At 42.6% G+C, this 1,153,433-nt stretch overlaps 1 protein-coding gene across 1 annotated transcript; it reads right to left on the minus strand.

The window, feature by feature from the left end:
- Positions 1–276,186: 276,186 nt before the first annotated feature.
- LOC126199540 (head-specific guanylate cyclase-like) lies at positions 276,187–789,011 on the minus strand. The gene is made up of 11 exons (XM_049936460.1): positions 788,787–789,011; positions 585,245–585,318; positions 488,132–488,214; positions 383,975–384,317; positions 376,749–377,091; positions 351,216–351,395; positions 308,064–308,202; positions 294,408–294,574; positions 290,556–290,699; positions 283,816–283,970; positions 276,187–279,903 (listed from the first exon to the last, which is right to left on the minus strand). The coding sequence occupies exons 1-11, from the start codon at positions 789,009–789,011 to the stop codon at positions 279,711–279,713; spliced, it is 2,046 nt and encodes a 681-aa protein (XP_049792417.1). The 3' UTR covers positions 276,187–279,710.
- Between the last annotated feature and the right edge of the window lie 364,422 nt (positions 789,012–1,153,433).

Below are 1,153,433 nucleotides of genomic sequence, written 5' to 3' on the forward strand. Positions count from 1 at the left end.
CAGAGCGCCTCTGTTGCAGAGTCTGCCACTTGAGTTTGCTAAACGTCTCCGTAACGCTATCACGGTTACCAAATAACCCTGTGATGAAACGCACCTCTCTTCTTTGGATCTTCTCTATCTCCTCCGTCAACCCGATCTGGTACGAATTCCACACTGATGAGCAATACTCAACTATACGTCGAACGAGTGTTTTGTAAGTCACCTCCTTTGTTGATGGACTGCTTTTTCTAAGGACTCTCCCAATGAATCTCAACCTGGTACCCGCCTTACCAACAATTATTCTTATGTGATCTTCCACTTCAAATCGTTCCGCATGCATACTCCCAGATCTTTTACAGAAGTAACTGCTACCAGTGTTTGTTCCGCTATCATATAATCATACAGTAAAGGATCCTTCTTTCTATGTATTCGCAATACGTTACATTTATCTATGTTAAGGGTCAGTTGCCACTCCCTGCACCAAGTGCGTATCCGCTTCAGATCTTCCTGCATTGCGCTGCAATTTTCTAATGCTGCAACTTCTGCGTATACTACAGCATGGAACATTGACACACACTAATTGTTGTGCACCACGAGATAGACAGCACATCTGCTGGATTAATGACAACTGCAGAGGTGTGTGCTACCGAACAGACGTGCAACTTTTGAGTGACTGACCGCCGAAATGAACGAAGGTGCTAGCAACAGTGTCTCTTCAACGAACGTTCAGCGAAAGTTGCTGCAAAAGAGCGTCTGCAGCAGGTGCCTGGTTAATGCACTCATATTGACTGCTGTTCATTGGTGTCGAAAGCTGGAGTTTGGACGCCGTTACCGCCACTGGACGTCCACGGAGTGGCGGCATGTGGCCTTTTCTAAACAACAACGTTTTATGCTCCGTTAGGAGATGGCTGTTAGCGTGGACGGCGTGACACGTGTCAAAACAAACACCCTGCATAAATCGTCAGAAGGGTCTAGGTCGCAGGAGAGAACATTATGGTCTAGGGATAGTTTTCGCGGCATTTGGTGGGTGATCTCGCCATTCCCGAACGTAAAGAGGAATAACACAAGTGTGGATCTATCCCTGGGGACCATGTCCACCACCCCTACACGGTTTGTTCTTCCCGTGCGATGACATTACCAGCAAGACAATGCAACGCATCCTTGCAGTGTAAGTACAAGGTTCAAATAAGTCCGCCGGCCACCACATTCACTAGATTTGATCGAAAACACGAATCTGTGCGGCCACCTCGATCGGGCAGTGCGCACCATTGATCCTCAACCGATTGATCCTCAGCCTCGCCTCAGCATGGCTCCACATCTACGTCGATACCTTTCAGAGCCACACCGACTCTTTTACTGCTCGTATCGCTACAATCCGTGCTGCAGCAGGCAGTTATTCATGCATTTGAGTGGGGTCACATTAATGCGACTTGACAGTGTATTTAGGATAATGTTGATACCTATGTTAAGTAATGAATTATCTTTGGTGCGATAAGGCGTACTGTTCGGAGACATCTTGGTTGAGAGCGATGAGAGGTACCTATGGTCGCTGTTCTCAGATTGCTATACGGAGGAAGGCGAGAGAAGAATAATGCTGCTTTTGAGAGCGCTGTTCTTCTTCACCGGGGGCAGGAAGGGAGAGCTCCATCAGACGTGAGTGTAATAGTTCTATTTTCCAGACCGCGAGACCTAGTGTTATGCAGTGAGAAATGGACATTAGGTTCATTATTTAATGAACAGGGATATCGAAACCAGATAAGGAAGCTTTACGAGGTCTCTTCACGGGTGCAATAATTAGAAAATATTGGTGGTAAGGTCCTAAGGGACGAGAATAGTAAATAGTCACAGACTGCTTAGGGAGGTGTCGAAGGGACACAGTAGGTTCTTGGGGGCATATGCACGACTACGGGGTTACATACAGGTAGTGCACCATGAGTCAAGGAGAGTAAAAACTGGGTGAATATATGCTAAAGACCATATTCCGTACATCAGATGCAAACGACATTAGGAAATTGAGTGAAACAGTGGAAACCAGAAGGTGGTTAGAGTAGGCGAATCAAGCGAATGGAGTGGGATTCCACGTAGATTGCCAACTAGGGAGTGACGTATTGAACAACACACACTAGCTTCAACAGCTGTAAGTAGGCTGTTTACGTTTTTATGTTGGTAACGCCACGTAGCGCTCTGTATGAAAATCACTGACTGTGCTGTGTGCAGTCTGTGCTGGTTAGCGTTGTTGGAATATTCGCTATTGTAGTATTGGGCAGTTGTATGTGAACAGCGCGTAGCGTTGCGCAGTTGGAGGTGAGCCGCCAGCAGTGGTCAGTGGTGGATGTGGGGTGAGGGATGACTGAGTTTTGAGAGCGGATGATCAGAACGTGTGTCCATCAGAGAGAGTAAATTTGTAAGATTGGATGTAATGAAAAAGGAATTTTGAACACTATTAAGGTTCAAAAATGGTTCAAATGGTTCTGAGCACTATGGGACTCAACTGCTGAGGTCATAAGTCCCCTAGAACTTAGAACTACTTAAACCTAACTAACCTAAGGACAACACAAACATCCATGCCCGAGGCAGGATTCGAACCTGCGACCGTAGCGGTCGCGCGGTTCCAGACTGTGGCGCCAGAACCGCTCGGCCACCAGCGGCCGGCCACTATTAAGGTAAACACATTGTTTGTTCTCTATCGAAATCTTTCATTTGCTAACTATGCCTAGCAGTAGTTCGTGCCTTCAGTATTAGAATCTTTTATTTAGCTGGCAGTATTGGAGCTCGCTGTACTACAGTAGTTCGAGTAACGAAGATTTTTTTTTAGGTAAGTGATTCATGAAACGTATAGCTTATTGTTAGTCAGGGCCATTCTTTTGTAGGGATTACTGAAAGTCATATTACGTTGCGCAATAAATATTGTGTCAGTTTAGTGATGATCAGAGTAAGTAAAGAGAGAAATGTCTGAGTTCGTTCAGTTTTGCTCAGCTGTTAGGAAATCAAATAACGTAAGGGGTCTATCAGCACAATCATTCATAAATTTTTCCAAGACGAGGTTTCACGGCCTACGTAGAATAATATAGAATGTGCCAGAACTACGGCTAGTACTCGGGTTTGAAGATAGTTCAAGCAAAGATGCAGGACTTCAAGAATACAGCTGACAAGATCATTTCAGGCACTATGGTATAGTATCTGGGACGCAAAGAAGAAGCTCACGAGCATGTAGGAATCCGTCCCTCAGGAACTACACTGAAGCGCCAAAGAAAGTAGTGTAGGCATGCTTATTCAAATGCAGAGAAATGTAAACTGGCAAATTACGGCGCAGTTGTTAGATCGGTTACTGCTGCTACAATGGCAGGTTATCAAGATTTAAGTGAGTCTGGACGTGGTGTTGACGTCGACGCATGAGCGATTGGCCACAGCATCTCCGAGGTAGCGATTAACTGGGGACTCTCCCGTACGACCATTTCACGAGAGTACCGTCAATATCAAGGATCCCGTAAAACATCAAATCTCTGATATCACTGTGGGAGGAAAAGGATCCTTCAAGACGGGATTAACAACGACTAAAGAGAATCGTTCTACGTGAAGAGGTGCAACCCGTCCGCAAACTGCTGCAGATTTCAGTGCCGCCGCGATAAGTAGCCGCGTGGTTTGAGGCGCCATGGCAGGACTGCGCGGCCCCTCCTGCCGGAGGTTCGTCTTTCCTCGGGCATGGGTGTGTGTGTTAATCTTACCATAATTTAGTATAAGTATGTTTAAGTAATGTGTAAGTTTCGGGACCGACGGCCTCAGCTGTTTGGTCCCTTAAGAATTTACACACATTTGAACATTTTGAACATTTCAATGCTGGCCCATCAGGGGCTTTCGGAGCTGAAGCCGCACTCGTATACCCTTGATGACTGCACGACACAAGGAAGAGGAAGAGAGCCAAGGATGATGAGTACTGAATATATTAGAAGGAAACGAAGGAAAAGGAAATTTGTTGCTTGAAGAAAATAGTAAGGAATCATAAAATAAGGAAGCAGAAAGTGATGTGGAGAGAAAGTAGGTGGTGTTCAGTTGGAAAGTGAAAGGCTTTGACTTTTGTTTAATTATGTGGTTATAATGGCACTCGCAATATCGGCGTAAGTAGTACGTATTCAGTAAAGATTAAAATTATAGAATAGTGTCTGAGCCAGTACTGTGGTTAATGAAACAGTTCCACCATAGTATCCAATTGAAATGCGTTTCCGCTATGAAAGTCGACGGGCTGTGCGTCAACAAGTTGCCATGAAAGCCTCAACAATTATGTAATCTGATGTTAGTCTGACCTCTTCACACAAATCTTTCCGACTTCTTTTCAAGTTGCCGTTGAGATACGCAAGCCACCCTACCACGGGAAGGTTCATGGTTTGTGGTGGTGAAGAATCATGTCGGTATATTCTGAAAATGTGTACTCAACCATGCTACTATAACACTCATAACCACGTGACTGAATCTCGAAGCAGCTCAGAGGGGTCAAATGGTATCAACTGATGCGATGTAAGCATTATTGTATACCTACCAAACAAACGTGTTTTAAAACAGATGTGGCATTCTATTCAGAATATTCCCTATTCAGAATATTACGTACTCACGTCCCTCTGCATCTACTTCTACACAGATACTCTGCAATCAAATGGTTTAAATGGCTCTGAGCACTATGGGACTTAACTGCTGAGGTCATCAGTCCCCTAGAAGTTAGACCTACTTAAACCTAAGTAACTTAAGGACATCACACACATCCATGCCCGAGGGAGGATTCGAACCTGTGACCGTAACGGTCGCGCGATTTAAGACTGTATAATCTACAACCGCTCGGCCACTCCGGCAGGCTGATAATCCGCAATCCAACGTGAGGCGTGTGACGGAGGGTATCCCATACCACTACTAAGAATTTCCTTTCCTGTTACACTTACAAATAGAGTGATGAAAAAACGACTGTTTGTATGCATCCGTATGGTCTTTAATTTCTCGTATTTTCTCTTCGCGCTCAGTGTATAAAGGAGATAGTAGAATCGTTCTGCAGTCAACACCAAGTGCCAATTCTATGTCGCGCGGGATTAGCCGAGCGGTCTATGGCGCTGCAGTCTTGGACTGTGCGGCTGGTCCCGGCGGAGGTTCGAGTCCTCCCTCGGGCATGGGTGTGTGTGTTTGTCCTTAGGATAATTTAGGTTAAGTAGTGTGTAAGCTTAAGGACTGATGACCTTAGCAGTTAAGTCACATAAGATTTAACACACATTTGAACATTTTTTTGTCGATCCTATAGGTTTTCTCAATAGTTTTCCTCTAGAAGAATGTCGCCTTTATCCACGAAGTAGCCATTTGACTCCTAGAAATTTATACCGAGAATTTCCGAACACCATGTATAATTGTTAGCCATCGATAGAGACAGGTGCAAACTCTCTATAGCTTGTAGTGCACACAAGTAGCGTGCATAGCGTTTTAATTTAACGTTGGTATTCTTGTAAAAACTTCCGTGTTGTTACACTGCTATGAAGAGTATGGCTCTGAGCACTATGGGACTCAACTGCTGAGGTCATTAGTCCCCTAGAACTTAGAACTAGTTAAACCTAACTAACCTAAGGACATCACAAACATCCATGCCCGAGGCAGGATTCGAACCTGCGACCGTAGCGGTCTTGCGGTTCCAGACTGCAGCGCCTTTAACCGCACGGCCACTTCGGCCGGCCTATGAAGAGTATCTCTGCCTTATTGTGCACCATAATGTCCACATTTATCCGTTGAAATGACTTGACTGAGAAGTTACAGTCAGTACTAGCCTCTAGGTTAATATACGACTTCTTACTAAAATAAGATCCCTCTCATAATAATCATGTTTAAAGTTTAAACTACCTGCAATCTACGTCATGGCATAGATTTATGTAAATAGCGTCGCACTCTTTTGACTACTCCATTGCCTTGCAGTCTTGCAAACAGCACAACGGCTATCAGAATATCGTCGATGATGCTTTGATAAGAAAGCAGTTCCGTTATGACATATAACGCCTCATTATCAGTACCACATGTATGGTTTTCCCAGCTGTAGCAGATCACGAGGTGTCTGAAAGTACATTCACATTTTTGCCATATCTAAGAAGCAATCTTGAATGTATTACTCCATACAGCGTATGCTAAGTGGCAGTGTTAATTGCGAAGATAAGTATTACCCGTTAACACGACAGCAATAATTCCTCGTTAGTAACTCTGCCATACAGGAACAGTAATACACGGTTTGACATCATAGGGAATGGTAAAATTACTCACCGAGTGTGCTATGCTCTGACAGCTACTACTGTTCTCAGGTCTGTGCTGGATTACAGCTCTTGTCACGCACTGATTCCGAGGAAATACGTAGCTCAAACATAATGGCGCAGCCCATTAATAAAGTAGAGATGTGTGCGCCATTTTGCTTCTGATACTCTAGCGACGTGCTACGTTACTATGGGGTAAGGATGGCAGGGTCTACCAAGGCTTCAGATGTGTTCCTGAAAAATACCGGCAAATGCGGTCCTTCCTGTTTCCGAGGTGATAATTAAAATTACACGGTTAATGCTCGTATATTTGCTAGTCATTCTGTGTTAAATGCCCCAATAATACTCACCTGAACTTCTCCAAGGTAAATGAACCTTTGCCAGCTGTGCTAAATCTGAGCTCAAGATACAAAAAAATTGCATATTTTTCAGGCGTTGGAAAGCGAGCTGCAAGAAGTCATGTGAGCTCTGATAGGGAACTTTAACTGGAATTAGCATTAATCGGGGAACTTTGATGTGGTTTTGCTAAATATAATTCCCTACAATTTTAATTAATTTCCTTTTGAAAGAGCAGGGTTTCATGATACAAAAATATTTTCTTTTGTTTCAAAATGGAAACGTTTCATTATGTAGGAAAACACATGAAATATTTCGCTCACAACAGATTATAAACAGTGACTGATTCCTTAAATTAGTCTATTTAAAATCGAGCGACCCATACAACTAACTGTGAAGCAAACGAATGTTTGCTAATATGAAGCATAATAATTGCATCAATAATGATATAAGACTTACTCAAAGACGTAAGATATATAGAATAAACTCTCATGGTAGATTAAAATTGTGTATCGGGCCAAGACTCGAAACCGGGACCTTTGCCTTTCGCGGGGGAGTGCTTTACCGTCTCACTACTTCATTTTCATCAGTCTCCTATCTTCCAAGCCTGACATAATATCAGCGCACACTTCCCTGCAAAGTGAAGATTTCATTGTGGAAACATCCCTCAGGCTGTGTCTAGGCCATGTTCCGCAATATCCTTTCTTCCAGGGGTGCTCGTCTTGCGAGCTTCGCAAGAGAGCTTCCGTGAAGTTTGGACGACAGGAGACGCGGTACTGGCATTGTCCGTCGCACTTGGATAGCTAAGTCAATGTCGCGCTTCTCCTCGAGAAACTAAGGTCCCCAGTTCATGGCTCGGTCCGACATACAGTTTTAATATGGCATCGTACACTCCGCTGCAGGGCAAAAATTTAATTACTTTCTAAGCTGTTCGTAAACATAATTGGACCTATCCTTATTAAAGATATCTCAGGAAGACTACTTCTAAACGCCAGCTACAGAAGGTTACGAAGGATGTGGTTCAGGAAACGACAGACTGTAGACGCTTTTGTAAACATGATAACAGGACACGTGGTCGCCGCCCGTGGCAGGTAACGAACCCCAGCGAGAAGGTGAGGCAAACGACGGATAACGGCGCCTCCGAAGCACTGACAGTGGATAACTCGAGAGGGACGTCACGTCCCCTATTTCGTAAGCGCTCAGAACTGAGAAGAAGCAAGCCTCGTGTAACGGTACAAGACATCACATCATGCACAGTGAAACTTGTCTCTACTCGTTAAGATAGCCAAAAATTTTGCTCGAAACGTAACAGCAGAAATAACTTCATTATCAAAGCGACCTTTCAATCAGTTCTGAACAACTTCTGCCTAAACAATGACAGAAAATTTTGTCAGTGTGCTTAAAAATTATATCAAATCACTGCAAGATTTTAATAGACTCTACTTTGAAGTCGTTTGACCGGCACTGGACTGTAAAAAGGAAAGTGACGTTACATATTTTCTTTGCAAGAATTGTCACAAAGAGAAGAGGAGACGCAGCGAGCGGTCTGTGAGCTGGTGCTTAGGGTTCAGTTCCACATCTCTGCGTCGAGCCAGCCTCGTGACATTTGATACTGCTTCGGGCTTGGAGACGCTTAACTCAACGATTCCACTCGTGTAATTCGAGAATCACAGCCCACTGACTGGATCCGAGGTTTCACCCCATCATTCCTCTGTTACTGTTTCTTTTTTTTTAAATTTATTTATCGGTCTCCTGCCTAGTTTGATGCGACCTACCGCGAATTCCTCTCCTGTACCAATCTTTTCCTCGAAGAATAGCAATTGCTCACAACGTGCTTATTTATTAATTGGCTACTTTCCCACTTCTACCTTGCCCTATAGTTTTCATCCTCTATAGCTACTTCAGATGTCAGGTAATTTATTTCTTCGTATCTCAACATATGGAGTACAATACTGTCCCTCCTTCTTGCCAGTGTTTTCCATACACTCCTCCCCTCGTTAATTCTGCGGAGAAATTTCTAATTTCTAATACGTCAACCTAATTTTCAGCTCCTTTCTACAACACCACGTCCAAAGATCTTCATCTTCTTCTTTTGATCCAGTTTCATACATTTTTGTGCTCCATATGTACATTCGCAGAAATTTTACCGATGTTTTATACTACAGGAATGCCCCCTTTCTCTGCGCTATACTGATTTTTACGTCCTTGACTCGTCCGTCATGAGTTACTTCGCTTACAAGGTTGCAGAAATCTTTCAATTGGTCTACTTCGTGATCAACTGCTTTTATTTTGCATTTACTGATAAAATCACTTTTGCTTCTCCGCATTACTTTCATCTGTCTTCGGTCTATTCCAGTTCACAGTGTGTGCTCACTAGACTGTTCAGTTTAACAGGTTTTGCAGTTCTTTCTCCCTTTTCACTGATGATGGCAATGTTATCAGCGAATCGTATCACTCGTATCCTCTGAGTGAATTCTAATTTCACCTCTGACCCCTTCTTTCATTTCCGTCGTTGCTTCTTCGATATATACTGAAATTTATGGGGCAAACTTTTTTCTAATCCCAGAACTTTGTTCTTCATCCTCCTTTCTATTTTCTCTCTCTTGGTTCTTTTAACGTCGTATATCACCCATCACCTATGAAGTATATCTTTCTTCATGACAATTTAGAACTTCTTGCTGAATCATATGTTATGAATGCTTTTCCTGTATCAATATATTCTATTAGCTTGTCTTGATACCCTACTCATCATAAAAAGACAGCTGTGAATCGAAAAAAGCATTTATTGCATTCATCCAGATGGCAGGCAACCATAAATGGCAAAATCATTCATTACATTAATCCAGCAGATACAGGTAGACTTTATTTCTTATACCAGTGGGAAGAAGACTATTTTCGGTAAAGCGCTTTAAAACACCAGCACCCCTTAGTACCAAACCTATTTCTGTAATATGTGCTATGATCATGTACGCTCTATAACGAAACATTTCACCAGTTTTCTGACATAGGGGCATGCAAACACACATATAATCATTTTCCCACAACCTAACATTCAAGATACACAGCGCTTGAAATATATAATTTCTTTCTTTGTTAAAGTGATCTGCTGTAAGTTACTTTCACTCTTGGAAGTTTACTATTTTGTAACATTTAATCAACTCTCATTAGGTTTAACTGCAGTTACATGAGTAAAGAGATCCACTCATTGACCCTATGTAAACTAAAATTACTTTTGACAGAACATGGTACCATATTTTTATTACAAATTTACAATGAATTATATTTTGTAGACAGAATTTGTATTGTGGCAACTGTTTTACGAGACTGATGCTAGTACATACCGATCACTGCGTACCACAATGTAAACAACTGCATACAGACTTGTCTGTGTGATACTGGAAATTCGTGTCCGAAGGAACTAGGGACAAACACCCAAAAGGACGAACTGGACCCCAGGGGTTTTCTTTTCAACAACATCCACCGTTTTACCAAGAATACAAATACTACTTTATGGGAACAACAAACAAACTGCATAAATAATTATGTCAGATTAAATAATAGAAATAATTTCGAAGGGTCCTAAAACATATTACAGCCAAAGTTGCTAATAAGGACCATTTTAAAATCTTCTAAACATGCTGGGCAAAACATGCACTCTCCTTCAAGCTAAAGACAAAAGCATGAACATGTTAAGCTAAGAATTTGAATTTTTTTCTTTCCTTAACTACAGAAAATCACAGCTCTGGAATCGAGAGTGAGGCTCACTTACGCTTACTTCTTCTGTAAGATACAACGGAACGTAGCGTTTGGTACTTAATATTACCCAGATATACGGAGTCAACTGACGCATAAATACTGTTTTTCCACCATTGCCAGTCTCCCAAGGCTTTCAGAGGCGAAGGTTTGTTTAAAGAGGAAAATTAATACAATCACCATGAAGACAGAGATCAGATAATTAGCCAAGATCCAAAAGTTAAAGAAAAATTCTCTGCAAGGTCCACAACATAGAAGCATTAGGCTTTAATTGCAGCGAGGTGATCCACTGCCACCGTTACACACATCGGCAGATACTTTCAATGTGGGTAGTTTGCCCTGAAATCAAAGTGCCGGTGCAACCGACCGATCATTCCGTATGGCAGTCGTGCTTGCCTAAAAAGCTACAAGAGCCGGCCAGGCCAAACAAGCGTCCCACCAAACTTTACTGAGCCCTTTGAATACAAGTATGGCAGGTGCAGCTGAAGTGCAGGCCAGCTTATTAGTTTAAGTACCTATATCACTTGCCCACCTCAGGACCTCAGTAACCAACGTGCAAATTTTGATTGCGAAAAATTTCCTAAATAATTCGTAAGGAGCTAAAATACAGATTTCGCAGCTGATGTCTTTCTAAGTGACGCTGAAACAACATTTCGTTCATAAAGGTTACGTCAGAGCTAACAAGAATGCCAAATAATTCGGCCTAAGTACGAGTGCGTCTTCCAGTTAGAGACGTAAGTGATAGATATCAACATATCAAGACGATACAACAATATCGCATAAACACTTATCGCCTGAATGTTTAAATACCCTGAGGAGTAGCAAATGCGTCTCTAACTCACAGTGTATGATTCCTAACACAGAATGACAATTTAACACCATAAAATTTGTGCTGCAGAAGTTAGCTCTAGCATGAAAACCAAGAGAAATACATCACAAAATGTAACATAGTAACTTATTGTAACCCTCATATAATATATTAAATTCATTACATGTATAAAAACTAACATGTATTACAGGCCACTGAAAATGCCTCACAAATAAAAGAAGCGAAATGCGTATGGTAATAAACAAACTGCCTTCAGTTAGTTTCTTGGACGGAACATACCTCCATGAAATCTATTGATGTGTTACATGGTACGTTCTAATGCTTCAGCGATGCATACAGTGTTAAATCAGTTCCTATATGTACTAGCCACCTTAAATTGGATTATTTGCTCAATAAACTTTGAGATTCGATGACGGGATTATGGATCTGTCGAAAACGGTAATCGTAAAAAAAAGATTACATATCATCTTGGCGTACCTGATATATCAGAATAATTGAATAGTTCAGATCGTCCTCAGCAGTTGACACAACGCCACACGTTTGTAACAATGTCCTGTATGCGCGCTTCTAATATCCTTTGTAAACGTACAAAATACGACACACACAGTATAGAAAATGATGCAACAATTAATTTAAATGATACATGTAATACATTAACCTACACTTTTTCTGCTATTGATTGCATTGCCACACATAGTTTTTATATATTGTACGTTCACGGGTAGAGATATAGGATCTGTAAATAGTTAGTGGCTAAAACAAAATACATAATATTAGAAGAACAATTATGTATTGTATTACCTCAGAGGCCAATCCTTAAATTATTACAGAAAGTGACGCGTAAGGGATAAGGAAGACACGGTAGTCGGTCGGAACCGTTTGGTCTTCAATACCTGTTCGGCAATTGTTTGTTTTCTATTTTATTTTTTTGTTTCTTTGATATTTGTGCGCCATAATGACTAATTCTTAAAACAAATCCTTAGGTACTGAGAAATACATATATACGTCTGTGAAGCCCACAAGATGTACAGCAGACATTAACAATAGAAAGTACCAAGCAATTGAAGAAAAAAAGAACACACAACTGTAAAGGCAAGCAGAAAAATATTGTTGTCTTACTGAACTGGATAAAGAGGAAAATGATAAATTTGTTTTGTATATCTACGTCTATGAAGCAGACGTTTGCGCTAAATAAAGTCTATTGCCAGATGAGAAAATCGGTGTAAATATTTTAACACTTTACTCACATGAATGACGAGTATGAAGCAGCCAAAAGGAATAACTATTTCCGTGAAAAGCACCCAAGAAAAGAAAGTAAATAACAAATAAATGAATAAATAAATAAAACGTTTACATGCCTGTGAAGCAGACATTAGCACCTATCATCATTACTCACTTTCTTATACGGTATTTTTAAAAGATTCATAGAGACAAAAACATAATTATAACTACTGTACGCACACGGCTGTGTGCCAACCAAAAACAAACGTCAGCTGCAGTGATATGAGTAATCATTGTAGAAAGTGAACTCAAAAAGTGTACATCTGTGAAGGATTGATTTGTTAATTTATTCGCACACGGGTATGGAGCTGCCTGTTTCGGTCTCATGTGTACCCATAGAAAACTGAAAATTTAAAATATCCAAGACTGTGATGCAGACTGAGGGGTTTACCAAACACGTTGAGGAGGAACGAAATCTGGAAAGTGAAGAGCATGCAGTATACAAGTTAGGCAAATATAGTACGGCCTGCTTTCGGGCGAAATCCCAGATAGCTGCTCGACCAATTCTAAAACATACAAATAGAGTGCAAATTGAATTTACACACCAGTCAAATACGATAGAAACTTGAGGTCGTATACCTGAATCCCTATGGACCGCTAGCATCAAAAGAAGACAAATACAGGAGATAAGATACAGAAAAACCACAGTTAAAATGGTTCAAATGGCTCTGAGCACTATGGGACTCAACTGCTGTGGTCATCAGTCCCCTAGAACTTAGAACTACTTAAACCTAACTAACCTAAGGACATCACACACATCCATGCCCGAGGCAGGATTCGAACCTGCGACCGTAGCAGTCACACGGTTCCGGACTGCGCGCCTAGAACCGCGAGACCACCGCGGACGGCTAAACCACAGTTAAAGAACACAAGTTCGATTCGTGAAAGTGATACCTTCTTTTGAAAATTAGAATGGTTCTTATTGCTGGGATGCTGATTCACAGAAAGGAATAGGAAGGAAAGGGCCAGTGGAACGATCTGAATCATTTTAATGTCAAAATAAGAAAGGATGCTTAGAAGTTACTGCAGACAGAGGTGGTGTTTTGCGAAATCCAATCAACACTCCAAACAACAATGTTGCTCACTGTACTTCCTATATCAGGCCGAAATAAATCTAGGACAGTGTAGGTGCCATGTCCTCTAGCTAAGGCAGCAGCAAAATCCCCCCCCCCCCAAACTCAACAATGTAGCCCGTCACCACGCAAAGTAACCATGTACCGTGCAGACGACCATAGCTACTAGGTACCAGATGCTGTAAGCTAAAGGCCAGTCGTTTCTGAGTGGGCTGTGTTCCTGCTTAACCCCTTGCAGAGCCACCCATGAGTTACCAGTCGGGAAGTCCAGAAAGCGGTCACAAAGCTACGCTTGACAAAGAGTGTCATCAAGCAGGTATCCATAACCCCATTCACGCAGCTAGGTACGCTGTTTTTGAATTAAGGTAATTATATAAAGAATCCCCCTCTCCATGAACCATAGACCTTGCTGTTTGTGGGGAGGCTTGCGTTCCTCAGTGATACAGATAGCCGTACCGTAGGTGCATCAACAACAGAGGGGTATCTGTTGAGAGGCGAGACAATCGTGTGGTTCCTGGAGAGGGGCAGCAGCCTTTTCAGTAGTTGCAGGAGCAACAGTCTGGATGATTGACTGATCTGGCCTTGTAGCGCTAACCAAAACGGCCTTGCTGAGCTGGTACTGCGAACTGTTGAAAGCAAGGTGAAACTATAGCCGTAATTTTTACCGAGGGCATGCAGCATTACTGTATGGTTAAATGATGATGGCGTCCTCTTGGGTAAAATATTCCGGAGGTAAAATAGTCCCCCATTCGGATCCCCAGACGGGGACTACTCAGGAGGACGTCGTTATCAGGAGAAAGAAAACTGGCATCCTACGGATCGGAGCGTGAAATGTCAGATCCCTTAATCGGGCAGGTAGGTTAGAAAATTTAAAAAGGGAAATGGATAGGTTAAAGTTAGATATAGTGGGAATTAGCGAAGTATGGTGGCAGGAGGAACAAAACTTTTGGTCAGGTGAATACAGGGTTATAAATACAAACTCAAATAGGGGTAACGCAGGAGCAGGTTTAATAATTAGTAAACAAAAATAGGAATGCGGGTAAGCTACTACAAACAGCATAGTGAACTCCTTATTGTGGCCAATATAGACACGAAGCCCACGCCTACTACAATAGTACAAATTTATATGCCAACTAGCTCTGTAGATGACGAAGAAATGGAAGAAATGTGTGATGAGATAAACGAAATTATTCAGATAGTGAAGGGAGATGGAAATTTAATAGTCATGGGTGACTGGAATTCGATAGTAGGTGAATATTTATTGGGGGTAAGGAATGAAAGCTGAAGCGGCCTGGTAGAATTTTGCACAGACCTTAATTTCATCATAGCTAACACTTGGTTCAAGAATCATAAAAGAAGGTTGTATACATGGATGAAGCCTGGAGATACAGGTTTCAGATAGATTATATAATGGTAAGACAGAGATTTAGGAACCAGGTTTTAAATTGTAAGACATTTCCAGTGGCAGATGTGGACTATGACTGCAATACCCTCAGGCTTCAAGAAGAATAAAATAATTCCAATCCCAAAGAAAGCAGGTGTTGAAAGATGTGAAAATCGAACTATCAGTTTAATAAGTCATGGCTGCAAAATACTAACGCGAATTCTTTACACACGAATGGAAACACTGTTACTAGCCGACCTCGGGTAAGATCAGTTAGGATTCCGTACAAATGTTGGAACACGTGAGGCAATACTGCCCTACGACTTATCTTAGAAGCATAGCTGTGGATGGAAAAAGTATAAAGTATAGTTGGACACAGGATCATATGTGTCAGTATCCTCGAGAGATTAATGGGTAGGAGGCAGTGGAAACCATCACAGTATGCTCCATTACGTTTCGGGAATGCAGCCGCATGTATTCTGTTTTTTCTTCTAATATTTCGGCTGTATACCTTTCAGCCATCTTCAGAGAGAGCCGTACGACTGACGCTCCAGCGCTCGCTCCATCCTTTTAAACTCGCGGACCGCGCCACTGCGCATGCGGCCACAGATAAACAAGGCGCCAGTGAAGTTGATTGGCGGCAAAGACGTACAATATGCATGAGTTACGTCTGTGACTGCGCATTCGATCCATGCTGGGAGGTCGATATATTACTGGGAGCTGAACTGTAGCGACGTCTTTGTAAGTTCAATATTGAAAGTGCCGGATTCCATGATTTATCTAATGTGAAACCGCTGTCTCTATTAATTAAATTTTTCGTCAAGCGGATTTCAATGGCCTCTTTTACTACGGAGTCCCAGAAAGATGAAACAGAAGTCAGAACTTCGACATTTTCATATACCATAGAGTGACCAGAATCAATACAATGCTCTGCCACAGCCGATTTACTGGGTTGTAAGAGCCGAGTGTACCTGCGATGTTCCGTACACCTCTCTTGGACTGTACGATTCGTTTGTCCGATGTATGAAAGGCCACATTCACATGGTATCTTGTAAACTCCAGGCTTGCGGAGTAGTAAGTCATCTTTAACGGAACCCAGGAGTGCAGCCGTCTTCGCCGGTGGACGAAAAATCACTTTTACTTTATGTTTAGTGAGGAACCGTCCTATTTCGGATGAAAGGCTTCCCACATACGGCAGGAAAGCCATGGATTTAAATGTTTCCTCGTCATCTTCTGCATTCCTTATGGACACCTTAGGTTTTATTTGTAGTGCCTTACGTATCTGTTGTGGAGAATACCAGTTGTCCTCAAAAACTCTCTTCAGATGTAAAAGTTCGTCTTTTAAACTACTTTCAGCAGATATGACGTGTGCTCGGTGTACCAAAGTTCTTAGAACACTACTCGTCTGCGAAGGATGGTGACAGCTATTTGCATGTAAATATAAGTCCGTATGGGTCGGTTTCCGATATACTGCATGACCCAAAGTGCCATCTTCTTTGCGCCGAACCAAGACATCCAAAAATGGAAGACATCCTTCCTTTTCCACTTCCATTGTGAACTGAATTTGTCCATGGATGGAATTCAGATGGTTTAAGAAGTCCTGCAATTTGTCCTCGCCATGGGGCCACACTACAAAGGTATCATCAACGTACCTCCAAAAAACTGTAGGCTTCAAACTAGCAGACTCCAGGGCCTTCTCCTCGAAGTCCTCCATAAATAAATTGGCCACCAAGGGTGACAAAGGACTACCCATGGCAACACCGTCAGTCTGTTCAAAAAAGTCGTTATTAAATAAAAAGTATGTGGAGGTCATCACATGGTGAAACAAAGCTAAAATCTCCTTATCAAAACTTTTTCCAATGAGATCTAAAGATTCAGAGAGAGGTACCTTAGTAAATAGCGACACTACATCAAAGCTGACTAATAGATCAGAGGTGTTCAGTTTCAAAGTTTTTAATTTGCCAATGAAATCTGCAGAGTTCCTTATATGATGATCACATTTTCCCACAAGCGGCCTCAATAGTGACGCCAGGTGCTTGGCACAATCATAGTTGGGAGAACCAATATTGCTCACGATAGGACGTAGAGGAACGTCTTTCTTATGGATCTTTGGGAGTCCATATAGCCTTGGAGGCACTGCACCACTTGGTTTCAGTCTTCGTATGACTTCCGGTGGAAATGGGGAGGCATTCAAAACCGACGCCGTCTTCCTTACCACCTTGTTGGTGGGGTCCTTACTGATCTTCCGGTACATACTATCATTTAATAAGCTGTATATCTTATAATGATAGTCGTCACGTGACATTAAAACAGTGGCATTACCTTTATCAGCAGGGAGAACCACCGTTTCGGTATCTTGGCGGAGCATACGTAGTGCAGTCCTCTCTGCCACAGATATATTGCTTCTTTGTGGGCGAGCCTTCATAACAGCTCGAAACGTTTCGCGTCTTATTTCATCTGCAGAATCCGTAGAAAGTGGTCGAACAGCTTCTTCGACGGCACTGATGAATGCAGGTATAGGCAAAACCTTTGGCGTGGGTGCAAAATTCAGTCCTTTGCTTAAGACCATCATCGTAGCATCGTCCAAATCTCTATCCGTCATATTAATGACAGAGCGTCGAATGATACTTTCTTGCTGTGGAGATGGCTCAAGTCGGCTGAACTTTGCAGTCTGTCTTGATGTCGCTACCTCACGAACCCAGTCTGATTTGGCCCATGTTGTACCATCTATCCAGTTCCAAGAGTTGCTGGGTAACTCCACAGACATCTTCAGGTAGCAGACGATAAAGTTCTTGAGAAACATTTAAATCCATGGCTTTCCTGCCGTATGTGGGAAGCCTTTCATCCGAAATAGGACGGATCCTCACTAAACATAAGGTAAAAGTGATTTTTCGTCCACCGGCGAAGACGGCTGCACTCCTGGGTTCCGTTAAAGATGACTTACTACTCCGCAAGCCTGGAGTTTACAAGATACCATGTGAATGTGGCCTTTCATACATCGGACAAACGAATCGTACAGTCCAAGAGAGGTGTACGGAACATCGCAGGTACACTCGGCTCTTACAACCCAGTAAATCGGCTGTGGCAGAGCATTGTATTGATTCTGGTCACTCTATGGTATATGAAAATGTCGAAATTCTGACTTCTGTTTCATCTTTCTGGGACTCCGTAGTAAAAGAGGCCATTGAAATCCGCTTGACGAAGAATTTAATTAATAGAGACAGCGGTTTCACATTAGATAAATTATGGAATCCGACACTTTCAATATTGAACTTACAAAGACGTCGCTACAGTTCAGCTCCCAGTAATACGAGGGCTATTCCGAAAGTAAGGTCCGATAGGTCGCGAAATGGAAACCACGGTAAAAATCAAAAATGTTTTATTTGCAACAGTTAGATACACCTTGCAGCTACTTATCTCCATAGTCGCCGACCCGACTTAGACGTGTATCGTAGCGTTGTACCAACTTTCCCATACCCTCGCTATAGAAGGCAGCCGCCAGTGCTCTCCGCCAATTCTCTACGCTGGCCTACGGCTCGTTGTCTTGTGCCGAAATGTTGTCTTCATAACCAGCGGTTCATGTGACCAGAGCTGAAACTCAGAGGGAGACAATTACGGGCTGTATTGTGGGTACTCTCACATTTCCATTTGAAAACGATGCAGGAGCATCTTCATTGCCCCTGCAGAATGCGGCTGAGAATTGTCTTGAAGACGAAACAGCACGACAGTTATGTAATGTTAGCTGCATAGCTTCAGGGGAAATTTCTCACCAGGCCCCCGTGCTTGGCGGCAGACACTATTTTCCAGACATCTTTACGCACTCACTGCGAGCTCAGAAATGAGAAGAGCGACGTGATGTTAATTGGGGTTATACTAGAGACACTACCCAACACATCTGTGCAAAGCTTTATCGGATTTTCATAGTCGTTTCCATTTCGTGACCGATCGGACCTTACTTTCGGAATAGCCCTCGTATATCGACCTCCCAGCATGGATCGAATGCGCAGTCACAGACGTAACTCATGCATATTGTACGTCTTTGCCGCCAATCAACATCACTGGCGCCTTGTTTATCTGTGGCCGCATGCGCAGTGGCGCGGTCCGCGAGTTTAAAAGGATGGAGCGAGCGCTGGAGCGTCAGTCGTACGGCTCTCTCTGAAGATGGCTGAAAGGTATACAGCCGAAATATTAGAAGAAGAAGCAGAATACATGCGGCTGCATTCCCGAAACTTAATGGAGCAGTCATTGCGCCGCGAAAACCTGAAGATTCACATCACAGTATGATTTACCTGGAGTAGGGGATACTGATATACGACCGTTGGTGTCAGTAGCCGTGAATTTTTCGATTGGGAGAAACAGGTTTTGGCAGTATTTCGAAGTGGTGTCTCATGCAAGTGAATGGTACAGCATGATCCTATGGTTAGATTTTCTCCATCAGCATTATGCCGTAATTGACCTCCGAGGACGTATAGTGGAATTGAGTGGGAAGAAATTCCTACTAGGCGAAAGGTCAATATTAATCTGCCAAAAGGAAGCTTAGTATACAAGACGTCCAATCAAATCGGGAGAAATAGAATTAAGGCTTGATTCGCATGACTGTGTGTCATGAGGCACCGGAAAATCACTATGGGACAATGTTGAACTAAAGTTACCAGTAGGTGTGATATGTGTAACAGAACCATTGGAGGGTAGTGAAGTATTAGACACATCTTGTTGTTTGGTGAAACCTAGTAGTGAGCGTGTACAGGTAGCGGTCGGAGGAAAAGTGGTACCCTTCAATTTGGACAATTTTTTCACCGAAGATGTAAAGTTATTGAAATGAACGTTATTAGCTACACTAGGGGTTCCAGATGAGGAAGACTGCCTCACACCATGCTAGGACTGCATTGTATGAGATGTGGAAGCACTGAAAAGGAGCAGAAAGAGCACAGTTGGAGGAACTGTTGCTAGAATTTCAGAATTTTTTTTTTTTTTTTTTTTTTTTTTTTTTTTTTTTTTTTTTTTTTTGCGGGAGAGCCGTTGCCAGCCACGCCAGTAACACAACACAGCATTCCAACACGAAATGAAACGCCGGTATATAGAAGACCATATAGAATACAACGCTCGTTGCAACAAGTCTTAGAAACTTTTACAGTTAAACAATAATTTGACGGAATAATAGAGTAAGAGTGCGTGGGGGGGCAGGAATTGTAATCATACCTAAGAATTCTATGGATAGTTTGGAGAATTATTTATTTATTTATTTATTTTTGCTATTACAGATATTTCAATAGCAAGCCAATAGATACCCTGTCACGAATATCATGGAGACCACAGATAACCTAGGCAAAATCAAGTATTCCTCCACGCTGAACTTAAAGAGCAGATACCATCTGTTAGAAACGGCACCTGAAGACCAACACCAGCTTTTTTAGGCAACTGTGGACACTACCAACATAGGAGGATGCCTTTTGGGTTGAAAAATGCGCCGGCGACGTTCCAACGGCTTCTGGCAGGAGTACTGAGAGGATTGAAACCACGCCAGTGCATAATATATTTTGATGACATAATCGTCCATTGAAGGGATATGCTGGAACATAGTCGAAGTCTAAACAGTGGTTTCAACAGATTATTGGCAGCACGTCTCGCACTCAACACTCAGGAAGGCCACTGCGCTGGAAGAAGTTAACTATTTGGGACATGTCATAAGTAAGGAAGGTGTAATGACAGGTCTGAAGTTAATACAGGCAGTGCAGTATTTTCTAGTACCACAGACTACTAGGGAGTTACAATCTTTCCACAGTCTTGTGAATTATTATAGGTAGTTCATGAAGGGATTTGTGAATACTTAAAGACTAATTACACAGTTGTTAAAGAAAGGGGTTGAGTTTCTGTGGTCGGAGGAATGTCAGGGAGCATTTGACGAGTTAAAGACGTTGTTAACATCCAGTTTTGTCGTTTTCAGACTTTCAGACAGAAATTTTATTGTCGTAATACGTCAGATTGTCCTTGGCTGCCTTTTGAGCCAAGTGCTCCATGCTTTTGCATCACGATAATTTATCGCCACATAAATAAATTACTCTGCAATGTGCGTATTAGGCTTGGAAGGTACATCTAGTAGATTAACGAGATGGTCGTTTGAGTACGAAGTAATCCACAAGCCGGAAAGGAAACTCGGAAATGGATATAGGCTCAACAGGAAGATAGCTGTAATACAAGCATTGGGGGTCACTATCTTGCTTAACGGAGAGCGGCACAAAGCACGGAAGAGTAATGTGGGCTGTATAAGGCACAGCAGCAATTTGGCATGGATGACAGATTACTATGCAGAGTGACAAAATTTTAAACACGAGTGGCGGTGCCGGCTAAGTTAAAATTTAAAGTGTTACTTGAGATGCACGATCACATTTTGTCATGGCATAGTGGATGCAGCGCACGAATGGAAGGGAGTCAAGAAGAAATTAATGGAAAGGAAGGAAGGATGATGTGGATCGATACGTCAAGAATAGTGTGGATTGCGCGCAGAGTGTCAGAAAGGGAGAAGCAGTCCACTACTGTGCAAGAAAAGTAAAGTAGGTGTGGAACAAGGCATGCAGAGCAAATACGAAGGCTTTGGACAAACAGAGAGAGGCAGTGGGGTAGGTGGGGAGGGTGGGAGGGGGGGGGGAAATAAGGCCAATATGAGATGTGGTCTAGCCTATATATGCCAAAGAGCAAGACAAGGAAGTTTTCAACACGGCACTACGGCCCAAACCAAGTAGTCGAAACCATGTCACTGGTGAATGTCAAGCTGCAGTTGCCAACAAGGACGACGACTTTGCGTGTGAGACGTCTGCGACCTTTCAAGGGTGCGCCAGAGACGGTTACGCGAAAAGTGCTAGTAAAGGCCAGGAAGGATATTAAGAGGAAAAGCGAAACGATGAGCAGTGTGAGAAGAAAGTTCGCATACCTCAGACTCGTTACACATTATTAAGATCAAGAGAGGAATTGTGTGTATCGATTTTTTGCAGTTTATTTTTATATATAGTGTAGGACGTAATGTTGATAGTAGTAGGGATATACTTACGACCGCTGTTCAGAGACAGCTCGCTTCATGTGGAAGGGAAAATGATGTGGATCCCCTCCTTAGGTTTCCAGGCGAAGGGGAAGAAGAATGCTGCTTTGGCAGTACTGTACCTCTTCGCTGGGGCTGGAGTAAAGGAACTGCAAGTGCATCACCTGGACGATGGACTGTTGTTTTCCAGACAGCCAAATGTGTTATTTTATAGTCATGAATAGTGCTTAAGTTTACAATTTAATGTGTGACAGTTGCGTAATGAAATCAGGAGGCTGGAAGAAGTATTTTCAGGTGTGCAAAGGTTAGCGATTACTAGTGGAAAGCACAGAGAGGTCTAAAAGTTACACAGATACTTGCTCGGGTCTTACACTCGATTGAAGGATTGGATGCAAGAGATGATTGAACCAAAACCTTATTTTCGTAGAGCAGGGCCCCTCTGGGACTATTCAGTGTACAATGACGTTGCGGTGGTCGCTGGATCTTATGAGCAAGGGAAAGGCACGGGGCAAAATGTTTGCAATTGTAAGGCAGTGGACTACCAATTAATGGGACTAGGTGTAATGTAGCACGATCGAAATATAATTTACCGGCGACTGTGACGGCAGTTACTCTGTTTGATGAGACACATCCACAGCTTTACTAGCGAGACGAAACGCTAGAGATCTTAACCAAAAAGAATCTAACCTTTCGGAACCATACTTGAGAGCCATGTCTGCACCACCCCTTAACGCAAACGGTAGTAGCACAAGAAGAGCGAATAGCGGCGGAACAAATGCTATCGGAATAGGAGACTTCAAGTAATTATGAGTTCAAGTGTCGCAGTTCCTATCACCATTGTGATTCTGCATAGATGAGTACAGCTGTAATCAAAGTGGGGTAATGGGTTGGAGTAAGACTCGAGGGACCGAATCTTCTCTACGGAGAGAGGCAGTGTAGTGACGCTATCCAGTACTGTAGGTAAAAGTATTACATCTTTAGTGTAAGCGCGTGACGGTAGCATGGAGGCCGCCTCGGAGTACTATGGTAACAGCACTGGTCTTCAGCCACGCTACATCGACGTATAGGGCAAAATAACAGATGCTAAAAAAGAGTAGCGAAGCGAGAATAGCTTGGCGCAGCGGTAAACTGCCCCGCGCAACAAACAACGATTTAGTAAACAGGTCTTTATAATCCCACTCGCGCGAGTCTCTTTGTTATTGGCGACATGACTGGACACCAGGTTTTATAGAAAAATCAGCAGTAACGGAGTATAAATGAGGCTGAATTTGCGGACAGGACGTCATTTGATTCGGGGACTTGGTCATCGCCTAAGCTCCATCGGACCGCGAGACTACTGGGCAGCGCCAGCAGCAGCCTCCGGTTCTGGTCTGTCACCGCACTGGGTCCTTCACCAGATTTGTTTCCCCAGCCCCACTGGCCTGTTGTGGATACCTGCTGCCGCCGACGCTGAGGCCCATGGAGGGATTCGACGTCACAAAGCCACAATCCCAGCCGCGCGTCCGTCATCTGTCAAAGAGATACCGGGCGAGACCAGCCGCCTTTACCACCGAGTAGTGAAGAGCAGCTGGGCTGCCGCGTGGCTGTAGCTCCGCCGAGAGGCGTTGCTGTCGTAGCTGGCCGTGGCCTCTCTTCACCGCCAGGCTGAAGTCCTAACGCACCGTCGCCGGGTGCCTTCCTGACAGCCTGTACCGTACAGAGCTCACAAGCAGAATCATGACTGTCTCATATAGGATTGAAGATACGGTAACTGTATAATATTACATTGCCCACAGAGTTCCCACTGGTTCCCCAACACCAACGGTATCATCATACAGGCACCAGTCGTTACAGAGCGGTCCATGAAATATTTCTCATACTTCAAGCTTTACGTCTCAGTTGATCCCGAGAGAACACGTTTAACAATCCCAAAATTTCTTGTTACTTCCCTTTCCTTCTCATTTATTGTATCATTCAAACCCTGCAGTCCTAGTGTTATCACAAAGTTTCAGCTAAGTTCCCTTTAAATCCAATTTACAACTAATTGATGTTACCGTTAACTTGTCTAATTTTATTGTTAAAGTCGAATTCCTTATTTCTAGTTTTATTGCCAGTTATTTTGTTAAGATCATATTTTATCTTGTGCCGGGTCCACTTATACGTGGAACCCAATTTTGCAATATAATTACTGAAAAATGTCCTGAAACGATTGTCATATGTAGAAGAGATTGTATTTTTTACACCACTGAAGCAAAGATGTTGCTTGACTGGCAAGAAGGGACACGTCGAGAGCAGTAGCAGTTGCCGTTGCACTCTGTCATAGGTAGGATGTAAGACATAAAGCTAGTACCTGGCTCAGAGAATTTAGTTGTTGGTCTATCCCCTTATCAGTACCTCATCCTCTTCCATATTGTGTTTATTTGAACCCACTTAATATTTTCCTAAGAAAATCACTTTTCAATCAGAGTCAGAAAAATATTAATGTGCTACAGTGAGAAAAGTATTAATGTTTGTAACAGCTTCTATGTGGACAGCACTGAATTGCGCTGATCCACTATCCAGTATTTTCACTGAAAATTTGCGAGTTTATTCTGATATTATTTGCATGAAGGTATTTTACCGCCGGCAAGGCACTCCGCTGTGCCAAGACTGAATATTTTCTATGCCCACTGTGGAGGGAACAGAATACCAAGACTACATCCGTTGTGACTCTAGAGCTAAGGAAACTTTATTTCTCTGTTTATTTGCATAGAGAATTTTTGTCAGCTTATTGTACAGGGCCATAGAACTTGGTGCTCTCGAGACGGGTAAATTTCAGATGGGTTTATTTCATTATGAAACTTGTGAATTGGTTTTTCAGATTAAGTCATTTACTCACCAACACATCCCACAGTAAATTCGTATGACACGAACATTACATAATTCATATTCATTGGCAAATGGCAAAAAGAACACAAAACTATTTTAAAGAACTTTTCACTTGGTGATCATACCAGGATTATACAAATTCTATTGGTACCTTGTTATCTCGATTCCTTGATTATTCAGCATTCTATTAGGTGGCGACGTGCCTGGTAGGGATAATCTTGCAGGTTGGCTCTCTTACCGTAAGTTTAAGCCTTGCACAGTTTTCTGTTTTCATACAGGTGTACATGAAAGTAACAACTGAGAGAGACGTTTGTTTTTGACATGTGCCCAGCGGATCATATGCCTTGAGAGGTCTGACCGCTGCAAATGGCATCTCAAACGTGTTTTCATAATAAGAATTTTTGTCCTTTTGTGTATAGCCTATACATATCTTATGTTCATTTATTTCTGATGCTATTTCGTCTTTACTGATCTCATGTAATGTTCTACTTCTTATGATGCTATGCTACTCAACTTTGATGTTATTGCACACGCTACGCAAGATACTACTACTACTGACGTTTAAGCTACAGCTTTATGAATTGTTATTTTAGGTTAGTCACTCTATCTATTTTACAACGTTGCCATGTTTCATTTATGCCGAGTCTTGTGCTCTATTTTACTAACTAAATGTTATACTTGTTGATGTCTAATTTACTAGATTTCGCCTGTGTGGATTTAAGAAATCAATGAACCTATAAATCATGTCCATTGCATATAGTCATCCACTTCGAATATTTTACGGAAACAATGTAATGCAGTCTCATTGTACCCAAACGAGCCATTATGGTCATAAATAGACGCACATGAAAGTGTGAAATGTGCCACCCATAAAGGTGTGCAGCGTATGCATTACATAGAAAGCATGACATAAGAAACTTGTAAGGAATCCTAAAAGCTATTGACATTGAAACGTCCCCATTGAACAATTATACATGACTGTGCTTAAACTGACACACAATATTTTTAGCGCAACTCAATCTGACTTTCAAAAATCCCTACAAAGGAATGGCCCTGACTAACATTAACCTATACCTTTCACAAATCACTTACCTCACAAAAATCTTCGTAACTCGAACTACTGCAATACAGCGAGCGCCACTACTGCCAGGTAAATAAAAGTTTCAAACTACGGAAGGCACTAACTACTGATAGGCATAGTTAGCAAATAGAGAACAAACAATGTATTTACCTTAATAGTCATAATATATATAGCAGTTCATGACATCCAGTCTTACAAATTTCAAAACTCCGCCATCTCTCTCCCCACATCCACCACTGCTGGCGGCTCACCTCCAACTGCGCAACGCTACATGCTGTTCACATCCAGCTGCCCAACACTACAATGGCAGACAACAATGCAAACTAGCCACAGACTGCACACAGCACAGCCAGTGATTTTCATACAGAGCGCTACGCAACGTTGCCAATAAGAAAACATAAATAGCCTACTTACATAGCCCCCATGCTCCCCACAAAAAATTTTACAAATTGTTTTGGGCAGTGGTCAATACAGATTTGAAAAAATTTTTCATAATTACAATAAAAAATAAATCAAAGGCACACACTTATTGATACAATGTTGGTCAAAAGCTAAAATTTTCTCACAGTCCATAAAAACACTCCTGATCATTCATCACAGTAAAATTGCAGTGTTTTTCTCAAAGTCTGAGCAGTAAAAGAAAATGCACATGGAAGTAGTGGATTTCCATGCAGTCTTGAAGAAGTAGTGTTGTCCTTCTAACGGAAAGACAGTGCTGACTCTTGACTTTCAGGCAGGTAATGGGCCACAACAGAGCAACCCACAGCAGAGTCAGTCGAAGTTTTGAAGAATATTGGTAGGTAGGTCATCACAGAGCAGACACACTGCAGTCCTGGTAGAGATTATGGTATTGGTGGGCTATCAGAGGTGCAGACCCACTGCAGTCCCTGTAGAAATAATGGTATTGGTGGGCCACTGCGGGGAAAGACCCATTGTTGTCCTTGTAGAAATAATGGTATTGGTGGGCCATCGAAGATGCAGACCCACTGTAGTCCTTGTAGAGATGGCCAGCAGCCATCTGTTGTGACTGTGCAGGTGCACAATCACCATTGAAGAGGTTTCCGGATAATATAGCAAGTCCATAACTACCACTTGTGCACTCACAAAGTTTTTGGAATTTTCCTTAGAACCAGCAATGCTTTATCCAGTCCCTTGCTGAATTATAAACACACGTGCAAGCACTAACAGTCCCAACTTCTCACATACTGTGCATATATTATGACCAACAGAAAAGTGTGCAGTGAAATGTAACTTAATTTGAAGAACTGGTGTCCATTACAATTTTATAACATGAGAATACAATTACAAAGATACAGAAAACATCATTAAAAACCTAATAATACAGATAAAATTTTTAGTAATACAGGCTTTACAAAAGAATAGAAACAAACATATACATCAGTGTTACAGGAATTATGACATAAGTAAAAATATAAAATAATGAGAATAGTTTTCGAAACATTAATTTCACATATGAGCATTGAAGCAGAACAGAATTAATAATGTCTAAACATCTTTACAAAGTAAATAACATATTATTAATGCAAATTATATTTGAGGATAACAGTATTCCTCATCATAATGAATGTGGCTTAGTATTAGAAGAGAAAAAATTTTATGAAACAGTACACAGAGACAGGAAGAAAACAAATACACAAGGGTACACAAACACATAGTGGGATAACACAAAAGGAAAGGACAGGGTTTGTTTTCAGTGTAACATTTGGTACTGCAGTCCACCCCAAAACTTCATTCCATATATCTTTCCTCTTATTTCAACATTAGTTTCCACCAAAAAAAATTCTATCCAAGCTTGCTTTCTGTATTTATATGTTCACACATTCCTTACCTCATTATTTATTTTCCATTATCTTACCTCATCATTTATTTCCCAGAAAATCCTACCTAAACCTTTTGTCCCTAACCCTACTTTTTTGGTTCATATCCTCTTTCTAAATACTTTTTTTGGCCAAACCATTTTCTTATAGCTTCTCAATGCCTTTCTTCCAATTCATCATAACTTGTTCTCTTATATGGCCTACCCCATCTTAAGCTAACTTAAATCTACTGAGCTCAGATGCTAAACTAAGGAATGAGGCACTGCAGCAGCACAAATCAATTAACACAAACAGAAATGATAAAAAATACAAATGGCAAAGCAAGCAGCATAAATTAGCAAAGCAAATGAAATATTACAACTAAGATAAGGCAATGCGCAGCAAACAAGAAAAATAAATTCCTAGTAAAACTGGCTTAACAGAGTAATGTAAAGTGAAATTTAGTAGTACTATGCCAGGCAAACAGCAGCAGCAAATGCAATAACTTATATCTAAACATGACATAGCTCAAGCAGAAAAAATATTACACTAAAAATGGCCATGCCTAATACCTCTGTCACATCTTAACACTAGAGTGATGCATCACAATTTATTCTAGAAAAGAAATTAACAAGTCATTAAAAAAAGTATTTATGCAATTCCTGTGAAGGGAAATGTCTATTTGTGCTATCTTTTCTAAGAAAGTTTATCAGAAACGTATTCTTTACGGGGTCTGTAGACAGAAAATAGTGATATTAGTACATCTATTAAATTTTATAATAACCTATGCTGCAGTGCAGCTAGAAACTAGATATTAAAGAAAATGAGCAAATATGTACAAAGGAAGGCATGAAACATCATTCATTAGCCATATGGCATTTCATAAGGTAGTAAAAAATCTCTCAACTAGAAAGACAGTAGTCATAATCAGGTGTATAGACATAAAGATATTTCTCGTCATTTCATTAGGCATTTTAGTAAATATCATAAATTAAAAGCTCATATGTTTTCAAGTTTGAGCGTGTCGTATTTGCGATGATTTCTACAAAGAAATGTCAATAGCGAGGATAATGGCCTCTTTTTTTTCTCTGCCTAATGGCTTTCTTTTGTCCGACGACAATCTCTCAGCTGGGCGCCCAAAACGAATTTACATCAAGGTCGCTTATCTTTCTTACTGAAATATTTACGACAGCAGTTTCCGCTACAGTGACAGTCTCATATAAAAATTTTCACAGGTCGAGAATTTGCGCGCAAATGCGTAGAAACAAAATCCTATGAATATAACAGTGTCCAAAAAATTTTCGTCGGCATTGTGTTACATTCACGCATTTACACACATTTCGTAACTCTTAAAGTACGATTCTTGGTTTCCAACATCCTTTTCCACAAGTCAGAGTCCCTAGCCACTTCTCATTATTCCTTACCTTATTACACATATAAATATTCGTCGACACTTCTTCAATATTTCATCATAATAAATACGTAGCATAATCAAATTGCTCATATGGCATCAGCTTATTGATCATAAACATACCTCAACAGCATAATACACATTTTCATCGTTATAATATCATAAAAACTCAGCCAAATCTCAAAAACGTCGTAGCTTCCTGCAATAATTTCAAAACCTAAAAAAATTCTCTGCCTCACGTAAAAACTCTCATCCACCTCAAACGTACTTTAAATATCATGACCCATACCAAATACATCATTTAAAGCTCTCATAGTATCATAATGATTCTGAAAAAATATGAAGAGTTCACAAAGTACATACAAAATACAATTTCATAAATGTGAAGTTACCCAACTGTGTAATTGCGTAAACATGTGTCACAGATGTAGTAAAAAAAAATGTTTGTCTCTCAGTTAAATGATCAGATAGCTGTATAATTTGTGTGTTAGAGAAATATGGTACCGATGTGTAAAGTTTTATAAGCAAATACCATATTAGCTAGGGCTCGTTGTGCTTGCCAAACACATGGTACACAAAGTAAGCGTGTACCCCCCTGAGGATTAATGTAATTATACCCTCAGGTGTTACAGATTACAGCAATGGAATGAAATGTATCACGGAAAACTTTCTTTGTAATTCAAAAATATTTAAAAATAAATGTTTTAAGTACAAAATTAATCACTCAAATACGTGTCCTGTAGCGCTAAACTGTGCTCTTGTTGTAAGATAATCTCTGTGGAAGTGTTGTAGTTATCGTCCTCCGAAAGCTAAGTTCTGCAGAAGTCAATGTACTTACCTCATGATAAACAAAAGTGAAATGCTTTCGGTATAGATATCGTAGTTATTACGTACCTTACCGTGATCAAGAAAGTACTATAATGTAACGTATTGTTGTGCTACGAAAAAGGCTGTCTCATTGTAGCTATACCACAAAACTTACTACTAAAACATGTTTTACTTTCCAGAGTAATACATAAAACTGTGCAGACATAAAACAGAAACACCACAAAAGCAACATTGTAAATTGTCACTCATTAGTAGCGTCGTGATAAAATCGTGTAGCTGTCACATAAACTAATCACTGTGTCATCTGGTATCTCACATAAAGTACTTTAAATCCAGAATGTATTTTCAAGTAAACCAAAATGTTGCATTAAAATCTCATTAGCAGTACTAGTATATCTTCTAAGTATGTAAGTCTTATAGTCGTTACGTAATCGTGCAACTAACAAGCAAGAATGTACACACACAATAACACTGTGTCGTCTGTTCTCAATAACAATGCATTCGTAATTTCTGTTTAAATAAGTTCTCTTGGTTCTTGACTGGATATTTAACTTCAAACATTGTTGTATATTAACAGATTCTAAGTCTGACAAAGCATACTAGTAATGTAAAGCGAAAAATTTTATGGCAAAGTCTAAGTTAAAAAGCAGATTATCTTTCAATAAACGGTTTTACATGTGAAGTGTGGTGTAAACCTTTACTCTTCCTAGTACGCAGAGTTTCAGATTCAGTGGAATCATCATGCGGTAGATGGTACATCGGTAAAGAATGCTAAAATTTTTCTCAAGGTTAGCGTCTATGTAATTTTTCCCTGAGCCAGCCGGCGCACGCGGCTGCCTGCGGTGCGAGTCATTGTCTGTTCCTTTGTTGGCGCGCGTCGTTATTGGGATTAGGAGACCTAACTTCTACAAATTCACATTGACGAGAAGGCCCTGCCCTGTTTGAAGCTCGCCAGTTCTGATGGAATTCAGGTCTGTCGTTTTGTCGGTAGTTTACATAGTTTCTTGTTTGTCGGTCATGTCGTGGAGAATTTCTCCCAGAATAGTAACTGCGTGGTGGACCGTTGCGTCTGAATTTATTCTGTCTCCCTTGATAATAATTATTTTGGTTCCCATATTGTCTGTTTCTATGGTTGTCTCTGTCACATTCATTACTATGGAAAAGCGATCTTTCTCTGTAACTATTATTCTGTCAACGGTTGTCATACGAATGGTGTCTGTTTTGGTCACGATTTGTGTTGTGAGAATAGCCTTTTCGTGTCCAGTTATTATTTCTTTAGTCGCGGAATTGTGACGGATGTGACCTGTAATTGTTGTGTTCCTGTTTTCGCGTTCCGCGATTTCCGCGATTGTCAGTGTCAATTTCCAGTTCTTGTAACAGTCCCTGAAAAGCTTCAATGTCGTCTTTGCAACGTCCTGCTAAAATAATATGTCGTAAATGTTCAGGTAATTTGATTAAGCAAATGCGGATGAGTTCTGAAGGGCTGTATGGGTTTGAAAGATATTGATTCTTATGCAACATGTATTCAAAATATGTGACAAGACTGGAAAATTCAGATTGTTCAAAGCGTTTCATCATCATGATGCTATGTTTTACTCAGTCTTGTGTAGCTTGAGACCAATATGCTGAGAGGAAGGCATGATAAAATTCTCCTTCACTGTGACAATCGTGAATGACCGATCGCATTCTTACAGCTGGTTCATTCTCTAAATAGCCACACATAAATTCTAATCTGTGCTCTAATGACCAATTGGGAGGAAAACAATGAGAGAATTGATGAAGCCATGCTTGTGGATGAATGTCGTTGTCAGAATTCTTAAATGTTTTGAATTTACGTGTAGTAATAAACAGCTTGTAGTCAAAATCATCGTGTCGACGAGTAGTATATCGGTCATTGTTACGTCGTGTCGGCGGTTCCATCTCAAAATGCAATGCGCCTTGCCAATTTCGTTCATAATTTCCGAAGTGTCCTGTGTTATTATTTTGTGGTTGTTCCGTATTTCTATGTCCCTCTTCCCGTACTGGAGCGCGAGTGTCCTCTGAAATATGTAATTCTAGTATTACTTGTGCCAACTGATCTTGTACTTCCCGAATTTCTCTTTTGTACTGTGTATTGATTTTATTTTGATTTTGTTTGAATTTTCTAATTTGTTCATACTCTTCAGTGTCCGTGAAGGCTACAGGTCTTGTGTCGTTCAGATCATCATCTACCTTTGTACATAAGTTAGTGAACTGATCTGAAAGTTCGGCTACTTTATCCGTTAGTGAAAGTATTTCCCCTGTGTGTTTTTCTGAACTATGTTTCAGAGTGTCCATTTGTGTTGAAATTGTATCTACTGTGTCCTTTAAGTTTTCCTGAGTTTTTGCAAGTTGTGTAACCGAATCGGTAGATACAACTGAGTCAATTTTAGCTTGCAAGGTGTCGTGATTTTCATGAACAATAGTTTGCAGTTCTTTTATGGCTGCTTCGTGATTCTGTAATGCATTTTCATGACGCGAAAAAATAGGTTGGCAATGCTCACAAATTTGTGTTTTTACGTCGTTACAGACTTTTTGAGATTTCGATTCGATTTTATGTAACTCTGTAGTTAAATCTTCACGTGTTTGTTCAAGCGTGGTGTGAAGATTTTGTTCGATTGTGTCTAACTTTTGAAGATTTTGTCTCATTTGTTTCTGATTTTGTTCAAGCGCTGTGTCTAACCTTTGTAGCCTTTGTCCCATTTGTTGCATTAACTGTAATAACAGTGCACTTGTGTCTGAAACATGTTCCTCAGTGCTATTCGGCAGTGCATTTGAACCGGCAATATTCGCATTTTGAAAAGGTGAAAATGTGTCTTGATTTATTTGAGAAAACGGTGAGTACGCAAAACCTGAATCTACAGTATTTGCAAGATTGTGTCCTGTCATTTCGGAATCCTGAGGCGAGCTGTTGCCGACCGATCGATCGATAATGCTTCCCTGTTCACTAATTGTTTCACTGCCTACACCATTATTTGCAGCTCGCTCCATTTCCCTATGCACAATTACCTAATTACTACTTTGAACATTAGTTAATTCATTACATGGTGGCGCTAACACACTGCTTTCGTCTTCACTGTCATTTCTCATTTTACTTTGGAGCCTAGTATTACGTTTTTCACACGCCATTATTGTCACAAAATTCTCACTATAACACAGAAAAGCACAATTTCAAGAGCAAAAATAAGAGAACACATTAACATAGCACTGAAAAAAAATAGTTAATTGCAAGCGCAGCTACGAAATACTTGGTGCAAATTTACATGCATGCCACAAGTGTTTTACTGTTCAACAATGAAAGCCTGCAACAACAAAGGAGATTCTCTCTACAATTACGCGCTAGCAATAAACGAAATGTACACTAATTACACAAACTACAAAAAAAAATCAGAAGATTCCAGTGAGGTATTCTCGGCTAAGGGTCGACATATGAAACGTCCCCTTTGAACAATTATACATGACTGTGGTTAACTGACACACAATATTTTTCGCGCAACTCAATCTGACTTTCAAAAATCCCTACAAAAGAATGGCCCTAACTAAAATTAACCTATACCTTTCACAAATCACTTACCTCACAAAAATCTTCGTTACTCGAACTACTGCAATACAGCGAGCACCACTACTGCCAGCTAAATAAAAGATTCAAACTACGGAAGGCACTAACTACTGATAGGCAAAGTTAGCAAATGAAAGATTTTAATAGAGAACAAACAATGTATTTACCTTAATAGTCATAATATATATAGCAGTTCATGACATCCAGTCTTACAAATTTCAAAACTCCGCCATCTCTCTCCCCACATCCACCACTGCTGGCGGCTCACCTCCAACTGCGCAACGCTACGCGCTGTTCACATCCAGCTGCCCAACACTACAATGGCAGACAACAATGCAAACTAGCCACAGACTGCACACAGCACAGCCAGCGATTTTCATACAGAGCGCTACGCAACATTGCCAATAAGAAAACGTAAATAGCCTACTCACACACTATTTAACCTAAATTATCCTAAGGACAAACACATACAACCATGCCCGATGGAGGACTCGAACCACCTCCGCCGGGACCAGCCGCACAGTCGGTGACTGCAGCTCCTTAGACCGCTCGGCTAATCCCAAGCGGCAATCATAAAGAAATTAAAGGAAGGACGAAGTGTGACGAGTGTACCACGGGAGTTTGATATTACTCACAGGACTTGTGAGGTTGAAAAAATCAGCCAACCAGTGGCAAAACAAAGGTTTATTAGCCTTTGTCCAACGTTTCGATATTTTGAAAATTATCTTCTTCAGAAGGAATGGGCCTTGTGACATCACATTATGGTACATTACGTTATCTGAAGCCTGGCAGCTTTTGTCATATATAAAATAGACGTAAAAACAAGAATATACACAAAAAAATGGTTCAAATGGCTCTGAGCACTATGGGACTCAACTGCTGTGGTCATTAGTCCCCTAGAACTTAGAACTACTTAAACCTAACTAACCTAAGGACATCACACACATCCATGCCCGAGGCAGGATTCGAACCTGCGACCGTAGCAGTCGCACGGTTCCGGACTGCGCGCCTAGAACCGCGAGACCACTGCGGCCGGCAGAATATACACATGCCATGGCTTTAGACAGCAGCCAGATAGCATTCAGCTTACTTCTGAATAAATGCCCACTGATAAATGCTCGCTGGTAAATGGTCTTATCACCTAAGACTCTTCTCAACATAAAATTATAAGAGAATTCATAGGTTAAAACAAAGAGTCAAAGCTTTCCACGCATGTATTTTTCAGTGCACATTGTCATATTTTTCATTACTAAAAATTGTTAGGAAACTTTTATTACGAACGAGCCTTGTATATCCCATCGAGGACGTGTGGGATGCGTTGAGTAGAAGCACTGCAGCAGGTCCACATGCACCAACGGCCAGCTAACAGTTGTCAACTGCTTTGATGGACGAAAGGAAATCCCTACCAAAGGAACTACTTACCAACCTTATGTGCAGCATGGGAGTACGTTCTGGAGTATGAACTGCCTCGTGATCACATGTTCTATTAAGAACCGTCTGCCGCCTTCAGTACTGTTCAAGTGACCATCATAAATCGCGGCGATTTGGGAGTTACTAATGTCTTTGAATAAAAGTGCAACTTTTTTTCGTTGTACTGCGTAGTTCTTTCAGTTACGTGTTATAACATGCTGTACTAGTCCTTTCTAAAAATAGTCCAAGTTTCATCGAGCTACGTTTCTTGGCAGTCACACACCATTCGAAAGTTAATTTCTTCCGTTTTGTGCAACATTATATTAATACTTATCATCTCCGCAAACGAGGATAATGGAATGTAGTCGAATTAAGTCGGGTGATGCTGAGGGAATTAGATTAGGAAATGAGACATTAAGTACTAGTTTTGTTATTTGGGGAGCAAAATAACTGATGATTTTCGAATTAGAGAGGATATAAAATGTAGACTGGCAATGGCAATGAAAGCGTTTCTGAAGAAGAGAAGTATTTATATGGAGTGTGGCCATGTATAGAAGTGAAACATGGACGGTAAATAGTTTAGACAAGAAGAGAATATAAGGTTTCGAAGTGTGGTGCTACAGAAGAATGCTGAAAATTAGATGGGTAAATCACATATCTAATGAGGAGGTGTTGAACAGAAACGGGGAGAAGAGGAGTTTGTGGCACAACTTGACTTGAAGAAGGGATCGGTTGGTAGGACATGTTCTGAGGCATCAAGGGATCACCATTTTAGTACTGGAGGGCAGCGTGGAGGGTAAAAATCGTAGAGGGAGACCAAGAGATGAATACACTAGGCACATTCAGAAGGATGAAGACTGCAGTAGGTACTGGGAGATGAAGAAGCTTGCACAGGATAGAGTAGCATGGAGAGCTGCATCAAACCAGTTTCAGGACTGAAGATCACAACAACAACAACATCATCAGCGCTGAACATATTTTAGCACTTTACCATTAATGCAACACAAACCCATTCTGTATCTGTAGCTATCAATCACAATAATAAAGTGATCGATAGGCAAGGATAATGGCTCTGAGCACTATGGGACTTAACAAAAAATGGTTCAAATGACTCTGAGCACCATGGGACTTAACATCTATGGTCATCAGTCCCCTAGAACTTAGAACTACTTAAACCTAACTAACCAAAGGACATCACACACATCCATGCCCGAGGTAGGATTCTAACCTGCGACCGTAGCGGTCACGCGGTTACAGGCTGAAGCGCCTAGAACCGCAAGGCCACACCGGCCGGCAGGCAAGGATAGGAGAGATATACTTTGTCCCTTCACGCTTCCTTTGCACGCAGTACTCTTGCAGCAGCACAAGCTGTGCGTTTCCGTTCAGTGTATATTCACACGCTGCACACTATCGCACAGAGAAACAATCCAAACAACGAAAACGAATCACGATTGTTACGATGCAGGCGACAAGTAACGACGGCAACTGGAACCTGAAGCTTCAGACCGATGTTACAGAGGTCGGCAGAATAAAAGTCACTTACCAACTGGTTGCTGCTGTGCCGTCACAAGACATCCATCGCGATAAGGGCACCACCGCAAAGACCTTCTGCTAAAGAGGAAGCGGGAATAGAGTCACGTTTTGGAGAGCGAGCGAGCGACAAGCAGAGGGCAGGTACCAATGGAAGAAATGGCCGCTGGATTTGACTGAATGCCGTGGCTGCCGCAGTGTGACAGCGGCAGCAAGGGAGAGTGTGCTGAACGGAAACTCGCGATACAGTGTATGTGTGTGTGTGTGGAAGGGGGGGGGGGGGGGGGGGGGGCGGGGGCGGGGGGGTCGCATGTCTATGTGGTTGTAAGGAAGGCGTGTTCGCTGCTGGTTTCATATCTGCAAATGTTATGAGTCGCTGAGGGCTGCTGTATGTACTGTGTGTAAATTTGCCTGATCGTCACACATTGTATTATCAGTATCCGCTGTGTAAAGTCGCTGAAGCCTGCTTACTTCGACACTTTCTGTTCGACGTCGCTTGCGTTTCATTTAGGTTTTGGTGACCAACTGCTCCTTATTAAGTGGGTATTTCCTTTATTGATTTGAAGGATAATTTGCCCTTGGCGTTTTTTTTTATTTTGCCGCTGGTAAAAACCTCTGATAACATATGAGCAAGTAAATGAGCTAAAGGGTGAATTGAATTAATTCTGTACAGTGCCCTTAGTTTTAACTGATTTAAATTGCAAAGCAGTGCAGGTGCTTTATGTATGTTATTTTCGACTGTAAGGGGTTATTATGTTATTAGTTCGGGTTTGTATTGTTTTTGTAATGTTTGTCTATTAACCTGCTACAGACCTGACGCGTTATATCGATTTGTAGTACTTCTTCCGTAAGGTCAAACTGTCTTAAAATATTTTTAAAATTGTACTGTATATAAAAGCCCATAAATGTTGAGAGTTTCTATAAAAAACATGAAAATAATTTTAGAAGGGGCAAGAACCAGTCACAGATCAACCCAGTCATAGTACTCCCTCTAGTGCTATAGTTGCTGTGCTAGCTTTCTTGTAAATACATTGAAGCTGCCAAAGAAACTGGTACAGGCACGTGTATTCAAATACAGAGATATGTAACCAGGCAGAATACGGGTCTGTGGTCGGCAACGCCTTTATAGGACAACAAGTGTCTGGCGCAGCCGTTAGATACACTACTGGCCATTAAAATTCCTACACCAAGAAGAAATGCAGTTGATAAACGGGAATTCATTGGACAAATATATTATACTAGAACTGACATGTGATTACATTTTCACGCAATTTGGGTGCATAGATCCTGAGAAATCGGTACCCAGGACAACCACCTCTGGCCGTAATAACGGCCTTGATACGCCTGGGCATTGAGTCAAACAGAGCTTGGATGGCGTGTACAGGTACAGCTGCCCATGCAGCTTCAACACGATGACACAGTTCATCAAGAGTAGTGACTGCCGTATTGTACGAGCCAGTTGCTCGGCCACCATTGACCAGACGATTTCAGTTGGTGAGATATCTGGAGAATGTGCTGGCCAGGGCAGTAGTCGAACATTTTCTGTATCCGGAAAGGCCCGTACAGGACCTGCAACATGCAGTCGTGCATTATTTTGCTGAAATGTAGGGTTTCGCGGGGATCAAATGAAGGGTAGAGCCACGGGTCGTAACACATTTTAGATGTAACGTCCACTGTTCAAAGTGCCGTCAATGCGAATAAGAGGTGACCGAGACGTGTAACCAATGGCGCCCCATACCATCACGCCAAGTGATACGCCAGTATGGCGATGACGAATACACGCTTCCAATGTGCGTTCACCTCGATGTCGCCAAAAACGGCAACGCCGGTCAACTGCTGTTTGTGTATGAGAAATCGGTTGGAAACTTTCCTCATGTCAGCACGTTGTAGGTGTCGCCACCGGCGCCAACCATGTGTGAATGCCCTGGAAAGCTAATCAGTTGCATATCACAGCATCTTCTCCCTGTCGGTTAAATTTCGCGTCTGTAGCACGTCATCTTCGTGGTGTAGCAATGTCAATGGTCAGTAGTATGTGCTACTGCTACTACAATGGCAGGTCATCAAAATTTGAGCAATTCTGAAGGTAGTGTTGTAGTGGGCACACGAGTGATGGGACACGGCATCTCCTAACAAGAGAACCTCCCCATCGCACCCCCCTCAGATTTAGTTATACGTTGGCACAGTGGATAGGCCTTGAAAAACTGAACACAGATCAATCGAGAAAACAGGAAGAAGTTGTGTGGAACCGTGAAAAAAATTAGTAAAATATACAAACTGAGTAGTCCATGCGCAAGATAGGCAACATCAAGGGCGATTTGAGCTCGGGAGCGCCGTGGTCCCGTGGTTAGCTTGAGTAGCTACAGAACGAGAAGTCCTTGGTTCAGGTCTTCCCTCAACTGAAAATTTTACTTTCTTTATTTTCGCAAAGTTATGATCTGTCCGTTCGTTCATTGACGTCTCTGTTCACTGCAATAAGTTTAGTGTCTGTGTTTTGCGACCGCACCGCAAAACCGTGCGATTAGTAGACGAAAGGACGTGCCCTTCCAATGGGAACCAAAAACATTTGATCGCAAGGTCATAGGTCAACCGATTCCTCCACGGGAAAACACGTCTGATATTTTCTATACGACACTGGTGACGGCATGTGCGTCACATGACAGGAATATGTTGTCGACCCACCCAACTTGTACGCGTGGCGAATGGGTAAAAAGATTCTTCTACCTTGCTCGATTTAGGTTTTCTTGTGGATGTGATAATCATTCCCAAAAAAGTGATGAAAACATAAGAGTTTTGTCACATAAACTGAAAATAAAAAATTAAAATTTTCACTTGAGGGAAGAATTGAACCAAGGACCTCTTGTTCCACAGCTGCTCACGCTAACCACGGGACCACTGCGCTCGTGAGCTCACATTGTCCTTGATGTTGCCTATCTTGCACATGGACTACACAGTTTGTATATTTTGCTTATTTTTTCATAGTTCCACACAACTTCTTCCTGTTTTCTCGATTGATCTGTGTTCAGTTTTTCAAGGCCTATCCACTGTGCCAACGTATAACTAAATCTGAGGGGGGTGCGATGGGGAGGTTCCCTTGTAAGTAGCAATGAAGTGGGGTCTTTCCCATACGACCATTTCACGACTGAAAGGTGAATATCAGGAATCCGGTAAAACATCAAATCACCCACATCGCCGCGGCCGCTAAAGATCCGGCAAGATAGGGAGCAACAATGATTGAAGAGAATTTTTCCACGTGATAGAAGTGCAACCCTTCCGCAATTTGCCGCAAATTTCAATTATGGATATCAACAAGTGTCAGCATGCGAACCATTCAACGAAACATCATCGACATGGAATTTCGGAGCCGAATCCATGGACCCTGCATATCAGCAGTGGAGTTTTGAAACTGGTGGAGGCTCTGTAATGGTGTGGGGCACATGGAGTTCGTGTGCTATGGACCCCTGATAAGTCTAGATACGACTGAGACAGGTGACTCATACGAAATCATCGTGCCTCATCGCCTGCGTCTTGGACATCTGAAAGATGATGTCTGTTAAGATTTCGCGCCAGGCGCATAAGAGCGTTGCTAGTAGAGCCACTGCACTCTGCAAAGGTCTTGAGCGTTAGCTACCTTATTAACTGGAAGTGGTTAGTTGATGTCATTCAAGAATGCAAGGAATACGGCATATCAACATCTCACTGAGTCAGACAGGTCGTGTAACATGGCTACGAAAATTTCTTCTGTAGTACTGCAGAAAAACTTGGCAGGAGTGTAGCCACTGTACATGATTGCTAACAGCGGTAGTGACGAGGTGTCTACCACTGCTAGCAATTACGGTATTCACGAGCGGTAGTCAGGGCTACGGACAGTAACGTGGCACTACCGAGAGGGAAGGCCATCGTGCTCGGCGCATGACTCTTTCAAATAGTATTGCACCCGCAGCAGCAGTTTGAGCAGCACTTGGCACCACAGCGACACAAAGAACTTTTACAAGTCGGTTACCTCAAGGACATCTACGAGCCAATCGCCCTATGGCGTGCATTCCGCCGACCTCAAACCATAGTGATTTACGATTTCAGGGGTGTCTAGCGAGAGATCATTCGAAGTCATGGTGGAGGAATGATATGTTTTCTGATGAAAGGTGGTCCTCCTCGGTGCCAGCGATGGCAGTGTGTAGGTTAGAAGGTAGCCGATTGAGGGCTTGCAACCAAACTGTCTGCATGCTAGTATCAATGAATTTGCACCTGGAGTTATGACCTGTAGTGCGATTTTGTACGACAGCAGCAGTAGTCTCGTGGTTGTCCTGCACAACCATATTGCAAAATTATACGTTAGTCTTGTGATTATACCTCTTGTGCTGCCATTTATGAACAGCATTGCAGTGGGTGTTCCCCGACAAGGTAAATCTCGCCTACATTTATTGTAAACCAGTATACTCTGCAGAATGTCGACATGTTGCCTTGGCCTGCTACATCACCAGGTATGTTTCCAGTCGGGAACATATGGGACATCATCTGATGACAACTCCAGCCACACTCACAATCACCGTTAACCGTCTCTGTATTGACCCAAGATGTGTCACAGTCGTGGAATTCGATCCCACAAACTATTATCTCTCACCTGTACAACACAGTGAATGAACGTTTGCATGCTTAGATTCAACATTCTGTCAGCTACACACGTTATTAATTTACCAGAATTTCACATTTGCAGTGGCTTATTTCGCGTTTATATTAACCCGCAATTATGCAATGTTACTTACTTATATATTTTACCTAGAGAAACGTATTCCAGAAGATACACTCCTCTGCATTATTTGTTAACTATCTTTTGCTGTTGTGATTTTTCCGTCATTTTTTCAAGATAGCTGCAGAGACTTTGCATCAATTAATAGAATGAACTAGACACCTCTCCGTCTGGTAGAATTTTTCACATAGCATAATTTAATCATCATTAATACTTGATTTAAGAATTGTGAATGAAGGTTCTTTACATGGAAGTGACGTAAAGACACCGGAAGGTTTCGGATTGGTCATGAAATGGTAAGACAAAGATTTCGGAACCAGATTTTAAATTGTAAGACATTTCCAGTTGTATATGTGGACTCTGCCCACAATTTATTGGTTACGAACTATGAGTTGAAACTAAAGAAATTGCGAACACATAAGAAACTGTGGAGATAGGACGTCGATGGATTGAAAGATTCAGAGGTTTTTGAGAGTTACAGGGTGTTTGTTAGCAAAGACTGATTAAAACAAGGTGAAAGACCAGATGAGGAAGCGAATTGATAGCTTTGTGAGATGAGACAGTGAAGGCATCAGATTATGGAACAAGTAAAAGGACAAGGCCCAATAAACGTCCTTTGATATCACAAGAGATATTGAATTTCATTGCTGAAAGGGGAAAATATAAAAATGTACCAAATAAAGCAGGCGAAAAGAATGAGACTGGCAGGAAGGACCAAACGGCGAAGCAGCAACGGCCACAGGAGAAGCGTAAGGATTTTGACGCATGTATCACTTGAGGAAAAGTAGATATGATCTAAAAGCAAATTAAAGACGCGTTTGGAGAATAGAGAAGCAGATGTTTGAATATTAATAGCTCGGCTGTAAAATCAGAACTAACCGAAGAATGGAGAGCTCAAAATTGTAAGAAGTATATATAGGGTCTCTCTATATAAGGGAGATGAAGGTGAAATTATAGAAAGGGAAGAGGACGTAGAAGAAAATGAGGTGGTAGATATGATACAGTAAGAAGAGTTTGACAGAACGTAAATTGGAACAAGGCCTCTGGAGTAAATGACATTCTGTCAGAACTAATTATAGCCTTCCGATAGCCAACAGTGACAAAACTATTCCACAGACGAAATACCATCAGACTTCAAGAGTGATGTAATAAATCCTGTTCCAAAAAAGCGGGTAGGTCCAGGTGTGATTGTTACCCAGCTATGAGTTTAATGGGTCATAGTGTTAAAATACTAAATCGAATTCTTTACAGAAGAATGGAAAAACTGGTAGAAATGGATCTCCGAGAGGAACAGTGTCGATCGCGGAGAAATGTAGGAACACGCAACAATAACCCTACGGATTCTCTTAGAAGATAGGTTAAGGAAAGCATTACGGCAGTGGCAGACTTACAGAAAGCTTTTCGCAATGTCCACTGGAAGAAACTCTTTGAAATTCTGAAGGCTGCTGGTGCAAATAAATGGAGGGACAGGCTATTTACAACTTGTATAGAAACCGGAAGGCAGTTGTACGAATCGAGTTACATGTATGGGAAGCAGTGGTGAGGAGGAAGTGAGACAGGCTTCTAGCCTATCTACGATGTTATTCAGTCTGTACACAGGGCAAGCTGTAAAGGAAACCAACGAAAAACTTCGAGTATGAATTACGTTTAGGGAGAAGAAACAAAGACTTTCAGGTTTGCCGATGACATTGTAATACGGGCAGACAGAGCATAGGAGTGGTAAGAGCTGCTGGACGAAAACGGACAGTGTCTTGAAAAGAGGATATAAGATGAAAATCAACAAAAGCAAAGCAAGGTTAATGGAATGCTGTCGAATTAAATCATGTGATGCTGAGGGAATTACATTAGGAGTGAAAATATAGATGAGTTTTGCTGTTTTGACAGCAGAATAACTGGTGATGTCCGAAGTAGAGAGGATAGAAAAAGGAGACTAGCAATGTAGCAATGTTAAGAAAAGCGTTTCTAAATGAAATGTTTCTTAACATCGGATATAGATTTAAGTGTTAGGAAAACATCTGTGAAGGCATTTGTATGTTGTGTAGCCATGCATGCAAGTGAAATGTGGGCGATAAACTGTTTAGACAAGAAGAGAATATAAATGTCTGACATGAAATGCTACAGACGAACGCTGTGTGTTAGACTGGTAGATCGCGTAACTAATGAAAAGGAACTGAACAGAACCGCGGAGAAAAGAAATATTCGACACAACTACACTAAAAGAAGGGATAGGTTGATAGGACATATTCTGAGACATCAATGTATCACCAATTTTGTATGAAGGGAAAGATAGAGTTCAAAATCGTAGGGAGGAATCAAGTAATGAATACAGTAAGCTGGTTTAGAAGTTTGTAGGTCGTAGCTGTTATTTGGAGATGAAGAGTTTTGCAGAGGACAGAGTAGTCTTCAGACTGAACACTACAATAACAAACCGTCTCCATCTTGGTAAGAGAACGAGTTACATGCGTTTAGGAGTTTGAAATTAAGTTTAACAACCATTCAAATCTTCCAATAAACCAAAGGCTTATGAAAGGCTTTCTTAGCGTATGCGAGATATCTCTCTGCTGCCTTCATGCTATACAAAATTGTGGAAAATAATTCCACCTCAGATTAATCAAAAATTGGTCCAATATCTGGTCCTGATAAAACCTCACTACTATTATGTAGTGCGACACGGCACAAACAGTAAAAATTCCTGTTGACTTGAACTAGCTACAAATGCTTACGAATGATACGTGAATAACATTCAGTTGTTTGATCACATCAGACGTTGTGGCACTCCGTGAGCCTAGATACCACACAGATACGACCCGGATATGCCTCTTTCACACGGTCTCTTATTTTATCAGAGTCTTAATCACTCTCGTTGCCAATTACTCTTCTATCTCATCAGACACGTTTCATTATTGCTTAACTCCAGTGTGATAATACTGTAAGTCTCCCCAGCTCCTTCTCTATTTTAGCCATTCGTTTGAAAAACTATCCTGTAATCTTCACCTTATCCAAAAGCACTCTGCATCCGAGAGAAGATTAAAGATTTATTTTTTATCATCGCCGCATCTTCCGTACAGGCGTATCGCACACGTTTTCGTTTTGTCAAACAGAGAACCAGTAGCTCTCTCACGTTATAAACTATCCATGCCATACTCATGTTTTGCTATTTCTGGTTTCATTCTTCTTTCTCATCTGTTAATGTTATAGTATTATTTTTCGCTTGTCCTCTGACCAGTTAACTTCTCCAAAGTGATTCCTCCTCTGCTGATACCACACATGATTTCAGATGTCATTAATCACGTTGGAAATGAATAAAGTAGAGAAATTACTTGGGACGGAGCTAGTAAAACCGACATTTCAATAAATTCAGTATATTTAATAGAATAGATATAGTCATTATTATATTAATTTCTAAAGATAAATCAGTAAGGAACTTTGATAAAAGGTAGGAGATAGCCTGAAGGTCCTAATCGTTTAGCACCTCTCTCAAAGTCCTTGCAGTAGCAGGAGTCCAAATCAGGCACAAACTCAAGCATTAATTAAAGAACTGAATAACATCTCCAACTTCAGAAGAAAGTTAACGAAATATCTTATAATGCAACAGTAATGAGTACCAGTGTCCCTGTATGCACTCGTTAAACGCACTCGTTACACTTGAAGATCTTTCTTTCCAATTAGATCTTCCTTCTTTCCAAGCTCACTTAACTGATGCAGTATCCTTCAATTTTCATTGCACAGAGCCCACTACATCAGAAAATATCTTTTTTGTACACATAGAAAATCTTTTTATATCTGTCGCTACCCTTATTATGGTTACTGTAATTATTTTAATTATCTCTGTTACTACTATTATCACTATTAGTGGCTGCAGCAGCACCAATAATACAAGTGCTGCCAGTATTAACTTTATTAGTTCATTGTTGTTGTTGTTGTGGTCTTCAGTCCTGAGACTGCTTTGATGCAGCTCTCCATGCTACTCTATCCTGTCCAAGCTTCTTCATCTCCCAGTACCTACTGCAACCTACATCCTTCTGAATCTGCTTAGTGTTTTGATCTCTTGGTCTCCCTCTACGATTTTTACCCTCCACTCTGCCCTCCAATGCTAAATTTGTGATCCCTTGATGCCTCAAAACATGTCCTACCAACCGATCCCTTCTTCTAGTCAAGTTGTGCCACAAACTTCTCTTCTCCCCAATCCTATTCAATACCTCCTCATTAGTTACGTGATCTACCCACCTTATCTTCAGCATTCTTCTGTAGCACCACATTTCGAAAGCTTCTATTCTCTTCTTGTCCAAACTAGTTATCGTCCATGTTTCACTTCCATACATGGCTACATTCCATACAAATACTTTCAGAAACGACTTCCTGACACTTAAATCAACACTCGATGTTAACAAATTTCTCTTCTTCAGAAACGATTTCCTTGCCATTGCCAGTCTACATTTTATATCCTCTCTACTTCGACCATCATCAGTTATTTTACTCCCTAAATAGCAAAACTCCTTTACTACTTTAAGTGTCTCATTTCCTAATCTAATCCCCTCAGCATCACCCGATTTAATTTGACTACATTCCATTATCCTCGTTTTGCTTTGTTGATGTTCATCTTATATCCTCCTTTCAAGACACTGTCCATTCCGTTCAACTGCTCTTCCAAGTCCTTTGCTGTCTCTGACAGAATTACAATGTCATCGGCGAACCTCAAAGTTTTTACTTCTTCTCCATGAATTAAAATACCTACTCCGAATTTTTCTTTTGTTTCCTTTACTGCTTGCTCAATATACAGACTGAATAACATCGAGGAGAGGCTACAACCCTGTCTCACTCCTTTCCCAACCACTGCTTCCCTTTCATGCCCATCGACTCTTATAACTGCCATCTGGTTTCTGTACAAATTGTAAATAGTCTCTCCCACCTTTAGAATTTGAAAGAGAGTATTCCAGTTAACGTTGTCAAAAGCTTTCTCTAAGTCTACAAATGCTAGAAACGTAGGTTTGCCTTTTCTTAATCTTTCTTCTAAGATAAGTCGTAAGGTTAGTATTGCCTCACGTGTTCCAACATTTCTACGGAATCCAAACTGATCTTCGCCGAGGTCCGCTTCTATTAGTTCATAGTCAGTGTTAATTTCTCGCATCGTCGGTATTTACACTCAAATCTTTTTAGTAGTATTTGTCGTGTTGAAATTGTGGTTTCGTAGGTAACCACTAAGTAAAAAAGGTACTGCATGTGTGAAACACTAGTTAGACGGAAGAGACGGCTTGATAGCCCTAATCAGATCATGTGAAATAGATAAACTGTGTTACGTTGTTGAGCATCTGCTCCATTGTTTGATGCTTCACAATAGCGGTTTGCAGAATTCTCGAACCAACGTATCGGTCTAGTAACTTTTCTAGAACAGATTTGTAAAATGAGTGCTTATTAACTAACATCAGCCGGCCGCGGTGGTCGAGCTGTTCTAGGCGCTTCATTCCGGAACCGGGCGACTGCTACGGTCGCAGGTTCGAATCTTGCCTCGGGCATGGATGCGTGTGATGTCCTTAGGTTGGTTAGGTTTAAGTAGTTCTAAGTTCTAGGAGACTGATGACCTCAGATGTTAAGTCTCATATTGCTCAGAGACATTTGAACCATTTTTTGAACTAACATCAGCAGGCCGTATTATATCGTATGACGACGGAATGAGCGAAATATAAAGTGAACATGGTGAGCTATATCTAAGAACGGCTAAGTAATGGGACCGTAATTCCTATCTCTTCCGATAAATTTTCTTTCACGGGAACACAAACGAATGTTAACAACAACACGAAAATATCAAATAGAGTTATCTTTGTAATACTGCTACACATTTGGCACCAGTGAAATTCGTAAAAGCAACAGTAAGTAATTTCGTTCAATGCCACCGACAACAGCTTCAGTAAACAGTTTGTTTAAACCTCCTGTACGGCCATCTATCTTGTTACGAGACTGCGCACTAAAAATCGGTCAGCCGATATACAATACATCAGTCAGAAATAGTATGAATGAAAGGAAAATCGTGCCCCTTTTCATTACTAGTCCAAATCGTATGTCAAAGATAACACCGATGTACATTCACTGCCAAGTAAGTACACTGCAGGGAATGTGGTCCTATTTAAATCCTGATATCAGTCTAGGCTTTCGTATTTAAAACGTTAGCGTCGTTTTCTAGCAAAATCCAGACATAACTTCGTGTAAATATTTCCCGTTTCCTAAATGCTCACTTTAATATACTACTGCTTTAAATCTCGAGAATAAAAATGAATTTATTGAAGAGGAAACAGAATCAACATCACGGTGCATTCCAATGCTGGTCGACAACCTGGTTTCGATATCTAAAACGATTCTGCAAGTTTTGTCGATGACAGCTTGTACTGCAAGCCGACTGAAAAGCTATCTTCTCAGTTCCACCTCAAACTGTCACCGGATAAGTGTTATCAATAGCATCGATTTCTCTTATCGAGCATGTCCAACTCTGGTCTGGTCTGTATGGTAATTGTCAGGCGACATGGACGGGAGGAAGACAACTCGGTTTATGTTATAGATGTTAATTACTGGTGGGTTTCTTGTTAACGCGAGATTTGTTGTTATTAACCCATTTCGTTGAGTTAGAATTTCAGTATGTGCGTGACGTAATTTGGTGAATCCTCATAGTTGTTTCTGTGGCTAATCTGTGCTAACATAAGTGAAAGTTGTAAACAGATGATTTATTCGTATGGTTGAAATGGATTTTATATTATAAACGGGATACATCTACATCCACATGCGTACTCTGAAATTCACACTAAAGTGCCTGTAAGAGTGTTGACCGAACTACTATCAGACTATTTATCTACCGTTTCACCATTGAGCAGTGTACAGAGAAAAACTAATACAAAACTCTTTACATGCAGCTCTCATTTCTCTTCATATTACCTACTTCCTATGTGTGCGTCAGCAAATTATTTCCACACTTGGAGGACAAATCTGCTCTTTGAAATTTCGTGGAAATATCACGTCTTTGTTTTAAAGATTGTCATGCCAACCCACGTACCATATCCCTAACACTCTCTCCCCTACTTTATGATAACGCAGAATGGCCTGAAAATTCTTCAAATTTTTCGATGTTCTCCGTCAGTCCTTCCTGGTAAGGATCCCACATTGCACAAAAGCACTCCGGAAGAGGACACTCAAGTATATTGTAGGCCGTCTCTTTGAGAGAACTGCTGAATCTCAGTCTTGGGATCGCCTTTCCCACAGCATATTTTAGTCATACTTCCAAATTAAGTTCGTTGTTGATAGTGCCTAGGTACTTAGCTGAAATGACTACTTTAAGATTTGTGTGATGTATCGTATAACCAAAATTTACCTGTTTTATATTAATACTCTAGTTGATGACCTCACACGTTTCCCTGTTTAGGGTCAATTGCCACTTTTCGCACTATACATATATCTTGTCTATATTTTCATACAGTACAGATATCTTCCTTAAAACATCTTTACAATAGGACATGTAACACTTCATTGTAAAACACCAATTACCACTTCTGTTTTACTCGATGACTTTCTGGCAGTTGAAAGTATCATGTCCAAAATTATCTTTAAAAGTAAAAGGATCTAACCAAAATGGTTTCCTCTTTAATTAATGAAAGTATCAAAGATAAAATTGCTCCAAAATAGTTTTTCAACAAATCTGCAACTGACTGCGTCTGCGAACTCCTCCATTTTGCCAGTAATGCAACATGTATTTGACTCAGCAATCAATTTTAAGAGGATAATGCCGTTTGTGCAATGGCATTAAGATGGTACTGAAAAATTAACTTTTGGTCCTGATATTTACTTAATGAAATTATATCTTGAATTGAATAATACCAGTTGTGTAATGGCATAAAATTAGTTATTTGAAATAACTCCGCTCTGATAACTTTAGTTATACCAAAATCGATTTCAAACCATGAACTGCACATATATATTGCATAGAGGTCTCATTTTCTTTACGTTCTTTCATTTGGTGGGTAGCTTCATTTTACTACTCATTTTCATATTGAATACGAGCAAAGGATGTGGATTATAATTGATGGTGATACATTTAAACACAATGTTGATCTCATTATATATTGTTAAAAATTTAAGTCTCATACAAAAACTACAATTTCGAACATTTTTTTCAGCACGAATCACTCTTACAAAAATTTTTACAAAACACTTACCACGTCAAAATTTGTACATACAAATTGTAACTCTCAAAATTATCTAACAAAAACGATTTTGAAATGATTTTATAGCTTCTCCCATTAAGTGCTAAAGTTTGCTCAGTGTACAACCTGAAAAATACGTAGCCCGAATTCTAGCTTAAAGCTGTCACCACACGTCTGCTTCCTCCGGGCACCTAGCTGCGACCAACGAGTTTTTTACTGCGCGCTCCCGGCTCTCTTAACCATCAAAGATCCTCTTACTGAACGATATTATACTCATTTCCTGTGTGGTTGTCAGCTATCGACTTTATTTTCTGATAAGACCTTAGCACATACATTTCACAATTACTGCGAACTGTGACCCTTGTAATAGCAAATCAAGAATCCAGATGCATAACTGATGCAATACTCTAGAGGCACACAATTTGATTAGAAGTCGCTTGTGAGGAACGGTGTGAAAAGTCTCCTGGAAATATGGAAACGTGGAAACAATCTGAGATTTCCTGTTGGTAGAACTCATTACCTCATTTGAATAAAGAGCTTGTTGGGCTTCACAAGGACAACATTTTTGAATGTGTCCTGAGTATCAGCCAACGGACAATTTGCTTCAAGACAATTCATAACGTTGGAACACATCTTCCAAAATCCTGCTGCGAATCGACGTCAGTGCTATGGGCCTGTAATTCAGCAGAATATTCCCAGGTCGTTTCCACAGTATTGACGTGACCTGTTCTTTAGTTACGAATCCTTCGTGGAGGAAGCGGTAGTATGTGATTGAATACTACGATAAGAATCTAAATGGTGTACAATCTCGACCGGAGGACTCGCCTTTATTAAGTGATTTAAATTGTAATCGAAGTTTCTCATGTTATTAGAAATCTTAATTTGAGTGCTGGAGTGTAGAATGTTTAATACTAATGTAAGTGACGTGTCAGAGTATGCAGCAAAATCCGAAAAGTCATCTTGCTGCCTCAACCCCCAAACACCGTGGCACGCAATCAAAGACTTTTTCGTCTTCTTGGCAAGGAATCTTTTTCCACGCAGTTTTTGTTTAATAAGCATTTACGTATGCATGATTGTTTTACAGTCCAAATTAAAGTGTTTGGCAGATGATTCACAGAACTACTTTTATCTTCTCCTCCGTTCCACATCCGAATAGCATGTGGGAAAAATGAAAACGAATTCTGTCGGTCCGACCTCTGGTCTATCTTATTGTCATATAAGATCGGTTGTTTCTTGTCATTTCACCACACGTAGGTGGGAGTCAATCACAAGGGAATTTTGAGATTGAAATTTCGTGAAAATGTTTCGCGGCAGAGAAAAATGCCTTTGTTTTAATGATTGCCACCCCAACTCGCTTACAAAATCTGTGAAATTCCCTCTCTTTCGTCACGGAAATACGAAATCGAGTTGCTCCTCCTCGAACTTTTTCGAGGTCTACCGTCACTTATATCTGCCACGGATGCCATAATGCGCAACAAGACTATGGAGGAGGGCGGACACGAGTGGTGTAGGTAGTTTCTCTAGTAGACTTGTTGCATCACTTGTTGTGCCAGTAAAACACAGATTTTGACTCGCCTTGCCTCCCCCATTCGGTTTGTGGTGGTTGTAATTTAAGTTGTTTCTGACTGTAATCCGTAAGTATTTAACTGAATATAGAACATTAAAATGTGATTTATTTAGTATATAACCAAAATTAAATGATTTGTTTATTCGTGTGGTGGTATCATATTTTTTTATTACTTAGGGTAAAACGCCATTTTTTCCAAAATGCAGAGATATTTTCTAAATCATGTTCACATTCATTTTGATGTTCTTATGATTTTAAAAGCCAACATCCGATGAACAACATCGAAACTGATGAAAGACCATGAAGCTGTCGACCAATCACACGCGAAAAATTTTCATTGTACGTAAGGTCAGGGGAATCTGCAGGCAACCGGAAACACAGGGATATCAAAGGATGCCTACTTACAGGAGCGTCCGACCGCTTTACAGGTTGTTTCTGTACACGTTCAAATGTTCAAATGTGCGTGAATTCCCAAGGTACCAAACTGCTGAGGTCATCTGGCACTAGACTTACACAATAGTTAAACTAACTTATGCAAAGAACAACGTACACACCCATGCCCGAGGGATGACTCGAGCCTCCGATGGGAGGGACCGCGCAACCCGTGACATGGCGCCTCTAACCGCGTGGCCACTCTGCGCGGCAACACATTCATTTCCAAAATTCTCAATAAAGGTGAAAAGATGACACCGACAGGGCCTTAGAGGAGCCTTATGATGTTTTGATTCCACTTTCGTTAGTGTCGCAACCCTACGTAATCACTCAATGATAGGGCTCGAAAGAGGAAAGCAGAAAAACGGTAAACACATTTACTCCGTCGGATCACGTTAAAATTTCTTCCAAAGGATTTGAACGGTAACTACTTGTTCCAATCTGTACAGGAGAGGAAAAATTGTGGCTGCACTGTGCCCCAAAATGGTGCGATCACGTTGAATCGAGAAGCATCTACAATATATTCTTAGAGAAGACCTGAAACGCTCGAGGGTTTCAATAGTGCCAAAGATTATCAAGAACATCTTCCTGTTCCTCAACGCTCTGGGAATTGGTTATCGACTGTGAAGTGTATGGGACTCAACGTCCCAGAGAAAGCGTTGCTTTCATTGATGCCATTTATGCTCCGAAGGAAACTGGATGATTTCAGCGCTGGGTGTCACGGTTCCGACATCATCACGGAGGCATCAAACGAAGAGGTCAAATGTGGGTAAATGGCTGACAACCTCCGCAGCGCGGGACACGTCAGGGAAAGGCACTAGTGAGAATTTTGGTGCAATTTAGTGCCAGTGTGATGTCATTAACACACACGAACCTGTCAGCTGTGATTTTTATTTCGCACGTGTCGACACCTTGCTGTTTGTATCGTGGCCGAGCCTGAGGGTGACGTCGCAGTGCACCACAGTGCGCCACGCTTTTGCACCATTACGGAGGACTTGAGTAGGCACCCTTGAGCCAAATTTCAAAGATGTGCGTTGCAGCGGGAGACAATCAAGGAGTTTCTCCTGAACGTCCCACTTGTTAACCAAGCGTTCCCTTCTTAAAGAACCAATATTAGAGTAGCCTTAAAAATGACAAGATTCGGGAATTACCACGGCATTTCATAATGGCGGAACTTGAAATGGTGGTCTGCGTAAGTGAAGTATGGATAAGGCACACTCTACTGCTAATAGCCTTGTATATCTCGGGAGCCTTCGCTGATACACTTCTACAGTACTTCACTCCTCACTAATAAATTTCTTACGAGCCCTGCCAGCAGTAACATTGCGTAAATAAATCGGTACTGATGGCTCCTTCAGATTCTTTCCAGCACACCAGCCTGCCTGATTGTTGTCCAACTTTCCCGTATGTGAATACAAAGAACGTTGGAATAAGAGATGTACTCATACTGGAAGGCTACATATGGTGATGAACCGTTAGCTGTTGGTCGTTTGATCCTCAACCGCTTACGTCTTCGCAGTGAATCTGTGTGTTAGTGCCAATTGGGTGCGTGGAATCATATAGTAATATAGTGAGATGTAGAGTGATGACAGATTGGTAGTAAGGCACTATCGCGTTTGGATTAGCTCATCACATCACGAATGAAGTTGCCCTTTTGCTGGAATATCAGTGCGGGTTGTCAAAGGTGTCTGTAAGGTACTGTGTATCAACTCCACCATTGCCAGTCCCAAGTCCGGGGCCTCATTTCGCAAGTGATGAGGAAGGGGGAGGGGGAGGAGTAACACCTCGTTAGAAAACATGGGCCAAGCTGGTTCCAGATGGTAGCACCCTTTAAGGGCCCCTTCCCAGGGTTACTAGGAGAAACATGCTCAAAGGTCTCAGAGGCGGAAGAGGACGTTCAAATTCCCAACGGCGGAGAGAACGGAAGAACTACCTCCAGTACTCACAACCTTGGTTCTATTTTTGGTAGCCTTTGGGCCACACTCAAAATAACTTTCATCAATCATGGAAGTATGTGATGTAAACTATTTTACCCCAGGTAGACAATCCACCGTACGCCAGTGCGTCAGCAGACATTCGGTTTATGGGGGTCTGCAACGTTGTACAAAGAAATTCGGAGTGTCTTGGAATCTCATCCAAATTTCAGCATAGGCAGTCAACGTACCTAGCAACTTCGAAAGCAAACTCATTTGTGAAAACCGGAAACCTAAATATCTAACAGATACGCTAAAGAGTGACAACATACTCATATCAGCCATTCAAGAAACACGATAAATAGATACAGATACCTTCGATTCCGAAGGTTTTAGGATATACAAATGGAAAGTGGGATGATCGAGAGTAATGAGAAATGTACCACATCGTGGAACAACCTTTATAATCAACAAGCAAATCTTTAACAAATTCCCAATCAGAAAGAATCTCAAGTCTTACATTATCAACCACAAACAAAATCTACACAATTATCAATGTACATGCCCGTATAAATGAGGATCACAGGAAAAACAAAGAAAAAGTGGAGGACGTTTGGAATCATCTAGATGACATTATTCAGAAAAATCCTAGATAAAAACATCACCATTCTTTTTGGAGACTTCCATGCACAGATTGGTAAAGAACAAGATATAAGAAAATAGTTGGCGACTATGCTGCACAGAAGAGAACAAGCAGAAATGGTGTGAGTCTAATAGAACTATGCCAAGCACACATTTAGTTCTTAAATTCACAGCTTTCAAGAAACTACCACGAAGAAAAAAGATATGGATATCTCTAAATCCAAATTGATCATGGGGAAATTAAGAAGATTTCTCGCAAACAAATAATGAATGGTAGGGTACTAATGGGTGCAAACTTGGATTCAGACTACTACCTTTCTAAAATTAATTTCAAAGTCTTCCCAAACAGAAAACGCAGCATGAAACAAACTAAGAGTCGGAAGTACAGCACGGAAAAGATATTAAAATCAGATGAATTTACAAAAGCAATAGAAAGTGTTAAGATACAAAGCTGGGAGTATGTCAGGCAAAACCTCGTTACTATAGCCGAACGGATAGCACCTAACATAAAAATCAAAAAACATGGCTGGTGGTCACTGGATTGTTATGCCCTCATTGAAACAAGGCACGGCAAAACTGGTTTCATGCTGCGTTTTCTGTTTGGGAAGACTTTGAAATTAATTTTAGAAAGGTAGTAGTCTGATTCCAAGTTTGCACCCATTAGTACCCTACCATTCATTATTTGTTTGCGAGAAATCTTCTTAATTTCCCCATGATCAATTTGAATTTAGAGATATCCATATCTTTTTTCTTCGTGGTAGATAAAAATATAAAAAGGGTTATGAGGACCCATTAAAACGAAAGTCTCCTCGAAATTGATGAAGAATTCACTAAAAACAACACAAGAAGCTTTTACAGAACTTTCAAACAAAGGTTATCAAGATACAAAGCACCCACACTTCAATTTAGAAATGTAAATGGGACCATCGCTCACAATAACGCGGAAAATTACAAAATACTAGCAGGATACTTTGAGAAAGTTATGAATTGTGAACGCATCTTTGAAAAATTTGAATCCATCCCAAATAACAGTGAGAAGCCGGATTCAGAACCATCGACTACTGAAGAACTACAGAAGGTAATTTCAGAACTTAAAAAGAACAAAGCGACCGGAGAACACCAAACAGTGGCAGAACTATGGAAAAAAGCTGACAAAAATGCAATTACATCCCTTCAGTGTGTTTTCGATATCATCTGGAAAGAAGAAGAGCTCCCCACAGAATGGAGAAAAGCTCTTATCCACCCTATCCACAAGAAAGTTTAGAAGACAGACCCCAACAATTACAGAGAAGTATCACTGCTGGATATAACATACAAGTTTCTTTCTAAAGTCCTTTTGATTGAACAGGGCAGAGCCGCAATTGGGTCCACAGATCGGGGAATATAAGGGAGATTTTAGAAAGGGTAGATCATGGTTCAAATGGCTCTGAGCACTATGGGACTCAACTTCTGAGGTCATCAGTCCGCTAGAACTTGGAAGTACTTAAACCTAACTAACGCAAGGACATCACACACATCCATGCCCAAGGCAGGATTCGAACCTGCGACAGTAGCGGTCGCGCGGATCCAGACTGAAGCGCCTAGAACCACTCGGCCACTCCAGCCGGCGGTAGATCATGTTCGGAAGAAATACTAAAATTCAAAAACATCATGGCATACCAAAAATCAAGTGCAAAGACATACGTAATCTCCTTCATTGATTTCAAAAAAGCATATGATTCGATTAATAGAGAATCTCTATTATCAGTCGTGGAAGAAATGGGTTTGGATAAGAAAACAACTAATATTGTAAAAGCGACCTTTGCAAATACATTTTCGAAAGTGAAATTTATGGGCGAACTATTGTAACCCTTTGAAATTAAGTCGGTAGTTCGACAGGGGGATGTGCTCTCACCATTGCTGTTCAATTGTGCGCTTGAGTCAGAGAAAGGAACAAATATTAAGAGTGGTATAAGACTGGATTTCAAAAAGAAGAACCTTAAAGTAAATTGCATTGCTTTTGCAGATGATATGGCCCTGTTGGCTGAAACAATGGAAGAAGCAAGGGTCAAATCCCTGAACTAAAGACACAATCAGCTAAAATAGATTTTTTCATCTCCTTTGATGAAACTAAGATATTGACAAACATCACGCACTCATGTAAATACCTCAAAATTCAAGAACAAAAGATTGAAATAGTAGAAGAATTCAAATATCTCGGAGAATGGATTAGTTGGAATGCTGGGGAAAGCAAAGCAGTAGAATCCAGAAAAAAAAAACTGGAGCTGGCCTTCCAACTAACACAAAATACATACAACAAAATATCACTTTCATGGGGGTCAAAAATTACACATTACAAGACAGTAAGAAGAGAGGAAAAGAAGATCAGAAAGAATGAAGAAACATTGTGCCCTAAGAAAAGAACAACGCACAAAGAAATGATAGATCCGGCGTACCCCAAAGAGGGTGACACGAAAGAAGAAGAACTGTGTGGCTCAAGAAGCACTGTAACAAATAGTAAACAGGGTTCGTAAAAGAAACATAGGCGACAGGGACAAAGGCTAGGGTCACGCCCAGTCATTCACAATCGGATTGAAACCTGAAAGGAATTGCATCTATCAGTGAACGTGGGTTCATCTCAGCTAGTTTCGTAGGGAACATTGTGAAGGTTACAGCATAAAACGATAATTTTGAGTCGATCACGAAGTTAAGGGCCATTTCTGTCAGCGGCACATCAACTTTACGTCCTCAGTGGGCCTAACAACACAGGAACTGGGCAGTTGATGACTGGAGGCGTTTAGTGTGACCCCATGAGTAGCGATTATGCCTCTTTTCAGATGATGCAAGGCATCAAGTACGTGGAAGTGTGTGGACGTTGTATTTCAGACCGGAGGTTGTTTCGCATGACCTGAGCTCTGTTTTTCAGGAGACCCAGAATGTGAACCTTAGTGATTACATACATTAATGTTCTCGGTTAATGAGCCTCTTTCTTCTAAATTTTCGTGCGGGAATATACTGAGAACACTTCCGCCTTGCAAGACGTTGTAGCCTTCAGTCCAAAAACTATTTTGATGCAGTTCTCCAAGCTAGTCAATGATGTGCATGCCTCGTGATGACTGGGTGTTGTGTGATGTCCTTAGGTTAGTTAGGTTTAAATAGTTCTAAGTTCAAGGGACTGATGACCATAGATGTTAAGTCCCATAGTGTTCAGAGCCATTGGAACCAATGATGTGCAAGACTCTTCTTCTCTACAGAACTACTGTCCTGACAGTCATTCTTCGAATTTAGATAAAGCTTTAAATCTTGATATGTTTTTTTCCATGACCCGATTTTTATGAACTAAAATCTATACAGGGATTCAAGCTACGCTCAAGTTACCTGTGGACACCCCATGGAAATTTCTCTAGTTGTTTCGGAGATTAGCGTTTCAAACAGAGGAAAAAGCAGATTAAACGGTTTAAATTAAGATTGAAATTACAATTTATTTTTCTCCGTGTTCCGATTTTGACGAAATAAGGCTATTCGGTGCCCCAACCTACGCTCAAGTTAGCTGCGAAAATCCATTGAAAAATCGTCTAGTAGTTTTGGAAAAACATATTGAAACAGGCAAACAGACACTCGTTACAGTTTTACAGTTTACTTATTAATACAGAAGATTAAAGGCTGTAGGTGGATACAGCAAACGTGCAAAAAACCTGTGGAATCTCTCCCTCAGGGTATTTCTCTTATCAGGCTTACAGGAGATATCGCAAGTTATCGCGCGTGATGTCTTTTGGGGGTGTCCGGTATGATTTCATTTACAGTAAATAAATTCCTGTGATGACACTGACCATACACACACGGATTTGAGGCGCAAGATAACAATAACAGATCATCTCTGAATAGTCAAACATGTTCTGTTACTCATGGTCACTTTTAAAGTTACTGGCGTGGTGCAAACAAGTATTATGATTTCTCACTTTAATTCCTAGATTCGTCACCCTACTATTGAAACAATTTAACCTTTTAATTATTGGAACTATAGTTGCTAGAACACTTGATTTGTTACAAATCCTGATAGTCAAGCACTTCTATCTTTTGTCTGTTTCCTTCTGTCACTTCAGCATGAGTATAGTATCTTCATTACATCAGTCTCATGTAACTAAAGAAACAATAGCATGCAGTCAATGCAGCTCGCAGTTTCAGAATGAACAGCACTTCAGAGGACTGTGAACTGTTATGAATCTTCCTGACAGATTAAAACTTTAACCTGACCGTAACCTATTGAACCTTTGAGATAGACTCAAGACCTACTGTCAGAGCTAAAAATCCGTACGTACCTATTATGTATGATCCAAACTCCACAAAACGTGATTTTATAAGTGCTGATAAAATGAAAAGAAAAAGACAGAAAACTAGATTCCCTTTCCATGACAATCTTATTAGAGACGTGGCAAAAGATAGGATTGGACAAATTGATCAAGAAAATCGACACTGTCCATTTTCAAAAGAGCAATAATGATTTCGCTTTAGCCTGTTTAGTGGAGCTACGGAAACCGAAATCGCAATGGTCCCGATTGCGATTACAATGTCTAATGTGTCACGTCCCAGGTTACTGATGGAACTGAGACTGTGCAGATGGGTCGTGCTTCTTGAATGGATATAGTTTAATGTACCAGTCAATTCCAAGATCCATTGGAATTGTATCCCACCTCGGGTTCTTAAGGATGTAATAACTCCGTAATGAGTACTACTTCTGCCAGTCATACTTGTGGGCTTATTACCTGCTTCAGTGTTCAGCTCTGCGCTACATAATGTTTCCAATTATGTGAGAGTGTAGGTTTTCCTGGCCTAATAAATTTTGGTAGCCCCTTCTGGACTGGTGCTTGATCCTAAAATCAACACCTATATTTCAGCATTCCATCTTTCCAATATCTTCAGAAGACGATGCTGCTGTTGGTTCCCGGTGCAAACTAAACCATACACGGCGCATGCGCCACCGAGAGCCCATCATTGCAGCTACACTAAGGACTGGAGCTGAGGCGCCGCCCATGGTGGAACACCGCCACCGACGATGTAATGTACCCAGAGAGTCTCCTCAAACACTGGGGCCCGCCACATCAAAGAACGTTTGACTTTCATGCGGAATAATACAGAACTCCAAGTCTTGCTAAGAGAGATGCCCTTGCTGCTATTAATGAAGTTCTCCGTGAAAAAACCGGACGTTAGGCAACTAGTATCATTACTTTTGAATACATTACGGGAAAGGCAGTGATCAATGTCTTACATATATTTACTATTAAAAACAGTCTTGATCACGATTTATTTATCAACGTGACCGGTTGCGACCACTACTGTCGTCATCTTCAGACCATTGAGTAGGAACCTCTTTCTGTTGGAGATTCTCAAAGGTGTGAAGATGACCACAGTAGTGGTCGAAACCGGTCACCTAGATAAATAAATCGTGATCAAGACTGTTTTTAATAGTAAACTAGTATCATGCTCTCATCAAATTTCATACCTGTAACTTTTTTTTTTTTTTTTTTAGAGTCATGAGTTTTATTGCTGCCATGACGCGGCCCGTCACGAAATGCTCTCGAGTGCCAACCTCTTCATCTCAGAGTAACACTTGCAAACTACGTCCTCGATCATTTGCTGGATTTATTCCAATCTCTGTCTTCCTCCACAGTTAATGCTCTCTACAGCTCCATTTAGTAAAATGAAAGTTATTCCCCGATGTCTTAACACAAGTTCTATCATCCTGTCCCTTCTCCTTGACAGTGTTTCCCACATATTCCTTTCCTCTCCGATTCTGCGCAGAACCTCCTTATTCCTTACCTTATCAGTCAACGTAATTGTCAACATTCGTCTGTAGCATCACATCTCAAATGCTTCGATTCTCTTGTGTCCACTTTTTCTCACATTCCATGTTTCACTACCATACAATGCTGTGCTACAAACGTACATTTTCCACAGAATTTCGAATATCTGGCACTGCTTTACATTGTCGTATGCTTTCTCTAGGTCGACAGACCTTATGAATTTGTCTTGATTTTTCTTTAGTCTTGCTTCCATCATCAACCGCCACGTCCGAATTGCGTCTCTGGTGCCTTTACCTTTCCTAAAGCCAAACTGATCGTCATCGAACAAATCATCGATTTTTGTTCATTCTTCTGTACGTTATTCTCGTCAGAAATTTGGATGCTTGAGGTGTTAATCTGATCGTGCGATAATTCTCGCACATTTCAGCTCTTGCAGTCTTCGGAATTGAGTGGATGGTATTCTCCCAAAAGTCAGACGGTATATTGGCAGACTCATAAATTCTACGCACCAGCGTTAATAATCGTTTTGTAGCCTCTTCCCCTAATCATTTTAGAAATTCTGATGGAATGTTATCCATGTCTCCTAAATTCTGATTCTAATACTGGATCCCATATCTCTTCTAAATCGACATCTCTTTCTTCTTATATCACGTCAGACAAATCGTCCCCATCATAGAGGCCTTCAGTGTACTCATTCTACCTATCTTCTCTCCCCTCTGCATTTAGCAATGAAATTAAGGTTGCACTCTTAAGGTTACCACTCTTGCTTTTAATTCCACCGAAGGTTAACTTGACTTTCCGAAATGCTGAGTCAGTATTTCAGACTATCATTCTTTTTCGATTTCTCCACGTTCTTCATGCAGCCATTTCGTCTTAGCTTCCCTGCGCTTCCAATTTATTTCATTCCTCGGCGACTTGTATATCTGTATTCCTGAATTTCCTCAACATTTTTGTATCTCCTTTCATTGATCACCTGAAATATTTCTTCTGTTACCCATTGTTTCTTTGCAGTTACTTTCTTCGTACCTATATTTTTCCTTCCACTTTCTGTGACTGTCATTACACAGATGTCCATTCCTCTTCAACTGCACTGCCTACTGGACTATTCTTTATTGCTGTGTCTACAATCTTAGACATCTTCAAGTGTATCGTGTCGTTCCATAGTACTTTCGTGTCACACTTCTTCGGATATCGATTCTTCCTGACTAGCCTCTTTAACTTCAACATGCTCTTCATCACTACTACATTGTGATCCGAGTTTATATTTGCTCCTGGGTACGCCTTACAATTCAGAATCTGATTCCGGAATCTCTGTCTGACCGTTATGTAATCTAACTGAAATCTCTCCGTATCACCCGGCTTTTTCCAAGGATACCTCCTCCTCTTGTGAGTCTTGAACAGAGTATTCGCTATTACTTGTAGAAATTTACTACATAACTCATTCATTGTCCCAAGCACATATTCTCCTGTAACCTTTTCTTCTACTCCTTCCCCTACCACTATGTTCTTGTCCCCCATGATTATTAGATTTTCATCGCCCTTTGCGTATTTTATTACCTTTTCAATATCCTCATATACATGCTCTCTTCAGATTCAGCTTGCGATGTCGGCATGTATACCTGAAGTATCGTTGTCGGTATTGGTGTTGTGTCGATTCTGATCAGAATAGCCCTATCACTGAACTGTTCACAGTAACACACTCTCTGCCCTAGCTTCCTATTTGTAACGAATCCATGACTGTATAACCAAGACGCTTGGCTCCTGCATTTCGATCTATGTTGCACATATAGTGTTTGGACCGTTCACTGTTCTATTTTGCTTCTTTTTTCACAGTTCAGTGCACCTTCTTCCTTTTTTCATGCTTGATCTTCATATAGTTTTTGGCGGGCTATCCACAGGGTCATCTTGCGATTAAATCTTAGTGGGGCGTGATGGGATGTTTCCGTTGTGAGCGCGATACATCGTTGGAACTGTTGTTCTAATACAGACGATGCCATAAGCTGATTAATAGGGACAGTGCCAATGATGGATGGCGCATGCGCTGAGTACGTTATGGAGGTCTATATTGGAAGACAGTTCCCAGACTTGGTTTCAGGTTTCAGCGGGACTCAGCAGAAGCATTTTACCGACCCGAGAAGCTGGATTAATGGGGCGGAATTGAGTAATGTGCGACCGACATCTCGGAACAGTGTGTTCCCACGCATTGGGTGTCAGGACTCGCCTACAAAGCATTTTTCTGCGTTGGAGAGTCTCCGATGCCAACGCCGGTGAGTGCAGTTGGCCGGAAATAATGGAAAGTGTAAACGATTAACCACACACACAAACACTCTCTCTCTCTCTCTCTCTCTCTCTCACACACACACACACACACACACACACACACACACACGTACATACATACATACACACAGAAACCCGCACTCACAGAGTGTTGTTACTTGTTCCGACTCCTACTCGATGCTCCACATTTTCCGAGACTATTTTCCCTTCACCCGTATTCACTCCTTTGAAAAAAGAAATTATTCACTTTTCTTCGTTTAACTGCTTTGATACTAGCGCTAGCTTATGCCTGACCCAAGCTTGTCTCAGTACCTAAGCAGTTCCAAGTACAACGATATGAAGTGACAATTCTTCTTGATCGTGCTTAAACATAACTGGACATTTGACAGCCTTGGTTCGCCTTCGGAAACGATGTTCCTACGATAATTCACGCGTTAGAAATTGAGAGAGAAATGTTACGTTCGCTCTCCAATCATTGGATGATGCAGACAAAGCCATCTACTTTACCTAGTCTTGATCACAATAAAATATAAATGCGATTTCTGTATTAGGGGTTTCGGTTGACTTGTTTCCATTCCCCGGATCATCTTACTAAATAATAAGTATACAAGTATCGTGTTTGGCACAACACGATGGTTACCAATTGTAGCTCGTATCATGCATATTTGCCTACGAGTAAGGAGTGGTACTTCAGATACTGTGAATCTAGTTCTTGGGCCTGAAATGTAGTTCAGTAATTGGATTTTATGAAATAAACCCGCAAATGAAAGTTAGCAAATTTCTATGTCTGTATATCTACCAGATACTTCAATACCTGAGCTCTTCTGTTCAATAAAAGAAAGTCCCCGCCGAAAACTTTAATACTGTTAGAATGGTTTACGGTTTCCAATGCAGTGAAATCTAATATACTCAGAAGGTTTGTGGTTTTGCAGTCTAGATGAACAACTAGTACTCCAACTCTATTTAAATTAAAGGGCTGAAATATACTCTTAGATATCGCATACGTGAACTGAGAGATTCGTAAATAAGCAGCAGTAGTAGGAGAGAGCCATTCATGATCTAAAACAAAACTGACAATAATTGCATACTGACATATCCTAGTTGCCAAACTGAGTCAGAAGACTTTATGAAACATTGCAATCAACATTAAAACGGACATTGAAGTAAATCATAAGTACACGTTTACTCTAAAGTTGCTAATAAACTCCATTGACGAATTTCTTAGAGGAACCAATAGATCCATATATTATTATTAAAATCAAACAACGTGCGAGCAGTAATACGATGAGACGTAGCACCAATAGCCTGTAAGTCTACATCTACATCTATATCTACGTGATTACTTTGCTATTCACAGTTAATTGCCTGGCTGAGTGTTCAATGAACCACCATCAAGCTGGCTCTCTAAAATTCCACTCTCGAACGGCACGCGGGAAAAAAAAGCACTTAAATTTTTCTGTGCAAGCCCTGATTTCTCTTATTTTATCATGATGATCATTTCTCCCTATGTAGGTGGATGCCAACAGAATGTTTTCGCAATCGGAGGAGAAAACTGGTGTCTGAAATTTCATGTAAAGATCACGTCGCAACGAAAAACGCCTTTCTTTCAGTGATCGCCACTCCAATCCACGTATCGTGTCTGTGACACTATCTCCCCTATTTTACGATAATACAAAACGAGCTGCATTCTTTGCACTTTTTTCGATGTCACCCGTCAGTCCCACCTGATGCGGATCCGTCACCGCATAGCAATACTCCAGAATAGGGCGCACAAGCGTGGTGTAAGCAATCTCTTTAGTAGAACTGTTGCACCTTCTAAGTGCTCTGCCAATGAATCGCCGTCTTTGGTTTGCTCGAGCCACAATATTATTATGTGATCGTTCCAATTTAGGTTATTTGTAATTGTAATCCCTAAGTATTTAGTTGAATTTATAGCCTTCAGATTTGTGTGCATCATCGCGTAATCGAAATTTAGCTGATTTCTTTTAGTACTAATACGAATAACTACACACTTTTTTTTTAATTCTGGGTCATTTACCACTTTTCGCACCATACAGATATCTTATCTAAATCATTTTGCAAGTCGTTTTGATCATCTGCTGACTTTACAAGAGGCATCATCTGCAAACAATCTAAGGGGGCAATTCAGGTTGTCTCCTATGTCGTTAATATAGATCTGGAACAACAGAGGGCCTACAAAACTTCCTTGGGGAACGCCGGATATTACTTCTGTTTTACTCAATGACTTTCCGTTTATTACTACGAACTGTCACCTTTCTGACAGTAAATCACGAACCCAGTCGCACAACCGAGGCGATACTCCGTAGGCACGCAGTTTGGTTAGAAGACGCTTGTGAGGAACGGTACGGATCTGTAGGTACGGATCTTAATGTGAGCGAGTGGTTGAATATAATTGCTAAATATAGAGCTATTGTATCACCTTACTCTGTTAGGAACCTGACTGGTATACAGTCTGGACCGGAGGCCTTGCCTTTACTAGGTGATTTAAGCTACTTCGTTATAACGGGGAATTTCTACTTCTATGTTTCTCATTTGGCAGTTGTTATTGATTGGAATTCAGGAATGTTGACTTCGTCTTCTTTGGTGAAGGAGTTTCGGAAAACCGTGTTTAATAACTCTGCTTTAGTGGCACTGTCATCAGTGACTTCACCGTTGTTATTGCGCAGTGAAGGTATTGATTTCGTCTTGCCACTGGTGTAATTTATGCATGACCAGAATCTCTTTGGGTTTTCTGCCAGATTTCGAGAGAGAATTTCGATGTGGAAATTATAAAAAGCATCTCGCATTGAACTACGCGCTATATTTCGGACTTATTTAAAACTTTGACAATCTTGGGGATTTTGCGTTCTTTTAAATTTGGCACGCTTTTTTCGTTGCTTCTGCAACAGTGATCTGACCCGTTTTGTTTACCGTGGGGGATCAGTACCATCACTTATTACTTTATGTGGTATATATATCCCAATTGCTGTTAATACTATCTCTTCGAAAACATTCCACGACTTTTCTACACTTACACGATCAGATCGGATGGAGTGATGACAGTCTCTTTAAAAGGACTTAATAGCCTTTTTATCAGCATTTTTAAATAGATATACATTGCGTTTCTTTCTGATGGTTGTAGGTGTTACGGTATTCCGCCTAGCAACAACTGCCTTGTGGTCGCTAATCCCCCTGTTCCTCACAATACTTACTATGTATCCAGGATTATTTGTTGCTTAAAAGTCAAGTATGATTTCGCAACCAGTTACACTTCGAGTGGACTCATGAACTAATTGTTCAAAATAATTTTCTGAGAAAGCATTCCGTAGAATTTCGGATGACGTTTTATGCCTGCCGCCGGTTTTAATTTTTCCAGCAGGTCGAGGGTAGACTGAAGTCACTACCGACTATAATTATATGAGCACTCCATCGTCAGGCCAGAAGTGGCCCATCGGGACCATCCGACCACCGTGTCATCCTCAGTTGATGATGCGGGAAGGAGGGGCGTGTGGTCAGTACACCGCTCTCCCAGTCATTACGATGGTCGAGTAGCTCCTCAGTTGGCATCGCGAGGCTGAGTGCACCCCGATAATTATATGATCTGGGTACTTATTTGAAATGAGACTCAAGTTTCCGTTGAATTGTTCAGCAACCATATCTTCTGAGTCGGGAGTCTGTAAAACAATCCAATTAATTGTTTAGTCCGATTGTCACGTAAAACCTCTACCCATACTATTTCACACGAAATATCTACTTCTATTCTGCTACAAGGCAACCAACTTCTGACAGCAATAAATACTCCATTACCAACCGTATGTAATCTATTCTTTCTGTACACTGTTAGATCGTTTGAAAAAATTTCGGCTGAACTTATTTCCGGCTTTAGCCAGCTCTCTGTACCTGCAACTATTTGAGCTTTATTGCTTTCTATTAGGGCTTGGAGCTCTGGTTCTTTCCCAACACAACTACGTCAATTTACGATTACAATACTAGTCGTTTCTACAACTACCTTACTGTGTTTTACGTGCACACTTTTAGACGGACGCCCCTCATGTCTTCTCTGAGACCTTCTAACCTGAAAAACCGTCCACTCCCTTCTACAGGGCCCCCGCTACCCGTGTAACCACCTTCTGTGTGTAGTGGACCCCTGACCTATTAAGCGAAACCCGGAAACCCACCACCCGATGCAGTCTACACGGTCACAAAACCGCCTGAGCCTCTGATTCAGACCCTCCACTCGGCTCTGCGCCAAAGGACGTCAGTCGATTCTATCGACGATGCTGCAGATGGTGAGCTCCGCCTCATCTCGGAAGCAAGGCTGGCACACGAAACCAGACCGAATCTGCTCCGATCCAAAGCGACTCACGTAATTGGTACCTACATGAGCCACCACCTGCAGTTGGCTGCACCCTGTACTCTTTATGGCACCCGGAAGCACCCTTTCCACATCCGGGATGACTCTCCCCGGAATGCACACGAAGGGCACACTGGCTTCCTTCCCTTCCTTTGCAGCCAAGCTCTTAAGGGGCCCCATTACACGCCTAACGTTGGAGTTCCCAACTACCAGCAAACCCACCCTCTGTGAATTCCCAGACCTTAAGGGGCCGAGAAGCTTCTTCTGGAAGAGCGTGGACGAATGCATCCAGCTCAGAGACATCGTCAGCCACAGATAATGCCCGAAACCTGTTCGTCAAACGAACCGGGGAGGCCCTACGATCGGCCCCTCGGAAAGTTTTTCGCTGCCTGCCAGACTTTCGAATAATCTCCCACTCGATCACGGGTGAGGGGTCAACCTTAGTGCAGGCAGTACCCTGGGCGGTCACAGCAGTGGACCTATCGGAGGACACGTGGGATGTGCTCGACGTCCCTCGCATTCCCCGCGTTCGAACCCCCACAGTGACGCCCCTTGGCAGCAGCCTCAAGCTGTGTGACGGAAGCCAACGCATCCTGGAGCTGTGAGCGAAGGATCATCTTATGTATTTCAGTGTACGGAGGATATTTTCTATCAAGATCAGATCCTCCACGAAATTAAAATCGCAGTGAAAATGTAATGAAACTCTGCGCAGCGTCTCCGGTATGCCAGTCGGTCGCGACACATCGCTCTTTTAAGTACCGAGCGCACAGTGACCGCATAACGATGCCTCGAAGAGTAGTCTCTCCCACCATGTATGAAGTGTGTGCTGTCATTCCATTTCTTCACATTGAACTGGCTTCCCTGTTTTTGCGCAGCCTACATATAAATTAAATGTAATGTGTAAGATGCGGATATGGTGTAGGAACTTCGAATCAGGGTTCACAGACGTTCATAATACTGTTGGTCAGCGAAGGAAGCGAGTGTCAACAGGTGATCTTATATTGTGAGTGGATCAGGGGATTAGCGGAAACTGTCTGTGAATGGCGGTTCAGAAGAGGCGATGGGGAATAATGTCGTCATGCATTGCCCTTCATGACAATGGTCGGCATCACAATGCTACTACAATGAAGACTTTCCTGCAGCGTCTTTGATAGGAAGTGTTTGATCACCTACCATACGACCCGGATTTCGTTCCCTCAGATTTTCACCTCTTTGCTCACACAAGGATCGCTGACTACGAGGACAGTGTTTTGATACAAAGAGCTGCAGTCAGTTTCGATGATTTGAAAATTGGTCTCGGCCATTAACTAGTGGTCGAGTGAATAAAAAATAAGTAAAATTTGCAACTTTCGACTGGTTTTTCGTTGTACTGAAAGTCGTAACGTATTCAGCTAATTAATTATCATCCGTCCCCCTTCCTACCCAGCTTTGTACATACTACCAATATGGTTTACCTCTCTCCCTCACCTAATACATGACTTTACGTTACGGCTTTTTAAGAACATCTGCATACCTATTCCTTAAATGTATTATTTATTATTCATATGAGTGTTCTGCAATTGTAGAAGCTATAACCGCTATGGCGCAATGAAACGAAAAGTTTATCTTACCTAACACGCGCTCCCAGACACACACACATACACACACACACACACACACATACACACACACACACACACACACATACACACACACACACACACACACTTACACCTACTTCTCAGGTTTTTGTCTAGACTGGCCCTCCATTCGGATCTCCGGGAGAGGACTGCCAAGGGCATGGTGACCATGAGACCAATCTTGAATAACCAATGAATGGATAACGAAAGGCGCATGGTTTGAACGGCGTAGGAAAGCTAGAGAATCTGAAAATGGAAATACGATCTGTAGATAGTGAGGTAATGGAAGAGAAATGAAAAGAAGGCAAGCATTTCCTTTCAGACGAGTATCGGGTAATATCAACAGCAACAAAAGTGATATAAAGAGAATAGGAGGCATTATTAATAGGAAGACAGGGCAAAGAGTGAGTTACTGTGAACAGTTCAGTGGTAGTGTCATTCTCATCAGAGCCTACAGAAATCCAATGCCGACAACGATAATTCAGTTATACATGTCGACGTCGGAAGCTCAAGATGACGAGATGGAAAAAGTATATGAGAATATTGAACAGCTAATTCAGTAGGTAGATGGAGATGAAAGTCATGAGGGACTGGAGTCCAGTCATAGGGAAAGAAGAAAGCGTTACGGGAGACTATGGGCTGGATAGTAGCTAAGTGAGACGAAGAAGACTCTGCGTTGGTTTCAGCTAACAGTAGTGGATACTCTGTTCGAGAATCGCAAGAGAGGAGATATACCAGGAAAAGGCCGGGAGAGACTTCAAGATATCATTTACATTACATCATGGTCAGACACAGATTCCGAAATCAGATACTGGATTGAAAGGCGTACCCCTGAGCAAATACAGAGTCAGATCACAATTTACCAGTGATGAAGAGTAGGCTACAGTTAAAGAGACTAGTCAGGAATAATCATTGGGCAATGAAGTGGGATACGGAAGTAATAAGGAATGACGACATTTTTGAAGTTCTCTAAGGCTATAGATACAGCAATAAAAAATTGCTCAGCAGGCTGTACAGTTGAAGAGGAATGGACAAGCTTAAAAAGGGTCATCAAAAATGTTCAAATGTGTGTGAATTCATAAGGGACCAAACCGCTGAGGTCATCGGTCCGTAGACGTACACACTACTTAAACTAACTTATTATAAGAACAACACACAGACACACCCATGCCCGACAGAGGACTCGAACCTCCGGCGGAAGGGGCTACGCAAGGCCCATCACAGAAGCTGGAAAGGAAAGCGTATGTACGAAGAAGGTAACTGCGAAGGAATCATGGGTAACAGAAGAAATACTTCAGTTAATCTATGGAAGAAATAAGTTCAAATATGTTCAAGGAAATTCACGAGTAAAGAAATACACGTCACTTAGGAAGTAAATTTGTATGAGGACGAAATGGCTGCATGAAAATGCGAAGAAATCGAAACAGAAATGAATGCCGGAAGGAATCACTAATGCAGAAGAGAGAGCGGATGGATGGAAAAAGTGCACTGAAGGCTTCTATGACGGTGAGAACTTTCCTGATGATGTATTACAAAATAAACCGGACTTGAAATAAGACAACTAGGGGATCCATTACTAGAATCAGAATCAGAAGACCTTTGGATGACTTACGATGAAGAAGGCAGAAGGATAGATAACATTACCTTATAATTTCAAAAATCAGTGGGGAACTTGCGACAAATCGGATATATCGTTAAAGTGCTGAATGTATGAGACTGGCCATTAAGCATTTGGCTTTCGGAAAAACCTCATCCACAAAATTCCCAAAAATGCAACAGAAGACAAGTGCGAGAATTGCATCCTAGTTGCTGAGATGAATAATAAACAGAAGTATTGAAAAAAAAAACTTGGCGATACGTTAGACGACTATCAACTTCGTTTTAGAAAAGGTAAAAGCCCCAGGAGGGCAATTTTCACGTTGCGGTTGATAATGGAAGCAAGGCTAAAAAAACATCACGATATATTTGCAGTATTTGTCGAACTGGAAAAAGCTTTTGATAATGTCAAATGATGCAAGATTTTCGAAATTCTGAGAGTAACAGGGGTAAGCTACAGGGAAGAACGAGCAAAATACATTCTGTACAACGTCCAAGAGTGGGCAATAAAAGTAGATGACCAAGAACGAAGTGTTTGGTTTTAAAATGTTTGTGGAGGGGGTGGGGGTGACCATAATCTTTTGCCCCTAGTGTTAAATCTACACATCGAAGATGAGATGACGGAAATAAAGGAAAGGTTCATTTGTGTAATAAAAATTCAAGGTGAAAGGTTATCAACGATAAGTTCGCTTATGACAATTGCTACTTCATTGAATGTGTAGAAGGATTACAGGATCTGCTAAACGAGACGAGCAGTCTAATGAGTAAAGAATATGGATTGGGAATAAACCGAAGAAAGACAAAAGCTACGTGAAGTAGCCTAACTGAGAACAGCATTGTATGGTAGTGAAACATGGACTAAGAGGAAACTGGAAAAGAAAAGAATCGATTCAGTCAGTACATGGTGCTACAGAAGAATGCTGCAAATTAAGCGGACTGATTAGTAAGGAATACAAAGGTTCTCCGTAGTATAAGTGAGGAAGGAAATACGCTCCTGGAAATTGAAATAAGAACACCGTGAATTCATTGTCCCAGGAAGGGGAAACTTTATTGACACATTCCTGGGGTCAGATACAGCACATGATCACACTGACAGAACCACAGGCACATAGACACAGGCAACAGAGCATGCACAATGTCGGCACTAGTACAGTGTATATCCACCTTTCGCAGCAATGCAGGCTGCTATTCTCCCATGGAGACGATCGTAGAGATGCTGGATGTAGTCCTGTGGAACGGCTTGCCATGCCATTTCCACCTGGCGCCTCAGTTGGACCAGCGTTCGTGCTGGACGTGCAGACCGCGTGAAACGACGCTTCATCCAGTCCCAAACATGCTCAATGGGGGACAGATCCGGAGATCTTGCTGGCCAGGGTAGTTGACTTACACCTTCTAGAGCACGTTGGGTGGCACGGGATACATGCGGACGTGCATTGTCCTGTTGGAACAGCAAGTTCCCTTGCCGGTCTAGGAATGGTAGAACGATGGGTTCGATGACGGTTTGGATGTACCGTGCACTATTCAGTGTCCCCTCGACGATCACCAGTGGTGTACGGCCAGTGTAGGAGATCGCTCCCCACACCATGATGCCGGGTGTTGGCCCTGTGTGCCTCGGTCGTATGCAGTCCTGATTGTGGCGCTCACCTGCACGGCGCCAAACACGCATACGACCATCATTGGCACCAAGGCAGAAGCGACTCTCATCGCTGAAGACGACACGTCTCCATTCGTCCCTCCATTCACGCCTGTCGCGACACCACTGGAGGCGGGCTGCACGATGTTGGGGCGTGAGCGGAAGACGGCCTAACGGTGTGCGGGACCGTAGCCCAGCTTCATGGAGACGGTTGCGAATGGTCCTCGCCGATACCCCAGGAGCAACAGTGTCCCTAATTTGCTGGGAAGTGGCGGTGCGGTCCCCTACGGCACTGCGTAGGATCCTACGGTCTTGGCGTGCATCCGTGCGTCGCTGCGGTCCGGTCCCAGGTCGACGGGCACGTGCACCTTCCGCCGACCACTGGCGACAACATCGATGTACTGTGGAGACCTCACGCCCCACGTGTTGAGCAATTCGGCGGTACGTCCACCCGGCCTCCCGCATGCCCACTATACGCCCTCGCTCAAAGTCCGTCAACTGCACATACGGTTCACGTCCACGCTGTCGCGGCATGCTACCAGTGTTAAAGACTGCGATGGAGCTCCGTATGCCACGGCAAACTGGCTGACACTGACGGCGGCGGTGCACAAATGCTGCGCAGCTGGCGCCATTCGACGGCCAACACCGCGGTTCCTGGTGTGTCCGCTGTGCCGTGCGTGTGATCATTGCTTGTACAGCCCTCTCGCAGTGTCCGGAGCAAGTATGGTGGGTCTGACACACCGGTGTCACTGTGTTCTTTTTTCCATTTCCAGGAGTGTATATGCGGAGCACTGAGAAAAAGAAAGCATAGAACGGCATGACATCCATTAAGTCATTACGGAGTAGCTTCCATGGTACTAGAGAGAGCTTTAGAGGGTAAAAAGTATAGAGGAAATAGAGATTTGTATACATACAGTAAATAATTGAGGGTATGAGTTACAAGTGTTATTCTGTGACGAAGAGACTGGCATAGGAGACGACAAAGCCGTCCTAAGACTTATTATTCCAAAAAAATGTGTACGTGTTCTTGTCTGTGGCTTAATTTACGAGAAACACAGTCAACAAGTTACAATCCTTAGGTTCGACCAACGTTTCCGTTACGTTTCCTTTGGTTGCAAATTAAACGCTTGAAGAGAAAATCCACTCTCAAATACCACCAGTTTGGGTGACAGCAGCCCACCTGACATCCTACCAATTTATATTGTGTTAGGCTGAAGAGAACCAAGGCTCTAAAATGTTTCTGATCTCGAATAACCTGCTCTACCTTTCGGTTTGTCAGTTAAACTTAAGAAAAAGTAAACTACACTACTGGCCATTAAAATTGCTACACCAAGAAGAAATGCAGATTATAAAACGGGTATTCATTGGAAAAATATATTATACTAGAACTGACATGTGATTACGTTTTCACGCAAATTGGGCGCATAGATCCTGAGAAATCAGTACCCAGAACAACCACCTCTGGCCTTGATACGCCTGGGCACTGAGTCAAACAGAGCTTGGATGGCGTGTACAGGTACAGCTGCCGATGCAACTTCAACACGATACCACAGTTCATCAAGAGTAGTTACTGGCGTATTGTGACGAGTCAGTTGCTCGGCCACCGTTGACCAGACGTTTTCAATACGTGAGAGATCTGGAGAATGTGCTAAACAGGGCAGCAGTCGAACATTTTCTGTATCCAGAAAGGCCCGTACCGGATCTGCAACATACGGTCTTGCATTATCCTGCTGAAATGTAGGGTTTCTCAGGGATCGAATGAAGGGTAGAGCCACGGGTCGTAACACATCTGAAATTTAACGTGCACTGTTCAAAGTGCCGTCAATGCGAACAAGAGGTGACCGAGACTTGTAACCAATGGCACCCCATACAATCACGCCGGGTGATACACCAGTATGGCAATGACGAATACACGCTTCCAATGTGCGTTCACCGCGATGTCCCCAGACACGGATGCGACCATCATAATGCTGTAAACAGAACCTGGATTCATCCGAAAAAATGACGTTTTGCCATTCGTGCACCCGGGTTCGTCGTTGAGTATAACATCACAGGCGCTCCTGTCTGTGATGCAGCATCAAGGGTAACCGCAGCCATGGTCGCCGAGCTGATAGTCCATGCTGCTGTAAACGCCGTCGAACTGTTCGTGCAGATGGTTGTTCTCTTGCAAACGTCTCCATCTGTTGACTCAGGGATCGATACGTGGCTGCACGATCCTTTACAGCTACCCAGATAAGATGCCTGTCATCTCGACTGCTATTGATAAGAGGCCGTTGGTATCCAGCAAGGCGTTCCGTACTACCCTCCTGAATCCACTGATTCCATATTCTGCTAACAGTCATTGGATCTCGACCAACGTGAGCAGCAATGTCGCGCTACGATAAACCGCAATCGCGATAGGCTACAATCCGACCTTTTTCAAAGTCGGAAAAGTGAAGTTACGCATTTCTCCTCCTTACACGAGGCATCACAACTACGTTTCACCAAGCAACCCCGGTTAACTGCTGTTTGTGTATGAGAAATCGGTTGGAAATTTTCCTCATGTCAGCACGTTGTAGGTGTCGCCATCGGCGCCAACCTTGTGTGAATGCTCTGAAAAGCTAATCATTTGCATATCGCGGCATCTTATTCCTGTCTGATAAATTTCGCATCTGTACCACGTCATCTTCGTGGTGCAGCAATTTTAATGGCCAGTAGTGTAGTACAATATGAAGAAATTAGTAGCTTTCTCTGCCCCTTGCACATGGGACGCGAAAATTGGGGAACAAGGTGGTACGAGACATAGGTTCACAGCATTACTTGTTGACCGAATCATGAATTTGGCTTTCTTACACGAGGTTCACTTTCAGTTTGCCATATTTCCAAACACTGGACGGATGTTCCCAGAAATAAAATAAAAATAGGTCAAGTTTCCAGTTGAGATCAAGGCATCCATGAGGTTTTTCTGGGTTATAAAGCAACTGCGTGAACTAGAAGTTCTCACCCAAATGTTCCCTCTGGTGCAGATCCTTCTAGTTGGGGGTTTGCTTGAAGGTACTGAAGCTCTGTGACGAGTCGAAACTTAAATAGCCCGTTCTAATGTCTGGTAAGGAATGAACAAAATAAGAAGCCTATTAGTGTGCAAGCGGACAATATCACGAAACAAAAATTGTTATATTTATTAATTTAATTTTAAAAACTGATGAAAGTAAAACACACACAGTCTAAAATTAGTTTGAATGTTTGCGATATTTTGTGGAATTCTTGTGGAAAGGAGCGAACGCATCATGTAGAAAGCTAATGGGGAGAGAGCATCCTTAGCTGATTCACAAGGGGTTACTGGTCAGGTAGAGTCATTGCTTAGTTGACCCTCTGACATAGCAGAAGACGCAGTAGTAGATAATATTATCAGAATTGTACGTGTGTGTCAAAAAACAACGACCATTTACAATTTGTCGAGTATGACCTTTTTTAAGAATGCAAAGACTTTCCAGAAAATCATAGCTTTGCTTTTTGGCGCATTGAAGTTCGAGAAGTGTGGCTGCAGTCATTCTTCCTATTGTGTTTGTTATCCTAGTTGGATAAAGAACACATCATACAGCTTGGTAAAGTACACAGTGACTGTATCTACAAAGCGTTCCTTGTACTATGATAGTTGGTAAACTCATTAAAGCGTTATTTATAAGTACCTCCGTGTTTTAGAAGAGACTGAAATAAAAGCACAAAACACATTTTAGGATATAGCATCTCTTCCAATTCTAAGTCAGTTGGCAGGTTCTCCGTAGGGGCGAAATTTGTGAGACGGCAAACGTAAATACCATGTCAGTTTTCCATACCAATCACAGCAAGTTATAGTCGACATTAGCAACAGCATTAATTGTCATTCCGGGAAATTCTTCCGAATTAATTAGCAATTGAGGCAGGAATAGACTACCTTCGACACAAACCCATGAAAATAAATCAGATGGAATTAAATCAAGTGACCGTCGATGGCACTGAGGAAGAGGAAAATCATGGTGGGAAGTGCACCCAATCCAATACATCTGAATGAAAGTGTGTTGGACGACAGTCTTGTTATAAAAGGAAGTCTCACTGACTTGTTGGAATTGTGGCATAAGCCATTGGTGTAGCATTGCCAGCTATACAACTTCAGTCACTACCTCATCAGCTGAGAAAAATGATTATAGGCTTTTGAAGAGAACATGGCACAAAATACAAAAAGTTTAAAGGAGTCGCGAATGTGTTCCACAACCACTTGTAGATGCTTTCTGCGCCAAACACGAACGTTATGATGATTCACGTATTCAAACACGTACATTATCACTTCCTCACTGGAAGCAAACTTCTGTAAAAGCCATCTTCCTCCAGTAACTGCTGCAAGTCATTTCAAAATTCGAAACGAAACTCTTTTTCCACATGAAGATATTATGATTTTACATTTGAAATTTTGCGTAGAATGCGCCGAACAATTCACTGTCTTATCTGCAGATCTTTGCTCACGCGCATCACGGATTCCTTCGGGCTCATGACGAATGATTCCCACACTCGCGCACCTTCTCTACTGACTGTCGCAAACAGCCTGTTTTCTTCTCACCACATAATCATCTCCTCTCACGGAATGTGTTTATCCGTCGGAGATTTTACCTGACATTTGGCACGACATATTCGTTGAACTGTCACAATTTAATCTCATTTAGTGATTTCAAGGTCGCAAAACAGAACTGTCGCTCCAACAGATGCCATGTTGTGACAAGTCTGCCCCATAGCGATGCGCTCTGCAGCAACGCCACGACGTTTATTATGATTCGTACGTTGTAGAGATTCTCTGTACGCTCATATGTTGACTATTCTGTACTTCCTACATTCGTGTTTTTTTTTTGTCCAGCCCGACAGATACTTATGAATAACGCTATATTTTGTCAACACGGTGGTCAGAAAATTCTGCAGTTCATGATTTCGGCACCGTGTGCGGCAAAGTTACAACGAGGTTCAGCTATGGGAATCACTTCCAAATTTAACTGAAGAGTGTTCATGTTTGGTGCAGCGACCGCAAACCTGGTTAAATAAATGCGGCTTAGCCTTCAGTATTTCAGTCACAGAATTAATTCATGCGACAAGGTGCTCCTCTGATGCTACAGAAGTAGCATACATCGTAATGTTAGTGGTCGTCATAGAAAACAGTCTCAAGAAGTGTAAGATATGGAGACTGTCATGGCTGTGACACAGCATACCAGTGCATCTACTCATATTTGTGGCGTCCAGGCGGTGCCACACATTTCCATTCCATCTAGTAGGACAGGGGAGGGAAAATTTCCCATGAGGGTCTACCAACCATTGTTTCTTACTCCTAACCACTAATGCCGTCCGTTTATCGTCTGCCCAAACAAAAAAATTATGCAAGCTCGATCGTCATCACTGTTTAGCGCGTAATACCTCCAAAGTCAAGAAACATTCTTTTAGTATGAATCGCCGTAATACTGTAAATTTCATCGAGCAAGCAACACGCGTTAGGTGGAATTTCTCCTCTAAAACGGTTTTGGCTCTCTTCAGCTGATACAGATACTTGTTCACAAATAACTCTTCACACTTGAAGAAGGGTTAGATATGCCACTTGACGAGTGCAGGTTGACTATTACCTTTCTAAAGGCTCCAAAAAGCTTCAAAGACAACGGTAGGAGCCGAATATCAGCAGTTGGCATTAGTTTTCGACACAGTGTACCAAGGTATCCAAATTGACATTTCACTCTTGCAGCGGAGTTTGCGGCGATATGAAGCGGTACATTGAAACTGTATGGCGGACCGCCACTCGAACGCGGGACCCTTTCCTCTCGCAGAGATGTAGTCTACCGACCGACCTTCGCAAGCACGACTCTCGACTCGTCGTCGTAGCTTCACTTCCGCAAGTACCTCATCTCCTACTTTCCATGCTTCCTAGAAGATCTTCTACTAAACTTGCAAGACAGTGCTGCGTAACTGTTTGGTTACTCTCCACGTATCACTAGATCGTCCATATCCTTAAGATATTCGTGTCCAAGAGGTGAGTCCAAATCATATAGAATTAAATATCTGGCTACTGCATGGAAGAAAATAGGATCGATGAGTTACGCATCATAAGGAGTGTACCATGGACACAGCTTTTTTTAAATCCTTCAGCAAGAAGGAACAACAGAGACGACATCAGTATTGGTTGAGACTATGGGGAGCTTGAATAATTAACATTCCGTATTTACTTATTGTAGAATCCAGGTCCAATCGAAATAATTACTTTGCTAGTGAACTTATTATCCCGTAATCAATTTTACTTCAAGGTTTCCGAAACTAGCAGTAAAATTAATATCTCAAGAGGAGAAGGATCATAACAGACGAATTCATGACCTAATGGCGAACAGTATTCTCCAAGCTGACTGCAGACCTAGTCATTAGGAGAGGATTTAGTCATTTTCTCAAGATAGTGACCATCGTTAAACCCAGATTAAAATCCAGACGGCTCTGTTCTTCTTCCTAGAGGAGGCACAGTGGTATAAAGAGCATTGCATTTGGGATCGAGAAACTTATGTATATTGAAATAGTGCTGCTCTCCAAGTCTCTGGTAACCCTGTTCCTCCGACCATTCCCACTAGATCCCACCCTCTCACTCCAGCTGCAGCAGTCGGTACTAGGCTTATATTTAGAAGTAGAAAGCTTACTGGACACTCCGAGGTCACGGCCAACCCAGACCCATTTCCACGGTTCTCTTCCGACCAACAGATATACCCAGTCGAAACAGCGAATATGCTTTGCTATTATCACTTGCTGACATGAGCCATATTACAGTTTACCTGTTCATTACACTGAGCAGAATACAATAACGTTTCATGTACATGGGCGTCACTGTTTTCTCTCAGCACGCTTGATGACATCGCGGTTTTGCCATGTGGCATCATCTTCCGCCACGTGGTAAGATCTCACAGCAACCCTTTGCCTTCTGGTCTATTATCTCATGCATTCACCTCATCCTCTAGCATGCATTCCGTTTGATCGAGCATGTTTGTCATACAGGTGTCGTTTAAGCCAGTATCGATTTTTTTCTGTAGATTCATACGTTTGTCTATCCCGCCTTAGTAGACAAGTAGCACCAAAACGTGAGTGCACGCTCCTCTCGGGTCTATGTCTGTCAACTCTCACTGATAAAATTCGTTTTCTTAGTTTTGGATCCCGGTCCTTCTTACTCAGTTTCCTTATTAATGGACACCCCTTAGAAATAGCGCGTCTGAATAGCCGCGCGGTAAAACTCGCTGCTTCCCGAGCGGGAAGGCGTGCCAGTCCCTGGCACGAATCCGCCCGGCGAATTAATGCCGAGGTCCGGAGTGCTGGCCAGGCTGTGGATTGTTAGCACGCTGGACTCCCAATCGGCAGAGCAATGTTTCAATCCATCGTCCAGCCGTCCTGATTTAGGTTTTCCGTGATTTCCCTAAATCGCTTCGGGATGGCTCCTTTGAAAGGGCACGGTTGACTTCCTTCACCATCATCCCTTAATCTCACGAGACCGATGACCTCGCTGTTTGGTCTCCTCCGCCAAACAACGCAGCCCAACCCTTAGAAATAGGGACGAAGTTGATGGCCATTCGTAGTGGAGACTGAGTAAGATATCAGTTTACTTAATTCCTTGTAGCTTGTAAATATCCACTCCGAAAGTCAGAGCCTGTTCAAGCGATCTAGCAAATTCTTGGTTTTAGACACAACGGGGCATGCAAACTACATCCATATCAGTAATTATTTGTAAATCGGTTTCCTAATCACTATCATTCTCGAAAATTTTTGGCTGCTTTGGCTCCATCCTATATTATGGTGATTATTTCTTGACGTCCTAACAAAGGTCCTCACAACTTATCCAGTCTTCTTGTCAGTGTTCTCCTCACATTCATTTCCTCACCTACTGTGCAGAGAACTTCCTTATTTCGTATCTCATCAGTCCACTACCTTTCAGTTACAATGTATAACACGATGTCTCAAACATCTAGATTTTTTAAATGTATTTGCCTACCATGCAGGGGGCCCGGTATAGATTCCCGGCCAGTTTGGAGATTTCCTCCCCCCCCCCCCCCCCCCCTTGTGAACTGGGTGTTGTGTTGTCCTCATCAGCATTTCGTGCTCATCTCCGGCACGCATATAGCCCAGTGTGGCTTCACCGAATGAGGCCTCCCGGCTGTCAATGCCATACGATCATTTCATTTTTCTTTTCCTTTTTCCCATAATATGTTATTCACTTACGTACAATATTGTGCTTCGGACATTTTCAAGATAAGTTCTTTGTTTGATACTACGACACTTCTGATGGCAACAGATACTATTTTTGTACGGTGCTAGTTTGCTTCTTACACACCACTTGCTTCTTCTTCTCCTCATTTACAACAATGTACCTGTTTGGTTGTACCGTTGCAGCTAATTTCTTTTATAGTTCTACTGTTCGTTTACTACGTGCCCGTGTATTGTCTTCAGTAAAATGCCCAACATTTCAGTAGGTGTAGTAACTATTCCTCACTTTCATTTACATCTACGTCTACATGGATACTCTAAAAATCACATTTAACTGCCTGGCACAGGGTTCATCGAACCACCTTCACAATTCTCTATTATTCCAATCTCGTATAGCGCGCGGAAAGAATGAACCCATATATCTTTCCGTATGAGCTCTGATTTCCCGTATTTTATCTAGGTTATCGTTCCCCCTATGTAGGTCGGTATCAACAACGAAACACGCCTTTCTTTCAATGATTTCCAGCCCAATTCCTGTATCATTTCTGTGACACAAGACGTGCTGCTCTTCTTTGGACTTTTTCGATGTACTCCGTCAGTCCTATCGGGTAAGGATCCCACACCGTGCAGCAGTATCCTAAAAGAGGACGGACAAGCGTAGTGTGGCAGTCTCCTTAGTAGACCTGTTACATTTTCTAGGTGTCCTGCCAATAAAATGCAGTCTTTGGTTAGCCTTCCCCATAACATTTTCTATGTGTTACTTCCAATTTAAGTTGTTCGTAATTGTATTACCTAGGTATTTAGTAGAATTTACGGCTTTCAGATTAAACTGATTTATCGTGTAACCAAAGTTTAACGAGTTGCTTTTGGCACTCATGTGGATGACCTCACACTTTTCGTTATGTAGGGTCAACTGCCACTTTTTGCATCATTCAAATACCTTTTCCAAATCGTTTTTCAGTTTGTTTTCATCTTCTGATGACTTTTTAAGTCGATAAACGACATCGTCATCAGCAAACAACCGAAGGCGGCTGCTCAGATTGTCTCCAAAATCGTCAGTATAGATAAGGAACAGCAAAGGGCCTATAACACTACCTTGGAGGACGCCAGAAATCACTTCTGTTTTACTCTATGACTTTCCGTCAGTTACTACGAACTGTGACCTCTCTCACAGGAAATCACAAATCCAGTCATATAACTGAGACGACATTCCATAAGCACGCAATTTCACTACGAGTCGCTTGTGTGGTACAGTGTCAAAAGCTTTCAGGAAATCCAGAAATACGGAATCGATCTGAAATCCCTTGTCAATAGCACTCACCACTTCATGTGAATAAAGAGCTAGGTGTGTTTCACAGGAAAGATGTTTTTTAAGCCCATGTTGACTGTGTCAATAGACAGTTTTCTTCGAGGTAATTCATAATATTCGAGCACAAAATATGTTCTAAAGCACTACAGCACATCGACGTTATCGATATGGGCCTGTAATTTAATGGATTACTCCTATTGAAATGGTACTGAAACAGAGAATGACAGACTAAAGGCCGAAATAATAAATGTCTTTTTCCAAAGCTGTTCCACAGAGGAAGACTGCACTGTAGTTCCTTCTCTAGATTGTCGCACAGATGACAAAAAGGTAGATATCGAAATTGACGATAGAGGGATAGAGAAACAATTACAATCGCTCAAAAGAGGAAAGGCCGCTGGACCTGATAGGATACCAGTTCGATTTTACACAGAGTACGCGAAGGAACTTGGCCCTCTTCTTGCAGCGGTGTACCGTAGGTCTCTAGAAGAGCGTAGCGTTCCAAAGGATTGTAAAAGGGCACAGGTCATCCCCGTTTTCCAGAAGGGACGTCGAACAGATGTGCAGAACTATGCACCTATATCTCTAACGTCGATCAGTTGTAGAATTTTGGAACACGTATTATGTTCGAGTATAATAACTTTTCTGGAGACTAGAAATCTACTCTGTAGGAATCAGCATGGATTTCGAAAAAGACGGTCGTGTGAAACCCAGCTCGCGCTATTCGTCGACGAGACTCAGAGAGCCATAGACACGGGTTCACAGGTAGTTGCCGTGTTTCTTCCGCAAGGCGTTCGATACAGTTCCCCACGGTCGTTTAATGAACAAAGTAAGAGCATATGGACTATCAGACCAATTGTGTGATTGGATTGAAGAGTTCCTAGATATCAGAACGCAGAATGTCATTCTCAATGGAGAGAAGTCTTCCGAAGTAAGAGTAATTTCAGGTGTGCCGCAGGGGAGTGTCATAAGACCGTTGCTATTCATAATATACATACATGACCTTGTGAATGACATAGGAAGTTCAATGAGGCTTTTTGCAGATGATGCTGTGGTGTATCGAGAGGTTGTAACAATGGAAAATTGTACTGAAATGCAGGAGGATCTGCAGCGAATTGACGCATGGTGCAGGGATTGGCAATTGAATCTCAATGTAGACAAGTGTAATGTGCTGCGAATACATAGAAAGATAGTTCCCATATCATTTAGCTACAAAATAGCAGGTCAACAACTGGAAGTAGTGAATTCCGTAAATTATCTGGGAGTACGCATTAGGAGTGATTTAAAATGGAATTATCATATAAAGTTCATCGTCAGTAAAGCAGATGCCAGACTGAAATTCATTGGAAGAATCCTAAGGAGATGCAATCCGAAAACCAAGGAAGTAGGTTACAGTACGCTTGTCGCCCACTGCTTGAATACTGCTCAACAGTGTGGGATCCGTACCAGATAGGGTTGATAGAAGAGATAAAGAAGATCCAACGGAGAGCAGCGCGCTTCGTTACAGGATCATTTAGTAATCGCGAAAGCGTTACGGAGATGATAGATAAACTCCAGTGGAAGACTCTGCAGGAGAGACGCTCAGTAGCTCGTTACGGGCTTTTGTTAAAGTTTCGAGTTCACCGAGGAGTCAAGCAGTATATTGCTCCCTCCTACGTATATCTCGCGAAGAGACCATGAGGATAAAATCAGAGAGATTTGAGCCCACACAGAAGCATACAGACAATCCTTCATTCCACGAACAATACGAGACTGGAATAGAAGGGAGAACCGATAGAGGTACTCAGGGTACCCTCCGCCACACACCGTCAGGTGGCTTGCGGAGTATGGATGTAGATGTAGATGTAGATGTACTACCTTTCTTGAATATTGGTGTGGCCTGTGCAACTTTCCAGTCTTTGGGTACGGATCTTTCGCCGAGCGAATGGTTGTATATGATTGTTAAGTATGGAGCTAATGCATCAGCATACTCCGAAAGGACCCTAACTGGTATACAGCCTGGACCAGAAGACTTGCTTTTATTAAGTGAATTAAGTTGCTTCACTACTCCGAGGATATTTACTTCTACGTTACTCATGTTGTCAGCTGTTCTCGATTCGAGTTCTGGAATATTTACTTCGTCTTCTTTTGTGAAGACATATCGGAAGGCTGTGATTAGTAACTCTACTTTGGCAGCACTGTCTTCGACAGTATCTCCATTGCTATCGTGCAGAGAAGGCACTGACTGTTTCTTGCCGCTACCATACTTCACATACTACCAGAATCTCTTTGAATTTTCTACCAGGTTTCGAGACAAAGTTTCGTTGTGGCAAACTGTTATAGGCGTCTCGTATTGAACTCCACGCTAAATTTCGAGCTTCTGTAAAGGATCACCCAACTTGGGGATTTTGCGTCTGCTTAAATTTGGCATGTTTGTTTCGTTGTATCTGCAACAGTATTCTAACCCATCAGCTCCTTCGTTTGTTAATTTATTTGGTATAAATCTCTCAATTGCTGCCGATACAATTTCTTTGAATTTAAGCCACATCCGGTCTACAATTATATTATTAATTTGAAGTGAGTGGAGATTGTCTCTCAGGAAGGCGTCAAGTGATTTTTATCTACTTTTTTGAATAGGTATATTTTTCGCTTATTTTTCGATGATTTTGGGATTACAGTATTCATTCTCGCTACGACAACCCTGTGTTCAATAATCCCTGAATCGGTTTTCATGCTCGTTTTAAACTCACGATTATTTGTTGCTAAGAGGTCAAGTGTGTTTTCACAAGCGTTTACTATTCGCGTGGCTCATGAACCAACTGCTCGAAATAATATTCAGAGAATGCGTTTAGCACAATTTCGAATAATATTTTATGCGTACCTCCGGAATTAAACATGTATTTTCGCCAAAATATAGTATGAGTCGGGTACGTGTTTGAAATCAGGCTCTTCTTAGAACCTTTCAGCAAATGTATCATCTGAATTGGGAGGTCGGTAAAAGTATCCAATTATTATTTAATTCCGATTGCCAACAATGACCTCTGCCCATACTAAAAGGAAGTATCTACTTCAATATCGCGACAGCAATAAACAAGCCACCGCCGACCGTTCTGGTCGCAGATGAGGCACTCAAGCCCGATAGAACTAGGTGTCATCCTCTGCTAATCGTCACAAGATGCTATAAGGAGGGGTATGCGGTCAGCAAACCGCTCTCCCGATCTTTGTCTTGTGTCTGGTCCTTGCGACTGCTACTGGCCAATCGAGTAGTTCCTTAGCTGACCTCATGAGACTGAATGCACCCCGTACTATCTCTCCGAACAAGGAAAAGTCTGTGGCAATGCTGAGAACTGAACCTGGGTCCCCCGCTTCTCAGTCAGCCACACTGACCACTTTTTTCTGAAAATCAAATTATTGAAAACAAATTATGACATCACAGTCCATGGAGATCTACATTTCTCGTTCCACATGCACTGATCAGCCAGAAGAGTACTCGATATAAACCCGTCCAGGCGATTGATGGGACACTTGGAGAGGATTGACTGCTAGTCAGACACACGCACGGCGGGTGTACACTATGTGATCAAAAGTATCCGGACACTTGGCTGGAAATGACTTACAAATTTAAGGGGCACTCCATCCGTGATGCTAAAATTTAATGTGGTGTTGGCCTACCCTTAGCCTTGATGACACTTCCACCCTCGCAGGCATACGTTCAATCAGTTGCTGGAAGGTTTCTTGGGGAATGGCAAACCATTCTTCAAGTAGTGCTGCACCGAGGAGAGGTATCGATGTCGGTCGGTGAGGCCTGGCACAAATTCGGCGTTCCAAAACATACCAAAGGGGTTCTATAGGATTCAGGTCAGGTCTCTGTGCAGGCCAATCCATTACAGGGATGTTACTGTCGTGTAACCACTTCGTCACAGTCTGTGCATTATGAACAGGCCCTCTATCGTGTTCAAAGATGTAATCGCCACCCCCGAATTGCTTTTAAACAATGGGAAGCAAGAAGGTGCTTGAAACTTCAACGTACGCCCCATCCAAACACGACCACACCATAAAATCGCAGCCTCTGGATTTTACTGTTGGCAGTACACACGCTGGCAGATGACGTTCATCGAGCATTCGCCATACCCACACCCTACCATCGGATCGTCACGTGGTGTATCGTGATTCGTCACTCCACACAACGTTTTTCCACTGTTCAGTTGTCCAATGTTTACACCCCTTACATCAAGCGAGGCGTCGTTTTGCAGGGACCGGCGTGATGTGTGGCTTATGAGTAGACGCCCTAGTATGAAATCCAAGTTTTCTCACTCCCACCTAACTGTCATAGTACTTGCATTGGATCCTGATGCAGTTTTGAATCCCTGTGTGATGGTCTGGTCAGATGTCCACCTATTACATATTACGACCCTCTTCAACTGTCGGCGGTCTCTGTTAGTCAACGGACAAGGTCGGCGTTCGCGTTTTGTTGTGTACGTGTCCCTTGACGTTTCCACTTCAGTGTCACGTCGGAAACAGTGGACCTAGGGATTTTTAGGAGTTTGGAAATCTCGCGTGCAGATGTATGACACTACTGACATCCTATCATCTGAACACGTTAGAAGTCCGTGAGTTCCGCGGAGCACCCCATTCTGCTCTCACGATGTCTAATGACTACTGTGATCACTAATATGGGTACCTGGCAGTAGGTGTCAGCACAATGCACCTAATACGAAAAACGTATGTTTTTGGGGAAGTCCGGATACATAGTGTGGTAGCAGTGAGCGTGCTGTCAATGTGTAGAATGTGGAAGCCGTGCGATCTATCTGGGTCCAGCTGAAGGGAGACTGTGATGACCTGAAGGCTCGGCACGAGCATTTCGGAAACTGCACAACTTGTCGGGTATTGGAAAAGTGCTGCGTTGGGAGTCTTCTGCACTTCCATATATTATGGGGTTGGGAGGCCACCGATCTTTACACATGTCTCCCATCATAGGCTGGACAGACTGTTAAAAGTGAATAGGCGACGAACTGTTGCGGAAATAACATCAGACTTTAACGTTTGGTAGATCACATGTGAGTCTCAACACACAGTACACCCAGCACTCCTAACAATGGGACTCCACAGCCGACGATCAACGCATGTGCCAATGTTATCTCCATGACATCGGCAACTGCGAGTGAAATTTGCAGTGACCAGCGGTTGTGGACGTTGGAGATGTGGCAGAGCGTTGTATGGCCTAATGAATACCGATACCTTTGTCACCGCTCCGCTGGGAGGCCGCGAATCCGTCGTCTTCCAGGGGAACAGCTCCTTGACGCCTCTACTGAGAGACAGAGACAAGCTGGTGGCGGCTCCATTATGCTTTGGGGAGCACTCACTTGGGCATCCATGGGGCCAGTGGAGCTTACCCAAGGCACCGTGATGGCCAAGGAGTATCTTATACGTTAAAAATCATGACGATCATGTTTCCCGACACCAGTTTCATTTTTCAGAAGGGTAGTGCACCATGTCACAATGCCAGGAGTGTCATGAAGTAGTTCGAGGAACACAGTGGCGAGCTGCCCCCCCCCCTCCACCGCCCCCCCCCCCCCCGCGCCTCCCAGCTCGCCTGATCTAAACTCGATCGAGCACATCTGGGATGTGACTGAACATGCGGTCAGAGCTCATTGCCCCTATCCCCTAAATTTACGGGAATTAGGCGACCTGTGTGTGCAGATGTGGTGCCAACTCCCTCCAGCGACCAATCAGGGCCTCATTTCTTCCATGCCACGACGCGTCACCGCTGTTACACGTGCAAAAGGTGAACTTACCGGTTATTAGGTAGGTGTGGATAACGTTCCAGCTTATCAGTATACATACAGAATACACATACATCAATAAATATTATAACATCAATACGTTACTTCATTATACTTTACGTAGTATCCGAGTATCCACAGCAGTGTATTGGCATTAATGGTGTAATGATTTCAACTTCATATGAGTTTGAGGTTACAATTTTTTCCGTGCGAACCAATAATAATGTCTTTCGAGTCTTTGTTTTTTCCACACTGCACTGACGTTGGGCTAGATTCCGATTCTGCACCGTTAGCAAGTCATAATATATCGGCAGACAGAGGCGTCGAGTGTCTTCGCCGATATCTGAATCAATGTGTTCATCAGTCTTGTGCCAGCGTTACGGATTTATTTTCCTCTACAGGCAATTTACCTCCGCTCTCCCTTTCATTTCTTGCTTGTTTGATGTTGTAACACAGAAACCTTCAAGAGATGTTTATAACACGTTCCGGAGTCTCTCTACAGCGGTCCAGCCCAGTCCTACACAAAGCGAGTTGTTAAAATAAATTGTAATCTGCTATTCATATAGTAGATTCAGGTTACTTTTGCAATTGCGATTCCAGTGCTAGTAGGCAAGGGGCTGCTGAACCTTCTATTAAATGCCAGTGATTTTAATTCGCATTCATTTTGAATTAAAAATTTTCCTAAGGCTATGTGTAACCACTGATCCCGCCTGGGTTAAGTTGCCTTGCGGCAGCCACTTGATAGGCAGTTCGACATACTCGCACACAAGACAATACATAATGGTATGTGGTGCTCACCGGGTGGCAGAACAACAAAGAACAGATCACATGTTGGTGGACCAGCATTATACCCATGTTGTCATGGGCATCAGGTCATATAGACGAGCCGAATGTGCATCGGGTCACTTTCTCGATGTGTACAGAGTTAAACTGATGTCCACTAACGTAAATGGGAAGAAGAAGGAGACACTAGAGCCTGCCTTGAATGTGGAAAAACTGCGAGAAAGTGAAATTAAAGAACAATATTCTATATAAATCAAAAACCGTTTTGAGGCCCTAGAAAACCTAGAAGCGAGAGAAAACACAGAGGAAAAGCGTGAAGAAATAAAGGCCACGGTACTAAGCTTAGCGGAGGATACATTGGGAAAAAGAAGAGAATGAACAAGACGGATTGGTTCAACTACACATGCCAGAAGGCTACCAAAAACAGAAGGAAGGTGAGGAAGGAGTGGCTGGCTGATAGAATGAACGGGAAAGAGAAAATTTTCTCAACATCAGAAAGGGAGACAAAGTGAATCCTGAGAACAGAGGAGAGTTTATACGTAACCAGTTCATTGGAACAACTTGAGACAGAGAGCCACAACAAGAATTCAAGACAATTTTCCCAATGCATCAAAAACTGATTAATTAGAGAAAGGCCACTTGATAAATGACAAGGAAAGAATTGTGGAAAGATGGAAGAATACATGTCAGAACTCATATGATATGCTACCTGCATGCACCACGGAGGAAAGGAAGGATGAAGAAGAATGTGAACTGACCGAAGAAGATGTGAAGATAGCAGGAATTTCTTGAGATAGATGGCATGAATATGAACAGGTTTGAACGGTTCAGATACCTGGAATTTTGGTTTTCCAACAGCGACAGCATAGGGAAAAATAACACTCGGAATGAAACGCATGTACTACCGCAGGGAGATAATCAGCTCTAAATCAGTATAAGCGACAACTAAGATTAGAATCTGCAACATAGATATATACCTGAGCCACAGTAAAATTTGCTCTTTTGAAGAGCGCGCCGCAGCGCGTAGTGTAAAGCAGTCGCCAACCATTTTTGGCGGTGGCGCCGCTGTGGGAATCGCAGCTTTGGTGTCTCAATCTGGTGGAAAAGGGGAAAGGTTGCCTGTTCACGTCTATTTAAGGGACGCTATGAGCTCGGCAGCGGGTCAGTCTGTGAGTCTGAGTCTAGTCAGTTGGTCAGCCGGTTCAGTGTCGGGCAGTCAGTGTCTGTCCGTCGGTCTGCCGTACGTTAATAGCTGCCTCTGTCATGTTTGTCGGATTCGGTGTTAACGAATTTATAGAATTAAAGTAAGGGCCGAATTCCTGAAATATGTTTTTGTCTTGCCTATCATCTTGCGAGGCGGTATATGTGTAATGTAGAGCAAGTCTGAATTTCATGGGTTTTATGTAAATAGTCATTTATTATAAAGTGGCCACCCTTCCACAGTAAGAGCCCTTTTAAAAACAAATTGCACTTTTGGTGGAAAATAAGTTCATAGTGTGAGTGTTTGTACCATTTCCATCCCTCTTACGGAGTGCATAGTTAATGTGTTTGTGTGAGTTGTTAAAAATTTTAGTTTAAAGTAATCTGGTGTGTTGCAGATTTGTAGGAGTGTAGTTTTTCAGAGGTCGTTGTGAGCGATCGTGACTACGGCCGTGTGGAAAGGGAGCGGAAGCTTCTCAGCCCGAAGGCTTCTACTGTAACAATTTTTTTTTTCTGCCTCTGAATAATTGTAACTTGACATTTCGAGGGTGATTTTCTGCTTATAATTTTAAAACTGTTTTGAAAAAGCTTTTAGGAATAAAATTCACATTTGTTAAATTGTAAATTGATATTTCAAGGGTGCTTTTGTGCTTATAAATTTTAAATCTGTTTTGAAAAGGCTTTTATGAATAAAATTTCCATTGTTTGAAATTTAATTTGTTTCCACCAGTTACTCCTTGGCAACTACTTCCACGCTCACGTAGTGTGTTAATATTCTTGATGAATCACTAGTAAATAAAGTAAATTCATTAAGAAAAGATTTTGAAAGTAAATTTTAAACGGAACAATACCCACCAATCATGTATGGTCCAGAAACCTGGAGCGTGTGAGAATGCGAAAAGTAAACTACACTCCTGGAAATTGAAATAAGAACACCGTGAATTCATTGTCCCAGGAAGGGGAAACTTTATTGACACATTCCTGGGGTCAGATACATCACATGATCACACTGACAGAACCACAGGCACATAGACACAGGCAACAGAGCATGCACAATGTCGGCACTAGTACAGTGTATATCCACCTTTCGCAGCAATGCAGGCTGCTATTCTCCCATGGAGACGATCGTAGAGATGCTGGATGTAGTCCTGTGGAACGGCTTGCCATTCCATTTCCACCTGGCGCCTCAGTTGGACCAGCGTTCGTGCTGGACGTGCAGACCGCGTGAGACGACGCTTCATCCAGTCCCAAACATGCTCAATGGGGGACAGATCCGGAGATCTTGCTGGCCAGGGTAGTTTACTTACACCTTCTAGAGCACGTTGGGTGGCACGGGATACATGCGGACGTGCATTGTCCTGTTGGAACAGCAAGTTCCCTTGCCGGTCTAGGAATGGTAGAACGATGGGTTCGATGACGGTTTGGATGTACCGTGCACTATTCAGTGTCCCTCGACGATCACCAGTGGTGTACGGCCAGTGTAGGAGATCGCTCCCCACACCATGATGCCGGGTGTTGGCCCTGTGTGCCTCGGTCGTATGCAGTCCTGATTGTGGCGCTCACCTGCACGGCGCCAAACACGCATACGACCATCATTGGCACCAAGGCAGAAGCGACTCTCATCGCTGAAGACGACACGTCTCCATTCGTCCCTCCATTCACGCCTGTCGCGACACCACTGGAGGCGGGCTGCACGATGTTGGGGCGTGAGCGGAAGACGGCCTAACGGTGTGCGGGACCGTAGCCCAGCTTCATGGAGACGGTTGCGAATGGTCCTCGCCGATACCCCAGGAGCAACAGTGTCCCTAATTTGCTGGGAAGTGGCGGTGCGGTCCCCTACGGCACTGCGTAGGATCCTACGGTCTTGGCGTGCATCCGTGCGTCGCTGCGGTCCGGTCCCAGGTCGACGGGCACGTGCACCTTCCGCCGACCACTGGCGACAACATCGATGTACTGTGGAGACCTCACGCCCCACGTGTTGAGCAATTCGGCGGTACGTCCACCCGGCCTCCCGCATGCCCACTATACGCCCTCGCTCAAAGTCCGTCAACTGCACATACGGTTCACGTCCACGCTGTCGCGGCATGCTACCAGTGTTAAAGACTGCGATGGAGCTCCGTATGCCACGGCAAACTGGCTGACACTGACGGCGGCGGTGCACAAATGCTGCGCAGCTGGCGCCATTCGACGGCCAACACCGCGGTTCCTGGTGTGTCCGCTGTGCCGTGCGTGTGATCATTGCTTGTACAGCCCTCTCGCAGTGTCCGGAGCAAGTATGGTGGGTCTGACACACCGGTGTCACTGTGTTCTTTTTTCCATTTCCAGGAGTGTATATTAATATTCGAGATAAGAGTAGTGAGGAAGATATGGGGACCTATCTTAGGTAGAGTAGAGTGGAGAATCAGTAAAAATGAGAAAACCTACCTCTTGCTGCAGCAAACAACTTTACTACAGAAGCTGAAGAGTAAAGGAATCCAATTTGCAGGCCATGTTGCCGTTATGCCACAAGAAATGCTAAGAAGGCGTTTGAGGGGAAACGAAGCTCCGGAGGCTCCATAGGATGGTCGACCTGCTGAAGAAGCCTGGACCAACCGAGCACAAAACTGAAACGAATGGAAGCAATTTATGGAAGCAGCGCGTGGTCTCCATGCACCATGAATATGTATCTGTGAAGCCATAGACAGCTTGACTGACAACCGGGCTATCATATGGCGAGGACGGAGAAATTCTTTGTTCCACCTTTCAATTAATTCAAAAATTCCTTATAATTGTGCATAACTACACAAAACACAGTGGTCACTGATTCAAAAATCTACGGCCTCTCCAGCGGCCAGAAGACTGCAGCCAACCAGTGACGCCAACTTGTGCGTAAGCGGTCCGAACAGCCCCGCAGCTGAAAGTCTTAACGATCGTAGGCGTTCAGGTTGACAGCAGAGACCTTTCGCCCGCGGAGGGCTGAGTTTACAAAGCTGCTGGGATTCGCCCTCTCGACCTCAGTTTGTTTCAGTGCTTGATAGGCCCACTTCATTGCAGTGTTTGGTAGGCTCAGTTACATTACATTGGTATTACATTGTGGGCCTTATTTCGTGACCGGCAGTCGTGAGTTAGTGTCCACCATTTTACGCTTCATGAGTTCATTTTCCACCGCCCTGGAAATAACCTGGCACCGTTATGATAAATTCTTAGGCCATTCGCTGTAGAACACTCATAGCAAAGCTAACAGGGTTTAAGATGCAAATATTGGGCTTAGTTGCCCCGTGAGTGTGCGGTCATGTAGGACAATTTAACATTTGGTGACAGTTCGACACTTTCGCGCGGACGCCGCCCTGCGCCGCGCTTGCGACATTTCGCTGACGTAAGACGCCACCTAGCGCAATGCGACTCTTCGACAGGTCGCCTAATCTTGCGGTCCCTCGCAGCGCCCCATTCGCATCGGACCGCTCGAGTAGGACGAGGTGCTAGAGTGCGTTACTTCTGGCGGTAGCAGCCAGTGGACATTCGGCGGATGGAATGAAAGCTCCATAGTACGGACGAAACAAACTTTTCAGCGTTTCGTGGGCCTATTTTGTTCTTAATTTTTGCTCTTCCTATTAATTTCATTTTCTGTGACACGTAATGCTGCATGAATTTCTCTGACAGCTTTTATTTATCCGGTTATCGTTGACCAGCTAAATTATTTCTCCTGTTAGGCAAGATATTTTCATAATTAGCTTCCTTGTACCTACGTTGGTATGCTAAACTTCTGTGATTTCCTTGTTAGGTGTGATCATAGATCTTCAACTTAATGCTCTGCTCTGAAATTCATTTATCGCTGTACTTTCAGCCTGTGAGAAGTTCAAACAACTGTATCACTCTCCAGTACTTCAGTATTCCTCGTATTGATACATTCACTCATCTTCACGATTCTCATAAAATTTGTGCTACTCTTCGTCATTACTAGACCGTGATTGTCCGCAGCTCGTGGTCGTGCGGTAGCGTTCTCGCTTCCTACGGCCGGGTTCCCGGGTTCGATTCCCGGCGGGGTCGGGGATTTTCTCTGCCTCGTGATGACTGGGTGTTGTGTGCTGTCCTTAGGTTAGTTAGGTTTAAGTAGTTCTACGTTCTAGGGGACTGATGGCCATAGATGTTAAGTCCCATAGTGCTCAGAGCCATTTGAACCATTTGAACTAGACCGTGATTAGAGTCTATATCTGATTCTGGACCCTCCTTACAACCCAGTATCTGATTTCGTAGGATTTGTTACACCACTGCATTATATAGCTGGATCCTCCCCCATCTCCTGGACTTTTTCCACTTTTTCTTTATTGTGTTTTCTGTTAGTCGTAAAATATTATTGCACAACTCTAAAGAATCTTCTTCCAGTCCGACTACTACTGGCAATCCAATGTTCACCCGAATAGAAGAACTAACTGTGACTAATTTATTTACATTTCATCTTATTTTAAACGTGTTCCTAGGGAACCATTTAATTCCGTGATATACAGTACTATGTCTTGTTATCTACGCAAATGGCATAGGTATATATCGATATCATTATTGGCGTTGGTTTGGTAATGTAATAATATAAGGAGCGTAGCAATACTGCTGGCTAGTAGCATTACTGATAAAGTTATCAGATTAATCTGCGAGAAATGGGTATTTCATTCCAGTTATTAGTAAGGAAAGTCGTAAGACCTTACGATGCGTTGCACATCGTTTGAAAAAGTGTGGAATGAATCAATACTATTATGTTTTCCTGAGAAGATTGAAGTATGGTTTTCTAACTTCAATTCGCAAACGAAATATTACAGTTGCCTTGGATCTGAATGTCCAGAACACTGCGTGATCACGATGCAATATGTCTACTCTTCCGCAAGGCAACACACGTAACTCAAATCTAACTCCAGTTTCCGAACTATCTTAACTGAGGAACGTTGCAGCGTGGGTTGGAGCAAACATTTACCCTCAGAAGTGGAGGAGCACACTCAGACGGCAGTCGACGGTCAGAAGGCAATTTCAAGTGATGGCAGTCGAGAACATTGGAGTAATCAGAACAACCTTAGCGTTACCTAAGTTCTAAGTAATGCCTAAAGCTCGTTTCAAAATCCATAACCTTCTGAAATAAACAAATGTAACTCCATTTAAATTATCTATAAGCGTATTAATATTATAAATACAAAAGTAAAGCTGTCTGTTAAACATTAACGAATAAATTGCTAACCGATTTTGATGAGATTTCGTACAGAGATAGCTTCAACGCTGAGGAAGATCAAAGGATACTTTATAAAATATATAGTACAAGATATTTATCGATGTGAAGAATATAACGCACAATGTACAACAATAAACAATCTTTGGAGAAGCTATTGACGATTTGGTTTTTGAACTTGATCATGTTTGTGAAAATGCATTTCTTGTTTCATGTGTTCTACAATTCAACGTAATGAATAAAATGCTTATACAATCCCCAACCTGTTTAATCCAAACTTCTGCGCTAATGTCAGTGAAAAGCCCGTCGAAATCAGACTGGTGAGCGTCTCAAGTGTCTTATAGCTTCTAGAAGGCTCACGACAATATTTTCATTGAAATTGTGAACAAGAAGCAATGAAACATCACGCTATTACATGTAGAACGTAGGAAGCTTTTAGTGAGACTGCGTTTGATTGTGATATGCAGGCGTACCTGCAGCTAAAAACACGTGTGGCAAAAGACACTTTCACACGTAGAAACTACAAATGATTTACTTACTTCCTTCGTCAGTTAACGTTATTTAGTACATTTAAAAAGTCCTCACTCTATTTTAGTACCATCACTTATCACATCGTAACTACTGATACACGTCATCAGCTGGTGTTAATGTGATTCGCGTTGCTGACCTTCACACAGATTCCCGGATTCGATTGCCGACTGGTTCAGCTTTTCTCCGCCAAATACTGGTGCTGTGTGTTGTCCCTGTCATCATTTTGTCATCACTGATGAAGTACCGTCAAATAAAGAGACTTTCATGGCTCTGAGCACTATGGGACCCAACATCTTAGGTCATAAGTCCCCTAGAACTTAGAACTACTTAAACCTAACTAACCTAAGGACATCACACACACCCATGCCCGATGCAGGATTCGAACCTGCGACCGTAGCAGTCCCGCGGTTCCGGACTGCAGCGCCAGAACCGCTAGACCACCGCGGCTGGCAGACTTTCATGAAGTGATCGTATTTCCCGAATGGAGTCCCCCCTAGCCAATAGCCAATAAACCTGTGGTGTCACCGCCAGACACGACACATGCTAGGTGGTAGCTTTAAATCAGCCGCGGTCCATTAGTACATGTCGGACCAGCGTGTCGCCACTGTTAGTGATCGCAGACCGAGCGCCACCACACGGCAGGTCTCGAGGGACGGACCAGCACTCGCCCCAGTTATACGGACGACTTAGCTTGCGATGCACACTGACGAAGCCTCGCTCATTTGCAGAGCAGATAGTTAGAATAGCCTTCAGCTAAGTCAATGGCTACGACCTAGCAAGGCGCCATAGCAATTGATAGGTATCGTATGAAGCATGTCTCATCAAGAACGATGTATACAAATGAAGGATTAAAGTATTCCAGTAGCTACATACTTTTCTTTATAGCATTCATTAGGTATCCTGTTTCAGACCTATCTCTAGTCTGCGTGAGTGTAACGCGTGCCTTTCGGCTACTTCCGAGTGGCGTGGCTGTCTTACTACGCCACAACAGTTGGCGACGAGGCTTAAAAGAGGATTTCGCGTTCGTATTGCTCTAATTTGTGTCATGGCTTCGCCACAATCTCCAGATGTACTGTCCGAATTTCATCGCTTGCAGAATCAGCAGACGCAGGCGTTATTGGATGCCCTTGGACAGCTCGTTCAGGGTCAACGGGCAATTCAAACCGATGCGGCAGCCGCCGCTTCACTGCTACCGCAGCCACAACATGCTGTTGCACCCCCGTTCTGGCCATTTGACCCGGCAATGGAAACATGGACGCAGTGGTCACGCCAATTTGGATTTCATCTCGCCGCCTACAGAATTCAAGGTAACGAGCGGCAGCCTTTTTTATTGGCCTTTGTAGGTGTGTCCACCTACTGTGTGATAGTGAAATTGTTTCGCCGACGCGACGTAGCAACTCTATCCTACGAAGAAATTTTGTCGGCATTAGATGCCTATTTCAAAGAAACAGTCAATGTCGTTGCAAAAAGGTATACGTTCTTTCGTACAAAACGTACGGCCGGTCAGACTAATAGGGATTGGGTTGCAACATTACAAGGCCTTCCTAGGGATTGTGCTTTTGAGTGTGAATGTGGACTCCCTTATTCAGATACTGTGGTACGTGATGCAATTGCACAGAACGTTTCTGATGTTCGTATCAGGGAACATATTTGGAAACTAGTTAATCCCTCCCTTCAACAAGTGATAGACATATTAGCTCAGCAAGACACACTTGACTTTGCTCCGGACTCATTTGCAACTTCGCCAGCCATGTGTCACATTACCCAGCCCGCCGGGCGCGCTGCCCGGAACGATAGACAGCCCTCGTGCTCGTCCGCGCAGCTGCCGCCTAGCTCTCCCTGTGTGCCGCGTAAGCGAGCAAATGCCGTGAAATCATGCCCGCGGTGTGCAACTAGACATTCGCATGACAACTGCCCATCATGCCAAGCTATTTGCTTTTACTGTCATAAGAAAGGACATGTTCAAAGTGTTTGCCAGAAAAAGCTCCGATCAGACAATCACAACCATCCCAGGCCCTTTGCTTCGCGCCGGAATCGAACCATGGACAATCAGGCTCGTGAACCTTCGTCCATGGACATTCATGTAGTTCATTCCACTCCGCCCAGTGCCACTTTCTCTAACAGTGACTGTGTTCGTCCCACAAATAGTGTGCGTCGACGTCGCCGGAAATCTCGTCCGGTCGCAGGTGCTTCTGAACCAGTATCAGTTCAAATTGCACGAGAAAGTCGCTCTTGTCGTCAGCAGGACAATAAACTTTTTGTAGACTTGGACTTTGAAGGCAAAGTGATCCCATTCCAGCTCGATACCGGAGCTGCAGTTTCGTTGATCAATCACGACACGTACAAACAATTGTTCAAACCTCCGTTGCATGCAGCAAATGTTCAGCTCTCTAGTTATTCAGGACAGCATATCCCTGTGTTAGGACAGTGCACTCTTCTTGCAACATACAAGGGACAAACAAAACTTGTGTCATTTTACGTTCTTCGTTCTTCTACTGCAGTGAACTTGTTTGGTTTAGATTTATTTCAGTTGTTTAACTTGTCAATAGTCAATCAGGTCCTATCAGTGAACCAGACTGTGCCTTCAGCCAGTGTTTCTAGTCTATGTGACGAATTTGCAGACATTTTTGCAACGGGCCTTGGTTGCGCTAAGTACTATACAGCACATTTGGAACTGAAAGTAAACGCGCAACCGAAATTTTTCAGAGCGCGCAATGTTCCCCACGCATTGCGTGCTGAGGTCGCAAGAACATTACACGATTTAGAATCACAAGGTGTAATTGAACGTGTGCAGGCTTCTCTCTGGGCATCACCCTTAGTAATTTTGCCAAAACCTTCCGGAAAATTGAGACTTTGTGTGGACTTCAAAGCTACAGTGAATCCACAACTAGTGATTGCAACTTTTCCTTTACCCCGCCCGGAAGATCTTTTTGACAAACTGTGCCCGGGTACATATTTTTCGAAGTTGGACCTAGCAGATGCGTACTTGCAAATACCGGTGGAAGAAGAATCCCAGCGCGTATTGGTGGTTAACACGCATCTGGGTTTGTATCGCTTCAAAAGACTGCCATTCGGGTGTGCATCCGCCCCTGCATTGTTTCAGCAATATTTACAAACCGTTTGTGCGTCGGTCCCTACTGCTGCGAACTATCTGGACGATATTGTGATCTCCGGAAAGACAGCAGACGATCATTTAGCAAATCTCCGAACATTATTTCAGGTCTTGCGACAAAATGGCCTTCGGTTGCGGAAGGACAAATGTGTGTCTTTTGCTCGTGACTTACCATATTTGGGACATGTAATCAATGCCCAAGGCATACATCCGAGTCCCGAGCACCTCCGTGCCATACAAGACTTGCCTTCGCCGCAGAATTTGAAGCAGCTACAGAGTGTGCTGGGAAAAATCAACTATTATCATCGCTTTCTGCGCAATGCCTCTTCCATTTCAGCTCCGCTTCATCGCTTACGCCGTAAAGGTGTTCCGTTCGTCTGGACGACGGAATTCGAACGCGCCTTTCGCCAGTTGAATTCGGCGTTGCTTTCCAATACTTGCCTTACGCCATTCGATCACCAGAAACCCCTTTTGTTGATGGTAGATGCATCGGATTTCGGGATCGGTGCTGTGCTTGCACACAAAGATGGCTCACAGGATCGCCCTATTGCCTTTGCGTCAAAATTGCTCTCGTCTGCGCAAAGAAATTATTCACAGATCGAGAAAGAAGCTTTGGCTCTCGTATTTGGTGTTACTAAGTTCCATGATTTCTTGTATGGTCGTCACTTTACCATCATCACAGACCACAAACCTTTGACATCGCTTTTTCATCCGAACAAGCCTGTGCCTCCACGTACAGCGCAGAGATTAATTTGCTGGTCAATTTTCCTCTCGCAGTACCGCTACGATATCTTGCATCGGTCCACTGCGAAGCACGGCAACGCTGATGCGTTGTTCCGTTTGCCTGTTGCTGAGGATAGAGCATTCGATTCTTCCGAACTTGCTTGGATGTTCATTGATGCGGAAACCGATGACGTGGTCGAATCGTTTCCAATTGATTTTCGTCGTGTAGCTACAGCCACAGCTGCTGACCCTGTCCTTGCTACTGTTTTGCGTTTTGTTGCTACGCAATGGCCTTTGTCAAAGTCACGGATCGAGGATCCGTTGGTTTGCCGATTTTTTGCTCACAAGGAGAGACTTTTTGTAAGACATGGTGTTTTGTTGTTGCGTTCTGATAATGATCAGTCCAAGAGTTGTGGTCCCACGTTCGTTACAGTCCTCTGTCTTACGGCTTCTTCACCAAGGACATTGGGGTATAGTGCGAACGAAACAACTTGCTCGTCAGCACTGTACTTGGTTCGGAATCGATGCTGCGATTACGAATATGTGCTCTTCTTGCATGGCGTGTGCCGAACAACAATCCGCACCGCCGCGAAAATTCTTTGCATGGCCAAAAGCCACACTCCCTTGGCAACGCTTGCACATCGATTTTGCTGGTCCGTTCTGGAATGCTCGATGGTTGGTTGTGGTCGATTCTTTCAGTAATTTTCCTTTTGTTGTCTGGATGTCTTCCACGACGTCATCTGCCACCATCCAAGCGTTATCCGCTATATTTTGCATTGAAGGTCTTCCACGGACTGTTGTTTGCGACAATGGCCCAAAATTCATGTCCTCAGAATTTCAGTCATTCTGCACGGCCAATGGTATTCAACATCTGCCATCCGCGTCGTTTTCGCCTCAGTCGAACGGTGCCGCTGAACGATTGGTCCGGACTTTCAAGACACAGATGTTGAAAGAGTCGCATTCTCGGGAGGACGCGTTGTTGCTCTTTTTGTCTTCGTATCGCTCTCAGCCCCGAGATGGTCGCTCGCCGGCTGAGTTGCTCCACGGTCGTCCTCATCGCACCTTGATGTCTTTGCTGCATCCGCCGCTTCAGGTTCCTGTGCAGCGGCAGCCTCCTGCTTTTGCTCCAGGCGACGTTGTCTATTATCGCAACTATCGCGGTTCACAGCGTTGGCTCGCGGGGCGCATTCTTCGCTGCCTCGGCCGCGCTATGTCTCTGGTTTTGGGGGCGTCTGGTGAGGTGCGTCGGCATCTCAATCAGCTGCGCCTCTGTCGTCGCCTGGGTTCTGCCGCGCCCCGTCTGCTTTCAGCGACGGTGCCGTCCGGTCAGCGCCCTGGGGACCCATCTATTGGCTCGCCTCATCCCCAGGTGTTACCGACGCAGCCTTCCATTTTGCCCCATGGCGACGCGCCGCCGCCGCCGCCTGTTCTCCCGCCGGCGCCGCCCGCCGTGGACGCGTCGCTGCAACCGCCTAGCGCCTCCCTGGGTCACGCGCCGCCGATCGCTTCCCGTGACCAGCTGTCCTCCGGCATGGAACTCTTGCCCGCTCCGGACCATCTGTCGTCTTCGCCAGTCGGGCGCCCCGACGCAATGGAGGTCTACCCTTCGGCCCCTCCTGTCTCTCTACGGGCGCATACGCCGCATGTTGACGTGCACCCTGGACTAGGTTTTCAGGCGTTTCCTAGCTCCCCTCGGACCGAATGGCAGGGTGCGGGTGGCACAGCCTCGCCTGTTGTTAGGCTCCCCACCTCATCGCATACGTCAACATGTCCTCCCCACGGCGGGCGGATGCCTTATAACACGACCGTCCGCCGATTTGCGGGGGAGGGATGTGGTGTCACCGCCAGACACCACACTTGCTAGGTGGTAGCTTTAAATCGGCCGTGGTCCATTAGTACATGTCGGACCCGCGTGTCGCCACTGTCAGTGATCGCAGACCGAGCGCCACCACATGGCAGGTCTCGAGAGACGGACTAGCACTCGCCCCAGTTGTACGGACGACTTAGCTAGCGATGCACACTGACGAAGCCTCGCTCATTTGCAGAGCAGACAGTTAGAATAGCCTTCAGCTAAGTTAATGGCTACGACCTAGCAAGGCGCCATAGCAATTGATAGTTATCGTATGAAGCATGTTTCATCAAGAACGATGTATACAAATGAAGGATTAAAGTTAAGTATTCCAGTAGCTACGTACTTTTCTTTATAGCATTCATTAGGTATCCTGTTTCAGACCTATCTCTAGTCTGCGTGAGTGTAACGCGTGCCTTTCGGCTACTTCCGAGTGGCGTGGCTGTCTTACTACGCCACAACAAAAACCATAGGTACATCTCATCCCAATGTATTCATATACAAACGCAGCTCTTGGAAACACCCAGAATGAAATGCTTATACATTCCTCAACTTGTTTAAACCATATGTCCACACTAATAATATAAAATGTAAAAGTAACTCTGTCGCTTACGTTTTCACGACGGAATCGCATGACCAATTTCGATACGATTTGGTATGGAGTTAGCCTGAAGACTAAAGGTGAACATGTGCTACATTAGACAGGAAAAATAAAAAAATCTGCCAAGTGACGTAAGAAATGGAACTTTTTTTACACCATTGGACATGAGAAATGTAAAAAAATAATGTTGGTTGCGTAACGTATACTTTGTATAATATGTAGATGTCCCTTCCCCTCCACACGCTCCACCCAGCACTGATGGTGTGCATGCTGCATAATAGTGCGTTTGGGCGAGTGAGTGAGAAGCTATGCCTATGCAAACAAGCAGACACGTGACGGTAGCTGACTTTATTGCACATGCAGCGGCTTACCCACTCACCACCATGGACTTCAACAAACCAGCTGATATCAAAGCTCGTCTGAGGTTAAAAGCTAGTTATTTCCTTATCTTTATTTCCTTATCTCTAAAATATGTCTACAATGAAAATCCAAAGAAACTGCTAAACTTGCCTAATATCGTGTAGGGCCCCCGAAAGCACACACAAGTGCCTCAACACCACGTGACATGGACTCGACCAATGTCTGAAGTAGTGCTGGAGGGCCGGTTAGCCGTGTGGTCTAACGCACTGCTTTCCAGGCGGGAAGGAGTGCCGGTCCCCGGCACGAATCTGCCCGGCGGATCAGTGTCGAGGTCCGGTGTGCCGGCCAACCTGTGGATGGTTTTTAAGGCGGCTTTCCATCTGACTCGGCGAATGCGGCTGGTTCCCTTATTCCGTCTCAGTTATGCTATGTCGACGATTGTTGCGCAAACACTTTCTCCAAGCACGCGTTCACCATAATTACTGTACCACGCAAACATTGGGGTGACACTCGTCTGGTGTGAGACGTTCCCGGGGGGTCCACTGAGGGTCGAGCCGCACAATAGCCCTGGGTTCGTTGTGGGGCAGCGGTGGGGTGAGTGGACTGCTGTAGCCTGTTTTGGGGTTGTGAACCACTGAGGGCTACGGCGGGGATGAAGCCTCTTCATCGTTTGTAAGTCCCCGGTTCCATACAATACAATGTATTGGTGGACAGCGAAACTGTTTAAACTCATAATATTCCTGGAGACACTCTTAGCAATTCTGGGCGTGTGGGATCTCGCATTGTCCTGCTAGAATCACCCACGATCGAAGGAATGAACGTGATGAGACAAGATACTTACGTGTCACCTGTCAGAGTTGTATCTAGAATTATGAGGCATCCCCTATCACTCCAACTACACATGCCCCACACCATTACAGAGCCTAAACCAGCTTAAACAGTCCCCTGCTGACACACAGGCTCCATCGATTCATGAGAGTGTCTCCATACCAGCACACGTCCATCATCTCTATACAATGTGAAACGAGAATCATCAGAGCACTCAACATGTTCCCAGTCATCACCAGCCCAATGTCGGTATTGACGGACCCAGGCGAGGAGTAAAGCTTTGTGTAGTGCAATTATCAGGGGTACGCGAGTTGGTCTTAGACTTCGAAAGCCGATATCGATGATCTTTCGTTGAATGGTTCGCACTCTGAAACTTGGTGATGGCGCACCATTGAAATCTGCAGCAGTTTGTGAAGGGTTGCCCTTCTGTCACGTTGAACGATTCTCTTCAGTTGCCGTTGGTCTCGTTCTTGCAGGATCTTTTTCCGGCCGCAGTGATGCAGGAGATTTGATCTTTTACCGGATTCCTGATATTCACGGTAAACTCGTGACAATGTAGTACGGAAAATCCCCACTTTATCGCTACCTCGGAGATGCTGGGTCCCATCGCTCGTGCACAGTGTATACCACCACATTCAGACTCAAATCTTGATAACCTGCCATTTTAGCAGTAGTGACCAATTTAACAACACACCTGTTGTCTTATATAGGTATTACCGAGCGCAGCGACGTATTCGGACTGTTTACATATCTCTTTATTTGAGTACTCATGCCTATACCAGTTTCTTCGGCGCTTAAGTATAAAATACAGGGTGAATCGCGTAAAACGAACGCCGAAAATATGGCGGCAATGGGATGTGCTATTGATGTGCTGTTTTTACACAATGGGTTGGTAGTCAGGGGGTTGTACTGTTAGTCAATCAACAGATCGTAATAATACAGTTAATGTGCATGTTATGTGTAAACATGAACATTTTTAAATGGAACAATGTCTCTTGACATTAGCAAATTAAAAGTAAATTAGAGTGTCAGTGGTGTTCGTTGGAGGATATTTTGGAATATTCCCGCACTGACACTTGTACAATACCTGTGTTTTCCCACACTAGAGAATAAGATGAGAGCATACTCTAGTTATGTTGATGCTTACTAGTAAGAAGACAATTGACTGTACACTAGTTATGCGGATTCTGACCGGTAAGGAAGCAAATGAGCTGTGTTCATAATGACCACCGGCAGCGGCAATACACGATTCTCGTCTGGTACGGAACTACTGCTGCTAACGTGCTAGCATTTCAACGGTGACGCCCGAGTAGTCCGCAGTAATACGTCGTTTCGTATCATCGGGAGCTGTTGGTTTGTCTTTGTATATAGCGTCTTCCAGCTTTCCCCACAGAACAAAGTCTGTAGGCGTCAAATCAGGGCAATGGGACGGGCAAGATACAGGTCTCCCGCATCGAATCCAACGATCTGGAAACAATTCGTGAAGAGAAGCTGTAGTACCCTGTGCACTATGGGTTGAACAGCCATGTTGTTGGTACCACAGGTTCCTCAGTCTGCAGAGAAACATGTTCTAGCATACGTGGAAGATGGTCTGTTAAGAGGCTGTGATACTTTTGCGCATTCAGTGTTCCGTCTATGAAAAACGGCCTGTGAGCAGACGGTCCAATATCCCACACCACATATTTACGATCCGTGGGTGCTGACGTTCCACATGACGAAGCCGACAGTGATTGTCAACAGGCCAATAATGCATGTCTCGGCGATTTCTCTGACCATGACTGGTAAATATGATTTCATCACTAAACAAGACAGATGATACACCTGGATTATCCTGTCTTAATGCCCATGTGCAAAAGTTAGCGCGGTTTTCATAATCGTTTGCATGCAGCAGTCGATGGAGAGTGATACGATAGGGAGGGAACATATTGAAACGTTACAGTAGTTTCCGCTCTATAAGCAGCAGGTTTCGCTACTCGCTCGCACCGGGAAATAGAAACAGAGGCGGCTCCGCAGCCAATTTTATTACACGACGCGGCCGGCCGCGGGTGCAACAGAGCCCATGTGGACGGGTGGAAAGAAATGTGTCAGGCTTCTTAATGCGTATTTATATGTGTCGTGTATTAAGCATTTCTTGTACGTGGATGAGAATCTGAACATGACCTTTCCTAATCCTCCTCACACCTTTCCGTAAAGCGTGGCCAAACCTTTGTTGGGAAGTAGTTCTGTAGTATAGTAGTGCCAACCTTACTCCTGACTAGGAGATCAGAGTCAGCACAGGCAGGTAAAAGTCAAAGACTTTCCAGTGTCACAAGATTTGGGGTGGAGAGGTTGGTCACGACCAAGTGGTTCGACCACCCCCTCCACCGGGGCCCAGGAAGAATTCCGGGTGCACGCCATATTCTGGGGTGTTACAGAAGACGGGTAAGTGAGCAGACATGCCCTCAGTTCGTCTGTCTCAATGTTCACGCATGGAAGACAGGTATTTGAATATTTGTACTAATTCTTTTATTTCCAGCTTCGAATTGTGTAAGGTAATGAATGTGCTCGTTTAATTCCGGAATTTTGACCCCCTGTGTTAAAGTATCTGGTCCCCAGTTTGCCCGTTATCCTCCTCACATAGTGAATGTCCTATGTAAAATATTGGGAGACTTTGGTGGAATACATTTGGCCAACGCAATTCCGTCTTACCCGTAGAAATGTGCGTGCAGATTAATATATAATATACCCGAGCTATAAGTTGTAAAACTGTAATATCTGTAAACTGAAACAATTGCTGCTATCGCTGTAAGGGTCGAGTGATAATGTTTAAAATAAATAGGAAATCAACTGTCATCAATCTTTAACATACCTTAAAAATAACAAAGAAGTCAAGTTAAGGGAATTTATTTAAAATGAAAGCTATAGAATGCAGGGACCCACACATCAGCGTGTGAGCCCTCCGGCGCCTTGCCTAGTACCGTACAGAAAGGACACGCTCTCTAGGTAGCGCTCTCAAGCTCCTCTCCCCAGTTATCCGTTGCGCAATTTTGATTCAGGGCTTGACGACATCAACTTTCATCTGGCGTCCCTAGGCAAGGAGGTAAGACGGTAAACTTTCAATATGTCAATGGGCAATGCATAGGACACCTGCTTGTTTCGTGCTGCTTCTTTGAGCGATTGGGCGTGAGCTAACGTGTGGATGAACTGCAGCAACACTGTCTTCGCTTGTTCCTTGTCTTACATTGTCTGGGTGTTACACTACCCCTTCACGTAACTGGTTGAAACGGTTGAAAAGTAGTTGCAGATATGGTTAGCATTTATTGGGATATTTTGCCGCAAACACCGTACAAGAACGAACTGCGTTCTTCCTACACTCTTCATACACCATGAATATGTCGACTTTTTCTACATCGGTAGTCCCCGTCGTCCACTCACGACCTACTGCTTGGACTGTCACACAGTAACTGACTAGGAAGTCACATTGCACTCAGGGAACACGCAAGCACTCTATAAGTAAATATAACAACATCGTATCTGGCAACCAAGCAGGTTCAATGGCAGTACCAGATGTCGGTGTGAAAACTTACCAAAATACGTTTCCTCGTAAACGACTCGCACCAGTAACAAACACCACTTACATTTTAATTCACCCCACTTTTAGTTTCTTAATGTCAGTTGGAATAGTCGTTACCTGCTAAATTCAACGGTCGTAGGATGGGTGTGCCACGGGCGGGCCAAGACCTAACTTGTCGCCGTTTTGCTCGGCCCTCCTCGGAATAACCCGATACAGCGAGACACTTCATTGAGCATTGCCGTGCGCCATTTTTCTGTCGACACAACTGTATTCAGTTCGTCAGAAACAAGAGCTCAGCGCTGTTTAACATTCTATGTTTGTTCGTGGTATTGAGAACGTTCTCATATCCACTGGCCGTTTGCGTAAAAAGAGACAATTGTGTTACCTATTGTCCCAAACCTTTAAATGTGAATGGAAATGACCGAAGAATCGGATGATAATTCTCAATACGTATTATCCAGTAGTATAAGTCACGAGTATTTGCTATGAAACGTCATTACAGTCCCATGCAGAAATACATTAAAAATTTATGTGGCAGTGAAAGAGCAAAAAGTTACAAAGAACGACAGAAAGAATTCGTTGTTCTATATATCAAGAAGCACGTTGTGCTAAAATTGTACGCATGGAGCACGTAAAGGGACTTTCGGTACAGATAGTAAAATTTCTTTAGTCGCAAGCATTATTCCGCTATCTGTTGCAACGGTTTTCGACGAAACTGAACGTAGAATACGTAGATTTCATACATTACTGCAGAGTACGTCAGTTAATTCAAGCAACATGCCTGGAAGTGTTTTTCTTTAAGTCTCGTTATTGTTGAATTGATGAATGAAAAATGAGTGCAGAAACTAACATTAGAACATCCGGAACTGATTACAGACCCATCATATTAAGCGGACGTTACTGCACACTGCCCACATTAAGGCACTGCAAGGAGAAAACAACTTGACTTTCATTTGATGGGGACACATTTCACATTAAAAATCATCGCATTGTAGGAGGGAAATATTCTGACCAAAATAATCCAGTTAGAGTCGTGTAAATATGGTAAAAGAGGAAGAACTCTCATTCAGTGTAAGTACTTCACAAACTAGCACGCCTGAACAGGAAGATGGAGTAGACGTTAAAGAGGAGGTGTTTGACGATATTTATGCATTATTTACGGACAATAGAGTAGAATCTGCGTTAATGGTGTCAGTTACTGTAACTAGTGGGGGTAACGTAAATCCTGAAAGTGAAACTAAGCATGAAATCGGTAACAACCAATTTTGTGATAACATTGTTGGTAGCGTTACTGAATCAGATACGTCAAATGTGGATACCAAATTTGTTATAGTACCGGCGGAAAAAGGTAACCAAGGAACAGTAATGCAGAAAATAGAACCTGGAAGTATACAATAAATGTTTGCAGCATTAATGGGTTCTATAAAGGATGGACTTACTACCTTGCGTGAAACTATTGGTCAGGAATAAGTAAACTTGATGGAAAACTCGAAAGAAAAATAGTGATTATAATGAAAAACTTGAAAAGCAGGCTGATCTTTTAATAGAAAAGTGGAAAAATGATTTGAAGTCTTTATCAAATTGAGAATAACTGCCAACCACACATTAAAACTGTAAAAAGTGAATAAATAGATTACTTCAAAAAGTTGATATTGGAAACAAAATGTAGATATGATTTAAAAAGTGTGCAGAAAGTAGAGGTCAAAATAGCGGCGGTACGGCTATATGTGTAAATGAACACAAATTGTTAGACGGTAAAACCAGTTCGGAATATGCTAAATGTATGAATGAAGTGTCCGACTTAGAGTGTGTGTCTGAAGAAAATGTTCTTCAGCTAACTAACCAGATAAAAGAGGTTGAAAATAAATGGGAGGAGCATAGCAGTAGTCTACGCCAAGTTGAAGATAACCTCAGACATGGCACTAACAGTAGTGGGTGTAGTTTTATAGTAGAATCATCTGAAATATCATATGTCACTAACAGGCAGTTTTTACGTTTTGATCCAGCAGGAAATTTATTTCCAAAAGAATTTTGGAATGAATTTGAAGGTGCTCTACCTAGTTTGTGGGCAGACAGACAAAAATGGGGTTTATTACGTCTGAATTCTTGGGAGAGGCTAGAACTTGGGGGTTTATCGCTACTGAACAGTACGATACTCTAAACAAATTTAAAGAGGAGATTTTTAAAGAATATTGGGGCAAGCAAAAACAAATGGAGTGGCTACATAGCTTCTGGGCTGGGGAAAAGTTTAAGCCCAGAAAGCAAAGCGTAAGAAAGCTCGCGTTAAAGTTTGTCATATTTAAACAATAAAGTCGAGCGAGAGCAAATTGTTATGGGCCTGGAAGGCAAACTGTCCATGAACTGGCGAAACAAAATTATTGCAGTCCGAGGGATGACGTTCATAATTTAACTAGTTATTTGGAGAGAGTTGAGAAGTTCGTTGCGTGAGGAGGAGCATGCAAATCGTAATGTCAGACCACCAAATAATGCACTACCGCGGTAGAATGTACATGTTAACAGAATTCGCGTGTACCGTGGAAATACCAAGAGCAGAGGTGCCGGGAGGTGGCGCTATCCAGCAAAATAGGCGAAATAATGGGGAGCAGGTGCACAACTGGATCGTATTCTCCAGTGCTAGACGATGATGTTCTGCAAAGTCTACAACAAACGGGGGTAAAGGTAAGAAATGGTACAGTGTCCCAGAATCCGTTGAACTATATGCCATCTGGGAAAGGACTAGCGTTTACAAGACGGGAAGCAGTAATTTGAACCCACTAGCAAAACCTTTTCCATCTGTCAGCGCTTAACAGATAGGGATTATAAGTGGGGAGCAGAAGAAGGTAGTAACAACAGACGAAACGAGCTACATAAATATCTGTACATTTAACGAAGGTTTAGAGGATTTTTTGGACAGAAATCAACAAAATAAGCACTGTATTGCAGACGAAATGGGTGATCTACTAGCGGAAAATGTGACAGAACCTGACTGCCAGAAAGTCTTTAGCAACCAAGTTGAAGGCGAGTCATGTTCTGGCGAAGGAGAAAGTACAGAAGCTTTACAATTACGTGCGATTAGAGATGCAAGTGTAGAAGAAATACTAGCGCCTGTAAATGACATTTGTAAGGCTATAAGGGAGATGCTGGAAAATGGTGACCAAAATGGTGGTCAGTCAATTAATTGTGCAAAAAAGGTAGAGAGAGAGGAAAGCTAGAATGACGAAACGCCGGAAAAAGATTCTGAACTGTCATTAGTGGACAGAATAGTTAGTATGGAGAAGGAAAGTGATGAGGGTAATTCTGCAAAAATCTGTGTAATTTCTGGGAACATGGAAGGTTTCGACATAAGGGAGGTTGTGAACGATTTGTTGGAGGACGGGTCTGACACCAGCCATGAAAGGAATGCCAGTAATAAATCTGTAAGTGTGTAACGCAGAAGAACAGTGTTTAGCAGATAGGAGCAGCGATTTATGTGATGTGAGCAAAAGTTGGTTAGAATCGTCGCCAAATAGAAATGAACTTTTCATAATGTCAGAAATTGGGGAGCAGGTAATCGTAGCTACAGGAAAAGTTAAAAACCCTGTTTAACATAAAGTTCTGTTGCCAGTAAAAATAAAAGGTGTGCAAGTACTGCATAACTTCCTTATTATCCCTGGTCTGTGCATAAAAATGCTAATTGGAGTAGGTTTCCTTAACCTGTGCAAAGGGAGATAAAAGTTTTAAAAAATACAGTAATTTTTTTAAATAAATGGGAAATATGTGGTGCTACGATTTTTTCGAAAGCATAATTTTATTAAGGAAGAAGAATCCAGTATACCAATTAGGTATTGCAGAAGATTGGAAGTTGTAGAGGGCTACAATAATGTGGAATGTCATGGAAATAATGTGGGGTGGACTCTCAGGAAGTGAAGGTGGTACAAAAAAAGGATACATTTGTCCAGAGTTAAATGAGAGCTAAGCTTGGAGGCCTCAGAAGTCATTAAAACCTATGCATTGCTAGGTGTTTGATGAAAAGCAGCTGCTTGAGTTATTGACAATGCTATGTCAGTTTCCCTTCGCATTGCCAATCTTCCACTTTTGTCATTCTAATTTGAATCTATCATCTTTAATTTTCTTCTGTATCAGTGATGCTAAAGTGTTTGAGAGCCTGAGAAGGTGTTATAGTGTCTTATAACAAAATAAGTTTAATGGTGAGAGAAATGGGGGGCAAATTGTAATGGACGACATAAGTATGTTGATGTAGGAAAATAATTAAGGTACAAAGATGATGACATAATGGGAAAGTAGAAAAAGGGTGCATCATCCTGCAGAAATCTGACAGTAAGGACTGATTTTGTTAATACAGGAAGTTATTGCATGGTATGTGGAAGTGTATGAAGCATTAATACACTCCTGGAAATTGAAATAAGAACACCGTGAATTCATTGTCCCAGGAAGGGGAAACTTTATTGACACATTCCTGGGGTCAGATACATCACATGATCACACTGACAGAACCACATGCACATAGACACAGGCAACAGAGCATGCACAATGTCGGCACTAGTACAGTGTATATCCACCTTTCGCAGCAATGCAGGCTGCTATTCTCCCATGGAGACGATCGTAGAGATGCTGGATGTAGTCCTGTGGAACGGCGTGCCATACCATTTCCACCTGGCGCCTCAGTTGGACCAGCGTTCGTGCTGGACGTGCAGACCGCGTGAGACGACGCTTCATCCAGTCCCAAACATGCTCAATGGGGGGCAGATCCGGAGATCGTGCTGGCCAGGGTAGTTGACTTACACCTTCTAGAGCACGTTGGGTGGCACGGGATACATGCGGACGTGCATTGTCCTGTTGGAACAGCAAGTTCCCTTGCCGGTCTAGGAATGGTAGAACGATGGGTTCGATGACGGTTTGGATGTACCGTGCACTATTCAGTGTCCCCTCGACGATCACCAGTGGTGTACGGCCAGTGTAGGAGATCGCTCCCCACACCATGATGCCGGGTGTTGGCCCTGTGTGCCTCGGTCGTATGCAGTCCTGATTGTGGCGCTCACCTGCACGGCGCCAAACACGCATACGACCATCATTGGCACCAAGGCAGAAGCGACTCTCATCGCTGAAGACGACACGTCTCCATTCGTCCCTCCATTCACGCCTGTCGCGACAGCACTGGAGGCGGGCTGCACGATGTTGGGGCGTGAGCGGAAGACGGCCTAACGGTGTGCGGGACCGTAGCCCAGCTTCATGGAGACGGTTGCGAATGGTCCTCGCCGATACCCCAGGAGCAACAGTGTCCCTAATTTGCTGGGAAGTGGCGGTGCGGTCCCCTACGGCACTGCGTAGGATCCTACGGTCTTGGCGTGCATCCGTGCGTCGCTGCGGTCCGGTCCCAGGTCGACGGGCACGTGCACCTTCCGCCGACCACTGGCGACAACATCGATGTACTGTGGAGACCTCACGCCCCACGTGTTGAGCAATTCGGCGGTACGTCCACCCGGCCTCCCGCATGCCCACTATACGCCCTCGCTCAAAGTCCGTCAACTGCACATACGGTTCACGTCCACGCTGTCGCGGCATGCTACCAGTGTTAAAGACTGCGATGGAGCTCTGTATGCCACGGCAAACTGGCTGACACTGACGGCGGCGGTGCACAAATGCTGCGCAGCTAGCGCCATTCGACGGCCAACACCGAGGTTCCTGGTGTGTCCGCTGTGCCGTGCGTGTGATCATTGCTTGCACAGCCCTCTCGCAGTGTCCGGAGCAAGTATGGTGGGTCAGACACACCGGTGTCAATGTGTTCTTTTTTCCATTTCCAGGAGTGTATATCAATTAAAGTAATGGCTGATAGGAAGGAGTATGTTGTTGGAGTATGTAAAAATAAATTGGAAGCTGAATGAAATGTAGGGAAATACAAGTAACTGGGTATGACAAGACCTGTTAATAAAGAAGATTTTGATGATGAACACTAAAGTGCAGTGATCAGGAGAAAGCGTATTGTAATAATGAAAAGGGATATACAGTAGCCACATAGTATAAAGGAAGTTTAGCAAATACGATGAAAAATATTCCTGGACAAAGCTGAAGAAAATTTATTATGAAAGGAATATGAATTAATATGGAGATTATATTAATAGGGAAATATAAATCTTTGATTTCTGGGCAATAGTGCTAAAAATATGAAGAAGAAGTGATGCAAAGAGACACTGCATAAATATGGTAACTGTGTGTTATAAAATGTTTGCAAATAATTGCTTTGTGTGAAACATATTTTTCAGAATTAAATGTTCTCAGGTTGAGTGAAAGTAAAAGAAAAAGTTTAACTTTTGCTTTCAATAGCAACTATTTTTTTAACTCCTTAAGGTAATAAATTCTTGAAAAAAGTTGTAATAGATTTGAGCCTGCTAATTAAAGTAAAGTAAAGAAGCATCAATCTGTTAATTTACTTTCATTTGAAGTCAAGTTGAACGAAATATAAAATTTGTAAATAATTTCTTGTAACAATAAGTGATTGTGCATTAGGTTGTATGTAAAGAAAGTAATCTTAGACGGAAGTATGGCTTCAGGGACAACGTTGCATTAAACCCTAGTTGAACGAAATATAAAATTTGTAAATAATTTTTTGTAACAATAAGTGATTGTGCATTACGTTATATGTAAAGAAGGTAATCTTAGACGGAGGAATGGTTTCAGGGACAACGTTGCATTAAACCCTGGGAGGACAGATATGTGGAGAATGGAGGAATGTTATAGACACTACAATGCAATTGGTGCCGTTTTCAAAAAACAGGGAAGTATGTGTGACAAAAAGACTATAGTGATGTGAAGATGCCAATGTAGCATAAAATACCAAGTTAAAAGGAAGGACAAAAATTTCAGTGCCTTTAAATAAAAGAAAAGTGTACAAGTAGTTAACTTAAAAAGACTTTCATGAAAAATGAATGTAAAAATGCTGAAAAAGTTATTAAAATGTTGAAAATTTGTTTTGCAAATTTGCATCAGTTTCGTCAAGTAAGAAATGATTTTTCATATTAAAATTAAAAGATTGGGCTAGGTTAGTTGTAAACTGGTAAGCCCGGGGTATGAAATTCGTAATTTTGGTTTATAAGATTGAGAATTTTTTGAAAGAGTTAAAATTGAAGCCAGGATCGGGAGCTTGTATAATTGTAAAATTTTTGGGAGAAAACTTTATAATCATAGGGTGTGTGAGCCATGGCGCCTTATGTCGCTCCTGTCCAAGGCCTCCGTAATGGGAGAATGACTTAAGCGTGCACAGTGGCAGGTGGTCTGAAGCGGATTCAGTCGAGTACGTAATTCTAATTTCCATCCCCCAGAGTCCAGTACTGAACAGAGAATTTCAAGACCTAGGTCAAGAGATTGTTTCTGTGAATTGTTTTGTTTATTTCTTAAAAACTTTTATGTTTATTTATGTTTGTACAGTTTTGTATATGCTGTTAGTAGTGTGGATGACATGTCTTAAAGTGAATGCATATTTATTCTGGTACGTGTATTAGGAAACATGGATTTTTTAAGTAATTTTGTGTACGAGAAAAGACAGTAATTCCGCTTGGCACAATGAGCAGATAGGTGACTAAGAACTTGAGTGCATTATACAATGATAAAGTTAATAGTATGGTGAGCATTTTCATTTGAGGACAATCCGTTCTTACTAGCTATTCAGATTTCGGGTATGCGTTACCATAAGCTTGCTAACGTGAATGAAAGGGCTTGTGTGTGACTGTGTTAAGATTAGCACGGGCTTGGCAGTCAGCGTGTAAATAATCAAGGTTCAGAATATACCGACGTTTTGTCAGTATTTCCACCTGTCACTCAAAATTAAGATCTTTTCCCGATTCTTGAAATAGTTTCGTTGTATGCAACCTGGTTCGAGTTGCAGTAGGATAGGTTTCTGTTCGGATATCCTACAGGAGATCTGCGGCAGCGAGTTCACAGGTAGGTGCAGTTGATGGAAGAAAGAAATCGCGCCGCTGCAAGTTATCAGTGGAATTTAAGAAAATTCGAGGTTTGAAAAATTCATTCTGACAGCTGAAGAGTTACAAAGACAGTGTCCATCTTACGTCTGTTTCAAAGTTGTTTTCCCGACCGTTTTTCTGTTTCAGTTGAGAGCGCCCCTACGCATGTGCAAATTTAACTGATTGATCTGCAGGGTAATTCCTGTTTTAACTTTGAAACTGTCCAGGAGATCGACGTTGCTTACCTCAGATATTTTACACATTGCAAAAATGTTACAATTTTTCGTCCAACGTATGTGTGTCATTAATAATCACAATTGGCAGCCTAAGACTTCCGACATTACAAGTCACCCTCATTCAGCCAACGGCCTTGTCAAAGAGGGCGGAGGAGCGGACTGAGGTTCAGGGGTGGAAAACTGCTCGTAAAAGCGGAAGAATCAGCAATGATCAAAGGCATAAATATGCAAAAGGCAAGGGAAACCATTGCATTAAAGACAAGTAACGTGTTTCCACTGAACATTTGGCCTGTAATTGAAGAAGTGTCATGATGATCTCTCCATTGGCAAAAGATTCCAGAATATTGAGCCATTCGGATATCCGGTAGGGAACTGCCAAGGGGGAGGTTGCCATGAGAGAAAGACTGAATAATCAACGAAAGGATAATATTGTGAGTCGGGGCGCGGAAAACCGGGAGCCTGAGTGTGGTAGGGAAACTAGAAAACATGAAAAGGGAAATGAAAAGGCTCAATCTAGATATAGTATGGGTCAATGAAGTGAAATGGACAGAAGGAAGGATTTCTGGTCAGATGAGTATAGGGTTTTATCAACAGCAGCAGAAATTGGTGGTACTAGAGTACGATTCGTCATGAGTAGGAAGATAGGGCAGAGAGCGTGTTACTGTGAACAGTTCAGTGACAGGGTTGTTCTTATCAGACTCGATAGCAAACCAACACCGACAACGACGGTTCAGGCAGACTGAATATGAAGAGATACAGAGACTGTATGGGGATATTGAAAGAGTAGTACAATATGTAAAGGCGGATGAAAATCTAATAGTCATGGAGGACTGAAATGCAGTTCTAGGGGAAGGAGTACAAGAAAAGGTTACAGCAGAATATGGGCTTCGGACAAGGAATGAGAGAGGAGAAAGACTAATTGAGTTTCAGCTAGTAACAGCGAATACCCTGTTCTAGAATCACAAGAGGAGGAGGTTTACTTGGGAAAGGCCGGGTGATACGGGAAGATTTCAATTGGATTACATCATGGTCAGACAGAGATTCCGAAATCAGATACTGGATTGTAAGGCGTACCCAGGAGCAGATATAGACTCAGATCACAATATAGTAGTGATGAAGAGTAGCCTGAAGTTGAAGACATTAGTGAGGAGGAATCAATATGCAAGGAAATGGGATACGGAAGTACTTCGGAACGATGAGATACGCTTGAAGTTCTCTAAGGCTATTGGTACAGCAATTAGGAAAATCTCAGTAGGCAGTACAGTTAAAGAGGAATGGACATCTCTAAAAATGGCCATCACAGATGCTGGGAAGATAAACGAGGGTACAAAAAAGAAGGTAACTGCGTAGAAACAATGAGTAACAGAAGAAATATTTCAGTTGAGTGATGAAAGGAGGAAGTACAAAAATGTCTCTGAGGAATGAAATAAATATGAAGTGCAGGGAACCTAAGACGAAATAGTTGCAGGAAAAAAGTGAATTGTCGGAAGGACAGACTCAGCATACAGGAAAGTCAAAACAACCTTCAGTGACATTAAAAGCGAGGGTGATAACATTAAGAGTGCAACGGGAATTCCTCTGTTACATGTATAGGATCGAGCAGATAGGTGGAAAGAATATATTGATAGCCTCTATGAGGGAGAAAATTTATTTGATATGATAGAAGAAAAAACAGGAGTCGAATTAGAATATATATAGGATCCAGTATTATAATCAGAATATTTAAGATCAAATAAGCAGAACGGATAGATAACATTCCATCAGAATTTCTAAAATCATAGGTGGAAGTGGCAACAAAACGTTAGTGTGTAGAATGTATCAGTCTGACGACACACCATCTGACTTTCGGAAAAGCATCATCCATTCAATTCCGAAGACGACAAGAGCTGATAAGTGCGAGAATTATCGCTCAATCCGCTTAACAGATCATGCATCCAAGCCGCTTACAGGAATAATATTCAGTAGAAAAGAAAAGAAAACTGAGGATGCGCTAGATGACGATCAGTTTGGCTTTAGGAAAGGTAAAGACACGAGGAAGGGAATTCTGACATTGCGGTTAATAATGCAAGCAAGGCTAAAGGAAAATAAAGACATGTTCATAGGTTTTATCGATCTGGAATAAGTATTCGACAATGTAAAATGGTGCAAGATGTTCGAAATACTGAAAAAATCAGGGGTAAGCTATACAGGGAGACGGGTCGTACACAATATATTCAACAGCCACAAGGGAATAATAAGAGTGGACGACCGAGAACGAAGTGCTCGTATTAAAAAGGGTGTGAGACAAGGATGTAGCCTTTCACCCGTACTGTTCAGTTTGTGCATAGTGGAAGCAATGACGGAAATAAAAGAAAGGCTCAGGAGTGGAATTAAAATTCAAGATGAAAGGATATCAATGATACGATTCGCTAATGACATTGCTATCCTGAACGAAAGTGAATAAGAAGTACATGATCTGCTAAACGGAATGTACACTCTAATGAGTACAGAGTATGGACTGAGAATAAATTTAAAGACGAAGGTAATGAGAAGTAGTAGAAATGAAACAGGGAGAAACTTAACATCAGGCTTAGTGGTGTCGAAATAGATGAAGTTAAGTAATTCTGCCACCTAGGCAGTAAAATATACAATGACAGACAGAGCAAGGAGAGAAGGGCATTCCGGAACAAGGGAAGTCTACTAGTATCAAATATCGGCCTTAATTTGAGGAAGAAATTTCTGAGAATGTGTGTCTTGAGTACAGGTAGTGAAAGATGGACTGCAGGAAAACCGGAACTGAATCGATGCATTTGAAATTTGGTGCTACAGACGAATGTTGAAAATTAGGTGGACTAAAAAGGTTCAGCGGAGAATCGGAGAGGAAAGGAATACGTGGAAAACACTGATAAAGAGAAGGGGCAGGATGATAGGGCATCTATTAAGACATGGTACTAGAGGGAGCTGTAGAGGGCAAAAACTGTAGAGGAAGACAAACTGGAATAAATCCAGGAAATAACTGAGGACAAGATTGCAAAAAATAAATAACTAAAAAAATACATAAAAAAAGTGAAGGAAGTGTGTGGGATGCGTATTTTCCGTTGTTGTTGTGGTCTTCAGTCCATAGACATGTTTGATGCAGCTCCCCATGCTATTCTGTCCTGTGCAAGCTTCATCTTCCAGTACATACTGCAACCTACATCCTTCTGAATCTGCTTAGTGTATTCATCTCTTGGTCTCCCTCTACGATTTTTACCCTCCACGCTGCCCTACAATACTAAATTGGTGATCCCTTGATGTCTCACAATACGTCCTACCAAGTGATCCTTCTTCTAGTCAAGTTGTGCTACAAATTTCTCTTCTCCCGAATTCTATTCAGTACCTTATCGTTAGTTATTTGATGTACCCATATAATCTTCAGCATTCTTCTGTAGCACCAAGCTATCTATCGTCCATGTTTCACTTCCATACATGGCTACACTCCAATAAAAATACTTTCAGAAATGATTTCCTGTCACATAAATCTATACTCGATGTTAACAAATTTCTCTTCTTCAGAAACGCTTTCCTTGCCATTGCCAGTCTACATTTTATATTCTCTTTACTTCGACCATCATCAGTTATTTTGCTCCCCAAATGGCAAAACTCATCTACTTAAGTGTCTCCTGTCCTAAACTAATTACCTCAGCATCACCCCATTTAATTCGTTTACATTCCATTATCGTCGTTTTGCTGTTGTTGATGTTCATCTTCTATCCTCCTTTCCCCAGATACTGCCCATTCCGTTCAGCTTCTCTTCCAGGTCCTTCGCTGTCTCTGACATAAATACAGTGTCATCGGCAAACCACAAAGTTCGTATTTCTTCTCCATGGATTTTAATTTCTACTCCATATTTTTCTTTTGTTTCCTTTACTGCTTGCCTAATATACAGATTTAATAACATCAGGGATAGGCTACAACCCTGTCTCACTCCTTTCCCTACCACTGCTTCCTTTTTGTGCCCCTCGTCTCTTATAACTGCAGTCTGATTTCTGTACAAATTGTAAATAGCCTTTCGCTCAATGTATTTGACCCCTGCCACCTTCAGAATTTGATAGAAAGTATTCCAGGCAACGTTGTCAAAAGCTTTCTCTACGTCTACAAATGCTAGACACTAAGGTTTGCTTTTCCTTAATCTATCTTCTAAGATAAGTCGTAGAGTCAGTATTTCGTCACGCGTTCCAGCATTTCTGCAGAACCCGAACTGATCTTCCCTGAGATCGGCTTTTACTAGTTTCTCCAATCGTCTGTAAAGAATTCGTGTTAGTATTTTGTAGCCGTGACTTTTAAGTTTATATTTCGGTAATTTTCACATCTGTAAACACTTGGAATTATTATATTCTTCTTGGAGTCAGAGGGTGTTTCCCCTGTCTCATACATTCTGCTCAGCAGATGGTAGAGTTTTGTGTGGACTGGCTCTCCCAAGGCTATCAGTTGTTCTAATGGAATTTTGTCTATGCATGGGGCCTTGTTTCGACTTAAGTGTTTCAGTGCTCTGTCAAACTCTTTACACAGTATCACATCTCCCATTTCATCTACATCTACGTCCTCTTCCATTGTATAAATGCGAGTGTTTCTCTTTTCACCAAAAGTCTCCTTAATTTTCCTGTATGTAGTATCTATCTTACCCCTAGTTATATGTGCTTTAACACCCTTATATTTGTCCTCTAATCATCCCTGTCTATCTCAGTTTTGAGACGTTTGTATTCGTTTTTGCAGTGGACACATAGTGCGTAGTGGGGCGATCACTCTGTTGTAGAAATAATTCAAAAGCCAAGATCGCTTTATTACGGTTTACTGTATACCCGGTTTCAACATACTAAAGGTGCCATCATCGGATCTGAATGAAGCTCAACATTTATAAACCATTTTGATATAATGTTATAAGAGGCAGAGCTGTATTTTAGTGTCAGTTGGTCTGACTCATGTATCGTTATATCCAAATGGTTTACAAATGTTAAGCTACATTCATATACGATGATGGCACCTTTAGTCTGTTGAAACCGGTCATCAAGTAAAATGTATTTAAGCTATCATGGTTTGAAGTATTGCTTTTTGCCTGCTTCATTTACTGCATTTTTCTATTTTCTTCTTTCATCGGTTAATTACTAATTTCTTATGTTGACCAAGGATTTCAACTAGCCCTCGTCCTTTTACTTACTTGATCCTCTGCTGCCTTCACTATTTCATCCCTCTAAGCTACCCATTCTTCTTCTACTTTATTTCTTTCCCCAATTCCTGTCAATTGTTCCCTTATGATCTCCCTGAAACTATGTACAACCTCTGGTTCATTCAGTTTATCCAGGCCCCATCTCCTTAACTTCCCAGTTTTTTGCAATTTCTTCAGTTTTAATCTACAGTTCATAACCAATAGATTGTGATCAGAGTCCACATCTGCCCCAGGAAATGTCTTACATTTTAAAGCCTGGTTCCTAAATCTGTGTCTTCCTATTATATAATCTATCTGAAACCTTCCAATGTCTCCAGGCCTCTTCCATGTATACAATCTTCTTTCATGATTCTTGAACCAAGTGTTAGCTATGATTAAGTTATACTCTGTGCAAAATCCTACCAGGCAGCGTCCTCTTCCATTCCTTACACAAATTCCTTATTCACCTACTTCTCTTCCTTTTCCTACTACCGAATTCTAGTCACCCTTGACTATTAAATTTTTGTCTCCCTTCACTATCTGAATAATTTCTTTTGTCTCATCATACATTTCATCAATCTCTTCGTGATCTGTGGAGCTATTGGCATACAAACTTCTACTACTGTGGTAGGCGTGGGCTTCGTGTCTTTCCTGGCTATAAAAATGCGTTCACTATGCTGTTCTTAGTAGCTTACCCCCACTCCTATTTCTTTATCCAATTTTAAACCTACTCCTGCATTACACTTGTTTGATTTTGTATTTATAACGCTGTATTCACCTGACCAGATGTCTTGTTCCTCCTGCCACTGAACTTCACTAATTCACACTATATCTACCCTGAACGTATTCATTTCCCTTTTTAAATTTTCTAGCGTACCTACCCGATTAAGGAATCTGACATTACTCTCTTCGATACGTAGACTGACAGTTTTCTGTCACCTGACAACGACGTCCTCCTGAGTAGTCCCCGCCCACAGATTCGATTGGGGGACTATCTTACCTCCGAAATATTTTACTCGAGAGGACGACATCTTCATTTAACCAAAGCTTCACGTCCTCGGGAAAAATTACGGCTGTAGTTTCCCCTTCCTTTGAGCCGTTCGCAGTACCAGCACAAGAAGGCCGTTTGGTTAGTATTACAAGGCCAGATCAGTCAATCATCCAGAATGTTGCCACTGAAACGACGGAAAAGGCTGCTGCTACTCCTCAGGAACCACACGTTTGTCTGGCTTCTCAACAGATACCCCTCCGTTGTGGTTGCACCTTTTTTTTGGTCATCAGTCTACTGACTGGTTTGATGCGGCCCGCCACGAATTCCTTTCCTGTGCTAACCTCCTCATCTCAGAGTACCACTTGCAACCTACGTCCTCAATTATTTGCTTGACGTATTCCAATCTCTGTCTTACTCTACAGTTTTTGCCCTCCACAGCTCCCTCTAGTACCATAGAAGTCATTCCCTTATGACTTAGCAGATGTCCTATCATCCTTTCCGTTCTCCTTATCAGTGTTTTCCACATATTCCTTTCCTCTCCGATTCTGCATAGAACCTCCTCATTCCTTACCTTATCAGTCCACCTAATTTTCAACATTAGTCTATAGCACCACATCTCAAATGCTTCGATTCTCTTCTGTCCCGGTTTTCCCACAGTCCATGTTTCACTACCATACAATGCTGTACTCCAGACGTACATCCTCAGAAATTTCTTCCTCAAATTAAGGCCCGTGTTTGATATTAGTAGAATTCTCTTGGCCAGAAGTGCCTTTTTTGCCATAGCGAATCTGCTTTTGATGTCCTCCTTGCTCCGTCCGTCATTGGCTATTTTACTGCCTAGGTAGCAGAATTCCTTAACTTCATTGACTTCGTGACCATCAATCCTGATGTTAAGTTTCTCGCTGTTCTCATTTCTACTACTTCTCATTACCTTCGTCTTTCTCCGGTTTACTCTCAAACCATACTGTGTACTCATTAGACTCCATTTCGTTCAGCATATCATTTAATTCTTCTTCACTTTCACTCAGGATAGCAATGTCATCAGCGAATCGTATCATTGATATCCTTTCACCTTGTATTTTAATTCCACTCCTGAACCTTTCTATTATTTCCATCTATGATTCCTCGATGTACAGATTGAAGAGTAGGGGCGAAAGGCTACAGCCTTGTCTTACACCCTTCTTAATACGAGCACTTCGTTCTTGATCGTCCACTCTTATTATTCCCTCTTGGTTGTTGTACATATTGTATACGACCCGTCTCTCCCTATAGCTTACCCTTACTTTTTTCAGAATCTCGAACAGCTTGCACCATTTTATATTGTCCAACGCTTTTTCCAGGTCGACAAATCCTATGAAAGTGTCTTGATTTTTCTTTAGCCTTGCTTCCATTATTAGCCGTAACGTCAGAATTGCCTCTCTCGTCCCTTTACTTTTCCTAAAGCCAAACTGATCGTCACCTAGCGCATTCTCAATTTTCTTTTCCATTCTTCTGTATATTATTCTTGTAAGCAGCTTCAAAGCATGAGCTGTTAAGCTGATTGTGCGATAATTCTCGCACTTGTCAGCTCTTGCCGTCTTCGGAATTGTGTGGATGATGCTTACCCGAAAGTCAGATGGTATGTCGCCAGACTCATATATTCTACACACCAACGTGAATAGTCGTTTTGTTGCCACTTCCCCCAATGATTTAAGAAATTCTGATGGAATGGTATCTATCCCTTCTGCCTTATTTGACCGTAAGTCCTCCAAAGCTCTTTTAAATTCCGATTCTAATACTGGATCCCTTATCTCTTCTAAATCGACTCCTGTTTCTTCTTCTATCACAGCAGACAAATCTTCACCCTCATAGAGGCTTTCAATTTATTCTTTCCACCTATCTGCTCTCTCCTCTGCATTTAACAGTGGAATTCCCGTCGCACTCTTAATGTTACCACCGTTGCTTTTAATGTCACCAAAGATTGTTTTGACTTTCCTGTATGCTGAGTCTGTCCTTCCGATAATCATATCTTTTTCGATGTCTTCACATTTTTCCTGCAGCCATTTCGTCTTAGCTTCCCTGCACTTCCTATTTATTTCATTCCTCAGCGTCTTGTATTTCTGTATTCCTGATTTTCCCGTGTGTTTGTACTTCCTCCTTTCATCAATCAACTTAAGTATCTCTTCTGTTACCCATGGTTTCTTCGCAGCTACCTTCTTTGTACCTATGTTTTCCTTCCCAACTTCTGTGATGGCCCTTTTTAGAGATGTCCATTCCTCTCCAACTGTACTGCCTACTGCGCTATTCCTTATTGCTGTATCTATAGCGTTAGAGAACTTCAAACGTATCTCGTCTTCCCTTAGTACTTTCGTATCCCACTTCTTTACGTATTGATTCTTCCTGACTAATGTCTTGAACTTCAGCCTACTCTTCATCACTACTATATTGTGATCTGAGTCTATATCTGCTCCTGGGTACGCCTTACAATCCAGTATCTGATTTTGGAATCTCTGTCTGACCATGATGTAATCTAATTGAAATCTTCCCGTATCTCCCGGCCTTTTCCAAGTATACCTCCTCCTCTTGTGATTCTTGAACAGGGTATTCGCTATTACTAGCTGAAACTTGATACAGAACTCAATTAGTCTTTCTCCTCTTTCATTCCTCGTCCCAAGCCCATATTCTCCTGTAACCTTTTCTTCTACTCCTTCCCCTACAACTGCATTCCAGTCGCCCATGACTATTAGATTTTCGTCCACCTTTACATACTGCATTACCCTTTCAATATCCTCATACACTTTCTCTATCTGTTCATCTTCAGCTTGCGACATTGGCATGTATACCTGAACTATCGGTGCCGGTGTTGGTCTGCTGTCGATTCTGATTAGAAAAACCCGGTCTCGGAACTGTTCACAGTAACACACCCTCTGCCCTACCTTCCTATTCATAACGTATCCTACACCTGTTATACCATTTTCTGCTGCTGTTGATATTACCCGATACTCATCTGACCGGAAATCCTTGTCTTCCTTCCACTTCACTTCACTGACCCCTACTATATCTAGATTGAGCCTTTGCATTTCCCTTTTCAGATTTTCTAGATTCCCTACCAAGTTCAAGCTTCTGACATTCCACGCCCCGACTCGTAGAACGTTATCCATTCGTTGATTATTCAATCTTTTTCTCATGGTACCCTCCCCCTTGGCAGTCCCCTCCCGGAGATCCGATTGGGGGACTATTCCGGAATCTTTTGCGAATGGAGAGATCATCATGACACTTCTTCAATTACAGGCGACATGTCCTGTGGATACACGTTACGTGTCTTTAATGCAGTGGTTTCCATTGCCTTCTGCATCCTCATGTCGTTGATCATTTCTGATTCTTCCGCCTTTAGGGGCAACCCCTAGGACAAGAGAGTGCCCTGAACTTCTATCCGATCCTCCGCCCTCTTTGACAAGGCCGTTGGCAGAATGAGGCTGACTTCTTATGCCGGAGGTCTTCGGCCGCCAATGCACCAACGGTACTGCTATCTGTATCACCTCCCCACCAACGGCAAGATCCATGGTTCATGGGTGGGTTTCTCCGTTGTCGTTGTTGTTCTTGTGATCTTCAGTCCAGAGACTGGTTTGATGCAGCACTCCATGCTACTCTATCCTGTGCAAGCTTCTTCATCTCTCAGTACCTACTACAACCTACATCGTTCGGAATCTGCTTAGTGTATTCATCTCTAGTTCTTCCTCTACGATTTTTACCCTCCACGCAGCCCTCCAGTACTAAATTGGTGATCCCTTGATGACTCAGAACATGTTCTACCAACCAAGTTGTGCCACAAATTTCTCTTCTCCCTAATTCTATTCATTACCTCCACATTAGTTATATCTTCAGCATTCTTCTGTAGAAGACACTTAAATCTATACTCGATGTTAACAAATTTCTCTTCTTCAGAAAAGCTTTTCTTGCCATTGCCAATCTACATTTTATATCTTCTCTTCTTCGGCCATCATCAGTTACTTTGCTCCCCAAATAGTAGAATTCATCTACCACTTTAAGAGTCTCACTTCTTAGTCTAATTCTACCAGGCGGCTTCCTCTTTCATTCCTTACCCCCATTCCATATTCACCTACAACGTTTCCTTCTCTTCCTTTTCCTACTATCGATTTCCAGTCACCCATGACTATTAAATTTTCATCTCCCTTCACTGTCTGCCGGCCTGTGTGGCCGAGCGGTTCTAGGCGCTTCAGTCTGGAACCGCGTGACCGCCACGGTCGCAGGTTCGAATCCTGCCTCGGGCATGGATGTGTGTGATGTCCTTAGGCTAGTTAGGTTTAAGTAGTTCTAAGTTCTAGGGGATTGATGACCACAGATGTTAAGTCCCATAGTGCTCAGAGCCATTTTTGAACCCTTCACTGCCTGAATAATTCTTTTTATCTCATCATACATTTCATCAATCTTTTCGTCATATGCAGAGGTAGTTGGCGTATAAACGTATACTACTGTAGTAATCGTGGGCTTCGTGTCTATCTTGGCCACAATGATGCGTTCACTATGCTGATTGTAGTAGCTTACCCTCACTCCTCTTTTTTTTTGTATTCATTATTAAACCTACTTCAGCATTACCCTAATTTGGTTTTGTATTTATAATCCTGTATTTACTGACCAGAAGTCTTGTTCCTCCTGCCACCAAACTTCACTAATTCCCACTATATCTAACTTCAACCGATCTATTTCCCTTTTTAAATTTTCTAACCGACCTGCCCGATTAAAGGATCTGACATTGCACGCTCCGGTCCGTAGAACGCCAGTTTTCTGTTGTAATCTCCCCACGGAAAATTACCCTCCACCACGCAATAATTAATAAGGGTTAATCAAATCATCCACAATTATTTACTTTTGAAAAAGTATCTGATAAGATTTTTTAGTAATATATGCGCCGACAGCTCGTCGACGCCAAGGTATTTTTCTAGTACGTTTATTCTTTGGAACAACAGAGGTACAGAGAGGTATGCTCCATGGTTATTATAGAGGGAGAAGGACACAGCTTCGGAAGTATCGTTTGGAAGATTGTCGGATTGCTAAAAGAGATTTATTTACTCTTCTTCGCGCTAAAATGAGCTAGGAACGTTTGTGCCGCTAGCGTGATAGATAAAGAGAAATACAAAGACTGTAAAAGCAAATTCACGAGACTTGAAATCCACAGAAAGCGGAACATGTACGGAAATGGATTCAATATACAATTTTCCTCAGAAGTAAGGTTTGTGACCATTTTATTCTAGAGTGAATGATGAATGAGTTCTCTGTCTGAATCATTGATGATTGTCTGGGCCCTGTAATTAATTGGGAAGTTCCAGCTGTGACGAAGAGAGCCTGCAATCTCGGAGCTTTTTATAAATCCTCCAAAAAGGCTTCGTCCACATCTGAAATTTTAGATCTGTCGTAAACTGAACGAATTGTTCAAACGATCGATTTTCCCAACTGAATGCAGCGCTTAATAATAATAACAAATGTAAAGATCTTTTCCAGCAAGCCAGCCGCTGAATATTAAGACGAAGGGCTCCACCAGAGATTCTACTAGGCTGATTTCACGTAAATAATATATTTAAACTGTACACAGATAAAGGACAGAGAGAGAGGGAGAGAGAGAGAGAGAGCGAATGAAATTCGAGAAATTACTCTGAATCCTCCATTAGCATAATTGTTTGTCTGTCTTTCCACGGATCAGCCTACATATAAACCACGAAGCCCTGACTTTATTGTACCGATTTATGTGTGAGAGTGAAGGAGTAATAAAGGCGACAGATACACCTCTGTACAGACAAAACATTACACCAAGTTAGCGGCAAGCTGCATTCACATAGACTTTCATCATTTACAAAAGTAGAGAGAATTCATTATACTGTCTCCTAATAACGACATCCTCCTGAGTAGTCCCCGCCCGGATATACGAATGGGGAACTATTGTACCTCCGGAATATTTTACCCAAGAGGAAGCCATCATCACTTAACCATACAGTAAAGCTGCATGCCCTCGGGAAAAATTACGGCTGTAGTTTCCCACTGCTTTCAGCCGTTCGCAGTAGCAGCACGGCAAGGCCGTTTTGGTTAGTGTTACAAGGCCAGATCAGTCAATCATCCAGACTGTTGACCCTGCAACCACTGATAAGGGTGCTGCCCCTCTTCAGGAACCACACGTTTGTCTGGCCTTTCAACAGATACCTCTCCGTTGTGGCTGCACCAACGGTACGGCTATCTGTATCGCTGAGGCACGCAAGCCTCTCCGCCAACGGCAAAGTCCATGGTTCATGAGGGGGCGAGTGGTTCCGTTATGAAAGTAAATAATTCATGATTAAGTGGCAACGTGAATATGGAAATCTCTGAAATACTTCGCATTTCTCGAGTAGTCTATACCGAATAACAATTTAATGTCTTCAGCGTGCTAAACTAATTAAATAATACTGAATTTCATTATTTTTGATCTGTTTTGTTGAGAAACGTGAGATATAAATCCAAGTCCTATGCAACACGACAGCACCGTCATTCAACTGCGACGTGCTCGCAGTTTGCTCCTTGCGTCCGTGGCGATGGGGGAAGTCTGCCAAACAGGCTGAGCGCTATGGCACTTGAGTGAAATGCCTGGCCACCCCTGGTTTATGTTCTACGGTTCAGTTTCTCACATTATTAGAAAATGTTCTCTAACACTTAATATTTAATATTAGGAAAAACACCACTTTTCCACAAACACTAGCCGGCCGGTGTGGCCGAGCGGTTCTAGACTCTACAGTCTGGAACCGGGCGACCGCTACGGTCGCTGGTTCGAATCCTGCCTCGGGCATGGAAGTGTGTGATGTCCTTCGGTTAGTTAGGTTTAAGTAGTTCTAAGTTCTAGGGGACTGATGACCTCAGAAGTTAAGTCCTATAGTGATCAGAGCCATTTCATTTTCACAAACACTACTTCTAATCGGGATTTAGTATTCATTGTAACTAGCCCATTTCCTGTTCTGATAGCAACACTCATCTACAGCTTATGATGCCTGGTTTCTTATGCGAACTACTTCAGCATCGACAAATTTAATTCGGTTGGATGGTTTTATTTTGTTTATGCCTTTGTTCATATTATAACCTCTTTTCAGCACTGTATCCATTTCGTTCAAGTGATCTTCCTAGTCCTTTGATATCTCTCAGAAAATAATAGTGCCATCAGCGTACTTGAAATATTTAATTTTCTCTCCTTGAATTTCAGTTCCTTCTCAAAACTCCCGCTGGATTTCCATTACTGCTTGCTCGATGTACATACTGGTAACAAGAGAGACAGGCTGAAAGACTGTATTTCTCTCATCGCAGTCACTTCCGCTATTTCAAGTCCTTCGACAGTTATAAATGCAATTTAATTCCTTTTCCAAGTGCTGAGAGACTCTCATTGCTTGTATTTATCTCTGTTACATGGAGAATTTGAAAAAAAATTCTCCAGTCAACACTGACAAAACCTTTTACTGGTAAAAGTGATAGATATATAGGTTTGCCTTTCTTTAAGCTTGTTTCTAAGAAAATTCTTCTGTTAGGTATAGCTTTCACTGAATTTCTTTGAAACTCAGACTTAACATTCCGCAGGCATACCAAGCATGCCATCCTGCTGGACATAATGAGGCTAATTAAAGTGGCGTTTCGGGACTAACCAGACGTGTCAGCACCTGACTCCTTTCGTACTGGGTTTCTTATAGTTTTCTTACATTCTAAGGGTATCTCACATGTGTTATACATCCTATGTACCACCTAAAAGAATTGTGTAGCAGTTGATGTCCCAAGGACCTCAGTAATTCTAAGGAAATATCATATGTTGTGTATTGCTTATTCCATTAACGTCTTTCAATGTTCTTTCAAATTCTTCTCGCCATCCATACCTCCCACGTCATATTCCTTTGCTTCCACTTGACTTTCCGTAATATTGCCTTTCTGTAACATTGTATTTCCTGTCTGTAGCGTTTACATTATTTCTTCCACATTTCAGTTATACTTACAAGCCTAGAACTACTTGCCATCCGAGCCCTTGATATTGCTACAGCCGCTCCTCTTTTCTTGAAAGATTCCCGTAATTTTCGTGTACGTGGCATCTGTATTTTCACAAAGTCATGTATTCTATTAAAACTTTTCATACCACTATTTTGTTATTTCCATGACTCCCATTTTAGGATCTCGACGTCCCATTTTGCCTGCTTCATTTGCTACGATTTTTTATTTTCTCCCATCACCAATACAATTTATTGTCTCGTACATCATACACGGCTTCCTATTGGGTATTACCACAGTACCTCGTTGTTTCTCTGATATGTTCACTATCTCATCCCCTCAAGCTACCCATTCATTACGTATTTCTACTCTTTTGGCAGTTTCGGTCAGTCGCTGGCCAAATCTCGTTCGAAACTCTGAACAACTCTGGTTGTTTCAACTTGTCCGGCTTTAATCAACTTACTACCCTACCTTCCTTCAAATTCTTGAGCTTCAGACCACGTTTAATAATCAACAATGTATGGCAAAAGTCCACATATGCCACTGGAAATGTTTTCACTTTTGAAATTCTAAGACTTTGTTCTACCATTGTGTTAGCTTTATGATGTTCTGGTAGACCAACTGTCTTCCAAGTACGAAATCTTCTTTGACGCGTGTTAATTAAACGAAGCAGTGGTCCGTGCAAAGCTCTACTACGTTTCTGCTCCCTATATTCCTATACACCAAGTCCATGTTTCCTTATTATTTTTTTGTTGTATTCCTTTTCTTACTTTCGAATTCTAATTCCGTATCATAACATACTGAACAATTTGTTTCAGTTTCTTCACTATTGTGGTGGTCCGTAGTTTTTGTTTATCTTAGATATGATGATACGTTTACAGAGCTTTTCTTAGTTGTAAGACCGCATTCCATTTTGCTCGTTCTTTATTAGATCGTTTTGATAATCATGTAATCACTTTATTACGGGTCGATGTGTGTGGTATTAGACACCATAATTAGGAAAGTAGGCTAGATAATTTGAATAGAGTAAGTAATATGTTGATATTTGCTATATTGTTAATTAGTTAAGTGTGATGGTCAGAAGAAGTGGATATCTGGTCAGATGATCACTAGGTTATCATTAACTATAGTAAATTTCCTCTATTTATCCGTCCTTTTATTACAAAGGTGATTTCTGTGCTATTTGATGAAGTCCTAGGAAACAGAATAAGCATGGAAAGAGTATGTTTAACTCATTTTGGTAACCGATAACCTTTTTCCTTCCTCACTTTGTGCCTGAATGATATTTGTAAGCGTGAATGAGTGAGTGAGTCAGCTTTAGATTCGTCGAAAGTGGAACAGAGTATTTCATATTTTTCTTGTAAGGTAGTGACCACATTTAAGAGTTCCTCCAGTGATAACTGGCAAACCAGTCACCTGAAACGCCCTTGCAGATTAAAACAGCTTGTCGGACGGAGTCTCGTACTCGTATTCTTTGCCGTTTGCGGGCAAATGCTTCAGAGCACTAGATCGAGACTTTGGCCGCACGCAGTCTTAATCAGCCAGAAACGCTTACATCAGCACGCACTCCAATGCAGAGTGAAAAGTTCATTCTGAAAAGTAGTCACCACTCGATTCTGAACTTTTACGCTCTTTCTGTCCGTACAGTTGGCTACAGGACCGCCTCCACTATGCTGGAAAACCTGATCCTCGCGGTAGGGGCTGTTGGCCGCCGCTTTTTTATCTTACTCTCAGATCCGCCGCCGATTTATGAGTATGAATTTGTTTTACGGAATGGTAGGTACGATTTCATGAGAGTCATTTTGGTTGAGCAGTTACTTTCTGTTAGGGGCTCAATCAGCTATTTCAGACATGTTTTTGATTTTATTCGTCGTGCAGTTTCTCTGCATTTACTGTGAAATCAGCAACCATAACACTGCCTGTTATTTTGATACAACACAGTCACGTCTCTTCAGCACTTGTGCCTGTTAACTTGTATCTCTTTCTATGTATCGAAAAACTAATATGGTGCGAGCATTTTATTTCCCTTGGTCAAGTAGTTTTCATTAAATTTTTGAGTTGTTGGTAAGTTAGTGATCTTGAGTAACGAACTTCAGTAACATACCCGCATTTTGTAAATTTTGTAACTGTTTGGTTGGCCCTCTGCAGTCTTCTCATGGTTAGTCTTTGTGCTTGCATTAATTTCATCGTGGATTTTGTATTGTTTCCTGTGTGTTTGTGTTTGAACCATGGTTTCCAAAGTGATTATTGTAGTCATAGGCAACAAAAATGAACGGACTGAAGTGGGCTGTGCAGAACGAACACCTGTTTGTGTGGCTACAACCGAATTTAAATTATGTTATTTGAATTAATTGAATTTTGTGAGAAAGCTCTGATATCTAATTCTATTCCATCTATAGTTCATCTCATTTTCCTTTCGTATGTTTTCATGGTATTAGAATATGTTGCTGAAGTTCTTAGAACCTGTATGTTGGTCTTGATTCGATGTGCGCAACACTCAATTTATCTCCCTTTCTATGAATTAATTTCATGGTTTTCGTATGTGCACCCTCACAGCCATCGCTTTTCCTGAGTCTTGGTGGAGTCTAATTTTTACTTACGTTAAGGGACCGTTTTTTCTTCAGTTTTGATCAATCACATTTGCTATGTTTTGGTGGATAGTGGGATTATTTTAACAAACTATTTTGATGGTAACTGACTTGTAAATATTCAATCCCATCACACATTTCCATATCCTACGAAATGCCCCGAATGACCAATCGCTTTACAAGAAGTATCAAATACTCGCCAACAGTAAATCATATTGATTGATGTGTATTTTGCCTCCGTGTAAATATACCGCATCCGTAAATGTAAATTCAAGGCTTAATAAAGAACGGAGCGCACGGAATTGTATGCATCGTAGATTAGAGTGCCACTTAAGAAATAGGTGAACTACTAGATTCCATTCTTTCAGGTGCAGGGCAAGCAGAAGGTACATGCCGTATGGAAAAAAGTGGGTTTACTAAGGTAACAGCAGATTAAATAATTATAACTGGTCTAATGTATAACCAGGAAACGGAGTAGGTGGTTTTCACTTAGCGACACCTCCCACGATTATATGAGATAAAAACTAACAGTCAGCATAGTCTCACCTTGAAATCCATTTAATTTAATTTTTTTCCTTTTTTTTTTGAGTTTAGTATCTGCTGGTAAGTAAAGTAGCTTCAAATGTACTGGTAGAAGGCACTACTATATAATTTCATCTTTTAATTGATTATATAATTCTCTGCTGTTGTCTTCGAGTTTAATCAAACATATAACATCACTAACTCAAAATCGTTTCTTGTGCGTCAGCACTTTCTTCTACAGACAAATTCATTTTTCGTAATTGGCTAGGCTATGTCTTTGTAACGACTTTTTCGACTAAACCTGAAGTATAATGTATGGTGGTATCTATGAGTTCAATCCTCAAAAACTGCACTACCTGATGTAACTAAAATAACCATAGAATCTGCACTCTATTCACCTAAATTAGTATTCCTTTTTTAAGTAACTAAATAACTTTCGTTTTATTAACTACTTTTTTTGACATCACTTAAAGTAATTCATGAAATCAATACTCACGAATGTCAGCCACAGAATTAGCGAGAAGAGATGTGTATTTGTAATAGAATTGGTTTCTGAAATATTTACATAAAACCTTTTGTATGTCAGATTACGTAAAGGTTTCATTTAATGGAGAATTACAAGAGGCGACCATAAATTTCCCGTTAGAAGGCCATACTTCGGTACTTGTATACTAGCATTACAGTCGGACTGGTTTGCATATAAGCTGCCGCAACTCATTGAAACTGAATCATTTTGATCGCCCCTTACACAGTGGTATAACCTGGATTGAAATCATAGTTGTCTTCAGTAGCATTATATTTATGCAGCAGTTCATTGCAAGTCCTCTTTATCCATAGGTCGACATGTAGAGGATTTTAAGAAGGAGTATGTGTTTTGTACGTTCACAAGAGTTCTTTCAGAGTTTATTTAGGTTATACTAACTTGCAACGAAAAGGTAATGACACATTTCGAGGGGCTGTTGGGGGATGACTTGAGAAATGAAATGAGGATACGAAACCGCTTCTGGAACCGTGGTCTAAATATGCTATAGGTGTCAATGCCTAACGGTTCGTCACCACTTTGGTAGCAATTTGTACAGTAATATCTTCGTCACCACTGTGGTTTGTCGTCTCTAACGTGTTACTGTGGCCGTTGTGGCCTAACGGCCTGAATGCTATTAGACATACAGAGATTTTTAACGAAAGGGCGGCGTTTCCGGTCAGAAAAATTACATATCGACAGTGAATGTGAAATCTCACCCAAAGCAGTGCGAGAAGTCTAAATTGGTTCTACATCATCATCATCAGACACGACTAGCTTAGTTGTTAAGTTCAGGATACGTAGAGGTATTACGTCTACCAATTTAATTCCTCCGTTTGGCAAATAGATGGCAGTAGCGGCAAGTTGTTGTGCACGTGGTAGATTGTGTCACAAGCTTAGGCATATTAACGCCAACAAAAGTTTAGCTTATTCTTGATTGCATCATAAAGTTACTCTCGATTGAATATGTCAACTGACGAGCCTATTTCTCATAATTTGTGGGAAGTTCAAATTTCTGCAGAAAGAAGAAGAAATCTCTCTGCTGAGATTCATAAAATTCTAGGCAAAACCAACTGTGATTCTCGTATTAGTGAAAAAAAGTGCATAGAATGGCTTCAACCCTCCAAGAAAGGTGATTTTGACGTCGAATAAAGGCATGGCGTTGGAAGAGAAAATGTTTTCGAAGCTATTGAAACCGACGGAAACAATCGCAGGATATTATTATCGAAAGCAATTTATGCGTTTCAACCGAGCACTGAAAGACAGATAGCCATAATTTAGCGACAGACATGAAAAGGTGAATTTTCAGCATAAGAATACTCGACTCCATGTCTAAAATCCCTTCAAAACATACTAGGAATCGTTGAAAGTGGAAGTCGTACCCCACTTACCGTATTCTGTAGATATTGCTCCCTCTGATTACTTTTTTTTTTATGGCTCATGGCCTGGCTGACCCGCACTTTCGGTAATAAGAACAAGTGCGAAACAGGACTCATTCATGGATCTTAAAAACATCCAGTACTTCCGCCGCGGGATTCGTATGCAACCCGATAGATGGCCAATACATGGAACCGTAAATTTTTTGTAAGGTTTTCACAGTAAAGTCTCGAACTTCAATAGAAAACAGCGGAAGCAAAGATGTAGATTTAATACATGGTTTTACCGCTCTCTTATCCTACGTGGCTTCATGCTTCTTAAGTTAATACACAGTTATGAACCAAAATGTTATAATCACAGCGGGTTGGTAAACCTTCGGAACGCAATACACAAGCGATTCGGCGTGGCATGGATTCGACAGCACCTTTGCAGATGTGGCAACAGGTGTCAACCAACAGTCACGCAATTCCCGTAAATTACAGGCCGGTGGTTTGTGAGCCCGGAGCTGGTCCCCTATAACGTCCCAGATGTGTCCCATCGATTTCAGATCACACATATTTGATGGCAAAGATACCAACGTGTGTTCATCCTCATTATCCTCAAGTCACTGCAGCACAATATTGTGGCTTTGTGAGACAGACAGCTTATTCGGCTGGAAGATGCCATCACCGTTGGGGAAGACATCAAGCTTGAAAGGATGCAGATGGTCCGTAATAACTTTGAAGCCGTACACAGCCGTATAGCGAATGTAAGCGTAGGCTTCCGCGGTCGGTGTCACTGTAAATAAAATTGTTCTGAATTTTCGACCGCATTGTCAATACATAAAACTGTCCAACGTTTCGGCCACTAATGCAAGTGACCTTCCTCAGGACTAGAGCTGAGCACTAGCTCGGCAGTAGCCCTGAGGAAGGCCAGTTGCAGTAGTGGCCGAAACGTCGGACAGTTTTATGTATTGACAATGAAGTCAACAGCCCAGAAGAACTTTATTGACAGCTTTTATGGTGCTTTAGAGTACTACCTTATGACCCATGGAACCCAAGGAGAATATCCCCCAGATCATAATACTGCACCAACCGGCCTGCGTCCGTAGTCTGGTGAATGCATCGAGCGGTCTTTTGCCTGGATGACAACGTGATTCATCCGGCCAGCCGATACATTTCTAAGGATCCATGATCTAAAGTTGATATATTATGACCAGTGCAGTCGTGAATGACGACGTCGTTGGGTCAACTGGGGAACACTTGGCTCTTCTATTGGCCAATGTTCAACAATGTTCGCTGAACGGTGTGCTGCACCAACATTGCACTATGTCGCCAGTTGTGTGACAGAACGCCTCCTATATTGCTTCCCTGGACGGGCAACTCTTCCACATACTCGTTCTGTCACGAGGCGTGGACATCCAGCACCTCGTCAGCACATGAGCAGCGGCCCAGCTCCTCCGTTTCCCAGATACTCTCACTCAGGCGCCGGGCCATATGAAGCTGCCCTGTCTAAAAGCCGCTTGTGTCACTGGATTTATCAGTGGTATCGTTGCTAGAAGGATATCACCTTCGTCCGTGCTCAGCTTATATACTTTCCTTATCAGCCGCCTACTATGCTTGACCCTGTTTAAACGGTTTGTACTAATTGTTAGGAGTTCACACTGCATTGCTTCTTTTTCTTAAGTCTTCAACCGTGAGGCTGCTTAGCAGCAGCTCGCAATGCACTTCTGCCTTCGGCCTTCTTCTTGAGAACGGTGTAGGTGGTGCAGCTGGGTATCCACCATTATCTGACTGATGTATTCTAGACTCGGTCTGCCTATTCTACTCTCCCGTTCTGTTGTCCCTTCAGTGACACTTTTAATGATACTGTCATGCCTCATCGGATGGCGGACCCATGTGTCCCTTCTCTGTTGATGATCTTCAGAAAGAGGCTTCCCTTCACTCACCTAGTTTGCTATCTCGTGTAGTCAGAAAATCTTGAGGTTATGCTGTAGCACCATATCACGAAGGCTGTAATTTTTTGATTTTCTGCTACTTCGAACGACTATATTTCACTTCTGTAAAGCAGCACTTCCCACATAAAGGTCTGTACGCGGTCTTTTCGGAGATGTTAGTCTTTGCTGCTGGAGGTAAAAGGCAATTTTGTTAAAAGCAGGTTTTACTTGGTGGATTCGGATTGAAGTTTCCTTCCTTGATCTTCCGTCTGTCTTTATGCACTCCCTAGGTAGGTAAAGAAATAGACGTTCTCCAATCACTAATTGTTAAGTGAGGAAGTGGCAACTATGTTTTGTCTGCTCACCACTAAGATTTTTGTGTAATCTTTGTTAATTTTCATACAATAGGATGAGCTGAGGGTGGTTTCTGTGTGGACCACCATTGCTTATACTGGTTCTGCATATTCACTAAACTCTGCGATGTTTCCAGCAGATTACAGCATGTCTGTTCCGGTACCACGAATTTTAACTGCTCCTGTAGCTCCTAGTTTTACCTAACTTCATTTATTGCCCTCTGATTGTAACTATTTAACAAGGCCGCAGAGAGCAAGTAGCCCTTCAGTACACCTAAAGTAACATAAAGTAGCAACTTCTTGATGGTCTCAACACTTAATCACAGCCACCGCTTCTCCAAAGTGTCTCTGCACCACCCTTCTGTCATTATTCTTTAAGGCACTCTCTACTAGCATCTTAAAAAACTATCGCCAGTCTACCCTGTCAAAGGTTTTTTCTGAGTCCTTGAAACGAAACTGTGTGTCTCCAACAATCTGTAGTCCTCTCTCAAGAACTGGTAACAAGGCGAGCATTGCTTCTCATGTGCCTTCACCTCTTCTAAAGCTAAACTAATCGTCAGTGATCACTGCATCTATACTGCCCTCTATCCGTCTTAGAATTATAGCGTTGAAGCTCTTGGAATTGTGTGATACCAGGCTAAAGGTCCTATATAGTTAACGTCTGCTTGCAGATGCTTTCTTTGGTTTTATCACTGAGGCATCTCTTTTAAAGTCTGTTGGGAGCTCCCCAGTTTCGCTTATAAGGTGGATCAGTTCTTCACGTATATGTTATCCAGCGGCCTTAGTGAGTTCTGCTGGAATATCAACTCCAGTGGCTTTTCCAGGTTTTAGCTGCCTAATCATAAGTTCAAACTCGTCGGGAAACTCCCTCCCTTCCACATCGGCTTTCTAAGCGTCATTCAGTCCCAGATCACCATAAATTCTCTTTCTACTATCTGTTTGCGCATATGATGCTATTCCAAAATCATTTTGGCGCCACTGCAATTTATTCGTGTGTTAACTGATTTACAGGCACAGCGCAGGTCCTACCATCCTCACATGATTCACCTCTTCACGTTGGTCCACATAGAACTGTTGGTTCAAATGTCTCTGAGCGCTATGGGACTTAACTTCTGAGGTCATCAGTCCTCTAGAACTTAGAACTACTTAAACATAACTAACCTAATGATATCACACACATCCATGCCCGAGGCAGGATTCGAACCTGCGACCGTAGCGGTCGCGGGGTTCCAAACTGTAGCGCCTAGAAACGCTCGGCCACCTCGGCCGGCCAAGAACTGTTGTTTAGCCTTTTTGGACAATCTTTTGATTTCATTCCTCAGTGCTCTTTATTGCTTTTCTCCTTCTTTAGTGTTGTTTCAGCATAAGTCTTCAATTTTCTTTTGTATTATGCTATCTGTAGCAATTTTTTATGCTTTGCTTTCTATTCCAAACAACTTTATTTTTTTCACAAAAGGCATTACTTTTGAAGGACTCCCATCTATTTTAAACATTGCTGCTGTCACTCACAACTGTGGCCATGTTTATTTGTTCCTTGTATGGCTGTTCTTTAGTCAACTCAGATCCAATTTATGACAGGTTATTCTCTTAAGTTTTTAGAATTTTTGTCACATTCTCCTATTTATATGTTATGTTCACTCTAAATGTCTGGGCCTGGGTAGCGTCTGAATTGTTGAATCTTTGTCTAACTAGAACGGAGTCGATCTGATGTCTCTTCCTATCTCCAAGGGCCTCCTGTGAGTACATTCTTCTTGGATGGTGTTGAAACGAAATGTTGATGTTCCACTACTCTGCGTCCCCATTTATTAGTTTTCTCCATGCCCTAAAGGTCCCACTACGCAACAATCTATTCCTCCTCCCACTGATGCATTCCAATTTCCCATAAAGAAAATGTTGCCCTGCCGTTGAACTACGTTTGTAGCTATTTTTATCCCACTGTAAACTCTTTGCTATTCTTCTTCATCTTAGGTTGATGTCAGCATGTGCTCCTGAATTATCGTTGCATTGGTTGGTTTTTGTGTCCAATTGTGCAAGTATTAATTTTCTTGATGCCCATCTGCTCTACGTCCGAGCTATTTGCGAACTTTCGTTCCTACCCTATGTTTGACAGGTTGCTCCACTATACTCTTCATCTGTATAACTCTGTATTCGCCACTCTAAAAGTCTTCCGCATCTGGCCATCTCTCTCTATCACTCGAAGTATGTCTGATCCTTTTCATTTCCAGCTGGAAGTTCTTGCCGCATCTCAGAAGTGTTCGGGCATACCCTGTTGCCATTCATTTATCCTACATAACCTTTATTTTATTGGAAGCGGAAACTTCTTCTGTCCCCTTCCGAAGATTCGAACGGGGCACTAGCCTGCAATCTTGCAACATAACTAAGGGAGACCCGGCAGGGTGGCAGTAGGGGCACGATGGTGGCTAATTAGTATTATTTCGTTAAACTGCAGATAGAATGCGCCACCGACCAAAGAGGTTCTTAGCAACAATGCCGTCGCCTTTCCATAAACACGCTAGCGCAGTTACATTTCGAGCGACGTGCGGCATGCGTTTTATGTTGTATAGTTAGTGAAAGTAAATTTTGCTTCCTCAAGATATTTTTTTGTGTGTTCGAAAGTGTCGGTTTCACGAAACAATTAAGTACAGTGATTCATATCTATAAATTTAGGATTATTATGACATTGTATGCAGTGGTAAATGTTTCAAAGTCTTCGTAAACGAATTAATGTAATTCCAACGTACTCAAAATCTACATCATATTCAATGCAACCTTTATGTAAGGAAATTGTGTCCTGAATTGCTCTTAAACTGATAACAATATTCGATATTTAATTTTTTTTCCTTTTTCTTTACTTCCAAAGCCAATGGCTTGTCGCCGAGTACTCAATTAAACCGTAGTAAAATAAATTTGTAATTATTACTTACGGGATATTACTGACATATATTTTGAAGTGTCAAATGCATGTGCATTTTGAAATATCAAATCCACGTATATCTTAGAATGTAGTCATATTTTTACTCATCGTCCTTCTGCCGTTTTGTTTTTGGGATGGTTCAAAGCTATCAACAGAAAATTTAAATAGGCCATGTTTCTGATAAAACTATGAGATTAACAGTGACAGAAGTAAAATGGATTCAAAAATATATTAGGCAAGTGAGCAGAGATTTTAACATACATAGAAAAACATTAGAGAGCTACTGCAAAAAATTCAAAGAGTTCGAAACTTCTGAAACGCCAGAAGAATTCTGGGATAGATTTGGCTTCACAAAAATATTTCAGGTAACATTCTTCTTTGTACTCTAGTGTTGTACATAACATTTTAGCTACTGTAATAAAAACATCAAATGTAACGGAAATAATGTATGAAACCAGGTTCGCTAGTAATTTTCTGAAAGCTATGTATTCAGTTATTATTTAAATGGGATCTATATAGCTAAGACAAATCCACGTGTCTAGGTATTTGAACACGAACAAAAAACTTTGCTTGAAGAGCAACTTTCTGATGCTTGTGAGATATACTTGATCATTTCACCAAAAGATGTTCGACGATTCGGCTACACCTATAACAGTAGCTTGTCAACACAAAATACTGCGATATTGGACTGACTTTGGAATGGTGGTACCTGATTCGTTTTCAGGATTTCTGAAACGAGATCGAACACTTTCCATTCGAACACCTCAGGCAACTGGTTGGGTACGATGTAGCAGCATCAACGAACACAACACAGTCTTGTTTCTGACGACCTGTACAATGTTTTGATAAGACTAAAACTGAACCCGGTGAAATCTCGAACATAATTTAACTGGAATCACTACAGTCCAATGGCCCGACAGGATAGTAGCTGGAAGGGGGTTAGTGGAAAATGGCGGGTGACAACCGCTAAAAGAGGGTCATTCATCACTATTATTTAGCCATTTGTGCAACTGGTAAGAGCATGCTGCCATTTTTCAAATACCATAGTGTTAACGTCAAGTCCCATTTTATCAGAGGTGATCCTGTTGGGAGCAATGGTATTGCCCATTCCTCGGGCTGGATGGCAGAAACTAGCTTCTTAAAATATATGCAGCATTTTATATGACATATTCAATGTTCGAAAGACCATCCTTCCTTCGAACTAATTGACCGCCACAGTTTCCGTTTATCAGCAGAAGTCCTAGATTTGTTCAGGAAAAATGGTGTCACAGTTGTGTCTTTCCCACGTCATTGAAGTCACAAACTACAACACTTAATTCTAAATGCTTAAAAGGGCCTTCAGGAAGTTTGTAAACCCAGGGTACGATGCATGGGTGACAGCAAGCAATCGACAACTAAGATTATACGACCTCCTAAGCGTTGTGAAAATTTCAGTACCAAATGAAATTACGCCCAGAAACATACTGGTTTGATTCAAAGTAACAGGACATTTGCACAGATATTGATTTTCTGCCTTCGTAGATAGCAAATAGACTTGATCCTTATGCTGCTGGTTGTGGTTTGATTGCTGAATCTGGCCGTTCTACTGCTCAAGAACACAATGACAGACCTATTTTGTCAGTAACAATGCCTATTAAGTTAACCTTCATATCACGTGAATAGCCGTGCTTACGAAAGCCTGAAGAAGCCAGGCCCTTTGATACATCGTGGCCGGCATGTGTGGCCGAGGGGTTCTAGGCGCTTCAGTCTGAAACCGCGCGACCCCCTTCCAGCTACTATCCTGTCGGGCCATTGGACTGTAGTGATTCCAGTTAAATTATGTTCGAGATTTCACCGGGTTCAGTTTTAGTCTTATCAAAACATTGTACAGGTCGTCAGAAACAAGACTGTGTTGTGTTCGTTGATGCTGCTACATCGTACCCAACCAGTTGCCTGAGGTGTTCGAATGGAAAGTGTTCGATCTCGTTTCAGAAATCCTGAAAACGAATCAGGTACCACCATTCCAAAGTCAGTCCAATATCGCAGTATTTTGTGTTGACAAGCTACTGTTATAGGTGTAGCCGAATCGTCGAACATCTTTTGGTGAAATGATCAAGTATATCTCACAAGCATCAGAAAGTTGCTCTGTCGTCGAGCCTTGGATCACAATGGTATTTCCTAATCTCTGCAGTACATTATGGAATGTATGTTTTTAACTGCCGGCCGCTGTGACCGAGCGGTTCCAGGTGCTTCAGTCCGGAACCGCGTTGCTGCTACGGTCGCAGGTTCGAATCCTTCCTCGGGCATGGACGTCTGTGGTGTCCTTAGGTTAGTTCAAGTAGTTCTAAGGTTAGGGGACTGATGACCTCAGAACCTAAGTCCCACAGTGCTTAGTGCAATGTATTTAACTGTTCTGTTTATCATCTGGTTAAAATGTTCACTTAAGACCGGTTGCTGGTTGCCTACCTAACGTGTTGCAGTGGCAAAAAATTTTGAGTTTCAGCACTTCTTGCATTTATAGACCGAATTTAAGAATATGAAATGCTGTCATAATACATGCATTAAGAATTATAAACCTGCGTTAATGGTTTAACACAATAAACAAGTATTTAAACTGGTAACGGTATATATATCTTGATGAAGCATAATTCACAGCACCTAATTATCTACACTATATTCATGTAGTATTTGAGAATGAGAGCACTTAAAGATGTCCAACAAATTGTACACGTAAGTTCAAAGCTTTTTCTACAGGACACCTCACCACAAAGTAACGGCTGGAAAAAGATTATCGCTTATACGTTATAGGTAAAACTTCAGCAGCAGGCATAACGTTTTAATTTGTTACTTCTTTACTGTTATTTCCACACAAAACACAGAGTGGAAGAGTGGTAACAGTATGCACATATAGCACTGAATGTATCTGCAAAATTATATCGCTGTACGACGGTCAGTTCAGCAGCCATGGCGTCATAAAGATTGAAATAAGCGAAAAATCAGATTTTCTTATAATGGAACTGTTTTATACGTGGCAGTCCGATTCATTAAAGGATCGGAGTTGAAGGGAGTCGCTGGTGAACCCAACTGAGCTTCCAGCATACTGTATTACATGTTTGTGAAGGTAAATGCCGTATGTAATGATATTGATATCTAACAAGCCGAAGACCGAGAACTATGTCTTAAATGTGAGACTAGATCTTTCTGTGTATTTTGCGTTTTCCATTCAACTGTGGTGTGTTCCATGACTTGTATGTCAGCATAGACTATTTAACCACAAGCTGTTTTCATGGCTTCAGAGCCATCTACAATTGTCAGATAAAGCGCATTCTTTTCCCCGTTTATTCTTCTTAAGACAAAAAATGCGTGAAGCGCTATGTCAGTAAGGAAAAACTGCATTCTTCCAGCAGCCATATTCCCTCGTTTAAAAACCATATCAGTAATGTCACAAGCCCTATTGTCCATGTTCTTTGCATATACCAGTTGTCCCGGAAGTCTTTCCCTGATTACGAGCATTCAGTAAGGCATAAAATTCGAAACATTGACAAATACTTTTTATCCCCTATTGTGTATGACATGTTCAGATTTTTCTGTATGTAGATACTATTACTTCGTTTGTTACAGGGCTCAGTGACGTAAAAACAACCGATTCGGTCGCCATTTGCAAACAAAGTGTGCGCAAACCAGGAAACAGACCAATGTGTCCTCTGGTATCACGAGACACAGTCACTAAAATCAGTCCATAGGAAATTCAGTATATCATGCCATAGACAGCCAGCAGTTTTTGAAAGCGCCAATTTGTGGTATGTGAAGTTTAAAGAAACAGGGGGCGTCTCTCGTATCTGTAGAACAGGCAGGCCTGGACCTAGAGCCCAAACAATTCAAACAGTGAGAAACGCCGTGAAAAACCCCAAAGAGTCATTCCGCAGAGCCCCATGTGAGTTGCAGATTCAGAAGGAACCAGTGCACCATATCCTAAGTCATCAACTTCTTTTCCGAGCGTATGAAGTTAGGCTTGTGCAGTCCCTCCCACCAACACATCACAGTGCTCGTTATGACTTTGCTGTTGCCATGCTGGCTGGTGCTGAGAAAGGTGATGAATATCTGAAACACGTCCGATTCTCACATTAGGCCACATATCGTTTGTAGAATTTTGTCAGCCTACATAATGCTAGGATATTGTGGGGCCGAGAATTTCCAGTCTGTGTTTCAGGTCGTCGACAGTCTTGAGTAGGTAGTGTGTATCGGTCTTATGCAACATAAAATTATAGCACCTTTCTGCTTCAGTGAAACGACAATCGTAGCCCATACCCGTCTTGATATGTTGGAGTTAATTGTTGTGCCAGAGGTTCAGAATATTCCGGATTTAATTTTCCAACAGGATGAGGATGTTCGTGCCTATTTGGATACCTACTAGGAAGGTGGATTGGGTCTAGTGGTCGCAACAACTGGCCTCCATGATCATCGGATATAACACCGCTGGATGTCTACCATTTTGGAGTTATTTCAAGGACTGGGTTTACCAGACACCGGCGAATGACATAGCAGCATTACGGTGCAGCATTACTAAACACATAACATCCATTCATCACGAGATTTTGGCCAACTCATGGAGCACGCATCAAAATTTTTTATTAATGTGTACGTACACAAAAACTGCAATATGTTACGTTCACTTCAGGGTAAAAGGTATGTGTCCACGGGTCACATTTTCAGCCTTATGAGTGTCTTTAATCAAGGAAAGACTTCTGGAACACCCTCTATATTTATCACTTTATTGTGTGCCTGTCAATTGGTCTTTCCTGACAGTCTTTTCGCCCTTCTATTGGGTAACATACGACAGGTTACACAGACGACACTAGGCTTTACGATTATGGCATTGTTTTCACAGGTCCCAAATCCTACCCTTCAGAGTTCATTTTATTTTAAAAACTTCCTGGCTGATCAAAACTATGTGCGGACAGAGTCTCAAACCTGACAACTTCCTGCCTATTTGGGGCAAGTGCTCGACCGACTGCGACATCCAAGCGCGACTCATGACCAATCTTCACAGCCTTATTTCTGCCCGAGCCTCATCTCACACGTTCGAACCTCCTTTGTTTTATTTGTAGTATTAACTGTCCGTGTTTTTGGCAGTTGAGATGTGATTTGAGCGTAATTCATTCGAAATATTTTGAAAGTCTTGCTATTGTAACATTGTCAGAGATTTAGCAAACAGTGCTTGGTATCGTGGAAAATAGTCGAAATGGCTCTAAGCACTATGAGACTGAGGTCATCAGTCCCCTAGACTTAGAACTATTTAAACCCAACTAACCTAAGGACATCACACACATCCATGCTCGAGGCAGGATTCGAACCTGCGACCATAGCAGCCACGTGGTTCCAAACAGAAGCGCCTAGAACCACTCGGCCACAACGGACGGCTTTGGTATTGTTCTATTTCCACGAGGTAAAGGAGAGGCTGATTATCACCAACTGAATTCACGTAATTTAAACGAGTTTTTCACTGTCTATCAATACATTTTGTAACTGTGGATCTGAACCAATAATATACAGTATATCGCATATCAAATGTGTCTAAATTCGCTGTTGTCTCTAAAAATCACTATTGGCAATGTATCATGTTCTGAGAACGTTTATATCTCTGACAGTATATCAACAGTGTGGTTAAAAACAGTAGCTCCAGCAGAGTTAGCCTTACTTCCTTCGAAATCATAGAACGTAACGGTGTTTCTCGTATATTAAGTGTGTGGTGAGTAATCAAGTTAATTTGCACAAGACATAGAGGTGTGGACAGGATCTGGAGGACTTTTTGTTGATCCCTACGTGCTCTAAAACTTAGAATTAACCAAATTATTATTAATTTTTTATACAGAAATTTGTACACAAGGAACTGTGAACATAAAAATGAAGTTCACTCGATGGTCGATGACCATCATGACTGAGGTGCGAACATTAATGCTAAGTTTATATTACATTTTTAAAATCCCTAAAGCGATAGAATATGCAAAATTTAATGGTAGCTCGATATTCTAGTTTATCAAAATTATTCAACAACTGCGGTTGTATCTCATCTTACAATCAACGTACTTAAGTTTATAGCTTTATCATTGCATACTTTTAATGCTTCTGCTCGGTACAACCGTTTCTGTTACCTTTTGAGTTAATTTCCTATTACAGTTTGATCTTCAGTAGTTACTAACAGATATTGGTGCTCCATATGGTATTTTTCGTTTATAGTTAGCCCCCTCTGCATTTGTCACCCTTCTACCATCTCTGAATTTCTCTGCTGTAAGCACTAACCAACGTGAAATGGAACTTAGCTTAATTGAGGAACAGGATTCGCAGGAAAAGTGCAATTCCAGCAACAGTGAATATCGACGGCAACAGTTATTCAATTTCACTTGGCACTGAAGAGGAACCTATGCGCGATGCGTGAAATCGGTCTGGCTGTGTCAACGGAAAATTATAGTGTGGCTGGCGCACGCATTTTCATTACCGGCCGACGGTCGCAGCTTTTTCCGCTTTTCATCACAGTAGCAGCACTTGTGATTTACATCCTACGCTCCAGCTGCTGGAACAAATAAATGTTCACGCTGTCACTTCATTCCCGATGCTCATGAAATTTAAAGTGAAAAAGTAAGCACGTTTAAATTCTCGTTGAGCCCAGTCACAATATTGACAGGTTTAAAACTGGATGGGATGCGGAACACGATTCGCGTTTCACTTATATCCTTTCACGAAGCGCTCTATCGATCGTCTCGTTTAGAGAAATACCACAATATTTGTTTGTTATCTTAAAAAAAGGACTTGTATCTCAAACATGTCACACCATAGTGATTCCGAAAAACAATATTCGCATTATAGACATAGGCATAAAAGGGACATCATAAACTAGTATATTATGGAGCTACTGCTGTTGCCATAAACCAGAGTAACAGAGGCGTACAAGTGGTAATCATAAAGTTTTAAGTATATCTTTCAAGAGACCAAGCAGTGACTATGACACTTGGTAGTAGTTTTCCTTTAACATACGAAAGGCCGATCGAGTACTTTATTTTAGTCCACGACCGGTTTTGGCTTTCACATCCCGGTCATTTTGAAGAGGATCTGAAAACTGAATTGTTGACTAACAATGTCAGATTCAAGATCGGCTTGTAAATAGCGTGGGTAAGAAGGCGGAATCAGACGTAGACTTAAATAACGTACGTATCGGCAACTGGGACGGCCTTTCATTAATTGACACTCTCTCACTGAAGATATCTCGACACCTATTAGTCGACATTAATGTGAGTCTTTACACCCTTCGCCTCTATGATCGCTTGAACTCTGAGGGGAACAATTTAGTGAGGTGTCTGAATGTCTGTGAAGATATGATATCCCATTCTTCCTCAACTAGAGGATTTAGTGTAATGGTCGCTGCCGTCTAGAGCAAATACGCCGTTCAAACTCATTCGAAAGGTGTTCCGTTGGGCTCAGGAAGGGATATTTTGCAGGCCAGCCCATCCAGGAATGTTATTGTCCAGAAGTAGTTGCCCAAGGATTGTTCGTGGACGACAGAAAGAATTTCCGTGTTGATGCAGTCATCGTCTCCGAAGTACGCAGTACACACAGCTGTATAAGGTTCAAATGGTTCAAATGGCTCTGAGCACTATGGGACTCAACATCTGCTCCCTCCCTTTCTCAGTGGCGTACCCTCCCACTGCGCTCTAATACAGGGCTGCCTTTGCTCTCCCCCCCCCCTCCCCCTCCTGTTCTTCTGGCGATGGTAGCTTTTTAGGCTCATCACATAGCCACAGTCAATGACAATACCATTAGTGTACGCCAGAAAATGGCTGTACTCCAGGACGTGCTGTATGTTGCGGACGTTGGCATTGCCCTCCTTCAAGAGGTGCACATTACAATCTTTGGTAAGGAAATGCTGTGTAGTTAGGGCCTCCCGTCAGGTAGACAGTTCGCCTGGTGCAGGTCTTTCGAGTTGACGCCACTTCGGCGACTTGCGTGTCGATGGGGATGAAATAATGATGATAAGGACAACACAACACCCAGTCCCTGAGCGGAGAAAATCTCTGACTCAGATGGGAATCGAAACCGGGGCGTTAGGCATGACATTCCGTCGAACTCACCACTCAGCTACCAGGGGCGGATCTAATATTTAGTGATCCATATGGTTTTACAGCCCATGTCTCTCACGCTTTCCCTGTTGGTAGTGGCGATCCCCTTACTTGACGGCATCCTCGCGCGATACAATTGCTATTTCCCTTATGCTACAGGAATGGTTCTCACGTTTAGTGGCATCAGGATCATCAACGCCTTTGGGCGAATTGATTTGCGTCGTCACGACGAACTTCCACTTTCTTTTCCGAGACAGTGACGCCTCTTTTTCTGTGGCAGCAGGACGCATTGATCATTGGAGACCATTTCAACTCCACCCAGGCACCCAAGGACAAACATCGAGGACAGGTGGACAGCTATTTGTCGACGCCGTAATGTATATCAGTCTGCCCAGTAATGGTGTGTGCTCTGTGCAAGGCTGCCCTCCGCAAGGCCTTGACTCGTTACGGAAGGGAGGTCGCAGCGTGCTGGTGACGAGCGCAGGACTCCTATTTCACCATTCTCCGGGAATGTCCTACGACGCCGTGTTCATCAGAGCGCAAGACGATAGAGAATCGTGCCATTACACAGCTCAGATCACTCTCTCGCTGTCACCTTGGAGAAGTTACGATCAAGGCGTGCACACGCGACAGATTAGTCCAGTAGCGTCCATCATTTGATTTCGGAAAGGACGAGTTTAATGTTGTACGACTAATAATGGGCAGCGCTTAGATACCGAAGGCGATATTTAGGGTCTGCCCTGCGTGTACGTTATATTGTGCTGTAGTCTGAACAACGCCATTACCATGATAACATTATGGCGGTCTCCACAATAACCTTTGGCTCGTTTCCTGGGGTAGGAACGATGGATGTGCTTGCCGACGTCATGAAGGATGAAGTCCATGATAATATCCAAGCGGGCTCTACGAAGAAGTCGTCTGGGCCTGACGGCCGCCCACTGGAATTTATCGGTCATATCGTCTACTACTGGTGCAGGTGTGCACGGAAATTTGTCGGGAGGTTATGTGCTAATCCCATACTGTTTCCTCGACGGTCTCGTCATTCCCATCCACAACCTTCGGGGTACGTCCTGGACATGTGATTGCTGTCCCTGGACGTTTCACAACAACAAGGGATCTTTACCCTGCTGTTGGCTCCACTGCTTAAACGGACGGCCCGGTACGTTGTTTCCCCTGATATAACTTGCTTGGAAGGTGCGAAAAAATCCACAAGATACATCCGAACTGTCCTCTGTCACTGTCCTCTTGTTCACTCTCGTCGTATTCCGGAAATTTTGGCAGCTCTAGCCAGGCGTTCGGTCCCGTCGATCACGATGATCGGGAAGGGGTGCTCCACAACATGGGATATCCTGATACTACCGTCGACGCCGTAACGCGCCTCCTTCGCGGACTACGTCTCGATTACAATGGCCATCTTAATCCTGGCTGCCGGCTCAGTTGTGGCTTGATGTCGAGCCAGTGTTGGAACGTAGTTTTCACGCGGTTGAAGTGGATTTCAAAAATTTTTCTTTGTCCTCACAAGTTCCGGAAGTGACATTCGTCGTGCTGCGTGATATTTGAAAAAAAAAAAAAAAAAATTCAGGTACGAATTAGACAGTCTGAGCGATAAAAGTTTTGAATTGCGATTGGTAATGCCACCGTGGAGGGATCGTCGGCCTCCCACGGTGCTCTGCGCTAGCCAGCTAGCGATACGTCACGCTTCGCGCATCGTCGGCGAACCTGAGGCAGCAACACAGCACGTCTACTTCAGCGCTGCGTCAGGCGTGCGCGGCTGGCGGCTGCCCGACCGTTCCTAACAGCCGCGGGCGACTCAGCAGACGCCGCTTACAACGCTGAGTTGAGGCGTAGCCTACGAAAAGTCGTATGCAGGGATTTCCACCCAGCGAGTGACTGCTTAAAGACCGTGTTTACGCACTACGGCAGCAAGTGTCATAACGTGGCTATCACTCAGCGATTTAAGTCTGGTGTGAGCTGCCTTCATGTCACACAGTGAGATACTAGGGACGCAAACATTACACTCTCTACTAAGTTTAGCTTCACGTCGACGTTAATTCGCACACACTGGTGCAACTAACTTGCTATAAGCTGGCGGTAACAGCTGCAGATAGTGGTAGCGATCCGATCCCCGGATATACACAAAACACGCACGTCAGATGGGAGGAACGACACACCGACCGGGGCAACTCGCTGGAGGAATGAGGCAATACCCAGAAGAGCAAGCATGGAGAGAAAACTAATAGAGATATTATCGAAGACTTCGACGCGGCGTTAAACCAAAAAAGTGAATCCTCAACACTCATAGCACCTGTTAGATAAAAAATTAGGTCACTTGCTCTTGGTCAAGCCAAACTCGCAGGTAACAACGAGGAATTAAGAGTGGAAAACGAAAGACTAAGAAAGGAACTTGCTTTGCTAATGCTCCTGCAGCATCATTCATAATTGCCGAACTAGAAGCGGAAATTAAGGCACTGAAGGAAGAGAATTACAAACTCTGAACGGAAAATCCAAACCTCTCAAAACATGCTGCTGTAGCTTTTGCTCTTATTGGCACGAAACCGAAAAGGTTAGTAAAACTGAGAAAGGAACCGCAAACAAAACATGTGTTTCTTAAGCCATCATACAATCAGGACACAAGGGAACTACCAGATACACTGACAAAAACGATTAATCCACGTTATGATAACATTAAAATAAAACAGATCAAATCAACAACAAACTTAAACAAAGTGTTTATCGCAACCGAGACGAAGACGGGTGCCACGAGAAACGTAGAGGAAACATCGCAGATAAAGTACGAAGAGGACCGAAAAAAACGGACCACTAGTGACTACATACAACGGTCCTCGTCCATTTCGGACAAGGATTTCATGGAGGAGCTGTACGAGATTAACTTCAGTGAGGACGTCACCAGAGAAATTTTGGACGAAGAAGTGAAGCTTAAGTTTAAAACAGGACCGAAAAACAAGCATACGCCGAACAACGTTAGTTAGGTTATCGCTCCAATATGGTATTTCATTATGCAAAGAGAACTGCTATACATCAATTTCGGTGCAGAACAGAAACTTCATAATGGCGCAGAAATGCTACACTAGCCATGACTTAGGGTACACAGTTAAGCGCTGTAGGCGGGACGCAGTAGTCTCCTACAAATGCGCCAAACTGGGACACATCCAAGTCGATTGTACTGAAAAGGGGGCTGGTTGCATATCACGTATGAACAGAAACCATACTTGTAACAAAGCATGCTGTCCGGAATGCCCCATATACAAACAGTTACTTGAAAAGCTGATCACTAACGCAGACTACATTTAACAAAGCTATGTCTACTAAGTCCATGAATGTCAAGAGGACCTTCGTTCCCCATATCTCGACAGTGCATAAAGAGACATTCATCGTGGAAGCATAAGTCTCTAGCTACCAGGGCCAGGTCATGGCGCCAGGCAGTTGCAGGGCTGCAACAAATAGGCTTCCTCCTGGAGACTTTCGATGGTACTGAAATCCTCCCGTCATTGGTTGCCAGCGACCCGGTTCAGCGTCATTACTTACAGACGGAACTCATCGATCTACTGTGCATGTAAGATGCCTTCATCTGAGAGGTACCCAGGCGGCACCTAAAACGTGAAATGTACCAATGAGCTACCATGCAGACATGCCTACTGTTAAGAATAGGACTAGCAACAGAATTAGTTAGTCACGATTGTGGAAAGCGTAAACATCACAACCAAGAACAACACGAAACGAAAGATGAAATGTGCTCCAACAGTCACACAGCTGAAGAAACCTGCACCGAAGATCAAGGATACACCTGAAACACATAGAAAAAGCACCGCTACAGAGCATAAATATGACACACAAGGGGATATACAACATAGAAAAGTGTAAAAATTACATCAAACCAGTGACACACAAAGAACACAACACACAATATCGCAATGCATGATGATGAACTGCATGGAAGAAGGAATAAAAAAGGAAAAGTCAGAGGATTTCAAAACAATACAAACAAACAGACAACCCGACACAGCTTTAACCATGTAAACTCGTACGTAAACAAGAATACGACACAGAACAGAAAATACAAATACTCACAACACACTCGCAGCCCGAGCAGACAGCGAGAGAAGAATCAGACCCACACGAAGAACACAGAACTTTGGGAACAGACAACATTTTAAAGCTGGAAGAAAATGTACGCCTTTCGAGGTTAGAGAACAGAGGTACTTTCCAAACATAGCTGCGACTTGTGATTAGAATTGACAACTCAAAAGGTGCCGCAATCTGCTGTCCGACGACCGAGCAGACAGGCAGAGTTTTGTCGTAGTCAACTAATACACCGACAGACACTAAAGAACCGACTGCACTACTACACAAAGCCTGCGCAAGAAGAGGCGAAAATATCATTCTAAAAATTGTATACGAAGACCTTGTCCGGGCCCATGGACGAGTGTACTTCGATTGCAATGATTATGATGAAGTCCCATACTCCGTGACAGAGAGTAGGGGAACGATGCGGGAAACACGCACTGCCGTATTCGGCAAGGTCCAAGTGGAGGTGGTTAGCCTTTGCCTTCCTCCGACCGTATATGGGGATGCATGATGATGATGAAGACCACACAACACACAGTCACCTCGAGGCAGGGAAAATCCCTGACCCCACCGGGAATCGAAACCAGGACCCCATGCTCGGAAAGCGAGAACGCTACCGCAAGACCACGAGCAGCGAAGTGATTACAATGAAGAAGGATGTAAATGTTTTCTATATACCCGACGTTCATGAAACTCGTACAACTGAATGCAAAGAAGCGCACACTAGTTATTATGGAGCAACCTAAACTAGTGGATGAACTGCACGTGGTCCGTCTGGAGAAACGCTACATCAAACTAGCAGGTTGTTGACCAGAAACAAATCACCGTGACAGGTACATTCAATGTGAATGCTGTGATCATTGCACAAATTTTTCCGAGCATCTCGCAACAGTGGAAAAAGTGCACGAAGGCAAGAAGCGCAGTGCTCGCACGACATTGAACCGTACTTTAGTTACACCAGAGACTTTGCCGAATATGTCAATAACAAGAACTTACTAATAGCTGCAGACATAAACGCTAGGTCGATTACATGGCACTCTGGCAGGACGTACGACTGGGGGTGCAGAGTCCATGATGCTAACTGACCACAACCTATACATCGTCAACAATCAGAATCAGCCACCCACCAACATAGCGCCATCGGTAGCCAACAGCGGGACTGACATAACAATTGCAAATGCTAATGCACCTTCACTTACAACGGGGTGGAAGGTCACGGATTGCGCAACTCGCAGCGACCACACCGCTATCATAGTGAATATAGACACATAAAAATAAACACATACACAGGACAGACATCAGAGATTGTTATTTCATAAGGCGCTCTGGACAAAAGTAAGACAGATGTTTGAGGCCTTCCCCCCATATGCAGTTGAGGGATTAGTGGATTATAAAGCACGTATTTTGACAGACTTAGTACAAAAAGCACAAATGGCTGCAATCCCGACCGCTACTTGAAGACTAACAAGGTTGCGCAAAGAAGTAGAAACAAACGGGAATGGTGTCAAAGAGCGACAACCACAAGGGACAGAGATGTCAGGCTCATGAAGTTCAGGTAAGCAAAACAACGCTGCAAACGCCAGACACCACACTTGCTAGGTGGTAGCTTTAAATCGGCCGCGGTCCATTAGTACATGTCGGACACGCGTGTCGCCACTGTCAGTGATAGCAGACCGAGCGCCACCACACGGCAGGTCTCGAGAGACTTACTAGCACTCGCCCCAGTTGTACAGCCGACGTTGCTAGGAAAGGTTCACTAAGAATTACGCTATTAGCCGAGACGATAGTTAGCATAGCCTTCAGCTTAGTCAATTGCTACGACCTAGCAAGGCGTCATTTATTCTTTGCTATGTATCTAATGAAGCATGTACAGTAACAAGACCAATGTTCACCAATTGTGGATTAAAGTTAAGTATTCCAGCAGCTACGTACTTTTCTTTATAGCATTCATTAAGTATCCTGTTTCAGACCTCACGCCATCCTGCGTGAGCTTATAGCGTGCATTTCGGCTTCCTCAAACAACACGGTGTTGGCACTTCTGCCGACACTTCATATTCTCGACGAGGCTTAAAAGAGGATTTCGCGTTCGTATTGCTCTAATTTACTTATGTCATGGCTTCGCCACAATCTCCAGATGTACTGTCCGAATTTTATCGCTTGCAGAATCAGCAGACGCAGGCGTTATTGGATGCCCTTGGACAGCTCGTCCAGGGTCAACGTGCAATGCAAAACGATGCGGCAGCCGCCGCTTCACAGCTACCGCACGCACAACATGAAGTTGCACCACCTTTTAGACGCTTCGATGCGGCCCTGGAAAGCTGGACGGAGAGGTCACGCCAATTTGGATTTCATCTCGCCGCCTACAGAATTCAAGGTAACGAGCGGCAGCCTCATTTATTGGCGTGTGTAGGGATGCAAACGTACCGTGTGATAGTGAAATTATTTCCCCGACGCGACGTAGCAACTCTGTCCTACGAAGAAATTTTGTCTGCTTTAGATGCCTATTTCAAAGAAACAGTCAATGTAGTTGCAAAAAGGTATACGTTCTTTCGTACAAAACGTACGGCCGGTCAGACTAATAGGGAGTGGGTTGCAACATTGCAAGGTCTTACAAGGGATTGTGCTTTTGAGTGTGAATGTGGACTCCCTTATTCAGATACAATGGTACGTGATGCAATTGCACAGAACGTTTCTGATGTTCGTATACAGGAACAAATTTTGAAACTCGTCAATCCCGCCTTTCCACAAGTGATAGACATATTGGATAGGCAAGACACACTTGACTTTGCTCAGAACTCATTTGCAACTTCGCCAGCTGTGTGTCACATTAACCGGCCCGCCGGGCGAGCTGCACGGAACGGTAAACAGCCCTCGCGCACGTCCGCACAGCCACGTGTCCCGCGCAAGCATGCAAATGCAGTGCAATCACGCCCGCGGTGTGCAAGTAGACATTCGCGTGACAATTGCCCATCACGCCATGCTATTTGATTTTCTGTAATAAGAAAGGACATGTTCAAAGTGTTTGCCAGAAAAAGCTCCGAAAGGACACTCACAACCATTCCAGGCCCTTTGCTTCGCGCCGGAATAGAACCAAGAATACTCAGGCTCGTGAACCATCGCCCGTGGACATTCATGTCGTTAATTCCACTCCACCCAGTGCCACTCTCTCTAACAGTGACTGTGTTCGTCCCACAAAAAGAGTGCGTCGACATCGACGGAAATCCCGTCACGTCGCGAGTGATTCTGTACCGGTGTCTGTTCACGTTGCACGAGACAGTCGCTCTTATCGTCAGCAGGACAGTAAACTTTTTGTAGACTTGGACATTCTTGGCCATGTGATACCATTCCAGCTCGATACCGGAGCTGCAGTTTCATTGATCAATAAAGACACGTACAAACAACTGGGCACACCTCCGTTGCGTGCCGCAAATGTTAAGCTCACTGGTTATTCAGGACAGCATCTCCCTGTGTTAGGACAGTGCAGCCTTCTTGCAACATACAAGGGACAAACAAAACTTGTGTCATTTTACGTTCTTCGTTCTTCTTCTGCAGTGAACTTGTTTGGGTTAGATTTATTTCAGTTGTTTAACTTGTCTATCGTAAATCAGATCCTATCAGTGAACCAGACTGTGCCTTCAGACAGTGTTTCTCGTCTATGTGCAGAATTTGCAGACATTTTTGCACCGGGCCTTGGTTGTGCTCAGAACTATAAAGCACATTTGGAACTGAAAGTAAACGCGCAACCGAAATTTTTCAGAGCGCGCAATGTTCCCCACGCATTGCGTGATGAGGTCGCAAGAACATTACACGATTTAGAATCACAAGGTGTAATTGAACGTGTGCAGGCTTCTCTCTGGGCTTAACCCTTACTAATTTTGCCAAAACCTTCCGGAAAATTGAGACTTTGCGTGGACTTCAAGGCCACACTGAATCCACAACTAGTGATTGCAACTTATCCTTTACCCCGCCCGGAAGATCTTTTTGACAAACTGTGCCCGGGTAAATATTTTTCTAAGTTGGACCTAGCAGATGCGTACTTGCACATACCGGTGGACGAAGAATCCCAGCGCGTATTGATGGTTAACACGCATCTTGGTTTGTACAGATTCAACAGACTGCCATTCGGGTGTGCATCCGCCCCTGCATTGTTTCAGCAATATTTACAAACTGTTTGTGCATCGGTCCCTACTACAGCAAAGAAATTATTCACAAATCGAGAAAGAAGCTTTGGCTCTCGTGTTTCGTGTTACAAAGTTTCACGATTTCTTGTATGGTCGTCACTTTACCATCATCACAGACCACAAACCTTTGACGTCACTTTTTCATCCGAACAAGCGTGTACCTCCACGTACAGCGCAGAAATTCATTCGCTGGTCTATTTTCCTCTCGCAGTACCGCTACGATACCTTGTATTGGTCCACTGCTAAGCACGGAAACGCTGATGCGTTGTTCCGTTTGCCTGTTGCTGAGGATAGAGCATTCGATTCTTCCGAACTTGCTTGCATGTTCATTGATGCGGAAACCGATGACGTGGTCGAATCGTTTCCGATTGATTTTCGTCGTGTCGCTACAGCCACAGCTGCTGACCCTGTCCTTGCTACCGTTTTGCGTTTTGTTGCTACGCAATGGCCCTAGTCAAAGTCACGGATCGCGGATCCGTTGGTTCGCCGAATTTTTGCTCACAAGGAGAGACTTTTTGTACGACGTGGTGTTTTGTTGTTGCGTTCTGATAATGATCAGTCCAGAGTCGTGGTCCCACTTTCGTTACAGTCCTCTGTCTTACAGCTTCTTCACCAAGGACACTAGGGTATCGTGCGAACGAAACAACTTGCTCGTCAGCACTGTACTTGGTTCGGAATCGATGCTGCGATTACGAATATGTGCTCTTCTTGCATGGGTGTGCCGAACAACACTCCGCACCGCCGCGGAAATTCTTTGCATGGCCGAAAGCCACTTCCCCTTGGCAACGCTTGCACATCGATTTTGCTGGTCCATTCTGGAATGCTCGATGGTTGGTTGTGGTCGATTCCTTCAGTTAATTTCCTTTTGTTGTACGGATGTCTTCCACGACGTCATCTGCCACCATCCAGGCGTTATCGGCTATCTTTTGCATTGAAGGTCTTCCACAGACTATTGTTTCCGACAATGGCCCAAAATTCATGTCCGCAGAATTTCAGTCATTCTGCAAGGCCAATGGTATTCAACATCTGCCATCCGCGCCGTTTTCGCCTCAGTCAAACGGTGCCGCTGAGCGATTGGTCCGGACTTTCAAGTCACAGATGTTGCAGTTGAAAGAGTCGCATTCGCGGGAGGACGCGTTATTGCCCTTTTTGTCTTGGTATCGCTCTCAGCCCCGAGATGGTCGCTCGCCGGCTGAGTTGTTGCACGGTCGTGCTCATCGGACCTTGATGTCTTTGCTGCATCCGCCGCATCAGGTTCTTGTGCAGCGGGAGACACCTGCTTTTGCTCCAGGCGACGTTGTCTATTATCGCAACTATCGCGGTTCAAGGCGTTGGCTCGCAGGGCGCATTCTTCGCTGCCTCGGCCGCGCTATGTATCTGGTTTTGGGGGCCACTGGTGAGGTGCGTCGGCATCTCAATCAGCTGCGCCTCTGTCGTCGCACGGGTTCTGCCGCTCCCCGTCTGCTTTCAGCGACGGTGCCGTCCGGTCAGCGCCCTGGGGACCCATCTACTGGCTCGCCTCATCCCCAGGTGTTACCGACGATGCCTTCCAGTTTGCCCCATGGCGACGCGCCGCCACCGCCGCCGCCGCCGCCGCCGCTGCCGGTTCTCCCGCCGGCGCCGCCCGCACTGGACGCTTCGCTGCAGCCGCCAAGCGCCTCCCTGGGTCACGCGCCGCCGATCGCTTCCCGTGACCTGCGGTCCTCCGCCATGGAACTCTTGCCCGCTCCAGATCACATGGCGTCTTCGCGCGTCGGGTACCCCGACGTAATGGAGGTCGACCCTTCGGCCCCTCCTGTCTCTTTACGGGCGCGTACACCACATGTTGACGTGCACCCTGGACTAGGTTTTCAGGCGTTTCCTATCTCCCCTCGGACCGAATGGCCAGGTGCGGGTGGCACAGCCTCGCCTGTTGTTAGGCTTCCCACTTCATCGCTTACGTCAACATGGGGTCCTCCCCACGGCGGGCGGAAGCCTTATAACACGACCGTTCGCCGATTTGCGGGGGAGGAATGTGGTGTCACCGCCAGACACCACACTTGCTAGGTGGTAGCTTTAAATCGGCCGCGGTCCATTAGTACATGTCGGACCCGCGTGTCGCCACTGTCAGTGATAGCAGACCGAGCGCCACCACACGGCGGGTCTCGAGAGACTTACTAGCACTCGCCCCAGTTGTACAGCCGACGTTGCTAGGAAAGGTTCACTGCGAATTACGCTATTAGCCGAGACGATAGCTAGCATAGCCTTCAGCTTAGTCAGTTGCTACAACCTAGCAAGGCGCCATTTATTCTTTGCTATGTATCTAATGAAGCATGTACAGTAACAAAACCAATGTTCACCAATTGTGGATTAAAGTTAAGTATTCCAGCAGCTACGTACTTTTCTTTATAGCATTCATTAAGTATCCTGTTTCAGACCTCACGCCATCCTGCGTGAGCTTATAGCGTACATTTCGGCTTCCTCAAACAACACGGTGTTTGCACTTCTGCCGACACTTCACAAACAAGAGATACAAAAAACACGAGAAGGACATTGAAACATACACGCACAGAAACTGCTCCAAACCAACATTTGTTGGAGCGTCTGAAGATGCCACTAGCCTTAGAAATGCGGAAAGGAGACGACGGGACCATAACGGAGTGATGGAGAGGTTCTGCAGTATTCCTGGTAAACAAACTCCTCCTCGATGACGAGCTACTGTCGGGTGAACGGATTCATACTGGACAACGAACCTTAATAAACTCTTGCTATGAAAATGGTACCGTTATTAGTCCCTTTACATGTGATGAGGTCGCGCTAGTGATTGCCAAACTAAAGAACAAAAAAGTTCCTGGACCAGAGACTGAAAATTGTCCTTCCACAGAGTATTCCATACATACGGATCTACTCAACGAAGCGTCACGGCTGTGAGGGTACCTGTGGTCTGGGAAACAGAAAATGCCGTCATAACTTATAAATCAGTGGACAAGGATCCTTATGATCCAAACACGTATAGAGCTATATGCTTAATTAACACATTGGCCAAGGTCCAGGAACGATTTTTGTGCGATCCCTCACAAATGCACAGGGCGGTCATTGGCCTCAGGCCATACCAATTCGGTTTCAGGACGAGAAAATCTATAGGTGACTCACAGTCAATAACGTAGGAAACAAATACGCAGTTGCTGTTCTTATAGATAATTCGCGTGCCTTTGATAATCTCTGATGGCCCTCAATCTTTGCAGGACTTAGAGAGATGCAGGTACCTAATACCCCCTACGGTAGCCTCTCGCAGTACTGTAGAAACAGTGTGGTTCAATGGCGAGCGGGAAATCAGAAAGTGATTAAAAGAATCACCAAAGGTTTCCCGCAAGGATCAATCTGTAGCCCCGTCCTTTGGGATATAGCCTTTGAGACGCTCCTACATCAACTGGATGGGGATAACAGTGCGAACTGGCTGATAGCATACACAGATGACTTTCTGGTGGTGGTCACGCAGACTCAAGAGCGGAATTTGAAAATTGGTCAACAAAGCTACGCACAAGCATCAGCCGGTGGTGCTAAAATATTAAACTTCAGATGTCTCTACATAAAACAGTTTATATACTACTCAAAGGAACACCAAAAAGTAAACCAACCATAAAACTACACGATGTTAATATACGTAGACCACGGAAAACACGATATCTTGGTGGCAACTCGATGAACTACTGTCCTTAGACGAACGCATTAGAACGACGACTGACAAGGGTGCCAAGATCATCCACAAGTTGGACAGACTCACCATAACAAACTTCAGCGTACCATTACGCACACTGAGAACTTACCATTGAGGGCTCTTTGAATATGTCACCTGTTTTACAGCCAGTGCTTGGGCTAACCGAGTACGTCTGGTGACGAATCCGAACGTCGTGTGGCGAGGACAGAGAAGTGCCCTGGTAAGGTTGTCAGGAGCTTTCAACACCACGTCAGTGGAATCACCCTGCGTGGTGCTTGCAGCCTTCCCTGTCGACGTAACCAATCGGTTTCGGGTTGCAATGTACTGGCTGAAGAAGGGGAGCCAGGAGAGCGATGGTTATAGGTGCGGGGCTTCCTGCAGACAGCTCTACACTACAGCGTGTAGCTGATAGTATCAACACTTACGACTTAATTTCGCAGTTGATATGCGGCTCACGATTGCCCTCAACTGCTGACACCTATTGTCGCAATTACGAGCTAGGCTCCTATGTAATTGTTTCAGGGACCCGATCTTGTGCAGCGGACCAAATACGTAAATGTATGTTTGGCGTCACGTATCCTTCACGTGGTGCGCTCACTTCCTATTCCGCTGTCCATGGCTCGCCTCAAGCTAGGGAATTGGGTGCATGTATTTGCCACGGCTTGCTATTCAAGTGAAGATTCGAGACAATCACTCTCCCGCGGTGTAGGAGCGGTTTAGTTCGTATCATGGGCCTCACAGTCAGCTCTCACACGGCGATATGGCACAATTCTCCTTCATGCCTTTCCAGCCTATTGCTGGAGGACCTTGCACAATGAGACAAGGATTGACCATTGTATTAGGATATTTTTATAGACCACCAGCATCCACAACAAACGTCGCAGAAAGTTTCAGGGGAACTCTTGAGTACATGGGAAGTAAAAATCCAAATTATAAATTAGTTATAGGTGGAGACTTTAATCTAGCATCCATTGACTGGGAAAACTACACGTTTATCACAGGGGGCAGAAGCAAAGATTCGTGTGAATTTATTCTAGGAGTGCTCTCAACATACAACCTTGAGCAATTGGTTAGAAAACCAACTCGAGATGGGAACATATTAGATACCTTGGCGACAAAAAGACTTGATTTTTTTGAGGAAGTTAATCTAGAAAAATGTATTAGCGACCATAAAGTCGCTGTGGCTTCTATGTCAGTGGAAGTTGCAAAAAAAAAAAAAAAAAAAAAAAAAAAAAAAAAAAAAAAAAAAAAAAAAGAAACAGCGTAGAGTTTTCTTGTTTGGTAAAGCAAATAAAAGAGTCATTAATGAATATCTTCATAGTCAGCTTCAAACATTCACCGAGGGACGCTAAGACATTGAGCATCTTTGGTCGGAATTTAAAGGTATTGTCCACCATGTGCTAGAGAACTATGTGCCTAGCAAAAGTATAGGGGAGGAAAGGATCCACCTTGGTACAACAAACATTTTAGGAAGATGGTGAGAAAGCAGACAATTATGCACAGTCGTTTTAAACGTAGTCACTGCCCCGCTAACAAACTGAAATTATGCGAAAGGAAAGAAGCTGTCAGAAGGACAATGAGGGACTCTTTTAACGAATTTGAAAGCAACGTTTTATCTGCAGATTTTAAAATTAACCCAATAAATTTTGGTCGTACGTAAAATCTATGAACGCTACAAATAATTCAGTACCTTCTCTTGCTGGCAGTACGGGTGATGTAACTGATGATGATAAACAGATGGCCGAAATTCTAAACCTAGCTTTCAAAAACTCGCTTATGATAGAGGACGGCAGCACTATTACCCCTTCCAATTATCGAGCAAACGAAAGGATAGCTGACATATTGTTTAGCGAATCCGGGATTGCAAAACAGTTAAGATCCTTAGATGCCAGAAAGGCATCTGGCCCAGACGGTATCCCCGTAAGATTTTATGTTGACTATGCTACAAATATAGCACCATTCCTACCCGTCATCTATCAGAGATCATTGGAACAGCGGAAAGTTCCACGGGACTGCAAGTAGGCCCAGGTCATAGCAATATATAAAAATTGTAGAAAATCGGATGCACATAATTACCGGCCAAATTCATTGACGTCGATTTGTTGTAGAATCATGGAACACATTTTGTGTTCAGACATAATGACCTTTCTAGAATCTGAGAAGCTCATCTGCAGAAACAAGCACGGTTTTAGGAAAAAGCGGTAATAGGAGACACAGCTGGCCCTCTTTGTGCATGACATACAACGGGATCTAGATACCGGCTCCCAGGTTGATGCTATATTTCTCGACTTTCGAAAGGCGTTCGACTCAGTTCCGCACAACAGAAACAAGAGTAACTTCAGGTGTGGCCCAGGGTAGCGTAATAGGTCCTCTGCTTTTTACGATTTACATAAACGATCTGGTTGATGGTATTGACAGTGGCCTTAGACTGTTTGCCGATTATGCTGTAGTCTACAGCAAAGTAGTGTCACACGAAAGCTGTGAACAAATCAATGAGGATTTACAGAAAATAAATGCGTGGTGTAATGACTCGCAGTTATCTCTCAATATTAGTAAGTGTAACCTACTGCGTATAACAAGGCGAAAATCCCCATTAATTTATGAGTACAAAATAAATGATGAGCCTTTGGAAGCGGTAACATCAGTCAAGTATCTGGGTGTGGCTATTCGAAATGATCTCAAATGGAATGATCAGAATACACAAGTAATGAGTAAGGCGAACTCTAGATTGCGGTTTATTGATAGAATCCTGAAGCGATGCAGCCCTTCAACAAAGGCAGTAGCTTACAATACGTTAGTTCGTCCAATCTTTGAGTACTGTTCGTCTGTATGGGACCCTTACCAGTTGGGTCTGATTCAAGAGATTCAGAAGGTCCAAAGAAGAGTGGCAAGATTCGTGGCTGATAGATTTAGCTATCGCGAGAGCGTTACAAATCACATAGAAAGTTAGAAGTGGGACTCACTTGCAGATAGAAGACGCGCTAAACAAAGGGGCTGCTCACACTATTCCGAAATCCAAACTTCGCCGAGGATATAGTGCATATATTATTACCATCAATTTTCAAATCGCGCAATGATCATCATTCAAAGACAAAGGAAGTAAGAGTTCGTACTGAGGCGTTCAGACAGTTTTTTTTTTTTTTCAGACAGTCGTTTTCCCCTCGAGCGATCCGCGAGTGGAACAGAGAGGGAGGGGGGGGGGGGGGAATATGACTTTGGTGCGAATTGTGCCCTCCGCCTCACACCACTTGGTGGCCAGCGGAGTATATATGTACATGTTGACACTATCCAGCTTTCGTACGTCCCGCCGCTCTGATTTTACTTCCTCCACTTTTTCCTCCGATCTACGTCTGAACTGTGGTACTGCCAACGCGATTGACGTCCTCGAAGGCGATCTATGGCTTTCCTCAGCAACACAGGTCACTCAATGTAGTTGACGGAAAACATACAACGTCTGCTGACCTGCCACTTGGCGATCAGTTGTGCTCTTTTTCTTGACATTGACTTTCAGTCTGCATTGTACCTCACTGTCAAATGGAACGTCTTCACAGGATTCACCTCACAGACACCCCGTAGTTCCTTTGTAGTGTCATTCTTAACCCACCCCGGAGGTTGTCTTTTACTGAAATAATGAGTTGATTCACACCTTTTCCAGTCTCACAACCAGTCATTCTCTGTGCATCGGAATGTCCTTTTCTGTCACCAAATCTGGCAGCCTGCCGCTCTCTTCTCCTCGCGACATTGTTTTCTTGGTTTTCCCGGTGGTATTAATAATAATTAACAAATAACGAAATAAATGAATAAATAAATAAATCATCGATGTGCTTTGTACCTCTACTCCACGTTCCCTACACTTTTCGTGCTTAATGGGTGGAGGGATTTTGACCCCTGCTCACTTCGCCTACACCCCTCCGTTGGGCGCCAGGAAGGTAAGATTCCTCAAAAAAATCAGGGTAGAGGGTAGAAACTTTGATTAGTCATGACAATGTCTTAAGAAGTGTATTCGAAGTTCACCATCACTTAAATTCTGAGTAATAGTCAGCATTCATGCACGATTACTTACAGCACAAGAAGTCACCCTCATTGTGCCAACGGCATTGTCGAAGACGTAGGGGGATCAAGCAGACGTTCAGGGCACTCACTTGCTCTTGGAGTATGAAACTGCCACTGAAGGCGAAAAAATCAGTAATGACCGACTCCCGGTGAATGCAGAAGACAATGGAAATCACTCCATTAAAGACACAAAATGTTTATCTATAGAGATCTCGCCTCCACCTGAGAAAGTGTCAGGAAGATCTCTCCATTGGCAAAAATTTCACTAGTCCGCCGTTCGAATCTCTTGGAGGAGACTGACCATGAGAAAAACATTGAATAACCAACGGAAACATGATGTTCTATGAGCCAGGTGTTGGAATGTCAGAAGTTTGAATGTGGTAGGGAAGTTAGAAAATCAGGGAAGGGAAATGCAATGGCTCAGTCTAGATATAGAAGGACAAGTGAGGTTAAGTGGATAGAATACAAGGATGTCTGGTCAGACGAGTACAGGGTGCTAGTTTAACTGTCATCAGCACTCCAGGTGGCCAAGTGGTTGCAAGAAGATCGATAGAGGCCAAAGATAGACTTGCAAGAAACGTGTCGCCAACGCCCTCTCTGCTGCCAGTATTTAGATGGCTGCCGTGCACCAGAAGGCCAGTCTGCCACACCCGCCCAGTCAGTCATCCAGTGAGTGACTGAGGCATCAATCGCAGGCCATTCGCAGAGAGAGTGCAAGCGATCAGAGCAGTATACTTAACGGGAATTGTACTTCACCAGAAGTGAGGCTAACGTGCATTGTTACAGACAGTTTGTTTTAAAAAACCTGGACTATCTTAAGTAACTTCTTGTTCTTACGAATAAAGAACCCTGCTAATACATGCACGCAGATTGTGTAATAGAAGAGGATACCGGACACCAAACAACATCCTATCCTTGCTCTATGGTACAGATCTACATGGACAACGAGACGCCACAATAACTGGAGATAAGTGTAATTCAGTGCAGATTTTGCTTGCATGCTTGTGTTTTTGCTTGCAGGTGTACTCACTTTTCATTGCTGATGTGTTGTTGTGTTCTTGCATGTATTCCATGAGGGGAGCCGCATAACTTATCAAAATCCTCTTTTCAGAAGTTTTGCTTGTTTCTTGCGATAATGTATTTGTGTAAACAAGGGCTACTCCGTACCCTGCACCCCTACCCCCACGCCTCAGTGGATCTAACACAAATGTTTCACTTCCAGAACCAACAAACTGCTGCCGTGCTGACGATGGTACAACAACTACTGCCTACGCAAGCCACGTCGGCCGCACCACAACACTGACTGACTGACTGGTCCAACAAGTGCCGCCGACCAGCGTACTAACTTTCCGGCAATTTAACGACACAGAACAGAAATAGCTCGAATACCTGACACAGTTCCAAGCAATTTGTCAAGTTTATCGAGTTCAAGGTATTGTAAAACTGCAATACTTTCTTTCGATTGCGAGGTCCCTAGCATTCAGGTTCATACAAAAACTATTCCCAAATGCGTCTCCCGGCGAACTGAGGTATGACAAAGTAATCGCTTCATTAATCAAGTACTATGACCAGAGAGTTCAAGTAGGTGCAGCCCGATATCAGTCTTTTCGCTTGCAGAAAAAGGCGGAACAGAGCAATATGATTCAGATACCATAGTGGCAGATAAGTTTCACCTGGCCCTGATTTGTCATGTCGAGTCGCCCCTTCCTTGGGACCGCTCCAAGCAGACAATGAGTGCCTACACGGCCGTGCGTTCAGCAACGTAGACATACAAATATACCTGTGAACTTAGTGAAGTCTTGCCTTAGATGTTCTGCTCGTCATAAAAGACAGGACTGCCCATCACGTAACGCGACGTGCTTCAGGTGTGGAAAACAAGGTCCTGTCCAAGACGTTTGTTTGGAATGGCACAAAAACGCCAATTTTGCCCGCTCCCAGGAAAAACAGGCTGGCGCACAGGCAGTGAACGTTGTGTTTTCCAAACCTACAACAGGTTCTGACAAAAGTAAGATTAAGGTTTTGCCTTCTTCTTGCCTTAGTGCTGTGCAACGATGTTCAAACAAATTATTTGTCTTATTACGCATTGCTGGCCATTGCCTGAACTTTCAGCTAGACGCGGTGCTTCAGTAACATTACTTAATCGTGCGACATACAAACAGTTACGCTCAGCATGACCTTCCAAATCTAGAGAGCACCTCACTGCTTACAAAGGACGGGAAATTCCAGTTCTCGGGCAATGTAGTTTGCCTGCCACTTAGGTGGCACTTAATTCAAAATGGTTCAAATGGCTCTGAGCACTATGGGACTCAACTGCTGTGGTCATCAGTCCCCTAGAACTTAGAACTACTTAAACCTAACTAACCTAAGGACATCACACACATCCATGCCCGAGGCAGGATTCGAACCTGCGACCGTAGCAGTCGCACGGTTCCGGACTGCGCGCCTAGAACCGCGAGACCACCGCGGCCGGCAAGGTGGCACTTAATTGTCACCTCGCCCTGAGGAACTTATGGACAGGCCTGGTGCAGGAAATTAGTTTTCTAAGATAGATTTGTGTGATGCCTACTTGCATTTTCCATTGTGTGAAGAATCATAGACAGTGCCTGTTGTAGATACACATTTATGACTGTTCAAGGATATCCTTCCGCAGCTGCCATTTTTCAATATTATTTCGAACAGCAGACTGAAAAAGTGCCATTTTGATAAAACTATCTTAACGATACTGTCGTCTCAGGTAGTACACCAGAAGAACACATTGCCAGTTTTATTACTGTTTTTCGATTGTTGTCAGAAGCAGGAATCAGGTGTCGTTTCGAAAAGTGTGACTTTTTTCAAACTGAACTACAGTGTTTAGGTCACGTGAAAAACAGAGTGTGCACCCTCTCCGATTTCATTTGCTTGCAATCCGTGACCTGCCTGTTCCTCGCAATGTATCTTACCTACAGTCAGTGCTACGAAAGATGACATCCGGTTCATGCCGAATGCCGCTCAGATCGCGGTTCCATTATATCGCTTGCGTCACTGAAAGTACCTTTCGTGTGGACTAAAGACTGCCAAGACGCATTTCGGAAACTCACAAATACTTTGATTAGTGGCAGATGTTAAGTGCATTTTGACCCTGCCAAGACGGTAGTTTTTCAAGTCGACGCTTATTCTTATGGAATCGGAGCTGTGCTTTCGCACAAAATTGGTGCACAAGAGAGACCTATCGTTTTTGCCTCGAAGTTGTTAACTCAAACTCAGTGCAATTATTCACAAATAGAAAAAAGAGGCTCTCATTTTTGTGTTTGGCGTGACAAAGTTCCATCACCACTTGTATGGTCGCAAGTTCTATGTAGGGACAGATCACAAGCCTCTACAGACCTTGTTTCATCTGTCGAAGCCGATTCCTACGTGCACTGCTAAAAAATTGCAACGCTGGGCCTTGTTGCTTTCGCAGTATCAGTATGAGAGTGTGTACAGACCTAGGGCAAAGCACGGCAATGCAGACGCCCAATCTCGCCTTGTAATTGGTCCAGACTTTAATTTTGATGCATCTGCCGCATCTTGTTGCCAAATCGATACGCAGGACTCTGAATTACTACGCAAGCAGATCCACACCTCAAGATTTTGTTGCATTACATTCGCAAGTCTTGAAATCCTTCACTGACCAGTATCCAGAACTCAGTGGTTGTCCGATACTTTGCTCATCAGCATAACCCTTCAGTGAAAGAAGGTGTGATTCTGTTTCAGAATGATAGTGGGCAGTCCTGTGTGCTTATTCACAAAGTATTTGCAAAAGGATGTATTGCGATTGCTCCACTAAGGACATTGGGGAATTGTTTGCACAGAACAGATAGAACGTCGGCACTGTACTTGGCAGGCCATCAACGACCACATTGAACAGATGACGGCACAGTGTCGCACATGCGCGGGAAACCCAGCCGCTCCACCACAGACACCTCAATTTGGCCTAAGACTCAATCACCATGACAACAAGTGCACATAGACTTCGTAGGACCATTTTGGAACACTCGTTGGCTCATAGTAGTAGACTATTTTAGCAAGTTCCCATTTGCAGTGCCTATGGCTTCTACCACATAACATAGCGACATTCAAGCGTTGTCCTCTATATTTTGCACCTAAGGTCTGCCGGAGGTACTTGTGTTGATCAACGGATTACAGTTCACTTCACATGACTTTGAACAGTATTGTCAACAAAACGGCATTCGTCACCTAACAAGTGCTTCATTTCACCAACAGTCTAATGGAGAAACAGAACGCTTCATATGCACTTTTAAGCAACAGATAGACAAGCTTTGTACCACCCACACACGTGACTAGACATCGCACTTCTGTCTCGCGTCCTGTCGCTCCCACCCACGAGATGGACCATCACCAGCGTAATTTCTGCATGGCCGCCGCCATCGAACGCTGCTGGAATTGCTACACCCACGACGGCATCTGGCGCCGCCATGCTCACCAAGTACCTTGTGCGGAATAATTTTGTTTTTTCATAGTTTATGGCAACCATGGGAGCCGGAAAAGAGGTGTGATACAGGAACGCATGGGCACTTATATGTATTTGATTGCAGGTCCAGATTGTTTGCAGGGCCGCCACCAGAACCAAATTTGCGCATGTCATTTGCCCTGTGATTTTGCTGCTTGTCTTCCCCCGGGTTCACAGCCTCATTGGACCATATGTCCTTCGCAGCGGCCTGTTGATGGCACCAGGGCACCCCAGGAGGAGCAAGTGGATGATTTGCCATCGCGCCCACTGTTCCCGCTCGCTGAACCCGTGGAACTAGACCTGCAGTCTCCATCGCCGTCAGCATCATCTCTGCACTACGCGCCCTCTAGCATGGACATGTGTCTACAGCAGTTTTCTGGAGGACGTTCCTGTTGTCTCGCAGGCCAGATGGGTGGGGTGCTGTCAGGAGTATGCTTCTCCTCCACAGGTGCAGCTCCCAGCTCAACTCCATGTCCAGTGTCCTGCCTCCCTCCACATTCTCGTTCACGGCCTCTCTACATGACAACAGTGTGGCATTTCGGGAGGGGAGTGGGAGGGAGGGGGGGGAGGAAAATGATGGCGTAAGCTGTTGCCATCTCACCAGGTGGTAAGGTGGTTGCAAGAAGATCGTTAGAAGCCAAAGACAGACTCACAAGAAATGTGCCGCCAACGGCCTCTCAATCGCCAGTACTTAGGTCGCCGAGTTATAGAGAAAGTCTGTCAGTATCTAGCGACCAGAGCAATATACTTAGTGGGACTTGAACTTCACCAGCAGTGAGATTAACGTGGACTATTACAGAGAATTTGTACCATAACACCTGGACTGTCTTATATTAAGCAACGTCTTGTTCTTATGAATAAAGAAACCTGTTAACACATGCGTGCAGTTTGTGCTATAGAAGAGGATACTGGCCACAAAGCAACATCCTATCTTTGCTTCCATGGTACAGCTGTACAGGGACAATGGGATGACACAAAAGGGGGAGCAAGCTACTTTATGAATAGGAATCTGGGGTAGAGTGTGTGTTACTGAGAACAGTTCGATGATATGGTTGTTCTCATCAGAATCGACAGCAAACCAGCACCGGAAACAAAGTTTGTGGTATATTATGTCGAAGTTGCACGCTGAGGATTAAGAGAGACAGAGAAGGCATTTGAGGATTTGTAATCCAGTACATTAAGGAGGGTAAATATCTAGTAGTCATTATGGACTTGAATGCAGTTGTAGAGGAAGGAGCAGTTTAGCGTAAGCGTTTGGCCTTAAGTTTCGGTATGTGATTTAGGTAACTTCTATTAGTTCACGCTCTGTTTAGCTTAGGTTTATTTGATTGTACTCCCCTCATTTGTACTGTCTTTGTGAGTTTCAAACTAGCTCTGGTATCCTTATATGAAGTCTACCGGGACTCCCCGTAACTGTTCAAGACTTTACAACCATTGACATAATTTATAGCTTTTAATGTTTTAACTTGATATTTTTTAAACTGCCGTCGGATAAAAGCCCTGTTTCAATGGAATTTGATTTTTATTGCTGTGATTTAAGTAATTCAAGTACTTGCTGTTGCTGCTTTGCTGTTCAAGAGCTCTACTGTCGTGCCTTATAAACATTATTGTTTTAAAGGGTTTCTTTTATTCGTGCGTTTAAATTGTATATTAGTACCTTCAATGATTAGTCTGAAATATTTCTGCCTAGAAGCAATGTAAACTGTGATATTGGCGAACTTCAACTGTTTGCTGTGTTAAAGTGTATTTCTACTTTATGCTTTCGAAATACTAGCCACGGTGTCACTTAGCTAGATCCTTCAGTGCAGCTCGTCCAGTATTATGAACTGGGGCTGGGTTCGAGTCCTCCTTCATTTGCACAGTTGCAAATGTTAATTTGCTAAGCGTCCACTGGCATTTAATTGTCACTAATTTCTGTATGCTGTGGTGGAAAACTTTTATTTTGTGTGAATAATATTTGAGGGTCTGGTCCTTGGCGCCCCAAAGCATCTGCTCTAAGCCCTTTTCATACATGACTATTTAAGTGTAAAATTATTTACATGAATATAATGTGGGAGTAATTAGCGTAATGACTCGTTGGGGTGAGGCTGGGGACAGGAAAATGCGATATGTAAACGTATTCGTTAACGACTGATGTTAATAACGAATTCTTAGTTTTCGGTGTCACCAGACGCACTGGTGACAGTCACGATGATATTTCCATCCTAATGTAGGGAGTAGGGGAGAGGGGTACGAGCACAGGGACGTTTCAGCATTTCTATTAACGCCTGAAGAAATTTCGATAAATATTACCAGACTTAAGACTTAGCGAATGAAAAAATTTTCTGAGACAGTAAGAAACCCCTGGTATCATTATACCTGAGAGTTTCGTCTAAAAGATGGGACGTAAAGGCGCTAACTCAGTAACTCCGGAATCAGTTAAAATCAAACCTGATAAATACACGACCCGTTATTTGCATAAAAATACTCTGACAGTAAGATACCCCAATTACCGTGAAACGTGGGGCTCAAAATGAAATATTGAGACAAACAGAAATGTCCGAAAATCGCATTATTAAATTTATTTCCAGTAGTTACTTGACTTGGATTACTTTAAAAGTATGAAGATCAATGTGTTTTTCCCATATGTCGATCAGTGCATCAACCGCAACTTGTTTCAGGGTCAAAGAGCATGCCACACGGTTCAGTACCTCAGTTACAGCTAACGTTGCATGGTGTAAAAAAGCGGAGACTCAGGCAGTTGCCAGCAAAAGTTCTCTTACGGGAAACGACAATCAGCTACTGGCAGAACCGGAAGTATCCTCAGAACAGAATTCAGATTAAGCTGCTGGGCCAAATCCATAGGAAGTAAGGACGTGTGTGTGTGTGTGTGTGTGTGTGTGTGTGTGTCTGTGTGTGTGTGTCTGTGTCTGTATCTGCGTGTGTGAGTGTTACACGTGACATATGTGACCATGGGCAGAGCCAGGGACAAAAACGAAATGTTTGTGTGAAATCTACAAAATCTATGCTTTCCATGAGGTCAGTTATATGTTGCGTGCTCACGAGTAAGACAGACAGATATTTATTTGTTTTGCCAGAAGAGGGAGATACGAAAAATATTCTTTATTCCAAAGGATATGAATAGAAATGTTCAAATTTAACGTAAATGTGTCTGATTTGTACATATGTATATCCCTAGACAAAAAACAGTTATTGCTACGAATTCTTCCTTAAACAATTTTATCCTCATTTCTAAGCCTGTCATTTCCTCTTCATAACCACTAATTAAACTTCTTCCCCTCCGATATTGCACTGCCCCAAATCTCATGCCTTCTGACACACTGACTTCGACACTACATAGCCGACACACTAATACTGTGTGTTTGTGGGTATCGGGCGCCGTTACGAAATTAGTAGAAATGAATGTGGTTAAAGCCGAGGAGATGCGAGAAAAAAGTTAAAAATCGAACTGAGGTAACACTGCTCCCACTCTCATCCTATCTTACCCATGAACACATGCGCAATCACACTAGCTCACATGGGCGCTGATGACCTCGATGTTGAGCGCCCATAAGCCCCAACACACACACACTAGCTCACATCATGGAAGACAGCGTCAGAACTGTTCAAATGTTCCCAAACTTAAGTAAAACTAAGTAAGAAACTAAGGTAGATGCACACGAATACATGGCTGACCGATCATATACCAGAAACACGGATGAACCTGCCGACCTGATAACATTCGAAAAATATCGTTGTAAGATCTCTGGTATAAGTCGGACAATTCAGAAAATTCTGGGAGTCGGACCACATTCGTTGATCGCCAGCTAAAATAAAGGAGAAATCTGTCGGCAAACAAGCTGCTGCTCTTTAATCTGAAAATAATGTATAGTCTAATAAAGTGTCGCGCACTGTGTTCTGTACATCACAGGTACCACATATCAGAGTCCTCTTTCCGGAGCAAGAAGTCATGCGTCATAGGCTGTGGCCTAAGCGAAGACGTCTAAGGAGGACGTACCTCTTACGCCTGCGTGGCTGGAAGGAGGCACCCCACGGCAACGTTGTTGACTTGACGAGATGCAGCCACACTGCTCCACTTGTGCCCTGGTACCAGCAGAAGGACACCTTCTACACCATGCTTTTTTAGGTTAAGATGAGCGACACAGATATTCTGTACTTTACCCTTCTGACATCGTCAGTATGGCTCGATCTGTGGTATTATACGATGTATAGCACCACTTTTCGGCAATTCTCTGTTGATATCTTCGGATCTGTGTTTACATCATTACATAATCTCCTCCATCAGTAAAGTAATGGTGCTACACAGCACCACTTACTGTACTGATGGAGGAGATCATGTAATGAAGTAATTATAGATTCGAAGATGGCAACAGATAATTGCCGAAACCGGTCATCTAGATGACTAAATGAAATTAACGATCTTGACAGTTTAGAATTTTTTCAGTATTCTTATTCTGGACTGCTTTATCTACCGGGTACAAGCGTTCTAGAGCATATACTAATACACTAACAAAATTATCCCTTCCCCCAAGCCCTTAATCAAAAAAGAAATACAAAACCCTAGTTCTTCAAAACTCATCGTTTCCAAAAAAGTGTAGACCCCAAAAATTGCAGTGCAGGGAGATACTTTGTACTTATTACAGTGACACCAATACTTGTCTCAAACACACCGCAAACTTTTCTAACATCTGCAGTGTACAAAAGTCCTTTCCCATAATTTGGACATTAGTATTTTAACAGTTTAAAACTTACCCGTTCTCTTAAAGAGCGGCAGTTAAAATAAATGAAAAAGAAGCATTGGAAAGACCTATTATTTATTAATTTTGGAACATTAAGCCGGACTAGGTGACGAAATACGGATTGCTTCTTAAATGAATTACATCGGAATGTCAACAGCGCAACGAGGAAGTTCTAATAGAAAGTCTAAATTACTTCCGGAAACGCTGGTCGTCTGGAAGGAGCAATTTAACTTTGAATTGACGGAATTTAGCGACTAATTAACAGAACCACCACTAGAAGAGTAACTCTTCCTTCAGTTATACGAGATTCTAATCGCAGTAATCAGTGAGTCTAAGGAGACTCAAAGAATCAGTTGGGATTAAAAAGTCGTTTCTAACATACAATGGTTGCTCGAGTTAAAACCAAATTTTGTACGAACAAATTTTGCTTATTACTATACCACAATTATGAAAGTAACTAGCATTTGGTAGTAGAACCAGCTTTAAATTTTATTCATAACTTCTCTTGAGGAGTTACCATTGATTACTGGAAGTTTCTGTGCATGTAGTACATCACACTAAAGTGTTGCCATATACTTGCCGCTACTAATGTGCATGTTTATATTCGTTTTCGTACGCAATAACGAATGTAAAAAAAGGTCGCACACACGAAAACTGTTCTATGAAACGAATATTTGTATTATATGGCTTTCTTTACTGTATTTGATTTAAATCTTGCACTACCCACAACGACTATCTTTCGGGTACCGGCTGATCTTGATTCATTATTACTGTTATCTGACACATGTAATGACTGCTTTAATATTGTTCTTACATACAGTAATGTCATAGTGAGGAAGATAAATGTTTTCCATGCCGGATGTGCCTCACATGTGAGGCTAACTATTCATCTACATTTCACAGACAACATTGCCTTACAGGCAGTAAAACATTATATGACACGAAATTCTGTAAATCCATTACACTTTACAGTCAGTTATCTAGGTATATTTTAGTACAGGATTCCTTTATTACCTAATAAATAGGAGGAAAATTGCAGTTCTTCCCTGCTTCATTTCCTTGCTTATTTCTTTAATACAGTTTAGCTCCGATGTCAAATTCTACTGTGTAAAATACTCCAACCATATATTTTGTGTCACGTAGTATTTACGACACAGCTTAATTCTGAACTGAACTAATCTCTTCATCAAGAGCCTGGAACTTTTCCACTTTAGTTGGTGTTCCATACCGTTCGATAAACCATAAAAATTACTTTTAGCATTAATGCTAGCGTTGTGGGCTGTTGTTTGAATGCCCAACTGGTTACACATACCGTGTCTTTCCTGCAAATGCTTATAGTTTTCCTTCAAAAACTCCACGTTAGGTGTCTATTGCATCATCAAACATAGTGCCACTCTCTGGAAATAAGTGCTGTGCTAAGGTTAAGGGTGAATGAATCTATACCATGATATTTCACGCCAAGTAACATACCTCGATGACACTTGTTCCATACATGAAAAGAACTGCTACAGTGTAGCACAGAAGGCGACTGGAAGAAATATGCTATGAGGCGACCAGAAATGACACTTTTCTTCAGAAATAGTATTTACTTTGAAGTCATCACGATTATTATGGGTCATTGGACAGTAAATGGCGGGACGTGGTACTTAACATGCTCTGTCACCACCATGGACAGAAATGCATTCCCTACAACGTGGTTCCTCGCTGGGCACAAAGCTGGTAAGGAGTTCATGTGGGAGGGTGTTTCATTCCTCCACTAACGCGCTTGAGAACTGCTGGATAGTCTTTGATGCATGTAGACGTGCTGCGTTACGCAAACAGGGAAGGAGTCCAGTGTCACAATAATGTCAACCAAACAGTGTACTGTGCATTAAGGTTTGGGGGTTGAAATGGTTCAAATGGCTCTGAGCACTATGGGACTTATCTTCTGAGGTCATCAGTCCCATAGAGCTTTGAACTACTTAAACGTAACTAACCTAAGGACACCACACACGTCCTTGCCTGAGGCAGGATTCGAACCTGCGACCATAGCGGTCGCGCGTTTCCAGACTGTAGTGCCTAGAACCGCTCGGCCACTCATACCGGCAAGATTTTAGGTCAGCACGCCCATATAACATTATGCCTCCTCACACATAGCACAAGGACCCCAAAAACGGTCATGTTCGGCAACGTTCCTGGGTGTATTACATGTTCCCACCTCTCATCGTATGACGGTAAGTCTAAAATCGCTGCTCATACTGAATCTGCTCTTATCCAAGTAGCCCACGACCCCAATCCTCCTTGATCGAGCCCAGCTGGCACCGTCGCAAACTGTGTCACTGACGAGCTGGTGACAACAAAGGCGAGTAAAAGAGACCACCTCCATTCAGTTGCCGTGTCACTGTGATGCGTGAGATTGCTAGGCTTTCAGTCGTGTTAAACGTGGTTACAATTGCCCCTGTTGTTTGAAGTATGTCAGTCCTTGCTTTCTGCATTATCGTGGTCGACCACCTCTTCTCCTTTGAACAAAAGTGTCGGTGGTTCGTAAGGCTCCCTATGCAGATGAGACCATGTTGTGAGCAGTACCAAACTCCTGGGCTACACTTGTCACGATTCGTCCATTGTCCCGTTCCAGAATGATTCTTCCCCGTGTGAAGTCACCCAGATGCTGTATCTGGGCCGTGTTATAATGGGCAATACCGTCACAGTACACCGTAGCTGGCTCGTGTTAAGGGATGGACGCCGCTTGACACCTTAGCCACGCTGATCTCACACCATGTCTCACCCAGATTCCTGTGCACGAGTGGGAGACCTCTGGCAAGCCGCTCCCGCCCTTTCATTCGTGTCCATAGACTAGTTAATATGTTATTTTATTTAATCTATTTCGTTCTTAAGTTCAGCAGAGCAGTACACATAGTTGGTACACAAATAACTCAGGTACCTACTTGAGTATTTGACAAAAATTATTAGATTTGTATATACGAAGACAGTAACTTGTTCTCGAAAGAACTGTTACTGATGATGACCGTGCAGCTTTTCCCTGGAATAAACGACGACTAACTGACAACCTCAGCTGCCGAGAGGTGTTGTTGATATACCTCGATGTGGACAGCTGAAAATGTGTGCCCCGACCGGGACTCGAACCCGGGATTTCCTGCTTACATGGCAGACGCTTTATCCATCTGAGCGACCGAGGACACAGACGAATAGCGCGACTGCAGGGACTTACCCCTTGCACGCTTCCCGTGAGACTCACATTCCCAACTGTCGGCAGCTGAGGTTGTCAGTTAGTCATCGTTTATTCCAGGGATAAGCTGCACGGTCATCAACTGTAACTGTTCTTTCGAGAACAAGTTACTGTCTTCGTATATATAGTTAAAGGCTACCCAGCCATCGACCTTCGTCTGTGCGAATGCGCACAGGTTGCCCAAACTCTTACGGGAATCGCCAAAGCGTGCGCGAGTAATGAGTGGTTGGGGAAATGTCTATACGGTACAATACATATGTAGAATTGTGGACAGTTGGGAATGTGAGTCTCACGGGAAGCGTGCAAGGGATAAGTCCCTGCAGTCGCGCTATTCGTCTGTGTCCTCGGTCGCTCAGATGGATAGAGCGTCTGCCATGTAAGCAGGAGATCCCGGGTTCGAGTCCCGGTCGGGGCACACATTTTCAGCTGTCCACATCGAGGTATATCAACAACACCTGTAGGCAGCTGAGGTTGTCAGTTAGTCATCGTTTATTAGATTTGTCTTGGCGGCACCTCTTGATAGTAATTATGGTTTCTTATTCTGGTGCACGACGAACAGATGATTGCAAGAGAACTGTCGGATAAACATGACCTCGTCCATATACACTTATCAGCCAGTGACCACCGACGTACTATCTATATAAACCCGTACAGGCGATAGCAGCTTCACCTGGCAAGTAATGACTCCTAGTGAGACACACGTAGGATGCATGTAGTATCAGTGAGTGTGCTGTCTGTGTATCGAATGGGGAAGAAGAGCGACCTGTCTGAGTTCGACCGAGGGAAGATTCTGGTGGCCCGGACGCTCGGCACGAGCATTTCGGAAACGGCATGACTTCTCGTGTGTTACAGTCTGCCTTCGGCAGGGCAACAGAGCGGACGCGTACGTGTTGACTTCGTGCGGCGCGCGAGCTCGCCTAGTTTACTTTCTGACGGCCGTTGCTTAAGTGCCGGCTTACCTTGTACGATCCTTGGCGAACCGTTACCGTAAATCAACACTCCGATTTACTTTCTGCAACGACTATGCCCGACCCAAAGCACTCGAGGTGGAGCGTTTTCTGCGAGAGGAAGTGAAGATCCCGGCGACCGATATTATCGGCATACATTTGTCCATCGTGAGCAGCACGGTCTATGTGAAAATCATTAACGACGCTGCGTGCGAACGCCTACTACGTGAGACCAAACAGGGGCTCCGCTTCTGTCACGCTGATTGCAATGTGGGGGAGGTAGCCGTCGACCACGCAGGCTTAGGTATGCGAACGATACGCATTTTCGAATTGCCATTCGAACTTCCTGCTGAGGAAGTCGTCGCGGCACTTCGCCTATACGGCACAGTCCATGGCCACACTGCGGAGAAGTGGACACAGTTTCTGACGTATCCTGTCCTAAACGGGGTCCGACAGGTCACTATAGATCTCCGAAGCCACGTCCCGTCCTACTTACAGATCGGCGGATGCCGTGCAATAATTATATACGACGGCCAGCCTCGGACCTGTTCCGTGTGCGGCAAAGAAGGGCACCTTAGATCCGAATGCCTACAACGGCGTATTACGCAACTTCCAGCTGCCGAAGAACCACCCACGTCGCAACCTACGGTGCTACCGGTGACCTATGCCGCTGTTATAGCTTCTCCTACCGCTTTGCAACCTCTCCCGGTCACCACAAACGACGCCACCAACGAGCCCGACCCGACACCGACAGAGAGCGCCTCGGACGACCCGCCGCCTCGGCCGGCCATCGACGCCGTTCCGAAGATGCCGGCGCAACCAGACGCTGACCCTGGCCTCGGAAACACGATGGAGATCGACTCGCTCATCGTTTCTACAGCGGCCTTTCTGCCAGAACGACGCGACTCCCTTGCGTCGTCGGACACGGAGGGTCGCACAAGGAAACAACGTTCCCCGAAACGTCGCAAGCGAAGACGTCGCGCCGTTTCCGGCCAAGAGGGGACGTTAAAAGTCGAGGAGGACGTAACCATCGACCAGCACGAGGCCTCCGAACCCGCTACTGCTGACGAAGACGTAATGAGCGCGGAGACATCTATCGGTGTGCCTGCGCCCCGTGCTGACGCTGAACTCAATCATGAACGTAACACAGGCGACACTACACCACGCACAATTACATCTTCTGCAGACAAAATGGACGATACACCAGTGTCCGCTTCCAGGGTGTGGCACGAGGAGGAGGTCAAGGAGCAGGACCCGTTACGGGACCCTGCGCCCTCACGGCCGCACCACTAATCATACTCTCCCCAGACTCCCCTGCGGGCCAGCGGGATAACGTTCCGCTGCGACGCCAACACCCTTGCGCGGACGGCGGAGTGGACCAGCCTCCAGCAATCCGACACCAGGACTACCGGATAGCAACCATCAACACCAACAACATCCGTTCCAGGGTGAAAATCCGCCTTATGCAGGAGATGTTCTAGGCTTCGGATATTGATTTCGCCCTTCCGCAGGAATTTCACTTGGCTAGTCTCCCGGATATCAATGGCTACACCGCCCACGCCTCCGCGAGTGATCCTATGGGCCGCGGGGTGGCCATCTACGTCCGCCACGGGATTTCTGTGACCGATGTCGCCTTCCTTCCATCAGCTCGGGGCATGGCACTCACTGCCATGCGGACACGCATCATTAATGTCTACGCTCCCTCAGGCACCGACCGACGGCATGAAAGAGCCCAGTTTTATTCCGAGGAAATCGCTCCCCTGTTTTTAGGGCGTTATGACCATTGCCTACTAGGAGGTGATTTTAACTGCGTTCTGCATCCTAAAGATCAGATTCCCCACTATACTACATGCCAGGAGCTACGTATAGTGGTGCTGGACTTCCTGCTTCACGATACCTGGGAAGTTCAACACGGCGACCGTTCTGGCCATACCTTTCTTACAAGTCATTCCGCAAGCCGTCTAGACAGGATATATGTCTCACAAACTCTTAGATCTGCGATACGGGGCGCCGAACGATGGCCGCTGGCCTTTTCTGACCATTGCGCTTACATCTGTACGGTCCTCCTTCCGCCGCAATCAGTATGGCGCAGCCGTGCGCCATGGAAACTCAATACCTCACACTTGCATGACCTGGCGTGTCGCCAACAAGTCACTGAAACGTGGACAGCCTGCGAACGACGCCTTCCCCGCTACCACTCGACATTGACATGGTGGTTGGACTGCGCCATGCCGGCGATCCGGAGGACACTGATGAGATACGGGAAGGACATGGCCGACTGGCATCGCACCACTGTTGAACTTCTATTACGCGATTCTCCGAGATCTGGATGCTCAACCGCCAACCCCGGACAACCAGCTGGAACGGCAAGGAACTAAGGCGAAGATAATTGCGCTGGCACGCCGGAAACTGCAAGGGGTCGTGATACAGACGCGGTGCCACGATCACGCGGATTTAGAAATTCCATCCATGCATGATATAGTGTCCGACAAACGAAGGCGTCGTCGGCAGATCATCAGCACTCTGACCACGCTCATGGAACGCAGGTGACCACTCAGAATGACATCGTCCACGCATTCGTCGAACACTACCGTCGTACTTATAGTGATGAAGACGCTGAAACTGCAGCAGACGACTCCATTTTGCATTACGTCACGCGCACCCTCCCCCACACGGAGGCGGATGCTTTGACAGTGCCGGTCACGCTAGACGAAGTCAACCACGCCATCGCCAAGGGTGCAGTCAACAGATCGCCCGGCTTTGACGGCTTACCGATTGAGTTTTACCGTACCTTTCGGGACCTCATGGCACCACGGTGGACGACTATGTATCAAGAACTGATGACATCTGACCAAGCAATCCCACCCACCTTTGCTGAGGGCATCATTATACCGGTCCATAAGCCAGCCCGAGGTTCGATGGTCACGAGTTACAGACCGCTCACCCTACTCAATGCCGATTACAAGATTTTCGCGCGCTTACTGGCAATGCGGCTCCGAATTACACTCCCTCATATCCTCTCGCCAGAGCAAACGACTCCTGGCGGACAGGTTAACATACAGACTGCCACAGGGAAATGCCGCGACTTAATTGCGATAGCGGCGGCCTGCAGACTCCGGGCAGCGGTCGTCGCTATAGACTTCGACAGCGCCTTCGATAAAGTGCGTCATCGTTTCCTGTTTTCGGTGGCAGCCCGAATGGGCATCCCCCCTCCGTTTCTCGACGTCATCCGGCGTCTTTACGACAGTGCCAGTTCACGTGTCCAAGTCAATGGACGTTTAGCAGGGCTAGTACCTATCTGCCGTTCGATACGGCAGGGTTGCCCCGTCTCTACCCTCCTGTATGCCATTGCCCTTGAGCCCCTTACTGGTGGCTTGACGACCAAGCTCTCTGGCCTCACCCTACGCCAACACACTTTTCGCTGTCGGGCATATGCTGATGACCTCCTCCTCCTCATTCGCTCCGGCTCTGAGATTCGGGAAGTCCTCGAATTGATTACCCGTTATGGGGCTGTCGCTGGCAGTGCCATGAACGTTGCCAAATCTTCTGCAATGCACATTGGACGAGGCCTCCAGGAGGGTGGAGTGGCACCCCTGCCGCTTGTGCGGACTTTCCGGTACCTGGGCATTACCTTTACCCCCACGGTCACACACACAGCGGCAACGAATTTCCGTTGCCTGTTACACGTCATCCGCAACGACGTCCGCCAGATCCTCTTGCGCCGCCGGGACACACTTCAACGGGTTGAGTTTATTAATCTTTATGTGGCATCAAAATTGGTTCACATCGCGCAATTATAATTGCAAATAGACTCTTGAGAGTCACCACGCTCTCACAATTCACAACGAGCCACTGTAACGTCGTGGAGCTTCAAACCCCTATGGGGACCATAACTCTCATAAACATGCACTTCCAGTACGGAGATAGCATAGAACATCACATAGACCACCTAGCGAGAGTTACCACGGCGTTACAGGGAAGAAAGATCGTGATAACAGCTGATATCAATGCCAAATCCCCCCTGTGGTACAGTGACACAAGAGACGCTAACGGCGAAAAAGTTGAAGAATTCATAATGGCATCACAACTTGTGGTAGCAAATAGGGCCGGCAATCCTCCTACCTACGCTGCAGGGGGAGGACAGGGCACAAATATTGATGTCACCCTTGCAACTCCAAATATGGCAAACATTATTAAAGACTGGAAAGTCATAGAGAACGCCACCACAAGTGACCACAATCTAATATGTTTCACCTTGGGAGAAAGAGAGTGCCGCTGGGCCACGGGGTGGGAGGTGCAACTGAACTACAGGAGAGCAAATTGGGAACGTCTAGCGAGGGAGTGTGACATTCCTCCATTACCAGAAGGTGACATTAAACTGGACATAGACGTAGACCAGAGAGCGGAGGAACTGGTGAATGCAGTGACAAGAGCGGTGAAGACAGCCGTACCGACAAGGAGGAGGGCCATAGCGGCCTCTCCGTCACCATGGACTGCTGAACTGGGAGAACTGCGTCAATCTGTCAGAAGGCTGAGGAAGCACTACCAGCGCAGTGTCGTCTGGCAGGAACGACAAAGGTGGCAGATGCTATATAGAGAGGAAAAGCGGAAAGTCCAAAAGGACCTGCGCGAAGTCAGGATGAGAAGCTGGGAAAACTTCGTGCTTAACCAGCTAGTCACTGACCCATGGGGGCTTCCGTACAAATTGGTAAGGGAAAAAATCCGCTCTCCTCTGGAACTATCAACAGTCAGGCACGGGGACGGGATGACGGAGTCCTGGCAGGAGACTGCAGGGGTCCTCCGCCGGTCCCTGTTGCCTGACGATAATGCGGATGGGGAGACAGAGGGGCAGAAGCAACTTAGAGACGAAGATCAAGAAGAATATGTTAATGAAACGGCTGTCTACCCCTTCTCAGAGGAGGAGGTGGCAACCCATATAAGATCACTGAAAAAAGGAAAAGCACCTGGGCCAGACGGCATTGTGGCGGAGGTAGTGCAGTTTCTGGCGCCTCAGCTAATTGCGCCACTAACACATCTACTCGTATATAACGAATGCCTCAGACAGAGAAGATTCCCAAAGAAATGGAAAATGGCGAACGTAGTTATTATAAAGAAAGGACTAGACAAGGACCCTGCAGAAGTAAAATCCTACAGGCCGATTTGCCTGTTGGACGTATTTGGCAAAATATTAGAGAAATGACTAGCCGACAGATTGACAGCACACCGAGTGTTGTGTGGGATGAGTGACAGGCAGTTCAGGTTCAGGCCGGGGCGATCGGCATCTGATGCAATTACCCTGGCGGCCGAGGTCTGTGACTCGACCCCGCACAAATACGTGGTTGGCATCATGGTGGATATCAGTGGCGCCTTTGACAACCTGTGGTGGCCTTCGCTCTTCTCCTGCTTGCGGGAGAAAGAGTGTCCAGGGCCGCTATATGGTTGCCTGAGGAGCTATTGTAAGGATCGGGAGGTCTGGTTATCATCGTCTAGCGAAAGAGTTGGGAAGGTAATTAACAAAGGATGTCCCCAAGGTTCTGTCTTAGGACCCCTTTTTTGGGACATCCATATGGAGCCTTTACTAGATAGATTGCAACAAAGTAATGAGGTGCTAGATGTGATAGCCTATGCGGATGACCTCCTTCTGTTGGTCGGTGGCCGTAGCCGCGAAGACATTGAACCGAAAATAGAGACAGCATTAGACAAACTCCAACAGTGGTGCCACACGACTAAAATGACGATTTCACCCAGTAAATCCACTTACTTACTACTAAAAGGACAACTCATCAGAAACCCGACAGTAAGAATAGACGGTTCACCAGTTCTCCGACGACGAGAGACACGCTACCTGGGAGTTATCATTGATGAGAGGTGGAACTTCGGAAAACACATTGATACTGTCACCCAAAGAGCCCTTCAGATATTAAATAATCTCATTTCAATAGGTCACAAAAGATTTCATCTTCCTCCACACTTAATCAGACTCTATCACAATAGTATTTTAACCTCAGTTGTGGGCTATGGCTTGGGAGTCTGGGCGCACAGGCTCACGAGGGTTGTGCCCGCCATGGCCGTGAGAAGGGTCCAGAGAAGCATGGTACTAAGAGCAGTAGGTGCCTATAGAACATCTCCGGGGGGAGGGGAGGGACCTATTAGCCATAATGGGGCTCTGCCCCCTGGACATAAAGATAAGAGAGCAGGCGGCGTGGTATTGGGCCAAGAAGGGAAATCACGAAAAGATTGCTGATATTATGTGTATTAGAGTGGGGGATAAGAGAGAGATAAGGAAAAGAGGGGAGGAGCTCTGGCAGGAGACTTGGGAGGCAGAAGAGACGGGACGAAGAACCTTCCAGTTCCTACCTGATGTCAGGGAACGACTTCGAGCCTACGCGAGGGTTGATCCACTTTCTCACTGGCCATGGACCCTACCCGACTTATTTATGTCGATTTGGGAAGAGGGCAACACCAGCGTGTGACTGTGGTGATCCGGAGGGTACACCCGAGCATGTAGTTTACGAATGTCCCCTCTTCAATGATGTTGCCAACACACTACGAGACAGACTACCCAACCGCGACACATACCAACTACTCTGACAAGAGGGAACATTTCAGACCTTAAACACCTTGGCTAACGAGTTATCTCGAAAAGTTCTCATTGACTATTTAGGCGAGATACAATAACCACCAATTGCGTCCAGGAGCCCTATTCCCATGCCGCCTGTGCGTGGACTGGCCGACTACATCTAAGTTGGAATCCGCCACGTGCAGGACTAGGGGGAGTAGGGAACAACCACCGATCGTGACACACACCGGATTTGACGTAGGATAAGTTAGTTTGTAGGACTTAGTTATAGGAAATTAAGATAGGGACTGCAGCGAATTAACATCGAGGCCTGCCCAGTGCCAGGGGCATGCTCTTCGGGGTTAGCTCGAAGAGCAAGGCAAATGCAAGTAGGTTTATATCTTTACTGGCACACATGTGACGCTGCAGTATACATATACAAATTAAATTAGTCATAGGAATAGGAAATAAATAGTATATGTAGATATTAGATGCCAATTGTTATTAATATTAATATTAACTGTAGCTCACCAACTAATACTAAACTAGCTGCAACAATTCAATACAAATGTATAAATGTTAGGACCCACTAATGTAGTAAGGTAGTGCGTTAGTTTGTATAATTATAATGGTTTTGATAATAAAGAATTTTTTTTTAAAAAAAAAGTTCTCCCTCTGCCAACTGCAATTGGGCGCAACCTTCAGGTGGCTTTTGGCTATTATCTCACGGCTGGTTCAATGTTTAAAGTCCGTTATGAGACACTTACCCTGCCCTCACGGTATGGTGGCGTCGGGCTCGTCAATGTCCGCATGTGAACTGCAGCCTTTGAAACGTCCCCTTTCAATAATAGTACACTACTGTCCTTAAACTGGCGCACAATAATTTTAGCGCAACGCAATCTGACTTTAAATAATCTCTACAAGAGAATGGCCCTGACTAACATTAACCTGTACTTTTCACAACTCACTTACCTCACAAAAATCTTGGTTACTCCCACTAATGGAATAAAGCAAGCGCCACTACTGCCAGCTAAATAAAAGATTCAAACTATGGAAGGCACTAACTACTGATAGGGATAGTTAGCAAATGAAAGATATTAATAGAGAACAACCAATGTATTTACCTCAATAGTCATAATATATATAGCAGTTCATGACAAATTTCAAAACTCCGCCATCTCTCTCCCCACATCCACCACTGCTGGCGGCTCACCTCCAACTGCGCAACGCTACGTGCTGTTAACATCCAGCTGCCGCTGCCCAACACTACAATGGCAGACAACAAAGCAAAGCAGCCACAGACTGCACACAGCACAGCCAGTGATTTTCATACAGAGGTGGCGTTACCAATAAAAAAAACTAAACAGCCTACTTACATAGCCCCCATGCTCCCCAAAAAAAATTTTACAAATGGTTTTGGGCAGTGGCCACTACAGATTTGTTAAAATTTTTCATAATCGTAATTACAATAACAAAGAAATCAAATGCACACACTTATTGATACAATGTTGGGCAAAAGCTAAAATTTTCTCACAGTCCATAAAGACAGTCCTGATCATTCATCACATTGCAGTGTTTTTCTCAAAGTCTGAGCAGTAAAAGAAAATGCACACGGAAGTAGTTGATTTCCATGCAGTCTTGAAGAAGTAGTGTTGTCCTTCCAATGGAAAGACAGTGCTGACTCGTGACATGCTGACAGGTAATGGGCCACAACAGAGCAAACCCACAGCGGAGTCAGTCGAAGTTTTGAAGAGTATTGGTGGGTAGGTCATCACAGAGCAGACCGACTGTAGTCCTGGTAGAGATTACGGTATTGGTGGGCCACCAGAGGTGCAGACCCACTGCAGTCCTTGTAGAAATAATGGTATTGATGGATCATCAAAGATGTAGACCCACTGTAGTCCTTGTAGAGATAATGGTACTGGTGGGCCATCAGAGGTGCAGACCCACTGCAGTCCTTGTAGAGATGGCCAGCAGCCATCTGTTGTGACTGTGCAGGTGCACAATCACCATCGAAGATTCTTGCGGAGAATATAGCAAGTCCATAAACCACCACTTGTGCACGCACAGAAAAATTTTTTTTTTAAATGTCCTTAGAACCAGCAATGCTGTTATCCAGTCCCTTGCTGAATTATTAACACACGTGCAAACACTAACAGTCCCTACTTCTCACATATTGTCCATATACTATGACCAACAGAAATGTGTCCAGTGAAATGTAACTTACAAGTTACTTAATTTGATGACCTGGTAACAATTACAATTTGATTACATAAAAATACAATTACAAAGGTACAAAATACATCAGTAAAGAACATAACAATACAAATAACATTTGCGGTAATAGGGGCTTTACAAAAGAATAGAAATAAACATATACATCAGTGTTACAGGAATTATGACATTAGTTCATACATAAAAGATCAGAATAACTTTTGAAACATCAACTTTACACATGAGCATTAAAACAAAACAGAATAAATAATGTCTAAGCATATTTACAAGGTAAATAACATATTATTAATGCCAATTATATTTGAGGATAACAGTATTCCTCATCATAGTGAATGTAGCTTAGTATTAGAAAAATTCTACAACATAAGTCTTATCATTTAAACACATAAAGACAGGAAAAACACAAATATGCAAGAGTAGACAAACACATAGTGGGATAACACAATGGAAAGGACAGGGTTCGTTTTCAGTGTAACTTTTGGTACTGCAGTATTTTGCATGGAGATCTCCCTTTGTTCATCATTATTTCCAAAAGTCCTATCTATACCTACTTTCTGCACTTTTCTCGTATAGCCTCTCAGTGCATTTCTTCAAATTCATCGCAACTCATTGTCTTATAGTCTACCCCCTCTTAAGCTAACTTAAGTCTACTGAGCTCAGATGCTAAACTAAGGAACGAGGCAAAGCAGCAGCACAAAACAATTAACACAAACAGCAATGATCAAAAATACAAATGGCGTAGCAAGCAGCATAACTTACAACTAATATAAGGCAATGAGCAGCAAACAAGAAAAATAAATCAGTAGTAAAACTGGCTTAAAAGAATAATACAAAGTGAAATTTAGTAGCACTATGCATGGCAAACAGCAGCAGCAAATGCTATAATTAATACCTAAGCATGGCAAAGATCAAGCAGAAAAAATATTACACTAAAGACAACAATGCAGACAAGGGAAATGTATATTCACATCTTAATGTCTATGTAATTAAAGTGGTGCACCACAACAACTTATTGTAAAAAAAATAATACCATGTACTTGAAATGAATATTATGTATGCATTTACTGTTACTAGTCCCTTCTTATTGTTCTTTCCTTTCCAAGTGCTCCTTTTTTGAAGAATGTGGATCACAAAATTATTATTTAATAGATCTGTTGACAGAAAGTGTTCACATTAGCAAATGCATTTAATTTTATTTTATGAAACCAATGCTGCAAGACAGCTGGAAACCAGATATCAAATGAAATAAGCAACTATGTACAAAGTAAAGCATAAAATAATCATTCAGTAGTCATGAGGCATTTCATAAGTTAGTAGAAATTCTCTCAATTCTCGTAGATAGACACTTGTCCTAATCAGGTGTGCAGATGTAAGAATGTTTACAAGTTATTATTAGCGTGTCGTATTTATGATGCGTTCAACAAAGGAATGTCAATAGCGAGGATAATGACCTCCCTTTTTTTTCTACCTGTGCCGCTGAAAAGGGCTCGCAATAATGGCTTTTTCTCCAAGCGTCTGACAGCTGGGTGCCCGCGACGCATTACGTGCAGGTGGTCATTTAACTTTCGTACGGAAAGATTTACGACAGCAGTTTCCGCTACAGTGACAGTCTCATATAAAAATATTTCACAGGTCAAGAATTTGCGTTGCAAATGTGTAGAAACAAAATCCTATAAATATAACAGTGTCCAAAAAATTTTCGCCAGCATTGTGATACATTCACACATATACACACATTTCATAACTCTTAAAGTATGAATCTTGGTTTCCAACAACCTTTTTCACAAACCATAGTCCCTAACTTCTATTCATTATTCATATACATATAAACACGTAATCACATTCCTTATATAGCATCAGCTTATTGATCATAAACATACCTCAACAGCATAATACACATCGTCGTCGTAAAAATAACATCATAACACCTCAGTCAAATCTCAAAATCGTCGTAGCTTCCTCCAATAGTTTCTAAACCTAAAAAAATTCTCTGCTCATGTCAAAAGTGTCATCTACCTCAAATGTACTTTAAAATCATGCTCCCTTACCAAATACATCATTCAAAGCTCTCATAGTATCACAATGGTTCCGAAAACATATGAACAGTTCACAAAGTAGAGACAAAATGCAATTTCATAAGTGTGAAGTTATTCAACTGTGTAATTACGTAAACATCTGTCACTAATGCAGTAAAAAAAATGTTTATCTCTCAGTTAAATGATCAGATAGCTGTGTAATTTGTGTGTTAGAGAAATATGGTACCGATGTGTAAAGTTGTATAAGCAAATACCATATTAGCTAGGGCTCCTTGTGCGTGCCAAACACATGGTACACAAAGTAGGCGTGTACCCCCCTGAGGATTAATGTAATTATACCCTCAGGTGTTACAGATTACAGCAATGGAATGAAATATATCACGGAAAACCCTTGTATCATTGCACTTCAAATCAAATATCTTAAAAAAATGTTTTAAGTGCGAAATTAATCACTCAAATACGTGTAGTGTAGCGCTAAACTGTGCGTCATGTTGTAACATAATATCTGTGGAAGTCTCGTATTTATCGTCCTCCGAAAGCTAAGTTCTGCAGAAGTCAATGTACTTACCTCATGATAAACAAAAGTGAAATGCTTTGTGTATAGATATCGTAGTTATTACGTATCTTACCATGATCAAGAAGGTACTATAATGTAACGTATTGTTGTGCTACGAAAAAGGCTGTCTCATTGTAGCTATACCACAAAAGTTACTACTAAAACCTGTTTTACTTTCCAGAAGAATTCAGAAAAACTGTGCAGATATAAAACAGATAAATCGCAAAAGCAACATTGTAAATTGTCACTCATTAGTAGCGTCGTGATAAAATCGTGTAGCTGTCACATAAACTAACCACTGTGTCATCTGGCATCTCACAGAAAGTACTTTAAATCCAGAATGTATTTTCAAGTAAACCAAAATGTTGCATTAAAATCTCATTATCAGTACCGGTATATGTTCTAAGCATGTAAGCCTTATAGTCGTTACGTAATCGTGCAACTAACAAGCAAGAATGTACAAATACAACACTGTGTCGTCTGTTCACTATAACAATGCATTCGTAATTTCTGTTTAAAAATGTTCCCTAGGTTCTAGACTGGATATTTGACTTCAAACATTGTTGCATGTTAACAGTTTATTAAGTCTGACAATGCATACTAGAAATGTGAAGTGAAAAGTTTTATGGCAAGGACAAAGTTTAAAAGCAGATTATCTTTCTATAAACGGTTTTACATGTGAAATGTGGTGTAAACCTTTACTCTTCCTAGTACGCAGAGTTTCAACTTCAACGCAATTATCATGTGGGATACGTCGGATTCTGTAAGGTCCATTGTAAACTAGAAAGAATTTGTGACACAAGTGTTTCTTCTTATGTGACAAAGAATGAGCTTTAATGAGAACTTTCTGACCAATATATAATTTCTTTACATTTGCTTTACCGTGTAGTTTTCTCCTTTTGTCTGCTGCAGATTTTATATTTTTAATAGCCAAATCAATTATGTCTTTGTGTCGAAGTTTACGTGTATTCGGGAAAGGTACAAGCTCTCTGATTCTGTTCGGTGGTTTTTCATTCTTCAGTACAAGAGTAGGTGGTAAAGCAGTGGAGTCATGAGGCATTTCATTCAGCACGTTTTGAAATAAGTGTAAATATCTGTCCCAATGCTGATGCTTTCTGTGGCAATAAAGTCTGCAAAGCTTATTGATTTCTTTCATAATCCGTTCGGAGGGGTTACAATGTGGTGAGTACAATGAAATAAAAACAGGTTTGATTTTATGGTTGCGAAGCATGCGTGACCAAACAGCAGATCTGAATTGCGGTCCGTTATCTGAAATGACTTTACTGACGTGTCCAACTTCACGTAAGAAATTTTTAACAAAGGCGTTGGATACAGACCGTCCAGTGGCTTTACGTAACGGTGTGAAAGAAACAAATTTTGAAGTAAGTTCAACAGCGACTAGAACGTACGAAAATCCATTAGATGTTCTGACAAGCGGTCCCAAGAGATCAACAGCAGCAAATTCTTTTAATTTAGAAGGAATGATAGGAAACAGCGGAGCACGATAGGAGGTAGTAGATGGTTTCGCCTTTTGACAAAGTTTACAAATAGACAAGACTCTTCGAATTCTCTTTTCCATATTGTTAAAATAACAAGTCGTTCGAAGAATATGATAACATTTTCGTGGACCAAAATGTGCGTAGCTGAAATGAATGTACCAAATGAGCTTATTAAGAAAATCGTCTGGAATGCAAAGTACCCATAGCTTGTCATCAACAGTGCAGCGATTGAAGAGTATGTTGTTTCTAACCAGGTAATAATGCCGAATCTGAGTGTGTGTCTTTTCATGCCATTTACTTTTGATGTCTTTCCAAATCGGATGTTTATTTTGTTCATGAGCAATGTCCTTTAAAGATGTGGTGATGAAGTTTTCAAAGGCGACTTTCTGAATGTAAAGAATACTGAAATTTTTCTCAATGTTGCCTTCTGTGTTACTTTTCTCAAGCCTAGCCGGTGCGCGTGACAGCGCGTCCGCAACAATGTTCTCCTTGCCGGGAATGTAGACCATTGTGAAGCGGAATTCTTGCAGAAACAATGCCCAACGTTTTAACCTGTCATGATTTAATTTTGAAGACATAAGAAATTGTAATGCACGATGATCACTGTATACTTTTACGTGCTTACCAGAAAGAAAGAAACGGAATTTGTTAAATGCCCAAACGATAGCTAAAGCTTCTAATTCAGTAACGGAATAATTTTTTTTCAGATTTTGTTAGCACTCGGCTAGCAAAAGCAATGGTTTTCTGAACAGTAGTGTCATTTTCTGTGGCTTCTTGAAATAAATGGGCACCAAGACCGACTTTAGAAGAATCCGTGCTAAGGCAGAAATCTTGTGACAGATCTAGATGAGCTAGTATTGGCGCGTTAAGTAGCGATTCTTTCAAAGAATTGAATTCCAACTGTGCTTGTTCGGCCCAGTTCCAAATAGTATTTTTTCCAGTGAGAGAACAAAGTTTTGGTGTAACAAGGATTTCCATATTCAGAAAACGACGGTAAAAATTTACGAGACCTAGAACACTACGGACTTGTCTTTTTGTGGATGGAACTGGAATGGCTCTGATTGCTTCTAACTTTTCAGGATCCGGTTGAATGCCTTCAGAAGAAATAATATGTCCCAAAAACCTCACCTTTGACCTACCGAATTCAGACTTTTCCAAGTTAACTGTAATTCCAGATTCTGCAAAAATACGTAACAAACTGTTGAGGATGCGATTATGCTGTTCCCATGAAGCTTCTGCTATTAGAATATCGTCCACATATAAGGTGATGTGACGTTTTAAGAACTCAGGTAATATGGAATTTAGCCCGCGAATGAATGCTGCTGAAGAAATGTTCAAACCAAAAGGAAGTTTCCGAAACTGGTAACAAACGCCGAAACAAAGGAAAGCAGTGTATTTTCTATATTCTGGATGAAGTTCGATCTGATAAAAGCTGGACCTGAGATCAATGGAAGACAACACGTTTACACCATTAAAATTTTGAAGAAGTTCTTCCAACGTTTGCGGCCTGTCTGTTTCAGGAATAATGATAGTATTGATTTGTCTCGAATCTAAGACAAGCCTGATCCATCCATTTTTTTTTCAACAACATGTAATGGATTGTTGTATGAGCTTACTGCAGGATCAATAACACTGTTCGACATGGGTTCTATTTCTGATATTAAAGTTTGTGCTTCTAAACCATTTTACCATGGGAAATTCAAATATGTAAACAAAATATCGTTGTCAGGGATACTTTTTATGTAATATGTATATATATGTATATTCACAATTTAAGGCATACACAGAGACGTTGTAGAGAAATACGGGTATGTTGCCGTATCCAATAGTGATAGAACGTGATAATTTCTTGTGCAATAGCAGGTGGGAAGAATCAGACATCATTAGGTTATCCCCCGCCACACCTATGTCATTAAGACCACCTGAAACATCTCATTAACTCGAACGGTGACAGCCGGTCGCTGCCTCGGCAGTAAAGCTTCACACCTCCTAGGGGCAGGTGCATCAAGTTTACAACAGTGGTGTTAGCCGCAATTTGTGTCAGTCTTAACGAGTGGGTTTTTTTGGCTGACAAGTAACTGTGTGTCATATTTCCGAGCACTGTTGAATCTTTTAGTTCCTGTGTGTAAACTGATTGAGCCTGGTGCTGAAGGTAAAACGACTGCATGTTTTTACACATCAGCGTTCCTCTAGTTCCCTACTATTAATTTAATACAGGTGTATTACCAGAGTGGTATTTTTAAATTTGCACAAATGCCACGTCGTCGTGAATGTCGATATAAGCCGGACAACTTCTGCTACATCTGTGGGAAGTTCACTTTTGCCAGAAATAGGAAGAAAATTTCTTCAGTCATAAAGAAAGCATACAAACATTACTTTGGAGTAGAGGTAGGAGACCAAGATAAAGAATACGCACCACATTTCTGTTGTGCTACATGTTACTGCAAACTAATTGAGTGATGGAAAGGTAAAGAGAATGTGGCGTTGTTTGCTGTTCCCAAGGTGTGGAGGGAGCCTAAGGACCATGTTACTGATGGTTATTTCTGTCTAACAAAAATTCAGGGTTTTACAAACAAAAAGTCGAAGAGGCACATTGTTTACCCAGATCTGCCTTCAGCGAGAATGCCAGTGCAGCATTCCGACAACCTTCCAGTACCTTCAAGAGCCCGAGGTCAAATTCCGAGTGACAGTGAAATAAGTAGTACTGAAGAAATCACAGATGATGATTCTTTATATCACTGAACAAGTGAGTCATCGCCACATTTGTTAACACAGGCAGATTTAAATGATTTAGTACGTGGTCTAGGACTAAGTAAACAAAAGGCGCAGCTGCTTGGTTCAAGATTACAAGAGTATAATCAACTGCACCAAAGTACTAAAATCGGTGTGTTCAGGCACAGAGAACATGCCTTTATTTCTTATTTTTCAACTGACGAAGCACTGACATTTTGCAAAGACGTTGCTGGCCTGATGAAAGTGCTGAACTTCACTTATATTTCACAGGAGTGGAGACTTTTCATAGATGCACCGAAAACAAGTCTGAAGGGTGTTTTGCACCACAACGGAAATAAAATACCCTCTGTTCCAGTAGCTTACGCTAGTTTGACAAAAGAGAATTACGAATTCATACAAAGGATGCTAAATTCATTAAAATACAATGAACAAAAATGGAAAATATGTGCAGATTTCAAGGTAATTTGCTGTGGTGCTGGGAATGCAACAAGGCTACACAAAGTATGCCTGTTTTCTTTGCGAGTGAGATAGTCGAGACCGAAATTCTGACTACGTGAAAACGAAATGGCCTAGGCGAAGATGGAAAGTTGGCGAAAAGAATGTACAACATGAAAGTCTGGTAGCTCCTGAATATATACTACTTCCACCACTTCACATCAAACTTCGCCTGATGAAACAATTCGTGAAGGCCATGGATCCAACAGGCCGTGGGTTTGCATATCTAGCTACCAAATTCTTCCATCTTTCAGCTGCAAAAATAAAGGAAGATGTATGTGTGGGCCCACAAATCAGGGAGCTGCAGAAAGATGCAAATTTTGAAGCATGTTTGACTGATAAAGAAAAAACCATATGGGACTGTTTCAAGATGGTGTCGGAAAACTTCCTTGGAAGAAGAAGAGCTACTAACTACAAAGCAATGGTGAAGGATATGATCAAAGCATATCAGGATTTGGGGTGCAATGTGTCTTTGAAGGTACATATGATGGACTCTCATCTGGACTACTTCACAGAGAGTTGTAGTGACGTATCGGATGAATATGGGGAAAGATTCCATAAAGACATTTCTACCATAGAAAGGCGCTATGAAGGGAAGTGGGTACCTTCTATGTTAGCAGATTATTGCTGGAATATCATTCGAGAGAAGAAAGATTCACAATACAAGAGAAAAAAGTGATGTGCATTACAATGCAGTGGCTCATTGTTTGTCAATTTTCTGTAATTTCTCATGTCAAATAAATGCTTTAAACTGTATACACAAATGTTACTGTGTTATAAGTTAGATCCCACCTTCCATTCATGCGATGAACTTATAACATCATAAAGATGTGCATTTGTTTGTCGAATTTCACCTCACGTTTGCTGCACTATATCACGAACTGAAAAGAGAAATAAAATTGCGATTACTCACAAACTATCCCTGACAGAAAAAAACCAAAAACAGTTTTCAATTCAGCACTCAAAATACAACTAGGATCACAATATTTTTTATCAGAAATAGAAAAAAAGGTTTTTTTTGTAGAACAGTGTAATGCCCTCGTCAAGCATAGATTGTATTTCTGTTCTAACACAGTCCCTATAATGCGCCGGAATTACGTATGGTCTAACACAAAATTTAGTATGCTCACGAACACGAAATTGGTATTGAAATCCCTTGATTGTTCCTGTTTTGTGAGTAAAAACTGTGCAATGTGCTTGTAAAATCTCAAAAAGGTCCTGCCTATCAGTGTCATTACAATTCTCAATTGTTTGAATTTTATTCTGAATTAACTCATTAGTATCAAGTGCGCCGTCGATATCACCCCTGTCAGTACTTGCAGAGTGATTGTTAGTGTCAAGTTCCGTCGGAAATTCCGAACTGTTGTCTAACAGGAGGTAAAGCCGATTAATTTCTTCGTCATGGTTTGAGAGCCAATCTTCAAATTTCAAAGCTACTGACTTACCTTCTTTTTCTAAACTTATTTCAGCATCGTGAAAGCTTAAGATTGCTTTGTATTCATTCAAAAAGTCTACTCCCAGTATAATTTCCGTCGACAATAATGGAACAATAAGAAAGTTCATAGAGAAGCTGTGGCTTTGACAAAAGAATTCTAAGTTGGTTTGTTGGCGTACATCTACACTTTTTCCAAAGATTGCACCTTGTAATTTAATCTTACGTAACGGAAGTGTGGGGCAATCGTTCGATTTGTTGCATTTGCTATAGGCTGTTTCACTAATTACTGAAATGGGACTGCCAGAGTCAAGTACTGCCGTAAATTTTATGTCATTTACTGTAATGTGAATCACAGGATATGCAATGTTGTTATGTTTTACGTCGTGTTCTTGGAGTAAGATGTCCCTAATGTCTTCCATTTTTACGTAATTACTAGCTACGGCAGCTGCGTCGTTAGTGTCATACGAACGTTTTGTGGCTGCCTGCGGTATGAGTCATTGCCTATTGTCTCTTTGTTGGCGCGCGTCGTTATTGGGATTTGGAGACCTAACTTCTACAAATTCACCGTGACGAGAGGGCCCTGCCCTGTTTAAATCCCGCCAGTTCTGATGCAATTCAGGTCTGTCGTTACGATCACATCGTCTGTCGTCATGTTGGTAGTTCCTGTAGTTTCTTTCTTGTCGGTTAAGTGGTGGAGAATTTCTCCCTGAATCGTAACTGCGCGCTGGACCGTTGCGTCTAAAGTTATTCTGTCTCCCGTAATAATAATTATTTTGGTTCCCATATTGTCTGTTTCTCTGATTGTCTCTGTAATAGTCATTACCGCGGAGAGGTGATCTTTCCCTGTAATTATTACTACTCTGCCAACGGTTGTCATACGGGTGGTGTCTCTTTTGGTCATGATTTACGTTATAAGAATAGCCTTGTCGTGTATTATTTCTGTCATCGCGGAATTGTGACAGATGTGACTTGTAATTGTTGTGCTCCTGTTCCCGCGTTCCCCGATTGTCAGTGTCAATTTCCAGTTCTTGTAACAGTCCCTGAAAAGCCTCAATGTCTTCTTTGCAACGTCCTGCTAAAATAATATGTCGTAAATGTTCAGGTAATTTGATTAAGCAAATGCGGATGAGTTCTGAGGGGCTGTATGGGTTTGACAGGTACTGATTCTTGTGCAACATGTCTTCAAAATATTTCACAAGACTGGAGAATTCAGATTGTTCGAAATGTTTCATCATTATGATGCCATGTTTTACTCGGTCTTGTGTGGCTTGAGACCAATATGCTGAGAGGAAGGCATGGTAAAATTCTCCTTCACTGTGGCAATCGTGAATGACCGATCGCATTCTTACAGCTGGTTCATCTCTAAGTAGCCACACATAAATTCTAATCTGTGTTCTAACGACCAGTTGGGAGGAAAACAATGAGAGAATTGATGGAGCCATGCTTGTGGATGAATGTCGTTGCCAGAATTCTTAAACGTTTTGAATTTACGTGTAGTAATGAACAGCTTATAGTCAAAATCATCGTGTCGGCGAGTAGTATATCGGTCATTGTTACGTCGTGTCGGCGGTTCCATCTCAAAAGCCAATGCGCCTTGCCAGTTTCTTTCATAATTTCCGAAATGTCCTGTGTTATTATTTTGTGGTTGTTCCGTATTTCTATGTCCCTCTTCCCGTAGTGGAGCGCGAGTGTCCTCTGAAATATGTAATTCTTGTATTACCTGCGTCAACTGATCTTGTACTTCCCGGATTTCTCTTTTGTACTGTGTATTGATTTGATTTTGATTTTGTTTGATTTTTCTAATTTGTTCATACTCTTCCGTGTCAGTGAAGGCTACAGGTCTTGTGTCATTCAGATCATCATCTACCTTTGTAGATAAGTTAGTGACCTGATCCGAAAGTTCGGCTACTTTCTCCGATAGTGAACACATTTCCTCAGTGTGTTTTTCTGAACCAAGTTTCAGAGTGTCCATTTGTGTTGAAATCGAATCTACTGTGTCCTTCAAGTTTTCCTGAGTTTTTGCAAGTTGCGTAACCGAATCGGTAGATGCAACTGAGTCAAATTTAGCTTGCAAGGTCTCATGATTTTCATGAACAGTAGTTTGCAGTTCTTTTATGGCTGCTTCATGATTCTGTAGTGCATTTTCATGACGCGAAAAAATAGGTTGGAAATGCTCACAAATTTGTGTTTTTACGTCATTACAGACTTTTGACATTTCGATTCAATGTGATGTAACTCAGTAGTTAAATCCTCACGTGTTTGTTCAAGAGTTTGCTCCAATGAGTCTAACTTTTGAAGATTTTGTTCCATTGCGTCTAACTGTTGCTGTGTTTGTCTCTGATTTTGTTCCGCTGTGTCTAACTTTCGAAGATTTTGTTCCATTGTGTCTAACTTTTGAAGCTTTTGTTGTGTTTGTCCCATTTGTTGTATTAATTGTAATAACAATGCACTGGTGTCTGGAACATGTTCCTCAGTGCTTTTCAGCAGTGAATTTGCACCGGAAACATTCACATTTTGACAAGCAGAAAATGTGTCTTGACTTATTTGAGAAAACGGTGAGGATCCAAAACCTGAATCTACAGTATTTGCGAGATCGTGTCGTGTCATTTCGGATTCCTGAGCCGAGCTATTGCCGACCGATCGATCGATAATGCTTCCCTGCTCACTAATTGTTTCACTGCCTACGCCATTGTTTGCAGCCCGCTCCATTTCCCTATGCACAGTTACCAAATTACTACTTTGAACGTCTGATAATTCATTACACAGTGGTGCTGGCAAGCTACGCTCGTCGTCACTATTATTTCTCAGTTTGCTTTGGAGCCTAGTGTTACGTTTTTCACACGCCATTATTGTCACAGTATTTCACACGACAACACAGAAAAACACAATTTGAAGAGCAAAAATAAGAGAACACATTAACATAACACTGAAAATAATATCTAGTTAATTGCAGCTGCGAAATACTTGGTGCAAATCTACATGCATGCCACACCTGTTTTACTGTACGACAATGAAAGACTGCAACTACAAAGGAGATTTTCTCTACAATTACGCGCTAGCAATAAACAAAAGCTACACTAATTACACAAACTACAAGAAAAAAATCAGAAGATTCCAGTGAGGTATCCTAGGCTAAGGGTCGACATATGAAACGTCCCCTTTGAATAATTTTACACTACTGTCCTTAAACTGACCCACAATATTTTTAGCGCAACGCAATCTGACTTTAAATAATCTCTACAAGAGAATGGCCCTGACTAACATTAACCTGTACTTTTCACAACTCACTTACCTCACAAAAATCTTGGTTACTCCCACTACCGGCATAAAGCAAGCGCCACTACTGCCAGCTAAATAAAAGATTCAAACTATGGAAGGCACTAACTACTGATAGGGATAGTTAGCAAATGAAAGATATTAATAGAGAACAACCAATGTATTTACCTCAATAGTCATAATATATATAGCAGTTCATGACAAATTTCAAAACTCCGCCATCTCTCTCCCCACATCCACCACTGCTGGCGGCTCACCTCCAACTGCGCAACGCTACGCGCTGTTAACATGCAGCTGCCGCTGCCCAACACTACAATGGCAGACAACAATGCAAAGCAGCCACAGACTGCACACAGCACAGCCAGTGATTTTCATACAGAGGTGGCGTTACCAATAAAAAAAACCTAAACAGCCTACTTACACCTTGTACATGAATACCATGAGAAAACAGTGGATGGGCCAGTGTACATCTCTAACACGCAGCTTGCTTGAAGTCCTCCTACCTGCTTCCACCTCACCACCGGTGTCTGTCGGCCATATCGTGCCTTATTGTCCCATATTTCGACATTTTTCGTCAACTACAGTTACATACATACCAGTCTCCCAGATACACGCCCACCTAGGACTAAGGATTTTTACAGCCTGTTGCTGCGCTGTGTTCCCCGGAACGTGATGGAGACCAAACATCCCTCCATCCAGTGGCCCATAGTGTGGACTACCGTCCACCAGCCCTTCTTCCCTACGAATGTCCGGGCACTGTGGTATCACATAGTCAACAGGAAATTTGCCACGAAGCAGCGCCTGCACAACATTGGCTTGTCAGAATCCCCTCTTTGTCTCCTTTGCAAGCAACTGGACACTGATGAACACCGTCTGACATGCGCCTCATCGCAAGATGTATGGCGCTTCGTGCAGCAAATCATTGCCTGCTATCTCCGGGTGCCAATAGACACAATCCAACCTCGAATGTTTCTATACCCGGAGGACCGACATTTTCCCGCCGCCAAATGTCATGCTATTACGTGGGTCAAAGGATGGTAGGTCGCTTATCTCTTTCATGAGGGACCTAAATCCCGCCTCGACTTTTGGACCTATTTACGAACAACCCATGCAGCTCTCGAAAACACGCCACGTTACCGAACATTATTTGCTAACTATCTTAGAGCGGTCTTTGTTAGACCTCCACTGAGTTGGGGGGTGCCTGGCTCAGAGGGCACCCACCCCTCCTCCCCCGGCGGTGTCTGAGTTTCAACCGCCTACGATCTATTCTACTTCTGACCTCCGCGGATGTGAGAGCGCGTCGCAGATTGCGCGGATTTTATTTCTTTTTGCTTTTCCTTTTTCCTTTCTTTTTCTTTAACCAGAATTTATATTTCTTTTCTTTTTCGCCGATGTGTTCCCATAATTTCATGATATTAGTGAATCTTACAAAAACACATGCAAATAAATAAATAACATCGCCTTCCACTACTGTTGATTCCTGTGTCTCCTATTTCCCTAAGCACCACAGGCTCGGTGGTGGTGAGGGGGACAAAAAAAAAAGGATGGATATAGCGTCTGCCATGTAAGCAGGAGATCCCGGGTTCGAGTCCCGGTCGGGGCACACATTTTCAGCTGTCCACATCGAGGTATATCAACAACACCTATCGGCAGCTGCGGTTGTCAGTTAGTCATCGTTTATTAGATTTGTCTTGGAGGCACCTCTTGATAGTAATTATGGTTTCTTATTCTGGTGCACGACGAACAGATGATTGCAAGAGAACTGTCGGATAAACATGACCTCGTCCGTATACACTTATCAGCCAGTGACCACCGACGTACTATTTATATAAACCCGTACACGCGATAGCAGCTTCACCTGGCAAGTAATGACTCCTAGTGAGACACACGTAGGATGCATGTAGTATCAGTGAGTGTGCTGTCTGTGTATCGAATGGGGAAGAAGAGCGACCTGTCTGAGTTCGACCGAGGGAAGATTCTGGTGGCCCGGACGATCGGCACGAGCATTTCGGAAACGGCATGACTTCTCGTGTGTTCGAGGAGTGTTGTGGTGAGAGTCTTCAACATGTGGCGAAACCAAGATGAAACCACGTCCACACGTCTTGGGGTTGGGCGGCCATTCCTCATTAAGGATTACACTCGTTGCAGGATGGGCGGACTGGTAAAACAAGGCAGGTGGCTAACTGTTGTGGAACTAACATCGATCAGAGTACAAGTGTGTCTGAACACAGTGCACAGAAGTGCTAAGAAGGGTCCTCCGCAGCTGTTAACCCACGTATGTGCCGTGACACCACGACATCGGCAACTATGAATTAATTTGGCACGTGACTATCGGCACTCGACGTTGGCGCACTGACAGAGCGTTGCATGGTCTGATGAATCAACACGCCGAAGGGAGAGCGTGAATCCGTCGTCTTCCAAGGGACAGCTCCTTTACACCAGTACTGCGGAGGTACACAAGCTGGTAGAGGCTCTATAGCGAATATTCACGTAGGCATCCGTCAGTCCAGTGGAGATCGTGCATGGCACCATGACGCCCAAAAAGCAACGTACACTGGTTACCGACCATGTAAATCCGTTCATGACGATAATGTTTCTCGACAGCAGTGGTATTTCTCAACAGGATAATGAACCGTGTCATAAGACTGGGGATGTAATGGAGTGGTTCGAGGAACACAGTGACGAGTTGTAATTGATGTGCTGTCACCAAATCGCTAGATTTGAACCCTATGGAACACATTCAGCATGTAATCAAATTTGGCGTCAGAGCTCGTCGCTCCCCTTCCCGGAATTTACATAAATTAGGTGACTTGTGTATGCAGATGTGGTGCTAACGCCCTGCAGTGACCTGAGAAGCCCTTCACCTACCATGGCCTCGTTGCTTCCATGCCATGGCGGGTCGCCGCTGTTATCCGTGTCAAACGTGAACATACCGACTATCAGGTGGGTGGTCATAATGGTTTGGCTGATCAGTCTAGATCAATCCAAAAAACGGAATACGTGCTTCGCAGTAGGCTAACACAAAAACATGTGTCTCCGATCTACATCTTACTTAGAATCAGAGCAGTCAGAAACCCTATTTGTCATTTCGTCATTCGACTTACGATCTACATCTACATCTACTTAGACACTCCGCAAGCCACCGTTCAGTGCTGGCGGAGGGTAGCCTGTACCAATACTTATCACTAACCCTCCACCGCCCCCCCCCCCCTGGTCGCTGATGATGACGATGGAAAACAAGGTATTCTTTAGTTACATTATAAGATACCTTTAGCACCAGTGTAGAACTTTTAACAGAATGTCGGCATAAGAGCGATGTGTTACACACTTAGCATAACACGTTGTCTCCTCATGAGACGTTTGGTTCAAATGGCTCTGAGCACTATGGGACTTAAATTCTGAGGTCATCAGTCCCCTAGAACTAAGAACTACTTAAACCTAACTACCCTAAGGACATCACACACATCCATGCCCGAGGCTAGATTCGAACCTGCGACCGTAGCGGTCGCGCGGTTCCAGACTAATGCGCCTAGAACCGCTCGGTCACTGCGGCCGGCGAGACGTTTGGAATGAGCCTTTTTACTACAGTCTGGTTGTCTGGAATTCAATACTTACATACCCTCTGTCCTTATTGGTAAAACACTGAGGATGAAACTTTGTAGCATCGCTAAAAGTCGAACATGGTAGATTTAAGCAAGTGTGAAACCACGATTTTTGTACTGTCTGGCCCAGAGAAGCAATATCTAGTTCTGAATAGCAGTAAGCGGAAAATAGACAAAGTGTTCAAGAAGCAAAAACGACTGAATACTATGACTTACAGTGAAACATTTAAAATTATGACTTAATTTTGTTTGATCACCAGTTTCGATTATTCAAACATCATCAGATTTATTGTTCTTAAGAAGAAGGCATTTAATTTTATAAATTTTAGTCTACTCTTAATTTACATTACTCTTTATATTCCATTTGCATATATGCATGGAGCCGATTATTTCATTCATGAAATTATTTGGTGACGCAACAGTATACGCTCTGCCTTTTACATCAAAACGATGTATTTCTTGTAGAAGCACGATTTGCAAAGATACTTTATTACTCAGAAAACGTAGGGTACATGCTGCTCCTAATAACTCGCCGCTACCTCGATGTAAGATGCTACGTGTGTCTGTAGCAACTTTATCGACATAAGGGTTTAAACTATCGTAGATCTTTTCATCAGCTGCCATGCACATTGGCAGTCGTCTCTACGAATTTTTCAAGCGACCATCATTACTATAGGCACTGACGCCGGACAGCAGTAATCTCTTACCCAACCGCTAACGGCAGTCGTCGCCTTAGTAACTGCGTAAAATCATAACTGACAAAAATCTTTGCTCAAATCGCTAATAGGGACTATAAATGCCGCTTATGACAGGATCTCCGTAACCGATAAGTGTTTATATGTCAGATTTTGATCGATTTAACAGCATTTGTTATGAGGATGATTATACAACTGAAAGTGGTACCCCATTCACTAATTATATTGTTTTACGGCCATAAAGTGGATACGGTCGGATTGTAAATTTTCTGAAAGCAAGGTTTACGTTAGTGCATCTGTCGTAAGACGATAATGAATTGCCATAATTTTTTTGCCGTACTAAGTTTTTAGGAGTTTGAACGAAAAAATTAATAGAAATTCTGTTCTTGGTCCATCAAAACAATGATCAACCATCACTTCTTAGAGGATGAGTTCCATTGTCGCTTGTATGAAACATTGTAACTCCTCAAAATCATAAACATTTCTCGTCAAACAGATCTAAGATGAAAGTGAGGCCGGAATAAGAAACTGGGGACGACAAAACAAAACATAAAGTATTGCTATGGGATGAGGGAAAAACAATGAACAAAGTAAGGGTAATTACTTCGAAAACGCACATCTTCGTACATGTGTGATATGAAAATGTCCCCATGGGTGCCATTCAGTACAGTGTTCCTCTGTCCTGTGCTTGGATCCAGCATTGCCTGTTGTCTACGAGATGAAGGAGACATAAAAATTTCTGAGTATCGTACCGCGTAACACTGTACAAAACTATGCTGTGGTACCACAGTTTCGGCTATGGGCACAGTGGCCTTCATCTCGGTCAACTGGTGTGGTGTCGCTGTGTGGAGCCGCTTACGAGGTGTGGCTAGAAAAAAACCGGACTAGTACTGGTGAAGCAATAAAACGAATGCAATAAGGCAGAAAGTCGCGTGGCCTGTCACGTGACTCTCGCTCCGCCTACTGCTCGAGTTTCATCTGCCTCCTGCACTCAGTCTGCCCGTGGCGTCTGTTTTAAGTAGTTGACGTTTTGTCTGTGCGTCGGAAAATGTTGAGTGTACAGAAAGAACAGCGTGTTAACATCAAATTTTGTTTCAAACTAGGAAAATCTGCAAGTGAAACGTTTGTAATGTTACAACAAGTGTACGGCGATGATTGTTTATCGCGAACACAAGTGTTTGAGTGGTTTAAACGATTTAAAGATGGCCGCGAAGACACCAGTGATGTCACTCGCACTGGCAGACCATTGTCAGCAAAAACTGATGCACACATTGAAAAAATCGGTAAACTTGTTCGACGAGATCGCCGTTTAACAATCAGAGCAGTGTCTGAGTTAACAGGAGTTGACAAGGAAAGTGTCGAACAAGTTTACCGATTTTTTCAATGTTTGCATCAGTTTTTGCTGACAATGGTCTACCAGTGCGAGTGTCATCACTGGTGTCTTCGCGGCCATCTTTAAATCGTTTAAACCACTCAAACACTTGTGTTCGCGATAAACAATCATCGCCGTACACTTGTTGTAACAAAAAATGGCTCTGAGCACTATGGGACTCAACTGCTGAGGTCATTAGTCCCCTAGAACTTAGAACTAATTAAACCTAACTAACCTAAGGACATCACAAACATCCATGCCCGAGGCAGGATTCGAACCTGCGACCGTAGCGGTCTTGCGGTTCCAGACTGCAGCGCCTTTAACCGCACGGCCACTTCGGCCGGCCTTGTTGTAACATTACAAACGTTTCACTTGCAGATTTTCCTAGTTTGAAACAAAATTTGATGTTAACACGCTGTTCTTTCTGTACACTCAACATTTTCCGACGCACAGACAAAACGTCAACTACTTAAAACAGACGCCACGGGCAGACTGAGTGCAGGAGACAGATGAAACTCGAGCAGTAGGCGGAGCGAGAGTCACGTGACAGGCCACGCGACTTTCAGCCTTATTGTATTCGTTTTATTGCTTCACCAGTACTAGTCCGGTTTTTTTCTAGCCACACCTCGTATATTTCGTCGTTGCTGCTTACTCAGCATGACGTTACGTCTACCCCGCGGGATGCCCTAGTTACGACCTGAGACGGAAGGAACGGGAATTTAATTATAATAGGTTGCTACGGTGGAGGGAGTGGGGATCATCTGTTGTCTATCGCTTCTTGCGTTGTTTGCTATGATTGGTGGCCATCGGCGAATGAGGCGTGGCCTCCTGTTTGCCTACTGCTGGACACAGGCCGCGCGGCGCCAGTTATTTGCCGGTAGCGCTCGCGTCTCGTGTTGTTGGCGTGGACTGTTGCTCTCTGAGGACCGGCAGGCCGCATCCATTTACTGTGTTTTATTACATCTATGACTTCTCTGATATTGCGTTTCGTCAAACCAGTCGCAGGTTTCGTTAAATTTGATTTCCTTTCGCTGTCTTGGCTGCATTCTGCCACTTGGGTCTTGCTGTGCCGCTTCAGACGAATGTAGCGCTCATATTCTCGTATGCGCATTGCTATCGATCGACCTGCCGGCTCACCGATGTATACTTCCCAGCATTACATTCAACTCTGTACACACCTGCAGTGTGTAAAGCATCTGTCTTGCACTTCGTGGGACCTAGCGTATGCTGGATCTAGCAACTGCTCTGTGGTAGAAAGGCTGGACACCAACAGGGCGAAGGAGATAAAGCGTTCTGCTGGCTGTAGTTTATCGACTTGTAGCCTATTCCACTTTGCTTTGTTTAATACCTTCGCTTTTCGAATGGATATAGGGTTGTAGCCAATGGCCACGAACGTTGTACGGAGCGTTTTGAGCTCATTTGTTATGTTTTCAGTATCGCTTAGAGACTGCACCCCAATGCCCAAAGAACCGAGTTCTTCTGTACAGGGTGGTGATTGGACAGGGCGTGCAAATACCTGTTCGTATGTGTGGGTTACCGGTATACCCTGTGCCATAGTATGCCGCCCATTGTACTGTTTACCACCACCTCCAGGAATGGAATTGTGCCATCTCTCTCTACCTCGTGCGTGAACTGTATCTTCCCGTGCGTTTAATTCAAGAAATCGCGGCAACTGAGTAGATACTTTTCACCATGAGGCCATATAGCGAACCTATCGTCCACGTTATCTGAACCAACATCGTGGGCATGAAAGAGTGAAACAGAATGTAGGTGGTTCGTTGGTTTAAAAGCTGCAGCCGCAACAACCAGGATGTGCCAAGCTCCACAAAGGTCAAGATAGATGCTTTACACACTCTAGGTGTGTGCAGTGTGTGCTGGTTCAAATGGTTCAAATGGCTCTGAGCACTATGCGACTTAACTTCTGAGGTCATCAGTCCCCTAGAACTTAGAACTACTTAAACCTAACTAAGGACCACACACATCCATGCCCGAGGCAGGATTCGAACCTGCGACCGTAGCGGTCGCGCGGTTCCAGACTGAAGCGCCTAGAACCGCTTGGCCACAACGCCCGGCGCAATGTGTAATGACACTGTGGGGAAGTATACATCGCTGAGGCCAGCATTCCAATAGCGACGTTCATACGAGAACGTGAGCACAACATCAGTCTGTTGCAGCACAGCAAGTCTGCAGTGGCAGAACACCGGAAAGACAAAGGCAAGGAAATCAGATTTAACGAAATCCACGTACTGGGTAAGCCGCCAGCTTTGATGGAATGCAAGAAAGGAGAAGATATAGAAATAATAAAAAAAACCTAACAGTATGAACAGAGAGAATGGATAAAGGCTTGCCTCTACCTGGCTGCCAACCCTGAAGAGTCCAACAGGGCACACCAACAACACGTGATGCGAGCGCGTCCAGCAGGAGGAAAACAGAGACCCACGTCTCATTCACCGATGATAGCAAACAACGCAAGAAGCGACAGATAACAGCTGATCGATTCCCGTCCGTTGTAGATACAGATACTGTTGTTACAATGAAGTTTCTGCTCCTTTCGCCTCACTATATTGAAGAAAACCGTTGGTAAAACACCGTGTCCTGCTGCGTGAAGAAGTCCCTAAATACCTGATGCAAACCCTCGTCAACAGGACTCGTCGAGTCTTCAAAGCCTTTTTCAAGGGACCGAAGGCGTCATAATGGCATGGGGATTATTCAGAACTGCAAATCAGCTACTTGCCTCCCAAATGACGTTTCGCCTTAATTGCACGCCAAAATGTACCTAGCGTTTCGCAGCACATACCGCTTCAGGTGCTTTGAAATCCAAAGGAAATGGCACCAGTAATTAAAGAACACGGTAAGCACTACGTTTCCTGCAGATGACTTGACGAGGGGACAAAAGATGACATCACTGCACCGACGGTATGATGACACCACTGCATCGCCGACGCTTAGGACTCCGGTCTCCAGTGGTGGCACCAGCTTTAGTCGCCAGCAACAGTGAGGCTGTCCTCCCAGATCGAACGGCGACCTGTGTCGAATCGCAACCAGCGCGGAATTTGGCGCACGGTTACACGATGGTGATTTCGGACAGACATGCTGCCCCATACACGTTCTTCATTTTCCGACTGATGTCTGCCGCTGCTTGTCCTTCGGCAGACAAGAAAAGCATAACAGCACGTTGGTCCTTTTAGTACGCACTTGTTAATAACGTCTCAATAGTTCGTACTGCCGTATAATGGGCGTATAGAGGCTGAATTGATGCTTTGAGACATATAATGTCTAGGTTAACAGATTCCATCTAGGTGGTTCAAAAAAGGAGGAGATACTATTGTATTTTCCTCAGAAAACTTACGAGCCATAATTTTGAGAAAGGTGTTGTATGCTTCTCCATTTACTAATAGCTTCGTAGGAGGCATACTTTTAGTATTCAATCCCCGCCATTTCTTATACAGAAATCCTTAGTAAACAGGTTATCATAGATATTTTGAGTCAACGGACATCTGTGAGGATGAAGCTCCATACCTACTACGAAAGACGGAAGTGGACGAGCACCTCCACGTCAAGGAAAGGAAAACTCGCCCCCCCCCCCCCCCCCGCGCAGTAACCCTATATGGGGGAAGCACACTTCCTCATTCCACCGAATAAAATGCCTGAGGCTAGTGACCGAGGGCCCTCGGGGCAGGTCTGGTCCTTGTGTTGAATCATTCAGTCTCATTATCATTACAGTGAGTAAGTAACTCGTCGAGCCGTAGCCAACAGAAGGCTGCAGAGCGTAGTACGCTTGCTCACTAAAATTCATTAGTGCCCTCAGGATTATAAGGTTCCCCTTGAGTTCTCAGCCACGTGATAAATAATAGGTGATCGGAACCGGGAGACTAAAATATTAATAATGACGCCGGCATATTTTCTCTTCCACGTTTCATGAATAACCATCGAAAGTGCTAGCGCGTTGCTCTACAACAAACCTCATACCATGAGCAAAACTGAGCACTATGGATAGGGTAGCTATAGGTTGTCTTATGAATGATGGCTGTGTTACTGCCAAAGGAATGAACCATGTTTCGGAGAGAATCTCAGATACCAGTGATTCCTTTGCGGGGATAGACACATTTAACGGCATCCCATGCCCTTAGCAAATGTTTCCCTTCTACTCCCTTCCACGAGAAAAGGTATTCGTCCCGCCACGATTCTTCTCACCGTACCAGACGAGTGACAGTTGACGATGCTTCCACGTGTCTCTTAAACACATCTCAGTTCTTGGCTAGTTACCGCCCCTTGAAAGTGCTCTTATCGACGGTAATTACGCTCCCCTATCTTTGAGATGTGCTACTTCTCTGACATGCCGAGAGGGTGCACTGGTTGTGAAGGCGCTTTTAGTGGCTCCGCCGGTTTGCAAAAGGAAGGCTGCTACTGCAGCGAGTATGGAGAGATTTCCTCGTGCGTGCTGGCTGGTCTCAACACCGGAAGCCGGCTTGGTCGGTGAATGTGTGAGAGGCCTCGTGAAGGACTTACATCCACCTCCATGTTGATATTAAAGCCGCGCTGGTTATATGCAAAATGTTTCTCTGAAAGGAAGGCAGCGTGGCTTTATTAATGTAGGAATACATCTGTTACGAACCTGTAGTGGGTACTGCTAAGAAAAATTACGTGGTGAGCAATTTTTGAACTTTACACATTCTGTGTGGGTAGTTAGGTTGACCGATAATGGTCTCGGATCCACGTATATCAGTGAAGTTTTTGGACTATCGGTAACAAGCGAAAAGCACTTTGTGGTGACTAGGTTCTGAACGTTCTTGGAGTTAAAAAAAGAAGTATAGTTTTATTATCTGCCGTTACTAAGTTACGCAATTTTACGTGCACGTAGTTTTATCTTGGTATTTCGCCGACCTGTTTGGTATCTCTGGTGCATTTCCTTTTAAAAATCGTTACTATTTGTATTTATTTGTTACATCCATAACATAATTCTTTGACGCAGAAAGTCACCTTCTGTGCAAGCATTGCCAATTGCACGTTTATCTTTGTCGCTTTTTTTTTTTTAAGAGACTGTAATATCATCTTATCATTTGACAGCCTTCAGCGTAATTACTATTGTTCTTTTTTTAATTTTCATAAGTGTTTTATTAATTTTTACTATTTTTGTTAGTGTCTGAAATGCCCTGCTTAACCCGGAGGACAGGACAGATAGAATAAATGTGGAAAGGGGCCAAAATAAGCGGCTGTCAGTTACACTCGAACGTACAACTTCATTATTTCATCAAACATTATAAGAGCACAAAATTTAATTTAAAGACAGGTGAAGGCCAATAACTTAAAACGCGAGCATAATCAGAAATTAAAAAGGAAAGCCTTATCTTAAATCAATTCTTTAGTTAGGCTAAAGTGAACAAGTTAAATTCAAATCGGCTGAAGGCCGGAGAGCTAAAAATTCAAAAATCTTTTAAAACGCCAAAGGGCTTATGTGAAACAGTACCTTAAAGTAGGCTGAAGGCCTTAAGAGTAAAACAACTCTAATTTAAAACAAAACCGGCTAGAAGCCATACCAATACCAACAACAAGAAAAAATAAAAAATAAATAAGGCAGTACACACAAGGGCGTCCAGATGTTCGAGGCTCGGCCTGCAATTGAAACACTACGCTCGCTTAGGTGAGACAGGCAGTCGGGCCAACCATTCACGATCGACGACAACCCGACCGATGCGACAATCAGCGGACCGATGATCAAGATGAGTTCCGCTCGACACCTGCACCAAAACTCGAACGATGCTAACAGCGGAGACTGTAACAACAACCAGAACGGATCACAGACAACCCATAAGCTGTGAACAACCCAAATACACGTCGTCTAATCAGACAATCGACCAAACGGCCAAGCAAGGTTGTGGTCACTCAAATGTGTGTGTCGGCAATCGTCGGGCGCGTGAGGGCTATTACAAATGATTGAAGCGATTTCATAAATTCACTGTAGCTCCATTCATTGACATATGGTCACGACACACTACAGATACGTAGAAAAACTCATAAAGTTTTTTTCGGCTGAAGCAATGATCAGCAATTCATGTCATGGCCTCCACGCTCTCCCGACTTAACCCCATGCGATTTCTTTGTGTGGGGTTATGTGATAGATTCAGGGTTTAAACCTCTTCTACCAAGAAACGTGCCAGAACTGCGAGCTCGCATCAACGATGCTTTCGAACTCATTGATGGGGACATGCTGCGCCAGGTGTGGAAGGAACTTGATTATCGGCTTGATGTCTGCCAAATCTCTAAAGGGGCACATATCAAACATTTGTGAATGCCTAAAAAAACTTTTTGAGTTTTTGTATGTGTGTGCAAAGCATTGTGAAAATATCGCAAATAATAAAGTTATTGTAGAGCTGTGAAATCGCTTCAATCATTTGTAATAACCCTGTACACGTCGTCTAATCAGACAATCGACCAAACGGCCAAGCAAGGTTGTGGCCACTCAAATGTGTGTGTCGGCAATCGTCGGGAGCGTGATGGCTATCCTGTCCTTCCACGCTACTCCACGCCAACCGACCATTTCAAAGCCAGTACGCCGACAACCTTTAAATAATGTGTCAGTCAAACTACAAAGCTACACACAGTTGCACGAATACTTGCACGAAGAACTAGACAATGCTAACGGCAGTGACTGAGCAAAACATGGAAGAGTCACGAGTCGGCACACACAGACAACCCATAAGCGATCGCCGGCCAAATATACGTCGTCCGACAAGACGACCGACCGACGATCAACCAATGTCGTCCTCCACTCAAATCATGTGTGTCGGCAATCATCGTCGAGTAATGGCTATGCGCGCCTCCATGGCGCTGCATGCCCCACTGGTGGTACGACGCGACTGCGCCAATCGATCACCTGCTACAGGTTAGCACGGAGATAGCACTAAAATAACTGGGCAGTCGACATCACAGGCTACGTAGAATTTCACAAACGCTTGGACTAAGAACGCGACCAATGCTAAATCAGTGACTGTGCAATCACAAAGACGAATCACGAGTTCAGACACACACCGCCGATCCAAAAGCGATCGGCGAGCAAAAACACGTCGTCCGGTAAGATGACCAACCGACAGTCAACCAGGACCGTCCCCACTGAAGCAATGCGTGCCGGTAACGGTCGGGCGAGTCATGGCTATACGAACCTCAATGCCACTCCAACCCGACCGGACCTCTGCCGCTTCCCAAATATCCGACTGTCAGATTCGAGCTCCACTGCTGGCGCGTTCCAACTCTTTGGATGACACACGATGACCAGGAAATAATAGCAGTCCAGCGAAGATAATACGCAGATAAGCGCTGCTGCTGCCGCTCACAGGCAGGCAAGGCAGCAACTCAGTGACACCAGTAATTGAAAATTAACCTAACGAGGCGGCAGTACGGTAAAAACAGTGTGTTAAATAAGAGATGGCACGAACACGAGCCACGCACGGCTCAGTGTGTTAAAACAGTTATCGATAAAATCTTGTTCTATATTCCTGGCAAATAAATTTATCCCTTCCAGTTTCCTCTCTGATCCCGGCAATTTTTTAGGTGGATGCAGTACGTCCCGCAAAGGGGCATTATAGTGACACTGCATGGTCTCGATTACTGGTAATCCTCACGTCACTGTGTAACTCGACACCACAAACGACTAGACAGCTGTTACCCCATGTATATTGGCAAAGCCTCTTACTTCTCCTGATACTACGTCTGACGATTTGCTGCCGACGACACTTGTGCGAGGCTGTACTGCTCTGATAATGCTGCGTTGATCCAGTCGTAGTACTAAGAATGGCGAAAAATGGACTGCGCATTTAAGGACAGGGAAGGACGGTCCACGACCCCGACATTAGAAAACCTGCTGGAACAAATATAACAAACAAAAGGAATACCCAAAAGAAAACTATAAGTGATTTTTGTCGGCTACCAAAAGCCGTCGTCCTAGTCAACAGAAAGGTTTTAACAGACAAACTGGAGGAAGTAACTGGAAGAACGAGTAAAACGACCCAGATATCGAATATACTGTGACGAAAATGGTTGCAGAATCCTCAACATACGCTATGAGGTGGAAGGTTGTAGGACTCCCCTCGATAGATCATGGGTGCACTATACACAGGAAGCAGCTACATGGGTAGCACAGTACTTGCGACGTTCACATGGCTTTTTTTTTTAGGTTAGTTTCCTCCCCACGGGAAATAAACCATTGGCCTGAAAAATTACTAGTTCATGACTCTGATATGGATGTGCCAACTGTAAAAATTGTTAGTTCGCCTAAACAGTTCATTGCAAAGGATTTAAATGTGCTAAATCACATGTTAGTAAATTGTCGAATTGTCTGTAAAAAGATCCCCGAGTTACTACCCGAGATAAGCTGCTTAACCGCAGTTGAGATCGATACTGCGTCAGACTGTGAAAGCAGTTGAGATCGATACTGCGTCAGACTGTGAAATAGTCTGGATAAAGCTGTCAATCAGACAATGATTGACCTTTGTGTTAGGATGTTTTTATAGGCCACCAGAATCCACAACAAACGTCTCAGAACGTTTCAGGAAAAGTATTGAGTACATAGGAAATAAATATCCAAATTATCCATTAGCTATAGGTGGAGACTTTAATCTGGCATCCATTGACTGGGAAAATTACACGTTTGGCAAAGCAAATAAAAGTGTAATTAATGAATATCTTCATAGTCAGCTCCAAGCATTCACCGCGGGACACAAAGATATTGAGCATCATTGGTAGAAATTTAAAGGTATTGTCCACAACGTGCTAGAGAAGTATGTGCCTAGCAAAATACAGGGAGGGAAAGGATCCACCTTGGTACAACAAATTTATTAGATAGTTGCTGAGAAAGCAGAAAATTTTGCACTGTCGTTTTAAGCGGAGTCACTGCACCGCTGACCAGCAAAAATTATGCGAAATGAAAGCAGCTGTCAAAAGGTCAATGGGTGATTCTTTTAAAGAATTTGAAAGCAATATTTAATCTGCAGATTCTAAAAATAACCGAAGAAAATTTTGGTCGTGCGTAAAATCTATGAACGCTACAAATAATTCAATACGCTGTCTTGCTGACAGTAAGGGTAATGTAACGTATGATGATAAACAGAAGGCCGAAATTATAAACCTAGCTTTATAAAATTCGCTTACGGTAGAGGACTCCAGCACCATCCCTCCTTTCAATTATCGAACAAACGCAAGGATGGCTGGCATAGTGGTTACTGTATCTGGGACTGTAAAACAATTAAGATCCTTACACGCCTCGAAGGCATCATGCCCAGAGGGTATCCCCGTAAGATTATATGTTGACTATGCTACAGATAGAGCACCATTCTTATCCATCATCTATCAGAAATCATTGGAACAGCGGAAGTTCCACGAGGGTGGAAGAAGGCCCAGGTCAGAGCAATATATGAAAATGATAGAAAATCGGAGGCACATAATTACCGGCCAATTTCACTGACGTCGATTTGTTGTAGAACATGGAACACATTTTGTGTTCAGACATGATGACCTTTCTAGACTCTGAGAAGCTCATCTGAAGAAACCAGCACGTATTTAGGAAACAGCGGCACACAACTGGCCCCCTTTGTGCATGATATACGTGCAACAGGATCTAGATACCGGCTCAGAGGTTGATGCCATATTTCTTGACTTTCGAAAGGCGTTCGGCTCAGTTCCGCACTGTCGCTTGCTCCAAAACGTGCGCGCTTACGGTCTATCCGATGGAATATGCGGTTGGATAGAAAAGTTTCTTACTTACAGAGAGCAGTATGTCGTCCTGAATGGGGTGACTTCAACAGAAACAAGCGTAACTTCAGGTGTGCCCCAGTGCAGCGTATAGGTCCGCTGCTTTTTACGATTTACATAAACGATCTGGTTGATGGTATAGACAGCGGCATTAGACTGTTTGCCGATGATGCAGTAGTCTACAGGAAAATAGTATCACACGAAAGTTGTGAACAAATCAATGAGAATTTGCAGAAAATAATAATTGGCAGTTACATCTCAATATTAGTTTGTGTAATCTACTGCGTATGACAAGGTGAAAATCCCTGTTGATGTACGAGTACAAAATAAATGGCCAGTCTTTGCAAGCGGTAACATCCGTCAAGTATCTGGGTGTGACTATTCGAAATGAACTCAACAGGAATGATCGGATTACGAAAGTGACGCGCAAGGAGAACTCTAGACTGCGGTTTATTGGCAGAATCTTGAAGCGATGCAGTCCTTCAACAAAGGAAATTGCTTACAATACGTTAGTTCGTCCAGTGATAGAGTATTGTTTGTCTGTATGAGACCCTTAAAAGTTGGGTCTGATTCAAGAGACTGAGAAGGTCCAAAGAAGAGCGGCAAGATTCGTGACTGGTACATTTGGCCATTGAAAGTTTGAAATGGGACACACTTGCAGATAGAAGACGCGCTATACGAAATGGGCTGCTCACTACATTCCGAAATCCTATCTTCGCCGAGGATGTAGGGCATATATTATTACCAACAACTTTCAAATCGCGCAATGGTCACCATTCAAAGATAAGGAAATTATAGCTGGTACTATGGCGTTGAGACAGTCGTTTTTCCCTAGTACGATCCGCCAGTGGAACACAGGGGGGGAATATGACTTTGGTGCGAATTGCGCCCACCGCCACACACCGCTTGTTGCCTAGCGGAGTATATATGTAGATGTAGAAAACCACATACAGATAGATGATGGAATAGGCATATCCGACTGACTGCCACAGACAAACGGCGTCCTCCAGGGCGATCCACTCAGCCCTAACTTGTTTAATGTCCTCGCGCACGATACCCGAACGGAATGACAGGAACAAGCACGTATATATACGCTGATGACAGGGCCATCACAGCGACAGATATAGACAAACTATAAGTAACGCTAAATACTCTAAACGAATGGGCAGAGCGAAACGACGACAAGATAAACGAAGAAAAGGCGGAGTTGGTAGTGTTCAGGAAAGGAGGAAGACTCACTGAAGCACAGAACGTTATACGCAATCAAAAATTACTCAAGAGGGTTAATAATTTCAAATATCTAGGCATCGCAATCCAAACAAAGGAAAAAGTTTCAGACTACGTGTAAGATATAGAGCAGTGGCGGCCACTATAGCTATGAACGAAATCAGAAACATCACACAACTATCGATCAGTACAGTTGTGGACCTGTTTAGGCTAAAGATACAGCCTATAATCAGTGGGAGAATATCTAAGTTACAAACAGCTTGAGGAATTGGAGCGAGTAAATCCTAGAGTCCCGAAGAGAATCTTAGGAGTTTCTCAGAACTCAAGATCGAGGCTAGTGTACGAGCTTACCAGGGAGACTAAGATGCGAGCTCATTCTCCCAGCTATTGCCGACTTCAAACAGCTCCTACAAGATCTACATGACAAGAAAGACAGCATACTGGAGGACGTCTATGCAACGTCTGCTATGCAAGACAGGACCTGGACTTGAAATGCGACACGTGACGACGAAACTGGAAACCCATGGTTTTCACCACAAGGTGTATTGCAAGAAATTATTTCATGAACCAAATGACGAGTGTGTGTATTACAGAATGCAGGAGTAACAGAAATCCATCCTAGCTTATAGCAGAGACTAGTAACGTGGATGTAATGTAATGTGAGTGTAATCCTTTGCATGGCATGTGTTCGTTGTTAATAAATAATTAAGGACAGCTCCAAGGGTAATCACCGTGCAGTTTACTGACTAACATCATTATCTCACACCGGTAGTCTGATAACTAGTAATTTCCTCATGGAGGTCGTGGTCCGAGGCCTGAAACTATGGCCCTTGCCGATTACCATGGTCCTGTCGTCCAGAGTCGCCCATTAAATGTGTTGAGCTGCAAACCAGTATCACGGGGGACATTCTCTACCCCCGTTTGGGGACCCGCCCCATGGAGCAGTGTGCCACCCCTGATTGTTGACTCAACTGTATTGTAGTCCAGGATGTTAATAGCGGGCAACGGCTGCGAGGCAGATCTTCAGTGTTGTACCACACGACTGGGGTTAAATGTTTGAAAGATGTGGCTGAGGTAGATGCCAATCCAGGAAGCAACTTCGCTTGCTGGCAAAACATCTCCTCGTAAAGCGACGGTAAGTGCACGGTCTAACAAAAGGGCCGCACCTAGACGTCATCGCCGATTTCGTCCAAATTTGTGGTACATGCAAGGCTTCACCGGAGACGAAAGTAGCAGACTAGAGTTCTAGATGCTTAAGAGCTACAAAAATAGTATTTTTCGCCTGGGTTGTGTGAGGCTTGAGCCATTTACGCCACCATAGCCCACGGGCAGCTGTTGGCGCAGCGTGAAGAGTGCAGAACGATAATCCGATCGTAATGCTATCGAGTCTCTAAGCATTTTTTTCCTTTTTCATTTTCTATTTACACTTCAGCTGAAAATGTATCGAAATAACGTCAAATACACTGTATTTACTGAAACTGTCAGATAATTATTTTTATCTTATTGAGACTCAGAAACGAATCGTATCCAACACTTCATCAAAAATTCTCCGCTGTACGTCACCAGCTGCCCAAGCCAATTTATTGCGAAGTGATGGGTTACAAGTGGTCTTCTGCCAAACTGTTCGACAAGACAGAATCTTTGATTAATATGAAACTAATTTGTTTCTCTATAGAATCTTTAAAACAACGATGTAATTGTAAAAATGTTCCGATTACAACGTTTGCAACATGCTGAGAAAATTACTGCTTCCCCTGTTTTTACGGTGAACGTCACTCCACCAAATATAATTCTGTAAAGTCATGGGAATGACCATTTTTATAAAAGAAATTCTCGCGTGTGTCTTACAATCCTTCCCTGTAATTTTAGTTAGAACCCCCTGACTTTTCCTTGCCTTTCCTTTTCATGTCCTTTATGAAAATCTTCGCAAACACAATGTATTTAGTTATTTAGTGTTATATCGATTTATTTGCGTTGCAAGTAACGTAAGAACTGAGAATAAAAAAAAAAGTTGCTGGGTAGGGATTAGATCCCATGACTCTCCGTTTACCCGTTTTGTACTCTTTCTGTTGCAGTAACCGCTCCCTGCGTATAGGTTATGTAAGTGGCTCATGCCGTATTTTTTCTAAACGGTCGTGTATCTGAAGCTCGAACTTCTGTCACTTTAATCTCTGGCCAATCCCTTTATTATACCAAAAATTTAGCCGGAATAATTTGGGTCGACGAGTAGACGCGTACAACTGCAAATTGGATCTCCGATACTTTTAATGTACAGTCTGCCGCACTGCACCAATCACGACAGGACAAACAGGGCGCTGGTGAACTTCACTGAGAATGAAGGTTTGCATTTACTTACTTATGCAGGTGGTTCCACGTAGCGATTGCCTGTGGTCAAAAGAGTAATTGTGGTTCCAGGAAAATAAACATCAGAGCTGGTTCCTTGCTTCCTCCTCTGTGTTGTCCCACAGGGAGGGCAATGGACTCTCCTTCTCTGAGACGCCGCTACAGTCCGCTGAAAGCAGCGAGGAGGATGCTCTGACATGGTACCCACGGGACGCATTACAGCCTTGCCGAGATTAACACGGCCGTTGCGCAGCCCGCTGTGACGTCACTGGGCAGACGCAGCGACAGATAGAAATCTGACAGACGCTCTTGTCTCAACTTTTCGTTCAATTTTTTGCACTGTATGCAGTGAAATCCATTGTGTTGTACTACATGATTAGCTATGGAGCATCATTTTGTGGTTTAGGTTCCTAAATAATAACCGCTGTGGAAATTAATTCCAACAAGAATAACCATGCTACTGATCAGACCATCAGTATTATCTACAATATTTAGTGTGGTGTTTGCATGCATTTATGTAATGAGGATGTAGGTAACTCGACGTTAAATAATGGACAAAATAAAGCGCTTAATTAGAAGAGTACATTCCAAGGACTACACGTAGAGACTCAAAACCGGGGAAGGTCAAAGATTATATGATTCAATACATTCTAGAACCACAGATCAGTTATAAGTAAATATCTAAATTACGCCATTAACGAGGAATTACAGACTATTTTCAGCAAATACGGCAATTAAGTTCCTAGCTGTTCTTATTTTCGATACTTCTCATTACCTTTGTCTCTCTTAGATTAACTATGTTGTGTACTCGTTGAACCGGTCATTCGGCTTAACCCATCCTGCAGTTTTTCTACACTTCTACACCGAAGATGGTAATGTCATCCGCGAATCTTATCATTGGTATCCTTTCACCTTGAATTTTAATCCTAGTTCTCCTTTTATTATTTCCGCCATTGATTCGTCTGTTCCTGTGTCCAACTATTATCGTGCCCTAATCGGCTGTTCCACTTATTGCGTATTTTTCTCAGAATTTCGAGTATCGTCCACCGTTTTTCGTAATCGAACGCTTTTTCCATGTCGATAATTATAACCCTCGTGATTTTTTTCAGCCTTGCTTCCATTAGCAGCCGCAGTGTCACCACTGCCTCTTTTTCGTAAGGTCAAACTGATCGTCATGTAACAGAGCCTCAATGTCCTTTCCCATACTTCTGCTTGACGTTTTTCCGGTGGTGTGGTACTACATCGCAAGTCTCGTACATTCTACACACCAAGATGAACAGTCCTATGGTTGGCACTTCCCCCAATGGTTTTAGAAATTCCGATTGCATATTGTCAATTGCTTGTGCGTCTTTTCATCTTAATTCATCCTAACCTCTTTCAGATTCTGATTCTAACATGAGATCCCGCATGTCTTCCCTTTCGACTACTGTTTCTTCCTCTACAAAGAATTCAGTCGTGATTGCAACATCGATGGATTTATTAGTTCTTCATTTGCGATGCGTTTCGCCTGTATGTGAAGGCATCTTCACACAATCTAGGAAAATTAAAAAAATCATATAATAGCAATCTACATCTACATTTACGTGATTACTCTGCTATTCACAGTTAAGTTCCTGGCAGAGGCTTCAATGAACCACCTTCAAGCTGTTTCTCTACCGTTCTACTCTCGAACTTCTCTCGGGAAAAACAAGCACTTCAATTTTTCTGTGCGAGCCCTGGCTTCTCTTATTTTATCGTGATGATCATTTCTACCTATGTAGGTGGGTGCCAACAGAATGTTTTCGCAATCAGAGGAGAGAAGTGGTGATTGAAATTTCATGATAAGTTCCCGTCGTAACGAAAAACGCCTTTGTTTTAATGATTGCCACCCCATTTCACGTATCATGTCTGTGGCACTATCTTCCCTATTTCTCGATAACACAAAACGAGCCGCACATCCTTGAACTTTTTTCAGTATCATCCGTCAGTCCCACCTGATTCGGATTCTACACCGCACAACGATACTCCAGAATAGGGCGGACAAGTGTAGTGTAAGCAGTCTCTTTAGTAGATCTGTTGCACCTTTTAAGTGTTCTGCCGATTAATCGCCGTCTTCGGTTTGCTCTACCCACTACATTATCTATGTGATTGTTCCAGCTTAGGTTATTTGTATCTGTAATCCCTAAATTTTTAGTTGAATTTACAGCCTTCAGATTTGTGTGACTTAACACGTAATCGAAATTTAGCGGATTTCTTTTAGTACTCATACTAATAACTTCGCACTTTTCTTTATCCAGGGTCAATTACCACTTTTCTCACCACACAGATATCTTGTCTAAATCATTTTGCAATTCATTTTGGTCATCTAATGACTTTACAAGACGGTAAATGACAGCATCATATGCAAATACTGTAAGTGGGCTACTCAGATTGTCTCCTATGTCGTTAATATAGATCAGGAACAATGGAGGGCCTACAACACTTCCTTGGGGAACGCCAGATATTACTTCTGTTTTACCCGATGACTTTCCGTCTATTACTACGAACTGTGACCTTTCTGACAGGAAATCGCGAACCCAGTCGCACAACTGAGGCGATATTCCATAGGCACAAAGTTTGGTTAGAAGACGCTTGTGAGGAACGGTGTCGAAAGCCTTCTGAAAATCTAAAAATATGGAGCCAATTTGACATCCCCTGTCGATAGCACTCATTACTTCATGAGTATAAAGAGCTAGCTGTGCTGGCAAGAACGATATTTTCTGAATCCGTGCCGACTATGTGTCAGTAAATCGTTTTCTTCGGGGTACTTCAAAATGTTCGAATACAGTATATGGTCCAAAACCCTACTGCATATCGACGTTAGTGATATGGGCCTATAATTCATCGGATTACTCCTATTTCCCTTTTTGGGAATTGTGTGTGACTTGAGCAAATTTCCAGTCTTCAAGTACGGAACTTTCTGTGATCGAGCGGTTGTATATTATTGCTAAATATGGCGCTATTGCGTCTGCATACTCTGAAAGGAACCTGACTGGTATACCATCTGGACCAGAAGCCTTGCCTTTATTTATTTAAGCTGATTTGCTACACCGAGGATATCTACTTCTATGTATCCCATCTTCTCAGTTGTTCTTGATTTGAATTCGGGAATATTTACTTCGTCTTCTTTGGTGAAGAAATTTGGGAAATCCATGGTTAATAACTCTGCTTTGGTGTCACTGTCATCAGTGACGTCACCGTTTTTATCACGCAGTGAAGGTATTCATTGCATCCGGTCACTGGTGTGCTTTATATATGACTAGAATCTCTTTGGGTTTTCTGCTGGATTCCGTGAAAGAGTTGTTTTGTGGAAATTATGAAAAGCATCTCGCATTGAAACACGCGCGATTTTTCGAAATTCTGCAAAACTTCGCCAATCTTCGGAATTTCGAGTAGTTTTAAATTTGACATGCTTTTTTCGTTGGTTATGCAACAGCAATCTGACCGTTTTTGTTTATCATGGGGGATCAGTAGCATAAGTTATTAATGTATGTGGTATATATCTTTCAATTGCCGTCGATATTATCTCTTTGAAATCATTCCACGTCTTTTCTACGCTTACGTAATCAGATCGGAAGGAGTGGAGACTGTCTCTTAAAAAGGCCACATAAACAAATTCTAAAAAGAGGAACGTAAATGTTCTTTAACCCTACAACATTTGACAATTACAAAACTATGTGTGAGTTATCAACTCATGAAATGAGGAGTAATATGTCTAAAATTACTCCCAGGAAAGAATGGCCCAAGTGCTTGTATAAGTCATAAATACAGATCAATGCCGATGGTCGCAATTTGTACCTAAAACAAGAACGACGTTAGGTCTTATACAAGGTTATTAGCAACCGTCATAAAAGAGAAAAAGGAAAATGCCTACGTTGTGAAGGTTTACAATAATTTGGAAACACACCACAAGCCAATAATGCTAACAAAAGAGAATTCCTATGGGGTAAGATCTAATGTGACTGTTTGAAAAATGCACCTTCTCTCAACCGCAAAAAAAATCATCTACAGAAGGAAAAAAAATGGTTCAAATGGCTCTGAGCACTATGGGACTTAATATCTAAGGGCATTAGTCCCCTAGAACTTATAACTACTTAAACCTAACTAACCTAAGGACATCACACACATCCATGCCCGAGGCAGCATTCGAACCTGCGACCGTAGCGGTCGTGCGGTTCCGGACTTAAGCGCCTAGAACATAAGCGCCTAGAACCGCTCGGCCACACCGGCCGCCATAGAAGGAAAACAACACTGTTAAATTATATAAACCGTGACTTTATACAACAGGACAAAGCAAACTATCTGCATGTCGAAGGAGCTAAATCACAGCAAGTTCCCTTGCCGGTCCAGGAATGGTAGAACGATGGGTTCGATGACGGTTTGGATGTACCGTGCACTATTCAGTGTCCCCTCGACGATCACCAGTGGTGTACGGCCAGTGTAGGAGATCGCTCCCCACACCATGATGCCGGGTGTTGGCCCTGTGTGCCTCGGTCGTATGCAGTTCTGATTGTGGCGCTCACCTGCACGGCGCCAAACACGCATACGACCATCATTGGCACCAAGGCAGAAGCGACTCTCAATGCTGAAGACGACACGTCTCCATTCGTCCCTCCATTCACGCCTGTCGCGACACCACTGGAGTCGGGCTGCACGATGTTGGGGAGTGAGCGGAAGACGGCCTAACGGTGTGCGGGACCGTAGCCCAGCTTCATGGAGACGGTTGCGAATGGTCCTCGCCGATACCCCAGGAGCAACAGTGTCCCTAATTTGCTGGGAAGTGGCGGTGCGGTCCCCTACGGCACTGCGTAGGATCCTACGGTCTTGGCGTGCATCCGTGCGTCGCTGCGGTCCGGTCCCAGGTCGACGGGCACGTGCACCTTCCGCCGACCACTGGCGACAACATCGATGTACTGTGGAGACCTCACGCCCCACGTGTTGAGCAATTCGGCGGTACGTCCACCCGGCCTCCCGCATGCCCACTATACGCCCTCGCTCAAAGTCCGTCAACTGCACATACGGTTCACGTCCACGCTGTCGCGGCATGCTACCAGTGTTAAAGACTGCGATGGAGCTCCGTATGCCACGGCAAACTGGCTGACACTGACGGCGGCGGTGCACAAATGCTGCGCAGCTAGCGCCATTCGACGGCCAACACCGCGGTTCCTGGTGTGTCCGCTGTGCCGTGCGTGTGATCATTGCTTGTACAGCCCTCTCGCAGTGTCCGGAGCAAGTATGGTGGGTCTGACACACCGGTGTCAATGTGTTCTTTTTTCCATTTCCAGGAGTGTATTTGTTATATATGCTCAACAGTACGCGCTAGCACTGGTCTGACTAGACGAAAAAAGAGGCCTACGGTGACGTAGTACCGGGAAGATCTCCAGGTGGCGACACTATGGTTTCTAAGGAAGTCTTTGTGTCAATAAACGGGAAGAACGCCTAATGCCTGAACTAATACAGATTCATAAACTCGTTTGTAGGTGCACATCACAGCATCGAAAATCGCATGATCTTTTCGTCAATAGCTGTTCGCTTAAAAGCCTGAGCGTTTTGAAGCGAATATGTTTGTAAATTTCGAATTCGTCAAGCAAATTTAATTTTCGCTCTTTATTTTCCACGTAAGTGATTGTAAGACTTTGCAAGTTGAGGGACTGATGGTCTGAAAGTTTTAAATCTTCCATTTTCTACGTACGTTATTCTAAGGACTTTCCCAATTGGGGAACTGATGGTCTGAAACTTTTAAATTTTTAGCGAGGGGGAAATATTTTTTAGTTTGCTCTTTTTTCGTTAGCAAGTGTTCGCTGAATCTAACTGTAAATGACCTCCCCCCGTCTGTCCGATATATTCGGTCGGGCATTCTGGGTACCTCACTTTATAACACCCGATTTCAAAAAAAATTATTAACGGCTTGCTCATTTTGTGAGAGAGCACATTGAAATGAGCTACCTCAAGTGAAACAGTTAGGACATAAGTCTTTTTTAATAACTTCGTTAAATTGGAGGAAAAAAGTCGTAAATATGGAATCGCAACTCGGGTGACCCCACATAACACAGAAGTGGGGGGAATTGGATGGCACTTTTGCTTTCGAAGTGCTACCGGTGCACCAACAATGGGCTATATTCTATTTTATGTTCTACACAACACAGAATATTCAGCTTTTATCGAATAGAATTGTCAGAACGGAGGAGGTGAATGTTCTTACAACAGAATGTCGAAAATACCTAAGCTTGTAGCGCCTGGGATGATAGGAGATCGAATCTAAAGCTGCCACAATAGTGGAAGGCTTCCTAAAGATATCGAAGGAAGTCCTATTTCTCCATGAGTTGCAAAGAAAGATCTAAATAGCTTAAGATACCCTCGGAGTTCATGACTTCGTGCTTGAAAGTCAGTTTTGGAGGCGAGCTTTCCGGTATGAGGCCTAGTCTACTTAGAGCAGTGCTAGCACGTAATGCTGTATGTTTGCTACAGATATAATAAAGAGGCCCTATTTGTGATTAAGAGGCGTCGTCTCCATATGGTAAGTCTAATAATGTCTGTGTCTAAGCTCTTTCAACATGCAGACACTTTGCTTCTTCCTGTTGTATAAAGACATGGTTTATATATTTTAACAGTGCTGTTTTCCTTCTCCTGATGATTTTTGATGATGTTGGCAGAACCGGTATCGTTGGAAAATCACATTTGATCTTACCATATGAGAGATCTCTTTTATCACCAATACTGGCTTCTGTTGTGTTACCACATTTCTGTAAATCTTCACAAGACAGTCTTTTGCGTCTTCCCCTTTTATGGCTAGTGCTAATAATCTTGCATGCAAACAAATGTCGTTCTCGTTTCCGGTACAAATTGCGATCGTCTGCATTGATCTGTATATCAGAATTATACATGACATACCCCATTCTTTCCGTCGTGTAACTTTATAGGTTTGACTCCTCATTTCATGAGATGATTATTTGCCCACAATTCGGTAGGTGTTAAATTTTATATTTCATACTATGGGAGCTAGTACACTCTTCAGTTATCACCCTGTCCCCTCCCCCTCCCGCCCTACCAAACGCAATTTAGGACTTGTAACTTTCATGTTGTAGGGTTAAAGAACTTTTGCGTGGTTCGGTATTTTTTTTTTTTTTTGAATTTGTGCTGGATTTGGCAATTTTCCTAGATTGTCTGAAGATGCCTTTCAATTCAGGCGAAACGTGTCACAAATGAACAACGAATAAATCCAACGTTATTGCATCTACAACTGAATTCTCTCTATAACATCACCACGGTTGCTCTACTAGTGCCACAGTGTTTGTGAATGGAGAGAAATGACTTTTGTTCCTTCTTCTTTGCCATCTTCGTCCAAGTCCTCCCACTTATAGCGTTCTTAAACGTATTTTTTCCACCTATTCACACTATACTCTGCCTAAAACATTGAAATTCCCACTGTACCCTTATTGCTACCGCCTTTGTATGTAATTTCACCGAAGGTTGTTCTGACTCTTCTGTACGCTGAGTCAGTCCTTCCGACTGCCATTTCTTTTTCGATTTCTTCACATTTTTCACGCAGTGAATATTGTTTAGCATCCCTGCCTTTCCCATTTATTTCATTCCTAAGTAACACATACAGTCAAAACACAACCTTAAATTATCGATAGTAAAGCGGAACGGTGTGAAGTGGAGGATGAAATGTCTTTCTTAAGAGCTGAATAAGTCAATATTATTACTTCTTTCAGTGTCTGCTGTTTAGTTATCGCGTTTGTACAGCACGATGTTCTGGGCTGGACACGTTTTTGTCGAAATTGTCCAGTTAATGGCCACCAAACGTACACTTTACGGATGGACACGCATTATCTCCATGACTTGTTACACACAGTAACCGCTGTCTTTTTCCGCACATCTGCGTAATCATCTTTGATGCCAGTGATATTGCAAGAAGCGCCCAACATCACAATCATTTTGTGCACATCATTACTGCGGTGCAGACACTTTACCGAAACAGTGGTTCGGCAGTGGGCTTAATTTCAATCAGATCAGTGTCTTTGCGAGGTTCATTGACTTGTCAACGTTACTGTTTGAATGGGAACGATGTGGTAGAAATGCAACTACCGTATTGCTTAAGTCTATATTTTGGCGCCCAATACAAACCGGACACAGGGCTGCCGCACCGGAGGACATTAACGTCTCACTCTAGAGGCCTGGCGGACACATCGATTAATAGAGCGTGTCTGTCAGCGCCCGTGTGTGGAGAGCTCTTCTGATAGAGCGCGCCACCCATCAGCGCCCATTACGGGCCACGCGGCCACCGTGAAACTGCCGCGGGCTTTGTAGCTGCACCTGCTCCGTTACGGCCACTTATTGGATTATGCTACAAGCGCCACAGCGCAACAACGTCAAAGTGAGGAACAGCGTTTCGGAATGAGACGTTCAAATTTTACAAAACATAGGACGTGAAGAGGGTAGTTCAACAAAATACATAAAATGTTGACGATTGAAGTACCATATAATTTGAAAAGGCAATATTTGCAAAGTACAGCGCACACTGCGCACGCGCGACCGTTACACTGGCGTGCTCAAGTTGAAATTCGTGTCAGTTATGAGAGAGACTGTAGGCGCGACCGTCGTGTATGTGTCTGTTGATTCACGTGGCTGTGTCGTGAGTAATTCAAAGTGGAAGATGGGACGGAGCCAGTCGGATTACATATAGCGTCCTCACATCAAAATCTAATCTCAGCGTAGAGAGAATCCAACGGAAATTTACAACACTTTCATATAGGTTTGTGGGAATATTGTAGTGGTTCGTAGCATAGTATCAAGGTCGTCTGCTCGTTTTCGTGAAGGTGGGGTAAGTACAGAGGGCAAACACAGGAAGTGAAAGGCCATCAACTGCAACAGACTACACATATCAGGTATTATTAATGACATTTTGAGAGAGGATTGACGAAAAACATGTGAGGAAATTGCACATTACTCATATTATCTATAACTTCAGTTTACACAACCATAACTGGAAAGTTAAAGATGAGAAAAGTAGCTACCAGATGGATTCAGCAGCCGGCCGGGGTCGCTGAGCGGTTCCAGGCGCTACAGTCTGGAACCCCGCGACCGCTACGGTCGCAGGTTCGAATCCCGCCTCGGGCATGGATGTGTGTGATGTACTTAGGTTAGTTAGGTTTAAGTAGTTCTAAGTTCTAGGGGACTGATGACTTCAGAAGTTAAGTCCCAATGTGCTCAGAGCAATTTGAACCACTTTTTTTTTTAATTAGTATGATCTGTGTGACGAGCAGAAAGCAGGTGCAAAATAATCGCAGAAGAATTGCTTCATCATTGTCGAACAAAAGGAGAACAGTTTCTAAAATGGATTTTTGCACTTTCCGAAACCTAGACACAAGAGTTTTGAGCCAGAAGTGAAGTCTCAGTCATAAGAATGGAAAGTTTAAACGCTCCTCACACGAAAAAAACCAACTAACATCAGTCAAAGGTGACACTAATCATGATCTTTGTGTATCACATGGACGCGGTCACAGCAACAAATAGAGTACCCCAGGGGACACTGTAACAGGCGCATACTAATGGCTGTTTCTGGTAAATGTTTTGCACCCGAAAATTCTCCAAAGAAGGTTTAACATGCATGCAGCTGGTGTCCTTACACGATACTGCAAGACCGCGTATTGCCCTACTACTGAGAGAAATGCTCGAAAGATATAAATGTTAAGTACCTCCCCATCCACCCTAATATCCTGACAGGGGACTAACAGACTTTGATTTCTTTCCCAAGTTGATGGAATAGTATCATGGAAAACGGAACTGATGAAGCTTCCAGTGAGGTGACCGAGTAATAAGACAGATCATTGTATACAGAATACAGAAGTGGCTAAATCCCTGGGAAGCTGTTACAAACAATAATGGAGATCATATTTTAGACCTGTAAAGGTATTTAATGAACAAAATTACTTTCCTCAATACTCTCTTACACTGTGCAGCAATTACCAACAGGCCCTAGGAATATTTAGTGAAGATTTCCGCTAATCTAAGAACTTAACTAACGTAATAGAGGGTACTTCGAAAACGTTCGTTCTATTTCACACGCATGAAAATAGAAAGTTACGATGGATTTTGTTGTGGCGTAACAAGACAGCCACGCCACTCGGAAGTAGCCGAAAGGCACGCGTTACTGACGCAGGCTAGAGATTGAAACAGGATACGTAATGAATGCTATAAAGAAAAGTACGTACCTTCTGGAATACTTAACTTTAATCCATCATTTGTATACATCGTTCTTGATGAGACATGCTTCCTACGATAACTATCAATTGCTATGGCGCCTTGCTAGGTCGCAGCCATTGACTTAGCTGAAGGCTATTCTAACTATTTGCTCTGCAAATGAGCGAGGCTTCGTCAGTGTGAATCGCTAGCTAAGTCGTCCGTACAACTGGGGCGAGTGCCAGGACGTCTCTCGAGACCTGTCGTGTGGTGGCGCTCGGTCTGCGATCACTGACAGTGGCGACACGCGGGTCCGACATGTACTAATGGACCGCGGCCGATTTAAAGCTACCACCTAGCAAGTGTGGTGTCTGGCGGTGACACCACAGATTTAACTAACGCATTTAAACTACGTCATACTTCGACGCCAGCTATAAGTTGCCGGTACAAGTGGTTTCCACGGGGAGTGTCCCTTCCTCGATGGCTCAAATATTCATTTTTATTAAAAATGTAACTCCTCCAGCTGGACTTAAGATTTCATATTTATTAGTTGCTGCCCACCAGCCATGTGAAGCACGTAATGGTCTCACCGCGGACTTCTAGTACTTGGCCGCACACAATGATATCATGAAAGTGTACGTGCCTGAAGATGACGTTGACGCAACGTCGAAACTAGTAGCCAAATAAACATGAAATCTTAGTACAGCAGGAGGAATTTCATGTTTCATGAAAATTATACCAGCTAAGGTCCCACCATAATCCAATTTAAATATGGATGCCCAAGTGCATGGAATCCGGATAAACAAAAGGGTGTTCCTCATTTCAACAAGACAGGAGATATTTAGAGACAACTGTAGCTCAAAGTATTCAGCCACGGCAGCAAAAGTTTCAAGATATTTGTTGTTTACGTGAAGCAAAAGCACTTCTTCGTCGTGATTAACAACAACGTTTAGAGTTTACTGAATCAATTCTGGCTGTGGAGATGCAAGATAGCCATCGCTTTCGACTTTTAGTAATCAGTAATGAGGCTACGTCTCTTTTTAGTGGAATGGGAACACAGCAGCTAAGAACTGTAGCCAAAAAGAGAATTGAAGGAAGAGTAGCAGAGCGTGACTCTACATCGGCAACCAGGTCATTGGAGATGAATGACAAGTTCACATTATGCAAGGCTAGGAAATGAAGCCGGCCGTGCCACTTTCAAAGGAAACATCCAGGCATTTGCGTGTAGTGATTAACGGTAAACACGGGATACCTTAATCTGGATGCCCGGACCGAGATTTTTAAACGTCGTCCTCCCGCATGCGAGTGCCGTGTGGTAACCATTGCGCAAACTCGCTCGGTATCATAGTCAAAGATGACAGTGACTCTCCGTTTCCCGACAAAAGATTTTGTCACAAAGACGACTATAGAAATCACTACCTGGATGTGAGGGAGGTATGACTTTTCTCAAAACTGTGATAACATACCAAAAAGTTCATTATTCAAAAAGAACATCACTGCGACTAAGAATAACGTTCCTCAACGATGGATTTACATTAAGGATCGTATGGATCTCGGGCTGCATTAGTGACTTTCGAAGCCATCTGATCAAACGTTATACGATTGTTTATGAACTTCTTATGAGATAATGCACGGCATATAAACAGCTGCGAGTTCAGTATCACCGGACATGAATGCAAACCCATGCGACTGGTTTGAATGTCGCCTGGAAGTCTGTTGTGAGACCGCGGTAAGACATACTTATTCCAAATGCTGTAGTAGTAGCTCAACGTTTCAAGTGCATGCATGCAAAGGATATTCTCTTGTAACATAGGATAGATCCGCTGAAAATAATGATCTTTGTTTTATGCGTAGTTGTGAGTCAAGCCGAAATTTCTGTCTCCGTTAACGTAGCAGATACATTCGTATAAAACTGGATTAATACCTTTCACGAACCCTGTGTCTCAACGGACTAACTGATAACAATCTCAGAAGAGTCTCTTGAGTGTCTTCCGCAACGTTTCAGTAAGAATGAACAACACCACCTCATGTGATCATTATGACCAGCTAGTACGTTGAAGTATTATGTCAATCAGCTTTTTTTCCTTTTTTTAATTCGACAAAAAATCTTATAAAGTACAACAAAGTAGTACCCTGCGGTAGGTTATGTAGTTGCAATACGGAACATAAATTTGTCTATTTCCTCAAAAACTAAAGTTTCCACACTGAATCTGATTACACTTCCTTTACAAAACATGTTTGATTTGCACTCCTTGTAATGATAGGGATAGATTATATTAATTAAATTTATTTTGTTTTTCTGTAGTACACATTTATGGGAGGTACTGTACCCAGAGGTTAGTGTCCCTAAGACCACATAATGTTTTTTGGTCGGTACTTCAGTCTAGTGACTGATTTTAGCATCACATGAAGCAGTGCGTTTAGAGACCATCATAACAAATTTTGCCATTTTCTGCAGTTTTCGTTGTTGTTGTTAGTTACGAATTTTGTGTCTTGCGTAGCATCTGTAAATATTTCGCGCTCTACAAATTTAAATGTATAAAATATTGAGACAGTTTGGAATATGTTCTTAATGCTAAAGGTACATGTAATATGCTGAGTAAATGTTCATTGGAATTACTTACATAACACGTGGACACAACAAATTCTTCACTCTGCAGTTGGACCTCTGCCTTTCGCTGGCGGGTGCTTTACCTACTGAGCCATCCAAGCACTGCTCGCGGAACGTCCACACTTCGTCAGTCATGCACTTCCTTGCAACGACACAGGAGAAGTAGTCTACCATACAACATGAAATTTGTGCAAAAGAACTGAGTTTATATAACGTCTTAACAGTGGGTCTAAAACGGAAATTTGTGTTGGTTTCCAATATCTTTCCAACTAGGTTTTGGTAATATTTATGCTTATTGATTATTATGTGTAGCAGAATAATAGTGTAACAGATAGACGACTACAACAGTCCTGACCAGATTTTCTCCATTACAACGCTTTTTAATAACAGTATAATATTTTTTGCTAGGTACAACTTGATGATATACCTTGGAACAAGTTGTAACATTTGAAAAACTTTAATTTTTCGGAGCAATATTTATAATTTCAGAAAAACATTGCAGCATATAAAAGGCGACTGCCATTGTTTAAAAATGGAATCAGTATATATATTAAATTTGCATTGCAAGGATGGCTAGCGGCGAAAGTCTGAAAAATACAACCTCTTCTTTATATTACTTGCATTTATTTCCTGGGTTTCTATTACCAACGTAGTAAATTACATCTTTCGGTAGGGTATATATATAAAATCTCTCATAGTGAATGGAATCTAAAGCTGTTTATTTGGGCTTAACTTGCCATGTTAGCTCACGAATTATCGAATGAGTGTTTACTGTAACACTGCGCAATGAACAATATTTTTGCTTCTCAAGCAAAATGAAAGTCCTTGTGACAGTGTTCGCTTTGGGAGGACTTTCCACATCCAAGTTTTATGGAAAGTGCTTAGCATACCAGAGTGATTTATTCCGATTTTGAGACTACTGTGGGCGGTGAAATTTCTTACCGTTGAACTGGAATAGCTTGGAGAATGGATCATAGAAGAAAGGTGTAATTTATTACAGCCATTCTTCTGCTACCGGAAACATCTCTCAGTCTAGCACTTTGTGAGTGTGAGAATTAATAATACACCGTGGGACTGATACATCACTTTAAACGTTACCGCGCCTGTGACCTATCTGCACGTGGCCGTTGTGGATGCAACATAATTTTCCAAAAATTAGGCCTCATAGTGCAAAAGAACATGGCAGCAGTGCCACTAGGATATCCCCTTTCCATTTCTTAAGGTAGGAGAAAATGTTTCACATTTGTTATGTTGCTGAAAGAAAAGGATGAAACGGAGATTCACTAAAATTAACATGTAATCAGAGAAGAGGTAGATCTAAAATTGTGGACAAAGATTCGTCGCTCGTCAGATTTGACTTGCGTCGAAGCGTACTCGGAAAATATGTATTCTTGTAACATTCGATGGAATTTTAAGACCTTTCTGGATTCTAGCGAGGTGGAACGCGCTGGTACTTTCTTATGCGATGTTATACAATGGGTCTTTGGAACCAAGTGCCAATCATTACAATATGGACAACACGCTTACCTAATGTAAATGTGATATCTCAGCAAATCCTTAATCACCAGTGTAACTTCCCCACAATATTTTTGAAAGACAATATTTAAAAGTTAATGGGAATAGAGCCAAGTGTAACCTTCCCACAAAAATGAAAGAAAATATTTAAATGAGAATGGACATCGTGTTAAGTGTAACTTCCCAGGAGAAATATGAAAGTGAAAAGAATTGAATATAATTGCAAATAGAGCCAAGTGTACCCTTCCCGCAAAAATGAAAGATAATTTAAATATGAATATTCATTCTGCTAAGTGTAATCTCCCCGTAAAATATCAAAATGAAAAGAATTGAATATTATTGCAAATAGTGCCAAATGTTAGCTTCCCACAGTAATAAAACTCAATGATAATAACAATGTGCAAAATTAACGTTAAGATCAACCTGATAAATTTTATAAGGTCATCTGAGCTGACCTTAGACCCTGTGCATTAATCAACCTGATAAAATTGGTTCTGGGAGGAAAAGCAACGGAAATATTGTTTCAATTGTAATGATTATTTTCTTAAAAAGATTGCTTTGAGAACAAAATTGTTATTGGAGCGATCCTTGAACAAATTAATTACAGTTAATATACAATACATTATCATAAGTGCGCAATGCTGCTTCATTACCTTATTTAAAAAATATACCTCGTCCTGAACCTTGACCAGGGACCCATGTCGACGCCCGCCGACTCCTCACACACAACTCCGACTGTCTCGTGCGCGCTACTAGCACTGACTATGTCATCTCGCATGCGCTACTACTCTCGAACTGAATTACATGCTCTCGCGACTCGCTACGTACAACAACTTTCTCGCAACTGCACTGAACTCTCGCGCGGTCAAGCGCAGACTAGCAACGATAAATAACTCTCTGGTCAGAGATTCTCTCATGCCTCGCCATCGCTGCTACCGAATACATACGTGTTTCATAACCCTCCACAGGGTGGGGGGGGGGGGCAAAAATTTGGCAGCGATGGTGAGTCATTTTGACTTGCCATGAGCAACAAATTTTTTCTTAACTAATTAACTTAACAATTACAGTAATATACAGATATAGAACATGAAGGAAATATGGTGCACATGCATCAAGTACTAAACATATTAGACAATGACAAAATGTGAGTACAAAAGAAATGACATAAGTGCACACGCACTGAAAAACTCTTTAGCATTTTCACACAAATAAACATAATGGCAAAAAATCATGTTAAGTGACATAAGTGCACATGTACTGCAGTTCAGCAAATTGAAAAAAATGTATAGGCCATGAATATAAATGATATTAGCAAAAATGATTTTCACTATGTTACAAGAATTAGGATAGGAAAGGGAAGGATTGCATCATGGTTGTAGCACTTTAGGTTGCACGCAGCTCCACTGAAAGTCCATATCTTTCCAAAGAAGTACAACACCAAGTGAGACAATTTGAAGTTCTTTTCCCAGAAGTATTTATCAGCGTAGGCAAGACACTGAAATGTCGTAGTAATATTCCATGTTTTCACTTTGGCAGTATATTAGGTACACCAAACAGTGGGACCATAATAACGTCTCCATCGCTCACGGTGGTGGACAGCATGTCGTGTCAACACCATACTCTTACAAGGCACACCAACGTAAAATTAGTGCAAAAACCAAATATAGTGGTCCATGATCAGGAGGATGTACAGGACAAATGGATATTGCAGTAATTCAGGGTAGTGAGGTCAGAAGGTGAAGGACATTAAGTCACATACTAGTCTTCATTAGGAATTACATTAGTAGTTTACGGCATTCATAGCCCAGTTATTGAACATTTCTGTACCATGTATGTAGTATTACAGAAAAATGTTCATTAATTGTTTTACAAGGAATATTTGCACCCATTCTCTAATTACAAATCATCAGAAGTCATTACTTAAAACAGGAGGTAGTCAATAATAACGTTGATACTCAATCATTGGTCATCCCAATACAGTCATCATTTCTCAGTTACAAAGCATTATTAATTAGTAGCAATCATTTTCCAGTTACAAAACATTATTAATTAATCATTTGTCATTTCAATATAGTAATAATCAGTAGCCTTCTTTTCCTAATTACAAAGCATTATTAAATAATCGCATTCTTTTCCCAGTTACAAAGCATAATGAATAGCATTCATTTTCTAGTTACAAAGCATAATTAGTAGCATTCTTTTCCTAGTTACAAAGCATAATAAATAGCATTCATATTAATTAGTAGCATTCATTTTCCAGTTACAAAACAGTAATCAGTAGCCTTCTTTTCCTAATTACAAAGCATTATTAAATAATCGCATTCTTTTCCCAGTTACAATGCATAATGAATAGCATTAATTTTCTAGTAACAAAGCATAATTAGTAGCATTCTTTTCCTAGTTACAAAGCATTAAATAATCGCATTCTTTTTTCAGTTACAAAGCATAATGAATAGCATTCATTTTCTAGTTACAAAGCATAATTAGTAGCATTCTTTTTAGTTACAAAGCATTGGTTATCTCTATATAGTAATTAGTACTATTCATTTTTCAGGTGACATATTATTCATAGCTGATCAGCATTACTCAGAACTCTCTTAAACTGGTATCATTATTTGGGACTGGTAATATATTTTTTTTGTTAGCAATGCATTGCGTTGGGTAATTATAGAGGAAAGCAAGAGAGAAAAATTTGCTTCTGGGTTGTTGGTGTAAATGAAAATGTGTAACGTCATTCGTCATAAGTCAGCTGTGGCAAGATTATGAAACAAGTAGAGTATATGTAATCACATTCATAGATGACATAGATTTAATGAACAACTGCTTATAGCACATTAATTTCATAAATAATTTCTCCTGCGAAAATATACAAAAATGGATTATTAAGCTGAAAGAAGAAATGCATTTTATGTTGAAAAGTAGTGAACTTCGAATTAACAGGTAGTGAAATGTGTATACAAATGTGTGTGTTCCCTAGCTGTCCTTTCCAAAACCTTCAGTCATCCTACAATGCAATATAACACATACTGTCAAAACGAACTGCAACAAATACTTAAATAACTACATAGCATAAATACATAAACTTCAACATCATCCTCATCTGTAAAGAAAAAACTTCATTATCCATCACTTCATTATCTATATTATCACAACTCCATTATTATCATCACCTGTAAAGAAAAACTTCAATATCCATAGTAGCATATACTTCATCATTATTCATCAGCATTCATTATCACCTGCAAAAAATCACTTCATTACTCATTACATAACTATTCCTTATCTCTAGCATATTTCATCACTAAAACTAAGATGTGCAATTCTGTCTGACAGCCTGCATCAATCGCCTTGTATTCTGAAAGAAAAAATTAGTTAAGACTGCTATTCTACGATGTGTATAGTATATTAATGTTAATGCTTGTTAATTCTGATCCATTTACTCTTCCTCATAAGGTTTTTGCATCTTCTTTCGTGTATTCCGTAGGTGAAATTCCCATTTCGGTTTAATTTATTTCCTTTACACGTTATTTCTTTCTGAAAATGATGAACAAAGATTAATGTCGTGCATTTACATCATATACTCACTAAATAATGACTGGTTTATGGTAACATAATTCAGCATACAGCATAACATGACAGGAAACGTAATATGTCAAAGACATTAACAGTGTTCAGATGCAAAAAGTGTACACAGAATATCACAATGCAGCAGCAAAAAATGTAAGACAGTCACGATCTTGAGATGTCATAGGGCAAAAAATGTCAAAGTCAGCCGGTGTTTGCTATATCTTAACCATTTCATAGTGCATAGAAACAAAACATGAAAACAATCGTACATACATAAAAAAATGGAAAATGTGCACGTTCTGATGTGTAACGACAAGAAAAGCGACCTGCTAACCTTACCTTGCCGGGCACTTGCCAAGAAAAATAGGATAGTCATCAATAAGTAGTCACATAAATATAATTGCATAAGTGGTCATAAAATGTGTAAGTTCATCTGGAAAAATATGCATGGTCTGATGTGTAACGACAAGAAGAGCGATCTGCTAACCTTACTTTGTCAGGCACTTGCCAAGAAAAAATACGATAATCATCAGTAATTGTTCACGTGAATATAATTGCAGAAATAGTCATAAAATGTGTAAATGGCATCATAGCATGTTAAATCATAAAGTGTCTTCATTCAATAAGGGTTTAATGTTAAAGACATGATGGTTGCCTTTACTTTTTCTGGTTCTCAGAGTTTCGACGTGTACTACATTGGGGTGAGGAATGCTGCGAATCCGATATGGACCTGCGTATAGAAGTTCAAATTTACTGCACTTACCTTTTATTCTGCTGGATAAATAGTCTGTGCGTACTAATATCTCGGCGTGTACAAACCTGTTTTTGCTGTCTTCTCCGGCGCTCTGCGGCACGTTTGATGTTGTTCAGCGAAATGTCAATTATTTCGTGGTGTCGTAATCGACGAGATGTAGGAAATGTTACTAATTCTGTAATTTTGTTTGGTGGTTCAACGTTTTTAGTAACACGGAGATAGCATAGTGGATTCATTTGGAATGGAATTAATTACATCTTGGAATGAGAATATGTGTGTGTCCCAATCAATATGTCTTTTGTGCCAGTATATTCTACACAGTTTACCAATTTCTTTCATTAATCGTTCACAGGGGTTCGAAGAAGCATAGTACTTGGATATATAGATCGGAGAAATGTTTCTAGCTCGTAATATGCGTGTCCATATAGCAGAACGAAATTGTGATCCATTGTCAGAAATTACTTTCATCACATGCCCTATATGAAATAGAAAATGTTTTACAAATGCTTTCGAAACAGTTTTAGCAGTAGCTTTGCGTAACGGAGTGAAAGTAACAAATTCTGAAGTGAGTTCAACAGCGACAAAGATGTAGCAAAAACCTCTATTAGTTCTGGGAATCGGACCAAAAATGTCTACAGCGGCCATGTGTCTTAATTTAACGGGTACAATTGGATGTAATGGACGAATATGTGAAGTTGTGTCTGACTTAGCTTTCTGGCAAATTTTACATGACGCTAAAACTCGTCGTATACGTTTCTCCATGTTGGCAAAATAACAGTTCTGTCTCAGTATAAGAAAACATTTTCTGGCTCCGTAATGTGCATAACTTAAATGAGTGTACCAGATTAATTTGTTAACCAGTTCGTCAGGAATGCATAATAACCAATTGTTGCTGTCAGGATGAGAGCGGCGAAACAGAATGTCATTGCGTACAGTGTAATGGTTTCTAATCGTAACATTATTCCTATCTTGCCAGAGGTGTTTAATTTCTTTCCACGCATTGTCTTTATTCTGCTCTTGTGCTATGTCCTGTAATGACGACGAAATAAAATTTTCAAATGCAACTTGTTGGATGTACATCACGCTGAAATTTGCTTTGCAGAAGTTTGTTGCGACGTCTTGCTGATTGTTGCTGAGAGAACGGGATAGTGCGTCTGCTATAGCATTTTGTGTGCCGGGAATGTGAACAATTGTAAAATTAAATTCCTGTAAATAAAGTTTCCATCTGCTTAATCTGTCATGAGTGAATTTAGCCGAAAGTAAGAATTGTATAGCTCTATGGTCTGTGTTGACGGTGGTATGTCTGCCATAAAGAAAGTGCCGAAATCTCGTAAAAGCCCAAACAACACATAACGTTTCCAGTTCTGTAACAGAATAATTTCGTTCAGCAGGTGACAGATAGCGACTTGCAAATGCGATGTTTTTAATTACTGTTGAGCCATCTTCTTCAATTTCCTGAAAAATATGTACCCCTAAAGCGGTGTTGGAACTGTCGGTGGCAATGGAAAAATTTCTGGTAAGATCTGGGTGCGATAAAAGTGGTGCATTCAACAAAGCATGTTTCATACATAAATCCGGACATAGTACGAGAAATGTTGTCGAAAACTGGAGCTTGCTGTAAAAGAATTTTGCGTAGTTGCGTGCGTTCGTCGTCTGTATTTGCACTGCTTTGTTTAACTTTATCAGAAATCATTTGCATTACGTCGTAGTCAGCTTCGTCTGGAGTGTTATAGTTACGTACGTATGTATCAGTGAACAATGTGGAATTATAGTCTATGTTACGTGTTGCGAAAATACCTCTGTACGATTAATTGTTTGTTCTTCCGTAGATAATGAGTGCGGAAATTCTAAAGCCAATTGCACATTTTCGTCCTTCAACATTAAATAAGAATTCTGAAAATCAACCACTGCGTCATGTTGTACGAGAAAATTAGTACCTAAAATAATGTCTGGTGTCAATAAAGGGACAATCCAAAAATCTGAGTGAAAAGTATGACCTGCAATACAAAATGATAAATGCGTCTGTAATTTAACGTCTACTCCTTTACTCGATACTGCTCCTTTTAGTTTCGTTTTGCCTAATGGTAATGTAGGAAGTATTCTCTTTGTTACACTCGTTGAAAGTTTCTTCAGTTATAACTGACATAGGTGATCCGGAATCGATTACTGCTGAAAATTTCGATGCACTTATTTTAATTTCGATGACAGGATGTGAAATGGTTTTCTGAACAACTGGTCTTTCCTGCAAAAGAGTGTCTCTGATATCGTCAAAAGTAATAACATTTTCGTGAACAACAATTTGCGTGTCAAAAGTAGTGCTTGTGTTACTGGAAGATACGACCTGTACAGTATCTAGTCAGATTCTATCCGAAGTGGTTTTATTATCAGGAGGATTCTGCGGCATTTCTACTATTTGAACTGTTCTATTACTTCTTCCAGACGTATTACGCTCTGGATGATACCTACTGTCGGGTTCATTCATGAGAATATGTTCTTGTGGATAATTTTGCTGTTGGTATGACCGACTGTTGTTAGATGTACGCTGAAAATTGTCCTCATTATTTTTACGTCTGTCGTAATAGTCATTCCTATACGGTGCATTACGATAGGAATTGAAGTAGTGTGTTTTCTGCACGTAATTATTTCCTTGCCGGCGTGCGTTACTATTTGTTGCAGTTGGGACTATACATCCACGTGGCAAAACATTAAAGTTAGGTTGACCTTGTGTACTACATTGTTGGTTAGGTAGGCTAACCGGCTGGTTTTGTTGCTGCTGTTGTGAAAAACCTCTATTGTTACTAAAATGTGGCTCCTGTTGCTGAAAATTTTGACGATATTGATAATCAAAATTTTGTCTGCTATTGAAGTTCTGGTGGTTGTCGTTCCCAAAGCGTCTGTTACCTTTCCTATTGAAATTACGTGTCTGATCATAATTGCTGTACGTTTGTTGGCCTTGGTTGTTATATGAAAAATTTTTGTTTACGAAAGAATAATCTGATTGCTGCACTTCTAAAAGCTGCAGCAGATCCCTGAATGCCGAAATGTTTTCTTTTTGCTGACCTGTTAAAAGTGACACTCTTAATGACCGCGGTAATTTAGAGATACATAATTGAATGAGTGCAGATTCACTATATGGTTCACTTAAGTACTGGTTTTGTTGGACCATATGCTCAAAAAATTGCGTCACACTGCGAAAATTGGAGTTCTCGTAACTTGGCAAACTAATTAGTTGATCTTTTATTCCGCACTGTGTCGTCTTCGACCAGTAAGCTGACAGAAAAGCATTCTGAAATTCTTCTACCGAGTAACATTGCCTCGCGATCGGTCTCATACGAGTTGCCGGCTCGCCTTCCAAAAAATTGCAAATAAATTCAAGTTTGTGCGTTACGGGCCAAGTCGGTGGAAAAGGAAAGCTAAATTGTTGTATCCAATCTAGCGGATGAATCTGTGTTCTGTCATTTTTAAACACTTTAAATTTTCTCACTGATAGAAAATGTTTGTAATCGAAATTATCGTCTCTAAATGATGGAACAGGTTCATGATTGTATGAGAATCTATTGAACTGTGGTTGTTCGGAATCTAAGTCCCGTACTCTCTGTAGATTCCCCAAATTATACACGCTGCGTGAGTCTGACAATTGTTCGCAAAGTGGCGTCTGCTGTGATGTGTTATTAACTGAAATATTTTTTATCTCTGTTACCTCTTGCTGTAAACATGACAATTTTCTACGCAAAGTGTTATTAGATGAATCTATCTCATTGATTGTCTGCAGTAAATTTTGGAATTCAGGTGTTTGGTTAAACGAGATCAGTGCAGTATCGTCTGATTTGCTGTCATTATTACTTTCTATAACATCAATACAACTGGCCAATTCATCATATTTTTCAGTCAGTATTTTTGCCTGATCATCGGTTTTAGTGTCAGAGGCATTAATCTGTTTTTGCTATTTACGTGTAGTTTCGTTCAATTTTTATCGTCAGCTTTGATGTCATCGGAATCCTGTGTTAGTTCTAATTGTTCGAGTCTGTCGGTCACTGTTTGAAAATCTACTTCGTATGTGTCTCTTTTCGATTTAAGATCGGAAATTTCGTCACGTAATTCTGTGTTCGACTGTTTGATGGTATTAATTTCATCGGACACTGCAGCAATATTGTTGTCTACGTACGTCTTTGCTTTCGCGAACAATTTACGTTTGTCTTCCTGTCTCTATGCAGTGATTGTTTCCATGACTTGACGTTTTACTTTATTTTGATCCTGAATAAATTTGCGGAAACGCGTATCACTGTTTTGTATGTGGCGATTGAAACGTTCGTCAATCTGAGTGTTCTGTTGGTCGAATTTCGCGTCTATCTTTGCATCCATTGTCCGCGAAAGTTCTGCTGTCATTGCTTTAAATTCGTCGCGTAATTGTGTAGCTTTTTCAGAGCATTGTTCAGCGACTCCGCTAATTTCGTCTCTAAGTGTTTCTGTTGTAGGTGTTTGTATTTCCCTTAATTCTTGCGCAACAGATCTAATTTCTTCGCTACTTTTTCTTGAACAAGCCTCAATTTCCTCGCGTAACTGTTCCTTAGTGTCATGACACTGCGCGGCAACGGCTGTAATCTGCTCGCTAAGCTGTCTGGAATTGTTGTCTAATTTTTCATTTAACTGTCTGGAATTATTGTCTAATTTTTCGTTCTGTTGTTTGACCTGTTCACTAAGTTGTTTGAAATTTTCATCATTGTTGTCTAGTTTTTCATTAATTTTATCAAATTTTTTGTTCTGTTCACTAAATTGTTGTTGTAGCAATCTTGCCATAATTTGTTCCAAATCAAAATTAGCATTTCTATTCTCTGTGCTGCTTAATGGTGGATCTGGAATTGTCTCGCTTTCTGTAACCATTTGGTTATTCTGAGATTTACAAAAAGGTTTGCCAGTCGAATGTACACTGTCGGTCACTATTTCGGAATTAAATAGATCCGTCGTACTTTCAGTACACTGTCCATTTTCATTAGAAAAATTTCTCTGTACGTTACTTGAATTTTCCAAACCGGATGTGTTAAGCTGGGCAGCGCTCATTACAATAGAGCGCCCCGCGTCATCAATTGTCGTCAAATTAACAGAGGAGACAATTGAGTTCGTTTGTTCATCATTAAGATAAAAGTCATCATTAGTGGTTGGAATGCACTGATTGTTAGTGAACGCAGGATTGTCATCATTACACTGCGTGTCACAAGTACTATCGGTGAAGTTGTTTAAGTCGGTAATTTCATTCATAATACCTCGCGATGCACTATTCACAGTCTTTCGCGGCATTTTTACTATAGTCACAATTATTCACACATGAAATAAGCACAATCCAAAAAGCAACAAACACAAATACAACAGAGCAACGAATTGCCGATGATCTGAGGAAAGAAAGTCATAAAAGTAATAAAAGCGTTGCGCCAAATGCTAATTATATTAAGTAAATAAAAGCAAATATCTGACTACTTCTCAGAAGATTCTCAACGAAATACGATCCTGGACTGGATGTCGCCAAGTGTAACTTCCCCGCAAAAATGTAAAAGAAAATATTTTAAATGTTAATGGGAATAGAGCCAAGTGTAACCTTCCCGCAAAAAAATGAAGAAATCTTATTCAAATGTAAATGGACATAGAGCCAAATGTTACCTCCCCGTAATTATTTTTAAATGAAAAGAATAGAATAAAAAATGCAAATAGTGCCAAATGTTAGCTTCCCACAGTAATAAAAGTCAATGATAATAAAAATGTGAAAAAAAAATGTTAAGTCCCCACAAAATTAACGTTAAGATCAACTCGATAAATTTTATAAGGTCATCTGCGCTGACCTTAGGCCCTGTGCAATAATCAACCTGATAAATTAAATCTGGGAGGAAAAGCAAAGGAAATATTGTTTCAATTGTAATGATTATTTTCTTAAAAGATTGCTTTAAGAACAAAATTATTATTGGGGCGATTCTTGAACAAATTAGTTACAGTTAATATAAAATACATTATCATATGTGCGCAATGCTGCTTCATTACCTTATTTAAAAATATACCTTGTCCCGAACCTTGACCAGAGACCCATGTCGACGCCCGCCGACTCCTCACACACAACTCCGACTGTCTCGTGCGCGCTACTAGCACTGACTATGTCATCTCGCATGCGCTACTACTCAGGAACTGAACTACATGCTCTCGCGATTCGCTACGTACAACTTTCTCGCAACTGCACTGAACTCTCGCGCGGTCAAGTGCAGACTAGCAACGATAAATAACTCTCTGGTCAGAGATTCTCTCATGCCTCGCCATCGCTGCTACCGAATACAGACGTGTTTCACCAGGAATGCAACCACCGTTCTAGTATCTGATGAATGTTAATAAGGGTTCTCGGCAGAGGTTGTTCATGGCAGAATTGACGTAGCTTTGAAGCGCAACGTTATTAGTGAAGTTGTAAGTAGGCTGTATAGGTTTTTATGATGGTAACGGCACGTAGCGTTCTGTATGAAAATCACTGACTGTGCTGTGTGCAGTGTGTGGCTCGTTTGCATTGTTGGAATATTCACTATTGTAGTGTTGGGCAGTTGGATGTGAACAGCGCGTAGCGTTGCGCAGTTTGAGGTGAGCCGCCAGCAGTGGTGGATGTGGGGAGAGAGATGGCAGAATTTTGAGAGCGGACGATCTGGACGTTTGTCCATCAGAAAGAGTGTAAACACATTGTTTGTTCTCTATCAAAATCTTTCACTTGCTAACTATGCCTATCAGTAGTTAGTGCCTTCAGTAGTTATAATCTTTTATTCAGCTGGTAGTATTGGCGCACGCTGTATTGCAGTAGCTTGAGTAACAACAATTTTTGTGAGGTAAGTGATTCATGAAAGGTATAGGTTATTGTTAGTAAGGGCCATTCATTTGTAGGGATTATTGAAAGTCAGATTGCGTTGCGCTAAAGAAAGAAAAAAAGTTGTGTGTCAGTTTAGTGATGATCAGAATAAGTAAAGAGAGAAATGTTTGAGTACGCTCAGTTCTGCTTAGCAGTTTGAAAATCAAATAACGTAAGGGGTTTACCAGCACTGTAATTCATAAATTTTTCTAAGGGGATGTTTCAAAGTAAGTGCACATTAAAAATTCCGAAGGGTCAGTTATTCAATTAATTAACTATGTTCAAGTGCTTTAGAGGAGCAATACTATAAGTCACAATGAGGCTCATTTTGTTTGTGAAGTTGTGGTGTTACACTCTCCTGTGGCGGTGGAATTTAATCAATAAAACTATGGTAATGGTAATTTATTCACAGAAAGACCAATGTTGTGTATAAACTAGGATATATTGATAAGGGCTCAAATTTTATTATTAATTTTATTTGTGATGCAAAGGCAGACACTTGACACCCGATGTAAAGAGAACGTTTTCAACAACTTTTGCGGCACGATTATTGTGCTTCATTTTTTATTTGGTAGTTTTCGCCAAGACTGCGTTTTCAGTTTACACTGAAGTGATAAAAGTTTTGGCATATGTTCCATTTTCGTTTCGGACCCCCTTTTGGCTGGCGTAGTGAAGCAGCTCGACGTGACATGGACAAAAGAAGTCGCCGGAATTTCCCCGCAGAAATATTGAGCCAAGCTGCCTCTACAGCTTTCCATAATTGCGAAGGTATTAGCAATCCAGGATTTTGTGCACGAACTGATATCTCTATTATGTACCATAAATGTTCAATGGGATTCATGTTGGGAGATCTGGCAGCGAATTCATTCGCTCGAAATATACAGAATGTTCTTTAAACCAATAGTGAATAGTTCTGCCCCGGTGACACTGCAAATTCCCATCCATAACGGAACAGTCCATGAATGCCAAAAACTCCAGGTAGACGAACATGATCATTTACGGTCAATGATCGGTTTAGGTTGACCAGAGGACCAAATTGATTCTATGTAAACGCAGGCCACATGATTATAGAACCACCACCAGCTTGCACAGTGCCTTGTTGGCAACTTAGGTCAATGACTTTCGTGGGGTCTACGCGACACTCGAACCGTAAGATCAGTTCTTACTAACTGAAATCGGGACTTTTCTGATTAGACCACGGTTTTCCAGTCGTGGTCACGAGCCATGGAGAGGCGCTGCGGGTGAAGTCGTGACGTCACCAAAGTCACTCCCACCTGTTGTCTGGTGCTACAGCCCATTAACGCCAAATTTCCCTACACTGTCCTGACGGATACTTTCCTCCTACGTCCCACATCGATTTCTGCGGTTATTTCTCAGGATGTTGCTTGTCTGCCAGCACTGATATCTCTACACAAACGCCGATGCTCTTGTTCGTTAAGTGACGGCCGTCGGCCACTACGTTTTCCGTGGGTAGATGTAAGCCTGTAATTTTGCATTATCGGCGCACTCTTGACACTGCTGATCGCGGGATATTGAGTTCCTTAAAGGTCTCCGAAATGGAATGTTCCATGCGTCTAAGTGCAGCTGCCATTCCGCGTAGAAATTTCCGACGCGCGATCATAATCACGTGGAAAACCTAGTCACATACATTACCTGGGCACAAATGACAGCTTCATCAATGCACTAACCCTTTGGCACCTCAATATATGTTCTTGTGGGGAACTGCACGGTGCCTCACGCAAGGAAGCACCAGAGAGGCCGTTTCAGCTGTTACGAGACGTCTGTCAGTACCTGGAAATCTAGCGGCTCTAAGTAATCTTCCCAAAGCTGTAGAAATGAAAACAGTTTGGCTGAAAAAATTAGTAGCACCTCACCGGATTGTCGACTTTTTTCTTTAAGGGCCGTGGTCCTAAATAGCTTTCTAAAGTTACCAATCGGTTTCCTTTGCTGTTTTGATCTTCCACAGGTCACAGGCGGCTTGTATGGTTACTATAGTCAGCCTGCAAATCATATGGACTCGCTTGCCGTGAAAACAGTATACGTCGGCATTACGATACGACCCTATCTGTATCAGAGACGCTCTTTTTTTTTTCCATCCAGCTGATCTTCAGAGCTCTGCCGTCATGTACCATCACTAGTCTGAATTTCTCTCGCTCACTCTCATTTCCATGAATGTCTTTTACATTCATTTGTGTTACATGATTTCTTGTGTGTGGGTTTTCTTAATGACCGAGTACTGTCTGTCAGTCTTTTAAAATTGATTCTCTATGCTAACAGTTCTTTTCCTATTCATTTCAGAGCTTTCAAATATGTTGTGTATGAGCCTTCTTGCTAACATAATGATAACCCTCTCTGAGACTGTGTAGTAATTTGGGTCTGTAGTCAACAGTTACTTAAGCAAATCAGACACCCGTCTGTTAATTAAACTTGCTGGAAATAGACTGATGGTTTAGGCAACGAGGAAGATAGCGAGATGCGGTAGTGTGTTTAGAAATGTTTTAAGCCCAATTCAAAGAAAGTGGTACTACTGTGAAAATATTCAGCTTATTGTTACAGAGATAAAACGGAAAGTCGTGAGATCGAATCGACAGTGGACAATGAAATATTTATGTCTGCCTCAACACTAGACTTCACCTCTCTGGATTTGAAGATTCGACATGAACGATCCATGGCACGGATTCCAATTAGGCTGTAGGTCCAGTTTTCCTGGTGGAGGTACTAGGATAGTTTGGGGACACAAGCAGACAGAACGGGGATCAGTTGAAACACTTGCAACGGCCCATTGAGCGTGATGTACTATTATTATTGTTACTGTGAAAATTTTACTTTAACGATTGAGCGGTGCATGGCTCGTGTTCCCGCCATCATGTATTTTACACTTGTTTCTAACGTACTACCACTTCACTACGTTAATTCAAATTACCGTACTACGGTCACTGAGTTGCTGCTTTGCCTCACCGTGACCGGCGCTAGCAGCGCGTATCGATATATCCCCTCTCGTAGTATCTTTGCTCGACTGCTATTACTTCCCGGTTGTCGTCTGTCGTGCAGTCAGTTGGAAGGAGCCAGCATGGCAGTTCGGGTTGCGAGCTCAGGTCTGCGAGTCAGTTGGAACATGTCTGGTTCAAGTGGCTCTGAGCACTATGGGACTTAACAGCAGAGGTCATCAGTCCCCTAGAACTTAGAACTAATTAAACCTATCTAACCTAAGGACATCACACACATCCATGCCCGAGGCAGGATTCGAACCTGCGACCATAGCGGTCGCGCGGTTCCAGACTGAAGCGCCTAGAACCGCTCGGCCACTTCGGCCGGCGAACGTGTCTGGAGCGCAGTCCGGACCTGCCAGTCGGGGAGTTTCAATGGGGCGCTAGTGCAGTCGGGTTGGAACAGTAGTGAGGTCTGCGTCGACATGGCTCGCCCGACCATTGCCGCCACGCATCACTTGAGCCGGGCTTCGGTGAGTGTGGATGCGTGCGTGTGTCGATGCGTGCGCTTGCATCGACTTCCGATTTGTCTTTGTGCGTGTTTAGTTACTGTTGGCTATCGTTCAGGTCTTCGTGCAAGTGTATGTCAGCTTGTGTGTGTAGTTGGCGTTAGTTCTACTAACGGCTATTTCACTGTTGTCGGCATTCTGAGTGGAGTCAGTCGGAACGTGCGAGGAGGAGAATTCACGTCGTCAGTTCCTGTCGTGAGTTGGGCCCTGGCAGTCAGTTGCAACGCGTCTGGAGCGCAGCCCGGTCCAGCCAGTCGCCTGCTTGCCGCAGCAGTGAGCCCTGCGTGGACATCGCCTGCCCGACCGTTGCCGCCACGCACGACTTAAGCTGGGCCTGACCGTTGTTGAATTGTTGGTCGGTCGGTCGGTCGTAGAACATAATGCGGTGTAGTCGACTGGATCGCTGGCGATCGCTGCGCAGTGTCGGGGTCTGTCTGGAGCTGTCCGATCGGTACGAGCACCCTCGCTCGCTCACGCAGGACTTGAAGGTTGAGTGGTTTTGAGCATTACGTTGTTGGCTCCGGCGTTGTTGTTGTGGAGGTTTTCCTGTGACCAACAATGAATAAAGTGTTCGACATAGCCCCCGTCAGGCGGAATTGATTAAATTAATTTATCCATAGTTAAGTGAACCAGTGGAATTTTCTGCCATGTGCCCGTTACAGTCCTGGTTACCTGCCCTGGCCGTTAACGTAAATTTTAGGCAGTGTCTTTTCCTCACCGGTTGTTGCTGCCAACATTGTGTGTAATTTTGGCAGCTCAGTTCACATACGCATTTATTTGGGGATAGCGATACTAGCAATTTTTTTTTTCTTGGGGGGGGGGGGGGGTGGGGGCGCTTGAATTCTCGTGTACTCCGTCGTGGCAAGCATGCGGTTGGTGGGTCGTTTCGTGACTGTCCCTAGGTTGGGTTCGCACGAATTAAGTATAGTTGGACTCACCACCTGTCTCGCCAAAGTGAACGAGAGCAGACCGATCCACTGGAGACTCCAGAGTGCCACTCTCTTAATTATCCTTTTGGAAGTGTTAATGTTGTTGTAATTTAACTGTATTTTATATTTTTAATTTGGCAAGGATAGCTGTGGGCCTTCAGCCCTGGAAACATGTACAAGTTATTGTGGGCCTTCCGCCGTTGGTGTTGCAAAAAGGAAATTTTTAAACGTAATTTATTGTTTAACCGATTTTTGCAATATCATACATGTATACGACTTATCTTATTCGTAAATTTAACTGTGCGTAATATCTTTTCAAAATTTAATTTATTCTAAAGCAGCTGTTTGGAGTACTTCAGCCGCGAAGCAAATTTATTTCTTTCAGAAGTGTATTTGTGATCTAAATGACAATAAATTAGAATTGTCAAAGGAATCCGACCGGAACTCCTTTGGCCCTTTCCTCAGTCCTAATTCCCTGTTTGCCCTGCGTGATATAGCGGGCGTTTCAACGGTAACATCATTGCCTTAAATGATTAACTTGTGTACTATGCGGATATCAGTGAAACGCCACGATATTTGTGATCCGCCGGCCGAAGTGGCCGTGCGGTTAAAGGCGCTGCAGTCTGGAACCGCGAGACCGCTACGGTCGCAGGTTCGAATCCTGCCTCGGGCATGGATGTTTGTGATGTCCTTAGGTTAGTTAGGTTTAACTAGTTCTAAGTTCTAGGGGACTAATGACCTCAGCAGTTGAGTCCCATAGTGCTCAGAGCCATTTGTGATCCTTGACGCAATGTTACATCTTTGTTTTTACTGGTTATTTTAAAATAAACTGGAACAAAGTGAAGTGTTACTGTTGTTATTCAGAGAAACTAAAACATTGAATATCTACATCACTCGTGACATGGGTGAACGACGTCAGTCTGCCAACTAATAGTTAGGCAACGACGGTGCTTCCGCGTTGAATGCTGTTCTTCCTTAATTGTACCAGCACCGTGAAGTAGAAATATTCTGAGATCATACGTGCGCAATGATTTGTAGGTGTGTTCCTTTCTGTTCGTTCAGTCTTTTTACGTTAGTTAGAATAGTAGGGTGTTCAGAGATTTCAATATTTACTTTTGCACTTCCTCTGTTGCCTTAATTGTGTATGTTATACTCGACACATTTAGTTCTAGCGCCCAACTGCGAGATGTGTATGCCGCTAATGATTCATTATTCACTTCGTTAAACTGGTGGAATTAATACAATGAAGCTCAACCGACAATGAATGTAAATGTCAAGCAGTTATATGAAAGATTTTGATGGCACGTATAGAATCTCAGAAGAACCTTCTACATCATCACCTGACAAAGATGAAAAGTACTCGAAATGTCGCAACATTTCTCCTACACTGTCCAATGAAACATCACAGAACTTCAGCAACACGTGGAGACCTGTTACAGACAGAGAGAACTGTCCTGAGACTCCTTCTCTGACGTAATTATCCTTGATGCCCATCTTAGACATGCAGCCAGTTTCCGCTATCTTCCATTACTGCTAGTTTGTATAATTTGGTAAACTAATTCATTCGCAGTGCAACTCCTCCCATTGAACTCCAGAAACAGTATCGTCCCTGTCTGCAGGGCGGAAGCGCTGTAACAAATATGTCTGAAAGGTCCGCCTGTATTCGAGCTAGGAACAAGTGGTAAAATGGTTTTGGTTTAACCCGGACCAGCGGCCATTCGTACAGCCATTCGAATATCTGTGTTACAGTACCTCGGTTACAATACATTGAATTATGTATAAAAGACGAACAGGAACTGGTGTCCAGACAAATAGTGCGAATAGATTTAATCCTTTGCAAGAGATTTTGATAGAACTTAAATTAATGCTCAGCTAATTGCACATTTTTAATGTGCTGCGTTCGGTTTCTACGTGCAAAAGATATCATCCTTGTTCCGATTTTACGTGCAAAAACAGTCACCCTTAAATAACTCCGGATGGAGTAAGGATGATGGTTCTGATTTGGTCCGCCGGTATATCGGACCTTTGTATAGGATAAGTTTTCAGCGTTTGAAAAAATCTTGCTTCTTTAGTATTTAACTTCCAAAAAACACATTTCCCTGGGAAGTTAATGAAGCGTGCCACTTATTTCTTTAAACTTGTACGAATCGTTTCAATCTTTGTACAATGGTAGATAAATTAATAAAATCGGAACTAGTTTGTTTAATCTGATAATCTTTATCCGTTGTCGAGATACGATGGTTGAATGTCGAGCTAAATGTAACATGTAGAATTCGTTCTTACGCGAATGGAATGGGCAGAAACGGCTTAAAGTGAACCAAATAAATAAAAAATGCGTTATTATGATTAGATTGCAAACTCGCTTTCAAAATTCTAGCTTAATTGGACTTTAACGGGCAAAAATGTGTTTTTGTGCGAGGCACTTCTGTGTTTCAGACTTGTACGAATCGCTTGGAATTTTGCAATAACATAGAAGATAAATATAACTGAAGGGCGTCCTCTAGTTTTGTGAGAGCTCTTTCCGTTACTACTACTTAATCAACGTTGTTCGAAAGACGACAAAGAACGCTGTTCCGTACTAGACGTCAAACGAGTCAACAAAAATCAATATTAGTTGATATGTTACGGCGGTCTAAAAGCTGGGAACAACAATGAAAAATATTATCTTAGCACGGGATGGGCTGCAATCTCAAAGGGTGCATGGCAAATACAGGACGTGCTTGGATCAAGGAACAGTCGGAATTGTAGTTGTAAATTGCTGTAGTTGTGCTGGAAAAGTCCCTGAGCTTCAAGCGCTAATAGAAAGCACAGAAGCTGAAATCGTTATAGGTACAGAAAGCTGGCCAAAGCCTGAAATAGGTTCTGCAGAAATTTTTACGAAGTTTCAGACGGTGTTCAGGAAAGATATATTAGGCAGAATTGGTGGTGGAGTGTTTGAGTCAGTAAGTAGTGGTTTATCTTGTAGTGAAGTCGAAGTAGATACTCCGTGCGAATTGGTATGGGTGGTGGTTATACTTAACAGCCGAACTAAGTTAATAATTGGCTCCTTCTACCGACCCCCAGACTCCGATGATATACACTCCTGGAAATGGAAAAAAGAACACATTGACACCGGTGTGTCAGACCCACCATACTTGCTCCGGACACTGCGAGAGGGCTGTACAAGCAATGATCACACGCACGGCACAGCGGACACACCAGGAACCGCGGTGTTGGCCGTCGAATGGCGCTAGCTGCGCAGCATTTGTACACCGCCGCCGTCAGTGTCAGCCAGTTTGCCGTGGCATACGGAGCTCCATCGCAGTCTTTAACACTGGTAGCATGCCGCGACAGCGTGGACGTGAACCGTATGTGCAGTTGACGGACTTTGAGCGAGGGCGTATAGTGGGCATGCGGGAGGCCGGGTGGACGTACCGCCGAATTGCTCAACACGTGGGGCGTGAGGTCTCCACAGTACATCGATGTTGTCGCCAGTGGTCGGCGGAAGGTGCACGTGCCCGTCGACCTGGGACCGGACCGCAGCGACGCACGGATGCACGCCAAGACCGTAGGATCCTACGCAGTGCCGTAGGGGACCGCACCGCCACTTCCCAGCAAATTAGGGACACTGTTGCTCCTGGGGTATCGGCGAGGACCATTCGCAACCGTCTCCATGAAGCTGGGCTGCGGTCCCGCACACCGTTAGGCCGTCTTCCGCTCACGCCCCAACACCGTGCAGCCCGCCTCCAGTGGTGTCGCGACAGGCGTGAATGGAGGGACGAATGGAGACGTGTCGTCTTCAGCGATGAGAGTCGCTTCTGCCTTGGTGCCAATGATGGTCGTATGCGTGTTTGGCGCCGTGCAGGTGAGCGCCACAATCAGGACTGCATACGACCGAGGCAGTTCAGAGAAAATTTGAGTCTCGTAACAAATAAATACCCCACTCATACGGTTATAGTTGGTGGGGACTTCAACCTTCCCTCGATATGTTGGCAAAAATACTTTTTCAAAACCGGTGGTAGGCAGAAAGCATCTTCCGAGATTGTCCTAAGTGCTTTCTCAGAAAACTATTTTGAGCAGTTAGTCCACGAACCCACGCGAACTGTTAATGGTTGCGAAAACACACTTGACCTCTTAGCCACAAACAATCCATCATGACTGATACAGGGATTAGTGATCACAAGGTCGTTGTAGCTAGGCTCAGTACCGTTTCTTCCAAATCCAACAGAAACAAACACAAAATTATTTTATTTAAAAAAGCGGATAAGGTGTCACTAGAAGCCTTCCTAAGAGACAATCTCCATTCCTTCCGAACTGACTATGCAAATGTAGACGAGATGTGGCTCGAATTCAAAGATATAGGAGCAACAGCAATTGAGAGATTCGTACCTCATAAACTGGTAAGAGATGGAACTGATCCCCCATGGTACACAAAACAGGTCCGAACTCTGTTGCAAAGGCAACGGAAAAAGCATGCGAAGTTCAGAAGAATGCGAAATCCCGAAGATTGGCTAAAATTTACAGACGCGCGAAATTTAGCACGGACTTCAATGCGAGATGCCTTTAATAGGTTCCACAACGAAACATTGTCTCGAAATTTCGTAGAAAGTCCGAAGAAATTCTGGTCGTATGTAAAGTACACGAGCGGCAAGACGCATTTAATACCTTCGCTCTTCAGTGCCGATGGTACTGTTACCGACGACTGTGCCGCTAAAGCGGAGTTATTGAACGCAGTTTTCCGAAATTCCTTCACCAGGGAAGACAAATGGAATATTCCAGAATTTGAAACACGAACAGCTGCTAGCATGAGTTTCTTAGAAGTAGATACCTTAGGGGTTGTGAAGCAACTCAAATCGCTTGATACGGGCAAGTCTTCAGGTCCAGATTGTATACCGATTAGGTTCCTTTGAGATTACGGTGATACAATAGCTCCCTACTTAGCAATCATATACAACCGCTCGCTCACCGATAGATCTGTACCTACAGATTGGAAAATTGCGCAGGTCACACCAGTGTTTAAGACGGGTAGTAGGAGTAAATCCATCGAACTACAGACCTATAACATTGACGTCGGTTTGCAGTAGGGTTTTGGAGCATATACTGTATTCAGACATTATGAATCACCTCGAAGAGAACGATCTATTGATACGTAATCGGCATGGATTCAGAAAACATCGTTCTTGTGCAACGCAGCTAGCTCTTTATTCGCACGAAGTAATGGCCGCTATCGACAAGGGATCTCAAGTTCAGTACGTATTTCTAGGTTTCCGGAAAGGTTTTGACACCGTTCCTCACAAGCGACTTCTAATCGAGCTGCGGGCCTATGGGGTATCGTCTCAGTTGTGCGACTGGATTCGTGATTTCCTGTCAGGAAGGTCGCAGTTCGTAGTAATAGACGGCAAATCATCGAGTAAAACTGAAGTGATATCAAGCGTCCTGGGACCTCTGCCGTTACTGTTCTATATAAATGATCTGGGTGACAATCTGAGCAGTTCTCTCAGGTTATTCGCAGTTGATGCTGTAATTTACCGTCTAGTAAGGTCATCCGAAGACCAGTATCAGTTGCAAAGCGATTTAGAAAAGATTGCTGTGTGGTGTGGCAGGTGGCAGTTGACGCTAAATAACGAAAAGTGTAAGGTGATCCACATGAGTTCCAAAAGAAATCCCTTGGAATTCGATTACTCGATTCTCAAGGCTGTCAATTCAATTAAGTACCTGGATGTTAAAATTAGGAACAACTTCTGTTGGAAAGACTACATGGATAATATTGTGGGAAAGGCTAGCCAAAGGTTGCGTTTCATTGGCAGGACACTTAGAAGATGAATCAAGTCCACTAAAGAGACAACTTACACTACACTCGTTCGTCCTCTGTTAGAATATTGCTGCGCGGTGTGGGATCCTTGCCAGGTGGGATTGACGGAGGACATCGAAAGGGTGCAAAAAAGGGCATCTCGTTTTGTATTATCACGTAATAGGGGCGAGAGTGTGACAGATATGATACGCGAGTTGGGATGGAAGTCATTAAAGCAAAGACGTTTTTCGTCGCGGCGAGATCTATTTACGAAATTTCAGTCACCAACTTTCTCTTCCGATTGCGGAAATATTTTGTTGAGCCCAACCTACATAGGTAGGAATGATCATCAAAATAAAATAAGAGAAATCAGAGCTCGAACAGAAAGGTTTAGGTGTTCGTTTTTCCCTACGCTGTTCGGGAGTGGAATGGTAGAGAGATAGTATGAGTGTGGTTCCATGAACCCTCTGCTAACCACTTAAATGTGAATTGCAGAGTAATCGTGTAGATGCAGATGTAGAACAGAGACGAATACGTCCTGGGCAGAGTCATGGATGTAATTGGACTTTTCTGGCATCTTCAAAGACATTGAAATGAAAACGTTTTTGTAAATTGGCGCATTTTTTTTTTTCACCTACTTCCCCAGCGCCATGAGCCTTCCGAGCCGCAAGGTGTTGACACACCTGCATTGTGCAACATATAGGGTTAAGTCCATGATCAGTTGTCCAAAATCCTAAAGATTCAGCAGCAAAGCAGCAATAGTAAACTACGTATATATATTATATGTTTGAAGAGCACACAACTGAGAGCTAAAAGAGATTTCTGGGTATAAATTTTTTTGATGGTGTGTGTATGATATTTCACGGTAGAGGGTAAAATGATTAGAGCGCTTAAGTTAGTTAAAGTGTAGGGAATACTGGGAGCCAGAAGTCATATGTGTGTTACGTTCTGTTGCGCAGTTCAGTGGTATGATGCCACGATGTAAGTGGGTCCGCGGAGCGCTGAGTTAAGCAACACGAAATATAGCTGTGCCACCGTCAAGCGGAGGGCGTGACAAGAAGCAGCTCGGCGCACATCAGGGTGTCAACATCGAGGAAAGAAGAACAGCAGACATCAGTGGCAAGAAGCACCATCAGCCAACTCGACATCATCGTCCGTCATGAGGCGTCGAAGTAATGCAGAGCCTGTGTGAAAATAACGCCGACCCTGTATCACTTAGCGGCGGCACCAATTCGGAGTCGTCACTGCCATCAAAATCATCCTAACAACCACCGTCGCAACCTAATAGGCACCAGAGTGACTCCAGCGCCGTAACTATCGTCGGAAGCCGTCAACAGGCAGACACCTGTCATAGGAGTCGTCGCTTCGGGTGCGTCGTGATAATGTACGCCGCCGTCGTCGTGGGACGCCGCCTCAACAAATGCCGCGAAAATTAAATAAGTAATACAACAGTTTAAGAGTGACAACACATTTCCAGAAAGAAAGATACTGACAAATACGAGCATACTTTAACAATCGATGACAACTTATACTTTATTACGCAATGACAAATATTTAAACACTGTGCCGATTAAGGGACACGAGGAACGAAGTACTGCAGCGACTAACCCCTTTGTAATAGTCTTATAAATAATTAAGTAGGCAAACAATAAAAGAAAACTGTACCAAAATCAGATGAGCATACAAAGAGCAAGGGTTGCGTATGAGAAGGTCGGCATACAGCATACATACGGGGTCGACCAGAAGTAGCTTACAAAAATAGAAACGAATGGACCGCTAGATCGTTTGTAATAGCACATATACATGTCGAGGCTTACTCCTACTAAATAGCAATATCTCTTCACTAAACAACATAATACGTGTTAATCCACTGCATATATACCTGCTATTTTTGCTTCGATGTAATATTACTTCCGTGAATGTTGGTAAATTCCTGGTGCATTCGCCTTGTCTCTAAGCTATTACCACTTTCATGTCAACGCCTTTGTGTTACATAAGGCCTTCTTGTGTCTAGTGACGAAGGTATACATAGAGTTAGCTAGTCTTCAATATTAATCGATCTCCGGCAGAAATTGAATCTTCGTTGCCGGTAACTACACTGCGCAGTAGAATTAAGGATCACTTTTCAAAATTTCATAATTACCGTCGATTACGACGCGTAAATTGTAAATTTGGCTGAAAGGTGTCCGCAAACTTCCTCTGTAATGATGCAAAAGCACAGCTCTCTGCGACTTGTCGGCTCATCAAGAAAAAAAGGTCACAGCTCAGAAGTTCATGTGAGCTGTAAGCTGAGTTAATGATGACACATTGGCAAAAAATTTTACCACAGCTGTCCGCAGATCGTGGTCGTGCGGTAGCGTTCTCGCTTCCCGCGCCCGGGTTCCCGGGTTCGATTCCCGGCGGGGTCAGGGATTTTCTTTGCCTCGTGATGACTGGGTGTTGTGGGATGTCCTTAGGTTAGTTAGGTTTAAGTAGTTCTAAGTTCTAGGGGACTGATGACCATAGATGTTAAGTCCCATTGTGCTCAGAGCCATTTCAACCATTTTACCACAGCTCTGCCAAACACCCCGGCGGACGTTTGAAATGGTAAGAAGATAGTCAGAGCTCCTATTACCCTCATTTCAACCACTCTTTTGACGTCTCTGCGATGGACGTCAGAAATATGACTCCCAGCATCGAAATCGCGCGGTTGCCTTATGGGTGGCAGGATGGCTGAGGAAAACGTTTAATATAGATCGCCCGTCAGAAGCGCTGCGTAAAGGACTCGAAGAGGCCGAGGGGGCGGGAGGGGGGACGAGGGTCATAAAGGTGTCACTGGAACCAAACCATTACCTGGCATTACCTGGCATTGATTCCCAGACACATTTACCGGTCGAAAACGACAGTTATCAATGAGATGAGGAACAGGAAGGTGTTATTGAGTACTTTTAACACTGCCGACGCCCTCTGCTTTCTCTAAGTTCATTGTGGGACTGCATCCCCATTGAACTCAGTCGCACCCCTTTTGGAGCGAAGCGTGACCGCAGTTTTTGCTCTAGTGTCTAGGCTGCAACTACTAGGGACGGTTCAGAAAAACGACGAAATTTGAACGTGATCTCAAGGACGAGAAGGTACTTAAACTTTTTCAACCCTCCTGTTTTCCACCTCCTGTGTCGTGATCACGTGGGAATGCAACATTAACACGTGCGTGATAAAGCGGCCAATGGGTCCCTCCAAGCCACCCCCCCCCCCCCCCCCACACACACACACCCCGCACTCAGAGTTCGGCAACTCCGTTGTTGCCACCCACGCAAACTTATTGAACCTTCAGTAGTTTCGACAGCAAATCAGCATCCAGACTGCTCTAGAGCCTGAGGGTTGGCCAACACCTTTTGAGTATGGTATGCTTACATTTAGGAGCTATAGCAGCCGCCATCATGAATTGGTGTCAAAGTATCTGACAGGTATATTTGTGCAACGATGTGTGATTGGGATCGAGGGTGTAGCCGAACTGGAGGATCTTGGAGGGACCATTTGCCGTTTTACTAACTAACATGTTAATGTTGCAATCTAGCGTGATAACACCATTGGAGGGCTGCAAGCAGGAGGGTTGGAAAAGAGCCCGTATTGTTTCCTACTTCGGATCAAGTTCAAATTTTGTCGAATGGTTTGGACTGTTCCTAGTGGTTCTAACCTGCACACCAAAGCAAAAACTACGATCGCACTGTGCTCCAAATGGTTACGCAGTGGATACGCTGTCGCTCAATGTTGTTAGAGAAGGGTTGAAACCTCAGATGGTGTCAGCAGTGTCAAAAGTTAAGAACGTCTTCCTGTTGACCACCGCACTGCGATGTGAAATGTGTGAAAATCAACGCCACAGGGATAGTGGCGATTTCAGTGACACCCTTTACGCCAACCCGTGAGCCCTTTTAGAGTCGATTTTGAGTATCGACGTGTCCGAAATGTTTTCCTGAAGCGTTTTCCCCGGTTACCCACACGAAAACCACGTGATTTCTATGATGGGTATAGTGCTTCTGATTTCCATCGCACTGACTTGAAAAGAAAAGATGAAATATGGGCAAGAGTGACTACGACGAACTTCTCGTCGTTTGACACGTATATGGTGGCGTTAGGCATAATTTTGGTGAAATATGGCGCCATGAAATTCTGTGCTGTGGCCTTCTTTTCGCACCTGTCAAGACTTTGCTGTTTGAAGCGTCGCCGAGATTGAGGGTGACGACGCTAGGCGCCACTCTTTTCCACCATTACAGAGAAAGGTTGTAGAAATTTTTGAGATAAACGTCAAACTTATGCATCACAAGGAGAGCCAATTACGGGGTTTCGAAAAGGTGATCCTTTAATTTAGTTGCACAGTGCAGATGTACGAGGGGCGTTCAGAAAGTAAGCTCCGATCGGTCGCGAAATGGAAACGACTATGAAAATCCGATAAAGCTTTGCACAGATGTGTTGGGTAGTGTCTCTAGTATAACCCCAGTTAGCATCACGTCGCTCTTCTCATTTCTGAGCTGGCAGTGAGTGCGTAAAGATGTCTAGAAAATAGTGTCTGCCGCCAAGTACGAGGGCCTGGTGAGAAATTTCGCCTGAAGCTATGCAGCTAACATTACATAACTGTCGTGCTGTTTCTTCTTCAAGACAATTCTCAGCCGCATTCTGCAGGGGCAATGAAGATGCTCCTGCATCGTTTTCAAATGGAAATGTGAGATTACCCACAATACAGTCCGCAATTGTCTCCCCCTGAGTTTCATCTCTGGTCACATGAACCGCTGTCTTTGAAGACAACATTTTGACACAGACAACGAGGTGTAGGCCAGCGTGGAGAATTGGCGGAAAGCACTGGCGGCTGCCTTCTATGATGAGGCTATTTAGAAGTTGGTACAACGCTATGACAAAAGTGTAAGTCAGAACGGCGACTACGTAGAGAAGTAGCTGAAAGGTGTAGCTAATTGTTACAAGTAAAACATTTCTGATGTTCACTGTGGTTTCAATTTGGCAATCAATCGGAGCTTACTTTCTGAACAGGCCTCGTATAAATCCAAGCGACGCTATGTGTTGCCGGGGATGTAGGCAACCAGTCTGCCATTCGTGAGTAGGCTTGTGTCTGTCTGCGGGGGAACCATGCCCGGCCGCGTTCCTGTTCACATTTTGTCGGAAACAGACACAGTGCTTTCAGAGTGACATCACCTTTCCTCAATTTCCCAAAAGATGACCCAGTTAATTACAGACGTGATCATCAACAGTTCTCTACTTCTGATACCACTTAGCGTTTTTTTCGTCACTACGTCGGCGAAAGAGGGGTGTTTTCCATTTTTCTTGCTTCACTTATATTGCATGGCTCCTGTGAATGTTCATGTATGTTCACATCGTAGTATTTCCTGTAGATTTCAACGATATTACTCACTTTTGTTGTTATTATAATGTACGTCAGTGGATATAGTTATATGCAGCATTTTACTATTTTATAGGTATCTGTATTGCTATAGTCTTCAATGGACAAACAAATTCTGTATTTCTCATTTCCCTACTGCAGTACTAACTATATCTATGCAGGAATCCTGATAGTGTTTTAGAATGCCATTCAATACTCAACCTCGTGCGTTGCTGCACTAATTTACAGAATTAGTTCCCGGGTTCGATTCCCGGCGGGTCAGGGATTTTCTCTGCCTCGTGATGACTGGGTGTTGTGTGATTTCCTTAGGTTAGTTAGGTTTAAGTAGTTCTAAGTTCTAGGGGACTGATGACCATAGATGTTAAGTCCCATAGTGCTCAGAGCCATTTGAACCATTTACAGAATTGGAGCTAGGAAAACTATTCTCAAATCTTTACACTCATATCTACAAGGCTACTTCAGATTTTAATTTACATATTATGATGTCAGGATGAATAACTTTTATTCAATGTTGCACTGCGTTTCAGAGTAAGACATGTAATTCAACACAAGATTAAACAGCCTACCTATTGCACATAAATGGTAGGTACGTTGACCTAGGTTTCGACACCTACTAGGGGTGTCTTCATCAGAATAAATGCTGCTAAATCGTAAAAGCAGTAGCCAGAATTTGAAGCAGCTATGTTCCTGTCAAAAGTAAATTATAACTTTCTAGCCTTTTAAACAGGAGCATAGCTGTTCCAAATTCTGAGTTTTGCATTTTAGCGATGTAATTTTACAATTTAAGAACATTTATTCTGATGAAGACACCCCTAGTAGGTGTCGAAACCTTGCTAAATGTATCTACCGTTTGTGAGCAACCGGTTGGCTTTTTAATCTTATACTGAAACTATAATGTGGTTACTGAATAACAGCCATTTTCAAAACTGTAAGACATGTACCTGTCAATATTTTTCAAGTCTCTGGATAACATACTCGGAACTTTCTACCTGTCATTCAGTTCTTGGTCACGAGATCATTCAAGAATCACCGTGTGAACGCCAGCATCGTTGGAAAATCTCTTTTACCCCAGATGTTGATTCAGCTTGACAAAACGAAGGGAATCGCATGGTGCGAGATCTTGCTCCATTCGGGATCAGCATCGCACATGCCTGTAAGGATTTGCTCAAATTGTCAGCATAATTTCAATGCGGCTGGTGGCTACATTGCATTTGGTCCATACACTGTCTAAGTTTCCCCATGAACTTGTTTACGATTTAGACGTTTTTTCCAAAGAATCGCACTTCACTGGGTGCTTCAACTTCCGGCTACATTTCCAGTTTCCGCGCCATATTACTCCCGTACTGTAATGCAGCAGAACTGTGTCGTTGTGGAATAGGAACATGTACTGTCTTCCGACAATGATCACTCTATTAACGCAGTGGCCTTAGCGTGGGATAGACTTGTAAAAGTCCCTACGTAGACCTCTTCTTCACCTTTTGGAGTATGGCATAAGGTACTGAATGTACCAATACTATACTAGCGCTTGTTATTCATGTTCACTATGGTAACCGGGATAAAGTGTGTCGCTGCCACAGCTCTGCCTCAAACGACGCCTACTCTTTAATACCGTCCACTCATCCTGTTGTGAGGGCATCCCCTTACGTCGGGGTCGTTGGAATGTGCTAATGCAGCAGATGCAACAGAGCTCGTGAGCGGAACCAACGACACCGGAGGTATCCTAAGCGATACCACCGCTTCACCGTGATGTAGCAACTTGAAGGCTGCTTCAGCTGTCCGTGAACTGCTTCCAGGTCGTGTTGCATCCGCCATAGGATGCACACACCCGGTCCACCCCAGCACTACCCTGGGAACACTGAAACAGCTAAACACTTAAGATGCTATTCTGCATGTTAGTTTGACCGTTGCAATCTGACTGACGTAATGGGCTGAGATAAACGTTGTTAATTCTCAAAATACACAGATAAATAGCAGCAGCACTACAGACTGTCTGAAATTACATTCTAAAGTTACAAAATGAGTGTGTGCACCCTTAAACTTAAAAAGACGTATGGAATGTAAGAAAAATACTACCAGGAAAAGAGCCAACAACCGTTCATTTCAGTTATTGAATTTCCTACTGTCACCTGCTAAATTCCTGCATAGCAGCAAGTTACGTATTTAGCTTATTCTCTGTTTCCTTAGCGTTGCCGTTGTTAACGGCGGACAGCAAAGTAGATCGATTTCCAGAGAACTCTTCATTATTCATGAAGCCAGAGCAAATACAGGAGCGCACCCACGTCCGGTGGGCGTAGCCTGACGTCGACCTACAGAGCCTTCGTATCGGAACACTAGATGCGGAAGCGCCTGAAGGTAGGCCACACTTTTGGATCACAGAGCTCTTAAACAGCGCTGGGTAGCGCCACGGCGGTGTTAAGTATTTCTATTGTTAACCAGTTGGTTGATTAAATATTTTCTTCTTGTATTCAATGGAAAAAAATTCTTTCGATACATTGGCGCAGATGAAATTACCAGGGTACTTACTGCATTTATTTGGTTGTTCCCGAGTTAATGCGTACGTGAGTTATTTGGCGTACGTTCCGATCGGTCGCGAAACAGAAATCGCAGTGAAAATCCGATGAAATTTTGCAGAGGCGTATTGGGCAATGTCCCTAGTATGCCCGTCGATAGCGTCACGTAAGTCATTTCGGGATAGCAAAGTAATGAGCAAACCTTTAAATTTATATCCTTTCAACTACGAGTAGAACTTTAATTCCCATCTGGAATCTTTCTTTCATTTACGTCTCTGCTTCTTCAGTGTACAGATTCAATACTAGGGGCGAAAGAATACATCCGTCTGACACACTTTTCATTCTGAGCACTTCTTTCTTGATCTTCCGCTCTTGTACGTCTTTCCCTAGAGCAGACACTCATTTTTCTCAGAATTTCGATCTTGTTCTGTTTTACATTGCCGAATGATTTAGTCTTGCTTCCATTATCGACCACAACGTCACAGATGCCTCTGTTGTGAATTTATCTTTTCTAAAACCGAATTAATCTTCATCTACGAAGTCCTTTATTTTGTTTTCCATTTTTCAGTATATTATTCTTCTCAGCATCTTGGATGAATGAGCTGTTAAACTGATTGTGGCGCTGCATAGATGATGTTTTTTTCCGAAAGTCAGATGGGTATCTCCAGACTTATATGTTCCACATGCCAATATGAACAGCCTTTTCGTTGCCGCTTTCCCCCGTAAATTTAGAAATCCTGATGGAATTTTATCAATCCCTTCTTCCTTATTTGATATTGAGTCTTGTAAACTTCTTTTAAATTCTACACCAGTGCGAATCCACTTTAAACGGCGTATCATATAAAGTGGATTCGCGCAGGTCAGTATTTGTCAGACTTAGGAAGCAGGTATGCTATTGTGTATCGTGTTTATATAATGTAAATAGCATTATGAGTAATATGTCTATGGAAATGGCCTTTCTGCAAGATGCTTTATGTTTTTAAATATTTTAGAGATGACAAACTTTTATAATGTGCTGAGTTTTATCCACATGACATCTGGTGCCTGAGATTCAACATAAAATGAACATGTTTTACAACAAAAGATTTTAATGACGTGAAGGTGCCGGCAATGATTCTTCAAACAGATATTCTTAAATAAGTAATTATTATGTGATCTTGGCTTTTGAATGGTTTTTAACTTCAGGAGTGTTTATTCCTTAGTACTTCCGTATCATTCTTCTCTGCTCATTGATTCTTCCGGACTACTTTCCTCAATTTTAGCCTACTCATCATCCCCACGAAATAGTGACGTGAGTCTCTTTCTGCTCCTCGCTGCGCCTTACTATCCATTGTCTGATTTTGGAATCCTGTTTGACCCTGATATAATCTAACTGATATCTTCCTGTATCTTCCGGCGTTTTACAAGTATACCTCTTCTTCTTGTGATTCTTGAACAGAAAATTCGCTATAACTAGCTGAAGTTCCTTTTTAACTCAATTAGTCTTTCTTCTCTCTCATTCTTACTACTAAGTCCACAATCTCCCGTAACCCTTTCCCTTACTCCTTACACTGCAACCAAATTCAAATTTTACATGAAAATTAGATTTCCATCTCCCTTTAGGTACTGAATTAATGTTCGATATAATCATATACTTTCTGTTTCTCTTCACCTTCGACTTGTGACGTATCGTTGTCGATAATGGTTTGCTGTCGATTCTAATGAGAACAATCTTGTCACTGAACCGTTCGCAGTAACTGTCTTCGGTCCTAGCTTCCTATTCATAACAAACCCTACTCACGTAATTCCAGTTTCTCATGCTGTTTCTGTTACGCTAAACGCAACCGACCAAATGTCGTTGGCTTCTATTACACTTCACTGAGCCCCACTACATCTATATTAAACCTTTCCAGATTTTGTAGCTTTCCTACCACGTTCAGGCTTCTGACATTCCACGCCCCGATTCGTAGATCGTTATCCTTTCGTTGGTTATTCAGTCTTTTTCACATTGTTATCTATCCTTGGCAGCGCCCTCCCTGAGTTCCCAATCGGGGACTACGTGAATTGTTCACCAATGGAGAGATCAACATGACACTTTCGAATTACAGGCCATATGTCCTGTGGATACACATTACGTGTCCTTAATAAATTGGTTTTCATTCCCTTCTGCATTCTCATGCCTTTGATCATTGTTGATTATTCCGCCTTCAGTGGCAGTTGCCCAACCCAAGTTCAAGAGTAGACCCTGAACCTGTGTCCACTCCTGCGATCTTTTCTACAAGTCTGTTGGCTGAATGAGGGTAGCTTCTTATACCAGATGTCTTTGGCCGTCATTTATGATTATTTATATTCAAAATTTAAGAGGTGGCTATGTTACAAACCCGCAAGCGAGGACGTTTTTAGTTTCTTTTCCATTTTTTTCGCTTTTTCTTTTACAGTGTTCTACCGACATTTTATATATCCTATCGCCTACATTGTTTTTTACGGGTGTATAATCTTTATTTATAAACAAACAAAGAACCAAATTAGCATACAGTCAAACAAAACAGTGGGGAAAATGACAGTTCCTTTGAAGTGACCTGGCCACGGCGTCTCCATCCCCACCAACCAACTGGAAGACGACAGGAAGGGACAGTCAAGATCATACATAATTTTAAACATGAAGTTTCTTCATGTGCCACACAAGCGTTAGGTAGGGAAGACGGGAATGTGGACGTGAAATAAAGTGAGGGAAGTGTTAGTAGTGCACCTCGACAGCAGTCGAGCCAGCCATGCCAGGCACATTCCAGCTGAGCAGGGGTTTGTGCAAAACCCCACGGACGTAACTGGCGAAATAGTCGCGGTAGCAGTGTCGTTCAATCACCGCAAGCTTATTCTGTAGGAGGGTACAAAGACCTAGCCGCGATTTGTCCCCGAATCCATGAAGATAGGCGGGTCCTTTATTTGATCTAGGTTATCGCAAAAGTCTTGGATGCAGGGAAACACACGTTCTCTTCGACCACGGATGGAGTTGCGCAGAGCAAACGGACGTTTCAGTGTCCACACTTCACGAACACCGGCGCAGGCCAGGCGATGGGCGTCATTATCCACCGAGTGACAGATAGAGCGTAAAGGACTGTCCATTAAACCAGTCTCATAAAAACGCTCGTTAGTGGCGAATTTTTAACAGACGATAAAATAGCATGTCGTTCGAACTGATGTTGGGAGGTACGGCTGAAGATGGGTGGACCTCTTTAGTGGATACTTGATCTCAACATTGCAAGGTACGCCGTGCTATAAATCCTTTGGACATGGAAGACATGTGCATGGGAGGTCAATGCAGGTGCAGCTACGGTCCACTAAAATAATAGACAGATGCTCAGAGGCAGAACATGTCCTACCGACACCGGCGGGAAGACAGAGGCCAGCGAGTAAATGTCTAAGAGTTCTCTGTGCCCGACCACTGTTTGTTCATGGTATTCATATAAAAGGCCGACAGCCGACACCAGGCGTTCGTGAGATCAAGGCCCCGGGAAGCTTGGCTGTATCATATTTGAATTGAAAATGTTACCAGCCGTCAGGAAGTAGCCCAACGCGGGTTGCAGGCTGCGACCAATGGCAGGCGACATCTGCTATGTGCAGCAGCTAGAAAAGTAAATTCACATTCAGATATTCCACTCGTTTCAAGAATCAAGACAACGGAGGCGACGTTAACGAACGGTTTTGTGAGTGAGTTGGAGGACACTCAGGAAGTTGACCACTTTGTTGCGACAGATGGTGGACTTAATGACGATGCTAAGGTATCGGAAGCTCTGGACGCAAGGTAGAGGCGACCTTCTCGAGTGAGTCCGCGGCCAATTTGCAACACCGTAGATTTGGCAGCACTCAAAGCACTGGCTGTCAGATACCCTTTTACACAGATCAGGTCAAATACGCTTGTCGTCTCTTCCCATGGCTGTACCATCAGCTACGAGTCGTCTGCATAGACACAACAGCAGAACTTGTATTGCCGTACGGTGAATCCCGAGAAGTGCGTCACCAGACTCCCAATACGTGGCACCAGGGCGAGAGGATAGAGGAGCAGCGATAGCAGGCACCCCTGTCATAAGGAACGGCAGATCGGTACCGGTCTGCAGATACCACCGTCAAGTACCAGTGAAAGTGCCCGGAAAGACTGCCCGCTTCTTGACTGCAAACCATGTCGCTCCCGATCGAAAGCACTGTCAAAATAGACCGCCACTAAAGTTGCAAGGAGATTGCACGTAACTGCTAGAGGAATCGCATTCCGACTTCCACCGGTAGCCGTCTCAGCATTGAAGGGTCCACCTGGTGTCGTTTGATCTGCGGATAGTACACTCGGAAAGATCTGACGGTATCATGTCGTCATTATATGTGCAAATATCTTGTAGTCGGCACTGAGTAAGATTTTCTAGCGGTAATGGGTAACTGTATTCTCCCATGGGATTTGGGGTGATAATGCTTTCGACAAATGATGGCAGAACAGTGGCGGCTGCGTCGAGAGTTCGTGGAACAACAAAGTCAGCCTTGGCCCCACCAAATCCTTTAAAGCATGTTCAAAATCCATACCAAGACCACCTACGCCATGCGACTTGTTCGGAGGACCCTTCGTTATCGAGTAATGTGGGACAAAGCACAGTCCCTGGTCGGCCGGTGTGGCCGAGTGGTCCTATGTGCTTCAGTCTGGAGCCGCGCGACCGCTACGGTCGCAGGATCTAATCCTGCCTCGTGCACGGATATATGTGATTTCCTTAGGTTAGTTAAGTCCCATAGTGCTCAGAGCCATTTGAACCATTTGAACCACAGTACCTGGCAAGGGTTAAAGTGTGATTGTTGGTCCTTCCGATGTAAAACACAAGTCGCCGCCAAGCAGACAATGCTCTTAGCGTCAAAGAAAGAGGGGAGTTATATCCTTAGAGTAAAATCGACCTCTGTTCCTTCTACGGCTAGAGCCAGACGGAGCGTACACATTCACAATGTGGGTGTCGGGTCATGGTAAGTGCCGTACTCTTCGCGGATGGCAAGTATATGGCGTCTTCAACTGACATGCTCTGAAGAACATAGCGGCTACTCCCTGTTCAGGGTCAACAGGAGAGGCGTAAGTGGCGTAACTGGCCACATCCGGCAGGGCAGCCAAGTGCACATTGTCAAGCAGCATGGCGCAATTGTCTGAAGCCCAAATCTTTTCCCACGGAAGTTGGAGTTTCAGCCGGGTACTACTGTTGTTGGCGTTATTTGTAGCCACTCGGTACCTTTGAAGCTGTGAGCCTCTGCCGGGGGGAATTGCGCCGGTGGGAAACAGAAGGGGGTCAGCAGCCAGCGCTGCTCGCCGGGTGTCCCCGGTATCCACTGCTGCTGCTTTACGATTGTTGCTCCAGCGCAGTAGGTGTGCCGGGTTCGATGCTTGCTCGACGTCGTCGCTCCATGCCTATATCGTCGACGCCTCAAGTGTATCCACGTGATGCAACGCAAACAATCACGACGCCGGCGGCAGAACAGCCGAGCCGCCAGTGCAGCGGTGATTTTCCAGACCCTCGATTTACGCAGGCTTTGCATTTGTCACTGTTGGTCCATCTGCGAAAGTAACATCGTTGCCCTCTTCATCTTGAGAGACCACCGAGGTGTCATCAAGTCGAACGCTTACTGAATCACGGATGGGAGACGAGGCATCCTGGTCAGATGTACGGCGCCGCAGCCTGAGCCTCTTTTCGTGCCAGTTGCTTGGGCACGTGACCTTCGTTATTGGAAAACGGAAGGGAGTCCCAATGATCCGGCAAAAAACAAGTTGTAGGAACGATGAGTGTTGAAAGTTCCGTCTAAGCGTCAGCCACTGAGTTGGCAATGGAGTTGGCTAGAGTTGATGTGGCTGGAGGAGGGTGGGACGAAGGCGCCTCCGTTCCGTCGGACGCTGTAGAGTGACGTGTCACTTGTGACAGTGCCTCTAATGGTAGCTGACCGCTGGGCGGTGAAGTGGCGGTAGCGTAGGTGACCGACAATACGATTGGTGGAGTCCTTATTGGTCTCAACGGGCGGCAGTTGAATAATGTGCCATTGCAGGCATTCCGAACTAAGACAGCCTTCCTGGCCACCCCCAGAGCAGGGTTTGGGTTGACAGTCGTATATAAAACCAGATCAATCGTGATCTGACGCAGCTCGTTTCTAACGGGGTACGTAGTGAACTGCATCCTGCGTTCGGCGGTGTGACCTGAATCACTCCGTAGTGCCGGAAGGATGCTATGGCTTCATCCTCGGGGAGCTCGGAAGGGAGCTGAAACATGCTTATGGTACGTAGGCTCAAGTCTGCAGGCACCGCCGTGACCTCGTCGACGTTTCCGCCAGCGTGACAAAACTGTGGGCCATGTTGAGTAGATTTGAAGATCCTGTCACAAGCCGCATTGTAACGACCCTGACATACACAACACTAATAAGAATGGGAAGGTTTATTCCCGAGATGTCCGATTGTTGTACCTTCGCCTCAGCGTTGAGGAAGCGTTCTACTTCGAGCTGTATATTCATTGTTAAAGCTGAATCGACGTGTTCCTTTCCTGAAGCAGTTGGCCGTGTTCCTGCTCGCAAGGTATCGGAGTTTAAGCCCGTAAGCTAAACAAAATAGGCTGTGTGTGTCACAAGCGGAAACACAGCGCGCATCCGCTCTGCTCGGCGTCTAAAGATAGACTACGCTAGACCACGCTTGATTATGGTTAGCAGTTGTCGTAAATTAACAACCGTCTTCAGATGCTATTTAGTAAGTATGTTTGCAATCTTGGCCATAACACCATCATTACCAAGAGTAGCTCAGGTCATGCTTACTGAAGAAACGGTACCTAATTATACTGCACGCTGTAACACCTTCGTTACTACGTGTAACACTTTAATATGAAACTGTTCGATTTACTACGATATCGTCAACATTGTACCTAGGTAGAAATTCTTTAGTAGGCATAACTCTTAATCACTCTTAGTAACAATGCTGTTATGGTCGTCAGTGTACTTACGATCTGTTTTTTTAGTAATCACCCAAAGCCGGTAGTCATTAGACTATATTTCTTTTATTTTACACAGTCCAACCTTAAAAAAAATTTAACATACATTTCTCCTTACAGAAAGATTGTCTTACGACGTAGATTTTATGTGTAAATAATGAGACTTTGGATGAATTTTGTGTGGGTGTTGTCAGATCGTTTAAACATTTTCCCAAACGTTGTGACTTACCAGTAGCTTATGAACATATTAGCGCTTTTTTAACATGCAATTCATATTCCCACAGGCTTCTCTAATTGTAACTTACACCCACTAGTCCATCAACATAAGCCCGTAAGTCGTCCATACTCATCCACTCCCAGCTACTCTTTTTCGTTCATCCATTCAGCCAAACTGATGGTCATTATGTCCTTGTGTCTCTCTGCCATTGTGTCCTGTGTCACACCACAGTCCCTCCTTCCTTTTCTAATCTTACAGTCTCGTCTCACTGCCACTCTGCTGCTCACTCTTACTGCTCATACGTAACTCCTTCCTACAGCTGATATCTCTTCTCACTGTCACTGTCTGTGTCTCCCTTGTTGTCATGGTCTTATACATTGTCTCTCATTATCACTAGTTCTCACTCACTTCTACTTTCTACTTCTCTTCAACCCGACCCCCACCCCACGATCCCTCCCCCCTTCCCGAAAAGTCACTGTTAACGGTGTACCACTCTTTCTTTCAAACTGCCATTGTCTCCATCGCTCTTTCTAACACAACCACTGTCTGCTATCTTCTAGTATTTATTGCTCCGCCTCATTGACACTGCCATTGTCTCCTTCTCCGACAGCATAAAAAATTTCGAAACTTCGTGAGGAAAGTAGAATGAGGTAGCTGGTACCCAACTTTTCAGTCAAAGTCTTATAAATAAACTGGAACTTATTCGCAATTTTTTGTGCTCCGAGACGAGTATTTTTCCGCTGGTTCCCTTCTGTTGCTTACTGCAATAGAGTACGAACTACATATGAAAAAAATGTATTGCTCTGTAAAATTTTGGTAGTTTACTTCGGTGAAATTTAAATATCGGAAAACTAATTTTATACCTCACAGTGGATTTTACGTACAATAGGAAATTTGTACGTGATTCAGTAGTACAACATGGGTTCCTGAGATGATAATGAGACACTTTACAGCGTATTTCTCCGTGTTACGTCAGTTCATAAATTACGTTTTCGTTTCACACTAGGGTTAACAGCATATTTTAAATGTACTAGTAGAGTAGATTTGAACTTCTCTACATCTGAAACGGGTAAAGCCGTCCTAGATTCGTGGAGTGGGCTTTTGTGCTCTAGTCACTGCGATAAAAAAGAAATTCTTTTGTGGGGTGTCCCGAGAAACAACCCATGAAGTAATGGTGCCCCCACAGATCTCATCATGTCCACCGCAGACCACATCAATATTCATAAATTGACCATCTAATATAGGATAGTAAAACCAAGACGATCTTTCTGTTGGGTATCTAATGATCCCTAGTCCAATGGCTATTCAAAACACTTACCCCTACTTCTTTTACACCAGAAGGACCCGAGTTATCGTCACCAGAAAATTCCGTGTTTATGCTATCCCATACTTACCGAACGTCGCCATATGGAGTGTGGCAGTAGCAGTTCTGGCCTTCCTGTCGGAAGTGTTAGCATAACGCGGCGGCCGTGACGGCTGCGTGTGGCCCTGCCCGCAGATGGGAGGTCGGCTTTAAGTCGCACGGTGCCGACCGCCGGCCGCCGCCTCTATATTTAGTCGTGCCATTGGCGCTTCCTCTGCGGTGGCCGCTACACTGCGTGCGTGACCTGCTTGCCACCCGCCGACCGCTGCCCGCTGCCCGCTCACGGCCTCGTTACTGTCTCTGCGAGGCTCTGCGCTGCCGGCCCCACGCTGACATCACGCTCCGTGTCAGCCGCGGCCGCTAGCGTCCCGTCTTCGCCAGACCACTGAGTGGAATGAGTAACAGGGCAGCTTCATACGCCACTGCGTTGCCGACGTAGAAGTCATTGGAGCACGACCTCAGTTAGACAATGAACTTCGGGCAGCTGTTTGTCATCTTGTGGGTGTAAACATCCGTCATGGATCTCAAATGTCAATCCTATTTACAAAAAACATAATCACATACCAGTACCGATAACGCCCTTCCGTTGCAGAATCCCAAAGCATTCTGGCATTCTTGGAGAACAGAAAACTTTTGTTAAACAATCAGCATGGATTCCGAAACAATAACTCTCGCGAAACACAGCTCTCCCTCTTATGCTTGTGCTTTTGTCCCGCATTTGCACAGGGTCGACATTGTTATTAACAGATTTGGTTGTGAAGGTTTTTATTTTCGATCAAGAATGCATTTCTATCTCAAATCTTACATGGTTGCTGTATAAACCGCAACGAAGGAATGGAGGAGGTTTGGCGTGGTTAATTTATGGGGTAGCCAGATTTCCTTACTGTCGCCACCTCCTCACATCGTGAGACGGAATACGTACTCACCAAACGCCTCTTTCTGGGGTTCTTCACGTGACAGAAAAAAGTCTTCTAAATGTTTGCAAACCGTATAACTGAGGCAGAACTGTACTGGTAATGGTATGTGGGGAAATTGCCTTAAAATCACATCCGGTATCACTGGCACCCAAATCTTATCTACCGGCGTATTCGGTCTAGGGATTTTGCACCTCACTACCCCTGAACCAGCAAACAGCTATCCTCGCGATTCGTGTGGAAGCGTCACACATTGAACCGAGTGCCTTATTTCAAACACGACTTTCTTTATTCATTCACGACCGCTTGTAAGAAAAAGAAGCGGGTCAGTGTAAAGATTCCTTCGCCCTAGATTTCGGAAAGGCGTTTCACTTCCGACAAAGATACGATGGGACTGAGAATCTTTGAAAAATGTTCATGGGTCGAGTATTTGCACCAATATTTCAAAAATGGTTCAAATGGCTCTGACAACTATGGGAATTAACTGGTAAGGTCATCAGTCCTAGAACTTAGAACTACTTAAACCTAACTAACCTAAGGACATCACACACATCCATGTCCGAGGCAGGATTCGAACCTGCGACCGTAGCGGTCGCGCGGTTCCAGACTGTAGCGCCTACAACTTCTCGGTAACCTCGGCCGGCCACCAATATTTCTTTTTCGTCCTCCTTTGTTTCTCTTCATGAGTCAAGGGGCCTTATTTTTCATCCGTTACAATGCCACATTGAGGTTACAGTAAACCCTGAAAACCAGCAACCCTTCGGATCGCCTCTTACTTACCTTAAATTTTTAAACTTTGGGGGGGGGGGGGGGGGAGCTGAATTAGATTAACAGAAATCATAATATCACAGCTGATTTCACTCCCTTTTCTTAACCTTCTGTAATCGAAAATGGTACTGAGTATATCTATTTTATTGATAGCCGGGATTAGGAAGCGAGGAGTGGTCTGAATGCGAGACAGACGAGTTGTAGCAATGCCCATCGAAACGAGCAACGGGGAGCCGTGCGCATGACAGCTATCACAGAAATCGTTGGAGAAGAGATACCAGTATATTGTGCTTGTCGTCAGGGGCTGAAAATCCCTCTGTCGAACGATGATCAAATGGTGAGACCGTTGTCATATTATCTGTGGAATAGCTGAGATAGAAAGCCTCCATTCCACAAGACAGGACTCTGTTAGTGGGTGGTAGGCAATTGAAGCTTGGTAGAAGAAGTTTTTGAGTCGCTAATACCTTCTGGTTTTCCGGAAAACCTGGCAAAACCGCTATGAAATACTTAAAGTTCTTTAGTTGCAACAAAATCGGTGACTACCCTTGTGGACAGTTCTTTAATATTTCAATACGATCTGTAACGCGGTGCTAACTGGTAACTGAATACAGACCGATTGGTGTGTTAAGAGTGACGTCCGAAGCACGTAACACGTAGCGGGAACTTTTATAGAAAAGACAGGATGAAATTCAACTCATTGGATTGTTGATGCTTCACCTTTTAATGACGTGATAGTCTGTCAAAGACACAATTGCGCCACTGGCAGACTGTAGTACATTTTGATAGGACTGGTGGACACTTTTTGATGGTGGGGAGAAAGGAGCTAACTTCTTTATGGAGACGTAGAAAATATCTGACGTGATTTAGTCCGGGACAGTAGTAAGAACTACAGCTATGCTCTCAAGTGGATGAGTCGTCTAGGGTTTAATGTTGCAGTCCTCCGCTGCCCATTCATAGTGCTTAACTTCAGGCCAGGAAGCCACAGCTTCTCCACCCTGTTCATACTGCATTGAACATTATGGTAAGTGTAGGCTGTTAGGCTGCAGCTGTGGCATATCAGGACAAGCGAGGGATTTGTACTTCAAATTTAAAACAGGTTTCACTGTTTCATGTTTGTTGGTACTACCTCAAATCTTTCGGACTCTTAGTTTCTTGTTGCAGACAGTCACCGTGACCATCATATGTTGGAAACCAGTTCATACAGTCAGATGCGAGACTGTTTAGTAACACCACCTCATTTAGTAACTTGGTCAAACTTAGAGTTTTAGCATGCAATTCTCATCGGAAAGTGTATCAATGTAAATTTCTAAATCACTTGTTTTTGATACTTTATAACCCCAGTTGTCTTTTGTAATAGACCATAGAGAACGTTTAAATCTTGAATTTATGTTCATGTTCAGTACCTTTCAATGAAAAATATTACGTCAATTCCCCCCCGTTTCAGATGTATTGCTGTTGTTGTTGTTGTTGTTGTGGTCTTCAGTCCTGAGACTGGTTTGATGCAGCTCTCCATGCTACTGTATCCTGTGCAAGCTTCTTCATCTCCCAGTACCTACTGCAACCTACATCCTTCTAAATCTGCTTAGTGTATTCATCTCTTGGTCTCCCTCTACGATTTTTACCCTCCACGCTGCCCTCCAATGCTAAATTTGTGATCCCTTGATGCCTCAAAACATGTCCTACCAACCGATCCCTTCTTCTAGTCAAGTTGTGCCACAAACTCCTCTTCTCCCCAATCCTATTCAATACCTCCTCATTAGTTACGTGATCTACCCACCTTATCTTCAGCATTCTTCTGTAGCATCACATTTCGAAAGCTTCTATTCTCTTCTTGTCCAAACTAGTTATCGTCCATGTTTCACTTTCATACATGGCTACACTCCATACAAATACTTTCAGAAACGACTTCCTGACACTTAAATCTATACTCGACGTTAACAAATTTCTCTTCTTCAGAAACGCTTTCCTTGCCATTGCCAGTCTACGTTTTATATCCTCTCTACTTCGACCATCATCAGTTATTTTACACCCTAAATAGCAAAACTCCTTTACTACTTTAGGTGTCTCATTTCCTAATTTAATTCCCTCAGCATCACCAGATTTAATTTGACTACATTCCATTATCCTCGTTTTGCTTTTGTTGATGTTCATCTTATATCCTCCTTTCAAGACACTGTCCATTCCGTTCAACTGCTCTTCCAAGTCCTTTGCTGTCTCTGACAGAATTACAATGTCATCGGCGAACCTCAAAGCTTTTACTTCTTCTCCATGAATTTTAATACCTACTCCAAATTTTTCTTTTGTTTCCTTTACTGCTTGCTCAATATACAGATTGAATAACATCGGGGAGAGGTTACAATCCTGTCTCACGCCTTTCCCAACCACTACTTTCCTTTCATGCCCCTCGGCTCTTATAACTGCCACCTGGTTTCTGTACAAATTGTAAATAGCCTTTCGCTCCCTGTATTTTACCCCTGCCACCTTCAGAATTTGAAGGAGAGTATTCCAGTTAACATTGTCAAAAGCTTTCTCTAAGTCTACAAATGCTAGAAAAGTAGGTTTGCCTTTTCTTAATCTTTCTTCTAAGGTAAGTCGTAAGGTTAGTATTGCCTCACGTGTTCCAACATTTCTACGGAATCCAAACTGATCTTCCCCGAGGTCCGCTTCTACCAGTTTTTCCATTCGTCTGTAAAGAATTCGCGTTAGTATTTTGCAGCCATGACTTATTAAACTGACAGTTCGGTAATTTTCACATCTGTCAACACCTGCTTTCTTTGGGATTGGAATAATTATATTCATCTTGAAGTCTGAGGGTAGTTCGCCTGTCTCATACATCTTGCTCACCAGATGGTAGAGTTTTGTCATGACTGGCTCTCCCAAGGCCATCAGTAGTTCTAATGGAATGTTGTCTACTCCTGGGGTCTTGTTTCGACTCAGGTCTTTCAGTGCTCTGACAAACTCTTCACGCAGTATCTTATCTCCCATTTCGTCTTCATCTACATCCTCTTCCATTTCCATAACATTGTCCTCAAGTACATCGCCTTTGTATAAACCCTCTATATACTCCTTCCACCTTTCTGCCTTCCCTTCTTTGCTTAGAACTGGGTTGCCATCTGAGCTCTTGATATTCATACAAGTGGTTCTCTTCTCTCTAAAGGTCTCTTTAAGTTTCCGGTCGGCAGTATCTATCTTACCCCTAATGAGACAAGCCTCTACATCCTTACATTTGTCCTCTAGCCATGCCTGCTTAGCCATTTTGCACATCTGTCAATCTCAATTTTGAGACGTTTGTATTCCTTTTTGCCTGCTTCATTTACTGCATTTTTATATTTTTCTCCTTTCATCAATTAAATTCAATATTTCTTCTTTCTATTAGCCCTCGTCTTTTTACCTACTTGGTCGTCTGCTGCCTTCACTACTTCATCCCTTAGAGCTACCCATTCTTCTTCTACTGTATTTCTTTCCCCGATTCCTGTCAATTCTTCCCTTATGCTCTCCCTGAAACTCTCTACAACCTCTGGTTCTTTCAGTTTATCCAGGTCCCATCTCCTTAAATTCCCACCTTTTTGCAGTATCTTCAGTTTCAATCTGCAGTTCATAACCAATAGATTGTGGTCAGAGTCCACATCTGCCCCTGGAAATGTCTTACAATTTAAAACCTGGTTCCTAAATCTCTGTCTTACCATTATATAATCTAACTGATACCTTTTAGTATCTCCAGGATTCTTCCAGGTATACGACCTTCTTTTTATGATTCTTGAACCAAGTGTAAGCTGTGATTAAGTCATGCTCTGTGCAAAATTCTACAAGGCGGCTTCCTCTTTCATTTCTTCCCCCCAATCCATATTCATCTACTATGTTTCCTTCTCTCCCTTTTCCTACTGATGAATTCCAGTCACCCATGACTATTAAATTTTCGTCTCCCTTCACTACCTGAATAATCTCTTTTATCTCGTCATACATTTCACCTATTTCTTCATCATCTGCAGAACTAGTTGGCATATAAACTTGTACTACTGTAGTAGGCATGGGCTTTGTGTCTATCTTGGCAACAATAATGCGTTCACTATGCTGTTTGTAGTAGCTAACCCGCACTCCTATTTTTTTATTCATTATGAAACCTACTCCTGCATTACCCCTATTTGATTTTGTATTTATAACCCTGTATTCACCTGACCAAAAGTCTTGTTCCTCCTGCCACCGAACTTCACTAATTCCCTCTATATCTAACATTAACCTATCCATTTCCCTTTTTAAATTTTCTAACCTACCTGCCTGATTAAGGGATCTGACATTCCACGCTCCGATCCGTAGAACGCCAGTTTTCTTTCTCCTGTTAACGACGTCCTCTTGAGTAGTCCCCGCCCGGAGATCCGAATGGGGGACTATTTTACCTCCGGAATACTTTACCCAAGAGGACGCCATCATCATTTAATCATACAGTAAAGCTGCATGTCCTCGGGAAAAATTACGGCTGTAGTTTCCCCTTGCTTTCAGCCGTTCGCAGTACCAGCACAGCAAGGCCGTTTTGGTTAATGTTACAAGGCCAGATCAGTCAATCATCCAGACTGTTGCCCCTGCAACTACTGAAAAGGCTGCTGCCCCTCTTCAGGAACCACACGTTTGTCTGGCCTCTCAACAGATACCCCTCCGTTGTGGTTGCACCTACGGTACGGCCATCTGTATCGCTGAGGCACGCAAGCCTCCCCACCAACGGCAAGGACCATGGTTCATGGAGGGGATATATTGCTAGGGCCTAAATATTTGACTGCATTAGTAGTAAATCCATTGTGTACGTACATGAAATTCAGCACTGAATCTAAATAGGGTGCCTGATTTATAATTAATACCGATTCAGTTAAATTTCGCTTTTACAAAATCAGAGTTTTGTATACCATGTTAAATGAACAAACTTCCCCAAGTCAAATATAACATAATATTTGATGGCTGTTGTCCTCATAATAAGCCAATGATTTATCAGATAGGGTCATCATAACTGTAGGACTGTATGATCAAGATTCTGTAGACTACAGGAAAGTATCGCTTTTGGACAATTGTAAGGAACTGCAGAGAGAGTTAGACATACGAATGGCATGTGTCTTTTAATGTGGAGAAATCTCCAACAATGCTCTTTATAAAGAGAAAACCTCGGGAATATCTGATTTCGAGATTAGTAGAGAACGACTTGAGTACATAATAAGAGAGATTGCGACACGTAAAAAGACATTCAGACAGTTGTTTTTCCCTCACCCAGATAGTTAATTGAAGTGAAAAGAAAATCGATGTAACCTCCACCGCGCTTTATACAGTGATTAGTTTGCGAAGAATACATGTAAGTGTACATGTGATTTGGGAAAACACTGTGTTACGACAACAGTTGCTGTGGCTGGAGTCCCGATGGTTGCAATTAGGTGTAAATTGACTCTCTGGCACTAATCTGACGAAATAACAATTGTGCCACAATAGAGGTCAAAAAAGTCAGGAAGCAATTTCTGAGGAGCGTTCTACGAATTCTGTGTCTAGAAATTTATGATTTATGTACCTATGATAAGCATTTTCTGTTATATTTGATAGCAAAGATGTGTTTCAGCAAATAGATCCATTGAGAGAAAATGAACCAGACCCTGACGGATTTAGGCTGTATATTGAACAAACCTCATTCCTTGATCACATTTACCGAGAAACTTAGGCACAGCGAATGAAACAAGCCCAACATGTCTTACCGGACAATTTAACTTCCGCCATCGCGTTTCGCTCCGGTGCTCGCTATCATTCTCACCAGGTAATAACATGAAGCTGGTTTGTGTTTCGCTCAACGGCCATCGCCGTATGTCCTGAATACTGAGCGGTGGTTGACTGCACCGTGAACTCTCCAGCAGTGCCATCTTATTTCTCGCATATGGAATTGGAAAGAAAATCGATAACATTGTTACCATGTACCCTCTGGTACGAACAGTACCCCAAGTTTGCCGAGTATATATATCAGTGTAAAAGTGCATTAAGAAAATTACGTAGCATCACACATGTTGTTGCCTTGGAGTCCTACTCGTTGTGATTATCCTTACAGTGACTTGAGAGTACTAAAAATATGATACTAAATACATCATTGATGATATGAACTAAACACTGTCCTGTGCGCTTCGTGGCAAAGCAAAAGTCAAAGCAGGTTCGGTAGAAGTTTCGAGGAGCGTTCCGCGATTTTTATGTGCTTGGATTTTGTGATAATCGTTCGTTTGAAAATTATTTTTCTGTTATATTTGAGCTTAAAAATTTTAAACGATACTTAAGATTTCAGTAGTCATATTTGTTTAATTATAACGGAAGTTCACGCTCATAAAAGCTGCAATTTTGCCTAACGCCTGTTATCTTGCAGGTACTCCTGCTAAGATATTTCGTGGTTGTCTAGAGTCCCGAGATACAATTTTGCAAGGAGCAATGGGTACCAAGGAATGAATATTTTACGAAGACTATACGGAAACTAACATCCGATCGGGTGCGAAATGGAAACCGCAAAGGAAATCCGTCACGTTGCTGTTTACAGTTCTGAACGTACAGTGAGAACATGAAGATACCTGGTGAGAGATTTCGCCTGATGTCTTGCAGCCCACATAATATAGCTGCACTAAGTTTCTTTCTTCATCACGATTCTTGGCCGCACTCTGCATGGACAATGAGGACGCTGCTGCAGCGCTTTCGATGGGAAGTGTTTGATTACTTACCATAGAGCCCGTAATTGGCTCCCCCTGAGTCTCATGTCTGCTCGCAGGGACCACTGGTTACGAAGACAACATTTTGGCACAGACAACGAGCAGCAGGCCAGCGTAGATGATTGGCTGGAGGCAGAGGCGGCTGCCTTCTATGAACAGGTTATTGGAAAGTTGGTATATCACTACGTCAGATGTATTAACCGGATCTGCGAGTATGTAGAGAAGTACCTGGAAGGTTTAGCTCACTGTTGGAAAGAAAACATTTTTGATTTTCAGAGAGGTTTCATTTGGGGACCGGTCGGACCTTACTTTCCGAACAGCCACCGTATCTTACAGACAACACGTTGATAACAGTGCAGTACTAATGAATAGCTATGATGTAGTCATTGTCTAGATGTACACAGCTAAATGAACTAACTGGAAGAATTAATAAACATATAAATTCTCTTGATACTACTGAAATAAACTGAAATAGTCGGTGAGCAAACTACAGATTGTTAGGATTGGGAGAGTCGAAAGGGGAAGAACAGAGGAAATGACGGAAAGAGAAATGAAGAATTGTACGTAGATATTATCCGACGAAAGACTTTCTAATATGTATGTTAGTCATTGAGTGAAACTGCTGCAAGACAGAGAGAAATAAATATTTTATTAATTTCACTTTTACATCAGTTTCGGTTAAATAATTACATATATTTTCAAGTAACATTGTACTGCATTTGCAGACCAACAATTTCTATTGAGAATGAATTGATATACGTATCTGAAGTGAAGCTTCATGTCGCACAGGCGAAAGAGATGTCAGAAGAGAGAGCAGTGTTTCCATAGCGAATGCTAGCAGCTGTGTCTTAGGCGAATCGCGCGGACGCTCTTACGCTACTGGAGCTATGCCTTCCTTTTCGAACTCTAACACTTTGTGCTTTTCTTCAGCTGTCATGTCTCTTACGTGCTGAAGGTAATAGTGTTCTCCTGAGCAATTCCTACCGAGAAACTTTAAAGCAGACAACTAACGCTATATTTACCCATCTGCATTGAGTTCAGCCACAAAAAAATGTGTGCTCCAAAAAAGGAGAAAAATGAAAAGAGATGTGCCCTGTTACGTTTATTATTTCGTTATAAACGTTTCATTAATCTGCCTTTCGAATTTCTATGCATTAATTAGTCCTTTTCGTCCGGAATGTTTGTTTCTGTTCCACTCAATTATAACAAATCTTGTTAAAGATAATTTTCTGCATCTGTGTTACGCATTCGACAATCTGAATAGTTCTTAGTAAATCTGAAAGCATTTCTTGGCTGTTCTGAATTCGTGTCCTCAAAAAACACGCAATAGGCTTGAAAAATTCTAACATTTCACTCAGAACCGACCGATACAGGCTAGATACTGTCTGACAAGAATAACATAGACATTTTCATCCTAAAAAAGGGTACTATATAACTGAAAACTTCACAGACACACTCCTTCCCAAAAGATCCGCATTTTGTCAATGTAAGATCCACATTTTTAGAACAAATTTTTGTACTCAACTTTTCCTGAAATGTCCTTCAGATTATATCAATCCCACCTCTTTCAAAATTAGGGCGACAGGGTTGAAATGATCTCTACTTTCCGAAACAAAGACAATACGACAGTTCCTCACATGTAATATCCTCACGCAAAAATACGGCGTGGAATTTTTCTGCGTAGGGAGTTGAATGAAAACACTAATTTTAATTGGTAGGTCTTCCCTGTAGATATTTTCAGGGGGTAATCACTTTCTACGATTTTAGTGAATTATGACAACAAAAGCACGTACTATGAAACGATGCCAAAAGCGTAGTGATTTGGTGTCATGTACTGGAGAAACTACAGACATGATTGTCCATTAATGGAGAGACGGACTGACTACAGTTTCTTGCTAACAACTGTTCACTGGAGTATAAAGGATGATTGACATGATTACATAAGCAAACACTTATGATTTTCTAAAGGTAGTTTTCATGTTAACCTACTTTGGGCGTATTGTAAGCGCAACAGGGCCAAAGTTTTGGTTTCACTTTGGACACTAACAGTTGTGAAAATAGGTATCTACGCGAATTGTTACCCAGAGTTCTTGGAGCTATGAGCTGAGAGCGGTTGATATACTGGAGTTTAGATCTTTCTAACGCAATATAAACCAAAATTCACTTCCTGAGTAACTAAGGAACAAGTTTTGCTACGATCTGTTCGAATCGTTTGAATGTATGTATGAATGGCGAAGCACGTAGCTGTTAATGGCTTTCCTTGAAATTTCGTGTGTTATGATCGTATATTTATTGCAACTATATCAGCCATACATGAGGTGCAATGTGTCATCTGGAGATTCACCTTACTGTTTCATACACAGTAAGAATCTCAATCAAGAACTGTGCTCCACGGGACGCCATTAACTCTAGGTTTCACTAATGAAATGGGAAAAGTGTTCCCAAAAAGACTGGAAAGCATGAGTGATTTTTCTTCGACTTACTTTCACAGTCCTCAATGGCGGATTCAGAAGCATGACATACCATACGTCATCAACTATTATCGCCTGGTGACCAGCACAAGTTACTCTTTGATGCGGTCGATGGATTTTTGCACTCTATGAATGGTAAGCATTAATACCAATCTTCAGTGGTTTTAAAGGAAACAGTAAATTTTTTTGGTTAAATATTTGCACTGCTGCTATAAGTTTTTAAAAAATCACGTCACACACGTACATACAAGTTTTACTTACGTAACACATTATGAGCTGTAGCGTGATGTTCGCAGATAATGAACAGCGTTATCTGTTTTTCAACGTTGGTGCTGATATCACATAGTCCAGACGGAGAATGCCTAATAGGTATTGTTTTGTCAAAGTTTATAACTTAGTGAAGAGCACTTTGATTAATTGTCCAGGTGATGTACACTTCAACATCGATAAATATTTTTATGCACTGGATACAGCTACGCGTAGCGTCTGCCCTAACACCTCTCGTTCGCATTATCATTATGAATATCAGTGAGTACGCACTGAAGTTCCTTATACAAGACACAAAATATATAACGAGTCTTTGCAGATCTATTTTTTATTTAAAACATTTGGCATATTCTCCTCTCATGCCTCAAAATATTTGTTCCCTTGATAATATGTTAAGAAATGTATTTGGCTGCAGACAATTACACTTCCCGTTAATCTACAAACACTAACGGATGAGTAAACAGGTTCAGTGGTTTGTTTGGTAGTTCCTACTTCATTTAGTCGAAGTGACGTAGGTGTTGGTCTCCCGCCAGGGAATGAGTCAAGAAACAGAGGAAAACAGATGTAATTTAACACTTTTACCATCGTAAAAACTGTGCTGTTGATGGGCATCCAAGGTACATAACACGAAGGGAATATTTTAGAGTCAATATTGCCAACGCTTTGACTATGAAAGAACAGATGGAAAGGCACACAAGACATCCCTCCCGAACAGTGGGAGAAACATTGAGTAAATAGTCACCGGAAGAGAGATATGCCTCTTAAGTGGTTTACGAAGCACTTAACGAACAGTAATCTTAGAGTGACGTTTTAATAATTGTGTAATTCATTGCACAAGATTAGTAGTAGAAGATGATACCTGAAGTTTCATTCGTCACCGTAAAGATGATTTTTATTGACGCTGTTGGTAACATTAATAGTCTCCCGAAAGTTTTTTTTGTCGTAAATGAGAAGTTTCTGCTCGCGTTTGAACTTCACCCATGCGGGATCACGGGTCATTCAACCAGCCACGGGCGCTGATATAGTGAAAGTACTTCACCAAGATCGGTTACGACTCCCTCTTAATGTATGTAGGGGATCTGCAACATCATGGAACTTTCATTTAGCAGTAGAAGTTTGTTTGCAGGGATCTACGCTAAAGAAGTACACCTTTCGCGGATCGCATTGCCTAAGGGTAACATGAAGTATTAGAGGAGATTTCACAGTGTCTGACATTAGCGAAACCTTGTCGATAGACAACCATATTTTCCCGGTTCGTGCCTTAAATTCATGTAGCATATACGAATGTACGAATGCCTATTCGAGGCCCTGTCTGCTCTCTCGTAAACTTTCCTTCTCCAGCACCTCACTCGCTGGTCCGTAGTGGTTTACGCCTCGAATGTAGCGCCTGCTGGGCTGCTCACAGACGCACGTGGCGCTGCGCAGCCTAGCGGTGCTGCAGACCGAGCTCGGCTATCGCCGCCTCCACGTGGTCTGCGAGGGGCCGGTCCGCCGGCAGAGACGGGTGTTGGTAGCCGAGCACGAAGTAGCACGTGCCCGGGATGTCCTTGGGGAATCCCTTTGGTAGACACTCGCGAGGCCGTTCCTCAAACTCGAAACCTGGTGTCTGCACCAGGCACCTGCAACGATAAGACAGTATTTCAGAGCAAAAAGGGCACATAACTATTTCCTTCACAAATTCTGGGGTTCTTAGGAAAATAAAGGTATTTAGAACTTTCAAATACACCCAAACATATCATTTCTTTTTTTCACTTGAAAGAGATATTGAGATGGATCGACTGGCCATACGCTGATGTGGTACATACATATTAAATTCTCAATGCGAGTATAGTCCATCGTATCTAAGCGATTTACTCGTTTATACCTGATGTGTTCGCTCATGCTTCTAATACTTTGAAGCTCCGTCCTCACTTCTGCAACGTTTGATGTTGAGTTTTATATAATCTTCCGTTCCTCTTGAAAATCTCATTTCTACCGCGTACTGTATTGCATCATTCTCTTCTGTAAAGTATTGTACTTCTCTGACAAGTAACATAGACGTTCTTGCAACAATATTTCTGTCTCATCGCTCCTTTTTCAGGACTCTGTGCGCGACACAGTAAAAACGTCCGTCTGTCTGTCTGTCTGCCCGACTATTAAAATCCCTTTTCTTCGGCAAGGGGCAGTCATGTAAAATTGAAACTTATGCCGCTTTCTAGGATCTACGGTCCACTGGTGATGAAAACAATTCAAATATAGAGCCACAAACTTATTGATAAAAACTTATTGGGTACTGCCCGTTGAATCGGTGCCATGAAATTTGGCAGGAAGATAGGTTAAACAGTACAACTATAGGAGAAAATCTGAAAATGGTAATTTGTAGCTATGTGAGAAGAAAAAAGGTTTTTTTGCTATTTGTTGTCCGACTGTTTGTCTGCCCGTCCGTCTGTTACGCCCCTTTCTCAGGAATTGGTAGAAGTGTCACATTGAAATTTCTCTCATACACACTAAGATTTATAGTCCTTTCACGGTGTAGTAAATGGACGCTTCTAAGTCAATGCAATCAAAAGATATGGGCAGTTATGTCACATATTTCAATACTCGCAGACTCACTCATCCCCACTGACCTAGAATCACGTAACTTGCCAAGCTACGGTCTTTCAAAATAAATCTAAAAGAAAAGAAAAACGAGAAATATTAATTTGTAATTATATCACTCTAAAAGATTTTATTTTCTCACAGTATATCCCACAGTCCGTTTGTTCGTCTGTTAAGATACCTTTTTCTCAGGAACGGAGGGATCTATGGAATGTGAAGTTCGTGTCATGTACTGTCTATGGTCAGTCTACGGACACTGTTGTAAAACAGTGAAGCTTCTGAGTTTATGCTATCAGAAGATACGACCGTGTATGTCACGTACTCAAATGCTCAGAAACTCACTGATTAAAACCTATACGGTTTTTCCTGTTCACCTAGAATCATGATATTTGTCAAGAAGCAAGGTTTCACAGTACAAGTAAAGGAAGAAAACATAATTGTTATTCTGTAATCTGTTAATCTCATAATTGTTAATCTGTAAATATATCACTGAAAAATATAAAACATGCGACTTCAGACTTCAAACAAAAGCATTCTCGAAAGTCGTGGAATTCCAGGGGCCGATATCTTGCCATGACAATGTAGATAACAGACAAAAATGGTGTATGGCTTCTTGGTTATAGATGAAAAAATACGTGTTTCTCTGTTTTGGAAATTTAGTTCGTAGCCGGCCGCGGTGGCCGTGCAGCTCTAGGCGCTTCAGTGCGGAACCGCGTGACCGCTACGGTCGCAGGTTCGAATCCTGCCTCGGGCATGGATGTGTGTCATGTCCTTAGGCTACTTAGGTTTACGTAGTTCTAAGTTCTAGGGGACTGATGACCTAAGATGTTAAGTCCCATAGTGCTCAGAGCCATTTAGTTCGTAATGGGGTGAAGTATAGTCAGACTGATTCACTGATTCATCATTGGACAGCGTAAATCGTTAAGCACAGAAACTTGAAGTTTGAAGATGGTGTGGATCTCATAACGTAGGCATTGTTTAGGAAAGGATTATCAATTCCATCCCTAACGTCATCAAAGAGCGGATGAAAGACTGAAAATATATTGCAATTAAGGAAATTTTGAAGTTATACTTAGAAAAAATTGTATTTGCTTTCTCAGTCAGAAAATAAAAATACCTGTTTGAGCATTTTTGGAAACTCAACCACTGAGGGGATAAAGTGTTTTTGAAAATAAATAATTACAAAATAACTACCAAAGGATTTTAAGGCTAAATCTGTGACAATTAGTACTTGGCTTCACGGTCAGATATAAAAAATAACTGTTTTAGTGATTCTGGAAATTCAACCCCTACGGGAGTGTAATTGGGAAGAAAGTTTTACGAAAACATTTGGTAACATTAAAAAAATAATTGAAGCTAAATTTATGATAATTCGTATTTCACTTCTCCGTCAGATATAAGAATTGGTATTTTACTTCTCCGTCAGATATAAGCAAATAGATGTTAGGGGATGAAAGTTACATGGAAATTTCACTCAAAAGAACACAAATGAAATGATTAACAAAAACTTTGAACTCCAGCTACCAGAATCGATTTTTGGTCAGAAATACATTAGAAAAAGACTATGCTTAAACGGCCTTACTTAGTGAGAAGAGCTTAGAATGTGTTGCAGTTTGTGAACAACGTAAAAATTCGATTAAATGAAAACAGGAAAATCTCTGCAGGCCATTCCGTCTACAGGAGTGAAGCAGCGGGCGCGGAGCTAGTCTAACAAAATTTATGATATCGTAATAGCAGATCGTTTAATGAATTTGCTCGACATCTGACTCTGCAGGATTCTCATTGACCATTACACTTAATTCTGCACGAAAAACTGGAAGTGAAAATGTGCTTGATGAAAAGCACACTGGAAAGAATTTTCCAACACTCTCTATGCACTCTGGTTATATTCACGATCTCTATGAAATTGCTCCAGATCGTAATTCTTGAAATCTGAAGCCACATCAGTTTTAAACAGAAGCCAAAACGACGGAAAAGATCTGTGAGAACGTTTCGAAAAAGGTGAATATAATTTTAGCACTTGAAAATATAATGGCCACTGATTTTTTTGGTTCCCAGCGTATGAAATGAGAAAATTATAACTCAGACCTATTTTGCTTCGTTGTTGGCTAATTTTAATACGAGATTGAATGCAAAGAGACCAAGATTGGTAAAGGGGAACTCATCCAAATGTGGAGCAATCGTGTTGACGAGATCGCCTGAATTCGGGTTTGAATTCGTTCCTGGTACAATCTGTTCTCCAGATTTAGCTCAATGTTACTTCGGATATTCCAAGCACGGAAATTTTATCTTCCTTGAATACCTGGGAAGGAAGACTGCCAATCAAATCGAACTCGGAGTGTTGAAAAGCAACTAACAGTAGCGCTTCCTTCCGCACCCCCTCGCCTTCTATCCTCAGTACTTGCAGATGACGACCTTCACGGGAATTATTAATGACATTACCGCTAAATGTAGGTTGCAGTAGGTACTGGGAGATGAAGAAGCTTGCACAGGATAGAGTATCATGGAGAGCTGCATCAGACCAGTCTCTGGACTGAAGACCATAACAACAACCGCTAAATCACAGTGGCAGTAATGGGTCATTAGTGAAAGAATGGCAGTTAACCCACCTCCCTCCCTCCCTCCCTGTCCCTAAAATAAACAAATGAAACTAGTTCACAAGTACGAAAAAATTGCACTGATTAAATTTTCATGAAATGAGAAAGTATGAAGGACACATTGAAGAAATTAATTTCTTAGATATAATGAAGAGAAAATACTCAATGGGTTAAATTGCTTAACTATGGACTATGTCGGCCCTGAGAAATAGAAATTTAAAAAATGTTTATTCTTTTTCTTAGCACTTTTATGAAGTGACATTTATAACAAGGAAAGTCTACACAACACAACATAGCTTGTAACATTCTGGAGAAATACAGTGTGTGCGTGGTGAAGGCGACGTTCAGGCTGCTCACCTGTGCGTGGTGGGACTGACATTGACGCGCAGGGGTTCCGAGCCAGACTCGAACTTGTTTGCGATGGTGACGTTGTTCCCGAACAGGCAGTAGCGCGGCATCATGCGGCCCACGACGCCGGCCAGCACGGTGCCCGTGTGCAGACCCACGCGCATCTGCAACATCACACACTCTGCAACAGCATCCACGCAGGCGGCCATACCTAGGTATGTTGTGAGTAACGAAAGCGTAGTGTAATCGAATTGCGAGGCAGGTAAATGTACTGACATTTTCTTTAGCCTCGTAAGACTTTTATACAAGCAGCGGATGTGTAACCAGAATTTTAAAATACAATACTTGTTCATCAGCAGGGAAATGTTTTCGATATTGAGGCTGAATATTGTGTATTTCTCCTCACTCTGAGATCCTTACCATGTCAGATTAACGGAGTAGTCAGAAACGGTCCACGGAAGAATGAGCTGTTTTTTCATGAGTTCTTTTAGTAAACACGAGGATGACACTGAGACACTCGACAAACTTTATTGGCAGACGCTACAAAAGAGAATCTAGGCGTAACTAGATATATTTTTAAGATTTCAGGAACCTGTATTCTAATACAAGTCAAATAACAGGTTACTTTTGTACGTATTCGTCTAGCGAAATGTCAGTGACTAAAAAATTTGACTAATTTTGGCTCATACGGAGCCTAACTGACACGCGTTGTTCCTGTCTTCTATGAAAGTGGTATACTGCCTGAAGTACCCTCCTCCATACACCGAAAGCTTGCTTGCATGGTGTAAATATACCGGGTGATCAAAAAATCTGTATAAATTTTAAAACTGAATAAATCACGGAATAATGTAGATAGAGAGGTACAAATTGACACACATGCTTGGAATGTCATGGGGTTTTATTAGAACCGAAAAAATACAAACTTTCAAAAAACGTCCGACAGATGGCGCTTCATCTGATCAGAATAGCATAACAAAGTAAGACAAGGCAAAGATGACGTTCTTTACAGGAAATGCTCAATACGTCCACCATCATTCCTCAATAATAGCTGTAGTCGACGAATAATGTTGTGAACAGCACTGTAAAGTATGTCCGGAGTTATGGTGAGGCATTGGCGTCTGATATTGTCTTTCAGCGTCCCTAGAGATGTCGAACGATCACGAAACTCTTGCGACTTCAGGTAACCCCAAAGCCAATAATCGCACGGACTGAGTTCTGGGGACCTGGGAGGCCAAGCATGGCGTAAGCGGCGGCTGAGCATACGATCATCACCAAACGACGCGCGCAACAGATCTTTCACGTGTCTAGCGATACTTTGATTTTTTTATTGTAATCAAACCCCATGTCATTCCAAGCATGTGTGTCAATTTTTACCTCTCTATCTACATTATTCTATGATTTATTAAGTTTTCAAATTTATACTGACTTTTTCATCACCCGGCATTTATAGCTTTTCATTGGAAGGCAGTAGCTCCCCCCGTCATAGACACATATCTAAGTTTAGCTTTCAAAGTAATATGCGTTATTTTCACTTACAGCGACCGTTTGTTCATATATATTTGCATACTTATACCGTTTCAGGTAGACCACTTTAGCAGCCGGAAAAGAAAGTTATGATTGTGTCTTTGTTAGATCATTTAAGATGATTACAGCTTCTCTGAATGTCAATGTACGGTCTTAAATGGCGAACGCCATTTAATAGCGAAATAAAGCATCCTGGCAGATATGAGGACGAAGAAAAATGTTGCTAGCCTTGTCCGCACTCCAATATATGCAGCGCAGAGAAATGCCACTATATGGAAAAAGTCATGTTTCCCTCTGTGAACTGGATGTATCTCTGTTCATATTCCGTCTACAACAATAACATTTAAAATTCAGTTCAGATAACGAAATTTTTCCTAACTTTTTCTCTCATAAGTACCTTTTTCATATTACTTTCTTAACTTTTTACAACACACCAACCAAAATACTTTTTCAGAACCACGATGATTTAAAATTATACACCTTGCTAAGTGATTTCCCCACGCCCTTCGTTCAAAAACGTTCACCTCTATCGGCACTTTCCTTCAACTTCTCAAAGCACTGTCGTGAATCGTGGATGAATAGCCTAGTCATTTACGGAATTTCTTACGAAAGGCAAAATTCCCGGTAATGGAGCCATTCAATTTTAAATATCTGAGAAATTTTCGGAGTAGTTCGTACTACACCTCTTCATTTTATTTTGTGAGTGCGAACCTTTTTGTTTTTGAAATAGCTTTAGTTATCAACAAAAAGAAGACGCTCCACTAAGGAATTATCCGAATGGGACGGAAATTGTTAGGTGTGATGTACGTGTAGAGACAAGCAAATGAGTTTCATTCCAGAAAAATTGAATGATTTATTCAAGAGAATGAGCTTCACAAATTGAGCAAATCAATAACATATTGGTCCGCCTGTGGTCTTTGTGCAAGCAGTTATTCGGCTTGGCATTGAGTTGTTGGATTGAGGGATGTCGTGCCAAATTCTGTCCAATTGGCGCTTTATCTCGGAAAAATCTGGAGCCGTTTGGAAGAGTCTGCCCACAGTGCTCCAAGTGTAGAAATCCGGCAATCTTGTTGCCCAAGGTTGGGCAGCAGAAACTCTCGCCGTGCGTGGGCGGGTATTATCTTATTGAAACTGAAACCCAGGACGGCTTGCCATCAAGGGCAATAAAGCGGGGCGAAGACTATTATCCACGTACCGCTGTTCTGCAAGGTTGCCGCTTGTGACAACCAAAGGGCTTCTACTATGAAATGAAATGGCACATCAGACAGTTACTCCTGGTTGTCTCGTCGTATGGACGGCGACTGTCAGGTTTTCTTTTTCCCCACCGCTGTTCAGGACGACTCCAGACACATCTTCGACTGTCATCGTGGCTCATTTCGAAGCGAGAATCATCACTGAAGACAATTCTACTCAACTCAATGAGATTCCAAGCTGAAAGGGCCCGACACCACTGCAATCGGGCATGTAGGCGTTCAGAGGTCAATAGTAGTGGCGCGAGGGGCAACATGTGCTCAGTTCCCCATCTGTGTGCTGGCTGTTAATGTTCCTTATGGTCACTGAAACACCAGTTGCACGCGGATAGATGACAGTGATGAATCCAGGACTGTTAGGCTGCTCTGACGTTTGCAAAGTCCTCACATTTGAGATCTCTCTCTTGACGGTTTGTTTGGCCGTCGGCTACCCATTCCTACCAGCATGGTCAAATATTGGCATCGCTCCTATTCTAATGTCAAGCGATTCGTGAATTACTCAAACAGGCTTCTTTGAGCCGAATTAAACGTCCTCTCTTAAATGCTGACATCTGAGTTTATTGCTCACGCGCACGTCTACAAGGCACAGTTACTGTTCAGCTGAGTTAACGGAATGAAATTCGCAACGATTTACGTCCTGGTATGACCATGTCCTACGTTTACTATACTTACCAGTCGCACGGTGAATCTGCGGTGCAGCGTCACACATCATACATTGACGGCCAAAGCTTACAATTTTGCATTTTCCATAGATACCACTCTGCATAACTCCATCCTGGTCCGCTCTTTTTATTTTTATTTTGTTTCTTTGTTGTGATGGAGTGTATTATCGACCGCACACATTTCGCTCATCTGTAGTTTTAACATTGTAATTGGTTAGCACGGCAATATGTCATGCAAAGAGGCTCTGGTTCGATTCATGATTCGGGCGGAGATATTATCCGCACGGGATTCCGTATTGTGTTGTTTTAATCACCACATCATCCTCACCGACACGCACGTAGCCGAAGTGGCGTGACCTAAAAGGACTTGCAGCAGGCGACCGATCTACCCCATGGGAGGCCATAGTCACGCGACAATTCAGTTCACATATTTCTGTGGATGTGAGACGACTAGAATTTGTGCAACGACTTACAGAATTGTTTTTCAATATTTACTATTTACAATCTTTAATGTATGTTCGTTTGTATGGACAAATACAACCCCATAAGAAAACTGAAGTACGTAATAAAAGATAAACTTGATGAACAGATATGAGATAGAATAACAATACAGATAAGTCTCCTGCGCACAGTGAGATAATAAATGGATGAGGCAATAATTCTGTAGCACATTAAACTACTCTCCCTTGTGGCTTAGGGAAGAGATCTAATTCAAAAAACAAATTTTAATTCTTCCTTTATTTTATGAAGTTATAAGACAAAATAGTCGACATGAAGTCGGGAAAATTGAACTCTGCTTCCTAATTGGCAACTAAAACCCTGCCAGTTAAGATACGTTGTCATTGCAAGCGTTATATACTCGTGGATCATGTTGTTTGAGAATCTGTTCCGGGCTTAGTAAGGATCACTTTTCTCAGTGTTGTGCCTAATTATGGACCTTATGGTCTTAACCTGTTGCTTGTTAGTTACTAACCAATCTCCTTGCCACTGACCAGCACTTTTTATTTCTGACGACAAAATGCGACCGTCCTCTACTGACCTATCTCCGAAAATGTGTGGGTAATAACACCGCTCATGATTTCCATGTCTCGACATCCACCCCTAAGGTATATGGAAGCTTCCTCTTTCCCATATCCGTGACAAAACGCCTGAAAGACTGAAAATCACTCGAGAGGTATAAACAAATTTTAAGCAGAATAAGAGTTCTAAGTTTTAACGAATTCATGGCGGTTGAGGAATGACATTTACTCTAGTAGGATCTGTATGTTCAGGAGAATGACATTGACATTCTGAATCGTTCATTTAGTTAGATGCAACTCCTACAATGAATGGAGTGCAGCAGGCCGACGTGGCCGTGCGGTTCTAAACGCTTCAGTTTGGAACTTCGTGACCGCTACGGTCGCAGGTTCGAATCCTGCCTCGGGCATGGATGTGTGTGATATCCTTAGGTTACTTAGGTTTAAGTAGTTCTAAGTTCTAGGGGACTGATGACCACAGAAGCTAAGTCCCATAGTGCTCAGAGCCATTTGAACCATATTTGAATGGAATGCAGAGGTTTGAGTGAATGAGAAATCTGTTACTAGAGTTAGTTCACATCTGGTCCAATGCTTCGTGGATAGCGAAAAATGCGCATCAAGTACACTGAGTGAAATTTCAAAATAATATTGGAAAAATAGTGGAACGTTCAAAGCTCTTTGCCTGCTTCGACCACTGTAATATCGTATTGCCCATCTGACAGACTAAAATACATTTTAAAACGCCACTGGAAGCACGCCAGAGTCTTTGTGCAAGTTAGACAGGGTTTGTGACAATAGCTTAAAATGGAAAAAAATACCAGAGAAATAAAAATCAGTTTGTGGTTTCTGACTTCTGCTTTCCCTAATAATAGCAGTAAGTATTTTTTCACTGTGCACTTTACAGAAAACTATTCCGAAATGTGTCTTCGTAATATAACTAGCGACCTCTTCATAGGACAACGAGACTAAATGGCAGAATGTATTGGTCACATAAAAAGCTGCTTAATTGTACCAATGAGAAGTAAATCAGTGTCGTGTCAGAACATGAACGAAAAGGGACAGTTACTTCATCTTGACTAACTTCATTTTGTGTATTCAGTACAGCCGCTGGATTTACGTTGCTGTGGTCCTTTCTTGGTCTAAAGACGAAGGTATGTCTCGTAACGATTTTCTGTTTCCCGCTTCAAATTTCATATTCCTGATCACATTGTGTTGTAGCTGTTGGTCGCTTCCCCAGCAAAATTATTAAAATATGTTTGTGAGGAATGTGTTGCTCCTGATAGTATATCTCATAACCTTTGTCTTCGTTGTATTATAAAATGCATACTTTCGTAGACGGTATTTGAGTTTTTCTTGATATTAGTTTCATGGGCTTAAGGTCACAGTCCAAGGCGTCTCTTTCTAATGTTTCGTCTTCAAATGCTGGAGACATCATCGAAGGCTGTAACAACTCAGACAGCAGCTGCAATCTGAAGTAAGTTCAGTAAGCTGAAATGTTTGTGTGTTGCCAGGTGTCGGATTTAGGGAAATAACGGAAAACTTAAATCAAGACGCAGATTAGCACAGTCGTCCTCTCGAATGCATGCTCGGTGACGTCTGTCACGGATCTTTGTTTAGTACTAAATCCAATGTCTTATCTAATTTCCAACCTTCTTCTTTTCAGTTAAAGTTGCACTTCCAAGTGTAGTAATGATTAGATCTTGTTAAACAATGGTTTCAGAGAAAGGTCGACCCATTGCAATGCTAAAATGTAGAAGGAGGCCAAAGAAAGTAGAAGAAAACAAAAACTCTTCAGTACGAAAGAAGGCCGATTGAAATTGGTCTAGGTCATTAATTGAAGGTCACTGGCCACGGCGTTGTGAATGGTGAGAGACTGAAATTTGGCATTCTGTTGTGGCACTGTGTATCTCGGAATATTAAATTCACTTGCAACTTCCCCCATCTGTCTAACTCCAAGTACCATACCTTGTTCAGTCTTTTAATTTCCATTGTGCGGTCCAATCACTTTCGGGACCTTTTCACATGAATCACCTGACTGCAAATTACAACTTCAGAAATGCACTAACATCTGTGTATGTGCATATTGCTATCCCTTGACTTTTGTGTCGTCAGTGTATAAATAAACGTTGTTTACCAGTGTCGTCTCCTTTACTAATTATTTCGTAGTTTGAGTGGTAGTGGTTACTATTTCATTGCGCACGGATGTGATGTTCTCAGAAAGGTTGGGAATCACTCGTTTAAGGCGTTTCAGTGTGTCAACAGAGTGAGGCCTGGCGATGCGGGGCCTGGAGACTCACCCGGATGGGCCGGCCGTCGTGTGTGACGTGGTTGGCACACGTCTCGATCATGCGTAGCGCCATCCACGCGATCTGCTGGGCATGCGTGTCCGACTGCTTGTGCAGCCCGCCAGCCACGCAGTAGGCGTCGCCAATCGTCTCCACCTGCAAAAAGTGCGCCGCTTGCCGTATGTAGTGATTAACTCTGGCCGCTTGCTGCAGCCCTTCGATTACACTATAGAAGAGGAAGACAACATAAGTAATAACGAAAACTATTCATCTGGCTCGATGTAAGGACCTGTAAAAAACATTCTGGGAGATTTAACCACGCCGTGAATGTACTGTACTGTACTGTACCAACAGCTAAGATAATGACCCCGAACATGACGCAATATGAAGTTACATTTACGCTGAAAAAATAGATAGCTTCTTCAAACCAGCCATAACTCGTACAATAATTTATCTAAGATCAAGGAGTTCAATGAATGAATCTCATTTTTCAAAAATACCTTTAAAATATACTTGTTAAGCGAAGACATACTACATAGTGCGAAAAATGTAAAGCCTATTGCCAAAGTACGGCAATGGATAATACTAATAAGTTACTCAGTTTCTGAGGTCATTGTGGACGAAAGCTGGCTCACACACGGAAACACGGAGTTTGAATGCTCAAAATGTAAACCATACATCACAGCCATGATGTCAGGTAGCTGACAGTGTGATTGAAACTTTCTGGCAGATTAAAATTGTGTGCTGGACCGAGACTCGAACTCGGGAGCTTTGCCTTTCGCGGGCAAGTGCTCTACCAACTGAGCTACCCAAACACGACTCACGCCCCGTCCACACAGCTTTAATTCTGCCAGTATCTCGTCTCCTACCTTCCAAACCTTCTACTGGCAGAAGTAAAGCTGTGGGAACGATGCGTGAGTCGTGCTTGGGTAGCTCAGTTGGTAGAGCACTTGCCCGCGATAGGTCCCGAGTTCGAGTCTCGGTCCGGCACACAGTTTTAATCTGCCAGGAAGTTTCATATCAGCGCACACTCCACTGCAGAGTGAAAATCTGATTCTGACAGTGTGATTAATTCAGTGTTCAGGAAAAACTGAACAGTGAAGCCGGGGCTGCTTTAAGGGCAAAACGACCCAAGCAGCCACTCGTGGCTCCAGGCTGAGAGGGGCGCCAGATACGTTCCAGCGCAAAATTTTTATACAGGATGTATCATAATTAGTATCAAAAACTAACTCGTGTCAAAGGAGGTGGGGAGGATGGGGTGCAACAAATGATACATCATCTTTGTGGAAACATGTTCTCGAATCGGAAGTAAGTGTAGCACTAGCTATTTTTTATATTCACAACAACTTCGTTACAAAACAGTATTAAAAATACTTCATTCTTCACTATGGACGATACGATTGCGATTGCACTGTTGTTTAGTGACAGTCCTTCTATTCAGAAAGAAAGAGCCTCTAAGCCTTTTCCAGTCTACCTGATTTCGGTTTCCCTTGGATCCTAAATTACTTCAGGCTCGTAATTATCGTATGGAAGCGAAACTTTGTATATGCAACAATGCGTCAATGCGGAACTGACTTACGCGCGCATTCGGGAGGACGACGGTTCAATCGCGCGTCCAGCCATCCTGATTGAGATTTTCCGTGATTTCCATAGATGCAGGGATGGCGGGCACGTCCGAATTCCTTCCCTAATCCGATGAGACCGATGACCTCGATGTTTGGTCCCTTCGCCCAAACAACCCAACCCAACGATTTACGTGGGGAAAAAAATTTGTTCCAGTTTTGGCCACCACGTGCAGATCTGTCTCTGTACATTGTTTATATGACGGTATGACATCCACGCTGTCATCTGAGAAGGACATACGCGAGTGAACAGTATGGCTGTCGAGAAGAGAGACACTGCACAGTTAGTGAAACTATTTCATGTGAACGGCAGCAGTTGCAGTGCTAGGCCCGATATCATTAAATGGTTCAAAGAAGATTCGGAGCAACGTTCTGAATTTGCATGTTGGTTTCTGGTACGGATCGAACTTGATGAACGTGATGAGGCACATTTTATAGTACAGGGTGCAGAGAACACACAGACACACTGCCGAATTTGGTGTACTGTTAAACGGGGTATTTGCACGATGTGCTATTGCACTCACCGTAAGTGACTGTGTGCTGCGGATTCACAAGCAGCTGCATTCTCTGTCCGTTCATCTTTGAAGGCGAGATGGGTGGACCATGAGGTATGTACGTTATCGAGACTGCTTATACAGCAGGAAACAACTGTTTCTATGCAAGATTGGACAACAAGTCATGTCGCTCGGCTAGTGAAAGATTTGCTTCATGCAAGCCTCCCAGAAAGTGCTAACTCCAGCCGTTTCCCAGATTCATGGCTTGCAAGATCTGTTCTGAAACCATGTGACTCTCGACTTTGGACATATCTTAAGGTACACTTTCACCAGGGACGTGTTCAGCCTCTACTTCCTGATCTGAAAATCGATATGCAGGAAAACGTTGCTCACATTCCACCGAAACTCCTGTGAGCAGTTGTTGATTACGTTATACAGAAGCAACATCTCATCGACATCTCCGGTGCTCGTGCACAAAAAAACTGTGTAAGTGCTGGTTAATAATAGAATCAACATTATACATTTCTCATTGTTTCATCGTATCTGTCCAGGACCCGTTCCTAATCCATTACATATGGAAACGTATACATACAAGTTTCTTGCAATCCATCTAATTTTCTTCCAGTGTAAATTTGTTCCGCATTAACACACAACCATATCTACGAACCCCCTCTGGACTCTTGTGGGTAGTAGCACTTTAATTATAACGAATCGGTACAAAAAATGCGAGCACGCAGCAGCAGAGCTTGGTAAATTGACAGGGACATGGTGTGACGAAAGTGGGAAGAACTTGATTATCGACTTTATATTTGCATAATTAGTAGGAGAGCACCTATGAAACACTTGTAAAACGTCAAAAAATCCCTTTTGAATTTCTCCATATGGATGCAAAGCTTTGTGAGAGAATGTCAGTACAATAGCTATAGCAAATTTGTGAAATCGCTTCAATCATTTGTCACAACCTTGTAGTTAGGTTTGGAAAACCGTCTAAGAATGAGGTCCAGGCTCGCCGGCACACTGACACCCGTTACTAATCCGCGGTCAGGTTCGAACCGAGCCGCGCATCTCCTCTTCCCGTAAGCACGCACTTTACGGCGCGTTTACACCTGTGTCCCTTGCACTAGTTACCGTGCGGCTGTGCTTGTCCCACATACGAGAAGAGAAATGCGTGTAGGTGCATGGCTCGTCCTCAACATAAGCGTGCGAGTTACTCCACTGACACCAGTGTTCACACTGGTAGTCTTTATTTTGTTTCAACTATTCTTGGTGCAGCAAACTTTATTACAGCAGCAATCAATATACTATCAGAAACTATAACACTAGACCAAACACACTTATTTGTTTGTTCTGTTGCTATTACAGCCCTTCTTCTTCATCTTTCACTTCCCGTTTTAGCCGGTACTACCTGTATTACTATATTACTAACAGACCGAAGCCTAAATAAATCATTTATTGAACCATCATGCTGGACAAGCATAGCCGCACGGCGACTAGCTGCAAAGCGCACAGGTGTAAACGCACCTAAACGCACTCGACCACACGGACGGGTATTTGAAACCGCAATTGAAGCATAGGTGACTAAGTGGATTTATGATGCTTCAGAGAACATTTTAGAACGCGAATTGATTTGTTCTTTCATTTTCTGAGAATGCATGCTACCCATCCTCTTTTAGCCTTCAACGAAATGTCTCCCTATGTCAATAAGAGACACGGCATCTATAAAGGTGGCATTTTCATTGAGTGGATACCTTGTAAACGTCCAGCTGTCCACAGAACACGTCGAACTGCGAGTATAGATTCTGCAGCATGTTGATGACCATGATAGGCGTGGCCCCAGAGCAGATGGAGGTGAAACCAACGATGTCGCTGAACAGCATCGTTACGTCGTCATGGGATGTAGCTTCGATAGTCTCACCTGCAAAAAGCAAAGATAACCTGATATGCGGTCTGTATTCTGTGAAATATTCCTAATCGAATGTATTGGAAATAAAACGCCACGACAGTAATCGATCACTACCCTGAGCAACTGAACTAATAGGAAAATAAAAAGGAATTAAAAAGAAAGTGAAGCTGAAAATACCTCTACAAAAATAATATTACTAATGGATTACCTAATGCTACTGTTGCTTATTCACACAAAATGAATAAAGCTCTACGTTAAATATCGAAACTAATTTCCTAAAATAAGAGAAGAAAGGTGCAATAGGTTACTAGTTATGTAACTCGCCTCCAGACGTCATTAATTTACAAGTATATCCAGATTGGTTCAAATGGTTCAAATGGCTCTGAGCACTATGGGACTTAATATCTATGGTCATCAGTCCCCTAGACTTAGAACTACTTAAACCTAACTAACCTAAGGACAACACACAACACCCAGTATATATCCAGATTCACATGTGGTATACAGACTGTAATCTATTAGTGCAACAATAATAAAATGCTAAGTTAAAATATCTACTACGGTGTTATTCGGAAAGTAAGGTCAGATTTGTTGTAAAACATGAATCACAACATTTTAAAAACTGTTTTATTTAGTCTGTTATATGTTTCACTATTTTTCTATAAAGCTTCCATAAAAATTCGTCATAAAGTTCTCGAAGCTTTTGTAGTCCTAAGTGATAGACGATGACGGCCCGTTCTTATCACCGGTGAATGATTAACTGCTAAACTGCTACATTTGCAGACAACTTTGTACAAAGTTGTTCGACCCACATTCGGAAATTCCAATGCGAAAGTTAAAATTGTGAACCACCCGTCGTTTCGAATCTTCTCGTCCACGTTTTTAACAAGCATTCTGAGATCACTCATGGTCTGCCTGATCGCTGTTCGCCTTGAGAGTTTCCCATTACAGTATTTGGGGGATTTAAACTTTGAAGCGAGCATTTTATCTTACTTGCCACCCATTAGAGCACGTGAGTTTAGAGTAAACTATGGTGAGATAATTCGCAAAAGGTAACATTTTGTCGACAGAATTTTCCTCAAGTTAGCCACCTTCTCTAGTTCAAAGGAGCATTTCTGAAGGAAATACAATCGAAACATGGAAGAACATACAAGTTGTTTTACTGGCTTTTTCATCACATTATGTTTAAGTAACGACATTATTATGACTGCAATTTTTTAAGTGTTCAGTCTACTTATCTAATATACCTTTTTGTTGAATTCACTGATGACTTATTGTTAGCCACCAGATTACTTAATAAGCTGTCATTCAGTCTGAAATATATTCGTATGACATGTACTCATACTGTCTGCAGGCAGTCTGCGAAAGTGTTTCTCCATACTACTACACCCCAGACCACCAGAAGCACTGCTGCATGCGCCTAGTCGCCTGCAGGGACATTAGTAGTAGTGATAATTGTACAAACCAGTCACCAATTGAAGGCTGTTCACAAAATATGCTCCTCAACGAGCCATGGACTTTTGCACGTAGTGCACTGGCATTCTTCATACGCCTGTGTTTCCTTTACCATTCTAAACGAAGATGTTGTACAACAGCACTGAAAGTCAGAAACAAATAATACGACTGATAAGATGGAGAAATTGAGCTGCCAGTCAGGTTCAAGGCACCCCATAGCAAATTTTGCAGTGTGGGACATTTTTGATGATAGGCACTTGGTGGACGGCTGATTCATCCCTTGTAAATTGGCGCATGGGTTGAAGCTGTGGCATTCAGCTAAATTCATTATTCCTAACGCCACTTAAAGACCAGTTCTTAAATATTAATTAAATATACTGCAGTGCTAAGGGAAGCAGCAAGACGTCAATGTTTATTTTGTCTCAAGTCAACAACCAGCATTCAGGAAAATGACTTTGAGATTATGATTAACGCAAAGGTCATATTATTGTCTTTTTATTCCTTGTGTGTCATGCAAAAACAATGAATTTTTCAGAATGACTTCTGAAAGAAATAACTGCAGGATGAAAATTATTTAACTACATGGAGAAAACATAAATTAATTACAAAATACGGCGAGCACACTCTATATTCAGCATGTAAACGTCACTACAGATATTCGGATCTAGGTTATTACATGTTTCATATGCCTGCCGTCATTCGCGATGTTGTGCCGCAAATGAATAGTCAAATTCTGCATGACCCGCTGAAGTGTTGGAACATTGGTGTCGCCGATGACCTCTTGAATGGCTTTTTCAGCTCAGCTATGGTTCCGTGGTTATTGCTGTAAACCTTGTCTTTAATAAAGCCTAACAAAAAGGAGTCGCATGTGTTGGGATCCGGAGAATATGGCAGCCAATCGAGACCATACTAGTGGACTCTGGGTACCCTGGGAGCCAGAACGCGGTCCCCAAAGTTCTCCACCACCGACACCACTCTCCTAGTTTGATGGGGTCGAGCTGCGCCTTGCATTAACCACATATTCAAATCAGGGACACTTTCCATAAGGGGATGAAATCATCTTCCAAAACCCTCGCGTACCATTCGGTAGTCAACGTGCCATCAAGAATATCACACCGATTATTCCGTGACTGGACATTGCACACCACACAGTCACCACTTGAGGGTGAAGAGTCCCCCAAATGCGCCATACCACGCGAATTTCTTATGCCATGGCCGACAACAACAAGGCAATTGCACATGCGCATACTAATTCCCATCATGCCTCGTGTCCGACTGTGCAGTTTGAATGTCCTAATTCAACCGTTCAGAAGTTATGAAGATTTCATATCTTATAGTTCAATAATGGTCACCCTGTACGAACAGATTAGTCATGGGATAGAATGACACAAATTTTTCGCTATCTGCATTATTTTCATGTGCCTGGAGAACCGAATCAAATTATTTCCCTTTACTGTAAATTCGGTAATCCGCGCGTTTCTAAGTTTCTAAACGTGTTCATATATATTATCTCTCAACGGTGTTTTTCTCTCGGTACGCCATATCTCCCTTTTTACGTAATCAAAATTAATCATTGAGGTCTCATTTTCAAGATTTCGTTCACCGCTTATTACGAAAAATACGTGAATAGTTTAAAATTACTATTTTCGTTAAGAAAATTTAATTTGAATACGTTTTTATTAAAACAATCTAGAAAGCTCCATCTATTGACACTCTGTTCAACTAATCTTCACGAAAGCCGTTTCAGTTGTTAGATTCCTTATGCAAGTGTAGTGTGTCGCGCGATTTCGATCATACACGTTGATGTAAACAGTTCAGAAAGCGCCATGTGGTGATTCTGGATGGACTGTAGGTAAGCCGCATGTTCAACTTCATGCTATTGCTTTGAGAACAGTTATAACGCAGGTACAGTACTAATGTTATTGTTTAGCAGTTTAAGATGCTTTCAGTATATTTTAGGTTCAAATGGTTCAAATGGCTCTGAGCACTATGGGACTCAACTGCTGTGGTCATCAGTCCCCTAGAACTTAGAACTACTTAAACCTAACTAACATAAGGACATCCACACACATCCATGCCCGAGGCAGGATTCGAACCTGCGATATATTTTAGGCTTCACGTAAATTATTTCGACAATATATTACTCGCTATGACCATTAATAACGCACATGATCGGACGCTTCAAAGCACATGTTTGTAGTTATCAGAACCTATTTTTTTCAAATGGATATTTATAGTGGCTTCCTCACGAGACTGCATATTCAGTGACGTGTTTGTACTAAAGACACGTACAGCCAAAAGCCAAACGATGATGGAAATATAACTGCAAACATCATGTCCAAAAAAGCCTTGTAAAATAAAGAGGTTTTAAAAATAAAATTCATCTGACGAAGACAATACCTGTTTTTATGTGTTTTACCGATTTTGTTTATGACACGAGCCGCTCGGCTTCATTTAATCTGTTGTGTGCCATCATGTTTTAAACGTACAATACTCCTCAAAAAGATATTTTTACAAATGTCGAAACCATGGTCCACGGCTAACAAATCTTTATTTGCAAGTGGTTTGTTGATTTCTCACGCTGTTCATATTTACACAGCTGCTGTTTCGCAGCCATGTTCAAGATTTCGAAAGTTTGTAAGCGTTTGGGTGCCGCCGTGTTAAAAATAGGACGTGCATGCATATGACGCTGCGGTGCACCACGGGCTGTAGACACCATTGGTAAATAAAAGCTGCGGGGATATGTAAGGGCTAATACATATGCAGCTGTTGAGCCACTGAACCAAGAGGCTCCAACAATGTCTTCTCAACGACCGCTCAGCGAACACTGCTGCACATGGACCTCTTGCAGCAGGAACCTGGTTCGTGCACCCAAGGTGACTGACTGCTGCTGATCGGCGGCCACCGCTGGAATTTGCACGCCAGTACCACAGCTGAACGTCCACTGAGTGGCGACAGGTGGTCGCTTCCGATGAATCACGCTTTACGCTCCATTAGACTGATGGCCGTTCGCATGTGCGGCCGTGCCACAATCGTCGGAGGGATCTGGGCCTGAGGAGGGAGCGTTACCCTCCGGGAAACATGTTAGTGGCATTCCCTGGTTGATCTCGTCATTCTGGAAGGCATAGTGGATGAACACACAAATTAATCCATCCTTGGGGCTGTATCCACCCCTACATGCATTCTGTTTTTTCCCCGGCACGATGGCATCTACCAGCAGGACACCTTAACGTGTCACAAGCTCCCAGTGTACGTCCTTGGTCAGAAGAGAGCTCGTATGTGTTTACCGTGACTTCCTGGCCACCAGACTCTTGGGATTTAAATCCAATCGAGAATCGGTGGGACTATCTCGGTCGGGCTGTTTGTACTGTGGATCCTCAACCGCGAATCCCAGTGCAGCTGGCCATGGCAGCGGAGTCGCCATGGATCCGCGTCCCTATTGGTAAGTTCCAGAACCACCCTGATTCTCTTCCTGCGCCGCGCGGGATTAGCCGAGCGGTCAAGGGCGCAGCAGTCATGGACTGTGCAGCTGGTCCGGCGGAGGTTCGAGTCCTCCCTCGGGCATGGGTGTGTGTGTTTGTCCTTAGGATAATTTAGGTTAAGTAGTGTATAGGCTTAGGGACTGATGACCTTAGCAGTTAAGTCCCATAAGATTTCACACTCATTTGAACATTTTTTTTTCTCTTCCTGCAAGTCCCCTTGCAAATGGTGGTTATTGAGAATTTGATGGGTGATCACAATTATGTAACTAGACCACGTATATTGTGAATTACTCCTAACATGATGCGTAGATATTAACCTGCGTCCCACTTTTCAACTATGTTATTCACTGCATTATCTTCCTCAGAATAAGAAAATCACATCTTCCGATACATGTAAAGGTGGTACTGAGTGTCGACCATACAGAAGTGACCATTATCTCAATAAAATACAAAAGATAGCATCCTTTCATTCGACATGTACCACGATCCACATTACTATTCCTAACTATTTCGACCACCAGTACATAACGAAAAAGAAACAAATGGTGAGTAGTGCTACCATAATTCCTTCCTCATCAATTCAGCTTTCTTGAGAGCGTTACAACTAACGGATTCTTTATGAATCTAAGTGTTCAACACAGGAGCGTGAAGATCACTGCACTACTTAATATCGTGATAAATAACACAACTGAGGAGATAATGTCTTGGACATAAAACATTAATTGGAAGTGGGAAATCAACGAGAAAGAGACAGTGCAGGCTTAATAACAGATTCAGTCATAAAATGAAACATGTAATCCTCATACTATCAATAATCGTCTTTCCTGAGATGTTCCATATACTCGAGAAGGTGACAAGTGTAGTAGAAACGTCGTTTGAGAAAGGAAAACCAGTTCATGCTCATACCAAGACCTAAAATATAATGGAATACTTTCATGATACATTTGGGATGAGCCGGCCAGGGTGGCCGAGCGGTTCTAGGCGCTACTGTCAGGAACCGCGCGACCACTACGGTCGCAGGTTCGAATCCTGCCTCGGGCATGGATGTTGTGTGATGTCCTTAGGTTAGTTAGGTTTAGTAGTTCTAAGTTCTAGGGTACTTATGACCTCAGACGTTAAGTCCCATACTGCTCAGAGCCATTTGAACAATTTATTTGAACCATTTGGGATGGGTTATCTTTACCGAAAGCTTAAGTGGCACTTGAGAATTTGTGCTTGTAATGAGAATATATGACAGAGCTGATTTACTTTGTTAATGTGCGATATTTTTTTTCCAGTTACACGGACGGGCCATTCTTACGCAATCAGTGTGCGAGTGTAACTTCGTCGGTGACTTGCACGATCCACATATGAATCACTATGCTCTTAAAATTCCGCAAGGAACCTGCGTCCGTTATTTTCATGCACCGGGCGGCGCCGGCCCACGGAGGTGGTTAATGTGACGGTCCACAGAGGAGCTGTCCGCGCGCCCACACGGGGGGGGGGGGGGGGGGCGAGGTGAGAAAGAAGTCCCTTGTGGCGGCGGCCAGCATAAGAAATGAGCGCCTCGACGCGCCCTCATCAGCATGAAATTCGCAGCCCTCTGCCGCCACACAACGCAGACAAATGGGGCTGCGAGCAGCAGCGTGGTCTGCTTCTAACTCAGAGGTGCCCCGCGTGTACAACGGGGGACCGGGCCTAATGTCATAAACATTTGACCAAGATGAAAATTTAAACACGGGTACCATTTCTCAACTTGAAGATATCGCTGATGAACTGTTTGCCAATACTGAAACATAATTCCATTTTCCACCTTGGCAGTGTTACGTCAGTATTCAGAGGTATGACCGAAACGATGATTCGAAGCATGAAAGTGTAGTATACGTGAGCTCAAAATCCTTTATCTTAAGAGCTATGACCACATCTTCATCTTCAGTGCTGTGAAACAAATCTGTCCACAAGCCCTCTGCTTTCCATATTTTGGGTGTAGTACCGGCCAGAAATACGGAAACCAGCTCTAGTAAAATTGGCCACGAAGTCTGTCGCGACGTATTTCTTGAATAAAAATCTCTCGGTGTACATGCAGCGTCAATTTAGGATAAAACTCCATGCTTTCGACCACTACCTCCATGGTCGTCTTCTGGGCTAAAACTGACTGTCGTAAACTAGTTTTTTTTCTTAATTGTGATTTCATTCCCCTGCCCTATATGGGCAGGGGAGGGCTGTCAGCGGCTCGATCCGCTGCTAGTCAGTCGAGTGACATGACAACTAAAATATGAATAAAATGTTACGTACATGAGGCGATAAAAAAGGGGAGTATAAAACAGAGTAATGGGAGAAAATGGAGGTAAAAATAGACTGACATGGAGACGTTCACGGGGGACAGTTAAAAAAAGTCACCAGAAAGTTATAAAACACTGAATGGACATGCACAGGTTAAAACTCGGCCACAGGATTAATATCACTCCAGAACAGCATACGTAAAACCCACTTGGAGCACACCCAATGAAGAATAAAACTGCCAGGTGGGACCAGCCGAGGGAAAGGTCAGAGAGGATGGGAAAGGAGGGGACAGCAAGGGGCAGCAGGGGCAGCGGCTGGATGAAGAGAGTAGGGGCGTCAGCAGGTACACGGAGAGGCAGGGACACGTGTGGTGGGAGATGAAGAGGGAAGACAGGGCAGGAGGGAGTGCAGAGACACTGAAAGGGGCACAAGAGAGGGAGGAAGCCGCTCAGGAGGAGGGAGAGGGAGGAGAGGGTGCCCTGAGGAGGAGGCAGGAAGATGGGGTTAGAGTTGCTAGGAAGGGTAGATGTCAGGGCGAAGTTCATCATCCGGGAGGGGTAGATGGTGGAAGTTGCGTTGGGAAAGGAGATGGAGGGTGTGGAGATGGGGAGAGGGTGGCACAAAACAGTAAAGGCGCGGCAACACGTTGGGGGTGGAGAGGAAGGAAGACAGCAGAGGGTGAGGGGGATCAAGGCCGGGCTGAAATACAAGTTACGCTGGCGTAACAGAGGATGGGGCGGATCAAGGATTTGTAGGTGTGAAGGATGGTGGAAGGTTGCAGACCCTAAGTCGTCGTAAACTAGCGAGGGTCCGACTTTTATATGCAGAGGACAGCTTCTGATTGGCTGGAGTACATCATAGCAACGGCGATATGGCGCGTACTTCCATAGATGTAGTTTCTATCCAGAGTATCCCTTGAATCAGCAGGTAAAGTGGGGGAAGTTATCCTCTGCAATTTTTCTTTATCCGGTGCAATCTTCCAGGTGTTGCTACGTGCATAGTCGTTGTCTCTGTTAAAGTTATTATCGCTAAGTCTAATTTCGACAGCTTCCTCTAGTAAAATTGCATACTTCAAGAGCTATCAGCACTTCTTCAGTAGAAGAGATGTTTCCCATTAGCGAAGAAGAACAAGTTTTTAAGGTATGCATATTAGAGCCCATGTCACTTCTGCTAGCTTGATCCTTAGTACCAGCTCCCAATATATGGAAGCAAAGAGCATGTGGTGGAAGATATCTGTTTCACAGACAAAGAAATGCTGATGGTTCATAACCTTAGAACACTAAAGAGGGGGGTGGGAGATGTTACAATGCTACTAAACCATCTAAAATTTTACTACTAAAATTTCATTTAGACGAAATCATAATTTATAGGCTATGTATTAAGTAATAACAGTTATTAGAGCGTCAGTGCTAACTTAGGTATCAAAGTAAGTACAAAATATCCTGTTTTATACCATACTCCTGTCGTAAATGTTACGGGTATTTAGTAATCTAGGATAAATACATGTATTTTGGAGTCCATTTCGGTAGACTTGTGTTCGAATGATCGTTCTCGCCATTTCCTTAAACACTTACCAACTTCTGACACACCGTGAATAACATGTTGCAGTAAACACGAACGAAAGAAACATTCCATGTTCGTCGACAAAAGACATAACTAGATACTATGTTCCAGACACGTAACAATATGTTCTGGCAGTGGTGACATTTTTGCTATATCTTCGGATTTCTGTTTACTTTGGACTGGACAGTGTCAAATCAACTCCTTGAGAGCAGTGTCTGTCTCAAATATTGCGAGCTTCCTAGTTTACATACATATGCCACTAAGGCAGCTTTGTTCTTTTAATCGGTGGGGAGCAGGGAACGTTAGTCTCGTTCGAGTCAACTGTGGCAGCAGTTGTACACCATATTTCAAAGTGCTGAAGCAAACATCCAGCAGTAATAAAAATGCTGACATTGGGAACAACTTTTGTTCGGAACAATATATTCGCTGAAGCTTCCCGGGGACATTAGACTTTCTTTGGTACCCGTACATGTACTCAGCAAGTGAAAGTACCGTACGGTGGTGAAAGGGACCCTGTACCACAACTAGTCATTTCCTTTCCTGTTCCAATCGGAAGAAGGGAACATCTTAAGTAGAATAACTCAATATGTTGTGACATCGGCAAATGTCCATCAGAGACGAGGTACCGCCAGGAATGCCCCAGAGAAGTGTGACGGGACTGCAGTTGTTTTCTATATACGTACTCCTAAATGATTTGGTGGACAGAGTGAGCCGCAATCTACTACTCTCTGCCGAGGATGCTGTGGTGTACGGGAAAAAGTCGTCTTTAAGTGACTGTAGGAACATACAGGATGACTTCGACAATATTTGCCAATGGCTTGATTATTTGCAGCTAGCTCCATATCTAAAAAGGAAACGCAAGTTAAAGCAGGTGAGTAGGGAAACAAACCAAAAATGCTCGAATACAGGGGCAGTAGGATGCTGCCTAACACAGTCACGCCGATTAAATATCTAGAAGTATTGCTGCGGAGCGATATGAAATGGAACGAGGGTCTAAGGACTAGTAGGGAAGGCGAATAATGGACTTCGATTTATTGGGAGAATTTTAGAAAAGTGTGGCTCATCTGTACAGGATACCGCATAGAGGACTCTAGAGTGACCAATTCTTGAGTACTGCTTCGAATCTGCACCAGATAAAATTAAAGGAAGAAGTCAAAGCAATTCGGAGGCGAACTGCTACATTTTGTTCAAACAACACACACGTATTAGGGAGATGCTTCGTGAACTCACATGGGAATCCATGGAGGGGAGGCGACAATCCTTTCGAGGAACCCTTTCAGAAAGTTTAGAAATCTGGCATTTGTAACTGACCGGGGTACGATTCTGCTGCTGCTAACGTACACTTCATGTAAGGACACTGACTGTAAGAGAAATTAGTGCTCGTGTAGAGGCATATAGAGAGGCGTGTTTCCCTGGCACGGGCCGATGAGATTTCACCGAACCATCAGGGTCTACTACCCGGGTGTGCTGCATACTACCTACACAAATAAACTCGTAGGGTGATTTTCAACAAGAATGAGTATTTCTCAGGAAAAGCTAATTTTAGGAACGAATCAGGGACTTTCATTTTTCTGGGTCTACATTCGTACATTACTGAGTGAGCGATGTACTGAACACAAGGCTCTCCACATCGCGTCCAGTGACGCCATTGGCGGAACATGAAATGGGGTTGGTCGGGATCGATTGGCCCGCTTAGGGTCAGAACGCGTAACTCAGTCCCGTTTCATACAGAGCAGATGACTTGATTTTATGGTACACACAAAGCATATGCACCCAACAGAGTAGCTATACCTCAGGGATGTAACTGATACAAAACAAGCCTGGCATTGTTGGGAAGAGAAAGTGAACATTTTCTATCCAATAAAATGTTACCCGTGATGTGATTTATTGCCCCTACTCGGTTGATGCAAAGCCTTTGAATCATCCTGTATACTTAAATAATATACACTATGTCATCAAAAGTATCCTGACACGTGGCTGAAAATGATTTATAAGTTCGTGCGTCCTCCATCGGTAATGCTGGAATTCAATGTGGTCTCGTCCCACCCTTAGCCTTGATGACAGCTTCCACTCTCTCTGGCATACGTTCAATAAGGTGCTGGAAGGTTTGTTGGGGAATGGCAGCCCATTCTTCACGGAGCGCTGCACTGAGGAGACGTATCGATGTCGGTCGGTGAGGCCTGGCACGAAATATAGAATGTGGAATTATTGAACGAATCTTATTGGTGTAACAGATTCGCATTGTGACCCAAGCAAAAGCATATCCATCGAAGACAGCGTCTCTGCCCCTGGCTGGAGGGGTCAGACATGTACAAAGAGAGTAGTGCTGATGAGGGTCGAAAGGGACTGTTAGGTTTTAATTGCTGATATCATACTTGTTTATCTGGATTGCTAGAATATATTTATTATGAGTTGCTAAAATATAGGGTATTGTTACGTTATTGGAGATGCGCTGCGTTACACCGCTAATATTCCCGGAGAAGTCAGTAGCAGGAGACATAAATAAACAATCGCCGTCTGGATCACAACTTATTATCAACGACTGTCGGTTTCCATCTGCGGTGCACATAATCTTCAGATCTATGTTGGAACAAAAAGACAACAACAGTACAATAATTTTAGAAAGAGCAGTTTGTCAATGTTGTTGAAACTAACATAAAGAACAAAGATGTGAAGTGGATAAAAAATTTTCGTGTGGTCACGTGACATGTGCGTAAGCCATGGCTGAGTATATTAAAACAGTGTTAAATCATCTCTCCATGCATAATTCAATAAAAGAAATTAATAATATTTCAGACTTCGAGCATGAATGATGCGCTACACAATACTTTTTTTTTTAATTAAATAATCAGTGCAAAATTACCGTACGTATCTGAAACTTTATTCAATTTGCTTTCATTTTAATGAATAAATATATCAATATTGAAGATTCTGATTGCAAGTTCAAAAAAGGTAAAAAGGGCGCTAGTAAGAAATAACAATAATTACGTAAGTGAAGTAAATTTTCGCATGAATGTTGTGTTTTTTAATAGAAGGTAAAAAACCATGTTGTGAACTAAGTGAATGCAGCTAGGCATAGTATATTTCAGTTCTTACTTATGTACTTAAAGAACCAAAAAGCCAGTGTAAAATTACTAAATACATCTGAGACTTTAAGACATTGCCTTCGTTTTAATGAACAAGAGAAATAAGTGGAAGACTCTTACTCTTAGGTAAGAGTGCGTGGGGGGGGGGGGGGGGGGGGAGGGTAGAAAAGGACTCTACTTACGAAACGAAATAGCGATAACAGCGGTGATGTAGTATGTTTCTGGATGAAAGATGCGTTACACAAGACGCTAAGAACACATGTTACAAACATACCGAAGGCACGCTGTGTCCTGCTTCTGTTTTAATGTTAGTGATCAACGGATCATGCTTTAACTTACAAAATTAACACGCATAAGTCGCCGAAGTGGGGTCAAATCGAAAGGCTTGCACCCGGCGAACTGTCTACCCGATGGGAGGCCCCAATCACACGACATTTACATTTAACGCAGGTATGGTCATTTAGTAAGTAGGGTCTTTTTCTTTCCCCCTTTCCCTGTTTACCTTACAATAAGAGTTTGTTTTGCTTTGGCTCAAATGGCTCTGAGCACTATGGGACTTAACATCTGAGGTCATCAGTCCCCTAGAACTTAGAACTAATTAAACCTAACTAACCTAAGGACATCACACACATCCATGCCCGAGGCAGGATTCGAACCTGCGACCGTAGCGGTCGCGCGGTTCCAGACTGAAGCGCCTAGAACCGCTCGGCTACATCGGCCGGCCAGTTTTGCTTTGTTTTGGGGAATAAGAGTTTGTTGTTTTGTAGGTAGACTCAAGGTTTTCCCCGTCCCCCTTCCTATCTTACAGTAATTCTTCTATGCATTTCCATTCTTCTTCATTAAAGGTAAGGCAGTTTCTTAAGCCTCAGATATTTTCGGTAAGTTTGCGCAATTTTTTAAAATATGTAAACAAGAACGAAAATACCCAACGCACAGTTGTTGTCATTATATTATTTATATTTTATCTACTATTGTGTAAAGTGTCACTGCTGCTAAAATGTGCTACATTAATATGTCCTTTAAGTATCAATTATTATTATTTTTTTTTATTTCACTGTATATCACACACTCGTTTTAATGTACTCACCGATGAGTTAGGCTCAAGTCACGTGACTGTACGAAAATTTTTTTTTATGCACCATATCTTTATTTTTCTAATAACTTCACACAACTTTGCCAAACTGTACTTTGGTACTGCCAGGTATATGTGAGTTCATGATATTTTTTTCGTTATTTCTGCTAACAGTCAGACAAGAGTTCGCAACAGCACACTTCTGTAAAATCATTGTTGTTGTTTTCTTTTTGTTCCACTGCAGACCTGAAGATAAACTCTAGCGCAGGTTCAAAGCCGTTGTCAGTAAATAAAGAGTTTTTAACCAGACTGTGATAGCAAAATGGTCACGGTTCGTAAGACATTGCGGCAATTATGGTGGGTTAGATTAGTTAGTATACCTGAAGTTCAGCAGAAACAGCGAGGTTAATGATATCGAGTGACCATCCGAGTTCCCCCTACTACTGTAATGCGGTTACTTCGTTCCATAGACTAACACAGCACGTGTGGCCGCTGTACGCTAGAGATCAGGGGGAATATTGTCTCCGCTGTTGGTCATGTGTGTGCAAGGCTGGTACAGAGAGGTAATGCAGAACACTCACCCAGCCAGAGGCGGCGGGCGATGTGCGGAGGGAAGATGAGGTGCAGCAAGCTGACGTTCTTCTCTCGCTCCTTGTCCACAGCCAGGTTCGCCTCCTCGATGCTGCTCTTCAGCTTGTCCATGCGCCGGCGCAGTCCGTCCTGCAACATACACACAACCAATTATGCTCTGTAGCATCGTGTCCAACAACCGACCAAAGCAAAATCATACGCTTACGGAGAGAAAAGATTTACAGTCGTCGCCAAAATAAATAGCACACTTTATGCGTAAAGTATCGTTTCTGGCCTCGTCCTGTTCTCTGTGGTGAATACCAGAGCCAGTTTATCTGGCAACGGGTTATGATGTGTCTATTCAGGCGATAATGCGCCAGTCCTTCTTAAGGGTAGTTGGAATGTACTTTGTCGATATCCTTAAATTTGGTTACTCGGCTTCCCAACTTTCTGAAACCATTGTAGCAATGGACTGAACTAAAATCCTTTCAGCCTGTTGTTTGATAAATACCATTTATGAACTAATTGGTTAAAATTTTGTGACATTTTCAATTTTTCGAAGTAATTCTAGTTACACTTGACAATATGATTTTTATTTTAGTTAATGTACTCTCTATATTTGTATTGCTACTCCCTGAGCACTTGAATAGTCTGTTCCCAGTGGCTGTCGAGCTTTAGGGGATAATGCTACTCCAAATGTAAATTTCCTGAAACAGTTTTCGAATTGACTAAAACTTACATAATATATGTAATTTTTATATCAGTGATAGACAGCCCATAGTGCTCAGAGCCATTTGAACCATAGACAGCCTTCACCATACATCATATTACTCTCTTGATCATTTACATTGACATCATTCTTTTCTCCCTTCTAGACCTCTTAGGACGTATTCCTGCTGCATACTGTGCCTTAATTGCTCATGTAGGACTAGTGACAATTTTATCCCTGCCGTACTGGTCAAAGCGAGGCAGTCAATCTTTATTTAGATTGATTTAATAGCATAACAGTGGTGAGGATTAATCTTGGAGCTCCAATAAACGTTTCTGAGTAATGTTGCAGAGCTATATGTCACACAATTATCTCTTACGCCGCACATTGCAGATGGTGCGAATAGCAGGTGGCGTGAGCCAGATATAAGGTGCGTTTCACATCAAGCGTTTCTCATGCAGTGAACAATAAAATCGAAAACTATGGGCCACGTGCATCGAGCGATACTGCAGTAAATAACAGTTAGTGATGTTTTGTTTACAATTTGTCATTTTCTTGTATGGGACACGATGTAATTGGTCCCTCCAGTATTCGGAAGACAACAATCTGAAATAAGTGGAAAGTAGTAAACTCATTTTATTTAGTTACTAGCTGAGTGTCCGGCGTTCCCCAGGCACGTATTTATTCCAGTTTTCATCTACTGCTTCCCCTTGTCTCTGTCCATTTCCACCACACCCTTCGTTTGTTCTCCTTCTCCACCTCCCATGCTCTATCTCCTCCCCCCCCCCCTCATCCAGTCCATCTCCTCCTCCTCGTGCTCTCTCTGCCCATCTCCTCGTTTCCTCATATCTTCTGGATTATGTGCTGTACAATGATATATTTTTCCAGGTACACTCAGTTGTATAAGCGAATTCTGCGTGCAAAACGTGTCATGATTACAGTTGATACTAAACACGTAATAAAGTAAAACATCATGCTTCATTTGGCAGTTTTACTGCTTCAGGAGCAAAAATGAAGTAAGCGACACTTTATATTTTCATCATTAAGCGAGGGTCGTCAGCGAGAAAAAGTTTGTAAAGATTTGAAATTATATGTAAAATGTTTGGGGATAGAAAATCCTTGCTGTATACAACGTAAGAATACCCATGCCTTATTGATGCAGTATTTGAGAGCACTTAGTGATTTGCAACAAACTTTACACATTATTTGGTAACTTTACGACACTTTTGCCGACTGACAAAAGGAAAATCGTTTATCGATTATAAATTTTTGCTGTTTATGCAATAAATCTGCTACATCATGCTTGACGTTGAAGTCTATTACTTCCTTGCTACTAACTCTATTAGCAACACATTTCCCACATTGTATCCACATATCGATGGTAGTCATTGAAAACCTCGTAACTGTATTTTGTTAAATTTTACAGAAAAAGCAAAATCGGTTTCTTAAAAAATATATAAAGTGATGCAGATTATGTTGCTGCATGTATAACTGTATAGCGGGAGTCTAGTTATTTACAGATTACCGAAATCATTGTATTTTCGAATATCTCTTTGACAATGGATTTACTGGTTACTGGCCGCGGCTCGCCCTGTCGCAGGTTCGAGTCCTCCCCTCAGAATGGGTGTTGTCCTTAGCTTAAGTTACTTTAAGTTAGATTAAGTAGTGTGTAAGCCTAGGGACCGGTGACCTCAGCAATTTGGTCTTATAGGAACTTCCCACAAATTTCCAAAATTTTACTAGTTACTGGAATCAAGAAGTGCTTGCAAACCGATGGAGATAAGAGGTTTTCATTTCCTACCATCGATGTAACGCTGACTGTATCTCCAAAAATATATCGTTGTACGAGACATAGTCTAGGAGGTGTGATGACAAATACAGAGATGCACGAAAAGCTTCGGCATGATGCAAGATGTTTTACCACAAACTCTATTCGCAAATAATTTCTCAGAAAGTATTCACATACATCGCCAAATGTGCTTACTTAAAAAAAAATGGTTCAAATGGTTCTCAGCACTATGGGACTTAACATCTGAGGTCATCATCAGTCCCCTAGAACTTAGAACTCCTTAAACCTAACTAACCTAAGGACATCACACAGATCCATGCCCGAGGCAGGGTTCGAACCAGCCACAGTAGCAGCAGCGCGGTTCCTGAATGATGCGCCTAGAACCGCTCGGTCACAACGGCCGGTGCTTACTTAAATATGGGCCTATCTTATAGCGCGTAATCCAGGAGATGGGACATCGAGTGCTGAGGCGCGAAAAAGTGAAGGCATCATATGTGACTTTTAATTTTTTGCTTCTTTACTACTAACTTTTCTCGCAACACATTGCTCAAGTGGCATTCATATAGGCTGCAAAATTTTACACAGTTAAATCACTGTACGACACATAGGTAAGACACACAAGAGATAAGAAGTCATAAAATCTGAGATGCATGAAAAACTGCTGCACCATCGATGATGAGTTAATTTATCACTTCTTTACAAACATCTCTAATAACGACACATTATGCCGACAGTAGCTACATATACCACCGGAATTACCTGCAAACTTCTGCCATTGCGTGACATATAGTTCAGGAAAAATGACGTCATAAACATTGATATGTGTGAAAATGAAAGTACCGGGAAAAATTCACTTGAGATATGGGAGAAATATGATTACAAATATGTGTGAAATATGTTAAATATGTGTGAAAAGTAGTTTAAATTTGCGTATGTGTGTAAAGCCATAGGTATAAAGCCCATCCTAAACACTTGGAACAATTTTGTTAAATTTGGTACACATATTATTTACAATCTGGAAATAAAATACTGTGGGGGGTAATCTCACCAGCCTCATATTGGTGTGAGGGTGTGTGTGAGTGGGGGGGTGAAAATATGAAGAAATAAGGGTGGGGGGAGAAGTGATGGACAGACAGATAATGAGAAAGAGGAGATGGACCAAGATATTGGGGAGGAGGAGTTACACAGGGAGAGAGGAGGGTAAAATAGACAGAAACAGGGGAGAGGAGGAGAGGGTAGAGAAAGGAAACTGGAGAACATGGACACAAATAGGGTAGGTGGAAGACATGGGCAGGGAGAGGCAGGAGGAGGTGATAGAAAGAGAGAGGTAGAGGAGATGATCGAAAAATGGGGTAGGAGGAAGAAATGGGCCAAAGAGCAAGGGAAGAGGAGGGCTTGAACAGACAGAAAGGAGAGGAGTTGGTCAGAGAAAAGTGCAGTAGGAAACGGAGACAGAGAGAAGGGAGGTGGAGTTGAACAACGTGAGGGGGAGAAAGAGATGGATAGGAAGAGGGGAAGAAGGAGTTTGGTGGAGAGAGGGGTGGAGGGAATGTATGAAAAGAGAGACGAAGAGGATTGGATAAAGAGAGGTGGAGCAGGAAATGGAATTAGTGAGGATACAAGGAGATGGACAGAGGGGAAAGCTAGGCGCGCAGTCAGGAACCGTGCGACTGCTACGGTCGCAGGTTCGAATCCTGCCTCGGGCATGGATATGTGTGATGTCCTTAGGTTAGTTCGGTTTAAGTAGTTCTAAGTTCTAGGGGACTTATGACCACAGCAGTTGAGTCCCATAGTGCTCAGAGCCATTTGAACCGGAGGGGAAAGGATGAACAGAAGGGTGGAGGGAGAATATGGGCAGGCAGGAGGGGTACAATTAGATGGACAGAGGGAGAGAGAGGGGGGAGTGGGTAGGAGAAGATGGACAAAGACAGAGGAAGAAGAGGACTGACAGATAGTGGCGCCTGGAGGAGGTGAATAGAGAGAGAGGGTGGAGGACAGACATAAAGGGCGGGACGGGGGGGTGGGAAGATGGATGAGAAGATAATTGCGTAGGCTTCCGCGGCCAGAGTAAGTCGACATACAAGTTTTCTGGGTATTGTACCGCGTCATAATGTAAAAAACTACCACAGCTGAAGAAAAACGAACGTTTCGGCCACGGTTGCACCGGCCTTCTTCTGGGTCGAATGGTGCGTTCTAGCTTGCAGTGTCCTTTATATTTTGTTGTTACTGTTCACTGCGCATGCTATTACGTTATTATTTTAAAAAGGTAGTTAGTTTCATAGGTCAGGAGAGGGAACTTTATATTAATAGGTTAGTGCGGTGGAGGCAGAACGTAACCTTTGTCGTCTATTGGCTCTTGTGTCATGTGCCATGATTGGTGGTCATCTTCGAATGAGAAATTGGTTGCTGTTTTCTAACTGCTGGACGTCAGCCGCGCGGCGGCAGTTATTCGCCGTTAGTGCTCGTGCCTCGTGTTGACAGTGCGGTTTGTTATGCTCTGATTGCTGGAAGCCAAGATGGGGAAAGCCTGAGTCAATCCTCCCTGTTCATGTTATTAGAGTGTTTAAGTATTTCGATGGCCTCTCTGATTTTGCGTTTCGTCATAACCTACTGCTTGGATAATACACAGGCTTCGCAGAATTTTTTTTCCGCAGTCTTGCTGATGTTCTGCCACTGCAGATTTGTTCTATTGCTCTAGGCAAATAGAGCGCTCATGTTCCCGAATGCTCGTTGCTATTGGTCTGCCAGTCTCGCCGACGTGTGCCACTCCACATTCTCATTCCACCTTGTACACGCCTGCAGTGTGTAATGCATCCACCTTGTCCTTAGTGGAGCCTAGCACTTCCTGGATATTGTAACCACTATAGAAGACAGGCTGCACCCGACCCCGGCGACGGTGTTTGCCTATTCGATCAGTAAAATTTTTCACATCAGGTAAGCGCACTGTTAGCTGCAGTTTGCCTATTTCTTGCTTGTGTTCGTCGGCAAGGCTGTGTGGATGGACTTATGGCTGTAGCCATTGGCTAGAAACGTTGTGCGTGGTCTTTTAAGCTCAAGTGTCATGTTTTGAGCATCACTTAGGCGCTGCGTGCGGAATTCCAAAGAACTGATGACCGAGTACTTCTGCGCTAGGTGGTGGTAGGATTGGGCGTGCGGATACCTGTCTTTACGTGTAGGCTTGCGATATACTCTGTGCCCCAGTGTGCCCAGCGTTCTCCTGTTTACTTCGACATCTAGAAATGGAATTGCACCATTCTTTTCTACTTCGAGCGTGAACTGTATCTTCCCGCGCATATTGTTCAAATATTCGTGAAACGTGTGTAGCTCCGTTTCACCATGAGGCCATATAGCGAACGTGTCGTCCACGCATCTGAACCAACAACGTGGGCGTAAAGGAGCAGGAACCAAGGGCCGTTGCTTCAAAGGCTTCCACGAATAGTTTGGCTGCCAGCAGAGATAGGGGGGACCCCATTGCTACGCCGTCTGTCTGCTCGTAGTATTTTCCTTGAAATTTGCAGTACACTGAAGTCAGGCACAACTCAACCAGGTCGCATATGTCTGTCGGGCCACGTTCCTGAAGGATGCGGATAGTTTCATCTACTCGAACATTCGTAAATACTGACTTCACGTCAAAGCTAACCATGATGTCCGTAGGTAAAATTGTTTCTCCCGTTAGGAGTTCTATAAAGTGCACCGAGTTCTTCACATAAGAGTCCGTCATGCCAATTAGACGTTTTAATTTGCAGGCTAGATACTTTGTCAAATTGGCGAATTGGTCCCATTCACTATTGGCCTCAAAGGATAGCTTTCCTTATGTATCTTTGGAACACCGTAAATTCTAGGAGATGCTGGTACTCTGGGAATAGGTACTTGGCTGTGCCAGCGTCAATTCTCGAGTCCTTAATCGCGGCCTGCGTCTTTCGAATTACCTTCGCCGTAGAGTTAGCCCGTAGTTCTTTGTACATTGGATCATTTAATAATTCTTTCACCTTGTCTTCGTACTGCAAGGTGGCTAAGATGGCAGTAGCCTTGCCTTTGCTGCTGTTAATATCACAATTTCGTCGTTGTTTTTCAGTTCCTTGATAGCTGCCCTTTCCTCTCGGTTAATGTTGTGTTTCGGTGGCATGGCACGCAGTAGAACTCGAACGGTTTGCTATCTAATTTTCTCAGCTTCTATCGCAGATGTGTGCCGGAGTGCTGTTTCCACGGATTCGATAATTTCTTCCGTGGGAATCTTCTCAGGTGTGACGGCAAAGTTTAGCCCTTAAGCTAGTGCTTCTGTGGCTGCGTTGCTGATGGGATGAGGTGAAAGGTTCACCATTGTTCGAGATGTATCCAGTCGAGGCGTAGTGTTCCGTGTCGTCTTTGCCAGCAGCTCAAATTTCTTCTTCTGGCGATGGCGGTGGTTTAAATAGTTGCTTAAGCTTGCAGCTAAGTGATTCTGTCAAAGTTATTCCAGCCGGTAGGCGATAACGTAGATGATAGCAGATGTATTTGCAGCAACTGTTTGTTGTTGAAGTCAAGTTCTCTCCGCGCCTCTTGAATACGCTCATTCCGCCTACTTGAAACTTCCTGGCAGATTAAAACTGTGTGCCGGACCGAGACTCGAATTCTTGCCGGCGAAATACATTGGTCCTAAGTTCGAGTCTCGGTCCGGCACACAGTTTTAATCTGCCAGTTTCATATCAGCGCACACTCCGCTGCGGAATGAAAATCTCATTCTGGAAGCAGCCAACTTCACATTCGACGGTGACCACCAATCATGGCGCATAACACAAGAACCAATAGACAACAGAGTTTACGTTCTCCCTCCACCCCAATAACCTATTAAAACAAAGTACCCTCTCCTTCATCCCTAAGTGACCAATGAAACTTACTTCCTTTTTAAAATTATGACGTAATTGCATATGTAGTGAACAGTAACAACAAAATATAAAGGACACTGCATAACTAGAACGCACCATTCGACCCAGAAGAAGGCCGCTGCAACCGTGGCCGAAACGTTGGTTTTTCACCAGCAGCAGTAATTTTTTACATTGTGACGCGGTTCCATACCCAGAAATCTTTTATGTCGAGATGAGAAGATGTACAGAGGATGTTGGAATGAGGAGATGGACTAGTAGAAAACTGAGGTAATTACACACCAGGGCAATGCCCTGTGCTAATAACAATTAATGAAACACCAAACAAAGCATTCGAATAAATATATTTCAGAGGAAACTTATCAGCTGCTGCAAGTAATTATTGTACGGAATAGAAGTGAGCCACAAGGAAACTTTCGATCTTGCCTTGGAACGCTTATTGTTTTTCACTTAATTTTTTTTCAGAACTGGTAGAGACCTATTGAAAATAGATCGTGCTTTTTGTTTAATACTTAAGGAAGTGTTAAGCAAATGTGTGTATCGCTTTTCCACCTAGTTTCACTGAACGAATGTTCCAGTTACTTCTCAATGAGTCATTATCGAAAGCAACAAAACCCCTGAGTGGAATATGTGTACGGAGACGGTTGAGTTCAAACTGCAAGATATCTAAAGAACAGCCTAACGAAGTTCGCGAACTGATACTGCTGATCAGTCTGATCGCCCGTTTGATAGCCGAGAATATTCTCGATGAGTACGTAGTCGCCAAAAATATAACACCATGCGAAACGATACAGTAAAAGTAGACAAAAAGGACTCTTCGTGTTCCAGTGTCAAGAGACTGTGGTCGACTTCACTGCCCTATTAGCTACACCATTTATATTACGTTCCACGTGTTTCACAACAGCACTTGTACTATCTCTCCTGTTTCGTTTCAAATCACTGATTAATATCAAGAACAGATACGGAACCATAACCTAATCCTTGCGAGTCTCCTCCTTACATTGCAAAATGGTTCAAATGGCTCTGAGCGCTATGGGACTTAACTTCTGAGGTCATCAGTCCCCTAGAACTTAGGACTACTTAAACCTAACTAACCTAAGGACGTCACACACATCCATGCCCGAGGCGGGATTCGAACCTGCGACCGTAGCGGTCGCGCGGTTCCAGACTGTAGCGCCTAGAACCGCTCGGCCACTCCGGCCGTTCTTATTTGCACCAGACTGATTCAAATGTCTTCCTTGTTTGAAGATATTGGTGGGCAGCATTTTGCTTCTCTACTATCCAGATATCAAGACAACCATTGCTAAATTTTTCTGGTCCCATAATGTTCCTACACATGCGAAAGTGTTTAATGATCCACTGCCAGGGTATTTTCTACTGGTAGCTCCGATATCTTGAATGTCCGTAGGATCTCCTATGTTTTCAGGTCTACAGGGGTTGCCGATGTTCCGGTACGCTTTAGCAGCTCAGTGACGTAACACCTCCTTAGAGCTTTAACAAGCTGGTATACTGTATGACTATGACACACGTGCTGTAACAAAGCGGGGGGGGGGGGGGGGAGTGAAACACTATTGCGAGGTGTTAATCTGGGGAAGTAATTGATAAGGTGTGGCCGAACTTCATGTCAGTGAAGAGCAACATGTAAACAAACACTAGAATATTGACGCTAACAATACCAAGTGAGCAAATTTCGTACTTTAATGGTAAGAACTGAGCGGTTGGTGATTGTTTAAGAATGAGTAAAAATAATCGTTAACGAAAGACACTTTGATCGGGGACCTGGTCAATTTTTGGGTGGCGTGAGAATGGAAATGGAATGGATACAGCGATATAATGTACAGTCTTAGGCTCGAGCAGCCATCCAATCAATGAAATAGTAAGAATTTGAACCATAAGGATTAAAAGAGAGTGCATCAGCCCAACAGTTTCGATAAGAAACTTACAGAGGTAGGAAATAACAAGATTCTGGTAAGCAAGTTATTAAAGTTACGACCTAAATATTTCATTCTAAGAAGTAACGCGTAAGGTATTAATAACACAGTTTTTTTTACTGCTACCAATGGAGACATTCGGAACGGGTGGACAGTGAAACATATAAGCGATCATGGTGGACTACAAACAGGATTGGAGCACCCGCAAGATGAATGGATAGAAAACAAAAGAAGTTTACTACAGGATTCTTAAAGTAAGGAGACACCAAGGTGATGACCTAGTGGAACCGTTAATGGAATGTCCCGGAGCAGCGTAGGGAAACACCACACCTGGTTAGGAACGGAGACTGGAAAGACATTCCTCCCGAAATCGAAACCAACATCTTCAGAACTGACAATCTAATTCAGTAGGAAGAGTTTTCAAAAATAAGTGAGCTGTCAAGCATCTCGTGCTTTCATTGTAAAGAATCCTTAGGTAGGCTACACTGTGAATATATTGCCAAAGTACACATAGAGAAACCATTGTAGTTTAAGTACCTGAAATATCTAAAGCAAGAATCCAAAACAGTACCACAATTACAATTACATCATATTCAATTGCCAAAGAAAAGTTTTCAGTACGCTTTGAATGACGCAAAATGGAAATTACAAAATGCGAAAGACTGATGCAGTAAAATGTATCCCCAAATACAGTTAACTTATACGATACTCTCACTCACAACCATGCTAATTCTTGGGAGTACGAATGGGAACAGCATTTAAAAATCATGTCTTTGAACTAAGTCGCATGACATAGAGATGAAATTAGAAAGTATATCTTAGCGGCTAATGCAAAATGAAAACAGCTCTCGCGTCACAGGTGCCAAGAAAGCTACATTTGTTTGTTGAAAAAATGTATCTGCAGCCGAGATTACATCAGGATACAACCTTTCCCTTAAATACCATTGTACTATTTGAATAGATGGCCCCTGTTTTTTCAAGTGATGAAGATGGGAGGAGTTTCAAACAATTTAACCTTTTTTTAACTTTTTTTGTAGTACATACAGTTTCTTTATGTTGAGCGTCGTTTCACTGCTTCAAAGCTGCCAGTACAAACACCGATTTAGCGGAAAAGCGACTGTGTTAACTTCACACGCTGCTGTTCTGGTATAGGGCGAGACCTCACCTTTCCCTTTTCGAAAATAAATGCGAAGCTCGCGTTTATTCAGTTTCTCTGGCGAACAAATATGCTTTCCGATAATCAAATCTAGAGTGTAGTGAGAGAGTTTAAATTTATATTCTTTTATTGTCCCCGTTGACGTAAGTCAACTCCTGTAAGGAGCTAAGGGTGTTCATTTCATTTCATTGTAATTCCAATTCGTGATGCCTTATTTCATTTCCATCACTTTGACGTAAGAGATGAAGACTAGCGACGAGAGATTGCATTAATTTCTTACGCCTTTCTGAATCCGAGCACTCTCTTCGTATTCTATTCTCATTCCCATCTGTTGGTGCTTCTGTGTGTTGTAAATTTACCGTCTATTCCCACAGCTGCCTCGCTCAGTAGAAGCGCGGTCGGTGGCAGCTTGTCATGGTTTGCGCGGCTTCCCCAGTCTAAGGTTACAGTCCTCCCTCGGGCGTGTGTGTGTGTGTGTGTGTGTGTGTGTTGTTGTTGTTGTTAGCGTAAGTTAGTTTTAGTTAGATTAAGTGGTGTGTAAGCTTAGTGACCGGTGACCTCAGCAGTTTCGTCCTGTAAGATCTTACCACAAATTTCCAAACATTTTCCCACAACTTACTTCTAATTATTTCAGCATTCCGAGCTTCTTACACTATTTTATGCTCCCGAATGCTATTTCTAGGTCGACAAATCCTATGAAAGTATGTTTTATTTTCTTAAATCGTCTTCCGTTGTTCAGCGCAACGTCAGAACGACGTCTCTGGCGTCATGACTTTCCTCAAGGTCAAATTTATCGTCACTTACAATAGTTCAATTTTCTTTTCTAATCTTCTGTATCGTACCACGCCAGCAACTCGGATCAGATAAATCTCGTTACTCTCCGCTTTTACTGTTTCAGGATCGTTTAAATCACGTTGTTTTACATTTCGATCGTCCGTCTGCAGTCACATGGATTCCACACACGTACTTGAACAATCATTTTAATATCAAACCTGGACATACCTGTCGGGAGAAATTTATCGACCACTTCAATCCTAGATTTTAGAAATTCTGAACGAATGTTATATATCCCTCCAGCCTTCATTGATCACATTTTTACTAGGACTGAAAGACACGTAGTCTAATACTGTATCCCCCATGTCTTCTAAGTGCACTCCCATTTCACCTTTTATCAGACCATCAGATAATAGTCTCCTCTTAGAGACCTTCAGTGAATTCTTTCCGTCTATCTGCTCTCTACCCTGCTTTTAATAATGCAAATCTTTTTGTAAAGTTCGATGTCGTAATTCTTTCTTATCGAAAACTATTTTGGCGTTTCTATATGCTGTGCCGACAGTACAGCATACAATATGTTGTAAGATGTACAGAGTTTCCGACAATAACCACTTTCGGCAAAAGTGGTAAGTGCTTCTTACTTCTGGATCTGTTGAATACTCTCGTACTGGGTGACTACAACCTGAAGAATGATGATAAGGAATGATTTTGTTGCAAATAAACATCAAGCTAATATCAGTTACATTACACTTTCAAGTACTATGTGAAAACAGTTTTTGTTTACACGACTTTTAGATATAAATACTCGAAAAATATATCTACCTGAAAAAGTAAAATTTTTCTCTGTGCACGTTCACGTGTGTGTTTTACTTACGGCGAAGCTTGAATAATTACATTTTCTTGAACATGTCACAAAAATTCACATTGATATTTTTTTGAACACGAACACGCGTGCGCGCGCGCGCGCGCGCGTGTGTGTGTGTGTGTGTGTGTGTGTGTGTGTGTGTGTGTGTGTGTGCACAACTGAGAGGCATATCGCTGTCTTACCCAAATATCTTTGAACATGACGCCAATATAAGTGAGACTTACGCAATGTCCTCCAAAACACTCCATATATTTAGATTTGGCACAGTACCTCCGTTTAATACTTCTTTGTGATTGGCTGGTCGGGGTACTGGAGAGTGGAAAGCGAAAGGTGGGGCCAAGCTGATAGTATGCTTTTGCTCCTTTCTCTGTATACAGGAGATCCGAAGGTCATTCTCATTCGGTTCAACGATGTCCCTGTTGGTCGTTTCAGTGATCAAGGTGTTGTGGTGTGGGGAGGCATGTTGTTGCATAGGCGTTCTGACTTCCAAATCTCTGAACACGATACATTCACCCGTCAACGTTATTCCGACAATGTCCTCATTCCATTCCTCCATGAATGCCATTTTATGGATGACTATGCGGGACCACATGTACCAGCGCACTTGGAGAAGCTCTTGGAATGAGAGGATACTCGCTGAGTGACCTGTCCACACCCTCGACTTAAATCTGATCGAGCACGTCTTGGATGCGGTGGTTAGACTTACTTCAGCAAGTCCACAACCAGCACCGACCAGCCAACAGTTGTCAAATGCACTGGTGGACATATGAAACGCCCTATCAGTAGAACTCCCTGTCGACTCCGTGGCCAGAGTGGGAGCACTTTGCACAGCAGTCATTGCTGTCCATGGTTATTGCAGACTCTATTAATAACGATGTCCTACCTTTTATAATGTCCAGCGGCAGTCATGTATTGCGGTGGCTTCGGTGTAATTATAGTACTTGAACAGCAGTGTCATTTCTCTTCGACGCATTGCGTATGTTTTTTCAGTTACCTTCTGTAGTACATTGTAGCAGTTATTTCTGTGTACGATTCAAGTTTCATGGAGCTATGTCTCATGACAGTGGCATGTAATTCAAAAGCTACCTTCGTTCTTAGGGTTTACACACATGTGTACGTACACACGAGGAATAATCAGAGAGGAATTCTCAATACTGATTTTGAATAAAGAAACTTTCAGAATAAATGCTTATTTATTGAGTAGTATAATGACGTACGAGAACTGTATAAAACAAAGAATGTAAGATTTGAAAATGATTGAATAACAACACTCCAACGACACAGGACATGCGATTATCCGTCCTGACGGGAGAGGAAATAGAATTAATCATACCGCTAATAACTTACACAACAACGTGTCTTAACGCATCTATCATCCTGTTCCTTTCTCTTATCAATATTTGCCACTTATTTCTTTCCTGCTTTTTTGTGCAGAACCTCATTTTTTATATACCAGTCACCTGAATTTAAGTGCACCTCCTTAGCTGAGTTCAGGTACGCTTGGAGCGCCGAGCGGGAAGGTTCTGTTTATCTAACTTGCCGCAGCGTCGCTAGTGTGGAGCTATCCTCGTCAGTACCGTTCCGTTTGGCGAGTGAGTTGTAGCGCCCCCCCCCCCCCCCCCAAGCAGCGCCTTATTGTTTGAGTTCGTCTACTTGCGGCAGAGTCAGCCGCCCCGCTATGGCTACCATGGTTTCCGCGCGTACTCCACTAATAAATGCTGTGAGCTTTACTTTCCATAAAACAACGCGAAACGTGTGTCCGGGGTCTGTAGAAATCCATCGTTGGCTTGGGATACAATTCATTTTAAAGCTGATTTGTTCTACTCCGCTTCTTTTGTCGCGGACGAGTACGTGTCTTAAGTGAAATTTAAGGATCCCCTTCCGCGTTGAATAATTGCTGTCGCGACATCATTCTCAAGTTCTGTTAAACCATCGCGATAATTCCGTTGGTTGTACTCACTCGCGTATGCTGAAATTTACAATTCCATTGTTCGAGTGATCAGCCTCCCGCCGGACGTAGATGACAAATTTATAAAGGACATATTCCTCAAAAGTCTCCTGGTCTGGATGGATTCCCAACGAATTTTACTTGATTTTTGACCTGTGTTGGGTGCTACGTTTACGATCCGGAACGCCCTGAAATGTCTACCCCTGATAGCTTTTTGTCCAATTACTTTATCATGCTTTGATTATAAGTCTGTGGCAAGGGCAGTTAACAATAGAATGCCGGCTCTGATGGGGACGATAGTTGCAAAACATCACAGCTGCGTGTACCTGGTGGCATATAGTCTAGTGTCGTGACAAAATTTCGGTCACTGTTGTAACGTCCAAACGTTGTGCCCTTGCTTTTCCAGACTTTGGTAAAGCATTTGACCGTGATACTCACTACTCTTTGCTTCGAATTATGGAGACTTTTGGCTTTACTATTGACATACGGGAGTGCTCTCAAAACTCTTTGGGTGTTTCAGCTTCTGTGGTTGTTAATAGCGAACTGAAGTCCTCAATAAAGAACCGTCGGGAAGTGCCTCAAGGAAGCCCGCTGACATTGACTTTTTAGTGTTGTCTCTGGGGCCTCTACTTCGGATTCAGGCATCCCAGCTGAAAGGCTGGACGCTTTCCAGAGAGGCTATAGCCGTTCGTGCACACGTACTTGATGTGATGGCTCTACTCCGCAAGGACCTTTGTCGCAGACCTGGTGCACTACTTAATCAAGGTAAATGCTGTCTTCTTACTTTGCGACGTTTTGATGACGCTGCTGTTCCATGGGCTACTGCACTGGATCGGCATACGTCTTTTGGTACCATTATTGATCGTTGTCCACTGAAAATGGCGTCCTCAATTGAAAGTCTGTTACTGACAAAATTCAGAGACGCAACAATAGAACATGAAAGGCGTTAACTTACTGTACAAAGTCTGAATACTGGAAACATTTGGCTTATGCAGAGCTTTTTACGTAGCCCAAATTCTGAGAGGATGTTCTTGGCTGATGTACGAAGGAAGACACAGATGTTGTATGTGCGACGCAAGTTTATCCGTTTCCCTCCATGATGGTGAAGGAACTACAATAGTTATCTGGTAGTGATTTGTGGAAGCGGCATATCTTTCGCTTACAGTACGACGTGCTGTCGAAGCCTCGTTCGTCTGAATTACATGATATGCTGAGTGGAAAGAACAGTCTGACGAGTACAGAAAATGGGTTGAGCACAAATAGAACAAAGACGAAAGTAATTAGAAGTAGCAGAAACGAGAAAAGCGAGAAAGTTAACACATACCAAAGCACTGTAAAAAATTCTTTTGATGTTACGCATTGTCCAGAGGTAAGAGAACGCTAACTTTTCGTAAGAAAATACTCCTTCACATAAGTCAATATACAATTACAAGTACCGTCTGCTTATTTCGGAGCCAGATCTTTCCTCCAAATGTGAAGAGCAGTTTTATTATCAGAGGATATGCATTCCGTGTGGCTGCGAGGTAAACATAGAACTGGAATATCAATGAGATATTTTGAGGGAATAATATGGGGTAGGAGAGATATAAAAACCTAAATCGCCAATACAGTATAGCAGCATCACTATAGAGACGTAGCGATTCAGAAAATGGGGAATTATTTCTTTATACCAGTTTTGGATCTTTCGCAACAATAAATAATTTATTGAAAACTGACCTTGAATATGTTCCTCTCGTAGATGCTAATACACCGTCGGACAGTTCATTTATTCCCAAAACTAGCCATAGACATGGTAGGAAGCGCATACTGTACCTCCTACCGCAGTCGAACGGTTGAGACAGACAACGCAGCAGAAACGCACTGGCAAGTTATGGTCGGTTCAAAAGGCGGTTGTCGCAGAGATGCGCATTATTATACAATGAGGTGACAAAAATCGTGAGATACATCATATCGTGTCGGATATTCTTTGCCCAGAATGGATTCAACAAGTCGTTGGAACAGCAGAGCAGAAGAATTGAGCAGTAAATAATAGCCAAACAGTGGCCGGTGGAGGATGTTGTGCACGAACTGACGCCTCGATTATGTCCATAAATGTTCTGTGCGATTTACGTCGGATGAACTGGATGACCAAATCATTGACTGAAATTCTCCAGAAAGTTCTTCAAACGAATTAAGAACAATTATGGCTCAGTGATATGGCGTATTGTCATCCATAAAAATTTAAACGTTGCTTGAGAACGTGATGGCAATGAAAGGCTGTAAGTAGTCTCCAAGTACACAAAGATTCCCTGTCAATGAATGGTTAGTAGAACCAGAGGACCCAGTCCATTCCATGTAAACACACCCTCCACCACTGTGGTGACACCAGCACCTTGCGCAGTGCCTTGTTGACAGCTTTGATCCATGTCTTAGTGGGGTCTTCTCACCACTCTAACCCCACCATAAACACTTTATCAACTGAAATCGGTACTAATTTGCACAAGCCACGATTTTACTGTCGTATAGAGTCCACCGATATGTTCACCAGCCCAGAAGATGCGCTCCAGGCGATGTCGTGCTGTTAGCAACGGCACTCGCGTCGGTCGTCTGCTGCCATGGCCTGTTAACGTCAAAAATGGTTGAAATGGCTCTGAGCACTACGGGACTTAACATCGGAGGTCATCAGTCCCAGAGAACTTAGAACTACATAAACCTAACTAACCTAAGGACATCACACACATCCATGCCCGAGGCAGGATTGGAACCTGCGACCGTAGCAGTCACGCGGTTCCGCACTGAAGCGCCTAGAACCACTCGGCCACCGCAGCCGGCGCCGCACTGTCCAAACAGATATGTACGTCGTACGTCCGACATTGACTACGCCTGTTATTGCACGCAACGCTGCTTTTCTGTTAGCACAGGCCTCTCTACGCCAACGCCGCTGATTTCGATTGCAAAAGCCAAGGCCGTCAGCCATTCCCTTGTCCGTGTTCCGGTTTTACCACTGTACATGTTTCCATACCATACAATGCAGTGCTCCAAATTTACATATCCACAAATTTCATCCTCAAATTGATCCCTATGTCAACGGCATGAAGATGCGAAAGGCACTGGAAACCACAGCATGAATGACACATAACGTGTACCCACAGCCCTTATTGAATTTGATTATGATTATTTTTTCTTGTTATTTGTTTAATTTTCTCTGTTTGTGAGGGTGCTTTAGTTCTTTCCATTATTGGTTCAATGATCCGGTCTCATGGTAATAATTTTTTTAATTATTTCGGGTTATCTTTACGTCAAACATTTATGTGGCCTGTAATTGAAAAAAGTGTCATGATTATCTCTCCATTGGCAGCAGACTCCTGAATAGTCCCCCATTCGGATCTCCGCACGGTTACTGCCAAGGGGTAGCTGACCATGACAAAGAGATTCATTAACCAACGAATGGATAACGTTTTACCAGTCGGGGCCTGGAATTTCAGAAGCTCTAACGTGGTAGGGAAGACAGAAAATCAGCAAAGGTAAATGCAAAAACTCACTCTACATATACTAGGGGTCAGTGAAGCGAAATGGAAAGATGGCAAGGATTTATGGTCGAATGAGTAGAGGACAATATCAATAGCAGCAGAAAAGTGATATAATGGGAAGAAGATTCGTTATGAATAGGCAGGTAAAACAGAGATTGAGTTACTATGAATAGTTCAGTGATCGGATTTCTCTGATCAGAACGGACAGCAAACCAACACCGACAGTGATAGTACAGGTATACATTCCGACGCCACAGGCTGAAGATGAAGAAATAGTAAAACTCTATGAGGATACTGAAAAGGTAATGCAGTACGTAAAAGGAGATGAAAATTTAATAATCGTGGGGCACTGTAATACAGTTGTAGTGGAAGGAGTAGAAGAATAAGTTACAGGAGAATATGTGTTTCGGACAAGGAGTGAGACAGGAGGAAGAGCAATTGAGTTCTGCAATACATTTTAGCTAGTAATAACGAATACTCCGTTCAAGAAGAACAAGAGGAGAAGGTATACTTGGAAAAGGCCGGATGAAACGGGAAGACTTCAGTAGATTATATCAAGGACAGACAGAGTCTCAGAAATCAGATACTGTATTGTAAGGTTTAGCCAGGATAGTAGTGATGAAGAGCAGATTGAAGATGAAGAGATTAGTCAGGAAGAATCAATACGCAAAGATGTTTTATACATAGGTACTAAGTAATGATGCGACACGCTTAAACTTCTCAAAGGCTGTAGGTACAGCAATGAGGAATAACTCAGTAGGCAGTATAGCTGAAGGGGAATGGACATGTCTAAAAAGGGTAATCACAGAAACTGGAAAGAGAAAGACAGGTACAAAGAAGGTAACTGCGTAGAAACCATGGGTAGCAGAAGGAATAGTTCAGTTGATCGTTGAAAGACGGAAATACAAGATTGTTTATGAAACATCAGGAAGACAGAAAGACAAGTCGCTGAGGAATGAAATAAATAGCAAGTGCAGAGAAGCTAAAACGAAATGGGTGCATGAGAAACGCGAAGAAATCGAAAAAGAAATTATTTTCGGGAGGACTGACCCATCATATAGGAAAGCCAGAACGACCTTCAGTGAAATTAAAAGCAAGGGTGGTGACACTAAGAGTGCAACAGTAATTTTACTGTTAAATGCAGAGGAGAGAGCAAAAAGGTGGAAATAGTATATTAAAAATCTCAATCAGGGAAAAGGTTTGTCTCATGTAATAAAAGCAGAAAGAGAAGACGATTTAGAAGAGATAGAGGCTCTAGTATTTGAATTAGAATTTAAGAGAGCTTTGGAGGACTTCAGATCAAATAAGAGAGAAGGGGTAGATAATATTCCATCAGATTTTCTAAAATCATTGGTGTGTTGACTGTATGAGTTGGGGACATTTCATCTGACTTTTGGAAAAATATCATCCACATAATTCCAAAGACTGCAAGAGCTGACAAGTGCGAGAATCATCGTACAATCAGATTAACAACTCACGCATCCATGTTGCTTTCAAGAATAATATACAGAAAAATGAAAAAGAAAATTGAAGATGTATTAAATGACGATGAGATTGGCTTCAGGAAAGGTATGGGCACCAGAGGGGCAATTCTGACGTTGCGGCTGATACTGGAGGCAGGACTAAAGAGAAATCAAGATATGTTCATACCCTTTGTGGACGTGGAAAAATCGTTCGACGATGTAAAATGGTTCAAGATGTTCAAAATAGTGAGAAAAATAGGGGAAACCTTTAGGGAGAGATGGGAAACACACAATATGCAAAGAGCCAAGAGGGAATAATAAGAGTGGACGACCATGAACGAAGTGCTCCGATTAAAAAGGGTGTAAGAAGGGGATGTAATCTTTCCCCCGACTGTTCAGTCTGTACATCGAAAAAGCGATGATTGAAATAAGAGAACGGTTCAGGAGTGGAATTAAAATTCGTCTATTTATGGTGAAAGGATATCAATGATGAGAATCACTGTGAAGTTGCTATTCTGGGTGAAAGTGAAGAAGAATTATATGATATGCTGAATGGATTTAAAGCCTGATGAGTACTGAATATGGATTGAGAGTAAATCGAAGAAAAACGAATGTAATGAGAAGTAGCGGAAAAGAGAAAAGCGAGAAACGTAACATCATGATTGATGGTCACGAAATAGATCAAGTTAAAAAATTCTGCTACTTAGGCAGCAAAATAACCAATGGCGGTCGGAGAAGAACGAGATTAGAAGCAAACTATGACTTGCAAAAGTGCATTCCAGGACAAGAAAAGTCTAGTACTATGGAACATAGGCCATTATGTGGGGAAGAAATTTCTGAGAATGTACACTCCTGGAAATGGAAAAAAGAACACATTGACACCGGTGTGTCAGACCCACCATACTTGCTCCGGACACTGCGAGAGGGCTGTACAAGCAATGATCACACGCACGGCACAGCGGACACACCAGGAACCGCGGTGTTGGCCGTCGAATGGCGTTAGCTGCGCAGCATTTGTGCACCGCCGCCGTCAGTGTCAGCCAGTTTGCCGTGGCATACGGAGCTCCATCGCAGTCTTTAACACTGGTAGCATGCCGCGACAGCGTGGACGTGAACCGTATGTGCAGTTGACGGACTTTGAGCGAGGGCGTATAGTGGGCATGCGGGAGGCCGGGTGGACGTACCGCCGAATTGCTCAACACGTGGGGCGTGAGGTCTCCACAGTACATCGATGTTGTCGCCAGTGGTCGGCGGAAGGTGCACGTGCCCGTCGACCTGGGACCGGACCGCAGCGACGCACGGATGCACGCCAAGACCGTAGGATCCTACGCAGTGCCGTAGGGGACCGCACCGCCACTTCCCAGCAAATTAGGGACACTGTTGCTCCTGGGGTATCGGCGAGGACCATTCGCAACCGTCTCCATGAAGCTGGGCTACGGTCCCGCACACCGTTAGGCCATCTTCCGCTCACGCCCCAACATCGTGCAGCCCGCCTCCAGTGGTGTCGCGACAGGCGTGAATGGAGGGACGAATGGAAACGTGTCGTCTTCAGCGATGAGAGTCGCTTCTGCCTTGGTGCCAATGATGGTCGTATGCGTGTTGGGCGCCGTCCAGGTGAGCGCCACAATCAGGACTGCATACGACCGAGACACACAGGGCCAACACCCGGCATCATGGTGTGGGGAGCGATCTCCTACACTGGCCGTACGCCACTGGTGATCGTCGAGGGGACACTGAATAGTGCACGGTACATCCAAACCGTCATCGAACCCATCATTCTACCATTCCTAGACCGGCAAGGGAACTTGCTGTTTCAACAGGACAATGCACGTCCGCATGTATCCCGTGCCACCCAACGTGCTCTAGAAGGTGTAAGTCAACTACCCTGGCCAGCAAGATCTCCGGATCTGTCCCCCATTGAGCATGTTTGGGACTGGATGAAGCGTCGTCTCACGCGGTCTGCACGTCCAGCACGAACGCTGGTCCAACTGAGGCGGCAGGTGGAAATGGCACGGCAAGCCGTTCCACAGGACTACATCCAGCATCTCTACGATCGTCTCCATGGGAGAATAGCAGCCTGCATTGCTGCGAAAGGTGGATATACACTGTACTAGTGCCGACATTGTGCATGCTCTGTTGCCTGTGTCTATGTGCCTGTGGTTCTGTCAGTGTGATCATGTGATGAATCTGACCCCAGGAATGTGTCAATAAAGTTTCCCCTTCCTGGGACAATGAATTCACGGTGTTCTTATTTCAATTTCCAGTAGTGTAGATTTGGAGAGCAGCATTGTATGGTAGTGAAACATGGACTGAGGAAAAACCGGAACAGATGAGAATCCAAGCATTTGAGATGGTGCTATAGGCGAATGTATAAAGTTAGGAGGATTGACAAGGTAATGATTGATGAGGTTTTGCACAGAATCGGAGAGGAGAAGTATATGTGGAAAACGCTGACAGGTTGATAGTTCAAAATGGTTCCAATGGCTCTCAGCACTATGGGACTTAACATCTATGGTCATCAGTCCCCTAGAACTTAGAACTACTTAAACCTAACTAATCTAAGGACATCACACAACACCCAGTCATCACGAGGCAGACAAAACCCCTGACCCCGCCGGGAATCGAACCCGGGAACCTGGGCGTGGGATGCGAGAACGCTACCGCACGACCACGAGCTGCGGACACGATAGTTCATCTGTTAGGACTTCAGGGAATGACTTCTGTGATAATAGAGAAAGCTGTAGAGTGCAAAAGCTGTAGAGGAAGAGAGATTGCAATACCTCAAGGAAATAACTGAGGACATAGGCAGCAAGTGCTACTCTGCTTTTGATGTCCTCCTTGCACCGACTGTCACGGGTTATTTGGCTTCCTAGTTAGCAGAATGCCTTAACTTTATCTACTTCATGCCCATCAATCCTGATGTTAACTTTCTCGCTTTTCTCATTTCTGATACTTGTCATTACTTTCGTCATTGTTCTATTTGTGCTCAACCCATTTTCTGTACCCGTTAGACTGCTCATTCCACTCAGCATATCACGTAATTCTTCTTCACTCTCAATGAGGATAGCAATCTCATCAGCGAATCTTATCATTGAAATCTTTCATCTTCAATTTGAAATCCACTCTTCAACCTTCCTTTTATTTCCTTCATTGTTTCTTCGACGTAAAGACTGAACAGTAGCGACTAAAGACTGTGTCGCTTTCTACAAACTTTTTAATTAGGGCGGTCCGTCCTTGGTCTTCCACTCTCTTGGCTCTTGTAAATGTTATGTACACCAGTGTATACCTATTGCGTATCCCTATTTGCCTCAGGATTTCGAACATTTTGTACCATTTTACACTGTCGACAGTTTTTTCCAGGTCGACTAATCCTATGAAGGTGTTCTGATTTTCCTTTTGTTTTGCTTCACTTATGGACCAGAAAGTCAGAATTATTTTTCTTGTGCGTTTACCTTCTCTGAAGTCTAGTACGCATTGTCGTAATTGTTTCTCTTGAGACTTTACCTTCTCTGAAGTCATACTGATCGCATCTAACGTGATCCATAATTCTCGCACTTGTCACTTCTTGCAGTATTCGGAATTGTGTCGATGACGTTTTCCGAAAGTATCGCCAGACACATACGTTCTACTCACCAACGTGACTAGTCGTTTAGTTGTCGCTTCCCCAAATGATTTTAGTAATTCCGACAGAGTATTATCTGTAACTTCTGCCTTATTCGATTATAATTTTTCCGAAACTCTTTTTAAATCTGATTCTAATACTGAATCCCCTATCTCTTCCGAATCGACTCCTATTTCGTCTTCTATTACATCAGCCAATTTTAACGCAACGCGGGCCTAGTAAATCTAGAGCCCGCGGCTCAGGGAGCCGTTCAAGGTCACCCGCCTAGCGAGCAACCAAGAGCGGCACTGCCACCAAAACAAAAAGTGAATATATTTTTTGAAAAAAAAAACGGAGGGAGATAAGGATCAGAGATAAGGAAAGGACAGAACACACTTTTTTGTCTATAATACAGCATACAGTCACCGTTGATCTTGATTTTACAATTGCCATTGCCAACTTTCGCCTACAAAAACAGGTACTCATCACCATTTAACTTCTGCTTTCTTCTAGTAGACAATACAAATGGCATGCTTGGAACAAGAGTACCATAAGGAACTTTAGCCAAAAGACCAGTTGTTTCAGAAATACTCCAAGTGTTCCATGCCAAAATATTAGCATCTGGAAAAGCTTCAAGGCCACCATAATCAGCGTGGTTGCCCCAAACAACAGCCAAGGTCAGTCATGTCGAACCACCAAACACAGCCTGTACATCACACGTAAAGTTCAGGTGCAAACCACGAAAAACATTCGGGCCTCCGATCAACTGCTGTTTGGAAAAACAGTTGTTTCAGAAATACTCCAAGTATTTCTGAAACAACTGGTTCCATTCATAGAGGTCTTCAATTTACTCTTTCCATCTATTCTCTCTCTTTCCTGCATTTCACAGTGGAATTCCTGTTGCGCTCATAATGTTAGCACCCTTGCTTTTGACTTCACCGAAGATAGTTTTGACTTATATATCTGCTGAGTAAGTCCTTCCGACAATCGTTTCTTCTTCGATTTCTTCCCGTTCACCATGCAGCCATTTCGTCTTAGTTTACCTGCAATTCTTATTTATATCATACTCCAGTGACTTGTATTTCTTTATTCCTGAATATTTTTGTAATTTCTTCTTACACTTATCAAGTGAAATATTTCTTCTGTTAAAATGGTGCTTCGCAGTTACAGAAATGATATAACTTTATATTTATCCTTCTTCAATCTGTCTTGAAAGATAAGTCCTAGTATTAAACTGCCTCGCGTTTTCATATGTTTCTCCCGAACCCAAACTGATGTTCAAACAAATAGTCAGATTACTTATTTTGCTTAATTGTAGCAATAGCTCTGAACCTTGGACTCCACGGAAATTTATCACTAAGTTATATGTGTTAGCATGTGTTAGAGATGTTATTAAAGGGTAAGGTAAAAGATGAGCTCACATAAATAGAAAAGAAGGAATAATAGTAGAAGAAACTGATGAATCAAAAGACACCAGCAGCAGACAAAAATGAAAACCACACTGATTAAGTATCCATTTTGAGATAATAGGTTATTAATGAGGTTCACCGAAAAACAGATTTTTGGGCAAAAATCATGGGACTTTCAAAGAGCATTCATAACTGAGAATACAGTTAACGTAATGAACTACCATAACTACAGCGACATGATACATTTGGCAGGAAATGAAGAATTGCTGCTTTAACAAGGCGCACCTTTAGTGTATGATGATATCTGTCTATATACAAAACCTTGTTGTTTCAGTAAAATTTAAACCAACGCCAGCAGCAGAGAAAATAGCGACAAATGAATCGAAAACAATGTATACGCTTGCCAACCGCTTTGGACGCTGCAGCAGCGGTATAAAATCATTAAGAGATATTTATTCGCGGGCTTTCTCATTTGAATTTGTAACATAAACATTGCAATCCAAATGTATTTATTGTACCACAGATTTCATTGGCCGGAAATTCATACTGCAGTTAACGATAAAATCCGGTAAGTTTAGAACCTCCACTCCATGTTAAAACATTACAGTTCGTACATAAATGTTCATTATTTGGGCGCAGAGCTGCAAACGTGAAAGAGTGTAACTTATTACTCCTCATTTGATTTTTTATGGGTTTATTTTACAGCTGACTGCTCAGAAAACTGGCTCTCATTACTTAATTATCTCACCATCAATAGAGCGTTTATTGAACAGACGAACAGTTCGCCAGAAGGAGAAAAGGAAAGAATTTAATGAAGAGATCAAATTTTGATAATTTTATTAAGTTCGAGGATCGTTCAATAAAGTAATACAACACTTTTTTTTAAAGTAGCTTGATTTTACTCGGATTCGAATACAACATATTATTACCCACTCTTTTGGCTACTAAATCTAATTTAGAACACAATCTCCGTTCATTGGAACGATCTTTCGTTATCTTACTGGTCGTCGTCGAAGCTAAAGTCTTGCTGCCTCAGTAACCACCCCATCATTCACATACTGCTTCCTGCGGAGTGCACCTTTCACTGATGTAAACTGATGGAAGGTGCGAAATACGGGCTGTAGGGTGAATGAAGGAGAACAATCGAATTAAATTTTCGAGATATCCTCTCAGGGGTGCAGAATTTTGTAAGGCCTTGCATTGTCATGGAAAAGGAAAATTTCGTTTGCATTTTTGTGGCAACTAACATGCTGAAGTCGTTTCTTCATCTTGTTAAGAGTAGCACAATATGCTTCAGAGTTTGTCGTTGCACCAAGATGGAGGAATCAAACAGCATGACGTCTTCAGAGTCCCAGAAAACCGTTTCTATGACTCAAACGGCTGAGGGTGCGGGTTTGAGGCTTTTCTTCAGAGGAGAGGTGGTGTGGCACCATTGCATGGATTGCCATTTTGCTTCTGGTTTGAAGTGATTAACCCATGTTTCATCGTCAGTGACTATTGTCTACGAAAAATCTCACCCATCAGCCTCGTAGCGCGCAAGTAATTCCGAACAGATAGTCCTTCGTTGCTCTTTGTGGTCTTCTGCTAAGTGGGTTGGAACCCAACAGGTACACACCTTCGAACATCCCAACTGGTGGAAGTGTGTGTGAACACCACAAACAGAGACGTCAACATGAGCAGCGAGATGCTTCATTGTGATCCGTTGATCACCTCAAATAAGAGTGTCCGCACGTTTCCACATGACAAGAGTCACAGCTGTTTGCGGGTGGCCGCGCGTAGGAGATCGGTCACGTTTGCGCGACCTTGTTGCGATGACGACAGACGCCTCACCCGACGATTCACCATGCTTTTGTTCACTGTCAGGCCTCTGTAGACGACTACAAGCGTGTGTGATTGTCTGCGATGCTCTCGTTTTCTGCCAAAGCAAAATGTCAACCTTCTGCTTGGAACGCACCTGCGTTACAAACGTCTTTCTGAAGGCGCCACCACCTATCGGATTTTCATGAAACTATAGGGGCTGGAGCGGTAACATTCTGCGATTTTCCACGCAAAATTCCAAATGTTTTCAACCAAAATTGGCCAAGAAAATAAAATGGATAGAATTACTTGTTGAACGTATGTAGTAACACTTGCAGCTAATTCAACTATTTATGCTTAAGAAGGTAGTATCCATTTATTTAAATAGCCTAATTATTAGTATCAAAACGTCAAATCGTTAGCGGACGGTATGAGGACATCTTTAGAGATCTGTCTCACTGATTTCGATTACTTTATGGAGAATTAGTCCGGCGAACCCAGTATTGACGTCTCTAATATAGTCGTTCGCAGTTTGCAATAATTTTCTTTACATATGAGAAATCTTTCTTAACGTTAGGTAGATAACAATCATAGCAAAAACATATTTTCGACATAAATGTTACTCAACACAATCATTAACTGCGTTATGTAACCTCTATGTTTTTACAGCTAATTTTTCTTTCTAGTAGAGAATCATCATTTTCCTTGAATGACGATTGACCATGTGGCGATGCTAACCGTTATACGTAAAAAATATTTGTTTTAAAAACAATATTGTGATCATTTTAGAGGAATTAATTTTCCGTTTTACGTTTAAAAGTAATAACGTTTGGAAATTTAATAAAATAAATCTGAGAGTGTGTGGAGAAAACTGTTTGCAACAGATTTTCCATAATGAATCAATTATTTTGCTCATAAATACGTCTTTCGTAATATAAATTTAAGATTTTCGCAAATAATGAGGTTCGAGTATACTCGTTGATCGTGTTGCGAGTGCAATATATCGGCCGTGGTTTCTAAGGAATATAATTTAATTTATGTTCCTCAATTATGTTATGATGAAACACAGCCGACCACTGTGGCCGAGCGGTTCTAGGCGCTTCACTCCGGAACCTCGCTGCTGCTACGGTCACATGTTCGAATCCTGCCTAGGGCATGGGTGTGTGTGATGTCCTTAGGTTAGTTAGGTTTAAGTAGTTCTAAGTCTCGGGGACTGATGACCTCAGATGTTCAGTCCCATACTGCTTAGAGCCTTTTGATGAAACACAGCTTTGCTAACGTAAGTCCTGTTGCAGTTTGCTGTTTCCAGTAAAGGAAGATGGAACTGAAGTGTAGTGGGGAGGACTGCTTTACTTTTCATTATTGCTTGTGCCTCTCTTTAAATATTTGGTGAACTGTAATGGAAGTGTGTATCATGCCCTAAGATTGTTCGATCTTTTCAGATTCCTGATCTAGTCTGAACTTGAATTCAACTCCTCTCGTCGTTTGACATATAATCAATGAGAAAAACCACATAGTTTGCAAAAGTTCCTTTCAAGAAAGTAATCTGAAATGAGCTCTAAAGTATGATGTACAATTTCTCAAAAGGATGAAACTTCAAAGCGTTAAGAATTAGGAAGTTATTGACATACGCGCGTTAATTTACTGTATCTGTCACATAACTTCCTGAAGTTATCAGTCTTCAGATTTTTTCTTATTCTTCTCCATAAATATTGACCCCCATTTCGACGCATATTACTTCCTGTGTCTTTCTACAGTAACTCTTGTTCCTTTCGGAACGTAGTTCAGGGCTGCCACTTCTAATGATTGTCCTGGAATCCTTACAAAATGCTGATTTTGTCTTCTGGTCCTATATTTATTTCCCTCAGATGTGGCTCTACACTAACGTCCCTTCATATGTGAATGGTTCTCTTTCTATCTAGCTCAGTGTTACTCCCAAAATTTTCACATTCGCCACATGAAGTCGTTCTTGTCTGTTCCTCTTCCTTCTTTAATTTCTATACCACACATATGACCGAAAAGTGCAATTGTTTTACAAAATTTCATGTTCTTGTCTCTAAGTGTATATTATTTTTTAAATAACTTACGCTGACTGAAGAGCGTTTGCGAAGGTATCAAGCATATAAACATACAACCCAGTTTTATAAAGAACTAGCTGAATTTACGAAATGGCACGAGTATTTGCTTTTTTGGTCTATGTTTAGATATTCAATTAAAATGTTGTGGCTTGAAACGTTACTTTCTGACGTACAGCCACATTTAAAAACACAAGTCAGCATTCGCAAATAAATTCACTTAAATTAACATCTGATAATTATTTACTTGGCAGAACAAAAATCGTGACAAAAAAGCAATCATGTTTCAAAAGAAATTAAAAACATTTGTGAGAATCTACGGGGATAAAGCATTCTGCTGGTCGAATTGCTATTCAAATGACGTTCATTCATATTTTTCATGACTTTTAAATTAACTCCAAGAGCCACAACAATGTCACCTAAACACTCCACACCTATGTGCATTATGAGCTGCCTAAAACTGAACCAGCTCATCAGAAGTACCCATCCACTATTTAATGGATTTACACAGGGTAGCGCACGAAAACACAGCACGGAGTACTAGACTGCTGATCGCCGCCTGCCAACTCTCATCTGTTGTTACGAAGCTGCTTCGACTACGTTTCTTATTGTCAGTGCGAAAACCAATACGACTTGGTTGAGAAGTGTGAAGGAAACTACTGAGCTAGATGTATCCTCTTCTAGAAATAAGGGTATTAGTGGAGGTGTACTTGTATACCGGCTCATTTTTGGAAATACGTCGTTTTCTTTGCAAAGAGCAGTATACGAGTTTTGGTCACGAAGTGACATGCAACGAAGTCAGTTGTAAACGCAAAAAAGAATCGACACCCATCCTTTCGTACAGCTGCTGCGATCTCGTACCTTAGAGCACGTATGACCAAGAGCCTAAAGAAGTCGACGTGTAAATTGTCGCAAGTGAACGTTTCGCATGGGTCTCGTCAATGTAGTTTATAGCATAAATGGAAGAAACCATATTAAATAACATTGGTCCAAGAAGTGATGAAGATAGGGTAAAACGTGTGAATTACTGATGTGGCTATGTCAAACAACTGACTACGGTTTGTTACATGTGTGTTGAAGTCGGGTTCCACGTCAAAGTATATTTAAACTGCCAGAAAAGACACTGGTCAACAAACAATCCCCATGCGATTGATGAGAAACCTCTTCAGGGTGGAAAAATCTTAGTGTGGTGTACTGTGTCAGTAAATCAGATTGTGGGTCCCATTATATCTGAAGGAGCTGGAAACACTACTGTGTATATGCTAATCATTCAGGAATTATGGAGTTATATGCGCAATTGACCCACGAACGTACATATGCTGTCTTTCAGCAGGATGGGACGATCTGTCACACTTCACGCGAATCAGTCTCATTCATGAAAGTTTCACAGAAGAAACGATTATTAGTAAAGGATTGTGACCACTGCGCCTGTCGGACCTAACAATTTGTGACCTTTACCTGTGACACGCAGTCTAAAGGTCTTGAAGGAGAATATTCGTAATGAAATTTTGAGAACTGGTGAAGCAAAATATGTATTAATATGTTTTCCCACCGTACAGGTATCTTTGGTAAATAGCTTTTCAATTTGTTTCGATCCTCTGATGGCTTTACTAGACGATAAACAACAGCATCATCTGCAAACAACTTAAGACGGCTGCTCAGATTATCTACTAAATTACGAGGGCTATTCCGAAAGTAAGGTCCGATAGGTCGCGAAATGGAAACCACGGTAAAAATCAAAAATGTTTTATTTGCAACAGTTAGATACACCTTGCAGCTACATATCTCCATAGTCGCCGACCCGACTTAGACGTGTATCGTAGCGTTGTACCAACTTTCCCATACCCTCGCTATAGAAGGCAGCCGCCAGTGCTCTCCGCCAATTCTCTACGCTGGCCTACGGCTCGTTGTCTTGTGCCGAAATGTTGTCTTCATAACCAGCGGTTCATGTGACCTGAGCTGAAACTCAGAGGGAGACAATTACGGGCTGTATTGTGGGTAATCTCACATTTCCATTTGAAAACGATGCAGGAGCATCTTCATTGCCCCTGCAGAATGCGGCTGAGAATTGTCTTGAAGACGAAACAGCACGACAGTTATGTAATGTTAGCTGCATAGCTTCAGGGGAAATTTCTCACCAGGCCCCCGTACTTGGCGGCAGACACTATTTTCTAGACATCTTTACGCACTCACTGCGAGCTCAGAAATGAGAAGAGCGACGTGATGCTAACTGGGGTTATACTAGAGACACTACCCAACACATCTGTGCAAAGCTTTATCGGATTTTCATAGTCGTTTCCATTTCGTGACCGATCGGACCTTACTTTCGGAATAGCCCTCGTATTTATACGGATAAGGAACGGCAGAGCTCATACATCAATACCATGGCGAACCGTTCTATTCGAGCTAATTCGTAATGTTCGATAGAAACAAATGTTCCATAATCCTGCTGCGTATCGGCGTAAATGATATCGGCCTGTAATTTAGTGGACTACTCCCACTACTTTTTTTGAACATTGGCGTGACTTGTGCAAATTTCCAGTCTGTGTGTACGGATATTTTGTCGAGCAAGCGGTTGTATATGATTGTTAAGTACAGAGGTATTGCATTAGCATACTCCGGTACACAGTCTGATCGGAAGACTTGGTTTTTTTAAAGTGATTTATGTTGCTTCTCTGCTTCGCAAATATCTACTTCTATCTCATGTTGACAATTGTCCCTGACGCAAAATCTGGAATATTTGCTTTGTCTTCTTTGGTGAAGGAATATCGGAAGGTTGTATTAAGTAATTCTGCTTTGGCAGCACTGTTGCAGAATAGTATTTCCATTGATGTAGCGCCGAAGAGACAATGGCTGTGTCTTGCAGCTAGCATTCTTTACATACGACCAGAATCTCTTTGGATTTTCTGCCAGGCTCCGAGTCAAAATTTCGTTGTGGAAACTATTAAAAGCATCTTCCATTGAAGTCCGCATTAAATTCCGAGGTTCCGTAAAAGATCACCAATCTTGAACAAATGCGTTCGTTTAAATTTGACACGCTTTTTTCGTTGTTTCTGGCACAGAGTTCTGACCCGTTTTGTGTGTCAGTTCCGGCACTTGTTAATTCATTTCGCACAAATCTCTCAATTACTGTAGATACTATTTCTACGAATTCATGCAACATCTCGTCTACACTTACAGTGTTAATTCGGAAGGAGTGGAGATTGCATCTCAGGAAGGCGGCAAAAGAACTTTTGTCTGCCTTTTTTGAACGGGTATATTCTTTGTTTATTTTTTTGGCGTATTTGTGGGTTACAATATACAGTCTCACCACGACAACCCTATGTTATCTAATCCATGTATCCGTCTTGATGCGTGTTGTTAGCTCAGGATTATTTATTGCTAAAAGGTCTAGCTTTTCACATTGGTTTGCTATTCGCGTGGGCTCATGAACTAACTCCTCGAAGTAATATTCAGAGAACAATAAAATTCATCAGGGTATCAGACCGCATCGTCATAATTTAAAATGCGCCAACGTTTCGGCCAGCGTTGCAGCTAGCCTTCATCAGGGCCTTACGTTAACTGCTAAATGAACACACTTGGTTCCATAAATAGCTGCACGAGAAAACCGTGTCGTTACTCGATTGGCTGTAAAAGGAGGAGGAGGAGGGGTGAAAGGTATGCTTTATTGGTGTTTCCTTTATTATCTGTCATTGGCTGTAATAGCTGTTTTCTATTGGTCTTCATATTAATCCACCCCATTGGAGGAGACGGACGAATAGCGAACAGGTGATGGCTGTGACGTCACACTGTTTCCATGCTGTCCGGAAGCCGGCTGCGGCGTGCCATTGCTTTGTGTGCTCGCGACCACTACTGCGGCTCTCCGCGTGTCTGCATGGGCCGCCACGGCTCTGCCGCCGCTCCGTAGCCCTGCTATTGCAGGCAGCCAAGACCTCGGAAGCTTGTACCCGTCCTCTCTATTCATGTTGGCGGGTCTTTTGGCTATTTCTATCGCCTCTCTAATCTTTCTTTTGAAAGTGAGAGGCTGTTTCGCCAGGATGCGGGCTTCTTGAAAAAATATTGGTTTCCCGCACTCGTCTCGGTGTTCCGCCACTGCTGACTTAGTGTGTTGTTTCAGGCGGATATATCTTTCATGTTCCGAGAGCCTTGTGCTAATCGGACGTCCCGTCTCACCTATGTAGACTAATCCACACGCACAACCAATTTCATACACGCCAGCTGTGTGTAGTTTGTCAACTGCATCCTTGGTAGAACCGAGCATGTCTGATATTTTGTTTCTGCTTCGGAAAATTGGTTTGATGTCGGCTTTTCGTAGAATTTTGCCAATACGTTCGGTGACCCCTTGTACATATGGTAACACAGCAATGCTCTGTGCCTCCTTCTCCTCTTCCTTATTAGTCTTCTCCCTTGTCGACATGGTGCTGTCTATCATCTGCTTCCCATAGCCATTAGTTCCCAAGATGGACCTGAGGCGGTCAAGTTCGGTCTTCAGATGTTCTTCGTAGCTTATCCTGTACGCTCTCTTCGTTAGCGTGTGCAGGGTGGACTTCTTCTGCGTGGGGTGATGGTTGGAGGAGGCGTGAAAATATCAGACATGCTCGGTTCTACCAAGGATGCAGTTGACAAACTACACACAGCTGGCGTGTATGAAATTGGTTGTGCGTGTGGATTAGTCTACATAGGTGAGACGGGACGTCCGATTAGCACAAGGCTCTCGGAACATGAAAGATATATCCGCCTGAAACAACACACTAAGTCAGCAGTGGCGGAACACCGAGACGAGTGCGGGAAACCAATATTTTTTCAAGAAGCCCGCATCCTGGCGAAACAGCTTCTCACTTTCAAAAGAAAGATTAGAGAGGCGATAGAAATAGCCAAAAGACCCGCCAACATGAATAGAGAGGACGGGTACAAGCTTCCGAGGTCTTGGCTGCCTGCAATAGCAGGGCTACGGAGCGGCGGCAGAGCCGTGGCGGCCCATGCAGACACGCGGAGAGCCGCAGTAGTGGTCGCGAGCACACAAAGCAATGGCACGCCACAGCCGGCTTCCGGACAGCATGGAAACAGTGTGACGTCACAGCCATCACCTGTTCGCTATTCGTCCGTCTCCTCCAATGGGGTGGATTAATATAAAGACCAATAGAAAACAGCTATTACAGCCAATGACGGATAATAAAGGAAACACCAATAAAGCATACCTTTCACCCCTCCTCCTCCTCCTTTTACAGCCAATGAAGTAACGGCACGGTTTTCTCGTGCAGCTATTTATGGAACCAAGTGTGTTCATTTAGCAGTTAACGTAAGGCCCTGATGGAGGCTAGCTGCAACGCTGGCCAAAACGTTGGCGCATTTTAAATTATGACGATGCGGTCTGATACCCTGAAGAATTTTATTGAAGAAGACAACGGCCGCGGAAGCCTACGCTTATATTCAGAGAACAAGTTTAGCACAATTTAGGATGATGCTGTATGCGTACCTCCATGTTTAAACAAGTATTTTCGCCAACATATCGATAGAAAATTAATGTCACCACCAGTTATAATATAGTCGGGTGCGTGATTGAAAGTAAACTCCAATTTTCTTTGAAGGTTTCAGCAATTGCATCATCTGAGTTGGGAGGTCGGTTAAATGGACCCAGTTACTATATCATTCTGGTTTGAACTAGGCAGTAAATCGTAATGTAAATTAACTACAGTCGCATGCTCTTAGACTCAGTGATAGCATCACCGGCTCATGATTACCACTCTTAAACAGTGTGAGTGTGAAGACAACTGTAGTAATAGCTTAACCTCCGTGCTCTGCTCTTAGTAGGAGGGATCCCTGTCAGCAGTTACCTGAAACGACCTGGAATAAGTGGTATTTTCAAACTATTTACTGTGTTTTCTAACTTTACTCCCAAAAACTTATCTGATTCTTCGAGCATAGCAATCTTGCCAGCCAACTGCAGCAGACTTCGCGAGCTCCAAACAATAATAATTTTATAAACAAGTGTAACAAACTCCTAGTCTCGCAAATTTTTTATGGGTATACTAATGGTGTGGTGTAGAAAGGATGAGGCAAAATCTCTCCTACGACATGACAGATTACCAACCCTGGCCAACCCTAGGCTTCGCATTTAGACACGTGCAGGAAAACTCGATCTTTACCAAAATAAGAATTATGTGCTAATCACACGGGAACCACCTAAGAAGTAAAATGAAAATTTCTGAGAAGGAAAAATAAGGTAGGTCTGAGGAAGATTTTGTGTCCATTCTCAAGTAATTTGTTAAATATATTCTCTGTTACCAAAATATTCGCAAGCTCTGAAATAACACATCAGCAGGAGTCATTTGACATCCACCGCTGGATATAAGCGTCCTCTAGATATTTTCATTCTATGCTCTCCTCAACTATACTAACATCTGTTGGCCTGCATGTCTTCTAACATCATCTGTCTGCCTTCCATAAATTTTTCTTCTCGGCTCTTTCATATTTCTTAAAACCGGAAACAAATCGTCTTTCGATTATGCTACACCCACGTTCCTAGTATAAAATGCATACACAGTAGATGACCAAGTAACACTAGGACAACATCACAATGTGCGTTTTAGTGAATCATTGCTATCTTGCAACATGAATAATAATAATACTGTGTGGCTGTTACATGTTATAGTCAATACTTAATTTTTGGTATGGCTGCAACCGTTTAAGGATAGATGCATTTTCTTCAAGATCTGAAATTAATTATTAAGGATCTTCATCTCGAAATGATTGAGAACAATAACGCCATTATAAGACCGTCGATTTATTACGATCTCTGCTAGTAGTTATCATCGCTTTGAAACACGACTTGACGAAAACTAGTTCTTGATCTTACCTTATGACAGCAATCAGTTACCAAATTTTGAGCAATATATTCGACATCCTTTTATTTGCCAAATACTTCTTCGAATACATATTCACTGGCAAGGTAACGACTCCAAAGTGCCTAAATGTTAAAGATATGTACGGTACCTAAGTATTATCAGTAAAACAAATATGGCGTGGAAAAAACTCCGAACAGTCTACAGAACAAAGGTATGCACCTGAGTATTTTTAGTAAAGTAAATATACTCAGATTTTTGACAACATAGATAACATTCTGATTTCATATGATTGTACTGTTGCATTAAAATTATTATGTAAATTGTTGGTGTTAAATTACCTTCTGGCATTTAAACCAGTCTTTATAAAAATCGTATTAAAGTGTATTAAGGTTTATAAAACGAGTAACGAATTAACAAGCCAGGATAAAAACAATGAACAACTGAGCTCCTGTGTAAAAGTTAGAAATCGCAAGAATTCACCCAAACGTGATATCGGAAAATTCATTTACAAAGAAATCGTTAAAGGTAGATTCAGTTTAGAACAAAGTAGGTTTGCTACACTGGTTGCTGTCCAGCCCAACTTTACTATGTTTTCATCACTAGCTTCGATATATTTCCAATTCTAATCGTTCCTCAATCCGTTTATTTGCTTTCCTATTCGTCCGAGTAATTTGCAACGTGCATCTCTCGATTAGTCGACGAGCCAAACTCAAAGTTCTAATGTTCTTCACGTTAAAAGATAACCTCTCACCAACATAAGTCAAAACTGTTAACAGAAACCACGCGTTATTGTTCAATTTCCTGTATATTAAAAGCTTTTTTCTGAAAAATTCTTTTGTTAACCAAGAGCACTCACGGTGAGCACTGCTTTTGTATTTATTTCTTTTGCTGTCCATTTAGTGGTGTAATGACCTGCTTTCACTAATACATGTTAGTAGTAAGTATTTTTTTCAAATTTGGAAATTTGACCTTGGTTGTAAGGCTAGTTCCAATGGATGAAGCAATATTTTGAGGTATTGTAATTCCAGGCAAATTACATTTTCTAGGACCTTGCAAGGCTACTCAAAGTAAATGGATTGCCATACGACAGAACGGCCATTGTACGAAGAATGTTCAGTAATTAATGCAACACATTGCTTTTCACTGACGATTTCGGTGGCAAAAATGCGGAATTTTAGACACCGAGGAATATTCTGGCTTCAGCTCGTATGGTTCCATTAGGTTCTGGAGAGTTGTGGCGCTATACGTAGCCTTGAAAGCGTCTTCTGTAACAGAGGAGCATTCCAAGAAGAGAGCTGCCATTGAGATTCTTTTGGTGGTGAACCGGAGCACCGCAGATATTTGTAGATGACTGCGGAATGTCTACGGGAACGTGTAAGTTAACAAAATGGTGGTGAGTCATTTGGCGAGGCGTCTGTCATCATCGAAACAAGGTCGCACAAACCTGTGTGATATTTCGCGTTCTGCCAGGCTGCAGACAGCTATGACTCCTGCAGTGTTGGAAAGTGCGAACTCTCCCATTCGAGGTGACAGACGGATCACAATGAAAAATACAAACGAACGTCTTCTCCTCAGTGACAACAAAAGCCTCAAATAAGTCAGCGCACCTAAGAGGACCTCACGAAACTTCATTGGACTGATAGTCCTCATTCAGTCTACAGCCAGATTCCCACGGATTTCGATTTCCGTCTGTTTGGGCCAATGAAGGATGCACTCCGCGGGAAACAATAAGTGTATGATGGGGATGTAATTGATGCAGTAAGATGTTGACATCGACGTCGACCAGTAGGGTGGTACGATAAGGTGCGGTAAAGTGGTTTAGTTAACTGATTTGGAGGAGGGGACCAAACTGCGAGGTCACTGGTCCCAGTTGGTGAGGGAAGGATGGGGAAGGAAGCCGGCCGTGCCCTTTCAAAGGAATGTGGGTCTGAACTGTCGTCCTACCGAATGCGAATCCAGTGTGCTAACCACTACCCCACCTCGCACCTTGGTGGTGTAGGCCATTCCACTGAACGGAGACATTGGGAAAAATGGCTCTGAGCACTATGGGACTCAACTGCTGTGGTCATTAGTCCCCTAGAACTTAGAACTACTTAAACCTAACTAACCTAAGGACATCACACACATCCATGCCCGAGGCAGGATTCGAACCTGCGACCGTAGCGGTCGCACGGTTCCGGACTGCGCGCCTAGAACCGCGAGACCATCGCGGCCGGCGGAGACAATGGTGAAAAGTAGGCTTTTGTAGCCGAAATAGTGGGGAATAACATGATGAATTGTAATCCTGAATAAAGTCAACCTGTTTTCAGAGGAAAAAATGTGTTGTGTTGCTTATTGAATGCCCCTAGCATTAGTGAACGATTCGTCTTTAATAGCTGTTATTAGTGGGAGAACTCTTCAGAATACTGATACCATTCACCACAACTAACAGATGTGTAAGTAGTGTTTCGACTAGGATAGGAATGAAAACAAATGGTACCTCACTTTCGATGTGCAATGGTGGTCAACAAAACAAGTATAAAAAAGGTTTGTTATAAATAAGCAGGTCCAAATCACCAACTGACTGGTGAAACACGTACAAAGAGTGTAATTCTCAGTTGTTAGATAGTTACAAGCATTATAAGTTAATTGTCACTTTCAAAATATGAGTATTAATTATTCCACTCTAATGTTTTATTAGATGACAAACGTTATTTAGGGCATTGCATTACATCTGATTTTGTTCAGGAGTAATGGTCTAGAACTGTTGCAATTGGGTATTCCTCGGAGGGATCGTTCTGCCCACTAGCTACTAAATGGAGTCCTACTGTGGTCTCCACGTAATTATTGGAACAATCTTCGTAACAACATGTCTACTTCGACACTCAATAAACCAAACTCGCAATATAGTCTTTCTTGATTTTCTACTTTTTATGCTCTGAACTATCTTTGACCACTAATTGAGAAACACATTCGTACCGTGACTGTCAACAATTGAAAGGCACCTACGTGCACCTGGTACGGGCGTCAGTGCGTGGCGGCGGCGAGGTGTCAGCAGGACGTCCCCACGCCTCGGCGCGCTGCCACGCTCCGCCCCCGCAAACCCTGCGCCGGATGCTGCCAGCCGCGCGATCATTATTAAATTCTGACTTAAAGGGGACTGCGCCAGCCCTTCGGGCCGGCGAGGCGGAGCTACGGGGCGTCGCGCACCCTCTCCCTTGCACCTCGTCTGCCGCCGCGCGGGGCAGCAGCGGCTGAGGCTCCCTGCCGAGCTGCAGCGGAAGTATCCGAAGAAACAGCTTCAGTGAAACTCATTCCACCGATCCCGCAAAATTTCTCTTCAGTTAGGGTCTGTTATCACTTACGATTACACCAGTCTATACCTCATTCGATGACTCAAAACATGTGTGCGTTCTTAACTACTTTTGATGCTGTTCTTAGTTTTTTCTATCGTTTATAGATGTTTCATAATGCGGAATACTTAATTTTATATTTAGTAATTCAAGTTTTATTAAGAGAGTGAGAGGCTTACACGAAAATGCACTGCTTTTTACGTAAGTATATGTTTGGCCAAATTTGACTATAATATTTTGCGTGAACCATTTATAGACCATAAAAACTGTGCTTCTACCACTAAATATCAAATTTGGCTTAATGAAGCAGTTTTTCCGATCTCCTCCACAACATAAACCCAGGTTGAAGAACCATCAGAGGTTTCCAGGTATTAGCCAGTTAAGAAAAATTTAAACCAGAAATTTTCTGGTCCCAAAATTCACATACCATACTGAAGCATCAAGATTTTCAAGACACACTGAATATTGAAGAAAAAGATGCAAATCGCTGAAGTGGCGTCCAATTGTAAAACGCTGCTGAGCATTCCTGTTGGGGAATTCCTAGTCAAACATGTTATAGGTTCTTTCTTCACTTCATAAGTAATAAGATAACTATGCATATTAGGCCACGTCACTACAAGGCCCTGAATCAGTTAAAGTGCTGGTGTTTCTACCGACTTTGCAGCGATCGTTGGTAGTTAAAGGGAGACAGAGATAAACGTGCTCAAAAAATAGAGTTTTAATTTTCCTGTATTTGGGAAGCCCGATGTTACCTGCGTAATACTCTCTTTGTTTTTCATAAATACCACAGTTTGTTTATGAGTTATCATTGCTGTCCTAATTATCTGTGCAGTCCGGCATTTCAATGCCACGCCTTCATTTTTCGCCATGCACAGAAAATTTCACTGATTTTTATGTTTGTGTTTCGCCATTTTCTGCTTCTACTGTTTTATAGTGTCAAACTTTCCTATCATGTATGTGCTTTCGATACGCTCCGTTCTTATCGTGTTTGTTATTGTTTTAGAGTGCTGTTATTTGTATTTAGTGAAGTTTGTTGCGAATTGAGTGACTGATGGTTTATGTTTTCCTGGTTTCGCACTTTATTATAGAAATGACGCGAGCAAAGAAATTCTCGCCTAAAATAAAATTCATAGGAAATAACCACATGAAGAGAAATGAGGTTAGTGGGTCAAAGGAAACAAGAATGTCAGATGCAAGGAAAATGACTACCTCAAGAAAGAGACCGCAGTATCTTAAAGACGTTTCCTTGCTGTCAGTTTGTGGAGATGAACACCCATTTGGTAATGTTGAGGCGAACTTCAGCACGCTCTGTGATTTTGTTTCTGAATATACTGGGTGCAGAATATGTGGTAATGACAAGTCTCTGGGAGGGAATTAGCGTCTTCACAAACGGATTGTGTCGAAACTGATACTGAATTGTGTAAAATGTGAAGCAATTGCTGTCACAATAACATCGCATAGGGGAAATAATAATCTGTATGAGAGTAATATAAGGGTACCTTACGGTTTCAGATCAGTCGGTGAAGGGATGGAGGAAGGCCAACTTGTGTACAATGCTTCAAGTTCTAAATCCACGTGCAAAATTTATGACTTCCAATGGAATTACTGGAACTGCTGTTCCTGAAGACTGTAACTTCTCAATGAAGGCATCAGGTGGAGAAGCACTCAAGGAAAGTGATTAAGTTTAAAGTAGTATTATTTGTGTATGTTTTGACGGCAGCCAACAGAAACGTGGCCATACTTCACTAAATGATGTTGTCATGGGTGTATCATTAGATACCGGGAACGTAACAGACGTACAGATTCTTGACATATACAGAGTAACTTGTGACCATGAAACTAACAGCGTTTTTGAACACAACTGTCAAAATAATTATAGTGATCCAAGTGGTGGGATGGAAATAGCAGGAATTCTCTCGATTTTTAATGGTTCAGTGGCAAACAGTGGTGCCAGATAAACGGAGTATTTAGGAGGCGTGACAGCACGGCTTATGACAGTATACGTGCAAACAAACTTTGTCACCCTAGTGTCAAAATATCCTGATTATAATGGATTTGCCATGAATAGAAAAGAATGGGGTCCATGTCGAGAAGATTATTAACAGAAAAGTCTAAAATAATACCAGAAGATGGTAAGAAGATAGATGGTGAATCTTGCCTGACAAATTTTCAAATAGGTGAATAACCAGAAGTATTATGACTGGGCTAGTAGAAGTACTGCTGGCAATATAGGAAACATGAAAAAAGGTGGAAGCTGAAAAAAGCTGAAACTCCTCAGCATTTCCTTTGACTTAATGATCCTGACACTTGATGCAAGCACAGGAGACGTGCAGCATATGACAAACATTCTTAAATTGCTGCAGTAATGAATTAAATTAAATTAATATTTAGAGATCGTTCTAAAGATATTATGTTACAGAACTGTCTTTATGGGAAAACACAACACTTAACTCAATGCGTAAATTGTGTCTTTTTCATCTGGTTACCAGTAACGGTATTTATTCAAATTAAAACGGTCAGATATGGAGTTTACGATGTAATTGTGTTCTTCAGAGGTGCGTCAATAAGGAAAGTGGCTGGTTTGGAAGCATTACACATGAAATCTAGTTAAAACTCTGCAGCAGCATTGGTGCAAATAGATAAAGAGTCAGAAAAGCAGAAATTGCTAATTTCAAATAAAAAAGCAAGACAGGCAAGGAGAGGGACCAAGACAAGAAATGAAGATTAGTATGAGTCACATGATGCTAAGTATGGTTCAGATAAATTAAGTCTTAGTAATTCCTATAACTAACTATACTAAAACCGTAATATTAACCGTTATATTGATTTTTCTCAAAACATCATTTTAAGATTATCAGGAAATATTACTTTCTGAATTAAACTGTTTAGAAATGTAACATTGGTCAGTTTGTATTCAGGATGGTAATAGGTTATTACAAGTAAATTAAGAACCCAACAGATACCTGTTTATGATTATTTCTGTATAAAAGATAAAATTTTACAACTGAAATATAAAAAAAAAAAATTCTTGAAATGCATTAGAGGTATTTTCTATATTTTACTTGTAAATGCAGGCATTTATTTAATATACATACAGTAAAAATTTTACTGTTCTAACACTTATAGCTCTTTTGAAAAGTGCATCTATTCAAAGGGTGAAATAGCTTTGAGAGAATAGTGATTAAAATTGCCTTTCGTTTACCCTTAAATCTTATGAAATCGACCGCACAAAGTCCGTCTAAACGTCGGCAGTTTGGTTTCTCTAATGGCTTATAATGACACGTCTTAATATCTGAAATTATTTTGTACTTTACTTTTGTCTTGTATGCTTTCTAGACGGTAAGATGTAAACAAATTTTGTGTTGAGATCTTCAGGACAGTGAACTGCCCTGAAGCAGAAGTACCGCTTCGAAGTCGGTCGAAATGTCGCTACTTAGTTGCTTTAATGTTTTGTAATGACGCTACCTGATAGGCCAATTTATTTTATACTTTTCTTCGGCAGATTCACTTGACAGCAAGAAGTGGACCATTCTTGTGGTAAGGTCTTTGAAGTGACGGAATGCTACGCTGTGTCCCGTGTACACAGCGAACGCTCAGCTGGTAATTTCATTGTTATTGGTTTTCTGGGGACGGCTACTTCGTACAGGGAGTGGAGTCACAGCGCTGCACCTATCTGCAATGGGTCCTGGAAATTATTAGTCCATCCTGTTCGAATATTTTTTTCTGACTACCCTTGTTGTTTCCAAAATTTAGTGAGTCGTTTATCCGAATATTATATCGGTTGACTTGGTAGTTACCTGTTCGTTTTTTGAAGTAATTTTAAGATACGACGGAAAACTTATAGAATGATTTGCAAAATTTACCGACTGCCAAGATTATAATTCGATGAAGCTTGAACCATACACAGAAAGAACAGCTGCAGTATAGTCCGTTAAGGTAAGTGAAACACATACGCATGACATTTCTATTCCAAGGCAATAATTACACTGAAGTGACCGTGATTCAGGACCGTTCCATCCATATTACAAAAGTGGAAGTGCTTTTTAATAGGGTGTGTGATCACGAAGGACGACAATGCATGCTTAACAACACGCTCCCATGCTGATCACAAGGTTGATAAGGAGTTCTGTGGTATGACGTAAGCCTTCTACCGGCGGGGTTGACAACTGCTTGCTTTTAGCTGCAATATAGCAGGTCAGCAACTGGAAGCAATTAATTCCATAAATTATCTGGGAGTAGGCATTAGGAGCGATTTAAAACGGAATGAACATTTAAAGTTGATTGTCGGTAAAGCAGATGCCAGACTGAGATTCATTGGAAGAGTCCTAAGGGAATGCAATCCGAAAACAAAGGAAGTAGGTTACAGTCCACTTGTTCGCCCACTGCTTGAATATGGCTCACCAGTGTGGGATTCGTACCAGATAGGGTTGATAGAGGAGATAGAGAAGATCCAACGTAGAGTAGCGCGCTTCGTTACACGATCATTTGGTAATCGCGAAAGCGTTACGGAGATAATAGATAAAATCCAGTGGAAGAGATGCTCAGTAGCTCGGTACGGGCTTTTGTTAAAGTTTCGAGAACATACCTACACCGAAGAGTCAAGCAGTATATTGCTCCCTCCTACGTATATCTCGCGAAGAGACCATGAGGAGAAAATCAGAGAGGTTAGAGCCCACACGGAGGCATACCGACAATCTTTCTTTCCACGAACAATACGAGACTGGAATAGAAGGGAGAGCCTATAGGCGTACTCAAAGTACCCTCCGCCACACACCGCCAGGTGGCTTGCGGAGTATGGATGTAGATGTAGATTGTTTTGGACACCAGTTCGGCACTGTCGTCAGTGTGACATCCTTCATGATATCAGTGAGGCAAGTTTGTTCGTGTGCAAGTTAAGCTGTACTGAACCAAATCTTGAGCAGTTACCTTCGACTGGTGTTGGATTAAGCTTCCCTCTGCCAGCAGCAGTTACATATATGAGAAGCGATGTTTCAAAGGGAGCGATGGGGTAAAACGTGAATGATCTCAGTGCCACTTGTGGGTATGTGGGCCTTCCCTCGCTTCTGGCTCTACAGCTGTCAATTAATGGGCGCCTTACCTGAGCGCGGGCCTGCTCCCCGACCAGAATGACGTCCCTGGTGGCGTCGTGCAGGGGGATGTCGGAGATGAAGAGGCCCTTGCCGGTGAGCCCGTCGAGGCCGTCCAGGTAGGGCGAACCCACGAACAGCAGCGAGTCCGACTCCGGGCACAGCACCATCTGGCCCTTCAGCTCCAAGCCCTGGGAATACAACGACACAGCACTCACGTGAATACACTGCAAGGCGCCGTAGTGGTGGCTTTTTTATCTCTTTTCTAAACTAATGATCCAAGGCTGACTGAATGGATTTAGTAATCATCATGTGGTACGGCGTTGGAAAGCTTTTGGTCGAAGAGGCAGCATTTTCATCTATAAAGAGGTCAGAGGAGCTTTTGTCGAAGGTGAGGAACCAACTAGCATACACAGTGTTTACAAATTAGTTATACGGAAGTAATCTTTAATAGTGACAACGGTAAATAACTCACAGAAATCTTCGATACAAACTGAATGTAGTAGACCTGCGAGATTTATACAGGTTGGTCAGAAAATGTGTGAAATTCTTGTAGGGATGTTACGGGGCTGGTTGTACTGAGACATAAATGTTAAGAAAGAAATTCGATACGTTGCTCCGTTTCCGTTTGCATTGACGTTAGCCAATCGGGGCGTCGCTCGCTCGCATTCAACCGGCCTGCCAGGGGCGGTGTTGCCCAACGAGTGCTTTGTCTCGTTAGCTGAAACGTGAACTTACGCGCGCAACGATCTGATTGGCTAACTTCAATGCTAAATAACTCGGAAAAAACCTGCCCTGAAACATCCCTACAAGCATTTCGCACATTTTCTGACCACCCTGTATAGAAATGTTGAACGTGGCTACCGTTAGTAACACGAAAAATGTCCCATCTGTAATCAAGGTCCTACCAAATCCTATGAAGCTCATCTTAATACATGGTGCATCTGCTTGTATAATCAGCTGTAGCATCTCGCCAAAGTTTCCCGGAAGCGGAGAAACAAACACACTTTTAAAAAAATGATTTAAATGGCTCTGAGCACTATGGGACTTAACATCTGAGGTCATCAGTCCCCTAGAACTTAGAACTACTTAAACCTAACAAACCTAAGGACATCACACACATCCATACCCGAGGCAGGATTCGAACCTGCGACCGTAGCAGTCGCGCGATTCCGGACTGCAGCGCCTAGAACCACGTGGCCACCGCGGTCGGCACTATCTTTACTGCAAACCCATACACAGAAGTCCATTGGAGTTAAATCACGCGGATTGTGGTGGCCTAGAATGTGTTGCACAATGTCCAGGACAAGTCAGCATATTCGTACGGAGATGGTGAAAATCTCACCATTATAATATAGTGGTGAGCCAACTTGCTGGAAAATTAATTCTGAGTCCATATTCTGTTTTAATTGAGGCATTACGTAATGGTCAGTCATGTCCAGGTACGATATGCTATTTATCGTTTACACTTAAACAAAGGAAAGACCGAAATCTTGTTACAGCTTACAGCCCAAGAAACATTTACATTAGACGAATCCCCTACATGTCCGATTACGTGACTTGGTATCTGCTTACCAAACATCCGCACATTATGACGATTCGTTCTGCTGCAGGTATGGAAGGTGGCTTCGTCGCTGAACGTTATTATATGAAGAAAATCAACTTCGGTCTGCGTATTGTCAAACATGACTACACAACAAGCACCTCTTTTTTCTTTGCCACTTTCTCTTAAGGCTTGCACAGATCCAATTTGTGTGGTTTGAATCACTGGCCTCTCCATAATACCTTCCACGCCATAACACTAGGCATATTCAATTCTAAGATGGCACATGCTGTTGATTTATTCGGATTAGGAATGTAAGACTCCCGAATGCGTACGATTGCTGCATAATACGCTGCTGGCCGACCCTTTCCCTACGTCCTAGGTGATACACTGCCACGTTCGGTGAAACGATTGTACCAATTATTAACTTTTCTTTGAGTGGTGCCTTGAGATATTTAGTCCTGAATTGTCTCTAAAACTGTAGTAGTGAATTTGGATTCATGTACAAAAAATTCATAAATATCCTTCATATTTCAGGTTGCCATCTGCTTTCTGTGGACATAAGACTATTGCTCATATCTCCCAGATGTATGTAATGTTTCAAATAAATGTAGCGTCTGTAAGACACAGTTCCGTCAGGATCATAATTTTGTTCATAATTTTTCATCAATAGTGCCAAGTTGCTTTCAGTGCTCCAATACGGATTATTCCCGTATAATGTTCTCTGTCCATTTCTTTACGAATTTTTTGTGGTTTCGGCCCCATGACGCATTACGCTACAATATTGCAATTTTGTGTAATAAAAGTGTATTAATAGTATGCTGGTGTACTTTCCACTCGTTTTCCATGCTCCCAGTGCTTCTAGTTATGAATGAGATAAGTTTTAGGTTTGCATTTCACTGTTTCTTGCTTTTAATTCACCTAAGTAACAGTGGACGCTAGTAAGGTAGCCAGTACCCCAGATGATCCAAATGGTTCAAATGGCTCTGAGCACTATGGGACTTAAAATCTGAGGTCTTCGGTACCCTAGAGCTAAGAAATACTTAAACATAACTAACCTAAGGACATCACACACATCCATGCCCGAGGCAGTATTCGAACCTGCGACCGTAGCTGTCGCGCGATTCCAGACTGCCCCAGATTATCAGAAGTAACTTTTATATGACATACGAGGTGTCTTACAAAGTATAGATGAATTTTATTGTTTTAAAGAATTTTATCTGTTCGCCCACGTTAATGTTATTTCCTTGAAATTGGTCCTTATTACATGTTATACGCTTATCCCAGCGCTTTGTCCAATTGCTGAAAAGTTCTAGAACTCGAGCTTCGAGACTTGGACTTGTAAGTAGTCCCCCTCATCAGTAGCTTGACTTTGGGGAAGTAATCATGGTCTACTATGGGGTTAAAATCGGAGAAAACAGTGACCATAACCTCTAGCGTCGACCATCGTTGGTGTTGGAGATTCAGAATGCTTCCACAGAAACGACTGAGTGTTGGTTTTGACATCATACCCGTAAAACTACGTTCCGTATTCTGTTACGGCATGTTTCAACAGTTCTTCATAATTGTTGAGTTCTTGCAATAGCTTCTGAGTAACTTCCTTTCACCTCTGTTACGTTCGAAATGGCTATCATTTTGGAACAAATTGTGCTGTCACACGTTTCAGACAGAAGCAATCCGAATGCGTTAGCCAACTAGCACACCAAAATGATCAGTGAATTCCCTGGTTCTTATTATTTGATAGCTCATAATCATTTCTTACACTTTTCCACGATTTAATGATCATGTGTAGGAACCTCTACAGTACTCGTTACCTTTAACGCTTTGCAGATCTCCTTTCAAACGATTTCACCACTCGCAAACCATTTACTCACAGTAGACCAAACAAAACAGTAATTTCTAGAATTATACTGCATTTCATTCCGTTCTTATAGCAAAAGTAAAACATATGAAACCTATCTGACGATTGGCAACATTCTAAATATCCGATATGGCTAACACGATACTCATATTTCACAGGATTAACGAGAAAAAAATCTCGCGAAACGGAGCAATAAAATATTCAAATTTACAAAATTGTCCTTACTCTTTGGACACACATCGTAAATAAATCTTCCCCAGTTCGGGATTACTCCTGATGTCAGGCTATAGACACATTACACACACTGCTCTGTACGAAGAGAAGACCGTAATCTGCGAATCTACCTTTTTTCAGTTGTAAAAATTTGTATTGGAATAGTCGTGTCACCAGGTAAATCGTTTCCGTTTACAAACCCGTGTTCACGCTGTTGCCACAGTCGCTGACCATTGCAGTAGCCTGTACGTGCGAGCGTGCTGTGCTTGGTAATCGGGCGTAATACGTTGATTGGCTTACACTGGTCGGTTGCTCTCGCCGCAGGCCTGCTCCTGTTGGCACGCATAACGTGCCGAACCTGCGGTTACCTCAAACATCAACGATTTGGTCCCTGAACAAAAGATCAAATGGCTCACCGTTTCATCGTGCTATTGCTGGTTTTAACAAATTTCAACTGGCAGCAACCGGAAGGATTGTTCCTTCAGTAGATCTCCGTATCTAATCATTCGTTACCCCATGACGTATGAACGCTATCTGAGGAATGAGTAACGCCATCTGTACGTTACACATATAAGCGGTGTAAATCAATTTAAGCGAGATGTAGTTACGTTACATAATTGACGGGATATGTTAATATCATAATAATGTAATGGTCATTAACAACACGTTCTGTAAATCTGGTAGGAAATGATAGCATACTTTTACGTACAATGTACTATTTATAGCATGCTGTTTCGTTTAAATCTCATATTCCGTGCATTTAATCCACAATGGACGCAGGTGAAATCCGTGACTGCTACTTTACAGGGTGCATAATAATACCTGCTGCCAGTCAATACAGAAGGTGATTGTATTTAATACACGAACGGTTTCGCGCTTGTGCCCATCTTCAGATGGTTTGCATCTGGCTGCATGTTACCATACTCAGTGTTGGAGATCACAGTTTAAATCGAAAACAGTGGTGTGATGATGAATATGTAGACAAACATGAAACATTTGGCAGTGGATAAGCAACACGTATTGCAAATTATTATAGTGCTTACATAAAGCTGGTCTATCCATATCGTTTTCAAAGTACATTTGTTACATTTATGTAAATAAATATTTCTCTTTTGGCACGTTAACTGTGTATTAGTCACCATTTATTATGGTGTTTCTATATTACGTCTTTGATACACTATTGCACTTTCGATGTCGGTAACATCAGACACACTTGCACTCACATCATGCAACATGTTTAAATAGAGACATAGAGGCTATGGTCAAAGAGCTTAAGTCAAAGAAGTACGAATATGTTATACATATTGGTGCATAACTAATATTACAAATTATGAAAATGAAATACTTAGATGAGTGTATGGTTCTGAAACCAAACGGTTATTCATAATGTCTAGAATGGCTGCTGGTACTATAAAAGGTTAAATTGTTTTTTTTAAAGATATTTATACGTGTGAGGTGGACTTACGTTACAGCCTTTGATTTTTAAATATTCGGTGAAAATTAACGCAAGTCTGGTAACACTGAGAGTGCAATGAGAATTTCACTGTCAACTGCTGAGGAGCAAGTGGATGGGTTTCTATAAGGAAGAGGACTTGCATAACGTGATTACAAGAAACAGGAGTCTATACAGAACCATTAGGGGATTCAGTATTAAAATCATTATTCAAAATAGCTTTGGAAGACTTAAGGTCAATTAATGCAGAAAGAGTAGATAACATTTCATCAGAATTTCTAAAATCTCTGGAAGGAGTGGCAAGAATACGACTATTCACAATGGTATGTACAATTTGAGAGGCCACCAATGTGCCATGTGACTTCCAGGAAAAGTTATCCACCTAATTCCTAAGATCGCAAGAGCCAAATATTGCAAGAACTATCGCACAGTTCATGCATCCAAGTTGCTAGCAAGAATAATATACAGAAGAATGTATAAGAAAAGTGAGGATGTGTTAGATGATGATCAGTTTAGCTCTAAAGAAGGCAAGACACCAAAGAGGCAGTTCTAATGTTGCAGCTGATGATGGAAGCAAGACTAAAATAATAACAGACACATTCGTAGGATTTATCGACCTGGGAAAAGCATTCGACAATGTAAAATGGTGCTAGATGTTCGAAATTCTGAGAAAATATGTGTAAGCTATAGGAAACGACGAGTAATACACTAAATGTACAAGAGCCAAGTGGATGACGAAGAACAAAGGGCTAGGATTAAAAAGGGTGCAATACAAAGATGTAGTCTTTCGCCCGTATGGTTGAATCTGTACATCGAAGAAGCAATTATGGGAATAAATGAAATATTCAAAAGTGGAATTTAAATTCAAGGTGAAAGGATTTCAGCGATAAAGTGCGCTGATGACATTCTATCCTCGGTGAATATGAACAAGAATTACAGAATCTGCTGAATGGAATGAACCGTATAATGATTACTAAACATGGATTGAGAGTAAATCGAAGAAAGACGAAAGCAATGAGAAGTAGCAGAAATGAGGACAGTGAGAAAGGTAACATTGGACGTAAGGTCTCTTTGTGGGTTAAGAAATGCTGCTACCTAGGCAACAAAATAACCCATGACTTGTGGAACAAGGACAATATCAAAACCAGACTAGCACTAAAAGAGTGCCTTCTTGGCCAAGAAAATTCTACTAAAATCAAACACAGACCTTAATTTGAGGAAGATATTTCTGCGAATAAGTGTTTCAAGCACAACGTTGTATGATAGTGAAACACTGACTGTGGGAAAACCATTACAAGAGAGAATCGAAGCATTTACTGTGAGGTGCTACAAACAAACGTTGAAAATTAAGTGGACTGATCAAATAAGGAATGAGGAGGTTCCGCACAGAATCGGAGAGGAAGGGGAACAATGGAAACACTGTGAAGAAGAAGGGAGAGGATGGTAGGATATCTGTTAAGACGTCAGGGAATAACTTAAATGGTACTAGAGACAGATGTAGATGATAAAAACTATAGAGGAAGAAAGATATCGAAATACAGGCAACAAATAATTGAGGACGTATTTTGCAAGTGCTTCTCTGCGATGAAGAGGTAGGCATAGGGAGGAATTCGTTGAGTTGCCACATCAGACTATTCAGTCGATCGATGACTAAAAATAAGTAAATGTATTTCGTTAATGTTGTGTTGAAACGATTTGTTTGCAAGGTCTATTTGTTTGAGAATTACATGTGATGGGTTTGGAGCTATGGATGTAGATTTTGAGCTCCTAAAGAAGATTCATTTTCATTTCTTTGCTGATCGTTCGTAGTATCTCTAGGTTGTCTTTAATGGCTGTGGCTGAGTGGATATGTGCTTTCAGATTTCTAGGAAAAGTGGACTTATCCAAATTATTTAGGCGGAAGGCTAACGTAGCTGAAGGAATATGACCACACAGCCACAGCCGTTAATGATAACCTACAAATGCTATCCCCTGGCAGCAAAGGAGAAAACCTGAATATTCTTGAATAACTCAAACTATACATCTATATTCCCAAATTGTCGCCCCTGATTCTCAACGAACAAGGAGACCGAGCAAACAAATGATTCCTACACATCTTTAATGAAATATTTATAAATATTACGTCCCCCTCGCACCTAGCATTGTCTGGAAGAAAATCATGTCTAGTTAACCTTACATAATTTTACAGTAACGATTCTAGAAAATATAAATGACAGTGTGTTTCCAAAATCTTGCACTCATGTAACAATTTTATTTTCGTAATTAGTAATATCTGTTGTGTACGTGTATGTGTAACGCTTCTGTATTACTTTGACTTAAGCTCTTTGAAATAACGTCTGTTTTTCAAATGTAAACACATTGTGTGTTGTGAGTGCATGTCTGTCTGTAGTCACCACCATCTTAGGTGCCACTAGTTTGTCAAAGACATAACACGGAAGCACCAGTTATTAGCGTGGTAACTAATATTGTGTTAATATCGAAGAAACGAAATATTTTTGTACAAAAATGTGACAAATGTACTGTGAAAATGATATGTATATACCAGATTTATGTATGTACTAAAATATTTTGCAACATATGTCACTTAGCAACTTCCAAATTTTTGATGTGTCTATTTATTCATCAAAATGTCATTTATTTTCGATTTAAACAGTGACCTCCAACACTAGCCATGGAAACTTGTACTTGAATGAAAACCACCTTAATGGGCTCCGGAAAGGCTCAAAATCATGAAAAGTTCAATTTTTACTTTTTTGCGTTTTCTGAATCTGCAGACTATTACCTTTTAATATAATTTATTCAATTCCGGAGACTACAACTATTTTTAAATTTTTTTTGAAATGTGTTCTACATGGGCGTGACCCACTGTGGCGCTGTTAAACTGCTGTCAAATGGTGTTATTATTAATGTCCGTGTTCATCAGGTACATTTTAGTGATGTGAGATAAAGTATGTGTTGTGGCTAACCTGTGATAGTTCAATATACATCGCTGGCGTGATTGTCGATTGTTTCATGTTTATTTACTCTGTCGTTATCTCGAAAATATTCGCAATTAATTCTGTTTCTTGAGTCTCTGTTTTTTGAAGTACAGGGCGTTTCAAAAAGAAAGAGCAGATTTCAAACATTTATTGCTCAAAAACTACAAATGATAGAAACACAATTCAAACGTTTCTTGTCAGAGAAAGGTTCAAAGTTTTTCAATGGTCCGCGCAGAAGTTCCATGCAAATCCGCAGTGGCGCTGGCGTTTGTTTGTAGGAAAATGGCGACGACACCACAGGAACGATCATTTTGTGTGCTGCAATTTGCAAAGTTAGAGTCCATTGTTGGTGTGCAACGTGCATTCCGCCGTCAATTCAACAAACAGCCGCCTCGTCATAAGCAAATTTATGAGTGGCATCACAGATTCGTAGAAGATGGTTGCATCTGCAAGCGAAAAAGCACGGGTCGTCCACGCACATCGGATGAAAATGTCGAGCGTGTCCGTGCAGCTTACGAAAGGAGCCCTAGAAAATCCACGGCACGGGCAAGTCACAAACTAAACATGTCTAAAACAACGGTATGGCGCGTTCTGAGTAACCGTCTGCACATGAAGCCGTACAAACTGCAGTTATTGCAAGCATTGCGTCCTGACGACCACAACAAAAGGTTCGAATTTTCAACTGCAATTCTACAGGACATGGAAGAGGACAATTTTGCCGAACGATTAATTTTTTCAGATGAATCAACGTTTCACATTTCTGGTAAAGTTAATCGGCATAACGTACGAATTTGGGCGAGTGAAACTCCGAGGGACGTTATTCAACATGAAAGAGACTCACCAAAGGTTAACGTCTTTTGTGCAATTTCGGTAAACAAAGTTTATGGACCTTTCTTTTTCATGGAGAAAACTATCACAGGAACCATTTACCTGGACATGTTAGAAAACTGGCTATTTCCTCAACTTCAGGAAGATTCAAATCACTTCATCTTCATGCAAGATGGCGCCCCACCACACTTCTCTGAACCTGTACGACGGTACCTAAATAACACCATTCCAGGACGGTGGATTGGAAGAGCAGGAGCACAAGATCAATGTCATCGTCTGTGGCCTCCCAGGTCACCAGACCTTACTCCCTGCGATTTTTATTTGTGGGGGTACATAAAGGACTGTGTTTATGTCCCACCTATGCCCGCTACTCTTCAAGAGGTACGACATCGAATTGTTGCGGCCGTGAATTCGGTAACTAAAGACCAGTTGCGTCGTGTGTGGCAAGAAATGAGATACCGGTTTGATATTTGTCGTGTAACAAATGGTGCTCATATTGAGGTACAGTTTTGATATTTGTTGTGTAACATTTGGTACTCATATTGAGTGAAGGACCGTTGGAATTGTGTTTCTATCATTTGTAGTTTTTGAGAAATAAATGTTTGAAATCTGCTCTTTCTTTTTGAAACGCCCTGTATAACAACGAGTAAAAGTAAAGTTATTAGAAATCCTCTGAAGGCTTTTAAGAAAAGGAGAAATGTTGGAAAGCCAAAGGTATGTGTTATTAGTGTAAACAATAAAGACGATAACCAAGTGAGTGAACCTAACCTCTCAAGTACACCTGCCCATAGCAGTCAAAGTGGGAAAGAAAATACTTCACAGAAGGAGCTTGGCTCAATGAGTGAAAACTATGAATGTTTTATGGGCGAATCGGATGTGAATGAAATATTTGATATGTCGGTTCTCAAAGGCATTTTTTCAAACTGTGTAAGATGTATTCATTGTAGTGAAGTTGGTCTGGAACTCTCCATAATAAAGCACGTAGGACTTGCCAGTGAAATACAACTGAAATGTGATAAGTGTTCATACATGATCACCTTTTGGAACAGTGTTGCAGTAACTGCAACTGAAGAAAATGGTAGCAAAATCTACGAACACAACATTAGATTTGTTTATTCCTTGCGTTCAGTTGGTAAGGGTGCTACTGCAGGTGCAATTTTCTGTGGCATCATGAATCTTCCAAATCCCCCAACCAAGTTTACGACCTATATTAAATTAATAGGGTCTAAAGTAGAAGATGTCTGTATAGAATCTATGACGAACGCTGTGGAAGAGGCAGTAATCGAAAATAATGGTAACAGAGATTTGACCGCAGCGTTCGATGGTGCCTGGCATAAACGCGGACACACATCTCTTCATGGTGTAGTATCTGCCACCAGTATGTATACAGGGAAAGTTTTAGATGTAGCAGTAATATCAAAGTATTGTAGATGTCCACAAAAATATAAAGGTACACACGAAAATAATTGCAAAGCTAACTATAGTGGCAGTAGTGGAGGAATGGAAATGGCTGGTGTTGCCAGTATATTCCAGCGTTCTGAGGCGTGTGATAAAGTGCGCTTTGTTAATTACCTTGGTGACAGTGATTCTAAAAGTTTCAAACATGTTCAAGGACTGAAGCTCTATGGTGATGATGTTGTAGTGCAGAAATTTGGGTGTATTGGACACGTACAGAAGCGAATGGGAACAAGACTTCGGCGACTGAAAGCTTCGTACAAAAAACAAAAACTCAGTGATGGTAAAGGTTTGGATGGGAAGGGAAGGTTAACTGACAGTGTAATTGACAAAATACAGAACTATTATGGAATGGCTAGTAGGCAAAATACACAAAGTGTCGACGAAATGAAGAAGGCTGTTTGGGCTCTTTTTTTTTCATACTTCTTCAACCGATGAAAATCCCCAACATAGCTTGTGTCCCAAAGAAGAAGACAGTTGGTGTAAATACACTCCTGGAAATGGAAAAAAGAACACATTGACACCGGTGTGTCAGACCCACCATACTTGCTCCGGACACTGCGAGAGGGCTGTACAAGCAATGATCACACGCACGGCACATCGGACACACCAGGAACCGCGGTGTTGGCCGTCGAATGGCGCTAGCTGCGCAGCATTTGTGCACCGCCGCCGTCAGTGTCAGCCAGTTTGCCGTGGCATACGGAGCTCCATCGCAGTCTTTAACACTGGTAGCATGCCGCGACAGCGTGGACGTGAACCGTATGTGCAGTTGACGGACTTTGAGCGAGGGCGTATAGTGGGCATGCGGGAGGCCGGGTGGACGTACCGCCGAATTGCTCAACACGTGGGGCGTGAGGTCTCCACAGTACATCGATGTTGTCGCCAGTGGTCGGCGGAAGGTGCACGTGCCCGTCGACCTGGGACCGGACCGCAGCGACGCACGGATGCACGCCAAGACCGTAGGATCCTACGCAGTGCCGTAGGGCACCGCACCGCCACTTCCCAGCAAATTAGGGACACTGCTGCTCCTGGGGTATCGGCGAGGACCATTCGCAACCGTCTCCATGACGCTGGGCTACGGTCCCGCACACCGTTAGGCCGTCTTCCGCTCACGCCCCATCATCGTGCAGCCCGCCTCCAGTGGTGTCGCGACAGGCGTGAATGGAGGGACGAATGGAGACGTGTCGTCTTCAGCGATGAGAGTCGCTTCTGCCTTGGTGCCAATGATGGTCGTATGCGTGTTTGGCGCCGTGCAGGTGAGCGCCACAATCAGGACTGCATACGACCGAGGCACACAGGGCCAACACCCGGCATCATGGTGTGGGGAGCGATCTCCTACACTGGCCGTACACCACTGGTGATCGTCGAGGGGACACTGAATAGTGCACGGTACATCCAAACCGTCATCGAACCCATCGTTCTACCATTCCTAGACTGGCAAGGGAACTTGCTGTTCCAACAGGACAATGCACGTCCGCATGTATCCCGTGCCACCCAACGTGCTCTAGAAGGTGTAAGTCAACTACCCTGGCCAGCAAGATCTCCGGATCTGTCCCCCATTGAGCATGTTTGGGACTGGATGAAGCGTCGTCTCACGCGGTCTGCACGTCCAGCACGAACGCTGGTCCAACTGAGGCGCCAGGTGGAAATGGCATGGCAAGCCGTTCCACAGGACTACATCCAGCATCTCTACGATCGTCTCCATGGGAGAATAGCAGCCTGCATTGCTGCGAAAGGTGGATATACACTGTACTAGTGCCGACATTGTGCATGCTCTGTTGCCTGTGTCTATGTGCCTGTGGTTCTGTCAGTGTGATCATGTGATGTATCTGACCCCAGGAATGTGTCAATAAAGTTTCCCCTTCCTGGGACAATGAATTCACGGTGTTCTTATTTCAATTCCCAGGAGTGTATAACAAAGGATAGCTAACTGGTGAAGTGTACACTCATAAGCATAGTCGGCCTCATGCAATAATGGAGGTGATAAAACCTATTTTCAGAGACTTAGCAGCACCTGAACTGTTGAAAAAGTGTATTCATGGAAAAACTCAAAACCCTAATGAAAGTGTAAACAGTGTTATATGGTCGAGAATCCCCAAGACTGTATTTGTTGGAATAGAAACACTTCACTTTGGTGTGTATGATGCTGTTGCGACTTTCAATGATGGCAACATTGTAAGGTGCAAGGTATTTAGAAATATGGGAATGAAGATAGGTTCTGACATGGTACGAGCGATGCTTGCTTTAGACAAGGAACGCCTTCGGCTGCAGACAGGGCTGTAAAGAGTCTAGAAATACAAGCAAGAGTAAACAGGAGGAGGAACAAGAGGAAGCTGGAGGAGAAGTTTGCAGAGGATGAAGATAATCCATGCTATGGACATGGAATGCACTAAAAAGTTAATCCAATCTTTGTCAATCGATTCCCAAAACTTTTATTTTCTCAAACTAATTACATGTTTTCTAAGGATCTTCCAAACATATTTGTTTCAAACTTTCAGTAAATGTTAAACAGTACCTTCTGCATAATTTAACAAGGCCTTTTTCCAAAAAAACTGTATATTTTTGAATATATAAATAAAAAAATGCAAAAAAATGTTGTGAATTTTCATTACAATTGAAAAAAAATCATCTTTAATAACTGAACTAAAATTTTGTAAAATCCCTATGTTAAGTTGTAGCCCATATTCCAATAAATAATCTGTAAAAAGTTCAACTTCCTACCTCAAATACTTTGTGAGGAAAGATGTAATTTATAAGCGTTATTTTAACATTGCAAGTATAGGGCGTTCCGGAGCCCCTTAAGATGAGTACAAGACCGAAACCGTTCGTATCACCTGCTGTTGTCCGATACTTTTGTTCACGTTACATCCTTCAGTGTATAATGTGCTCCATGAATTCAGATTTCCTACTCTTGAGAGCTATAGCGTTAGATAATTAACCGCTTCAGTTGTTAGCAGTTCTGTTCGATGAAGTAGTTAATTATCTGATTCTAACAGGAAGCTCTGTTCCGGATGTCCTAAACAAATCTTATGAATAATATTTTGGTTCATCAGTGAAAGTAGCACTGACAACAGACAGCATTTGTCACCCCAGCTATGCACATGACATAGATCTAACAGAATTCTCTTTAAATATTTAATTTTTATCCCATTTCACAATTATCTTGACGAATTAAGGTCATAGGCCCCATGCATAAAACACAAAAAATTTACCATAATAGGTTTGTATAAGACATTCGAAATCTCCTCAGGCTTCAAAAGTAATGTAATAAGTATTCAGATGAAGCACTGTAATAAGTCATGCTTGCAATATGCTAACATGAATTTCATTCATAATGAAGGGAAGATTGGTAGAAGCCAGTCTAGAGTGAGAGCAATGTGGGCTCTGAAGAAAGGTAGTTATACTCGAAACAATACTTACCATACGTTATATCTGAGATTACTGTTTCAGCATTTGCTGAACTATACAGGATTTTAGTAATGTATAATACGACAATTTTAGAAATTTTGATGTTATTACGCGTATAATATACGAATCTGGGGTTCATCTGCAATTTGTGCAGCAAAATACTGCGTTAGCAAAAGTAATGAGGGGTCCAGCCGAGAAGAGTATGAAACGGGTTTGTAGCATTTCCCTTACTTTATTCATTGTGTGCATATCACAAGAAGTAATGGAACAAAGTCAGTTTAGAAAACGGATTTAAAATTTAGGTACACGAAATAAAAAGATCTTTAATGTGATAGCATTTTATCATATTTCTGTGACAGACGCCCAACTATTATAAAAGGCTAGCTGAGTGGAAGGTATAGTGTTGTTAAAGTAGGTTTAACATGCGCATCAATAAGGAAACGGCAATCAGTTGCGGACAAAATAACTCAAGTGATGTTTGTGAATTTAGATTAGGAAATAAAATGTAAACTGATTGACGAATGGTGTATATTAGTATCAAATATAAATTCAAATGTTAAATTTACTTTTCCTAAGGTTTTATCAGGAACGTATCCTTATATGGACGAAACATGACGGAACACTGGCTAACCAGAGAGAGAAATGAAGTTTCTGAAATGTTTTGTTACGGAATAAGGTTGAAGGTTAAACGAATACATCTGATAATTAACTAATAGTTAGTGAACGCATCAGAGAGAAAATAGTTTGCGACAAAGGGACTAAAACAATTGGCAGGTTACTACTGGAGTGGAAGAAAGGATAGTTTTACTAGATACTCCTTGGGGCATCAAGAAATAGTTAATTTGATAGTGGATGGACGAGGTTTGAGAAAGAATTTTAGAGAGAAACCAAGGTTTGACGACAGTAATCAGGCTCATATGGATGTAGGTTGCAGCAGATATATACAGGTATAGATATTTCTACGGGGTAGAGAGCTACACTGTAAATATAATAGGGAAGGAGATGATATCTTCATCAACAATTTGAACAAAACTAACAACACATGTACAATATACGAAGTCAGATCATTTCACAAGTTTCAATAAAGACAAGGGAAGAGAATGTGTTTACCGTTGTGTCTTAGAAACAATTACCATGGTAATCACTTAGAAAACTCAAATTAGGATGCCTTCAGTATGATCATAATCTTGTATTTTGGCATGAATACTTTTCACACTTTCCGACGTATTTTAGCGACTTACAATTCTTGTAACATAAAACAGAAAATCTAGAGTTCTTGTTTCTTGCTCTACTGCTTTCAATTAATTTCAAGTATGCCTAGTGGAAACATCTCCACTTATCCATGACACCTGTAGGCAACGTTCTCTCAAAGACAGCTGTATTCTGGTTGGGGAAACGCCATTATCGAAAGGTGGCTATTTACGTTAAGTGCAACAAATTTCATATCTTCCGTTGCAGTAATGAAGGTAATATTGGAAGGGGCCGAATGATTTTGTGAATAGAATTATATGTAGAAATTGAAAATTATGAGTATCATTACAATAAAAATAGAGCACACATGCAGTGAAAGAATTGACCTACTTCGCATTGCTTCAGTTGCTGTGTTATGCATTCCTTACATGACTGTACAAATAACGATTGTATCACATGAAAACAACATAGCTTTAGAATTATCGATTACGGTTGGAGACAAGTCTTTAATGATACGAGCAGAAGAAGCAGCGCTAGCGTAGCGGACTTGCCCGATTATCTTTTACGAATTACATTGCATGTGGCTTGTTCACTGGCGATTTTGACGTCGACCGTATGAAATGGACAATGAGTTAAACCTCATTGCTCCACCTAATAAAAGATTCTAGGTGGTTATATACATTCAATGACAGTAAGAAAAAGTTACTTACTAATACCTCGATTCCTTACACAACTAACGCATATTGTACAAAACAAACACTACCTGGGCTTATTTGTGAAAACATAACTAAATAATTTTGTCGGGTAACTGAAGTACCACCACCCTGCGCCTTATGGGTGGAGGATAAAGTCTGTGTAGCACTGCACGATAGTTTCCAGACAGGTGTCATTTGTTTAAGAAATGTGTGTATTGTGTATCCTAAGAAGAAGTTGACAATTGAGTGCAATTTTGTCATAGCAGACGTGATTCAGAGTAAATGTGGTGTTCATTATTGTGTCTTATTCTTCAATGAGCAGTTAACGTGGAAAAACAGGCTGTATTGTTCTTACGAGCGTCGTATTAACCAGCGTTATCTGGTACTGCCAGATGATGTATTTATTGTTCGTTGAATGGTGATAATTGTCTGATTTGTAATTACATGTATGTCACTTAACAGTTTAAACTAAACCTGAGCATTTGTTATGAAAATTCTGTGGGATATTTTCAGTACCAGTGCAACGTGAGAACATATCTGTTGTATCTACTAGCGGGCGAGTTAAAGGTTCCTCTCTTGTTTGTGTTTAACGTCACAGCTGTAGACATTTTGTGAATATTGGCGGACAATTTTCACTCCTTCCTAAGACAGAAGCTAGGACGTTATTAGTTCTCAGGATCTTTCGCTGCTGCGCAATCGGTTAAATACTGTCAGACAGTTAAGAACCTGACTGTCGGTATATTCAAGGTGTGCCCGTTAAGCAAGGCAGCAGCGTCTCTCTAGAACGTACCAGAGCTCAAAAGATTTTCCACGAACACGTTCAGTCCGATACCACTAAAGACGGGTGTTGGAAGGCAACAAATACAAGAATATTGATGTAGCAGACGCTTTCATGTGCAGACGAAGGAGGGTGCTTCGTAAATCACAATCAGTTGAATTGCCCAAGCCGGCAGCTCTTCTTCTTTACCGCAACGACTAACAAGATTGGAATTAATGTTAGATCCGGTGTTCCAGTCCATCCCGAAAATTCCAGCAAACTCACATCCCATGAAGAACATCGTTGAAATTAGAGAGACAGATGTGCGGCTTTGTTCATGGAGGGTTAAAAATGCGCATAGTCACCGGTCACTACAATTAACGCAAGCGTCGTATAAAAATGAGAGAGCTAGAGAAGTGTGTCATGGTAGAACACTGCCAAGAGAATGGTCACAGACCACTACTTTAGGAGTCTGGGACTACCGCGCAGTCACTTCGAAATCAGGAGCTCACACCGAGTAGGGCATGGTACCGTGATTGTACGTATATATCTATACTCTGCAAACCAGCTCACGGTGAATGGCAAAGGGTTCATTGTGAATGAGTGTCATTTCCCCCTTATTTTCCCGAGTTGGCTCGAATCTCTCTAATACAATATGTGTATGAGGATGGACTACATCTTCCGAGGATTCTTCCAATGAATCTGAGGCTGTGATCTGCGCCATCCGTGATTCATATTATGTGGTCGTTCAATTTCAGATCTCTCCGTACACATACTCAAAGATATTTGATGGAAGTAACTGCTTGCGCTCACTGTTCTGCTGTCGTGTAATTATGCAGTAAACGGCATTTTTGTGTATGAAAATTTGTGGATGTTGAGGGTCACTATCTACTCCCTGCAGTAACTCTCGATTCTCTGCAGGTCTTCTTGCATTTCGCTACAATTATCTAGTGCTCAGAATCTATGTACATTAAAGCCCTATTCACGAAAAGCTTAATGAAACTTCCGACATTACCTGCTAGGTCATTAATAATAGGGTTGGAACATAAATAGTGACAAGTGTTCGTTCACAACCGATACAAAAGTGTTACATGTTTGCACCTGTTACTGCCGTTCAAAGCAGTCACCAGCGTTGTGCAGAACCGTTTGACAGCGATGTGGAAGGCGTATTATACCGTTATCAGAGCCTGTTCTGTTGATGGTGCGAATGGAGCGGTGTACTGCCAGTCGAATCTCCGAAACAGTTCTGAAGCGAATGCCACGAAGTGGTTCCTTCATATTCAGAATCAAATCAAAGTCACCAGAACGTAAGTCCGTGGAGTGTGGTGGATGGTACATTACTTCCCAGTCCCATCGACCGAACAGAACAGTCACAGCTTACCCTGTATGCGCCCGCGCATTGTCGTCCAAAATGATGGGTGGTTTAAGCAGAAAGTGTCGCTGCTTCTATCGGAAAGTTGGTCGTAGGTGATGCTCCAAAAACGATCAGTAATATTGTGCATTGACGGTTTGTCATGGAGGAACGTAATGCGTTATGATAACACCATTACAGTCGTACACTAGAATCACCATAAATTTAGACCCCTCCATTCGCACCACCAACAGAGCAGGCTATGCTAACGGTATACTACGCCTTCCAAATCGCTGCCAACGGGTTCTAGACAACGTTGGTGACTACTTTGAAGGACAGTAACAGATGAAAACATGTAACTCTTCTGTATCGGTTGTGATTAAGCAGTTGCCTCTGTTTAAGTTCCAACCGTTGTGTATACTGTAAAAACTAATGTCCCATAACATTCCCTTAAGTCACACGTCCAAAGATTTTTCTCCGTTCATAATCACATTCTAGGTTCTGTTTGCTAGAAACTATTCAATCCAGCCTCACTGATGGTCTGATATTCCGTACGCTCGTATTTTTCATTAGGTGGCATTGCGGAACTACATCGAAGTGCTTTCTGGGTCTCGTGGGCGAACAGAAGAAGCTGGGTTTTACGCGATCTGTGTTTTCGTAACCAATGTCTATTCTTACAGAGCAGATTATCGATCTCCAGAAGAGTCATAACACGAGAGCACAAAACATTTTCACAAATTTTACAGCAGACCGACTTCAGAGGTATAGGCCTGTATTTTTGTCCATCTGTTCTAAGACCCTTATAAAAAACTAGAGGAACTGGTCCTTTTTTCCAATCGTTAGGAATTCCTCGCTCCTCTAGAGACTTACGGTAGCCAGATGCTAGCCGCGCGGGATAGCCACGCGGGCTGAGGCGCCATGCCACGGTTCACGCGGCTCCCCCCGTCAGAGCTTCGAGTCCTCCCTCGGATAAGGTTATCTGTGTTGTCCTAAGCGTAAGTTAGTTTAAGTTAGATTAAGTAGTGTGTAAGCCTATGGACCAATGACCTCAGCAGCTTGGTCCCATAGGAACATGCCATAAATTTCCAAATTTCTTCCTGCTGCTAGAAGAGAGACTAATTCTTTCGCATATTCTGCGGGGAATATAACATGTATCCCGTCTTGTCTACCGACTTTTACCCTACTGAGCGTTTCAGTTGATCTATCCCTTGGTCACTTATTTCTACGTGTATCATTACCTCCTTCGTGCTACGATTTAAAGGAGGAACTACAGTACAAGCTTCAAGTGCGAAACTGTATTGGAAAACGACATGTAATACTAAGGCCATTTTTGCGTCATCCTCCGATTCAATGCCATTACGGGTTTGTGCAGCGGACGGAAGAAGTGGAAAGTGCTTGACATTTACTGGTCAGTGGAGGCGGTAGATGAGAATATGGTAGTTTAACTTTCGACACATGGTAGAGCAAGACTGTCGAAGGGCGGCCGTAGTACAGATTAGCGTCGCTAAACAACAAAAATCCACTTCTTACGAAAACTTTACTGATGGTTCCCGGGAGAGGCCCGCCATCAGAATCATAGAAACAAACTCCGGAAAAGGTTCAAATGGTTCAAATGGCTCTGAGCACTATGGGACTCAACTGCTGTGGTCATAAGTCCCGGAAAAGGTGTCATGTCAAGTGGTAGGAGGAGCCCGGGATCAATTACCGGCCAGGTCGATTATTTTCTCCGCACGGGAACTGTTGTGTTTCCTTCACGTTCGTGTCGTCATAATTTATTCTCCATCTGAGATGGCTGTATGGGGCACGTCCAAAGTCCAATAATATCGGTGCTGAAGTGTTCAGCATTTTGACCACTGATCTTCGTAGTTACTACTTCCCACAAAATATCGTATCAAGTTCATTTCTGGTATACTGATGACAGGGCACACCAGTAACGCTCAGTGAAATATTTATAACACGGTACTTTTGATATTTACTGACCACAGTGAGTTCTCAATTTTGATTATTTTGCTTAAAGTCTCATTTGCTACCAACATCGCACCCGTGACGAACCGACGTTGTGGTTGGTTACTTAATTCGTCTTCCATTGCATCATATTGGCCCACTTCAGGATAGTTCTGACAATACGGCCTCACGTATATAAAGCAGGTACGTAGAGTATCTGGGAGTCGGAAGTTTTAATTCCAGCTGTGGCAACAGTCGAAAGATAGACAATTTTATCTCAACCGACGCGTCTTGAAAACTGAGAACACTTTACAATGCTATTCCAATGCGACATATAGTTTCTTGGTTCTGGCAGACAGATTGTCACAATACGCACGTTCTTTTGCCTATTCTGTTAGAGAGAAATTCGGTCCTAAGGACTGGGCTCTACAGAGGTTCAAAACTTTCAGACAAGGAGACACTTCCCGTAGAATTTCAACACCCACAAATAGTTTTTCGAAGGACTGGATCTAAAATCGTCACACTGGTAATGAGTGCTTGGCGTCATTGGCCAGGAGGCACCTTACGGGGCATGTCCGGCCGCCTTGGTGCAGGTCTTATTGCATTTGACGCCTCATTGGGCGACCTGCACGCCGGACGGGGAGGAAATGATGATGAAGGCAACACAACACCCAGTCCTCGACCGGATAAAATCCCCGTGCCCCTTAGGACGGCAGTCCGTCACACTGACCATTCAGCTATCGGATCGCCACACTGAGCAGGCGTTGCAACCATAGTTAGGAGCAGCTGCGGAAGCGGTAGAGGCAGGGAAAGAAAAGCTAAGATACTTAAGCTACCTTGCGCTGGCCCAACATCCGGAAAGATAGGTGGATTCGTACAGAAACGTGTCATCCATTTTATTTCGTTCCCGTCACCAAAAATAAAACGTTTTCTTTGTAATGTTAGAGTCTGTCCAACTCTCCGAAAGTCGGGTGTGTACAGCATTTCATGCAAATGTGACTCGTCTTAGGTGGTGCAGACTATGAGAAGATACGAGGAGAGATGAGTGGAACATCAGTGACACAACCAGGTAAAATAGCCACCTAAATCAGCTTTTGTCGAGTACTGCCTCCAGTATTATCACGAAATCAAATACGAGGAGACTAGTTTCGTTGTACAGACACTAAGTTACAGGGACGGCGTAATTAAGAAGTGTGTAGAAATAAAAGTCCACTCTTGGCAGCTGAGTGGTCAGCACGACGGAATGTCATGCCTAAGGGCCCGGGTTCAATTCCTGGCTGGTTCGGAGATTTTCTCCGCTCAGGGACTGGGTGTTGTGTTGTCCTTATCATCTTCATTTCATCCCCATCGACACGCAGGTCACCGAAGTGACATCATCTTGAAAGAATTGCACTAGGCGAACGTTCTACCCGACGGGAGGCCCTAGTCACACGGTTTTCGACGCGTAAGTCGTCAAATCGAAACACTTGCACCCAGCGAACTGTCTACCCGATGGGGGCTCTAGTCACACGACATTTACATTTATCGAAATAAAGATATGGGAGAACGTGATATACAGGGACAGATGGTTCAATTTATGTAATGCTTGAACTGGGGGACTTACAATATTAAAATTGTGACGTACCAGTTCCGTCACATTTGCGAGCTGCTTTGGATACGCGCTCACTGGGTCCGGTGCCAGCCGCGCGCGTCGCCGCGAGGTGTTTACGTCGAACGCAGCTGGAGAGTGAGCACACAGTGGTCCGCTTCGGCGGTGACGATTTCCGGGGCGGTCTCAATTCTTGTTGTGCGGCAACAAGAAAACATCTGCTGTACAAGCTGCGACGTGTGGACAATGTTTGCTACGTGCCCCGACGCGGCGACATGTGGGATCCATCATCGGACTTTCCAGCCGTCATATAGTTTTGAGGTGTCGTCTGATGCGTTAGACTATGTAGTAACTGTTGCATGCCATGATGCACTGGGTTAAGTACGTTTGATTAACTTCGCTTTTGCCAGCATAAAAGGTGATTGTGTCTGATACAACTGCCTCCTGTTGATTACTAATTTATAGTGAGAGGCTGTGCGTTATGTCACGTAGCCTACAGAACGGCCATTGTTGAGCATTGATTCAACAATTGTCGTTATTGGTTACTTTTCCAATTGCTAGTTTTTTCACTGTTGCGCATGTTGTGGACCACCATTCAAACTAAAGGGTTCCTTCACTCCTTTCGTTGTTAAGTTTCGAAGCTGATCTTGTGTAACTGCCAGCATCAATTTCAAATTATACGTGAATGTTTTTAATAGTGTAGTACTACATGTGTTTAGATGAGCTGTTCAGCCGTATATAGTTGGTGCTGAGGAGATGTGGATTTGCTTGCTTGGCTGGCTAGCGAGGTTAAGATGCGATAAGGTGCCGTGAGTGTTTAAGCTTTTCCTAAAATATTCACCCAACCATGTAAGTGGTGGTATCTTGCGTTTGTTTAATCATTGTGCATTGAGGTTGTTATTGAGGTTGTTATGGACATTGGTAATAAAACAGTAAGACTAACTTGACGTTCCAACCTTTATTGAATTTAGTTATAAATTCATGGTTTTGTACTTTTTTACTTTTTTTAATGCCCTTGCGCAAACGTCTCATCCCAGCACCACTACTCACACATTCCATAGCAGAAATGTCACCAGCTATTACATTCATGAGAGTTGGAAACGCTGAGGGAATGTGTAGCATACGAGAGTGGTATCTAAAAAGCAAAAGCGTATCAAAATGCATAGTGGGCGTCAGGAGTCTATCTCAGCAGTGGCAGACAAGCAGTAGTTCGCGGTGTGTTTGGAGCAAAGGAAGCGAGTAAATGTAACAGCACAATTGGTAATGTCTGAAGAATACTACTTGGTTGGACATCGAAATAATGCGCATTACATGGTGGGAATTTAAGGAGATGGGACCTGGATAAACTGACTAAACCAGAGGTTGTACAGAGTTTCAGGGAGAGCGTAACGGAACAAATGACAGGAATGGGGGAAAGAAATACAGTAGAAGACGAATGGGCAGCTCTGAGGGATGAAGTAGCGAAGGCAGCAGAGGATCAAGTAGGTAAAAAGACGAGAGCTAGTATAAATCCTTGGGTAACAGAAGAAATGTTGAATTTAATTGATGAAAGGAGAAAATATAAAAATGCAGTAAATGAAGCAGGCAAAAAGGAATACAAACGTCTCAGAAATGAGATCGACAGGAAGTGCAAAATGGCTAAGCAGGCATGGCTAGAGGACAAATGTAAGGATGTAGAGGCTTGTCTCACTAGGCGAAATACCCTCAGACTTCAAGATGAATATAATAATTCCAATCCCAAAGACAGCAAGTGTTGACAGATGTGAAAATTACGGAACTATCAGTTTAATAAGCCACAGCTGCAAAATACTAACGCGAATTATTTACAGACAAATGGGAAAACTGGTAGAAGCCGACCTCGGGGAAGATCAGTTTGGATTCCGTAGAAATGTTGGAACACGTGAGGCAATACTGACCTTACGACTTATCTTAGAAGAAAGATTAAGGAAAGGCAAACCTACGTTTCTAGCATTTGTAGACTTAGAGAAAGCTTTTGACAATGTTGACTGGAATACTCTCTTTCTAATTCTAATGGTGGCAGGGGTAAAATACAGGGAGCGAAAGGCTATTTATAATTTGTACAGAAACCAGATGGCAGTTATAAGAGTCGAGGGACATGAAATGGAAGCAGTGGTTGGGAAGGGAGTGCGACAGGGTTGTAGCCTCTCCCCGGTGTTATTCAATCTGTATATTGAGCAAGCAGTAAAGGAAAGAAAAGAAAAATTTGGAGTAGGTATTACAATCCAGGGAGAAGAAATAAAAACTCTGAGGTTCGCCGATGACATTGTAATTCTGTTAGAGGACGAGGAAATTAGTGTTTAACGTCCCGTCGACAACGAGGTCACTAGAGACGGAGCGCAAGCTCGGGTGAGGGAAGGATGGGGAAGGAAATCGGCCGTGCCCTTTCAAAGGAACCATCCCGGCATTTGCCTGAAGCGATTTAGGGAAATCACAGAAAACCTAAATCAGGATGGCCGGAGACGGGATTGAACCGTCGTCCTCCCGAATGCGAGTCCAGTGTGCTAACCACTGCGCCACATCGCTCGGTAATTCTGTTAGAGACAGCAAAGGACTTGGAAGAGCAGCTGAATGGAATGGACAGTCTCTTGAAAGGGGGATATAAGATGAACATCAACAGCAGCAAAACGAGGATAATAGAATGTAGTCGAATTAAGTCGGGTGATGATGAGGGAATTATATTAAGAAATGAGACTCTTAAAGTAGTAAAGGAGTTTTGCTATTTGGGGAGAAAAATAACTGATGACGGTCGAAGTAGAGAGGATATAAAATGTAGACTGGCAATGACAAGGAAAGCGTTTCTGAAGAAGGGAAATTTGTTAACATCGAGTATAGATTTAAGTGTCAGAAAGTCGTTTCTGAAAGTATTTGTATGAAGTGTAGCCATGCATGGAAGTGAAACATGGACGATAAATAATTTGGACAAGAAGAGAAATAAGCTGTCTAAATGTGGTGCTACAGAAAAATGTTGAAGATTACATGGGTAGATCACGTAACTAATGAGGAGGTATAGAATAGGATTGGGGAGAAGAGAAGTTTGTGGTACAACTTGACTAGAAAAAGGGATCGGTTGGTAGGACAAGTCGTGAGGCATCAAGGGATCACAAATTTAGCAGTGGAGGGCAGCGTGGAGGGTAAAAATCGTAGAGGGAGACCAAGAGATGAATACACTAGGCAGATTCAGAAGGATGTAGGTTGCAGTAGGTACTGGGAGATGAAGGAGCTTGCACAGGATAGATTAGCATGGAGAGCTGCATCAAACCAGTCTCAGGACTGAAGACCACAACAACAACAAATGGAAAGAACATCTGGATTGAACTAACGGAAACACACCACTACACACAGTCATTAAATGTATTCGCAGTATCGAATATGGGCAGCCATCAGCTGTAAAGTGGAATGAAGACAATGAAAATTTTTGCCAGACTGTGACTCGAACTCGCTTTTATAGCTTATCGAGAACGGTCGCCTTGTTATTTGGCTATCCGTGCCCAAGTCACTGCCAGACCAAAACTTCCATACGTCGTTAACCATGAGTCTACACCCAGTATTGTACTGTATGGAACTGGGGAGCTAGAAACGACACAGGGGCTTCGTTCCAGCCGTAGCCAGCAGTGGTTCACAACCCCACAACAGGCAACAGCAGTCGACTCGTCCCACCGCCGTCCCGTACCGAATCCAGGGTCATTGCGCGGTTCGACCCCCAAACCCCCAGTGGACCCCCCTCCCCCCCCCCCCTACACACACTCCCGGGAACGTCTCACACCAGACGAGTGTAGCCCCAAATGTTTGCGTGGTTGAGTAATTATGGTGTACGCGTACGTGGAGAAAGCGTTTGTGCAGCAATCGCCGACATAGTGTAACTGAGGCGGAATAAGGGGAACCAGCCCGCATTCGCCGAGGCAGATGGAAAATCGCCTAAAAACCATCCACAGACTGGCCGGCACACCGGACCTCGTCACAAATCCGCCGGGAGGATTCGTGCCAGGAATGGGCACACCTTCTTGCCCGGAAAACAGTGCGTTATACCGCACAGCTAACCGGGCGGGTTCTACAACCAGTACTCGTACATCTGTTATGTATATTTCCGCACAGCTGAGACTTACAATAAATACAATAATGCAGTTCCTGTTTTATTCTGAATTACGAAGCGAAGATCCTTTGGACATACGTAGATGCATCTCCAGAGGAACTTCGCATAATAAATCACAACAAAACGTACACTGCCGTATCCTCCTACAGATAGTGATCGCCAGCTCACCTCGGCTGGCCCCTCGGTCTTGATGGCGAGCAGGAAGGGCGTGTTGGCGCGCGCCACCAGGTCGGCGAAGCGCAGCTGCACGCCACGCGGCCGCCGCAGCTCGAAGTGGTGGTGCAGCGCGCGCCCGCGGCTCCGCAGTTGCGCCGACAGCAGCCGCACGAAGGCGGCGCCCACCTGCGTCAGCTGCAGCTGGCGGTCGAGCACCATGTGCCACGGGAAGGCGCGGCAGAACGAGCGCACGCCCAGCGGCATCGCCGACGCCGACTCGGACAGCCGCGGCGGCTCCCCACCCTCTGCCTCTTCCGACTGGTCCACAGACGCTCGCCGTGGAGTGATGGTGTACCTGCCAAGCGGGAAGACTCTCTTTCACTGGCTGTCCAATCTCTCACACTAGCCGACCATCTGGTACCGCCCAGAACCTTATTTTATGTCACGTCGTAACTTCTCCATCCCCTATCCCCCACAACCACACCAGTAGTGGTCAAATGCCATCGAAACTTAACAACCGACCAACGACCCCAAACACTATCAAAACTGGAAATACTCGCCGGTGGTGAGTTATCCGCAATCCTTATTGTTAGAAATGTACTTACTTTCTGTCTGTCTGTAGATTTCTGATTTAACTATTTCTGTTGCCAGTCTTGAGATTTGTTTAAGGACATAATATTAAAAAATAACACAGCAAGATATAGCAAGTTGGAATTACTCCATCTGTAATGACTTCAAAGCCCGTTAATCACTAAATTTTTTTTCGTAATTTCTTTAATATTTTCGCTAAAGCTATCTACGTAATATGTTACTTAAACAGGCTGGCCCCAAGAAACTCCGATAAGGCATAGAGTGTTGTGCGGGAAGGCAAATTAATCAGTTTTCAAGAAGGGACACAAATAGAGAAATTGCATGTCGATCATTTCCGCAGGTGTGTGCTCGTACATGTAGCACTGTTGTCAACAATATTACTGCAAGGGCAGACCACACAAGATGAGCAGCTGGATCCGCACAAGGGCATTGTGTGGAAGAATGTGGTACATGTGTAGGAACGTAATCACGCTTAGTTCATCATTCGGCAATATACAGTTGGCTAAAGGGTTGCATACCTTACGTATTCAGACAACAAGCAAACCGTCATACCCTATCACTGTCGGACTTCGCTCCCCACCACCCAAACCATGCTTGCGTTCATTAAAAGAGGATTGCAATGGAGAGCTGCTGCAAGATTGTAGGCGGAACGTTCTCCAAACAAAAGTACTCCACACATTCCACGTTCGCGGCCATCGAGAGACGCCTCATAGAAACGGAAGTTGCACGTAAGTGTTTTCTGCCTGGAGTGTGTCCATTGTGCAGTTATGCAGTAGCACTTGGTGCTTGGTACTTGCGAATACTGTCCCCAGTCTACTGTTTCCCCTCAGGTAGGTGCTACAACAGATGTGGGTCTTCCATCCTCGGCTTGACCACTATGTTGGAGGAGGACATGCTGACGAAGTTAGGGAATGACCCAGCCACCAGCACTAGCAGGTGGTACAGGCGCTGAAATCGGCGTGTGGCGTGTTGTCCATGAAAACCGGCTCTATTCATACCAGCTGCATAGAGTCCAGGTATTACAGGAGGTGGACTCCATATGATAGGTACCGTTGCATAGTGGTATTTACAACAATGCCTACTCTAGTCACAATTCCTGAACTTGGGGCTATTTCTGGATCAATGCACGTTTACAAGGGACGTCATATTAAACGTCAGCAGCATGCATGTTGGACGGACGAAAATCTGCGTGCGCAGATCATTCGAAATCAATGAAACAGGGTCGCTTTTAACATCTGACTGGGATAATTCGTGACCATATCATTGTGCCATATGTACTGCCAAACAAGCCTACAGGACCGATCTACTAGATGTAAAGCCACTAAATGTTCGAATGGACTTGTGGCTGGAACACGGCGGAGCTCCAGCACACATTGATGTCGATGAGCGGAATCATTTCAATGTCGCATGTCCCGGTCGGTGGATTGGTAAAGTTGGACCATTTCCATGGCTGGCACGGTCGCCAGATATGTCACCTCTTGACTATTTTCCGTCGGGCAGCGTGAAGAGTACGGTGTATGACTCATCTGTAATGTTAGCGGACGACATTTCTGCTCGAATCGAGGGAGCGATCGAAGTACTTCAAAAACAACTACACTTACTGGCGCAGTACCACCGATGCGGCCTCTCCATTGCGGTACGCTGTTCGTAGGCATCTGACATGTAGACAGCGTCATGCGCTACTCGTGTTGAGTATATTATAATGGAACGCCCACCATCTCAGATTTCGACGCTCTGTGACGTCCAAGCATTGGTTTTCCGGATATGGGTTTCTCCTTGAAAATCGATCAGTGTGCCTTCCCGTACAACATACTAAGCGTAGACGGTGTCTTTCTGGGACGCCCTGTATATGTCGAAATATTACATAAAATATTTTTACTTAAATTAGCTATTCAAATATCACGCTGGTTTCTATAATTAGTGTTATTACAAGTTACATTAAATGGAAAATACAGCTAGTTAAGTTTACAATCAGCGGAATCTGAAATATTGTTACTGCTCATTCTAAACCAGTCATTCAAGTCTTTTTGAGAACGAATTCTGTGTTACATGAAACTAATTAACTTAAGGATAGCTGACATTAAAAGTTACATAGCGTATTTTGCCCCTGTGCTTGTTTGATTATGAACGTTAGCACTCTACTTGAATATTGTTACCGCTCATTCTAAACCAGTTATTCAACTCCTTTCGAGAACGAATTCTGGGTTACATGAAACTAATTAACTTAAGGATAGTTGACATTAAAAGTTCCATAGCGTATTTTGCCCCTGTGCTTGTTTGATTATGAACTTTAACACTCTACTTTTGTTGTTATATTTTTCCGACTCAGATGAGACCCGTCACTAACTAATTAAGCCACTAATTAAGATTCAGCATAAAGTACTGTTATTTAAAATATTTGTCTACATGCCGCTTGCACTCGTAGGTAAGATATTCCCAATCTAGGCGCATAAGGTGATTCCCTACGCTTTTCTAAATTATTAGATACGGCATTTATCGTAAAAAAATGTTCTCACTACTTACACTCCATTCTGAGTAGCAAAGTTAACCTAGTGATTTACCAATGACTGATATAACAATCTGTTCATACAACAATCCTTAAACACTCGGACGTCACTCAAAACCAGCAGTTCCGCCGACTTGTGGTCGAACTAACAAGGGTGTAACATCTATTCTCCCAGTGTAGCTCAGAAGATAGATATGCATAAGTTGTTTTCGAATATGCGCCTTCCACCATCTGCAAAATCTCAATAATACCGAAGTTTAAAACATTTCAAGTTATTTGAGCCGTGCAGGCTTTCATCCTATCTATTCTTCTCCAGAGAACGTACCCTTCGGGCGACAGGATCGGCCGAGCGAACATGCGAAATAGTTAGGCTGGTAGAGGACACGAGAGGCACCCTTGGTGGCCAAGACTGTTGTTACGATAAAGTCCATTTGGGTCGGTGCCGGTTGTATTAGGCGCGTTTTGGGATGGGCTGCGTAGCGAAGTTTGGTGGTCTTAGCCGATCATTATATTGTTGCAGGTCCTGATTCGCGACCTACCTATCCGATGCTGTTGGACACAGACTTCAACTCACTTAACAAGGTGACATCGTTGTATTTACGTATTTACGTCATTGGTTGGAGACACATTTAATTGTTTACGTGAATAAAACTTTGTGTGCAGTAAAAGGTCAGTGAAGCTCTCCCTGCCCCGAGGTCCAGTCATCGCACTTCGTCCTTTATGGGCGTTGTGACTGCATTCAAGTGCCGATTCGTCCCCTTGTCATTACTCATATAGCTCAAATCAATAGACATATTGTTCGCATTGTGTTGTCGTTATAGGATGCTTGGACTTTGATATCATTTAAGTGAGATGTTGCTATGATTTTCGTTCAAATGGTTCAAATGGCTCTGAGCACTATGGGACTTAACATCTGTGGTCATCAGTCCCCTAGAACTTAGAACTACTTAAACCTAACTAACCTAAGGACATCACACAACACCCAGTCATCAATCTGCTATGATTTTCATTAATGACGGGACTAGACGAACTACTGGGGTGTACTTTTATCCGGTGCACTGTTGCAAGACAGTACGTGAACTGGGATGTTTGGTGTAAGAATTGCCTCTATTCCCTGCCACGCTTAATTATTTTCTTTAGAAATTTTTAATGCTACCACTGATCTTTTGATAGTGTGTGACTAACTTTTGTTTCAATAACAGTATACAGATTATGTCAGGATTTGTTCCATTAGGCTCCTGGTTATCTGTGAGAGCCGACCTGGTTGTAAGCGACAGTAATATCTTGAAGCAGGAAAAAATAATCATTGACCCAAAGATACAACTTTGAAGCGAATGAAAGTGTAAAGATCTGCACACTTAAACTGTGGTTTAGGGTACATTTTTTAAGTAAACGCCATCAAATAGCAAGTAAGGTTTTCAGTTTCAAGACAACATGCTGCCGAGGATGCGACTGAGATTCGTAATTTACCTCTGGTGGCTTTAAGTGTTCTAATCCTGAACGGTGTTTGGGGAAGACTAAGAAGCAGTAATCATGTACATCGTGCAGTATTAGAAAGGGTGGTAAGTTTGCAAAGTGTTTTTTATTTCAATGTGCTACAAGAACTTAAAATTAGCGCTCACCAGCTGAAATCCTTGGGAGAAGCGTTAAATGAACAAAGAGATTTTGCATCTAGTATTCATTATCAAATTTTAATGATATGTGTTATTCTCAATCAGCATGCTTTACCATGCGTCAGGTGCAGCAGCCAACGACACACTGGCAGTGGTGAGCTTGACAGGATGGTACAAACGTCAGTGAGATTCTATTTTTGATCCGATATTTACGCAGTACTCTTTATGATATTTTAATAGAAGGATGGGACGACACATGTTAAAATTTTTTAGCTGTTTCTCTCTAATAAAAACAACATTGACACTCAAGGAAGTGAGCTATAACTTTCAAGTTTACATTATTTGAAGACTTAATTTTTACTTCCGTTATAATGTTTAAAGCAGTCAACCTGTGTGTATCATAGAGCCTCCATGTTGACAGCATTCGTAACAACCGGACACAGCTGCATCAGTAGAAAAGACCGACACAGCATGTCAATAGCCGAGTGGTCTTAGGCGCTGCAGCCATGGACTGTGCGGCTGGTCCCGGCGAAGGTTCGAGTCCTCCCTCGAGCATGGGTGTATGTGTTTATCCCTAGCATAATTTAGGTTAAGTAATGTGTAAACTTAGGGACTGATGACCTCAGCAGTTAAGTCCCATAAGATTTCAACAGAAATTTGAACATTTTGAACAGCATGTCAAGCCTCGACTTGCCCGAGACCTTGACAGCTGCTCTCTTGTCACAGACGAGTCTCGGTGGTTCCCTGGTAAAGAGGCAGGTTATAAATCCAGAGGTTCCGCTTTCGATCCACAATCAGTCCTAAGATTTTCACTTGTCACTTCCTTCACCTCTGGCAATATTTTTTTATGCGAAAAATGTCGAGTTCGACCAGGGTTCGGATTCCATGGTAAACTGTATGTTCCTATATAACTGATGCGTTAGTTAGTTCGAAAATTGGAGAAACGCAACGGATGATGCCTTTTAAATCACTGTGGCGCTCAAAATCATCTTAGAATTCATGACTGGTTCTTTTGAAAACAGACATTGACGTAGAACGAGGGGAGGTTGCCACATTAAAAAAAAAAATACATTCTCTCAGTATTCAAAACCCAGCCCTGCCCTATTTAGTTTATATTTTGGTTTCCTTTGAAGCCGTTACAATTTAATCTGATAAGAAAAATGAAATATCAGTATGTTAACGTACAGGTAAAGAGGTCATTGTTTCCTTGATTGTACTTGACTCTCGCCGTCTAGTCAAAATTCTCCAACGCCCTTTGTTTTACTTAGTACATGCATTCAGCACAAAGTTCAGCAACTGTAGAAGGTGATGGGTTCGGAGAAGCATCACAGCTCAGCCACCATCCACTGGTGCAGTTATGAGCGTCAGTCAATATCATTCAATAAGACTGCTTGCTGCACTGTCCAGCATAATCACCGATGAGACTGCCATCGCCTGATGTTGCCATCCTAACTTTTCGGAGTGCATTACTTGGACGACACAACCTTCACTGCAAACCACTGCTCAGAGTAAAAACTTTCTGAAACCAAGATGGCATAAATATTTCTTTATTTAAAACAAACGATTTCCATAGACTTTGCTGTATCTCCAGGTCTTAAAAAAACAATTTTTATTAAATGTGTTCATTTCAATTTGGAAATAACGCCCAGTTATCATATGGATAAAAAACAGCACATTATAAAAGGTATCTCGCCACTGAAATATTTAAAAACATATAGCACCTTGCGTAGCTGGCTTTATATACCGCTGACAGTGGACATTAGGCCATCTAAAACGGAGTATAAAATATGTTATTCGCTGTTTGAGGTGGATTTTAAATGTTTAGAATACGTCCAGCTCACGTACGCAGACGTGCTACTGTGTACTGTGTTCTAGGCGCTGCAGTCCGGAATCGCGGGACTGCTACGGTCGCAGGTTCGAATCCTGCCTCGGGCATGCATGTGTGTGTTGTCCGTAGGTTAGTTAGGTTTAAGTAGTTCTAAGTTCTAGGGGACTGATGACCTGAGAAGTTAAGTCACATAGTGGTCAGAGCCATTTGAACCAACCCATAGTGCTCAGAGCCATTGGAACCATTTGATTTGTACTGTGTTTTTGTGACGTAACCAATGTATTCCGCTATCCAATGTATTTCTAGCCTAGGAAAAAGGGATTCAAGAAAACCACAATAAGAACAAGAAGGGTATCTGAAACTTCCTGGCAAATTAAAACTGTGTGCCGGACCGAGACTCGAACTCGGGACCTATGCATTTCGCTTCTGTTAAATTTGGAAGGTAGGAGACGAGGTACTGGCAGAAGTGAAGCTGTGAGGACGGGCCGTGAGTCGTGCTTGGGTAGCTCAGATGGTAGAGCACTTGCCCGCGATAGGCAAAGGTCCCGAGTTCGAGTCTCGGTCCGGCACTCAGTCTTAATCTGCGAGGAAGTTTTATATCAGCGCACACTCCGCTGCAAAGTGAAAATCTTATTCAGGGCGTTGGACTACGAGAGCATTGTGTTAACGGGACGGTGCGGACGTGGTGTACGGTGCTGACCTGAAGCGGCGGCAGTCCGCCGGGTCCCTGGTGACGACGACGTCGGCCGGCGTGCCGTAGAGCGTGTCGGCGACGGCGCGCAGGCAGCCGGCCAGCAGGAAGGCGGCGGCCGGCCGCTCGCACGACACGAGCAGCGTGTGCGCGCCGTCCTGCGCCTGCGAGAAGACGAAGCCGGCGCGTGCGCGCGCCTTCTCCTGCAGCACGTCGTGCACGCCGTCCAGCTGGGCCAGGAAGTCGCGCAGCGATCCGCCCAGCGCGCGCCACGCCACCACCACGCGGCCCGGCGCGCTCGCCGCCAGCTGCGCGCCCAGCCGGCGCATGCCCTCCTGCGCCGCCTCCGTGCCTGCCGCAAACACACGCGACAGTCACGTTACTCTTCGCCGTGGGAGGCCACGACGAGACGCAAGAGGCCCACGCGAAACTTATAAATATGTGCAAAAACATTATGACCACTGCCCACTGCGACATTGGATGCCGTCTGGCGGCATGCGGGCTCGTAACGAAAGTGTGTAAGCGGAGCAGGAGCAGACACGGATGAGGTGTCACCCTAGGGAATGGGCTTCAAATTGAGAAATCCATTGCAGTACAGAAAGATATTACGCAGAGCCTGTGAAACAGTATCTCGAAAACGGCGAAGCTGTCCGAATGTTCACGTGCTACTGTCGTGAACATCTACGCATAGAGGTAGAACGACAGAACATTGGGGTCGGATGCTTGTCAGCTCTGTATAGCAGGATGGATGTTGATTGTGGGATCTCTGCCGAAAGAGCACAGTGTTGGTTTACGCTCAAATGTTTCAGAGCACACCGCTCATCGTACATTGTTGAAAATAGGGCCCCACAACAGGCCATCCCCACGTGTTTACATGTTAACCCAACAGCACCATGGATGCAGCCTGATGGCAGCAGTATTATGCTGTGGGAGATGTTCTCCTGCTCAGTCATGGGAGATCCCAAAACGAGTTTTCGAATTACAAGTGTGCAAAAAATACTTGAGCTATGGACTGCGTGAGGGGTCGTGTCACACTGACAGCTGCCAAAGTGTTCGAGTAACTACCTGTTTATCAGGGTCTTTCACCTCATGAACTACGAGGGCAGTTCAATAAGTAATGCAACATATTTTTTTTTCTCGGCCAATTTTGGTTGAAAAAATCGGAAATTTCTTGTGAAATATTTTCAAACATTCCCGCTTCGTCTCGTATAGTTTCATTGACTTCCGACAGGTGGCAGCGCTGTACGGAGCTGTTAAAATGGCGTCTGTAACGGATTTGCTTTGCAAACAACGGGCAGTGATCGAGTTTCTTTTGGCGGAAAACCAGGGCATCTCAGATATTCATAGGCGCTTGCAGAATGTCTACGGTGATCTGGCAGTGAGTCGTTGGGCAAAGCGTGTGTCATCATCGCCGCAAGGTCAAGCAAGACTGTCTGATCTCCCGCGTGCGGGCCGGCCGTGTACAGCTGTGACTTCTGCAATGGCGGAGCGTGCGAACACACTCGTTCGAGATGATCGACGGATCACCATCAAACAACTCAGTGCTCAACTTGACATCTCTGTTGATAGTGCTGTCACAATTGTTCACCAGTTGGGATATTCAAAGGTTTGTTCCCGCTGGGTCCCTCATTGTCCAACCGAACACCATAAAGAGCAAAGGAGAACCATCTGTGCGGAATTGCTTGCTCGTAATGTGGCTGAGGGTGACAATTTCTTGTCATAGATTGTTACAGGCGATGAAACATGGGTTCATCACTTCGAACCTGAAACAAAACGGCAATCAATGGAGTGGCGCCACACCCACTCCCCTACCAAGAAAAAGTTTAAAGCCATACCCTCAGCCGGTAAAGTCATGGTTACAGTCTTCTGGGACGCTGAAGGGGTTATTCTGTTCGCTGTCCTTCCCCATGGTCAAACGATCAACTCTGAAGTGTATTGTGCTACTCTTCAGAAATTGAAGAAACGACTTCAGCGTGTTCGTAAGCACACAAATTAGGACGAACTTCTCCTTCTTCATGACACCGCAAGTCCTTACACAAGTCTTCGCACCCGAGAGGAGCTCACAAATCTTCAGTGGACTGTTCTTCCTCATGCACCCTACAGCCCCGATCTCGCACCGTCGGATTTCCATATGTTTGGCCCAATGAAGGACGCAATCCGTGGGACGCACTACGCGGATGATGAAGAAGTTATTGATGCAGTGCAACGTTGGCTCCGACATCGACCAGTGGAATGGTACCGTGTAGGCATACAGGCCCTCATTTCAAGGTGGCGTAAGGCTGTAGCACTGAATGGAGATTACGTTGAAAAATAGTGTTGTGTAGCTAAAAGATTGGGGAATAACCTGGTGTATTTCAGTGCTGAATAAAACAACCCCTGTTTCAGAAAAAAAATGTGTTGCATTACTTATTGAACTGCCCTCGTACTAGCAAGATGAACTGAAGGTGAGACACAAGATGCCTTCCACAGTTTGTACACTGACATTCGGCTCAAGATGAAAGGAAAAGATGCTTTTTGGTCTTGCTCAAGCAATTTCTTATCTAAATGTGGGATGTTTGAAGACTGAAGAAAGGACGAGCCCCAGCACTCCTGTATCCTGAATCACTCCCTCAGAAGAAGATGTGCTTCTTTAGAGACCAACGACGGATCAAGCAGCCCACAAAATGCTGCACAGAGAAGAAAAAAGTCAAGAAAAACGTTACCCTAGTCTCAAATTACAAGATCAATAAATCTTACTAGAGCAGGAATGGAACTTGTATGGTGCTGGTGAATTACAACAGGTATATATCTTGAATAAGTATTCATTTTTAAACAAAATCCTTTTTCCTGTGAGTTTATTTTTCTAATTGTAATGTTAAATTTTAGACAAACTTAATGAAAATTTTTGCGGGAAGTAGTCTTCAGGTGTTTGCATACGTCTGTGCATAAATATGAGTACTATCGAAAACGTAGTTGATCTGTTTCATTATCACTTTTATGTAGTGATATTTAAAGAAAATATAAGTTCGGAGCTTGAAAGAAATACGGGATGTAGTTTAATTATGTTTCTCATAAAATTAACGCGTAGAGCTGTTGAAAAATGTTCCTTGAATGTATCAAAAATATCTGTAATATGAAAATTAAGGTCTGATCACCAAAAGCTGGTCTTCAGCAGTACCATTAAGAATCATACTAAACACCAAAACTCCTTTTCAAAGCTGACATGTTACCACATGTTTACGTGATAGGCTTGATTTTAAAATTTGGATCAAAACGATAAAGTAGCAGAACGGTTAAATTTTCGGCTGGAGTCTCCTGTTAAGCTTCCATAACAAATGAAAATTGTTTTCTATGACTTTGGCAATAAAACATTATCTGACGACATAAGTCCGAGCAAAATTATTGAAATTAAGCTTTATCTTTAGATGGAAACATAGAATCAATAAAATGTCTGTCCTCTGTAAAACAATAAATGGCTGTTATAGTGACCCGAAGTTCGTCGTTTTTATTACTGAAAAGTCCATTAATTTTTTATAAGTGAGGAATAGCTAACTTGTTTCGCAGCAAAAGAAAGGACTGAAGCGAACTGTATTTTTAAGTATTTAATGAGAGATCTGTAGGAAGAAGCAGTGCATTCGTTTTATTCTTTTAGGAACGAATACTTTCTGAATTTCAACAGTCAACTCACTTTGAGGTACCGTATCCCATGGGAATCAGATGAGTATCTCTGTGGCCATGTGTCATTATTAAGTGAAAACGCAAGAAAATGCATTGCCCTCCTTCCGCTCATCTTTATTTCGCCCTCACTTGTAACTAACGTATATACTTACGAGAAAGAATCAAGCACTGGTCGAAGCAGTGTTCCTGGAGCTAACTCTTGTGGACGTACTGCGCTTCCTCAGGATTCTTCCAATGTTAATCAACGAGGGACCATCGGAACCTATAAATAGTTTCTTGTGGTCGTTCCACTTTAAGTCATTCTGTGTGCTCATTCCACGAGACTTACGAGACGTATTATTTCCAGTAATTGTATAATAAGCCAGTAACGTATCTTCCTACTTATGCGCAATACATTCGATTATCCCTGCACCACGCCTCGATCCATTGCAGGCGTCCTGCATTTCAATCCAATTTTATAGCAGTGCGACTTCCCTAAACGGAATGAGCGAGTTAAGAGACACCATCCTAAAAGCATACAAAGCGTCATTTGATAACTTAAAGTGGTCAATGTGGAAACTTTTCTGACATCCACAAGTAATTGTTATTGTTTCTAGGTGCCTAATTATAGCACTGACTTTTATTTCTCAAAAGTGAAGTTTATACTTTCTCTGTTGTATAGAAAGAATCCTTTGAAGGGTACTTCAACGACATAGGGTTGTCACAAGATACCAGCCCCTGAAACCATGGTCCCACAAACGGGAGAAGAGTTCACACAGATATCTGTCATAATGCACCAATGTAAACAAAAACGAAAGTCGGGAACGGTTCCTTGTCTGTCATTTCTAGTGCTCATAATACTGACTTTTCATACTTGTATATGTATGATTGCAGGATCACGATTTTTTTCGTTTTTGAATCATTAGCCTTCTGACTGGTTTGATGCGTTCCGCCCCTAATACCTCTAGTGTGCCAATCTCTTCACCTCAGATTGGCATCATTCTCTTCTTTCCTGGATTTCCTACAGTCCATGTTTCACTACCGTACAATTCTGTGCTGCAAACGTACATTCCCAGAAATTTCTTCCTTAAATAAACATCTGTGTTTGACACTAGAAATTTCTCTAGGCCAGGAATGCCCTACTTACCATTGCTAGTTTACTTTTTATGTCCTCCATGCTCTGTCTGTCTACTTCATGATCACCAGTCCTGCTGTCAAGTTTCTTGCTGTAGTCATTTTGGCTATTTATCTTTACTTTCATCTTTCTTCTATTTCCTGTCAGTCCATTTCTGTACTAAGTAAAACTGCTCATTCCATTCAGTAAAGGCTGTAATTCTTCTCCACATGCACTGAGGATATCAGTGTCATCAGGAAGTTTGAAGTTGATACTTTGTCGTCTTGAGAAATATTTAATCATTCAGAAACTTCAAAGATATAAAATTCTTTTAGTGTTCTACTGAGTATTTTAGCAATGGAATTTAAAGGGTCATTCATAGTACTAATACTCTGTCTAATCAGGTGATCCGCATTGGGACCTAAGTTGTGGACCTACTGAATTCACGACAGAGGTCAGTACTTTTTGTCTTTGGTCAGTGGTGCTTTAAATTTACATTCCTCTGTCATGAAAGTAAACACTGCACAACTTAGGTTTCAAATAAAAATCTACCCAATTAGAACAGTTGTTAATCCTATAACATTTGTAAAATTTTCAATAATATATTAAAGGAATTTTACATTTTTGGGACAGTTTTTCAAGCAGTAAATGTACATTACTGATTAATGAAATCAAGAATGAGCTTACTGCTGACATATCTCACCATATATCTTAGACATTAAAAACATTTATGCAGACTTCCTGTCAATGGAAGTTGAGGTGATTAAAGTAAAACTGCAGAAGTATAAAAGACCATCTGAACGTTATAGTGCTGAATTTATTGAGCTTTTAGAACTTATTGTTAAATGTAACCACGTTTCTTTTAACAATAAGTATTATATGCAAAAAATTGAATTAACTGTGGGTTCTATATTATCTGGAACCATAGCACATGTTTCATCTAATAATTCCCCAATAACACACAATACGTCATGAAGAAAAATTGTAAACTACAGGCAGTATGTGGTAGATATCCTGTTGTGAAATGGTAGAAGGAATGAGAAGTTACTGAATTGCAATTTCTTGACCTCAATATAATACAGAAAGATTGTAGGCATGTCTTCAAATTTTGAAGGATGTTTTCCAGCATACTAGCGTTCGTCATTGAAACTGCCAAAAACTTACTTTCTTTTGGTGTATTATAGAACATGTAACGTCCTGACGAATACAGAAAACAGGTCGACTGAGCTGAATATCATAAAACCACAAGCCAGAGTAAACAATTATCATGAAAACAGTTTGTATCAATTAAGATGCAAGCACCTGCGCACGATTGTAGATGAGAATACCACACACAATGCTAAGACATACGATGCCATATTTTGGTAAATCATGTCTGGAAGTTTCTAGCATTTTTAACATTTTTGGAGTTCAAGACACTTTTAAACCAGCAAAATTCAGTGACACAAACTAAGGAACAATTTAAATCATAAAGTTGACAAATGTAGTAGACCTGTTATCCACAACATTGAATGTAACACTGGTAATGTAAACTACATTGGCCACGCTGGTAGGTTTCTCAGATTGATGTACAAAAAACACAAGGTACCTTACGACTAAAAATTTTCGAAAGGCCATCCATTGTCATGGATACTCATAAAAGAGGCCACAGTATGTTGGGAGCTGGAGAAGAGTCCACAATTTTCCATATATAACACAAAGGTAGGAAACAGGATAACTACAGCAATATGTGATTACTGCACATAGCATAAAAATCATCCAGTACTTAAATATATTTTAGATATTTTAAGCATGCATAGTTTGTTGTCTTTTGACTATTGAGTAGGTGGATTTCTTTAAGTGGATACTTTAATATGATAGAGATGTTAGCCATAATATTCAATATAATACTAATAATGCGAACTAAACTGACCAGAGTATTTGGTATTTAACATTGAGATACAAGGAATGCAGGGAAGCTTACGGCTTAAGAATTTTGGAAAGTCATTAATAGAATGCATATGCATGAAATTATCCACCGTATGTCGCGAAATTGCGAAGGCCTCACAATTTATCATACACAGAATAAAGATAGGAAGCTGGATGTACTAGAGTAATGTGTCATTACTGTACTTAGCACGAAAAAGTATACAGAATTAAAAGACATTTTAGTTATTTTAGGCATGCAAAATTTGTTTTGATGGAGTTCTGTATTTGGATACCTTAATTTAACACATGAATGTGGCCCTGTAAAATTTCGTTCAACTAAATTATCACTAATCATATTACCTCACTACTAAATGAAACATTACTGCTGTACAAAATTAAACAATGATCTCAATGAACTCAGTCTATTATTTGCAGGCAGGTAAATTTCTCAATGACGTATTTAACAATAACAATAACTGAAATCACTGCCTAATGCCCTGGAAAACTTGGACAAAAAATGTGGGAGCATTTATGTTCATGTATGTCTTACTGTGACTGCTGTAGGTTAGAACAAACAGATCGAAAAAACTAGGCAACATATTATGTGGGAGCATTTTTGCCAGAGTTCAAACGATATTGAGCTCCTAACTGAAAATAAGGCTTCAGACTAGGGACTGGAATTAACTGAACGTTATTACGTACATTTTGTCTTTCTGCACCGCTTGCTTTGCTGCTGCGGCCGTTCCTCACCACATTTAGATTGTGTAGGTAGTGGCCGGCCGGGGTGGCCATGCGGTTAAAGGCGCCACAGTCTGGAACCGCGCGACTGCTACGGTCGCAGGTTCGAATCCTGCCTCGGGTATGGATGTGTGTGATGTCCTTAAGTTAGTTAGGTTTAAGTAGTTCTAAGTTCTAGGTGACTGATGACCTTAGAAGTTAAGTCCCATAGTGCTCAGAGCCATTTGAACCATTTTGTAGGTAGTGGCTACAGTGACTGTTAAACCAATTATTGGCTTGTTACAAACATCTCGTCTTCGCCTGTATCTAACTTCAACCTCAGATAAATGAGAGCCTCTAGCTCGGAATATTCAGACGTTTCAAGAATGCTCCGTGATGAAAGTGAAGTCTAGAAGTGAATATCTGCAAGGGAAATGACTATCTGCAGAGCTCTTCCGACAATGGGAATATTGCAGCCTGTATATTTCGGCGTTAGGTCGGAATTGTCGGGATACTGATTCATGTGAGTACTAACCAGTAAAATGTAGTATTACAATATGCTGTCCTCGCTTCTATAAACAGGTGTCTGGTGGTTAAAAAGTTAAAAAATTCTGCTAGCCTTGGGGATGGAAAATTCGTAGGATTTATTCCTTTTCTCTGCTTTCCCTGTGCACTGGCCATTACGATTAGATATCTGCTAGGCACTGTCATATCCTCTGCTTCCACTCCTACATTGTTTACATGAACCAGTAAGCGCTGTTTTTAAATACTTTTAAGCTCTCAATCAGTTTGGCGTCACCCGATCGGGTGTCAGCAGCTCACGTACTACATCGAAGTCCCAAGTACATGTTCCCATTCCACCCCTTATGATTTTATCGTAACAGCCCATGTTTCTTGGGGAATTTCCACTTCTCGCTGTTTCCTCCTATAGACACCGTTCTTCTGCGACTCTGGCTACAAGATGGCATACGTTCTGCTGACGACAGTCTCTGATGTACTGCACATATTTTCTGTCCGTTGATAGATGGCGCCAACTGTGCAAGTGCGGCCATTTCTCTTTTTCATACTTAACAAAACATATCTCTGGCTGTTTTCGCCTGCCTTGCGTTTCCCTTCACACAGAGGGCGAGTATCAATTCTGCGAATAGCACTGGGCGTGGACTTCTTGAGACTTCGTGGCCTTCACTGTGCCCTTGGCGTCATCACTGTCCCAAATGCTTTCACAGTGGCCTCACATCTAGGTATGCCTGCAGTTTAACATGGGAAATCAAAATCTATGTAGTTATGTGTTAGCAATCACTAATAATAATTTGTATTTCATTATCAGTTGGGAATTATTTTATTCCAATTTAATTTGTCTCTCTCTTTAAGGATTTCTTCGAGTCATAGGACAGTCCAGTTAAAATTGTTGTGTAACATACTAGAAAATGCAGAACACAATATTTGTTGGAAAAGACAAAGCTGTCACATACATGAAACTTCCTTCACTTCATAAAAACTCACTTCCTACATTCTAATGTTATTCATATCTGACATGAGCTTAAATATACCACATTATTCTATTCTGCAACCAGTTCATTTAGCTAGGTGATCACTGCAATCTCCTACTCTTCATCGTTTCCGAAACGTTTAGAAAATTTTTTTCAGTTTAGAAAAAAAGGTGGCAATCGCTAGGAGCAAGGTCCAAACTAAACATTGAATGGTCAGAAAGTCACGTACAATTTGATCCAACAATTCTTGAGTTGCAGCAACAGTGTGAGAGAGGGCATTTTCGTGGGGAAACAGAATACCTCCTGAAATCATTCCTTACCCCCTGCTTTGGACGCCTCGCCATAGTTTTCATAGAGACTTACTATAGAGATTTGCACTGATATATCTTCCTTAATGAATGTGAAGCACAAGAACATAGCATCAGAATTCTGAAGTTCATAACCAGACGTGGAAAATGTTGGAAAGTAGAAGGTTTTTATGTAGAGAAGTAAAGGAAGCTTCGTTTGTGTAACAGAATTGTTGCTTCCAGTAAAAATAATGTTTTCCATTTTATATGCCTAAACGTTATTTATTTTTTGTATGATACTTGTACTGACAGATGACACAAATAACTTTGTGGAAATAGTTTTGGTGTTCTGTTCTTGACAGTATATGAATTTCTGAGTTTCCTGGCTAGGTTAGATGACATCTATTTTCTTTTGTATCTCTTTTTCATGTTTGTTATCATGAAGGGCTAACTCTTGGTACTTCTGTGTTTGTCTTCCAGGTATGGCTTTCATACACACTGGTAGCCATTACGGTGGACATTCCAATACTTATAACAAATGCCATTTCATTTTTACCCCTTTTTCCAACTGACGGTAATGTGAATCTACATTTTAAGAGTACGCGGTTGCGAGGTAAGTAACCACGATACGTCATTGCTCTTTACCCTGATCGCTTTTAAATATTGTTGTACACATATTTTGATGGTGAAAGCTTGACGTTCAAAGCGCGTCAATTTCTGTTTTTATACTTTAAATTTGTTGCTGAGCGATAATTTTTACTTTGACTTAACAACCACGACATCACGTCCTTTGTGGATAAAATCAAAGTTTTCACAAATGTCTGCACTTTCACACGAACATGTTTGAGCCTCACTAGCGTCTTTCGTTTTTTAATGTATTTGCAAAATACTCAATTTCAGTGATTTTCTTGATAGTATTCCACCTCTAGTGGGGACTGTGTGTAATTATTGCGTTATTACGTTACTTCGTTTTCAGTTCTAAGACTCCACTAAAACATTTATTCCGAGTATTTTGGTATTTTGTGTAAACAAGAGAGCCACTAGATTTTTTTTCAGGTTTTGTTTTAATTTTGCCTTCAGCGTTTGGCTGTGGCGTCCAGAAGCAGAAAAAATGTTTTCCAGCTGAACTCTTTTCCCTTGAGTATAAAGTTAGGAAATGCTTTGTAACAGTTGGACATTTATGCAAAGTGGACGCCAACGTGAGATTACGAAATAGAAAACAGGTTCTCCTTTCTTCCAATGACAATGTTCTTACATCTGGTTTTAAAGGCAGAGCTCCGAAACAAATTTTTATCACCCAGTAGACATCATTCAGTTTATTTTTTCCAGTAAGTTTCGAACATATTTTTCAGAGACCGTATATTACTATATTTTGGTTGTTACCTGTCAATTTCTTTAGCATAAAGTCAGTACAATTGATTAATTAGGGTAGCTAGTCATCTTACATTCTGAATTTTTTCGTGTTTGATCTCGAAATAGGTCCCATCAAAGTCAGAGAATGTCTTTCATGGTACTAGAGGGAGCTGTAGAGGGCAGGAACTGTGGAGGAAGACAGAGATTGGAACACATCCAGCAATTAACTGAGGACGTAAGTCGCGTAAGTCGCCAGTGGTTTTCCGAGAAGAAGAGGATGGCACAGGAACGGAATTCGTGGCGGTCCATATGGAACCAGACATAAGACTGAAATCTCACCAAAAATAACAGAATATTGCATCTCGTGCTTTATGCAGCATTAGTCCACTCATACGCGTCAGTTGCAGCTTAATAAACAAGTCGATTTTGTGATTATGGAAGATATCTGTGAAAACAGTGCTGTTGTTTATATTTAGTTACATGTTACTAACATCGTGTCACTCTTCAGAAGTTGCAGTCTTGCCCAAAATAATGATAAAAACCAAAGCCATTATTATTATTTACTGAGAAGAAAGTACACGTCTAGGCAGTTGTTCGATTAAAAACAACTACTCGTCCTCAAGGTCTGTATTTAACAAATGCACGACGTAACTTCGTTACATAAACACATTTGTACAAAAACATTATTAGGAACACAGAGAGGTAATTGCCAGAGAAATAACTACGTTGGTGCCGAGAGTCGTGAAATTGTCATAATGTAATTATTGTATTGTATTATGGATATTAATAACTACTGCAACTGAAACTGTGACGCTTTAGTATTGTTTTGAAATATTATTATAGCTTTAACATTCATTGTGAAATTCAGTTTATTTTCTCTTCTCTACTGCCAAACATAAGTGCAGACATTTGCTGGGGTGATCACAAAACTTGTTACAAGAAAGGAACAAATGTTGCTGCAATATGTGGGTATTGTAAAAAACAGAAAACAAGTCATTTGTGAAAATAATAGGAATGTATGTGTAAACTTGGGTATAAAATTACATTAGGTAACCCAAATATTCGAGAAAGCTTTAAGGGAGTTTGAATCACTTAAAAACAGTGAATGTAATCTAAAATTAAAACTGACATTCTGCCACAGGAACAGTGGTCTTCTTCTGTGTAAATTGGTGTACTTTTCTGTAGAGGATGTATTTATATTTCGTCATGCCGTATCACCTGCACTACGTTCATTCACCCATGACAAGTATTTAACAAAATGACGTGGCTCTGTATTCAAAATGCATTTACGTCAAATGTTAGAAATTCCTTATTTTATTTCTCAGTTGCCTCAGTGTTCCTTACTGTCCATAATTGAAAGAAATTATGGGAATCGTATTTGCCTAGTCATCAAAACGTTCTCGGTCCTAGGTTCAAACACAGCAAATACTTAAGTTTGAAATTACAGCGGCTGAATAATACTGGTATAAAAAGTCACCCTTGGTCTGTCTACGGCCTTGTCAAAGAGGGCGGGGAAGTGGACAGAGTATGAGGGCAGTTTTTGCCCACAGCATTGACAAACGGCATATGGATGCAGAACGCAATGAAAATCACTGAATTAAAGACACAGTGTGTATCCATACAGCATGTGGCCTGTAATAAAAAAGTGTAATTATGATATCTCTAGTGGCAAAATATTCTGCTTAGTCCACCATTCAAATCTTTGGGAGGGGAGTGTATCTGTGAGAAAAAATATTGAATACCCTACGCAATTAAACCACATTAAAAGCCCACTTTGAATGTCGGAGGTTTAAATGTGGTACGGAAGCTAGCAAATCTGGAAAGAGAAATGCCAAGACTCAACCTAGGTAAAGTGGGAGACTGTGAAGTGAAATGGATAGAAGATCAGGATATATGGTGATATGAACACAGGTTATATCTCAAACTAAGGTAAGCTTCGATGGTGGGATTAAAATTTGTGGATGAAGGGGTATCAGTGATAAATTGCGCTTATGGCAGTGCTATACTCAGTGAAAGTGAAAAAGAATTACAGGACATGTTGAATGGAATGATCAGCCTGATTAGGAAAGAATATGGACTAAGTGTAAATCGAAGGAAGACGAAAGTAATGAGAAGTACCACAACTGAGAGTAGCGACAAGCTTAACATCAAAATTGTGGACCATGAAATAAAAGGAATTAAGGAATTCTGTCAGCTTGGAAACAAAACAACCCATGATATACGAAGCAAGGAGGCATAATACGCAGGCTAGTACTGGCACAGAGAGCTTTCCTGGACAGAAGAAATATGTTAGTGTCGAACATGAGAATTAATATTTAATCTGCGGGAGAGTTTTTGAGAATGTATTTTTGTAAACAGTACTGTATGGTAGTGAATCATGGCCTGAGGGAAAACCGGAAAGGAAGAGCATCGGAGCGTTTAGAGATGTGGTGCTATAGAATTTGGTAGATTGAAATTGTAAGGAATGAGGAGATCCTCCGCAGAATCGGCGAAGGAAGGAAAATATGGAAACACTGACAAGGAGAAAGGACAGAATGACAAGACCTGTGCTAAGACGTCAGTGAATAGTCTGTATGGTATTACAGCTGTAAAGCGTAAAAGCTGCAGGGAAGACAGTGGTTGAAGTACACCTGCCAAATAATTAAGGACGTAGGATGCTACTGCTATTCTGAGATGAAGAGGTTGTCACAAGAAAGAAAATCACGGCAGGCCGCATCAAACTTGTTAGAGAACTGAGGACTGAAAAAAAATGACAGTTGTAGAGCAACGCTTGGGATATTTCCATGAAAATGTGTTAAATTCTTAATTTATCGGTAAAGAGTGCTGTAAAATGCAAATTTAATTATGTAACACAGACATCATCCGATAAACCTTAACTGAACCCAAAGGTCATGATAGAAACAAATAAAAGTATATGCATATAACAATCTGTAGACACGAAAGTATTAACTATTAACCAGATATATCCCAGTTCTGCCAACGCTGTAGGTTTCCTTCCTTTCGTATTCATTCAAATTTTCTATTAGACAGAGTAAAAGAAGCCAGTCTATAGAGTAATAGTAACGTAACTATATTTACGTGAGTTTAAAGTTAAATGCTCTGCGCGAAAATAAAGTGACTTCTTTCGGAAATATATACTAACATTTTTAACAACAATTTTAATTCCTTAACACCCACCCAAGATCTTATGTAAATACCAATATTCACATATCTATGTATATAGGATGATAAATAATTCCCAAAACACGGAGAAATTGATAAATTTGTTAGTGAGACATTCGCAAGTAACATTAATAGCTTGTACCGGATGTTGACACAGGAAAAAGAATGGGAATACACTCATCAGGTTCGCAAATTTCCGCTAATATCGATACCTTTCATCATTGTCTCGTTTCGGAGCTTCATTCGGATCGAGCTGAGGAACATATCGGTTCAGTAATAGGCAATATATTAAAAATACTTACTCGCAGATGTCCAAACCACCCATGGAGACGGGGTTAACAGGCAGATAAAAATGAGGACGTCGCTAGAAGAAAAAAAAGTTACGCAAGGTGTCCTGGCGGTCAGAACGAGTTTCTCTATGCTCACAGTCACATTACGCCAAACATGATAATTCTAAGACGATCGTGTTTCTGGGGGAAGAACAAATCCGATATTATGGTACCAGTCCTACTGTAGGGCACCAGATTGTAACGCCGTAACCCATTTTAGGTGAACATATCACAAATAACGAGTGCGGGTGAACCATCGGAAGGAAGAGTAAGTGGAAGAGAAATTTTGTAACTAACAGTTGTTCTGTAGGAGATTCTGATGAGTTAACGCCTTTGAGGAGCCACAGATACTTTGATATTATTGTTATGTGGCCAGTGTCTGCCAACTGCATCTTCTCGACAGTCTAGCACTCATGGTATCACAAGTAGTCCATCTTCACTGAGAAACATGGCACCTGGCTGAGGTACGTAATGGTCTGCCTTTCGCTAGTCATGAAGTAGCTTGTTACGCTACTAAATATGTCTCTCTCCTAATACCCTGGAGAGGCGCTTTGAGACAATTTTTCTTTCTAAAGATCTGGTCAGTATGTATTCTCAGAGAAATTTCATTGTAAATCTTTTAACATGAAAAATGTGCTTATTTCCAACGCTTCAAGCCATATACTTTACATTGTTAAAGCCAATACCTCCATGTGCATTTCCTGGTACGAGTAGCACGAACTTGTCTTTTCAGACGAGGGCCTGTTTACCGTATAGCCTTACTAGGTCACATTCATTTATGAAATCTTCAAGACGAACGAGCATTGCCATATTACATTCGCGATCATCATGCCAGCCTAGCACGTGGTGTGACCGTATTGTGTGCCATAGGGAACACAACACTATAACGTCATACATAGCCACTAATCTGGATGACAGGAGTTATATGTCACACTCATTAAGGTGTCATTGCGTAACTGAAACGATAGTGAGCATAGCGGTCGAATGTGGAACGTGCTAGAGTTAGCTTCGACAAGAAAAAAAAAATAATAATTACCATCTAGTGTTTCACTCCTCACTCGAAGCATTTCCTTACAATAATCAAAACAGCACAAGTTAACAACCCAGGGTAATAAAGCAAATAATGTACAGTTCAATTAGGAAATTGCATTTCACTTAGACAGTTCAGCCAGCGCTCTAGCAGTCGCGCGATAACTGCCCGTCTTCTAACTCTGCACTGTTACTGACTTGCTGATCCTCCGCTGACTTCTAAGGGCCCATTCTTCACTTAAATCGTCCTCACATTGTCCATGCCCTCATCGCTACACACGCCAGATATAGTGTACATCGTAGCTTGTGTAAGCTCTCAAAAGGGCTGATACATCTCACAAAAAGTGATTTGCAATCTCAACTCCCTTCAGCGGCAGTCTGCTGCATGTCGTGCGTAAATCTTGCAGTTTCTTTACGAAAATAAACTAACTGATCGACTTTGAAATCAGTGATATACGTTTTATCTACATTTATTCTTCCTTGAAAACGTCAAAATAACATTTGTTCCTTGTGATGCTCTTATTTTTGTCAATAAACAATTTAATTAAAACATACAGTTCAAATTTCTCTGCGATCTTTCCAAATTCGACCTTACAAATAGGGATTTCCATAAAACAAAACACAACCTTGGAATGATCTTCGATGATTACCTTTAAAATAATGGTTTTGTTAATGCTACGTGATCCCTTATGCACTTACAATTTGTATCTCACATCTTATTCTGATGTTTTCATCCTCTATTCCGAGTTAATCCCTAATAGAACAAAAAATAATAAATCATTTTATACGTATAATTTGGTGCTCTATTTAACTCTTACATTAAAATTTAGAGTTCCCATTTCAAAAATCACTTCATATCACCTTCAAAATCTTGTTGAACGTCACCGCCAGTAGTAGCAGTGCGATACACTCTTTGCCACTTCCTGCTTTTATCTACACTACTGACCATTAAAATTGCTACACCAAGAAGAAATGCAGATGATAAACGGGTACTCATTAGACGAATATATTATACTAGAACTGACATGTGATTACATTTTCACTCAATTTGGGTGCATAGATCCTGAGAAATCAGTACCCAGAACAACCACCTCTGGCCGTAATAACGGCTTGATACGCCTGGGCATTGAGTCAAACAGAGATTGGATGGCGTGTACAGGTACAGCTGTCCAAGCAGCTTCAACACGATACCACAGTCCCTTAAGAGTAGTGACTGGCGTATTGTGACGAACCAGTTGCTCGGCCACCATTGACCAGACGTTTTCCATTGGTGAGGGATCTGGAGAATGTACTGGCCAGGGCAGCAGTCGAACATTTTCTGTATCCAGAAAAGCCCATACAGGACTTGCAACATGCTGTCGTGCACTATCCTGCTGAAATGCAGGGTTTCGCAGGGATCGAATGAAGGCTAGAGCCACGGAGCGTAACACATCTGAAATGTAACGTCCACTGTTCAAAGGGCCGCCAATGCGAACAAGAGGTGACCGAGACGAGTAAACAATGGCACCCCATACCATCACGCCGAGTGATACACCAGTATGGCGATGACGAATACACACTTCCAATGTGCGTTCAGCGTGATGTCGCCAAACACGGATGCGACCATCATGATGCTGTAAACAGAACCTGGATTCATCAGAAAAAATGACGTTTTGCCATTCGTGCACCCAGGTTCGTCGCTGAGTACCCCATCACAGGCTCTCCTGTCTGTGATACAGCATCAAGGGTAACCGCAGCCATGGTTTCAGACCTAATAGTCCATGCTGCTGCAAACGTTGTCGAACTGTTCGTGCAGATGGTTGTTGTGTAGCAAGCGGCCCTATTTGTTGACTCAGGGATAGAGTCGTGGCTGCACGATCCGTTACAGCCATGCGGATAAGATGCCTGTCATCTCAACTGCTAGTGATACGAGGCCGTTGGCATTCAGCACGGCGTTCCGTATTACCCTCTTGAACCCACCGATTCCATATTCTGCTAACAGTCACTTGGGTCTCGACCAACGCGAGCAGCAATGTCGCGATACGATAAAACGCAAACGCGATAGGCTACAATCCGACCTTTATCAAAGTCGGAAACGTGATGGTATGCATTTCTCCTCCTTACCCGAGGCATCACAACAGCGTTTCACCAGGCAACGCCGGTCCACTGCTGTTTGTGTATAAGATATCGGTTGGAAACTTTCCTCATGTCAGCACGTTGTAGGTGTCACCAACCTGAAAAGCTAATCGTTTGCATATCACAGCTTCTTCTTCCTGTCTGTTAAATTCGGCGTCTGTAGCAGGTCATCTTGGTGGTGTAGCAATTTTAATGGCCAGTAGTGTATAATATCTTGCTCTATCTCATCGCTATCACGAGTTACTCCTCACTTTGGATTAAAATGGAGCACCCCGTGTATACGTCGACGGAAAGAAAATCACAACAATCAAAAGTAATGATTGTAGAGTAATGAACTTTCGGGAATACATTTGTCTAGGTAACTTATTGAAATGATTAACATCACACGATTGCAGGTTAATGTAAGGCGAGATAGTCCATTCCAAATGAAAACTGCTGGTACATAAATAAATGGTGAAACTGACAGAATGTATAATGGGAGCATCCAAAAGTACGTGAGTTTTGTTGTTCAGGTGACGGATGTCAGCTTGTGCGATGGAATTCAGTGCCTTCTGCAATTGTCCGTTCAATACTGGTGTAATTAATGCTGTTTGGATGACATTTTAGTTGTCGTCCAATGATGTCCCATATGTGCCCGACTGAAGGGAGATCTGGTTATCGAGAAAGCCAAAGCATCATATCTACAATCTGTAGGGCACATTGGGTTACTACAGCGGTTGTCTTGTGACAGCCAGAGCGAGAGGACCAGCAGCAGCGAGTACTGTTTGTATAAAGCGTTTATTTTGCATTTTGTTTACGACCTTCCACTAAGGAAGGGATTCTATTAGTGTTTATCTGCTCTGCATAGTAACTAACAGTTCTTGATAAAACTTTACGTAGTTTTCGTGTTAGATTTCTTAGTGTTTTCTTGATCGTTTAGAACAGAAAGCGCCCTAAAACCGTCTTTTGTTTGTTTCGCGGCCGTTAGCCACTAGTCACTTGAATCAGCAGTTGTCTTGTGACAGCCAGAGCGAGAGGACCAGCAGCAGCGAGTACTGTTTGTATAAAGCGTTTATTTTGCATTTTGTATACGACCTTCCACTAAGGAAGGGATTCTATTAGTGTTTATCTGCTCTGCATAGAAACTAACAGTTCTTGATCGTTAGGAGAGAAATTTATTTTGTACTTATTTGCTGCGCTTAGCTTTTAAATAGTTTTTCTGGGAAAACCTAGTGTAGTTTTCGCGTCTCGTATTTCAGTGAGTGTTTCTTGATTATCAGAGTAGCTCATCAGAAGATTATCTTGGGAATTTGTCACCGTATAGAGTAGGGTAGACATAGTCATGTGTAGGGACTGTGGTTGTTGTGAGCGGACGCAAGGAGAATTGGCCACTCTTCGGGGGCAGGTGGAGGCTTTGTCTGTTAGGCTCATCGAGCTCGAGGCGCAGGCGTCGGCTCGTAGTGGCGTTGGGGCAACTGTGGTGAGACCTATGCCTACTTCGGTGGCCTTGGAATCACATGGAACCCCTGATGTCGCTGCGTCTTCCGGCAGTGAGCATCTTACCGGTCAGCCATCACTCCAGGGTGAATGGCGGACAGTGGTGGGCTCGCGCGTGCCTGGCCGAAAGGCGAAGGTGGGATCTGGCCGCGTGGCAGCTGCCTTACCCCTTTCCAACAGGTACGGGGTGCTTCCTAGTGGTGATGACATCGTTTCCGAGCCACCACAGGATGCCTCGCCTGTTGGGCCAGTGGCCGATTCTCCGGCAAGGTCCCGACAGTCACAGAGGGCGGGCCTATTAGTTATAGGGAGCTCCAACGTTAGGCGGGTTATGGAGCCCCTCAGGAAAATAGCGGGTAGGTCGGGGAAGAATGCCAGTGTGCACTCGGTGTGCTTGCCGGGGGGTCTCGTCCGTAATGTGGAGGAGGCCCTTCCGGCAGCTATTGAACGCACTGGGTGTGACCGGCTGCAGATAGTAGCACATGTCGGAACGAATGACGCCTGCCGCTTGGGTTCTGAGGCCATCCTTGGTTCCTTCCGGCGGCTGGCTGATTTGGTGAAGACAACCAGCATCGCACGCGGAGTGCAAGCTGAGCTTAATATCTGCAGCATAGTGCCCAGAGTCGATCGCGGTCCTCTGGTTTGGAGCCGTGTGGAGGGTCTAAACCAGAGGCTCAGACGACTCTGCGACTATAATGGTTGCAAATTCATCGACCTCCGTTATTGGGTGGAGAACTGTAGGGCCCCCCTAGACAGGTCAGGCGTGCACTACACACCGGAAGCAGCTACTAGGGTAGCAGAGTACGTGTGGCGTGCACACGGGGGTTTTTTAGGTTAGAGGGACCCCCCCTTGGGCGAAACGATAAAATACCTGACGGCTTACCAGAGAGAACATCAGCATCGTTGATAAAGAACGTCCGTCCTCAGAGACCAAAAACAGGAAAAGTTAACGTAATATTGGTAAACTGCAGGAGTATCCAGGGCAAGGTTCCTGAATTAGTATCGCTTATTGAAGGAAATAGTGCGCATATAGTATTAGGAACGGAAAGTTGGTTAAAACCGGAAGTGAACAGTAACGAAATCCTAGACACAGAATGGAATATATACCGCAAGGATAGGATAAACGCCAATGGTGGAGGAGTATTTATAGCAGTAAAGAATTCAATAATATCCAGTGAAGTTATTAGCGAATGCGAATGTGAAATAATCTGGGTTAAGTTAAGTATCAAAGGTGGGTCAGATATGATAGTCGGATGCTTCTATAGACCACCTGCATCAGCAACCGTAGTAGTTGAGCGCCTCAGAGAGAACCTGCAGAACGTCGTGAAGAAGTTTCGTGATCATACTATTGTAATAGGGGGAGACTTCAATCTACCAGGTATAGAATGGGATAGTCACACAATCAGAACTGGAGCCAGGGACAGAGACTCTTGTGACATTATCCTGACTGCCTTGTCCGAGAATTACTTCGAGCAGATAGTTAGAGAACCAACTCGTGAAGCTAACGTTTTAGACCTCATAGCAACAAATAGACCGGAACTTTTCGACTCCGTGAATGTAGAAGAGGGTATCAGTGATCATAAGTCAGTGGTTGCATCAATGACTACAAGTGTAATAAGAAATGCCAAGAAAGGAAGGAAAATATATTTGCTTAACAAGAGTGATAGGGCACAAATCGCAGAATATCTGAGTGACCACCATCAAACGTTCATTTCTGAGGAAGAGGATGTGGAACAAAAATGGAAAAAATTCAGAAACATCGTCCAGTACGCCTTAGATAAGTTCGTACCGACTAAGGTCCAAAGCGAGGGGAAAGATCCACCGTGGTATAACAATCATGTACGAAAGGTACTACGGAAACAAAGAAAGCTTCATCATAGGTTTAAGAGTAGTCGAATCATAGCTGATAAGGAAAAGCTGAACGAAGCGAAAAAGAGCGTAAAGAGAGCAATGAGAGAAGCATTCAACGAATTCGAACATAAAACATTGGCAAACAATCTAAACAAGAACCCTAAAAAGTTTTGGTCATATGTAAAATCGGTAAGCGGATCTAAATCCCCTATTCAGTCACTCGTTGACCACGATGGCACCGAAACAGAGGACGACCGAAGAAAGGCAGAAATACTGAATTCAGTGTTCCGAAACTGTTTCACTGCGGAAAATCGTAACACGGTCCCTGACTTCAGCCGTCGCACGGACGCCAAAATGGAAAATATTGAAATAAACGATATCGGAATTGAAAAACAACTGCTATCACTTAGTAGCGGAAAAGCATCCGGACCAGACGAGATACCCGTAAGATTCTACAGTGATTATGCTAAAGAACTTGCCCCCTTTCTATCAGCAATTTATCGTAGATCTCTGGAAGAACGTAAAGTACCTAGCGACTGGAAGAAAGCGCAGGTCGTTCCCATTTTCAAGAAGGGTCATAAATCAGATGCGAATAATTATAGGCCTATTTCGCTTACGTCAATCTGTTGTAGAATAATGGAACATGTTTTATGTTCTCGTATTATGACGTTCTTAGATAATACAAATCTCCTTCATCATAACCAACATGGATTCCGCAAACAGAGATCATGTGAAACTCAGCTCGCCCTATTTGTCCAAGAAATTCACAGTGCCGTAGACACTGGCGAGCAGATTGATGCCGTATTCCTAGACTTCAGGAAGGCATTTGATACGGTTCCGCACTTACGTTTAGTGAAAAAAATACGAGCTTACGGAATATCGGACCAGGTTTGTGATTGGATTCAGGATTTCCTAGAAGAAAGAACACAACATGTCATTCTTAACGGTTCAAAATCTGCAGATGTAGAGGTAATTTCGGGAGTACCGCAAGGAAGCGTGATAGGACCTTTATTGTTTACAATATACATAAATGACTTAGTTGACAACATCGGTAGCTCCGTGAGGCTATTTGCAGATGACACGGTTGTCTACAAGAAAGTAGCAACATCAGAAGACTCGTACGTACTCCAGGAAGACCTGCAGAGGATTAATGAATGGTGCGACAGCTGGCAGCTTTCCCTAAACGTAGATAAATGTAATATAATGCGCATACATAGGGGCAGAAATCCATTCCAGTACGATTATGCCATAGGTGGTAAATCATTGGAAGCGGTAACGACCGTAAAATACTTAGGAGTTACTATCCGGAGCGATCTGAAGTGGAATGATCACATAAAACAAATAGTGGGAAAAGCAGGCGCCAGGTTGAGATTCATAGGAAGAATTCTAAGAAAATGTGATTCATCGACGAAAGAAGTAGCTTACAAAACGCTTGTTCGTCCGATTCTTGAGTATTGCTCATCAGTATGGGACCCTTACCAGGTTGGATTAATAGAAGAGATAGACATGATCCAGCGAAAAGCAGCGCGATTCGTCATGGGGACATTTAGTCAGCGCGAGAGTGTTACGGAGATGCTGAACAAGCTCCAGTGGCGGACACTTCAAGAAAGGCGTTACGCAATACGGAGAGGTTTATTATCGAAATTACGAGAGAGCACATTCCGGGAAGAGATGGGCAACATATTACTACCGCCCACATATATCTCGCGTAATGATCACAACGAAAAGATCCGAGAAATTAGAGCAAATACGGAGACTTACAAGCAGTCGTTCTTCCCACGCACAATTCGTGAATGGAACAGGGAAGGGGGGATCAGATAGTGGTACAATAAGTACCCTCCGCCACACACCGTAAGGTGGCTCGCGGAGTATAGATGTAGATGTAGATGTAGATATGAGCGAGCTTCATCAGCTGAAAAACACCCCTTCGAATGCGTTTCATGAATGGCAGCAAAACAGATCGAATCACCAGACTGCCTTAAAAAATTTGCAGTTAAGCTGCGTGGGATAACAACGAGAGCACTCCCGACGGTGACTCGAGGATCTCAACTGGCCACCTTCCAACCAACACACGGTCATCACTGGCACCGGCGCAGAACCGGGTTTCACCAGAAAACAGACAAGACCTCCACCCCACCCTCGAAGAGGCTCTCGATTGACACAACTGAAGTCGCAGATGGCCGTGGTTTGGGGTCAGTGGAATGCACGTTACGGGGCGTTTGTCTCGGAGTTTGCATTGAAACAATCGATTTGTAACAATTAGTTGTGTTACTGCAGTGGTAACTACTGCTGAAGTTACTATTGCAGGTGTACTATAGGGTGACAATTATTGAACTATATGAAATAAAAGCTTCATAACTTCTGAACGGTTTGCGTTAGGACGTCCAAGCTGCACGGTTGGCTGCTGGGCATGATGGGAATTGGTATGCGCATTCATGGTTTGATTTGGCGACGAAGCGCACCTTCAATTGGATGGGTTCCTCAATAAAGAAAATTGGCGCATTTGGTGGGCTGAGAATCCGAATTTCGCAAGCGAGAAGTCTCTTCACCCTCAATGAGTTACCTTGTGGTGTGCAATGTCCAGGCACGGAATAATCGGTGCGATGTTCCTTGATGAGGCAGTGACTACCGAACGGTAAGCGAAGGTTTTGGAAGGTGATTTCATCCCCATAATCCAAAGTGACCCGGATTTCGACAAGATGTGGTTCATGCAAGATGGAGCTCGAGCCCATCGAAGCAGGAGAAAAATGGTTCAAATCGCTATGAGCACTAAGGTACTTAGCATCTGAGGACATCAGTCCCCTAGAACTTAGAACTTTCTTAAACCTAGCTAACCTAAGGACATCACACACATCCATGCCAGAGGCAGGATTCGAACCTGCAACCGTAGCGGTGGCGCGGTTCCAAACTGAAGCGCCTAGAACCACTCGACCACACCGGCCGGCGAAGCAGGAGTCTGTTTTACGTTATGGAGGAGCAGTTTGGAAACCGCATTCTGGCTCTGAGGTACCTGGAGGCCACTGGCATGGGCTTCGATTTGCTGACACATTCTCCGGACCGGAACACACGCGATCCCTTTTTGTGGGTCTCTAATGAAGGCAAAATCACTGCTGTGCTGAAAATAACCATTCAGAAGATCATCGACACCACTGATGGTCCGAAACTTCATCGGGTTGTGTAGAATTTCGCTATTCTTCCGCGCCACATCATCGCCAAACATGGCAGGTACATCGAGCTTGTCGAAACCTAAATCCGAATATCTGTAGTGGCATTTAGATGCTGATTAAAGTGTGTGTGTGTCGTAGTTTGCAACTAGTTTACATTTTTATTTTTTTTATTTTTCCATACAGCTCAATAATTGTCACCATGTAAGATGCGTCAGAGCCATACGCCGAACTCAATGATTTTCCCTCTCTGTAGCGTCCCTTGGGCGTCTGGATTTCGAGCTTCTTGCGATCTTACATTCCCGTGACCACGGATGCCAGCAATAAACTACAGTGGCTAATTTCCTTGCAAGTTCGTTTGCAGTATCGGAAAGGAACATTCAGCTTCTGGTAGCCCTATTGCAGGACCTCTTTCCAACTCAGTGAGGTGTTGATAATGGAGTTGCTGCCGCCTTAAAGGCGTTTTGGGCTAACATCAATTCATCACGACTGATCTCAAAGGCAAATAACGCTTACAAACGCGTATTTAAATTAAACCTGAGTTGCTTCCTCATAGTGGCATGTTAGCACTACATTTAAGCGACTGGAACGAAACTTGAATAGTCATCATCTTTCAAATGTAGAAACACGTCTACACCATTTATGTCGTATAACTTCTCCATAGTGTTGCGATTTTTTTCCCGTCATTATATTTTACACAACCATAACAGTAAAAATTTCCAGTTTGTAACTTCCATTTAGTTTCAGACATAGATTGGCGGATACTTTAAGATTTTTGGCCACTGTTTTAATATTCCAGGCATTGTCCTCTGCAACAAGAACTGGAGCAAATACATTATTTACAATAGGTCAAGTTTACAACTGCATGTTAAACTTCTATAAAATTAATAAGCAAGAGTCAGAGTCTCTTAGAAAACAAGGACTGAAAAAAGAAAAATAACTGGAAGGAAATGGGTACAAACTTGCTACCTCCCTCTTCAGAGATCAGGACGCTAACAGTTAATCGATGGCTTCATCATGGCAACTAGGCCTCCATATGTAGTCTAGCTTTTCTGATGACTGTATTTATAAATGCTCATTATTTGATATGTAACTATGACAAATTGTACTAAACGATGCGCTCTCGTTAGATCATCATTGTGTGGTAGAGATGCACACAAATTATAACACTAAAATCATGAAATGCACGAAGCATTTATATAAGTATATTAAGTTTCCTGTCATTTTATTGCAACGTATCGCAGCTAAAATGACACTTCTTCGTGAGATACAGAATTTACTGATGCTTGATGCTTTGAAACAGCTTATTTTCACCCCACGTTCTCTATGAGAAAGAAAACAAACCACATTCATTAGTTTCACAGAATACTACATGGCGGCTTCTAAGTTCCGCTTGTAAAGTAAAGACAATGCCGCATCCCACTGTCCACGCTCCTTTCTTCGACGAAAAACCTTGCATGCGAGATTTTTCATTCGCTATTAAAGGGGAGACGGTGGCAGAAATAATGAAAACTTTACAAATTATTTTTATTTGCTTATTTGATAGTAAATACAATTGAGATTATCCAAAAATTTTTTCTTGAAATTCGAACTACAAATGGCATAAAAAAATTAAAACCCTAAGCAGTGTAAAGCGCCAAGCCCGCTTTTCGATGTACCTAATGGAGGAAAAATTTTATTGCGGTGTTGTAAAGAGGGCTGTGGAGCCATTTTCTGGTTCAATCAGTGTGGTATAGAAGGCTGTGGAGTGTTGTAAACAAGTTTTGTGCTATTCAGTGGAATTCGAGTGACGCTTGATTTATTGTGCCATTCTTTGTGCAGGGTTGAATCAGTTGATCCCTTTTTGCAACGCCTAGGCCTGGTAAAGTATTTAAAACATATAGTAAGTCTTATGTTTCCAATATAAAGCGAAAAACTGACATTGAGGTTAGGGTCGGGCCTGTAGATGCAAACATTAGCTTATCTCCAAGTGCATCTAAAATAAAACTTGGGACAGGGATTGTGTCAAAGAAACAAATCATGACAGAAATACAGGTGTCAGAGTTGTGGATCTGGAAATGGTGGCAAAAGCACTTAAAAAAGCCTGCAAGTGCTCTGTTTGTGGAGGAAATGTGGATATGGTTAATGATGGAAAGAGAGAAGGTTTGGTTTGCTCATTGCACATTTTGTGTCAAAACTGTGATGCTGAGAGACCATTCAAGACATCAAAGGTCAGTAATAGAATCTATGAAGTCAATATGAGATTTGCTTATGGACTAAGATGTATAGGGATTGGAAGAGATGGTGGAAACCTTTTATGTGGTATTATGAACATGCCTGGTCCTCCCCTAAAATTTTCTGCAATGAATACTGCTGTCCTCAATGCAGTTGCAGAAGTAAGTGAACAGAGCATGAAAATGGCAGTCCTGGGGGCAATTCAAGAAAATTGTGTAGCAACTAAGAGCAACGATATAGCAGTTTTCTGTGACAGTTCCTGGGTGAACAGGGGGTATACTTCACTGCATGGAGTTTCAACAATCATTAGTGTCGACACTGGAAAAGTATTAGACTTAGAGGTGATGTCTAAATATTGCTCTGCATGTTCCTTGCACAAGAAATATATTGATGCAGGTAAAGGAACAGAATGGCAAGAAGCCCATAAAGCAGTTTGTAGCAGAAATTATGCAGGCTCCAATGGTGGGATGGAAGGTGCAGGTATAAAATTCATTTTCCATAGATCTTTCCAAAAGTATGGAGTAAGATACATACAGTATTTAGGAGATGGAGACTTTAGTGCTTTCAAGAATGTAGTTGAAAGTCAGCCCAATGGAAAAGATTGCACTATTGAGAAACTGAAGTGGTTAGGTCATATTGAGTAGAGGATGGGTTGACGGCTCCTAAGATTTGTTGCACACAATAAAGGCAAACTACTAGAGGATGGGAAGCCACTGGGAGGTAAAAACGGACTAACAAAGAAGAGAATTGACAGAATACAAGTCTATTATGGTGCTGCAATTAGAAGAATCCTCACAAGCTTGGACAGTATGAGGAAAGCAGTATGGGCCAATTGGTTTCATTACTTGTCGACAGACACTGCACCTCAACATGGCCTCTATTCTAATGAATGGTGCAAAGTTTTGAAAAGTAAGGAAAGTGGGGACGCTTATACCCATAAAAATAACCTTCCTTATGAGGTTTCAATGGCCATTAAACCAACTTTTAGAGCACTGGCTTCACCAAAACTGCTAGAAAAATGTCTGCAGGGGAAAACACAGAATCCAAATGAAAGTTTCAATGCTCTTATTTGGAAAAGATGTCCTTAGACTGAGTTTGTTTCCAGTTTGGTGGTGAAGATTTCTGCTTTGGAAGCTGCAGCAGTGTTTAATGATGGGAATGTGGCAAGATTTCACATCCTCAGGAAGTTGGGCTTTACACGTGGAGTCTTCACTGAGCAGATACTGCATATCATCAATAAGCAAAGAACTGCGAAGGCGGAGACTTCAGTCCAGAACATACAAAAAATTGCTAGGCAAAGGAGCAGAGTAGCTAAAAGAGCTGTAGAGGATGATAAGGAAGAAATGGAATATGGATATGGACAGTTTTAGCTAAGGTATGTTAGTTTTTTTTTCTTTTTTTACATTTCGTCCAAACTTTAAAATGATTTTTCTTCAACTTAAGGTTTTCTGCTTTCAGGAACACATGTATCAGAAACTACTGGAAGGATTACAATGAAATTTGCACACCTATTCTTTTAGTTTGAAGTAATATGTAAGTGGAACAAAATTTTAATCGAGATATTATACACAGTTTTGTGGTTGATAATATATAGAAAAGTTAGCTTGTAAAAAATATTCGAATCCAAAATATCACAGACTATAATAGCATTAATTTACCAAAAAGTTACTGCACTCAATTGTACACCTATTAATATATATTATTTTACCATTAAAAAATTTGCCAAATTTGCCTCGAAATTATGAAAAAGTGTACCTTAAAATAATAATGCAATAAAAAATTCGAAATTATCTCTGTACATAAGTGTGCAAAATTTCAATGACATTGAAGAAAAAATGGCAAAGATATGGATTTACAAAAATATCAGTGCAAGACTGCCACCGTTTCCCCTTAATTGTAGTGCAACATGGAATAGCACTTCTTCGATTGTAGCGCTAGCAGAGACCTCCGTGGGATCGATAGTAGGAACCGTTGCAGTAGAGGCTCAATGCAACAATTTTTCAACAGTATAACGAACGGCCATACGTTGTAGGTGCTGCCCTGCGACGACATTAAGGTCTTCAACTGCCGTTCCAATGCGCAGCAAGGTCTCCATTCTCTCACCCGCTGAGAACATCTGGTTAGGGGTTTGTTGAGAGTACAGGACGCCAGCAGTCGCAAGCCAGTGCTATTGATGATTTCTGTCTTAGAGTTGAAATATCATGGAATGACATACACGTCGAAGCTCAGCAAAATTAGAGCAGTTTCTGTTTCCAGACATGGCAGCTCACCGTACTGAATTTCGAACCCTGAATCACCTTGAAATGTTATCATGTACTTGCCCTTTTCCTTCATTCCCCTTCCCTTTCTGTGCCCATCTCACTGTTCATCCCTCTCTGTCCATCTTCATTTCGTCTCTCTCTGGCAATGTCTTTCTCCATCCTATCTCTGTCCATCTCCTTCTCTATAGCTTTTCCCTGTACATCTCCCCCTCCCCCCTGCTCATTTCTTCCTCCCGTATCTCCGTTCATTTCCCTCTCCGCATCTCTCTCTCTATATATCTATCTATCTATCTACCTATCTTCTCCTTCCCCAGTCTGTCTGATCTCCTCGTTGCCCCTCGCTGCCTGCCACTTTCCCTCTCTCCGCTATCTCTCTCCTTGTTATCATGCTCACCGCAATAGGATACTGGTGGATCATACCCCACAATGTTTCTTTCCAGATAGTAACTAATATGTTTACTAAATTTGGTTGAAATCTTTCCAGCGGTTCATGATGCGCTTTTTACCCGTAGCTTTACCGTTGTAAGCACATATCAAAAAAAATTGTCATGTATTTAACATATTTAACACGTATTGTACACCTATATCATCTATGTCCCTAGCGAATTTCAGTCTCCGCTTTCATTTTCACGAATCTCTATGTTTATGACATCGTGTTTCGTGAACTATGTGCTGTACAGTGATATAATTTTGCAGGTGCCTTCAGTGGCGTACATGGCTACGTTCTGTGACATCCGTTGTGAGTAGAATTAGTACCAACGCAGTAGTAAACTAAAACGTTACGGATGATGCAGCAGTCTTACACGCATCTCAGTGTTTATGACGTCATACTTCCTGAACTACGCGTCGTACTATGATGTAATTTCGCTGGTACAGTCAGAGATGTATGAGAATGTTGTCTGAAGAATGTGTCGTGAGTATAGTTTGTAGTAAATTTAGTAACAAATTAAAATATCATGTGCCACGCAGCATTTTATTGCATGAACAACGAAAAAACTTGTAAGCAATGAACCTTTCTCGTTTTATCATTGTGCAGAGTTTTCAGGGAGAAAAAGATTAGTGCTGATTTTAAGTTACATGTAAAGATACATTCACGTCAGTAAGTGCTCTCATTCTGAAATACTGGATGACTAAAGGATGTCTATTCGCGCTTCTGACGCTAAATTCCTTTTTCGCCTCCAATCCGTTCGACAGGTACCTGATTCTAGCCCCACAGCGATGATTTCCAGACATTAAGTGGTGTGTTTACCAAGTTCGATTGAAATCGGTGCACTGGTGTAGGAGAAGATGTGAAACATACGTACATACATAAACATTTATATTCGTTCATAAATTTTTATGATTTTACCATGTAATGTTCCTGTCATACTATATACAAAAAAAGTAAATTTTCATCATTTGTATCATTGTCGGTGCTGTAATTTCAATGGTCAGCAGCCAAGTTCCACAGTCATCGCTATGGGAATGGTTCGGGATACCGTCTCATGATCCTGGGGTATGTCATGAAGCACCACTGCAGTGACCCCACCAAAAACGCTCTGGCGAGAAGCCGCGTTTGCAATCAGGGGGATGGGATGGGCTGCGCTGCGCAGCGGGTTGCGGTGCCACGGCAGATAAGGGGCCAGCCAGCCGTGCCCCGTTATCTGCCCGGGCTGTGCTGCGGGACGGAGGCCCTCTTGTCAGGGCAGGAGCGGGTAATTCTGGGGCGACAATCGGCTGCGGCCGCAGCTCGTGCGGTGGTCCGCCGCGCCAGGAGAACGGGAAGACGCGGCAAAGCGGAAAAGTGGCGCCCTCTGGGGCCGGTAATTACCTGCCTGCGCCCTACCCAGACCCACTGCTAGCGCGACGCCCGGGAGACGAGCACCGTTCTGCCGTAATAAAAGCGAGCCCGTCCGTGTAATTCTGAAATACCTCTTCAATCTAGCCGAACTAACGCAAGAGTCGCGCTGCTCAGCTTACACACTGGTAGCCACGCAAGCACACTGCACAAAAGAACCCTAGGACGCATCACGCAAATACTACATAACGCCACTTGTGTCCATGATAAAGTCCTCTATACCGAAAATGATCCGTATGCATTTAACGTATTAAATCTGAAACTATTGAAGATATTGCTACCAAATTTTTACCAATTAAAGATCTAGATGTATTTAGTTTACTGATCTTGAGTGGAGAAGATACATATATTGGAAACTACGATACTATACTTGCTTGTTTTTTGAGAAAAAAGATGAATGGTATTTTATACAACACAGCATCAGCTATATCACTCTCCAAACACTAATTTGATATCCATATAATTACTTCCATTATATGAAACATTTCCACAGTTCTTATGCTTATATGTTTATTCACTCCTAAGAAAATGGAGCTTTTGTCAGGTAAGTTACAGTTTAGAGAAAATTCAACCTACAGCAGTAAGCTTTCGCAAACACATCTTTCTCCCTTATAAAGTGCTTAAAAGCAGCCTGCTCCTTAATCTGATGCTTCCTCTTCAATTAACTTCCTCGTTCTTCCCTTCTTTCTTGCCTCTTGGACATATGCTGAGAAGGAATTTCAGCTTCTTAATTGGTCCACGGTTTCCATTGTTCTTGCTGTATTTTGTACTGTATTTATTACTATCTGATCCAGGACTTTTATTCTTCCAGAATTCATTGAGGGAGATCATTGCACCACATTCACCCCCCACCCCCCACCCCAACACGCACACAGACAAACACCCACCCACCCGCACACACACACACACACACACACACACACACACACATACACACACACACACACACATAAAATCTTAAGCATCTCATGCCTACAAAGACATTTTTAGGAATCCGAGGCTACACAGTAATGTCAAAGGCCATCTTATCATTTTATGTCTTCCCATGGACTCATATGAGCATAATTTTTCTTAATAATGGGTCTAGCGAACTTCTGGTGCCGTCCGCTGTGGCCGAGCGGTTCTAGACGCTTCAGTCCGGAACCGCGCTGCTGCTACGGTCGCAGGTTCGAATCCCGCCTCGGGCATGGATGTGTGTGATGTCCTTAGTTTAGTTAGGATTAAATAGTTCTAAGCCTAGGTGACTGATGACCTCACATGTCCCATAGTACTTAGAGCCATTTGAACCATTTTTGAACTTCTGGTAAACAACCCAAATAGAACAAAGAAATATCACAGCACCCAAATAGAACAAAGAAATATCACAGCTTTCTAGGTCATGTAGTTTCTGATATGGACCAGTATGTTAAGGGCGGTTCAATTTGTTTGAAGAGTTTTGTGTCTGATCTCACCCCAGTTCGGCGACGAAGATAGTCCACAAGTTTCTTCAGCTGTCCTTTACAGAGTCTTGCACTTATCTTGAATACCACAAATAATATTTGTCCAGAAGCAAAATAAAAAACTAGCAAATGCAGCTTAGGTACCAGAGATACACTAACCAGCATGTTTCCGAGTTTCGTATTTTTCTTAGTTATAAGGTACGAGGAATTGTACGTATTTTTCAAGCAGCATGTCACAGTTTTTAATTCGGTAATCCACTTCCTCTCCCCAATACATGTTCATTAACTCGTCAGAGCGTATCATTCACGTAAAGATGACCTTATGAAAAACGTAACTTAAAGAAGACATTGACTCTCTTGTGCCAGCACGCAGCATATACTTGGTTCAACGTAAATCGTCCACTTGCTCTGATTAGCAGTAAACAAATGAAAACACAAAGAAAATGTGGACTGCTCCATCAGTCACCAGTCTTCAGTTGAAGGTTTTTGCGAGTATAATGTACCCCAACGAAGAGGTAGAAATTCTACTCACTCGTAAGTGAATACAGTTGACTGAATGTCTGAATGGCTGAGTTTACATTTGCGTACTATCAGGTCGAGCAAGATAACGAGTTAAGGTGACTCAGTTACTGAGCACTGTGTCCTTGTACGGGAGTGTCACAGTCTGTTTTGTGTAACGTTTCTAATAAGGTAAGGTCCACAAATATGGCCCCCATTTTTACTATCACTTGTAAACACATAAAAATGCTAGGAGAAAGACAAGTAAATATGACGTTATACGCCCAAGTATATTTACTATACAGGGTGTAGAAGAATTGTGTCACGAAATTTTAACAGTGGATAACTGATGCCAGTATGAACCAAACTCACTAGTGTAGTGTAGATCGACAACGCGCAATATTTAAATTACGAAAACGCTACGCGCTCCGATTGGCCGTGGGATTGCCCTCTTGCCGTTCGTCGGTCGACGGGCAGCGCTATGGTTTTCGGTTCACACATACGAACGTCACTCGCTCCATCACTGCGATCTCCAGCAGGCAAAGCAAGCTCGGTGATACGTTGTCCAGAGCATCCGGCAACAGGACAATCCCGCGGCCAATCAGAGCGCGTGGCGCCAAGTTTCAGTACTTTCAAAATGGTGCGTTGTCGACCTATGCAACACTAGTAATTTTGGTTCCTACTGATATAAACTATCCAGGGTTAAAATTTTGTGACACAATGTATCCCCACCCTGTATCTACTATGATCAGCTTTTGTAATAACTTCATGAAAAATATAAAAAAATTATGATAATACAAAAAAATTGGCATTGTCTTATTTATGGGAAATTTTATCCAAATATGACCCCTATCTATTAAGGGCACATAAATTGTTGACAGTTGGTTATAAAATCGCAAAAGACATAAGAACTTATAAATATTAGTTGTTAGTAGAAAACTCTCGAGTAATAACATTTAAGTTACTAAAAGTGCAAATAAATGTAGTTTTACATGAAATTCGTCCATTGCATTTTTCACAGAAAGCACTGTACGGACCGAATCCTTTTTTGTCCTTTGTAGTCCAGCAAATATTGTTTTTGTTGCATTGGGCATTTTCCATCTTCAGCACCGTTGCTCTCACTACTAACATCTACTTCATCAGAATTTGAGTCGAAATCTTCTTCAACAACAGAATCATCAGTATATTCAGAGATAGAAACTTTACTTTTCCGCCTCCGGTTTCTTTCTTCTAGCTGAGTTCTCTTTGACTTCCTTCCTCTGGTGTGACTCCACAAGAACGTTTTTTTTAGGTGAGCCTGTGACAAGGATAGCTGAACCTGGAAGGATGGGAGTGCTTGGTGCGATGACAGGTACAGACTGGACATCCTTAGGTGATATGGTACGATTATCAACTTCTGGAGCAAGGTCTGGTTACATAAAATATGAGTCGAAGATATTTTCGTCCATGGGGAAATTTCGCGTGGATTTAAACCCATTGATAGTCGTTGACGTATTTGCAGCTTGCAGTTCTTGTGTAAGTACGACACATCAGAGCACCTATCTGATAGTGAGTAACAACTCTATTTTCGTAAGCTTCCAACCATTTTACAATTTCTTGCGCATAGTATGATTTTAATGGGAACATAAAAGGAAGTCCAATGGTTGGTTTTTGTTAGTGCACTGCGGAGGCAGGCAAACTATGGGTACACCATTATCTCTGCCAACCTGAATAACGTCGATGTTACAAGAGACTGTCATGTGGCCATTTAAAATCAGGAGCATTGGGTCGTTTTTCGATGTTCTGTCAATGTTGATGAAGTGCTGGAACCATTTTGTAAACAAGGACAGCTGTATCCATCCAGAAGAATGAGTTGTACCTGGAGCAGTTCTGTTTGGTAGTTCACCGTCGAAGTTCTTGCGTGACAAAATTATCATTGGCGGAATAAATTGGCCAGATGCGGACATGCACGTTACAAGAATTAAAAGTGAACAACCTTCGGCAGGAAACGGCTACCTCTTACTGCAACAATTTTTCTATATTCGTGCTGAAAGTCAATCCTGTTTCATCAACATTAAAGATTTTTATAGAAATGTGCTGTATTTTCTCCATTTCCTGTTTTAGATCGAAAAAATTTGTTCACGTACTCCCCTGAGAGATATAGCTTGGGATAGCAGCTGCGATGTCGTCTCATGAACAGTTGCCAGCATTTCTTATCTGCGAGTACTTGTTGAGATTTAAAAGAATGCTCAATATTGTTTATAATGGCTACCTGAAAAGCCATGCGTTCAACATCATCTGCATGTGAAACATCATCTGCATGTGACATATAGCATTTGTTCTTCGTTGTTTTACAGTGCTCGACGAGCTGAGCCTCCATCTTGGGAGGTAAAATAGTTTTACGTCCTAATGCGAGATCCAAAATATCTGCATATTCAGCTTTTCCGACTTCAGAGTCTTAAAATTTCGTCCACATTCTTGTTCTCGGTATCCCAAATTCACGTACTTCTTGTTTAGCAGGCACATTTTCCTCTTAAACACCTTTAATTGCACTGAACATTGCCTATCTATCCCAGTTTCGTCCTATTTCCACCTGAAAATCTGAAGAGAAACTATTTGACGATATGGTAAGCTATTTACTCGAACAGGGCCCCAGGGCCATTTAGATTCGGCATGGAGGCCATATTCGGAGAACGGCAATCGTTGCATATGGCGCGTGATTGCCAACGGTAACGTTAATGTAAAATATGTTCAACAGATCCAAAATAAAGCACAGAATGCTATCTGTGATTAAGGAATTCCTTTCCTGATATTTATGTTTCACAGTGAAACACATCTCGTAATTAAAACATAGCAAAATCATACACTTGCTCCGAAAGAAAATACAAGATTCAGGACTGACACAGAGAAGGCTTCTTGTTTCACGCACTCTTCGTAGCTCACTAGCGCTCTCTGATGAAGTTCACAGTAAAACCGCATGACTTCACTAATTGCTGGAACGGCCATATCTGGTTAAGGGGCCATATACGCGGACTTTTTCATGTTAATGTTACATTCTGATACGTTTTTGTGTAGGTCTTGAGCAGAGGCCGAGATTCTCGAATAAAAACCTATGCGGCTTTTCAAAAAGGACGTACTACTTTTCGTATCTTCGGAAAGAACAGATTTACGAGAAAGGTATCCAAGCATGTTAATGTCACCTGGTAGAGAAACAATATTTCATTGATACACGTTTTATTTTGCTTCTGGACAAATAGCTAATTTGGATGGTCAAGTTAATGGCGCAGTGTGTGTTCCGGCCTACCGTCGAGCGCCGGCACGAAGATGATGAACACAACAGCAGAGAAGGCTGTGAGACGACGTCAGCCAATAGCCCGCTGACTAGGACCGCACCACGCCAGGAGCGGCCCATACAAGAAGAGAATATAAGCGCTGCTCCTGCCAGCCTCGGCCGCACAATACTAGACCGGCATGACGATAGCAGTGACGTATGATCCATATCCATTACTTGTATGGACATAGACTATTGCGGAAAACATTACTTGTTTTCATATCGCCCATTGCTTGTGACACGTTCTTGTAAATACAAAGTTAAGTATTGTTAATCTACTCTATCGTAATAAACACTATGAATGTGTTTTACTTCAATTGTTGTATAGCATTCCGAGAACGCAGCATCCTTTAGGCACTCTATAAGAGACGAGCGGACAGGACCACACGGTCTGTCTACAGATGCAGTCAGTCATTGATCGTCTGATCTCGCAGAGCTCTCAGCTTGTGGGGATGTTGATTTATAAGTTCCATCCCCGTTCGTTAAATCAGAAACATATGCCGGTAACATTGTGAAACTGACTGTCGTTATCTATAAAGACGCGAGTATTTACAGCACACCCACCTCGAAGATGTAGACGAAATAGCAGAACTTGGTCGCAGAGAGCGTTAAAATAAATATATGTGGTAAGTTGTTTGTTTAGTGAGTCCAAATCATGACACAAAAAACGTCGTCAAAACATCACAAACACTTCCGGTCTGATCTACTCCTTCCACATATTGCGTATACACTCTATATTGGCCTAGGGGAACTCAACACCTTATATCATTTGAAAACTGGCAAAATCGCTACTCCTCCAAGCATAGTGCACCCCTCCAGTCACCTTCTCCCCAGTTTACATCTTTATCGGCTCATGGAAGACCTGTAGCTTCAGGTGCTGGTGTGAGCATTGGCTTTCTACAAGGTACCCTACGCCAAAAGTCCGTTGTATACAGTCTACTTCGCAAGTTTCGTTCCTATGCTGGTTGACGTACACTGAATTCAATGATAGCTGCAATTCACGATGTTTTGCAACCGATTGTCATTGCAAAGGCGTGACACTTGTCTTCAGTCCCAGTCCTTTAGGATGATTTCACGACCATTGTTCATGAAAAGAGTTACATGGTTGCGAGTGGTACACCGTTCTCTGTTGATGCAATGGACTGTCCCCGTTGGTGCACAATCAAACCGCGTAACTTCATTGAGAAAGGCTTTACGGGCATCTCCAAACGGGATAGCGTCTTTCTGCCATTCTATCACCACTCTATGTCGATTCGTGATGCTACATTGATTCCAACAGTCAACTGACACATTAATTCCACTTCGTTGCCATATCTTTCATCGTAATGAAATAGAGGGCCATATGAACTAGCTTTGCTTCCTGTGGATCACGGGGTCCCGGGTTCAATTCACAGCCGGGGTGGGGATTTTTCTTCCCGCGGGGACTGGGTGTTTGTGTTGTCCTCATCATTTCATCATCATTCGTGAAACTGCCATGATTGGACTGTGTAAAGATCGGCAATTTGTACGGGCGCTGATAACCGCGACCTCAGCACCGCAAAAAACCAAACATCATCATCATTTGAACTGGTACAAATTCAACACCACTTACAGTGCTCCAAACGGGGTGTTTAATAATTTGTCTCGTGGACTGATTTATGAATAGGGCAAGTACTGACAGCGCCGTTCCATTATTACTGATGTAGGTAGGGACATTTCTGTATCGGTATGCACGGTACCAACATCCGTACTTCGTATAAGAATCGGAAGTACTGAATTTTCTTATGAAATGAAAACTCATTCATTCCTAGTTTACTGAAAATTAAAATATATGCAATGTCAATGTACAATACCGAAAAGACAAGTGCAGGGCTATTCAAAAAGAAGGAACAGATTTCTGACATGTATTGCTTAAAACCCACAAAAGATAGAAAGAATTCCAACGTTCCTGGAAAGAGAAAAGTTCAAATTGTTATGCGTTCCATGTGCGCACCATGTGTTGCACGACAAATGTCAAAACTGTGGCTCATTTCCTGTCACACACGAAGCAACTGGTCTCTCGTTATCGTGTTCACAGCTTCAACAATATGATGTCGCTGACTTTCAAGAGTGTCAGCCATAGACGGCCGCGATGGCCGAGCAGTTCTAGGCCCTCAGTCCGGAACCGCGCGACGACTACGGTCGCAAGTTCGAATACGGCCTCGGGCATGGATGTGTGTGATGTCCTTAGGTTAGTTAGGTTTAAGTAGTTCTAAGTTCTAGGGGGCTCATAACCACAGATGTTGAGTCCCATAGTGCTCAGAGCCATTTTTTTTTTTTTTGTTAGCCATAGGGGAGATTAAAAACGCGGTCTTTTACGTCATACCGCAGATAAAAGTCACAAAGGGTGATGTCTGGCGACCTGTTAGCCACCGGCGATGTAGCTCGTCGGCTGCTCCTCCTCTTCAAATCCAACGTTCTGGACTGGTGTCATTCAGGTAATGTCGGACGAGCTTCGAGAATTTCTCCTCCTCTTGCAGTCCAATGTTCCGGAATGGTGTCATTCAGGTGACGTCTGACGTGCTTAGAGAACTTCTCCAAGCACGCCCGGCATTACCTGAATGACACAATTCCAGGAGGCGCGTCAGAGAGGTTTGCACGCGCCGGTTAGGAAACAGGCCGTTTTAATAACAACTATGAGATGCGCGAGCAATAGCTGGTTGGTGATGGGCAGTGGAAGCAGTTACGTGTGTGAGCAATGAAGGAATGACACACCGATTTCAAGTACAAATCTCTGTCGGTTGATGCCTGGTGTGCGAAGCGACTGAGACGGAGCAGTGGTGGCCGTCACGGTCGTGAAGTGCAATTTGGTTGGTACGGAAATACCCTGGAACTATCTGCTACGAGCCGAGGAAAGCGTTTGAATAGTAACTTATGTCTCTTTCACTATCCAGTTGAAAGCTGATTACACGGTTCGGAGGCTTCCCGTGGTTCATCGTCGGTTTGTCTCCTTGATAACTTTCATAATGTTTAGTGTTAAAAATTTTTATTTGAACAGTCAGTAAAAAACTGTATCGGTTTGTAACTGCCACAGTGTGTCTTTCAAGTAAAAGAGTAGATGTCACAGCGTGTCAGTGGCTGAAAATTTCATTTGAATAGCCATAATAAGACTGTAACTGTTTCGAGAGTCGGCCACAATGTATCAACGCACGTGTATGGATTTTACCACTTGTTGCTGGTTGAAGAATAGATGTAACAGTTTGTAGACAGTGGACAAGCTCATTGAACGGCTATCACAAACGCTTCTTTTTGACAGTGGTTGTCACCGGGTGTCAACGCCCGTGAATGCATTTGGAGTGTGTGTCTCTCGTTAGAGAAGACGTGCTGCTACCTATTAGTGGTGGTTAACTCATTAATTTTGAATTATATAAAACTGTTATTACCTGTGGCGGCTCCTAGGTATACATTCTGGGTTTCATTACATTCACACAAATATTAAATTGTGAAATTAATAGCATCTGTTGCATGACATTTATGCTTATCAACACTTTTGTACAACTGCAGTCTTTATCAATAATAATAATGACATTAATAATAAGACGCATAACTTGTCTGCAAAAAGGACGAACTGGTTATGTGGAACATGTACACATGGACACTAACTTTGCTGCAACTTACGGCCTCTAAATATAAATTTCTCAGCATTTTGTGAGGGATCTTTCTGTGTGATTCTGCTACAGTACTCACTGAAGGTTAAAGGCACAATACCTTCTAGAAATTGCATATGGCCATATTCTTTCTTTCTAATCGATTGCGAATTTTCGCTGTTTCTTCATAAAGTTGTACATTATGCAGGTTTCTTCCCATTACGAGTTGTTCTACTAGGCAGATATCTATCAGGTGTGAGTTCATCTTTTGGATCCACAGCTCTTGTCTTTCTTTCCGTGTTTGAAATTAAAATTACATATAAACGTTTCCGCCTTTTTGCAAGTACACTGTTTTTCCTTTTTGCCTAAAAATGTTTCACCACATCTGTGCCGTTATCAGTGGATTTCTGTTTTTTGAAAACTTTAAATGTGGTCATATTTTAGTTCTAGCTGATCTAACGAAGTGAGAAATAAAGAAAGTTTTTGTTACGTTTAGTTTCTTATCGTGATATTAGGCTGTATAGGTTTGCAGGACCAACAGTATGGTGTCCTGCACTAATAGATTGTCATCTGCAAACAAAACGATGTAAGTTTGAATTTCATCGGCGAGTTAAAACATTCACTGATTATTTAAAAAAACATGGATTTAGCATGTCTAAACATTTGGTACTATATTTGTTACCATTCACGTTTTGTTACGACTGATACTTCTTCTTTTGTGACTGATCCTTCTTCTTTCCGTTCTAAGGACACACCTATCAATGTACATTATGTAATTTCGTTTCTTGTAAACATTGTTGTAGTCCATGGCTCACCATGCCAATACAGAAGGTCTTTCCAGGTTATCCACTGCCAGGAGCTCTTCATGGTCAATGGACAAGAGCGCCATGCAAGAGCGACAAGAGCAGCATGCTTGTTGTCTTTCCTCGCACACTCTATGATCGCGTCCTGGCGCTTCTGCATAAGGGGCATTGGGAGCCGTTCTCACCAAATGCCTCGCTCGCCAATATGTCTATTTGTGGGGCATGGAATTGGCCCTCAAAGCCAAAGCAAACAAGCCACCACGCTTGTCTTTATTTTCCATGTCCCTCCACCTCCGATGTACCGTCTTGAGCCCATTTCGATTTTGCTGGCCCCTTCTTAAGTGCCTCATGGCTTGTGGCAGTCGATTTCTAGTACAGGTTTACCTTTAATTACGTTACACCCTCCACATCTTCCGCACACAGCATCAAAGTACTGACCTGCATTTTTTTCCTAGAAGGTCTTCTAGAAACTCTGGTTACTGATAATGGTTCTCAATTCACCTCTGCCGGCCGGGTGGTCGAGAGGTTCTAGGCGCTTCAGTCTGGAACTGCGCCACCGCTACGGTCGCAGGTTCGACTGAGGCAGACACTGCTTCTCTTCGCACGAAGTTGTGTGAGCCCCAGCATTTGGACGTATTCAACTCCGCTGGCGTCCTGCCATTGTTACAGCAAACCTGGGACGTGCTATGCAAGAGGTGTGCTACGGGGTCGGTCCTGATACAGAAGTCATGTCAACCAAGTGCGTCCAAGTCAAGGCATCTTTCCTCTGTCAGGCAGGCTAACTCTATTCTCTGTTCCAGATATTCGTCGAAGTTTGCACCTGAGACGAACCACGACATGCCACCCCGGCCATTAGCGCCGAGGAGGTATACAACGCCGCTATCGCCCGACCCCGACGCCTGTGGGGACATCCTTGTGGGCTGGATGACCACAGTTATGAGTAATCATGTGGGGGCTGACGGACAACGAATGTTGGGTACAAAGTTTCGAGCTCCTTAGCACTAATGTAGCTTTTAGCGTCATGTTACTGGTTTTGATCTGAAGATAAAGGATAAATACAACTGAAGCGGTTTATTACTAACCAGGACACCAATTTCGGCCCTCTTCTCTCCTCTGTCGTTTTCAGGGGAGCGGGAGTAGGAGCGGTAGGGCGCAGCAGAAATGCCGTGTCGCGTCTAGGTACCGACGCTACATCGCCAGCGGCTGCAGGGGAGCGTTCAGCAAAGGTCAACGGTAGGCGCCAGAAGGCCCTTTCGTCGCGAAGGTCACTCGGCGGCGAAGACTTGCGCGAACGAACTAGCTTCACTAGCGAAGAATGGCGCACTACATTATGATTCCACAACTACATCGCGCCGCCAGTAGGAGTCCTGTAGGCATCCGCCGACAGCGTGTTTAGGGCCGCGCTCTGGGCTCCGCATGCACCTCCGTCTCAGGCAGCATCCTGGTGGCAGCCGACCATGCAGCCGACCAATGACAGATGCCGCGCCACCCGCTCATCAGACCACTCTGTTACGGCGGCGTTCTGCTCGATGAGAGAGGCACCTCACTGGTGCTTGACTTTGGCCGAACTGATCGCCGGGCTTGTCTCAGGCTGCGGTAGCAAACTTTAAGTTTCTAAATCCACTATAAGTGCGGACTTCGTTTTTGCCACTGTAATTCAGATTTCTCCTTACACGCCGAGGAAGGCAATACTTCGATTGACAGACTTCAGTTTTTCATTGGATATGTTTATTAAGAGCCTGCCCACCGGCAGTGATTCATATTCAAAGTAGTGATTCAACTATTAATTAATTTCAGTAATTCGAAGAGATAATTCTGTTCTCTTTACAAGTTTACAGAACAGGAATATTTCTCAACTCCATTTTCAGCTTGCTTATTTTGGTGCAGTGAAAGATCTTTAGTTACGGATTTGCGCCTCAAACATTCAGAAGCGAAACTTATGAGTCAAATGTGTTTTTTGCTGTATATTCATGTGTTCTTGTTGGAGTGTCCCTATTGCGGGACACTTCAAATCTTGCCGTGTTCTTTAGCAGCTCTTCGTGGTTTTTGTAATCATTCTTGTTCCCATACCTCATTGTCACTGATATCAGTTTCTAGATGGATAATCCCAAATAGTTCGTATCTATTGGTTGGTTGTAGGTCATATATACACTCCTGGAAATTGAAATAAGAACACCGTGAATTCATTGTCCCAGGAAGGGGAAACTTTATTGACACATTCCTGGGGTCAGATACATCACACGATCACACTGACAGAACCACAGGCACATAGACACAGGCAACAGAGCATGCACAATGTCGGCACTAGTACAGTGTATATACACCTTTCGCAGCAATGCAGCTGCTATTCTCCCATGGAGACGATCGTAGAGATGCTGGATGTAGTCCTGTGGAACGGCTTGCCATGCCATTTCCACCTGGCGCCTCAGTTGGACCAGCGTTCGTGCTGGACGTGAAGACCGTGTGAGACGACGCTTCATCCAGTCCCAAACATGCTCAATGGGGGACAGATCCGGAGATCTTGCTGGCCAGGGTAGTTGACTTGCACCTTCTAGAGCACGTTGGGTGGCACGGGATACATGCGGACGTGCATTGTCCTGTTGGAACAGCAAGTTCCCTTGCCGGTCTAGGAATGGTAGAACGATGGGTTCGATGACGGTTTGGATGTACCATGCACTATTCAGTGTCCCCTCGACGATCACCAGTGGTGTACGGCCAGTGTATGAGATCGCTCCCCACACCATGACGCGGGGTGTTGGCCCTGTGTGCCTCGGTCGTATGCAGTCCTGATTGTGGCGCTCACCTGCACGGCGCCAAACACGCATACGACCATCATTGGCACCAAGGCAGAAGCGACTCTCATCGCTGAAGACGACACGTCTCCATTCGTCCCTCCATTCACGCCTGTCGCGACACCACTGGAGGCGGGCTGCACGATGTTGGGGCGTGAGCGGAAGACGGCCTAACGGTGTGCGGGACCGTAGCCCAGCTTCATGGAGACGGTTGCGAATGGTCCTCGCCGATACCCCAGGAGCAACAGTGTCCCTAATTTGCTGGGAAGTGGCGGTGCGGTCCCCTACGGCACTGCGTAGGATCCTACGGTCTTGGCGTGCATCCGTGCGTCGCTGCGGTCCGGTCCCAGGTCGACGGGCACGTGCACCTTCCGCCGATCACTGGCGACAACATCGATGTACTGTGGAGACCTCACGCCCCACGTGTTGAGCAATTCGGCGGTACGTCCACCCGGCCTCCCGCATGCCCACTATACGCCCTCGCTCAAAGTCCGTCAACTGCACATACGGTTCACGTCCACGCTGTCGCGGCATGCTCCGTATGCCACGGCAAACTGGCTGACACTGACGGCGGCGGTGCACAAATGCTGCGCAGCTAGCGCCATTCGACGGCCAACACCGCGGTTCCTGGTGTGTCCGCTGTGCCGTGCGTGTGATCATTGCTTGTACAACACTCTCGCAGTGTCCGGAGCAAGTATGGTGGGTCTGACACACCGGTGTCAATGTGTTCTTTTTTCCATTTCCAGGAGTGTATTTCCATCATGAGTGAACTTTCAAAGAAAGCATTTAGTATAGTTTCGTACAAAGGCTTATTCAGCCCATCTCTTAGAAAACAGTAATTATACCAGTAAATTGTTAAATTCTTGGAAATTTGTGATAAGTTTCTATGGCACCAAACTGCTGAGGTCATCGGTCCCTAGGCCTATAGTGGCTCTGAGCAATATGGGACTTGACAGCCCAGGTCATAAGTCCCCTAGAACTTAGAACTACTTAAATCTAACTAACCTAAGGACATCACACACTACCATGCCCGAGGCAGGATTCGAACCTGCGACTGTAGCAGTCGCGCGGTTCCGGACTGAAGTGCCTAGAACCGCTCGGGTCCCTACGCTTACACACTACTTAATATGTCTTAAACTAACTTACGCTAAGGACAACACCTGCTCGAAAGAGAACTCGAAGCCGCTGTGGCCGAGCGGTTTTAGGCGCTTCAGTCCGGAACCGCTCTGCTGCTACCGTCGCAGGTTCCAATCCTGCCTCGGGGATGGATCTGTGTGATGTCCTTAGGTTAATTAGGTTTAAGTCTAGGGGACTGATGACCTCAGATGTCCCATAGTGCTTACAGCCATGTGATTCATTTTTGGAGGACTCGAATCCCGGACGTGGAAACACAGGCGAATAAATTGTAGATTAAGTTTCCCTAATGACGGCTGTACGATTGGGGAACATATGTGCGTGCAAATAAAGATTTTATTTATGGATTTCGCTTACATCTGGGGTGAGCTTCCATCTGGTTATGAGCCAGAAGCAAATGCATCAATTGTATTTTCAATTAGCCTATCCTTTCTGTACACATTTGATTCTTCCCAAAAATCTCATTCTTCTCGTTGATGATTGTTAGAAAGCTCTCCGTACCTAGTATTTTGTGAACTTCACAGGTTCCTACGATTGCTTCGAACCCTGGGACGTTGTTTCCAGTGATTTGACAATTTTTGATTAGTATTTTAATCGTTTCACCCGTCCAAGCAATTTACTTGGATTTTACACTTACACTTCGTGATCTCCTACAGCTGTCGTTACTAGGATTGAATGGAATGTTTCCAAAGCTTAGAACCCTTTTGTACACACCACTCGCGTTATGCCGCCCGGGGAGCAGTCTCGGTTGTGGCAGTCACCTTTACTGATTTTGGCTGAACCTACAATTCTCAGTCCTATGGGTGAAGATCAAAACGTCTACGCCCAAAATGTCACAAAAACTTCGAAGTCTCTATTTCAAGTATTTTAATCTGCCCCCACTCAAGTTCAAAAATGGTTCAAATGGCTCTGAGCACTATGGGACTCAACTGCTGAGGTCATTAGTCCCCTAGAACTTAGAACTAGTTAAACCTAACTAACCTAAGGACATCACAAACATCCATGCCCGAGGCAGGATTCGAACCTGCGACCGTAGCGGTCTTGCGGTTCCAGACTGCAGCGCCTTTAACCGCACGGCCACTTCGGCCGGCCCCACTCAAGTCGCTGGGTTGCAAACACAGCATAATTTTTGAATTTTGCTTTGTCTGCTAATTGAGTACTTTCGCCGCAATAAAACTTTAATTCAAATGAGTCATTTTGTCTTGAGAATGACTTTTAATAACAAATGGCGAGAATGGCAAGTATCTGTGCTCTAAAGTTTTGTTCAAACCTGTATTTTGCTATGGTTGAAATTGATGTCGTTTACTTCTTAGGTTAATGTTTCATATAATAAACAGTTTTGCTCGACAAATTCTGTACTACGATGGTTCGAAGCAAGTCTTCTGTGTTAAAGAAAAGCTTAAATCACGTACAAATCAATCAGTACTGGGCGATTATGTAGACGTCCATACATCTGTTCCGATACTATCGAACTATCAATACATCTGTTATTATTATTCTTAATTAAGGAATCAGTGAGTCACAAACGTCAGGTAAATAATGGGAAATTAAGAAGAAAACAAATCTGACAGTAGCTTAACTAGTGCGAATTTCTGTACCCCTCATTTATGGCTGGTAGCCTCCTCACCCTTAGTAATATGAAGCAAAGCTATCGTGTTACCAAATATACATTAATTCTTGTGATTCCAAAAACTGTGAAAGTGTAAGAAGGAGACTGATTTTAATTTGCATACTTTGGAAAGCGTTTTCAATTACCTACGCCATTACGAACAAAGTTAAAGTAGTAAACTTCACGAGGGAATGTGATCCGTGAAAAGAGCCGCGATGAGAGCACCTACACAAAGCAGTCGTCATATTCGTAAAATGAACTGGTGACGCGTGCCGCATAATGGACCTTTTAGGAAAGGGGTTGGAGTGAGGGCCTTCGAGAGTCTGGCTTTTCCAGACAGGTGCATGTTTGTATAACATCGTGACTCTCTTTCTATAAAGTTTGTTAAATGATGTATATTTTCCTCACTCCCTGTAACTGAAATAAGATCTTACTAGTTGTACGCCCACTGCAACGACTTTGGCCTATCGCGAACATCCGGCGTTATGCCTACTTCGGTAAGTTCTGTACAGCAGACAACCTCCTGTATTAATCCCTCCTCCTCGTAGACCCATAATTTATTGTTGACAATCTGCCTAAGTCTGACTGGTTTGAATTGCCTAATAGTGAGCACAACACCCACTTAAAAATGATAAAATAAATGTTGTACCTTAGACATAATTAAATGCAATATGGATCAAATTATGAAGAGTTTTAAAAAGCACTTGGAATTATATCTACGTGTAACATTTAAATCAACAACATAGTTCACAGAGCAGCTGAATGATATCTTGAATACTTGGAGAAACTTTCGTCTGTCTACGCTCAGCTCCTACAATGATGCACATAGAAATCCTACTCATAATTATGAGAGGGACTTTTCAAAGAAGGTAACAGAAATCCAGTTAGTTTCTTTTGAGGTAGTTAATTACAAAAATAGTTAAGAAAGTGATTTTACTACTAACGATACCAAAACTTATGTGGATATTGGTTTTACAGCAGCACGGAGTTACTAAACTGGAAAAATAAGAAGCTTTTCTTTCGTATCATTAACAGAAACTCATATAAATTCATTAACTCAGAATAATCTGAGTGGCAGATCTTATCCAACGTATTGTGACACTTGTAAATTCAGCGTCCATTTCGAAGAATTACCAACGTGAACGTATGCGATCAGTGTCCACCTCCCTCATGTAGTCGGTCACGGCCACTGTCCTTCTGTAAACGTAGGCATCGTTATATGAGATTTATAACAAAGCAGACAAATAAGCGCAGATGCTAACAACATCCCAGTTTACCATTCCTCTCTCTTAAATACCTGTCAATATTCGAAGTCCTAAATACACATTGAATATTCGCAGGTAATCGCTCGTGTTCAGCGTTCCACTGTACTTGTTATATCTTAACAGTGTTCCACAATGACATCTAACAGTGTCTACAGGATCACTCTCTTCAAAGTGTTACCGTGTATCATGAGTGGTAGCAAATGATTGAGGTTTCTATGCCATAAGCAGAAAATTTGAAACGAATACTTAATGTCTACTACGAACTGCACTATATATTTTAACTTTCACACTTTCAGTATCCTCTCTTAAGTCATTTTAAAATGGAACGCTATAATCAATAACAAGCACGCAATTTAGAAATTACATGATGTCATTTAAAAAATTCAAAGACACTCAAATCAAAACAAATATAATACTCTCGAATAATTGATTACTACACTTTCATATGAAATTTAACAGAGGTGTTTCGCTGCTCACAGCTGCCGACAGAGGTGACTAAGGCTGCATTGTACAGCGCCACATGGCAGATGAACAACCGTCCGCTCAAAAAGTTCCGAAACTGGTTCGAATAGTGCTTGGAATGTCAGTCCAGTAACTACAGTGAGAACTTGAACTGACAGCTGTAAGCAACAGATGTGCATAATATCAGTCAACTGTGAGCAGGTACTGTTAAGTAGAGGACGATCGGCCTTAGTGCGTCAAAGATTGTGTCACAAATCGCAATCGAGCAACTTTTTTAAATCAGTGTTTAAGTAATTCTCGACAATATTCTGAAAATGAGAAAGTGTTCGCATATTTTGTGCCACGCTCATTGACCTACGAACAAAAGCGGCTAGTGGGCGCCTATCGCGACATGATTCGAATGTGAACAGCGGACGGATCTTGAATGGAAAAAATCATCACGGGCGACGAGACTTGATGTTGTCAGTACGAACCTACCACAATACGAAAAAGTAGAGAGTGTGGTTCGCCAAGACTGAAGAAGATGCGAATGTGAATCGCTAGCTGAACAACATCCCACGGAAAGCTCCACCTCGTTCAGTGCGTTGTACTCAGTTTCGGTGGAGGCTAAGTAGAACATCTGAAGCTTCAAAAATACCGTCCTAACTTGTCTCTATGTTTTATTAATCCACTCTAGAAATTTCTTGGACTCACGAGGTACAGCGCTGAAAAGTTGGAAACAGAAAATGAAACATTCTGTAGATATAAATCTACGTTAACACAGATGATGCGAACGGCCATACTCCAAGCAGTAACTCCATATCCACAGACTCGGACTTAGACAATCACATATGACAAAGAGACGCCAAGGGCACCTTATTGTGAGGACAGATATTAGCAACCGTGGCATCAGTAGTTCTACATAGACCGCTGGTAACTATCAGTTTTGCACCAGAGCTTTGAGTACGCTGACCTCTAGCTATTTTTCCACTAACAACACAGTATCACTGTACACATCTCCAGCTTCAGCAAGACAGCAGCGCTGAAGAAATTGGGCAAGTATGCTACTGCTTTGTTGATGTAGCCAAAGAGAGATGTACCTCACACAAAATTCCGAGTCCTATTCATAGAGTAAGGGCCTCGCTGGTTTCAGTTACGAAGCTTGGAACGTTCGGATTATTGTTCAACCCTTTTGTCTGCAGTTGTGGCTGAGAGTGGTACACTGTTTCAGAATGAAAATACCCACACAAATGCTCTTTCCCGCCAGGCAGGCATGCATCATATTAGAAATCTTATTTGTCTGTCATAAATATAAGTCACATGAAATATGTATGGGATGTAATAGGAGATCATTTGACTTGCTCACTTCGGCATCTCACGACCATTATAGATTTTCGTGAACAAGTACAGCATGTCTCAAGTTTCTTTTCTTTAAAAAAAAAATCTCACAGTAGCACTTGCGATCTACGCCCTCAGTTATCCGCTGGATGTATTCCAATCTTTCTCTTCCTCTACAGATTTAGCCTTCTACGGCTCCCTCTAGTACCATGGATGTCGTTCCCTGATAACAGATGTTCTATCAGCCTGTCCCTTCTCCTTGTCAGTCCTTTCCACATATTCTGCGCAGAACCCCCTCATCCATTACCTTATCAGTCAACCTAATTTTCAACATACGCCTTTAGTACAACATCTCAAATGCTTGGATCCTCTTCTGTTCCGGTTTTCCCACGGTCCATGTTTCTATCGTACAACTCTTTACTCCAAACGTACATTCTCAGAAATTTTTTCCTCAAACTAAGGCCTATGTTTGATACTAGTAGAATTCTTTTGGCCAGGAATTCCATTTTTAACAGTGGCAGTCTGCTGTTGATGTCGTCCTTCCTCAGTCCATCACCGGTTATTTTGCTGCCTCGCTAGCAGAATTCCTTAACTTCATCTAATTCGTGACCATCAACCCTGATGTTGAGCTTCTCGCTGTTCTCATTTCTACTACCTCTCATTACCTTCGTGTTTCCTCGATTTTCTTTCAGTCCATATTCTGTTTTCGTTACACCGTCAATTCCGCTCAACAGATCATGTAATTCTTTTCCACTTTCACTCTAGGTAGCAATGTTATCAGCGATTCCTCTCACTTTTAATTTAAATTCCACTCCTGAACGTTTCCTTCATTTCCATCATTGTTTCTGGGCAGATTGAACAGTGTGGGCGAAAGACTATATCCCTGTCTTACACCCTTTTTAATCGTAGCACTAAGTTCTGGGTCGTCTACTCATATATTGTACATTAACCGTCTCCCCGTATAACTTGCAACTATGTTTCTCAGAATTTCGAACATCTTCCACCATTTTACATTGTCGAATGCTCTTTATTGGTCGACAAATCCTACGAATGCCTCTTGACTTTTCTTTACTCTTGCTTCCATTATCAACCCGCTGGACTCGCTTTCGGGAGGACGACGTTTCAAACCCGCGTCCAGCCATCCTAATTTAGGTTTTCCACGATTTCCCTAAATCACTTCAGAGAAATGCCTGGATGGCTCCTTCCAAAGAGCACGGCCGACTTCCTTCCCCTTGCTTCCCTAATCCGATGGGACCGATGACCTCACTGTTTTGTCCCCTCCCCCAAATCAACCAGCCATTATCAACTACGACGTCAGAATTACTTCTCTGGTGCCTTTATCTTTCCTAAAGCCGAACTTATCGTCATCTAACACATGCACGATTTTCTTCTGCATCCTTCTGTATATTATTCTTGTCGGCAATTTGGATGCATGAGCTGTTAAGGTGATTGTGAGATAATTCTTGAATTTGTCAGCTCTTACGATCTTCGGAATTGTGTGGATGATATTTTTGCCAAAGGCCGACGTATGTCGCGAGACTCATACATTCTAGTCACTATCTTGAATCGTCGCTTCGTTCTCAATTCCCCCAATGATTTTAGAAATTCTGATGGAATATTATCGATCCCTTCTGTCTTATTTGATACCAAGTCCGACAAAGCTCTCTTAAATTCTGGTTTTAATATTGGATCCCCTATCTCTTCCATAGCGACTCCTGTGTCTTCTATTGCATCAGACAAACATTCCCCCTCATACGGGTCTTCAATTTATATTTTCTACCTATCCACTCTCTCCTCTGCATTTAGCAGTGGAATTCCCATTACGCTCTTACTGTTACCACCCTCGCTTTTAATTTCCCGAATATTGTTTTGGCTTTCCGATATGTGGGGACAGTCCTTCCAACAATAGTTCCTTTTTCGATTTCTTCAGATTTTTCATGGAGCAATTTATTCTTAGCTTCCCTTCAGTTCCTTTTTATTTAATTCCTCACCGACTTGTATTTCTGCATTTCTGAATTTCCGTGAGCAATTTTGTATGTCCTTCTACCATCAATCAGCTGAGGTATTTCTTCTGTTCGCGGTGACCTTCTTTTTAATTATGTTTTTCTTTCCATCTTCTGTGATTGCCATTTATAGAGATGTCCATCCCTCTTCAGCTATACTACCTACTGACCTATTCGTTGTTTCTATATCTACAGCCCCCAGAACTTCAAGCGTATCTCATCATTCCTTCAGCTCCGTATCCCACTTCTTGGGATATTGATTCTTTGGGACTAATCTCTTAAACTTCAGCCTACTCTTCATTAGTACAAAATTGTGATCTGAGTCTATATCTGCTCCTGGGTAAAGCTTACACTTCAGCATCTGATTCTGAGGTCTCTGCTTGACCTTGATGTAATTTAACTGAAATCTTCCCGTATCACCCGGTCTTTTCCAAGTATACCTTCTCCTCTTGTGATTCTTGAACAGCTTATTTGCAATTACTAGTGGAAATTTACTGCCGAAATCAGTTAGCCTTTCTCCTCTCTTATTCCTTGTGTCAAGCCTATATTCTCCTACAACCTTTTCTTCTACTCCTTCCGCTACATCTGCATTCCAGTCTCCCATGACCATTAGAATTTCTTCTCTCTTTCAGTATCCTTATATACTTTGTATCTTCGTTGTCAGCTTGCGGCGTTGGCATGTATACCCCAACTATCGTTGTCGGAGTTGGTTTACGGTTGATTCTGATAAGAAAACCCCTATCTCTGAACTTACTTTCTAAAAAATGGTTCAAATGGCTCTGAGCACTATGGGACTTAACTTCTAGGATCAACAGTCCTCTAGAACTTAGAACTACTTAAACCTAACTAAGCTAAGGACATCACACACATCCATGCCCGAGGCAGGATTCGAACATGCGAACGTAGCGGTCCCGCGGTTCCGGACTGTAGCGCCTAGAACCGCTCGGCCACCCCGGCCGGCCCCTACTTTCTACCCAAGCAGCGTGTTATTAACGAATTCTACGCCCGTTATCCCATTTTCTGTTGTTGGTGACATTATCGTGTACTCATATCACCAAAAATCCTTGTCTTTTTTTCCATTTTTATGCCCATTTCACTTCACCGACCCCTACTGTATCTACATTGAGCTTTGGAATTTCCCTTTTCACATTTTATAGCTACAGTGGTGGCTAAATCATTCGCCCCAATTTCCCATAATGTTCTGTAAACCAAACGCGAACAGTTGTAGCTCAGTGAAGTAGCGCATTGTCATCCATAAATATTACATCACTGTAACGCCATGATTGGATGCAAAAAATCACCAGGTAGCTGAATATAAACATTTCTCGTCATTGATCGCTTCAGCAGGACCAGAGGACGCAGTTCATTCCACTGAAGCACAGCCCACACCATTACAGAGCCACCACCAGCTTTCACAGTCTTCCTGATCCTCCGCCCCAGGACCACACGATGGTCACATTCAGATGTTGCAGAACCCTTCTCTTGCGGGCTACTTCTCACACCAGCTGTGTGTGCAATGTGATGGAATGCACGGTTCATTACCAGCAGGTGTGGTGGCTCGAGTCTCGCAATTTACTAACCACTGCAGAATGTGGGTTTAGAGGCGGCCATTCTGCAAGTGACCATCTTGTCTCTTTGTCAAACCATGCTATGAATGGTTTTCTGTAGAAATACGAGAGTGTTTCCGTGTTCTTGGATTTTGAGAAAGCCTACGACACCTGCTAGAGGACTGGTATCCTACACACTCCCTTCTCGTGAGGCTTCCGAGGCCGTCTGCCCCAGTTGCTTCCGGAAATATTAAAATATCGAGTGTTAAAGGGACGTGTGGGTTCTACCTTGTCGGACACCTCTATCCAGGAAAACGGTGTGCCTCAGGTTTCCGCGTCCTGAGCGTCCTCCTCTTTGCTATCACCATTAACCCTATGACGACCTGTCTCCTGCCGGGCATTTCCGGATCATTTTTCGTTGACGATTTTGCCATCTATTGTAGTTCTCCAAAGACTTGTCTCCAGCGACGTACCGGTCGGGGTGGCCGAGCGGTTCTAGGAGCTACACTCTGGAATCGCGCGACCGCTACGGTCGCAGGTTCGAATCCTGCCTCGGGCATGGATGTTTGTGGTATCCTCAGGTTAGTTAGGTTTAAGTGTTTCTACGTTCTAGGGGACTTATGACCTCAGCAGTTAAGTCCCATAGTGCTCAGAGCCATTTGAACCTTCCACCGACATCTTCAGCGTTGTCTCGATCATGTTTACTCGTGGAGCATCGACAATTACTTTCGCTTTTGCAATGACAAAAACTTGTGTATGAATTTCTGACAGGACAATTGGTTTCTTACGCCGTCCTTATATCTTGGGCCTTTAACCCTTCCATTCATTGAAACTACGAAATTCCTGGGGCTCATGCTCGATAGGAAACTTTCTTGGTCCTCCCACATGTTTTATTTGGCTGAGAGTTGTACCTGGTCCCTCAAGGTCTTACGTGTCCTCAGCTGCACTTCCTGGGGAGCGGATCAGACCACCCTCCTCCGTTTGTACCGGACCATTGTCCGTTCTAAACTAGACTATTGGTGCGTCTTTTATGCATCAATCCACTATCGTGGCATCCGTTTGTCCACGTGCCTTTTACACTAGCCTGGCTGCTAGTCTGTATGCAGAAGCTACCCAACTACAACTGTCATACCATCGTGATTTTCTGCTCAAGGGATACGCATGCCTTTTGTCGGCCATGCCTGGCCACCCATCCTATGCCTCCTTCTTCGATGACTTCTTTGGTGGGTGCGTCGCTCTTCTCCGTTACCTCCTGGAGTTCGCTTTCGGCTCTTGCTCCGGCAATTTAACTTCACGATACCTGCCACTTTCTGAAGGGTGTGAACACTTCACTACCTTGGCTTCGTGTTCACCTCGGCCTTCATTTGCATCCTAAGGACACTACTCCAGCCTCGCTCTATCGCCATAAGTTTCTCGACCTTCCGACGGAACTTCGTGATAGTGCCTTTGTGTACACTGATAGTTCTCGGGCTAACCATGGTGGCGGGTGTGCGTTCGTCGCTGGCACCGACACTTTCCGGCATCAACTTCTGGAACGCTGCTCATTATTTACAGCGGCGCTCTTCGCCACCAGGTCTTGCAGTATGTCTGACGACAAAGGCTTTTAAATTTTGTTATTTGCTACGACTCTCTCAGTGCCCTTCAGAGCCTCTGTGTGCTGTACACGGTCCATTTCTTACTAAAACGGGTACAGGAAAGCTGTCACGGGCTCACTCTTGAGGGAGCTATCGTGTTGCTTATGTGGGTCCCTGGACGCGTCGGTCTGATGGACAACGAGGCCGCTGACGCTGCTGCCAAGGCTGTAGCCCTCGTACCTCGGACCTGTAGTTCTTCCATTCTCGCAGATAATCTTACAGGTGCCCTCTGTCATCAGGTGGTGGTGTCACTTTGGCATTACAACTGCTCTCTCCTTCATGGAAACAAACTCCGGGGAATGAAACCTCTATCAGCGGCTTGGCCGACCTCCCCTCGGCCCTCTCGCCACGAGGAGACCATTTTAGCGTTGGGCACTGTCTTTCTGGCCATCATCATTTGTTAAGTGGTAATCCCCTACCATATTGAGCTCATTTTCCTCAACCGTTGACGGTTGGTCGTTTCCTGACGGAATACTCTTTTTTTGACCACTTACGTTTGCCGTCCGAGTCACCGGCCGTTTCAGCTAACATCACGCCGGCTACCGACCGTGTTTTACTTTCTATCCGTCTTAGCAATATGGCGAAGGACATTTAATCTTCAGTGCCGGATGTAAGGTGTATTTTATGGTCCTTTCTCCAAATCCATGTTTTTAGCTGTCTTTCCTTCTGTCGATTGGGCTTAACGTATTGAATACTTTTTTGTCTTCGTGTTCTGCGGTTCTGAGGTGGACGCGTATGATCATAGCTGTTTTTGCGCACTGATACAAAACAAACAAACCAGCTTGCACAGTGACTTGTTGACAATTTGAGTCCATGACTTCGTGGGGTATGCGCCACACTAGAACCCTCCTAATTGAAATCGGGATTCGTCTGACCAGGCTATGGTTTTTCAGTCATCTAGTGTCCAACATGTATGGTAACGATGTTGTGCCGTTAGCAAAGGCACTCGCGTCGGTCATCTATTGCCATTGCCTATTAACATAAGATTCCGCCGCACTGTTCGACTGGATACGTTCGTCGTACGTCCCACATCGATTTCTGCGGTTATTCACATCAGCTGCTTGTCTGTTAACAATGACAACTCTACGAAAGAGCCGCTACTCTAGATAGTTAAGTGAAGGCCGTCGGCCACTGCACTGTCCGTGGTGAGAGATAATGCCTCAAATGTGTTGTTCTCGGCACACTCTTGCAATGTGGATCCCAGAACTTTGATTCCCTAACGATTTCCGAAATGGACTATTCCTTACGCCTAGCTCCAGTTACCGTTCCGCGTTCAAAGTCTCTTAATTCCCTTCGTGCGGCCATAATCACGTCGGAAACCTTTTCATATGAATCACCTGAGAAGACATGACATCTCCGTCAATGCACTGTCTTTTATATTTTGTGCACGCGATACTACCGCCATCTGTAAATGTGTGTATCGCTGTCGTATAACTATTACCACCTCAGTGTGTATGTTCGCTTCGAAAACGGTTCCGACCCGTAACTGTGAATTGTGTGACGCTGGTATTTGCGACCGAAAATTCGGCTCGCTCCTTAACAACTTCGGTCCCTCATCGAAACATGTATTGAAGTATATCAGTCGCCATCATTGGAAAATAGAGCGTCAGGTAACAATCTCTAGTTCAACTGAGGGGCTCAGATTACAAGTGGTACAAGCGACAGTCCACAAGAAAGTGATCCAAGTGTACTTTTGTTAAGATGAAGTAAAGGAAGTACAACCAATTTCCTGCAAATTGATACACTCTGTCATGATTAAGGTTTAAACTAATGCCTAAACGGCATTTAGAACGCAACTAGTATAAGTGATGTGACGGATGAAAGGCATGAGTTTTCGTATATGTATCAAATTCAAATGGCTCTGAGCACTATGGGACTTAACATCTGAGGTCATCAGTCCTCTAGAACTTAGAACTACTTAAACCTAACTAACCTAAGGACATCACACACATCCATGCCCGAGGCAGGATTCGAACCTGCGACCGTAACGGTAGCGCGGCTCCAGACTGAAGCGCCTAGAACCGCTCGGCCACCCCGGCCGGCCTAACAACGGCGCCAGACAATTGTTGTCTTACATAGGCGTTGCCGACCGCAGCGCCGTATTCTGCCTGTTTACACATTTCGGTTTTTGAATACGCATGCCTATTTTTGGAGCTTGAGTGTATTTAATGCATGTTTAAATAGACCACATTTTGAAAATGCGGATAAAGGGACCTCGAAGTCTTTAACCTGGCCACAAATATACGGAATATGATAAAGATTTTTGTGTCTCTGAAAAGATAGAGATACGCTTAAAATACGTATTTTTTCCCCAAGAAAGGATGGAAGCCGTGAAGAAAGTCAGTAGACAATTGTCGCTAGTAGCAATGAAAACAGAAATCTTACTTTTAATTAAAACTATGCATGCCTTGACGAAGAACAAAGCTGTTAGAAGCACGGAAAGGTACAAAGTACAATGGAGGAATTGCAGGTAGTTCTGATGCAGCAAACCAGATCTTCTAACAATGCAGTTCAGGCAGCCACTAAACCGTGATCCCGAATTTAAACAAGTGCGTTTTAGGACGCTCAATACTGGTTCCCCACAATTACATCTTCTGTAGCCTTTGCATAAAGATGAGTTTGAAGCAAAAGTACTAAGTGGAAAAGTATTCAGGAGAAGAAGAGCTACATCCATCCACTTTATCATGAGTTTTAAAACAATATTTCTTCTTCTCTTATAACAGGCAGCATGAGTGTAAGAAAAAGGACTGGAAAATAAGAGGCAGCGGCCAAACAATGGACGACGAAGACTGAAAAATCCAGAACACAATGGCACAGCTTGACGAAAATTGACGCAGCAGGAACTTTTTCAAGAAATATCACCCAACGATGCGATTATGATCCTGGAGACACTGACTGTGACGGGATTAAGGAAAGTGATTGTGTTAATCTCACGTTTCTGTGGGAACCAAACGATTTTCGTATTTTTATTTTATTTGCGAGCTCCCGATAGTTTATCACATCGTTAATTTTGTTTTTATTTTTCAGATATCGTTGTTCTTATAAGGAACATTAATTTTACTGCGTACATCGCGTGCTCAACTATAAAACCTCCAAAATATAGAAGAGTAAACAAAATATTTTTGTAGATGTATCTGTTTTACTTTAAAAAGTCTTAAAACGCAAGGATTATAGATATTTTTAATATATATTAAAAAATGTAAGTGGGAGAATAATAAATCTTTTACAGTACCTGCTTCTACACAGTGACGAATACCTGATGTTTCGATAGTAACACACATAGTTTTTTAGAAATAGCCATTGAACTTTAGATGTCATTTACTCAGTTTGCTTCAGCAAGCGCTTGTACTGTTTCTACTTTCAGCCCCTGAACTGCTTATCAGTGTGCTGGTATGAATACTAATCCCTTTCATAAAAGTTCCGTTTAATTCTTCTCACAAGGTACAAGAAGTAAATTGCAGGCAACTCATGGTGCACAGTGCTCAGTTGATACATAATTTAATGAATCACTTAGGAGGTTTGATGCATTTTCACTGGTGTCAGCAGCCTGAAATTTGTAGTGGCACCTACGTGTGCGAACTTAATTGTACCTGCAAAGCATCCCATATTCCAAGTCACGAGCGTCATCAAGTGCAAGCAAATAGCTTCGGGGACCGCGAGGCAGCAGTTACGCACACGCAAACGGGCACTCAAACAATATGCGAGAAATCAGGCAGAGAGCTAGAGTTATATGTGGGGCCAGTGGTTCTCACAATAGCTGGGCCTGTTATGCCAATAGTTCTGTGAAAAGTATAAAGTATTAGCTATAAAAAACTGAAGATTTTATTAAATTGCTTCAACAACAAGACAGTGTACTTCGTTTAGTATGTTAACACGAGAGAAATACACCGTCCACTCACATTAATGTGAGCAACAGACAAAGGACTGGCGGGCCGCTGTGATCGAGCGATTCTAGGCATTTCAGTCCGGAACCGCAATTGCTGCTACGGTCACAGGTTCAAATCCTGCCTCGGGCATGGATGTGTGTGAAGTCCTTAGGTTAGTTAGGTTTAAGTAGTTCTAAGTTCTAGGGGACTGATGACCTCAGATTTTAGGCCGCGTGGAGTGCCCGCACGATTAGAGGCGCCGTTTCACTAATTGCGTGGCCCCTCCCGCAGTTTGGTCCCTTGGAAATTCACACTCACTTGAAGATTTTTGAACCTCTGATGTTAATTCCCATAGTGCTTAGAGCAATTTGAACCATTTCTCAAAAGACTGCAGAGCCATCCGGGAGAAACTCCACTTTTGACGCCAGCTGGGCTAGGAGTTTCAATTGAGGAGCGGTAGGCTGAACAGCACGACTGAGCTGGAGTCACAGCTTTTCGAAATAGTTTAAATCCTGGGAATATGGTGATAAGGAAAGTACAGCAAACTTATACTTGTGCTCTTCCAACCACTGACGTACACTTCGAGGTGTGTGACGCGTTGCATTGTCCTGCTGGCAAGATTCCGTTGTGCCGAAGAAAACCGTACTGCATGTAAGGGTGGACATGGTCTCCAAGGATAAATGCATACACGTGTTGATCTAATGTGCGTTTCAGATTGACAAGATCTCTCAGGGAATGACACGAAAACATTCCCCAGGCCATAACGCTGTCTCGTACAGCCTCCATTTTACGCCGTACAAGCCAACGGCCATCTGTCAGATGGATCATAAAGTGATTCATCTGAAAATGCCACCTACCACCACTCACTGGACATCCAGTTGCGGAATTGTCGTGCAAACATCAGCCATCATCCTCGATGAACAGCAGTCACCGGGGGAGTATAAAGCAGGCGCCTGCTGCAGAGGCCCATAGACAGCAACGTTCCGTTAACAGTCGTTGAGAAGAGACTGTTTGTGCATCGGGGCAGGCGTTGCTCAGCATTGCACGTCTAAGCGTAAGCACATATCTCCGCAGCTGGAGTCAACATTATTGTGATACTACACTCCTTTCCCACGAGCGTCTTTCCAGGGAAGAAATCGACTCTGACTTCATTTTTATGGATGACAGTGCACGATCATATCGAACGGCGCAAATGGAGATGGTGTAACGATAGGATATTCGGCAAATGGACTGGCCTGCCTGTTGACTTGACTTAAATTCCATCGTGCATGTGGAGTGCGATGGGAAGACTAACGGAAGCACGTCCACATGCTCGACCGCCCCTCCAGCAGTTGTCACGCGAGATTGTTGACGAAAGGAAGGCACTATCACAAGCGATCCTTAGCAACTTTGCCTGGCTATAAGCATGTTACAGAGCTTGCAGTGCTGTCCGAGGTGATCACACATCCTATTACTACCATGTTCCGCCTTTTTTTATGTCCAGGATACCATGACAAATCGGGGTGATTTTAGTGCAACTATTTATTTGCATAAAAGTGTAATTCCTGTTCGTCTGAGTGTGTATTTTTCTCAGTTACTTTCTGTTCTTTTTATGTATGTTTGAAGTTTCACCGAGCTCCGTTACTTGACAACATGTGAAATTTACGTCCCTCCTTAAGTTTTGCTCACCAATGTATGAGGGTACTGACTGTAAAGCAACCTTCGTTTACCCTCAGTGTTATCCCAGAAGACATTATCTCTCAGCTATATCTCCATCTTACTATTGACAAAGGCGAAGAAATAAGACTGACGGGAAAGCGACCGCTGCATTTTTATACTACTGAACGTATACGGAAAGAATTAATTGGGTTTTTACGTACCGTCGACGACAAGGTCACTGGAGACGGAGTTGGGATGGATGGGGAAAGAAGGTGGCCACGTCCTTTCCAAAATAACCGTCCAGATATCTGCGTTAAGCGATTTGGAGAACTCGCAGGAAACCTGTACCCGAATAGCACCTATGGATTTAAACTGCTTTCCCATCCGAATCGATTCCAGTGTCTGTGCCACCCTCCCCAGTGTTAGCCAAGAGTTATTTATTATTATTATTATTATTATTATTATTATTATTATTATTATTACTAACACTATTGTTATTGTTATAAGCCAGCGGCCTTGTTGCTGTTGGAACACCTGTTCCCATCACGTAAATGAAGTTATACGCTGTCGGACTTGGCTACCACCTGGATGGGTCACCGTCCGTATCTGCCGAGCGCTGTTGGCAAACGGGGTGCCCTTGTGAGGCTAATTGAGGAGTTACTCGATTGAGAAGTAGCGATATCGGTCACGAAAGCTGACTACGGCCGGGAGAGCGGTATGCTGACGACATGCCCCTCCATATCTGCATCGGTGACGAGTTAGGTCAGAGTATGACACGCCGACTGGTCGGTACCGTTAGACCTAAAACACCTGTTCGGGTGGTGTTTGTTATTATTATTATTATTATTATTATTATTATTATAGTATCCATGACAATGATACTAATTTAGATTCCTATCGTTTCGATGATCCTCTTCTTATAATTGAAACTCTTTAATTTAGCCTCGCGCAGTTTCTAACATGTTATGCGTATTATGTATGAGCTACACGTACAGTGGCTCAAATGGGGGCGGATTACCTAGATACTGATACTGGACGCAGGAAACAAAATAAAAACTCCTTTTTAACGGTAGGTTGCGGAAATATCTACGACCGAGCTCTTACCTGAAGCGATAATAACAGAAAAGTCTTAGGTATCAGCTCTGTCAAAGAGAGCAACGCATTATACATTGCTACATGTGGTAATTTCCGAACCCCGAAGCAAGCAGAAGGCCATCATAGTCAGATTTACTGAGCCACAGTCATTAATTATCTAAGGTCTTTCTATATTTCCTACTAAGCAGAAAAAGGAAGGTATCAAAAACATACCTCCTTCGACACTGAAGCGCCAAAGAAACTGGTATAGGCATGAGTATTCAAATACAGAGATACGTAAACAGGTAGAATACGGCGCTGCTGTTTGCAACGCCTGTATGAGACAACAAAGTTCTGGCGCTGTTTTAGATGGGTTACTGTTGCTACAATGGGAGGTTATCAAGATTTAAGTGAGTTTGAACGTGGTGTTATAGTCGGAACACGAGCGACGGGACACAGCACCTCCGAGGTAGCTATGACGTCGGATTTTCCGATACGACCACTTCACGGGTGTACCGTAAATATCAGGAATCCGATAAAACACCACATCTCCGACATCCCTGTGGCTGGAAAAAGATCTTGTAAGAACGGGACCAACGACGACTGAAAAGAATCGTTCAACGCGACAGAAGTGCAACCCTTCCACAAATTGCGGGAGATTTCAATGTTGGCCCATCAAGTGTCACTGTTCCAGCCATTCAATGAAACATCATCGAAATGCGCTTTCGGAGCCGAAGACCCACTCGTGTACCCTTGATGACAGCACCACAAAAGCTTTGGGCCTCGCCTGGGCCCGTCAATACCGACATTTGACTGCCGATGGCTGGAAACATATTGTCTGGTAGGACGAATTTCGTTTCAAATTGTGTCGAGCGGGCGCACGTGTACGGGTATGGAGAAAACCTCATGAACCCATGGGCCCCGCATGTCAGCAGGGGACTGTTCAAGCTGGTGTAGACTCTGTATCGTTGTGGGTTGTGGGCAGCTGGAGTGATATGGGACCTGGTCACTTGCATCCATTCATGTCCATTGTGCATTCCGACGGACTTCTGGAATTCCAGCAGGACAGTGTAACCCTCACTCGTCCAGAGTTGCTATAGAGTGGCTCCAGGAACACAGACTTCCGCTGCCCATCAAACTTCCCAGACATAAACATTGTTGAGCGTATCTGTGATGCCTTGCTACGTGCTGTTCAGAATAGATTTCCACCCCCTCGTAGCCTTACCAATTTATGGACAGCCCTGCAGGATTCATAAATTCCCTCCAGCACTACTTCAGACAAAAGTCAAGTCGCTGCCACGTCATGTTGCGTCACTACCGCCTGCTCATGGGGGCCCTACACGATATTAAGCAGGTATATCCATCAAACACGACATGCTACAGTATTACCTTCTTCGGTCTTCACTCACAACGTATTGTCATTTTTCTTGGCAATTTGTTTTGTTATTCACCGTCGGCAGTGGTGGTGGTGGTGGTTAGTGTTTAACGTCCCGCCGACAACGAGGTCATTAGAGACGGAGCGCAAGCTCGGGTTAAGGAATTATTTGGAAGGAAATCGGCCGTGCCCTTTCAAAGGAACCATCCCGGCATTTGCCTGAAACGATTTAGGGGAATCACGGAAAACCTAAATCAGGATGGCTGGAGACGGGATTGAACCGTCGTCCTCTCGAATGCCCGTCGGCAGTTATTGTATAGAAGGGACCAAATCCCTGGTGCCGAAGAATGTCTCGTTATCGAGATACGGAGTCGGGATAAACACTGCGAATGTGGTTTGTGGTATACTGTTATTGTAGCTCTTGAGATGACGAGGTTAAAGCCCTACATTACGCAAATGCAAGAGGTGAACCGAATAGAACCTAACGTGTCGTAAACACGGCTAACGTATCTACAGTGCAGGATAACAGCCATTTATTTGCGGACTGTTAACCACAATCCGTACCGTTTGTGCGAAGCTGTAGCACTGTTACAGATGCTGTGTTATTTACTGTCAGTCGGATAATACTGCTCTGTTATCTGTTTGCACACGTCGGTTTGTGCTTGGTAGAAGCGACGCGTACTGCTATTGCAGGCTCACAGTCAATAGTTCAGCTTGTTTGTTTCGAGGAAAACTTCCTGTAATAAAAAGCAACTAGTTAAATAAACACTTCAACATAGGCGCTCTCAGCTAATTGGCAACTGAAGTGCGAATTTCTTGATGAATTTCACCCAAAACCTTGAACAAAAATTGTTAGATAGGTGGTTAATGCAGCTTGAGAGTGTCATCAAAATGACGCTCTGGAGAGCACTGTTGTTCATAATATCTACATGTATAGAATGTCAATATATCAGCTAAATTAACCGAAATGAATACACTGAAAAGAAAATAAACAATGAAGTTACAGAACAATTTGATGGGTTTTTATGTGTGCAACAGTTAGAGACAATATATGGACGGACAGAAAAGAAATAAACATTAAAGTAAAACTGATTGAATTGCGTTTCCTTAAATTGAGTTTCAATGTGTCTGCCAAGGAAAGCTTCCGATCAGTGTCTACCGAAGAAGAATAAGAACGGACACTAAACGGAACCTTACGTGCCTCGGCTTGAAATTTTTTCCAGGTCCTATAACATTCTCTACTTCCATCATCGTTTGAGCCATTTAGTATCCTTTGCACTATTTTTATTAAGAGCCAATAAAAGCTTCAACACTCTCAAAGTTTGAGACCCTCAAGAAGGAAGCACAGTGAACAAGGCGTTAATGGCTGCAGGGGTTGAGGAAGAAAACAAGGAAACAATACATCCCTTTCGTTTCTCCTAGCCGTGGCTGCCCAATGTCTGCATTACTGACCGTTAAAAAGATATGGTCTAGGTTAGGAATCATTGTCAGCCTAGTTGTATTTCGTTGATCGCCGTTTATGATCTACCATTTTGTTTTTAGTTTTTTTAATGAATTTCCCAATGGGAATATTCTAGTTAAACGTGGACTGTAAGCAAGAAATGGGCAGTGAACCTACCACTGATAGTGTTTCCAAAACAATAAAACGAAACGTGAGTCACGGAGAAAATACCCTGTTCTATAGGTGCACACACTTTTTTTAAAGAAAGTTTGTAACCTCATTGCACAATAGCCTCTGATTCCATAAACACAATTATGAATAATTTGACCAACAGAATTCCAGAATTACAATTCAGTTCAGCTTCAGTTGTACTAATATTTATTCAAACCACGATCGCTTTCGGGATTTTAAAATTCCATCTTCAAGTGTATGGAATAACTGTATTCGTAACACATAACATACAGTATTACCAAATTCAATAGTGTCATACACCTGAAGATCGGATTAAATGGTTCAAATGGCTCTGAGCACTATGGGACTTAACATCTTTGGTCATCAGTCCCCTAGAACTTAGAACTACTTAAACCTAACTAACCTAAGGACATCACAAACATCCATGCCCGAGGCAGGATTCGAACCTGCGACCGTAGCGGTCACGCGGTTCCAGACTGAAGCGCCTAGAACCGCAAAGCCCCACCGGCCGGCGAAGATGGGATTTTAAAATCCTAAAACTGCTCCTTGCCTGGATAAACATTAGTACAACTCAATGGAATATCTCTAAATTATCATGACTCTTGATTGCGGATGTCCTACGCACCAAATCTTGTAGAACATTGCAGAAGTATCAGGTAAGAGCGTTTAATGAAGTTTCGTCGATCGAACCTCAACAAGTCAGTCGTCGTTTCAATGTTGTCGCAATTAGATTCATGCAAACGATTTTAGATATAAGCATACTATTCTGCTCTAGAGCATCGTGGCAGTGCACATCTTTCTCGCTGCAGCATTCATGTCAGCGCTTTCTTCAGAGTGACGGACACTATTTCACTAGTAGCATACGTTTCTTGATGGACAGTTATCCTTAGATAAAATCAGTGCAGAACCAACCTTTAACATGACACAGCTAAAGCAATTGCAATCCCCAACTATGAAGGTGCTAGCTTGCTGAATGTTCGTTATACAAGCAAGTTATTGATGGAATTGGTGGCTTTAAAAGCAACTGGTTTGAACCGCATTTAAACGGAATGTAAGGAGTTATGATGAATAATTAAAAGAATGTTGAGATAAAATTTAAAACACTGGGGAGAACTTACGAAGGGAGTCGCACAAGGCTCAATTTTTGGTCCACTGTATTCCTTACATAAGTGAATGAACTTCCACTTAATATTCAACAAGCAGAATTTGTACTTTTTGCAGACGATTGAATGTTAAATTCAATAAGAGGGAAAGCGATAGAAGAGATCGTTAAATACGTTTTTCAAGAAATTATTGTGTTGTTCTTTGAAAATGGACTCTCCCTTCATTTTGAGAAAGCGCACTATATTCATTTCCCTACAACAGACAGAGTCAGGCCAATAACTGAATCTAGCACATGAGCAGGAGTCCATATATAAGGTAGATTACTCGACATTTTGGTGTGTATACGCTGATGAAAAGTTGAACTCGAAGAAGTGTATTACTGAGCTTCTCAAACAGTTAAGTTCAGCTTCTTCTGCCTTTCTTATAGTCTTGCAAACAAACTAATCAATCTCCTGGGATATGTGGCATACTTTCACTGAATATAAACCATCAGTGAATAACTTTCTGGTGTGACTCACCAGTTACAAAGAAAGTATTTGTGGCACAAAAGCGAACAACAAAAATTAGACTTGTGTACACACTCGGTCGCCATGAGGTACTTCGTCAAGGAATTAGGCACTGTAACTGCGTAACTCCTACATACATCCGTAATAAAATACGTCATAAACAATCCATCATAATCTGAGAGGAATACTAATGTCCATAACTACAACAATAGAGGAAAAAATGAACTTTATTACCCATTATTAAAGCTGCCAGTGACTCAGAAAGGAGTTCAATGTGTTGTAACAAAAAATTGCCTAATAACATTGTACAGGGTGGTCCATTGATCGTGACCGGGACAAATATCTCACGACATAAGCGTCAAACGGAAAAACTAAAAAGGACGAAACTTGTCTAGCTTGAAGGGGGAAGCAAGATGGCGCTATGGTTGGCCCGCTAGATGGCGCTGCCATAGGTCAAACGGATATCAACTCCTTTTTTTTAATGCGAACCGCCATTTTCTATTACATATTGGTGTAGTACGTAAAGAAATATGAATATTTTAGTTGGATCACTTTTTTCGCTTTGTGGCAGATGGCGCTGTAATAGTCACTAACATATGGCTCGCAATCTTAGACGAACAGTTGGTAACAGGTAGGTTCTTTAAATTAAAACACAGAATGTAGGTACGTTTTAACATTTTATTTCGGTTGTTCCAATGTGTTACATGTACCTTTGTGAACTTATAATTTCTGAGAACGATGTCTGTTACAGCGTGATTACCTGTAAATACCACATTAGTGCAGTAAACGCTCAAAATGATGTCCGTCAACCTCAATGCATTAAGCAAAACGTGCATCGACATTCCTCTCAACAGCGAGTAGTTCGCCTTCCGTAATGTTCGCACATGCATTGACAATGCGCTGACGGATGTCGTCAGGCGTTGTCGGTGGATCACGATAGCAAATATTCTTTAACTTTCCCCACGGAAAGAAATACGGGGACGTCAGATCCGGTGCCATGGTATGGTGCGCTGGGACCAATCCACTTGCCATGAAATATGCTATTCAATATCGCTCCAACCGCAAGCGAGCTATGTGCCGGACATCTATCATGTTGGAAGTACATTGCCATTCTGTCACGCAGTGAAACATGTTATAGTAACTTCAATAGAACATTACGTAGGAAATCGGCATACATTGCATTATTTAGATTGCCATCTATAAAATGGGGGCCAATTATCTTTCCTCCAATAATGCCGCATCATACATTAACACGCCAATGTCGCTGGTGTTGCACTTGTCTCAGCCATCGTGGATTTTCCGTTGCCCAGTAGTGCATATTATGCCGGTTTACGTTACCTCTGTTTGTGAATGACACTTCGTCGCTAATTAGAACGCGTGCAAAAAATCTGTCATCGTCCCGTAATTTCTATTGTACCCAGTGGCAGAACTGTACACGACATTCAAAGTCGTCGCCATGCAATTCCTGGTGCATAGAAATGTGGTACGGGTGCAATCGATGCTGATGTAGCATTCTCAAAACCGACATTTTTGAGATCCCCAATTCTCGCGCAATTTGTCTACTACTGATGTGCGAATTAGCCGCGACAGCAGCTAAAACACCTACTTGGGCATCATCATTTGTTGCAAGTCTTAGTTGACGTTTCACTTGTGGCTGAACACTTACTGTTTCCTTAAATAACGTAACTATCCGGCGAACGGTCCGGATACTTGGATGATGTCGTCCGGGATACCTAACATCATACATAGCACATGCCCGTTGGGCATTTTGGCCACAACAGCCATACTTCAAGACCATATCGACCTTTTCCGCACTTGGTAACCATCCATTTTAACACGGGTAATGTATCACGAAGTATATACCGTCCGCACTGGCGGAATGTTACGTGACACCACTTATTTATACGTTTGTGACTATTACAGCGCCATCTATCACAAAAGGAAAAAAGTTGTCCAACTAAAACATTCATATTTCTTTACGTACTACACGAATATGTAATAAAAATGGGGTTCCTATAAAAAAGAAAACGCAGTTGATGTCCGTTTGATCTACGACAGCGCCATCTAGCGGACCAACCATAGTGCCATCTGGTTTCCCCCTTCAAGCTAGACCAGTAGTTTTTTCGTTTGATGCTTATTTCTTGAGATATTTGGCCCGGTAACTATCAATGGAGCACCCTGTATGTCTGACAATTGTAAATTAAGTTTCAAATCTAACCTAAAACTATTCCTCCAGTTCAGTTCCTTTACGGACGAATTTGTATTGGAAGCTGGAAACTTGTAAAAGAGTAACTTTCCGTTGCAGTTGTATGAGTAGTGCCAAAAGGCAATTATTGCAGTAATTTTAACACAATTCACATATACATACCACGTCGCACATTATTTCGATAAAACAGTCGTTAAATGCTGTATGGAGCTTGTAACTAAAGCTACAATAGACAGTAGTTAATCTTGTAGAAAAAGAAAAGAAGGCTGCTCATGTCTTGACATGGTTGTCACAAGACTGTAGATAACATCATGTCAGTGCACAGTGTTGGGGGTGAAATAAGTGACTGCTGGACGGTGTCTTCAGTCGGACAAAAGTGTGTGTGTGTATCCAGGCCCGCCACGTTGACCGCACGGCTCAGACGGTAGAGTGGGGTAACGAACGCGGCTGTGGCCGGCCACGGCGCGCCGCCCCGTCCCGCCTCAGCAGCCGCACGCGCACCACGCCGCGCCGCGCGCCACTTGGTTGCCGCGCTGACGTCATCGACGGCTGGAGGGCCCTCGCCTCGCACGGAACAATAGTGGCCGGCGAGCGGCGCCTCGCCTCGCCTCTCCTCGCCGCGCTGGGCCGCTGCAGTTGTGCTGATGCGCGCTTTCCCCTGTTGAGCGCCGCCGCCACCGCCTCCAGTCCGTACAGCTGACCATACGTGTTTCTAAAGTATGTACACTCGACCCCTTCCTTTGTGTAACCCACATCCTCTGTCAGTATATATTTATAATGATGGGAAATCCGCAACAGCTCGTCATTTTTCTTATCCGCGAATGATATTGACTTTTTTGTACCCGAGAAACACCAGTAATGTTTTGCTTCTGCTACTACTAGTATTTTATTCCCAAACACGGTATCCTCTTTCAGCAGCGTTGTGCATTATTTTAGTATATCAGTTGTCTCTGAGCACTGTGGGACTTTACATCTGTGGTCATCAGTCCCCTAGAACTTAGAACTACGTAAACCTAACCAACCTAAGGACATCATACACATCCATGCCTGAGACAGGACTCGAACCTGCGACCGTAGCAGTCGCGCGGTTCCGGACTGAGCGCCTAGAACCGCTAGACCACCGCGGCCGGCTTTATTTTAGTATACAGTGTCATTCAGCTGCCCCTACCGATGTTGTTTTATGCAACCTTCAATTACGTATCCGTCAAAAAATATTTGTACGTCTGGTACGATCAGCAAACACAAACAGGTAATTTCATATTTGCGGCCTGATCATAAAATAAAACTTAATGTTGTTGTTGTTGTTGTTGTTGTGGTGGTGGTGGTGGTCTTCAGTCCTGAGATTTGTTTGATGCAGCTTTCCATGCTACTCTATCCTGTGCAAGCATCTTCATCTCCCAGTACCTACTGCAGCCTACATCCTTCTGAACCTGTTTAGTGTATTCATCTCTTGGTCTCCCTCTACTATTTTTACCCTCCACGCTGCCCTCCAATACTAAATTGGTGATCCCTTGATGCTTCAGAACATGTCCTACCAACCGGTCCCTTCTTCTTGTCAAGTTGTGCCACAAACTCTTCTTCTCCCCAAGTCTATTGATCACCTCCTCATTAGTTATGTACCCATCTAATTTTCAGCATTCTTCTATAGCACGACATTTCCAAAGCTTCTATTTTCTTCTTGTCCAAACTATTTATCGTCCATGTTTAACTTCCATACATGGCTACACTCCATACAAATACTTTCAGAAACGTCTTCCTGACAGTTAAATCTATATTCGATGTTAACAAATTTCTCTTCTTCAGAAACGCTTTCCTTGCCATTGCCAGTCTGCATTTTATATCCTCTCTACTTCGACCATCATCAGTTATATTGCTCCCCAAATAGCAAAACTCCTTTACTACTTTAAGCTCTCATTTCCTAATCTAATTCCCTCAGCGTCACCCAAATTAATTCGACTACATTCCATTATTCTCGTTTTGCTTTTGTTGATGTTCACCTTATATCCTTCTTTCAGGCCACTGTCCTTTCCGTTCAACTGCTCTTCCAAGTCCTTTGCTGTCTCTGACAGAGTTACAATGTCATCGGTGAACCTCATAGGTTTTATTTCTACTCCATGGCTGTTAATACCTTCTCCGTATTTTTCTTTTGTTTCCTTCACCGCTTGCTCAATATACAGATTGAATAACATCGGGGAGAGGCTACAACCCTGTCTCATTCCCTTCCCAACCAATGCTTCCCTTTCATGTCCGTCGACTCTTATACCTTCCATCAGGTATCTGTAAAAATTGTAAATAGCCTTTCGCTCCCTGTATTTTACCCCTGCCACCTTCAGAATTTGAAAGAGATTATTCCCGTCAACATTGTCAAAAGCTTTAAGTCTACAAATGCTAGAAACGTGGGTTTGTCTTTCCTTAATCTATCTTCTAAGATAAGTCGTAGGTTCAGTATTGCCTCACGTGTTCCAGTATTTCTACGGAATCCAAACTGCTCTTCCCCGAGGTCGGCTTCTACCAGTTTTTCCATTCGTCTGTAAAGAATTGGCGTTAGTAATGTTATAATATCATTAAACAATGAAATCATGAATATGCTCGTTTTAGAATATCACACTGAAAAGCCGGCGAATCACTGCTACTGGCGCCGTGTTAAATCTAATAATTGCTATAATCTGTATCAGTTTTGCTGTACCGAATTATACCATAGTTGGTACAGGCAGACCGAGCACTGCAGATAGGTTTTACATGTGATTTACGGTGTTGAAATGTAGGACGATCGTTCTATTAATTTTTATGTTTTTTTCGTTTCTAACGCACCTAATGTACGTGAAATATTCTCTTTTTATGCAAATTGTATGCAAATGAATAAGGTGTTTCTGGCGCTAAAAAGGGTCAATTTGTTGGCAAGCAGGGCAAATACGGAACAGAAATAAGGAGAATAAAACTGCATTGACAATGTTTATCATGTCAGAAAATCCACATATGGGCTCACTACTGAATAGATCTGGTTGCATGCCGAAGCATTCTGTGACGAGTTGCCGTTGGTGATCAGGATCTTCCGGTGCTTGAATGTAAACTCCTTGTTAAAATCCCCCCCCCCCCCCCCTCGCACCACAGGTGATGTCCCAGGCCAAGCAACAAGTCCTTCTCTTCCTATTCATTTCCCTGGAAGTTCCTCGTTGAGATAGTTTTTTCTGACTGGTTTGGTGCGGCCCACCACGAATTCCCTGCTATGCCAACCCCTTCTTCTCAGAGTAGCACTTATAACCTAAGTCCTCAATTATTTGCTGGATATATTACAATCTCTGTCTTCCTCTAGAGTTTTTGCCTTCTGCAGCTTCCTCTAGTACCGTGGAAGTCATTCCCTGATGTCTTTACCTATGTACTATCATCCTGCCCATTCTCCTTGTCAGTGTTTTCACATATTCCTTTCCTCTCCTATTCTGCACAGAACTTCCTCATTCCTTATCAGTCCACCTAATTTTGAACATTTTTCTGGAGCACTGCAGCTCAAATGCTTCGATTCTCTTCTGTTTCGGTTATCAAAAGGTCCATGTTTCACTAAGATACAATGCTGAACTCCAGACGTATATTCTCAGAAATTTCTTCCTCAAATTAAGGGCTAGGTTTGATACTTGGCCAGGAATGCCGTTTGTGCCAGCGCCAGTCTGCTTTCGATGTCTTCCTTGCTCCGTCCGTCATTTGTTATTTTGCTGACTAGGTAGCAGAATTCCTTAACTTCATCTACTTCCTGACCACGAATCGTGACTTTAAGTTTCTCGCCATTCTCATTTCTGACACTTCTCATTACTTTCGTCTTCCTTCGATTTACTTTCAATCCTCATTCCGTACTCGTTAGATTGGTCATTCCATTCAGCAGATCACGTAATTCTCCACTTTCACTCAGGATAGCAATGTCATCAACCAATCGTATCATTGATATCCTTTCATCTTAAATTTTAATTCCATTCCCGAACCTTTCTTTTATTTCCACCATTCCTTCTCCGATGTACTGATTGAACAGTAGGGACAAAAGACAACATCCCTGTCTTATGCCCTTTTTAAACTGAGCACTTCGTTCTTGGTCGTCGATTTGTATTATTTCGTTTTGTTTCTTGTGCATATCATATATTACTCGTTTCTCCCTATACCCCTATTTTTCTCTGAATTTCGAACATCTTGCACCACTTTACAAGTCGACAAATCCTATGAACTTGTCTTGATGTTTCTTTAGAACGTTACGAATGCGTAAAGTCAAATGTGGCTGGCGTCCATCCTGCTGACACTACATCCTGCAATGGTACGTGCTCCAGTAGCAGTGGTAGTAACTGACACAGAAGGTGCGGGTAAAGTTTGCCCTTCAGATGGCCCTCACAAATACTGTACAATAAGGCGATTACCACACTAAACGTTGACTTCCCATCGTACTTGATAGGTTGCCTGTTGCACTCAGTGAGGACTGTCAGTACTCCAGTAGTGTGCGTTGCGGAGTTTGGCCGTCCCATTATTGCGGAATCGTGATTCGTCCGAGATCAAATGTGCGACACGTATGATTCATCGTTTTTCGGATTTCCTAACAGCCACTGACAGAAATTCAATGGATATACGAAATCCCGCACATGGAGCACTTGGTATGAGTGATATTTATGTCAATTCAGTACTCGCTCACACGGACGACTGGCTTGTGTTCAACAGTTGTTCAATTGCCTTTATAATCAAGTGTGGATTAGTACTAGCTGTACCCATGACTATCTCTCTGTATTCAATAGATGTTATGGTCCTCCCTCGGAAAGCTGGTACTCTATGAATCACGCCTGATGTCCTTCAACGTTGTGGAATGTCTTTGGACTCACGTGTCACTGTCTTGATACTGTTCCTGATACAGATGTAGTGCCTCTAACGCATTGTTTTTTCTTGCCCGAAAGTAAATAGCATATCAAATTCTTAATCAATTTAAAACATGACAACTGAGCCGGCTAGAGTATCCCAGCCGTTCTAGGCGCTGCAGTCTGGAACAGCGCGACCTCTACGGTCGCAGGTTCGAATCCTACCTCGGGCATGTATGTCCTTAGGTTAGTTAGGTTTAAGTAGTTCTAAGTTCTAGGCGGCTGATGACCTCAGAAGTTCAGTCCCATTGTGCTCAGACCCATTTGAACCATTTTTTGACAACTGACAGCAGAGACTACATTGAGGATGTATACCACTGCAGTGTGTGCGGTACACAATATCAACAACACCGACGTTTTCCTGTCTGAATGTGAAAAACGCTGGTCTGTGCTCATGCATCGACGCATGATACCAATGGAAAGATGACTGAACGACGCAGGACTTGAACCGTAGCATAGCTAACGCCTAAGCACATGCGACACGCTTTAGTGGTGGGAAAATGCTTGTATTACGAATGGATTACAGAGTACTTACTCCGTCAGTTCGGTGTTTAAGTATGTACTTCACCGTTACCTATTTTTAAACATTAATCCGTTCCTTGTTACACCTGGTCTCTAGGCACAACATATCAGCATAGTTACGTGGTACACATACTTAGATAAATTATTTAGATGATTAATATTTTGCGAACGGACTAGACCACCTGTCAAGTGTATTCAGAATAATTTGCAAGACATTAGCACCATACAGTACGCCACTAACGGAAAACGAACTTCGACGACTGCACACACTGATAAGCTACATCAGATACTCTCGACAGGGAAAAGAATACAGTTTCTTGGCGATAACATTGAACACAGTGTTCTCGGATTTCCAGTCACGTCAAGCGTTTCAAATGCCACGAGCTTTCAAAATGGCTCAAATGGCTCTGAGCACTATGGGACTTAACTTCTGAGGTCATCATCCCGTAGAACTTAGAACTACTTAAACCTAACTTACCTAAGGACATCACACACATCCATGCCCGAGGCAGGATTCGAACCTGCGACCGTAGCGGTCGCGCAGCTCCAGACTGTAGCGACGAGAACCGCTCGGCCACTGCGGCCGGCCACGAGCTTTCGACCAAGCTCTCGCTGGCCATTACTGGGCTATTGGGCTGCTGGTACTCCCACCAGTAATCTAGCAGGCAGTTGTGACGTCACTGGTGCAAACGGCATCGCCACATACGGCCATACGATGACTCTGCGTTCGCTGCACCCACTGCAACCTCGCGGTCGCTGGACCTCACACTACAAAGAGAAAATGACCACCGCATCAAGTTTGACTAAACGACTGTCTTGGATAGCACTAATGGCTTCTGAGACAGTACAGTATAATTAAAGAAGGCATCGAAATAGAAGTCGTCGAGGGAATCCGCTATTGCGAGGTTGGAGCTGAATCTACGTATGCCCATATAAGGCGATGTTGTCAGCACCAGTCGATGTCACAACCAGCAGCTAGAGGATATAGTGGTGTACCAGCGGCCCATTAATAGTCATTCCACTTGATAATAATTGTTTAATAATTCGTAAAATTTTAATTACTCAAAGCAGCTGGAAACCCGACAACTCTACACTCGTAAATTTTCCGCTCTGTTTCGAATTTGTTAGGTGTGTAAGTAGGCTATTTAGGTTTTCTTATTGGTAACTCGACGTAGCGCTCTGTATGAAAATCACTGGCTGTGCTGTGTGCAGTCTGTGGCTAGTTTACATTGTTGTCTGCCATTGTAGTGTTGGGCAGCTGGATGTTAACAGCGCGTAGCGTTGCGCAGTTGGAGGCGAGCCGCCAGCAGTGGTGGATGTGGGGAAGTGAGATGGCGGATTTTTGAGAATGGGTAATCTGGAGGTGTGTCCATCAGAAACAGTACATTTGTAAGAATGGTTCTCTGCCTCGTGATGACTGGGTGTTGTGTGATGTCCTTAGGTTAGTTAGGTTTAAGTAGTTCTAAGTTCTCGGGGACTGATGACCATAGATGTTAAGTCCCATAGAGCTCAGAGCCATTTGAACCATTTGTAAGAATGGATGTCATGAACTGCTATATATATTGTGACTATCAAGGTAAATACATTGTTTGTTCTCTATTAAAATCTTTCATTTGCTAACTATGTCTATCAGTAGTTAGTGCCTTCCGTGGTTTGAATCTTTCATTTAGCTGGCAGTAGTGGCGCTCGCTGTCTTGCAGTAGTTCGAGTAACGAAGATTTTTGTGAGGTAAGTGATTTGTGAAACGTATAGGTTAATTTAGTCAGGGCTATTCTCTTGTAGGGATTACTGAAAGCCAGATTGGGTTGCGCTAAAAATATTGTGTGTCAGTTTAAGCACAGTCATGTATAATTTTTCAAAGGGGACGTTTCATATGTCGACCCTTAGCCGAGGATACCTCACTGGAATCTGCTGATTTTTTCTTGTAGTTTTTGTAATTAGTGCAGCCTTTGTTTATTGCTAGCGCGTAATTGTAGAGAGAATTTCCTTTGTAGTTGTAGTTTTTCATTCTTGTACAGTAAAACAGTTGTGGCATGCATGTAGATTTGCACCAAGTATTTCGCAGCTGCGCTTGCAATTAACGAGATATTATTTTCAATGCTATGTTAATGTGTTTTCTTATTTTGCTCTTCAAATTGTGGTTTTCTGTGTTGTCGTGTGAAATATTGTGACAATAATGGCGTGTGAAAAACGTAATACTAGGCTCCTAAGTAAACTGAGAAATGACAGTGAAGACGAAAGCAGTGTGTTAGCGCCGCTGAGTAATGAATGGATTAACTAATGTTCAAAGTAGTAATTTGGTAATTGTGCATAGGGAAATGGAGCGGGCTGCAAATAATGGTGTAGGCAGTGAAACAATTAGTGAACAGGGAAGCATTATCGATCGATCGGTCGGCAACAGCTCGCCTCAGGAATGCGAAATGACAGGACACAATCTTGCAATTCCTGTAGATTCAGGTTTTGCGTCCTCACGATTTTCTCAAATAAGTCGAGACACGTTTTCTGCTTTTCAAAATGTGGATGTGGCCGGTGCAAATGCACTGCCGAAAAGCATAGAGGATCAGATTCCAGACATTAATACATTATTATTGCAATTAATGCAACAAATGAAACAAAATCAAAGACAAACACAGCAACAGTTAGACACAATGGAACAAAAGCTTCAAAAGTTAGACTCAGTGGAACATACGCTTGAACAAACACGTGAAGATTTAACTACTGAGTTACATAAAATCGAATCGAAATGTCAAAAATTCTGTAATGACGTAAAAACACAAATTTGTGAGCATTTCCACCTATTTTTTCGCGGCATGAAAATACATTACAGAATCACGAATTAGCCTTAAAAGAACTGCAAACTATTGTTCATGAAAATCATGAGACCTTGCAAGCTAAAATTGACTCAGTTTCATCTAGCGATTCGGTTACGCAACTTGCAAAAACTCAGGAAAACCTAAAGGACACAGTAGATACGATTTCAACACAAATGGACACTCTGAAATTTGGTTCAGAAAAACACACTGAGGAAATGAGTACTCTGTCGGAGAAAGTAGCCGAACTTTCGGATCAGTTCACTAACTTATCTGCAAAGGTAGATGATGATCTGAATGACACAAGACCTGTAGCCATCACTGACACAGAAGAGTATGAACAAATTAAGAAATTCAAACAAAATCATAATCAAATTAATACGCAACACAAAAGAGAAATCCGGGAAGTACAAGATCAGTTGGCACAAGTAATATAAAAATTACATATTTCAGAGGACACTCGCGCTCCAACACGGGAAGAGGGACTTAGAAATACGGAAAAGACACAAAATAATAACACAGGTCGTTTCGGAAATTATGAAAGAAATTGGCAAGGTGCACCGAATTTTGAGATGGAACCACCGACACGACGTAACAATGACCGGCATGCGACTCGCCGAAATTATGATTTTGACTATAAACTGTTTATTATTACACGTAAATTCAAAACATTTAAGAAGTCTGGCAACGACATTCATCCACAAGCGTGGCTTCATCAATTCTCTCATTGTTTTCCTCCCAACTTGTCATTAGAGCATAGATTAGAATTTATGTGCGGTTACTTAGAGAATGAACCAGCTATAAGAATGCGATCGATCATTCACGATTGTCACAAAGGAGAATTTTATCATGCCTTCCTCTCAGCATATTGGCCTCAAGCTACACAAGACCGAGTAAAACATAGCATCATAATGATGAAACATTTCGAACAATCTGAATTTTCCAGTCTTGTGAAATATTTTGAAGACATGTTCCACAAGAATCAGTACCTGTATAACCCTTACAGCCCCTCAGAACTCATCCGCATTTGCTTAATTAAATTGCCTGAACATTTACGTCATACTATTTTGGCAGGACGTTGCAAAGACGACATTGAAGCTTTCCAGGGACTGTTACAAGAATTGGAAATTGACACTGACAATCACGGGACGCGAAAACAGGAACACAACAATTACAGGTCACATCTGTCACAATTCCGCGATGACAGAAATAATAACTGGACACGACAAGGTTATTCTTACAACGCAAATCGTGAACAAAACAGACACCACCCATATGTCAACCACTGGCAGAATAATAGTTACAGAGAAAGAACACATTTCCGTAGTAATGGATATGACAGAGACAATCAGAGAAACAGACAATATGGCAACTAGAACTATTATTATCACGGGAGACAGAATAACTTCAAACGCAACAATCCACCGTGCAGTGATAATTCACAGAGAAAGTCTCCACCACTAAGCCGACAAGAAAGAAACTGCAGGAACTACCGACATGATGACAGACGATATAATTATAACGACAGACCTGAATTTCATCAGAACTGGTGGCATTCAAACAGGGCTGGGCCCTCTGGGCAAGGTGAATATGTAGAAGTTAGGTCTCCTAATCCTAATAACGACGCACGCCAACAAAGAGATAGCAGACAATGACTCGCACCGCAGGCAGCCACGTCCGCCAGCTGGCTCAGAGAAAAATAACATAGACGCTAACCTGGAGAAAAATTATAGTATTCTTTACTGACGTAAACCGCATGATAATTGCGTTCAAGTTGAAACTCTGAGTACTATGAACAATAAAGGATTACACCACATTTCACATGTAAAACCGTTTATTGAAAGATAATCTGTTTTTTAGCTTAGCCTTTGTCATAAAACTTTTCACTTCACACTACTAGTCCAATTTGTCACACTGAGAAACTGTTGACATGCAACAATGTTTTGAAGTTAACTATCCAGCCTAGAACCTAGGGGACATTTTTAAACAGAAATTACGAATGCATTGTTATAGTGAACAGACGACACAGTGTTGTTATTTGTAGATTCTTGCTGGTTAGTTGCACGATTACGTAACGACTATCAGGCTTACATACTTAGAACATATACTGGCACTACTAATGAGATTTTAATGCTACATTTTGGTTTACTTGAAAATACATTCTGGATTTAAAGTACTTTCTGTGAGATACCAGATGTCACAGTGGTTAGTTTATGTGACAGCTACACGATTTTATCACTACGCTACTAATGAGTGACCATTTACAATGTTGCTTTTGCGGTGTTTCTGTTTTATATCTGCACACTTTTTCTGAATTCTTCTGGAAAGTAAAATATGTTGTAGTAGTAACTTTTGTGGTACAGCTACAATGAGACAGCCTTTTTCGTAGCACAACAATACGTTACATTACAGTACTTTCTTGATCACGGTAAGGTATGTAATAACTGCGATATCTATACGCAAAGCATTTCACTTTCGTTTATGGTGAGGTAAGTACATTGATTGCAGCAGAACTTTGTTTACAGAGGACGATAACTACGACATTTCCACAGAGATTATCGTACAACAAGACGCACAGTTCAGCGTCACAGTACACGTATTTGAGTGATTCATTTTGTACTTAAAACACTTATTTTTAAAGATTTTTGAATTACAAAGATACAAAGGCTTTCCGTGATGCATTTCATTCCATTGCTGTAATCTGTAACACCTGAGGGTATAATTACATTAATCCTCAGGGGAGTAAACGCTTACTTTGTGTACCAGGTGCTTGGCAAGCACAAGGAGCCCTAGCTAATATGGTATGTGCTTATACAACATTACACATCGGTACCATATTTCTCTAACACATAAATTACACAGCTATTTGATCATTTAACTAGGAGAGGTTACATTTATTTTACTGCATTAGTGACAGATGATTATGTAATTACACAGTTGAATAACTTCACACTTATGAAACTGTATTTTGTCTGTACCTTGTGAACTGTTCATATTTTTTCGGAACTATTGTGATACTATGAAAGCCTTGAATGATGTATTTGGTAAGGGATCTGATTTTTGAAGTTCGTTTGAGGTAGATGACTTTATTGAAGGTCTTGAAACTATTGAAAGAAGCTGCGACGATTCTGAAATGTGATTGATGTGTTATGATGATATTATTACGATGTCGATGTGTATTATGCTGTTGAGGTATGTTTATGATCAATAAGCTGAGAATCGTACTTTAAGAGTTATGAAATGTATCTAAATGCGTCAATGTATCACAATGCAGGCGAAAATTTTTTGCACACTGTTATATTAATAGGATTTTGTTTCTACACATTTGCAATGCAAATTCTCGACCTGTGAAATTTTCTACATGAGGCTGTCACTGTAGTGCAAACTGGGGTCGTAAATATTTCGGTAAGGAAGGCAGGTCACTTTAAGCATCCCAGCTGCGCAACAGTTGCCTGGAATAAAGCCATTAGTGTGTGCCTTTCAGAGGCAGAGGTGAAAAAAAAGAGGCCATTATCCTCGCTATTGACATTTCTTTGTAGAAAGCATCGCAAATACGACACGCCCAAACATGAAAACATATGATTACACTGTGGAGCTCTTAATTTATGATATTTACTGAAATGAAAAGATGAGAAACAATTCACGTCTATTGTCTTGCTAGTTGAAAGATTGTTTACTGCATTATGAAATGCCATATGGCTAGTTAATGACGTTTCACGCCTTGCTTTGCCTATTTTCTTTAATATCTAGTTTCTAGCTGCACTGCAGCATTGGTTACAATAAAATTTAATGGATGTACTAATATAGATATTTTATGCCTACAGATCCAGTAAATAATAGCTTTATGATCTACTTAAAAAAAAAACGAAGGAGCACAAAAAGACATTTCCCTTCACAGGACTTGCATACTTGCATACATAATTTTCTTTTCAACTACTTGGTAATAGATTATGCTTATCCATTACGGATATTTTAGAACCGTGACTGTATGTTAATGTAAATAAATTATACACAACTGCAACCAGTCACTTTTTTCATTAGTAATGCTTTATTACATTAACCGGTTTTCGAACCCTTTCAGGTTCATCTTCAGATGATTTCGGGAGAATCCGGGAAGCTACATCATTATTGGTAGTAGCATAATGCTGGGTGCTGGTTTGCGACAGTATAGGCGGCTTTTTTCGTATCGTCTGCATCCATTTTGAAGTCCAGAACACTTTCACACAAGCTATATTAGTTCACACTTTAACAGTGACACTTCACCAGCATCCAGCATGCGCTTTACAACTGTTGCTTAAGCAACAGTTGTAAAGCGCATGCTGGATGCTGGTGAAGTGTCACTGTTAAAGTGTGAACTAATATAGCTTGTGTGAAAGTGTTCTGGACTTCAAAATGGATGCAGACAGATACGAAAAAAGCCGCCTATACTGTCGCAAACCAGCACCCAGCATTATGCTACTACCAATAATGATGTAGCTTCCCGGATTCTCCCGAAATCATCTGAAGATGAACCTGAAAGGGTTCGAAAACCGGTTAATGTAATAAAGCATTACTAATGAAAAAAGTGACTGGTTGCAGTTGTGTATAATTTATTTACTTGGTAATATCTCTCGTAGAATAAGTTGTGGTGCACCACTTTAATTACATAGACATTAAGGTGTGAATAGACATTTCCCTTATCTGCATTGTTGGCTTTAGTGTAATATTTTTTCTGCTTGAGCTTTGCCATGTTTAGGTATAAGTTATAGCATTTGCTGCTGCTGTTTGCCATGCACAGTGCTACTGAATGTCACTTTGTATTACTCTGTTAAGCCAGTTTTACTACTGATTTATTTTTCTTGTTGCTGCACATTGGCTCATATTAGTTGTAATGTTGCATTTGCTCTGTTAATTTAGATTTGCTGCTGCTTGCTTTGACAATTTCCATTTTTTTCATTGCTGTTTGTATTAATTGTTTTGTGCTGCTGCATTGCCTCGTCCCTTAGTTTAGCATCTGAGCTCAGTAGATTTAAGTTAGCTTAAGAGGGGGTAGACTATATATGAGAACGAGTTGTGATGAACTGGATGAAATGCATTGAGAAGCTATAAGAAAATGGTTTGGCCAAAAAATGATTTTGAAAGAGGATATGAACAAAAATTAGGGTTTAGGGACAACAGGTTTAGGTAGGATTTTCTTTGAAATAAATGATGAGGTAAGATAATGGAAAAAAATAATGAGGTAAGAAATATGTGAACATATAAATACAGAAAGCAAGCTTGGATTGGATTTTTTTGGTGGAAACAATTGTTGAAATAAGACGAAAGATCTATGGAATGAAGCTTTGGGTTGGACTGCAGTACCAAATGTTACCCTGAAAACGAACCCTGTCTTTCCTTTTGTATTATTCCTCTATGTGTTTATGTATCCTTGTGTATTTGTCTTTTTCCTGTCTTTATATGTTTAGCTAATAAGATTTATGTTGTAGAATTTTTCAAACACTTTGTTAATCATCTTTGTAAAGATGTTTAGACATTATTTATTCTGTTCTATTTTAATGCTTATGTGTGAGATTAATGTTTTGAAAACTATTCTCATTATTTTATATATTCACTTATGTCATAATTCCTGTAACACTGATGTATACGTTTATTTCTATTCTTTTGTAATGCCTGTACTACTACAAATTTATCTGTATTGTAATGTTTTTTAATAATGTATTTTGTACCTTTGTTATTGTATTCTCATGTTATAAAATTGTAATGGACACCAGTTCATCAAATTTCTGATGGTCATAGTATATGCAAAATATGTGAGAAGTTGGGACTGTTAGTGTTTGGACGTGTGTTTATAATTCAGCAAGGGACTGATTAACAGCATTGCTGGTTCTAAGGACAATTCCAAAAACTTTGTGAGTGCACAAGTGGTGGTTTATGGACTTGCTATATTGTCCGTAAGACTCTTCAATGGTGATTGTGCACGTGCACAGTCGCAGCAGATGGCTGCTGGCCATCTCTACAAGGACTGCAGTTGGTCTGCATCCTTGATGACCCACCAATACCATTATGTCTACAAGGACTACAGTGGGTCTACACCTTTTCTGACTCAACAGTACCATTATTTCTACAAGGACTGCAGTGGCTCAGCACCTCTGGTCGCCCACCAATACCACAATCTCTACCAGGACTACAGTGGGTCCGCTCTGTGATGACCTACCTAACAGTATTCTTCAAAACTTCGACTGACTCTGCGGTGGGTCTGCTCTGTTGTGGCCCTTTCCTGTCTGCATGTCAAGAGTTAGTACTGTCTTTCCGTTGGAAGGACAACACTACTTTTTCAAGACTGCATGGAAATCCACTACTTCCGTGTGCATTTTCTTTAAATGCTCAGACTTTGAGAAATACACTGCAATTTTACTGTGATGAACGATCAGGATTGTCTTTAGGGACTGTGAGAATATTTTAGCTTTTGACCAACATTGTATCAATAAGTGTTTGCATTTGATTTCTTTGTTATTGTAATTGTGAAAAAATTTTAACAAATATGTATTGGCCAGTTCCCAAAACCATTTGTAAAATTTTTTGTTGGAGCATGGGAGCTATGTAAGTAGGCTATTTAGGTTTTCTTATTGGTAACTCCATGTAGCGCTATGTATGAAAATCACTGGCTGTGCTGTATGCAGTCTGTGGCTAGTTTGCATTGTTGTCTGTCATTGTAGTGTTGGGCAGCTGGATGTTAACAGCACGTAGCGTTGCGCAGTTAGAGGCGAACCGCCTGCAGTGGTGGATGTGGGGAAGTGAGATGGCGGATTTTTGAGAAAGGATAATCTGGAGGTGTGTCCATCAGAAATAGTACATTTATAAGAATGGATGTCACGAGCTGCTACATATATTATGACTATTAAGGTAAATACATTGTTTGTTCTGTATTAAAATCTTTCATTTGCTAACTATGCCTATCAGTTGTTAGTGCCTTCCGTAGTTTGAATCTTTTATTTAGCTTTCAGTAGTGGCGGTCGCTGTATTGTAGTAGTTCGAGTAACGAAGATTTTTGTGAGGTGATTTGTGAAACGTATAGGTTAATTTAGTCAGGGCCATTCTCTTGTAGGGATTACTGAAAGTCAGATTGCGTTGCGCTAAAAATATTGTGTGTCAGTTTAAGCACAGTCTTGTATAATTGTTCTAAGGGGACGTTTCAGGTGAGTCGTTTAATGAGAATCGCAGCTTCGCGTATCAGTAAATTTTAACCCCGGTTTTTCCCTTGTTAGAAGTGAAAGCACTTCGTAGTGCGTTAATTACCTCTGTTCTTAAAGTGAAATTCTTTGCCTTGTAGACTCGGGAAATTGAATGAGAATCAGCGAGCTTAATTTTCAGTCACTTGTTTAGTGTCGAGAAGCGCATTCAAGCCATATTGGCAATTATGTTCTCAGGCACTGTATGATTTATGTAATTCTGCAAGCTTTCGTGGCCGTTGCCACTGCAGTTAAATTCTTCTGGGTTACTAGGCCGCGTCATATTTCTACTAAAATGATCGACGTTTCGACCCCTCTGCTGGCATCTTCCTCAGGGTCTTCTCGTGTCGACTACTGCAGTAGGATCTTCTGGTGTCCACGACTGCAGGATGACATGCCTCGCTCAGGCCGCCCAGGAGCTACTACTGCAGTGCATGACCGCTACCAACGGATTATGGCTCAGAGTAACCCTGACAGCGTCGCCACTATCTTAAATAATGCTTTTCTTGCAGCCACAGGACGTCATGTTACGCGTCAAACTGTGCGTAATAGGTTGCATGATGCACAACTTCACTTTCGACGTCCATGGCGATGTCCATCTTGCAACGACGACACCTTACAGCGCCGTACAGTTGGGCCCAACAACATGCTGAATGGACGTCTAAGGATGGGCATCACGTTCCCTTCACCGATGAGTGTCCCATATGCCTCCAACCTAACAATCATCGGGGACGTGTTTGGAGGTAACCCGGTCAAGTTGAACGGCTTAGACATACTGTCCAGCGAGTGCTGGAAGGCGAAGGTTCGCTGCTATTTTGGGGTGGCACTATGTGGAGACGAAGTACGCCGCTGGTGGCCATGGAATGCGCCGTAACGGCTGTACGATACGTGAATGCCATCCTACGACCGATAGTGCAACCATATCAGCAGCATATTGGCGAGCCATTCGTCTTCATGGACGACAGTTACCGTCCCCATCGTGCACATTTTGTGATTGACTTCCTTGAGGATAACAACATCGCTCGACTAGAGTGGTCAGTGTGTTCTCCAGACACAAACCTTGACGAGCATGCCTTTGATACACTTAACAGAGCTGCTCATGGAGGACGTGACCCACTAACCACTCGCCGTTGAGGAGTGGGACAATCTGGACCATCAGTGCCTTGATAAACGAGTGGGTAGTATGGCACGACGAATACAAGCGTGCATCAATGCAAGAGGACGTGCTACTGGGTATTAGAGGTACCGATGTGTACAGCAACCTCTCAAGGTCCTGCTGTATGGTGATACAATTTGCAATGTGTGGTTTTGATGAGCAATGAAAAGGGTGGAAATCATATTTATGTTGATCTCTATTCCAATATTCTGTACAGGTACCGGAACTCTCGGAACCGAGGTGATGCAAAACTTTTTTTGATGTGTGTAGTTAGGAGAAGTGGTAGCTAAGCCGGATATTCAGTACGTATCGTGATAGCGTTCCTTCGGTCAGTGGAACGTTGTTTAATTTTAGCAACTTCAGGAGTACCTCAACACCACTGACACTAATATATGCAGGGGTAGCACAAAAATATAAAAACATCGAAAACAAAACACAAAAAAATTGTTCAAATGGCTCTGAGCACTTTGGGACTTAACATCGGCGGTCATCAGTCACCTAGAACTTTGAACTACTTAAACCTAACTAACCTAAGGACATCACCACACATCCATGCCCGAGTCAGGATTCGAACCTGCGACCGGTGCGGTCGCGCGGCTCCAGACTGAAGCGCCTAGAACCGCACGGCCACACTGGCCGGCTGACAAAACACATTTCCACGCCTAGAAAATCAGTTGACATTTAAAACAGCTTCCAGCCATCTCGGAATGGATAAATAGCGGTCCTGTAAGGTTTTCAAGGGTATCTTATAAATAGTGGCTGGTTCAGGTAGTACAATGATGCACTTGGGTAATGATCATGCACCCTTGTCTCCAAAATAGACGACAAAAATGCAATAACACTGAGATCTCGTAGTTGTGGTGGTCACGGGATATGCGGTAATTATCCTCGTGCTCATGAAACCATTCCTGGACGATGCGTATAGTCTGAAGAGGGACACTTCGTCTCGGATCGCTTACTCACCATTGGGGAACAAACGTGGTACCAGGGCATGGACCTGATAAGATGTTCACATAATAGGTCAATATCACTTTGCAGAGTAACCAAGACGTATGTTGAATACAACGATATGGTTCTCCTAGTAATCACCGAAGACCTGCCATGCTTCATCCTTCAGAAGCAAAGTCCGCCAGAAGTCGGAAAACAGTTTGGAACAATACTCGTCCGACCAAATGACTTTCTTCCACGACACCATAGTCCAGATTTTACGGCTCAGGAGCACGCATCCTATTATGGATATTTGCATCATTGATGAGTGGTTTCGGAATTACAGAAGCCCTGCAATTCCCTGCTTATGGAGCCCCCTCCGTGTTGTTTTGGCGCAATCACAGTTCACGAGTGCGACATTTAGTTCTGCAGCTACTTTTTCAGCTGTCTTCCTCATATATTTAGTTAAAGTCCTCTTCAGCAACAAATTGTCACGATTCCTCCACGTACACTTCCGTCGGGCTTTGGACTTAGCGGATGAAGTTTAGCCGCTTTCACCGTTTGCGGTACAAACCTTCGATATGGTGCATCTTGAAACGCAAAACACTTCAACTACCTTGCCCATGTTCGAATTATGTCAGACTCGGCATAACGTATTCGAAACTTCGCAGAACACTGATGATAGTGATATTTGGTTTGTGGGGCAATGAACTGCGCGGGCATCAGATCCCGTACAAAGCCCCAATTGTCACAGACCACTCTAGGCATTGCCACAAATGATGATGAAATGGTGAGAACAACACAACATCTAGTCCCCGGGCAGAGAAAATGCCTAACCCGGCCGGGAATCGAACCCGGGACCCCACCTAGAGGCAGCAACGTTAGCCAGTAGACCACAAGCTGCGGACGCAGAACACTGACAACGAGCGACACTTCCAACGAACTGAGGACACTGCGCAAGTCCCGTTCGTGTTTAAACACAACAGCGTATCTTGCACGCTTGGCTAGCATTTGCATTTATGTTCGAGCACGTATTTCTCGCATTGTTTCCATTTACTTGTTCAACTCCCGATATACTAGGAAAGCGTAAAGTGAAAAATGTCCTTATATAATCCTGTTAACAGTGTTCAGCGATGTTTTGACGATAGGTACCCATACCAGTCAGCGTTTCCAATTCATCAATCTCGTCGGAACGAATTTAAATTCTCCTGTGAACTCAGTGTTTCTAAAACTTTAGGAAAGTGATTTAGAGACTTTAAACGGGAATATTGATCAATTTCTACGTCATGATGTAAACATGCGTGATGTTAGGATTCGTCCTGTGCGTTCCTTGAGATGGAACAGTGTAGGCGTTCAACTTGCCGGTGAAATGCCTTTAGATTACAGCTGCCTTGTCGTGCAGGTTTCTCGTAAAGTTGGCGGCGTACAGACACGAAGTGGGATAATGGGGATTTGAACTACAAGGTTGGAATATAAGAAAGATACCTCGTCTTTTACAATAATAAGTGGACGCACGGATTCCACTTAATATTCGCTGGGACCGAGACCCGTTCAGTTTACAATGTGAGCTACCACATGAGAAACACCTGTCCCCGAAGGCGGACTTTCGACCTTTCAGTTGCCGCTGGATGATGATGCCTGTTACGCAGATACTGCCACTAGAGAAACCGTAACGTAAATAAATTATCACGTAAGACAACTTGCAGTGCCTTCGGGAATATCGACTTTTGATTTACAGACAACACAAGCTGGGGGGATCGCAGAGGAAAAGTCGTTACACGATGATACCAGTAGGCGCGTTGTTACCGCAGCAAAGGCGAACAACACAAGTGACCCGCCTATAGCTGATATTGTAGAGTCGGCCAACAGTGAGGCAGTAAACGTTGTAGACCAAGTAGAAATTCACGAGCGAAAATTCAAAAACCTAGATGTGGTTGGTTACTCAAATCCACAGTCTCGCGGTGCACCTCAATATAGGAAACGTTTGCATTTATTCAAACAACAGAGTGAATGCAAATGGATGTCGACTTCCTTTTTACCTTTCCTTGTATCAAGGGAAATTCGAAGTTTGGGATATGGAAACCGTATCTCAACGAGAGAAATGTGTACGGTACCAGAGCCAGAGCTTGAGAGCAGCACTTGGGAAGCCATGGAGCGGAAAGGAATCCTCACCGCCAATTTAAAGAGTAATAAAAATGATACTAAAAGAAAGTAAATTGTAAACTCTCGCTTCCAAGAAGTTAACACAGGGATACAGCTCGCAAGCAGCTAGTCGGACAGCAAACGAGTAATAACTGCCCCTCCCCCCCCCCCCCCTACACACACACACACACACACACACACACACACACACACACACACACACACACACACAGCTGGGACATAGAAAACACAGTACCCCACAACACCGATCTTAATGTGTTAATATGGAAATGAACGAATTCCGTCACAATGGAACCGCACGACCGCTACGGTCGCAGGTTCGAATCCTGCCTCGGGCATGGATGTGTGTGATGTCCTTAGGTTAGTTAGGTTTAAGTAGTTCTAAGTTCTAGGGGACTTATGACCACAGCAGTTGAGTCCCATAGTGCTCAGAGCCATTTGAACCATTTTTGAACCATCACAATGATTCAGACCTTAGCATGCAAAGTGGACAAATCAGCAACTGTTCCGACTCACTCTCGGCCACAGTGGTAAGGTAATGGAACAAATATCATCATTACTGCTCATGAACGCTTCCCTGGAGCGTAATGCTGCAACAATCTTACATTACGACACTTAATATAAATTGTAAGAGAACTGTCCTAAAAATTTGTTATTTTACTGAGTAATCGAGATTAAATTCGCTTTTCTCAATGATGTTCTTCAGCTGTGTGGGCTCCCTTTCCCTTTACAAATCGCCCGCTCGTCCGCACGAGTTCGCGGCCGCCGTAAAGTGTGCGCTGTTCATCCAGGGGGCGTGGTGGCGGTGTCGCGATCTGGGACCGAGCGTTGGCGGGTGGCGTAGTGAGATGGGAAGCGGTGGTGTTCGGGCGGCGACGTCTTCCTCTCTTAGCGTCACGGGGTTCGCGTGGCTCCAGTTTGTGGCGAGCATACTGAGTTTGGGCTTTGGGAAGTTTGTGCGAGTACGACGGATTTTCGGGATCAGGCGCTTTCTTAGTGTAGAGCCCACACATGTCTTCCTGAATAGATTAATTTGCCGTTTAGTAATCCAGTTGCGCGTGGCAGCACGTGGTAGCTGATACGTGACCGCGGAAAAGTTGCAAATTTCTGATTGTTTAGTCCTCCGGCAGTACTTCTAGAATCGCTATTCTATTCTAGCCTCTTCTTCTGTAATACCCACTGTGTGTGTGTGTGTGTAATATAACACTCTTAGCTTTAGCCATCTCACTGAGCAACTGCGACAACGTTGAGCCGACGCTAATGGCACGGACTTGTACGCACCTGTAGTCTCTTCCAGTATGACGGCAAATGCGCTAGGCCGCCTTTTGGGACTTTTGCACGGTAGTGCCTTTGCAGCTATCCTTCTAAGCGGCACGTTGGTCTGCACCATCTTCAACGAGGTAGTCGTCGCTCACTAATATGTGTAATTGTAATCTGTTTACTGTTTCAGGTACACTATGTGATCAAAAGTATCCGGACACCCCAAAAACATACACTCCTGGAAATGGAAAAAAGAACACATTGACACCGGTGTGTCAGACCCACCATACTTGCTCCGGACACTGCGAGAGGGCTGTACAAGCAATGATCACACGCACGGCACAGCGGATACACCAGGAACCGCGGTGTTGGCCGTCGAATGGCGCTAGCTGCGCAGCATTTGTGCACCGCCGCCGTCAGTGTCAGCCAGTTTGCCGTGGCATACGGAGCTCCATCGCAGTCTTTAACACTGGTAGCATGCCTCGACAGCGTGGACGTGAACCGTATGTGCAGTTGACGGACTTTGAGCGAGGGCGTATAGTGGGCATGCCGGAGGCCGGGTGGACGTACCGCCGAATTGCGCAACACGTGGGGCGTGAGGTCTCCACAGTACATCGATGTTGTCGCCGGTGGTCGACGGAAGGTGCACGTGCCCGTCGACCTGGGACCGGAGCGCAGCGACGCACGGATGCACGCCAAGACCGTAGGATCCTACGCAGTGCCGTAGGGGACCGCACCGCCACTTCCCAGCAAATTAGGGACACTGTTGCTCCTGGGGTATCGGCGAGGACCATTCGCAACCGTCTCCATGAAGCTGGGCTACGGTCCCGCACACCGTTAGGCCGTCTTCCGCTCTCGCCCCAACATCGTGCAGCCCGCCTCCAGTGGTGTCGCGACAGGCGTGAATGGAGGGACGAATGGAGACGTGTCGTCTTCAGCGATGAGAGTCGCTTCGGCCTTGGTGCCAATGATGGTCGTATGCGTGTTTGGCGCCGTGCAGGTGAGCGCCACAATCAGGACTGTATACGACCGAGGCACACAGGGCCAACACCCGGCATCATGGTGTGGGGAGCGATCTCCTACACTGGCCGTACACCACTGGTGATCGTCGAGGGGACACTGAATAGTGCACGCTACATCCAAACCGTCATCGAACCCATCGTTCTACCATTCCTAGACCGGCAAGGGAACTTGCTGTTCCAACAGGACAATGCACGTCCGCATGTATCCCGTGCCACCCAACGTGCTCTAGAAGGTGTAAGTCAACTACCCTGGCCAGCAAGATCTCCGGATCTGTCCCCCATTGAGCATGTTTGGGACTGGATGAAGCGTCGTCTCACGCGGTCTGCACGTCCAGCACGAACGCTGGTCCAACTGAGGCGCCAGGTGGAAATGGCATGGCAAGCCGTTCCACAGGACTACATCCAGCATCTCTACGATCTTCTCCATGGGAGAATAGCAGCCTGCATTGCTGCGAAAGGTGGATATACACTGTACTAGTGCCGACATTGTGCATGCTCTGTTGCCTGTGTCTCTGTGCCTGTGGTTCTGTCAGTGTGATCATGTGATGTATCTGACCCCAGGAATGTGTCAATAAAGTTTCCCCTTCCTGGGACAATGAATTCACGGTGTTCTTATTTCCATTTCCAGGAGTGTACATTTTTAATATTAGGTGCATTTCGCTGCCACGGCCAGGTACTCCGTATCAGCGACCTCAGTAGTCATTAGACATCGTGACCGAGCAGAATGGGGGCTCCGCGGAACTCACGGACTTAGCGAACGTGGTCAGGTTATTGTGTGACACTTGTGTCATAGGTCTGTACGCGAGGTTTTCACACTCCTAAACACGCCTAGGTCCACTGTTTCCGACGAGATAGTGAAGTGGAAAAGTGAAAGGACACGTACAGAATAAAGCGTACAGGCCCGTCCTCGTCCGTTGACTGACAGAGACCACCGATAACTGAAGAGGGGCGCAATGTGAAATAGGCAGACATCTATCCAGACCGTCACACAGGAATTCCAAACCGCTTCAGGATCCACTGCAAGTACTATGACAGTCAGGAGGGAGGTGAGAAAACTTCGATTTCATTGTTGAGCCTCGATTGGCGTAAGGAGCGTAAATATTGGCCGATTGAAACGGTTCAAATGGCTCATAGCACTACGGCACTTAACAACTGAGGTCATCGGTCCCCTAGAACTTACAACTACTTAAATCTAACTAACCTAGGGACGTTACACACATCCACGCCCGAGGCAGGATTCGAACCGGCGACCTTAGTGGTCACGTGGCTGCAGACTGAAGCACCTAGAACCGCTCGGTCACAGCGGCCGGCTATTGGACAATAGAACAGTGCAAAAGCGTTGTATGGAGTGACGAATCACGGTACACAATGTGGCGGTCCGATGGCAGGATGCTGGTATTGTGAATGCCCAGTGAACGTCATCTGTTAGCGTGTGTTGTAGCAACAGTAAAATTCGGTGGCGGTGGCGCTATGGTGTGGTCGTGTCATTCATGGAGGGGGCATGCAAGCCTTGTTGTTTTGCGTAGCACTATCACAGCAGCGGCCTACATTGATGTTTTCAGCACCGTCTTGCTTCCCACTGCTGAAGAGAAATTCGGAGACGGTGATTGCATGTTTCAACACAATCGAGCACTTGTTCATAATGCGGAGTGGTTGCACGACAATAACATACCTGTAATGGACTGGCCTGCACAGTTTCCTAACCTAATTTTATAGAACACCTTTGGGATGTTTTGAAACGCCGACTTCGTGCCAGGCCTCACCGACCGACATTGATACCTCTCTTAGAGCAGCATTCTGTGAAGAATGGGCTGCCATTCCCCAAGAAACCTTCCAGCATCTGACTGAACGTATGCCTGCGAGAGTGGAAGTTGACATCACCGCTAAGGGTGGGCCAACACTGTATTGAATTCCAGCATTACCGATGGAGTGCGCCACTAACTTGTAAGTCATTTTCATCCAGGTTTTCGGATACTTTTGAACACTATCTGCTGTTTTCCTCACTTTTAGAGCCTAATTTTTCATATAACTGCAGTTTTCTCATTCTTAAGGCGCTAAGTGTCCAGTTATTCTACGCCACCCCTTTCTTTAACACTGAAATACGTTTTGAAACTTGTCCAAGTTTTTTTTTTTTGGTATGGGAAGCAACTGATGTGGTAAACTGCTTATTTTGTTGTTTTCGTGGTTTATGCTTCCATCCCCGTTTCTTTTAATGCCGGAGACTGTAACGGCATTGGCTCTGGGCACCTCGCATTTGCTTTGGCCATAGTTGACTGTATTTCGCAGCCTCGAGTGGCCTCGAGGTTTGAGAGGCCATGTCGCGTACTGCGCGGTCCCTCCCTCGGGCATCGGTGTGTGTGTTGTTCTTAGCATGAGTTAGTTTAAGTAGTGTGTAAGTCTAGGACCGATGACCTCAGCTGTTTGGTCACTTAGAAATTCACACACAAATTAACATCCTTTTTTTTACTGTAATTAGTGGCCGAGGTGCTTAGATGCAAACAGATCGTTTTCAGTTTTTAATTATTTTGTCGTATTATCGCCCTGTTGTGTTTTGTTTATTATGTTTGGCGTTTATTATGTTTAGAAGAGCAGAAAAGAAAAGGCAGCAACGCTAGATATTAAATTTGTTTTTCCACTCATTGAATTCTAGAATTAGCCGAGGTGCCTGAATTTGTTTTTCGCTGAGATATAGAGGCAGCTCCTAGTTCTGACATTTCATTTTTTTTTAAATTCTAAAATACAGGCAATTGCGCTTTAATTTCTTGGTCGTTTAAATGCTGAGTCAGCCCAGCGGAGTAAGTTTGTAATGTTCTTGACAAAGGTTATGGAAAATTGTATCTGACTTACCTGCGGCCGTTACTGTTCTCAAAAGCTGTGCCCTTTATTGAAATAAGCAGTGGGGTTCATTGATAGTGACCGGGCCAAATATCTCACGAAATAAGCATCAAACGAAGAAACGAAGAAACTACGAAGAATGAAACTCGTCTAGCTTGAAGGGGGAAATCAGATGGCGCTTTGATTGGCCCGCTAGATGGCGCTGCCATAGGTAAAACGGATATCAACCGCTTTTTATTAAACAGGAGCCCCCATTTTTTATTACATATTCGTGTAATACGTAAAGAAATACGAATGTTTTAGTTGGAACACTTTCTTCGCTTTGTGATAGATGGCGCTGTAATAGTCACCTTATAACTTAGTCATCTTACGAATGTGCTTGACATTGGAAGTTCGATACGGCAGGGTTCAAAGTCCTTGTACGCGATTGCCATCAAATAATACCTATTAAACGATCGGTGACGAGAATGTCGGGAGCAACCGCCACGCCCTACTGTACAAGATATGCCTCTAACTTGCAAATTAAAGAATTCGAACATGCAGGATCTCCTGAAGCTAGGGGATGTAGTGGAGGAAACCACCTTTGCCAATCGCGATCAAATCAAGACGGGGAAAATGACACTGCCCCACTTCGGACGAGACGTAAGAGTGATAGCCGACATAAATCGATACCAGAGTACAATGTTCAAGCCAGACGCTGTGGTCGAGCGGTTCTAGGCGCTTCTGTCTGGAACCACGGGGCTGCTACGGTCGCAGGTTCGAATACTTCCTCGGGCATGGGTGTGTGTGATGTCCTTAGGTTAGTTAGGTAGTAGTTCTAAGCCTAGGGGAATTATGACTTCAGATATTAAGTCCCATAGTGCGTAGAGCCATTTGAACCACGTGAGACATTTATAAAGCTTCCTTCGCTTATGATGGGGGCTCAAGCCCGATCGAATGATTGCTAACAACTAGGCGAGCTTGCAGTGTAAGATCCGAGATGCAATGTAAATTCATAATGGCAGATACGCCAACCTACCACCAAAAGGTCAGTCACTGGTAAGACGAAATAATTTTCTAAAATTCTACCGTACGTGAACCGCTGCCAAAGGGTTTTCGAAGGGCATTCGTATTTTCCTCCGTGGATATATCTTCAAGGTCAGATTTAATTCGTTCTAGTTATCAGCTGCACATGGAAGGATTCGCCTTACCAGTGTGAAACATCAGTAAGCGGTATTTGTATAAAATGCTAATGAATACCGGAGACTACGTTTAATTGGAAACCCTGCAACCACAAAACCGGAATGCGCCAGACTCCGCGGTTATTAACACATATTCACGCAAATCCTTAGCACCTCAACTACATGCGCACCAAACCAAAACTGTCATATGAGCTATGTGCTAAAACATTTACTCTCTTCTGATGGGACACTTACATGCTTATCCATTAAGACTGTCTACAGGAAACACTGTGTGTACTTTAATTGTTCGCATCTATCCTTTACCTAAACAGAACTCCGGATCAGGGCCCCATCATCAGTTTTTAAGACCTCAGTGCGGTTCTTGGCCTTATTTTTTAGCAGAATATAATATGGCTATTGTATTATATAAAACATTCTTTGCACATGAGGTTACTGTGGCAGCAAAGTGTATAGTTGAGCTAGACCTTGCTGTTTAAAAGTTTCAGTGCTGTGAGTCATGTAGGCATTAGAACAGTCATGGAGCCCTCCGAATCAGTCCCATTCCTTGCTCTGTGCAGAGGCTGGTGAGCCGACTCACACCATCCGACGAGAATTCCTCATGGTGCGGTTGTATGTAAATTTAGATCCATCTCCAGATATCCTGCTGCCGGTATTGGGTCGAAACAGTTCATCCAGCTAATGTTTGCCAGTCGCTGATGACTAACTATGCTCTGTTCTGTACATGACCTAAAAGTGTAATTTTCTTCTAGTTATTAGAAGCTCTTTGTAACTCACCAACGAAACGCTTGGCTCTGATACGCTGCTGACGACACGGAAAATGCTGCCCAAACTTGTAAGCAGAGTATAGGTTCATAGGTGGAAAGATAAAACACACACACACACACACACACACACAAACAAACAAACACGCTTATATATACGCACATACATTAAAGACAAGCGCTATGACACAACGAAAGCCACCAAAGTTGAAATGGAAATTTGTAAATTTGTGGTAAGATCTTATGGGACCAAACTGCTGAGTTCATCGGTCCCTAAGCTTACACACTAATTAATCTAACTTAAGCTAACTTGCGCTAGGACTCGAACTTCCGGCGGGAGGAGCCGCGCGGGCCGTGACAAAACGCCCTAGACCGAACGGTTACCCTTCGCGGCACCAAAGAAGAGAAACGTAAGAAGTTATCAATGGTTAATATTAGTAACCAAAGGGTGAGGCAGCATTTGCAATGTCTCTGTGTACTTTGACCAATGAGAGAGAAGAATTACATGCAGAATTTAAGTAAGTTGAAAGGTAACGCTGGGGGGCACTGCTTAAATGACTGATTGTGTTGGCATAATTTTAGTGTTCTAGCTACATTTATTTTTTTATTTTTCCAAAAGAAAGACATAAATTATGCTAAACAAGTTACTGATTCAATACCGTAAACAACTAACAGGTGGTTTAAGACTACACTGGACAAGGATCCTGGGTTGGCGAACACAGTTTGACTCTGGCCGTAAAAATGCGGATAACGCCATATGAATTGATCTCACGCTGAGTAGACTTCGACTGATCAAATCTACTGAAGTTTCTCTGTATAGGACCAGCAGAGAGGAAGTGGCAGTTGAGATCTGTAGACCCTGACAGTGCCTGAGCGGCAGTACGTTACCCTGTTTGCTTTGTGCGGTGATGTAAATCGCAGCTGGCGAGACGTGTGCGGCGGAAGTGAGACGTGGAAGCGCCACCTATGAATCGATCGCGGCCACGAAAGAAATGCCAAAATCTGACGGTCTAGTGATCAGGCAGACGGATCACGATTTTCTCTCTACCAGAGTCCTGAAAGCATGGTAGATTGTAGTGTGTGACACACCCATTCGCTGGTCATACCAAGGACCAATTTGGCTCACTTATACGACAGAGCGCACACGGATGCCACTTGTCAAAACTGGTAAACCAGAAACCAATAAGTGTGTCCTCGACAAACGAGCAGTCTGAGACATATGAAGTCACACTGTCAGTACAGTAAGAACTTCACCACAGGCTACCGAGTCTAAACTACTCGCAAATAAAGTCATTCTCAGGACAGGTCGCAAGTACAAATCACACAAGCCAGAGCCACGACTAGAAGGGCCTCTAGACCCAAGTCCAGCACCCGACTGCTTAACAGGTCTCCAGAAAAACAAAATTCAGTTTCCCCGCAAAGCGCATGAACGACATCGCCTTCATCCCGTCTTAGGCCTATCACAGGGCTCTAGAGGCGCTAAATCTCTAATCCCACATGACAGCACAAAGTTACATCAAATCTGGGCAAGAGTTAAGAAACCTGCATCTCTGAAAAAAAAAAAAAAAAAGAAACCGCCAATTACTGCATTTTTTGAGTTTCTACAGAGGGGAAAGTGATTTTCCCCAAAGTCGTGTAGCTTCCCACAGCAACAATCAAACAGATACTATCTTAAAGATCTTCATCTAAATCGCCTGTGGCTTGGAGCTTATTAGTCCTAGCTATGAGGTGTAATAAATATTATGTCTCTAAACGTTTCTCAGGTGCCAGAGTTTCTTATACAACAGTGGCGTCCAATGGATGTGGTTTACAGGCCTATTTGCAGTATCAGTGAACACAAAACTTGTGAAGTTTTATCATACCTGGTTTATGAGTCGACTGTGTAGACACATTTCTTCAGATCATCGACCCCAGCCCAGGCTTTAGCTGGCGCCACGGCAGGTATCACAGAATTGTTCTGCTGGAGACCTGTCTTGGTGTGGGGCTGCCCCATCTGCCCTGTATCCCTGTGGGCCTATCTGGCATGATTTACTGAGGGATGGGCCCGCCGGCAGTTGCTTTCAACTCACAACATGACATTTCTACAAGCTAAGAACCATAAAAATACCTCATACTTTTAGCGCCCTACCAGGTTCCATTAATGTCTCATCAGGCCGTTAACTTTCTAGAGTCTCGCTCAAGTTGTGTCAGGTTGTAAGAAAATCTTTAATAATTTTCCGTATACAAAATATAGCTGAGAAATTAACTTGTCTTCTCTGAAAGTGACCAGTCTGCGGACTGAAGACAACAACAACAGTTATAACAACAACAACAGCAGCAGCAATAACAGTGTGATTATGTTCTGTAGCTGTCACATCAGCCATCCAATGCTACAAGGTCAACTTCATTTCAGATTGTGGCATTTCTTACACTGGTTTGTACCATGAGTCCGTATACCTACTGTGGATAAATTCCAGTTGCCATACTCGAAGTGTTGCCCGTGTTTTCAATATTGAGGTTGATGCTACAGGGCGATGTGACTGAGGATTCGTTTTATTACATTTTGTTTTTATCACGATATCTGCATCATCATTCCCAGGTTCCTGTCATTGTTTCACACATCTGGAAACCTTAGAACCTTAAATATTAGGCTGTTTTATTGCGTCTGTAGACACAGTGCCGGAAGGAAACGTACACATGTATTCTAGTCTTCAGCATTTCATTCGTTGCAATAGCAACAGAATACACCTGTGTTGCAGTCGGACCTGTTATTAATGCTTTGAGGCTGCTTACTGTTGCAAATTTACCAAATGTCTCCAAATGTTTTCGCAGGCTGTTTGCGGTCTTAGAATTTATATTTTTGTAGTCTGAGGCTGAGGATCCGTTACCAATGTTATCACCACTATTACCGTTTGTTTTCGGTAAATATTGTAGAAAGTAATTCATTTGAAGTACTCATTGAGTTACCAGATGAGTTAAATTTTAACTCTGAACTCTTGTGTTCCATTAGTATACATAACTTATGTCACATAACGGGCTGATTTGTAACACTGAAGATAAATATTGAGTATTCATATTTCAATTATGGATCTCATTGACCTGTGTTGATACGGCATGTATATATTACAAATTCATAATTGCGTTGTAATTGCAGCTACTCAAGGTCTTGTTTACATAAGGTAAAGTGGTCCAATATCGGAGACTGTTTACTCCGACTGCAACATAAACATTGTCCGCTACGATGGCTGCTCTCCGTTAGATGCCATGGAACCGGCACGCCATAACAGCGTGCATTGCACTTTACGCTATTCTGTAACGAACAGTGTTCGACACAGCTTTTGCGTGCGGTCCTATATTGGAAATGTAGCAACTGGCTGCTAGTTACTCATTCGCACCAATAACACAGAGTCCCAAATGTAACGCTCAGCCATCCAATGTTCCCCGCGGGAACACTAGCGCTCATTTTAATTTCAGATTATTACAAACTTACCCAAGCGTACCCTGAATATCTAACAGGCCGTAGCGAGATCAGAGACGTCACTTCCCGTACTACTCTGTTGACGCTAGTTGTGTGTGACGGTCTCATCTGGGAGCGCACCGCCGACACGAGTGTTTGTTTCAGCACAATGGAGAGAGAGCATTATCTCTCTCTCTCTCTCTCTCTCTCTCTGTCTCTCTCTCTCTCTCTCACACACACACAGTCGAGCACAAAGAACGAAAGACATTACAAAAGGTGGGGTGCGGAGTAATGGGCGTTTATTAACTTCAAAAGTGACAATACTGCTGTGTCCTCAAGGATGAGTCTTTCATAGGATGGTGACATTTATTTTTGCCTCCACACGAATAGGTATGTTAATCTAGGCCATGATTCTTCCTTCCTTCTGACGTAAAGGAAATTAGTCTCGAGGAAAATATACATCTAAAGAACTTCATTATTATGGTTTTGTTCGCGGCTGTGGTTTGGTAGCTGAATAAAGATAAAAAGTGAGTTATCTGCAGCACAAGAAAAGTTTTATTCGGTGCACTTTACTGGTTTTCTGATTTTAAACTATCTTCACAAGTGAAATAGGCTTATGTCATTAGTAAGTCAACATCAAAATAATAATCGAACTGTGATATCCTTTGTAGCAGACTCAACAAAACAGAGTAATATCGCTAAAAATACGTGCTATGAGCGATGAGCGGCTAAGAGTTAACTGTCTAACTACATACCGTACTTAGTATTTGTGGCACATAATAACTATGTACGATACGAAGTTTGACAGTTACCTGTTTGCCACTCATCGCAAGTATCAAGTATTTTTAGCGATATCACTGTTATATTGATTCTGCAGCAAAGGACATAACCGTCTGATTCTTTTTTCGACGTTAGCTTACTACTTATTCGACACTATTTCAATTCTAAAGACAGTTTAAAATGTCTATACTTGTAAAGTGAAGCAAGTAAAGCTTCTCTTGTGCAACTGACAACAAACTTTTTATCTTAATTGAAACTTTGTTATTACCAACAAGTCTTCAAGAGAACGTCAATCAAGGTGTGATGTTTTCTACACGTAAGTATGCATGTGGGGACACACAATTTACAAGGAAACTACATGTAAGTATCTCGTGCCAATTGAATTATATTATTTATGCGTACGAAATAAACATGCAGTAATATGAACATTTTTGCGAGCAATGAAGAATATCTACATCTACGTGACTACTCTGCAGTTCAATTATGACCATGGCAGAGGATTCATCGAATCAGTTACACATTATTAAAGATAGAAAGAAAGATCCTTTATTGTACGATTATGTGATAGCGGAACAAACACTGGTAGCAGTTACTTCTGTAATACATCTGGGAGTATGCGTACGGAAAAATATGAAGTGGAATGATCATATAAAATTAATTGTTGGTAAGGCGGGTGCCAGGTTGAGATTCATTGGGACAGTCCTTAGAAAATGTAGTCCATCAACAAAGGACGTGGCTTACAAAACACTCGTTCGACCTATACTTGAGTATTGCTCATCTGTGTGGCGTCCGTACGAGGTCGGGTTGATAGAGGAGATAGAGAGGATCCAAAGAAGAGCGGCGCGTTTCGTCACAGGGTTATTTGGTAAGCGTGATAGCGTTACGGAGATGTTTAGCAAACTCAAGTGGCAGACTCTGCGAGGCAGGTGCTCTGCATCGCAGTGTAGCTTGCTGTACAGGTTTTGAGAGGGTGCGTTTCTGGATGAGGTACCGAATATATTGCTTCCCCCTACTTATACCTCCCGAGGAGATCATGAATGTAAAATCAGAGAGATTCGAACGCGCACGGAGGCTTTCCGGCAGCCGTTCTTCTCGCGAACCATACGCGACTGGAACAGGAAAGGGAGGTAATGAGAGAGGCACGTTAAGTGCCCTGCGCGACACACCGTTGGTTAGCTTGCGGAGTATAAATGTAGATGTAGATTTCTCTACCGTTCCACTCTCTTACAGAGCACGCGGAAAGCGAACACTTAAACCCCTCTGTAAGAGCTCTAATTTCTCTCATTCCATTACAATGATCATTTATCCCACTGTAGATGAGTGCCAATGAACTATTTTCTCATTTGGAGCAGAACGTTGGAGTCTTAAATAGCGCGAAAAGATCTTACCGCAACGTAAAATGACTTTCTACTAATCATTACGACCCCAACACGCGTATTACATCCGTGACACTGTCTTCCCTATTTCTCGTTGATACAAACCAATATGCTATTATTTGAACTTTTCCAATACCCTCCAACAATCCCACAGGCTAAGGATTCCATACTGCACTGGCGTACGGTCAAGGGTAGTGTAAGAAGTTTCCTTAGTAGCCCTGTTGCTGTTTCTGCCTATAAAATGCAGTCTTTGATTTCCTTTCACCAGAACGTTATCTACGTGAGCGTTCCATTTTAAGTATATGTGGGTATAAGTATTAAGAATATAACCTACAACAACGTTTTACTTATACCCCTTGGGTACATAAACGACCGAGCAACCATACCCTCAACTGGAAACAAATAATACATGAGGTCTCAAAAGTATTAAATCGATTTCACAAGATTAAATCTGAAGACAGAAATTTGATATACATCTTAACTTACATATAGGACTACATATCCAGTACTTTGAAAGGCTATATTTTTTACACGCCTACACATTAAACCTTGTGGTACTTCTCAAATTTACATTTAGGATCAAAATTTGCATTTGCCTTTCCCAAATGTTCAACCTGCCCTCCAATAGACACACGACAAACCTCCAGACCGAAATCAGTCGCATCCTGTACTTTTTGCACGTGTGTCTGACGTTACTGCAATCGCTGCTATTGCTATACGTAATCATAGTTCACGCAAACTTGTTGGAAGGGGAGGCACGTACACCAAGTGTTTCGCAATCCCCCCCCCATCCCCGAAGAAAAAGGAGAAACATATACCATAAGATGTGACCTTCGATGCCAATGGTGCTGTGCGACATACCTGTGCCTCCTTACGTTGTAAGAAATGTTTGTCGTATTCTCTAAGAAGATCATATGGCACAATTGTACCTGAACGCACGCAAACTTGTTGGAAGGGGAGGCACGTACACCAAGTGTTTCGCAATCCCCCCCCATCCCCGAAGAAAAAGGAGAAACATATACCATAAGATGTGACCTTCGATGCCAATGGTGCTGTGCGACATACCTGTGCCTCCTTACGTTGTAAGAAATGTTTGTCGTATTCTCTAAGAAGATCATATGGCACAATTGTACCTGAACGCTGTCGCAGTGCTATCGGCGCCCCGTCGCGACGTAAACTGAAAGTTAGTAAGAAGGAGAGAGCAAGCGAGACGCCGCTCCAGGGAGCCCCTATCGGGAACCACGTGAACTGACAGCGTACGAATGGTGCTAGGGTAAGCTTCTCGGTGCGATGCATAAGCTGAAATACACTCCAAAATTCAGTCCAAATTTATGTAGAAGATATAGCTTGTGAAATTAGAGGAATAACTGTGAGCACCTTATTGTGAGGAGAGTCGTCGATATTCAGGGATGTGACAAGAACGATCTTTCGATGCAAAAAACTCAAGCAAAGAAGGGCTCTAAAATGCCCATCTTAAGAGGTACAAGCACTTTATCTCCCACAGTGGGAACAAACATTCTACTAAAAGCTCTTTGCTTATCATATTTAAAGAGTCAATAGGGTGGACCAAAGCAAGAACAAAACGTCAAGTAAACATAGGACCTAAACTGCATACCTGTAGAGCTATTAGCACTGGTTCACAGTAGCGAAGATGAACAAGTGCTTACATCTCTTAAGGTATGAGTTTTAGAACCCATGTTTACTGGATTTCCTCCTGGGTCACCTTGCACTATTAGAAGACATAGTAACGTTCAAATGGCTCTGTGCACTATGCGACTTAACTTCTGAGGTCATCAGTCGCCTAGAACTTGGAACTAATTAAACCTAACTAACCTAAGGACATCACACACATCCATGCCCGAGGCAGGAATCGAACCTGCGACCGTAGCGGTCGCTCGGTTCCAAACTGTAGCGCCTAGAACCGCACGGCCACTCCGGCCGGCTGAAGGCATAGTAAGGTAAGTCAACATAATAAAAAATTGTTAGTTATTGGTTCGGCACTTCAGCATAACTGCCATTTAGCCTTGAAAGGTTTAGCTCTCGTCGAACCAGGGAACGCTAATTTTAACTAAACTTGTTTACTACATGATTTAAATGAACGGCATTTGAGGAATCACTTGGAAATAGGTAAGTCGTGGACAATGGGTGACAGAACGTTTCCGCTCATAAAACGCAGTTGTAAAATTTTTACCTGTGTCATTACATCGTAGAAGTAACAACTGTAATTAAACAGAAGTTCCATTTCAACAATATAAGTCCAGAACAATACGAAGACGAACAGCGGTGCACCCCTACAACTCTGGAAGAGACAATAACCTATATTTTTTGTTATGAAACCGGTTTGAAAGAGTTAAATATCCATCTAAAACGAATTTCGATTATTTGTCTAGCAACGTAACATATCCGAAAGACAATGAAGCAAGTTTTAAGTTGTCATGAAATCATTTCATCCGGACAACTCCTATTCCATAAGAAACTCTTTTAATTAAAACCTGATAGTCCTTAAAAACTTTAAAAACAGTACTAATTTTAGGTTCAAGCGGAAGACTGAAAAATATGTTGATTTATGTTAAATATAGGCCAGCATGCCAGTCGGGAACGTATAAAAGGCGAGCATATAGCCACCCAATGAAACTATTTCCTAGTCGACTCGTTCTAAATTAATTCCTCAAAAATTTGCTGCAAGTGAAATGGAACACGTAAGTACCGGGATGCCCATCACGTTTCTATCATATTTTTGACCACGGCAGACGCAACTTGCATTCGAAGCCACTAAAAAATGCACGGACGTAGCAAGTTTGCAAAGATCAAGTCAAGGTGTTTTAGATATTTATAGTCAGAATTATACGGACGGTAGCAGCTGAAGTCCTCAGAAAGTCGAATGACTATACAGAGAGAACTTTCGCTACAGAGTCACCAAATTCATAACTAAAACTTTTAACAAAACATATACATCACCTAGCGAATAAAAACTGCATTTCTAACTATCTGCACGCAGACAACGCAGCTGCATAAGGAGGGTTCATAGGACATTATTACTACCAATGCAGAAACCTGAAGGTTATTAGAACTTGATGGAAATAAAGGCTGTTAACCATCTGCATGTGCAGATTTGCTTTAATACATGTAAACATATTAAAGACCCTATATCGTTTGACTACACAATTGACGTTTCTCTGAAGACTGTCACAACTGGCAAGATACTGCAAGCAAAGCTAAGAAAGCGAAGATAGTGTACGAGGAGACAAAAACTATTTATTTAAAATAACCTAAATCCATTAACAAGGAAGAATCAACTGACGACATTCGTGTGCAATATACTGCAGTTTGGGAATGAGGGAAATACATTGACAGTAACGAACAGTAGGCGCAATGAAGCCTTTGAAATGCGGAACCTCCGTCAAATAGAAAAAAATTATGGTCGAAACGGTAAACCATAATCGATGAAACGAATAGGAAGGAAACTACAAATAGATCAGATAAACTCAATAAAGAAAGGATGAGAATCATTCGGAATATAGTGGAGGAAAAGCAATATTAGAGGAAGTCCAAAAGGAAAGGTTTAAAAACTGGTGGTCTAAATTTGGTTCAGTTCTCACCATTTCAAATGACTGACTAAACACAGAGAAAAATTGAAGATGAATGAGGCAGTCTAGCTCAGTGGTTGAAACGGAAGAAGACTTCAAATGTTTATTATGTATTAGACCACATTACTGTAGAACCGATGAAAGATTGTTGCGCCACAGATATGCTGAGTGATGGATAGTATAAGCCATTTCCCCTTTTAGTAGTATTTTTCTGAATATTTCTGTAGTCTTACAGTGCTTTATAGTTGTTGAGAGAATAAATGTACTGTAAACCAATGACACGTTCTTTTTACATGCTTATTTGTAAGAAACAATCACTTATTAGATAGGAAATGTAGAAAAATTAGCCTTATGTTTGACTTTTTCAACTCCAAATACTGCTGTTGCCCTTAAGGAAACTGTTGCAGAGCTTTTAAGATTCAAGACAGGAATTAATTCCAATTTAAGAATAAAATACTCAGATTCATGTACAGATTTTGCCTCGTGTGTGAATTCTGATGGTACAATCACGACTTATTCAATACAGAGCTGAAAATTTTGTATTTTTGGGAAGTTCAGTAGCAATTCATTTTCAGAGATCCTTTTAAAATTTAAGAGAAAACCTGAAATAACCTTACATTTTAAAGCATTAAAGTTCCTCGTTTGGGCTATATTATCACACTTGCTCATGTGGATACCTTTTTCACTGAGGAGAGAAGTTTTCCAGAATGAATATTGTCGATAAATGAAGACCTTATTAACACAGGATTCAAGAGGTTCAGAGCCCTTTATCGTTTTCAATAATTTGGTGAAAATTTTCTGACTGCGGTATGTATTGTTTATTGTTTTAAATGTATCACACTCTTCAGCTTGTATAAATTAGACATACAGCGCAATGAACCAAATATCGAAAAGAAAATGGGACAAAATGTTATTTCTTCATTAAACCTGTAAAAAAAATTATAAAAATCGTTCGTCGCTATGAGTCACAGAGACGTTATTCAAAAGCACGAATTCGTACTTCGTGTCCAGAAACCATTCTACGAGCGCAAATGCGTTGATAAAGTGATGTCGTCCCCGTTTGTGATTAAGTGAAATGGCCGTATAGCTTTAGTTTTGTAGACACTAAATAAGTATACCTTTTCTCCACACATGGCACCAAGCAATTCCAAAGAGCTCTACTAACAGAAGGGTGTGACACCTGCACTGATATTCTCCCATGCCTCCTTCCCCAGCCTGGCTGCCATACCGTGACTCCATTTCGTAAGTCTATTATATTTTTATTTTTTAAAGAATCTTCCAGCGTTCTTATTTTCTCAGGATACGTGGATGGGAAAATCGAAACGTTAAGGGCTTTTATGGCGACTTCTGATGTAAGATCTCTATGAGGTGTCTGGCACAGAAAATGAATTTCTGTCAAATAACACTAATTACTCTCTTAGCCAATTCTTAGCACCGTATGGTCGTCTTGTAAAGAAATTTTTATTTATTTTATAAATGGAAGAGGAAGATACACATACCATTAATTTTTTGAAGTGTGTCGTATATGTCTTCCAGATAGGAATAGTTCTGCCATCGGCTCACATCCTTCGGTAGCTTCTCCCTGAAACAAGGAGAGGAAAATTTTACCGAGATTTATCTTTTAAGACATGGTATTGCACTGTACAAGAGAAACATTATAAGAAAAAAGAGAAACACATATAAATTGCTTTCCATGTGTAAGATGTGGTGATAGTGACAAAATCTATCTACAAATGAGTTTCTGCTCATTAATGTGACTAAAAGAAAATTCAGTCCATCACATTAAAGTGACTTAGAGACTTTCAGATCTTTAAACAATTACGAATATGTAAAGAGACTGTCCAGAAGCCCATCTGACTGCTTGCAACTTTTGTGGACCAAAAATTACATGGTGCTCGTGTTCCTGGTATCAAGACTGTCACATTATTATTCTTCAAATTATATGTCGTAAACAAAAAGTTATCTACTCCACTTTGCAAGCTTCTTCATTGTGCTATGGTCGTTCGAAGACGTGGCTTTGTCAGCAACGTAACTAGTTATCAGAAACGAGCTATTATGAATGAAAACGCCGCTGACAACTGGTGAGATTTGGTTTTAGCTGATCACACTACCTGTTTCACGGCTTACAGTTGCATGTTCAGGTGCAACAAAAATTATTGAATTAGTCCACCCAACGTTCTTAGTCAAAGGGTTGCCTTTGGGTTCACCTCTGATGGATTGAGGTAGTAATTCTTGTTGCACATGAAGACGCGGGTGTAAGCCGTGAAATCGGTAGTGTGATCAATGAGAACAAAATTTTAACATCTCTCAATGGTGTTTTCCTTCACCACGACCTTCAGCAGCTGAGCATGCCGTGCCACACAAAATTTTTGGACCAAAAACAACCGTAAGATAAAGACAAATTGCGGAGACCGATGGAAACGTGGTCTCTACGTTTGCAGGATGCGTGGCTCGGACTGCGGTAGTGTCGTCGGTGGCATGCAGAGGGCGTCAGTAATACAGTGTTAGCTGTGGATTCATTGATTTTCAGGATTTATAAAACGCAAAACTTCTTCGTGCCACCGGCTGGAGGCGGCACAGCAGTGCTCGTAGCTGAGACTTCGTAATTCGCCCGACTCGGCACGCGTCAACGCTGCTTGATGTGTTCAGGGACAGCACACTCAGTGGAGGTGGGAATGTAGAGAATCACCACCCAAAGGCCTGCAGGCGTTACCCATCCATCCTGGAAGCTACTCGTTCCATCTAGGCACTCTTATGGTCGTAGTAGTCTGCGCCCTCGTCGGCGTACATCAGTGGCCACACAAGATGATCGTGGGCATGCAGGAGTATGTCCTGGTTTCCCAACAAGAGGTGGCCAAGGTACTGGCAGCTGCTCACAGGTGCAGCCAGGTGGCAGCATATGCGCACCTCTCCTCGAAAGTGAGAGGTTAGCAGTTCGCACGTCGTCCTGGATTGACCCCCAGTTGGTCGTTGGTCATGTCTTCACATCAGTGCCAACAAGGAAAGCAGCAAAGGCAACCGACGGCAGTAGAGTACATGCGGCTAACTGGCTGGTGGTTTGTAGTTGAAGTCATCAGATGAACGATAGCCAGCACGTTAGGGAACAGCTGCAACGTGGATTCACTGCAACTTACAAGGCTGTCATTCCGATTTATCCTATACTACAGAAACCCAGTAGTTAACTCGTGCCTGCGACGTTACTGAGCTGTGGCGATAATTGATTGTGGCCCTGTTTTCTAGGCTTTTCAGCATTCTATACTACACTGAGGTGTCCCTACTGTTGCTTTCGTGTCTTCAACATGGATGTTGTCGAGGCGCTCTTGCCAGCGTGTTTTGTGTTCTTTCTTCATCTTGCGCTGCTGTCAGGATGGCTTTGTAGTGTGGCCATTCTGTTTCGGTCGCATTCTGTGCTTGCTGATCGAGTGCTATGTGGCAGTGACCAAGTGGTGTGCCTCGCAATTTGCACCACTGGCTTTCCTATCAGGTTTAAATTCATGTTCAGACACCGTGTTGGAGCCTCTTACTTCAATTCTGTGCTTCCTGGGGAAAAAACCTTAAAAATCTTACACTCACCTAGCATTCCATTCTGAGACGCAACAGAATGAAAAAAAATCATACTTACATCGGGTATGGATTACGTTATTACACTACCATTATCCGGTGATATAACTAAATAGCATGAAGAACATTGTAGAGTACAGTGGATAAGGGAGTTTTTTACTACACGACGTGTTACTTTAAGCTAAAAGAAGTACACTTTAATATAGCGAAAGAGAAGTCTTAGATTTATCAACACAACGTATGAAGTAGATTACAAGGCCATGGTACTGAGCTTTTCGCTCTGGTATATAATGACGAAATTTATAGACGGAGACTGTAGGCTATATTTTGATTCTTTGTACTCTTACTCTGTCCTTGGAGGATGGGTTAAGACGGAACACCAGTCGACTGATACTGTCCTGAATTTCATGCTTGCTACAGAGCACCCTGCATCCCAAACGTTGTTTACTTCTTACCTGCAGTGTGCTACTTTCTTCTGTTAAGCTGACATTAACTTCATTTCCTTTTATTTACGATCTGCAAGGACCGAGTGAGTGTGTTTCCAAAATAATTAGTGTCCGAGATGAATGCAGTGAAATAAAAATTTATCTTTATAGAATTTCTGCGGTTGGAGCAAAAACATACGTGCCTGAAACTGTAAGTAGGCTGTATAGGTTTTTTTATTGGTAACGCCAACTCTGTATTAAAATCACTGGCTGTGTGTGTGTGCAGTCTGTGGCTGCTTTGCATTGTTGTAATACTCGCCATTGTAGTGTTAGGCAGCTGGCTGTGAACAGCGCGTAGCGTTGCGCAGTTGGAGGTGAGCCGCCAGCAGTGGTGGATGTGGGGAGAGAGATGGCGGAGTTTTGAAATTTGTCATGAACTGCTCTCTCTCTCTCTCTCTCTCTCTCTCTCTCTCTCTCTCTCTATATATATATATATATATATATATATATATATATATATATATATAATATCAAGGTAAATACATTGTTTGTTCTCAATTAATATCTTTAATTTGCTAACTATCCCTATCAGTAGTTAGTGCCTTCCATAGTTTGAATCTTTTATTTAGCTGGCAGTTGTGGCGCTGGCTGTATTGCAGTAGTGGGAGTAACCAAGATTTTTGTGAGGTAAGTGATTTGTGAAAAGTACAGGTTAATGTTAGTCAGGGCCATTCTCTTGTAGAGATTATTGAAAGTCAGATTGCGTTGCGCTAAAAATATTGTGCGTCAGTTTAAGCACGGTCCTGTATTATTGTTTAAAGGGGACGTTTCATGTAAGGACAATTCCAAAAACTTTGTGAGTGCACAAGTGGTGGTTATGGACTTGCTATAATAGCCGCAAGACTCTTCAATGGTGATTGTGCACCTGCACAGTCACAACAGATGGCTGCTGGCCATCTCTACAAGGACTACAGTGGGTCTACATCTTTGATGATCCATCAATACCATTATTTCTACAAGGACTGCAGTGGGTCTGCGCCTCTGGTGGCCCACCAATACCGTAATCTCTACCAGGACTGCAGTGGGTCTGCTCTGTGATGACCTACCTACCAATCTTCTTCAAAACGTCGAATGACTCTGCTGTGGGTTTGCTCTGTTGTGGCCCATTACCTGTCAGCATGTCAAGAGTCAGCACTGTCTTTCCGTTGGAAGGGCAACACTACTTCTTCAAGACTGCATGGAAATCCACTACGTCTACGTGCATTGTCTTTTACTGCTCAGATTTTGTGAAAAACACGGCAATTTTACTGTGATCAACGATCAGGACTGTCTTTATGGACTGTGAGAAAATTTTAGCTTTTGACCAACATTGTATTAATAAGTGTGTGCATTTGATATCTTTGATATTGTAATAAAAAAAATATTTTATCAAATCATTATCGGCCACTGTCCAAAAAAATTCGTAAAATTTTTTTGTGGGGAGCATGGGGGCTATGTAAGTAGGCTGTTTAGGTTTTTTTATTGGTAACGCCACCTCTGTATTAAAATCACTGGCTGTGTGTGTGTGCAGTCTGTGGCTGCTTTGCATTGTTGTAATACTCGCCATTGTAGTGTTAGGCAGCTGGCTGTGAACAGCGCGTAGCGTTGCGCAGTTGGAGGTGAGCCTCCAGCAGTGGTGGATGTGGGGAGAGAGATGGCAGAGTTTTGAAATTTGTCATGAACTGCTCTATATATATATATGATGATATCAAGGTAAATACATTGTTTGTTCTCTATTAATATCTTTAATTTGCTAACTATCCCTATCAGTAGTTAGTGCCTTGCATAGTTTTAATCTTTTATTTAGCTGGCAGTAGTGGCGCTAGCTGTATTGCAGTAGTGGGAGTAACCAAGTTTTTTGTGAGGTAAGTGATTTGTGAAAAGTACAGGTTAATGTTAGTCAGGGCCATTCTCTTGTAGAGATTATTGAAAGTCAGATTGCGTTGCGCTAAAAATATTGTGCGTCAGTTTAAGCACAGTCCTGTATTATTGTTTAAAGGGGACGTTTCAAAACATATCGATTAATTGTTCCGCGTTGTTCTTGGGAAGCAAACAGTAAAATTACCGATACGTTTTTCCGAATCCTTATCGGGATTTATTCACTGTAGGAATGGAATACATTCCGCAGCGGAATGGCGCCAAACACGGCACTTTTTTTTTAACTGAGTCTTCTCCCATGGGACTGTTCATTTCTGTTGTAATTGCGCCATCCACACATCCAACAGAAAGTCGCTCGGGGTTTCGATACGTTTGCAGTTCCAGTAGCAGAACACTGAACAAATAACGACAAAGAGCATTCCATAACTGTTCATTTTGGGACAATGCCGACGCTCTTAATAGCGAAAGCCAAACAGTGATCCACTTTACGTCGCTGACAACGCGTCTGTGGTTTCGGCTCAGAGCCACCTTCTGTATCGACTTAGACAGAAGCGGAGCTGATTTCCAGGAGGCAAGCAGTGGCGCGGCGATCCGTGAAATTAACTTTCGCGTTTCTTTTACCTATATTGTTACTTTATACTCCCACCAGGTCCTTCGTTCCTATGGCACCTATATAATATCACGTTCGCCAATTATAATTAGTTACTAAAAAGTGAAAAAGTGGCTTTAGAGGATGGACACGTGAGATAATCTCCATCATTATGCATCCTATAACATACAGCGTAGGCACAACAGCAGAGATGACGCAAATGAGTTTCGAAATGAGTTACGAATATTCTGGAGGAGAAAAGTATTGAAAATGATCCCTGTGATAAAACTGCGCAAGTTTTGCATCGCAGGTACAACACCAGAGAAACATTCTGATTCAACAAGAACTAAGGCAGTAGATATCCTATATTTAGTAAAAGAATACAATATACAAGAAGGGGTGGAAGTAGGTGAGTGAAAGGAGGGGTAGAAATTATGCGGGTGCATTAAATTTTGATGTCAATAGTCACTTTAAAAGGTTGAAAAAGATGGTCAACTTCAGGGATTCGGATGGGAAGATGCCCCAAAATGTGACTGAGTGAAACTCGAAAAACTGTTATCTTTAACTGGAAACTTTTGCTGTTTGAGGAAGCTCGAAAGAAGTTGTAGGTGTGGAATAAACTGAGCGGGATTGTTTCTTCCGTTTTTCACTAAAATGCGATAATTATAATTGGATTTTTGGCATAAAATCTAATTTACAAATAATTAGAGATGCACATATTTAATATTTCAGATTGTCCGTCAAAAAATAAACAAACAAAAAATTTAAAAAAAGTTCTAAACATTTTCCGCAATGTTATGTGTACTTTAGTGCACCATTTAACAAAATGAAATATTTAGATGTTGATGTTCAACAAACTAGATAAAAGGCAAATACGTTGTGCCTCAGGAGGGAGTTTGGAAAATTTACCTCTGGGGAGGAGCACGGACAAGATGTGGGGCTCAAATTTACAACAGTGTGTCGCATTTACAAGCGCTGTCAAATACAAGCAAACTGTGAAGCTTGAAGACGAACGTATCATTCACAAAACACAATGAATTTTCGAGAGATGGCTCACCATATTTATTCAGCAATATCAACTTTGTAGTGGAGTTGGGAAATCTATTTAGAGCATTAAGCGCAAAAAAACAGCAATATTTAATATGTAATCTCTTCCTCGATTTACATTGCTTGATTCAACATCTTGCAATAAATAGGCAGTCTTGACCAAGAAAATCCCACGGAATCGCTGCGTCTTGACTTTTGCAACAACATGGTTCAAATGGCTCTGAGCACTATGGGACTTAACATCAATGGTCACCAGTCCCCTAGTACTTAGAACTACTTAAACATAACTAACCTAAGGACATCACACAACACCCAGTCATCACGAGGCAGAGAAAATCCCTGACCCCGGCAGGAATCGAACCCGGGAACCCGGGCGCGGGAAGCGAGAACGCTACCGCACGACCACGAGCTGCGGACTGACTTTTGCATTTGAGTCAGTTTCACACTTACCTTATTAGCGGGAGTACGACTATATGGTAGGAGAGGAAATATGTAAATGAATAAATGATTAACTCATAGAACTAGTTTCAGGTGCCCCATCAGGAATTACGTAGGATTCTTGCTGTAGATGTTGTATATTCGAGGGGTGCTGTCAAGGATGATATGCCCGCAATGGATAATTTCTTTATTTCATTCGTCTCTGTTGGGCTGATACAAAATTCAGTTGTTGTGGTTACTGGTTTCGGGCTGACACGTCCATTCTCAAACCACACAACTAAAAATTACAAAATACATGTTTTACAATAATGTATACAAACATCCTACAGTACTCATATACTTACACACATATATTGCTATAAACCGTAGTTATTCAGACAATATTGTGCCAAAAGGCATGAATAGCTTGTGTACAGCAAAGTACAAAGTGAGCAACCAGTATTGGTTGGCACTGAGTGCTATGGGACTTAACTGCTGTGGTCATTAGTCCCCTATAACTTAGAACTACTTAAACCTAACTAACCTAAGGACATCACACACATCCATGCCCGAGGCAGGATTCGAACTGTAGCCCCTAAAACCGCACGGCCACTCCGGCCGGCAGCAACAAGTATTCTCATTGGTCTTAGTCTATTTGTCCTTTGCGTATGGTAATGTGTCATAATTACCGTTTTCGTGAAGGTATATCTGTAATTACAGCAGTACCTGTGATATGAAATGAAGTAGGCGAAAAGGAATACAAACGTCCCAAAAATGTGATCGACAGGAAGTACAAAAAGGCTAAGCAGAGATGAGTACAGGATGTAGAAGCTTATATCACTAGGGGTAAGGTAGATACTGCCTACCGGAAAACTAAAGAGACCTTTGGAGACAAGAGAATCACTTGTACGTAAGAACTGAGTTGGAAAACCAACCCTAAGCAAAGAAGGGGAAGCAGAAAGGTAGTAGGAATATATAGAAAGTTTATACAAGAGTGACGTAATTGAGGGCAATATTGTGGAAATGGAAGAGGACGTAGATGACGATGAAATGGGAGATATGATACTGCGTGAAGAATTTCATAGAGCAGTGAAAGACCTAAGTCGAAACAAGGCCTTGGGAGTAGACAACAAGCCATTAGAACTACTAATAGCCTTGGGAGAGCAGCCATGACAAAACTCTTCCTGCTGGTGAGAAATATGAGTGAGACAGGAGAAATATTTTCAGACTTCAAGAAGAATATAAAAATTCCAAAGAAAGAAAATCTTGATTTTTCAAATGGTTCAAATGGCTCTAAGCACCCTGGGACTTAACATCTGAGGTCATCAGACCACTAGACTTAGAACTACTTAAACCTAATTAACCTAAGGACATCACAAACATCGATGCCCGTGGCAGGATTCGAACCTGCGACCGAAGCACCAGCTCGGTCACAGCGGCCGGCAGAAAATGTTGACAACTACCAGCTTAATAAGCCACGGTTGCAAAATACTAACAAGTTTTCTTTAGAAATTAATGGAAAAACTGGTAGAACCGACCACGGGGAAGATTAGTTTGGATTTCACAGAAATGTAGAAACACGCGATTCAGTACCGACCCAACAACGTATCGTAGAAGATAGGTTCAGGAAAGGCAAATCTGCATTTCTAGCATTTGTAGGCCTAGAGAAAGCTTTTGAAAATGTTGACTGGAATACTCTCTTTCAAAGTCTGAAGGTGGCTGGGATAAAATACAGGGAGGGAAAGGCTATTCACAATTATTACTGAAACCCGATGGGAGGTGTAATATTCGAGGGCATGTAAGGGAAGCAGTAGTTGAGAGGAATGTGAGACATCCAAGATGTTAATAAATCTATATATTGAGCAAGCAGTACGGAGCTTTGCACTAAGGAGAGGTATCGATATCGGTCGGTGAGGCCTGGCACCAAGTCGGCATTCCCAAACATCTCAAACGTGTGCTATAGGATTCGAGGACTATGTGCACCGCAGTCAGTTACAGGGATGTTATTGTCGTGTAACCACACCGCCACAAGCCGTGCATTATGAACAGGTGCTCCATCGTGTTGAAAGATGCTATCGCCATCCCCGAATTCCTCTTCAAAAGTGGGAAGTAAGAAGGTGCTTAAAACATCAATGTAGGCCTATGCTACGATAGTGCCACGCAAACCAACTAGGTGTGCAAGACCCCTCCATGAATAACACGACCTCACCATAACACCACTGCCTCCGAATTTTACTGTTCGCACTACACACGCTGGTCGCTGACGTTCACCGGGCTTCGCCATACCCACCCTACCATCTTATACCCACATTGTGCACAGTGATACGTCACTCCACACAATGTTTTCCACTGTTCAGTCGTCCAATGTTTACTCTCCGTACACCAAGCGAAGCGTCGTTTCTCATTTACCGGCGTGAAGTGTGGCTTATGAGCAACCACTCGACCATGAAATTCATGTTTTCTCACCTCATGCCTAACTGCCATAGTACTTGCAATGGAACCTGATGCAGTTAGGAATTCTTTTGTGATGATCTGGATAGATGTCTGCCTATTACACATTACAAACCTTTTCAACCGTCGGCGATCTCTGTCAGTCAACAGACGACGTCAGCCTGTATGCTCTTCTGCTGTACGTGTCCCTTCACGTTTCCACTTCACTATCATATCGGAAACAGTAGACCAAGGATGTTTAAGAGAGTGGAAATCTCGCTTACAGATATATGGCACAAGTGACACCCAATCACCAGACCACATTAGAAGTGCGTGAGTTCCGCAGAGCGCCCTATTCTGCTCTCGCACGATGTCTAATGACTACTGAGGTCGCTGATATGGAGTATCTGGCCGTAGGTGGCAGCGCAATGGACCTAATATGAATAACGTTTATTGTTGGGGTTGTCTGGATACTTTTGATCGCATAGTGTATGAGGGTTTTTGTTAGTAATGTTAGGACAGTGGAATTATAGAGAACTATTAATTTTTGGGACTGCGTGTCACTTGAAAAGGGTAAAAGTTTCTAAATACATTGTTTGCTTTTCAAGAAAAGATTTCTTTTACCAACCATATGCCTCCTAGTATTTAGAATCTTTTTATTTAGCTGGCAGCAGTTGCCCCTTTGTGTAATTGCTGTAGTTCGCGTTATCAATATTTTCTGTGAGGTAAGTGACTCATTAAAAAGAAGGGTTCGTGATTGAACTGATTTTAGGCAATTAACAGAGTTGGAAGTAGTTTCACTTTTCTTTAGTTTCATATTCCTTGGGATTGTTATTATTGTTAGTATTTCTTGCAATCCAGGAACATTCTTTTCTGTTAATTATTGGAAGTCATGTTATCACGTTATAGCAGTCAGATTGCTTTGGGCTTGTATATTGTGGGTAATAAATGAACAGATTAAGTTTGAGTTCTCTTTGTCAGTGAAAATTTTGTAGGACACTAAATGATAAAAATAATTAAATCCATATTTCATAGCTACAGCTCGTCAAGTATTTCTTGCATCTCCTAATGTTACCTTCCAATTCGCTTACGTCACGTCGTGTGAGTCACGCCGCAATGCAAGGGGTCTACAGAACTTGGGTGACTAGTAATTCAATATGTCGGTTTATTTATTCAAACCGATTTTTAACATTTTTCATGACTTTGAGAGATAAACGTTCAGCATTCGTATTCCAGATTGTCACCATACAAATTCCTACGAAGAAGCACTCTAGTGTAAATAACAAAACTACATTGACGGACAAAAAATCGCAACACCGGAAAGTAATCAATGTAGAGCAATGAAATTTCCAGAATACATTTGTGTAGGTAACATATACAAGCGATTGACGTTGCAAGATTACATCCCGTCTCCGGCCATCCTGATTTAGGTTTTCCGTGATTTCCCTAAATCGCTTCAGGCAAATGCCGGGATGGTTCCTTTGAAAGGGCACGGCCGATTTCCTTCCCCATCCTTCCCTCACCCGAGCTTGCGCTCCGTCTCTAAAGACCTCGTTGTCGACGGGACGTTAAACACTAATTTCCTCCTCCCTCCTCCTCAAGATTACAGGTTGATGTAAGGGTGATATATGCCGTTGCAAATGTGAAATGCACGTTCATTACCCGTTAGAATGTTGAATGCAAGTGTGTGAAAGTGCATGCATTGTGTTTTACAGTTGCTGGTTGTCAGGTAGGGAGATGACGTTCCAAGCTTGGTACACATGGTCGGTCAATATAGGTCCACATGCGCTGGATGGGATAAGGATCTGGTTATCGAGCAAGCCAAGGCTAGCTGCCAACACCCTGTATAGCGAGTTGGCTTATAACAACGGTATTTGTGGGTGAACATCCTGTTGAAAAACTTACCCTAGAATGGCAGCACAACAGATCGAATCACAAGAGTGACTTACAAAATTGGAGTCAGGGAACGTGGGATAATCACCAGAGTGCTCTTTCTCTAAACCACACCCCAGATTATAACTTCAGATGTAGTTCCAGTGTGTCCAACACGCACACAGATTGTTTGCAGGGCCTGAACTGACCGCCTCCTAACCACCACATGGCCATCACTGGCACCGAGGCACAACCAACTTTCATCAGAAAACAGAACAGACCTCCATTCAGCCCTCCAACGACCTCCCGCTCAATACCAATAACTTCCAAAATGGCGTTGGTTTGGGGTCAGTAGAATGCACGCTACAGGGCATCAGGCTTAGAGTAGACTTTGAAGTAACTGATTTGTAACAGTTCTTTGTGTCACTATTGTGCCAACAGCTGCTCAATTTGGTACTGCAGATACAGTACCATGCACCAGAGCCATACGTCGAACACGATGGTCTTCCCTCTCATTAGCTGCACGTGATCGTCCGGAGCCCGGTCTTCTTGTGACCATTTATTCTCGTGATCTCTGCTACCAGAAATCATGTACAGTGGCTACATTCCTGCCAAGTCTTTCTTCAATATCGCAGAAGGAACATTCAACTTCTCTTAGCTTTATTACACGACTTCGTTCAAACTCCGTGAGGCGTTAGTAATGGTGTCTTCGTCGCAATAAAGGCATTAACATCAGCTCGCTACGTCCACTCTCATAACTCTCACCACCGTTACATTATGTATTTAAACCTGATTTGCATTCTCTTAGTGGTTCTATCAGCGCCATTCCTAAGCGAATGGAGCGAAGTCTGACGCCTACTAACTTTTGTTTATGTCGCACAACTCCTTGTTGGTGTCGCGATTTTTTTTTCCAGTCACTGTATTTGCGGTGTAGTCGATCGAATATCCTTATTAACGATAATGTAGTACTACTATACTTATATGGACTTTGGGAAGTTAATTTATCTCGTGATGAATTTTTTTACATTATCTAGTGTGAGAAGCTACTTTACATTAAAGATATTTTTAAGTGTCGCCAAAGCACTAAACGGCAATTGCAGGCAATGAAATATGCTGTTTAAGACCATCCCCTTATGCAACAACAGTACCTTTTAAGTCATTTTGTTTCCGCAAAATTCATGTGTGATAGCTAGCCATCTAAATTATGAGTAAATGTATGAAACGAAGCGATAAAAATGTTCTTGCTATCCACTTAGATTAAAAAGAATACAAAATATACTCAATCTGTTGATTCTGGTTGTTAAAAGCACGTTTGATTGAAACGAATCAGAGGCAGGTGGAGTGCCTTTGTGTATATCATTACCCATTGCTGATAACTCTGTTGCCAGTGTCCATTTTATGACGTCACTGCTGTGTCCTGGAGAAGAGGAACGACTGCGGGCGAAGATCTCAGATTCTTCGAGGTACGATCGGTCACGAAAAGAAGCCTGTGTTAAAATCCGATAAGACCTCACACATATAAGTTGGGCAGCGTCTTTAGTATGCCTGTGGATCGCGTGACGTCGTTCTTTTCAGTTCGGAGCGCACAGTGAGTTCTTAAAGATTCCTATAATATGGTGTCAGATTTGGCCTTATCACATACAACCCACACAACGTAACGGTCATGCGTTTCCTCCTTCACATCAATTCTCGGCCGCAAACTGCAGTGTTAATGAGAACCCTCCTGCAACGTTTTAATGGTAAATGTTTGATCACTCACCATATAGCCCAAATTTGGCTCTCTCTGATTCTCATCTCTGCTCACATGAACCGTTGGATATGAAGACAACATTCTGGCACGGACAACACGCTGCAGATTGGCGTAGAGAATCGGCTGAAAGCACAGGCAGTTTTATAACGAGAGTATAATGCTACAACAGATGTTTCAACCGGAGTGCCGACTATGTAGAGAAATAGCTGGAAGATGGAGCTGATGTAAATAAATTTTTATTCTCACTGTGATTTACATTTTGCGATCGAGCGGACCTGCCTTTCAGAACATTTCTCGTTCTCTGGCCCGTAGATAGGCTTGTTACATTGTATTTCTAATGCTGAGACTTTCTACTAGCTTCTTGTCAAGAAAAGTCTCAATAATTCGAAAAAATCTGGGTTGTGTATAGAAACTTTCTGTAGAATCTATACAGTAAGCTTATGTAACTCTATTGTCAAACTCATTATCTCAATTCGTGTAATAAGTGACAAGTTTCCATTCACACAATCATATGACACGGAAATTGTGCAGATACTTTTGTAGCAAGTAAATAATGTCTGGTCTACGAAGTTACTGAATTCGTATAATGGACCATGTACTGACAATATAAGTCCTGCAGTAACGATTGCCAACATATGAGGCGCGCATCTTTATGGGAGCATGATAACCCTAAATGGAGGCGCCAGTTTATTGAATGGAAGAGAAAGTATGGATTCAGAAACTTAATAATTCACTGAATTGAAAAAATAAAATTAAAGTTCACATTTACACTGAAATAATGCAGTTGTAAATAGGACTCTATCACTACTGTAAAATAAAGCAAATAATTAAAATTTCATAACTGCATTAAAAATGTGTTTAAGAATTACTACTGAAACATTGCGCCCGGGTTGCAGAGCAAAATTTTCCGACTGATTTAATTCATCAACTTCTTCGCACACTATCTGCAAGACAGAGAGCAATAGACGAGCATCGACACTGGTTATATCGAAGTAGCGAATGAAAATTGGCCTGCAAATACAGAAAGGTTGAGGAACCCTGGCCAACGAAGTTATTTCGCTTTACGAAAGTCATCGAGAGAAGATACACTGCACAATGCGTCTGAATTGAATTGGTGAATCAGTAGCCTCACTGAAAAATTAAGGAACTTGTAACTTAGACTATAGCAGACATAAATGACACAACTTCACTGGGAGATCAAAGGTAGCCATCCTCTATTGAATAAAAGTACTGCTGGTACTGAAAACAAATGATGTGTTTGAGTTGTTTTAAACAGAAACTAGTTAATTTTTGCTAATTAGTGGTTCCGTTCTGGAATATTGGAATAAAGACCTGTGTTTAATACAGGTTAAGTCAGAAAGGACTTTGCACTATGGGACTTAACATACGAAATCGGTAGATGAGTCATTTTGTAGAAAATAACCTCAAGCTCGGTTCACGTAATGCATCAGTACTCCATTCCGCCACCAGGAGCGCCTGCGTAGTGCACTGTTAAAATGGGTACTTTCTCAGGTACAGAACGTGATCGCTGTGTGTTTTGGTTTCATGAAAAGGGCTCTGCAACAACTTTTCGGCGTAAATTTCGCACCGAGTACGCTACATAACCTCCAACAGGCCGACAATTTGCTCCTGATGCAAGAACTTCATTGAGCCTGGTTGTTCACTGCTACACAAGAAATCACTAGGTCACCCTAGTGTTCATGATTACGTCGAATAGGTCAGGGAAAGCTTTGTTCACAGTCCACAAAAATCAACGCGACCTGCGTCTGGCGAGATTGGAATTCCACAAAATACTGTTTGGCGAGTACTGGGTAGACATTTACACTTGAAACTATAGAGATAAACAATGGTACACCAAATTAGTGATGCAGATCAGGATGCTCATGGGAAATTCTGTGCGAAATTGTTGCATCGGACAGAGGGCGACGCGACATTCTGAACATAATAATCTTTAGCGATGAGTCAATATCAGTGGCCGGCCGGTGCGGCCGAGCGGTTCTAGGTGCTTCAGTCTGGAGCCGCGCGACCGCTGCGGTCGCAGGTTCCAATCTTGCCTTGGGCATGGATGTGTGTGATGTCCTTAGGTTAGTTAGGTTTAAGTAGTTCTAAGTTCTAGGGGACTGAGGACCTCAGATGTTAAGTCCCATAGTGCTCAGAGCTATTTCAACCAATTTTTCAATATCAGTGGTACGGTAATCACATAATATGGGGCAACGAAATTCCACATGCAGCCTTAGAACACGTTCATGACAGTTAGTGTGTTTTGTGCCCTTAGCAAACTGAGCGTGTAGCCCTTTATTCTCCTCGATATCTTTAAAAACTTTTTAATTCCACGGATCTATGAACATGACCGAATTGGTGTGGTTCAGTACCAGCAAGACGGTGCACCACCTCATTTTCTGTTGGAAGTTCGAGGTTTCCTCGATAATCGCTTCCCAGGTCGGTGGATTGACCGAGAAGGAACAACCGCATGGCCACCTCGCTCCCCCAGACCTGACAGGAGTTTATTTCTTTCTCTGCGGTTTCATTAAAGACAGTGCGTATGTTCCTCGTCTACCACTTGAAAAATCCTGTTTTTGCTGCCGTTGTTGAAGTTATAGCCGATTTACAGCAAGGAGTGTGAGAAGAAATGGACTATCGACGGGATGCTTGCCGCATCACAAGTGGTAGGCACATCAAACCCAAATGACACTTGAAAGTTTTATACGAAACTTGAGGTTATTTGCTACAAGAAGATATATCAACGGATTCTGTAAGTTATCCCAGTAACTGGTCATATTATTGCAGAAATGTAAAGATTTTTTTCACTTTGTTTGTATTTTAATGCATTTGTGAGTCATTTACTCGTCGTCAGTCTTTTAACACTCATACCTCTTAAATTGTTTTGTGTAGCAAGTGAACTGGATTTATATTAAATTCTTCGAAAAATTACCTTTATATTATGTACAAATTTATATTATAGCATGGTTTTGGTTCAAATGGTTCAAATGGCTCTGAGCACTATGGAACTTAACATCTTAGGTCATCAGTCCCCTAGAACTTAGAACTACTTAAAGCTAACTAACCTAAGGACATCACACACATCCATGCCCGAGGTACGATTCGAACCTGAAACCGTAGCGGTCGCGCGGTTCGAGACAGTAGCGCCTAGAAACGCTCGGCCACTCTGGTCGGCCATGGTTCTGGAACACACACAGAAAAACACCATATACAGCATTTACATACACCTGGTGGCCCAATCACGCCCTCCTCCAATGACGTTAGTTAATCCCTGATACAACACACGGCAAAAAGTTTGGCTCAGCGTAACAGTAAATGGGTCTCCATGCCAACAGACAGGAGACCCTGCTAAACGTAAGCCCTGCGATTCAAAACAATCACCTTACAGCTATGGTTCGTCACTTGAAAACTTGCTTGCTTTTGGAGGGGTGTGGGGTTCGATTTCTACCCTCTAGAAAGGTGTCAGTGTAGAAGAAAGATTATCTCTGACCAAAACAATTTGCACATGGGCCAAAACATATTAATTATTTGTTTGAAGGCATATCAACACATGACAGCTAATTTATTAACAACATATACCGCACAGAATCGTCCTCCACAATTGGCAGTATTACATAAATGCTACCATAACTGTGACTGCAATAAAGAACGATGAATATAATGAATATCATAAACTGTTTTCCTTTAGAACTGTGTTACAGTCTGACAGATCTTTATTACTGCATATTTAATAATGCAAATGTACAAATTCATGTCCGCCTTGTTCGATGCATTTAAGTAAGCTCCTCTCGGTATTGCCATGGACAACAACGCTTAAGATTTTTGCAAATATTGAAGTACAAGCATTACGTATTCGTTCTTTTAATACATCTGGGTTTTCCAGTTCCGTTTCGTAAAGCATGGCTTCAATATAACCCCATAAGAAGACATCCAAGCGTGTTAAATCAGGCAATCTTGCCGGCGATAGAATGCAACCACCACGACCTATCCACCGTTCGGGGTACACATTGTTGAGACATTCCCTAATCCCTCTACAATAAAGGGGACGTGCTCCATCATTCTGAAACAGTGCCTCACAACGAACTGATGTGAGTCTTCTAGGAGATGCCCAAGATTCAGCTCATTCAGGAGGAATTACAAAGACAGCCGTCCAGTTAGTCTGCGAGCCAAATAAACTGGCGCTGGCCGCGGTGGCTGAGCGGTTCTAGGCGCTTGTCCGGAACCGAGCGACTGCTACGGTCGCAGGTACGAATCCTGCCACGGGCATGCACGTGTGTGATGTCCTTAGGTTGGTTAGGTTTAAGTAGTTCTAAGTTCTAGGGGACTGATGACCTCAGCTGTTAAGTCCCATAGTGCTCAGAGCCATTTGAACCAAATAAACTGTTCCAGTGATGTGGTCTTCTAGAATGCCACACCATATGTTAACACCCCAGTACGCTCGCATGTGGTGTAGTCGTAACCAGTGGTGATTTGCAGGAGCCCAGTAATGTAGACTGTGTCTGTTGATATTGGCATCATTGGCGAAATAGCATTCATCTCTCATAAAATCTGCCTGATGAAACACGGATTAACGGCTACTTTATTTATGGGCCATCTGGGTAATAATATCCGATTTTGGAAATAGTTTCCATATGGCTACTGGGGCAGGTGTGGCTTAAGCGGATGCCATTTTCGTTCCTCCAGAACCCTTTTTACCGAAGACCCTTTACATTCCCAGGTCCGTTGCAGCTCTTCTTCGTCCTAATTACAATGAGAAATATGTGTTATTGGGCGGGTTAATGACTTTCAAAATTTTAATAGTAATTACCGTCACAGTATTATTGTTATTATTATAGGTACCAACAATACTGCAACCTAAATGCAATAGCACAACAACATTATCGTTTATACTACATTCTACGTACGCGTTATCTTCATTTACGCTATCCTTACCGTGGGTGAGATGTGCTCCAAAATGTTCAATAATGTTCCGTGCAACATTTGGTGCATCGCGCATTGGCCTTTCCACGACACGTTGTACCTGGAAAGTTCCCCCGGTTCCTAAACGTATCTCTGGACGTCTAAATAATCATGCGCAGAAGGTAGACATCGTGTTGGGAAACAGCCTGGGGCTCAGCCACATTGCGGTGCGTCTCCCCACAGATCAGTATGATATCAATGTAGTCTTCGCTGGAGTACATTCCAGTTGTTACCTGTGTCACTGTAAGACCGGACTACAACTACAAACAGACAGCCTCGAAGCCTTATGAGAGTGGAACAGGGAGATATTTACGTAAAAACACCCCTTTCATAGTGAACCTTTCCAGGTACCGGAAGGAGATATTCCGCAAAAATTGTACGCTAAGGGACATGAACATTCGTATAGCTCAAGATACTGAAGGAAGTAGTCTTTTTGGCTCTGAGCACTATGGGACTCAACTGCTGTGGTCATAAGTCCCCTAGAACTTAGAAATACTTAAACCTAACTAACCTAAGGACATCACACACATCCATGCCCGAGGCAGGATTCGAACCTGCGACTGTAGCAGTCGCACGGTTCCGGACTGCGCGCCTACAACCGCGAGACCACCGCGGCCGGCCAAGTAGTCTTTTTATTTTTTTTTAATGGAATTAGAAGTGCTTGAAAAAGAGTATAGTATAATTCTTATTAATGTTGAGGCTGAAACTCTTCAGAAAAGAAGTCAAGAAATGTACTAACACTGGAAAGCAATGTGACCAGAGTCAGCTATTGCGGTGTAAACAGTGCCAAGCAGCCCTCTCATGCGAGGCTCCTCCGCTGTAAATGGAGAAAGGCAAGGCAACGCTGCTAACAAGGGAACCTCCCCATCGCACCCCCCTCAGATTTAGTTATAAGTTGGCACAGTGGATAGGCCTTGAAAAACTAAACACAGATCAATCGAGAAAACAGGAAGAAGTTGTGTGGAAATATGAAAAAAATAAGCAAAATATACAAACTGAGTAGTCCATGTGTAACATAGGCAACGTGAAGAAGTTTGTGAACTGAGGAGCACCAGGGTCCCGTGGTTACGGTGAGCAGCTGCGGAACGAGAGGTCCTTGGTTCAAGTCTTCCCTCCAGAGAAAATTTTAATTTTTTTATTTTCAGACAATTATTATCTGTCCGTTCGTCCGTCCGATGCGATCACTTTTTTGGGAGTGATTATCACATCCAAAAGGAAACCTAAATCGGGCAAGGTAGAAGAACCTTTTTACCCATTCGCCAAGTTAGGTGGGTCGACAACATATTCCTGTGACGTACATGCGGTGCGGTCGCAAAATACAGACACTAAACTTATTACAGTGAACAGAGACGTCAATGAACGAACGGACAGATAATAACTTTGCGAAAATAAAGAATGTGAACTTTTCACTCGAGGGGAGACTTGAACCAAGGACCTCTCGTTCCGCAGCTGCTCACGCTAACCACGGGACCACGGCACTGCTCAGCTCACCTTCTCCTTGATGTTGCTTATGTTGCGCATGGACTACTCAGTTTGTATATTTTGCTTATTTTTTCATAGTTCCACAAAACTTCTTCCTGTTTTCTCGATCGATCCGTGTTCAGTTTTTCAAGGCCTATCCACTGTGCCAACTTTTAACTAAATCTGAGGGGGGTGCGATGGGGAGCTTCCCTTGTAAGATGAAAGCACATTTCCTATACGGCATACAGACAAGGCCAGTTATGATTTTGGTGTATGGGACTTCGGCTTACGCTAGTTGATGAAGTGTCGGTTAGGGTTCAGGAAAAGTGTTACAGGTGTGTGTACATTTCCAGGTTTTTGTCGAAACAACTACAGTTCCGTCAAGCAGTTTTCCGTTTAAAACCTCCCCGTAGCTACTTCTTTAAGAAATCCGAAACAGAAACTTCGGTCATTCATACTTGACAGTTATAAACAGCTTTGTTCTAGGACAAAACGTAACGAAAGTACTGTATTAACGTTCTTAGATATGAAAAAAAAATATACCTTATCTGTCTTTGCCTGGAGAATCCCGAATGTTCCTCAACACAGCCCACCTGCTAACGGACAAATAAATGTTTAAACGTACTCGGTATAGTTACTGGACGTAGTACACTTTAAATAAACTAAACAGTTTATTCATGGCTGTGGAAATGCCTGCCGACTACGTAATAACTCCCAACTGCTTCAACAAGCCTTACAACATAATAATTGGAAGTAAGGAGCAGTGGGAGAAAACAGTTCGAGACCTTACGGGGGACATAGTTTGGTTCACCGGTAGGTCGAAAACAGACGAAGGCGTTGTTTAATATTTTTTGTGGTATTCATAAATTTAAAAAAAAACTCTCTCACCCCGGCCTGATTTAGCTTCACTGATCAGGATAGTAAAAACATGCGTATGTTAAGGGAATTTTCATTCACAAAGCAGGCTTATCACATTCACACAGTTCAGTACTGTTCTATCCTGATTAAATTGAGCTTAACTTAAATTCCGTAAGGCAGTGAAGCAATTTCGAAGTCTCGGTGCGACGAAAATTGTCAGTCAATCTCCTGGAAACGTTTGTAATAATTATTAACTTTCGGTGATCACATGGGGAGGACCGGAGATCAGCTGGTAAGACCGTGTTAGCCTATTTATTTGAAGTAACTGGATATCTTGAGCATACAAAACGGCAGGTTCGTCCAGTGTAAATCAGACGTTCCCCACTGATCCCGTGCAACACAGCGTAGTAAGCAGACACTGTCAATAATAATCAGTTAAATAATACGCCAACACACTTACTTTAGTTTAGTTCAAGTATTAAATTCCTCCTCATAGAGAATCTCATCAAGATGGCGACTAGCTCAACAATACATACATATACATCCTGCTTCTTTCACGACTAATCGGCAAGAACCTTCATTCTTTTTCATAAGAGAAATAATAGATAGCCGAGAAACTATTCCATGGAGTAAATGGACGCTCCAAGGAATAATATGGTTTGAAACTACTTTGCATTGATAATCATCGTATATTAAAGTTTAAGAATCGGTAAGATAAGAAGAGATATTTCGAGATATGTACTAAGTTATATAATTTATAAAATTTCTGAAAATATCGCGGAGAGACCGCTGCAAGAGACATTACAGTTGGGGCAGGGTTGTACGGGGTTCAGCCAAGACTGGAGAGCAGTATCTCTCTAGGGAAACTGGACTCGGTATTCCAAGACGAAATTACTGCAATCATGGCATGTGTGGAGGAGAATATGCGTTGGTGCTACAATGACCGTAGCATCTACATCTATTGAGACAGCCAGGCAGCCCTGAAATCATTGGCAGCTCCTGCAACAAGATCTAAGATTGTTGCAGATTGCCAAAGGGCTCTGGCGGAGCTAGAGAGAAGTAATAGGGTGAACCTAGTGTGGGTTACCTGGCCACTCAGGGATCTGTGGCAATGAACAAGCCGACGGATTGCCGAGGATGGGGGCAACAATTGCATTTATTGGACCGGAACCTGTATTGACAATCACCAAGGCTATGATCAAATTAGAACTAAGGAACTGGCGTAGGAAACAGCACGTAGAATATTGGACCAAGGTCAATAAACAAAACCATGGTAAGGCAATGATGCCCAAGCCATGTTTTAAAAGCTCTGTAATCCTGGGATCGAATAAAAAAAATCAAACTCATGACTGGACTGATGACTGGCCATGGGTACTTCAAAAAACAGCTACACACAATGGGTATAACGGAAGAGGACCCTAAATGTACGATCTGTGATGAGGGTGAAGAAACTGCATCGCACCTAATCTTCGAATTCATGGCATTGGAGAGTAAAAGATACAGAATATTCGGGACAACTAGACCTGAAGAAATTGTGTCTAACAAAAAACTGTTAGAGGAACTCCTTGTGCTGTTGGCTTTACTAGATATACATTGAGCGACACCGCACAATAAACCTAGTTTCGGTACGGGCAGTGGCGGGTCAGACCTAACCTGTTTTAGCTCTCCTGTTAAAATCAATCAATCAACCAAGCAGTTTAATCAGAATGATTGACGACATGTCACTCACAACATAAATACTTTGTTTGACGAAATGCAGTTTTACACTTCACTTAAGGATGTTTTCATCTACTGCAAGGCATATTTACAATAGCTGTTCCAGAGATAGCTCAACAAATGAGAGTATATTGAATTATATTCCGTTGCATGCCGTGTCGATTCGACGGTGCATATCGTCTGGTATAGCTGGGGCTTCATCGCAGAAAGCAATTATGAGGAGTCAAATAAAGAGACCTGGCCAGCCATGGTACTGGAGCATTCTGGCCTATCAAAAGCTCAGGAAACTCCTCGTTTAGTACCTGCCTTCCAATAAGGGATGAGTGAGACCTGCAGCCCTTATCCAGTGGCACCTCTTCCGGAACAACAGATAGAATGTTCCCAAGAAAATGAGCGTACCTATTTCCATTTGAAGTCTCTGACATGAAATAAAGTCCCACAACAGAATTTTTTATGCTACCATACAATTGGTGTACGTTTCACGGTCATTGTTGTTAAACCTAGTGAAAGTAGCGTGGATTTTCTGCTTCAAAGTAGAGCACGTTACGTTAATTTACATTACTGCGGTTCGTAAACGCTACTTCGTCGGTAAAGAAATTCGTTGGAAAAACACAGTGTTGTTTCTCAAGTGATGCTGTGCAAACTAACAAAATTCTCCACGCCTTTAGAAGTCACGTCCTCCAAGTGCTTGATGTAATGGCAGATGAGAAGTGTGGAATTGATGCCGATGCAAGATGGGACTAACAACCCTCTGGCTGATCGCACATGTCTTGGCCACCATTCGTCGCACAAAAGTTGCACGTCCAACTTACCCTCATTGGGGTGCACGTCTGCGTCCAAGGAACGTTGAAGCAGGAATGACCTGCCTATAGACGACACAGTCCCTTTTACTCCTGCAGTGCCGACAAGTAAACATTAGAAAGTCTCGGTAGAACGACGTAGTCTGCCATCGATTCCGGCTGACTTGCCTTTCAATTTTAAAATACTATGAGGTAAGAAAGGTCGTTGTATACCTTCTTTTATCTGTCGTCGTGGAGCGACTTGGTGTGACATGGACTCAACAAGTCGGTGTTAGTCTCCCGAAGAAATACCGAGCCATTCTGCCTAAACAGCCATCCGTAGTTACGATAGTGTTCCCGGTACAGGATTTTGTGCATGAATTACTGAAATATCCTCTCTATCATATCCCATAAATACCTGATGATATTCTTTCGAGCGATGTGTGCTGTCAAATCGTTTGTTCGAATATTATGTCCCATAAATACTAGATGAGATTCACGTCTGGCGATGAGGGCTGCCAAATCATTCTCTCAAATTCTTCAGAATGTTCCTCAAACCACTCGCGAAAATTTGTTAACCAGTGACACGACTTCCTTGTTTGGGAACACGAAGTGCTGACTGGCTTTAAATGGTCTCCAAGTAGCCGAACATAACCATTTCCAGTTAATGATCGGTTCAGTTGGACCAGATGACTCAGTCAATCCAATGTAAACACAGCCCACACCATTACGGAGCCATTACTAGCTGTCAGAGTGCCTTGTTGACTACATGGATCCATGGCTTCGTAGGGTCCGCGCCGTAATCGAACCCTACTATCAACTCCCCAGTCAGGAATCATCTGACCAGGTGACTGGTCTACAATTGTCTAGGGTCCAATCTATACGGTCACGAGACATGAACGCGAGAAGGCACTCGCGTCGAATGTCTGATGCCTTAGTCCATTGCTGCCGTAGTTCATTAACGCCAAATTTCGTCGCACGGTCCAAACGGATACGTTTGTCTTACGCCCCACATCGATTTCTGGCGTTATTTCACCAGTATTTCTTGTCTGTTACCAAACGTCGCTGCTCTCGCTAATTAAGTGAACGCCGTCGGCCGCTGCGTTGTCCATCCTGAGAGGTAATGGCTGAAATTTGGTATGTTCTGCACTCTCATGACTCTGTGGATCTCGCAATTATGAATTCCCTAACGACCAGCGCAATGTGATGTCCAGTTTGTCTAGCTCTAACTAGTCTGTTAAATACCGTCGTGCGGCCATAATTACTGGTTCAAATGGCTCTGAGCACTATGGGACTTAACTTCTAAGGTCATCAGTCCCCTAGAACTTAGAACTACTTAAACCTAACTAACGTAAGGATATCAGACACATCCATGCCCGAAGCAGGATTCGAAGCTGCGACCGAAGCGGTCGCGCGGTTCCGGACTGTAGCGCCTAGAACCGCTCGGCCACACCGGCCGGCCCATAATTACTTAGGGAAACTTTTCACATGAATTACATGAGTTTAAATGACTGCTTCGCCAATGCACTGCCATTTTACACGTTGTGTAGGCGATTCTACCACCATCTGTGGATGTGCATAACGGTATCCTATGACTTCCGTCATCTCTATTTGTAGGGTTCTGTTGAGAAGAATTTTATCCTCGACGTTAACAAGCATTATACCTCCGTATTCGTCTTTTCAAGGGCTTTCGGCTGCGGTTAAAAATATTCTGTTTACAAAAATCATACTTCAGTGTCTCGATCGTTACAAGAGTTAAGTCTCTTTATCACACACCTAAATAGCTGCCCCTTAGCATACTATCATATGCCGAAAATCTCGTTTCGATATGTGTGACCGTTCACGAAATAGAAGGGGTGTTACGTCTTACGTTACTCATCCAGTACATCATCATTGTTATCGAATGATTTGTGTTTATGTCTATCATTAGATGGTCTCAGTTTGGATTTTTAACCGTTCAGCAGTCTCGTATCTGAGACTCCGGTGCACCGTGATGTAGTGTGTTTGATACCTCCGAGATCTGCAGCCCAAATGACCGCTGTCGTAGGTCAGAATGCCTCCATCTGCACGACTGACTGTCTCTCACCCCATCTGGAAGAACGATACCATAGGGCGACGATACTTTTTCGTATCTATACAACATTGGGTATCGAATCTGATATTTTCACGAATCTACACCTGCTTCTATGTTGGAAGCTCAGCGGTCTGCGGAACATCGAAATACCCCTCCTGCCATTAGACTGAGTAATTCCGGGATCCGTGCGAGGGAGCGCGTTGTTGGCGTGCAACTACCGCCTCCAGCAATCAGCGCGCGACGCTCGACTGTTTCTAGCGAAGCGTATCGACCGCGGTGCGCCGGTGCCCATTGGGCTGCCATTTGCCGCTCGGTTTTCGGGGTACGTCGATATCTGACTCATTACCGCCGGGCTGCGCGCCAACGCAAGACTCTAATTAAGCTCCGGCAGTTCGCCAAACTGCCCAGTGGGCGCCGAATACCGGAGGGATAGGCGTGAACTTCCATCGCCAGTCTGGAATCTCCAGACCCACACTTCCGCTTTTCTGCTCCAAGAAATTCAAACTGTGCCATCAGAGGACACTTATCTGGCGTCATTACGGACAACGGTGAGCGTTACAGGATTATATCTGAACGTTTTTCTTGCTGACATTGTTGTGTTTGCCTCCAGTGGAGACAAACGTCAACGAATGGAGTAACTTAGACAGTTAAAATTGGACTATAATGTCGATAATGAACAGATCGGGAAGAAAACTAAACATTTTGACAACGAAGACAGCTGATTAGCCTTTATAATTATGGCAACAGAAGAGACAGGAGAAATAGAGCATTGGCCGGAGTGGCCGTGCGGTTCTGGCCGCTACAGTCTGGAACCGGGCGACCGCTACGGTCGCAGGTTCGAATCCTGCCTCGGGCATGGATGTGTGTGATGTCCTTAGGTTAGTTAGGTTTAATTAGTTCAAAGTTCTAGGCGACTGATGACCTTAGAAGTTAAGTCGCATAGTGCTCAGAGCCATTTGAACCATTTGAAATAGAGCAGTGGAAATGACCTGTGCTACTCTTGGTAAATTGGGGTTTCAAGCCGGCCGCTGTGGCCGAGCGGTTCTAGGCGCTTCAGTCTGGAACCGCGAAACCACTACGGTCGCAGATTCGAATCCTGCCTCGGGCATGGATGTGTGTGCTGTCCTTTCGTTAGTTAGGTTTAAGTAGTTCTAAATTCTAGGGGACTGATGACCTCAGATGTTAAGTCCCTTAGTCCTCAGAGCCAATTGAACCATTTTTTGATCACTGCAATCTATAATTTACTAGTCAATATTACGGTCCCTGAGTGCAACAACTTTGTGAATGTAAGGTAACCTGATGAATGAAATTAGAAACTTCCTGGCAGATTAAAACTGTGTGCCATAGTAGGACTCAAACATTGCACCTCTGCCTTTAGCAGGCAGATGCTCTACCGATTGACGTATCGCAGCTCAACTCACGACTAGCACCGCTTCATATCCACCGATACCTCATCTCCAACCGTCCTGATTTCACAGAAGTTCCCCTACGAAACTTGTAGGACTAACACTCCTGGAAGAGAGGTTATTCACGAGACATGGCTTAGCCACAGTCAGAGGGAAGTTTCCAGAATGAATTTTAATTCAGCAGTGAAGGCTGACCCTAAGCCATATATCTGCAGTATTCTTTCTTCCAGGATTCCTAATCCCGCTTTATATGCGGGAGAGCTTCTGTCAAATTTGGAAGGTAGGAGTTTAGGTCTGGAGGAAGTACAGCTGCGAGGGAGTATCATGAGTCGTATTGTATTATTCTTGTCAGCAACTTAGATCCATGAGCCGTTAAGCTGACTGTACGATAATTCTCACACTTGTCAGTTCTTGTAGTATTCGGAAATGTGTGGATGATATTTTTCCGGAAGTCAGATGGTATGTCGCCAGACTCATACATTCGACACACCAAGCTTAAAAGTCATTTTTTTGCCACTTCCCCCAACCATTCTAGAAACTGAGATGGAGTGTTATCTATCCCTTCCGCCTAATTTGGTCTTAAGTCCTCCAAAACTGTCTTAAATTCTGATTGGAATACTGGATCCCCCATCTCTTCTAAATAGATTCCTGTTTCTTTACCCTCATAGAGGCCTTCAATGTGCTCTCCACACCTATTCGCTCTCTTCTCTGCATTTAACAGTGGAATTGTAATTTCAGAGAAGATTGTTCTAAATTTTCCATAAGCTGAGTCAGTCCTTCTGACAATTATTTCTTTTATAATTTCTTCACATTTTTCGTGCAGACATTTTTTCTTAGTTTCGCTGCACTTCCTATTAATTTTATTCCTAAGTAACTTGTATTTATCTGTTCCTGAATTTCCTTAATCATTTTTTTTATTTACTTCCATCTTTCATCAATCAACTGAAGTATTTCTTCTGTTAAACATGGTTTCTTCGCCGCTACCTACGATATATCTTTGTTTTTATTTACAACTTCCGTGAATGCCGTTTCTAGAGATGTGTATTCTTCAACTGTACTGGCTACTGAGATATTACTTACTGCTGTATCTACAGCGTTAGAGAACTTCAAGCGTATCTCGATATTCCTCAGTACATCCGTACCCCACTTCTCTGACTATTGATTCTTCCTGGCTAATCTCTTACACTTTAGCCTACTCTTTTTCACTACTACATTGTGATCTCAGTCAATATCTGCTCTTGGGATTATCTTACAATCCCGTTTCTAATCCGTGAATCTTTGTGTGACTATGATACAATCTTCCTCTGTCACCCGGCATTTCCCGTGTATACCTTCTCCTCAACCGGCAACGATAGTTCAAGAGTATATGCCGAAGTCGCAAGCTGAAGATAAAGATATAGAGAAAGTATATGAGGATACTCAAAGGGTAATATAGTACGTAAAGGGAGACGAAAATATAATCGTCACGAGGGACTGGACTGGGGTAGTAGGGGAAAGAGTAGAAGAAAATATTACAGAATATGGGCTTGGGACAGAGAATGAGAAATAGGTAAGAGTAACTGAGTTTCGTAATAAATTTCAGCTAGCAACAGTGAATACTTTATTCAATTATCACTTTAACTTTACCTTTCACAAATGACGTACACCTCAAACCATCGTTATATCCTCGATCTCAAATGCGGATGAATAGGAAAAACAAACCCATAATATATGGATACTTAATTAGTAGTGTCCTGCTTGACATAGTCACATCGTTTAAATATCTGGGTGTAATGTTGCACAGTGATATGAAATGCAAGGAGCATGCACGGATTGTAGTAGGGAAGCCGAATGGTTGACAGCGGATTATTGGGAGATGTAGATATGGATGCAGGTCCTTTACATAAAAAGAATTAGTGTGCCTGACAAGTGTTGAAAACAAAGTGGAAAAATCATTGTTTGTCAACCCAAGTGCTTAATGTTTGGTTTTGAGAGCTTCAATAATGTTAAGTTAATGCGTTTATCACTGACTAATACTTACGAGCGTGCTCCGTATAAGTCTACGGAGATCACCCTGTCGTATCTGTTTGCATTCTCCATGTCCTTGAGAATTCTTTGAGAGTCTGTGGTGGAATAGGTCTACCGCGGTCTGTCAAGCATGTCCCAGATACGCACGATGTGGATTATTTCGGGACCCACGGTTAGCCACTCCATTACTTCTATGTCATAGCTTCCCAAGAGATCGCTGCTGACGCCCACAACACAGGTCCTAGCATTAGAAGGAAATCAGGGCCACCATCGCATGCAACAGCCACCACATGGTCCAACAGAATCTGTTCAACACACTTCTTGGTGGTGAGGAAACGGCGGAGAACGGCAAGAATCGTATGGTTGTCATCACTGAAGCCGCCCCGCATCATCACAGAAATTTGGATATCTGTCATTTCCTGGAAAAAGTTTTGCTGGTATCCGCTCACCAAGGGTCTCCGTACATGAACACGGCCCTCACCTTGCTTTAGATGATAACTGGACTCGTCTGAGATTTGCACGTTTTGCCAGAAATGAATTTGCCAGTCGACATGGGAACGGCAGAACTGATGGCGAGCAGCAAAATGCTGTTCTTTCAAGCGAGGTGCTCGAACATGACATCTGCATTGTAAAGTCCTTTCTTGTGATCTGTTAATTATAATTTGATTGGACACAGAGGCGCCAGTGGCCCTTCTGAGATAGTCTGTATTCTACGACGTTGCACCGCACTGGTGGCCAGATACCGGGTTTTGCGCGGGGTTATAGTGGGTCGGCGCCTCGTCCAACTAGCCTTATGTACTGATTTGTCTAACTGCAGCGTGTCCACAACCTTTGGATTACACATCGAGAGGCGATGGCGTTGGCAGCAACACGACCAAAAATCCAAAGTTTTTCAAACAGAGTGCCCTTGGAACTTGCACTAAACTGAGATGTGGCATTGCATTTTTTTTCGTTAAATACAACGCCCACATGGTTCAACTACCATCTGTGTATCTCTTTACAAAAGACTGGGACAGGGGTACTGCTTCCTTCGGAGGGGTCACCTGACATTGACGTAGACCATAGAAGGCGAATGCTCTTAACTCAGACCATGCAATAAGACCATAGATGCCACCTGTATCAAAACGGATTATACATACTGGATACTGATACACGTGTTCACCTATTTCTATTGAACAATGTACTTCACTTTGGGACAAAATGATACAGTGTCCAAAATAAAGGCAATCTACTGGAAAATGCACATTTCTGAAATCAAAATCTGTACCTCGGTAATATCAACAGTGTGTTGGTTCGCCCCATGCATTGTAACGTGTTTGAACCTTCATTAGCTTGCCGTGCAGAACGTGGCAGAGGCATTGTAGCTCAAACCTACCACTTTGTTCGACGGCGAACACCCTAAGGTCATCCACTGGAAGTCTGAATCGGTCCCAAGGCTTCTCAATCGGATTCATGTCAACAGGAAAGCAGGTGATTACATTCGGGTGATTTCGGCATCTTGGAGATTGGTGTTCATGATTGGGTGTGGTGCACTTGGTCTCTATCTCGGTAGACGACCTCTTTATCGAAACATTAGATGTGAGGCTGTTGAGAGAAGATCGCGGGATTCAGTCCTCACACAGCCTTCCATTTACTTTCGATAGGTATGAATAGAGTCCGACACCTGTCCTTGATTGACACCAGTAAAATACTGACTCAATACCCTAATGAAACCGTAAGATTCCGAGCGTAAGACCCGTCTTGGTGCTTGCGAATCCTTCTACAACCATCTTCTCAAATAAAAATCCGCCAGTCACTGGTGAAAGGAATCCAGCACTGTTGATCCAGGTTAAATTCGAGGTATTCGGTTGCACACCTTTTTCGGCTACCGGGGTGGTGAGTAGTTTGTACAGTTTTCGTAATGAATGTCCGTCCACAAACGAACAAACGGACTGTCTGTAGATAATCATTGTATACTACATGGGTCGGCATGCCTCCTATAGTTGTCTCGAAAAGGTCGATTCACTGTAATGACGTGCCCCTTTTTCATTTGTTTTTCATTAGTCTGCTTACTGATTTGATGCGGTCCGTCACGTATTTCTCTCCTCTGCCAGCCTCTTGATATCAAGGCAGCGCTTGCAACCAAAGTGGTGAATTAACCCGGCCTCGCCCTCCATTAAACTTCCTCCCTAACCGAAGGCGACTACACGAATTGACTGAGAAATTTTACTGATTACTGGGGCACTGGTCACCTGGTCTGTGAGACATTGATTTTATAGTTCCGATGCTAGTATATAAAGAAAGAACTAAATAATGAACATTAGAACGTCACACAAGCATTCACGTCAAGTATTTTCAGTTATGAACTACAGTTGTTCACTTTTGTCTGTAGTGTTCAGCTTTTAGCTGTCCACGAACTTCGCAACTGTTACAAGATCTTAAAGATTATTGCCGTATCCGGAACAAAACTGTGCAATTTAGTTGACTTTCCATGATGCCTGCAAACATGCTGATTTTGAAAAGATTGTCATGTACATTGAAAAGTAAAATACACGGTCAGAATATTGCCATTGATTATATTGAAAAATCATTGAGAAACTTGAGGGTATGAGTTACCATTGCCTGCCACGAGTTATCTAATTTCATTAAGAGAAACGTATGTAGATATGGCGAGAAGGATTCCTGTCACTGTATTTCCTCAGGAAGGCTCCACTTCAGAATTAAGAGAAGCATGTAGAGTTATAACAAGAATTCAGTTTCCATATTCATTTCAGACACTTGAAGTAGAGTATTAATAGACAAGATTATGTACTGATGTAGTAATTATGATTGTAGTAATTATGATTGTAGTAATTATAGAGGCATATAGCTATTACCAGTATGTTCCAAAATTTTCTCGAATATTCTGCTAAGCAGGCTTACACCATATGCAGATGAAATTGTGCAGGATTACCAAGTCAGCTTTCGGAGGAACAGATCAACCATAGACCAAATATTCACCCTGCGTCAAAGTTTGGAAAAGAAATGGGTATACAATAAACCAGTTCATAATCTTTTCATAGATTTTACAAAAGCATATGGTTCAGTATTGCAATCAAAATTGTACAGAATTATTTTGGAACTTGGAATACCAAAGAACTATGTTACACTTATAGAAGTGAGTTTGAAAAACACAAAAGTACGTGTGGGGAAGTTGGAGTCAAAAGAATTTGTAATAAAGAACGGACACAAGCAGGGAGATGCCCTGTCTCCGCTACTTTTTAATTTAGTCCTAGAATATATTGTACGAATGGCAGCAGATAATTCAGAGGGTGTGGAGTTAAATGGAAATATTAAGATATTAGGGTACGCAGATGATCTAAACATCATTAGCGATAGGAAAGAATCTGTAACAGCAAATGCGAATGCGTTAATCAAGGCTAGTGAAGATGTAGGTCTAAGGATAAGTGAAGACAAAACTAAATGCCTGGTTACTACTAGAATGCCAACAGCAGTAGATCAGGAAATGTCAAGAGTTGGCGACATGCAGTTTGAAAAAGTGAACACATTTAAGTATCTAGGCGCGGACATCACTTCGAGAAATGAGATTGAATCCGAAGTGAAGAAGAGATTACGGACGGGAAATGCGTGCTACTTCTCACTGAATAGATTACTTTCATCACGGATATTGTCTAGGAATTATTCTACCAGTTATGCTGTATGGGTGTGAGACTAGGTCTCTCACTGTGCAAAATGGAAAGCCGGTTAGAGTATTTGAAAACAAAATTTTGAGGAAAATTTTCGGAGCAAAAAGGGATGACACCAGCGGAGAGTGGCGAAAACTGCTTAACGAAGAGGTTCACGAACTCTATTCAAGCCCTGACATATTATTAAATCACGTAGGTTGCGATGGGAGGGTCACGTAGCTCGAATGGGTGAGGGCAGGGCGGCGCGCAGAATACTGGTAGGGCACCTAGAGGGAAAACGTCCAGTGGGGAGACCGAAGCGTAGATGGGAGGACAATGTGAAGGCCGATTTGAGGAGCCTAGGTATTGAAGGGGAATGGAAGGAAATAGCACAAGACAGGGACAGATGGCGAAAATACTTTGCTGCGGTAATTGACTCTCGAGTCCGGTATGACCAGTGAGTAAGTAAGTATGTATGTACTGATGAGCCGAAACATTACAACCAGTGCTCTCCGCGAGGGTTGGATGCTTCCTTGTGGTGTTGCAGGTACGCGACACAGTAAGGAAAAACTGTAAGCATAATAGAGTTGGATGGGCAGTGATTATAGCGAAGGTATGGGTCGCAAATGCGGAAATCCCCTGATATAAGTTGTTTTAACGAAGAGCACATCGTTGTGGCGCTGCGGCTGGAAACGAGAATCTTTGAAACGGAGAAGCTGGTCGCCTGTTGGCATACTGCTGCCGTGAGAACCTATGGGAAGTGGTGAAATAACGAGTAGGCAGTATGGTATTGGACAACCACGTCTCACTGCAAAACGTAAAGGTCGGAGACTCCCCCGCTGTGTAATCCAGGATAGGCAGCGATTTGTGGCAGATCTGACGACAGAGTACAATGCTGGTGCAGGCACAAGTGTTCCGGAGCTCACCGCTCGAAGGTCATTTTGAACATGGAGCTCCACATCACACGAATCCTACCTGTTCCTGTGTTGACCCAATGACATCCTAAGCGGTTGCAGCATCACTGAGTTTTCACCGTGGATCAGTAGAAACGTGTCGCTTGCCGAATGAGTCGCATTTATTGTTACACCAGGTCAATGGTTAGATCCTTACACACAGTCATCCAGGCGTATGGCTGCACGAAACATGCACTGCGCCAGACATGCAGGCTGGTGAGGGCAGAATTATGCTATGGTGTTCGCGGAACTGGGCTTCCATTGGACCCGTGGTGGTGATCGAAGGCATCATGACAGCATTGAACTACGTGAACATAATTGCGGACCACCTTCATCACTTCATGCTTTTAAGTCTCCACCTATGGCGACGACATATTCCAGGAGGATAGCTGCACGTGCTGCAAGGTCAGAGTCGTGCTACAGTGGTTTTAAGGGCAATATTATGTCTTGGCCAACAAATGTATCTGATAGGTATCCATAGGAACAGATATCGGTCGCCATTTGCCTGCACGTAAACCACCATCCTGTGATCTGTGGGAACTGCTCGACCTGTTCGTGGACATCTTGTGCCATATAATTCTGGAATCCTATCAAGAATTTATATAATCCATACCAAGCAGAGTCTTGGTTGTACTGTGTTTGGAAAGTGAAACAACACGCAGTGAAACAGATGGTAACTCCTTAAATTTTTTCTAAGGTAGGGATGTAAAGAGTGGGGTCCACTCAGCCTCCTGAGGCCAGATAAGGAGCTGTTTGAATATAGAAGCAGGACTGTCATCAGGATTCATGTAATGGAAATAACGAATGGACGGATCAGCGACATTCAGACCAAATGTCCCACGATCGTAGATAATTCTTCACACTGACTTGTATGCAGCAGCCATTCGGAACAGGCTTAAGGCCCAATCCGTGAGTACTGTTTATTGCGAAGATATTGTCAATTACGGTACATAAATTTTTTCTTCTGTTATTTGCTTCTTTTACTCTCTACACATATTCTTAATGGACTAAATGCTTTTTGTTTGTTTTACAGTATGAAATACGACTATGTTTTGTTTTATTTATACGGCTAAACGAATATCTTATTGAGTATGCAAAATTTCATCATATGTTTCATCTTCCGTGTAAAGCTTTTGTGAAATGCATCATGTGAAACTAAACGTAATGTGGAGCGCTGTTGCATGAGCTGTGCTGCGGTGGTGGCACCGAGTGTCGCAGTCGAACACCAACAATGAGAGGGTGTGCACTGGTGTGGAATATTCGCGTTTGGGTTGTGTAATGATTCTTCACAAAAACACAAAAATTTACGGCCATTTTCCTATTTTTCGCTCACTGTATGAACTAAATTTCGACATGGACGGTATGAAACAAAATGAGAACTGTGCGCTTCGCTGAGTTCTATAAAAAGCAGTGAAAATGCGTAGGCCAATGGACGTTGTTGTTAGAAACGAACTGTTTGCACACAACAGACTTGCAACTTAATGAAGTGCCGCAAACGTTGTGACATCAACTACCGACGTGGAGACTTTCACACTATTGACTGTGTGTGGTACTGTTTTCGCCAGCATTGTGAATTCACGATCGTGATTGCTAAAGGCGGATGGACTGTAAAATAGCGACCGGCGAGGCAAAGTGAATTTTATATTGTTTTAAAACTGCGTGCGGGGTATTGACAACAGAATCGCGTGCGTGTTAGACGGTACTGGCGTGCACACACGAATGTGGGTTTGCACAGCAAATATCACGCTCGATCAACCTGTGATAAGAGTAATGCAACGAAGGGAATATTATTGTCTGCAGAAACAGAGTCTAAGCAACAGGCTGTAGCCACTGCATGGAGATAAAATAATTCCGCTGCACGCATCAACCAGCTGCCGTCTACATCACAACGAACAGACCACGCATAGCTAAACTACAATGCGTAGCGTTCTTCCCTTATAAAGATTAAAAGCACTTCGAACAGTTTCAGCGGGAATTTCTTTCTCTTTTGTGATAAACTTTTGCTAATATTTTCTTCCCTTAAAAATAAATGTAGTTTCTGTGAGGTGTATTTGCAATCCGTGGTGACATTGTTGATTCGAGTCAAGAATAATGTTCGATACGAGTAAGAATAGTCAATACTATCTGTTATCTCCATCATTCTCATTTTTTTTAAGGTAACTGTTATTGCATGTGTTATACGTATCTTTCGGAGGGATAATTCCAATATATGTGTGCAGTGCGTTATAATGTAAAATTAAATGTTTTGTTGTTATGGTTTTTGGCACGCCGTGTAGGTTGTGGCGTCTGCTATTAGATTCCGAGCGACGACCAATCATAGCAAGGTTGCTAATACACAGCTGGGGCAAGGCATGCTGTCTGCGGAAACTTTGAATTCCACAGCTGTCAGCTGCGTAAACTGGGTTTACATTCAGTAGGACGACGTACTGAGCCATATTTATGATCAAGTGCGTATTTGTTTCGCTTATCAACGTAATTGAACCAAGGTATAACCTGTTCCTATATCGTTAGTGAAATCATTAACGGGATTACTGTTTTCGTACATTATATTTTTTGGGTTTGTTACCAAACTGTGACGTGGTTACTGTAGTTATATTTGGAAGTAGAGAGGGTTTTTTTGAATTTAAATAACCAAAATTCACAGTCAGACGTACGTAAAGTAGATCGCTGAGAAATATTTTCGTCATATTATGGCATGTTCTGCCATCCTGTCGCTTCTTGTTGACATCTCCCATAAGTTCTTCTCCTCGACGATTCTACGGAGGACCTCTTCTCAAGAGACCACCTAGTTCTCAACATGCTTCACCCATACCATGACTCAAACGCTTCGATTCTCTACTTTTCCAGGCTACATACGAACGGTAATTTTTAGGTAGCGGTCCAGCGCTGGAGTAGTTGGCCACCCCCTTCCTGCCGTGAAGTGTCATTGCGAGCACGATCTAAGCTAGAAGCGACCGTTCGAGATATGTCGACAGACTGGACAGTGCACACAGGGTCCATGGCCCCATTCAGGATTGAAAAGACCAGGGTACTCACCTGAACTACACATATGATACAGATTCACTTTTACCGCAGTTACACAAGTGGCTGCATGTCACTACTTCCTTTGGTCAAATGATTATCAAAAGTGACTTCTGATAAAAAGTGCGCGTGCACACATACACACACACACACACACACACACACACACATACACACACACAAATGATGATGGCGTATACAGGTTCTTGATCCCATTTTGCTAAAAATTTGTTTTTATTATTCGTTTACGAGAATTAAGAGAATAGTGAATATAGCTTAGTAATTAGTGAAAGTCGTAACTTTCTGCCAGCAATTTTTGGGTGCAACACGCTATCCAGCGGTCTATATATTGTTGTCCAGTGGACATCGTAAGTCAAATGCCGATATGGATCCTTGGAAAAGACACGGCTAATGTTGTACACCCACCTTGTCCATCACACTTCATGCTCCATTTCTGTTAGCTGCACGTAGCGAGTTTACCCTCTGGTTAGGGCAAAGGGATTGGATGAATGCGGATGACGAGGAAACAAACAGGTCAGCCACTTAGATTTAGGTTTTGTGTTGTATCTCTAAATACCTTTGGGTAAGTGCCGGGATGATTCTTTTAACAGGAAAAATGCTGAATCTTGTCCACATCCAAATCACACTTCTCAGTGCGAGCTGCGACTGTGCCTATAATGGCCTTGTCATCGATGATCCATTAAAGGGCTTTCTCTTAAGCCTCCTACTTACCAAAGTATAAAATGGCGTTTAAGAGTATTCCTTCACGTACGCTGTCACTGATTAAATAAACTTACTGACAGCTGCTTGGATAACCTGATCAATAGCACTTAGTATTTTCTAACCTTTTTCTTAGGGGAACCATACTCCGGTTGAGAAGGGAGTGTGACAGGGTTGTAGCCTATACACGATGTTATTTAGTCCATAAAATGAGCAAGCAGTAAAGAAAGACAAAGCAAAATTTGGAGTAAGAATTAAAGTTCATGGAGAAGAAATAAAAAAGTTTGAGGTTTGCCAGTGACACTAATTCTCTCAGAGATGGCAAAGGACGTGGAAGAGCAGTTGAATGGAATGGACAATGTCTTGAAAGGGGGATATAAGATGAACATAATTAAAAACGAAGTAAGGATAACGGAACGTAGTTGAAGTATATCAGGTATGCCGAAGGATTTCGATTAGGAAACAATACACCTAAAGTAGTAGACGAGTTTTTTATTTGGGAAAAAATGCAACTGCTGATGGCCGAAGTAGAGAGGATATAAAATGTCGACTGAGAGTGACAAGAAAAGTGTTTCTGAAGAAGAGAAATTTAAATGTTAGGAAGTCGTTTCTGAAGACATTTTGTGTAATGTAGCCATGTATGGAAGTGAAACATGCACGATATAGCATCGACAAGGAGAGAACAGAAGATATCCATCTTTAGCAACTGTAGTTGCACTCATCGAAGCAATCAACAACCGGTTATAAAAAATAAAAAAAAAATCCCTTAGCCGGTTTCAGACACTTCTGAACAATAGTACTAAGCACCTGAAACCGGATAAGGAAATAAAATTCCTTTTGTGGAACTGGTTGCTGGATATTTCGATAGATAAAACTATAAGCTTTCAAACTGAGATGCTACAGAAGAATGCTGAAGACTAGATAGGCAGACCGAGAACCTAATTGCGAGGTACCGAAGAGAACTGCGGAGACAAGATGTCAGTGGCACATCTTTACGAAAAGAAGAGATCGGCTCATAGGACAGTTTACGAGACACCAACGGATCACCAGTTTAATATAGGAAGCAAGTGCGGAGGGTAAATATCGTAGAAGGAGATCAACAGATGAACAGAGCAAGCAGATTAGAAGTACGTATGTTGCAACAGCTTTTCGGAGGTGAAGAGGCTTGGACAGGATAAAGAAGCGTGGAAAGCTGCATCAAACCTGTCTTCGTAGTGAAGACCACAACAGTAACAACTTTGAAAAACATGTCATCAAAAGACTGTGGCACAAAGTGCCCGCCTTCTGTACGGAAAACTGTTATTGGATAACGGTGTTCTTAAACACATTGTTAATGCTGAATGTGTATGGGTTTCATGTCATTAATACCAACACACTTTTGTCTATGAAATCTTCTGAATTCTGCCAATCATGAAACAAACATTGAAAGTAGTTCCAGGAAAGTTCCCTTTTGTTGTTGTTGTGGTCTTCAGTCCTGAGACTGGTTTGATGCAGCTCTCCATGCTACCCTATCCTGTGCAAGTTTCTTCATCTCCCAGTACCTACTGCAACCTACATCCTTCTGAATCTGCTTAGTGTATTCATCTCTTGGTCTCCCTCTACGATTTTTACCCTGCACGCTGCCCTCCAACGCTAAATTTGTGATCCCTTGATGCCTCAGAACATGTCCTACCAACCGGACCCTTCTTCTCGTCAAGTTGTGCTACAAATTCGTCTTCTCCCCAATTCTATTCAAAACCTCCTCATTAGTTATGTGATCTACCCATCTAATCTTCAGCATTCTTCTGTAGCACTACATTTCGAAAGCTTCTATTCTCTTCCTGTCCAAACTATTTATTGTCCATGTTTCACTTCCATACATGGGTATACTCCATACAAATACTTTCAGAAACGACTTCCTGACACTTAAACCTATACTCGATATTAACTACTTTAAGTATCTCATTTCCTAATCTAATTCCCTCAGCATCACCCGACTTAATTCGATTACATTCCATTATCCTCGGTTTGCTTTTGTTGATGTTCATCTTATAACCTCCTTTCAAGACACTGTCCATTCCGTTCAACTGCTCTTCCAAGTCCTTTGCTGTCTCTGACAGGATTACAATGTTAACCGCGCACCTCAAAGTTTTTATTTCTTCTCCATGGATTTTAATACCTACTCCGAATTTTTCTTTTGTTTCCTTTACTGCTTGCTCAATATACAGATTGAATAACATTGGGGAGAGGCTACAACCCTGTCTCACTCCCTTCCCAATCACGGCTTCCCTTTCATGCCCCTCGACTCTTATAACTGCCATCTGGTTTCTGTACAAATTATAAATAGCTTTCGCTCCTTGTATTTTACCCCTGCCACCTTTAGAATTTGAAAGAGAGTATTCCAGTCAACATTGTCAAAAGCTTTCTCTAAGTCTACAAATGCTAGAAACGTAGGTTTGCCTTTTCTTAATCTTTCTTCTAAGATAAGTCGTAAGGTTAGTATTGCCTCACGTGTTCCAACATTTCTACGGAATCCAAACTGATCTTCCCCGAGGTCCGCTTCTATCAGTTTTTCCATTCGTCTGTAAAGAATTCGCGTTAGTATTTTGCAGCTGTGACTTATTAAACTGATAGTTCGGTAATTTTCACATCTGTCAACACCTGCTTTCTTTGGTATTGGAATTATTATATTCTTCTTGAAGTCTGTGGGTATTTCGCCTGTCTCATACATCTTGCTCACCAGATGGTAGAGTTTTGTCAGGACTGGCTCTCCCAAGGCCGTCAGTAGTGCTAATGGAATGTTGTCTACTCCCGGGGCCTTGTTTCGGCTCTGGTCTTTCAGTGCTAAGTTCCCTTTTGGGAGCTATAAATGGAGCTTTTCACGTAGCTGCAGGTTGACAGTCGTAATCTCTTTTGCAGGAAAAAAAAATTTCGCAATCCACTGTCACGTAATGTCACTGCGTCAAAACCAATGAAAACACTGGTTTTTTGCAAAATGTGATTACGAGTCTGCCCAGAGCATAATTGCTTATTTTTTCAATAAATTTTAAATAAAAATGCTGGACGCCGTCTGTTTACTTTCCCAGTACTGCGCCCCCTGGCAGTAACGCATTTAGCCCATAAAAATGAAACATACTGGCGACGGCGGGTGTTAATTTCATTTTGTTTACTGTCATAAACAGAGAACTGCACAGCGAGTTGGAAATATTTCATTACAGAGTATTACTGACCCACCTACTTCTGCAGAGAAAATAATTCTCTGTTGTAAGTAGTGGAATTTTACAGCCTACATTATTCGTAGAGTGAGTTAAACGCCTGCATGAACACTGCAAATAGTAGGGTTTGTATTTGTGTTTGACGTTCACAACATTGCGACCACTGCATGTTTCATGATTCACGTTCTAAGCACTTAGCCGTTCGCTTACCTAAAGAAACATCGAAGGGATAGATTTTAATGTCTATTTGACGTTGGTATCACCAGTGGAAAATTGCTTAGCAATTGATGGATGATGGGCACAAATCACTCATGAGACTTTCAACAATCGTAATTTCAGTTAATACTTTGATACGTCGGTAGGATTTTTAAACTTCGAGGTGAAACAACTGCCCTCCATAACTGTTGACAGTATCAACGGAGAAACACCGCAGCCACCCGGATCGCCGGCCGGAGTGGCCGAGCGGTTCTAGGCGCTTCAGTCTGGAACCGCGCGACCGCTACGGTCGCAGGTTCGAATCCTGCCTCGGGCATGGATGTGTGTGATGTCCTTAGGTTAGTTAGGTTTCAGTAGGTCTAAGTTCTAGGGGAATGATGACCTCAGATGTTAAGTCGCATAGTGCTCAGAGCCACTTGAACCACCCGGATCCAAATATTTTTTTGTACGTTGAACTAGGTCTCAACACCTCTAAGGACGTCTTCATCAGAAAGAAATTTTGACAACGCTGTAAAATACTTATAAAAATAAGTTTACTGAGAAACATTAATGAAGATGAAAATGCCGTAAAATAAAGGTTACTTGCTTAAAGTTACACTGCGAGCAGGCAATAGTCAAAATTTCGAGCAGATATGCTCAAGTCAAAAATTAAAATCTTGCAGCGTTTGATACGCATACCTTGCAGTGAACAACATTTGATTCATCGGCCCAGTGGCTTACATTGTTGCCACGAAAACAAGAAACAAGTTGTGCCACCTGTCGGAGGCAGAGAGTGACATATACCAGTTTGAGACATTACAACAGAAATAATCAAATTAAAGTACGGTTAATTATAAAATGCAAAAATTCAAAGGATGAATTTTTAAAGTGCAAAGTAGTTAAGTAAATGAAGAACAACTGAGAGCCATCTATCAATCTTCATAGGAATGACCATTACGTAAAGGACAGAATATTGTAGAATATTTACAAGCAAACAGCTTCACAGTCTAAGAAAATCTACATCAAAGAAACTCCTGTAGTACTCATGAGATTTGAAGAAAAAGTTGTTTCGGAACTAGAGGCAGGAAAACATAATAAACAATAAGGGAATCAAAATTTTGCGAGTAGTGGATTAAGGTCATTGAGAAATTTTTTTACGTAATTGTAACGGTTGGCTAAGAATGAGGAGATCGTTCTGTTAGTATGTAATTTAACCTGGTTCTCATTGCCACAACGTACTTGCCCTAGTACATTTTTCACCATAGTTCGAACTAGGGCTCTTCTCTAGCATCTAAAAATTGCACCACTGAATGTTCAGCTTTGTTCATCGGTCACACTGTGTGACAGATAGTGGAATAATCCTGCAGGTATTGCTTGAATAATTTAAAACAAGCGACGTTTGAGTGTACGTATGAAGATAGATGGGCTGAATATGTGACACAAGGGTTTCCAGAGTAACAGGGTGTGAGATGGATATAGGGTAGGATGCCCAACATGTACAGGCCCAAACATTCTGCAAACTTGAGTAATTCACATTTTATTCGTCGAAAAAAGATCTTAAGCTAGTGGTAGAAAATGAATTTCACCATCATGCTGGAATTGCTACTTAAGCATATCTCCTTATGTGCTATAATCTCTGTTATCGTTTCTCACGTCTTCAACACGAGATATACAATGAAGTTATTGGACAGTTGTTGCACATACTACCTCAAATATGTAATCTCTAAATTTAACCAATGTCTTATCAAGAAAAATGTTTTCTTCAAAAAAATTTCCACCCATATTTCCTCAGCAGGCCTACAAGTGTCAACTGTTTGAGTGGTTATGATTTCTTGTTACAATCCTTTGTATTATGACCGGAAACACTGTCACACTCCTCAAGAGAAGATCATTTTAATACCCACCGTGCAATTTCATTAAGAGACGCTCAACATTTTCCCATCAACAGTACGCATTAAATTTAGTTCCCACCGTCGTTCTTTAGGTATTTACGTGGCGTGACGGCTTCCTAAATTTTATCATCTATGTCGCCAGGTAATTGTAGTGAGGTCTTCGTCTTGCAACCGTCAGACACACTGCAGAATAATTGATCCTTACAGCTGCACATCTGACAATATTTATTTTATAATCAAACAGTGGTTATCTCAGAAATCATACACCTTTCTTGCTTTCTACAGTCAATTATTAGTAAATATAGTCGTGGAATATAATTTGGTGCTAAGGAAGAGAAGCCAACTTACAGCTTCAAGACATTGTTCTCTCTGTTAAAAGACGTCATTGCTCCTTTAAATTTATTGTTATATCATGATGCACCGATGACGCCGTATCCCAGCCTACCTCAAAACAATAAACAGTAAAGACTCACACATTATTGGTGGCTGTGAAAGGGCTATCGATAGTCGTAGACGAAATCTGAATTCTCAAGGATGGTAAGATTACTAGGGTGACAGTGCTAGTGCCGGAGATTTCTGGTGCAAGCCGAGACTGCGTTGCGTAGGACATCCACCCAGTAATAGAGCGCCTTGCCTTCCCTGGAATGTATGTCGCTATAATTACCGTAGTATTCGGGGCATCTCTCGTGAGTTGCGCTATTACAATGGGTAGCCCTTACGAACATCCCCTTGAAGCCTTGCAACTACGAGTATCGGCGAAACGCTTCGAGTTCTTTCCAGTGGCTCTCAGCTATTTTCTGGATGTATTATAATCTCTGTCTTCCTCTACAGTTTCTGCTCCCTACAGCTCTCTCTAGCTCAATGGAAGTCATTCCCTGATGTCGTAAAAGATATCCTAACATCCTGTTCCTTCTCCTTGCCAATGTTTTCCTCATATTGCCTTCCACTCTGATTCTCCGCAGAACCTCCACATTCCTTACATTATCAGTCCACCTAACTTTCCACATTCACCTGTAGCACCACATCTCAAATGCTGCGATTGTCTTCTCTCCCGGTTCTTCCACAGTTCATGTTCTACCATACAATGCTGTGCTCCAGATGTACATTCTCAGAAATTTTTTCCTCAAATTAAGACCAAATTTTTTTTTCACTAGTACACTTCTCTTGATTAGGAATGGTCTTTTTGAACGTGATTGTCTACTTTTGAAGTCCTCCCTGTTCCGTCCGTCGTTGGTTATTTTGATGTCTCGATAACAGAATTCCGAAACTTGGTCTACTTCGCGACCATCCGACTTAATGTTAATTCTGTTCTCATTTCTGCTACTTCTCATTACTTTTGAAATTCTTCGATTTACTCTCAATCCATAGTCTGTATTTATTATATTGTTCATTCGGTTCAGAATATCATGCAATTCCTCTTCATTTTCCTCAAAATAGCATCGCCATCAGCAAATCGTATCATTGATATCCTTTAACCCTGAATTTTAATTCCACACACCTGAACGTTTCATTTACTTCCATCATTGCTCCTTCGACGCACAGATTGAATTCAGTCTTTCTTGTCTATCATTCCTCGTGCCAAGCCCGTATTCTCCCGTAACCCTTTCTTCTACTCGTTCCCCTGCAACCGTATTCCAGTCCCCAATGACTATTATATTTTCATTTCCCTTTACGTATTGGATTAATGACTCATTTAATACCCTCGAATACTTTCTCTGCATCTTCCTTTTCAGTTTGCGACGTCGACATCTATACATGAGCTACGGTCGTCGGAGTTGGTTTTCTGTCCCTTCTGATGAAAACGACCCTATCACTGAACTGTTCCCAGTAACTCACTCTCTGCCCTGTCTTCCTATTTATAAGTAATCCCACTCTCGCTTTACCTTTTTCTTCGGTTTTTGATATTACACTATACTCATGCAACAGAAATCTTTGTCTTCTTTCCATTTTACTTCCCTGACCCACACTATAAATAGATCGAATCTTAACATTTCCCTTTTCCCTGAACCTCTGTCCACTCCTCCATCCCCTTTGACAAGACCTTTGGCTGAATGAATGTGACTACCTATGCCTGAAGGTTTCAGCCGCCATTGTTTACATTTTTATTCAGAATTTAAGCGGTGGTGAGGTTCGAACTAGAGACCGAGGACTCTTTGATTACAAATCAACGACGCTAAAACTAAACCACAGGTTCTCCTGATGAAGAAACTATTTATTTCTAATACGGAAAGCACTTCTCCGTTTCAGAAAATATGTCGCAACTTCAGGAACATATTAAAGTATTTACCTACAGAGGATGAATAAGTAATTTTAAAATAGGTTGAAATATGTTAAAATAGTTCATTCCCGGTACATGGCATCCAAGAGAGTACCCCCTTCAATACCAGGTCAGCTAGTTTTTATGGCATGCTTTGTGGAAACACGTTCTAATATGAACCTGAAGATAGGACATACGTCCTGAAACCGGGAAGTAATTTCTGTTTCAGACAAATATTTTTTGCAGCTACAGCGGATTCTATCGTTACAATGTATAAGAGTCGTGGATGTCCCGATAAGAGCAACCATATGACATTATTGAATGAAAATATTACTTATTGATTTCTCTCCCCAACATTTACATTGATTATAATGCAAATGTGACCGAACTAAGTTGTTTTAGGAGTTTTAAAATATGCTTTACCCATTTCAAATCCTCATTAATATGGACACGTACCAGTTTTGAAGTTTCCACCTAATTATTATTTTCTCACCATGTGTTACACTTACCATAATTCGGTAGTACCCATAGATGTGCATAACTGAATATGTTGTCTCTTTTTTAAATTGAGGACGAGTTCATTACCAAGAGACCAGTCAATAATACTTTTAACAAAATTGCTTCACATTTCCTCTTTTGCTGTCTATATGCTTGGACTGATAATGCCATCTGCAAAAAGAATTAATAATTCTGCATATTTTATATTACATGGAAGTTCGTTTAAATATGAGACATAAAAGCGGATCAACGTTTCACACTTGCGGAAATCTATGCGTGACCTCTCCCAAGTCACAATAATATCCCTAGACTACGGTTGTTGAATTGTTAAGTACAAAATTCTCCATTCTCTTGGTTAGACGTGACATTATCCACTGGTTGACTATACCATCAGTCCAATAAACCTTCAATTTGTCTAGGACAATATTGAGATTCACACAGTCAATTGCCTTAGACAGGTCGTAAAAAATACCAATTCTCATTGTTGGTAACAGCCAGCGCGCACCAGAACGTCACTATAGGTGTTGCAGTTGGTAATTCTTCGTTTTTTCCTTTTCCTTTTTATCGATAAAACACAGTATGCTTTGGGACACTCTATTCCTGTCGAATGGACACGTGTAATTCACTTTAAAAACCACTTGATTGGTAACGGGAAACAAACCGACGATTTCCCTCGGAATTGGTTTTCGCATGATAGATGCGATGGATGTCATGAACGCTATTGGTTTGGACTGGCTCCAGATGCAAACTGCAAATATCTGCTACAACAGTAGAGAAAATGGACATAACGACTCTTAGAAGCCCAGCGTATACATACAGGGTGACGATTATTGAACTATATGTTATAAAAATATTATAAGTTCTCAACGATTTGCGTTAGGCCGTTCGAACAGCACAATTGGTCGCGGGGCATGATGAGAATTAGTATGGTTCGGTTTAGCGACGAAGCCCACTTTAATTTGGATGGGTTCGTCAATAACCGAAACTGGCGTGAGAATCCGCATTTCACGTTGGAGAGATCTCTTCACCCTCAACGAGTGACTGTGTGGTGTGCAATGTCCAGTCACGGAATAATCCGTGAGATATTCCTTGATAACAAGGTGACTACCGAGCGGTACGTGAACGTTTTGGAAAATGATTTCATCCCCATTATCCAAAGTGACCCTGATTTCGACAATATGTGGTTCATGCAAGACGGAACTCGACGCCATTGAAGCAGGAGAATGTCTGATGTCCTGGAAGAGCACACTGGGGACCGCATTCTGGCTCTGGTGTACCCAGGTCCCACAGGCATGCGCCTCTATTGGCCGCCATATTCTCTGGATATGAATACTTGCGACACCTTTTTGTGAGGCTTTACATAAAGAATAGGTGTACAGCAGTAACCACACACCCATTGCTCAGCTGAAAACAGCCATTCAGGAGTTCATCGACAGCATCGATTTTCCGACATTTCAGCAGGTTATGCAGAATTTTGCTATTCGTCTGCGCCTCATGGCATGATGGCAGGGATATCGAGCATGTCATAACCTAAATACGAGTATCTGTATTGACGTTTACATGTTTGCACGCCGTAGTTTTCAACTAATTTACGTTTATTTTCATACAGTTTAATAATTGTCACCATATACCACTAGTGGACAATTTGGAAAGCATGGTAACTAATACAATTTCCTGTAACCTCATCAAGCTACCTTCCATTAGGAATGTGTGTGCACTTAACGATTGTGATATTAATTTCAAATGGTAGGGTACAGCAATCAGTCGTCCTTCTGTTTCACGTTTCATTACGCAAATTTAGATTTTTGCTAGTGTCTATCGATTACCAATGCACTATTTCATAGTATCAATGCATGTACTAGTACGTAAGTCCCACCTTCTTCAAATTTCTGTTGCAGTTCGTTCAAGACTAATCTTGTACAAGAAGAAAATAGAAGCTTTTGAAATGTGGTGCTATAGAATAATACTGAACTAATGAGGAGGTATTGAAGAGAACTGGGGAGAAAAGAAGTTCGTGGCACAACCTGACTAGAAGAAAGAACCGGTTGATATGACACATTATATCAAGGGATCACCAGTTTATTACTGTAGGGAAGCGTAAGAGGGAAAAGTTGTTGGGAAGACCAAGAGATCAATATAGTAAGTAGATTCAGGAGGATGTAAACTGAAGAAGTTATTCTGCGATGAAGGGATTTTCAGAGTATATGGCCGCATTGAAAGCTGCATGAAACCAGGTTCCGTACTGAATCCCACAAAAACAAAACGATATGTTCTATCCACTTACTTTTCCTTATTTTCTTACAAGCAGTATTTTGGTGACATCATTGTTTTCAACACCTGGTAACTTGTTGGCGTATCCCAATTAGTCTTTCTGTCCCTCACCATGTACGCGTCTCAAATGCCTTGTCTTGTTCCTCATCAGCTACGTTCCAGCAATACACAGGAGAACAGACACATGTAGGCATTGAGGAAGAAAGATGCAACGTCGCTGGAGCATTTTCAGGTCAGAAAAGAAAATTGTTTTCTGAACATACGCTTGAAAGGTTGCTGTTAGTGTAATAATAGCTTCTTTCGCAAAATGTGGGATGAAGAACAGTCTTTCTTCAGCCAGATCAGTCACTACATTGTCGTCAGCCGCATTCAGGAAAGAGTGTCGTGACGAACCTCACTGTGTTGCTTGTAAACTCAGTCGTTCGGCTGTAAGTATCATGTTGGGAACGTCCGGTCTATGATACAGACATTAATAAACAAGGTTAAGATGGCTTTGAATAAAAAAAATCAAATGCACTTCACTGCTTTTGATTCGTAGCCCCTATTCTCCACCGACCTGCTCTCCATCTTTATAACCTATCCTTTTTCCCATGCTGGTGATAGAGATAACTGGGCAACCTTATATGTTTCGTTACAACGTTATCTACACACTTATGCAGCTACGGACTGTATGAAAAAACTCCCCAGACTAGTAGCCGTCTTCCTGCGGAGCAGTTCCTTTGCACTGACACGCGTGTGGGAGCACTTAATTAGCATGAGCAGTCGCGTGTCTACATCGTGACACACGCTCTCCGCTCTGCTCCTTCCAAGTCATGCGAAATTTTATAATCTAGGCCACTAGAGACAGCAGCGACAGAGTTCTAGTTTCGAACAAAGCCTTTAAATGACGTTACGCTTTGCGTCATACCTGATGAGGACACGTGTCGCAGATGATAATGAGCAGTCATACTTGATGCATATATATAGTGGGTATGCATTTATTCCAGTCTTCAATTAGTCCATCTCCTTCTTCCTTCTCTCTCTGTCCATCTCATCCTTCACGCCCTCTCTGTACATCTCTTCCTCCCTATCTCTCTGTCCACTTCCTCCACCTCCCCCTACTCTTCCTCTCTCTGTTGATTTCCTCCTCATCTATCTCTTCCTCCACAAGTCTCTGTCCATTTCTTCGCCAAACATTCGTACAGCATGAGAAGTTGTTTTATTTTCACAACCATTTTCGGTCATTCAATACGTTATCTCCAGGACCCGAGTGCACTTCATGTATGGACACTCAGAGGTATAGAGTCATCAGTATCTGGACGTCATGTAATCGTATTTCAAGCGCTTCCTTCAAAGACTTGACAACTTGGTTTTTGTCACGTTTCCGAGGAAAGCACGGGTAGCACTAAATATCTACGGCCGGATGACTTTCATGACACAGTAGTAAGTTATGTACAGGAATCTTCCTCGTGATTCTCTCTATTAATGAAAACCATATAAAATCACCACAGCAGTTCCTGAATTCAGCCTTCACAAAAAGCAAAAAACCGACGGAGACCTTAATCCGTAACATGTACAGTTAGGTAAGAGACCCGTTTTGTAAGTTACTACGTCTAAGGTCATGGCCGGTGAAGTGTTTCAGTTGGCGATCTCCACATGAGTGCCGTTTATCGGCACCTATTAGCTTCCCACAGACGCCATAACGGAAGCATTACTCCGTGTTTCCATTTATTTGGGAGCAGTGAATTGCTTTCTACATGCGACGTGAAAGAGTACGAAATCCGTCGGTAGATTAGTAAAGTTCGTGGACGAAACGCTATGAGTGATGGAATGTAAATAAAGTGTACTAGAACGTTTAATGGTACCCGTACTGGTTTTCATGATGAAATGCTTAGTGGGTGGTCATCTTTCATTAGTGAAGACATATTGCAAACAGCTGCTGCAAATTCTCGAGAAAACAGGTGCTCACCGATGTCAACCATACGTAATGAGTTTCTTCGAGTGCTTACAGAATGCTTACACTGCTGGAAGTTGTGCCCACACTAGGTACTTAAAATCCTGAAAATGCTACGCAAAACCATTTGAGTAGACCAGTGTTGAGTAGACATTGGTTTCACTTTCTTGGCACTGTACTCTAATGAGGATGGCCTAATACGCACTGATTACCACTTATTTTTATACCTTACCACTTTAAGATGATCGGTACCACAGCGACGTCAAACTGTCCATTCAGAAATGATTAATATTCCGGCTTGTACTAGAATGGCCATCCTCCACCTCACTTTTGCGTTTGTAACAATTCATCCAGAGCTGCGCTGAACACCTTCAGAGGTGCACCATGTTCCACTAACTCTATCCGACTGACATGTCAGACGTCGGATAGCGTCTCTTTTTAAAATTGAGGACGAGTTCATTACCAGGAAACTAGTCAATGATACTTTTAACAAAATTATTTACATTTACTCTGTTGCTGTCTGTATGCTCGGACTGATACAGAGGAAAAAGGACGTGGCGCCTCTACAATGACTAACTCTTGCCCACGGCCATATAGAAAAACAGTCTAACTAAGTAGGGCGTTCACTAAGTAATGTATCACATTTTTTCCTCGGTCAGTTTCAGTTTAAATAATGCGGAATTTGTTGTGGAACATCGTGGAGTACCTCTGCTGCAGCCCGTGTAGTCTCTTGAATATCTGATAGGGGGCGGCGTTATACACAGACTTAAAAATGGCATATGTGACGGAAGTGCGTTCCAAGCAGAGAGCTGTCATTGAGGTTTTTATTATTATTATTATTATTATTATTATTATTATTATTATTAATATTAATATTTTGCGGAAACCGAGAGCATGGCAGATAATTATGGGCGCATGCAGCTTGTATACCAGTAAGTGAAAAAAAAATAATAAAAACACAGTGAGTGTTTGGTCCAGGTGTCCATCATCGCAAAGAAGTCGCGCAAACCTGTCCGATCTCCTTATGTTTTCACGACATTTAGAAACATAGTTCAATTTGGAATATGCTTTTAGCACGCTGTTTTATTTTTAAGCAGATCTTCTTATACAGTCTTTATGTTTTACAAATAAGACACGCCTGTATAGTCTAAAACAATAGCAATATCTCTCTCCTTCATATCTCAACACCTGTTTTTGACCTGTTATTGTGAACAACTAGTAACCTATTAACTCAAGGAACTTCCTGTTAGAAGTCAGTTCCAATTCTTATAAATACTATTTTTAATCATTATTACTTCATAAAATGTTTTCAGATAATAAACTTTAGTTGTAAATATTTCGCCGGCCGAAGTGGCCGTGCGGTTAAAGGCGCTGCAGTCTGGAACCGCAAGACCGCTACGGTCGCAGGTTCGAATCCTGCCTCGGGCATGGATGTTTGTGATGTCCTTAGGCTAGTTAGGTTTAACTAGTTCTAAGTTCTAGGGGACTAATGACCTCAGCAGTTGAGTCCCATAGTGCTCAGAGCCATTTGAACCATTTTTGTAAATATTTCGCTGTCCTTATGCGCATACATAATGTGAAAAGCTAGAAAATATGGAACGGGAAATACTAAGCTTCAGTCTAGACACAGTGCGAGTCGATCAAGTGAAATGGAAAGAAGGCAAGGATTTCTGATGAGACGAGTATAGGGCAACAGCAACGCAACACAAAATGGTATAACGGAGGTAGGATTCGTTATGAAGGGGTGATAGGGCAGAGAGTTAGTTGTTGTAACCAGTTCCGTGACAGGGTTGTTTTCATCTGAACTGACAGCAAAACAACACCGCCAACGTTAATTTTGGTATGAATGCTGACGTCTGAACCAGAAAATGAAGAGACAGAGAAAGTATCTGAGGATTCTGAACGCGTTATTCAGTACGTAAAAGGACATGAAACTAATAGCATGGGGTACTGTAATACGGTTGTAAGGGAAGGAGTAGAAAGAAAGGGCTACGGGAGATAGGCTTGTTAGTACAGACGAGACGAGAAAAACTAATTTAGTAATGCAATGAAATTCAGCTAGTGATAGCGAATATTGTGTTCAAGAATCATAAGAGGAAGAAGCAGACTTGGAAAAGTCTGGGAGTTTCGCGGAGATTTCAGTTAGATTACATCATGGTAAGGCAGAGATTCCAAAATGAGATATTGTAGTGTAGAAGTGCCCAGAAGCAGATATAGACTGTGATTAAAATGTAGTAATTATGAAGAGTGGGCTGTAATACGAGACTATAAGGAAGAATCAATGCACAAAAGAGTGGGTTACGGACACATAGAGGAATGAGGAGGTGTGCTTGAAGTTCTCTGAAGCTTTAGATATTGCGGTAGTGAATATATCAGTCGGCAACTCAGTTGAAAAAGAGACGACGTCTCTAAAAAATCCATCTCTGATATTGGAAAGAAAATATACCTACAACGAACGCAATTGCCAGGAAACCACAGTAAGCAGAAGATATACTTCACTTGGTCGACGATAGAAGGAAGCACTGAGATGATTAGGGAAATTCAGGAATACGGAACTACTAGTCACTTGCGAATCCAATGAACTGGAAGTGCTGGGAAGTTAAGGTAAGGTGGTTGCATGACAAATGTGAAAGAATCGAAAAAGAAATAACTGTCGGAAAGACTAACTCAGGGTACAGAAAATTCCAAACAACCTTCGGTGAAGTTAAAAGCAAGGGTGGTAACATTAAGAGCGCTATGAGAGCTCCACTGTTATATACAGAGAAGAGAGCGGATCGCTGGAAAGGATACACTAAAGGCCTCTACGAAAGGGAGAACTTGTCTAATGACGTGATGGAGGAAGAAACAGGAGTCGATGGGGAAGAGATAGAGGATACAAGATAGGAAAGGATATAAAAGAGCTTTAGAAATCTTAAGATAAATAAGGGAAAACGGAGAGAGCCTATCGGAATTTCTAAAATCACTGGAGAACTGGCAACAAAGCAACTCTTGGTGTCGGTATGTAGAAATTATAAGACTGGCGATATATCTTCAGACTTTTGGTGAAAAATCAGTCTCACAGTTTCGGAGATAGCAAGAGACGACAAATGCAAAGATTTTTCGCACTATCAGCTTAACAGTTCATGCATCCATCTCCCTGCCAAGAATAATTTACAGGTTAATGGAAATGAAAATTTAGTATCTGTTAGATGAAGACTAGTTTTTCTTTAGGAAAGGTACAATCACCAGTGACGTAGTTCTGTCGCTGCGATTGATAAAGGAAGCAATTCTGGACAGAAAGCAAGACACATTACAGAATTTGTTGATCTATAAAAAGCTTTGGACAATGAAAAATTATGCACGATGTTGGAAATTCTGAGGAAAATAGGGGTAATCTACAGCGAAAGACGGGTGATATACCATATATAGAACAGCCAAGGAGCAACAAAAAGACTGGAGAACCAAGAACGAAGTCCTCGAATTGAAAAGTGTATAAGACAGGATTGTAGTCTTTCTCCCAAACTGATCAATCTATACATCGCAGAAACAATGATGAAAATGAAGGATTGAAGAGTGACATTAAAATTCACGGAGGCGAGATAACAAAAAGATTAGCTGATGACATTGCTATCCTCAGTGAAAGTAAACAAGAATTACAGGATGTCTCAGACGCATTTGGAAAATGATGCTCCAGAAGAATGTTGCAAATTAGATGAACTCGTAAGGTAAGAAATTAAGAAGTTCTCCAAAGAGTCAAGGAGAAAAGGGATATGTGGAAACCACTGACATAAAGAACGGACTGAATGATAGAACATATGTTAAATTAACAGGGAATATCTTCCATAGTACTAGAAGATGGAAGAAGGAAGATGGAGATCGAATGTATAGAGCAAATAATCGAGGAAGTGGGTTGCATGTGCTTCTCTGAGATGAAGAGTTCACGCAGAAGAGGAAATCGTGACGGGTCGCCCCAAACTAGGCAGAAGACAAAAAAAAAGGAGTATATGCTAGCCAGCAGTTGACGAAATGTTCTTTTTTAATTTACAATAGCTTCTGCATCAGCTCCATGCTTCACAAAGGGTACATATACGACGTATTTTTATCTTTCTGTTGCTTATTTAACGTTATTTGAGATGAGATTAGAATACATCTGAGTGTGCGTTAATTTGAAACTTCCCCTCAGATTGAAACAGTGTGCCAGACCGTCTCGGCCTACTTTATTATTTCAGAGACATCATTGGTCAGAAGATGGTCTACATACGGCTGAGACGGGTAGCTCATACCATAAAAATGAACAGAACTTGCAATCTGGACTGATTGTTTTTCGTTACATAAAGGGTGAAATATCATTTACGCATTAACATGTTCTTCCTGTTGCTTTCAGATAATTCACCATATTCAGTTGTAGCCATTTCCCGACTTCCCAGTGCCTCAGTGCGACTGACAAGGGAACCTCCCCATCGCACCCCCCTAAGATTTAGTTATACGTTGGCACAGTGGATAGGCCTTGAAAAACTGAACACAGATCAATCGAGAAAACAGGAAGAAGTTGTGTGGAACCGTGAAAAAAATTAGTAAAATATACAAACTAAGCCGGCCGAAGTGGCCGTGCGGTTAAAGGCGCTGCAGTCTGGAACCGCAAGACCGCTACGGTCGCAGGTTCGAATCCTGCCTCGGGCATGGATGTTTGTGACGTCCTTAGGTTAGTTAGGTTTAACTAGTTCTAAGTTCTAGGGGACTAATGACCTCAGCAGTTGAGTCCCATAGTGCTCAGAGCCATTTGAACCATACAAACTAAGTAGTCCATGCGCAAGATAGGCAACATCAAGGACAATTTGAGATCGGGAGCGCCGTGGTCCCGTGGTTAGCGTGAGTAGCTACAGAACGAGAGGTCCTTGGTTCGAGTCTTCCCTCAATTGAAAATTTTACTTTCTTTATTTTCGCAAAGTTATGATCTGTCCGTTCGTTCATTGACGTCTCTGTTCACTGCAATAAGTTTAGTGTCTGTGTTTTGCGACCGCACCGCAAAACCGTGCGATTAGTAGACGAAAGGACGTGCCTTTCCAATGGAAACCGAAAACATTTGATCGCAAGGTCATAGGTCAACCGATTCCTCCACGGGAAAACACGTCTGATATTTTCTATACGACACTTGTGACGGCATGTGCGTCACATGACAGGAATATGTTGTCGACCCACCTAACTTGTACGCGTGGCGAATGGGTAAAAAGATTCTTCTACCTTGCTCGATTTAGGTTTTCTTGTGGATGTGATAATCATTCCCAAGAAAGTGATGAAAACATAAGAGTTTTGTCACATAAACTGAAAATAAAAAATTTAAATTTTCACTTGAGGGAAGAATTGAACTAAAGACCTCTCGTTCCACAGCTGCTCACGCTAACCACGGGACCACTGCGCTCGTCAGCTCATATTGTCCTTTATGTTGCCTATCTTGCACATGAACTACTCGGTTTGTATATTTTGCTTATTTTTTCATAGTTCCACACAACTTCTTCCTGTTTTCTCGATTGATCTGTGTTAAGTTTTTCAAGGCCTATCCACTGTGCCAACGTATAACTAAATCTGAGGGGGGTGCGATGGGGAGGTTCCCATGTGAGTGTTGCCATCGATGAAGCGTCGGGCATTACTATCCTACCAATAAAGTTATACAATCTGTGTTGGGACCACATAGATTGACTCTGTCGTAAACATATGCAGATAATTTCTTCTATAGAACAAGATACACTCATAGCCATGACTAAAATTGTAATCTATTTTCTAAGTTCATGTACATTTTTCGTGATGTCCAAGACAGCAGTCGTTGTTCCAGTTCTTTAGGATCATACGTGCCTGGATACTTGCATTACGGTAAGTCGAAATTAGCAAGATACTGTACATCACACAGAACTTAGCGAACACCGTCCTGACATACAGATTCAATCGGTGCCAATTCCTTGTTGATAAACAAGATGCAATCACTGCAAATCGAATGTACAGAAGTGTTCAGTGAGTACGAAAACAAATCTAGCCTTCTGAGCTGCCTCGAAGCGATATATAAAGTCAGACAATGATCAAAAGTTGTCTGTCAAGACGCTCGTCGATTATCAGGGCACTGAAATGGAGAATAACTTCTGAAGACTACGAGTATATTCTGTCTTGCCAAGTTGCCTCACCACAAAATATAAAAAAAAACTAATTCTGACTGACAAAAATACAGAAATAGGTCAATAGAAAATTGAAAGCAACTGAAGGCTATTGATAGAGAAACATCCATGGTGGTCTGCCCATTACAACGTAATCGAATATATGGAACAAACTTTGATAGAGCACTGATGCAAGGAAGTTTCCCAGTCTACTGGGAAACTTCCTGCAAGACGAGCATCAGAAACGTCCGCCATACTACACACCTATCTCACTGTAGAATTGTGGAATATATTTAAAAATCACGTGTGAGTCACTTTTTTAGACCGAAAACTCCTCCCTAAGAATCAACACATATTCTGATAGCAAGCTCGTATGAAAGTCTTCTTTCTGCGTTCGGTCACTTATCCAGAAGGCAGTAGGCAGAGCGGCCCACGATGATGTGTTTCTTGACTTATGGAAACAATTCGATTCACTTACGTGTCGTCAACTAGGAGAGTAAGTGCATGGTTACGAAATACCGGAATACTTATGCAATTGGAATGAAGGCTTCCTGTCGAACATAATCCATTAAGTCGATCTTAATTCGGAGCATCGTTGGAAGTGAAAGATGCTACTAGTCAAGTAGAAAAGTATGCTATAGGTTGGGTTGCGTAGTTAAACGATTTAGGTGAAATTGTGAGGATTTCCTGTCAAAATCCTGATCCCCATTTAAATATTGTCGATATATGCACGAAAAGCATGATCATACGAAACTTACAAAAACTTCGCCTAATATTCTTTGTTCAGTATGCGAGTATTTTAACTTTACAGGCATACTTGTAAACGTAACTGAAATTAATAATGCATCTTTTAGTCTGAAGGGAGATAACGTAAGTTGACAAACGTGTAATGAACACCCATTACATCGAACATGCTCGAATTCTGTAGCGAGTCAAACGGCGAGAAAAACAGCGGTTTGGTGTCAAGGCATATTTTCCTCCATTTCAAGCTTGTTTATATTGTTTATCCAAGTCGTTTAAGGATTGACAAGGATACACCAACAATTGAAAGACACTGATTTCAATTTTGTATCTGTATGTGTTATTCCTAGGTAGTTTTACACATACAATCCTGACATTATTCAGTTTAGGAGAGTCAGTTTCGTAAACAATCGCGATTTTGTTTCGAAAATCGTGGCAACTGCTGTTACAGAGCAGTGCGTACACAGGATAGCTAGAAATTTTATCTGGATGGAGGAAGGTTTGGTGGGTGGATTTTACCCTCAAGTTAACGTATGTAAATTTATTGCATAGCGTTTCATTAGAAGGAAACCCCGTGATTATTTCCCCTGACGATAAATTACTGGATTCAGTCCCTGGCGTAAATTAGGTAGAAAAGAATGACGTTTATTGAAGATAAGACCGTTAGAGACGGAGTACAAGCCTGAATTAGGAATGGATGGGTAAAGCAGTTCTCTATTTTCTTTTCAAAGGAATCATTTCGTTGAGTGCCTTAATGCACGAAGAAGAATAGCGCAAAACAGAAATAATGTAGCCCCGACAGTGAATTGAATCCATCGGCACTCAAAACGAGTCTATTGCACTGATTGCTGCACCACATCCCTCGCTCAAGTACCTCCGAATATCTGTTCGGAGCTATCTGTTGTGGAACGATCACAGAAACCTAGACAACAGGATTACTGCTTTGCGTGGCGAAACAACGTGGCAACTGATTGCCTCCCGTTTGAGAGCCTCCTGGAGCGTAAGCCCATAGACGGACTGCAAGTGATTATCCCTGGTAACTGACATGTGATTGTGCTGTTCAGCGGACTACCGATAAATGCCGCCTGTGACTGCACTGGATCATCGAAGTAGTACGCAATAACGGGTGCCTAAATCTCGCTGTTTCCAGGAGATCTCCTGTCAATCTATTTCACTGCAATTTAGTTTCCATGTAGAATGTTTTCACACCATAGAAGAATGAGTACAACTGAAGTTCCATAAATTAAATTGAGGTGGAATATAGCTACATCCAATGCTCGTACTATATGTTAAGCACAGGAAAGTTCCAGGATTAAACCAAAATGCTCAGTATTCAGACTCAAATGGGTTACATTTCGATGTTCATGACGACAGACTGAGGTACGGCGTTCATATGCTAGGAAAATCTATCTATGATCAATTTTAGGGAAGTTTTTATTTTCTGTCATCGTCATTGATGTTTTTATAAGGCAGTTTCCAACAATTTGGTTGCAGGGTAAGAATTTCAAACACACTATTTAATTACCACGCAATAAAATATACATCTTCACCGACTAATTCTTTTCCCCCTCCTATCAGGGAGATACTGCTCGAATGATGCATTCTAATAGTAAAAATTATGTATTTAACCTCATTAGATCAGAGACATTAGACCCCTTCTTATAACAGAACGGGTACTTACACTTACATGTATTCTTACATCATAGTTTCCTTGAGTAATAATAATTCAAAATGGTTCAAATGGCTCTGAGCACTATGGGACTTAACATATATGGTCATCAGTCCCCTAGAACTTAGAACTACTTAAACCTAACTAACCTAAGGACATCACACAACACTCAGCCATCACGAGACAGAGAAAATCCCTGACCCATCCTGGAATGGAACCCGGGAACCCGGGCGTGGGAAGCGAGAATGCTACCGCACGACCACGAGCTGCGGACTAATAATAATTAAAAAGAACAGTAGTGGTAGAAGTGAGAAGACGACTTGAAACTACATTCGCTAAAATCGAATGAAGCTGTTCCTTTAGGCGCTAGAAATATTGTTTATTTTGGTTGAAAAAGCGACACTAAGTCACTGTCTAGCCTTCTGAAAGCAAAAAGTCACCAAATAAAGTGCACTAGTGTTGCAAATGAAATAAAAGACCTTCAAAACTGAAAACGTAATGGTACCCCACTAGGATGTTGAACCCCACTCTACAGTATTAACTTGTGACTTGCTGGACCATTGCCCCCAGCTGTCTGAAAGCAAATACGTGTGGCGATATATATCTACCGGTCGTTTTACAAACCATGTGAGCCCACAATATGTAGCTAATACAACAACAGTAGCGATCCACTTAACCCGACCGAAGACCACAACAGTTACGTAGTGAAGCCTTTTATCATCAGAAACGGTTTTAATTACACTACAGCCACTCCTCCTACAGTAGTCCACCGAATGTTCCACTGTGACTGTCAAATGAAGATGCATATCCACCCTTCTTCCAGTTACGCATCTCACTCCTTTAATTTTTATGATAGTCATGTCTTTCCTCTATTACTTGTGGTATTCGTATTCTACATGTACTTTTTCCTGTCTCTCCCATATTTTCTATTGCATCCACAGCTGCCTCTAAAATGTCTGTTTAGCAGCTCTTCCGAAAAAATACACGCGGTGATTTTTCTCAAAACAAATGGAATGCTAATAACTCTGACTTTTGCTCGTGCCCTGATATAGATTTCGTTACTGGAATTAATTGTTGGATGATGATGTGATTAGACTATCAGTTTCTCCTACGTCTACCTCTTTTTCTAGAATATAAGGCCAGTGGCGAGGATCATCCACCAGTACCTGATTTCCTCCCCTTAATCAGTCAAAATTACAGAGTCATAAAAATAATAATAATAAAAATTAAATAAATGATGAAAATTATTTTTGGAAGCTTGATATTTCACCGTACTAGATCTTAATCAGGCCTAACATGACGTCCAACTGTAGAAAGACATTTTACACTGACTGGAATTTGTTCTAATATAATCATATTCCTTTTGCTTAAGTCACTGAAACAGCAGTATTGTTGCATTTATGGTATTCAGTGCTGGGGGAACTCAAATTCAGGTGTGTTTACTATTATTTATATGATGTTGTAATATACAGTAGGAATTTCACTGAAAACCTTACCGTGTCACTGATCATCTGTGTCATGTTTTGCCTTGCTTATGTGAAATAAGGTTGACGGTCAAACACTCCAATAAGATTAGCCCGCAAGTAAATTTCATTCTTGGGGACATCATGTCAGACAATCGAATAAAGATCGTTCAGGATCGTACTAAAGCTATCTAAGAGTTTCCGCCACATAAAGTCAAGTTGGGTGTAGCCAGACCCATGAGGTTAGTTAATTTTTTAGAAAATTTGTCGCTAATTATGCCCACCTGGCCACCACACTTAATAAGTTTCGCAGAAAAGGGGATAAATTTTGGTGGGCCGGCACCCTTCGATGCCTTGAAGGTAGCCTTGGCGTCTGCTTTAGCCATTCCTGACTTCGACCACGAATACAAATTGCAAAACGATGCTTCTAATTCATGGGTAGGGGCTGTATTATTCTAATAGTGTGAAAGTGAGCGTAAGCCACTCGCCTACGTTTCGAGGACCCTGTCTCCTGCCGAAGTACTTGTAAGGTGAGGTGGAGACATTGTCTGTGCTGTTGGTGTGTGAGGAATTTAAATTTTACCATGAACACTAATTATTCAAACTGGAAACCGATAACACGACTTTGACCTTGCTGTTAGTTAGGCCCTTTAAAAGAAATTTCCAATAGGTAGAGTTTTTGCCTCTTGTTTTCACGTAAATCACCACGTGGCTCACACTCTCGGGAGCATGCTTCGGTGCCAAGCAGTTGAGATGCCTCATGTTCACCAGTAGTCTGCGGGTGTTTCTGCCGTCCTGGGATAGAGTCACACGCTGGCAACTTAGTTGAAAAGAAGACGAGAATATTCGGTTAAACGACATGAAACAACACCTTAGGGATGGTAACCAGGTGATGGATTAGTCTATCTATAATGATCTCTTACGCTACCGCTCCCACTATGATGTGAAGGCTAAGATTGTTCTCACAAAGAAATTGATTCAAACAGTTTTCAGATATAATTTCATAGGCTTTCACAGCCAGAGTCTGTTGACAGATATTTTCTGAGTATCCTACTGTAACATAATGTAAAAATCTATGCTGTAGAAACCAACGTTATGACCACAGTCACAGGGACCTACTTGTGGGTATATTAGACAAACCTCTACTGTGTCATCGTTATCGTTCATTGCTCTTGCCCAGTCATTTCACTGGCAATATTTTGGCCAAGACATTGAAGGGAGATCAGCATCCTGAATTATATTAAGTCTAACGATCGTTTGACTGTAATTCCTGCCTTACACATTTGGTGCAAGCATTTCTAAATTTAATTATTTAGTTTTCCTGAACATAAACACTTCTTCTCGAGTTTAACTCTTGTGATCTATTCCCCCGGTGTTTTGTGGGACGCCTGCGCGGCCTTTCATTTGCTATCTGATTTGCGTTCTCAGTACATGTTTTCGAATACATACTACTTCTGTACTGTGTTTACGAAAGTACGCAGTAACTCCATTTTGTAATTTGCAAGTTTGCAGTCTAGTGCAAGTCTTTTGTATCTATTTACAGTAAGTCAAAATTTTATTTAACTTTCATTTGCACTATTGTTTTATATACATATTTGCTAACCTAAAAAGCAGCTTTACTGAACATTTTCTTTAGTTTTGTATTTGCGGTCCAAAGAATGACTTTCGACTGCTTGTTCACATGTCATTACTGTATTCAAGGGCCTTTTGTATGGTTCGTCATTCACTTGCCATGAAAATCTAACAATGAAGAATCTGTTCTGAATCGAATAACAGCCTGGAGCCCAAAATTAAAGCCCTTGTTAATAAGTAAAAAGCTTGTTTCCATCACAGCTTCTGCTCTGTCCACTTCGTGGAAAATGGTAATCATCCTGCTGTGTTTGCTTCAGGGATGTGCATAGTTTTAAACAGTTTGCTTTAATACATTCTACTTTGACTAATTCACAGACGTGAGCCAAACTTTTTCTTTTAAAATTTTGGGATTAACTGTTAATTATCTGTGTTATAGACGTGTATAATTTGTTGTAATATTTGAATTTTAGGCGTTAAAGGTTTTCTGTGATGTGCATTGATAATTTTTTTGTAATGTCGAGTTTGCTTCACAAACAGGCGCTACTGTTACCTCTCAAAATAATTCTGTATTTATGATTTCACTATGTGCTTGAGATACGTCTATAGCCCCTTATGTGTCAGCTGTTTATTACAGGAACCGTTGCTAAAATATTTGTTGCATTTTTTGTACGTTTGTCAGCAAATAATATTTGTTTTCAGTTTACTGGTCCTTGTAAACGAAAAGTTCACCCACTGTGTCATATGAGTTTTACTTTTTTTGTACTTCGTGGTAAACAAAGAATAATTTTTTTAAAATTATTTTATTTACTCTCAGCACCTTACTATTTCCAGATCGTAGTTTCCTGCCAGTGCAGAACCGCAACAGCTGTGACGTAATAAACATAATGGTTAACTGTGATGTATTCCTTGTTAGTTGGCATAAAACTGATCATGATCATTGAAATAAACAAAACTTTGTTGGTATGGCCATGTACCCGTCGTGCGCCTTACGTAATCGGCAACCCCGTAACACACTGGAGCATCACTGGGATACATAAGCAAGGTGTTGCCTCCCCCGATTCCGCCGATAACAACACAGACGACAGACAGTAGGACAAGTGCCACCAGAGATCCTTCGTTACATGGATCTATTTCCTCCAACCATGTCAGGTGTGCAGAACAACTGATTCTTACCCTACTGACTGGGAGCAAGATCGTCGCGAAAATTTAACTAAAAGACGCATATATACAGCCTGGATCAGGCGTCGCACGATTTGCTGGTAATCAACATACCTTCCGGTCTCTTCCGCTACAAATGCCTCACCTTTGGGATTTCCGGCACCGCAGTGAAATTTCAGCGATATTTGTAGCACCTTATGTAGGACGTTTCGGCCACAGACAACGTTCTAGATGAAATCATCGTTGTGGGACGGTCCGCACACAACCTGGCTGATAACCTAGACGCTATTTTCTCCATCCTCCACAGTGAAAATCAACATTGTAACTAGGAGAAGTGTCAGTTCCTCTTCCTCAGGTAGAATATCTTGGACACATCCCCACAGCCTCAGGAATCCGGGCGACTGTGCAGTATGTCCCAGCTGTACAGGATTTATCGGCAACGACGTGTATCAAGCAACTTCAGACCTGTTGGGCCACCACTATTACTATCCGGAGTTCATTCTCCATCCAAGATGTTAGTAACTACAGTTTCTGCTTAACCAGGGTGGAAAACCCGTTTATCTACAAAGTGCTTAGTAATTTTTGAGAACATTTCTCTTGGAGTAGAGCGGGCTATTTTTTTGTTACTTAATAATGGACATTAAGAGTCACATTCGCAATAAACATATTTTTTTATATGAGGTTACCCGTCTCAGTCTGTTTTAAACCATCTTCAGACCTCACACCTAGGTGGTAGCTGTGAATGAAGCAGGCGCTACGACGAAACGAATGCTGCTACTGATACTCAGCAGCTAGCGTTCGTTTAGTAGTAGCGCCCGCTCTGTTCACAGCCACCATTTACCATAATGGTGTGATGTCTGAAGATGATCTAAAATAGACCGAAACCGGTAACAGCATATAAAAGAAAAAGTTTATTGCGGCTTCGACTGTTCATGTTCACTTTTAAATAAAATGTACTTTCTCGTTGAGTAGTTTATCTGGTACCTTGTTTTTATTCCTGTAAGTTATTAATTCAACAAGAATTTCCAACTACAGGCCCTCAGGAAAAACGTGCAGATATTCCCACGTTTCTTATATCCTCCTCAAAGACTTAGAAATTTACAGGGATAAAATCAAAGAACCAGCTAAAGTATTCAAGAAGGAAGTAAATGAGTTTTTCACCCTATTTAAGCAGAACCTGTAGATAATAACGTTTTGTGGAGAGAATAACAACTCGTTCTATGAAGTGTGTACTATTGGCGAAAACAGATTGTAAACATCTGTTACCCTTGTAAGGCTTAGATAAAGGAAAGAAGAAATTTTTGTGGTTTAATCAATAAACACTTTATCTTCGACGCGCGCCGCTGTCGGCGACCTCGAGAGTTTTACGTGTTAACCATTCGTGAATCCGCACATCAGTTCCCTAATGCAGTACTTTGTTGTATATTTCCTGTTGTTGAGTCGGTCATAGTGCCGCTTTGATCATCACTGCAGGGACAGGTTTTGAACATAGGCTATCGCCTGTATTGTCACACTTACGATACAGTATGTAACTAGTAAGGCAACTCGTAAAACTAAATAACTACGACAAATTACTGTACGTTACACGAATATTAGTGTACTATAACTGTACTTCAAATATGTGCCTCATATGCGTAAGATTGTCACGTCAAGTTAATTTCCCATGTATATTGGTTTTGAAAATGGGCACACGTGTCCGAAACTGGTCACCATTAATAAATAAAGAGAGAAAAACATACTTTTCAGGGAAACTTACGACGGAGCTATATCAGGGAGCTTTGGCGGCTGCTGAAAACACTTACTCCAGTACTCGTTCACCAGTTTTTCGTCGAATAGTTGTACCTTTAGCCTCTATAGTCGAGGTCAATAACTCTCGCCTGTGTGGTAGCGCTCGACTCGTTAGGTGGTTCGAATCCTGATGGAGAGAAACGTTTTTACTGCCAATATCTGGGCGGAAAGAGTATGAGAAGTGATGGCGTAAGGTTCCAGATCACCAGTCCTTGTCCATTGTCCGGGAATAAATTCCAAGCAACGGCATGTGATATTGTTGATATCCGTCTCTTGGATGGGGCTTTAAGCTTGGCGGTCCGCTACTCGAGACAAGATGTATATATATGCCATCACTGTCACCCTTCCACTCATCCTTAGCAATACACTGCACGGTACACTCACTCACCACGAACAGAGACTTCGTAACAGTCGTAGAAGAGCAAAGGCAAACTCCCTCCATTAGGATCTTGCCTAGAACTGCGAGTCATGATTTCTGAATCTGCTTCCGAACAGATATTTCCCGAATATGAGACTACTTTGACATGACCTGGGCATTTAGAACCACGAGAATATATCATGAATCTCCCATCCCACGATTTTATTGTTGTCAGTGAACAGGAATTTCTGTAAGTTCAGATACTCCATTTAATAGTGTGGATCTTCTCTGACTTAGACATTCCATTAACTTCGGCACTCAATTTACCACTGGATTTACCTTAACAACAACAACAAAATACCCCCGGATCTCCACGTCAATATGGAATAGCCAGTACAATTCACTGCTCCAGTCGTTCAACCCTATGAACTACGTTGTCGTAGATTTCGGTCTTCAGACGACCCAAGAAGAAACATTCAGAGAGTTGAGTCAGGTAGATGCGCTACTCATGGACCACATTGGCCTACGTGACACCTTATATCAGCAGGATAATGTACTTGTTCACAATCACACAGTTACTTTATTCACCAACCATTGGCCACTTGTGACATTAGAGACCAAGTAGACGCGTACATAATCGAAGAATTTAGCTTTCAGATACATGTATACTTAGCCCATATTTCGTACTGAAGTCTGTGGCGCTGTGTAGCCATACATTCTCACTTGTCTTATAAACGGCTAGTTGTCTGACCAATGTTTACTACAATGTTTATGCGTATATTCTCGTATAATTTCACCAACGGCAGTTCCCGCTATTTATTGGGATACACACTGTGTACAGGAAGTCTAATAAAAGTGTCCCACATTCTTAAAGGACACAGCACCGGCCAGCACTGGATAAGTTCTGTGAATATTGGTCCGATAAAATATAATTTTATAATCATAGACTATTACGTTCAAGAATAGACATTTGTGTGCGTGTACTGCAGGAGACGCTCATACACATCCTTCATTCCTACTTGTCCAGTAATCGCCGGCTGGTGTGGCCGAGCGGTTCTAGGCGCTACAGTCTGCAACCGAGCGACCGCCACTGTCGCAGGTTTGAATCCTGCCTCGGGCATGGATGTCTGTGATGCCCTTGGGTTAGTTAGGTTTAAGTAGTTCTAAGTTCTAGGGGACTGATGACCTCAGAAGTTAGGTCCCATAGTGCTCAGAGCTATTTGGACCATTTTGTCTAGTAATCACAATCTCGTGCGATCACTCCCAGTCAGCCAGTAGTAGATGATATTCGCACAAAATTATTGAGATCCGATGGAGAGTCAGCTGTGACAAAACCATTCCATTTAGCGTGCAATATATATTCCAAATAACGAAGGTGCTGATCTATAAGTACTACCGAACCACTAGTTTAATTAGTGCTGTAAAATATTGAAATCACTTATTTACAGACGAAAAGAAAAACTGATAGAGTCCGAATTCGAAGGAGATCACGTGTGGTCTCGGCGGACAGTACGGACGCGCAGTGCAGTACTGACAATGTGACATATGTTTCAAGATAGGTGAAAGAAAGTGGAAACTATGTTTGAAGCATTTGAGCATTTGACGACCATGGAAAATTTTCCGTAAAGTGGACTTACCTACGCCCTTTGAAATTTGTAGATGTTGCTTCTAAACTACTGGGAGGAAAAGGATCTGCAACTTTTGCGCAAACCAGACTGCATTTACAAGAGTCAGAGACATGATGGGAGACAGTAGTTAAGAGTCGGACATAGTTGTAGCCTACGCCAGATGTTTTTTGATTTGTACTTTCAGCAAGGCAGCAAATCAACTGAGGACTGTAATATAGTTGATATAAAATACAGACTACCTGAAGGAAGGAAAAAGTTACTGTAAACACCCAACATCAATTTAATTTTTACGATGATACGTAGAAGTGAAACGTGGACGATGAAAACAGTTCAGACAAAAGGCTTTTAATATGTAATGCTGCAGAACGACTCTATGGGTTAGATGGGTAAACAGAATAATTAATGAGCCGGCCGTTGTGGCCGAGCGGTTCTAGGCGTTTCAGTCCGGAATCGCGCGACCCCTACGGTAGCAGGTTCGAATCCTGCCTCGGGCATGGATGTGTGTGATGTCCTTAGGTTAGTTAGGTTTAAGTGGTTCTACATTCTAGGGGACTGATGACCTCAGATGTTGAGTCCCATAGTGCTCAGAGCCATTTTTAGAATAATTAATTAGGAGGTACTCAGTTGAACTGCGAAAGAAATATTATTCTCAAAATATGGCTCTGAGCACTATGGGACTTGACTTCTGAGGTCATCAGTCCCCTAGAACTGAGAACTACTTAAAACTAACTAACCTAAGGACATCACACATCCATGCCCGACGCAGGATTCGAACCTGCGACCGTAGAGGTCACGCGGTTCCAGACTGAAGCGCCTAGAACGCACGTCCACAACTGCCGGCTCTAACCTAAGGTCATCATACACATCCATGCCCGATGCAGGATTCGAACCTCTGACCGTAGAGGTCACGCGGTTCCAGACTGAAGCGTCTAGAACCGCACGGCCACAACGGTCGGCTCTAACCTAAGGACATCACACACGTCCATGACCGAGGCAGGATTCGAACCTGCGACGGTAGTGGTCGCGCGGTTCCAGACTGAAGCGCCCAGAACCGCTCGGCCACAGCCGCCGGCATTTTTTTCTCGCACGACGTCACTAAAAGAAGGTATTAGTAGAGAGGATACATCCTGAAACAGAGCCTCAATTTGATATCTGCGAGATTTATGAGGGGCAGGACGGGAGAGGGAGGGGGTGAGCGGGAAAATATAGAAGGTTACCAAGACTGAAATACAGAAAGCAAGTTGAAAGGGTCGTGTGTTGCAGCAGTCACACAGAGATGAAATGACTTGCACAGGGTATACATTTATGGAGAACGGTATAAGGTAGTTTTTTGGTTGAAGACTGCAACACATATGAATGTGACGAGTGCATTGCAAGGATCTGCGTCTTACCATTTGCAGATGTCCATCCGCATGTGTGAAGAACGTATACTGATGGAAAAGTATGAGCTTCAGGAGTCGATACTGAGAGCAAACGCTGCGAGGGAAGAACATTCATAAAAAGAAATAAGATGCGAGTGTGAAGGGGAAGTGAAGGAAATGCCTTTCACTTTTAGACGGAGCCTCGCTGGAAGTAGGCCATTACGCCACCTTGCTCCTCTGAAGTATCAGGCCATTCAGGCAAGGAGCGGGCGAGGTGTTTACCGAGCCACGGGGAGCCCGGGCTAACGAGCGGCAGTGAAAAGCCTCAGCAGCAGCAGCGCCAGCGGTAGCAGTAGCTGGCATTCTCTCCTTCCTGCCTACAGCTCTGCTGCCAGCAGTACACCCAACACTAACCAGCCTCCTGCAAAAATCATAAAGCTGAGGGCTGGTAATATGGCTATGATATAATCAGCATCAATACAGTTCATTACTGTAGAGAGAGAGAACTAAGAGCTGGCTACATTAACAAATTTCACACTAATAATTACAGAGTCCTGCACTCCTGTTGAATGACGTTGAAATCGTCATCTGCACCCATATCAATATCCCGCAAGCCACCTGACGATGTGTGGTTGAGGTTACTTCGGGTATCACTAACTGATCCCCAATTATTTTGTTCCATTCGTGAATGGTGCGTGCAAAGAATCATTGTTTGTAAGCTCCTGTGTAAGCTGTAATTTGCTCGTTGTGGTCTTCCGCGAAATGTATGTGGGAGAAAGTAATTTTGCGCAACTCTTCCCGGAAAGAATTCTCTTGAAATTTCAATAGTACACCTTTCTGTGATGCACAGTACCTCTCTAATAGTCTGCCACTGAAGTTTGTTGAGCTTCGCTACAACGGTTTCGAGCGGAAGAAACGATCCCGTGATGAAATGCGCCGTTCTTCGTTGGATCTTCTCTATTTCTTCTCTATTCTTCAGTCTGGAACCTTCTTTTAGTGACGTCGTGCGAGAAAAAAATGCCGGCGGCTGTGGCCGAGCGGTTCTGGGCGCTTCAGTCTGGAACCGCGCGACCACTACCGTCGCGGGTTCGAATCCTGCCTCGGTCATGGACGTGTGTGATGTCCTTAGGTTAGAGCCGGCCGTTGTCGCCGTGCGGTTCTAGGCGCTTCAGTCTGGAACCGCGTGACCTCTACGGTCGGAGGTTCGAATCCTGCATCGGGCGACCGCTACGGTCGCAGGTTCGAATCCTGCCTCGGGCATGGATGTGTGTGATGTCCTTAGGTTAGTTAGGTTTAAGTAGTTGTAAATGCTAGGGGACTGATGACCTTAGAAATTAAGTCCCATAGTGCTCAGAGCCATTTGAACAACTTTTTGAACCTCCCTCATTGATGAACAACACTAAACCATTGGTCTAAAAAGCTCCATGTAAGCCACATCTCTCTTGGATGAGTTAAATTTCCTTAAGATTCTTCCTATTAACCTCAGTCTCTTATCCGTTTTCTCACTTTTTGTTTTGTGAAGCCTATTTAGATAGTGAGATCTGTATGGTCGCGAAGTGGGAGTCAATAGCGACAGTCAAAAATGTCTAATTTGTAACAGTTTTCTACACATTCCAACTACTTCCCTACGTAGTCGCCTCTCCGACTTAGTCATTTGTCAGACCGTTGTACCAACTTTCCAACACCCTCGCGTAGAAGGCATCAACCTGTGCTTTCTGCCACTTCCCTACGCTGACCTGCATCTGTCCCAAAATGTTGTCTTCATAGACGACGGTTCATGTGAGCAGAGATGAGGGAGACAATTCCGGCTGTATGATGGGTGGTCAAACTCGTCCCATCGAGAACGCTGCAGGGGGTCCACACTGGCCCCGTAGTGTGCTGACGAGTGTTGTCATGAAGCAGGAAATGCATGACAGGTTACATTATCTGGGGTTGCGTGCTATCCGCCGAAACCTCGCAGTGGGAACCCATTATTGGGGACAGACGTTATTGTTCTAACGTCTTTACCTGCTCACTGTGTGCATAAAACTGAAAAGAGCGACGTGACGATATCGACAGTCACACTACAGGCAGAGCCCAACGCATATGTGTAAAATGCCATAGAATTTTCACTGTCGTTTCCATTTCATGACCTATTGGACCTTATCATCTGAACAGCCCTCATACGTAGTCATTTCATTTGAGGTTTCTCTGAATAATCGTTCTTAGATATTTTACGGTAGCTATTTATCATCAGTAGTGTAGACCTACAGTAGCGGATTTCTTTTCCTATGTGTGCGGCCAGGGCACAACAGTACGCACGACCTAGCGCTCCTCGAACTACGCACATACACTGCCAGATGTGTCATATGCTGCATTCTCCTCCAGGTACATGAAATCGAGCAGAGGAAAAACGAACTGGATGTAGAGGTGGGCATGGTCCCAAAGAATGCAGGTGAGATACCAATAAATCAGAACGTAATTAGTGGTATCGCTGAATGCAAAGAAGTCGAGAGCATTGTACAGCCACCCAGAAACTGTGGTATGGGGTAAAAGTTATGCCTTTCAATAATCGTATGAAATTAATGAAAGAATCAGAAGACCACAATCCATTTCAAGTCAAAGTAGATGTTATACCGGGTGGTTATAATTAAACTTTCCATATTTAACACGTTATAAATCGGAAACTAATTACCGAAATTGGTAGCATTAGTGTCAAGGACAAGGAGAAGAGAAATAATGTAGGATCTATTCAGCTGAAACACTTCTAATATGCTGCTACGGTACACATACCGTTACATACCGGTACTATAACTGCTACAAAAGGCGTTCAATATGGCGCCCAGCAGTGTCCATTAGAGTCTGAAAGCGGAGAATTGCATTCTGCACAGCAGAATCAAGCACGTCAGTAGTTATGCTGGATCCCTCTCTTGACATGCTGCGCTTCAGATGAGCACATGTATGAATGTTCCTCTAGCTGAAGGTAGCTGCACAACTATGTCACAGGTAGGGAGATAAGGTGATCATGCCGGCGAAGTATTTGGAAATGATCGACTGATAATTCGATCGTTTAGAAATGTGTTTCGGGAATCAGATGAACGTCACGAGCGATGCTTCAGATGAGCACATGTGTGAATGTTCCTCTAGCTGAAGGTAGCTGCACAACTATGTCACAGGTAGGGAGATAAGGTGATCGTGCCGGCGAAGCATTTGGAAATGATATACTGATAATTCGATCGTTTAGAAATGTGTTTCGAGAAGCAGATGAACGTCACGAGCGATTTTCGGTGGGGTCCATCTTGCAAGAAAAAAATCAGTTCAATGCGGCTCTCTCCTATAATGACATTCTGTCGAGGCATATCGCAGTAACGCTTGCCAATCCCACAGCATGTCTTTGGTTCTTGAGCTCAAACTTGTTCTAAAAAGAATGGGTCAATGATGAACGTAGCCGTGAAGCCACATCATAAAGAGGAACTTCATGCCCGGTGACTGGAGGTAAAGATCCCCACACTCGGCAGCTCTTGTGTTCACCTCATCCGTCAGAGAGAAATGAGCTTCGTCTGTCCGTAGGATGGTCCAGAGCCAGCACTCGTCAACTTCAATCCTTGCGTCATGTATTGCAAGCTGCTGTACAACATGGATCTTCTACGGACACCACTTGAAATTGGTTCGAAGCATCTTCTGTAGACGACGGACTCTTCAACTGTCATGATCAGCACGAACACTACCTGACGATCGGAGATTGCGTGCAGCGTTGTCTGTCATTACAACAGCCATTTCATCAACCACATGTGTTGCAACTGGTCGTCGGCCTCTTCCCGGAGCGACATCCAATTCTCCAGTTGATTCGAACTCCTTCATCATGCTCCGCACAGCATTTGGAGAAAGTGTACGCTTCTGTAATCGTCTCGAATGATAAACAGCCCGCAGCTGCGGTAAATTATGCTTATTTTAAACCTTAACCATTGTTTCAGCTATAATAATAAAGCCATCCACAGAAGTCATACACATCAGTAAATGACAAATCTGTAATCATTTCAGTCGGCGATATTTTCAAAGTGCAGCCGCAGCATTACTGTTGTTTTGATAACAGAGCTTTACCAATAATGAATGCCCTGCTTGTTTTGTCCAAGCTCATGTTGACACGAAAATACGTGTACCGCGACTGGTCAGGTGTGTGAGACTATGAATCACGATGACTGGCTATGGCACCTGGAGGCCATAGTTGGACCTGGACGGTGGCGATATTACGGATGGAAATCATGCACCCTGTACTCTGTAAATTAATGCTCCCAAGTTCGGTACGCAAACGGTAATTAGTTTTCATTTTATAACGTGTTTAATAGGGAAAGTTTAACTATAACCACCCAGTATATTTGGATGAGAGTGATGAGTATAAAGAAACTTTTGCTGCACTAAACACATCAGATATAAAACCGGTATATTATCAAACAGAGGAAGGAAGTAGGAGAAGGCAGAAAAAACACCCAGATAAAGATTTGAACAGGATGGGGTTTATGGAGTGACTAGCTGACCACCCAGTGTTCCACAGGTATATACACTCATGCTCATAAATTAAGGATAATTGCAGATTGTGGTGCCACACAACGTGGCACTACACAATACTGGCTCTAATAGCATAGGCACATAGGGAACACACACGACACAGATCTGTAAGTCCACGGTATTGGTGATAAGTTCAGAAAACCGTCCCGAAACACACGTGCTACAAAACGCCACTTTTCCCTGCACACGTACCCCGACAGCAATATGGGATATGATCACCATGCACACGCACACAGGCCGCACAACGGGTTGGTATACTCTGGGCCAGGTGGTCGAGGAGCTGCTGGGGTATAGCCTCCCATTCTTGCACCAGTGCTTGTCGGAACTCCTGCAGTGTCCTAGGGGTGTGAAGATGTGCTGCGATATGTCGACCGAGAGCAGCCCAGACGTGCTAGATGGGGTTTAAATCTGGAAAACAGGCAGGCCACTCCATTCGCCTGATATCTTCTGTTTCGAGGTACTCCTCCACGATGGCAGCTCGGTGGGGCCGTCCGTTATTATCCATCAGGAAGAAGGTAGGATGCACTGCGCCCTGAAAAGGCGGACATACTGGTGCAAAATGACGTCCCGATATATCTGACCAGTTACCGTTCCTCTGTCAAAGAGATGCAGGAGTGTACGTGCACCAATCATAATCCCACCTCGCACCATCAAACTATGACCTCCACACAGGTCCCTTTCAAGGATATTAACGGGTTGTTATTTGGTTCCCGGTCCACGCCAGATGAATACTCGGCGGGAATCACTGTTCAGACTATACCTGGACTCGTCCGTGAACATTACCTGGGACCACTGTTCCAGTGACCATGTACTGTGTTCTTGACACCAGGCTTTACGGGCACTCCTGTCACCAGGGATAAGTGTAATGCAACTTGCAGGTGACCGGGGAATAAACCATGTCTGTTCAGTTGTCTGTAGACTGTGTGTCTGGAGACAACAGTTCCAGTGGCTGCGGTAAAGTCCCGAGCAAGGCTACCTGCAGTACTCTGTGCTACTTTGCGGGCACTGACGGTGAGATATCGGTCTTCTTGTGGTGTTGCTCACTGTGGACATTCCGTACTGTAGCGCCTGGACACGTATCCTGTCTGCTGGAATTGTTGCCATAATCTTGAGATCACACTTCGTGGCACATGGAGGGCCCGTGCTATGACCTGCTGTGTTTGACGACACTCCATTCGTCCTAGTATTCTACCCCTCATAACGTCCATCAATATGTGTTCTTTGAGCCATTTTCAACACACAATTATCATTAGCACGTCTGGAAACGTCTGCACACTTACTCGCTGCATCGTACTCTGCAATGCACCAACACACCTCTGCGCATGCGGACTGCTGCCGCGCCACCGTTCGACAACCGCATGTCAAATGCACCGCATGGTCATACTCCGAGGTGATTTAAACCCGCAAATCGTCCAGCAGAGTGTTGTTTCACCATGTATCAGCATTATCCTTAATTTATGAGCATGAGTGTATTTAATCCTATCTTCAATCTGTTCAGATTCGATTTCCCTCCGTTTCTGTCCACTTCCATCGCTCCAGTCTCTATCCACTTCCTCCTATCGTTCTCTCTGTGCAACTATTACTCACCCCTCTGTTCATGTGTTTCTTCCCCCTCTGTTCTTTTCCAACACTCCCCCCCCCCCTCCTTAAGGTCCATCGCCTCCGCATCTCTCACCAGTCCTTCTCTCTCCCTTATCCTAATAGGAGGTTGCTAAGGGAGTAAGCGAAATGAGTGATGTAGGATACGTATATGTGGAAACAGATGTTAATATTAAATTAAATTGATTCCATAATAAGTTTGTGACAGTTTTTAAAGCTGCTTTCCTAATAAATTATTCAAAAAAGCTATTGAAAAAATTATGCTATAGATAATCAAGGGATTTAAAATCTAAAGTAATGGAAAGAGGGAAATTTATGTGAAGCCTGAGTAAGTAAGGATCCAACATTACTTAACGGTAAAAAAGAATACTGTAATGTGTTAGGGAAAGTCTTTAAAATGTGCAGAAGGCGTGCGTTTCCTGACAGAAATAAGTAATACAGGTAATAAGATGAAAACAATATGACACATCGTCAAACAGGAGGCCGGACAGCCAGTCACACCATAACAATTAAACTGAATCACAATGCTGCGACTGATAATTCTCAAGCGGTAATTACGTTTAACATTCACTTTGTAAAGGTAGCAGCAAATATGGGATTACGTGGTTCAGTTGAAGAAGCAAGAGAATATATTAAAAATGTCATTCCACAAAACATTACACAACCAGAAGAACTCTATCATTATTGACTGAAATTTAAACAATTATAAAAATTGTGAATAACGAAAGCTCTTTTAGAGTTGATGAAGTTTCAAACAAAATCCTGAAAAAATTGTTCCAACTTAATAAGCAATGTCCTTAATAACATTTTTGAAAATATTGAAAGAGTAATATACTCAGAGTATAACACAGTTAAGTGGAAAAGCTTGCTTCACAATCGCAATTGGCATACCAGAAGGATACTTGACTGAGAATTTTATATAGTTACTCATGAAACAGTACACGCCTTAAATAGCACTACATGGCCAGTTGGTATTTTTTGTGATCTGTCCTTGGTGATTGATTGTGTAGATCAGGTTGCCCTCTTATAACCACAGGTTATTAGAATTGCTGGCTTTATGCACAGCTGGTTTGAATCATATTAACAAACAGAACGCAAAAGCTTGTGCTAAATAATTTAGGCAATGTCGGAATGGTAGAAAATCTTAGTGATTGGGAAAAAAAATCACAAAGATGGTCCCAGAGGGTTCAATTCTAAGCCCATCCTATTCCCTATTAAATTAATGGCCTTTAACTTACTATTCAACAAGCGAAATTGCTAACATAGCAGACGATACCATTGTTATTATAAATCGCATTAGAGAGAAAGCAACAGAATAGTTGGTAAAAAATAATTTCCGAGAGATTATAAAGTGGCCCTCTGAAAATGTATGCCCCCTAAATTTTGAAAAACCGCATTACATTCAGTTCCGTACAACAAACAGTCACACTAACAACTGATGTAGCACAAAGCAACTCAATAGATAGGGTAGAATACTCTAAATTTTTCGTTCGCATGTTGATGAAAGCTTGAAGTGGAAGAAACATGTTACTAAGCTTCTCAAATAATTAATTTTATCGGCTTTAGCACTTCGTACAAATGTTAATCTTGGAAACAAACCTATCAGCCTCCTGACATATGTTGCATATTTATATTCAATAATGTCTTACGGAATAAGTTTCTGGAATAACTTATCACATAGAGAGTAAGTACAGAGTGCACAAAACGTGTAGTAAGAATTATATGTGATGTTCACCGACGGATCTCACGTGTGTACCTCTTCAAGGCGCCAGGCTTTTTAAATGCGCCGTCATGACACATATATTCGATAATGAAATCCGTCATTAATAATCCATCACAATGTGAGAAGATCAGTGACGTCCGCACCTACAACACCAGAGGGATAAATTACCTTTATTGTTCATTGTGAAACCTGTCAACGCCTCAGAAAGGAGTCCAATATGCAGCGACGAAAATTTTTGATCATTTCTCAATAACATAAATCGTCTGACAGGTAGTGAAGCAAATTGTAAATATGACATAAAATCATTTGTCCTGTACAACTCATACTATTCCTTTTGAATACATTGTTAGAGTGCACAGTGATCAAAGTGTTGCAAATATTTATTATCAAAAACTGTCTTGATCACAATTTATTTATTACAGTGACCGGTGATTTACCACTGAAGGAGGTTCTTACTTATTGGTCTGAAGATGACCACAGTAGTGGTCGAAAACGGTCACCGTAATAAATAAATTGTGATCAAGACTGTTTTTGATAGTAAACATTCATACTATTCCATTGACGAATTTTTGCTTAAAAACTGGTAGACAATGTAAAAAAATTAGTCTAGTTGCCTGAGTAGGACTAAAAACAATAATGTGTTCATTAATGGTAACACTATTCATGAATACGTACCTGCTAACCGACTAGTTCCACATCATATCTATTAAAGAAAGTTTCAAATGATCTGTGAAATATGTAACTAGCTACATAACTTTCTTTCTCGGTAGCAAGTAATGTGTGTACCAAGTTTGGTTGCATTCGACGCTGTGGCTTTGTCACGTACATTAAACATTAATGTAAAGTATTTAACACTTATTTGTTCACATAATTCACCTGGAACTATAACGAATTTTACTCTGCAGTTTCATTTTCACGTAACTGAATGTTTATGATGTCATTTCTTCTGCACTATGTGCTGTACAATGATTTAATTTTGTCGGTATATTCAGCGATGTATGTGGCTATTGTCTGCGAAATGTATCACGAATGTTGTTAGTATCTCAAGTTACCAAATTTATAGGTTACATACGATGCGGCATTGTTTCATGCTTCTTAGTGTTTATGACGTCATATCCACTGACCTATGTACTGAACCATTCTTGCATTCTTTCAGTTAATATTATTCTCCTATATCGACTCCTTCTCTGTAAAATATGGAATGTTAAGTACCCCAGATCATTAAATTATACATTTACCAAAGGCTTCGTGTAGATTAAATGGTAAATGCAGGAACTCGGTATCCCTTTCAACCGTTTCCAGTTGAGAATCACTCTGCCACACTCCATGCCTACTAGAGTATCTGGCCGAAGAGAACCTAGTTCTGCAGCAGCCTGTCGTCTTCCCAGTAGGGAGTAACTGATAAAATAAAATAGGAAGCCATTTTGATTCCCAATCTGGTTGGCTGGGATATCACAATGACATACCAGTGTACATGGATGAGACAAACATTCGGAAACTCCAAAAACACAACACATTACCATGCCTAGTACGGTGCAGGAAACCCTTTGTAAGCCAAAGTACAATCCAGTGGTGTCCAAATCGATAAATATATGCTCTGTGCTGTTATCAGTGGAATGTTATATAATTCTTCCAGCAAAGTATTGACAAGCTTAGATCTAGTCCTGGACGATACGAGCTATATGAACAAGCCCCCTGTCTTCTTGGAACATAGTTAGGGGACGAACATTGTACCATTATCAAATGAGAGAAAATGGTTACACAGTCCCTGGCAAAAATCGACCTTCCAGAGTAACCGTGGGGCCCAGGTATGACCACTATGTGGCTTCCCAAATCACCACCTAAATGGTCTGGCAATAATCGACCTTCCAGAGTAACCGTGGGGCCCAGGTATGACCACGATGTGGCTTCCCAAATCACCACCTAACTGGCGCTATATTCGACTCTTTGGACGTTAGTCAGAACTCGGAAATAGAGTGAAATAGATTCATCCGACTAAACTACTTTCATCCCCTGCTCCATAGTCTAGGTTTTATGCCTCCGCCACAACATTTTCCTCTTACGGCACCACTGACGAGTGATTTTGGATTTCCAGTTCGTTCTGCAGTTTCCAAATGACGGAGCTCCTCTCTTGTTGTTTTGGTGTTGACAGGGTTCTCGAGGTCAGCATACAGCTCTGCAGAGACTTTAGCAACTATGGTCCTGTTATTTTTCCTCACTATCCTGTTCATCGACCTCCGTCACATTCACTCAACATACGTATTCGTATGTGTTGTGGTTTAGCGAATGATATTTTTCCACTTTCCCCGTATGCAGTATAAATTTTGGATACTGGGCACTAACAATGAGCCCCCTTTCGAATTCACTTTGGTCCCAGACAATGCATTCACAACTACACAGAACACTGTTCTGACCACGAACGATACATGCAGCATGTTGAGGATACTGCACAGGTGCCGTTCGTGGCCAAATACTGCAACGCACCATCCGCGCTTTGCTAGCATCTGCATTTATGTGCCAGCATGGATTTCTTGTGGAACATCTATATTTTTGTCCAAGCCTTGTTGTGTCCCTGTCCATTCAACATAAAACTGTACTCAGTCTGCCGACTGTCAAAGGAAGACTATGGCTAATGCTCTCGCTCTATTAATACCCGCCATCGGCGTGCACCGACATATGCAGTGGTTCAAACATTTCACCATTGTTAGTGCGCATTGCCATTGGTTTTGTCGTATACTATCATCGGTACGGTGTTACGCGCGTTACGTCCTACATTTACGTTTAGAGAGTAGTCTCTGTTAGAAATAGATTGGAGATATTCCTGTCTACTGTGGCTGCTGTTAAGTACTGATCTATTCACACTGATCAATATATTTACTTGAAAGACGCTAGTGTCCTAAAGGGAACATCAATGGAAATACAGAAAAAACCTAAGGCAAATATTGAGGACAGAATGTAAGTAATTGTAAGGTTTCTCCATGAATCAGAATTTCGGAGTCTGTATAGCTATTAACACGTAATCCACGCGTATTGAAGTTGGTTTTTCAGTTTCACGTATTTTCTGATTACATTTTTGTACCGTTGTACATATAACGACTTTTTTGACTGAGCCTTAGCTCTGTTCGTAACACTTCAGACATACTGTTCAGAAAACATACCCTCGTTTCTAGCCTGTGAGTATTGAACACTAACATATGACACAGAGGACGACGGTTCTCCTCACACGCACATCACTGATATGGTAGTTGTTTTGTGTAATCGAAACACCGATTTCGGTTTCTATATTTCATGTAAAAATCCGTAATTTTTGTTATTGCTATAATATTTAGTAAGCAGACCTCATCTGGCTTGCTGAGGGAGGCTAATGACATTTAGTGGCCAGTATCACAAAGTACCTAGAGTCAGTAACGACGAATCATTGGCCCTAACATTTACTTCTTTTGAGAAATAAGAAATTTATTGATCTGATACTCTGTTATCAAATGTAAGTTCAGAATGTTTTCTGAAATCTTTACATAGCCTTCTGATACAGTAATAATTAAATTTTACTGTATTAAGTACTAATTTGTTCATCTTTTGTTATTTACTCTATGGAGTAAAGTGGGTTGTTTTTCAACATATTAGGCGATGTGAAAGTGTGGAAGAGGGTTCCCCAGTTGAGAGTAAATGATAACGCTTTGCCAGCATCCAAATTTACCTTAACGTCACGGTAAAAACTCCCCAAAACCGTGTATAGAACTGGGGAAATAGTGTTACTTTTCATTTATTTCTGGGGTAATGCTAATGATTGATCCAGAATAAAGGAAAAACATTAAGTGTGTGTATGGTTCCTTTATGTGAGTCGAAGCGTGATAGATATAGTCACAGATGCCGTAGTGAGTATGTGCTACGACGTTGTACCATTTACTGATGACGCCGTGTGATGTTGCGTTATATCACCCGTTAGAAGTAAAGTGTACACGCATCCCGAACGTGCGGTACAATACCAAATCGCTAAATTGCGACTGGGATATCTAACAGAGAACTGGACGATACTACCACCTGCCCCCAGCCCTGAAGGTGGCGTGAGCCGACGAGAGGCCGGTAATGATCCGATGCTGCCAGGGGTGCCCTTCATTCACGCACACATCAGTTTCGAACCCAATACAGGAAAGAACATCAAAAATGTGCTATTCGCGGAGTCCTAGCTGACACTAGGCACAGTGGCTGATAGAAGGACCGTAAAGGAGTTTCCCATTTACTGTCGCTCCCATCAGCCTCAGCGACAAGTATCAGCTAGGACTGTGCGAGTTACAGAGTTAGCTCACGTGTTCAGAACTGAGAGTTTTGATGAAATTAAGAAAACAGCAATTTCTTCTCACAGAAGAAGATTTAGTTGTGCATTCTGATGTAAGACTTTTTCCAAACAACGTTCAAAGCTGGGCCGAATATATTCTCGGGTAAAAAGCACCAGTATTAACAGTGGGGCAGGCTATAACACATACTCTTTCACACATAACAGTTCTCGAAACGGAGTGATGTCACGAGTATCACAATCCAGAATCATTTTCATTTGTCCATTTAGATAACCATTAGTTTACATACCTTGGCACAACACCAATTCCACTTTGTAAATAAAATTTTCGTGTATTTTTTGCTTGAAATTAAAAATCTGTTGAATGTGTTTCATTTGTCTCAGGGGGAAATTTTATTTTGATACATTTCTACATAATTATGGCTCCTGTGTACAAATTTCATCCCCTGCAGTAGAATATCGACTGCAGAATTATCGTTAAACAATATGTTTCGGGCTTTTACGTGACGCTGTGTTAATAGTTTTCATAATAACGATAATTCTTCAACGAATTGTACAGTTCATTTGTTTTATCATTAACCTCTAGAATATTTAGCATCAAAGTGATCCTTCTAACTTTATATGAATTAAAACATTTGGAACTCCAGCATAAAACAAATTGATGTAAGTGTATGGAATTTTCCTATCCACAGCGAATGTAGGTCCCTCTTGAACAGACACAGTTAGCCTTTTCATATCCTTAAAGTATTTTTTGAAACAACCATTACCGGTGAAGAGAATGATCGCGAAAAGATACAATTTGATCAGCTTTATTTTCTGAGAAATCCTTTCTCTACCGGATTTCCAGTTTATTTGGTGACTATAAGATATCTTTGAAAAAACTGGCTTGAATTTTACTTCTAGCGTCAACGAAAATTAAGATTGATTATGGGGTCCACTCTCAGGCATTATGATGGGGGAATAAGGTTAAGAAATACACCGATAAGGAAAAAATATTTGACCACCCGCTTAACAGTTTGTCTTTGGAAAGAATTACATTACATATAATGCGTATCAGGGATCCGACAGGTTGTTGGTAGGTTTGTGGGAAGGGGGGGGGTGCATTAGGTGTCAACGCACAGTTCATATCATTTCCGTAAATAATGGGTACTTGATTTGCGTATGCAGTGGTGGTGCCCGATACCGACCGAGATGGGTCCCACACGCTTTACGTCAGGCGTTGCTCAGACATCAACGAGAGTTCACTACAATGCTCTTCAAACCAGTGTAGCACGGTTCTGGCTGCGAGACACAGACAGTTATACTGCTGACGAACGACATCTCTGCCGGGGAAGACATTTAGCGTGAAGCGATGCAGGTGGTTCTAGCGGTCAGCTTGTCTTCGATTACTACCGCAGGTCCCATGCAAGCGCCAGAAATTCCTCTCATCGCATAATACTGTTCACACCAGCCTGCGTCCAGGGCGCGCTGCACCTTTCGAGATTGTTAACAGCGTTCGGGGAGACAACCACCTTCTTAGTGTAGCAAAAAATTGATTCACCCGAAGAGCTGAAACGTTTCCATTGATCGACGGTCGAGTTCCGATGGTCCCGCGCCCACTATTATTGTAACTTACGATTTTGTAGGGCCAGCATGTGAACATGTATGGGTGGTCTGCTGCGGAGCTCATATGTTCGCTAGGTGATCCCCCGTCCGTTTCTGCCCCAATTACATACTTACGTTACCGCGTCACGTGCCCTCAGCGACACTATTCATCATCCAACGCCACCAGGTGGCATAATGTTTGGGCTTATCAGGGGAGGTGTTTTCAGACATTCAGGAATGTTGATTCATGTTAACCCGTACCAAATATATGAATTCCAGGAAAAGGAACCTTTCGGGTAACGATCACACCGGTTGGTCCTCAACCAGTTTTCTCGGCCTGCATAGTCATTCACAGAGTATATAATCTCCAGATATTGACTGTTTTACTATTAGCGAATGTGCGGGATATCGACATTATCAGTAATTATTTAATTTAGTTGATGTATGTGAGGCGCGTATGCTGGTATCTTGCGTAACGTGCGTTACAATGGCCACCATGATTTTGCGGAATGCTTAGGCTCTACATCCCAATACGCATCCCGTGTACAACACAGAAAAAAGAATGGCATCTGCATTAGGTGAATAAAACAAAACGATATATTGAGTAAGTATATGGATCTAGATGTGGATTCAATGGTAAAGAGCTGGGACTTTCTGTGGAAATAATACTGAATGAAACTCCCAGCCAGCACCCATATACATACTGTCAGAAATGTACGGACGATCGCAGATTTAAGGTGAGAAACTACCAAATTAGTCAGTAGGATGTAACTATTTACCATCACCCTCTCAGGTCACTGTTTTCAGTTCATCAGTCTTCAGACTTTTTTGATATGATTGGTCACGATTTCCCCTACTGTGTTAACCTTTACATATCTGACTAAGATCTGCAATTATTTGTTGAATATCTTCCAATCTCCAACTTCCTCTAAGAGTTCCGTCATCGATGGCACCTTTTTGTATCGCGGACGTTATTCGCTGATGTCTTAGCAGATGTTCAGTGAACCGTACCCTTCATATTTATTGATGGCCAAATATGTGAGGGCAAACATGACTCCCTAGAAATTACACAACGGACATTGTCCGAATTTTCATAGACACAACCGAGTGAGAAATAGATAAATGAAATATCACGTGGACCACCTTGGAGTCTAGTTTTGCAAAGAAAGATTTAATTGGATGACAATAATTAGAGTAATTAACAAGACCTTATCGAGTGACTCGCTGGAAAACTTAAATATTTCACGAACAGATGCTAATAGCTATGTTAACCAAGTGTCAGTGCATAAAAATTTACATTGGTGTGTACATTGTGCAATTCTTTCTATCATGTTGAGGTAATAAAACAAATATCAAAAAACAGCATTAATGGAACCATTTCTGCATCCTGCTGATCTATACAGTCATAACAATAATAGTACACTGATCCATAGTTAAATATACTGTGTTTCACGCTTCCTGAACAAATCTTGAAACTAAAAAAGCAATTTCCTAGGTGTAACTAGAGCTCGCGCTCTTAATTATTCTTACAGTCAAATCATCCATTCTCAGAATTGAAATCACCTGGCGATTTTTTGTCTTATCGACATTGATACGGCCTGGTAGGTGCAGCCACGAGTTTAGACAGAAGCAGGGGCTTTCGGCGGGAAAGGAGTGAAGTGAAAGTAACTGTGAGTGCATTCGTGGAATAAATGGGAATTGAATGGGAACAGGAAGAGTGTAGGTGGCTCAAGGACCAGGAGTGTTACATTAATGTAGGATATATTGTGGGGAGAGTTCCCACCCATGCAGTTAAGAAATGCTCAAGCTCGTGGGCAAGTACCGGATAGCATAGTCACTGGAACTAAGAACGTCTTATTGGGTAGTGTGGCAAGCAACCGAGTGGTGCTGTTGTTTTTTGCCACATTTTGTTGGTGAGCAACCACGGTCAGAAAACTTGTTGGTTCTCTTTCCCATATAGAATGCAGCACAGTGGTTGCAGCTTAGCTTGTAGATGGGATAAGTGATGCTTGTGATGGGTTTAGTGATGCTTGTCACCTAACTTGAGCCGGTAGTGGTCGGAGGATGTATGTGACAGGGATTGCATTTAAGTCTATTACAGAGATATGAGCCTTGAGAGAAAGGGTTAGGAGCAGGGCCTGTGTAAGAATGGACGGGGATATTGTGGGAGGGGTGGGTATGGCAGTTTATAGGACATTAATAATTTCAAGGCACAACAAGAAGTAGTCGAACCACTGGCAGATAAATGATTCACTTGCTTCAGTCCAGAGTGGTACTTGTTCGTGAGAGAAATGCTCCACTCTGGTGGGACAGTAGGACTTCGCAGGTGGCTGTGACAAGAGATAAGGGATGGGAAATCTGTTTTTGCATAAGGTTGGTATGACAATTACGGTCTGTGAAGGCCTCAGTGAAACCCTCGGTATATTTTCTGAGCGACTACTTGTCACTAAAGATGTGACAGCCACTGGTGACTAGGTTGTATGGACAGATATCTTTCTATGGAAGAGAGAGAGGCAGCTGTCAAAGTGGAGATATTAATAGTGGGTCATAGGTTTGATATGAGAGATGTACTGATGTAACCATCTTTAGTTGGAAGTCAACACTGAGGAATGTGGCTTGTTGGGAGGACCAAGTGAAGCGAGTGCAGAAGATGGTGTTGAGGTTCTGGAATAAAGAGGATAGGGGTCCTCGTCCTTGACCCAGATCATGATGATGTCATCAATCAATCTAGACTTGGTGAGGGACTTGGGATTCTGAGCTAGAAACGATTCCTCTAGATGATCCAAGAAGAGGTTGACACAGGATGGTGCAATGCGAGTACCCATACCCATACCCTGGATTTATTTGTAGATGACTCTTTCAAAGGGGAAGTAATAAAGGGCCAGGATGTAGATGGTCATGGTGACTAGGAACGAAGTTGTACATTTGGAGTCCATGCAGGCGTTGCTACAGGTAGTGTGCAATTGCAGCAAGGCTACAGGCGTTAGGGGGATGGATCATCAGTGATGGCCAGGGCACTATGAGGTAAAAGAACAGGTGCTGTATAGAATTGGTGGAGGAAATGGTTGGTATCTTTTGTATAGGAGAGTAGGATGCAGATAATAGGCTGAAGGTGTTGGTCTATGAGACCAGAGATTATCTCAGTGGAGACACAGTAACTAACCACAAAGATGCAACCTGGGTGGATGGATTTATGGACTACGAAGAATGTAGAGGAAATCCAGTGAATGGTAGGGGTGAGGAGAGGACTGGACTCCAGTGAGGGTTTCCGGGATGGGGCTAAGGATTTCAGGAGTCACTGTGGCAGGGTTTGTGGATGGATGAAACTGACAACTGATTGGTAATCAGTTTAAAACAATAGTAGTGGAGCCTTTGTCAGAAGGTAGGATTATAAGATTGGGATCAGTTTTAGGTGCTTGATTGCTGTTCTTCCTACAGATCTAATGTTAGCTTCCATGTTGATGGATTTGGGGAATGAGGGAATGACGGTGAGGTAAGGCCTGATGTTAAGAAATTCTGGAAAACTAACGAAGTGATTTGAGGGCATGGGGGGGGGGGGGAAGATTGGATCATGCTTGGATGGTAGAGTGAACCGTGTCAGGCAGGGTTGAACATTGGTCTTTGGTTGAGTGTGATTGGCAGGGTTAGTGGCGAAAAGTTTTCGGTTTAGGAACCAGGAGAAGAGAAGGTCCTTAACAAGACCTGCATGACTGAATTAGGTGGTTGGGCAAAATGTGAGAGCTCTGGGAAGAACTAATACTTCTGTGAGGCTAAAGGTTTTCTGATATGTTTAGGGTCTGCACCCTATATGGTGAAGTCAGGGAGTTGGTGGGGTAAACGTAGATCTACAAGGCAGAATTTGTTAGCTACGAGTGGCTGTGCCAGAGATTTGTAGATTGGTGTAGAGGTGGTGGATAGCGGTAGTGCAATGTGGGAGAAGGAAGTGGACAGGACAGAGAGTGTTTTGAGGTGGCGTTGTGCATAACAATCTAGTTTGCGGAATGTAAGAGTTTTAGTATTTCATATGGAACCCAGTAATTTGTGATTGCATGGCAGAAGAATTTTACAGATGTGGAGGAGGTATTGCGTGGAGGTTTGGGCCTTATTGGCGTGGTTTTGCAGGGCTACGTTGGTGAGGATTAATGACTGGCGATATCTGAACAAATGCAGATCAGCAATACACTGTCCCACATTCCTATCCGGCTATCCATCCCCCTCCCCGCCCGAGCCTCTTCCTTGGCCCAACACATAAATTGCTTCTCCCACTATACATTGTTGCTCACATCTGGCCTTAGCAGCCAGAGAGTGTTTTGTGTGTGTGTGTGTGTGTGTGTGTTTAGTCTATTCTGATGATGGCCTGCTTGGTCGAAAGCTTTGTCTGACAGTCTTTTTGTTGCGTCTATGTGTTACTCGGCATCTCCGCTATATGGTGAACAGCTACTATTCGTTTCTTAATACTGTCATCACTCCATCCTGGAAATAATTTTTTGGTGTGATATAATTACTAATTAACAATTTTCTGTGGACTGTGAAACCTTGCAACTCGCTAAATTTTACGGTTATAGGTCAGGGAGAAGTACCCTGAGGTTCTAATGAGTGAATTTTGCGGGTATCTAAATATGCGACTTAAGTGACCGTATCTTTTGATTGCGTGCACTTAGAAGCTTCAATTTTTTATACCGCCAAGGGACCGTATACCCTATTATGCGACATAAATTTCAACAACCGGTCAAATATTTAGGGAAATAATTTGTCTAGAAGTAAGAAATAAAACATGTGCCTCATTTGCAGCACTTGATTTCGAGCGTCCTGAAAAGGTACGTCAAATTTTTCTTTACTCTCTTATTTCTTACTTTCAAACAAATCGTTTCAGAAAATATTTGTCCGTCCTTGTTCTTATTTTTACCCTTTTCCCATTTATTTCTTTCATCGTGGGTTCTACAGAGACAATCAATTATTAACTAATCAGAGCTTTTATATCTCAGCGTCATCTGCTAAACACCACGTCTCAAATTCTCGCTTACTTTAATTTCCAGTTTTCTCACCGATTACAAAGCACTTTGCAATGTAGTGTATCGCCGGCCGGCGTGGCCAAGCGGATCTAGGCACCTAAGTCTGGAACCGCGCGACCGCTACGGTCGCAGGTTCGAATCCTGCCTCGGGCATGGATGTGTGTTGTGTCCTTAGGTTAGTTAGGTTTAAGTAGTTCTAAGTTCTAGGGGACTGATGACCTCAGATGTTAAGTCCCATAGTGCTCAGAGCTATTTGAACCAATGTAGTGTTCCAACCCACCACATTTCACTCTCTCCCTACCACTCCTCAGTACATCACACTGTCACAGTTATCACACTGCAGGAATGACGAAGAGTAGTAGCCAGTTATATATGACATATTAGAATTACTGTTTTTAGTAACAAGGGCTTCGTACTGGGATTACGACCCTACTTTCGCAGAAAATTTTTGATGGTTCACTTGATATTATATTATATTAATGTGAAACATTAATATCTTAGATTAAAACCGTGGGCCTGATGTGGATACGAACGCAGAACTTGTCTTTCAAGGGCAGTGGTCATTCATGTACGACACACTGCCCTCATTTACAACTTCTGCTAATAACTATCTCCAATCTAACCCGCTTCACAGAAACTCTCATGTAGCCCTTGATGGATTAGAAGTCTTGGAAGGTAAGATGTTGCGCAGAAATAACATAGTCACAGCTTGGGGATTATTCAAGAATAAATAACCCAGGAAATTTTAAAAGAGCGTGTTGTCCACTGCTGGGTGGGATTCATCATGAAACGATTCGCTAGGCCAAGACTAAACCATAATTCAGAAATACGCTTTCATTATGATTCTGAGTACTTCAATAATTTCTCATTGTTTGATGGACAGAAGACCCATTTTCATTTTTTAAAACGACTGTATCAGATAATTTACCGAAAGTAATGACCTTCAGCAGCTAAATCGTTTCTCATGTATCACTTAAAAAGGGGATCCCGCGATAAAAAAATGCAAGCTCTTTGGAGCCGATCTGCTCATGGGGCCAATTTTCGAGATCGCTGAGAGATATGAAATACTGAACAAAAGTTTATATTGCATTGAGCGAAACAAATAGTATTTGGAATGAGCGATGTATGGTGAACATGGCGAGTGGGATAAGCAATCCCTTCGAAGTCCTTTTGTTTCATGTGATTTGAGACTTTCTCGGCGTATTCCATTCGTGAAATCTTCTCGGGTGATCAGCCGAGTAAAGGCGTCGTCTTCTCGCAACGTTTCGAAGGGTTTCGTACCCTTCATCTTCAAGCGAAGTGTCGAGATGCTGTGTTGCGCGGTCCTATAAAGGCTGCTGCTGCTCACATCTATTACTTTCCCCTCTTTGGGGAAGTGTGAGGGGGAGTTTGTAGCCTTTCGGCTTTTACTCCCCTGTGAACGTGTGTGTGTGATTTTTCTATAGTTTTTTGGTGTCTGTGACTTGTGATGTTTGTTGTGAGTGAGTCTGGTACTTGCCTGGGGTAGGCGAAAAGATTGGTGTTATATGGGAAGGAACTGGATTAGGGATTGGGTATTGGGATTTTCTCTTCGACTTAATCGTCGAAGATCGTCATAGGGCGCTTATGCTTATCGCGGGACATGTCATACCGACCTAGGGAATGGATGAGCGCGTTTCCGGATCTGGAAGAACCCTCATAGAAGGCCCTTGCCAGATCCTGGAAACGCTCTCTCAGGAGTGGGATTTCGGCTGCGGCGTGTAAGTCGTCTGTGGGGAATCCGAGAGGTAGGTGCAGTGCCCTTCTGAGGGCGCGGTTTTGCAGCCTCTGGAGTTTGTCCAGGTGCTGCTTTGCCGCGTATCCCCAGACAGGGCATGCATACTCCATTACTGGCCGGATCAGGGCCTGGTAAACATTTACTGCTACTGGGCAGGGAAGGGAGCTGGTTGCGTTCAGGATAGGGTATAGGATGGACATTCTGGCGCAGACCTTCCTGTGGATCTCGTCTATGTGGGGTTTCCACGTAAGACGAGAGTCCAAGGTTACGCCAAGGTACTTGGCGGTTCTGCGCCAGGGGAGTTGGATTCCATTTAGGTGAAGGTGGAGGGGGGGACGTTGGGGAGGTTCGCACCTTCCGAGCCTGCGGGTAATCAGCATTGCCTGCGTCTTCTCAGAGTTGATGGTGATGCGCCAGTGACGGGCCCAAGTTTCCGTGTCATCTAAAACCTTTTGTAGCCTACGGATGACCAGGTCCTTGTTCGCGTTTCTCGTGTAGAAGGCTGTATCGTCAGCGTACTGTGCAGTGTGTACCAGGGGGGCCGTTGGTGTGTCCGCAGTGTACAAACTGTACAATACAGGCCCCAGGACCGATCCCTGCGGCACCCCGGCACGAATACGCCTTCTGGTGGAGGTGGCAGTTTCTACTTTGACGGAGAAAGTCCTATTTGTGAGATAGCTCTTGATGAGCTGAACTATACTCCCAGGAAACCCTTGTGTGTACAACTTGTAGAGTAGCCCTCTATGCCATACTGAATCAAAGGCTTTGGCTACGTCTAGTAGCACTATCCCGCAGTAGCCTCTGTGGTTGAAGCCCTCTGTGGCTGCTTCGACCATTCTCATGACCTGTTGTGGGGCAGAGTGGTTCTGCCGGAACCCAAATTGGAAATCCGGCAGAATTTGCTCTCTGGTAATATGTTCTTGTATGGGTCTTAGCAGGAGGCGCTCATAGATCTTGCTGAGAGTTGGCCTATAAAGGCTCCTGGACCAGTGACTGATTCCGGGCGCCGACCAATCAGGTACCTGTGGAATCGGCCGCCGCGCCAGTGGTGGGGGGTTCGCGGCGCGGACCGGGCGTCGAGTTCCTGCCGGTTCCTAATACGTCTGTGGCCGCTACCGTCTTCGTGCCGGAGCGTTCTCTTCTAATTTTAGTTATTGCGGGATTCCACGCTGTACTAAGTTGGAAACCAGTGTCTCGATTGATCAGGTTGCTGTTTAACCGAATTTCTACAGCCTCTTTGAAAACTGAATCCCAAAATCCTTTAGCGTCACACAGCTTCTTCGTACCCTCAAAGAGGAAGGTGTGTCCTTTGTTAAGGCTATGTTCCGCTACCGCCGATTTTTCTGTCTGACCAAGGCGTACATTTCTAATGTGTTCCGAGCGCCTCTGCGTGATGCAGCGCTGCGTTTGTCCGATGTATTTCGTACCACATTCACATTCAATACTGTATACGCCCGGAGTCTGCAGTCCTAGGTGGTCTTTGACTGAGCCAAGTATGTCCTTAATTTTACTTGGGGCATGAAAAATTGTCTTGATGTTGTGTTTCTCCAGAATGCGGGCGATCTTGGCTGTTGGCGGTCCCGCGTATGGTAGAAATGCCAGGCATCTGGTCTCATCTTCTTCTTCTGGTGTGTCTACCTTCCTGCTCTTGTGTAGGGCGCGCGAGATTTGCGTCTCATTATAACCGTTGCTGCGGAAGGTCTTCCTTAGGTGTTGTAACTCTGCAGGTAGGCTGTCATCATCACAGATAGACTTGGCCCTGTGCACAAGAGTGTTAAGCACTGAGTTGCGTTGTGCTGGGTGGTGGCAACTCTGTGCATGAAGGTATAAATCCGTATGTGTCTTCTTCCTATACACAGCGTGACCCAAGGTGCCATCAGGGTGCCTCTTGATTAGAATGTCAAGGAAGGGCAAGCTTCCGTTTTCTTCCACCTCCATGGTGAATTGTATGTTGCTGTGTATGCTGTTGAGATGTCGCAGGAAGTCTTGCAGGTTCTCTCTGCCATGTGGCCACACGACAAAAGTGTCATCCACATATCTGTAAAAGGCTTTAGGTTTCAATGGGGCGGTGTCCAGGGCTATGTCTTCAAAGTGCTCCATGTAAAGATTAGCGATGCCTGGAGCTAAGGGGGACCCCATGGCTACACCATCCACTTGTTCATAAAATTTGCCTCCATACTTGAAGTAGGTGTTTGTTAACACATGCCGGAACAGCTTTATTGTGTCCTCACTAAAGCGTGTTTCGAGCAGCGCTAGGGAGTCTTCCAGCGGTACTCGTGTGAAGATTGAGGTGACGTCAAAGCTGACAAGAAGATCTTCTTTATCCAGGCGAAAGCCTTGTAGTACCTTCACAAACTCCGCCGAGTTCTTGACATGGTGCTCACAGTGACCCACGATCGGTTTGAGCAGTTGTGCTAGGTACTTGGCTAAACCATATGTCGGTGAGTTGATGGTGCTCACTATGGGTCGCAATGGAACTCCGTCTTTGTGGATCTTAGGGAGCCCATATAGCCGTGGTGGTGCCGGTGCTCTGGGGTACAGCTTCCTGATGACGTCCTTTTCCAGTCCAGAGTCATTGAGCAAGGCGATGGTCTTGCGACAACTGGACAAGGACACGACAGCTTCCGTGACTCGCAACAGAGGGCTTCAACCACAGAGGCTACTGCGGGATAGTGCTACTAGACGTAGCCAAAGCCTTTGATTCAGTATGGCATAGAGGGCTACTCTACAAGTTGTACACACAAGGGTTTCCTGGGAGTATAGTTCAGCTCATCAAGAGCTATCTCACAAATAGGACTTTCTCCGTCAAAGTAGAAACTGCCACCTCCACCAGAAGGCGTATTCGTGCCGGGGTGCCGCAGGGATCGGTCCTGGGGCCTGTATTGTACAGTTTGTACACTGCGGACACTCCAACGGCCCCCCTGGTGCATACTGCGCAGTACGCTGACGATACAGCCTGCTACACGAGAAATGCGAACAAGGACCTGGTCATTCGTAGGCTACAAAGGTTTTTAGATGACACAGAAACCTGGGCCCGTCGCTGGCGCATCACCATCAACTCGGAGAAGACACAGGCAATGCTGATTACCCGCAGGCTCGGAAGGCGCGTACCTCCTCAACGTCCCCCCCCTCCACCTTCACCTAAATGGAACCCAACTCCCCTGGCGCAGAACCGCCAAGTACCTTGGTGTAACCCTGGACTCTCGTCTTACGTGGAAACCCCACATAGACGAGGTCCACAGGAAGGTCTGCGCCAGAATGTCCATCCTATACCCTATCCTGAACACAACCAGCTCCCTTCCTTGCCCAGTAGCAGTAAATGTATACCAGGCCCTGATCCGGCCGGTAATGGAGTATGCATGCCCTGTCTGGGGATACGCGGCAAAGCAGCACCTGGACAAACTTCAGAGGCTGCAGAACCGCGCCCTCAGAAGGGCATTGCACCTACCTCTCGGATTCCCTACGGACGACTTGCACGCCGCAGCCGAAATCCCACTCCTGAGAGAGCGTTTCCAGGATCTGGCAAGGGCCTTCTATGAGGGTTCTTCCAGATCCGGAAATGCACTCATCCACTCCCTAGGTCGGTATGACATGTCCCGCGATAAGCATAAGCGCCCTATGACGATCTTCGACGACTAAGTCGAAGAGAAAAATCCCAATATCCATTCCCAAATCCTGCTCCTACCCAAACCACTACAACTATCTCGCCAAACCTCAGGCAAGTACCAGACTCACACAGAACAAACATCACATTTCATAGACACCAAAAAATACAGAAATAATCATACACACAAGTACACAGGGGAGTAAAAGCCGAAAGGCTACAAACTCCCCCTCACACTTCTCCAAAGAGGAGAAAGTATTAGATGTAAGCAGCAGCAGCATCTCGACACTCGCTGAGTAGCAGTCGAGGGTTGAGCATCGCTCCTCTCACTCGCGTACTGTCAGCCATAGGCCCCCGCTTGCACGGGAGTACAAACAGGAGTGTACACCGGCTTTGTTTTTATTAAAACATTGACGGGCACTTGCGTCGAGGTCTTAGCACGGACGGCACTGGGAGAAAATTTTGCATGGCGTCGCCTGGCAGAGTTGTCGTGTCTTCTCGTCGTTGTGGTATGCCGAGCTCGAGTGGCGCCTTGGGGTCGCGGCGGTCTCTCTCCGCCGACGACACGAGGCGCGCTTTCTTGTTGCCGCGGGCCGCGCGGTCGGCCGTCTCGAGCACCTCAGCTGCCGCAGAGTCAGTCTCTGCCCCCCCCCCCCCCCAAGGTTAGGGAAAATGTGGGCCAGGACCTGGGAGCCGGCCGTGGAACCGCAGAGAAGGTTTCCGCCGCCGCCGATCAGACCTCCGCGTCCACAAGGAGAATAGGGCCAGCAATGCAGCCGGGCCACCTAACGGTGTCAACGATGGCTGTAACTGGCACCCCCCTGGCAGCAACCCCCCTCTCCGTTCCGGACGTGGCAAACAACACAGCAAAGAATGCCACCCCACACAGAACACCAACATCCTCATACAGTGTCAGTACTTGCAATCCCACCCCTCCTAACCTCGTCCTACCCCCGCTCCTGCTTGCCCACGCCACCAACGCACTACCTGAATTCCTTGAAACCATGAAAAATGGCAAGCAGACGACCCGCCTGCCGACCAAAATCCTCCCCAAACCCACCCCCTTGTCTCAGTCGTCCACCCGCTCCAAATACCTTAAATCCCCCCCACACAAGTCCACCACATCCAACCAGCGGCGTGTAAGAAAGGACAGGAAGGAGAAGCACTCCAAGGGGAAGAAGAAATCCACCACCCCCACCCCAACCACTTCCACACCCTCTGAGGAGCCAGCGCCCCCGACAGCACCTGTCGCCGCACTGGGAGGGGTCCAGGAAACACCGGCACTGGAAGGGAACCGCGTAACCGGGCAGGACTCGGATGGTTTCGTGCTGGCGAAGAAAACGTTTCGCCAGCCGAAGCTTCCACCAGCCCGGGGAGTGGAACCCACCCCGAACAGGTTTCAGGCGGTTGCTGATGAGCCGGAGACAACAGAAATCACAACACAAACACAGAACCAAGTCGCCCACCACCTCCCCCCAATTGTAGCTGAGTTTGCACAAAGCTATGAAGAGCTCTTCGAGCTGTTGAAGTCAGAAATCGGGGGAGGCAGTTTCCAGGCGAAACCTGCAGGTGGAGACAAGATCAAAATCACACTGCACACACTTGAAAACTACACCGCAGTCAAAACACTCTTTAAAAACAAGAACATACCACACTACACGTTCCCCACAACCAAGACGAGTGTCCCCCCAGGCAATCAAAACAGATTTGACTGCCCAGGGGTACGTCGTAAAGGCGGTCCAGCAGATGGGCAACATCGACAGCAAGTGGCCACTATACCAGGCCACACTCCCGGACATCCCTCAGAACAAAAGGGAGATAAAGATAGTTCTGGCTGTGCCTGTCACCACCGAACCGCTGCGCCGTAAGAACAAGACGGTGCAGTGCTTCAGGTGCCAGGGCCTGAACCATATCGCCGCCTACTGCACCATGCCAGTAAGGTGCAGGAAGTGCGCCGAAGCCCACGACACCAGGACATGCACACTCAAGCACACGGACCCGCAAATAAGGTGCGCGCTGTGTGGCAAAAACCACACAGCGGGCTACCAAGGTTGTGAGGTCCACAAAAGACACACACAACAGGCAAAGGGCGCAAAGGCCGCCCCCCACACACATAAGCTAAACACCATAAACCCCCCCAGACACACAAGAAAACCGAACACGACAACACACACAGACAAGGCCTGGGCTAAACCAAGGCCGGACACACCGAGGGCGACTTATGCTGAAGTGGTTTCTCCTCCGAGGAACCATGAAAGCGTGGCCCAATCATCACAACACCAGACACCATCACGAGAACAACACCGGGAAACACACAGCAACAACGACCAGGTCCACCATGACGGAGGAAGCTCTAGGGAACCCCACACACACTCCCCCCCCCCCATGGATCAGTTGTTAGGCGTAATGGTGCAGACCATGAACCTCGTCATGGAAATGATGAAGGAATTCAGGGAAGCCCAGAAGCAGAACACACAGATCCTCGTCGCCCTTCAGGCAACAGTCCAGCAGTCGCTCCCCTCTGCGACTTCCTCAGTAGTACCAAAACCCCATCATGAATAGACGACCGAATATTCAAGGCCTGACAATGTGCGTCTTTAACGCAGACGGCATTGTTAATCAAGAGGTCGAGTTCAGAGAACTCATGAAGGAGTTCTCCATCGACATATGCATGATGGGGGAAACCCACCTAAAACCGGGAATAAAAGCGACAGTTCCCAACTACGTTACCTACCGTAAAGACAGGCCAACCCAAGGCGGAGGAGTGGCCATATATGTAAAAAGAGGGATCCCTCACCACCAGGTATTCTTACCAGCTACCAACAAAATCGAAGCAGTGGCAGTGGAGGTAACCACTGCCACTGGACCCCTAACAATTGTTGCAGTCTACCGACCCCCACATGACCAGATAGATGAGGGAGACATAGCTGCTCTAGGGCAAATTGAAGGCAAACTCATAATAGGGGGAGACTTCAATGCCAAACATCCTGATTGGAATTCTAGAGTAACCTCCAGAGCAGGTGCCAAACTGCAACAACTAGCGCACACCCACCACTTCGAAACATGGGGTCCAGTCGAGCCCACACATTTTCCGAAAAACGGAAGCAGGCCCGATGTGTTAGACATAGCTCTCACTAGGAGGATCGCAGGATTTGTGACCGCAAGGACAATCAACAGAATGTCCTCCGACCACAACCCAGTGATTCTGGAGGTCGATGTGGGAGAATGGGTAGCACTCCCACGATACCAGACGTCGTACAAACGTACAGACTGGGAGCGATACCAAGAAACTGTCGCCTCTGATATCGCTCGCGCTCCGCCACCTACTGCTGAAACAGTAGAGCAAGCGCTACAAGACCTAACAGGCACCATCTTGCAGGCAGCGGAAGAAGCCACCCCTCCACAAAGGGATGGCCCACCGCCGCAAATACAGCTCCCGGAACACTTGCTAGCTCAAATTCGACATAAGAACAGAGTGGCAAAAGAGTGGAAGATCACCAGAAATCAGGCCACCAGGAGGCTGCTCAATCGCCTACAGAGAGAACTGAAGGTAGCGCTCAATGAGCACAGAAACCAGCAATGGCAAAACCGCCTCACAGCTCTCAAAGTAGACGACCATACTCTATGGCAAGCGACCAAACAGTTTACAAAACGACGCGCTAGGATGACGCCACTGCATGGCGAGCGGGGACTGGTCTACAGCCATGCTGGAAAGGCCAACGCCCTCGCCGACTCCTTCGAGAAGCAGTTCCAAGCGGCAGAACCCCAGGATGATGAGCATGAAAGAGTGGTCCGTCGTCAACTGGCCGTCTTCCTCAATGCTGAGGAGGACCCAGAAGACGAACCCACAGTTTTTGCCCCCGAGGACGTGGCAAGAGTAATCAGGTCCCTCCCTACAAAACAGGCACCAGGGCACGACAGTGTCACTAATCAGTTAGTAAAAAATCTCCCACCCACAGCAATCACACACCTCGCGAACGTCCTCAACGAGATTACTCGATCCCGTGTTTTCCCAGCTTGCTGGAAACATGCGGAAGTGGTCGCGATACACAAACCAGGGAAAGACCCTCTATTCCCGCAGCACTACAGGCCGATTAGCCTCTTGCCAACTCTCAGCAAGATCTATGAGCGCCTCCTGCTAAGACCCATACAAGAACATATTACCAGAGAGCAAATTCTGCCGGATTTCCAATTTGGGTTCCGGCAGAACCACTCTGCCCCACAACAGGTCATGAGAATGGTCGAAGCAGCCACAGAGGGCTTCAACCACAGAGGCTACTGCGGGATAGTGCTACTAGACGTAGCCAAAGCCTTTGATTCAGTATGGCATAGAGGGCTACTCTACAAGTTGTACACACAAGGGTTTCCTGGGAGTATAGTTCAGCTCATCAAGAGCTATCTCACAAATAGGACTTTCTCCGTCAAAGTAGAAACTGCCACCTCCACCAGAAGGCGTATTCGTGCCGGGGTGCCGCAGGGATCGGTCCTGGGGCCTGTATTGTACAGTTTGTACACTGCGGACACACCAACGGCCCCCCTGGTGCACACTGCACAGTACGCTGACGATACAGCCTTCTACACGAGAAACGCGAACAAGGACCTGGTCATCCGTAGGCTACAAAAGGTTTTAGATGACACAGAAACTTGGGCCCGTCGCTGGCGCATCACCATCAACTCTGAGAAGACGCAGGCAATGCTGATTACCCGCAGGCTCGGAAGGCGCGAACCTCCCCAACGTCCCCCCCTCCACCTTCACCTAAATGGAATCCAACTCCCCTGGCGCAGAACCGCCAAGTACCTTGGCGTAACCTTGGACTCTCGTCTTACGTGGAAACCCCACATAGACGAGATCCACAGGAAGGTCTGCGCCAGAATGTCCATCCTATACCCTATCCTGAACGCAACCAGCTCCCTTCCCTGCCCAGTAGCAGTAAATGTTTACCAGGCCCTGATCCGGCCAGTAATGGAGTATGCATGCCCTGTCTGGGGATACGCGGCAAAGCAGCACCTGGACAAACTCCAGAGGCTGCAGAACCGCGCCCTCAGAAGGGCACTGCACCTACCTCTCGGATTCCCCACAGACGACTTACACGCCGCAGCCGAAATCCCACTCCTGAGAGAGCGTTTCCAGGATCTGGCAAGGGCCTTCTATGAGGGTTCTTCCAGATCCGGAAACGCGCTCATCCATTCCCTAGGTCGGTATGACATGTCCCGCGATAAGCATAAGCGCCCTATGACGATCTTCGACGATTAAGTCGAAGAGAAAATCCCAATACCCAATCCCTAATCCAGTTCCTTCCCATATAACACCAATCTTTTCGCCTACCCCAGGCAAGTACCAGACTCACTCACAACAAACATCACAAGTCACAGACATCAAAAAACTATAGAAAAATCACACACACACGTTCACAGGGGAGTAAAAGCCGAAAGGCTACAAACTCCCCCTCACACTTCCCCAAAGAGGGGAAAGTAATAGATGTGAGCAGCAGCATCTCGACACTTCGCTTGAAGATGATGGGTACGAAATCCTTTTGTTTCCTTTACTCGGTTTACAACATGTGGTTTGACAAGCATCTGAATACATTGCGGGCGTTTGTGTTTAAGTGCACAATTAAAACTGAGTGACTGTGTTTCCTAGCGTACAGCATTCACTGTCAGCCTCGGCTGTAGCGGCACGTGACACATCACACCGATCTGGACGTATTTTGTCACATTGTCGTCTCTGAATCGCCGAAGCCACTCTCCACACATTGCTTCCGACAGAGCATGTTCTCCATACGCTTGCACCAGCAAACAAGTCTTTCCGCTATAGATTTCTTGAGATGAAAACAGGAGGTTAATGAAAATAGAAAATTAAAACTTGTCTCAAATACTGTTTTGGACGCATAAAACCGGACATATTCAGGCCAGTAAATAGGTACGTTCTTATCACTTCACTCTAAAGTCACTGAAAAACTTAAGTTTGTAGTCTTAAATAGGTCTGGTGTCGCTGTCAACTACAGTGCACTAATGCAACTACCGCGCTCTCTCCATCAACAACGATAACTAAATCAAGCTCCCTTAAGTCTAGCAAGATATACAGACGAGCTTCTGTGTAGTTTGAAAAGTGGCGGAGAGGTAGCGGAAGAAGCGACTCTGTAGGGCAGACTGAAGGCGGTGCTTCAGTAGCTCATTCGGCGAGAGCATTGTCCAGGAAACTCAAGGTTGTATGGTTTTTAATCTGTCAGGAACTATCGAACCATCTCCGCTTTTAAGAGCAAGATTCGCGCAGGGTTAGAAACGCGGTGTAACGCGAACATATTCATGGATTCAGTTCACAAAGTTTTGGTGCTGCATAAGTTGAAATACGCCTGAGATATTAACAAGACTCCCTCCGTCGCCACAGGTAGCAACTGACCGTGGTGACTGTCGTTGTATTGGTATTTTACCAGCAGGTATTTAAACGCACAAAATCGTTTACAGTGACAGCACAACGTCCTTTCCGACCGTCAAACGCTATGGATTATGCAGGTGGAGGTTGTCGTATACTAGAGACATCTGTCGAAACCAATTCAGCGGAAAGTAGAGAGATTAATGGTATTTCAAATTTTATTTCGCAGGTCTGGAATTCAGTGATAACGTGTTTCGTTAATGGAGAATTGTTAATGCCTGTGAATTGAAGGGCGACGCATTTGTTAGTTTACAGTAGATTTATGTCATGGAATTGTGTGTCAAAGAGCAAGTTGCCTCAAAAAATCATACGGCCTGCATCAAGAAAAGGCTGTTACGTGAAATGTGAGTACTTACAGAGGTGCAAAGCGCAGCCTGTCCTCGTCAGAGCTGGTTATCAGCGCGTTGAGGGCTGCCTGCAGGTCTTCGTTCTGAAAAGCAAAAAGAACAGTTGGTAGTTCAGTCTAAGGTGATTGGGTATCAGACAAGAGACATCTAATGGTATACCAACAACCTGTTGTTTGTATTTGTTTTATAAGCCATTAGTATAGTTGCATTTAAGGCTCATAATGAATGTGGTGCGTGGATTTTGTCGGCCATATCTCTATTCTGATTTGTGTTAATAACCCGGAGGGAGGGGAGGGGGATGGGGTCTGGATTGGTGAAGGCAGATGGAATTACTTTGGAAGTAACGACCCTTTTAAAATCTTCACAGCGGGGTAGCTTGGATGCAGTGATCTTTGAGTGGAAAGCCACTAGACGATAGACTTACAAAACATATTTTGGTACTTAGAGATTTCAACAGGATTATTTATATCGTGATTCCAGATCATGGACTGTTTTACCCAAATAATTCAAAACATTTAACATTACTGATTGGTAGCACTAAGCCACATAGGTTCTTAGCAAAACTAGCAAGATTTATTTAATCACTGCGAGGTACTTGCCACACAAATTATATTTAAAAAACATGAAGCCGATGCATATAGCTTCAGAGCTGCGAAGCGGCCACCCGCTGTGTTACCTTCAACCTAAGACAAAACATACCATCACTAGTGCAATCAACTACACAGTAACTAACACTACGTTGGTATGTCGGCCCCGGTAGCTGAATGGTCAGCGTGACGGACAGTCAATCCTCTGGGCGCTGGTTCGAATCCCGGCTTGGTTGGGGAATTTTCTCCGCCCAGGGACTGGGTGTTGTGTTGTCCGCATCATCATCCTTTCATCTTAATTGACTACAGGTTGCCGAAGTGCGTCAAATTGGCCCTCGGCAAACGGTCTGTCCGGCGGGGGACCTAACCATACGATTAAATAAATACTACAAAGTTTGCTGAACGCCGAAAAGCAGCACATTTAGCCCCTACAGCAAAGCACAGACCGTTTAAAGACAATTTGCTTACGACGATAAAAACTTTTGCACCCTAACTGCATGAACATGGAAAATAGTCATTTGGAATTAACGACTTCAAATTAGAACCTGAAATTTAGCAGCTTTTCCAAAATGACCTGGAACCTAACACTTTTCAGATTACAAGACGCATGCCCAGTACTGAATCAAGACAAATTACAGTACAAATGGCTCTGAGCACTATGGGACTCAACTTCTGAGGTCATTAGTCCCCTAGAACTTAGAACTAGTTAAACCTAACCAACCTAAGGACATCACACACATCAGTGCCCGAGACAGGATTCGAACCTGCGACCGTAGCGGTCTCGCGGTTCCCAACTGCAGCGTCTAGAACCGCACTGCCACTTCGGCCGGCAAATTACAGTACACCTTTTTTGATACGGACTGTAAATAATTTACTACAGGTCAATAGGCCAATATTCCTTAAGCCTATTATGTACGTAACAAGAAGATAATTTCAGTTTGAAATCAACAATCGCAGCAGTGAGCAGCACGACAACTGTCGGTTTCCTTAAGGATTTAATACCTAAATTAGGCCGGCCGAAGTGGCCGTGCGGTTAAAGGCGCTGCAGTCTGGAACCGCAAGACCGCTACGGTCGCAGGTTCGAATCCTGCCTCGGGCATGGATGTTTGTGATGTCCTTAGGTTAGTTAGGTTTAACTAGTTCTAAGTTCTAGGGGACTAATGACCTCAGAAGTTGAGTCCCATAGTGCTCAGAGCCATTTGAACCATTTGAACCTAAATTAGAGCTTTCCGTTTTTATCATTAACGAGATTAAACTGTTTGTTCCTTTCAAAATTTAACCACTTCACTTTGAACCTTAAGTACTTATCATCCAAGAGAATAACCCACAACTTTACTCTTGGAAATGATGAAACAGGAATATGTGATCACTTACAGAATCTTGAACTGACAGTCACCTTTCCAGCACTCGAGAATCAAAGTTACACTATCTATTCCAGTGGCTCCCAGCATAGAAACCTGCCGTCGGTAAACACAAATAATCAGCCGATAACGTTTAGCAAAAATCACGCTCAGGACATTTCGTTGTTTACGTATAAACCTTCCTGCTTCTACAATAGATAACAGAAAGAAACGTTAATCCTCGCTCGAGCATGAAAGACAGCACACGCCACACTTCTCAGAGCCTGAGCAAACAAAATTTTCAACACGCATTTAACGTGATGGGTCAAGTAGAACACAGTAACTACTCACCGGCCAATGTGGCCGAGCGGTTCTAGACGCTTCAGTCTGGACCGCTACGGTCGTAGGTTCGAATCCTGCCTCGGGCATGGACGTGTGTTATGTCCCTAGTTTAGTTAGGTTTAAGTAGTTCTAAGTTCTAGGGGTCTGATGACCTCAGATGTTAAGTCCCATAGTGCTCAGAGCCACAGTAACTATTCAAACACTCGTGGTGCACTGCCAATCAAACACAGGCAACTCACTGGCCCGCTTTCGCCGCTCTACGACACATCAAAACAACTGCTGAATCCCGAATGCCGAAGCGCGGCTACGTACACCAGACGTGATTCCGTCAAACCTTCATACAGGAAAGCTCTTCCGTTGACCGCCCACAGCTTCATCGTCAAGCGCGCGGGCAGAGAGGTTTTTTGCTATGCTCGGAACAAGTATGACCTCTGACTAGCCGCTTGGATAAAACTACATCACCGACTGACCGTTGCATTCGATACCCATGTATCAGTTTCGTTTAGCATGAATCAATAGTCTGTTTTGCGTAGTTACTGCAGCAAGAAGCCAGTCTGAACAAGTGTGCCTCGTCCTAGGTACCTATCACAATAATGCTGGGCTGCCAAATTGAGACTTCATTAAACACAGTCGATACACATTAATTACTGACACTCTTTCACGGGATGCTAAGAGATTATAACACCACTCTAAAAAAAAATTTTACTCTATTCCCACTGTATTTACGAAATGAAATAATTTTCACTACCCGAGAGCGCTAACGCGCTGCTTCATGGACTCGGGTAAGCGCGCCGACCCTGAATCGAATCCGCGGTTTTCCACATCCCGCCAGGTGAACACCGGGCTGGTCCCAATGTTCCGCCTCAGTTACACGGCTCGCAGACGTCTGAACACTTTAGATCTATTCCATAGATTACACTCGACGCAGACAGTTGGGGTACACTAGTTCCGTCCCAGGTACAGGGTGGCAGCAGGAAGGGCATCTGGCCACCCCTTAAACATTAACATGCCAAATCCAATTAACGATGGCTGACCCTGCGTAAATGCAGGACAAGGCTCAAGCGATAGATAGATAAAATAATTTAGTTGTTTACCTACCTCTGCAAGTTATATCCAATATTGACACCTCCAAAAATATAACAGTCAAGGAAAACAAAGAAAGTAGTACTAATAATTACACACTTGGCTTCGTCACAAAAGTTTTAGCAAAGCTTATGTTGTACATGAATGTGTACAAGTGGCGCTATGGCGATATACTGTGTGTCATTGTTAAACATCTGATGATGAGGTAGCCCGAAATATATCTAGAGAAGTCGAAAACTAAAAATAACTTTGGTAATCGAGATAGAGGTGTAACAGTTTGTGCCAACATGGTGCATATGCCTTCAAGGACATCTTATCTAAGGTGGTGACTGGTAACAGCCACATGAGTGCGTTACTTAACACCACAATTAGCTGATAAACAAATTGGCCGTTACTGTGCTTACATGCGTTGGAAACAGTTGTTCCGGATAAGACTCTAAAAGAATAAAATGACTTGTTTCGCAACTTTTACTTCAAACGCATGATGTCTGTATCTCGATCTTCCATGACAGGATTTACTATGTCAGTTAACAGTCGGCGGATGATAGGCTTGTGGGGTCAACTCTTCGAAACTCGTATAAACATACTAGCGCCAGATTCGTAGCTCAGTCTTCTTTGATACAATGTGGCACATTATTGTAACAACTTCTAATCTTCCACTATACTATCATCGTTTGCAGTTCCGTTGGTAACGTGCCGTATCAAGTCTTACAATTGTAAATCTAGCTTTATGAGATGATGAATTAGAAGAATGGGAATAATCTGTTTAAAACAATCAGGCAGACAGTCTGCATCACATACTTGTCTTTTGTTGCTCGTAGGTAAAAAAAATGCTCAATATTGTTTCTCAGCTTGAAGTTAATATCTATACATTTTAATCTGGTTGCGTAATACTTCAAATGTACTGATGCCATATGTGGAGTATATCCACATGTGTCTGAAGTTTTTTTCTTATTTTGTGAACGTGTCTGTATTGAGGGTGGTGATATCTCCACTGGCTGACTGCGTCACTTTCCTCATAGCGTAAGTGTCACATTTAGATAATTTTACACTCTCTTCCTTGACACGCTTTTGGAAGGTCTACGTTTTATAGCATCAGGTATATCCAAGTTTGTGACGTTTTATTTTTCTCTTATCACCACTGTCTTTTTTACTTTTAATAATACATTTATTTCATATTATATTATAGCATCATTCCATGATATTTTTCCAGCTTATTGTCGCATCATTCCCAGCTTTTACCCAATGTAACCCACTCAATGTACAATACGTTCTTGACATACACAAATATCATGATCCAGAGATCATTATCTTCCATCGGAAAGTTAAGAAGCCATAAAATTAAGTTTAAACTGATTGTCTTAACCTTTTTCTTTTCCGAAGTGGCCGTGCGGCTAAAGGCGCTGCAGCCTGGAACCGCAAGGCCGCTACGGTCGCAGGTTCGAATCCTGCCTCGGGCATGGATGTTTGTGATGTCCTTAGGTTAGTTAGGTTTAACTAGTTCTAAGTTCTAGGGACTAATGACCTCAGCAGTTGAGTCCCATAGTGCTCAGAGCCATTTGAACCATTTTTGAACCACTTGAACCATTTTTTCCTTTTCTATGGTTGATTGTTCGACTGAAAACATCTTCGGTGAAATTTCATATTGCCTAGGGGCTTTATTCCTGATTGTTCCCGTTTGCCGAGATGCTTGTATGGCTAGTCGCCGTATAATATTGTAAAATGACCAGTTTTCATATTGCAAGGACCTGTGTCTTTCGCTTTATTACTATTATTGTTGTTTAGCTTATAGTGTTAAAGAAATCACATGATTTATCTTTATTTATTAATATCTTTATTTCTATGTTTCGAAATGCATCCAAAAAGCATATTATACATACTCGGATCATCTTAATGGCAAGTGATTTGAATTTCAAGGGTTCTCGCTGCTTTTACTCATTGTGCAAACATAATTTCCCACGGTTGTTTATTTTCTCCTGTGTGTGGTTTTTAAAATATCTGTCAGTACAAAAACAAGCCATTTGTCACCAATCTCCAGTATACTCTTTTGTCCCTACACTCCTCTATTTAGGTACATATCTCGAAGAACCGTTCGCGTTGTTCGTTTTCGTATCCCTATAGTAACACTTGTCACTATTTTACCAGGTGATACTAGGATAGGTTCTCTTAAGCTCGATCTTTGGTGTTACAAAATTTTTTCACCATCTGCTGCGTCACTCTTCACTGCTTACTTCTGCTCTGGGTAAAACTTCTTATTACAGCAGAACCCTATTGTGCTTGATACTGTATTTAATACAGCTTTTTATTTCAATTCTTTTTAGTTCTGCGTAGAAAATGTGATTCCTCTTATTTCATTACAATCACTTTTCCTTACTGATTCGTTAAGGATTTTATCGTTCTCAAAGTTCCTCTTTTCTGTGCATAGCCTTTATAGTCTTTTAAGGGGCATTCCAATGAAAACGAGACAAATGGTAACAATTAAATAAACGGTTTATTGTTTCAGAACTAATAGCACTAACTGTTATTACATTCATCCTGCAGTGAGACAAGACGGTCAATGGTTTCATTGAAAAATGTTAGCGGGCCCTCATGTTTTAAGATTGTTTCGACTAACTTACGCTGCAGAAGTTTGCCTCGAAAGCTTTTACACATCCTGCAAACACTCCTCATCTCTTCCATATTTTAGATGCCATGATGAAAGACATTTGTGATCGTCGATTTGCTTCGCACCAAGAGGTGCACTCCTGGGTACAATTATGCTTCCGTAGGCGACAGGCAAAATTTTTCGATGAAGGCATTGATAGTCTTCTGTCACAATTGCTAAAAATGTATTAACAGATATAGCAATTAACTGCAAAATAATAAACAGCTTACTCACTTTTACTTCATCTGTTTTGTTTTCATTTGACTGCTCCTTACATATAGAATATAGAATGAGCGTGTAAAAACAGTTGCACTGATTTCACTTCATTCTCCAAACATATACGGAAGACGTATCCGTAGAATACAAGGAAACATGTAAGTTAAGTGCCGTACTTTTTTCTTTTACAAAATTTTGAGTGCTGTAATTTTGTACGTAAGTATTTGTGTCGTCGCCTTGAACTGCCGTAGTCGGCTAGATACCCGATAAGGGTTCAAAATGTGATGAAACAGTTTCACCATAGTTGTTGGATTGATAGAAACCCGCTACTACGATAAAATCTGTGAGTACTACATGGAAGATCAGCATAAAATTACGGTTTCGTGATGGCACAAGTAACAGGCACAAAATGAAAAAGGCAGCATACAGGCCAAATTGCTTGAATTTAGATCGAAGTAGTGCGAATGCCTTAATTTAGTGAAATGTCAGACACGCGTGAGTGCACTGCATTCAATAAAAAATATTAATATTCATATTTTTCAGAACTTAGCCGTATCTTTCTTCATTATATCAACATTGTATCATGGTCTCTGTTATTACGGTTTCTATTATTTACCATTCTGCCGCGACTATATCGGCGAAGAGTATGATATATTTGAGAATGTTATCATTGTGAACCCCTCGGCTCGACCGACCCATTTCCACAACTCTATATCAGATACAGAGCAACTGAAATGAAACAGAATAGATACTGTAATAGAGCAGAAAAGCTTTTGCCGATAAATTTGCGAATAAAGCTACAGATGGAACTGTCAGACACAAATTGCAACGAATGTGAAAGTACGGGTGTAAAAAATTAGAAAGTATTAGATTTTTTTTTAGAAGATGAATTAACAAAAGCCTGTAGAAGTATTAGAAAAAAATTATGACAGATGCAATCGAAAGAAATCACTTATTCTGTAAATTAATGTACGAAAAGCGGGAAATCACAGTTACATACAAACATGCATCCATACACACAGACGGACACACATCGGCCACCCAGCCACCCACCCTCCCAGTCAAACACATGAACACGCACACGCACACGCACACACAAACGATGTGGAATGGTCCTTGATGATGATCGTAGGCAGTATACTCTATGAATTACGAGTCAATAAGCACAGAGAAAACTTCACTAGCTGTTATGTTTTTTCATGTCTTTGTACAAAAACTGACGGATACAGCCAAAGACAAACGTTTTCGGTGTATAGGGCAGTTTAACTGAGAGATATTCAAAGAAACCTCTGTACCTGGTAGCCGTATTCTTTCCAGGTATTAGTAAGAAATAAATCACAGATACATGATTCTATTCTGTCACAGTCATCAAATCTTTTATATTCTCATCAATGAATTTCCTTTCTGCTGATATGGTTATTTTGTTGCTTTTTCTTCAGATATATTGCTGAAGGATTAGGATTGCAGTGATGCCCATTACGCGAATTTATGTTTACCTGTTTCTCGATCTGTGTCCCATAGAATAAGAGACTCTAATATTCACCTTTTGGTCTTTTCTCCTTCTTTTTTTATCTTCATGAACGAGAAATGAGAATGTATTGACAGCAGAGATATGTTTTGCACATGTGAGCTCGTAATCAATAATAAAGATGATAATGAATAATGCTTCCACAAAACGCGCGGCTAAACAGATTTGCGTTAAGGAGCATCTTGGGCTCTGTGTGATATTTCAGAAATCACTTACTCATTTCCTGCACAGGACAGAATGTACATGTTTTCCAGGTTTCCTCTCACGATCCTTCGGGCTTGATACAATGCGGTGTGAGCAACCGCGGAGAAGACAGGCTGTTTCGCAGCCTGACAAACGACCAGCGAATCGTGTCCGGCTTTGGCTGAGCTCCGCCGCTGCAGCCACGCAACATCGATCCCCCGGGCGTTCTTGCGTGCCGTCTAAGTTGTGGCGGCAGGTATCCCAGCCCAAATGATTGCTGGCTCAGGTTTCGTGCCGTGACAGACACGAAGGAACAGCGGTCTGTCTGAGGACAGCTGCGGTCTCGACGAAGCACGTCCTACTGAACTGGTAAAATCGCGATACGACGTACTACATTCACATAACTTCGGTGTTGCATCTGTATCAGCGCCACAACACGATAAATTTGGGACAGTGGTACGAAATCTATCAAACATGAAGAGTTTTGATGAAACTCACGCTCGTGCGCCAGAACACTATCGCCATTCCTCTATGGACAATTGACTGCTTTCTGGTGGCTCTGTGGGCGAGTGGTATAGGAAGGAAGCGGAGAGGAGTATGGAAACATTCTACGCTGTCGGAAAAATACTGATACACAATTTCAGAGGTTTCCAACTCACTCATGTTTTATTGTTGCAACATTGCACCTTCAGTACATGAAATGATTACACTTACGGATCGATACCGTTAACGGTTCTGCGGCACAAGATATCGACCCATGCTCAAACGCTTGCAGAGTACTCGGTGTCGCCTCCACAGGCGGCAATGCAGGGGCTGACACTGGCATCCAGTTGATCGTACAGACGGCGAAAACTGTCCCGGGTCACGCTGTGTCGCCCCTACTCGACCTGTTCATGTAGTTCTATAAGAGCTGTTTGTTGACGAATCCCACGAGTCATTTCTCGTCCCAGCACATCCCACGCGTGCTCGATTGGAGGCAAGTCTGGACAGCCACGATTCATGCAGCACTTTTAATTCTTATGCACCGAATAACTTGGAAATGTGTGTGTACTGTATCGTGGACGAACCAACGCAATTTACCGTTTCCTTTAAGCTATCATTACATTACTTCAATAAAACACTCCGTCCTTAGACCACGAAAGGCCTACCGGGACCATCCGACCGCCGTGTCATCCTCAGTGGAGGATGCAGATAGGAGGGGCGTAGGGTCAGCACACCACTCTCCCCGTCGTTATGATGGTATTCTTGACCGAAGCCGCTACTACTCGGTCGAGTAGCTCCTCAATTGGCATCACGAGGCTGAGTGTACCCCGAAAAATGGCAACAGTGCATGGCGGTCGGGATGGTCACCCATCCAAGTGCCGGCCACGCCCGACAGCGCTTAACTTCGGTGAACCCACGGAAACCGGTTTATCCACTGCGGCAAGGCCGTTGCCACATTACTTCAATAAGAATCTAGAAATTAGTAGGCTGTTATGTAGAGTATAAAGTGCTCAATGGGCTAAAAAAAAGTTACTACAAGATATTTTCGACATAATAAAAATCGGAAATTAATAAGAAAGGATAGTGTATTGTATTGAACTTGGGACCTAAAAACGACGGAGAGGCTTCATCCCGCCTTAGCCCTCAGTGGTTCACAACAGGCTACAGCAGTCCACTCGCCCCACCGCCGCCACACACTGAAACCAGGGTTATTGTGCAGTTCGGCCCCAGTACCACCCCCCCCCCCCCATCCCCGGGGAATGCCTCACACCAGACAAGTGAAAATGGTGGTGTGTGTGTGTACGTGGAGACTGTACTGAGGCGGAATAAGGGGAACCAGCCCGCATTCGCCGAGGCAGGCTGGCTGACTGGCCGGCATACAGGACCTCGACACTAATCCGCCGGGCGGATTCGTGCCGGGGACCGGCACGCCTTCCCGATTACAGAATGTAATTTCTCTTGATCACATAGATAATTAACAAGTAGACCCCTTAGTGGAACTTTCATTGAACGTGTTTAATTGTGTAATTTTTCCAGTACTTAGATGCATACAACACTGTACATTTCATTAGGTAAAATGAATATAACCTGAAAGACCACAAATTTTCGCTGATTTAATGTGCTCTTCAGCTCGGAAAGATACGTCGTATGAGTGTACCCTCCTACAAATACCTTAGAAATGCATTTTTCAAGCATGATGCTATTAAGGCGAAAGAAGTAGGCTTTTCTTGGCAAGACTGCGTGAAATTTCATGCGAATTATTTGAATACACTTCCCAAATACCTGGTTACAGGAATGTTTAATGTCCTTTCCCTGTAAGGACATTTTGGAACATAGAGATTCGTGGTAGCCAGAACATCTTACTTATCTCGTAAATTAAATTACATACTAATTCCGGCGCGAGGCAATTCTCGGAACTGCGTGAAAAACGGGCTCTGAGAAATTTCACCCGGACGGACGATACGTTGTGGGCTTGGTAGGGAGGGGCTTGGCCGCCAACTTGGAGCTGGAACGACAGAGTGAGTGGAAACACGTGTAAGAGGTAAATGGGCCGAGCACTGGTAGGTGCGCGTTAAAGGACAGTTCGCTTCGTTCTGAGAAGGTGCACTATGGAAGTCACGTGTCCCCTGTTGGTACCCCTGCTCCTGTAAGTATTTACTCCACTAGTCCGAGCGTTATTTAATTAACTTCATTTCGGGTTGCTTTGCGCACAGTGCAGTGCACGAAGTTCGCTGCGCATTACAGCTGCTGTGGTGCGCGAAACGTGTGCGTGCCAGAGCAAATACAGTTTCACAGATAGGAGAAGGAAAAACTTTCTGAAGCCGAGGAAATCATAGACAGAACACAAGATCGGATTTCAAAAAATGGCTCTGACCACTGTGGTTACTGATGTCATCATTCCCCTAGAACTTAGAACTACTTAAACCTAACTAACCTAAGGACATCACACACATCCATGCCCGAGGCAGGATTCGAACCTGAGACCGTAGCGATCACGCGGTTCCGGACTTTAGCGCCTAGATCGGATTTAACAATGAAGATTAATCGACTAGGGAACTACATGACACTCATTCCAGATGATTTGAAGAAACAAAGCAAAACTATAACGCCAAAGGTCAGAAGGGGAGGACAGCAAAAGGCAGATAACATAAACAGAGGGAGAAAACGAGAGAAAGTAACCCAATGAGAAAACTTCCTGGCAATGTAAAACTGTGTACTCTGGAAATCGAAACAGGGTCCTTGAATTTCTAGAACAGGGCGTTCACTGACTGATGTATCGCCTCTATACTCTCTATTTCGACAACACCTAGTTTTAAAATTTCAGGAAATTTCACTAGCGCGCACTCTCCGCTGCACGTGAAGAATTCATGTATGAATTAAAACTGAGTGAAGATCGAAAAACAGGAGAATAATTGTTTCTTATGAGTCAATGAGTTAAATAATAAACAGGAAAGACATATTTAAATGCAGAAATGAACAAGATACGAGCTGCTAAGTGATCTGAGCCCGTAAATAAAATCAGAAATGAGATTCGGAGAGACGTTTGGGATGTTTGCTATACGAGAAAGGTAATATTATACTAATTCAGACCAAAATTGAAAATAAATCGTGGCTGTGAACCAGAAGACTAAACAATTTTTGCCTGTCAATATGCGATGTTGTTATGGCATTCAGAAGGCTTAAGCCAGGATGATCATCGATACTGTCGTTACACAGCACATATTTTATGCCTTATATAACTACAATACTATTTGGTCGCAGCATTACGGAAATAAAGCTGACTAAGTATTCTTACTATTTCCAAAAACGTACAAATTAAATGGAAAAAGTTGTTATGATATTAACGCAAATAAAACTTACGGTACTTCTGAAATAAAAAACAGGAGCTGATACAACTAATACCTTATTAACACCGTTGTTTAAAGATATTTCATGTTGTGTATGATAATTTTTGCTTTGTCCCTATTACTACAAAACTCCCATGAAATGTTTTGTAATTTTGCACATTAGTGTTGCTCAACATTTTCTTTCCAACACGAAGAGATACGGAACAAACAATAGAAAAGTGGCTGGGCCTCCACACTCTTTCGAATTTATGCGGCAAATCAACACAGTCAGATGTGCGGTATTGTTTACTCACAGAAGATGTGGTTCAGTCATTTTCCTTTAGTAATACAAAAATGCAAAATATGTTCGCATAAACTTCAGCTTACATTATAAAATATAAGTTATATAGTCGTTTAAAAATTTCAGAACCATCGGAATAGAGGATTATACTAGTAAAGGGAACACGTGAAAGGATTTGTTTGTACAGCAGCTGCATGTGAATGGCTAGCAGCATTACTGGTACAAGCAAATACGAAAAATGATTAAGAGTGGCTATTCAAAGCCGATTAACGTATCAGTGACTAAAGAAAATAAGTAATCAGAAAAATGAAGCATATACTATATCACTGAAAGATACGGACTCACTTGGCAAACGTCAAATGACGCTGTAGTGGTGCGACCGTGCAATGGGTCTTGGAGGTGACGTCATTTTCGCAACAGGTAAAACTCTCATTAATTTCCTGTTAGCATCAACGAGGATTTCTGAGAAAGCTCTGTGCAATATATTTATACACATCTCAACACAATTTGCCCACAGTATTTCACCGGTAGAAGGATTATCCACAGAAAATACATTTTATTCCATCGTGATGAAGCAATATCAAAATTAAATAATAAGTTTATGATACTACATGTCGTCTTTGACCAAGCTATACGTATGCATTACAGCAGTGTTCTTCAGCCTGTGAGCTCAGGGGGTCTTGGTCGCAGGAGAAAGCAGTTGCAGCATGGATGGTAACGTATGTTTCATGACAATTATCAGCTATGATATAAATGTCACAAGTAAGTGGCAAGGTTTTGTGAAAGCACCTTGCAAATTTGCTCATGTTCAGATCTGGTCCTTATTTATAATAATGAATACGAATTTAATTTAAACCTGTTAAAGATTTCAAATACGCAAACACTTTCAGCGGTGAGAAGCAACGCAATATCTATCAATCTCTTCCCACTTCTGCAGAATAGAACTAGGGCGGCAAGAGTCACTATGTCTTGTACAAATAGCATTTACCTCTGAGAGGTTTGCAAGGAGAGGAAAAGGACCACATCAACTTCCGGTCAGGAACGGCGGTGCGGTGGCAGTGTCTTGTGTAATACTGACAACCTAGTTTAAGTGCCAATCATCTGCTGTGATAAAAAATATCGCACGGAACGAGAACAATTTAAGAAAGCGCATTTAAATTATGTTCGGCTTGAAATATTTTGATTGTATGGATAAAAATCTACTCAGCAAGCGACGGCAGAACACTCACATAAAAGACTGTTATGATAGGCAAACTTTCGGAGCCAGTGGCTCCTTCTTCAGGGAGAAGGGTTGAAGGGGAAGGAACAAGGGCGAAGGAAAAAGAAGGTCAGGGAAAAGGGTAGATTTCGGGAAAGTCACCCAGAACCGTGGGTCAGGGGAGACTTACCGTACGGGATGAAAAGGAGAGACTCGTTCAAATGTGACACAAAATGGCTGCAACAACACGCACACAGCTCAAGTGCAAGATTTCGCACCACGGTTACTAGAATGAATTTCAGTAACAAGCTTCAAACCAAACAATATATCGCTAGGATTGGCAGCGTTGAGACAAGGCACGAAGTACAGCATTTTCTACCTAGTGTATCTAGGATGCCTGAGCTCAATTCGGACTTTAGTTCACACACTTCATGTTGACGTTGTTTCTATTTTCCTACTTCTGTGGCTTCATCAGGATTCCCACAAAATCATCATTGCTGGTCACCTGGTTAATTTCTCATTTCTTTCGTGTGGTTAATTGTGGTGATTGCCCTGAAGTGAATCATTCTTTTTCTGATATGGCGTTATCAAAGTACTGAAAAATATATTACAGAAAACTAGTACCATTATTTGTAAAAATATACGCTACATATCATCGCAATTAATTGAAAAGAAGTGTTGTCTTCACTTGAAACTGCATGAAAGTAATTGAAATAACCATCCCGCTACATGTCTCAAAACTAGGGGTTCTGTAGTACAAAAACATGGGCCTATGAAAAATGGTATTTATTTTTTGGTAAAATTACGTAATTCCTTGTTTAACATTAATTCTGAATTGAACATAATGTAGATTGTTTTATAACAAATACACCATATTAACGATGAATAAAAGCAAAACCGTAAAACTGATTTCAAGAATCTATTGATAATTAAATAAAGAAGATCCAATAGGTAACTGTGAGAAATTCGAAAAAAGATCTTCTTGTTTACAATTCGATTATAGAGTGCGACCACATTTAACGAGGATAATTCACTTTTGAGTCTTATGTGCATTGCAAAACACTCGTCATACGAAACATATTTTTCTGTTGGAATTCACGTGAAAAAGGGATAATGCATTCTGCTGTGGCCACCCACTTAACACATAGTAGCACCTACTGCATCGGCATTCCAGTTCACGTCCGACCAACACGGGATGCCTGCATCTCAGGAGGTATATTCACCAGGAAAACCTAGGTCGTATGTGTTGTCAACACAAATATTTACCGGCGGCCATAACACAACACCAGGTCTCCACCAACGACCTCCAGAGACCGCTACCCGTTCACAGAGCCTGCAGAGCAGCTTCACCAGTGGTTGCAGCTACCACAGGAGCTACACACATCAAAAAAGTTATGCCTCACCTCGGTTCCGAGAGTTCCAGAACCTGTACAGAAAATTGGAATAAATATCAATATAAACATCATTTCCTCCCGTTTTATTGCTCATGAAAACCACACATTGCATGTAGTGCACAATACAGCGAGACCTTCAGAGGTGGTGGTCCAGATTGCTGTACACACCGATACCTCTAATACCCAGTAACACGTCCTCATTTAAAGATGTATGCCTGTATTCGTCGTCGCATACTATTCACAAGTTCTTCAAGGCTCTGTTTGGACCAAATTGTCTGACTCCTCAACGGAGATTCGGCATAGATCTCTCAGAGCAGTTGGTGGGTCACGTCGTCCATGAACAGCCCTTTTAAATCTATTCCAGGCATATTCGATAGGGTTCATGCCTGGAGATCGTGTTGGCCAGTCTAGGATGTCGTTGACCTGAAGGAAGTAACTCACAAGATGTGCACGATGGGGGCGCGAGTTGTCGTCTATGAAGAGGAATGCCTCGCCAATATGCTGCCGATATGGTTGCATTGTCGGTGGGAGGATGGCATTCATGTATCGTATAGCCGTTACGGCGTCTTCCACGACCACCAGCGGCGTACGTCGTCCCCACGTAATGTTACCCCAAAATAGCAGGGAACCTACACCTTGCTGCACTCGCTGGACAGTGTGTCTAAGGCGTTCAGCCTGACCGGGTTGCCTCCAAACATACCTCTGACGATTGTCCAGTTAAAGGCATATGCGACACTCGGCGAAGCGAAAGTGAGGCCAATCCTGAGCATTCCATTCAGCATGTTCTTGGGTCCATGCATACCGCGCTGCATGGTGTCTTGGTTAGAAAGACGGACCTCGCCGTGGACGTCGGGAGTGAAATTCCGCAACATGCAGCCTTTTGCGCACAGTTTGAGTAATAACACGACGTCTTGTGAGTACACGAAAAGCACACGAAAAACATTATTCAACATGGTGGCGTTGCTGTCAGGGTTCCTACGAGCCATAATCCGTAGGTAGTGGTCATCCATTGCAGTAGTAGTCCAAGGGCAGCCTGAGTGAGGCATGTCATCGATAGTTCGTGTCTCTCTGTATCTCCTCTGCGTCCAAACAATACAGCTTTGATTCACTCCGAGACACCTCTCTTGTTGAGAACCCTTCCTGCACAAAGTAACAATGAGGACGTGATCGAACCGCGGTATTGACCGTCTAGGCATGGTTGGACTACAGAAAACACGAGCTGTGTACCTCGTTCCTGGTGGAATGACTGGAACTGATCGGCTGTCGGTCCCCCTCCGTCTAATGGACGCTGCTCATGAATGGTTGTTAATGTTGTGTTGGCAGAAGAGCCAACACCGTGTTACTAGTGGAGACCGAAATGCACGCATTTTAGCTATACTGACGTGAGGTCTAGATCAAGACAAGGAATTAGAATTCAGAAAGCGGACATAATTAGTTTGATACTTAACTTTAATCCATTAATGATGAACGTCGCTCTTGACGGTACATGAGTCACAATATTATCTGTTCAGAAGACATAGTAACTGAATATGGCGCCTTGCTAGGTCGTAGCAAATGACGTAGCTGAAGGCTATGCTAAACTGTCGTCTCTGCAAATGAGAGCGTATGTAGTCAGTGAACCATCGCTAGCAAAGTCGGCTGTACAACTGGGGCGAGTGCTAGGGAGTCTCTCTAGAGTAGACCTGCCGTGTGGCGGCGCTCGGTCTGCAATCACTGATAGTGGCGATACGCGGGTCCGACGTATACTAACGGAACCGGGGCCGATTTAAAGGCTACCACCTAGCAAGTGTGGTGTCTGGCGGTGACACCACAGTTAATATCTTTGGCCGGGTTTAGTAACATCTCCGAACAGAGGGACTGTGTCAGTGATACAATATCCACAGTGAACGCCTACCTTCAGGAGTTCTGCGAACCAGGTTGACGCAAAACTTTTTTTCATATGTGTATTTTGATACGCTAGGCACGTGATTTCAAATAGTTCCGGCAGATATATTCGCCGAACGGGCTTTATATGGCGTCGCACTGCTGACAAAGGGCAGTTAGATGCACCGCTTTGAAGTATACAGAGCTGCCACCCTGGCACCCACGGCCAGACACTTCTTCTGGTTGGCCGATCTCTTGCAGACTTGGTGTATTCGACGAAAATGTAGACATTGTACAATTGTTTTACTGTGATCTCTTCCCGTGAAGAGTCGGGTCTTTGCTATTATTATTTGTTGGTTAATATTTGGGACGGTCCGCAGTTGGGATCGAATCTGTTGTCCTTTTGGAGAGTGTATTACTGTTTAGTTTTGGTGAGTCAAATAAATTGTTTTCAAAGTTGGGTTTTCCGCACTTCTACTCTGCTAGCGCAGGTACCTCACATTCCATTCAGAAAAAATACTAAGAAAGTGTATAAAATGTACATCCTTTTTTTTACAATAAGCCGTCTAAAGATGTTTGTTTTTACCTTCTCTTCAAAATGAGTCATAGACACAGAAGACCGCTAGCTGAATGAAACATCTGTGTACGTATTGGTTAATGCATAGCTTTATTGAATTCGTTTTGTTTAAAGACAACATATTTAAAATGAAATTTATACAGAGCTATTTCAAGGCCATGAAGTAACATGAGTCTTGCTTGCAACAACGCCACAGAGGATTTGGCAGCATCGTCGAGGAGACCCGAGCGGAGGTATCGGTTACAACAAATGCAACGCTAGGAGTGTCGCTAACAGTACAGCAGAGTTGTCGGTGGCGTTGTCTTTGTCGGAGCGTCTAATGTACTTTGTTCGTAATAATAATAATAATAACTCTCACATCCAGATTTACAATCTTATAAGAACATTAACAATTCACCTTCTAGTTCCAGAACTCATGTCAATACCTTTCCTTAGGAAAGCCATCTGACTTCTGTGTGATAAAAGAGATTTTGATGGTGCGAACCCATCCTAAACAGTCGAGTTTGCAACGCTTTACCTTTAATAGAGTTTACACTTTTGATCACCTATTTAAACACATTATGTAAATCACAAGTTAAAATCATTACTGCCAGAGCTTGTCGATAAAGAAAGCAGTGAGTCCACGACAGATTTGTCATTATTGATTTTAATTTCGCGACGACCCCACTTTTACTGCCTGTGATGACTTTAGTACAATCACTACAAATAGCGATTCATTTTGTGTAATCAATCTCGTAGCTGCGAGTGCTTCCTAAAAACATGTCATACAAACAATGGCCCGTAGTGTTTGCTGGGAGCGCTTTGCGAAATAAAATGTCTTCCGCGATACATTCATCTGCATCAAAGCGCAGAGATACTATAAATTGAGCACAATCTGAAACATCAGTAGATTCATCAAACTGCGAAACAAAATATGGGCTCTTCTTTAATTTTTTGACTGACTGTTCTCGAATGTCACCGGCCATATCGCTTATTCTACGTTCAGTGGTATTATCAGAAAGTGGTATGCTTTTCAGCTTGTGTGCCTCTTGCTTACCTAACATGATTTTAACCATATCCAGGGTTGCTGCCAAAATAAGATTCTCTACAACTGTATGCTGCTTCCCTGCCTTATCGACTCGGAATGCGATTCGATAGCTTGCTACACTCATGCTTACAAATTAAGGATAATGCTGATACATGGTGAAACAACGCTCTGGTGGGCGGTTTGTGGATTTAAATCACCTGGAGGTATGACCATGCGGTGCATTTGACCTGATGTCTTCGCACGTGGCGTCGGCAGCAGTCCACATACGCAGAGGTGTGTTGGTGCACGTCAGAGTACGGTGTAGCGAGTAAGTGTGCAGACGTTTTCAGACGTGCTAATGGTGACTGTATGTTGAAAATGGTTATGAGGGGTAGATTACTAGAGCAACTGGAGGCTGGTCAATCACAACAGGTCGTAGCACGGGCCCTCCGTGTCCCACAAAGTTTGATCTCAAGATTATGGCAACGGTTCCAGCAGACAGGTAACGTGTCCAGGCGCCACAATGTACAACACCACTAATTCACCAATATCTCACCATCAGTGCCCACAGGTAGCCTTGCTCGGGACCCTACCGCAGCCACTGCAACAGTTGTCTCCAGGCTCACAGTCTACAGACGACTGAACAGACAATGTTTATTCGCCCGGACACTTGCAAGGAGCATTCCACTGACCCCTGGTCACGGGAGAGCCCGTAAAGCCTGGTGTCCAGAACACAGTACATGGTTATTGAAACAGTGGTCCCAGGTTATGTTCACGGACGAGTCCAGGTATAGTCTGAACTGATTCTCGTCGGGTTTTGATCTGGCGTGATCCAGGAATCAGATACCAACACTTAATGTCCTTGGAAGGGACCTGTATGGAGATCGTTGTTTGATGGTGTGGTTCAAATGGTTCAGATGGCTCTGAGCACTACGCGACTTAACTTCTGAGGTCTTCAGTTGCCTAGAACTTAGTACTAATTAAACCTAACTAACCTAAGGACATCACACACATCCATGCCCGAGGCAGGATTCGAACCTGTGACCGTAGCGGCCGCTCGATTCCAGACTGTAACGCCTAGAACCGCACGGCCACTCCGCCCGGCCTGATGGTGTGGAGTGGGATTATGATTGGTGCACGTACACCCCTGCATGTCTTTGACGAAGGAACTGTCACAGGTCAAGTCTATCGGGACGTCATTTTGCACCAGTATGTCCGCCTTTTCAGGGGTGCAGTGGGTCCCACCTTCCTCCTGATGGATGATAACGCACTGCCCCACCGAGCTGCTATCGTGTAGGAGTACCTTGAAACAGAAGATATCAGGCGATTGGAGTGGCCTGCCGGTTCTCCAGACCTAAACCTCATCGAGCACCTCAGGGATGCTCTCGGTCGACGTATCGCTGCACGTCTTCAAACCCCTATGACGCTCCAGGAACTCCGTCAGGTACTGGTGCAAGAATGGGAGGCTACATCCCAGCAGCTGCTCCAACACCTTATCCAGAGTATGCCAACCCGTTGTGCGGGCTGTGTACGTGTGCATGGTGATCCACATCCCATACTGATGTCGGGGTACATACGCAGGAGCAAGTGGCGTTTTGTAGCAGATGTGTTTCGGGACGGTTTTCTCAAGTTATCACCAACACCGTGGACTTCCAGATCGATGTCGTGTGTGTTCCCTATGGGCCTATGCTGTTAGCGCCAGTTTTGTGTAGTGCCACCTTGTGTGGCACCACATTCTGCAGTTACCCTTAATTTATGAGCATTAGTGTTGACACTGGATACCCAAATTCAGATGAATAATATTTTTAAATAAGAAAAACGAATAAAAAATCAGAAACATTAATGCTATTTTAAATCAACAAATAACATTTCTATTTTATTACCTGAATCAGAGTAGTTTGCTGGTTATGTGTTTTCAGTTACCTTTCGAAAAAATACAACGGTTTCTCAGCTTCCTTGGAATGTTTAGTTGAGAGGTGAGGCAGAAGCTTTGATGGTTTCATACGCTCATTTGACAATGCTTCACCGCAAATTACATAATGAGATTTATTGTTAAAGATGATAATTCCATACCTCAGATAACTGTCGTCATCAAGTCCATTTTTTTCGATTTTGATTCGGTTCCGCCACTGCCACCTGTACCTAACGTGGAGGGCTGCACAGATCTTTTAAGATATTTGTCCATTTTGTGTTCCCTCAGAGCGATGCGTGAAGACAATAATCACATACCTACCTGCTGGAGTAATCGAACAACTGATTGTAGTGACCGAAAACGCGCAATTATGCCCTCGCTGACGCTTTCTCGCCCCAACGCCTCTACCGCGACTAAAAATATAATTATCTCTGCCCGCAGAGCACTGCGACCTCTTTTCACATTGTACTCGATTTCTCGATCAGTATAGTATGAATAGAAAGAAAATTAAATACGTTGCCTTTGAAATCGCTGACATACTTTTATTATGGTTCTGGGGGCAACCAGAATATTTTTACTTGGAAAGAGCTCACGTATTCAAAAAGGTAGAAAAACACTGCACTACAGAACCAAGAGAAAAATCTAGCAATGGAACCCTTCTTATCCAGCAAGCTGTCCATGTTAGGTTCTTCTCAAATACCACAAACCACGTAGTAGATTTTAGTCCCAATGAAGTACCAGTCAGTGGTTGGTGTCACAAGATTATGGTCTAGAACCACTGATTTCCTTTATATAGTCACTAGCTGAGTGCCCAAACTTGCCCTAGTATGTATTTATTCCTATGAACTATTAGTCCCACCCCTCCTTCTCCCTCTCTCTGTCCGTCTCCTCCTTCACTCCCTCACCGTTCATCTGCTCCACTTCTCTGTACAGCTCCAACCCCCCCCCCCCTCCATCTCTGTCCATCACCACCCACCCGTTTCTCTCTCCACCTCCTCCTCCAACACTTTTCTGACAATCTGTTCCTCTTTCGTCTGTCGATCTGCTCCTTCCCATTCTGGCCATCATTTCGTCCTCTGTATGTCCATATGCTTCTCCCCCTTTGTCTGACTTCTCCTCTTCCCCTCTTCTGTCCACTTCCTCCTCCTCTCTGCTCACCTCCTCCTTCCCTCTCTCTGTGGCTATCCCTTCCTCATTTGTTTCATTCCATCACCTCCCTTGTCCTTTCTCTGTCCATCCCCTCCTCTCCCCTCGTCATATTTGTTTCCTCCTCCCCTTCTCTCTGTCCATCTCCTCCTTCCCTTTATCTGGGCCCATCACGTCTTTCCCTTTCGCAGTCTGGCCATCTCTTCCTCCCCCGTTTTGTCTCTATGTTATCACACTCACCTGAACAGGAGGCTGGCGGTTCTTACCCCCACAGTGTTTCTTTCCAGATTGTAATTAATATGTTCACCAAATTTCTTTGAAATCGTTGCAGAGGTTTAGGATGAGCTTCTTACCCATGGCCCTTCCCCCATATGCACATATCAAAGAGATTTCACACATACTGAATATATTTCACTAGTATTTGAACACTAAAAGGTGGACATATGTAGGTAGACTGAACATTATTTTGCGGATAGTTTCCGAATGAGTGGAAATTTCATGTTGTGAGAGCGAAGTAGTCGCGGGTGACATCTGAGGAATAGGCGCCAATATTAGAATACTGGCGATAGTATTTCTGAACTTGTGTACCTTTGACTAGGAATAAAACGGAGCGTAGTCGAGTGTTGGCAGAACATTTAGCGTAGTGTGTATTGGTGGAAGATTTTGCTGAAGAATATTGTGAGGAATTATTAATCTGATGGAAGGATCTACAGATGCAGGATTTAGGGAACAGAGAGAATAGATTCACATTATGCATATGTTTCTAAGGATATAGTTTTTGCTGGCGCGTACTGATAATGTTAGCGATTCTTGCAACAGAGCAGCCCATCTTTCCACATCGGTTTAGGTCATTTCAGTTTAATCTGTTTCAATTGGCATAATCGTCAAAGCATTGCCTTGTAAGACTTTTGTTAAGATAGTAAAGTTTTTTGTTATCTGTGAGTTTTATGTTCTTGTGGTTCAAAATGGTTCAAATGGCTCTGAGCACTATGGGACTCAACTTCTGAGGTCATTAGTCCCCTAGAACTTAGAACTAGTTAAACCTAACTAACCTAAGGACATCACAAACATCCATGCCCGAGGCAGGATTCGAACCTGCGACCGTAGCGGTCTTGCGGTTCCAGACTGCAGCGCCTTAAACCGCACGGCCACTTCGGCCGGCTGTTCTTGTGGTATAAGAGTATACAATACAGTATTGTCATTGTAATGAAAGCATTGGTATTTTCATTTAAAGTATGTAGTATTTTAGTTTCACTTTGGCTTATTTTAGCTGGTACGATTTCTTCATGCTGTGCTGTTGCTTCGAATTATGCTGTAATTTTTTCAGCTGAGATTCTTTTCATATTTTGTTGGTTCTTTTTTCTAATCTCACGTCTCCATCGCGCAAATTCTAAGCATTTTCTTTGTAATTCAGGTTTTTAATGGGCCAGTGAAAAGTGTGTGTTTCATAATGTCACTACGTAATTTTTATGTTTCAATTTTTTGCAACAGTGCACAGTTTGACTTTGATAGTGGTTTTTGAGTAACAGTTTTTATCTTATTTCCCGCACAGTGAACGACAGTTAGTTTTGTCGTTATTTAAATATGAGCGCTGAGACATTTTAATGCTCAGGAACGAGCAAACCATGGAGTCAGAGAGAATAATTATCAAGACATTTCATCTGCACCTCTTATGAATTTCGGCCTGCACTTTCATTCCACCCAACTTAGTGTTTAAGATGTGTCATCCCAACTATGTGCTGCAAATGGATGTAATTTCAGGTATCCAGTGGTACATGTGACCACCCTCTGCGAAATGTATTGTGAATACTGTTAGTTTCAAACAAGTAACAAATTGAAACGTCATGCCTGGTGCGCCATTTTTCTGGAGGAACAGCGAAAATATAATAAGAAATAAATCTTTTTCCTTTCATCTTTTTAACGGGGTTATCAGCGAGAGAAAGTTCAGCAAAGCTATAAAATAAAGTGTGAAGTTTGTTCCAAGATTCTAAGTGCTCTCATTCTAAAATACTGGATGACTAATGTATCGGAATTCTCACGTCTTCGGCTATATTGCTTTTCCACCTCCACCCACCCCTTTGATAGGTGAAGGTTTCGGTCCAGTGGATTAGGAGGTTGTGTGGCATGTTAAAGGATTTAGAAAGATGTGTATACATCTATTCAACAGCCTGTCAGAGGATATTGCCAAATGAGTAATATGGTGGATGTTAATACTGCATTAAAGAACAGAACGCTTGTGCCAATCCTGCTTGTCCACTGGTGAGTTTCTTTCTTTGGAGTGCATGCGCTATTTTCATACTAATTGCCAAGTCAGTTTTGTTTCTTCACTATTTTTTTCGCAATCGATTTCGTCAAGGCCTTTTGATATATATATATATATATATATATATATATATATATATATATATATATATATTAAAAGGCCTTGACGAAATCGATTGCGAAAAAAATAGTGAAGAAACAAAACTGACTTGGCAATTAGTATGAAAATAGCGCATGCACTCCAAAGAAAGAAACTCACCAGTGGACAAGCAGGATTGGCACAAGCGTTCTGTTCTTTAATGCAGTATTAACATCCACCATATTACACATTTGGCAATATCCTCTGACAGGCTGTTGAATAGATGTATACACATCTTTCTAAATCCTTTAACCACAAATGTAAACCCTTGGAAATTTGTCTAGAGAATGTCTGGTTCTATTTTGGGATTCGTGCTTTTTCCTTTTTTTCATAAAAGGGGAATATTGGTAATAACAGAATTATATGTAATGTGAAGCAGTTGACAAATAACTGATGTCTTTGAAAACGTCTCCTCAGAATCTTCTAGAACTACCAACAGATATAATTATTGTAACACAATTCTGTAATCTTGAGACGATAGTCCTGTATGTTGATTCTCTCAAAAAATTTGTGTATAACTCATTTTTGAATGGAATATGCAGAACAGAGTAGTTTCCTCATTATTAAATCACCTATAGTAGTAATCATACTTAATGCAAGGGAAATTGAAATTAAACGTGTCGCTAAGTCTGGGTTACAGATTTTGCGAGTAATGCTGTAGTCTGTTTTCTATTCCAAACATTTGACACTCCCTATCTGTTGTATTTCATTGCTTGTAGCTCGTGGAATGCTGCGAAGTACTGAACTGTATCAGAAGTGTGTGGTAATTCTGTTGCTTTGAGTAAAATGTTGATGGTCCCCCATTTCTAATTACCGGTCTTTACAGTGAGAGGGCAGGTGTTACTTTTCATTGTTATTCTTGTTATCATCTACAAAAGGGATAAAATCTTAATATTCTGAAAATGAAAGTATAATATCATTGATTTCGAATAGAATTACCAAAAGACTCAAAACAGAATCTTGCAGTACACTTGTCTGATTGCATATAATTCTGAGTTCCTCGTGCCTGATAAACACCGTTTTCTGTAACACAAAATAAACACTATGGACATGTTATGTACAGGGCACAGTGATGTACCAGCAGGATGGCAAACCTAGGAACACGTGATGTGTCCTGGTCGCTGTTTCATTCTATTGACCGATTTTGGAAACACTTGAACGAACGTGTAATAGAGACCACCAGAAACAGTTTTCGACATTTTCAACTATTATCGTCGTGAGACGTCAGGTTATGTTGTGTGCAGCATTTGTAAATATTACGAGTTCTACAAATATTTAAGTGTTGTATAACATATCAAAACTATTTGTAGGAACTTGTTAATTCTTCAGTTACAGAGTTTTATGGTGGGTGAAATGATACACATTTTTCTAACTAATTACTTAGCGTGTGAACAGTTGACACACAGTTCTTCAGTGATGTACCCTCTTGTACATTGAAACAGAAGCTGTCTTACTATGAAACACGTGGCATGTACCAATGATCTGACTTTCTTTAATGTCTTAACATTTTTCCCTGTATTCATAATGCAAATTTGAGTTAGTTTCCAGTGGTTTCTGTTTAAAAATGTCATTTACTTATAACTAGCTCTGTCTCTAACTTATAACTAGCTCTTAACAATACATTTTTGAGTTTCATTTCATTTACTGATAGTTGGTACGTAGCAGAGTGATGATGTAACATACAGAATATTGAATACAGTATTGACAATATTTTCACCATTGCGGCTCATATAAATTTGAATGGCAAGTTTGTTCCCAGGTACATGACCCCGTTGTAACTGTTTTTCACATTTGCAAAAATTTGTAGTTTCAGGAAAAGACTGCAGCACACATAAAATGAATTCTGTCATCCCAAAGAAATATATTAAACTTCCATAACAGGGCTGGCTACAGGTGACATGTCAAAAATTGTTCAAGGTACGGCACTCTCCCCTACTATTCAATGAGCTTGAAGCGCACAGTTACTACCTCTGCTCAGGTCATAAAGGCAATAGTTCTTAAGATCTGATATACTGATTATAGCATATCACCAAATAAAGGTAAAATTTTAGTACTGCAGGATGCTGTAATAACCGATGATGGCAATTTTTTTTATTTTTAACTCTGAATAAGAATGAAAAGTTTTCTTTGAACTCTGCCTTCCCTGTAGATACACCCTTACATTCTTCTGTGGAACTTCTGCTTAATAATATAGGCTGACGCATAAGGTAATGGATCAGTGACTCAGTAAACACTGAACAGTAAAACGAATTTCCCTTGGTATCTTTCTGTAGTGTGAAAATCCTTGCAATATTCTGTAAGATCCATTTTATTAGGCATCAAGTGGAACTGAAAAATGTGAACTTCAGAGAAATTGCTGAATTTAGTTTGCTGTAAGGGGACCTTCTGTCTCCAGTGGCTCATTACAGAGTTACTAAATTTTGTTCGATGTTTTACAGTCGTGTAACAATGTATCCGTGTTGTACTGGAAACATTTGTAGAACACTGACAATATTGTTGTTGAGAATAGTATCGCCCAATTTAACTCTTCGCCCTGGACTTTTCTTTCATTACTGCTACGTTCTGTCAGGATACGGTTTTTCGGCAGCGTCTGTTGTACGTCAAGACGGATACTAGGAGCAGCGCGGAGTGGCCGCGCGGTTTGAGACGCCATTCACGGAGCGCGCGTCCTCTCCCGCCGGAGGTACGAGTCCTCCCTCTGACATGGGTGTGTGTGTGTGTGTGTGTTGTTCTTAGCATGAGTTAGTATAAGTAGTGCGTAAGTCCAGGAACCGATGACCTCAGCGGTTTGGTACCTCAGCCATTCCAAATAAATTTTCCACCGTTGTGAAGGCATTCTCACAAAAATAAACACAACTTGAGTAACAAACCATGTTAAACACACATACATACGTTTTATTACTGTTGTGCGGGTATGTTCACAGCAACAACCAGAACTGGGGTAACAAACTCAGTGAAACATAGATAAATACTGTGTAAAGAGCCACTAGAGGCTACTAAAAGTTTCTTCTAAATGTTCAGAAAATATCCGTGACTATATTTTTTTTTTGGCTTGTGCGTTGTGCGTGGTGCGGCTCACAGGGAATTCCTCTCCTGCGACAACCACTTCATCTTGGGGAATCACTTTAGCGTTTGCACCCACGGCGTCATTTACTTCTGGATGTACTCCAGTCTCTTTCCCTACAGTTTTGGCCCTGTCCAGTTCCCTTTAGTACCACGGACGTTATTGTAAGTTATTCGCTGATATATTCACATATTTCCTATCATCCTGTCCCTTCTACTTGCCAGTATTTCCGTTATGTTCCTTACTTAACCTAGTCTGTGGAGGAACTCCTCATTCCTTATCTCATCAATCCACCTGCTTTTCAATATCCTTCTAGAGCACCACATCTGAAATGGTTCGATTTTCGTCTGTCCTAGTTCTTCCTTTATCCTTGACTCACTGCACAACAACGATGTTTGCTAATCGTACGTACTCAGAACTTTCTTCTTCAAAGTATGGCCTATTTCAACATGAGTAGTCCTCCACAAATGCCCTCTTTTCCTGTGCTAATCTGCTTCTTATGTCCACCTTGCATCGTCCGTCATGCGTCCGCAGCTCGTGTTCTCGCGGTCGCGTTCTCGCTTTCCGAGCACGGGGTCCCGGGTTCGATTCCCGGCGGGGTCAGGGATTTTTCACTTCCCTCAAGATGACTGGGTGCTTCTGTTGTTCTCATCATCGTAATTCATGATTTTGGCGAGTTTGAACTGGGGAAAGGTTGAGAATTTGTACGGGTGCTAACAACCACGCAGTTGAGCGCCCCAGAAACCAATCATCATTGTCCATCATGCGTTCTTTTGCTTCCAAGATAGCAGAATTCTTTGACTTTTTCTAGGTCATGATCATTAATTTCATGTTACCTTTCTCGATATTCACATTTCTCTTGTTTCTTATTACTTTGGTGTTTTTCCAGTTTACTCTTAATCCATATTCAGTACTGATTAGACACATCATTCCATTAATAAAGCCGGTAACCAAATCGTTGATATCGTTTCACCATGGATTTTAATCACACCCGTGAACCTTTGTTTTAATTTCGTCACTGCTTATTCGAGGTAGAGATTGAACAATAATGGCGAAAGACAGCATCCCTGTCTTACAACCTTTTTAACCCGAGCACTTCGTTCTTGGTCAGTGACTATATTACTCACTATATTTCTAAATTTTTGTGGGTGAAGTTTCCATCCACCGTGTGTATACTCTTGTAAGCGTAGAAAAGATTCCTTTACTGGCCTGCAGGCATGTCTGTGATACAGTGTACTCTGCACAGTGACACAAAGTTTTTCGGCGATCCCGATAAACTTTTTAATTAGAGACGCATGTCTCTCTCTCTCTCTCTCTCTCTCTCTCTCTCTCTCTCTCTCTCTCCCTCTCCCCCTATCCTTTCCTCTACTTCTTCCACCTTACACCCCCCCCTCTTCCTCTCCTTCCGCTCAAACCAGATGCACAGAGAAAGAGAGAGACAGAGGAGGGAGAGAGAGAGAGACAGAGAGAGAAAGTCATCGTTGATAAATGGGAGCAACGAAACAAAGCGTAGCGACCGGCTGGGAGGCAGAGCGGGATGTGCGCGCATGCTCGGTGCCTCCATTAATTGGGCGCATGTCGTGCGGCGCCGACAGGAGCTGCCAGTCCCAGAGGGGATGCTCAGAGCTCACCTGTCTGCTGATAGATAATCTGCAGCCGCCGTCCCGCCAACTTAGCCACAGAGCCCAACTGTTTCAGTGACTACATTTACCAATCTGTTGCCCACAGACCTTTCGTAGCACACTACATTCATATCTGAGGAATTATTTTTAAGAAAAAAAGTACCCTAATAGGAAACAGAATTTCAAACTACAACAAAAGGACCATTACTGTAGTAATCAAAATGTAGTGACGGAAAAAAATTAGTAGACTCTTTGAAAGGTTTCCAGTTCACTCAAGATTCATTGTCGCATATGGAGCACATTAAATCATTGCATTTCATTTACAGATCAATAGCACGAGCATGTCCAAGGTACAAGGTATCGACCGACCCCTGCTGAAATACCCACATTATTAGGTGGTATAGTGTTCACAGGCGGGAACGCAGGGCCGGCGGGTGTGGCCGATCGGTTCTAGGCGCTACAGTCTCGAACCGCGCCACCGCTATGGTCGCAGATTCGAATCCTGCCTCGGGCATGGGTGTGTGTGATGACCTTAGGTTAGTTAGGTTTAAGTAGTTCTAAGTTCTAGGGGATTGATGACATCAGAAGTTAAGTCCCATAGTGCTCAGAGCCATTTGAACCATTTTTTTTTTTTTTGGGAACGCAGGCTCTGACTCTGGTATCCAGTCAATCGTACAGATGGCGAATACTGTTTTGACACATCTTACTCATCGCCTACTCCACCTGTTCACTTAATTCTGTAACAGGCGTCGGTTGAAGAGACGCATCAATCACTTCTTATCCCATGATATCGCACACGTGCTCCACTGTAGACAAGTCCGGAGATTTGCTGGCCAGAGATGTTGCTGCACGTCTTGAAGAACACGTTGAGCTTCCAGACTGAGATTGGAGTGGAGTGTGCGCTGATATAAAACTTCCTGGCAGATTAAAACTGTGTGCCGGACCGAGACTCGAACTCGGGACCTTTGCCTTTCGCAGGCAAGTGCTGTACCATCTGAGCTACCCAAGTACAATTCATGCCCCGTCCTCACAGCTTTACTTCTGCCAGTACCTCGTCTCCTAACTTCCAAACTTTACAGAAAGTCTCCAGCGAACGCGAGAGCTTCTGTAAAGTTTGGAAGGTGAATCGGACAACTGCGACAGCTCCGGCTGGCAGTAAGAGAATTCACTCTATAGATTGTTATGGCCAGCGTTGCGAAATGCGCACCATATACTTGTAGGAAACTCGTGTTGCAGTATCCATGATAACTCAGCATCGAATCGGTCATTGGATATCTTCACCTGCTCATCACCTACGCGCCAAGACTCAGACTACGAAACCTAGTTACCTCCATGGGATGTCACTGAATCTCGTCTACTCTCCTCAACGGTTCGCCACTGAATTCCTTGTTCTTCACACTGTCTACAAGACCGCGGGGAGCTCCACCATATAAATGAAAACCGTGAAATCTAAACTTGGAAAACATTCCTGTACCAGTTCCACATCGCGTCACATACCTTACTCCTTTTCTCCGACAGATGGAGAAAAACTGTTACTACAGTGTCACCACATCGGCAAGTGTCCGCTTTGACGATTTTTGATGTCACGGACTGTGACCCAATAAAGACGGTGCTATTTTACAGGAAATGACACAGTCCTGTGTATCTATACGACATTTTTTTAAATAAAAAGAAGAAGAAGAAAAAGAAGAAGAAAAGTCACAGCATTCTCGGCCACCTAGTGTCCAGCCACCAGCATTGTTCCCGAGAGATTTTTTTCGCTGGTCGAGTGTCTTTTCCGATCACACATTTCTACGCAACTTGGCAAAACAAGTCGTGAGAACTTTTTATCCTCTGGCTGCACGGACGGCCCTTCACTCCCTGTGGGCAGTGGCTCCCCATGACATCAGCTATGTCCTTGGCGGCGGCGTATTCCGTACAAAAGCGCCAGCCGGGCTGCCCTACACTTTGCCTATACCTGTATCCTGTCGTATTCTGATCATCACTGTCACCATTCAGTCTCACATGCTGCAGCCATGTGGCTGACTCGCTTTAGGTGTTTTTCACCTAAAGTAACTGCTTTCATCTAGATACGATTGAATTCAGCATTACAGCCGCTATAACCCCTCTCTATTAATCTCACTTACCATAGAGCATGTGATTATCAGTTCCACTGATTAAAAAAGGTAGGAGACGGGGGAGTCGAAAGGACCTGCCGTCTTTCAATTTCGAGTTTTGGGAAGGCAGTCTGGTTTAATCTCCCAGAAAAATTCTTAACGTCCAACACTCCGTTACAGAATGAAATACTCATTATTGAAATATGTTCTGGCATCCAATTTTCAGTTATAACGAATGTATGTCAAAGTTTCTGGTTTCCAGTATGGTAAAAATTCATCGCCTCAGAGACACTTTGGAGCCAGGGGTCAATCTAACTCGCTGATAAATGGGGAATCACTATCACATCACAAATGCTTCCTTACAGCTGAATGAAAAAATGTCAGATGATATGGAACCGTTTTCTTTGGCTTGTCTTTCAACCATGAATTTCTCATTCTCCTGATGACATTTTACGGAGGCTGCAGTACTGTCGTATATAAACTTCAGTGTACTGAAATAGATTGAACCCACAAATTTTTTAATCGAGAACTCTTAGCAATATTTGCAATCAGTTCAAAATCTTTCTAAAAATGTATGCATCCCAGGAAAACTCTTAATTCATCCTCTTTATTCTATTCGATAATTGCGTTTAAGGACTGCAGTTGGTCGCTTCTCAAAGCAGATTATCCCTCAGCTTGGTTAAAGGTTAAAGTGTTTTCAACATGATTGATTATTTTTGTAAAACTTCTTGTGGGTCACCGAAATGAGATATCTGGCTTGCAGAGTTTTTTGTGCCTCCTTTCCTTGTGCAGCAGAGTAATTATAGTATATTATACTAAAGACGGTATCACGTGGGTGTCGGGCAGCCTTACCGTTCCTTTTCTTCTTTTCAACCTGCTGATCCAGAATCTTCTTTATTTCCACTCTATAAATACATTTTGTGCTGCATAGCTTATCTGTACGTTTGGAGTCTATTTTATTTTTTTCGCATTGATTCATTGTCCTTTTGTGTATCCTCGGAACTAGAACAGCGTAAAACTTCTTGCAGCTGCATCGATTTGCTCAAATTAGGGAAACCAATTTACTCATCTTTATCTAGCATTGCCTGCTAGATTTTATTGTTATCAACCCAGCGTCGTACAAACGTTCTACTGTCAGTGATGGTAGTACTTCTCAGAACTGTACGTTTTGGTACCAGGTGATTATAATTAAAGTGCAGCTACTTATAGATGTAGTCATGTCTTTCTCCCTTGTTTGGTCTTTTCTATCTATATCCCTTTCCTAATCCATTATTGATGGAAACATTTTTATACTCTTTCTTGCATTTACTGCGCCAGATTAGCATCTGGTGGCCAAAATTGGAACTAGTTTTCTTCAATCGTAAATCGATTTCACCTTAACGCATTGGAATATTTCCTATGTTTCACTGCCAACCGATGATTGTAGACTACATTGGAGTACATGGCGTTGATGTTATTATCAACCAACGTCTACTCTGTTTGTTCAAATCAGCACCGGAGAGGTCGTCGAGATGCTGCACAGGGCCAGTTTTGCACTGGAACTAATTGTCTTCCAGTGTAAATCGGTTTCGCATTAGTCCATTTGAATATCTACAACGTTTGCTGCCATATGATAATTATAACCCACGTTGGACTTACGTGAGTAGCTGTAATTTAATTGTAATTATCCGGTATTGCCCTTAATATTTTCATTTTGCTGCACGAAACCGAGTAATAAGATCTTTTTCATAAGACACTGGTAATCAATGTGTGTAATAAAATTTAGTATGTCACGTGGTAAGACTACCGTGAACGTATCGTCAGTTTTATACATCGTATTACGTGCAGTGTCTGATTAACTGAAGCTCCCTGTACTACCGAAACAAGCTAATTAAATGTGTATTTGCACCAGAGCCTCCAGAATGCGTGTCATTTTTGCAGTGGTAGGTTGAATCTGCAAGCTATGCAATACTAAATTTCATTTAAATTGTACTTTTAAGCTAATTAGGCACTCAGTTTTAGGACAACATTTGACAACGATGAAGCCAACGTAGTTGCTGTAACACAAAGCGATAAATTCACTAGAAGACGCAACATTCTGTCTGTGAACCACATCCCTGCCGACCATTATCGAAATGTTAGGCGGCAGCTTTTTCTGCCGTATGCTTTCATATCACATACAGAAAATTCCGACACATAAGCGTAGCTCTATAACCGACAACTCTCTAAAACAAAGCAATCTGAAGCGTACAGGATCCAAATCATACAATGAATCTTGTCGTCGCATAAACATTATAATCTACTAGCATTTACTATGCTGTGTTTCAGTTGCTACACAAGACTGATTTGGAATTATCGATTGTTAATATGTAAAAAAACAGCTCAAGTTGGTGTTGAAAGAGTTCTTAGGTAATTCACCTCTGGCTCCGATTCTTGTTTCGCTTAACATATATCATCAGGTCGCAAAATAAGTGTGTACCCTGAAGTACTAAAATCAAGCTAGGGGAAAAATATAAAACTGTGAAGGCACAGCCATTGTAATTATATAATCAATAGAATGCTTTCACCAATGACGTGTAATAAGGCTTACGATCTCTGAATTTGAAGACATAATAGGAAGACTATCACTGAAATGAGCCACTGAGATCGATTTCATTAGCGAGAAAGTATTAATTAAATTAGATAAGGGACAGAAATTGTTACATTCGCCGGAGGAAACGTAGGGAAACTACGAAAAGCGAAAACCACCATGTAGGAACCTCGGTTTGAATTTCGTTCAACCAGAATGCCACTCGAACATCATAGCCACTTATTTTGGTTCAATTTCAACAGGATACTTAAAGCACAGCAAGTGCGTGGAAGTTACACTGTATACTATCACTCGAACAGTAGTAATGTTTGAATGCTGAATCGTATACATTGCGAAGTGATTATCAAATAATTAACATTGCTTCTGACAACTGAAACATCCCAGTAACAATATACGTGATGGGCGGCCATTTTATTTATTTTGTAAATTATTGTGGTCGTCTGATTTCTTTCCAATCCGCGAACATAATTATATTTAAGAAATTGTGACCAACATAAGGAAGTGAGAATTTATTTCATAACAATTACATTTCTAAGTGGAAGAGACTGATTTAATCAAAGTAACTTTAGTCGTAACTAACTCTACATCCACATCTACATGCCTAGTCCACACTTCACAGTAAAGCGGCTGACAGAGGGTCCTTCGGACCTGTTCCCCACCATTTCTCTAACGTTCCACTGTCGAACAACGCGCACTAAAACAAACGCATGAATATTTCTGTGCGAGCTCTGACTTCTCTTATTTTATGGGCTCAGCAAAATGTTTTTACATTCGAGGGAGAAAGCTGGATATAGAAATTTCGTGGAAAGATCTCTCTACAACGAAGAGCGACTTTTTCTAATGGTCGCAGGTTCGAATCCTGCCTCGGGCATGGATGTGTGTGATGTGCTTAGGTTGGTTAAGTTTAAGTAGTTCTAAGTTCTAGGGTACTGATGACCTCAGAAGTTAAGTCCAATAGTGCTCAGAGCCAGTTTTGAACTTTTTCTAATGACTGCCACCTCAACTAGAGTATCATATTCGTGGCACTCTTCCCTATTTCGTGAGAGTAATTTTTTGAACAATTTCGATGTCATCAATCAATCCCTTCTCGTAAGGATCCTATACCACACAGCAATACACTAGCACAAGACGGACAAGTATAGTACAGGCAGTCTAATCCGATATAAACTGGAGGTGTCGAAATTTTTGTGCACATGCCTTTCCGGGAGACACCACCTTGTAGAAGCTATGTCCGGGCAGAGGAAGAGGCTTACGTGGTTCCAAGAAGCTGAGCACTATGCCGGCGCCGGGACAGCAAGTGGCAGGTGTCTCCCATGCCGAACAGGCCTCAGTTGATAAACCAGACTAAACGTGTCCCACGACGCCCCTCATCTCCCCTGTCCACTCCCATAATCCTCACCAGTTACACAGACTATCAACACAGGGTGTGATAACATCCACGCCGACGGTTACGTTGCACATGGTAAGATGTGTCCTTAATAGTCTCAGGGACTTTGGAATACCGGGTGACCTTTCTAAGTAACTAGCGTTGAACAGCGTGGTGTGTCGTGGTGTCGACTAAACGGATCCCCAATTTGCATGGGACCAATATACAGAACACGGATAGTAAAACTAAAACTGAGTCACTTGATGAGATCTCGGACACTCAAGAATTAAGGTTGGAACACGTGGAATTTGTTTCCGAAATCGTACTTACGATCTCATAGGTTTCTGTCAGAGTAATCAAAGGTATCAGAAGTGTCCATGACGTTAAGTAAGAGGGCTGCAAGTTGTAGGTAAACCCAGCACAGTAAGGGGGCCACTGCCTACGTGAGTCGTCATCTGGGAAGATGAGCAGAAGCTGCGACCCCAACAGCAGAATTTCTACTAGAAAATAATATGAAATCTTGAACAGGGGTTAAGACTTAACTTTTGTAACAAAATTAATTGACATAACCTTAGCATCAACTGTGATCGGGAGATTTTTGCAGACTATGGCAAGTGGCAATGGAGCCATCCTTATCTGACCACGTGTAAATTACAACATTGTAGCGTCTATGGTGTTAAGACAAACGACGTAGTTTTCATTCGCACACGCATAGCAGACACTGAGGTGACTACAGTCGTTAAGAAATTCATGGAATGTATTCGAAATTGCAGATATAAACAACCATCAGCTGTTTAAGGGAATGACGACTGAAACGTTGTCTCAGACCGGAACTCGAACTCGGATTTCCCGCTTTACACGAGCGGTCACCTTAACCGGTTTTCCTGTCCAAATGCACACTTATTTGAAGTCAGAACTTCAGTAAGTAAACCATAACATTTTTATAAAACGGAAGACGCAGTGATATCTGCCATTATGACTCATATTTGAACAGGAAACAGCCCAATCACCAGTGAGTTCACAAAGAGAAATGCGCCTCGGTGAGACAACAATCATGAATTGCAAAGGAAGCTGGTAATAAGACTGTTCAACCTTGAATGAAAGAAACGATAATGAGCAAAATTTCAGGAGACCTCTGTCAAACAAAACGAGAACTCAAGCAAGACAGACTATCGTCCTGCAAGCTAATCTATTCTTATCTATCTTAAAAGTAAAAAAAGAGTTTATTTAGAATATTCTATCTACCAATTCTTTGGCACAACTAAAATCCTTACAGACATAGTCCCCTGTCATTCTGTCCCTCTTTGACCTTTTCACTGTCATAACGTGAAAGATGTGGATGAGGTCATCGATGAACTTCAACCTATGACTTCATAAATCAGTTAGTCAATAACTGGAAATGAAAAGCACCATCTGCCCATCCATTTCCCCTTCCCCTACCTCCAGCCAATCAGAGCACAGCATTCAAAAACCAATCCGGTGGAAACAGTCGAAATGCGTTACTGGAAAAAATAAAGAAAGAAACTGCCCCAAACTCAAACGAATCACACAGCACTGCAAGATGATGGAAAGGTATCATTAGTGTGCTTTACGGCCCGGCTTCTTCACAATGTAGTAATAGAAAATAGGCCAACTACGCTAGCTTTATCTCCAGCGAATCATAACACGAGATGATGGGAACAGACCTAGTGGGTGCTTTACGCCCTCCTCTTCCTAGCCAATCAGAGCGTGATTTTAACATGGTGTGTGGGATATTCAGTAAGAAATTACGCAACATAAACTTGAAATTCAAAAACAATAATTTCTGGCATAAAATAGGTCTCAAGTTACATCCCTTATGTACTTACCCATTGCGTTCTTTATGCTCCCTCATCCCTTTACCATTTCCAAACAATCAGAGCGTGGTATTAAAATGATGCACCAGGTATTTAGTAAAGAAATTAATGTAGATCTTTTTTTTAAAAAAAGTCAAAGATATATCCGCTATTTTTGGAATAGTCACATACCTCTGGCTCAGTATTAAATTGAAGCCATATTCAAAGTTTCGTATTATTTACTTAAACATGCATCCGTCTAGTATAGTATTAAAATTATTCTAAAGACAAAGATATATACATAAAAATGACATGTTTCTGTATGTAAAAAATTCCGCGCTTACTGCGTTCTCTCTTTATTTCGTAAGCAAAACTACAAATGTTATACTCCTTAAACACACCAGTGATTAAGTATTCACTTCTCCCTGTGCTCTCTGACTTAACATTAAAGTGAAGCCAAGTCAAAGTAATCAGTTATTTATCTGCACATAAATACCTTTATCATAACGTCAAAATAATTGCAAAGTCAAATATATGCATTACATGAATACACACATATATCTCTGTACTTCATACGTCAAAACCAACATTCCTTGAACACCAACACCACTCTCATCATTTCTCTCTGTTGTCATCTCTCTCATGTTAAGCAATTATTCCCCCTTTCTCTCCATTACCTTTTTGGTTAGCCACCATTCCCTCTTTGAGTAGCCACCATCCCCCCCCCCCTCCCCAACCACCACATGGGCGGCCACAATTCCCCCAATAGTTGGCCATCATTCCCCATTCTCCCATTTGGGGCCAACATCACCCATAGGTGACCACTATTCCCTCCAGGTGACTACCATTCCCCTACCAGATGGCTACCATTCTCCTAGCTGCTCACCATTTGGGTGGCTACCAATCTCCCAAGCTGACTACCATTTCCCATCTGAGTGGCTACCAATCTCCCAAGCTGGCTACCATTCACCTTTTGGTAGTCACCAATCCCTTACACGGTTCCCACCATTCCCCACAGGTGGTTATATTTCTCTAGATTTTCCCCACTTACCTAATGGCTAACGTATAACGCATAATTCCTAACGTTGGCTATTCAGGTTACACGCCTCGGAAAGACCATACAATCTTTCCTGCCATTTTACGAGCCATTCAACAATAGCATACTTATTAGTCAATAATAAAAGCTCCTCTTCAATAGATCTTATTGTTTACGTCTTGCAACTGGTTCATGACATAGCAACATTGTAAAATTAGAATGCGCGGAAATTTCTGCCCGGAGGTTTGGAGGTATAAAATAGTTTTGCAGGTATAAAACAGTCTCATAAAAAAGGGTGGGAAACTGCCCCTAAAAGCAGTCGAATCAGCAATTGTCAACGGCATGATGTTGCAGAAGGCAATGGAAACCACACTAAAAGCACATAAAGTGTATCCGCAGGAAATGTGACCACTAACTTTAAAAAGTGTCATCATGTTCACTTCATCGGCAATAGATTGCGAACTACCCCCAATTCAGATTTCCAGGAGAGGACTGCCAAGTGCGAGGTGACCATGAGAAGAAGACTGCGTAATCAACGAAAGGATAACGTTCTACGAGTCGGGGTCTGGAATGTCAGAAGTTTGAACGTCGTAGGGAAGTTTTAAAATCTGAAAAGGGAAATGTTAAGGTTCAATCTAATGCAGTGGGCGTCAATTAAGTAAAATGGAAAGAAGACAAGGATTTCTAGTCAGATGACTATAGGGAATATCAACAACAGAAAATCGTGTAAGGAGAGTAAGATTCGTTATAAACAGGTAGTCCAGAGAATGTGTTACTGTGAACAGTTCAGTGATATCATTGCTCTCATTAGAATCCTATAGAAAATTTACACCGACAACAATAAATTATAATAGACGTCGCAAGCAGAATATAATGAGGTAGAGGAAGTATATGAGAATACTGTCTAGGTATTTCAGTATGTAAATGGATATGTAATAATAATTGTCATGGGGAATTAGCATTCCGTTGTAGGGGAGGGAGTAGAAGAAAGAATTACGGGACAATAAGGGCTTGTTAGAGGGAATAAGAAAGGAGAAATAATAATTGAGTTCTGCAATAAATTTCATCTGGTAATAGTCAATACGAGTACTCTGTTCAAGAATCATAAGAGGAGAAGGTATTTTTGTACAACGCAGGAAGCTTTGTTAAAATTCAGTTGGATTACGCTATGGTCAGTCTGAGGTTCCGGGAACAGTAACCGGATTTTAAGACATCTCCAGGGACAGATGTGGACTTAGATACGAATTTACTAATTGTGAAGAGTAGATTAAAATTTGAGAAACAAGCCAGGAAGAATCAATGCGGAAATATGTGGAATACAGAAACACTAAGGAACGAAGAGGTATGCTTGAAGTTTTCTGAGGCTACTGATACTGTGATACTGAACAGCTCAGTAGGCAGTTCACCTGAAGAGGAACAGATATGTCTAGGAAAATCAATCACAGAAGCTGGAAAGGAAAGCACAGTTACAAGGAAGGTAACTGCGAAGAAACCATTGTAACAAAAGATATACTTTAGTTGTTCGACGAAAGGAGGAAACACAGATACGTTTAGGGAAATTCAGGAAAGAGAAATAGGACACACAGGAAAGAAATAAATAGGAAGTGCAGGCAAACTAAACTGAAATGGCTGTATCAAAAATGTGAAGAAATAAAAAAAATTAGTGTCGGAAAACTGACTAACGGTACAGAACAGACAAAACAACATGTGGCGAAATTAAAAGCTAACGGGGTAACATTAAGAATGAAACGGGAATTCCACAGTTAAATGCCGATAGGAGATCATATATGAGAGGTGGAAAGAGAACTCTGAAGGCCTCAATGACAGGGAGGACTTGTCTATTGACATGGTAGAAGAAGAACGGAAGAGATACTTGATCCTATATTAGAAACTCTTCATATTCAGCTTGCGACGTCAGCTCGTATACCTGAACTATCGTTGTCGGTGTTCGTTTGCTGTCGATTCTGATAAGAACAAGCCTATCACTGAAGTGTTAACAGGATTACAGTCTCTGACCTAACTTCCTATTCATAAGGACTCGTACTCCCGTTATACCATTTACTGCTGCTGTACTCATCACCAGAAATCATTGCCTTCTTCATTTCAATGCCTGCTATATCTAGATTGAGCCTCTGCATTTCCATTTTCAGATTTTCTAGCCTCCCTACCACGTTCAAGCTTCTAACATTCGACGCACCATCTCGTAGAACGCTATCTTTTCGTTCAATATTTTCATCATGGTCACCTCCCCCTTGGCAGTCCCCCTCCCGAAGATTCGAATGGAGGACTATTCCGGAACTTTTGGCCAATGGAGAGATCATCTAGAAACTTTTTTCATTTTAGGTCACATGTCCTGTGGAGACACTTTACTTGTCTTTAATACAATGGTTTCCATTACCTTATGCATCCTCATGCTATTGTTCACTGCTGATTCCTCCGCTTTATGGTCAGTTTCCCATTCCTGGGACAAGAGAGTGCCCTGAACGGCTTTCCACTCCTCCGCCCTCTTTGACAAGGCCGTTGGCAGAATGAGGGTGACTTCTTATGCTGGAAGTCTTGGGCCACCAGTACTGGCTATTAATCAAAATTGAAGCAGTGACGGGATTCGAACCCGGAACCGAGGACGTTTTGATCACTAATCAAAGACCCTACCCCCCCCGCCCCCTAGATTGCTGATGAAGAGATAAAGAAGGTATATTAGCGTAAGAGGTTGGTACAGTACGTCTTTGGTGTGACGTCATAAGCGCGTGACTTTGTGTCAGATCGCTCTCTTAGTTTTCATATATTTTTAGGTTTCAGATATATATTTTAACGGTTTTTGTGATAATATTTACTACATAAGTGACTTATTAGTGGTTTCTTCAATCACTTCTGCCTTTCTTGTGTTGTGACCTGACATTTGTGAGTGTTTCGTATCGAGCAACTTAACCTCTTACCTGTGTTTACATTCCGCGCTGACCAGTTGCAGCTGTAGCGGCGCATCGAAAGCTAAGTACTAATTAATTGTTTGTGTATAGTGGTTTATTTAGGAACTTTAGTAGTCTTCAACCGGTGTTGTTGGTATTTTCTGGTGAAATAATTTCAGAAGAACTTTTGGAAACTGCTTTCAGTTTCGTTACTGTGTCATTAGACGTTTGATTTTCTTTCTGTGTTAGACTTTTGTTATATTCTCATTTGTTGTTGATTAATACTGCCAATAATAGTAGTTACTTCCCTTGTAGAGTAAGTCTGTGATTACTGTAGTCAGTTTTTTGACATCTCCTTATTGTAGTAGCGGAACTTAGATAAAATAGTTTTCTTGTTTCAATAACTGAAAAATTTTACCATGAGTGAGAAGTGTGGCCTTTGCCGTAGGTTCGTGAGTAGTGGATTGCGGTGTGAGACTTGTTCGAAGTATTTTCACTGGGGGGAATGCAATGGGGAAGTCAGTAGGCATTCTGGTGAGACCTTCTCCTGGAACTGCAGGTTATGTAGCCAGAGTAAGTTGATAGAGTAGCAGGAGCGTAAGATCTGTGCCCTTCGCGTGCAGTTGAAAAACGCACAGGTGGAGCTAGATAGGATGAGGAGGGAGAAGGGGGTTGGCGAATGGGAGCTGGCTGCTGCCAAGAGATCTGCTAGGAGAAGGAGATTCTCAGATAGTTTTACTATTGGTGTTTGCATTAGATACGACCAACTGTCAGAGTCTAGTGGAGCGGAATCTCTAGTAGCTGTAGATGTAAGAAGTATGCAGCAGACCTCAGCATTTACGGTGGCTAGGACAGTTGAAAAGTCTAAGAGAAAGAAGAAGGTTCTTCTGTTAGGTAGTTCTCATGGTAGAGGTGTAGACCAGCAGTTGCAGGAAGTGTTGTGGATTGAGTACCAGGTCACCAGCACTGTGAAGCCTAATGCAGGATTGGCTCAGGTGACTGTAAACATAGGGTGGTTATGTAGGGATTTTACTAAAGAGGATCGGGTAGTGATTGTGGGTGCGGCTGGTAATAGTGTTGACAGGGATGGGGAGTATGACATAGACCTGAAAAAGATAGCCACTAAGACAGGCAACACGAATGTGCATTTCGTGGAACTGTTTCAGCGTCACGATCGGCCTCATCTTAATACAGCCGTCAGGCGTAGTAACATGAGACTTGGGGGTGCGCTGATGACAGAAGGCATGAGTCACATTTCAGTGTTGTAGGTGGAGTCTATCAGCAGGACGGGTTTCACTAGACATGGCCTGCACCTCAACAGGTATGAGAAGGGGAGGTTGGCAAAGCTTATAGGTGACAGCATAGGGGGGGGGGGGGAATCAATCATGGGAAAATTCCTGTAGTAGTGGGTGTTACAGCTGTACCTTTTTTAGACTGAAGTCAGCTGATATGTATTCCTGCTTAAGGGAAGTCTCTCTAACAACGAAGCCACTTTCGACAAAGCTTAGCTACAGGTTGGCTGGTAGCTTTTCTAGGAATTCTTTGCGGTGTGGGGCAGTAGCCATGTATGTGAAAAACGGTATCCCATTTGAGTCAATTGATGTTTCAAAGTACTGCACTAAAAAGGTGTTTGAATGTTGTGTAGGTGTGGTTAAATTTATTGGAGCTAAACTTCTAACTGTTGTTATTTATAGATCCCCAGACTCCGATTTCACAACATTTTTGTTAAAGCTAGAGGAGGTTCTTGGTTCACCTTATAGGAAATACAAAAAGTTTATTATATGTGGTGACTTCAATATTAATTGTATAAGTGATTGTGCAAGGAAAAGGATACTGGTAGACCTCCTTAATTCATATAATCTTATGCAAACCGTATTCTTTCCAACGAGAGTGCAAGGGAACAGTAGAACAACCATAGACAACATTTTTGTTCATTCCTCATTACTAGAAGGGCATTCTGTTAGCAAAAATGTGAATGGCCTTTCAGATCATGATGCACAAATTTTAACTCTAAAAGATTTTTGTTCAAAAAATGGTTCAAATGGCTCTGAGCACTATGGGACTCAACTGCTGAGGTCATTAGTCCCCTAGAACTTAGAACTAGTTAAACCTAACTAACCTAAGGACATCACAAACATCCATGCCCGAGGCAGGATTCGAACCTGCGACCGTAGCGGTCTTGCGGTTCCAGACTGCAGCGCCTTTAACCGCACGGCCACTTCGGCCGGCAAGATTTTTGTACTGCAACACATGTTAAATATAGTTATCAAATTTTTAGGAAAGCTGATCCAGTTGCTGTAGAGACTTTTGTAAACCTTATCAAGGAACAAGAGTGGCAAGATGTTTATAGTGCAGGTACAGTAGATGACAAATATAATGCTTTCCTCAAAGCTTTTCTCGTGCTCTTTGAAAGTTGCTTTCCGTTAGAACGTTCAAAATAGGGTACTAGCACAAACAGGCAGCCTGGGTGGCTGACTAGAGGGATAAGCATATCCTGTAGAACAAAGTGGCAGTTATATCAAAACGTTAGAAACAGACAAAATCTGAATGCAGCAGCCCGTTACAAACGGTATTGTAAGGTGCTTAAAATGTTATCAGGAAGGCAAAAAGTATGTGGTATGCAAATAGAATAGCTAAGTCTCAGGATAAAATTAAAACCATATGGTCAGTCGAAAAGGAAGTGGCTGGTCTGTAGAGACAGGTCGAGGATATAGAATCAGTGCGTAGTGGGAATGTCCGTGTTACTGATAAGTCGCATATATATATACAGTATTTAATAATCACTTTCTGAATATAGCAGGTGAACTGAATAGAAACCTAGTCCCAACAGGGAATCATATAGCACCTGTAGAAAAAAGTGTTCAGAGACTGTTGCCTGAAATGCTCCTCCATGATACTGACAAGAGGGGGATTGAGTTAATAATTAAATCACTAAAGACCAAGAACTCTCATGGATATGACGGGGTATCTAGCAGAATACTGAAGTATTGTTCTATGTGTGTTAGCCCAGTACTTAGCCACATCTGTAACTTTTCCTTTAGGAGTGGTCGGTTTCCTGACCGATTAAAGTACTCGGTAGTGAAGCCACTTTATAAAAAGGGAGACAGGGATAATGTTGACAATTACAGACGTATTTCTATGCCATCGGTGTTTGCTAAAGTTATCGAGAAGGTTGTATATTCAAGGTTACTGGAGCATTTAAATTCACGTAATTTGCTGTCAGATGTACAGTTTGGTTTTAGAAATTGTTTAACAACGGAAAATGCTATATTCTCTTTTCTCTGTGAGGATTTGGACGGATTAAATAAAAGGTTCAAATGGCTCTGAGCACTATGGGACTCAACTGCTGAGGTTATTAGTCCCCTAGAACTTAGAACTAGTTAAACCTAACTAACCTAAGGACATCACAAACATCCATGCCCGAGACAGGATTCGAACCTGCGACCGTAGCGGTCTTGCGGTTCCAGACTGCAGCGCCTTTAACCGCACGGCCACTTCGGCCGGCTAAATAAAAGGTTGCGAACGATAGGTATTTTCTTTGATTTAACGAAGGCTTTTGACTGTGTTGACCACAAAATATTACTGCAGAAGTTGGACCATTATGGAGTAAGGGGAGTAGCTTACAATTGGTTCGCCTCTTACTTTAAGAACAGAAAGCAGAATGTAATTCTCCGCAATATTCAGAGTGGTAGTGATGTTCAGTCCCAATGGGGCACTGTTAAGTGGGGCGTTCCCCAAGGGTCAGTGCTGGGGCCACTGCTGTTTCTTATTTATATAAATGATATGCCTTCTAGTATTACAGGTGATTCAAAAATATTTCTGTTTGCTGATGACACCAGCTTGGTAGTGAAGGATCTTGTGTGTAATACAGTATCAAATAATGTAGTTCATGAAATAAGTTTGTGGCTTGTGGAAAATAATTTGATGCTAAATCACAGTAAGACTCAGTTTTTACAGTTTATAACTCACAATTCAACAAGAAACGATATTTTGATGAGGCAGAATGCGCATATTATAAGCGAGACGGAACAGTTCAAGTTCCTAGGCGTTCGGATAGATAGTAAGCTGTTGTGGAAAGCCCATGTTCAGGATCTTGTTCAGAAACTAAATGCTGCTTTATTTACCATTAGAACAGTATCTGAAATATGTGGCAGTTCAACACGAAAAGTAGTCTACTTCGCATATTTTCATACGCTTATGTCATATGGTATTATTCTTTGGGGTAATTCTTCTGACTGAAAAAGGGTATTTTTGGTTCAAAAACGGGCTGTTCGAGCTATGTGTGGTGTAAGTTCGAGAACCTCTTGTCGACCCCTATTCAATAGTCTGGGAATTCTGACATTGCCGTCACAGTATATATTTTCTTTAATGTCGTTTGTTGTTAGCAATATTAGCTTATTCCCAAGAGTTAGTAGCTTTCACTCAGTTAATACTAGGCAGAAATCCAATCTGCATGTGGAATGCACTTCCTTGACTCTTGTGCAGAAAAAAGTGCACTATTCCGCTGCTTCCATTTTCAATAAGCTACCACAAGAACTCAAAAATCTTAGCAGTACCCCAAACACTTTTAAGTCCAAACTGAAAAGTTTCCTCATGGCTCACTCCTTCTATTCTGTCGAGGAGCTCCTGGAAGAGCTGAAAAATTAAGCAAATTCCAGTGTTACATTGTTGATTTCTTTATTTAAACTTACAATTTGTCGCCTGAATATGTTACTTATATTTCATTTCATCTGTTTCTACTATCATGTTATAATTTCATGTATTGACTCCTTCCATGACCATGGAGACTTCTCCTTAATTTGGTCCCACGGAATAATAAATAAATAAATAAAGGGAGATGAAAATCTAATAGTCATGGGGGAATGGAATACAGTTGTAGGGGAAGGAGTAGAAGAAATGTTAGAGGAGAATATGGGATAGGGACAAGAAATGAGAGAGGAGAAAGAGTAACTGCATACTGTAGTAAATTTCGGTTAGTAATAGCGAATACTCTGTTCATGAATCACAAGAGGAGGAGGCATACTTGGAAAAGGCCGTGTTTTACGGAAAGATTTCAGTTACATTACATCATGATCAGGCAGAGATCCGAAATCAGATACTGGATGAATATCATCCACCAGCAGATATAGACTCAGATCACAAACATAGTAGTGATGAAGAGTAGGCTGAAGTTAAAGACATTAGTCAGAAAGAATCAATACGCAATGAACTGGCTTACATAAGTACTAAGGAATAACGAGATACGCTGGATATTATCAAAGTCTATAGATACAACAGTAAGGAATAGCTCTGTAGGCACTAGAACTGAAGAGGAATGGATATGTCTAAAAAGGGCAATCGCAGAAGTTGGAAAGAAAAACATAGGTACAAAGAAAGTAACTGCAGAGAAGCCAAACGTAACAGAAGAAATACTTCAGCTGATCAATGAAAGGAGGACGTACAAAAATGTTCCAGGAAACTCAGTAATACAGAAATATACGTCATTGAGGAATGAAATAAATAGAAAGTGCGGAGAAGCTAAAACGAAATGGTTACATGAAAAATGTTAAGAAATCGAAACATAAATGATTGTCGAAAGGAGATAATTAGCGTACAGGACAGTCAATCTAGGTTTCGGTGGCATTAAAAGCAAGGGTGGTAGCATAAAGAGTGCAACGGGAATTCCACTGTTAGATGCAGAGGAGGGAGAGGATTGGTGAAAAAAAAATACATTGAAAGCCTCTATGAGGGGGAAGGTTTATCTCAAATGATAGAAGAAGAAACAGGAGTAGATTTAGAAGAGGTAGGGGCTCCAATATTAGAGTCTGAATTTAAAGTAGTTTTGGAGGACTTATGATCAAATAAGGCAGAAGGGACAGACAACATTCCACCAGAATTTCTAAAATCATTTGGGGAAGTGGCAACAACATGAATATTCACGTGGGTATGTAGAATGTAAGAGTCTAGCGACATACCATCTGACTTTGGGAAAATTATCATCCACACAATTCCGAAGACTGCGAGAGCTGACAAGTGCGAGAATTATCGCAGTATTAGCTTAACAGCTGATGCATCCAAGTTGCTGACAAGAATAATGTACAGTAACTGAAAAGAAAATTGAGGATGTGCTAGATGAAGATCACTTTGGCTTTAAGAAAGGTAAAGGCACGAAAGAGGCAATTCTGACGTTCCGGTTGATAATGGAAGCAAGACTAAAGAAAAATCAAGACATGTTCATAGGTTCTGTTGACCTGGAAAAAGCGTTCGACAATGTGCAATGGTGCAAGATGTTCGAAATTCTGAAAAAATAGGGTTACGCTTTAGGGAGAGATGGGTATCATACAAGAGGAAATAGTAAGTGTGGACGACTAAGACCGAAGTACTCGGATTAAAACGGTGTAAGACAGGGATGAAGTCTTACATCTCTACTGTTCAGTCTGTTCATCGAGGAAACAATGATGGAAATAAAAGGAAGGTGAAAGGAAATCAATGATACATTGCTATCCTGAGTGAAAGTGAAGTAGAATTACGTGATATGCTGAATGGTATGACCAATGTAATGACTACAGAATATGGATTGAGAGTAAATCCCAGAAAGACGAAAGTATTGAGAAGTAGTAGAAAGCCGGCCGGAGTGGCCGTGCGGTTATAGGCGCTACAGCCTCGAGCCGAACGACCGCTACGGTCGCAGGTTCGAATCCTGCCTCGGGCTTGGATGTGTGTGATGTCCTTAAGTTAGTTAGGTTTAATTAGTTCTAAGTTCTAGGCGAGTGATGACCTCAGAAGTTAAGTCGCATAGTGCTGAGAGCCATTTGAACCAGCCAAGTAGTAGAAAGCAGAACTGCGAGAAAACATCAGGACTGACGGTCAAGAAGTAGATGAAGGAATTTTGCTTCCTAAGTAGTAAAATAACGGATGACAGATGGAGCAAGTAGGACATCAAAAGCAGACTAGCAATGGCAAAATGTGCATTCCTGGTTAAGAGAAGTCCACTAATATCAAACATACGCCTTAATTTGAGGAAGAAATTGTTGAGTATGTACGTCTGGGGTACAGCATTGTATGGTAGTGAAACATAGACTGTGGGGAAACCGGAACATCTCGCGGTTCTAGGCGCTCAGTCCGGAACCGCGGGACTGCTACGGTCGCAGGTTCGAATCCTGCCTCGGGCATGGATGTGTGTGATGTCCTTAGGTTAGTTAGGTTTAAGTAGTTCTAAGTTCCAGGGGACTGATGACCTAAGATGTTAAGTCCCATAGTGCTCAGAGCCATTTGAACCATTTGAAAACCGGAACAGAAGAGAATCGAAGCTTTTGAGACGTGATGTTACAGACGAATATTGAAAATTAGGTGGACTGGTAAGGTAAGGAAGGTGGAGGTTCTATGCAGAATCGGAGAGGAGAGGTGCTGTGTTGGCAGAAGAGCCAACACCGTGTTGCTAGAGGAGGCCGAAATGCACGCGTTTAATTACACGCAGACTGGCGTGAGGTCTGGAACAATTAAAGGAGTTGAGTCTGACAAGAAAAGAACGTAGTTCTTGGAATACTTAACTTTAATCCATAATTGGTGTACATCGCTCTTGACGGTACATGTTTTATAGTTTCAATATTAACTGGTAATGGCGCCTTGCTAGGTCGTAGCAAATGACGTAGCTGAAGGCTATGCTAACTATCGTCTCGGCAGATGAGAGCGTAATTGTCAGTGTAGCATCGCTAGCAAAGTCAGCTGTACACTGGGGCGAGTGCTAGTAAGTCTCTCTAGACCTGCCGTGTGGCGGCGCTCGGTCTGCGATCACTGACAGTGGCGACACGCGGGTCCGACGTATAGTAATGGACCGCGGCCGATTTAAAGGCTACCACCTAGCAAGTGTGGTGTCTGGCGGTGACACCACAAGAGGAATATGTGGAAAACACCGACAAGGAGAAGGACAGGATTATGGGACGTTGAGGTATCAGGGAATTACTTCCATGATACTATAGGGAGTTATAGAGGGCAAAGCTGCAGATGAAGGCAGAGACTGGAATAATCCCAACAAGTAATTGTGGACGTTTTAAGTGCTACTCTGAATGAAGAGGTTCTCACGGGAGAGAATGTCTTGGCGGGCCGCATCAAACCAGTCATAAGACTGTTACCCCCCCCCCCCCCCCCCTCACAAAAAAAAAGAATATTCGAATCAAAACGTACAATAGCTTTGGATGGTTTAAGATCGAGTAAGGTGGAAGAGATCGATAACATTACATTGAAATTAGTAAATCTTTGGGGAAGTTGCAAAAAAACTACTATTCAAGTTAGTGTGTAGAATGTGTGACACAGGCGATATACCACTAGACTTTCGGAGAAACATCATCCACTCTATTACGAAGTTTGCAAGAGACGACAAGTATGACAATCATCTCACAGTCAGCTTGACAGCTTATGCACATAAATTGTTGAGGAGAATGATATACATAGGAATGGAAAAGAAAATTGAGGTTCGGTTAGATGACCATTAGTTTTGCTTCATGAAATGTTAAGACGCCAGAGAGGCATTTCTGACGTTGCGGCTGGTAGTTGTAGCAAGACTGAAGAAAAACTGAGACACGTTCGTAGGATCTGTTGAATGGAATGAAACGTCTAACAAATACAGAAATTGAAATGAAAGTAAATCGAAGACAGACGAATATAACGAGAAGTAGCAGAAATGAGGACATCAAGGAACGTTACACCATAATCGGTGATCACAAAATACATGAAGTTAAAGGATTCTGCTGTCTAGGTAGCAAAATATTTCATGACATATGAAGCAAAGAGGAAATAAAAAGCAGACAGGCACAGGCCAAAAGGGTCATTCTTGGCTATGAGAGGTCTACTAATATCAAAAATAGGCTTAAAATTGAGGAAGAAATTTATGCGAATGTACATTAGGGGCACAGCATTGTATGGTAGTGAAGCATGGACTGGGTAGAACGGGAACAGAAGGGAACCGAAGCATTTGAGACGTAGTGCCACACACGAATATTGAAAATTAGATGCACTGACAAGTTAAGGAATGAGGAGGTTTACAGGAGAATCGGAGAGGAAAGGATGATATGAAAAAAGTGAAAAGATGTCATGATAGGACAAGGGTTCAGACATCAACTTCCATGGTGCTAGAGGGAGTTGTAGAGCGTAAAAACTTCAGAGCAAGATAGAGATTGGAATATATCCAGCAAATAATGGAGAACATAGATTGCAAATGCTACTGAGGTGAAAAGGTTGAAACTGGAGAGGAAATCGCGGTGGACCGCAAAAAACTGGGAGTACCTGATGAAAGTCATCCCTGCAGAAGGCTAAGATCTATAGAAGTATCATGGGATGGTAGATATGGAGTCACCTACATTACCTGCCAAATGTTCAAAGGAGAATTATATTTTAACGAAAATCTTTTGGATGTCACAGTCGGTAGACGTAATGAAACATGTTATAGTGGAAATGCAAATGTTGGTTTTATCCAAGACGTTTTTATTTTTCGACAACATTTTCCAGGCCTTCCTACCTCAGACAACCCGAAGAGGTGCCAGTGATCCAACACAGGGGGTCCTTCTGCACTGAACACAGTGACCAAACAATTCGGCTGTTATATTTTATGTGCATGTATGCAAATTGTACTGATTTTTATCCGAGGTAAGATGTCACTTGACATACAGCCTGATTTATCCCATTAAAGTCCATACATGACGATGACATTTATCTCGCAATTGCCTTTTGATGTTCAGGTACGACGATGTGCCCTTCAGTCCGTAGCTGCCAGACACAAACATGCTTGTAATCCTCCATCTTATTTGTCCACCAGATGAATTCTGAGCCTTGATGAAGCCACTGGACACTTACGCCACGACATTGTAGGTTCACCTTCACAACACGGATGTAAACGGATCACGGATACAATCTAATCTGATTCCTAGTTCTGAAGACTATATGCAACTCACTTTGCACATCCATTAATTTCCATACTTTCACTTTCAATTCCGACAGCGGAATGGTATTTACATCAGCGGAAAACGTAGTTCTGATACCACATTAAAACACACAACGCATGATACGATACCACACCATTGAACTCCTTCTCGCGTAACCTTGCACAATTGATTTTCACTAAAGAACGTTGGGAACTCAGCGCAGTTTATTATCTTCCGCAGGTACGTAGCCAAAGGGATTTTTTTTGGGGGGAGGGGTGTTCCAAGGAGTCCGGAACCCCTCCCCCCCACCACATCACTCACCACTCAAATGAAATTACACACGATCGAACTGCTGTGTAGTGCAATTGAATGATATTTTGATCTTCAGCCATACAACGAGAAAAGGATACACACTATCAGCAGGCCATGGATAGAATTAAATTATCAATATGTCGATAGAACTGTCAGCTACCACTCATCCACATTTCGGTGAAGACTAAGTACTGCACACTGTTGGCCTTTGTTGCTGTTTTCTTAATGTTTAGTTCTTACTTGCAGTTGAATTTAACGTAAATGTTCGATTTATTGTTTTTGTTCTGTATGATGTGATAGTTTCTAATTACAGGTAAGACTGTAGCAAGATGGAAGAGGAGAAACAATTTAGACTCGTCCGTTAGCGTTATGGTGTGTTAAACGTATGTAGGTGCTACTGTAACACCCTAATTACCAGAAAAAAGCAATTTAATGTTATCACTCAAGTCGTTTTTTGGTGAGGTGTATGGGTTTGGGGTTGCAATATTTCAGTAATTCACAAGCAACGGAGCGGTGTACATAATTACAAATAAGATGACATTAAAATCTGTGCACAAAAATAAGCCTGGATCTTCCCGCGTCGCGTAAAAATCGCATTGATCAACAAAATACCACCTAATCGGCGATGGTTACATTTCCTCAAAAATTTGGCTCAAAATCCTTTCATTATTATCCCAAAAGGCAAAATACAGCCCAATCAGGTCACCGGGCAGTACTGAATTCTGAAAACTAGTGCTGATACGAAACCATTGGGAGGGCTTTGTGTGTGCCGGCCGGAGTGGCCGTGCGGTTCTGGACGCTACAGTCTGGAGCCGAGCGACCGATACGGTCGCAGGTTCGAATCCTGCCTCGGGCATGGATGTGTGTGATGTCCTTAGGTTGGTTAGGTTTAATTAGTTCTAAGTTCTAGGCGACTGATGACCTCAGAAGTTAAGTCGCGTAGTACTCAGAGCCATTTTTTGAGGGCTTTGTGGACGGCGGAAGGGCTAGGTGATGGATGGCAGTACATTTTATAGTTCTAAAATAATTTTTCAGTAGATTGCCTGAATTTATCAGAATCACCTGCGTCCTGCATCGGCCCACTTCCCCTCTCCTCCCCACCTCCCACCACTTTTCTCTATAGTCTGTTTACTACCCTCTTGTAGCACTATAATATCTGAAGCGTTTTGAGGTGTCCTATGATTATCTTCCAACTGCGGTGTTTTTAATTTCTAGAAATAATTAGGCAAAAATTTATTTTTATGTCAGTTTCGTAGCAGTATTGACCTTCATTTGTGAAAGCGTTAATTATTTATCTACCAGACAGTATTCAACTGTGACGTTGTCTAGCGTAATGTTTTGCCGATATGCGTACTTCAGCAGTAGTTAAATTGGAAGGTTACTTGCCATCGTCATTTTGTACTATGTCTGTTTTGCATAAAGATGGTTCGTTTTGGAACGACAATTTCAACTTTGGCCAACGATATTCGTAATATCCTTAGAACAGTGAGTCAAACTGTCACAACTCTAACGTACTTGCAAATAAACTACAGTGCAACAATTACTGAACAGTATGAAATAAAATCTTGATAACTTCTGTACGGTTTGCGTTAAAACGTTGAAACTGGTTGAGTTGGTAGCGACAAAGCCTACATTCATTTGGATTGGTTTGTTAATAAGCAAAATTTACGCATGTGGGGGACTGAGAATCCGCTTTTGGGATCTATAAGTTTCTTCGCCCTGAACGGGTGACTGCGTGGTGTGCACATTTCGTAATGGCACGGTGACTACCAAACGGTACGTTAACGTTTTGGAAGATGATTTTATCCCCATTATTCAGAGTGACCCTGATTTCGACAAGATGTGGTTCATGCCAGAAGGAGCTCGACACCCTCGAAGCAGTCTGATGTCCTGGAGGAGTACTTTAGGGACCGCATTCCGGCTCCGGTGTATCCAAAGGCCACTGGTACAGGCCTCGATTGGCCACCATATTCTCCGGATCTTAACACATGCCACTCATTTTTGTGGAGCTATATTAAAGACAAGATGTACAGCAATAACCCCAAAACCATTGCCGGGTTGAAAAAAGCCATTCAGGAGGTTATTGACAGCATCGATGTTCCGACTCTTCCGCGGGTCATGAAGAATTTCGTTATTTGTCTGCACCACATCATCATCAATGAGGATAGGCATTTCTAGCATGTCCTAACCTAATCCCAGTATGTATGGTGACGTTGAAGTGTTGAAAGAATTGTGTGCACGCCGTAGTTTGTAACTAATTTACGTTTTTTTTCATATAGTTCAATAACTGTCACCCTTGGATATTGTACATTACAGAGGAGTTTATTAGCATAAAAAACGCTAACTCATACGTCACATGTCTAGTTGAAATCAATGCGTCAATCAATGTTAAGATCCAAGAAATGTAGCTGATGGTGTTTGCGTATTCCGTTTTGCTTTATAAATTACTTTATTTCCTATAGTTTAAGCTGACTGTTGCAATAATAATTTAAAAGCAAGTTTTTGATCACTTAAGAAAACTGAAGAATTTAATAAAATGAAAGGTACTTAATTTGAGACTGATGTGAGGAGCTAGGGATAGGTTGGTTGGTTGGTTGTTTCGAGGAAGAGACCAAACATCGAAGTCATCGGTCTCATCGGATTAGGGAAGGACGGGGGAGGAAGTCGGCCGTGCCCTTTTAGAGGAACCATTCCGGCATTTGCCTGGAGCGATTTAGGAAAATCATGGAAAACCTAAATCAGGATGGCCGGACGCGGGATTGAACCGTCGTCCTCCCGAATGCGAGTCCAGTGTGCTAACCACTGCGCCACCTCGCTCGGTAGCTAGTGATATTCTGATTTGTTGAAGAAATCTAATTAGGTTTCAGATATGTTTGGAATTTAAATACAAGATTGTACCATGAAAGAGATGCCTACTGCGAAAGAGGTTTGAACACTTCAACATTACAAGTTATTTAACCCAGCTTTAAGATTCTTATGCTCTGCGATAATGAACCTTACATTAGAGGACTGAGCTGTGTTTTGATATGAAAAAGGCAATATATTATATAAGCGATCCAATTCGTTTGGTAATACAGTGAAGTTATCACATTGCCAAAAAAATAAATATTTACTGTGCATCTGGGTATTTCTCATATATATAGGGTGGATCACCTAAACGTTGCACTGCAAATAATGTGGAAATTGAAAATGCTATTGATGTGTGGCTTTCACAGAATGGATTGGTAGAAAGGGGCTACTGTTGTTAGCCAATCAACAGCTTGTAATAATACATAGGAAGCGTATTTTTTGGAAACATATACTTTTTCAAATGAAATAGGGGCTGTTGACATTAACAGACTAAACGTACGGTAACTTATAAGGTACATTATAACATGAGTGGTGTTTGTTGCAAGTTTCCAGTGTGAGTCGTTTACGAGATATCGTGTACTGAAAAGTTTCCACACCGATTCTTATACAATCACTGCGGTACCACACAGTGAAGAACAACATAAGTGCATACATTAGTTACGTGAATTCTGATCAGTAATGATATAATTTACTATCATAGGTTGTGTTCAAAATGACCACCGGCAGCGGCAATCTACTCTTCCAGTTTGGTTGAAATGACAGCTGCACACCTCTTAGCGCTTCAGTGGAGATTTCTGAGCAGACGGCTACAATAAGTCGTTGAATAGCATTGGATGCAGTTGGTGTATCCTTGACGACAGCACCTTTCAGCTACCCTACAGAAAAAAGGCCTACAGGCGTCAATTTCTGGATACGATCCGTTCATGGTACAAGTCCTCTGGGTCCAATCCAAAGATTTGGAAGCAATTCGTGAAGAAATAATGTAGTACTTCGTGCACTAAGCGCTGGACAGCCATCATGTTGGTACCGTAGATGCATCCTAGTCTGCAGAGAAATGTCTTATAGCATACATGGAAAATGTTTTGTAAGGAGGCTGCGTGCTTGTGTGGATTCAGTGTTCTGTTATGAAAAACGGGCCGATGAACTGATGGTTCACTATCCCATATCATATGACACGGTTACAATCCTTGGACGCTGATGTTTGAGATGGAGCCAATGGGTATTGTCAACAGACCAATAGTTCACGTTCCGGTGCTTTACCTGCCCATGAGTGGCAAATGTTGCTTCATCAGTAAACAAGACACATGATAATATAGAGTATCCTGCCTTAATGCCCATGTAATGAGCTTAACACGATACTCATAATCGTCTCCATGCAACTGTTGATTGAGAGACACGTGACAGGGATGGAACCTATGTCGCTGGAGAATTGGGAGGATACTTGCCTGACTCCTGCCTCTTCCTCATGGGACTGCGCGGCAGCCAGCATGAGGATCAACTGCAACAGCAGCAGGAATATTAATTTCCCCTCTTCTGTCGTCACTTGATGCTTCTGTTACGTTGTCTAGGTGTTGCACTAACACTTTCACGTAACACGTTTGATGAGGTTGATAGATAACTGCCGGGATGGTTGACATCTATTGTGATATCGTGTCACATATACCACAGCTGAACGAAGTACATTCTTCCTACACTCTCCATACGCCATGAGCGAGTCAGCTTTTTTTACATTGGTAAACGCCATCGTCCAATCAGGACCTGCTGCTTGGGCTGTCACAGACTAACTGACTAGGAAGTCGCAATGCACTCCAGGGGCACATCATCACACTAACCAAACATAACAACGTCGTACCTAGCACTAAGGTGGTTGAATGGCACAAACAAGTGTGAGTGTAGAAACATTTGAAAATACGGGATATCGTACAGGAATCTCACTACAATTCCGAAACAGACGACACTGACTTTCTAATTTACCTTACTTTTAGTTCATTAATGTGAATAGCCATTGTTCCATTTAAAAATGTGTATGTTTGTGTAAAAAGTACATTTTCCAAGTATTATTACAATTTCTTTATTGACTAACAGTAGGCTCCTGACTACCAGTCCATTCTGTGAAACCCGCCCTTCAATGGTACTTTACATTTCCGCAAAATAAGTATTACAGAATCTAAGTAATATTATTTATGAAAAAGTTTTCTTGTTTAATTTTATAGACCATCTGCTATTTGTGTGAAGGCCTTATGAAAGCAAATTACGTACATAAAATAAAAAAAACTATATAAATATGTCTCCAGTATAAATAAAAACATGAGCCATTTCCTCTTTAACAAATCGGATCCTCCCTTTGACCAAATCCTTGCCACTACATCCTTGCCTTCCATGCCGGAAAGTTACATTTCTGAAGATTAAAACAGGAAATTGGTAGCAGGAAACGTTAAACAGTATTCTGTAATACCGTACTGGCCCTGTCGTGCAAGCCGCACCAGTCACCAACTTATTTAAGGAAGGAAAATAAAATGGTTCAAATGGCTCTGAGCACTTCTGAAGTCATCAGTCCCCTAGAACTTAGAACTACTTAAACCTAACTAACCTAAGGACATCACAAACATCCATGCCCGAGGCAGGATTCGAACCTGCGACCGTAGCGGTGGCGCGGTTCCAGACTGTAGCGCCTAGAACCGCTTGGCCACCCCGGCCGGACTTCACATATAACTTTAGCTTCAAATTAAAGATGTTTCTCGGATTTTAGCTCTCTGTAGGACTGCCTTGATGAAACGGCAGTTTGCAGTGCATTCTGAAACGTAAACTAGAGCTGCACAATTGAGTGGTCCGAACCATACTTATTGTCAGCTTCTCTATTAGATGTTCTCTTCAGATAAGGAATAACTGCGGGCTTGAAGTTTAAATAATAACTGCGTCGAATTGCATATCATCATGATCTTCTTTCGACGCCACCATCTACTGTTGAACGCTATATGTCCCTCTTTATTTAGAAAAGATCTGAGCCTGTCCGGTCGTTGAATAACGCAGCCATGAGCTCAATACTACACACACAACCTAAATGGAACATCAGCAGTGGAAGACGGTTTCATTTATATCCCACGTACAATTAACTTCCAGACACTAGCAACATCACTGTTCCGTTTTGGACTAAGGAAAGAAAACTACCGTGGAAGCTCTTATGGTGCGAAAATATACCGGAATTTTTATCCATATTTTACAGCCGGGGACGCGACAGTGTTCAATACATAGGAAGTAGGAAAAATAACACCCGCAGTCGCAAATCTTCATCCTTTATTAAAGCACAGAATGCATTTCGGCCTCTGATGATGAGCCAACTGTGTCTGGAATGAATCGTATGATTTAATAAAACACGTTAATTTGGGATCGATGGCCTTGTTATATATATGTCCTGTACAACCGTATTACCAAGGTCATGTAGAAAAGACATACCCTAATTTTCACTGTACGATTTTGGGAGAGGCCTTCGCTTATGTTCAAACTAATAAAGCGCTTAGAACATCTCGGTGAAGGCTGTATTGTTCACTCTTGCGAATGCCGGAAACTGGAGTGGGAGCTCATGTTAAATTACGGGGCACTTACCATATCGCCAGCGAACTGTTAGCTTTGTAATTTGTCAGCCTCCGCAGACCAGAGGAGGTGATCTATGGTGCCACTTAAGCGAGCGGACGCGCGAGCCAGTCCCCATTCGTTCCGTGACGACGGATGTGGCTGTGACAAGCGGGGAGGCGATCCAGCCGCCGGCCCCACTGTGCTGCCGCCACACGCGTCTCTCAAGCGCTGAGCGAGGCCGCGGCCGCGGTAGAGCGTTCTCATTGTTTCCACACTTCTGCGAGAAGATTCTCTACGTCGTTCATTATACAATATACAGAAAAGAATGTTGTGTGACGTATGTGAATAATTTGAAAATGGACTGAAAAGGTCCTAAACTGGTCATCACATAATAAAGACAAACTTCCTTGCAAGTTGGACGATTTTTTACAGTTTTATAACACAATGAAGTTTCACCCACTAATATCTGCACCACAAAATCCCAAAACCCTCAAATCAGTTGCGTACTGTAATACGAGGGTACGTAGACCTGTTTATTTCTACAATAGTTTACATCAGTTTACAGCTTGAATATTTAGCTATTTTTCTACATAATCACCATTTCTGTCGATGCATTTTTGTAGACGCTGTGGCAGTTTTTGTATGCCCATGTCATAGCAGCTCGCCGCCAGCTGTTCAGAAAGTTGTGAACATCTTCTTTCACCTCGTCGTCGCAGCTGAATCGCTTTTAACCTAGGGAACAGGTGCTAGTCACTGCGCGCCAAGTCAGCACTATACCGCAGATGGGTGATTATGTTCCAGCCGGCCGCGGTGGCTGAGCGGTTCTAGGCGCTTCAGTCCGGATCCGCGCCACCGCTACGGTCGCAGGTTCGAATCCTGCCTCGGCCCTGGATGTGTGTGATGTCCTTAGGGTAGGCAGGTTTAAGTAGTTCTAAGTTCTAGGGGACTGATGACCTGAGATGTTAAGTCCCATAGTGCTCAGAGCCATTTATTGATTATGTTCCACAGAAACTGTTGCAGGAGAGCAACGGTTTGCCGAGCGATGTGTGGGCGAGCGTTGTCATGGAGAAAGTGTACGCCCTTGCTCAACATTCCTCTTCTCTGGTTCTGCATTGCCCGTTTGAGTTTTTTCAGTCTCACAGTACCTGTCAGCGTTAATTGTGGTCCCAGTGGGCATAAAGTCGACCAAAAATACTCCTTTACTATCCCAAAAATCGTTTGTCATGACTTTACGGGCAGACTGCGTTTGTTTGAATTTCCGCGGCTTTGGCGAAGAAAGATGCCGCCACCGGCGTGATTGTTGCTTGGTCTCAGGTGTAAAGTGGTATATCCAGGTTACGTCACCCGTGACAATTGAGTCCCGAAAGTTCGGCTGCAAGACGGCGAAGAAATGCGCGGGAAGCATCAATTCGTTGCCGCATGTGGTCCTCAGTCAGCATGTGTGGTATCCATCTTGCGCACACCTTACGGTTGTTCAATGTTTCCGTTAAAATTCTGTGAGCGTTGCTTCGGGAAACCTCAGGAACCAACGTGCAGCGATCATCTAGGGCGACCCGCCGATATTCACGCATGATTTGCTCGACCTGCAGCACTGTCTCCTCAGAAACTGACGGTCTCCCACTCCTCTGTTCGTCGTGAATTTCGGTCCGACGAGCTGCAAACTCCTACAAACATTTTCCACATTCATGTATTTCTGACATCCATGCACGACTCACCGTACGCTTCCGTCAATTGCGATGGATTTCAATCGGCGCAATGCCCTTTGCGTTCATAAACCGAATAACTGCGCGCAATTCGTACTTGGTGGTAACATCCAACGGGACCTCCATTCTCAACGGCTGCCAAGCCAAGACTGAAGGCCTCAGCCCCTGTAGCACTCTTCCTAACAGTGTGACCAACTGCCACACAAACAGAGTTCTGTACTTATAAAAATATAGGAGACCTTACTTTTTGGATTATCCCCGTAATTATTAACAATCATGTGGAAGTGTAAATAAGTAATATTAACGTTACACACGCTGTCCAACAACGCAATAAACATGTTATTCCTGAAACTCTCCCAGCCCAAAGCGTATTTCATGAAGATTTTGGATTGCAGTCGGATTACAATCGCACCAAAAAGTATTGGCACAGTTACATTTTAGTGGTTGTAGGTTAAACGAAACATATATTTCAGAACAGAACCCATACATGTGACACCTTACATTACATAGTTTACAAATATGTCAAAATCACCTGTCCTTAAAGTAACATACAGTGTCATGAAAAAAAACATCGCTCTTCTGCACCCAAAAAAGTATTGGCACACGCATATGAATCGGACAGTGTGTTCGTTTTCTTCATTGATGTTCACCATCTAATAGCTAGTGTGCATCCCTTTAGCATCTATAACAGCACGTAAACGCCTAGGAATGCTTTGTATTAAATTCCGGGTGATATCAGGGGTAATTTTCGACCATTCCTCCAGGAGCACTTTCTCCAAGTCGTTTTTACCGGACGGACGCCTTTTTCTGACTTGTGTGTCAAGATGAGCCCACAGGTTCTCAATGGGGTTCAAATCAGGGCTCTGAGGTGGTGTTAGAACCCTTCTGGGGGCATTGTACAGTAACCACTCCCGGGTTTTCATGGCGGTATGTTTTGGGTCGTTGTCTTGCTGGAACTGAAACACCCCAGTAAGGCCCAATTTCTGTGCACTAGCGTGTAAATTACCTCGCAACACGTCAATGTATCTCATATGATCCATTGTGCCGTGAATTACAGCTAGATTTCCAACGCCGGAAGCCGCCATACAGCCCCAGACCATGATACCGCCCCCACCGTGTTTGACTGTGGGATGCATGTGTTTGATGTCGAGGTGCGTATTCGGCTTGCGCCAAATTTTCTTTCTTGCATCAAATCCGAACACATTGAACTTCGATTCGTCGCTAAATATCACAGTGTTCCAAAACTCCATCGGCTTGCTGATGTAGTCCTTGGCAAACTGCAGGCGTTTCTGCCGGTTAATTTCCGAAATGTATGGCTTCTTCCTGGGAGAACGTCCATGCATGTCAGCCTCATTCAACACATTTCGTATAGTCTGAACACTAACCGTCTTGTCGGACGTTGTCTGAACAATCTCAGCAATAGTTGCTGCACTTGTAGCAGGTTCCTTCCGAGCAAGTGCGATGATATGGCGACGCTCTCGGGTTGTAAGCACTTTTGGACGTCCAGGACGACACTTATTCACTGTTGTTCCAGTCTCTTTATATTTCTGAATGATGGCTCTTACCGTGGTGTAGCTCACAGACACCTCTGCTCCGATTTGTCGATAGCTTCTCCCTTGTGAATGGAGCAATACCACTCTCTCACGCAACGCCACTGAATGTTCCTTCTTCTTCGGCCCCATGCTGACCACTATCGCGCACTACAGCAACATACTGGCGACCGGGCCGTCAACAACACGCAGTGTCTAATGTGTCAGCAGATGGCGTTCCGGTACCTGAAAACCCAGCAATATACCGAGATGCCATGCTCTGTGCCAATACTTTTTGTGTGCAGAGGAGATACGTGTTTGCTCATAACACTGCATTTCTTTGTTAATGGTAGGCACTATGGGCAGAATTGTAATGTCTGGTATGTGCGGTAGCACGTACATGTACTGTGTACCGGAAAGTGCGGCGTTTGTAACCAGCAACGATAAATACGCACGTGTGCCAATACTTTTTGGTGCGATTGTACGTCGACTTCTTGTCACCATATTTCAGCTGACAAGCATTCGGTCAACTACAGGTGAGCGGTTTGCCCTGAAGTTGACATCGCTAAGTTTATACCAAAAAATAGCACGAAGTATCATGCGCAAAGGCAATCAAGACATGAGCGTTGTATGTCGAGTTTTGTGGCCTCCTAGAATATTGCTCTATTTATGGCGCGTAGACGCATGCGTAATGGTGGCTCTACATGCTCGGCCTCTCTCAAATGCGCGCTCACGATTTTCAAATTCAGATGTCAGAATTAACAGAAGTAATTGTCGCTAGACGAGTCTTTAGTGATAAAATTGTAGTAACTACAACCAACAGCGGGAACGCCTTGGGCTGCGGATCGGAGCCGCCAGGCGGGGAAGCCGCCGGCGGTGGAGCACGCACCACCGGGTAAACACAGGATGAGTCGGACGACAGACCAACTACATCTGACAACAACCAACCACGACCGACAATGAGCGACACAACGAGGAAGAGATAAACAACGGAGGCTTGTGGGAACCACAACACCAAACACCAAACGTAAATCCACTCGGAACCAGAGCCAGGCAAATGTCAACAACGAGCAACGACCAGAACACAGTACCGCCGAGATAGAAACGAAATCCAGAGCGAGTACCAGACTGGCTGGACTAGGTTTTTTTTTTTTTCTTTATTGTGATTTCATTCCCCTGCCCCAAATGGGCAAGGGAGGGCTGTCAGCGGCACAATCCGCCGCTATTCAGCCGAGTGACATGACAACTAAAACAAGTATAAAATGATACATACATAAGGAGATAAAAAAGGGGAACACAAAACCGAGTAATGGGAGAAAATGGAAGTAAAAATACACAGACAAGTTCATGGGGGACAGTTTAAAAAGTCACCAGAAAGTTAAAAAACACTGTTGGCGATTCTTAAAACACAGAGAAGACAGTGAATGCGCATGCACAGGTTAAAGATCGGCCACAGTATTAAAAACACTTCGGAACAACACACTTAAAACCCATTTCGAGCACACACAACGAAGAACAAAACTGCCAGGTGGGACCTGCCGAGGGAAAGGTCAGAGAGGATGGAAAAGGAGGGGAGAGCTTGGGGCAGCTCGGGAAGCGGCGGGATGAACAGAGGAGGGGCATCAGTGGGTTCACGAAGAGGCAGGAGACACGTGGGGTGGGAGAGGAAAAGGGAAGACAGGGCAGGAGGGAGCGCAGAGACACTGAAAGGAGGCACAAGAGATAGTGGTGGTGTAGGTGGGGGAAGCCGCTCAGGAGGAGGGAGGGGGAGGAGAGGGAGCCCTGAGGAGGAGGCAGGAAGATGGGGTTAGAGTTGGTAGGAAGGGTAGATGTAAGGTGAAGCTCATAATCCGGGAGGGGTAGACGGTGGAAGTTATGTGGGGAAAGGAGATGGAGGGTGCGGATATGGAGAGAGGGTGGAACACAATGGTAAAGGCGCGGCAACTGGTTGGGTGTGGAGAGGAAGGGAGACACCAGGGGGTGAGGGGGATCAAGGCAGCGGACAATACATAGTGTGCGGATGTGTTCAAGGAAAAGGAGAAGGTGGGGGAAGGGGATGAGGTCATAGAGGATGCGCGTGGGGGATGGAAGGCGGATGCGGAAGGCGAGGCGGAGCGCATGGCGTTCGAAGATTTGGAGGGCTTTATAGAACCGGGGAGGGGTGGAAATCCAAGCGATGCTGGCATAACAAAGGATGGGGTGGATCAAGGATTTGTAGGTGTGAAGGATGGTGGAAGGTTGCAGACCCCACTTCCAGCAGGACAGGCGTTTCAGGAGGCGGAGGCGGTTGTGCTGGACTAAGTTTTTTTTTCTTTATTGTGATTTTTATCACCTTACACAAGGCGGGCTGTCAGCAGCAGAGTACGCCGCTCTTCAGCCTTGAGTTTTACAATAAGTAATACATAGAGGGGGCACAGAAAATACAATCAAAACGGCGGGCAAATCAATGTAGACACTAAAAAACAAATAACATGGAGCCGTTCACGCTGGACGAGAAAACATCACTGACACTAGTTGACACGGCGCACATAACAAGGATGATGGCGACGGTACACGGTAACAGTGGCGGCGTGACGGCGAACAAACACTAAACACAAACGAAGGCACACACATGAGACACTGATGGCGATGATCTCCGACGCGCGAATGTTCACTGTGCGTGTACGAGTCCGGGGACCTGCCCAGGGAGGAGGAGGAGGAAGGGGAGTGGGAGAGCGAGAGAGGAGAGCAGAGATGCCATGGGCAGGGGAGATAGGGGGAGGGAGGAAGGGGGAGGGGAAGCGCGGGGGAAGAGGGGTGAAGGGAGGGGATGGGTAAAAGGAAAGAGAAGGGAAGGGAAGGGAGGGAAGGTGCCTAAAGGAAAGGACACCGGAAGTGGGGTGTGGGGCAGGGTCAAAGTTGATAGGAGAGGTAGATGGAGGGGAGGAGGACATCATCAGGGAGGGGGAGCTGACAGAAGCCACCTTGGGATAGGATAAGGAGGGTGGAGACATAGAGACTTGGTGGGACGTGGGAATATAGGCGCGGCAGTGGGCGGGGGTGGGAGAGGATAGGGGAGACTAGTGGGTGAGGAGGATCGAGTTTACGGGAGGTGTACAGGATCCATATCCTTTCAAGGAAAAGGAGGAGGTGAGGGAAGGGGATGAGATCATACAGGATCCGCGTGGGGGAGGGGAGACGGATATGATAGGCGAGGCGGAGAGTGTGGCGTTCAAGGATTTGGAGGGATTTATAAAAGGTAGGGTGGGGGGCGGAGATCCAAGCCGGATGGGCGTAACAAAAGATAGGGCGGATGAGGGATTTATAGTTGTGGAGGATGGTGGAGGGGTCCAGACCCCACATACGGCTGGAGAGTTGCTTGAGGAGACTGAGTCGGGAGTGTGCCTTGGCTTGGATTGTCTGGAGGTGGGGAGTCCAGGAGAGGCGACGGTCGAGGGTGACGCCAAGGTACTTAAGGGTGGGAGTGAGGGCGATAGGACGGCCATAGATGGTGATATAGAAATGAAGGAGGCAGAAGGAAGGGGTGGTTTTGTCTACAATGATCGCCTGGGTTTTGGAGGGATTGACCTTGAGCAACCACTGGTTGCACCAAGCGGTGAACCGGTCAAGATGGGATTGGAGCTTGAAGAGGAGACTGGAATGCCAGACACGGTCATAAGCACGTTCGAGGTCCAGGGAGAGGAAGATGGCAGAGCGACGGGAATTAAGCTGGTCGGAAAGGAGATGGGTGAGGTGAAGGAGAAGGTCGTCGGAAGAGAAGGACGGCCAAAAGCCACAATGCGTAACGGGAAGGAGGCGGTGCTGGCAGAGATGCCGGTGGATGCATCAGGTGAGGATAGATTCCAGGACGTTGCTGAAGACCGAGGTAAGGCTGATGGGACGGTAGGAGGAGACGGCGGACGGCGGTTTGCCAGGTTTAAGGAACATGAGGATACGGGAGGTTTTCCACAGGTCGGGGTAGTAACCGGTGGACAGGACTACATTGTAGAGCCTGGCCAGGGTGGAGAGGAAAGAGACAGGAGCTTCACGAAGGTGACGGTAGGTGACACGATCATGACCAGGAGTGGTGTTGCGTTTGGTGCGGAGTGTAGCAATGAGTTCCGTTTGTGCAATGTTGTCCAAGTACTGGAAACCAGGAGCGAGGGGAGGGACAGAGGTATCAGTTCGATCGTGAATATCCGGGAAGAGAGAGTAATCGAACTGGGGATCAACGGGGATGGAAAATACATCGGAGAGATAGGAGGCAAAGTGATTGGCATTACTAAGGGCGTCAGGGAACGGGTGATCTTCATGGAGAAGAGGATAGTAGGGGGAGGGTTTAGTTCCGGTAAGGCGATGTAAGGCTGACCAGAACTTGGACGAGTTGATAGGTAGGGTAGCATTTAAACGGTTGCATGTCTGTCGCCAGTCCCGGCGTTTCTTAGCCGCGAGCAAATTACGAATGAGTTGCTGGAGTTGCTGGTGGCGTCGTAGTGTGTCCGGGTCACGTGTGCGGAGCAAGGCATGGTAGAGACAGCGGGATTCACGGAGGAGGAGGACGGCCTGTGGGGGTAAGGTAGGACGGTGGGGCTGGATGATGACAGTAGGGACGTGGGCCTCCACGGCCTCAGACAAGGTCTCCTGGAGAAAGGAGGTGGCATGGGTGACATCGTCGGGGTGGTGGTAGGTGAAAGGGTGGCAATCGACCCTGGTGGAGAGGGCATCCCGGTAGGCATTCCAGTGGCACAGGAGTAGTCATGGACGTACGTGGGAGGGTCATTACGAGGGTCGGGGCGGGGGCGACGACCGTCTGAAACGGTGAGGAGGACAGGGAGATGGTCGCTACCAATAGGCTACAGGACATCCACAGTTATGTGGCCAAGGAGGTTGGGGGAGGAGAGGATAACATCGGGAGTGGAGTAGGATTCGGGACGGGTGTGCTGGGGGATGGGGATGAGGTCGCCTTGAAGGGAGGAGAGGAACCAATGCCACCGCCGTAACTGGGCAGTGGAACGACTATGGATGTTGAGGTCGGCGGCGATCACGTAGGAGGAGAAGGTACGGTCGATGTGGGAGAGGAAGTCGAAGGGAATAGGTGCATTGGGGCGGACATAGATGGTGGTGCAGGTAATGGTAAGGCCGGGGAAGAAGAGACTAAGGATCAGGTGTTCGGTGGGGTCGGGAAGGAGAGGTTGGAGCCGAATGGGGATCTGGCGGTGGTGACCAATGGCAACTCCGCCACACGCAATTGGGAGGGGATTATCGGAGCGGTGGAGGAGATAGGGCGAAGTGTGGATGGTGTGGTGGGGTTGGAGGAAGGTTTCATTGAGGAGGAAGGCATCCACACGGTGGGTGGCAAGGGTGTGCAGGAAGAGGATCTTGTTGGTGGGAAAGGAACGGATATTGTTGAAAAGGTTCAAATGGTTCAAATGGCTCTGAGCACTATGGGACTTAACATCAATGGTCATCAGTCCCCTAGAACTTAGAACAACTTAAACCTAACTAACCTAAGGACATCACACAACACCCAGCCATCACGAGGCAGAGAAAATCCCTGACCCCGCCGGGAATCGAACCCGGGAACCCGGGCGTGGGAAGCGATAACGCTAACGCACGAAGACGAGATGCGGGCATTGTTGAAAAGGATACGTTGCTGTCGCGCCATGACAGGTATTTAGACGAGGGTGTCAAGACGGGAGAAGGTGAAATGGGCCTGGTTGTTGGAGTAGGTGGCGTACATTTTGAGTTGGAAAATGGAAAGGGCGGTGACGGATATCTGTTGGAGGGTGTGGGGGCGCTGAAAGGGATGAATATTCTGAAGGACGATGGTGAGGAACCTGATGATGTCCTCATTGGGGGGGGGGGGACGAAGGGAATTGCCAGGAGGGGTGGTGTGGGGACGTCCAGCAGACGACAGGGATTGGTGAGTTCAGGAGTGGTCAGAGGGGGTCGGGCTATTACCCTTTTGGGAGTAGGTGGGATGGTCGAGATTGTAGGTATTGCAGGAGGGAGGGGATTGAAGGTTAGGGCACTGCCGGAGGAAGTGCGCTTGCCTACAATGTGGGCAGGTGGGGGGCCTCACGGCACTCAGCTGTTGGGTGCAAATTATAGCGCAGACACCTCTGGCAGCGCTGGGATTGAGGAGGGGGAACGGGAGTGGTCGACCTTGTAGCGCTGGTTAAAGAGGAGGGCACCCTCCTTCAGGAGACGGTCAATGGAGAGGGCGTTCTCGGAGAAACCCGCATAAGGTGGGTGGGGCCGGCCGAGTTGAAAATTCGGCAGACCGCCCCGCACCTCCAGCGTGGGATGCGCCTTGAGCTCCGCCAACACCTCCTCCTCCGTGATCGACGGACTGAGCCGTGTGATCACGGCGGTGAGGGTCAGCGGGCGACGCGGGGGTTTGGGTTGGCGGGTAGGAGATGGAGAAGGGAGCAGGGGTGAGGGAGGCGTTGGGGCCAAAATGGGTGATGGGGAGGCGGGAGAGGATGTCAGTATGGAGGTTTGGGCTGGGGGAGGAGATGAGAACGGAATCCCATCTGGGAGTGAGGAGAGAGATGGGGGCACGAGGGAAGTGTTGGCGGAGGAGGAGGTAGAGATTCCGGGCCTCGAGAAGGGAAGGATCGGGATGGGAGAGGAGGCATTTGTATAAAGAGGGGGAGGAGGAGGAGGAGGAGGAGGAGGAAGCGGAGGTAGCAGGGCCCGGTGGAGGAGACATCCATGGCACCGTGGTGGGGTGGGGGAAGGAGGACGGGTCGGGAGGACGGGGCAGGGCCTGTTTGGGAGCGGAGGAGGTGGTGGTGCCACTAGGGCGTTTAACGGCAGCAGAAGGGCGGGGTGGTGATATGAGAGACGGGAGCAATAGGGAGGTGGTGGGGAAGGGACAGGTCCCGGCGTGGACGCAGCAGTCGGCGCCGCAGATGGTGACGGTGAAGGCGACGGCGACGGTGACGGTGGCGGCGGTGATGGCGAAGGCGATGGGGAGAGTTGGGCGTGGACAGTGCCCGACGGGCCACCACCCTAGCTGAAGCTGCAGTGACAGGCTAGGGGGATTGGGGGGAAAGGATCAGAGGGAGAGGAGCGGGAGGAAGAAGCTGGAGAGGGGGCGACAAAGAGCGAGGGCGAAGGGAAAGTGAGAAGAGGGGGATGGAAAGAGGGGCGTGTGACTGGGCACACCATGTTATGGTGGTGGTGGCGGGCGGAGGGGGAAGTATAAACGATGGCTGTGGTGGTAGTGGCGGTAGTGGTGGTGGGGGCGGATATGACGACAGGGAGAAAAAAACGCACAGAACGAAAAAGAAAGGACAAAAACTGGGGACAGGTGATGACGGATGAAGACGGAAGAAGACGAAGACGGACGAAGACCAGAGTGCCACGCCGCTGGCGCTGACTCGACGACGGGTGGCAGGAATGCTGCTGCTGCTGCTGCTGCTGCCGCGGACGGGGCCGGGGACGCTGCTGCTGCTGCTGCTGCTGCTGCTGCTGCTGGAAGGCCTGCTGGTTGGACCGCTGCTGCTGCGAGAGGGCGGGCTGGCTGCTGATGCTGCTGCTGCTGCTGCTGGCTGGACCGCTGGTGCTGCTGCTGGAGGGCGGGCTGGCTGCTGTCGGCTGGACCGCTGCTGCTAGCTGAGACCGCTGCTGCTGGCCGGGACGACTGCTGCTGCTGCTACTGATACTGCTGCTGCGGGACCGCTGGCTGGCTGGCTGGCTGGCTGGCTGGCACCTGAAAAACCTAGCACTTCGATTAGTGCTGGAATAGCACAATCGAAGGGCGGTAACCTTGCGGAGTACCGCCGGAGATGCTGGACCAAGGCAGAGCGAGTGCCTATATACGAAACCGGAGGGAGCGGCTATTGGCCGCTGTCTGCATGTGGCTTAGCGGTAGCGCCCTCGCTGCACGAGAGCCGCTGCGCGGAATAGCCGCCGCGGAGGCTCTATGGGCTGACCACGTCCATTTGTTCTGCCGCGTGATCGACTTCCACGGCGGAAGGTACTAGAAAAATGTTTTCATTCTCAATAAATTGAAGAAATCACCGGCATCGAAGCCTTAGCTAGCCGGTGTGGCCGAGCGGTTCTAGGTGCGTCAGTCTGGAACCGCACGACCGCTACGGCCGCAGGTTCGAATCCTGCCTCGGGCATGGATGTGTGTGATGTCCTTAGGTTAGTTAGGACTAAGTAGTTCTAAGTTCTAGGGGACTGATGGCCTCAGATGTTAAGTCCCATAGTGATCAGAGCCCTCCAAGCCTTATTAAGCAAAAAGCCGCCATCACGATCTTCATAAGACCTTCCGCCAGAAGTATTCCCAGTGATTCCAGTCTCAGAGGGATATCGACGATGTCAAGATTTCTGTGGCAGAATAATCGATGGAATATTCTGAGGAGATGCAATGCTCGGCTGTGGCTGACTTACTGGGCTGCGATAGGTGAGTGTGGCGATCATGTTCAACGGATCTCTCACCCACTTTTGCGCGTTGTCTGACCATATAGTCTTTCCACACTGGCAAGTTATTCTTTAGATTCGAGCCTTTCGCGATTCCAGATCGTCCTTTGCCGCGCAGAGAAGAGCACGGTCTATTTAGTTGGGTGGAAGGTTACTTTGACGTAACGTTCCATAAGATTCTGAGTAATTTCGACGAAATACTGTCAATACGCGGGAGGAGTCTTAGCTCAACGAGCTCACATTTCGAAAGGTAGCGTGCATGTGGCATCACAATTACGCATCCGCTTGCGCGCCATAGATGAAACAATAATTAAATAGGGCACGAAATTCGACAGTGCTTGCTCATGTAGCGGCTCCCTTTACGTATGAGCCTCCACGCTAAGTTGTGATGTAATGTTAGCGATATGAACTAGCAATCCAGTGCAAAACACTCACTGGAAGATCGCTGAATGGTTGTCAGCCGAAATATCGTGGCAAAATGACGACATAATCCGGCTGCAATCCGGGAACTTCATGGAAAGCGTAATAAACAATTTTCAGATATTTCCTGTATGCTGAAGAACGGCGAATAACACACATCTGAACGAATCTCACCCACTGGCATTCAGCGAATTAAACACAATTGCATATATTGTATAAGTGATAGCTTACTGTGAACTAAGCGACTCTATACAGCTTCCAGTCTCCTGATTTTCACAAACAATCAGCAATTGAATAAGAACACGGGCCTTAAGACACACAAAGATCTCTCTTTACACAGCTGTTCGGTACCGATCCAAAACAACTGGCTGTTGACGACAAGTTCAGCTGTAGTGATCAGCTCGACGTAGCTTCGCGTGAGACCGCTGTCTCTCCAGACGATGAGAACTGGTTGGCTGCTGATCCAAAAACAGATCTCACCTTTCGTATCGATGGCCGCCTGCTGACCCCGTAGAGCCCATGGTCTTTATGGAGTTCCAGGACTTTACTCGCCAAAGCCGCACAGCTACTGCTGTGACCAGCAGCGGGAATCTTGAATCCAGCACGCATCAGGACGGCTTTATACTGTCATCAACTCCCCCCCCCCCCCCCCCCCCCCACTCACAGACCGTGAGGTCCAACAGGAAGGCAAGGACTGAAATCCTCTGATTAGAATTAAAATGTCGCTCAAATACGGTGATTAAAGTTTTAAGACTTCCGTGGGCTACTCTAGACTACAATAAGTAAGCGTAAACTGTAACAGTTTCGAAGTAGCTTTAGACATTTGAGGTCATGCCTGCGTTAGCTGTACGTTGTGTGTGTTGCATACTATCGGACGTTACCTCGTAACGATCATTTTCACTACGTGTGATAGCATTGTCTTCCTAGATTACCCTAATAGCTGGAAGCGACCAACCGTCTAGAAGCTGAGTGAGAATGTGTAAACGGCCTGGTAAGCTGCGGATAATTTTTGTTGTACGTAGGTATCCTCCTACCAGTCCCTTAACAATAAATAATTTTCATAGCCAAATTTAAACTGTCAATGTTTAATTCAGGTTTTATTCGTAAATTGTGGATTTGGAATGTGAAACAGAGAGATGTTCTGGTGAAAATAAAGTAAACAATACACATTTATCAATAGCGATAGAAAACGCATTTTCTCAGTAAAAAGGAAAAAAAATATATAAAATAAAAAACTCAAAGCAAAAATATGAGAAACATCCATTCAATACATCATTAACTTTATATGTAACAAATTTCTGTTATTCATAAACAACTCTTGCATTTCTCAATACCTACAGGAAGTTGTTGCCTTTGGTCATGATGAAGAACGTCCTATTTGGAACACAATAACAACTACATATGTATGCACTACTGGCCATTAAAATTGCTACACCAATAAGAAATGCAGATGATAAATGGGTATTCATTGGACAAATATATTATACTAGAACTGACATGTGATTACATTTCCACGCAATTTGGGTGCATAGATCCTGAGAAATCAGTACCCAACACAACCACCTCTGGCCGTAATAACGGTCTTGATATGCCTAGGCATTGAGTCAAACAGAGCTTGGATGGCGTGTACAAGTACAGCTGCCCATGCAGCTTCAACACGATACCACAGTTCATCAAGACGGGCGTATTGTGACGAGCCAGTTGCTCGGGCACAATTGATCAGAGGTTTGCCATTGGTGAGAGATCTGGAGAATGTGCTGGCCAGGGCAGCAGTCCAACATTTTCTGTATCCAGAAAAGCCCGTACAGGACCTGCAACATGCGATCGTGCATTATCCTGCTGAAATGTAGGGTTTCGCAGGGATTGAATGAAGGATAGAGCCACGGGTCGTAATACATCTGAAATGTAACGTCCCCTGTTCAAAGTGCCGTCAATGCGAACAAGAGGTGACCGAGAAGCGTAACCAATGGCACCCCATACCATCTCGCCGGGTGATACGCCAGTATGGCGATGACGAACACACGCTTCTAATGTGGGTTCACCGCGATGTCGCCAAACACGGATGCGACCATAATGATTCTGTGAACAGAACCTGGATTCATCCGAAAAAATGACGTTTTGCCATTTGTGCACCCAGGTTCGTCGTTGAGTACACCATCTCAGGCACTCCTGTCTGTGATGCAGCGTCAATGGTAACCGCAGCCATGGTCTCTGAGCTGATGGTCCATGCTGCTGCAAACGTCATCGAACTGTTCGTGCAGATCGTTGTTGTCTTGCAAACGTCCCCATCTGTTACTCAGGGATCGAGAATTGGCTGCACGATCCGTTACAGCCATGCGGATAAGATACCTGTCATCCCGACTGCTAGTGATACGAGGCCGTTGGGATCCAGCACGGCGTTCCGTATTACCCTCCTGAACCCACTAATTTCATATTCTGCTAACAGTCATTGGATCTCGACCAGCGCGAGCAGCAATTTCGCGATTCGATAAACCGCAATCCGATAGGCTACAATCCGACCTTTATCAAAGTCGGAAACGCGATGGTACGCGTTTATCCTCCTTACACGAGGCATCACAACAACGTTATACCAGGCAACGCCGGTCAACTGCTCTTTGTGTATGAGAAATGGATTCGAAACTTTCCTCAAGTCAGCACGTTGTAGGTATCACCACCGGCGCCAACCTTGTGTAAATGCTCTGAAAAACTAATCAATTGCATATCACAGCATCTTCTTCCTGTCAGTTAAATTTCGCGTCTGTAGCACGTCATCTTCGTGGTGTAGCAAATTTAATGGCCAATAGTATATATATATATATATATATATTCCTGGAAATTGAAATAAGAACACCGTGAATTCATTGTACCAGGAAGGGGAAACTTTATTGACACATTCCTGGGGTCAGATACATCACATGATCACACTGACAGAACCACAGGCACATAGACACAGGCAACAGAGCATGCACAATGTCGGCACTAGTACAGTGTATATCCACCTTTCGCAGCAATGCAGGCTGCTATTCTCCCATGGAGACGATCGTAGAGATGCTGGATGTAGTCCTGTGGAACGGCTTGCCATGCCATTTCCACCTGGCGCCTCAGTTGGACCAGCGTTCGTGCCGGACGTGCAGACCGCGTGAGACGACGCTTCATCCAGTCCCAAACATGCTCAATGGGGGACAGATCCGGAGATCTTGCTGGCCAGGGTAGTTGGCTTACACCTTCTAGAGCACGTCGGGTGGCACGGGATACATGTGGACGTGCATTGTCCTGCTGGAACAGCAAGTTCCCTTGCCGGTCTGGGAATGGTAGAACGATGGGTTCGATGACGGTTTGGATGTACCGTGCACTATTCAGTGTCCCCTCGACGATCACCAGTGGTGTACGGCCAGTGTAGGAGATCGCTCCCCACACCATGATGCCGGGTGTTGGCCCTGTGTGCCTCGGTCGTATGCAGTCCTAATTGTGGCGCTCACCTGCACGGCGCCAAACACGCATACGACCATCATTGGCACCAAGGCAGAAGCGACTCTCATCGCTGAAGACGACACGTCTCCATTCGTCCCTCCATTCACGCCTGTCGCGACACCACTGGAGGCGGGCTGCACGATGTTGGGGCGTGAGCGGAAGACGGCCTAACGGTGTGCGGGACCGTAGCCCAGCTTCATGGAGACGGTTGCGAATGGCCCTCGCCGATACCCCAGGAGCAACAGTGTCCCTAATTTGCTGGATAGTGGCGGTGCGGTCCCCTACGGCACTGCGTAGGATCCTACGGTCTTGGCGTGCATCCGTGCGTCGCTGCGGTCCGGTCCCAGGTCGACGGGCACGTGCACCTTCCGCCGACCACTGGCGACAAAATCGATGTACTGGGGAGACCTCACGCCCCACGTGTTGAGCAATTCGGCGGTACGTCCACCCGGCCTCCCGCATTCCCACTATATGCCCTCGCTCAAAGTCCGTCAACTGCACATACGGTTCACGTCCACGCTGTCGCGACATGCTACCAGTGTTAAAGACTGCGATGGAGCTCCGTATGCCACGGCAAACTGGCTGACACTGACGGCGGCGGTGCACAAATGCTGCGCAGCTAGCGCCATTCGACGGCCAACACCGCGGTTCCTGGTGTGTCCGCTGTGCCGTGCGTGTGATCATTGCTTGTACAGCCCTCTCGCAGTGTCCGGAGCAAGTTGGTGGGTCTGACACACCGGTGTCAATGTGTTCTTTTTTCCATTTCCATATAGTGTTCCATTTAATGTGTTTGCCTCCGTAAATCACCAGGTAATAGGCGACGGAAATATTTATTATGATAGGTCACTATAAGAAACGTTACGCTGTCTGCGGAGCTATGAACAGAGTTTATTGTGTTACTATCCAAAGAGTTACAGCAAAAAGCTACAATTTTTAAATGGAACAATAGTTGTTTCCATCATGCACAGTAATCAGTAACACCAGGTGTGTATACATCAATGTAAATTACATTCCTATCACTTTTAGTCTGGGAGCTACAACCCTTCAAAGTTTCAGTGGCAGATACCAGACGCTGTACGTAATACATGGCTGTGTGCTGAGTGATGGATGTTCTGGCGGTGGGAAGTTGATTTAAATGAGATGTTCAAACTTATGTCCATGTTCCTGAATGCACAATGCAATGCACCTTCTAAAGGATCTGCGGAAGAGATGTAACATCGCCGGTGTCACGGAACAACATGCATCCTCGATGTGTCGTTTCAGATCACCTGACGATGTGGGCTCAGTGACATAAACACGATCCGTTGGATATCCCCACAAAAAGAAATGTAATGGTGTTAAATCGGGCGACCTTGCAGGCCATGAATGAGGACCATGGCGCCCCAGCCACCTTCCTACAAATCCGTTGTTTAGTTCTTCCACAACAGCAAGCGCAGAATGGGCTGGGTGACCATCGTGCTGCATCCGCATATGGACTATTGTTTGTAGACAGACATGTTCAAGGAGACCAACCAAACTGTCGACTATAAACGCGCGATATAACTCACCTGTCAGTGTACCTGGGAAGTAGTGTGGACCGATGATTTCATTCCGAAGAATCCCACAACGTATATTAATAGACCACCCACGCTGACGGTCGACAGGTCGTACCCACCAAGGATTGTCTGCGGCCAAGCAGTGCACGTTATGGCAGTTCACTGCACCATACTTTGTGAACGTGGACTCATCAGAGAAAATAACACTTTGTAAAGTCTACAGCGTGAAATTACCAATGGCCCATTCACAGAATGAACTCTTACACGGAAATAGTTCCCATGCAGCTCCTGGGTCGGTGACAGGTGGCGCAGGTGAAACCTGTGGCCATGTACTATACGCCACACAGATGTGAGACTCACATCAGCGACTGCAGCAACGCATCGTAAGCTGACATGAGGATCGCGGTGTACTACAGCTAAAGCAAACACCTCCGCCTCCTCACTTCTTACAGTTCTTCGTCTGTTTCTGTGGCGCGTTACCAAGCTGCCTGTTTCCCGAAGTCGTTGTTCGCACGTAAGAACGTAATGGGTGCCGGAGCTCTTCGCCTAGGATATATCACGGCGTACGCCACGGCTGCTTCAGTGGCATCTTGTCGGCACTCGCCGAGCGTCAACAACATGTCAACGTACTCGTTGTTCGTGTATGCCATCTTCATCCGATGTCAGTAACTGTGGTATATTGAGCCCCATTTGTTTGTGTGGCTTGAACTGTCGGGTATATAGCCGTGTGCGGCGACAGTCGGCAGTCTAACAGCGCATCGAGGAAGCTTCTCTCTCCGTGACACCGGCGACGTTACAACTCTGCCGCACTACAATTAGAAGGTCCATTTCGTTATGCGCAGCGTGTGTGGTATCTGCCCCTGAAACTTTGAAGGGTTGGGGCTCCGAAACTACGAGTGATAGGAATGTAATTTAAACTCATGTATACACAGCTGATGTTACTGATTCCAGTGCATGATAGAAACAACTATTGTTCCATTTTAAAAAAAAATGTACCTTTTCGCTGCAACTCTTTGAACAATAACACAATAAACTATGTTCATAGCTCCGCAGATAGTGTAACGTTACTTATGATGACCTACCGCAACAAATATTTCGGTCGCCCATTACTTCGTAACCTACAGAGGCAAACACATTCAGTGAAACACCCTGTGTGTGTGTGTGTGTGTGTGTTAACATTACTTCTATCAATATTAATTGCATCAATTGCTTTGTTTACTCAAAATCGCAGAATTTAGACGATCAACTAATTGTTATTATATATAAACCGCAATTTATATTCTGTGAGGACATAAAATAGATAATGGACTAAAACTGCGTAATATGCGTTTCTAATTCTGTGCAGAGCAAACAAACAAACAAAAAGAAGTCGTCGGCTCCCATTTTTGCTCTAACACATTCATTTTTGTTTCGTTCTCTACCATTTCTACCAATACTAGCGGTAACGGTACCATTTACTACGTCATTTAAGTTGTGTTCTGAAACTACCAAACCATAGCTGTGATACATGTAGTGTTAACCACATACAAGATTACAATGAAGACTGGTACTGTTAATCCCGTAGCTCACATCACAAGAGAACATAAAATACCATGAAACAAATGATAGAGAGCACTCTTCCTTAGTTAACAACCACACATGAAAGGATTCCCTCCCGTTTGGTGCACGAAGCAAACCAAAATGTTCGTCGCACATCAGCACCCTTCTGCAAGGGCTTACTTTGATACAAATGCATCCTAAACATTCACATGGCGTGAGGAGTCTTGACGTGTAAGTTGACCGGCATCATGAAGCGGAGAATCTGAGGCGATCCCACGAATCTGCGATGGAGATTACCCCTGATTTTATCCGTCTCTCTGCCTTACCGTCCAACGATCCTAACACACACGCTGTCTCCCGACATACGTGATGTCAGCCGCCTCCCAGGATTTTATTGCGTTACCTCTTTTAATGGGCGAGCGAACGCTTCAAGCTGGATCGGATCTGCGCAGCGTTCGCCTGTTTCGGTAGGAGGTCGTTTAACGACTACGATTTCCACAGAGCACAGTTTTTCTTAACGGTGAACATCAAGGAGACAGGATTGGGGGGGGGGGGGGGGGGGGAGAGAGGTTCAAATGGCTCTGAGCACTATGGGACTCAACATCTGAGGTCATCAGTCCCCTAGAACTTAGAAGTACTTAAACCTAACTAACCTAAGGACATCACACACATCCATGCCCGAGGCAGGATTCGAACCTGCGACCGTAGCAGTCGCGCGGTTCCGGACTGAAGCGCCTAGAACCACTAGACCACCGCGGCCGGCAGGGTGGGGGGGTGGGGGAGGGGGAGTGTGCTTGTACACCTCAAGCACTAGTGTATTAAACGCATAACTTAAAGCAGGAAAAGAAGTGTCCCAACGAATGTGGTCAGCCTGATGCTAAGCGACCAGAGCGCGGAGCAAGTTGTAGTTTACTCTCTCAGTAAAGGACGAATTTAGATAGTAAGCAGTCGTTGTGGTACGACAAGTCCCAGCGTTGTCTGTGACCAGCACTGTGCAAGGCCCGGAAGTACCGAATATCGTCTGAAGTCCTTTAATTGTAATTTGAGACGCAGTACGATGCATCGTGTTAAACCTTGATGAACGCGTAAAAGAGTCTGCACATAGTCATGTGTATTGGTAGCCCTCATGCGAACTTGGAAACGGGCCAGATAATCCATCGGTATCTAACTACCTCTGAGCCAATAATCTTTGGCGACCCCCTAACGCTGATTTGCTCATTTCACACGTCTTGCAGCCTGTTACTATTTCCTAATATACAGACTTCCTAACAAAATTTTCCCAGATGTTCATTCTGGTCAAGTTCAGCTGCCATCAAGTGGTATAACTAAACAACGTTTTCGTTTCACTCCAATTCAGGTTAAAATGAAGTAAATAGCAAAGTAGTTGTTATTAATGCAAACGTTGCATGCATGTGAATAGCTCACTCTCACACACACCTTTTTCTTATATCTGTAAGGTTACATTAAGAAGTCATCAACTTCACAAGTAATGAGTGCAAACAATAACACATCTCATATCTCACATTGGAGGACATTCGGGAATATTTGCAGTGAAAAATTAAGTGCCTAGTGTCTCACGGAAGCCAGTAACGAGTGAATACTGCTACGAAAACTTATTCTCTGGGCTCAAAAGCCAGTAACTACACAACACGATTTCATTTTTAACAACGAAACAAGTGCTTAAACTCTTACTCCAACTACACGCAGGTAGATGAACGAGGCTAGTAGAATGCCACTTTGCAATTATAATGCGGAAACTACAGAGGTATAAGTTCCGCCTCAGCGGTCATAGCAGTCGGTCACATTGTTCTTGCTTGTGTGCGCTGCAGCCAGTGTTTACAAGTTAGGTGCTATTCCTGCAGTCTCGGGTAGCGTCTATTTCACGGCTTCATTACACGGAAAGAAAAAGTCTGTACACCTTCGTAAGAGAGTGGAACAGTATAACTAACAACGGAAACCTGCCCTGGATGGATTCGCCAAGTAAAATGAGCGGCCAGCAGCTGTCGAAATTCAGAAATCGGTAACTACCTACATGAAACTAACACGAATTTAAGTAAGAAATGTGCAACTTAATACTAACGAATCAAACATCATTCTAGGTTAGTTTACGAGAAAACAATCCGTGAGTATGCTGGTAATTTTGCAACATGCATTACACATCTGCAGGTCAGTGGTTCCCAATAATAACCGTATTAATTTTATAGTGAAGGTTTGTTGCGAAATATTAACAGCGAATAATTAACCAAGTCCGTGCGAAGGGGCCTTGGAAGGCCCAACAGTAGACACCTGCCGTCGTGTCATCCTCAGTCCACAAGCGTCGCTGGATGCGGATATGGTGGAGCATGTGGTCACCACACCGCTCTCCCGGCCATGTGTCGGTTTACGAGTCCGGAACCGCTACTTCTATATCAAGTAGCTCCTTAGTTTGCCTCACAAGGGCTGACAACAGCGCTCCGCAGAACGGACGGTCACCCATCCACGTGCTAGCCCAGCTCGACAGCGCTTAACATCGATGATTTGACGGGAACCGGTGTTACCACTGCGGCAAGGCCGTTGGCATTAGCAACAAACACAGAGAGTAAACACATCAAGGACTAGAAAAATAATATTTGCTATGCAGTTTAGCATCACCAGGGAGATCATTCACGATGTGAGCAAGCCGGCCGGAGTGGCAGAGCGGTTCTAGGCGCTGCAATCTGGAGCCGCGCGACCGCTACGATCGCAGGTTCGAATCCTGCCACGGGCATGGATGTGTGTGATGTCCTTAGGTTAGTTAGGATTAAGTAGTTCTAAGTTCTAGGGGACTGATGACCACAGCAGTTAAGTCCCACTGTGCTCAGAGCCATTTGAACCATTTTTTTTATGTGAGCAATATACATAAATTATCTACATTTTGATAACATTACCGAACATTGTATACAGTTTTCCCAGTTTCATTTTCAACAGCTTACAGTACACAGTGAAAACGGTGAGTTATTGGTCCTAGATATTTTAACCTACGTTTAAAGGTTAGCCTATCTTTTGAATCAGTTCTATGTCTTCTGCGTCGGTATTCATTCTACACTTTAATAGTATATCCGTACTATCGAAAATGAATTGTTATCGTGTTTCGTGTTGTAACCCGCTTTGTAGGACTTATATCACAGATAATCTAAAATAGATAAATGGAATAATGTTTATCTCGACCAGCGGTCTAGGCTGCGCGGAGTGGGAAGGGGGGGGGGGGGGTTGCATTGCTCTGAATGTTCTGCTTCAGCGACAGTGAGAGTTTCACTCATGAGCCAGATTTTCACTCATGAAAGAGATCCCGGGAAACGACGCCTTCGGCGTAGACCGTCAATAACTCTGACGACAGAGGCGATAAGCACGCCGGATACTGCGCATAAATCCTGGCGTCTGCGAGCGAAATCGCGAGCGTTCGTGCTCGAGGCGGTGTATGAGGAGGGGAGGGGGGTAGGATGGAGGGGGAGGGAAGCAGCGTAACGGATGTGGCGTGGAGGGCAGAGTCAGAGTAACGGATGTAGCGACGCTGGGACGTGGGAGGGGCACACGCTCGGGATAACGGATGTGGCTGCTATCGGGGCGGCGACGACGAAGACCTGCGTCTGCGAGGCATCCCCTTAGCCATAAGCGTATTTATTTACCCACCGTTTACAGTCGAGCTGGAATGCATTTGTGGGCTTTAGAATTTAAAGCGGGTTAGAAATATGGGTGACTGCAGGCATCGGCAAGTTAAGCTTGTTATGATTACTAAATATATAAGGAGCAATCAAAAAGCTTCCGTCTGAGGCCTTTGCTGCAGCGTATATGCAACCTAGTTCGATGCCGATGCTGATGTGCAATAACCGACACATAGCAAAGCAGTAGTTCCGACGTGCTTCAGGTAAATGTGGCACGTGAACTATGGCGACGTCAACACCATTTTTTTTTTTTTTTTTTTTTTTTTTTTTTTTTTGCTGAAGATGGAGAGTGATGAATGTGTATGGGGCCTCATGTTTGTCGAAAACCACAACCCTAAACGTGAGCCAATTTCGCAAACGCTGTAGCGTGGAAGTCGAAAACTGTCCTGTATTCCTGATCTCTACCCATTATCACGCTTTGTGCAGCGGGCGGTTACTGATTTCTTCACGCAGCCGGACACGGAGTTTAAGCGCACCGTTGCCTTCAACCTGATGCATCGTTGGGATGATTGCCTCAATTCTTCGAGTGATTTTACAAGATTGTCATACCGATTCTGGACCGTACGGCCTTGAAACGGATACTTTTTGATTGCCCGCTATAGTTTTGTGACCCCCCCCCCCCCCGTGCGTACGCCCCAATTCTTCTTTAAAGATTCTAACTCCCATGTGTAAAACAGCTTCAATCATCTTATCGCTTTATAAACGCCATCAAGTGTTAAATATTTGCTCCAAAGCATGTAAGCCAAAAAAGCTTAGGAAAGGTTTGAAACTGTACTAAGAGTTTGTTGCAGCCTCAGGTGTTCTCATCGTGAAACCCTCGGTGAATAGTACGTGTGTGATTTGCGCTCCATTTTAAGCGAAAGTTTTTCACGCATATCATTGTTTATGACGTCATATATTCTGGACTATGTGCTATACTTTGATACAATTTAGTAGATACATTAATTGATATATGTAGTCGTTGTTTGCCGGGAGTGATTGAAATAGAGTTATCAAGAAAGAAGTAATAAATTAAAACGTCATCCCTGCCGTTGATGTTTTATACCATGCCATTTTAAGCAAAAGCTGCTTTCACGCATCTAAATGTTTATGTCGTCATATCTCTTTAACTTCGCGTCGTAAAATGATATAGCTCTGCAGCTGTAGATTTAGTGGTATATGTGGACACCATGGGCAAACTGTGTAGAGAATTGAGTTAGTAGTAAAGAAATAATACATTAAAACTTCATGCCCCAAATGAAATTTGACTGCTTGAACTAACAAAATGTATTAAGCTACGAACTTTTATCCTTGAGGGGGGTTTTGAAATTATGTGTAATCTTCCTTGTAAGTCGCTAAGTGCTATGTTATTCAAATACTGGATGAATGACTCCATTTATTTCACGTATTTGAACGCCGTCAATTTCGATGTCTCAAGACAAACACAGTTTCTAACTGTAAAAATTGTCTTACTGTGTAACTTTTAGCATATTCCTTTCCACCCTGGCCCGCACGATCGGGCGGGTTTGCTTTTAATGTGCCGCGCGTCTAATACATCACTTTTCTGCGGCAGTCTACACTCCAACGACTGTGCGGGCTCCCGGCTTGTGTTTTGCAGCTATTTTGTTTCATAATGTGGCAACCAGGGCAGTAGAGGACTTCAAACTTTTCTTTCATTTCATTCATTTAAGCCAACGCTGCATTATTTTCCACTGACGATGTTCCACTTAACGTATGTAAGGTGTCTGAAGAAGTGCGTGAAATGCCACTTGGACTTCATAAATGTTTATATTTAGAGCAGCACGATCGTGCGTCTCAGGCGTTAATGACGCCAAGCTTTGACGCTAACCTCACCTTCATATGCAGACAGTACAATGAATATTCGCCCTACGATCCGTGAACAAATAGTACTGCTTTGGTTTTTATATACAAATAAACTATCCTTTTGTCTTTTAGGGTTAACAGATGAAGAAATAATACAACTTATTTTCGCGGATTCCAAATTAAGTGACCTCTCCAGTGACGACAATGACGACGATTTTGTGCCGTTATGTTGCATCGAGCGTGACCAGTATTTGTGCATGTCCTAGGAAAAACCTCCTTTCGTTGATTCCACATTAAGAAGTTAGTGTGTGTGGGTGTGTGTGTGTATGCGTGTGTGTTTGTGCTTGTACGTGGGTTTGTGTGACAGTAGGTTATTTTGCAATATATTTATGTTTGCAACATATTTATGTTTGTCATACTGTTGTATTCAAAGTTCTTGAAAAAATAATAAACAAAAGCACTTCTTGAACAGGACAATACATATTATTTGGACTGGGACAGAACCTACCTAGCTCAGTTGTGCTAGTAATGGTGTGAAAAACTATCACCATGGGAATTTTTTCAATATTTTTACCTGATTCCTCAGATAATAAAGCGTGGGAATTGACATACCTGGTGATCGAAAAGTCAGTATAAATCTGAAAACTTAATAAACCACGGAATAATGTAGATAGAGAGGTAAAAATTGATACACATGCTTGGAATGAGATAGGGTTTTGTTAGAACCAAAAAAGAAAAAAAAACAAAGTTCACAAAATGTCCGACAGATGACGCTGGACAGCAAAAGCATGACAATCGTGTATAAAAGGAGCTGTAATGAGAGAGAGAATCAGATAAGCCAGCAGTCGCAGTATGTTGACGTTACCTGAAAAGGCGCTCTTAGTGAAGCTGTATTATTAGAATGGGGAATGTGCTGGTTTAGCGTTACGATCCTATCGTCATAGGAAGGGGATTCGAACGGGTAAGGTCCGTTGACAAATGCAGCTGTGGCGAGAATGATTTCGAAGTTCGAAGCCACGGGTTGTTTAGGCGATAGACCCCGTAGTGGCCGACCGAGCACAAGGCGTAATGCTGCTGAGACAGTTCAGGAAGAAATGGAGACTGTAGCGGGTTCGTCTATGCACGGGGAAGTCAGCGCTCGTGCAGGCGCACGTCGCACCGGCATTCCATACACTACTGTTTGGTTGGCACTTAGGCATACCCTCCGATGCTATCCGTACAAAATCCATCGGCGTCATGAACTGTTACCTCGCGGTTTAGTGAAGCTGAGGGCATTTTCGGTGTGGGCGTTTCAAAAGATAGATGACGATTGGTTGAGGAACGTGTTGTGGACCGACGAAGCTCATTTCACGTTCCGAGTGTCTGTCAACGCGCACAACTGCAGAGTTTGGGATACCTAAGATCCTAGAACTGTCGTGAAAACTCCATTGCACGACGAAAAGTCACGGTATGCGTTGGATTTACCACATCTACCGTTATCGGGCCTTTTCTCTTCGAGGAAATGCGTAATTCTGGTTTTGCAACTACTACCGTGACGGGTGAGAGGTACGCCGATATGTTACAGAATCGCATCATCCCCAGCATGGCTGATAAACACCTGCTGGAACGTACGATGTACGCGTGAAAGATCTCTTGCGAGCGTTGTTTCGTGATGATCGTGTACTCAGCCGCCACTTTCGTCATCCTTGGCCACCCAGGTCCCCAGACCTCAGTCCGTGCGATTTTTGGCTTTGGGGTTACCTGAAGTTGCAAGTTTATCGTGATCGATCGACATCTCGAGGGATGCTGAAAGACAACATCCGACGCCAATGCCTCACCATAACTCCGGACATGCCTTACAGTGCTGTTCACAACATTATTCCTCGACTACAGCTATTGTTGAGGAATGATGATGGACATATTGAGCATTTTCTGTAAACATCATCATCTTTGCTTTGTCTTACTTTGTTATGCTAATTATTGCTATTCTGATCAGATGAAGCGCAATTTTTGAACTTTTGTATTTTTTCGGTTCTAATAAAACCCCATGTCATTCAAAGCATGTGTGTCAATTTGTACGTCTCTACTTACATTATTCCGTGATTTATTCAGTTTTTCAATTTATACTGACTTTTTGATCACCCGGTATTTCAGATAAAGGTTTAAAAAAGCTTCCTCTCAGGTTGGAAAGGGATGTTAACCCTCAAGAGCAGATTATGACATAATTTTAAATTTTCAAATTTGGTCAATAATTACGCGAAATATGAAAAATAGAGTTTCTCTTTCCCCCACCCTGCAACTGGTACTGGTTTATAGGTTCAGGATAGCGTTTTAGTAATACAGATCGTATTGACAAACTGCCTATTGGCTTCTGTCTCGGGTTCTTCGGCCGACGTTCATCTAATGATTTTTCAGACGTTTCGCCAGCACGAGTGGCTGGCATTGTCAAAGCTTCACCCTCCATTGCCGGTGGTGAACTGGAGCCGAGCTCGCGGGCGCAGACTATATGTACCTGGCGCGCCAACGTCCGAGGGCTTCTCCGCGGTCATTTCCGGTGCGGTTCTCCTCTTGCTACCTGCGACGGTCGTTCGCTGCAGTACGGGAAGCCAGGATCCGTTTACCTTAAGGCTTTCCTCTTTCTTGTTCAAACTGTTCGCGTGTTTTTGTATTTCTACAGCTTCTCTGAACAAGCGCGTGTGATAGTGGTTCTCTACAGCCAGAACTTCCGTGTCGGCGAATTTTATTACGTGGTCGGTCTCATTCAGTGCGTGTTCCGCCACGGCCGATTTCTCCACCTGCCCCAACCTGCAATGTCGCTTATGCTCCTTGATCCTGGTGTTAATGGATCGTCCAGTCATCCCGACATAAACTTTTCCGCATGTGCATGGTATGCGGTATATTCCCGACATTGCAAGTGGGTCTCTTTTCTCCTTCGCCGATCTAAGACACTCTTTGATCTTCCTTGTCGGTTTGAAGATCGTCTTTACGCCATGTTTGCGCAATATACGGCCGATTCTGTCCGTCACTCTGGGAATGTATGGCAGAAAGGCCGTACCCGACATTTCTTTTTCTGGTTCCTTACTTCGCCGAGTGTTTGGCTCAGTTACACTTCTAATATAATTTTTGGAGTACCCATTGCTCCTCAGGACTGTTTCCAGGTGTTGCATTTCTCGTTTGAGGTGTTGCGGCTCACATATTCGTCCTGCTCTCGTTACGAGCGTACTAATCATGCCCCTTTTTTGGCTCGGGTGGTGGTTTGACAGTTTGTGCAGGTATCGGTCCGTGTGAGTCGGTTTCCGATACACGCTGTGTCCCAGGTTTTCGCCGTCCCTTGTGACCAGCACATCTAGAAATGGCAGTTTCTTGTCCTTTTCTACTTCCATGGTAAATGTTATGTTGGCATGGAGGCTGTTCAAGTGTCTTAGGAAGTCACCGAGCTGTTCTTCACCATGGCTCCACACCACGAAAGTATCATCGACGTACCTGTACCACACCTTAGGTTTGCAAGTCGCCGAGTCCAGTGCCTGTGCTTCGAATTGTTCCATGAAGAAGTTGGCCACCACTGGACTGAGAGGACTACCCATGGCGACGCCTTCCAGCTGTTCGTAGAAGTCGCCATTCCACGTGAAATAGCTCGTGGTGAGACATGCATGGAAGAGCTTTCTGATGTCTAGCGGGAAAATGGAACCGATGTGCTCCAGAGCGTCACTGAGTGGCACTTTCGTAAATAACGAAACAACATCAAAGCTGACCAGGATGTCGTTTGGTGCAAGTTTCAGTTTCTTCAGCTTCTCAATGAAATGTCCTGAGTCCTTAATGTATGTGTCGGTCTTCCCCACGTGTGGTTGGAGCAGAGAGGCCAAGTGTTTTGCCAGTTTATATGTCGGTGATCCAGGAGCGCTGACGATCGGTCTCAGTGGAACGTTGTTCTTATGGATCTTGGGTAATCCATACAGCCGAGGTGGTAGGGCTTCTGTGTTGCGCAGGTTTCTCTGTATGTCCGCCGGCAGAGAAGACGCCTTGATCAATCGATTCGTATTCCGTGTGATACGTTGCGTCGGATCTGCGCTTAGTTTTCGGTACGTCGTCGGATCTAATAGGTCTCGGATCTTTTGCTCATAATCTTCGGTCTTCATTACGACGGTCGCATTCCCCTTATCGGCAGGCAGTACCAATATACTCTTGTCGGCGTTGAGATTCTTAATGGCTTGTACCTCTTCTTTCTTCAGGTTGCAAGCTGGCGGTTTTGCTCGGCTCAGTATCCTGGCTGTTTCCGTGCGTATTTCCTCTGCCCTTTCACAAGGAAGGGCACGAATGGCTGCTTCGGTGTTGGCAATGATGTCCTCCATAGGTATGGTTCTCGGGATGATAGCGAAATTCCCTCCTTTTTGAAGAACAGACACTTCCTCTTCGGTCAATTGTCGTTCAGTGAGGTTGACCACTGTTGTGACATGTCGGGAGTCGCCTTGTCGGTCTGCTTCCGGCATCTTTCAAACTTTTTCTTCTGTCGCTCGGTGCAGCGCTCGAGTTCGTTCTGCATGCTCCTGTGAGTGATGCTGTCGATCTTGTCCCAGTCGTCTCGATGCATTCTGCTACTTAGTTGATAGAAAATGTCCAGAAGTTCCTGATCCGTTCTTGCCAAGTCTCTCCGTGTTGTATGTATTCGCTCTCGAAGAAAAGCTCGTTCCATTCTGTCGTAGATACGATGTGCTTGGGCGGTGGTGAATAGGCGCTTGCATCTCAAGAACTTCGGTGTAGCACATTCATCTCGGCACCGTGACAGAAAGGCGAGAGAGGACATCAGTCGCGCTTTCTTCTTCCGTCGTTGGTCAAGGCGTCGGTACAATCTGCAAATCTCCTCCCCGTAGAGGCGTAATACAAAATTGTTGAGGCTTTCGTGGCCACTTGTTGACAAACTGCCTATTGGCTTCTGTCTCGGGTTCTTCGGCCGACGTTCATCTAATGATTTTTCAGACGTTTCGCCAGCACGAGTGGCTGGCATTGTCAAAGCTTCACCCTCCATTGCCGGTGGTGAACTGGAGCCGAGCTCGCGGGCGCAGACTATATGTACCTGGCGCGCCAACGTCCGAGGGCTTCTCCGCGGTCATTTCCGGTGCGGTTCTCCTCTTGCTACCTGCGACGGTCGTTCGCTGCAGTACGGGAAGCCAGGATCCGTTTACCTTAAGGCTTTCCTCTTTCTTGTTCAAACTGTTCGCGTGTTTTTGTATTTCTACAGCTTCTCTGAACAAGCGCGTGTGATAGTGGTTCTCTACAGCCAGAACTTCCGTGTCGGCGAATTTTATTACGTGGTCGGTCTCATTCAGTGCGTGTTCCGCCACGGCCGATTTCTCCACCTGCCCCAACCTGCAATGTCGCTTATGCTCCTTGATCCTGGTGTTAATGGATCGTCCAGTCATCCCGACATAAACTTTTCCGCATGTGCATGGTATGCGGTATATTCCCGACATTGCAAGTGGGTCTCTTTTCTCCTTCGCCGATCTAAGACACTCTTTGATCTTCCTTGTCGGTTTGAAGATCGTCTTTACGCCATGTTTGCGCAATATACGGCCGATTCTGTCCGTCACTCTGGGAATGTATGGCAGAAAGGCCGTACCCGACATTTCTTTTTCTGGTTCCTTACTTCGCCGAGTGTTTGGCTCAGTTACACTTCTAATATAATTTTTGGAGTACCCATTGCTCCTCAGGACTGTTTCCAGGTGTTGCATTTCTCGTTTGAGGTGTTGCGGCTCACATATTCGTCCTGCTCTCGTTACGAGCGTACTAATCATGCCCCTTTTTTGGCTCGGGTGGTGGTTTGACAGTTTGTGCAGGTATCGGTCCGTGTGAGTCGGTTTCCGATACACGCTGTGTCCCAGGTTTTCGCCGTCCCTTGTGACCAGCACATCTAGAAATGGCAGTTTCTTGTCCTTTTCTACTTCCATGGTAAATGTTATGTTGGCATGGAGGCTGTTCAAGTGTCTTAGGAAGTCACCGAGCTGTTCTTCACCATGGCTCCACACCACGAAAGTATCATCGACGTACCTGTACCACACCTTAGGTTTGCAAGTCGCCGAGTCCAGTGCCTGTGCTTCGAATTGTTCCATGAAGAAGTTGGCCACCACTGGACTGAGAGGACTACCCATGGCGACGCCTTCCAGCTGTTCGTAGAAGTCGCCATTCCACGTGAAATAGCTCGTGGTGAGACATGCATGGAAGAGCTTTCTGATGTCTAGCGGGAAAATGGAACCGATGTGCTCCAGAGCGTCACTGAGTGGCACTTTCGTAAATAACGAAACAACATCAAAGCTGACCAGGATGTCGTTTGGTGCAAGTTTCAGTTTCTTCAGCTTCTCAGTGAAATGTCCTGAGTCCTTCCTTAATGTATGTGTCGTATTGCATTACAGACCATACACACATACAACTCATATATATAAAAATTAATAGTAGTTTCTTCATCGTTTATGCGTTCCTATATTTTTAATCTGATTACGATAAGACGTTTTGTGAGTTGTTGTGATCCCAACCGCCAAGGTTTCTGTGGCGACAGCAAACATTCATGGTGGTGGAGGTAAAAATAACGTCTAGAACAATTTCAATGAAATTTTTTGCATGCATGATTCGTTATTTGCATAATTATTTGTATAAAATATTTTAGACGTAATATCGTCAAACCATTTCTACATTTAGTTTTCTGGAAATGGGTGATAAGACTTGTCATGTAAAACGACTGGTATTAGTATCAAATCAATAGCATTCAAGGTCGCTTGATTAACTGGTAAGAGTAATGACGATATTTCACCCCTATAGTTGGGGGGAAAGGATGGGTAAGGGCGAATTGGTGCGAAGACAGTGACATTCCAGCCGGAAGGAATTTCTAACAATGCTGGCGAACGTGTTACTTACTGTCGGTAAAAATTTGCTATGACAGTAACACGCACCAACGAACATATAGCTGAGGATTTTCAGTGAAAAGACGTGACATAAAAGTATAGCTCAGGAACGAGTGGAGAAAATCCAATCTAATTTGGTACATTTATGACTGTTTATTTGAATAAAAAGAAGTGTAGGAGTAAAGTAGCCCTGCTACCACTAACGGTGGGATTGAAGATGAGAAGGGTGACATTTAGAAACGAACCGTTGGTATTTCGTTGTCGTTGTAATTAGTAGCCTTAGCATTTATTAAAATTATGAATCGCTATCTAGGTCTTATTTGAGTTGTTCAGTGCGACAAAAAATCGTGATAATAAGCACTGCTGCGTTACAATAATTTTGTTAGCGTGTTTCAGCGCGAAAGACAATGCCACACGGCGCAATGTAGCAGATACAGTTAACATTATCCCTAGAATTGCATGGTGTAAAACGGCGGAAAACAATTTTCCAAAGACAGTCCATTTTCTCGAAATGACAATCGTTTCAGATAGAGTTACAAGTTTCCGTAGAATTCAGATAAAACATTCGTTAGACATACAATTGAATTATGTGCACAGATATCTGTGAAATATGTTATTTACGTGATATATATGGCCAGGTGAAATACATGTCACATATGGATAGCCACGGGCTAAAAGCAAGTACACAATAAATTTTGAGCTTTAAGTTCAATTCTCACAATTAAATCTCAGCAGTCGCTGTAAGTAGATGCTAGCCTTTCGGCCTGTTCTGAAAACGTGAAGCGGGCAGCTCATCTCAATACATCCTATTCTCTGCTTCTCCATTCCATTCTCACACACAGCACTTTCACAGTAACCTCACTTCTTCTAGGTCTCCACATTTTCCCTGTCCTGTTCGGGGGCGGTTGAGTCTCTCTCATTCGTGACAGAGGAGATCAACCACAGCAACCTTCGTCGGTGGGTTTTGCAATGGGTAGACGATGTGAGATGGATTTTCCCTCCTGTGTCCTTTCCACTTTTCAGTGAAATAAAAAGCGTGTGTGGCCTATCGATCTACCGAAGATGGTTTACGTGGCTTTAGGTGTATGGCTTGTCAGTTCTAAGGCACTAGCTACAAATAGATTCCTGTGAGAATATATTCTTAAGAATTTGCACAGTCGGGTCTTTCATTTTGAACCCTTGGGAAAAATATGTGATACAGCGCTTAATCATTGAACGGAAGTCAACTTGACAGTGCCAGTAGCGGTCCTCATGGCCTCATTCTGACGTACATCTCTCTTATGTGTAAGTGCGCTGTTTTCCCATGCAGGAGCGCAATATTCAACAGCTAAAAAGACAGGTGAAATTTCAATATGATGTAGCATACTTCATTTGCTCTTAAGTTATTGACGGTTGTTTTGTGGCGTAAATTTACTCTCGAACCAACCTTATTTGATTTGTTCGTGTAGTGATTTTGAAATGACAGTGATCGAGAGTTATTGAAAACTTCGATCACCTAAAATACCACGTGTAACTTTGTTTGTGCCTCTTTGTTACGTACTCGTAGATGGAACGCTTTCATCTCTTTTTCACTTGGCTTCTGCAGGATTCTCCATATATAAATGTATCCGTTCAATATGATGAAAACATCTGAGTCTCACATTTGATAAGAGGCTAATGAGGCTGCCACATCTTAAGGAACTGAAATTAAGATGTCTCAAGATTTTAAACATTCTCACACGCGTGAGTCATAGGTATTGGGAAACAGGGAGGTCACGTCTGCTTCAGTTTTATCAGTTTTATGAGGCCTTCTTGTGGACCGTGCTTGAATACCATACCCAGACTTATGGATGAATGACGCCTTAAAACCTCAAAATGCTTGTATGTTACACCAACAGAGCATATCGAAAAAGTCCATTTTCTGTCTAGTGTGCAGAGGCTGGTGAGTCTCCACTGTCTATTCCATATATTCTCCTTATGGTTCTCCAAGCGAATAGGACTCACACTGTCCCGGAACCACCAGCATCCATCTCCGTTCCCGGTGTGATAAGTTGTCTTTTTTTTGTCATTTCTTTTCCTTTCTTAAACTAAGTTTCTTATCTTTGGTGGTGTAGCATAGCTGTGTTTGGTAATAATGTTAAAACGTGTGAGAGGTCCACTTGTACGTGGAGCACGATTTGGTAATATGAATAATCTGAAACTGTTGCCATATGTAGAAGAGATTGTCCTTTGACAGCACTGAACGAAAGATGTTACCTGAGTGGCAGAATCGATTGTAAGTAGCGACGCGCGGAGGGCAGGAGCAGTTGCCGTTGCACTCTTGTTATAGGTAGGATGCATGGCTTAAAGCTAGTGGCTAGCAGTGAGAATGTAGTTGCTCGTCTATAGACGCACCATAATACAGTTTTTATAAAATGAAGTGATGAATGAAACTGTAACTTAAAGGTAAAGCAACTGGAACAAATTTGTAAGGTAATGAAATTTTGTACATTTAGTTTTAAGTATACAGCAACGCAATGTGGATTTCGCTAATTTGTACAGTACTGACCCTTGCATGTAGCAACCTGAAAGTTTCCATCACATTTAATGTATAGGTTGATTAGATATACCCGACTTGTGATATTTTGTGTCTTCTGTAATCCTGATACAGGGAAACTAAATTTTGCAATCTATTTCGTCAAACGATGTAAGACTTTTTGTCATGTAGCTATCCAAGTGCCTTTAATTACCACAGTATGTGAGAATTGTAGAACAGTGAGAAGTTCACTGATTTTAAAGCTAATGTAGAATGCTTCATACCAGGTTTTGTGAAAGAGAAATTTTATTTTGAATACAATTTTCGAACTGAAGCATTCGGTCTTAGCATACCCTTTATCAGTGCATCAACCTCTCCCATGTCGTATTTATTTTCAACCCCATAAACATTGTTTAAATGAAATGATTTTTCAATCAGAATCAGAAAAATATTAAAGTGCTAGAATTAGAAGAGTATTAATGTTTGTAACAGTTGCAATGCGGGCAGCATTGCACAGCGCTGAGCCAATATCCAGTATTTTCACTGAACATTTGCAAGGTTGTTAATTTTTCAGCTAATCTACTGATATTAATTGTATGAAGCTGTTTCACGGCCGGCTTTGCACTTCTCTTTGCCAGGATTGATTATTTTCTATGCCTGCTGTGGAGAGCACAGAATACCAAGATTACATCCGTTGCGACTCTAGAAATAAGGAAAATTTATTTGATTGTTTATTTGCACAAGGAATTTTGTCAGTTTTTTTGTACTGTGCCATAGAACTGGGTGCTCACAAGACTGGGTAAATTTCAGAGGGACTGACATCATTTTAGGCATTGCATACTGGTTTTCCAGATTAAGTTGTTTAATTTTCTTTTATTACAGTGAAACTGATTAAGCACACAGACTGTTGAACAACGCATCACACAGAAAATTTGCGTAAGGCAAAATTTCGCGTTGCATATTGATTGGCAAACAAAAAACACAAAACTTTTAAAAGAACGTTACAAACATAACTGCAGTTTATTTTTGTTTCCTTTCTTATTAATTGAACGTAGAAAAACTATAAAATTCTTTTCTTTATTTTTTCTGCATTTGTTACAGTATTAGAAATATTAACTGTGATCTGAAGAACTGCTATGCAAATCGTAGACATGGAAGCACAGACAGCGATATCGAGAGTGAGAGTGGAACATCAGTAAGAGAGAATAAGTGTGTGTGTACGGCAGTATGGCGAGAATCGCGTTGTTGATTTGAGATGAAAAAACTTGTCGAGGCAGTCAGTCGTGAACTTAATGACTGAAGATTCGGATTACCATTGCAGTGTACAATCAAAATTGAAGTGAACCTCATGAACAGAGATCATACCGTGTGAATATTACTAAATGGACTGTGCCTCAACCGATACTGATAAAGCTTTCGCGAGTACACATCATAGTTATTGTTACCGTGTGGATGAAACTGTTTTTTCATTTAACAGTGTCACGAGAGCCAGCGATCCATGAAACTGTATTGTATTTGTCTCCTTAATGAATAGCCGAGTGCTTGAAGCCGTAACTGTCGCTGTGAACATAATTAAAATTGAGGATCAGGTGCAAGAACGGTTTTACTAACTGCGAATTTTGCTAATGTGGTAATCATATAAAAAACGTGACGAATAGTTACATCGCGGTAGCAAATGGTCACGAACTGTGTAGCAGGTACTGAAACGAGGACTAGATGTGTACAACGAGTAATAAGCATGTACATACTTAAAATGGGGATTGTCACTAGCAATTAGCCATTCAGCCAGTATCCAGTTACGCCTCATTGCAGATACCTTTGCCACATAACCAGCATACATCGCCGTCGAACTAGGACGAATAGAGTGGTTGTAATAACTTTACCTATAACATCACAGGCTCCCGCCGTCATTTCTGCAGATATGTTGCACTGCTGTGCACTCTCCACAGATAACGGAATTCAGCAAAAAAAATGGTTCAAATGGCTCTGAGCACTATGGGACTTAACATCTATGGTCATCAGTCCCCTAGAACTTAGAACAACTTAAACCTAACTAACCTAAGGACATCACACAACACCCAGTCATCACGAGGAAGAGAAAATCCTTGACCGCGCCGGGAATCGAACCCGGGAACCCCGGCGCGGGAAGCGAGAACGCTACCGCACGACCACGAGCTGCGGACGGGAATTCCGCAGTTCAGACTGTAAACTCTACGTTTCATTGTAAAATTATATTTTTTCTTTTGCTTTTCTTAACTTACCGTGCGTGTATAAAACTGTGGAAGTGTATTATTGACCTTCAGTGTAGCTTTGTTGATCCACCATTAGTTATGGGCATTTTTGCTTTATTTAAACCACCTCTGTCTTTTAAATGAATGCTCCTACAGTTGCATTTTTTTTTTTTGGTGTGTGTGACTTTCGAGGAGATGTTTTACTAACGTGTATTCAGTGTGAGTTTCAATGTGAGTTAGTATACCGTAAAGTTTGATAAGGTCGCGCGTAAACATGGCGTCCGCCATTAATTTCTTGGCACCGTGCAATAGAGTTAAAGCAGCTTGTCCGCTATTGGTTCGAGGCTCAAGGCGAGGACAAAACTGAATGTGACAGCAGTGAAAAAACGAAAGTTACATCGTACTTTTAGCCATGTTCCTACACTTTCGCGAGCAATAATTTGGTTGCTGATAGTTAAAGGGGTTAGGGAATGAATGTATAGTCTAATCTTACAGTGTTTGCGGGAATAGTAACACAATTGTGTATAATTTACTTAATTTAGTGACTACGTGGAACTACATTCTCCACGTCCACACAATACAGAAGGAAAACGAGTTGTAGCGGGGCGAAATAATCAGACATTAAATCAGTTAGGTTATTGCTAACAAAATGTTGTAAAAATACACGGTCTATAATCTGGCGAAGTACATCGCTCAGAAACGTTTCTTCACACTGTCCACCATTGGAACGTCTGTTCAATAACGCGCCGACCGGCCGCCGGGATATTCATAATATATAGGTAAAGTGCCGCACACAAACTTCGAGAGTTTACGGTTCTGTTCAGGCGCTCGGGCGTCATTTACATTTGTACATGTAATATTTTGCAAAATATGGTACTTTGGAAACGAATGAATCATTTATAGTAGCACTGTACAATATCTGTTTTTACAAACAGCTCACGATTATTACACTCCTACGAGAATTCATTGTATGACAATATGCAAGAGACAAATTTATGTACGGGACCTCCCCACTATATTCACTGAGGACAAAAGCGGTGTGGAATTTAAAATAGGTTGATTCATCAGAACCCCTTGCTTTGGGTTTAAAGAGGAAAGTTTTTAATGTGTTCACATTACAGAAACAAATTTTCTGAGAAACGCGTTTCCCCATCTATTACTTGTATAATCTTCTGAACACCGAAATAATAAGATGCATTACGTTTCATACACATGCAGGATTTTGATGAAGAAAAACGTATGAAGAATAGATAAAAAGTATGTGGAAGGAAAGAGCAAAATTTCTAGCTAATTTTCCTGTCGAGGACGTTTTTAAAGTCCGTGTGAAACAAAGATAGAAAAAGACATCGTCCATTTCATAGATGATTGCAAATGGGGGGGGATGGGGAGGTGGACAATAAGGGGCTCATGCCCGCCCGCCCCTCGAAACTGACTCGAAGGTGACATACTCATTTATATAGAAAAATAACTATTCCAGTCGCCGGCCGCGGTGGTCTCGCGGTTCTAGGCGCGCAGTCCGGAACCGTGCGACTGCTACGGTCGCAGGTTCGAATCCTGCCTCGGGCATGGATGTGTGTGATGACCTTAGGTTAGTTAGGTTTAAGTAGTTCTCAGTTATAGGGGACTGATAACCACAGCAGTTGAGTCCCATAGTGCTCAGAGCCATAACTATTTCAGTCTTGTCCACCTGCCTCCTCAACCCTCCACCCCAAAAAATGTTTGCGGACACTTTTTTTAATCGAGTCAGCTCGGCATTCGCCGTGAGTACGTTTATATTCCCTAAATCTCTGCATCATGTTTTTGGTAATTACCCACACGTAGGCAAGTTCGCTTAAGAGTACTCCAGTGTCCGAAGGTTTTAAGTGTTACAATAGATTTAACACGAAGAACATTAATGAAATTTGCTAATGGAGAATAGACGAAAGTATTAGATATAATAAACAATGTGTCTCGGAAAATTCAAATAAATTTTCAAAATTCATATAAATTTTCAAAATTCATTTATGACTGACGGTGTGCGCTTTATTCCTTTTGCTACCTTTTACAATTGTACAAATTCACCTGGATGCATTTAAAGATCTTATAACCAATAAATCTTCGCCTGCACTTCCTTAGGAGTCAGCGAATACAACGGAGCCTACGATCAAACGTCGAGCGGCTAAACATTCGCTGCCAGCTTACTTGACGGACAGTAAGTGGTAGAGGAAGGCGTATGTGCTTCCTTCAGAGTGGGAGCTGGTTTTGTTGTACAATGGCGGTAGTGGCTGGATGGATCCTTGCGACAGAAACTTGTTATAGATTTGAACGCATCGGAAATAAATACCTAGAGCCTCAGACATTTGGTATTGTATACACATAAAGGTAATGAAAACATAAGGAGATTTTATTCGAACTCAGCCTTTACTTTGAACTACTACTGCTCATGGAATACGCTCTATAATGTTTCCATTAAAGATGAGTCGCCTTCATTAATGTCCTAGTTCTTTGTGCTTAACTGAAGGATTCAGTAGAGCGTAGGTAGCACTAATTTTCTTCTTTTCACCCTGAAATCTCGTTATCTGTTCGCTACGTTTCTCTATTCGTCTTTTGCGCATCCTACATCTCGTCGAGGTGGCTTCTCATAACATTCGAAATTGTTGATTAAGACTCTTTATTTATGTCTTACATTGTATAATTTCGCTTTGTATTTCTATTTCCTTTAGGTTTTAAAGTGTGTCTTTTATGTGGCTGTTTCGTTTCTTCATCGATAAAGCTACGATCACATTTTATTTGCCGGCCGTAGTGGCCGAGCGGTTCTAGGCGCTTCGGTCTGGAACCGCGCGACCGCTACGGACGCAGGTTTCAATCCTGCCTCGGGCATGGATGTGTGTGATGTCCTTAGGTTCGTTACGTTTAAGTAGTTATAAGTTCTAGGGGACTGATGACCTCAGATGTTTAGTGCTCAGAGCCATTTTTTGAACTTTTTTTTGTGAAGCCATTATTGTTTCTATTCAAGTGATCACAAAATTATAATCATACGGCAACGTGTTTCTCTGTAATTCAAAAGATTTACTTTGGTTTTACTTTTAAGATTTCCGTTTTCGAATCTTCGCTCAATGATTTTCCTCAGTACTCTCCGTTTTACTTCCGAAGGTATTGATTTGAAATCTATCACTCTTTATAAGTTTCAGATACAAAACGTATTTCTGTCCGTAACAAGTGCGTTACGAGTAGAATATCGTAGTTTCGTCTTTTACGATAGAGATTAGTTTTGTTGAATCTGTTCTAAGTGTATGTACGCCTTTGAATGTTCACAAGTATTTCATCGTTACTTTCTATATTTCCTTCCGGCGCTTTAAAGATTTAGTCCGAATTTATAATTTTTTTCTTCCCTCGGGAAATTTTAACGCCGTGTGTTCTTCCATATAGTGTGTCTTCTCGTAAGGAAACTTCAGTCCAGTTTTGTCATGATATTTCATTGAATCTTAATTCTAGCTCTTGGAGGACACGCTGGTGAGTTTCCATGTGGGATTGAAAGGAGTCAGGATGTGTAGGCAGCTCCAATGTATACACGACCCCTCCCAGCTGTCGGGGACCTAACAAGGAGCGATGGGCAAAGCCGTCATCAGCCGACATAGGTATGTGCTCAGCTCTCCGCACTGATGAATGGCGCGACAGAGGCAGCAAGGCGTACACCAAGACCATCCGCAGGATCGGATGCAGTGCTGAATGCATCCAAGTGTTCGTACCGTCGATTTTAATGCTCTGAGGCTGACACAAAGTTAATTTTCCGTATCTTATGCACCACTGAATTTCAAATCTGTCACTATACCATAAATGTTATATGAAGTAAAGTTAAAGTACCGTGTGTGATTTTCAGGAGAAACATGCCTCATCGTCACAGAAGTACTGAGATACAAAACCCTCATAGTTGCGCAATTTAGAAAGCATTACAAGTTTTCAACATTAGTCATTCCCTATTTCCAATAACATAAGACGTGATAAGTCCCAGTAGCAGTTTTCCATCCTCGTATATGTTGTTATTCAATTATTACTTTCGTATACACTCATTTCCGATTTCATGCTTGTGATGGGAATGCTAGTTACTTTATGTTAGTGGCTACGTCGTATAGTAACGAGGATTTGAATTATGTCGTGAAGAATACATTTAGCGCTTTGCCATCTGTAGTAAATGTTAGTCGATTGCTAAAACGAAATGATGGATTCTGTTTTGCTGATATTGAGCACTCGCGAACGTTTAAGGATGCTCACAAAATTAGATTTTAGGTTAGCAGGTGATTTAAGAGACCACATTGTCCTAAAGTCGTTTGTAACTGAAGTGATATATTTCAAACAGCAATCATTACGGAACACTTAAGCGACATAGGCTAACTAGTGCTAATAATGTAACATGTTTTTTAATTCCATCATCTGTCTCATCAGACATGTTAAGTATTTCAAGTTCGTAACTATGGCTGGTTAAATGATCTTAAAAATTTTTAAAACAAAATTTCTGAAGATTTAATTTATATTGTCAGTGATTTATTTTATTTGAAACGAAATTATAAAAACGAATAAATCTCTTATTTCAAATCAACAGCTCAGTGGTTTAATCTTTAGTCTGGTGGGTTCATAGCCTAATCAACCCACTTAAATAATTTGTGTCTTAAGAGGAAAATTCAAGTTATGTCATAGCTTGTGGTCAACGTCAGACTAGAGGCCCCCCTGTAACAAACGGCGTTCGTCAGAGGAAGATAAGCCTACATCAGCTCCATAAGGATCATGCCGAGTAAAATCTGTCGTAAGCTTCCGTATAAACAGATACATTATAAAATAATGAAATTTGGATAAATCTTAATTCATCAAAAATTGATAAATTTTGACGTAAGCAGCGCTACGCCATGGTCCCGTGATATCAATCTGAATCTGTACGTGAGAAATAATCTGAAAAATTCTTACCTCGTAATGGTGTCGCCAGATAACGCTGTCTATATATCTGCTCGTAAATGGCACAGCCTAGTGCAATGCTGTCTGAGATCTGAATTACTAGAAAACTGACTTTACTTAGTGACACAGTTGCACAGCTGGTCGTATAATTACTAAAGAGCACATGACTATGATCTGACGAATATTCCGGGATATTTTAATTTAGATAAATGACTGGATCGGGACTGGCAGTGACTTAAGGGGAATTTATAATTTTGTAGTTGAAATGAAATGAAATGTCGTTTGGCTAGGGCCTCCCGTCGGGTAGACCGTTCGCCTGGTGCGAACGGTCTACCCGACGGGAGGCCCTAGCCACACGACATTTTTTGTAGTTGACTGGCAAAAACAATTATATTCTGAATTTTTTACGTTATTGATAAAGATCTACAATCCATTACACGGGAAAATTGAATATATTACAAATCTGGGTCAATTGGTGATGACGAATCACGAAAGAATAGATTGAAACAAATTCATATTAACAACTCCGACAAGTGACTTAACTACGCACGTGCCAAAAAAAAAATAATGAAATATACCTTACAACAGATTGTTGACTTAATTTCAGAGTTGATTTCCATTATATTAACAATTATTCATTTGTTCATCATCATCTCATTCCATGGTATCATTTAGTTCTGCGGCTGATCACATTTATTATTCAGTTCCATATAATGAAATTTGGTAATTGGTTCTCCACTGTGACTTTAACAACTGCTAACTATAAACTGCGTGTACCACCGACCGACTACAACTACAGTGTAGCAGAGAGCGACTGCAACTGCGGCAGAGACTACTCTCACATGCGACTCTATTGCAGCTCTCTTTTAAAAGGGGCAACGATATTTTATGTCTCAGGCAGCGCCTGTGAATTGTCGTTCTAGCAAGTGAGCAATACATCGAGATTACATTTGCTCCAGCAGGGTGGTGAACCCCGTACACTGTGTTGTTCAGAGCAATTTTCGAGGTGGAGTACATCCTTACAGTTACATGTTGTTGACAGATGTTGACTGTGTACTTGTAGTGCTAAGTTTGCATAGTGGCGACGAAATTCATTACAACAGTCTGGCACTACTGCAGAGACAAGTTCAGAGTACATGAATTCAATACATTTCTTGCAACAGCATTAATGACAGTGTCGAACCCAGCACTGTTATTATCAGAAGGCTCTTTAGATTCGATATTCATTCTCCTTCAGGACTTTCACAAAAGCGTCTTAGCATTCATTATAGTCTAATGAACGCCTGTACCATCAGGAAGTGCTATTAAGCGTACCCTAAAGTCGATGCACCTTGGAACCTGGTTACTGTCGGGCTATGAGCTCCTTTGAGCGGATGCGAGGGTGGTTGCTGGCGAGTCTTAGAACTTCGTCACAATGCGACGAGGGGACGGGATTGGATCCGACCTCGGACCGAGGATTATACCTCCCTCCTACCCTCCTCCCCACCTCCTCTGCTGAGAAGCCTACCGCTCTGCGGATCTGCCAGTAATACGCCGAAGAGGCGACGTCCGTAAGGACTAAGAATGGCCAGTTCCCTCTGTGAGAGAAATTCGCAAGTTTTTTAGGGGAACCAAATTTATTAGGCACGTTTGTTTTATAAAGGGCGTGATACAAGAGTACAGCATATGGTGAAATGGAACAGGCTAATCGATCTAGGATTACATGGGGGCAGGAAACAGTGGCGATAACGGTTCACTGAAACTGTCATTCCGAAGTTATATCAGAATTGAAGTGCTCAAATAAAGCTTGAATCTGAGGTTGCCTAGTCAGCTTTAAATTTGTCAATCAATGATTAAAAAAATCAGCATAAGTGCGCACGTAGGGTTCCGGACAAACTTAATTTTGTAGAGTGGTAGTTTACCCATCGCAGGAGCCGAGAATCTGGACGATTCTCACCTGCTATCGAAATTGATGCTGGCATGACTAGCAGTTACTGAGAAGAAAGGTTTTAACAGACCACCTGACAGACAGTCGGATAACAATTCACACAACGAAATGTTATTATTATGCGATATATTTAAAAATTGACATTTTTCTGATTCTTTGCTGTGCTTATACTGTGAAACCTGGCTACGTGCAAAAATTTTATGATTCTCGGTGAACATGAGGTACCCTACAGGTGTTGATGATTCAGTTTTGGAATATCAAAGTATCTGAGATACATGACTGTATGTTTTGAGTACATTGAGCTTAAATTTGCTACAACGCGAAGGGATCATAGAGCTCTGTACGTGATGTAAATTTGAGCTTGATTCGTAAACCCGTCCCCGAGAAGAAAGGATCTTAACAGACGGACATATAGACAGACGGACAACGAAGTGATCGCATCAGGTATCCATCTATACTGACTAAGGTAGCTAAAAAGGAAACCCTAATGGTAAGCACTAGTTAAATGAAAAGCAAGTTTTTAATTCCATTTCTGCCACCGTCGAAAAAGATGCATTTGGAAAAAAATACTGGGTATTAGGTCATCGTTATCTTGGAGGTCGACTGTCTCAGGTACACCTTTGAGACCTGACGGTGAGGACCTTTATAGTGCAGGGTTTGTGTTGCTGTCGGTGAAGGCGCTACAGGCGCTGAGTGAAACCCAATTCGCGCAGGTAATCTGCTCTTTCCTGAGGATCAACCGCTAGGCTTAACGCCACAAACAACGGATGGAAATCCATTAACATCAGCTTAATCCTTCACTGCATGACGTAAAGCAGACGCTCAGAATATAGCGATAGATATTGGCTAAGAGGCACGTGGCCTGCAACTCCGTTACCTCTCTCCTTCGGGACTGTAATTATTATTGTATCTTCCGGCAGCAAAAGATAAAACACGTATCGTCGAATCGAGTTCCAATACGATAGTTTCATATTCGACGTAGTGCATTAAAGGTGTATTTTACAGTAATGAACATGTTACTTTCTGATGGATAGTATTTTTGACATTACGAGTAAGTTTCATTTCGAATCACCACGATTGCAATTTCGACACTAGCGTAACTTTTCAAGTGTAAAATTTCCTTCAGTAGCTTGTTTTATATTGTACGTTCGAAATAGCTAGAGTGGTGATAGGAGATAAGCCTGACAGGCAAAGACGACAACGTTGTCAACAGTTAAATGTTGCACGATCTTGTTTGCACATCGTGTGTAGGTTGTTTCAAAATAAAGCCAGGAAACTGTAACATCTAGTAGATGGAGCGGGAAGAAATTAGTCGAGGACAAATGCCTGCTTATAGACAGCTAGGGTAACCATGTTACAGCATCGGAAAAAAATGTGATCCAATCTGAAAACGTACTCTTCTCCGACTAGCACTTATCACTATCTTCATCACAGGACTTGCGAACAGTGTGGTCTTTCCAAAACCCGGGGATATCATACAGGGACTTATATTTTTCGAGAAAAGAAATCTAAGATATAGCAGAAGTCATTTCACGTTTACCAGGTAAAGGCAAAGGGGGATATAAGATATACACAGAATAATGAAAAATGAACAAGTATCATGTGTAAAATACAAATTACACGTTAGCCTCAATAATTGCTGGAAAGCAGAAATACAGAAATCATAAAATTTTGACTGATATTGTACTGCTACGTCCACAGCGGCATCGCTAGCTTCACTGCTGCTACACTCTCGATTCGAAACTACTACTATATTTGGTGATGTTTCTCTACAGCCTTCTTCTCTGGTCTACCTCTTAATCTCGTTCTGTACACGATTCACGATGGTCTTCCGCACCAGTACCGATATCCGTGACGACATCATCCGCCAGTAAACATGTATCGCAACGCAAAAGATTTAATTCCCTCAAAATCTGCTTTTATCTGGGCTATAAGTAATGCAACGTCAGTAAGGTGGCCGTGGTACGACGAAAGTCCTATAACTTTGTGGCAGTGATTCTGTGTTGACAAGTCGGTTACACATCGCCTGTTCTGTAGTTTCTACATTTTCATATATTCTATAAGTTGCTCGTTACGTATATTCTGAACAAAGCCTATGAAATTCGCCATCAATCAGTCTAAAATTTCAAGTTTTCTTGCTTTTTGCTTACAAAGGACATTACCCGAACTGATAGTTGATAGCAACCGCATCTTGAAATGTAAAAGCATTCATTTATTTTTGTTGATCTACAGATTATTTTTTAATTGAGAAATCAATATATCAGCGGCACAAAACGTTTCACAGAGCCAGCATAAAGAGAAGTAAGACGTTTGTTGGAAACAACAAAGGTTGTAGTCGCGCGTCATTTGTATGCACGGATCGTTTTAGTCGCACATGAAACACAAGTTTCATCAAGACATAGTACAGTCTCCAGACTCGCTGCTACCTGCCCACGAACTTAACAACACCTCCATGGCATTTTGTCTACTCGTTCCAATAAAACCTTATTCTCCTAGAAAGTTTTGCAGCGGAAGCCAATGCTAAAAAAGCTTGTACTGCTTGTAAACAAAACGGTTTAATACAATGAAACTTTCCCGCATTGCATGTGTTTAATTGGTGACTGATTTCTAATATCCTTCACTCGACAGATCTCTTTGTTAGCTTTCCAGAGTTAGCAAGCGCTTCTGCAACTCTGTCGTCTAAGGACAAGTGTTAAAGGTCTATTGTTATTAGATTATCTGCATATAAATTGGCGTGCTTGTCTTTTAATCGATGCTCCATTTCTGAATCTCCTCTTGTATTGGACACTGACACCACTTTTAACCGAAATCCGTAGAATATATGAATACTAGACTTTCTAACCTTTCAAACAAAATTCGCAGCTACGCTGATTGTAACTCACAGTCACTCAGAACTGGAACAACAATGAAACGATGGGACTGATTCGTGAACAAAATGCACTTTATTTAGCACTGCCTGTGGTACCATGCTATACTACAAGCCGCTATGTTTCGTGAAGCCCTTCGTCGGCTGTTTTTAAAAGGGAGATTACGTATGCGAACTTGTAATGTAAGTAATTGGCAAATTTCTTTTAGAAATTATGCTTCTTGTTTGCGCAGCGTGTACCTGTGCGCAAAGCAACAGTAAAATTAAGAATATTTCTCATTTCATGTGAGTAGCTGCTGTTTAAAAAATTATCTGTTAGTGATTTTGTACATTTGAGTTACACACCAGCACAGAAATAACTTTTACATGTTTGATTTTACTTAAATACGTGAACTGTTCATTTTACCCTAGGTTTCCATTGTCCTGAGAAACACATATTTTCTTTTTCAACTTGAAATTAACCGTTAATTTTCTTTACTTTCACGTGTTTAAATTCACGTAAATATGTGAACTCTTTATTTTACCCTCGGTTTCCATTCTACTGAGCAGCACAGTTTTTTTTCCTTTTGAACGTGAAATAGAACCTAAACTTTCTTTTCTTCGTCCATTTGTCAAATCTTTGCCATTCTTCACAGGTTTTGTCAAGTAAAGGTTGTACTGAAACACAAGAAGACAAATCCTAAATTAAATTTTACAGAGCCTGTCTTCTACTGGTAAATGCAGCGTTACTGGCCGTCTCGGCTTCCAGTATTTATGTAAAAGCTAGTGAATCAGTCGAAAGGCGATGTATGTAAAATGGTAGTGCGCTACACCCAGGGATATTATTTCTTGTCGCTATAATTAACCACTAACAGTTAAAATTTATTTTATAATTTTTTCAAGCACTATCATGTGCCATGGGCGTTTCTTTTGCTTTCACCAAACATAGCTCAGATTGACTCATTTTGCTCGTGGTGTTGCCTTTGTATGGTATCATGTCTATTTGGTTACGTCATACCGTTATGGACAAGCTGAGGTAGCGGGATAAAACCAGTAGAGGCACGAGGATATTCTGTATCCGAATGGATGGTAATATAGATTTTTGTTTAAAAATATGAACAATAATGATGAGAGTATATTCCTGAAATTGGGGATAGAGAGAAAGGTGCGGTTTGCAGAAAGGTTTCTACTGTTTCAATAGCTGTGGCGCCACTGTAGCGCGCAGGACACAAGTATAACCGATATTCTCGTTCCTCCCATGTCCGGCCCAGCATGTTCTCATGAACGAGTGGAGTTGCTGCTGTGATGTGAACTCACAGTGCGTCCTCCACAAAGTCCGAAGAAAAAAAATGTGGGGTTGTAAAACAAAAAGTGGTGTGTGTGTGTGTGAAAAATATGCTGCAAACCGTACCTTTTCACTTGTCCCCATCTGTGAAATACACGTTATCATCAAAACTGCAAAGTACATTTGGGCAATGTAATTTTCATTTCTTATTGTGATTTACATCAATCGGTCTAAACTAGGAAAACAGTATCGCCAAAAATATAGAAAGTATGCTATGATACCATGCTTAGAAAGACAGACATACTCAACATATCCTGTAATTTTGATGTTACTTTCTGGAGACGGCAGTGGTAGCTTAAGCGTTTCTTCAAATTTGTGCAAGCGTTTTCCTTAGTGCGACAGGGAACTGAGATTCTTTTAATTTTGCATTATCGTTCTTATCCTTTAAGTTAATTAATATTTTTGACATGTGGAGGTGGAGCTACGTCAACCGCTAGATGTAGACTACTGCAAAGTTGACGCTGTGATAGGCTACAACATATTGTCCATAACTTACTAGTATCTCGTGCTGCATTCGCCAGGAAGATAAGGATCCTAAGGTCTTGAGAGGCAAAGTGCAACCTTTGTCGCAAATTCTTGCTTCAATCTGTCATATAATCATAGGCATACATCTTAGGGACCTTATAACGGACACCGTAATGCGGTATTCTACATCTACACCACTGGCCATTAAAATTGCTACACCAAGAAGAAATCCTGATGATAAACGGTTATTCATTGAACAAATATATTATAGTAGAACTGACATGTGATTACATTTCCACGCAATTTGAGTGCATAGGCTCAAATGGTTCTGAGCACTATGGGACTCAACATCTTAGGTCATAAGTCCCCTAGAACTTAGAACTACTTAAACCTAACTAACCTAAGGACATCACACACACCCATGCCCGAGGCAGGATTCGAACCTGCGACCGTAGCAGTCCCGCGGTTGAGTGCATAGATCCTGAGAAATCAGGATCCAGAAGAACCACCTCTGGCCGTAATAACGGCCTTGATAAGCCTGGGTATTGAGTCAGAGCTTTGATGGCGTGTACAGATACAGCTGCCCATGCAGCTTCAACACGATACCACAGTTCATCAAGAGTAATGGCTGGCGTGTTGTGACGAGCCAGTTGCTCGGCGACCATTGACCACACGTTTTCAATTGGTGAGAGATCTGGAGAATGTGCTGGCCAGGGCAGCAGTCCAATATTTTCTGTATCCAGAAAAGCCCGTACAGGACCTTCAACATGCGATAGTGCATTATCCTGCTGAAATGTTGGGTTTCGCCGGGATTGAATGAAGGATGAAGCCAAGGGTCGTAATACATCTGAAATGTAACGTCCCCTGTTCAAAGTGCCGTCAATGCGAACAGGAGCTGACCGAGAAGCGTAACCAATGGTACCCCATACCATCACGCCGGGTGATACGCCAGTATGGCGATGACGAACACACGCTTCCAATGTGGGTTCACCGCGATGTCGCCAAACACGGATGCGACCATAATGATTCTGTGAACAGAACCTGGATTCATCCGAAAAAATGAGGTTTTGCTATTCGTGCACCCAGGTTCGTCGTTGAGTACACCACCGCAGGCGCTCCTGTCTGTGATGCAGCGTGTAGGGTAACCGCAGCGATGGTCTCCAAGCTGATAGTCCATGCTGCTGCAAACGTCGTCGAATTGTTCGTGCAGGTGGCTGTTGTCTTCCAAACGTCCGCATCTGTGGACTCAGGGATCGAGAATTGGCTGCACGATCCGTTACAGCCATGCGGATAAGATGCCTGTCATCTCGACTGCTAGTGATACGAGGCCGTTGGGATCCACCACGGTATTCCGTATAACCTACTGAACCCACCGATTCCATATTCTGCTAACAGTCATTGAATGTCGACCAACACGAGCAGCAATGTCGCGATAGGCTACAATCCGACCTTTATCAGAGTCGGAAACGTCATGGTACGCGTTTCTCCCCCTTACACGAGACATCACAACAACGTTTCACCAGGCATCGCCGGTCAACTGCTGTTTGTGTATGAGATATCGGTTGGATAGTTTCCTCATGTCAGCACGGTGTAGGTATCATCACCGGTGCCAACCTTGTGTGAATGCTCTGAAAAGCTAATCATTTGCGTATCACAGCATCTTCTTCCTGTCGGTTAAATTTCGCGTCTGTAGCACGTCATCATCGGGCTGTAGCAATTTGAATGGCCAGTAATGTACTTACACTGCCAAGTCACATTAATGTGATCACCTTTCAGTAGCCTGAATAACCTACTTCTGCAGCGCAGACCGTTGCGAGACGTGCAGTAAGAGAGCCAGTGAGGTTCCGGAAGGTACAGACAAGGACGTAGCGCCACGTCGACTCCAGTGCCGTGGTTCTCTTGAATTATAGCTTGTTGTTGTCAAACGTAAAATGAATGGTTTTTTACGACATGTGAGAAAGCTGTGCTAGGTTTCTCGGTCGCGTACGGTCCGATGCAGTTGGTCCCACAAATTCTCGACGGAGTTTAATTCCGCGAAGTTTGATGGCCAGCGTAATACGCTAAAGCCATCCTGGTGATCTACGAACCGTGCACATTCACTGCGAACTGTGTGATACATTGCACTGTCCCGCATGTAGATGCAATCGTGCTGAGGAGAAACGAACTGCGTGTAGGGGTGGTCATGATCCTAAACTTACGTTTATCTAATGTGTGTTCCAGAATGTCGATACGACTTAGGGAACGCCACGAATTCATTACCCAGACCATAACGGTCCCTCCTCCGGCCTGGAATCATCCGACGATTACTGCAGAGTGTTTGCCTGCAGATGTACCGCGCCGTGTACTACAGGGGCCGTTTCGTCCTATGGAGCGTTACAAGGGAATCAACAGAAAAGTGACATGCCGCCTCTCAGTGGATGTCCAATTGCAATACTGATGTGTAATTTCCAGCCTTCCTCGCTGATGAATAGCTGTCAGCATGGCTGCATGACCCTGGCGCCTGCTGCGGAGTCCTGTATGTACCATCGTTCGTTGAACGGTCTTCAGGAGACACTCTTTGTAGGCCCTTGGTACATCTGGGTGGTCAGTCTGTCAACAGTTGCACGTCCATTCGTCCATACATATCTACTACATCTACATCTACATGGTTACTCTGCAATTCACACTTAGATGGCTGGCAGAGGATTTATCGAACAATTTTCTTACTACTTCACTACCATTCCACTCTCGAATGGCGCGTGGGAAATAGGAACACCTAAATCTTTCCGTTCGAGCTCTGATTTCTCTTATTTTATTATGATGATCTCCCCTACGTAGGTGAGTGTCAACAAAATATTTTCGCATTCAGGAGAGGTAGTTGGAGATCGAAATTTTGTAAATAGATCTCGTCGAAAGAAAACTGCCTTTGTTTCAGTGACTGGCACCCCAACTCGCGTATCATATCAGAGACACTCTCACCTCTATTGCATGATAACACGAAACGGGCTGACCTTCTTTGCACTTTTTCCATGTCCTCCGTCAATCTTACGTGGTAAGGATCCCAAACCACGCAGCAATATTCCAGCAGATGACGAATAAGTGTAATGTAGGCTGTCTCTTTAGTGGGTTTGTCGCATCTTCTAAGTGTTCTGCCAACAAAGCGCAGTCTTTGTTTCGGCTTCCTCACAATATTATCTATGTGGTCTTTCCAATTTAAGTTGCTCGCAAGTGTAGTTCCTAGTTATGTAGTCGAATTGACAACCCTTAGATTCGTGCGATTTATCGTATACCCAAAATATATCGGATTTCTATTAGTATCCATGTGGATGACCTCGCCCTTTTCTTTGCTTAGTGCCAACTGGCTCTTTTCGAACCTTACAGAAATTCTCTGTAGATCATTTTCTAATGGGAATTGATCGTCTGATGATTTTACTAAACGGTGAATTACAGTGTCACCTGCAAACAATCCATAGGGGGCTACTGAGATTATCACCAAGATTATTTATGTAAACCAGGAACAGCAGAAGCGACTATTAATCAAATTGCGTGCATATGTAGTATCGTCTTAGTTGTGTGACTGGATTCGTGATTTCCTCTTAGAAAGGAATATCTGAGATCCCTTGTCGACAATACCCATTACTTCGTGGGAATGAAGAGCTAGATGTGTTGCACAAGAACGATATTTTCTGAATCCTTGTTGGTTATGTTTCAATAAGTCATTTTCTTCAAGGTGATTCATAATGTTCGAGTATTGTATATGCTCCAAAATCCTACTGCAAATTGAGGTCAGTGATATGGGACAGTAATTCAATGGGATACTCCTATTTCCTTTCTTGAATATTGGTGTGACCTGTGCTACTTTCCGGTCTTTAGGAACAGTCCTTTCGTCAAGTGAGCGGTTCATCTACATCTACAATTACATTTATACTTCGCAAGCCACCAAGCCGTGTGTGGCGAAGGGCACTTTACGAGCCACTGTCATTACCTCCCTTTTCTGTTCCAGTCGCGTATGGTTCGCGGGAAGAACGACTGTCTGAAAGCCTCCGTGCGCGCTCGAATCTCTCTAATTTTACATTCGGGAGGTATAAGTAGGGGGAAGCAATATATTCGATACCTCATCCAGAAACGCACCCTCTCGAAACCTGGCGAGCAAGCTACACCGCGATGCAGAGCGCCTCTCTTGCAGAGTCTGACACTTGACTTTGCCAAACATCTCCGTAACGCTATCACGGTTACCAAATAAACCTGTGACGAAACGCGCCGCTCTTCTTTGAATCTTCTCTATCTCCTCCGTCAACCTGATCTGGCACGGATCCCATACTGATGAGCAATACTCAAGTATAGGTCGAACGAGTGTTTTGTAAGCCACCTCCTTTGTTGATGGACTACATTTTCTAAGGACTCTCCCAATGAATCTCAACCTGGTACCCGCCTTATCAACAATTAATTTTATATGATCATTCCACTTCAAATCGTTCCGCACGCATACTCCCAGATATTTTACAGAAGTAACTGCTACAAGTGTTTGTTCCGCTATCATATAATCATACAATAAAGGTTCCTTCTTTCTATGTATTCGCAATACATTACGTTTGTCTATGTTATGGGTCAGTTGCCACTCCCTGCACCAAGTGCCTATCCGCTGCAGATCTTCCTGCATTTCGCTACAATTTTCTAATGCTGCAACTCCTCTGTATACTACAGCATCATCCACGAAAAGCCGCATGGAACTTCCGACCCTATCTACTAGGTCATTTATATGTATTGTGAAAAGCAATGGTCCCATAACACTCCCCTGTGGCACGCCAGAGGTTACTTTAACGTCTGTAGACGTCTCTCCTTTGATATCAACATGCTGTGTTCTGTTTGCTAAACACTCTTCCATCCATCCACACAGCTGGTCTGATATTCCGTAGGCTCTTACTTTATCAGGCGACAGTGCGGAACTGTATCGAACGCCTTCCGGAAGTCAAGGAAAATAGCATCTACCTGGGAGCCTGTATCTAATATTTTCTGGGTCTCATGAACAAATAAAGCGAGTTGGGTCTCACACGATCGCTGTTTCCGGAATCCATGTTGATTCCTACATAGTAGATTCTGGGTTTCCAAAAACGACATGATACTCGAGCAAAAAACATGTTCTAAAATTCTACAACAGATCGACGTCAGAGATATAGGTCTATAGTTTTGCGCATCTGCTCGACGTCCCTTCTTGAAGACTGGGACTACCTATGCTCTTTTCCAATCATTTGGAACCTTCCGTTCCTCTAGAGACTTGGGGTACATGGCTGTTAGAAGGGGGGCAAGTTCTTTCGCGTACTCTATGTAGAATCGAATTGGTATCCCGTCAGGTCCAGTGGACTTTCCTCTGTTCAGTGATTCCAGTTGCTTTTCTAGTCCTTGGACACTTATTTCGATGTCAGCCATTTTTTCGTTTGTGCAAGGATTTAGAGAAGGAACTTAAGTGCGGTCTTCCTCTGTGAAACAGCTTTGGAAAAAGGTGTTTAGTATTTCAGCTTTACGCGTCTCATCCTCTGTTTCAATGTCATCATCATCCCGGAGTGTCTGGATATGCTGTTTCGAGCCACTTGCTGATTTAACGTAAGACCAGAACTTCCTAGGATTTTCTGGCAAGTCAGTACATAGAATTTTACTTTCGAATTCACTGAGCGCTTCACGCATAGCCCTCCTTACGCTAACTATTACATCGTTTAGCTTCTGTTTGTCTGAGAGGTTTTGACTGCGTTTAAACTTGGAGTGAAGCTCTCTTTGCTTTCGCAGTAGTTTCCTAACTTTGTTGTTGAACCACGGTGGGTTTTTCCCGTCCCTCACAGTTTTACTCGGCACGTACCTGTCTAAAACGCATTTTACGATTGCCTTAAACTTTGTCCATTAACCGAAATTTTCGTTTTGACCTGTTAGATAGTCTGAAATCTGCCTTCTATTACTCTTGCTAAACAGATAAACCTTCCTCTCTTTTTTTATATTCCTATTAACTTTCATATTCAGGGATGCTGCAATGGCCTTATGATCACTGATTCCCTGTTCTGCACTTACAGAGTCGAAAAGTTCGTGTCTGTTTGTTATCAGTAGGTCCAAGATGTTATCTCCACGAGTCGATTCTCTGTTTAATTGCTCGAGGTAATTTTCGGATAGTGCACTCAGTATAACGTCACTCGATGCTCTGACCCTACCACCCGTCCTAAACATTTGAGTGTCCCAGTTTATATCTGGTAATAGAAATCTCCACCTAAGACTATAACATGCTGAGAAAATTTATGTGAAATGTATTTCAAATTTTCTCAAAAAAAAAATGGTTCAAATGGCTCTGAGCACTATGGGACTCAACTGCTGTGGTCATCAGTCCCCTAGAACTTAGAACTACTTAAACCTAACTAACCTAAGGATATCACACACAGCCATGCCCGAGGCAGGATTCGAACCTGCGACCGTAGCAGTCGCACGGTTCCGGACTGCGCGCCTAGAACCGCGAGACCACCGCGGCCGGCCCCAAATTTTCTCTCAGTTGTTCTGTCACTAATGCTGCTGAGTCCGGAGGTCGGTAAAAGGAGCCAATTGTTAACCTAGCTCGGTTGTTGAGTGTAACCCCACCCACAATAATTCACAGGAACTATCCACTTCTACTTCACTACAGGATAAACTACTACTAACAGCGACAAACACGCCACCACCGGCTGCATGCAGTCTGTCCTTTCTAAACACCGTCTGTGCCTTTGTGAAAATTTCGACAAAATTTATCTCTGGCTTCAGCCAGCTTTCTGTACCTATAACGCTTTCAGCTTCGGTGCTTTCTATCAGCGCTTGAAGTTCCGGTACTTTACCAACGCAGCTTCGACAGTTTACAATTACAATAGCGATTGCTGCTTGGTCCCCGCATGTCCTGACTTTGCCCCGCACCCTTTGAGGCTGTTGCCCTTTCTGTACTTGCCCGAGGCCATCTAACCTAAAAAACCGCCCAGTCCACGCCACACAACCCCTGCTACCCGTATAGCCGCTTGCTGCGTGTAGTGGACTCCTGACATATCCAGCGGAACCCGAAACCCCACCACCCTATGGCGCAAGTCGAGGAATCTGCAGCCCACACGGTCGCAGAACTGTCTCAGCCTCTGATTCAGACCCTCCACTCGGCTCTGTACGAAAGGTCCGCAGTCAGTCCTGTCGACGTTGCTGTAGATGGTGAGCTCTACTTTCATCCCGCTAGCGAGACTGGCGGTCTTCACCAAATCAGATAGCCGCCGGAAGCCAGAGAGGATTTCCTCCGATCCATAGCGACACACATCATGGATGCACCCTGCACCCTTCATAGCATCCGGAAGGACCCTTTCCACATCTGGAATGACTCCCCCCGGTACGCACACGGAGTGCACATTGGTTTTCTTCCCTTCTCTTGCTGCCATATACCTAAGATTGTATATGATTGCTAAGAAACGTGCTATGGTGTCTGCATATTCTGAAAGGAACCTGATTGGTATACCATCTGGACCGGAAGACTTGCATTTCTTAAGTGATTTGAGTTTTTTCGCAACACCTAAGATATCTACTTTTATGTGACTCATTCTAACAGCTGTTCTGGTTTCGAATTCAGGAATATTTACTTCGTCTTCTTTCGTGAAGGAATTACTGAAAACTATATTTAGTAACTCCGCTTTTGTGGCACCATCATCGGTAAAATTTCCATCTCTATCGCGCAGTGACGGTATTGGCTGTTTTTGCTAGAGGTGTACTTTACATACGACCAGAAACTCTTTGGGATTTCTACCATATTTTGAGGAAATGTTTCATTGTCATTACCACAGCAGTAGTTATCCCACATCATCTATGGGTCGTGGTGCATCACAGTTGCCTCGATGTCGATTTTGGATAGCATCATTTTGTCTTGCATGGAATATTTTAACTACAGTACACACGAATAGTTTACAAACTTAGACGTTTCCGTAACGGTTCCAGTCGTGTCGCGAAAGCCAGTGTTCAAGCCCTTTTGGTCGTGAGGTAAATGGCTCCGTTCCGCATTCCGGCAACGACAGCAGTGTTGTCCCCCTCCCACCGCGACTCGCTTTATATACCCTCCACTGCTATCGCTGCTAACTGCCGTCTGTGAGTGATTGTTGGATGCTGACGTTGAAAATATATGGTGGTTACATCAGTGTGACTGGACAATGTATATAATGCAGAAACAACTGTACTGAACCTGAGAGAGAGTACTTCACACTAATAATAGTCAACTTCTGTCCTATTCCAGTCACGTATTGTGAATCTCCTATATCTTATTCTCATGATGCGCACGTGAGATACACTATGTAGGCAGCAAAATGGTAGATAAGTTTTCCTGGAATACAAGTTCACTGAACGTATCAAACCGACTTTTGTGGCAATTCCAACACCTTCCTCCAGATATTCCCGTTTAAGATTCCCGAGCGCATCTCTGAACCCGTTAGATCCTTGTCATGCCGACTTCATAAGGACTTCGAACGCTGGGAAAAATGGGCACATGCTCGCCCTATGTCGATTTTTAATTCGAGCTCTCCACTTTCCTACAATCCTTCCAACAAATTAACTTCTCTCATTCTCCTGTCCTTATTTTGACGTTGCCACATTTCATACAGCTACCTACTGTTACCCCTAAATGCTTAAACGCCCTCGAGATGTTCCTACCAATCTTGTAATTGTATATTGTCGAGTGTTACTGGGATTACCTTACTTGTAGCCACATTTGACGGGAGCAGTCACTCATTAAACGAAGGAGATATTTAGTTCAAGATATTTTTGCAATTCCTCACGATCGTGCCAGATACATTTCTCTATAGACAATAGAATTTTGAACGGATAATAGGATGCTGCTGCTGATGTTATCTCATAAGTCGATTGCAGATCCCGTGATGCTTCCCTGAGGCAATTCCCAACGTTACTGTCCGTTCTGCTGAACGTTCGCTTTCCAGTAAAACACGTGGACAATTTACATGTTCGCTCGCATCTACTCATTGCTGGATATCATAAATTAATGTAGCAAACTGGTATTCAAAAGAGTAGTTCTTGCTGATCTTGTCAAAAGGCTGGTTCAAATGGCTCTGAGCACTATGCGAGTTAACTTCTGAGGTCATCAGTCGCCTAGAACTTAGAACTACTTAAAACGAACCAACCAAAGGACATCACACACATCCATGCCAGAGGCAGGATTCGAACCTGCGACCGTAGCGGTCGCTCGGTTCCAGACTGTAGCGCCTAGAAACGCACGGCCACTCCGGCCGGCTTGTCAAAATGGATAACTAGCTTATTTTATGATATGGGAGAGAGTTGCAGATCGAGGATAATGTGCTTAGGAACACTTGATGTTTTACGGTCGGTGATTCCCTTTAGTGACTGATTTTAGAACTACATGAAGGAACACGCATAGAAACTTAAGTAGTTTCCTTCATTTTATAATGTTTCTTTTCTACTGAGATATGAGGTTGTGTTTTATGGACCGTTTGGAAACATTACGAGTTCTATACAATTAAGTTGGTTCAGACAGCTTGCGTTAATAAAGGGGAGTTTAACTGATACATATTTCAGTCTATTCTGGATGGACTACTACCTTCTGTATTAACTCTGGATACATGGTAATGGAATGCTAGTTACCTTCGTTCGTTCATAATTCTGCCATAGAAAATTTATAGCTCGCTGATCTACTGCGGAAGAAAATCGCATGTTTCAGGCTTCTTGGACACTTTTTTCCCAGATTGGGTACGAGACGTATCCCAACTGTTCGGGTAATCAATTTTGCCGTTACAGGCTCTCTACGTAATTAATGCTATCTAAACGCAGCACTTCTTGCAGCATCGTTTGACTTCTCAGAAAATCGCTTGCCGTTTAACTGGTTTAGGATTTGCTTCAATTGAATTTGCTTTGTGCAGTTGCGACACTGTGTTGGCATAACGGACTAGCATCTCAGTTTATTTAATATTTATCAAAGTTTCCGATACAGATGCGTATAAATAATATTAATAATAAAATAACATCAATAATAAAATAATAAAAAATATGTGCAACAACAACGGAAATAATGAATAAACAACGAATTCCAATCACAGATGTATTAAGATTCACTGAACATTAACTAACAAAAAATACAAACGACGCAAGCGATGTCTCCGTTATTGCCGAAGAACCAGCAATTCGGTGGAAGCAGATCTGTCGAATAATTTATGTTGGACTAATTCCGTACCACACCAGTGCTCCACTTCGTGTAAAGGTAATTGATGTAACTGCTGAGGATTTTCAGAGCTCCTATGTTGATGCTTCGGAAAGTTCTCGTACCCTGCACCGTTCTTAATAAAGCCAAGAAAAAGTGTGATCTTAGAATAAGCTTCTTTATCATTGATGGACTTCTTTCGCGAGTTGTATTATTGACCAGTATTACCTTATAAATTATCAAGGAAATCAGCACTTATGGGCTGGTGATACAGAAAAAAAGCCGGGTGGGTAAGTCCGAATTTTTTTAGTCTTATGTATTTCCTTGTAAAACATTATGAACATAGGTGTTACACTGGCACAAATGCGGTAAGACATAGTTTTCTACTCATCAGAATCACAAACTTAGAATGGCAATAAAACAATGTCGACAAAAGTCAGCGGGACACAACAACATTATTTCAAGTGCCTTTAACGGCAGACCTACATATTATCCCTGGAAATCGGTATGGCATATTAGAGCAACGGCAGAACGATGAACTATACAGCTATCACACACCTGCTCGTAATCATCTTCGGACCACAAATCAGGAAATGTGTTTTCAGACAATGAAGAAGAGTTTGTGATAAACAGTAATCATGACTCGAACTCCTAATTGACCGCCAGTGAAGATGTCCAAAATGAATTAACAATAATTTTGTGTGTTTTACAGGCCGTCGCCCGTCTTTCTACTTATGCCACTTCGTTGACTTGCGTCTCCCTAACCTAACCCAGTTGCTGACCAGAGAAGAGGGACCTACAGCTGAACGTGGAATCCGAACCCACGTGTCGTTTCTGGCAACTCACCATATCGTTGATAGGTGAACGCTGGGTTAAAACGCAGACTGAAAAATCCAAGGCCCATCCGGGTTTCTATCCTGCGATGTCTTATTTTCCAGACAAGCGATTTTGCACATAGCACCAGGCCTGATAAGTGTCTTCCACCTATCACGATAAAGCTGTGGATGAGATTAATTACAAACTTAATTATAATTATAACAGCGCGAAAGGCGGTGTTGATTCTGCTGACCAAATGCGTTCTGTAGCTTCAAGAGTCCCAGAACTCACCATTCGCCGATGACTGTTTTATATAGGACCTTGGATATGAGTGCACTACAGGCGTATAACACCCACCAGTGACATGAAAGGACAGAGAGGTTGAAAAGATTACGTTTTTGAGAGGCCTCGCAAAGCTTTTGTGTGAACCGTACGTGAATGAGAAATTGTATAACAGAAGACCTTCCATACAACACCAGACAAAGATTGGCACAGAACTTAAACTTCAACTAGCAGCATCTGATAACGAACAAAGCACGGTTAAATTGAAGTTAAATACGAGAAAAAAAGTCAATCCGTCAGCCTAATAAAAGATCAAAGATTGTACACCTGTGCAATAAGTGCTAGCTGTCTATTTGCATGACTTGTTCTAAATCTCTTTGCATTTCATGTATGTAACTTGGCTCACTTTGCCCATTCCTCAATATTTTATAGAACAAGACTGTAAGTTATTGGCTGGATAATATTCAGAAGCACATTTCCAGATTTGAGAAGAAAGGTTGGTTAGTTCTTTTTTTAAATTTTTGTTTAGTACTATCCATATTACTTCTCGATGGTATGTTACTAGATTACACCGATTTCCGTAAACGCAAATCAGACTAAGAAATTAAAATTACGTCTGTTTATGTATAAGTGCGAAGTGCAATAGAAAAAGAATTGAAAATACAACTTGTTGTTATTATTTAGAATTATTTCAAAGTAGATGGATACAGCGGACACACGACTATAGAAGTGTTATAACTTTTTACATCGACAGCTACGAATAAATTAGCGTGGCAGGAGATGTCGCGGTCAGTCAGTGGAGAAGAGGAGGCAAGGGGTTGAAGTGAAATTGAAACATCGGTCACGCAGTAGCGGCTGAATGGTAATAACACGACAATGAAAACCATGCAGCTAAGTGTTTTCGAAAGGATTATCGTGACCGCCTAGCTCATCGTTTTCTATCTTTCTTTATTTACGACAGCCACCACAAAATAAATGAAATATAAAATACTCAGAATATCTCTCCTAACCACGTTTTTCACCATGAGCTGGTTCGGGTTGCTTTTCTTCAAGTTGTTAAGTAGTAGAAGAAAAGAGGTGATATGTTAGAAACAGTTTATCAAATGCTTTGGGAAAATTCAAAGTAATTATTTTAAGTTATCTTGTTTTTTGACGTAGAATACGTTTTCTTCACATTTTCGGTAAAGCAGTCTCGAGGTCCTTAATATTGATAATGGAAAGCAGGATACTGGGTTCGTTCAGTTGTAACACTGCTAAAAAAAGTCGCAACTGTTCGTATTCACTGTTGACACGTTCATTCCATACGCTCCAAATGATTACCGTTAAATAAACAACTACAGTCAGAACCCAACAAATGCGTGAAACAAAGGTCAACTTACCTTTAGAAACGGCCATGAAATTATTCAACACAAAAACCTTGCCAGTCCTGGCCTATAGGATGGAGGTTATATGGGACCACCTGACAGAAAAAAATCTAGAAACAATAGAAAAGGTAAAATAGACCTATCTAAAAAGAGCACTAGGTCTCTCAAAGACAAGACTAGTGTACCTGTTAGCGAGAAAGACATTCCTAATTGAAGACATCAGACTTCGATATATGATGTCACACACTAGCGCTTCCGTCGGCCAGCGTGGCCGAGCGGTACTAGGCGCTGCAGTCTGGAACCGCGCGACCGCTACGGTCGCAGGTTCGAATCCTGCCTCGGGCATGGATGTGTGTGATGTCCTTAGGTTAGTTAGGTTTAAGTAGTTCTAAGTTCTAGGGGACTGATGACCTCAGTAGTTAAGTCCCATAGTCCTCAGAGCCATTTTTTGAACCAGGGCTTCCAGAAAGCAACTGAAGATCATGGAGGACAAACGAGAAAAAATATGGCCGAAATTCTATTGCACTGAAGCAATGACGAACCGCTCATGGACAGCACCAAACTTCGAACAGTGAAAGGTCGTAACTAGACTTTCTATTTACGGCTTTCATGATCTAATCTGCAAAAACAAAACTTATCACGACCCAACCACAACTGTGTAACGAAGCCTGTGAACGATATCACATAGAACTGTGCAGTAAAAGAGTGAAATCGATAAATGAATACACAAAAATTTAAAATGTTAAACAAAGTAACTGTATATGGCTATTTGGCTGCAATTTTATTAAATAAACTTACACCCTTCACTTCCTGTGAACTTCATACAACAGCAACATCTCGCTAGAAGCTCACCAAGAAGAACAAAAATAATACCTGTATAAAAATGCTTTTACATAACAGATGAGTTTCTTATCTATAATGTTTTCTTGAAACCTTGTTATTTAATTTATAATTGACAGTATTAACATCTATTACTTCAAATCGAATTAAAACTGGACAGCCGCGCGGGATTAGCCGAGCGGTCTCAGGCGGTGCAGTTATGGACTATGCGGCTGGTCCCGGTGGAGGTTCGCCGGCCAGGGTGGCCGAGCGGCTCTAGGCGCTACAGTCTGGAACCGCGTGACCGCTACGGTCGCAGGTTCGAATCCTGCCTCGGGCATAGGTGTGTGTGATGTCCTTAGGTTAGTTAAGTTTAAGTAGTTCTAAGTTCTAGGGGACTGATGACCTTAGAAGTTAAGTCACATAGTGCTCAGAGCCATTTGAGCCATTTTTGAACCGGCGGAGGTTCGAGTCCTCCCTCAGGCATGGGTGAGTGTGTTCGTCCTTAGGATAATTTAGGTTAAGTAGTGTGTGAGCTTAGGGACTGATGACCTTAGCAGTTAAGTCCCATAAGATTTCAAACACATCTGAACTTTTGAAAACTGGATAAGTAAATTTCTAAACAAATCCAATATACAACAAATAAGTAACATTTTTGAAAATTAATAAAATTTGTATTATTTATGTTAATTCATGTTTGAAAACGTATTTTATGCATAAGTGTACAATTTTTTTTACTGGTATTATTAAAACTATACGGAATGTGAAATTACACTTCCGAATATCTCCGTATCATGTCATTAGTTTACGTGGTGTATCGAATACCCACTGCTTTTATTGTTTCGACAAGTGCTGTACGTAGCGGAAGATGGGCTGTTGACCAGTTCTATTACCCAGGTTACCGCAGTTAGAATCTCATTTCGGAACGACAATGTACTCGATCATTTTTGAAGTGAACAAGTATCCCTCGAAAATCGGACATCTGACAACACCAGTACTGACATCCAGCAACATGGTCCGAATAGGTCAGTCGATGCACTGCCGTTAATTTCTACGGTTTTTTTTTCAGTTTTTGCTCAACTCGGTGAGCGGATGTTATAACACCACAGTGTGATTGTTTATGTCAACGGCCTTGCCTCAGTGGTATCACCGGTTCCCGTCAGATGACCGAAGTTACGCGCTTTCGGGCTGGGCTATCACTTCGATGGTTGACCGTCCGCTCTGCTGAGAGCTATTGGCACCCCTTATGAGCTACTTGATGGAGGAGTAGCGACTCTGGTCACGAAAACTCACAACAGCCAGGAGAGCAATGTGCTGACACATGCCCCTCCATATCAGCATCCAGTGACGTTTATCGGTCGAGGGTAACACGGCGGTCGGTCGGTATCGTTGGGCCTTCATAGTCTGTTCGGACGGAGTTCAGTTTCAGTGCTGTATTTATGGCGCAAAAATTTTCTCGGACTTCATTCCACGGCCGCACCAAACTCATGTAGTCGATTCTGGGATAAGGCTTGATGCGCCTCGTATCAGTGTTTCGACAGCGGCCAGGATCGTTATGTGGTGACTGCCTATCCTGCGGGTTATCGGCTCAAGAAATACGTCTGTCAAGCGTTTGATCTGCACGTGAAGAACCATGTTGATTAGTTAGGAATGTTTTGTTATCAATACGTCGTCTTTTGTCCCATTATTGTATTTTCTTGGTATAATAAAATGCGTCTCGGAGTCACAATTCTATTCTCAACGGTAAGATTCACGTTTTTGGGCATTGCTTTAATTGTTCACTTTTTGAAGAGACTCTCTCCGTAGCAGGAATGCTTTTATAGATCCACTTTCCGAAATAACGAAATGTCCAACAATGACGTTGACAACAGAACGAGTTAAAGGATCAGCTGACACAACGATTGACACCCGGATCTTTTTTTTTTTTTTTTTTTTTAAATTTCATCTCTAAAATTTTCATTAGCTGGTCGTAGTATTAACTTCAGAAAGATTTCCGCAAACTTATCTAACAAGATACACATGCCTCTCCAAGTTCAGTAAAAGGTTTACACAAGTCGAAAGGAAAACTACGTTTTTCAATTCGATGTTTCATTTCCCATTGGAAGCTAAGAAATCTTCTCCAGTAACCTTGGAAAGAGTATGTATGTGTTTTGTTGTACTGACAGGCTTCGAAATCATATTTTCCTTTTCTTAGTTGTTACTAGCAACCTTGCAAAGAAAGGAGACAATAAAATCTGAAAGAGAAAGCAATTTGGAACAGTAACGCTTCTTTTGAAGGAGGCGATAGGAAGTCAAGTAAACACAATCGATAGTTAAAGATCTTACGTAATGTTTATCTTTTTTTACAGCAACATTCCTAGATAAAGGAATGAAGCAAAAAGCGGTTATTATGGCAGCTGAGCATTTATATTTAACATAATACAGTAGCGTACAGATTCATGTTCAAATTCAAGATGGATTTAACACATTTAAAAAGGAATTGAGCCAAAGTTCCGGTCTCTAGTATACATTCTGTGGCAACAACGTAAAAAAGTGTAAATTGCACACATTGTCTAACGGAACTGAAGTAGAAAGTGCCTCCAACGTTTATGATATTTCATCTTCAAAATAACGAACTTTATGCAAACCTGGATCTTCTGACAGTCAAACCCACTTTCAGTATCGGTCTAAGTACAAAATCAACTATTTCTTTCATTTAATAATGTATATACTACCTCGTAAGAATTACGTCTTTGTAGTTGCAGCAAGAATGTAGCTCGATAATGCTATTTAATTTGTGGAGCATGAGTATTTTAGCATTAATTGGTTCAAATGGCTCTGAGCACTATGGGACTTAACATCGATGGTCATCAGTCCCCTAGAACTTAGAACTAATTAAACCTAACTAACCTAAGGACATCATACAACACCCAGTCATCACGAGGCAGAGAAAATCTCCGACCCCGCCGGGAATCGAACCCGGGAACCCGGGCGTGGGAAGCGAGAACGCTACCGCACGACCACAAGCTGCGGACTAGCATTAATTACGTAGTTGTATAATGATAGCTGTTTCGTACACAGTTTGAACGCATCAAGTAGAGGTGCTGCTGAAATTTGGCAATACATTCAAAGAAATTACTCTAAAGTATTGTATAAGATGTAGCAGTCACGAATTCGGAAAATTTTGGGGTCCCTCGTCGAAACAAGGGAAGAACGAATTTCTCCGTCGCTTGGCCAAGGTCAGAGAAACTACGAAGGTTCTTTGCCCTATCCAGGGTGAGTTTAGGAGGTATCGATCCATCATCAAGAAAATGAAGCTGTTTTCTAAGAGAACAAGAATTATATATATATATATATATATATATATATATATATATATATATATAGTACGACAACATATGAGTCTCAATCTACTCGTTCTATGAGGTTTCCGCAGCCGAGTGCATATATTCAAACGATGTCTCCCGTTCCACTGGTCGTTTTGGTTGTGAGCTGGTGAAGGTTTGCCTGACAGATCTGATCAGAGGAATAGTGTCCCTCAAAAACGTACATAAAGTGTAACACTCTGCGCCAAATTAGCAGCTTTTGTTTGTCCTCCAACACTAAAATACGGACAGTTGCAACATAAACTTTAGAACCTCCGTGTGTGTGTGTGTGTGTGTGTGTGTGTGTGTGTGTGTGTGTGTGTGAGTGTGTTTGTGCGTCTGAATTTTATCCTTGCTCTTCATGTTTTTAACTTTCAGATAAAGATGAACCTTATCTGTTTTAAAAGTCTGGCAAAGTCTGATTGAAAACCGTCGTTATGATTACATCTTTCTGATTTCTGAAAAATAACAGTCACGTGTTTTGGGCAACAGGCGGGGAGAAACTAGTTTAATAAAGTTTATGTGCGGTCTCAGCTGTAATGTGGATGCGCATTGTACATTTCAGTGAGACAAGTATATATTAGACTAATCAACGACTTTCAACATTAGTGGGTCTAATCATCATAGTTAACTCTCATTAGCGCTATTCATAAATGAAGGCAAAATCATCGTTTACGAATAATAAGTTCCGTATCGTGAAAGCGAAGTTTAGCGACACTACTTACTTAGGCAGTGTATACAATGGAGGTTTTCTGGAGCCTAGGTGCTAGTACCCTCGTTTTCACTTTGTGGATAAGTAAAGTCACCACTATTCCGGGTATTTACAACCGCTCGAATTATCGGCTAGCAGATCTGACAGCTACGTGCCTTTGCTTGAGACGACATGTATACAGTGTCCCAAAACTGTTGATAAACTGCTTTCACGTTAAAGAGTAAAATGCGTCACACTGATATCTCATGATGTGTAGACATATGGATGAGAAATAAGTTCGCGAGATATTCCACAGGACTATGTCACAATAAAAAATTGCAACACACCCGTTGGGAAGTCCTGATCGTCATCGAGCTTAGTAGGGAATCTGGAACTCTAATACTACGATATTGTATAAATAAGAATCAGCACACTGGCGTATCTCAATGAGTTGATTATTAAACATTGTATGGAAACCTTACAAACAGTCTTATGACTTGGCATAAGAACTTACTAAGACAGTGCAATATGTATGACCTAAAAGTTAGTAAAGGAACGTAGAATAGCGTCGGAAAAGCCGCCGGGAGAAAGTAATTATCACTAATGTCAGTTCAGGCGAACCAGAATTTCGGAGTATTTTGATTTTTCCGACTATTTTGCGTAGCAGCCAACGAAACTACGCCGATTGACGCGTGAGTGTGTGGATAAACGACTTTTAGGCGTCCTTTACTAACGATGTGAAACACATTATCTCTGTCATCAATACTGTAGCGTAGTTCGAAATGCTACACAGGAGACCATAGAGGAATAGAACATATAAGCAAAACTCTTCTGCCAGTCTGTAATGCGTAAAATGTTATTTAACAAAACAGAATTACGTCGAAAGCTTTCATTAAACGTCCGTATATATACAGAAATATTGTTTGAATGCTCTGTTTTGCCAGTGCTTTAAAAATACCAAACATGTATGTACATTTAATCCTAGGCAGTGTTATTGTTTTCAGTTTAGAACCGCTAACGGTTAATTTTTCGTCACAAAAATAGACGGTGCACGGCCTCGCACAGCGCTTGGCCTCTGGGATGAATACAGTTTTAACACCCCTACAGGAATAAAACCAACATAGACACTGATTCCTTCGCTGACGATGAGACTATCAATGTGCTCTTAATGTGATATAGAAGGTTCAGCACACCACATTTTAAAGTGTAGCCTTTTGTATTTGGACAAGAAATCAGAGGCAGAGCAGCCGGTAATTCAGCAAAGAGACAAATGTAGTACAGATATTAAGATTTTATAAAACGTCCGACAGCGTTACCAAAGTGTTAGTGAGTAGCTTTTAATGTTTTCCGTTATAAAATTTAGTCGTCAGTTGCAAATACATTTTATTATGCTTTACCGGTTGCGAAAAATGAATTTGTCAGAAGCGCAGTATTGGTATAGCAGACATCCACATTTTCTTCATAGACGTTTAATGCCATGATATGTCAAGAAACGCGCATATCGTATGTGATGATTGGAAACACAGGGGTGACATCTTGTGTACCAAAACTAAGCTTCTGAAGATGACAGATTAGTTTGCCGAAACCGGTGAAGCATGATAAAAGTAAATTTGCAATTGACTACTAAATTTGATTCTGAAAAAAATACACTATAGTTGTTGAAAATTACAGCCATGAATAAAATAATAGATTTTAATGTGTTATCAACATTTATTTTTAGCAAGCAGCAAATGAGTTAGTATTTCCTCCTTTCTGATCTTAGCATTTTCGTTTGTAGGCAAGTTTTAAGATTGATGAGGTACAATGACTCATTTTACAGTCTGAGAGACCAAGTGAGTATATATTTATGACAATGTGTAAATTTGACTTATTTAAGGTATTTTAGATCATCCTTTGCCGCTACTAAAATACGTATTTATTTCACTATATGCGTTTCGATCCGTACATTTAATACTTCGCAAGTAGCCTGGAATCAAACTTATTTACAAAAGAGATTCAAGTGTGATTATCCCTTGCAGCATTTCTATTTTTCCTTACGCCCATAGATGCATCTGCTTTTACAATTTCCAAACCTTTCTGCATTTTGGACTGATACTTTTGGCAAAATTTCACTTTGGCCTGAGCACAGCATATTTATTGACATAAAACGAACCAAAATATTACACCATAAATATTTATTTTTTGAAGGTTTGTCCGTCCCTCTGGTGTCTATAGGTATTGTGGCCAATTTGTCTGCTTGTTCTACTTTTTACTTTTTCTCAAAAACATTCTCACGCTCTGCCGTTTGTCGTATGTGCTCTATTTCCTACTTTAGTACGTTCATATGTCTTCCTTTAAATATGTACTGAACAATGAATACAAAGGTAAGGAAGGACGAGTTGTTCAATAATGAGTAGGAGAAAGGGCTGTAAGGAAGAGATGAAACAGAGTGTGTCTGTGTGCATATATGTGTGTGTGTGTGTGTGTGTGTGTGTGTGTGTGTGACACCGACAGAGAGAGAGAGAGTGAGAGAGAGAGAGGGGGGGGGGGAGTTGTGGACAAAGAGGTACAGATATATTTTGGCATACAAGTGTCCACTGATCATGTGTGGGATCTGGTTTCTAACATTTGTGTGCGCATTAAGCAGCTGTTCATTATGTCCTAGTGCCCTTTGCACGTGAAAGTTTTCTTTTAAGTTTTCAACCACTTGTTTCATCTATTACTGTTACAAGGACGCAGAAAATAATCCCCTCCCTCTCCCTCTATTTCTCTCTCTCCCTCTCTCTCTCTCTCTCTCTCTCTCTCTCTCTCTCTTTCACACACACACAGACATACACATAAACACAATCACGCACACATACCACTACACCGTAAGTTGCGTCCTTGTGTCAGGATGTAAATTATAGAGCGGCCGGAAGAAAGTAGGAAAGCAATTAGACGTAAATTTCTCCTCGGGTATCGATTTAATTATGTTAGAAAATGCGCACAGACATCGATGTTTGTCGACGTAACGTGATGAGTTACACCTGATCAGCGTTCTCTGTCTGCGCTGTGTCGTGCTGCAGATGTAGTGGGGTGGTGTGAGTACGTGTGGTGGGGGAGGGGAGCTCGTCGGGCAGAGGCAGCACTTGAGCCGCCAGACCAGCTGACTCGGTCACTTTGCGAGGCTTAGCGGTACAACACTCGGCCTTCCACGTTGGGCTTCCACCACTTAAGCCGCTCTGACGTAACAAGTTGGTTTAAGTCGTGGTGAAAACCGAATTCTTCGAATTAGCGCCAGGCGACCTGCACAGTTTTGTCCTGCTACTCAAACACGCTAGCTCTGTCATCGGAATTTATGTAATCATTACAGCTGGTTTGCGTCGATCCAGTTAATTACGCTCGACAGTTGTCTGCTAATTCCTCCAGTTAACTAAACTCGAGGTGTAGAACTCAGGCCGGCCGCGGTGGTCTAGCGGTTCTAGGCGCTCAGTCCGGAACCGCGGGACTGCTACGGTCGCAGGTTCGAATCCTGCCTCGGGCATGGATGTGTGTGATGTCCTTAGGTTAGTTAGGTTTAAGTAGTTCTAAGTTCTAGGGGACTGATGACCACAGATGTTAAGTCCCATAGTGCTCAGAGCCATTTGAACCATTTTTTTTTTGTAGAACTCAGTCACTGTCTATCGTCCTGCTACTATTATCATTAACTCGATAAGACAATGCCTTTACATTAATTGATTTATTACATACATAACACATATCTCTAGGTAATATTAATGTAAAATCATACAAATGACGCCAAACATGGAAGAAGATTCAGTATCAAAAATTATTTGCTCGAATTATTAGAGGTTTGAATCACTGAGCTTCCATCATCGTGAGTTTAAACCACCCGAAAGGATTCTCACACCATCCTCTGGTGAAAGGATTAGTTGTTTAAATATAACACGTCCAAACGCCTCTGAAGGATCTCTACGCATAATACCGAACAGGTGGAGGACAGAACTTAGCCGTTAGCCCTTCTCTGAGTTTCTTTGGGGGAAAACAGTTCTGTAGTAATGTATCTAGGAGAGAATATTTTCTTATATTGGTGACTGTTTGGTAGATCTCAAGTACTTTTGCTTCGTGAAATTACTGCTCAACATACTGGGATAATTACTAGTAGTGACTATGTTACTACACTTTTTTCGAGAACTCTGTACTCGGCCTTAATTACTGTGAAATTTTACAGTCATTGTGATACAAATAAAGTTCATCATTGCGTTTACGTTTCTTTTAAGAATGAAATTCTTCTGATATACTTTTCAGCCATAGGTCACCCAGATAGTTCCATTACCGATATCGGCTTCTTGAGGTCATCAGCCCCTAAAACTCAGAACTACTTAAACCTAACTAACCTAAGGACATCACCGTAGCGGTCGCACGGTTCCAGACTGAAGCGCCTAGAACCGCTCGGTCACACCGGCCGGCTATTGTAATTCCTCTATATTATTCTGGCCAGAAACTTCTTTGACTGAGAACGCAAGTCTAATTAATCTTTGATTCTCACATTTATTTGTTCTTATACTCTACTAGAAGCGGTGGATGATATTCCTCTGGAAGAATTCGACGTAGTTAAATTATCTCACAGCTAACGGGGCATAATTCTATATGTTGTCTTGTGCCTTGCGACACAATAATTGTTCTCTTGCAGTAGTAGTTGACAATATTCTAAGAGTGAGGAATGAAAGTACAGATCGCAACTGAACTCACATCAAGCATTCGTTGTTTACTTACGTATAGATATTTGTAATCTGATCACTGCTCCAAAAGATGCATAGTTAGCTGCAATCAGAAATTTGGGGTGCTTCATTGCGTAACAACTACTGTTTCTTTCCGGGATCTCTTTCTCTCTCTCTCTCTGTCTTTCTCCCTTCTCTCTCTCTCTCTCTCTCTCTCTCTCTCTCTCTCTCACACACACACACACACACACACACACACACAGACACACACAAAGTGTGACTGTGTGTGTGTGTGTGTGTGTGTGTGTGTGTGCGTGTGTGCGTAGATAGCTGTGTGGTCCTGTGAATTGTTCCGGCAGTGTTGGAACTACAAATAACTGTCTGTCCCAAGTATTCGCCTGCTAACCGCAGCCGCAGTAGCACTAGCTCGTTTAGCTGAGCCACCGAATTACTAAAGTTTTAATGAAAATGTTGCACACCATCACCACCCAATTTCATGCCATAAACACAACATTCTCTCGGAAATTAAGGTTTCAATATTCGTGCCAGCTTCAGTTTGAGACGTGCTAGACCGTGTTATTAGCAAACTAAACGCTGACTGTTTCACTCTAACGTACAGTTTGATGTTTTCCTTAGAGATCTAAATCAAGCTTAAAACTGATATGCAGTTGTTATTCGTTGGCGATAGTGTTTGAATTTGAATAGACATACGACTTGAATAAGATTATAAGTTTCTGTTTAACATGAAGCGAAATTCGTAAATGAATGTAGAAGAGAAAATAACCTAGGTTTAAATTTTGGCTTCGGTGCGCATAAGAGCACTTTAGAGACTATAATAATACATCACTAACAATTAAATCGTTATGTAATGATTTGTTCCATATTTGTCGCAGTTGTAATGCCGGATGGTGTTTTTAGACCCACGGTAGAGACTGCCTCTCCACTGGAAACACCTGCTGATGATCAGGCTGTTGAGGGAATGGTGTACCTTGTAAGTACATAAAACACATTTTCCTATCAGCTTTTCTGCATGTTTCTGATACGAATGTACGTGTGGGCTTGCTATCTACGTATTCCTTCTATATGTTGCAGCTTATGTTACAGGAATGCTAGATGGGCTGCATCAACAGATGAACGGCGAGTAGTGGCAGTACAACCATAGCGGTGCTGAAAACAGATGAGATGTAAGGGCTTCTGCAGCATGTAAATAAATCATAATGTGGCTGCAGAGAATGAGACGTACAGGCGCAATGACGTTGGAGCACGATATGAGACGGACAGAGAGCGCAATCCATTTAAGTACTGCCAATACTTTTTTGTGACTCTCGTATGCATATGAGACACTGAGGTGACGAAGGTCATGAGATACGGGCATGCAAGTACGCAGATGGCGGCAGTATCTCGTACATGAGATATAAAGGAGCAGTGCATTGGCAGAGCAGTTATTTGTACTCGGATGATTCATGTGAAGAGGTTTTCAACATGATTATGGCTGCACGGCGTGAATTAACAGACTTTGAAACCGGGATGATAGTAAAATATAGAGGAATTGGACATTCCATTTCGCAAATCATTAGGGAATTCAATATTCCAAGATCCACAGTGTCAACAGTGTATTGGGAATACCAATTTTCAATCATTACTTCCTACCACGGATAACGGAGTGGCTGACAGCCCTCACTTGACGACTGAGTGCAGCGGCGTCTACATAGAGTTGTCAGTGCTAGCTGAGAAGCAACCACTACGTGAAATAACCTCAGAAATCAAAGTGGGACGTACGACGTACGTATCCGTTCGGACAATGCTGCGAAATCTGGGGTTAATGTAGCCCATTAACCCCATTGCTGTAGACGACCGATGCGTGTGTCTTTGCTAAGAGCACAGCTTCGCCTGCAGAGCCTCTCCTGGGCTCGTGATCATAAGGTTGGACCACTTAAGACTGAAAAACATTGATTTATGTCGGTGAAGGTTGATGGTAGGATTCGAGTGTGGCACAGACTGCACAACGCCACGGACACATGTTGTCGACAAGGCAGTGTGCAAGCTGGTGGTGCTCAACAAACTTGTGGACTGTGTTCATGAGGAGAGAGCCGATCATTGCCTGGAAATGGTATTCCTCGGCTACACAGAGACGATTTGCTGTCATTCATCGACTTCATGATCCTGAACAACGATTGAATTTTTATGGATGACAATGCGTTTTGTCACCTGGCCACAGTTGTTCGTGATTGGTTTGAAGAAATTCTGGAGAATTTGAGTGCATGATCTGGCCGCTCCGATAGCGCAACATGAATACCATGCAACATTTATGGGACATAATTGGAAGATCACCTCATGCACAAAAACCTACACCGGCAATACTTTCGCAATTATGTACAAATACAGACGCAACATGGCTCAATATTTCTGCAGGGGCCTTCTAACGTCTTATTGAGTCTGTGCCAGATCGAGTGGCTGCAGTATACTGGGCAAAAGGATGTCCGACACAATACTGGGAGGTACCACATGACTTGTCACCTCAGTGTATATACAGTAAATTTTATGTAAATAGACCGAAACGGTGAGTGAAAATTTTATATAAAACTCTTGAATAGAACTGGGTGTCCTACATACTAGGCAGATTAGTTAGCGACTAACCGACTTTGGGACACCTGTTCACGCAGCCGTACGGATTACCCTGGCTCGCCTCCCCCCTCGATCCAAATTCGAATGTCATCCCAGTCACCTTTAAACTCCCCCTTACAGGCGAACAGAAATGCCGAGGCTCTCCTTGTTCTGGAGTAGTACCTCTGCGCCGAACGTAAATGGAAGATTCAGCCTGAAACCCATGTGCAAGTACTTATGCAAATGAAATGGCACAATTCCGGAGGCTTTACTGATCTCACACCGATACGATTTTATGTGTATAGACCGAATCGGTTTCAGCTGGATCCTACATTTACGTTCTATGCTGAGATGCAATGCCAGAACATGGAGATCCTCAACTATTCAGTTCGTGTTAAGAAGGAATTTAAGGAAAACTGAGACGATATTGAGAGTTGGGATCGAGGAGAGAGACGTGCCAGGGCAATTCGTGCAGTTATATGTTACGCTGTGCCAAGGTGACTTAGTGGCAAATGCACCTCCCTGTAAACAACAGACGTGGGTTCGATTCCCCACCTTGGTACAAATTTGCGCTCGCCCTTTCAGGCTATACACATAAAATCATATTTGTATGAGACCAAAGGCTCTGAAAGTCTGTCATTTCATTCACCCAGCAAATTACCTAAGTATCAGTTGTGTGTGTTGCACATTAAGTTGCAAGAGTTAGAGATTCTGCATTTGATCAGGAGTCCCTGAGTGGGATATTAGAAGAAGAAGCAGCTGAGGATGTTCTGTTACTTTTAAGAACACAAGTAAACAGGGTTTTCACTAAAATAAGACTAAGGACAATGCGGCTGCGATGGATGGCGAAAGTTCGTAAGTAGTGAAAAATATTCTCTTAGCATATATTTTTATTCACACTCTAGGGGTTCTTTCTACGTATATTATAGTTTCGAACAACACCACACATGTTATGCAGACCCTCACCCCGACAACGTCAATCAATATGAAATGCTGTACACGCTTTTTTTGAATTTCTTAAGATTTAGCGTGTGGATGCCGTAACATTGCGGAGCTTTCGGGAAATGGAAATGTGCGGCGGACGTAATATTGCGTCACGTCAGTCATAGTGATTTCCCGCGGAGTCAGACGTATATTTACATCTCTTGCAAACGTCTTTCATGTCTGTAGGCTTCCTATTGTTGCTAGGTTGTAGTTGCGGCGTCGCTGGAAAAATTCATTGTTTTTGAAACCTCTATGACCCTCTCTAGTGTCGTAGACGCTAGGTGAAGTTCCTGTGTCACTAATTTGTTCGTATTGTGTGTTTTTGTGTTGATTTTGCGTTCAAAGTGTGCAGCCAGGAAGAGAAACGTCTGGAGCGAATGATTTACAAAGCCCCCTGACAATTCTGCAGATGACGAGAACGATATTTTGACGAAGATTGATGTTATGCGTTTATCGTATTATTTACGCAGATTGTGCTTCTGTGAAGGATTTTTATACGGATAAATAGGGAAATCAATCTTAATATACGATTCCAGTGAGTGCAACGTTTGACTATGTACCTCTCTATGTTTCAGTTTGTATCACCTGGTACTCCACTACGAACGCTAAATTTGATTTTGTTCTAATCCTCTTTGTGTTTCTTTAGGTTCAAATGGGCTGTCAAAGATATCCGAAGAGAAAGAAAGTTTTTTCAGTTAAAACTCACTGGCTGATAGGCCACGATGGATGTATAAAACTGCTTCCTGACGTTTCATCTCCAACTGGAAGGGGGGGGGGGGGGGGGGCACATCTTCCGAGGTAAAACCTCTGCTGCCACTAAGGTTAGTGAGGCTGTCGCATTTATAGAGCACATAGAGGGCACCACCATACATCAGCTGATGACGACAGTGTGACTATTTCTGGATGGCGTCATCATTCTCGATTACTAATATTCGACTATCATTCTTTTGGCGTAAAGTTGACATCCATATATTATCTAACTTGAAACCTTCTTTTTTTCTGTTAAATTTCTTATAGTGTTTATGAATTTAAATGGCTTCTCTATACATGCGTACGTGATGATGCATTGTTCTTGCTGGAACGCTCATGTCAACGAATTTTATTTCGTGATTCCCATCTCAAAAAACATACTCTTTGACGGCTGATATTTGGGTGTGTCCCAGACGACAGATCCTTTTGTGTTCGGCTGTGCGGGTGTTCACTCTTTTTGTTTCGAGGTTCCAGTACACACTTGTCCGCAGCCGTACGGAATTTCACATATCCCAGGTGCAGTAGGAGGTGCCGTGTATCTTTTGCAGTTCTTAAATGTTCATCAGTCTTCTTAATGGGTCTAAGGATTCTTTTGACCCCATGCTTGGGCAAAAGTTTACCTATACGATGCATTATTTTATTAATGAACAGGAGAAAACTTTTCTAAGTAGTGGTAGTTTTTGCTCACTGCTTCCGTCAACCTCTCTGCTTTGAAGGTGTACTCCACCAGTCTCCTTACTAGCATATCCAGTTTTTCTTGACGATCGACCGTAAGCGACTTAATTTATGCAGAAAATAAGATATTAATGCCTTTGACCATCAAATTTTTAAAGACACCTCTTATTTTGTCCAGGACGATGGATCCATACCTTGTGAAAGTATCGTTCAGTGTGTGATGTTTCAAGGTATACTAGTGTTTAGTTATCTTAGATTGAGACTCTAATGTTATATTTTAACTAATTCAAAAAAAAAATTGTTCAAATGGCTTCGAGCACTATGCAACTTCTGAGGTCATCAGTCGCCTAGAACTTAGAACTAAATAAACCTAACTAAACTAAGTACCTCACACACATCCATACGTGAGGCAGGATTCGAACCTGCGACCGTAGCGGTAGCTCGGCTCCAGACTGTAGCGCCTAAAACCGCAAGGCCACTCCGGCCGGCTTTACCTAATTCCTTAGACAATCTTATACAGTCTTTTGATAAACATGTTTACTGAAGTTCTTTCGTTTACAGTTTGTGTAAGTCTATGGTTACTGCCCTTTGTGTATACCTTACAACCCAGAATTCCGTCCGCCCGTTTAATTACCAATACATCCAGAAAATTATGTCGACCATTGCTCTCTTTCTCGATCGTAAACTGTATCATTAGGTCAGTACCACTAAGACGCACTAAGAAGGCAACCAGCTTCTCATCACTGTGAGACCATACTTCAAAGACATCGTCCACATAGTGCTGCAACTTAGTTGGTCTTTTACAGGCCGTCTACAGAGCCCGCTGTCGAAGAACGCCAAAAATAAATTAGCAACAGCTGGGCTGATGGCTGACCACGGCCAACCCGTCGTTTTGTTTGTAAAATTCCTTTTTGTACTGGAAATTAGTTGTGGTAAAGAAGTGTCTAAATTAAAATACTATGTAAGTCGAAAACACGTATACCAAGTACGAAATAGCTTCGATCACGGGATCCATGGTAAACAGGGACACTACGGTACATCAAAACTGACGAGAATATCACTTGAACTGATGTTAACCTCCTTCACTTGTTTAGTAAAATGCAATGACATATTAATGCATCTGCCAGTTCTAGCAAGACATGGTTGCAACAAGGAGGCGGTCTATCAGGTCACCTTACGGGTGGAACAGCCTATGGCACTCACTATCTTTCTCAGACGAATATTTGACTTATGCACCTTTGGTAGGTCATCTACACAGGGTGGATAAGCTTCTGTTCGGCCGAGTTGTTTGTTATTGTCCGAAGAGAAAGTAAACCATTTTACCAGTTCATTGCTGGTTCTTAAAACTTTCGTTGTAGGGTCCTTCTGAAGCTTTTTATAAATAGTGGGATGCAAGAGGTCACTACATTGACCACAGCAGCATCTCTGTCCGGAAGTTTTAATTGAGGAAGGAGACGGCCACAAAAGCCTATATTCTATGAGAAAGATCACTTGTTTGCTTATCGGGATATGTATTTGAACTTCAGAATCTTTCTTTCAGTTTTCCTGCGATAATTGCCGTTGCCTAATTTTTTCAACACATTTATGTAAAATATGTATTGAAACACATCTGTTTTCGTTGTAGATGCCAAAACTCCAGCTATAACTGGGGATGCATCTGCTAGTATTGAACGAGACGTAACAGCACCACAGCCAGCACTGAAAGATGGTAATTTATTAGTCTGTTGTTTGGACCGGACCAATAGGAGAGTTTACGTATGTGCCATGACTGATGGTGAATTTATTTGTACCAACTGTTACAGAGATGTCACAGCCATTAAAGGTGGGTAGCCTGTCACTTGGCTGTTCATTCTGGACAACACCGCAGCTTGTAGGAGGCCGCATACCAGTAATCAGCTGCTCGTCCTATTTGACATCACAGCCACCATAGTCATCTGCTAGTGTTTCGAGAGGCGGATTAGTATGTAATACTATTCAATTGGCCAGCAGCAGCTCCTCAGGCCACAATTTTATAAATAACGATCACAATCAGATGCACCAGCATGATGCTACAGCACTACCATTTTCTGTAATCTGGGAGCATTTAGAGATAGGACCTTTGACGCAAACATTAAGAATTAGATTGGGTATTTAGGTCAGATCATGTCCTTAAACGCATTTAAAAGCGTTTAGGAATCTGAGATTTCCAAAATCATTAATGATCCACAATTTCCTGCCATAGAATGTCACACTTTCCTTTGCTGGGAATGTAAAATCCATTTGCTGGAGGTAAAGTGGTGTTAATATTTCAAGCTACACGATTTGCTGAATGGTATGAGATTCTGGTATTAAATATGAACCAGATTAGATTTTCTGAGACCCAGGAAAGACAGCCCAAAAGAGCCTTAGTTCCTATCCTATGATTCAATGTTCACTAACACGTATTTGATCCAATGTGTGGAGGTTATTCATATATCCGTCTTCCTTGAGTCATAACTAGTAAATGGACCATTATTAATATGGAGAATAACGATGATAAATGCTTTTCTTGGTCCTTCCAGGTTAGAGAGATAAATATTTAGCTACATGCTGAGTTTATGAATAAATAGCACATGTTTCATATTTACAAATATTATAATTGCGCTGGTATTTACTTTCCAATTAAGCTGTAAAGCTTGACTTTGCATTGCACCCACATGCTTTAAGTCAGAACACTTTTTTCGGTTTAAAATATAATGCTTCTGAGCAGTATGAATTAAACACAGGGGAATATCGGGAATGTATAGTAATATGCATGATTGGAATATGAACAGGTGTTGTAAGTTACTAAAATGAAGCTAATTTTTATACATTTCTTACATATAAGCTTTTGACATATCGTGATTCTTCCTTCATCAAAATCATTCGCTGTAGTACAGTATTTGCCAAATTATTGTTTTTTACATGCTAAATTTAGCATGTATGTGATATTAACGTGTAGGATTGCAGTTGTCCAACTTGACGTACACATGAACTTCATACGTTTCACAATGCTATTGCATGCATTTTTGACAATATAATTCAACTGACTGCTTTTGCCGTTGTCGCCGCTGCTGTTGGTGGAAAGAAAACGTGGATGGCTTTGTGTCGGTTGTATTCAGTGATGAGTCGGCTCTCGATGTATAATAGATTTTCAAACAAGCGTCTACTCTCCATATGATTGTGCCAAATATTCCTAAAGTATTGTACATTCTTAATCTCAATTACAGAAGTATGCTCAGTGTCTGTTGTATGCCAACATTAATGCGTTTTGAGCAACAATTGGTCAAATGAAATGTATTTTTGTTCAGTAAAGCAGCTTTGAAAACTAGACGGCTGGACATAGTGGTGGATTTATATTCACATGTGAAGCCTAATCCCAACTGCTCTCTGCCAATTCTTATAGACCTTGTCAGTCTGCGGTGTTCTGAGTCACTATTTTCAATCAGTTTTCAAATGTTCTGGATTAACAACTAGTTTATGAATAGAAGGTAGGTTATGAACTAGTAATAAGAATAAAAGTAAGTCCTGTGTAGTGAGTCATAACCTAAAAACAGAACCCAAACGTGAAACTGTGGGTGTATACTATATAAAAATACAGACTGGCAATAGCAACAAATGCACCACTGGAAGGGGAACTTCTTTACATTGAATATAAATTCAAATCTCAGGAAACCTTTCCTGAAGGTATTTATCTAGAGTGTAGCCAGGTATGGAACTGAAATATAACCGATAAACAGTTCAGACAACAAGAGAATAGAAGCTTTCAAAATGTGGTACTACAAAAGAATACTGAATACTGGGCAGGTAGATCAAATAACTAATTCACATATAATGAATCGAACTGGAGAGAAAAGAAATTCATGGTATAATTTGACTAAAAGAAGAGAACAGCTAATGGAACATATTATGTAGGATCAAGGAATAATACTTTGACAATGGTTGATATAAGTTGTAGGGGATATCATGGTTTAAATGTGGCAAGCAGGTTTAAATGGATGTGGGTTGCAGTTTGTATGCGAAGATTAAGATGATTGTACTGGGTAGACTAGGTGGAGACTTGCATTAAAGCAGTGTTTGGACTAAAGGTCACAACCATGTAAAGAGGGAATGGCTTTGTAATTACTGCACTGTGCTTCAAACTAGTGATGTCATTCATATCTATGTATAACTGACGTCATGGAAGATTTTCATTTATGGCTCTACGGTGGCTGCTGTTTACTTGGAGAAATCATTGGGTAGGCTTATGATTCCGTATTGCTTTCCAATAAGTTGTGCTAAGATTATTAGTGCACGTTGTATGAACACTCTAATCCACAACGGGGAATTAGAATAGCCTCTATAACAAAGCTAGGGCACTGGAAAATAAAACATATTGATCATATAGAGAATATTCATAATTTGTTGCAATGTAATATAGATTATATTTAATAAAATACTACTAACTTTTATGCTCATTGTGAACACTGAAAGTAGTAATATAAATAAGAAGAGAATATTTTCAAGAACTTCGCAGTGAGTAATAGCGAAATGGTGTTTCCTATCATCAGTTGATGCATAGTTTGATTTATTATGACAGGGATATACTCTACAACTTGTGGTTGTGATCAGAAATTTATACTACAGCACAGTAACATACAAAGGAGACAACGTTTCATGTGAAGAAAATTTCGTTACTCAAGAGGTACATTTGGGTTAATCCTAAATTCAAAAGTGATGTCGATTATTTAGTTAGAGAATAGAAATGCATTGGAAGCTAAGGAATGAAAGTAAATAAAATAACGCAATTAAACACAATACTTGCAAAACAAAATCTGTCTTTTTTCAAGTAATTCAATCTACAGTCCGGATCTACACAACCATTAGCATCAATAAACTAACGTTAAATACTACAACACTGTTTGTATTATTCACGACACAGAGGTTAATCTTCATAAATCTGTGTCTTAACCTTAACACAACTGCTCCATGCACAGTGTGAAAATCTTCAAATAAAAGATCTAGACAATGACTGCCAGAGGGAACAACTGAACAAAACAGACTATGTATACCACACCCAGTGATCAAGTGGATCATTTCCAAGATACAAAGCGCGAAATAACTAATGACATTGATCGCATTATAAATCATTAATTGCATAGTTACGAGACCATATATGAAACAATCCAAAAGAGGTTTTCTAGGAGGACGAAGAAAGAGAGGAGAATAAAGTTTTATTAAGTGATGGGTGCATCAGTATTGCTGCAGGTCACAGATTTGAGTAACAAATACAAACTACCCTAGTAGGAAATCGATAACAGAAGTTCCATTGTTCGTGAAGGGTTGAATGAGACTGGATACATTTAAAAACTACTTAGTGAGAAGAGAACGTAATACTTTAACAGGCTTCTCAAATGTGTAGTCAGTATGATGAATATCAAAAGAAGCCTTATCGTATAGACTTTCAGTTTTATTTTCGCTGTGTTTCCAAATTTTAGCTCAAATCGGTTGGAATATAGAAGGCTTTTCCTACGCTGCAAAGTAGCTGTCACTAGTACGTTTCAGCGTCGGCTTAATGAATGAATTTAGTGTTTACAGCACAGGTGGGCAACCGGCGTCTTGCTGGCCGGACGGCTACGGAAGAACTTCTTGGGAGAGGCAGTGAAGAGCTCGCATTGTACTGTGCATGTGATGCATTTTCCGGTATTCACCATTCTCTTGTTTCAATTTATCCGGCTTGGATTCTATATAATACAGACGATATATGTGAAGTTCAAGCGATTTAAGTTTTTAATCTAAAAATGAACAAAAAGTAAAGGTGACTTAAGCCATTTAGTGTTAAAGAAACAAACCATGCCTTGCGGTCCTGTACGGTCAGTATTTTTGGACTAATGTTTTAAAAGAGGTCTTTAATAGTGATTGTGTGTGTAACACATTAAAACTAAAACACTCTGATGACCTATCTGTGGCTAAAAACCACAAAATTTCTCCTAAATGCTTGCCGACTGCGGCTGACTGTCTCACTGCCGTATTTTGTTCTACTGTTCTTTGCGGTATTAACATTCTTGTCCATTGTCGGTATATTATAACACTGCAACCGTTGAAGTCTAAATTATGTTAGATGGAATTAACTGCAACCAAGTGCTATTACAAGTGTTTATTTTTCCATTGTGATATTTCATGACGTTTATATTTCTTTACGTGTCGTGTACATTGTTTCAATATTAACTGCGTTGCAGAATTTTGCAAAGGGAGTTTCTAAGGCAGTGGTTGTAATACGCAAGTAAGGAAACAACGTTCACCACGAATAAATAAACGCAAATATCTGAAGAAAAAGTGAACCCAAAATGGATATAACTGCAAAAACGCGAATTTTGAGTCATAATTTGTTGGAGTGCCTGGTCGCGTAAGGAATGCCTTACATATTTCTGCATTACTCCGTAAACATCAGCGTTAGGGGCGCTACTGTCGCGTGTCGTGATGAGGCATCTCACGAGCTTAAGGAAGTATTTGACTATGGCCACCTGTGGTTGCTCATGCCTGGTTTACATCAGAGGATACGGTACTGCTGATCACTGGGGCAGCATAGCGCAACGACATGCGAATTGCTCTGTGGTCTACATTCCAATGTCCGAGTGATCTTCATTGCATACGACACTGATAGTTGGTTCATTCATTCATTTATACGTCTCTGGAGACACTGGATACATAACGAAACAGCCAGAGAAAGGCGTTTGGGTGACACGCAAAGGAGACTGCAGCTGGCGCCGTCCTCCACTGTATGCCATTACCTCGATGGCGTCGCTGAGACCGCTGTGTCAGTTTGGGACGTCTGGCGGGAGGCGTGGGATAATGAGCTACCGCTGGAGAAATCCACCTGGCGCCTGCGAGCCTCCCGTGACAGCGGAAATGGGATGAAGCTGTCTCAACTAGCTTATGAAGGATCGTCAAATCCAACCTCGTTGCGTCCCTTGCTACTTTCCGTTGCTTTTGAGTATAGCGTTTTCTGTGTTAATTTTGGGGACGTATAGCTATGCACGAATTAGCCTAATACCATGAAAACGAACATATCCCATTTTCCTGTATTACATAAAAGACATTTGTGAAAAATCGTTATGCTATAATGTGCTACGTTTAATCAATTACTTTTTCTGGCAAGATACATTTTCTAAATGGAAATATTTGTACACTGTGGACATTTAGTTAGCTAGAGCATTACTTTTACCTTCATCCGTAGTTAATAAATATGGGACAACCACAAATATTATATCTTTCCAGAAATTTGTCTCTGGAGCAGAAGTCATTGTTACTCGGGAATGATTTCAAGTTGATCAAAACTATTTCCCTTGTTTACAGACGGCATTAAGATGCAAGAGAGAAGATCAAATTTTTTGTTGCTCCAAATTTTCCTTGTATATGTTATATTAAGAGTAATTTGTAGGTGGTGGAGCCTATTTTTGTTCCAGATAGATTCTTATCAATGCGACAATTATTTTCATATTGTGACTGGTTCTTCACCGCAAACTCCATAACCGAGAAAATGTATTAGAAGCTGTTGAATGTACATGTAGGCTGACATTAATGAATAGATGGATAAAAAGTAGGTTAACTTTCTGATGAATTTTTATCATCAAAATAGGCAGTAATATGCAGAGCACATTACTGCAGACCTGCTGATCTCAACGTCTGGAGAGATCTGTAATCTGTCATTTCCAATCCCTGTTCTCATCATTATACACTAGGAAATCTGAATGATCAATTTTTCAACTCTTCCTCTCATCACAATATGCATTCCTAGTAGACTTACGAAACGCCATAGCATTTTTCTACCGGTGATTAGAAATTCCTTTCGTCTTCTAAATAATCAAATTATCAGCTCTCATTATATCTTGGCTTTCTACTAGGCTTCATGAAATGACGCCACATGCTTCTCTGGTCTTACTACAATGTTAAACAACTTTCTTCCTACCATACTTTGGCAATTTTTAGATAAAATATTCTTTAGTAGGGTAAGAAAAAGTGTATTATGAAAGAAATTCTGATAAGAAGGTAGTGTATCTAGCGACACAAGGACCCTATACATATGACGTCAATTACGTCTATTGACGATTTACTACAGTAATTATTTAGTTGTGGTGTGATTAACATGCCACATAACGATATCTGGCATATTATTTAGTGATGTTTATATAACTTTTAAAATGTCACATGAAACGTCACCTATGAAATCGGTTAGTGCTACAAGAATAAGCGTAATTTTCAAGTGAGAATATTTTATGGAGAAAATTAGATTTCATATTAAGTTGTATAAGTGGCTGCTTCAGCTTCACACAGCACCTGTAGGTTACAAAAGTTATAACAAAATATATTGTGGAATATCACTACTGACGTCGTTCAAGCTATCGTTTCTAATTTTACACCAACACTGTACAAAATGTAAAGCCGAGAAAAGAGTCACCTAGTATATACATAATGAGTTACTGGGTCTCATGTACCATAGGGCTTATTTGTTACTACTTCAGTGCTGGTTTGTTTTATAGGCTGAAGAGCATATATCATTAAATGGTCTGACATAATCTTTTATAGTCTGAACTGTGTACTGTAATTTCCAATGTTACATGTGCTATGATGTATGAGTTTCGATCAACTACTTTTAATAAGATAACGCATATGAGACTAATGAACACAATATGCCTGTGAATATGGTGCCAGTAATTTATCTGTTGATGTGTAAACCAATGCAAGAATTTTTTAACGTATTACACTTCCGGTAAAATGACTAAAGTTGCAAATTAGGCAATCGCATAAATAATAAAAATGATACAGCCTACTCTGACACTGTTTTCATTCTCAGAAAACTTACTTCCCTGTTTTCTATGTTCGTGTAATTCTACAGTTTAATCAATATAAAATTTTAACCAGAAAATGCTCCAAATGACAGAAATTGGACGTTCAAGTAATTCAGAATTTCGCAAAGAAACTCAAGCTAATAGCTGCTAAGGGTATTGTATCAATTGATTTAACGATGCCTGGAAACAATGATGTCCTCGCGTTTCAACTTAATATTTTATTGCTTATGTGTGACGATGTAAAATGAAATTCTACGTCATTTATGTCATGCTGTAATCTGCTGTGGCCTAAGCAAACTACAAAATTATTTATCGTCACCAATGATAAGGTACCATATATCGATTGTTACACGAGCTCTGACAATATAAAGTTGCTCTTTGCTAGCGTGCAGGACTTGTTCCTACCTGTACGTCGACCTTGACAATGTGTTCTTGGTGATTATCGCCTGTTAATTCAGTTTTGTCGAGCAGTTAGTCAAAAAATTACGAGATGTTATACCTCCTCTTGTATTTGAGTTTACGAGACGCTATACTTGCTATATTTGAGTTTAATGGAAGGTTGGCTTTTGCTATGATGATCTATAACGATTATGAGTTGTATCTTACTATTTACTTTGTGATAAAGGTTTGATTTTCTGCTGTATACAGACACCAGAAAGTGATCTGTTAACGACTGAAGCCGCTTGTGCAACAAATCACGTAACAGTACAGTTGTGTGTATCCATGAGTTTTACAATGGGTCTCGTTCTTCATAAATGGGAAACACAGGATAAGTCATCAGTCGAAATTCTGGCAGAAGAACGAAGTATTAAAAATAGCTGGTGTCTGCAGTTCCTCAGGAAATATTAAACTACTCATATCCGTCCGACGTAGCCGTTAACTGAGAGCATGTAACTCTTTTGTAGCGAAAATTGTGAACATGAATGAGCCCTAAAAATGAAGTAGTTTACGGCATGAATTACGAATTATTTCTGCAAAGGAAGTTTGCGACGTCGTATACAAAGTAAATATTAATTTATGGCAATTCTGGGCTTATATTCAACTGAAACCAGCATTTTAAGAAGTCTCCTTGCATTCTTTTGTTAACCTGATTCTCGGAAAGAGAACATCAACGATTTCTCACACAACAGAGCTGAAATTTCGGGGTAGAAATTTTTGTAATGATATTTACTGACGTAATAGGACTGTATATGGTACTTAAGAAACTATGAATTTTTCTTTCTGTCGTCCTAATTACAACTCATTCATGGTAAACTGAAGTACGAGAGAGGAGAAGCTGCTTCCTGTAGCCTTTATTCTTTTCATTCTTCCTCGAGTGGGAATTTCTCCTGTTACGTAATTTGTACTTGTTGCTAACAGCCGCAGCAGGGGGACTCTTTCACTTTAGAGGCCGTGGGAATTAAGGCTAGTGCTGCACGCTTTCCAGTCTGTAATCTGATATTTTAATACTGACCGTCTCGAGGAAACTGTAATTAAATTTCTGCAGATGACACACTTAATTGGTTTTGCGCTTGCTTAAGGAAAGCCCCAACGCGACAGCGTGATATTTGAAAAAAGAATTGAAGTAGCGGAATATAGTGAGACACAGAAAAAATAAATGAAAGCTGCCTTTGCCTTGCAAAAATTATATAATAACGAGATAATTACAACGAAAAGAGGCTCCAGGAAGTGTGTGATACCGAATGCCAGTGGATGTGTCTTTATTCCTAACACTCACTCTGTCATAGCGTTTAAAGGCTCAAATGGCTCTGAGCACTATGGGACTTAACATCTATGGTCATCAGTCCCCTAGAACTTAGAACTACTTAAACCTAACTAACCTAAGGACATCACACAACACCCAGTCATCACGAGGCAGAGAAAATCACTGACCCCGCCGGGAATCGAACCCGGGAACCCGGGCGCGGGAAGCGAGAACGCTACCGCACGACCACGAGATGCGGACATAGCGTTTAAAGTTCGTGAACAATTCCCGCGTGTGTTTTAGGCTTAAGTCATATTATATCTGTAGAAGCAAAAAGACTAACAATGTCTGTTCAAACAATGGTTAAAAATAAGCTTCTATGAGCGCTGTTGCACCGTCCAGAGTTATAAATCTACTGGTTCAGTGATTGATGATTAATGTGTTCCATGTAAACTCACACTTTTATAGAAACAATGAATATCATTAAAGGCTTATTTCATAAATCGACAATCAAACAACATGGATGCCTATAAGTGAACATAATGGAACTGTTACCATCGTAAAATCTATAAAAAATTTTCGATGGAGCTGAGCCAGAGTCATGCAGTATTTTTTGAAGGAATACACTGTCATTTGACTGTATGTTTCAGTATATTTCCTGTGTACAAGCTACATCTCGTTTTACACGTCATAGGAGAGTACAGTGAACTTAGAACATTAACGTATTTTGCTAGGTAGTGTGCAGGATGACATATTATTTCACCCCACTATCGAGTACAATGCTCGTAGACCATTAACGTCATTCTGTACTGTACGCAGCCAAAATTGGTCTAAGAACACTGTACTCGATAATAGCGTGGAATAATATGTTGTCTTGCACAGTATACAGCAAAATATGTTAATGGTCTAAATCATTGTACTCGATAATGGCGTGAAAGCCGAAATGTAGTCGGAAATATGCGGTCAAATGGCGGCGTATTCTTTCAATAAATAAATAAATTTTATAAGAAATTTTATTTAGCGTATGACTATAAGAGACATAGATGTGGTTAGTAAGAGAGATCAGGAATTACTACTTTTTCTGTCTGGCATAGTTCTGCTTGAAAGCTACACCATGTATAAGATCACATATGTCAGAAAAAGCATTGTAGATTATATTATTGTTGGCCAAAGATCATGTGTACATTATTTTTTATTAATGTTACGTGTTGCCAAAACTATACTTAGTACACAGTAGAAGCTGAAATGAAATCTCATGGAATAGTAGGTTATAAAACAAAGAAATTCAAATGAGGAAATACAAAGATAGTTGCAAATGCACCTGTCTCAAATATAATATTTACTCTAAAATGGTATCAAATTATTGTAACATGGTGCAGTAGGTCACAAGACGTACCGTCGCGGCAGAAAGACGTGGACGTGGGACGTAATGACATGGAAATTCCAGCGTGGCAACTGCTTGCGTGACAGCCACCCACCTGGGAAGAACGTTCTCACTCCCTGTTGGTTAAGAGAGTTTGCTCTACATATAGTCGCACGAAATTTCCTGTACTGTCTTTAGCTAAGAGATGTGAGACGTAAGCTTCCTTGCATCGGTAGGAACTCGGTGGGTAGGGGCTAACAGCGTCAGTCTGGTAGCAGCGAACACAGTGGATCGGGGCTAATAGCGTCAGTTTGTTAGCGATGGACGCAATGGACAGTTTTATCGGTGCTGGTTGTCGCCAATTATGGTAATGGTTATTAAGAACCTGGGAGAGGAGAGCACGGTAGACCGTAGAATAGGAAGGGGCTGTCGACAGCTGTTGAGAATTATCATGAAATAATATGGTTTCTTAATATACTAAAAGACTTAGTCGTGGATGGCGAAAAGCGCGGTCGCGTACGTGAGCTAGAACTAACTAAAATTTTCAATCGGGAAGTGTTTCAAGAATTTTAATGTTGCTAACAGAACGAGAGTAGTGTTGGTTATGCTATAATCCACAACCACAGGAATTAATAAAAGGCACCCACTGAACAAAAAGAAACTGTTTTTTACTGGAAAATAGTTAGGCTTCCTCCCAGTTATCACAATTACCACGGCCACATCTATACAAGGTCACGACCGAGCGCTTGCACTGCAGCGGAGGGACATCTCTGATGAAGCATGGTTAGTGGATTACAGAAAACAATAGCTAAATTTTAGGGATCGGTACATTTGCAACAACTCATGTGTACCGTTTCTCTGTTACAATCACAGATCACGCAAGGAAAGTGTTGTAAGAAGTAATTCTTATTTAGTAAGACGTGGTGTCGTTAGTCTTCGGCCACAAACTTTTGGCTGTCACATTACTTGCGGTTCAGTAACAGGTACATCAGTTTTTCTCCAGATAAGGGGATAGAGGGACTTTCACGAATCGTATGGCTCGACACCCCTTGATCTCATTGGGTGACCATTGCGTCATTATTGGGTAAACGACACGTCGATTTACTGTCGCGTTCAGTTCCTCTGCCACAGTTCCATCGTTTATCTTTGAGACGAGCTAGAGCCCGGGAATATATATACAGCTATCGACAATAGTTATTCATGAAGAAAGCATTGCAATGAGTGTGCAAGATATTTGAGACTGGCGAAATATTCTCTTCTTTCAAAAAGAATGGAATAATTCAAAATCTATAAAACGTTGCTGTGGACAAGCGTAAATGTTAAGAAAGCTATCAGTTTAGTAATTCATGGTTGCAAAATACTGACAATGATTATTCATGGAAGAATGGAAAGGCTGGTAGAGGCCTGCCTCTGGGAAGATCAACTTAGGTTGAGTAAATATCAAAATCTTAGCACTGCTGATGCGACGATTTCTCCTAGAAAATAGGTTGAAGAAAGCCAAACGTAATATTAATATCATTTGTAGATTTGGAGAAAGCTTGTGTCACTTTTGACAGGACTACACCTTTCAGGAACTGGATGGCTGTAGGGATGAAATGCAGGGAGCAAAAGCTATTTACAGATTCTACAAAAATCAGACTGCACATAAAAGAGTTGAAGGACATGAAACAGAGCTGGTGGTGGGGAAGGGATTGAGAAAGGGTATGTCCTGTCCCCGATGTTGTACAGTGAGCAATCAGTAAAAGGAAGCAAACAGATACATGGAAAGGGAATTAGAGTCCTGGAAGAAGAAATAAAAACGTTGAGGTCACATATGACATAGGGATTCAGTTTGAAAAGCCAAAGGATTTGGAAGAGCAGAACTAGCTACTTCTTGAAAGGATGTTATGAGACAAACATAAAACAATGGCAACGGAATGCAGTCGAATTACATAAACTGTTTCTGATAGGAATGGATAGGAAGCAAGGCACTGGAAATGATAGATGCGTTTTTTTTCTGTTCGAGCAGCAAAATAACCGACGATGGCCGAAGTAGAGAAGCTGTAAGGTGCATAATGGTAGTAGCATGAATTTCAGAATTGAAGTTCCATGTACAAAGTAATTAATGGCATTTTTCTTACTCATTGAGCCATTGAACCACTCTCTATTGTCTCAGTGAAGTTAAAAAGGTATGATTTCAAAAGAATGGTCATCATCCAAAGTAACTAAAGCAACGGAGAGTGACATATTTAGAACGAAAGAAGTGTATTTAATGAAACATTGTTTTCAAGTATGTAGTAATCGCTACAGGTGTGCCACAGGGATAGATGATGGAACAGCTCTTGTTTTGTTATGTAAAATTATATGTCATCTTCTGTAAAAATTTCGGAAGTATTTCTCATTATTGATAGTGCATGAATTAAATTCAAACCTGACGGAGAGCCTACAACTCCAGAAAGTGTAAATAGGCCTTTTGATAATTATTAATCGATTTTGGTCCAAAGGAATATGTCGTTGAACTTTTTTTAAAAAAAGAGGGAGAAAAACATTACATATAATTATTGCTGCACAAGACTAGAACACACCATTAGAAATAACGTACATGTAAATATCAATGACTGAAAGAGATTATTCAAAATTATTGAGTCTAATACTGTAACAGCTTAAGTTCTATAGCTTTGCCATTACTGATAGTAGCAGACTTTGTAGATGAAAATGTAAAAAAAAAAAAGAAAATATGGTTTTTGTTCTCACTCACTACTGTCCGGTAGCATCAAATCCTGACGTAACTCTCGTTGAGGAAGTAAGCTTTAGTTGCACAAAAATGTGTAGTCTGAATTCTGAAGACGGAACTTGTATTTCAGCTTTTATTATGTCCTCTTTTGTTTGGCGTGAGCGTAGTCAACAAGCAACTGGGAATAGTGACTACATCCTAAAACTTGCTATAGGATCTGTCAACTCGGAGGCTTCAATCTTGTTTTCTAATTCACTGAACGCTGCTGGCATAGGTGCAATTACACTTTTTTCTATTTCGTCCATGTTTCATTTACAGTAAATACTAGAAAAGAAGGTACATGCTATTCATAGACTGAGAGCCATCTGTGGAAACTAGAGCATGTATGACCATAATCGTTTTCCACGGCTTGTTTACTATGTATTTTATGTCGTGTATGTATTGTAAAGATAACCGACGTGAGTTTTCAATGAAGAATGGACAATTATAATTTTAGCAGTACAGGGAGCTCTAATTTCAGTGTTCATCAGCTAACGTAAGTCTTCCAAAGGGAACTCTTTGTCAGTCTTAATGGAAACTATTTCACAGCTAAACTCTTCATTCTTGCACGTAACTATTTCTTTATGGCAATGAAAAGACAGTATCACTACTACCACTGTAAGAGTGCTATTAGTTTTGTAGGCTCCACGCAATTATGAGCATGGCAGTCGCAGATGTGATACCGCTTGTACTGTCATTATTAAAGAACTTCATCGAGTAGTCTTACTTTTCTACCAGTTCCTTGCGTATGTTATATGACAAGAAAGAATTACACTGTTCAGTAACATGTTCCACTCATTCGAATAGTGTCCAATTATCACACTACGCGTATGTCAGGGAAATGTTGCCTTGATTTCTCCAGCTGACAGACTGACTTCCATTCTCTGGAGCATTTTTATGTCAGTATACTCTTACCTCGGTCGCTCCTTTAGTCAAACTATAATGTGCCCGTCTTGAATCAATCATGGCAAGGTATTAATATATTAACTGCCAGCGTAAGAAGAAGTATTTATTTCTCCGAATATCATCAAAGGTGGAAAAAACTTTTTTTATGTCTTCCAATAGTTGTCTCGTGTACATTGTTATGGTTTCGTGAGATATGTTTAGTTCCGTATCTATTATGAAAATATACAATTCGCGAAAATAAATATTGCTCATCAAGTGATATACGCAAAATACATTTTTTTAACGTGAATCATCGTCATGGAATCAGAGTGAGGAGTAACTTTCCAAATCATGCTGGATCCAAAAATAAAATAAATGTCGAGCAAAGTTTTAAAACGATCGGTAAGGTTAATATGAGAAGTTCTTAATGGTCCTAAATGTAAAATATGGGGTAATTAGGGCAAATGTAACATTATTTCAATGCACAGGTGCTTCTCAGATTTTTAGAATCTGTTGGTTTATTTCATTTTGCACCAATCACACGGGCATTTCCTATGTTGAACTAAATTTGCATAAGAAATATTCAGGTATCCATTCCTTGACTTTTATTTGGAGTAACAGCAAATGACACAAGAAAAAAAGGAGATGTGTACGGCTGCATTGTGAACAATACAATAAAAATTAATTATTATAGTTGAATGGTAACATACTGTTTGCATGTGGAATTTCTATTTACTCTGTGTTCATTCTATTAAAATTATAACTCACCAGTACCATTTAAAAAAAAACCTTTAAGGAGTACATACAATAAAAACCGTAATTAAATTTGTTGATTAAGTTACACATTTTCATTTTTTCAGAAAAAAAAGCTTTTCAGTGCTCTTCAAAGCATTTGGTATCCAGGTCCCCCTCCAAGTAATCGCACTGCTCATTTTCAACGTGCTGTTCTACATTTTATACCAAACTATCTCGCTCAAGAAGTTTAACATAATATTTCAGGCGTTCGCCTTTACTCCACCTGTCACTAAGGTGCTGTTACCGAAGGCTGACTAGGTCCTGTTTCTCGTATATAATCGATCGTATCAAACTGACAACATTTGGGTCAGGGATTGTACAGGCGCTGATAACCACGCAGTTGAGCGCTTCACAAACCAAATATTATCGTCATCATCATCATCTAAGCCTGCTGTAATATCCGAGCATTGCTCTCAGACGTTCACACCAATAGACCTGAACTGCTGTATAGTTTTCCTCGATCGTCAAATAAATCTAGTTATGTTTTGGTCCTCAGATGTGTTGGAATATCAAACAAGCCGACCTACATTTGATTTACAAAGACAGAGAAGAAATGAACACTTTTTAAAATTGCTTTCAATAGGCGTCCATTAGATATACACGGAATGTCAAGGAAACCAGTCGTGTACTTTTCTAGGAAACGGTTCCGTAAAAGGATACAGGGAAACAACGGAACTGTTCCGTAAACGGATATAGGGGAACCACGGAAACCTAAATATCGACTACCGGACTCGCTTTGTAGCCCGGTTCTCACGAACAAAGGTCAGTTGCGTTAGGCATAACGTTCTGTCGCTCGATCCCGTCGTAGTCATGAGCCAGACATATGAACTGGTATCCAGAGGCCAAAATTCCTATTTCACTGAGTGCGCTACAAATCACAGTCTGCTTGGCCAACAGTCACTAATGTCGCCGTAGATCTTTCACTTGATTAAAATATTTTTTTTTTTTTCTGGTTCAGATGGTTCCAATGGCTCTGAGCACTATGGGACTTACATTCGAGGTCATCAGTGCCGTAGAACGTAGAACTACTTAAACCTAACTAACCTATGGACATCACACACATCCATGCCCGAGGCAGGATTCGAACCTGCGACCGTAGCAGTCGCTCGGTCCCTTACTGAAGTGCCGAGAACAACTCGGCCACCGCGGCTGGCTTTTTCTGGTTTTCCTTCCGCAATCACGTGTGTGGTCCCGTAGAAATAACTTGATATTTTTTTGTGGGTGTGTATAGTGAAAAATTTAGTAATGCGATAAGCATGAGTTCCGTTCGGGACGCGACGATTTATTGCCGTGACTAGCCTTCTTTTGTAAACAGTTTTAAATACATATACGAATTTTTATTTTTCACGCGTCATGCAAATAGCAAGAGTGCTGAAGGGAACTTCAAAGGTCACCTTCTTTGAAGAACCAAGTAACAGCGGCTGCTGCGGACACGCGTTGGCCAGAACGGAGAGAGACGACCAACCCCCCCCCCCCCCCGTGCCCCCCACCACACTCCTCGCCACCTGTTCTACGTTCTATCACCGCCAGCACCACCTGATGACGGCTGCTCAGAGCAGCAGCGAACTGCTGTCACTGAGCAGTTCGATTTGCAGCAAAGTAATTGAAATTCTTGTCGAGCATTGTCTTACAAAATATTAATTGGATAGGGGAAACATCTCTAGTAGCGAACTCCACATTATGCGAAAACGTTCGAGTAACGTGGATCGGGGCATTAGAACTGATAAAGATATAGTTCCGTATGACCTAAAAGTACCCCTATTGGCAAAAATGAAATACTGTAAAATTAGCCTCAGCGTTAATAGAAAAAAGCTTCTATTAATAAATCAGCAACGATACATATTGTCGCAATGAAAAAGGGCCTGTTCTGAGAAATGTGACAAGATTTTAAGTTGGTTAACATGTTATACGTGGCTGATACGGTTTATTCGCGTAAATTGTTAAATTAAACACGCAACCTCGCTTCCATCTACCTAAGGATAAATTAAGTTGACCATTTGTGAATTTTTTCTCTCTTTGCTTTATTTACATTATGCTGCTGAAAACCATGGATTATCTTGGAACCATCACAGTTCTTTACATGAATGAACATGATAGTCAGTAGCCTAACAATATTTCAAACTGTGCAGTTTTGAATTACGAAGAATGACATTGGCCCAATTGATTCGACTCTACTCAGATGGTTCTATGGTTACAAAAGGATGTATAGACCAAAAATGTCCTCTTTAGGGACCAAAACGGATTTCGGAAACAAAGATCTTATGAAATCCAGCCCGCTCTCTTCGTCAACGAGAAACAGAAGGCAATAGATAGAGGAGCCCAGGTCGATACCGTCCCGCATTGCCGCCTAATGAATAATATACAAGCATCTGGAGTATCATAACAGCTGTGTGATTGGACTGAAGGGTAGAAAATAGAACTGAATATTTCATTCAGAACGAGAGGAGTCATAAGATGTAAAAGTGCCCCAGGGGAGTGTTGTAGCAACATTTCCTCTCACGATACACACTGACGGAAGAAATATCGCAAAACCAAGAAGTTTTGTGCTACATATGGAATAGTTGGTAGGCGTTATTACTACATCAGAAAGACGAAGTCTACCCCAATTTCGTTCCAGTCGCATAAGACTGGCGCTGCTACGCTGTGAACGCCGCATGGACGCTATACCGGTCGTGAGCGTTAGTTACCTTTGAGACTGAACATTGTTATCTGACGTTAGTCAGTGATCGGTGAGTTCGAACGAGGTCTGCAGTAGTGCTACGAGACACTGCTGTTGTTTCTGCGATACTGCAGAAAGACTTGGCAAGAATGTAGCCACTGTACATGGCTCTTGGCAGCGGTGGTCGCGAGAACGTACGGTCGCAAGAAGACCGGGCTCCGGACGGCCACATGTCACTACCGAGAGGCAAGACCATCGTTTCCAGTGCATGACTGTATCACATCGTACTGCATCTGCAGCACCAATTTGAGAAGTAGCTGGCATCACAGTGACACAATGAACTGTTAAGAAAAGATTAGCTCAATGTCAGCTTCTAGCAAGAAGCCCTGTAGCGTGCATTCCACTGGCGCCAAACCGCCGCCACTTACGACTTCAGTAGTGTCAATGGAGAGCTCATCGAAGGGCAGCGTGTAGGTCTGTTGTGTTTTCTGATGAAAGTGGTGGCCGTGTGTTGGTTAGAAAGAGGCTTGCAACCAACCTGGCTGTTTGCTACACACACTGCACCTACGCTTGAAGTTATGGGCTGCGGTGCGATTTGGTGTGACTGCTGGAGCGCTCTCGTGGATATCCCAGACAGGTGATGGTGTGCGGTCATTCATGAGCAGCATTCCAGTGCATGTTTCCAACAGGATAACGGTCGCCCACATACTGCTGTTCTAACGCAACCTGTTGATACGTTGCCTTCTCCTACTCGATCACGAGATCTGTCTACAGTCTAGTTCATATGGGACATCATCGGACGGTAGCGCCAGAGGCATCGACAATCAGCTGATATCCCTGTATTGACCGACCAAGTGCAGATAACTCCACGCCACAAACTGATATCCGATACCTGTACAACAAACATGCATCTAACATTCTGGCAACTGCTCAGGTTATTAATTGGCAAGCATTTCATATTATAAGTGGCTTACTTTGCGTTTAAATTAACATGTGATCTTGCAGTGTTAATCAATTAAATAACGTACCAACAAAAATGTATGCCAGGTGTTTCATTATTTTACTTTAATTGTTTTTGGTGTTGCGCATTCTGTCCACCACTTAATATAAATTGCCTAGTAGACAGCGTTGAAAATTCAGTAAGGTTTTTCGTGGATGATGCCATTTGTACAGAAAGTTGCGACCCTAGAAAATTGTAGGGAAAGGCGGGTAGACCTGCAGACGCTTTTTGCAATTAGTAACTACTGACCCCCAACATAAGCAAATGTAGCGCACTGCGATTATATAGACAGAAAGACACATGAATGTATGATTACAAAATTCCGGGACGCTCACTGGAAGCAGTTACTTCCATAAAACGTCTACGTTTATGCATACAGAGAGATTTGAAATAGAATGACCATGTAAAATTAAGGGCAGCTTTCGTGGAAGTCTTTCGTGGCAGCATGTCTCAAATAAAATCTTCTCGGTTTTCACTTCCAATAAAATTGTCGATTTTTCGATGGCTATCTCCGCCATCATCGTCAGGAATAAAACTACGGACTGCTGTGGCTGTATTTTCTTTCCTTTATTGTTGTTTAACGCCTGTACCCCTTGTGGGCGGGGGTGGGCTGGTAGCGGTACAATTCGCCACTCTTCGGACTAGAGACTATATAAAATATGACAGGAGAACGGTACACACGTGAAATACGGGGATAGAAGATGAAGTTTTACCTGAGAGGGGAAACAATTGGAGTTTAAATATATAACAAAAGGTGTACTTTGACGATGCACATTTACGTAAAATTCACATATAATTAATATGAGACTCGACGAAGACATAGCACATCAACACTGGTGGCACGAATAGCGTTCATAGTTTAAGACAGTGACACTGAACGCACTCTGCACTTATGTAACATACGCGGCGAGCACCAATAAACGATGGACAGTAACTGGATTAAAATTGGAAGCACCTCCCAATGGAGAAATGGTCAGTGAAGAGGTCTAAGGGAAAGAGGAAAGAGAGAAGGGGGTCGACGGAGGAGAGGCCAGGAAGGGGCGGAAGGGGGGTAGCCAGTAGCACACAAAGGTATGTTTGGTAAACGGGTGTAGCCGATAAGTTACATATATTATTATTTTTATTAATTTGCATTACTAAGGTAATTGCAGCTAATTTTCTTTCGTCTAATACGTGTTCATTGTGTATTTGTGTGCTGCCGCCATGTCTTGAGCAGTTTCTGGGACCCATCGAGGCCTCTGGGATCAGAGACAGCGAGGTACTTGCATTGGCGCCTGTCCATAGCGTAGTTAGTGAAGTTAAATTGCCATCGGTAGTTGTGAGCATGCTCTAGTGACGGATAGGCCATAGTTGGGACTATATACAATAGTTAAGGGTTATGGGTAGCGTACTTCAGCTTTTCTTTATCTTAATGAGTCAGTAATTACACACAAACTACTATTAACTATGGGCCCATAGTTTAACTCACTAATCTTTATAATTAGTACTTTTGTAAATTCTGTCAGCAGAGTATAAGACAATTTATACTGCATTAGTGTAACACTTCTATACGTGTAAATATTCATTGCTATTAACTTTTTTTTTGATGTACAAAGTAATATCTGAGACGTTTGTAAAAAATTTTTAATACTGTATTTGTAAAAAGTTTTGAGGAGGCACATTTATAAAAGTATTCAAGTATTGTGCAGGTACTGGGAACAGTTAGTGACTGCTGGATGAGAAGTGACGCTACAGAATGGTCGGTGTGTAGTAAATAGGCCCGAGCAGCAGCGAGATACCTGAGGGAGGCAGCTGTCAGTCACGGCACATCCACCCTCTACCCGAGGGCTCAGAGGCGCTCGCCACATACCTGTTCAGCGCAGTGAAAGTAAGGCGGTGGCTCACCTGGCGTACAGCTCTGGGTTAGCTGGGGGCGGACACAACGCTCGGAATCTCACCGGGCAGGCGAACCTGTTAGCGGCTGGCCACGGAAGCAGCACGGCACCACTCAGCGGTGATTCGGAAATGGGGATTCCGATGTAGAAGAGGTGCGAGACGACGAAGGAATGCTCTAATAATGGCAGCAAGAAGCGTCAGAGAGAAGAACTCTTGAGCCGCACTTATGACAGACGCCATTTACAGTTCCTACACGAGTTCGCGTAACTCACTATAATAGGCTGGACTGCATGCCCAATGCAGTTCCAGGCTGGGTATTGCTGTACTGCAGTCTGCCATGGTTATCTCCTTTCCTACAGAGAGCAGTTCCGAGCAATCGGCCGAATTGATCGATCTGCTATCCTTGTTTCAACCTCCATCAGATGACTCCGCGAGTGTTGGAGACAGTCTAAGAGTAGTATCCTGTATTGCAATTTCTCGGTCCAGATAAGGCCAAGTATTACTGTCTTTGGACAACCAACTACCAGTCCTATGGATTTGTCCCGAATCTTGCGGTGTTCAATGACAATCAGAGCCTGTACATGTGCTTGCAATCATACCGCACAGTGCCTATTGGCTTCTGTCTCGGGTTCTTCGGCCGACGTTCATCTAATGATTTTTCTGACGTTTCGCCAGCACGAGTGGCTGGCATTGTCAAAGCTTCACCCTCCATTGCCGGCAATGGAGGGTGAAGCTTTGACAATGCCAGCCACTCGTGCTGGCGAAACGTCAGAAAAATCATTAGATGAACGTCGGCCGAAGAACCCGAGACAGAAGCCAATAGGCAGTTTATCAACAAGTGGCCACGAAAGCCTCAACAATTTTGTATACCGCACAGTACTGCAAATCAACAATAGGCAGTCCTACCACCCTATGAGCTTCCTGTCGACTGACAACACCACTAGTAAAGATGACTGGAGATATTTCTGGATGTCATTTCCACGCCTGGTTTCCAGAAACATTAGATTGGTGGCGCACACCACTAGTCGCGCTCCTCTCAGTAGGCGCCCCTTTCTCCAAGCGAGGAACCACCACCCCGCTCCACAGACGAGTGCGGCAATGTCCATATGTTGAGTGATTCGTTGTGTGATGTTAATCTGTGAAGGATGATATGATCAGCTGTTTTTAGTTTTCGCTCAGACAACTTTGTGCCCCTAGTGAAAACATTGTTTTTTTTTGTTTTTGACCCCGAAACTTTATTTCATAGACTAGAAATTGGAAATACAATGACAACTACATGTATATTGTTTTGTTTCATAGCTTCTAGTCTTCTTTTTTTATATACATACTAGTGTTGAAGATATCCTGGTTCCCAGTCACCAAGTCAGTTTGGAACAAGTTTTTCTTTGTGACGCACATATGTTACATAGTCTTCAATCACACAGATATACTTAAGAAATTTGTCTTTTTCTTGTGTAGACTGTATCTCTCTATCTCACTTACGTTGATGCCTGTCAGTTGTCACTACGTGTACACATTTCTTGTGTATGTGCCAATAGTTACAAAATGTTATACACAATAATATGCCACAGTTACAGGAGAGTATTTTTGTTTGTTGTGGGTATGTGAGTGGGATATCACCGGTTACAATTCTGCTTAGTGGTGAATGGATTATCAGTCAATCAATCGCTGTGAAAAACTATAATTCTTTCTGTTCAGGGAAACGGCATGAATGTGGTTAAATGTTTCAGCCATGGAGAATAGAAATATTGTTTGTCTTTATGGGTTCATGCAGAAGTATGTGTGTGTTTGACTAGGCACCAGTAGCTAATTCTTGTTACCTTAATGCGAAGTTTGCAGATCCAATACGTCAACATTCTACTGCAGCTTGGAACTTGTGTTCTGCCACGCGTTCAAAATTTATATGACTGTGCGAGTATGTCCATGAACGACAGTGGCTTCCCTGAGGGTAAATCTGTGTTCGGTGTGACTTATTCGTCAATGTAACATGTTATCAAAATCATAAGAAAAATTGCACCTTTCACATCATCATCAATTTTAAATGTAATCGGACAATTGTGAGATTAGGAAACTTTTTAGACAGATTCTTTTTGAGTGATTGACACACTTCCTCTGTCAAATGAGGCAACCACTACCAAAAATAATCTAAAGTGACTGGAGGGTAATGAGACGTTCCATGCCCTCTTTTGCATGTCGCCTCTCATTTTCATTAATTTTGTTAATGTTTTGTGTCATTGCACGATGGTAACAAGCCGAATAAGTTATTCTAATGAGGATATTTGTACTGAGAGCTCAAAGTACTTTTCACTTGATTGCTATGCATGTTGGGAACTGTATGTGGTTTTGCTTTTAGTTTCCTCTGTTACTTCCCTGGGTAGCCCGTTGCGAGGTGAGCACTGAAGGATGCGGCACAATGCGTTTCCGGGGAGGGGTAGCACTTCTTCGAATGCTGAGAGGGCCGTACATCAATGTCCGTGAGTGCCTGGCGGCGCGACTGACCTCGAGTTTCGCCTATGGTACGCAGGGCGAAACGACCTGCGAGCCATCTCACTGTCGCCACACTTTATGTGTTTACTGTTCCGGCGCGTCTGGAACGAAGACTCCTGGCATCGACTGACTCTGTTGTCTTCATGATTCTGAGAATACTTGGGGACTGTGCACTGCTGGGCGCGACTGTCTGATGCCAGATGCCTGGTGGTCTAGGCATGTTGTTTTCGTAGCCGGTCAAACGGCAAGTTCAGTGCCACCAGCTAGATAGTAGAGGCATGGTTGATCAAGTTAAGCTGAGGCCAGTTGACGTCATAAGACCCTGCTCGAAACTGGAGGAAATAGTCGCTATTGGCGCCAATTATATTGTGAGATAGTGTGGGGGAATTTAGGAATCAGGACTGAAAGCTGATTCGCGGTTTTTCGAGGGGAGTTGAGTAACGTAGGCTTCGCTCTTGCACTGGGCGGGCGCAGGGCTTTTGGGCTCTCATCTTCGTCGGAGTCGGACGTTATTACGACTTAGTCGCCCTTTTTCGGTAGAACTTACAATTCTCGGACAGCCCTCGAGGCCAGGGGTTGAAACAGAGTTGCTGCACAGCACAAGTCGGCGCCTACATAATCAGAATGCTGCCTACCGACAACGTGTTGCAGGTTTCATGACTGGTAAAGTATTTTGCGGCTCCCGCATTGTAGGACATCCTCAGCAGCACGCACGCTCCCTTGGCTACAAGTCGACCTTACGTGTTTCACTATGTGATCGCATTCGAGTTCTCACTACTATTCGCAATACTGCATTGTAGTTGTGGGAGTAATATTTGATTCATTAGGACCTCCAGTCATTATCGTCAATGTATTGCATCACAAAGAGTAGGAGCCTCTTGTTCTCGAGCCACCTCTTACTCTCGTAATAGTTCAGTATGATTTACTATTTAGCCTACCGTCTGTATTGACAGTCAAGTACCTTTGTTTTTCTCATTGTAATATTTAATCCGCATATCGTTTCATAGATCCCATTTCCTGTCAATTATGTTCATAAAATTCCCTTTTTCTTTACTGAGCAGATAATAGTTTTTATTACATTATTATGAGTGTGCTCTTCTTATTTTGGGTCCACCACCAATTCCTTTCGTTACCGTTGTGCAATTAGGTGGTAGGTAAGCAGGGGGCCCAGTGCATGTCTAGTTGTGATGCAAAATTCGCCGAAGTTAAGGAGGTACAAACTATTCTCCACCCCTGTAACTCCCAAACTACTCACTGTGATTGTAGTCTCCCTATGTAAGCGGGTATATTTTTTCAATGAGTTGTACTTTTGTGTTTACTACGCTAACAACGCATCGTTTAACACAACTTTTCAGGCTGCGTATCAGAGTGGTATGTGCCGTTTCCAAGTTCCGTTCTAGAGCATTTGACAGTATTGTAGATAATTCGGAAACATTTGTTGACTCTTAAAGGCACGAGAACATTATAGGACGATGTCGAAATTTTATCCTTTGGAAAACACACGTAGCGGAAAGAGAGAGAAGAAGTAGTGACCTTACTGTGTGATGGCGTCAAAATATTCATATCTTCACAGTCAAAACAGCTACCATAGCACAGATGATATAGTGCACAACTGGGAAACCAAGTGTAGCACCAGGCACAGAAACCAATGTTGGGTGTTGGTAATTTCAGAATTTTGGAAGGATCATTCACGTAACTATGGTCAATCTACCAGAAGAGGCCAAATAGTCAAAAATAGTAAACAAAAGTCACATTCTTTGAGATAAATGGCACTTTTCCCTCTGTATAGGGACAAAAATCGGTACTCAATTGCTCAGAGGTCTATAAACTAAGCAAACGCGGGGGGAGAGTGGGGGAAATACACGCACCTAAGGAAAAATCGATGTGAACCATTCGTTACGTCATTACAACCACCGAAAATAAGTACTTACCATACAATGAACATTTCTCCATATTCCAATCGTCTGTAAATAGTTATAAAGATTACCTTAAATTTGAACAGTAAAATTAAGAAAAGTGCAAATGCGTGGTATTCCCCACCCCTGACGGTAATGACACGCAAAGTACTGGGTAATAACACGTAAAACAAACAAACCATAAGAATGTACAATACTTGCTATGTTTATTTGCTTATTAGCTACTACTAATAGTATACAGTATATTTAAGAACGAAATAATGTAATTCTACAAACATCTCTGATAATTTTCGTTTTTCAAATTTTTATTGATGTGAAAAGAGTTCATTTTCTCATACAGCAAAGATCGTACTTGTAACCTCTTGGAGTGTTCCAGCCACTACATTCTTCATGACTCCATCTGCTACAAGAAATACATCGGTGCCATAGTTCTCCATCCTTCCCAAACTCTCCACAAACTAAACAGACATCTTCTGAAATCGCAAATGGAACAATTCATCCATTTCATCGCCATCACAAATATTCTGCAAGTCCAGATTTAGGTCATCCTCGCAACTACTTTCACTTTCTTCGTGGTGTTTCTTTTTTTATAATGTCTGTTTCTTCTTCGAGACTTTATTAAATTGCAGATATCTGCACTTATCTGCTTTATCCTTAAGATTTGTTTTCTTGTTTCCTTCAGCTTTCTTTTTCCATGTTTTCTTTTTGTTTCTTTATTGATAACTCCGTTACCAGTTTATTCTTCTCTGGAGTTGCTGTAAGGATCACTGACTATCCCTTAGGCTTTCCCTTGGCTTGTTTCGTCTTAGGAAGAACTTGTTTTTGTTTTGGAACGGGAGACATGTCAAATACATTAATGTGCTTGACACATGCACTTTTAGCTGATGTTGTTGCGAACTCTTCTAGGCCTACTAGAAGTGGAACATCTTCTGCTGAAGAACCAGGAATCTGTTATTGACTCCTTTTGTGGATATGTGGCTCGTTTGTAGATGCAACCACTTCATTTCCATTTGTTGCATTCGGAACCTCTTCATCTTCAAGGACAACGCCTCTGAAGATCTCACATTGTTGGAAGACGTCATGCTGAAATTCGTTTGGATTGAAAGGGCAAATCGCACATGCCTTAAACCCTGGCTGCCCTTTGTCCATGGTAGCGACCTGAATATATGCCTTATTAAAAAGTTCTGCTAACTCACATGCTGTAAATTTTGATGCAACTGTGACTTCATATACATGTCACATTGACGATTGAAGGCTGATTTCAAAGAAGAGAAGAATGTAACATCTAGTGGTTGAACCATGTGAGAAGTGGGTGGAGGTACGGTTACCATGGTAACAGAAGTTTTTACAAAATTAAAAAATAGAAAGTGAAATGTGCCTGCTATGATTATCTAAAATCAGCAGCACATGGTCGTCAATACTTGATTTTACATTGTTCTGAAAATGTTGGATCCATTCGAAAAACAATGACTCATTGTACCAGCCATTGACGGAACAACCATATATTGCTCCAACTGGTCCACCTTTACTCAAGAGATTCGTCGTCCTCTTCCTGGGGAAGATAAACATAGGGGGCATGGGGGGATGTAGGTACCAGCAGCACTGAAACAACATATCACACGCAAGTTTTTCCCCCTTTCCCAAGACGTGGCCCCACCTATTTGTTTAACACCTTTAGGAGCCAAAATTCTCTCGGGATTTTGTACATTATTTATGCCCGTTTCATCGATGTTGAACACTCGCCCCTCTTTAAATTTATATTTTTCAAAGATATGTTCTAAATTTTTAAAATATGCATTAACCTCTTCTTCATTAAATGCCTGTATTCTGTTAATCCTAGTTGCTTTAGGTTTTCTCATGCTAATACTTGGGTTTCTTTCTAAAAATAGAGCTAGCCAATCCTTTACAGCTGACCTAGATGATTTATCAAAATTGTTTGCCATGTTGTTATCCTCTGCACACTCAAATGCAATCTTTCTCAGCTGGATGCATGTAACGCCATACAACAGCTTGGACATTGTAATAACATGATCCCTAATCTCATTTTCCTGTTCTGTCGAAAATGTTGGGTTTGTTCCAAGTTTTGTACCCTCGGTATTTTTAACCATCATTTTCGTTCGCAGACTAGCTTCATGAATCCCGAAAGCTCTTGATACTTCTCTTATTTTTCTTCCAGATTTGATGGCATCAAGAGCCTTACAATGTTACCCTTGCGTCCATTTTGCTTTCTGGGTTTTTCTTTGATAATATCTACCCATCTGAAATTAAAAAAAACTCGTTAGCATTGAAAATATAACCTGTAAGGGGGAATGCCACGCTCTTCAAAAGCTGCGTGGCGTTACCCCACCGTAAGTTCGATGACTAACCTAAGCATAACTCGGTACCTAATTCAAATAGCGGGAAAAATATACAATTAAATTAAAGGTTTCATCTAGGGTTAGTAGTAGATACGTAAGAATTACATTAAAGTAACTTATAGTAGCACTTACCTTGCAAAATACAGCTGACCAAAGTTCCATGAAGCATGCCGAAAATAAACAATACTTCACTCCTCCAACAATGCCACTGGAAAATGGCTGACCTAAGCTGCGTGGTAGTTGTTACTCTTGTCGGCAGGGTGTAGCACCAACTGGGAACGGCTTGCACCATTCAAACTGCGTAAATCAGCCTGCATGGGATTCCCCACATGCGTGTACTTCCCCCACCTTCCCTAAGTCAAAATCCTGCTCAATAAATTTTATAATAAAGTAGTAAGTTCTATGTGTCTGATACAACAGTTGCACAGAATCTACTAAAACGAGAACTCACTTTCTGTTGATCAGTCCTTCTCCTTCACAGATGTTCACTCCGATGAATGATATACATTCTCACGGATGTTTCAAGTACTACATATACGTTGAATCGTATACATGACACAAACTCACACTTTAAGTTCTGCAGTAACGGCCGTACATCGTACGAATGTTTTAATGGCTTCACATATAATTTACGAGGCGAGAAAAAAGGACAGGAATTCTCCCTTTTCACTACTGACCTGGGGAAAAGTTAAGATTAATTTGGAAGCAGGCAAAGGAGCTATAACGTTGTTTAGCCAACGATGGGCTTCATTAAATTTTCTTAATGGTCTGTATAATAGATGCAAAAAAACGAATTAATTACTTAAATTTTATTCCGAAGCTCCTTCAGCAGACATTGCCCGCCAAGCAGAATCGTTTGAGTGCTATTAACATTTGCAGCTGAATTTACTCTGTGCTGCTGTGAAATTAGCATACTTTTCTAGAAGAATACTAAGTGTGACAGACTTCGTTTACTGATCTTGAAATACGTACACCAGTTGCAAAAGTTCCAGTACTCCATTAAAGAAAATTTACTGAAACTTCCTTTAAGGGGCGGGATATCAATCTAAAATTCATGATGTGTTGTTCTAAAACAATCCTCTGAATCCTTTAAGAAACTGAATGACATTTTATAATTAAATGCTAAATCACATTTGGAGCAGTCTGGATATCAGCCATTGCTGTATGAATGAAAATCATGGGGGCTACGAAAACGTTCCTTATTGGTGTTACCCGTCACTTCAAGTACCTATTAAAAGAAAGTAATTTAGACAAAGATGCTGCTTTATAAATTTTTGAAAACTTTATAACACACTATATAACACTTACACAGTTGACGACGGATTACCTTCTCCGAATACTAGAACTTTTACGAGTACTTCTGCGTGAGACAGAAACATCTGTTTTATTCTTCAAAACATGAAGATATAAGTAATTGCAGTATATGGTATTTACATCGTACGACAGGTGCTCACACTTTAGTACCAGAAGTCTTCTGAGAATAGCTTGAACAGTGAACCGAATCCCCATCCTAACTTCATATGATACGTCCGAAAGGCTGCGCCATATCATCATCAATATTAATCTTTAATAACGTAGCTTGCGACATTAATAATGGTTATAGTTGCCTGACTGAGCTACAGTATGAAGTGAAAATATTAGGTACTCTCCCTTTAGCCGTAAGTGATCCTTACACAGATATTTTCGAAGACGGAGGCATCGAAGGCGTCATGACATGTATTTCAAAGCGATTGATGTTTACGAAAATAATTAGCAAAGAATGACCCGATATAATGTCAATAAAGGGGAAACACGCACAAAGCGATACCCCTAAGTGCAGCTACATACTAATCAACTTTTATCCAACATATCTTGTAGCGTAGCATCAGTTTCTGGGTATGATGGTAGTGGATGCTTTATGTATAGAATTTGTAATTTACTTACACTTAGTATTCGTCATGAAAGCTCCGTTCAGTATGGTGTGGTCCTCATCTCTGAGCACACTTGGCCAACTGATTTCGTCAGGTCGTGATTTGCATTTCATTCTAAAATGGTACCTCTCCCACTTAGAACATCCTCATGTCTTGAAACTAATAGTCGCGTGCATCTTCAACGCCAATGTTTTTTTTTACTATATTTTAAACCACATATCCTTGGCTCCAAATGCCTGCTGCAGTCATTCACATTCCAAAACCTGATGACTTATGCTGTTCAACGCGGAGTCCTCCGTACACAATATCCGTTATTATATACACTGACAGCGGCTGGTCCCGGCGGAGCTTCGAGTCCTCACTCGGGCATGGGTGTGTGTGTTTGTGCTTAGGATAATTTAGGTTAAGTAGTGTGTAAGCTTGGGGACTGATGACCTTAGCAGTTAAGTCCCACAAGATTTCACACTCACACACACATATACACTGGCAGTCGTCGGAAGACTACACGCTGCCAGCGGTTTGTGTTCGACCACCCTCAACAACAGAAATCATACAATAATAACACAAAGTGTAACGGTGTTGTAAGCATTGCGCTATTACCATTGTTTCGTGCCGTGAATTTATATATTTTATTTCCAAGCCACCACAGAATTTCCGGCTGGAAAATACATACAGCATTTCGAAGGAGACATTTTAGCCTGATACCTAAGCGTTTGTTATTTAGATGTCACCCCTTACTGTTGCAAATGAAGGTGTTTCGAAGCATAAAGCGTGTTTGAGGATGCAGTTGTTTATATTATTCACAAGTTGTGACTTCCACGGTGCTTCGTCAAGTTTTAATGTCGAATTTGAAAAGAGGGTTGTCACATTGTTGGTTACGTATGTAATAAATGTAAGAATGTAACGATCTCGTGAAAAATATAAATGTTCTCTCCATTATAGACATTTTACCGACTGTCCGCAAGGTGTTACAGCTATATCAGCTGGTAAAAATCTATTTCTTGTACTTTCCCATGATCGTAAAGGCATGACACATCCTGTGTCGGCCGTGAATGCAAGCCCTCGTAACTCTACCTATGTGTTTCTCGGAAGAACAATTTTTCCCACTCATACCTTGAAGTAAAACACGATGTCTTGGACTGCCATCTCTTTGTTGGGGAATAAGGACTGCTGATGTCTTATACACTCCTGGAAATGGAAAAAAGAACACATTGACACCGGTGTGTCACACCCACCATACTTGCTCCGGACACTGCGAGAGGGCTGTACAAGCAATGATCACACGCACGGCACAGCGGACACACCAGGAACCGCGGTGTTGGCCGTCGAATGGCGCTAGCTGCGCAGCATTTGTGCACCGCCGCCGTCAGTGTCAGCCAGTTTGCCGTGGCATACGGAGCTCCATCGCAGTCTTTAACACTGGTAGCATGCCGCGACAGCGTGGACGTGAACCGTATGTGCAGTTGACGGACTTTGAGCGAGGGCGTTTAGTGGGCATGCGGGAGGCCGGGTGGACGTACCGCCGAATTGCTCAACACGTGGGGCGTGAGGTCTCCACAGTACATCGATGTTGTCGCCAGTGGTCGGCGGAAGGTGCACGTGCCCGTCGACCTGGGACCGGACCGCAGCGACGCACGGATGCACGCCAAGACCGTAGGATCCTACGCAGTGCCGTAGGGGACCGCACCGCCACTTCCCAGCAAATTAGGGACACTGTTGCTCCTGGGGTATCGGCGAGGACCATTCGCAACCGTCTCCATGAAGCTGGGCTACGGTCCCGCACACCGTTAGGCCGTCTTCCGCTCACGCCCCAACATCGTGCAGCCCGCCTCCAGTGGTGCGACAGGCGTGAATGGAGGGACGAATGGAGACGTGTCGTCTTCAGCGATGAGAGTCGCTTCTGCCTTGGTGCCAATGATGGTCGTATGCGTGTTTGGCGCCGTGCAGGTGAGCGCCACAATCAGGACTGCATACGACCGAGGCACACAGGGCCAACACCCGGCATCATGGTGTGGGGAGCGATCTCCTACGCTGGCCGTACACCACTGGTGATCGTCGAGGGGACACTGAATAGTGCACGGTACATCCAAACCGTCATCGAACCCATCGTTCTACCATTCCTAGACCGGCAAGGGAACTTGCTGTTCCAACAGGACAATGCACGTCCGCATGTATCCCGTGCCACCCAACGTGCTCTAGAAGGTGTAAGTCAACTACCCTGGCCAGCAAGATCTCCGGATCTGTCCCCCATTGAGCATTTTTGGGACTGGATGAAGCGTCGTCTCACGCGGTCTGCACGTCCAGCACGAACGCTGGTCCAACTGAGGCGCCAGGTGGAAATGGCATGGCAAGCCGTTCCACAGGACTACATCCAGCATCTCTACGATCGTCTCCATGGGAGAATAGCAGCCTGCATTGCTGCGAAAGGTGGATATACACTGTACTAGTGCCGACATTGTGCATGCTGTGTTGCCTGTGTCTATGTGCCTGTGGTTCTGTCAGTGTGATCATGTGATGTATCTGACCCCAGGAATGTGTCAATAAAGTTTCCCCTTCATGGGACAATGAATTCACGGTGTTCTTATTTCAATTTCCAGGGATGTAGAAAACAGTTGACGGTCCTATCTGCAGCACGCGTGTGTGACGCAACTGTAAAACAACAGTAATGGACGCTGTGAATAAATGTGTGAGCTGATATTGCCGTGTTGAATTCGTTTGAAATACTAGTGGGTGGTAACATTTTGCTGCTTGAAATATAAATTATATGAAGAGAAAACATTCGGCTCACATAGAAAAGCCACGGCAATGCTGTACTACACTCACACCAATATTGCGGATTGTTTTTGTTTACGGTGTTACTTGATGTATACATCGTGGTGAAAGAACAATAATGCGCAGTTGGCGTATTGCTGTATGCTACAAAGCGGACTGTTTGCACTAACAAAGAGCAGCGCAATCTGCTAGCACACAGCGAACATTTCTGAGAGCTGCTAACGGGGAAACTGGACTACAGCACCATCTCTTACCGACAGTACATACTCCTTACGAGGGTGACTTGTGTACACGCACACCTGCGGCAGTAAGAATAAACCGTCTTCCATGACGGACGCAGCTGTGAATCTCTCCCAGCTGCGTCGTTAGTGCAGAGCTGTATTCTCCAACACAACGCGTATCGTGAGCCGGATAAACACATTCGGTGTTTCTACGCCAGTAGAGGAAATTGGACCACACTCAACGACTCAGTACTGGATTTACAAGATGACACAGAGAGCGAGGCCGACATAGAAGCTTGCGAAGACTACGTCGACAAACGAAACTGCACTATCCGAAAGATGAACAGGTTTTAAGAGGAACAACTTCATGGGACATAAACAGTGCTGATACGCATTTGCCAACCTCAGCAACTCACAAAAACGACTACGAATATATCAAGTTGCCTACCAGCAAACGGAATTCTTCCACAGACGACAAAGAAGAATACCTTCCATTGCTGGAACAGTTCACAGGTTCCATATACGAAAATCTTATGGTGTTGCTTATGAGTAAGCGTTTGTTCCTCAGTGAATATGTACATACAGAACCTAAGAAATTTGTAGACACAGTTTACAAATATTAGCAGATGAAATAAGTTTTGAAATCTAAATACGGCGATAAGAATAGGATGAATCGAAGCCACGCTGACTCCCTGGAGAACCGTAGCTCTTCTGCATCAGGCAGCCCAGAGACTCTACGCGGCCATGAGCCGATTCCAGCTCTAGGAGCAGTAGGAGCGGATGTGGATTCGTGTGGAGGAGAGCTCGAACGCCCCCCCCCCCTCCCCCCCCACTCGCACCCTTGGCGTACCACGTTTCGCGAAATTGACACAGTGTCATTTTGTCAATAATTTTGAGGGTACATAGGTCACTTAACTTTTGATGAGTATCTGAACTGGCCAGAAATTACCGCTTTGTGCCAAAAAACGTTTCGGAACATATTTCCACGGGATGTGTAACGCAAACTTGCTTGTCACTCGCTCTACTGAACCTCCACTACAGCATTGCAGCTCAACACGGCACGAGTAATGAAAACACCAGACGCTTAGAACTAACCATGAATGCCTGTGTGTGTTAGTTCTGTAACATTTGTCTATATGAGAACATCAGTGCTTCATGCCTACAGCTAACTTTGGTTGTGGCCATACACGTTACGACACTTCTCTGCGATATGTCTGCTTCATCGGCTCCTCACTGGAAGAGCTCTCCACTACCTCGAATCAGAGACTAAATGAGTGTCATCTCATCATAACCGAAAAACCAAGTGTTATATGCTACCATAGCTGTGCTTATTTGTAAAAGAAAAACATTCGCATATCCCTTCTTTGTTCCTGGTGTCCGCACTTGGAACAAGTTATCCTGTACTCTGCGCACAATTCGATGCCCTCAAGATATCAGAAGCTGAAGCACCTCGTTCTGTCACCCTCATAATGTTCCCCAGAAATTTACAAAAAAAAAAAATGGCTCTGAGCTCTATGGGACTTAACTGCTTAGGTCATCAGACCCTAGAACTTAGAACTACTTAAACCTAACTAATCTAAGGACATCACACACATCCATGCCCGAGGCAGGATTCGAACCTGCGACCGTAGCGCTCGCGCAGTTCCAGACTGTAGCACCTAGAACCGCTCGGCCACCCAAGCCGGCCCAAGTTTTCCTATTATTGGAATTTGCACCACTGCTGGATTCCAGTTCGCCTTGAAATTTCCTGCCCATGCAGCTTCTTTAGTGTCCTTTTGCTACTGACATAGTTCGCGAGTACGGCATTCTTGTCTCTCGTCATAATCTCGTCGCAGCCCTCTTAAATGACCGTCTAACCCGATCGTCCGCGTTGTGTTTTAGCGGATGAAGTTTTTCTGCTTCTCCTGTATGCGGTATAGATCTTCGATACGGTGTTTCTTGAAACACCAAACACTTCGGCTCCTTTGGTTACGGAAGCACTCATCATAGGAGCACCAAAATTTTGCCACGTTGGAAATCACTTAGGTCCGACGTAATGCACTCAAAACAGCACAGATCATTGTTGGCCAGCATCTGCATTTACTTTCATGCTGGCATTTCACACAGTGTTTCCATAGTTTTGCCCAACCCTTTTATGTAAGGTAAAGTACATAAAACGCTTGGTTAGATGTACGAAAGGTCTGATAGCCCTAATCTTAGTAGATTAAATAAATAAATTTTAATTCTACATACCATACTGTCACTCGCCGACCACTTTCTTTGACGCATCTCCATTGACTCTGGTTGTCGTAACACTGGTGCTGCGGAGCCCATGTGTACCCTCTCTTATTCTTCGGAGATCCTTATCATTGCTTCATATTTGAGAAATGTAATAGCGTGCACTTCAGAAAAGGAATGAACGTAGTAAGCTATGACTTCAATATCAACGAATCACAATTTTAATCAGTCGACTCTCAGAACTTTATAAGGTTACTAACTGGAATGAATTTGTACAGAAACCAGATGGCAGTTATAGGAGTCCAGGGGGATGAAAGGGAAGCAGCGGTTGGGAAGGGAGTGAGACAGGGTCGTAGCCTATCCCCGATGTTATTCAATCTGTATCTTGAGCAAGCAGTAAAGGAAACAAAAGAAAAATTCGGAGTAGGTATTAAACTCCATGGAGAAGAAATAAAACGTTGAGGTTCGCCGATGACATTATAATTCTGTCAGAGACAGCAAAGGACTTGGATGAGCAGTTGAACGGAATGGACAGTGTCTTGAAAGGAGGATATGAGATGAACATCAACAAAAGCAAAACGAGGATAATGGAATGTAGTCGAATTAAGTCGGGTGATACTGAGGGAATTAGATTAGGAAATGAGACACTTAAAGTAATAAGGAGTTTAGGTATTTGGGGAGCAAAATAACTGATGATGGTCGAAGTAGAGAGGATATAAAATGCAGGCTGGCAATGGCAAAGACAGCGTTTCTAAAGAAGAGAAATTTGTTAACATCGAATATCGATTTAAGTGTCAGGAAGTCGTTTCTGAAAGTATTTATATGGAGTGTAGCCATGTATGGAAGTGAAACATGGACAATAAATAGTTTGGACAAGACGAGAATAGAAGCTTTCGAAATGTGGTGCTACAGAAGAATGCTGAAGGTTAGATGGGTAGATCACACAACTATTGAGGAGGTACTGAATAGAATTGGGGAGAAGAGGAGTCTGTGGCACAACTAAACAAGCAGAAGGGACCGGTTGGTAGGATATGTTCTGAGGCATCAAGGGATCACAAATTTAGCATTGGAGGGCAGCGTGGAGGGTAAAAATCGTAGAGGGAGACCAAGAGATGAATACACTAAGCAGACTCAGAAGGATGTAGGTTGCAGTAAGTACTGGGAGATGAAGAAGCTTGCACAGGATAGATTAGCATGGAGAGCTGCATCAAACCAATCTTAGGACTGAAGACAACAACAACAACAACAACTGGGATGATCTCACAGACTCAGTCGCACGCAAAGCAGATAAAAGTCTTCCGTTAGTTGGTAGGATATTGCAAATATATAATCAATTTGAAGCGGAGACTAATCATAAACACCCGTATGATCTAAGCTAGGAGACTGCTCAAGTGTGGGAGGCCTAATAGTACTGGAATGGGATACTGAACGTAAGTAAATAAAGGCAGCACTAATGATTGAGGTTCGTCTCACCTTTTTGATCTTTGGGTGAGCTTCACGGATATGCTAAATAACCAGAATCCACAAACGCTTGAAAACTAACTCCAACTATCCGGAGTAAACCCACTAACAAAGTTTGAATAACAAGTATTTTGTGTGCAACCGAGGAATGTACTAAGAACCCCTACGGATCACTGACATGGTGGTTGGAACATAAGATTTTACGGCGTTCACAGAGGCTTTTAAACAAACAAACCTGCAGCACTCCCCACGTGAACAGAGAAGCAAGAGACCCTAATACGTGGCTTGTGTTGATTTGCATACTATTGACCTACATTGCTCCGAACCCTCCAAATTTAGATTCATTTGGACTACTCTGTATGGTGCTGTTGTCGTCGCATGATTTAGCGCAGTACAAAATTTATCGTAGTGTAAGAAATATGAAGGCAGGAGAACGAATCTCAACTGTACCTACGATTTAATTAAGACCTTATTTCTGCAGGAAACATTAGGCTGATAGAAACATAGTTTTTATCAATCGGTTATCATCTCTCAAGATAAGCTTAACTCGCCGTTTGTATGACAGTGGGAGTGTAGCGGTTCATCGTTAATCAATTTCAGCACGACAAAGAAATGATGCACACGTAGAGGAAACGAAACCAACTGAAGTGACAACGTTCTCAGGAATTGGTTTTCGGAACGGTATTTGTTTTTCCATGCTTAAATTGGCCGAAGAGTTAACGGGTTCCCTACGTGGACTTCATTGCGCAACAAAGTAAGCCACACTTGTAAGTCTTTCACTTCTGCGTGAGGCGGCAGACCTAAACACCTTCCCACATTACTAAAAATAGTGACTCGTACCCAGCACGTTTCCCTACTACCCGTAATTATAACGCCACTTTACTTATTTTTGGCTAGGTGAGAAACTTCTGGTAACAATTAATCGTGAGCAAAATTAATCCGTTCGTAAGGTAGTGTATGAAATCAGTGGGATTATTCCAACGAAATTTCGTGACCTGAAAGCAGACCCCGCTTCCCCATATATATCATGTTGTCGTAGACAAAATATATAAATTGTATGTATTTCTTATTTTCTTTTCTTTTCCATGTGCTCCACCGTCTACAACTGCTGACAATTTTATCATTTAAGCAGTTCACATCCTGAAAGTATTTTATATGATTCCCAGGTATTTGGGATTAAATTAATTTTGAATAAAGAGATGTTCGTTACTGACATCTTTAAATAATTTAGACCCTGAACGAAGAAACATCTTTTTATAAACCATTTCTCTCTTGTTTCTTTAGGATAGTCTTCTCTATGGACGGCACCACACGGTAGATATCCTAGAGCATCCTGCTAGCAGTGAGTTGGCATGAGCTTGTGGCTGATCTCAACAACCCTTCTACTGTTACCTATTGCTGCAAAGTACGATTTCGGAATTTTACCAGCAGTCCTTACCGCATTGCATAAGACCACTTTTCCAGAGTTACTAGCTGATCATTTGCGCAAATCTCTCGCGCTGTCTAAACGGACCTGGGACAAAAAACCACTGCCCTGCTTTGTATCTTCTCTTTTAATGTTACCTGGCAAAAATGTTCAAATGTGTATGAAATCTTATGGGACTTAACTGCTAAGGTCATCAGTCCCTAAGCTTACACACTACTTAACCTGAATCATCCTAAGGACAAACACACACACCCATGCCCTAGGGAGGATTCGAACCTCCGTCAGGACCAGCCGCACAGTCCATAACTGCAGCGCCCAAGACCGTTCGGATAATCCCGCGCGGATTACCTGGCAAGAGAGCCACACTTACGAGACAGACACAAAAACCGTTTCACGGGTGATTTCATAAGTTATCAATAACTGAAACTTACAACATCCTTTATAAATATCGGAAAGATATAGAGCTAGACAGTAAAGCGATGAGAACCAGCCGTTTGCTAACACAGACCAAGTACTTTCATATTGTATTGAATTTAAGCGAAGTCGAGCAAAGATGTGAATTTGAGGTGGGAGGATGAGCATGTGTGGTAACGGGCGAGTTGTGGCTCCCTGAAAATATTCTAAGTTGGGAGTTGGCGTAGCCGCACGGGCCACTTGGCAAGCCAGGGCTTGTCAGTGACCAAGTGGTGCCGTACGTTAGCAGGGGCAAGTGGGGTAGCCCCAGAGCGTGGTCCAGGCCGACCAAGTGGCTGGGAATTCCGTGTTAACGCTGTGTCTCGGAACGGGCTTTGTGTCGATGAAGGAGATTTGTAAGCCGCTGAGTGGCAAAGATGGCGGGCTTTGTGAAACCATAGCGGCAGACATTACACAGCTCATGTGGAAATTAATAATAGCCAGAGGAATCATGATGCCTTAAAAATTAAACATGTACATTACCATTATTTGCAGTAACACCCAGCAAGTTATTTCCAAAATCTAAACGGTTCATCCGATTTTGTACATCGACGTTTCTTTAGAAAGCTATTAGTGGAAACCTAAATTGGTATCAATTACAGGCATGTAACTTGAATAGTACATGAGTTATTGTAGGTCAAATTGGCCGATTACTATTAATGGCGTCAGGCCATAAATACTCCACAGTTACACGAGGAAAACGGTAGCAGGATGCTTATAAATATATTTATTCATCTATGTCTTTCTTTATACCCAATATACACTACTCATGAAGAAGTTGGTCAATTATTTACTGTGTTTTAGAAGGCACAGAGGCATAAGACTACTGGCTTATTTATATTCTATATCTTTGATATATGTTTATTTAATTTATTTATGTATTTAATAATGTGTGTTACAGCGTGTTTACGGTCCAGCCGTAGGAATATTTATTTAATTTCAAATTATTTAAATGTAAATCCAGTATTTAGAATGTGTTTCATTATGCTTGTGAGTGTGCGTTGGCTTGGAGATGGGGCGGGAGCTCTCTAGCAGATCACGGCGATCGTTCCAGAAAGGGCATGTGGAGAGACTGTATGGAAGTGGGGGAAGAGCTTCGTTTCGAGAGAGGACAGGGGAGTTCTGGACAGTATGGGAGAGGACATGGGAGAGTCCTGGACAGTACGGCGCGACGGACGCGTATTCACGGGAAAGACTTGCAGAGTGGAACTCTTTTGCGCGTGGTCGTGGGAGATAGAAATATTTCGTAGTGCCGCCTTGTGCACTTGTGATATTTTCATGGTTTCTGCAGTGAAGATGTAGTACGCGTTTAGAAGTGAATATCTCGCGCGCTATGTTGTTGTTCATAACTAATTAAGTGAGGTAAGAATATATTGTTTCCCTGTTATTCAACTTATATAACTTATTTAACTGCTGGACCATCGACACCAATAAGTGTTTCACAGTAACAAAGGGCATTCTTAAAGGTATTTCTGCTATCATACTCATCATTTGAAGTCGTTAAAATAGTACCTGCAGAATTTATGTAATTTTAATCTTTCATTTATAAATCTCTATGTTACGTTCAAAATTCACAATTGCTGAGTGACAGGAACCTTCTACCATTCGATTCATGTGTATATTCATGTTGTTTACTATAGACTCAGCAGTACTTGGCTTGTAAGGCGGCCACTACGTACCCCAGCCCCTAGACAACGAAACCAGCCAAAACTTTTAATATTTCAACTATGAGTCTGAGGGTATGAAGTTGAGGGCCACCACACCACTTCACATTTTTCATTTGAAAGCCTGCAAGCAGCACTATAAAACACTGTTATAATATATCCAATTATTCATTCTGCATCGGTTATGGATATGGCGTGCTTCTTACAAATAAAACAACAAAAAATTGTGCATCAGGTCTATAACTACTTGGTGGATTTGCTGTTTCATTGTGAGTAGACAGTAATATATTGCTCCAACTTTAAAGTCATGATACAAAAATATTCGTCCCTCTGTTGCAGGGTAGTGCCCTCGGACTTCTCGTAAGAGTTCAGAAATGGATGCGGTCTCAGAAATAGAATATGCGCGAAGGACAATTTCCATGTATGGTAGCTGTACTGAGAGATGGAAATCCAAACGTTTTATAAAAATTATGTACGTATATAGAAAGGGAGGAGGAGGAGATGGACAGAGATGGTGGGAGGTGGAGATAGGCAAAGAGATGGGGAGGAGAACGTGAAATTAGAGGGGTAGCAGGAGATGGAAAAAGTCGGTAGGTGCAGATGGACAGAGAAAGGAGGGAAGAGAACAGGATGGTGGGAGAGGCTGGAGGAGATGGGAGGTGGTGGAACTTGTGGACAGAAAGGAGGTGGGGGGGGGGGAGGGTGGTGCAGATGGGCACAGAGCGCTGTTGAAGGACAGGATGGAGGAGATGGAATAATATAAGGTGGGAATATGTACATTTCCGGACAACGTCAGGTAGTTAGTTAGTCTCCTAAAACTATACTCGGGCGTAGAAAATCAATGCGAACTATGGAGGAAGGAGCATTTCTTATACTACCACATTTTGAAATTCCTTGTCGTATCGTTCATGGAGAAGAATAGTAGTTTCTTCATCTCTGTGCAATTAATTATTAGCCAGTTTCTGCCGTGCAGAAAATATTTGTAGTTTTTGCGCTGAGGGACGGTTCTCCAAGTTTTCTAAGGGGGGTAATTGGAAAATTAATCATGTTTTTCTTTGACTGTCGCCGTTTAAGATACTTCAAAATTTCTTTAACAATCTCTCGCCAGTAAATTAACCTATAACTATTAGCTTAGCTCATCCATGTATACTTTGAATGCAAAGCCGGTGCGAGAAAATTTTTGCACACAATCCAGCCATCATTTGGCGACCCCTCATCCCCCTCCCCTGCCCCTTTCACCTCTTACACTTCCACCCGTAGTGATTTTCGCTGGTTATAATGATATGCGCTACAAAGAAATCTTACTGTTGAGCACTCCTTTCCTCTCAGCTTGACGGCTCAAGTGACGGATTGCGTAGCTTAGGCTTTAAACCCCCTGGCTGAATGGAAGGAAAGAGATTAAGATTTAGCGTCTTGTTGACGATGGGATCATTAGAGCTGAGACTCAAGGTTATATTACGGAAATATGGGGAAGGATATCTGGAATATTCTTTCAAAGGAGCGTTCCGCGACTTGGCTTAAGCAACTTAGAGAAATCATGAGAAACAAAAAATTTGGATGATCTGACGGGTATTTGAACCGCGCCTCGAATACCAGTCCATTGTGTTACCACTGCACAATGTCGATCAGCGTGTATCACAGTGGCTCTTATAAGCACTTCATAAAATAACTGATAAATTTTTAAATACTCTTCATCCGTTTCGATCCGTTACACCATGTAGAAAGGAACTGCGTGAAACTTGGCATTAGTGCCTTCATAATCGGATACTCCAACTACAAGAAACATAAAATTCGCAGTAACATTACTTCTGCATCATAAACTCAGTCTTTACCTAATGATGACATGTTGCTTACTTAGATTTCCTAACCGAATGTGTTTTTTATTTCATATATCTCACTTGGTTGGTGACAGGACAGTGTAAGTAGGCTGTTTAGGTTTTTTTATTGGTAACGCCACCTCTGTATGAAAATCACTGGCTGTGCTGTGTGCAGTCTGTGGCTGCTTTGCATTGTTGTAATACTCGCCATTGTAGTGTTAGGCAGCTGGCTGTGAACAGCGCGTAGCGTTGCAGTTGGAGGTGAGCCGCCAGCAGTGGTGGATGTGGGGAGAGAGATGGCGGAGTTTTGAAATTTGTCATGAACTGCTATATTTATATATGATGATATCAAGGTAAATACATTGTTTGTTCTCTATTAATATCTTTCATTTGCTATCCCTATCAGTAGTTAGTGCCTTCCATAGTTTGAATCTTTTATTTAGCTGGCAGTAGTGGCGCTTGCTCTATTGCAGTAGTGGGAGTAACCAAGATTTTTGTGAGGTAAGTGATTTGTGAAAGGTACAGGTTAATGTTAGTCAGGGCCATTCTCTTGTAGAGATTATTGAAAGTCAGATTGCGTTGCGCTAAAAAAAATATTGTGTGTCAGTTTAAGCACAGTCGCGTAAATTTGTTCAATGGGGACGTTTCAACAGGGCAGAGTATTCAAGCATGTTAGAGCGAGGGCACAGAAGGGTCAATTGTTCCATTCGTGACATCTTTCACTTCTGAGGGGACTTACGAGTCGTAGGAAGTACGAGGTCTTCATATTTAGTTCGTTCACAGGAGATAATTTCTGTATCTGGCTCTTACTTCCACGAAACTACTGGAAGCGAACAGTTGTCTTGCGGAAAATCTGTATTATTTTCATGTCAGTAAATTATAGCTTCAAAGGTGCTCTACCAGATGTGCAGAAAATGCGTATATAAGGTGGCCATGAACTGTCTGAAACACTTGTAAGTGTGTTAGAGAATAGGTTGTTCTGAGAAACCATTTTCGAGAAAACAAAATTCGATACGTTGCGGCGTTTCTGATTTACTTTGCATTCAAGTCAGCCAATCAGGATGTTGCGAGCGCAAATTTAAGCGGTTTACCAATGCAATAGTTAGTGTCAATTGTTACAGTTGCCTTCCGCTCGGGTTCGATCCTTACTACCGTTCCCTCTCTAATTTTTATATTGTTCTCTTGTTTAGCTTTTGGAAACCAAACGAAGTACACGTTCGGCGACAACGTTGTTGGCAGGCAACAGTCTGATTGCCTAACTCCAACGCCAACAAACTCGGAAACGGCGCAACTTGTAATTTTTTAGCAATTAATTCTCAGTGTAACCTACCCTGCAACACTCCTGCTAGATATCCAGACCACTTCTGACCACACTATGTATTGGGAAGCTCGTGAATTTAGACACATCGGTGCTAAAATTAAGAGCTCTGCATCAACAATGGAATGAACTGCAAAAATATGCTGAATAGTCGTAGAAGTTTCATTGGTTACATACATTGCTATGTTTTGAAGGTGTGAATAATAGAAAAAGTCTGCCAATCTTTGATCAATCAACGACTGGAAGGAGGTCTAAACTTCATATTTGGTATCTGGCGCCAGATATGTGACAAAGAGAGCTTCTATGCGGGGCGAGAATGAAGCGAAACTGAAAATCAGTATTTCACTAAGATACGTATTTGTATGATTATTATGTGAACTTCATACATAAATTATTTAGAAGTAAGAGAAAAGACAGATATTCTATTATTCCGTGCTCTGGTAATGTCCGACATATTTTGACTCATTTATTTTGCGGCATCAGCTCCCGGCAGGCCTACGCAATCAGCCAAGTGGTCTTTGAGCCAGCTACCTACACTACAGCAGTTAGGTGCTACAGTATTGCTACGGTAGCGATCTGCAGTTGGTGGTGCACAGGACTGCTGTATCTTGTGGGACCAAGTGGCGGTTCCAAACCCAATGCGTGGCGGGAACATAGCCGCTATGATAACACCCTGGCCGTAGCGGCAGACCATCGACGCCGTGCATTTGACTGGTACAGCCTCCGCGGCAGTCATCGGATAAATGTGTGACGTAGCAGCTGTAGCAGCTGTAACGTTATCGAGCGGCCTCAGGAACTAGTCTAGGAATTATCAGCTAGCCATGAAGGTTCCTGGCTTCTACCTGCATTTGCTGAGCTGGAGCCACCAATTGCGTGCCAACGCCTGACACTTCAGCCAGTGTCTCAGAGTCCTGGGTCGAGATCTCTGCCAGTTTCAGCCAGTGTATACCATCGCTACTGTCTAACGGCGGTTGCTTGAGTTAGGAAGGGCGCCGTTGCTGCCAGTCCTTGTTATATCGGATGGTTATAACTGTAGTGCAACTATCCATAGAGGCCCAGTGTGGGCTCCAATTATCTTATGGCAGCGAAATTTGGTAGATATTCTAACTCGCTGATCTGGAATCGATTTAGGATGAAAAAAATTAGTTCCTATTTGGGCCACGATGTACCAGTCCGGCGCTGTGAATGCATTAGCAATTGGACGTCGGCAGAGAAGGTCAAACAAGTGAGAAAGGGATAATAATGATTTTACTATTAACCGTCCATTACTTAATTTGTTCATTATTGTCACCAGAGGTGTCGACGAGTATTGCTTCCGTAAAACGAGGTTATCAACAGTCTCTCGCAAGAGCTCCGGTGGAATCTCAGCAACTGCTTAATATCTACTGGACTTCAGATCAAGTAGAGCACGAAGTGTCCCTGGTAAACGCGTTGTTTTGAATATCTCCACACCCAACAGACACATCTATTCAAATCTGGTGATACTACAGGCCATGCCGTTGGAAAACCTCTGGAAATAATACGTCAGCGGAAGGTTGCTTTAAGCAGCCTTTCACTGGCATGATGTGTTGTTCTGCATGATAAGAATGGTTCCCACACAGTTACACTCTTTCAAAGCAGGAATCACATGCTGTACATGGACGTTTGGATAACATGCAGACTTCACGATGAACCAGGCAGGCCCTGTGGGTGTGTTCTTTTCAAACAAGAATACATCAAGAATAAATATCCTAGTGAATCCCCACCGCTCAGTCCCATACGGCTAGTGCAATGATATTCCTTGTGCAACACGCAGTTTAACAGTGCCTCAAATTCGGCAGTTCTGTGTATTCACTGTTGTGTGCAGTGTAAAATACGCCTCGTCATAGTCCATGGAATACTGCCCGACCATATGTCATCACCTTCAGTCTCTGCCAATAACCGAAGAGCCAATTCAGAAAGTGGCTGAGGATCACGAGGTTTCAGTTGATGCACCGTTTAGGTCTTGTACGGTTACCAGTGTAAAATAGAAAACCAATGTTTCCGTACTGTTGACCATGAAATGAAAAGTTCTCGTGACACTGCAGGAGCACTCAGTCCACACAGGACATGTGCTGCATGGTCAATTACAGCAGCAGCAATCTCGTCCATAACTTCCACCGGAATAGGACGCCTTCCTCTTCCACGTGCCACACCAAGCTCACCCGTGGATTTCGAATTTCATCATCATCTTCTTTAAATTATTTAATGACATCGGATCTCTCTTCAGACCTTTCAGTCGGTGGTAATTTCTCGGTGGAGCACTGTAATTGCTGCTGTTCACGTAAAACAGTTTCACTAACAGTTCAGGGTATCTCTTCTAGATAGCCACACAGTTCACTAACGTTATGGCTTGTGAAATGGCAACGTGCATGTCATAGCGTCATTCAAACAGTGTATAGCACCTTATTTGACTGAATTGGAACTATTTATTTCCTGCCGTTAACACATTAGCATTTATACCAAGTTTCACTGCGGCATGGACCTACATGACCAGCTGAATGTTATTAAAATTACCTTATAGTTCCGTTGCCTCAGAGCACTGACTCGTTGTCCACTAGCTATTTCCGACTCCTGGGCCGCAGTCGTCAAACTCCTGTATGGAGGCATGGAATAATAATAAATCTTTTGAGTAGGCGTACTTTGTGTTTGCAGCGATACTGGAGATCCTATCCCGTTGCTTCCCACAAGTGCCACTTTTGAGTCTGGAGCGGCCATCCTGCAACACTGGTGTCAGCGTGGCTGTCATAGTTCAAAACGAACACTAGCACAAAGATAAACAAGAGCGTGCCTAGTGTATACGCTCTAAGCCACACATTATTCCGTCCTGATATGGGTCCCACATACATGAGCAATGATTGAGATAGTCAAGTGTGTTGTATGCAACTTCTTTTGTACGGAAACTGTCGTTCCATATATCCTATATTTACCTTACATGTAACTAATCAAATGTATAAACACTGTTGTTCTCAAATATTTTCTCATGAGTAATGAATGTGGCAATAAAGGGATAAAGGGCTTGCACATTTCGTAAAATGCACATCTTGACATTTATCCACAAAAGACCTAATTGTAAGACTTTGCATCAGTCTGCTATTTTGTCAACTTATAACTGGATATTACTTCATTCTTTATCAGACAGCCTCTCTCACACAAAGAGATTATCCGGAAATATATGGAGATTGCCTTTAAAATTGCTTGTCATGGCATAAATGTATCACACGAACATCAAAGGCCCTATTATACTCTCCTGTGTGATTACTCTCCGCCGGCCGGGGTGGCCGAGCGTTTCTAGGCGCTACAGTCTGGAGCCGCGTGACCGCTACGGTAGCAGGTTCGAATCCTGCCTCGGCCATGGATGTGTGTGATGTCCTTAGATTAGTTAGGTTTAAGTAGATTAAAACTGTGTGCTCGACCGAGACTCGAACTCGGGACCTTTGCCTTTCGCGGGCAAGTGCTCTACCAACTGAGCTACCGAAGCACTACTCACGCCCGGTACTCACAGCTTTACTTCTGCCAGTACCTCGTCTCCTACCTTCCAAACTTCACAGAAGCTCTCCTGCGAACCTTGCAGAACTAGCACTCCTGAAAGAAAGGATATTGCGGAGACATGGCTTAGTCACAGCCTGGGGGATGTTTCCAGAATGAGATTTTCACTCTGCAGCGGAGTGTGCGCTGATATGATACTTCCTGGCAGATTAAAACTGTGTGCCCGACCGAGACTCGAACTCGGGACCTTTGCCTTTCGCGGGCAAGTGCTCTACCAACTGAGCTACCGAAGCACGACTCACGCCCGGTACTCGCAGCTTTACTTCTGCCAGTACCTCGCCTCCTACCTTCCAAACTTTACAGAAGCTCTCCTGCGAACCTGTGGCTAAGTCATGTCTCCGCAATATCCTTTCTTTCAGGAGTGATAGTTCTGCTAGGTTCGCAGGAGAGCTTCTGTAAAGTTTGGAAGGTAGGAGACGAGGTACTGAAAGAAGTAAAGCTGTGAGTACCGGGCGTGAGTCGTGCTTCGGTAGCTCAGATGGTAGAGCACTTGGCCGCGAAAGGCAAAGGTCCCGAGTTCGTGTCTCGGTCGGGCATACAGTTTTAATCTGCCAGGAAGTTTCATATCAGCGCACAGTCCGCTGCAGAGTGAAAATCTCATTCAGGTTTAAGTAGTTCTAAGTTCTAGGGGACTGATGACCTCAGAAGTTAAGTCCCATAGTGCTCAGAACCATCTGAACCATTTGATTACTCTCCAACGAGACAACGGCCTTGCCGAAGTGGTAACACCGGTTCCTGTCAGATCACAGAAGGTAAACGGAGTCGGGCTGGGCTACCACTTACATGGGTCACCTTCCGGTATGCCAACTGCTGTAGGCAAATGGGGTGCACTCATCCCTTGTGAGGCAAACTGAGAAATTACTTGACTGAGAAGTAGCGGCTTACTAAACTGAAATAGAACGGGGAGAGCGGTGTACTCACCACATGACCGTTCGTATATGCATCCAATGACGTTTCTGATCTGAGGATGACACGGCAGCCGGTCGGTACCGTTGGGTCTTCATGGCCTGTTCGGGCGGAGTTTCGTTTATCCAACGAGGAAAACTTCCTGCGTGTCTTCAGGAACAGTTTGGCACAGGTTTTATATCCTAAGGAAATGAATTTTCTCTTACAGCCACTACTGTGGTACTGAATACAAAGTATAAAACAATTAACCGAGTTTCTTCCATTCATAATACTGAGAATATTTTGTAGGAAGACCATTAGTGGAGTTTCACTAGAACGATGTTGTCGGTGGCCACACTGATTTCCGTGGAAAGTGCTATTTTGTTGAGGTTGGAAAAGAGATATCAAGAACTTTACTTTTTTTTTTTTCATCCGTCAGTTTTCTGACTGGTTTGACACGGCCCGCCACGAATTCCTCTGCTGTGGAAACCTCTTCATCAGAGTGTAACAATTGCAACCTACGTCCTCGATAATTCACTGGGTGTATTCCAATCTCTGTTTCCTTGTACAGTTTTTATATTCTACAGCCGCCTCCATTACCATGGAAGTTATTCCCTGATGTCTTAACACATGTCCTATTACCCTATCCCTTGTTCTTCTCAGTGTTTTCCGTATACTCCTATCCTCGCTGATTCTCTGGGGAACATCCTCATTCCTTACCTTATCAGTCCACCCAGTTTTCGACAGTCTTCTGTAACACCGCATTTCAAATTCTTCGACTCTCTTTCTTTCCAGTTTTCCCACAGTTCTTGTTTCACTACAGTACAATTCTGTGACCCATACTTACATTCTCAGAAATTTCATTCGCAAAATTTGATAATAGTACATTTCGCTAGGAATGCTCTTTTTGACATTACTAGTCTGCTTTTAATGTCCTCCTTGCTTCGACCATTACGGGTTATTTTTCTGCATAGACAGCAGAATTTTTTAACTTCATCTACTTCGTGACCACCAGTCTTGACTGAAGTTTCTGGCTCTTCTCTTTACTGTTACTTCCCATTAATTTCGTCTTTCTACGATTTACTCTCAGTCCATATTCTGTACTCACTAGACTGTTCATTCAGTTCAGTAGATCTAGTAATTCTTCTTCACGGCCATTGAGGATAACAATGCGATCAGCGAATCTTATCACTGATATCCTTTTATCTTGAATTTTAATTCCTGTTTTGAATCTTCCTGTTACTTCCGTAATTGCTTCTTCGATGTATCGATTAAACAGCAAGGGCGAAAAACTACATCCCTCTCTTACACCCTTTCTAATCCGAGCACTTCGTTCTTCATCTCCCTCTCTTACGCCTAATTCCGTGATACCCCCTAATACCGTAATACTTGGCGTAGCAGCCTACCACGGTGTTCATCTGCTAAACTCTCGAATATCCAATAGGCTATGTAAGATCCTTGCTTTCCAATACACCATCTCCCTGTGGCAAAGGATATAACTACAATACTTGTTGTGGAGTGAACGTTGGTAAAACACTAAAAAAATACTATTTGAGAGGTAATTATGAATTCTGAAACTGAATAATGTTTGATAGATAATCTTACACGGAATCAATGCATGTCATTAGTAAAATAATTTCGTGCCTACACATTGGTGGAACAACTTTCACATTCCACATTTTATTTTCGCATTTACTAAATATGGTCTCTTACTTAACCAGGATTTCCATAGTAAATAGAAACAAAACAGGTGATTAAATAAAACAGTTCATGATAGAGCTGCTACAAGAGAACATGCATTCCGTGAAGTGTGTGGACAAGCAAATATACACGGTGCTACAAAATGATACCAACCAACTTCGAAGGATTGTAGAGGGTGACTTGGGGTTAAAACTGGGGATAGGAATCAGTGTCTGGAAACGCCTTCCGTCGAAGCTACAGAGTGTCGAAGTAGTATGTGCTGGCGACAACTGCTAGACCACCCCATCGCTAGCAAATGTAACTCTGTACGCTGGCCGACCACAGGCGGAACGAGTCGCAGTGCTGTTAATTTCTCATCATCGCGACTCATTGCCACGATCGCTATTGCAGAAGAAGGAGCTAGCTGCTGCCCCGACATACTTAGTCTCCTCTGAAAGCTACGGTCTGTTGCGTTGGTGGATGACGCTTTTTGACACGGGATTGTTGCTGGAAACCTTTCTCCGAAACCGTCACTCACCGAGCCAAAAAAACCTCGTAGCTGACTGCTGTTTCTATCTTCTCCACCGGCGGTATGGAATTCATTCGTGATCACTGAATTACGACCAACATTGCGAGACGTTCCGCTACTGGCCTTCAGCGTACGAAGATACTTTTGCTGCCGAAAGCACCGGTGCCTATAACTTCACCGCTCTGTGGCGTCGCTGGACGACGTTCCCGTACACGACTCCCTTTCCTTCATTTGTTTCTCAAGGTACGCTCTATAATCTCTTGAAGTCTGTTGGTATCATTTTGTGACACCCTGTACAATTATCATTTATTCTTATGGTACTAAAATGGCGGAAAACATAGCCAAGTCTATCCTACTGTACAACAATGAGTATAAGGCTTTTGTGTATTTAACTTCGGAGGAAACTATTCAGTATGATAGAATACAGAGTATCTTCTGTATTGTTACTTGTAGACTTGTGTCTGCTGTCATCAATGGGAAAAGTAAAGAAAAAAAGAAAACTCGAAAAGCTTCCGTAGAACCATGTGATGAAACATGCCTGAAGTAAGTACGGAAAATTTTACAAGGAAAACTGGGTCATTTACAAAGCTTCGAAGTTTTATTCAATACCTTGCACCACTCAAAGAGAAAACGTTAAAGCTACAGAGGAACTCAACTGCATCGCAAACCAATTTCAGAAATCTGAACTTTGAAAGATGTGTCTTTGCTCTATCTTCGGACGTTGAACAACAGTTCGCACCATACACATAAATAAAGGCAACCGGAATTTTTCTCGCTGTTATGCACACAAGAAAACCTTCTCACAAACTGAAAATTGATCAAATTGCTCTGAACACTATGGGACTTAACATCGGCGGTCATCAGCCCCCCAGAACTTAAAACTACTTAAACCTAACTAACCTAAGGACATCACACACATCCATGACCGAGGCAGGATTCGAACATGCGACCGTAGCAGTCGCACGGTTCCGGACTGAAGCATCTACCGCTCACAAACTGAGAGAAAAGCACAGCGCAACTGTAAGGTTCAGTTTTGAAAAGGAACATGGTGGAAAAAAGTAGTGTCCTGGTTTTAAGAGCCGATTGAATCCTACATCGAGAACACCTGAAAATTTATCTAGGTATCGCTCATCTTCTGCAAATTCCGTATTAATTCAAGGATTTTAGGACTGTCTTAAGAATGTCATTGATGAATAGAATTTGAGATATTCTCCTAATCATACACGGTATTTTGATGAAACTGGAATGATTTTCTTCACAGCTGGGTCAAAAATTGCGACAAGCACCATGAAAAATATATCTACAGACGAGCTTAAACCGAAATAGGAACAACAACAACAGTCCTTGAGTGTGGCAACGCTCCTAAGAAGTCTCGACCACCTCCAGTAATATTTAAATATTTGTAGAATATCACAGCATTCAAAGTTGATGCACACCGTGACACCATCATAGAGTTACTCCAAAACGTTGGATATCCAGTGAGGTTTTCGTGTAATGGGCGCTGCATTTCATCAGATAAATTGCTGCCATTCATGGTCTAGTGGTTAGTGTTGCTGCCTCTAGATCACGGGGTCCCGGGTTCGATTCCCGACTGGGTTGGGGATTTTCTCTGCCCGGGGAGTGGGTGTTTGCGTTGTCCTCATCATTTAGTCATGATAATCATCATCATTCGTGACAGTGGCTAGATCGGACAATGTAAAAAATCGCCTGTGGAAACAATTGGGACTTCGCAGGGGTGCTGATGACCGCGCAGTTGAATGCCCCACAAACTAAACATCATCAGATAACTTGTAACTGCCGCAAAGCTGCTGATCGATTCTCACGGTTAACATTTTGCTCTAGAAGCACTACAAAAGGCTGAAGAAACTCACATCTTTTAATCATGTTCCCGTCACATGCGACGCATCTACTGCAGACGCTAGATATCATTAACTACATAGCACTGAAATGTTACTGGGAGACTGGACCCGATTCGCATAGGAGGAGGTATCCTGGAAAGGCTCCAAATAGTTATGATTTTCATGAATTCTTTAATCCTTCTGTTGTCAAATAGTTAAATGCGAGTTCAAGAAGGTGCCTCCACAACCTCCAGTCTCCGATAAGCCAATTGCTGAAGTTATTCAGACCTCCTGTATGTGAACCGTCTCCAGCGAGGAGCACTTGTAGATAATCAGAGCCTGAACACGTTCATGCCCTATCCACAACTACAAGCAATGTTAATCCTGAATCTAGTTCATCTTGTAAAAAATCATAGAGAAGAAATGGAAGAAGGCTCGGGGGAAGAGACACCAAATCTCATTACAGCACTTCATGTTCTGTGTGCACTTTGGACTATAAATATGACGCAAAGAATCGCACCGGAGCAAAGTGTATAAAGTGCTGTTCCTGTCTTCAGTGCTACAACAAACAAGGGGGCTATTACCACGGACGTTTTATATCTGTTCGTTATTTGCAGATTCACATTTCTCCTTTTGTGTTGATTCACTTACCTTCCTCTCTTATTTTTTAAAATTCTATTTCCTTTTTTCTTATACATACGTCACTTCAGCTGAAATATTTTTTGTGGATTTTGTCATTAGGCCTTTCTCGTCATATTAATGTGTTAGCAGTATCAACACCACGTAGTATCTCACAATTTAATGTTTGAAAGAGGCTATTTTATGTATTTTGTGTTCAACGTACTTAGCCTCACGGAAATATGAAATGATCGTAAGGTATTATTGACCGGGTGATCCGTTTTGGGGTTGGTTGGGCCTCCTGGTGCTAGTCTTTCTGTTTGACGCCACTTCGTCGACTTGCGCGTGGATGAAGGTGAGATAATATTGTGAGAACAACACAAATACCTAGTCCTTGAGGTAAGAAAACATACGACCCTGTCGCGAATCGAACGCATAATAACCCCGCGATCTACTGTTAGCAACCCTAACCACTGGCCTATGTCCTGGAATTAGTATGCAACTATCGCTAATGTAACGGTCGTGTTTCACTATTTGGAACCACTGTCACAGAATTCCTTTTTATGAATTGTCACTATGTTTCTAAAACTTAAGAATATTATAAAAATGAAAAAAAGGTGTTCTAGAACGTTAAGTCCGTGTTCCTCAGCTGTTTTTTGAAAGACGCTTTTTTATTTATGAATATTGCAGAACATTAGTTAAAAAGGTCACGGAATTAGGCATCCCTACCCTACACCATCGTAGGGCAAATCGATTTTGGCCTTAATTCTGGCACGAAATCCACTGAAATAACGAATAAAATTTAGCAATTATACGTGTTGCCCTGTATACCAAACGAACACTGTATGTCCGATGTAGACAAGTGGACAGGAATCGTTTTTTGTGAAGCCTGCAGACATCGAAATTGACCCATTAATGCATGAAAGACTGTTCTCTTCCTAATGACACCTGTTTCAGTTCGAAAATTGATGGTAATTGTTGAGCGTTCTGGCATTCGGAGGCATTATGCAAGATGTACGAATGTTTTCATCCTCGTTGGTGTCACAGGAATAGAGAAATACGGAGCAGTTTTAATGCAGCCACATAGTTAACCCTTTAGAAGATGGTGTTGGTCCGGAAGCCATTTCCATCGTTGATAATGCCCAAGTACATCGAAATGCTGCATTGGGTGGCATTTTCGTACGTGAAACTATAGGGGCTGTATACAAATATGGAAATTTAGCGAGGAATATACGTTTAAATTTAAAATCAGAGGCTAGCGAAGCCAGCAAGATTCACTGTTGTATTTAACGAAGAACGGCACCTGTAGAGTTTAAATTTTTTTGTTTTTTCGTTTTTATTTATAGTTTTATTTAACCTGGTGACATCCATCAAGCCCTCTCATATATCTAACTTGGCGTTCTACATATTTCACATTACGTAGAGAAGTTGGACAAAAATATATTTGTAAAATTTAACAATACTATAAAATGAAAGAAGTATTTGAACAGATACAGATGCTAGTCAAGCCTGCAGGTTACAGTGATGTTATTAACAACGATCGGCACCTATGTAATGTCCTCAACACGTTTCGAGAGTGAGTTTCGTGAGAACAATGCTGTGTGTTGTTGTGATAATCATTGTATTATGACGAAGCTAAGTGAATTCGAACCTGGAAAAATAGTTTGTAGTCGGATGGTACGTACTTCTGCAATCAAGGGAACAGAAGTATTTGTTTAAAGAGGCAAATTATCGACTAAGATTCACACGGCATACAATAAAAGCAAAAATCATCATACGCTGAGTCACAACGCGGATGAAAGTGTGGTCATTGAGAAGGATTTTGACGAAAAATAAGAGGACGACTGCTGCAAGAGCCGCTGCAGAACTGAATGTCGTACTTGCGAACCCTCTCAGCACAAAAATAACACAAACAGAACTCCATAAGGTAGAAATTGCCATTCCAAAACCACCCCTGGATTGTGGAGCAGTGCAAGGAACTCACTTGGCAGGATTGGTTTCGTTGTACACTGTTATCAACTTCTGGTCGAATTTGTGCCCCAAGAGTGATACGTGTTGGGGTTCGATCATGATTTGATTAGCCATATCTTACATTTCAGTCACCCCGATGATATCCTCAAGCACGCTTTACTGCCCAAGGATTATGTGGCCATTTCACTTAATGGTACGAAGCTTGTTCATCAGTGTTTATTCTGTGTTCAAAGACGAGAAGGCTGCTGTTCATAATGTTCTCATCGTCCATAAATTGTTTTGTGAACGCGAGGATGAGATATCGAATGTGCTCTGGCCAGCAAAGACACAAGATCTCAGTATTATTGGGCTTTTGTGTACTAATTTAGAAAGAAATATGCGTGATTGCTATCACCTCCATCCTCATTATCAGAACTTACAACTATTTTGCAGGAAAATGGAGTACGATTTCATTGAAAATCATAAAGGACCAGAATTTATCCAATACGATACTACTGACGACTGGAAGCAGTTTTGTAATCAATGGGTTTTCTACACAGTATTAGGTATGGTAGTGTGATTTTGTGGGTCCATATTTTTGTCCATCCCTTCTATCACATAGTACGCATTACCTGTCGGATTATCATGTGTTGTAGAAGGAAGACCAATTATAGCTTCCAGAAGCCGTCAAGTCCTCATTCAGACAATGGAACAGCCGTTTCCTCAAGACGGGATCGACTGAAGTTTTTCGTAAACGACATGCCTCCCAGCTGAATAGTTTAGCAGGTTTAGAAAATGGACTGATAATAATGACAAATGAAGATCGGTTTAGTTTTGAATGAAGCAAAATTCGCCCGATACCATTAGCTTGGAGATTCTCAGTAGTGAATCGACCTTTTTTGTTATATTTTAACATCATTCTTTCGACTGGCTTGTCGATGCCCTCCATCTTTCCCTACCTCGTGCTAATCTTTTCATCCATACCTAAGTACTACATCTCACAATCTGTATACATGAATTTCAGTTCAAAATGGCTCTGAGCACGATGGGACTTAACGTCTATGGTCATCAGTCCCGTAGAACTTAGAACTACTTAAACCTAACTAAGGACATCACACAACACTCAGTCATCACGCGGCAGAGAAAATCCCTGATCCCGCCGGGAATCGAACCCGGGAACCCGGGCGTGGGAAGCGAGAACGCTACCACACGACCACGAGCTGCGGACTGAATTTCAGTACTCTAGTCTTCGGTTGCCCTTACTATATAACGACTCTTCTGCTCCTTCAGCGCCAAATTATGTATTTCAGGATGCATACCTTTTGTCCCGCTAAGGTGCCCCTTCTTTTCTCGGAGGTCTTTCGTAGACTCGATTCATCGCCTACTCTTTCTAATAATGCTTCGATTCGTATTTTACATGTCCACTCATTCTTTATGATTCTCCAACAGCATCAAACTTAAAACGCATCCCGTTCACCCTAATATGATTTCCCATGAAATAGCAGCGAATGAGTGAAGACAGCAGAGGTCCTCACCTACAACGTGCTGATGGCGAGAAGCCGCTATAATCGTCCAGACCTCGTCAGGAATTTTCGAGAGTCGGCGTTCATCACTTCTCTGGTGACGTCAACTTTATATCTTTGCTGTAAGCGGAAATTTGTAGTATTTATTACAGAAAATGTAATTTCAGGCAACAAGAGCGCTTAAAAATTAAATCTTCTATTCAGTTTTCAGCAATCCTTGTTAACACTCACTAACCTGAAGCAGCTTCTGATTTAGGAAGTGGTGGTCGCTTTCCTGTGCTCTGTTATGACCGAGTTATCATGTTTCTTCTACATGTTGTAACAGTGAGCTAAGTGAAAGGATATTCCCTATCAGCAGTTTTCTTACGAAACATAGCTTCCAGTTTTATTACTTTGAAATGTGCATCGTTATTTTCTATACTTTATAACAAACCCCTGCTTCCCGGGATTTGCGAAATTACAATTTAACAATGACCGTGAATTATGAATTTTGACCTGTGCCGGGATAAGGCATCCGAATCCGAAGTAAATAATGATTATTCCGCGGGAAACAGGAGACGTTGTAACTTGATCGTTATTGAATGAGTAATTTCATTCAATAAAGATTGGTAAATGAAATAATGGAAATAATTTGGAAATAAATTTTGCCACTGGAAATTTTGCCGAAAGAAATGATTAAGTTGTAAAAGCAGTTAAAAAATCGGTCGCCAGGTCAATTGATGAGCGACAGTACTGTTTAGTACATCAATAATTGTGTCAGAAATAAAGTTTACCTGTTTGTAGCGCAGCAGGTGGAATGGGAACTTTTATGTAAGTGCTGTGTCAGGTCAGTAGTCATATGAAATAATGTCATAACAATCTAACTACACTTAAACATTAATGGTTAACTTTCAGTAAGTATTTTGATAATTATTTTGTTCATAATTTGTCAGCTAAATGCAATGCTGACAACACAGATAATTATCTATTGAGATTTTGAGTAATGGACTGTCATTCTGTCTTTGAAATTACGTACTTTGCACAGTTTAATCTACTGCTAATGAAATATATTGCCAATAATTGATTAACTACGATTTGAATGATAAAAATTCATTAATTGGGCGATTGTCAGGTGGAATAAGCTTTACAGTTTCATGAAATACCCTTGAACTAACTTCAGCTGAATATGCATTGAAATAAATCTTAATAATCAAATATATTACTTCAGTCTATTATTAAGTTACTACGGTTGGCGTAAGCTTATTAAGTGCAACAAATAACTACGATAACCAATCGTTCAAAGCAGTCTGAAATTTACTCTTCACCGTCTATGCAAATAATTTGATAATTATCATATTTTCTCTTGATAATGGCGTGACACACTTGGTTCAATAAGGTAAGGATCGGAAGGAACCTACTTGGTGTTATTGTCGGGTGGAATGTAACTGCAACACTTCGATTATAAAGTGCTTGTTATTAATTGTTCAACTTCAGAGAAAAGTACAGTCACTTGGCAAGCCTTTTAAAGTTTTATCCTACGCATATTACGTAGATCTTACTTCCCTCGTTGACGGTGGATCGACGGAAGTCCCCGTCGGCGACACAATGTGGCAGCGGGCTTTTACTGCTGCGACTTGGGCCCACAGTGCGCCCTCGTTTCTTCAGCACTATGCCCATGAATCCATAATAACTTGCCCGGCCATGCTTCCAGATATGCCGACCATTACTTTCCCGTCGTACTTAGATCCACACACTAGCCGTTATATGTAACAGCTAGGAATAGCAGCACTCGACTGTAAGTCTTACTTCGAGCACGGCGTCACTGCTACTACTACCCGCTGGCGCGCTCCTGCGCCCAGCGGCCCGACAAAACAATCTCTCTGACTTCAACGTTAACTAAATATGCCCTGACTTGCCAGTGTTAAATATTACGTAATTTAAACATAGTATTTACAATACATATTTACACTAGACAATACATCGTATTCAAACAGTTTCAAGTGTTAAGTAAGCGAAAAAATTCATAGCAAGGACTGCGTTATAGCGTCACTACTTTTGTAATTCCGTTGGTTGGATCAGGTGGTATGTATAACGTTTTGTGGTTAACCTTCACCTTATTTTATGACGCTCACGACATCCTATTGAAGAAAAGAGTTCTCATTTCATTATCACGCATACTTATTATTTTTTTGTAGTATACTTCTCCTTAGACGTATCTCTTGACGTATTTACGAGACAAATTCAGAGGGAGCTGCACTTGATTTCAACTAAAATGTTAAGGTTTCCTTTCTCTACTGAGTAATACGTAGAACGTAAAAAGTGCAGTCGTCCTGGATTACAAAAGGCATTGTAATCCAGGAAACTGAACTAACATTTACGATGGACAGCAAATTTGCGCCGCGTTGGGCAGCCGCGCGGTCCGAGGCGTCTTGTCACGGTCCGTGTGGTTCACGCCGCCCCCCCCCCCCCACCCTCTTTCGGAGGTTCGAGGCCTCCCTCGAGCATGGGTGTGTGTGTTGCCCTTAGCGTAAGTTAGTCTAAGTTAGATTAAGTAGTGAGTAAGTTTAGGGATCGTTGACCTTAGCAGTTTGGTCCCATAAGACCTTACCACACATTTCCAATTTTCCAACAAACTCGCTTCGAATAAATGGAGGCATAAACTTTCAGTTTACATCTTACACCGGCCTGTTTGTTGCCGACTAGATCTTTTTTCATCGGCAAGTCGCAACATTGAAATGAACCCCAACTTGGGAAACGTAGAGACTATTCGCCTGGTTCTCGTGTCAGCTTCGCCACAAGCGGGTGTCTTGGACTTAAGCGCCGGACCAGCCGTGCTCAGTAGATGAAGTGATGTAGCCACGGACAGGCAGTCTCATCCAGTTTATGAAGTCTTCAGCAGAAACCCACATTCCTCAAGTTACTAGGACCTTGCTAAGGGATCGTTACTTTCTTTGGACATTCTGTGGGCTGTGAGCACCTCGTAACCACAATTTCGATGCGTATTTGCTCTTTTATGCTGGGTTCGTGTGGACACTTCTGATCAAAAGCACCTACACACCCTTATCTTATGCAAAACTGATACCATTGTACCACGATAGGTGGATCTACCAATATAGAAGGAATCGGGTGTGTTGTGTAGCCAGTGCGTAAGCAGTAACATCTGAGTGGGTCGGTCTGGATTGTTCAGTGACTTCGAACTTGGACTAGTATTGGATGTCACTTGAATAACAAATCCATCATAGCCATCCCACCCCATCTAAAGCTGTGCATTTCGACTGTTGTTAATGTGATCGTGAAGAGGGAAGGGTACAGTTAAGCCAAGACCAGCCAGCGCATGTACTGCCGGGCAACGACAGTAGCGCGGAGGACGGTCATTAAAAAATGGCATGAAATCAAATGAACAAACATCTCGTGAGCTCCCAAGTTCCACTAGCAGTTTGTCTAGCACAGTGACTGCGCCTATGGAGATCAGAAAATGAGGTACAAAGGTCTAGCAGCTCCTCAAAGGCCACGCATATCCGTAGCCAATGCCAAGCGATGCCAGTGGATAGTGGATCAATTGATACGTGTCAGTTATGATGGTAAATCTCGCTTAGAGCAGTCTAACCACTATGAAAACTGCAAGTACAAGCCATTTGTAACATAAAGAAATATTCTAAGAGAAATAAATGTATCTGAGTGCACGAAAGAGAGTTCAATCCTCTATGTCCCGTTTTAGTGATGAAGATGACGAGGTTTGGTTAGTGGGGCACTCAACGACGCTGTTATCAGCGCCAGTACAAATTCCCAAATTTTTCACAGGCCAGTCTTGCCACTTTCTCGAACCATGTTGAAATAATGAGAACAACACAAACACCCAGTTCCGGAGTGGAGAAAATCCTCGCCGCGGCTGGGAGTCGAACCCAGTACCCCATGGTCCTTAGGCAGCAACGCTAAACACTGGCCCACCAGCTGCGGACATCCTGTTTTAGTTCAACACAATTTAATAGCTTCTCACCTCTCGTTGGGGTAAGGCGTTTTTATCTACTGACTATAGCAAAGTTTGAAGCTGTTTCCGTGTGATACTTTAGTTGGAAACATAAACGTTCCATCACTACGTTGGCGTTTCCATTTTCCGATGTACGTTTACTTTCATTTCCGTGTTCGCTGTAACAAGTTCTTTCAAGAAATTTCTAGCTTATTGCCTTGTTCTTAACAAACTGCTGAAAAATAGTTTCAAACCACCTGTATTTCGGTGAAGGTGAATGAGCATAGATTCATGGGGAACAGGGAAGAAAAGAATAAACATTCTGATACCATGAAAATAGGTATAGTGTGAAATAAGAACAAAACAATAAACCAAATCAAGTTTGTTTTGTTTCACAGAGCACATCATATCGCATCTATGAACTGAAAGTCTGATACTGAGTAATGATCTCTACAGTGTTGATGCCCGCATCTCGTGGTCGTGCGGTAGCGTTCTCGCTTCCCACGCCCGGGTTCCCAGGTTCGATTCCCGGCGGGGTCAGGGATTTTCTCTGCCTCGTGATGGCTGGGTGTTGTGTGATGTCCTTAGGTTAGTTAGGTTTAAGTAGTTCCACGTTCTAGGGGACTGATGACCATAGATGTTAAGTCCCATAGTGCTCACAGCCATTTTTTACAGTGTTTATCCACTCCGTTGACGTGCAGGAATCCTCAATGGTACGCTGTCATACAGGTAGCACAGAGGTTGCTGCTCAGGCTTGCCCAAGTCTTCGATGGAGGAGAGCCTGAGGGCATCGAATGAGTGGGAAAGCGTCCTGCGATGATACATGCAAGCTCCATTTGATCCAAAGCATGGTCACACATTTTGCAGACACTGCGTGCCAATCCATTCTGTTGATTTTCGTCATCTGGAAGAAGTTGTTATGAGGTCTGCGAATTATGTTAGTGCTGCGTCCTCTAGAAAAATGAGTGGGGATTGGGGAACACGTCCTGATAAAGTGTAGCCCTGAAATGTGTTTGAATTCTTAAGGGACCAAACTGCTGAGGTCGTCGAATGGTTCAAATGGCTCTAAGCAGTCCCCTAGACTTAGAACTACTTAAACCTATCTAACCAAAGTACATCACACATTTCCATGCCCGAGGTAGGATTCGAACCTGCGACTGTAGCAGCAGCGAGGTTCTGGACTGAAGCGCCTAGAACCGCTCGGTCACAATGGCCGGATAAGGTCGTCGGTCCCTAGACTTACACGCTAATTAAACTAACTTATGCTAAGAACAACACACAGACCCATGCCCGGGGGAGGACTCGAACCACTGGCGGGAGGGTCCACGTTGTCCGCGACATGGCGTCTTAAACCGCGCAACCACTCTGCACGGCCGTAGCCCTCAGTTTACGCTCCACCGCAGTGAGATGCCTTAGATATCAGCCCAAATCGTGACTCACTCCGTTGTCTGTATGCCTGAAATATGTTGTGGTTACCAGGCCGTCTCTATCCTCTCCTGCAGCGATCGTCAGGCGTCAGGCAATTCGTCTGTGAGGGCAACCCGACTCTATAAATCCGGATTCCATTCCACGTTTTCTCTTGCGCTCTTTTCCCACGCATCACAATGGACAGAGGGAAGAAGACTATTACTGTTAGTGAGGGACTCCTAGAGGTCAAATTGATCACATTGAGTAAGGATGGCGATTATCGCAGAGAGAAACAGTTTTTGGTTATGTCGATGTTTCCCAACGCCAGATTAACCTGCGTGTTAAAACCACTCAGTATAATCGCTTCCTAAAATAACCGATTTTTGGTTATTTTAACTCCTATTACTCCTGTAAAAAAGTAGGAATCGAAGAAAGATTGAAGTTTCATTATACATAGCATGAAAATAATTAATTAAACAGACAAATCAAAGAAAACATAGACCGTTCACCTTTCGTGCATTTCGGGAAAGTGATAAGTGTTTGAACAATACAAAAGAAATCACCAGAGTTTTCCTAGTGACTGTAATTTCTTAAAACCCTACTCAAAAATCATGTTGTAATCAGGAACCATATCACTGTTTGGGCATTACGAACAGACTGTGTAGAGGGATGGAAACTGAGATTTGGAACTCTATTTATCTTGTTACACTGTTCGAGTGCTACAAACAGTTAAACGTATATTATGTAGACACGACAACAGATCAGCTACTATCAGCGATTATAAACTATGAATGAGCGCTGAAGACCTTGCTGTCGTGCGCCCACACAACCCCTCTACTACTACTACTACTATGAATGAGCCTTCAAGTTTTAAATTTCCTCCTTATATGATGTCGCAAGTTTGTTGAAGCTCGTCCTGTTCTCAGTTCTTTAAAGAAAAAGGACGGTGTCATGCGCTGCACTCATGGACTGTTTGGCTGCTCCCGGCGGATGTTCGAGTCCGTCCTCGGGCATGGGTGTGTGTGTTTGTCCTTAGGATAATTTAGGTTAAGTAGTGTATAAGCTTAGGGACTGATGACCTTAGCAGTTAAGTCGCATAAGATTTTACACACATTTTTTTTTTGAAGGAAAAAGGAGGATTGTACTTCATTTATACCGCATATCGTAAAATACTTCAAGGCTAGGGGTGGTCCAGTTCTGTAATGCAACGTCCAGCGACAGCGAGAAACTACCATACAGGCCAAATGGGTCAAGTCTTGTACACTGCATGTACAGGAGTGGCCGCAGTGGGAACAGGTACCGTATTGTCTCAGCAATGCCATGTCTTTATTGCTCGTCTCTATCAGCATTATCAAAATAGCGCTGATCGGTTTTCCCATTTTTATAACAACGCAATATTTCAAAGCAGTGGAAATTTCACAAATTGAAGTTACTTCCTCTATAAAATGGTTTATTGGAATGCCAAAACTTTTACCACTGCTGCTATAGCTAATTACTGTTTCGGTTGTTTACCCTATTGTTAGTAAAAACTAAGAAAAGCTCGGTTATTAGTAAAAAATAAAATAAACCTATTACAATCGAGACTAAACAGCGAAAACTACAGGCTATTCCGAACTAAAATACCGGTTTTGGTTTTAACCGGTCGGTTTTTCCCACCCCTTATGTGGATTCGGTTTCATACTGTCTGCGTCGATATAACCATGCTAATTGAGTGCAAACGGGCAGTGTGCCCTGTTGTTGCATTCTCTTCGTTGTACCTACGAGCAATGTTTTCACAATGTCTTGTGTAAGGCGACGCTAAAAAAAAAATAAAAATAAAAAAAACAAAAAATAAAAAAAATATAAAAATTGAGCAGTTTAAAATCAGGTCTCTTTGGGAGCAAGGTGTGTCCAGCAAATGGGAATTTTTCGGTAGTCACAGGGAACGCCTGCCTCGGCTGGGAGGAGATCCCCACTCCAGAAGATGGGCTCGAAGCGGGACCCTCGAATCTGCGCTACCAGTGAATTACATTTTGTCCCCCAAAGCTGGAGCTACTCCTTTGCGTCCTGTTATACATCCGTGTCCGCTGCCGTGTCTGTCCACGCAGTGTTGGCCCAAGTTGGAGTTGCAGAGACGTCCGTTGCTGGAGCACGTACAAGGCTGACATAAGGGGGACGTGGCGTGGCGTGACGCGTGGGCAGTGCGCCCGCCCGCTGCAGCCGTGGCTTCGCAGACAGCCGTGCGTGACCGGCGTGCCGCAGCGGCAACGCAACGTCATGGCTGTTGTTTTCACGTCACCGTGCGCTAGCTGCAGGCTGGGAGCAGGAGTCTCCATTACAACGGGGGAATATTGCACCACTGAAAATTCAGGCGGCAGACTACAGGACGCAGTATGAGTATATGTTAAAAGAATTATGGCTGACAAGTGTTTTGTGTTCAGTCTACGATAAGATCATTAGAGATGAAGCACAAGCTTGAATAGCAGCAGTAAGGGGTAGTAAAAAGTCCGTGTCCTTTGCAAAGGAACCGTCCCGGTGTCTACATCAAACGATGTACTGAAACCATGATAAACCTAAATCTGGATGGCTGGACAGTGTTTGAAACGACGTCCTTCCGAATTCAAGTCCATCGCTTCACGTGAACGCCAACTTGATCGGAAAGTGAACTTGGAGAAGTTGAAAAAATTCAGCCAATTACTTGCATATAAAAGTTTATTGGAAATCTTGACTTAGGTTTCGACAGTTCAATGTCAACTTCGACTTGTGCTTTTTGTCATATGTATACTGCTGCAAACCAGATGGCATCGCTGTGCTTCATTGTATACAAGTCAAAGTTCACCTCGACAGGAGCCTTAAGGTAATGGGCCACTACACTTGCCACGTGATCTGCACACCTGTAATATTACAGAGCTGCATCGTAAGTTCAAATGGTCCAAATGGCTCTGAGCACTATGGGACTTAACATCTGAGGTCATCAGTCAACTTAGAACTACTTAAACGTAACTAAATTCAAATGGTTCAAATGGATCTGAGCACTATGCGACTTAACTTCTGAGGTCATCAGTCGCCTAGAACTTAGATTTAATTAAACCTTACTAACCTAAGGACATCACACACATACATACCCGAGGCAGGATTCGAACCTGCGACCGTAGCGGTCGCTCGGTTCCAGACTGTAGCGCCCAGAACCGCACGTCTACTCCGGCCGGCAAAACGTAACTAACCTAAGGACGTCACACACATCCATGCCCGAGGCAGGATTCGAACCTGCGATAGTAGCAGTCGCGCTGTTCCGGACTGAAGCGCCTGGAACCGCTCGGCCATCGCGGCCGGTGCATCGTATGACCTGGCTTGTGATTATCTGTTTTCATAAGATGGATGTCAAATATCAAAAGAGCCATTTGGGATTTATTCATTGTGCTTAATCAACATCTGATGTAACTAGATTCAATATGCCTTATGAAGTAGAGAATTTTAAAACGGTCGGAAAGTAGGTCAAGGGTTCCAATAACATCTCCAAGTTTGCAGTTGCTGAAGACGCAGTCATGTTTAAGGCTTGGGAAAATGTTTGTTTCTCCGCTTTGACCGTCCTATTTTTGGCGCAAAGAAATGGTGAAATGTTACATTAAACAGAAAAATGAAGGATACTTACAAAACATTATTTTATGCCAAGAAGTTTGTTCTACAATTTTTAAAAATGAAGTCATTTTAGTGTGGTCCATTGCACCGTACACATTCACAAAGTCAAGTGTGAAGATTTTACACGGCACGACGTAGTGTGTTCTTAGAGATGACTGCGCTGTTTTCTTCAATCTAGGTCCTGATCTGTGCAATGAGCTTTGGTCTAGACTCGCAGAGAACGCTCTTCATACGTCCTCGTAAAAATGAATCAAATTCTGGAGGTCTGGAGATCGGGGAGGCCAAGCTGTGTCAGAAGTACTCAACTTATGCGGTAGCAAAACAGCCGTAGACAGTTGGGTAGTCTGCGACGTGGCTGCATTCTGTTGAAAGCAGATGTGCCGAATGTCATTATCTGGATGAGAACTGAAGCCTTGGAGCCATATATGTCCCTGTTTTTTGATATAACTTTCAGACATCACGCTGACAGCAGAGCATCCGTCGCCTTCATAGAAGTAAGGACGTATCATTCCACGACACGACACGACACGGCACGGCACGCCATACACTAACTGCAGCACTGTCTAACGGACACTTGTGAAGCGCAGCAGGATTTATTCGTGCCCAGTAACGCATGTTCTGCTTATTTACTTATCCACTTAAGTGAAAATGGGATTCGTCTAACATCGGAATATTTTCACTGAAGTAACTTTCCTCAGTGCTTTCAGCCAACAGGTTTTTACAATCTTGTTCGCAGAGTACTGAATCATTAGGTTTCAGTTCTTGAACAGTCGGAATCCTGTAAGGATGAAATTGAAGGATATGGAGTTTTCCTTCCACGCTAATAATTCCCAACGCCAATGTCGAAACATTCACACTGTATAATGATGACTTCCGGTCAAGAAAGCTCACAACGACCGAATGCGCGATATGCTGTCCACATGCACCATCATATCCGCATCTAGGGGCGTTATCGGCTGAAGATGACACGACGGTCGGTCGGTAACGTTGGTCTTCCAAGGCCTAATTTTTATGACGATTCCTTTCCACTGCAGCTTGCACAGCATCAGTGTATTCTTGGGACAATACTAGGCGACTAGACTTCCTTTCAAAGCCGAACCATTCTCTTGAAATCGCCACCCCAAGTTTTGATCCTGTGTGAAGAAGGAAACTGACTGCAGGCGGCGGGGTCTCTTAATAGCGCCTAAATTCTGAGCAACTGTTACATTATCAGCATGTCACTAATAGGCATTCACGGCGACCGCACGATCTGCATCGTTCCATTGCCCCATTGAAATGGAATGTCCTAAATTACCACTTGATCGTTTTGCGTTTTCTCCCCGTTTTCTGAACGTCTACAGCGCTGCGAATATCAGATTTAAATGTACCCGTTTCTGTGCACCGCCTTGAATTATGTACTGATGCTCATAATTTTTTCAATCTCTGAAGCAATACTGAAACCATCAGCCTTTTGCAAATTAAGGTTCAACACAACTGAGACGAAGAGATCCGTAGTATTCGAGACGAAATGTTAAAGAGTGCAATACCTATAAGTACGGATCATGTCTAAATATGCATATATACCTTAATGCCTGAATATTGCCGTTGCTAAATTAGTCAATTGTAATTTTTGGTCTAACAGCGGCCAGTTTAAAGTGGCCTTGACAGTATTGCAGGAACTCAGCTGCAGTGGAACGCGAATATGGTGCACTTAAACGCATTGAAACTCAATCTGCCGTGCGGCTTCACGACTTCGCAATAGGTTTGGAATCTCAGGCTCAATGTGTGATGCTTACAACAGGAGATCTGCAAGGCATCATGTGGAAACAAGCTGTAGCATCTTGGCTTTAGAGGCGAAACTTTTGGACGTATTCCGCGCAACCTGCCAAACAAAGAATGATTAAACGTGGCTTAGAAGTCCCAGAGTATGCCGCATTCTACGTGCTAAATTGTAGCATTGTGTGTGTGACCTCAAAACAAGATCCTAGAAGGATGTGAGCATCTTAGGGAAAATCATTTGATCCGATGATACACAGTGTAACTCAGAGAGGACGGTAAACCTATGAAACCGTGTAGTGTACAGCGTTGTTAAAAATGCTCATTCGTCTTCCTGGGAACGAAGCTCTGTCTAAAAGGTTTTAGTATCTGGAGTGGACTTTCATTCAGAGATGTAACCGGACCATTGAATCTTCCAATGAATACTGTACGCTATACCTGTTCATTTTGTCTGCCATTTGTTCACATTTAGAAATTAAGTAGCTTCTGCCACAATAGGACGAAAAACCGCGAACTAATATTTTATACTTGAAAGTTTACGTCAAAGATACTGTTTCCAATCTACTTATTAAACTGAGAAGGGGTTGTTAAGCTTTTCCGCGTGTTGTATGGATTAAGCGTCAGTGGACTTCTGCCTTCGATGAATAGTGAAGCAACCCAAGGTAGCAAGACAACGCTAAACTTCCGAAAGTAAACGATATAAAAAGTATTCACAAGCATTCATCGTAGTCAGTAGTGTTGGCTCAGGTGGTGGTTACTTTAAATATACGTAGAAAACAAAGGAGACAAGAGTACATCATAAACATCTTTTTTTATTTAACAACTTTATTGTAGCAATCATATTTTTCCTCAAATTTCTAAACATTTTATTTCCCTCAGTAAGTAACAAAGAGATTTGACACACGTTTCAGGTGCTAAACTTTGTCAGTAATCTCTTACCGACTTTCCGTAGTACGCATCTGCATTGATAGCTGGATACATACACAGTAACGAATGGAGAGAGCGATATAAACTTACTAGTCGTAGAAGTTACTCGGGCGCAGGTAACAGAAGCTGTCACGGAGGAGGACTATGTAGATGACACTAAATTAATAGCTCTTCAGTTATTCAATTCCTCCTTGCAGTACACATTCCAAAATTTGACGAAGTAGAATGCTCGATGTGAACAATTACAGGATCAACAACAGAAGTGTCATGAATTTCAAATAGGTACAGATATGAGAGCGATACGACTCTTTAATTTTTCCCTTCAGGATGCCCCATACTGTCACCACTTAGCAGGCTTCCTGACCGTCTTCATCCTGCAGACATTTTAATCTATCCATGTCGATGGTGACCGAGCATCGTAGTTACGAATTAAAATATAGAAAGAAATATAGCAGTAACCCACTTTTTGTGCAGTTTTATTTGTGTTAATCCGTCTTTTTAGTTTCCAAATACCTATAGTTGGCGCAATATGTTCATATTATTGTTAGTACAATATTTTTATCGACTGCATTTCTAACGGTGCAGCTTACCCATATACGAAATAATTTTAGGTACCAACTTTCCCGGGTGGCATATTTACGTTTATTAACAGTAAATAAATTAAACGCAAATATTCCTTCTGGTACACGCTGTAATCAATCGAATTGTTGTTTTACACAGGGCAGAAGCAGTGTTCAAAATTTGATGAATAGGAACGTTGTATCCAGGAAGACACAAGTCGGCCTATATCATGGGACGACTACCAAGGTTTATCTGCATTGTCTTACGACCATGACCGTAAGGTTTAAAAGGACAGTATCATTAAGATCTGCTGTTCTCCCACAGAAAGCTGCAGCAAATGGACGAGACAACCATCAGCGGCTACTGTTTTCGTTGGTGTACTTTGAGAGAACTGCAGTGATAGCGTAACGGTATGTTCTGCTACGTTGTAGGCGCTTCGGAAGGATGGATGGTGTGAATGATCCCTTAAGGAAACTATGGTTTTACTGATGGACATTATGCTAAACCACCTCACCAACAAGAGTTTCCTTTTAGTAATAGTGAATGCTATTCTGAGGAAATAGACACGAGGTTACATTTTGTACGAAGTTTACCTTATTTAGTCGGCATTTTTAAACTAAGGCGCATATAAATATATTTTTTAAAATCTTCCAACTTAAACATTACTCGAGACGATATAAATGATATTTCGTTTTCTCACATTGAATGGATAAATTTAATCATTTACTTAACGTGAATTTAGAAGCAAGTGCTATGGTAATGGTCCAAAAGATCTTCAAAACTCCAACGGCATTATCCACCACATGTTAAAAAGTCTGTACTGAGAACATAGAGGTAGATGCATGTACCAAAAAGTTGGCTGCAGGAACGAACATTAAACAGGCAATGTTTTACCTTAAAGTATTTGTTTCTTGGCGGCACTTCATTTTGGAAATATAAGGGCTGTTTGTTTATTAAGGTCAGATTCGTAGCGACATGGCAACCACATTGAAAATCGGATGAAGCTTCGCGCAGATGTGTTGAACATTGTCGAGTCGCGCCGCATTTTTCCGTTCCGAGCGCGCAGTGACCACGTAGAGATGGCTAGAAAATACCGTTACCCGCCAAGTACGAGTGCATGCTGAGAGATTTCGCTTGATTCCAAGCATAATTTAATTAAAGGAACCGTCTTGCATTTCCTTCTTCATGACAATTCTCGTCTGCACACTGCTGGGGGAGTGAAGATGCTCCAGCAGCGAGAATGTTTATTATCCACTGCACGGCATGGACTGGGCTCCATCAAGTTTCCATCATTGCTCTCGTGACCGGCTGGTTATGAAGACAACATACTGGCACAGACAAGAGCTGCCGACCAGCGTAGAAAGTTGGCGGAAAGTACAGGCGGCTGTCTTCTGTGACGAGGGTACTGCACAGTTGGTCAAACGCTACGATAAAGTGTCTAAGTCGGAGGGTCCAGTACGTAGATGAGTCGGTCGCTAACTGCTGTAAATAAAACATTTTTGCTTTTACAAACTTTGAGCATGATGGATTAATTGCAGGAGAGCAACTTGTGTTAATCAATATAACAGAAAAACAGCCAAGATTGAAAATTTCACTTTTATTTACTGCTGAATAGTTTCGGATTGACACCCATTTCCATATCACCCATATAGTCAATATGGTATTTCCGAAAATATAAGAACCACGTAAAGATGGTGAACATATACGTATAATACATTGCAAACTAACAGTTACAGAGCATACAGATATCTGTCAAGATACATTTCGAGTAAACAAAGATATACGTATCAAAAGTGGAAATGAACAGTTAAAGAGGATACAGATACCTGTATTTTCGGGAATAAGTTGACTGTCTTGGTGATTTGAATATCAATACAAACGTGAAACTAGTCATCAAGTAATTAAAAGTGAACCTTGCAACTGTGGCTGCTTTTCCGTTAAATTTCTGAGTTTAAATTTGGTCTGCATTTCGCGACCGATCGGACGTTAATAAATGAATAGCCCTCGTACTATGTGCGGTCGTATATATGCGACAGACCGAAACGTGTCTTGATTAAAGACATGAGAAAAATAAAAAGGGACTGGTGGAAGTATTTTTTTCAAGGAAAGTTATACCTATTGGTTGGATTTCAAAGGTGCCTGATGATCTGGTGTTCGAAGCGCATTGTAGGTCTTGTCAGTAATATAACCCAAGCTGTGCGACTTTTCGCAAGTGCTGTTGTAACGTCCCCTTAGAAAAATTGTAAAGGACTGCGCTGATAAACCTCTTGCGTTATTTGATTTTCAAACAGCTGAGCAAAATTGAACGTACTCAGACAGTTTTCTCGTTACTTATTCTGATCATCACTAAACCTACACACAGAAGTTTTTTTAGCACAACGCAATCTGACTTTCAATAATCCCTGCAAAAGAATGGCCTATACCTTACATGAATCACTTACCTCACAAAAATCTTCGTCACTCGAACTACTGCAGTACAGCGAGCTTCAATACTGCCAGCTAAGTGAAAGATTCTATCTACTTAAGTCACTAACTACTGACAGGCATAGTTAGCAAATGAAAGATTTTGATAGAGCACAAACAATGTATTTACCTTTATAATGTAGAAAAATCAAAAAAAAAATATATATATGTTGATGTTCTTGAAGACTGCACGGAAATCCACTACTTACGTGTGCATTTTGTTTTACTTATCAGACATTGTGCAATGTAATTACTACCGATATGAATCATCAGGACTGTCTTTATGGACAGTGGACAATTTTTGCTTTTGACCAACAGTGTATCAATAATTGTGTGCATTTGATATATTTGTTAGCGTTAATAGACAAAATTTTTTAACACGTATGTGTTGGACACTGCCCAAACCAATGTGTAAAATTTTTGTGGGGAGCATGGGGGCTATGTAAGCAAGCTGTTTAGGTTTTTATGTTGGTAACGCCACGTAGAGCTCTGTATGAAAATCACTGACTGTGCTGTGTGCAGTCTGTGGCTGGTTGGATTCATTGTTGGAATATTCGCTTGTGTAGTGTTGGGCAGTTGAACAGAGCGTAGAGTTTTGCAGTTGGAGGTGAGCCGCCAGCAGTGGTGGATGAGGGGAGACAGATGGCAGAGTTTTGAGAGCGGACGATCTGGACATGTGTCCGTCAGAAAAAGGAAATTTATGCGACTGGATGTCATGAATTGATATATATATATTATGACTTTTGAACACTATTAAAGTAAATACTTTGTTTGTTCTCTATCAAAATATTTCATTTGCTGCTATGCCTATCAGTTGTTAGTGCCTTCAGTAGTTAGAATCTTTTATTTTGCTGGCAGTATTGGCTCTCACTGTATTGCGGTAGTTCGAGTAACGAAGATTACTGTGAGGTAAGTGATTCATGAAAGGTATAGGTTATTGTTAGTCAGGGCGATTCTTTTGTAGGGATTATTGAAAGTCAGGTTGCGTTGCGCTAAAAAAAATATTATGTGTCAGTTTAGTGATGATCAGAATAAGTAAAGAGAGAATTGTCAGAGTATGTTCAGTTTTGCTCAGCTGTTTGAAATTCAAATAACGTAAGAGCTTTATCAGGACAGCCATTTATAATTTTTCTAAGGGGCGTTTCACTGTCTGGATGGGCATCTAGTCAGCAGTGCCGCTACTTATTAAGGAAGCGGCCCCTCAACTGTCAGGAGTGACCCAGGGAAGTGTGATAGGACCGGTGTTGATCTCTAGGTGCACAAATTATTTGGCGGACAGGGTCGACCGCAATCTGCGGTTGTTTGCTGACGATGCTGTGGTGTACGGGAAGGTGTGGAAGGCTAGTGACCGTAGGAAGATACAATAACGAATTAGACAAATTTTTTCTGCCTTCGGAGTGCAGCATTTGGCGATACTCACCGGCGGGTGCGTGAGGTAGGCGACGGCCTCGCTGAGGTGGCGCAGGTTGAGCGCGTGCTGCTGGTCCTCCTCGGGCGCGTCCTCGGCGGGCCTCCGCTCGGCGCCGCCGCCCCCGCCGCCGCCGCCGCCGCCGCCCTCGACGCTGCCGGTGGCGGACCCGGCGCCGGGCGCCGCCCGCGGCCTGGCGCGCGCCGCGGCCGCCCTGCTGAAGGGGCACGCGCTCATCTCGCTACGCTGCAGCTACGGCGGCGCCGGACTTGCCGCTCGCTGGTCGATGCGCGGAAGCCTGACCAGTGCCGTCGCCAACCGGCCGGCGAGGTTGTCAATTTTCATTGGCAGCACGCCTGCCACAATAGCTAGCGGGACAGCCTGTGACCCTGACACGCATTTCCTAGTGTGCCAGCCAGCCCACGGCCTCGAGGTGTTGACAGCTGACCTGTACGTACAACCCTAATTACTTCCAATTATTACCACTTCATCCGACCTAAAATTACTGCATTCCCTGATTTCGGACGAACAAAGAGAGTTTTATTACTCAGGCCACCTCGCCAAAAAATCCCTCTGCATTATTTTACTGCTGTCATACCAAAGACATACCAAATAAAAACATTACACCATTTAAAATCTTATGTATCTGTCATCAAAGTACATACTGTCTTATACTTCGTTGGCAGCTGTAGCTGTCTACCTGTGAAGAGGTACCCAACAAATGTGTTTTTTCTCGGTACCGTTCTAGTCTCTACATAGCGGAAGTCTCAATTCGCAGTGATCGCCTACTGACAGGCGTCTCGACTCGGAGAATGAGGAACTGCGAAGTGAGTGAAACAGTGTTCGAGCATGCACGTAAGGTCCACGTGCAGAGGCGACGTCGCGGAGCGTCGCGGCGCAGGCAGGGACAGGCGTCGTCCTCGCCGGCGGCGACCACGGTTGGCGGGTAGCGACTGCTGGCGCCGGGCCGTGCCCCTCCGCCGCCGCCGCCCCGTCGCCGCCTCCCCACCACCGCGCCGCGGCCACCCCCCACCATTCCGCGGTTTCCACCACCACCGACCACGGCGTCCGTTTAGCGGCGCCGCAGCGCACCGGCCGCGCCGTTCTCTAGACCGACGCGGGCACCGCCGCTTGGCTTCTCGTAATGTTCGTCCTACATCGCTGCCCCGGTACTGTACCGTCGAAAGTAACAACTGGACAAACACAACTCCGAGGCCCATGGTTACCATGGGCTTCGGTACAATGGTAAGATTTCAGAGAATACCAGCGCCAGTCTCATGACAGAAATGCGTATTTTATACCGCATAGCATTGCTTATAAATGTAGGGAAAGCGAGCGTCAGAGTGAGACAGCGTTACCTGACGTTTTGGATTCGAATAGGAGTGGGTGAGTCAGCCTTGCAGAGGGACACGTTTGCACTGATTGTTTTCCCCTCACAGCAGCAGTTTAGTTGAAATAGAGACTAGGATCGCAAAACACGATGCGTTCGAAGTACAGACCATCATGAACGCAGTATCTGTAACCACTCCTCACCAGGGGACGGTAAGAACTTCCCCACAAGTTGTGATTCGTTATTGACGGGATGTACAGGACACGACCGCGAATTCAACGGGCCTCAACAGTCCTCGACCGTTTTCGACAATATAGAGTTTGAACACTTTACGCCTGATCACATGCAACGTTGTCGCTAGTATTCAAGAAGTCCGCAGCGGCGTATGTTAAGCAGTTAGTTTCAGGGGCGCGAGGTCCACTGATTGAATATTCCTGCCTACATTTGTTTTCCTTTGCAATTACTTATTATGACTATGCAGACCGACATTATTGAATGCTTCATTTATTATTTTCATTATCTTTATCCTGAAAAACAAGGGTAAAAGAATTTTCCAAATAAGATTAAAAAAATGGCTAACAAAAACTTTAAATAAAATCGGTATAGCCATTTTATTTACGTTATTTTATCTATATTTGAGGAGAGTATAATGTGTAAGCTACGGAGACCTACAGGAATGAGGATGATACTGATCATGGAAACATGGGAAACAATAATTACTGCGACATCAGCACTTACAATAAACGGCAAGTCCTTGCAATGTCCATGGTCTTTCCATTGTGTCTAGTGCAAAACAAACTTGCATTACATTCGCTGAGTACATAGGAAATAAATACCCAAATTATCCATTAGTTATAGGTTCAGACTTTAATCTAGCATCCGTTGCGAGGAAAATTACACGTTTATCACAGGGGGCAGAAGCAAAGATTCGTGTGAAGTTATTCTAGGAGCGCTCTCGACATATAACTTTGAGCAATTGGTTAGAAAACTAATTCGAGATGGAAACATATTAAATGTCTTGGCTACAAACATACCTGATCTTTTTGAGGAAGTTAATCTAGAAGAAGGTATTAGCGGCCACAATGTCGTTGTGACTTCTATGTTAGTAGAATTTGCGGGCCGGCCGAAGTGGCCGTGCGGTTAAAGGCGCTGCAGTCTGGAACCGCAAGACCGCTACGGTCGCAGGTTCGAATCCTGCCTTGGGCATGGATGTTTGTGATGTCCTTAGGTTAGTTAGGTTTAACTAGTTCTAAGTTCTAGGGGACTAATGACCTCAGCAGTTGAGTCCCATAGTGCTCAGAGCCATTTTTTTAGTAGAATTTGCAAAACAACAAAGAAACAGCGTAGAGTTTCCTTGTTTGGGAAAGCAAAAAAATGGTTGAAATGGCTCTGAGTACTATGGTAACGTAACATCTGAGGTAATCAGTCTCCTAGACCTAAAACTACTTAAACCTAACTAACCTAAGGACATCACAAACATCCATGCGCGAGGCAGGATTCGAACCTGCGGTACCGGACTGAAGCGCCTAGAACCGCTCGGCAACAAAGACCGGCTGGGAAAGGAAATAAAAGTTTCATTAATGAATATCTTCATAGTCAGCTCCCAGCATTCACCGTGAGACGCAAAGTTGTTGAGCATCTTTGGTCGGAATTTAAAGGTATTGTCCACCATGTGCTAGAGAAGTATGTGCCTAGCAAAAATATAGAGGAGGGAAACTATCCACACTGGTACAATAATCATATTAGGAAGTTTCTGAGAAAGCCGAGAATTTAGCACAGTCGTTTTAAACGTAGTCTCTGCCCAGCTGACATACAGAAATCACGCGAAATGAAAGCAGCTGTCAGGACAATGAGAGATTCTTTTCAGGAATTTGAAAGCAATGTTTTATCTGCAGATTCTAAAATAATCTCGAAACATTTTCGTCGTAAGTAAAATCTATGAACGTTACAAATAATTCAATACCTTCTCTTGCTGACAGTACGGGTAATGTAACTGATGATGATAAACAGAAGGTCGGAATTCTAAATCTAGCTTTCAAAACCTCGTTTACGGTAGAGGACTAATGCAGTAGTCTAGACCGAAGTAGCAACTCCAGAAGATAGCACGAATTTTCAGACCAACTTGCAGAGAATTGATGATTCGTACACGCTCTGGAAGTTGACCCTGAACGTAAAGAAATTTAACATACTGCGCATACGTAGCAAAAGAGATTCACTACTGTACAGATGCACTATTGATGACAAACGGCTGGAGACAGCGTGTGACGTAAATATCCAGAGCGACCTTCAGTGGAATGACCACATAAAACAGTGTGAAAAGCAGACACCAGAGTCAGAGTCATCGAAGAATCCTTAAGAAAGTGTAACTCATTCACGGAAGAAGTGGCTTAAAGTGCGCTTCTTCTCCAGGTTCTAGAGTATTGTTCATCTATCTGGGGATCACTATCATGCAGGACTGATATAGAGAAGAGCTAACGAAGAGCGGGGCGTTCCGTCACGGGATAGTTTATCTGGCGCTAGAGCATTACGGAAATGCTAAAGAAACTCAACTGGCGGACGTTACAGGAGTGGCGTTTTGCATCACGGAGCGATTTACTATTGACGTTTCGGGACATCATTTTTCAGGAGGAGTCGGACAACATATTAGTTGCCCCCACATACATCTCAATTATTGACCACGAGGAGAAAATTCGAGAAATTAGAGCCAATACAGAGGCTTACCGACAATCATTCTTCCCACGCACTATTCACGAGTGGGACAGGTTCGGAGGGACCAGATAGTGGTACCGAAAGTACCCTCCGACACACACCATTAGGTGGCTCGCGGAGCATGATGTAGACGTAGAGATTAATTTCATAAATCATGGAACGCCACTAAGGGCTACGCACCTAACGCGTAGACAATAATGGCACCTGATGAACAGAATGCTGAATCCTCAGACACCGACTACATTCATATGTTTGTCATTCACCAGAAGATGCAGTCGTGAACGAGTCGACGGTGCGTCCGTTCAGCGGACCTTAATTCGATCTGGAGAGCCACAGGAGTCCACACAGTTCCCACTCTGGGCAGCCGTCATCAGCACCGCTCAGCCGAACGTATAAACATTGACCTTCACGCTGTTGCACCCGTGGTCACGCGCCGCCTCAGCTGTTTACACTCACAGCGTATCTCCAATCCAACACTAACTGCCCTCACTCGACCCTGCGCAGCCATACTTAATCTCTGGTTTTTCACCAATCGTCCTAACCTCTCACGGCCGGCCATCCGCCACAAATATTCCACCCTGTTGCTATGTCGATACTAACGTCCAAACACGTCGGTACAGCTGGCGCACGGCACAAGGCAGTTCACAGACTTTGATATACCCGTCACAGAATTCGAAGACTGAACAAGCGTTTGACAATGGCAGTACCCAAAGGCCAGTGATGACAGAGCAACAGTAGCAAACAGTACAGTTTTGAACATGGCTGTTACTCAGCAACTTTATACTAGCTTCAACATAGGATTATACAGCCAACCGGTTGCACATAACTGGTAGGTACATAGGCCTATGTTTCGACACCTACTAGGGGTGTCTTCATCACAATGAAATTTGGATAAATCGTAGAATTATACTGCTCAAAAACAATGGTCAGAATTTAGAGCAGTTATACTCAAGTCAAAAGTGAAATCTGATGTTATTCCTAGCTGGGGACACGTGACAAAGCTAGAACCATTTTATTTCACTTTTGACTTGAGCTTAGCTGCTCTAAATTCTGACCATTGCTTTTTAGCAATGTAATTTGACCATTTTTAAAATTTCATTCTGATGAAGGCACCCCTAGTAGCTGTCGAAGCCTAGTGCAATGTAGGCGTTTCAGTGTTTAACATTTTTCATTGTATCATAAATGGCAGTTTCTTACAATCAAATACTTGTTCTTGAACCAATGCTTTGGTGCCCGCATATGACGATGGTGACGAAGAATATGATATACTAATATTTAAAGTATGTATGAATCAAACAATCTCGTCATTATTGCAAAAGTAAATGCCTCTTACAAGGAAAGTAATCACACCCATGTAGCAATACGTATAATGATTAGTAACTGTTAATGTTACATTTTATCAGTTTTACGGAAACTCACGGTCCAATGATCAGCTGTGGACTTCCACACAGTTCTCGGGAACAGTAATTGGAATACATGAGCATTGCATTAGCATTGCAGGACAGAACTGAGGGAAAGACTTTTTCGTACAAAATACCTTCACAGGCCTTCAAATAATCTAATTTCACGCTTACGACAACTTCGCATAGTTTTAGAACTTCCGTATTCCGTATAGGGAACCACCATTATTGAGCTGTCCGATTACTCTGGTCACCTAACTAGACGCTTCATAAAATGTATTAAAACTTTTTCCACGCAGTGGCTCCTTCTGGGAAACAAATCAGAATCTGGTGGCCATATATGAGGACTGTATGGTAGGTGGGGAAGCATTTATTATCCACATTTGTCGAGCCTTTCTCTCATTGGTAGGACGTATGCGCTCTTGATTATTGTGCAAAATGAAGACACCAGCTGCAAGCAGATCTGGTCTTCTTTAACGGATTGTGGGGTGAAAAACGTTTTTGCGAAAATAGCTTGTAGTATACATCTGTTTACAGACGTCTCCTGGGATACACTATTAGTAGCTATGACTCCTCCCGTCTCACAGACAAAGATCATCATCAGTTTCACTTTTTATTGTTGGCCGCCGTGTTTTTTCTGGCGTGGAGATTCGGAAGTTTTACATTCTGACGACAAACACTTCAGTTCTCTCCCAAAATCTTGTATCCAGGGTTCATCAAGTGCAAAGGTCTTTCTGTTCGATAACATTGAAGCAATTCTTCTGTGATTCTTTCACGACCTGCTTTCTGCTCTTCACTCAGATCTTGTGGAGACCGTCTGGCAGCAACTTTTCTCATCTTAAAATTTTCAGTTATGATTCTGCAAGCTGAGGTGACAGAGATTCTGGCCTCATATGAAATTACCTTTTTTTTATTAACCTCTTTCAGAATCTGATTAACAATAACCCGAGAGGTGTAGTATGTTGCAGGTGGATGCCTTCCAATTCTTGGGTTGTCCTCAGTGCTCGCCCGACCTCCCCGGCAACGATGAGACCACCGTGACACTGTGCTGCGATCCACTACACTATTCCCACACACATCTCTCAGATCTGTAATATATTGTTTATTCCTTGCTACTGTAGAGTTATCTTGAAAAAACAGTGCCCCCAGGCGACTCTTTAAAACCCCTAGATTCCGTATTTTGGCGGAGTTCTCAGTCAGACGATCTGGGTGCCGAATCCGCGTCCGTCGACTCCAGCCTCGGTCCAGCTCCGCGTAAGTTTGCTCTCTCACTTGCAGTGCATCAGGGAACAGTGTCACATTCAGTATGTTTTGTTTTGCAACTAAGTTGTTGCCTTAAGATGCTCCTAGTGTTTGCTACTGTGGTTAGCATCCACTTCTCGGAGTTCTGCACTGGCTTCTGTTGTGACAGTGATATTCATGCTTTTTCTGACCCTAGAACTAGACTCCAGTGTATTAGTTGGTCTTGCCTGGAATAAACAACTATTTCAGAACTCTATTTGTCCAAGTCTCCACAACGAATTCCCTACCATGTCTCGCCACCTGCATTTCTCGTAAATGCCTGTACCAGTGTTGGCTCAGATAGAAGAAAACAATCAAATGCCTTCACTGTAAATTGTCCTTCTGCCCTGTACCGCTCGGGAGCGCAGACTGACCAGGACACGACAAAGCGTTGTAAATTTCAAATGGGTTGTTCCAACATAGGGATTGGATTTTAATGAAGAAACGCTAGTCACTGCGGAAATCTTACCTGACCTGGTTTTAGCTTCCATTTTCAAACTGAATTACTCACGACACCGCCACGGAACCAGCAAACGCATGCACGATCGTGACGCATCAAGTCTCGCTCACAGCTAGCAGGAATTTCAACTTGATCAGGGCACCCTTACGGGTCATACATGCACTGTGTGCTGGACTTGTGAAATGACACTCGTAATAATTCAATCTACACTCTGTAACTAATTAAATATTGTGCGGTATTTAGTAATGGAGACTGAATTTGTTTTTTTGTAAGGAGATCAGCTTTAAGTCGCGTTCAAGGAGAAAGTCTAGAAGCAAGCGTCAGACATACACAGTTGGTGGATCTTGGGTCATCGACACTACAGTGTAACGATATGTGATCTAGCTGTTCGCTTTCGTCAGTATCCCAAGACTGTCACGTGAATATGGAACCGATGAGTGCAGAATAGTCGTATTGAACACCGTTCGGTATTAGGCTCCTAGCACCCGAGAGGACAGGGAGGAATGTACAGCCACGATACACACAGAGTCATGAAATGGACTCGTCTGTTGCCAGACAAGTATCCACATAGTGCGACGAGGTGTAGAACATCACGGACTGTCGAGCGCGGAAATCACTATTGCGGCTTCCCTTAACACGGTAGCAGAGACAGGCCCGCCGACAGTTGCCCGTCCAACAACAATATTGGCCACAGAAATGGCGCCACGTCGTCTTTTCAGATGACTCCAAGTTCTTTGTACAGCATTATGATGAAGGTAACAATGTGTGAAGTTTACGAGTGGAACGGACGTTTCCAGACTGCAATTGTCCTCATCATGTAGACCCAGCAACTAGCGTGATGGTGTGGGTTGGTTGCTTTAGTAAGTCAACAGAATTGAATATCCGACAATTCGGAGGACAAGCGTTACCTTCCTGACAAACTGAGGCCTGAGCCTGCGCTCTACTTTACGAGGTCTCTGTGCCGGTAATTTTCAACAATATAACGGAAGACCGCGTGTTAGTTTTGCCATCGTCACCTACCTAGATGCTGAACTAAGCTCAAAAGGAGACCGGACGAACTTCTCACTGATTTGATTCGTGGCTAGGACATTAAGATATGTAAACAAGAAGATGCAACTTTCAACCCCTTTTCAGAAAATCGAGTTTGAAAACTACACCCGTGCTTATGGTGTATGGTTAATGGGGCCACTGGAGTCCGCTCGATCCGCAGCCGAGCGAGTAAGCACTTAGTTATATATGCGCGAAGTCCCGGTCTCGAATCTCACTGCCGCAGTTTATTTATCAGTCCCACGTTATTATGATCGTGCAAATCATTCATATGCTTTCTTCCCAGTATTTCATGAAAAGAGAAAAAAATTGTTTTTTTTTTAAGAAGACTGAAAACCGAAAAGGACACACGATGACTGTCAATGAAATCATTGACTCATTTTATTTATATTATTGTCTCTATACAATCTGTAACCTATGGAGCACTGGACGAATCTCTATGATACTGATCGTAGGAACACGTAAAACAACAATCATCACGACTTACAGCAGATGTAAGGAACGACGAAGTGTTGCGTGTCCATCGCTTTACTTCATTGTGTCTATTGCAAAACAAACTGGTTTTATATTGCTAAACGGTTCTCGGTCGTCACATAATTTCGCGGTTTACTACGCATATCGAAGCATAGAATCGAATATTAGTGTAGATAACTCACAAACAGAAATGATACCGGCAGCGACATGTCTCCAGACACATCGCGCTTATGAAACTGAACGATTACTCGCTCGGCTGCGGACTCGTCGCATATTAGCGAACATACAAAGCACACAAGCACAATTAAAATTTTAGAACTCGATTTTCTCGAATGCAATTGAATGTTGTGTCTTCCTACTTACGCATGTTGAAGTTTTTGTCGTGTCCCACACACTCTGTCAGTACGAAACAAATAGCCGAAGAGATATCGTACTGTGCCTTTGTGAGCTCAACTATATCTCAGACGGGCTAGAGTCGTTGTTTTTGCCACTGGTGGCTCGTCTGTGTACTAAATTTATACTAACAAGTAACTTACGTACGAATTACATCACGTATTCCTTTTACAGTACTTGATAAGCAAAGTAAGTAAAATTGTCTTATTTGCTATCCTTCTTACTGTTGCAAGTGAAATAGTAGGCAGTGTATTTTGGGGTATTACCGAACTGACTGTTACAGTTTGTTCACAATACTTTGAAACTACTCTAGTGGTCTTCTTTAGTTTTTCGGTGCAGCGGTATTATTTGGCAGTATTTATAGGACGATCAGAAAGAGAGTGTAAAGCTTAAAAGGACATTTCAGGGTACATTGTGCCGAGAAAAAATTGTTAAGGAAAAAAGTTGATACGATGCGCCGTTTCCGAGTTAATTTACATTGAAGTCAGCCAATCCGGCCGTTGCGCACGAAATTAAAGTAGCCCGACAGGGACGTTGTTCTGGCAAATATCATAAGGATTAAAATTCTTTTAGTTGCTGTACCGCGGCATAGTACAGCATACATTAATTTTAAACCAACGGTCCGATCGTATTACAGGGGTCTTCCTCAGTGAATGATTGATTTTGGTGGAGAGAGGGGGCTCTTTTTATTGCAGACGATCCTTGTCAATATGTCTTTCTTTTTACTTATTGGCCCTAGAACAAAATAGGCTAGTCACAATAGCCTAGCCATGACGAACGGGAGAGTGTAGAAAAGAAGCTATTCGTGAGCTAGCCGGCTTCTCAGTAAGTGGCGACAGTCTGCAAATCAGCGCTTGGCTTCTGGTGGGCACGTTTTCTTCCCAGTGTATGCGAAAATGCGCCGACAGTTCCCTTACAGCTGTGTGTTCAGTGCTGTCCCGTCCGTGCTCGGAGAGGTTTCTTCCTCGCGACCTCTCGCTAACAGTTGTTCTGGAAAAGCTGGCATCCAAGACGCCGGCAGTTTGTAGCCGCCCTCTCTACTGAGTTTGTCAGGCTGCTTAATACCTTCAGTCCCCTCTTGAGTTTTGCTTTGGCGCGTCCGCGACTCTTTCACAAGGACACGATCTTCCTGGAGCTTTGGTTGTCTACATTCACGGTGGCGTTCCGCTATCGCCTATTTATTGTGCTGTGCGAATCGCAGTTACCGTTCACGTTCTGCTCCTCGTCTGCTATCTTGTCTCCCTGTTTTCCTTTCCTGATAGCTCCTCACTAACAACTTATTTCGTACATTTCTCCAGTATTTAGATTGTTGCCTGTATTCTTGGTAGGACGTATTACGTTGTGAAACCAGTGGCTGCCGCAAAAAATCTGTTTGAAACTCTGTCGGCGCAGGACGTTGCCTACCCGCTCACTTACGCCCTTCACATATGAGAAGTCCACTAGTGGAAGCTTGTTTTGCTTGCCCTCTCCTCTAGTTTTCTGTCGGTTGACCTTGTCATAATCGTTGGCGCAAAACGTTTAGTGTAGCTCCCTGAGTTTGTCATTGATGTCCTTATTGTCACTTATCCAATAGGCACGGGCAGGTAGCTTTTGAACTTTGACCTATCAATGCTTTTGCTAAGTTCCGCATAGTGTGACAGCTTTGTAACGCACAACAATTGTAAACAAGAGAACAGTGTACGAGACATTGTTAACCTGAAGCCTCTTCATTATTTTGAGATATGGGTGTTGGATTTGTACTCATAACTTCCAGCAGTAACTGCAGCATTTTTGGAAAAGAAGTTCGATCAAAAGAGGTTGGTGAGGATGCGGAAGTAATAAAATGAGCAATATGAAATTAAAGGAAATTTTGGCTCTCGATCAGACCTCACTTTACCACCCGGCATCACGGAAAACATCCAGCAGCACATCGTATCTGTTACACCCTTACAACCTTTGCAGACTATTTCTGATGACGCTGTATATGCAGCGTGTCAACCACAACTGTTATCAGCTTACCACAGTGTTGTAGACGGAGTCGAGACAAACAGTGTAACACAGGATAGTTGTCTTTTATCAAACTGGAAAACTACGTGAAACCGACCTTCAAAAACCACGTCGCATGCGGTGACGCAAGGTTTCAATTTTATCTCGCGTTATTTCCACAAACGGTTAACGAACGAGAAAAAACCAATAGTACATTCTGTAGGAAACTTAATTTAGCTTACTATTTTACTGCGATGGGTTTTCTATTTACTGCACAGTTCTTCAGATTATTCCAGAAAAACGTACAAAAACTATATTCAATAGCAACACTTTCCCAACAGTCACCACCCCGTCCCCCACGCCATCAATACGTAAGGATTTTTAGTATGTTTCTCCTGGCACTACATCCCACCGCAGTACAATAATTTACAACTAGACGAATTAATTAGCACATTAGACACTTCTTGGTCATCATTGGGCTATTTCGGCATCCCCTTAGTTGCCTATTTCGTTAATATTGATAATGTAAACTTTCCCTTGACAATAATGCAAGGTAAAATACTTTTGTAAACATTATGAAAAAACTAATAACATTCATATTTCGATCCAAACTTATCCTTACAAGCACCAGCTGTTTCGTAGGAAGCAGACAAACAAAACAACTGATTTGTTAATCTTATGCTATTATTTGAACAAACGTCAATTTTATAATTTGGAAGCTCAAGACTAAACCGGCGGCTAACAGCTAAGTCAATGAAGAACATGAAAAGGCGGAATAAGTGAAATCATTCGAGTAGCCGAAAATCGTTGTTCCGTGTTTGGAGGGAACGCCCTGAGCAACATACTAAAACTCTTAATCGTTGGGGTACAAGCTGGGTTTGAAGGTCACTTATCTGCGATTCTTTTGAGTAATTCTAAAATCAGCTGTCTCTAGTGAAAATGTTTTCCGGTACAGAACTATAGTACATTAACTTTCTCACAAAAAAAGGTCACATTCATGTTTTACTAGGACTAATAGTTGGCGTCATGCGAGCGAAAGAATATGGAGGTCCTCGCGCGATGCACGTACATTGTAGCATAGGTATTTGTAAGCCAATTAGGGGTAATTTTCCGACTTGATACGCCACAAGTGTCCCGTATCAAATTGCTTAACCCACACCACTGTGGTACTTTCTACACATTCATCGTTTTCACCCGTGTGTGGAGAGAATGTGAAGGTAGAATGACTAACATGTTGACGACGCGTTTACAAGTATACTGTCGGTAAGAAGCACTTATAATTTTCGCTGTTCGATTTAATCTAAGCAGTATTTCACGAGAAAATTACCGAAATGAACCACAACATGTTGAAATGGTGATCTGTTTGTTTCCGAAACCAATTGTAATGTGGAGAACAAATGTCGGTAAGAAGTTAGATAATAGCCACATTACGGTTAGATTTTTCATTTCGAAAGGACAAAAATTTGGAACACACCACCCTGTGTTAAATTTTATCTTTCACGTTTTTCTGATTGTTGAAAATAAGTGAAAGTGAAGCTTTTTCTTAAGTAATGGAATGGCGTTTTATAGAGGAACAGTTAACAAGCCTTTTAAAACCGCTTTGAGTAATTTTTTCGTTTTCTTCGGTATGACAGGAATTCTAACACTGTCAATGTCTCTTAAAATTCCTAACTTCCATTGAAGGACATCAAGTGAAAGCTCATTCATATTCTTTAGAACAAAGTACCTCCCCAAGTGCTCCTTGACGTCACAGAGAGGTAATTCATGTATTCGAAACTTCACAAATTCTGATGTGACAGGTAGTTCTGGAGGTGCTAATATAGATTTGCTCGCTTTGCGGTAAGAGCCTTTTGATGTCGTGCCGCTTCGGTGACTAGTGTGTGAACATCGTAGTTCGCTGACGCAAGCATCCTCGAGGCGGCACGGCTGCGCTTAGTGCGCCGTGTTCCACACTGTTACCCTCCAGATAAATCATCAACACTCGGTGGTTACCAAACACAGGACTTCGGCGCTAGTAGCCATCAACGTGAACTGAGTAAACAACCTTCAAAACAGTCTGCCTTTTCGAGGTCACCGTGATTCATCAACTTACGAGATCATTTCTCGGAATATTCCACAGCTAAGCTCTCAAATTAAAATATATAACGAAGAGAAATCCATTCTATGCTATTGTTAACAGTAATACCTATCCTCTGAACTGAACAATGTGCTGAACATTAAACTGAAAGAAGCGCAAATCCTTGGAAGTCATTTAGCGTAAGCCGGCCGCTGTGGCCGAGCGGTTCTAGACGCTACAGTCTGGAACCGCGCGACCGCTACGGTCGCAGGTTCGAATCCTGCCTCGGGCATGGATGTGTGTGATGTCCTTAGGTTAGTTACGTTTAAGTAGTTCTAAGTCTAGGGGACTGATGACCTCAGATGTTAAGTACCATAGTGCTTAGAGGCATTTAGCGTAAAGAACGTTAATGATCCAGCTACAGAGGTTAGCAGAAATTAAATTCCCAGGTGGTACGAAGTTAGTACCGTTAAAATTCACAAAGTTCTACGCAAATGTCCGAATAAAAGAAGGTATGCAGAGTCTAAAGGTAAATTTATTGCTCTATAAGACAATCAGAAGAGGCCAGCTCATCAACCTGGTACACTTAATGGAGCTGTCACTAACCCATAACTGTTTCACGCTTAAGAAAAGTATTAGCGAAAAAGAGGGGCATCCTTTGGCCACACTATTCTAGCTGTCAACTTCGCTGAAATTTTCAGCAATCACCTGCAAAACAAATTCTTTCAAAAATGTGGTATGGTTCAAATGGCTCTGAGCACTATGGGACGTAACTGCTGAGGTCATCAGTCCCCTAGAAATTAGAACTACTTAAACGTAACTAACCTAAGGACATCACACGCATCCATGCCCGAGGCAGGATTCTCTGCCCGGTTGGAGATTTTCTCCGCTCAGAGACTGGCTATCGTGTTGCCTCATCGTCATTTCTTCCTCATCACCAGTGTGCAATTCGCCCAATGTGGCATCGACTGAAATAAGACTTGAACTTGGCGGCCGAACTTCCCCCAATGGGACCTCCCGGCCATCGATGCCATACGCTGATTTCCTTTCCTTGTATCATCCACAGCCTTATAAGAAACCGTTTTTTAAATCCATGATGTACTGTTTCTTGCTGTTGCCTTTACAACAGTATGATATCAAGTCGAGCCGCATTAATGTGATTCAACTGTCAAAAGCCTGAATGACAATATTTTGCAGTGACAGCTGCTGCGAGATATGCTGGAAGAGAGTCAATGACGTTCTGGAAGGTACCGACAGAAATGCGGAGCCATGCTCGGTCCAATGTCATGGCCATCTGCGCTTGATCTCTCGGTTGAGGATCAATGGCGCGAACAGACCGGTGGAGATGATCCCACGGCCTCCCGATTGTGCTTAAATCGGGGACTGTTGGTGGGCAGAGGAGTGCGGTATACTCATCCTGGTGCTTTTCGAATCATGGAAGTACAGTGCTAGTTGTGTGACACATTGCAATGTCCTATTGGTAGATGCCGTCGTGCACGAACCAGGCTCGTGCTCCGGAGGCCCAAGTCAGCAAACTTTCGCTGAAGTGTCGTTGAGGAGATATTTTTGGTAGCCCCGTCGTACAACCTCGCTGGCAGTTGCTCAACAGTTGCACATCTACGCGACCGTACACATCGCCGCAGCGCGGTTCACGCCTGTTATCTATGGCCCGCGGTGCATCACTGTTGCCACGGTATCGGTTTCCGATACAGCCGTTTTGTATGCAAGGTGTACTTTAACCATGGCAGGACTCGAACAGGTTACAAACTTATCCATTTCGGAAGTGCTTCCATCCTTGGACCGAAATGCCTTTCATGCCCGTTTGGACGTCAAATAAATCGTTGTGTTTCCGCATTTAGACAACATCTGCTCTGTTTTCCACATACTTACGACCCACTTTGTATACCTTCCACTGCTAGTACTGCCACCTGCGTCTGTGAGTTTTTTTTTTTTTTTTTTTTTTTTTTTTGCCCTACACATTATATGTGACTACTTGCTGAGTTATAAGATGCAATACAGATCACGTTATTAACCGCTCCTGTTCACAAAGACACTTCTCCCCGAAATAACAACTAAAAGATCTACATATACATCTACATACATACTCCGCAATCATCCATACAGTGCGTGGCGGAGGGTACCTCGTACCACAACTAGCATCTTCTCTCCCTGTTCCACTCCCAAACAGAACGAGGGAAAAATGACTGCCTGTATGCCTCTGTACGATCCCTAGTCTCTGTTGTCTTATCTTTGTGGTCCTTCAGCGAAATATAAGTTGGCGGCAGTAAAATTGTACTGCAGTCAGCCTCAAATGCTGGTTCTCTAAATTTCTTCAGTAGCGATTCACGAAAAGAACGCCTCCTTTCCTCCAGAGACTCCCACCCGAGTTCCTGAAGCATTTCCGTAACACTCGCGTGATGATAAAACCTACCAGTAACAAATCTAGCAGCCCGCTTCTGAATTGCTTCTATGTCCCCCTTCATTCCGACCTCATAGGGATCCCAAACGCTCGAACAGTACTGAAGAATAGGTCGTATTAGTGTTTTATAAGCGGTCTGCTTTACGGATGAACCACATCTTTACAAAATTCTACCAATGAACCCAAGACGACTATCCGCCTTCCCCAAAACTACCATTACATGCTTGTCCCATTTCATACCGCTCTGCAATGTTACGCCCCAATATTTAATCGACGTGACTGTGTCAAGCGCTACACTACTAATAGAGTATTCAAACATTACGGGATTCTTTTTCCTATTCATCTGCATTAATTTACATTTATCTATATTTAGAGTTAGCTGCCATTCTTTTTACCAGTCACAAATCCTGTCCAAGTCATCTTGTATCATCCTACAGTCACTCAAGGAAGACACCTTCCAGTACCCCACAGCATCATCAGCAAACAGCCGCACATTGCACCATTTATGTAGATAGAAAACAACAGCGGACCTATCACACTACCCAGGGGCACTCCGGATGATATCCTCACCTCCGATAAACACTCACCATCGAGGACAACGTACTGAGTTCTATTACTTAAGAAGTCTTCGAGCCACTCACATATTTGGGAACCAATCCCATATGCTCGTACCTTAGTTAGGAGTCTGCAGCGGGGCACCGAGTCAAACGCTTTCCGGAAGTCAAGGAATATGGCTTCCGTATGATACTCCTCATCCATGGTTCGCAAGATATCATGTGACAAAAGGGGGAGATCGTTAGTGATCACTTGACAAATTTCAAATTTCATAGACGTGATGCCAGGTCTGCGGGAAGCGTCATCCCATATGGCTGTAGGGAAGCGTCAGTGAGCGACCGCGTAGCGTGGAGCGACGTAGGCACCACGACCATACGAAGCAGACCAGAGCGTCCTGGCTTGGCTAGGCGGGGTCCGTTAGAATGACTGCAAGGTTGCCTGGCTGTGGCTTGGAACTGCGAGAGCAACTGAACTGAACTGTATTCTCCTGCTGGAGCAGGTAAGCACGCTTCGTCAGGTCGTGACAGTAAATCTGCAACGAGATAGTACGGCTTAGCGTACAGCAATCGTGAGGTGAGAAACATGGCTCGGCTTCTCTTGGTTTGATGTCGTCTTGGATGAAAGTCACATGTGCTTTTAATTCAACTTTAGAGGGCACTGCCTACCGTCAGAGTAGTGTTACTGGACACTTGCTGCGGTCATACTCGTCTTTCTCAAATTGTTCAAATGGCTCTGAGCACTATGCGACTTAAGTTCTGAGGTCATCAGTCCCCTAGAACTTAGAACTACTTAAACCCAACTAACCTAAGGACATCACACACACCCATGCCCGAGGCAGGATTCGAACCTGCGACTGTAGCGGTCCCGTGGTTCCAGACTGTAGCGCCTAGAACCGCTCGGCCACCCCGGCCGGCTCGTCTTTCTCCTCCCGAATTGGGAGATGAGGGGATTCTTGGAAACTCTGGACTTGGTTCAGAGTGTTCTCTCCACACGCAGGCATTTGTCAAAGATGTATGGCACGCCTGCCACCTCCACGCACGATTTTGTTCTCGAGAGCTTGTAGGCGCTTGATGTGGCTAGGACCTGCATTTGCCTTACCCCATTGGTGCAGTTCAGGACGGGCCGGATACTCAACCCGTAGATGTAGAGACCAGTTTACTGACAGGTCTCTCATTGAGCCGGTCGGTGTGGCCGTGTGGTTCTAGGCTTTTCAGTCTGGAACCGTGTGACCGTTACGGTCGCAGGTTCGACTCCTGCCTCGGGCATGGATGTGTGTAATGTCCTTAGGTTAGTTAGGTTTAAGTAGTTCTAAGTTGTAGCGGACTGATGACCTCAGATGTTAAGTCCCATAGTGCTCAGAGCCATTTCTCCCATTGAGCAGTAGGTATAGCGCACCAAGATGATGCGCTGTTTGCTTGTGCTCCTTCCACGTGAACTTCTGATCTATGAAGACGCATAAGTATTTCGAGCATTTGGTCCGTTCAGTCAGATGCTCAAAGAGCACAACGTCGGCGACCGCTGGTGGACGACCTTTGGTCGTGAGCACGGCTCGGCTTATGGCAACATTGAGACTGCACTTCACATCGCAGCCCGTTCTTCAAGTTGGTGGCAAACGGTACCTGCTGTAGACTGTGCTTAGCCTTAAAAACCCAGCAGGCGGAAGTACGTTTGCCATTTTCTGATGGCTGCTTGGAAGGGACAGGTGGTGCTCCGTAAGTGGGGTCTGTAACAACCAGCATGCAAACGTATTGTTTACATACAGGACTGTGTCGTGACGTGTTAAGTCCGTCTTGTATGAATACACAGTCTCCGCAAGACACACACTCGAGGCGCGACGGTTAGGCAACCCTGCACGGCAGATCGTTGGACTGACAGGAAAAGCACGCGACCTAAGGTTTTCTTTGACGTAGAACACAGGTAGTAGTCACATTAAAGTGAATGGACTGTCTATTAGTTTAATATTTTCGATGAATTAGGTAAATTGTATACATTTTGTATTTTGAGTTCGTTAATTAGCCGCTATACCCGAAAATCTAAAGCTTGAAGACTACCGAAACAGACTCGCCGTCTTCCCATTAGCTCACTGTAATCGTTATACGCATTGCCGTTGCTACAAAGCCTGCTAGAACGTAGCGCCTCAACCACGGTGGACGATCATTGGCAATTAACAACAACTGAAACATTAAAACGCTTTATTTGTCAATTTTCATTTATTCAAAGGAAATAAATCAAATTTCTAGGTACGTTCTTTGTTTTACTAGTCAGTGTTTGATCATTAATTTCTGTCGTTATGATATCATGACACAAATTTTGTAATTTTATACTTATATTCCGATCACAAATTTGAAGCACGTTTTTGTGCGCCACTTGTTAGTTATAATAAACAACGGTGGTCGTTGCCAAGCAGGCACGCTGATCATTCTCGTACTACTTTCATACGCTAAAGACATTCTGTTGCCATTCTTTCAATATTAACAACTCTGTCACATACTACTCTGCTAAACCGACTATTTGAAGAAATACTGTCTTACGTCTATTAATTTATAAACAATCTTCTTACATGTACCACATCGAATAAAGTACTATACTAGGTTGTCCGACATTAATATAAGCTTCTAATGGTGGAATTTTTAACGTAATTCACACACTTCCACCATTACTTTACTGTAATCAATAGCTTCTCAGCAAGAGAAATAGCAGGGCAAAAATTCATGTCCTACTTTAACAAGGTAGCTGATGCGAGTTGTTCCGAAAGATGAAACTGTCTGGACTCAATTTGTAGCATTCGTGGAATTTATATCGGTCTATCACAAGAAACCACAGCTGAACAATATTTATGGCATTGTACTAGTGCACCCAGAAGATCTTTTACTTGTTATGTTTTTTGCGTTCAAATGATGAGCCACAATAACGTTCTCCTCAGGAGACCTGACGATTGCAACTAAAGCTGAAATAAAACTTCACCCGACTGGCCTCTGGGTCCGTTTCCGGAGGCTGCGCCTGCTATATCAACAAGGCAGAGTTCACCCAAGTCCCACCAGAAGAATCACAAACACTAGTCTAATAAACACAGTAGTACAGAATTTAGTACAGCAATTCCGCCAGACCTCTACTATAGATCGAATGCCGCCGCGTGACACTCAATATTATAGCAACCAGAAAAACACGTATATACATTTTTTCAATAAGTTAACGGAGTCTAATCAACAAAACTTCTAATGTGGCTAAAATCTAAACATACACTACTGGCCATTAAAATTGCTACACCACGAAGATGAAGTGCTACAGACGCGAAATTTAACCGACAGGAAGAAGATGCTGTGATACGCAAGTGATTAGCTTTACAGAGCATTCACACAAGGATGGCGCCGGTGGCGACACATACAACGTGCTGACATAAGGAAAGTTTCCAACCGATTTCTCATACACAAACAGCAGTTGACCGGCGTTGCCTGGTCAAACGTTGTTGTGATGTCTCGTGTAAGGAGGAGAAATGCGTACCATCACGTTTCCGACTTTGATAAAGGTCGGATTGTAACCTATCGCGATTGCGGTTTATCGTATCGCGAAATTGCTGCTCGCGTTGGTCGAGATCCAATGACTGTTAGCAGAATATGGAATCGGTGGATTCAGGAGGGTAATACGGAACGCCGTGCTGGATCCCAACGGCCTCGTATCACTAGCAGTGGAGATGACAGGCATCTTATCCGCATGGCTGCAACGGATCGTGCAGCCACGTCTCGATCCCTGAGTCAACTGATGGGGACGTTTGCAAGACAACAACCATCTGCCCGAACAGTTCGACGACGTTTGCAGCAGCATTGACTATCAGCTCGAAGACCATGGCTGCGGTTAATCTTGACGCTGTATCACAGAAAGGAGCCCCTGCGATGGTGTACTCAACGACGTACCTGGGTGAACGAATTGCAAAACGTCATTCTTTCGGATGAATCCAGGTTCTGTTTACAGCATCATGATGGTTGCATCCGTGTTTGACGACATCGCGGTGAACGCAGATTGGAAGCGTGCATTCGTCATCGCCATACTGGAATATTACCCGGCGTGATGGTACGGGGTGCCATTGGTTACACGTCTCAGTCACCTCTTGTTCGCACTTACGGCACTTTGAGAAGTGGACGTTACAGTTCAGATGCCTTACGACCCGTGGCTCTACCCTTCATTCGATCCCTGAGAAACCCCACATTTCAGCAGGATAATGCACGATCGCATGTTGCAGCTCCTGTACGGGTATTTCTGGATACAGAAAATGTTCGACTGCTGACCTGGCCAGCACATTCTCCAGATCTCTCAACGATTGAAAACGTCTGGTCAATGGTGGTCGAGCAACTGGCTCGTCACAATACGCCAATCACTACTCTTGATGAACTGTGTCATCGTGTTGAAGCTGCATGGGCAGCTGTACCTGTACACGCCATCCACGCTCTGTTTGACTCAATGCCCAGGCGTATCAAGGCCGTTATTACGGCCAGAGGTGAATGTTCTGGATACTGATTTCTGAGGATCTATCCACCCAAATTGCGTAAAATGTAATCACATTTCATTCCTAGTATTTGTCCAATGAATACCCGTTTATCATCTGCATTTCTTCTTGGTGTAGCAATTTTAATGGTCAGTACTGTAGATACCGAGCAGGAATTTCGAGTGGCAACCACAAATTTTACCAAACTCGATCCACGTGGGCGAGGGGTAAGCAAGTACGCGTAGAGGAACACTAAACTATAAGGTTACGAGTTCGGTTAGATAACGCACCCCTGACTAATAGCAGAGAGAACACCATCTTTACAATAACATTACAGCCACTTGTAAGATAACAGTAGCAAATGAAAAATGATGTCCTGACTGAGAGAGACTGAATAATTACGATAAAGAGTCCTACTTCAGAAACGCTAAAAAAACGCATCCAGACTTCTTACCATAAACACCAAACAAACAATGGTTGAAACTGTGCGCTCCAGACTGGAGCATTGGATAACGAGACAAATTCGGCAATTTTACAGGAGAGTACACACGAATTGCCTGAGTAAAGACAGAATATGTCTGATGTGGTGCCGGACATTAACCTCGAACAATTAAGCATAAAACTACCGATCCTAACACTCACATTACTGACACAGTAGTCGTACAAGAAATGGCAATTATAACTATGGTTACCACCGACTCGTATGCGATAAACCAAAACTGAAGCTCACCAGACATACCTGTTGAACGATCCAAGAACGTCAGCGTGGAGCCGACACACGACTTGAAAACAGCGGTGGTCCGCCGTCCGTCTCCATGATCTTCTGGTCGCTGAAGCACACAACACGCTCCTTCCCTCTGTACGTGTCCCAAACGTCCAAAGATTTTCAGCCGGTAGCAACCGTGGCTATAATTGTTCAGAATCCAGGAACCCGCCTCAGTGTCTTTTCCTGGTACCGCCGCTACGCTCAGAGTCTGTGAGTGTTAACTGCCGAACTTCCTTCTAGAGTCCGTGGCGCGACCTGTCGACCGCGCAACGATTCAAAAACGTTATTTGCTTGTCGTATGCATACCGTATGGCATGCGGTTCCATCCCAGTGGGAATACGAGTCGTCGATTTGAGCCAACTTGATTGCGGTGTGACGTTTCTCATGTCTTATACCTTCAGTCAATAACGTGCCCAAGGTTAGCTTGTTAACATTGAAAGACTGGTCACCGAATGTCTTTACCGTATGAAAGTAGTAGAAGACTGATTAGCGGGCCTGCTTGGCAACGGCCATCATTGTTTGTTATAACTAACAAGTGATGCACAAAACAGTGCGTGAAATTTATGATATGTATAAAATTACAAAATTTGTGTCATAATATCATTATAACAGAAATTAATGATCAGTCACTCACTAATAAAACAAAGAACGTACCTACAAATTTGATTTCTATCCTTTGAATAAATGAAAACTGACAAGTAAATCGTTTTAGTGTTTCAGTTGTTGTTAACTGCCAATGGCCGTCTACCGTGGTTGAGGCGCTACCTTCCAGAAGGCTTATGTAGCAACGGCAATGCGTATAACGACGGCGAGTCTGTTTAGGTAGTCTTCAAGCTTTCGATTTTCGGGTATAACGGCTAATTAACTAACTCAAAAAACTAAATGTGCACAACTTATCTAATTCATCGAAAATATTGAACTACTGCACAGAATCGAAAAATCAATGATTTTTTAATTTTTTTTTACCGAATAGTTTCCTTACAGTCGCAAGAGAAAGAGTGAGTTGCGGAGAATACATGTGACTCGGAAACTGTTTTTGCTAACTTTTTACGAAAAAGCGTTACTTGGAAATTAAACATAGAGCTAAGCAGCTCTGATTCATTTACATAATACATTTTTTTTCGAGGTACACCTTATCACTAGAAATTAGTATCGTGCCACATAGTTGTATGGAGTATAAAGTACGTTCAGTTGCACCTAGCGATACGTTATATATATGTGTCGTTAGTCTATCCCTGCCGTCCCAGGGTGGCCCATTACAATCACTTTATGCGCTCCATCAATGCAGGCTGCTTCGTATCATATCGCGAATCGCATCACATATCGTTCAGCATATCACATTGCCGCGCCTCCGTAACGATGTTTTGGTTAATGCTGTGAATAGATACCATATACACTACTTGATCAACAGAACCGAGACACCACCATGTAATCTATATGGACCATTAGATGCCACGAAAGGTGAACCCAGCAGTATAGAAGGAGGTGGGGAGTACTGAGTCGACAGTACAGATGCAGCGACAGCAGAATGTGCCGGTCAGAAGAAGTCAGGTGTTACGAACCTGGGGTAATCGTTGGATGTCACCTGAGTAACCAATCAATCAGTGACATTGCAACTATTATAAAAATATTAAAGTCGATTGATGGTGGCATGGTTGTGAAGTGGAAACTCAAATGAACAACCAAGCTGAAACAAGATCAAGGACACCTCACGTACTGACGAAAAAGATCGTCGAGCATTGCAGAAGGTGGTTGTAAATATTGGTATGAAATCAGAAGAAGGAGTCACTCGCGAGTACCAAAGTGCTAACAGCAGTCTACAAAGCATAGTGGCTGTGCGTAGGGAACTTAAAAATTTGTACAATGGTCGAGTACCTCCTCGGAAGTCGTCATTGCTAAGCGACAGTTGAGGTGGTGTAAAGAGCAACGTCACAGGACTGTGGGTGAGTGAAAAAGAGTAATATCACGTGATCAACCACACTATAAGCTGCGACAGTCCGATGGAATGGTTTCGATTTGTTGAATCATGGAGAACGTTACCCATCCTCGAGCGTATAACCAGCAGTGCAGTAAGGTGAAGGTGGTGTTACGGTGTGGTATTATTTGTCGCAGTCGTGCTATGGTGTGGTATTATTTGTCGCAGTCACGGTGTTGTCCTCGCTAAAAAGAAAGGCTCAATACGGAAGGATATGAATACATTTTACAGCATTGTTTCCTACGTAAAGTTAAGGCACATTTCAGAGATAATGAAGTGTACCAGCATGACTATACACATTGTCAGTGAGCAGAATCTCTGAGACAATGGAGGGACTGGCCGGCCTTGAGACCCGAGCTGAACCCAGTGGAACATCTTTGGAATGAGTTAGAAAGCCCAATTCTTAATTCTTTCCAGACCCTAGCGCCCAACAACGCTGTCTACTCCAAATTTCGACTCTTGAGAAAGAATGGGTTGCCACTCCTCCGCAGACATACAGACACCTGACTGAAAGTGACAGAGTTGAAGCCGCCTTAGAGGCGTAAAGGCGAGGAGTGGACACATTCCGTGTTAATGACCATTAATAAGTTTTTTTTTAAATAGTCCTGTTTGGATCCATGGATCGGAGAATGGTTGTATGGTTGTTGGTCAAACCGAGTGACAGCTAACTGCAACTGCGTTATATTGTTTTCAAGAACATCAAATGCCATAGTAAATAACACGTATCGCTGTGTCACCCTCACCTGACGATTTTATGTCTAACAGTAAGAGCCCCTATAGTGTCGTACCATGGAATCTACATCTACATCTACATTCATACTCCGCAAGCCACCCAACGGTGTGTGGCGGAGGGCACTTTACGTGCCACTGTCATTACCTCCCTTTCCTGTTCCAGTCGCGTATGGTTCGCGGGAAGAACGACTGTCTGAAAGCCTCCGTGCGCGCTTTAATCTCTCTAATTTTACATTCGTGATCTCCTCGGGAGGTATAAGTAGGGGGAAGCAATATACTCGATACCTCATCCAGAAACGCATCCTCTCGAAACCTGGCGAGCAAGCTACACCGCGATGCAGAGCGCCTCTCTTGCAGAGTCTGCCACTTGAGTTTATTAAACATCTCCGTAACGCTATCACGGTTACCAAATAACCCTGTGACGAAACGCGCCGCTCTTCTTTGGATCTTCTCTATCTCCTCCGTCAACCCGATCTGGTACGGATCCCACACTGATGAGCAATACTCAAGTATAGGTCGAACGAGTGTTTTGTAAGCCACCTCCTTTGTTGCTGGACTACATTTTCTAAGCACTCTCCCAATGAATCTCAACCTGGTACCCGCCTTACCAACAATTAATTTTATATGATCATTCCACTTCAAGCTGGAGAAGCTGGATACATTACTGGGAACGACAAGCCTGTAATTTATCTCTCTGCAGTGGATCAACCGCAATTACTGGAAGACAAAAGCGAATAAATTGCCTGTTAGCTACATTCTACACATACTCGATTGGAAAAAGTCAGATGAGCATCGAAGGAATTGTATATGTTATCTTGAGAAACAAACTGATGATAGGAACTCATCTGCGAGATCGTCATCCAGAGACCTTACATAGCGTCGAGAACAAAGAGGAAAATTTGGCAGACGATGACGCAATCGACGCTAACTAACGTCCTCATTGTTTTCAGGCGCATTCCGAGAAGATTTACAAACAACCGTGTTAGAAGAACATCCGCAACTGAGCATTGTAGCAGAGGTTGAAAATACCGCTTCAGCTGTAAATTTCTTTATTTTCACACTACCGGTTTAGGACTGTTATAACCCCATCTTCAGGTGTCGTACTGGAAATAGCGAAAGACGGGAGATAATTTTCACACGCCGCAACACACATCAATTGATCCCGCTTTTAATGTGTACTTTTAGTGCTATTGCTACTAGCTATTAATTGGAGTATTACTTTATGACAGTAAAGACTCTAAGGTTTCCCTACTTTCCTTGTTGATCAGTAACGAGAGCTTGTAGATAGGAGTGGCACATGTGTGTGGTCTTTTAACTGATGATTGTGGTGCGTTGTTCCACGTTGCCACTTATATATCCCCACTAAATTTAAAACTTGTTTGCCGCTAATGTAAAAGGAAAGTTTCATTACGCTTTACGGTTTATATAGTAATATCGCACCTTCCACTCAGTTTTACCATAGCTCTGTACCGACCTGTTCAATACGCGTAATGCTCTTTTAACTTATTTCATGTATTTTTATGTAATTTTTTAGTTTTCCTTCATTTTAAATGTAAACCACTAAATTCAATTGTTAACGGCCGGCATAGTGGCCCCGCTTTCTTCTCTCCGTCAATGGATGGCATCACAAACTCGCCTCCTCGTTCGCATCCGCTACTCCCTGTTCTGCGCTCATCGGCAGCACACCGCGCCAGGTACACGAAGGGCTCGGGGACCACAGCTCAGCCCAAGTGTCGTGATATCGTTTGTATATTTCCCTACCCAGGCAGTCGTCCGTAGTACTTTCTGGTGGCACTTTGACATTGCCATAGGTTTCACACCACATTGCACATAATTTGGCTAAGAGCGAAAGATGCCTATTGTCGGAGGGACAGTGAGGATATCCAGGCAGGGTGAGTTAAATGTGTGTATCCAGGAAGTGTGAGTTGCTTTCTTCCTACTACTAAATCAACACAAAATAAAGAAATATATCCTATCGCGTGGAGACTGATCTGAAGCTATGTTTCATTTTAGACATTTTTAGCGCAGAGTTGTCATAACAAATAATGTTCCTCACCGATAAGTATGGGAGATAGCCTTGTTTAATTTATTTTAAAATGATATGGGGATGATTTAACTAACGAAATGATATCAAGCAGAATCAGATTACTACACACATGGGGAAAAATAAACATGGAGGACGTCTCCTTTCAAAAATCACAAGATATATATGAAGTACTAAACTGTCTCCGTTACAAGTAGTGCACATATGGTGAGTCCTCAGAATACTGAGAAACACAGGGTGAAAGTGGCACAGATAACAGCGTTACCAATGGTTTTAAAGAGAGGTTTGTCACGCATCAGAATTTATGCTTGTAACGGGCAACTTAACGAGCAAGTCTACATCTACATCTACATTTATACTCCGCAAGCCAACCAACGGTGTGTGGCGGTGGGGACTTTACGTGCCACTGTCATTACCTTTCTTTTCTGTTCCATCTCTCTAATTTCACATTCGTGATCTCCTCGGTAGGTATAAGTAGGGGGAAGCAATATATTCGATACCTCATCCAGAAACGCACCCTCTCGAAACCTGGACAGCAAGCTACACCGCGATGCAGAGCACCTCTCTTGCAGAGTCTGCCACTTAAGTTTGCTAAACATCTCCGTAACGCTATCACGCTTACCAAATAACCCTGTGACGAAGCGCGCCGCTCTCCTTTGGATCTTCTCTATCACCTCCGTCAACCCGATCTGGTACGGATCCCACACTGATGAGCAATACTCAAGTATAGGTCGATGGAGTGACAATTTTTTATAGCATTCTAACTCTTCCCACAGTTCTGATAAACATCGCTACCCCTGCTAGGGTCAATGGTAACTCAACATTCACAGTAACGTAAGCTGAGTCCCGACTCTAGAAAGAATTTAAATGGAAAGTAAAAAATCACCGCTGTAGATCTGGAACAACTGTAACCTGACCGCAAGGCTCGTAAATCTCGTACGACACCGATTTCAGTCATAGCCCAGCACCGTAGTCAGAATACTCGTTATAGCTGCTGCCTTAGAGATCGAACGAAATAAACTACTCTCCACCGATCTCCAACACCAAATGCTCTCTTTACTGTTCATATCTGTAACTCTGGAGTCTTAACAAAAATAATTCCCCAAAAACTCTTGTTAGTCAACCAGGGCTCGTGGTTATTTGATTGACCAAACAGAAGAGAGAGAATTTTCCACACGAGCCTCCACCTCTCGTTTCATGAACTTCACTTCAGAAAGACCTACGCTGCATAATAGTGGTCAAAGAGAACCCCTGTCTCCTCCACTTGTTTTATGATCTTCATAAAGATTTACGCCACATAACAGTGGTCAATAGGAACTACTGTCTTTGCGTTAGCCAATGAGACTTAAGCAATTGCTTGCTTCTTCCCCTACCACCGTGACTATATTTAAAGCATCCTAACTCTTCCCACAGTTCTGATAAACATCTGTACCCGTGCTAGCGTTGTAACTTCCAACTTAACCAATTGGTTGTCAAATTACTATTGGCACCGGTATGTCGCCTGGCGGCATGAAAGGTCACGAGTTTTTGCGCTGTCTTTTCGGGCCATGAGCCATCATATCTGAAAGAGACGTGTCTACATCATTAATCAAAGAAAAGTCCTGCTCCTTGCGTACTATCGAGTACGGACCATGACAAATCCCTGCCGGGCTTGTAAACCCACCGACCAGGACAGCCACTCCTCTGATTGGGTTACATGAGGATTCCACTTTGTCGGAGGGGCGCGAGTAGGGGCGCCTTGACGGAAAGTGTGTACCACTTCTGTGTACAGTCTTTCATCCCAGAATAACCTCACACGTACGAAAACTCTTATTTCAATGAGTCGAAGTTTCTTGTTCCTTAACCTACTTAGATAATACACGGAGCTAACAAAAGTCGTGCGATAGCGATATACACATACGCAGATGGGGTTGTATCGCGCACACAAGGTACAAAATGGCAGTGTACTGGTGGAGTTTTCTGTACTCAGGTCACTCATGTTAAAAGGTTTCCATCGTGATCGTGGCCACATGACGGGTATTAAGAGATTTTGAACGCAGAATGGTAGTTGGAGCTAGACGCATAGGGCATTCAATTTCAGAAATCGTTAGGGAATTCAATATTCCGACATACAAAGTGACAAGTGTGCCAAAGAACCGAATTTCAGTCATTACCTCTCGCCATGGACGACGCAGTGGCCGGATTTTCGTCACTTAATGACCGAGAGCAGCGGCGTTTGCATAGAGTAGCCAGTGTTAAAACACAAGCAGCACTGCGTGAAATAACCGCAGAAATCAATGTGAGACGTACGACGAACGTATCCGTTATGACAGCGAGGCGGAATTTGCTGTTAATGGGTTATACCAGCAGACGACCGACGCGAGTGCCGTTGCTAACAGCACGACCTCGCCTGCAGCACCTCTCCTGGGCCGGTGACCCTATCAGTTGGACACTGGGAAACAGTGACCTGGTCAGATGTCTCGATTTCAGTTGGCAAGAGCTCATGGTATAGTTCGACGGTAGCGCAAACACGATGAAGGCATGGAACCAAGTTGTCAAGAAGGCACTCTGCAATCTGGTCGTTGCTCTGAAATGGTGTGGGCTGTGTTTACATGGAATGGACTTTGTTTCTGGCCCAACCGAGCCAATCATTGACTGGAAATTATTATATTCCTGGAGACCTTTTTCTGCCATTTGTGGACATCATATTGAAAAAATTGCGGATGAAATTGTGCCCCGTCGCAGGGCTACAACTGTTCGTGATTGGTTTGAAGAACAGAAGCAATTCGAGGGAATAATTTCACCATCCAGCTCGTCCGACATGAACCGCAACGAATATTTATGAGTTGGTATACAAAATACTGCTCTGGCAACCTTTTCGCTGTTATGGTTGGCTGTAGAAGCATCGTGGCTCAATATTTCTCCGAGGGTCTTCCAACGACTTGTTTAGCTCGTACCACGTCGAGCTGCTGATCTACACCAGGCAAGTGGAGGTTCGACGTGATGTTAGGAGACAGCTCTTAAATTTTGTGACCTCGGTGTATTAAAAGGAGCTAATAACGAATTTGGCTGCATTTCTTTCTGCTCTGTTCACACTGAAATTAACGATGGAAACCAATGTTAATCACGGAAGACGGACGTCTCTGTAAAATGGCAAGTAGTGTGACACACGCAAGCATCATCCCGTGTTATTTTATTAGTCGTTCCCTGGATTGTCATATCCATTGGATAAGGAAGGAGTGGGTAAGATGGAGTGCGGACACAGATTAACATTGAGCACACATGCTGACGTAAAGAATACAATGGCACGTATCTTTCTGACATTTTGGTTATTTTTGAAAACATTGAGAGCCAATGAATACTTGACAAAAGCAAAAAGGTATAAGAGATATCTGAAAGATCCGTTATTATTCAATAACGTTATTGGCGATAAATTACTGGAAACAGTAAAAACATAGGACTGACTAGGAGTAGCCATCTGCTCAAGTGGAATTATCATATAAAATTGAATGTAGGGAACGCAGATGTCAGACTAAAATTCAGGGGAAGAACGTGATTCATTTACAAAATAACTATCTTATAGAACATTCGTACTGTCAATTTTTGAGGTTTGCTCATCTGTTTTGGACTCTTTCCATGTTGTTTTAATGGAAGAGTTACAGAAAGTCAAAAAAAGACAGGAGAGTATCGTCACAGTATAGTTAAATCACAGAGGGTTGTGGATCTGCTGAAGAAAATCGAGTGGCAGATGCTGGAAAAGATGCGTTGTTCATAACGAAGACATTTACAGCTGAAATGCCGAGAACCAGGTGAGATACTACTTTTTCACATTTGTGCTCGAAGTGACCACGAATACCAAGTCAGAGAAATTGGAGTTCACAGAAAGTCTTAACGACAGTCGTTATTATCCCGCATCATTTTCAACATAAAGGTGGCGGGAAATGACAGTGTTTTCAGACGTACCCCTGACACACATCGTAAGGTGGCTCATGGAGTACACATGTAGAGATACCTCACAGTTTTTTGTTGTCTGATCACGTGCTTACATATGATTTCCCATTTACAGTGTTGCATGTTGATAAGCATCTCCGTTCCTCCCAAAACACACCACTTGCTTGGCTGATATTATTAATGCATAAGCACAAGGTATTCATATCGATAATGATAGGGCTTACAGAAATATGTCAGTTGTGACTTGCAAAATACTTTTGCTAGGAAGTCTTCAGTCCGGTCGCATAATTGTTTTTATAAATCATAGACACGCGTTTTGTTTATAGGTGACAGTGTGTAGCTTAACCGAAGGCTTTCATAAATGTAAAAAAGACGGCATCAGTATGGTTGCAGAATGAAACCGTGTCGGTTTCTACAAGGAAGCGAGAGATACAAGGGTTCAACCTTTCGTCGTTGATGAGGCTTTTACGGAGGGTGCAGTATTTCTGGCTGAGGAAGTGAAAAGAAAGGAACTGGAAGAAAACTGTCAATCGATTTTCTTTAACGATTTATTTGAGCCGCGAAAATCTAAATCTGGATGGCTGGACGTGGATCTCAACGTGTGTCCAACACAAGACAGGTTACCTCTCTTGCACTTTCTCCAGCCCTCTTTGGTTCCTGACGAGGAATTTTTCTGACACGTTTAAAAACGTATGCAAAAACAAAATATTTCCTAGAATCTTATGGCGAATTTTCGTAATTGTGAATATTAGCAGTTCCGTTAGCTGTCTTCCAACCCTTCCTACGTATTTACCGACCTACATGTTTTTTGCAAACCACGTGTAATGACACTGTTAGTGGCATAGTTTGCCAATCCTAGAATACATTCTTATACAATATGCTATAAAAATATAAACTAAAAGGTTCCAGTGCTATGTCTCTTTTTTATTGGGACAGTAGCGTAATAATTGCTTATCTAGGAACTGAATACTACCACAGCCGTATCGCGATCGTGATTGTTACTATCTCGGGTCGTATCTTAGTGTCATGCAAAAAATTTAATACTTTCTGAACAGATTGTTAATGCCTCTTACGATAAAACTGTGATCAAAAAAATTACATCCTGTAACGTTCATTAATTTTAAAAGGGTCAGTTACTGTGTTGTCTATCACTAGCACAGTTCATATTGTTTCTGTAGCAACCAAAGATTCTACTTCACGGATTTCAGGCAATTTAGTGTTACTCTCCGTATTCAGCCTAGCAGATTTCAAATACTTTTATATTGATATTTGAAGATCACTGTTAATTAAAAATGTATTGGGCATCTCAAGCCAGCACGTACATTTCTTTCCTTCCTTGCCTACGTGACACTGGGGTTAGGGCTAGACCTGTGTGGAACCAGCCGACGATCTGCCCGGTGTATCCCCTTTTGATATGCAGATCGCCCCACTGCGATTCAGATGTATGGAAATGAGGTGTGCGCAAGGAAATGGAATGGATGGGTGACCCTGACAAATGAACCGTAGCTGTGCGTCTTGTATAAAATTAATAATCATGAATGTAGCAGAGGAAATTGTTGTCTACTGAAATTAAACAGGAATTCATAATCCTCATAATTTATTGACAAAATTATCCGAAAACAAAACGACACAGGAGATTTCTCGTGTAGGAGATGAGTGTTAGACAGGAGCTGAGTCCATAGAAACAGTTACGTCTATGATATTAGATCGCAATGGGTAGCCCAGTACAAGATGAAATTACATTGGTAAATAAGCTCGTGAAGTGTCTAACTAAACTGAAATGCGGGATCACATCGGTCGTGATGGCTGTGCCGTTATGGTAAGTAAGGGCCGCAAGGTATGCATGAAAAACCAACAACAGTGTCATGGTTAAGACATCACTGTACGAAGCGTGATCGATCAACGTTAAATGAGGCAACCAAAACACATCTATATCACCGTGAGTCCGACTGATACCTCACTCTTGTGTGAACTTACACTTAAGAATCTGAGTTGGATAGTGAGTTCGCGCTGCAGCAGGTGATGGATTACGAAGTCGAACGTCGACTGTTTACCTCAAACAGAATCAAATATGAAAAGAATCAGAGTCGAACTACAGAATATGAATCCAACAGTGTCCAGAGTGCGAACACCGAGTCGAACGAATCTGAAACATACGATCTACTTTTCTGCCCTCGCGCTGCTGCCGAAAGTACACATGAGCCAGTCTGGAACTTTCTTTGTGCCTCTGTCAGTGGGAATCCTCGTTTGAGTAAGTGGTGCGCTCATTACGCATAATTACATGATCGCTTTCTGAAAGTTGCGAGTAGCGACAAATAGTAAGGAAGAGTTACTACAGTTCACGAACGCCGACCAGCCGGAATTCAGTCTGTTTTTGTCACCAGAAGTCCACGTTAACTGCCTTTTAATGGCGGCACCAAAAATGTGTCAGCATATTACAGAGTTGGCACTTTGAACCAATCTTATGGAGCCGAGTCACCCAGAGTCGCCCGCTGTTCATAGTCTGACATCCTGCCGCACCCACCCACTATGCATGTTGTCACTGGCATTCGGGAGACACGCTATAGTAAACTGTAACCGTCTCGCGGATCTCCTACAAGTTGCAAGTGGGGCTACACCTACCGAGAGTCCTTTGTACGCAGAAACGTTATTTCTCTCAAACAGTGCCAGCCGATTGCCCGTTGGAATGAATCTGACAAAATGGCGCTCGATCACAGACACACAGTTGACCAGGGCCCATCCCGATTCCGGAATCCCGACGTGGCTTCCCCTCAACACGTACAGATTTGCTACCAATTACACAATAGGAATGAGTAACCTTCGCGATCATCTCTTCTATCCTATAAGACTCCAGCTCCACATTTCGCATAAATTACACCATCAAAAAGATAATCTTCCACCTAACCTTTCATTTGCTGTGGGTGAGTTAACTCGTCATGCTACGCTGCTCCCTAGGTGCTGCGGACATGTTTAAATGAAGGCTCTGGGTTCCTTTTAAACACTACCGACGTGTTTACGCATCCCGCTCTGCCGCTCCTGTCACTGATGCAGACGAGTTACTTCCATAACTCGGCGAATAAAAGAGTGTCAGAAGGAACGAAACATCGATCTGGCTAAAGACGGATGCGTATCACTATTTATCGGGGAAAATTCGGTCTTGTAATATTTGATTCCCAAATATATCAGTGACCTAGCGATTTTGATTATTTGCAATGCATCATATATGCATCTTTGCTTGCTATCATGTGCAAAGAAGCTCGTTTTGATATCTTGAACCGGTTATGAAACATGACGATTGCTACAACATGATTCCTGAGACGCACGGACAGAAGTGGGCACCGTCTGACAGATATAAAAACCAAAAGCCTGAGAAATAAATGAGATTTCACTCTGCTCTCCATTTTAAATTACATTTCGATATTTTATCTACGTGTATACGTCGCACTATATTAGGTGAAATCACATACAGAAAGTTTATGCAGGGCATCTTAACTCTGCAAATTCCTTTCATTTTGTGCGATGGTTTACTTAATATGATGCAGCACAATAACTATGACGAAAAACGAAAATAATTGTAGTCCTTCTTCGAGCGAAGATACCAGACAGTAAGTTACACAAAAATCTGTGTTTTTTATCTAGAAGTTTTCTTAAAGTCATAAGATAAGTATTTTATTGCGTCCAGAATGCAGTCTCTCGGCGCAGGAAGCAAAGCGAATCTCATCATTGACTGTAGAGAGCACGTCTATAGCGCAGAGAGTTAAGGTACGTGCTTAGTAAGAATGGAAAATAAGGCTGGTTAAAGCTGAAAGCGTTTCACCACTTATTGGTGAAAATTCAGTACAATAACATCTGATTTCAAAACACATTATCGATCTTGCACTTTCAGTAGCATGTAGTATATAGACTTAACACTTCAGATTATTTAACTCACATTTCAGTATATTCCATAGTATGCTGTCTACTTTCACAAAAAATATTGACACCATTAATAATTTTCTTCACAATGAATTCATAACAGTCTGTGACCACAAATTACAAAGTCCGCCACGTCGTGTACAACATATCAATACACACTCGCAAGACAGACTCCATGTACCTCATCACATACATTATTTTCTTTTACTGTTACATTCTTATAACAACTAAAAATGAAATGAATCATCAGACATTTTCTTCCGCTACACGGCAGTCGACTCTGGAAAGAATACATCTAGCAATAAAACATCTTCGTGCAATGAGTGAAAACTACTTTTCTTTCTCATTTATTTGCTGCGTAGCTCACATAGCAAAACAAACAAGCATATACAAATATTTTGTACTCTTCTTTTTTCAGTTTAAATTCATCTACTATGCATTGATTAACCAACATTAAAATAAAATTATAATGTGGCTTCACGCTAACGGAATGTTGCACTGCAGTGCTGGTGTATCATTAGAAGGTCCAGTGGTCTTCGGTATCAGTATCATATATAATGAGTCCCCAAATGAAATGGAGACTACAGTTATATGTAAAGAAATTTTGAGAACAATATTGTAATTACTCTTCATGTCGAACAGTTCAATACACCCAACTGTCACTGAGACTGATACGCCGATTCCAGTGCATACGAAGACAGTGGATTGCTGGAGAGTGGAAACCCGGACTTATGACGGATCCAGTTTTCCACGGTGAACTACAGTTCCTTTTCACAGGGAATCTATTATAACTTTTCAGGCATTGTTTCAAGGAGCCGAAGGTAAGCGTACCTCATGCGGAGATGTCGGGGGTGTAAAGAGGATGTGCCAGTGCCTCCCAACAAAATACTTGAAGGCTCTCGGATATCTACATCTACATCTACAACCATACTCCGCGGAGGGTACCTTGAGTACCTCTATCGGTTCTTCTTTCTATTCCAGTCTCGTATCTTCTTGGCTACACGTGGAAGTGGAGAATTACTATCCCATTCGAGAACATGCACCTGTGGTTGCTACTGATAGCTTGTTCGAGCCTCAGCAAGATGTTGCAATGCGGCTTAGCCAGGCGATTAGTAGAGAGTATTTTATTTTTTCTTTCGTTTTTTGCCCCCTAAGGGGTCAAACTGCTTAGGTCACTGGGCCCTAGACTTACATACTACTTAAACTAACATGTTAGGAGCAACACATACACCAATGCCCGAGGGAGGACTCAAACCTCCGGCGGGAGGGGTAGTAGAGCCACTTCTTCGTCAAATAAGAAACTGAGCATCACTTTTCCGACATTTGGTTGGTTCAAATGGCTCTGAGCACTATGGGACTCAACTGCTGAGGTCATTAGTCCCCTAGAACTTAGAACTAGTTAAACCTAACTAACCTAAGGACATCACAAACATCCATGCCCGAGGCAGGATTCGAACCTGCGACCGTAGCGGTCTTGCGGTTCCAGACTGCAGCGCCTTTAACCGCACGGCCACTTCGGCCGGCTCCGACATTTGGGACAGAGTGTTTTATTCTTTTTTATTTTCTTACGCAGTGAGCTGGGGTACCGCCCAACACTTCATGGTCATGCGTTTGGTGGCAGAGTGGAAGCGATGACACCACGTTTCGTCAAGCCTCAGTCTGAGCAATGAGGTCCGTTCCTCGCTCTGCGTATCTCAATAGATGGGTCAGGCAAACATCCCGTCCTCGTCGTCTTCCGATTCTGTGAAAGATTTTTGGGCACCCACTGTGCACAAACGTTGGCATAACGAAGGTTCTCATGCGTAATGTGGTGCAGAGTTCCTTTACCTATCGATAGGTCAGCGGCATAGTCACATGTGGTGGTCCGACGTTTCATTCGTAAGAACTCCACAACAGCCAATATCGAGGTACTAGTGGTAACAACGTGTGTCTACACAGGGCGTGGCATGTCCTTGATGTTTAAAATCCAATCTCATAACACTGACGCCTCCGGAATGCTGTACCCCTAGCTGGACACTGCTCTCTGTACACCTCTTTCATCAGGTGATAAAATTGTGAAACTTGCTCTCCTTCTGCGTGAAGAAAATAGGTACCTGCTTTTTGTGCTGACCGGTAGGAATCTGTTGTGCAAAGAACTATGAAAACAAGTATTCAGAAATGAGGCAATTGTTATAAGCCGTTAACTCCGCTTGTGCACCTGGGAATGTCACCGTGCCATCTCTCAGTAAGAACATTCACAAAATGGGGTTACCTAAAACGCCACTACAGTGCACGTCTCCTTTTCAGTTGAGCAGATCTGAAACCTGAGCAGATACTGCTTTTGTGATGAGAACAGTACGAGCTTGATTTTTGTGACACCCAAGTGGTTCAAATGGCTCTGACAAAGGAACCTCCCCATCGCACCCCCCTCAGATTTAGTTATAATTTGGCACAGTGGATAGGCCTTGAAAAACTGAATACAGATCAATCGAGAAAACAGGAAGAAGTTGTGTGGAACTATGAAAAAATAAGCAAAATATACAAACTGAGTAGTCCATGGGCAACATAGGCAACATAAAGGATGATGTGAGCACAGGAACGCTGTGGTCCTCTGGTTAGCGTGAGCAGCTGCTGAGTGAGAGGTCCTTGGTTCAAGTCTACCCTCGTGCGAAAGGGTTACATACTTTATTTTTGCAAAGTTATAATCTGTCCGTTCGTTCATTGACGTCTCTGTTCACTGTAATAAGTTTAGTGTCTGTGTTTTGCGACCGCACCGCAAAACCGTGCGATTAGTAGACGAAAGGACGTGCCTCTCCAATGGGAACCGAAAACATTTGATTCAGGAAAACACGTCTATACGACACTGGTGACTGCATGTGCGTCACATGACAGGAATATGTTGTCGCCCCACCTAACACACTTGGTGAATGGGTAAAAAGATTCTTCTACCTTTCCCGATTTATGTTTTCTTGTGGATGTGATAATCACTCCCAAAAAAGTGATGAAAACATAAGAGTGTGTCACATAAACTGCAGCAAATGAATGCAACAGTTTCACAGTCGCACAGTTTTCTCTGTGGTCTGTCAAAACATATGTTTTTAACGTTTTCAAATTTTTTCGTGTGTAGACCGTCAAATCCTGCATATGTCCAAGCAAATCTAAACATGTCCTGGAATTTTGGAGAGCGAAATTGATTATGTGTGAGTGCCTGAACTCTGATAGTTGTCTGGAAATAAAAATGTAAAATTTTTACTGGAGGGAAAACTTGAACCAAGGACCTCTTGCTCCGCAGCTGCTCACGCTAACCACGGGACCACGGCGCTCCTGTGCTCACATCATCCTTGATGTTGCATATGTTGCCCATGGACTACTCAGTTTGTACATTTTGTTTATTTTTTCATAGTTCCACACAACTTCTTCCTGTTTTCTCGACTGATCGGTATTCAGTTTTTCAAGGCATATCCACTGTGCCAAATTATAACTAAATCTGAAGGGGGTGCGATGGGGAGGTTCCCTTGTGAGCACTATGGGACTTAACATCTATGGTCATCAGTCCCCTAGAACTTAGAACTACTTAAACCTAACTAACCTAAGGACAGCACACAACACCCAGCCATCACGAGGCAGAGAAAATCCCTGACCCCGCCGGGAATCGAACCCGGGAACCCGGGCGTGGGAAGCGAGAACGCTACTGCACGACCACGAGATGCGGGCTGTGACACCCATTCATTGCAGTTTTTAAACTACAGAAACCAGCCACGTGTGACATATTGATCCTCTTATGCTGTATTTTTAAGCGTTACTGACACATATAGAACTGATGTACCTTCAAGAGTAAGACCTAATAACAAAGAGTCAAGCTTTAAGATTTATTTTTCATATTTACTTTAGTTTTTTGACCGGTTACAAATCTTAAAGTAATGATGACAGAAATTTTAACTATCCTCTCATGAAAAACATGCAGGTAGGCGTTTGAACAATTTCTTCCTGTTGAGGTTGCAAAATTTCTTCATCACTCAATAAACGTGACATATTTGTTATGGCATTACAGTACACTCCCATCCCTAACAAGTACAAGCACAGAATTTCTTCATTGTGAATATTGGCTCAGTCATTCACGAAAGCAGCTGTTACGTTGACTAACGTCCCCTTCTAAATAATTCTAGAAATTCACAACAGAATGCAGCCCCAGCCAAGGGGCTGGCTGCGTGACGTCCGTACAATATTCTCTTACGAAACAGTCCAGTTTTCGAGCGATGGGTGGCTCGCGCCTTGAGAAAATCTCGACCTGATCTACACTCAGGTGCTGCCTTCTTAAAAAAACTATGGCCCGAGGTGTTTTGGCGTAACCACAAACGCCAGAACGAAGAAGCAGAACGCAAGAGCGGAGAAGGCGGTGAAAAGACGTCGGTCAATAGCGGGCTGACCAGGCCTTCACCACGATAGGAGCGGCATCTAGCCGAAGTGAATATAAGCTCCGGTCCTGCCAGCCCCGTCCGGACATTAGTGGACAGGATTCGCAGAATATTAGCACGGCCTGGCAGAGAGCGCTACGCTATCAGTCTGAAGTGATCCATATCCATTGCTTGTTTGAACATTATGTATAGCGTGTACTCGGATTTATGTTGTATGTTGCACGACGCGTGCGGCAATTTTGCACATTTGAGGGAAGTATTGTCAACCTACTTTATTGACATAAAACTAGTAATGTTATTTGCTTGAATTGTTGTATAGCTTTCTAAGAACGCAACTTCCTTTAGGCATCCTACACGAGACGAGTGGGCAAGACCCCACATGAGGTATACTCGGCCTTCGTCTCAAATTTATAAAAAACAGTGGCAGATACCAATGGGAGAGGCAAGACGTCTACTCACATGTTAGTCCTCTCTGGAATATTGCTGTGCTGTATGGGATCCGTACCAAATTTGATTAATGGTAGACATCGAAAAAGTTCAAAGAAGGGCAGCTCGCCTTTACTAGCGCGAAATGGGGGAGACAGTGTCACAGATATGATAAACAGATTAGGATGGCAATCATTAAAATAAACGTTTTCTTTGTTGCAGCGAGATTTTCTCATGGAATTTAAACTACCAACATCCTCCTCTAATACGAAAATAGTTTTTTTCCCTGATCTGCATAGAAATTATCAACGAGACATTAGAGCTCGCCCGGAAAAATATCAGTGTTGGTACTTCCCTAGCGGTGTTACAGAACTGAATGGTAAAAACGTAGTATGAAAGTGGTGGAATGAAATCGCTGTCAGGCACTAAACTGTTAATTTCAGAGTAGACATGTACGTGTTGCTTTAGATGCAGATAGCGTGACTATGAAGTGAAAGGTGAATCTTAGGGCACACAAACGACACATAGAGCAAACATTATTCACCGTTACGTAACACCAGAAAACGTGAATTTGTTCCTCAATCAGCAGCATGCTAGTACGTCTAAATGATGATTTATCTTCACGCGCCCCGGCGAAACAGTGCACCGGGAACACTTTCCGGCGAAAGGCAATACATGCCGTGTCGGCGATTTATCGCCGGTGCGCCGTTCGCCGGCAGATAGGTGGAAACGCTGGCAGCGGCCCTGCAGCTGCTATGCTCGCCCACAGGTGCCGCAGATTTACGAGCGGTGCGAGAACTGTGCGCCGTCAAAGGCGCCCGCCGCCCACCTCCGCACACACCCAAACCGTCACCTTTTATTATGGCGCCGCCCCGCTTTGGCGCAAGCGTTTACGACCATCGGCGTTCTCTCGAAAAAGGCCACCCTGGGGGCACACGGACGCTGCCTCCCAACTACCAATACCTGCGACGCTTCGCTGCGTGAAGACCCCTAATATGCGAACCAACAAAAATTCCTGCGTGTTATTTTGCACCGACCGTATTCCTCTTCGAAAAAAAAAAAAACGTTACAGTCCAAACGAAGTACCACGTGAGAAGAATGCGTATCTGGTGATGTCACCATTCTTCCATTAGATCAGGCTGTTTGAGCCACCATTTGTTCCGATGCATGTTTTGTTTCTTTTGTTTTATAGAGTTACATGTGTGTCATTCCATTTATAGATCTTTTGTTAGCAGTCCGATGAGATTCTCATGCCAATGGTTCCAGAACTGCAGTAAAATAAATAGAACATAAAAACTGGACAAACCGCCGCATATTGGGGGTTAAGTATCTCCACATACCCGAACACGAGAGCCAGGGTTGTACGATATCAAACAAAATACACGATGTACCAACTGGAGAGTGGGAATTGAAAGGTTGTAAGTGCCAAATGGGCATTTGTCTAATGGGGATTCTTATCGCAGTACATCATCCATTTTGGGCCACGAGATTCATTTACAGGTCCTTGAACATTTCGCTTTTTTATTTGTAAAATCGTTTTAACGCCGGTCCTGTCCAGCAAACATTGCTATATTACAAGGTGTCCTTTTATTACGTGATATGCTCCGAATTATGGATAAAGGGGAACAGGCTGATTCGTTATTTCTAGATTACTTGAAAGTATTTGGAACGGTGCCCCAATGCAGCTTGTGACGTCAGTATGTGTGCGTGATGTGTCGTTTTCGGTATTGATTTGCTGTATATTCTGATGAGAACAAGCCTATCACTTAAAGAGTTCACAGTAACTGACTTTCTGCCCTAACTTCCTATTAATAACTGATCGTTTCTAGTTACACCATTTTCTGCAGTTTTTGATATTACACTCAACGGACCAGAAATCCTTGTCTTCCTTCCATTTCAATTCACTCACCCCCAACATATTTAAATGACCATTGGCATTTCTCTTTTCAGATTTTCTAGCTTCCTTACCCTTCCACCTGAGATTTCAATTCCCGATTCGTAGACCGTATCCTTTCATTGGTTTTTCAATCTTCTTCTAAAGATCATCTCCCCACTGGCAGGTCCCTCCCGGAAATCTGAATAGCGGACTAGTCAGAAATATTTTTTCATTGGAGATATCGTCATGACACGTTTCAAGTATAGGCCATATGTCCTGTAGGTGCACCGTACGTGTTTTTAATGTGATAGTTTCCGTTGCCTTCTGCATACTCATGTCGTTGACCATTGTTGATTCTCTCACCTTTAGGGACAGTTTCCAATCCCAATGGCAAATGAGTGCCCTGAACCTCTTTCCGCTCCTCCGTACTCTTTGACAAGGTTATTGGCAGAATGAGGATGAGTCCTTACGCCGAAAGTCTTCAGCTGCCATTGCTCATGATTTTTATAAAAAACTAACAAATGTGGGAGTTCGAACCCGTGACCGAAGGTAGTCTGATTAGTAATCAAAAACGCTGCCCCTAGCCCACTGGTGAACTGACAAAGAAACTACTCAGCAAACTAATTATTAATTAAAATTGCGTAAACTAGATTTCCTAAATCTTTCGGGCCTTTTCTTATGAGGTGTTAAAAATGTTGGAGATTCACCTTGCTGGACTCATTGCAGTGCTCTTTCGTTCTGGAGAACGGAAGTAAGTGATACACCATTTGCTTCGGCCATTCATTTCAATGTGGAGTTGAGTTTCAGTGGTGCACCTAGCACAGGTTCCATCTTCATAAGGTAATAGACATTCGCAGCCATATCGTGTGTTTGACTATAAATATTTGGGCCCTTTACCTTGCTTTCTACTGTTGGCATCTTCACCTTCGAATGCGTACTCCCAGAATATTTACTAGTGGAGCGCTCCGCCTGACTCGATGCCAACACGTCAGACACTACCGATCGCCCGAGCGCGGCATACTGTGACACTTGTTTACGGGGACGTGTCTGCGTGACCTGTGGACGTTCAGCCTGTAATAAAGCCCTTCTACTTGGCTGCAACGGTTGCGGTTAGGCGGCAAGCCAATCCAAGTGAGCAAATCCTCTGGCAAGTAACTAAATGGTATACCTTATTAAAACTAGCAGCTATTTTTATAGAACTCAATTCAGTTTCAATAAGTAACACTTCTTATACTCAGTAGGTCGGAAAGCGCGGTTCTGGCGCTGCAGTCTGGAACCGCGAGACCGCTACGGTCGCAGGTTCGAATCCTGCCTCGGGCATGGATGTGTGTGATGTCCTTAGGTTAGTTAGGTTTAACTAGTTCTAAGTTCTAGGGGACTAATGACCTGAGCAGTTGAGTCCCATAGTGCTCAAGAGCCATTTGAGCCTTAGGCCGGAAAAGTTAGACAAATATGATAACTCAAAAATCCAAATATACAAACATGATTCATGCAATTTTATTAAGGGGGGGGGGAGTTATGACATCCCTCACCCCATCAATGGATCAGAGCCTGGCCTCGGGAGCCGACAACTGGTTAGGAAAGAGGTGAGAACTTCGGAAAGAAACAACGTTTATCATCCACCAAGATGTAATTATCGCACGTAAAATTAAAAAGAATTCGGAAATTTCTTACTGGTACCGCAGGCCGAAAGGAATTCACAGTGGAACTTACTAGTTATAACCGACATGGACACTTGCCCCGGTCTTGTCTCCAAGGTAGCCGCTAACAGTATTGGTAGTGTAACTCAAACCCGTTGAAGTAATTTGCAGGATAGGGAGGAGAGATGGTGCTTTAAAATCCGTGATCATCAGTGTGCATTCTGTTGTTTTACATGGTTGAGGAAGTGAAACGTTACGCTCTGCCACCACCTTCATGCTACTCCAGGAGAGTAGGGCTCCTTTCATCATTTCCAATATTAATACCATTACCCCAAGACCGGCACTTCAGAAGCACTTAACGGGTTACTGAAAACCCGTCGACTGGAACACCTTGATCCAGGCTGTGGGCAACATCGGTAAATACATATAAATGCGAACATACTAAGAAGTCTACATTAATTGAACAGTAAGAGGGAAAACTGGTAATTTTTTTTTCTCGGAATTGTTATCGGCATAGTCTATGACTGTTAGTGATGAGTACCTTGTACTGACAGGTCGAAAAAGTCATATAAGGGAGAAGATCAGGAGTTATGACAGGTGTTATTTTGGCTGTACTGCGAAGGAAAATAACGAAAGAAAAAGAGACATACCGGGTGATCAAAAAGTCAGCATAAATTTGAAAATTTAATAAACCACGAATAATGTAGATAGAGAGGTACAAATTGACACACATGCTTGGAATGGCGTGGGGTTTTATTAGACCCACCCCATATTGCTAGACGCGTGAAAGGTCTCTTGCGCGCGTCGTATGGTGATGATCGTGTGCTCAGCCGCCACTTTCGTCGTGATTGGCCTCCCAGGTCCCCAGACCTCACTCTGTGCGATTATTGGCTTTGGGATTACCTGAAGTCGCAGGTGTATCGTGATCGATCGACATCTCTAGGGATGCTGAAAGACAACATCCGACGCCAATGCCTCATCATAGCTCCGGACATGCTTTACAGTGCTGTTCACAACATTATTCCTCGACTACAGCTATTGTAGAGGAATGATGGTGGACATATTGAGCATTTCCAGTAAAGAACATCATCTTTGCTTTGTCTTACTTTGTTATGCTAATTATTGCTATTCTGATCAGATGTAGCGCCATATTCGGACATTTTTTGAACTTTTGTATTTTTTTGGTTCTAATAAAACCCCATGTCATTCCAAGTATGTGTGTCAATTTGTACATCTCTATCTACATTATTCCGTTATTTATTCAGCTTTCAAATTTATACTGACTTTTTGATCACCCGGTACATAGTTGTGGTAAAACGTATTGCTTTACACTTGGTATAATAAAAAAATTGTCACGAAATTTTAACCTTGGATAGCTGGGGCCACTAGGAACCAAAATTACTAATGTTGTGTAGGTCGACAACGCACAATTTTTAAACTACGGAAATCTGGCCCCATGCGCTCCGATTGGCCGCCAGATTTCCTTGTTGCTGGATGCTCTGGTCAATGCATGACCTCGAATGCTTTCCTGCCGGAAATCAAAATATATCCAAGGCGGTGATAGCGCGCCAGCCTTCCTCTCTGGGGGCCTGTGGGCGAATCCGCCGGGTTCCCCAAACATCCATTGTAGTTTCATGATAAGACGTACCGGGAACAAACCCGTCAGCCATAGTTAGTTCGCGTACAGAAAGTCTTTTACAAATTTTGTCGGCCTTGAAAACGGCTTATTTTGTAGCTGGGATATTGTTTACTTAAAGCAGGTGCTCGAACTGGCGACCCTCTGACGCGCCACAAGCCTGGTAGAGTAGAACGGTGTTGAGACGTCTTGCAGCTTGCGTTGGTGCTCTGTTGCAGGCCAGACGATATCGTTTATTTGGCATGGTTGCGGTTGTTTGTCTTCGTCTCATGTTGACTGGCGCCACTCAGTTTCGCCAGCGTTGCCTGTCCGTTAGAGGCAGCAGCGGCGATTATCGATATGTAGTAACTGTAGTGTCGGCAGACTTGCCAACACTACGCACACTAATTGAAAGAGGCGGCCAAGATGCACGCGCTAACTCACGAAGGATGGAGTGAGGTCTGAAACAGGAGACTTAATGAATGTGATAAAGAAAATACGTATCTTTGGAATATACTTAACTTTTAATACATCCTTGTATACATCGTTCTTGATGAGACATCTGGAGATTGTGGCGATACAAGTGACTTTTTATATACAAGCTATTTAAGGCTAATGGCGCCTTGCTAAGTCGTAGCCATTAACTTAGCTGAAGGCTATTCTAACTGTCTCTCGGCAAATGAGAGAAATGGCTTCGTCCGTATAGTCGCTAGCAACGTCGTCGTACAACTGGGGCGAGTTCTCGTACGTCTCTCGAGACCTGCCGTGTGGTGGCGCTCGGTCTGCGATCACACAGTGGCGACACGCGTGTCCGACATGTACTAATGGACCGCGGCCGATTTAAGCTACCACCTAGCAAGTGTGGTGTCTGGCAGTGACACCACATTCCTCCCCCGCAAATCGGCGAACGGTCGTGTTGTAAGGCTTCCGCCCGCCGTGGGGAGGACCCCATGTTGACGTATGCGATGAGGTGGGAAGCCTAACAACAGGCGTGGCTGTGCCACCCGCACCCGGCCATAGGTCCGAGGGGAGCTAGGAAACGCCTGAAAACCTAGTCCAGGGTGCACGTCAACATGCGGTGTATGCGCCCTTAGAGAGACAGGAGGGGCCGAAGGGTCGACCTCCATGTGGTCGGGGCACCCGACGGGCGAAGACGACATCTGGTCCGGAGCGGGCAAGAGTTCCATGGCGGAGGACAGCCGGTCACGGGAAGCGAGCGGCGGCGCGTGACCCAGGGAGGAGCCAGGCGGTTGAAGCGACGCGTCCACTGCGGGCGGCGCCGGCGGGAGAACAGGCGGCGGCGGCGGCGCGTCGCCATGAGGCAAAATGGAAGGCAGCGTCGGTAACACCTGGGGATGAGGCGAGCCAGTAGATGGGTCCCCAGGGCGCTGACCGGACGGCACCGTCGCTGAAAGCAGACGGGGAGCGGCAGAACCCATGCGACGACAGAGGCGCAGCTGATTGAGATGCCGACGCACCTCACCAGAGGCCCCCAAAACCAAATACATCGCGCGGCCGAGGCAGTGAAGAATGCGCCCTGCGAGCCAACGCCGTGAACCGCGATAGTGGTGATAATAGACAACGTCGCCAGGAGCAAAAGCAGTAGTCTGCCGCTGCACTGGAACCTGATGCGGCGGATGCAGCAAAGACATCAACGTTCGATGAGGACGACCATGGAGCAACTCAGCCGGTGAGCGACCATCGCGGGGCTGAGAGCGATACGAAGACAAAAAGAGCAACAATGCGTCCTCCCGAGAATGACACTCTTTCAACTTCAACATCTGTGACTTGAAAGTCCGGACCAACCGTTCAGCGGCACCGTTGGACTGAGGCGAAAACGGCGCGGATGTCAGATGTTGAATACCATTGGCCTTGCAGAATGACTGAAATTCTGCGGACATGAATTGTGGGCCATTGTCGGAAACAATAGTCTGGGGAAGACCTTCAATGCAAAAAATAGGGGACAACGCTTGGATGGTGGCAGATGACGTCGTGGAAGACATCCGGACAACAAAAGGAAAATTACTGAAGGAATCCACCACAACCAACCATCGAGCATTCCAGAATGGACCAGCAAAATCGATATGTAAGCGTTGCCAAGGGGAAGTGGCTGTCGGACATGCAAAGAATTTCCGCGGCGGTGCGGATTGTTGTTCGGCACACGCCATGCAAGAAGAGCACATATTCGTAATCGCAGCATCGATTCCGAACCAAGTACAGTGCTGATGAGCAAGTTGTTTCGTTCGCACTATACCCCAATGTCCTTGGTGGAGAAGCCGTAAGACAGAGGACTGTAACGAACGTGGGATCACGTCTCTGGATTGATCATTATCCGAACGCAACAACAAAACATCACGTCGTACAAAAAATCTCTCCTTGTGAGCAAAAAATCGGCGAACCAACGGATCCTCGATCCGTGACTTTGACAAGGTCCATTGCGTAGCAACAAAACGCAAAACAGTAGCAAGGACAGGGTCAGCAGCTGTGGCTGTAGCGACACGACGAAAATCAATCGGAAACGATTCGACCACGTCATCGGTTTCCGAATCAATGAACATGCAAGCAAGTTCGGAAGAATCGAATGCTTTATCCTCAGCAACAGGCAAACGGGACAACGCAGCAGCGTTTCCGTGCTTAGCAGTGGACCGATACAAGATATCGTAGCGGTACTGCGAGAGGAAAAGAGACCAGCGAATGAATTTCTGCGCTGTACGTGGAGGTACAGGCTTGTTCGGATGAAAAAGCGATGTCAAAGGTTTGTGGTCCGTGATGATGGTAAAGTGACGACCATACAAGAAATCATGGAACTTAGTAACACCAAACACGAGAGCTAAAGCTTCTTTCTCTATCTGGGAATAATTGCGTTGCGCAGACGAGAGCAATTTTGAGGCAAAGGCAATAGGACGATCATGCGATCCATCTTTGTGCGCAAGCACAGCACCGATCCCGAAATCCGATGCATCTACCATCAACAAAAGGGGTTTCCGGGGATCGAATGGCGTAAGGCAAGTATTTGAAAGCAACGCCGATTTCAACCGGCGAAAGGCGCGTTCGCATTCCGTCGTCCAGACGAACGGAACACCTTTACGGCGTAAGCGATGAAGCGGAGCTGAAATGGAAGAAGCGCGCGGCACAAACCTGGCATAGTAGTTAATTTTTCCCAACACACTCTTTAGCTGTTTCAAGTTCTGCGGCACGGAGGTGCTCTGGACTCGGATGTATGCCTTGGGCATTGATAACATGGCCCAGATATGGTAAGTCACGAGCAAAAAACACACATTTGTCCTTACGCAAGCGAAGACCATTTTGTCGCAAGACCTGAAATAACGTTCGTAGGTTGGCTAAATGTTCGGCTTCTGTCTTTCCGGTGATCACAATATCGTCCAGATAGTTCGCAGCAGTAGGGACCGACGCACAAACAGATTGTAAATATTGCTGAAACAATGCAGGGGCGGATGCACACCCGAATGGCAGTCTTTTGAGTCGGTACAATCCAAGATGCGTGTTAACCACCAATACGCGCTGGGATTCTTCGTCCACTGGTAGTTGCAAGTACGCATCTGCTAGGTCCAACTTTGAAAAATACTTTCCCGGGCACAGTTTGTCAAAAAGATCTTCCGGGCGTGGCAAAGGAAAAGTTGCAGTCACAAGTTGCGGATTCACAGTTGCCTTGAAGTCCACGCAAAGTCTCAATTTTCTGGAAGGTTTTTTGCAAAATTACTAAGGGTGAGGCCCAGAGAGAAGCCTGCACACCTTCAATTACACCTTGAGATTCTAAATCGTGTAAAGTTCTTGCGACCTCATCACGCAATGCGTGGGGAACATTGCGCGCTCTGAAAAATTTCGGTTGCGCGTCCACTTTGAGTTCCAAATGTGCTTCATAGTTCTTAGCGCAACCAAGGCCCGGTGCAAAAATGTCTGCAAATTCTTCACAAAGACGAGAAACACTGGCGGAAGGCACAGTCTGGTTCACTGATAGGACCTGATTGACTATAGACAAGTTAAACAACTGAAATAAATCTAAACCAAACAAGTTCACTGCAGTAGAAGAACGAAGAACGTAAAATGACATAAGTTTTGTGTGTCCCTTGTATGTGGCAAGAAGGCTGCACTGTCCTAACACAGGTATTTGCTGTCCTGAGTAACTATTGAGCTGAACATTTGCGGTACGCAACGGAGGTTTGCCCAGTTGTTTGTACGTGGCGTGATTGAGCAATGAAACTGCAGCCCCGGTATCGAGCTGGAATGGTACCACTGTGCCTCCAAAGTCTAAGTCTACAAAAAGTTTATTGTCCTGCTGACGACAAGAGCGACTTTCACGTGCAATTTGAACTGATACAGGTACAGAAGCACTTGCGACTTTACGGGAGTTCCGGCGACGTCGACGCACACTTTTTGTGGGACGAACACAGTCACTGTTAGATAAAGTGGCACTGGACGGGGTGGAATTAACGACATGAATGTCCATGGGCGAAGGTCCACGAGCCTGATTGTCCCTGGTTCGATTCCGGCGCGAAGCAAAGGGCCTGGAATGGTTTTGATTGTCTGATCTTAGCTTTTTCTGGCAAACACTTTGAACATGTCCTTTCTTATGACAGTAAAAGCAAATAGCTTGGCGTGACAGGCAATTGTCACGCGAATGTCTAGTTGCACACCGCGGGCATGATTTGAGCACGGTATTGGCCTGCTTACGCGGCACACGTGTTTGCGAGCTAGGCTGCAGCTGCTCGGACGTGCGCGAGGGCCGTTTAACGTCCCGTGCTGCGCGCCCGGCGGGCCGGTTAATGTGACACACTGCTGGCGAAGTTTCAAATGATTCCTGAGCAAAGTCAAGTGTGTCTTGCCTATCCAATACGTCTATCACCTGTTGAAGGGAGGGATTAACTAGTTTCAAAATCTGTTCCCGTATGCGAACATCAGAAACGTTCTGTGCTATTGCATCACGCACCATAGTATCTGAATACGGAAGTCCACATTCACATGCAAAATCACAATCCCTAGTAAGTCCTTGCAATGTTGCAACCCACTCCCTATTAGTCTGACCAGCCGTACGTTTGGTACGAAAGAGCGTATACCTTTTTGCAACTACATTAACTGTTTCCTTGAAATAGGCATCTAAAGCAGACAAAATTTCGTCGTATGACAGAGTTGCTACGTCGCGTCGGGGAAACAATTTCACTATCACACGGTAGGTGGACACACCGACACAAGAAAGCAAAAATGGCTGCCGCTCATTACCTTGAATTCTGTAGGCGGCCAGATGGAAGCCGAATTGTCGGGACCACTCAGTCCAAGACTCGTGGGCTGCGTCGAAGCTACGAAACGGAGGTGCAACGGCGGGTCGTGGCTGCGGTAGCGATGAAGCGGCGGCGGCCGCATCGTTTAGCAGCGCACGTTGACCCTGGACGAGCTGTCAAAGGGCATCCAATAACGCCTGCGTCTGCTGATTCTGCAAGCGATAAAATTCGGACAGTACATCTGGCGAAGCCATGACACAAGTAATGTAAGCAAAGCAAGAAGAACAAAGACCGTTTTTACGCTCGTCGCCAAAATTGTAGTGTCGGCAGACTTGCCAACACTACGCACACTAATTGAAAGAGGCGGCCAAGATGCACGCGCTAACTCACGAAGGATGGAGTGAGGTCTGAAACAGGAGACTTAATGAATGTGATAAAGAAAATACGTATCTTTGGAATATACTTAACTTTTAATACATCCTTGTATACATCGTTCTTGATGAGACATCTGGAGATTGTGGCGATACAAGTGACTTTTTATATACAAGCTATTTAAGGCTAATGGCGCCTTGCTAAGTCATAGCCATTAACTTAGCTGAAGGCTATTCTAACTGTCTCTCGGCAAATGAGAGAAATGGCTTCGTCCGTATAGTCGCTAGCAACGTCGTCGTACAACTGGGGCGAGTTCTCGTACGTCTCTCGAGACCTGCCGTGTGGTGGCGCTCGGTCTGCGATCACACAGTGGCGACACGCGAGTCCGACATGTACTAATGGACCGCGGCCGATTTAAGCTACCACCTAGCAAGTGTGGTGTCTGGCAGTGACACCACAGTACCTGTGGCCCTATCTTTGTGGCGACGTCGTTTCTTTTCCGGGTCCTGTGAGTGCGCCAGTTCGGTTGGGGACTCAGGAGGAACGAGGTCCGCGCAGTGCAGGAACACGCCCGGGCCGCTGATGGCACGCACGGACTGCCGGATGTAAGGTCTGTGGTCACGAGGGTGCACGACCTCGTTGTAAACCGGATCCAGCAAGATTTAAGTTCGGTACATTTAAATCCAATTACAGAAACCTCCACCATTGTGATATCTCGTGATTCTACAGTGACTTTGGTTCTTGTTGAAGCTCGTAGTGTCGCCGAGGCGAAGAGCGGCGATTGGAGTGCTTGGGTAAGGCGGATCTGATTAACTTTCCGCGACTTCTTATTACTATTTACTGCGTTCAAATTGTTACAATTTGTTAAGGTCGACCAGCGGCAATTTTTCTTGCTGGTGGCCGTTAACGCCACAGTTATCTGCCTTGGAGGCCGGTTGGTGATTCTTCTACTCTGGTGGTAGTGATTCCTTTCTCGTTCCGGCCGCTCGAAGCACAGTGTTCTGGGGACATAGTGCAGTTCACCGGTTCCGGCTTGGGCGTATTTTTCCATCGCTGGTTCAAATGGTTCAAATGGCTCTGAGCACTATGGGACTTAACAGCTATAGTCATCAGTCCCCTAGAACTTAGAACTACTTAAACCTAACTAACCTAAGGACATCACGAGGCTTTCCATCGTTGCATTTGTTTATCGGACGTCAGGTGGCTTCAACACGATTATCATTAGTCATTCGTTAGACTGCCACTAGTGTGAGTTACCATCTTGTGAAGTGAATGCAGCTATTCGCAGCCTATCTTATCGCTCGCGAAGTGTTTGTTGCCGGACGTTCTCAGAGGTCGATTCCTAGAGCACCGTCAGGATCAGTTGCTTGTTTTCTTAATTAACTTTTGCTTGTCCGCAGCTCGTGGTCGTGCGGTAGCGTTCTCGCTTCCCGCGCCCGGGTTCCCGGGTTCGATTCCTGGTGGGGTTAGGGATTTTATCTGTCTCGTGATGACTGGGTGCTGTGTGATGTCCTTAGGTTAGTTAGGTTTAAGTAGTTCTATGTTCTAGGGGACTGATGACCATCAATGTTAAGTCCCATAGTGCTCAGACCCATTTGAAACCTTTTTTTAACTTTTTCTATTGCATTTACTGTTTTACAGCAGGTTTCTAAAATTTTTATATTATTGCCTTTCCTGGCGTGTAAGGCGTGTATGGCGATTGTGGTAATTTGCTTTAAAATTCTAATTTGGTATTTGTATTTTAGCAGTAAGCCTTAAAACCTAATTTACTGGTATTCGTGGCGCCTGATGCCTTCTGCTGTGTTAGTGGTGAATTACCTTAATATTTCAATAATGGTAAGTTGTAAATTTCAGCGAGTTCTTAAACAAGTCTTAATTTATCGCCATTATTGGCGTGTAAGGCCTTCAGCAATGATTGTGGTCGCTTGCCTTAATATTCTAATTTGGTATTTGTATTTACGCAGTAAGTCTTTCAATATTTATTTACTACTATTCCTGGCGTCTGATACCGTCTGCTGTGTTTGTGGCGACTTACCATTAATATTTCAATAACTGTAATTTGTAAGTTGCAGCGAGTCTTAAACAATTCTTGATTTACAGCAATTGTTAGTGTGTAAGGCCTCCTCCCCAAATCACAATATCTGTGTTTTGAAAGATTATCTGTTGTATCTGTATTTAATGGTGATTGGCTACATTGTAACTCACTGAAAACACTATTATTTACACTTGTTTAATCCTTCGTTAATAACTTGTCATATTTTTTTATTTATTGTTGAGTCTGGAATTACTGATTTAAAATAAATTGTGTGTAACTGTAAAAGGCAACCAGTAGTAACTTACTACGGCCCCGTCCACAGTCGTAACCGAAACCTGCCTCCCTTGACCACCAGGTTTCAGATGTTTTGCCGAACTCTCAAAGGTTGCTGACATTGCCCTGTTGTGATTGGCGGCATGTTGAATGCGATCCATTAATTCCTCTCCGTTTCTTAATGGTTTGCGTCCTGGTGGGTGAACTAGGACCTTGAAGAAACCCCACAGGAAAAATTCGGGTGGCATGCGGTCTGGTGATCCTGGCGGCCATATCCTACGAGCACCTCTGCCAATAAACAGGCTGTCGAATTGTTCACTTAAATACCCGCAAACATCATGACTGTGACGTGCGAGCGCCCCATCATGCTGCAGCCACATGCATAGTCGTATGTCCAGGGGAACATCTTCCAGCAAGGCGGGTAGAGTTTCTTGCAAAACGTGAAGGTAAATTATCCCGGTAAGTCGAGGAAGTAGACGGACCCCAGTAAGTCACCCACAATGGATGCCCAAATGTTGAGAGAAAATCGTTTCTGGTGTCCTTGGACGTACGTGAGGATTTCCCCTTGCCCAGTAATGAACGTTTCGAGTGTTGTAAGAGGCCTCCCAATGGAAGGTGCACTCGTCGGTAAACAACAAAATGGGGGGAGGTCGGAATCTCGAGCAACAAGTCGCAGAAACCACCAGCAAAACCCTAGTCTGTGTTCATAGTCCACCACAGGTCTTGAACAAGGTGGTAACTAACTGGCAGTCATCCCTCAAAACCTTCTATACTACCTGATGAGTGACCTCCATGTCGTGTCGAACCGCTCGAGTCCTTGTCGTAGGAGCTTCCTCGAAGCGCTCGAGAACAGTCTTTTCAAATGCAGCATCCCGTCGTGTTCGAGGTCTTCCAGTACCACCATGATACCCCGCTAACCAGCCTGTTTCGCCAAGTCGCAGGTGAATTGCTGTAAACGTTTGTAGGTTTTACTGGGCGTCTTGCTGTGCCCGTTCCTCATACAACCGTCGAGCTTCATGCGCATTACCTTGGGATAGCCCATAAACAAAAACCATATCTCGTTCTTCTTCAAACGAATACTGTGCCACCATGCTCAGTCTATGACTAATTCATAGGTGACGTATATGCTCCAAAGCGGAGCTTACTTGTGAATGCTTCTGACGTGAGGTGGAGACAAACAGCAAGACCTATTCGACACGTGTGCGTATCACGTAGGGGCAGTGACGGGGTGAGGGAAGGTTATATGTGTGAACCGACAACCATAGCGCTGCCAGTCAACCGACGAACGGCAACGGGACAATGCCACGGCCAATCGGAGGACCTGGGGCCAAGTTTCCGTAGTTTGAAAATGGTGCGTTTTTGAACAACACATTAGTAGTTTTGGTTCCTGCTGGCATCAGCTATCCAGGGTTAAAATTTTGTGACACAATTTTTCTCCACCCTGTATAGTTGAGTAAGCACAAAACGTCCTAAAATCAGAAAATTATATGTACCCTGTTCATAACTGCTGTGCTTAATAGGCATGAAGTCTTATGCACAAGCAAACTGAAGTAGCATGCTCTTGTTTGTTTGTTGATGACTTACCTGGTTTTGTCAAACGGGGAGTCCACAAGGCTTTTCTGCTTGTTTTCAGCATTTAGGCCCACGAGGTTTCGCATTGCGTTTTACTACAGTTCATTTTACCAGACGAAATCCAGCTTCAGCTACTTAACTTCAGAGACTGTTCATGGAGTGGCTGGTTACAGAGCAATACTGAAATTGTAGTTTATTTACTTTGTTACCAGAATACTTGTTTTTCTGTGGAAGAAACTTCATAGCGGTGAAAAGGCTTGTAAGATGCAAACATCAGTAAGATTAAAGTAAATAATATATATATATATATATATATATATATATATATATATATATATATATATATATATATATATACGAGCAGAGACTATTATGTCGGGCATATCAGACAGAACAGACATCGATCGTGATGACGCGGCTGAAAGTGTCCATTATATAAGAAACAATGTAATGAGAGTGATTGGGAAAGGTTGTGTGGAAAACTAATCCGGCAGAATAGGCAGTACTCGTGTATACATACTTTCTGTGACAGCGTAACGCCTCCATGACATTTAATCCACTGCGGATGGGAACAATGTTTTGCGACTAGGGTGTTCAATGACGGGGATACTGTATTGCAGCGTGCGATAAGTTGGAGATTTGGATCGGTTAGGGACCGTGTCCAGACGGCCGAAGTAGTTAAGACAACCGCTCAGGAGCAGCAGGAAATTCGAGTTCGAGTCCCATTCCGGCACGAATTTTCAATTTCGACTTTGCATTTCCACAATGTCCAGTGCGGCTGGAAGTTCCTAGTTTTCCATCCACCCTTTCCCTTTACTTCCCATTCCTCTATTTCATACAGAACAGAGTAATATGACAGATCTCAGAGGCGCAGGAGAGCTTCTGTAAAGTTTGGAAGGTAGGAGACTAGGTACTGGCAGAAGTAAAACTGTGAGGACGGGGCGTGAGTCGTGCTTCAGTAGCTCAGTCGGTAGAGCACTTGCCCGCGAAAGGCAAAGGTCCCGAGTTAGAGTCTCGGTCCTGCACACACTTTTAATCTGCCAGGAAGTTTCAGATCCCAGAGGCACCCCGTGGGTTGTGTCTGTGGCCTCTGTTTGTTTACTGTATTGCGGAACCGTTTCCTTACAGATATCGTTGAAAGTATCGAACACTGTGATCAAGGTAAAGTGTTCAACGATGCACCGTCGACTGTCTTATGCTCTCAAGAGTCCCATGCATACTACGTTCGCAGCTGTGACAATTCGGACAACCAGCACCACGTGATTATCGACCGGAGTCGCGTAATCTAGGCTCCCCACATGCCCGATAAGAAGAATGTAATTTGTGTCATGTCTCCTCACTTAGCTCGCCATGGAACAGGACCGTCATAATCATTCGTTGTTATCGAGGGAAACACAATTACTCTGCAGCTAGTCACTGGAGACCAAGGGTCAGTTATACCAGAACAGTTGGATAATACTTTGAACTACCTCGAAATTACAGGCGACCGGCTTCGGGTTCACCTTGTACGTTAACATTCAAATATCCTGTATTTTTTGTCACTGCTGCTTTAAATTTCTGACTACACAAAATTGGAATCTAAAAATGTCTTTTGCTCAATTATAATAAAGTTAACTTACTGATTTCTCTTTCAAACGTTCCTAACTACTCTACCTTCTTACTAATTAATCGCCATATCTGTTTCCATATAGGTTAAGACAGTTAAACGAAAGTTTTCATGGGCGTGTAAGTCTTTAATGTGATCTTCAATAATCCTAGTTGTAATAAGCAAGCATTAGCAAAATCAGTATCTTCCCCACGCAGTATATTTAAAATTAGATAGCAGGGGTGTATTATATTGTCGCAAATCTTAATGGGTGCGTATTCAACGTGGCAATAGTAACACCTTACTGATTAAATATAACTCAATGATTCCAACCTGATTGAAAGTACTTGTGAAAACATCAAGCTGTCCTTACATCTTCCTGAAATGATCAATATAGAACGCATGCACTCCCAAGATCACTCTAACAAACCAATGAGTACCATGAAAGTAGATATAAACACGCAAGTAACGTCTGGTGTAGCGATAACTGCTGTTTAGGCGAGTAGGCAGACCAGTTTAGTAAAAGTTCTGATCGATTGTAATGACCAAATGTTAATTACTCTATCGATTCTTAGCATATGACGAAGTAAACCGTAAGTAGAATTAAATGACTAATACTTGAATACCGTGCTTAAAGGTAACACTACTGATGAATAGTACTTGAATACCATGCTTAATAATAACACTATTGTACCAAGTCTCAATTGAATTTGTCAACTGGATGCAATCTATCGTAATAATTCACAACAGCCTCTGTTTTAAACTCGTAAATCCCAGTAAAACAATATCGTCTAAAGCCTTGTTTAAAAATAATTATAAAAAAGAAAAAACATCTAAAAAGCTGTAATTCTGTAAATATTATTCTCAAAAAGAACGATATAAGAAGTTTCATAAAGCATAAATCCTTTACAGAGCCAAGGAGCGCTCTAATCTTGGCTGGCGGACGAAAAATACTTTTGATATGGTATCTTTTCAGAATTCTTCCTATATTCGAGGAAATGCTCCCAGCAAAAGGCAGAAAAGCCACCGATTTGCAGGTATCTTCTGGTGGTTCAGGCGAAGGTCCATACTGGAAAGCACGACGGATCTGTTTATCTGTATAGCCATTCTGCTTGAACACAACCTTAAGATGGTCCAATTCTTGTGTCAAGCTTTCTCCATCCGAAATGGCATAAGCTCTTCTCGCCAACGTCCGGAAGACCCCCGTACGCTGGAACGATGGATGACAGCTAGAAGCATGCAGGTAACGGTCCGTGTGCGTAGGCTTTCGATAAACACTGTGTCCCAGTGTCCCATCATCCTTTCTGTGCACCAGAACATCCAGAAACGGAAGCTTCCCATCACTTTCATCTCCATGGTAAACTTGATGCTAGGATGCAGAGGATTAAAATGATCTAGGAGGCGGTCAAGAGCTTCTCTCCCATGAGGCCACACCATAAACGTATCGTCAACGTACCTCCAGAAACAAGTTGGTTTTAAGGACGCCGTCTTCAGCGCCATGACCTCAAAATCTTCCATAAAAATATTGGCGACTATTGGGGACAATGGGCTCCCCATAGCCACTCCGTCAGTCTGTTCAAAATATTTGTCTTTAAATAAAAAGTACGTCGACGTCAGCACGTGGCGACAAAGCCTGGTTGTTTCCTCATACAGTTTCTCACCAATTAATTGCAAGGATTCTTCCAGAGGAACCCGGGTAAAAAGCGACTCGACATCAAAGCTCACAAGTAAATCCGAGGGACTAAGAGACAAGGACTTCAATCTCTGAATGAACACCATAGAATTGGAAATGTGATGTTCACATTTACCGACGTGAGGGCCAAGAACAGATGCTAAATACTTGGCTAGATTGTAGGTAGGAGCACCCAAATTACTCACGATCGGACGAAGCGGGACCGCTTTCTTATGAATCTTGGGTAGACCGTATAATCTCGGTGGCACGGCAGCACCAGGACGAAGTTTTTTGAGAACGTCGTCAGGTAAAGAACTCTTCTTCAGCAGTGAAAGAGTCTTCCGTTTTATCCGTTCAGTTGGGTCGTCCTGCAATGTTCTGTATGCTGAGTCTTCAAGTAAGAGATCCATCTTTCCCAGATAGTCATCACGTGACAGAAGAACCGTTGCGTTGCCATTGTTGCTGGTAAGACGGCGTCCTTAAAACCAACTTGTTTCTGGAGGCACGTTGACGATACGTTTATGGTGTGGCCTCATGGGAGAGAAGCTCTTGACCGCCTCCTAGATCATTTTAATCCCCTGCATCCTAGCATCAAGTTTACCATGGAGATGAAAGTGATGGGAAGCTTCCGTTTCTGGATGTTCTGGTGCACAGAAAGGATGATGGGACACTGGGACACAGTGTTTATCGAAAGCCTACGCACACGGACCGTTACCTGCATGCTTCTAGCTGTCATCCATCGTTCCAGCGTACGGGGGTCTTGCGGATGTTGGCGAGAAGAGCTTATGCCATTTCAGATGGAGAAAGCTTGACACAAGAATTGGACCATCTTAAGGTTGTGTTCAAGCAGAATGGCTATACAGATAAACAGATCCGTCGTGCTTTCCAGTATGGACTTTCGCCTGAACCACCAGAAGATACCTGCAAATCGGTGGCTTTTCTGCCTTTTGCTGGGAGCATTTCCTCGAAGATAGGAAGAATTCTGTAAAGATATCATAAGTATTTTTCGTCCGCCAGCCAAGATTAGAGCACTCCTTGGCTCTGTAAAGGATGACTTGGGTTTGAGGAAGCCCGGTGTGTAAAAGATCCCTGGCCACTGTGGGAAGGCTTATATTGGGCAGACAATCCGGACCATTCAGGACCGATGTGTTGAGCATCAGCGGCACACAAAGCTGCTTCAACCTGAGAAATCTGCAGTGGCGGAACACTGTCTCACAGAGGGACACAGAATGCTCTATGACAAGACACAAATGGTTGCCCCTGCATCTCGCTATTGGGACTGTGTTTTAAAAGAATCCTTAGAGATTCGTTTATCTGACAATCTTATTAATAGAGACAAGGGCTATCTTTTAAGTAAGACTTGGGACCCGGTGTTATCTGACATCAAAAAACAACGGTCTGTGTTTCGATCGTCGGAATAAAAAAAAATTTTAATTTTTGTCAGCGATATCTCGATTTCGCCTATTTCCACCACTGGCGGCGCGATATGTTTACTGCGCTAGAGGGCAGTTACGGCACCTTCTCGCGCACGCGTTGTGGGTCTTCTGCGGCCTATATAGGGGCCGCAGATTGCGCTAGGAAGTCAGTTCCGGCGAGTTCGTGCACCAGCACTCTCACCTGAAGATGGCGGCCAGATGGACCGCGGAAATATTGTGTCATGGAGACGTTATGATCCGGCTGCATACCCGAGAAGAGTATTATCATAAATCCCAATGATCGCCAAGTTCCGTTGTGTCTTCTATTTGTACACTGATATGGCAAAAGTCATTGGATAGCGATGTGCACACACACAGATGGCGGGAGCACCGCTTACGTACGATACATGGGGCATTCAAAAAGAAATGAGTCGGAGGCACAATTTCAGAAACCAGTAACAGTATGTTAGAAGTATTGACCCTGGCTGTTGAGACACTTGTCTCACTGTGACACAAGGTGAAGAATGGCTGTCTCATAAAATTCCTGGTTCGGCGATGTTAACCAGTTCCGCACTTACAGCTGGACGTCGTCGGCCGAAGTGAATCGTTTGCCCCTCAGAGCCTTTTTAAGGGGACCAAAAACGGCGTTATCATAGGGAGAGAGGACCAGACTGCATGGAATGTGGTCGAGAACCTCCCATTTGAATTTGTGCAGGAGTGCCGCGACTGTGTTGGCTTTGTCGTGGAGCAGAATGACCCCATGGGCTAGACTGAGTGGTCGTTTTGATTTGATCGCTTGGCGAATGGTGGTCTAGGTTTGCGAGTAACGCTGGGCATTCACTGTTGTCCCGTGCTGCATGAAGTGAAACAGAAGGGGGCCATCTTGGTCAAAGAAGAAAGTCAGCATAACCTTTCCTGCATTCGTGCGCACGACGACGTCCTGCTGTATGTGTGTAAATGGTTAACATCGCAGCCCCAGGAATTTTATGAGAAGCCATTCACCGCCTTGTATCACAGTGTCACAAGTGTCTCAACAGCCAAGGTCAATACTTTTAACATACAGGCAATGGTTTCTGTAATTAAGCCTCCGGCTCATTTCGGTTTGAATGCCCCTTACATACATAAGGGGAGTGCATTGTTGGTTCTGTCATTTGTACCCAGGTAATTCATGTGAAAGTTTCCGAAGAGAAATATGTATATGCGAAGGGAATTAATAGACTCTGAATGCGGCATTGTAGTTGGAGCTAGGTGCATAGGACATTCCATTTTGGAAATGTTTAGGGAATTCAGTATTCCGAGATCCACAGTATCAAAATGGTTCAAATGGCTCTAAGCACCTTGGGACTTAACATCTGAGGACATCAGTCCCCTAGACGTAGAACTACTTAAACTTAACTAACCGAAAGACATCACACACATCCATTCCCGAGGAAGGATTCGAACCTGTGACCGTAGCAGCAGCGCGGTTCAGGACTGAAGGGCCTAGAACTGCTCGGCCACAGCGGCAGGCATCCACAGTATCAAGCGTGTGCCGAGAAAACCGAATTACCTCTCAATACAGACAATGCAGTGGGCGACAGCGCTCACTTAACGACAGAGAGCAAATGCGTTTGCGCAGGGTTTTCAGTGCTAAGAGTAAAATGGCACTGCGTCAAATAAAGGCATAAAGTAATATGAGACGTACGACGAACGTACCCATTAAGACAGTACGGCGAAATTTAGCGTTCTTATCTATGGCAGCAGACGACCGACTCGAGTGCCTTTCCTAAGAGCACAACATGCCTGCAGAGCACGTGACCATATCGGTTGGACCCTAGACGACTGGAAAGTCGTGGCCTGGTTTCGATTTCAGTTGGTATGAGCTGACGGCAGCGTTCGAGTGTGGCCGTGACACCACGAATGCATGGACCCAAGTTGTCAACGAGCCACTATGTAAGCTGGTGATGGAATCATAATGGTGTAAGCTGTCTGTACGTGAAATGGGTCCTATGGCCCAAATGAACCGTTCATTCACTGGAAATTATTATGTTTGACTGGTTGGACACCAGCAGTCATTCATGGACTTCATGTTCTCCAACAACGATGGAATTATATAAATTGAAGGTGGAGGGTGACAGAAATAGGGAAGACAGGAACTACTGATGTCATCTGAAGCGGGACATTATGCGGAATCAGCTGCGACGAGTGAAACTCTGTGCCAGCCTGGATTCGAACCCGGGATCTCCTGCTTATTACGCAGTTGCATTAAGCACTGCATCATCGGGACACAGTGTTCTGCACAACTGCCCGGACTCTCCCGGCACGCTTCCCGATCTACCAACATTCCCACCCAGCGGCCCCTACACATAGTTCCCGTCCTTTATGCTCGTTGTGATTCCCGCAGGAGGTCGAACATAAATGTGCAATCGCATTTAGGGTGGGGATTCATTGCGGTTCGAGGCGAATCATTTACATGAATGCGTCGTTTCTGTTCTCTCGGGCCTGTGCGGAAAAAGAAACACTACACGGAATCCGCAGCTGTGATACGTATTATGTAAACTGAAAGTGGAGTGGAAAGTAAAAAAGGAAATAAACTAATGATGTCACACGCATAGGGACTTTAGGCGGAATCAACGGCGACGAGTGAAAATATATGCTGGACCGGGATTCGAACCCGAGATTTTCTGTTTACTAGGCTGTACGAGGCTGTTACGTTAATCAGAGCGCCACCCAGACACGGTGTTTATCGCAACTGTGAGAACTATCCCAGCATGCCTTCCTGGAAGACCTCCATTCCCACCTAGCACGTTACACGCAAATGACTTCAGTAGTTCCATTCCTTATTCCGCCTTTTCACCTTCAATTTACATGTATCAGAACTGCGGATTCCGTATGGTGCCTGTTCTTTCGGACGTGTCTGAAAGACCCTGTTCTCTTGGGCACGTCCGGACCGAAAGACACGATGCACTTTAACCGATGGACGTTTTATGGATGACGATGCGGCTTACCACCGGGCGACAATTGTTCGACATTAAAAACGGTATGGAAAATTAAACCGGATGAATCGGCCACCAAGAACGCCGGACATGAATCCCATCGAACATTTATGCAACGTAATCAGGAGGTAAGGTTGTGCACAAAATCCTCCAGCGTCAACACTTTCACAATTATGGATGGCTATAGAGTACTTCTGCACGGAACTTCCAATGGCTTGTCGAATAGATGCCACGCCGAGTTGATGCACTACGCGAGGCATAGGAGGTGCGACATGATATTAGGAGATGACTTTCGTCTCCTTAGTGTAGATTTACCACCGTGAGAGTGAATGCTGATTCCAGTCATAGTAGTTAGTGCTCTGCGGGAAAGGGGTATGTTATGTGTCCTAATATCAGATACCAAAGTGAATTAATATCTACACCAATCGTTATTTATGTTCTTAGAATGTGTTGCAGTTTAATGTAATACTCGGTCTGCCCTTTTGTCACAAAACGGCACACTCAAAACAAAAATTACAGGTGGCGGCTGATGGCTGACCACTGAATCACAGACATAACGTACGTCGTTGATGGCTGCCGCGTGATTTCTGGTGGCAATGCACTGCTGTCCTTCAATATTGCTGACCTGGAGTAAGTTGGCGATTTTCGTCTCGTTAATCAAGAAATTTAAATCCCAAAATCGTAAATTAAAATTTTGTTGCTGGTCTGGCGTATCGTTTAGCAGCAAATACACGCAATAGAACCAAACTTTGGTTTTGACAGGATGTGGACCTGTGTTGTATCGGATTAGCAGAAGGGACGCAGATGTAGCATTTTAGCACTCATTACAACAATAACCGCAGCTTAATTATTTATTCAAATGGTTCAAATGGCTCTGAGCACTATGGGACTTAACATCTTAGGTCATCAGTCCCCTAGAATTTAGAACTAATTAAACCTAACTAACCTAAGGACATCACATACATAGATGCCCGAGGCAGGATTCGAACCTAGCGACCGTAGCACTCGCGCGGTTCCGGACTGAAGCGCCTACCACCTCTGGGCCACAGCGGCCGGCGATTATTTATTCAAGTTGTCTAGCTGTTTGTTAATTATTTCACTCAATATGAAGAATTCGAACTTTGACCTTCACACTTTTAAAACACAGTTTGGTAACACACAAAACACAGTTCGTTGTACAGAGCATACCTTGCGAAATTCATCTTGTAAATATAAGAAACAGCAAAGCTCATAGTCTCTAGTTGTCTTGCACATTACGTGCATTAGTTTACTTGGCTACTTAGAATGAGTCACGATATAAAATCACTCTAGTAAATGGACTGCTGCTAATTCCTGGAGGTTCTATAGCTCTATTACCCGCAGCGTCCTCTTTCATGTAATCTCTTCTGCTTTCAGTGGCTTCTAATTTTGCGTTCTCTTCTGTGCCGATTGCAAAGTAAATTTTTCGTCTTTGAAGTTTTTAGCGAACTGTAGCAACAACAGTGCCACAGCCGTGTTTTACAATGTTCCAACTTCGACCCGCATTTCCTCACAATGACGTTCTCTGTCATAAAATTTCAGTATCGTAGTTTTTCTTCCAACATTGCCAAAACAAGCCTTTTCTCAACAATAAATGAAACTCTCTACCTATTTCCGCAGTGATCGCAAACGATATCTGTAACAATTCCGCCGGCCGCAGTGGCCATGCGGGTCTAGCCGCTTCAGTCTGGAACCGCGCGACCGCTACGGTCGCAGGTTCGAATCCTGCCTCGGGCATGGATGTGTGTGATGTTCTTAGGTTAGTTAGGTTTAATTAGTTCTAAGTTCTATGGGACTGATGACCTCAGATGTTAAGTCCCATATTGCTGAGAGCCATTTGAACCATTTTTTGTAACAATTCCAAAATCCTGCTCTGAACTGCTATTCTTTCAGTGCGTATGTTCTCTTCTACCAAACTTCGCCTTCCGAAATATACTTTAGAAAATATAACTGTTTCTTCTAATAATAAATAGACCTCTCGCCTCGCAATCGCTCATCTTAACACCGCTGGGTCTCTCGTTGATGTTAACTGGTCCCCAGCTGTCTCTCTCAGGTTGGTAAAACTTATGAACAGATATTATCTTCCATACAGAGCCGCAGATATCAGAAATTCATAGGCAATATACACAGGTACATTGAGAGTAATATGGCAATTCATAATATCAGTAGTAATTTACAGAACAAATTCGCATCACGTCTTCACAAAAATGAGTGATGACTTGTCCTCCACACTACAAGCTCCACAGCAAAAGCCGACGCGTCTCCGTGATCTTACACAGTGGTGTGATGCCGTCTCTAACCGACTGCTGTACGAATACATAATTTATGAACAGTTCTGCTTTCTGATCATACAATGTAAACATTCACGGGCGGTATTGTCTTCACTTAAAACTTCCGGGCTGATAGGCCGTGGTCGAAGTATAAAACTGTCTCCTGACGTTTCGTCTCCGACTGCGGGAGACATCCTCGGAGGTAAGCGGCGAACTGCAAAGATAACTCGAGGAAGCGCTGATTATATAGGCAGTACAGAGGGTGCCACTGTCGATCACGTGGCGTCGGCTATGAGATTGTCTCTGGTAATGCCAACATTCTCGATTGAAAGTAATCGATCGTCACTCTTGCGGTGCAACGTTGACATCCAAATTTTATCCAGTTTAACACCTTCGTCTTTCCTGTTAAAATTATTAAGATGTTTCTGAACGTGTTTGAGACTGTCATTGTTTCTGAGTCGTTTAAGCCTCTGATGATGTCATCAGTATTGGAAGACGAAACGTTAGGCTGAGAACTGCCTTCGACCACAGCCTTACGCCCATAAAACAAATACCAGCAATAAAAAAAATAAAATGTGTACAGTTCTCTACAGGATATCGCATTACTGAGGCAGTGGTTGGATAACCATCCGAGGAGACTAAAATATGACCGCTTCACATTACCCTTCAACAGTAGTTGACAAGTTTTTTGCGAAGATGTACGTATTTTAAACTTCCATTCTAGCGGAGTGAGCCACATGTCTGACAGCGCCAGATCGAAGTTAGAATACCGACCGGGCGGCGTATGAGACGCCCGGAATGCTAGCTGGTGCCGCAGGCAGTCCTTATTGATAAATGCCTCGCCACGGTTGCTGCCGCTGCCGCCCTACCAAGGCCGCGCGCAAGGCAGGCCAGACACTGGCCAGAGAATCATGTCGCTGTATTAAAAGCCTGATCTGTACACATACAATACCTGCGTCACAAGTCGTAAGATACGGACATGCTATATAAAAAGTGTATCCTAAACTAATGAGAACTTTGTAAATTCCACACTTATATTAGCTATATTAGCACTATTTTTCGTTGTTTTATTGTTGGTATTTATTTTATGGCAATAAGGCCTGTGGTCCAAGACCTAATTCTAACGTTTCGTCTTCTAACGCTGAAGACCTCATCAGAGGCTTCAACGACTAAAAAACAGTAACACTCTCAACAAGTTCAGAAAATTGTTTATAAATTATGTAATCGTGCAACAATCGGTTCGTGACGTCCTCACACCACTGCATAAAATCACGGAGTCGCGCCGGGTACGCTGTGGAGCTTGTAGTGAGGAGAGCAAGGTGTTTGCTGCATTTAACACTAAGTGTCATGACCGTACAAAACTACTTTCGTTCGGCAATGGCTGTGCGTTCTTTGATTGCTCTGGGGAAGACTCTTCAAGCGAGAACACATGAAACATTAGTTCACTTTACTGCATAAATGAATAAACGATTTAACTAACTTTCGCACAGTTCCTTATGCCAGGATAGCTTGAAAATTTACAACTGTCATTGACTGTGAAAACATCACTTGACGCAATAATAAAAAACCTGTTCTCTTGTGATACAAAATGTAACCTTTACGAAAGTGCGTTCCATCAGAAAATTTTAAGAACTCGTTGATCCTACCTTATGACGTTGTTTTCTTCAGATGAGTTCACGAACTGGGGCAGAACGCTTGCATACTCAACACTATTATCACCTCAAAATGGTGGTGCCACTATACTAAGAGGGAGGCGAGGTAATCTGGAATGCCTGCCATTGGATTTTGCGGCTGGCTAATGTCCGAGATCTCTTTGGCCTCTCGGTACATCCTAACGTAGTAATTATTATTAGATCTGGCTGAAACCACAGTGACAGAGAAACGAGTCTGGTGGATTCCTAGCCCTAGTGCATTATCTGCTGATTCACCCGTCCTGTCCAGGCGACAATTGCTCTTCTGTCTCTTAAAGCGAGTGTTAATCCTTCTTTTTGTAATTTCCATGTACACTTCGCCTCATGGGTAAGAAATTTTTGGTCTTCCTACTGGGGCACGTGGTGGGCCTAGGTCCTTTGCAGTTTAAAAACACACTTGCAGCTAGTTTAAGCACTGTATCAATACAGTGTTTCCTGTGTATTCTGCTCATAGAGTGTGTGACGGTTTTTATAAAAGGAAGGAAATCTTTTCCTTTAGTTGGTTCTTTTTACATTAGAAGCTCTAGATTTTTTAGTGTGTGTAGCCCTGTTTATCTCTCTTTCAGAGTAGCCGTTTCCTGTGAAGGCATCTCTGAAAAGACCGAGCTCATACACCAGGTATTGTAGTTCACAGATTCTTTTAACGCGTTCCACTTATGTTTGGATAACTCTTCTTTTCTGCAATGGATGGTCATTGGAATTACTGTGAAGGTATCGTTCAATGTGTAAACTGCATGTCCAAAGTGTAGTCAGTTTTTTTAAGTACCTGTACATAGAAAAATGGGACTGTCGATCCACAAAAACCGTTTCCCATACACTGTGCTTTTAGCAGGATCTGCTCATTACATTGCTAGGATCTACAGAAAGACCATGGGAATTCAGAAGACCAAAAACAACATTAACAAAGAAGTAGAAGGATTTAAATTAGACAGGTAGTAGGCGTTAGTACTAAAGAAAACAAACGGTGCCAACTCTCGAGCACAACATACGTCATCGCGACTAGTCGAGCTTATGCAGCGTTCTGATGACGTCATGGACCGACCGTTGCGTGGATACAAATCAACAATTCGGCTTTCTCAACTTGTTCGAGACTGTAAATGCTTTCTCAGTCGTTGAAGCCTCTTACGATGTCTCCAGTATTGAAAGAGGAAACGTTTGGCACATAGTTGTGCCTTGGGCCACAGCCTAATGACCATAAAACAAAAATCAGCATCAAAGCAAATACCGGTCGTGAACATCTAAAAGCAGTTCTTTACGTTCATGTTGCCAAAATAACGAACTACATGCTGAAAACTAACATAGGTTCATTTCTATTCTCTTTATGTATATCTGGGTGTGTGAGTGTTTGTGTTCGTATGTAAGAGAGAGAGAGAGAGAGAGAGAATGAATGCGTACACTTTACTTCTGTTTTTATGGTATGGGTGTGTCGATTGTTATTCAGAGCGAGCAGTAGAAATTTGAATGTGAGTTTAATACTTGTCAGAAACAGGTTGAAAGTTTTGGTGTTCAGCTGATTTGAGTTTTCTTTAAATGTCTGGTGAAGGGGTTCATGAACGAGTGAGTGGGAAAGGGTTGAGTGGCCCTATTATTATGATAATAATCCTCTGTTGGAATATTACTCTATTATTTTATATATTAATATAAACAATGAGATGTTTGCGTATGTACTTGATCGTTCAAAATGGTTCAAATGGCTCTGAGCACTATGGGACTTAACTGCTGAGGTCATTACTCCCCTAGAACGTAGAACTACCTAAATCTAACTAACCTAAGGACATTCCACACATCCATGCCTGAGGCAGGATTCGACCCTGCGACCGTAGCAGTCTCGCGGTTTCGGACTGAAGCGCCTAGAACCGCTCGGCCACCACGGCTGGCGGAGGCTCTCGACATTGTTACCCGATGTCACCGAATGAACGAGGCACAGAAGTATGGAATAACAAACCAGCTTCTGTTTGGACTAAGCGGTCCTATCTAACATGACGCTGCATGTCGTTCCTAATAGAGAGAAATTACAGACTTATAAGCACCTTCGAAACTACTTCAAGGCAGTATGGTAAGAGCACGGCAGCCCACAGTCTAGAGCAATGATCTAGTGAATGTCTTCGGATGTTACAGGCTGTTCACGGATGATGCTGCTCTATTCAGAGAAGTTGGAGGCCAATAGAACTGTTATGAAATGTGAGAATACCAGTGTTCAACAAGGTTTCTTTGTCTACTTTGGTCTTTTGTATGTGGTACACATGACAAACAACCCATTGTTTTCATTAATAGATAAAATAGTAGAGGATTATTATCATAATAATAATACTATCCAACCCCTTTCGAGTCACTCATCCATGAACCTCTCCACAAAACATTTAAAGCAGAACTCAAATCAGCTCAACGCGAAAACTTTCATCCACTCTCCGACAGATATTATATTCACATTCAGCTTTCTACAGCTCGCTATGAACAACCACTGACAAAACCACAAAACAAAAAAAACAAAAACAAAAAAAAACGGTAAGGAGAGAGAGAGAATGAGAGAAACTGTACATTACACTGTCTCTCTCTCTCTCTCTCTCTCTCTCTCTCTCTCACACACACACACACACACACACACACACACACACACAGTCACACACAGATACAATGGGAACAGAAATGAACAGAAGTTAGTTTTTAGCATACAGTTCGTTACATTGACAACATGAACATAAACAAACCAAACAGGAAGACGCATTAATTGAGCAATTTTAAATACACTTTTCTGTGAAGTATCTACAACTAGTGACAGAAGACTGATATTGCTCCACATCAATTAGCGCAAACAATATGGAAAGTGTTAAGAAAAGAGTTTCCAACGTGAAAACAAGCTTATGTTTTGTAAGTTAAGTTATAAAACGACCTCCAGTATGTGATCATATGAGAGGAAACGCTGAAGCCATCAGAAAACGTGAATAACTGTAAGTGATCAGTTATTTACGTAGAAAACAAGACGTGAACTGTTCTTTAATCTACAAATCTCGCATATCAAAGCAAAACTGTATTACTCTAGATCCCACTGAAGATGCATTAAAGTAAAAGGCAAAACGCGTCTGGAAGTAATAAAATACAGTGTAGCAAGAAAAGGCGAATTTCATTTCCGAAACGAATATTTCTTTGCTCACAGCATATGATTACCTCGCAAACAAACATGAAATCACCTCTGTTTCAAGGAGAGCGGTAAATTTTACTGTATGTACAACGTACAAGATATCTGATAAAATCAATCGAATTTACGTTCCGTGCCGGAATATAGTTTACCGTCTGAGGTTAGGTGGTTTCGTTTACTAGTATTGTACTCCCCGCTGTTATTCGGTCGCGCACTTCCGCGTAGCGGCAAATGTCCAATGAGGTTACGAATTTGTAATTACTACGAAGCTGGTTACTTCGTAGCCACGCGGTCAAGGGCGCCCTGCCTCGGTTCGCGCGGCTTCCACCGTCGGAAGTTGGAGTCCTCCCTCGGGTGTTGTCCTTAGCGTAAGTTAGTTTAAGCTAGATTAAGTAGTGTGGAAGCCTAGGGACCGATGACCTCAGCAGTTTGGTCCTATAGGAACTTACCACAAATTTCCAAAAGGTTTCTGGTTACGGCATCATGCACAATTTCATTTCGTACTGTCTTAAATTCTTCGATGTTATCTTTCATGGAGTGGAAGATTACTTTTCTGCAGACGATTCTGTATTGCGCTTCAGATGTGACTGCCGAAGTCTGTAACGAGAAGTGTTAGTTGCATTATGCCAACGAGGTTGTAAACGGTGCCGATTCTGTTTAAAGGTCAATATACACGAATCAATGAAAGAACTGTTGCGAGCTTATTCGCCAGAAACATTACCCGGTATATGTGCGTTATTTTAGGGTGTAAGGTGGCTATAATCTCGCACCTTACAAGCACCCATCCACATACTTTGCCGTGATCTACAAACACAATGAATATATAAAGGAGACTGACATTGTCACGTACGCCTTGTAAATAATTGTTAACGCTTGTTGAAGGGTGACATTGTCACGTACGCCTTGTAAATAATTGTTAACGTTTGTTGAAAGGTGACGCAGGTCTTTATTATCAGAACGGCGTAATGAATGGTTGACTATACTAGTAGAGGTGGGAACGACGGTGGAAATGAAATGGCAGGCGGAACTCAAGCCCTGGGTGGAAGGCCCACACAGGTGTGGTGGTTCAGCTCTACACAGGAAGTTCCAAGGCGGGCAGTCTGGACACCCGAGTAGGAAGACACAATACAGGGGCGACCGCCCGCTATCGGCCTCTTTAGTAGGGCCGGAAGGATAACTGGATAATACTTCCAAACTATGCAAATCTTGGACGCAGGTGAAACGAACTAAGAAGCGGCACTTCGGAAAGCACGCAGGCTGGGTTATTTCCTAGGATTTTTACTCAGAAGTGAACCATTGTACGAGTATAGGTTTTTCCTCGCAAACTTTCCGCGCTGGGCGACAAAATACTAAAATATACTTGGTCCGCATTCGGAAGAATCAGTAGAGAGGGAGAATATACCGTGATTTCGAGAATATGATTCGTTTTCGGAATTACGATGGTGGGGAACTGAGCCTTACTGGGAAGCCAGCGGTGGAGAGACGAGGTCTTCCGTTGTGAGCGCCCGTGTGTGATGGTCGCTCGATATCAGCTTTGTTGATACAGACGGACTTGCTGTCTTTACTCTCAGGAGAGTTTATAGTTAAAACGGTTAGGCACTGCACTGTTGCGAACCTATAAGACTCTGGACTTCACCTCCAGGTGGGAAGTCGTCGTTGAGTACGCAGCATTCAGTAACTGATAGCACTTCCTCTGCCTCTACTTACATTGATTCGTTATGTGAACTCCATCCTTGTGGCTGGGAGTTCGCGTCTCTCGTCTGTAGAACATAGAGAGCAGAAGACAGTATTAGAGGACTGCCTTCTGCCGTCCTGGTGTTGGAAAGAGTTCATTTGTTGCCGGCTCCACATTCCTGTTGGTACCTCCCAGAACCTCATCGACTCTCTTGCTACAGGTCCGCTCTGCTAAAGGTTGCCACGTTAATATGATTGGACAGTGTATGGTGTTGAGTTGCCATAGGCTGACATGCGACCCGTGGTAGCAACGCGCCGCTGTATTGCAATAAGACGTCGATGGCAACTGAAATGTTGGTGAAATGAATTTTCAGGTAGTTAACTGCTTACCCCATTCAGAATTTTCGAACACACCATGGGAGAAACTGCCCGATAACACAGGTATACGCTATAAGCAGAAAACCGCCCCACGTACACCAAGTAATGAGTTGCTTGTAAGAAACAGAAATACATAGGAAATTTCGATGTCCAGGTCCCTTCTTTTCGTTGCTCGTAATAAACGTAAATATGCTGTGTGTAGCTACTTTACAAGTATATTCGAGTCATAGAGCATCACTAACTTTGTTTCTTGGTCTATGCTTATATGTGACAACCTCTGAGAATAGCCCATCATTTTAAAACACATCGAACCTTTACAATGTGTTCTGTTGGTAGTGGCGATTTCATATAAAAATCAGTCAGACATATTTTTTTCAATAAAAGTATAAACTGTGAGTAAATTTTGGAATTTAAAAAAAATTAAAAAAAGCTTTCGTGGAGTCATATGCGTGGTATAAACGATTCTAAGAACGCTTCTTTCGTTGGTCTCTTTACCCTCATTTTAACTTTGTTCAGGTTTGTCAGGTGAGGTTTTGACTTCGCTTAAATCTGTGATGCTGTGTCTGTGAATTTCTAGTAACCTTGTACATGATCCCACAGTGAATGTTTATACTGCGTCGGAGAGCGCGCTCGGCTGCTAGAGGGTTTGCCCACGAACGGCAAAGGTCTGGAGTCCAGATCCGGTTCACAGTTCTCATTTGAAAAAGATATTTTTGTAGTTCTATAAAAAATTGTATTGATGATAACGGTGGCGGTTTAGTGATACTGCGCACTCAGAAGTACGTCATGATTGCGTTTCTGTATATCGCCAAAATATCTAGTTTTAACTATTCTGTAACTGTCTGTAAAGCGGTCCGTTACGATTTCACACGGCCGCTGCGCTTCCCGAAAAGCAACCAGCGACGCAGCACTGGCCTCTGTGCAACACACGTGAACCAGACACAGCCGGCGTCCAGAGAGACCGAGTGAGCACGGATTGGTGCGGCCTTAATACGAGTTTCGCCGATGCAGTTTCGGTAATTGGATTCGTGCTGCGGTGGCGGCGGTCGGATTTAGGCGCCGGTGCTGGCGTGTCGCGGGCGCGTCCTGCCCGTGCCTTACGCAGTATGCAAATCCGGTCATCATAACCTCAAACGAGGTTGACGGCTCGTATAGCCAGCTCTGTCGGAGGCAGTACACACGTGATTAACATGTGAGCCGTGACGTCAAACTGTATTGTCGTATATGGCAAGGGACCATTAGGACTTTGCACGTCAAGGGGAATCTGCAATTGCAAATAATGTTTGCAATATGCAGTAAAGGAAGAAATAAAACAAAGATGTGGGAAAAATTGAAAAAATAAAAAAAATTAACTCATATTGAAAAGAAAAACTACGTAATGGTTATCGCTAATGTGTAAGATATACTACAAGACTTATCGAGTCAGTCTAAACCCTTCATAACAAAGTTAAATATAAAACTTTAGAATCATAAATAGAAAATAGTCAGTAATATGTTGCTTCCTACATTTTAGGCTCTGTTCACGAAAATAATTCTCCTGATTGGCAAATTGTAGGTAGAGACGACGAAAATCATCACGCAATCTTTTTAAGTCAATCCTTACACAGATGGTCTCCTGGACCTCAGCTGTTCAATATAAAATATCGAATCAAAAACACCTCAGCAGTCTTAATATCCAGTTTCTATTTTATTTTAGCAACCAGTTTCAGTGCTACATTACGCCATCTTTATATCGCTGACCGATGTGTATGAAGACTCCTCCCTCTGGTCGAATAAAAAATAAGGCCAGTATTCAGTTATTCGTATCGGTAAATTTCTTCTTGGTGCTTACCGACTCGGAAAGTGATGATGGAAGAGATTGCTGTGTCAAGAAGAAATCTAGGGATACCAGTTACTGAATGATGGCACCTATTGCTACTGGACCAGCGGTGCGATTCTGCCAAAACGTCGTTCAGGGGCCTGATGATGGAGTAATATAGTGCTGAAACTGGCTGTTCAACTGGAAGTTTAGGCCACTGAAGGTGTTTTGATTCGACATTTACTCATCGTAAAGGTATCTAGTGCGACTGTGCAAATAAACGTAGGGATGATAGGACATCTGTAGAGACTCTGGGGAATAACTTCCACGGTAATACACGGTAACAAAGGCGACCGTGGAGGGTAAAAACTGAAGAGGAAGACAGTGATTGGTATACATCGAGCAAATAATTGAAGAAGTTGGTTCCATGTACTTCTTAGATAAATGTTGGTACAGAAGCAGAATCCTTGGTGGACCGGATCGAACCAGGCAGAGTACTGATAAAACAAAAAATAAAAGGAACGTGGCTCAGACACGAAGGAACTATGCCACTTAGATATGAATGGATCTACCTTACTGCTACATCAGATCTGTTATAGAGGCAGCCATTCTTTAGAGTATGTAGTAAAATACCTGAAACCTTGTGCTTGCCATATTAGTAGGTAGACTGTGCTGTATATGCATCTGGTTGCCTCTGATCGTTTACTTAGTCATGTGAGAAATATTGGTCGTGCTACACAACTCTCCTCTTCGGTAGGGTCGGCCTTTGCTACTGGTCCGTCAGTAAAGTGTCGTACTCGTACATCTGTCAAACTGTGCAGTACATTCAGATTTCCTCTTACGTCAGGAAGCTTAAATAACAAGGTTCATTGTCCGAGTACTTAATCGGTACGGCGCTGTCATGGCTAACCCACTGGCTTTTCTTCCTTTAACATAGGACCTTCAAATAACCCTTACAGATTAGGAAAGTAATTTTACCAATTTCGTTACTTTCGACTCCCCCCACAATAACTAGTGAACAATATGGAGCTTTGGCTGGCAATGAACGTAAACACCTGTGTCTGCGTGGTGTTGCAAAAGTCTTTCAAATAGTGGTTCAAAGCAACTGTTATAGATCGTGAACCTGATTGATTTATAGCCTATTTCAAAAGAATCACTGTAATTCAATTCGTTTTAGCGCAGAGGATACGATTCCTGTCTGATCGAGTTTAATAGGACAGCTCAGTCGGCATGGCGAGGTCCTTAAACGGCTACAGCACGGCGCTACAGGCAGTTATCAACACCGAACCTCCAAACGTGCGCGTAAATGGGCGAGCTATTGAAACCTCCAAGATTAAATCGTCGCAACAAGTACCTGAAGCTCCAGAAAAACAGCAAGCTTCTGTTTTTGCCGAAAATATGATCTCACCAGAAAAATCTGTCATCATCTTCAACGATTCCAATACAGTAATAGACGACCATGTAAGACTGATAAGCGATATAATTTCTGACATCAATATCACCCAGTGCTCTCACTTATCTGGAGGCAATGTTTGTAATTTTGCAAGAACGGTTGAACATGTAGATCGATTAGTGCAAGAGTGTCATTTGCGTGTTAAAGAGGTAATGGCGCCAGCAAGGCGTATTAAATGTGCACTTATACGAGATGTTTTTTCTAATGTATTTCCATTTGTTAGTAATGCTGTAATAGTTAACCAAACGTCTTAATCGCGACGTATACTAGGGCACGTCAGACGTATTTCAGCCGGCCCCTGGGTATAGGGATGCTCTCGTATATAATCATTTCGTCGCACTTCTGAATATATGTTCGACGATTTAAACGAAGTACCACCAACGATACAGATCCCCTAAAAAAGAAATTATTTCAGTGCGTGTCTTATCAAAGATGACGTTGAATGTCATAATTGAAAACGTTCTGGTCATACCAAGAAAGATCGCTCGCAGTTAGTATTTCGGATGGTGAAAGCGAATTTCTTACTCTCGTGAATAATACCGCTACACTTAAAACAGTACCACTGTTAGAAGCCGCTGCAACAATTCCTCAGCCTCCCACACAGTCCGGAAGAGAGAAACATACATCTGAATCTCCTACAACAGTGCAAGAAATATCACCATCGGTACAAGAAATAGTTCGTAAGATTCCTCTTCCTCCCACACGGTCTGGAAAAGAACAACATACATCTGACTCTGGTGATACCGTTCCAGAAATATCACCTAAACACACTAAAAGAAGTCGATGTTATGTCGATTTTAATAAGTATATTGTCAACAGTTCAGTCGTCACTAATAACAGCAATATGTCTTTCAATGAGCACTTGATGAAAAGTCTGTCAAATGAAATTGTCAGTGTCGTTCCTACGGAAACTAACGACTTACGTGAATTTAGAGAGACTGAATTAATATAGTGTCAGGCGCAGCAGCTTCTACTGATACACTACCGCATCTAGTGCTCCACATCGAAACGATAACATGATAGATACGGGATCCGAATGTGTCTCGTCCGGGGGCGAACTCATATGGGCCTCGTTGCGCGGCTGCCCGCATTGCCACCGGCACCGCCCCCACCAGTCAGCCCGCACGCTATTTATTCGTTTCTTTCGTCAGTCGACTCTACTGAATCGAGTTATCCAGTAGTTGTACTTTCCTATGTAACACGCGCGTCCGTGTCATCGTATTTTATACGTTTCTGCTGGCACATAGATAGCCAATACAAACCTACGAGAAAAGTCGCCGCCATTCTAGTGATCTCGATGCATTATTCTGTCTGGCATTCGTTCGAGAAACGTGGCGAATATTCTACTGTTTTCTTGAACAGAGAACCTTCGATGCGTAGCGTTATAAAGAAGTACTCTTCGCCGAATAGGAAACGAGTTTACATTCAGAAACAGAAATATTAAGACTGAAGAATGAATAAGTAAAATGTTCTAATTGTAGCAACTGCAAGTGTGGAAATTATTCAAGAGTGAGAGTGATCAGTTGATTGCGAAGAGTTAATAATAGTATTTCATAGTAATTTTCCAGTAAAAATATTGTTACGAAATTCGTAGCATTATTTTTACTCATAACGCAACAGTAGTTTCCCCTAACTAACTCATAATACCCTGACATCGATTGTCCTATTGACCATGTAATTAACCAATTTGCCAGGAAACACATGCGCATTATTCATCGTTTAAGGAAGAGAACCACAGTTGTAACTCTTTTATATCGTAAGATGGCATTGTCTTGTGTATGTGTACAATCAGTTTAAATAAAACTTTCTTAAACTTTGCATGTGACTTGATTATTTTTTATTACGGTAAAACGAAAGGTAGCTCAAGATATCTTTAGCGCCCCCTCCTTGAGATTCTTTTGCATCCATTAGTACACCGTCAGTATCAGATTCCTCAGTTAGAGGTGTGCCACTGGCGGGAGATATCCGTAAAGATTACCTCATGTCTTCAAAACGTTCCATTAGAACTACTGACGGCCTCGGGAGAGCCAGTCCTGACAAAACTCTGCCATCTGGTGAGCAAGATGCATGAGAAAGGTGTAATACCCTCAGACTTCAAGAAGAATATAATAATTCCAATCCCAAAAAAGCAGGTGTTGACGGATGTGAAAATTACCGAACTGTCAGTTTAATAAGTCACACCTGCAAAACACTAACACGAATTCTTTACAGAAGAATGGAAAAACTGGTAGAAGCCGACCTTGGGGAAGATCAGTTTGGATTCCATAGAAATATTGGAACACGTGAGGCAATACTGACCCTACGACTTATCTTAGAAGCTAGATTAAGGAAAGGCAAACCTATGTTGCTAGCATTTGTAGATTTACAGAAAGTTTTTGACAATGTTGACTGGAATACTCTCTTTCAAATTCTGATGGCGGCAGGGGTAAAATACAGGGAGCAAAAGGCTATTTACAATTTGTACAGAAACCAGATGGCAGTTATAAGAGTCGAGGGACATGAAAGGGAAGCAGTGGTTGGGAAGGGAATGAGACAGGGTTGTAGCCTCTCCCCGATGTTATTCAATCTGTATATTGAGCAAGCACTGAAGGAAACAAAAGAAAAATTTTGAGTAGGTATTATAATCCATGGAGAAGGAATAAAAACTTTGAGGTTCGCTGATGACACTGTAATTCTGTCAGAGACAGCAAAGGACTTGGAAGAGCAGTTGAACGGAATGGGTAGTGTCTTGAAAGGAGGATATAAGATGAACATCAACAAAAGCAAAACGAGGATAATGGAATGTAGTCCAATTTAGTCGGGTGATGCTGAGGGAATTAGATTAGGAAATGAGACACTTAAAGAATTAAAATAGTTTTGCTATTTGGGGAGCAAAATAACTGATGATGGTCGAAGTAGAGAGAATATAAAATGTAGACTGACAATGGCAAGGAAATCGTTTCTGAAGAAGATAAATTTGTTAACATCGAGTATAGATTTAAACGTGAGGAAGTCGTTTCTGAAAGGATTTGTATGGAGTGCAGCCATGTATGGAAGTGAAACATGGACGATAACTAGTTTGGACAAGAAGAGAATAGAAGCTTTCGAAATGTGGTGCTATAGAAGAATGCTGAAGATTAGATGGGTAGATCATATAACTAATGAGGAGGTATTGAATAGGATTGAGGAGAAGAGTACGCGAAAGAACTTGCCCCCCTTCTAACAGCCGTGTACCGCAAGTCTCTAGAGGAACGGAGGGTTCCAAATGATTGGAAAAGAGCACAGGTAGTCCCAGTCTTCAAGAAGGGTCGTCGAGCAGATGCGCAAAACTATAGACCTATATCTCTGTCGTCGATCTCTTTTAGAATTGTAGAACGTGTTTTTTGCTCGAGGATCATGTCGTTTTTGGAAACCCAGAATCTACTATGTAGGAATCAACATGGATTCCGGAAACAGCGATCGTGTGAGACCCAACTCGCTTTATTTGTTCATGAGACCCAGAAAATATTAGATACAGGCTCCCAGGTAGATGCTATTTTTCTTGACTTCCGGAAGGCGTTCGATACAGTTCCGCACTGTCACCTGATAAACAAAGTAAGAGCCTACGGAATATCAGACCAGCTGTGTGGCTGGATTGAAGAGTTTTTAGCAAACAGAACACAGCATGTTGTTATCAATGGAGAGACGTCCACAGACGTTAAAGTTACCTCTTGCGTGCCACAGGGGAGTGATATGGGACCATTGCTTTTCACAATATATATAAATGACCTAGTAGATAGTGTCGGAAGTTCCATGCGGCTTTTCGCGGATGATGCTGTAGTATACAGAGAAGTTGCAGCATTAGAAAATTGTAGCGAAATGCAGGAAGATCTGCAGCGGATAGGCACTTGGTGCAGGGAGTGGCAACTGTCCCTTTACATAGACAAATGTAATGTATTGCGAATACACAGAAAAAAGGATCCTTTATTGTATGATTATATGATAGCGGAACAAACACTGGTAGCAGTTACTTCTGTAAAATATCTCGGAGTATGCGTGCGGAACGATTTGAAGTGGAATGATCATATAAAATTAATTGTTGGTAAGGCGGGTACCAGGTTGAGATTCATTGGGAGAGTGCTTAGAAAATGTAGTCCATCAACAAAGGAAGTGGCTTACAAAACACTCGTTCGACCTATACTTGAGTATTGCTCATCAGTGTGGGATCCGTACCAGACCGGGTTGACGGAGGTGGTATAGAAGATCCAAAGAAGAGCGGCGCGTTTCGTCACAGGGTTATTTGGTAACCGTGATAGCATTACGGAGATTTTTAATAAACTCAAGTGGCATACTCTGCAAGAAAGGCGCTCTGCATCACGGTGTAGCTTGCTCGCCAGGTTTCGAGAGGGTGCGTTTCTGGATGACAGACAGTCAGAAAGCCTCCGTGCGCGCTTCATCAATTTAGTAATAGAGGGCAGTGTGGAGGGTAAAAATCGTAGACGGAGACCAAGAAATGAATACACTAAACAGATACAGAAGGATGTAGGTTACCGTAGGTACTGGGAGATGAAGAAGCTGAAAGGATTTAACGTTGTCTACCCGATAAGTATTCTGACAAGCTGATTGATCAGCTCATCCTCCTACCCTGCTTCTGAAAAGTCGATCATCCGCGTAAAGATTTCGAGACACTTGACATGATGTTAATACTACGCGGGTGTGCTGGAAACTAATGACCCCGAATTTTTTATGTGAAAAACGTTGGATAATACAGGCACATCTCTTACGTAAGTGGTGCGCATAATAAGAGCGTGTACCACCATTTGTTCAGCATTAGGATTATAGCTTTCTTAACCAAATAGTCGCAGGTGATGAAAGCTCTGTTTACAATTTCTACCTCGAGAACAAGAGAGAATCATCGAAGTTCTATCATAAAGTTTCACAGATGCCAAAAAAGTGCAAAATCATACCATCAACGCGCAAATCGAGCAAGAACAGTGCAGTAACGTGGATACTTCCGATGTAAATAGTGTGGTATCAACGTTCGATTCCACACTTGTTGGGGTTTGCAGTTATCGACTGCGGTCTGTATTAGTATCGTTGGGCCTGCGAGTCGTGACCTGCGCCGCTTGCGCCGTTCCTCGGCTTGTATCAAGTTTCTAGAGAGCTCTCGTCCACTCTTGCTCGGGACGTCAAGTAGTGAAGTAGCATAGCCTTCAGCTGGTAGGAAGCAACCTTTAACAAGGCGCTTAAGTAACATATGCCTTAAGTGAGGCCTCAATAGCTATCTGTGTATAATTATATGTATGCAGCCAAGAAGAATCCTGTACAACCAGTTAAGTACATTTTATACTATTTTTAGCAAAGACTGCTAATTATTTGAGTCGTTGCAGATCCAGGCAATGCAGCTAGCACCTTATCGACGTTACTGACAAACCTGCTGTGATCAATATGTTTCTATTCAGCATCGGCCACCAGTCAATACTGGCGACGACTCGTTCGTCGTCGTCATAACAAATAGTACGTAACGAAAGCAGAACACTGATGGGAGGACCAAATATATGCCAAATAACTTTGCATCTTCAAAAACAAGCCAACTGCATACAAATAAATCTACAGCACTCTACAGCAGCTACAGCTAATTTAATGCAGCTTATCGTGCAATATCAGATTAACATTGCTTTCATACGAGAGCCACATTGTTATAAACAAAACGTAGGTGGAATCCCTAGAGGTTACAAGATATTGAGATTAAGTGACACAAGAAAAAGAGCAGAAATGCTGATAACTATCCAAGATATTGATTCCCTAATGATCACTCATTTTTCCGATAAATATGCAGTGATTGCGTAAACAGTAAAAGAAGCTTTTCTATTTTTGATCTCAAGTGCGTACTTATTTATCGCAAAACCCATCAATGGTGACCTGAGAAAATTGACGACATGACAGGCAGCAAGAAAAGAATTGGTTTAGTAATTGCTAAGGATAGCAGTGCAAAATCTAGCATGTGGCATGGTATAGTGACACACTACAGAAGAAAGGAGGTGGAAGACTTTTTGACTTCCACCAATGTGTGCCTGCGGAACGGGGAGGATCGTGGGCCGACTATTGAAAATAGTGAAGGAGAGAGAAATATTGACTTAACTATGGCCATCCCTCATCTCATGCCGATACTACGCCAATGAAGAGAGTTGCTCCGATCACAACATTATCAGTTTTTGCATAGGATGTGCTCAACACTATAGGCTGGAAGCATAATACAAAATAAAGAATTGGTTCTTAAAGACGACAACATGAGAGACTTTGATGGGTACTTGTTGGAAGTATTTCAGCACAAATATTGGCCAAACACGTACTTACATAACTTATGAGGAATAGACCAAAATCCGGCAGGAAAAATTGAAGCGCAAACAAATACTGAAAGCCTTATCACAGAATTTGAAGAAGTTTTTGAATACCACATACAGCAAAGCAGCTGGAGTGCAGTACCGGAAGAAAATGTGTCCTCTGGTGCAAGCCTGAATTAACTGAAATGTGGAAGAAAAACCAACACATCAGGGCGAATTTATTAAAAGACAAAGAACAGCGAACAATTCAGGGAGCGTAAAACTTTGAACATAGCTGCTAAAGTTCAGTGACCGTGTCAAAATTATATTAGAACAAATAAGCCCTCGGTCACAAATATTAAGTCAAAATTTTGACTTAATATTTGTGACCGAGGGTTTATTTGTTCTAATATAATTCATGGAGCTACGGAGGCAACAATATCGTAAAGAGACGAAGGAATACAATGCAGCTGTACACTCAGGAAAAACACAGTCCTCTAAGCAAGAGTGCAGCCCGCCGCCAACAAATAACCTTTGGACCGCAGTCTATCGAATTGCATCAGCGAAAATCAGAAATAGCACTAATAAGATCTCAAACGCTACGACCCGACGGAACAGTGGATGATGTAGCTGTTTACCCAGACAGAAGTAGAGGAAATGAAACGAACTCGCTTGCATACAAGACTACTGGTGAAAATGGTGTTACTGGTACGATTCTTTGTAAACTGTATAGCGTTCAGTTGACAAAAAACTCTCGCTTTCAGAGATTTTTAAAGAGCCAATGTATTAGCTATTTTCAAACCTGGTAGAGAAAACATCAAGAAGTGTCCAATTTCGTCCAATCTGCATTCTGTATAGGAGAGGAAAACTATTGGGAAAGCTATTAATTAATAGAATTATGCACCAGTCTTTTCTAAGGATCTCCTATGCAACAGTCAGTATGTATTTAATCCACAGAAAGGGACAGTCGATGCACTGTTGGCTGTCAAGAACTTTGTAGAGGAAAGGCCGCCACAAGGACAGCATGTAATAATGGTCAGTCTTCATTTTCAGTGATCTTTTGACGCACATTGTTGGGCCAGGATCCCTAAAACGCTGTAAGAATCTGAATGTCATATGAAGTTAATAACCTGGAAAAAAACCATTTCAGTGACAGGACAGTAGTGTTGGCGATTAACAGCATCAAACTAGAAAAGCAGGTGGCGAAAGGGTGCCCACTGGGGCCTTGCTGTGGCCTAGGTTTATGGAATATACAGCAAAATTCACTGCTAAATTGGGATTACGCAGGAAACATCAAAACGGTACCATTTGCAGATGACTTAATCGTACTGACCGAAGCTGATCATTGCTGAGGAGCACTGCAATAGAGAAATGGAAAAAAATGACTGCTTGGGCCCAAAACAACAAAATTGGTTTGAACGTGCAAAATTCGAAAGTGATGCTAATAACAAGGAGAAGGCGTAGAGACAAGGCATAGTTCTAAACAATAATGTTATGTAACAATTTGAAAGATTAAAACACGTGGGTATAATTATTGATTGTAAATCTATGTTCAATGAACATGCACAGTTCACGACTGAAAAACGATCGGAACTTGTTAACTCTTTATCTAAACAAGTAAGGCTCAAATGGGGGCTTGGTTCAAATGGTTCAAATGGCTCGGAGCACTATGGAACTCAACTGCTGTGGTTATCAGTACCCTAGAACTTAGAACTACTTAAACCTAACTAACCTAAGGACATCACACACATCCATGCCCGCGGCAGGATTCGAACCTGCGACCGTAGCAGTCCCACGCTTCCGGACTGCGCGCCTAGAACCGCGAGACCACCGCGGCCGGCAAATGGGGCTTGGTTCAGGAACAATGAAAATAATTACAAAAGCCTCATACTGCCAATATTGGAATATGATGCTCCTATTTTGATGCACGCATTAAGAAGAAAATATAACTGCATGAAGATTCGAAGAATCCAGCGCTTGATTAACATAAAGACTGTTACGGCTTGCAGAACGACTTCTGCTGAAGCGTTGTGAATTCTAACAGGCGTTACAGCAATAATTATTAAATTACAGGCAATAGATGAAGATTAGTAAACAACAAAAACTGAACATACGGCCATTCTATGGACCCTCCTTTAGATTACGGTCAATGGCCGCATCGAGCAACCACAGTAACTTCAGAATAAAATTACAAACTCAAAGATTATCCTAAGGACCTTATGGCGAAGGGAATTATTCAGGGAACGCAACACGTTCAGCAGTGGTAATAAAAATTAATGGCACACCTGGTTATCAATCAAAATATGCACTAAAGAAGGGGAACACCAAGTAGAACAATTAGCGCTCTTGTGAGGCTTAGAGAAACTAGAGAACTTAAGAGAGAGAAATTACGCTGCATTCGTTAAAAAAGTCCAGGAATCGTATATATTTGATAGGAAAGAAACAAAATTAGGGACTTGCGTCAGAGGAAATGACGTATTAACTTCGAATGGACGAAAGCACAAGTAGGAACTCGTCGGGAAGAAGTGGCACACAAACTTTTCAAACAAGCAGCTCGAGAAAACGCAACAGAAAACTACAACAGATTACCTTCGTCTGTAATCAGAAGAAAGTTAAGAAGCACTTCGGAAAAAAAGGAAAAAGAAACGAGAAAGAGAATGGACCAAATGAGGATGGGACTACTAAAGGGACGATGACAAAATATTTTTTTCCAAATGTTCAAAATCTAATTTCTGTAAAGATACCGCAGTCATCTAATCTTACAACAACGTTAACTTAACATGAAAAATCAATGTCTTACACTGCTGTTTAGGCTAGCCCCGAGTACTGCGTGTAGCTGCGGAGAGGGTGATCAAGTAGTAGATCACGTGTTGTCGGTGTGTCGCGAACTTAATACAGAGAGAGAGGACCCGAGTAAGAGTATTACGGAAACTGGAGACATCTGGATCGTCGATACATCAGTTTTAGTAAAAGTACTGCAATTTACCGTATTTACTCGAATCTAAGCCGCACTCGAATCTAAGCCGCACCTGAAAAATGAGACTCGAAATAAAGGAAAAAAAATTCCCGAATCTAAGACGCACCTGAAATTTGCGGCTCGAAATTCAAGGGGAGAGAAAAGTTGTAGGCCACACCTCCATATCGAAACAAAGTTGGTCCATTGTAATATGAGACACAATTTACGTCGAATGAATGACGATACAGCGACAGTAGTTTGGTTCGAGTCGTAAGATTAGCAGTTAAGCTTTACCAGGTAGCCATTGCTATGCGTCAGGCGCTCCGTCCGTATTTATACGGGTACCCATCCTTTTTCACGTGCTCCGTCTGGTTTGAATCGATTGCTTATTTTGCTTTGATCTGATAAGTGCTGTATTCTTTGTTATAGGTGTTCACGTCACTCTAAGCTGAAAATGCATTACTGTACTGTTTCATGCATTGTTTGTCGCATTCTGATTGTGCGTGTTTACGGCCTGTCGCCGCTCGCGGCACGGCTTGCTTTTGTGCACGCTACCGCCGCTTACAATTTAAAAAAAAAAAAAGAGAGAGAGGAATCGTCTCATTAGCGAAACAATGGCAAGAGACTACTATTTGTTGTTACTTCCACTGCTGATTTCTTTGATAATGATGAACAAGAACCAAATAATAGACTGCATATGATAGAACATGTTATGAACTAGAGTTAGGCGAAAATTTTTCTCCGTTTGAAAATCTTTGCGGCCGCTTCTTTAGTACATCAGATTCTGCACAGAAATTAGTCATCTTAGATTTTAAAATCTAGTCAGTTGCCGTGCTTCATTCCTGACTGTATCACTGTTAGGCATAAGAATAATACGAATATAAACATGACACGATACGTATATTCTTCCGCGTTTGCTGTTGTCTCACTCTAGTTTCGTAGTTCATTAGGCAGACAAGATTTAAATGAGATGGCAGCAAACGCGAAAGAATACATGGCAAAATGTTTATATTCGTATTATTCTTATGGTGAAGAGAATACTGCGTGTGATTCACATTTCATCAGGTTCCTATTAGCAACCATCTCTTCTCACAGGTAGGAAAAATTCAGAACGTAGAGTTGGCCATATTGACAAACATCCTAAACAATCTTGCTAGTCGGAATTTCGTAGTACATTGAAATTCTGCTACATTCGAAGATGAACAATACGGAATTTATATTTACTTCGTTGGATAATGTATGAAAATGCAGTGGTCTAAACTCGGGGCGGAGAAAAAAAGCTCGTCTTCCACCTTTCCTTTTTTTTAATTTATTTACTGACGCAGAGGTTTTGGCGTCAGTATCTTTGTGCCTACAAAGCATGCCTGTGTAGCGCTACATATATTCGACAGCAGAAATTAGTTGTAGTGGCACCTACCAACAATTTTCAATTCTTCCGCTTGCTTTGCACTCGATTCTAAGCCACAGGCGGTTTTTTGGATTACAAAAACCGAAAAAAAAGTGCGGCTTCGATTCGAGTAAATTAGGTAATAACGTTTCCCACCATATAAATAATTATGTTCTAAAAGATCAAAATGAAAATTATCACCTGTTTGAGAATACAGAAGTTTACAGTTGTGAATATAATTATTAGTACACTTTTATCATGTTCTGCCTGGAAACCTTATATAGATCGCACATGAGTTTTCCATTGTGATACGCTTCATCCATACTACTGTAACTCACTTCTTCTATGTACATCCTGTTGTAATTATACTTCTTCTATATATATCTTGGTATCTAAACATATAATATTACAGATATTGTAATGGAGTATGATGAATAAGTGAAATGAAATAAAATAAACAGATTATTTACGCTCATCAAACATCGTCTATACCAAACTCCCACTTGACTGGTCCTTCTTGGCTACGGGTAATGCAGTCCATCTCATGTGGCTATACCATCTCTGAACTTCCCTCGTTCTTCACCCTTAGACATTATTCACCTATTACACCGTTAAAAGATAAAATTTTTTTCCTCTTAATAGATACTGCCTACAGGAAAATTTAAACAGACCTTTGGAGATAAGAGAACCACTTGTATGAACATAAAGAGCTCAGATGGAAACCCAGTTCTAAGCAAAGAAGGGAAAGCAGAAAGGTGGAAGGAGTATATAGAGGGTCTGTACAAGGGCGATGTACTTGAAGACAATATTATGGAAATGGAAGAGGATGTAGCTCAAGATGAAATGGGAGATACGATACTGCGTGAAGAGTTTGACAGAGCACTGAAAGACCTGAGTCGAAACAAGGCCCCCGGAGTAGACAACATTCCATTGGAACTACTGACGGCCTTGGGAGAGCCAGTCCTGACAAAACTCTACCATCTGGTGAGCAAGATGTATGAGACTGGCGAAATACCCTCAGACTTCAAGAAGAATATAATCATTCCAATCCCAAAGAAAGCCGGTGTTGACAGATGCGAGAATTACCGAACAATCAGTTTAATAAGCCACAGCTGCAAAATACTAACACGAATTCTTTACAGACGAATGGAAAATCTAGTAGAAGCCGACCTCGGGGAAGATCAGTTTGGATTACGTAGAAATACTGGAACACGTGAGGCAATACTGACCTTACGACTTATCTTAGAAGAAAGATTAAGGAAAGGCAAACCTACGTTTCTAGCATTTGTAGACTTAGAGAAAGCTTTTGACAATGTTGACTGGAATACTCTCTTTCAAATTCTAAAGGTGGCAGGGGTAAAATACAGGGAGCGTAAGGCTATTCACAATTTGTACAGAAACCAGATGGCAGTTATAAGAGTCGAGGGGCATGAAAGGGAAGCAGTGGTTGGGAAGGGAGTGAGACAGGGTTGTAGTCTCTCCCCAATGTTATTCAATCTGTATATTGAGCAAGCAGTAAAGGAAACAAAAGAAAAATTCGGAGTAGGTATTAAAATCCATGGAGAAGAAATAAAAATTTTGAGGTTCGCCGATGACATTGTAATTCTGTCAGAGACAGCAAAGGACTTGGAAGAGCAGTTGAATGGAATGGATGGTGTCTTGAAGGGAGGATATAAGATGAACATCAGCAACAGCAAAACGAGGATAATGGAATGTAGTCGAATTAAGTCGGGTGATGTTGAGGGTATTAGATTAGGAAATGAGACACTTAAAGTAGTAAAGGAGTTTTGCTATTTGGGGAGCAAATTAACTGATGATGGTCGAAGTAGAGAGGATATAAAATGTAGACTGGCAATGGCAAGGAAAGCGTTTCTGAAGAAGAGAAATTTGTTAACATCGAGTATAGATTTAAGTGTCAGGAAGTCATTTCTGAAAGTATTTGTATGGAGTGTAGCCATGTGTGGAAGTGAATCATGGACGGTAAATAGTTTGGACAAGAAGAGAATAGAAGCTTTCGAAATGTGGTGCTACAGAAGAATGCTGAAGATTAGATGGGTAGATCACATAACTAATGACGAGGTACTGAATAGGATTGGGGAGAAGAGGAGTTTGTGGCACAACTTGACCAGAAGAAGGGATCGGTTGGTAGGACATGTTCTGAGGCATCAAGGGATCATCAATTTAGTATTGGAGGGCAGCGTGGAGGGAAAAAATCGTAGGGGGAGACGAAGAGATGAATACACTAAGCAGATTCGAAAGGATGTAGGTTGCAGTAGGTACTGGGAGATGAAGAAGCTTGCACAGGATAGAGTAGCATGGAGAGCTGCATCAAACCAGTCTCAGGACTGAAGACCACAACAACAACAACAACAATAATTTCCTTAACAAATCGTCTTTTCATGTGTTCTCGTACGTTCTACATTTTCTCCTATCTGGCACCTTCCTTTCATTCTGCTTTGTTGTATCTTTCGAAACTCAGCATATACGACAAAATTTTCCTTATGTTTTCCCAAAAAACACACCTCTAAAGTTGTTTTTTGTTTTTTAGTCGTCTACTGACGGGTTTGATGTGGCCCGTCACGATTTCCTCTTCTGTGCCAACCTCTTCACCTCAGAATAGCACCTGCAACCCACATCCGCTATTATTTGTTGGATGCATTCCAATCTCTGTCTTCCTCTGCAGTTTTGCCCTCTACAGCTCCCTCTGGTACCATGAAATTCATTCCCTGACGTCTTAACAGATGTCCTATCATCCTGTCCCTTCTCCTTGTCAGTGTATTCCTCATATTCTTTTTCTTTCTGAAACGTGCAATCGTAACGTTATAGTCTACCTAATTTTCAACATTCTTCTGTAGCACCGCATCTCAGTTGCTTCGTTTCTCCATTGTTCTGGTTTCCCCACAGTCCATGTTCCACTACCATACAGTACTGTGCTCCAGATATACATTGTGAGAAATTTACTCCTGAAATGGACTCATGTGTTTGACACTGGTAGACTTCTATTAGTCAGGAATGCCAGTGCTACTCTGCTTTTGATGTCCACCTTGCTCCATCTGTCTTTTGTTATTTTGCTACCCAGATAGCAGAGTTCCTTAACTTCATCTACATCGTGACCATCAACCCTGATGTTATGTCTAACGCTGTTTCGTTTCTGCTACATCTCATTACTTTCGTTTCTCTTCGATTTACTCTCACTCTACATTCAGTACTCATTAGACTGTTCATTCCATTCAGCAGATCCTGTAATTATTCTTCACTTTCACTCAGGATAGCAATCTCATCAGCGAGTTGAATCAATGATATACTTTAACCTTGAATTTTAATTCCATTCCTAAACCGTTCCTTTATTTCCATCTTTACTTCCTCTATATACAGATTGAATGGTAGAGGGAAGGGCTACATCCCTGCCTTACACCCTTTTTAATCAGAAAACCTGGTCCTTTGTCGTCCATCTTGTTATTATCTCTAGGCTCTTATACATATTGTATATTACCCGTCTCTCCCTATAGTTTAGCTTTAATTTACTCAGAATTTTGAACCTTTCGCAATCTAACGTTGTCGCAAGCTTTCTCCAGATCGACGAATCCTATGAATGTGTCTTGAGTTTTATTTAGTCTTGCTTCCGTTATCAACCGCATCGTCAGAATTTCCTATCAAAAAAATGGTTCAAATACCTCTGAGCACTATGGGACTTAACTTCTGAGGTCATCAGCCCCCTATAACTTAGAACTACTTAAACGTAACTAACCTAAGGATATCACACACATCCATGCCCGAGGCAGGGTTCGTATTTCCTCTCTGGTGCCTTTGCCTTCCTTAAAGTCAAACTAATTGTTATCTAACACATCATCAATATTCATTGCCATTCTTGAGTATATTAGTCTCGTCAAGAACTTAGATGCATGAGCTGTTAAGCTATTTTGCGATAATTCTCGCACATGTCAGCTTTTACAGTCTTCGGCTTCATGTGGATAATATTTTTCTGAATGTCAGAAGGTATGTGTCCAGACTCATACGTTCTACACACCAGCGTGAATAGTCGTTTTGTTGTCACTTCCCCCAATGTTTCACAAATTCTGATGTAATTTTATCGATCCCTTCTGCCCTATTTGGTCTTAGGTCCTCCAAAGCGCTCTTCGATTCTGATTCTAACAGTTGATCCCCTATCTCTCCTAAATCTATTCCTGTATCTTCTTCTACCACATCAGGCAAATCTTAAGGTTGTTTTCACTTTCCTATGTGCTGATTCAGTCCTTCCGACGATCATTTCTTTTTAGACTTCTTCACATTTTTCCGGCAGCCATTTCGTCTTAACTTCTCTGCACTTCCTATGTATTTCATTCCTCAGTGAGTAATATTTCTGTTTTCCTAAATTTCCCTGAACATTTTTGCCCTTCCTCCTTTCATCGATCAGTTGAATTGTTTCTTCTATTACCCATGGTTTCTTCGCAGTTCTTCTTTGTACTGACGTTTCTCTTTCCAGCTACGGTGATTGCCCTTTTCAATTGTACTGCTTACAGACGTATTGCTTACTGCTGTATCTACAGCATTAGAGAACTTCAAATGTATGTTGTCATTCCTTAGCACTTCTGTATCCCACTTCTTTACGTATTGATTCTTCCTGAGTAATCTCTTAAATTTTCCCCTACTCCTCGTCACTACTACATTGTGATCTGAGTCTATACCTGATCCTGGGTACGCATTACAATACAGTATCTGATTTTGAAATCTCTGCCAGATCATGATTTAATATAACTGAAATATTCCCTATCACCAGGCCTTTTCCATGTATGCTTCCTCCTCTTGTGATTCTTGAAGAGAGAATTCGCCATTAATAACTTAATTATATTCGAGAACTCAATTAGTCTTTATCCTTTCTCATTCCTTGGCCAATCCCATATTCTCCTGGAACCTTGCTTTCTACTCCTCCTACAAATGCACTCTAGTCCCCCATGACTATTAGGCTTTAATTTCACATTACGTATTGTCTTACCCTTTCGATATGTACATACATTTTCTCTGTGTCTTCAGCTTTCTGCGTCGGCATGGATACCTGGACTATCGTTTTTGGTGTTGGATTGCTGTCGCTTGTGATAAAACCAACCCTATCAGTGAACTGTTCACAGTAAGACACTCTCTGCCCTACCTTCCTATTCATAACGAATCCTACTCCCTTTATACTATTTTCTGCTGCTGTTGATATTACTCTACACTTCTCTGATCATAAATCCTTGTCTACTTTCCATTTCACTTCACTTCACTGACAGCTACAATACCTAATTGCCGTGCGGTCTGAGGCGTCTTGTCGCGGTTCGCGCGGCTCCCTCCGTCGGAGTTTCGAGTCCACCCTCGGGCATGGGTGTGTGTGTTGTCCTTACCGTAAGTTAGTTAAAGGTGGATTAAGTAGTGCGTAAGCCTAGGGACCGATGACCTAAGCCATTTGGTCCCATAGTCCTCACCACAAATTCCCAGTTTTTCAATATCTAATTGGGCTTTTGCATTTCTCTTTTCAGATTTTGTAGCTTCCCTACCACTTTCAAGTTTCTGACATTCCACGTCCCGTGTCCTAAAATTTTACCCTTTCTCTGGTTATTCAATCTTTTTCTCATGGTCACCTCCCCCTTGCCAGTCCCCTCCCGAAGATACCAATGAGGAACTATTACGATATCTTTTGCCAACGGAGAGATCATGGCACGTTTTCAGTTACAGGCCACACGTCTTCTGCATACACGTTATCTGTCTTTAATGCAGTGGCTTTCAGTCAGTCGCCAATGGTGATTAATAATCAAGATTTAAGCGGTGGTGGGTTTCGAAACAGGGACCGATGTCCTCTTAATTACTAATGAAAGACGCTACTCCTAGACCACTGTTCTTTTCTTATTTAAGCTAATACACGGTACCACGACAGAAAATACGTTAACAGGTAGTCCGACTTATTTCTTCATTGTACTGTTTATCACACACTGAATCATTCTTGTATTGTCACGTTTCCTTATTCTATGTGGTACTACAGCACAAGAATTGGTCCTTAGCGGTTTTGTACACAGTTTCATTGGTTTGTTCTCCATGACAGACGAATCTCGCCGTTATTTTCCCTAGCTGTAACTACAGTCGTCTAGTCTGACCATGCATCGCCAAAATTAAATTTTTTCATGCTGCTCCATCTTATAATCAGTACGTATCACATTGCAAGTCACATCACTTTTGTGAACCTCCCATTTATTAGGCACATCCAACTGAAAGGATTTAACGTTGTCTACCCGATCAGTATTCTGACAAGCATTTTTCCTCATTCTTCTCATCCTCCTACCCTGCTTCTGAAAAGTCGATCATCCTGCGTCCTTCGGAAAATAAATTCATATCTTCCACATCATTACTCACAATACCTGGAGCATAGTTAACCGTCACCAATAATGTTATGTACATGCTCCACAGTGTCTACAAAAACATTGTCCTCTGCAGTTCTTCTCTGCACGACAGAAAAATCAGCGGAATATGTAGCTCCCTGAACATCGAGCTCAACTTCCACGACCTCAAATCAACCCACATTAACACCCAGTGGAGTAGAGTGTACTGCGTCCAACTCAATATCAACCATGTTGCTACTAGCGTTTATATGCTTCAGACATTGTGATTTCATAAACTCTCGAAGCTGATAGTCCTATATTACTCTCCTTAACCTCTACAACGTTAGTACTCTGCAAACCAACTGAACTTGCACCATTAACTTCGTTTGCTACTACTAGCCTTTTCCCTTCTATCAAGCTCTGCCAAAAGCCTCACAATCCTTGACGCCAGAGAAACATACTAGTGCTTGTTTGTAGTTAATCTCTTGTCACATTCTTTCAGCCTCTTCTCCACATCCCCTGGTGTACCTCTGCTACACAAAGCTACGTTCTTCTCCCCAACATTTACACTCTCCGCTACATTTGCCTGATCTACTCTCTAGCCACTACTTCCTTAGATATTTCTGCAATATCTCCTCGCAACTCACCTAAATGGGCTACAAAAATTTGTAACGTTTCTTCAATGGTAGTGCCTGTGGTATTGACAACGACCTGATTAACTCTCTTCCACATATTACTGTAACTTAACTTTCCTACCTGACTATTGTACTACTTTATACACTGAAAATTACGCGTCATTACCCTCACTCGCGACAAGATACACAGCCTGTATTAATGACGCAGTTTCACAAGAATCTAATCGCTTGACACTTGGAAAGACCCATTGTCTCAAACTCTGACATTGAGGAGTCTGTGTTCAATAACTACAATAAAACAACACCAGTAACATAATTAAATGCCGAGAAAGACACATAAATGTAACACTATCGAAATACTTCTCGACAAAAGTCAGCTTCATCTCTTGGAGTGCTTCACATGGCTAACAACTTACACATTTCAGACAATGAGCCACACCCCTTTGCTGGTGATCAGAAATACTACGTATATTAACCATTCGAAAACAATCACTCATATTTTAACATCTTTTCAGAATGCCATCTTACTTTACTTGCTACAATTTAACTCTTCACAGAACAAAATAGAATTAGAAACCTGGTAAAAGATGACACTACGTGATACTTGCAGAAGATGAAGCAGTTAGATTACTTACCCGACTGCGTTTTCACGCTGTACATTGCAGTCGGAGACGTTATCCTGGATCCATCTATGGGCATCAGTCTGATTCCTGACACCACTTGTAATATTCCTGACACCACTCGTAACGGCAGGGAATGATTGCCGACAATTTGTGTGTCATCCGTTACACATACACTCCTGGAAATTGAAATAAGAACACCGTGAATTCATTGTCCCAGAAAGGGGAAACTTTAGTGACACATTCCTGGGGTCAGATACATCACATGATCACACTGACAGAACCACAGGCACATAGACAAGGCAACAGAGCATGCACAATGTCGGCACTAGTACAGTGTATATCCACCTTTCGCAGCAATGCAGGCTGCTATTCTCCCATGGAGACGATCGTAGAGATGCTGGATGTAGTCCTGTGGAACGGCTTGCCATGCCATTTCCACCTGGCGCCTCAGTTGGACCAGCGTTCGTGCCGGACGTGCAGACCGCGTGAGACGACGCTTCATCCAGTCCCAAACATGCTCAATGGGGACAGATCCGGAGATCTTGCTGGCCAGGGTAGTTGACTTACACCTTCTAGAGCACGTCGGGTGGCACGGGATACATGCGGACGTGCATTGCCCTGCTGGAACAGCAAGTTCCCTTGCCGGTCTCGGAATGGTAGAACGATGGGTTCGATGACGGTTTGGATGTACCGTGCACTATTCAGTGTCCCCTCGACGATCACCAGTGGTGTACGGCCAGTGTAGGAGATCGCTCCCCACACCATGATGCCGGGTGTTGGCCCTGTGTGCCTCGGTCATATGCAGTCCTGATTGTGGCGCTCACCTGCACGGCGCCAAACACGCATACGACCATCATTGGCACCAAGGCAGAAGCGACTCTCATCGCTGAAGACGACACGTCTCCATTCGTCCCTCCATTCACGCCTGTCGCGACACCACTGGAGGCGGGCTGCACGATGTTGGGGCGTGAGCGGAAGACGGCCTAACGGTGTGCGGGACCGTAGCCCAGCTTCATGGAGACGGTTGCGAACGGTCCTCGCCGATACCCCAGGAGCAACAGTGTCCCTAATTTGCTGGGAAGTGGCGGTGCGGTCCCCTACGGCACTGCGTAGGATCCTACGGTCTTGGCGTGCATCCGTGCGTCGCTGCGGTCCGGTCCCAGGTCGACGGGCACGTGAACCTTCCGCCGACCACTGGCGACAACATCGATGTACTGTGGAGACCTCACGCCCCACGTGTTGAGCAATTCGGCGGTACGTCCACCCGGCCTCCCGCATGCCCACTATACGCCCTCGCTCAACGTCCGTCAACTGCACATTCGGTTCACGTCCACGCTGTCGCGGCATGCTACCAGTGTTAAAGACTGCGATGGAGCTCCGTATGCCACGGCAAACTGGCTGACACTGACGGCGGCGGTGCACAAATGCTGCGCAGCTAGCGCCATTCGACGGCCAACACCGTGGTTCCTGGTGTGTCCGCTGTGCCGTGCGTGTGATCATTGCTTGTACAGCCCTCTCGCAGTGTCCGGAGCAAGTATGGTGGGTCTGACACACCGGTGTCAATGTGTTCTTTTTTCCATTTCCAGGAGTGTATTTATATTCAGGTTTCACCGGAGCGTAGATTCCAGACCTTCTACAAGTCTTCCCATATTTCACAGCACTTTCCATTGGGTGTCAACCTTTCTGTATAGAAGAGTACCATCCGTGAACAGCCTGTAACATCCGCTGTCATCTACAACGTCAGTCCCAGAAAACTTGTGACCTTGGTGTTCAGCGCCCGTAAGCTCCTCCTGTTCAAGTCCATATACTATTGTACTGTAAGCAGTAATGGCCGTCTCATTCTCTCTTGAAGTTCTCTCGAAGCTGTTTTTAAGATGGACATGCTGCGTTCTCTTTTTGTTAGGAACCCTTCAGTCCAACAAATAGTCTGGTTTGTTATTCAGTACGTGCGTGCATCGTTCATTAGGTGACACCGCGTAAAGATTTCGAGTCACTTCACATGATGTTAATACTACGCGGGTGTGCTGGAAAGTAATGACCCCGAATTTTTTATGTGGAAACTCTTAAAGTTTTTTAAATAAAACAGACTTTATTAACATTCTGTATCTTTATTCTTCATAACTAAATATTTATTTCTCTACATAATAGTTCTGTTGACGATCTTATTTCACCCCAGCAGAGACTAGTTTGTTGATATCATCACTGTAGAAGTCCGCCCCCGGTAGCTGAGTGGTCAGCGCTACAGAAAGTCAATACTCAGGCACCGGGTTCGATTTCCGGCTGGGTCGGAGATTTTCTCCGCTCAGGGACTGGGTGTTGTGTTGTCTTCATCATCATCATTTCATCCTCAACGACGCGCAAATCGCCGAAGTGGCGTCAAATCGAAAGACTCTCACCCAGCGAACGGTCTGCCCGACGGGAGGCCCTAGTCACATCACTGTAGAAAGTTTGGCTTTGTTGATGGGGCCATAACCTGATCTCTACTTGCATCACTTCATCGCTGACAAAGTGAAGTACTCGCCGAAGGTGTTCATTAAATTTTGAAACAGATGAAAATTGGTGGTGTCAAGGCGGGACTGTATGGAGGATGGGCGATGGCAGAAAATCGAAAGCGTCGTATTTCAGCTGACGTTGAAGCACTCGTGTTAGATCTAGCATTGTCATGCTGAAGCAGAGAGTGCTCTGTGTATGGACCAATGTTTCAAATTCGTACCTTCAGTTTTCTGATGGTCTCGCCATACCTTGCAGAGATCATGATGGTGCCTTTACGTATGAATTCCAAATGCCCAACCCTTTTAACGCCCCAAAACATTGTAACAATGACTTTGAGGCTGATGGTATGGTTTTGCACATTTTTGGCATCTGTGAAACTTTATGATAGAACTTCGATGATTCTCTCTTGTTCTCGAGGTAGAAATTGTAAACAGAGCTTTCATCACCTGCGACTATTTGGTTAAGAAAGCTATAATCCTAATGCTGAACAAATAAAAAGGAACTATTGACAGGTGTCCAATCTCCTTTGGTTCTAGTGAGGAGTGAGAATTCAAGGCACCCGCCGTGCACACCGTTTTATTTACTGAATATCAGAAAAAATGGTGGTACACGCTCTTATTATGCGCACCACTTACGTAAGAGATGTGCCTGTATTATCCAACGTTTTTCTCTGATGAGCTGATCAATCTAATTGCTGTGGGTTTCGTCGACTGCCATCTACTAATAGCTCTGTCACACATCCTCAAGGTGGCACCACCGTTTTCTTACGAGCACGAACAACCCAACGTAGCACATTCCTGATATCAATACGCTCATCACCATTTCATTCTTCCACTGATTTCATTCGGTGACACGTTTGTTACGGTTACAAACGCATGGTTAATAGTTTACACAGTACTAGTTAATGAGCCACACTCTTTGCTCATGGTATACCAATACAAAGAAAAAAAACATTCAGCTCACTTACCTCACAGTGTTGTGATACAGTTCGCTGCACCGGACACGTGGTAACGGGTATGCAGACACCCATCAAAATCCTGACAAGACTTCTAATGGCAAGGAGTGAATGACCACTATAGTGGGTGATGGACCTAGGTTGTTAGGGTCAGGAAGCTGGTAGTACACCACCATGGGTTTGAAAGCAATGGAGCGATGCATAGATGCCTGGTAATCGTTCAGTGTATAAACATGAAAACATCAGTGTTAGAACAATCATTTATTACTCAGTAAGCTATATCAGTCGTGATGATCCTCAGAGAAATCTAGGACCCCAGCAATAACGTCGTAGACAACCAGCGAAGAGGAAGCTTCACACTGCCAGTAGAGTGAAGGTGGCAGCGATCCTGCAAGGATTCTGACTGCAGCAGCGGGCAGCAGTCAGTTTGTGCACACTGCAGGTAACCAGCTGCACCGAACGTTCTGAAATACTCCTTCACGCTATCTTTCCAACGTAGACCGGACGGCTCACAGTATGACCAGTGTCCGTCCACAAGAGCAGAAACAGGCAGCAAAGAGAGTGCCCAAACAAACAATGGTTGCTGACTCGCTCCCCGGACCAAGGTTCCAATGGTTGACACACAGGGTAGGACGCCTGCAGCAGCTGAAATCACCCCCAGATGGTCTACAGGTTGAAGGGCACTACGTAAACAGCATCTAACATGGCGCAAGCATCACAGCGCAGCTAGGAGTGCCAAAGACTGGAGGCGTTACTCTCCCTGCCGATGGCATGGCCTCGAACATTTTTACCGGCGAAGACCCTTTGTGCTCCATTGACGCTCTCTTGATTTCAGGGTCAAAATGATGAACCCAAATTTATCACTTGTCATAGTTACGTTAAGGAACCCATCGACCTCATTATCAAAGCACCAAACATACTGTTGACAGACGTTCTGTCTCCTATGTTTCACATCAGGAGTGAATATTCTAAGCACCCGCCGTGAACACAGTTTCCTGTATTGCAGTTCTGCAATAATCGCCGTACAAGCTCTACTGATATGCCACACTTGACTCGGAGCTGTGCCTATGTTCCCTGACGATTTTCTCTGGTGAGTTCACCAGCGCGATGATTCCGATCAGTCTCGTTGGTTCCCGTACGCGGTCGTTCATGCCGAGTTCCGTGCTGCAGACACCTTTCATTCTGCTACGGATTTCAACTGTAGGCGGCTTTACTGCGGTAATAAACATGATTACAACGCAACACGCTGTTTCTCATGTACCGATGTAGTTAAATTACAAACTGCCTGCTACACGCTACAATTCGGAGCCCTTTACCGACAGAGGGTTGCAACTAGCGCTAGTGAAGCCGGAAAGTCGACCAAGTAACATGTATAATATGTAATACGTCAACCGATACTGAGAACAGAAAAAAAAATTGTGGCATTGCTTTCCAGCAGATTCTCGTATATTACGATGGTGGGTTAATAAGTCAATGAAAAAAGGGTTGAAAATAGGTTTGTTTGCCGGCCGAAGTGGCCGTGCGGTTAAAGGCGCTGCGGTCTGGAACCGCAAGACCGCTACGGTCGCAGGTTCGAATCCTGCCTCGGGCATGGATGTTTGTGATGTCCTTAGGTTAGTTAGGTTTAACTAGTTCTAAGAGCCATTTGAACCATTTTGAACGATAGGTTTGTTTCGTAAACAACTCACCTTACTTGCCCACGTCATCTCCTTGGAGGGATATGCTATTGGTTCAGCGATCGATAACTTTTTCATAATATCGAAAAACTGGGTCTTCAAACTAGTCGTTAATTGCAACTATCACTTCTTCGTTTGATCAAAATTTCTTCCCCAAAGTTTCCCGCTTTTTTTTTTGGTCATCAGTCTACTGACTGGTTTGATGCTGCTCGCCACGAATTCCTTTCCTGTGCTAACCACTTCATCTCAGAGTACCACTTGCAACCTACGTCCTCAATTATTTGCTTGACGTATTCCAATCTCTGTCTTCCTCTACAGTTTTTGCCCTCTACAGCTCCCTCTAGTACCATGGAACTCATTCATGTCTTAGCAGATGTCCTGTCATCCTGTCCCTTCTCCTTATCAGTGTTTTCCACATATTCCTTTCCTCTCCGATTCTGCGTAGAACCTCCTCATTCCTTAACTTATCAGTCCACCTAATTTTCAACATTCGTCTATAGCACCACATCTCAAATGCTTCGATTCTCTTCTGTTCCGGTTTTCCCACAGTCCATGGTTCACTACCATACAATGCTGTACTCCAGACGTACATCCTCAGAAATTTCTTCCTCAAATTAAGGCCGGTATTTGATATTAGTAGACTCCTCTTGGCCAGAAATGCCTTTTTTGCCATAGCGAGTCTGCTTTTGATGTCCTCCTTGCTCCGTCCGTCATTGGTTATTTTACTGCCTAGGTAGCAGAATTCCTTAACTTCATTGACTTCGTGATGTTAAGTTTCTCGCTGTTCTCATTTCTACTACTTCTCATTACCTTCGTCTTTCTCCGATTTACTCTCAAACCATACTGTGTACTCATTAGACTGTTCATTCCGTTCAGCAGATCATTTAATTCTTCTTCACTTTCACTCAGGATAGCAGTGTCATCAGCGAATCGTATCATTGATATCCTTTCACCTTGTATTTTAATTCCACTCCTGAACCTTTCTTTTATATTCATCATTGCTTCCTCGATGTACAGATTGAAGAGTAGGGGCGAAAGGCTACAGCACTGTCTTACACCCTTCTTAATACGAGCACTTCGTTCTTGATCGTCCACTCTCATTATTCCCTCTTGGTTGTTGTACATATTGTATATGACCCGTCTCTCCCTATAGCTTACCCCTACTTTTTTCAGAATCTCGAACAGCTTGCACCATTTTATATTGTCGAACGCTTTTTCCAGGTCGACAAATCTTATGAAAGTGTCTTGATTTTTCTTTAGCCTTGCTTCCATTATTAGCCGTAACGTCAGAATTGCCTCTCTCGTCCCTTTACTTTTCCTAAAGCCAAACTGATCGTCACCTACCGCATTCTCAATTTTCTTCTCCATTCTTCTGTATATTATTCTTGTAAGCAGCTTCGATGCATGAGCTGCTAAGTTGATTGTGCGATAATTCTCGCACTTGTCAGCTCTTGCCGTCTTCGGAATTGTGTGGATGATGCTTTTCCGAAAGTCAGATGGTATGTCGCCAGACTCATATATTCTACACACCAACGTGAATAGTCGTTTTGTTGCCACTTCCCCCAATGATTTTAGAAATTCTGATGGAATGTTATCTATCCCTTCTGCCTTATTTGACCGTAAGTCCTCCAAAGCTCTTTTAAATTCCGATTCTAATACTGGATCCCATATCTCTTCTAAATCGACTCCTGTTTCTTCTTCTATCACATCAGACAAATCTTCACCCTCATAGAGGCTTTCAATGTATTCTTTCCACCTATCTGCTCTGTCCTCTGCACTTAACAGTGAAATTTCCGTTGCACTCTTAATGTTACCACCGTTGCTTTTAATGTCACCAAAGGTTGTTTTTACTTTCCTGTATGCTGAGTCTGTCCGACCGACAATCATATCTTTTTCGATGTCTTCACATTTTTCCTGCAGCCATTTCGTCTTAGCTTCCCTGCACTACCTATTTATTTCATTCCTCAGCGACTTGTATTTCTGTATTCCTGATTTTCCCGGAACATATTTGTACTTCCTCCTTTCATCAATCAACTGAAGTATTTCTTCTGTTACCCATGCTTTCTTCGCAGCTACCTTCTTTGTACCTATGTTTTCCTTCCCAACTTCTGTGATGGCCCTTTTTAGAGATGTCCATTCCTCTTCAACTGTACTGACTACTGCGCTATTCCTTATTGCTGTATCTATAGCGTTAGAGAACTTCAAACGTATCTCGTCATTCCTTAGTACTTCCGTATCCCACTTCTTTGCGTATTGATTCTTCCTGACTAATGTCTTGAACTTCAGCCTACTCTTCATCACTACTACATTGTGATCTGAGTATATATCTGCTCCTGGGTACGCCTTACAATCCAGTTTCTGATTTCGGAATCTCTGTCTGACCATGATGTAATCTAATTGAAATCTTCTCGTATCTCCCGGCCTTTTCCAAGCATACCTCCTCCTCTTGTAATTCTTGAACAGGGTATTCCCTATTACTAGCTGAAACTTTTTTCAGAACTCAATTAGTCTTTCCCCTCTTTCATTCCTTGTCCCAAGCCCATAATCTCCTGTAACCTTTTCTTCTACTCCTTCCCCTACAACTGCATTCCAGTTGCGCATGACTATTAGATTTTCGTCCCCCTTTACATACTGCATTACCCTTTCAACATCCTCATACTCTTTCTCTATCTGTTCATCTTCAGCTTGCGACGTCGGCATGTATACCTGAACTATCGTTGTCGGTGTTGGTCTGCTGTCGAATCTGATTAGAACCACCCGGTCACTGAACGGTTCACAGTAACACACCCTCTGCCCTACCTTCCTATTCATATCGAATCCTACGCCTGTTATACCATTTTCTGCTGCTGTTGATATTACCCAATACTCATCTGACCAGAAATCCTGGCCTTCCTTCCACTTCACTTCACTGACCCCTACTATATCTAGATTGAGCCTTTGCATTTCCCTTTTCAGATTTTCTAGTTTCCCTACCACGTTCAAGCTTCTGACATTCCACGCCCCGACTCGTAGAACGTTATCCTTTCGTTGATTATTCAATCTTTTTCTCATGATAACCTCCCCCTTGGCAGTCCCCTCCCGGAGATCCGAATGGGGGACTATTCCGGAATCTTTTGCCAATGGAGAGATCATCATGACACTTCTTCAATTACAGGCCACATGTCCTGTGGATACGCGTTACGTGCCTTTAATGCAGTGGTTTCCATTGCCTTCTGCATCCCCATGTCATTGATTATTGCTGATTCTTCCGCATTTAGGGGCAATTTCCCACCCTTAGGACAAGAGATTGCCCTGAACCTCTATCCGCTCCTCCGCCCTCTTTGACAAGGCCGTTGGCAGAATGAGACTGACTACTTATGCCAGAAGTCTTCGTCCGCCAATGCTGATTATTTATCAAAATTTATGCAGTGGCGGGGATCTAACCCGAGACCGAAGACGTTTTGATTATGAATCAAAGACGCTACCCCTAGACCACGGGTCTGAATCCAGCTAGAGAACAATATAAAGTCACTAGTAGATACGTCTGGCAAACAGCGTGAATGAGGAACCAATTCAAAGCCCAGTTCATGCAATTCCCCCTTCGTTACCGCTGATGTGTGGGATGGTGCACTATCCTGGTAAAAGCGCACTTCCTTGCGTGCCAACTTTGACATTTATTCTGGAAATGCAAGTTTCAGACGCTCAGAAATGAAGCATGGTGGGGTCGAGTTATGGTTCTGCCTTTTTTCAAATATGTTAATAGAGTTTTTGGTTGGGAATCTCAAACAACGGTGGTCACAACTGTACCAGTTGACAAATTGCTCTTTAGCTCCTTCAGTGCACTTTCACCAACATTCTCCGTTGTTTTGACTGCCATTTTGACTCTGCTGAGCAGTGATGGATTCAGGTTTCATTGACAGTCACAAATTGACGCTAAAATTCTTGGTGACTGCGATAACACATAATCAAAGATGCGCTGAAATGTTGTGCCGACTCGCATTTGTTTGGCTTTGAGCAATCGGGGCAGCCACCATGCACACATATTCTTCACAACCAATTTAACGTGAAGGATACTGTGCACTCGCTCAGCAGAGATGGCTGTGGGCTCAGAAAACTCACGAATTATTTTTCGGCGATCTTGATTTTCGCTTCCCGAGCACGGGGACCCAGGTTCGATTCTCGGAGAAGTCAGGGATTTTCACCTGACCCGAGATGACTAGGTGTCATCACCATTAGGGTCGGAGGAAGGCAACGGCAAACCATCTCAATTAGGACCTTGCCAAGTATGGCGTTGCGGGTCTCCCGCACATTTCCCCCAAGCTCTGTCATGAAGCATGGGACTTCATCATCAGTATATAACAGGGTGCCATCAAACACTTCTCCAGCAATGACAATGTTCCTCAAGGATTTGTCAAAGAAATCGTTCTGGTCTTCTGTTGTGTTGGCTACTGTGGGAGTCAGCTCTGACAATAACCAGGAGGGAAAGAAGTTTTGATGGCAGATGGAAGGAATCTAAAATGATCTGTACATACATTTGCAAATTAATAGAAAACTTTCCTTCTAAACGGGAAAGAAACATATCTTCTCGTTACAAGGTGGTTTCCTGTTTTTCCTGTGCCTACTACAAGCAATTACTTTACTCTCTACTACCACTCGCAGAACGCAGACCGAATATGGGCTTCCTGTTACTCAGTACTCATGATGTCGGAGTATCCATCGGAAGTAGACCCAACCGGCGATGGGCGGCTGTTTAAGTCAGTGTTGACAGGGGGCGCCGAAATCTGCCTTCCTACAGGACTCGCACTGCCCGCTCTTTCCATTGGCGTGCCTCCTTGATGCCGTTTCGCGGCACTTGGGTGGTTGGTGTGCAGCTGATACTTTAGGACATCTTCAGTGATGGTGCAGCGTCCTCTTGTACTTCTTCCAGTTCTGTTTGGATTTGTGAGGCAGTAAAACCCTCCAAATGAAAAAGTTTCATAACAGCATGAAACTCGATTTTCTCCATTTTTCAGTCGCAGTCGACACACTGACCAGCTCACACGGATGTCAACAATAAACTGTTGTTGTAATACTATCTATATACGATCATTGGAACAATGAAGCTTACGAACCATGAAGGCGCAACATGAAAGACCTATAATTTCATGGAAATTTACCAGACATATTAAACCACAGTCCCTCAAGTTTCCCAAAAGGGGAATCTGTATACGTAGTAGGTTTGTTCGTCCGGAACAATTTCTAACGTTTGTAAAATGGAAGTATGAGATTATTAACTGCCTGAGAATATTTACGTTTCATTTCTCACCGAAATGGAAAGTATAGGATGAACAGACCCAAAGAATATTTGTGCGAATCTGGATAAGACGTCAGTGTACGTTAACTGAGAAGTAGCTCTGCACTGGCAGAAGAGTTGTAGGACGGAGCAATTTCATCTCGGCGTGGCCCGGCAGAGAAATTTAATGCGCGGAGAGACGGGAATAAGCCTGGCGGGGGCCGTGGGCCTCCACTCCGCGGATGTCAGCTGGTGGCGGGGAGCGGCGCAGCCGAACGCGCGCCGCTGATAACGCTGGCATGCGGGCTGCCTAATTAGCCGTGAAAGAAAACACGCGGGGACAATGGCAGACGCGCCATTGTGCCGCTGTGGCTGGCGGCAGCTATGGTGGGTGGTGAGCGGGTGATGATGGGGGCGGGGGGTTCTGCCACCCAGACAGAGCGCGGCATGCCGTCCGTTCTATTGCTGCGGCGTTGCATACCGACGTCCCAAAGCAGCCGCCGCTGCTTCCACTGTCTCACTGTGACGGACAAAGACTGGATTAAAGATGCGGTGCATAATTCACTGTGAATGTATGCAGTGAAGGTTCGATAAAACCTGACAGCAAAGTTCCAGTTACGTATCCATAAAACACTATTGATATTGTTCGTTTGGTGTGCGTGTGTCAACATTTATATGTACACTTTCTGGTGCAAAACTTCTAGATACTTGAGTTAGACTGCAAAACGTTTGCCATTGAGTTATAGTTTCAACTTTAGAAAGGAGTGAGCTAATTTGCAATGAGTTGAAGATTGCGCTGTTTTTATATTTGCATTCTCATAATAACTTTTACATCAATAGTAGATGGTACATTTTGTTGCACCAGTAGCCATTTCCCCGCGGCTTCGCCCACGTATGGGTTTGACTGGATGAACATTACTAAGACTGAGAAACTGCATCGACGGATTCCTGGTTAGAAATGTACTAAAAGAGGTCCTTTGAACATGTGTCTAGAAAGGCACCCTTGACACGGTAGATGTCGTTGACTAATGACAGTGCCTCTGACCACGTGCTGTGCTTCCCTTATGTGTTGCAGGCTGCATACTTCCAGCAGCATAGTGGTTTGGGATTCACGTGGAAACAAGCCGAAATGGTGTTTGCGTACGGTACATGTACAGTACGCTGACTCCTTGCCAGTTCGTCTGTCTGAAAGCACCCACGATCATACAAAAGCGCTTGAAATATTGTGTGATGTGGTTGGTGTCTGTGAGGATATACTTGTTTTGGTATAGCTCGACCATTTCCATCTGCTTGGCCGTACACAAACACCATCTTCTCTTGTTCCCGACCGGAATACCGGAACGTTCTATTGCTTACAGTACGCGTCGTCAATTACAGAGCCTGCAAGACACAAGAAACAACGGACATGTTATCAGAGGAACTGTCATTCACCTGCGCCATCTACTGTAGCAAAGATGCATTTCCAGACACATGTTCATAGGACCTTGCTTCCTCCATTTCTAGTCAGGAATCCGTCCTAGGAGTTTGTAGGTTTTGTTGATGTTTGCCCTTCACATTGAACACACCTCTTCTTACCCCCACCCTGTGTCCACTCTTCCTCCCTCCAACTGTGCACATCCTCGCACCTCTGTCTACCTCCTCCTTGCCACTCACTCAGTCTCTTAATCTTTTCCTCCCCTTTCTTTGCACATTTCCTCCACAGCCTCCCTCTGACCAAATCTTTCTCCTTCTTCCCTCTGCCTTTATCTTCCTCCCCCCCTCTCTCTGACCATATCTTTCTTCCTAGAGTCTCTTACCATACGCTCTCTCTATTCCCAGCTCCTCATCTCCTTTTTCCACCTGCCCCATCTCTCTACATCTTGCATGTGCCTCACACATCTTTCCTCCTCTCTCTCTGTCCACTTCACCCCCCTCTCACTCTGTCCATCCACTCTTTTATCTGTCTCAACCTGTACCTAGCTATGCTCATCGGCATATGTAGCACCTGTGATACAATCCCTAAGGCAGGCCAATGCTACTCACTCAACATTCCTGTCATGCAAGACAGCCTTTGTTCCAGGGACTGGAAAAAACACGTTTTCATCAGTATATCCGCTGCTATTGGAGTAAGGAGGTTGTATATCCCATAGTTTGTGAGGCCTGTTGTTTTTGTGCGAAGTTTGGTTGAATTCGATCCAGGGGATTGGGAGGTGATCCTAGACATACACATATACACCCTGCTATATATGTGTAACAATAACATATATAAACTACTCATTAAACGTTTTCCACCGTTTGTATATGAACAATCATAACACAGTATACACTCAAGGAGAACAGGGAATGATAAAATACCCAAGGAGAACAGGGAATGATAAAATACCCAAGGATTATTATATTGGTACTTGGAGGATCACAGACACTGTATTAGTAATTCACAACGATGTTTATTTTAAATTTTGTTAAAAACCAACCTTTACCTTTAGATCACCGTCCAAGAAGATGGTCCACATATTAGCAAGAGCTTCCAGTTTCACTAAGACTGTTATCCCCGAAGAAAGGTAGTATTTCGATTATGCACTTATCCGTAAACCAGAAAAATTGCAGTGCTTCAATTCTACATGGGTACAACAAATATTACGAAGTTTGGAATAAATGTTTCGTATTCCAAAGACAAATCACTAAAGATCTACACAGATACTGCTTAGTCTGTAAAGTATGTACAAACTGACAAACTCTCATAAGCAAATTGAAATGCACGCAAAAATACTTCAGCAAGAGTCAATAAGGGAGCTCTATTTGATCATTAACAATTAATTACATATTTTGTGAATGATGTTCATTGATAGCCGCAAAGTGGCCGTGCGGTTCTAGGCGCTGCAGTCCGGAACCGCGAGACCACTACGGTCGCAGGTTCGAATCCTGCCTCGGGCATGGATGTGTGTGATGTCCTTAGGTGAGTTAGGTTTAACTAGTTCTAAGTTCTAGGGGACTAATGACCTCAGAAGTTGAGTCCCATAGTGCTCAGAGTCATTTGATAGCCGCAATGTCCAGTAATGTTAGTATTTGTCTTTATTTGATTTGTGGAGGAACTCACATTTAATGTCAAACGAATGCTATTCATACTGAGTATCAATAACAAACAAGTAGTCGTAAATTTTTTAGTCTGCAACTACACTTTTGTTCTGACAATCAAATTGCTAGAGTCCTATCTGGATAGTATACGTATAATTTGCTAGAAAAACGGCCGGAAATGCTGTAAATTTCACTCTGTTCTAAACGTGGACTCTTGTTTCCACTGATGAGCAAAATGTAACCTATAGAATTTCTTTTGTGGAAAACTAATTTATGCTTGCATAATTTTGGTTTGCTGTGAAATCCTGTACGTGCAAGATCTGATGACTCTTTTGTTGTTAGCATCATTTAATGCCTTCTGAGGAGGATACAGAGATGCTAATATTCTCAGTCTCCTTTTTCTGCTAAGCATATTGTCAGTCAGGATAAGACTACAACCATTACCATATTCAGTTCTTTTTATTATTTCCAGTTGATATTAGAAATCAGACTTGGATTTTGGTTAGGTTAGAAGGAGGGGCACCATGGAGAGGAAGAATGCACGTTTTTGTGTTACAGGATACTGGAAACTTTGTATTAAAACTAAAATAATGATTGTACGGCAACAAAAAGCAAAACAATAAGCAAACTAGAAGTACTTTGTTTTCGTTGAGGAAAGAGAAACGAACTGACGGTCTTAAGTCAAATTAAATAGAAATCATCCCAAAGACTCAAAAAACATCCGAGAGGTTTAGCCTCCATCAAAACTCCTGGGAAGGTGAATACCTTTTGGTCGACTGGCAGATCATCTGAGAAATCAATATCGGCACCTGCGTAAGATGTAATATCGTGTTGTTCCACCCCGTACAATGTTACATTCCTGATCCCTTTTGGGATGATGTCCAGAACGCCGTCGAGACGCGCTGTTGAAGTCCGCCTCATGCTTCGACTGTGGCTTTTCAGACGTCATCAGGTGTCTTAGAAAGCGTCTTGCGACGAAGAATTGTACATTACTGCCGCGCTGAAACACACTCATTCGGGTTTCTATCAGATGATGTATTCGGATCATCCCTGGCTCAAGGACGAAAGAATTTACGGAGTTGCCCCGGTGATCTCATCTTTTCATGTCAGAAACGGCAACTGAAGTGCTTAACAGTAGATTAGAAGGTCCTATCAATATACTGCAAAGCCATTCAAACATCCTTCGATAGAGATGAGGCGTCCTATAGCCGCATATGATACCAACCCAATATGTGACTTCTCCACACATTTAGGAAACTTCGGGCCGGAAGTGTGACTTGTGCAATGGTAACGTTTGGATTCCACACTTTTCAGCAGGTGGAGGTGAAGAAGTTTGCGTCTGCTCAGGACTGACACAGTCCTCACAATGGCCTCCAATACGACACCACACAGTTATATTACACCTTCCTTAGGTTCCTACGACCCCTAATCTGTAGTTTGTAGGTAATCAACAGGCAAATGGAACAGGAAGAATTTCATGTTTTGGGCCTCGCGATACATGTTCAATATCTGAATGAAGTCGCTGTTGTGTATGCCAGTTCCGTAGACAACTTACAGTGCTGAATACCATTCTTAACCTTAAGTGAGAATGCGTCCACTGCGTAAATACGGAATGACGGGAGTATGTACTGTACGTATTGCTACATTCTCGGTTAGAGATGGAGCACGCTGCAGAACTTTATTTAAATCAGTTAAATTGACGTCTTCTCGTCCTACATATCACCGAAGAATCATTTTTCATTCGTTCATGAGCAAATTAATTTGTAACATCTATTTAATGTTGGTTACCACCCTGTTTCAAGAACGTAGACTTATCGTCGATTGATGGCAAGTATATGTAATTACAAAGTATCTAAGAATTACAAAGATTAAAAGAAACTAAATTTCATTTTCTTTGTGGGACACCTTACTCAACACATCGAATCAATATTAACAGATGACACATAATTTTCAGATCATACTGCTACAAGCTTCGCAACTGGCGCCCTACGAAAAAAAAGGATTGTTTTCAGAAATGTGTGCTCTGACCTCAGCGAAGTAAATAACTGCGTAATTTATTACGAACAATATGAATTCTTGAACTCGTCAAGATTAATGTTCATTTTACATTGACATTGTCCAATGCGTTGTCCAAGGTATTATAACAACCGTTTTCCTTTAATACCTAGACATTTAATGTGCGCCCATTGTGACCTAAACGAATGTAATACAACTGAAGTGTGAACTACAATATGTTGCAGTTTACTCAAGGAATTGTGAAAGCATTAGTGCCTCCTTCAAATGCGTCTGTCAAGTATATCTGCAATTCTTGCTGTGTATGTTGTGAGGTATACTGCCTTCTTGCAAAGCAGACTCCGTTCGTATACAGAGAACATAGTAACGCACTGTGAGATATAGTCATTTCTCAACCGAATAAATTATCACAGAGCTGGCAGAGTAAACGAAATGAAATACATTTAAAAAATCATGTCTGGATTGAACTCAACAGATAAAATTTGAAACACCAAATGTAATGGAAAGCTGGTGTGAACTGAAATGAAAAGAGGAACTTGGACTTCGCACTATGTCGTGACTGTGGGAATAAACTTCATTTACCATTTACTTTTTGCCACGTACTATGCTCCTCATACACAGCTGAATAAACAAAATTTTGAGAATATAGTGTTTCGTACTTAACTGAGAAATTAATTCATATGAAAAAGTCGCCCTCAATCACTATGTGTGAAGTGATGTCTTCATTTAATCACGTTGCTAAACCCCTTTAGTACGATGCAGGCCTTGTGACAGGATGGTTTAGTTTCCTCGAAGCGGCTATAGCTGCCGGGAAAGACATCAAACATAAAGGGAAATAGGCAGTCCACCGTCATATTCTCGTAGCTGTCATGGCGTCTTCGATAACTGCCACAAGTTCCAATCAAGCTCAGTTGAAAATATCTCATAGCATAAATATGACGTTCCATTTCCGTCAGCAATACCCGCGGATTTGAATACCCCCTCAGCGAGTCCAGCGCGGCGCACACTACCCGCTGAAGTAATGCGCACGGCGGCTACAAGTGTGGGGAGGGCGCTTCGCGGACTGGATGAACAATACTGCACACTCCCGGTGGCAGAAGTATTTGTCTTGTGGACCGACCAACTTCACCACATCACTGTAACAAGCACCACGGTGTGGCCGTACTTGGCTATGCTACGGGTTCCGATGGCGAGTATGTGCGTGTGTTGATTCACAGAGCACTTGTTATTGAGAAGCTACGATATCGCGTATGGAGACAAAGTTAATCTACCATGGCTTGGAAGTAGTTTCACCGTAACACTCTGACTTACGGTTATTGTATTGAATCAGAAGCTGAATGTACTTCTTCCCATCTTTGGTGATTTATGAGCAGGTGAAGCTTGGACTTTTTGTGATCCAGCCGGTCAGAATGGTGTTAGTGGTCAATATTTAGTACCTAGTGTAAGAAACCTTTATCTGTTGTTTGAACCACCTCTTGGTATTTTAGATATCACTTGCTACGGCACATTATTTCCTAAGTTCATATCTTGTTCCGCTGTGTTCAGTTATTATTCTTCAGAATCAGTCTTGGCTAAAGATTATTTACTTTTAGTAAGATATATTTGTGTAATTGGTATTTGTGTATTTGGTACTTTCGATATCATCACCTGCTACGGCACATCATATCCTAAGTTCATTTCTTGTTCCGCTGTGTTCAGTTATTATTCTTAAGAATCAGTCTTGGCTAAAGATTATTTACTTTTAGTAAGATATATTTGTGTAAAATTATCTCGTTTTCTATTACGAAGTTCTTTAAATGTCTGTTTTAACAATTGTGCCTCGTCGCTTTCCTAATTACTAATAAAGCACAATTTTAATCTGGAGGTCATCTCCTCCTGGTAGAGAACTTGTGTTTAAGAGTCATTTAAGGAAATTACCCCCCCCCCCCCATGAATCATGGACTTTGCCGTTGGTGGGGAACTTGCGTTGTGGTTGTACCGTAGGTACAACCACAACGGAGGGGTATCTGTTGAGAGGCCAGACAAACGTGTGGTTCCTGAAGAGGGGCAGCAGCCTTTTCAGTAGTTGCAGGGGCAACAGTCTGGATGACTGACTGATCTGGCCTTGTAACACTAACCAAAACGGCCTTGCTGTGCTGGTACTGCGAACGGCTGAAAGCAAGGGGAAACTACAGCCGTAATTTTTCCCGAGGGCATGCAGCTTTACTGTATGATTAAATGATGATGGTGTCCTCTTGGGTAAAATATTCCGGAGGTAAAATAGTCCCCCATTCGGATCTCCAGGCGGGGACTACTCAGCAGGACGTCGTTATCAGGTGAAATAAAACTGGCGTTCTACGGAGCTTGGAATGTCAGATCCCTTAATCGAGTTGGTAGGTTAGAAAATTTAAAAGGTAAATGGATAGGTTAAGGTTAGATATAGTGGGAATTAGTGAAGTTCGGCGGCAGGAGGACCAAGACTTTTGGTCAGGTGAATACAGGATTATAAATACAAAATCAAATAGGGGTAATGCAGGAGCCGGTTTAATAATGAATAAAAAAATAGGAGTGCGGGTAAGCTACTACAAACAGCATAGTGAACGCATTATTGTGGCCAAGATAGACACAACGCCCACGCCTACTACAGTAGTACAAGTTTATATGCCAACTAGCTCTGCAGATGATGAAGAAACTGATGAAATGTATGATGAGATAAAAGAAATTATTCAGGTAGTGAAGGGAGACGAAAATTTAATAGTCATGGGTGACTGGAATTCGTCAGTAGGAAAATGGAGAGAAGGAAACATAGTAGGTGAATATGGATTGGGAGGAAGAAATGAAAGAGGAAGCAGTCTGGTACAATTTTGCACAGAGCATAACTTAATCATAGCTAACACTTGGTTCAAGAATCATAAAAGAAGGTTGTATACCTGGAAGAATCCTGGAGATACTAAAAGGTATCAGACAGATTATGTAATGGTAAGACAGAGATTTAGGAACCAGGTTTTAAATTGTATGACATTTCCAGGGGCAGATGTGGACTCTGACCACAATCAATTGGTTATGAACTGTAGATTAAAACTGCAAAAAGGTGGGAAATTAGGGAGATGGGACATGGATGAACTGACTAAACCAGAGGGTGTACAGAGTTTCAGGGAGAGCATAAGGGAACAATTGACAGGAATGGGGGAAAGAAATACAGTAGAAGAAGAATGGGTAGCTTTGAGGGATGAAGTAGTGAAGACAGCAGAGGATCAAGTAGCTAGAAAGACGAGTGCTAGTAGAAATCCTTGGGTAACAGAAGAAATATTTAATTGATGAAAGGAGAAAATATAAAAATGCAGTAAATGAAGCAGGCAAAAAGGAATACAAAGGTCTCAAAAATGAGATCGACAGGACGTGCAAAATGGCTAAGCAGGAATGGCTAGAGGACAAATGTAAGGATGTAGAGGCTTATCTCACTAGAGGTAAGATAGATACTGCCTACAGGAAAATTAAGAGACATTTGGAGAGAAGAGAACCACTTGTATGAATATCAAGAGCTCAGATGGAAACCCAGTTCTAAGCAAAGAAGGGAAGGCGGAAAGGTGGAAGGAGTATATAGAGGGTTTATACAAGGGGGATATACTTGAGGACAATATTATGGAAATGGAAGAGGATGTAGATGAAGACGAAGTGGGAGAGTTTGACGGAGCACTGAAAGACCTGAGTCGAAACAAGGCCCCGGGAGTAGACAACATTCGATTAGAACTACTGAAGAACTTGGGAGAGCCAGTCCTGACAAAACTCTACCATCTGGTGAGCAAGATGTATGAGTCAGGCGAAATGGCTTCAAATGGCTCTGAGCACTATGGGACTTAACATCTGAGGTCATCAGTCCCCTAGAACTTAGAACTACTTAAACCTAACTAACCTAAGGACATCACACACATCCATGCCCGAGGCAGGATTCGAACCTGCGAATGTAGCGGTCGCGCGGTTCCAGACTGAAGCGACAGGCGAAATACCCTCAGACTTCAAGAAGAATATAATAATTCCAATCCCAAAGAAAGCAGGTGTTCACAGATGTGAAAATTACCGAACTATCAGTTTAATAAGTCACAGCTGCAAAATACTAACACGAATTCTTTACAGACGAATGCAAAACTAGTAGAAGCGGACCTCGGGGAAGATCAGTTTGGATTCCGTAGAGATTTCGGAACACGTGAGGCAATACTAACCTTACGATTTATCTTAGAAGAAAGATTAAGAAAAGGCAAACCTACGTTTCTAGCATTTGTAGACTTAGAGAAAGTTTTTCACAATGTTAACTGGAATACTCTCTTTCAAATTCTGAAGGTGGCAGGGGTAAAATACAGGGAGCGTAAGGCTAATTACAATTTGTACAGAAACCAGATGGCAGTTATAAGAATCGAGGGGTATGAATGGGTAGCAGTGGTTAGGAAGGGAGTGAGACAGGGTTGTAGCCTCTCCCCGATGTTATTCAATCAGTATATTGAGCAAGCAGTAATGGAAACAAAAGATAAATTCGGATTAGGTATTAAAATTCATGGAGAAGAAATAAAAACTTTGAGGTTCGCAGATGACATTGTAATTCTGTCAGAGACAGCAAGGTACTTGGAAGAGCAGTTGAACGAAATGGGCAGTGTCTTGAAAGGAGTATATAAGATGAACATCAACAAAAGCAAAACGTGGATAATGGAATGTAGTCAAATTATGTCGGGTGATGCTGAGGGAATTAGATTAGGAAATGAGACACTTAAAGTAGTAAAGGAGTTTTGCTATTTGGGGAGCAAAATAACTGATGATGGTCGAAGTAGAGAGGATATAAAATGTAGACTGGCAATGGCAAGGAAATCGTTTCTGAAGAAGATAAATTTGTTAACATCGAGTATAGATTTAAGTGTCAGGAAGTCGTTTCTGAAAGTGTTTGTATGGAGTGTAGCCATGTATGGAAGTGAAACATGGACGATAAATAGTTTGGACAAGAAGAGAATAGAAGCTTTTGAAATGTGGTGCTACAGAAGAAAGCTGAAGATTAGATGGGTGGATCACATAACTAATGAGGAGGTACTGAATAGAATTGGGGAGAAGAGGATTTTGTGGTACAACTTGACCAAAAGAAGGGACCGGTTGGTAGGACATGTTTTGAGGCATCAAGGGATCACAAATTTAGCGTTGGAGGGCAGCGTGGAGGGTAAAAATCGTTGAGGGAGACCAAGAGATGAATACACTAAGCGGATTCAGAAAGATGTAGGTTGCAGTAAGTACTGGGAGACGAAGAAGCTTACACAGCATAGAGTAGCATGGAGAGCTGCATCAAACCAGTCTCAGGACTGAAGACCACAACAATAACAACAACATAAGGAAATAAATAAATGTTGTGATCAAATTGTTATGCAAACTTCCCGACCGCAGTACCACCTCTCCTAAAGGTTTTACAATGTGGATCTTATAAGATCATATGCCGGGAGTGTCAGTCTTGCTACATTGTACAGACTGGGTAGTCAATCTGCACTAAACATGATGAATATCATATAAGCTGGAGATTGAAGGAGCCTATTTCAGCCTTTGCAGAACATCGCCTTAACAAAAACAATACAGAATAGATTTAAATGTTTTATATAGAGCAAAAGGAGAGAAAACTCAGCCTGTTAGAAATTCTAGAAGTTATAAAACAGACGTGTATAACCACACACTTATTTTTAAACGAGCAAATCCAATTCAAGTATTCATCTCTTTTCGAGGACATCATAATTCCTAAACAGAAGTACAACTTTGGGCCTTAGTCCATGAGTAGGTAAGTTCTACCCTGATGCATAAATCAATTTCTAGTTATGTTAGTGTAATTTCTGAATTCTGTAGGTTCATACATAATTTGTCAAAAACAAATGTCATTGAATTAATTCTACATTAAGCCAAGGATCGATAAATTAAGACGTTGAGATATTTATCATTGCCTTATCATCATTTTTACCTTTCTTTTATCGTTTTTAGAATCAGTAATGTACTTGAAAATAATGCTTTAACCCAAAACCTAGCTTGTGCAGTAACCCTTAATAAAATTTGTCAAGCAAAGTAAAAAACGTTTTTTTTGTCAATCTTTACAATGATACTGCCCTCACTGGCCAGTGTCCGTGGCGGATTGCGTTTTTCGAGCAACCTTTCACGGAGATGTCGGCGCGCGCAGGTACAACCATCGGCCTGGTGTAACAAAGAACTTCATTCTTCCGATCAGATGGTAGGTCTAGTCTCGATTATCCCGAGCTCACTGCAATCCTAGCCGACGATGTCGGTGGGTCAACACATGAGAGCGTATAGTTGATCGTTCTGCTGCTAACCCCATGTACAACAACTATGGCGCTTCCTTCATTACACTGAAAGACAGAATTTACTTCAGTGTACTTCAATTCTCGATCGTATCGTAAACACTTAAAAGATTACCAATATTATGAGGTGTATAACGTAAAAAATACTCTGAAAATTTAAAAGTTCCAGCAAAAAAAAAAAAAAATCCATGACTTGGGCTCATAATAGGCCCATAATACACTGACTGAGTCAATAATTTATTTGCGTCGCCTTGGGAAAAGTCACCTGCAAAGAATACTCCAAATTAAAACTAAAAGTAAATGACTGACTAATAATCCCACACAGTAATCGCTTCTAAAACTACAAGCTACATTAAATTGTATATAAAATAACCTTCCTTTCATTTCATCTTGATTCTAAAGAAAACGACGAACTACTAGGAACATGCAGCATAATGAAGCTGGTATCTGTACAGATGTCATTGGTGATCTTGCAGCTCTCGAAGGATGAAATTATAATCAAATCTACACCTTTAGCTACAGGTGGTGCCATGTAAGCAGGAGGTCCCGAGTTCCAGTCCCGGTCGGTGCACAAATTTTTCAACGGTCCCCCTTGATATTTATCAGCACCTGTAAGCAGCTAAAAGTATAGATTTCATTATAATTTCATACAGCATAATATCCTACAAAGGATAATACTTTCTTTATGTATTCATAAACACACATAATACGTATAAATACGTGCACACATGTGCCTTGACAGCATTTAATGATCGTTCAGTGCAGATGCGCTCTTCGTTCGACCTCTTGCGGGAGTCAGCGTGAGATTGCGAGCAATGCGGATCATGAACAGAGAAGGCTGCGTATGTTGTATGCTACAGGTTTGGAATTTTGGTTGGACTGGAAGCGTGCTTGGATGTCCGAAGCGATTAAGCGACCCCTCACGTAAAGCGGTAAATCCAGGTTCGAGTCCTCATTCGGCACAAATTTTCAGTTGTTGCCTTTGAATTTATTTCAATTTCCTTTTACGGCTAATGTCGTAATGCCAACTTTGTCTTCAGTAATACACTAACTGCTCATCGACATATTTGTTCGCTAACTCTTTGAAACCAACCAGAAAAGCTCTAGTCTTAAGTGAATACAGACTAACGCTTGTCAGACATATTCGGTAACATACTTCTAGATTTTTGGCACGGCAATCACTAGTTTCTGACACCATGCCAGTAGGTGATTGATCGGCGTTACTTCTGCATTAACATCCTTATTCTGTTAAGCGTAATAAAAGGACCACACCGTAATAACGAAAACACCACAATTCTATAACATTACCTCAACGTTACTTCACTGTTGGCACTACAGATGACGGCAGGCAAATCCATATGTAGGATTACCACAGGACATACCATGACATATCGCACTGAACCTCTCGTCTCCGGTCGCTCTTCACAGCGTAGTGTGGGCCGGATGACTGAAAACCTGGCCAGAATTTTAAAAATCTGCTCCAACATGTCCAAATGTGTACAGTGGGGTTTACGAACCTTCTGATAACGGTTTTTATATCAAAACTGAGAAACTGAAAATGGCGGATCCAATATGGCGAAGAGAATGTGAAAGAAAATTAACGGTGCGGAAAAAAAAATTTGTTCGGTGAATGGTTCAAATGGCTCTGAGCACTATGGGACTCAACTGCTGTGGTCATAAGTCCCCTAGAACTTAGAACTACTTAAACCTAACTAACCTAAGGACAGCACACAACACCCAGCCATCACGAGGCAGAGAAAATCCCTGACCCCGCCGGGAATCGAACCCGGGAACCCGGGCGTGGGAAGCGAGAACGCTACCGCACGACCACGAGATGCGGGCTTTGTTCGGTGAACATATATGTTAATTTTAAATGTTGTTACAAAACTGCCCTACAACTATTTTACATAAAATACTATGAGTAACAAATATTAAATGTTTTGCAAGTTAGTTAATTTTCTTCCTCTTATGTTTCCTGGTCTTCATCTTCATTTCCATCTTCGTCTTCTTCCTCACCGAGGTTCGTATTCTCCTCATCATACTCAGCATATGATTCCTCGTAATCCTCTGCAGCAGATACCGAGAGGGCAACAGCTTCCGACGACAAACTTTTCACTTTCCTCTGAGATGTATCCACAAATAAGAAATATCAAGTAGTAAAGTATAACATATCAAAATTAAATTTATCGGGGAAAAGCTTATGGACATAAAATAAAATAATTATTTTACTGAACACTTTTAATAATTGTAAAACACTTAAAATATGTATTCTTACATTTAGAAATATAATTTTATTTTTTTACTGCCTATTAGAAACGTTACAGAAATAGCAATTGTATGTTTCTGAGAGTATATGTACTTTATTCGAAATGAAGCAAAATTTTCAATTCCGTTTATTGCAAGTGTCACTTAAAAAATGTTTCAAAGCTGCAGTTGACGGTAGTACCTGGATCTGAACTCAGATTCATAAATATCTTAGTATATTCTTAAGGATGATAAGAAAAAGAATGTTGTGTCAACCAAAACTTGCCCACATTTTAAATTTTTTTTGCTCTTTCCGAGAACACATTGATTAACAAAAATTGGTTCTGAATTAATAATTAAATAATGTAATAACTTTTCAAATTAAACTACATACTTTCTGGAATACCCTCCACTTAATTCAATCGCTCCGAATCACTGAACAAAAATATTGCATCTGAACAAAATTCAAGAATATGAAGAAATAACTGGCTGCTTCGTCTTTTTTTTTTTTTTTTTTTGAGTCATCAGTCTTCTGACTGGTTTGATGCGCCAGCCACTAATTCCTCTCCTGTACCAACCTCTTTATCTCAGAATAGCACTTGCAACCTACGTCTTCCTCTACAGTTTTTGTCCTCTGTAGCTCCCTCCAGTACCATGGAAGACATTCCCTGATGTCTTAACAGATGTCCTATCATTCTTTTCCCCCTCATTGTCAGTTTTGTCCACATATACATGTTTCACCTTCGATTCTGCTCAGAACCTCCTCATTCCGTACCTTATTATTCCACCTAATTTTCAACATTCGGCTGTAGCACCACACCCCAAATACGTCGATTCTCTTCTGTTCCGATTTTTCGACCGTCCACGTCTCATCGCGTGCAATACTGTCCTCCAAACGTACATGCTGAGAAATTTCTTCCTCAGGTTAAGGACTATATTTGTTACTAGACGACTCCTCTTGACCAGTAATGCGTTTTTACCCTGCTAATCTGCTTTTGATCTCCTCCTTCCTTCGTCGGTCATTGGCTATATTGTTGCCTAGGTAGCAGAATTCCTTAGCTTCATCTGCTTCGTGACGATCAATCCTGATGTTCAGTTTGTCGCTGTTCTCACTTATGCTGCTTCTCATTACTTTCGTTTTTCTTCGATTTACTCTCTATTCATATTCTGTACTCATTAGATTATTCATTCCACTCAGCAGATCACGTATACTTCTTCACTCGCACCCAGGACAGCAATGTCATCAGCGAATCGTATCATTGATATCCTTTCATCTTGAATTTAAATCTGCTACCGAACCTTTCTTTTATTTCCATCACTGCTTCTTTGATGCAAAGATTGAACAGTAGGGACGAAAGACTGCATCCGTGTCGTACACCATTTTTAATCCGATCACTTCGTTATTGGTCGTATAATTCTTGTTATTCCCTCTTGGCTCTTGTATACACTTGTTTCTCCCTATAGCTTATCACTATTTTTCTTCACATTTTCGAACATCTTACACCAATTTGCACTGTCGAACGCTTTTTCCAGGTCGACAAATCCTTCGTACGTGTCTCCATTTTCCTTTAGTGTTACATCCATTATCAACTGAAACGTCGGAATTCCCTCTTTGATGCATTTATCTTTTCTGAAGCCAAACTGATCGTCGTCTAGCGCATCGTCCATTTTCCTTTCCATTATTCTGTATATCACTCTTGTCAGTAACTTGGAGGCATGAGCTGTTAAGCTGACTGTGCGATAATTCTCGCACTTTCCAGCTCATACAGGCTTCGGATTTGTGTGGATGACATTTTTCGGAAAGTCAGATGGTATGTCGCCAGACATGTATATTCTACACACCGGTCGTTTCGTTGCCACTTCCTCCAATGATTTTAGGAATTTTGATGGAATGTTATCTAACTCTTCTGCGTTATATGATTTTAATTCCTCAAAATCTTTCTTAAAGTCTGATTCTAATACTGGCTCCTCTATAACTTCTAAATTGCTCGTGTTCCTTCTTCTATCCCATCAGACAAATCTTCCCCTCAGAGAGGATTTCAGTGTACTCTTTCTACCTATCTCCTCTCTCCTCTGCAATTTAACTCCCCTTGCACTCTTAATGTTACCATCCTTGATTTTAATTTCACAGAAGGTTCTTTTGACAATGCTACATGCTGAGTCGGTCCTTCCGAAAATCATTCCTTTTTCGATTTCTTCACGTTTTTCATGCAACCGTTTCGCCTTAGCTTCCCTGCACTTCCTGTTTATTTTATTACCCAGCGACCTGTATTTCGGTATTCCTCAGTTTCCCTGAACATTTTTGTACTTCCTACTTTCATCGATGAACTGAATTATTATTACGTCACTCATGGTTTCTTCGCTGTTACCTACTTTGTACCTAATTTTTTGTTTCCAGCTTCTGTGATTGCCATTTTTAGAGATATACATTCCTCTTCAACTAAACTGCCTACTAAGGTACTCCTTAATGCTGTACCTATAGCCTTAGAGAACTTCAAACGTATCTCGTCATTCCTTATTACTTGCGTATCCAACTTCTTTGAGTATTTACGCTTACTGACTAATCTCTTAAATTTCAGCCTACTCTTCATTACAACTACATTGTGATCTGAGTATACATCAGCTCCTAGATACGTATAACAATCCATTATCTGATTTGGGGATCTGGTTCTGGCCATGATATAATCTAACTGAAATACTCCCATATCACCTGGACTGTTCCAAGTATATTTCCTTCTCGTGTGATCCTTGAACACTTTATTCGCTATTACTAGCTGAAACTCAATTAGTCTTTCTGCTCTCTCATTCCTAGTCCCAACCTTTTCTTCTACTGCTTCCCCTGCTACTGCGTTCCATTTCCCCATGGGTACTAGATTTTCAACTCCCTTTAAGTATCGTATTACCCTTTCAGTATCCTCATACACTTTCTATTTGTCTTCACCTTCAGCTTGCGACATCGCGTGTATACCTGAATTACCTCTAGCAAACAGATTAAACGAATCTTCTTCACCACGAATTGTTAACCTTTTTATTTTTGGCCACTTTTTCGAGCTGATCCAGTGTGCATCGCATCGTGTGCAACGCCTAACGCGTCGTAAAGCATTGACAACAGAAATATATGTGGCTTATGATGGGGTGTTCGACCGTTGAATCCCTATATTTTCAACTCCTTGCGCACAGAGCTAGGTGGGCCGTTGGTAGCACTTGAAAATTGTAATTAGCCCAGCAAACGCACTCCAAGATAGCCATACTGTGCTGTTCTTTAGTAGGTAAACTGGGGGCGTTCTGGAACAAATTAGGTCACTAATGACGTAATTGAAGACTTAATCGACGGGTCATCATATTTCCAATCCCCACCCACTCCACCCTCTGAAAAAGACCAGTCGCCCTACGAATAAAATGGTGAGAAATTAAAAATGTCTGAAAATTCAAAATTAGGAGTAATTTCCCATCCTCTCTTATGACAACACCGATTTGGTAGGGCTGTTGACCTAAGTACAAATTGGTGGGAAATTCAAAAACCCAAGATGTCACATTGTCATGCTGGTGGCAGCAGGTCATTCGTGCCAAGTACAGAAACCAAGATGGCAGACCACGGCATACTGGAACAGCCCTGTCGTCAGAATCCAAGTTACTAGGACAGTGATAAGTAACTTGCCCGCTAGAAATCGCTCAGTCTTGCAGCGACACTGGTGGCAAATTATAAAAGTCTTGTAACTTTTTCTAAGTGTGGAATTCCATACGGTCTATCCTGAGGTAAGCAATTTCTGTCTCACGAGGAGCAGTCTCCCTCTCTGTCACAAACAACTTCTGTGTGCGATTCACCTGTACATTCTTTAATTGGGTTGACAGTGTCAAGGAGAATACTGTATAAAATCTGCAACAAAGCTCTAAAAGATCTGCCATCACGCCATACACACTGCAGTTGACTGTCGTTGAAATTTATGATGGAACAATCGTATGGAAAAAAGTGGCTCTCGATTCTCGTACATGATTAGCTGTAGGTTAATAGGATTTTAATATTGTCTTGTCCCTTGTCGATAAAACCACCTAGCTCGGTGAACGTACACTACAACACGTTCTCCTAAATGTTTTCATTAAAATTCTTTCCTTCCCTGGAGCAACTGTCACCACTGTCACGACCATTACCTATGTCACAAAACTTGGCGCTTTCTTAACAACCGAATGTGTCACAGACTCTTCCCACAACTTCAGGAACGTTATAGTAAGAAACCTAGTATGGTCTTATGTTGGAAGAAACTTCGAGAAGTTATACCAGAAAGTCTGACTCTTAGACATTTCAATAATGGCTCTGAGCACTATGGGACTTAACATCTGAGGTCATCAGTCCCCTAGAACTTAGAACTACCTAAACCTAACTAACATAAGGAAATCACACACATCCATTCCCGAGGCAGGATTCGAACCTGCGACCGTAAAGGTCGCGCGGTTCCAGGCTCAAGCACCTAGAACCGCTCGGCCACACCGGCCGGCTTAGACATATCGTTTCATGGCAATACACATACCGTGAGAGTTTCGGGTATTATTTAAAATACTTCAGGATTTGTTTTGTAACATTAGAAGACACAAATGGGAGAACTACCTATACAGCTTACAACATAATGAGCACTTACGGGTGAATGACTTACGCAGTGTAAACTTTAAGACACCTCGATGACACAGGTCAATGCAGGTTAGTACCTGTGGGATAACGACTTAGGAATATCGTTACCCTGCAACATTATTTACTGTGTTACATTACCGCATTCCAGGTGAGTGAAAAACATGTTTATAGATTTGAAATAGTATTGGGGTGGTTGTAGGAATGTGCTTCTGAATGAGATATACTCATACTGTTTACCACCAGTGTGGTAACGATGTACGGGAATTCTGACAATAAATATAATGCTTTACCAAAGCAAGTTTGGAAATAAGTCAGTGTGTCCTGGTCCAATGTGTCATAGAGCTTGTTTAGAACCAGCTGTGCGTGCTGCTCCAATACACCAGGCGCTGCATCAGCTGCGTTGATTTTAGATTTTTAGTTAATCTTCCTATGTATGGAACTATGTACGATGTCACAACACTAAAAGCGGTATCTCTAAACAATTTTAGTAGATCTGTAACGTCTGGCTCCTATTTGGCCGTCATTCAAGTCTGTTACTTCAGATATTACGGAGTGTTGATGGCAACAGATAGAGTGACAGCTGCAGGATCAAATGCGTGAGTAAACTACTGCCCAGAGAAGAGATCGAGTGTAGCCAAATATTATAGCATACTGTTTTCTATAGCCAAACATTATAAAACACTGTGTTCTGTAAGTTCAATTTTCCTCCAGTAAAGCCTTATTGTTTCGGATAGGACAGTCCTGAATGCAAAAAATGGTTCAAATGGCTCTGAGCACTATGGGACTTAACATCTATCGACATCAGTCCCCTAGAACTACTTAAACCTAACTAACCTAAGGACAGTACACAACACCCAGTCATCACGAGGCTGAGAAAATCCCTGACACCGCCGGGAATCGAACCCGGGCGCGGGAAGCGAGAACTCTACCACACGACCACGAGCTGTGGACTTCTGAATGCCCCAGAATCCTTCCGTGCACTCCAAATACGAACCTGGTTGTCGCAGATCACTCCCAAAGATTTCTTTCTGCCTTTCGTAAGATTTCAGGACTTAAGATTCAATTCTGCTGGCGTGTACAACAACTGTTCTCGTCCCTGAAATTTGACTACATCCACCTGAAAACAGAAGACATCTCCATCAATAGCTTTCACCGTCTGATATGGTGTATCCTAGAGACATATGTATCTTCATGGACATGTACTTCTGATCTGTGTGTCTTCTCCGATTGCAAACTTTTGACATTTACCAATTTTCATCTAGTAAACAGCAAGGGGTGAATTTCACCAATATAAAGAGCTGTATTGCCACGTCTAGAGCTATTTGCAACACATTAAGTATCGGAGTTTCACGTTTCTTCTGCTAAGCTACAAACTGTGTCACTGATTGCTTTACGTGGGAAACAAACAGCTAGAAAACCATTTTTCAATTTTATATTCTTTAACTTTAATTTTAACAATCAATAGCCCCAGTTGCACCGTTTACCTAGAATTTACCTAGGTTTCAGTTGGAATATCCCACCCTTCTTCAGAATAACAGTAACTACCGTGTGTCCATAGTGGATTTCAACAAACTAAAACTACAAATCCATAAATTATCGTCAGACTATAAAAGTTATCTGGAACTGCCTCGGCCCCACTTGACGACCGCGATGCGACAGCCCCGAGTGCTGTACTGGTCGCGAAGTCGGGCCGAGGCAGTTCCAGGTACGTTTTACCGTCTGACGATAATTTATATTTATATTTATATTCTACACAAGACAGACCACAATTGATTCATGATGGCGACGCTGACATACAGATTACACAGATGCTGAGCTGTTAGCAACCTTTGGCCACGGCACAACACAATCAGACAACAAGTGTTCTAGAAATTTTCACGCTATGGATCAGAGAGTCTCAGTATTTGATCCCTCCTCATTCCGTCATAACGGCTGTCTCTATCACTTACCATTTTTTACGACTCTGTTAACGTTTTTTCGTATGGAGGCAAGAACTGTGGATGTAAATCGTAAAATAATGCCATCTCTTCTTTAATCAGGCAATTCATAAATGTGGTAAGTTGGCTATAGAATCACAGATAGTTTTGGAGTCTCTATGATCTATGTCCATAAAGTCTACATGTATGTTAACCACTACAGCAATCGAAATGTCTTTAAATGGAGTTATTCCACTAAGTTTAAAAATTCGGCAAACTGTGTTTCACATTCTAGAGGCATAATTTGCTGCGCATATAATTCAGTGGACATGTCGCAGGACAATGATACACAGCCTACTCCACGTAGAAGCATATGGCATAGGATCTGTTACAAATACTGTTCTGAGTGTTAAAACTACCTAACTGCACCAACGGGTTGAAAATATCAGCTTCACACCATGTTCCTTGGTCAGAGCATATTATAAATTCGGCGATATGGCTATACAACTCTAGTATTGGTTTCATTGTGATCACTTCCCATGTAATCTACACATACGTTAACCACTATAACAAACGATTTCTAATAAAATATAGATACTCCGCCAGTTTTAAAAACTGTTTCATAGCTATTAGATGCACGATGTTGTCTTCCTATAGCCCAGACCACATGTCACAGAATACTTCCACACAGTCTACACCACAATGAGGCACATGACACAGGATGCATTAAAAATACAGGCTCTTGGACGGAAAAATATGTAGCAACACCGTGGCGTTACAAAAACTGCTGAATAATAAGTTCTCTCAGTTATCGTACTTTATAAACTCACCTATAAACCATGGCCACCTAGGCTGAAGTAAGATCACAACACAGAAGCGGAAGTGGATAGCAGTAATCTCAGTTGGATTGAATACGATGCAGCTGCTGCTATTTCCAGCAATACACCAGTGACTAAGCCATTTATAGTGCACAAACATTACATTGCCATAATCATTTGACCTAGATTCTTGTTTTTAATGCCACCTGCTATTAATCTTCATAGCGGTTGTGATATATGTCAGCAAACTAAATTCTCACCTCGTAAACCTTACATAAAGCTGAAAAAATCTTATGGCCTGTTGTGAAATTTGAGGCATTCTAAAACCATGCTGGCTGATCATTTTACACCTTTAGATCGCAGCGCATTATACTGGATGGCGAATATTAGACGTCTTATTAGACATAAAGATTAAGCAGATAAGAACAATATCACTAAAAGATCGTTCGTTGACAATGCTTCTGTGTAGAGTAAAAACAATTGTAGGAAGTTTGCAAGGAATGGCAGAAAATAAAAGATAAATCGTATGTTAATGGCTGTAGCATCACCCTATGCGACAGTGTGAGAAATATGCTCTGAGATCTTAAATTGAATTCCGTGGAAGAAAGACGGTATGTAAACGCAGGCTTCCGCGGCCATTGTCACAGTCAATAAAATTCTTCTGGGTATGTGACCGTTGTTGTTGTTGTTGTTGTTGTGGTCTTCAGTCCTGAGACTGGTTTGATGCAGCTCTCCATGCTACTCTATCCTGTGCAAGCTTCTTCATCTCCCAGTACCTACTGCAACCTACATCCTTCTGAATCTGCTTAGTGTATTGATCTCTTGGTCTCCCTCTACGATTTTTACCCTCCACGCTGCCGTCCAATGCTAAATTTGTGATCCCTTGATGCCTCAGGATATGGCCTACCAACGGATCCCTTCTTCTAGTCAAGTTGTGCCACAAACTTCTCTTCTCCCCAATCCTATTCAGTACCTCCTCATTAGTTACGTGATCTACCCATCTAATCTTCAGCATTCTTCTGTAGCACCACATTTCGAAAGCTTCTATTCTCTTCTTGTCCAAACTATTTATCGCCACACTCCATACAATTACTTTCAGAAACTACTTCCTGACATTTAAATCTATATTCGATGTCAAATTTCTCCTCTTCAGAAACGCTTTGCTTGCCATTGCCAGTCTACATTTTATATCCTCTCTATTTCGACCATCATCAGTTATTTTGCTCCCCAAATAGCAAAACTCCTTTACTACTTTAAGTGTCTCATTTCCTAATCTAATTCCCTCAGCATCACCAGATTTAATTTGACTACATTCCATTATCCTCGTTTTGCTTTTGTTGATGTTCATCCTATATCCTCCTTTCAAGACACTGTCCATTCCGTTCAACTGCTCCTCCAAGTCCATTGCTGTCTCTGATAGAATTACAATGTCATCGGCAAACCTCAAAATTTTTACTTCTTCTCCATGAATTTTAATACCTACTCCGAATTTTTCTTTTGTTTCCTTTACTGCTTGCTCAATATACAGATTGAACAACATCGGGGAGAGGCTACAACCCTGTCTCACTCCTTTCCCAACCACTGCTTCCCTTTCATGCCCCTCGACTCTTATAACTGCCATCTGGTTTCTGTACAAATTGTAAATAGCCTTCCGCTCCCTGTATTTTACCCCTGCCACCTTCAGAATTTGAAAGAGAGTATTCCAGTTAACATTGTCAAAAGCTTTCTCTAAGTCTACAAATGCTAGAAACGTAGGTTTGCCTTTTCTTAATCTAGCTTCTAAGATAAGTCGTAAGGTTAGTATTGCCTCAAGTGTTCCAACATTTCTACGGAATCCAAACTGATCTTCCCCGAGGTCCGCTTCTACCAGTTTTTCCATTCGTCTGTAAAGAATTCGCGTTAGTATTTTGCATCTGTTCCTTATTAAACTGATAGTTCGGTAATTTTCACATCTGTCAACACCTGCTTTCTTTGGGATTGGAATTATTATATTCTTCTTGAAATCTGAGGGTATTTCGCCTGTCTCATACATCTTGCTCACCAGATGGTAGAGTTTTGTCATGACTGGCTCTCCCAAGGCCATCAGTAGTTCTAATGGAGTTTTGTCTACTCCCGGGGCCTTGTTTCGACTCAGGTCTTTCAGTGCTCTGTCAAACTCTTCACGCAGTATCTTATCTCCCATTTCGTCTTCATCTACATCCTCTTCCATTTCCATAATATTGTCCTCAAGTACATCGCCCTTGTATAAACCCTCTATATACTTTTTCCACCTTTCTGCCTTCCCTTCTTTGCTTAGAACTGAGTTGCCATCTGAGCTCTTGATATTCATACAAGTGGTTCTCTTCTCTCCAAAGGTCTCTTTAATTTTCCTGTAGGCAGTATCTATCTTGCCCCTAGTGAGACAGGCCTCTACATCCTTACATTTGTCCTCTAGCCATGCCTGCTTAGCCATTTTGCACTTCCTGTCGATCTCATTTTTGAGACGTTTGTATTCCTTTTTGCTTGCTTCATTTACTGCATTTTTATATTTTCTCCTTTCATCAATTAAATTCAATATTTCTTCTGTTACCCAAGGATTTCTAGCAGCCCTCGTCTTTTTACCTACTTGATCGTCTGCTGCTTTCACTACTTCATCCCTCAGAGCTACCCATTCTTCTTCTACTGTATTTCTTTCTCCCATTCCTGTCAATTGTTCCCTTATGCTCTCACTGAAACTCTCTACAACTTCTGGTTCTTTCAGTTTATCCAGGTCCCATCTCCTTAAATTCCCACCTTTTTGCAGTTTCTTCAGTTTCAATCTGCAGTTCATAACCAATAGATTGTGGTCAGAATCCACATCTGCCCCTGGAAATGTCTTACAATTTAAAACCTGGTTCCTAAATCTCTGTCTTACCGTTATATAATCTATCTGATACCTTTTAGTATCTCCAGGATTCTTCCAGGTACACAACCTTCTTTTATGATTCTTGAACCAAGTGTTAGCTATGATTAAGTTATGCTCTGTGCAAAATTCTACCAGGCGGCTTCCTGTTTCATTTCTTCCCCCCAATCCATATTCACCTACTATGTTTCCTTCTCTCCCTTTTCCTACTGACGAATTCCAGTCACCCATGACTATTAAATTTTCGTCTCACTTCACTACCTGAATAATTTCTTTTATCTCGTCATACATTTCATCAATTTCTTCATCATCTGCAGAGCTAGTTGGCATATAAACTTGTACTACTGTAGTAGGCATGGGCTTTGTGTCTATCTTGGCCACATTAATGCGTTCACTATGCTGTTTATAGTAGCTAACCCGCACTCCTATTTTTTTTTCTTCATTATTAAACCTACTCCTGCATTACCCCTATTTGATTTTGTATTTATAACCCTGTAATCACCTGACCAAAAGTCTTGTTCCTCCTGCCACCGAACTTCACTAATTCCCACTATGTCTAACTTTAACCTATCCATTTCCCTTTTTAGATTTTCTAATCTACCTGCCCGATTAAGGGATCTGACATTCCACGCTCCGATCCGTAGAACGCCAGTTCTCTTTCTCCTGATAACGACGTCCTCTTGAGTAGTCCCCGCCCGGAGATCCGAATGGGGGACTATTTTACCTCCGGAATATTTTACCCAAGAGGACGCCATCATCATTTAATCATACAGTAAAGCTGCATGTCCTCGGGTAAAATTACGGCTGTAGTTTCCCCTTGCTTTCAGCCGTTCGCAGTACCAGCACAGCAAGGCCGTTTTGGTTAATGTTACAAGGCCAGATCAGTCAATCATCCAGACTGTTGCCCCTGCAACTACTGAAAATGCTGCTGCCCTTCTTCAGGAACCACATGTTTGTCTGGCCTCTCAACAGATACCCCTCCGTTGTGGTTGCACCTACGGTACGGCCATCTGTATCGCTGAGGCACGCAAGCCTCCCCAAAAACGGCAAGGTCCATAGTTCATGGACCGTAACGTCAGCTATAAAATGTAGGTGAGACTGGGCGTCCAATAAGCTCGAGGGTGAAACTTCCTGACAGATTAAAACTGTGTGCCGGACCGAGACTTGAATTCGGGGAGAGCTTCTGTAAAGAGTGGAAAGTAGGAGACGAGGTACTGGCTGAAGGAAAGCTGTGAGGACGGGACGTGGGTGATGCTTGGGTAGCTCAAATGGAAGAGCACTTCCCCGCGAAAGGCAAAGGTCCCGAGTTCGAGTCTCGGTCCGACACACAGTTTTAATCTGCCAGGAAGTTTCATATCAGCGCACACACCGCTACAGAATGAAAATCTCATTCTCTAAGCACAAGGGTAACCGAACATGAGAGATATATTCGAATCAAACAATACAACAAATCAGCGGTGGCGGAACACCACTAACAGCGTAGGATGAAAAAAAAAGCGTTTACAGAGTCGTATAAAATGGTAAGTGATAGAGACAGCCGTTATGATGGAATGAGGAGGGATCAAATACTGAGACTCTCTGATCCTTAGCGTGACAATTTCTAGAACACTTGTTGTCTGATTGTGTTGTGCCGTGGCCAGAGGTTGCTAACAGCTCAGCATCTGTGTAATCTGTATGTCAGCGTCGCCATCATGATTCAATTGTGGCCTGTCTTTCGTAGAAAGACAGTCATGGCATTCGAACAAATCTCACGAAACAGCTTCGGATGTGATGCTGCATTCTGTGGCTGTAGGGGTGGATGCTGTAGCGATCTCGGCACGCTGTGCTTGTTTAGATAAATGAACATTCCTGCCTATTCTGTCTCACAAGATTACACACACACACACCCACACACAGACAGACACACACGCACTTCGACAGTGGTGTGTACTGTAAAGAAAGGTGCTGGTATGATTAATTGTGGAATGGATGCTGAGGGTCCACGGTGAGACATTCGTTAGGTAGGGTGGGATATTTAAGTTGGCGCTTCCCGTGCACTCTGTAACGGTGGGGATTGCTGTGACATCATCTGTTATGGTTGCACCTCGCTGTCAGATCTCCTAGTGTTTTCAGACTTCCGCAACTTCACCTTTCAGAGGCTCTTTTCTGCTGGCTGCACTCGTGAATACTTATATTTGCGTTGGACCAAGTCTACCTTAGCAAACCCTACTTTCCTTACCACCATCACGACGTGTGAACCCTGTGACAGTCTAATTCTTGTTGCCACTGGCAGAATCAACGTCCCGTCGACTTCAGTTTTACGATACAGAAGGTAAACTATTGCGTGAGTGTAGCAGGAAATTCGAGTCCCAGGATCGCACAATACTTCTCACCAGCGGACAGCAATATTTCTATAAGCTCTCGAATACATCTCAAGACTGACTGCCGGCCGAAGTGGCCGTGCGGTTAAAGGCGCTGCAGTCTGGAACCGCAATATCGCTACGGTCGCAGGTTCGAATCCTGCCTCGGGCATGGATGTTTGTGATGTCCTTAGGTTAGTTAGGTTTAACTAGTTCTCTAAGTTCTAGGGGACTAATGACCTCAGCAGTTGAGTCTCATAGTGCTCAGAGCCATCAAGACTGACTGTTGACACATGAGCCTCTGTATCCACCAGAAATTTATGTCCCATACCAAACAACAGTCCGTCACTGCATATGTTTTTGGAGCTCTTTTTCTACTGGCAATGTAGTCTGACGGTATATTAGCTGGAAAGTTATTCATTGTGCTGGGAGGAAACGTAGGTACCTTGCGCCCTACGATTGTTTTTCTAGTGTGAATGATCTTTGCAAGGGCAATAGGGAATATTTACGTCACAGCAAGCAACAGTGGGAAAATGGGCATAAGAGAACCACAACTATGATATGCGAGCAGCTTTTGGTCAACACGTGATCACAATAACTTGCTTTCTCTTCATTCCTGTTCTTCGTACAAAATGCAGGTCTTCGCACATTTTGGAAGCAGTTCAGAGCTTTTATTGACAGTGTCTTTTGCTGTCAAACGACGAGCCGAAGCAGGCATAAAATTTTATTTGATTTTCTAAATCAACGAAACCCTCATCGTCATCCTGCTCCACCTTAGCGATATTCACGAACGAGAGAGCATTCGCTGCCGTCTTCATACGTAGGCTTCTCCGTTATTTGTGTTCCTGTTTCGTACAACGATAAAAGAAGAACTACTAAATGACCATCATACTATCGCGCAGCAAGCTTAAAGCACAGTGTCAATATTCATTATGACGATAACTGACCACCTTCTATTAATTACATTTGCCGCACTTGGGTTTCTCTCGCTACCATGGCTTTACAAACAGTCAAAAGTAGCTGTGCCAACTTTAAAGTTTGGGAAAGACGTGCATCCACTTGTAAGTGCAGTTCTGCACTACACTTTATGGCAATGTTTCCGAATTAATTTGTAAACAAGGTTAAGGACATCCATTAATTTACTGGAACTTACGAGTTTAAAACAGTCTGTTGTGAAGCATTACAATAGATTACTTCGTGACAAAAAATGGTTCAAGTGGCTCTAAGCACTATGGGATATAACATCTGAGGTCATCATTCCCCTAGACATAGAACTCATTAAACCCAGCTAACCTAAGGACATCACACACATCCATGCCCGAGGAAATATTAGAACCAGAGACCGTAGCAGCTACGTGGCTCCGGACTGAATCCCCTAGAACCGCTCTGCCACATCGGCCGTCCATTTGTGACAGCCACAATCATTTGACAAATCGTACACGGGTATTATTACCTAGATATAACTACCGGCTAGAGAACGGGAATGACTTGAGCACTTCTGCACTGCGCATACACGAATTGCTAAGTTGTTTGCTTTGGGGCAAGCGCGCACGGAGGACTTTCTGTAGCGCCCCTATTCAGTCTGTTCCATCACCAACTCTTGAACAGCTACCCTCGTTCCCAATGATGAGAGTAAAACGTTGACGTCGACTGTACTTTGAAAATCATTTAAAAATCTGTCTGGTGTCGAGATACACTACGTTGCTCATTGCGAGCGCTTCCTCAGAAACCAAAGCAACTGGAGTGCAACCAAGATAAGGTTGCCCGACAAAAAGTTTCTCAGAAGCGTCCATCCTTATTTGAGTGTGCCGCTGTTACATTTTGTAATTATTAGCCAACGTACTGAGTACTGAGTAATATGAGCAGCCGTATGTTGTATACATTCCAAAATATTCATTTTACATTTTTAAAACTTACATGAGAAAAATGAGTATTCAAACATACCTTATTGTTCCAATTCACAGTGAGCCTGGAAGGATTTACTTTTAAAGTGTGAATGAACTAAACTGAATTTACTGATATCAGATTTCACTTGTGTTCACAAAAAGCATTGCACATTTCACTTGTGTTCACAAAAAGCAAGGAAAAACTTAAACTCAAGGTATAGTCACTAAACGTAATCCATTAGAAGTATTTAAAGACTTATTGGGCAGTGTGTCATAGGTGTAACGTAACTCCGTAGAAATCTTGCGTAGCCGGCCGAAGTGGCCGTGCGGTTAAAGGCGCTGCAGTCTGGAACCGCAAGACCGCTACGGTCGCAGGTTCGAATCCTGCCTCGGGCATGGATGTTTGTGATGTACTTAGGTTAGTTAGGTTTAACTAGTTCTAAGTTCTAGGGGACTAATGACCTCAGCAGTTGAGTCCCATAGTGCTCAGAGCCATTTTGAAATCTTGCGTAACAGAAGATATACTTCAATTGATAACGAAAGAAGGAAGTTCAGAAGTGGCAGGGAAAGAAAGGAATGCAGTAATATAAAACCCTTAGAAATTAAATAACAGAACCGCAGGGCAACCAAGACGAAATCTCTGTAAGAAAAATGTGACAAAATCGAAAAAGATATGATCGTTGGGAGGACTGACTTAGCCTATAGAAAAGTCAGGATGACTTCCGATGAAATTAAAAGTAAGAGTGGTAAGATGTAAAGTGCAATGCAATCTCCACTTCTAAGCGCAGAGAAAATGTCGGTTAGGTGGAAAGAGCACATTTAAAGCTTCTATGTGGAGGAGGACATGATGACTTGATAGTAGGAGATACTTGAGTCGACAAGGAAGACATAGTAGTTCCTATATTAGAGTCAGAATTTAAGAGAGCTCTGGAAAACGTGAGGTCAAATAAATCAGAGAATACACATAAAATTTAATCAGAATTTCTAAAATCATTGGAGGCAGAGGGAACCAAATGAGTATTGAAGCCGGCGTGCAGGACGTATGAGGCTGCTGACGTGTCATCATACTGTCGGAAACATATAATCCACAGAATTCAGAAGATATCAGAGGGAAGAAAATGGGTGAACTACGGCACAGTTAGTTAGCATTTTATGCAACCAAGATGCTGACAAGGATAATACAGCGGACAATTGTAAAGAGAGTGAAGGATCTATCAAATGACGATAAGTTTGACATTAGGAATGGTAAAGGCACCACAAAAACAATCCTGACGTTTCGCCTGATGATGGAAGAATGAGTGAAGAGAAACCAAGATACGCTCATATGACTTGTCGATCTATAAAAAGCGTTTGACAATGTTAAATGTTGCAAGATGTTCGAAATGCTGAGAAAAATAAAACTATACGGAAAGACAGGTGGTACAGAATACGTACCAAGAATAAAAGAGGGAATATTAACAATAGACCACCAAGAACGAAATGGATAGATCAAAATGAGTGTTAGGGATGGAAGCTGTCTTTTGCCCTACTATTGAATCTATACATCGAAGAAGCAGTCACAGAAATAAAAGAAAGTGTCAAGAGTTAGTTTAAAATCCTAGGTGTAGGGATGTCATTCGTAAGATGATTAGATTACATTAGATTTACTTTCTTTCCAATTGATCCTTAGTGAGGAAGTCCCCGAGGATGTAGAACACGTCAGAAAAACAATTATGCATGACAAATATTTAAAACTAAAACAAATAAGTTAATGTACCTTCCACAAGTCCCACATGGTATGATCGTCTTTGTTTTATGAGCACTATATGAAAGGGACATTTTACAGCCCTCATTTTTCTAATATCGCATTAATGCACTGAATTTAAAATTTAAAAAAATGTTTTTATTTATTTATAAGGTAATACACATATAATAGATCTACCGCAATACTTATTTACAATGAACGCATTACTGCACTGCAATTAGATTCTACTTTACACACACACGCACATACAATAAATCAGTTGGTTCTACTCAGTGGAGTAGAAAGAGTTGGCCACCAATAATTCTTTTAGGCTTTTCTTAAACTGAATTTCATTGCTTGTTAAGCTCTTTATGGCCACTGACAAGTTATTGAAAATGTCTGTTCCTGAATAACGCACACCTTTATGTAGAAGAGTAAGTGACTTTAAATCCTTGTGAAGATTATTCTTATTTCTAGTATTGATTCCATGAAGTTAGCTCATGGTTTGAAGAAGGTGATATATTTTTAATGACGAATTTCATTAAGGAATAAATATACTGGGAAGCCGTAGTTAGTATCCTTGGTTCCCTAAACAGGCCTCTACAGGATTATCTTGAGTTCACACCACATTTGCCTCTTATTTTTGTGCCCGGAAAACTTTAGCTTACCTTGATGAATTATTGCAAAAAATAATCCCATATGACATTATGGAGTGAAAGTGAGCATAGTATGCCAGATTTTTCATTTTTATATCCCCTATGTTTTGCAGAATTCGCATTGGAAATAGGGATTTGTTTAGACGCTTCAGCAGTTCTCTGCTGTGCTTCTCCCAGTTGAATTTATTATCAAGCTGCAATCTCAAAAATTTAACCCTGTCAATTTCTTTTATCTGCTTCTCATCATATGTTAGGCAAATACTCGTGGGACCCCCATTACAAGTTCTGAAATGCATTTAATGTGTTTTTTCGAAGTTTACTGACAAAGAATCGGCTAGGAACCAGCGACTGGTGTTCATTGATATTTTACTAGCCGATCTTTCTCAGACTACACTTCATTTGCTATTTATTGCAATGTTTGTATCGTCGGCAAACAAAACAAACCTGGCATCGGGTAATGTTACTGATAAAAGGTCGTATACATAAGAAAATGTAAGAGCCCTAAGACGGAACCTTTGGGTCCCGACATATAATTAGTTCCCTGACAACACTGCTTTCCTCTATGAAACTGAAAAACAATTGCAGACATGTTGTATGGGAAGGACAGATTAATGATGACAGATATGGACTGAGAGTAAATCGAAGAAAGATGAAAATTATGAGAAGTAGCTGAAATGAGAACTCCGAGAAATCTAATATCAGAACTAGAGAATAACGAAGTGGATGAAATTAACAAATTCTGAGACCTAGATAGCAAAATAAAGCATGATGCTCGAAGCAATGAGGACATAAAATGCAGACCAGCACAGGCAAAGTGGGCTTTTCTGGCCAAGAGAAGTCCAATGATATCAAATATAGGCCTTAATTTTCGGAAGAAAATACTGCGAATGCACTTTTGGAGTACAGCATTGAATGTTGCTGAATCATGGATTGTGTAAAACTCGTAAGAGAAAAGAATTAAAGCGTTTAAGACGTGGTGCTACAAATGAATATTGAAAATAAGGTGGACTGATAAGATAAATAACTTGAAGGCTCTCCGTAGAATCGGCAAAGAAATGGACATTTGGTAAGCACTGAAAAGAAGAAGGGATAGCATGATAAGACATCTGTTTAGCCATCGGAAATAACCTCCATGGTACTAGAGGGAGCTGTAGAGGCTAAAAACTGTGAGAAAGGCTGAGATTGGAATACATCCTGAAAATAATTAATTGAGGACACAGTGTACAAGTGCTACTCAGATATGAAATTGAATGTGCAGGAGAAGAAATCATGGTGGGCTGCATCAAACCAGACTAAAAACTAAATAAATAAAAAATATGTAGAGGATAACCAGTCGGACCGCAGAGAAGAGTTGGCTCCGTTTTAAAGTGTTCCATTGATACTTATTTTTTCTCCATTTTCTCAAAAACATGGCTCTGAGCACTATGGGACTCAACTGCTGTGGTCATAAGTCCCCTAGAACTTAGAACTGCTTAAACCTAACTAACCTAAGGACAGCACACAACACCCAGCCATCACGAGGCAGAGAAAATCCCTGACCCCGCCGGGAATCGAACCCGGGAACCCGGGCGTGGGAAGCGAGAACGCTACCGCACGACCACGAGATGCGGGCTCCATTTTCTCAATGTAGAAGTCAGATGACTTCCTCTATGTTGCTGAGAGTAGATTTTTTTGCTGCTGAATAGCGTGAGTGTATCTGAAATGAGAATCGCTCACTGTCCTTATGAAGCCTTCCGGAAACTGTAGCTTTGAAGTATCGTAGTGGGTAATGAATACGTTATAGTGGCGCTGGCCAGTGCAGTCCACCACTGCAAGCAATGTACTAGTTGCAGATTGTAGCTAGCAGAGCATTTATCATTACGGCTGAGTAATTACTCTATTTCTCAAGGGCTGCCTGTTTACTTTCCGTTGAAATTGAGTCGAAAGCTCTCTCATAATCTATGAGATCCAAACTAAATTGTGCGGCATCACGTATCGATACCACCTCACAGGTGTCGATATTGGCAAAGAGATTGCAAGTTTCTGTCGGATGCCGACAGCGGTCGTGTACGAGTGCAGCACTCCCGCTGAGCCAAGCCTCCAGCGGCTCCGTACTATGAGCGCCCTCGGCCGCCATGACACAGGACGGCCAGGGCCAGCCACAGCCCATCCGCGCTTGGATCCTCTTCACTATGTGACGCTATGCAGACGCTGCCTAGTTGCTGCCCTGACAACATGGCTAATGCTTCAGAGAGCCTCATTCTTGTTTCAGTGGCGTCAGCTGGACTCTGTTTCTTGCTACAGTATTTGTAATGAGTCTTAATACGTGTGAGGAAATTAAAGGTAACTAAATCTTCTGTTTAATGTGATAACTTATTCTCTAATCATTTCTGCTCCTGTCCTGCTTTCCTATGAAGACAATTGCCACACCAGTGAGTAGTCCACCGCTCCTTCTGTATGAAGTGTTACACAATTAATTGTGGATCATACTAATTGCTCCATTGTAAGATTTCATTAATGATTTGCAAAGGGCCCTTTGTTTTGCTAAGATTTCTAATGACAATTTGTTCAATTGTGTGATAATATTTAATTTTTTTCTACAAGATTGCTCATGATGTTAATGAATTTGTGGTGCATTACGGAGAACTGGCTGATAGGTGAACAGTTTGGCGTATATTGTATGTGGTAAAAGCGTTGCTTCAGATTTAGACAAAGGTATTCAGACCTTGTGTATGTAATTTAGTAAGTTCTTTAACGGCGACTTCTCGTCCAGATGTAGCCACACCTGTTGAAACATCACAACCTCCCCCAGCCTACCTCCTTTACACTATATCTGGAATCAACCTGTTATTCACTTTAATTTAGGTACTTTGTATCTCTGTTTAAGAATCATGTCATTTTTACCAGCATTTAAAGAAGCCCTGGAATAATTAGAAATAATAATACAAATGTGACGGGTAACACACATTTATTTACATGGTAGATCTGTAGGAAAATTAGCACAGAACTGTTAGGATCAGAGAATGAAGTCCCCTTGATATGGGAAGTTTGAGTGCTAACTCAGTTTTCCGTATGCGCTGAGGGTCAGTAATTTCATCTGGAGTAGCATGGCAATGCACATATAGCTGCACATTGACATATTCCATTCGAATTTAAATACATCCGCTCTGAGGCAATTTTGTTTTTATGATTTTATTACAAATTACCTACTTCGTTTTTCACATTATATTATCTTCATTTTCTTCTGAGATTTCCTTATATTCATCTGATAATCTTGAGAAAAGTTTTTATGATACTTTGTAATAATATATAGTGAAGGTATTCTTAAATAGGTTGTATGCCGTCATTACCATTCTCTTTTGGATAATGACCTCTACTTTTGCTTATGTTATGGTCTTCAGCAAAACGTATCGATGCTACTAGTACTTATTTCCAAAAACCCCAACAATGTCATGATCTATGAGTGTATAAACGTGCATCACTTGACCGTTCAAGAGTTCACTATCAAAAGCCATATCGACTACATTTTCAAAAGATAATATTCGTGTGTCAGTGTCATAACGTGCATTTCGCCAACCATAGTGTAACATTTTCTTTTGCTTCCTTGCAGAAAGTTGATTGTATATGGTTCCGTTCCGCTTTGGTTTGACCACACCACTGAAGGCCCAAATCCGCGCTGTGAATTCTGCTTAACTGTGGGACCTAACAGATTTGTAGCAAAAGTTTGTTGCCCAGCGAAGGCAGTTATTGCGAAGGGAAATATACCAATACGATGTTGAAGTTTGTGTGTGTTTTATGTTCTATTATATCGATATCTTGTTTCCTCTCGTTAGAAACATTTCTGTCTTAGACCTTGATAGGTAATCATTCAGAAGTCTGTCGTGTAGACGACACAGTAATACATACGACTGGGTCATGACTACACTCCTGGAAATGGAAAAAAGAACACATTGACACCGGTGTGTCAGACCCACCATACTTGCTCCGGACACTGCGAGAGGGCTGTACAAGCAATGATCACACGCACGGCACAGCGGACACACCAGAAACCGCGGTGTTGGCCGTCGAATGGCGCTAGCTGCGCAGCATTTGTGCACCGCCGCCGTCAGTGTCAGCCAGTTTGCCGTGGCATACGGAGCTCCATCGCAGTCTTTAACACTGGTAGCATGCCGCGACAGCGTGGACGTGAACCGTATGTGCAGTTGACGGACTTTGAGCGAGGGCGTATAGTGGGCATGCGGGAGGCCGGGTGGACGTACCGCCGAATTGCTCAACACGTGGGGCGTGAGGTCTCCACAGTACATCGATGTTGTCGCCAGTGGTCGGCGGAAAGTGCACGTGCCCGTCGACCTGGGACCGGACCGCAGCGACGCACGGATGCACGCCAAGACCGTAGGATCCTACGCAGTGCCGTAGGGGACCGCACCGCCACTTCCCAGCAAATTAGGGACACTGTTGCTCCTGGGGTATCGGCGAGGACCATTCGCAACCGTCTCCATGAAGCTGGGCTACGGTCCCGCACACCGTTAGGCCGTCTTCCGCTCACGCCCCAACATCGTGCAGCCCGCCTCCAGTGGTGTCGCGACAGGCGTGAATGGAGGGACGAATGGAGACGTGTCGTCTTCAGCGATGAGAGTCGCTTCTGCCTTGGTGCCAATCATGGTCGTATGCGTGTTTGGCGCCGTGCAGGTGAGCGCCACAATCAGGACTGCATACGACCGAGGCACACAGGGCCAACACCCGGCATCATGGTGTGGGGAGCGATCTCCTACACTGGCCGTACACCACTGGTGATCGGCGAGGGGACACTGAATAGTGCACGGTACATCCAAACCGTCATCGAACCCATCGTTCTACCATTCCTAGACCGGCAAGGGAACTTGCTGTTCCAACAGGACAATGCACGTCCGCATGTATCCCGTGCCACCCAACGTGCTCTAGAAGGTGTAAGTCAACTACCCTGGCCAGCAAGATCTCCGGATCTGTCCCCCATTGAGCATGTTTGGGACTGGATGAAGCGTCGTCTCACGCGGTCTGCACGTCCAGCACGAACGCTGGTCCAACTGAGGCGCCAGGTGGAAATGGCATGGCAAGCCGATCCACAGGACTACATCCAGCATCTCTACGATCGTCTCCATGAGAGAATAGCAACCTGCATTGCTGCGAAAGGTGGATATACACCGTACTAGTGCCGACATTGTGCATGCTCTGTTGCCTGTGTCTATGTGCCTGTGGTTCTGTCAGTGTGATCATGTGATGTATCTGACCCCAGGAATGTGTCAATAAAGTTTCCCCTTCCTGGGACAATGAATTCACGGTGTTCTTATTTCAATTTCCAGGAGTGTATTTTTGGGATGAGCGATATATTATCTGAGCATATTTTCGTTGGTTCTCAGCGGTGGAGGTCACACGCTTGGGTAAAATCTGTTGAGATTATATCTATAGATTTCATTAAAACGGCTGTAACCGCTATATTTTTAAAGCGTTTATTTCTATTTAGATTATAAGTAATACCTTTGTTCATTTAGGTAGTATACAAAGTATCCCACAATTCATATTATATAGCTGAAGTTTCCTAACGGACTAAAACTGCACAGATATAATACTTTGTTACTCTTACAAGATAGGACAATGTGAAGAAATGGCACAGCCACAGCTTATAGGATGTCAACAAAATAAATCTTGCATTCTGCAGAACGCTATTTAAGAACGCGTGGCAAACGAAAACTGTCTTTCAGACCAGAACTTAAGTTCTGAACACTGTCTCTCGCGCTCTACGCACTTATGCAGGAGAACTGTTGTTACTGAGGTTTAGTGGTTGTCACGATCAGTCCGTAGATAACACTGACGAGAGAGGTTTCGGGTTAGCTACTGATTCTACACGCAACTTCAGTTTGCGGATTGAAAGATTCGATCTGGCAAACTTGTTTAGTTGTTTGCAGATCGAGTTTTTATGCAGAAGCTGCAATCTAGATGAACTGAAATTTCCGTCTTTTAGTGAAAACCATTTCCACTGTAAGATATATCATACTAATAACTGTTTTGTATGAGTTCGGTAAATGATCTTCTGTTGTGTGTGTCAATTGTTTCCCAGGTATCTGACGTTAAATTATGATGCATCAGCAAGTATAATATTTAACACATTTGTCCAATATAACTTGTACCTATACCATGTAACTCTTTTTTCTAATTATGCTTAATGAGACATCTGTGTGACCAGACTCTTTGGTTCAACTTCTACGTAAGTTTTGATTCTTATTGCTACCAATTTATATGACTGTAATTCAACTGCACATGTGATTCTCGAATCTATATTTTGTTTAAATACTGTTACGTTCATATATTGTTTGTAAAACGTTCACTTATTGTTTGGTCATGAATAAAGCAAGCAGGTTTGTAATCATGTAAAAACTGGAGGGCAGTTCCTCTGATACAAAACCATCAGTGCGGGAATAGAGAAGGTGAATTTGACAATACAACCTCTCGTGTGTTGAGGACGCAAAGAAAGTAGCAATATAGAGTAATAATGCCTCGGATGTGGAAGAGTAATGGCTAATTGTGCATGGCACTTATTGACTGGCTCTAAATTGCAATAATCCGGTCGCAAAAAGATAATTTTCACAGCAATTATATATCAAGAGTCACGAACACATTTGCTGATTTTTACTTTAGCCATGGAAGATCGGCACCGCGAGCAGCGGCATCTCAAATAACAGTCTAGGACTGTCTTTACCCAGAAGGAGCAGTTATTTTCTTTACTTTCAAATGATATTTCTTTTTAGTTCAACTTGGCGTTGAGAAGCTTCATTCAGTCTTTAGACATTTTATCTAAACAGATTTCTTTTTGTCGTGATGCAGCATAACGAAGAGCCCTATTTAACTAAAGTGCAAAACATTTACCACGAAACAGTTCACGGGTGTTAGTAACTAATAAGTACAACATTTGGGCAAGGGACCACGTTGCCATTATTTGGTGCACTGACGAACTGACCGATAAGGCGCCGGCGCTAGCTGGTGTGGCCGAGCGGTTCTAGGCGCTCCAGTCCGGAACCGCGCTGCTGCTGCGGTCGCAGGTTCGAATCCTACTTCGGGTATGGATGTGTATGTTGTCCTTAGGGTAGTTAGGTTTACGTATTTCTAAGTCCAGGGGACTGATGACCTCACATGTTAAGTGCCATAGTGCTCAGAGCCATTTGAACCATTTGAGGCGCCGGCGCCACGCTTTTGTCTCCTCCACCCATCCAGGTGTTCCGAACGCGGTCCACGCCCAGGTGCCCAGATTAAAAGCGGGTTCCCAGACCATACTAAGGATGTAACCGCTATCTCGATTGATCAGCAGTTCCCGTACTCGAATCTTGATAGCATTCCCAGTATTTGGACTTCTGCGTCAGAGCCTTGGTCTGGTCGTAATTCACTCTGCGTATTTCCGAGAGATAATGCTCAACAACCTCCGACTTTTTAGGTTGCTGCAGTCCGGTGTGGCGTTGATGTTTTTGGCAACGATCTACGATAATACGCACCGTTTAACCTATATTAGTCATGCCACGTTCGCAGGGGTTCTGGTAGACACCGAATTTCCGTAGTCCTAGATCAGCCTTAACATTACCAAGCAGTGCCTGTGTCTCAATTGGTGGGCGGAAGACAGTCTTCGCTTGAAGTTTTTGAAGAATTCGACCTATCTTTCCCGATATAGCGCCACAGTATGGAATAAATGTTGTGCCCCATCCTGCTGAGGTCCCTCTTCTGTTTCCTCCGGATGTACAGTCGGTGTGGGACGTAGAGTTCTCCGAATTTGCTTCTCTCTATAGCCGTTTTTCTGGAAAACCGACCTCACATGTTCAAGATGTTGGTTAAGGCTCTCATTGTCAGACACGGTACCGCCGCTGTGACCCAATGTTATTAGGACGCCGTTCCTGTGCACTGGATGGCGGCAGCTGTTTGCATGTAAGTAAACGTCGGTGTGTATCTTCGTACAGTACACGCTGTGAGACAATGTGCGCTCTGCTCTTATTTTACCAGGACATCCAGAAAGGGGAGCACTCCATCCACATCGATTTCCATGGAAAACTTGATGTTCTGGTGTATGGAATTTTGATGTATGGGGAAACCAACCCAACGCTGATTGTCAGTTTCTAAATAAAATTCCCTGTGTTCAAGGTAAAGTTTGGACTTTCAAGGGAGGATAGAATGGTTAGAGCCTCACACCCATGCAGGAAACCATTCATCTGGTCTCTGCCTTGTGGCCATATGACAGAGTTGTCTTCAACATAAAGGAGGCAACAGGTATGTTTCCGCTGCGTTGAATCCATGGGTTGCTCCTCGAAATGTTCCATGAAGAAATTGGCGACGACTGGTAAAAGTGGGCTCCCCATGGCTAACTCCTTCCGTCTGCTCGTAGTATCCGCCGTCGAAGAGAAAGTATGTCGCTGTAAGGACATGCCTAAAAAGTTGGTCGTCTCTGTGTCAAGTTTCTGACCAATAAGTTCCAAGAATTCCTGCAAGGGAATCCTCGTGGAGAGAGAGGCAACATCGAAACTCACAGGTACGTCCGAATCACGAAGTTCTTAAGACGCCCGACAAAATACACTGCGTTGCGAATATTAAATTCCGTAAGCGTTCGGTTAGTCTTGTTTCTGAAATACTCCAAATAAATTTTCATAAGTGAAGACGTAATGTTATGAAGTAATGTGGATGCAAAGAAAACAACTAATTGCTTTACTTAAAGGTTTGCCTTACTGAAGCCTCTATTCAACATGAATAACTCAGTGAATATCGTGAGCGATTATTGCCCATTGTATTTTATGGGCCAATTCAATGAATACCTCCTTCGCAAGCTTGTAAAAGTGTTTATTTTCATGTGCTTGTGTTTGTATATGTATTCATACTGTGACTTGCCAGAAGTATTTGTTCTCACCCCACCCAATCGATAGAACAATTTCTGAGTCCCCATATTAAATGTTGAGCAGGTATTAAAACCATTATTACAGTAAAAGTACCTGTGAAGAGAAGCAACCATTTTAATAGCTTTTGTGTTCTTAAAAGATTAAATGGCGGCAGCCGTTTATGTTATAGCAGATTCAGTCTCCCCATGTTTCATTTATGATCTACTTAATGCAATGAAGTAAATGCTACCTATGAATACGTACACAGAGCAGATCAGTTAACACAAAGATTTAAGAATCAATACTAGGTCAGTGTTATTCGGTATTTAATTGGTAGAAGTTTCTGATCCCCGCCGGTTGTGGTGACCGAGCTGTTCTAGGCGCTTCAGTCAGGTACCGTGCGACCGCTACGGTCGCAAGTTCGAATCCTGCCTCGGGCATGGATGTGTGTGATGTCCTTACGTTAGTTAGGTTTAAGTAGTTCTACGTTCTAGGGGACTGATGACGTCAGGTGTTAAGTCCCGTAGTGCTCAGAGCCATTTGCACCATTTTTTCCTCATCTCCAAAACAGCTGTGCTCTTCCTTTACATAGTGACAATGCATAATGCATACTAAGTTTTTTGTGTTGGACACAGAAAGTATGTGTAGTGAGAGACGGTTTGTTGTGAGAATATTCTATGTTTTCATCTGAGTTGCTCAGGACAAACTGCAGTTACAGTAACAGCCAGACTGTGCTGCTGTTCCGTGTCCTATTTGTAAAAACGAAATTTGGTAGCGAATAAAGTCTTGCAATGCAGTTAATTTTCTTAATGAACAATATAAAAATTTGCTACCACTTTGCCCAATTAATATGACGACAGTTTTCCTTTACGTAATTACACTTTACCTTACAACAAAAACCACCTCTGCTCGATTCCCACTAGTTCATTTAACGAAAGATGGTCGATACTTTTACATTTGCAAATGAATACGGTCATTTTAAATACCTTTGAGAGGAGTAACTGTATAGGTGAACTGCTCACGTAGCAGTTGCTGGTAGTGGTATAATCAGAAAATATAGACAGAAGTATCTTAGCAGAAAAAACCAAGTACGTTTTCGCCACTTGCCGCACAGCTGCGTGCATCCGTGCGCCGTCGTGCACAGGGATAGTACTCCTTGGCGACCTTCCACTGCGCTCGTTCTGTAGTACCCTACGGAGGCATTGCAGTATCTTCGAGTACAGTGTGACTGTTACGGTCGTCCGTGGAGCCATGAGGTCGAAAGGCAAAACTCCTCGGCGGTCGCAATATTCCGTAGCTGGCCGTCTTCAAGGCGATGGGACACACACTTCTCGGTTTATTCCGAGAATGAATATGCTTCCACATTTTCATATCTTATTTTACCTTGCCCCAAGCTGCACTGAAATTCTGCTCTTAAGAAGTTGCAAGGCTTGCAGCAAAAATTGTAAGAAAATAAAACATCTACAGCCATCTTTAAGACACTTATTGTGTAGCTATCCGTTTCGGCGCATCAATGCACGATCTTCAGGCCTTAGTTGATGCTGAAGGGGTTATCACGATCCACATATACTATGCATCACTGGCCAATAAAACCAGATTACGCAGACTACCTGATAACTCTGATGTCGACTTACCAACCATCACCTGTCAACTCCAGTTGGATAACGACTTCACAGTTACCAGGTAGTCTGCATAAACTGGTTATGTTGGCCACTGAAGCATCGGGTGTATGGATCGTGATAACCCTGTCAGCATCAATTAAAGCCTGAAGGGCAATGATGCGCGGAAACTGGTAGCTACAGACCAGGTGACATCTTAAGGGTGGCTGCAGGTTATTCATTTTCTTACAGTAGCGAACGATCGTAGTCCCCAGTTCTCCACCCACCAGGATGGAGGCATAAAAACTTGTAGCACAAATTTCCAACATCACGAATTTTCATTGACATTGGCAGTGATTATTCCAGAGACCGTTATTAGATATAGCAAAAATGTGAAATTTTACAGGATCGATTCAAGTTAGGGATGTGTGTGCCTGAAACTTTTTGAACAGATACTGAAATATATTTTACATAAGCGCTCTTTGTTGTTTTTATCTCTGGTTGGAACTATGTCACAGTCACCGAACATTTTGTTTCCTAGTCTACTAAACACTACGATCTCTTCTACTGCTGCATTCATATTGTCCTTTACGTGATAACACTATTAATAATTTTTGGGGACGAGCATATTTAATTGATATGTTCGACGTGACTTTTGGTGGTAAGATTGAGACTTGTTAATTTAATCTGAAGTGTGCACCTCATCAGAATATTTGTGTGGTAATTTCGAGTTTCTTGTATCCAGAGGCAGATATTTCAACGGTTTCATTGAAGGAGTACTGTACTGCCCGACATAGGAAAGATTTGCCTCATTGGGTACTATAATACCAGTTGTATAACAACATACCTCGTTGTTCTTGCCGAAACAACGGTTTTATGATAACACAATTTTACTCAAATACACTGTAACCGGATACTGATGTAGAAAAGAAAGACTATTTTTACACTTAATTATTCATATGTGCAGTTCCTTCAAAAATAGATCCCTGTATCCAGTTTAGTGATTTTTGGGAAATGACTGAATGGTTTGTTGTCTGCTGACCACAGATAATGGATGTAGTATCTGTTATTATCTTTGAGACTAACCTCTGGTCACCTTTGGCAGAACCAAAGAAAGGAAGTATTCCAGATCACTAGAGGGCCTTGAGTGTGGCTGACCAATACGGTAACAGGATCCTCCCCCACTTCTGAGGAAGTGTGGGATGGCCTGGTGAACGGCCACGTTCTAACACTCTGTCACTGGTTCCTGAAGTTGAAACACCTATTTTTATTGTGCTTCGTAAAACTGAAGAATGTAGGAATGGTATGCATGTGGAATATTTAAGCGTAGCTAGAATTAATGATTTCCCTTTTCAGAATGTCGACGAGAACCAAACTTTTTAGTGGGAGATTCACGCAATGACAGGCAGGTAAAACTCATGGGGAACTTAGGATTCTTTGGTAGTGACCAACGGTCACAATGAAATCACGTGTGGTAATTTTAAGCTGAGATACTTGCTTGTGGGAGTTTTAGGCTGAGATACTTTCGTGCGTAAATTTAAGCTGAGAATATTTAGGAATTTCCTGTGCAGAAAATGAATTAGGAACAAGCACTTCCACATGATGAGCACTGACTTAATCTCAATCTGACAAAGAGACGATGGGAAACACAAGTGCTTTTGTGAGATAATTAAGTAATCATGATACTAAAATTACCGTTATTAATCACATTCGTGTTAAGCAAGTTTGAAATTTTTATACTCTGAGAGAGAAAAAGGTCAGTTAGCCATCTGCCCAACAACACAATGACTGTTACATTGCAGTGGGAGATGAGCATAAATCCTCCAGGGTATGTGGCAGGTCGGTAGGAAAGGTTACGTGTGAAATTTAATCAGAAGGTCTGTGACTAGTTAATCTGGGTTTAAATTTTGTTGTGGGGGAAGATTTGATACGTAATGTCTAAAGCCGGTTGTTCTGTTTTATTTTACATGTTTAATCTGTGTAATTTGAATGTGGCGACTTAGTTATAAGTATTGTACCCAAAAGCAAGAATTTTCTTTGAATAACCTGACACCTAGTAAATTCTCTATGTCATTAACGAATGAGATTAACAGAGAGAGAGAGAAGTACTGGATATCCATTCCAATGCAGAAAGTGCACTATAGTAATAAGGGAAAATATTAAGAGACCATAGGATATTGAACTGTGTACGTAAAAACTTCCCGGCTGGGCGGAGAATTCCTTGTTTCATTTTAAGTTTAAATGTATTGTATGGCATTTTGTATCACTGCCGTGGTAGAATCTCAGAAAATAAAACAGGAGATATGAAACAAAATGGTGATCATGGTCATTCGGTAGATGGTAGCCATGTTGTTCGCCATGTTTGCCATAAGCTCCCTATTACTGGAATGGCCAAGCTCTGAATAACGTGAAGGCTATTGAACGGGAATGTAGTTTTGCCAAGATGGAGCGACTCCATCGTCAATCTTTACAGACAGTACTGTATTTAAAATTTATTTGTCAGGTGCGCTTAATTCCGTTGTGTTGCGATATTTAAAATGAAAAAATTATAGTAAAACAGTTGTGTAATAGGTCTTTGCTATGAGTGTACGGTAGCAGTGGCTACGACAAGTCATATCAACAATTCCGATGCACAAATACACTCCTGGAAATTGAAATAAGAACACCGTGAATTCATTATCCCAGGAAGGGGAAACTTTATTGACACATTCCTGGGGTCAGATACATCACATGATCACATTGACAGAACCACAGGCACATAGACACAGGCAACAGAGCATGCACAATGTCGGCACTAGTACAGTGTATATCCACCTTTCGTAGCAATGCAGGCTGCTATTCTCCCATGGAGACGATCGTAGAGATGCTGGATGTAGTCCTGTGGAACGGCTTGCCATGCCATTTCCACCTGGCGCCTCAGTTGGACCAGCGTTCGTGCTGGACGTGCAGACCGCGTGAGACGACGCTTCATCCAGTCCCAAACATGCTCAATGGGGGACAGATCCGGAGATCTTGCTGGCCAGGGTAGTTGACTTACACCTTCTAGAGCACGTTGGGTGGCACGGGATACATGCGGACGTGCATTGTCCTGTTGGAACAGCAAGTTCCCTTGCCGGTCTAGGAATGGTAGAACGATGGGTTCGATGACGGTTTGGATGTACCGTGCACTATTCAGTGTCCCCTCGACGATCACCAGTGGTGTACGGCCAGTGTAGGAGATCGCTCCCCACACCATGATGCCGGGTGTTGGCCCTGTGTGCCTCGGTCGTATGCAGTCCTGACTGTGGCGCTCACCTGCACGGCGCCAAACACGCATACGACCATGATTGGCACCAAGGCAGAAGCGACTCTCATCGCTGAAGACGACACGTCTCCATTCGTCCCTCCATTCACGCCTGTCGCGACACCACTGGAGGCGGGCTGCACGATGTTGGGGCGTGAGCGGAAGACGGCCTAACGGTGTGCGGGACCGTAGCCCAGCTTCATGGAGACGGTTGCGAATGGTCCTCGCCGATACCCCAGGAGCAACAGTGTCCCTAATTTGCTGGGAAGTGGCGGTGCGGTCCCCTACGGCACTGCGTAGGATCCTACGGTCTTGGCGTGCATCCGTGCGTCGCTGCGGTCCGGTCCCAGGTCGACGGGCACGTGCACCTTCCGCCGACCACTGGCGACAACATCGATGTACTGTGGAGACCTCACGCCCCACGTGTTGAGCAATTCGGCGGTACGTCCACCCGGCCTCCCGCATGCCCACTATACGCCCTCGCTCAAAGTCCGTCAACTGCACATACGGTTCACGTCCACGCGGTCGCGGCATGCTACCAGTGTTAAAGACTGCGATGGAGCTCCGTATGCCACGGCAAAGTGGCTGACACTGACGGCCGCGGTGCACAAATGCTGCGCAGCTAGCGCCATTCGACGGCCAACACCGCGGTTCCTGGTGTGTCCGCTGTGCCGTGCGTGTGATCATTGCTTGTACAGCCCTCTCGCAGTGTCCGGAGCAAGTATGGTGGGTCTGACACACCGGTGTCAATGTGTTCTTTTTTCTATTTCCAGGAGTGTATTTAAAGCACTCGCTTGGCTGGCCACACATCTAGTAGGCCTCACTGCTAGATGTAACAGATGAGAGAGTTGAGACCGGGAAATGTAACTGTAGTAACCTCTCACCATATGTAAGCTTCCCTGTCGTTGTACTGAATTTTCACATGTCAACACACTGGCAGTTGTATTTAGAATACAAAACAAGATCCGTAAAAATATGTCATCGTGTTGTTGTGACACGACGTTCGTATATCGCAGATCCAAGTGTCACTGCAAGGTACTGAACACTAGAGAAAGACGGTATAGTTGACGTGGCAGTCTTAAATATCAGGTCTTAAAGCTGAGGAATAACTTAGTCATGGTTGACTTTAAAAACACCTGTCCAGTTTCCCCGTCTGTTTAAAATATTTTCGCAGTGATGTTTATTTTAAAGCGACAAAATGAAATTTTTCTTGGGAGACGCCAGAAAAAAAAGTTTATTGTCCTGGTTTGAAAGAATATTCTTAGCAAGAATCGAGGAGTGACAAGCAACCTTAACAAACAGCTCCAAAGGATATTTTCATTCTTTCAACCAAGGTAAATAGAGGGAATACATTTTAAAAATCTGTCTACAACATACTCATTTTGCTGATGTCATTATGCTGCAGTGTCGGAATTGGAATGTGTTACTCCAGGAAGCACCAGTCAGTATTTATCAAACATTATGGAACTGTTCATCACACGAAAAATATTGCTGCTTAAACTGATTTAATTCTGAGGTGATGATGAACTCAATTACTAGATGTGGTTATAACGGGAAAGAATTACTGATTGTGGTGCGTTATCAAACATACTCAGATTGTCTTGTGGAATAATTTCTTGCCAAGTGAATGTTTTCTTTTCTCTTCCCACGTATGATCTGTGGGTGACAGAACAGGGGCATGGGCAGGCCGGTGAAGGGTCTCTACAATCCTCAAAGTGTTTGTGATGTGAAGTACAGTGTGCTGTACCTTGCATTATCCCTGCTGGAAAATGTCACAAGGTGCCCTGGTCAACGCAGGTAGTACATTTTTTCTCATTCTCTGCCACGTATTAGCGAGTATACCGTTAAACCAATCATGCTCTTGTCTTATCCAAGAGCTTCCCGCACTATGGCTCCAGGATTTGGAGAGACATTTTGTCTCGAGGACCACTGATTCCTGTACTTTGTATCTGTGGAAACGTTGGCGTTTCCCTGACACCAACGAACATAAACGAGATTCGTCTTTCAGCGCCACAGAATTCCACCTAGTGCCCCAGCTGTTTCTAGCTGCACATCCTGAGGCAGATTCACTTGTTTGCCCTGTCTGAGAAGAAGCTTCTCGGCTTACCTGATCTAGACAGTTACAGAGGGTGGTATTACTCTAGTTGGGATCTCCACCGTTAGGGGGTGATTCGGCACGTTATTTAGATGGCTGCCAAGGAGGGGAAGAAATATAGCGTGCACACACTATGCGTCATTGCAGACGGGGAACGGGTGCTTCTGGATGCCATGAAGAGCACAGGGTGTAGCCAGCCACAGATTATGGCTGATGTCAATACTAACGATGTGTTTCGCTTTGAATCGAAAGACTCTCTCCCTGATTTCGGGCGGCTAGGTAAAGTGGTAAAGACTGCCAGCCTTGCTCGCGAGATAAAGACGGTGCTCATCACAAGCAGCATCATCGACAGGACTGACTGCCGAATTTTGGTACAGAGCCGAGTGGAGGGTCTGAATCGGAGGCTCAGACGCTTCTGCAACCATTTATGCTAGTGTTTCCTCAACTTGCACCATCGGGTGGTGGATTTTCGGGTTCCGCTTAAAAGTTCGGGGGTCCACTACACACGGAAGGAAGCTACACGGATTGCAGCAAAGGCTGTATGGAGGGGACAGGGTGGTTTGCAGGTCAGGTCTCGGGAAACCACAGAATGGATCTCAGTCTAAAAGAGTGCATGGCAAGTAGGAGAGTCAGTCTAGCAGAAATCGGCACTGTAGCTGTAAACTGCCGTAGCTCTGTTGCGGAAGAACCAGAGCCCCAAGCCTTAATAGAACGCTCTAAAGCTCAAATTTTTGTAAGTACGGAAAGCTTGTTAAAGCCGGAAATAAATTCAGACGAAATTTTTACAAAGAACATAACCGTGATCAGAAAAGATTAATTAAATACAGTTGGTGTTGGAGTATTCATGGGTGTCAGAACTACTTTACTTTGTAGTGAAATTAAAGTAGATAGTTACTGTGAGGTAGTATGGATATTTATACTTGACGACCATATTATATTAATATCTGATTCCTTTTACCGTCACCTGCTCGTACCACACAGTTGCTGAATGATTCAAAGAAAACTTGCGTCTCCTTTTAAACAGGTACTCCACTGATACAAGTATAGTTTGCGGTGATTTCAATGTACCCTTTCTGTATTGGCGACAAAACTTTCTAAAGTCGCCCATATGGATAAAGCGTCGTCCGGAATCGTACGGAATGCTTTCTCAGGAAACAATTTAGGACAGTGGGTTTAGAAGCCCTTTCGAAGTGTAACTGGTTGTGAAATAGTACTTGATCTCTTACCAACGAGTAAACGTGAGCATTTGTGAGCATCATGACAGATACACAGATAAGTTACCAGAAAGTCATCGTGCAAAGAATAAATACTGTAAAATGCAAAACCACCGGAAACAAGCGCAAAATGTATGTGATTGAAAAAGCAAATAGAAATTCTGCTTGACGCCTTCGTAAAAGACAGCCCCGCTCCAAATCTGATTGAATGTGATCTGAATTCAAAGAAATAGTATTGACGGCAGTTGGGAGATGTAGACCAAATGAATGAATAAAATACGGTATTGAACCCCCATGGTACGCAAAATAGTAAGAAGGAACGAATAATACGCCAAATTTAAAAGAAAGCAGAGTCCCTCTGTTTGGTTAAGTTTTACAGAAGCTCGAAATATAGCGCGAACTTCAGTGAGAGGTGCTTTTAATAGTTTCCACAACAAAGCTCTGTCTCGAAATCTGGAAGATAACACTTAGAGAATCTCATCGTATGTAAAGTAGATCAGCTGCAAGACATGATCAATACCTTCAGTAGGTGATACCAATGGTAATGTTACAGAGGACAGTGCCACTAAAGTTGAATTACTAAACACGGTTTTGCGGAATTCTTCCACCGAAGAAGACGAAGTAAATATTCCATGATTTGAAACAGCAATGGTAATGTTACTCATGGCAGTGACACTAAAGCAGAGTTACGAAAGCTGTTTTCCAAAATCCTGTTACTAAAGAAGACGAAGTAAATATTTCATAATTTGAATCAAGACCACCTGCCAACATGAGTAATTTAGACACAGATGGCAGCATGGACGCAATGTCTCCGGTCCAGATTGCATACCCGTTAGGTTTCCTTCAGAGTACACTGCTACGATAGCTCTATACTTAAGTTATATACAACCGCTCACCCGGCGAAAGATCCTTCTATAAAGAGTGGAAAGTTGCACGAGTCACTCCAATACCCGAGAAAGGAAATAAGAGTAATCCGATGAATAACAAACCCAAATCAATAACTTCGATTAGGTGTTGAATTCTGGAAGAACCTTATGCCTCTTGCCACGTTGTCCGAAATGTGAGATACGCTGCACGTATATTTCCTCTCGGCATGATGTGTTACACAGTTTATGTCAAAATTTCTAGTAAACGTAGACAATATAACATTCATAATTTACTCACACTGTTTTCAATATGTATGCATGACTTTTCTTTGGTTTAAAAATACTTAAAATAAGTTTGCTTCTGGATAAAACTTTAACCAACACATCGAACAGGAATGGCAATATGGGAATATCAGTTTAGTAACTGTCAGTCAAGGAGATCAATTTGTTTTTCCATTTCCATCGGTGTACTTTTCCATTAGCGCTATAGTAACGGTGTGAGAACTCAATAGAAGATTTTAAAATATTAAAAAGTCTAAAACAATGCATAATCTACATACCAGGAAAAAGTAAAAGAAAATTACAGTACAGTCTTTGAATCAGTTTTTGTGTTCGTGTACTTAGTTCGGCTGAAAGCTACTAATTGGTGATTACACAGAATAGTAAAAGCGATTGGAAGAGCTATTCGTACACTACAGTTAAAAGCAGTCCACACTTGCCACATCTAAATTCTTGCTTTAAGTAAATACATTTAGAACATGTGTACAACGTTCTCAGACCTCTTGCTAGGTCAGTTCAGGGTGAAAGTTTTAAAGCATAAGATTGATAATAGGAAACGGTGTGTGCCAAGACATTTCTCTGGCAATGCGAATCTAAGTGCTTTTCGAATTGCAGCATAGCCTATTTATTCTGATTTAGAGTTACCTCAGCTACCCTGCTTTTGGACAGGAACTTTAACTATGTAAATTACCTTTATTGTATGTGATACCGGATCCACTTAATCTAAATTGAATCAAACTATTTACAAAAGAAATTAAATACAAAGAAGGGTCAATAACGCACAGAATTTAAAAGTGGCTAAGGGTGTTGCTTATTGAAACTGTTGCCTGTTAAACAAAGATTCTGATGAATTTATATGAAAATTTTGCAAATGAAATGTGCTCCTAATTTCATCTCGGGAAGTTCGTTGAGGCCCTTCAATTGCTTACCTTGCAACGGATAACTCAGCTCTGCTTTGTCCGCATACTGCAAGAATATGAAGTACTGAACTGCATGAGCCAGAAGTAAATGACTGCGTAACCATTTGTCATATATTAGGTTAGGCTGCTTTTGCAAATTATAATTTTACTGTCTTTCCAAAAATGCAGCTGGCTGACCATGCAACAGTGCAAGGCGTGGCAGAATAGTTACGATTACACTGAAATTTTGACAATAAACTTTAGTTATATATCTTCAGATGAATAAATGGGTATTTTGAAATTATATTAAAGTCATTTAAATAGCAAAGAACTGTGTCCTACTAAAATGGACATGGACAGTGACATTTTTCCCTAGCATTGACATTCATTATAAAAATTAACCCATACATATAATTTTTAATTATGTAAAATTTTCCTAATGAAATATTTTAAGCAAAGGTGGACGGCAAAGAATAATAAATATTCTGAACACATGACGTAATTCGCCTTGGTTACCAAAAGTTTGTATTGTTAAACAAATTGTAATCTTCATTTTGAATAATTACTCCGCTATCGCTTGCAGCAAAGTAGGCTCAACACATACTGCTTTTTTCCAAAGTGTCGCCTCTCTATAAAATCATCTCACAAAAGTCCTCTGCCCCCAATTACACATCAAAGAGCATCTCAAATAAAATGTATTCTCAGTGCTGCATGTCCTCCATCAAAGCTCCTCACTCAATGGCTACTTAACACTAACTCTCCCTGGAGCCGACTTACTCACTCGGTCGTGCTATAATAATAATAATAATAATAATAACCTCTGGTAGCCAAAGAATAGGTATCACTCATGTGTACAGGCATCCAAAGACGCTCATAGTGGTAAGAATTTCAAATGAACTGTCATTTCTCATGACGAGCGTTCGGCAATAACTTCCATCGTCTTCGCCAGGACCAAGTGATTTTATAAAATGCTGTGTCAATGCCTGCGTTGGCGGCGTCACCGCTCCTTCTAAATAATGCAAATATCTCAGCATATTCTCTGCATCATGTACTCGCGTCCATGGAACGCTAAGATTATATCCACAATCACCATAGAAGTTTTACTCGTCATAGCCTCTTTAATAAGTGAGTCCCAGTATGTAGAAGCCTGAGGCAATATTTTTGTTTCACCAAACTTTGTTCTCTGTTTGTTAGTGATGCTATGATCAGCAACTGCAGAGTTCTGCAGTTCTCGATATTTAATTTCATTCATGTTCTTCACAGTGGTAAGGTACGGCACGGATGGGCTGACGAAGTAATTGCTTTGCACTAATGAGGGTTGTCGTAAATTCCAGTCCTCAGCAAAGACGGATTTCTGTAGCTAAAGCCGCTGTAGAAATTCATGATAGTCAGCTCTCGATGGAGAGAAACTGGAAATATATTCGTCGGGAAGCTTACGCTGCTACAGCAGCGGTGTCTCCAGTCCCCAAATGCTGGCACTGTTTGCGACTGCATTAAATACTCACCTGCTATTCACAAGTCGTCTATGGGCTCTAAAAGGTCACCACAGCAGCAATTTAAACAGTTGCTCCTGACGAAGAAGATGGGGGTAATCATCGAAAACTTGCGACTTTATCCTGAAATCACAAGAAAAAGTACAAGACTTAGGTGACAAAGTGAAGTGGTAAATAGGATGCGAACTGTGTGTGTAGTCATTCACATAGACGACAGCTGCTCCAAAGGACCTTTCTGGTCAATATCGAGAGTTAAGAATAGACTGATATGACTACCTTACGAACTGTGGGTGGGCAGCAAGAAAACTGTCGACTGGAGGCCTTTACACTCATTAGGATGTGGGACAGTTGAAGATGATACAGTAGAACAATATCCAATATATTAGAGGTCGGACAACTGCAGCCAAAATATCAGAATAAAATCTTTTGCGCTGAGTGTTAAAATACAGGGCGAGTCAAAAGTCCTTGGACACCTTCATAAGTTGGAAGATTCAAGGGAAAACTGAAATGTGATGATGGGAACATAGATTTGACGTGGAGCCGCAACTTTTGGAGTGAATGTCATTCATGGGCACGATCTTTAAATCCACCATTTTGGTTTCAAGTCATTTTGTTTTAAATGGGAAAGGGGGGGGGGGGTGTATGACACATTAAATAACACTCGCTTGCCCACAGAGAGGACAACTTTAGCCAGAGCAAAGTGATAACGACCCCCATGTTCGACTGAAAAGCAAATTCTGTTACATTGTGTGGAAGCCCCACAGAAGACGCATTTATTCACAGACCGACTGCAAACTTGCAGAGTTCTCACATGAGAACAGTATATGCCTAACGGAGATGCTACACCTATCCGCATTGGTCGACTTAAACGAAACGTCAGTCTCCCGTTTAAAGGAGCAACGCTGACTGACAGAATATTTCTGACACAAAGTGCCAGAGGAGTGAGGGAAGACAGGGAATGATATACCCTTGCAACTTTTCCAGATAAAAGGGGCGTTCCATTGTCACTCTTGGAGCGGGAACACTTAACGAGAGCGAGTGCCCTCGTATGTGTACGCAAACAGTCTCTCCTCGGTACTTCACTGGAGAGCACCTCTGTCGTTATCGAATAGTAGTGATACTCTGTATTGAGTTGATCGCGATTAAGCGTTGTTCACTGTGTTGGCCGTCACACTTATTGTGTGGTGTGAACACGGACAGAGTACTAGTTAAACGCCTGTGAGCGAATATTCAGTGGCATTGCGGTGGACTGGTTATCTGACCGGTGTACCATGCCAGTAGTTATACTAGGGTCAGATAGGAGTCCTTGACTTCATCAAGGCGTAGGGAGAGATTAATTGGAAAACGTCAATCTAGATAGAAAAAGATAGTTGTGTTATTTGTCAGCAGCGAGCGACACTGGCAGCAGTCGTCGCAGCTCACGGTATTATGCGTTACAGCGTATGCGAGCCCCATGTGTCCTCCATAACAGTACACTCCATTACATTTCTCATGCAACAGCCTTTACCATACCTAAAAAAGTTATTCAAGTTGTGTAGGCGTGGCTCTCAGCCATTCTGCCGAGTAAATAACATTCTTAAAGAAAAGGGAGAGAAGAAACTTTCCATACTTTGCAAAATAATAGCATTCCTTTTAATAAAAGGCAATCTACTGTTCCGAAAGAACCTGGAAATTTATTATTTTTTTATAAGAAAAGTTTCATTTGATTTCTCAGAATTTTTTGCAATGAGTAATATTTTTCGTTCGTTTAATATTTTTCTTACACTAACTAGCAATACTCCAGTACCCAAGTATTCCACTAGTTACGTAAGAATATAGAATATCTTTGTGTCTTTTCCTTACAGCGGACGACTCCTGAAAATATTTGTTGCAGAATGTTTTTCAATCAGTTCTTGTTGGTACATTAGGAGCGTCTGTCTGACTTCTATAGTAGTGTGAGGTGGAAATTGTTTCTTACAGGAGCCAAATGGTACTTGTTGCATTAATCCATTGCACAACATGACAAAATAAAAGCCACACACTCACAAAAAATGTGACACTGCCAGGATACGTAAAACTGCCACGTAAAAATATGTAGATTAATAAGAAAGGATAGTGTCAGAGCTAAGTACGGCCGATCGCTATGGTAGTTGGCAATTTTTTTCGTATCGTAAAGAGATATTTGCAAAGATTTAGGGTTAGTATAGATACCAGTAGCGAGGAAAGTAGAATTGTAGGGACAAGGTCTTGTGTTATTGTGTTGGAAATTTTTGATTTTTACGATTTTTGATTAACAGTTAGGGCATAGGCGTTTCAGGTGATAGACGCAGATGCAGGGAGACACAGAAACACAGAGTGACGCAGTATCAAATGAGGTAGAATTAAGAAATAACATTTTTCTCCCTTTTCAAGAGCACAGAGTTTGGAGACTGTAGCAGAGCAGACAGAACAGCCGAGAAGTCACGACGCTGTTGTTGTTGGTTCAACCAATTGGTAAGTGATCGTACAGTTTTGTAGAAAGGGTTGTCGTGTGTTGAAAGAGCTTCCATGTTAACAAGAGCACAAGCCAGAAGGTTACGGGATGGACAGAAAGTTGACAAGATGGGGTAGAATCAATCAGATAAACAGCAAATAAACGAACATGTTGAGAATAGGACAGACGGTGAACCTGAGAATAGAACAGACGGTGAATCAGAGTATAGGACAGTCGGTGAGCTGCAGATCAGCAGGCTCAGCTAGATTGGGATAGAATTGATACAGATCAGACAGATGGGAATCGAAGGGACAAGAACATCGATTTCCAGAATAATAAATTCCGTGTAGGGCACATTATGACCCAGAAACAGACTGCCCACGCAGGAAATGGCAAAGATTAGCAGCGAAATGAGCTAAAGAAACGCGTTTGTTTGGCGCATATTCAGAGACTGAAAATGCGTCAGTACAGTCAATGAATCGGCAGTTAGCTGACGTCCAAAGAGAAGTAGACAGTGAGGAAGAGGGAGAACATTTAGAATACGTCCAACCTCTTGTACACACTCTAAATATGCCTCAGCAACAGGCACAGCATTTTGTGGAGTTGCGAGCGCCGCGAAAGGGCACCGTAACAGACACAACTGTACCTGCAAACACAAGACATACACAACAGAGAGGGCAGTGGGCGGAGTTATTTGCTCCGCGTAATGGTTCAATGACATACGCAACTAGTCCTCAACACAAAGAACAACATAGGGAGAAGGGAAGACAGCACGGATTGTAGCAGTTATCAAACTTAGAAACGATACAGCACCAGCCGGAGTGGCCGAGCGGTTCTAGGCGCTACTGTCTGGAACCGCGCGACCTCTACGGTCGCAGGTTCGAATCCTGCCTCGGGCATGGATGTGTGCGTTGTCCTTAGGTTAGTTAGGTTTAAGTAGTTCTAAGTTCTAGGGCACTGATGACTTCCGAAGTTAAGTCCCATAGTGCACAGAGCCATTTGAACCAAACCAAACGCCACAGTACAGCCCAGTAAACGACGTAACTGACCGAGTAGAAAACAACAGAATGAGAACACACAGTTCAGCAGAAGGCAGTGTTACAGGACAGGACGCGATCATGGAAATGTCACAAAAAATGAACGATTGTATAACGAAACAGAATATACAGATGACGAAACAGAATCAGGATATTAATACACAGATGAGGAAACAGCATCAGCAATTGAAACTGAATAATCAGAACTTCAGACAAGAGATAAAGACACAAACTCAACTGGTTAAAATCCGACGGAAGTAGGGATCGCTAGAATTGATAGTCAACTCACACACGGAAACAAAGATGCGAAAAAATCTAGAGAAAGAATTAAGGTACTAACACAAAGTCAGCAGCAATTACGCACTGACGTGGACAAGGTCCAATTGGACATCGTTAACGTTGACAAAACGTGGAGCGTTTTACGAAAAAAGCTACTCGAACCGCAGTACAAATTTCGGAAGAACAAGCAATTCAAAGCAAGGTCGCAAAAGTTGCACTGAAAAATATGATCAACGGATCAATAAGATAGAACCTAAAAACAATGATCTGTTTGAAAATCTTCGAACATAGTTGATACAAACTATAATAATAATTTCCAGGATCGCTCACGAAAATGCCGTCGAACTAACGAACCCAAAAACATGTAAATGTACTGGCATCTACCATATGAGTCATTTAAAAGAATGTGAATGAAAGGGACGGTAGAGGAGAAGAAAGGGAAAGAGACAGAGGGGCAAAGGAAACACTCCATCTTATACTAACCAATAAATAAAAGTTAAAACAATAGATTAACAGAACAACATGATTAAAAGAAAAAAAGGGACACAAAACAGACTAACAATTTTTTGTAGATTGAGTATCCTGAAACATGCACACAAACAAGAAATGACACACAACCCATAAAAGGATGGTGAAGTGGTAGGACATAACTAGAATAAAGAAAAGAAATCATATCAATCTAATAATTTTTGCCACTATCAGAAAATTTTTGCATTATATAAAATCAGAGTTTTCTTGTAAATAATAATAACAAATATATGTAAAACAAAAATTGTGAATATTTGTATGCGTTAGAGGGACATTGCCACCAACATCAATCACCAGCTCCCTGAACACCAGATGCTTAGAGATAGCGACGGAGGGGGTACAGACATGTTGAGAAAGCACTTAGGGCATGACAACAACATGAAGACTAACGCCACACTGGAAATGCTGGTCGCAACCAGGTTGGACTTCAGAAGAACAGTGCGCAACATAGACATGTCATACGCCACAATACTGCTACATCATGGACGAGTGTGAGGAGAATCATGATACGATGAGACTACAAAGAAGGTACAAGAAATAAACTCATCAACTTATATTGGGAAAGGCAGTCAGGTCCTACAAATCCTATATCTCTCCTACATTAAAATTCACATATTCCTAGCCCAAGAAGAACAGAAGAATGCAAAAAAGAAGAGAAGAACAGACGATGCAAGACGAAGAAGGGCACAAGACAGCAAGATACCTTTCTCTCTTATCCTACAAAGGATATTGTTATAAAAGTCTTTTCATGAACTTTGAGGCAGTGTCAAAGTTAAGCACATTCTTTTACTATTTTACTTCATAATTCGACGGATAATATGCAGATGATGCACTCACTTGATTCTCTCCACGGAAGTCTGATATATATGATTCGACTGGAGAACAGAAAAACTCTAACCTTTCTTAAGGTAAGCAGCCATATCAAAGATACATTTACATCAATAATTTCAAATAATATTCAGGATGTTACCCAGATCATGATACAGACTTTACGAAATCAAGAAAATGGTTGTAATAGCATTTTTAGGTAAGGAAACATGGTCGAGAAACTTCAGAGTCAAACGTTACGTGGCGAAAAGAGAGAAAATTCCATATCACAATGATAAATTCCAAAGTATACATATATGCCAATTATCTTAACTGTTACCACTTGTTTCACTATGTGCTATTTTTACAATAGTTTTCAAACTGGCGTTCGTCATTTTGTATGGCTCGGCGTGATCGCATGAATCTCTGTTTTACACGTTCAAAAATCAGTGTTGTCCACACTCCGCACACTCCGCTGCAGAGTGAAAATCTCATTCAGGTTGTTCACACTATTTGACCAGCGGCGGGAGTTATCACCTCGTGCTTCTCATCAGTCTTGCCAAATTATTCAACATAAGTCGTTTTACGAGTTCACACAGTTTTATTTTGCGTTTTTACACAAGAATCATGTCTGATACTTCAGTTATCGGATACACCACCGTATCACTGAGCTCGAACGTACGCGCGCTTTTCCAAGTGACTTAATGCAGTCACACAGAATTTTACATTAGGGCTGACCCTTTCTCTCTACCATTTCACAACACCTGCATTGCATTAACGAATTTCCTGGTTCGAACACTTCATAATGTACGCCTAAACGTCAGCCTCGTCCGAAATGACTACAATGTTTGCATCACGATGTGTAATAAGTCAGCTGAGAAGATGAAACGGAAAACTTTCTAAGTGCCATATTTTAACAATATGCATCGGATCTTCGCGTCTTACTGTCATGAGCATCTATGGAAAATGGTTAAAGGACAGTGAAACTGCGAGTTGGTAACAAATTGTCGGACGTCCACAAATCATAACAGAAGTTGAAGTCGGAAGTTTACCTGCTCTGTAAAACAGGACAGGCAACGATGTGTGGCAGATCTCTCGACAGTTTACAGTACCGGCACCGAGTCAAGTATATCGGAGCACACCAACCAGACACAATGTTGAACGTGGAGCTCCGCAGCAAACGATCCCTACGTGTTCCCTATATGTTCACCCAACGATATCGCCCACTACGATTTCTGTGGGCACTGGATCGTCGATACTGGCTGCGGAGAAAAAGGAAACGCTCGGCTTCTTGGATGAATAACGTTTAATCATGCACAAAGTCGATGTTAGTGTCATAATAGGCCAACATCCAGGCGAACGACTGCTACAAGCATGCATGGCACGGTGGACGATCATCGGGGGGGTCTGTGGCAGTAATCTAAAGCACCATGACAGCTGTGGATAGCGTGAACTGTGTACTACCTGCACGCTTCCATGCATTATGTCTTCCCCTGAAGGTGACGGCATCTTCCAGCATGCTAACTGTCCTTGTAATAAGCTCAGAATCTCGTTACAGTGATTTGAGGAACTCTCAATGACGTCTTGGCCAATAAATACTCATCATCCGAAGCCGATGGAACACATGTGGGACATTATCGGGCAGCAGCTCCGCACCGAAAAATGTTTGGTATGTAATTTATGGGCATTTCGTGACGTATACGTAGACATGTTCTGCCACATACCTTTAAAAATCCATCAAGGGGTTGTCGAATACATGACTTGATATGATCCCTGCTGTATAGCAGTCCAAAAGTGGACCAATACGTATGAAGCAAATGGTGGCGTGGTATTTTGTATCATCAATGTGATACAAGAGTTATATTCACTTGACAAGCCAGATAATTATTTCTAATGATGAAATCGAATTACAATAAACGAGCTATTAGCAGGTTTGTTGATAAATTTTTAACCATGTGCCGGACCGAGACTCGAACTCGGGACCTTTGCGTTTCGCGGGCAAGTGCTCTACCATCTGAGCTACCCAAGCACATTTCGCGACCCGTCCTCAAAACCTTACTTCTGCCAGTACCTCGTCTCCTACCTTCCAAAGTAAGCCATGTCTCCTCATATCCTTTCTTTCACGAGTGCTAGTTCTGCAAGGTTCGCAGGAGAGGTTCTGTAAAGTTTGGAAGGTAGGAGACGAGGACTGGCAGAAGTAAGGCTTTGAGGACGGGTCGTTAGTCGTGCTGGGGTAGCTCAGATGGTAGAGCACTTGCCCGCGAAAGGCAAAGGTCCCTAGTTCGAGTCTCGGTCCGGCACACAGTTTTAGTCTGCCAGGAAGTTTCATATCAGCGCACACTCCGATGCAGAGTGAAAACCTCATCCTGGTATATTTAACCAATTTTGTGAACGACTCAAGTTAAATGAGGACTGTTTTGGATGCAGTTGTATTGTGTAGAACTACAGTGGCGTCGAGCGCAGCCCAGAACCATAATCAGGCCGCAGCAGCAATCTGCCAGCCGGTCAACGCGCCTGTATGAGGTGTCGGTTGAGCATTCAGCATGCCCTTAGAGGCTAAAAGGTAAGAAACAAGTGACCCATTCAGTGCACCGATCACTCTCACAGAGATCATGCCAATGGATAAATGATGCATCTGAATTAAACAGGTGTGGCACAACTGAACATGAAAGAAGTGATATAATTTCTAATACTTTCCCGGCGATATGTTATCATCTCGTAGAATCGGCTGTACTGCAGGTGGTCCACGTCTTCCCAACACTATATTTCGACGTCGTAACGGCGTTTTCATCAGGTGTTCTCTGATGAAGAGGGAACATCAGGGAACACCTGATGATGATGCCGAGCTACGACGTCGAAATATCGTGTTGCGAAGACGCGGAGCACCGGCAGTACACCCGATTCTACGAGATGACATAAAACTCGTGCATCATAATGCACATAGAGATAATAATGAGTGTTTCCATCGTGTTACTGTAAGGAGTATACTGGGGCGCAGTTGTATGCGCCACCGGAATGTCGGCCGGTGTGGCCAAGCGGTCCTAGGCGCTTCAGTCTGGAACCGCGTGACCGCTACGATCGCACGTTCTAATCCTGCCTCGGGCATGGATGTGTGTGATGTCCTTAGGTAAGTTAGGTGTAAGTAGTTGTAAGTTCTAGTGGACTGATGACCTCACATGTTAAGTCCCATAGTGCTCAGAGCCATTTGAACCATTTTTTGGCACCAGAATATGACAAGAATATTTATAAATTAAAATGGAACTACTATATTATAAAGGATGAATGTCTGGTAGGCTCGGTAGGGCGGATCGCTGACTGTGCGCGACCGCAGAGCTGAAGACCTCTGGTCTGATATTATTATAGTGTTGGAGTAAGTGAGCGCTGGGCGCACAGTTGTAGGTAGCTGTCTGTGAGGGAAAGACGATAGAGTAGGAAGTCTTTGGGGTGTGTAGTGTGAAGCCACGAAGTGTTAAAATGGTTTAAATGGCTCTGAGCACTACGGGACTTAACATCTGAGGTCATCAGTCCCCTAGAACTTAGAACTACTTATACCTAACTAACCTAAGCACATCACACAAATCCATGCCCGAGGCAGGATACGAACCTGCGACCGTTGCGGTCTCGTTGTTCCAGACTGAAGTGCCTAGAACCGCTCGGCCACAAAGGCCGGCACCAAGTGTTACATTAATGTAAGTATGTCAGTATTGTTGTACATGGAAGCAAAAGTCTTCATGCACCCAAGGTAAAGATGTTAAATACTTTTTTTTTGTCAGCTCGGTAGTATAGATGAGTTAGCTGGTAATTTGTAATTGTTGAGTAACCATATTGATAAAGAGGCTACTTAGATATTTCACTTCGTAATGTAGTTAAGATTTGTTAACTGAGCTATGTTTAACTTAATTATTTTCATTCATCCTGGAATAATGAAGTTCGATAATACTTGCTGTTTAAATCTCGTTGTTTGTGAATGAGTTGTCAGCAATGTAACTTCAATTGTCAGACGTTTCTGAAAAGAGAAACTTTCTTGCAATATAATTTTGCTAAATACCTGAAAGTTATTAATTCACCATAATCAGTGCCGTCTCACTGTCCAGGTCATATTCTTTAAAGAAGTAGGATTTTCATTTATCAGCCAAAACAATGTCACGAGCATTTCAAAGTATTTCAGCCAGCATTGCACATGCTGAGCTGTAGCTAGCATATTTATATTTTTGAGAGACTAGAATATATCAAGTTCCACCATTGCTACTTTAGAGGTAAGACAATTTAATTTATTTGCTATGTGTATAGGGGCCTAAGTTATCAGTTTTGTTCAAGGCCAAATGAATCAATGCGTAAGGTGATGAATGCATTTTGCAATGACTGTATTCATTTATTGGTACTGGGAGTTGCATTGCCCAAACGATTAGTGTAAGGTTTTGCTAACAATAACACAGAGTAAGCACACCAATTACAGTTACAACAATCTACATGATAATTCGACTTTTGTATCCGTTTCACAGTTTAGAAATTCATTGAACGTAATCGTAAAGTTTATTACTTTATTCTGTTACAGAACGTTGCAGTACTAAATGAATCTGTAAGTCACAATAACAATCTGATCTCTTGCTAGAAGCATTAATGTGGTTCTAGTCATTGAACAAACATTATATACTAGTGCAAAAGTGCACGAGGATACGGAAACATGTACGAAAGGCCTTGCCACAGGTCGGCAGGTTTGAGATAGAACGATACAAAACCTTGAGTCCACGAATTACGACATTGATTGATGAATAAGTTGATAGCCTCAAAAAAAAAAAAGACTCAGAAAAATACCAAAAAGCACCAGTTCCTTTGCCTAAGCGCATACTGAGTGCAGATAGTTGCAGATGAATGAATTTGGAAGACCGAAAGTCTGTCTTCTCGTCACATCATGCTTACCACTTTGCTGATACTTAGGTGCAGGGGATGTCTGTATTAATGGCTGAGAATTTTAAGTTCAAACCAAGTATGTCTGATCATGTGAAAAACGAATACATCTCCCTCTACAGTACTGAGGTGTACCGTAGCATGTTCTCAGACGAAGTCTTCTCTGCCTGGCGTTCCAGGACGAAATGTCTTTCCTCTTTCCTCCACATAATGTGCCTGGTTGTGTCAGCGTCTAAATCTTGGAAGACAAGAGTAGCACACATTCCGAGTTCCGGCTGATGAAAGGTTTACAGAAGGTCTAAGACTTTCACTTTTCCGAAAGAAACATTCATGGTTAACCAACATTGCTCAGTTGTTTCTTAGAGTATGCCAGTGCGTAGAAATTCACTGCCTGTGTACGGGGTGTCTTAAAACTCGACGGAAAAACTTTAGGAATGGACTCCTCATATAGAGGAAAAAATAGTCTAGTACACGTGGGCTCTAAAATGCATACTTCAACAACAATGAGCAACTCTTCATCTTAGATACTGTGAAACAGATCTCATCTACAGCAAGCTCTTTGCTTTTCATATTTTGAGAGGAGCTATTATGGACCGAAACAAAGAAAAAATTACCAGTAAACATGGACTCTAAGGTACATGGCTTGAAAGGTATGTGTGGTGTCACCGCTAGACAACACACTTGCTAGGTGGTAGCTTAAATCGGCCGCGGTCCATTAGTACATGTCGGACCCGCGTGTCGCCACTGTCAGGATCGGAGACCGAGCGCCACCACAAGGCAGGTCTCGAGAGACGTACTAGCACTCGCCCCAGTTGTACGACGACGTTGCTAGCGACTACACTGACGAAGCCTTTCTCTCATTTGCCGAGAGACAGTTAGAATAGCCTTCAGCTAAGTTAGTGGCTACGACCTAGCAAGGCGCCATTAACCATTTGTAACGTTGCATGTACCTCAAGATAGAATAGCCTTCAGCTAAGTTAATGGCTACGACCTAGCAAGGCGCCATAAGTAACTTCATGAATCTAAAGAGTCTCACTTGTATCATTAAGAATGCTGTATACCAAAGGACAATATAAAAGTTAAGTGTTCTAGTAGCTACGTTCTTTTCTTTATCACATTCATTACGAATCCTGTTCCAGACTTAACGCCAGACGGCGTGAGTTGACGCGTGCCCTTTTGGCTACTTCACTGTGGACTGGCTGCCTTAACAGTCCACTACATTGGCGACGCGGATTAATCAGGATCTTGTTCTTTCTCATTGCTTACATTTACTTGTGTCATGGCTTCGCCACATTCTCCAGATGTACTGTCCGAATTTTATCGCTTGCAGAATCAGCAGACGCAGGCGTTATTGGATGCCCTGGGACAGCTCGTCCAGGGTCAACGTGCGCTGCAAAACGATCCGGCCGCCGCCGCTTCATCGCTACCGCAGCCACACCATGCTGTTGCACCTCAATTTAGGCCCTACGAGGCGGCCCACGAGACATGGCCGGAATGGTCTCGACAATTTGGATTTCATCTCGCCGCCTACAGAATTCAAGGTAATGAGCGGCAGCCGTTTTTGCTTTCCTGTGTAGGTGTGTCCACCTACCGTGTGATAGTGAAGTTGTTTCCCTGACGCGACGTAGCGACTCTGTCCTACGAAGAAATTTTGTCAGCGTTAGATGCCTATTTCAAAGAAACAGTTAATGTAGTTGCAAAACGGTATACGTTCTTTCGTACAAAACGTACGGCCGGTCAGACTAATCGGGAGTGGGTTGCAACTTTGCAAGGACTTACTAGGGAGTGTGCATTTGAATGTGACTGTGGACTCCCTTATTCAGATACTATGGTGCGTGATGCAATAGCACAGAACGTTTCTGATGTTCGCATACGGGAACAGATTTTGAAACTAGTTAATCCCTCCCTTCAACAAATGATAGACATATTGGATAGGCAAGACACACTTGGCTTTGCTCAGGAATCATTTGCAACTTCGCCGGCCGTGTGTCACATTAACCGGCCCGCCGAGCCCGCTGCACGGAACGCTAACATGCCCTCGCGAACGTCCGCACAGCTGCGGCCTAACACTCTCACACGTGAGCCGCGTAGGCAAGCAAATGCAGTGAAATCATGCCCGCGGTGTGCAACTAGACATTCGCGTGGGAATTGCCCATCACGCCAGGCTATTTGCTTTTTCTGTAACAAGAAAGGACATGTTCAAAGTGTTTGCCAGAAAAGGCTCAGATCAGACAATCACAACCATTACAGGCCCTTTGCTTCCCGCCGGAATCGAATCAAGGACACACAGGCTCGGGAACCTTCGCCGATGGACGTTCATGTAGTTAATGCCATTCCGCTCAGTGTTCCTCTCGCTAACAGTGACTGTGTTCGTCCCACAAAAAGTGTGCGTCGACGTCGGCGGCAGTTCCGTCCCGTCGCACGTGATTCTGTACCAGTGTCTGTTCACGTTGCGCAAAACAGTCGCTCTTGTCGTCAGCAGGACAATAAACTTTTTGTAGATTTGGACTTTGCCGGACAAGTGATACCGTTCCAGCTCGATACCGGGGCTGCAGTTTCATTGCTCAATCACGCCACGTACAAAAAACTGGGCACACCTCCGTTGCGTGCCGCAAATGTTCAGCTCAAGAGCTATTCCGGACAAGCTATCCCTGTGTTAGGACAGTGCACTCTTCTGGCTACATACAAGGAACAAACGAAACTTGTGTCATTTTACGTTCTTCGTTCTTCTACTGCAGTGAACTTCTTTGGGTTAGATTTATTTCAGTTGTTTAACTTGTCTATAGTAAATCAGGTCCTATCAGTGAATCAGACTGTGCCTTCAGCCAGTGTTTCTAGTCTATGTGACGAATTTGCAGACATTTTTGCACTGGGCCTTGGTTGCGCTAAGAACTATGAAGCACATTTGGAACTGAAAGTGAACGCGCAACCGAAAATTTTCAGAGCGCGCGATGTTCCCCACGCATTGCGTTCTGAGGTCGCCCACCGCTACGATATCTTGTATCAGTCCACTGCTACACACGGAAACGCCGATGCCTTGTCCCGTTTGCCTGTTGCTGAGGATAAAGCATTCGATACTTCCGAACTTGCTTGCATGTTCATTGACTCGGAAACCAATGACGTGGTCGAATCGTTTCCGATTGATTTTCGTTGTGTAGCTACAGCCACAGCTGCTGATCCTGTCCTTGCTACTGTTTTGCGTTTTGTTGCTATGCAATGGCCCTTGTCAAAGTCACGGATCGAGGATCCGCTTTTTCGCCGATTTTTTGCAAACAAGGAGAGACTTTTTGTACGACGTGGTGTTTTGTTGTTGCGTTCTGATAATGATCAGTCTCGGGTCGTGGTCCCACGTTCGTTACAGTCCTCTGTCTTAAGGCTTCTCCACCAAGGACATTGGGGTATAGTGCGAACGAAACACCTTGCTCGTCAGCACTGTACTTGGTTCGGAATCGATGCTGCGATTACGAATATGTGCTCTTCTTGCATGGCGTGTGCCGAACAACAATCCGCACCGCCGCGGAAATTCTTTGCATGGCCGAAAGCCACTTCCCCTTGGCAACGCTTGCACATAGATTTTGCTGGTCCATTCTGGAATGCTCGATGGTTGGTTGTGGTCGATTCTTTCAGTAATTTTCCTTTTGTTGTCCGGATGTCTTCCACGATGTCATCAGCCACCATACAAGCGTTATCCGCTATCTTTTGCATTGTAGGTCTTCCGCAGACTATTGTTTCCGACAATGGCCCACAATTCATGTCCGCAGAATTTCAGGCCAATGGTATTCAACATCTGACATCCGCGCCGTTTTCGCCTCAGTCAAACGGTGCCGCTGAACGTTAGGTCCGGACTTTCAAGTCACAGATGTTGAAGTTGAAAGAGTCGCATTCTCGGGAGGACGCGTTATTGCTCTTTTTGTCCTTGTATCGCTCTCAGCCCCGCGATGGTCGCTCACCGGCTGCGTTGCTCCACGGTCGTCCTCATCGAACCTTGATGTCTTTGCTGCATCCGCCGCATCAGGTTCCTGTGCAGCGGCAGACTCCTGCTTTTGCTCCTGGCGACGTTGTCTTCCATCGCACCTATCGAGGTTCACAGCGTTGGCTCGCAGGGCGCATTCTTCACTGCCTCGGCCGCGTGATGTATTTGGTTTTGGGGGCCTCTGGTGAGGTGCGTCGGCATCTCAATGAGCTGTGCCTCTGTCGTCGCTTGGGTTCTGCCGCTCCCCGTCTGCTTTCAGCGACGGTGCCGTCCGGTCAGCGCCCTGGGGACCCATCTACTGGCTCGCCTCATCCCCAGGTGTTACCGACGCTGCCTTCCATTTTGCCCCATGGCGACGCGCCGCCGCCGCCGCCTGTTCTCCCGCCGGCGCCGCCCGTAGTGGACGCTTCGCTGCAGCCGCCAAGCGCCTCCCTGGGTCACGCGCCGCCGCTCGCTTCCCGTGACCAGCTGTCCTCCGCCATGGAACTCTTGCCCGCTCCGGACCACATGGTGTCATCGCGCGTCGGATACCCCGACGCAATGGAGGTCGACCCTTCGGCCCCTTCTGTCTCATTACGGGCGCATACACCGCATGTTGACGTGCACCCTGGACTAGGTTTTCAAGCGTTTCCTAGCTGCCCTCGGACCGAATGGCTGGGTGCGGGTGGCACAGCCTCGCCTGTTGTTAGGCTCCCCACCTCATCGCATACGTCAACATGGGGTCCTCCCCACGGCGGTCGGAAGCCTTATCACACGACCGTTCGCCGATTTGCGGGGGAGGAATGTGGTGTCATTGCTAGACACCACACTTGCTAGGTGGTAGCTTAAATCGGCCGCGGTCCATTAGTACATGTCGGACCCGCGTGTCGCCACTGTCAGGATCGGAGACCGAGCGCCACCACAAGGCAGGTCTCGAGAGACGTACTAGCACTCGCCCCAGTTGTACGACGACGTTGCTAGCGACTACACTGACGAAGCCTTTCTCTCATTTGCCGAGAGACAGAATAGCCTTCAGCTAAGTTAATGGCTACGACCTAGCAAGGCGCCATTAACCATTTGTAACGTTGCATGTACCTCAAGATAGAATAGCCTTCAGCTAAGTTAATGGCTACGTCCTAGCAAGGCGCCATAAGTAACTTCATGAATTTAAAGAGTCTCACTTGTATCATCAAGAATGCTGTATACCAAAGGACAATATAAAAGTTAAGTGTTCTAGTAGCTACGTTCTTTTCTTTATCACATTCATTACGAATCCTGTTCCAGACTTAACGCCAGACGGCGTGAGTTGACGCGTGCCCTTTCGGCTACTTCACTGTGGACTGGCTGCCTTAACAGTCCACTACAATATGGACACTTGTTCAGTAGAAGAAATATGTTTCACAACAGCGGAGATGAAGCAGTGCTGATATTTCTTAAGGTATTGTACATCCTATGTGTACTGGACTCCTCTTTTCGATTTGTTGTATGAGCAATCTATTCCTGAAGTTCTACCGCCGAGTTTTGAAACACCCCGTATTTTCGCGTTTGGCGCATATGAACTCTTGAGTCTCCACCACCTCTATGAAATTAATTGTCGTGGGCCAACCGGAGGCTTCCTTGCAAAATTTATACACACGCCTGTGACCACCACCAAACCACAACGGCTGTCCTCCACGCTGACGCCTTCGTGTTTCCAGAAAAGTTTCCAGAAAAACACTTTCATTACCAGTCTGTGTACAAAGTCACTATAAATCCCAGTCACTGTACAGAGTTAAAGGAAAGATCGTGTGCATACCTTATCAGCGTTAATTATTTAACGGGAGACGTATCATCCTCTCTTGGCAATGTTAAACTGGCTATATAAACGCCAGTTTTCTCAGGAACTGCTCAGTGCATAAATGTGAGATTTTTTTCCACCTATTCTCGTATGTTTTGTGAATGTATTTATCTGTAATCACTTTAAAACGACAGTTAGAACAAATGCCATGAGTTTTTTGTCTTAAACGTATAATTTTTCGATGTAAATTTTCTTAATTTTTATTTCCTGAAGTTTGACTATTAACGTAAATGGTAAAAATTAGACCTACTGAATCGGGATACTATCTCTTCATAGCTGTAGATTACGAAGTTTCTGAGAAAAAAAGGCATTTATAAAAAAATTTCACTTCCAAAAAATTGTGTTTTAAAGAAAAAAATTAATACACAGCCAACTGATACGTATAAAATATGTTACAGTCCTCCTAGCTGGTAGTTCACACCTCCTTCTTCATCTTCCTCACCCAGAGCTGCCTTCCTTCCTTTCGATCTGCTTTCTTTTGACCTATTGTTTGCTGCACTCTCTAGCTTCATGACTCGCAGCTGGTCAAAGCCCATCGCACTTTTAGCGGTGTTTTAACAGTGATGAATTCCAAGTTGGTTCAGAACCTGTAGTCTCCGGAATAGCCATTATTCAAAGTAAGATCAGCTTCAAAAACACGAAGTTCGAAGGCTGAGCTACGAACAAAAATATTTTTTCACCATGCAACGTTGTTAAAAGATTCGTTGACATTTAGTATTTTGCATTTCAGACATTTTTTTTCAGCAGTTCTGAAGCGGCAAGACGCTGAAACACAGGTTTTATGGCAAGCGTAACCACGTGTGGAACAATATGGTAAAAACTAAGAGGCTGAACTTATCAACAACTGTATAAAAAGCTGATTATCCACATTGATCGATTGATAACTAGTTTTAAATTTAATTTGATACATAATTAATTATACACTGATATGTACTATACATTGAAATTTTGAAATAATCAGTGGAATACTAAGACAAAGTAAGAAGTGATATTATGCGTACGAGTGGATAAAGTTAAATGATAAATGTGACAGAAAAGGCCGAGGAACGGAAATATAGTATTATCAAAGGAAGACTGCAGAGAACAAAGGTTTCCCGAGACCCTTACTCTGGAAGTTGGTAAGCTGATGTGTATTCAGTTGACGTCAGGACGCGTGGCCAAAGTTTCCGCCACTGAAAGGCGCATCTCCTCCTCGGCGGTGAAACCAGATAGTCTGCACGGCGAAGAAACTCCTAACAGGCGGCAGCCTTTCTGCTGTGCCGAGCAAAACTCACAGTGGCTGAAGGCAAAGCCATGTCGAGAGTATTTCTCTGAAGTCTTCCACGTTATACTGTATATTCACTCACCAACATCTTAATTTTAACGCGGAGCGAACTCTTGAATTCTGCGCCGAAACAAAAACCAAAATTCAAACTGTCATGTCATTGCATGGAGGACTGTCAACGAACAGTGTAAGGGGAGTAACATGCGAGTGCACGCAGGGACAATGATGGTTTCTTTGTTAACAAATCTCTAACGATGTCACTTGCTATCTACGTATTAACAGACACATTTACGTAACTGTAGAGCGCTGTATCGAAATTAATCACAAAAATAACAAGGTAAAGGCAACAAGAAACTGGTAGCATTTCAAATATTGTTCTACAGAAGAATTTCGTATACTTAGCGGACATACTAAATTTTGGAAGTGACATATTAGTGGGCCTTCTGCTACGGCTTCAAAGATTACTTGTTTTCGTACTGAAATGAAGACAGAGGGGTAAAGATAGAAAGAGATAATGCTTAAAAAATGTAAAGCAAATTAACGAGATTATAAGCATAGGGAGTAAACAGAAATGAAGCAAGTAGGGTGTGTTGGAGTAAAGCACCACAATTTTCAGTTTTTTGTAATATTTTGGTCAATGAGGGGCAGATTTTTCGGCGATTTCAAATTTAAGTCATATGTTGGGTTGTTACATATAACGTATCCAAATTCAAACTGTGTTTGATTATTAATGATAGAGAAGTTTAGAATGAAGCTAAAACGGAACCTGAGATAAAGCCCGACGATGTGGGTCTTTGCTCATTTGAGGTAAATATAATAAAAAATAAATAGAAATGAATAAATTAACAGTTGATATAATCCTTTGTAACATTTTTGTATTTTAGCCAAGATACCCAACACAGTATCGGACTGCAATGTCTCGAAAATTTGAACAAAATGCTGAAAAACTCTTGTACAAAAATAATACTTCCTTCTGCGCGAAAGAAGTGTTAGTACGGTGACCTAAAAGCACTTAATTTCTGAAGATAAGTTATCAAGGAACCTTGTAGTCAGTGTACTTTGTTAGGTCCCCTAATTCTCCCTTGAAGTTCCAGGCTACTGTTCTTCTTCTGATATTTCTTCGCCAAGGTCCATATCTATATCTGAGCTACTTTCGTTTTGTAAGAAGTCAGAATTTGAGAGTAATCAGCTGACTTTTTAATCTGTTTACTTCCTTTTCTTGTCACTGCCGTAATGAAATTTAGCTTACTTTTTTTTGTTTCTTTAGCACGCAATTTTCTTTCATTGGCAAGCCTTTTCTTCTCAGTAAGCAACGTTTCTTTTCCCACGAATTATTGTGCCTATAGTTCTTTGCAGCGTGTCGATGTTAGAACTACAGGTTTCAATGCCTCACCAGAAACTTTCCCTAAACCTTTCAAATATTTTAAATAGCGCAATTATATCTTCAGCAGAGATAATCTCATGCAGTGTGTACTGAATTTCATCCTTGGCGGGATTTATCACTGAAGAATTTTTTCACATTGTAGAATGTGCAGGGATATACCCCACGCTTGAGGAGAATTTCAGCATTTTCTGACAAATGCGCCATTGTTGATTTAGGGAACCAACTGCAACAATTATTTTAGCACGAAAGTGAAGCTTAAGTGCAGTAGCGTCAATAACTAATCTGTAGGTTCTTCTTTTTGAACCATATTTTATATTATGTTCAATTAAAAGTTAGTATAAAAAAGACTTACCTATTTTTCTCATCTCTGGAGTGATTTGCAGGGAAGAGCTTTCATGGTAATAAGAAAACCTGACACATAATGACGAACTTCTGAACCGATGGCAGTCAATTCAATAACTCAGTGCCTGCCTTTAGCCGACATGAGGCTTTATATCCATGTACCCTGCATGATTGAAATGGAGGATGGATTCAAGTTACCGTAAAGACTAACAACATTATGTGTTTAATCGAAATTTATTTTCAAATATACAGAGAACTGCCGATATTTGTATCGTTACAACTCTTTGAAATTCGAGTGAATGAACCTACATTGACGGAAATAGGAAGCTGCACTGGAGGGAACAACAATTACTTGTTTACGTAGTAAACTGTCGCTACTTCATGGGTTAATATGCCCAAGTGGCAGTTTTGGCAGTCGTCACTTCTTGTGGGCTACTGCAAGTAAAGATATACTGCCAGCGGCCCAACACCTCCTTTATAGTAACGAAGCATGCCTTTGTCTGTGTCCACATGTTGCACTGATTTACCTAGAGTAGAATTCACCAGCAGTTAACATTAATCGATAGTTAATTACACTTACCTGAAAACAATATAGGCTTTTTACAACAAATACCACTTATAATTTAAGGAGCAGATTATACGTGACCTCAAATCGTGTGTCCCAGTGTGCTAATAATTGCTGCACACGACGAAATTGTTAGTGCTTACAAATCCACTGAGTATTCGCCTAAGGTTACTCCGTTCCAGCTCAAAATGGTTTTACTTACTAAGCTATTAAAGTCGTAAAAAAATAATTTACTGGCACGCATCTGACTCGACAGTGATCAGAGATATCAGTTCCTGCACACCTTATTTATACGCATACATATTTGCGTTTATAGCCAGCACATCAATGTATAAGCTAATTTTTTGACTTTACACATCTTATGCATACCCTTATTGATAATTAGTAATGAAAACGAATTTTCTGTAGATAATGAACAAGGCTACTCGTGCTACACAGTCGTTATTAGCACAAAGAAAATCTCACAATAGGTATTTGCGATTATGTAGTACACATTTTGAATTTACAGCAAAATTCCTTATCACACGACATCTTTTTAATAAATGAACATTCTAAAATGATTACGACCAGAAAACGCGTCTTCGTGCGCCATTGTTATCTGCATTAAAATGATGTAGATTCAGCATACCTCTTAACTGATCACAAGACTAGCAACCGCATCGTAGTTACTATGCTTTGTTATTATTATGATTTATTAAATTACTTTAATTATCATAAATTTTATTCGGCGTCGAGTTTATATCCAGAGATATAACTGGTTATTCAATAAATGAAATAATTTTCTCTCACTACAGATCGTTTCATTAGTTCATGTAATGAAATTAATGTCCTTGCTATATGTTCGTTTATTTACACTTCAAATACATAATCCAAAATTATGTTCTTGACATCTCTTGTCTTTTAGGTAAACAAAGTGCTTGGAAAGTTTCTCGGCTACAGTTAGTAATAATTTTTGACAATATTATCTCATACTTGACGTTAAACTACCAAATCTTTGAACTTTAATTACTTCACAAACACAAATATTTATTATTTCAAGTCAGTTAATATCATTCCATGGGATAATTTCGGTTTTCTTTGAAACTTAGTGTTGGAACGCTTTTATTTTAGTTTAATACACATGTGTGTACCGGTACGCAAGAAGTCTATGGTAATGAATTAGTGACAGCAAAGTCTAACATAAAATAAAGTGATAGGACATTGAAAACTACAAGGGTTGACTGAAAAGTAATGCCTCCACCTTTGTCACTCTTCAACCGTCGGCAGCAGTGGTATGCGGCAGGTACCGGCTTGTTCCGTAGCCTATTCTCTACAGCTCCACTTGGCGGGAAGCCTTAGCAGAGAACAGCTGTGTTGTCACAGTGTAAAGTATGGAACCCTGCGCAGACGGCCGGTGAATGCGATTTAAGCAACATGCAGTCATTGAATTCTTGACAGCAGAAGGTGTCACCCCAAACGAGATTCATCAGAGAATGAAAGCAGTTTATGGTGATTGTGTTGGTGTGAGTACTGTGCGTCGTTGGGTCCGAAAGGAAAAGATAATTGTTTTCCTGCAGCCCGACAATGCCAAACCACATACTTCACGAGCTGCCACAGCAGAACTTCAGAGACTGAATCTCACCAGCGTATGACATTCTCCATCCAGTCAAGATTTAGCACCGTCGGACTTCCATCTGTTCCCGATAATTAAAGACGATCTGCGGGGACATGATACTTCTTCTGATTAAGACGTTGAGAGAACTGTGAGACTGGTTCTGGAAACAGAAAACGGCTTCAGAAAAGTTGTTCATCGTTGGCAGAAATGTCACCAAATGGCTGGTGATTACGTGGAAAAGTGAATATTGGCAATTAACGATAACATTCTAGGGATTATTTCTGCGTTTGGTTTATTAAAATATTCCCTTCCAAACCAATTAACGAAGGTGGAGGAATTACTTTTCATTCAAACCTCGTATAAACAATATTCCCACGTACCACTACCACTTTACGCCGTAACATTTAAACAATGGGAACCAAATTAAACCCCTCAGGTGTTGTTTCATCGTGACCGACTACCTTTTCCTAATTTAAAGGCACTCGTCACACAGAAAGAATTGTAACCAACGGTAAAACCTTGACACTCATAAGTAAATGTTTACAATTAATTATTAATCGATTTTAAGGGAAGATCTTGGCAGTGAGTGGACGCAAATAACACGGTATGACTAATACATTATAATGTTCCAGAATTCGTTAGTGCTAGCGAAATATCAATTGTCTCTAGTTGATTTCCTATTATTCAAAGCGAAAACCAATTACCCTTTTACAACAATAACGCACTACAATACTCTCTCAGTGATTGCATAATTCTACGACTTTCCACATCGAACACTCGATTCAACCAGAGTGTAGCAATTGCTGCACCAAACAATAATCGCATCACTCAGCCATAAAAGAGTTTGCTGACTGGGGCAATAATACGAACTTAGAAAAAAATTCAGATCACCAATGGATCCGCATTTACAATCACGACTAATTAACTAGAGTGTTTCTGTACAGTTAGCACCATAGAACTCGCTTCCTGTAAACACTAATGAAAAGGTTTTGTTAGTTATAGATTATCAAACAGTTCACTTCGTGATTTTTTTTGTAAAAATGTAATTACTTACAATTTTCTGACCTGCGTTTCCTCACATCTGGTCTGGAGGTCGCACTACCACTTTTACCACTGTTCTATATTCACATCTTTGTGGTTTCGTCATCCTCATACTGTTCACCATGTTTTTCACTCTTTTTTTTTGTGGTGGACTATTGTCCTTCTGTCACTTGATACAACTATTTCGTCGTACACTTCTTTTCACAGCGTAAATATTGCGACTCCATTACGTGCTTCATCGTCTTTGGTATGTTCACCTGTGTGTTGCCACCCTAACGAAGTATATGTTCGTTACTAACATCTGTTTATGATGTTTATACCGTGTGTGTGCGTATGAGTGTGAGAGAGAGGGGAGATAGAGCCGAATTAATTTTTTTTTTTGGGGGGGGGGGAGGAATGGGTGACTGTTTTACTAGCTGTTAGCGAGTGGCTGAAAACTTTAGTGACAGCTGTTTTTACTTTCCGTTTCAATATTCTGGGGAGGGGTCCTGGATGAGTGAGTGTAAAGATGTTGGGTTCTATTATTATTACATTGAACAGTGTTATTATATTTATCCTTTTTGCCAACATTATTCTATTATTTTATCTATCACTGGACGACTGAATAGTGTAAAAACGTTGTGTGGTTTGAGCAATAACGGTACATAATGTGGCGATCCGATGGCAGGGTGTGGGTATGGCGAATGCCTGATGAACGTCATCTGCCAGCATGTGTAGTGCAAACAGTAAAAATCGGGGGCGGCGGTGTTTTGCTGTGGTCGTGTTTTTCATGGAGCTGATTGCGCTCCTACTTGTTTTGCATGCCACTATCACAGCACAGGCCTACATTGATTTTTTAAGGACCATCTTGGCCTACATTGATGTTTTAAGCAACTTCTTGCTTCCCAGTGTTGAAGAGAAATTCGAGGGTGGCTACTGCATCTTTCAACACGATCGAGGACCTGTTCATAATTCACGACCTTGGGCGGTGTGGTTACACGACATTAACATTCCTATAATGGTCTGGCCTGCACAGAGTCGTGACCTGAAGCATATGGATCACCTTTGGGATGTTTTGGAAAGCTGGCTTTGGCCAGGCTTCATCGTCCGACACCGAAACCTCTCCTCAATGCACCGCTCCGTGAAGAATCGGCTGCCATTCCCCAAGAAACCTCCCGCCACATGACAACATATGCCTGCGAGAGTGGAAGCTGCCATCAAGACTATGGGGAGCCAACACCATATTGAATTCCAGCGTTACCAATGGAGGACGCCACGAACTTGTATGTGATTTTCAGCCAAGTGTCCGGATACTTTTGATCACATAGTTTATCTAGTTGTGGTTTAACTCACTCGCTCATGGCGAAAGGCAGTGGACGAGCTCTACAAAACTTGGGCACTGCCGAATGCTTCAAGGATATCTGGGTGTGGTACACTGTTCCACAACCTAATGTAGGTGAAAACAGCGGCAGGAATTACCAATGCAGTGAAAGAAGTTCCGTGAATGGGTTGGCAGATGAAAGTAGATTAATCCAGTATCTGTAAACCAAAAAGCGTAAAAGCATGTTAGCTGGCGTTAGTGGACGACCTACATTTTTATACTTAGCTTGGACTACGATCGGACACACCATCGGGATCGACTGGCCCTTGTAGGTCACCACTTTGCGCCAAGGAGGCATTTGCCCTTATTAATCAAAGGTACGATGGCCCTTGTGTCCAACTGGAAGTCCGCGGCAGCAGGTCCGTTGGTGAAATGGGCAATGGTAAGATAGCATGTAGCGTGCTGAATGCTCATGTTGACGCACGCCAGCCGAGGCAGACACTTGCAAGGAGCCCTGGTTTTCTCCATGCAAAATCGATGACGTCACGGAAACAAAAGTGATTCCTTTGATGCTCTAGGCCGCAATTAGGACACGAATGCCGTCACGAACTTTTCTGGGGTGCTTTGATAACGACGGGTAGGAGAGCTTTACATGAAGTTCCGCTCGCTTTGGGTCACACCTACGGGGAACAAAGCACTTCCGTCTGAGCGCGTTTACCGACGATGAGGACGGGGCATCGCTAACTACTACACAAATTACTGAAACACGTTTCGCCAGATGCTTTCTCGAAAAGTCAGATGATGCACAATGTATGTTGGGGAAATTCAAACCCTTCGAGTGCATCTTCTGGGTCCATTATACCCATACCTTTATCAGATGGAATAGGTACAGCTATGGATAATTCGTATCCACAACCGGGGAACGAAATTCATATAGTTGAGGTGCATGAACAGCCGAGGGACCTAAACGACGGTCGGTCAAACTAATACCAGTCATTTTGGGCCTTCCTCGGGTGACTGGTATTGAGGAGGGAGGCTCTCGTCGTGAGCTGATAAATATACTGGACTGGATCTCATGTTAGAACCGAGCGGATATATTCTACAAGCAATTGTTTAATTAAAAATTAATGACGTACCGATGAAAGTGTCCGAAGACATAGGAGCGATAGTTAGCGTAATGACGATGAGTTGTCTAGACAACGAAAGGTACTCACCTAACCGGTAACGGGCTGCATGGAGTCAGGGGCGTTTAGCGTACAAGCGTAACGCATTATTAAACAGATACGGGTGACGGTAGAACTGCAAGGGATAGGCATTGAATGCACCTTCTTAGTAGTATCAATGCCGTGTAATGGGGTTAAAATGGCTCAAATGGCTCTGAGCACTATGGGACTTAACTTCTGAGGTCATCAGTCCCCTACAACTTAGAACTACTTAAACCTAACTAATCTAAGGACATAACACACATCCATGCCCTGGGCAGGATTCGAACCTGCGACCGTAGCGGTCACGCGGTTCCAGACCGTGGCGCCTAGAAGTGTATGGGGAATGGATTTTTTGTGTGACTACAGTGCAGTGATAGATTATAAGGAGGGTGTATATACCATGCTTAAAACTCAACCATTAGAGGTAATTTTATTAAAGAGGAAACATATTTTGGGAAAATATTGCCAAAAAGTAACGGTTGACTGTCTAACGGTAAACGCCTTATGTTGGGAAAGCATTAACTGTATGTAAAGAAACGATTCTGAGATAAATGTGTCAAGCATCATGGAAAAGTTACTTGAATCGGATTGTCTGTCTATAGAACAAGACGAATTGGGAAAAGTCTTGGAACGATATCTGCCTTTACTTAATAAGAAACCAGGCGTTATTAAAGATTTAGAATATTGTATTCGAACGTATCCACACTCTACGTTTTGTAAAACAACTTATTCGCTTCCCCGGTCAAAAAGAGAAGCCACAGCCAGAGAAATAAGAAAGGTGGTAGATTGGGAAATAATTGACACTTCAACTTCTGAATACTCAATTCCATTGTTAGCAGTAACTACACAGAACGGTGATATTCGGCTAGTTCTTGACACTCGCGACATTAATAAAATTATAAAACCCGTAAGAACTTGACCTGAAAACTTAGAAGAACTGTGGCAAAAATTTCACGGGGTGAAATTTTTGACCTCCCTCAACATCCGAAGTTCCTACTGCCAAACTAAAATATCAAAAGAATCGAGAAAGTATACAGCAATAATTATTTGGTTAATGCAGGGAAACCAAGAATGCTTATTGCAGATAATGCCTCATATTTTCGTAGTAAAGCGTGGAAAGAAACAACGAAGGTATATGGAATTCCTCATGTATTCATTGCACGATTTAATCCGTCAGGAAACCCAATAGCAAGAGTATTTCGAGAAGTAAATAGATTTGTAAGAACTTATAAACCAAATCAACACCATAGGTGGATCAAATTAATTATAGATTTTTAAAAGATGTACAACGATTTACCCCATATGTCAACTGGGTAATCGCCAAATAAAATTCTATTTAATAAGCAGGATAGTGATAACCGGATTGGTAATTTAGCATGTACGCAAAATGACCCAAAGGATCGTGATGAAATTATAAAGAAGGTATACCTGAATTTACAACATAAAGCAAGAATTCGTAAACGTCAATTTGACAAAAAGGCTTAGGAATCACTTATAAAGTAGGTAACAGTGTGCTACTGAAGAATCATCTTAAGTTTTGAAAGATAAGAAAAAACAATCGAAAATGGAACAATCTTTACAAACGACCGTATAAAATCGTTGAGATACCACATAAAGGAAGCAACCTATTAGAAAACGAAGAAAACAAGTGGATAAAAGAGGTGTACCCTGATATTGAGTTAAAGAGATATTTTAGTTAATTGAAGATTTAGCTTTTAATTACGGAAAGTAGGAGGAGATATAATGCCGAAATATGTTACAACAATGTTGTGAATTTTATTTTATATGTAGAATTAGTGACAGTGATTTAGTTTTAAGTAGATTTTTTATAGAAAAAGGGTTATAGCTAATTAATTTATTAAGAAATGTTATGAGCAACAGATTCATAACGGTAACTAATTTCTATTAGTTGCCCTTTATTTAATTAAGTAGAAACCGTTAGGTGATATTCTCATGTTAACAGTTGATGTTGGCTACTTGTTTGTAGCCGGCAGCGGTGGCCGAGCGGTTATAGGCGCTTCAGCCCGGAACCGCACTGCTGCTACGGTTTCAGGTTCGAATCCTGCCTCGGGCGTGGTTGTTGGATGTGTGTGGTGTCCTTAGGTTAGTAAGGTTTAAGTAGTTCTAAGTCTAGGGGACTGATGACCTCAGATGTTAACTCCCATAGTGCTCAAAGCCATTTGAACTATTCACTTGTTTGTATTTGACGAACGAGGCACATGTTTAAATCACGCACGCAGGCAAAACGAAAGATCTTACCGTAGTGATTCGTGAATAGGGGAATGTATTTAACAAAATCGCTTATTTTGAGGAATGAGATGCTAAAAGATGTATAAAAGTGAATATAATATAAATGATTGAACCAAGGGTACTTGAAGATAAAACTAACTGATAAGAACAAAGGAACGGTACAGGTGTGACGAGTATTGTACGCGTTCACAAACCGACAGTACATGTGTGCAAGTGAAAATATTAACTATACCTGCCACTAACATTATTGACTAAACTAAGAGACAATGTACAATGATAAACATTAACAACTGCGGTAACGAGATGTGATTTCATGTAATGTAATGATCCCGGAAAAGTGATTTAGATGTTTCGGAACACTCTACAGTGGTGATGAAGACTATCTTCGGACAGATTTTGCTGACACGTGGTACAGTCTAATGGGAGCGCAGCCACTGAACAACGAGATTAACTAGACGAGAATGCACGATCGGATGGCACTCGCTGTCATATGCGGTCGGATGCTGTTGCAGCTTCGCTGTCCTAGATCGATAAGAAGGCACTGGCACCGAACTGGGCCATGTTCGCAGCTTTGCATGGTCTGGTGCAGGTGCAGCTGCAGTGTGGTAATGCGCCTAAGATATAATTGACATTAAAAAGAAATGACGAAATATTTAAGGAAAGTGAACCCTAAGATCAGTATTACTGTAAAGGGAACAATGTAATGATTCCATTTGTGTGTGTGTGTGTGAATGCCACTAAGCAAGTAATTACAAAAAAAAGGAGTATTTATGTGTTTAGGGACGTTGAAGCGGGAAGTCACGTACCCACTTCATTTTCCAGGGGGCATGTTTAACAACACCTTAAGTATTGACCGCTAATGAAAGGCCTTTGGTAGTAAAGAAATAGCAATATTAGTTATCCTGACATTGACGGGAGCTACTGACAACAAAATTAACACTATTGCAAGTTTGACTAACAGGAGTAGTACGTAACTAATACGTTTATTATAAAGAAAGGACTAAATGATAGACTATCAGATGATACGAAGTCTGAAACCTTAAATAAATAATTCAAAAAAACTTTTTACGAAGGTTAAAGCCCAGACCATAAAGAGATCAGAGGTAACATTTATCAAAGAAGAGAGTTGTAGCCGCATCTAGCTGTAAGTTCGCTGCGACTACAATGTAACACTGCAATGAAGATGTTAATTCAGTCTCTGTCTTGTAGAAGTTGCAGTGGTAGTAAGCCTATTGAAAGCTACTAGATTGTTTCAAACGTATCTGAAGTTTTAAAAGTTTTCCAGTGTCGACTTGACGTACTAGTCAGAATTTCGAACTGAAGTAAAATAACATTACGGTTTATCCAGACAAAGGAGCAGATATTATACGTGAGAGGAAAGTAAATCGTGTGATACCTGATTAACGCTGGGACTTAGCCTTCGTGATCTGTACTGTCACGAACATCAAAGGACACAGCAGTATACCAACCGCCGACATAAACTCTATTATTAGCCTTGAGTAGGAAACAGCTACACGCGATCACGAAGAACTTACAGTTACGCCGTGTTGTCGGAAGCTGTAGTCAGTGACAGAATCGCTGATGCAAATAGATTCAAAACCCTAATTGACAGATCGGTGTATTTTCAGTGCAGGTTTAAATAATTACGAAGTTCTATAAACTCCAATATAACCTTAATGCTTTGTGTCGGCTACGTCATTTCATTGAAATTTACTGTGTAATTGCGAAATTAACTATTTTTTGAGAGAACACAGTAGTTAAAGGTGATTTAGTGATTTTATTAACAGTCAACAGTAAGCTTACACCGAAATACGACGCTTTCTGTACGTTGTCCGAAAAGTATTTTACATCTGTAATTACGTCGTATTAGTTGTTGAATTAACACCGTAGCGACACGTTGACGCCTCTATATTAATTAATAAATCAACATCTTCGCAAAACTATGATGTGGTATCGGCTTCAGTGATGGACTTTACAATTCAAGATATCCTATTATCTACGTTTGAACATTCATTCGCAAACCGGGCATAAGAATTACAGTTATCAAGTTCGCGTAAGCTTATCAGCCTGTCGTGAACACGAGAAGTATATTTGGTTAACTGTTTCAGTTCAAGGGAGTTGTTGCGATACCGAGTGGTGCAGACACTGTGGGTTCGAAGTAAAGAAGACCGACTGACTTCGAACACAAGTGCTTCTATTTTAAACAAAGGGTGCTTAGACATTCCGGCGTGCTGATACATCGATACGCTGATATCAGTCTAAGGAGGAGGTGTCTGAAACCAGTCAACCTAGAGAGGTGTTTGTTTTTCACGCTACAGATCGGAGTCGGCGAGATCGACGGACATTGTTCCATGTCAACTAGACTGGGACAACCATCACCATCAAGCCGACACAAATGAAACGCCATGCTGCGTAAGATAAGCTAAGTTGCTGCACGCAGTTATTAAACTTAAGCCTAGGTGCCAAGGCGTGAGTTTGGTGACAGTAATAGTAATTCAACGAGTCACATCATTAGAAAACTTCGTTTATTAGGATCTGGGAGAGGCCGTAATATATCTGCGACTTCATACAGGATGATTTACAAGTAACCTAGAGTTAACGTTGTCTGTAGAAATGAAACATTAATCGTTTTACTAGAAGGACAAATGAGCGCAGACTGACCTTCAGTGTCAGTTACTGGACTTGCCTTGCAGTGAAGAACAAAACGACGTAAACAGACCACCCAACTCTCGTTTGCCTCGTCTAAACAAACGAATGACAGAGAAGGAGGCTAGGGAAACCGCAGCCACCTACTGTTGTTCGTGTTCCAGAAACTGTAGTAGCTGTGACTGCAGTGAGTCGCACTCTTTTTCTTGCTGCCACAACTTGGGAAACTGGGGATTCATGCGGCACTGGAATAGTTGCACGGTGAGAAAGTTCTCGCCTATTTTATGTCTTACTCTGCATAGGTAGAACACGATTTATGATAACTCCCATTGCTGGTGACGGAAAGACCGACCAAACGAAACAATTGGTTCCGGAGGTGAATGACAGAGGAGATCAAGAAGTAATTTAGTAACCAAAACAAGACCATGGCGTAGCATGTCGTCTTTAGCCCATATTAGTCGACCACGACTGGAAATGAGAGCGCTTCGGTCGACTTATTGTAAGTCAGCACATAATTGGGGTTGCAGAGGTAAGGACGATCTGCACAACTACAGTTATGCAATAAAACTGCGCTAACCTTGGTGAATCATTAAGTGGACGGTGTGCCACATAAGAGGTAGACGCGTAGTTCTTCTTCTTCTCTGTCTGTTTCTCTGGAATCCGTTCCAGTTTCATCAGGCACGTAAGTTTCCATATCATTGCTATATATTCATTTCCACTCTCCAGATCAACTTTGGTTACTATATTCTCTATTGCTTATTCAATTAACCCACCTCTGCCCCAATTCACACGCCACAAGCTTTTAACCAATCATGTTAGGTAGTATTAGTAAAATACACTTTGGTTATTTGTTTTAGGGTAGTTAAATTAGTGGTAGAAATGTTTCTTTCTGTTTTATTATATTCCAGATTTAGCTGCATCTGGTTCGAAACACAGCGGTGTGGTGAGACCCTCGGAGCAGTATTAATATCCCTTACGCTTCGAAACTGCATCTGATTTAAAATCTGGCGTGGCTTATTATAACACACAATTATTAATAGTTCATGTCTTGCTAAGCTCGGTTGGAAACTCATTTTGTTCTGAATGCTCCATTCAATTACGATTACGTGTATTGTGACAGTAGGAATAGTGGGCCCTTTATCTGTCTGAACAGTGTGACACGGTGCAACAACCACACTACTACCAGATGGGTTGTTAGGAATCAGTCTCATTTCTAGTAATTTTGTGGTAATTATCCCCATCCATATCATTGTAACAATTTTGGGATTTAGATTTCGAAATATAAATTATCTCCTTCTATGAACTTACTCTTCCTTCGGCGTGAACTCTTCGACCTGTACTGCAGTTAGTCATTATACACGCAACTTCTATTTGATGGCAACACTTTTTCATGGTTTTACATGTATGCATGCACTTTTTGTCCGTGTGTCTCATTCGTTTCCTTGCCCCTTTCTCACTATTCGTGACTGCTCCCAAGAATTCCGCAACATTCTGTTGGGATAGTGTTGTCATTTTTACCCTTTTTTGAAACGAAGTCCCATATCGTTCAAAATTTTCCGATATATTTTAGTTTCAGCTGGAAATGTGTCTCAGCTTCTGAAAATATTAGCAGCTTTCTCGATGTTGGGATTTCCTTCTTCCGCTCAAAACAGCGCAAACATTTTACTGTAACAAGTGCTTCATCCAGGTCAGATATAGATACTACTTTCCTAGAACGCTTTTATATTCTAGGAGCTTTAACGTCTTACACGGCTACTACCGCTCTGTTAAAATTTTTATAATTCTGTTTTACTTATCTTCCTGACTTTCTCGGCAGTTTTGTCTCCCGCAAGATTGCTCTCTGTTATTAACTGACTTTTCTGGAAGAATTGTACAACTTAGAAGTTTCCAACTAAATACGTCCACTTTCGCGACATCTTCCACTGTTTCCAACGCTCAGAGGTGTTCATAATTAATGAAGTATATCGTAACTCATTAAAAATGTATGCGATGAATAAAGGAGAAAGCCGGCTGCGGTGGTCTCGCGGTTCTAGGCGACACCCCCGGGATAACAAGGCCGTCCAGCAGTGTTAGTGACGTCACACTAAGCGGCCCATAGCCGACGCAGCAGTCCACGGACACCTCCGTACAGACGCGCCTGATGATAACGATCTTCTGTCCGTCATACAGAAGGGAGCGAACTATAATTCGAACCCAAGACCAAATTATATATATTCTTGTAAACAGCATAAAGGTTCATAACGAAATACAGATTACATATACGGGCAGGAATAAGTTTTGTGGTGTCACCGCCATACACCACACTTGCTAGGTGGTAGCTTTTAAATCGGCCGCGGTCCGGTAGTATACGTCGGACCCGCGTGTCGACACTGTCAGTTATAGCAGACCGAGCGCCACCACACGGCAGGTCTAGAGAGACGTCCTGGCACTCGCCCCAGTTGTACAGCCGACGTTCATAGCAATGGTTCACTGACAAATACGCTCTCATTTGCCGAGACGATAGTTAGCATAGCCTTCAGCTACATTTGCTACGACCTAGCAAGGCGCCGTATTCAATTGATATTGAGATTCTATTAATGTATCATCAAGAGCGATATTCTACAAATGTGGATTAAAGTTAAGTATTCCAGAAGCTACGTACTTTTCTTTATAGCATTCATTACGTATCCTGTTTCAGACCTCACGCCAGCCTGCGTGAGTTTAAGCGCGTGCCTTTCGGCTCCCTCTCATTGTGTCTAGGCTGTCTTGTCTAGACACAACAAGTTTAATCGATTGAGGAACTTTGCCACTATTTTATAATTGTCAGAACACTATTTAGCTTTAAAACTCGCATACAGGTGGTGACAAATGCCAACTGGCAGCAGGACTTAACATTTTCAAGCTATTTTCTGAAAGTAAATTATCTTAAACACTGTCATACATAGCAAAACCCTCACAACTTTAGTTTACAATAAAGTAACAAGAGTTCGCTTTATCTTATAAAACACATGACTATTGTGAATTTACTCATATGTTCATGGTGACAGCTCTTTTCAAGAATTTTTACAAGTGTATCCCCAGTAATAAAGAATGGAAACAAAAGATAGATATCAAATATTCTCCTTTTAACATAGACATCACTGAACACAAGATTCTGTCTTGCACTGTGATACTAAGGGACTGCTCTTTCCTTTAAGAAAGGCCTGACAATTTGAAGTTCACCCTGCTATTGAAGATACACTTCTTGAAACAATATTAAAAATGTTATGAAAGGTAAGGAAATGAAAGGCAACCAAGTGCATTACATGTAAGAATGTGAGCAAAAGGCTGAGGCTCTACTTACTTACCATTTTCAATCTCTCTACAGCTTTTCCACGTAGAAATCACCAACTGCAAGTCTCATTATTGCTGTCTGTTACTAACAAAGTGCTTTTCTATATAGAAAACCTGACAATTTGATGTTCATTCTGGTACTGAAGATGAACACCTTTCAGAGGAGTTCTAGAACCTATTCCTGCCCGTATATGTAATCGGTATTTCGTTATGAACCTTTATGCTGTTTACAAGAATATATATAATTTGGTCTTGGGTTCGAATTATAGTTCGCTCCTTTCTGTATGACGGACAGAAGATCGTTAGCATCAGGCGCGTCTGTACGGAGGTGTCCGTGGACTGCTGCGTCGGCTATGGGCCGCTTAGTGTGACGTCACTAACACTGCTGGACGGCCTTGTTATCCCGGGGGTGTCGTTCTAGGCGCTCAGTCCGGAACCGCGTGACTGCTATGGTCGCAGGTTCGAATCCTGCCTCGGGCATGGATGTGTGTGATGTCCTTAGGTTAGTTAGGTTGAAGTAGTTCTAAGTTCTAGGGGACTGATGACCACAGAAGTTAAGTCCCATAGTGCTCAGAGCCATTTGAACCATTTGAATAAAGGAGAAAAAAGAATTGTTGCACTTTAATTTCGCTAAACTTGTTGAAAAGGAAAAGGAGAATGGCCACTGTTATTTGTTAAAGCTTTGATTTTAAAGCTCTTAAGCTTAATGCGAGATTTATATAAACTGGATTATACAACACTTAATGGAATGATTTCTCTTAAACAGCAGACCAAATAGGAGAACATGAGCTATTGTATTTTCAGGGTAAATGTGGTTTCTGCTTACACGGCTACTGATGACGTAGAAAATATTTGTAAGTAGCTCAAAACAGTGAAAGCAAATTAGCTGCATCGTTGTTAAATATGAGCCGCTGGCTTCGTCCTGATTTATCTGAAAAATTTAAAATTCTGACCATATGTGCTTGTACTGATTGCACGTTTTAATTCTCTTGGTTAATGAAGCCAGTTTTTAGCGGCACCCAGCTTTTCATGAACTTAGAGAATTTTGCAGCAATGGCAGCCAACAATTAACAAAAATCTGCTACACTGAAAATGACAATAACTCAGAGGAAAAGTGCTTCATACACATGAATATTAAATAAAATCGCTTAGTTTATATTAACGAACAATAATTATATTCTGGGATAAAAAACAGAAATTTTCACATCACAAACCTTTCCACAGACGTAAAAAAAAATTTAACGTTCGTGTTTGAGTCCTATTCTTCTAAGGACTGTATTACTGTGGTGTCACCGCCAGACACCACACTTGCTAGGTGGTAGCTTTAAATCGGCCGCGGTCCATTAGTACATGTCGGACCCGCGTGTCGCCACTGTCAGTAATTGCAGACCGAGCGCCGCCACACGGCAGGTCTAGAGAGACTTACTAGCACTCGCCCCAGTTGTACAGCCGACGTTGCTAGGAAAGGTTCACTGAGAATTACGCTCTCATTTGCCGAGACGATAGTTAGCATAGCCTTCAGCTAAGTCAATTGCTACGACCTAGCAAGGCGCCATTTATCCTTTGCTATGTATCTAATGAAGCATGTGCAGTAACAATACCAATGTTCACCAATTGTGGATTAAAGTTAAGTATTCCAACAGCTATGTACTTTTCTTTATAGCATTCATTAAGTATCCTGTTTCAGACCTCACGCCATCCTGCGTGAGCTTATAGCGTGCATTTCGGCTTCCTCAAACAACACAGTGTTGGCACTTCTGCCGACACATCATATTGGCGACGAGGCTTAAAAGAGGATTTCGCGTTCGTATTGCTCTAATTTATTTGTGTCATGCCTTCGCCACAATCTCCAGATGTACTGTCCGAATTTTATCGCTTGCAGAATCAGCAGACGCAGGCGTTATTGGATGCCCTTGGACAGCTCGTCCAGGGTCAACGTGCAATGCAGAACGATGCGGCAGCCGCCGCTCCACCGCTACCGCAGCCAGAAAATGCTGTTGCACCACCGTTTGGGCCGTTCGATGCGGCGATGGACAGCTGGACGGAGCGGTCACGCCAATTTGGATTTCATCTCGCCGCCTACAGAATTGAAGGTAACGAGCGGCAGCCTCATTTATTGGCGTGTGTAGGGATGCAAACGCACCGTGTGATAGTGAATTTATTTCCCCGACGCCACGTAGCATCTCTGTCCTACAAAGAAATTTTGTCTGCTTTAGATGCCTATTTCAAGGAAACAGTCAATGTAGCGGCAAAAAGGTATACGTTCTTTCGTACACAACGTACGGCCGGTCAGGCTAATAGGGAGTGGGTTGCAACATTGCAAGGCCTTACTCGGGATTGTGCTTTTGAGTGTGAATGTGGACTCCCTTATTCAGATACAATGGTACGTGATGCAATAGCACAGAACGTTTCTGATGTTCGTATATGGGAGCAAATTTTGAAACTAGTCAATCCCTCCCTTCAACAAGTGATAGACATATTGGATAGGCAAGGCACACTTGACTTTGCTCAGGAATCATTTGCAACTTCGCCAGCTGTGTGTCACATTAACCGGCCTGCCGGGCGAACTGCACGGAACTGTAAACAGCCCTCGCGCTCGTCCGCGCAGCTGCTGCCACGATCTCAACCACGTGTCCCGCGGCAGCGAGCAAATGCAGTGCAATCATGCCCGCGGTGTGCTACTAGACATTCGCGTGAGAATTGCCCGTCACGCCAAGCTATTTGCTTTTTCTGTAATAAAAAAGGACATGTTCAGAGTGTTTGCCAGAGAAAGCTCAGATCGGACACTCACAACGATTCCAAGCCTTTTGCTTCGCGCCGGAATCGAACCAAGGATGCTCATGCTCGTGAACCTTCGCTCATGGAAATTCGTGTAATTCATTCCACTCCGCCCAGTGCCACTCTCTCTAACAGTGACTGTGTTAGTCCCACAAAAAGTGTGCGTCGACGGCGACGGAAATCACGCCAAGTCGGGAGTGATTCTGAACCAATGTCTGTTCACATTGCACACAACAGTCGCTCTTGTCGTCAGCAGGACAATAAACTTTTTGTAGACGTGGACGTTAATGGCAACGTGATCCCATTCCAGCTCGATACCGGAGCTGCAGTTTCATTGATCAATAAAGACACGTACAAACAACTGGGCACACCTCCGTTGCGTGCCGCAAATGTTCAGCTCACTAGTTATTCAGGACAGAATATCCCTGTGTTAGGACAGTGCAGCCTTCTTGCAACATACAAGGGACAAACAAAACTTGTGTCATTTTACGTCCTTCGTTCTTCTTCAGCAGTGAACTTGTTTGGTTTAGATTTATTTGAGTTGTTTAACTTGTCTATCGTAAATCAGGTCCTATCAGTGAACCAGACTGTGCCTTCAGACAGTGTTTCTCGTCTATGTGCAGAATTTGCAGACATTTTTGCACCGGGCCTTGGTTGCGCTAAGAACTATGAAGCACATTTGGAACTGAAAGTAAACGCGCAACCGAAATTTTTCAGAGCGCGCAATGTTCCCCACGCATTGCGTGATGCGGTCGCAAGAACATTACACGATTTAGAATCACAAGGTGTGATTGAACGTGTGCAGGCTTCTCTCTGGGCCTCACCCTTAGTAATTTTGCCAAAACCTTCCGGAAAATTGAGACTTTGTGTGGACTTCAAGGCAACAGTGAATCCACAACTAGTGATTGCCACTTTTCCTTTACCCCGCCCGGAAGATCTTTTTGACCAACTGTGCCCGGGTAAATATTTTTGTAAGTTGGATCTAGCAGATACGTACTTGCAAATACCGGTGGATGCAGAATCCCAGCGCGTATTGGTGGTTAACACGCATCTTGGTTTGTATCGATTCAAAAGACTACCATTCGGGTCTGCCTCCGCCCCTGCATTGTTTCAGCAATATCTGCAAACTGTTTGTGCGTCGGTCCTTACTGCAGCAAACTATCTGGACGATATTGTGATCTCCGGAAAGACAGAAGAAGAACATTTAGCCACCCTCCGAACATTCTTTCAGGTCTTGCGACAAAATGGTCTTCGCTTGCAGAAGAACAAATGTGTGTTTTTTGCTCGTGACTTACCATATTTGGGACATGTAATCAATGCCCAAGGCATACATCCCAGTCCCGAGCACCTCCGTGCCATACAATACTTGCCTTCGCCGCAGAATTTGAAGCAGCTACAGAGTGTGCTGGGTAAAATTCATTATTACAACCGATATATTCCCCATGCCTCTTCCATTTCAGCTCCGCTTCATCGCTTACGCCGTAAAGGTGTTCCGTTCGTCTGGTCGACGGAATGCGAACGCGCCTTTCGCCAGTTGAAATCGGCGTTGCTTTCCAATACTTGCCTTACGCCATTCGATCCCCAGAAACCCCTTTTGATGATGGTAGATGCATCGGATTTCGGGATCGGTGCTGTGCTTGCGCACAAAGATGGTTTGCATGATCGCCCTCTTGCCTTTGCGTCCAAATTGCTCTCGTCAGCGCAAAGAAATTATTCACAGATCGAGAAGGAAGCTTTGGCTCTCGTATTTGGTGTTAGTAAGTTCCATGATTTCTTGTATGGTCGTCACTTTACCATCATCACAGACCACCAACCTTTGACGTCACTTTTTCATCCGAACAAGCCTGTACCTACACGTACAGGGCAGAAATTCATTCGCTGGTCTATTTTCCTCTCGCAGTACCGCTACGATATCTTGTATCGGTCCACTGCTAAGCACGGAAACGCCGATGCGTTGTCCCGTTTGCCTGTTGCTGAGGATAGAGCATTCCATTCTTCTGAACTTGCTTGCATGTTCATTGATGCGGAAACCGATGACGTGGTCGAATCGTTTCCGATTGATTTTCGTCGTGTAGCTACAGCAACTGCTGCCGACCCTGTCCTTGCTACCGTTTTGCGTTTTGTTGCCACGCAATGGCCATTGTCGAAGTCACGGATCGAGGAATGCTCGATGGTTGGTTCTGGTCGATTCATTCAGTAATTTTCCTTTTGTTGTCAGGATGTCTTCCACGACGTCATCTGCCACCATCTAAGCGTTATCTGCTATCTTTTGCATAGAAGGTCTTCCACAGACTGTTGTTTCCGACAATGGCCCACAATTCATGTCCGCAGAATTTCAGTCATTCTGCAAGGCCAATGGTATTCAACATCTGACATCCGCGCCGTTTTCGCCTCAATCCAACGGTGCCGCTGAACGATTGGGCCGGATTTTCAAGTCACAGATGTTGAAGTTGAAAGAGTCGCATTCGCGGGAGGACGCGTTATTGCTCTTTTTGTCCTCGTATCGCTCTCAGCCCCGAGATGGTCGCTCGCCGGCTGAGTTGTTGCACGGTCGTCCTCATCGAACCTTGATGTCTTTGCTGCATCCGCCGCATCAGGTTCTTGTGCAGCGGCAGACACCTGCTTTTGCTCCAGGCGACGTTGTCTATTATCCCAACTATCGCGGTTCACTGCGTTGGCTCGCGGGGCGCATTCTTCGCTGCCTCGGCTGCGCTATGTATCTGGTTTTGGGGGCCACTGGTGAGGTGCGTCGGCATCTCAATCAGCTGCGCCTCTGTCGTCGCCTGGGTTCTGCCGCTCCCCCCTCTGCTTTCAGCGACGGTGCCGTCCGGTCAGCGCCCTGGGGACCCATCTACGGGCTCGCCTCATCCCCAGGTGTTACCGACGCTGCCTTCCATTTTGCCCCATGGCGACGCGCCGCCGCCGCCGGTCCTCCCGCCGGCGCCGCCCACAGTGGACGCGTCGCTGCAGTCGCCAAGCGCCTCCCTGGGTCACGCGCCGCCGCTCGCTTCCCGTGACCAGCTGTCCTCCGCCATGGAACTCTTGCCCGCTCCGGACCACATGGTGTCATCGCGCGTCGGATACCCCGACGCAATGGAGGCCGACCCTTCGGCCCCTCCTGTCTCTTTACGGGCGCATACACCGCATGTTGACGTGCACCCTGGACTAGGTTTTCAGGCGATTCCTAGCTTCCCTCGGACCGAATGACCGTATGCGGGTGGCGGAGCCTCGCCTGTTGTTAGGCTCCCCACCTCATCGCATACGTCAACATGGGGTCCTCCCCACGGTGGGGCGGAAGCCTTATAACACGACCGTTCGCCGATTTGCGGGGGAGGAATGTGGTGCCACCGCCAGACACCACACTTGCTAGGTGGTAGCTTTAAATCGGCCGCAGTCCATTAATACATGTCGGACTCGCGTGTCGCCACTGTCAGTAATTGCAGACCGAGCGCCGCCACACGGCAGGTCTAGAGAGACACTAGCACTCGCCCCAGTTGTACAGCCGACGTTGCTAGGAAAGGTTCACTGAGAATTACGCTCTCATTTTCCGAGACGATAGTTAGCATAGCCTTCAGCTAAGTCAATTGCTACGACCCAACAAGGCGCCATTTATCATTTGCTATGTATCTAATGGAGCATGTACAGTAACAAGACCAATGTTCACCAATTGTGGATTAAAGTTAAGTATTCCAGTAGCTACGTACTTTTCTTTATAGCATTCATTAAGTATCCTGTTTCAGACCTCACGCCATCCTGCGTGAGCTTATAGCGTGCATTTCGGCTTCCTCAAACAACACAGTGTTGGCACTTCTGCCGACACATCAATTACAGTCTTCACGGAATTAATGTTTATATTGAACATAGTATTTTCTTTGATTTTGTTGCATCGCGTATACGACTATTATTATCTTAGTATACTGGATTTTGAGCTATTGTCACTTCGTGTGTTTACACACGCAATAAAATATTTATTTAGCACTTTCTCCATTATCGGGCCGCAGTACATTACGGATAACACCGCACTGTGCTACTATCCATATTTCAGGATGACACCCTGAACCCATTGATAGTGTGTGCACAGCTGACCTCAGTGCATTGACAGTGTGATGCGTTTTCCTGGGTCAACACCGTACTTGTTTACTGTAACGTCATAGCGTGTTTCCGATGACGGCCACGGAAGGAAAGTGCAATGATATCGTTGATCGGTAGTACAACAATCCGTAGAGCAATCAAAACCAACTAGAGGCTTCGGTGACTAGCGAGACTGGCTAGCAATAGCCGGCAGGGCCGCTGCACTTAGCGCTGAACACTCGTCGGCGGGCGGAGTCATTTGACATGAAAGCTGCTGCGCCAGCGTCACGTTGTCGCGAGCCGCGGATGTCTCCTGGAGCCCGAGTAACTCTGACGTGATCTGTCTTTCCATATTCGAGCTAGGCGGAAAACCCGAGTCACTGCCGAATACTAACGAAATAGTGACACGTCACGCGAAGCAAAGCTTCTCGAGACTCTTTTAATCATCGTGTAGAAAGCTATCGGATGTTACAACAGGATACTTGTGATAATTGTTGGAATGAGGCTGAATGTGACAGGAATGGTAGAGCCTGATTGTATGTCTTTCATGAACCGAGTGCTAAATGACACATTCCATCACGATAATGCAAGAGCCCACACTGCAGTTAACGCTATAGAACGCCTGAGGAATGTAGGTATTCCTTACTAGCCTGCTTGATCCCCTGATTTGTTACGAAAGATTCGTAGCAGCCTCCAGGCAGCACTCTTCAAGCCCTGCTGACATGTGACGTGTTACTGGCTTGCCAGGAAAGTACATAAGTTGACGTTTTCTGGCTCACTGCTTCTGTCTTACTACGCACAGCGTAGGGCGGGGAGGGGAGGACGGTGGTAAGGAGGGGGGTGATGTCTAATGTGTCATAGTCTCATACTGATTTTGATGATGACAGAATTACAGTATACTCATTTTTTACCCTTTCTGTCATGAATGTGTCCTTAAAGATCGATATAAATAGGACTGGTGCTTTTGGGTGTAGTGCTTTCTATTTCCGTGCGTGTCATTTGAACTTCGAAACTTTTTAGGAATGACGCAGTTGGAAGTAAATGAGAAAGAATCTAGAGTAAGCACGGCAGCCAAAGAAACTACCCTGCCTACATTCTTGAATATAATAGAAAGCCCAGTTTAAATGTCAAAGCTTACGTTGCTGTCTGGTTTCATTTTTTTTTAAGTTATTCGTCACTCACACGTGAGTCTGCAGCTCGTGGTCTCGAGGTCGCCTTCTCGCTTCCCGGCCACGGGGTCCCGGGTTCGATTCCCGGCGGGGTCAGGGATTTTCACCTGCCTCGAGATGACTGGGTGTTTGTGTTGTCCTCATCATTTCATCATCATTCATGAATGTGACGAGTTTGGACTGAGTAAAGGTTGGGAATTTGTACGGGCGCTGATAACCGTGCAGTTGAGCGCCCTACAAAACATACATCATCACCACTCACACCTGAATTTTCCTCTTAAAGTTGCTAAGGCTGTTACTAGCGTACCAATTTGTATCAGTTTGTCTAAGAAATTACACAATGATGTGAAAGTAGAAGGAACCAATTTAGTTTAGAATTTTCGATGTGAGCATCACGAACAATAATCAAATGTGGAAGGAAAGACAGAGGAGCACCGAGCAAGGTGGCGCAGTGGTTATCACACTCGACTCGCATTCTGGAAGACGACGGTTCAAACCCACGTCCGGCCATCCAGATTAAGGTTTTCCGTGATTTCCCTAAATCAGTTCAGGCAAATATCGGAATAGTTACCTAAAAAAGGGCACGGCCGACTACCTTCCCCATCGTTCCCTAGTCCGATGGGACCCATAACCTCGCTGTTTGGTCCCATTTCCCAACTCAAAAAAAATGGTTCAATGGCTCTGAGCACTATGGGACTTAACATCTGTGGTCATCAGTCCCCTAGAACTTAGAACTACTTAAACCTAACTAAACTAAGGACATCACACACAACCATGCCCGAGGCAGGATTCGAACCTGCGACCGTAGCAGTCGCGCAATTCCGGACTCAGCGCCTAGAACCGCTAGACCACCGCGGCCGGCTCTCCCAACTCAACCAACCAACCAAAGACAGAGGAGCCATGAAAGGAAACTAAACATAATGATATGCGCTGATAAAAGATACTTATTTGAAATATTACTAACAATATGGAAAAACGCACTGCTCTTAGGAGTTCAGCCGGATGCCGTCGTTTAGGAAACACGATATTTCGACAGTACACCTTTCCGTTTCCGGATATCACCTGAAGATTACGCCAAGGTACGCAGTTGAAATAACGTTTTTCATAAACTATTGCAACTGACTGTACATCCGAGTGCAATGCATTTGATTCGCTAGGAAAGCTTAAGACCACATAACACTAAACATGTTTACACAATACTTTCGTAAATTTTATGACTGATTTGTGAGTACCTTGGAATACGACAAGGGAAAATGGACATAATTTGGTATTACTCTAAAAACTGACTAGAATACGCTCTACATTATATATGACCATCACCTAAATTTTATCTATGTGTACTCTGAATACAGACATATGCTTTATCTTTTATTCTTTCTCTTGCCTATCCGTTTTGTACTTAATTTTTCATACAATACAGTTGGCGTACTCTTGTCTCTGAGCGATTTCTATATACCAAGCATCTTCTTGTAGTACTTTGTTTACGTCCTCCGAAGACAAAGTATTGAAGATGATGTCATTCATAAAAATCACGTTACAGAACTAACATATAAATGGCAGTAATATTTGTCATCTACATATATATCTACATACATACACCGCAGATATACATACGGAGCATTGCAGGAAGTACCACGCTCCACCACTAGTCATTGCCTTTCCTGTTGCACTCGAAAATGCCTCCGTTAGAGATTTAATTTCTCTAAACGCTAATGTACATTAGCGGCTGTAGAATCGTTCTGCTGTCAACTGTAAATGCTGGTTCTCTAAGATTTCTCAACTGACTTTCTATCCAGAAATTCCATTTTGAATTCACGAAGCATCTCCGTAGTAGTCTCATTCGAATGAAGCTACATCAAACGAAATCTAGTAGCACAGACCTCAGTTGCTTTGATGTCTTCCTCCAATCCGAAATTATGCGTGTCCCAAATATTCGACCAGTACTCAAGAATAAGTTGCGCAAGTGTTCGATACGTGGTCTTCTTTCTATATGAGCTAGTCTTTTATTGAATTTACACAATAAACGTAAGTCGAACATTATTCTTCAACACTACGGACAATACGTGCTCGTTAAATTTCATGTAGATTTTCAGTGTTACGCATTGATATTTAATACACTTCATGTGGCTGACTGGGTCAGGCAGCACACCACGAATACTATGTTATAGGATACCTTGCCCTAATCATTTGCATTAACGTGTTATTTTTAAATTTACAGAAAGCTGCCATTCATCACACCAAAAAAGAAATAATCTGTAAAAAGTCCTGTATCCTTCCACACTGACATAACGAAGACAATTTCCCGTACACTACAGCCTCATCTGAGAACTGTCGCTGACCTTAGCTCATACTATCCGTCAGATGGTTTATGTATATGTAGAACAAAAGCAGTCCTATCACGTTTTCCAATGTCACTGCTGACAATACACTAGACTCTTATGAAGACGCGCCATCCAGGACAGAGTCCTGGCTTCCATTACTTACAGGTCTTCGAGCCACTCACATAATTGGGAGCCTGTTCCGTAAGCTTTGATCTTCGACAGGCGTCAGCAGTGGGGCACAGTGTCAAAAACCTTCCGGAAATCTAGGAATATGGAATACGCCTTTTGCCATTCGAGCATGGTTCGCATCACAGAGTGTGAGAGATATACTTTCTAAATCCCTGATGATTCTTGGGACATAAGATTTTCCGTCACAAAGGAATTAACTGTGTTCCAAATTCTGCTTAAGAATTCTTTAATCAACAGGTGTTACGGATATTGGTTTGTAATTTCCCGGGTACGTTCTTTTACCTTTCTTGTACACAGGTGTCTCGTGCACTTTTTTCCATTAGTCTTGGACTACCGGTTGATTATCTGCTCTTTCCAATATAAAAAATCTCCCAGTCATCTTGATGGTTTTATCAGGTTTTGTAAGCATAGTCGGTATGATCCCTAATCCCGTGTCTTTACTGACAATGTCGATAAGATCAGGCGTGTTTTATAGTTACACGATCTAAAATCATCCAGTTTCCGGAAAATGTTTTCAGAACTACTTCACAAGACTGTCTGTCCGTATCATCCTTCAGTGAATCTACACTCGGTAAGTTACAGTCACCTCCAAATTATGTGTCTACCTCACTCCAGCAGAAATTATTAATACCAACAAGGAACTTCCATTTGAATTGAATTGCGCTGATGCTTTAAGTTCCAATCTAGGAACATTTCTATCAGAAGGAAAACCACCTTCCTGTTTTTTATTTATTATGAGTATTTACATCGCTATCTGCTGGAATATATTGTTGTTTTCTGACGTGATAGAATAACTGTAGTCGGTATTTTCTCTCGTTTTACTTATACATTGAATTTATTATGGTAAGTGTAGTCTCAATAGAAAATAGTCTAGAAAAAAATTCCAAAGTAGAGAAAATGTTTAGTATCACTGATAGCGGGAATTAAGTTGCATTAGAATCTATTATTATTGACTAATAAACCGACGGTGTTCAGGATTCATTCCTTTTAAGCAGCAGAGCATGGTTCTGAAGTCACCTTGTGGTACTATCCATTGTTCTTATGTCAGCCGTTTGCGACAACAAATTAATGGATTATAACAAATTTTTGGTCTCACATTAAACAACATATTATCAAAAAGTCAAATTTTCTTAAAATTTTTGTGAAATGACGTAATACACAATTTATTGCCAGTAAAAAGGTATAGGAGCATAGATGACAGTAACCTCAACTATGTACTCGTTGTACCTTTTGAGACGTCGCCTTGTCCAAAACATCGTTTCGGGCTTAATACGAAACTGACAGTTTCCAGACGTTGGTCTGCCGGACAACTACCGTTCTAGTATAACGATTTCTCCACTAATTACTTGTTCTCTCAAATCCTCTTTTCCGAACAAAGTACGTATGTAGTTTCTATTCAGAAATCATGGCTTGGGGAAAGTTAAAAATACACTCCTGGAAATTGAAATAAGAACACCGTGAATTCATTGTCCCAGGAAGGGGAAACTTTATTGACACATTCCTGGGGTCAGATACATCACATGATCACACTGACAGAACCACAGGCACATAGACACAGGCAACAGAGCATGCACAATGTCGGCATTAGTACAGTGTATATCCACCTTTCGCAGCAATGCAGGCTGCTATTCTCCCATGGAGACGATCGTAGAGATGCTGGATGTAGTCCTGTGGAACGGCTTGCCATGCCATTTCCACCTGGCGCCTCAGTTGGACCAGCGTTCGTGCTGGACGTGCAGACCGCGTGAGACGACGCTTCATCCAGTCCCAAACATGCTCAATGGGGGACAGATCCGGAGATCTTGCTGGCCAGGGTAGTTACTTACACCTTCTAGAGCACGTTGGATGGCACGGGATACATGCGGACGTGCATTGTCCTGTTGGAACAGCAAGTTCCCTTGCCGGTCTAGGAATGGTAGAACGATGGGTTCGATGACGGTTTGGATGTACCGTGCACTATTCAGTGTCCCCTCGACGATCACCAGTGGTGTACGGCCAGTGTAGGAGATCGCTCCCCACACCATGATGCCGGGTGTTGGCCCTGTGTGCCTCGGTCGTATGCAGTCCTGATTGTGGCGCTCACCTGCACGGCGCCAAACACGCATACGACCATCATTGGCACCAAGGCAGAAGCGACTCTCATCGCTGAAGACGACACGTCTCCATTCGTCCCTCCATTCACGCCTGTCGCGACACCACTGGAGGCGGGCTGCACGATGTTGGGGCGTGAGCGGAAGACGGCCTAACGGTGTGCGGGACCGTAGCCCAGCTTCATGGAGACGGTTGCGAATGGTCCTCGCCGATACCCCAGGAGCAACAGTGTCCCTAATTTGCTGGGAAGTGGCGGTGCGGTCCCCTACGGCACTGCGTAGGATCCTACGGTCTTGGCGTGCATCCGTGCGTCGCTGCGGTCCGGTCCCAGGTCGACGGGCACGTGCACCTTCCGCCGACCACTGGCGACAACATCGATGTACTGTGGAGACCTCACGCCCCACGTGTTAAGCAATTCGGCGGTACGTCCACCCGGCCTCCCGCATGCCCACTATACGCCCTCGCTCAAAGTCCGTCAACTGCATATACGGTTCACGTCCACGCTGTCGCGACATGCTACCAGAGTTAAAGACTGCGATGCAGCTCCGTATGCCACGGCAAACTGGCTGACACTGACGGCGGCGGTGCACAAATGCTGCGCAGCTAGCGCCATTCGACGGCCAACACCGCGGTTCCTGGTGTGTCCGCTGTGCCATGCGTGTGATCATTGCTTGCACAGCCCTCTCGCAGTGTCCGGAGCAAGTATGGTGGGTCTGACACACCGGTGTCAATGTGTTCTTTTTTTCCATTTCCAGGAATGTAGAATTCGATAATTCGATACAAGGTAATGTTATGCCTGGGACACACCCAACCGTTTTAGTGTCACATTCCGTATTTTACATGAATCATAATTTTACCTCCGCTCTAGATGTTTCATCATCTGCCCTGCCTGTACAGATTTCACGCATGAACCGAAATCTGACCCTGAGAGCAGAAACTAACTTACAGAAACTAGGTTGGGCTGAAGTATTACTTCTTCAGCACTGATGCAACATTAGATGCTCCTTTGATAATAGATTTCCTTGTTTTATGTATTTATTTTCTTTACAAGACAAACATCAAATTTGGTCTCGGTTTATACGAGGAAAAAAAGACCAATCACGTTCCGTGCCGTGAAGTTACACTATACATTACAGTGGCGCATTCGCTGTGCGGTGGTACTTCACGAACTTCCGTTGGCAGTGAAGATTGCCAAATGCGACAGTTGCGAGTGTTCACTGCCACAGTGAGCGTAAAGTGAGTTTCATTATTCGACATAAGTACCAAGGTCACTGTCGTCCATTTAAACCCTTGCAAAAAACGTAAGAAAAAAGTTTACTATAATATCTGCATCACGTGGCAAAAGTTGGTGAGTAATGTGCAGTTTGTACGGATAACATTTCACAACTGTTCACATCACTTTTCTAACGGTGGGCCATGGATTGTTCAGCATTTGAAGATCACACATTGTGTCCATCACTCTCAGAGATGGCAATAGTAATTTCTTCAGTAAAGTGTGGCGCATTTGGCCGTCGGCCCCTCGCAGGCAATTCCCAAATCGCCGGTTAATTCGAAATTCCGAATCATGTTCTACAGCCCCCGGTGCGGAAACAGAAACGCTCCGTGTTCCGTGTATTCGTGAGGAACAACAGGACTGCTGGATCCCTCACAGCCACTGTGGGAACCAAAAAGCGCTTTTAGAAGATGCAGTCAGTGTTTCCACATCTAAAACAGGAAGACTAAAGAATTTCTCGGTTATTTCAGAATAAGTATCGACGAGAATTCTGAGTGCACAGCATATTAAACATGCTTTTACTGCCATTCGTGTTTCAGAATGACGATACTTGTTCAGCAGAGAAACCCATCTGGGACATTTTAATGCGTGAAGTTGTGCTTCTGCCGTCGTCGATAACCTCTGTTCATAGTTATATTTTTGGCAACGTGGACTACACAATATTTACAAAGACAGAGAGACACAGACAGGAGGAGAGAAAGGGATTTTGCTAACACTACACAGTTAAAAATTATCAGTTTAATCACAAACACAGTTTACAATATATGTACAGTATAAAACTCTTATATAGTCATTTGATGAATAAGTTCACTGAAGTTCTTTCAATTTCAGTTGGTAAAATCTATGATCTGCTCCGCAACTTACTAAGCATTGGCCAAAAATTAATCCAGGTCGTTTTTGGCATCAATTTTAAGCCATACTGCAGCTATGAATCCTTACAATATTACACATAATTTTTAACCAAACCGGGAGTCCCAATGCCGTCCGACTGCACTGGGCCTCATGGAGATACGTCAACAATTTGGATGACGTTTGCGTAAACATAACATTGACATGTTCCAAAGAGGGAAAAACACTTATTTCCGTCAGAATTGTAAACAAACTTGCTGCTGCTTCCGGACATGAAGAGGGCCTCCACACACAGAACACGAGTGATACGTAATGGCGCGAAACAAAGTCAACAGACCCAGTCAGTCTGATATCGCAAGCTGTCCTTGACGTAATTCTTGTAGCGTACGTACGCAACATGTAAACTGTAGAGGATGCCGCCTACGGCGTAACAAACGGTTATATGCTGATCACAAAAAGGGAAGTTCATCGCTTGCTAGGATACTGGCGGAGAGTTCTAGGGGACTGATGACCTCAGGTGTTAAGTCCCATAGTGCTCAGAGCCATTTGAACCATTTTTTGAACCGGCGTTGCCTGGTGAAACGTTGTTGTGATGCCTCGTGTAAGGAGGAGAAATGCGTACCATCACGCTTCCGACTTTGATAAAGGTCGGATTGTAGCCTATCGCGATTGCGGTTTATCGTATCGCGACATTGCTGCTCGCGGTGGTCGAGATCCAATGACTGTGGAATATGGAATCGGTGGGTTCAGGAGGGTAATGCGGAACGCCGTGCTGGATCCCAACGGCGTCGTATCACTAGCAGTCGAGACGACAGGCCTTTCATCGGCATGGCTATAACGGATCGTGCAGCCACGTCTCGATCCCTGAGTCAACAGATGGTGACACCAACCATCTGCACGAACAGTTCGACGACGTTTGCAGCAGCATTCACCTGCTACACCTAGAAGAAATGCAGATGGTAAACGGGTATTCACTGGGTAAATATCTTATACTAGAACTGACATGTGTACATGTTCACGCCATTTCGGTGCATAGATCCTGAGAAACTAGTATCGAGAACAACCACCTCTGGCCGTAATAACGGTCTTCATACGCCAGGGCATTGAGTCAAACAGAGCTTCGATGGCGTGTACAGGCACAGCTGCCAATGCAGCTTCAACACGATACCACAGTTCATCAAAAGTAGTGACTGGCGTATTGTGACGAGCCAGTTGCTCGACCACCATTGACCAGACGTTTTCAATTGGTGAGAGATCTGGAGAATGTGCTGGCCAGGGCAGCAGTCGAAAATTTTCTGTATCCATATCGGGGAGGAAAACAGCGTATCGGTGACACTGATGTGAAGAACAAGAAAAAGGGACAGAATGATAGGACACCTCTTAAGTCATCAGGAAGCAACTTACATGGTACTAGACGGAGCTGTAGAGGGTAAAAATTGTAGAGGAAGAGACTGAAATACATCCTGGATTTAGGCAGCGATTGCTGGTCTGAATAGAAAATGTTGTCACAGGAGAAGAATTCGTGGCGGTCGGTACCAAATCAGCCACAAGACTGAGGCCCCAAAAAAAGTACTTTCCTTTATTGAAAGATGATGATTATTTATTTCAAGTTTCTGCTATCAGTCACTTTTTTATGCTTAACTTAACATAATGCAACGCGTTTCAAACATCTTCTGTTCATCTTCAGGCGTTTATGCATACATATATACATACATAGATAAATGTTACTTAAAAATAAAGTCTTAAACTATATTAATCTAGAACACTTTGTCCATTGTTTTTTACTGTAGCTGCTCATGTGGCATTTGGGGCGAAGGAGGCGAGCAGTGTATGGCTAGAAATCGAAATCAATGATGTCTTCTGCTGGTTTTCTTCTTTGTGGTTGACTATGTATACAACAGCCTGTATAGGTTGCAGATGGATTTGCACCAGTTATGTATTACGAAAGTAGTGTGAAAAGCTTTCATATGACTGTTGATCACTTACAATTTTATCATCTTGCTGCCTCACTTGCATCACTGGTGTAATGGCGGAGCTGTTGATTAAGATTACTCTGTTGCACAATATATTTTCTCACTGATTGCCAACGTAATTCAGTGCACAAATTGCTTCGATGTTATACACACATCACTACATGTCAGACTGTAGCATGTGAGTCTGTATCGATTATCGAGGTTTTGTGTCGATGTTCTTGGTACTGACGAATTTGTAGTCAATTATTTACATTGACGTATCTTGAATCTATTTAGTTAGTACAGGCTTAAGACAGTTGAAGAATTTTGAGTTTTTGAATTCGGTTATTTCATTAAGAATATTATCTCCATGCTTTGTGTTATGTATGAAAATATCTATACAGAAACACATAACCACAAAAGCAACAAAAACACATAAATTTGAAATAAATGTACTCCAGTTAATCAATAAGAAACTACAAAACCATCTGATAAAGAGTACACTACTGTTATTATGTTTAAGGATGATTACATACAAAAAACACTTGAATTCTTTGCAAACAACCACATACTGGAAGTCCTACTTCACCTTACACCAAAGTTTCAAGCTAAAATAAGAAAATGCCTGAACAACAGTAATTTCCTTTTCACTAAGAATGAAACACGAGACCTTATTGTGATGAACCCAACAGCTTCCAAACTCCGAGCACAACCAAAAGTCCATAAAACCAACACACCTATGAGGCCTATTGTTATCTCAATTAATAGCCCAGCCTACAAATTAATGAGAGAACTAAATTACATACTTGTAGAAAAATACACATTTGAAAAATCATATTTAATAATGAACAGCTATGAACTTATTAACAGTTAGAAAGATTTGACAGTACCACCTCAAGCCCAGCATCTATCCCTAGATATTGTTAACCTTTACAGCAGTAGACCTGTAGATGAAACAGTTGAGATGATAAGAATGAACCTATTGAGAAACAAGACAATGAACAAACCAGAAATTATAGAACTTGTAGATGTACTTAATCTAGTGCTCTCACATGATTACTTCTCTTTTAACAATAAAATTTTCAAGCAGGTCCAAGGACTAGCAATGGGATGCCCTCTCAGTGGCCTGGTAGCTGAAATATTTATCAACCATATAGAAAATAAAATTCTAGCACTAAATGATAACATCGCAAGCAAAGTTAAATTATATATGAGATATGTAGGTGACATCCTCTTCTATTTGGTGGCACAGAGGATGAAGTGACAAACCTTTTTAACACATTCAATAGCCTACAGAAAAATATTCAGTTCACCCTTGAACAGGAAGAAGACAACACTACACCATTTCTTGGCATAAAAATATCAAAACAGAACCAGAAGGTAGGTTTCAATGTTTACAGAAAACCTACTGGCACTCACACCAATATACCAAACTCCTCAACACATCCCATCAATGGCTCGACAGGCTTGGTCGGCTAAGTGGAATGATCTTCTCTATCCTCAACACCTGCAAGGTCGTATCCTTCGGAAATATGAGAGTTTTATTGTGAATGTATTTGTTAGGTGTAGATGACTGTAACGGTGTGTGTGTGTGTGTGTGTGTGTGTGTGTGTCTGTGTGTGTGTGTGTGTGTGTGTGTGTGTGTGTGTGTGTGTGTCAAGTGTAGTGTAGTGTCGCGTTCATGCAGGAGCGGATGAGAAAAGGGAGAGGGTGAAACCCGGTGCTGGCACAGGGTGTACGCCTCTCGGTTAGCACCATTGGGGCGCCGAGCTTAACGTCACTATCAATAGGGTCACATACCCTCACTTCATGAGACAGTGCGGAGAGGTTTGGAATGGACACTACTGGCCATTAAACGTGCTACGATAAGAAGAAATGCAGGTGATAAACGGGTATTCATTGGACAAATATATTACACTAGAACTGACATGTGAGTAAATTTTCACGTAATTTGGGTGCATAGATCCTGAGAAATCAGTACCCAGAACAACCACCTCTGGCCGTAATAACGGCCTTGATACGCCTGGGCATTGAGTCAAACAGAGCTCGGATGGCGTGTACAGGTACAGCTGCCCATGCAGCTTTAACACGATACCTCAGTTCATCAAGAGTATTGACTGGCGTATTGTGATAAGCCAGTTGCTCGGCCACCATTAACCAGACGTTTTCAGTTGGTGAGAGATCTGAGGACTTTGCTGGCCATGGAAGCAGTCAAACATTTTCTGTATCCAGAAGGCCCGTACAGGAATTGCAACATGCGGTCGTGCATTACCCTGCTGAAATGCAGGGTTCCTCAGGGATCGAATGAAGGGTAGAGCCACGGGTCGTAACACATCTGAAATGTAACGGCCACTCTACTAAGTGCTGTCAATGCGAACAAGAGGTGACCGAGACGTGTAACTAATGACACCCCATACCATCACGCCGGGTGATACGCTAATATGGCGATGACGAATACACGCTTCCAATCTGCGTTTACCGCGATGTCGCCAAACACGAATGCAACCATCATGATACTGTAAACAGAATCTGGGTTCATCCGAAAAAATGACGTTTTGCCATTCTTGCACCCAGGTTGGTCGTTGAGTACATAATCGCAGACGCTCCTGTCTGTGATGCTGCGTCAAGGTTAACCGCAGCCATGGTCTCCGAGCTGATAGTCCATGCTGCTGCAAACGTCGTCCAACTGTTCGTGATGATGGGTGTTGTCTTACTAACGTCCCCATCTGTTGACTCAGGGATCGAGACGTTGCTGCACGATCAGTTAAAGCCATGCGGATAAGATGCCTGTCATCTCGACTGCTAGTGATACGAGGCCGTTGGGATCCGGCCGGCGTTCCGTATTACCATCCTGAACCCACCGATTCCATATTCTGCCAACAGTCATTGGTTCTCGACCAACGCGAGCAGCAATGTCGCGATACGATAAACCGCAATCGCGACAGGCTACAATCCGACCTTTGTCAAAGTCGGAAACGTAATGGTACGCATTTCTCCTCCTTACACGACGCATCACAATAAAGTTTCACCAGGCAACGCCCGTCGACTGCTGTTTGTGTATGTGAAATCGGTAGGAAAATTTCCTCATGTCAGCACGTTGTAGGTGTCGCCACTGGCACCAGCTTTGTGTGAATGCTCTGAAAAGCTAATCATTTGCCTATGACAGCATCTTCTTCCTGTCGATTAAATTTCGCATCTGTTGCATGTCATCTTTGTGGTGTAGAAATTTTAATCGCCAGTAGTGTAAATTATAACATTGGGGCAAAGGCTGGCGATCAGGGACTTTACGCCTGACCAATTCTTGTAAATTCAAAGGGAAAATTGTCAATAGCATGCGGCGTGCCCAGGCTGCCACCCATTGAAGTATTAGCCATGCCTGATGGTGCTTAACTTGAGTTTTCTGACGGTAACCGGTGTATCCATCTCGGTTCGGCCGTTGTTTGGGCCTCATCTGGTTGTAAGGAAGGAGAGAGGATTGGGTCCCGTCAACATCGAGATCATTAGAGACGGAGCACAAGCTCGAGTTGTGTCAACGATGGGGGAGGAAATCGATCGTGCCCTTTCCAAGGAATCATATCAGCATTTGCCTGGAGCGATTGAGAGATATCACGGAAAACTGAAAGCTTGATGGCCAGACACAAGTTTGAATCATCATTCTCCGAAATGTCAGTCCACTGCGCCACCTCACTCTGTTGCTCTGGTTCTAACAAGCATGGAACTTATGCAAGCACACAAGGGTAATAGCTCCAGCAATCATCCGAGTGGCCTTATACCCTGATCCTCTAATGAAAATGGTATGTACTTTTCAATTTATTACTTTTCAAATACAGTAATCAGTGATGCTACATATTACGTGGCAAGAACGAGGAATGTAGTTGTAATTAAGCTTCACTACTGACCATTAGGGTACGATTAAGCTAATGGAAAATGTAATTAGTATGTGACAGGAGCGGATATTTCTTTTGTTGGCTGAGTATATTATATTTTCTCGTTAACTAATGCAGTTCGTGTATTTAATCTGACGTCTCCTACGTTACCGATTGGTGGGCAGGTTTCGAAAGAACGGGGTGTACCTCTTGGAAGAATCACAAAAAACAAAAAAAATTCTTAAATTAGACTTAAAGACTTTGCATAAAAATCAGGAAGTGTAAGGGACCTGTCCTACCTTAGTCATAGGGAAGGTTAGGTGAATCACAAAAGGTGCCGGAACTGACCGCCCTCGACTTGTAAACCCCGTGGAATACAACGCTGCAGAATCTCGGATGATGCTGCCAGAATCTGTGGCGTCACTGCCTGGATTTTAAGGATGAAGTTTTCTCGTATATCTTCCAAATTCTATGGTTTGTTCCTGTAGACCTTGCGTTTTACGCCACCCCAAAGGAAAAAGTCAGATGGTGTTAAATCAGGTGATCTTGGGGCCACAGTCCCTTCGAAATAACTCTGCCAGGAAAGAATGATTCTATCTCAGCCGTGCTCACTCACGACGTGTGGAATGTGGCGCCATCCTCTTCGTACCAGCCGAGGATAAGTTCTTCGTCGTCCAACTGCTTCAGACATTCTCGAAATATTTCAATATGAGTGCACTTGTCACAGTACACTCGAAAAAATTATTTCGATGACACTGTACTGCACAGAACACGCCAAACATGTTTTAATGCTGGGCTTGCTCGACCAGTGCATGTGGATCTTCATTACGCCACAAACGTGTATTCTGAGACTTTAGATAGACAGAGAGATGGGACCACGCCTCGTCACTGAACCATGTGTACTGCAATATTCCTGGCCTCTGATCAGTAAACTGCTGGAAACAGGGACAAAACGTTGCGTTTGTCTTTGTCATTGACATTCAGTTCCTCAATAACTGTAAAACTATATGGATACATGCCAACTTTCTTCGCAACTCTGTGGCATGTGTTCCGCGACATTCCACATTTCTGAGGTAAACGTCGAAGAGAATTTGTAGTAGAGGCCAACAATCGTCGTTTCATGTCAGTCACTTTTTCTTCCGATAATGACGGCCGTCCCCTGCTGTGAACATCCATCACTGTTCCACTGCTCTCCATCTTGTGCACTAACTTACGTATGCAGCATTTAGATGGTATACGCTGGTCACGCTGGTCACCAAACCGCTCACCAAACATTCGCTAACATGTCTTAATGGAACCACTAATCTAACAATTTTTCACAAGAAACGCGTTCTTCGACGGAATAGCGATACATTGTCAGTAAACACCGAATACTAAGCTCCACCCACAGCCACGGGGGGAAGTGTTCTGTTGCGTCAAACGATGTTGCAGAGTGCAGTGTTGTCACGTAAAACGCCACAGATTACACGGTGCAACTTCAGTGGAAATATTACACATTTTTGTGGTACCTCTTTCGAAGGGGTAATTTCACCACCCCATTGCACGTAAGCTAATATTTTGCTACAAATTTACTGTCCCAACTATCAGTATAAGGACAACAAAGGGCAGCGCTGTTGAAGAACAGAGACCACTGATCCAGCTGCCAATACTGAATACCCCTATAGTGTTTTAGTTAATGTTGAACACATTAACCCTGAAATTGGTGCTGAAGGACGTATAATGAATACAGGCGTCCTCGATAGTGTGTTATCATTAAATAACCTCAATCAGTTAATTTTACTGGCTTAAATATAATTGGTTATAAGTAGTACTCAGTAGTTATTTGCAAACCGAATGATGCAAACAAGAGATTTGGTAATATGTTTTATTCTGAGATGATTCATTTTGTTTCATTCATATTCGTTTCCATGTTCATTTAATTGTTGAAGATAACAGTTCGTTTTCTTTATAATTTTTAACACAACTTTAACCACAGCAACATGTGTGTTCAACGTTTGGCCGTTGTTTTCACTTTCGTTTCTATGTATGTCGTATTTCCATGATGTAACTCTTGATTTTTTTCTAATGTAATTTATATTCTCGCTCTTATCGTAATTCCAAAGGTTTCTGATGAAGAGATCCCTCAGAACATATTGGCAGATTAGAAATGTTGAACTTTTGTGACTCGAACGCGGAACCTTGTCTTTGCCGAGCTGCGCTCTTACCGCCTGTGCAATCCAGCCCTCCCTCTCATCTTTGCTTCAGCCAGAATACAAATTCTTCTCTCATGCTAAGCAATCTTCACACAACTAAGCCTCCATACCACGCTTGGCATCCTGAAGAAAGTGTACTAGAGTATTTTTTTCCGGAATGAGTCATTAATTTTGTAAAAACTTAGTTTCATTCGAAAAAATTTTAAAAAATTAATAGTACAGGGTGTCGAGTCAGCACAAATCATACCAAACTTCCTTTTAAGTTGTTCCCACTTTGAACATTTGCCTATGCACACGCTGAAATAAGCTTATGTACGAATGGACCATGCTCAAGTGAGACACGTTGTTTACTATATTATACAGATAATCAAACTATTCTGATTCACTTATCGGAGAATTTAGCCGGGAAACTGATTTATTTAGAGCGGTCCATCAACAATTAATTGAATGTCTAATTAGTGACCGTAATCAGGCGTGTTATACATCCTAAACAGTCTTCTGTGATTGGAAGTTCCTGTACATTTCTATCTGCAAAACACAATCATTTTCCTACATTTTATTCTTCACGCAAACAACTTTCGACCCAAATGTGAGAAGTGGGTTCCGTTTTATTTCAGAAAGAGCAATTATTTTTAAGGTGTGTTTGTACAGTCTGAACTGTTACATGTTATTTTGGCTTGAGAGTAAGTCATATTTGGGCTGTACTGTGAAGCCTTAGTGTGTTTCTTTGTGTGGTGTAGTTATTCAAGAGTTCTTCACCGTTGACGTCTCTGTTACGTAGATACGTAAAATCCCCTATATCTCATTCCCGTGTGTAAAATCTTGCTTTACTAGGTGAGAGGTAATTGAAAAATATGTATAAAACTGTGTATATAATTACAAGACACAAATAAATGCATCAAAGGTGTACGCTTGGAGTCGGCCTGGGTGGCCGAGCGGTTCTAGGCGCTACAGTCTCGGTCATGGATGTGTGTTTGTAGTAGAGGCCAAGAGGTTTAAGTAGTTCTAAGTTCTAGGGGACTGGTGACCTCAGCAGTTAAGTCCCATAGTGCTCAGAGCCATTTGAACCATTTTTTTTTGTACGCTTAGATGGAGAACTTGACATATAATCAAGCCACAAAACGCATAAAAGATTAACCCGTACAGTCACATCCTTACAAATTTATGCACTTTCAGAAATAAAACGAGATCTACTGAAGATAACGCATACGAGTAAAAACATGTTTGGCTAAAGAATAAAAGGAAGAAAAACATTGTGTTCTGCAGAAGGCGGAGATTTAAAAACACATGGTGCAACATATTAGCGTCAAAATATCTACGTCATTTTGTTAGAATTACGGATGAGAGAGTAAGACAGCATTATTTGTATAAATTCGAGTGTGATTATAATGTCAGATTCCTGTGCAGCGTAGTGTTATTACATGAAATTAAGCGATATCTTTTATTACAGGACTACTAATACGTATGTCTAAAATGAAAATGAATTGCGAATTTGGTGCGTTTCGTGGTCAGAGAATGAAACTCGGCAGAAAGAGAAGGAAATACGAAGATTCATGTTGAAATGTGACAAATCCGACATCAGCCGCAAGTGAATTATTTCTAGACTGTGAGGTCGCAATGAAGTTTACAAAAAGCATACTGAAAAATTATTGCAACGTAGGCACATATTCTGTGTGATTCTAGAGCTGAGTGTGAACACACCAAGAAGTAACAATATACGTATAACATACAAACAAACATGTGGAACAACATACAATTTCTTTCATTTTGTCAAATGCATTTTACAGTGCAGTATACTGATGTTAAATGTAGTGCAGTTGTGGATCAGAATACAGGAGGATACTTCTCGTCTCTCTAAAATGGTTCAAATGGCTCTGAGCACTATGGGACTCAACTGCTGAGGTCATTAGTCCCCTAGAACTTAGAACTAGTTAAACCTAACTAACCTAAGGACATCACAAACATCCATGCCCGAGGCAGGATTCGAACCTGCGACCGTAGCGGTCTTGCGGTTCCAGACTGCAGCGGCTTTAACCGCACGGCCACTTCGGCCGGCTCTCGTCTCTCTGTTCTGCCTGTGTGTCCAGCTGCTCGAAAGTAAACTTATGCGTAGCTGGTAGACATATTTATTTCTCAGTAAGTAATTATTCTAATTTCCCTTCTCCGCCTTTGCACTTAGTTTCTAATCTATCTCGTTTACCTTACTTTTCGGTATGTTATTGGTGAATCAGTCGTGAGCTGAATTATATTAATAAATATTAAGTACCACGCAGTTATATTGAGTTGTATAATATACAAAGCTTTATGTATGAACTAAACGTGAACGGGGAAAAATGTTTAAAAATATAATACACTGGGATATCTGTTCAGAACGAGACGAATTAAATAAATGAATAGACAGTGACGGGCTCCATGATTGCTAGCAAACCATTACTGACTGAGTTAAAACAAGCATCTGAGAACGAATAGTCTGGAAGAATTGCTGTGTCAATATGAGCCTCAAAATACGCAGTAGTTGCAGATGTCGATGACATATTGAAAAGTAATATCTCTGAATTTTTATGTAGAAATTCTTAAAGTTTTCTTAATAAAACTAACTTTTTAAACTTTCTAAATTTTTATTCCTTGTGTCTACATGTTTATTTCTCAATATAGTCACCGTGGCAGCGAACACATTTCTCCCAACAACAGACCAATATGTTGATACTGTCACTGTGGAATATTTGAAGTTGTTAACGGAGCCACAACCTCACCCGTGCTTGCACCACTTCAGCACTATCCATTTGAAGTCCTTTAAGGTTCAGAAACAGATGAAAGGCAGATGTGGCCAAGTGGGGACTGTATGAAAGATGATCGATGACAATGGACTCATGGGGTAGGATTGTTGTAGACATCGCAGCGCTCGTGTGTGGTGTGGCATTGTCATGCTGAAGGAGACGGTTTCTCTCGCTTGGGAAAACTCTTAGAATTCGCACTTTCAGTTTTCTGAGGGTCTCTCATGCATCGACAGAGTTGCATCACACACAGCCACGTTTCACTCTACAATTCACAGATCTCTAGCGGTAGAACGTTCCAACTTAACGTCAGCGAAGTGGGAAAAGTCGACCGAGTAATATGCGTGATATGCACGATACATAATACCTCAACCAATGTTGAGAACAAAATAAAAAAGTCGGCGGCTTTGCTTTTCAGCACGCAATCGTAAATGAAAACTGTGCCTTTGATAAAATTCTCATTTCGATAATCAGTGATCTGTCCGTTTCCTAATTTTTCTTCGGCCTGTTCCTCACTTTTCTAATGTGTGTTTTCCCTTCGGGAGTGTTGTGTGAAATTGTCATTAACCAAATATTAATCGCCAAGCGCCATGTAATCGAATTAAATAAGTGTTCTGGGAGTCTCTGAATTCATTTTTATTTAAATATTACCCTTGTAGCTTGCATTTCTCGACAAATTCTGTCTGGTATGGACTTACATTCGTGTGGTATTTTTGTGATATTTGTAGTACTAACGCATGAAATATCAGCCTACAACAGGTGCAATGAATTTATTTCATTTTTGTACCCGTTCTAGGCAGATATTTCATGCGCTAATCACACAACAATAGCTGTAAGTCCAGAGTGTGTTGAAGAATGTGTTTTGGGATACCAACTCCTTTAGCACTGAGATAACAAGCTACCAGAGTAACAAGTAAATAAAAATTACGTCACACTGATGTAGAAAGATTATTTAGTTCGATTACATGACACTTGTTGATCAGTATTTCGTTAATGACAACATCACACAATACCAGTTTTTTTGACAGGGATTTCGTCAAGGAATCTTAACATGTAATAGTTTACATAGAAGATCAAATAAACGTTTTGCATTGATTACTCTACAGTGAGAAAGGCACAAAAGCCGGCCACCTTGAGGCATTTGCATAATTCGTTATTTTTATGTAACTTACCTGGAACCTGAAGTCGTTGTTGGTAAAGTTAAGACTATATGTTACCATTAAACCCGGAGAATTTTGAAAGTAGAGCATCCAATTGTCAACCGACAGCAGTTACCTATATTTGCAGCAAGGAATACTTTTGTTTCCTTTTTACATTCGTTAGGCTGTGAACAAACATTTGTAGGTGCATTATTAGAGACTTGAGTCCCAATGCTGCAGTGCAGAATGTTTTTGGAAAAGTTTATTTCCCTATCGCAGCATGTTGCCATTACTCTACAAAGTGACACGTATAATACATGAAATTTAAATATTCTTAGGCTAAGAAAAACAGAATGGCACTGAATTCACCAAATGGTATAGCATGAACTAGTAGGAAAGATGAATGTCACAAATACACATGTTTCAGGTTGTTGTGGTACACGAAGGGTACCCAAGAATTTCTCCGACAGGTCGAAATGAAGAAAAGAGATTTTCTTCCACGTAGCCTTGAAAACGCTGTACATGGATCTACCTACAGTAGTGTCTCACGCAAAGGATTCTCATAGTAGTCAGACAAAGATTATCGAGGGGACGTGGGTAAAAAAGAATTGTCATACCCGAAGTATAAGGCATAGGAGGACCTAAATTTGACTCCAAAGAGAACATTTACTTAAGCATAAATGGTAAATAAAGATTTTCAACTGAATTCAGAGAAAAAAAAATAGTTCTATTATCGATCTCTGCGTTTCAATGGCGAACAAAGAGTTGAAAAGGGAAAAACAAGAAAAAAAATAGTGCCTTTGATGTGGTTTTCATCTTCCAGTCCCGTAACTGAGAAACATGATATGCTAAAAACGAATCGTGAAACACAAATTGCATGTTGGCTTCCCCCGTTGTAACGGTATAGCCTAGTCCTACGTGATTTTCATTTCCATTAAAAAGCTGAAATTTTATATTTGTAGCCTAAAAATTAAAGCGTACCATTTTCTTATTTTGACAGTGGGAAGAATAATATTTTTGGTGGAGTGTTAATCCTGGCGTGTAAGAGGCTGGGCGTCGTAGGCGACAGTGGGATGGCGAGAAGAGCACTACTGGGAGATCGTACGTGAAACTGGACATTCGACGGTATAAATGCGAAACAAAGTATGTAAGTGAAGTGCACACACTAAATGCCGGCTGTTTGTTTGCACAGCAGAACAAAGCGGTTTTCATTGCTTTCGTGCTTTCGTCTGCAACTATGTCACGTATTGCTAATGCACGCTGTAAACTCGCCACTTCACGATAACACGATCCAACACCAAATTACAAAGGGGACAATTTGATAATTTTCCTGTTGTACATTCGAAGAATGGACTTGATTAAATAACAGCACCTTTTCAACAAGCCAGCTACCGCTCCGATGAGCTAGTAGTATACAATGAATAGTGGCCTCATGTTGAAATACAGTGATACAGCGGGCCGTACGAGGAACTGTTAGGACAGTTTCATGCTTACATACCCACACAGAATGAGCAAGCTGCCCTCAGATTCATTAAAGTATGTACCTGACCTTCTGAACAACCAGTCACTGTCACAAAATTAAAGTTAGAATACTTGTTGCCTTTTTACACAGTTAGCCAATATACTATGATACCATTTATGCAAGAATTTCGAGGCACCACAATCCCATTTCAAATTGCGGACGTATTAGTGCGAAAGTAACAAAGTATGCGTGTACTTCCTCATGTTTTGTGTTATTCATAACAATATCTTTTCCTGTCAGTGCTATGTACCGTTCTGTGACAGTTCCGTCAGTACTTCATATATGAACAATATCGCAATAACTATTAATTGAGGCATCTATTTTCGCTTGTGGTTACGGGATTTCTGTAGTAGCAGGCGCTACATTCAAGTTTAACAATTTGCTGAGCATGCCTATTACTGGTGTGTTGACGTATTTAGAAGTTTCTGTATCGTAACCGCGATCTTTCGTATGACGACGTACTTTGTGGGATAGCAAGGAATATCAGCGTACGTCAGGATACCGATTCACCGATAGATCGTTACAGTTAATACATATGACTGCTTTTCCTTCAAAAAGGTGATAGAATTGTTTTTAGTATTTAGTAAGGAGTAGAGAAGTACAGACATATTTCTGGCTTTTGGTTGTGCAATTAATAGAAGAAATTTACGATTTTTGAATCATTTGCTATATTATACCAGGTGATAGTAATGAAAACTCACAGAGGTCCAGTGTGGGCTGTAATAATCGTATGTCAATGACACTTGATAGATATCCTAACGTGTTAACGTGAAACCGATTTATGTTGGAAAAAATTAGTTCCAGTTCTGGCCACCAGGTGCAAATCTGGCGCTGTGCATTGCTTGTACGACAGTATGACTTCGACGTTGTCATTTGACAAGCCATAAAGTGAGTGAACATTTTGCCAATCAAGAAGAGAGCGCGAGCACCGTTAGTCAAATTGTTTCATGTGAACAGTGGCAATGACAGTTCCGCATTGTGAGAGTATCGCCGACTGAAGAGCTCAGGAATGGCCCGATTCATTAAATAGTTTAAAGAAGAAGAATTATTTAATAGGGAGTAGAAAATTACAGATAATTTTCGGGTTTGGCTGTGCTGTTTATAGAAAAAATTTGCGATTTTCGAACATCATTTGCATCATTATACCAGGTGGTAATTGAAGTGCAGCTACTCACGGAGGTCGAGAACAAAGGTGAGCTTGATGTGGCACGCGGAAGAGGAAGGCATCCTATACAGGTGGAAGTTCTTGACGAGGTTGCTACTACTGTAACTGGCAATTCAGCACGTGCCCCGATTACTGTTAGTGTCGTGTCACCGCTAGACACCACACTTGCTAGGTGGTAACTTAAATCGGCCGCGGTCCTGTAGTACATGTCGGACCCGCGTGTCGCCACTGTGTAATCGCAAACCTAGCGCCACCACATGGCAGGTCACAAGACACGGACGAGACCTCGCCCCAGTTGTACGGACGACATAGCTTGCGACCAGACGTACGAAGCTTTCCTCTCATTTGCCGAGAGACAGATTGAATAGCCTTCAGCTTAGTCCATAGCTACTACCTAGCAAGGCGCCATTTGTATCAGTGCTTATAGCTAACGAATATTCAAGAGAGATGTATTCCAAGGATTCATTAAAGTTAAGTATAAAAGAAGCTCCCTTCTTTTCTTTATAGTTTTCATCCAGTATCCTGTTTCAGACTTCACGCCCGTCTGCGTTAGTTTAGCGTGCACCTAGCTACCTCATTGTGTCTAGGCTGTATGGTCTAGACACAACATTATTTGGCGCCGAGGAGTGGTGCCGCGCCCACGTCGCATAAATTGATTGTACTTTGCTCTGATTTGCTTGTGTCATGGCTTCGCCACAATCTCCAGATGTACTGTCCGAATTTTTTCGCTTGCAGAATCAGCAGACGCAGGCGTTATTGGAAGCCCTTGGACAGCTCGTCCAGGGTCAACGTGCGCTACAAACCGATGCGGCAGCCGCCGCTTCTTCGCTACCGCTGCCACAAAACGCTGTTGCACCTCCCTTTCGGCCATACGTGGCGGCCGACGAGACCTGGCAAGAGTGGTCTCGCCAGTTCAACTTTCACCTAGCAGCATACAGAATTCAAGGTAAAGAGCGGCAGCCGTTTTTGCTTTCTTGTGTCGGTGTGTCTACCTACCGTGTGATAGTGAAATTGTTTCCCCGACGCGACGTAGCAACTCTGTCCTACGAAGAAATTTTGTCTGCTTTAGATGCCTATTTCAAAGAAACAGTTAATGTAGTTGCAAAACAGTATACGTTCTTTCGTACAAAACGTACGGCCGGTCAGACTAATAGGGAGTGGGTAGCAACTTTGCAAGGACTTACTAGAGACTGCGCGTTTGCCTGTGAATGTGGCCTCCCATATTCCGATACTATGGTGCGTGATGCAATAGCACAGAACGTTTCTGATGTTCGCATAAGGGAACAGATTTTGAAACTAGTAAATCCCTCCCTTCAACAAGTGATAGACATATTGGATAGGCAAGACACACTTGACTTTGCTCAGGAATCATTTGACACTTCGCCAGCCGTGTGTCACATTAACCGGCCCGCCGGCCGCGCTGCCCGGGACGCTACACGGCCCTCGCGCCCGTCCGCACAGCAGCGGCAGCCTAGCTTGCACACACGTGCGCCGTGTAAGCAAGCAACTGCAGTGAAATCATGCCCGCGGTGTGCAACTAGACATTCGCGTGAACATTGCCCGTCACGCCAAGCTATTTGCTTTTACTGTCAAAAGAAAGGGCATGTTCAACGTGTTTGCCAGAAAAAGCTTAGATCAGACAATCACAATAATTCCAGGCCTTTTGCTTCGCGCCGGAATCAAACCCAGGACAATCGGGCTCGTGGACCTTCGCCCATGGACATTCATGTAGTTCATTCCCACCCGTCCAGTGACACTTTAGCTAACAGTGACTGTGTTCGTCCCACCAAAAGTGTGCGTCGCCGTCGCCGGAAATCCCGTAAAGTCGCAAGTGCTTCTGTACCTGTATCAGTTCAAATTGCACGTGACGGTCGCTCTTGTCATCAGCAGGACAATAAACTTTTTGTGGACTTAGACTTTGCCGGCACAGTGATACCATTCCAGCTCGATACCGGAGCTGCAGTTTCATTGCTCAATCACGACACGTACAAACAACTGGGCGCCCCGCCGTTGCGTGCCGCAAATGTTAGGTTAACTAGTTACTCAGGACAACAGATCCCTGTGTTCGGACAGTGCAGCCTTCTTGCAACATACAAGGGACAAACAAAACTTGTATCATTTTACGTTCTTCGTTCTTCTACTGCAGTGAACTTGTTTGGTTTAGATTTGTTTCAATTGTTTAATTTGTCTATAGTAAATCAGGTCCTATCCGTGAATCAGACTGTGCCTTCCGCCAGTGTTTCTAGTCTTTGTGAAGAATTTGCAGACATTTTTGCACCGGGCCTTGGTTGCGCTAAGAACTATGCTGCACATTTGGAATTGAAAGACAACGCGCAACCGAAATTTTTCAGAGCGCGCAATGTTCCCCACGCATTGCGTGATGAGGTCGCAAGAACATTGCACGATTTAGAATCTCAAGGTGTAATTGAACGTGTACAGGCTTCTCTCTGGGCCTCACCCTTAGTAACTTTGCCAAAACCTTCCGGAAAACTGAGACTTTGTGTGGACTTCAAGGCCACTGTGAATCCACAACTAGTGACTGCTACTTTTCCTTTGCCCCGCCCGGAAGATCTTTTTGACAAACTGTGCCCGGGAAAATATTTTTCAAAATTGGACCTAGTGGATGCGTACTTGCAAATACCTGTGGACGAAGAATCCCAGCGCGTCTTAGTGGTTAACACGCATCTTGGCTTGTATCGCTTCAAACGACTGCCATTCGGGTGTGCATCCGCCCCTGCTTTGTTTCAGCAATATTTACAAACTATTTGTGCGTCGGTCCCTACTGCTGCGAACTATCTGGACGATATTGTGATCTCAGGAAAGACAGAAGCCGAACATTTGCAAAATCTCCGAACATTATTTCAGGTATTGCGTCAGAATGGTCTTCGCTTGAGGAAGGACAAATGTGTCTTTTTTGCTCGGGACTTACCCTACCTGGGGCATGTCATCAATGCCCAAGGTATACATCCGAGTCCAGAGCACCTCCGTGCCATACAGGACTTACCTGCTCCGCAAGATTTGAAACAGCTACAGAGTGTGTTGGGTAAAATAAATTATTATCATAAATTTTTGCGCAATGCTTCTTCCATTTCAGCTCCGCTTCATCGCTTACGCCGTAAAGGTGTTCCGTTCGTCTGGACGACGGAATGCGAACGCGCCTTTCGCCAGTTGAAATCGGCGTTACTTTCAAATACTTGCCTTACGCCATTCGATCCCCGAAAACCTCTTTTGTTGATGGTAGATGCATCGGATTTCGGGATCGGTGCTGTGCTTGCGCACAAAGATGGCTCGCATGATCGCCCTATTGCCTTTGCGTCAAAATTGCTCTCATCTGCGCAACGAAATTATTCACAAATAGAGAAAGAAGCTTTAGCTCTCGTGTTTGGTGTTACCAAGTTCCATGACTTCTTGTATGGTCGTCACTTTACAATCATCACGGACCACAAACCTTTGACATCGCTTTTTCATCCGAACAAGCCTGTACCTCCACGTACGGCGCAGAAATTCATTCGCTGGTCGCTTTTTCTCTCGCAGTACCGCTACGATATCTTGTATCGGTCCACTGCTAAGCACGGAAACGCTGATGCGTTGTCCCGTTTGCCTGTTGCTGAGGATAAAGCATTCGATTCTTCCGAACTTGCTTGCATGTTCATTGATTCGGAAGCCGATGACGTGGTCGCATCGTTTCCGATTGATTTTCGTCGTGTAGCTACAGCCACAGCTGCTGACCCTGTCCTTGCTACTGTTTTGCGTTTTGTTGCTACGCGATGGCCCTTGTCAAAGTCACGGATCGAGGATCCTTTGGTTCGCCGTTTTTTTGCTCACAAGGAGAGACTTTTTGTACGACGTGGTGTTTTGTTGTTGCGTTCCGATAATGATCAGTCCAGAGTCGTGGTCCCACGTTCGTTACAGTCCTCTGTCTTAAAGCTTCTTCACCAAGGACATTGGGGTATAGTGCGGACGAAACAACTTGCTCGTCAGCACTGTACTTGGTTCGGAATCGATGCTGCGATTACGAATATGTGCTCCTCTTGTGTGGCGTGTGCCGAACACCAATCCGCACCGCCGCGTAAATTCTTTGCATGGCCGAAAGCCACTTCCCCTTGGCAACGCTTGCACATCGATTTTGCTGGTCCATTCTGGAATGCTCGATGGTTGGTTGTGGTCGATGCTTTCAGTAATTTTCCTTTTGTTGTCCGGATGTCTTCCACGACGTCTTCTGCCACAATCCAAGCCTTGTCTGCCATCTTTTGCATTGAAGGTCTTCCGCAGACTATTGTTTCCGACAATGGCCCACAATTCATGTCCGCAGAATTTCAGTCATTCTGCAACGCCAATGGTATTCACCATCTGACATCCGCGCCGTTTTCGCCTCAGTCCAACGGTGCCGCGGAACGATTGGTCCGGACTTTCAAGTCACAGATGTTGAAGTTAAAAGAGTCGCATTCTCGAGAGGACGCTTTGTTGCTCTTTTTGTCTTCATATCGCTCTCAGCCTCGCGATGGTCGCTCGCCGGCTGAGTTGCTTCATGGTCGACCTCATCGCACCCTGATGTCTTTGCTGCATCCGCCGCATCAGGTTCCTGTGCAGCGGCAGACTCCTGCTTTTGCTCCTGGCGACGTTGTCTATTATCGCACCTATCGCGGTTCACGGCGTTGGCTCGCAGGGCGCATTCTTCGCTGCCTCGGCCGCGCGATGTATTTGGTTTTGGGGGCCTCTGGTGAGGTGCGTCGGCATCTCAATCAGCTGCGCCTCTGTCGTCGCCTGGGTTCTGCCGCTCCCCGTCTGCTTTCAGCGACGGTGCCGTCAGGTCAGCGCCCTGGGGACCCATCTACTGGCTCGCCTCATCCCCAGGTGTTACCGACGCTGCCTTCCATTTTGCCTCATGGCGTCGCGCCGCCGCCGCCGCCGCAGCCGCCGCCGGCGCCGCCCGCAGCGGACGCTTCGCTGCAGCCGCCTGGCGCCTCCCTGGGTCACGCGCCGCCGCTCGCTTCCCGTGACCAGCCGTCCTCCGCCATGGACCTCTTGCCCGCTCCGGACCAGATGTCGTCTTCGCCCGTCGGGTGCTCCGACCACATGGAGGTCGACCCTTCGGCCCCTCTTGTATCATTACGTGCGCATACACCGCATGTTGACGTGCACCCTGGACTAGGTTTGCAGGCGTTTCCTAGCTCCCCTCGGACCGAATGGCCGGGTGCGGGTGGCACAGCCTCGCCTGTTGTTAGGCTCCCCACCTCATCGCATACGTCAACATGGGGTCCTCCCCACGGCGGGCGGAAGCCTTCTCTCACGACCGTTCGCCGATTTGCGGGGGAGGAATGTGGTGTCACCGCTAGACACCACACTTGCTAGGTGGTAACTTAAATCGGCCGCGGTCCTGTAGTACATGTCGGACCCGCGTGTCGCCACTGTGTAATCGCAAACCTAGCGCCACCACATGGCAGGTCACAAGACACGGACGAGACCTCGCCCCAGTTGTACGGACGACATAGCTTGCGACCAGACGTACGAAGCTTTCCTCTCATTTGCCGAGAGACAGATTGAATAGCCTTCAGCTTAGTCCATAGCTACTACCTAGCAAGGCGCCATTTGTATCAGTGCTTATAGCTAACGAATATTCAAGAGAGATGTATTCCAAGGATTCATTAAAGTTAAGTATAAAAGAAGCTCCCTTCTTTTCTTTATAGTTTTCATCCAGTATCCTGTTTCAGACTTCACGCCCGTCTGCGTTAGTTTAGCGTGCACCTAGCTACCTCATTGTGTCTAGGCTGTATGGTCTAGACACAACAGTTAGTGTTCGTGCAGCGACACGATTGTGGTCCATCCCGTGGTCAACAGTACTGAAAGTTTTCAGATATATATTACACTGGCCCCCGAGACGGTGCAGTACCTGAAGCCGCATGGTCCGCAGCAATGTAGCGTATTTGCTCATCGATTTATAGCACGTATAGAAGATGATGACAAGTGGACTTATATATTCTGTGGTTTGACGAGGTACATTTTTTACTACAGGGTGCAGTGAATACAAAGAACTTCGAATTTGGGGTATTGTTGAACCACGTGATGTGCACAAGGAGCCATTGCACTCGCCATATATGAATGTGTGATTTTGATTCACAAGCACCTTTATTCTCGTTCCGTGCTCCTTTGAAAAGAATACGTCCAGATGGCCTGTCAGGTGTACCGTAATGTCAGCACGTTATCGACACCTTGTACAACATGTGATTGCTGCATTGAAAGAGCGCTACAGTTTGGAACCACTGTTTCTTGCAATGTCGCTCTCCCACTGAAAGATATGCTAAATGCAACTTTCCACGATCATGTTCAAATAATTTTCAAATGCATGCCCTACAAGATTTTGTCTTATTCTGAAACCATGTGAATTTTGGCTCTGGGAGTATCTAAGGAACACGTCGTTTAACGGTGACACATTCAGCCTCCACCGAAACAGTAACATGAACACGTTGCTCAGATTTCACCGAACTAGTGCGATTAACTGCTGTTCACGACTTTCTACGGATGCAGCATCTGGGCGACTTCTCTGGTACTCATACCAAACAAACTGTGGAACGGTGGTTAATAATAAAATCAACACTTTACCTTTCTCACTATGTACCACTCATAAACCATTACATACGAAAACATTTCTATACTTCTTACATTTACTGCGCCGGATTTTACCTAGGTGGCCAAAAGTGGAGCTACTGTTTCCCAACATGAATCAGGTTCGCATTATCGCCTTAGCGTATCTACTAAGTTTCACAGTGATTCTATAATCACAGCCCACACTGGACTTCTCTGAATACCTCCACTTTAATTGTAACCGTCTGGCACTAAACTATTTATTCTAAACAATCAATAAACACCTAGTTCATAGGCATCAATGTCTTTCCTACAGCAGAAGCGACTTCTCGCAAGAATTTTTGTCATTGTGACACTACCAACGCTCACTTTCGACAAAAACAGATTTACTTTTCATGAAGTAAAAGTGCTAATGAGGTGCGACTTAATAAGAGAATGTGGTTGCAACGAAACTGACCTCCAAATTTATTTTGTCTTCCATTTGGATGTGTTTCAGCTTTTTCACTTCTGTGCAATAATGACAGTTCTGTGGGTATTTTACATTGCGGAAATTTGTTAATGCTTTCCATTCATTGCTTATTCTTGTGTTAAAATGTTTCTCATTGCGTAACCCATAAAAGTTAGTGCTTTAGCATTGTGAGCCTGTAGTATTCAAGAATATGTGGCACACTTTACAGAATGAACAGCACTTTCTCAAAATTCTCCCAAGAGACCGAAGTCGACATTTCGCTTCCCCTGCCACAATATTCACATGCTCGTAGCATTTGATATCGCTTTGTAACGTTACGTCCACATATGTAAACGACGTTACTGTACCAAGCAGGTCAATTCTAATGGTTTCTCCGAATATTAGGGGTTTGTTTCCAATAATCAACCATATGAACCTACGTTTATCTATTATCCTTTTAGAGTTTGCTGCCGTTCATCACACTAGCTAGAAATTTTGTTCCAATCATCTTGTATTCTTCTAAGTCACTCAACCGCGGCACCTTACAGTACCCCGTAGCATCATCAGCAAACAACCGCAGATCTCTGCCCACTCTCCTCGCCAGATTATGTATGTACACAGAGAATAATAGTATTCGTATCACACTTCCCTGAGGCACTCCTGACGATACCGTTGTATCCGATGAAAACACGTCTTCGAGGACAGCGTACTGGGTTCTATTGCTTGAAGGAATTTTTTGAGCCACTGATGCTGTGGCTCCACACCTCGGCCATCGTAGCGCCTAATGCATCGGCATCCCACTTCTTGTTCAACCATCACACGATGCCTGCATCACAGGGTCTACATTCAAGAGGTAAACGTATGTCGTCTGTGTTGTCAAAACAAAAACTTAATGGCGGCTACATCGCAACACACTACCAGGTCTCCACCAACGGTCTCCAGGGACCGCTACCCCTTCGCAGAGCCTGCGGAACAGCTTCACCAGAAATTGCAGCTAGCCCAGGAACTATTTTGCTACGCCAGGCACGTTATCGCAAATAGTACAGGCAGATATATCCGCCAAAGGGCTTCATAAGGTGGCGCACTGCCGGCGAAAGGCAGTTCGACGCACTGCTCGGAAGGATACAGAGCTGCCGCCCCGGCAGCCACGGCCAGACGCCTCTTCTAGATGGCCGATCTCTTGGTATAGTCGACGAAACTCTTGACGTTGTAGGACTGTTTGTGTTCGCTCCCTGTCGGTTCATTTTTATCACTGTTATGGTGTATTTGTGTCGATCCGCGTCCGCAGCTCGTGGTCGTGCGGTAGCGTTCTCGCTTCCCGCGCCCTGGTACCCGGGTTCGATTCCCGGCGGGGTCGGGGATTTTCTCTGCCTCGTGATGACTGGGTGTTGTGTGATGTCCTTAGGTTAGTCAGGTTTAAGTAGTTCTAAGTTCTAGGGGACTGATGACCATAGATGTTAAGTCCCATAGTGCTCAGAGCCATTTGAACCATTTGTCGATCCGCAGTTAGGATCGAGTCGGTTGTAATTTTGGAGATTGTATTATTGTTTCGTTTTGGTGAATCCAATAAATTGTTTTCAGACTAGTTTTTCCGCATTTCTTTTCTGCTAGCGCAAATACTTCAACTCACGTACCAGGGATCCTGTTCCATATGCTCGTCCCTTCGTCAACAATTTGCAGTGGGCACCGTGTCAAATGCTTTCTGGACGTGTATAAATATAGTTCGCACCGTGTCAAATGCTTTCTGGAAATATAGAAATATAGTTCGCAGTGTATCGTGTGAGAAAAAGGAAAACTGAGCTTCACACCAGCTATGCTTTCTACCACTGTCCAAGTACATGGACATAAGCCGTTCGCACTCAAGAAAATTTATTATATTGTGAGAATATGTTCAAGAATTCTGCAGCAGATGGATATTAGGGATATTGGTCCGCAATTTTGTGGCTCCTTTCTGTTACCCTCAGGAGTTACCTGGGCTTTCTTCCAGTTGCTTAAGACTTTGGGATGTGCGAGAGATTCGTGATAAATTCAAGCGAAGTGTGGGGCCACTACAATAGAGTACTCTATAACACCGAATTGGGTTGAACTTTTTCAGTTGTTTCTCTGTGCGAGGGTTGCTTATTACTAGGTCGACAATACGGGGCTCCGTTTGATGGTCAAGCGACGGTATATTTGTACGAAACGTTTATATGATTCTCTTGCGTTAGCGATTTCTTAAAAGCAAGTTTTAATACCTTGGCTTTCATTTTGTTATCTTCAACTGCCATACAAGACTGATCAGTGAGTAATTGGATGGAAGCCTTAGACCCGCTTGGCGATTTTACATAGGGCCAGAATTTTCTCCCAGATCTTTTGCTAAGGTATGATGGTGGTAGATGTGTGTGTGTGTGTGTGTGTGTGTGTGTGTGTGTGTGTGTGTGTGTGTGTGTGTGTGTGAGTGAGTGTGGTCTGCCGAGCTAGCTTCTCAAGACAACTTTTAGGAAACGTGTTTAAAGTACTTCGCAAGATTGTCTGTCCATATTCTCCACAATGAATCCACAGCTGTCACAGTCTGTAAACGATTGGCCAAAGTCGTCTGCAGCCAGTATTGCGTGATCTGGGTATTACGCGCCACTGAACTCAGCCTTTCTTTGAATCGGTTGGCCAGTAAAAACGTCCAACAGTTAACTAGGTGCCATCTGGACCGTTATACGCGACCAGGTAACTTCGCTGTCACACTCAAGTTCGGCCTCAATACAGACAATATTTTTTTTGTCAACTGTAATTTATACTTATTAATTACAAGTTTTAGCTGAACGGAAAATGTTGAAGGGACACAGCAAGCTCTAATGTCGGAAGATGTGGGTACCGTATTGAAGGTACAACCAACAGTTCCGTTTGAACTGACATTCACTCACTGACTCTTTTATTGAGTCTGTCAATAAGACTGGTACCCTGGTTGTCTGCAACACATCTTGTAAACCTATGTCCAACAGTTAATTTATATGTGTACATGATATTATGTACTTCATGTTATACTAATAATACCAAATGTAAGGAAGTTCAATAACTGAAAAAAATAAGATGAAATATACAATTATAAACTAAATATAATGTATACATTCCTTCACCGTTTCTCAAAATCAGTTCTAAGCTCAAAAGCAATGTACGATGCATTTGATCTTCGGTGCTGACGCATGATGCTGAGTATGAAATGGACTGAAGGAAGAACGTATGTGTCCAGTATTGATCAACTAAGTGTCTCTAATTGCCTTTCTTTTTGTGTCTCCAGTTCTTTTGCCGTATTTTGAGAAGAGATGGAGAAATCCCAGAAAAAATAATCATGTAGAAAAGAAACGAGAGCAGAAGAACGAGGGAAGAGTAGCAGGAAAGATCGAATCAGGAAGGTCTCTGGTCTACCTACTAAGCAGGTTCTAAGAGAAGCTGGTAACCGTCCAGGATGGAAACGTTTGGTTCAAGGGTCACGACACAGAGCAATGAGCACAACGACTTCTGATGAAACTCTATTATAGGTTGATCGATGCCGGTCTCGGCAAAACTCGAGTGACAGCACCTTATGTGGCTGCTGATAACCCCTACTGTCTACATAAAGCCACTGCGATTTTCTGGAGCTCACTATAACTTTAGTCTTCGCGTCCCAGGTGCGCTGCCACTGAAAGAACGATCATTATGAAGTACGTACCACTTACTGCGAAACCGAAGAGTCTACCTATAGCAACATGAAACAGCATATCCACTCCTATTACAGACCGTTTCACAAAATATAAGGAACAGTGTCCAATATAATGTGTTTGATATTATCAGCAATAGTAACTGCTTATACTAAATTCTGAAAATGTGACTTTGATGTGATTGACATTCAGGTGTTTACATGGTTTATATATAGACCGTAGAAGTTCACTACTGGATTTTAGGTTAGCAGTGCTAGCTGCCTAGGAACTAGGGTTTATCGCTGAAAGACGAACGTCACCTCTACAGTGATGTTGCGCCATCTGAAACCCCGGCTACTGTTGAGCTGTAATTAATAACAAATTGTGTACAAGAATTATCAGATTTGCGAATAGCACATTTATTTCAATAATGGGAAGGGTAGCTGTGATAAAAGGTGAAAGGTCATTTTGACTTGTTTTGCTGTGCCGTTAGTGTCCAGGGCTGCTAAAATCCCCTTTCGATACTCCGGCGTTATGGCTTGCTATAAAATAACTGAAAAACTTCGCTCAGAGATTCACATTTTGTATTAGAAACTTTGCTGAAACATCCATAAACTTTTAAAATCTTGTATTAGTTACATTAACAACAAACACCGCTCGTAAGAAGTCCGTTACATTGCCAATCCAGTTCGTAACTAACGGGACTTCAGAACAACGCTCTCTGTCATACTTGACACTAACATACTGTCAATGACAGTCATGTACCAAAGATAACTTTCACAACAGTTACATTGATATTGAAACGGAAACGGTGATAATAATTCTGGTATATTAAAAAGTAGCAATTCATACGTCACTGGAGACCATCTTTGTATTAATAATTCTAACAAATATTTTAGCCAATTGTTTTTTAACTGAAGGTAAGAATTCCTGGATGACTAACCTTTCCGGAGTTACCGTAAGTATGAATACCTGGTAATTTCAAAATGCTCCAATAAACTTCAGGAAAAACAAAGAAATGCTAATAACTAAAAGTACTATGCACACAACGAGCTTCCCTGCAAAAATCGAGATACGTAGGAATTTGCACAAAACAGTACTGGTAATTGAGAAAACGGGTATCGATAGATCTAAAGATTACAGGGCACCAACCTTTGATCGTTAGGCCCTGAAATCGCTCTCTGAGCACACTTAATGTAGTATGATCAGGTGTACCAATCCCACCACATTCGTGTCTGTCTGACTATTGTCGATTTTATGCAGCTATATAGGTATTAGGGTCTCAGTATGAAATGTATGATGTCTCTAGTTGTGTGTTTATAGTAAAGTCTCTTCTTTCGTCGAATGTCACTGCCCCTCGCCAGACACGAACTGGTTTTTCACGATTTAAAGCGTGATTTTTTCTCCAGTAATCTGCCTGATGTTCCCAGTGTTCCCAGTGTTCCCTTTCCGCAACCAGTAGTACCCAGCTCTGTACCAAACAATAATACTGGAATGATAAGTTCGCAGTATTATAAACAACGCCTCTATTGACCTACACAGCGCACCCTTAAATCTTAGAAGAAAGGGAAGTGATGATTGGTTGGCTGATTCTGGGGAGGCGACCAAATATCGAGGTCATCGGTCCCATCGGATTAGGGAAGGATGGGGAGGGAAGTCGGTCGCACCCCTCCGCAGGAACCATCAAGGCATTTGCCTAAAGTGATTTAAGGAAATCACGGAAAACCTGAACCAGAAGGCCGGACGCAGGTTTGAACATCATCCTCCCGAATGGGAGACCTGTGTGCTAACCACTGCGCCACCTCGCTCGTCGTAATTCTTAGAAGAACACATCGCTCCATACGTCTTATGTGTTGATAGCGCTACTCCTCGGCCCACACACTTCTCGCGAATACAACAATTACACAAAGATGGAATTGTGGAGCAGCCTTGCAGCTCGGGTGACATTTAGCATTTATTTTCAAAGCTAAGTCGTTGGCTTTATTCTGGTGAACCTAGAAATTTCTTTTTTCGTCCATGTCCAGTCCTAATATTGACTCACCTGTGAGTAAAACTGGTTCACAATTTTATAGTCGGATTTTCATTTAGAGCCAAACCTACCCTTTAAGCAGTAAAAGGTGATCTTGTCGGCGGGCATTGTGACCTTGTTGTTAATGCGCTTGTTACTTTCTTTAGCCTTCACTTTTTCGCCTCAAAATTTCTGTAGCAACTACCAGAATGTAATCCGCGTCCACGACACAGTCCACATCTCCCCCACATCCAGGACGACTAGCAAGGGCTCAGTAGACAGATATCAAAAATGCCACAGATGTAACCTTGATGGAACCCTTTGGTAGAACGTTTGATTACCTTTAGGTGTTCTCTACAATAGTCTACCATACTACTATAGAGGGATGAATGTCGTGGGCCATGAAAGGTGATAAAAGGTCCCAGCAATGACCAGCATTATAGTTACTGCATACTTCCTAGTCATAGTGTTACTTGCAGAGGGTGGCCAGATGCCCTTCTTGGCGCTACCCAAAACACCCCAGGACATAGGTAGTGTACCCATCTGTCTGCTTCTAGTTTAAGCCATGAAATAGTGGAAACGTTTTCAAATGTCTGAGTCTTGTAACTGAGGCGGAACTTGGGGACCAGCCCGGTATTCACCTAGCGGGATGTGAATAACCGCCTAAAAACCACATCCAGGCTGGCCGGCATGCCGGCCCTCGTCGTTAATCCGTCGGGCGGATTCGATCAGGTGCTGGCGCGCCTACCCGAGCCCAGGAAGCAGCGCAGTAGCGCTCCCGGCTACCCTGGTGGGAACTTTCCTACACGATTATCGCCCTATTTAATGTGACGTCAATAGATTTACCTTTGCTGATTAGAAACCGATTCTGCTGCAGCCCGTGAAGCTGTCTATCTACGTACTTTCTAACGGTCACAGAGGAGCCTCTCCTATATTTTGGCCATAATGTTTATGATGTTCTTGGTCTATAACTTATCAGGTCTCATGCGTCCCCCTTTTTTGTAATAACTTTTCTTGATGTCTTCCAGATCTCTAAAATAAGTCCTAGCATGGTTCAGTTATTAAGTACGAATGAATTCTAAAGTAAACACTGGTTGCAGAGCTGAATAATGCCTGTCAGGTCATGGGGATATCCGTCTCTTTATCTTTGGGATTACTTAGGCTACAGATACTGTGCCTACCTCTTCTTTTGCCCCAATAAGTGTCTTATTATTAAGATATTCAGAATGCGTTTATGAACTAACAGTATTAAATACGCTTAATGAAGCAAATCTTTATACTTCGACGAAGTTAGACATGTAGTTCCGGCACAGAATATTAACTCATTACTATTACCTCTATGAATTCTGATTGTCTTATGTTTAAAAATAGGAAAAGCGGATAGAGGTGTTCATCATCCTTCTTCCTTGCGCATTACTACGGAAAGGCTATACTCCTCTGTATCTTAAATGATATTATGGAACAGTTAAATTTAATCACGTCTTTCTTTAGTAGTACTGTGTTTACTCCTGTCCTCCACTAAATATGAAAACTCTTGCATGTTTTTAAATCGCACAGTCTTCTATCCTATTTAACACTCAGTTGATGTTGTAAATGTTTTATGAAATAAAAACTGTGTCCTGGGGTACTTGCATAGCCCAGACTCTTACTCTAATTTCTAGACAGCAATTTGGCCAAGTAAAGAATTGAGGCTATTCCCATTTTTACTTATTATTTATTCACATCAAAACAGCTGTACAAAATCAAAATATTACAATGGTCTGTTTAAAAATTAGGATCTCGATAGTGCACCAACTTCAAATACAAATGTATCCTTTAATTACAGAAAAATCTTAAATTGTACCTTTGGTAATTATGAGACGTTGAATTGTGTCATTTAGTGTCAAAATATAAAACAAAACAAAGATTAATCAGGTAAATTCAATTTAAGTAATTTCACAAACCCTGAACTGCAGTAAACGTTTATTTATCCACACACTCGAAGCAGATTGAGCTCCTCAGAATACTCAAATATGTCGTTTTCATTTTATCTATAACGCTTCAATCTTCTTGGACGATTATCGAGGACTCAGTAATCACTTATTCCATTTCCCGGCCTCAACATTCTGCACTGGGTAAGGCAATGGCTTATTGAGATTTGTGCAATGCAGTGGTGTTTGAACATTCATCGTAGGATCCACTGCCGACACAAAATATCGGTTGCGTCCACAAGAAGTGTTCTGCCAATCGCTACCTGATACATCCAGTTGATAATCAATGCCCTGTTCACTGTTACTTTCAGGATCACTTTGCTGGATGTTTCAGCACATCATGTAACCACTGAGTGACAACAGTCTCAAAATCTGGATCTGAAGCACCTACTTTGTCCTTGTCAGCCATGTTGATGATATCTCTGTAAGTAATGCAAAATAAAGTATATAAAATTACTGAGTTCATACTAGGGTGGCGTCCTACGCCCAGAAACTTATTTTACTTATTAAGTCAAACTAACAGCAGATCGCAGCAATGACTATTCGCAACGAACGCTCATAAGGAACTTAAGGGTAGCTGGCGTAGAGAAGCAACTGAAGGATTTGAAAGCAAATAAGTCACCAGGTCCGGATATAATCCCAATACGGTTTACAAAGAGTACCCTAAGGCACTCTACGGCACTGATCCCTTCCTAGCTTGCATTTACCGCGAATCTATCAAGTGACTGGAAAAAAGCGCAGGTGACTCCTGAATATAAAAATCATAGAAGAACGGACCCATATAATTACAGAAAAATATCCCTAACTTCGTTTTGAAAATATTCTCAGTTCAAACGTAAAGTATTTTCTTCAGACTGAGAAGATTTTGTCCACGAATCAGCAACGTTTTAGAAAGGATCACTCGTTCGAAACTTAGCTTGCCCTTTTGTCACATGGTATACTGCAAACTATGGATAAAGGGCAACAGGTAGATTCCATATTTCTAGACTTCCGGAAAACTTTTGATAGGGGTAAGAGCATATGGATTACGTTCTACAGATGTATGAGTGGCTCGAAGACTTCTTAAGTAATGGAACACAGTATGTTGTCCTCGACAGCTGTGTTCATCAGAGACAAAGGTATCGCCAGGAGTGCCCCGGGGAGTGTGATAGGACTGCTGCTGATCTCTGTATTGAGAGTGGGGGGAGGAGAGAGGGGAGGGGTTTGAATCCCAGAGATGGGGGTGGAAGCTAGAGACGTGGGAGGGAGGAGGGGGGCCAAAAGGAAGGTGAGAAGGGAGAGAGGGAGCCCTGGGGGAAAAGTGAGAATGGGAAGGGAGAGTCAGAGCTGGTAGGAGGGGTAGATGGAGGGAACAAGGACATCATCAGGGATGGGGAGTTGGCGGAAGCCACTTTGGGCAAGGGTATGGGGGGTGTGAAGATGGAGAGCATGTGGGATGCAAGAATACAGGCGGGGCAGCGGGCTTTCCAAACGGTGCATCGACCTGCCCTTTGCCAGCAGTGCGCCGCCCTATGTAGCCCGTTTGGCGGATGTAACTGGGAACAATTTGCGATCACGTGCCTGGCATATCAAAGTAGATACTTGACTAGCTGCGACCTCTGGTGAAGCTGTTTTGCGAGCTCTGCTAATGGGTAGCGATCCCTGGCGGCTGTGTGTTGTGCTGTGTTGTGTTCGGGCCGCCGAAAAAAAATTGTGTTGACAAGACAGACGATGTAGGATTTCCTGGTGAATATATGTCCTGTGATGCAGGCATCCCGAGTTCATTAGACGTCAAGTGGGATGCCGAGGCAGTAGGCGCTATGATGTATAAAGTGGATGGCCACAGCAGTATCCCACTCAGTTTCCAGATCGGAATGAAGACTCACAAGCCACAGAGGAATAATTCGAAATTTGATTCGGAAATCTTGGATCAAAATCCCTTGCTGATATGAAATGTATGGAACGTTTAAGCGGTTTCCAACCCAGTTTTGAGGGACCATATTTATAAGATCGGTTTTGGTGGATCACGTGTCTGTCAAGAGGGAATATCTGCCTAGCTGATAAATATATGTTTCATGGAATGTAATTCATTCTACATACTCTCGCCATTGTGCATTCTGCCCTTTCCCTATGTCACCTGTGAAATTACGAATGGTTAGAGCCCTGTTTGAGAAATTAATGACAAAATGCAATAAAACCTATTCTCAGGATCGTCGTGTCAAAGTCTCAATATTGGTCTCCATTGAACTTTCCAAATTATTTATTAGGTCAAAAATAAGCAAATATCTAGAGAGACTTTACATGACATTTCTCACGATGGAATTGGAATGTAATAAGGCTTTCTCTATTGTTAATAACAATTATTGTAGTTTTCACAAGCCCACGGCATATTAATTAAGAAATCAAATATGAATAAGATACAGGATTCATGACTAGAAGCAGAACGGTTTTAACTGAGATGTGGATACTACTTCAGGGACTCAACAGAGTTCACAGGTAACACTACGACTCCCAACAACATAAAAAAACTTTCTTGTACAAGTTTTCATAAATGTGACCATTACATCATCGTAATAAGCAATGAATACAAAAAGGAACTGACAAAAAGTAAACTTTCAGTTATTTTAAGGCGATATTTAAGTTTGTAATTTAATTTTAATTTTTTCTCTCAATTAACATTTGTTATCATAATAAACTTTGACTACAAAAAGAAGTTTGGGAAAAGAGTAAGCAATTCTTTTAATTATGTAGTTTCACTTTGAAGCCACTGGGACACATAGTTTCGTACAGCTATCATTTAATGAGATAAATTGGAAAGCTATTTCACATTATTCATAGACAGAAACCAACATCTCTAAACTTCTATAAACTCATAATGTATTAAATAAATTATAATCGTAAAAAATGTAAATATTTTGCTAATTTTTTTTTTTAATTTGGGACAAAGGCACATACTGCTCGAGTGGTTTCATTCCGATACTACTCATAACAGAAATTAACTTTACAATAATTTCAGATATAGCTACTTATTTTTAGTGTCGACGATTTCCTCAATACGACCAGAACAAAAAGAACTAGATGTCACAGTGACCTGTACGATCTCACTGACAATTGTTGCTTGTAACGCTGTAATTAACTGCTAGAATGCACTACATTCGTAGAAGCACCTTAGTGTACAACGATATTTCTCTATCTCGCAATAACATCGGTGGTCACACGCGAACGGCATTGGTATTTATACATAAAAAAAGGTGGTCTCAGGCATAAATTATTGGCACCCAGAGGGTTATGAACTACGACCTTAGCAGCCGCCACATAAGTTGACGTCGACAAGAGATTTACAGTCAGAGATGATAGGTAGTGGTAGCACAATATCACTTTGCCATAAACTCTGCACTCCCTTAAGACCTCAGTGACGGGTTATCGAGGTTCAGCATGAGATGTATTGCGTACTACTGTAAAGAAGACGTACTTGGTTGTGGCTTTCAAGCTGTGTATTGGCGTATATATGGCAGTTATCATAAAATAGTATCAAGTAGTTGATTGCATTGTAGCGTTAAGTTGTGTATCAAGAAAGTACACGCTGAGTTATTGTTTGTTTTCATTTATCTTTACAGCGTGAATCCACAGATTTCAAAGATACGTGAATAAATAAGTTGCTCCTGCTAATTATAAATGTTGGCTATGGCTCCTGTTTCTAGACAGTGTTATCTACAACCATTATTTGGATTGCAAATTTTCTGTATATGAGATACGAGACACTATTACGAATCGTCAATATGCACAGTACGTGTAACGATGTACTGCCGCCGGCAAGAGTTTAGCGCCAGAATTTTCTCAATTGAACATCTGCATATCCGATGCACACTATATACGGGCACAGCCATTTAATATGGTAATATTCATGTGCATATTCATAGAGTTAAATTAATATGTTGGTGTGAAACATCTATCAGTCTCATGTGGTCGAAATACATATGGTATACCAAGCAGATCGGAGATAAAAGCCTTACTTCTTTCAGTTCACGCGCGCTCACACACACGCACATACACCTCTTTTACCGTTTACTGTGGTTGCCGAAAGAAGATTTACTCAAATTCCCAATCAAATTAGCCGCAGACCCATCCAGACAAAGGAAGATGGAAAATAAATTGTTAAAAGAAATGAATGTAGATCCCTGTGAAGCTGCTACTATTCGCAATTTGGGAGGACTTTCAGCATTTTCGTAAGGACACCAGCTGAGAAACAGAGAAATTACGTACAGGGGAACCCTTCCGTCTTAATTGTAAACAAACGGCCGTTCCAATTAGGCTCAAGGTCTTTTGTAAATAGACAGTCCAATTACTGTGTTGCCGAGAGCAGTTCCATGTTGACTTTACTGGCAAGCAGCTGGTAAACTTGCCGCCCGCTAATGAAAGAACTTACGGGATCCAATCACTTCCCCAGACGCAGGCAGCTAGCTGGTGGCTCTGTTCTGTTGTTTCAGGGCGGAGCCCTCGGCTCTCCCTTCTTAAGGAGAGGTCGCACAGCAGATGACGCGCGAAAGCCCTCCCTCCCTCCCACCCCTACAATTGGACTATGCTATCTTCGTTGCGTCACCTAAACAGTGGAATCGTACTACCTCCTAATGGCGCAAATGTTGTTGATGTGCTCTCGAAGCTTTTGGGCATTCTCGGAGCATTATCGTATCAATAGTTGAGCTTTCACTCAGTGAATAATGTCTCACTGCTATAAAGGTACACATTCATGCTGGGATAGCGACTTCTGTTACTATACATATCTTCTTCCAGCAACAACAGCTTTATTCGCGCTAAAACGCTCACATTGGCTACGCTCTATTTACAGTCTTTTCTGCGTTTCTGTTGGCTCCCTTTCTCTTTGGTATCTTACACTTTTAGAATTTTAATCCAAGTGCAGTTTCCGGACGTTTAGATATCATAACAGGTAAGGATGGTTCTGTCCAGGATGCAAGGAAAAGACAGAATTGCAGTCATTCTTAGGTACTAGTTGATTTTAGAATTACTTTTACAATAAAAAAAAATGAGCATGACCTACCACTTTGGCTAGGTTTTAAGCGTTGAGTTTATTAACGAATATAGATGTCAATGTTAGAGCTTCCATTAGTTCCGCGGCTTGCATTAGGTTGCGGTGGATCTTTCTGGATTTAAAAAGCGACTGGACAAGGCATTCATTACCACCAAAGCAATTTTCAGCAGTCACACCACACGTTTTCACATACTTAACTTTTGAAAAACTTGAGAAAATTCTTACGCAGGCAATCATTCGGGATTACAAAATGTGATGTGGAAACCGTTGCCGATTAGGGGAGGCACCACTCTCGGATAATTTTCTTCTGGAAATTTTCGGATGAAAATATCACTGAGGTTGTTGCGTGATCTTTCCTGGCGACAATATCACGATCTTTCCTGTCAATATCCTTTAAGAGATGCGTATTTCTATCTTTATTAAAAATACAATGTTTTAGTGATGCATTTCACGTATCTCTAACGACGTGACCTATTAATACCACTCTCAAGAATTGTAATGAACGCTACATGAACTTCTGTTAGAAAACCTTTTGGTTCTATTAATTTAGTTGGTGCTGCTTCTAGTGATTTAAAGCTTTGTATAATGGTATTTCAATGTCTTTTGCTTCTTCAACTAAATAATTTTATCCTACTTTCGCAGCTACGTTCTAAAAGAATTTATTAAAAATGCAACCTGTGAATTATCAGTCGCAATATAATCATTCATCTCATTGATAGTATTTTGGGAATCTACTGGTTGCAAGGCATTTTGCTCCACATATATTTCATATGGTCTTATTTCTGTTGTTGGAAATATTAATTTCTTCCATAATCTCTGTACTTCTGGACCTCCCTTTAAGGGAACACAGTATTTTTCATAGAATCCAACTAATAAATATTCTTTATTTGTTCTGGCTAATCTTGAATGAGGCTTTAAGTTGTTGTGACAAATCGTGGATAAGCATCTAACTTTGCAAGGACCAACTGCTGTAGCCAACAAAAAATTTTTGAAAAATATTTCCATCTCAAATAAACAAAAAGTAGTCCAGTGTTTAGTAGTGTATAATCTGCACCAAAGGAAATTTAGCTGAAAACGACAAAAATACAGAAAACTTTGGACGTCTCGACCTAGAGATAAAATCTAGTGTAACAGGTGTGTGCACCATCTGGTTGTTTGATAGTGTCAGTCCGCCCAATAGGCGGCTTCAGTTTCACCTACTCTGTCTACTTCATCGGTTTTTTAGTGACTGCTATTCTCAGAATCTCTCCGTAGACATCAGATATTTGACGCCATTCTCAACAGCAGTACCACACCGGAAGCATCCAGTATGTTGGCTGTGCCTTTGCACAATGCCAAAACCACTCTGCATTCAAGAGGAAATTAACGTTTTATCTTTTATCGTCGTCACAGATTCCTTCTCTATGCTTTCTGCATCGGTGTTATTTACGTTTTGGTCTTTCCATCTCAACTGCTACACGCACACGTGTAGTTCTTGTTCTCCCTCTGACCAGTAAGCTTCCCCTCGTCATTTATTTATTATTTGTTGTACGTTTCGGTTAGACGTGGTTAGCCACATTCAACCCGAATGTAGTGTCTAATACGCTTATTGTAAATAAGGTTGACATTTCTTAAATCTTACACAGACATTACTACAAATATTGTCGTTATTATTATTATTTTTGTTATTATTACTACTGTTATTTTAGCGATTCTTCTTCTACTTCCGAATAACCCATTTGGAGCGTACGATGAATCAGCTTTGACTACTCTTCATTGCATTAGATTTCCTTAGTTTCCAAATTGTCTTCATCCTTATAGAGTGTTGTTCCCTTTCTTCCTGAAACCACTTTCATCTGATTGTTTTCTTTCTCTCCTGAAATTCTGCCTTTTGAACCCCTTTTCTGAAATGTGTTCTGTTTTCTATTGTGGAATTCCAGCGTTTTTCATGTCCTTTTCAGTCTCTACCAACCATGTGGGCTTGGATTTGTAGCTACTGTAATGTGAATGTCCGTTTGGTTAGTTTGTTGTTATCCATTCTGAATATATGTCCAAAAACTACAGTCTTCTCTTTCTCACTACATTAGTTAGTTTTTCAGTTTTCAAGTATAGCTCTCTGTTTGGTCTTAACCTGTATTCAGCATTATCGTTTCTTTTAGCTCCCAGTATTTTCCTAAAAATTCTTCTTTCGGCCTTCTAGATCTTCATTTCTTCATTTCTTGTTAGTTTATGTGTTTCTGCCACTTGCAGAGCCTCCGTCCTGACCACTGCTTGTTAGTGGCTTAATTTAATGTTCCAGGCCAATGATTTTTTCTTATAAACGGTTTTGGTCATACGAAACACTCTTTTCATTTTGTGCACTCTGGTTTCTATACCTCTCTTTCCGTCTGCATTGTAGGTAATCCACTCTCCTAGGTATTTAAAGGAATCTGTTTTGTGTATTGTATTGTTGCCAACTGCAATATTTTGAGGGGCATTACAGGTGTTTGCCATTAACTTGTTCTTTTTTTTTTTTTTCAAAGGATATTTGTAGTCCTATTTTGGCTGCTTGTTTTCGCAGGTCTCTTATTTGTTCTTGGGCATTATCTAGCGAATCTGTAATCAATGCCATGTCATCTGCGAATGCTAAATAGTCGACAGTGATCGTGTTTGGATTTATTCATAGTTGATTCCCTTTAGTATTGGTGGCCCTCCTCCATTCTCGAACTACCTTCTCTAACACACAGTTGAAAAGCAGAGGTGACAAACTAACTCCCTGTCGGACACCTGACTTTATATCAAACGATTTTGAGAGCTCTCCCCTAAATTTTACTTTCGATTTTGTATTTGTCATTGTTGCTTGAATTATTTCAGTTCTTTAGTATCGATTCCCAATTCTCTTACAATTATTGCGATTATTTATATTAATTTTATAATTATATTTAGCTAGTAATTTTGCATAGCTTATTCACGAAGGAAGTCTCGTTAGATGTAAGATGGAACCTGAGCGGCCTAAACTTATCAGATGACGTAAATGCGTAATTAAATGGAAGAATAGATTTTTCTTCCATATACTCGATATTTTAAAATTTTGTTATTCACGGCATATTTGTTTCTTTAACTTCCTTTATCGCCAAAAATTTACGAAAAATAATTCCAAATATGGACCTAAAGTTGTCATTAAATACAAAGAATTTATTATCAGCATCTCTTTCCAAAAATACTTGGTCTTGCTTCCCCCTATATCTCATTCTTCAGACATGGCCTCCTACAATCATTAAGCTACATCGTTTAGCATGAACATGATTCAGAGCTTTGCGGTGATACCCGGTACATTTCCGTTAGTTGCACAACGTAGTCAGGTATTGCATAAACAATGCGAGACATTTTTGTATGTCTGCAGAAACACCAAAGCCAATGTGTGTGGAGAATGACACATGTCAGAACTGTGGTGCAGCAAGTAAGTCCGATTCAAAACTTTTGAGAGAAATTTAGGAGATGTCAATGTAGTCAAGAGTTAACCTAAGCTGTCTAAAAGTATGAGGAAACACTTTTAACTCTGGAGTGGAATGTGCGCCGATTTGGAACATCAAACATGTGGGCCGGCTCAAGACTCCAACCTGATAACTCTGCGTTGCACTAGAGGACGTTCCAGGGAAAGGCTAAGAACAAAGTGCGAGTTCCGGTCGGGCATACGCTATTAATCCTCCAGTAACTTCCGAATCAGCGATCACTCCGTTGCAGAATGAAACTTCAATTTGTAAACACTCCCCGAGACTGATGATAAGCAGTGTTTTCCACATTATCCTGTCTTCTAGGAGTGCTAGTCCCGTGAGGCGTGCAGGAGAACTTCTGTGAAGTTTGGAAGGCAGTATGAGTGATAGCGGAGGAAGTCAATCTATGACGGTGAGTCGTCTCCTTGCCGCGAAAGGCAAACGTCCCAGGTTCTACATATAGTTTTAATTTACAGGTAGGTTCAGTTTAATAATATCCGACACGAAGCCCAAGTACACTAGCAGGACTCTTATCGGCAGATTGCTATGACGTGAACTACTGAGCATGTTAAACAACGGTCATCTGATCCGATCAATGTATTGGATAGGTATTTACCAAGGCCAACTACATTTATTTCCCGCGATGTTGCAGCCAGTAAGAACGGAACATTTATTACCCATATGAGTTGATATCTAGGGTATCTATGGTACCCACAAAGGTCATTTCGGTAACGCTGTCCTCTGTAAGTGCAACATCCCTACAACATTTAACTGACTTCTAACGTATGTGGCAGAGCATGGACCCCACACACACACGGAGGAATCGGGCAAGCGTAAAGAGATACTCCACCCAAGTCAACAGCGTCACGGGGGCTGTTGGTACGCCTCTGTATAGGACTTGGGCAGAAGAATGTTCCATCTGTTAGAATGATCTGTGAGAATGATAATGCCGATAGAGACGTAGCGAGACAGGTTTGGATGTGGAAACAGAGTTGTCTCAGGAACGGGTGTACAGAGCAGTGTCTGATGTCTGGGCAGCAGCATTCCTGGAATTGCCAATGATGTATGCTCCTTGTGGTGATGTAATCGAATCTCATTCCTGTAGTGGATCAGATGGTCTTGACTGGCCGGTTTCTAACAGTTAATACCGTTGCCTTCCGATTACAAGACCTTGGGTCAACGCAGAGGTGCAGCTGGACGTCTGAGAATATACGTGAGAACCCACGTGATTATATGAATTGAGTTTGAGATCTGGACTCACTGGGATGGAAGCAGGTGATGAAGCAGGACTTCGCGCTGCAATACAATTGCGACTTCGCCTACGTTGAACTGTTGACCAGGATGGACCAGTAAGTAGTGATCAGGCTTGTGTTAGTGACCTACATCATTGAAGTCCTGAGCATCCACCCCACTTCCGAATAGGACACTAGTTGGAATGGCTTGTCACTCAATTGCTGAATACCACAAATATAGTCAGGCCGCTGTCAATAATGTTAGTGTTCTACGAACTTTCTTGTAGTTACGTGTCCCTCTGATTAGACCCTTGCTTTTAGGGGACTGGTTGTTGTAGGCGACCACTCGTCACCACGGGTCTTTGATTGGCTGCGAGCCCACACACAAGTGTGTGCACCTGTTAATAAGTAACACTACTGCGCCAATATTAGTCTGAACCTTTAATCGTTAGGTTGGATATTTACATTCGTCATTGGCTTCCAAGGAGTCTCCGTAGGCACTGTAGAACCAAGCGCAATGTTCTGCAGTGGTACAGGGTGTTGTTACGCTGACGATGGTGGCACATATGCCAGGTATTCAGTCTTATAAGGGCAAAGGACACTGATTAGCAATGTAGCCAGTGCCACCGTCTATGCTTGCTGCAGCTCACAGGACACAACTCACGCCATGTTACTGAGTGCAGTTACCACATTATGAATCTCGAGGCGATGATTCTGTCTCGTTGCCCCGTGACTATCAGACACAGAGTCTGGCATCCTGATATCATCCGAAAACTGAGGCAGCAAACTACGTTGCTGCTACTGGATTAGAAGTATATTTGCTGTTGCTGTTTTTGGTGTCCCTCATGTCTTAATGACTGCTATTGAGGAAGCTGCTGTCTCTTTCTGTATTTTCAGCTGATGCCGCACAAATAAAAACTGTATGTACATTTTTCACATAGAGTGCAGACCTCATCTTAATTTTTTGTGCCTCTGCAGATACACAAACACAGTACCTAACACTGAGAGTGTAGCATGTTGTACCCAAGTACGGAGCCCGAACTTTTAAAGGAAGTGTGTCAGTACCCAGGTGTTCGTGAACTAGCGTAAACAGTGAAATTACATCCTGTGCGAAATCAAAACACACAGGCAGGGTCGTTACCTGCCAACAGTAGTACTACAACATTGAGTTTCATGAACACCTTGTTTCAATTCATTTATTGCGTATTTAAAACTTCTTGTCAGATATTTCAAAAAGCAGATCGTAAATTATAAAACTTTACATGTAAGGGGACACTGTTCCACATTACTAGCCAAATTTGGAGTCACAATGAAAATTAAATTAGTCGCAGGGAATGGAGTGTTAAAAAAATAAACGTTTGTAAATTAGAAGGAAATAATAGAAAGATAGGAAAGGGATGATCTATAAATTTTCTTTTACTGTTAAAACAAAATAGTTCGTGGTTCGTGTTGCTATTCCAGGTGGAAAGACCTCGGCAGAAACATCGAGTCTGTCGCAACTGAAATAGTGCACAAAATATTTCTTCTTACATTGCAAAATAAAATAAGTCATGGGTGACGTTGTGTGTATTTCTTTTTACTGTCTAAGAGGTAGGCCGGCCGGAGTGGCCGTGCGGTTCTAGGCGCTACAGTCTAGAGCCGAGCGACCGCTCCGGTCGCAGGTTCGAATCCTGCCTCGGGCATGGATGTGTGTGATGTCCTTAGGTTAGTTAGGTTTAATTAGTTCTAAGTTCTAGGCGACTGATGACCTGAGAAGTTAAGTCGCATAGTGGTCAGAGCCATTTGAACCATCTAAGAGGTAGTACTACTTATATTTTTTCTTGATCATCAGTCTTGTACTAGTTTGATGCGACCCGCCATGAATTCCTTTATTGTGTTAACCTCTTTATCTCAGAGTACCACTTGCAACATACGTCCTCACTTATTTGCTGGATGTATTCCAATCTCTGAGGTCCTCTATAGCTTTTGCACTCTACAGCTCCCTTTTATACCACGGAAGTCATTCCCTCATGTTTTAACAGACGTCCTGTCATCCTGTCCCTTCTCCTTATCAGTGTTTTCAACATATTCCTTTCGTCTCCGATTCTGGGCAGAACCTCCTGTTTCCTTACCTCATCAGTCCACCTAATTTCCAACATTGGCCTATAGGACCATATCTCTAATGCTTCGATTCTCTTCTCTTTCGGTTTTCCCACAGTCCATGTTTCACTACCATACAATGCTGTACTCCCGACGTACATTCTGAGATACTTCTTCCTCAAATTAAGGCCTATATTTTATACCTTATTTTGCTTAAGAATGCCCTTCTTGCCAGTGCTAGTCTACTTTTGATGTCCTCCTTGCTCCGTGCGTCATTGGTTATTTTACTGCCTAGGTAGCAGAAATCATTAACTTCATCTACTTCGTGACCATCAATCCTGATGTTACGTTTCTCGCTGTTGTTATTTCTTATACTTCCCATTACTTTCGTCTTTCTTCGATTTACTCTCAATCCATATACTGTACTCATTACATTGTTCATTCCATTCAGCAGATCATGTAATTTTTCTTTACTTTCACTCAGGATAGCAACGTCATCAGCGAATCGCATCATTGATATCCTTTCACCTTGAATTTTAATTTCACTAATGAACCTTTCTATTTTTGCATTATTCCTTCCCCGATGTACAGATTGAATAGTTGGGCGAAAGGCTACATACCTGCCTTACAACTTTTTTAATACGAGAACTTCTTTCTTGTTCGTTCACTCTTATTATTCCCTCTTGGCTGTTTTACATACCGTATCTGATCCGCCTCTCCTTATAGCTTACCCCTACTTTTTTTCAGAATTTGGAACATCTTGCACAATTTTACATTCTCGAACGCTTTTTCTAGGTCTGCAAATCCTATGAACGTGTATTGATTTTTCTTTAGTCTTTGTTCCATTATTAACCGCAATGTCAAAATTGCATCTCTCGTGCCTTTAGCTTTCCTAAAGATAACTGATCGTCCTCTAGCGCATCCTCAATTTTCTTCTCCATTCTTCTGTATATTATTCCTGTAAGCAACTTGGATGCATGGGCTGTTAAGATAATTGTGCAATAACTCTCGCACTTGTGAGCTCTTCCCGTCTTCGGAATTGTGTGGATGACGCTTTTCCGAAAGCCAGATGGTATGTCGCCATACTCATACATTTTACGCACCAACGTGAATAGTCGTTTTGGTGCCACTTTCCCCAATGATTTTAGAAATTCTGATGGAATGTTATCGATCCCTTCTGCCTAGTCTCATCGTAAGTCCTCCAAACCTCTATTATCCTCTGATTCTAATACTTGATCCCATACCTCTTCTAAATCGACACCTCTTTTTTCTTCTATCACATCAGACAAATATTTCCCCTCATAGAGGCTTTCAATGTATTCTTTCCGCCTATCCGCTCTCTCCTCTGCAGTTAACAGTGGAAGTCCCGTTACACTCATAATGTTATCACCCTTGCTTTTAATGTCACCGAAGGTTGCTTTGACTTTCCTGAATGCTGAGTCTGTCTTTCCGACAATGATTTCTATTACGATATCTTCAGATTTTTCCTGCAGGCATTTCGTCTTAGCTTCCCTACACTTCCTATTTATTTCATCCCTTAGCGACTTGTATTTCTATATTCCTGCATTTTCCAGAACATACACTCCTGGAAATTGAAATAAGAACACCGTGAATTCATTGTCCCAGGAAGGGGAAACTTTATTGACACATTCCTGGGGTCAGATACATCACATTATCACACTGACAGAACCACAGGCACATAGACACAGGCAACAGAGCATGCACAATGTCGGCACTAGTACAGTGTATATCCACCTTTCGCAGCAATGCAGGCTGCTATTCTCCCATGGAGACGGTCGTAGAGATGCTGGATGTAGTCCTGTGGAACGGCTTGCCGTGCCATTTCCACCTGGCGCCTCAGTTGGACCAGCGTTCGTGCTGGACGTGCAGACCGCGTGAGACGACGCTTCATCCAGTCCCAAACATGCTCAATGGGGGACAGATCCGGGGATCTTGCTGGCCAGGGTAGTTGACTTACACCTTCTAGAGCACGTTGGGTGGCACGGGATACATGCGGACGTGCATTGTCCTGTTGGAACAGCAAGTTCCCTTGCCGGTCTAGGAATGGTAGAACGATGGGTTCGATGACGGTTTGGATGTACCGTGCACTATTCAGTGTCCCCTCGACGATCACCAGTGGTGTACGGCCAGTGTAGGAGATCGCTCCCCACACCATGATGCCGGGTGTTGGCCCTGTGTGCCTCGGTCGTATGCAGTCCTGATTGTGGCGCTCACCTGCACGGCGCCAAACACGGATACGACCATCACTGGCACCAAGGCAGAAGCGACTCTCATCGCTGAAGACGACACGTCTCCATTCGTCCCTCCATTCACGCCTGTCGCGACACCACTGGAGGCGGGCTGCACGATGTTGGGGCGTGAGCGGAAGACGGCCTAACGGTGTGCGGGACCGTAGCCCAGCTTCATGGAGACGGGCTCAAAGTCCGTCAACTGCACATACGGTTCACGTCCACGCTGTCGCGGCATGCTACCAGTGTTAAAGACTGCGATGGAGCTCCGTATGCCACGGCAAACTGGCTGACACTGACGGCGGCGGTGCACAAATGCTGCGCAGCTAGCGCCATTCGACGGCCAACACCGCGGTTCCTGGTGTGTCCGCTGTGCCGTACGTGTGATCATTGTTTGTACAGCCCTCTCGTAGCGTCCGGAGCAAGTATGGTGGGTCTGACACACCGGTGTCAATGTGTTCCTTTTTCCATTTCCAGGAGTGTATTTGTACCGCCTCCTTTCATCGACCAATAGAAGTATTTCTTCTATTACCCATGGTTTCATCGTAGTTACCCTCTTTGCACCTATGTCTTCTTTCCCAACTTCTGCGATGGCCTTATTCAACTGTACTGCCTACTCAGCTATTCCTTATTGCTGTACCTATAGCCTCAGAGAACTTCAAGCGTTTCTCGTCATTCCTTAGTACTTCCTTATCCCACTTCCTTGCGTATTGATTCTTCCTGCCTAATAAACTTCCCCCTATTCTTCATCACTGCTATATTGTGATCTGAGTCTATATCTGCTCCTGGGTAGGCCTTACACCCAGTATGTGATTTTGGAATCTCTGTCTGACCATGATGTAACCTAACGAAAATGTTCCCGTATCACCTGGGCTATTTCAAGTATACCTCCTCCTCTTGATTCTTGATCAGAGTATTCGCTATTATTAGCTAAAACTTGTTACAGAACTGAATTAGTCTTTCTCCTCTCTCGTTCTTTCTCCTAGGTCGATATTCCCCTGTAATCTTTTCTTCTACTCATTCCCCTAAAATACCAGTCCTGTCCCCCACGACTATTAGATTGTCTTCCCCCTTTACATACTGTATTGTTGTTGTTGTGGTCTTCAGACCTGAGACTGGTTTGATGCAGCTCTCCATGCATCTTCATCTGCCAGTACGTTCAAGCTTCTTCATCTGCCAGTACGTACTGCAGCCTACATCCTTCTGAATCTGCTTAGTGTATTCATCTCTTGGTCTCCCTCTACGTTTTTTGCCCTCCACGATGCCCTCCAATACTAAATTTGTGATCCCTTGATGCCACAGAACTTATCTTACCAATCGATCCCTTCTTCTAGTCAAGTTGTGCTACAAACTCCTGTTCCCCCCAATCCTATTCAAAGCTCCTCATTAGTTATGTGATCTAACCATCTAATTTTCAGCATTCTTCTGTCGCACCACATATCGAAAGCTTCTATTCTCTTCTTGTCCAAACTGTTTATCGTCCATGTTTCACTTCCATACATGGCTACACTCCATACGAATACTTTCAGAAACGACTTCCTGACACTTATATCTATATTCGATATTAACAAATTTCTCTTCTTCAGAAAAGCTTTCCTTGCCATTGCCAGTGTACATTTTATATCCTCTCTACTTCCACCATCATCAGTAATTTTGTTTCCTTTATAGCTTGCTCAATATACAGATTGAATAACATCTGGGATAGGCTACAACCCTGTCTCACTCCCTTCCCAACCACTGCTTCCCTTTCATATCCCTCGACTCTTATTACTGCCATCTGGTTTTTGTACAAATTGTAAATAGCCATTCGATCCCTGTATTTTACCCCTGCCACCTTCAGAACTTGAAAGAGACTATTCCAGTCAACATTGTCAAAAGCTATCTCCAAGTCTACAAATGCTAGAAACGTAGGTTTGCCTTTTCTTAGTCTAGCTTCTCAGATAAGTCGTAGGGTCAGTATTGCCTCACGTGTTCTCATATTTCTACGGAATCCAAACTGATCTTCCCTGAGGTCGGCATCTACCAGGTTCCCCATTGGTCTGTAAAGAATTCGCGTTAGTATTTTGGAGCCGTGACTTATTAAACTGATAGTTCGGTAATTTTCACATCTGTCAACGACCGCTGTCTTTGGGATTGCAATTATTATATTCTTCTTGAAGTCTGAGGGTATTTCGCCTGTCTCATACATTTTGCTCACCAGATGGTAGAGTTTTGTCAGGACTGGCTCTCCCAAGGCCATCAGTAGTTCTAATGGAATGTTGTCTACTACAGGGGCCTTGTTTCGACTCAGGTCCTTCAGTGCTCTGTCAAACTCTTCACGCAGTATCGTATCTCCCATTTCATTTCAATCTACATTCTCTTCCCTTTCTATAACATTGCCCTCAAGTACATCGCCCTTATATAGCCCTTCTATACACTCCTTCCACCTTTCTGATTTCCCCTCGTTGCTTAGAACTGGGTTTCCATCTGAGCTCTTGATATTCATACAAGTGGTTCTCTTTTCTCCAAAGGTCCCTTTAATTTTCCTGTAAGCAGTATCTATCTTACCCCTCATGAGATAAGCCTCTACATCCTTACATTGTACTGTAGCCATCCCTGATTAGCCATTTTGCTAATGCTGTCGATCTCATTTTTGAGACGTTTGCATTCCTTTTTGCCTGCTTCATTTACTACATTTTTGAATTTTCTCCTTTCATCAATTAAATTCAGTATTGCTTCTGTTACCCAAGGTTTTCTACTAGCCCTCGTCTTTTTACCTATTTGATCCTCTGCTGCCTTCACTATTTCATCCCTCAAAGTTACCCATTTTTCTTCTACTGTATTCCCTACCCCCATTCCTGTCAATTATTCCCTTATGCCCTCCCTGAAACCCTGTACAACCTCTAGTTCTTTCTCTTTATCCAGGTCCCATCTCTTTAAATTCCCACCTTTTTGCAGTTTCTTCAGTTTTATTCTGCAGTTCATAGTCAATAGATTGTGGTCAGAGTCCACATCTGCCCCTGGGAATGTCCTACAATTTAAAACCTTGTTCCTGAATATCTGTCTTACCATTATATAATCTATCTGATACCTGTCAGTATCTCCAGGATTCTTCCATGTATACAACCTTCTTTTATGATTCTTGAACCAAATGTTAACTATGATTAAGTTATGCTCTGTGCAAAATTCTACCAGGCAGCTTCCCCTTTCATTTCTTCCCCCCAATCCATATTCACCAACTACGTTTCCTTCTCTCCCTTTTCCTACTATCGAATTCCAGTCACCCATGACTATTAAATTTTCGTCTCCCTTCACTACCTGAATAATTTTTTTTATCTCATCATACATTTCTTCAATTTCTTCGTCATCTGCAGAGCTAGTTGGAATATACACTTGCAGTACTGTGGCAGGCGTGGGCTTCGTGTCTATCTTGGCCACAATAATGCGTTCACTATGTAGTTTGTAGTATCTTACCCGAACTCCTATTTTTTTATTTATTATTAAACCTATTCCTGCATTACCACTATTTGATTTTGTATTTATAACCCGGTGTTCACCTGACAAAAAGTCTTGTTCCTCCTGGCACCGCCGGCCGGTGTGACCGAGCGGTTCTAGGCGCTACAGTCTGGAACCGCGCGGCCGTTACGGTCGCAGGTTCGAATCCTGCCTCGGGCATGGATGTGTGTGATGTCCTTAGGTTAGTTAGGTTTAAGTAGTTCTAAGTTCTAGGGGACTGATGACCTCAGAAGTTAAGTCCCATAGTGCACAGAGCCATTTGAACCATTTGAACCTCCTGGCACCGAACTTCGCTAATTCCCACTATATCTAACTTTAACCTATCCATTTCTCTTTTTAAATTTTCCTAATCTACCTGCCCGATTAAGGGATCTGACATTCCATGCTCCGATCCGTAAAACGCAAGTTTTCTTTCTCCTGATAACGACGTCCTCTTGAGTAGTCCCCGCCCGGAGATCCGAATGGGGGGATTATTTTACCTCCGGAATATTTTACCCAACTGCACGCCATCATCATTTATCCATACAGTAAAGGTGCATGCCCTCGGGAAAAATTACGGCCGTAGTTTCCCCTTGCTTTCAACCGTTCGCAGTACCAGCACAGCAAGGCCGTTTTCGTTAGTGTTACAAGGCCAGATCAGTCAATCATCCAGACTGTTGCCCCTGCAACTACTGAAAAGGCTGCTGCCCCTCTTCAAGAGTCATACGTTTCTCTGGCCTCTCAACAGATACTCCTCTGTTGTGGTTGCACCTACGGTATGGCTATCTGTATCGCTGGGGCACGCAAGCCTCCCCACCAACGGCAAGTTCTATGGTTCATGTGGGGGGGGGGACATACTGTATTTCCCTTTCAATATACTCATACCCTTTCTCTATCTCTTCATCTTCAGCTTACGACGTCGGCATGTATACCTGAACTATCGTTGTCGGTGTTGGTTTGCTGTCGATTCTGATAACAACAACCCTGTTATTGAACTGCTCACAGTAATATACCCTCTGGTCTACCTTCTCATTCATAAAGAATCCTACTGCTGTTATATCATTTTCTGCTTCTGTTGATATTGCCCTATGCTCATCTGACCAGAAATCCTTGTCTTGTTTCCAGTTCATTTCACTGACCCGTCTATGTCTAGATCGAGTCTTTCGAGCCTTTTCAGATTTTATATTTTCCCTACCACGTTCAAGCTCCTGACATGCTGCGGCCTGACCCGTAGAACGTTATCCTTTCTTTGATTACTCAATATTTTTCTCATGTTAACCTCCCCATTGGCAGACCACTCGAGTAGATCAACATGACATTCGTTCAATTACAGGCCACATCTCCTGTGGATACACGGTATACAATTTACATACGGGGGTTGGGACTTTAATAGTGGCAACTATTTATTTACAGCTCGTACACAATAGATACGTGTTTCAAAGGTTTTTTTTATCTTCAAAGTAGTGACTAGCATTGTGTATAACCCGTCCCCAGTGATGTGGAATTCGTAGGATACTCTCAGCAGTGCCAGTTGTGTTGACAGTTCGAGCGGCGCGGTCTATTGCCTGACGAATTTGTAGCAGTTCTGAAGCGAATGCCGTGAAGTGTTTCCTCCAGTTGAGAAATCAAGTTGAACTTACTAGGGCTTAAGTCAGGGGAGTGAAGTATGTGGTATAGCGCTTAGCAGCACCATCAGTCAAAGAAATCAGTAACAGCTTGCACTGTACGTGCTTGTGCATTGTGCTGCTAAATGATGGTCAGATCCGGCAGAAAGTGTTATCTCTGTCCAACCAAACCCCGCCACCAGGCACTGCTGCTCCTGCCCTCCTCCTTCCGCCCCGTGTGGTTCACCACTCACTCCGCTGCCCGAGCCTCCACGCCTCAACCTGGAAAACCAAAGACAAGTCACAAGGCATATCTTCGAGGAGCTCTGTGATTGCGTTCAGACGTGGCGAGCAGTGGTCTAACACATCATTTGGAACTCTCCACTGTGTTCCTCGAACCACTTCATCACACACCTGGTCTTCTGAATGGCGCACTGTCTTATTGAAAAATGTCACTGTCGTCAGGAAACACGATCGTCATAAAGGAGTGTAGTGGTCTTCAACGAGTGTACGACACTACTTTGTCGTCATGGTTCCTTGCACGAGCCTCACTAAATCCATGGATGCCCATGTGAATGTTTGAAAGAGTATAATGGAACCGCCTCCAACTTGTCTCCGTTCTGCAGTAAAGATGTCAAGGGGCTGATTCCATGGAAGACGACGCATTCGCGCCTTCCCATCGACAAGACGAAGGTATCTAGATTCATCAGAACGTGCAACGCTCTGTCACTGCGCCAGCGTCCAGCGAGGCGGTCACATGCACATATCCACTTAGTTGTCAATGTTGTGGTATTAACACTGGAACATGCATGGGGCTCTCGATCAAACTCAAGATAGCCGCGAAGGATTAGCCGTGCGGTCTAAGGGGCTGCAGTCATGGACTGTACCGCTGATCCCGGCGGAGGTTCGAGTCCTCCTTCGGGCATGGGTGTGTGTGTTTGTTCTTAGGATAATTTAGGTTAACTAGTGTGTAACCTTAGGGACTGATGACCTTAGCAGTTATCTTCCATAAGATTTCACACACATCTGAACATAATCATCTGAAACTCAGATAGATGGCGCGTCTCCCCCATTCTACACACAGACAGCAAGGTCACCAATTCTGCACCCAGCATGCCTCGCCAGGTGACGCTGCCAGCGCCAGCACCGGTGTATATCGCTAGTAGGTCGCTGGTCATAATGTTTCGGCTGATCAGTGTATACGATATTGCAGAGCCTTTATGCCTGCATGCATGTCCGAAGGAGCAGGCATTGCTGCGCCCGCAGTCGTTGTGAAATATATGAAATGTATTCGCAGTTGCGAATATGGACAACCATCAGATGTATAATGGAATGAGTATGAAAATTTGTGCCAGACCGGCATCCGAACCCGGATTTCCCCGATACTTCAATGACTGCCTTACCATTAGGCGATGGATGTGGCTTCGCTATAAATAAAATTTAGAAATATTGCAGGTGACAGTTAATTGGCTGTTGAGCGGCTGGCTCTTCTTTACTCTACGGTGCTGTTCCTTTAATTAAATAATCTGAAAGATTTCCTGTTGTGTAATTCCGAAGATATATATTTTTTTTTGCTGGTGATCCCGAGTGGACACAGACCCTAAATTTTTCCTGCCCTGTAAGTGGTCAGCTGCAGACAGTCACTTGACTGATCTGCGCATGGTGGTAGAGTTTCGAGACAAGTCAACTGCGTGCAGCGGAAAACACAAGGTAATTTGGGTCAACAACATTTTCCATTTTTTATCCCGTCTGGAAGGCGGCGTGTGGATCTGCTCCAGCAAACTGAAGGGTAGGCCGAATGAAGAAAGCGAGTAGGATTAGGAGGGGACAAGCACTTCGGTACTGCGATTAAAATGTTAAGGGGCTCCGGAACGCCCTATACTTGCAATGTTAAAATAACGCTTATAAATTACATCTTTCCTCACAAAGTATTTGAGGTAGGAAGTTGAACTTTTTACAGATTATTTATTGGAATATGGGCTACAACTTAACACAGGGATTTTACAAAATTTTAGTTCAGTTATTAAAGATGATTTTTTTTTCAATTGTAATGAAAATTGACAACATTTTTTTGCAATTTTTTATTTATATAGTCGAAAATATACAGTTTTTTTGGAAAAAGGCTGTGTTAAATTATGCAGAAGGTACTGTGTAACATTTACTGAAAGTTTGAAACAAATATGTTTGGAAGATCCTTAGAAAACATGTAATTAGTATGAGAAAATTAAAGTTTTGGGAATCGAGCGACAAAGATTGGATTAACTTTTTAGTTCAGTTTGAAAAAATTCCTTTGAGAACAGACATATCAAATATTTCATTCACATCCGATTCGCCCATAAAACATTCATAGTTTTCACTCATTGAACCAAGCTTCTTCTGTGAAGTATTTTCTTTCCCACTTTGACTGCTATGGGCAGGTGTACTTGAGAGGTTAGGTTCACTCACTTGGTTATCGTCTTTATTGTTTACAGTAATAACACATACCTTTGGCTCTCCAACATTTCTCCTTTTCTTAAAAGCCTTCAGAGGATTTCTAATAACTTTACTTTTACTCATTATTATACTTCAACAAAACAGAGACTCAAGAAACAGAATTAATTAGGAATATTTTCCAGATAACGACAGAGTAAATAAACATGAAACAATCGACAATCATGCCAGCGATATATATTGAACCATCACAGGTTACCCACAACACATACTTTATCTCACATCACTAAAATGTACCTGATGAACACGGACGTTAATAATAACACCATTTGACAGCAGTTTAAAAGCGCCACAGTGGGTCACGCCCATGTAGAACATATTTCAAAAAAAATTTAAAAATAGTTGTAGTCTGCGGAATTGAATAAATTATATATCTATTAAAAGGTAATAGTCTGCAGATTCAGAAAACGCAAAAAAGTAAAAATTGAACTTTTCATGATTTTGAGCCTTTCCGGAGCCCTTTAAATGTTTACTATAGGCAAAAGCAAGTTAATAAATGGTTACATAACTTTGCGTACATCTCGTCGTGATTAGAACAAGGTCTCAATAGCAAGTCAACACACACGTAGTTCAAGCGATGTTCCAGGCCGTCTGCTCTCTATGAAATGGGCTGAATCTGCAGCGGAGCTTGTTGATCTGCACAGCACCGACAAGAGGGCGCTGTCGTCGGTGTCTGTCGGGGTGCCAACCTAATAACTTTAATACACAGTGGCATCGTTGCTATCGATACCGCATTCCGCTTCCAGAGACTTCGAACTGTAATGACTGCTGAGCTAGACCAGTCATAGGTGTGGTTCAAAATGCTACATAAAACATTCGTGTCGACGTATTTCAAAGGAAACGGCAATTATTATCTCTCTGTACGACAATAATAAGGAATGCTTTTTTAAAAAGTCGAACGTATCATTGATAGTAGATAGCCCTACCTCTTGGGTTTTCACCCGCCAGGCCTGCGTGAAATAAAATCTACATCGTAATGAAAATGGCTACCCCTAACTGCTTTGTATACAGCTACTTCTACATCACACACAGCGACTGATTGTTGCAACTTAATATTCGTATTGTCACAGCACTTACGATTACAATCAATAATTTATCATACTAAACCGTTGGTATTGTTAGGGTACAAAGAATACAGAGAGAATTTACTGACAATTGTTTGAAACATGTATAGAAATAACAGCTAAAAATGTATATATGGTTCTCGGGCGAGATGTCGGATGTCAATAGTGAAAACTCCACAATGACATCCGACTTCTCGCCTGAGGACCATATAGACAACATGTCCGTAGGGAAAGTCTCAAGCAACACAACTGCTGAAAATGTTCGCAGCAGTATTTGCAGGTACAGCAAAAATATTTTCAGTGTCACAAAGCAGTTGTTAACTACTTTCAGTTAATCAGCACACAATATTAAAATCAGAGACGTTGATGATAACCATGCTTTCATTTAAAATAGATACTTTCTACAAAACACTGTGAGCCTAATTTAACGTTTGCGGTAATGGCGGCTATATAGACCGTCTGGCCCCATAACTACATTTCTTAATATTAGTAACATGTTGGATGGAAATCTCGACTGCATTGCACGCATCTTTTTATAAATTAATTTTGAAGATCTCTCACATAATTCATAACTGTAAGATGCTTGTCCGTTTAAGTTATTGATTACTTCATGTTTATGGCTGACTTCATTGGTAAAGAGAATGTGGGTTGAAGAATCGCTTATGTTTTAACTATGCATCTCCACACTATTCCACATCGTGTTTCTCTATCTTTTCGAAATTTAATTCTTCCAACAGCAATCAATTTATTGCTTCTTTCACTTGTCACATGTTCCACATTACTGTTACACTCAATACCTAACTTACTAGTCACGTACGAGAAGCCGGAACTGGCACACACAGCCAGCTCTCGGACAAAGTGACTAATGCTACCAACAGCTCGGTGCAAACATCAAGAAGTAGCCGTCCACCTGTTTCAACACACATCACTGCGTGTAGTCGAGCTGTTTTTGAGGTAATGCTGAGCCTGTTGTCGTGTAGCAGAACAAAAAGTGAAGCTTCTCTCGCACCATCGGATGCCACCCTTCTAATGCAAAGGGCAGTAGATTTTCCTATATTGTTGACTAACATTAAACCTCGAACTTCATCTTGTATTTGCTATGTTTTAATGGGTTTTTATAAAACAAATTTTTCTGCAGCCCATCACAACAGTCTTTTTATTAGTTACTTACGCGAAGCGTTTCAGGAAATGATTCTCATTCTCAAAACCAATTTTCGTGTATCACACAATTTATGCGTGATGTTTCGATATGTAAAGGAACAGAACATTGGAGGATCTCACTCATCGAAAACAACAAGCATCATCGGCATATCACACTGAAAACGCACTAAATGATTCATTTTCCGTAGTCCGTTGCGCAGTAGATAAATAACAGTAACACTGTACTGGCAACAGAAGAATTTTATAAGCAAACACAAAGTTTTTTTGAAGTTGCAGGCGTTCGTCAAACATTTCCAGTGGATAAATTTAAATTATTATATAGACTAATGTATGGTTTTCATTAGTTTCATTTCATTGTTTTACGACGAAGTAGAAGACGCCTATTCCTTAACTAACTGACTTTTGCTTTGGTGTGGTTAATATGTGACATAAGTACCATGCTTTTTTGGCGCTACGTTGTTCGCACACTGTTAGCTTTGGAGCATATATAAAATAACGTTATAGTACTGCACTTACTGTCTCAATAGGGTTTCTTCAATTTACTGCGGAAGTGTTTTGCAAATTGTTTGTGAGTACAGTGCCTAATTCTTTGTTTTCGTCACGCGGCTGCACGCATTAGGTGGTGCTGCTTCCTGATGCTGAGCCCAGATACATAAGTTTCGACTACGTGTGTTTATGTCGACGCTGGATGCTTTTGGTTAAGTCCTAAGTAGCTCTCGTATTTCAGAGTATAGCTGTGGTTTAGGTGGTAGTGACACGCCTTCGGCACACGAGCATACTGCTGGTTTCTCCACGGAAATTTGATTCTTTATTTATCGCTGTCCACAAGTCCGATGGCATAAGAGAGTGGGATCACAGACATAGGGCAACCTTGTCTCATGGAGCGAGTTATGGGGATGGTTTTGTTGAATCGTCCATTTTTTATGACGTTCTTCGAGGAAAGAACTTTCCCTTATAAAATGAGCTTACAAATAGAAAAAAAAAAGAGCTTGCATTTCATTTTACATATTGCAAACGGTAGATTCAAGCTCATGCGTAGATTTTATTTTCATAGATTTAAAGGCGTTCAAACCTATACTAGTTTCGACAACTGAGGAAGATACGATCACATAGTGTACCTTCGTAAATTTGTGATCGGCTCGAGGAATATATGACTAACGGAACTCATTACGTCGTAATTGATGGTGCATTTCCCACAGAGATTAAAGAAACGTCACGAGTGTTCCAAGGAGTCGTAATAGGGCCTCTAATGTCTTCAGTATTCATAAGTGGTTTATCAGAGAGGAGTATCAGTATTGTGAAATTGTTCGTTGGTGATTTAGTTGTGTAGGGGAACAAAGGGTCTTTGGACGATAGTAAGGAACTGCCAAAAAGCTAAGAAGAAATTTCTACTCAGTATAATTAATGGAGCTCCCTCTAAACGTGTATAAATGTATGTTATTTACAGATGCTACAAAAGCGCGAAATGTGAGCGATCACGTAGAACCATTAACGGAGTACATGCACTTTGGAAAGTTAATAGATTGCACTGCATCTGCAGAGGAGAAACACAGGTAAGATACTTGTTCTAGAATATCGCTACAGTATTTAGATTCTTTCCATATGACTAAAGGCATCGAAAGAATACACGTCGGTATAGACTACAAAAGTGTAACAGAAGTTGTCGGGTAACGTAAATGGGAATCCTTGGAAGAAAGACGACGTAGTACTCACAGAGAATATATTTGATACATTTAAAGAACCAGATCTGATGAAGAATGTCTTACCATTGTGCTTCCAGCAATGCGTGTCTCAGGTGTAGAAGTGAGATACTAGGGTGCATCCAGCGGCATTAATGTGAATGATAATTGATAATATCGGTGTGATGAATCCTTCGCAATGCTTTGTATGGTGGCTTTCGGAGTAAGTAGAGGTAACGCATCGGTGACCAGCTCAAATACAGCTCGAACTGAAGTTAACCACTCACCCGTGGTCGAGTGGGAGGTAGCCTCGGGAAATGGCAGGCGTGGAAAGACTTCCCAGGGGGCCCCACGTGAGGCCTCCCCGATTAGCCTGACAAACAGGTGTCAGCTGCTGCCTGTGGCTAACATTGTCCCACAGCCAGATGCAGTCGCTTGTCCCATTTCAGAGGGAACCTCTCAGCCTGCTAGATCCGGGCAATCAAAGGGGGTGGAATTATACGTAGTTCGGGGCTCGATTGTTAGGAGCGTTATGGGGCTCCTTGCGGACATGGCTACCAAGGAGGGAAAGAAAGCGAATGTGCACTCCATGTGCATACGAAGTCATTGCGAAAGTGGAAAGGGTCGTTCTAGATACAACGAAGAGCACAGAGAGAAGCCAGCTGCAGGTGGTGGCCCACGTATGTACGAGTGATGCATGTTGATTTGGATCGGAAGAGATTCTCTCAGGTTTCAAGTGGCTAAGCGGTAAAGGCTGCCAGTCTTGCTTGCGAGATGAGAGAAGAGCTGACCATTTGCAATATAGTCGACAGGACCGATTGCGATCTTTGGTACACAGGCCATTCGAGGGTCTGAATCAGAGGATCAGACAGTTCTGCGACCATATAGGCTGCAGATTCCTCGACTTGCGCCGTATGGAGGTGGGGTTTCGAGCTCCGCTGGACAATTCAGTTCACGACGCGCAGGAGGTGGCCACACAGGTGGCCACACAGGTAGCCTGTCCGGCTTTCACCTGAGGGAGTCTCGTGGAAACACAAAAATTGCTTCAGTCTCACTGGGTGCAGGTCGAACAAAGGAAGAATGTAGATACAGAAATTACAGTTGTAAATTATCGTATCTGTGTTGGGAATGTATCACTGCTCCAAGCGCTAATAGAAAGCACTGATGCTAAAATCGCTGCAGGCACTGAAAGTTGGCTAAAGCCAGGGATAACTTCAGCCGAAGATTTTGCGAAGAACCTAATGGTGTTCCGAAAGGATTGGCTAAACACTATTGGCAGTGGCGTGTTTGTTGCTCCTTTCAGAATGTGCTGACGCAATAGTTCCATACTTAACAATCATATACAACCGCTCGCTTGATGGAAGATCCATACTCAAAGACAGAAAAGTGACACAAGTCACACGAATATTCAAAAATGGTGGTAGGAGTACTCGACTAAATAACAGGCCCATATCATTAATGTCGATATGCAGCAGAATTTTGGGAGATATATTGTGCTCGAACATTATAAATTACCTCGAAGAGAACGATCTATTGACACACATTCAACACGGGTTTAGAAAAGATCGTTCCTATGAAACACAACTAGCTCATTACACACACGAAATATTGAGTACTATTGACGAGGCAGTTCAAAAAGATTCCGTATTTCAAGATTTCCAAAGGGCTTTTGACACTGTATCATACAAGCGGCTTGTAGTGAAATCGTGTGCTGTTATATGACTTGATTCGTGATTTCCTGTCAGACAGGTAACAGGTCGTACTAAGTGACGTGAAATCATCGAGTCAAACAGAAGTAATTTCTGGCGTTTCCCAAGGTAGTGTTATAGGCCTTCTCTTTTCCATTATTTATATAAATGTTTTAGGAGACCATCTGAACGGCCATATATGGTTGTTAGCGTATGATGCTGTCGTTTATCGTCGAATAAACTTATCATATGATCAAACAAAAATGGCAAAACGATTTGGAAAAAATGTCTGAATTGTGGGAATATTGGCAGTTGTCCCTAGACAATGAAAAGTGTGAGGTCATCCACATGAGTGCTGAAAGGGAAGGGTTAAATTTCGGTTACAAGATAATTCAGTCGAATCTGAAGGGCCAGCCGCGGTGCCTGTGCGGTTCTAGGCGCTGCAGTCCGGAACCGCGGGACTGCTACGGTCGCAGGTTCGAATCCTGCCTCGGGCATGGATGTGTGTGATGTCCTTAGGTTAGTTAGGTCTAAGTAGTTCTAAGTTCTAGGGGACTGATGACCTAAGATATTAAGTCCCATAGTGCTCAGACCCATATGAACCATTTGAATCTGAAGGCCGTAAATTCAACTAAGAACCTAGGAATTACAATTACGAACAGTGAAATTGGGAAGATAAACATAGAAAATGTTGTTTGGAAGGCAAACCAAAGACTATGTTTTATTGGCAAAATACTTAGAAGATGCAACAGATCTACTAAAGAGACAGCCTACTCTAAGCTTTTCCGTCTTCTTTTAAAGCACTGCTGTGCGATCTGGGATCATTACCAGTAAGGATTAACGGAGAACATCGAGAAAGTTCAACGAAGAGCAGCACGTTTTCTATTATCGCGAAATACGGGACAGTGTGTCATGGACATGATACAGGATGTAGGATGGACATCATTTAAACAAAGGGGTTTATCGTTGAGGCGAAATCTTTTCACAAAATTTCTATCACCAACTTTCTCCTCTGAATCCGAAAAATATTTTGTGTACGCCGACCTACATACGGAGACACAGTCATCATAATAAATTGAGAGAAGTCAGAGTTCACATGAAAAGATATAAGTGTTCTTTTTTTCCGCGCTTTGCTTGAGAGTGGAATAACAGAAAATTATTGTGAAGGTGGTTGGATGAAGCTTCTGACGGGCACATAAGTGTGATTTGCAGAGTATCCAAGTACGAGTATATGGTGCTAGATGTAGTTGAAGTTTTTTAAGACAGTCCCATGTATCGTTGCTCGCGTAGCAGAAATACCCTATTACTATATAATTACTTCTGTATGATTCATAGCATCTTACGTGTTATAGAAGGCAGCTGACGTCATACGAATGTGTTGAACTGTGTTCGCAATCAAGGAAAACTGCCACAAATATAGTGGTATGCCACACTACAGTTCGGTTATTTCCTTCCTTTAGATGATGTGAAACCAGTGGAGCATACAACGCCCTGCCTAGTTCTCAGGGTACAGCCTGAGCAGCAGAACACATAGCTACAATAATATTTCTTAATCAGTCAAGACACTGATTAAACATTTTCTCAAGTGCAAAAACCTTCTATTTAGTCAACTCGCTGGGTGTTCAGTTGCGTTTTATCAAGAAGTTAAGATGACAAGCGTCTGTTCCAAACGAAATTTTTCCTTGAATATCAATGACGTTTCACTTGTTCATATTAGACATCTTCGATGGTATTCATATTTGTGTCCTACTGAGGTAGCTGTTTGTTGCTGTGTTGTATATAGTGATACCTCTGCCGGGTGCTACTTGCGGCAACACAAAATGCCAGAGGCCCGGCACGAGGAGAGAGGCAGCGAGCGTCCGAGACTCCGACATCAGATCCATTCAGCATGTGGTAGGCGGCCGGGCATCCTCAACTCGCTTAAAAATGGACAGCTTACGAAGAGCCTGGAGGACAATGAGAAGCGGGCCGAAAACTGACAGAAGCACGAATGCATGTGAATTCTTATGGCCTGGCTGTGCTGGTGTAAACTGTCTCCAGCACACCATGTTGCAAAGAGGTTGCGAGACTATAGATAGAAGCCAAGAGTAGACTCGCAGGAAACCGGCCAGCAACGCCCTCTCGGCCACCAGTATTTAGGATCGATGATGCGGACCGAAGGGCGAGTCTGTCCGATAGCGTTGCAGTCTGTCGCACCAAGTAAGTTCCAGTATCATCAGTCGCAGCCCAGCGGGAACCGCAATAGCAGTTACACTATGTGATCAAAAGTATCCAGACACCCCCCTAAAACAGTTTTTTTTTCGTATTAGGTGCGTTGTGCTGCCACCTACCACCAGGTGCTTCATATCGGAGACTTCAGTAGCCATTAGACATCGCGAGAGAGCAAAATGGGGGACTCTGCGGAACTCACGGACTTCGAACGTGTCCAGGTCATTGGGTGTCACTTGTGTCATACGCCTATACACGACATTTCCACACTCCTAAACATCCCTAGGTCCATTGTTTCCAATGTGATAGTGAAGTGGAAACGTGAAGGGACGCATAGAGCACAAAAGCCAGGCCTACCTCGTCTATTGACTGACAGAAACTGCGGACAGTTGAAGAAGGTCGTAATGTGTAATAGCCAGACACCTATCCAGATCATAATACAAGATTCACTCCAAGTACTATGACTGTTTGGCGGGAGGTGAGAAAACTTGGATTTCATGGTCGAGCGGCTGCTCATAAGATACACATCACGCCGGTAAACGCCAAACGACGCCTCGCTTGATGCGAGGAGCGTAAACACTGAACGACTGAACAGTGGAAAAACGTTGTGTGGAGTGACGAATCACGGTACACAATGTGACGATCTGATGGCAGGGTGTGGGTATGACGAATGCCCGGTGAACGTCATCTGCCAGCGTGTGTAGTGCCAACAGTAAAATTCGGAGGAGTTAGTGTTATGGTGTGGTCGTGTTATTCTTCGAGTTGTTGTTTTACGTGGCACTATCACAGCACAAGCTGACATTGATGTTTTAAGTACCTTTTTACTTCCCACTGATGAAGAGCAATTCGGGGATGGCGATAGCATCTTTCGACACGATCAAGCATCTGTTCATAGCCCACGATCTGTGGCGGATTGGTTACACGGCGATAATATCCCTGTAATGGACTGGCCTGCACAGAGTGCAGACCTAAATCCTATAGAACACCCATGGGATGTTTTGGAACACCGAGCTCCTGGCAGGCCTCACCGACCGACATCGATACCTCTCTACAGTGCAGCACTCCGTGACGAATGGGCTGCCGTTCCCCTAGAAACCTTCGAGCACCTGACTGAACGTATGCCTGAGAGAGTGGAAGCTGTCATCAAGACTAAGGGTGGGCCAACACCATATTGAATTCTAGCATTGCCGATGAAGGGCGCCACAAACCTGTAAGTCATTTTCAGCCAGGTGTCCGGATACTTTCAATCACATAGTGTAGCTCCACCGCTAACCCTGAGACAAGCAGCATGTAACAACCCTAATAGTGAACATAGTAGACCTTGTACCATACGAGCATTGTGACTAACGTGGACTTTACAAAAGAGCTTGCACCACAACGAATAACTTTCCATTCTTATGAATAAAGAACACAGTTAATCTATGCGTGCAGTTTGTGTTATAGTAAGAGGATACCGGCCACCGAACAACTTCTTTTCCTTGATTCCCATGGTACAGCTCTACGGAGACAACGAGACAACATAAAACTGGCAGCAGCTGTTTTACCTGCCTTAGAAAACAACAACGTTTCGACAGTTCCAGCATCCAGCAGGCACTAGGAAAGTAGGAAAAATTCGCACTGGGAGGCGAGTGAAAGATGTCAGCTTGTTTAAAAAGACATCTTTCAGGCTGGAAGGACCTTCCTTATAAATCACGAACTCCAGCTGGTTCTGAGACGAAACACGAACATGAAACTGGCCACGCCTCACGCAGAGATATTTGTTTCATAGAATGCTGTGTGGCTGTGCTTTCACAACTCGGGAATGCAGTAAAAGGATCGCTGGTCAAATCTTGAGGAAGATGCCAGTTCCCGTGTCGCATACCAGTCCGCGAAAGATAGGGAATTTCCACTCTGCACGGGGAGGTGTGGTCTTGAAATCGCGATCATCCGCTACGTGGCACAGGAAATTTAGTCCGCCAATGGCGATATCGAGTGAAGGAAATTTTCGATGAGTCGTTGAGCTTAGAAATGGATGGGGAGTGTAGCTGAGTCTGTGAGAAAGCGAGGACGCAAGAGGACATGGAGGCTTTTCCATCCATCGCCGACATCCATCTTTTGACAATGGGGATACGCCGCTTCGGCTACGGCAACAAAAGACGACCTGCTTACGCCTACACGATTAATGAACACGACTAATAGTGAGACGATTCATTTCATCGTTCTTCTGCACCCAAACAAACCGCCCCCGAGATCTGTGGTTATTTCTTGTGTGTAAAAAATACTGAAGTAAATGCAGTCATTTAGTGCTTTATTCATTTAAACAGTCTGTTTCATCTGCTTATCAACACCCTCATCTGGAGTTGTTTGATTTCATTTAATTACTGGTGTCCCTTTATTATTGTCTTCCAACGTGGGGCAGTATTATTTGACCTCTACAGTGTCATTTCATTTCAGAGAGAAGAATTCTCTATTCAGTACATTTCAGTGCCGCGCGGAGTGGCCGCTCTGTTTGAGGTGGCATGTCATGGATCCCGCGGCCCCTCCCGCCGGAGGTTCGAGTCCTCTCTGGGGCATGATTGAGTCTGTTTTCCTTAGTATAAGTTAGTTTAAGTTGTGTGTAACTCTAGGGAGCGATGACCTCAGCAGTTTGGTCCTTTAGGAATTCAGACACACACACACACACACACACACACACACACACACACACACACACACACATTGGGGCGATCTCATTGATAATTTGCATGCTGTGTTATATCACAAACACTTTTCAGTTAACTGCGATACGTCCTAATCGTACATAGTATAGGACTCTTCCAGTGTATATACATATTTGCACATATAAACAGTACAAGTCGCTTCGAGCGGTGGGAATCACATGAACAATGCTCCAGGAAGTGAGTGCACTTGAAATTGGTCATGAGATGCGTGCTGTTTCGTCAGCAGTGTGGTTGCGTGTAGACGTTAGTCTGCAAGCAATGTAGACTATCTACTTCTTAATGAAAGTATTTTCTTTCTCACTGTGCAAGAAAAATATTCTTACAATATATGTGATGTGGGCTTGGTACAGCTAAAGCTATTGCAATAGATTCCGACAAGGCTTTGGACCACGACAACCGCTATCGCTTTTACAGAGCAATTACTACAACGGTTTATGTAATTTGAATGAATCCATTCTGCTACAAACACCACCACTGTCTCTAGGGTAATTTACCTTATTTGTACGGAGACTGCCGCCTATGTTGAGGTCGCACTTGGGTTTTTAACGTACCGCGAAGTCCCACAGATCTCTGTAAGTTGTACTATTCTGGCGTCTTCACTTCAAGTAGTTAGTTCCACAGCATTGAAAAGTGAGGCAATGGATCTTGATCAGGTGCTGTTGTCTCAAGCTGGTTGCTAGTACACGTGACTAGGCTTTTCTGGCATACGTAGACTGTTCACTGACATAGTCAAAATTTTACAAGTGATGCCAGCTATTTTATTCACAACCGTGGCGTTCGTTGAAACTACAAAACCATGATCACAACGTCGTCTGTACTCAATGAGCAACGATCAGCAAGGTGTTTCCGTAATAGAGTACAAAAATATAACAGGACATAGAGAATGCTCCGCTGAATAATCTGAGGTAGGTAACCTGGAGTCGAAGAAGCCAGTTTGAGGAGATATGGAAGTAAACTTGTATACCGCTTTGACTTGCATTACGGTTTTCCAGTTCATTTACAGCTAACATGCGTACACGTTTACGCTTACTGTGCTGTTTATTTTCACATTATTTGTCTCCTGCAAAGAAACGAGGAGGACGAGCCTGATTACTAAGAAGTATATCGTGTCGCTGTACAGGAACGGGAGATCCTATTCCGTGACCTGCGAGGTTACCTAACGTGAATCCCCTTGATTATTTCCTATGGTGATACGTAAGTATCAAAGTTAATAAATCACATGTGTACGAGGCACCAGCGGATATTAAAATGGAATTTGTTGCCAGAGTTGCAGCTGCCTGTGATGTGATTCGAAGCACAACGGAGATGTCTGACAGAGTGCGTCACAATCTTGTCTGCCGATGTCATGCTTCTATTGAGACTGATGGCCATAACTTTCGCACATTTTGTAAGGTACAGTAAAAGTGGTTCGTTCATTGTGTCAGTGATGGTATTTGCAGTTAACTCTAAGTAATGTAAATAAAATAGATCACAGTCATGTGATTTTATTCCTATTATCTCCTTAGCCTTCGGTCGGGCGCGGCTGTTCAAATTGATACACCTCGAAGTTTAGTGTAAATTATTTGTCAACGAGTGGCAGCACTGACGCCTTTTCCTAACGCTTGTCATTGTCGTGTGCTTCAGTGTCGATACGACTGCTTTGTTATCGATATATGTGCTGATTGATCAGTTTGATACATTGCGCCCGTTCGTGTTGCATTTCAACAATTAATTTCTTTGGTTATCAACAAAACTTAGTAAGTAGTACAATGTTAATATACAATGTGTAATGCACTTATTTCCTTTTTGGACCGTTTAATCGTCAGTTAAAAATGTTTAAGTATCAGGTATCAAATTGATACACTGCGCCTGACTGCGTTATTTTATAGCAATTTTATCATTTTAGGTGTGAGACACTTGATCATGGCAGGCTACAGTAAGACGTACAACCTCCTTGACCCAAATCATGTTGCAGAAATACAAAAAATGTTGTTATAAGAGGATAATGATGAAGTTCAAGAGGATTTTGAAGATGAAGTAGACACAGATTGTGATGACGCAGTTGAAGTTCAGCAGGAAGATTCAAAAACAGAGGAAAACGACAGTGGAAACGACGAGGAAGTACTTGAAGAAAGCCAGCATTAGTATACTGGAAGGGACAAAGAAAAAAAATGAAATAAAGTTATCGAGTGACATAATTTAACATGTTATTAAAATGACAGACAGATTTGTTGACTTGACAGAATAATTCTTTGTTACAAAAAGGTCGTTTTTTAGAAGTTTGTCAATTGACTTCTCTAATTTGCATAAATAAGTAAGTAACGTGAATTATGAAGAATTACATTGGTTTTGCGTCTAAAATAGGATTGATTACGTGAATACTGAGTGAAAACGCTCCTAGTGAACAAATAGGTTTCATTGGGTGATTTTTATTTAAGGAGATCCAAAATACCTAAGTTGGCCACTATTTTTCGTACTTCATATTAATTATCTAAGATAAACTTAGTGTTTTTCATGATGACATTTGCTGTATCAGTGATCAAGTGATATAAACTTTTGTGTCGGTCAGTTATTCAGTATAATTTAATGGGTTGACTGTTTATGGAGACATGTTGTGCAATCATTGTTAACATACACAATAACTTTTCTATAATCATAAATACTCGTTAAACTGGTTGAATTTGGAAGGGATCGCATACTTCATTAAAGTAAAGCCTTTAATATGTTCCGTTACAATACCCCCCTCGGGTAATATCATTTACAGAATGTTAATGATATTAGCCGACTAGGACCAATGTGTCAATTACTATGCATAATGTGTATGTATACAACAACCGTTACACCGTTTCAAAATGACTTTTTCCTGAAAATATTTTAGTTGTGTTGTTTCAAATGCACTTTGTGTTATGTCAATCAGTATGACAGCATAATAAAAATATTTAGTAATACATGAAAGTAAAAAAATTGTTAATCTTTGCTCCCAGTGAGCCACATGGAAAATGATCAGAAACAGACACAAATATATCACATGCGATTTTAAGATATATAAAAAATGTAAATTATTTCAAAGTCAGTTCTCATTGAGTCACAGATTAATCAAGATAATAGAAGGAACATAAATATATTACATAGATGGACAGGTCAGATGTCCATAGCAAAATTTTGCAACTGTCTGCTCGTTTTGAGCCACATAAAGGAAGTGAAAACAAAGAACATAATTATAAGTATGGACATGATATATAAATAAACACAAACACTAGAGAAGTCACATGTATGAATATAATATGCATTTTAAAAAAAAGAAAATATTTAAAAAACTTGTCTCCCATTGAGACACATAGTCAAGATAGTACAAGAACATATTAATACCAAAATTGCACACTTAATTTGGTCACAACATAACACAAACATCAAACTTGGTGAACATCTGATTAGCTGTAGAAAATTGTACACAAATCTTATGCCTCAAAAAGAATAGTAGCAAAATGATGGGTCTTGCACAACAATTTTTTCATTGTCTTTTATATTTGGTGCAAGTATGTCCCATATTCAACAATACAAAAAGAAAGTAATAAATGTTTGTCACCTTCTTGCCCATTGCAAGTAAAGAAGATATCACAATATTTAATATTCAATAGTGACAATGAAAATATAAAAACATTCTCTCAGAGATCTGGAACTTTTCCAGGGTCTGTAAGATGAGTGGTAGTTGCTATTTGACACATCCAGTAAAAATCTTTGCTGATAACATGCTTTATGGAAAATGGGTAAGTAACTGTATTCAAACAGGGAAATGTGCTTAATCATGTTTATATGGTTTCAATTCAGTGATGTTTCTTAATCCAAATAACCTTCTTGATCTGGGAAAGATAAGTCTATACGCATTAGGATGTGGGCTTTCTTTTATTTCAAATTGACAAATGTCAATGTTTACTTTAACATATAGATAACCTAGCTCAACATCTTTGTCTATTTCAGTATTTTCAAACAATAGATCATTTTCAATTTCTTTGGTCCCTAAGTCTAATGTCTCTTTCCTACACTTAGACACATCCCTCTCTGTTTGCAAAGCATTGACATTTAAACATAAACCTTTGTTTTCATCTGTTCCTTTTAACACTGTGTTGTCACTTAACAACCTACTGTTTTCACCCCCTTTTTTATAAAGTCCACTACGGATTTTTATCCACCATATAGGATACAAGGTTGCACTTACCTTTGCTAATTCTTTCCAAAAGGCATCTTTGTTTATACAGTTTCCATAGTTGTTCCACAAAACTTCTAAAAACTTTTCCCCTTTTTCTTGAAAACACACATTTACATTCAATCCCTTTATATTTTCTTTAATATTATTATTAGTACCATTTTTATAGATTAGCGTTTCATAGTTCCCAATAGGCAATAGCTTGTCCTCAGATACACATTCCCTAGTCTGCATTTCACTTAAATTAACCTCATTATTACCCATGTTTGTCACATCACTTACCTTTATCTCATCATCACTTTTCAATTCTACAAATACTTTTATTTCTTCCTCTACACTCTCATCAATAACATCACTTGATTTAGGATCATTATTTAAATGTCCCTCTATTACTTCTTCCTCCTCCTCCACAACAACCTCATCTTCAGTTTCCCCCCTATGTATCTGAATCTCAGCAATTGAGTCTTTGGCTCCATTAAACACTTCGTCATCCCCCTTCTTATCAAATAAACCCCCCAAAATAGATTCTACTTGTGGTGTGTCTGACTTGTTATTCACACCAGTATCCTTTTCAGCCCAACTATGGAACTCTGCAATACCTTCAACTTCTGCACTTTCACTAACTACCTGTGCTTGAACACAGTTTTTATTAACTGTATCACTTTTACTCATAGTATCCCAAAACCTTTTATTAAATTCTAATTTATTCATTCTAACAACTTCAGTATTTTCATGGTATTTACTCTTTACATTGTATCCTCTCCTTTTCCAGTTCCGGTTATGTGTTGTCCTGTCATAATATTGTCTAGCCCCAAAACTACGGACATCTAGTGGGACTGTCCACCGTTTCCCGGCTGGTTTCCTCGGTCTGTCCGTTTGTAGCTGTCGTTTTGTTCACTAGTTTCAACAAACCCCCTTCTATCTTGTTCTCTTCCCCAATACCTATTTCTATCATTCCTGTTATCTCTCCTCCATCCTCCCTCCTGCGTATTGTTTCTGATATCATTTTCATATCTCCTATCTCTCCTATTTGGAGCATTATTTCCAGAATTTTCAAAGTCTCTCCTCCAATAATAATCTCTATTTACATTCCTGTTCCACCCCCCATACTAGTTGTTGCCAGAGCCAAAACTTTGGTTATTTTCTCTCTCCAAGGCCCTATCTAATCTATCTACAAATTTCAGGAACTCTTCCATTGAATCGTCTGGTCCATGGACCAATTCCCACTGCAGTCTCTCTGGTAACCTTCTTTTTAAAACATCAATTTGTGTCATAATATCAAAAGAGTTATTTAAATGAGCAAGTTTTTTCAATTGATCTCTGCAAAACTTTTGCATTCCCCCTACTTTCCCTCTATACACTGGTCCATTTAGAAATTCTGACTTTAATCTGGCTTGTATGGACTGTGACCAAAATTTACAAATAAATTTAGCTTCAAACTCTTCAAACGTATTCCAAGAATCATTATTCTCATTTGCCCAGGATAGGGCCTCCCCTTCTAGAAACCGTTTTACTAACTTAATTTTTATATAATCAGACATTCCTACAACAAACATATCCTTACATTGGTGAATAAAGTCAATAGGGTGCAGATTTTCACCAGGAAAGCATTTCACTTGGATGTGCCCATTTATTGTATTTTGATTGTAAATCGTTTGTTTGGACATCAATGCGTCCTCCAATTGTGTATATTTAGTGTGTATATTTTCTACTTTTGTATCTACATTAGTGGTGTACAGGTTGTATTCCTGTCGAAGGTTTTCTGATGTTTTGTCTATTCTCTGATCTAATCTTTTAGCTTCAGTATCTACTCTGTTGTAGATGACAGCAATGCTGTCTGTGTTCACTTGTATGTTTTCATTTAAACTTTCAACTTTAACTTGAAATTCTTTTCTGAAGTGTATCAACTGTTCACTAGTGTTCTTACTGAGAGTAGTTTTAACTTCCTCACACTTCTCATTGAGATGACTACTTAATAGATCAAAATCCAAACTTAACTTATCCAGTCTGTATGTGTTTTCTTTAAGTTTCAAACTTACTTGTTCATTTGATTGTTTAAAATCCAAACTTAGCTTATCCAGTCTATCTGTGTTTTCTTCTCTTGATTGTTTAAAATCCAAACGTACTTCTTCAATTGATTGTTTAAGTTGCGAGCTTATTTGACTTGCAAACCCTGCTAGCCACTCTGTTAAGTTTAACTGTTCCCCATCCCCTGGTTCAATTTTTACATTTCCTACGATCTCACCCCTCTCAGGTCGAGACATGTTAACAATTAATTATTTTAAATGACAACAACAACAAAATACCTTGCTTTATGTCTATGCTATGATGTCGTGGTCGGTGTTCTTGTTGGCTTTCTTCACTTATATTCGGTTTTATTGAAGCTGAAGTCTTGATTGATGAAATCCATTGACATAATCCAGGCGTTAATCTTCCGAGCGGTGTGATGATACTTTTTCGTAGTCGCACAAACACACTTTATTTATTTATTTTTGACATATTTTCACTGTTGCCACAATGCACAAATAAAAAAATTTTTTGGAATGCTAAGCACTTACGAAATTTATCGCTGCACTATTATCATCGATGCACTTAAAGATCCCGGACGAGCCCCCACTTTTGTAAATGGTCCGCCTGGTCGTCGTTGATATCGCTAATTGCTGTAAACGCACTATTTCACTCCAATTTACGGAGCTTGTTAGCACTTGATGTTAGGTTGGCGCCATTACAATGTATTGTATTGTAGTAATCGCTGCTGCTTGCTGGATCGCTGCTGTGTCTCGATGCTGATGCTGGCTCTAAATCTGGTTGTCTAGGGTTAAAAAACATGAGGTCCCGTGTTTTTCATGTGCTTTTAATGATAAAGAACGAGCGAAACCAACACTTATGTAAACATCAAATATTTATTACTTTAGTGGCCATATTAATTGCACTGTCCACCAAAGACCATAACACAACACAAAGTAGTACTTCCTTTACATGTTCTTTGCCTTGTTTTGCCAAACAATAACACAGAAACACACTTCACCAAAGTGACATTCCGACTGCCCTGACTGCCTCCGACTGTCTCTTTCGACCCTTCTTGCTGCTTGTATTTATAACATTGTCAAAGAACTACTAAAAAGAGATAGTTTATGAGTCACATGTACATCTGTTATCATAATTTGTGCAGAAAAGTTGTTAATTTGCATCGAGTGACATAATTTAACATGTTATTAAAATGACAGACAGATTTGTTGACTTGACAGAATAATTCTTTGTTACAAAAAGGTCGTTTTTTAGAAGTTTGTCAATTGACTTCTCTAATTTGCATAAATAAGTAAGTAACGTGAATTATGAAGAATTACGTTGGTTTTCGTCTAAAATAGGATTGATTACGTGAATACTGAGTGAAAACGCTCCTAGTGAACAAATAGGTTTCATTGGGTGATTTTTATTTAAGGAGATCCAAAATACCTAAGTTGGCCACTATTTTTCGTACTTCATATTAATTATCTAAGATAAACTTAGTGTTTTTCATGATGACATTTGCTGTATCAGTGATCAAGTGATATAAACTTTTGTGTCGGTCAGTTATTCAGTATAATTTAATGGGTTGACTGTTTATGGAGACATGTTGTGCAATCATTGTTAACATACACAATAACTTTTCTATAATCATAAATACTCGTTAAACTGGTTGAATTTGGAAGGGATCGCATACTTCATTAAAGTAAAGCCTTTAATATGTTCCGTTACAAGTTCCACCATCGCAGAGAGTACGTTTCATGGTCCACAATATTATTCGAAAGTTACATGGTCCTATAGGTGCGGCGAAAGCATTGAGAACGCCTTTGGAACGTTGGAATTGCCTCATAGATGACGATATTTTGTCGATTATAGTTCTGTATACCAATCAGTATATTGAGAGCATCAAAGCTTCTTTTCAGCGAGAGAGAGAGAGAGACGTAAAACCTATAGATATTATTGAATTAAAAGATTTCATTGGTCTTCTGTGTTTGGCTGGTGTTAACAAAAGTAACAGACAAGGCTTAGAAGATCTGTGGGGAAGTGATGGGGATGGAATTGAAACATTTCTTCTCGTAAGAACATAAAGCGTTTCAAATTCATCATGCGGTGCTTTAGATTTGACAATCGTGTGACTCGCGATGAAAGGAGAAAATTAGACAAGATAACAGCGATTCGGGAAATATTTTCTCTGTTTGTACAGAATTGCCAGAAATCCTACACCCTCGGAGAAAACGTTACAGTAGATGAGAAACTTGAAGGATCCCGTGGAAGGTGCAGTTTTCGCCAGTACATACCTAGCAAACCAAACAAATATGGAATTAAGATATATGCTCTTGTGGATTCCCAAGTATTTTATCTCTATAATCTGGAAATAAAAGCTGGACTGCAGCCAGAAGGATTGTACCACGTTAGCAATAAACCTTCAGATGTTGTTCTGCGACTATGTGAACCAGTTTATCAGTCAGGTCCAAATGTGACAGCAGACAATTGGTTTACTAGTATTGGTTTTATAGAAGAGCTAAGAAGAAAGAAATCTATAGTTTGTTGGGACGATGAAGAAAAACAAGCGTGAGATTCCTCTGGAGTTTGCTACCAGCAAAGGCAGGGCAGACCAAAGTTCACTTTTTGGCTTCAAGAAAGGCTGTACTCTAGTTTCCTACGTTCCTAAAAAGGGGAAGTGTGTTATCTTGGCATCAAGTTTGCATGAAGATAATTCAGTAGATGCTGACACTGGAGATAGACAGAAGCCATCCATTGTAACATTTTACAATAGCACCAAAGGTGGAGTCGACACTACAGATAAGTTGACCACTTCATACAATGTAGCAAGAAATGTGTGCCGTTGGCCCATGGTGATATTTTTTACAACGATCAATATTAGTGGAATAAATTCACAAGTAATTTACTATGGCAACAACGAGAATTTTATCCGAAGAAAAGAATTCCTGAAGCAACTCTCACACGCGTTATTTCTATCTCACTTGGTTCGTAGATTCTTGGACACCTCAAGAATTCACAGAGATCTTCAACTGCGGCTACAGTAATATAGGCCAATGTGTGAAGAAGAAGCAGAAGACACAAGCAGAAACGAAGAACAAGGGACTGGAATTAAGAGGAAAAGGTTTAATACCTGCACAGAAAAAAAAAGACCGACAAAATATTGTTGCACAATGTGTCAGAAGCCTATCTGTTTGATACACATTGAACCTTTTTGCTCTGAATGCGGGAAAATTCCGCATTTGTTAGCACAGTCAAAATGTGACGATGAAACAAATGAATGAGTTGTAGTATCACTGTTTCATCTGCTCCAGTGTCATAATAGCCTTTCTGTAAAGATAATTGTCATTTGTAATGTGTTTTATTAGTGAAATATAATAAAGAAGCAAATGAAAAAGCGACGTTTTTATCATTTCTTACTAAAGCCCAACATTGACGATAAGAAATTTCAATGATGAATATTTCTACTGCAGTTGTGTTCGTATGTCATCTTTGTCTTTCTTTAAATATATTTGGCACTTATAATATGTTTTCTGAACAGAATTTAATAAATGATCACGTGAATAAACGGTTGCGATCAATTTGATACATCGCGCCCGATCTCGCTGCGACAAACACCGCGCCCGACAGAAGGTTAAGCTGGCTTCTCCGATCCTAGATTGCCTTAGTGGAGCATCCTCTAAGTCCTGTTAAATTTTGGCACGCTATTGTTGAAGTATCCTGTAGGTTTTGTTCTGTGAACGAACACCACCGTCGTGAATAAAATAACTGGAATCATCTGCGTAATTTTGACTACGTCAGTTAATAGTCTACATGTGCCCGAAGATCCTGGTCATGTATAGTATGAACCAGTTTCAGACAACAAACCCTGATCAAAAGCCAACGTCTCGCCTTTCACTGCGCTGGAACAAACTACTCTGAGCGAAGGTGCCATATTAGTGCAACTTTAAGAGATCTGCGTTATTTCATGAGAAGTTAAAAAAAAAAAGATACTGCGACCTGGCAGCAGTCTCCGTACAAATAACGTAAACTAACTTTCTCATAGTGATTTTGTTTCTAGTGGAACGGACTCATTCAAATTCCATGAACCATCGCAGTAATTGGCCTATGGAAGTGATAGCGGTTGACACGGTCCAGCGACTTGTCGAAGTCGATTGCAATGACGTTAGCTGTACCGAGCCCACTTCACGACGCACTTGCTGCTTCGTTTCCCGCGTTTGCCCAAAAGTGAGTGGAGCCGCTGCCAGGACTGTGTCGGACGTAGAGAGTGTGGCACTGGCTGCTGACGGGCAGCGGTTCTCCCAGCCGCAGGGGCGCCTCCCCTGTTCCTGGCGTGACAGCTGACTTCCACTCTGCCCCCCTCCCCCCCTCACCCATTCCCAGCCGTGTCCAGAAAGCCAGCGCCGAGACAGCACTCCGCCCGTCCCTACACTCCTGCAGGCACTCCACTGCCACTCTCTCGTGTCACCTCTTACAGGTGCAGAAGACTTGGCAGATAGACTTACAAGTAACACACTTTACACAGTCATCTGCACTAAACAGTTTCTATGAAGTCGTCTCATACACGTAATAGGCCCGGCGTAAGCACCTTGTGAATTATATTGCGGGAATGAAGAGGTGTGTAAAAAGTGTCAATTAAAATTATTACTGACCACACAGGAAAAACAGTAGATTTTTATTTTATCCCCACTACGCGTTTCATATGTTTACCGTTTCATATGTTTACGTTACCACGGTGAGGCCGACTTATGTGACTTAATATTATATTTATGTAATAGTAATTGTTTACAAGATGCATGCGATGTTGTATATGATGCTAAACGACTATTTCAATCCACCTGACGATTAGCGTTTAGCCGCTGGCCCCGGCGGAGGTTCGAGTCCTCTCTCGGGCATGGGTGTGTGTGTGTTTGTCCTTAGGATAATTTAGGTTAAGTAGTGTGTAAGCTTATGGACTGATGACCTGAGCAGTTAAGTCCCATAAGAATTCACACAAATTTTTTTTATTAGTGTTTACACTTCTGAAATGCGCAAACAGAATAAAACTGGGTATGGTAACAGCAAACCTATGGCTGGACCGATATCAGTAGCAGTCATGGTAAAGCTTACCTAAAATGAGAGCATGTACAGAAGTTTTCAGTCGAGCAAAGGGACAAGTGGCCTTCACAAGACTTGACAATTTTTTTTCATTTACGTAAACAAAGTTTACCATAACATAAAAATGTTAACCTCAGGCACCACTATTTTCTGCAATACATGGCAGCGGGTATCATTACCAGTACAATGTTACGACGGCACATGTACAAAAAAGAAGGATACATCCCTTACGTTCCTATATTCTTGAATTCAAGGAAGAATGTTGATTAGAAAGCAATGAAATGTTTTTCATTCTTAGAGTGTGAGTTAGATAGTTGCATATTCCACAAATTATATTCATGATAAACGTTAACACATGGAATGCATCAACTGAACAAACACAGAACACATTTCAAAATAATATTTGTATGGCTACATGCAGGACACTTACAGGGTTGTTATGTATAAATGACTGATTATTTCTCTGGAAGTATTAACCTGCGGTACAGGAGGAGTTGTTCAGGAGCAAATTCTTAAGCTACGTTTAAAAAACCCTCTGCTATAAATCAGACAACTTACTCTCATTCGTAGTTTATCAAAGAGTTTTATAATTTCTGTGAGGAACATTGATTCGTTAAAAAACAAGCAGATCGTTTGTGTTCTAATTTTATCTTGTGAAGTTCTCCGTTGCTCTTAAGCGCAGATGATTAATCGGTAACTAATTCCACAAAGGAAAAAAAAGTTCTCTGATGCTGTGGTTAGTTTTCGCAGCTGACTAAAGAGATGAATCCTAGGTAAATCATGTATGAACCACACACATAATTCTAATTACTTTCTTTTGTGCAGTGAGCAGTTTTTACCTAAGTATGGAGATACTCTACAATATTAGCAGTAACACACCAGAGAATGAAAATGTACAAAATGAATTTACTGTTACTTTTATGACAAAACTAACCGAACCTAAAGGTTTTAGCACGTCTAGTACATTGTTTTCCTCGTTAAATTTTTCATCAAAATGCACAGTAATAAATTAGAACTTCCTACCCTTTTATTATTTATTTTTGGTGTAATAGGTTAATAGGAGGTTTTAGTAAAATTTGGACATCCCATGTTTTCTTTCCTATTTGAAGCTACCTTATTTGTGTCAAACCAGTCAGTAACATTCACAACTCCTTTACTGATTTCTGTGCTTCTGGCTTTTCGATCAGCCTCACAACCATACTTATATCGTCCGCCAAAAGGATTAATTCTGTCTTCCGATTGAAATAAACAGCTAACAATTAATATAAAACAAGAGCAGTATTTGGAAAAATGACAGAAACCTATGGAATCGCAGTTGTAATATCTCCCCATGTCAGCTTTATGGTATCCTTTGTATAACTGCAACAGATTAGGGTACCTTCATGCACTCGGTTTCTTAAGTGAGTACTGAGTCAGAAATGTGTTGAACTATGTATTTCATAAAAAAATTAACTTCTGTAATAGAGTTTTATGATTGATACAATCAAATAAAAAGTAGGAAGGAAAGGAAAAGGAATTCTCCGTATGTGAAGCACAGTGTCAGCACTCATGGATGACAGAAGAGGCCTAAATGAAGACAGATGTGTCACACGGTTGATCACTGTCATCACTAACGCTAAATTTGTATAAAGAAGAGGCTCTGAGGGATATAAAATACCACTGCTGTATGTGAGTCGATTGTTAAAGTTACATAATTGCCATTAGAGCCAACACTGGTGTCACAACACTGGTTGTTGAATCTGAACTGCAACTGATGGGTAATGCAAAAAATGGTGGTGGTATACGCAGCAATTACGTTAAGAGATTCTTGAAGAGGTGCAAGATATTTGATATCTCGAAACCAAAACAGATAAGGGTAGAATACACAAGAAAGTAATGGCAACAAGAATTGGACAAAAAAAAATTCTATGAAAATAGAAACAGCTGCATGCACCAAAAAAATTGTTCCGTGAAATAGTCATTCCACAGCGTGATTGAAATACTACCAAATGCCAGTGAACGCCAGAATTGATCATACATTCTGGTGTGTCAGAGGGTACTCCTTGTCAGCGGATCCTGCATTATGGCAAGCTATGGAGAAGCGTGCTTGCAGAGGGGAGGGAGTTTGAGCTAGTCAGCCAAAGCCGTGTCATCGACTTGATGCCGGGGCCGGTCTTCTGTGGGAGAATTGGTCACGACTTGACTCGGCACCTGTGCAGCGTTGCTACACTATGTGATCAAAAGTATCCGGACACACCCAAAAACATAAGTTTTTCATATTAGGTGCATTGTGCTGCCACCTACTGCCAGGTACTCCATATCAGCAACCTCAGTAGCCATTAGACATCGTGAGAGAGCAGAATGGGGCTCTTCGCGGAACTCACGGACTTCGAAAGTGGCCAGCTGATTGGGTGTCACTTGTGTCATATGACTGTACGCGAGATTTTCACACTCCTAAACAACCCTAAGTACTATGAGAATTAGGCAGGAGGTGAGAAAACTTGGATTTAATGCTCGAGCGACTACTCATAAGCCACCCATGACGCCGGTAAATGCCAAACGGCGCCTCACTTGGTGTAAGGAGCGTAAACATAGAACGATTGAACAATGGAAAAACGTTGCTTAGTGCGCAGAATCACGGTACACAATGTGGCGATCCGATGGCAGGATGTGGGTATGGCGAATGCCCGGTGAACGTCATCTGCCAGCATGTGTCTTGCCAACAGGTGGAGGCGGTGGTGGTGTTATGGTCTGGTCGTGTTTTTCATGGAGAGTGCATGCAACCTTGTTGTTTTGCGTGGGACTATCACAGCACAGCCTACGTTGATATTTTAAGCACTGTATTGCTTCCCACCGTAGAGGAGCAACTCGGGGATGGCGATTGCAACTTTCAACACGATCAGCACCTCGTCATAATGCACGGCTTAGGCGTAGTGGTTATACGACATGGACATCATTGTACTGGACTGGCTTGCACAGAGTCCTGACCTAAATCCTATACAACACCTTTGGGATGTTTTGGACTGCCGACTTCGTGCCAGGTTCCACCTACTAACATCGGTATCTCTCCTCCGTGCGGTACTCCGTGGAGAATGAACTGCCGTTCCCCAAGAAACCCTCTAGCACCTGATTGAACTTACGCCTGCGAGAGTGGAAGCTGTCATCAAGACTAATGATGGGCCAACACCATATTGAATTCTAGCAATGCAGATGAAGGGCACCACGTTTTCAGCCAGTTGTCCGGAGGTGAATGGTGGGCCAACGCTGTATTTAATTGCAGCATTACCGATGGAGGTCACCACGAACTTGTAAGTCATTTTCAGCCAGGAGTCCCTTAGATGTGGGCCACGGTCGTCTGCGAAAGAAGCAGCTGTGGTCATGGAATCAGGAATGTGAAGATCAGAGTGGACTGAGCCGTATTAATAGCAGCTGGGAGGTACGCCTGAGGGCTTTGTATGCGGCAGACTGTGTTCCGTGTGGAGGTGATGTCCTGGCTTGATGTGCCGACCGAAATCCTTTTGCATTGCTGTGGCAGTCTGGGAAGTTGCTGATGAGGGCTCACTTCATTTGTCTTGTGTAACATGCAAACGCTGTCACCATGAGGTACAGAGTTGGTTGGCAGCAGTTTGTTTCTGGTACCAGAACAGAACTGATCTTGGACGGAGCACCACCTGGTGTGGGAAAAACTGTCTGAACTGTCTGGAGGTTGCTGGGCAGATAAACAACGAAAGTTCGCCTCAGTTTGGCGCTGGCTGTAATGAGAGACATTCTTGTGCTGTAGCCGGCCATTGTGACCGAGCGGTTCTAGGCGCTTCAGTCTGGAACCGCGCGACCACTATGGTCGCAGGTTCGAATCCTGCCTCGGGCATGTGTGTGTGTGATGCCCTTAGGTTAGTTAGGTTTAAGTAGTTCTACGTTCTAGCGGACAGATAACCTCAGCAGTTAAGTCCGATAGTGCTCAGAGCCATCTGAACCATCTTGTGCTGCAGCATGATGTTTACGTCGATATGTCTAGAGGAAATGGCGGCTGGAAGACAGGAGGAAGCAGTTGCGGAAGAAATGTTCCACTACGACGGCTGTAAGAGAGGCGTATTAGTGACTTGTACGATTACATTGTGTTCATAACAGTATATGTGCTGGCATAGTTTGAAATATCAAAATTTGGGGTGACCATTGCTGGTCCTGTCTTTAGCGCTGGTCACAGTTACATGCCGTTGTAGTGCCGGGTGAGCTAGAGTACTTTGTTGCAGGAATATTTCAGTGTCCGTTTTATAAAGCTAATTTTAGTGGGCCACATAAATTATTATGAAAGATATTTATATACGCCTCTTAGCCGAAGATTTGTTCCCTTGTGGAGGGGGCCCACCGGGGCCCGAACCGCACAATAACGCTGAAAGAGTGGTTCGGTATGGGGCGGCGAGGGGGTGAAGTGGACTGCAGTAGACGTCGTGAAGTTGTGAACAATTGCGGCTGCGGCGGGAACGGAGCCTCTCCGTCGTTTCTAGGCTCCCAGTTAACATACAATAGAGTATAATAAAACGTGAACTCAACGAAGTTGACACAAATTTCCTAGCTACCTCTCGGGAGATGTATAAAACATTTTCCGGGAAATTTTGTAATCTTCCAAATCACCTTGAGTAATGTGTATTTAATGCAGTTCTTCAGCGACAATGCATGGAGTGCCTTCAAGAAACGAAAACGCGACTACAAATGTAAAACAAAACGACGGCAATACACGAAAATGCGACTAAAATCATAACGAAAAGCGACGACAATACACAGATGGAGGGTGATAAACAAACTGATGAATATGATATTTGGTTTGTGAGGCGCTCAACTGCGCGGTCATCAGCGTCCGTACAAAGTCCACGTTTTTTCCCAGTCCAATCTAGCCACTGTCACAAATGATGAGGATGATGATGAAATGATGAGGACAACACAAACACCCATTCCCCGGGCAGGAAAAATCCCCAGCCTGGCCGATAATTGGACGCGGGACCCCGTGAGCCACAGGCAGCAAGGCTAGCCACTAGACCACGAGCTGCGGACCAAACCGATGACTTTGGCACGTTTCATGCAAATACGTGCTTACAATGCGTCAATTAAGTTATCAATGGTATTAATGTTGTAAGTAGGCTGTTTATGTTTCTTATTGGTAACGCCACGTAGCGCTCTGTATGAAAATCACTGGCTGTGCTGTGTGCAGTCTGTGGCTGCTTTGCATTGTTGTAATACTCGCCATTGTAGCGTTGGGCTGTTAACAGCGCATAGCGTTGCGCAGTTGGAGGTGAGCCGCCAGCAGTGGTGGATGTGGGGAGAGAGATGGCGGAGTTTAGAAATTTGTAAGACTGGATGTCATGAACTGCTATGTATATTATGATTTTTCAACACTATTAAGGTAAATACATTGTTTGTTCTCTATTAAAATCTTTCATATGCTAACTATGCCTATCATTAGTTAGTGCCTTCCGTAGTTTGAATCTTTTATTTAGCTGGCAGTAGTGGCGCTCGCTGTATTGCAGTAGTTCGAGTAACAAAGATTTTTGTGAGGTAAGTGACTTGTGAAAGGTATAGGTTAATGTTAGTCAGGGCCATTCTTTTGTAGGGATTTTTGAAAGTCAGATAGCGTTGCGCTAAAAATATTGTGTGTCAGTTTAAGCACAGTCATGTATAATAGTTCAAAGGGGGACGTTTCATTTCCCTTCACAGGAATTGCATAATTAATTTTTTTACGATTTGGTAACTTATCTGCTAGTGTAAGTTCTCGTGATGCATCACTCTAGTGTTAAGATGTGGCATAGGTGTTAAACATGGCCATTTTTACTGTAATATTGTTTCTGTTTGAGCTTTGTCATGTTTAGATTTAAGTTATTGCATTTGCTGCTGCTGTGTGCCAGGCATAGTGTTACTGAATTTCACTCTGTATTACTCTGTTAAGCCGGCTCTACTACTGCTTTATTTTTCTTTTTGCTGCACATTGGTTCATATTAGTGATAATGTTGCATTTGCTTTGCTAACTTATGTATAACATATATATATTGCCGCTTGCTTTGCCAATTTGCATTTTTTTGTCATTGCTGTTTGTGTTAATTGTTTTGTGCTGCTGCATTGCCTCTTCTCTTAGTTTAGCATCTGAGCTCAGTAGATTTAAGTTAGCTTAAGAGAGGGTAGACTACATAGGAGAATGAGTTGCGATGAATTGGAAGAAATGCATTGAGAAGTCATACGAAAAAAAGTAAAGAAAGCAGGTATAGATAGGACTTTTTGGAAATAATGAAGAACGAAGGGAGATCTCCGAGAAGTAAAGAAAATTTTGTTTACAAAATACTGCAGTAAAAGAAACCCTGTCCTTTCCTTGTGTTATCCCACTATGTGTTTGTGTTACCTTGTGTATTTGTGTTTTTCCTGTCTTTATGTGTTTAGCTGATGTTGTTATGTTGTATAATTTTTCTAATACTATGTTATTTACTTTGTAAAGATGTTTAAACATTATTTGTTCTGTTTTGTTTTAATGCTCAAGTGTGAAGTTGATGTTTCGAAAGTTATTCTGATCTTTTATGTACGAGGGCTATTCCGAAAGTAAGGTCCGATAGGTCGCGAAATGGAAACCACGGTAAAAATCAAAAATGTTTTATTTGCAACAGTTAGATACACCTTGCAGCTACTTATCTCCATAGTCGCCGACCCGACTTAGACGTGTATCGTAGCGTTGTACCAACTTTCCCATACCCTCGCTATAGAAGGCAGCCGCCAGTGCTCTCCGCCAATTCTCTACGCTGGCCTACGGCTCGTTGTCTTGTGCCGAAATGTTGTCTTCATAACCAGCGGTTCATGTGACCAGAGCTGAAACTCAGAGGGAGACAATTACGGGCTGTATTGTGGGTACTCTCACATTTCCATTTGAAAACGATGCAGGAGCATCTTCATTGCCCCTGCAGAATGCGGCTGAGAATTGTCTTGAAGACGAAACAGCACGACAGTTATGTAATGTTAGCTGCATAGCTTCAGGGGAAATTTCTCACCAGGCCCCCGTACTTGGCGGCAGACACTATTTTCTAGACATCTTTACGCACTCACTGCGAGCTCAGAAATGAGAAGAGCGACGTGATGCTAACTGGGGTTATACTAGAGACACTACCCAACACATCTGTGCAAAGCTTTATCGGATTTTCATAGTCGTTTCCATTTCGTGACCGATCGGACCTTACTTTCGGAATAGCCCTCGTATGTACTCATGTCATAATTCCTGTAACACTGATGTATATGTTATTTCGATTCTTTTGTAAAGCCTGTACTACATATCTTATCTGTTTTCTTATGTTCTTTAATGATGTATTTTGTACCTTTGTAATTGTATTCTTATGTTGTAAATTTATAACTAGACACCAGTTCTTAAAATTAAGTTTCATTTCACTGCACACGTTTTTGTTGGTCATAGTTCACGCAGAATATGCGAGAAAAAAAGGGGACTGTTAGTGTTTGGACGTGTGTTAACAATTCAGCAAGGGACTGACTAACAGCATTGCTGGTTCTAAGGACAATTCCAAAAACTCTGTGAGTGCACAAGTGGTGGTTTATGGACTTGCTATATTCTCCGCAAGACTCTTCGAAGGTGATTGTGCACCTGCACAGTCACAACAGATGGCTGCTAGCCATCTATACAAGGACTGCAGTGGGTCTGCGCCTATGGTGGCCCACCAATACCGTAATCTCTAACAAGACTACAGTGGTCTGCTCTGTGATGACCTACCTACCAATTTTTTTCAAAACTTCGACTGACTCTGTTATGGGTTTGCTCTGTTGTGGCCCATTACCTATCTGCATGTCGAGAGTCAGCACTGTCTTTCCGTTGGAAGGACACCGCTACTGCATGGAAATCCACTACTTCCGTGGGCATTTTCTTTTACTGCTGAGACTTTGAGAAAAACACTGCAATTTTACTGTGATGAACGATCAGGACTGTCTTTATGGACTTTGACCAACATTGTATCAATAAGTGTGTGCATTTGATTTCTTTGTTATTGTAATTATGAAAATTTTTTTCAAATCTGTATTGGCCACTGCCCAAAACAATTTGTAAAATTTTTTGTGGGAAGCATGGGGGCTATGTAAGTAGGCTCTTTAGGTTTTTTATTGGTAACGCCACGTAGCGCTCTGTATGAAACTCACTGGCTGTGATGTGTGCAGTCTGTGGCTGCTTCGCATTGTTGTAATTCTCGCCATTGTAGCGTTGGGCTGTTGGCTGTTAACAGCGCATAGCGTTGCGCAGTTGGAGGTGAGCTGCCAGCAGTGGTGGATGTGGAGAGAGAGATGGCGGAGTTTTGAAATTTGTAAGACTGGATGTCATGAACTGCTATGTATACTATGATTTTTCAACACTATTAAGGTAAATACATTGTTTGTTCTCTATTAAAATCTTTCATACGCTAACTATGCCTATCAGTAGTTAGTGCCTTCCGTAGTGTGAATCTTTTATTTAGCTGGCAGTAGTAGCGCTCGCTGTATTGCAGTAGTTCGAGTAACGAAGATTTTTGTGAGGTAAGTGATTTGTGAAAGGTATAGGTTAATGTTAGTCAGGGCCATTCTTTTGTAGGGATTTTTGAAAGTCAGATTGCGTTGCGCTAAAAATATTGTGTGTCAGTTTAAGCACAGTCATGTATAATAGTTCAAAGGGGGACGTTTCAAGGTGACTGCACTAAAATGGTTCTGAGCACTGTGGGACTTAACATCTGAGGTTATCAGTCCCCTAGACCTTAGAACTACTTAAACCTAACTGACCTAAGGACATCACACACGAAATTAAAAAAAAAAAGGATTTGGTTTCCAGTGTATAAAGCAAACGAACAGACTACAATGCCAGTTTCACATATGATGAGTATAATGAACATATGAAACTTGTAAACCATAAGAGAAACTTATCAGACCAGTGGAAATGAATCTCGATGATGTACTGTATTCTGTAACAAATGTCGAATTATTTGATGCTCTTCATGTAATATATTCGTTAATAGCACGTGACGGAATTAACAGAATGGCATCTGCACTAAGGAAAAAATGTACCTCTCTGTGTGCACTGCCAAAAGAAATAAAGTGATTCAAAAAAAAAAAAAAACAGACAGACAGAAAGAAAACTTACTCTGAATTCATGATTTAACTCTCGTACGCAGGTCAGTCTGACTGATAAGCAATTGCCAGGATACAATGAATTTGGATTTGTAATGTATTATGTACAACTTTCGGAGCACCTGTAACACTGGATATCGATAACGGAAAGAGTTTGTAAATTCCACATTGATTCGTGTGCACACTAAATGGAATGAAATTAAAACAGTCCGTGGTAAACCGAGGCACAGCCAGAGCCGAAGAACGGTGGAGAAAGGGAATCGGGACACAGAAAACACGTTCGGTTGTTAACGACTCAAAATCCTCATGGCGGAGCACCAAGACGGAGTTGTGAGACGTGATCGAATGTTGGTAGGCGTCTTTCTACATCCAAAAGATGATGACCATTTAGATTTCGCTCCAGTCAAATACGATTGGGGCTAGTAGCACCGCTATGGGGATGAAATCATGTTTGATTTAATAAAAGTTGTAACGGTCTTGACGTTATTTACCTTTGAAACTGGACGTTTTAAGTTGATATTAGTCAAGGGTACCTTTAAGGCAACAAAGACGCCAGGATCGACACCTCGAGAGTTTGAACGAGGTCGTGTAATAGGGCTACGAGAAGCTTGCTGTTTCCTCTGCACAATTGTGGAAAGACTTGTCAGGAACGTAGTTACTGTACCTGATTGATGGTAGTCGTAGTCACGAGAATGTACGTTCGCAAAAAACCGAGCTCCATACGACGACGATGCACTACTGAGAGAGAAGACCATCGTATTCGGGAGTATGGCTGTGATGCACCTTACAGTATTTGCAGCTACAATACGAACAGCACTTGGCACCACAGTGACACAACAAACTTACAAATTGGTTACTTCAAGTGGAGTTCCGAGTCGGACACACTGCAGCGTGCATTCCACTGATCCCAAAGCACCTCCATTTGCGGTATCAGTGTTGTCAACCGAGAGCCAATTAGTGGGCAGGGTGGAGGTCTGTTGTGTTTTCTGAAGAAAGCTAGCTGTGCTTCGGTGGCAGTAACTGCCGTGTGTTGGTTAGGAGGAAGCGAGAGCCTGCAATCACCCTCTGCGTCCTAGACACACTGGAACTATACCTGAATTATGGTCTTGGGTGCAATTTCAGCAGGAGTACTCACGTAGATATCCCACGCACTCTGTTGGCAAATTTGCACGCCAACATGATGAATAGACCTATTGTGCTGCTTTTCATGGACAGCATTCCAGGGGTGATTTTCCAACATGACAGCGCTCGTCCACATACCACTGTTGTAACCAATCTCGCTCCACAGGGACTCGATGTGTTTGTTGCCTGGGTCTGCTCGATCACCAGGTCAGTCACCAGTCGAGTACATATGGGACGTCATCAGACGACAACTCCAGCGTCATCCACAAATATCATTAACCGTCCCTATACTAACTGACCAAGTGCGACAGAAATGGGACTCTAGCCCACAATCCTAAATCCGGCGCCTGTACAACGCAATGCATTCAAATTTGCATGCTTGCATTCAACATTCTGGTGGTTACACAAGTTATCAATATACCAGAATTTTACATTTGCAATAGCTAATCTCGCGCTTACATTAACCTCATATTTTGCAATTTCGATCACTTGAATACGTTACCTGGACAAACGTGTTCCCGAAATAACGGCTGCGTCCACCATTTGAATCTCCTGCTCTTGCATTTACCATGTTTCCAGTTTAAAATATTGGTTATAAGGTCCGCCTATTACATAAAATGCTGTTTCTTCATGTCGCCCAAAACCGTTTCAGCACCTCTGCCCCCTAAACTGTGGGTTATCTGTACTAAAATCTGTGATATTTGAAAATATTTTAAGGGATAACTAATCTACGAGGATTAGGACTAAAGAGCTGTTCTCGTTTGTTTTGGTTATTACTTTAATTTTACTTTATAAGCTTATATAGGACCATGTGTACATTACCACGAATTCGTAGCTTGTCATCTGCAACCAAACGAAGTTACTGTGAATTTGGTGATTGATTAGGAGATCACATTATGTTTAGGTATAATATTGCTGTTTCAAAACAAACCGCGCTTTTATTTGCTATTAGCTACCTTTTAACTTTTTTTTTCTTTCTAATGAGTTACTGAAATACACACAAACACTACACATATTTTCTAAATTTTTGTTTGTGATGAAGACCTTTCACTTCGCCGAAACTCAGTTGATATAGTGGTTCCTATATCAGTCTGCGTTCACTTGTACTCAAGTGAATTTGGCGCTGAATTTGAATTTTTAATTTCACCTCCTTCCCACCCTTCCTGTCTCCATTCCCTCCCTCCCTCCCTTCCTATCTCTCTCTCTCTCTCCCCCCCCCCTCTCTCTCTCTCTCTCTCTCTCTCTCTCTCTCTCTCTCCCTCTCTTTCTCTGTGTGTGTGTGTGTGTGTGTGTGTTTACATGTGGGGGGATGGGTGTGACTCCATATTAATTCTGAGAACTGCGGAATGTCTTAAAACATACCTGCAACGCTGCTCCAGGATTTTTCAACATGCAGTACAAAATCCTAGCCAATTGGCCAGACAATGTCTTACAAGCATTGCTCGACGTATACAATTATTTTTGGCAACGGCCACCAGGCAAATTCTCAGACGATTGGTGCACTTCCGTGGTTGTTCCCATACTCATGCCCGGAAAAGACCCCGATCTGGTCAGTTCATATCGTCCGATAATTCTTTCTTCTTACGTGTTTAGAACATTAGAAAGGATCATAAAAAGCCTTTTGGAATCGTGGTTTCAGAGGAACTCCCTTCTACCCCGTTCTCGGTATGGGTTACGAAAGGCAAGAGACCCCACAGACAGCATAAGTCTCTTATCTACCGCCGTAGACGAGACATATACCCCTAATGGTTACATGACGGCACTGATTTTCGATGTTTTTGCTGGGTATGACAGTGTGAACGTGAACTTCCTGTTATATAAGTGCCAGTCAATGTGTGAGCATTTACTCTCACCAACGTCAACGTGTAATCTGTGCCATACAAAAGGACAATACCGTGCATGGACCGCGTGTGCTCTACAGAGGATTGCCGTAAGGCTCCATCTTTTATTTTTCATTAAGTGTGCTCGTCATATGTACCTCAGCACAATTTGCCTAATGTAGGACGATGACATCTGCATGTGCACGTCTTCTCTCAGCTTGAGGATGACGCTAAAGTGGTTGTATTAAGTGGCGTACGTACTGTATTTGTGCACCAGCAGAAGTGGACTGAATCTGGCAGATAACAAATCTTCTGAGGTTGTCTTTACAACAGCAATACCCGAGATACGAATAGGACCTTTAACTATTCCAGTAAGCTCAGTAAGATGGCTTGGACTCTTTGTCGACAGTAGACTGCTGTTGGAAAGTCATGTGGAATGTTGATTTCCAAAGCCGGTCGATGACTCAATATCCTACGATCGGTACCTCGCCTATGGTGGGGAGCTGATCATATAGTCTTACTTACTCTTTGCCATGGCGTGATTCGGCCTATAATGGATTGTGGGTGCACGTTATATGGCAATGCTTCGACATCTAAGAAAGATCGAAGCAAGATTGATTTTCTGCAGTATCTTACTATACGCACCTGACTTGGGGCAATGAATTCTACACCTGTGAATGCGCTTTTGGTGGAAGCGAGGGTGACGACTCTTCAATTCCGGAGGACTATCTTGAATCAGAAATTCATCATTAGTACAGCTGAACAAACAATTCATCCTCTACTTTAAAATCTCAACTGCTTCATTGAGAACAACAGGTATGTCGATAGGTTTCGAAGGAGGACGGTACCCCTCATAGTTTAAAGTTTCAGGCAGCAAATATGTGATACCCGTTGTCATTAAAGATTCCCTGCCTCCTGAATTTAGTTTGGAAAATGATGTATTGAACTACGAGCTCGCAGTCTTCTACCAGCCCAGAGGATTGGATAGAACATTCACTACTTCCACTGGCGTTTTCCATTTTATTACATCAACATGTCCCTCATCGGCCAATATTATTCACTGTCGTCACCGGCTTTGCTTACTTCTGCGGAGATCCACTATCTTGGGCCATGTTCAAGCTACCGACGGAAGCCAGCTTTTCATTGCCGAATTCTTTGCAATTAAGGAAGCCCTTCCATGTGCGGCACATCAGTTGACGACATCATTGTTGTTAAGGATTTGAAGAGTCCACTAGAAAACGTGCAAAAGTAACAATGGGGTCCAACACTAACTGCCATGTGCTCGATGTAATAAAGTTATTCTATCGATGCCAAAGTCAATTTAAACGTATCCGGTTACTATGGATCGAGAGAGGCTCTGGTGTCTAATGTACCGAGACAGCGAAAGAAAGTGTGACTGATTGCCAACCTTACTATAGCTGCCTTCCACACATAGATATTATTGTTGTCGTAAGGAAAATGAGTCCTCAAAAACTGACATGTACGTGGGAGATCTTACAACATTTCAAAGGAAGACATTATTCAGCAATACAACCGAGTACTGCGCTAAAAACCTGGTTCTCCCAAATGAAATTATCTAGATGTCATACCACTACCATAACGCGCATCAGGCTGGTCACGTCTGTTACCCTTTTCTTCTTTATAGGACGAAATTCCAGCCATTTCCATACTGCGAAGACCAACCAACTGAAATTACAAGTCTGTTCCATGTGTACTAGGATGTACACGCTATGATAGACGCCGTCTCAAGTTTCTTAAGGCCGTGATCAGAACAGGAATTCCCCAACCTACATCTGTGACGGACCTGTTTAGACAGATAACTACAACTATCTATATCAGTGTTGTCCAGTTTCTGCAAGGAGCGGATATCCATTTACAAGTCAGACATAAAAATTCCAATGTAAGTAGTTGCGATGTATAGATTGTGTTGAGCTCATGAATGTAGAGACAGTACCTTGAAGTTTCTCTGGAATTGATGTAATTTCAAATGTATATTCTGTATTTGTGATACTGTACACAAAATCTGTAGTTACTCATTTCGCTGGCTAAATGGTTCATGCCAATACATAAGAAAACGGCAGAAAGGTAACGTCTTATAACCATACTACGTAACCATGAACATACCGTGACTGAAGTTACCCTATTTGTTGATACATGAATGTGGGGTGTCCAACGTACTGGAGTGTCCAACGTATCTACAAGGAACTGTGTACCACATGTAACCATGTAAAACGGAGTAAAACCGGATATCGTAAACAGGTATTAACAGAGACCGGAGGCAAGTGCAGGTCTTGTCAATGGTAGCCACTTTCAAAGCCGACAGGAACTACCGCTGTCAATGAATTCAAATATTATAGTGGTTTCATCCTGGATTTGTCTTTGTTACGCCACAGACCAGGAAAGAAGAAGAAATTAACATTTGTCCTAAGTTCGTACTAGCACAGGCGAAATAACTATGCAGCGAAAAGAAACAATAATGCTGTAAATGGTTCGTAGACATGATTACACGTTTATACTACGGCACAAATCGCCAGGACCAGGTTACACATTCAGCAGAACGTCCTCTGAGACAGAGAGAGACAGTTATACATTCGTTAGCACTTCTTACTTGGAGCAACAATCTACACCTCAGAAGCAATAACAGTAGTCAGAGACTTGACTGTGCAGATAATAGCCTGCAACGAATTGTTAAGCAAACACAGCGGATGGAGGACTGCTGACCACTAGAAAAGCGATGCAAATTTGGTCTTAACAAACAGAGCATCACGCTGTTGTCTCCCATCCGTCTCCATAAATACCGCAGTGCTACCTCTCAGAATGGAACTGGTCATTAGCGCCAATGGCGTTCATACCAAAGTACTCGATGTAGTGACATCCACGTATTAGATGCCAGCACTTCATGTGATTGCCGTTCCTGAGATGATAATATCCAAATAACCAACACATGCAGCTCGAGAGACTCGCACTTTGCTGATGGGGAGACTGAGGATCTTCCAAAACAAGTATATGTCGTACTGCTTACTGCGTTAACATCATTGGCATTGTTGGCTGAAAAGGTCATTCAGTACCACTGTTCCTAATCATCGCTGCAGGCACTTCCGGGTGCTATGGCCCGGTATCACGCAACTACACCACTTCCGATACTGGGGTCCCTCCCAATGGGTCACCGGTGGTCATCACCATCTTCCGGAGGAGCATCGAGGACACTCTAACGCAGTGTTGGGGCATAATCTCACGATACAGGCTTTGCTTGCCAGACAGCAACCCACGAGGCTTTGGCCTAACTGCTTGTGTAACGGCCTTGGCCACCAGCACAGCCAAGCTGACAATAGTAGTCAGTGGAATTCCTCCATGTCACTAGCACGAAAAGTCAGCTGAAGCAAACGAAAAGACACGAACTGTAAGTCTGAATGAATAAATATTAGCTTGTTTATCACCTTTTATTAGTACCTGAAGGTTCTCTACACTTTCCACAACACCGTCTTGACACGTTCCAACAACGTAGAGGTGTCTCCTCTCGGTATAGGTCAAAGAAGCTTGGAAGACAGCTGACTTCATAGTCGTAGTGTGGTCCACAATATCGCTGTTTTGCCTCTTTTCAAATGATGCTTTGCAATTAATGTACTGAGGTCCTAATGAGACTTTTAAGCCGGAGTTTGTGCAGAGTGGAGTTTAGGGTGGACGTGGTTCTGTAAGGTTTTGGGTTGGTTTTGGTACCAAGAAAAGGAGCCCGCTGATTACGGTTAAGCGAAAGTGAAAAAAAGGCTCTGAGCACTATGCGACTTAACTTCTGAGGTCATTAGTCGCCTAGAACTTAGAACTAATTAAACCTAACTAACCTAATGACACCACACAAATCCATGCCCGAGGCAGGATTCGAACCTGCGACCGTAGCGGACGCTCGGCTCTAGACTGTAGCGCCCAGAACCGCACGGCCACACTGGCCGGCAGCGAAAGTTCGTTTCAGAGTTTTAGGTGAACAATTGTCGCCATTTCTTCAACTTATACATTTTGATGGTGTTATCTTTAAAGATAATATGGGTCGTTTTGATAGGGCTGTACATTTCCTCGTTCGTGCTTTGGCAAACACCCGATTTGTCTATAGCACATATGCTGGCTGATGAGTCACTCCGATTTAACCCCACAGAACAAGGTTGGGACCTTTTGGAACAGTGTGAGAAACGCAGGAATTTGATAGCCCTATAAGATGAATGATTGACTCCAGCTGAATATTGCATACCTAAAATTCTTGTGGAGTCTCTCTCTCTCATCGAATGGTAGAGGCGGTGTTAGACAGTTTTAGTAGCAGGACTAATGAGTGGTAACTAATTCATCATACTGTATGATTAAGGCCTAAAGTTTAATGTGGACTGCTATGCACTTTGAATCGAATAATTCTCTGGCGTCACATGCCAGGGTTGTAATGTTATGTGTGCCTCACTGCTTTGTTTTTTAACTAATTTGTGCCTGATTTTATTCTGAGAAGCTCAGTAATGTATGTAAATACCGTAAATGTAAATGGGATTCATAAAGTACTCGGAGTGAAGTTATGCGGAGCGCAGGTGGACAGCAAGAAACTCTTTAACGTGCAGTCCCTGCAACGATACCAGTTGTGAATCTTTGAGTATGGACTCTAAAAAAAGACAATTGATTTATTAAAAAAAGAGAACTGTTAATCTGTATCTTGTGGAAAGAGGACGTGTTGCTACGCCGTCACTCAGAACGTACTGTTACATTTAATGAAAATTGATATTTTAGTGATAAAACCGAGTAAAGTATGTGTAAGAGTTGCCAAACATTTATGTATACAAATTTTCTGGAAGTGAAGAATAGAAATATCTTGTTTTAGGAAAAGGAGGTGAACTTCATTGTCGTTGCCGTCTATCAATCGACAGAATTGTAAGTATACAAAGTTCACTAAAATATAGGAAAGGAAATGCATTCTCTATAGTTTTCATTCAATAAGCAACAACCTTCTCATAATTTCTTAATTACAATAATTGGATTATGTTCTTGTACACTAGTATGGTGCTGAACTCCATTGACCAATTTTGATGTAGCAGGACGTGTAGTTTGAAGGAAGTTTGTGTGCTAAGCAATCTTCTTTTCTCACGAAAAGCAGTTTGCTGTTTGATCTTATTTACTTCCAACAGTATGAAAAGCTACGAAAACGTGGGCTCAAAGCTGTCCGCAATACGGCCAAGTAACTTACAGAGTCGTATTTTGAACCTTCAAGAACAATAACTTTCTCCAAATTGCAATACGTCAACAACTGGTGCAGGAGGTGATCAGCCAAGGAGGCAGCAACCAAAATTCAGGTACCAGTTACGACTTAAAGTAAAAATCTCAATCAAAAATCAATCTCTCTCCAACCACATATATAAATATTCATATTACTAAGATAAAGTCATTTTATAGGGTGTAGCAAACCATCTTCTGTATCATCTTACCCAGCACAGTACAGGTAAGTTCCACCGTGGTCCAAGCAATTTTCTATCATTACAGCACCGATAATACCTGTACCCGCAATGTAGGTTAGTGCGACACCTGGTGGCGTACACTAATGAATCGCGTTGGTGAGGCAGTTTGGGTGAGAGCAGATTGCGCGTGATTCGTCGTCCGGCTCGGCGCGTCGGCGCGCCGCTGCGCTGTGCCTGCCGGGCTGGAAGCCCCTCGGTAATCGGGTTAGGCCGGGCTGCGCCCCGCCGATGCTGCACGGCTACGGCGTCGGAGTGCCGGCAGGCGAGCGCCGGCTCCCACCCGACCGCCACAGCAGGCGACCGTGTTGCGGCGCAGTCTGCCTATTCAGGAGACTTCAGGAGAGTCTTGTAGTTGACGAAGAAAGCAAACACGCAGCGAGTCACCGATTTTCTAATCTTCCGCACGATTCTGGTATACTCATTTCTTTATTTTTCTTCTTTTTTATTTGTGTCATTATTCATCTGACTGCTTTAATGGGGTCCGAAAGAATTCTTCTCGCCCGCTTACCTCGTAATTTGACAGTAACATTTGCGCTCTACGTTCTCAATTATGTACCCCATTCTGTCACATTCTTTAGTTTTTACCCTCTACAGTTTCCTCTATTGCCATTGGAGTTAATCCCTGATGACTGAACAGTTGTCCTGTCATCCTGTCCCTTCTCATTCTTTTCTGTAATTCCTTTCTTCGCAAATTCTGCGGAGAACTTCCTCATTCCATATCTTATAAGTCCACCAGATATTCACCGATTTCCAGCACTCTTCTACAGCACCACATCTCAAACGCTTCGATTCCCTTCTGATCCGGTTATCCCACAGTCCATGTTTCCCTACCATACAATGCTGGGCTGCGAATGTACAGTTTGAGAAATTTCTTCCTCAGCTTAAGGCCTATGTTTCGTACTAGTAGACTTGTGTTGGAAAAGAAAGTCTTCTTTAGCTGTGCAAGTCTGCTTCATCCGTCATGGGGAATTTTGCTTCCAAGGTAGATCAATTCCATAACTTCGCCTCCTTCGTGAACAAATTAGTTTTTAAGCTTTTCACTATTCTAATTTCTGTTACTTCTCAATACTTTGGTCTTTGTCCGGTTTACTCTCAATTCATAATTTGCACTTATTAGACTGATGTTTGCATTCAATACATCCTGCAATTTTCTTTTACATTAACTGACGGTAGCAATGTCATCAGCGAGCCTTATCACTGATGCCCTTTCAGTTGCTTCCTTCTTCGACGTACAGATTGAACAGTAGAGGCGAAAGGTTGCATCCCCGTCTTACGGGACTTCGTTCTTGATCTTCCAATCTTATTGTTCCCTCTTTCTCCCTGTACATAATGTACATCATCGTCCCTTCCGTATAGCTTACTGTTTACTATCTCAGACTTTGAACACCTTGCAAAATTATACTTTGTTGGAAGCTTTTATTTTAGCTCTACAGAGAGCAGACGGCAATCTGTAGTCAGGTGGCAGTATTTCATTGCATTGCTGACTGCAAATTGGTTCCAGGTGTTTTTCCTTTTCAAGTAACGCTTTCGCAGTGTACTAAACAAGCGATGTAAAGCTTTCATTCTTTCAAAGAAATCTGACACTAGAGGACTTCTTTTCTGCTGGTTTTAGGTATTCTTTTCATTTTGATCGAAATTGTGATCAAATTTCTAACGTTACTTGTTATACAGCTGAGTCTATGTTCTTGTTCATAGGAAGTACCTTTGTCTGAATAATCATTTGTTAAACAGGAAAGCATTACAATGACAGACACTAAGACACAGGGCGTTTCCACTCATGAGACTATTCAGAGCCTACTTAAGCAGGCAGCGCTACTGAGGTGTGACAATAATAATTTGTAGAATCGATTATCCGTGTATAGGTCGACGTGTAGTGCAACTCCTCCCATACTAGATTCATCAGCAACCTCCCTTGTGATTTCCTTCTCTGGCTAGCAAAGAGAGGATATAGAAGCTTTTTCTGCTGATTTGTTAGCAGCTGCTAAGCTTGGTTCCTGCTCAGATGAACAGATGCTGCAAGTGACGTCGTTACGGTTAATCGCAGAAGGCAAGACGCACGTATTATATCACGAGGAATTACGAAATGCATTAACTTCTTCAGAATTGAAACTATATTTGCGCAAAAAATATATAAAGCAGAACAATGGTCATTTTTATGGAGTAGTTGAACAACATGTCCCAAAGACACAACAAACCATATTACGTTTTGTGAATAAAATAGTAAAAATAAACAGTAGCGCTTATCAACTATCAGACAGTGATAAACCAATAAGTATATTCTACAAGGAGAGGAGAATAGGTCGTTAGATACTTTTTGCGAGAATTGACACCCAAAACATCGCGCCGTGTTAGGGCAGAACTTCCGAAGAATTTAACTGATGCAGTGAACATTGCTACAGCATTAGAGGAAACAGACACAGGGACGCGGAACAAAGAAAGAAGAAATGTATTTTCCACAATGGTTCGTTGTTTCAGATGCGCTCGGCAGGGACACATCGCGAAAATCTGTCGCCATCCACCTTGTATAAATCGTCAAAGGATGGGCTATACATATAGTGAGTGTAGAAGTACAGGGAGTTTTGCAAACAGGGGTAGGTAAAGAGGAAAGGGAACCCCGAAACTCCCGCCAGGCGTTCGCATTAAAATTTCATGCTATTAGAGCGCATGCAAAGGCGGAGTGCTGGTTACCAGGCACTACTAATGGTAAAACACGTAGACAGTTAGTGAATACTGGGATTCCCGTGTCAGTCATAAGTAAATAGTGCACTGAGGTTGGGAGATACGTCTCTCCAAGAAATAAGGTAAGCAGTACAGGCGGAGGTGACATACGTTAAATAGGCTGTACGTCACTGACCTTTCACATTGAGGGTGTACGATTCCAGGTGGTTGTGGAAGTCGTATCAAGGGTATGCGATGAACATAATGTTATCCTTAGGCTAGATTTCCTGAATAAACATCACGCTATAATCAACCTCGGACAGCAAACAGTGGAGCTTATAGGAACATTGTTTCGATTAGGTGACACAGCTACCAAGGACGGTCTGATGCAAGAACCCCCTCCCTAAACAGCGAGCAATGTCCTTGGATGTAGAATCGCGGGATAAAATACCATTAGGTACAGGAAAGCTACTTTGGGTGGACATTAATTGCTCCTTTACCCACAAACAACTACGCATAAAGGAACCGTTAGGGAAATATGATGAATTAGACACAGCACATTGTTTTGCGCACAGGATGGAGTACAGAAGAAACCGGTGCATATAGATAATTTTGGGACAGAAAACAAGGAGTTATGAAAGAGAATGTGAATAGCTAACATAAGTGCCTCTGAGGAAGATGATTTTCATTGGTCAGACGTAGACTATAGCGACAAACCAGCCGCAGACAAAATTGCATTGCGTCAGAAGATATCACACTTAAAAAGGAAGGAACGGTGTATGATAAAAGCAGTGTGCGACGAGTTTCAGGATCTGTTTAGCTCATATGGACCGCCACCTGCAATGAACATCAGAGGACACAGGATTCTAACAAGAGATAACACTCCAGTTTACCCATACAGAGCTCCTCACCAATTACAACCGTTATTGATGAATTCATAGATAAGCAATTAGAGAATAGTATAACAGAGTATTCGAATCCGGGATACATTGCTGATGTCGTAATTGTGCCAAAGAAATCTGATGACGGTGCAGAACGTTATAGATTGTGTAATGATTACAGGCATTTAAATAGCAAAACAATTTCGGACGCGTATCCATTACCGAATATCGTAGGTACCATCGACCATCTCAACATCAGTAAATCTTTCTCCACAATTGACTTGACGAGAGGCTATCATCACAGAAGTTGCACCAGAGGACGGACATAACACTGCTTTATCCACCCCTTCAGGTCATTGGCAATTCTTAAGGATGCGGTTCGGATTAAAGAAAGCCCTCTCAACATTCCAAAGATTGCTAGAAGGTGTGTTACGTGGATTAAAACCTCTACAGTGCATAATATACCTCTATGACGTAATTGTATTTCCAAAAGACATCAGAGCTCATGCGATTCACTTAAGAGAAGTTTTCGAACGTCTCTCGGGCGCTAAATTAACATTACATTTCGAAAAGTGTCACTTCGCATCAAAAGTTGAAACATATTTAGGCCATGTTATCAGAGAACACGGTATCAAAACCGGTCCACGGTTAATAACCACACTTAAAGATTTTCCAACACCGCAATCTACAAAGGAAGTACAGCAATTTCTAGGCCTCTCAAATTATTATCGAAAATTTGTAAAAGACTATGCAGAAATAGCACGACCTCTCACGAAGTTATTGAAATAAGGCACTAAATGTCACTGGACAACAAAATGCGACACAGCATTTGAAACACTGAAATACAAATTAACACATAGTCCTGTATTAATCTATCCCGGTTTCAGCAAAGAATTCATCCTATCCTGCTATGCAGCTTGACTTGCTATCGGAACAATTTCGAGTCAAAACATTAATGGTGCAGAACATCCAGTAGCTTAGGAGTCTATACAATTAAAATCGTCAGAAAAGAGTTACACAAAAACGGAAAATGAGTTACTGACCGTCATCTACGGTATAAAATGTTTCAGATACTTTCTGTATGGTATGAAATTCAAGATAATCGCGGACCATGCTGCTCGTAAGTGGTTACTTGGGCTCAGAGACCAATGGAGTCGTTTGATACGTAGGTCCCTGAGCCTCTCTCAAATGGACTTCGAAGTTATTCATAAACTGGGGAAGAAACATTCCAATGCAGACAGCCTTAGTAAAAAGGTAGCGATATTACAATCCGCTCATCATAAGAATAAACCTGATGTAAACAAACACAAACACGATTACTGGTCAGAAGCCGTAGCACACGTACACTGGTGTTGTCACGCTCTTGAAAGTAGGTCCTTATTCTGTGTTAGATATCTTATTACTAATTTACCTTAAATGAAACTTTAAGATATTCAAATGTACTAACAGCCATCAACGTTTTTCGTAATCACGCTTCAGCTACGTAGCTTTTATTTTATAAATTGTATAGTCACAGCTTCTGCACCGTTGTGCTCTGATTGTGCTCTGTTAATGAGCAGTATCAAAATGGCTGAGGCTGCTTTCGGTTCCGTAGTGAAACACGCATGTGGGTTACGGTTAAAAAGAGCCAAAAAATATGGCCGTTCCTAATGATTTTCATAAATTTACGGAGATTATTGGCTTTGAAGTTTTCCTAGTGGTATATATCGTAGTTAGAAAAACATGTTTATCGAATATATAGAGTAATCGGTAGCGTAACGGAATTTAATAGTCATGGGTGACTGGAATTCGACAGTAGGAAAAGGGAGAGAAGGAAACATAGTAGGTGAATATGGATTGAGGCTAAGAAATGAAAGAGGAAGCCGTCTGGTAGAATTTTGCACAGAGCATAACCTAATCATAGCTAACACTTGGTTCAAGAATCATAAAAGAAGGTTGTATACTAAAAGGTATCATATAGATTATATAATGGTAAGACAGAGATTTAGGAACCAGGTTTTAAGCTGTAGGACATTTCCAGGGGCAGATGTGGACTCTGACCACAATCTATATTGGTTATGAACTGTAGATAAAAACTGAAGAAATTGAAAAAAGGTGGGAATTTAAGGGAATGGGACCTGGATAAACTGACTAAACCAGAGGTTGTACAGACTTTCAAGGACAGCATAAGGGAACAATTGACAGGAATGGGGGAAATAAATACAGTAGAAGACGAATGGGTAGCTCTGAGGGATGAAGTAGTGAAGGCAGCAGAGGATCAAGTAGGTAAAAAGACGAGGGGTAGTACAAATCCATCGGTAACAGAAGAAATATTTAATTTAATTGATGAAAGGAGAAAATATAAAAATGCAGAAAATGAAGCAGGCAAAAAGGAATACAAACGTGTCAAAAATTAGATCGACAGGAAGTGCAAAATGGCTAAGCAGGCATGGCTAGAGGACAAATGTAAGGATGTAGAGGCTTATCTCACTAGGGGTAAGATAGATACAGCTTGCAGGAAAATTTAAGAGACCTTTGGAGAAAAGAGAGCCACTTGTATGAATATCAAGAGCTCAGATGGAAACCCAGTTCTAAGCAAAGAGGGGAAAGCAGAAAGGTGGAAGGAGTATATAGAGGGTCTATACAAGAGCGATGTACTTGAGGACAATATTATGGAAATGGAAGAGGATGTAGATGAAGATGAAATGGGAGATACGATACTGCGTGAAGAGTTTGACAGAGCACTGAAAGACCTCAGTCGAAACAAGGCCCCGGGAGTAGACAACATTCCATTAGAACTACTGAAGGCCTTGGGAGAGCCAGTCCTGACAAAACTCTACCATCTGGTGAGCAAGATGTATGAGACAGGCGAAATACCCTCAGAGTTCAAGAAGAATATAATAATTACAAAGAAAGCAGGTGTTGACTGATGCGAAAATTACCGAACCATCAGTTTAATATGCCACAGCTGCAAAATACTAACGCGAATTCTTTACAGACGAATGGAAAAACTGGTAGAAGCGGACCTCGGGGAAGATCAGTTTGGATTCCGTAGAAATGTTGTAACACGTGAGGCAGTACTAACCTTACGACTTATCTTAGAAGAAAGATTAAGAAAAGGCACACCTACGCTTCTAGCATTTGTAGACTTAGAGCAAGCTTTTGACAATGTTAACTGGAATACTCTCTTTCAAATTCTGAAGGTGGCAGGGGTAAAATACAGGGAGCGTAAGGCTATTTACAATTTGTACAGAAACCAGACGGCAGTTATAAGAATCGAGGGGCATGATTGGGAAGCAGTGGTTGGGAAGGGAGTGAGACAGGGTTGTAGCCTCTCCCCGATGTTATTCAACCAGTATATTGAGCAAGCAGTAAAGGAAACAAAAGAAAAATTCGGAGTAGGTATTTAAATTCATGGAGAAGAAATAAAAACTTTGAAGTTCGCCGATGACATTGTAATTCTGTCAGAGACAGCAAAGGACTTGGAAGAGCAGTTGAACGGAATGGACAGTGTCTTGAAAGGAGGATATAAGATAAACATAAAAAAAAAGTGAAACACAAAAGTAAGACACTTAGAGTAGTAAAGGAGTTTTGCCATTTGGAGAGCAAACTAACTGATGATAGTCGAAGTAGAGAGGATATAAAATGTATACTGGCAATGGCATGGAAAGCGTTTCTGAAGAAGAGAAATTTGTTAACATCGAGTATAGATTTAAGTGTCAGGAAATCGTTTCTGAAAGTATTTGTATGGAGTGTAGCCATGTATGGAAGCGAAACATGGACAATAAATAGTTTGGACAAGAAGAGAATAGAGACTTTCGAAATGTGGTGCTACAGAAGAATGTTGAACTTTAGGTGGGTAGATCACGTAACTAATGAGGAGGTATTGAATAGGATTGGGGAGAAGAGAAGTTTGTGGCACAACTTGACTAGAAGAAGGGATCGGTTGGTAGGACATGTCCTGAGGCATTAAGTGATCACAAATTTAGCATTGGAGGGCAGCGTGGAGGGTAAAATTTGTAGATGGAGACCAAGACATGAATACACTAAGCAGATTCAGAAGGATGTAGGTTGCAGTAGGTACTGGGAGATGAAGGAGCTTGCACAGGATAGATTAGCATGGAGAGCTGCATCAAACCAGTCACAGGACTGAAGACCACCACAACAACAACAACAATGGAACCTAAACTAAATGCGAGCGTGCGTTGGTTCCAATATCCCCAATAATATATTTTTTTCTCGTTCAATTTGCAATACCTAGCCGGCCGGTGTAGCCGAGCGGTTCCAGGAGCTATAGTCTGGAACCACGCGACCGCTACGGTCGCAGGTTCGAGTCCTGCCTTGAGCAAGGATGTGTGTAAAGTCCTTAGGTTTAAGTAGTTCAAAGTTCTAGGGGACTGATGACCTCTGAAGTTAAGTCCCGTTCTGCTCAGGGCCATTTTTTGCAATACCTACATCTCCTGATTATAAAACTCATCATCACTTTTTATGAATAATGCACGTCTTCTTGTTTCTAATTACAGAATGGACTCGAAATTCCTGTGTCCATTTCAAAACCAAATTCTTAATTATCGATGTTTTATGAAAGACTGTTCATGAAAGTTGTTTAAATTAAGAAATAGTAACAATTTAATTTTTAAGGCACAAATGAAAAACCAAATCCTCTATGTATGGACTATGTCCATCGTTTTATACTACAGAGGTAGATAAGTACTGTAGAAACACGAAAAACAATCGTTTTCACAGCATCAAGCACATCTAACAAATGCTGCAGTATTACATTGGTTAGCGTGCCATTACAATATGAACCCAACAGAACTGATTTGGAGCCAAGCTGCAGGATTTGCCCCTTGAAGTGACAAGACTGTTAAGCTGCCAGACTTACTGGAACTAGCACACGTAGCTTTTTCATACGGCACTGCGAACGCTGGCTGGATAGAGAAAATAAAATAAAATGCTGCGACTGGTTGGCTTCGTAGATTCTGTTGTTGACAGGCTCATTATCAACTTAGCATTTGACACTTCCAGAACTGAAATGTATTTCTCGGATTCGGATAAGGAAGGAGCTAAGAGATTACCACACGGCTGACTGTAAGTAATATCTTCAGTGGCTTGAATATTTAACCATACGGTGAAATCCTTCAATCCTCTTTTACGTTAGACACAACTTATGCAGAAAAATTGCCCTGTTGTTAAGTCAGGAAATTTCGTCATTCTTGTTTTTAATTGCAATATTACTTTAGCTGAAAACAATAACGTGTTGCAAAAGTCGTCAAAAGAGCGCATTGTGGGACATTTGCAGTATATTATTTCATTCTGCTTAAAAATTAAATGACACTTGAAACTATATTCCTCCGTTGCTCGTCTCTTTTTTACGTGTGAACTGCAGCTGGGCACGTCATTGCAGGCTAGCTGCACCAGCTGACCGGCCAGTGCTGTCCACGTTAAATGCGCCTGTACGAGAGCTGTTGCCCCGTATTATCGCTAAGTCGATGTGCTCGTAAAGCACAGCACAAAACGTACCTTTATTATTGTACTTGACAGTGCTCGAGGCAGGTTGGCTGCAGTCCCACGTGAAAAGCAAATCCCATGAGGTTCCAGCTACCGTGGAAGAATAATTGGAAATTTGTGGTAAGCTCTTATGGGACCAAACTGTTGAGGTCAATGGTCCCTAAGCTTACACACTACGTAATCTAACCTAAACTAACTTACGCTAAGGACGACACACACACCCATGCCCGAGCGAGGGCTCGAACCTCCGACGGTTAGGGGGGGGGGGGGGGGGAGCCGGCGGAAGAATACTTAGTGCTATCTTGCAATCTTTACATCAGGTTTATTCTTATGATGAACGGATAACAGAAGCAGTAGAAGAATAGCAAAAGGCACAAATCTCAGATACAGATTGCAAAAAATGGGCGACACAAGGGCAGTTTTGCCTGCAGGATGCCTATAGGATAGGGTCTTGTGTCGAACAACTAGACTCGGACGGAGAGTTGTGGTTCGCAAACACATCAGACAGAAAGTCATGCAAGAGGCCCATAATCATAGTCTTTCAGGTCACGGTGGTCCAAGACCTACTGAAATAGTGTTGCTGAACGTTTCTGGTGGGAGACAATAAAACACGATGTGGCACAATACATTCGTAATTACTTACTGTGCGCCCAGCTAGCGCACTATTGCCGTCAACGTTTACCATTACGAAGACTCCAGGAGGCGTCACGCCCATTTCAAGTCGCAGGAATGGACATACGATCCATTTAATAAAACCCCGGCTAGGAATAGGTACATACTAACGATTGTAGATAGTTTCTCAAGATATATAACCATGGCAAGACTCCCTCATCAACAAGAAAAAACCATTGCATAGGTTATGGTCAATAATTGGATTTTAAAATTCAGCGTACCAGAAGGACTTATAACCGACAAAGATAGCAACTTCATGTCCAATCTCATGAAACAACATTGCTGTTTACTGAAAGTACGTTGATTATGCACCACCCCATTGCACGAACGGACAGAAACAGTCCAACACACTATCGGGGAAACGCTTAGGTATTTTAGCAACGACCAACCCAACACTTGGGATATCGTCATTCCATAAATTGTAAGCGCATACAACGCCAAAACATGTCGCCTTATGAAGTTATTTATGGAAGAAAGATGATGTCACCATTCGTTGTCATTAAGCCCAAAGATGGAAAGAATGGAGAAACAGTTAGGAAATTTGCTCGAATCATTAAGGATGTGTGGAAAAAGGTACAGGAGGCAAATATCAGAGTATTAGAATGGCAAGAAAAATTAGGCAATGTACTCGCTAAGAATTCGCATTTGAAAATTGGACAATATATTTTCCTACACGTTTCCTATGTTGCTAATAGAAATAGGAAAAAATTGTGACAAAATATCAGGGTCCTTACCAAGTTCGCGAATTCACATCACCAGTTAACGTCAAGTTAAAGTTACTCACAAAAACAACTATTGTTCATGCAAGCCGTTTGAAACCTTTTAAGAGAGTAACAGGTGTGAAGCCACCAATGGTAGCAAATAGTATTTCGAAGCGTACTGGACCGCGGAAACAGAAGACCGCTGATCCACCAACACAGAACAAGTGCTCGGTCCATACAACCTTCGGCACCACGCAGTCAATTACGCGTCCACAATAAAAAATCTACCATTCCAATGCAAATGTAAATAAGGTTTGTAAATTACAGATTACAGCGATAATGTACTAAACTAACAGGGAATCAGGTACAGAAAAAGGAATTGGCAAAATACACGAAGGGGAATTCTGGGTTTTAAATAGGGGGAAGTGCCTACGTATGATTAGACAGTGTGTGGTTAAACAAGTATGAGTCATTCAGTATAATGTATTGATAAGGCTATCTAGATCATACAAACTGCACAGTACTTTTCCTTTTGCCATAAAATCACAATTATGTAAGATGCACTTAACATTACTACTTTCCATATCACGCACACGTTATGTTCCTTCTCACGCGTGAAATTTCACCTACCCACTAATTTACTGGCCAGAAACACCTATGCAACTATTGACAGCTCCAACGAGCGGTCTAAGGCGCTGTAGTCATGAACTGTGCGGCTGGTCCCGGCGGAGGTTCGAGTCCTCATCTGGGCATGGGTGTGTATGTTTGTCCTTACGATATTTTAGGTTAAATAGTGTGTAAGCTTAGGGACTGATGACCTTAGCAGTTAAGTCCCATAGGATTTCACAAACATTTGAACATTTTTTTTTTTTTTGGTAGCTCACCTATGCAACTCCCTTCATTCCTCGATCTTGCAGTCATTAGATGTTCTTATCACTGCACAATAAGGCAAGATTAATGCCAACTCTATGATGCAGCATATTGTACAGTTGGAAGAGCAACATAAAACGCGAGTTATGATATTCAGGACTGGTATTTCTGGAACTTTTTTGTCGATAATTATGCTTTGTACTGCTTTCCTGTGTATCAGACAAAAGCTAAGACAAAAATAACATATCAGTACATCAAATGCCAATTGAATGGCTACGATATGCCTTAGCATACACGTGTGCTGCTAATCTGTATGTAGAAATAATTGTTGCTTGCTGCTTCGTTCTTTTGTTAGTGATCGTCACTGTACCATATTTATAATATTACTTTCAGAAGTTTTCTCTGCGCTGATGTATTTCAAGCTCTTACGGAATGAATGTATTATATAATTTTCCTGACCGACTAAGGTTGCCACTGTATTTCTGTCCCTTGTGAGGCATTTGTAGATTTCCAGACGGGACAGGAATCTGAGGTGTATAACACGTGTTATTTATGGTTGCTCAAAGTAGAAGAATACGCAAATGCTTATTATAGGTTAAGTGAACGTTTCAGATACTTTGACACGTTCATCCACAATATTCGGAAGCAGCAGCAGTCGAACAAGAGGGGCTGGCACGTGTGTCGTCATTGGTCACGTTTCTGCCCACCGTGAGAAAGCTGATGGCCAGCGGAGTTTGCGCAGAAGCAGTCAGCACATAGATCAACGACCGAGCAAAAGAGCAATACTTCCAAGGAAAACAACGACCACCGCTGTTCGCAAATCAGTGGTCAATGCTCCAGGAACTGTCAGCATACTCAATTCACGTGCTTGATGTATCTGGCGATGCAGAGGAGGACGAAAGGGCAATGCCCGACCACTCAAGCACAGAGAGAAAAGAGCAGAAAACCGGCACGTGTGGTGACGTTGGTTACTTTCCTGCCCAACCTGAGAAGCACAGATCAACAACCAAAGAGTCAGTCGCCGCCCTAGAAACTTCACGACATTGTCTAAAACTACAAATAAAAACCTCCGACAAAAGGGAGCTTCAGTCTGGAACAGCGTGACCGCTACGGTCGCAGGTTCGAATCCTGCCTCGGGCATGGATGTATGTGATGTCCTTAGGTTAATTAGGTTTGATTAGTTCTACGTTCTAGGCGACTGATGACCTCAGAAGTTAAGTCGCATAGTGCTCAGAGCCGTTTGAACCATTTTTAGTGTCCTCTGAGAAGGCCCTTCGAGGTGAGAAAGGAGACACGAAGAAACGTCGCCTAGATGGGCGGCCCGATGGTTAACCAGCGGACGTCATACTTCGCTACGACGACTTCGCCGCTATCCTTCTCGACAGGAGAAGTTGTCGGTACCGCGCCAATAGATCAACACAGCAGATGTCATCCCAGAGGTCACAAGAAAGGTGCCCTGTGAACCTGTAAGTGGATGAATTCCTCCAGAAGAGGGCGAAACTGAGGGTCACTGGTTCGATTCCGGGACGGAGCACTCCGCGGCAACCCGTAGCCACTTGTTAATAAAGCAACGAGCGGACTCACAAGGAGAAGACCGCGCTGCCTCCGCAGTGGGACACAGGCACTGTACTGAATGGAACAATAAGCCGCTGGCACGACGCTGCAACACGAGCCGTCGCCGCATCAGCGGTTACTGGAATCTGCGCGCTACAACTCCACCGCTCCGCAGCCGCGGGGAAATGACGGAGTTAAGGGGGGGGGGGGGGGTAGGACGTCAAACGGGCCGACTTGGAGCAGGAGAGGCATCACAGGACATTTTAATTTCCAGTGTCTATAATTTTACAAATAAATTCATAAAACTTTGTCAGCAACACCAGGAAGGATTTAGGATTCACAGTCATTGCAGTGGGAGCTCGAAAACAACAAAATAAATTAATTTAAGTGCGAAATTTCATCATTTTTTCACTTACTAATGGCTGCATTTGTTGCTATAGGTACACTTTTCTTCATAAGTAAGACAGATTCTTCGATGAATTTTGCACAGCATACACACTATACTCACAGGTGTATGAAACTCTAGAATTTATTTAATTCATGAAAAAACGGATGAATTGTTATATTTTAAACTTCATGTTTAGGAAAAACAAATTTTATAGCTAATTACCTCAATTTTTACCACAGTTTTTAATACATTTGGAAAATTCTAGAGTTTAATACACCTTTAAGTATGGTTTGTATGCTGTGCAAAATTCATCGAAGAATCTCTCTTACTTATGAAGAAAAGTGTACCTATAGCAACAAATACTGCCATTAGTAAGTGAAAAAAATGATGAAATTTCTCATGTATAAAAATCATTTCTTTATGTTTTCGAACTTCCACTTTTATGATTGTGAATTCTGAATCCTTCCTCGGCATGCTGACTAAGTTTTATGAATTTATTTGTAAAAGTATAGGCAGTGGAAATTAAAATGTCCTGTGGTGCCTCTCCTGCTCCAAGTCGGCTCCTTTGACGTCCTACCCCCCTTAAAACACATTGTATTACCCAGTTTTTTTAAAGGTTTTATGTCTCAATAAACGACTGTTAGTGTAACCACCAATGTTTCGCTCACAGCTCACCCACTGAGCCAAGGAAAGAACCCATTCCACCACCCGCAAAGTTTCGCTTTCCCTCCCGCCATCCCTGACGAAAAACTGACCTGGCTCTCGTCTTTCACTGACCCTCAATACCTAGTGTCGCTAAACCCAGACCTACTACAGAAAACATGTACAGGGTGGTTCATTGATAGTCACCGGGCTAAATATCTCACGAAATAGGCATCAAACGAAAAAACTATAAAGAACGAAACTCGTCTAGCTTGGAGGGGGAAACCAGATGGTGCTGTGGTTGGCCCGCTACATTGCGCTGCCATAGGTCAAACGGATATCAACTTAGTTTTTTTAAAAATAGGAACCCCATTCTTTATTACATATTCGTGTACTACGTAAAGAAATATGAATGTTTTAGTTAGACCACTTTTTTCGCTTTGCGATAGATGGCGCAGTAATAGTCACAAACGTATAAGTACGTGGTATCACGTAACATTCCGCCACTGCGGACGGTATTTGCTTCGTGATACATTACCTGTGTTACAATGGACCGTTTACCAATTGCGGAAAAGCTCAATATCGTGTTAATGTATGGCCATTGTCATCAAAATGCCCAACTGGCGTGTGCTATGTATGCATCTCGGTATCCTGGACGACATCATCCAAGCGTCCAGACCGTTCGCCGGATAGTTACGTTATTTAAGGAGACAGGAAGTATTGAGCCACATGTGAAACGTCAAACACGACCTGCAACAAATGATGATGCCCAATTAGGTGTTTTTGCTGCTGTCGCGGCTAGTTTGCACATGAGTAGCAGACAAATTGCGCGGGAATCGGGAATCTCAGAAACGTCGGTGTTGAGAGGAATTTCATTACACGTATTGCCAAATGCATTGAGGTTGACGGACATCATTTTGAGCATTTATAGCATCAATGTGCTATTTACAGGTAATCACGTTGTAACAGCATGCGTTTTCATAAATGTTAAGTTCACAAAGGTACATGTATCACATTGGAACAACCGAAATATAATGTTCAAACGTACCTACGTTCTGTATTTTAATTTAAAAAACCTACCTGTTACCAAGAGTTCGTCTAAAATTGTGAGCCATATGTTTGTGACTATTACAGCGTCATCTATCACAAAGCGAAAAAAGTGGTCCAACTAAAACATTCACATTTCTTTACATACTACACGATATGCTATAAAAAATGGGGGTTCCTATTTAAAAAACGCAGTTGATATCTGTTTGACCTATGGCAGCGCCTTCTAGCGGGCCACCCATAGTGACATCTGGTTTCCCCCTTCAAGCTAGACAAGTTTCGTTGCTTGTAGCTTTTTTCAAAATTGGTTCAAATGGCTCTGAGCACTATGGGACTTAACATCTATGGTCATCAGTCCCCTAGAACGTAGAACTACTTAAACGTAACTAACCTAAGGACATCACACAACACCCAGCCATCACGAGGCAGAGAAAATCCCTGACCCCGCCGGGAATCGAACACGGGAACCCGGGCGTGGGAAGCGAGAACGCTACCACACGACCACGAGCTGCGGGCGTAGTTTTTTCGTTTTACGCTTGTTTCGTGAGATATGTGGCCCGGTCACGATCAATGGAGCACCCTGTATATATGGGCGATGCTGCGTACCCAGTTAGATATATATGTTTGAGTAAGCATGTTATAATATATTTAGAAATAAAAACATGCTTGTTCCTGTAGCTTTTACTATCCACCCCAACAGAGATCTTTTTTATATGATGTCGTTGTGTTTGAACCTTGAGAAAAGCCGTAGAAACCATGATGAAATTTGTAGATAGGTGGAAGTTTACACCCAGATTCCTCTTATCTCACGTTGATGAACCTATGCCATATGTGGCCACATAGTCTCCATCAAATGAGGGTCTCTCAATTTACCAAACGTGGCTTTGTAAGAAATGCGTCGTCTTTCGTCTAAGGAGTGTCATATATGCTTCACAAAAAATTCTGTCAACAATCGCGTAGAGGATGTAGATACCGACCAGTCACAGTCATAGTAGCATGTCTGTGAATTTGTTCAGTGACTGCTACTCGATAAAGAATATAAACGGTGGAACAACACCGTAGAGTTGGTCGCGCTAGTGTCTTGTACGCGATTTTCTTTACAAATTCATTGCATTTTCCTAGAACACATCCAAGAAATTTACCTACTCCATCACCTTCCCTAAAACTGATTTTAGAAATGGTTCAAATGGCTCTGAACACTGCGGGACTTAACATCTGAGGTCATCAGTCCCCTAGAACTTAGAACTACTTAAACCTAACTAACCCAAGGACATCACACACATCCTTGCCCGAGGCAAGATTCGAACCTGAAGCGCCTAGAACCGCTCGGCCACTAGGGGCCGGCCACTGGTTTTAGAGGTAAAATTCTGTCTTTGTTGGTCCATCATGGCCAGGGGACATCGGCTGGTTAAGTAATTGTCAATCACAATGAAGTACACTAATAACCTCTTAACTTAAGATATTATTTTATTTTATTTTGGACGCTACAAGTTTCATCATTTCATTATGCCATCTTCAGGCCCCATATGCATGTCTCCAAACCAATGGAGATGTCACCAAAAGCTTTAATGATGTGGATGTCGTGAATTCAATCGTTACGATAGTGCTTCCTACGAAGACTTGAGTTGCTATCAAGTCGCCAAGTGCACTCATTCTCAAATACTAGACAAATGTCGTGTGAATTATTTCCGCGCCATTAGTTACGTTGCCTCAAAATACATACACATTCTGTAATTTTAATACTCGAATTAGACCTTTAACGCAAGATTACACTTCTCAATAAGTACATTATGACAGCATTTGAAATGTTTAAATTATGTAATTACTTGAAGTACTCAAAATAAAAATCTATGTAGCTTCTGGAAACCGTTTCGCAGACAACCTGCGATAAAAAACGTCTTATCGTCCTAGCCGCCAGATCTGTAACGACCACGTAACACAGGTAGATAAAACTTAGACCACACATAGAAGAAGCTGCTGCAATATATTACAGAAGGTAATCGACGGACATACCCAATGAGACGAACAAAAATCACACATTTTCCAATCATAATAAGTATACTGAACGCACTGGGGTTCATATGGACCTCTGGGCATTATAGAAGCGAGAATGGACGTCAATACTTGCTCTGAAACGTGCTCCTATGCTGGCAACAAGGTTGGCAAAAAGTTTTTGTGGTGAGGCGTCCCATTTCTCCAGCAGCGCTGTTGACAACTGGTGGACGGAAGTTGGTGCTTGTGGATGCGATGCAATACGTCTTTCCAAAGCACCCCACATGTTGTCAATGCGACTTAACTCGGGGGAACGGGCAGGCCAGTCCACTTGCCGAATGTGTTTTATTTACAAAAGCTCCTCCACCCGAGCTGTTTGATACGGTAGCGCACTGTCACCCATAAAAAGAATATCAGGACTGAATCCACCCCTGAAAACACGAGCTAGGTCAAGTAGAGAGTAGAGTATGGGCATGGTCAAGTTCATTTTAAAGATAATGTTAACGACGAGTGTACCCTATTCAAAGATTTTAGGGTCAGTAAACACATGCATCATTATGCCACTCCAAATAATTATCACATCTGGACCACAAAAACTATCAAGTCCGACAACGCTCCTCCAGCGCTATCAAACAATCGATTTGACGGCCCAGGTTTTACGGTGTGGAGAAACATAATTCTGCATAGACGTACTGATCTCAAAATAAATTAACAATGTACACTAGCCGTTTAACGTTACTGTGACGTTGTATCCTTCCCCATGTGCGTACATTCATGCGAATGCGTCCCTGACTTCATTTAATTAGGAGGGGTAACTTCAATGCAATTATTGTCTTTCTATAACTGTGTTATTTTTGTTCGTTTAGTTGCACAATTTAGTTACCTTCCGTCTTGTACTGTATTATACTGCATCAGTTCTTTTTTATGTATGTTCCACTTGGCAGTGTCATACCACGCGAAAGTTACTTTTGTCCATAAGTTTTGAACGTCGATGTAACAAAAATAAAAGTTGGCTCACTTACCCCGTATATAGGTCGAACATCCAGACAAACGGCTTGTGTAATGAGTTTCCACTGATGAAAAAGGCAGAAGTGCAAAGAGGAATGCAGGTTGATACTGTCTGCAGACATCAAATGGCTCCACTAGAAGGATTAACTTCGCAACGAGTGGATAATTAACCTTAAAACCTTCTGGGTTGTTCGGGCGTGTCATATTTCCTCGAGGGGAGAGTGGAAAAAACTTGAAAAAGAGAATGAAAGGTTTCACCAACAGGTAGTAAAATAATGGACCGATGTGACCGCTCAAGCGGCACCCGAAGCGCTGACTACGAGAGGAACCATAAAGGTATCACAGAGACCGGACAAGATTGTCTTCTTAAGATCCTGTCCAGTCAGAAAAGCAAAAGTGTACAAACAATATTTACAACTATAATAAACGCAGCAAAAGAAACGATTAGGACCAGTAATGTTAAGGCAACTAAGAATGTAGTTATAGTTGATGTAGCAACAGGAATCAAATACTAAGCAACCACAAACTTTGTAAGGATCGATCAACGATTAGAAGACTATAAATTGATCTTGTTAGAAATTACTCTAATCTGGAATACTCCATGCAGCTATCCCGCCTGGGGGAACCGGCTGTCCTGACCACGGCTCTGAGGCGTGTGGTTCGTGTCAGTCACAAGTGTGGGCGTAAAATCACCTTCTCGGCCATGGAGTCTGTAGATTGAATACAGCTGAACACAATGAACATTCACTCTGACTTTCGTGCCCTGCGTGACTTGGCGAAGATGGGTTTTCAAAAACGAAATGAACCATTCAATCTTAACGAATTATACTGAGATGTGCATGGCTCGTGATCCCGCCATCATGTATTTGAAATCCTGTTTTCAACGTACTTCTCCCTCACTACTTTAATTTTAATTACTACTGTCACTGATTTGCTGCTTTGCATGACCGTGACCGGCGCTAGCAGCGCGTATCGATATATTCCCTCACGTAGTATCTTTGTTCGAGTCCTATTACTTCCCGGTCATTGTCTGTCATAAGCCCAGTTCGGAGAGAGAGTTCGCATCGCGAGTTCGGGCTGCCAGTCAGTTGGAACGCGTCTGGAGCGCAGTCAGAACCTGCCAGTCGGGAAGATGCAATGCGGGACTAGTGCAGTCGGGTTGGAACAGTGAGGTCTGCGTTGACGTAGCTCGCCCGACCATTGCCGCCACGCATCACTTGAGCCTGGCCACCATCTTGGTGGATCGTCGGTCGGTCGTCCTACTGGACGACGCGTTTTGGCTTGCCTATCGTTCATGAGTCGGCTGTGTGTGTGTGTGTGTGTGTGCATCGACTCCCCATTTGTCTTCGTGCGTGCTTGTTACTGTTGGGTATCGTTCAGGTCTTCGTACAAGAGTAGCAGGTTGTGTATGTTGTTGGCGTTAGTTCCTTTGACAATTTATTTAAAATATTGTCGGCATACTGCCTCCGAGAGGTCGGTCGTCTCATCGGGTGACGTGTAACCGGATCTCCGAGTGTTTCTGGGCCCCTTCAATTACCACCTTGTGGAACTTTGGTCGGTCCTTTCATGGTGCAGGGATGTCGTTTAGCCAGTGGGCGTGTTTCATCTGCATGATGGCTCCGAGGCAGTATTTCCGTCGTCGTGTGTCTGGAGATGAGTGTGAGACGCACCAGCAGTGCAGTCGCGACGGAGCAGCTGTCGCGGACGGACCAGCAGGAGTTGGTCGATTGCTAAGGACCAGGGAGGACATCTCCGTGCGGTGCAGTCAGTGGGGTCCACTGCCTGTCCCTGCGCAGTGTCGGAGCGTGTGTGGAGCTGTCCGATCGCTACGAGCTTCATGGTTCTCCGACCCAGGACGTCGAAGTTGGGTAGTGTGTTTCAAGCATCCAAGCCTCGTCCATTCATGTTGTGGTTCGTTTCAGTGGTTCGCTGTTGGGGAGGTTTCCCTGTGAGCAACACCGAGTGTTTGTACATATTTGATTGTGGATAATTAGGTCCATAACAATTTGTGTTTGAGTTCTCAAATTGGTGGCCAGGAAGTCGTTTTGTCGGTTCGTCCGTGGATGTCCCCATGTTGGGTTCCGACAGATTAAGTGTAGTTGGGCTCACCACCTGTCTCACCTAAGTGAACGAGGGCAGGCCGACCTCCCTGAAGGCTTCTAAGTGACGTTGCCTTTATTGTCTTTCCCACCGATGTCTAATTATCTGTTTTCAGCAACTTAAAATTTAAGGCTTATGTTTATATATTTTCTTAAAAATTCTGGTAAATTAATTGTGGGCTTTCATCCTTGCAACTTATTCTTAAAATTATCTTCAAGCTTAAACATTCCGGCCTTCTCCCTTTCAAAGATTACAGTAATATGTTTTAAAATTTTGAAACTTAATTGTGACCTTCGGCCATTTGTATTGCAACTAGCATACGTTTGTTCTGTCTACTTTGCCTTGAGGTTTTTTTCCCAGTTGTGATAGATTTTTTAAAATTATTTTATTGCTATTTTAATTGGATTTTTGTCTTGTTGATTTGTTAAGCTTTCTTTTTTGGAGGCCTTCAGCCGTGGAAGAGTTGCATTTGGTAAAGGTTCGGCTATGTGGCGCTTTGGTTGTAAATGTGTTATTAAATTACAATAAATTACAATTAGAAGGTGAAACTGATCCCAACCTTATTTGGCCCTTTCCACAATCCTAATTGCCTAAGATGCTCACCGGGTTTAGCGGGCGCTTCATGTACAATCAGTCAGTCCTGTCACATGAGAGAATTGCTTTGGACTGGAGACAAAAGCTTCTCAGAATCACACGGATACAAGTACTTTCCTTGACAACGGAAATACAGCTGGGACAGCTGAAGCACATAACTGCAGGTTTGTCATGCAGGAGCTTCCGAGTGTGGTGGAGGAGTTGAGCCCTATGTGCTCCGTCTACAGGAGGCATACTCTCTTGCTGGAAAAGAGCATTTGCTACCGTCAACATTGTTGGTCACTGATGTTTTAACTGGTAATGCTTGAGGAGCATTATTTATGAGAGCTGTCTTTTTATTTTAGGCTTGTTAGGCAGTTTTCCAAACTGAATCAGATGATAATGTCGCAGTAATAGCTGTAGTCTGGATGTATGAAAGACTAAGGTCGTTTACTTGTTTACAATAGAAGGAATTTAACAAGTGTGGCATCCGAAGTTTTCAACATTGTGCTCTATTAAGCACAAACAACGATTACTTATCTGTTCTATTCACGTATGAACCACTTCATGTGTCGAAACAAATGTTGCGGTCGATTTGGTAGACCAAACAAAGAAACAGAAGTCATAAGAAGAAATCGTTAGTGGGTATGAGTAAGGACTAAATAAATTGAAGACAAGCTAATGAAAAGAGATGCCAGATTATAGATCCGTAACAGAGAAGTGGAAAGTGTGGTGAAAATAATACAGATTAAGATAATTTGTCCTCAGTTGAAGAAAGAACACGTCGAATTTGTTCACATAGCTGGAATTCATTTAATCCTATAAATCTAGCCGTGGTGAGCTATTATATTTACTAGCCTGTTCGAAAACTAACACACTACGAATCCATAATTTCGAATATACAACACTGTGAGTCCTTGATGATAACATTTTATTCCAAAACGTGAAAATTTCCAGTTACCTTATGAAATTTTTTTTTCTACGTCTTCGGGGGAATAATTTTATGGTACTGTTTCATTTTATAGCCACTGCATATCTCTGAAATTCTTTGTGGTTTTTCGGCGTACAGCGCGTCATCTGCTAGGGCACGAGGGGCTGCCATTAATAAATAAGAAAGTCTTAACCAAAAACATCTGTGTTATGAATTTTACAAACATGAATGTCTGTGTTACGAAAATGTTAATTTGTGGCTGTGTTGTGAGACAGTTTTGGCGGGAACGGTATTATGATGATTTCTTTCTTGTACTCGTATTGGTCGACTTAAGTTGCTCCGAAAGTCACAGCAAAAGCATTATACCCACTTTGGCAGTAATTCAAATATAACGTATTTTCCTCTTGACGTGTCTCACAAGGCACACCAAGTGTAGTATGAATTTTGGAAGCTCTGGTGGAAATTCTGTCGAGTTTAAAACATGGTCACTGTGGGTAGTGTAAGCAAGCGCAGGAGCGAGTGTGTGTGTGTGTGTTTGTATGTGTTTGTATGTGCGCGAGATAGAGAGAAAGAGAGAGAAAGAGAGAGAAAGAGAGAGAAAGAGAGAGAGAAAGCATTATTTCTGTTCCGCGCCATGTGACAGTTCTTTAAAGCAGTAAAGAGTGTGTGGTTGCAGAGTATTGTGTGTTCATATACTATGGTTTTGCTTCCACTAGAGCCTTTACTACGTGACAGTTTTCTTCTAACGTTTACAGATTAAGCTGTTGCCGTGTTAGTAGGGTAGTTGTTTTCACATATTAATTGTCCTGCAAAAGTATATGCGTGTTGCAACTCTTTAGAGCTTTCATGCGTTTTGTGTACGTTGTTAAAAAATAACAGCATGCTCGCCCCATATATTTCGACTAGCAAGAGTTACAAGTGAGTTGGAATATTACAGCATTGCTGAATTTATGTACAGTTTATTGTCAGTTCATAGTTCATTTGTCCCAATTCCTTTGCTTCTTTGCTTTATAGTTTGTTGTTGTGCGATGCTTATAGTTTATCCTGTAGGTTTATGTGCGTACGTGGATGAAATATCAAAAGATAGAAGTGTTGCTTTTGGGGGGTACTGATATTTTCTCTGTTACTTCACTCTTTTTGGTCTGTTACTTTCATATTTGTCAATGTCAGTCGCTCATGCTATGGCAGATGACATACTGTGTGCCGAAAACCCACTACTAACACTTCAATATGCAAAGAATATAAAAAAAGGTACTGTAAGTTAATTTACACTTGTGTATGGAACCAAAGCGTACAACACAGCAACATTTTTCGTAATATAATGTAAAGCTGTTAATCTTCAGGTTTTAAAATAAAGAAACATACTGAGGACACCAGTATTTCGCCGAAGTTAATTTGGAGAATAAATAAACAGAAATGCTTGCATCAAGGCAGACCCACAATCCCACTACGTCTTCCACTTTCAGGAATCAACGAAAGAAAACTCAAGTTACAACACTATAGCACTTCATTTAGAATTACAAGCAGTCCTAATTTTTAATAATTACTTAATTGAGGTCACAGTTCCCTCGGAGCCGGGAGTGCGTTTTGAGAGCGGCGGTGTGGCACAACGTTGTAGCTAGATCAATGACCTTTGAATGTGTATGGTTCCACTTATTAACACAGAGAAATTTACAGCTTTACTGCCATCTGCTTCAGAGAGGTCCAGTTCCTCAGAAGTTTGGTAAAGACGAGGTACTGAAACAGTAAAGAATTTAAGCAATCATTCAGAAAACATGCTACGGAAGAAGATCACATTCATATACGTAAAATAATAGTGTATGAATTTTCGCTTGCGCAAGGAAAAGGGCCTCCACAACGGTAGCGATCAGTGTTTTATGGGAACACACTCTCTGTGTACATGGCACCAAGATATTTCCATAGTCACCAAGTTGGGAGCTGCAAACATTGACCAGAAACACCTGGCGTAATAGTTAATGCGGCAATCACGCACTAGAATCAAATACGAGGTTGGCGCGAGCCTATTGCTAGCTATAAGGCTGGCATCGAAACTGGACACTCTGACTTCTGACAAGCTTATTCACTCCTTAATACTATATTGGCTCTGTTCAGCGAGGATCACCTCTGCTGCGTGCTCCAACCTCCTTGTACTACAGTACAATAGGACACTGGTAGGCCAGATTTTGAAAAAGGCGATGATATACAACACTGAAATAAGATTTTCATATCTCAAGAAAATATAGAAAATAAAGGAAAATAAACACTCACTGTACGTAGGCTACAAGTGCGGAAGTGGTGTAATAACATTCATATATAAAAATGAACTACGGTAAGAGTAACACATAGTTGCTTACAAAGCAAACTAATTAATCTGATGTCGTCAAACTAACTAATGTTATATTTGTTTCATAAAACTGGCCGATGTCAGTAATCTCTGCCATGATATTTAGGGCCAGAGTCTTCTGCGCATCTACAGATGTATACTGGTGAATGTGTATTTTGGCCAGTATACACCTGAACAAGAATTTCTTGCTGAAACGTAAAATTTCGTTCCCTTCTACTGAAGACACTACAGGGAGTTTTAGCTGTTTAGAAGGTCCGATGCTGACCCAGGCCTGGTACTTACTGTCTTTGGAAAGCTAAAACTACCCTTGAAGATGTTCTCCCCAGAAGGGAAGAGTTTCGACAACGTATTCATCCGATCGCGGCACAACGGTTATTTCCGATGACATACTGGCAGTTACTTTTCCCCCCTTTTACACGCCCTCCCATTACAAATTGTAGTTTTTTCTCTGCTGTACCTGAGTACTAAATTGTTTTCATTCATTCTGCTTCTACTCTCGTTTTTTTCTATGGCATTGCCTGTTAATCTCTCAGCACAAAAAGTGCAGACCTTTGGTGATAAACTACACCCCTGAGGAACACCTGCTGCAAAACCAATTTCATCTGTTCCCTCGTCGTCAATCCTAACCATAATAAGGTTATTGGAAGATCATCTGTTAACAGAATAGTCCTGTTTAACTTTTGTGTACTAGTAGATGCTTTCTGGTTAGCATATGCATGATTTTAGTTCTTGTAGCTGGTCCAAGTACAAATTTTCTGTCTACGTACAGTCTGTTGGACTTTCAGTCCACCGAAAACCTTTACAGTCTCCGTGAAGATATTCCAGTCAGACCTGTCACAAACGTTTTCCAAAATAATAAAACCGAAGTACATATTTTCTAGCAATGGGGCCAGTATCCTGAGATATAAAATGACATTTCCATTCCCTTGGGCTATCCTTAATCCAAACTAGTGCTCTCTTACGCTTTTCTAAATTCTTATTTCAAAACTTCTCAGCGGAAACCTACACGCGAGATTTGTAATGTGACACGTGAAATTACAAGGGGTGTTTAAAAAGAAACGAGCCGGAGGCATAATTACAGAAACCAGTACCTGGTTAACATCGCAGCCCCGCGTATTTTATGAGACCACCATTCACCGCCTTGTGTCACAGTGGCATAAGTGTCTCAACAGCCAGGTTCAATACTCATAAAATACAGGAATTGGTTTCGGTAATTATGCCTCCGGCTCTTTTCTTTTTGAATGCCCGTTATAATTGTCCCATAGAATTTAAAGTCTTTTTCGTTTTGTTAATCTTGTAAGTAATTGCTTCGTGCTTCATCTGGTGTTTCATGACGGGCGGCGGATTTCATTTTCTTCTTCAGTTTGCCTATGCCATTCTAGACTTCCCATCCCATTTATATTCCATTCGCAGTTCTGTATGTTCTTCACATAATTCCTGACCACACTCTATCTAAACCTGTTAGCCCTCCTCTACGTTTGCCGCCATCTCTCCATTGTTGCTAAGTACTTGTGTTCTGAATTTCCGACGATCTATGTTCTTTAGGTACTTAATTGTTCTTAGTATTTCTTCTAATTTACCTTGCTTTTACTGTGTTTGAACCCCAGTCCCCAACTGTTCATCGACTCCTAGCTACACTGATCAGTCTACATTAATTTCTTATTCAGTTTCCTATGTTGTGACTGTGTAGACTTTCCTGGCGTACTAACAGATCGAATTCTTGTCGAGTCTTAATCCGGATCAAACGGTCATTAGCGCACAATATTTCCCCGGTCGCCTGCTGCCCATCATCAGGTGAGGACAGCTAAGTCACTCTCGCGAACGACGGAACCTTTATAAGCAGCGAAAATACAGAATCGCATGCACTGAGGTAATGAGCAGGCGCTCAAACGTTGTTGCTCACCCCTGTCGCAAGAAGAGTTGCAGCATCACCAATAGTTCATACTAACGAAAATCGATATATCTTTAAAAGCTGACCCTCATAGCCGGCCTATACAGATGCTGTTGTTTCTTCATAACTGATAAAATAGGATTCCAAGTTTTACTTAGCTGGTATCCATTATCAGGCTTAATGACACTATTTGTTAGTTAAATTTTGACAGATTTTTTAAAAACACCATCCCAGTAATGCGAGGTGTTTGCAACCACTTGTGTCTCACAGTATAGCAACCAATGTTCCTCTGTAAGACAGTGCTCAGCCACCGCAGATTTGTTATGTTGTAATAATCGCGTATGGCGATGATGTTCAACACATCTGTCATTGACGGTACGAATAGTTTGGCCAATGTATATTTTGCCGCATTCACACGATATTTTTTAAACGCCAGGCTTCCTCAAATCTAACTCATCCTTAATAGAGCCAAGAAGTACTGTAATCCTAGCTGGCTGATGGAATACACATCTGATTTCGTATTTCTTAAAAATGCTACCTATCTTGGTAGAACGTTCCCAGCATATAGAAGGAAAAACACATAATTATAAGCGTTCTCCGCTGGTTTAGATAACGGTCCAAACTCAAATGCCAGTCGAATTTGTATGTCTGTATAGCTGTTACGATTAAACGCCTCATTAAGATGTTGCCAGTCTTGTGGTAAATTCTCAGCATCCGAGATAGCATATGCTCTTTTGACCAAAGTCCGTGGGACACCTGTACGTCGAGTCGATCGATGACAGCTGGTAGCATCGAAATACCTAATCGTAACTGTCGGTTTCGTACAAACTCTTGAGTCCAAAAGTTCCATCACCTCATTTTACAAACCAGTACACCTAAAATGATAACATCCTCCCCTTTCCTGTCTCCATCAAGAAGCTGATGTTACGATGAAGAGAATTAAAATGATCCAATGAGGAAGCGACTTTAAACGCTGTTTAAAATCCATGGAATTGGAAATATTGTGTTCACATTTACCATCTTGATATCTGAGGATCGACTCTAAATACTTTGCCAAGCTGTAAGTCGGCGGACCATAATTACTATCTGTCAGGCGTAACGGGACCCCATATTCGGAAATCCGTATAATCTAGATGCAACCACCGCACCAGGACGAAGTTTTTTAATAATGTCTTCTTCAGAAATGAAGTTGTTGTCCGTTATATGCGATCTGTGGGACCTTTCTGTACTATATGGTACGACGGATCCTTACGTAAATCGCACATCTTATTCACATAATGGCCTTTGAAATTAAAATTCTAGCGTTGCCTTTGTCTGCTGGTAAAAATTAATAACTCAGGCTCATCTCTGTAATTGGCCGAATAGTTGAACGTTTAGGTTTTTCTTCTTCTAGAGAACAGCCATTCTGTAATTTCGTACAGTAATTCATTTTATCTAACAAACCTTATGCAATCCATTCTTTCTAAATCTTTTCTTTCTGCACTCCTCCAACTTTTTCTTGGCTTCTTCTATTATATTTAACTTGTATAACTCTTTTTTGATAAGTTCTGCTGAATTTTCCACTTTATCTTTAATGGTTCGACAGAAGGCCTTGAATATTTCGGCGGTGAATTTCACCACACCTAAGTTTCTTGGCAGATGTCTTCTTTTAACTCTGGTTTGTATATCTGCCACTTCCAGATTTTGATCTATATTCATATGCTACAGGGTATAGTATTTAATACCAGGCACGTTGTGAGATGAAAGATACCAAAGCAGCTGGTGATCTGAGACTGGAGATAGAGGAGGACTTACTGGAGAAACTGAACTCAGAACCGATGGACTAAAAGAACACACAAGTACATAAAGACGAGGGAATCCAAATAATTTCAGCTGAAGATGAGGATGTAATAAAAAATAGTATATTAAGTAAACCTCTGCTCAACCCGAACGTTTGAGGCTACGGCGCTTTACTGAGCGTCACGCTATTGGTGGTATACGACCTCGCCTTCCTCTGATGTGTCACCCCGTCAATTATAGGGGACCTACAGTTTGAAATAGATTTTCAGCGCTGCTTGGCATTGTTTCACCTTAACAAGTGGTTCCCAGAGATCAAAGAAGGATGAATGCTGAAAACAGCTCAAGGACTGACAAATTACAATTACTGAAATCTAATTTGATTGGGCAAAGTTTAGGAATTTGAAAATATGTGTATTAAATGAAACACAAGCATATATAAGTTTATCACAACTGCAGATGTAAATCACAAGTAAATACACGTATGGTAGAAGCAGAAGCAAATTAATCTTGACTTGTTTTATACAGGCCCACCTGGCACAAAAACTCCGAAATTAGTTCAGTTTACCTGTTGAAGTAAACACTATTTTATTAACTTTTTCAAATGGCTCTGAGCACTATGGGACTCAACATCTTAGGTCATAAGTCCCCTAGAACTTAGAACTACTTAAACCTAACTAACCTAAGGACATCACACACACCCATGCCCGAGGCAGGATTCGAACCTGCGACCGTAGCAGTCCCGCGGTTCCGGACTGCAGCGCCAGAACCGCTAGACCACCGCGGCCGGCTTATTAACTTTTTCTAGAACTAGATTACATAAATAACATGTAACAAACTTACCGGGTACCATAGTTACGGCGAACAGTCTTAATAAATACATCAGATTTAGTCAAGTCATATTGGAAATAGATCCTTTGACAATGATGAATTTTAGTTGACGACAGTTTTGGAAGTTAGTGCTGTCTTTAACCAAGGTGCCACTGTAGTCAAAACGGTACGCCATCGTAGCAGCAAGAGCTTCTGTTACTGCTGCAGTCACCAGAAAAGTATTCTGGTCTCACTTTATGCATATCTGGCGTAGGCTATTATTCTTGTCTGCATCGTCAAGAGATAGCAGTTTTAAGAATTAGAGATCGATTTTGGGAACTTAAAGGATGCTCTTGTGCGGCTAGTGGTTTTTCAGTGCATGTAAGTACACGTCACTAACGTTATATGCTTACACTCACCTCTCCCGACCACTGCGTTTCGTCAAGCTCATTCATTTATCAGAAAAACCGCTGCACTCGCAATTAAAAATTCACGGCATGTATTTCACGCCTCAAGTCGAAACTTGCTATGGTCGACGTCAGTGAGAGTTGAAAGAGTGCGCGAGAAGTCCGCAGACCTCTACGGAAAGGATCGTGCTACTTTGCTCCATGTCAGATAATGTAATACATTTTACTGAGCAGCGAGTACGATGCAGTATGAAACAGAGATGAATTTAGGTTCCTGCCTTAGTTCTGATCCAGTTAAACGCAGTTTATTGCTTCACTCAGTTACATTTTATGACAACAGTCTGTGAGGTCATGTGGAAATATTGTCCGCCTCTATTGCTGCTGAAGATGTGATGATACGTGGCAGTGGCAGTACACGTGTGTGTGTGTGTGTGTGTGTGTTGAGCGACTGTCTGTTCCGGACGAGAAATGCGTGATATATTGCGGATTGCGGCAGCGCTGATCCAGTTTGACAAGGGTGTTAACATCATGAACATCTGTGCATATCACGGGAATAACGCGTTAGACAGCTAGAGATAATTCCGATGGTGTCACTCGCACTTGGTACGCTCAACTCGAAGGTCCGTGAACAGCAGCAGCAGAAACTGAAGGCTCTTTATCTGACTTCGAACAAATATCTTAGACTATTTCAATTACTGTTTCTCTCAATATTGCAACTTATTATACTCGATAAAAGATTAAAAAGTGAAATTAAACTAGTAAACCCTAGAAAGGCTTAGGTAATACACCTTCTACCGCAAGTCTAAATATCCATTTGGTCTCAAAAACCAGAATTAGCTACCGTAGAAGATCTCTTAAAAAGTAATCAAGTAAAGTGAAAATGTACATTAGTCAATACGTCACAGGGCCGTCATTCATGAAAAGACACTTTGATTTAGTGTACGAAAACGAAAATATTAATATGATGCTCCAGTTTCAGTGGTTAGGTGTTAAAACGCTAATCTTTTCTTTTACCCGAGTCATCGAAAAAAGTCTCGGCTCTTACTGATAGGGCTTCTTACAGCAAATATTACAAACAGAAGATAATAATTGGGTAGAAGCAACGTAATCGTATAAAGCAACATTTAAGTCTCCGGGGAGTGGAGGAGGGGGGGGGGGGCGAGGGTAAAACTCATCCTGAGGAGGAATGGAAAGTAATAATAAAAGAGTTTTCGCAGTATTACGCTGAAGCGCAAAAGAAACTGGTATAGGCATGCGTACTCAAATGCAGAGGAATGTAAACCCCCAAACCACGGCGCTGCAGTCGGCAATGCCAATATAAGGCAACAAGTGTATGGCGCATTTGTTAGATCGATTACTGCTGCTCGAATGGCAGCTTACCAAGATTTAAGTGAGTTTGAACGTGGTGTTATAGTCGGTGCAGGAACGATGGGACACAGCATCTCCGAGATAGCGACGAAGTGGAGATTTTCCCATAGGACCATTTCATTAGTGTGCCGCGAACATCAGTAATCCGATAAAACATCAAATATCTGTGTCACTACGGCCGAAAAACGATCCTACAAGAACGGGACCAACGACGACTGAAGAGAATCGTTCTACATGAACAAGTGCAAGCCTTCCGCAAATTCCTGCAGATTTATATTCTGTGTCAGTGTGCGAACCATTCAACGAAACATCATCGATATGGTCTTTCACAGCCGAAGGCCTAGTACTCCACCCCCGACAAAAAGCTTTAGGCTTCGCCTCGACGCGTTAACACTAACACTGGACTGTTGATGAGTGGAAAAATGTTGCCTGTTCATACGAGTCTCGTTTCAAATTTTATCGAGCAGATGGAAACAACCTCATGAATCCATGGAACCTGCATGTCAGTGGGGGAGTGTTCAAGCTGGTGGAGGCTCTGCGATGATTTGTGGCGTATGCAGTATGAGTGATATGGGAGCCATGATACGTTTACAGACGACTGTGACGGGCTACCCGCACGTAAGCATCCTGTCTGATCACCTGCATCCACTCATGTCCTTTGAAAAATTCCAGCGAAACAATGCGGCACCCCGCAAGTCCAGAATAGCTGCAGCGTGGCTCCAGGAAAAACCTTCTGAGTTTAAAAGCTTCCATTGGCCACCAAACTCCCCAGACATAAACATTGTTAAACATATCTGATGTACCTTGCAAGGTGATGCTCAGAAGAGATGTCCAGCCCATAGTACTCTTACGGATATATGGACAGCCCTGCAGTGTTCATTGTGTCAGTTCCCCCCAGCACTACTTCCTACATCAGTCGAATCCATGCCACTACGTGTTACTGCGCTTCTGCGTGCTCGCGGGGGTGCTACACGATATTAGGAGGAGTACTAGTGTAGGAAAACGACCACACAAACCCGTATTACCAAGATTAAATCTTGAGGAGACCGTAAAAAACTATAAAAGCCTTCATATATTTGATGTAGCTGCTATTATATTTGGTGCTTCCAAAGAAATACTGCAAACTGTATCCGCCTTATACAATACGCAGCCCGTTTATTTTGTTTCATCACTGTGTGTGCTATCTTCGGTTTCTTATTGTTCTGCTTGAAAGATTTTTGTGACACGTTATCTTGTGCAGGTCCTTATGAGTTCAATTAAAGCCGTTTCTTTAGAAAGAGGAGTAGCGTTAAGTTAAATCTTATAACAATGTGCCAAATTTTCGAAACAATATATATATAAGATATAATTCGTCGTGATTCAGGTAAGTAGTACGTGAATTAAAGTGAAATTATCACACTTACTTCTTATATAAAACACTTATGTTCAGTTCTTAAGAAAACTTTCCGGTAGAATAACTAATAACTACTGAAATATTCGTGAGTGACAGACAAATAAATAAACTGTTTCTTTTATAAGGCAAAAATTAGCTCCATAAGAAGTATCATTTGCCTTTTAAACAATAACATCTTGGGATGCAACGCAAGTGGCGGGCACACACTAATAACCATCGGTGACCAAATTATGTGCGATCAGTCTTAAGAAAAAGGCTGAATTTTGGCACTGCAATACTATAAATGAGAAAGAGATCAGGTTTCAGACAATAACGCGAGAATATTTGAACGTATGGGATATGATGGATCCATGTGGGGAAAAATTGGTATGATGGATGTCGGTAGGGAAAAATTTCTATCACCTACAGGTGGAAAATTACAATGAAAGCTGGTTAAGAGGAGGAAGGAAAAAATATTAATTTACTTCAGATAAATAGGACGAGAAGGGACATATTAATGAAGAAAAACATAAGTGATGACTTTATTAAGAAAAGAAGCGGGCAATACTACATCTGTTCAGTGTAGTGCAACTTGCGATTACCAGGGAATTTGGGTTCGAGTCCCGGTATGGCACAAAATTTTATATGTCACTAATACATCTATACCTAATATAGCTGATGTCAAAGAATTCTCAGTCACAAAATAAATTCCGAAAACATGGTTGTATTTGAAATTTTAAAAGCTCAGGAGCTATAGCCTATGAGAACATTGAAGGACTATCATTGCCTGGGTCTATATTAACTCCTCAAATGCTTCTACATTATTTTGGTAACAGAGTTCTTTTCCTGGAGACACAATTTAATTCTGTACATTAGCTCTGAACACTTCTTATGCAGCTGCAGCAGTTAGTTTAAGCGTCGGCCGGAGTGGCCGAGCGGTTCTAGGTGCTACAGTCTGGAACCGCGCGACCGCTAAGGTCGCAGGTTCGAATCCTGTGTCGGGCATGGATGTGTGTGATGTCCTTAGGTTAGTTAGATTTAAGTAGTTCTAAGTGCTAGTGTCTGATGACCTCAGAAGTTAAGTTCCTTAGTGCTCAGAGCCATTTGAACCATTTTTTTTTTTTTTTTTAGTTTAAGCAAACTGTCTTAAGGAATATATATTTTGAGATGCAGTGGTTCATATTAAAGATAGTTGCTCTTAGACGCAATTAGGATCATTGTGGTATGCAGAGCTTTTCTACGGGTTGGCGCCGGATAAAGCAGTCTGCAAATTACAAATCCCATGTATAATAATCTCATGCAGAAAACAACATCCGATAGATATCGCAAAACACATTTTTTGCCAATCTGCACATAATGTTTCAAATGGCTCTGAGCACTATGGGACTTAACTTCAGAGGACATCAGTCCCTAGAACTTAGAACTACTTAAACCTAACTAACCTAAGGACATCACACACATCCATGCCCAAGGCAGGATTCGAACCTTGCGACCGTAGCGGTCGCGCGGTTCCAGACTGTAACGCCTAGAACCGCTCGGCCAACGTGGCCGGCCTGCACATATTTAGCTCTGACGACCACATTCCGCAACGTAGCAACGTGACGAATGGGGAAATTGGGGCAGATTATGATCTTTCATAGAGAAAAATAAAATTAAGGTACTAGTGACGTTTTTAGCCATATCAGTCACCCTTATAGGCATGTTTCGAAAGACATGGATTCAACGCTACAAATACGGTAATATCTACTATTGCACAACAGTTCACAGTGATCTCATCCTACAATGTATTGGTCGCACAAATCCAAAGAGCCCAGGTGTCGCTTAGGAGCACTGTACATGGTGCAGATCTGGTACCAATTGTCACATGACCTTCCACCTCTAACGCAAGTCGTAGCAATTAAGTGGAGTATACATGAGAGACGGATGTATAGAACCAACTGAGGTAAGGTGGTTGGACGTGAAAACGCCAAAGATCCATAGAAGGATGCTATCGTGTCTGGCAGAGCGCATGGCTACACCATATGTAAAATTAACCCCTTTGTTGGTGTATCAACGACTGCTATACAAAGTGTCTACAGTATACGGTGTACCATACACGATCATGTAACACGAAAGAACATTGGTAGCAAAAAGATCCCAATATCCACGGACGGGAGACGAGTAACAAGCCTGAGAGATGACAATCGGTTTCTAATCCAACAGGAATTGCAGCTGTCAGTGATTGCAGTTCAATACTAACTACTTTCCGAGCGGACATTGCGGAGGGGACGGCATGGAACGAACATTTGCAGTCGGGCACCTCGGAAAAGGTCACTGCGAAAAGAGGCACTTACAGCTAACTTCAGTGGATCAAGCAACGTAGATAGCATATAGTAGCTGTATGGAGACGCGTAATGTTCCACCGAGTTGAGATACGGTATACCTCTTCTCAAATGACGTACGCTGACATGTGCACCGACGGTCAAGTGAAACGTCGAACCCGTAAAACGAGGCAAGTTTATAAAAGATTTGTACCAGAGGTTCACATTAACATTGTGTATTTGAAAAACGGTTACAAGGTATCGTTGGTATACTTGTTGACTGTTTTTCCAGATACAGTAATTTCCATTCCGTTCATTGCTTGTATTGAGACGAGGCACAATCGTCTTAATGCGCTCCGCCAAGAATTCTCTCGCCACATCCTTCTCCCTCTTCCGAACCTCTTTCTGCACCTGCTCCTCTGACGAAAATTTAATTCCACTCTTATGTTTCTTCAGGGAGGTTAAAAAATGATAAGACGAAGGCGCCAAGTCAGGGAAATGCGGGGAATGGTTCAAAACATCCCAACGAAATAAGTCCAAGACCGCGTTGGTGGCTGTGTGAGAACGGGCTAGTCCTGCATCAAGGACATTCCTCTCGTCAGCAGTCCTCTCCTTTTGTTCTAATGCCCCGTTTCTTAGTCTCACAATATCTCCACCTAACGCAGAAATCAAAGGATAATGATGCCTTTTCTATCCAAAAACATCAAAGCCATAATTTTTTTCCTGAAATTCAAATTTTTTTGCAGATGGAGAATTGATGTGACGCCACTGTGACGCCGGCCGAAGTGGCCGCGCGGCTCTAGGCGCTACAGTCTGGAATCGAGTAACCGCTACGGTCGCAGGTTCGAATCCTGCCTCGGGCATGGATGTGTGATGTCCTTAGGTTAGTTAGGTTTAATTAGTTCTAAGTTCTAGGCGACTGATGACCTTAGAAGTTAAGTCGCATAGTGCTCAGAGCCACTGTGACGACTGTATTTTTGTCTCAGGCTTGTAGTGAGCCTTTGCCGGCCGGAGTGGCCGAGCGGGTCTAGGCGCTACAGTCTGGAACCGCGCGACCGCTACGGTTGCAGGTTCGAATCCTGCCTCGGGCATGGATGTGTGTGATGTCCTTAGGTTAGTTAGGTTTAAGTAGTTCTAAGTTCTAGGGGACTGATGACCTCAGAAGTTAAGTCCCATAGTACTCAGAGCCATTTGAACCATTTCTAGTGAGCCTTTCACGTTGCGTCTCCAGCAGCCACAGTAGACCACATAAATCCCTCACCTTACAATTCATGTCGCTCACGAAACTCGAGTGCACTATTGATCCGATTTTTTTTGTTCTGCTCTGTAACCTTTTTTGGGCCCCATCTTGCGCACAATTTCTTGTATCCCAGCGTACCTGTGAGTGTCTCGTATAAGAGTGTTCTGTAGAGTAGAGGAAAAATCGCAGAAATTCATCCACTGTCAATCGACGGTCTTCATATACAATTTCCTCTAGGTTTCGTATCTCATCAGTCAAAATGGAATATCTTCCACTCCTCTGTTCGTCATGAACATTTGTCCTGCCTCCACCAAACTCTCTACATCACCTAAAACCGTAAATATTTGTACAGAGAAATGACAAATGACAAGATGTTTAACCGGATGCTGTAACGTTTCTCCAATAAATTTTTGACATCCTAACCTACAAAATTCCCATTCGCAATGGCACATAAATGCCGTTATGCTAGAAACTCAAAAGTTGGAACCATTATCATTTATTTCTGTAATTAGGTTGCAACAGTTAATGAATTGAGTAAAACAGGTTCTCTATAGTACATAGATTAGCGATACTGGGAATCTCACTGAGTTGTTGAAACGTGTGAATGTATCTCAAAGGAAAGCCGTTTGTGATTTATGAGAAGAATAAGATTTATTTCTTTTATGACACTCTACACATCTTGGTAGTGAGTTACAAATAAACTTTTTAAGTACAATATTTTGCGCAAAACACCAAGTGACAGCTTTGATCACCTTCTAGGAAAGACATATCGTTGCTGTTTGTAAGTGAAAACGAAGTTGCAAATTTGCTCCTAAGATGACTAAGGAAGCTGTTGTGTTGCCACCATTCTCAAAAAAGGAAGCGCTGTGGACGTGTGGGCAGACACACAGCAGCATCTGCTAATGCATCATGTAGTCTTATGGCTGCAGACTTCTGGCTAACAAATTTACTGTCTAATATTTTTGATTGTTGTAATTTCCTGAGGAGCTGCAACTCTGAAAATTGGTTTGACAAGTAATTATGAGAATTGGACAGTCTTATTAAGAAACCTAGGATTGAACCACGGAAATTTGTAGATACCTATGTGAAAGATTATACAGCCATGATCAAACGAAAAACTGCTTTGTATATGATTGTATCTTGACTTAAATTAGTTGTATTTGAAGTGGTGGTAGGATGTGAGAAGTATCTGTTGATGAAGAAGGCAAACCTGGACGGGTTGGAGAAATATTTTCCGAGTACCAGACATAAGGTAGGGTTCTGCAGCAAAACCGTACCTCCTTGTTAACTAATGTTACAAAGGGCAAGTTGATGGCATGCCCATAAGTCAGTAGCGATTTGAGAAGGAATATGTATTGGTAAAGCAATTTCAGAACAGAAGATTTTATATTCGGTCTCCTTCCTACTGTAGTTACGTGGAACCCAACATACAAGTACTGCCATTTGCTGCTAAGGTACTGCCATTTAAATCTAAACTCTTAGACTTCGGAGAGGAAAATACTATGAAATACTTTTGTTGCTATATTGTCAGAAGAATGTGCTCTTTCAAAAAAGAGAAACATGTTCTGCCTTTTCTGATGATGATGTTGATGTATTGGGCTCCTGTAATAAACGATAGTTTAATTTCTACAGGCATAAAGATGATGGTACTATTCATAATTTAACCACTGCAGCTAAGCGCACTGCTCACACCCTCTCCGATCATAAAATTCTGATGTGTAAGGTCGCAAGGCATAGTAGCAGAGGAAATGAAAGAACTCTGTTTTGCATAAAATGAAGACCGCGAGATGTGGTAGAAGAAAGTGAGTCTTGTATCCCAGATTGTAACAGATGAAAAATGCTTACCCCTGAAGAAATATCTCGAGACGTATATATATATTTGTGAAGCAGAGGAAAATGTTCGCAAAATAGTCGGCAGTACCGCATATATAGAAAAAGAAATGTGAGCTTTCTTAAACTGTGGCAAGAACTGAGGAGGTTTCAGATGTCGTGTTGTAGAAGGTAATTAGAAATTGAATTGTGACATATCACATCCGGTACAATGAGAAAATGAACAGACTGAATTACTTCAAGTAACAGTCTGTTCCGGAGACCACAGTGTATCCCAGGTGAACTTGAATTCTCGAAAATACCGTTAGGTTTCCTGTTAACGTAGGTGGCTTAAGGGCATTTTTCCCGCCAGGTGTATTCCGAGTATCTCACTGCTGCACACAACGTCTTGTTGAAAACATCTATTTAAAACTGAATTGTAATGAATGAAGGAATGTGTGGTTATTCTAGCTCTCGATCATTAATTTTAGAACTTAGTACCCTTTTCGTTATGTCATACTTTGTTTATAAGCAATAAACTTAACACAAGGTTGGTGATGGGTTGGTGGGCAATTTTAAGCGCTTTCCTTCTTCCAGAGAGAAAGACTCGTGCACCCCTTGGCTCTGCCACATGGTTGCTACATTCCAGAGACTAAAAAAAATCTGCAACTCTAGAATGAAAGGATCTCTTCGTACAATCACATTTTGAATTTTATAGTGAAAACCTCACTGGTAGTCGATTACTGTATGTGGCTGCATCCACTTTACACCGTAACATTTCCTCCCTCTGACATGTGTGGCCTTTCTCGGGTTAGGGGTGGAGGAATATATTTAACTGCTATATATTCCAGAGTACAGTTACTGAACGCTCAAAGAATAATTCATTTTCAACGCAGTGGAAACGTCTGTCAATTGTAGCGCAAATACACGACATCCCAGAATTTTCTCAATAGATATTGGTTAATATTGTCTACTTTTTCCCTAAATAAGCATCTAACTTTGTGCTAACAGTAGTTCTTGTCTATGTGCAAATCTAAAATTCAGAAGGTTTCTTTAAGTTCCGAGAAATAAATGTTGTCTTCTCTTGCATTGCCAATCAGTCATCAAATTAATCATCAGTCTTCAATGTTATCACTCAAATAACTTTAAACTACTACTGAGTACGACGAATTCTGGGAAATACAATTTTTTCCATATTCCTGGAGCAAATGAAACAATCAATAATTTAACAAGTATTTACAACAGTTTTCGTCATAGAAAATTTATCTGATAACTAGGCAAAGCAGAGACAGGTGTGTGAATACTGTGTTTCAGCTATTCATGTACTGTCCGTGGCTCCTGACATTCGATGTCGGTAGCCAGATAGTAAAACTGCCGTCGTCACGATCACTCCTACGGCCAGGTACTGGATTCCACAGCGAGATGGATTACAGCGTTGTCGTGTTTTATTTCTACCATAATATTCATTAGAGAGAATAGTATAAAATTCATCTACCATTTGTGTTTTAACTGCGCAGCCCAGACACCTTTCCTTACACATCTCCATAGCATTGTAACTTACTATAGTAAATTGAAGAGGCGTATGGAGGGCCAATATACTTGCATCGTCACACGTGAGAGTCATGATTAGCGATCATATCTCTCCCAACGTGGAGCGGTAAGTTGCCATCGTTGAGTGACTGTAGGAATTCACAAGATGACTTAGACATAATTTTTAGTTGATGCGCTGAATGACATCCTTACCATTTGAAAACTTTATCTTAATGCGGGTGAGTAGCATAAACAAACATGTAATATCGAATAGACGCCTAACTCAGTTACAGCGATGAATTGTCTAGGCGTAACATCGCAAAGCGCTATGAAATGGAACGAGGGCCAGATTGGCAGTAGGGAAGGCCAGTGGTCGACTTTATTTTATTGGAACAATTTTGGGAAAGGTTAGCTCATCTGTAAAAGGGAATGTGTGTAGAACACTAGGACGACTAATTCTTGAGTTCTGCTCGAGTGTCTGAGATACCCACCATGTCGGATTAAAGGAAGACATGAAGCAATTCTGAGGCACCCTACTACATTTTACAACACTCCTGGAAATGGAAAAAAGAACACATTGACACCGGTGTGTCAGACCCACCATACTTGCTCCGGACACTGCGAGAGGGCTGTACAAGCAATGATCACACGCACGGCACAGCGGACACACCAGGAACCGCGGTGTTGGCCGTCGAATGGCGCTAGCTGCGCAGCATTTGTGCACCGCCGCCGTCAGTGTCAGCCAGTTTGCCGTGGCATACGGAGCTCCATCGCAGTCTTTAACACTGGTAGCATGCCGCGACAGCGTGGACGTGAACCGTATGTGCAGTTGACGGACTTTGAGCGAGGGCGTATAGTGGGCATGCGGGAGGCCGGGTGGACGTACCGCCGAATTGCTCAACACGTGGGGCGTGAGGTCTCCACAGTACATCGATGTTGTCGCCAGTGGTCGGCGGAAGGTGCACGTGCCCGTCGACCTGGGACCGGACCGCAGCGACGCACGGATGCACGCCAAGACCGTAGGATCCTGCGCAGTGCCGTAGGGGACCGCACCGCCACTTCCCAGCAAATTAGGGACACTGTTGCTCCTGGGGTATCGGCGAGGACCATTCGCAACCGTCTCCATGAAGCTGGGCTACGGTCCCGCACACCGTTAGGCCGTCTTCCGCTCACGCCCCAACATCGTGCAGCCCGCCTCCAGTGGTGTCGCGACAGGCGTGAATGGAGGGACGAATGGAGACGTGTCGTCTTCAGCGATGAGAGTCGCTTCTGCCTTGGTGCCAATGATGGTCGTATGCGTGTTTGGCGCCGTGCAGGTGAGCGCCACAATCAGGACTGCATACGACCGAGGCACACAGGGCCAACACCCGGCATCATGGTGTGGGGAGCGATCTCCTACACTGGCCGTACACCACTGGTGATCGTCGAGGGGACACTGAATAGTGCACGGTACATCCAAACCGTCATCGAACCCATCGTTGTACCATTCCTAGACCGGCAAGGGAACTTGCTGTTCCAACAGGACAATGCACGTCCGCATGTATCCCGTGCCACCCAACGTGCTCTAGATGGTGTAAGTCAACTACCCTGGCCAGCAAGATCTCCGGATCTGTCCCCCATTGAGCATGTTTGGGACTGGATGAAGCGTCGTCTCACGCCGTCTGCACGTCCGGCACGAACGCTGGTCCAACTGAGGCGCCAGGTGGAAATGGCATGGTAAGCCGTTCCACAGGACTACATCCAGCATCTCTACGATCGTCTCCATGGGAGAATAGCAGCCTGCATTGCTGCGAAAGGTGGATATACACTGTACTAGTGCCGACATTGTGCATGCTCTGTTGCCTGTATCTATGTGCCTGTGGTTCTGTCAGTGTGATCATGTGATGTATCTGACCCCAGGAATGTGTCAATAAAGTTTCCCCTTCCTGGGACAATGAATTCACGGTGTTCTTATTTCAATTCCCAGGAGTGTACATTTTGCTACATTTATTACCGGTAGATTCGCAAAGCAAGCAAGTATTACAGAGATGCGTCATGAAGCCAAATGGGAATCCCTGGAGGAAAGATGATGTTCTGTTTGAAAGGCACTATTGAGAAATTTAAAAAACCAGCATTTGAGGCCGACAGTAAAACTATTCTACACTGAAGAAGCCAAAGAAACTGGTACACCTGCCTAATATTACGTACGGCCGCCGAGAGCACTCAGGAGTACCGCAAAACGACGTAGCATGGCCTCGACTAAAGTCTGAAGTAGTGCTGGAGAGAACTGACCCCATGAATTATGCGGAGCTGTTCATAAATCACTAAGAGTACGAGAGAGTGGACATTACTTCTGAATAGCACGTTGCAGGGCATCCCAGACATACTCAATAATGTTCATGTCTGCGGAGTTTGGTGGCCACCGGAAGCGTTTAAACTCAGAAGAGTGTTCCTGTAGCCACTCTCTATCAATTCTGGACGTTTGTGGTGTCACAATGTGATGCTGGAATTGTCCAAGTCCATCGGAAAGCACAGTGGACCTGAATGGATGCAGGTGATCATACAGGATGCTTACGTGCGTGTCACGTGTCAGATTGGTATCTAGACGTATCAGAGGTCCCATATCTCTCCATCCGTATAAGGCCCACACCATTACAGAGCCTCTACCAGTTTGAACAGCCCCCTGCTGTCATGCAGGGTCCATGCATTCATGAGGTTGTCTCCAAACCGTTACACGTCCATCCACTCGATACAATTTGAAACGAGACTCGCCTGTCTAGGCAACAAGTTTCTAGCCGTCAACAGTCCACTGTCAGTTTTGGCGCAGCGCGGTGTAGCTGCACGGACTAAGGCACCTTGTCACGGTCCATGCGGCTCCACACGTCGGAGGTTCGAGTCCTCCCTCGTGCGTGCGTACGTGTGTTGCCCACAGCGTAAGTTAGTTAGATTAAGTAGTGTGTAGACTTAGGGACCGATGACCTCAGCTCTTTGGCCCCTTACCACAAATTTCCAAATATTTTTCGTTGTAACGGGCACAGGCGAGCCGTAAAAATGGCTCTGAGCACTATGGGACTTAACTTCTGAGGTCATCAGTCCCCTAGAACTTAGAGCTACTTAAACCTAACTAACCTAAGGAGATCAAACACATCCATGCCCGAGGCAGGATTCGAACCTGCGACCGCAGCAGTCGCGCGGTTCCGGACTGCGTGCCTAGAACCGCTAGACCACAGCGGCCGGCGCGCGGCGTAAAGCTTTGTGTCATGCAGTCTTCCATTCGAGGGTACACGAGTGGGCCTTCGGCTCCTAAATCCCATATCGATGATGTTTCGCTGAATGGTTCGCACGCTGACATTTGTTGATGGCCCAGCACTGAAATCTGCTGCAATTTGCGGAAGGGCTGCACTTCTGTGACATTGAATGATTCTCTTCAGTCTTTGTTGGTCCCGTTCTTGCAGGATCTTTTCCGACCGCAGGGGTTGCGGATATTTAATGTTTTACCGGATTCCTGATATTCACAGTACACTTGTGAAATGGCCGTACGGGAAAATGCTCACTTCGTTGTTTTCTCAGACATGCCATGTCGCATCGCTCGTGCGCCGACTATGATACTACGTTCAAACTCACTTAAATCTTGATAACCTGCCATGTAGCGGCAGTAAACGATCTAACAACTATGCCAGACACGTGTCGTTTTATATAGGCGTTGCTGCCAGCAGTGCCGTATTCTGCCTGTTTACATATCTCTGCATTGGAATACGCACATAACAGTTTCTTTGCCGCTTCAATGTATTTCCACCAACGTACACCTCGGTAAATGACCACTAAGATAAGATGAAAGATATTAGGGTTGGTTTTCCGGTCGCTTTACTTGCGAGTGGAATAGGATAGGAATTGACTGGTAGTGGTACGTGGTATCCTCAATCATGCACGGTACAATGGCTTGCGGAGAAAGGCTGTAATGTTGTTGTAGATAAAATATTAATTAAGTGGGTAACAGAAAAAATATGCAACGAAAAGTCTGTCGCTAACGCTTACCAAGAGAAATTGTAGCACATCTAGGTAATGGAGGAATCGGTATGGGTTAAGTTAATGAGAAGACTAAATTTCTATCATACGTATTTGAGCTAAAGGAGGATCTTAGAGAAGAACAGCACAGATTACTATCAGAAGAAGATAGTAAGTAAAGGAGGATATTATCACATCTGTCGCAAGATTGAAAAGTTGTAAGATTTCCGAGCAGTCAGATATTAAATCTCTGTTAGCAACGAAAAACGGCTTGTAGATGTCTCACAGTAATTGGTCCATCTGCCTTAATGGACGATGAAACATATGATGCTTCTTCTGTTACCATTCCAAGAGCTGACAATGGCAATCCCAAATTGCAACTACTGTCTTCTGTATCCCGTTCACTGTGGACATTGTAGCACTCGATATGTATGACTGGAAAATTTTCCCAATAGAAGTATGACTGCCCATTCATTACCAACACGCTTAAATTACTTACTCATGTACGATACATTCATTAGTTTTATTTTCCCTGGATCATTTTTAGGATTAATCTCTTTTTTTTTTTTTTTTTAAGCAGATGGAGTCGTTCTTACGCCACATATTACGTCAATATACAGGGTGTTTATAAATGAATGGTGCAGTTTTAGAAATTTATAATAAATCTGTTTTTTACCTCTTACGGGAAAATTTTACAGCATAAGCAGCCGAAACTGTCCCAGTTTTGATGGGTTGATCACGGTCCTCCAATAAGTGCATCCTTGGTAACTCGACACACATCTACACTGTAACCAAATTCTTCCCATACTCTGCGTAGCATGTCTTCTTTGATGTTATGGAGTGCATGCTCTGTCCGACTACACGATCCTTGTGTGTAGTTCACAAACTACGACACAAAGAAATAGCAGGAGGTTAAATCCAGTGAACGGCATGGTCAGGGGAAAAGAAAGTTGTCCGCTGTTGCAGCACATCCAAGTCAGCGTTCGTGAAGAACGCGATTAAGAATCTCTCGTGCATTCATTTGAAAATGAGGAGGAGCACCGTCCAGTAGCAAAATGTAATCATCATAAGTGGTGTTCAGCTGGATTAACAGCCAGGTTTCCGACACTTCTCGAAATGAGTTACCTGTCATCGTTTGTTGTTCGAAAAAAATGATCCGTCTACTTTCTCGCGCTAAACCGCACTGAAAAACGATCACTTTTGGAGAGTGACACTGATGCTCTGTCAGCGTGTGTGGTTTCTCGCTTCTCCAGATAAACCCATTGTTTTTGTTCACCTTGCGAAGTGCATGGAAAGTCGCTTTATCGTAGAGGATGAAGCGATCTCGATTTTTAACTGCAGCTGTTCACAAAAGTCAAACCTTTTCAATTGATCTGCTGATACATGGCTTGCACTAAACCCATTTGTACGGTTTAAAACATAGCCGCTTACGCAACACCTACCACACCGTAATCTTTGCCTTAAACAGTTTCCTGCTTACTGTGCTAAGTGACTTGCGAGAACTTCGGTGAAATGGCTCGCGCACTCTCTCGAAGTTTGCATCAGGCACACGAAGTCGACCAGGTCTCTTCCCCTTACAAAGACATCCGGTTTCTACAAAATGTCGTTACTACTTGGCTGTGTTATTCTTATGTGGTGGGTCTATTTTAAACCGTGAACGAAACTCACGATGTACTGTATCCATCGACCTGGACATCCCAAAACGGTGAATAGAGAAATACTTTCCCTGTTGAGACGCCATCTTGAAACAGGCGCTACCCCTGTGCAATAAGCACGAAAAGCGACAGCTGGTAGTGCACTCTCTCTTAGACATTTCGTGTCATTGATTAAGTGATAGAAAATTTTAATGGCAGCGATGTTCACCACTTTTATTAAAACTAAACTCCGTGCACACAGGCCTCGGCAGACCCAGTGGTACCTGGTAAAGACAAACTTACTCAGGGTACCCTCCGCACGCACCGTCAGGTGGCTTGCGCAGTATGGATGTAGATGTAGAAAAACTTGTATAGGTGCCACTGCTTATGCTGTATGAGTTGCCCACATAAGATATAAATCGTTGTATTATTAGTTTTTAAAACAGCACCATTCATTTTTAAGCAACCTGTAAATTCGTATACAGACTAGAATGGCTTATGAAGGACAAACTGTTTTCAGTTTAAGTTCACTCTCTCTTAGACATTTCATGTCACTGATTAAGTGATAGAAAATTTTAATGGCAGCGATGTTCACCACTTTTATTAAAACTAAACTCCGTGCACACAGGCCTCGGCAGACCCAGTGGTACCTGGTAAAGACAAACTTAACACCCACCAGTGAGTGTGATTTTTTTTGTTTTTGTTTTGTAATTATGTACATCGTTACTCACTTTGAACTATAGTGGCTTATTTACGAAAAACCTCACAAGCTGTGAATCTGTAGTGAAAATGCGTATCTCCTTCAACAGGTGGAGGAGGACCATATGTTATTCTTACAGCAAGTTTTTGAGCAATGAACACTTTGGAATTCAGTCATAAAAGACACACACAAAACCAGTTTGAATTACAGAGGTAGGTGTAATGAAGCGTGCAGATTTTGTAGTAATTATGTATATCGTTACTCACTTTGAACTATAGTGGCTTATTTACGAAAAACCTCACAAGCTGTGAATCTGTAGTGAAAATGCGTATCTCCTTCAACAGGTGGAGGAGGACCATATGTTATTCTTACAGCAAGTTTTTGAGCAATGAACACTTTGGAATTCAGTCATAAAAGACACACACAAAACCAGTTTGAATTACAGAGGTAGGTGTAATGAAGCGTGCAGATTTTGTCTGCTTCTAGTTTTAGGCAGGAAACTTTGATTTAGTAAAACTGTGTTCATTGAATCGATTCCTTGTCTGGTTAACTATCATACACAGACCGCAATCTTATTTATCTTTTATAATGTCGTAATGGTGTTGTAGTTTTTCAACAGTGATGTGTTTGATTGAGCGACTGCGTAGAGGAGAGGGCTTAGTAGGAATTGGACACGTGACTGGTCACCATAACCAAGATACTAATGATTCGCTTCCGGTGATTTCCAGAGTTAGTTCAGCAACATGCGTGAGGACCCTTGCCATGTTTTCGCGTGGAAGCAAAGTAATTAGCGATTTCAGCGTGCTGTTGGTTGGATGTATTTAACACAAATAGTTCACAGTAGCGGTAGTGTCATTGTGCTCCATCCCCTCTCTATAATTAAGTACCTCACGACGGTTAAAGACCTTGGCCCAAGAGTGCCTACATGGAGCACTTTAACTTGCTTCACCCTTCGAACTCCAGTCATTGCTCGCAGAAATTCTGAAATGTTTGTATCAAATATCGTAGGACAAAATCCACATTCGAAATAAAGACTCATATGTCGCAATAATAACTAGAAGCTAATATCAGCATCACAATCGGTTGTACTCTTCAGAATCTGGTTATTCTTGTCTAATAACACAGTCATTATCATAGGTATAGTCTGATATAAATTCACTTATCAACAAGTGATCTAATTCCACTAGAAATTCTCGGATTCCTTTTTCCTCTCCAGTCCGCATAATTATTTCTCTATGCACGGATTGTGACATAAATGTAAACGTTCCGGCTCTGGTAGACGTCACGAGTTTTGTAACATTACACAGCATGATAAACTTTCCCGAATGACGACGACAGCTGACTGTATTCAAAATTTTGTTCTGAAATAAGTTTCCATTACCTAACCGTTTAGTGCTAAACGAAGAACGCATATTGAGCGTCCATGCTCTCATGTGGGTTACGCTCAACATTCTGTTATAATTAACAACATCTACTCCTTTTAAAACTCCTCAAATCTAAAACAGAGATGTTAGAATAGGTTCATACAGTAGGCTATATACCAGGCTGTAATGATATTACTATCGACAGGACGTTTCATTCTACTCTCTCACTCATTAGTAAGTAATTCCATTGTTCTTCTGTTACAAAATGAAGAGGCATTAAGCTAGTTCGTCACTGAATGAATACTAATAAGCCATAAAGAACATTCCATATTGATTGCATACGTTGACCTAAAAAATGGGTGGACTCCTTGAAACTTAACTCTCTTCCGTTAAAACAGATGGGGGCAATGTTTGGAGGGAAATAAACCACTCCCCCCTTCTCCCCTCCCTCCATGAACGATGGATCTTGCCGTCGGTTTGTCAAGTGAATATAGGGTTATAAACACAAAATGAAAAGCGGCTGTGCAAGAGTGTGCCTAATAATGAATAATTAAAGAGGAATACAAGTAAGGTACGAGTAAGATACTATCAACAGTACAGTGCAAGCATTATTGTAGCCAAGACAGACACGAAGTCCACACCACCAAAGTAGTACATCTCTATACTCAAAAAATGGCTCTGAGCACTATGGGACTCAACATGTTAGGTCATAAGTCCCCTAGAACTTAGAACTACTTAAACCTAACTAACCTAAGGACATCACACACACCCGTGCCCGAGGCAGGATTCGAACCTGCGACCGTAGCAGTCCCGCGGTTCCGGACTGCAGCGCCAGAACCGCACGGCCATCGCAACCGGCTGTCTATACTCCAACTAGCTCCGGAGATAATAAAGAGGTTTAAGATATGTATGATCAGATACAAGAAATTATTCAGATTGTTAAGGGAGGTGATACTTTACTTGTGATGGGGGACTGCAATTCAATAACAGGAAGAGGAAGAGAAGGAAAAACAGTAGAATAGTTGGTGAATTTGGACTGGGTAAAAGGAAAGAAAGAGGAAGCCGCCTTGTGAAATTTTGCACGGAGCATAATTTAATCGCTATTATCATCTGGTTTAAGAAACATGAAAGGCGGTTGTATACTTGAAAGAGACATGGAGATACCGGAAGGTGTCAGACTATATTACGATTGTTGGACAGAGATTTCTGAACACGATTTTAAGTTGCAAGAGATTTCCAAGGATGTATGAGGACCCAGACCACCATTTATTTGTTTTGAACTGTATATTAAAACTGACAAAATTGCAAAATGGTACGAAATGAAGGATGCTGGATCTGGATAAGTTGAAAGAAACAGATGTTGAGAGCTTGAAAGGGAGCATTACGCAAGAGTTGAGTAGAACAGGGGAGAGGAATAGGGTAGAAGACAAGTTGGTAGCATTAGCAGATGAAATAGTGAAGGCAGCAGAGGTCCACATAGGTACAAAGACAACGCTTAGTAGAAATCCTTGGTTGACACAGCAGTTATTGAATGTAATTGATGAAAGGGGAAAATAAAAATACTAGCAAATGAAGGAGGTGAAAGGGGATATACAAGTCCAAAAACCCCGACTGACAGGAAGTGCAGAATGGCTAAACACGAGTTCTAGAGGATAAATGTAAGGATTTAGATGCATATTTCCGTAGGAGAAGATAGATACCGCCTACAGGAAAATTAAAATAGCATTTGGAGACAAGACAAGCAGTTGTATGAACATGAAGAACTCAGACAGAAAACCAGTCCTAAGCGAAGAAGGAGAAGGCGGAAGGTGATGGAAATACATAGAGAATCTGATCAAGGGAGTTGAATGTTGTGAATGTGGAAGGGACCTTAGATAAAGATGAGATAGAGATATGATACTGCGAGAAGAATTTGACAGGTCCCTGAAAGACGTAAGTCGAAGCAGGGCCGCAGGAGTAGACGACATACTGTGAGAACTACTGATAGCCTTGGAAGAGTCATCCACCGAAAACGCTCCCGTGTGGTGTGCAAGATGTATGACACAAGTGAAACAGCCGCACACTCCAAGAAGAATGTGGTAACTCCAGTTCAAAAGAAAGCAGTGGCTGACAGGAGTGAAAATTAACGAACTGTCAGTTTAATGAGTCATGGTTGCGAAATACTAATACGAATTCTATTCAGAAGAATGAGGAAAAAACTTCTCGAAGCCGACAGTGGGGGATGTTAGTTGGGATTTGGGATAAATACAGAAACACACAAGGTATTACTGACCTTATGAGATATCTTAACAGATAGGTTATACGTTTATAGCATTTGCAGATCTAGAGAAAGCTTTTGACAACGTTAACCGGAAGGTACCAAGGGTAAAACACAGGGAATGAAAGGTTAGTTCCAACTTATACGGAAACAATACGACAGTTATAATAGTCGAAGGGCATGGAAGGGAGGGAGTGGTTGAGAAGGCAGGAGACAGGTTTGAATACTATAACCGATGTTATTCAGTGTGTACACTGAGCAAAATCCAGTGAAGGGAACCAAAGAAAAAACTGTAGTAGATTGAAGTATGAATTAAAGTTTTGCGAGAACAAACAAAAATCTTAGGATTTTAAACTACTTGGAAGAGCAGTTGAAAGGAATGGGTGGTGTTTTGAAAGGAGGATATGAGGTGAACATCAACAAAAGCAAAAGAAGGATAATGGAATGTAGTCGAATTAAATCGAGTGATACTGGAGGAACTAGATTAGGAAACAAGACACTTAAAGTAGTAGAATAACTTTGTTGTTTGGGCAGCAAGAGATCTGATGCTATCAGAAGTAGAAAGAACATTAAATGTAGTCTAGCAATGGTGAGAAAAGAGTTTGTGAAGAAGAGGAATTTTTTTAACATCCAATGTAGGTTGAAGTGTTCGGAAGTCTTTTACAAATGTATGTTTCTGGAGATTATCCAATTGTGGAAGTGAAACTCAGATGATGACCATTTTAGACAAGAAGAGAATAGAAAGTTTTGGAATATGATGCTACATATGAACGATGAATATTAGATGGGTTGGTTAAATGATGAAGTACTGAAGAGACTAGGGGAGAACGGAAATTTGTGGCATAGCCTGACGAAGAAGGGATCAGTAGGTCGAACACGTTCTGAGACATCAAGGGGTAACCAATTTAGTACTGGAGGGAAGTATGAAGGGTAAAAATCGTAGTGGGAGACCGAAAGATGAGGATAGTAAGCACATTCAGAAGGACGTCGGTTGCAGCGTTTATTTCTGGAGATGAAGAGGCTTGCACAGGATAGAGCAGCATGGAGAGCTGCATTAAACCGGTACCAGTCTTCGGACTGAAGATCACAACAATAGCTATTCAAAAGGCAGTCAAAAAGTTTTTCAACTCTTCTACTTGTTTTGGGTTTGAAAATACACATGTTATTGTTCGATAAACGAGAGTGGATGCTGTAGCGTTACCCAAAAACAGAATTAGGGTGAGATTTCACGACGGTAGAGAGTTGAATTGGGATCATCACGACATTCGCGGTTAGCAACTACAAGAAATCGAGACAAGTTTGAAATCGATTGAACGGTACACGATGTGAAGACGAGACACAACACAAGAGACATTCGATAGACAACAAAGGCCTTCATGAACGAATTCAGGTCTTGCAATAACCCAGAGAAAGTCTGTGAGGCAAAAATCTCATGAAATTCAGATCAGCGAAACGTGTTCAGAGAACGTTTCAGAAGTCTTGCAGAAGCCTTTTACGTCACTGCTGGTTGTCCATGCTGCGAACGAGGTTTCTCACAATAGACGAATCGAACACTGCGAGCAGTTCATCAGCACAAGTGAAGAAGATAAATGTTTTTAATATCTAATTTATATGTCGAACGAAGTGACCTTTAAACTTAACGAGCAATTAACTACGATATGGTTTTTACTTCTATGACGAAAATCGCTGCGTAACTGAAGAAAGGCATGTTAATTTACCTGGAGTCGGTCTGGTGTCAGCTGTCCACTAGAGGGTTAGTGGGTCCGCATTTCCTTCAAGAGGTTACTCACACCTAGTAATGTTGCACATCATAATTCCAGGATTTGTCGACATTTTTCTCAAGGAAGATTATTTCTTTCGACAGAGTGGGGAGCCACATCACATTCAGCGTCATGTGAGTGAATTCCTCAGTCGTACACTGGATTTAACCCCGTCAGACCTCTGTCTTTGGCATAATGTGCAGAACACTGTGTATGCCGCAAAACCATAAACACTGCATGATGTAAGAGAAAAAATTGAGGAAGGCTGTGACGCAATTCCGTTAGAAGCAATACGTCTTGTATGTTGCTTTGCTCTGTAAGCTATGCATTACAGTGGAAGGTTGAAATTTTCAGCATTTTCAACCTGAAGTTACCACTTAATGTACAAGAATTTGTTCATTTAAGATGGTTAAGGTGATTTATGCTTATGGTCAAAAATTTCTAATTGATCAAGAGTGTCCATCTTAATGGTCTTGTCATCAGTGTGCACCGGATACGGAAGAAGTTTCATTAAGCCGATGAGATATTAAGCTTTGATGTCTATTTCATAAACAGTATCAAACAAGTAACAGTAAAAGCGTTAAATGCAATTTCTGTATGCATAGAAAAAATGTCATTTTGAACCATAATTTTGGAGAAATTATGGCAGCATATGTTAATATAGTAATACTGAATGTGATTTAATCGTTCAAGATCAATGTTTAACTTTCGAAGATACAAGTGGTGGCCAAAGAGAGACGGCTGAAATACTAAATCTTTGAGCATTATCTTAGTTTCTGGTTTGTTTATGTGCTGTAAGTCATGTGCGTCGTACTGCAAAGTCTGCCGATACCGGGCAATCGACTTCCAAGTACAACGTCAATGGATGTACGAGTACAGATCGTATACAGATGGTTGATGACATACGGAAGTTTGGGTTTGGCCCCAAGTTATGCACGGATAGCTAAATGGTAGGGCGAGCTCACCATAAGCGGGAAAACCGGGTTCGAGTCCCAATCCCGCACGAATTTTCATTGTCTTCATTGCATTCTACAGCTGAGGGCTGTCCTTATTCGCAGTTGGGAATTAATTTAAAGTAAATCTGCGTACTGTAACTTAATTAACGTAAACAATAATTTCTGAAGCAGTTTATGCACAAAGAGTAATCCTAAGGAATCTAATGAAAGTAAATAATGGCATCAAAGAGACCTTATTATTTTATGATATTAATAGCGCCAGATTCGTCACCACCTTCGGTATTAACTTATTCAGATCTTTTTCTCGATCTATCAGATCTACCAGCATACAACCGAAAGAAATGAGAGACAGTTCGTGATGGTCAGTGGTAGCCTGAAAATCAACCACGGTAGCCTCGGACATCTTTATGGTTTCCATCTCCGTTTTCTTTCTTCTCTCTCTCGCTGTCTATTTTTTTTTCCTTTTTTCATCAGACTTCTGACTGGTTTGATGCGGCCTGAAACGAATTCCTCTCCACTGCCAAACTTTTCGTCTCAAATTAGCACCTACACCCCACATCCTCAATTATTTGTTGGCTGTGTTCCCCTGATGTCTTAAAACATGTCTTATCATTCTGTCCCATCTTCCTGTTAGTGTTTCCAATATGTACCTTTCCTCTCCGATTCTGCGGAGAACCTTTTCATTTCTTACCTTATTACTCCACCTAATTTTCTACATTCTACTGTACCACCACATTTCAAAGGATTTGATCCTCTTCTGTTCTGGTTTTCCCACGATCAGCGGCACACTTCCATACAATCGTCTGCTCCAAACGTACATAATCGGGAATTTCTTCCTAAAGTTGAGACCCAAGTACGAGATAGGCTTGGCCAGGAATGCATTTTGCGGCATTAGTCTGCATTTTATGTCCTCTTTGGTCCGTCGTTTAGAGGGGACGTTGCAGCCTAGGTAGTATAATTCCTCAACTTCATATACTTCGTGATCCCCAACTGTACTGTTAAGTTTCTAGCCGTTCTCATTTCTGCTAATTCTCATTACTTTCGTCTTCCTTCGATTTACTCTAAACTCATTTTCTGTACACATTAGATTGTTCATTCCATTCAAACATACTGGAATCCTTCTTCACGTTTACTCAGAATAGCAATGTGATCTGCGTATCTTGTTATGATATCCTTTAAGGGTGAATTTTAATCCCTCTTTTAAACTTGTATTATATTTTTAACATTGGCTCTTCAGTGTAACGAATGAACATTAGGGATGAAACATTACCTCCCTGTCTTAGACACTTTTTAATTCTACCACTTCGTTCTTGGTCTTCCAGTCTTATTGTTCCCGGGTTCTTGTACATATTGCATATTACCCGAATTCCCTATAGCTTCCCATATTTTCCTCACCACTTCGAACATCCTGCACCATTTACATTGTCGATCGCTTTTTCCGCTAATCGTATGACAGTGTCTTGAGTTATCTTCAGTGTCGCTTCCGCTGATTTTTCTTCAGTCCCGCTTCCATTCTCAACCACAACGTCAGAACTGTCTCCCTGGTGCATTTACATTTCTTAAAGCCTAACTGATCGTCAGCTGACTGATCCTCTTTTATCTTTTCCATTGCCGACCGGAGTAGCCGTGAGGTTCTGGACGCTACAGTCTGGAGCCGAGCGACCGCTCCGGCTGCAGGTTCGAATCCTGCCTCGGGCATGGATGTGTGTGATGTCCTTAGGTTAGTTAGGTTTAATTAGTTCTATGTTCTAGGCGACTAATGACCTCAGAAGTTAAGTCGCATAGTGCTCAGAGCCATTTGTACCCATCTTTTCCATTCTTCCGTATGTTATTCCTGTCAGCACTGATTGTGCGATTATGCTCGCATTTGTCGGCTCTTGCTGCCTTCGAGATTGTGTTGTTGATGCTTTCACGAAATTCCGATAGTTTAGGGCCAGTCACACACATTCTACACAAACCTGAATAGTCGTTTTGCTGGCACTTTCACCAATGATTTTTGAAACACCGATGAAATGCTATCTCTCCCTTCCGCCTTATTTGAACTTAAGTCTTCCAAAACCCTTTTAAATTCTGATTATAATCCTGGAATGCCATATTCTTCTCTTTCGACTCTTGTTCCTTCTTCTTTCACGTCATCAGCCTGACTGTGTGCGTTTAACTGGCATCAGTCTTGTGTACTCTGCTGCCGAGTACTGTGCACCTGTCTGGTTGGAAAGTGCACATGTGAAGAAGGTAGATACAAAACTGAACGACACAATGCGCTTTACTACTGGTTGTATCAAATCAACCCCATGCCACTGATTACCTGTATTGAATCACATCCCTCCACCTCACTTAAGGCGGAGACAAGCTCTACTGAGGGAGGCCAAGAAAATCTCTGCATCACCCTCTCTACCACTGCACCAGGATTTCTATCATACGCCACAGCAAAGATTGCGATGAAGAAGACCAGCAAGTGTTACTGCAGGACATCCCATCGCAGATGGTTTTGACCTAAATGAAAGCTGCAAGCATGAAAGGTCAACAAAATCATTAGGAACAAGAGCCCATCACCTTGATCCCACAAAGAAGCCAAAAGGTTTTTACCTACCAAGGCACCTCTGTTGCCGCCTCAACAGGTTAAGGACTGGATTGTTGTAGCTACTTCAGGTACAAATGGGGCTGGATCAGCTCACCAATGTGTGAATGTAATGAAGAAGAGCAGGCAACTGAACATCTAGCCCAACGCTGTCCAGTTCATTCATACCCAGGAATTCCCGACAACATGTTCACTCTCACAACCATCTAGATTAATTGGTTGAAAAACACGAATTTTAAGGTTTCATCTTCTCTTATATCGTATGTATATTGTATAAAATCACATGTCTTGTATGAACTGTATATTGTATAAAATCACAATACGATTTTAAAAAATCAGGCATGTCTTCCCACTCGTAGAGGCCATCGGTGTACTCTTTCCACATATCTTCTCTTCCCTAAACAGTGAATTCCCATCGAACCCTTAATGTTATCGCTCTTGGTTTTAATTTCACTGAAGGTTGTTTTAGCTTTCCCATATGCTGAATACATCCTTCCGATAATCATTACTTTTTCGATTTCTTCACATCTTTCATGCAGCCATATTGCCTTAGCTTCTCCACACTTCTATTTTATATCATTCCTAAGAATGTATTTCGGTGTTCCTGAATTTCCCTGAACGTTTTTGTACTTCCTTCTTTCATCGATCACCTGAAGTATTTCATAAGGTATCCATGGTTTCTTTGCAGATGTCATCCTTGTACCTTCGATTTCCTTTCCAGCTACTGGGACTCCTGTTTTAAAAGATGTTCATTCCTCTGCCTACTGAACTAATCTATATTGCAATGTCTACAGCATCAGAGAAATTCAAATGTGCCTGTTCATTTCTTAGTACTTCCGTACCCCACTTCCTTGCGTACTAATTCTTCTTGACTCCAAAAACTTCCTGCTCTTCGTCGTTACTGGATTGCAGTTTTGAGTCTAATATCTACTCCTGGGTATGTCTTACAATCCAATACCTCGTTTTTGGAATTTCTACCTGGCCATGAAGTAATTTGACTGAAACCATCCTGTATCTCCCGGCCGAATGCAAGTATGCCCACTTCTCTTGTGATTCTTTAACAGATTATTCGCTATTAATAAATTAATTAATAGTTTTTAGCTTATTCGTAACTGGATCGAGACCACGCAATGAATTATAGTAATGTATTTAAAAAATTATATAAACTCTCCGCGCTTGAGCATGGCATTTTCGTTAAAGGTCCGTTTATGTATTTTTAACCGTGTCTCCTTTCTCTGTGTTTTCACTAAATTCGGACTTCGTAATATGACAGCATCCGAAGACGACGGTGGATCGAGCTGGAAGACTTTTTGCTTAGAAGTACGGAACCTTTTGCCAACGGTGGATCGAGCTGGACGACTTTTTGCTTAGAAGTACGGAACCTTTTGCCATGCCAAGTCACCCAACTAACTTACAATTACTAAAGACAAAAAATAAAACATATATAGGCTTTTAATAATAGTGTATTCTGAAATAATGCAAATGTGCCTTGAAACTGCGCCCATGGGTTGTGAGGCGAAAGGACACGCCTGCAGGCGAGCAGCTCACTCTGAAGCACATTGCATATACAGGGTGTAACAAAAAGGTACGGCCAAACTTTCAGGAAACATTCCTCACACACAAATAAAGAAAAGATGTTATGTGGATAGGTGTCCGGAAACGCCTAATTTCCATGTTAGAGCTCACTTTAGTTTCTTCAGTATTTACTGTACTTCATCGTTTCACCACCAGTTGGCCCAATTGAAGGAAGGTAATGTTGACTTCGGTGCTTGTGTTGACATGCGACTCATTCCTCTACAGTACTAGCATCAAGCACATCAGTACGTAGCATCAACAGGTTAGTGTTCATCACGATCGTGGTTTTGCAGTCAGTGCAATATTTACAAATGCGGAGTTGGCAGATGCCCATTTGATGTATGGATTAGCACGGGGCAATAGCCGACAGATTTCCAGAACGAAGGTATCCAGACAGGAAGACGTTCGAAGCAATTGATCGGCGTCTTAGGGAGCACGGAACAAATGGTTCAAATGGCTCTGAGCACTATGGGACTCAACTGCTGAGGTCATTAGTCCCCTAGAACTTAGAACTAGTTAAACCTAACTAACCTAAGGACATCACAAACATCCATGCCCGAGGCAGGATTCGAACCTGCGACCGTAGCGGTCTTGCGGTTCCAGACTGCAGCGCCTTTAACCGCACGGCCACTTCGGCCGGCTAGCACGGAACATTCCAGCCTGCAATGGACGAGGCAATTCTTCGTGCAATTTACGATAACCCCTATTGTCAGCGTCAGAGAAGTTGCTGCTGTACAAAGTAACGTTGACCACGTCATTGTATGGAGAGTGCTACGGGAGAACCAGTTGTTTCCGTACCATGTACAACGTGTGCAGGCACTATCAGCAGCTGATTGGCCTCCACGGGCACACTTCTGCGAATGGTTCATCCAACAACGTGTCAATCCTCATTTCAGTGCAAATGTTCTCTTTACGGATGAGGCTTCATTCCAACGTGATCAAATTGTAAATTTTCACAATCAACATGTGTGGGCTGCCGAGAATCCGCACGCATTTGTGCAATCACGTCATCAACACAGATTTTCTGTGAACCTTTGGGCAAGCATTGTTGGTGATGTCTTGATTGGTCCCCATGTTCTTCCACCTACGCTCAATGGAGCACGTTATCATGATTTCATACGGGATACTCTACATGTGCTGCTAGAACATGTGTCTTTACAAGTACGACACTACGTGTGGTTCATGCACGATGGAGCTCCTTGTGGCGAAATAAATAAAAAACATTTTACATTTTAAATTCCACGTCATTGTTGATTTAATCAGAGTTCTCACCTTAGACGTAGAATTAGTCCTTCTGCCACAATATTAATTCATTAGTCGCCATCGATGTTCTTCTCTTTGTTGATCGTGTGTACCATCATGAGTCGGCATCGGTTCACTTCACGAAGACGGTGGAAACCAAGGAATACAATGCTACGTCGCTATAAATAATTTTCGTAACACTTCGATACTTTTAACTATTTTTTATTCACAACACAATAAGACTTGCTGTGCTCGTCGCACAAACCATAATTACTAACTACATGGCTGCCTTTCCGCACAGTCCAAAAATCACGTCCATTCTCCACAAGGCAACAATCGAAAGTGTCCCTTAGCTCCTTGGAGTATCAAACAAAAGAGAATCCAATGTGAACTTTACAAAGATTATAATATAACATGCCTCTCAATTTATCTTTGGCGCAGCTTTTAAGATATTGTATGTCTCTGCATAGGAATGTGTCATTACAACTGCCCCCCTACTGTATACTGTCACTAGAAAATTTTATTTGATTGACAGGATACAGTAGTCGACCTTGCAATTGATAGGTTTGGGGGTCGTTTATTTACAAACTTCTTTTTTTTGTCTCATTTTCATGGCACTGTGAATTCTTTGGTATTTCTGAGTGTGTGTCAGTTTTTTGGTATACTTATGCTAACATTTACAAACCTTAATCCTAATATACAAAGTTCTGGTTAATACTGAGAAAATGACATCATGTAGTAAAGTTTGTACAATAAAATATACAATGAATACAACGTTACATGCAAATGTTTCCTTCCTCATCAGAGGTGAAAATTAAGTCCTTGTCTTGCTTTCTGTATTTATTCTGGGGCGACGAGCTTTGTTCGCTATCCGCAGTGTTGAATATGGGCGTGTGATACGCGCGACTGATTGTTTGGTCGTCCGTTACGGGCGACGTTGGTTGAATGCGCGCGCCAGTGCACTGAATATACACCGACGTGCGGGTACCGTCGAGACTTCCGAACCTCAGTATGCGTGTGCTTTTTGTAGTTCCTTCCAGTACTTAGACTGGATACGACGAGGTACATTGGAATATGTGCCCCGAAGAACACACCACACTATGTGCGAGGCGGAGGACGATCCCGTCGATGCAGCTCCTGGTAAGAAGCGTACCATGTCAAACTAGTTTGGCATTGTCTTTTCTTATTGTGACGCCATGGGTCGTTTGACGATACAAACTTCAATTTTCGATGTCACTTGCTTAGGCTCGCTGACACTTGCAATGTAGCACTACTTTGCACAATTTTAATTTCTACACACACCACTTTAACCGCGAGTATTGCGATCGAGACTTTCTTTTCACTTCACTTTTTTCTTCGCATTAACCCCTTTTACCTATTGTACCGAGATTCATTTCCCTCAATACTTCTGGTCAATGTACATAAATATTCACAAAATTGTAAGTCACGGGACTTAGCATGAAATACAAAATACATCACATACAATTGAATAACAAATAACACATACAATACATTGGTTACATTAATTACAGGAAAAAACTACCGACGAAAATTGAAAAATTTTTGACCACTCGAAGTGGCTTCTTCGTCTTGGATTTTACTGACACACACACATTTTTCCATTAATCAGTTAGAAGGAACAAGTCCTTTGTTTTCCTTCTTGAACTCTAGTATATGTTAAGGTTTACCTCCGTTACGTATTCTTCATACGCAACGACATGCATCAGCATGCAGAGAACACACCTGTAGCCGCCCCACTACAGCTCGGGAAGGGAATTTTCTACCTTCTACTTAGGGTAATGGCAACGACTACGTGTATGCTACGGTTTTTACCTATAAAATCTGAAAATGCACGAAACAATCATTTATATGCAGCATAACCTTAATATGTACAGTGTTTTGGGCGTAAGCACATTCTGGTGTGCTTGTAAATCATTAACCCTAATAAAACTTCCTACCTTAACATGGACATACAAGCATAAGATTTTGAAGTTCAGGGTGTAACTACTATTAATATGTACAGTGTTTCATAATAGCGGCCCGCCCTTGTGTGCGTGGATCATCTTCAATTAAAGTGCGCTTATAGGCGTCTTGTGTTATCATGGGAGAAAAAATACAGACATTTTAATGCATCGGTGTCATGAAAATCTATGTACACGAATAATCAGACTTTCATAGCTTCAGTGCGGCATGATATTCTGTATGACGTTTTTGTTCATAATTCATTTTATAGACGATTCCTTTGCTTACAGGTCGTCGATCACACTACTTACCTGTTTCTCGTATAGCGGCGATATCATTTTCATCCTTTGTGACTGTAAATCGTTATATGTGTGAAATAATTTTGACATGATTTTTCCTTTCATGTTTCAAGTGGGTAAAGTAATTCATACCTTCCTTTTGCATACATGAGTGAAGCATCGCTAATGTTACACTTTGTATCAGGTTTTTCGTGTTTTCTCGCAAACTCGTAGAGTCTTACGGTTTTAATTAAGTTGTTTCTTGACGTTAGGTATACCTGTTTATATGAGGTTGTCTAACAGTTTAATTTTCCTTATACACTTCTACGTTGTTTAAGTTCCGTACATGTACAGAGCTTCTTTCGCCTTTCACACATTCATACATACGTTTATACACACAAAAAACATCTACCACTACAATATACACTTTGCTGGTGGGGCCCTTTTTCGGTACCCTGCACCATTCCTTCAATATTCCAAAATAATTCAGGGTGTGCTGAGCATCGTCCCTTATACTAATAATACTTACAACTAAATATTTCTTCTTACATACATAACTGCCTTACAGTCCATTAATGCGCAACATTCCCTATTTTCCTCCTTTACACTTTAGCTTTCGTACATGTACCCTCGTGTATAGCTTATATATTCTACAAAGTTGTTTGCTGAGTGCTTCAGGTGTTTCCTAACGTTAATGTGTGTCTCTCTCTCTATAAACCCTAGGTATTTGTTTTGAGAGCGATTCAGTTTATTACTCACGCTGCATAGATCTGTTTATTATTTTCCTATTTTAAAGCTTGTGTCATTCTTTTCCTTAGTCACAAAAATTCACACGTTTACCTTGTTGTTCATTCTGAAAATCGCTAGCTAGGTGTAATGTAAATGTATGCGTTATCTCTTTGATTTCCTCTTTGCTACTTTTTTCCTATATGTAATTGTGTGTTGTTCTCGTGTACATAGCCTTTCTTCCGGTTATATATCTGCATTTTTTTTTTGTTCTATTTTCTTTCTCCTTCCGTACAAGCTAAGATTTTTACTCAGTATAATATAATATTACAATACCGTCCATGACCAGTATGTACTTGTATGTTCACTTTTATTACGTAATACCAGCTTATAATTAAATTTTCTAAGTTACTATTTACAAGACTTGTGTACCGTTCTCTTTCTTGTTTTTGAATGGATTTCGTCTGTGTGTCTCATAGTAAGCATGGTCTCAAAACTTTTAAACGTTCCGCGCATGCGCGCTTACGTACCACGACTGGACTGTAGGCGCGGGGAAAACTCTGCATTGTTGGTGAACATCATTCGTGATAGCCGCCATCGTGTAATATGAGTCACGTGTCGTCTGGACTCGACTGCGCATGCGCCTTCGCGCTTTGTATACGCTCAGCTGATCGGACAGGGAAGGGGGGAAGATTTCTCCCCGGCTCGCTGCCTACAGCGCGGCCAATGACCTCGTCTTGACATGCAGCTATCACGTGCTCATTAGCGGAGCGTTGGATTGCAACTTCGACGTGTGGTTTGTTGCTCGTCTCAAGCGAACAAACTCTGACCTTCGCGCTAATTTGTCTTTGTTCTCCTCTCTTAAATAACTGAGTTAGACTACAAAAGTACCGTATGGTTTATTTTATAGTGTTAAGACTCACAGTAACACATGTTTCATTAGGTTTGGTTAAATATGCGTTTTTAAGCTGGCATATGCCCCCAGTTGTTCGCAAGTTTCTTAGGTTAATGACAGCAATTTTACTATGTGATCCAAGGTTGTACAATTTCAATTTTGCTAAAATAACATATAACCTTTAATGAAAAAATTCCTTGATGTCCTTGCCCGTTCGTGTGTTACCTAACAGATAACATCCTGGGTGAGGTTTGTCTATTATAATGAAAGGGTCATCATACAACAACTCCCACTTTTTGTTAAATGCCTTAATTTTAGAGGATTTTGGGTGGGTACGTAATAGTACTTCCTGTCCAATGTTAAATTCTGTAACCTTTCTTATCTTTTTGTTGTTATTACAGCCTGCACGAGGTCACTTACCTTGTCCGGTGCTTCCATCTCTTCTTCACATAGATCATCTTCTACGGTAGCATCCTGATCATATCTTAAAAATAATTGTTTAAGATGTAATGTGTGCTTGTTTGTGCCCCCTGTTGTCAAATCGGTCGGCCGGTGGGGGCTCATTGCGACCGATTGTTGTTTACCGGGGGAGACAACGGCGTTGCTTCAGTACTGTCCGTTACCCCTACGAAATGTACTGAGTGGTTATTCTGTCGCCAATTAGTTTCCGGACCGCTGCGTGCAACATTTTCTTGCGACCGGTCGTCGCTATTCCTCCTTGGTCTGTCATTTCTATTACCGTAACTATTGTAATTTTCATTTGTGTGCCGCCTTTCATAACGCGGACCTGACCAATCATTCACGTGATTTCTGTCATTTCCATACCGGCGTGGACCGTAATCTGTATTATATCTTCGGTCTTCACGTCTCTGTGGCGCCGAATTCCTCCGATTTCCGTAATTCCAGGTTCCATTATTCGGCCTTGTCGCATACGGATGCCCACTGTGTGGGTTTTGTCCACTGCCATTAAAATGATATCCGTTACCGTTGTTTTGATTTGTTCCGGAATATTCATTCCGATTACTTGTGCTCGGCTCTTCTTCGTATATTAGATCAATTGAGTCAAGCACGGAAAGAAAGTATTCAACGTCGTTCTCGGGTATGGTTACCAATTTTTCGCGTAAGTTCGCGGGTAGTCTGTTTTTCAGAATTTTGAGAACATCTACGTGCGGTATTGGATTGTTCCAATAGCGCGTCTTATTCAAGTACTTTTCGAAATACTTTCTCATCCCGCCGTTTTTGAGGTTGAATGGTTGTGGGTTGAATACCTCACGTCGCAGTCTTTCTTGGACCCCAGCAGACCAATATTTCTCCAAGAAAGCCCGTTCAAATTGTTCGTAGGTGACGCACTGTTCAGCCATGTCTGTGGCCCACAAAAGTGCGTCGCCTTGTGTGAAGCCTACTACATATCTAATCTTCTGTGCCTCAGTCCAGTTTCTTGGTAAGACATTTTTAAATGCTCTTACAAATACGACTGGATGAGTTTTTCTGGATTCTGTGGAGAAAACTGGAAACTGTCTATGTTTCAACAGGCTCTCATCGACTAGAATCGTCGAGATGCAAGGCGACACGCCTACTGCCTGTTGCAGCACCGCGTTTGGCGAATAGCCATTGTTTGCCTGTGCCGTTGCGTGCACATACGCCGGACTGGGCGCGTGATGTTCTGCGTTATTGACATCGTAATCTGGCACGGGCGAATAAGTGTCACGCTGCCTGTTGCTTGACGTAGGCAAGTCATTTGAAACATTCAGTCTACCAGCAATTTCCTTGCGTATTCTGTCCTCGGCCACTTTGATTTCATTACCTAATTTTTCAAAAAGTTTTGTTTCCCGGTCAGTTATTGATTCATTTACATTACCGTTTTCTAAAGTTTCATTTAATTTGATAATGTCCGCGTTGATACGTCGAGTCTCCTGTTTCAGAAAACCGACTTCTTCGTTAACTTTATTAACCTGGTCAGGTATTTCTTCACATGCGGACTGTACTCTTGTTAAATTTAATTGAATAGCCTGTACGTTTTCATGTATTTCTTTTTGTACGGTTTGTGTTTGATTGTGTGTTTCTACTATTTCTGACAGTTCCTGTTCCTGTTTGTTTGGAAGATCTGACAATTTCTTTTCTAAGTCATTTGCCAATACATTGTATACACTATTGACGGTTTTGATGACTTTGTCTTCGATCTTTTGATCGATTTCATTGGTGAGTTTATTTAAGCGTTAATCGAAATGTCTGTGTATGTTTTCAAATTGCGTGTTTACACTTGAAAACTGCTGTTGGAACCCAATTTCCATGTTTGACAATTTTGTGTTTGTCATGTTGTGGCTGATTTCTAGATTCGACAATTTTGTGTTGGTTGTATTGTGGCTGATTTCTAGATTCGCCAGTTTTGTGTTCGTTGTGTTGTGGCTGATTTCTAGATTCGCCAGTTTTGTGTTCGTTGTGTTGTGACTCATCTTTAAATCAGATAATTGCTCGCTCACGTTTGACATCAGACTATATAATGCCTCAAGCGTAACTGACGAAGCTTGTGTGTTTGTATTTATGCCATTATTTGTTGCCATTGTTTCTCTGCCACGGTCTGATTGAATCGAAACCGGGCTAGGTTCACTGATTTCACGCGAAATATTTTCATCTGATCTGGTAATCGATGCTTCATCGACTGTGTACAAGGTTTCATTTGCAAGTGGTTCGTTATTGTTAATCCCTGTGGAGAGCAATTGAATTGTATTTACTTCTACATTATGTTGTGCTGAAAAACTAATTGCGTCATCATTTACGTCACTCTTGTCAGAATCGGTGACGCGTCCACGAACATTTGTCAAATTAAAATTCTCCGATTCCATTGTGAAGATATTATTTTTGTCTGTACTTTACTGTTAATCTAAATCTTTAAACTCTCTCCCAGTTGAATTAATAAAAAATATCTCGCGATTGTTATTTGTAGCGCGTCGGAAATTTACAAGATGGCGCACTACGTCTTCTAATTCTGCGATTGTTGAACATAAAAAAGTAATTATCAAAGTGTAATTGTGTGTTGCCACAAACACTACCAGAATTTTAATATGGAAAGGAAAAGGTTCTGCTTTAAGTGGAGCTAAGCCAGGTGCAACCGCTGCATGCGTTTGCGCTTTCCTACCTTAATTACGGCTGAGCTGCGTCACTCACGATTACGTTAGGTTTGTAAATCCTTGTCCTTGTTCCTTCTGGTTATTGTGCCATCCGTTTATACAGTTAATATTGTTTCACCTTATTCGTCATTTTCCATGTGCGTCATGTAACAGAGAAACAGTAATTAGTACAAGTACATTTGTAGTACAACAATGAAGTACTTACTCTTTGTTCCACCAGCACTGTCCTGTCACAGTCGCCAGTGTGGCGAAATAAATAAAAAAACATTTTACATTTTAAATTCCACGTCATTGTTGATTTAATCAGAGTTCTCACCTTAGACGTAGAATTAGTCCTTCTGCCACAATATTAATTCATTAGTCGCCATCGATGTTCTTCTCTTTGTTGACCGTGTGTACCATCATGAGTCGGCATCGGTTCACTTCACGAAGACGGTGGAAACCAAGGAATACAATGCTACGTCGCTATAAATAATTTTCGTAACACTTCGATACTTTTAACTATTTTTTATTCACAACACAATAAGACTTGCTGTGCTCGTCGCACAAACCATAATTACTAACTACATGGCTGCCTTTCCGCACAGTCCAAAAATCACGTCCATCCTCCACAAGGCAACAATCGAAAGTGTCCCTTAGCTCCTTGGAGTATCAAACAAAAGAGAATCCAATGTGAACTTTACAAAGATTATAATATAACATGCCTCTCAATTTATCTTTGGCGCAGCTTTTAAGATATTGTATGTCTCTGCATAGGAATGTGTCATTACATCCTGCACATTTCAGTCGAAGTGTTCGTACGCTTCTCAAGAAAAGATTTTGTGACCGGTGGATTGGTAGAGGTGGACCAATTCCATGGCCTCCACGCTCTCCTGACCTCAACCCTCTTGACATTCATTTATGGGGGCATTTGAAAGCTCTTGTCTACGCAACCCCGGTATCAAATGTAGAGACTCTTCGTGCTCGTATTGTGGATGGCTGTGATACAATACGCCATTCTCCAGGGCTGCATTAGCGCATCATGGATTCCATGCGACGGAGGGTGGATGCATGTATCCTCGCTAACGGAGGACATTTTGAACATTTCCTGTAACAAAGTGTTTGAAGTCACGCTGGTACGTTCTATTGCTGTGTGTTTCTATTCCATGTTTAAAGGGATTTGAAGAGAAGTAATAAAATGAGCTGTAACATGGAAAGTAAGCGTTTCCGGACACATGTCCACATAACATATTTTCTTTCTTTGTGTGTGAGGAATGTTTCCTGAAAGTTTGGCCGTATCTTTTTGTAACACCCTGTATAAGTCTACAAATACACATACATATAATATATAACACACATATTATAACATAATATTTACAAAAAAAGATTGTCAATACTTGAATGTGGCGCGTACGCCTATAGTAGTTTGATGTTGGCATTGCGCCTACCGCGCATGCGCAGTCGCGTAAAGTTCAGTACTAGCGCGGCAGATGCAAAGGGAGTTCATCACTGGACACCTAGTTTACTCGCAGTCCGTGTGTTCATGTCCATAAGACGTCGCAAAATTTATCATAATAGATTTTACAAATGCGGATTAACATGTAAAACAGGTACAAAATCCTACTAAAGTTACAGCACTCTTTAATATGAAATTATAAATTCTTATTGCTGATAGTCTTTTTCGCACACTATTGCGCTTGTAATGTTTTTTTTTTTTATTTCAGATATAACGAATTTCACACGACGTGTCGTCGTTCACAGTTCTATGAACCGAAACATACGATAACTTCATAAACGCGAGCATTTTTATGGCAGTTAAATGTCATAGATCGCAGTTTTGGTACAGATGCGTGTGCGCGATGACTTGTAGCACAGTTTACATTTTTTGCACTGGTTACACTGTTTACTTAGACAGATGTCACTATTTTTGTCCTAGGTCGTACGTCGCTTGATAGAAGACTGGTGGGTACCCTCTCCACAGCATAAGTTCTTGAAGGCACGGAAGCAGAGCCTCGGACTGAACGATGCTGGAATCGATCCTCGTTTAGACCAGGTGAGAGTGTCCGTCATTTCCGAGAACGTATTGCTCCCTGAGGACCCGACCAAATTTCTCCACCCGTCGAATGGTCTTCCTCGTTTTGGAACAAAGCGACCGTAGGTGCAGTTGGGAAACAGTTCTTGCTATACAGACTTGCAGAGATCAGCGATCCAGCGCAGTAAATGTAAATTTTCAATGCACGCAAAAGTGCCGGTGCACTTCACTATGACAGTTTTTCCATGCACTCAGTGTGTGAAGCGATATGCAAATATTCGTTCACAAATAGTTGTGACGTAGAACAAACGTCCGCCGTAAAGTCTTTACGCAAACAATTCGTAACTCGATTCTATACCAGCAGTTTGTAAACAACATAAATAGTTCATCACGTTTATATACATAGCTTTATATCATGAATAGTCTTTTCTAATTATGCGGTTTTTCACACCAGTGTCCTCGTAGTTACAAGTACAGCGACGTATGGTAAACGTCCACAAACAGTTTCAGGTTATGCAAGTCTCATATCGACACATGTAACAAGTACAGATAACACATACAAGTGAGCATAGCTCATTTATCATTCGTAAATACAGATAAATACATGGAAACTTGTTAGATATAGGTTTTTTATACAGGTACAAATACATGCAAACATATTACATATCGGCGTTACTTAAACACAGAGACATATTCCTCTTGTCTTAACACATGTATGATTGGTCACATACAAATATTTCCATATAGCTTTACATAAGTTTACAATATTTACAGTATTCACAATCCTTATAAGTTTAGATCTAAGTTTTTCTTTGGATATAACAAAAGCAGTGAACTACCATAAAACACAAACAATACTCGCGACACGAGTGTATAAGTGCTGTGTTAGCATGGCCTTAGCTACTCATAAGTGTGTGTTCAATGGTGGGAAGCTTATCCAATCAGTTTCAAGGTGAAAGTGTAAGGATGTAGAATTATTAAGTATTCACGTGAATCAATCCTTAGTAGTCGAAGACTGACGGCATAGATATTCTCGTAGGCTTCTCACGCCTGTTCAAAAGTTAATATAAAATTTACTTTAAAAATTTAAGTGGCTCCTGTAAATATTCGGCGAAGACGAATCTCTTCTTTCTCCTTCTGCAGCTGACAAGAACAGCTGAAATAAAACTCTTATACTACGTAGCTTCTCTGTAGAAGTACTGTGAGATACGTGTATTTGATAGTTGTTCATAACTTAAGCATGATCCATAGATGTGTTTACTGTTGAGCATGATATACTCTAAGATCACGGTGAGCATATGGTCCAATAATTCTGTTTATTTTAGGATGCTGTAGCGGATATGCACCAGGATGCGGAATGCTGACAATAACATAAGGACCGTCGTACAGCAAACGCCACTTCGTGTTGCGCCGCTGAAGAGCAGACGACTTACGGTGAGTACGCAAAAGCACTAACATACCAGCTTTAAATTCCTGATTCCTCTTGACAATGTGCACATACGTTTTTTTCCTAATTTTGGCTTCCGCAGTCAGCATCGCACAGACTTCCCTTACCTTTCTGTCGTGTGTTCTTTGCTGAAAAGAAAGTTTCGATAACGGCGTTGTCCAATCGTTGTCTTCTTTGCGATCGAACATGAGCTCATTAGGAGTATACGGAGTTTCATAAACATTGAGGTTGCTATGTATCTCTTCAAATAAAGACAAATATGTCATCCAGTTGGTATGTTTGGTAGCAATGTAGGTTCTCATAACTCTGTTAACCTCACGGAACACACAGTGGGATTGCACTGTGGGCTATATCTTGATATGAAAGTTGTCTTAATACTATTGTCTTTGAGAAATATATGCCACTTGTATCCAGTATAGTATGTAGCATTGTCGTATAAAATAGCTTTTGGTTTTCCCATGTGAGGAATGTAGTAACATGAGAAACGACGATTGATGGCAGTGGCAGTAGCAGATCTTATAACATACAGTTTGACATGCTTGGAGAAAAAATCGTAAAACGCAAGAATATATTTCACACCACCATTGCTTGTGGGATGTGAACAACTTATGTCCGAACTTACAATTTATAGAGGTTTCCTGGATACAATAGAATGCAAATTAGTCTTCGTAGACAAGCTCAGCGGTTTAGATTTTTGACAGATCGCACATGTTTTGAGTATACTTTGGATCTTACGTCTCATATTGCTAAAGTAACAATAGGTACTAAGATTTGCTTGGCACTTCTTGGTACCATAATGACCCCAAACAAAATGTGTGTGCCAAATTAGCTTGCGTTCAGAATCCTTAGGAATACAAACACACAAAGTATTGGCTTCAGAATGACGGCGAGAAGATAACACATCATTATGTATCAAATATCGGTTGGACAGAGGATGGTCAGGTTGATTTGTGAGTAAAACTCTTATATTATTCCAGTGAGGATCAGATTTCTGAATTTCTGACATTTCTACGTAAGTCTATATGATGCTGGTAATATAGATTATCCTGCATAAGAAGTATTCAATTATTCAGTAATCACTCATATTATCCAGGTCAGAGTTACACTCTTTCAAGCCTTGAGACAGACGAGACAAAGCGTCAGCAATGAAGTTGTCTTTACCTTTAGTATATACGGAAACATGGGACTTAGAGAAGGCAGGATTCAGTGTGGACGGGACCTTACTCAGTTACCGTTGGTTGCTTAGATTTTTTTTTATCACGTATACTTTATTTGGAACCAATTGCTAATGAGCTTGACAATGAGGAACAATTATCAAATTTGCCTGCTAAGAGACAATGTCTAGTAAACAGATTCTTAAGCAAAATGCACTCACGGCTGAAGGCCTTATTGACCAGGACTTCAAATTATTCGTCGGCTGAAGATCCAAATACTAATAATTCAAAAACGATTTGATGGCTGAAAGCCTGGATAGAAATTTCTCAAAAACATTTAAACTTCTCCAAGAGATACTAATATATTTTTAGGAAAAAACAATCATCAAAATTTTACTATTAAGAGACAATATAGAATTAAAAAATTCTTAAGAGAAATTGCATTCACGGCTGAAGACCTTATGACCAGAAATTCAAATTATTTGTCGGCTGAAGGCCCCAATAATAATAACTCAAAGAAACTTATTGGCTGAAGGCCTGGACAGAAAGTTCTTAGAAACAGTTAAACTTCTCCAAGAGAAACTAAAATATTCTTAAAGAACATTTTACTATTAAGAGACAATATCTAATTAAAAATTGATAAGACAAATTGCATTCACGGCTGAAGGCCTTATTGACGAGAAATTCTAATTATTTCTCAGCTGAAGGCTAAGTTTCCGTTAGTTGCTCAGTTTTTTTTTAAAACATGTACACTTTATTTGGCACCAATTGCAAATGAGGTTGATAATAAGGTACAATTATCAAATTTGACTATTAAGACACAATGTATAACAAAAAATTTCCTAAGCAAGTTGCACACACGGCTGAAGTCCTTATTGACAAGAACTTCTAATTACTTGTCGGCTGAAGGACCAAATAGTAATAACTAAAAAAAATTGACAGCTGAAGTCCTGGATAGAAAATTCTCAAAAACAGAAAAACACTTAAACTTCTCCAAGAGATACTAAAATATATTTTAAGAAAAAACAATGATCAAATTTTTTCTATTAAGATAGATTATGTCATTAAAAAATTCCTAAGACAAATTGCATTCACGACTGAAGGCCTTATTGATTAGAAATTCTAATTACTTGTCGGCTGAAGGCTCCAATAATAATAACTGAAAATTTAAAAAAAAAAACAAAAAAGAAACAATCATCAAACCAAGAGAGAAGTGTGTCTCAGACAGTGCTCCAAGGATCGGCCTGTGAAAGTCGCTCAACTTCACAACCGATGAGTCAGGCAGCCAAGAGATGTATTCACTTGACCGGATGGCAACTCAAACTAGTGACAAGTTTAAACGCAGACGAACACTCTTACAAAATCTACCTAACGACTGGCAACCAACACAACTATGGAATAACCCAGGCAAGGCGGAACTGGCGGACAGCACTGCATCTTCAGAATGCGGTGTTTAGAACATTCCAGAAGCAGAAGGAACCACTACGACCAAAGCAGTCTAATAGAAGCAACATATCCGAATGACAATGAAGGAGGCTAACTTCACGCCTTATCAGACAGCTGCAGCAAGGCGAGGAAAGGTACACTGCCGCGAAATACGCTAACCTCCAGGGCAGGTTAGCGGCCACTAGGCAGAAAAATACCGCAGGTTGAACTTCATTAATAAACACACTCTACTCGTTGCTCTTCGTCCCAGCGACCCTGCGAGCAGCAACGCACGATCAAACGGCGTGATCTAAAAATAGTGGAGGTTTCGCTACTAGGTTAATGTTCACTCAACTCAAACGTCCTGGGTCCGGTGGACAACGAGGTTGTGGCCCTCGTAACTACAGCCCCTTCATCGGGCAATGCCTGCCTGCTGTCAGCGGTCCCGGCATGCTGCTGCTGCCACTCGTGTACAGACAACTCTAGCAAACGTAGTGGCGCCAGTAAACACAAGAAGAAAAGGAGACGCCACTATCCCTATTACACGACGCCAACCAACCAACGGTACCAATGCGAGCCGCACACGGCTAATATACAATTTCAGAGGAATAGTTTTGCAAAGATAAAGCTCAACGTGACTATCTGGGATGTACCAGCTTACAAGTTAACAGAAATGTGAGAGCTTGGTGCTCAGTATAAATTTTAATGTGCTTACCATATAAATAATAATAGAATATCTTAAAGGCCTACACTGTAGAGAGTGTTTCAAGTTCTGTGGTAGAGTATGTGCATTAACATTCACTAAGTGTGCAGCTCGCCAAACTAATAGTTTTCACATGATATTGTTCTCCATTCTTTACAACTTGAAACAAGCAACAGCTTAAGCCATAGATTGAGGCGTCACATGTCATACAAAAATCTAAATTAAAATCAGGGTGACCCAAAATGTTTGCGTTAACCAAAGCATGCTTAGCACAATCAAAGTCTTTCTGTGGTGTGTAAAGATCGTCGCAAGAAAGAACAAAGTCCAAGGAAAGACTTCAATTGCTTTGTAGTCCGTGAACTAGGAAAATTCCTGATTGCGTCTAGCTTACCTGGGTCGGGTCGTGTACCTTGAGCATTAATAATATGTCCAAGATACCTAATTTCTTTGCAAGCAGATTTCGACTTTTTGAGATTAGCTGTCACTCCATCTTGTGCGAATTTATGTAGAATTTTTTGCAAATTATCAGTGTGTTCCGAGCAAATCTTAATAGCTATGTGCAGGTCATCAGTGTAGTGAGTAACCGATTCAACCAATTCATCACCAAGTACAGTATTCAATGCGGTTATAAACACGCCTAAACTGACGTTCACACCGAAGGGAAGGACACAAAATTTATAGGTTCACCCCCTGAATATAAATGCAGTATACTTTCTAGAATCTGGCGTGATTGGGACTTGCAAGAACGAATTGGACAGATCTATCGTAGAAAAATACTTAGAATATAATAATTTCTAGAGTTACTCCTCTAAACTCTCACGTTTCGTGCGAACAGGTAAAATACTCGTAATCTCATTAATTGCACGAGCATCCAAAAGAACTCTGATATTCCCGTTGCGTTTCCTTACTACAAGTTAAGCACTGCAGTAAGGTGACGTGGAAGGTTCGATAATTTTCCACTCTAACGTTTGTTTCAACTCGTGCAACACAGCAGGTCTTTGGGATAGTGGCACATTATAGGTTTTGTGGAAAAATATTTGATGAGGTTTAACTTCTATTTTATACACATATGTGTTGACCACACCTGGTCGTTTTCTAAATACTTGTATACACTTGGGCCGGCCTTGGTGACCGAGCGGTTCTAGGCGCTTCAGTCGGGAACCTCGCCACTGCTACGGTCGCAGGTTCGAATCCTGCCTCGGGCATGGATGTGTGTGATGTCCTTAGGTCAGTTAGGTTTAAGTAGTTCTAAGTTCTAGGGGACTGATGACCTCCAATGTTAAGTCCCATAGTGCTTAGAGCCATTTCAACCATTTTTGTATATTCTTGGGCAAAACCTTATAATGTTCATTACGTTAATCATATGTGGCAGCTGTTGTTTCTAATAATTTATTACTAATTAAAGTTTTCAAGTCCTCAGACTCGGTAACAGGAGCGTGTGTCTCTGTGTCAACATGATCAGTGTCCCGTATTAATTGAAACTTGTGCCCTGTGCAGTATTTATTGTGCTTCAGAGTCCTGGTATCCAGGTCAATTGAACTTTCACTCCCATTATCTCTAAGTATATATTTAGTTGGGAGAAGTCAATAGTGCTGTCCTTCTCGCACAATATATCTAAACCTAAAATACTATTAGTTACCTGATTTTGGACGACGAGGAATAGCCAACGTACGATTCCATTACCTACCTTGACTGTCACAAATACCTGTTTCTTAACCCTAGAAGACTTATTGCCTACGGCAGTTAAAATATATTTCTGGACAGGATACTCTGGTACGTGTTCAAACTCACATTTTCTTATAAGAATCATAGGACAAGACACTAACAGCCGTTCCTGTGTCCAGAATAGTAGCAGTGGGAATACCACGCACAACACCAGTAGTTGAGGCCAAAACAATTTCGTTGGATGAAGGACGCCATTGGATGTTCTCTTATAACAGTTTGTCAGACAAGTTTTCGTCATGATTATACCTGTAGTGACTGACCTTAGTTTCACTTCGTCACATTTGTAGTGAGTTTACGCACAGACGGAGGTGGAGTATCACATGTTACTTCGATAATATTTACATTTTGGTATTGTTTATTATAGCCTCCGAACCGTGGCGGTCGTTGCGTTTTCAGGTTTTGACTCACTTGCGGGCTCGTAAATGCATTCCAGCTCTGAGTTTGCATTTGCGGCGGCGGAAATTGCCACTGGCCTGTATTGTTGTTTTTCTGTGGTGGTGTCGCAGTGTTTTTACACTGGGCAGCGTAGTTGTTGTTACTGCATGTCGGTCCAGATTTGGTGGGGATTGATAGTTATTTTTGCTTAGCTTAAAATTTTTATTACTATTCTGATAACGATTATTACTGTTGTAGTTGTTGTCGTTGTTGTTGTTGCTGCTGTTGCGCTGTCTCTTATTTGGATTGCCACCAGTAGAATAAGAAGTGTTATAATTGCTGTTTGTGCTGTGTTGTGCATGTTGGTTCTGTTATGTGTATACATTTTCTATTTGATGCGGTTGATTCTGTTGGCTTAGGAGTCCGACGGCAGTCGACGCTCGTGAATTGCGTTGGCTACCCTGCGTGTTTTGCATGGCGCTGGTGTAAACATTGCAGCAAATGTTTTGCGGTACGGAGCGCTGGTCCTCGAAAAGCATATCAACAGAATCGAGCACTGTGAGAAACTATTCTGCGTCATTGTCTGAGACGTGCAGAAGTATTACTTTGAAATTAAACGGCAGTCTTGCCCTCAATGCGCTGATGATGTCTCGCGTTGCCACCAGCTCTTCAAGGGAATGTCACATATTTAAATAATTCTGGAAATATCGGCGCAAACTGCCATGCTTAGGATTGAATGGTTCAGGATTCACAATCTTCCTACGAAGTCCTTCCTGTACAGGTTGTGACCAAATTTTAGATACAAAATTGTTCGTAGATGACGCATCTGTCGGATTCATTATACGCCCATACAGCTGCGTCGCCTTGGATATAACCAGCAACGTAAGGTATCCTCTTACGGTCACTCCACATACGAGGAAATGCATTTCTGAAGGCTTCAAGAAACATGACAAGATGTATGTTTTTTTTTTTTTTTTTTTTTTTTTTTTTTTTTTTTTTTTTTTTTTTTTTTACAGGTATAAATCTCTGAAATTGTCTCTGTTTTACGAGGCTTTCCTCTTCTTTGGTGTTATTGTAATGTTTAGTTTCAGAATGATTACGGTAAGGTTCAACTGACGAATGGCGAGGAAAACGTTGTTGATAATTATCACGACTGCAATGCAGTGTGTCATGTTGAGTTGCGTACTGTTGTTATTGTGAGTACGTAGTGTGCGGTGTGTATGCGTCACAAATGCACTTGTGTTCATTGCCGAACTGTGTGTTTTGGTTGCTACTACCGTCATTGCACCTTGGTTGTACGTAATTGTCGAACTGTTTCGATTGCGCAGCGGCAGATTGTGCTGCTTTGCTCATTACGTGTTTCTTGTTATTTATAAATTCCAGGACCATGTCGTGGACAACAGCACGCAATTATTCTCGTAAGCACTCATCAAAATATTTGTCTTTTTGCTCTATCCAACTGTGTAATTCTCTATTGATGTATGAGAAATGGTTGTCAGTGCGTAGTCATACTTTATCAGAAAGCTGTTTGTCAATTGTGTCAACCTTGTTTTTGACATCGGTAATACGCGTTTTTATTTTATCATGAATTGCTGGATAAGATTTTTTCTGAGTAACTGCAGACCCGCATGTTTTATTGAGACTGTTCGCTTGTGCTTGCATATCTGTCACATCTTAATTTGTGTTTTCTTGTTGTAATTAAAGCTCT

Source organism: Schistocerca nitens, chromosome 8, assembly GCF_023898315.1.
Source record: "Schistocerca nitens isolate TAMUIC-IGC-003100 chromosome 8, iqSchNite1.1, whole genome shotgun sequence".
Classification (NCBI taxonomy): domain Eukaryota; kingdom Metazoa; phylum Arthropoda; class Insecta; order Orthoptera; family Acrididae; genus Schistocerca; species Schistocerca nitens.

Excerpts from the sequence above, each read along its gene's own strand:
- LOC126199540 (XM_049936460.1), bottom strand. The coding sequence starts at position 789,011 with ATGAGCGCGTGCCCCTTCAGCAGGGCGGCCGCGGCGCGCGCCAGGCCG. Across the intron at positions 377,092-383,974 it reads GCGGACTGCCGCCGCTTCAG|GTACACCATCACTCCACGGC; the intron begins GTCAGCACCGTA and ends CCCGCTTGGCAG. Across the intron at positions 283,971-290,555 it reads ACGACGGCCGGCCCATCCGG|ATGCGCGTGGGTCTGCACAC; the intron begins GTGAGTCTCCAG and ends GTGATGTTGCAG.